At 44.0% G+C, this 1,114,672-nt stretch overlaps 3 protein-coding genes across 23 annotated transcripts; 1 reads left to right on the plus strand and 2 right to left on the minus strand.

The window, feature by feature from the left end:
- Window positions 1–105,779: 105,779 nt before the first annotated feature.
- KCNMA1 (potassium calcium-activated channel subfamily M alpha 1) lies at window positions 105,780–864,880 on the minus strand (the record flags this gene model as incomplete). 21 transcript variants are annotated; one of them, XM_080693572.1, is made up of 31 exons in its annotated part: window positions 105,780–105,934; window positions 112,988–113,016; window positions 115,390–115,614; window positions 117,929–118,047; window positions 119,900–120,094; window positions 139,412–139,542; window positions 143,927–144,007; window positions 144,834–144,947; window positions 176,366–176,558; window positions 179,972–180,196; window positions 184,512–184,635; window positions 198,782–198,875; window positions 203,230–203,316; window positions 241,541–241,617; window positions 249,694–249,780; window positions 259,267–259,335; window positions 271,513–271,622; window positions 306,429–306,584; window positions 313,222–313,291; window positions 316,816–316,898; window positions 318,609–318,714; window positions 321,752–321,862; window positions 337,703–337,794; window positions 339,356–339,526; window positions 341,889–341,964; window positions 349,394–349,469; window positions 410,900–411,011; window positions 411,813–411,906; window positions 481,247–481,308; window positions 628,483–628,641; window positions 864,512–864,880. In XM_080693572.1, 31 exons carry the CDS (start codon window positions 864,878–864,880, stop codon window positions 105,780–105,782), a joined length of 3,852 nt encoding a protein of 1,283 aa, XP_080549698.1. The 21 variants fall into 21 exon arrangements, with proteins under 21 accessions (XP_080549698.1, XP_080549695.1, XP_080549684.1 ...); XM_080693569.1 differs by lacking the exon at window positions 203,230–203,316 and adding an exon at window positions 230,884–231,057; XM_080693558.1 differs by lacking the exon at window positions 203,230–203,316 and adding an exon at window positions 230,884–231,057 and having other exon boundaries at window positions 241,532–241,617.
- Window positions 864,881–949,407: 84,527 nt separating this feature from the next.
- On the minus strand, window positions 949,408–1,076,993 carry DLG5 (discs large MAGUK scaffold protein 5; the record flags this gene model as incomplete). Its single annotated transcript, XM_080694782.1, has 32 exons — window positions 949,408–949,511; window positions 950,736–950,845; window positions 951,436–951,545; window positions 952,483–952,610; window positions 952,838–952,981; window positions 958,060–958,256; window positions 959,656–959,826; window positions 961,703–961,851; window positions 962,433–962,608; window positions 963,858–964,012; window positions 964,655–964,788; window positions 964,902–965,064; window positions 967,934–968,084; window positions 968,335–968,424; window positions 968,811–968,923; window positions 969,888–970,032; window positions 970,446–970,569; window positions 970,903–971,922; window positions 974,229–974,321; window positions 976,314–976,417; window positions 976,694–976,869; window positions 977,467–977,594; window positions 977,995–978,127; window positions 980,546–980,671; window positions 982,439–982,623; window positions 987,202–987,514; window positions 989,025–989,284; window positions 1,016,443–1,016,626; window positions 1,017,219–1,017,362; window positions 1,019,450–1,019,612; window positions 1,024,322–1,024,390; window positions 1,076,690–1,076,993. The coding sequence occupies 32 exons, from the start codon at window positions 1,076,991–1,076,993 to the stop codon at window positions 949,408–949,410; spliced, it is 5,766 nt and encodes a 1,921-aa protein (XP_080550908.1).
- Window positions 1,033,822–1,034,283, plus strand: LOC308261821 (gametocyte-specific factor 1-like; the record flags this gene model as incomplete). The annotated part of the gene is made up of 1 exon (XM_080693982.1): window positions 1,033,822–1,034,283. The coding sequence occupies one exon, from the start codon at window positions 1,033,822–1,033,824 to the stop codon at window positions 1,034,281–1,034,283; it is 462 nt and encodes a 153-aa protein (XP_080550108.1).
- Window positions 1,076,994–1,114,672: the final 37,679 nt, after the last annotated feature.

The following is a 1,114,672-nucleotide window of genomic DNA, read 5'->3' on the forward strand; positions in this document are numbered from 1 at the left end:
TTACAAATTTTCTTTCACTCTATGAATTGTCTTTCCATTTTCAAAATTTTGTATTTCTTAATTTTGATGCAGTCCATTGTATTTATTATGTATTTATGTATTTATGTATTTACTGGTGGTACTGGGGATTGAACCCAGGGGCAGTCTACCTACCTCTGAGCTATACATCAAGCTCTATTTTTTTTGTTTTAGTTTGAAACAGGGTCTCACTAAGTTGCAAAGGGCCTCACTAAGTTGCTGAGGCTTGACTAAAACCTGTGATCCTCGTGTCTCAGCCTCCCTAGTACTAGAATCATTTTATGACGTTATATAGTTTTAACTCTTTTTATTTCTACAATTCATAATGATTTATGTAATAATATGGTACAGCATTAAGGTTGAGGATCCCTTTGTTACAAACGGAGGTTCACCTGGTACAACTCCCTTTGTTGAAAAGAAGTTTTCTTTCCTCAGTGAATTATCTTGTCATGTTTGTTGAAAATAAAACTGTATAGATGTGAGACTATGTCTGGATTGTCTATTCTCTTCCACTAAGCTTACTGTCTACCACCTGTTTTAATTACTATAACTTAATAATAAGTCTTGCTAGCACCTTATACACTCCAATGATCAACATTTTAAAAATAGTTGACCTTTTTGGCATTCTCTCAAATTAGAATCAATTTGTTCTTTTAAAAAATCCTGCTGGATTCTGATTGGGATTGAGATTGCATTGAATATATGAATTCATTTTGGAAAACTTGACATAACACTATTCAGTCTTCATATATGTGAAAACGGCCAAATTCTCATAATATTTTATCATTTGTAATACATAACTCATATTAATTGTCTTGCATTTATCTGTAAAATGTTCACATTTATGAAATTGCAAATTATGTTATTTTTATTTCTCTATCCAATAGTTGATTGTTTCTATGCACTATATAATAGTGCATAGAAATACAAATGATTTTTGCATATTGACATTATATTCTGCCATCAGGTTGAAATAACTTATTTGTTCATGTATCTAGTTATAGATTCCCTGGATTTATATTAGATAATTAGGTTGTCTGCAAATAAATAAATTTTCTTGTTTTTCTTAAATCTATTCACTTTCACTTCTTTTTTGGCATATTGTATGAATTAAGATATCCCATATAATATTACATAAAAACAGTAATAGCAGATATTGCTGTTTGTTTCTGACTCTAATGAGAAAATATCCAGACTTTCACCATTATGGATAATGTCAGTAATGGGCTTTTCATCATATTGAGAATTTTTTCTTACTACACTTGAGAGAAAGGGAAGGACATAAGTAAATGGAGAGATATGTTGTATTCATGAATAAGTGGACTCAATATCATTTAGATGTTAGTTCAACCCACGCTTATTACAGTCAAATTCCCCAAAGGCTTTTTGATAGATAATAAAAAGGTCTTTCTAAAATTCCCATGGAAATATAAAGTCCCTAGGATTGCAAAAACAACTTTGAAAAAGAACAAAGAGAAACCACACTATCTAACTTGAGGATCTATTATAAAGGTACATACATAGTTTTAAAACTTGACATTAGAGTCAAGATAGATGAACTAGAAATAGACCCACACATATATAATTAGTTGGATTTTTTGTGTGTGTGTGTGGTACTGGGGATGGAACCCAGGGGCCTTCTACCTCCGGGCTACACTGCCAGACCTATTTATATTTTATTTGGAAACAGGGTTTTTTTAAGCCAGCTGAGGCTGGCTTCGAACCTGCGCGATCCTCCTGTCTCAGCCTCCCAAGTGCGGGGATTACAAGCGTGCGCCACCATGCCCGGCTATTAGTTGGATTTTTGAAAGGGAAAATAAACTAGTGGATTGTAAGAAGTCATTTCAGCACTCAATGATAGAAAAGTTGATCGATATGTAGAAAATATATAAATTTTGATTATTTCAATCTTTACAAAAATTAATTCAAAATAAATTATAACCTAAACATACCACTTAAAACTTAGAAAACTCTACAAGAAGATTTAGAAAAAGGCTCTTTTAGATTCAATCCTAAAAAGAGAAACCATTTAAAAGCTGCTAAACTGAACTTTATGGAAATTAAGAACTTACACACTTTGAAAACTTTATTCTTTTATTCTTTTACTAAAATAAAGTCATATTCTGGATGGATCTATTTATAAGTCACATACCAAATAAATATATTAAGCAAGTGATTCAATTTTAAATATATTCTATATGTTTTAAGGAAAGAACAGAAGGCCAAACATACATATAATAGAAGTTCTGAAGGAAGGAATAGAGGTAATGTTGGGAAAGCAGTATTTCAGAATGTGACTGATAATTTCCAACAACTAGAGAATGACAAGCATTCTTAATTTCCAAGTGGTGAAGAAACAGGAAGAAAATACACACACCACCATGGATGCTACATTAGCAAGTTATAGACACAACTCAAGGCATTAACAGTAAACAGATAATGACAACACCTGTAACGCCTGCCAAGAAGAGGTTATTTTTGTAACATTTGCTATCAGTTTTCTGCTATATTATATAGTATTAAGTTCAAAGATTAGAAAACAAACAGTGATGGCTTCCAAGCAGTAACCCTAAACCAATGTGTGACAAAAGGTTGGAGTACTAAGATTCCAGATCTCGTGCCTGCAGAGTGGGATAATTCTGGGACAAAGGATTCCACCCTGTTTTCCAGACTTTTTCAGGGGAAGTAAGCCCCATATGCCCACAGTTTTTATCACATTATAATTTGTACCTTTGGGGACTTCTTTTCCATCCCTGTCTTGCCATATAACCAGTGTTTCACAGATTACTTCTCAAATATACTATGTATTCTCACATCTTTGCCTTAAAACCTCTTTGTAGGATTCAAGTAGCACTAGATTTGTCATCAAAGATATTGGATACAAAATGGTAATGGATTAATATCTTGAAATTGCTGAAGAAAATACACTGATCCTAGAATTCTATACTCTCATGTATTATGTTTACAGGTGAGTACAGACTGTATCCAAAACTACTTATTAGAGGATGAAGTACATCAAGGAAAAATGAATGCAGAAGGAAGCAGGAGTGTATGTTAAGAAGTAGATAGCAAAGAATCGAGAGCCAATTGTGATTAGTTTGAAAGAAGTATTTATTACTAAAAATAATTTTAACAATAATGTGGGCTAAAATTCCAGGCCATTGCCACATGGGCATTGATGGAGGCTAGGGATAAGGCTGAGAAAAATGAGAGTGTACTGTTACTTTTACATTGCTCTGGAGGAAATATAGTTTCTAATTAACTGGTCCCAGACTTTAAAAGAAATCAAAACTATAACTAACGACAGAATTACTTCACATAGGGATTACTTAGTTAATGATATTTTCCCATAATAGCTCTTGGAAAAATATATGCCATTTTCTGGACACAACTCCTTTCTTTTTTGATATAATGGCTTTTTCATCAAAAAACACACATTAAGTAAATACATTTTGAGTTTGGGGATTGCAACATTACAGTTTCAAGCAAAGACACATTTGCCAATTTTCTAGACACACTTTCTAGTCACTGAATATTATATGGGACAAATTTAAGCTGCAGGTTATAGTTCAATAAACCAAAACATTTTATTTGTGAATATTTGCCAAGTAAGAAGGGTGGAGAAGAGCTGTGTCTTCAGCTCAACAGCCTGTTGACTATGTGTGCTTTTTGTCATGTGTTTCAATGAGACTTTGGATTGAGATATTATTTATTTATTTATTTATTTATTTATTTATTTTTGGTGGTGGTACTGGGGTTCCTGGAAGCCCTTCTACCTCTGGGCTACACTCCCAGACCTATTTTTTTTTTATTGAAACAGGGTCTCTTAAGCCAGCAGAGGCTGGCTTCGAACCTGCGCGATCCTCCTGTCTCCACCTCCCAAGCACGGGGATTACAAGCATGCGCCACCATGCCCGGCTAAAACTTTATTTTTTCAAATAGAAGTTTTTTACATTATATGGTTATATTTTCAAGAGTTTTTGTGTGTGCACAATACAACATGAATGTAGAAATTATGTGAAGAATGATGAAATTTGCACCTTCCCAAGACTCACTCCCAGCATCTCTTGACCCACTCTGCTCTAAAGCTTTCTTCTACACTTTAGCTAGAACAATAAATGTGTATTATATATTTATTGTTTTTAAAATTATTACATTTATCTCATTTAAAGTTGTTTAATTTATTCATCCTGCTATTTGGGCCAAATGTGTGGGTCTCAGGGTCAAAATGGAGCACATCTAACTTTTCCTGTTAAAATGAATAGACATGGCGCCAGGCATGGTGGCACACCCTTGTAATCCCCGTGCTTACACAGGTTTGAAGCCAGCCGCGCTGGCTTAAGAGACCCTGTTTCCAAATAAAAAAGTATAAAAATAGGTCTGGGAGTGTAGCCCAGAGGTAGAAGGGTTTCGAGGAACCCCAATACCACCAAACAAAACAAAACAAAACAAAACAAAAATGAATATACATGGCATTTTCCACTTTAGAACAGATGTGCAAAGAGTTTGGAAGCCATCACTCCTGTCATTATGAGAAAAAGCTGTCTAGATGAGAGTCTGTGACTCTTTTTGAACCCATCAGAGAACCAGTGTCACTAGGTGGACTGCCACTCCAAAATCTGGAGAGATGGGAACGTCCAGAGATATACAGCACTAGATTTGTTTACCTGGAGTATAAGCTGGTAGAGGCCATAAGTTGTAGACCCAATTATTTTACTGGTTGTTTAGATAAATTTCTGTAGGCTGAGAATGAACTACTTTGATCATGACAAGTTCCTCAAAGGAGATTTCTAAATTTTCTTGGATTTTCAATCTAGAAACTCTACCAGGTGTTCACAGAAAAATCCCCATGGTGCTGACAAAGAAGAACAGCAAGTGGAATTGCCTCCTTTCTTTTCTTCTTGATCACAAAGTCTTACTCTCCAAAGAGAAGTCATTTGCTGTAGAGCAACCCTAAAAGCCTATGGAAACCAGGAAAAGGGGTTTCTTCCTCTGCAGGTTCTTCTATCCTTGTGTTTTACCTAAATGAAAAAAATAAACAAACAACAACGACAATAAGCCACCTTAAGTCTGAACAAATCTTCAAGAAAATATACCCCGAGAATTTGACAGCCATGGAAGTTAGGAGATACACACTCCTGAAGGAAGAAGGAAAACATGTGAGACTATCACAAGGCTACACCCTGAGACAGAGGCCCACCAGGAGACACAGACTCTCCCCTCCATCACACTCACTGCCACACCAACAGACCTCCATAATAATAATAGGGTCACAGCTAAAAAGCTATGAGACATAAATTTCCTCTGAGGGGTAGCACCAAAAAGACTGAAAGATAAGGGAGGAAACAAACAAAAGTGACAGAAGACCAATCTGGCATCTCTACAGCTAAAACCTTAAACAAAGAACAGCAAGTGAAACTGCCTTTGTCCTTTTCTACTCCGTCACAAAGTCTTATTACAGCTCAACTCATAGCCAGATTAACACAAAAGCTAGTACTGATACAACATGATGACTTTTAACCAAAAACTAAAAGCATACCAAAAGCCCCCTTAAAAGAATAGCCTGAGAAGAAAAAGAAATAATCAGAACCATATTCAAATAAAACATAGTCACAGATAAGGAATTTAAAATAACTAGCCAGAAGTGGTGGCACACACCTGTGATCCCAATTACACAGGACTCTGGGATAGAAAATTGCAAGTTTGAGGCCAATCTCAGAAACTTAGTGAGACCCTCAAATACTTAGTAATACCCTATTTCAAAATAAAAAATAAAAGGAGGGTATATCTCAGAAATAAAACACCCCTGGAGTCAATCACCAATGCCATGATAATAATAATTGTGATTAATATGTTAAGAATTCTAATAAAAATGGATAACCTGCAAGATCAAATGGGTAATTTCAGCAGAAAGACAGAAACTATTAAAAATACAAATAATATGTTATAAATAAAAAACACAGTGGCAAAAATAAAGAATGCCTTTAACATACTCATTAGGATACTCAACATAGTCAAAAATAAAAGTCTATTAAAGATAGATCTATAGCAATTTACTAACCTGAAACACACACACACACACACACACACACACACACACACACACACAACCAAGAACTATAGCATAGGGCAGTTTCAGTAAGACTTTATGTTGCTATAACCAAAATACCTGACAAGCACAACTTAGAGAAGAAAAGGTTTGATTGGCTCATAGTGTTAAAGGTTCATTCCTTAGTCATCTGACTCCAAGGCAGAAAATGTGGCAGCAGGGGAAATTGGAAGGACACTGCTCTCACCTCATGGCAGCCAGAAGCAGAGAGAGTGAAAAGGGGAGTCCCAGGAACACAAATAGTCCCCAAGCCCACACCCCCAGTGACACACCTCCGCCAGCCATGCCCCACCTCTGAACCTTGCTGCATTGGGGATCATGACTTCAACATATGAACTTTGGGAAGACATTTTAGATCCAAACCATAACAAGGGAGATGTGCATAACTGGAGCACTGGAAAAAGAATCAGCAGAAAGAAATATTTGCAATAATAATGCCAAGATGTTACTAAAATTATGGCAGGTACCAAACCATAGTTTGCAGAAGCTCACAAAACACCAAACAAAATAAATACAACAACAAAACAAAAGAGAAAACCTTGACAAATGTCATATCCAACTGCAGAAACATCTAAAACAAACCAGAGGGGGAAGGGAAAACATCATTATATGGGCCCCAAAATTTAGAATACATATGACTTCTCCTCAGAATCCATGAGAACAAGAGAAAGATAATGTGAAATATTTAAAGTATTGGGGAAAATAGCATAAAATTCTATGTCCAGCAAAATTATCCTTCAAAAATGTTAGGAATTTACTCTCCCAAACAAACAAAAACCTAGAACATTTATTACCAGAAGAACAAACCTACAAAAAATATTAAAAAGAAGTTCTTCAGGCAGATGGAAAATTACATAGATCAGAAGCTTGACTCTTTATTATTCTTTGTTTATAAGAAAATTGTTTTTGCAAGCAATAATATTAAGAATGTATTAGGTAATTTAGCATAGAGATAAGTAAGATATAATATCAAAGTTTTATAAAGGATGGTTAGAGAAAATGAAATACTTTAAGGTCTGTATGCTACACATGATGTAGTATAGTGTTATTTGAAAGTGAATTGAGATTATTTTAACAAATACATTGTTAACCTAAACATAGCCACTAGAAACATTTTTTTTAATTTTTTATTGGTGCATTTTAGTCATACATTTTAATGGGGTAAAAGACGGTGGAGGTTTATATGCACACATCACTCATTTAGCTCTTCCCAATTTCCTTCCTATTTCCTCCTCCCCCATTCTTCTCATGTTTGGCTTAGAGATTGACTTTGGTACATCTGTGAATGCACAGTATGTACAATAGGGAATTTCCCTCTTACCCTCCTATCCCTCTTAGTTAGGTCTTCTTATTTGCTCATCCATAGTTTCTCCTTCTTCTTCTAGAGTTTCTCCAATGACCCATTTTCTCCTTAATTTCCACATATTAAAAAGAGCATCCAATTTCTTTTTGTGACTGATTAATCTCACTTAGCATAATGTTCTGCAGTTCCATTCATCTCCCTGTAAGTGATAAAATTTTGTTCTTTTTTTAAGACTGAGTAAAATTCCATTGTGTACGTATCCCATAGTTTTGTAATCCATTCATCTGAGTAAAATTCCATTGTGTATGTATCCCATAATTTTGTAATCCATTCATCTGTTGACGGACATCTTGGCTGGTTCCATAGTTTGGCAATTGTGAATTGTGCAGCTATGACATAGATACACATGCATTAGTTTGGTAGTTTGTTTTCCATTCTTTTGGGTAGATACACAGAGTGTTACTGCTGGATCATATAGTAGATTTGTTCCCATTCTTCTGAAGATCCTTTATTGCTGATTTCCAAAGTGGTTGCACTAATTTGCAATCCCACCAATAGTATATTATAGTTCCCAATTCTCCACATCCTTGCCAGCATTTGTTGTTGTTTGTGTTTTGAATAATTACCATTCTAGTTGGAGTTGGGTGAAATTTCAGAGTAGTTTTGATTTGCATATCTCTGATTGCTAATAATATTGAGCATTTTTCATACATTTATTGTTCATTTGAATTTCTTCTTTTGTGAAGTATCTATTTAATTCACTTGCCAATTTTTTATTGGTTTATTTGTTCTTAGTACTGAGTTTCATGAGTTCTTTGTATATTCTAGATATTAATCCTCTACCAGAGAAACAGTTGGCAATTTTTTTCTCTTTTTATTGGCTCTTTGTTGAGGTTTTTGATCATTTTCTTTGCTTTACAGAAGCTCTTCAGTCTAATGCAATCCCACTCATTGATCCACCTTTTAGTTTCTTGTGTCTTTGGGGTCTTGTTGAGAAAGTTTTTACCTGTGCCTATGTGCTGCAGTGTTGGACCTATGCCCTCTTCAAGGAGCTGCAAGGTCTCTAGTCCAATTCCCAAGTCTTTGATCTATCTTAAATTGATGCTTTGCAGGGTAAAAAAGTGGGGTTTATTTCAGTTTTTTTGTATATTGTTAACCAGTTTTGCCAACACCATTTGTTGAAGAGGCTGTCTTTTTTTCAGTGATGCTTTTGGCTCCTCATAAAAAATCAATTGGTCGTAAGTGTGTGGATTTGTTTCTGAGTCGTATATTTTGCTCCATTAGTCTATGTAACTGTTTTTGTGCCAGTACCATGTTGTTTTCATTACTATGGCTTTGTATTATAGTTTAAAGTCAGGTATTGTGATGCCTCCTCCGTGGTGTTTTTTGTTGAGAATTACTTTGGCTATTCTAGATTTTTGTTGTTCCAAATGAATTTAAGGACTGATTTTTCTATGTCTGTGAGGTATGACCTTGATAATTTAATGTGTATTGCATTTGATCTGTAGATAATTTTTGAAAGAATGGCCATTTTGGTGATATTTATTCTCCATGTACAAGAACATAGAAGATCTTTCCATCTTCTAAGGTCTTCTTTGATTTATTGTTTAATGTTTTATAATTTTTGTGGAGATCTTACATTTTTGTGGGATATCCTGAGTAATATTGTTTTATGGATTTCCTTTTCAGTGGGTTTGTGGTTGGCATACAGAAAAGCTTCTGATTTTTTTAAGATTAATTTTGTATTCAGACATTTTGCTGAATTTGTTGATCAGCCTTTTAGTTGAGTTTGTTGGGTCATCTAAGTATAGTATCATGTCATCTGCAAATAGGAATAGTTTTAGTTCTTCTTTTCCTATTTTTACTCTTTTGATTTTCTTTTCTTGCCTGATTGCTCTGGCTACAGTCTCAAAAACTTTATTTAAGAAAAAAAGTTGTAATAATGGGCATCCTTGTCTTATTCTTTATTCAGGGGGAATTCTCTTAGATTTTTCCCATTTAATATAATGTTGGCTGTGGGCCTATTGTATATTGCCTTTGTGATATTGAGATATGTTCCTTCTACTCCAATTCTCTGCAGTACTTTTAGCATTAATGGGTGTTAGATATTGTCCAATGCTTTTTCACCATCTATTAAAATGATCATGTAATTTTTGTCTCTGGTACTGTTTATGTGATGAATTACATGGATTGATTTTTGTATGATGAACCAGCCTTGCATTCCTGGGATGAACCCTACTTGGTCATGGTGTATGATTTTCTTGATGTGGTTTTTAATGTGTGTTGCTAGTATTTATTTAGCAGTTTTGTGTCTAAGTTCATCAATGATATAGACCTGTAGTTTCCTTACTTGAGATGCCTTTATTTGGGTTTGGTATTAATTTGATGTTGGCTTCATAGAATGTATTTGGGAGAGTCCTGTTTCTTTATTATTCAAGAAATAGATTGAGGAATATTAGGATTAGCTCTTCTATAAATGTTTTATAAAATTTACTTCTAAAACAATCTGGTCCTGAACTTTTGTTTGATGGTAGGCTCTTTATTGCTGCTTCAATCTCTTTGATTGCTATTGGTTGGTTTAAAATTTTTTTAAATCTTTTTTACTTAGTTTAGAAAGGTTGTATTTATCTAGAAAGCTGTCAATTTCTTCCAGATTTTCAATTTTTTTGGAGTATAGTTTGTCAAAGTAGTTTCTGATAATCCTCTGGATTTCTGCTCTGTCAGTGGTAATATATTCTTTTTCATCTCTTATTTTTGTAATTTGGATTGATTCTCTCTTTTTTGGGGGGATTAACTTGGCTAGTGGTTTATCTATCTTGTTAATTTTTTCAAGAAACTAGATTTTGATTTTCTCTATTGGTGTTTTATTCTCTAGTTCATTGGTTTCTGCTCTGATTTTAATAATTTCATTCTACTGGCTTTGGGGTTAGACTATTCCTGTTCTTCAAGGGCTTTGAGGAGTGTCATTAGATTATTTATTTGGTGATTTTTTGTCCTTTTTATGTGAGCACTCAGTGCTATGAATTTTTCCCTTACTACTGCCTTCAAGGTGTCTCAGAGGTTGTGATATGTTGTATCTCTATTTTTGTTTGTTTCTAGAAATTTTCTTGATTTCACCCCTTAATTCTTCTATGACCCATTCTTTGATCAGCAGTATGGAGTTCAGTCTCAATAAATAAAAATAACTAGGGAAATTTGTCAGAAGTAGAATGCCTCTGAGTTAAAGCTCTAGTATTCCATATATATATATGTGCATATATATGTGCATATATATGTATATGTGTTTTGTTAAAATAGAGATATGATAAAGAATATAGTTATCTAACACTAATTGAAAAATATATAGTAACAAGTTAGTTGTGGTGGCTCATGTTTGTAATCCCAGTATTTGGGAGGCTGAGACAGAAAGACTGCAAGTTCTTGGCCAGCCTCAGCTACTTAGTGAGGACAGTCTGCAACTTAGTGAGACTCTCTTTCAAAATAAAAAATAAAAATAGGGCTGGGAGTGTAGCTCAGGGTTAGAATGCCCCTGGGTTCCATTCCTAGTACTGCAAAAAAAAAAAGTGAAGTAGCTATATTAATGTTAGGCAAAGCAGACTTTGAAATGAGAAAAATTATCAAGGATAAAGAGGAATATTACATAATGGTAGAAGGAATTAATTCAAGAGGACTTATTTATAATTAGGTATATACTTATGAGTTTCAAAATATATGAGGCAATAACCAATAGAATAGAAATTAGAAACACACAAAATTACCATTATATATGGAAACTTCAACATACTTCTACAAGTAATTGACAGATAAAGCAGGCTGAGAATCACTAAAACTCGAACAGCACTTTTAACTAGTTTGACCAAATTGGCATTATATAGAAAAAAAAAAGTAAAATATTTTAAATGAAAATGTAACATCAAAATTTATGGGATGTAGCCAAAGCAGTAGAGATAAATGAATAGCATAAAATACATATATTGGAAAAGAAGCAAGATTTAAAGTAAATAGCCTTAAATATCCACCTAAGAAATGTAGAGTAAGAACAAAATAAACCTAAAGAGACAGATGCAGAGTCAGGCATGGCGGCACACTTGTAATCCTGGTACTTGGGAGGCTGAGACGGGAGAATCACAGGTTTGAAGCTAGCCTCGGCTACTTAGTGGGGCTCTCCAAAACTTAGTGAGACCCTGTTTCAAAATAAAGAATAAAAAATAGGGCTGGGGATGTGGCTTGGAGGTAGAATTCCCCTGAGTTCAATCTCCAGTACCTAAAAAAAAAAAAAAAAAAAAAAAGAACAGAAATCAAAACAAGTTAAAACAGGAAAACAACAGTGAAAAGGAACCAAAAGGTATCTCTTTGAAAAGATTAATAAAAATTGGTAAGCCACAACACAGGCTAAGCCTTTTTAAAAAGATATGAATTACCAATATCAGGAATTAGAGAAAGTTCATCATTGCTATTGCCAAGGATATTAAAGGATAAGAAATAAATACTATGGCAACCCTATGACTCTAAGTTTGATAATCTAGATGAAATGGACCAATGTTTTGCAAAACTCATGCAAGGATAAATAAACACTCTGAAGAGCACTATAACTATTAAAGAAATTACATTTTTAGTTTATAACTTTCCAGGAATGAAATCACCAAGTCCAGATGATCTTACTGGTGACTTCTGTCAAACATTCAAGGAAGAAATGATGATGATTTTCCACAATCTCTTCAAGAAAATAAATAAAACCACTTCCAAACTCATAAGGCCAGCAGAACTCTAATACCAAAATCAGATAAACACTTTACAAGAAATAAAACTATAGCCTAATACAGCTCAGAAACATAAGGGGCTTTGCCAAAATACTAATTAATAGGCTCCAGAAATAAAATAAAAATATAATACCTCACTTCAAAGTAAGATTTATTCCAAGATTATAAGGCTGGTTCAATACCTTATATCAAATTCACTATGCTAAAAACTAAAAAAATAGAAATATGTTTGACAAAATTTAACACTAACATTATTATAAAAACAACTAGACTAAAAGAAATTCCCTTAATCTAGCAAAATATATATTAGTGAACCCCTGTAACTAGCAGTATACTTTCTAGGTTGAGAACGTAGCAAGGATGTCCTCTCTCACTACATCTATTCAACTTTATAATGGAATCCTAGATAGTAAAATAAGATGATAAAATTTTATACAGATTATAAATAAAAATAAAAAATTGTTCACAAGTATCATTATATTTATATAGAAAACATAAGGATACCACATTAAAAACATAAAAATAAAACCCCAAACACCTTTAATTAATTAGAAAGTGTATCAGTGTCACAGGATACAAGGCCATTATACAAAAATCAGTTAATTTTCTCTATATCTCCAAATAAATAATTGGAGTCCAAACTTTTTAAATATAATTTAAAATATCACACCAAATTTTAAACACATATATATAAATCAACAAAGCATGTCCAGGATTTATATACAGAAGACTACAAACATTGATAAAAGGAATTTTTAAACACCTAAATAAATGGAAATGTATTCCATATTCTCACATTGGAAGACTCCTAGGTTGTTAACATGTCAGTAAGTTCTTCTCAATGTGATCTATGGTGTCAACTCAATTCCACCAAAATCCCAGAAAACTTGTTTTTGGTAACTGACTCTTACATTTAGTCTATGGTCATGCCATACTGAATGCGCCCAATCTCTTCTGGTTCTAATATTCATATGGTAGGGCAGGGGAAGAAGGGGAAGACCAAGGAAATGAAAGAAAGAAAAGGAGAAGAAAGAAAGAATATCCAGCTGGGGGCAGGGGTTCACACCTGTAATTCAAGCTACTTGAGAAGCTGATATATGAGGATTAAAAGTTGAAGAGCAGCCTGGGCAATTTAGTGAGACCTTGTTTCAAAATTAAAAAATAAATAATAAAGAGCTTGAGATGTGGCTCAGGGGTAGAGCACTTGCCTGGCATATGCAAGGTCCTGAGTTTAATCCCAATACTGAAATAAAAGAAAAAAATAAACGAAGATGAAGATGAAGGGGAAGAAGAAAGAGAGAGAGAGAAAGGGGGAGAGAGAGAAAGAGGGAGAGAGAGAGAGAGAGAGAGAGAGAGAGAGAGAGAGAGAGAGAGAAGAGAGAAGAGAGAAGAGAGAAGAGAGAAGAGAGAAGAGAGAAGAGAGAAGAGAGAAGAGAGAGAGAATGTGAGAAATTGCCACTGTTGAAAGACTGTGATGAATTATGAGAACCAAATGCATCATTCTATTCTGGATGGAAGCCTTGAACTGTGTTTGCTACAGGGCCACAGTGGTGTGGGGAAAGGAATAGAATATATGAAGCACATCAGATTTCTTAGGGTGGTGAAAATATTTGCTATGATAATGTAATGATAGATACATGACACGATGGATTTGTGAAAACACATACAAATACAAAGAATGTGTAATATTGAAATTGAGTCGGGGTCACAAAGGAAGCAAAATACAGCAAAGGAGTATGATACCAGGCCCCTTTATTAAAGGTCTTTCGCTCTCTGTGGAGGTCTGCAAACCCATACTGGGAGAAAGGGATTATTGATCTGCAGAGTCGCACCGAGAAGCAGTTAGGGTATTTATATAGCAGGGTCTTGGGGTAGGGCTAGAAAGGCAGGAGAATGCTGGTCCTCTTGTGATATCTGGAGTCTGCCTCATCTCGGCTTCTGGCTTCTAGGGTCCTGTCTCCTGTCCCAGCTGCAGGATCCCTTGAGGGGAGAGGGAGAGACGTGACCTATCAGAATGAATATTAGTGTATGTCTAAATCAAGATATTTAAAAAATAAGTAAGTTTGGAGATACTAGGATCAAATGTAAATGTATCAAAGAAATCTAACAATTATATGAATGTATGACTTAACCTCACTATAGGAGGTAGGAGAAAAGAAGTGCTGACCTAAGTAATCTTGAAAATGAATGGAAACTATAAGACTAAACACAAAAGGAACTTCATATAAGGACTGTATTCTCTTTGGTAAAGTTGTTTCTCATGAGAGTCTAGCTTAACAATCAAGAGCTATGCACATATGATGAGCTTAAAGAAATAATTAAATGAGTGACAGATCTTGGGAGCCAGATTTGTTACTGCAAGGACTGGAGGTTTCAGATAAGCAAAGAAAGAGGGCTAGAATGTGTAATTTGATATGTAATAAGAATTGAAATTATCAGTGTGAGTTTATATTTAACTTAATTAGATATAAAAGAATAAATGTAGAAATAATTAGATAAGTATGTTAAACACAGGTTAGTAGACACAATACATTTCCTACCTCATTCCACTGAAAAGGTTTAGAAGCAATAATGTTAAGGTTCCTTAGCAAAGACTATACCCGGTACCCAAATCTTGCTTTTAAATGCTTTCCTTCAATAAAAGAAACCAGGGATCCTGGGAAAATGGCAGGTTTCAGGGTTGGGGTAAGGAATATACAGGATGATCTTGGTGCATCTTATAATTTCAGAGATGATGAAAATGCTGAAAATAAAGAAAAACACTGAGCTATGGCAGAGGCACAGGAGACTCAACTGGAAAAGATTCTGATCACAAAGCCAGACATCTTGAGTGATGAAATAAGCAGCTTGTATTGGAATGTGACCTGACATAAAATATTTACAAGTCCATTTTGATATAACGATTGATTAGATAAATAAAAAATAAATGGAATAGATAATTCCACCCTATAGAGGAATTTCAAACAATTTATGTAATTATTTTCCTCCCAAGAAGAAGTTTGACTTTTCACTTTAGTAATATGGGTTTCCCATAATGCCTTCCTTCCAAAGACTATAGTATAACAAATGGGCAGTGGAGTGGGGAGGGGAAAGGCAGCCTTACGTTAGAGAATCCAACCAACACTATCTCAGGCAGGCAATCAGTTTAAATCATCAGTGATAAGTCATGTTGATACCAGGTGCACACTCAATAGGATATGATTAGAAAAGGCACTTTTCAAACTCCATGATCTTCTAAGAATCTACAATTACAGTCTCATCATGACCAAAAAATATTTGGAGAAACACCAATCAAGAAACATGCTACCAGCTGGGTGTGGTGCCTCACACTTGTAATCCCAGCATTGGGAGGCTAAGACAGGAGGATTGCGGTTCACAGACAGCCTCAGCTACTTAGTGAGGCCCTTTACAACTCAGTGAGACCCTGTTTCAAAATAAAGAATAAAATAGGGCTGTATAGTTTGGAGGTAGAATGCCCCTGGGTTCCATCCCCAGTACCACACACACAAAATGAAACATGTTACCTAACTCATCCTGACCCGTATTCCTCCAGAGTGTCAAGACCATCAAAAACAAAGAATATCTGAGAAATTGTCATAGTCAATGAAAGCTGTAAGTAATTATAATGACTAAATGTAATATTCTATTCTAAATGGAAACTTTGAACAAAAAATCAGCATTGTTTAGAAAGTAAGGAAATCTGAATACCATTTGGACCTTGGTTAACAATAATAATCCATATTAGTTAATTGGTCTTCACAAACATTCCCTACTATTATAAGATGGCTGCTTGCCTCTGAGCCAGAATATGCATTGTTTTAAGGTCTATAAAACCTATTAACCCTAAGCCCCCATATTTAACCCACTTGATGTTTAACAGATACAGTAAACTGTCAAAAATATATATGATATCATTGTCCTTTCAGAGCTGCATCTCTCATTTCCTTGTCGAATCCACACAGCCAGGAATAGTCATGATGAACAGTCCAAACCTATGGTTACTTTTTGTCAGCCAATTAAACAGGACTATTGGTTTACAGATTTTCTTTCTGTAGCTCTGTGTGAAAGCTTAAACAACACGCTTTGTGATGTGGCTTTGATCCTTCACTATCTATATACCCTGCTCAATGAAAGAAATGCAGTCTTGAAGGGAACAGAGAGGAAAACTGACTCTCAACAAATTCTCCAAAGAGGGGAAGAAAAGATTATTCCAAGGGGATACTTTTGCCAAAGGAAGGGATCATAGATTATTGGCGTGGGGAAAAAGCCATGGACAAGATCCTTAGAGGACATGTGGAGACCAATCCCAGCAAGATTAAATGATTTTCCCCCATGATTACAGTTTGTTAGTTTCAGAGAGAAATAATACATCTTCCTAAAATAGCATGCCTCTCACATTTTAGCCTTGTACCTCTTTAGCAAATTTCACCTTTTCCACACAGCTGTTGAGATAACCTACTGATCGTACGAGCTAAATCAACACAAGGGACATATCTCAGAAAATTCCCCCAAACTGCCTCCCTTTTCATTACTGAAAACCACGAGATGAAAGTCTTTAATAACTCACAGCACAAGAGGACCATTACTGTCAGCTTATACCACTCAGCCATATATTATAGCTTTTTACTTCTCCACACAAAATTGCTTTGAAATTTACATTTGCTATAAAGGATTCAAGTCCATCACTATTAATTTTCTTCTACAAATTATGTTTAATTATCACCTCTTTCCACCTAGGAAGAAACCTCTCTTGTACTCCTGTCTCTATACAGCTTTCAGGAAGAGTTTCCTCAGCATGAATCTTGGATGGCGATTTCATAGCCCTTCCCTGTTCTTTCTTGTCAACTCACTTACCTACTTAGCAATAGAGAAATGGACAGTTTGCCTGGATCCACGTTGTCTGCATATACATGGAATCTAGTCTCACTGTGTAAGAAGGAGAAAATAGGCAGTACTTCCCAGCCTTAGCTTATGGACTGTTAGGTTAGAAATAATACATTTGAAGATTCCCATGACTATTTGCTTACCAGCTCATATACTCCATCTACAAAGAATCTTCTTGGAGATTCGGCTGTCTTTATGAGGTTTTCAAAATCACCTTTATTCTTTCCCTCCATTTTTGAACCCTAGGTATAACTAATATTAAGAATTCATTCTATATTTTTTATTATTTTAAATAAAATATTATTTTCATTATTATCATTATTGCAGTACTGGAGATGGAACCCAGGGGCATTCTACTAGAGCATTCTACCTCCAAGTTATACCCCCAGCCCTATTTTTTATTCTTTATTTTGAAACAGGGTCTCACTAAGTTGAAGAGAGCCTCACTAAGTAGCTCAGGCTGGCCACAAACCTACTATGCCCCAGTCTCAGCCTTCCAAATGCTTATTTTATTAACTCCAGTTAAAATTTCAATCATCAAGGATACAAAAAATAATAAATGCTGGCAAGGATGTTGAGAAATAAAAATGCTTATAAACTGTTGGTAGGATTGTAAATGAGTACAGCCACTATGGAGATTGGTATGGAGATTCCTCAGAAGACTGGGAATGGAACTACCATAAAATCCATCTGTACCACTGCTAGGTGTCCTGTGTATCTTTCCAACAGAACTGAAGTCACTGTTGTAGTGCATATGTCGTGCATTGTACATATTTATAGCAGCACAATTCACAATAGCATAATTATGGAACCAACCTAGGCGTCCTTTGGCAGATGAATGGATTACAAAGTGTGGTATAGACACACAATGAATTTTATTCAGCCATAACGAAGAACAAAATTGTGTCATTTGCAGAAAAATGTATAGAGAATATTATGCTAGGTGAGATTAGCCAGTCATAGAATGTGAAGAATCCTATATTTTCTCTCCTATGTGAAAGCTACAAAAAATTGAGACAAAGTGTCTTCAGATAAATGAGAAGAGGTACCAGGAGAATAGTGGAAGGACACAGGGGACATGGAAAGGGAAGTAGGGAATAGAAAAGTAGACTTGATGAAGGAAACAATGAAAATAAAGCTATGTTCATATCTGAAGTTACCAATACCAGTCTCAATAATAAGAACTGGAAGGGAGAGTGGGGTAGGATGAGAGGGAAGCACACCAAGGGCCAGGTGCATGTATGATTCTGTCACTCTGAACCTCATTATGATGTATAATTACAATGTACTGATAAAAGTATTTTAAAAATAAATAAATGTAGCTTCTCTTCTCCTTTAAAAAATGGTATAATATAAACAGCATGGCTTTGGAGTCCGAGCTATCAGTGGTCAGGTCCAGTTAGGAAATGGTGTTGGCTTGCACCAGGAAGGAAGCTAGAATATGAAATTGTGGTCAAATAATAACTCTACCACAATTGCAGGCAACTTCAGGCATATCATTTCTCTCTGAGCCTCGGTTCTCTCAACCTGAAACATACAGTTAAGTTAGACTAAGATGGGTATGTATTATACTTCAAAAAATTCAAATTTTAGTTGTCTTTCTTATCCAGATTCAATAATGCTATATTTTTGTCTATCATCTCCTTCTTGCAACTGATCAAAACCCAAGTAAAACTGATAAACTTAAGCAAACACAAAGTTTATTGACTGACATAACTAGTAGGGGAAGGAACCCAGGAGCATTTTACCTCTAAGCTACATCCCCAGCCCTAGTTTTTATTCTTTAATTCGAAACAAGATCTCACCAAGTTGCAGAGTGCCTCACTAAGTAGTTGAGGCTGGCTGCAAACCTGGGATCCTCCTGCCTCAGCCTCCCAAATACTGGAATTACAAGCACATGCCACTATACTTGGCTCATATTTTTAATGTATATGCAAAAGCACCATCATTAACTTAATTCACTCAGGCTCCCAAGTCAGAAACCATCTTTGATTTCTCCATTTCCCTGACATTCCACTTCACCTATATTTTTTAAAGTCCTCTTAGATCTACCTTCAACAAAGCTCCCAAAGGACACCCTTCCTTCATCTTCCAACTTCCTTCCTGGTGCAAGCCAACACCATTTTCCGCCCAGACTGGTTTTCTAACTGGTATCCCCACCTCCACTCTTACTCATCTACACTCCATCATCTCTTCAAACAGCCAGTAGGGACCCTTTTAAAAACAAATCAGATAATACTATTCCTCTACCTAACTCTAAGATGGTTCCCATTTTACTTAGTATGAAATACAGTCCCATGACCATGGTGCGTGAGTCCCTAGATTAACTGGCCTGAATCTACCTCTCAAGATCAATCACCCTTTCACACTCCATCTTTAAAAGCCTTTTTGGGTTCCTAGAACACCGAGCTCAGCCTCACATTAGGGCAATCCCCTGCTTCCCTGTACCTAGAGCTCTCTGAATGGAGTTACACATGGTGGGCTGATTTTACTTAGTAGGCAGAAATCAATTCAAAGGTCATTTATTCATTGGACCCCTCAATACCTAGACGAATGTCGGGACCATAAGATAAAATATATAAATACTTGCTGAACAAATACTTAACAAAATTAGTTTCCCATAACTTTTATACAACATGTGATATTGAGGTATTAAAAGTGGCACTTTATTTTTTACCTGACTACCACGTGCCTTGTGAAATTTTCATTATGTGTGAAATCAAAGTAATTGACACCAAGTGGTTACTGGAAATGAACATAATGATATAGGCTTAATGCAACAATATAATATTCATATCTGTCATTAGAAAATCTAGGTATAATATCTGCATGTACTTGATCCATAAACATTTCAAAAATATTAAATGCGAAATGTCTGTAAAATTTTTCTTAATGACCTCATCTTGGATCCTTGTAGGGGTTGATTTTTCTCCTTTGCACCGATAAATTATTATTCCATACTATAATACTAATTTTTTAAAAATATCAGGTATATAATATGTCATGCCATTTTCTTTTAGAAAAAAATCTAATCTCTTTATTATTTGACACTTCTAATCTTAGTAATCTTGTTTGAAAGCTATGTTCATATCTTGGGATATTAGTGCAGATGTTAAGAAGCTACACACACATTAGAGCCACAACTCACTCCCCTGCAATCTTTCTATCTAAAACCTTTATTGTCACACATTCAGTGGCACAGATTTCAGTACAAAAAGAATACAAATTTGCTCAATAAGACCAAAATAAATAGGAAATTATTCTGCACATTCCATGCATGGTTATGATGAAAAGTTAGGGAAGGAACTCCAGATATTCAGGAAAAAAAAGTAGTCTTGTGAATATATAAAACTTGTAGTATTTTCCATGCCACAGAGTCCTGTCAGGAAATTATTGGCCTGACATAAACTGAGGTCAACATTTCTACTCACTTTCCTGGAACTTGAGTCATCTGTGCATGTTTGTTTGTTTGTTTGTTTGTTTGTTTTGTGGTACTAGGGATGGAACCCAGGGACATTCTACCTCCGAGCTACAACCCCAGCCCCATTTTTTATTATTTATTTTGAAACAGGATCTCATTGAGTTGCAAAGAGCCTCACTAAGTAGCTGAGGCTGTTCTCAACCCGCGATCCTCCTGTCTCAGCCTCCCAAATGCTGGGATTACAAGTGTGCACCACCATCTCCAGCCTGTGTATGGTTCTTAAAGATGTGACCAGAGGAAAGAAGAGGAAAAACCTTCAACTGACGTTGAACATGGTTTCCATAAGTGGCTCAAAAGTAACATTGATAAATCCTTGGTGATTTTCTGTCTCATCTCTTCCTTCTTCCCATATGCTCTAATCTTTCTTTTTTTCCCACAAACTGGGTTATCTTGCCTCTTAACTGTTCTTCCAATTTCCAATAGGGGCAGTTTCAAACCCTATTCACAAAACTTCATATGTCTGACCTTTTAAATGATAAACTTCTAGAAAAGATGTAAAAACATTTTAAGGGCTATAAATGAGCATTGCTAAAATGAGAGTCTATTTATTCATTTGGAAACGGAGACCTCCTACCACATAGCTGAAATCTCTAGACTGAGAACGGAGGCTAGCTACGTCAATATAATTTTATTAATTCTTCCAGAAAATTATCATCCATTAAGATAAGTGTATAAACCAATAAATAACTTCTTTGATAGCCTCAGAAATTTTCTGAAAACTAAGCTATACAATGAAGTAATTCGTATATCTGGATAAACAGACCCCTTGTGAAAACAATAGATTGCTGTGGATACAAATTGCTCCTGTGTCAAACTTTTTACTTGTCAAAATTTGCATCCTTATCTTACTTTTTATTATTATCACCTATCTTAAATTATTACAGCAGAAACTTTGGCCATTCCCAATAAAATCCTCACACTGTACTAACTGCCTTCGACCACTTGAGCCAGATCCTCAACCAAGATTTTGACCTATGACCATCCTCATCTGGAACATGACTAAGACTTTAAGTTGATGTTCTCTGTTGCTACAGTGGGTTTAATAAATTTTGTTTTGGCAACAGTTTATTTTAGTGGCCTTTTGGGAATTCAGCAGTCAAGACATTCATCAAATAGACACCAACTCCCTTATTATCTGGCACCTTGCTAGACCCTAAGAGTTCTATGGTGACTAAAAGTTTACATAATACTATGAGGAAGGGACATATTAATCAAGCAATAATAACTATATAAATTCTAGCTGTGATTAAAGTTATAAGGAAGATTTACACGGTGTTATGAGAGCAAATAACCACATAATATGATTCTTTGGGGCAGAAAAGAGGCTACATTAAGCAAACTTTAATCTTAGCTTTCAAGAATAAGTATGTGTAAATGAGGTAAAATGGAGAAAATGGAGCAGGAGGGGAAGCAGAGAAGAAAGAATGGAAGGAGAGAAGAGGCATACACATGAGAAAATGGAAGGAGCAAGGGAAATGGAAGAGTACGATGACAGAAAGTAGAAGCAGGAAGGTAAATAGGGGGAATGGGGAGAGGGAAGACAGGGAAAGTGTGGGAGCTTTCTAGACATATGGAAAAATATATGTGAGATGCCAACTGCAAAGATATCCTCCTGGGACAGAGAACAAAGGAGAAAGCAATTTGAGGGAAGACTGGAGAAACCAGTAGGGCATGACATTTAGGCCAGAAAATTGTACAATTTAACTTTCATCTATAGATGTATGAGAGTGTTCGTTTTGCATACAGTTGCTAATATTGAGTATTATTATATTCGCATCTTTGTTAATTTGATAGATAAAAGTGGCTTCTCATTATCTCAATTTCAATCACTTGTTTTGTGGTGAACTTACAAAGAAATGGTGATTTAACTATTCAAGTGCATTTACCTTCAGCACTGGAGCTCATTTCAGACACTCTGTACAGCGCATATACAACTCAGCTTGCTAACTCACTGTCTCAGGGCTGTAATAGGAAGTGCTAAAACCCAAAGACCTGCATTTTGGGGTCATATCTTATCACTGTCCGAATCTACTTGTGGGTGTCATTTAATTTCCACTTTCTTATATATAAAATGATGCTCCCTGTGGCTCTCTTTGGATCAGATAAAGTAGCAAAAAGGGTTTTCAGGTTAGGAAGCATCTGTCCAATGAAATAGGCCAGAATTTGTCTGTCCCAGAGTCCACTGCCTGGCTTGACCTTTCTCTTGGTGGCTGTAATGAGACCAGTCACATCAGTTCCTTCTCCATTTCGATCTCCTGTGCTCCCAGAATCTATCTGGCGATATTATCCCATAGCTGTGTGATTTTCAAGATCAATTTTGAAATTCATATGATAAAATCAAAAACTTTCATGCTGAAAGGGTACCACAATTTAATCCTGGTATAAAGGGAAAAGCCTTTGAAACAAACAAAATAAAACAAAGCAACATAATAACAGCCTTCCTCAAAATAAAGACCTTGATTTTGGGAATATTGGATTCTCTTCACATTCAGGTCTTTGTTCCCTCTGTTCATCCCATGTGGAAAAAAGAAATGAAAAGGAGAGATGGGCTGCCATGGAGTCAAAACAATTGCTAATAGAAGAACAGAGGAGGCACCCACTGAAATGCAGCGGGCCCCATCTCTGGGGCGGGCTATTTCAATGAGGAAAAATCCCCACATCTTCCATAGTGAGACTTCTTTTCCTTCAGCCAGAGAGCTGCCTATACAGGTTTAGCCTTATGGGAAAGGCGGATCCCAGGGAGGCCTCCCTGAAGCCACAGCCCCCCCTCCTCTGAGGCTGGTCCCAAGCTGTCACACACCCCAGCACACCCGAACAAGTTAATTTGTAATCTTAGGGGGAAAATGATGGTCGCGCTGTGTCTGTCACTGAGCACTCTCCCTGCCAGTTTAAACAGCTGATTAGTTAGCGCCACTGGAATCGATCCGCATCAGTTCCACCTGCATGCACCCACCAGGAACCACTTTATTGTAAATCAATCATTCTGAAAACATCTCACAAAGGGGCCAGGCTTTACTAACAAGCCGTCAATTCCTGCTGCCTGTTGGCAGCGCCCAGCAAATGAGGAGTGCAACCAACATTTATTCAAAAATTATCTCCTCAGGTTCTTCTGAGCCTGGGCAGAGCGTGGCGATGCAAGGGTGAATTGGAGTGTTCTCATGCATGCACATGCGCACATGTGACTCTGTCTCCCTGGAAAGAGAGCCAAGGTGTGGCCAGGCCCTCACTTAAAACAGCCCAAAGAGTTGAATAGATACATCATAGAATAAGATACATGGATAAGTGCTCAACCTCACCAGTCACTCTGGAAATGTCAATTAATAGCCCAGGGATTAATTAAATGTTAATCCACACCTACAACATCACCTAAGAGGCCTACACCACCAACATCAGGAAGGATGGAGAGAAAAAAAACCAAATCAAATATTGTGGGTGAGAGTGTGAAATGATATAATTACTTTGAATAGAAGGTTTAGCATTTTCTTGCAAACTAAACATATCACTACCCTACCACCAGTAATTCTACTTTTATGATGAAAACATAAGCCTACATGAAAGACGTGTACAAAGATATTCGTATCAGCTTTATTCATGACAGCCCAAATTTGGAAATAGTCCATGTGTTCATCAACAGGTGTGGGAGAAACAAATCATGGCATGTCCATGTGAGGGGATTCTGCTTGGCAATGAAAAAAATGTATTACAGATACACATGACATGGATGAGTCTCCTAAGCATTATACCAGGGGAAGAAACCTTACACAAAATGTTCCTCATTTATACAACACTCTAGAACAGACAAAACTCAATTACAGTCGGAAGCATCAGAACAGTGAGTGCCTATGACGAGGTCGAGTGAGGGTTGACTGGGCTGAGGCATGAGGCAACATTCTGGGGTGAGATTCTATATCTCATGTTTTATAACCCATGTTCTGTATGGATAGATCTATGGATAGATATGGCATAAAGGACTTTAAAAACCTGTGGGCTAAAGGAATAGATTTAGATTACACAGATTACAGGTGCAGATATCAAAACTCCAGCTAAGGACCCACTTAGTTACCTATGTTATATTGTATGCAAATTTTATCTCAAAACTAAAACATGAGAAATAACTATAAATAAATATTTAATTTATTAATGATAAATGTTTGGGGTGAGTGTGTCAAAGTTTGTAACTTAAAGTTCATTTAAAATTAAGATGTATTGGTAACTGGAGAGAGATATGGATAGATATGGCGTAAAGGACTTTAAAAATCTGTGGGCTAAAGGAATAGAATATGGGTGCTCAGCATATTGAAAATACTTTCAATTTCTCTGTATTTTGGAATTTTTTATAACACAATGCTAGCGAATTTTTTTTTCACAATATAATAAGATAGAGTATCTTCCTTGTCTTTTCAGCACTAATAGCACACAGGGGCTATATGTCCTTTTTGAGTATCCTGCAGATCTCTAAATCAATCTTTTTTTCTATATCCATTGACTAAAAATAAAAAAGACTAAATTTGGGCTATCCAGAAGCCCCACTTGCCAGAAAAACACTAGGAAAACACTCCTCGGGAAAAAGATGTGCAGAGGATATTATAATTGGTTTCCAAGAGCCTTCTGCAAAACACGTTCAACTGCCTTGCATTAAAGAGACAGGACAAAGGCATTTTGTCTTGAAATACTTCTTCCTCTGTAGCTTCTATCTGAATCTCAGCATGTGGGTAGGAGAGTCAGAGGATACTGTGCTCTCCTTGTGGGCAGTGGAGAGCACTCCTATCCTTCTCTGGTGAGAAGACATCTTGGTAGCAATCTGATTTTGCAGAGCGGTCCAGACAGCTGCATGCAAGAGCTGTGCAGGTCATTTGCTGACAGGCGATTACATTGTCCGCGCTGTGTGGTGGAGGGTAATTGTGTGATTATGGCTCCCTTGTAAACCTTGTATCAGAAGGCAAAACTCCGGGAGTAGTTTGAGCAGCAGGGAAGAGTAAAATTGGACTGCAAGGGAGAGCAGCTGAATGCCTGTGGCCCATCAGCTTCAGTGGGGGTTTGCGGAGGCACAGATGGGAGAACCCACTTAGAGCCACTTGGGAGACAGTTATGGTAATGAAACAGCACAAGGTAATAGTTACATCACAAAATGTGGTTAGAAGAAACTCTAGATTTATTGGCACTTGGCGTCCAAGGAGAAACAGAATTTAAGGAGGAGGTAGGTGTACTGAAGCTATTGATACCCAAGCAGGAGTTAAGCTCTCAACTGCTAAATCTAGTTTTGCCCAGGTTCAAGTCCCAGCTGGCCACTTCCTAACTCTCTGAGCTTGGGTTACATCCTCCAGCCTTCTACACCTCTGTTTTGCCTTATCTGTAAAATGATTCAAATAACTGTAGCCCTCATGTGGATGCCACAGGATTGGTTGAGGGAGGTAGAAATGCTTGCAAATAGCGCTGGGCATATGATCAGCATCGCAAAAATGTCATTATGACTTTAGGCAAGCTGCCCTTGCTCTGGGCCTTGGATGGTCCTGAATTGAAGCAATGCAGTGTTAGGCTTCGAAGATTACACCCTGTTGCTTGGCTACTGTCTGCCCTCCCTACAGGTTGGATATTCTTGTTCTGGGCATGGGCCGTGACCCATTACAATGAGCAGAATAAATCTAAAATATGAGCCCATCTGTTTCAAGCTGAGCAAGTATTTCCTGAGGACTCTTTTCAGGAATTTAAGACATAGGGTTCCTATACTTCTAGATAACCATCTAGCACTTCCAGGCCTTTGTTTCTTTCTTTAGAATGGGGATAATAATACCAGTTTTGCAGGGCTATCATGAAGATGACAGTAATATATGTAAACTGTCACCATACTTGGCACACAATAGTTGCTCAATAAATCATACACACTATTATATATGTGTTGTGTATACATAAGTATACACACATATACATGTGCACAATATATGCATAAACACATATAATTGTAGTAGTAATGATTATAACATTACTAATTAACAATGATTATAACATAGTTACAGTAAGGATAATTATAATTCCCAAAACTATAACTAAGTGAATGAGGTGCATAGATAAATGTTTAGACATATAGGTACCCTTTTGTGAGGCCTAGACAACACAGAAAACAAGGATTCAGCAGATGATCTATTCCCCTCTTTTCTACCTGATTCTACTTTAAAACTATACTAACAAAGGAATAAAAGTTAGGAGCTATTTACTACCCCTTATAGAGCAAGGATTAAGAAAAATTATTTTTCATGAAGCATTTGTTAACCCATTAACTCCCAAGATTTCAAATCTGTGAACATAAAAATTATTTCAAAATTACCATAAGTGATAAATTTGTTCAATTTAAGTTTTTATAAGCATTCCACATCTGAAATGATGGAACAATATAGGTCAGGAATAGAATGGTAGTGGTTGTAGCAATGTCGATAATAACATATATTACACCAAGTGTTTTCCAGAGTTTTTTATTGGGGAAAGCGATGGTACTAGGGATTTAATCCAGGGGCAGTCCATCTCTGAGGTATACCTCCAATATCCCCCTTTTTCTCTTCTTTTCTTTTCTTTTCTTTTCTTTTGAAGCAAGTTCTCACTAAATTGCTGAGGCTACACTTGAAACTGTGATCCTCCTGCCTCAACATCCCAAGTACTGGGATTACAGTCCTGTGCCACTGTGTCCAGGTGTGTTTCAGTTTAAAAATTTACATTCTTTCAAACATTTCTTTTTTGCTGAACACTTTTAAAGTCATCAATCAAAACAATGTATAATCAGCCAAGTGTGATGATGTATACTTGTAATTTTAGTACTTGAGAGGCTGAGACAGGAAGATTGTAGGTTCATAGCAAACCTTAGCAACTTAGGGAGGCTCTCCACAATTTATTGAAACCCTGTTTCAAAATAAAATAGGTTTATGGTTGTATCCCAGAGGTAGAACATCCTTGGGTTCCATCCCTAGTACCAAAAACAAAACAATACAAATAATTTTTACATATCATGGAAGAGCCTACTAAGATATTGCGAGAATACATAACTTTGCTCATTCTTTCATTAAAGGTATTTGACCCTCTGTCATGTACTCAGGAAGTGCAATGTGCTTTAGGTATAAGGAAAACTAAATCATGATAACTATATGCCTATACATGAACATTTAGGTAAAGCGGTTTTTTTCAAAGTCTCTCTAAATGTGTCCTAAAAATAAAAGTTTCTGGTTTAAAAAAATGTATGGATTTCTACTTCCTGCCTATTTCTCTGCCTAGTGCGCATGGACCTATTAAATGTGTGAAGTCCTAGACAAACCTCTTTATTCTATTCTGCATTTTAATAATTATTGGCCACAGAATCTCTTTGCCAACAAGTAATTTTGTCTTACTTGGGAAACCTGCAGTGAGGGTGGTAGACATGCAAACACATGCACTGAGCTGTGATGAGGGCCAGGATGGCTTCTGGTGCCCAGAAGCAGAGAGGATGGAAGGCTCCCGCCGTCAAGGCAGAGTTATCTAGCCAAATGGTACAAGTACTTGTAGCACCCCAGAGCATCTTAGCCTAGAGCACAGTGTTCCTAATATAAAAGACACACTTGCTACCTTTACTCTTCCAAAAAGTATGATGACTTATGATTCTGATTCTCTTTGGGCAGTTCAGCCTTGGTCACTCTACATATAAATCAAGGCCATTTCTAGGTGTGTACTGGTAACCTATTATTCTGTGCTTCAACATAGGGGCTACATGACTCAATGAAGGGTCAGTGGCCTCCAGACCAACAAAGCAAGCATGTGTGTTGGAGCCACAACCCCATTCTAGAGCCCAAAGCAATGCATTTTGCAAAAAGGCCTAATTAACAGTGAAAAATATTGATTTGGGATAGTGAGGACCAAAGGCTGAATCCTAGCAGATGCCTGGTAAAAGAGGTTTCTAGGTTAGATTTGTCTGTAACATAGAGTTTTAACTCAGAAAGCTGTAGGATAATTGTGGTGATACACCCACTTACAAAAGACTTCATCGTATAATGGAGTAACACCAGGCTCTGTCCAAAAGATGCACAAAAAGAGGTGTATGTGTGAGTGAGTGCCTGGTCATCTCACTTCTGTAAGCAGCCCTCCCATGTAACATCCATCCCATGTCCTCAGTGATTTAAAGTCTATATGGGATATTGTATGACTACTTTAAGGGCTCTAATCCCAAAGGTTTCAATATATTTCATTTATTGGGGAGGATAATTTTTTATTGTTGATCTGGTGATTAACATTGATTCATTTGTTTATGTATATCCTGCATTTTGAAGAGATCCCATCTTCCCCATCCCATCCCCTCTGATTGGTCACCTTAATCGCTCTTCCATGGGGCCCTTTCTTCAACTAGATCTCCTCCCATTACCCATTTCTTCCTAGTTTTTGCATATTAGGGAAAGCATCTGAATTTCTATTTTCTATATGTTTCTCTATGTATGCTGCATTGCAAGTTTCGATCCTGCTCCTGACGGCCCCAGCACCAGCCCGGCACCCCTGCAGATTCTGACATCGGCCTCACTGGTTCAAGCACTGGCCTTGCCTCATGGCAGGCCCCAATCCCGGCCTCACTCATCCCTTGGCAGGCTCTGATCCCAACCTCAGAGGCCCTAGCACCAGCCTTGCCTCATGGCAGGCCCCAATTCTAGCCATGCTGGCCCCAGCGTCGGTCTCACCCCTTGGCAGGCTCCAATCCCGGTCTTGGAGGCCCTAGTACCGACCTTGCCTCATGGCAGGCCCCAATCCTGGTCTCAATGGCCCCAGCACCAGCTTCACCCCTCGTCAGTCTCCGATTCCAGCCCCAGAGGCCCCAGCACCAGCCTTGCCTCACGGCTTGCTCTGATCCCGGCATTGCTGGCTCTGGGAACAGCCTCACCCCTCAGCAGGCTCTGATCCTGGCCTTGGAGGTCCCAGCACTGGCCTTGCCTCACAGCAGTCTCTGATCCCAGACTCGCTGGCCCCGGCACTGGCCTAATACCTTGGCAGGCTCTGATCCTGCCCTCGGAGGCCCAAGCACTGGCTTTGCCTCACAGCAGGCTCCGATCCCCATCTCACTGGCCCTGGCATCAGCCTCACCCCTTGGCGGGCTCTGCCCCCAGCCTCCTCGGATGGAGGCCACAGTCCCGGCCTTGGCTCACAGCAGGCTCCAAACCCAGCCTCCCTGGCCTTGGCATCAGTCTAGTCGCCCAGCAGATTCTTGTCCTTGTCTCAGAGTCCCTGGCACCGGCCTCGTTGTGCACTGGGCTCTGGTCTCTGTCACTATAGGCAGGTTGTCTACAGATGTTCCCTTTTTTCTTTCTATGTTTTTTTTGTGTGTGTGGTACTGAGGTTTCTGGAGACCCCTCTATCTCCAGGCACTCCTAGAGATCTCTCTCTCTCTCTCTCTCTCTCTATATATATATATATATATATATATGTGTGTGTGTGTATATGTGTATATGTGTATATATGTGTGTGTATATGTATATGTATATATGTATATATGTATATGTATATATTTATTTGGAAACAGGATCTCTTAAGCCAGCAAGGCTGGCCTCGAACCAGCGTGATCCTCCTGTCTCTGCCTCCCAAGCCCAGGGATTACAAGCGTGTGCCACCACGCCCAGAGTTCTTCCTTTTTTTATTTAATATGATAAAGCAGTACATGTCTTTTGCAAAAGCTGGGACCCCAAATACCTAGTGTCAATCCGTTTTTTCTTCCCTCCAGAGGCAGAGGTCCATAGCTTCTCTTCGGAAAGTAGGCTCTGCCGTTCCACGTGGACCCTGGCCTCCCACTTTGTGCAGAGGAGCGTGGTGGTCATGAGGGCTGATGATTCCCAGAACACGCAACATATAGTCCCACCCCAGCTATTCGGGGCTCCCTCTGATACCCCCCTGCCCTTTTGCCACTTAGCATATTCTCCAGTCTTCTCTATCATGTGTGGCAGGTGCAGTCAGTCTACTTTGGGGAAATTTTCTCAAAAGCTCAAGGTGGACTGAACTGGCTCTGTCTGCCCCACCAATTTCTACCTTTGGGGCAATTTCTTCAGAAGATCAAGGTGGGTTGAATCTGATCTGTCTCTCTAAAATAGTAGCCACCACCTCCGCTGCTGGCACTAGTGCTGGTGCCTCTGCGCTGCCCCGCTGCTGCTCTGCCCTCTGCTCTGCCTGCACCACTCTGGCACCCCGCCTGCGCAGTTCTGTCAGCACCCTCTTCCCGTTTGTTCTTCACTGGGTTCCTTCCTTACACGATAAAATGTTTATAATTTAATCATTAGCGGCAGGGGAAGTCCCTCTTCTCGGGGTTTTTATTTCCAAAAGTACCAAGTGAATTGGATAGTGTTTGTCTGCATCTCCTGAGTCCTGTCTGCCACCGCTGCCACCTTGGCCCTCTCCGATATATATATATATATATACATTTTTTTAATGAGAGAAGACAGTATGTGTGGTTTGAGGAGGTTGTGAGATCGAGCACTCAGCATCAATGAGCAGCAATGATTTTTATCTCCCTTCCACGATCAGAGGCCACAGCCTCACTGTGCAGAGCAGGGTCAGCTGATCGTTGCATGCCGCGGCCCGGGAGCAGCAGAGCAGAGCGCAACCGCCATGTGTGCTAAAGTCCAGGTACGCAGCTCGGCTCTCCGCCCGGTGCTGTATGGTTCCCTCTACCACCCCGGCACATTTTTCTTAGGAGATATGTTGATAAGAGTCCCCAGCGTGCGCGGTTGGAGTGGTCACTTCTCTGATCCCTTCTGGGAAGTTACTCCGAAGATCTCTTTTCTTGCGTGTCAGCGCTTCCTTGTCTCCTTATTTCTAATTCCGCCAGTATCTACTCCTTCTCCTTATTCTAGATACGAAGTTGCGGTTGGAAGTGCCTCCTTAAGCTGTCCAGTTCCAACGTGACACCAAAGCCTGGTGTCCAGGCTTCCCCAACAAATGCTTATTCTGTTCGGCGACCATGGCTGCCGCCATCTTCCATTCCTTCAAATAACCATAAATTGTGATTTCTGACTTTTGCAACTTTATAGTTTAGAGAAAATTTTCAGGTAGATTTTTACCAATAACAGATTTTTGCTTGTTTGTTTGTTTGTTTTGTATGATTTTTTCATACTGGTGATTGAAACCAGGGGCATGCTCCCTCTAAGCTATACCTTCGCCCTTTTTATTTTTTAATTTGAAACAGGGTCTTCTTACTAAGCTGCTGAAAGTCTTGCTGTGGAGGGTAGGCTTGAACCTGCAATCATTCTCCTATCTCAGCTTCCCAAAAGCTGGGATTGTAGGCATGTGCCACTGCGTACCCAGCTCTACCAATAAGTTAATGATGGCATTATCTTTAGTTTAAAATGGCATTATAAAACTCTGACTGGTAGAGTGCTGATAAAGAATGAGACTCATTTGCTCTGAATTGACAAACAAAATCTTGAAAGTATTCATAACATTCGGAAAAGCTTACTTTTACATGCAGACTCCTCTGAGTATTATTCAAGTTAAAGACATAGAAACAAATTCATTGTGGCACTAGATCTGAGACCAGTATAATTAATGACAACTGCTATGATTGTCAACAAAACATTAGTCATCACATTGGATTAACATTATCAATTTGAATTTTATTGATTTTGTAGTTTTGTTTTACCTTCGTTTTTCAATCATTTTGCTTTACAGTTGAGTAATTTCAAACTGTTTTTATAGATAAGATCTACATGCATGAAGATGTCTTTCCTACTTTATATTTATACACATAAAGAGAATGTTATTTAACACATAAAACACCTATTATATGCCAGTCACCTGTTTTAAGTATTTTACAAATACTGGCTTGCTTACTTTTTATAAAATATATACATAAATAGATATAGATATAGATAGATATTATTCTTATCTCCATTTTACAGATGAGGTGACTAAGGCAAAGAGAGGTTTAGTGGTTTGGCTAATGTCACAAAACCAAGAGGCAAATCTCAGATTTCCACTGAGGTAGTGTGGCTTCTGAAGGTATACTCTTAAATGACATTAAAAATCTAGTCTAAGTCAGGCATGGCAGCATATGACTGTCATCCCAGTACTTGGGAAGCTGAGAAAGGAGATAGCAGGTTTGAGGTCAGCCTCAGGAACTTAGCGAGACCATGTTCCAGCTAAAAAATAAAATAGGTTTGGGGTGAAGCTTAGAGGCAGAATGCCCCTAGGTTCAATCCCCGGTACCAAAAGAAAAAAAAAATATCTAAAACAAGATCTGTGGAATGTTTTTCTTTTGAGTATATTAGTCAGTTTTAAGAGAGCTGTAGTGGCCTATTTGATCCTTGAGAAGATAAGTAACCTTCTCCTTAACCAGGAGGAAATATGCCTGGAGGGAAGGTTGGTACTTTTGGAATTGCCCATTTGCTGCTTTGTAATTCTATTCCAGTTATTTCAAGTGTGTTTGATCATCCTAACTAGATTGCGAAGCGATAGGGTTCTCCAGGGACCCTAAGACAGCCCTGTACACAGAGTAAAAACCTACAGAGTTCACCAAGGCTCAAATAGGCTCAAATAGTTAGGATTTTAATTGACTAACGACTGGGACAAATTTCTCTCTTCCCAGTACGATAAGAGGTCATCTCCACAAGTCAACACTGGTCTACAATGGCAATGGGGCTGATCTGACAAACCTACCCTTACAAAGTGCCCTTCCATTTTCTCATTTTTCCCCAGAAAACTCCTACCATGACTGCAGAAACTATTACAACTGCTACCTTCATGCTGCTTCCATCTGTGGCTCTATCAAGCTGACTTGTGCTTTTGCTTTGAACCCTCACTGTTCTCAGAATCATCCTGTATAGCCACACTTCATACACTATCCTGTAATTTTTTTTCTGTCTCAGTAAATGAATCGTTAAAGGACAATGACTGTGCTCTCTTGAATCTCAATCTGTACTAGAACCTCATGTTATGAGCCAAGCGGACCCCTCTAAATTTATATGCTAAAGTTTTAACCCCTAGTAACTCAGAATATAACTGTATTTGAAAGTAAGGTTTTTAAATAGGTAATTAAGCTAAAATAAAACCCTTATAGAAGAGATACCCAAGCTGGGCCTGGTGGCACATGCTTGTAAATCCAGTATTTGAGAGGCTGAGACAGGAGGATAGTAGGTTCGCAGCCAGCCTTAGCAATTTGTGAGGCCTCTGCAACTTAGTGAGACCCCATTTCAAAACAAAAATTAGTGAGACCCTGTTTCAAAAAAAAGAATAAAAAATAGGGCTGAGGGTATAGTTTGGAGGTAGAATGGCCCTAGGTTCAATCCCCAGTACCATAAAAAGAGATAATCAGGGCATGTATGCATGAAAGGGTCATGTGAGGATATAATGAGAAGATAGATATCTATGGACAAGCCAAGGAGGGAGATCTCAGAAGAAATCAATGCCATAGATGCCTTGATCTTGGACTTTAGACCTTCAGAACTACAAGAAAATAAATTTCTGTTGTCTAAGCCACTCGCTATTTTGTTATGGCAGCTCCAGCAGACTAATACACTTTTATGAAACATTTATATACAATTGGTGCCAAAATTATAGATGGATATATATATATATATATATATATATATATATATATATATCTGTATTCACAGTTTCATTTGTTTATGTCTACATTTTAAAACAAAAGTGACTAGTCCAAGGCCACAGAGAAAACTGGGGGAAGATTGTGATCATAAAAACAGTCCTCTATTTATCAAGGGCTCAATCCTGCTCTCAGCCCTAAATCTCTGTGATTCAGTCTTTAGTTTATACAATGACCTGTTAAAAAGTACACTGTGTTCACTTTGACATCCTGAACCATTCAAGCAAATTTTTACACTTTGGGAAAAGATATTGGTTGCTTTTACTACATTAGTATCAACTGAAAGAATAAAACAACCCTGGTGTAATAGCACATGCTTGTAATCTCAGTACTTGGGAGGCTGAGACAGGAGGATCACAGGTTCAAGGTCAGCATCAGCTACTTAGTAAGGCCCTCTGTAAATTAGTGAGACCCTGTTTCAAAAAAAAGAATAAAAAATAGGGCTGAAGGTATAGCTTGGAAGTAGAATGATCCTGAATTCAACCCCTCATAGCTAAAAAAAAGAAAAAGAAAAAGAAAAAACAAACAAAAAAACCCAGAATGAAACAACAAAGGCAAAGTGAGTGTGTATGTGTGTGCTTGTGTGTGTGTACATGTACTCGCTCACATGTGCTTGTGTTTATACATGCACACAATTCTTTTTTGGAACTAGGATCTCTTTCATTCCTTAAGCACATTCAGACATATTTTAATGCCTATTCTTTCAGCAACAACTATATATAAGAGATAGGGAAATATATAGCTATCCTATAAGGACAGAATAAGAGATAGAAAGTCAACAAAGATAGGTAACTGGGCCGCTGGCTGGTGCTCAATGAAGTGCCTGCGACTGGACTCACAGCAGGCAAACAGGGAGAGAGGTGTTCAAAACGTGTTGGCGGGAGCCATCAAACTATGTCTAGGAATCTTCTCTCCTAAGCACCGTGGATAAGTTCTATGCTGCTTTTTCTCAGACTTCAAATGCATTCTAATATTACTCTGCAAGCAGCTGAGGCTCAATAAGTATTTGTTGAATGAGAGAATGAATCAAAGGAGCTGATTTAACTGAGAACACACTTCAGTGTTCATCAGAGAAGAGGGAGGTGTGTTCACATACCAGCCCGCAGTGGAGAAAGCAATTCAATTACCAACTCTAACAGACAATAAACCCAGGCTCAAACATGGCAATTTTATGAGATGCTTGGCTGCAGCAACCTTTCCCTTTCTTTTCTGGTTTCTCCTTTCCCTTCCCCCCTGGTGACTGTTTGTAAGCACCTCAGCATGCCATCCCAGTGTTTTCTTCTCCCCACATTTCCACATTGCCTTCATTCACACTGTGTGGGCTCTGGGAAGCCCGAGTGGGATGTTTAGTCATTTGTTTTCCTTTTTTCCTTCCCATACAGTTGAATAACTCATATGGTCTAAAGGCTGAAGAATTTGGCATGTGCAAACACCACACACACACAATGAATAAGAACCTTATTTGTTTTGAACTGGGAAATAGTGTCAGGGAGAGGTTTAAAACCCTGGAAGAAAGGGCTAGGATTTTGTCCCTGACTTCCTGGTGGTTGAGTAGATCTGAGAATAAATATAACCTCAAGATCTCTGGGTCCCTGTGAACAGGGAAAGGTATTCAGTCCAGGGGATTAGTTAGTTCATGAGTTAACACATGAAAACACTTTCACAAACTCCACTATCCCCTCCCCCTACCCCACAGGAGGCTGCTGAAGGGGTAGGGAAGTTGGGGGGAAAAGGAATCGTAATGAAGGATGATTTCTGGAAGCAGAGAGATGACAAAGTAAGACACACTGGACTCTATTTATAGGATGACTGAAGGTAGATGGGGCTTCGATCTGTATTTAGTCCCCAAAGCTCAGGGCTGCAATGCAACCTTTGTTGATGACACAGAGACTCATGCTGGACAGCAGAACAAGGGCAAGAGAGGATGGTGGGAGAGAAGAACTACAGAAGAGGAATGAGGCCACAGGAGGAGGGATGCTGTGGAGGGGAGGGGGCTTGCTCTACCCCTCCTTTGTGAACATACAGACAAGTCCATCAAACCCGTGGCAGACCATGGTGATGAGAAAGATACATAATATGATAAAGCTTGGTAGCAGGCATGTGTGATTGAACAGGCCAATGAAGAGATAACATTTGAAAGCTTTACTGCTTGGAAAGCTGTTAGCAAGCTGGTGTCCCCTTCATCATGTTTAATTTTACTTTTACTACCCTTCATTTGCTTTGACGGGTTGATGTTGCCATGGTGCAGCTGGAATTCTCATAAAAGTGCTGTTACCCTTTCAAGATGGCCATTTTTTTCTAGGGTTTATACCACATTTTATAGTTATGTCAGAAGGTTTACTTGGTTTATGAATTCTCCAAGCTCTAAGATTGCTCTAAAAAAATACTCTGGGTTGTCTTCGACTCTTGCCGTTTAATTTGTGATCTTTTAACAATAGTCAGATCACTGGGTGATGTCCCTACATAATTAAAAATACATCTTTTGGTTCAGGCACATACACAGAGAAATCGAGCCCACTTTTCCTAGATTATAAGCCCCTCAATACATGTGACTGTCTATATGCTCCTGAATATTGTACTTTGTGCATAAAATTGTAATAAATAAAATAACTATGACCATAAAATATGCTAATCTGATGACTAATAAAATAACTATGACTGTGACTATAAAATAACTATGTTAATCTAATGATTAACACATAACCTTGGAATTTGGTGACTTTTGCATTTCCTCTGTAACAGTTGAAGGCTGGTAAACTATATGAGAAGAAATCATTTTTATTTTTTTAAATCCAGACTGAAAATGTCCAGGCAACAGGCTATTAATAAGCATTTCAGAAGATCTTTAACTTCATCAATTATTGCAATCCATTAACTAAAAAAAATTAAATTTTCACCATGTCTTTGTGTAAAAATTTTTTAAGAACTCAGAGGAAGTCAAGGCCCTGTGCAAAACCACCTTTGAAAGGTGGCCCAAATCTAGACACCCAAAGCAGAGTACATTTGCAAGATCATGTGGTGAAATCCATTACATATGCAATTTAAATGGATTGGAATGTGGTTTCACATTAAAATTTGAGGTGAGACATCAGATACATATTCTAAAGTCTCTTGTTCAGATTATTCTTGCCAATAATTACTTAGTCCATATTTCTACATCCCCTGGCAAGATCTGGAATTTGGAAGCCATTTGGGAAAGCAGAGATCTACCTATCTGGATTAGTTTCCTATTTGTATTCTAACAAATTACCATAAACTTAGTGGCTTAATGCAAATTTATTATCTTAACAGTTCTGGAGGTCAAACATCCAAAGTTAATTTCACAGGATTAAAATCATATGTTGAGCTGGACATGGTGGCACATGCTTAAGAGGCGGAGACAGGAGGATCTCGCAGGTTCAAAGCCAGCTGCGCTGGCTTAAGAGACCCTGTTTCCAAATTTAAAAAAAGTATAAAATAGGTCTGGGAACTTAGCCCGGAGGTAGAAGGGCTTCCACGAACCCCAGTACCAACAACAAAAAAAATCATTTGTTGACTGGGTTTCTTTGAAAGTAGGGTTTCCTTACCTCTTCCAACTTTTGTAGGATACCTGCTCTCCTTGGCTTCCAAGCATCCTTTCCTTCATCTTGAAAGCCAGAAATGTGGCATGTCTCTGATCATCCTCTTACACAGTCATATTGCTGTCTGACCTCCTGCTTCCCACTTTCACTTTAAAGGACCCTGTGATGCCATTGGGTCTACCACTCATTTCAGGAAAACTGTTTAGGTTAGTGATTGTGACCATAATTCCATCTGCAATCTGAATTCCTCTTTGCCTTGTAAAACAAGATATCTGCAGAAGTTGGGAGTACATATTTTGTGGGCCCATTATTCTGCCCATTACACCACCAATGAAGGTAGCCAGCATGTTGGAGGACCAGTTGGAGCACTATGGAGAAGACTCTCATATACATTCAAATTGGGATAAGGAGCAGGGGCCAATTTTCTTTTTTTTTTTTTTTCCAATTTTGCACATATTATTTATTTTGTATTATTTCTGTGTTGACCATAGCTTCAAATCCAGCATGAGATATAAATTGAGACAGTAAGAATCCTTATCTTGATCTTGATTTTCCTGATCCTACAGGGAAACTTTTAATATGATGTTTGCAATTAGTCTTTTTTTCAGTGACTCTATATAAGGTTAAGATAGGTTTTTTTTTTCTTTTAACAATTTTTTTATTGAACATAAATAGTATACATTTAAACTATATTTGGTGCCCTCTCCCCCCTGCCCCGGTTTTCCCTTCCCCCCTCCCACTACTGGTTGTCCAGGTTAACCATGTCTTATTCATAATTTTACACATGTTCAGATGTAGACCCTCATTAATCAAGATAAGCCTTCCTTGCCGGGCGTGGTGGCGCATGCTTGTAATCCCCGCGCTTGGGAGGCAGAGACAGGAGGATCGCGCAGGTTCGAAGCCAGCTGCGCTGGCTTAGGAAACCCTGTTTCCAAAAATAAAATAGGTCTGGGAGTGTAGCCCAGAGATAGACGGGCTTCCAGGAACCCCAGTACCACCAAAAAAAAAAAAAAAAAAAAGATAAGCCTTCCTCCTCTCCTATCTTTCCATTCAAACTTTGCTGGTATTTCCCCTCCATTATCTGGAGTCCCACTGGTATCCTTTGTGTTTCCTAGTTTGGGCATATTAGAGGAAACATATGTACCTTCTCCGTCTGTGCTTGGCTGATCTCACTTAACATAATGTTCTCCAGGGCTTTCCATCTTCTTGCAAATGACATAATTTTGTTCTTCTTTATGGCTGAATAGAATTCCATTGTGTGTATTTCCCACAGTTTTGATATCCATTCATCTGTTGATGGTGATCTGGGTTGGTTCCATATTTTGGCTATTACAAATTGTGCTGCTATGAACATAGGTATGCATATGTTGCTTTATTTCTCTGAATTCAACTCCTTTGGAAAGATACCCAGGAGTGGTATAGCTGGATCATATGGTGGATCTATTCCCACCTTTCTTAGGAATCTCCACACAGATCTCCATAGTGGTTGAACTAGTTTGCATGCCCACCAACAGTGTAAAAGAGTTCCTCTTTCCCCACATCCTTGCCAGCATTTGTTGTTGTTTGATTTCTTTATGCTTGAGGGGCCAATTTTCCAATTTAGAGATTATGATGCTTTACCACCATACAAGACACTGAATTTTACTGATGTTAGCTCCCTTTCTTGTGATATGGAACTGGTAACATTTTACTACCAACAAGAAAGAATTTCAAAAGCTACAGTGTATTTAACTATATATATATTGCTCAAATATATATATATATATATATATAGTGATTATCTAACTTGTCCTCAACTATTTTACATTTTAATTGATTTGAATTTTGTTATTAAAAATAATACTGACAAGGCTTGGTGACACATGCCTGCAATTCCAGTACTTTAGAGGCTGAGACATGAGAATCCAGGGTTTGAGGACAGCCTCAGCAACATAGCAAAACCCTGCTTCAAAAGAAAAAAATTTTAAAATATTATATTTATAATATAATAATATTATTATAGCACTGTGATATACATCTCCCAACAACTCTGGTAATTTTTCTATAACTATTTCCATGTTGCAATTATAGTAGGTCCAATAGTGAGAATATCTTTAGGGATCCTGATGTTTTCCAAAAGGGCAGCAACCTAGGTACAAGGACATATTCAGAAAGAAGCTCAGCATGGGGCAGAAAATGTGCTCATGATCAATCCTTCTTGGTTCCTAAGGCCTGCCATAAAATGCTCAGTGATGCACATTGTCATACATCATGACCACTAAATGCAAGGGAGATACATTTTATAGTACACAACCAAAGAAACTTTAGAAAGAACACCATTGGAGTTATTTTGTACATAAAATGGTCTAAAATTCCAGAGTTCAATATGGCTTACAAATTCCCCATAATACTCACCATAGGATAATTCTTGTGACACACAGCTCCCCTTTATCAATTAAAATATTAAGATATTGATACTTTAGAAGTATCAACTGTGTGAAATACAGCTCACCTGACTAGTGTACATTTGTACCAGCATGTCCTTTCATTGTATTTTATTCAACCAATATTAATTAAGGGTCAAGTCAACTATGTGCCAGGCACTATTCTAGGCACTTAAGACACATGAGTAAATCAGATTCCCGACTTCAGGGAGATTAGTTTCAGTGAAATGAATATGGCTGCTGCTATTAAATACTGTTTATCAATGAAGACATTCTTAGATCAAAGTTAATTGTGCTAAACTGAATATTTTCTGTGGTCTAACTTGATGCATAAATAAGACTGGAGAATATGAGTGAGTGACACATTGCTAAATTATTTCCATAAAAGTCTAAGCAGAGTTGAGCATGGTTGCACAGGCCTGTACTCCAAGTATCTGAGAGGCTGTGACAGGAGGATTTCAGGGTTTGAGGACAGCCTCAGAAAGTTAGGAAAACTCTTTTTCAAAATAAAAAATAAAATGCAAAAGTAAGGCTAGGGGAATAGCTCAGAGATAGAATGCCCTGGGTTCAATCCCCAGTAAAACACACACACACACACACACACACACGGGAAAAAAACTGTCGAAGCGATAAATGTCAGTTGTTTAATCTATTGGTTTCTCCCTGTCGTCGCATGATTATGGTAAGGATAGCAAATCAAAAGACCCTTTCTCCTTGACTAGAGAATAGAACGATAATGTAAATGAGGTTCATCAGAACGTATCTCCCATGACTTTAAGTATTAGCTTAATAAGAGAAGACCTAGGAGAATGCAATACACTTTGTGCAGAACCTTTAAGTGGAGGGGCTTCAGGGAGATTAAACCTCTGCTTCTACCCCTAAACTGACTCTGGTTCCTTCCTTCCCAGTGGCTTAGTTATTCTACCTTCCTTTTAGTCTATGAGTGTCTACTATTCTTCCAATAAATCCTCTCTTTTCTCAAACCATCATTTGAAGCTTGAGGTAGTCAGAGTCAGTTTCCATTGCTTAAAACAAAGAACCCTGACAGATGGTGGATACAATCAACTAGCCATATCTCCCATAAGAAATCCAAGCAGTTTTTAGTAGCATTTCTCCTTCCAAAATAAAAATATATATATAATGGCAAAGACATATGCATCTTAATATAAAATTTAATTAATCTTATATTAATTAAATATAATGCTATTTAGTGTAAGCTTATTTTTCAAAAAAGGCTATTTAGGTCCAAAATAGGGAAGCGACTTGCCCAAATTGCCACACTGAGATCTATTTAAAAATTCAGAGCAATTTTTTTATACTTAGGTCACATCAGTACCAATCACAACTAAACTCTAAGAATTAGTGTTGTAAGGCCCCGTGTGGTGGCACAGGGTTGTAATCCCAGCATTTGGGAGGCAGAGACGGGAAGATCGACATTCCTGAAGACAGCCTCATCTACTTAGCTACACCCTTAGCAACTCAGTGAGACCCTGTTTCAAAATTAAAGAGACTAGCCAGGCATGGTGGCACATGCTTTTAATCCCAGCTTTGGGAGGCTGAGACAGGAAGATTGAGGTTTGCAGCCAGCCTCAGCTACTTAGTGAGGCCCTCCACAATTTAGTGAGAACCTGTTTCAAAATAAAGAATAAAAAATAGGGCAGAGGGTGTAGCTCGGAGGTCAACATTCTCAGACCCACAATAAATAGATAAATAGACAAATAGATAAATAGATAAATAAATAAATAAATAAATAAATAAATAAATAAATAAAAATAAAGAGAGACTAAAAAAATAGGGTTGGGTGTGTAGGTCGGAGGTGCAATGCCCCTGGGTTCCATCCCCACTACTACAAAAAAAAAAAAAAAGGAATTAGTGTCGTAAAATCTGGGAAAAATAATATCTTATAATAATTATAAATAAATTACAGCTACTATAAAAGAGAGGACCCCACTTTTTCAGTAGTAGCTATGACATATGTGTGTAAATAGGAGAAATGGGAGTTTGTATATGATTGTAAATATTTCTAGAATGATAATATTATTGTAAAAACTGAGAAGAAAGCTAATCAATTAGACCCTGGCCTCTAATTATTGTTTGGGGATGGTCAAGCCTTATAACCCTATTTGTTCTTGAGAGATGAATTATTTTCTCTCTCTCTCTCTCTCTCTCTCTCTCTCTCTCTCTCTCTTTTTGTGGTACTAGGAATGGAACCCAGGATCAGTCTGCCTCTGAGCTGTACCCCAGCCCTATGTTTTATTCTTTATTTTGAAACAGGATCTCACTAAGTTGCTGAGGGCCTCACTAAGTATCCTCCTGTCTCAGCCTCCCAAATGCTAGGATTACTAGAGTGTGCCACCATGCCCAGCTTGATAGATGAATTCTAATCTGACTTCCAATGATCCCCAAATCTCAGTATTCACATCCTTGTTTAAGCTTCTCCCCTCAAGTAGTGGGACTGACTGAATTAGTGACTTGTTTGTTTGTTTTGTAGTACTGGAAATTGAACCCAGGAACATTTTGCCTCAGAGCTACTCTCTCAGCCTTTCTTTCTTTCTTTTTTAATTTTTATTGTATGTGTGTGTGTGTTTATGTGCGTGTGCATGTGTGTGTGTGAAAGCGTATCTCACTATGTGATTGCCCAGCTAAGCCATGCTCAGATTCCTGCCCCAAGAAAACTATGAGATAATAATTCTGTATGTTTAAGCCACCAAGTACTACCAGTTTGTAGAACTTACAACAATGGATTGCTAACATGGTCTGTAATGGAGTACAGCGTTTCACCTTCTTGGGAGACTAACTCTTTCTTATCATGGTTCCAGTAGAAGATAAGTTGGGTTATGGATTTTGAATGCTTTTTATGGCTACTGTGCAAAGCAGAGAAGTACCTTGCATCCTTCAAGGCTAGCAGGCTCTACAGTAACTATGGTCATAAGATGGAAAGTTGGGGTATGCCACCTCTTCATCACCCAGCTGGGCATTGTCCACAAAAGAAAAGCAAGAATCAAGTGGCACTAATCGAAAAGAGTGATTTTGAGATACAGCGGGTCTTGCCACTGTCACTTAATTGCACATTTTTATTTAGTTTTAGCCAACTGGCAGCTACAAACCATTTTAATTATGTTAGAAGTAGAAAAAGAAGAGTATTTAGTTTGAGTTTCCTGTTCTGAGTTCCTTTCTTAATTGCCTTTTCATTCAAGCCAAAGACTTATGGTGGCAGCCAGAGTCCTGTTGAAAAACAATTCATTGTATCAGTGACTGGGCCTCATAACAGAGCACCTTAATAAGACCAAGTTCTGTACTTCTTGACTCCCTAAGATGGATTATGTTCATAGTCCATTATTTGAACGAGGGTATCTGACTTATGGCAAATCTATCTGAAACAGCATTGTAGAACTGTATTTTATCTTTAAGAAATGTATTTTTATAAAAGTAAGATATTTACTTCTGTTGCAGGAAGGAATTTAAGCAGAAAAATTTCTCTCTAATGTTTGTTGAATCATACGGGAATGATGGGGGGAACGGGGTGATATATCAACCAACTAACTTGAAAAACTTGGTTGTATTTTTATTACAGAAGGAAAGGCTGAGCTAAAGGTGCTCTGTGGTAATGCGTGAAATACTTTTCTTCTTTTTCTAAGTCATGCATATCATCCAGGAATTCACAAGGGTAGCATCTATGTTCTCTATTACTTAAATTTGCACAAGCACATGATCAATTCTCCTTTCCCTTCCTTCCACTTCAGGGCTGGTGAGAGGGGTTGAAATTTACCGTCTTTGAAGATGGTAATACTCATTTGGAATCATAGACTGTAGGGAGCAGAAAGGACCACTGAGATTAACTGGCTCAACCCTCTCATTTTACAAGTAAGGGAAGTGAGGCCCTTCAGTGAGAATCCTATCCGTCTATCTGTGATTAATATTTTTAATGATTCCTAGAGGCCCGAATCAGAAGGCCAAGCTCAGGAATCACACAGAGCAAGGAAATCATGCACACAGATAAAGAGTTCTGACTTTATGACTTTATTTTAGTTTATTTTCTTCTTACATGACTGAATTAGATAGAGCAGTGTGGGTCAAAGTTGCACATAGTATAATGGCAAAAGCCTGGATTCTCAGCCTAGCTCATTCACTCTCTTAACTCTGTGACCTTGGATGAGCTGCTTTCTCTCTCTCTCTCTCTCTCTCTCTCTCTCTCTCTCTCTCTCTCTCTCTTTCTCTCTCTCTCTCTCTCTCTCTCTCTCTCTCTCTCTCTCTCTCTCTCTCTCTGTGGGCCTGGGGATGGAACCCAGGGGCATTCGACCTCTGAGCTACACCCCCTGCCCTATTTTGTATTCTTTATTTTGAAACAGGATCTCATTAAGTTGCAGAGGGCCTCACTAAGTAGCTGAGGCTGGCCATGAACCGCGATCCTCCGGTCTCAGCCTCCCTGATGCTGGGATTACGAGGGTGCACCACCACACCCGGCTGCTTCATCTCTAAGTTTCCACATTTACAAAGCAGGAGAAAATAGAGCCAACCTGTTGGGTTGTGGTGAGGATGACATGAGACATGCACATAAAGCTCTAAGTGTAGACTCTGGCTGTTAGCAAGTGCTCGTGATATTTGTAATCACTATGATCAGTTTTTAACAGCATTACACCATCCTGATTCTGCAGACACTCGCCCATAGCAAATCATTTCACCTTTAGAGCCTCGGTTTGGGCATATGCAAAGTGTAGGAATTTTAGCATTAGGGCTCTCTTATCTTGGATCTTAACTTCAGTTTGGAAGCTGCCTCCTCAGCCTGGAATGGCCTCTTCCATCAGCCCATCATCCTCATTATCTCTGAACTGCTGGGCTCAAAGAGCCTCAAGTGTGCCATGTACAGTGGGTCCTCTCTGCATTTTCTTAGGATCTAATGCAGTCTGACTAATAGGTCACTATGATCAATACTTTCTTACTGAACTTCTATTGCTCCTAGCACAAGGCCAGCTTGATGGGTTCATGAAGAGAGAGAAGACCCTTGCTAAGTAACAGCTGAGGATAATATACCGTGAAGCTCTCCAGTCAGCTTGAGGATAGTGCTCAGGGGACAGTGGGCTACCGGCGTTATGAGGCCCTGGAAAAGCTAGCAGGAGGAATTCAAATAAGAGTTAGACGAAGACATCAACTTAAGAGTTGGGATTAGCTGAGTATGGTGGCGCATAACTGTAATCCCAGTTCTTGGGAAGCTGAGACAGGAGGATTGCAAGTTCAAGGCCAGCCTCAGCAACTTGGTGAGACCATGTTTCAAAGTGAAAAATAAAAAAGGGTTGGAGTTAGCGCAACAGTCAAGTGCTTCTGGGTATAACCTTCAGTACCAAAAAAAAAAAAAAATGAGTTAGAGAGTTGGGGTTGAAGAAGGAGTTCAATTTACTGAAGCTAGAGGCTATACTGGAAGGTTAGGCAGTGGCCAAGCAGTGGAGAGGGGTTCACAAATATTTATAAGTACTTTTTAGCCACTTACTTACCTGCAAGTTAAAAAGAAGTGGAGGCTCAGTGGATTTTTAAAAAGTACTTGTATGGCAGTTGTAAGCAAAACCTTTTTAGTTACCCACTGCAGCCAGCGTGCATGGGGGTGGCATGGGTACCATTTTTCACCCTTCTTTTTACCTTCCACAGTGCTTTCATGACAGGAAATGGCTGCAGAAACAAAATGCAGTGTTTGGATCTCTCAAACGGATTGTCCCCTGCTGTCAGGGCTTAAATTTTAAACTGTTCTGACCATTCAATGGGGATCCTGGCAAAGGACTTTTGTCACGGAAAGGTCGTGTGCATTATTAACACAGAGTGACAACTGTACTTCAGAAAACAATTGCCCTCTCCTGTCCCTGCCACCTTCAGAGGAGCCGTTGCCGACAACCTCTTCATTTCTATTTATTGTCAGCAAGGTATTTTAGCAGCACCTGGCCATCCATCGCGGCTTGCTGAGAAGCTTGGGCTGAGGGAGTGCAGTGTAACTTGGGAGAACAAAGGACAGAAAGAACGTTTTTGTCTCTGACCTGGTCAATGCAATGCCGCTCCAGTGAACATAAACTTTGTGTGGCTGTCTAGATGGAGACAAGTTTGAGTCACTATCACAGAATATGAGAGCTGGGAAGAGTTTTACTCGCTCCCCAGAAACCCCAAGGAATTCCAGGATTCTTCAGCCCTGCAGCTAGTACTGTGCCCTATACGGGGTTCATTCCCCACCATTTGAGCTGACTGAGGCCTCTGTCACCTAAGGCAGCTCTTGGTGTGGCGACCTCAGGCTTTGTGACTTCTTAACACTTGGCTTGCTGGCCCTGTTTGTTCTCTCCATCATCATTAGGTTTACTTGCACTCATCCTCAATGATAAATGGATGCATTTCTCTGATGAGAAAAACTGGGTCAAAATGAGAAAGCTGCAGGGAGATTTTGTTTCCAAGATGATAGAGGAAGTCTCAATAACTCTACCTCCTGAACAATGCAGGTGAAGGAGAAAGATTATAATGCAAACTCTAGTAACCTTTTATGATTATGAAGTATATGTCTCAATCTAGCTAAATGGGGATGTCAAAAGCAGAGTGGCAACCTCCCTTCTAAATATGTGTTTATGCCCGTGTGTGTGTGTGTGTGTGTGTGTGTGTGTGTGTGTACAGAATCCATGCTTCCAAAGCCTGTCATAGCTACATGTAGAAAAAATGAAGAAGACAATGAGTGGCATAAAGAGTAATGGCACATGGGTGGTAGACAGCCAGCAAGTGGTTTTCATGAATTACCAGTTGCTGATGTAGACACCACACTGGTGTGTCAGCCCTTGTTTTCTGAGTGGCCTCTTTGTTCTTAGTGTGCTTGGTTTTCATGAATTACCAGTTGCTGATGTAGACACCACACTGGTGTGTCAGCCCTTTTTTTCTGAGTGGCCTCTTTATTCTTAGTGTGCTCTTACCATGGCTCTCTGTGCCTGGATGACCCTATCCTGGGTAGATTTTACTAGAAAGCTCTTTCCCCAGCATGGCGGTGTCTGTGGAGGGAAGGGAAGTGGCTCCGGAGAGCACAATGATAGAGAAAAGCCGTGACAGGTGATGAAATGATGGACTCCTCGGGGAAATCTCCCGGGCTCGGCACTGCTCTGCGATTAGTCTTGTCCTCGTTGGGGATGCTCATTGCCTTTTTGCAGCCTCTTGGAAGGTATAATATATGATTTGGATATTACTTTGCTATTGACATGCTGGCATTTTTGCTTTAACAATTTTTAAAGAAACAAGTAGGAGTTTACAGTGCTGGGTACTCAATAATCCTGGAAGACAGCTGAGGGTGGTTGCATGAATGCATATTACATCTTTCCCTGCTCTTCCTTAGGTCCTTAAACATATCCCAAGCAACAAGCATAGGAATGAGCACCCTCTCTCTGCTCAGAAAATAATTCCTGATCAAATGGTTTTTCAATAAGATAGGGTTAGGAATGTTTAAATTTCTACAGTCCTTTCTTTCCTGATTTCCTCCCAAAAGTCAGAACATGTTTAATTTTTTAGCACTGTACACAATGCTAAATTAAGTTTTAGGAACCATAACTTCACCCAGGTTTTTTCTATATCTGTATAATACCAGGTTTTGGAAGAAAAAGTGTGTCCACCTCTGATTTTTGAAGATAGCGTTGATCCTCACATTTAGGAATGTGCTGTTTCTCTAAATGAGTCTGTACCACTTCAGGCCACATGACATAAATTCATTTTTCTTCCTGAATAAAGGAGGGGCATGTACAATTTGCAAAGCACTAAATTGAGGTAAAACAGTAAATCTTGGAGTTAGACACAAAGAAAAATTTATTATGATGGTATCATTTTTAATTTTACTTAAGAAATACATTTGCATATATTCAGGTTTATAAACCTTCTATTCTTACTTTCTGTTTGCTCTCCTTACATGAAAATATGAAAAGAAAAAGCACAAAACCTTCTCAGAAAACTCACAGAAGATAGAAAATGTATAGTAAACCATCAATATGCATGTGGTATAGTTGTTTTATGGAGTTCAACTATTTGTTGATGTTTCATAGGAAGAAAGAAGTGTTCTTAATTCCTAGGGGATACTCTTGGGACAGAAGTTTTTGGGATAGCTTGGGTATGAAAAGAAATGTGCTCACAGGGCATTCCATGTGTATATAATTTGGCTTTTTAGGGGCAAGAGACAATACAAAGCAAAGATTTTTATGTAGGCTAAAATCCTGCAAAGGAAAGGGGAAGATGAGGAGGTGGAAAAACCTCTATATATGTAACCACCTTTGCCTATATTGTGTCCCTACCAAATTCATATGTTGAATTCCTGTTCCCTGGTATCATACAGGGTAACTGTATGTAGAGATAGAGCCTTGAGGATGTGATTAAAGTTAAATGAAGACATCAAGGTAGGCATATCCAAAATGACTGGATCTTTATCAATGAAGAGATCAGGCCACAAACAAACACACAGAGGAAGACCAAGTGGAGACCGGAGAGAAAACGGCCATCTGCAAGCCAGGGAGGGCGGTCCCAGAGCAAGCAACCCTGCCAACGCTTTGATCTCAGTCTTCTAGCCTCCAGAACTGTGAGAAAATACATTTCTATTGATTAAACCATAGAGCCTGTAAAATTTGTAGCAAACTTATACACACACACACACACACACACACACACACACATGCACACACAGACACATATATATATATACTTTTTCCTTATCTTAACACAAATGGATTGAAGTATAAAGTTCTGCCATTAATTTTTACTTTTTGCATTCTCATTATGCTGTCAATTTCAAAATTTCAGAAGTGTAGGAAAAATAACATCATTATCATTTATATACTTAATAAGATTTAACAAATTTTAACCTTTTTAATTTTTACTTAAACCTTTTTTAAAGGAATAAAATCTTATAGGTAAAATGTAAACCCCTTCTGCCTCATCATCACCATTTGCTACCTCTGAAATTCTATTACACCCATATGGGCTGAACTATTGACCCACATGTACATTATATACTGTTCTCCATTCTTCATATCTTTTCTAGTTTGGATAAGTTGTATTTATCTATCTCTGTCTCTTTCTTTTGCTATCATCCATTTGCTACTAAGCATATCCATTTTTCTTTCCATTTCAGTGTTTTCTTTTATATCTAGAATTTTTATTTGGTTGTTTCTCATAGTTTCCATCTCTCTGAATAGATTTTCTTTTCATTTATTAATATATATATATATATATATATATATATATATATATATTACTATGAAGTCCTTTTTTTTTTTTTTTGGTGGTACTGGGGTTCCTGGAAGCCCTTCTACCTCCGGGCTACACTCCCAGACCTATTTTTACATTTTTATTTGGAAACAGGGTCTCCTAAGCCAGCGCGCGTGGCTGGCTTCGAACCTCTGTGATCCTCCTATCTTTGCCTCCCAAGCGCAGGGATTACAAGCGTGTGCCACCACGCCCGGCCGAAGTCCTGTTGTTTATGTGACTAGTACTTTTTTGTGGTACTGGAGATTGAAGCCAGGGGCATTCTACATCCAAACCACATCCCAGCTTGATTTTTTATTCCTTATTTTGAAACAGTGTCTCACTCAGTTGTGGGGGCCTCACTAAGTAGCTGAGGCTGGCTGTGAATCTCCAATCCTTCTGTCTCAGCCTCCCAAGTACTAGAATTACAAGCATGCACCACCATGCACGAATACTAGTACTTTTTTAAACTGAGGTATAAACACATGCCATAAAATGCAAAATGTTCAGTTTTATGAATTATTACATATGTATTCTGACAGTCTTAGATTAAATAAAGCATTTCTTGCTTATGATTCCTCTTGGTCAGTAGTTCCCAAGAGAAAATCACTATTCTGATTTTCTATCTCTACAGTTTGTTCTTAAAATTTCATATAGAGGAAATTTACTCTACTTTATGATGCCTTTCCAATGTCCTGTGTATCGGTAGCTTCGGTGTGTGGGATTTGGGTCTGTGTTTGTTACTCCATTGCCTGAATTTACTGCACGTTGTTTACTATTCTACTCTTGATGAACAGAGGCTTCTTCCAAGTGATGGGGATTGATGGAGATTGAGCCTGTATTGATTGCTAATGAGGGCAATATTAGTTGCTAATAAGAACAGGTTTTCATACTTAGGCGAAACAATAAAATCCTTTTCTCTGTCTCTAAGCTGTCAGCCAAGGGACGCAGCCAAGATTGATCTTGGTCAGCTAAAAAATGGCTTTAGCCCATCTGAACACTGAATATTAAAACACAAACACCTACACTTAGAAAAAGAACTATATAGATTCTCACAGTAGTTTAGACTAAAGTTAAAAGATAAAAAACAAGCTATATTAACTGAATGTTACTAACTACACAAAATAGTTATAACTTCTATGATAGTTATACCTCCATACTTTAAAAGACTATATTCCTGTGTCTTTCTTTTATTTATTATAAAACAAGTTTTCAACATAATAAGTAACTTCTAGCAGACAGAGATAGGGAAAGGCTTAGAACTTATCAAGGACACAGGTGGACAGTATAGGCCTTAAACTTCAAAGCAGGCATATACCACGTAGCCCCTGGTTCACTCCTGAGTTCCATGGTTTTCAATCAAGAGCCCGGGCCCTTTTCACAGTCATATCCTAAACTCTGATATTTGTCTCACAAGGTTGCCGAGAATTCTGCTCTCATTTTAAAGAACTGTTACTTTAGCTTTTTAGCTTACTCCCCTACCCAGTCCCAAGACTCACAAATGTCTTAGGGAAAACCAGTTGGGCTCTGAGCCCCCAGCTTTCTCCCTCTACCTAGCCTGTTTTCTGTCCCAGACTCTCTTGTTTCCTGGGAGCCTCTACATTGTTCCTCTTCCCAGCCTTGCCTCAGTCTTTTCACTGGCTTCAGATCCTCCTGCTCAGGGCTGAAGCTTCCCTGCCCTTCCTCCCGACCTGCCATGCTCCCAGCTCCCACTTCATTTAACTTATTAGATAAGGCAGAATTTCCTTTGGCAGATAAAACTACAACAGGCTTCTCTCCCAACTTTTAGTATAGTAACTTTAGGTTTCAAATAGATAATTACATCTTTCTGGTGCTCCTGGGTAGCCAGAGGCTGGGGCATTCCCTGGAAGAGCAGACAGTGACTCACTCTCCCTGCTCACCTCCTCTACCACCCACTAGTGCCATCCCAGGTGAAAGTGGGAAGAGGGAAAAGAGACCAGAATTACTATTTGAAAAATACTATTGCAAGATGGCAAGGTGTGCGACCTGCTCAAGTTTAAAGAGACGGCTTCTCTCACAGGAGGTTTTTGGCTCCTTTAACTGTAATCCTGTGTCTTGAGAGCACATGTATTCCTCCAGGTCTATTTTGGGCCTTAACACTTTGAAGGACTGCTCCTCACAGAACTCTCTCTTTGGGTCCTGTCATGCTCCAGGTGGTACTCAATGATAGAATTTATATATAATTGTGTTTTTCTTTATGGCTGAGTAAAATTCCATTGTGTACATATCCCAGTTTTGTAATCCATTCATCTGTTGATGGACATCTTAACTGGTTCCATAGTTTGGCAATGGTGAATTGTGGAGCTATGAACATAGATACACATGCCTTAGTTTGGTAGTTTGGTTTCCTTTCTTTTGGGTAGATACACACAAGTGGTATTCTTGGATCAAATGGTAAGTTCGTTCCTATTCTTCTGAGGATCCTCCATACTGTTTTCCAAAGTGGTTGCACTAATTTGCAATCCCACCAACAATGTTTTAGAGTTTCCACTCCATATCCTCACCAGCATTTGTTGTTTGTGTTTTGAATGATTGCCATTCTGGTTGGAGTCAGGTGAAATCTCAGGGTAGTTTTGATCTGCATCTCTCTGATTGCTAATGATGTTGAACACAATTACATCACTTATAGGGAAATGGATGGAACTGTAGGACATTATACTGAGATTAGTCAGTCACAAAAAATAAGAAATCAGATGCTTTCCCTAATATGTGAAGGCTAGGGAGAAATGGGTAACAGGAGGAACTCTAGATGAAGAAGGAGATTCTATAGATGAGCAAATAAGGTGACCTAATTGAGGGGATGGGAGGGGGGAGAGGGAAACTCTCTAAAGCACATGATGTACTTAAACATATCAAAGTCAATTCCTAAGCCAAGCATTGGAAGGAGGGAGAAATGGGCTGGAGTTGAGTAAGGGCTAATTGGGTGATGTGTGCATGCATGTCTCCACCATCTTTTATTCCATTAAGATGTATGACTACAATGCACCAATAAAAATTTAATTTTCTTTTCTTTTTTTTACAATTTTTTATTGAACATGAATAGTATACATTTAAACTATATTTGGTGCCCTCTCCCCCCCGCCCTCGTTTTCCCTTCCCCCCTCCCACCAATGGTTGTCCAGGTTAACCATGTCTTATTCATAATTTTACACATGTTCAGGTGTAGACCCTCATTATTCAAGATCAGCCTTCCTCCTCTCCTATCTTTCCATTCAAACTTAGCTAGTATTTCCCCATTATCTGGAGTTCCACTGGTACCCTTTGTGTTTCCTAGTTTGCACATATTAGAGGAAACATATGTATCTTCTCCTTCTGTGCTTGGCTGATCTCACTTAACATAATGTTCTCCAGGGCTTTCCATCTTCTTGCAAATGATATAATTTTGATCTTCTTTATGGCTGAATAGAATTCCATTGTGTGTATTTCCCACAGTTTTGCTATCCATTCATCTGTTGTTGGTGATCTGGGTTGGTTCCATATTTTGGCTATTACAAATTTTCTTTTAATATGGCTAAAGGCTTACTCTCCTTATCATCTAAAGGCTACCTTGGATCTATAGAAAACACCCAGCTCCGTGCTTTGGAGGGAATAGGATTATTTTTCAAATGCAGATCTCTCCTTTTCCTCTGACCCTGTCATTTAGGCCAGCAGCCACAGCCCTTTGCTGAGGCATTGAAGATGTGTGTGAGTCCTACAGTGATTAAATGCCTGGAGACAGACATCAATCCCCATGTAACTAGTAACCTGAAAGCCATAAAGTAAAATAGTAGGTAGCTCCTCTCCTTTCCCTGGCCTGGACTTGTAGCCCAGCTTTCACCAAAGAAATGTTTCACTTAAAATCCACTGGACTATTTCATGCTCTCTGAGTACTTGAGGGGTTTTGAGAGTCATGAAACTAGATTCAACTATTTGCTTTGAAGGTTTGCATTTTGGTCTGTCAGTGTGTCAAGTCACCTTAAATTTTATCTCTGTGGTATCATGATAGACTGAATAATAGCCTGCAAATGTGTCCACATCCTAAGCCTCAAACATTTTAATATCTTACCTTCCTTGATTAAGAGGGAGTTGGCAGATTTATGATTAAGTTTTAGACCTTGAATTCAACTTGGCATGGTAGTGCATACCTGTAATCCCAATACTTAGGAGGCTGAGACAGGAGGATTGCAGAATCGAATCAGCCTCAGAAACTTAACCAAGCTTTCAGAAACTTAGTAAGACTCTGTTTTTTTTTTCAAAATTAAAAAAATAAGGTAGGGTAGAGGTTATAGTTCAAAGTAAACAATCCCCAGTATCAAAAAAAGGACCCTGGGATGGGGAGGATGGATGATGCTGGGTTTCCTGAGTGATCCCAATGTAATCGGCAGGATCGTGTGAGGGAAAGCAGCAGACCTGACAATAAAAGCAAAAGGGTGAGCCACCAGGCATGATGGAGCACACTTGTCATCCCAGCATCCAGGAGGCTGAGACAGGAGGATATGGCTCAAGAACAGCCTCAGCTACTACTTAGTGAGGCTCTTTGCAACTCAGTGAGACCCTGTTCCAAAATAAAGAATAAAAACTAGGTCTGGGGTTCCATCTTCAGTAAAGAAGAAGAAGGAGGAGAAGGAAAAGGAGAAGAAGAAGAAGAAGAAGAAGAAAAAGAAGAAGAAGAAGAAGAAGAAGAAGAAGAAGAAGAAGAAGAAGAAGAGAGAGGAGGAGGAGGAGGAGGAGGAGGAGGAGGAGGAGGAGGAGGAGGAGGAGGAGGAGGAGGAGGGGGAGGAAAGAAGGAGAAGAAGGTGGTTGGAATGATGTGAGGAAGGCACCTTGTACCCAAGGGAGAGAAACCTGAAACAGTAAGCTAGCAGATTCCTTGAGCCTCTAGAAGGATCCAGCTCTGTCAACACCTCGACTTCAGCCCACTGAGATTAATGGTGGGCCTCTGATCTTTTGTTCCAAGCCATAAAATTTGAGGCAACTTGTTATAGCAATAGGAGACTATGCTAGGCATCATGGTGACTCGGGAAAAATTTCCAATTTTCTATCTAGTACCCTGGCACAAAGTACCCTTAGATAACAGGGCTATTTTAATAGTTGTATTAATAGAACATAATGATCCTAAATTACAGAACATACTTGAAATACCTAGGCAGTCTCCTAATTTCCAAGCTCTATTTGCCTTTGAGTGGCATTGAGACTGGATGCATAATGTTTGACTATCAAATTCATACCATACATAGTTGTAATGACCAATTCTCCCATTTGTATTAGATAAATGACTTTAGGGAAGTAATATTCTGCTATGTTTATTTATTTATCTATAAGAAGGATGACATTATTTAGCTTTAAATATTTATCTGAAAATTAATGATATTTAAAATTTGGAAACCCTTTAGTCAGTAGTGTCCATGCAATCAGTGACTGAAGTAATTATAACCATTAAAAATTTAAATAACTGCCAGATGTGGCAAGGTTCACCTGTAATCTCAGTATTTAGGAGGCTGAGACAGGATCAAGGCCAGTCTCAGAAACTTATCAATACTCTCATCAACTTAGTGAGACCCTATTTCAAAATAAAATAGGGCTGGGGGTGTAGCTTGAAGGTAGGGTACCTCAAGTTCATTCTTCAGTATCAAAAACAAAACAAAACAACAACAAAAATTAAATAATTTATAATAAAATTGGTGACATTTAGGTTCATGGTGAAGTCAATTTATAAATGTTTACTGAGTACTTCTTTACTCAGTATTCAGGACTCTTTAGGTGCAGGGTAGGCTAAAAGATATTTGCCTTTGAAGAGGTTATAGGGAAGCTGACTTAGAGCTCCAGTGAGTAAGTACGGGGCTGGTCAGTTCTAACCCGGTCAGGTGAGATGTCTCCCAGATTCCAGAAGATAGAGTGTCTTGATAGATGGTACTTAGCTTTGAAATGTCAGTTACCCTGCCTGGTAAAATAAGTGCTTGCAGCATATAAAACATATTTAGAAGTGCTATTGATGGATAAATCATGAAGGATGCACACTTGAAAGGTTAATATTGACATCCTGTAAGACATAACTTTATATGCAGCACAGCTATTGATCCAACTGTGGTGATGTGCTAGAAAGCACTAGTGTGTATCGTTTTGAAGAGGAGCAAAGCAAGTGCTCAGGAGAGCTCAGGCACTGTACAAAGATGGGATTTCCATTAAACACGTTTTGGAATTTCCAGTCCACCATGAGCTGATATTGCTTCTTTTTTTGCGACAGCTGCAGAAACACCGTGTCCAAGAGGAAACATTTTCTAACCATAGACATTTAGTTAATTATGACTCTTCCATTAACTCAGATGAAAGAGTCCACAGAAGGCTCCCAGGTGCCTAAATAATACCTTTGAAGGGAACTGTGTGTTTGCCTTGTTCAATGCACAAAAAACAAAACACAACAAAACAAAACAGAAAAGCTTTTTGGTGATGTCTTGAGCCCCTACTAACTTTTTTTCTGACTAATGGTTAACAATGAGTTTACTAAAAAAAGAAAAATATCCTGTTAATAAAAATGTTTACTTCATTATTAAATTGGGAAATTCAGTGACTGGTCAATAGTTATCCTGGATAGAGGATAAAATGAATGTATTCAACTTGGAAAAAGGAATGTCCAAATGGAAAGTCATTAATGTTTCCTAACTGCTACACATTAAGAAATCTGCAGGAACCAGTGGTGAGATCTGTCAGTTTCTTGCATAATTACATAGAGAAAAAGGACAAAAAAAAAAACCACCCTGCTTTTCTGTACATCATTTAAGCATATGATATGGAACACAAGAAAAAAAGTTAGATTATTAGATTTTTCTGGTTTTTTAGCTTTTCATTTTGCAATAATTTCACACTTTCAAGTACGTTGCAAAAACAGTTCAAAGAGCTAGATGTGGTGGGGCATGATGCTTGTAATTCCAGTACTTAGGCTGAGACAAAAAGATCACCGATTCTCAGCCAGCCTCACCTAATTTGTGAGGCCCTCCACAACTTAGTGAGACCCTGGTTCAAAATACAAAATACAAAATAGGACTGGGGGTGTGTCTCAGAGGTAGAATGCCCCTGGGTTCAATCCCCAGTACCACAAAACAAAACAGTACAAAAGGTTACTATATGAACTACACCCAGATTCAACTAATATCAACAATATTGTTAAACTCAGTAAATTATTACAATGATATTATTTCTACTAATGTTCATTTTTCTGGACCATGGTCTAATCTAATACAGCATATTAAATTGTTTTATATTGTCAGTAACTATTAATCTGAAACAATCTCACAGTATTTTATGACTTAACATATTTAAAGAGTACTGCTCAGATATTTTATAGAATGTCCCTCATTTAGATTTGTCCAATATTTATTTATGTAATCCCTTCTCCCCCATTTTATTCAATTAGTTATTTATAATAATATAGATTAATGAATGCTTATTTTACTCTCTAAGTTATAAAATATTTTGTTTTATCCTTTCTGAGATTCAAATACAAATAAGATACAAATACACTCTTTAGAGTTTATTATTCTATCTGGTGTGATCAATGTGAAATTTTTGAACTGACTACTCAATTGTTCCATGTTTTTTATTAAAAAGTCCATCTTAAGCTGGGGGTGGTGGCGTACGCTTGTAATCCCCGCGCTTGGGAGGCGGAGACAGGAGGATCGCACAGGTTCAAAGCCAGCCATGCTGGCTTAAGAGACCCTGTTTCCAAAAAAAAAAAGTATAAAATAAGTCTGGGAGTGTAGCCCAGAGGTAGAAGGAACCCCAGTACCACACACACAAAAAAAGTCCATCTCAATTTGAGGGAAAAAAAACCTGATTTGAGATATCTTTATCACAGTCTATACGGTCTTTCTTGGGTCTATATTTGTATTTTCTGTTCTAGTGCACTGTTTGCCTATCTACGAGACTTCCTGGCACACTTTCAACTATAAAACCTTTGTGGTAGGTTTCAATGTCTGGTGAGGCTAGTTAGCACCTCTACTCCCAGCCCACACAGTTCTCTTTATGCTTGTTTTTCTGCCTATTCTAGTATGTCTAATCTTCAATGTAAATTTTAGGATGAAATAGTCTGGCTTCATATAAAACGTATTTTATTTTCATTGGGAGTGTGGTAAATGCATAAACTAATTTAGGGATAACAACATATTATAAAGCAGTATTTTATCTTAAAAAGGAGTATCAATTCACTTGTTTAAGTTTTATTTTTTATCCTTCAGAAGTTTCCTTAAAGCTTTTTCACATAAAGATGTTCCATATTTCTTGTTCAGCTTATTTTTAGCTATTTTATTTTCTATTACTACTGTAAATGGAATTTCTCTACCACTGCGTCTTCTAACTGGTTATTGTTTTCATATGTAGGCCTATTGGTTTTTATATATTCATTTTATAACCTGATACACTGCTGGAGGTTTTTTTTTTTTCTAAGTTAGTTTTGTCATTGATTTCCTGGATCTTGCCAGTTGTATTATCATATAATCTGCAAACTGAGAAAATTTGGCACCTTTGTTATCATTATTAAGCTTCCAGTGGATTTATCTTGTCTTGTTGTCCTGGCTAATACTTGTAATTCAGTGTTAAAGAACTAGAGATATAGGGACTCTTTGTCTTATTCCTGTTGTTATTGTAAATACCTTTAGTGTTTTCCTAGTAAAAGATATGTTGGTTTTATGATGAGAGCTTGTATAGTTTTGTGATTAAAAAAAAAAAGGACCAGTCAGTTCTGTGGTTTTGAGATATTTAATCAAGAATGAGTAGCCAGCCATGGTGGTGCACGCTTGTAATCCCATTACTTGGGAGGATAAGACAGAAGGATCACAGGTTTGAGGCCAGCCTCAGTGACTTAGTAAGGCCCTCTGCAACTAACTTAGTGAGACCCTGTTAAAAATAATGAATAAAAAATATGGCTAGGTCTGTATCTCAGAGGTAGAATGCCCTTGGTTCAATCCCCAGTACTGCAAAATAAAAAAAAAAAAGAGTGATAATTTTGTTTCTTGTGAATTCTTCAGGATCTGTGGAGGTATAATTTTTCTCTTAGACTTCTTAATATAGTATGATAAATTAATATATTTTTCTCATATTGTAAACTTTGCATTACTGAAACAAGTGTTACCTGATCATGCTGTTTTATTTACTTAATGCGATATAGAATTAGATTCTCTTCACTAATATTTAATTTAGCTCTTTTATACTAACATTTGGTTGTGGTATTGGTCCATGGTTTTCTTTACTAGTACTGTTTTTTATCCTGTTTAGGTATCAAGGTTATATCTACGTCATAAAAAGAAGAAACTTCCCTTCATTTTCAATGTTCTGAAATATTATAGGGAGCATTGGAAATATCTGGTCTTTGAAGATTTGATAGAATTTGCCTTGTGGTGCCATTTTTCATACCATCTATGATATCATATGGATCTGGTTCTTTTGTGGGGTAGTTTCTTTTTTGTGTATGGTTCTGGGAATTGAACCCAAGGGGAATCTATTACTGAACTATAGTCCTAGATTGCCCAGGTTAGCCTCAAACTTGTGATCAGCCTCCTGCAGCCTCTTGAGTAGCTGGTATTACACGAGTGCAGCACTGTGCTAGGCTTTTGTGGGATAGTTTTTGTTGTTGTTTTTCTATTTCTTCTGTGGAAATTTGTCTTAGTACTCCATCTCGAATAATATCAATTTTGTTAAATCTATTTTTCTTGAAAAAATCTCTATTTAATCGAATCTTTGAATTTGTTTTGAGAATCTGATTTTTCTTTCTTCTCCTTGATTCAGCTAACTAATGGTTAGAATATTTTGTCATTTTTTAAACAAGAAACAGGATTTGAGTTCATTGATTAGATCTATTATTTTTCTATTCTCAATATTATACTCTTTTCATCTTTAATAGCTCTTTCTTTGTAAATCTTTACTTCGTGTTTGTTTTTATTGTTTTATTTTTGAGCTTAGAATTTAATTAATTTGTATTCATTCTCTTATTTAATTCATCATTCAGCCAAAATTTCTTAAAAATGATGGTATGGGTATTTATTTATTTATTTATTTATTTTAATCTTTGGGGTACTTTATTAACATTGGATTCTTTTCCTTTTGTTGGTGTTTTATTAATATGTTTTTATTTCTTTCCTACTTGTTCAACACTTTCTCATTTAAATATATTTAGATCAGACATTGTTATCTAAAACACTACTAATTTATGGAAATTATTGGTGTTTTCTTGGTGTGTGTGTGTGTGTGTGTGTGTGTGTGTGTGTTCCATGACTTTGAAAAAGTGTAGTCTCTATTGCAGGATGTGAATCCCTCTTTGTCTTTTTTCCAACTCCCAATATTTGCTAGCAATCTTTGATATTCCTGGGCTAGTGCATGTATCACTCCAATCTCTGCCTCTATTGTGACATGACCATCTTCTTCTGTGTGTCTCTGTCTCTGTGTCTTTTCTCCTTATAAGGACATTAATCATAGTAGATTAATCACAATGGATTAATGATTTACCCTGCTTACCCAGTTTAATTACATAGGTAAGAATACTTTTTATAAATAAGGTCACATTCGGAGGTAAAGACTTTAGCATATCTTTTTCAAAGACAAAATTCAAGTCAAACAGGGTATAAAAGTATATATTTTATTATATGTTAGTATATTTAATATTATATTAATAATATATTTAACATTTTATATATTAATATATTTAATGTTCTATAGAATATATATTTATAGATTCTGCCTTATTATTACATGTCTTTAGGTCTTCTATATTATTATGCATTTATTTATGCATTTTTTGTCCATTGTTTATACATTTGGGGTCCACTTGATAGTTTTCGTACTGAGACTGGTATGTTAACATATGCTATCATTATAATGCATCCTTGTATCTCCCATGGATTTTAACTTCCTAAAGGTGCTTCTGTATTTATGGTTTAGAGCATTCATATTTATAGCATAGCTTTAATGTGAATTGTCATATTTAGCCTATAGGACTTTCATATATATAATATATATGTTATATGCAATATATATTTGTCTGAAGTCTACTTTCTCTACTATAAGAATGCTTTTCTTCTACTTACTTTTTTAATTTCAGTTACCTAAAATGCCTGTGTACCTTTGGCCATATATGCCTTTAAAAAAAAATTCAAATCATCTTAATACAGGTATGTCTCTATGTATAACATATACTTATGTTTTATTTTTTATAAATTTACAATATTTTTATTTTTCATTTTATATTTTATATTTTGTTTCATAAATAAGCTCCATTCTAATTGTATCAATGTTACTATATATTTAATTCAGTTCAACCCTATCAAAATATTTTATAATTGTTTATATTTTATTTGCTATGTTTCTTTATTTGATTATATTTTTGAAATTTTATATTGTTTTTCTTTAGCCTCTTTTCCCCTAATATTAAGGAAAGTTTATATTATTCTTCTTATGATTACCTTTATACTTACATCTTTTAAAATATACTTCATCTCAGCCAGGCATGGTGGCACACATTTATAGTCCCAGTATTTGGGAGTCTAAGACAGGAGGATCATGGTTTGAGACCAGACTCAGCTACTTAGTGAGACCCTCCGCAACTTAGTGAGACCCTGTCTCAAAATAAAGAAGAAAAAATGAGCTGGAGGTATAGCTCGGAGGTAGAATGTCCTTAGCTTCAATCTCCAGTACTGAAAAAAAAAAATATATATATATATATATACACTTTATCTCATGTTTTCTTATTTAATCTTTCACCATCAATTTGTTGGTTTGTCGTAGTACTCTTTAATTTCTAACAAATGTTTGTACAATGTGGAGAGAGAGAGAGAAGAGAGCATGAGCAGAGCTGGAGATCAACCCAGGGCCTCAAGCACGAGAGGCCGGTGCTTTTCCACTGAGCCACATTCCCAGCCTTTCAGTTTTCTGAACTGCCCTAGTTGACCTCACGTTTGTGGTAGTAATGGGAATGATTTCGTGGTAGTAATGGGAATGATTGCTTGATTGATTCTATGTGTTCTCTTTTTAACATTGCATTTACTTTGAAATTTGAGCATTTTTTTTTGTTCTATTTAGGCTGAAGATGAGGGTTTTGAATATATCTAAATACAGACATAGAGAGAGAACAAAGAGAAGTTGTTTTGCTAAAAGGATTCTCTATTACTAGCCCAGGCTTGCCCTGGGTTGATTGCTTTTGGACTCTTTCCTAATAAGTGTTTGCATCATAGATCTAGAAAATCTTTTAAAAATGCATCTTAATTATAGGGAAATATTTTCATAAATTTGAATGCCAGAGAGCGTCTTTAAGTCACTTCAAAGCTTATGTGTGTCTATAAGATCTTGTGTGTCTGCTTATACATGCCACATGCATCATTTCAGATGTAGCTATAACGTGTAAAACACTTAGCATCTCCCTACCTCAGCCACTCACTCCAGTGTCACAATCTTCCCTCTATTAACAACAGTGCATTCCTACAGAATCTCAATTTCTAATATTCTATTATCAGGTCTCTAGCTTTCTATCTCCCTCTTTATTTTGTCTGCCTCTCCAGTTTTGTGTATCCTTCTCTGGCTACCCCTCTTTTTTATTATTTATTTATTTATTTATTTATTTATGTTTTGTGGTACTGGTGATGGAACCCAGGAGCATTCAACCTCCGAGCTACACCCCCTTCCTATTTATTATTCTTTATTTTGAAACAGGGTCTCACTGAGTTGCAAAGGGCCTCACTAAGTAGCTGTGGCTGTCCTCGAACCACGATCTTCCTGTCAGCCTCTCAAATGCCGGGATTGCAAGCGTGACCACCACGCCTGGCTGTCTTCCCCTCTTCCCTCACTCTGGTTCCCTATCTCCCTTCCTTCCTGGCTTCCTGGCTTCCTCTCCAGCTTCTCATCTCCTTCTTTGGCTTCCAATATTACTCTCACTGGTTTCTTCTTTCATTCTCACTCTTTGGCTCCCACTTTCCTGTTTGACTTTCCATCTTACTCTTTGGAATCTCTCTCTCTCTCTCTCTCTCTCTCTCTCTCTCTCTCTCTCTCTCTCTCTCTCTCTCTCTTCCTGTTTCTCTGGCTTCTTGCCTACCTCTTGATTTTCTGTATTTCTGTCTGGTTTTCTATCTCCCTTTTCCCTTCAAAATAAAGAAACAAACAAATAATTCTTTTGCTAAGAGACCCTGCTATAATTTGCAGATCCTAATTTAACAGTCCCTTGGTTCTTAGATGACCTCACCAAAACTTTATAACCCAATTAAACTTATGCTATTCACTCGTAATCCTTGATTTCTCTGTCTTTCCCTTGTGTCCTTATGCAGGTAAGAGTCCATCCTATATTACTACAAAGAAAGGCTTGAAATCTCTAAGGTTCCAATATTACTCTCACTGGTTTCTTCTTTCATTCTCACTCTCTGGCTCCCACTTTCCTGTTTGACTTCCTGTTTTCCTCTTTGGTATCTTGTCTCCTTCTCTGGCTTTCCATCTTACTCTTTGGAATGAATCTCTCTCTCTCTCTCTCTCTCTCTCTCTCTCTCTCTCTCTCTCTCTCTCTCTCTCTCTCTCTTCCTGTTTCTCTGGCTTCTTGCCTACCTCTTGATTTTCTCCCTTTTCCCTTCAAAATAAAGAAACAAACAAATAATTCTTTTGCTAAGAGACCCTGCTATAGTTTGCAGATCCTAATTTAACAGTCCCTTGGTTCTTAGATGACCTCACCAAAACTTTATAACCCAATTAAACTTATGCTATTCACTCGTAATCCTTGATTTCTCTGTCTTTGCCTTGTGTCCTTATGCAGGTAAGAGTCCATCCTATATTACTACAAAGAAAGGCTTGAAATCTCTAAGGTTCACAGGGTCAGGCAGGAAAGATGAATGAGTAATGAGGGCAAGAGAGAGCATGGCAAGAACTTATACAGATTAGATTAACCAAATTGTATGCCATATAAAAAGCATTTAAATACATAATTTTAATTCAATAAGAGATCCAGTCAAAAAAAAAATTCTTTTTGGTACTGATGATTGAACTCAGAGGCATTCTACCTCAGAACTACACTGCAGACCTATTTTTAATTCTTTATTTTGAAATGAGATCTCACTAAGTTGTGGAGAGCCTCACTAAGTAGCTTAGGCTGACCACAAACCTTCGATCTTCATGTCTCAGTCTCCCAAGTGTTGGGATTATGAGCATGCGCCACCACTCCTGGCTGGTCAACCTGATTCCAAGCTAAATGCTTTCTTTTACCTCTCACCTATTTCCAGTTATTGTTATTCTCTAAAATCTCAACTTTTGTTGAACTCACTGTCCATTTTTTCTCTGTCTGTATCCAAGTTGCATCACATTTCAGAAAAGAAAAAAAAAATACATAGCTTCATTTCCATTCACTACCACATCCCATGTGGACAATTGCACTGAGCAGTCATATTTTCACTAGTCGCAGAATGCCTTCTATGCCTTCCTCAAAGATGACAATTTTACACTTTACTTCGTATACCTTCTTATCAGAATGCTTTCATCTACTATGATAAAATTACCACCTAAAAACACATTTAACCTCAGTTGCTTGTTATTCTGTTTATTTCTTTCAAAGCCATCATTAAAACCTACAATAATTCTTGATTTGGCTTACTGATTTTCTTATTATTTTCTTCAACAAGAATATAAACTCTATTAAAGCAAAGATCATATGTTTCTTACTCTTGGGATTGTGACTACCATATAGTAGGAACTCAACAAGCACTTCTTCAATGAAGGCATTCATCAGGACTAAGGTACAATATATTTGAAATTCCAAGAATTCCAAGATAAAGGTTATTGCAGGTATAGTCTCAGTAAAGGACCAGCTAATAAATACTTTTAACTTTGCAGACAATATGTTCTTTCATAACTACCTGACTCTGCTAGTATAGCATGAAAGCAGCCATGGATAATACACCATGAATGGGAGTGGCGGTATTTGGACCACAGTCATTATTTGTGGACCTATGGTCTATATGAACAATCACTACAAACCCCAACTCCTGGGCCCATCCATGCTGCTATTTGCAAATTCTTGAGAAATTGTGTGTGCATATATACATTAGCAATAGTGTTCTCTACAGAAGGGAATCACATCAGAATGGTTGAGTGTATGGACTCCAGAGCCATATTGCTCAGTTCAAGTCTCGGTCTGCCACTTTTGGGCTTTATGATCATGAACAAGTCACCACCCTCTCTGATTTTGGTTTCTTCATCACTGAAATAGGGATGAAGGCAGTATATTTATCATGGGGTGAATGAGTATCAAGTAAAATAATCTTTGTGAAATGCGTAGGGCAGAGCTTGGCAACATAGTAAGTGCTCAATATATGTGCCAAATAAATACCCAGTAGGTCTGTGCTAAGAGCTTTGTATTTATAACCTTATTTCCTTCTCACAGAACCAAATGAAAAAGTAGAATATTAGTAAAATCCTCATTTTTAAAGACTGAAATTCAAAACAGATCAGGTATGATTTTCTATATTCCCCTAGGAGGTAAATGATATTATTGGAGTTAGAAAAATATATTTAGAGATGTTTTTAATTCTAAATATCTTTATTTTGTTTGGATATTGGATAGGAGAAATACATTACCCTTTCTTTTTAGAATTAAAAATAATCTCTAAATGTACTTGTTTTAAAACACAACTGAAAATTCTTGGACATTCGTCTCCTCAAGAGAAATCCCTTCCTGTTAAACATAAGTGGATTTGAGGCTGCTTCAACCAGTAGAGCATGATAAAAGTGACACTCTGTGACTTCTAAGGTTATAACACAAAAATGTCACTCCATTTTTGCTTTACTTTCTAGAGTATATTCTTTTAAACCTCTGGGCTGTCATATAAAAATTCCAATTACCCTGAAGTTGCCATGTTGTGAGAAAGCACCAAGCCACTTGGAGGGGCCAGGAATGGGTGTTTACGCCAATGATTCTTTTCAGGCCCTTCTTCAGAGTCCTCCTCACCCAAGGGCCAGACATATGAGTGTTAGTCTTCAAAATATACCCACCCCAACCATGGACTAACCCACAGACATGAAACTCTTCCCAGCCAAAGGCCCCCAAATCAAGGAGGAAACCATCATCTCCTGATCTGAGTTCCTGAACTATAGAACCCAGGAGCATAAAAAAAAGTTGATGTCTTTTATTACTAAGTTTTTGGATGACTTGTTAATACACGAAAAGGAATGGCTTCTTTCCAGATCTTTCTAAACTGCAATTATGATTATCAATGCCGAGTTTCCTTCACTTCTCAGCAGTTTTGCTTCGTTGCCCAGTCTTTTGAGTCATCCAGCATTAGAAGGAGCTAATGGGTGATTCAAACCCAGGAAGTGCTACTGATCCTCACTCTCTACTAGGTGATCTTAAGCAGATCATTTCATTTCTTTGGGTCAGTTTCCTCTTCAAGTAGGTGGGCAAAACCTGCTCTCCAGGACTTCCATGAGAATCAAATGATACAATGAGTGTAAAATTACTTCCGTGGAATTTGAACTCCATACCTTTGGAAAGAGATTTGAGGGAGAGGACAGTTTTAATCTCCCTTGAGCTCCTGTCTTGCAAAGAAGCACATTTACTCAAACACATCGATAGAGTTGATGCTGCAGCCATCAGAATAGCAAGACAGCAAGCACACAGCTCACCATACACTGGGGGCTTACAAAGGATGTGTGTGTGTGTGTGTGTGTGTGTGTGTGATGTGTGCACACATGTGTATGTGTAGGTAATTTAATAGTGGGCTAGCCTGGTGATTTTGAAACAGCTCAAGTGTCTGACATGAAAGCAAGTGACAGTACTTGGAACGAGGGCCATGAAAAGCAAGTACATTGCAAATCACTTGGCCGTGCTGTCGAGGGAATCATAGTCACCATATATATTTTCTTAAATGTAGTTTCCCAGCAAACTTTTCATAAAATTCATGACTGTGACTGACCTTTGCTACATTCTTGCCTCAACAGCTTCCCCTCTCCAATCTAATCTGGACTTTCAAGGCACTTGTGGCAACACTGTTGATTGGCTGCTGGACAGTCATTCGGAATCCCTTCTTTCTTTCTGCTCCCTTCTATAAAGTTCAGAAAACCTCTACTTGTCATTCTGGCTTCCCCTGGAGCTAGTGGCCAGAATGAACACAAGTCTTTGGGAGAGGTCCTTTGTAAAATCGTTTCTTTTCTGCTGTAAGGACACAATACAGGCACGGCCTCCCCACTGGCTCTACTGCCTTGGAAACTGACTAGGTACAGCTGTAGTAACGAGCTTGCAACACTGAGGTAAGCTCCAGGCATGGTCTGTGCTCTAACATCTTTGGCACAATCACCTTTTGCCTATGTGGGGAAAGTTAGGACATCAGCAGTGGTGTCCACTACTGCAGTGACCTTTTCTATTGTAGATGCCAAAAATCTTAACTGATATCACATTACAGGAAATAGTGCATCCCATGAGCCGTTGAACCCTTCCTCAAAGTTAGCAGGTGAATTTTACTTCCCTGATCCTTTTGAGGATGGTAGAAGCAACACCCTTGAATGTAACATCACTTGGAGCCCACACATACCTCTCTCCAGGTGACTAGGTGCAGCTGTAGTAGCCAGCTTGCAACACTGAGGGAAGCTCCAGGCATGGTCTGTGAGTGCATATTCACTGCTTCCATTTCACCCTACAGTGCCAGTCTGCTGTTTCAGGGCATGCTTCTCTTCCTCCTGGACCACTACCACAGCCTCCTCAGTCATCATCTTATCCATTGCAGTGCCCTCCTCCTTATTCTCCACACTGCTGCCGTGGAGGTTTTTTCTTTTCTTTTCTTTTTTCTTTTTTTATTGGTGCATTGTAGTCTTACCTCTTAATGGAGTACAAGATGGCAGAGGCATACACGCACTCATCACCCAATTAGCCGTTACCCAATTCCGCCCCATTCTCTCCCCCTCTCTCCCTCTCCTGTTTGGCTTAGTGATTGACTTTGAACATTAGAGAATTTCCCTCTTCCCCCCTCCATCCTTCAGTAGGTCGCCTTATTTATTCACCTATAGTATCTTCTTCATCTAGAGTTCCTCTTATGACCCACTTTCTCCCTAGTTTCTATATATTAGGGAGACCATCCAATTTCTTATTTTTTGTGACTAACTTATTTTACTTAGCATAATGTTCTCTAGTTCCATCCATTTCCCTGTAAATAACGTAATTGTGTTTTTATTTATGGCTGAGTAAAATTCCATTGTGTACATATCCCATAGTTTTGTAATCCATTCATCTGTTGATGGACATCTTAGCTGGTACCATACTTTGGCAATTGTGAATTGTGTAGCTATGAAATAGATACATGCATGCATTAGTTTGGCAATTTGGTTTCCATTCTTTTGGTAGATACCCAGAGCATACATCTGTGTTCTGCTCAGAGCAGCACTCCACAGTTCATTCATAAAAGTCTGACCTTTTACACTCTGCTGAGGAGACTCTCCAAAGATTTGGCCTCTACCTCTCTCCACTCCAGCCAGTTCTTCTGTCTCGTGTTCCTCAGACTCTCCACATCAGCCACAGTGGACTGTAGAATCCCTGCTCACATTTCCAATTCCTGGTGCTTTCTCTCTCAATTATCTCAGACTTCTCTGACATATGAAGCACACACACACACACACGCACACACACACACACACACATACACATGCGCGCGTGCACACACACACACACACACACACACACACACACACACACCACTAGAGGTCTGTTGCTTCTGGCCAGTGCCCCGCAGCCCACTACTCTAGTACTTGAAGAAACAAGCACTCAAATGAATCAAATATCCTGTGACTAGATGGTAAGCCATCTGTGGCAAGACTCGCGTGTGTCTAGCTCACGATTGTAATGACAGTGCCTAGAGAGGGCACTTGCCTGGAGTATTGAGCAGAAGGAATGAAGTTGGGAGGATATTCTGAACGCCTCCGATTCACTCCGATGGTGTGGGAAGGAACCTTGGCCCTAAACAAAATGAGAGGGCTCATTTGCTCATTGCAGAACCTGACACCAGGCAGATGTGCTGGATGGAAGTATGTGGTTCATGTATATTCACAGTCTGGAGGAGGCGGACACCACCGGCCACACAGGATCGCACAGGGTCACGTGGGAGCGGCAGGAGACAAGCTCTGGAGTAACTCAAGAATCAGATGAGTCTTAGTCACCTGAGAGGATGCAATTCCCTTGGATAATTTGGAATCTGTCAGGATGGAGAAAGCTTTCAGGCTGAGGAGTAGATAGTGGCCAGGTGGGAAGACTTTCCCACCAGGTGGGGAGCACATCTGGCAAGAATAGAGAGAGCCACAACTAGGACTTTGAGGTCCTGTGGAGACCAAAGATGTCAAGGCAGCTCTGGAAATCTGTTTGCTTTACAATGGACACAAGAGTGGGACAAAGGGAGGAAAAGGAAAAGGGAAGAAAGAAAAGCTGTTTCTACTCATAACCTGGCCTTACTCAATCCATTGGTTACCATGGAGACTAGATCAAACTCAGAAGCCAAGGGATTTTCAGTTACCACCTGGGGTGCTCACTACTGATTGGCTGACCCAATCTCCATTCCCAACTCCTTCTCTTCAACTTTCCAGCCCCGGCAGGTTTATGTGTCATAGTGTTGGCCAATGAGACATAAGCAGCATCGTGCCATGGCATTTGAGGAAAGCTTTTGTTTTACTCACTTGAATAATAACATTTCCTCCTTATTCCTCCCACTTTCTTTCTGCTAGAATGAATGTAGATTTGATAGCTAGAACTGTAGCACCCATCTTATACCCATTAGAGAGAGGCTAAACAATTAGATCTATAACATCTAAAATAGTTTGCCTCTTAATTTACCACATCTCAAGAAACAATCATATAATTAAGTTTTATTTTAATTTAGGATATAAATAATATTATTATTTATTATCATAAATATTTAATTTATATTTATATTTAATACATATTTTATATATTATTAAATAATCTTTATAAATATCTCTTAGATGGTTCATGTACCATTACCTTGAATGGATATACCACAGTGTATCTGAACAATTTTCTATTTTTGTAAATATATACCTTTATTCTGCATTATTCAAATTAGAGGTATTGAGATTTACAGATAGCCATGCATTGAGATGGGCTGCAGTTGGTGTTTGGATAGACACTGATTTGAATGTTCTCTAGGTTTTTAGAAGGCAAGATGAAGAGGGGGGGATTTTGAAAGACTTACATCTATGCACTGGTCATGTTCTCTAGAGCATGGTAAATATCCACGTCTTATCTATAGGACTAAGGGCCCAAGTAGGTTCACTGACTATTTCACCTACATGATAGGGGTCAGTCCTGGAGAGCTCTGGGACTGAATAAATAGGAAAAATGTAGCATAAGATCTGGGCACCCAAGCTAGTATGAACAAAAGACTCATCCTTAAAAAGGATGATGCCAGAAATTGAAAATATTGTACTAAAAATTAATAAAAAAAACAGTATGGGCATAACAAGAATGGATATAGTAAAGTGTAAAGTGCAACATCAATTGGAAAATCAAGAAAATATGAAACATTTCATGTGGTTCCAGTCCAGAGCCAAGACCATGGACACCAAGTGGACACTGAGTACCATGTTGTAAAATACCTGAATCTATGGTGGAGGTGTCTGCAAGAGCTAAAGGAGAAACCCTGGCTATATAATTCCACTATATAATTTTCCTGACTTTCCAACTTTTAAAGATTAAAAAACCTTATTTCAAATTAATTTTTTTTAAAAAAGGCATTTCTCAGCTTGGTGTGGTGGTGCAAACTCATAATCACAGTACTTAGGAGGCTGAGACAAGAGGATCTGGGTGTGTGAGGCCAGCCTGAGCTGCTTAGTGAGGCCCTCCACAACTTAATGGGAGCCTATTTCAAAATAAAGAATAAAAAATTAGCTGGGAGTATAACTTGGAGGTAAAACGCTCCTGGGTTCACTCCCCAGTGCACTTACACACACACACACACACACACATACACACACACACACACACACACACACACACACATACACGCATGCATGGAGTATTTCTCTTAACCAAATAAGATGGAGTCTCTGCTCATATATTTCCTGTCCTTCTTTTCTACTATCCTCAGAGGAGCCCCTGAGAGTAATTCAGTGGACATCAAGGGAGCATAAACCATCTCACATAATTTCTCTGAGCAAAGCAGGGAAGCAACAATTCCCAGTCCTCTTTAAGAATAAAGATATGAAATCTACTAATGACCCTCTCAGAAAAAAATTCCCACATGCATACATTCATAAAAATTTGCTCATGCCAGGAACTGTGGCACATGCCTGTACTCCAAGTGCTCGAAAGGCTAAGACCGTCTTTCACATTAAAAGGGCCTGGGGTTTACCTCAGAGGTAGAGTACCCCTGAGTCCAATCTCTAGTAACACACAAACACACCAAAAAACAAACAAACAAACAAAAACTTTTCTCACAATTTCAAATTGTTGATAAGCAGGAGATTCAGTGAGCTATAACTTTTCAACTATTATTAATTTATTCTTTAGAATTATGTTCTTGAATCCCAGCTTGTGACTATATATCCAGATGTGCCGCAGAGCTCAGGAACTGAAAAGGTAAAGTCAGTTTGGATGTTCTTCTCTAAGGGACCAAAATTGCTTATGGCCAACAAGAATTAATTATTAGAGATTAAGATAGAAGGTATATATGATGGTTGGTGGTTCCCAACTTATACTTAATGCCTGATAATGCACACAGGCAATAATGTGTTTCTAAGTCCAGGTGCTGTGAAATACTACCCTCAACCCAACTTCCCCCACCAAATCCCTGTGGCCCAGGAACTCCAGTTCTTGAGATAGCCATCAGGTTCTTATCCATTCCTCTTTTTCCTTAGCCCCATCCTAGTTTTCCCTACAAAAATTTTATTCATCTTCCTTTGAAACTCACTCTGCTTCCGTGAAGATGAATTTTCTCCTACATTGATCTCATCTGGACTCAGTCTCCAAACTTATAATTGCCACTCACCTGGGCTTCTTTGCAATTGTGATTTTCCATGGGCAAAGCCCAAAGGTAGAGATTCATGGAATAATAGGCAAAGGAGGAAAGATTACCAAACAAATTAAAAGTCAGGAACACAAAACAAATAAAGAACATATAACATAAACATAAATTGAGCTCAAGGGAAGATAAAATTCACAAGGGCTGAGTAAGCCAGAGTAAAGCTCACAGTGGCACCTGGACCCTGAGGCCACTACACCCACTGGGCTTACCACTTGCTCATTTTGCAGAGCAAAAAAAAAAAAAAAAAAAAGGTTCAGAGACATTAAGGAACTTCCCCAGTACCAGAGTTGGAATTTGAATCAGATCCATCTGGATTCCAGACCACTGGTTGATAGTACCTAGCACACAGTAACTGGCCAATCAATATTTGTTAAATGAATGAATAAAAGAATGAATGAAGCAGCTAATTGATACTAGGAAAGCTGGGATATCTGGTAATGTGAATTATATGCCCATGGTGGAGAGGGAAACTTAAATGGTGGTGGTGATACTGCCCCTCTTGAGTTACTGATATTTATTGAGTGCTTCGCCAGTGCTAGGCTGTTCTAAGTGCTGTAACCCTTCAAGACAACCTTTTTGAAGTCAATAGAAATAGCCTGAACACCAGATATTCTGGCTGGTCCTGTATTGGGCTCTCAGGATGGGGAATTATCCTTGAGCCCAACTTCAGAAGAAAGACCTGTAATGTACTTCCTACTCTGGACAGGGTTCACTGGGGGTATAATTTATCTACTCTCTGCTCACCCTCTACAACCATGAGCAATCCATCATGAATTAGACTTCTCTGGCCCTGGGGATTTTGATGTGATCGATGGGCTTTGGGTAACAGTAGGAACCCACCACCCCTTTCCCAGTCCTCATGAGCTCCTGGTAATAGACTCCTATATAGTGTGAGCAATTTATAGTATAATGAATTTGTTTTATTCTGGTTCAGCTTGGGCACTGCAGCCCCTGCCTGCCTCCCTGTTGTTTTATTTACTCCTTGGCTGTTCTCATTTTTGTAGCTATTCCCTTTAGCTTTTCTTTTCTGTAAGGTCATTCTAAGGACAGGATGTTGTGAAGGCTGAGTTGTGAATAAGTGCGAGCCAGGTGTGTGTTGGTGATTCTCTCTCTTCTTTGGGGCTCTCTGAAATCTGGCCCATAAAGAAAAATATCACACGCTCCAGATTTAGAGCCCAAATTCCGATTTTGAGGTTGGTGTCATTCAGATGAATGCCCCTGGGCCGGGCACAACAGAGCAGTTACTGGGCTAGATAAGGTGATTCAGTGACATTCCTCAGGGAGTCATAAGTCACCAGGGGTGGGGGGAGACATTTTTGTAACCACTAAAATGTGTAAGGCCAGCCTCAACTCTATATATTGCTGTTTTCCACAATGGCTGTTTCCTGGGAAATTCATCTCCTTCACCACAGGGTGCTAGGTGTATTGAGAATTAGTCAGTTTGCTATACTGGTCTTGTTAACACTGGTGACAGCACATTAATACAGGATAACAGCAATTGTGTTAAATATTTACAATGTTAGGGCAATAGCTTTGAATCTCAACCTCCTAAGTTTGATTATTAATGATGCTAATGGTGGGACCAAGGAAGATGGACTCCCCAGCCATCTACTCCAGACAATATAAACACTCCAGAACTAAGTGCTTTATTTGTATGTGAATACAATTAAGGCGACTTTCTGGTTATTTCTGGCACCTGCTCCTTAATGCTGGAGACTTTAAGCCACAGCGGTCAAAGGGTAATGCATCATAACAGGTTACAACATCCCCAACGACTTCTTGATTGACATAAAAATGTTTTCTTTCTTTCCATTGACTGACACTATGGCAGGTGGGGAGTGATGGCCAATCTCCTAGCTGTTCTTTAAAAGATCTTAAATCAAGGAGGATGTGGCTTCAATAATTAGATTCTGTGAATAGTGTTCTGGGAGCTGAGTTACCTTGGGGATGGGGCAACTTTTTAGTTGAGTCATGCAAGATAAATATCTTGATAACTTAATTTTCAAAATATCTGGAGTGTCATTTTTATTCACAGACAGATATAAGTAGAATCCAAAAGTTTACGATGAAACAACATTTTAAATTCTAGCGTGAGTAAGGAAATTTGCCAGTGAGAAATGCTTATCTTTGCCTGGGCAGAGGATAGGTCAAGAATGTTTTTACCTTCAAACTTTGGCCATGTAGTTCACCACTCAGTGAGGAAACAAACCTGGGTCTCATGAACTACAATATCCTTCCCACTGTGTCTTAAAGCTGTATGTGCAGGCACACAAGATTTCTTTGACCTCCTATGGGTGATCTCTCATACACTCTATTTACTCTCTATTACTGCTTTGGTTTCAACAGGTTTTAAAATGTCAGTTTGTTAACTGTTAGAAAATTTGGAGGAAAAAAAGGAAATTTTAGAAATCCCCAAAATTTATGGATTTTTCAGTCTCCCATTTCTTGAGAAACTCCTAAGGGATAAGGACCTAGATTTTCTGAGTCTAGGACAGATGAGAAAATAGAAGGATGAATTATCAAGTAAAAATAATCCTACCACCTTGAAAAGACCAACCATCATGGTTTTTATTAAAAATGAAATTCAGGCATACCTATACATTTTGGTAAATTTAACATCTCATTATTTTCTGGTCTTCATCCAACTTAATTTGCAGAATGCCTACTGTGAAGGCTGGAAATATTAAGATGATGGACTCTTTGAGGAGTTCACTTTGTTTGGGAAGAATAAGATATAGTGCATAAGTCAAATAAGAAATCTTTAGCATCAAAGCACTTGGAAACTGCATTCATTCATGAAGTGATGTGAAATAATATCTCTGGGGAGGGAGAAATGAAATACAGTATCAATGAATGCTTAAAACAGAAGTTGATATTTCATCTGAGCTTGAAAATAAGTGTGATTGTATTAGTGGAAAATACAAAAGCTTGGGTGGGCAAAAACAGTGTGCCTAAGAGAGGGATATCATATGACTATCATCCACCAAGAGCCTCTTCCAGAGAGAGAAAAGGAGACAGCAGCAAAGCCTTTGAGGGTACTTTCACTTATCCAGTAAGTTTTTTTGGCAGTAGAGGGACTTCTTTATTCTAATCACTAGACTATCAATGAATCATATGATGTTCAACTATTATACTGATGGTGAGCCTTCCTTTTTTTCTTTTCAGTCTTTTCCCCCCATTAATTTGACATTATTTAAGAGGCCCACTGTATATACATATGTATTCCAAACTTCTAATTTTTAATAGTCACAAAATTCATGTGCCACATCAAAGTTGTTCCTATCCTCAAGCATATATCTTATAATACCACTGCCAAGCACTGTTTATGGATGTGGATGATGGACAGAAATAAAGAAGAAGAGACAAGATGGTTGAAAAGTTGATCAACACCATTGCATATAGAAAATGAGGCGCACTGGAAATACTTACATTGGAAGAACGGTACAATCATATTCAAGTTGTAAAAACACAATATTGCTAGTGGATGACACAAGAATGGCCAGTAATAGGAATATAGAAGACTCATTAGGAGGAGAGGATACAAAGCATGATCTGTTGAGGAACTTAGCTATGCCAATCATTGTGAAAAAAAATAGGAGGAATCAGATGGAGAAATATTCACTAACTGAGAACTGATCTTATGTGGGAGGTGATGGTGTGGAGAAAACTATTAAAGAATCATGCTTAGATATTTGTCTTAGAAAAAGTTGTGAATGCCATTCTATTGCTGACACCGGAGATGTTGAAAGAGGGGTAGATCTGGGGAATAACGTGGGTGCAGTTTTTGAAACAGGGAGTGTAAAGTATCTGTGGGACATTCAGGTAGAGTGTAAAAATATTTTCAAATATGAATACATGGCGATTAAGAAACTGCTAGATTTATAGAAAGGTATGAAGGAAGATAAATCATGGAGGAAAAGACAAAATGGTGAGGAAGGTAGGAGAAACCAAAGGAAAGGAAAGAGAATGTATATTTTTTCTAGTATCTATTTTTAAATTAAACACTACTAGGAATTTAACCTGTATTATGGAATTTAATCATCATAGTTGCCTAAAATAATTTTATGCCCCTTTATTTGTATGATAGTGAAGATTTAAAATACTGGCATTTCCCCCTCATTTTTTTGTACCCATTGGCCTATTCCCCAATGACATCCATTGACTCAGGGAACAGATGTTATAAGAAAAAGTAGGAGGAAACAGCTTGTGATTTTACATTATAATGTGAGACTATGATGTACCATAAAAGTATTAAAAGAGTTTATCATTTTAATTTTGAAAAAATAATAACTTTAGGAAAATTGAAAGCAAATAAATTCATGCCTTTTGGTTTTCAGAGTCCTGGGAAGCAGGAAGAGCTGGGATTAAAAGCTGTGTGGGGGCGATGGTCCTAATGCAACCTCCATGGCTACTCATGCCCCAGCAAGGTACAAGAGCAGAGGACTTACGTGGAGAGTGGATAGAAATGCAGGCATTCTTAAAGATCCTCACAAAGTCTATTTTGCAGCCCTTTAAAGCCAGGGAGCAGCTGACTGGCTCTTGTAAACTCAAGAAAGGCATGCACTTAGCTAGAATAAGGGCAAGTTAGAGAAGAGAGACTGTGGGGTCAGGAATGAAGGATGGCTCAGAAGCACCTGTATAAACTGACAGCAAAAAACAGATGTAAGTAAGTATCTCAGCAAATAGAGGTGTGCATAGATCCTGATTAATCTGGATCAGAAATCCTCAACTGAAACCTCAGAACTGTGTGAATCCCCAAGAATAAAGAAATAGCCTGGGGACAAGAAAAAGGATACCTTGAAAACATCATTTGTGCATTTGTCTGCCAATAGAATGGAGACTTTAAATGTTAGAGGAAATAAAGAAAGCTGCATTGCTAAATTTATGGTCAAATATTTATAACTGTAGTAATCATTCAAAGTACATGTAGGAGAGACAGACACACTGATCTCCAAAGGCCATACAGCTAAGCACTGATGGGACTTTTAAAGAGTTTGTCTGTCTGGCTCCAGGATCCTTGCTTTTACTGGCTTTCCATTTGGATTGTACTTTCCCATTTCCTAGAGTCAAAAGACAATGGTTGCTGTGTCAGGATTCTGGGTCTGGCCAGGAGGAGGTTTTTGACTTTTCCTGCTTCCATTTCCCTAGGGGACTGAGGGCAGATGAGCCTGTGTCAGTGAGCACCTGACCCAGGGATTCACTTGTAAATCTTCAGTGTCTCCCATTTACTCTTTCAAAAGCCATGCCACTAGTTCTTTCTCTCCCATATAAGTGGGAGGGTTGAGAATACATTAAAACATAAGCTGGGCAAGGAGGACAAGCAAGTGTCTCAAAAGAGCTCAGATGTTACACATGATTTTGTGTGTGGTACTGGGGATTGAACTGAGGGGCATTCTACCTCCAAGCTATACCCACAAGCCTGCTTTTTTATTCTTTATTTTGAAACAGGGTCTCACTAAGTTACAAAGGGCCTCACTAAGTAGCTGAGGCTGGTTTTAAACCTACAATTCTCCTGTCTCAGGTTCCCAAGTACTGGGATTATAAGCATGCACCACCACGCCTGGCTAGATGTTACACATTTTTTGTTATTGTCCATTAGAAGAGGTCTATTGAAATGCATAAGGAAAAAATTGATATATTTTTTTAAAAGTCACTAATTAAAATTTACTATGTGCCAGAAGCCCTATTTTCTTGCTACTAAAAGTGTGATTCATGGCCCCAAATCACTTATATTACCTAGAAACTTGTTAAAAATTTTTGTCTACAAATTTGTAGATTCCACCCCAGACCTACTGATGGGAATCTCTTGAAATCTAGCCCAGAAATATGTGTTTTAATAAGCTCCTAAATTATCTACTATGCATATTAAATTTGATGAGATGCTGCAGAAATATGAAAAGCAATTGACCAGAGCAAGTAAATGGATTAAAGATAAATATAGATCTAGGCGGAGTTAGAAATGATAGCCTGTAAAGTAGTATATCATCAGGGCTAGGAAGAGAGCTTGAAGATGGATGCACAGAGAAGGAAGCGGTGTGTTGGTCTAGGACACATGGAACTGGCAGTAGACATGAGAAAAAGGTCAAGAAGATAAAGTTGAGGAGTCAAGCAATAAGTAGTAGAAAGGGTAGGTGATTTGATTAAACCACATTAACAATACAGGTAGGGTGAAAATGATCCTCCAAGGCTAAGACATAAGGATGCAATGACAGCTCAGAGTCAGTTTCCTGCAGTGAATGGCAGAAGGGGCAGAAGTGGTGATGATCAGATAAACATTCAAGGATAGAGTAGATCTCTCAAGTGGAATGAGAGCAACAACAACAAAAAGAGAACCACCTATTTTCTTATTCACAATCAACAATCGATCGAGTTCACACTTTTTCTAAGATCACCTAGTCATTTCCAACCTGGGAACGAATAATAGGAGACATCAGAGAAATAATCCCTTTTCTGTAATCATTGACTTCAAGACTCCATGTCTTTCCTCAGATTCTACTGTTTCCTGAATGTGAATAAAAACCTGCAATCTTGTTCCATCTCCTCGCTTTTGAATTAAAATGGAGTGTCAGAATATACACACAAACCCCACTTCTCTAGGAATATTTTTTTTTGTCTCTCTAGACAAATCACTTGACTTCTGTGTGTTGCATGAGGCCACCACTGATAACCACCGTGGTGTCGTGTTGATGTGCTCATGGGCAGTGGCACTTTGAAGTTGAAAGATAGAAGAGTCATGGATAAATAGTATTCCTAGCAGACTGCTATTGAGCCATTATTGCCAGTAATTATTTCACCAAGTGACCCATCTGATAAAAAGTCAACCACCTTCCTCTAGGAAGTGTCTTGGTAGATACAACTGGAGAGTTCTGTATGATATCATCATCATCTCCTCCTGCTCCTCCTCCTCCTCCTCCTCCTCCTCCTCCTCCTCCTCGTCCTCCTCCTCCTCGTCCTCCTCCTCCTCGTCCTCCTCCTCCTCCTCCTCCTCTTCTTCTTCTTCTTCTTCTTCTTCTTCTTCTTCTTCTTCTTCTTCTTCTTCTTCTTCCTCTTCCTCTTCCTCTTCCTCTTCCTCTTCCTCAGACAGAAGCTTATTATTTCTACCATGGATCCTTCTGCTCTTCCCTCTTTGGCTCTGTCTTCATTTTGGTGAGTGGAGTCTAGGTTTTAGATGCTAGCTTTATGGGAGCCACACTATTTCCTTGGATGGGCAATGGAGCAGCCATTTCCTTGGTCCTTTTCAAGTTTCTTCCTTGTTCAGTTTCTTCTTAGTCTTTCACTGTCCTTGACACTTTTCCTTTTCTGATTTTGAGAATGCAGATGTGATGTCATAGGGACTTGATGGTTTTGTTTGAAGGCTTAACATTTAATAGGCTGTGATTCTGATCAACAAAATAGCACAGTGTGCAAGGCATTGTCTTACCTACAGTGACCAGTATTAACTCACTCAACCTCCACAGTAATGATTGTAGCTAACATTACAGGGAAACTGGGGAGTAGAGGTAAAACAGAGGCCACAGAGCTAGTGATTAGTAGAGTAGGGTTCGAATTCAGGCAGTTTGGCTTCCAGGTTGTGTGCTTCTAGAGGAGGACATTAGTACTAGCATCCAGGACTGGACAGTTAGCATCTGGTTCAAAGATTGCCCATGGAAAGGACTAGATGCACACTATGATCGGAAGGGAGTTTCACCACAAATAGAATAATGACTGGAATCTGTATGAGATAATTATGGACATGGGGGTGAGGTGAGCGATCGAGGGAGGTGGGTTCAGATTCAGGGTCCTGTGTCAGGAGCTGGGCAGAGAATTGCTGGCAGACACTCTTTGAAGTTGGGTACTGAATAGTTAGTCCTCTAGCCAGGATGTGAGACTAGCCTATTTTAAAGGGAAACATTTTCTGAAATCTCTACATCGCTGTTCCCAAAGATGATTTCAGAGGAACTATTTGGCTGGATAGTCCATGTCTGTGTGCATTTTCTTTTCCCTCCAAAAATTATATTATTTAGGTTAAACTTCTTGATTATGAGTAGTGTATGAGAGACTGAAAATGTTGTCTGTGATTGGTTTCCATCCGTGACTTCCAGATGGCACACTGGTGACCACTACAAAGACTGAGAACTCTTCATCTAGATTGGAGGAAGTATATTTTTAGCCAACTGTTGCCATAAGTGTGGCAGAACATTGTCCCCCCTCACCATCATTCCTCTTGTCCCCATTCTCTCTCCTAGTTGGTTACTGGGCTTTGGAAAACTAGTTAAAGAGGATTGAAAATATGCAAGAAGAGGTTTGTTTTTTGGTATTCCAAGTGTCAACTAATTCTTGGCTTAATGCTGTGCCATAACCCCACTAATTTACTTACCAGATATTCTACTAGAACAGTGCTAAAAAGACAAATCTAACGTCTATAATTTTCACCTAGAAGAATTATCTCCAACACTTTTAGACCACATTATTCAAGGAAATATAATATCCACCATCCCCTGCCTCCTGCCTGATGCAATGGCAGGCCAATCCAGGATGAGTCATATATCTTTGGACAGGTTCTGGAATAGTCATGGATGGGATCTTGGACAGGTCCTAGATGAGTCGTGCATGGGATACTGCAGTGCTGCTCATAAGCTTGGGGATGCAGTTGGTCACCTTTTCTAAGACAACAGAACTCTCCTGAGAATAAAATCAGCACATAAAGGAGCAGAAACAAAAATTTTATGATACCGTGAAACATCTGAATCATACTGTGCCTAAAGCTATTCCACTGCACTTTCAAACTCATAAACAACAAAAAAATTGACCCCTTTTACTTAAGATTTCTTTAGCTACCATTTAAAAATGTAACCATTTAAAATTTTAAAAATCATTCATAGCTTTCTGACTATTAAAAAATCATCTCCCAAGCCGCAGTGTGGTGGTACACGCTTGTAATCCCCGTGCTTGGGAGGCAGAGACAGGAAGATTGTGCAGGTTCGGAGCCAGCCTCACTGGCTTAAGAGACCCTGTTTCCGAATTAAAATTATTTTTTAAAGCCGGGGCCCGGGTCGCGGGACCCTGGGCCCTGGCCGAACTGCGCGTAGCACGCCAGACCCCTGGAGAAACCGGGCCCAGTAAGACGCTGGGTTCTGGGCGGGGTCGTGGGCGGGGCATGCCAGATGGGGCCCGGGTCACGGGACTCTGGGCCCCAGGCCGAACTGCGAGTAGCACGCCAGACCCCTGGAGAAACCAGGCCCAGTAAGACGCTGGGTTCTGGGCGGGGGTCGAGCGCAGGGCACGCCAGCCGGGGCCCGGGTCGCGGGACTCTGGGTCCTGGCCGAACTGCGCATAGCACGCCAGACCCCTGGAGAAACCAGGCCCAGTAAGATGCTGGGTTCTGGGCAGGGGTCGCGCGTGGGGCACGCCAGCTGGGGCCCGGGTCGCGGGACCCTGGGCCCCTGGCCGAACTGCGAGTAGCACGCCAGACCCCTGGAGAAACCGGGCCCAGAACAGAAAAAGATAAAGAAAAATATCGGAGAGGAGGTAAGAAAGCCGTTATGGATGTCTGGACACTGGAGATGCAGACAAAACTTATCTAACTGCACTGGAACTTATGGAAAAATTCGCCGTGAAAGAGGACTGCTATTTCTCTATATTGTTAAGAATCTCAGACATCACATATAAGGAGAGAGTTTAGCGGAGACCAAGGAGAAATGCGGTGTTGAAAGAGTTCCCCACGATGGTGGTGGAGACTTGTATTCAGGAGAAGCAGAAACCGGATCTTACCAACTTTATTTTTTTGGAGAAATTACACCAAATGTCGAATGCTACCATCACGCATGCTTAAGAACACTGGACAACATTCAGAGTGGAAAAAAAGCCTGGGAAGGATTTGAAACGGTGGAGGCAGTGGCAATGCCAGTGGCCAATATTCGGGGGAGGCAGAGATCTGATACATTACAACTGGAACCTTTGAAATAATAACCACAGAGACAGTGATCGGAACCTGCTGAGGGGTTAGGCGGGCGCCGGGGCCAGTGGCCGACATCGGAGCTTGCTGTGAGGCAAGGCCACTACTGAGGCCTCCGTGGCTGGGATTGGAACCTGCAGAGGGGTTAGACCGATGCTGGGGACGGCGAGGCCGGTATTGGAGCCTGCCATGAGGCAAGGCTTATGCTAGGGCCTCCGAGGTCGGGTACGGAACTTGCTGAGGGGTTAGGCCGGTGCTGGGGTCAGCGAGGCCGGCATCGGAGCCTGCCGTGAGGCAAGGCCAGTGTTGGGGCCCCCGAGGACGGGACCGGAGCCTGCTGAGGGGTTAGGCCGGTGCTTGGGCCAGCGAGGCTGGCATCAGAGCCTGCCATGAGGCAAGGCCAGTACTGGGGCCTCCGAGGCCAGGATAAGAGCCTGCCGAGGGGTTAGGCCAGTGCTGGGGCCAGCGAGGCCGACATCGGAGCCTGCCGTGAGGCATGACCAGTGCTGGGGTCTCCGAGGCCGGGATCGGAGCCTGCCGAGGGGTTAGGCCGGTGCTGGGGCCAGTGAGGCCGGCATCGGAGCCTGCCTTGAGGCAGGGCCGGTACTGGGACTCCGAGGCCAGGATAAGAGCCTGCCGAGGGGTTAGGCCGGTGCTGGGGCCAGTGAGGCCGGCATCGGAGCCTGCCTTGAAGCAGGGCCGGTACTGGGGCCTCCGAGGCCAGGATAAGAGCCTGCCGAGGGGTTAGGCCGGTGCTGGGGCCAGCGAGGCCGGCATCAGAGCCTGCCGTGAGGCATGACCAGTCCTGGGTTCTCCGAGGCCGGGATCGGAGCCTGCCGAGAGGTTAGGCCGGTGCTGGGGCCAGCGAGGCCGGCATCGGAGCCTGCCTTGAGGCATGACCAGTGCTGGGGCCTCCGAGGCTGGGATCGGAGCCTGCCGAGGGGTTAGGCCGGTGCTGGGGCCAGTGAGGCTGGCATTGGAGCCTGCCTTGAGGCAAGGCCGGTACTGGGGCCTCTGAGGCCAGGATAAGAGCCTGCCGAGGGGTTAGGCCGGTGCTGGGGCCAGTGAGGCCGGTATCGGAGCCTGCCTTGAAGCAGGGCCGGTACTGGGGCCTCCGAGGCCAGGATAAGAGCCTGCCGAGTGGTTAGGCCGGTGCTGGGGCCAGTGGCCGACATCGGAGCTTGCTGTGAGGCAAGGCCACTACTGAGGCCTCCGTGGCTGGGATTGGAACCTGCAGAGGGGTTAGACCGATGCTGGGGACGGCGAGGCCGGTATTGGAGCCTGCCATGAGGCAAGGCTTATGCTAGGGCCTCCGAGGTCGGGTACGGAACTTGCTGAGGGGTTAGGCCGGTGCTGGGGTCAGCGAGGCCGGCATCGGAGCCTGCCGTGAGGCAAGGCCAGTGTTGGGGCCCCCGAGGACGGGACCGGAGCCTGCTGAGGGGTTAGGCCGGTGCTTGGGCCAGCGAGGCTGGCATCAGAGCCTGCCATGAGGCAAGGCCAGTACTGGGGCCTCCGAGGCCAGGATAAGAGCCTGCCGAGGGGTTAGGCCAGTGCTGGGGCCAGCGAGGCCGACATCGGAGCCTGCCGTGAGGCATGACCAGTGCTGGGGTCTCCGAGGCCGGGATCGGAGCCTGCCGAGGGGTTAGGCCGGTGCTGGGGCCAGTGAGGCCGGCATCGGAGCCTGCCTTGAGGCAGGGCCGGTACTGGGACTCCGAGGCCAGGATAAGAGCCTGCCGAGGGGTTAGGCCGGTGCTGGGGCCAGTGAGGCCGGCATCGGAGCCTGCCTTGAAGCAGGGCCGGTACTGGGGCCTCCGAGGCCAGGATAAGAGCCTGCCGAGGGGTTAGGCCGGTGCTGGGGCCAGCGAGGCCGGCATCAGAGCCTGCCGTGAGGCATGACCAGTCCTGGGTTCTCCGAGGCCGGGATCGGAGCCTGCCGAGAGGTTAGGCCGGTGCTGGGGCCAGCGAGGCCGGCATCGGAGCCTGCCTTGAGGCATGACCAGTGCTGGGGCCTCCGAGGCTGGGATCGGAGCCTGCCGAGGGGTTAGGCCGGTGCTGGGGCCAGTGAGGCTGGCATTGGAGCCTGCCTTGAGGCAAGGCCGGTACTGGGGCCTCTGAGGCCAGGATAAGAGCCTGCCGAGGGGTTAGGCCGGTGCTGGGGCCAGTGAGGCCGGTATCGGAGCCTGCCTTGAAGCAGGGCCGGTACTGGGGCCTCCGAGGCCAGGATAAGAGCCTGCCGAGTGGTTAGGCCGGTGCTGGGGCCAGTGGCCGACATCGGAGCTTGCTGTGAGGCAAGGCCACTACTGAGGCCTCCGTGGCTGGGATTGGAACCTGCAGAGGGGTTAGACCGATGCTGGGGACGGCGAGGCCGGTATTGGAGCCTGCCATGAGGCAAGGCTTATGCTAGGGCCTCCGAGGTCGGGTACGGAACTTGCTGAGGGGTTAGGCCGGTGCTGGGGTCAGCGAGGCCGGCATCGGAGCCTGCCGTGAGGCAAGGCCAGTGTTGGGGCCCCCGAGGACGGGACCGGAGCCTGCTGAGGGGTTAGGCCGGTGCTTGGGCCAGCGAGGCTGGCATCAGAGCCTGCCATGAGGCAAGGCCAGTACTGGGGCCTCCGAGGCCAGGATAAGAGCCTGCCGAGGGGTTAGGCCAGTGCTGGGGCCAGCGAGGCCGACATCGGAGCCTGCCGTGAGGCATGACCAGTGCTGGGGTCTCCGAGGCCGGGATCGGAGCCTGCCGAGGGGTTAGGCCGGTGCTGGGGCCAGTGAGGCCGGCATTGGAGCCTGCCTTGAGGCAGGGCCGGTACTGGGACTCCGAGGCCAGGATAAGAGCCTGCCGAGGGGTTAGGCCGGTGCTGGGGCCAGTGAGGCCGGCATCGGAGCCTGCCTTGAAGCAGGGCCGGTACTGGGGCCTCCGAGGCCAGGATAAGAGCCTGCCGAGGGGTTAGGCCGGTGCTGGGGCCAGCGAGGCCGGCATCAGAGCCTGCCGTGAGGCATGACCAGTCCTGGGTTCTCCGAGGCCGGGATCGGAGCCTGCCGAGAGGTTAGGCCGGTGCTGGGGCCAGCGAGGCCGGCATCGGAGCCTGCCTTGAGGCATGACCAGTGCTGGGGCCTCCGAGGCCGGGATCGGAGCCTGCCGAGGGGTTAGGCCGGTGCTGGGGCCAGTGAGGCTGGCATTGGAGCCTGCCTTGAGGCAAGGCCGGTACTGGGGCCTCCGAGGCCAGGATAAGAGCCTGCCGAGGGGTTAGGCCGGTGCTGGGGCCAGTGAGGCCGGTATCGGAGCCTGCCTTGAAGCAGGGCCGGTACTGGGGCCTCCGAGGCCAGGATAAGAGCCTGCCGAGGGGTTAGGCCGGTGCTGGGGCCAGCGAGGCCGGCATCAGAGCCTGCCGTGAGGCATGACCAGTCCTGGGTTCTCCGAGGCCGGGATCGGAGCCTGCCGAGAGGTTAGGCCGGTGCTGGGGCCAGCGAGGCCGGCATCGGAGCCTGCCTTGAGGCATGACCAGTGCTGGGGCCTCCGAGGCCGGGATCGGAGCCTGCCGAGGGGTTAGGCCGGTGCTGGGGCCAGTGAGGCTGGCATTGGAGCCTGCCTTGAGGCAAGGCCGGTACTGGGGCCTCCGAGGCCAGGATAAGAGCCTGCCGAGGGGTTAGGCCGGTGCTGGGGCCAGTGAGGCCGGTATCGGAGCCTGCCTTGAAGCAGGGCCGGTACTGGGGCCTCCGAGGCCAGGATAAGAGCCTGCCGAGTGGTTAGGCCGGTGCTGGGGCCAGTGAGGTAGGCATCGGAGCCTGCCGTGAGGCATGACCAGTGCTGGGTTCTCCGAGGCCGGGATCGGAGCTGTCCGAGGGGTTAGGCCGGTGCTGGGGCCAGCGAGGCCGGCATCCGAGCCTGCCGTGAGGCAAGGCTGGTACTGGGGCCTCTGAGGCCAGGATAAGAGCCTGCCGAGGGGTTAGGCTGGTGCTGGGGCCAGCGAGGCCGGCATCGGAGCCTGCCATGAGGCAAAGCCGGTACTGGGGCCTCCGAGGCCGGGATTGGAGCCTGCCTTAAGGCAAGGCCGGTACTGGGGCCTCCGAGGCCAGGATAAGAGCCTGCCGAGGGGTTAGGCCGGTGCTGGGGCCAGCGAGGCTGGCATCAGAGCCTGCCTTGATGCATGACCAGTGCTGGGGCCTCCGAGGCTGGGATTGGAATCCTGCCAAGGGGCTAGACCGGTGCAGGGGCCAATGGCCAGCATCGGAGCCTGGCGTGAGGCAAGTTCACTCCTGCGGCCTCCAAGGCCGGGACCATAGCCAGCTTAGGGGTTAGACCGGTTCAGGGGCCAGTGAGACCAGAACTGGGGCCTCCCATGAGGCAAGGCCGCTGCTTGAGCCAGCGAGGTCTGGATCAGTCCACTGAGTAGCCAGGCCACTACTGGGACCATCAAGAGTGGGATTGGTACTTGCAACGCAGCATGCACAGAGAAATATCGCAGAAAATATAAATCATACGCTTCTCTTAATCAGCAATAACTAGGAGGAAAAGGGCAACAGGAAGAGGTTGAGCTATAGAAAGGGCCCCATAGTGAAGCAACTAATGTGACCAATCAGAGGGTATGTAATACTGGAGGACGGAGCCTCTTTAAAACGCAGGAGGTACATAAACAAATGTATCAAAGTAAATCACCAAAGAAGTGTGGGATGGAGGGAGGGGGAGGGAATGGGATGGGGGCTGGAGGAGGGCTAATTGGATGATGTGTGCCTGTATATCCTCTCAAGTCTTGTACTCCAATGTGATTGATATATGACTACAATGCACCAATTTAAAAAATAAATTAATTAAAAAATAAAAAATAAATAAATAAATAAATAAAAAGAAAGAAACATTTAGAATTATTCTTTATGTACTTTTGTTGATGCTTTATTGTCTCACATCATAATGTAGTTTAGAATGACAGAATTCTAATAAAGTATTTCCAGCCCTTAAAAAAAAATAAATTATTTTTTAAAAAATAGGTGTCTGGGAGTGTAGCCCAGAGGTAGAAGGGTTTCCAGGAACCCCAGTATCACCAAAAAAAAAAAAAAAAAAACCAGTTCCCTCAATTTGGCCTGGAAACCTTACCTCCTCCCCTCCCACATACACATAAAGTGATGCATCTTACTTTGAATTTTTTTTTCTATTTATTTTAGAGGAAACTATTCATTCCATTCTTTATTTTGAGAATCGGCCCAAACATCAGCATACCATAGTCTTTACTGGGACTGCTATTTATTTATTTATTGAAAAATAAATAATACGTGATACAACTGAACATAGCAATTAATGTGTTATTGATGCATCTGAAGCCCATTTGAACCTGTCCGCAAACCCCAAACACATCCATTTTCTTTTATTTTTTGTTGGTGGTACTGAGGTTCCTGGAAACCCTTCTACCTCCGGGTTACACTCTCAGACCCATTTTCATACTTTTTAAATTTGGAAACAGGGTTTCTTAAGCCAGTGTGGCTGTCTTCGAACCTGCGCAATCCTCCTGTCTCTACCTCCCAAGCGTGGGGATTACAAGCGTGCGCCACCACACCCGGCCATTTTCTTGTTTTTAATTGGTGCATTGTAGTCATACATCTTAATGGGGTACAAGATGGTAGAGGCATACATGCACACATCACTCCTTTCTGCTACTACCTGTGATTTGGTCCCTGACATTCCCTGTCATTATAATCTCACAGTCCCTGGAATGATTCATACACATGTGTGCATGACTTTGTTAAACAGGTATAAAGCTTTATATGAAATACATGGATGCTTCCACAATTTTCCTTTTTTATCTTTTTTGCCTAATACTTGTTCTGTGAGAGTCATCAAAGTTGATTTATGTAGCTGTGCTTCGTTTACTTTTACTGCTCTATTGAAATGCATTTGATGAGTATACCACAATCTGTCTATTCCCCTGTTGATGGACATAGAAGTTCCTTCCAATTTTTGGCACACATAATATATGATGCTTTGAAAAGATTTTGCCTGCCTCCTGTGAATGTGTGAGAATACCTCTATAGACATCATGCACACAGGAGCATTGCTTAGTTGTAGGTTATGCCCATCTTCAAATATACTATAGGTTGCTATATTTTATTCTGAAAGTGAATCCATTTTTCTTCTTTTCAGAAGTCTAAAAGACTTGTACATATTCCAAATCCTTACTTAAATGTGGCATTGTCAAAAAGCTTTAAGCTTTTTTTAGAAAAAATTCAAACATAAAAAATAAACCTATAATGAAATATAAAGGACCATTTGTATCCAGTTTCAGGAATTGTCATTTCACAATTATATAAAATATTGTTTTATTTATATTTTTATTAACTTCCCCTGTTGAATATAATTTTGAGCAAACTTTAAGCATAGATATCATTATCATTTAATCTACAAATATTTTAGGATATTAAAATTGTAGTAATCCCAGTACTTACTTGGTAGACTGAAATAGGAAGATCCCAAGTTTGTGGTCAGCCTCAGAAACTTAATGAGCCCTTCTGCAACTTAGTGAGACCCTGTTTCAAAATAAAAACTGCAATAGGGCTGGGGGTATAGCTCAGAGGTAGAATTCTTCTGGGTTCAATTCCCAGTAAAACATAAACACACACACACACACACACACACACACACACACACACACACACTTTCAACAACTACCATAACACCATTACTATTTTTAATGCCAAATATCCAATTGTGTCAACATATTATCACATATGTTGCACATTTTAGCTTACGTATTACCTTTCCATGTTTGTCCTCTTATTTTACTTGCTAACAACGAGATATTTTCTCCTATAGAATCTCCCACAGGTTTGGATTTTACAGGCTACCGGCATTGATACTGTGGATTTTTTTCATCAGAATGTTCAGTTGTCTGGCTTATTGTGACTTTATTGAGTCAGTACTCAACATTTAATTTCATAATTTATCTGGTGCCACAAATATTGCATCCTAATAATCTCATTCCTTCTTAATTTAGTAGCTTGGATACTTTTAAAAAGAAATACTCTATTATAAAATTACTTAGTGGTAGACTATATTACATATAGCAAAATGAGACAAAGAATTCATTCCATTTACTTGCCAGTTCCTGAAGAAATGACTTGATTTGCAATCATCTATTAATGATAATTACTAAATTTTCTTTTTGTACTATTTTGAATTTAAAATGATAAAAATACTCATAAAAACTCATGCATTTATATATATTTGATAAATTTTGATCCACTTCACTTCTAATTTTTTCTGATGTTCAGGTTTCTCAATTTTGGCTAAGAAACCTGAAAATGAACATTTTGGCTATTAATTAGAGCCTTCCGGAGTTGGGTCCTGAGTCCTTTGGTGGTTTTGATATTATCTTTTCTATCTACTATAATAGGCAATACCATGTTCATCTTATATTTATCTTGACCCAGACATGGAATCAGCGACTTTTCCCAAGAATCCCTGGTTCCATTCAGTGAGAAATGGCATATGGATTCTACAGTCTGGGCACTGAAGGTTGCTTAGAAGACATTTGAATTCTTGTTGGGCTGTTAGCTATATAAATATGGCCTCATTGTAGTTTAAATTGTATTATCTAGATAATTACTTGGATTGAGTATTTGTGGGCATGTCATCAGAATCCATATCTAAATTTTTCAAAATTTTATTTTCTACTCCCATTTATTTTGTCTACTTGATTTATTACTAATTTTCTGCCATAGGATTTCTGGATTTTTAATTGATTGTAAAGGGTTCTTTATTTATTCTACCTAATTTTTCTTTGTTGGCTGTATTTGTTTCAAAATAATTTTCTTAATTTATGAATGATCTTTTGACTGTTGCTATACTTTCAATCAAAAGAATCTTAACTTTAATGAAGTAATTAAATGTATTTTTCTTTTTTGTGGCTTGTGATTCTTTTGTCTTTTTAAAGAATTTTCCAAGGGCTGGAGGTATAGCTCAGTAGTAAAATGCATAGCCTTGATTCAATGCAAATAAACAAACAAACAAATAAATAAATGGAAAAAAGAAAAAGAAATCTCAAAACAACAGCTACAATGTTAGTGTGAGGAGCGACACAACTACACATTTCCTTTCCTGCATAAAATAATTCTATTTGGCCAAAAATATTTTGAAAGCAGACATTTAAAGTCTCTGAAAAGCCGGGTGTGGTGGTACAAGCTTGTAATCCCCGCGCTTAAGAGGCTGAGACAGGAGGATCGCGCAGGTTCGGAGCCAACCTCAGCTACTTAGTGAGGCTCTCAGCAACTTAGTGAGACGCTATTTCCAAATAAAATATAAAATAGGTCTGGGAATATAGCCTGAAGGTAGAAAGCCTCTGGGTTCCACCCCAAGTACCACCAAAAAAAAAAAAAGTCTCTGAAAATTGTCTTAAAGGAATACAGCAAATTAAACATTTATTCAAGAAGATCTATTAAATCTTGGTTAGAATAGTGCGACCTAATCACACTAGAGCCATGACTCTCTTCCTCTGATTGAAATACCAGTGTGACTGGGTTTGTCCAATAAATTCTCTATTTATTCACATCCCAGTCAAGGATTCTCTATTTCTCTAGAAAAGGCAACCCACCAACATTTTAACATCTCTTGTTAGCTCTATGTCACAGAGGCTAAGTTTCACATGAGTATGGTCAAGTGATCAGTAGCTCCATTTATCCGCCCAGCCTCTACTTGTAGTGGCTCTAGCTCATAGGCAGCATGCTAAGAATATCGTGGTCCCGATTGTCTTGCATGAGCATGCTCATAAGGTGAAGTGTCAGTGCCTTGAGAAACAAGAACAGAAGCTAAAGCATTCACCACATGCACCTTGCTCATGAACCAGAAATGCCAAGCAGAAGAAACATGCCACAGCATCCCACTCACAGCTCTGGAGCAGAGACCTAAACATTTCACTCAGGAAGAGAATCAAGCCCTAGAACAGAAAACTCCAACAACGCTCTCCCCAAACTTTATAAACTTTATTTGGAACAGAATGTAGGAAAATTCAAACCTAAAAGCACTCTCAAAAGTGATAGAGATTGCAAAAGTGATAGAGATAGGGTTGCAAGCAATTGCAATGAGGCTGGTATCTTCCTGAACTCATCAGTTAAACCATAGGCCAGCTAATTACTAGAAAGGGGCAGAGAAAGAGACAGCTCAGAACCCTCCTGGACTCAAAACAAACTTCAGTGGCTTTTTGCAAAAACTTCCCATATGAAAGAACCCTAAAGTAATGGAATCAAACTGAATCAATTCATAGGTTCCCCAACTGATCCAGTGTTACCTGTCCTCTCTTTTCAGAAACATAAAATGAAAAATAAAAAATAGAAATATTTAGAAATTAGCTCAGACTAAAAAGCCAAATGTAGAAGCTAAAACTATAAAACTCTTAAGGAATAAGTTTTATGACTTTGAACTAGGCAAATTCTTAGAATAACAAAGCACAAGCAAACAAAAAAAGATAAATTACATCAATATTGAAAAGCTTTATACCAAAGAATATTATCAAGAGAGTGAAGAGAACCATAGTAAGGTAGACGATTTTCACAAATCACGTATTTGATAATGCACTTTATCCATGGTAAAATAAAGAATTATGATTTAAATAAAATTTAATTAATTTATTTTTTCAAGTTTTTTATTAGTGTACTGTATTCATACATCATAGTGGGATAAAAACTTGTGTAGACATACATGCACACATCACCCAATTAGCCCCTACCCACACCGTTCCCTGCCCATCCCTACTTCCCATGCTTGGCTTAGTGGTTGAAATCTAATATTATAGCAATTAATCCAAAATTAACAATGATAATCAAATAATCTAAATTTTTTTTGCAGCACTGGGGATGGAACCCAGGGACATTCTACCTCTGAGCTATACCCCAGTCCCATTTTTTATTCTTTATTTCGAAACAGGGTCTCAATGAGTTGCAAAGGGCCTCACTACGTAGTAGCCGGGGCTCGTTTTGAACTGTGATCCTCCTATCTTAGCCTTCCAAATGCTGGGATTACAAGCATGTGCCACCATGCCTGGCTTAAATGTATCTGAAATATTTTATTATGATTTAATTTTATTTTCTTTTAAATAGATAAGTAAATTAAAATTATAAGTTAAATTCATTCTATTCATCTGGGGGTATACACTTTAATATTTGGATTTTTCACTTACATGTTTTAATAAAGAACAGCAAGTTGCTTATAAGTCAGGGTCCCTTCACACTCTGCCCCAGGAGCAGTATCTTGAGAGAGGAGGGCGGCCTCACAAGTAAATCCCACCCCGGAGATGCATACCTTAAAAAGGGAGGTCCCTCCCTTCCAGCCTCCGGATGGGCTCACAAGTCTCCAGGACTGCTCAGCCCCCCTTCCCCAGAAGAACCGTACCATTAAAAGCTGATACCATGTGTACTGGACCTCTCTCATGTTTTACATTGTATATGGACTTAAATTTTACTTTACAGTTGCAAAAATATGTTTATAGTATAAGCTTTTACTTTTTTACCAAAAATATTTTAAATATTTTTCCACATATGCTTACATATTTTCATATGCTAATACTAGTTTCAGATTTTGAGGAGTGGAGAATAGAGAGGAGATGGAGACTGTTTTGTTATCTTTTCACTGTTTGTGGTGAGCAGGTGCTGCTTTTAAAATTATAAGGAGACATTTAATTAACATATCAAGATGAATGGCTTAAAATAAATTGTAAAGGAAGTTTAATAAGATACGTATATATGGGAGAATTTAGAAAGTAGAATAACAATTTTGTTCGTAATCTAAAATTTTAAATATAAGTAACATTGAAATTTGCTTTTGAGCTCTCAGATTGGCCCCTGTCTAGTGGCTTACTCTGTGGCCACCTCTCTTTTTTGTCCACTGGATTCCCCACCTACCCTAATGGGTGAGGTGATTCCCAACCTTAGCCTAGCATGGATACATTGGGATGGCTCAAAATTCAGGTCACACATAGTTGTATATATTTTTTTTTAGTGATTGTTTTGATTTGGTCATGGAATTCCATCTTTGCCAATAAGGCCTGTTGGGAAGTATAAAGGGTGATTCTAGACATGCTTCTTCTGTAATAAAGAGACCTATGAAAGAAATATAAGCTCTTGTATGTCACAGGACCCTGCTGTGTCTGCATGAGATCACCACTACAGGCATGTGTGCAGGAGGTTGCCTAGAGTTAAGAGAGCAGAATACAGAAATGGAAAGGACCTGGACTCTTGCTAATAATATTCACCCGCAGAATAAACCAACCCTGTATCTAACTCACCTTTGGGCTTAATTTCCAAGACCAACTCTTAACCAGGCAAGGAAAGCATCCTAGTTATTATAATAACCATGTTGAAGAGAATGTGGAAAACCAGAGACTTGGAGATAATATAATTGTGGTTCAGATATTCTCTTTAGGAGATAATTAGGCAATGTTAAATACACTTGAAATGAATTTTTTTTAATAACAGAGCAATTCCACTCTTGGGAATTAATCCTACTGTCACATCATACTTTTGCGTAAAGATACATACATAAGATGCTCAGTGAAGCTGAATAAAATAGAAGGCTGAGAACAGCACAGTTTGGGCCAGAAGGGAAAAGGTGAAGTAAGGTACTTTTTTTGTGTGTGTGTGGCACTGGGGGTGGAACCTAGGGGCTTTCTACCTCCAAGCTATGCTCCCAGACCTTTTTTATATTTTATTTGGAAACAGGGTCTCAATAAGTTGCTGAGAGCCTCACTAAGTAGCTGAGGCTGGCTTCAAATCTGTGTGATCCTCCTGTCTCAGCCTCCCAAGCGCGGGGATTACAAGCGTGCACCACCACGCCCTATTACACAGCCCTTAGAAAGACTAATGATAGACAGAAAATAATCTGTGCATTACATTGTTCTATTATTTTATTTATTTATTTATTTTTTATGGTACTAGGGGTGGAACCCAGAGGCTTTCTACCTCCAGGCTATACTCTCAGACCAATTTCATATTTTATTTGGAAACAGGGTCTCACTAAGTTGCTGAGAGCGTCACTAAGTAGCTGAGGCTGGCTTTGAACCTGTGTGATCCTCCTGTCTCAGCCTCCCAAGCACTGGAATTACAAGCTTGCGCCACCACACCCGGCTCATACATTGTTCTTTTAAAAAGCTATACTCCAGCAGTGCGTGGTGGCGCAAGCTTGTAATCCCTGCGCTTGGGAGACCGAGACAGGAGGATCGCGCTGGTTCGGAGCCAGCCTCGCTGGCTTAAGAGACCCTGTTTCTAAATAAAAAGCATAAAATAGTTTTGGGAGAGTAGCCCGGAGGTAAAAGGGCTTCCAGGAACCCCAGTACTGCCAAAAAAAAAAAAAAAAAAAAAAGCTATACTCCATAAAAAGTGTTATAAAGTATGTAGCACATTAGGCTTGGTTCATACTTGCACATGTAATGTACAGACATTCTGGAAGAATAAAGAAGAACCTATTAATCATGGTTGACTCAAAGAGACAACTCTGCATATCTAAGACAGAAATGAAAGGTGAGATTTACTTTTACTCTTTTCTTATTTTATTCCTTTGAAATGTGTGCCAATAGTATGCATGGTCTACTATAATGAATTAATTTTGTTTTAATTGATAGGTAAACTATCCTGGGAGGGAATATCCTTTCTTGGGAAGATGCTTCAATTTAAAAAGACCACACAAAATAGAATGAGGCTTTGGACTGGGATTGCCAAATTGGGAACTACAAAGAATTGTAGCCTGAGGCCTGGAGTCAAATGGCCTGAAGCCTCCTTTGGCAGGTGTGTGTAGGACAATAGGGAGTTGTACTGGTGTTGAGGCTGCAGTTACAGGAAGAACAAGTCCTGTGAGATAAGAAACACACTTGCTAGCCTGGCAAGGCCAAAGACTGTGTCAAATTCAGAATGGCAGAAAGGTTTCTAAGACATCTCACACTTGCCTACCATATACAGATCACTGGGATATAGGCAGCTCTGAGAGGTAGAGCCCTAGAATGGTCTGAGGACTTGAAAGAACCAGGTTTCCACATCTGGTAAAATCACTTACACCAATGGAGCCTTAGGTAACTATTAAATTTTCCTAAAAATAAGTATTTTCAGCATTTTTCCTGATAAAAATTATACACGTTTCAGTAGCATACACCTAAACAAAACAGAAATGTATAAAGTGAACAGCTGAAGTCCCTCATATATTTCTCAAGTTTTCCACTCTGCTTTTACCTACCTTGATAATTACTGTTTATGTCTTGACTGTACTTACTGTAAGATTAAATGAAATGCGGTGTGCCCCATTAGCATAGAGACACGCCGAGATCCATAATAAGTTACGAGAGGCTTTATTCGTGGGGGGTCAACCCCCAGCCCCCGCATGGCCCCGGGGGCCGGTGGCCGGCGGGAGAATGCCTCCCTCCCTCTCCCGGTCCTCTCTGAACTCTCTCTTCCGGGGCGGGGCGGGAGGCCTGGTCCCCGGAATCGCAGGCTCCACCTCCTAGCTCTCGGCCCTGCCCCCACTTTACACTTACCTTCAAATTTTTATGAAGGTATAAGTAGACCTAATTTTTTAACACAAATGGTATCCTACTATACATTTTATTTTCTCCCTGTATGCATATACAGCAGGAGTCAGCAAGCATTTTTCTTTTGTAAAAGCAAAAATAGTAAATAGTTTAGGCTCTGCGGGCCATGTAGACTGTCACGATTTAACTCTGCTGTTGTGGCAGGAAACCAGCCATGAACAACATGTAAATGAATGATCATAGCTGGGTTTCAATCTAGTTTTATTTAGAAAATAGGCTGCTAGCTGCATTTGACCTTCTCGATAAAGTTTGCCAAACCGTGATGTACTTGAGTCTACCTCATTTTTCTAATTGCCTGCCTAGTTCTCCGTGGAATGGATGAATACATTCATTTCACTAATTCCTCACTGATAGATATTGAAAGTCATTTCCACTAAAATCTCTCTTCAGCAAGCACTCTTTGTCAAGTCACTGGACTAACTGGTGTCTCCCTTTCCTTCCCTTGGGAACAAGATCTTTCCTGTGGGCCATGGAATCACAAGCCTGGCAGGACACATCTTATCCCACTGTGTCTTTGTGCCTCTGCCAATGGACCTCACCAGCAGTCCTAAGCTGATTTAAACATTTGCACTTATATTTGTACTTTGATGCAATTTAATAGTGTGTTAGCTAAGAAATAGAATTCCAAGAAAGAGATTGTTGATGCTAAAAAAAAAAAAAACTAAGATGATTATTTTTAGTATGACCTGACTAAGGCAAACTGCTTTTTTTAAAAAAAAAAAAATCTGTCAAAATTAGGTAGGGTTGAGATCATCACAACAGATTGAAAATCAAGGAGTAAACAGCCATCAGTGGGGTGAAGGCCCCAGTTAGCGCTCTGGAAAGAACTAGCCGTGAAACCAGGCTGAGTCTGGCCTCAGGCCCTTCCCTGCTCCTATGTAATTATTCTGAACCTGAACTGGCCTAGGCAACTGCTTTCCGCCCCATTATGCATCAGGCTTCCATCTTCCCAAACATCTTTTCTGAGTCTCGGAGATCCTTGTATATCTGATTTTTAGCCTACATTTTCAGACTATGAAAGATTAATAAGAAGGACATCCTGCTTCTCCTCTCCAAGCCCCCGTCCCAGTAACAGTGAACACAGTGCTAAATCCGTATTTGCATACCATTCCTGCTATATTTCCTTACTGTACCGTCTTTTCTGTTCACTCCATGTTTTTATCCCAGGCAGAATCTAGTTCTCTGACATTGTGAAGCAGTTAACATTGATTTTGGTGAATGGTCTCCTTTGATTTTTGCCACAGAGAGATTGTAGCACAAATTTACACATTTTGTTTTCTCAACCAGTAGAAAAATATGTCTCATATTTATTGTGCTGGGTTTGCAGGCCTGCTATTTTGTAACTCAGTGTCTCATCTCTCTATTTGCCTTTTCTGTCACTGTCGATATTTCCCTAATACTTCATCCTTTATGCAGACTCCTTCCTTGGAGCCGGATTTGGCAGTGGAGTTTGCCTAAGTGATGGGGACCATATGCTCCGCAATTACATTCCCCAACAACTTTCAGATTTGTTAGCAAATATTAGAAAAGGCAAGTTGAGAATCTAGAGCTCAAAGGACTGTCAGGAGTTGGCGTATTCTGACAGGTAAGCCTGCATTTGCTGACCCCTGGGAACGAGTTCTGATTCAGGCTATTATTGTCTTAGGTAGAAGGGGGATTTGTTTTTGAAAGTATCAATCAATTGGAGGGTTGTTCTTCAAATAGCTAAGTGCCCCTCTTATGTCTTCCCAGTGGCACACTGTACTTACTTTTATGGATCGATCTTTAATATGTGACAGGTATCTGCTTATTTGTTGGTCCCATTCTTCCCAAACTGGGGAACTGGAGTCATGACTAATGTGTTCTCTTTTGTATCTCCAGATCCCAATAGAAAACTGTGAACATTAACAATTGGCTAATGAATGAAGGAGACAATTTCTAGAATACATTGAATACCAATAGGCTGTATACATTACACACATATAAACTGGATGGCTTTTTTCTTGCTCTGTAGCTCCTTCCCTTCCTTGAGGCTATATCAGCCTTAGACTAGGAGTCCATTCTCTAGAGAAGAGTTCAAACTCAGAAGATTCTGACCAAACTTTAGCCTTTCTTAGGACGGCTTTCTTGCTTGGAGATAAAGATTCATCCATGGCCCTGTGGGGAGGGGGATGGTTGGGGGAGAAAAGATTCCTCAAATCTGTAAGCAGACTGTTCTGGGTCTTGACAAGCTAAGAGCAGGGGAAATGAACATAACTACTCTGTGCATATGGCAAGAAAGGATAAGTAGTTTGAGGGCCAGTGGCTGCAGCGAGACTATCCTTGCTTCTCTAGAGCCCATAAAAAGCTGCCCATTTTTTTTAGAGGTTGCTTGCTGGAGCCTTCTGCATCACACATGGCCCTCTGGCTGAAGTGCGGCCTTGCTGGGATCTCCAGCACCATAGTATTGGTAGCAGCCCTTCTTCCCTGCTGCCTGTTGAATTCTCAGGCAACATCCAGCCTCCTTGGAGATGTGGGAACTCTTTCTTCTGTGGCTAGACAGAGGAGCCATGGCTGCTGTCAGTTCATAGCTCTATGTGCGCAGGTAAGAGAGAGAGAGAGAGAGAGAGAGAGAGAGAGAGAGAGAGAGAGAGAAGAAAGAGAAGGAGGAGAAAGAAGACAAAGAAGGAAGAGAAGGAGGAGGAGGAGGAGGAGGAGGAGGAGGAGGAGGAGGAGGAGGAGGAGGAGGAGGAGGAGGAATAAAATATAAGAGAAGAAAGGAAACAGCCCAAAGGGAACCTGGAGACTTTGCCACCCCTGTACACCTCATACCACCACAGTCCAGCGTTGCTACAAAGACACAAGAAACACTCCTTGTTTAGAACACAAATACATAAATTTTTAATCTGCGAAAAATACAAAATGAAACCATGTACAAGTTATGTACAAACCCTTTTTACAAGACAAGAGAGTATCACTGGTTGTTACAGATGACAGAGTTGGGTAGGTCATTTCAGAGCACCTGCATTTATTCTCTTCTCCAGTTCCTGTTTGCTCACACTCATCCATCGTAGCCATAATCATAATGCCAACAATTAAAGTGTGAAAGACAGATGAATAAGCCACGCTCTCTTTCCTTAATGAACATGTAGGCTGACCTCTGCTCATGTGAACTTCTCCCCCCAGCCCACCACCACCCCTGTGCCCCCTGAAGAAACCTTAAGACCAGGTTTTGGTGTTAAGTGGGGAGTTTCTTTTCAGCATCTGGGTGTTGGGATGTGGGCCAGAGTGTTAAGCAGGATGTGATTGTGCCACCTGGGAATGGAACGTTTTTAATTAGGATTTCCAGGCAGATCTGGGTTTATGTTTGAAATGTTGCAGCTCCAGTCAAATGTGTGTTCAGCGGAAGGAAGGAAAGGCGGTGGGTCTCCCTGGGCCGGGCTGGGCTCTGGTTTCACGTAGACGCGGGGCCTGGTTCCCCTCGTTAGCAGGGCTCCTTCCTTGCTGGCTGCCTTCCCATGCTGACCCTGCTTCCCACGCGAGGAAGCTCTGGGTCCCTAGCAGGCCCGTGTGATGTGTGTGTACCTTTTCATCTAAGACTCTAAACAGTGGGCTGGCAGTGCTTCCCAAGGCAGGCCCTCGAGAGCTTTGGTGTCACTTTCGTCCCTGTTCTGCTGAATAGCAAGGTGGAGGAGAAGAAACACAGAAGTCCTCTAGGGGACAACCAGACCAGAGGAAATCTTTTTAAACTCAAAATTCTGCCTAGATACAAGGTCATTCTTCACTTATCCAAAATATCTCTCCTCATACTATCAGTCCAGAAAAGCCATAAAAGGTGATTGTAGTGTTTAGAACCCTAAAACTTTACTAAGCTGCCAGAGTGCTATGCAGCAAGAGATGAGGAACCATCGGCAACATGAACAGAAGATGAAAGAAGGGCCACCTTGGATCCCTCGGATTTGAGTTCTCCAGAAAGAGCCTGCAGCCTAGACACCCTGTGCCACCTCCATCCCCATGGTGTCAACCATAACCCAGAGTGGCCAGGCCCCACAGCAGGCTTTGGGGATACAGATAAATAAGCAAAGCTCCTGCCCTTCCTTCAAGTGAGTCATTTTACTTCTGAGTAAAACGTTTACTTTCAATTTACTACATCTTCAACTTCGTAAATGATCTGCCCTATCTTAAAAGCCCCGTCTCTCCTTACCAATTTTCTGGTACCTGGGTACCCCAGATTTTCTGTTTCAAGAGGCACTACTTATTTTACTCTTTTAAGCTACTAAAAATATGGCTGTTGCTCTAAACAATTTTGCCAACTGATTTTCTAAACCTACACTTTCTCCTTCAGGGAATTATTCCAGGCTTCTTACACTATGAGCTCCATGCATCCCTGGCTTCTACGTCTGCAGAGCCTGCAGTCAGCCTCGTCTCAGCTTCACCTTCTCTACTCCTCTGCCTGCAAGATATTTTTTAGGGACAGCTCAGCTCCTTCCACTCTGATGGACACAGCACATCTCCCAGTTGTCTGTACTTGACACCTTCCTTTCCCATCTTCTTTTTGTCTTTCTATTCCTCTGCATGGTCCTTCCCTGAAGCTCCTAATTAAGCATACCCTTCACCTGAAACCTTTTCCAGGCCCACAGCCATTGCACCAACACCTATCTCTACAATCCCAGATAAGCTTCCACACATACTATGATTTATTACATTTTTTTTTGCTATTCATTGTTCTCATAAATTTAGAAATTATTTATTGAACAACTGTTTTGTGCAACATGTGCTTCTTCATATATGTGTTCCTAGGCAAATAAGCTACATTTTCCTAAAAATCGTATCTAGCAATGAGTGCCTCCAGGGATACTCAGTATAGTATCCTCAGATAGTCATTGGCCATTATTGATGAACATCATCTGCCACATACTAGATGATCCTGTGCTAGACCTAGGATGCTATCCTTCTATTTATCTAACTCTATCTAATTCCCTTTCCTTCAATTTCTCAGCCCATCTTGCTGAACCACTTCAGACCTTAGCACTTGCCCCTTGTTTTAACTTTGGCCTTTATTGAAAGGTGGTCATAGTCGCTTACACTTTCTCTAATGCTCCATATATTTCTCTTTGAAGATAATTACAGTCTTACTAATAGCAAAAGCTGTATCTTTCTCACCTCCCGCCCTGCTCCATTTCCCTTACTAATATTTACTAAGTGCAAACTAACAAATGGCCACCTACCTGACTACCTGACAGGATATTTTCATAATGGTAATTCATATTTGGCAATTTTATGCTATTAATTATGCTATATAATTTGTAGATAGCCTACTATGGGTTCCTATTATATTAATGCCCAGAAAACATTTTAACTGAAAGATTTTTCTGAGTGTGTGGTACTGGAGTACCCAGGGAATTTCTACTCTTGAACTGTACCCCCAGCCCTATTTTACTTTTCATTTTAAACTTGGGCTCCATTAAGTTGCTGAGGCTTCTTCTGAATCTGCATCTTCCTGTCTCATCTCCCAAGAACTGGAATTACAGATGCATACCACATCACTCAACTTGGAAGTCTTTTTCTTTTTAAAGATCTTTCTTTGTAATATACTTGATGGACCTTCAGTTGACCTTCTGGTAATTAAGTGACATAGGGACACCTGTGCCTAAATGCGCCACGATAGAAAACAAAGTGCTGAACACAGTGTGTTGTTAACATGGGCATGCAGCCTTTGGGAGATCATGCTGCTGAGAAAATGTCCAGCTACACAGACCTCACTTTCACATGATGTCCAGGAGAGATGACATCTATAACTTTCAGCCTGAAAAATAAACAGGTTCTTTTGTTTAAAACTTTTAGCAGCTTTATGTTACTTTCTCAATCCATTCTCAACTTCTCAGCTTGGCTTATAGACTATCTACTTTCCAGCCCTTCTTCTAAAGTCTCATCTTGGTTTACTCAGTGCCCTTAAACAAACTTATCAACATAGGCAAAATGGTCTATAGAAACCACATTCCTAATGAATGTGATTAAGCCCCTCTCCCTGGGAAACCTCATACCCCACATCTCTCTAGTTCAGTTCCCATTTTCCTACTGAAATGCCTCCAAAGCTCATCAAGCAGGGCTTCCTCCGCAGTCTTCCCAGACCATAGTTCAGTGCAACCACCTTTCAACTTCGTGCTTTGGCTCTCAGCAGCACCTATCTGCCTCTGATTCAAAGTACCTTAACATTCTGTTTTGTTCTTTCTTCCTAACTGCTAACATATGTCCCGTTTCCCCTTTGGATAGTTGCAGGTCCATTATTATGAAGAAGAAGAAAGAGAAGGAGGAACTTGTTCAGATAGTTTAACTCATAATTCCTTCTCCAGTCTAGCTCTGTGGGGCTATACCATCATGACATCTTATGGAGTTTCCAATCATCACAGGGCTCCTTCCTAAATCTTCTTTTTAGCAAACTCAGCATAAGAATGACTACTTAGTCTCTGAAGTCTCTGTAGAAGCAAATGTTTAAATTCTCTGCATTGTCTTATTTTTATGGCAAATTTTATTTTTATGGCGATTTTATGCCCATCTATACTACATGGGCAACCACCAATCAGGACAGACTCCACTTCAACAAACCTCAAAGCCACACTAGTGAAAATCCACTGAAAATCATTAACTACTACACTCTCATAAATAAAGCCAAAGGGCCTCACCACTTTTTTCAAATAATCATGGGATTTAAATGTTGAATCGTCTCTGCTACATAGAAGAAAAATGCCCTTTGGGAACATGGGATGCATAGACGAGGGGTAGAACGGTAATTTACTAGGAAGGTTAAAAGTGAATTCTCAGTTTCGTTTTGCTTTTAAAAGAACATGAGTCAAGCCCTAACCAGTGAGTGCTTTTGAAGGGCCACAGTGATTTATGGGTTTCTACTATTGTTCCAAAAGCAGCAAATAAGAACAGAAAAGGAAATGGACAGATTCTACACTGGAACCTAAAGTCCAAGGTACATGGGTTTGCCCACTCTCCTGGGGGCCAAAGTGGTTCACATTCCAGTCCATTGATTTGGCATTCCTATTCTCTTTCCAGTTCTACCTTAGTTCTCCCATTTGGCCCTTCTTTCATTCCTTCAGTGAAATTCTCTTTGATGATAAAAATGATAGATCAGAATTAGATTTATGAAAGTAGCAAAGATATAGTTAGAGCATCAAAGAAAGAAAGAAATCAAACAGGAAATGAAGTGAGGCATAAAACTGGTTACTTCCTAAATCCCTTATCTACATGGGGAAACATATATGGGGATAATGGCAGGGACTTGGTGATTTCAAACCTCTAAGTTAACATATTAGAGTGTGGTGATGTGGGCTATAGATGAGCCAATTAGCCAATGCTGGCTCTTGAACCAAGGGAAAGGGATAGCAGGGATGTGATTGAGAAGACCGCCCTAAAAACAGGCAGAAAAGTCTGATCAGTGCGATTCAGGTGCATTTGAATTTAGAAATTTACATATTGAATCCAAGGAGCTTCCAAAGTAAAAACCACAGAACATAACTGTTTTCTGTCTGTAACAGAAAATATACATTAAGATCAGAGATACTACACAGATGATGCAGCTAGAAGGACCATTATTCCGGCCCTAGACAACATTGTTTATAAGGGCAAGCATCCACTCCCATGATCCCACTACTGATTTAGATAGTGTCTTCTCAGATCTGAAATGGGTCTATGAATCACTCTCAGTTTAAGGCCCTTGAGAATCGGAAAGTTTAAAGAACATTTTCAAAGTTCATGCTGGCTGTTCATAGATGTTGTTCTTGAACCCACATTGGATAACCAGTAGGGTAAATTCTGCTTTCCATATGAAAATATCCATAATTTCATGTTTTCTCACTTTCCCCTTTCCAACCCATATCAGCAGTTCTAGTTCTAATTTAATTCAATCAATTTCTCTTTTTACAAAGTATATAATAGATCCCACAACTTTTAGAAGGATGAGCACCTGAATGTTCTCCAAGTGTCTAACTCATAACCACTCTTGTTGAATGTGTTTTTTAAATTGGTTCAAAGTGATATTCTAATATATAAAGTCATTTTAACAAAAATAAAAGTTTTCTCAGTGAGAAACGTGATGATGATGCTGATGTACTCACAAGTAGGTGCTTTCTGCTTTGTAAATAATCTGTTGGTGAGTCTGATTCCCAAGCACCCAAGAATAATTAGTTTGTGAAAAATGGCTTTTCTGGACCCCTAAATTGGGATGGGAGATCAGAACTGTATTACGTGGACTATGCCAAAGAAGAACACCTTTAGTCTAAGGTGAATGTGGATGGAAAGATGGCCTTTCATAGAAGAGATGGGTCAGGACTCAGGACCAAAGACCTGGACAAAGAAAAACAATTCAGAAAGCCCTGGCATTCCCTCAAGCTCTCCAGTGATCTTAGAAATCTAATTTACTTTCCATTTCACTTTCAACTTACCATGTACCAGTTTTTGCCCAAAGAGCCACCACCTTCTCATTTTGCATACCTCTTTCTAAAAACATGCCTGATTTTGTATTCTGTCCCAGAACAATTAATTATTATGAAGGCAAAACTGCATGAGCTTATTGCTCTATGTTAGAAAATGGATTTCTACCAACTTGGTTTTTGGAGTATGGCTGATGAACTTAGGAGCCCTTTGCTGTAGGAAACTTTGTACCTAAACCATTGTACCTAAAACAAAAATTTTAGATTCAAATATCTAGCAGTAAGTGGATTTGATATGTGGATGGAATTTGTACTTCTGCATCCAGACTGCCCTGTTATGGAGGGACAAGGGGAAGGGGGTTGCATGTTTTCCTCTAATAAAAGATTCTTAGGTGGTTCCCATTGCTGCCAGAGGAGATCAGAGGGCGTGGACAAATTCAGAGGTGGTTATCAGAATAAGAGTGGAACAGCCCACGATGGTTCATAAAGGAAAGAAGAGCGTACATTGATGCGGATGTTCTAAGTTGTCCCCAATGCAAAATCAGTGTGTAAACGAAGGTCTAGCTTTCAGGAAAGTTGTCAATATCCTAGCATGGGGTTCTCCCCAGAAACACTTTTGACTTCTGTTGGAAAACAAGAAATGTTAATAAGCCTAAATATAGACTGTTGACGTCATTTTTGTCTGCTGAGTAGATTAGTGATTGATTATAAGTAATTTTTTAACAATCCAATTGGACACACATTATATTCACAGTACTTTTATAGAACTAATTCTACAAAATGTGAACACAGAGTAACCACAGTCCGACAAGTCACTGCAGGACAATCCCTACAAGGTGGAAGCACGACTACATTGGCTCTGCAGGGATTGGACAGAAGTGGAAGCTCATTTTGCCTACATTGGTAATTGGAGTACTTAGTGGACATATGTCTTTGTGATGATCTCATTGCTTAGCTCTGGTTTGATTTGCACTACCAGCTAGGGTTAATGAAATAGATACCGTGGGGCTTTGGGGGATACTTTGGTTAGGTGTCCAAGGTTTATATTTTTATGAAAATAACAATCACGGTCACATCCATGCTTCTCCAGAGACTCTGATGATCATATGTCAAAGGCTGACAATTTAATGTTAAAAGACTTGTTAAGTCATTGAAAACAGTTGTTGGGACAACTGCACATTGAGCGTGTATGTGACAACAGAGCTCTGAGACATCATAATTGCATCTGATGGATAGAAAAATCTTTTGATCGCACTTTGAAATGGCTGATATGATTTTTCTCATTGCTGGTAATTTTCAAAGGCCTTTTTCTAACAGTCTATATTAAGTGCATTGGATGCTTTCCTTTATTATTAATATTGTTGTTATTGTTTTAAATTTTTTTAGCAAATTTGCATGTTTTATCCCAGCAACTAAATTTTAAAAAGTCAGCAAATTAAATTCTGGGCAAAAGTCACCTCCATAATTATGAGGGTTTTTTTTCTGGTTTTTAAATACAAACTCAGTGAGAAGAATGGGTGCATTTCAGATCCTATTGTTGAGTGTAACTATTCATTGGTATTTACAAACTTTCAGGCTAAAAGCTCTGAGACTTGGGGTGGGGGGAGGATGCTCATCAGATTCTCCCGAAGTTGAAATTGCTTTCTTTCATGGTTTGGAAATATGAAATGAGAAGTATAACAGTATGTGGGAGTCCCCACTGAGAATAACAAACAGAGCCATGTTGTGAGTATATCTGGTCCTCGACTTCCACATGACAGGTTTGCCCACAACTCTCCTGGTACCGTTAATTGGCTGAGTAAACCCAACCGGGCAATCGAGAAACGCTGCAAGGTCTTCCCTTTAAATATATGAACAGAAGGGTGAGAAATACAGAATAGAAACTTAAAACTACAAAAATTTGACTTTCAACTGTGAAAATAAATGTTTCTATTTATTAAGAGCTGGTGTCAATGCAGATCAAAATATACACCCACCCAGGAAAGAAGCAGGTATTCACCTGTCCTCTTTTGTCTTTTTTTTTAATTTACTAAAATACATGTATACATTGTTGACCATTTTAAATTTTTTTAAATAATCTGTTTTCCTTCATTGTAATTAATTGTGGTGGTAACCATCATTCTCCTCAAAGAAAAAGAGAGAAAGAAGAGAAATATGCATTAAGGAGTCTGGTCACTTATGCATTTTGATTTTGCATTGTTTAGACAGAGGGAAGATATTTGACAATGGAAAAAAAGAAAAAATATATTTTCTTTCTAATAAATAAAAATAATTTAAAATGCTAGAGGCTATACATGACTATTTTAGTATGTTCATTTATAAATGAGATCGTTTTCTTTTCCAAAATACATGGAAGCAATATTCAAGGCAGACAAAGAGAAAGATCTGTCTACTTTATTTTCTTGCAATCCTTGCTTTTCCTAATGTCTCCACCAGTGATTCAGCATGTAAGAGGAAGAAAAGTCACATCACCATTTATGAAGTTTGTCAGGCTTTAAAAAAATAGTTCTGGTCTCCTGGGAGTCAACATTCATCTTCAACTTCTCTGATTGGAGGAATCAAGCTGCTTGTGGATTTATATTGGTTGATCTGGTTAGCCATGTGGGTACTCATGGGCTTGATTTGAATGTTTCTGGGATAGGCATTATCCGGTTCATCTGTAAACCATTTCTTTTCTGCTAAAGGGCAAAATGGATAGAGAACAAGAAGGAGAAATGAGAAGCTTAATTAGTCCTAGGGTAAAGCCATTGGAAAGTTCATTGAAAAATGCAAAAAGTAATCAATAGAAGCTGACAGTGAGTAATTGCTAAGAGACAGTGCAGTGTAGGGAGGAGTCCAAACCTGAAACATACCTCTGCTGCCTGTAGCAAGTGATGAACAAATGTGCCATTGGGACCTAGAAGCAACGTGAGTGGACCTCAGAGAATAAGGAGGGGTATATGAACTCTGGCAATGTTCTCTGAAGTAAGCTTTAGAGGCTGTAAAGGGAAAGGGTGCTACATGTATCAGATACTGGGTACAGACATTGTGCCTGAGGAAAGATTTGGGCATCCATTGGCTGGACTGGAGGGATATCATCACCACTGCAGTGCAAGTGGTCTAGACTCTTCTGGAAGACTCTTCTTTCCAAGTTTTATTCCACATTGCTAATCATAAGCTCATTTAAAGACATGTCAACTACACCATTTTTGGCTGGTTTTTTTTTTTTTTCAGCCATCTTTAGGGAATACTTAAAGGAAACCTATAGCATTTACTGGACAACCCAAGTGAAAATCAGAATAGGAACCAGTGTTTTAAAGAAGAGTTTGAGATGCCTTAATATTTTTTTTCATGAATAAGAACTCTGCAGGTATAAAGTTAGGAAGAGAGTTCCAAGTGGTGCTATCTAAACTGACTATAATAGCCCCAGCTGTCAAAAAGGGAGCTTGATGAAGTCTTGGCATTTCATTTCCACCCTAAATACAGAAATGACTAAGGGAGATTGCTGAGTCAGGGCATTTGGGGGCCAGGGTGAGAGTGAGAATAGCCTAGCAACCTCTTAGCAGTGCACTGCTATTTTTTCTAAAGATTCAGTCCTCATCGCCACCTCTTTCTAGGATTGAAATTTTCTGGGAAATTGTCCATGTGTATAGATAGTAAGGGAGGAACCCGGAGGGGGCATCTTATCGTGTGAGAATCATATGTTTTATTTTAGTGGCTTAGGGAAAGAAAAGAAAACCAGAAAAAGCTTTAAGCACACTCACTACTAGAAAGATAACAGCCTCTCCTGGTTCCTTTTCTTCCTATTGGAACAATTCATAACCACCTTGTCAGTGGTCCTGTCCTGACATGGTAATAAAAATTGTTTACCTGGATTGGTGTGTGTGCATATGTGCAGGCATGTGTGCGTGTCTGATGGTTTATAAATTCAGCAGCTCTGATCAGCTCATGATTACTCTGTTTGTCTCTCCTTGGGCCATGCGATTGCCATTTCTGGTGCTGCCACTGGGGCTGGATACGAGGTCTGGGCAAAAGGCTCACTTGCCTTTGTTCAGCATCTCAGTTTACCCCTCAGGACACTTGCTACCTCTTTTCTCATTCTCCCTGCACCCCCTCCTGCTCTGGATCTCTCACCTATTATAATTAAGTTCACTTTGATTTGAACAGATTGGACGATAAGAATTCATAATGCTACATCCTCACAGTGAAGCTAACTGATTAAGTGCTTTAAATTATTCCCCCTGACAGAATGATAAAGTTACAATCTGTTCTGAGATGATCTACAGCTTGCCAGACTCCTACAGCTTCTTTCTACATTCATTTATCTTTTTGTCAAGCAGAGGTTTTTTTTCCTCCTAAGCTTCAATTCCATAGATCTTTTAAAGTCATCAGCACATCTGAATTATTAATGAGGCTTTAGAGGCAAGACTCCTGATGGGCTGGTTAAAAAAGGTTGTATAGAAATCCGGGACTGTGTACACATCAAAATAATTTCAGCTCCATTTAAAAAACCATTTAGTTCAAGTGTGACATAGATGAACCATTATGCATTTGTGGAAACCAATTTTTTGTGATCTACGATTAAACTAACCTTTCAGAGAAGAGTAAAGTGTGATGGTTATCATGTTTTAAAAGCATTGCCAGGCCTTCGAAACAATTTCAAACTACGACTTTTTCCAATGGCTTGTGTGCAAAGATGATGTTTGGAGCCTGGTATTTGTGCTCTGCTTGCCTGAGCTGTCCTTGGATTCAGCCACACTGTTTTGCAGAATGATTTTGCAAAAGGATTTAGTGCTAGGTTGGGCATTCCAGGCTGGAAGAGTAAGCTCAGCTGATGGAAACGAGGAGATCTTTTGGGTAAAAGACCTAAGACAGCTGCAATTTGCTGAAATTTTTACAACTTCTGTGGAGAATAATTGTTCAAGATTTAGTCTTTACAGTTCAATTCAAAGATGGCATTTTGACCCTTCACCACAGAGAGAATATCAATTTCCTTCTGCTGTCTGTAAGAAAGGGAGCATTATTTTTCCATTTAAGATTCTCTCTTCCCTTTAAATTTCTTGCCTAAAGAAAATAAAACATAAGCAGAGTAGCCCCTATATTTTGGTCATGCAACTTCAGCCAAGAAAGGGAGAGTGCCTCCCAGGCGGGAAGTGAAGTTTTCATCATGGCTGAGCAACAGCTGTTTAATTCAGGTGTCTCCTAAGACATAAATGTGCTTGTCATTTGAGATGTAGAGAGGAATTGAAGAATAGGAATGCTTCGAACATCTTTCTAAAATGTCTGGTGGCAAAAGCCCTTTGTGAAGGGATACCTCCAGGGAGCTTCAGAGGCACACCCTTGGAAATGGCCACCAGCATTCGGCTTCAGTGGAGAGTGACTTGGCATATTGAATCTTGCCTTTCAAGGAAGAAACTGTCAATGGCTGGCAACAAAATTCTGCACAAGGAGGGGGACTCAGAGAAGGGATTCAAGTAAGTGCTGACGTGATCAAGGATAAATCCAAATCCCTGAGCTCATCTCCACTCTCTTCTTTGTTCCACATACCAGAAAGAGGTCAGAATGCTTTCTTTTCATCCCTGTGATGAGAAGGGCAATAGATCTGGCCATGGGGGCCAGAGGAAAATATCCTTCTGAGGGTGAGATGTGTGATGTCATCACTCTGAGCGCAATGTGTGAGCTGCTGGGAGTTCTGTCATAGGGGAGTTGAAAAGAAAGTGGCATTTCCCAGCTGTGATAAGTAGGCTAGTATGACAAAATAGAATAGCTATTTGAGGCAAATAACTGTTGGTCAAACATGGGACACCATCACTGGGACATGTCACCACTACAGGTCATCCATGTCACAAACTGAACACCATGGTCATGATGTTAGGTAGTCGATGAAAGTGGAGTGAGTTTGGCTCTCTCACAAGCTAGCTGCACAGCTTTGACCAATTTATTGTATAGTTTATCTCGGTGTTATTTTCTATAGAACGGGGCTGATGCTGTGATTCCTAATATTGTGATTTAGATCAAAGGATCTACATTAGGTCGAGCCACATAGTTAGCAAATGTGAGTTGTTAAGAACGTTAACATCACTGATAATGTTAGTGGCATTGTATTACAATAGCATATTGTTGTATCATAGACTTTAGCACCCCTCAGATCCTGCACCTGCCAAGTGGAGATGCTAACAGCATTCACGTGGGGGAGGATCCAGAGGATGGAAAGTGTTAATACATGTGAAGTGCTGAGAAGAGTCTCTCACCAGGGCGATTGGAATAAGGTTGGCATTGATATGAGTACTACTGGTACTCAAAGGTGGTTTCAGGACGGGTAGTATCTCCTGGATGTATTACAAGGACAGTCATTCAGCAGAGGAGGTACAGTAGAAAAATAGGGTTTACAAATTGAAGTGCTGGCCTGCATAATGTGGACTGCAGCCACAAAGATGACATAGGAGTATGCGATGGGTAGTTTCCACTTGGAAGGTAATGAAGAAGAAGGCGTAACCTGGCCTCAGGTTGGAGAATTCAGGGCTGTGACCCTCCAGGGATGCCTTGGCACCTTATCCCACATGAGAGAGAGAGCCATCTCAGTGCTAGTATCATCACTGAGATCATAGGGTTCAAAGGCCAGGACCTCCTACAGCCACATGGTCACAGGTACACCAGGATCCCAGGGCAGAGGGCAGTGGCAAGGAACAGCTGAGCTACTTGGATCACAAGGAGTAGAAAAAGAAACAGGTTGCTCAGGGAGCAATGAGCATCTCTGTTGGCCCTGTGTGTTGTCAGTGCTATGGGGTTTAGCCTTTTCACATAACTATTCTCCACTGAAGACTGCAGAAAGGGGAAAGGATGACAGAGCAGGAGCATTGGGAATAACTGTCCCTGTTCCTGCTGCACTCCAAGCTGAACTTTAGAGAGCGAAGGCAAAACAGGAAAAGATGCCATCTAGATAGAGATCACAGTTGAGAATAATAAAGGCTAGCGAGGAGAACCAACCTTCAAGGGCAGTGCCATGTGGTTTCATAGCCCCATTTTAAGTGAACAAATGGCACCCTTCCTCTGCCTACGAGCCCTATTGTCCCTCAGTCACACCCAAGCATCCTATGTCCTTTGCCTTTCCCTGTGCAGAATATGTTTATTTCATAGAGATGAAAATCATTTACACTAGAACCAGAACAATTTCTGTTGACCTCAATTCTCTGTAATTGTCCGCCATGACTCTCTCTCTTTCAACTGAAAATCTAATTTGGCCAGTCACTGAGCAGACTGCTCCCCCACAACTCTCCTCTACTGCCCGGGGTCCAGCTGAAACACTGAGGGCAGACCCTTCTCGCTTCCCTCTCTGCTGACAGGGGACAATCCCTCTCACATCCAGCAGTTGTAATGAATGTGCAATCTTCACGTGGGAGACAGTCAACCAGTTTAGTGACAGGTGCCCACAGCTACTTCTTCATCATATTATGACAAAGGGCTGAAAGAAGCTGATGGAGAATTGATTTTTACCCTGTCTTGACTTCCATAGTCCCTGAAGTTTCTGCACTCTCCTGCTTCTCCTTCAAGGAGCCTGTTGCTATAGGAACCTGGCAGGTTGATTTAATTGTCTCTATTGGGATGCAGACTCCTCCAGGCTATTCCCCTGCTGAAGAAGAGCCAGTCAAAAAGCTTTTCTGGTCATCTGGGATCTTGACAGTGCTGCCAACAGGCATAGTCAATCTTTCTACTCACTGAACTCACAGGGCTGTTTTCCTCTCTGGGAAGCCATACCTAGACAAGAAACCAAAGCAGGCAGAACAGCATTTTGAAGCACCTCCAGTCGTTCATTGAAATTTTTTTTCAAGATAAACCAAGGGGACCGGATAAATCATACAATAGTTAAAGGTATAAAAATGTTTAAGGTCAAATTATTTTCAAATACTTATTGAGCACCCATTAGAAGGTTCAGTTCAGGGTCATAACATTTAACATTCAGAATAGATTTTCTTTTGCAGCACTCAGGGTTGAACTGAGGGGAATTCTACCTCTGAGCAGACTGCCCCAGCCTATTTTTTTTTATTTTTTATTTTGAAACAGGTTCTTACCAAGTTGTGGAGGACCTCAGTAAGTAGTTGAGGCTGGCTATGAACCTACACTCCTCCTGTCTCAGCCTCTCAAGTACTGGGATTACAAACATGTGCCACCATGCCCAGCCAGAATGGGTTTTTAAACCTCTCCCTATTGTGACAAGAAATGATAAAATGTATGTAAAAGGATTTGTTTGAACTGTTTTTGGAAAGGACCCAGTGGTAAGGAATGTTCATGGTCCCATGATTATCAGAATGTTTAGGCTGAAAAGACTTCCCTGTGCCTCCTGGTCTACTAGCTAACCTAACATCTACTCCTTCCAAAGTTTAAGCAAATTAGATCAAGTGGCCCACACCACTTCTCTTCTAGAATTGGCCAGATCACTGAGTTTCTAGCTATGGTTATTGTTTTATATGCATATGGTTTCTCTGTGAATAATTTACTTTCTTCTGTTATCTTTTTTCTTTCTTTCTTTTTTGTGAGGTGGGAGTAGGGAAGAGATGAGAAACCTGTATGCCTCCTTCCTACATGAGTGGATGTTCTCCTGAAAGAGGAAGGGGAAGTATGGGGTCAAGTGGGAAAACTATAGAGAAATCTTAACTCTATCAAAAAAGTATAAAAATTTCAGCTAAAAATAAAAGTAATCATGATACCTTTTTCATAATCAAATATGCCATTACCCATCTTTGGTCAATTCTCAATTATTTACCAATGGGAATTGTGTTCCCGGAATCCAGGGAACACCCCCCCAATTTCATATCATGTCATAGTCTGTTCCCATTCCAGTCCCACCACAATTTCATCTCATCAGAGCCACTAACAGATTGCATATAAAACACATTTTGGGTTTACTTCTTTCTGCCCAATCTCTGGTTGGGATTTGACAAACATCTGAAAGGCTAGTGGCAGGAGATATTTGGGTAATAGTGAGACTGAGTTATCAGCCCCCAGATAACTGGGTGTGGGCTCTCAAGTTGATCCATGCAGCTGAACAGTTTTAACTGTCAACATACTGATCAAATGTAAGGAGAACAATGCCTTTTCCATTAATAACCCTCCTGGTTTAAATAAAAGGAGGACAAAATAGTCACAGAGAAGCAGGTTTGCCAAATGGAATAGCTGTGGATATTTTCCAGAAAAGTTTATCAACTGGAATCATCATTTGGTTTGGTGGATCTTGCCAAGATAAACACAGAGATGTGAACAGACTGCTGTGGGCTGGGTCGGGGTGGTGGTAATGAGGGGAGTGAAGGAAGCTGGGCTTCTCAATGGGAAAATGCTTTTGGACTTGGAGCAAGGTACCGAGGTGGGCAGGGAGGCCACGTGCAGATTTGAAGGCAAGCCAGATGGAGAGAAGTTCCCCACAGATTACCCAGCCCCAAACCCAGGAACACCAAAACAAACTCTAAGGAATCTAGCCATAGCAGCAGCATAGCCTCATTGCACTGAGCAATTAAGAAGGTAGAGGAAGAAAGAAGAAGGAAGGGAAGAAGAGGAAAGGGAAAAGGGGAGGAGGGGAAAAGCAAAACAAAAGAAATAAAACCACAAACAGAATGATATAAATAAAAATAAACAAACCAATAACAGAATAAAATTTGTAACTCCTTTTTTTTAATTTCACAAAATTTTTCACAAGGACAACGTTATAGAAGAAAACCCCCAGCAGTGGCTAGGTCATGCAGAACCATTAATTGTCATACCTTGGCCCATTCTATTCATCCTTGTTGCACTTTAGAGAGAGAAGTAAGCTATGTGAGTTTTACAATGCTTTTAAACTGTCATATTTCCTGTTGAGCACTTTAACTGGCACATTCTTATAGTTATAAATGTTCTGAGGGTGTAACTTTATACCTCTTTTGCAAAGAATGCATGAAGAGCTCTTCATAATCTCAAACAAGGGGATATGTATATATAATTATACATATATATAGATTTACATATATATATATATAGTTATATATAAAGAGATACGTATACGTAATGTACAAATCAAAATATATAGGGACAAAATAATTTGAAAAAGTTCTACTTATGAGGCATTTGAATATATATGTATACAATCATTCCCCACCCCATTACTGGTTTAAATGCTACACTGCCCCTGTCTTTGGTGCGGGGGAGGTGGAGATTCTGATTGAGCCTCACCATTTTGTCAGTAAAAGTGCTTGCCAATTCACACATCAAGCAAATCTCCAAAACTACCATGCTGGAGGGGGCAGGGGATCCAAGATCTAAACCCAAAACATTCACCATAAAAACACCTTTTCTGAGATGATACCACTGTGACGACCTTTCCCTACTCCTCTTCACCCCTATTCTACTCAACAAAAAAAAAATTTAAGTAAACATCTCAAATAGGTTTCTACCAGCCCAGGGCTAGTATAACCGTACAAGAATTTGGTTATGGTAGAATTGGCCAATTTTTAAGAACTCTGCATTGCCTAGAGTGTGATGTGCAAGTATAAAACATCTGACAGCTGTGTACTGGAAAAAGGGGATTTCTCTCCCTATCTTCCCATGCTTACTGTCAAGAAAGAAAGAAAGAAAGAAAGAAAGAAAGAAAGAAAGAAAGAAAGAAAGAAAGAAAGAAAGAGAAATGAAGAAAGAAGAAAGAAAAGAAAAGAAAAGAAAAAGAAAAGAAGAGGAAAGAAAGAAAGGAAGAAAGGAAGAAAGAAAGAAAGAGAGAAAGGAAACTATATCGAAATGTGTTTGGCTCACTGTTACTCTTCTTATCCCCCATCCTGGTATGGTCACTCATCTTCCTGAGTGAATTGGCTATATTAAAGAAGTGGGGAGATAAGTTTTTCCCACCAGCTTTCTGCTTTGGGACAGCCAGCATCATGCAGCTGTGCCACCAAGTTAAAGTGGCCTCTGGCTTTCTTTTTCTTTGTTGCACCAACTGTGGCTCAATCCTCCTACTTCCTGATTTATTTAGCATGTAAGTTCCTACCAAAACATATCAGCTGCTGGGCTTGTCTTCCTCTCCCTCCACCATCACTCCAGCCCTTGCTCCTACTTGGCATTGAGGTCCTCGCTAGTCAAACACAGGGGAGCAAAAGGTCCCCTGAGAAGGCATGGAAAAATACTTGCTCTTTCCTGAGCATTATTTATTCTGTACATAAGGTAAGTATTTCACCTTTTAAAAGATGTAAAAGTCCCAGGAAGGCAGTTTTTAATGACTTACATCTGATATTTATGATACATATGGCTTTTCATCCCAAATGTCAAAAGTGAAAGAAAAAATAGCTATTCATATGGCAGCATAAGGAGACAGAATAACAATTTAATATGCAATCAAACCTCTTTTCACTTAAAGGACTAGGATTTGATATATCCACACGTGGAATACTATTCTTTCCTTTGTATTAAGGTTAAAAATGTTCATATAAACTCCCAAAGGAAGCAAGCTCTGGGACGAAAGGCCTTGGTGAGTAACTAAAAAAATCTCTGAAGCTTTCTTGCAACAAGCAGGTGCTTAATAATCATCTACACAAACCATGAAAGCTTTTCAAATGCTTTGCAATACTTCAGCCCAGAGAGTGGAAACAATCAATACATTTCATTGCTTTTGGTTGCTCGTTTCAGATAAACATGTGCTAACTGATTGTGTGTGTGTGTGTATAAAAAAAGAGAGTACGCGCGTGAGAAAGAAAAACAAACAAAAAAATCAAAACCCAAGCACCCTGATAATCTTGATATATCAGAATAAACTTTTCTTGTACATGAAATAAACTCGCTTTGCCTAACTGACTTTGATCACCAGTGCTCCTTCCTAATCTGTGAACTCATTCCCTGCAGTGAGCTATTTATGTCTGGAGCATGCCTTTGGGTTCTTTTTCCCTTAGAATCATAAATAACTTTTGGTCCGTCTGCTTATTTGCTGTTGTGCTCAAGGGTTTTATGGTGGTGAAATAAAAATGACAACCACATGCACACTATCATACATATGCAAATATGTGTAAAAAAAGGGAGGGGAGGGCTACAGGGGGGAACAGGGGAAGTTTCTCTGTTGGAAACACCAGCTGGGGAAATGAGTGGCGGGTACAGTTTCACACATGGTGGCGGTGGGTACACACATCAAAGCCGCTCTTCCTGAACGTACTTCTGTTTGTCCCGGGACTCCCTGGACTTGGGCCGGTTCTGCCGGTTCGCTGTGGACGGGATGGAGTGGACTGAGGAGCTCTTCTTGCTGGAGGACTGTGATGAGTGGGAGGAATGGGACAGGCTGGCCCGGGACTGGCCGGCGTTGTGGTCAAACTGCATCAAGCAGAAGATCAGGTCCGTCGGCACAAGTTCAAACTCGTAGGGTGGGTTGGTGATGACGTACCTAGGCAGAGACAGCAAAAATGTCACAGCAGGACGATGACTGGGTGGAGAATTTCACCTCCCTGAGACAAAAGGCACTGCCCTATTGCTCAAGTTGGTAGAGAATCAATAAGCTGTTCATCTACCTTGGACTAATGCTTTGAAATCCTCTCCCAAGTTCAAATAAATCCTCTTCTGTTTAATTTGACAGAGGCAGCCATCCAGGAGCCCCAGCAGAAATAGTGAATCAGAGAAAATAATAAAACAACCTAACTGCTCCTCCTGGGGTCCACATGTCCCTTTCCATCTGAGACTAAGTTCCCTAGAAATCCTGAATAACTCAACTGCTAGAGATGACAAAATGACAAATCATAAGACATCATAAGATCTTCGTCTCCCATTGCTCAGTATTTCTTTAGATAGTTCTCATTTCTTTCCTTTTTTTTTTTTTTTTTTTTTTCCGGTACTGGGGATGGAACCCAGGAGAATTCTACCTCCTAGTTACACCCCCAGCCCTATTTTTAATACTTTATTTTAAACAGGGTCTCACTGGGTTTTGGAGGGCCCCACTAAATAGCTGAGGCTGGCTGTAAACCTGTGATCCTCTTGTCTCAGCCTCTCAAGTACTGGGCTTATAAGCATGTGCCAGCCGGGCATGGTGGCGCACGATTGTAATCCCAGCATTGAGGAAAGCTGAGACTGGAGGATCGCGGTTCACAGACAGCCTCAGCTACTTACAGTGAGGCCCTCTGCAACTTAGTGAGACCCTGTTTCAAAATAAAGAATAAAAAACAGGGCAGGGGGTGTAGCTCGGAAAAAAAAAAAAAGTGTGTGTGTGTGCCACCACACCCAGCTCCTTGCCTTTTAAAGATCAAGATGGTGGGAGATTTACTATAGGGAAGAATACAAATCTCCTCTCTGCCTATTTCTTGGTCCTGCATCATTGTTCTCCTCAACTGGATCAGATTTTCTATACTTAACACCAGACATGACTACAGTAATCACTGGGCTTCTTGTACAGTGATGGGTCTCAAAGTGTGGTCCCCAGGCCAGGCTGATCGTCACCACCTAAGAACCTCTTAAAATGCAAGTTATTAAGCAACCCCACATGATCTATGGAATGGAAGCTGTGAGTCTGAGGTCTAGCAATTTGTTTCTAATAAGCTCTGCAGGTAATTCTCAGGCTCTAGCTACATTTTGGGAATCCACTGGTCTGCAGCAATTGTTTGCTTTGGCTGTATGCCATAATTCCTTGGCATTAAATATATAACAATTTATGTTTTTAAATTCATATATGTAGAGTTTCTTCATACTCCAGTTAAATCAGAGTAATTCGCTGCTATTTTAAAAGCCCCTCAGGTGATTATAATATGCAGGGCTGAGAAACACATCTATAGCATTCTTTCCTAGAGTATAGTATACAGACACATTGATTTGGGTGATTCTTTCTAAGATATACTCTTTTTTTTCAGTACTGGAGATTGAACCCAGGAACATACTACCTTCAAACTATATCCTCAACCCTTTTTTGTTTTTTTTTGTGTGTGTGTGAAATGGGATCTCACTAGGTAGCTGAGAGTCTCAATAAGTTGCTGAGTCTATCCTTAAACCACAATCTTCCTATCTTAGCCTCCCAAGTACTGGGATTACAGGCATCCGCCATGATGCCTGGCTATACTTTTAATTTTTGCCTGCCATGTATTTACTTTAATGCATCTTAGAAAAAATACAACCAGCAACAGCAACACCCAAACTGTTATTTTTCTGCTTAAGGTGAGAATATACAATTTTATTAAAAATAAAAATATAAAAGTAAAAGAGCAAGTCAAGTAAATATATGTATGAAGTAAAAATATAGAATCCCAAGATACATCAAAGGAGCCATTTGCCTTTTTTTCAGGGTCTTTTTTTTTTTTTTTTGTCTTTTTGGAACTGGGGATCAAACTCAGAGTGCCACAGCTGCAAGGCAGGTGCTTTTGCCACTGAGCTGCATCCCAGCCCAGGAACCATTTATCTTAAACACTAGCAATGTGAAATAATTTTATTCTAGCTACCAATGGAGGTGATTCCAGTAGTAGAGCTTGGAAGAGAAACTTCTATTCCAATTTTTATAATTGGGTGACAAAAATATTTTAGGAAACTTGAATTCTTCCCACAATGTCTTCACATCCACTGTCAATTAATTAAAGATAAATGTCTCCTGTAAGTTCCAGTAGTGTCAGACTGAATGTGGACAGAGTACATCGAGAGTGTGTACATGATGCCTTTAAGTAGGAGACAGGAGGGGGCATCCATACCTCTGTATTTGGGAGGAGTGGTGGAAGAGGAACACTCACCTCTTTGTGCACTGGCTGGGGGTGCTGAGGTGGGCATCTCTCAGCCGGTAAATTCCAAAACAAAGCATATTATATGTTTTCAGAGCTTTGCAGAACAGATCACCATAACAACCACCATCCTGGGAGTCAAAACAGAACAGAGAAATATCACTTTCATTTGCCTTGGAAGTTGAGGTCCAAGGGGAAAAGAACATTTTTTTTATATATAAAAGCTTATTTTGTAGTCTCCTGAGGTGGAGGGTCTGTGCCAGGTGACTATGGCTGAAGAAGTCAACATGGTTAGCTGTCTGTACTGATTGAGATGATTTTAAGGATCAGACAGCAATGGGTATTTTTTCTGGTGTCCCTCCAATCTTCCACCCACAGTAATGAGAGCTCTGTGGAGACTGGCTTTCCCACACTTGAAGTGAGGGTGTAAAGCTCGAGGGTCTCAGATGTATGTTCAGTTGAGGAGAAGAAACCAGTTCTGCCAAACAGTGATTATGTTTCACCCCAGCTCAGCTGTGGCCACTGTGATCTGACCGTGTTGTCAAAACTGCCCCAGTGATAATGAAAAGCATGGCAAGGAGAACAGACCCCACCAGGCCCTATGTGACAGACTCTTTCAGGAAGGACTGTGTGAAAAGCACAATTTGCGGAACTCAGAGCCGAAAAGTTGAAGAGAATGTATTTCCCCAGGAGCAGGCAGAATAACTGGGATTCACAGTCCTAATCAATTCACAGCCTCCTTCCTAGGGCCGGCCTAGGGAAGTGAAAGCCAAGGCCTTCTTGTGGCTTCAGTCACACTGGCTTCGGCAGGCAGGTGGCTTCAGGTAGACATTACAGGAGGGACACCATGAAATGATTCTACTGCAAATAAAGAGACTCTATTTGTATTCCTTGTCTCTGAAATTTTCACATGGGCATTATATTAGCACAAATGGGACTAAATCGTAGCCATTATTTAAAGTCTTTATTCTATTTAAGTAAGTAAATGATAGGTAAAACGCTACTAGTTATAGTAGTTTTCTTTAAAAACAGATAAAAACCCTCAGTCTCACTTAAGTCCCAGCCCACAACCAAGCTAAAATGGGTTACAAGTAGACATGAGTGTTTCAGAGGAAAAAAAAAAAGAGCCTTTTCTTGACTCTTTTTCCACTCTTGGACTTTCTAGGCAATACTACTGTCTGTGTAACAGGTTTATAGGTTCTTAAGACTCATAGCTCAGTCCCTTAAACACATCTGCAGGGTGGGCTGGGAATAAGGGTTGGTCGAGGCTACATTCTTCTATCAAGTGCCTGACCCAGGCTGGTGCAAAGAACCCAAAGGGAAAAAGGTCACTCTGGTAAAAGGGAGGATGGGTAGGGTGATTGGGTCCCACCCAAGGAATTACAAGACCTAGGTTTTGAATTAGATGCACTAAGGGTCCTCTCTAGAGGTTGTTTGTGTGACCAGTGGTTCTGGATGCACACAACTCCCTTCATGCTTTGAAAATAACCAGTACCTGGGTTATCTTGGATATAGAATCTCAGATCTTGGGGGTGGCACGGGGCATGTCTATGTGCTATTAATGTAGAGTCAGGTGGAGTTGTCCTGAGCTATGCTTAAATCTGTGCAAATGTTTCCCAGCCCTGGCTGGAATTTGGTATCACCTGCTGCCTCTCATCCTGGAGAAGAGATCCCCAGGGAGAATACCAGGGAGTGAGACAGCCCACAGGCTCTGTGGCAAGCTGCCTTGGTGTGAATTCCTGAGAGGGCCAGCCCTCCAGCTCTCTGGGCCTCAGCTGCCTATGAGAGTGTGGTAATTGAGCCTTTCAAAAGGCTTCCATGAGAGGTAAAAGCAAAAGCATAGTGACTGACCTACAGTAACCCATACATATCGTCTATTTCTAGTAGGAGAGAGAAAGGCAGGTGACTGGTGGACAGCAAGTATTTCCAGACCAAGCTTTCCCCTCACTTTGGGCTCAGGTATCCTTTGGGCCTTCAGCTCACCCCTAAATCTGCAAAGGGCCCATCCAGCAGAGCCAACTGGGCCACGCGGCAGCGGTCCCTATTGGCCAGCGTCTGGGGGGTGCTGTAACCCCCTCGAAGTGCATTCTCCTCAGCAATCAGAGCCTCAAGCTCCGGCGTGGCCCCTCCTGTCACCAGGGTCCGTATTAGGGTGAGAATATTGTCATTGAAGTACGTCTGTGGAGAGAGGGGGAGAACATCCTTAAGCAAACACCCAAAAGTCACAGCAGCCGACATCCAAATTACAACTTTCCCCTCTATCTCCTGTTTAAAGTTCTGGCCTGTCTCTTCAGAAAATTTTATGTGGGAAGTGAAAAGACAGCAGCCTCCAATTATTCCATTCTTTTCTCCTGCTTGGCTCTTCCACGAGAGCCTGACTTTGAAGAAACCAATTCAGAGGACTTTTTTTTTTAAGGGCAAAAGCCTAGATAATTGGTGTTTACCATAATCGGTGTTGGTAGGGGTGCAAACACTGCCTTGCCTCCACATATCTATGTGTGAACTTGGGGACTTTGGACAGTATGTAATAAAACCCAGCCTGCCTTGGCTGCTACCCTAAGCAGGGCCGCCTCTGAAGGTCTGCCACCCATGCGCCAAAAGGCCACCTCCCCACAAAAGGCAAATTTTCTTTCTGTGTAGGAATGAGACACCCAGAGAATCACGAATGCTACACACCCAACAATTTATCTTATGCTTTGATAAAAGTCTAACCCAGAAGTCCCTATCAATAAATAAGCCAGATAAATATATAATGAGGTCAGTATCCTGGTGTGTATCCTTTGGTTTTTGTTTTTAAAAATAACCTCAGTAAGTCTCAGTCAAACATAGCTTATTAAAGAACTTTCCCTCTAAGTGTACATTTGTCTCAGATCTGAAGTGTAACAGGTCTGTTGGGAAGAAAACAAAGGGAGTTTTAAAAAATTTAATAAGATGACAAATAAAAGAGCTTAAGAAGACATTTGTCACCTAGCCTAATTTGAGAAAGTATCAGTTAAAGGTGTGCATTCCATTTTCCTGCGCAAGAAGAAATCAAACAGGCTAAATCAAATCAAATCAAGTCTTGCCTGTGGCTTTTGAAGATCTATGTGCCTTTGGGAGCAGGTTAGGAAAGACAGATGCAGTTTTACTTTAGCAGCTTTTTGGCAAGTTTACCTGGCAGGATAGTGGGGAATAAACCAATGGATGAGTCCTCATCCATTCTGTGCCACTGCTAATTCTGTGTCTTGGGGGAGGTTGTCTACTCATTCTGGGTTTCGATGTTCTCATCCGGAAAATAAGCTTGGCCATTAAGATCAAGTTTATATGCAAAGAACTCCATGGGGACTTCTGAGTTACAGTGATAGTTGCTAGTGGGGCTGGATTCATTTGGCTCATTGAAATATTCACAAAAAATGCCCAAAGTCATACCAAATTTCAACTGCAAAGGAAACTAGGAAAGTTATTTATAGACTGCCAGGCCCTAAGGAGAATTTATACTCAGAGTTGGTTCAGCCGTGCCCTGGGGCAGACAAGCAGAACAAGGATGCCTAAAGAGGAAAATGCAGTTAGAGTGGTTAAGGGATCGAAGTTGGGATGCAGGTTTAATGCTGACTTTACCTTTTGGAAGTTGGGTGGCCTTGGGCAATTATTTAATTTTTTTTGTTTGTTTCAGTGTCATGATCTGTAAAATGGAACAACAGAGTGGCTATGGGGATACTAAAACCAAATACACCTGAGGAACTGAGAACAGGACTTGTAGCACAGAAAGCTCTGATGAACACTTAGGGCCTGATATAGAGACACAGGGCCTTGGCTGATGAGAGGAACAGTCAGCCTCATTCCCAGTCTTCCATCAATTTTCAATTTTTTTCTGTTTGTGTTTTTGCTGCAGGGCTTGGAGGCCAAAACCCAAGACCATTTCCTTTCACTCTTGAACTTGTTAATTCTCATCTGCCTGCACTGTCAGGCTCCCTCTAGATTCAGACATAAGCAAGGTCCCCAGAGCCTGTGTCCTGGGATGGGATAGTAGCAGAAGGGGCCACCAACATGGTGCTCTAGTGAAGATTGGTTGAGGGCACATATGCAAACATTTCCTCAAGTTTCTTCAGGTAAATCCTTTTCTCTACAGACAAACAACCCATCATTAGTAGCAGGAAACCACCCCTCAGCCCTGCATGACACATTAAGTAGGTGAAAACTGGACATAGAACTTTGATAAGGAAGCTTTCTTTGCATTATAATGACCATTGTAGATCAAGACCAAGGGGAGAATTCTGACAGCATGTAAGGAAGGATGGAAGAATTCTCTGACCTATACTGAACAACTTCCTCCTCTTTCTCAAATATAAACAGTGGGGGAAAATGAGCATAAATAAATATTTTTCAAAATGGAATCATTTTCAAGATTTAAGGAAAAAAGGTCCGTTGACCACTTACATAGTTATTAGAAAAAAAACAAGAAAAACTTAGGAAGCATTTATTATGAGATCAAAATAACTTTAAAAAAATATGGAGTATATATTACAAGAAGCAAAATACAAAATAAAAAAATTGACTTCCTATCCAGTTATTTTTAATGCAAGATATTAAAATTAAATATATGTAACAGAGCCAGGTGTGGTGGAGCACACTTGTAATCCGAGCATTTGGGATGCTAAGACCTGAAGAAAGCAGTTCAGACAGCCTCAACTACTTAGTGAGGCCCTCTGCAACTTAGTGAGATCTTGTTTCAAAATAAAAGAATCAAAAGTAGAGCTAGGGGTATAGCTTGAAGGTGGAATGCCCCTGGATTTCATCTCCAGTACCACAAAAAAAATAAATAAATAAAATTAAATATATGTATATGTGTGTGTATATATATATAACACATAGTTAAAAGAATTCAATATCTGTTCATGACAAACACACTCAACAAAGTGTGAATAGAACAGCACTTCTTCAACCTCATAAAGGGCATATATAGCAAATCTGTGGGTTACATAAAGGTTAACGATAAAAGATATAATCCTTCTCCTTAAAATTAGGAACAAAACAAGGAATTTGCTCTCATACCTTCCATTCAACATTGTGCTTTTAAGGTCTAGTTAGAACCAGAAAGAAATAAAAGGCATTTATGTTGAAAAAAGTGAAACTATCTCCATTTACAGATGACACAATATTGTGTATAGAAAATACTAAGGAAGCCACTACAAATCATTATAACGATTCAGAAAACTTGCAAGATGAAGACCAATATGCAAAAATCAATTGTATTTTTATATATTTTCAATGAGCAATATAAAGATGAAATTAAAAAATATTTTTACATAAAACAGCATAAAAAGAATACAATATATATTCAGAGGGGCAAGATTAGTATACTGAAAGCAATGAAATATAACAAATAAATTAAATTTTAAAAGATCTAAAAAAATGGAAGGGCATCCTATGTTCATGGATTGGAAATCTTGATACTATCAAGTTGGTAATTATCCCCAATGTACAAAATCAATATAATACCTATCAAAACCCCAGATACAATTTCTTTTGCAGAGATAGAAAAGCTGATTTTACAATTCTATAGAATTTCAATGGGTACAAAATGGCCAAAGCAATCTTATAAAAAACTGAAACAACAACATAAAAGCAAAGTTGGAGACCTCACAATTTCTGATTTTAAAATATCTTATAAAACTACAGTAAACAAGATGGTATGATAATGGCATAAGGACATATATACAGAACAACAGAATAGAACTGAGAGTCTAGAAAAAATCCAAATAGCCAGATGAGTTGATTCTCAATGAGGATGCCAAGACCTTTCAATGAAGAATAGAATCTATTAAACAAATGACATTTTGCTGCAACTGAGTATCCACATACAAAAAATAAAGTTGGGCATATTATTTTCATCCATATGAAGAATAGTAACAAAATTTATCAAAGACCTAAATGAAGCATTTGGGAGGCTGAGACAGGAGGATTGTGGTTCTGGACAGCTACTGAGTGAGACCCTTTGCGACTCAGTGAGGCTTTGTTTCAAAATAAAAAATAAATAGGGCTGGGGGTGTTGCTCAGAGGTAGAATGCTCCTGGGTTCCATCCTTAGTACTGCAAAAATAAAATAAAATGAAATATAAAATATAAAATTTTTAGAAAAAATGCAGGGGTAAATACGTATGACGTGTGATATGAAACAGGTACTTAGATATGAACCAAAAGCATAAGCTACAAAAGAAAACTAAATTAGAATTCATAAATATTTTTAAATTTTATCTTTTGAAGGATACTATATACAAAGTGAAAAGAAAACTTGCAGAATAAGAGAAAATTTTTGTTAATCATATATTTGATAAAGGTCTAGAATCCAATTAAAAATTATCTTACTCCTACAACAAAAAGACAAGCCAACTGTCCAAAAAAATTACTGAGTATGAAAAACGGTTCAATATCACTAGTCAAAGGGAAATATAAATCAACCCAAATTGAGATATCATTTTACACTAGAGTGGCTATAATTAAGGCATAAAATAGCAAGAACTGGTAAGGATGTGGAGGAATTGGAACCTTTATATACTGTTGGTAGGAATGAAAAATGGAAAGACCACACTGGAGAACAGTCTGGCAGTTCTATACATGGTTAAACATTGAGTTACCATATGACCCAGTTATCCCATTCTTATGTATAAACCCAAGAGAAATGAAATCGTATATCCATAGGGAAACTTGTACAGGAATGCTTAGTTGTATATTCATGAGAGCCAACAGGTGGAAACAAATAAAATGCCCATCAGCTAATGAAGGCATAATATATAACCATACAACAAATATTCAGCCATATAAAGCAATGAAGTACTAATATATTTTAGAACATGACTCTTGAAAATATTATATTAAATGAGATTTAACTTATATGAAATGTCCTAAAAAGGCCAATCTATAGAGGTAGGTAGTTGATTAGTGGTTGTTTAGGGTTGAGTGGATGGAGTAGGGTGGCATGGGAGGGAAGGAACTTCCTTTCTTTCTTTGTCCTTTCTTTTTAATTTAATTTATTTTTATGATTCTGAGGATTAAACTCAAGGGCATTCTACCTCTGAGTTACATCTCCAGCCCTTTTTAATTTTTGTTTCAAAACAGGGTCTCTCTAGGTTGCTGAAAGTCTTGCGAAGTTGCTGAGGCTGGTCCCAAACCATCCGACTCAGCCTCCCAAGTACCAGAATTACAGGAGTGCACAACCACCCCTGGCTTAGGCTTCTCTTTAAAATGATGGAAATGTTCTAAAACTGACAATGGAAATGGTTGTACATATATGTGAATATGCTAAATTTTGGGTGAATTGCATGTCCATTAACATCTTAGTAAAAAAAATAAAAGAAAGAAATGGCTAAGAGGAAACTAAATTTGGAAAGCTAAACTTTTATCTATGAAATAGCAATAAGTAATAGAACTAAAAAGCTCACACACACACACACACTAACAATTAGCAGTGTGAAAGTAAAACTAAAAAGTCCTTAACTATGTATAAAAAAAGCACCCAGGGAATGCTGGGCGTGGTGGTGCACACGTGTAATCCCCCCGCTTGGGAGGCAGAGACAGGAGGATAGCACAGGTTCGAAGCCAGCCTCGCTGGCTTAAGAGACCCTGTTTCCAAGTAAAAATATAAAATAGGTCTGGGAGTGTAGCCCAGAGGTAGAAGGGCTTCCAGAAACCCCAGTACACACACACACACACACACACACACACACACACACACACACACACAAAAGCACCTGGAATTCTTCCTCTCCTTTTTAAAACAGATAAGAGAGAATCTTGTAGATGTTGGTTGAACAAAGATAACAGAAGTCAAACTGATAAATAGTAAGTATTCTCAATGTAAAGTTGTGAGCAAAACTTAAGAGGGCATAACACATAACACATAGACCAACACCTACACCTTGAAAATTTGAGTTTAAAATATTAAATGAAAAAAAATCACCCAAAATAATTCAGTAAAAAAAAAAAAAACAACTAACCTAAGGCTCCTATAGAAAACAAAAAAGAGATGTCAACTATGTTTGAAAGGACATCATTTTTTTCCCAAGAATTCTACATGCAGTTAAATTGCCAATGATTTTGCAAGGGCAATATAGATATTTTGTGAATTTTTGAGTGTTTATAAGCATTTGAGTCCTTATAAGCAACCTTTGATTCTATTCATATTTATTGTTTTATTTAAAAGAATAATCAGAAAGAAAACTTGGATTTCTTAAAAAAAATTTAAAACTTTTAATTAAACATGTGTTAATTTGATTTTAAAATACAGGTAAAATATATTAAACATAGACTCTTAAAAGACTTGTATACATTATTCAGAAGAGTGCAAATTTAGCCAGGCGTGGTAGTGCATGCTTGTAATCCCCACTTTTGGGAGGCGGAGACAGGAGGATAGCACAGGTTCGAAGCCAGCCTTGCTGGCTTAAGAGACCCTGTTTCCAAATAAAAATATAAAAATGGGTCTGGGAATGTAGCCCAGAGGTAGAAGGGTTTCCAGAAACCACAGTAATAATAATAATAAATAATAATAATAATAATAATAATAATAATAATAATAATGTGCAAATCTAAAATTAATTATTAAAAGAAAAATATAAAACAAAAAAATTATCTACTAGTATAGTATTATTAAAATTTATTTTATTTTATTTTTTGTAGTATTGGGATTGAACTTAGGGGCATTCTGCCCTGAGATATATCCCCCAGCTCTATTTTTTATTCTTTATTTGGAAATGGACTTGCTAAGTTGTGGAGGGCTTCACTAAGAAGCTGAAGCTGGTCGTGAATCTGCAGTCCTCCTGTCTCAGTCTCCCAAGTACTGGGATTACAAAATTGCGCCACCATGCTTGGTTTAGAATTATTTTATAAATCAGAAAGATTAGATAGGAAAACAATGGAAATAAAGGCATGAAAATTGCCTGATTTTGTACAAGGAAGACTCAAAAGTTACCAGATTTTTTAGATAATAATAGTTGGAAAACATAGATTTAACTATATTTATAGAAGGTAATAATTGACTATAGTTAAAAATAGACTAGAAGATATATACTTCACTAGATAAAATAAGCATATAAAATATAACCATATGGTAAAGTTGGATAATAAAAGAAAACAATTACTCTAAAAGCATTTATACTGGGCATGGTGATATATGCCTGTAATCACAGACAGGAGGGTTACAGATTTGTGGCCAAGCAACAACTTTATGTGGACCTTTGAAACTTAGTGTGACCCTATCTCAAAATAAAAAATAAAATAGGGCTGGGGGTATAGCTCAGAGGTTGATTGTCCCTGGGTTCTAGTCCCAGTACAAAAATAAATTTTAAAAATGTAACAATCATAATCATAATGCAATATTATAGATAGCATTATATATAATATAACTAAGCATAAAATAGCTAAATAATCCTATAAAGTGGCAAAGACTTTCAAAAATACTAAAAAATTAAAATTACATCCAGATAGCTTTACAAAAGATAAACAGAAAAAAAGCATAGGAAAACACATTTCAAAAAGAAATTTTAAAATATATTAAGTTAGCTAACTTTATATTGATAATAGCTAACTTTATAATAAAGCTATAATTTCTCTCTTTTTGGGGGTATATGGAATTGAATTTAGGAGCATTTTACCTTCTGACCTACACCCTCAGCCCTATTTTTATTTTTTCTTTTGAAACAGTGTCTCACTAAGTTGCTGAGGTTGGCTTCAAACCTGCAATTCTTCTGTCTCAGCCTCCCAAATACTGGGATTATAGCAAAGATAAGCCACCATGCCTGGCAAACTACAACTTTTTTACAGACAGTATCTAGTAGAAGCAAAAGAAAATATCTAGCACTTCAAAGTCTGTTTTAAATACTTAGCAGGTCAAGATGAGAATCAAGCTTAGACTGGAAAGTATTTAGAAATTAAATAGTATTTTAAAATGTCATCTAAAACTGTCATAGATTGAAGCAGAAACGATAGTCAGAGCCATAAATGCTATTAAATACAAAAGAATTATAATAAATAAAGCTAACCATTCTAATATCTTTTATTTTTTCCTAAGAAAAATAATGGTGAAATAGTAAAGAATCACTCCATAAAATAACAAAATGATATTTAGTGAGTTGATAAAGCCAGGAAATCTTGAAAATAAATTAAGCTAATTACAAATATAACTAAAAAAAATCCACAAAATTCAGAAGGAGAGTATAGTGCAAAGTTCTCTTTAATACCACAGTCATGGCATATGAACAAGAATAACTTTTATTTTAAATGATAAGCCAAAGAATACCCATCTATAAGGAGGTAGGAAAAAACATTTGAAAAAAGTAAGTCTGTGCTTTATAACATATAAAGTAGGCATTATTATAATGTGTTTTTTTTTTCTGATAAAACTTTAAGCTGAGCATGGTGGCTTATACCTATCTTATCAATACTTCGGAGGCTGAGATGAGAGGATTGTAGATTCACAGCCAGCCTCAACAACTTAGCAACTTAGCCCTTCCAGACTTAGTGAAACCCTGTTTCAAAATAAAGAATAAAAAAATAGGACTGAGGGTGTAGCTCAGAGGTAGAGAGAGTATCCATGGGTTCCATCCCAGTACCATACACACACACACACAAAAAAAAAATTTAAGTTTAATATATGTTTAATTTATATGCCTAATATAAATGGATTTTAAAAATCTAGATGCAAATCATATTAAGTTCCCTTTGTAAAGAGACTTAACAATATTTTCTCTTCAAGTTTATGGTAAATTTTGAAGATTTCCCAAAAGATAATGGTAAAAATCAGAAGCTCAACCAATCAGAATGAATTTACAAGAATAATTCTCTAGTTGCTACAAGATCTTAATGTAGGAATTGGCAAATCTAAGCTCTGAACCAAATCAGCCCCAGCCACCTGTATTTTTTTTAGATAAACTTTTAGTGGGACTCAGACATGTCATTTGTTAATATATTGTCTTTGGCTGCTTTGGTCCAACTATAACAGGGTTTAGTTGTGATTAAGACTCAAGAGCTTAAACTATTTACCATCTGGCCCTTTGTAGAAAGAGTGAGCCACTCTATTTCTTAATATGATAAGAAAAGTGTCAAACAACATGGAGAAAAAATTCATTCAATATAGGTTTTTGGGGAAACTGGCTATTTGAAAAAATTCTCAAGAACTTGGTAACAAGTAGAAAATTATACAACCACATGACTACCATATGTGCAAACGTTAAGAAAACACAGGATACTAAAAAAAATGACCACTCAAAATTGATGTTAAAATGCATACCTACACTGATATATTTGTTTGTGTAAAAATGACTGTAAGCAGTACTCAAAAATCTTCCAAATTCTTGGTGACAGTTTTGATGGATTTTTTTGTATAATTTAATTTATTTCATATAATTTCTACTATGGAAATATATTTAAATTTCTAAAACAACAAAAAGGAAGTATTATGTAAATATAGTTACAGGCAAAAAAAATGTGGTCACAAATAACCTCAAGAAAATACATCTAAAACTTTTAATCTCAAGACAGTTTTGATAGCTCTGTTCTGAAGCATGCACTCTTTAAGGACAAAAGTTAAAGAAGAACTCAAAAAATATATGTACATTTTCATGATCATATACAATATAAAAACATATTTTTAAAAAGTATCATACTCACAATTCCTAGGGAAAATGACAACCAGCCCACCCCCAGAGTACAAGAAATGGCATTTACACACTAGTGATGGGTGGGCGAGGTATGACTGCTTCTGAGAGGCATTAGGTAATATAAATCAGGAGCATCAAAAGTGTTTATATTTGTTAAAAACCTAGTAACTTGCCAGGCGTGGTGGCACATTATGTAATCCCAGCATTTGGGAAGCTGAGAAGGAGGATCATGGTTCACAGACAGCCTCGGCTACTTAGACCCTTTGCAACTCAGTGACACCCTGTTTCAAAATAAAGAATGAAAAATAGAGTTAAGGGTGTAACTGGGAAGTAGAATGCCCCTAGGTTCCATCTCTGGTACAACAAAAAAATAAAGAAAGAAAAAAAGAAAAAGAAAAAGAAATAAAAATAACCTAGTAACTTTAGCTCAAGGTAATTACTTGTTCAAAGATTTATTTACTAATTTGTAGTCTCACCAACAGCATAGAAGAATTTGTATTTCCCCACATCCTCAACTAGCATTTATTGTTGTCTGGCTTCTTGATGATTATCATTCTACTTGGGTTAGATGGTATCTCAGTGTAGTTTTGATTTGCATCTCCCTAATTACTAATGATGTTGAACATTTTTTGTACATTTACGGGCCATTTGTATTTTTGTGAAGTGACTATTTAGTTCAATTGTCCCATTTCTTAATTTTTTAGCGTTAAGCATTTGAAGTAATTTGTATATTCTAAATATTAGTTCTATATCAGAGGAATGGCAGGAAAAGATCTTCTCCCATTCTGTAGGCTCTCTCTTTAGACTCTTGATGATTTCCTTTGATGAACAGAAACTTTTTAGTTTGATGCCATTCCATATGCTAATTTTTGTTTTAATTTCCTGAGCTTTGCTGGTCTTACTGAGGAAGTTTTTTTTTTTTTTTTTACCTGTGCCTTCATGTTAGTGTTGGACTATGCCCTTGACTAATAATTTAAATTATTCTGGTCTGATTTCCAGGTCTTTGATCCAACGTGAGTTGACTCTCATGCAGGGTGAGAGGTAGGAATTTAATTCTACTTTTCTAGAAATGTATAACTAGTTTTCCTAGTATCATTTACTGAAAAGGTTGCCTATTTTCTTTTCTTTTCTTTTCTTTTCTTTTCTTTTTTTTTTTTTTTTTTTTTTTTTTTTTGGTGGCACTGGGGTTCCTGGAAACCTTTCTACTTCCTGGCTACACTCCCAGACCTATTTTTTTTTTTTTTTTGAAAAAGGGTCTCTTAGGCCGGGCGTGGTGGCGCACGCTTGTAATCCCCGCGCTTGGGAGGCAGAGACAGGAGGATCGCGCAGGTTCAAAGCCAGCCGCGCACGCTGGCTTAGGAGACCCTGTTTCCAAATATAAAATGTAAAAAGAGGTCTGGGAGTGTAGCCCGGAGGTAGAAGGGCTTCCAGGAACCCCAGTACCACCAAAAAATTAAAAAAAAAATGAAAAAGGGTCTCTTAATCCAGCACAGCTGGCTTCAAACCAGCGAGATCTTCCTGTCTCTGCCTCCCAAGCACGGGGATTACAAGTGTGCACCACCAGGCCCGGCACCTCGCCTATTTTCTAATGTATGTTTTTGGCACCAAAAAAAAAATTACGCACAATAATATTCATCATGGTGTGCTATACTTTGGATCTGGGATATTCTCCAAAGGCCCATGTTAAGGGCTTGGTCTCCACCTTGGGTGCTATTGGGGGGGTCGCTAGAATTTTTAAGAGGTGGGGCCTAATAGAAGGTTTTCAACTTATTGAGGTGTGCCCTTGAAGGGGATAAAGGGACCCTGGTCTCTTCCTCTCTGTTTCTGGCCATAAGGTTTAGCTTATGTGTAGTAGAGTTTAGCTCTACTACACACAGCCACCATGATGTGCTGTTTCGCCACAGGTCCAAAGCAAAGAGGCCAACCTGTCATGGACTGGAACCTCCAAAACTATGAAGCAAAATAAACCTTTAACTCTATAAGATAATTATTTCAAATATTTTTATAGTGACAAAAAAACTAAGACTAGGATTAGTTAGTATTACAACAATTAAAAAAAAAAACAATGTAAATAACCCGACATTAGAGTAATAGATCCTGGTACATAGAATGGAGTTTCAGAAGTTCTTTGAAACCTCTACAGATCATAATAACTAAGCATATGACATGATAAAATGCTCTAGGTAAAATATTAACTGAAAAAGAAATAACCCAAACCTAAAGAGTCTAAATTTACCTATTTATCTGAAAGAAAATATGCCCAACTATTAGCCATGTTTATCTTTGTTGCTGAGAATATGGGTCACTTAAATTTTCTTCTTCATTTGTCTTTATGCTTTCCGATTTTTTCACAAGGAGCGGGAGTAATTTTTCTAGGGAAAGCACAGCCATGCCTTTTAAATAAAGAATACTATAAATTCTCCATTGGAATAAATTTCAAAGGTCAACCTGAAAGGGTATTGTTTTGTCAAATCTTTAGTATTTGACCTTAACATGTTTCCCTTTCTGTGTTGAAAAATGTTACAATGAACCAGTTTAATCTTTTTGGTCAGTCAGTCACGGACATTTATTGAGTGCCTACACGTCCCCAGATCTTGGTTTAGAGTGAAATTGTGTATAACTCAGTGACTATTTCCCTTTCAAAAATTTCTTGTTTACAGGTCTAATTTGAAAGTAAGTCAAAGGGTTTTACTGATGTCTGAAAAATTCTGGGACTGCTCACAACTTTGAGCCCAATTTCTGCCCTCTGAGCTGGCACTGCATCCAGTGGCTCTCCTTGATGTTTTTATGCAGGCAACAAGGACTATCACTGTGGGCAGTATAATCTGAGATTACAGATTGATGATGTATTTCTGTCTGCAGAATCTTACTGCTGTCTCAATGTCACAACATTCAGATGCACAGGTCTTTGAGCATTGCACGTAAGTGTGCTCTGAACATGTATCAAGGTCTCTTTGTGACCTGAATAATTTGGTGGAAAGACAGAATCTTTTCTGAAAAATGGTGCTGAGTTGGTTATATTAGAGAGCACAAAATTTTTATGTGGTTAGGGAGAAGAGTCACTTCACAGAGCATCCGGCAGCCTGTGATTAAGCACAAATTTAGTGCTTTCTGCATAGGAAGTGGCATTTTCAGCCTTATGGAATAAACCAGGTGTTGGATTTGCCAACCATCAAAGACAGTTCCTGTGGAATGTTTTCTAGACAGAACAAACCTTGCTACACCTCACTTGACTCAGAAGGCACAATTATTTCTGGGTTAACAGAAATACTAGAATTATAAGAATACAAAATTCTGAGGTAGGGGTAATGTGTGACTATGATTCTTTGTCTTCTAGCCTTTTGTACCTGTAGACTTTCCCATACCTCACCATGAACCATGTTCCTGATAGTTGTGCTAGAAGCCTATGAGAGACTCTTCTTGTATAGAATCTCCAACTCTGGCAGGATTTGTCTCCAGAGAGCCTTCCAAATGACTTATTCCTGTGTCACATGGGTTTGGGGCAGCATAGGAACAGTGAATTCTAGCCCTATTCAGGTCTTGCAATCAGGATACCTGTGTAGTCTAATAAATATAAGGTCTCTCTTCCCACTGCTAAGCCTTCCAACTGGCCAGGAAGCCTTCCTTCTGAGCAGGGCAACATGGTGCCCTGGTTATGAGCATAGACTCTGGGATCCAGCTGGCATGGTAATAGCTACCACAGTTGGAAAGATGCCTACCTTTTCTGTGCTTTTGATTCCTCATCTATGTAACAAAGATGAAAAAAAAAGAAAACACAAACCAAGAGCTTATAGATTAGTGTTAAGTGAAAGAATCTGTGGAACTTCTGATACACAACTAATAATAAGTGATAGCTCATAAAACAACAACTAGCGATGCATCAACTTGATAAATGCCCTCTCCCTGACCCTCTGTGTTCTCATCTCTGACAGACAGGCCAGCTCCCATCTGATGTGTGATCCTTTTGGCTTCTAAAGTTGAGTGATTCTCAGGTCCTGTATGGAAACTTAGGAAACCACAAAGGCTGTGCAAAAGACCAAGGAATCACAGCAGGGAAACCTGAGCCTGCACCGCCATCTAGCCAGCTCTGCGCTGCTCCTGTGTGTGCATCTCCACCATGCTTGAGTATCTTCCTCTTTTTATTTTTTTGAAGTATAATTACCGGAGCTTATGTTTCACAGTTAATGCTGTCAAGCCTTTTAAACTAATTGGTCTTTTATAGAAAATTTAACTGAAAATTAACACATCTTTTAATAACATTGCCTTAACTTTAATGGCACTCTGCCTTTCGTTTATAATTGCTCTAAAATTGTCATTTTCCATGTCATAGCTGCCATTTTTTATATTTGCTAGTTTTCATGGTGTAGATTTTTATTTTTAGTATTTTTCTTTCCTGAGAGATGAGAACTACTGGATTATTTTATTTTATTTTATTTTTTCATATCTTGGGTCTGCCTGGCCTGATCTGATAGCAGGGGTATGTCCTTGAATACAGTAGGACATCCCAGAATTTACCACTTAGACCTGGCATTGCTGATGGTGTGTCAGCTTTGGCATGGCCTGTGGATTATCCATCGACAACCATGCGGGAAAAAGAAATGGAAGCTCTTGAGTCAACTGTAAGGAAGAGGACCATGGAGCAGGAATTTATGTCTCTGAAATCACAGGGACTGGCTTAGCTTGGGCTGACAGATAGCTCAAATTTTTCCATAACAACGACACAGATTGTTAAGCTACTACTATTTATTATTCGTTTTTATGGCCCTTAGCATAAATACAGTTTAGATGGTAAATCATACGGACCCATTGTCCAGAAGGTTGCATCACCCAGTCATACAAATGCAAATTCAGTTATTTCTGGCAAACAGGTCTCTGATATTAAAAAAAAGGAGATAATTCTGAATATTCCTTACTCATCTACTCACTTAGCTTCCAAATCTTATCAGTCTAAGATGTGTGTATATATGTGACAGAGAGAGAAAGACAGACAGAGACACAGAGAATGGGTATGAGTACATGTATACACACACACACACACACACACACACACACACACACACACACTAACTCTGTGTCATTATAGTTACATGTGTCTTCTCAGTGAAAAATTCTCATACACTTTTGTTCTTATATGATTAATCTAAGTTTCAAGTGTTGCTAGTAGTATTCTCATTTAACAATTGAATTTAACTGAGCCCCAGACAGTAGAATAGACATTTGAGCACTACTGGTAACCAGAACCAGAGGCTACAATATCCAGTTCATGGCCCAGTGACATGCTATGCAAACCACTTCATGTATTTCAAATTTAATTTCCTATGTGGCATTATAAATTTTCTCACTTAGTTGTTATCTATTGTTTGGCCTACTAGAATAAACATTTATACAACAGGAGGGAAGGGTCTGTGTCTTCTTTATACTGAATACTCAGCTTCGGGAACAATGCTTGGCATTTATTAAGTACTCAATAAGTCAATAGATTAAAAACCATAAGAATGATAAACAAACACAGAGTTTTTCTTGTACTAAGTAATACACTAATCACTTCACAAACTTAATTATTGATTCATCTCACAACCTTATGGGATAGATACAATTATTCCCATTTTAAAGATAAGCAAACTAAGGTTCAGATCACACAGCCAGTACATGGCGGTACTGTTCTGGCCCTTGAGTCCAGGTCTTATTTTCTCTTGCTAGGGAAAACTTACATTGGCAGAACTGATACTAGGTTTGAGGCTGGGTTTAGGAGGAATTGGTAGTTAGGTAGAAAAGAAATCTGAATACTAACACTCACATGCCAGTTTCAGCCCTAAAATTGGACAGGCTTCCTTTCATCTTGTGTATGTTTGAGACAGAGAGAGAAAGAGAGATGGACAGAAACAGGGAGGGAAGGGAAAGAGAGAGACAAGCTGGGATCATTCTGGGAAAAATGCATTTCTGGGTCATGAGTTTTAGAAGCATAAGTCATAAGCATACTTATTCCCTCTCCTCATGGATTTCTGCCCTTGATTTGTAGGATGAAGCCACAGGGCCATGTCTGTAACATCCCTATCTGTTCCAGGAATGCCTATGATGGATCAAAGCATTATGCTTTTAACAAATGAAGCAGTGAGCAGCAGGAGCTGAGTTATGAAGGACAATATTCAGGAAATGTTTAGACACATGATTAAATGGCAATTTGGAGAGGAGTGCCAGAAAAAGGAGATCATTGACATCTCGAGAAATTTGTGTCTGAATGTTGTGAGGGTGCTTGGGAGCAGATGCCTGAGATGGAAGCTCACCTCTGGCTCCTGCTGTTTGGAGGTGTCTCAGTTTCTCAATTTATATTCTCACTAACCCTTTTAGTTCCTTCTAGTCACTGCCTTGTGTCTGACGGAACCACCTCTTTATAAATTAGTGTTGGGGTACAATGCAAAGAAATCACAGGTAACACTTTATCAAAAAGCTCTAGACCCAATTTGGTCTGTTAAACTAGACTCAATTCAAGACCTTTGCATAGAACTCGTTCATCCTAGACAACAATAACATCATTTACTAGGCACTGTGATTAATGATTTGAAAAGTCCCTATCACTGGGCCAGTTAAATATGTCTTGCTTCAACACTTACACCAGGTTGGTTTACTTACTGCCCAACAGGTCAGATCATGTAGCTGAAGTGCCCCACACAGTTCTGTGCCAACAATAAATGATGCTACTGCTGATAAATACCATGATGGGTCCTAGATTCCTGACATCTTTTTTTAAAATTTTTTTAATTTAATTTTTATTTCTTTATAAGTGGAACATATTGAGAGTGGTATACATTTACATTGTACTTCATGCCCTTCCCCCTTCTTTTCCCTTCCCCCCAATAGAGAGTGTCCAGGTTAATCATGTTGTATTTATGCTACTACACATATTCGTATGTAGCTCCTCCATTGAATAACCTCAGCTTTCTTCCTCTCCTATCCTTCCATTCAAGCTCTGCTGAGATTTCCCCACCATCCTCTGGAATCCCTCTGGTATTACCACTACTCCCTAGCTTGGGCATATTGGAGAAAACATATATCCCTTCTCTTTCTGTGCTTGACTAATCTCACTTAACATAATGTCCTCTAGTTCCTTCCATCTTCTTGCAAATGCTGTTATTTTATTTTTCTTTATAGCTGAATAGAATTCCATTGTGTGTATTTCCCATAATTTTGCAATCCACTCATCTGTTGATGGAGATCTAGGTTGGTTCCATATATTGGCTATTACAAACTGTGCTGCTTTTTAATCCAGGTCAGAATAAAGAAGAAATATTGCTCTCAGGCTATTGCATCCATACATATCCTAGCCACCTCCTCCCAAACATTTTAATTTGCATTTTAAAGGAGATTAGAGATGGTTTTAAAGATTATTACTATTTCAAACCAATTCCCCTTTGATTTCTTATCTGAGTTCTTAAGAATTGACTCCCTGGTGATCCAATAAATAGAAAACTGTGCAACTCATATCTATATGCTTCTCCACCATCATGCCATGGCTGCCGAATGCCTCATTGGCTCTGCAGAAATTTTGTGTTGTTGAAACCAACTGCATTCCTTGGAGCAGGCTGGCTTCATGGATGTTTGGCCCAGGTAGCTACACAGGGTCTTTGTTCAGAAGAGGCTCTTGCATGGTTGAATACTCTGCTACTACTATTTTGAAATTTTAAAAAATTAGGAAAAAATAGCCTTAAAAATTCTGAGGCTGATTTGGCCTGGAACATGTCTGATATGTACAAATGTACATAATTTTTGTAATTTTGTATGTGGGGGAGGGGATAAGGGATTGAACCCAAGGGTTCAATCCAAGCTACACTTCCAGCCCTATTTTTATTTTGAAACAGGGTCCTGCTAGGTTGATGAGAGTCTTATTTTTTGCTGAGGTGGTCCTCAAACTTGCAATTCTACTATTTAAGCTTCCCAGGTGTGCACCACCACTCCTGGCTAACAATTTTATAAATTTGAATTTTGAAATATTATCATAATTCTGAAAAAAGATCTGCTGTAAACAACTTAGCTATGTTTTTCTGAAAATAATCTTCTGAAAACTCTCTAATTAGGATTAGAATTAAAATGACATTTCTAAAGAGATGAATTACAAAACTCCATTTGAAGCTGGATTTGAAGAATATGGGGCTTATTATAGAGGATAAGGTGCTCTAGTGAGCATATCTTGTTGCTTCTGCCATTTCTTTTGGCCTGCTTACAATGGTGGAGAACAATTTCACTAGCAGGTAGGAAGGTGAGCCTAGGTATCATTAGACAAGGTGCTGAGACCCAAGAAGCAGGAGCAACCTCCTCTAGAGAGTGTTTTTCCTCCTTTCTCCCTTGAAAAGTAACAGCATGATGTGAAACCAAGTCAACCTTAATTGAGATGAATATTGTTTCATAATTATTTTTAAATCTATAATTCTGATTTTACCCAAGATATGCTTATAGTTGGATCATGTTCAGGAATATGGAATGACCTAAATTAGTTTTAAAAAGCTTCATGTTATTTCTTTCCTCAAATAGAAGTCCTTCTGGGATTAGCACTAATGAATAGATGAGAATAATGCATAATTAGCACATCAGTTTTAACACATTCAAGAGAATAAACTTAAGCAGTTGAAGAAATGTATGTGTATAAAAATTATCTGAGCTATGTTATGGTTTTAATGTGTTCAATAAAGCTCTTTTACATAGATTCTCCAAAGGTCAGTTTTTACCCAGCCTAGGTCTAAATTTTGCAAATTGTGAATTTGAGAACTCCAAGTAAAGAGGATTTTCTATGTAGTAAATAAAGACACTCAGTGGTAACACTTCACAATGGCCAGGTTATGACCCATTCTAAATGTCAGCTCCTGCCTTTTGCAGTGAAAGATGGTGCCATTAAGTTGAGATCTATTATTTTTAATTGCTATTTGTTTTAGGTTGCAAAAGTATGCCAACAAATGACTTGACTGCTTGATACACATCAAGCTATTAAGAAAAGAAAGCTGTTTTTAGTCTCTCCACCAGCCTGACCACTTCTCTGTCATTGCTCTGGCCCTTCCCTGCAGCAGAGAATTGCCCAGGTCTTGTTCTCACACCTAGTCCTCATCCAAGGACTGCTGTTTCAGAGAAAGCAGTGAGTTAGGAGTTGCCCTTGACCCATCATCTCCTCTACCTTCTTCTTATCTTTAACCTATTCCCACATCGTATCAGTTTTATTACCTACCTTCCCCCATCTCCATCAGCCCTACCCTAGTCCAAGATTCGATAGCCTTTTATTCAGATTTCCTACTGCCATCTTTCTCCTCTAAGCCATCTTCCATGCACTGGTTAAGGCAATTCCTTAAAATACAAACCTGATAACACCACTCTCTAACTTCACACCTGCAATGCCTCTCCATTGCTCTTATGAAAAAGACAAAACTGTGAAAATAGCTTTGGTGGTTCTCGAGGTCTAAGCTGGATTGTCTCTGCCCCTCCTAGTCACTTTCTCCCTGTGGTCCAGCTCAACATCTTTCTTTGCCTTTCTTCAGAGTCAGTTTCCCCACTGCCTCCACTGGGCATTTGCATTTGCTTCCCTTCTTTTCTGGAGGAATACTCTTCTCCACAAAATCTCCCTTCTTAAGGCTCAGATCTTAGTTTAAATTACATATTATTTCCTTAGGGAATCTTTCTTTGGTCCCCAAGGCCAGTCAGGTCATAGCCTTCCTTGTACTGTGTGGTTATTTGATTAAGGTCAGTATTCCGCTTTAGAATGCACACTTCATGAAGTGCTGCTCTTGGCCATAGCTCCAGCACCAGCCAGTGCCTCCTACCTTGGGGCTGGTCCACTGGTACCTCCTTCACCCACTGAGTTGGGAGAAGGGAGCTGGAGAACTCACCGCGCTCATGAGTGAGTCCAGGACACTGACGGCAAAAGCTGTCCCACAGGCAAAGGGCTGTGTGAGGTACAGTTCTGTGTCAGGGTCATCATCGTCATCTTGGTCCAAAAACTGAACATTAGTATCATTCACTAGAAAAAGCATAAAAGAAGAATTAGCACTGGAGACCACATATGGCAGCAGAGTCTAGAGAGACCAGGTAGGTGGTTTAGAAACACTGAAGTCACTGAAAAGGAACAAAGCATGGGAAAGCTGTTGATGGATCTTTGGGTGAAGAGGCAGAGAGGCTCAATGGACTGCTCCTATGGGGTTGTTTAACTTCTGAGACCTGGAGAACAATAAGGCCAAGCAGGCTTGCCCTGTGGCAGGCTGCGCAAGGACCAGTAGACAGTGCTGGCTGGTCTCTGGTATGGTTTTAGAATCATGACCCAAAAACACCCTAGAGAGTTTTTTGGTAGCCAAGTCCTTTGAGAGATGGACATATTTCAATGATGAACAGCCATGCTGGGATGGTAAGTTTAGCCAAAAGAAAATAAAGCAATTCATTCAGAGGAAAGAGCAATGGACTGGGATTGCAGCGAAGGCAAATAGCAAGGAATTCACCCTCAGGCATGACCCACTGCTTGCCCTGGGGATTGGCCTGGAGAGTGTCCCTTGTCCCTGCGGAATGCTCAGGATCCCCCCAGGTGGGATGGATCACTGGCTGCATGCTGCTGCTTGCCATGGAGACTTTCTCTGCATTCTGTGTAGCATGGCTCCGCCCACGTTCTCCCTCTCCCTTTGAAACAGCTCCATCTTCTCTGAGCTTCTACTTAGGCAGCTACAGCACTGAATGCTGAATTTCATCTCTATCTGTGGATTCCTCAAGGGCTCCTCCCGCATGCACACATGTGCACACTGATTAGCTGTGTCATTCAGATGTCTTTACCTTATTAAAAATTAAGTGACAAATTAATTTTCATTCCCATCTTGGCTTTAGAAATGATCACTTCTGCAGAGCAAGTAATAGGAGGAAAGTGTGGGAGAGGGGAGAGGGGCACTCATGATTTCTGGAATCATTATTGTGCTTTTAGGAAGAGAATAGATGAGCTTCCTTTTTCTGATTTCTCTCTAAATGTATTGGCAGTGAATTCTCTTTCTAGAGCTATTGTTTTAATTTTTTGAAATATATGTTTGACAACTTTTTAAAAACTTTAAACTTATTTATTGCATGAGAGGGAATAACTAATAATGGGATAAAAGGTTAGGAGTGAGATTACTTTTAAACGACACCATGTTTTCTTTCCTACAGAAAGATTCTTAATGGGGATTAATTTTATCTTGGTTTTTCCAAAGTTTATCATATTGGAGTCTCCACTGTATCAACATGAATTGCAATTGGGTAAAAGTCCAAAATCCAGGTTCTGACAGCTGGGCTTTGAGTCCTGGCTCTATTACCAATTTTCTTGGGTAAAGCGTTTTGTGATCCTACACTTTAGGTTCTCTCTGTGAAATGGGGAAATTATAGCAGTTCTCTCCTTGGCTGTCAAGAGGCTCCTATGAGATCGTGTCTGGTGAGCCTGGTGTACACCTCGAGCAAACTGTGCACTAGATAACTGGAGGCTGTGCTCATGATCACCTTTCTGACATTAAATGTCTGTCAGTCCATCACATTATGAAAATTCCTGGCTTCTCTGGAAACACAAACAAAAAGGTTTGCCTATGGATGCTTCACACAGCTTTTCCTTATCTTTATTTGTCCTGTTAAATCTAATTAAGTTTGGCCTAAAACTGCCTCTGTACATATTTTAAGTTTGGTATAAAGGTTTCTCATACATAGTGAACTGTAACCTAACATGATGTGTCAATGAAATACAACCTATTCTTTTAACAAGTAGCTGAATCTTGGCCAATCACAAGCAGCCAACTCTTCATACCAGGTCTGAATAGGACAAGCCATGCCCTGTAACCAATCGGACTGTCTCAATATCTCACTTCTCCATGCCACTTCTCTGGTTATAAACATGACCGCCCATGCAGTGGGCCCCAGCATTCTGAATGATTTTGGTTTGGGACACTGCCTCATTATAGAATCACAAAGCCAATTAAGATTTCAAAATGAAATTTGTTGTAATTTTGTCTTATAGTCCAAAGGTATGTTGTAGGCCACAGGTTAAGGTTTCAGCTTTGGGAATCAGAAAATATAAGCTAGAGAACACATGCGGAAGAGTGTGGTTTTACTTCCTCACAATAGCTGCTGATGGTGTGTCCATCAACACTCCAAAAGGAACAGAATCTGTGACCTATTCTCAAGGGGATAGGGATGGGATGATGCTACACAGGGAGGAAAAGTAGCTCCCAAGTAGGGGAGAGGACCCCAAATTTTCAGTGATTTCAGGCTATGGGTCATTGGAAAAGCGTTCTAGGCACTTGCCAGGGTTCAGCGAAAAACTTGCATTTGGTTTTGGGATGCCCAACTTCAGAGAGAAAACAGGAAGCATGACCCAAAGCCCATTATTTCACCGAAGAGTAATTATGTGGGTGCTAAAAGGTGAAAAGATCATCATCCCAAAATGCATGTGGAAACACTAAGCTAAACAGCTTCCAAACAGTTCTTTCCTGTGGAGCTGACAGGAGCCTAACGTCAACTGGGGGTCTCCAGGTGGATAAAAACTGGTACATATTACACAGATTTAAAAACTCATCTGTCCTTGGTTCTCTCTGTGTCTGTTAAGTGGCATTTTATGGGCCAGGTATAATACTACACACATCTCAGAACATGCAGTTAATATTTACTTGTGGGGATGGTGCAGGAGGAAAAGTGGTCAGAGGATGAGAAAATAAGGGCTTAGACAGAAGGAGAGAGTGGTGTTAACCTCTCTGAACACAAAGAAGAATCTGGTAAGGGAAGGACCTCAGGAGAGTCCATTATGCTTATTGAATACCTGAGTTGATGCCACAGATTTAGAGCACCGAACTTTTTCTTTTTGCTTCCACTAATCACAAATCCGGATATATAGTTAGCAGCACATGAGTTCCAAGTAGAAAAAGGAATTACTGGCACTGATGTTTTGTTTGTTTGTTTGTTTGTTTTTGCAGGTCTGGGGATGGAACCCGGGGGCATTTGACCTCCAAACTACACGCCCTGCCCTATTTTTTAATTCTTTAATTTGAAACTGGGTCTCACTAAGTTGTGGAGGGCCTCACTAAGCAGCTGAGGCTGTCCACGAACCGCGATCCTCCGGTCTCAGCCTCCAGAATGCTGGGATTACAAGCGTGCGTCACCACGCACGGCAGCACTGATGTTTTGGGGAATGCTGCTGTGGTTTGCTGAGATGGAGCTGTTAGGATGGATTTTCCAACCAGAAGTCTGGGCTACATGGACTCTCTGGGTCTCTTATTGGCCCTATAGTTCAGAGAAGAGAGATCTAGAAACCTAGGCTTTTAACCAAGTACACTCTCCTCTCCTTTGGCTGGAAACAGAAAATAGTGTAGTACTCCTTGACCTGAGTGAATTGGGCCTGATAAATAGCCATGTCTACAATATTGCAGTGCTGAGTGGTAGACAATTTATTCCTTAGTTTCTAGACACCTCACAAGCAAGATTACTGTGTTAAAAGCCAGCTCTCTTATTTTGAAATATATTTTTGGGCCACGAAAATGGAGAGTTCATTTCATTTGTGAGCCACTTGAAGGCAGGTGCTCCCCACCTCTCCATCTCCTTTTGTGCAGAGCGGCACTCTCGTTGTCTCTATTTAGAAGATGAATCCCCGGTTCTGAAACCTGCAGCTGATGGGCACCCTTCATGGAGTTATTAACCAAGTCACAGGGAGCCCTGGAAGGGCCTGACAAATGCAGGCACAACAGGAGGCCTTTATCTTCCAGATGAATCCACTGTGAACATCCCAGAGAGGGCATGGGAGGGGAAGTCAGAGTGCAGGGTGGCTAACCTCCTCTTCTGCACCCTTCTGGAAATCTGGCTTTAGTAAGCAAAGGTCCCCAGAGGAACCAGCTGCTTTTATGGCTTCAGAACCAGAGCTTCTGAGCAAAGGCCTAGTAGGGAGGAAAAAAGGCAAATAAAGTCAGAATAAAGGAAAATAAACAGCTGGAGGGAAGGCATCGTCTTAGGTTTCTTATCTTAAAATTTTTATATTTCTCCTTTGACTTCCTCTGAGAGCTGTGAAGACATGTCAGTCAAACTGACAGTGTGTTGGAAGAGGAATATAGGGAGAAGGCGGGTGAGCAGGGGCCACAGAAAATGAATTAGAGCAAAGATGCTTTGGAAACAACTGCCAGGTCAGATGGGTGTGATCAAAGGTTTACTGATGCTGTGTGGGGGAAAAATCATTAAGAAAGGCCAGAACAAGACAGTCGATTCCAACCAGAGCCACAAATAAAACACATTCAAAGCAGTGCCATGGGGTAGCCTTTCTGTTGCAGCTGGAGAAATAAAAAACAAGCCAATGATAGTTGGAAACACCAAGAACAGAACAAAAGGAGATACCGATGTCAAGGGAAAAAAAAAGTGCTTCTTACCCAGTTCAGTTATCATTAGAATGTGCGTCCCACTGTTTTTTTCCTGATTGATTGATACCAAAGGCAACTTGCCCGGTTTAGCTAATTGGATACGGCATTTAAGGGTTAGGGAAAGGGAGTGGAGGAAAGTACAGAAAAAGAAAAGAGTGAGGGAATAACAGAGAAAACATTCTAAAGTAAAGAGATCCAGGACCATGGGTGGCTTGTATTTTTCTTGGGGAAAAAGCCACTTGGTGGTTTTGCAAATTTACAAACGGTAGCACGAAGTGTCTTGGACAAATTAGAAGTTGGATTCCATTGGTCAATAATTATGGCCCTCAAAAATCCCACCTTATTCTTTTTTTTTTTTTGGACTAGAGAGGTCATTTGCTAAAAATGGCTTTTGACTGGTTAATTCAATAAGGATATGTTAAATGTAGAGTTTTTATACTCAAACCCAATGCTTCTACTCAGTTCTTAACATGAGTTTGGCTTATACCTGAGGTTTTACATATGAGTGGAAGGTTCAGATAGTGGGAGCTGTCCAGACCCAGACAGAATGCTCAAAAGAGGTGCTTCCTGTGAAAGTCACAAGAAAAAATTCCAGGAACAGAGCCTTCTTTCCTCCTTTCTTCCCCTTTCCTGAATAGATGCCCAGATCTCAAAGCCATCATCACATGATCCTTTAAAAACAGTGAGTAACATGAAGGAAACTGTCTATTCATCTCAGCGGAAAGATAGATCAGTTTTTCCTTCAGGGAGTCTGCCATATTTCTAACCATACCTCTACCCAACCTCCCACTGAATGAACCCCTTTAGAGCCTATGAGGCCAAATAAGCAAAAGATAGGCTAACCTTCTTGAATTCTTCATGGTCTGGGCGACAGGACTAACCCCACCCCCACCCCCGAGCTGACAGTGACACATACCTAGTTCAGTGATGATGGGGATGTTGACCCCAGTCGTGATGGATGGCTGGCGTAACATCCCATGTACTGGGCTGTTATCTGGAGAAGACCTGTCCATTCCTGGAGGCGTGAATCCTAGTGGGAAGGAAAGAGCAGAGGGAGAAAAATCAGAGAAGTGGAAAATGTGCAAATAATGAAAGTACAGTATATATCTACAACCCCCAAAATGTAGCTTATGCATTACTTACAGTTCAATTATTAGCACTCCCAATATAAATTCTGATGAGTTTTTTTTTAGTAAAAAGTAGGAAACTATTGCAAATAATTCTAAGACACTTTAATAGTTTCCAAAAATATCCAGACTACTCTATTTATTCTGCTTCTAGATTTCAGTTCCCTTCTCCTTTCTGGTACATAGGAAAATTTACCTCTGTGTCTTCTTGGAGTTGGATAGGACTAAGTGACAGGTGAAATGCTCTGGCCCATTAAAAGTTAGTGGAGCAGTGCTTGTTACTTCTGGTGCAAGTATGTGAATTGCTGACCCAGGCCATGACAACTGTCCGGCACAGGTTGCTATGGAGATAAAGACTGGACAGCAGCCCTGAACAGTGCCCAGACCCCCCAAAGCATTCTGTCAGAGTGAAAGGGAAAGTTGTATTGTTTTAAATCACTGAGATTCGTTTGGTTGTTGTTGCTGTTCTTACTGCAGCACAATCTAACCTATCCTGACTCCCATCCTGACTGTTACACCAATTGACTGCTTATCTTCCTGCCAGTGGGTGACTTAGGCCCGGGCTCAAAACCCAGTTCTGGTCAATGGGATGTGGGGTAAATCTGCTAGGGGGCTTTGATGAATTGCTTTATCGGTCTTAAAAGGAAACTCATAGAAAGAGATTCTCCATTAAGCCACTGGACGTTGTTTTATGTGCCTCTAGTGTCTAGACTTGTGACAACCATATAATAACTGGGGTAAAAAGATCAGATGAATACCAAAGTAATGATATTGATTGAATTGAATGATGGAACGGATTATCCTTGAGTTCCACTCTGAAACCATTCTATCTCAGGGTTTCTTAATATATGAGATTTTATACATGTACATATCTCATTCTATCTCCCCATATATATGTATATATATGTATATATATGCATGTATATATGTTATTGTCACATATATGTGTATATGTGTGTATGTATATGTATATAGAGATAGATATAGATATTATGATATATAAGAGAGATAAATATACAAACACACACATATATATACATACACATACATATGCATAATATATGTGTGTGTGTGTGTGTGTGTGTGTGTGTGTGTGTGTGTGTTACTGGGAATTGAGCTCCAGGTGTTCTAACTCTGAGCTACACCCTCAGCCCTTTCTACTTTAAGTTTTAAGACATGATCTTTCTAGGTTTTTCTTAGAGTTTACTTGCTGAGGCTGGTCTTAAACCTGTAATCCTTCTGTTTCAGTCTCCCAAGTACTGGGATTACAGGTGTACAATGTCATACCAAGCTTATAATACTTATATATACATATGTATACATACATACATATATATATATATATGCATGCACACACCATAAAACATATTCTTTTTAAGTCACACTGAGACTAAAATCCTCCTGACTGACATATATGCCACTTTTTTTTTTTTTTTTTTTTTGGTAGTACTGGGGGTGGAACCCAGGGGCTTTCTACCTCTGGGCTATACTGCCAGCCCTATTTTATATTTTATTTGGAAAAAGGGTCTCACTAAGTTGCTGAGAGCCTCACTAAGTAGCTGAGGTTGGCTTCGAACCTGTGCGATCCTCCTGTCTCGGCCTCCCAAGCACTGGGATTACAAGCGTGTGCCACCACGCCTGGCTGCCACTTTCTTATAGTACATTCCTGGACTCCTCAGTGTGCCAAACGCAGACATTGTAGATGTGGACGTAGTAAAATTGAAAAGCATCCTGCTTGGTTTATGATTTTGCAGTGTGGGCTCCTTTGGGTCTCAAGCCTGAGTTCTGAATTCATATTAGCGTATGTTTGGACTAATCATAACTTCAAGTTTAGCAAAAGCAAGAACTCATTCAGACCAGCAGCTGCCTCTACAAGGACATGTATACAGATGCACACGCATGAAAACCACACTCACCTCATACAACTCACTTGGTGAAAGCTGACTTCTCCAGCTGGAGCACATGACAAGTAGAACCATCAGCTTCCACTGGCCTTGGCTCAACCTGCTCCCCCCTTGGAGGACAGGCAGGTGTCCACATTCACTTTAGTTTCTCTTTGCCCTTGATGTGAGCTTATCGTAAACTAGGAGCTCATGGGTACAAAGTCATTTGCTAAGTTTCCAGAATGAAACTCCAAATAGATTATGTGACCAGATTTCTGACTCACTCTCCAGGAAAGTGACAAGATTGGGCTGAATCTGGCATTTTGGCTATGTGTGAATCAGGAGCAAAATGACGGGTGCTCAACAATTGCTTGTTGTTTGGAGGTACATATTGCATGAAGTGCCAAAAAATATAAAAGGGCTTTGTTTAGTTTTTGCTTTCCTGTGTATATATTTCATATCAAGTTCCATACTTTTAGGGGAAAAAGTTTTCCTTAGCATCCTTTCCCTAATTGCTCTTAATTTTATTTCTTATATTAATATATAGGGTAAAGCAAGGTATTCATAAATAGAGTAAGTCATTTTGAATGATGGTATTGTGTCTATCTTCCTGAACTTTGGAATATGTGGTTTTCAGCCAACCATATAACCAAGAACATGCATCTTAAATGCTCACTGCTTTCTTCCCATAGAATAGTGAAGGGAAAAACTAAACTGTTTTCATCAGAAGTTTCATTCAAAAGCATGAAAAACTGCAAGTGACAGCTGTGCAGGTTCAGTGGATGTGACGTTTTTGAATTTCTTCAACTTGACAAGTAAACACCTTAAATCGGTAATGCTATATGCATAATACATGGCCTGTATTTTGACATCCATCATCAAATGCTGACTTGAGAAAATACGGGTTTGTACGTCAAGCAATAGCACCCATAAAGCAGAGAGAAATGCAGGTCACACAGTTTTAGGAGAACTGTATTTCATTACAGAACCTGCAACATGCCAAAGCACCCCTTTATTTTATCTTATTTAAAGATTCCATTTTCAGCTGTGAAAAGACTCAATTCCTTTGCATGAAACCTTCATTTAGAAATGACATTCTTGCTTCCTAGGCCTCTTTCATTTGCTTTCCTATTCCATTTTCCCCTTCAGTCACCAAGCCTGGTTCTATTAGCATCTGAAACTCACAAACTGTGGTGGGTGTCCAAAGATGTCTCTCCACTGAAGGTCTGGATACCTCCCCTATATGTGTGACCCCAAGAGAAGGGTGGTTTGGTTGGCAAGGAAATTTCAGCAATAATAATGCCTTTTCTTATTTTGCTACTTTGCTAGTCATATATTTTTAAAAAGCAAAAGACAACATCAACAAAAGGACATGGGTTTTTCCTTTTTCCTTGGTGTACAGTTGTGTTAAAAATGAACAGAATTTATTAGCATTATTTTTTTCTTTAGTGCCCTAATATGGGAAAAGTATGGTTTGAGATGTCAGGACTCATGCAAATTCCCTAAATGACCTTGGAGAGAAGGAAAAATCCGGTCATCTTCCACTTAAAAGGAGGAGGCAATCTGACCTTTGATGCCCAATGATGGCATCTTCCCTATTCATCATAGTTGTGGTAGATAAAGTGCAAGTTATAGTTGTATCTTGGTCTTTGGTAATCATACTGCCCATCCTTTCATTGGGGGAAGCAGTGGATACATTTTTGGTTGCACTCTGAGTCTAAGCATTGTTTGAGTTCTACATATTGGAGTACTGGCGTGAAATACCCTCCAGGGAGCTATAGCTAAGGAGTAGTGAAACTAGGAAATGCTCCCTTCATTAGTTAAACTAACACTTAGAAAATTAATTTTAGAAACAGACCCTTATTTTTCGAAAAGAGATGACTACAAATATGAGCATTAGAGAGACAGACTCTAACAATCCTCAACAGGGAGAAACGCAAGTTTAATTCATTCAGCACTCAAACTCCTAGTGACACGGGCTCCTAACTCTTTAGATGTGTCCTCACTGCTCTCTGTTGAGCATGGCTGTGTGAGGCAGGTTTTGTGCTAAAAATAACTTTCAAAGACCACTTCATCTCCCTCCCCATTTTGGTCTTTAGCAGTAGATGTGATAGGCATCTATTACCTGTTTTATTCATTTGCCATCAAGCATAAAGACCTTGGTCAACCACTGTTTCATGTAAACATCCTCAATTCCATATGCTCTATGAAATTTTAGGCCAGATACTGAGTACTAGGTTTTCTATTTCTTTAACTTCCAAATTGTCTACAAGATGCCTGACATGTAGTGAAAAAATTAATGAGATACATAAGAAAATGGGTTTAAAGTCAGATGCTTTGGGTTCAAATTCTGGCTCATCTACTTCTTAGCCATGTAACTACAAGAATTGTACAGACTCTCGCTAAAACTCTGTTTCACTGTCTATAAACCAGAAGTCTCTCCTACATAGGAGCTTGCAGAGCTAAAACTAGATGTAAAATGTCTGGTATAAGGAAAGTACTAAAAAATGCTGGCTACCAATGTTAAATTTTGCTAGGTGCACAAAAATATTTGCAGATAGGTACAGCACCCATTATCCATCCCTTTCCTATTAATAAAGAACTATTAAAAAAAAACTTCGACAGAAAGAAAAATCTTGTAAAAGTAATGAGAAGGCAAGGTGAATTATGAATATATTTTGGTAGAAATAATAAGATCATTACTGTGATAAAAATTCAGCCCAGAATATCTTAGGAAGGAGGAGTCTGGGTATGATAAGGAAGGAATTTCCTATAGATAAATAGAAAACTCATTGAAAGTCTTCGTGTAAGAAAAGTTTTTGATTCCTTATAGCCACTGTAGAATCTCTCCAGACCCTTCTGTTTTCGGGCTCTAATCTCCCACCTTCTGTAATTAAATGAAAGCACGAGTTTTTCTCTATTGTTGCTCAGGCTTCTGAGGTAGTTTTCACTAGTGTCTTCATTCTTTTCCAGCATTTGTATTCTTGGTCACATGCACTCCTGTAGGGTTCTGCTGTATAAAAGCAGCAGTGTCTGTTGGCCTTTCATGAAACTGGTTATTTCCAGAGGCTGGAAGAGCTGGGCTAGGACTCAGCTTAGGGGAAGGATAAGTGCCCTTCAGTGAAACTTTCAGACCATGCATGCTATTTCAGTTAGGGAGTCCTGGAATTGAAAAAAATTAACACAAACACTTGGCCTATTCCTGAGAAGTGTAAGAGAGAAGACAGAAATAAAAAGTAAATTAACTGTTTCGGATTACACACACACTCACACACTCACACATACATACATACTCATACATGAAGCAGCTAAGAGACACCATGTGGTTCTAAGTGAAGAAAAGCTCCATAAGAGAGAGCGGCTAAAAATCGGCTCCAGGGCAAGGTAGACGTGTATCAGAAAGTGACTAAGGCACAGAGCCTTGGTACTTATGGAACTCAAGGCAAAGTCAGAAATACGCTGGAACTAAACTAAGACAATTGGGAATGAAAAAGGGGGCTGAATTAGAGCCTCAGGGAGAAAAATAAGTCATTCATCGAGAACTTACTAGGTCCAAAATTCTGTTCACATAATAAATTTCAGTTCTCAAACCCACCCTAAGTAGATATTGCTATTTTGTGGATGATGAAACTCAAGCACAGAGAAGGTAAGGGACTTGCCCAAGGACCCACATCTAGTGAGCAGACTGAAACCTAAGACCAGCACACTGGCTCCAGGGTGACCACTAAGCTACCATGCATTTTTGCTTCTTATTATGTGCCAGACTGTGATAAAGGTCTCCCCTCCCCGGGCTACATTGTTTATTTTTCATAGAACCCTAGGAGTTGAGGAACTATTAATAGTTTCATTTTGTGGAAGAAGAACATAAGATACAGAGCAATCAGTAGTTTGCTCAAGCATACCTAGTGGGTAAGTGGCAGATCTGGGAGCTGTGGCCAAGCAGTCTGATGCGAGGGTCCGCAGATAACCACATACAGTGCTTTTCCCCCCTCCATAAAGACAGTCTCTCCTTCTCAGGTACCAACCCTGGCAGGCACGTTTGAGCCCAAGCCAGTCTTACTTTTTTATTGTTTTCACTTTTAAACGATAGCAGACCACAACTGGGACCCATTGTAGTTAGGCTTAACTTGCTTTGCTATAGCAGCATGCACAACTCAGTACATATAATAAATGCTTTATTACAGTACTTTTCCATGGGGGAAACACAAAGTACTTTCTAAATCTTCCCTGGTTAAATCCCCAAGCCTTTCTAGAGAGAGAAGGAGATGGAAATTCTTATCAATCACCTCCCCTCGAATAAATGGAGAAATGAAGGTAAGTGCTTCCCCTAACCCCATGGATTTAACATGAAGGAATTGGTTCAAATGGTGAGCCAAATTATCTTTTATTGTGTGCATATAAATGATGGTTAGAAATCCATATGCTACGTTAAACTAGAGAAATAAATTAGGCCCAGTCATGTAGGTTTGCTGAGACAGGTATTCAATATGAAGTTGTAAAAGGGAAAGATCACCGTTAAAAATGATCTATAAAGGCATGTTAAAATCAAGAGAAACATCTCATATTACATCATCCAGGAGATGAATTAAATTTTCTGTTAATGGCAGGGAAAAATTCCCAAAGCCAAATGTCAGATGAAGTGAAGATCAATAAAAATATTTTGATAAGTAAATGCAACAATGCTATTTAACACATGATTGGCAACTGCTGAAACATAAATTATCCAAATTTCCCATTGCTGCTTATGGGAAAATTATGCAGATTAGAACTTGATTAGGCTTATATCATGAGACTCAATTTGGACTTTTAATCTATTAAGCTCCAATAAATGAGGCATCTGAATAGCTCCCCTGAGCAACTGCAGTAATAGCCACAGCAGTCATTTTTTGCAGCATATATTTCAACAAATTCCTCAGCAGCTGAAGTAAAGAAAATTCCATGTATCAGAAGCGCAAATGCTTTCTAACTTGGAGGGGGGAATCCACACACACAGGGTTGATGTGGTAAAGAGAATTTTGGAAAAGACGATAAGAAAAATATGGTCCAAGGAAAAAATTCCAGCTGAACCCTGCAATTATTATTTTCTTAGAAGTTTTCAGTGGCTTGCACAAAGTTTGGCATCTGGAGTCTGGAAGGCCAACCAGCTGACCATGTTTATACTATTAAAAAATGGTCATTTACCAAAGTGAAAAGTTCTCCTGACACAGCCCAAATGCCTCTTTGGCTAATCACTTTCCACTTGAAAGCCCAAGATGGCCATAGTCCCTGGTATTCTGGAGGTCAGTGTCCAGGAGAGGAGGGGACTCTCCTGCCAACTTATGACTGTGTGGTTATCAGCTTTATGCCAAATAATTCTCTGCTTGGTGGGGAGGCTGGAGCTTGTACCTGCCCCCTGCCTAGAACAGAAAGAGCTTAGAAACTTAATAAACAGATGATTCTTTAAATGGCACCATTACCAAACAGTGACAGTTTACCAATCACTCTATAGGAGAGATCCAAGAGCTTCGGGAATCAGAAGCAATTCCATTCTCACTCTAGACATATTTTGGGAGTCAAACTGTTAGAGAACCAATGCCTCCATTTGCAGTCAAAGAAACTGAGGTTCGGAGCCAGTTAATGGCAGAACTAATGATAAAAAAGATAGTTGGTATTTGTTCTTATCTGGCCTCTTTCAACTCCTTCTCCATGTAGGAACATACTCTCCAGTGGTGGTGGCAATGGTGGGTGTGGAGAGAAAGCCCTGTTCCCACTCTGGACACAGGACTGGAAGCCTGTGTTCATCTTGTCTGGACTTAAGGAGTGGCAACAGGAAGCCAGGAGCCTGGCCTCACAGGGCCAGCAAGGTGCTCCTCATCATCCTGGCCCCATCATTAATGGATCTGCCATCCTCAAACTGGCCGATTCATCTTGAAGTAAGGCCCGTGTTCTTCCAGGACCTTATATAAAGATGTTAAACGTGCTGGGGGTACACAGGCAGAATTGTAAGTAGGGAGCTGCTGATGTCCATTAGCCCACCAGGGGGCAAATGCAAACAGAGCAAAGGGGTGTAGAGGTGAAAGAATAGGGCAGAGCTTCAGATACCACGGAAGCTCCTGGACCCAAACGTGCCTAAAAAGCCAGAGATACTACAGTTATTTGATGCACTTACTATTTAGGCCTTTTGTGTATGTGGAACTAGGGATTGAACACAGGGCTATTCTACCTTGAAGCTACACTCCCAGCCAATTTAATTTTTTATTTGGAAACAGGGTCTCACTACATTGCTGAGAACCTTGCTATGCTCCTGAGGCTGGCTTTGAACCTGCAATCTTCTTGTCTCAGCCTCCCAAGTACTGAGATTGCAGGTGTGTGCCACCACACTCAGCTCTGCTTTAAGCCTTTTAGAGTTGGATTTCTATTATTTGCATTCAAAGTCCCCAACTAGTATAGTAACTGATAAAAAAAAAAGTGTTATCTTCTTAGCAAAATGGATCAAGTGTCTGATTATGCATTTGATTTTCTACTGAAACACATGACTATATCTCTATTGAAGGCTTCTTGCTTACTGACTAATGATCAGTGATGGGCCCTGGGTTAATACCCCCACTGCCATTTCTCTCTATTTACAATAAGTAACATTGGCGTTGTTAATAATGCATTTTTCTATAGATTGTATATGCATTTTTCTTGAAACTGTATTTCATTAACTCCTTGAGAAGCTAACTTCACCCACAGCATAAAATGTTTCATCCTTTTTATGCATTTTTGAGGTTTGACCCAAACCAAAGCAAATGAAACCAACCAGCCAAACAAAAATTCTATATAGTTATTTGCCCATTACACCTAAGATATATTCAGCACTTAGACAAATCTCACACACATGGAACAAATATATTTTAAGAGCTATCTCTCCAAACAGATATCTCTTTTCTTAACATTAACTTAAAGAACTTATATAATCTTATATTTGTCTCTTAGAGAGGCTGGTTAATTGGAGGAAAGAAGAAAAGGAAAAAAAAGAACAAAGCCAGTCACAACTCAAGTATAACTAAAACCACAAAATTGGAAAGAAACTTGGTAGTCACTTGGTTTGATGTCTTTATTTGCCAAAGAGTTCATAGTGTCCATGCACTCCCCACAGTTTCTCAATTGATTGTATTTCCTCCCAATTCAGTTTACAACTTAAAAATAAGACAGACTTTGTCTATTTGCATCAAGTGATTTAAAATTTTACCTACTACTTGGACTAAAATATTTTTACTTCTTAAAATATGTATACAGCCATAATTTCTTCATTATAATTATTTGGTTATAATTTTTCATGCATAGTTATTTTTATATGGGAGATGGAACCCAGGGCCATTCTTCCTCTGAGCGACACCACCAGCCCTATTTTTTATTCTTTTTTTTTTTTTTTTTCGAAACAGGGTCTCGCTGAGTTGCAGAGGGCCTCACTAAGTAGCTGAGGCTGGCTGCAAACCAGGATCCTCCTGTCTCAGCCTCCTGAATGTTGGGATTACAAGCATGCCCCACCATGCCCAGTTTATTCTTTATTTTAAAACAGGGTCTCACTGAGTTGCAAAGGGCCTCACTAAGTAGCTGAGGCTGTATAGGAACCTCAATCCTCCTGTCTCAACCCCCAAATGCTGGGATTACAAGTGTGCACCACAATTTCTTGTTCTTTTACATGCTTTTATGGTGCATTATAGTCTCACATCATAATATAAATCGTGTATGTATAGTTATTAAGCAACAATATTAAACTGAGAACAACATAAATGTCAAATTTTAGGAAGCTGATTATATTAAGCAGGCATCCACTAAATGTATTACAGAAAAATATTTAATAATATAGAAAAATGAAGACTAATATGTCAACTTTATGTCTGAATGAAAAATTATAAAGATATGCATCTTTCTTTTTTGTGGTAAGTTTCTAAAATAAAAATTATTTTTGAGCCAGGCATGGTCGCGCATGCTTGTAATCCCAGCATTTGTGAGGCTGAGACAGGAGGATCTCAGCTACTACATAGTGAGGCCCTTTGCAACTCAGTGAGACCCTGTTTCAAAATAAAAAAAATAAAAATAGGGTTAGGGTTGTAGCTCAAGGTAGAATGCTCCTGGCTTCCATTCCCATCACTCCAATATATCCAATATATATATATATATATATATATATATATATATATATATATATATATATACACACACACATACATACATACATACATACACACATATTACACACATATATATTTGCAATGGAAATTATTTAAAAATTACAAATTAATAAGAGAAAAAACATTCTCTGAAATCTCAAAATTCTGTGTGATCTCTCTGGGCTGAGAGCAGCTGGTTAATATGAAAAGAGGTATGACTAGTTGGTCTGTAGGAATCCAAAAGGTCCTTTTAAGAACGTGGATTTCTAGGGAGAAATCGACCAGTCCAAGGTTACAGACTAATGGAGCTTTAGCTGAAGCAGGATCCAACAAGAACTTTTAGGGTCCCCAGGACTCTGTTGTTTCGACCTCCTATCATCTTATAAGAGCCTTTCAATCTTGGAGCAAGGGCACCCCTTGCTTCTGCTGAGCCTTCTTGGCTATGAGGAGCCCATGGAACATGATGTTCCACACACAGCTGTAAGTAGAGGAGCAGTAGGAGCTGGCTTCCAATACAGAAGAAGAGTGACACCTGCTGATTCTTATCCCACCTCCAAGGAGCCTACCTGCTTCAGAAATGCTGCCCCTTCTCTTCCCTTGCCACTTAGCTACTGTCACTCCATAGCCTCCTCCAGGAAGCCTGCCTTGACTTTTCCCTCCATATTGATCACTGAAAAGAGCTGTCTTCCTTGCAATATTCCATCCCCTCATGCACTACTTTAAAATGCATGAATCACTATTAATTATGTGCTAATGACTATATTCTAATGTTTAAATGCTTTTAAGATTCTCTTCTTGTTCTCTATGTAACTATTGTATTCCTCATTTCTTATGGTGGGGACAATGTCTGACTTTATCATTATTCTTTGTGGGATCCTCCCTCCTGCTCCTACTACAGAGGACAGAAGATGTCTTGCCACTAACACAGGATCTCCTCTTTCATGCTGGATCACATTTCCTGTAAATGAGAGGTTTTCTATGCCAGGGAACATGCAGACATAAACATCTCAAGACAGTGATATGATGTGGATACTAATAAAATGCACAGAAATCCCCCCTCTTGCTGCCAAGCCTATATACCATTTTGTTTCCATTACATCAATTTTTTCTCCCCCTTTTGTGAGCATTAATCAAAGAAATGCAAAGAGCTCATTAAAATGATAGATTGACTGAAAATGTAACCACCTTTTCATTATAAACAGTTCCTTTATGTTCTCAGTGCTGTGGGCTTTATTTTTCAGCATTTGTCATGTAGTTCAAATGTCCTTTTACATTTAAAACACCAAATGCCAAAGAGGCCCCAGTTGTTTGGTTTAGTATGAACCAATGGCCAGCGCAGCAAAACCTAGAGCTATAAAATCAGAAGGAAACTAAAACATCCATATCTTAAGCACACAGAAAATTAAGTAGCTGTAAAAGATAAATTTGCCAAGGCACTGCCATGCAATTCAGGAAAAGCAGAAAGTAGAATCTCATCGCTGACAACTTCCAGCCAGCTGTCTCTGTATGGTTCTAGACAGGACGCCTGGGCCAAGATAGCAGCTGAGGTTTCAAACATTTGATTGTTCTTTAAAAGGAAGCATTTTAATTTTCTCTTTTGAGTGTTAATGGATTTTCTGCATTTATGTTTATGCTGGCAGATAATAACATAAATGTAGTCTTGAATCTTGGGTCAGGGTCTCTCTGCCTCACACACACACATACACACACACACGTATTCACTAGAGGGGGGCTTGATTGGTGCTAGTTTGATTTTGATTTTGATAATCATGAAATTCCCTCGGGCCACCTGAAACGAGCCGTAACATCATAGTTTAGAGAGAGACTGATTGAGTCAGTTCTTTTGAGTCCTGTATCTTTCTGCTTCTAGTGTTGTGACCTTGACAATTTACTTAAGTCCTGTCCTCAGTTTCTCCATCTTTAAAATGGAAGAGTATTATGTCATGAAGATGAAATGAGCTAGTAATAATACAAGTAAACCATTTATAATAGTGCCTGGCACAGAGTAAGCATTTTGAAATAACTAATTTTTTAGTTTTCAATAACAGGGTTGTAGAACTGAGAGCAAAAACCAATTACATGGCGTTTAGCCCTAGGTCAACCCCTAATTCACTCTGAGCACAAACAGGGATTCAGATGTAATCTATACTTCATTTTCTGACTGAAAAATGAGACAAAGGCAATACCCAAGTCCATTCTTCATTATGGTGAATCTTACATGATATTGTAACTATGATAATCCTGAATCTGGTCTCTCAGTGTTCGCAAATAAATGGATAGCCCTTCGAGGGGTTATTTTTTAAGGAAATAACCAGTATCATACCACAGAATCTGTACAATAAACACATATATATGCATACAAGAGACACAGAATCTACTGTATCATGACTACCAGATAGCCTGCAGATCACAGCTCTAGGAAGAACAACACATTCTCTCTCAACAGTAGCCCTTGAGGCATGATCCCCCCTCCCTCCAGAAGCCAAACATCCACTCCACTTGCTAAGATAAAATGGGTTTCTTCGCTGCTATGTGATACTCATCACAGAAACTATTCCTCAGCATCTTCATTTATAAAATGAGGGTGACTCTAAGGGTTCCTATTAACTCTGAAGTTTATGTCTCTTTTGTGACCCCAAAATTTAAAAGTAAGCTACTACAAAAAAAAAAAGCAAGGGGTATCAGGAAACTCTTTCTGGATGCCTTCCAAAGCTCTAACACAGAGCCTGCTTCTCAATTCAGCTTTATCTGTTTGCCCAGAGAATGAAGTTTCAGTATCCACACCAAGGAGAAGGATGTACTTTCTCCAAAGTTGCTGTAATGGCCAAAAAGGCCATAAATAACCATTTATTAAACAAACAGTATGGACTAAAGGAAGAGAAACTGCCACAAGTAGGCCCCCGAGGCTTGCAAGCACAGTACATAACAGTTGGACTCTCATAATCCTGGCCATATATAACTAGTCGTTCCCTTTTTGTGAAGTTATCTTCATAATCAAGATGCTGTCCCAGCCATTGTGGGCTTTGGAACTATTTTTAATTTTAATTTAAAGAGCAATTAAAGAAAGACAATGGATACGCAGGATAATAAAGTAAGTGATTAGCAGCATGCAAATGACAAAGGCTTAATGATAATATGGTTCTAGTCTCCAAAGGGCTTGTTGAGAGAAAGCCCTTTCTACATGTGGTTGTTCAGCTAATGCGTCTCAGCCCACAATTACAACATTGCTGACACCATTAACCAGTGAAACAACATCACTTCGCGAAATCCTTGTTGTCTCATTAAAATGGAAAGGGTCAGGTAATTTACCAGCGTTGTATGTCTAGTTTTGTTGTTGGTAATTAGCAAACATTACCCAGCATGGACTCCCGCCGGGACCCGCAGAAACTTTGTGAAATATTAAAGAGGAGAGTCTTTATATTTCACTGTAAAATGGAAAAAAAAAAAGCTCAGTAATATTCTGCCTGTCACTCCCTCACATACAGGGAAAGGAAAAAAGGCAACTTGAAACTCTTTCATTTGGGAACAACCATTCAAAATGCACTGAAAAGTCACTATCCAAATAGAGACCCCGCGTCACCACTACACACCATCAATAGCATCTAAGACCCTGTTTACAAAAGGGAGCTGGAGGAGGGGGAAGAGGAAAATTGCAAACTTCATCTTTATTGTTCTTACTTAGGTTTTCTTAAAATTATTCTCTTGGAAATAGAGGAAAAGGGCTATAAAAAGTTTTCTCTTTGAAACATTATATGACTTAAATAAGCACCAGAATTGTTTATTCAAAAAAATTGTGGTGTGTGTGTGTGTGTGTGTGTATTTAAACATAAAGCCGGAGAAAATATATCCCAGAGCCCTGAATTCCCGTGTCTTTGCTTCTTCCTAATGGAGCCTCCATACCTGAGAACTGAGGTCCTGCCCATAATGCCGGCCAAGGCTGGGTGTGTTGACAGGGAACAGAATGGTCTCTTATTCTTTAAATGGAACTTTTGGAACATAAAACACATTCCAATAAATGTGAACAGAAAATTATGAATTCATTAAACTACTTTGGTATCTTGTACTATATATAATATTTATATTCCGACTACTGTAAAATATGCTTTAATATCTTTAGGCAACTATAAGGACTTAAATATTTATAAAATGGCTAAAGATAAAGTATGGCCCTCTTATTCCTACATACAGATGATGTAAGGCGTGCAATCAAAGACAATAACACTTGCTGCCCATTCGTCATCTTAAAGGAGCCGATCAGCCCGCCATCCCTCGTGTGCCATCTACATAAGAGTTGTTGCCGACACAGGCGACTCCAGAGGAGTTCGTGCCTTAAAAACTACCTAGAGTGCTATACTTCACAGAAAACAGGGCTTTCTGAAAATAGAGACAAAACAATAAATTTACAGGCAAAACAGCTCCAAGAGGGGCTTCAAAATACTGCTGTATTTATCTGTAGGACATGTGGGAATGGTAGGCATTTTGATTTAATATTTCATAACATAGAGGCAATTGCTTCCTTGCATGGTATATAATTAATGCTCATTGAAAAGAGTTTCTGTTTTCCTTAATTCCTCAGTATCCTAAATGCAAACAAATAAATAGATCAAAGGGGAGACACACCTGCATAACAAGAAGGGCTTTTTTAAAATAAATGTAGAATAGTGTTCCCCTCCATAAAACCCATAAAAAGAAAGCCATCGTAAATTTATAATCACCTGGGGCCTATGGAAAAGTAGGTTTATAGATTAAGTGTGACACGTCAACCTGATATTCTCATTGTTTACCTCTCTTGTTTGCCTTTAGACCCACGTTCTGAACGATTTTTAAAATTCTTCCATTTCCCATGCTGGTTTGGTATTCAAAGGACCACTTGTGCCCACCTGCCCTAATCTCTCAAGTGGACATTCTCCTGGCTGACCTTCCCTGCTCTGTTTAGATCAGGATGTTGCTGGGAACTATGTGGAAGTGTGGGAACCAAAGTCCATTTCTCATTGGACTCTGCAATTTCATAATGTCTTCCAGATGCCACCCCAACTTCCCAGCCATCACCCTGGCAAGGCTGCCAGCTCTATAGAGAGGTAAGCTTTATTGAATCAACTGCCCTGGTATGAGGATCAGAGATATTGCCCTGGGTAAAGAAGGAATTCACCTGTGCTTCTCAACTTGGGCTGCATGCTGGAAGCACAGATGCTTGCATCCTGCCCCCAGTGTCTCATCTAGCTGGTCTGGAATGCATTATGAGCATATCAAAAATGTTTAACATTCCTCAAGGTGATTGCAATGTGCAGCTAAGGCTGATAACCAGTGGTCTAGTTTAGAAATAAATCCACCCACATATCTGACAAGAAGTTTATATCCAAAATACAAAAGGATTTAAAAATGGGCAAAGGAAAGAAATAGACATTTTTCAAAGGATACATACAAGTCGTCAACAAATATATGAAAAGCTGTTGAACATCACTAATCATTAGGGAAATGCAAATTAAAAACACAATGAGGTGTTGCCTTATACTTGTAAGAGTGACGATTGTCAAAAAGTCAAGAGATGAAAAGCATTGGTGAGAATGTAAAGAAAAGGAAATTCATCTACACTATTGGTGGGAATGTAAAATGGAATTATGGAAAACAGTATGGAGAGTCCTCAAGAAAGTAAGAATGGAAATATCATGTAATCTAGCAATTTTACTTTTGGGTCTATAGCCAAAGGAAATGAAATCAGTATCTCAAAGAGATATCTGCACTCTAATGTTCAGCGTGGCACTTTTGCAATATCCAAGATATGGAAACAATCTAAGTGTCCATTAACAGATGAATGGATAAAGATTATTATTTAGCTTTAAAGAAGAAAGCTCTCCTGCCATTTGCAGCAGCATGGATAGACCAAGAGGACATCGTGCTGTGTGAGAACAGCCAGTTAGATAAACAAATACTATATGATTTCACTTATATATGGAGTCTAAAAAAAGCCAAATTTGTTGGAGCAGAGAAACAGTGGTTACCAAGGGCTCAGAGGGGATGGGGGAGGTTAATTAAAGGGTACGAACTTTCAGTTATAAGATGAATAAATTCTGGGGTTTAATGTGCAACATGGTAACTATAGTTAATAATGCTGTGTACAATTCTTAAGCTTTGCTAAGAATCTTAAGTGTCATCACCCTCTACCCACACATGTATGTGGTGTGATGGATGTCATTAATTTTATTATGTTGATAGTAATTTCTCAATGTGACTGTGTATCACACCATCATGGTGTACACCACAAATAAATACATATTTTGTCAATTAAACCTCAAATAAAGCTGGAGGTAGAGAGTAAACCAGGTCAGGCAAATTTCTTGAATTTGTATACAAATATTTATCTATTGGTACTAGGGATTGAACTCTACCCTCTATCTCTGAGATACACCTCCAGCCCTATTTTATATATATTTTTAAATTGTCTCACTAAGTTGCTGAGAGTTTTACTATGTTGCTGAAGCTGTCTCCGACCTACCACATCCTGTTTCAGCCTTCCATGTGCAACTATTTATTCATATGTCCAAAGTGAAGGTGGAGAGAAGAAAAATTATCCTTTTAATAGATATTTAAAGGAGTTCAAAACTACTAGCCCAATTAAGACCTATACCTCTCCTGGCCGAGGAGCAAAATTGTTTTTTTGAGGACAGAAAGAGACAAGAGAGGGGAACCAGGTACCACCTGTTATCTAGCTAAAGTAGTATTGGCCTCACTCTACCAGCAGTGACTCTGAGACAGTGTTCCTTGACCAAACACCTGGAGTCCTGCCATAACCTGCCACTGGGGATGGGAGCCCAGGTCCTCTGAGGTCTGACCTCTGCTCTACAGAGCACTCTGCTCTGTGGCCACAGGCTAGCATGTCTGCTGAAGGGAAATGCCAGTGGTTACTGCCAACCTTCCCCAATTCTTCCTCAACTCCTCTAGGCTTTTGTAAGCCTGTCTTATCTGGATTACTCATCCCCCCCCCCACACACACACACACAAGTTTGGTTTCCACCATAATCTTTTTTTTGCATGTTTATGAACAAACAGAGTCAACTTTAATTCTGGCTGCTAGGTACAAATGATTAGCCCTATCTTATTATTTGCTATTTTGGAGAGGCAAATGAAAGAAAATGATAGAACTATCCAACAATAATTATAGCAAAAACAGTGAACATTGTTTGATCTCTAACTATGTCCTCAGTGCTAAGTACTTTAGGTCCAATTATTCAGGGCTGCCATTAAGACTCTCACAGCTTGAGCACTGTGCACTAGCTAATCTAAGTGGGCACCACTCATATAAATGCCACTGGATATTCTATGTTTATTCATTGTTCTATGTTTTCTGGTAGATAACATAAAAATGTATTGTTCACTGTAATCCCAGTATTTGGGAGGCTGAGACAGGAGGACCACAAGTTCAAAAACAGCCTCAGACACTCAGGCTCACATCAATTTAGCAAGACCCTATTTCCAAGTAAAAAGATAAAATAAGGGTATAGCTAGGAGGTAAAATGCCCCCCCCACAATGTATTGTTCAAACATAGCCAGTATATTATGACAATTTTTCTCCAACAGATGGAAATAAAGTGTCTTGATAAAGGAGTAACTTTTTACAGATTTTCTTAAAGGTACTGGATGGGCAATTGAAAGCCCTGTATCTCATTTACTTTTTCCAGCAACTCAATGAGCCACGTGGAACTAATGTTCTCAGTGAAGAAACTAAGGAACAGAGAAGTTAAAAGAGTAGAATATGAAGAAATGAGATCAGATAGTGTGCATCCAAAGTGAAATGGCTGCCAAAAATGAATTTTAAAGCCTGGTTCCTCCATCACTATGGGGCCCATGTTTGAGATTCAGCATCAGAAACTACAGGAGCAAAGCCCATCTTCTTCTGATTCCCTCTTGCTGCAGTTTCTGCTGGGAGGAGTGTCACTCCCCACACGACCAGGGAAGCTCTCAAGAAACTTGAAAAACTCCCTGGGGGCAGAAAGCAGAAATATCATCTGCCGTTTGTCAAACTTGGAAAGTCTCGATTCCATATCCTCCTCAGGCTGTAGGCGGTACCCTGTAAAAGTGCAGCCAGTGAGGCTAGTAATAGGTCAAGGGGCAGGAGCTCTGAGGACAGTTAAAAGAATGGGGAAATTCACACTAGAGAAAGCTTGGCAGTCTTCAGACCTGATTTCTAAAAGCAGGTTCAACAACTTTGATCTTTGTAACCCTTCTCTAGTGCCCACATGTCAAGCAAATGAAGGACAATTGAAGTCTGGGGGGAAAGATATGGTATTTAATAAAGGGATAGAGCTGTTTCATCTCATTTTCAGGCACACTAAGAGAGAGCAGGCTATGAAGGGCACATAGCAGGATTATATCATTTATTCACCCTCTACAAGCCTCTACAAAGTATCTACTAGGTGTGACAGGCTGTTCTGCGCATTTAAATAGCTTTCTCACAGTTGGTGGAGATGAGGAAGTCAGTAAAACTACAGAACAGGCCATCCCTTTGAGAAGTTAACAGTTAACTGGACTCATCTAGAATCATATCCTTTGACATGGGCTCTTGAAGTGCATTGGTCCCATCATTAGTAAACAAGCAGCCAAGCTACTCTCCATGACACATCCTTCGCTTTTTTAATTTATGTGTCTTCTCTCACTCAGCTTCTGCTCCTTCTGCATGCCTGTCAGACTCTTCACATACACTAATCAAACCTATTTTCAAATTCAAGCCCACTTGCTCTGGAGACTCCCCCAGTGGCTGCACCCAAAACATTTGCCACCATCTCATGACACATAGCAGCGTGCTATCCATGGAGTGCTTCAAATATCTGGTAGAGAATCTTTATTCTGGAGATATAACAAGACTCTCAATAACTACTGTACTGCTCTCCTAGGATTTGAAGGATAATTTTAATTCCATTCCATGGAATATGACTAAAGCATTTAAGAACTATTTATACCCCTAAATACATATACAAATCTAGATCTAAAATTATTTATAAGTCAGTCATCTCCTTTGCAGAGACAAGAAGAAGAAGAAGAAGAAGAAGAAGAAGAAGAAGAAGAAGAAGAAGAAGAAGAGAAGGAAGAAGGAGGAGGAGGAGGAGGAGGAGGAGGAGGAGGAGGAGGAGGAGGAGGAGGAGGAGGGTTTTAGGACTTCATGTGAGTTTTGCTTGTAAAAGGATGAATAAAGGCCAAAGTGCTTGGGATGGCTGGCTTGCTTCACTTGCCAGCTTGAAGCATGAATAGTATTTAATAGCATATGGGGTAAATCTGTACCTCAGAAAACTACAAATGGCTCACATTATGAACTTTACAAGGTGCTCTGGAATGTTCCAAACCCTATACCATTAAATACATGCATCCAAATTGTGCCACACACTTTATTTTATGTCGCTGTCACTTTTGCCTATGAATCCCATTAGCTCCATAATGACATAGATTACACAAAGCACAGAGACATTAACCTCAGGCTTAAAGTATAAACCAAAGTGATGATTAGAAAAAGAACTGTTGGTTGTTCCATCCTTATCCAGAATTTCACCAGGGACATTAGACTCCACGGGATGACAAGGCTTCTAGTACCTTCCTTTAGTTCTACAATTGTGCACTGCTCCTGCAGGAAAATTTCTCTGGACCATTTTCTGAGCCTAGCATCATACCACCTGAAATCCTGGGCTTTGATGGAGAGAGGGGTCTGCCCCTTCTCATCTTCTGATTCCTATGCAAACTTCCACCTGGAGAGGGGGATACGTAGATAAACCTGGACCTTTTTTGTACATCTCTTGAAAAGAAAGCAATGACTGGCTCTCAAATATTTCACTCTCTTCCTGACAGTTCCAAAGTCCAATCCATATTAACAGGGGGGAAAAAATCTCAAACAATTATAATGTTTATATAAACAGACTAAGCATAATATTTCATATTTCCAACAGCTCTCCTCCTGCTATCTAGCTGTCATAGCAAGAAAGACTGAACTTAAAAGAACCCTAGTAGTTCTCATTGTTTGAAATGGGTAGGACCAAGGACCCCGGGAAATGGAAATAAAATTCAAAACAAATCTCAGCCCCTTAGGAGTAAGAATTGTCCAGGGGAGAGGAGGCATGTCTTTAGTGCTTTCCTTCCCTTGCATGTTTATCCCCAGGGATGTTTTCATGACCCTTGAAAGCAGATAGACCAGGACTCTCCTAATCCAAATCCAGTAACACTCATCTTTTATGGAGCAGGCTGATACAGTGAGGAACACTTGTGCTCTGGAATCAGACAGTATGGGGATCAATTCCAGGTGCTCTTGACTAGCTATGAGACTTTGGGACAGGTACTTATTTTTCCTGAGCCTCTGTTTTCTCATCTATAAGATGAAGATAGTAACTTCTGCTTTAGCAGCTCATCAAGGAGATTGAATGAGATGCTGCTCATAGATGTGCCTGATGAAGTGCTCACCTGAGAAATCAAAAGAGAAATGATGACTTTTAGCTGGGCATGGTGGTGCATGCTTATAATGTCAGTACTTGGGAGGCTAAGATAGGAGGATTGCAGGTTCAATGACAGCCTCGGGTATTTTGTTGAGTGAGGCCCTCCCCAATTTAGTGAGATCCTTTTTTAAATAATAAAGAATAAAAAAATAGGGTTAAGGGTGTGGCTCAGAGGTAGAATGCCCCTGGGTTAAATCCTCAGTAGAGCAGAAAAGAAAAAAGAAATAACAACTTTTAAAGAGAGCCAAAGTGAGCCCATCAGGTTTGAGGAGTCAAACAACACATGAGAGACCAATAATAAAGTGATGAAGACACCCACCACTGCCCAACGCCACCCCACATCTGTTTTCTGTTTCTGAAGCTAAGATTTCCTTTCACTACAATTGTCCCAAACTGGGCACATCTGAATAAGGAAGTGAATGTTCTCTGTATGTGATTGGAAGGAGAAGACAGTTTCCATCTATTTTTACTCTTTCTTGCTCACTTCCATTCCTCAGAAAGACCATCACATACGGAAAGTATAAAGCCCTCCAAGCATCAGAGAGTGGTCTAGGTTTCTCAGTTTATTGTTGCTGTGGCTGTTGTCATTTTTCTTTGTTTCTTTCTCTAGGAATATATTACCAAAATGGTTAATGGCCATCTTAAGAGGATCTCTCATGTAGTGAAGTATGTTGTGTAGGAAAAATTCTCCTAAGTTCAAGTCATTTAGAAAATAGCCGCAACTGCTGCTTTGCTGAAATATGTCGGATTCACTGTGCTGGGATTCATCTTGTGCTGTCTGCAGAAGAAATGTCACAGGGCAGCTCCCATTCTGTACCTGCGACCTGCTCAGAGCCCTAAGCCAGATTTCTTTTATTGTTTAGTAAGCTCTTTTAATGAAATGTACTACTCTTATTATAGAGGACTCAAAATAAGATCTAAATCACAAACCAATAAAAGGAAATTATTGGACTGGGTATCTAAAGTTACTACCTAGAGGCTACTCCAGTGTGGTATTTATAAATCTCTAAACAGTTAAGTATAATTGTCTTTCTGGTTTTTGGGACGGAAGCCAACAGCAGTTTCAGTTACAACGGAAGAAAAATATTTTAGCGCTGAGCTTTGTTCATTCGGTAGGTATAAAGAGAAATGGCTTCTCCCCCACCACTGTTTCAGAATTGAGAGAATATTGTGGAAATGAAACGTTATATGGGAGCAGCTGAAAAAAAAAATGCTTCTCTGATTTCAGGGAGGGAGGATGTGTGTGAGGATATGTGTATAGGTGTGTTTTCAAGAGAGAGGGGCTGGCCTTGGGGGTGAGGGAAGCCAGGCTTTAAGAAGTGGACGACAGAGAGAGAAAACTGGGAAGGGCAGGTGCTGAAGGGTGGTGTGGGAGTTGAGGATGGGGTGGTCTGTCATATTAATGGAAAACCCAGATGTGCAGCTGCTCGCCCAACGCCAACCCACTCTGCATCTTTAGATACAAAGAAAGCACCATTCAGGAAGGATGTGAACACTTCCACTAAAAGACCCATGACCCCAGTCCTGCCAAATATCATAGCTCTCCCCCCGGAGTAAGAATGGAGATCATATAAAATGCAGATCCCTATGTAATAAAAATCAAGGAAATACTGGAGACACTCAGCTGTAAAGGACCACAGAACTCCTCTCATCCAGTCTCCCTCCCATCGCAAAGATCAGGCCAGAAACTTTCCTTTGGCAAATGGACATGTGGTGATAGGACACTCGCTGCATTTTTAGGCAATCCATTGCATTCTGGGAATGTCTTCCTTATGCTGGAATAAAACCTGGTTCTATTTAATCATTAGTCATTGGCCCTGGGTTTTGTCTAATGGATCAGAAGATAAAATAGACCTTTAAACCCACTGATCTTAAGCACTCGGTAAAAGATGTGTTGTCCAGCATTGCCTCGTTATGGGTGTCTCCACAATATTCTTTTATTTGTCCATTTTCCCTTTCAACTCTTCATAGCTTTTGACACACTCCTTTTTATACCAGCCAGAAATAAATTATATCTCCTCAAAATAAATCACACTGCCACCAACAAGATTTATCTACTCAGAGACACTCAGAAGTTCTCACTACACGCTATCCTGTGGGCTATGTTTCAAAGTTCTTGTTTATGAAGGTCCTTTAGAATCCTGCTTTTGCCATGCAATAATTGAAGTCCTAATCTACATTGACACAACCAAAGACAAAATAAAATTCATATTCCCTGGAAGAGTTTAAGACAACTCCTACTTTAGGATGGGGAGTAGTGCCCTATGCCTCCAATTGATGCCATCTCTTCAAGAACTGTTGTACACTTCAAAAAAAAAAAAATGCCATTCCCTACCTGAGCCTTTAACCTTTGTCAGAATACAGATAAAGGAGAGAAACTGCTTATACATGGATATTCATTTGGTTTAACTATGGCTTCTGGTAATAGAGAGCTGGAGAAATCAGAGAGAGAGAGAGAGAGAGAGAGAGAGAGAGAGAGAGAGAGAGAGAGAGAGAGAGAGAGAGAAGGAGTAAATTTTTAAACTTGGTAGTTATAAAGAGGACTATAATATTGGGGGAAAAAAAAACTAAAACACTTAGAGCAGGCAAGAGAAACCATGCCGTGGACACAGGTCTTGGGTCTGATATCTCTGCTCTTCCTTGGGATGTTGGGGGCCCAGATCGCTTGGTTCCCATCTCACTTAGCCCCATCTGATTTCTCTTTCCAGGGCAGGGCAGTCATCAGATTCTGGCCTTCCATGACTGTCCTCACGCCCTTTCTGACACTCTTCTGCACTCTTGGAGTGTGACAACAGCCATACCTCTTGTTGTGACCTGCTGGATTCAAGGCCTCTTTTCCACTCTGCTGCTTTTATGCACACCTGGACTTTCTGCTAAGTCCTCGAGGAAATGAAGCATGCCTGAAAACCATTCCTACCTTCACTGCCTCCTCCCACAGCCCACCCTCCGCCCTCTTCCTGTGCATGGCTTCCCTATCCCCTGCCACTGGGAAGGAAGCTCACATTCTTGCAGTTTATTTTACATCTGTGGTATCTCCTGCTACACTCTTCCCTCGTTCTTCCAGTTCAAGATTCTCAACTCCCTCTAGGTAACTGCAACTCCTACCCATGTTTCTTCAGCCTCTTCTATTCCAAACAATGCTTCACAGGGCTGCCAGATCAATCTCCCTGAAGCACAGGTCCACTCCCATTACTCTCTGGCTCTGAAACCTTCTGCAGCTCCCCAGTGCCTACTGAGTTATCTACAGCTTCCTAACTCATAAACTCATAAAAAATTATTTCCAGCTTCCTAACTCAAAAGAGAAAAGAAAAACTTCTCAAAGTTCAACCCAAATTCCAGCCTCTTGTCTCCTGGCTGTCAATGCATGCCCTGCTTTCCAGCAGAACTGTACTAGTTCCTGTCCTTCTAACACAGCCCCCTGTACCGCCACCTCTTCACTTCTATTCCTCTCTCAGACTCAGCCCAACTCTCTTGGTTGGACTTTTTTTTCCTGCTGAAATCCCATGCACTTTTTTTTTTTATCAGAGTGTCTCTCAAACCAGCTTTTCTCTTTGTGCCCCCAATGAGGGCAGTTCTCTCAAAGTCATAAAACAACATTCTGAAAGCCATTCTACATTGGCACAGGTAGTCTCTAGGACTGGGGATGCATTCTGTGCTCCCCTATCTCCCGGACAGTGCCTACCTACCATGTGGAGTTTAGGCACAAAAAAAGGTGTTTAATAAATGTTTGTGGGATTGTATTGAAACCTGAGGGACTCAGATCAATGCAGAACGTGTAATAGGAAAGACAGAGAAAAGGAACCTTAACACTAACATCTATATTTATCCCAGATATTGAAATATAGTTGAGCTCCATCTTACGGAGGCCTGGGCTTCTTCAAAGGGAGCACTCATATGGCTTTAGGGTGAGCGACACTGCTGTTCATAGTAATGTGGCAAAGTACCTTGGCTCTATCACCTATCAACAGCTGTGCTCAGGAAGGGGACCTGTCTGCTGGGCAAAGGACCTCCTATACCTATCACCTAAAAACATGTGACAGGAACGATGCTGAAAAAGTAGCCAGTTAGGCAGAGAACAGAGCTCATTGCCTCACTCCATCCCACCTTTCCTTTTTCCCCCAACTTAAGACATTTTAAGCCTTGGGGAAGTACATGATAAGCCAGATATGGAAGGTAGATGGCAGATCGTCACACCGGGCTAACAGAACTGTTCTAAAGAAATAAAATGGCTTATGGGTTAGGGTCCCCAGATCCCAAGGCTGAATACCTGAGTTAACTCATGACAGATTATCTGAGCCTCCGTTTGCTCATCTTCATAATCAAAATAGTAATATCTGGGCCTCACTCACTCTCTCTCAGGACCACCTGGGGTGGCATTCTTGACCCCAGGTGCAGAGAGGATCATGGAGTAACTCAGACTAACTAAATCACAACTGCTGAGCTACAACCCAGGCAGGAAAGCTTTTTTATAAAAATATACTTTTATTGGTACATCATAGTCTCACAGCATAATGTAAAACATGTTGATAGTGGCATGCAAGCACACAATTCTTGGTAGGTTTTCCCTGGGCTCCCTCCCTATCCCTCTCTTCTCTACAGAGGGTATTGAGAATGCCATTGGTACTCTCACACATAAAGCTTTTTAAAGTGCCCCACCTGAACATCATGTGAAGCAAAGAAGAAGAACCAGTGATAGAAGTGTGTCTGCCTCAAATGGCCATGTCTACCACATGATCTCAGCAAACATTGATGAATACTGACACTATTAAACTGCTGGATGTTGTTATCAATCTTTTTTGTTCAGGTTTTTGGGGATGGAACCCGGGGGCATTTGAACTCTGAGCTACACCTCTGCCCTATTTTTATTCTTTATTTTGAAACCGGGTCTCACTGAGTTGCAGAAGGCCTCACTAAGTAGCTGAGGCTGTCCTTGAACCAGGATTCTATGGTCTCAGCCTCCCAAATGCTGGGATTACAAGCGTGCACCACCACACCTGACTTGTTGTTATCAATCTTGATAGTGGTGATGGATGGTGCTTTTAGTGTTTGGTTGGACTATGTTCTGGGTTGGGGTCTATATGGAGAACAACTGTTTCATTTAATACCAATAAGCTCCACTCTGCATCCACTGGAAGGGCAGATACTGTCACATATTCCTCTTTCTAATCACATCTCCTGCCCTTTGGTTCTCTCATACCTTAATTCACATGCCTGCTCTTAGACCTAACATAAATTTTTTTCTTGTTTTGTGTTTTTCCACTATTTCTATAAGTCTCACCTCCTGGTTTGACTTCCCTATTTGCTAATTTATGCCCACCCAGTGACCAACAATTTAATATAGATGGTCCCCAATTTAATGATAATTCAACTTGCAATGTTTCTAGTTTATGATGGCGCCAAGAAATATTCATTAAGTAGAGTTCATACTGAAATTTTTTAATTTGGACCTTTTCCCGGGTCTGTTTGTGCAATGCAACACTCTTGTGTCTCGATACTGGGCAGCGGCAGGAGCTACAGCTCCCAGTCAGCTATTAGGAGCAGAAACTACCAACACATGGTGCTACGTTGCCAAGCTGTGACATGCATGAGTCAGGGGTACTAAGAACATTTTGTACTCACAATACTTTTAACCTAGGACCAATTTATTCGGATAAAACTCTATCATAATTTGAGAAGCAGTTGTGCTCAACAGCACAATGCCTTGCCTCTTATGAATCTCATCCCAAGTTATAGCCAATTCTGCTTGTTTTTCCTCCAGCACCACAAAGAAGACCACAGGACCATGCTGACCAGCTTCATGGCTCTAACTTCAGTGGGTCCTCACCAGCTCAAATGGATCAGAAACAAATTCTCCCCAAGCCCGGTCCCTTCCTGGGTCCTCTGTTTCATTAACTGCTTCCACATCTACCTGAACTCATTCTCAACTCTTCATCTCTTCCCATCTATATATCCTTCTCAATGATTATCTCTTCTATACCTCAAATCCATTCTCATTTCTGCCTTGCCTTCCCTACTGATGTCACTGAGGCTACATGGCCCTCCCCCATCCTAGCTCTTCTAGTTCACTGTACTCATCTTTTTACAGAGCTCAGGCCTCCATCTCTTTCCACCTTTAGCCATGCTCATATTTTCCCTGTTGTCTCTCAAACATGGACTTAATTACCTTCTTCCAAATCTTTGATGATTCCCTCAAATCCAAACACTGAGCAAGGCATCAAGTCTATGTTCTAGGCTGGAGCCGTCAAATATGGTAGCCACAGGCAGTTTAAATTCAAATTTATTAAAATTAAACAAGGGGAAAAGTCTGCTCCTCAGCCACATTAGCAGCCTCCCAAGTGTTCAACAGTCAGATGCATCCAACTCATCCACAGTTGTCACCCCCTCTTGGGAACTTTCTGAAGGCCTTGAAACATATGAAATGAGGCCCCCTGGGCTGCTCTATGCCTGGCCTGGCCCTGTCTCATTGCACTCTCAGCATATCTGGGGATACCTCCTCCACTACCTGGGGCCCTCCAGGAAAGTGAATGGGTGAGTCCAAGTCATTTTTGTTTCTTGGGCCTTCATAGAGGTTGATGCATGGGCAGCACCTATTTATTTCTTGTTCATTCCCTTCAGAGTTGTTCTTACTGGGAGGAAGCAAAAATAAGCTATATGATGCTCATTTCACATTTTGATATAAAGCAAAAATGAGAAGCTCCATCACAGCTCTCTTTATAAGTACAGACTCCAGTGACTCTCAGAGAAAGGACCTTTCCTCCTCTCGCCCTTCCTTCCAAGATCAGACTCAGTTCTTGTTTTTTAGAACCACAGAGAAATAGTCTAGCGAGAGCCACTCTTGTACCAGCTGATTTAAATTGAAATGTTTTCCCCAGATAAATGCGTGCTAAATAATATACCAGCTCTCCAGCCAAAGGAAAGTGACAGGCACTCTGTAAATAAAGGCACTTAGTTGCTGGTAAAGAGCTGTAAAGTGGCTCTGAGCTGATGTTTGCTGACCAGCAAGAAGCAGCTTCACCTGCTTTATATAATTGTCACTGCAGTTTTGCCTGTTGTATATTAAAACTGCATCTCATAGACCCAAATGTCACATCGGATATACCATCCAGCATGGGATACACCACCTTTTTATGTAATTAATTTTGACAACCAAACATCACATCTCCTATCTTTTCAGAAAAGTGTCTGGTCCAGAATCTCTAGGCTGGGTCAGTTCTGACACCGTGTGGGCTAGAAAAGTGACACCAAAAGGCAATGTGAATATCAAAGAGAAGAGAGAGGAGACCTAACAGAAGACGGTGGCGAGTGCCTGGACACAAAGCCCTGCTTGTGGAGGCTTTGCTTTCTCAATATGAAGACACGCTTTTCATGTTTGATTGTATCATGTTTATTAAAAAAAAATCCATAAAGCTGCATCAATATTCTGGCCCAAGAGCACATTTGTCCTAAGTCTACATTTCTGTCCAGCTAAGTTCTGGAGAGATGGTAGCAGAGCTCTTGGGACAAAGCTGGGGAAGGGGTTTCACAGAACACAAAATAATAAAAGTTGGAATGTCAATGGCAAGACATATGTGTTGTTACCCTTCCCAAAGATCCTACTTCCTTCCTAAGCCCTTGAGTTTGAGGTTAGGATTTTACTTTATGAATTTTGAGAGGACACAGCATTCGGACCATATCAGTGTTGCACACTGTACAAAGGAACGAAGTCCTTTATTTTTTTTTAGAGAAAAAAAATGTGTCTCCTTTCTCCTCCTTCCATATTTCCTGCCAAGACCTATTTTTCTTGCTTATTGCTATGCTAAAAAGAACAAGCAATGCTTTGAGCCTTGGGGAGGAGTAGCATTTTTACCAGTTTGACCATTATATAGGATTTAAAAGGTGGGAGAAGGCTTAATAGTGCTGGGAGGAACACCTATGTCAGATAAATACATAGCTAAACTGGACAGCGAGACCCTCATCTGTAGACCTTGAAAACCATGATGAGTGACTTGGTGGCACCCAGGCACGCTGGCTAAGAGAATGCTCTCCGGGTGCTTCTTCCCCTCCCTCTCCACCCAAAGGAGAGCTGCTGTTCCCACTTCTTTGCATTGCCTGGCTGGTTTCTCCCTGGGACAGGAGGCATAGGGTTGCATAGGATTGGTCAGCATGCTCACTGCACCGGGTTTGTTAGCTTGAAGACTTATTGTGCCTTAGAGCAGTGCATAAGAGTCACCTGGGGGTCTTGTTAGAATGCAGACTGCGACAGGTAGGTCCTGAGTGGGCTGTAATATTATGCATCTCCAACAAGCTCTCCCTGCCCCCAGGAGATTTTTATGCTGGTGCAAGGTCAGGCAGGACACATGGAAGAGCAGGCCTGAAAGGCAGGGAATAAATGCTGGTTTGCCTCGTTCACCCCCAGGAAGCTTGGGTTCCTGCCTTCTCATGTCCTTGCTCACCTGTGCTGCTCAGGCAGCCACCTGGGAGGAGCTTCTGTCTCTTTAGTGCACAGCAGGTGAGGGCTGGGCCTCTTTGAGGCCTTGACATGTTACTGTCTTGCACAGCTGAGCCAGTGGAAGCTCATTTAGATCTGGGACTGGCAGGGAGGATGGTGAAGTGATGAGCTCAAAACTGAGCTGTGTAGAGAGAATGGAAGCCACTCTATTTCAAGTATGAAGAAAAATTTCCAGGTACAGTGGTACATGCCTATAACCCCAGCACTTGAAAGGCTGAGACAAGAGGATCATAGGTTCGAGACCAGCCTCAGATAATTAGAGCCTCAGGAACTTAGTGAGGCCCCATTACAAAATAAAAAGATTTATAAAGCTGAGGATGAGTGAGCTAGGAATGTAGCTTGACGTTAGAATGCCCCTAGGTTCAATCTCTAGCACCAGAAAAATAATAATATGCTTAAAGCATATAAGGTTATTACCCTGTAAGGAGGTATCACTGCCAATATCACTAACATGTATGGAGAGGGAGGAAGAGAGTAGGATAGGATATGGAGAGAAATTCACTAAGTGATGCCTGTGGGTATGTTTGTATCACTTTGATATATAATATATATGATATATAATTACATTGCACCAATATAATTATATTGCATATAAAATCTGTATTTTATATTTATATTTACATTTATATTGCAATAAAATCTGTATAATGCTACAATATATAATTATGTTGAGATGATATATAATTGAATTGATATATAAATACACTGCACTAATAAAATATTTTTAAGTATAAGGAAAATTAGAGGCTGATAAAACCATTACTAGGTATCGAGAAGCTAAAGTCAAAGAGGCTATCACTTGCCACTTCACAGATGACACCAAAGTCGAGGGTTCTTTTGAATCTGACCAAAAGATTCTGTGAACCTGGAGACCCTCAGAGAAGCTCCCATTTTTCTCTCTCAGTATCTAGCAGCAAATCCACTGGTTTTCAGCAAGCTCCCCCCAGTTGCTTTGAAGCTCAGGGTTTGGCAGAATCAAGGATTCCCCTTCTCCTCCACCTTCCAAATTGCACCCCGGGGTCTTCTTTCACTGTCTGACTCTCCCTGAGCCAGTGAAAAGATGTGCTAGGTGTGGTGGCACACACATGTAATCCCAGTATTTGGGAGACTGAGACAGGAGGATCGAGGTTCGTGGTCAGCCTCAGCTACTTAGTGAGGCCCTTTGAAACTCAGTGACACTGTTTCAAAATAAAGAGTAAAAAATAGGGCTGGAGATGTACCTCAGTGGTAGATGCCCGTGGGTTCCTCCCCCAGTACCGCAAAATAAATAAATAAATAAATAAATATTTTTAAAAAGGAGACCTGGAGGGCGGAGCTTCCGAGAGCTCTTGTTCCTGCCTTGCTACATTGCCTAGCAGGTATTAGAGGGAAGTGGTGATGCTGAGTTGACAAAAGATAATGGAGCGCACTGGTCTAGGCTGCATGAGTGAGCTGAGCTTCCAGAAACTTCTGCTTTGCCCACTATCAGTGAAGTGGTGCTCCTAGCCCAGTAGCTAGAGTCCTCCCAGGCTGTGCTCCTCCAACCTTCCATTTGGGAATGATAGCACTCATCCTCTGCACTCATCCAGCAGGCCACACATTAAAGCTGTCCTATCATTCGATGGTGAGCCTACACAGAGGTGTGACTTGGGGGAAAATGCTTTGCATCTTGTCCTTCCATATCCAAGCACCAAAGTAATTTGTTATGGGGTTTTTGCTATGCTGCCCCTCTGAGACTCCTAGATGACATCTTTTCTTGTAAACACCTGCCCAGGATCCCAGAGCAAATGACAGGGATGACTAGAGGCAGAGCACAAGGCAGATATGTGTCATTTAAGGCTATTGTGCCTCCTGTAGGAAAATGCGTGGGCTGACAAGTGTCACCTCTTGCTAAGTGACTTTTAGTGTCCACACAGTCCTCATTCTTCAGGGAGCACTTTCCCTTGGTTACAGTCCTAGATACAGCCCTAACAGTGACAAAGTCCATCTCAGCTCAATGGCAAGTATGTACACTGGGAGAAAATGTTGAAAACTGTGCAGTCGGCCTCTTCACAGTGCTGACAGTTAGCTGGTGACTCTCTTCACAAAGCCTTTATTTGGAAAGGCTGAAGGGTGGCCACTTAGAGACTTGTGTATTGTCTGGGAAGGCTACCTACTGTGTGTGAGAGATCAGGGCTCCAGCGTACATCCTGGGATGGCAAGCCAAGGCAGAAGTTGCCCTTCTGAAATTCTCCGCGGCAACCATAGGTCTCACTGGCAGGCAGGCTGATGTGAGCCTCTTTGAATTACCAAGTGAAGGATATCCCTCTTGCCAGCCCCTGTCCCCCGTAGGCACAGCAGAGAAGTATTACAGGCTGTCCTTACCTTGGGAATTAGCCTGCAAGACCCCGATGCTGTCATCAAACTGCATAGATTTGATGTTGAGTGACGCCAAGATGCATTCCTTGTCCTGCAGCGAGGTATCATCAATATTATTCTGATTGGCTGACAGGATAACGCACATGTCACAGAGGTTGATGTTGACAGCCCTTAAATCAGCCCGACTTAATGGCGTACCCTTTGGCATAGAGAAAAGAAAAAAAAGAGGGGGGAGAGAGAGAAGCAAAAGTGAGACCGAGAGAGAAGAGGAAAGGAGAGAAAAAAAATAAAAACAAATTAAAGATTGAGCCAGAGCTTTGGGAAATTATTTTAACAAGTATCCTTTTTATGCCTTGACATTAAGCTGGCCTAACTACATTTCAGGGAATAGGGGCCGTGTGCTAATCTAAAGGGTAGTTGGTGCTGATGGCAGCATTTCGGGCTGGTTCTCAATACTCAATCAAGCTATTACTAAGAAATGCACGAGAGGAATAACGCCAGGGTCTACATCTTTTTCCTGCCTGAAAATTGTCTTGATTTAAGTAACTGTCCTGTGGCAACCTCTGGCTTTCAGAATGTAATGGTGTGTGTGGGGGTGAGGGGGGGGTGCTCAAATGGCTGTTTATTTAATAGCAGGTCACTTCCATCTTGAGCAAAAGAAAGCAGTTCCAACTAGAATTTCCAATGGAACCAAGGGAAACACAGAGCAGGGTGTGATGAGGTAGGGAACAATCAAAGCTCTGCTATAGGGGGAAGTGGGATTAATGTGCATCTTGCAAAGGGGAGATAAAAATGAATAAGTTCAGCTCATATCATCTTACTACATTCTTTCAGCAAGAAAAAAATTAAGAAAACCACATAATTTTCCAACAGCATAGGAATAGTTAAACTACTGCTGTATACAATGGAAGATTATGTCGTGGGTAAAGAGATGGAGCTAGCTTTAAAGGTAGTCATCTTCTTGGAAAAATTTCTAGTTAGAGGGGTAAGTGAAAAAAAAAGTTCTAGGATAATTAAAGTATAGACTCATTTATCTAAGAAAAACCTTCAAATAGAATTATATATTTATAAATGTATCTATCGATGTGTAAAAATTTGAAAACTCAAAAATATATATACTAATAATAATAATTACCTCTGGAAAGGGGAAAAGGATGGATGAAGGAGAAAGTTTGCTTTTGACTTTATATACATCTGTATGTTTGAATATTTTATAGCAAGAACATATCGGTACATTACTGGTGTAATTAAAAATAAATAAGACAGTAAACAAAATTTTTAAATCCCATAACAACATAAGGCAATGGAAAAAACCCCAGATCCAGAAGGTATTATTAGACTGAGGGGTATATCATAGGCAACTCAGAAGGGTAGAACTGTGACCTCCACATGCTCTGTGTCCTTAGGAAGAATGACAGAAAAACTCACTGGGCCATCCCATGTCAGGGCTCCTCAGAAGCCACGCTGTAGCATTTTGAGGTCCCCATCTCCCACCAGCCTCCTGAGTTCTCCAAGATAGGAGTTTATCGATTATCTTGCCTACATAGATATTCCAGTTGCCTTCAACTCACTGCCTGCCCAGGCAGCTCTGTGTACCTGTGTGTGTGTCTTCCTGGAGAAGTGACTTTGAGAAGATAGGTCCCACTAACCATATGAAGCCCATCTACCCTCTTATACAACTCTGTGGTGATCGTGATTCTATTCTCAGGGCCCCAAATACTGCTGCCAAGTAGAATCACAAAGAAAGGGCATTTAGTGGTATGGTGCTGGGATGCTACTAGTTTCAGGTGCCAGAAGAGACTCTTCTGAGGAAAAGAAAATGCCTTATTCTATGGGATCTTGGTACAAATAACTCTGGCCAATTTCCTGGGTCATTTTGCCAGTACATAAGATTCAATTGCTTACATCCATATTCTTTTAATTTTCACCTTGTAGGGAACCCAGCAGTAATTGTGGTATAAGGCAATCCCTGTGCAGTTGCAGACACATGACTTAAAACCACAAGAAATACAAATGATATTTATAGAATCTGGTGCTGGCCCTCTATGTAGAGTCCTCTTTAAAAGGTGAAATATGTAAGGACATAGGCCAAGGCTCATTTTGTACAAATATGTTGTGCTTCAGTATGTGAAATGTTGGAAGGTTTGCAAAGGACCTACAAATATGAGAGCTCATTCATATCTACAGAGGCAAGGGAGTGAATGTTAAGGTCACACACAGGAAAACACACACATACGCACAACACACACATACAAATACCATACATCATATAGCACCCCACACACACACAGTCCTGCATCCCAGGAAAATAATAGACATTTGACAAAGATATTTTCAGAGATCAGGAGACTTATTTGGAAGAATACATGTAGTAAGATATATCATTAAAATGCATAATCAAATCTATCATATTTCTGAAATTAGTACATATAGTATATGTTTATATTTTCCTAAGTGTATGATTTTTTTCTTTTCTATAGGTGACTCTTTAATTATTTGTGATCACTAAGGAAGTTAGTTTTTAGCCCCACATCCAAGAAGTCTGTCTGATACTTTTTTATCCTTTTAAATATGTCTTAAGGAACCTACAGTGCCAGGTATTATGTAAGACAAATGGTATTAATGGTACTATATATAGATATACACTTATGAATTCTTTAACAAAATTTGTTATGTGGCTCCTTTTATTTCCATCTCTGAAGTTCTGGAAGCTGATAATAAAAATAATAGATTTGGGCTTCACAAGTAAAAGAAAACACAGACTTCTCAACATGTAGAGAAATCCACTTTTTTTAGTTTTAGGGATATATACTTATAAATTATTTGAAAGATAAATAATATTTGCATGAACTTGTGCCATGGAAAACTACATAAATATTGAAATTCACAATGCTTTACAAATTTTTAAAAGTTTGTGGAAAATGCACTGATTACTTCTAGGAGGCATTTAGTTACATCACTTCTAAATCATGTATTCCAGATCCTTACATCAAATTTCAGAGTCCCAAATTGCCCCCTTATAGATTGAGGTCATAATGTTTTGAGATCAAACAATATCATATACATATGTACACACACAAATATTAACACAGCCATGAAAACATTGTTGGGTTTCTAAATAAATGGTGGACAGGGGTGGCCCACAGAAGGGTCTAGCAGATATAAAGAACGCTGTTGTTTAGTTCAAAACAGAAAGGGATAAAGATCAAGGCTTCTCTAAGCACTAACAATCTCACAGGCAAGGTGCCATAAATCATTCGGAGAATAAATTCTTACCATAAAGCATCACAGTATCACAATGCTCTAAGCTACATGTAGGCAAGAGCAAGAGAGTGTTTAGACACTGATATGGTTAACACATGCGATACCAACTAAACTTTGTCCCTGATGAGGGGCTGAACTTGGCTGCAAATTCCTTTTAATAAGGTCTCCCAGGATTTGGATTTTCCTAGTCAGAGCATAGGGGAAGGTCTGCGTCCTCAGGCCCAGGTCCAGATGAAGAAACAGAGGCATGATCAAAGCCACAATGATTACATCCATCTGGGATTTTCTTTCATGAATGAAAAGAAGAAAAAAAAAAAGAAAACATCAATAGTGTAACCTTGGACTTACAGGCAATATGGACACTTTGGGGAAATTATGAAGTGTTTCCCATTCTCGCTTGAGGTACTCAATGGAGCCCACAAACACAATGTGCTTGAGCTCATGGTAATGAAAGTTGCTGGCACGGAGTGGCATCACCAAGTTCCGGAGGCCAATCAGGGCTGAGCTGACGTCACCAAAGATGCAGACTACCACGTGACCACTCAGTACGGTCATGGCGGCTTCACTTCGAGTCTGGAACAAGGTAAGTGCAAAAGTGTTAGAGAGAAAACCTCACAGCATTGTAAGAGAGAAGAAATCACTCCTGCAAAGGATAGAGTAAATATTTGCTTACTACATGCTATTGCTATGGTTTGAATATGGTTTGATAGTCCCCCAAGAGTCCACTGTGATTACAGGTTAGTCCCCACGATGGCTCTTTTATGTGGTGTATTCTCTGGGAGCTGGAGCTTTGAAGGGATCTGTAAGTTATTGGGGTGTGAGGTAGTTCCTGTGTAACCCCTGGGTGGTTTTTGTGTGACCCCTTCAGTTCTCCTAAGATCAGTATAAAAGGAGCAAACCTAGTCCCACCCATCCTCTTTCTTTCTGCTCTAGTGGTAGATGCAATCATTTGCTTTTTACAGTTTACACATTTTACACACTCCCACCATAATATACCACTACCCTCTTCCCTCACCAGAGACCAAATGGGGCACCTAATCTGTAATGTAAATCTCCAAAACTAGAAACTTATTAAACTTTTATAAATTAGCTGCCTCAGGCATTTCATTGTAGTAACACAAAACTAACTAAAACAGCTATTATTTTTGCTTCATCAATACAATATGCATGTCATATATATCTATAATTTCATTATGTATATATAAATTATATTTATGTAATAAATACATATAAACATATATCCACAAATATCACTGCCTTCTTGACAAAAGATTTAAGATTAAGATATATGCAAACAGGGGGCATTTTATAATGGTCTTCAGAGAGTATAATGAGAAAAAAAAAGGAATATTATTTAGAAAGAGAAATCTTACTTTCCATGAAATTGTTGATTAAATGAAATGCCTTTTCAGGCTCTCTTGCTGAGATGATAGTAAGATAATCAGACCCCTCTATTTGTCTAAGCTCAAGAAATTTCAGCTTTGAGTTCCAGACTTCTCAGAGGTGTCTTTGTATATAATTGTGTCTGGAGGTAGAAGGTGATATCCAAAGCTGGAGACTAGCACCTGTGGCCTATAGGCTCATCTGGTGCACCATGTGTTAATGTATGTCCAGTGGGCTACAAAATATGTTTTTTTTCACTTTGAAATGGTGGAAAAATTCAAAAGAAGAATAGATCATCATATGTGAAGATAATATGAAATTCAAATTCCAATAAAGTTTCATTGAAACAGAAGCCAAATTTACACACGTCGGTCCACAGCTGCTTTTGTGCTACAATGACAGAACCGATCAGTTGCGATAGAGATTCTATGGCCTGTGAGGCCTAAATTACTCAATAGATGACCTTTTATAGAAAAAGTGTGTTGATCCCTGCTCAGTGCTGCCTTTTGAAGCTTCCACTGTTTCCCTTTTTACTCTCCATCCTAGCGAAGAAGAAGACAATACTAGTTGCAGGCCTTTCCCTGCCTCTTCTAGTCCAATGACTTCCATCTTGCCTTCCTCCCTTCCTGTCCAAACACTGCATGCCTGTATGGCCCAATGTGGCTTAGGATGCTTTGGGAGAGGCATATTAATGTCCTCTGCACATATCAAACTCTGCTTGATTTAATCCCTAGCATTGACTAGCATATTGATTGTTTAAATGCCAATATTACAATTTACAACAGTGTCAGGGTTATTAGAGTAACCCCCAAGGAGAGGAGGAAGCTAGCTTTCATTCCCAGATCGTTAGAATAAAGCAGGGGCTGTCACCATTATTGGTTTCCCTCTGCAACAGCACAAGAAAACCTTAGACAAGACACAAGCTGTAAGAAATGCCTTTTAAAACTGTGAGCAAGGAGAAACCCCTGGGGAGTTCACATCACTATCACTGCTTCATGGAGGAGACCTGGAGTTAGTTATCTGGGCTGCATGGAAGTGCAGGTACCTAGGTACCATGAGCAGAGTCGACCAGTCAGTGATGTGCTATGATGGGGGCTTCTAATTAACTGTAATTGGCCAGGTCATTCTGAAGGCTAGCTCCCTACAACCTGAGTAATACAAACTGGGCCCAGGATGGAAGCTGAAAATCGAGAATACAAAGGTGGGATAGGTATCAATTATCAGAGTGGTCCAGGCACAGGTGATGATCCCAGGAGCTGGGATCAAAACACCAGTCCTCAAATGTGCCACAGAAACATTACCTGGAGAACTGTGTACAAGCCACATTCCATTACCTTAGTTCTGAGGAGTCCAATTCTGCCAGGTTTAAGATTCACTAGAGGAGCTGCTCACATGCTTTTCTATGCATCTGCTGTTCCTCATGCATCCTTCAGTGCCCAACTCAAGCTAGATCTTCATGGCCTTAATCTCCTTCTGATCACAACCTGTTTGTTCTTAAAGAAACTTCCCTGGCCACTCACACACATACTGTTGTTTCTCCCCTAGATCTGAACAGCATTTGGTACCTATATTGCTTAGCTTTAAGTAGATAGTTCCATGATTGCATTTTATATCAAGCCATTAGTGTTCTGCACCGAGAGGGTAAACCCACCTCAAAGCATGTTCACATAGCTGGCCTTTACGAGCATCCTCATCTACGGCAATGTTACTGTGGAAAGGGCTCCTTCAATCTCACTGTCTGAACAGCGCCCCCAGTATCTTTCTATTCCAGTATCCTGCTTTATTTTCTTCATAGTACTTTATTAATATTATAAATATTATCGTGTGCTTGTTTGCCTACCTTGTAAAAATATAAGCCTATATATTATACCTCAAGAATGAGAAGTTCCTCACATATAACAGGCTTTTGTAAATGTTTGGTTAAGTGATGTTATTTTTCAAATGCACTCATCCCCCTAAACCTTTTCCATCCAGTAGGGGCTGTTGGTTGGATGCCAGTTGGCATTTATACTCAAGAAAATCTGGGTAAGTTAATAAAACCCTAGATCTCCAACTGGACATGCAACCTATGACCACTGTTGTGTAACACCAGGCTGAATTTGGATCAAAAAGGTAAAAGTGTGATAGCTACAATACTGGAAAGTAAGAACCATTTTCACTCCTGTCCTTATACAATGGTTATTTGCTGAGAATTTTTGCTTCTCTGATTCAGCCTGCTACTTTCACACCTTTGAGACAGCTTCCAGTATTGGCTTGCAATCCTCATTTAAAATTAGGTTGAGAAAATACACACTAGATAAAACATAGGAAAATCTAGTGAATTAGAGTACAAAGCCATTCTGAGGACCAGAAACAGTTCTTGTTAGGGAAAAGTGGCCCTAAAGTTAGAAATGATAGGATTTTCCTGCCTGACAAAGGAGCAGCCCACAGCAATCTGGGGATTAGAGACACCAAGGAGAAAGAACCTTTCCAGCTAACCTTCCTGATTATTAATCCATTTTTCATTGATTAGCAAGACACTAAACTCTGGGAAAGCCAATGTGAACATTAAAACCTAAAGCTGTTAATAGGGTAAATGCAGAAAGTAGAATGGATCGTTATCTATGCTGGCACTCCTGGGCCAGGACAGAAGAAGCCCACTGCTACTATGGAAGTGTTCAGGAGCCAACCATGAAACATGACTCTGAGGCCATCCCCACCCTCTAGGTGGATGATGATTCTGCACCCTCATCAGCAGCAAATATACTTGTCTGTCCTCAACAGGTGCTAAGAAGAATCAACAAATATGCAAGGCTACTGCCTATAAAGATGTAAAACATTGTATACAAATAACCATACCAGCAACATTCAGATTTCTTCATGGCATTTAGAAATTATAATGATAATAATACTAGTAAGTAAAAAAGCAACTTTGTAGAATCGTGTTGGGTTTAAATCCTCACTACAACCATATGAATTAGGGTGAATGCCATTTCATCTTTTTTTTTATGGTGGTACTGGGGTTCCTGGAAACCCTTCTACTTACAGGCTACACTCCCAGACCTATTTTATACTTTTATTTGGAAAAAGGGTCTCTTAAGGCAGTGAAGCTGGCTTCAAACCTGCTCAATCCTCCTGTCTCCACTTCCCAAGCGTGGGAATTACAAGTGTGTACTACCATGCCCGGCCCATCTCATCTTCTTACAGATGAGAACACTGAAGTGCAGAGAGTTAAGTGACTTGCCCCAGGCCATGCAGCACCAGATGGCACCTGCAGGCTTTGACCCCAGGGCCAGGCTGGCACACATCCTGCTTCTCTTGATGCTTCACCCACACGGTACCACCACAAAGATCAGGTAAATATTCCAAGACTAAAGATTCTCTTCTCTACTCATGTTCTGACTAAAGCTCCAGCTGCTTCCTAGAATTTTACTTCTCAAAAATAATTAAGACCAGGGACTCTATCATCCTACTCTTCACTTAGGAAACCTCCTTCCCTAGTAAATGGAGTGCCAAGATAACTCACCAGGATGACTTTCTCTATCTCCTTGGGTGCGCACCAGTGAAACATCCCAGTAGAGTCATACTTCTTCACGTTGGAGTCCATGTTGTCAATTTGATCATTGCCAGGAATTAATAAGGGGTCATGCCTGGGAGGAAAAGCACAGGAAAACCTAAGTGAAAAATGCAGTAAATTATAAGTGGAAGGAGCCCCCTGAGTTATATCTCAGAGGAGATGAAAGACCCAAAGGAGATGTTGACATTGACAGCCATCCTCTGGCTCAAAGAACCTATTCCTGGAAAGACAGCTGCCCCAAACCAGCGCCAGCCATCTAGGGGCTCAGCTGATCTTTGTCAAGTAACAATCCTGCTTCTTCCTGCCCCTGTTTTCCTAAATGAGCTTCCTGCCATTTTGTGTGTTCAGTTCCCTTTCTACAGCCATCTCACTCCCTGTTCTCTTATTTTACCAGCTATCCAGTTTCCCCAACATGCAAACATGAATACACACACACACACACACACACACACACACACACACACACACACTCCAAAGGGTTGCTATTAGCATTGGCAACGAAGAGGAAGGAATAGGAATAGAGCCTCATGCTGACTGACTGGCATGAGGATGGAAGGCCAATTACTTGCTCTTTCTGACTACAACTTCTGACGTGATGCTCTTCGCAGTAAAAGCTTTAACAGGCTGCACTTTAAATATTTTAGCAATTTGCCCAATCAGATTTTGCTTTCCTCAGCTGAAGCCCTTTAAAGATTTAGCAGCATGTCACTTCAGAGCAGATTGACTACCAAATGCCCACATCTGGAATACATGATTTCAATACTAAACAACACCCTTGCTCCTTTGCCTTGACAACTGTATTTGCACTAACCATCCAATGACAGTCCTCCCACCCTGCCCTCATTTCCGGATGTGGCATTCCTTGGATGAGTGCCTCAAGCGCAGATGCATCATAATAAACTTGTTTCAAATTCTCAGGGCTACATTCTTGCCTTGCTAGTTGATAGAAAAGGAAGATGGTTCTACAGAGGCCTCCCCTTCAGTGGGTTGGCAGAGCCCCATCAACAACCTTGAGAGCTACATTAAAATCAGGTAGGTCTAATATGCCTGCAGCATATAAATAAGCCCCTGCATCTTGGGTCATGTTGATTGTCCATGATACTATCTCTGATAGTCATTCTGCACCTCTCAGTGTGGAGTGAAGTCACTGTTGTCTTCTACAGCACTGACTGCATATATTTAAAACACCATCCTTTGCAATGAAGGTATCTTCCTGAATATAATTGTTGACCCAAGATAGGAAAGAGAAATAGGTTAAAATTTCCAAAATGTACTGTAAAGTTATTTTGCCTTCAAAATGATCTATTTCAAACATCAAAGGATGACATTTTTATGTTTTGGTATTTCTACCTTGGACATTTATGATATTTTTCATTTATATTTTCAAAATAGAGAGAGTATCAGCAATCTCTCTTATCTGGTCCAAAGGCCTAGAATTAAGCTCTTGAATATCTACCAGGACCCTCCTTACCCCCACATAAGATGGGAAATCCCTTTCGCTGTATTAACTATTTCTAAGAATTTGCTATTAGACCACACTCAGTGGCAAATACCATGTGAGGCAATCTTGTAAAGTTCTGTTCAATGAACATGCTTGATGCCTAGAGGAACTCTCATAGCTGATCTTAAAAATAACAGAACAACTCAACTCAGAACAGCACCTCAGTAGCCAGGTTGGTGTGTGAGGTCATGAGGTGTTATAAACTACTGCTTTTCAAATACTGAACTGGGTCAAAAATGCTAACATAATAAGGCAGCTGTTTTCATATTTTATTGGTTTTGAGGTTATTGTGTCTCCATCAACAGATGAATGGATTGCAAAATTATGGGAAATACACACAATGGAATTCTACTCAGCAATAAAGATGAACAAAATCTTGTCATTCTCAAGAGTTTCAGACCTGGAGAACATTAGGTTAAGTGAGATCAGCCAAGTACAGGAAGAGAAGGGACATATGTTTTCTCTAATATGCCCAAACTAGGGAGTATTTCCTAATACCAGAGGGACTCCAGATAATGGAGGGGAAACCTCAGTAAAGCTAGAAAGGAAGGGTAGGGAAGGAATACAGCTGAGGTTAATTAATGGAGGAGCTACATTTGAATATGTGTATAAGTGTAAATATAGCATGCTTAACCTGGACACTGAGTGTTGAGGGGGCACCAAGTACTGTGTGAATTTATGCCATTGTTGACATGATCTACATTATGATGTGAAACTATAGTGTACCAAAAAAAAAAAAAAAGGCAGTTGCTAAGAAGAACTGGTCACAGATCAGGGTGAAAGCAAATTTTTAGGTTTTGGTCCTTGAATCTTTTAGAGTTCCATACATATCTAATATATAGGATAAGTAGGTAAATAGAAGCTACAAAGAGGATTTTTTTTCTTTTGTGCTACTGTGGATTAAACTCAGGAACATTCTGCCTCCTAGCTACACCCTCAGCCCTTTTTATCTTTCATTTTAAAACAGAGTCTTGCTAAATTGCTGAGGCTTACCTTGAACAAGTAGGATCCTCGATTCTCCTGTTTTAACCTCCTAAATTTTGGGATTACAGGTGTGTATTATAGTGCCTGGTTGTAAGAGGTTCGTGTGTGTGTGTGTGTGTGTGTGTGTGTGTGTGTGTGTGGTATGTGTGTGCACGCACGTGTGTGTGTGTGTGTGTGTGTGTGTGTGTGTGTGTGTGTGTGTGTGATACTGGGGATTGAACCCAACGGCATTCTATCTCTGAGTTACCCCCCAGCGTTATTTTTTATTGTTTATTTTTGAAACAGGGTCTCACTAAGTTGCAGAGGGTCTCACTAAGTAGCTGAGGCTGGCCACAAACCCACAGTCCTCCTGTTTCACTCCCAAGTACTGAGGTTACAAAAGTGAGCCACCACATCTGACTATAAGAGAATATTAATACATTTACCCTGAGATAAAGATCCAGGTTCAAATTCTCTTGTCCTATTTACTGGTTGAGAGAAAGTGTGATCTCAGGAAGGTGTGAGACCTGCCCACAGTGTGTTCAGGGCTTAAAAGATACCTGGAATATGTTCACATAATATCAGCAAGCAAGCAAATAATACAGCAAACTGGCAAAAAAAAAAAAACCTTCATAAAATGAAAATAGATGCAACTGGGAGACAAGAGATGTATTTTGGCTTGATGCATTTGGTACTTTCTGGGAAGGGATCATTTTTTGCTAACAGTGGCCTATAACCTTCAGATTAGAAAAGTAAAGAAGACAGGCTGATAATAAGTTGTCCCTCAATGAGAAGATAAAAGGCAATGAATACCAAACCTCATTAACTGGGACCAATGTTTGGGGAAACCAGGTATAATTTGACACTCCAGGGCTACGAGCCATGATTTGTGCTAGAACATCCAGAAGCATCCAGGAAGTCTCAGAGGTGCTTCATGCCACATTCTGTCCTTTCCCAAATCTCTTGGCCTGGCCTGGATAATTTACATATACCTCTTCCAGGATTTCCTTCAAAGGCTCTTATCTGAGAAATATAAAACACCTTCCCTAATAAAGATATTTCCTTTTCAGACCAGCCATGGTACCTGAAATTTGAACTTTGGTTTTTTTAATCAACAAAGCAATCAATAAACATGAATTCCTTATTCTAAGCCAGGAGTAAAGAATGGCGTGATGATATTAAGAGTGTCCCTAGTCAAAAGAGAGGTCCATAATCTAGTAAGAGAGAAAAAATGTAAATCCAAGGTTATGATATACTGTGGCAAGTGTTACAGCACAGTGATGTATAAGATGGCATAATAGCACCAAGAAAGAAGCCATCATTACCTGGTAGTAGAGTAGCATCAAGAAAGGCTTCTCAAAGAAGAGAATGTTTGATCTGAGCCAGAAGGTAAGAAGGAACCTCAGTATATTCCAGTGTTGATTCTCCAGTAGCTATTCGGGCCCATGCAGAGAAGTGAAGTCCAAATAATAAAGGGCCAAAAATGCTACCCAAAGCCAGGATGGAGATGATGGGTATGATACTGCCTAACTTAAGGCAGAAGAGACTCAGACCAGGTACATGAGATGTCTCCAGGTGTGTGCAATGGCAGTCAAGAGGAAGATGAGCCCAACTGATTGTGTGTGATTGATTGAGCAGACTAGGAAAAATGCATGAGATTTAGCTGGAACTAAGAGCATGTCTTTCAAAAGAAAAAAATATTTAAAAATAAGAAGTCTTTCAAAGATGAAATAAGTTGTTTCCAAAGGCAATGGGTTTCCCATCATTTGAGACCTATTAGAAATCTAGGAATAAGAAAGATGGGGGGTTAATTACAAATGAGTGAACCTGGAAAACTTTATTGGGGAATGTGTGCTCTTATTGGGGAGAGAAATAGAAGGATTTGAAAAGAATTGAACCACTTTTGGACAGAAAAATGATAGATGGATTTAAGAAGTATTGGACCACTTTTGGACAGAAAAAGGACAGAAAACATTTGAATAAGTGAAAAAAGGTTGTCAGCATAGAGATGGCCAATAAGAAACACTGAAGGTTGTTTCGTATATAGCTCCATTAGAGGCCAGTGGTGTTCCACATTCACAGGATGCCTCAGTCTTAGAGGAAGCTTGGAATGTAATTTATTCTAGTATCATGAGAACTTATGATTACTTTGGCCTAGATGGGATGAATTTCTTTACCATGTCTGTTCCCATGGGGTCTTCTGGTTCTAAGGCAAAGATTCTAAAGTTTATTTTACTAGAAGAAAACCTTATCTTTTGCCACTGAACACACCAAACAGCATTGTGTCCCAGGAGGCCCAGAAGAATTATGCAGTAATTCTTACAGTACACGGGAAGGAGGACCATCAGAAATAGAGCATCCCAACATCCTCAGTCTCCAGGATTACAAGGAGAACCACTTTCTGAGGCTCCCTGAGAACTCCACAAAGGCCCCCTAATTAGAACTGAGGACCAATACTAGATTTCCCCTTCACATGAAAATGACTGTTTTTTTAATTAGCCCAACTTCAAAAACCTTCAATTCTTCTAAAATGCACCATTAAGTCAAGGCTCATTTGTCATGACTTAGCCAAGGTACGTGCTTTATTTTAGAGGAGAATTATGCCTTTGCCACCACCAAAATTTGTATGTTGAAGTTCCAATTCCCATTTCTCCAGAATGTGACCATATTTTGAGACATGGTCTCTAAAAAGTAATTAATATAAAACAAGGTCAGTGAGGTGGGCTCTAAACCAATATTATTGGTGTGTCTTTATTTAGAAAAAACGGTGGAGGGGCAATCTGGACACCAACATGTTCAGCAAAAAGGTCCTGTACATACCCAGGGTAAAGGTAGAGATCTACAAGGAAAGAGGCCTGGGCAGATCTTTCACACATGAATCTCAGAAGGAATCAACCCTACTGAGGCCTTGACCTTGGATTCCAACCAACAGAACTGTGAGAAAATGAATTTCTAATGTTTAAGACAGGTCTTTCCTACTTTGTCACAGTATTTTTAGCAAATTAATGTAAATAGTTTACATTTTGAAGAAAGACACCTTATGTAAGGTAGCCTTCATTTGCCTACTCTGATCGCCCTTCTTAAACCTCTGGACTTACCTGATCATGTAAGGGAGAAATACATGCTACCATCATTTTAGAAATGTATGGAAGCATACCAGAAATACACAATGTCTTCCTCAATGTTCCTGCCCTCTCCAATGCTGTTCCTAATCTTCAGCATATACCCACAGAGGATTCAGTTTGCGATTACAAAAGTAAAGATGTGCCGTGCATGTAGCATAAACTTGAAATAGCATGTCTTCAGGAAGTATTTGCTACTATCATTATTATTCTTTGTACTTGGCTTAGGATCCACTTCTATATGTGTAGCTCTGATTATGGTGAAAAGAGGAAAACAAAGAAGAGAACTTCAATAATAAAGATATAGGGTTACCATTGCTACTACCATTGTTACTATGACCAAGAGCTACCATGAATTGAGCCCTTACAAATGTTGCTGTACTAAAACTTTTACCTGCATTTATAATTGGCCCGTCACAATAACACCTGTAAGTGATTTCTGTTATTATCAATCTTCATATATTGATGAGAAACAGCAGTCAGTAACATGGCTCAGGTAGCAGGGAAGTAAGAGGTGAGATGCCTGACCACAAGTCAATGCTGCTGGGCCTCCACTCTGCACCACTTACCCAAAATGGCTCTATCATGTTTCTCCTTCATCCCTATGCCCCAAGCCACAGTGCCCTGAGCTAAGAAGGAAACTCACAGCATAAACGGTTATAAAGTGCACAGCTTGCATGAATATTAAGTAAAAAACTCACTGCGTGAGTGCTTGTCAGGACAATGTGCTAAGGAGAGACTAAAAAATCAATTAAGGCTGGGAAAATCTGTCTTAAATGTCTGAGGTTTAGGAATACCCTTGTATTTATAACAACGAAGAAGCCCCAGCGAGCTAATATTTTGCTATATATGCTCCTTTTATCTCAGCTCCGACCTCCAATGTCCACAACTAGAAATTAAGCATGCCTGCCTGCAAGTAAAGAATAAGAGATCTTTGTTTAGAGGGTTTTCAGAGCAATGAATGCCACTTGCCATCAATTAAGCTCAGGAAGTGAACTAAATGCCCTGCCATAGCAGAAATACAAAAGGCCTTCCTTGAAGACAACAGCCTAAAGCTAAAACACAAATCCCTGTTCTAGCAAACCTGCTGTGAGGAAGCCTGTATTATATTTTAAAGAGCAAGGTACCCCTTATAGGCAAAAACAGCAAAAACAAGTTTGTTGTGTGGCACTGGGTTTAATGCTGGACTTCAGAAATTTCCATTAGAGTACAAGTAACCAGCCAAACAAGTTTATGAAAGAAGAAAGTTATGAAACTGTTTAAGAATTGCAACCTTATCTCTGCTTGATTTGGGGGACTTCACTTCTCCTCACATGAGAAGGTCTTTTCTGTCTTTGTAAGCAATCCTCCCTGCAGTGGATCTCCTGGGAAATGGGAGGTGATAAAACATAGACACATTTTCCACCCCTCTGCAAGCCTTCCACCTAAGTTGTAAATACTGATATTATTGAACAGCTATTATTTCATGCAGCATGGTAGAAATAATAGGACATTTCTTAGACATCGCACCTTTGCTTAAATTTTCCTCATGAAGCAAGCCATTATCTTCAATAACCATAGAAACAGAAGCTGTCTTTCCTGTACTCCTGTAGATGTGTGAAATGCTTCTTCATAGATAAAAATAAAAATTTGTCCCATCCATTAGATGGTAAGCTTGCTTAGGGCAGGAATCTCCTACTTTCCCCCTCCATTGATTTCCAGTAGAGAACACAGCAGATGCTCAATAAATAGACTAATAAAAGGAGTAGTTGAATGATCTTTAGTCTCGGAACATTTTTAAATTGTCAACAGAGACTCACTAGACCAGAAAATGTGCCCAGGAGTAGTCCATTTCACTTACAACATCTTGTAACATTTGTTTGGGGCTTGCATTATTTTCCACATAAAAGAACTATATTTGAGTTAGAACACATGAATGAGTATTCATGATAAAAAAAAAAACAGTGTATCAAGATGTCTCTAAAGACTCAAGACTTTCTGGAGTTTGCCTGGAGCTGGCTGCTATAACCTATGGGGGAAAAGGGAATTACCTACAGTGTGGACAATGGTCAAGACATGTTCTTAATGAAGCAACTACTTAGTACTTCAAAGAAAATTCCAAACATTCTGAGTGGTGGGTCCCAGAAATTTAAGCTTCTCTCATTGTTCTGATACTTTTAAGGGGTGGTTCTCAAAGCTGGCCCCAGACCAGCCACATCAGCATCCCCTGGGAGTTTGATAGAAATGCAAGTTATACAGCCAGCAGCCCAGACCTGAAGAACCCCACAGGGCTGGGGCCCAGCAGGCAGTGTTTTAACAAAGTCCTCCAAGCAATTCTGACACCTACTAACTTTTAAGACACATCCCTATAAATTGTGCCGAGAGGATCTACGGGGCTTGAGTAAATCTTACCAAAGTTAGCAACTGTGAACAACAAGCTGAACTGGAAGACTACAGTTTAAATGAACCAGGTCAGGACTGGATGCTGCAAGGGCATGAAATATATATAGGGAGACCTTGGTCCTTTTCCCTAGCTCTGCCCCTGTTGTTTGCATGGAGGTCACATCCAGGTTGTTTGTTCCCACACTCTAGGTGACTGGGATTTTTGAAATTGTGCAGCACTTGAAAAGGATCCTTAACCTGGATGCTACACACTCACTTTCTCACTCACCTTCATTTCCATGGGCTAATTAGCAAATAAACATGAATAAGCCAATAAAATATTAGTTCTTCTACAGTACAACACTCATAAGCATAATGTAGTGTTCCACTCCTTTGCCTACATCTCTTCTTCTACTCCTAAAAATCCACCTGGCATCTAGTCCCTAAATCCTTTTGTACAATGTGTAGGGTGACTCTCAGTTTGGCCAGGCAAAGGACACTTAATTGGGTCTCAGGTGATCTCCTCAAAAGAGCTCATTTGGGTTTCCAGCATCATAAATGGGTCCAGTTGGATCAGCCGCATCTTTGGGTACCTTTTATTTCTGGACGAATACTCTCCTTCCCGTTTTTTTGCGGGCATCCTGACTTTTGCATTCTGGCTCCTGCCTTAACTCATCTGTTGACACTGTGTCCATTGATAATGATCTTTACTCCTGAGACAAGCTGCCCACCACTCTACCCCACCACTCATTGGATGGCCATCCCCAGAGCCACTTTTAAAATTTTTCAGGCCAGGCCCTAGCCACCCTGGCAAAATTGGGGTCCTTTACAGTTTCTATGGGTCTGACTGAATTTTTGTTTCCTGTTTCTGCCTAAGACATCATTTTTGTTAAGCATCCACATTCTCAGAGGAAGAAGGAAATGACGGCCTTTATGTCTGGGAAACAGCATGGGAGAATTGACATGTTTCTCAGTCCTAGCAGAGATTGCACAAGACACTTTTGATAAAAGAAGAGGATAGAGGAATGGCCCTCTGCTGAGCATGAACCTACCCAGAGACCTATGTCAAGTCCACCTACGCCTTCATATCATGGCACCTATGACTTCTTTCTTGTTCAGTCCCATGGGGGGAATGCCATATGCCATTAGCTTATGCATTAGGAAGTGAATTTGCTTAGCCCTGCCTCCCTCCCTTTCCTGCCCAGTGAAAGAACTTCTGAGGGTGGCACTCTACTCCCAGCTCTGAGTTGGCTCAGGCCATTTTGCCATTTTCTATTAGCAGAATAAATCCAATTGTCAGGCTCTGATGTGGGAAGTTTTAATGAAAAGTTCCCATGGAAGGTATGAGTCAAAAGACAGGGGATGAAACTTAACAAGCAGATGAGTTTATTTCACCTAATGATCAGCTGATACCCAAGATGATACTGTGTTTTTCTCAAGTCATATTTTCCCTCCCATTCAGGAAACTAAGGTCTAATATTTCCTCAGTTTCATGACATGAAACTCTCCTCAAAGTGTTCAATTTCTCTTTTTTGGGTGTTACCAATTATCCTCACTGGCCCAGCTGAGCACTATCTCCTTGTATAAATTGTCTACCTGACACATCCTAACATAAATCCTCATGGTCTCTGCTTCTCTACTTTACTCTGAGTCTCTGGATTAGGAATGCTATGTGTCCTTCTTGGAAAAACTGTCTAGCCAAGGCCTCATCCACAATTCCACAGCAAACCCCCCATTGTTTGGCACCCAAAAGAGCTTAGCAGAGGCTGCAGTTGGGTGGGCCTTCTCTTTCACACTTGTGTTTAAGGTCTCAGAAAGATTTGGATAGAGGATATTAAACTAGTCTGTGTATTTCAATCAATGATCCTCACAAAATACAAGGTAGAGTGTGGTTACCTCAGAAACCTACAAGCATTCATTCCCCAATGCCTACAACAGATGAAAGCCTTCGAGATTGGGTGCCAGAATATTCTCACATTTTCATCTCCAGTGATGTCACTCCAAGGACCTCTTGTTCCAGCCACACTCAGCTACTTACAATGGCCTGAGCACTCTTCCTATTTTCTCCATCTTCCTAATTAACACATAACTAGAGATACTGGACTTTCCATATCACTGCCTCAACTTTCTTACCTGAAAAATGGGAGAAAAAATAATATCTACTCATAGAGTTATAGCTGGGACTGAGTGAGTTTACAGTCATAATGCTCTTGGAATGATGCCTGGCACCTACTAACCCAAAAACCAGAGCAGGGGCTACAATTAGCAGAGAATTCTCCTCCTCTTACATGGCTAGGTTCCATGAGCCCTTCTTCACAAACCAGCCCAGCCTCACAAGACAGAGGTAATGCCAGCTCTTCCTGTTCTCACAGCCCATGTTAATAGAATCTCCAATTAATTCTTCCTCTGCTGTGCTGTAGATGCTTGTCTATCTCTTACATTAAACACTTGTACTTTTGAAGATTGAGATCTCATCTAATCCACTTAACTTTAGATCCCTCAAAGACCTTCCACAACACCTTGAGCACAACAGGTTCTCATGAAACATTGGCCAAATGGGAATTAATCTGAGAAAAGAAGAGAAGCATGCAGCTGAGGTACAGTGACTTAGAGTGCTGTTTGAGGACACAATGTGAGAGCCTAGACATGTACACTATGCCATCTCTCCTCTGGAGAAAGATCGACATTGTGGAAGAATCTATGAATTCAAGGTGTTCATGGGATGAACTGATTGTGATTTTATCCTGGGGACTTCAGAAATCTATGAATCTGCTTTAATTCTAGTCAAAATGGAGTTTGCTATACTGTTTTGTAACCTAGAGAGCCTTTATAGAGTGTGTGTGTGTGTGTGTGTGTGTGTGTGTGTGTGCGCGCAGCCTCCTGTGTGCTAGACAAGTGCTCTTTCACTAAGCTATACACCTCAGCCCTAGAGTACTTTCATTTGAATGAGGTCTGAGGCCCCAAATTAAGAACTCTTGACTTAGCTATTTAGAGACAATATTCTTGACCTCCAGGGCTTTACAACTGAGGAAAGACATGGCTATCCTTGCAAAATGCAAATCCACTGAGTAGGCAGAACTAGGTAACAGGTGCTTGGTGATTTGGGTGGAAAACTAGGAGAAGCTCCTTAAATAATTCCACATCAAGTGACCAGCAAGGAAAGGAGATTATAGGCAGATCGAGTAAGGGACTTGGGGACCTCCATGCTCACTCCTCCAAGGTGGGTGTGAGCCCAAGGTTGTCCATCATTACCCATGTGTGCTCCATAGGAAGCAGACACATGCCATTTGGCTCAATCAGAGGAACTAAAGGACATGCTACCTCAGGACCCAGACACACAAAAACAAAGCTATTCACCTAATGGCCATGTCGAGAACTACACAACACTGAAACACCAGGGTGGGCCTGATATCGAAACAAAGGGGAGACAAGACGATTTGTGCAGAGTCTCCATAGCATTTCTCCATTGATGATTTGGAAGGAACCCTCACGCAGAAGCCTTTTTATTTGCAGAAGCTACAGTGGTAAATTAAAGCCCAGCCTGGCCCATTTGGGGCTCTGGGGTTTCTCTTGGAGCTGTTCCTATCACCGCACATAGGCCACTAAAACCTGCTCACGCTCAGAATGATTGATTGTGCTCAAACAGTGAGCCACAAACTCAGGTTGAAAACCTCACTTCAAATAAGTCATTAGCTTCCTTTATGGATTTTTTGAGTCATAAGGAATAGGACCTGGGAGTCTGATCTTCTGAAAAGTGGAAAGGGGAACAGTTGGAGAGGTGAAAGAAAATGGGAAAGCCACGAGGAGCTGGGTGAGCCCCTGTTTTCTGACAATCAGAAAGAAGCATCTAAGCAAAACCAGGGCCCAGCAGCCTGCTTGCCAGGGCTAGAAAATCCAATGTAAGCCAAGTGGAGAGAGCTTAGCAGAGGCCTTATCTTTGCTCCTCTGACATTAGTCAGAGCGTGCAGAGCACCTGGGACACAAAAAGTCAGGGACGAAGAGGAGTATCTATGATCTCCTGACTTTTCCTGGGATGGCCCTCCTGACTTAGCTACAGTGAGCAGCTTTGAAGCATTGTGTGCAGGTGGGAGGACGCATCCAGGTGACTATAGCTATGGTTGTAGCTGCAGCCCAGAGGCACCAGCATGACAAGCCCAAGTTCTGTAACTTGGCAAGTTTCAGCTCACCACCTGACCCCGGTTTAGCAATTCTGATGTACCACGGAGCAGACAGCTCTAGCCTGGGATGACTGCCTCCCTCAGCCCCTCTCCGGCAGGCAATGAAAGCAAGATCCACTTTGAAAATTCTCCCCCATCATGCAAACTGACATAGGCATGCTTTTCAAAAACCCACAGCCAATCTGTTGATCATTACTTATTTACAAAGGCCTTCGGGCAGAAAGTCCTGTAAAAACCATACTTGATACGGTATACACTAGCTTTTTCTGCTTGTGGAAAAAAAGTCCCCCCAAGGCTACCTCAAACCATCACTTTCTATTGCACATAAAATGTAGCGTGTAACACTAAAGTATTTAATATATATGGTATAATATATCTACAGGAAAGGCATTTGTGTAGAAGTATGTTACCCTGGATTTGGTAATTTGATGTTTTGCTGAAGGCTACGACTTGAAAAAGCCTCTACCTCGTACAGGAGACCTGTCATCTTGGTACCCAAGAGCCAACAGAATAAAGAAGTACCCTTAAGCAGCAAAACTTTGACACAGCTTTGAAGCATATGAAAACAGTATAACTCCTCAGAATTATTATTACTCAAGATCAAAGAAATGAGCCATACTTTACATAGCAAACAGGGACAGGGAATTTGGCTCCAAAGGTTTCAGATTTTTCAGACTTCTCTTTATTTATTTATTTGCTTCTCTAAATTTAGGCATGAGAAAGAGCTTGGGCTTTACTCTCTTTTAAATGGAGAAAACTATTAGTATTAAATAAGACGATTACGTAAAGGTGAAGAAAGAGGAAGCAAATGTTGGTATGAGAACTGGCGTCATAAAAATGAGAAGCCTGGCAGTTGGTGCCATTTTCTCCCTCCTCTGATACTGTAAACAAGCATGTAAATCAGCAGAAGAGAGCCAGGCTGAGTGGAGAAAAAGGCAAAGAACTCTAAAGGAAGCATCACATGGAGAGTAGATGGTCACAATGGCAAAGGAGGTCAGGCTGGGCGGATCTCCGACTGAGAATCTAAGCCCCACCACTGAAGAAAAGCTGCTCTCACGCTTCCCACGTAGGTGGACGTGGGGGCAAGGGAGATGCAAGTGATGGAATCGGGACTAGAGATCACCATTGGAGTGGCCAATGGCAGCAAAAAGAAGGAAGTACTGTCAGGGTGGCAGGTGTTGCCATCCGGGGACCACTGACGGTGAACAGTGCAAATCTGAAGTCACTCCTATTTCACTGAGGTGTTAAGAGTTAGGAAGTCAGAGGAAGTATGTGCTGAGATCGGTAGATGACAAATCAAAGGCACAGAGGGGAAGTGAGCGATGAACAGTCTGAGAAGAGGAAAGGCAGAACTCTGTCCATATCCAGTTTCACTTGCTATTTTCTTAGAGAAAGTCTGTTCAAGAAAGAAAGAAGGAAAAAAAAGAGAAGAGAAGGGAAGAAGGGAAGGAGAGGTGGGTTGAGGGAGGGAAAAAAGAAAAAAAGGAGAGCAAGCACGCCATATTTCATAATTAATATTGCTTTTAGCCTGAGCAGAGCTGGACTACTTTTGAACTTTGCTTTGGCAAGTCCACAGATTATTAGACTTTTTTTATCAGTCAAAATCAATTAACAGAAATTTGATTTCAATCGACAGGATAAAAGGAAGGTAATCTTCAGGTTCATTTTTGATTGTGATGATACATCGCACATATGGCCCTAAGTACAGAAAACAGTCCTCGGAGGGGCTCCAGCAGAAAGAGACTTGCCACAGGCAAACTAACCACGGAGTTCCTCTGATTGGTTCCCGCCGTCATTAGTGCCACTGCTGTTTAGGAACTACACACAGACAGGACATGGTGACAGCTAAGACTTTAAAGCCTATGTATTTTTCAAACAGCTTTTCAAACTGTTTTTCATGACAGAATTTTTTCAGCTCTATCATTAACTGCTGACAAGCTGACAGAATAAATACCGCAGCCTCTGAGAAGCCATCTAACGATCTGCTCCCCTCCCCCGCCGGGCTTGCTGGGAGGGGGGCTGGGGCTGCACAGGGTGGGGAGGAGGACAGGCCAAGAGAAGAAGGACCCCGGGACCTGCCCAGGGCCAGCTTACCTCATCAGCTTAGGCGAGGAGTTGGGTGAGTTCCTCATGCCCCCGTTGCGTTGTTTTTTTTTGGGTGAGAGTGTTGACGGCTGCTCATCTTCAACTGGAAATACAGGTAGCTCATGAGATTATGAACAGTTTGAGGGCAGACTGTGAAATACAGGCAAGATATCAAAGGACACACACGCAAGGCTCAGTCACTCACTAGGAATTCATGGCTGTCTTTTAGGACCCAATGACAGAGACCAAATGTGTTAGTCAAAGAGGCTGGCTTAGAGAAGGTTGAAGCGACACCCCTTTACCCTCCAGCCTTTGAACATGCACTTAAAGCAGACTAAAACACTTTATAAATACACTACCATAAAAAATAAAAAGAGAGAAAGAAAGATCATGATTTATCTGCATACAGAAATATATGTGAATGGTCAATTATTATTCTTAGAATTACTTTCGGTTACTTTGCCGAGTAATCGAATGAGTTCTCACAACCAAAATCTGAGATAAAGTTGTGTTTGAAAAAGCTGCATAGCTGCCGGCCTGCTGCTTCTCCAGATGAACCAACTGAACTGGTTCCTCATTCCTGTTTGCCAGAGAAAGAGCCTTGGAGAGGGGCAAGGATTCTAGGCCTTCATGCTGATGTTTCTGGAACATCTGTGCATGTGGACTCTAGAATCCCCAGTCCAACTGAGCTCTTATCCCTCCCAACAGCCAGGAGAGAGGGCCACAGGGCTGTGCCAGTGGGGTCCTTGCTTAACTTAGGGAAACAGGATCAGGGTTGGAGAGCCCAGCTGGCTGGGAGCCCAGGGATGAAGGAGGAGGAGGTAGCCACTGAATGATACCTGGGATGATGTGATGGGTGGCCAGGATGGAGGGCAGTGGAGGGGGCTGGAAACCAGAGGCTGTCTTCCACATGTCTAAACCACACAGATCGCTAAGCAGTGGGAAGCTCCACTCACAAACAACACAACACATTCTACTGTTTTTGCCCAAAGACACCCACTAGTAAGCTTTGTAGATGAGTTAGCCTGCACCATGCTTCTTTTTAAGAGAGCTACTTGATAATTAGCAGATGCGTACCCAGCCTGTCACCCAAGGGCATCAGTGGGAAAATTCTAGTCCTGCTCTCCCCGTCCCTCCTGCCCCCAATCCAGGCTAAAGCTGTAAGGTTGAGAAGGAAAAAATAGGATCCTTGGATTCTGATAGGTGACTGCAACACAGACTAGGAGGAAGCACCCCTGAAACTCAGAATGCACAGTTACCTTAAAGCTAAGAAGAGAAATATTAGCAGTGACAACATTAAAATAAGCTTGATACATGTTAATAGTGTATGAGTCTTAGATGCGGGAGAAATGCCATCTCAGCCCAGCCCAGACCAGGGCATGCATTATATCGTACTTCCTCAAAAGCCCTAAATACATTTAGTTGGTTATGATACATGGCACCAAAGAAATTATAATCATCCAACCACCCTTCAAACTTGCTCTAAAGTATCACACTTTTTTACACCCCCTATTCTACTGTTTAATCTCAGGTTGCCTAATTCTGCCCAACCCAAGAAATGGAACAAGAATGTAGTGTGAGGTGAGAGCGATACCAGAGGAAACAGAGGCAAGATTGCACCTGCAAGGTCCATGGCCTGCTCACCACCCCACCTGCTCCCTCGGGCTCTGCTTGGGCTGTGACCGTGTATCAGTCACTTAGTGCTCCAGATGGGGACTGTGTGGCTGGGAGGATATTGCATCTTATCAGAAATGAGTATCCACAGCAAATCACCCAGAGACTAAACAGCACTTAAAAGATTAAAGGAAATAAATACAAGCCACATAAATGGTATTGAAAAAAATCACTTCGGGTTGATATGCATCTCTTCGCAAGCAAACAGGCACTCTGAGCTTGACCTGAATTCATCTTCCTTTCAGAGGATAGGAGACTAGGCATACCAGGCAATCATGGGGTAGAAGTGTGTGTGTGTGTGTGTGTGTGTGTGTGTGTGTGTGTGTGTAGTTTTACACTTTCTCTATCTTAGGATGGAGTAGAAAGAATCACACCGACTCTGTCCATAAAACACGGTCACCTTTTAATATGGGCCACTGGTGAGTGTTGTTTTGTATTCGGAGTGACCTGGATGAGTTGCAAGGCAAACTAGACTAAGACCACACGCGTGCTTGTGTGTGTGCCTGTGAGTGGGTCTAGTGAGAGTGCAAGCTGGGTTCTCTTTCACACCAATCTTTTTAAGGTTACAGTACACTATCCAAAAGGATCTTCTATTGAACTGAGCCCAATATGGCCAGCTTTATTAAAGGCCACCAAGTGTTACTGTGGTCACGTCCAGTTACCAAATGAGTCGATATTAGCTACGGCCTGGACAGGAGCCACTTTCTGATGGATCATTTTGCTTAATTTCTGCTTCCCCATTTGCACTAGGCCCACAGTAGATGATCCCCATGGGTCAAGTGTCCATTGTCCTTGCACCTTGTCACCGGCTGTTCACTTGCACTGGTTTTCAGATGGGATTCTCACATGTTAATGCATGTTAGACAGCTCCAGGGAGAAACCACATTCTGGTACTAAAGTTTTGCCATCTTCTATGCAAGGGAACTATTTATTTTCATTGCAACTCAGAGAGATCATCCATCATAATCATACTGCATTTAAACTGGGATTTGTTCTTTGAAAAGAAACTCTGTTCAATCCTTTCTCCTTAACTCGGGAACTAGAAGGCTATTCCCTGAAGAAATGGGGGAAAATGTCTCTGGCTTAAATATATAAATGTTGTATAATGGAGACCATGTCATAGAGCTTAGGTCTCATAAAGGAAGCAGAGATGGCTTCTTTTTCATAAGTAGGATATAAACCGTATTTAATTATTATCCTTTATATGGATTCTATCAATTTCTGCAAATTTAAAGAAAGCAGATTGAGGAAAACTTCCAGTTAAGCCATAAAATATAATTTTCATTTCATGACTTCTGTGACTACATGAGAGGAATAAAAAACAGAATTAAAAAGGAGACCTAAATTTACTTACTTTCAATGAAAGACAAATGTGTTGAATGAGCCGCTCATGACAATGTGCATTTACAGGCTCGTATCTAGCCTGCTTTTTGGCTAATTGCAGTATAGCTCTGTGCCTTGAGTTTTCACTTACCTTCATGCAGCGGGAACCACTTGAATATGTGATCCTTTAAAGAAACCTGACTTACCAGCTTCTTTAAAGCACAAACAAGTTCAGGAATCTAACATGGAATTTTTATAGGAGCTGAACTCCATCCAGTCTCCAAGTACTCATAAAATTCAAGGGCTTGTGTTTGCACATCCCTAAGCATAACACTTAATGTTCTGTTGTAACTTCCCAGCGCTCCCTTGTCTAATAGGCACTGAATCTAACAGTTTTACAGTTTGGGAAGGCTCGGTGCTAGAAAAATGTCAGGCGAGTCTAATGAGGCTTCAGATCCCCTGGTTTGCGCTGGAGTTTAATTTAAAGTTACAATGATGTTTTAGCATGTTTGCTTATACTTGACTAAAGAGGATTCATTATTTCAATGACATAACCTCCAGACAATGTTCTGGGAATTGATTTAAGATGTGGTGGTAATTCCAACAGCCTTAATGCAGAGCTGAACATCTGTAACAACATTTCACTCGGCTTTTCATCAGCATTCTGTTTTTGAGCAAGAGTAAGGCAACGTCTTCCAGAAACACTGGCCAGAGTTCTGGGCTTACTTCAAAATGATCATATATTTTACTAGATTTTTTTTAAAAAAGAAATATCTTTCTTTATCTGCCCATCCAGGCTGCAAATATTGTGTCAGGGTCCACCAGCCCTTCTTTATGGGTCCTTGAAATTAAATGGGACAAGGATTGTAACTTTCCCAAATAGTCCGATGCATGTATGTGATGGACCCAACGGCCAGCTCCAGCCTGGGGCACAGTCCCTCTTCTCTGCTTCCCCAGTGAGATTAAGAGACATAAAGGTGAATTTGTTGGCTGGAGTTAAAAAACAGTTCAAAGCAAATAAACTCAGAAAAGTCATAAAAGGCAAACAACCCATAAACATGAGTCAACCAGCTATCTCCATTACGTTATTAATCACCACATCTGGAGAAACCCACATCTGTACACACTTAGCAGGTCATTAGTAATGTCATATTCACACTGGAATCACTCAGAGTAAGAGTCATGCAAAGTGGCTCGAACACAAAGCCATCTAGCTAACAGGGCTTCTGACCCAAGTCTGAGGCAAGCTGCTAGTTTGAAGGTGGGGTCATTTTAATGATTATTTATTGTTCTTTTATGGTTTTTCTGTGTGGCATTTTGCTGCTCAACAAGCTAAATGCATGCTGAAATCCACAGTACTACATCTCCCTCCTTCAAGTGAGCTCAGCATGTTAACGTGGAACGCCGAGGGGGTGCAGGACAATTGTTAAACACTGGGACGGGGCCCAGCACTCCTTCACCTGGCTCAGTCACAAGCCGAGAACTGGGAGTTGCGTTCTTGAACTCAAATGGGTCTTTGTGATAGCGTGATCTAGCTTGAACCTTGACTGCCAAACAATGAGGAGAAAAGAAATGAGAGTTAATCCTTAGTGGAGTTTTTCATTACAAAGTTCCAAACTAATTTAACATTTCAGAGAATCATAGCTTGGGATTAAAATGGACAGTTCTCCCTCACAGATGAAGTGCAGGGTTATTTTTTTTCTTTAACTCTGATGATTTCCTAAAATTCTTTTTGTTGCATTATTGTCATCAATGTCAGTTAGGGATAGTATCCATAAAATCTAAAAGACTGTCTACAAAAGTTTGTATCCCACTATGATGTATGAATACAGTGCACCAATAAAAAAAATACTGGAAAATAAAAAAATCTAAAAGACAATCTCCTTTCGCAATAATTTCCAAGAAATGTACAGAGTTCACCTTCTACCCAACAACCTACACACATACAAAGAAAACCCAGCTTAGCAGTGGATCAGACCCATCTTCTCCTGAAAACTACTAGAAAAAATCCTATGGGATTACTTCATATTCTTTTTTCTCTTCTATTTGTAGGGTTGAGGATAGAACCTAAGGGGCATTCTACCTCTGGGCCATACCCTCTAGCTCTTTTATACTTTTTATTTGGAAACAGGGCCTTGCTAAGTTGCTGAGAGCCTCACCAAATTGATAGTCTTCAATAAAATTAATCTTCTAAGTCATCATCCCTCAATGTTAAACTATTGCTTTTGTGTGGGAAAATATTGGGGATCAAATCCTCCAAACTACACCCCCAGCCCTTCTTATTTTTTATTTTGAAACAGGGTCTCACTAAGTTGCTGAGAGTCTGCCTAAATTGCTGAGAATGGTCTTGAACCTGTGATCTTCTTGTCTCAGCCTCACAAGTACTGGGTTATAGACATGTGCCACAACACCCAGCTAAACTATTGCCTTTCATCTTAGACCCTGGGCTTGATCAGCTCCCTTTGTTGTGATATTGCTCTTAACTTGCCTTAAATGCCTTGGGTATATGCCATTTCTCAGAAATAACATGTGTAGCACTGAAGATGTAGCTCAATGGTAGGACACTTGCTTAGCATGCTCAAGGTCCTGGGTTCAACCTTCAGCAACACACACACACACCAAGACACACACATACACACACAGAAATAAATAAATAAATAAATAAATAAATAAATAAATAAATAAAGTTGTGAGTTGGGTATTATATTTGTTTTAAAGAAGCACTTGGCTGTTGTTTTATAGATGAATCCCTTGGTTGGGAATATCATGTGCCCTTCAATAATGATGATAAACTAGGCAAGGCTGGGACAAGGTAAGTCAGAGCCAAGTTCTGTTTCAAGAGAGACAGTGGGCAGCTCAATGCCAGAGCTTAAAGCAGGTGATATATTTGGAATAAGAGTTTCTCATCTGACAGTCTTGGGATATCATCACTAAGATCACTTTGCAAAATTCATACTAAAATCAATCTATGAAGGTATTTTTAAAGATCATGGCAAATGGTAAGACATTAATAAAAAGATAAAGGATACTTCCCCTCAAAAGCAACCTTAATAATAATATCTCAAAAACATATAAAACTCTAAAATTGAACAATCACAGTTTCATATACATTTTCCAGCAGGATAATTTCACAATCTGTAGCTGAAAAATAGGAAATACATTTATTTGGAAACTGATGCCAGAGGGTGTTAAGTTAAAAAATAAATTTGTCATAATATCAAATGAGAATTGAAAAGGAATTCCAAGTGGCCAGTCCTGTACTAACAAGGGCCAGAAAACACTTGCCCATAGTGAGCTGCTGGGGCAGGGAAGGGGGGAATGTTGGTGCTTTTTCATTTCGGGCTTTTGTGGAGCTAATAAGAGAATGGGGAGGGAGACTTTGAGGAACAATGGTTATGTAGAAGTTAATCACAGGGTATATTTCTGGCTCTATTCACTGCCTAGGAGACCTGAATTGTGTAAGTTTGAGTCCATCAACACAGAGTAATGAAAGAATTCAGCTCCTGCATAGGAGAGAGAGAAAAATGCTACATAAATATATTAACAAAATCCACAGGATCTAGAATATAGTTCTCCACAGAAATACTGTGGCTTGATGGATCAGCTAGCATCAAATTGAGTAGATTAGATATTCTCATGGCACCCACACATCCCCCTCTCCAACCCAAACTATAAGCTACATGATGTCCTACATGTATCCCGGTAGGAGTTAAAGTCCCCAGAGTCTAGAATCTCAGCTCATATAACTTCCCTGAACACTGGAACAGCTATAATCGCTTGTTCCACATTCTCCTCTGCTCAGTATTCGGAAGAAATTTCCTTTTGGAGGTCTGGTGCCTTTGGCCCTTTTCTTTCTTTTTTTCCTTTTCTTGAAACAGACTGTTTCTATTGCCTCAAGGGCAAAGAAAAGTCTCAAGCAAAGATCACTAAGTATTAGCTTCTTAGAGATGAGGCACAAGAGATGAACAATGGAATTCTAAGAGGAAACGTACAATTAAAATGAAAAGTGCAAGAGCAGCCTGAATTGCTGTGATGGAGCCTGGGCACTGGGGAGCTAGTAGGAGATGGGAGAGATTTCTGTCTTTCTTTAATCAAACTGGAAGGGATATACTGAGTCCAGTAAAAACAGCCCCTTCCCAACTCTTCTTCCCTCCCTCCTCTCACTCCTGACATGGACCAGATGATCAAGGCTTTTCAAAGGTGACCTGACTCTTACTTGCAACCCCAGTATGTATGGTGCATGATTGTGAACGACAATTCCTAGAGGGGGGATGTAACTCGCCAGATCCCCGATACCACTAGCTGCCTTCTTCCTCCCTTTCTCTCATTCAGGGGTCAGCAAACTGTCACCTAAAATATGTTTTTGTGAAGTCCACAAACTAGGTTACATTTTTAATGACTGAAGAAAAAAGTCTAGTAAAAATATTTTCTATAACATGAAATGCATAAGGATTCCAGTTGAAGGGTACAGATCTGAGAAAGTGAGGTCATTTAGTGACTCTAATGTCCCACTCGACCTGCTATTAGCCCTACTGGTCCTCTCGAGTCTGAGGACTTGGATCAGGTGAGTTTCCCATTTTCCAACTTAAGTTCGATTCATCCACCCACTGCTTTGAGGATCCAGGCAGAGCACATCTACCGTGAGTAATTTCTCGAAGCTGTCAGCGTGTGCTGCCAGTCCACCCTGCGAGAGCCCATACAAGACAACAGATTAACCATTAGACTAGATATGTTGAAAATATACAGCTTCAACCTTTCCCCAGCTAGCTCAGAGCGATATATAGATGATTATTTCAACCGTCAGCTGCCGCATAGATTTAAACCCCTGCACAATAACTCCTGGATTCATCTGCCCCTTGTCAAACTTACACAGCTTTAGTTAGAGGATACATGGTGTGGCAGTTTCACTGTGAATCCAGAATGATCCAGACGGCTGCTGTCTCTTTGTTAACAGGAAGCCAAACTGATGAGTTTGTAATGCATTTCTTATCAAAGGTAGTTTCAGAAAAGAAAATGTGCCCCATCAGTTTGGCTACAATTTCATATACACCAGATTATGGGCTTAATCAGAACATCTCTGTTATTTTCTTGAAGACATAGATAATTCCACGTTTATCCCATTAAAATCATTTTATGCCAATGAATTATGTATTTATGAATTTATAATTATCCTTGATTTTTCCCTTCCTGCAGTATACTTAATAAAATCATCAGCTGGAGTCTACAAAGCAATGATACTTAATAGACAAAAGCATGCTCATTTGTGTTTTTTTTTAAGTTAATGCAGATCTTTGTGAGCTCTGTATCTAAAGTAATCATTCTGAATATAGAGATTACAATCTCAAGCTACAGCTTAACAAAGCACAATGGACTGCAATGGGACTTATTACACATGGAAAGGACCTTTTTTCTAATATGGTTTATTAGCAAATACACTTGGATTTACTGTAGGTCAAATCAGTTCCCTCTAATATTTATCAAGAGAAAAATGTCTATAAGATGCTGAATGCTGCTTATGGCAGACACTAGTTTCCTGTGGTTCTTAGTGTTTTCACCCCTACTGAAATTCTTCCTTGCTCAAATACTAGTGTTAAAGTCACTATTTACAATATTTTCATTTAAAACGAGGAAATCTTGTTATTCGTCGTGGGATCCTTTTTTTTTTAATTTTGACATTTAAAGGTATTGAATGAGACTTTCATTTATCTTGATTTCTGAGGGTTTTGATATCCTTAAATTTGGCAAACGCTTCATATCCTGTATCCCTGACCCTGGCCCCAGCCTGGTCCTATCCATTTTTCAAGGCATTAGAGGTGCTGGTCTTAACCACCTGCAGAACTGGTCAAGACAAAGCTAAGGCAGGAGTTATTTCTTTGGATCATCTCATGCTGATATGCATGAGATTGTTAAGGAGGGCCCTCGCAACCAAAGATCCCTCCTGGATTTGCAAATTGTCAGACATCCAAAGGAGTGGAGAAAAGATCACGCTGCCTCAGGAATCTGAGATTTGCCACCTGCCCAGGGTGAGAAAAAGAAAAGAAAGAAGGGGTCAGGTCGCTTGTGGACTTTACTTCAACCCCACATCAATTCTCTTGCTTAACACAATGCTGGTTTACATTTTCACTCTGGGGTGAAAGTTTTTATTTGCTTATATGTTTTGACTCAAATCTTTTTTTTTTTTCCCTCTGCTTATCCCCCTTCCTCCTAAGCAGCTTCAAATAAACATGACTGCCAGAAGATGTCAATCATATTTTCATTTTCATCTTCACTTTGCTATTTACATCTTTTAAATTAATGTTTGCCCCAACGATTCTGCTACTTGAAGACTAGCCTAGAATCTGTGTATATGTGAAACTGTTTGCTAAACCCTACAATGTTATACAGATAAATTCCATTATAATTAACATCATCCTTATTGCTCATCCATAAATACTGCTTCTTCCATTGAGCCAGTTGTGTTAAGAGCCCCTTAAAATTCTAACACATATCCCAGATAGTTGTGCTGATACTTTCTCTGAAACTCAGATAAAGGTAAAATGCATGGATTTTTAGTGCAACCCAGGTGCCCGATGAAGAATGTTCTGCCAGAACACTTTAGAAATATAGTACATTTTTAACCTTGGGAGGTAAAGACTGGTCTGGATTGTGATTTTACACTAAATGCAGCATTTAGTCTATTTCTTAAGGACATAGTCACCTTCTAAAGATGTTCCTGAACCATAAAATCATTAGCTATTTCTACTGTAATTTATAATCTACACATCCTATGCAACATTTTAAAATGCTAGCACATGGGGGGCCCTTCTCTAGTCAATGCAGCTGGGAAACAAGTTGGCAAATGCAACTGGTATGCTCTGCTCAGCCTTCCCTGCAATGGAAGAAGGGCTGAAGGGGTCCACAGTGCGCTACCTTCACCCTCTCTGGGCTCAAGACCTCACTAATATACAAACTTGGAACCAGAGGCTGGGTCTTCTGATTGTAATCCAGATTATTCACCAACATAATTCTGCACATGAGAACAGTCTGAGAATATACACTTCTAAAAGCAGGCCACCTGCCCAAGTCCCAGCTCTGACCCTCTCTACAGCTGTGCTCTCAGACCAGCTACTCAATACTCCAGTGCGGTGAGATCTGTTGTCTTCCCTGCTTCACAGATGAGGACCCCGAGTTGCAGAGATTCTGGGGGATTCAATGTGATAACCAGTATGAACCAAAACCTGAAATCGGTGTGCTCTGCTCAGCCTACCCTGCTGGCCTACAGAGTGCTACGTGTGGGACAATCTTTAAGTCCCAAGTTTGCTCATAAAAAGATGGATTTCTAACTTTTATTTTATTTTATTTTATTGTGGTGCTGGGGACTGAGCCCAGGGCCTCCCACACACTAGGCAAGTGCTCCAACACTGCTGCATCCCTAACTATTGTAACTTATATTTTAAAATTTTGCAGAACACAGGACCCCCATTCCAGAAGGATACCTGTCTCATGGGCATAGGCTTACAAGCAAGTCAAGTATCCCACTGCTGCCTACTGTGCCTCCAGGAAGATGCAGGGACCCTGTGTTACTTTCTGTCCCTGGCTCCAGTGACATCCAGGTGTACGTACCATCCCTGAGATAAGGACGTCAGGACATGGGACATCTTTCTCAAATGTCAACTGATATTGAGTTACAAGAAAGGTGAGAGTTAAACACAAAAGCTTTAAAGCCACCCTGCTGGATCTAAACCTAGATATTTGGCAAATTATCTAACTTCAGTTTTCTCCTCTATACAAGGTGAATAACTGGAGTACATAGCTCAAAGGGTTATTGTAAAAGTGAACTGAACACGTGAAAGGCACTTAGAAGAGTTTCCAGTATGCTCTTACTATAATGTTATCCATGATTATTTCTGAGCTTGGGGCAGCTCAAGTAGTAGTAACTCTCTGTTCAGGGTCCTTGTCTACAGTGCCAGCCTGTGCCTTGATGAGGTTCTATTTAAATAGGTTTCACTCTTAAGGTGTATTCTAGCACTTGAGTGAGGGGGGAACCCCACTCTCAATGCATCCTTTGCACTGCATTTGACTATCATCTTTGTCCTGTGTTTTATATGGCTCCAGTGATTGGATTTGCTAAGCATCATAAAACTACGCAAGAATGGGATACCTTTGAATGGGCTCAATGGAGAAGGCTGGGATCATGCAGGGCAATAACAAATGGAAGTCAGATGGAAACATGGGGGAAACCTGGGGTTTCCTCTAAATTATAGGAAATTGGTGCCACCTGACTGTAAAGGGCACTTTCCCTTGGCTTTCTGGAAGTCATGAGGTTGACACATGGTAGAAGAGACAGGGAAAGGTGAGTAGGGAGGCAGTGACTCCTTCACAAGTCCTCCACCATGCCTTCCTTCACCTAACTACTGCCCACCTCTTTGAGAAATAGGCTAGGCTGCCCCCGTCTATAAAACCTTCCCAAAGGACAGTAGTAAAGTAGGTTCCTGCCTTTCGTTGGACACCTCTTCTCATGCCCGAACACTTCCTTGTTTTGTTGTATTAACTGTTTATCCTTCCAACATCTCCTATTCCCCCAACTAGACTTTTAAGCTCCTCTACAGTGGTGTATGGATCTTACAGTTGATTCTCTCGCTATTTTGATTCCTAATAAATTGCTCTTAGCAGCCAGAGAGGTGGCACTGCAGAAGGGAGAAACGCTGCCTGAGGTCAGGAGCCTTGTTCTAGGCCTGGCTTGGAACAACTGTGTGGCCTTCACAGAACTGCCCCTCCTCAGAGACCGGCATTCATTACAAGTGCCTTTTCGACTGATTTGTAAGGATTCTGGGCAAGATACTACTGTTACTTGGCAGATATCATAGGAGTCAGACATGGACCAAGGACTTCATAGCTATCCAGCCACAGATAATTATTATCCAACACTTCCCACCAGACTCAACCCAAAAGAGCTACAAAATAGGGAAAGCACAATTCCTAGGCCAAGAAAATTATGGTTTATCTCAGTGCTTCTAAACCCTGAGAACTGAGGATCTTTATAGTATATCTATAAATGCTTGAGTCCCACCCTAGACCCATTCAGTTAAAATATTGGGGGCATCAGTTTTTTCTTTTCTTTTAAGTCTTTTCAAAGATAGATAATAAGAGAACTACAAGTCTAGCTAAAGAAATGAGACAATGGCATCAAAACAATAGACAGTAGTAATTCACAAGTTATATATACACAACAGTACAAAAGATGCTGTATGATACAGTCAAGCTAGGGCAAAATAAAATGCCTTAGACAATGGCACAGAGGAAGAAAAAGATGACTTGAAACAATAGGATGAGTGGTAATGTCAGCCTGACTTGTCTGTGACCCTCAGGGCTGAGCACAAGCCCTGGTGCACAGTGGCCCTGGAGCCATATGAATAAACTAAGTTGTGGCAATAAAATGGTGAAGGACATGCCAGGTTGGGGCACAGTTTGTACAGAGACAAGAAGGTTGGAAGATACTAAAAACTATAAGAAAATTAGTTTTGCTAGGGCAGGTAAATGTATCTGAGGGTGAAGCTGGAGAGAAAGGGGGAAGATAGAGTAAGGCTCTTCAAATGACAGAATTCGGATAACATCTGATGACAACCTAGATCCTCTGGAAGTTACTTTTCTATCATTTTAACTTTTTTGTGTGTGGTACTGGGATGATATCCAGGGGCCTCCTACCTCCAGGCTATACTCTCAGACCTATTTTATATTTTATTTAGAAACAGGGTCTCACTAAGTTGCTGAGAGCCTACTAAGTAGCTGAGGCTGGTGGCTTTGAACCTGTGTGATCCTCCTGTCTCAGCCTCCCAAGCACTGAGATTACAAGTGTGTGCTACCACACCGGGCTCCTTTTCCTTCATTTTAAATACTCAATTTCAAAGATGATAGTGGGTGGGGCTTATACCTTGAAAATGTCTATCAAAACTGCCTAGCTCAGCCTACTTTCTTTCTGGCTGCTTAAAAGTTACAAGGATTCAAGATAAGACACACACAGAATTGAAAGAAATTAAAACAAGGAGCCCCTTGCAATGGTCTAAGTGGTCTTCCCCTTCCACTGGAAGTCTTGGAGTGTGTGTATGTGTGTGTGTGTGTGTGTGTGTGTGTGTCCAAGTATTGAACTCAGGGATTGTCTATACCCGCATACCCTTTTATTTTTTTAATTTTTAAACAGGGTCCCCCTAATTTGCCAAGGCTAGCCTAGATCCTGCTATCCTTTTGTCTCAACCTTCCGAATAGTAAAATTGTAGGCATGTGCCTCTGTATCCAATCTAGAGGCCTGATTTTTAATCCTGGGGAGTGGATTCAAAAGGAAAACAAAGTTATTGAACACCTTGGAAAAGGATCCTATGAAACTCAGGAGGATGGCTGCTTACAGATTGGTTCTTAGGTTATTTCCTGTCTTCATCTAGCAGTTGGTACCCTCTGCTATGGAGAGAATTGGTAGGAAAGTCATCAGGGTTTGACTTTTACATGAAAACTCATTGAAATCCATAATTTTTTAAAAAGACAAAACAACTGGAGCAATTTAACAACAAACACGGTAATGGATAACCATTAACAAAAGAAGCTATGTCTAGAGCTCATAACTAGACTTTATAAAGATCTAGCAATCATTAAAATAGACAACTCGAGAAAAAGATGCTAAGAATTTTTTGAATTGGTAGCTCACAAAAGAAGAAATCTAAATGGTGAATAAAAAGTGAAAAGATAAAAAAAAGACAAAATATAAAAACACCACCCAGTGCTTGCAAGTAGATTTAGTAAGAAGGAAATGTTTCCCCGGTTTTCTGTTGCTTGGTTTCATCTGATCGGTGACATTTCAGGATGTTCACTGTCAAAATTACATAGGTGAATAAAATAAGAACATACATTATAATACCCACATTTTGATTAGAAACTCCCAGCCCAACCAAGTATCTGAGAAGAGTTTAACAATTTCAAAACAGAAACTTCCTGTTGGATTTTCAAAACTAATAGTTTCCCATGATTCATTTACAAAAGTAAAATACACGCATTGGAAGTTCTTTATGGCCTAGCAGGCAGAATTTAATATTGAAGAAAATAAACAAATGAGCCATCTTTTGATGTATTTTATTCTTTCCTTTCATAATCTTTATAAATCTACTGTCTCCTATACAGGTCAGAATTTATACCCAAACATTCTATACAAAGGAGTAGTTAGATTTAAAAACAAACAAATAGCAACAACAAAACAAAAACAAAAACAAAGTTGGCAAAAAAAGATGCAGTTGTACTTTTAAGAAAAGTAGTTTAAAAATGGGCTATGTGTGAACAAAATAGTCAAAAAATGGTTATTTATATGTATGTTTCTTATTTTTACTAATTTTTGATGCTTGTGTTGATGAGCTAGTCAGCTGCTTTTTTTTTTAATAACCTTATTAAAAATACAAACCCAAACCACAAACAAACAACAACAAAAAACCCAATCCTATTTGTCAGAATTTCACTCTGGCCCCAGAGGGGGGAAAATTCTCTGATGAACTTGGATTTTAGTAATTGTTGATTAAACATAATACTTGAATTATTTGTGTATAGGACATTAACCAATATATCAGTCACCTTTATGAAAATTTCTCTTCTTATCCAGGTGTGGACTGATGGCAAGGGAATTAATTTATATAGATCAAATAGGTTAAAATTGGGACTTTTCACACAACAATAATCAGACAGCAGAGGTAAGCTGGTCTTAGTGGGGAAAATCTGAGAACCTGGTTTTGTGTAGCCACCTTTTAAAAACATAGTAATATTTATTTAATTAGGATTTGTTCCAAGTGAGCATTAACCAAAAAAGTTGAATTAAAAAATTAGAAATGAATAACTGTTGTATTGATGATAATAAATATTTTGAAAAGCAGTTTTCGATATCTATTTTAGAGAAATAAAGGAGAATGATCAGAAAGAAGAAAAGCAGGAAGTAGGAATGGTACCTAGACACCAAGGAGAGGGTTTCATTTATAGAGAAGCAGCGCCACCTGCTGGTCAACCTGCATTCCAAGACACTGCAGTTTGGGGCCATCTATCTTGCAATCTAGGCATAAATATACAGCAGTATTTCTCAGCCGCTGTTATACATAAGAATTTTATTACCAGTCGGCAGATTTCTAACACACTGGTTGCAGTTTAATAATCCTCTATTACCTGAAGTATGGGTTATATAAAAACCTAGAATGTTAATTGTTGACAAACCAATTCTAATATGTAAAGCACTGTAAGTCACCTAGTAAATATTCAAATAAATAAAAAAGGATAGTTCCTTTTGTCTTAACAATGCGTTATTAAACACCACAACTTGATCACTTACATAAAAGTAATGTTCGTGCAATTCAGTGCACTAAAAATACCAGGGAAAATATCATTATAATTTTACCAAGAGCTTTTCATTTATAATTGAAATAAAAAATATTTTGCAAAGAATATTTTCACCTTTTTTCAAAAAAATATCTAACCATAGTGTCATTTAGAAAAATTCCTCATATAACAAAGCCTGAGTTACAAATAACTAAGATTACATCTATAAAATGTTATATATTTTAAATGGCAATAGGGAAGTTGTGGAGAATATGTCACTGATATATTGAACAGAGAAACACTACCTGTCATTTTTCAGAAAAAAAGATCACACAAGCATGATAGCAAAAGAACAATAAAAAGAAGAAAACAGGGATGTGATAGTGTCTCTGATGATATCTGCAAAAGAAACTGTGAAATAAATTAACACCCAAACACCCGCGAAAGGCATATTGTAGCTCCATCGAAATGGATTGTTATGCAACAGAGGTTGGTGATTTTGTAAGAACAGAAATAAAGCCTAGGCTGTGGAATCTGATGGTGATAACTAATGACCACACTACTTAAAACTCTGGTTTGATCTTTAACAGAAAAAAAATCAAGAATAAAAAATGTACTCCAAAGAATAGATGAATGAAAGCACTAGGGATTGTATTTTTTCACTTGGAACAAATAAACCCAAAATGAGATCAAAGGGCCCCAGAAAATGAAAAATGACAGTTCCTATGTTGCTCTGATTTGATCTCAAGCAAAACTACCATGCTGAGCACATCCCAGGGTTCAGGGGGAAGGAAGGGCCATCCTTGGGTTGTTCTGGGAAGGAGGTGAGTGCCAGAGCCCATTCAGCTGATGGAAAGCCCACTCTAATTTCTGAAAGTTATTGAGATTTAATCTCTAACAATAGCAAAAACTGTTCAGACAGCAACCCAAAGAGCATCCCTTGAAACATATAAGCACAATTATGTTATTTCAAATAGAAACTGAGCTGGCTGAGACGCACGAGTGAAGGGAATCACATGTCAGAATGCTTCCTTTGAGTCCAGAGCACCTCCCGTTATCTACAGAGGGAACTTGGCTAGAAGGGTAAGAGGCTAGGCAAAGGGCATTGCCTCTCCCACTGGCATTGCCTACCGCTGGCTGTGGAGAGACACTCTGGCCAGGAAGAATTTTAGGCAAATGAGAAGGATGAGGGAATTTGGTGGGGTTTGGGGCTGTCAAGATTTAAGCTGGAGAGTGTACTCTACTCCCAGCATGTTAGGCCCACAACATAAAGTCTAGGCAGCTGGCTTGAACTCTCATGATTCAAGGTATAAGCCTTTCCTTCGGCAACGATGGATAAGTTCAAATCCATTCAGAAGCAGAGGTGAATGGAAAGAGTTTGTTGTACTTCAGACAGAGTGAGGTCCGCTGGCAAGACTCAAGTACCCAATGCCACATGCTCTCAGGCCCGTTAAGGAGCCTAACCAGGTGCCTGCCAGCAAGAGCAATGGAAGAAGTGTGTCACTGTCAGAAGAATGGTGAACAATTCTACATCAATTCATTCAAGAGGTGGCCAGCAGTCAATGAAACTGGCTGGTCAGAAACAAATCCTTTGTTCAAGATGATATCAGGAAAGAAAGTGAAGATATTTGGCTTGAGTCAATCTTTTCTCTCAAGACATAATCCTGACAGAGTTGACATGGCATTTCCAAATATCTCTTGAATTCCCCCTGCATCCTTGGATACTGCATGCAGTACGCCGAGAATTTAAGGACCAGTGAGACCTCTTGTTTATTGTTGTTGTTTATTCCTTGGAGAGCTCAATATGAAAACTGCTCTAAATGGGATTTATGTGAGGTATTACATACAGGATTACAAGAAAGACCCGTCAGTTCTGACTCGTGTTTGGGGGATCCAGGCAAAATGGCTTCATGGAGATGGCAATACCTTCCACATCAGGCTTGCTAAATGTTTTCACTAAAACTTCAAATGTTAAATATATTGGGTTTTGTGGGCCACACACTCTCTGTGGCAACTACTCAACTTTTCCATGGACCTTAAAAGCCAGGGGGCAGTGTGAAAATGAATGGGTATGACTATGTTATAGTAAACTTTACTTAAAACAGGCCCTGGGCCACATTGGGTCCAGGGGCCACAGTTTGATGACCCTTGCTTTGAGGGATGAGAAGCTGCAATCAGTTTGAAAAGGTGACAGTCAAAATCAGGCATATGAAAACATTATAGAAATGCATTAAGTAACAAGAACAAGATCCTCTTGAAGAATAACTAAGCAAAGGGTACTTACTTATGTAGAGATTGCAATTGGCCATGCCCTAAGTCTGACAGGCTTTGAATGCCAAGTTAATAAAAGAAGGTAAGAGATGTGCTGTTGTTAGAGATGGTGGGTTGTCTGGGGAGCCATCAGAAGTTTTTGTACTTCTCTTTTTTGAAATGATATGACAAAATGATCAGATACATGCTTTAAAATAATCAACTTGGCAGTGGGTTGTTGGCAAGAAAGACAGAGGAGAGGTAACAGTGGTAGATTGTCTGAGAAAAACAGAGCCCCTGAAGTTGACAGTGGCCCTGCTAATGGTGAGAGAAGGTTTGAAATAGAGTCTGGAGGCCAAATGAGCCATTGATAGAATGAATGAAAAAACATGATAGTGAGGTACTTATTTAGAATTTCAGAATGTGAATGAATAATCAACTCAGTCCCTACACCAGTCCTTACATCAGGTTGGTTCAAAGAAAGAGAGGCCCAACCCCGCCTTGGCCCTGTTAATCTCACCAAAGAGAACAAGAACCCAGATACTCATAAAGCAAACTGGGGAAGATGACAGTGGGACGGGAAGTCTTGATGCCAACCAGACCCCAAAATGAATTGAGATCAAGACTCTCAGAAAAAAAAAATACATTGTATAGGATTTGAAAGGCAAGAAATGGCTCCCCTCCTCATCTGTTCCGTCTTGTCTTCTCGCCAATAAACCTCCAATCTTCCAAGAACACATTAAATTTTCTGACTAGCTCCAGGTCCATTTTAAAGATGAATAGGTCATGGGGGGGGTTCAGTAGAATGAGAGATACAGGGACCCCAAAATCACAGTTTTCTAAATATTTCAGTGTCATGACAGCAAGGGCTAATACACAAGAAGCAGGCTTGCTTTTCATCCATCAACATGTAGCCCGAGTGCGGCCTGGAGGTGAGTGTCCCTGTGTGGTTCTCTACTTTTCCACAGTTATGTTCCTAGAGACCTGGCAATAACAAATAGGGCAAGCAAACGTGACGAGGGAGGCTCTTCGGGGGCGGTTACCGTTCATTACGTAAGGGTTGGGGGCCTTTGGTCGTGAGGCTACAAATGAATTGTCGTTGATATCTTCAATAACTGACAATGTTCTGATTATTGATAATCTTCAAGCCATGGAACTCAGATATCAGAGGATCAGGAGGAGGGCACTATTTCTGTGCCCCCTTTAAGGAAGAAAAGAGGGGGCACCTTAAAAGAGATCACACTAATAATAAAGGACAGAGCTGTAAGAATTTTATTGGCTATGTATCTCCAGCCCCTGGCCTAGATGCTAAGAATTCATAACCAGAAGAATAACATTGACATACTACAAGATTTTTATACTCAAAGAGAAATTTCATTATTTTTTCCTCATAGGGCTTACTAGAATGTTGGTAAGTAGACTTCAGCATTTGAGAAGGATTTATGTCAGCAAGAACTGGGGGGAAAAAAGACTTTTAGGTTCTGTTTCAATCAGAAAAGTGAGAATCATAGTCTCAGAATTTAAAGGGACCCTAGAGATACCGTCTTTCAATTTCCTTATTTTACACACAAATTTTGCAATGTTTCCTGAAGAGTCAAGATGGAAACTAATATCCCAGACTGATATCAACCCCCTCATGGCATTTGTATTGGCTTGTTTCTGTTGAGAATATGATTCCTGATCTAAAAATTAAGCAAAATGATGCGATTTTATTTATTTTTTTAAGTCTTCTGGAGGTAGTGGGGATTGAGCCCAGGGATACTCTACCACTGACCTCCATCCAGAATCTTTTAAATTAATTAGTTAATTAATTTATTTATTTTATTGTGGTACTGGAGATGGAACCCAGGGACATTCTACCTCTGAGCTACATCTTCAGCCCTATTTTATTCTTTATTTTGAAACAGAGTTTGACTAAGTTGCAGAACGCCTCGCAAGTTGCTAAGGCTGGATATGAACCTGAAATCCTCCTGTTTCTGCCTCCCAAGAACTGAGATTATAAGAATGTACTACCATTCCCAGCTAACTTATTTATTTATTATTTTGAGAGAGGGTCTTTTTAAGTTGCCAAGGCTGGCCTTGAACTTGTGGTCATCCTGTCTCTGCCTCCTGAGTCCCTGGGATTACAAGTATGTGCCATTATGCCCAGTTCAATTTTAATGTTCTAGTCTCAACCACAATCCATGGTCTTCTCTGTCGGTAACTGATGTGTCCTTTTATAAGGCTATCTGGATAAGACTCGATCACTTGAGAAAAAGAATGGATTAGTCCTAGTGATTAGTTATTATTCCCATCAATATCATGAGAGCTAGCTGCACTGTTATCTAGCAATATTAATCACTCATTCACTAACTACATGATCTTCATTAAGTTCATCTCTTCCTATTATCATGTGTTTTAATGAAGGATGATAACAATAAGAACACCAAGCTGGGTGTGGTGGCTCTGCTTGTAGTACCAGTATGTGGGAGGCTGAAACAGGAGGATCAGAAGTTCTCAGCCAGTCTCAGCTATTTAGTAAGGCCCTCCACAACTCAGTAAGACCCTTTTTCAAAACAAAGAATAAAAAAATCAGTCTGGAGGTGTAGCTCAAAGTTAGAATGCTCCTGGGTTCAGTCCCTAGTATCACAATAAAAAAAGAAAGAATACCAAATCACAGCATTCAACATGGCCCACCATTTTTTTAAGATATATAGATATATAGATAGATATAGATAGATATCCTAAAATATTAGATATATATCTTAAAAGATTGGTGATGAGTGGATACACACACACACACACACACACACACACACACACACACACACACATATCCACCCACCTATAATCTTAAAAGCCATTAGAGTGGAGATATATATATATCTCCACTCATGAGCTAGGTTCTTTTGTTATCTTCACTTTATAGATGGAGAAGCCAAGGCATAGAGAAGTTCTGGAAATGATCCAAACCCTCAACCTAGGAAGGGATGATGTCAGTTCAGGGTTTTCCCAATTGCAATGGGATGTTGGTGCCTTGGGTAATACAGAGTCTCACACATTGCTCTTAATATAGCAATTGGCATCCACTAAGCAGCCTCTCGATGAATACATCACAACATGACCACACCAGGACTCGTTTCCAAAGTCCCCAGAAAACACGCAAATCTCACCCCTCATCTCTTTCCCTGTTCTGAGGCTCCCTAGGATTGGTGTTTTAATTGCCAATGAGATCCAGTCCACTGCATAGTGAGAGCAATGACTTGGGAATCCCCTAATACAGACAAAAGAAAAGACAGATATCTGTTTAACTGATTCCCATCTTCATCTCAATAGCAGAAATCTGTGAAGGAGCAGACTTCTAGCAACACGCTCCTTGCAAATTTCACACCAGTGTCCCAAGGCTTCTGGACCCCAGTGGCCAGGGCTCCTTTTTCCCTGTCTGCATTTCTAGCATCCTCTCATACTTCCATTTGCACCTCCTGTCTCCTCTCTGCAGGTCATTGTACTCCTTTTTCAGTAACACCTGTTTCGGGCTATGGCTTTGAAGCATCCCTGCTGGATGTGTTCTCTCAGTTGGATGTGTTACAGGCCATATGTGGAAATGTGCTCAGCTGCGCTGAAGAAATGGCTACCTCAACCTGAACAAAAGGCAGAGAGCAATTTAGAGCCATTAGAGTCAAAGGTGAGAGGCTCCATGGTATAGCCTGAGAGAATTCTGAGAGTAGAAAAGGAATTTCATGGCCTCTACCTTGTCCTAAGCAGAAGAAGCAGAATGACACAGAAAATAGCCACAGGATACTCACCCTTTGGACACCCCAAGCTAGGAAGACATACTACCTGGGTGCTATGGTTGGGTTTGATCTGCTTACATAAAGTTGGAGTCAGTGGTCCTGATAATCATGAGGGATGTAAACATTCTCCCATTTGGAAAGACTGATGCAGTCACCTGTGATGGCCACAGCTCTCTACAGCAGAGCTCTTTCCTCATCTTGGCCCTACCAGATGCATTCATTATATTTGTTCCACCTCCGACTCACAGGAAAACGATCAGTTTTGCTAAAATAAAACTAAATGCAAATATCACAAGTCCTTGGGTTTTTTAGAACAAATGCCCCACATTTGATGAAGTCCCTGCCACTCCTGATTTGAAAAATTGGTATACCTCTGCCTATGTAATTTTTATTTCCTGTGCAGTGTTTCTAGATCTTCTTTCCTGGTATTTATCCTTCACAAAGTATGCCTACTAATAGATAATTTTCAAAAGCAATTATTTATGTCCTTGTTTTTTTTATTTTTCCTTACTACAAAACCCTCCCCCTTTAATCTTGTACATCTCAGTTCTTTATGGGAAAGCTGCTCAGAAAGATTTGGGGAAACTTCATAGATGGGGGCAACCTTGCTTCTGGCATGCCACCTATTCTTTCAATGGTTGAGAATCCCTTCATTAATTCATTACTCATGGAATATTTACAGAGCTAGAATCCTTCAGGCCATTTCCTACTCAATTATTCTTGCCAATCTTTAGGCCTAGCCAAAGATGCCAGCATGCTTCATCTCTGACCTTGGAGGGAAAGGAAGCAGCCCCATAGGTCCGTTCTTGACTGAGTGTGATCCAGCGGGCTCCATACCAGAAAACTGATACTGGTCAAAACAAATATCATTATAATGCAAATGGTCAGCTTCACTTCCAGAAGATGCCCATGTGCTGTGGTCTACAGATGCCCCCATGAGCTCTTGACATCTCTGGGACAGCTCTAGCTCTTAGGCTAGAGCCTTCCCACTTCATTTATAAGTTTCTCTGCGCAGTTGATCATCCTTGATGCAGTCTCAAAAGACTGCACAAAAGTGAGTTGGCACTTTTGAGTTGAGAGGGTGTCCTCTGTAGCCCTAGGTAGTACTAACCTTGCTGTGCCAAAGGGGATAGAATGGAGGCAGTCAGCTATACTACTAGAGTTCAGGAGAGTTTTTCTCTTGCTGTTTCTCTTGAATGTGAAAGGACAACTCCACACGAGGTGGCCACAGAAAAAAATGGCCATTTCTGTTAGCCCAACCCATCTGAGCTGGACATCAGAATAATATCTTTTTAAAACAAGAAATTGTGGGCATGTCTAGTAATCTGAATCTAACTAGACACTATCCAGCTATTTACAAAGAGGTCTTTTCAGTTTCCTCTGAGATTTCAAATGTATGGATTTGGTCTGACAATGTTGGACTGGGTTCTGTCCACTAAGATTCCCTGTGGGAACAAGTTCTGCTGGGAAAGCAGAACTCTTGAAAGCAAATGGAAGGCTGGAGAACCCTTAGTTATCTAGGTAATTCAACATGTTGGTTGGGAGACAGCCCCAGAGAGGAGAGCAACACATAGCTATTTGAGTTTGGCCACATTCCCCTTCCAAAAGGTGGTGTTCTCAGCATGCACAACTTGCCATGGTGGGTGAGTGAGGGAACCCAGGGCACAAATGCCTTTCCATGCTGTTTTAATGACCCTAGGGTCGACAATCATGGACACCAACATACAAACATAATGAACACAGACAGAGGTCTTACATACAGAAAAGTAAAAAAGAAAAGAAAATTGTGCCATGACTCTTAGAACAACCGCATGACTTCCTAGGATTCTGTGTGGCAGTACTTCATAGGAAATGTGTTTTGTATTTCCACTAGAGTAGGGCAAGCAGTTGAAAACTACAGTGGATGGATTTTCAGTGAATGGGATGAGAAGTACTCATTATTTTTTCCTTCCATAGATGTAAGGAGACATGCTGTCTCCCTGAGAAAGATGGGAGGAGAAAATCGCATTGCCATACACAGGGATTTTTAAAAATAATTCCCATGAGCTGTAACTGAAGCCACCACATGCAGCTGGAGCCAAGCAGGGCTGGCCACATGTCCCAGCTAGGGGCTCCTCTTGCGTTGTGTGGGCTGCTCAGCCTGGGCCAAGGCTATCATAGCAGCAGCAGGAGCTGCCTGACTCTGACTCCAACCACACACTCAAAAGGGGAGTCTTAGTCAACTCCAGGGGATGGTGAGGGAGGAAGAGCTGCTGGGGAGGAAAAGGGAATTGGTGGAGTAGGTCTCAACCCCAGAGGTACTGTATGCAGCCTGGTGGGTCTCTCCAGTCCTGGCCCAGACACAAGTAAATCTTTCTTCAGTAAGAAACTACATTTAGCCCAAGTCGGAATCACAATGGCTGCTGGTCAGCTGGGGAGAATTAAACTTATGAAGTTTAACTAATAGAATTCAACTGCTTTGGAGCATTAATTGAACCTTCTTTTAAAAAGACTAACTGCTTGGACTGGCTTTTGGATAATGGGCTTCAGCTGCGGGGATCCTGCAGCTGTAGACCCAGTCTTCCTTCCCAGGGATCTTGGTCAGCTCCTGCCCCTCCTGTCACAGCTTCACTCTGCAGGTCTTCTCAGGGAGTGGCTCTCCCACCCATCTTCCCCCTGCCGGTACCTCCTCTCCTGGGTGCCACCACAGTATCCCTAAAACACAGCTCCTATTGCCTTATTGCTGCAATCAAACACCTTAAGTACAGTTTATTACAGATGAAGAAAAAACTCTTCGGCTTGGCCTCTGCCTAAAATGGAACCCTATTTGACCCTTCAGGAGAATTCTTGCCCTGCAGGCTCCTGAATAAGTCTTAACTCCACCCTCACTGGGTGACCAGCTGCTCTGCAGGGGGCTCCAGCACTCCCAAGTTGCCACCAGTTGCCACTACTGAAACCCTTGTCTTTTCCTCTTCTCCTAGAAACTAAATGGCCTATCAGTCTTATTCAATTGGGTAAGTGGTGACTAAGTGTCTCCACTTACCCCACAGAAGGTGCAACTCTCACCTGCATTCAAAGTCCAGCTCCACAACTTACTTGCAAGTCATGTAGCCATGGTGCCTCAGTTCTCATCTACAAGTGGAGCACCATACAGATGTCTGGGTTTACAGTTGTTTCATCTGCAAGTAGATAGTCCCTCCTAATAAGGATTAAGTTCATTAGTATATATCAAAGACACCATATCTGAACCCCAGTGAATGCTACCTAAGTGTTAAATTTCACAACTACTTACTCACACTGGCAGAAGACTTTGCATAGAACAGAAACTACAAGTCTAGCCTTAACATGAATACAAGCTAACACACTGGCCATTTCCTGCTACTACTCTATAACAAACCTAGGTTCCCTGATGATGGAATTCACAGATAATAGTTACGGATGTTTGGATCATGCCCCATACTCAGTTAAGACCAAAAAAAAAAAAAAAAAAATCACCCTCGCCTCAAAACAAGAAAGCAACTTTTTGGCAAGTATCAATATGCTTTCCTTTTTTTCCTTACCAGTAAGCATGGCCTGTTTACAATTTCTACACACACTCTATCCAGAAAACACTTTCTCTTTCAATGATCTGAGCTTGTGGCTCCTAGGATTAAAAGGAAGCCAGAGACCCTAGGTGTTAAGAAGATCGTTTCTATGGCATGCTGGCAAATGTCTTACATTTACTGGGCCAGGTGAAAAGAGTCATCTCAGATGAAGTAATTACCCAGGTGAAATGATGGAGACCATATGAGGAATGAGAAGCCCAAGACATGATGGAGACTAGAGGTGCCACATACCAAATGCTGGATCCCGTCTAGATGGGATTTGAAGGTGGGAGGCCAAGAAGCCTATACTGCCTCCACACAAACTTCTCTCCAGTGGCTCTGCACCACCATTGGTCTGATACTAATTTGAGACAATGCCCCATTGCATCACAACAAATTAGCCACAGACACGCGATGACAATGAACTCAGGGGGCTATCCTGAATGTGGGCTGGGGGATTCCCCAGCTCCATGAGCCGCATGCTCCCACAGATGTTTCTAAAAGCTCTTCCCAGAGGCCCATTTAGAGAGAAATTAAATGCAACTTTGACTTAATTAGCGTTTTAAATGATAATGAATACAATGTAGATTCATAGGAGGCATTTACATTGTGTTGTAAAATTGATAAAAATTTAATAACTCTTTGTTAATAAGTTATGTCTCCCCAGACCCATAAAGCCTAAGGCGCTGCAAACTCCAGACTGGGTCTGATCCAGGCTCTTGCTGCAGGTGGAGGAGGGAGGCAGAGGTGGACTTGACATTTGCTCCAGGCCTGCTCTAATTCAAACCTCTGCTTGTTCATCAGTACTTTATTTCATACAGTAAAGGTCAGACTTTGGGCTCAAGGCGGAGCCCTGACAGGAAAGCTCAAGTGCAAGGCGGGCTGGCCCTGGCATCTGTCGCCTGAGATAGTGGAGGAGGAGGGCAGATGCGCTGCTAACTGGCCACATCTGTCCTCCACTATGGAGGGAAGAAGAAGAATCCACTGCCCGGTAGTAGGAGCTGTCAGGGTGAGTATCCTGACAACCAACCACTTCCCTGAAATAAAAATGCAAACATAATTTCCATGCCACCTTGCATAAGGACCTTGGTTTGGCTTACATGTGGCATGCCAATTTCTTTTCTAGATTGTCTTTAAAGAGCCATATCATTTGTTACGGCACCATGACCCTGGAAAAGGAGGTGTCTAAGTGACAGGGTACAAACAAAAGACCCTATTGTTTTCCTACATTCTGACCTTTCTACTTTTTGTCCCTTAATTCAGTTTCAAGGAATTTCTTAGGAAAACTCGGCTGCCTTTGCCTATTGTTTCCTTTCTCTCTTCCATGTGGTATGTTGTCATGGCATATTTATCTTAAGGGATTAAACAATGCCTATTTTGAGGAGAGGGAGGAGATAAAACTAAATCTCCAGATGCAAGCCAACTACTCCTCCTGACACTAACCTACAAAAAAAAAACACCAAAAACAAAAACAGCTATTTGTTCTGAATATGAGATTTGCCTGCAAATTTTTAGAAATGATCAATTTAAGAGATTCGGTTCAAAGGAAATTTGGCCCAAGCATGATTCTTGCCCTTGACAGTGCTGACGCACACTGCTAGGTGGTAACCATTGCCCACACAGATGCATCTGTTCAGTGCCAGCTGCTCAGTGTGGCTACCAGGAATCCAGTGCAAGGCACTGGCCTCCTTACCCTTCCCTGCATCGATCAACTGCCTTAGACATCACTAGTCATAATCACATGAAATGGTTACATTCTGGTCCTCGCCTATCTGCCTGTCCTGTTTTCACTTCTTGCAATAAAAGGCAAATGGCCAAATCAGGGTGCCTGAATCAGGTTGGCTGAAGAGCCAGAGTAGGATTCAAAGGCTTCTTTAGTGTTTGAACTAAACATGTGTAATGGATATTGACATTGATGCATATTGATGGAGAGGGAGGAGAAATATTACACAGGCATGGTTTGCATGAGAAAATAAGAGAAATTAGAGACCCAGATGCATGGGCTTAAAAAAAAAAATTAGAAGGTATGGGGGATGGGCAGCTATTGGTCAATGGGTGCTAAGTCTCAGATGGACAGATGAGAGGAATCAGTCCTAATATTGCACAGTAAGCTGACTGCAGTGGAAAACAATGTAGTGTATATTTTTATATACTGGAAGATAAGATTTTAAATGTCTCACCACAAAGGAATGATAAATGAGATGGATATGCTAATTAGCCTGGTTTGACCATCACACAATATTTCTGTGTGAAACAGTCACCCTATTCTCCCTAGATTCATGTCATTATAGATGTCAATTTAAAAACTACATGGCTGGGGAAGGAAACTGATCAAATTATATTATGTGTGAGTGTGTAGCAATGAATCACAATAGTATGTATAATTATTATGCACCAATACAAACTTTAAAATGCAGGGAATACTGATTAAGTTGATTTGTGCTTAATATCTTGTGACTTTCCTGTTCATATTTTCCTCTCATCTGTGGTAATGGTAAGAAGAGGGAGTCACTGGTCAAAATTTAGGAGTGGAGAGCTTGAGGAATTTGCCCACAACTACACATAAGAGAAAGGAGATAATTAAAAGGTTTTGTCTTTAAAGGCAGCTTATTAAATTAAGCCTCCCTTTCCCAGGCGCAGGAGATTGTCAGCATAGGTGTGTCCTGTGATAGACTTTTTCCAGGACCATTTCCACCCCCTTGCCCTAGCATCTGATTTTATGTTCTTCAAAATGCCATTAGTTCACTGGAGTGACTTTAGTTCTATTGACAATGTTAATTCTCTGCCCGCACAAACCAAAGGCCACTCAGGCTAAGCTGATTTTTGTTTATTATCTGACAAGGCTCAAGATTACTCTAAACCGATTTTGGTATGTCTCCCTTCAACCTAATCATATTGGACTTCAGCTCTCAGTTTAACCATTGGAGTCGAATGCCTCCATGTGTTATACTAATGCCCAAAATAAAACTCGTGTATGATTTAAAATTAGCTCCAGTAGTTTGCAAGAGTGTGTGTAATTGTGCAGGCTTAAACTATTAGTAAATTGAAAGGTTGGCATGAGTGGCCACATGCATACTTCGGCTAGACCTAGCTCTAAGTACAAGCCTATAGACCTGTTTCTTTTCTACCACATGATTAATTTGCTCTTGCCAGTATTACTGACAGTCTGTGACCAAAATCATGTCAGGCAGGTCTCGGCAGGTCTGGATCAATGTGGTCCTAAGCTGTCACTGCATCATAATTTTAATTGTCCCATTCTATTATACTTAGCAGTCAGATATCAGGCAAGACTGAAATAACATGAATAAACTTCCAAAGAGAGAGAAGGGCATTTCACAAAATTATATTGGGATGGAATGGGATTGATTAAACCCACATCTCTATTTATGTGTATATATTGCTAGACATATAGAAGTGGGGCAGTCTTAAAAGACTGGTGTCTTTTAAGAGAGCTGGAACTTCTGCCCAAGACCACCTGAAGTGGAAACAAAAACAAGATGATCAGAAAATGATGCTGTGTGCACCATTCTAGCCTCCAACATTGAAGTTTTGTCTTGCTCTGTATCCTTACTGGTTGCCATTTGTCTTACTCTTCTAATTTTTTTTCTTATCTTTTGTAAACTAGCCCTTCCTCTCTGCCAGTCTTATGTCAACACAGTTTGTCCTTCCATCTCTTTGTAAGTTCAATAGAAGGAGACGACTAGTCTTCTCTTAAGGGACTTGACCACCATCCTGGATAAGAGAACACATCTTTGAAGAAAGGTGAGTGAGCAGGAGCTGGGCAGGCCTGGCTGTCAAGAGGCAGGTTTTTAAAACCGTGTGAACACTTTTAATATATTACTGCTCCTCTGGGAACCTGCAAATTCTCCTCCCACTTCAGAAAACACGTAATAGGACTTTGGGTTTCCATTTAACGTCCCTTGAAAAACGGAAATCTTTCCCTTTATAAGAAAAAAAAAATTGTAGTGAAAGAGACGAAAGGCAAGAGAAAAACGAATTAGGCTGCCTCCAAAGCATGCTAGCTCAACTGGGAAACTGCGACCAAAGCAAGCTCCATAATAGTATAATGACCTTTAATGAGTGTCTTGGGAAACAATAGAGCCTCAGCATAAAAGACAAAGGGCAAAACCCATCAGGGCTCCGCTGACATTAATGCAAAATGATTTTCAGAACAACTCAAGAATGTAAGAGAAGTAATCTGATCCGCCCATCTGACCTCACTGTGATCCCAGGGCCCTTCTCCTGCCGTTTCTAATTGTCAGATCCTCTACATTTCACATCTGCTCATATTTAATAAAAAGCCCACTCCCACCACTGCTCTGAGTCAACTCGCTCTGGCAAGTGGGCACCACCCAGCCCCACACCAGCGTGGGTCGCCTGGGGACTGCTGTAGAGCCCTGCGGGGGACTCAGTGGAGAGAGAGACATTTTTTTTAATTGGAGAAGAAGGTCTTAAGTGTGCACGTGAAAGGGCTCAGATTGGAGTGGATTTTTCTAACTTATTATGAGTGGTCAAAGGTGAGTGGTCTCACACAGGGAAGGATGAAATCCGCTTTTGTTTGACAAAGTGACGACGGCGGGAAGAGGATGAAACAGAGAAGGGGAACCTCCCCCTGAGCTGTCAATACCAGTTATGGCTTCAACACGCAGCCCAAAGCTCCATGTTTTCCATGGCGGTGGGGGGATGGAGGCACAGAAGGGACAACAATAGTATGTACAGAATGTTTCTGAGAGGAAGGGACAATCCCACACTAAGTTTCTCCACTTCTGGCCTCCATCAATGCTTGCATTAAATTGCACAGCCGAGAAATCCCTCTAATTATGGCTTCTCTTGGAGAAAATGAAAATTATACACACTGGGCACCATGGGCCTCGAAGAGGAACATGGGCTTTGCCATGATTGGTATGGAGGGGCAGTGCCAAGACAGGACCACAGAGGCCTTGACAGAGCCACAGAATCTCCTTCCTTTTTCCACTGAATCTGAGGCCAAGGTATTAGGGCCCAGAGGTTACTTGAGAACAGAAGAAATTGTGCCTTAGACAGAAGGTGGCAGGCAGTTACAGCCACCACTGCCAGTCAAAGAGATGTGGCCCAGGGGTGCCACCACAGCTCACCCCTTTGTCTTCCTCCCTGGCTCTTATCCTGGAACCTGACATCTTGCTGCATATCACAGACAGATTAAGTCCTTTGCGTATTTGTAACCTGAGTCATCTGGATAGTGGCATATAAACTACAGAGAACTCTAGTAGGGAAAATAAAGGGGAAAGACTCACACTGTGAAAACTCTAAGAAAGATTTTGAAGAAACTTCCTTTCTAAGATTTTACACAAAAGTGGTTGGTGCTGTCCATCATCCCTCTCAATGCACTCTTCAATAGGTACTTTTAATCCCATCTCATCCGTTGGTACTATTCTGAAGGAGGAGTGAATCATGAATCAGAGGATAATTTTTAATCATAGATGGAATTTTTTCCAACTGTTCCTAATACAGTTCTGTGCACAGACTATGCCTCAGACCTGCAGTGCAGGTCAGACCTGGCATGGCTCACCACTCTGGCGCATAGAGTGGATTTAGGGGTCCCCCCAACAAAAGTCACCACAGATCACCAGCATACAAGCACACCGTGGTGGAACCACCTTCAACACCATCACAAGCAAGTCAAACATGCTTTATTTATTTATTTATTTATTTACTTATGTGTTTGTTTGTTTATTCATTTATTTTTGTGGTACTGGGGATTGAACCCAGGGCATTCTACCTCTGAATGGTAATCTGGGCCTATTTTATTTTTTATTTTGAAACAGAGTCTCACTAAGTTGCAGAGTCTCACTAAGTTGCTGAGGCTGGCTGCAAACTTGTGATCCTTCTCTCTCAGACTCCCTAGTATTGGGATTACAGGTGTGTACCACCATGCCCTGCTCACATGCTCATTTTTCATGAGAACAAATGTTCAAGAGCTGTGTGCTCTTCCTTTCTCTTTGTAATGGGTGTAAACTAACCCTCCCTGGTGAAAGTCCAGTTCAACAAGCTCTAAGCACTTTGGAGAAGAGAAGATAGATGACAACATGGTCACCCATAAATGTGTTGGGTCCTTTCCAGAGAAATGGATGAGGTACAGAAAGAAGAATCTTTCCTCACCCTCTGCACTACCAGATATATGAAATCAAGGCAAAGCCCATCCTTTAAGGGCATCCGAGTCCTCACACAGAGCACAGCCTTTCCTAGGCTGTTGAGGACACACATCCCAGCACCTCAAACTTGAGCTTTCAGCAAAAGGACACGCAAACTGTGTAGAAAGAACAGCTAAGTCTGTGGTGAAGACAGGGATGAGGCTCGTCTAAGGAGTCTGGTTCTTTCCAGCTTTACCAGCTACAAGCTGCACCTGGGTAGCTGGTTCTTTAACATCTCTGAGCTCATGAGCAACAACGACCTGTGCTATACACTCAAGAAAATCATGGCAGTCTTGTGGGTTTTGTTATTTAGATTTATGATTGTTACAAGACACCTTAGACTATCTTGTATTGGGCCATATTGTTGGGGGAAAATATTAATGGAGCCTCCTTTAAACTAGTCCTCTTTCCCAGGCAAAGCTGTAGAATCCACCAGCCTAGGAAAGTTGGCAGATTTAAATACTTTTTATCAGAATGTAGGATGAAATCTGGCACTAGAGAAATGAGATTCAGATTAGAGACACAGAGGAAAAAAGTATATGTAGATATATATTTTCACATACATACATACATCTGCATCTACACACTTATATGTTGAAATTAATCTCAGTAAAAGCAACTTAATACTAAAGCTAGCTTGTAACCCCATATGCCTTTTTCCTTCCTCCCTTTGATCCAAGCCAATATGTAGCCATTCCCAAAATATTAAGATATACATTTTCAAATATCTGTGTTAATATAGTATCTGAGATGCTGTCACTTTCATTTCCATTTATACTGATTTAAATGAGAGAGAGAGGAAGAACATGACCACACTGTTGAATCTCCATCCTGCACACTAGTGCAAGAAACACAGAAGGGACGCCCTCTTCAGCACATACACAGGGACACAGGCAGCAGGGGCAACGTACCACCACGTAACATCACAATGGGAAGAAGACACCAGCCCAACTGACTCACAGAACCACAGGGCACAATACAAGACAGGGATGACACCACAGTTGGCACACACAGGGAGGTGCATGTGTCAGGGTTGAACTTACAGGCACGGAAACTGGTGGAGCAATCATTAACAGAGACAGAAGAAAGTGGGAAGGCTCTCTCAAGGGTGTCCACGTTACCACGCACACGGCCTGACACGCACGAGCAGTCACGCTCAGAACGTCCGCAATCAAAACAACATGCCCGTCTCATTCTCTTGTAGATGGACATCTTGGCTATAACCATGGGGTGGGATGGGAGGAGAGGAAGAGCAGCAGTTAATGGCAAAGTCACACACGGCAAGGCAGCTGGGATGGAGCTGCAGGGATTTAACACAGGTCTTAGTTCACATTAACAGTCTTGACCCACACACAAAAAAAATGCAGAGTGATTGTTGGTAACAGTTTGGTTGTACATCAAAAAAGCAGTGAAAATATAAATTGCCTTTCTCGTCCCCCAAGGCTGGTGCATATTATTTTTCTCCCCTCGGTGGAGCGGTGACCACAGGAAAAGGGCAGAGCCGAATGCTATTGGGTTCTTGGATGAGAAGAAGAGCAAATTATAGACAGCAAAAAAGTAACAAACATTTCCCCCCTGGCACAATTAATGCAGGAGGATGAAAGAGACGCACAGCCAATCAATTGAATTCATTGCTTATTTGGTAAAATAAATGGTTTTTGCAAGAGGCAAATGTATCTAATATGTAGGCTTTCTAATTTCCATCCATTTCTGGGCATTAGGCAGAGCCTGGGACAAGCTTCCATCAAATTAGATGTGAAACGATTACATGTTAATATAGAATCTGAGGATGCCTTTACTGAACTTCCCGGGAGTGAGTTTACATGATAGCTACAGGAATTTAAATTTACTCTTGACAGAACAAATATCCAAATCTGTCCATATAAGAAATGCAGCTACTCAAGGCTAACGCTGCATATTTGACATTAAAGGAAGTCCGCAAATAAGAAATCATCAAAAAAGCACACGAGACGTTGGTCTATTGGAAGGCATTTACCTACTTATGGGAGTGACTTCTGCGTAAAACTGAATCTGAAAATCCTATATGCTTTTCTCTCCCCACCTACCCAAAATTCAGAAAGCAATCAGGCTACAAGTTAATCAATCATGATTTTTTTTCTACAGACAACACTGGCCAAAATAGATTAAAACTTACAAAATATGAAATGAGGGAATAGGTCCCATGTGAATTATCTTACTGAGCTTTGCACGCCCCCTTGGTAGCTCTTCTTTTTTGGGAGGGGATTGGGGATTGAACCAGGAGCATCTACCTTTGAGCTACATTTATTTTTGGTGTTTTATTTTGAAAACAGTCTTGCTAAGTTGCTGAGAGTCTCACTAAATTGCTGATGCTGGCCTCAATCTTAAGACTCTCCTGTCAGCCTCCCAAGTCTTGGGATTACAGGAGTATGCCACTGCATCCAGCATTGGTAGCTCTTCTACAAAAGTTCCTGGTTGTCACCATGGCAGCTTCCAATGCCCTTCATTTATCCTGCAAGCCAACTTATATTTTGGCACAATGAGATAAGCTTTTTGTACCTCATTTTGATGCTGCAACAGGCAAACATGTTTGCTTAACACTTAGCATGAACCTGCTTGCTTCTCTCATGGGGTGGGAGAATTCATATTTATTCCAAACATCACCTCCAAATAGTGAACTTGAACCAGAGGGGTTATTTGCCCAAACCTTTCACTTGGAAAGTCATTCTCCCCTCTTTCTTTTTCTTTGTAGAGAATGGTTGCCCTCTTATTTTAAAATATGGCTTGTGGTTTTGCCCTCTTTGAATGTTACAGTCACCAGGAAAGGGGTTTAAATCTCTCGAATGGGTCAAGTCCTGTTCTAAGACCTTTATGACTTGCCATACGGTATATTTCTCAAGCAAGGGTAACGTTATGATTGTGAAGAACAGGCACTGGGGAGATGGATGAAAGATCTCTTCAGCAGCATCTCCATTCCTGTGCACTTGGCTCACGGTTTTAGTGACACATTCTTTTAGCATCCTTGCTAGTCTGTTCTGATCATCATGCAGCCCAGCCCTGTTCGATGTGTGGTATATCATTCTTTTGAGCTCAGCTTTTACCAAAACATAATAACAATATAAAATGCTCCACTATAGCATTTGAATAGAAGAATTTAGAAGGGGTGGTATGAACACCCAGAAATCCCCAACAAACAGCAGTGACTGAAGTCAAGAAAAAGGGGGGATGTCTTCAACTGAATACATGAAAATAAATTCATTTTAAATGCATCTGGACCTGATGTACAACTTGGAGAATCAAACCCTTGTTTTTTTTATTCTTAGTTCTTTTGCAGGAAATATTGATTTGTTATTTACACAAAAGAGAAAAACAAAGATGACTTTTTGTTGTTTTACTGTATATAAATTGTTTTAAAATATTTTTTTAAAAAATCAAATGCTGTAGTAGAGGAGAAGCTCATCAAAATTTAGAAATGCTACGCTTCTCGTTAGCAACAGTCCCTGGTTTTCATTTCCATACTGCCACATTGGGTTCATGAACAATAATAAAACCTGACACATATATAGGGAATGAAAGCTTATATATATATATGTGTGTGTGTGTATGTGTGTGTGTGTATGTGTGTGTGTATATATATATATGCATATACATATATATATATATATATATATATATATATATATATATATACACACACACATACACTATCTTTAAGGACACAGAAAGGAGGAAAGATACTTAGGATGGATAAACTTTTGAAACTATTTTTCAGAGGTAAACCCATCATAAAGGGTGACTGAAACCTCCTACTTCATCTGAGTTCAGGAGGAAATATAACAGCAAACCAGTAGCTTTCAGGGACTGTTTGCAACTTCCATTGTTGGCTGTTCTGGAAACCATGCATTGTTCTAAAATTTCATATTGTTAGCATGCAGGAACAGGCTGGAACTGGTAATCGAAGCAGCAAAAAAACATTTGCTATAAGAAGATTAACTGTTAATTATAAGCAGTCACATTCCAAAGCAGCATATGCATAAAAAAGAAAAACATGCGATTACTCATCATTCCTTCCAGTCATTTTTACACTCACACCAAATGCAAAATAGAAATCTCAAAAAAAAAAAACAAGCACCACCACGAGAAGAAAGAAGAAGAAGAAGAAGAAGAAGAAGAAGAAGAAGAAGAAGGAGGAGGAGGAGGAGGAGGAGGAGGAGGAGGAGGAGGAGAGGAGGAGGAAGAAACAGCAAAAATGATCAACACAAGGCTCCAAGACAAGACAAAAACATAAAAATGATTGAACTCCACGTGTTGACAAACCTTCATGAACCACAACATCTAGGCCAAGAGCCACCAACTGGGAGGGTGGCTCTCTACTCCTGGAATAATCCATTTTCAGGAACCTGGTCAGTGTCTTCACCTATATACTTCTGTGTCCACTTTCTTAAAAGATAAAGCTGATTCTGACCTTCTATTTGGTGGGATGATCCATCAGGCTTGAAGGACGTGAGGACCAGCCAGGAAGAGATTTCCTCCAGGCCATTATTCAAGTCATGGACAAGTTCTTTAACTGAAAACTGATGAGGGTTTGCCTTCCTAGTGGTAGATGTTTCAGAAGATATGAGCATTCTGTGTGTAAAAGTACACTTTCCAGTTGTAAAATAATATTTTATATTATATTATATTATATTATATATTGCCAAGAATATAGCATATATCTCCTAATTTGGAAATTACCTCCTTGCCATTTGTGTCTGTCTGTCTCTCTGTCTCTCTTTCTCTGTCTCTGTTTCTCTCTGGCTTCCTAATTCTTCAGGTTTTTTTTAGTGAATCATGGATATTCAAAACCAATCATATTTCATTTTCATTTCTTAGTGATTGTTTCCTTTCTAGATCTGATTTAGGTTAGAAGTTTAATTGCAGATATCAGAGAGCTGCCTACTTTTAAAGTTTAAAACTCACAGGTTTCAAAGAGAGACTTAGAAAATCTCAGTATTTATTTAAAGCAGATGTAAGTTTCTTATCCATTTCTTGGACACACAAGTGCCTCTCTTCGTTGGTGTTTGCTGAGTTTCTTTCTTTGGTAGTCACCCATTGCTCTCATGCTAAATCCCAATCCTCAAAGAAAGGTTTTCTTGGAGAGTTCAATGGCAATACACAGTAGATCTATGAGGACATCTAGTGGATCAGTATGGAAGAGCAGCTGGTGAACTGGTGAGTTACTTGAACTTGCAGGCTGCTCCCTGAAAGGAGGAGAAAGAGGGCCTGCTGTCTCTAAGAATTGAAATGCATGCAATGTCATTTCAATTCAACGGCTGCTCCAATTCACAGCAGATGTTTAGGGACAGCAGGGGCAAAGAGAAGGTCCTAGGAGATGATCCTACAGTGGTCAAAAGTGGCCACTTGCAAGCACCAGCTGACTGGGTCTCCACGGGGCCCTGCTACAGCTTCCTGGGAGAGGGAGCAGACAAGTGAGTTTCTGGCAGGTGTGAATACTGGAGCTACTTGTCATTCCATCTTAGGGCTCTTGGAACATCATTCTCAATTAACTGCCCCCACGGGCAGACTTAACTCTGGGAAAGCAGCATACAAGCCTGCAGGGACTCTGTTTTCTTCGTGGCCCACATCATAAGGTCTTTGTTTTTGGAACAGTGCCACTGATTCAAAAAAGGTTATGCAGTTGCCAAAAATTAGATCCTGGGTCTCACCTTCCTCCAAAGAACTCTGTTCTGGCAGTTTCATAATTGAAGAGAAAGCTTTTATGTGCTTTTCTTCGCCACAATAAAGTAGATAGCCATCCAATATTTCCATTATGACTTCCTAGTAGTATTTATAGAGACACAATAAAAGTATTCCCCTAATGGACATCATCAAAGTTATCTGTTTACTCTTGAGTGTTTAAAATGGAAATATTTCTCAGACATGTGCCTGGAAAACTTTTCTCCTATTTTCAAAGGTCATGATCATGAGAAATAAAACCTGCTGCAGATGTAGCGCAGTTAGCACTCTTTCCTGAGACAAACTGACAATCATCTGTCAAACTTGGGGTCTCTGTGAGTTAGCCCTTCTGAGCCAAGCCTGGAATGGAAGGCAAAGTTGGATGCTATTCTACCCTCAGCACCATCTGCCTCCTGCATCAGCAACCAAATTGTCAGCCAATTTATAATTGCAGAATCTTAATTTCCAGGGTGGACTGGAAAGGACAGGAAAAACTACCTTGGACAGAGAGTCCCAGATGGAGTTTTCCGATGGCAAGGCTGGAGGTGGAGGGGATATTTTAGGTTTTGAATGGAAGGGAAGATTGATGTGAGAGGGGGAAAAATTTTGCCACTCAACTAACTGACACATTTTAGATCATACCCTCACTTTTAAAATCAGTCCAGTGAAGAAATTATTTTCAAGCAGGAACCCTGAAGCTAATCTTCATGTGCTTGGCAACAACTAAAATTATTTTTGAAAATCCATGGGAGAAACATCCACCAAGGATTAAGTTTGAGGGATATGGTTTGATGTGGCACTGGGAAACAACATTCTTTCAAGTCCATTCATAAATGAGGAACCATGTCTTTACTTAGCAAAATTCCTCCCTTTGCCTTCTGGAGGAAGAAGAAAGATATTCCAGGTGGTTTTCCAAGAATAGGAAGAATGGAAGACAAAACTTGTTAGTGTCAGCAGCCTGGAGCATACAAGCTAGTCGATTCTGCCCTCAACCAGCTCCCTGAAGTTAGGAAAGGTAGATGAATTTGGCACAAGAGTTGTTTTTTGATTAACATAGATTTTTCCCCAATTCTGAAGGAATGTTATATGCAGTACGCAACCTCTACAGGTATAGATGTGGCTCCTGTCCTTGAGCCATCCTTAGATGCAATCTGCAGAAGAAGGGAGTTGTATAGTCAAATTTCGCAGAATCATGCGTTGAGTTGTAGAAGGTAATTATTTTGGGGTGCTTTTACATTGAGTACTCTATGCCCTCCCAGCACTGCAGACTAGCCAAAGTTAGATGCTCAACTTGCGGGTTCTTCTGCAATGAAATTGGAAAGGATGGAGGGCTGAAACATCTCCAAATTTCAGAGTTGCAGATTGGGTCTTGTTTAGATATCAGTGGAGTCTGTGTTCTTGAGTAAAGTTGCAGAGCTTTTTGCTGGTGGCACTGAGAGCAAACTTGCTGAGAGTCACACAGTGAAATGCTGCCCTTAAAAGCTCCTCAACTGTCACACCTGGTTGGGTGAGGGGTGGGACATCATATAACTTGCTTAAGTTTAGAGCCTTGAGACTCATTCTGACTCCTACGAAGCCCATGAATGGGGGACATTCTTCTTGTATCGATTTTTTCTTCCTTAAGCAAGGAAATGGATCTTCCAAGATGTCTGACTATCACTTACAGAGAAACTGGGTAGGTCTTACTGGGTATTGAAACAGGGAACTTCATAGACTGTAGGAAATAATTACCACTGTGAAAATACTTGTCTCCAGGAAGGCAGTTTAGATACTTACAGTCCCAAAGGTGGGAAGCCAATTCTCTAACAAGCACCTTCTTGCATAGAGAGGAACATATACCATAATAAATGTATCTCTCTCTATGGGATCTCTCTCTATGCTTATATATAAAAATATAATTTTTACATATAAAGGACTGGTACACATCATATATATATAACAGCACAGGAATATATATGTAGTCTATGTGTTTCCTTCAGGGGAGGAAATTGAGCTCCATAGCAGAGGAAACCAAGTATAACTGATCATAGGCAAGCATGGGAATGAGCCCGCTGGATGAGGCTTCTAACAGCTATAGTGGTAATTACCTCAGCCTAGTCAGTGTCCCTTCAAAGTACTGAGACAAGGCCTTCAAGAGAAACACACTAGTGTCAAGGTCTTATTTTCAAGTGGAAAAATAAGACACCATCAGAAGCTTGCCAGAGGCTGGGGGTGGGTGGATGCGCCAAGAGTGGGCTCTGGGCGCGCTCTGGCTTCCGGCTACTCTGCAGACGGTGTTGGGCATGAGGGAGCCCGGGCATGATGTCACTGCTACATGCAACATGAATACCAAAAGTGAAATGAAACTGTACAGAAAATAAAAGAAGTATATCTCGTCTAGAGAAAGACAGGGAAACTAGACTCCGGGCTGCTGGGAACCCGTTTTACTCACAATAGATCACTACCAGTGTGCAGTTAAAATAGAGTAGGGGCCGTATTCCAAGGCAGCAAAGAGAAAAAAATAAATCAAAGAGATGTCAATGATTAGAAGGTAAAGGAAATTCCTTCAAACACATCAATCTAGACATGACTTGTCCCTTAGGAGTCTACCCTTGGGTAAACTTTTTGAGGCTAGGAGGGAAAATATGAATCATTAGACCATGGTTATTACACAGAAAAAGAAAATGAGTGAATGACAGATTCTGAGAACTTGCTCCTTGGCCAGGCAGCTGGGCTGGACTCACTTCATTGATGAACTGCTATGAAGAAATGGAAAGAAATGCAAAAGTTAAACTATACTACCACAGGGTTTTCAGAAACGAAATGCCCACAGTCCATATTTCTCTGGATAATATGACACGAAACATTGAAGATTATTGAATGAAAGGAAATGAAGAGGGAGAAATGGGGTTGAAAGGGGAAGGACTAGGTAGGAGAAGGAGGGTTAGGAAGCTGTGGAAAAAGGCCAAGGACTGTCATTACCTCTGCCCTTATGGAGATATACTACTCCAATGTGAATTATTAATACCTGGGCTAATAAATTGGGACAAATAACAGGTGAGTTGACCTCCCTCTCCAACTTAAGGCACCCAGCAATGCTCATTCAACAGAATAGGAACCCCAGTGCACGGTTAACAATCCTGGCTCTTCCTCATTCAAGTTCTTTGCAACTAAAACTTATCTTTTCCAATTTCCTCACTTGCCTGGCCTACCTGGGGAGGACTTTGTTTAATAATTCATTCTCTCCTAACCACCTCACTCTCAGCACACATCTGCATCTTACTCTCTGGGCTATGGCCTTTTTAATTAGGAAAAACAACATTTGGCCAATTCTGATCGTGATCAAATGTTAACTTCGTAGCTGAGGGTCCTGACACGTGGGTTTGGTTTGGTAGTGGCATGCTTTTGCAGCAAAGTGTCCCCTGCACAATGGAGATGGGTGCTTCACTAGCTCGATCAACTTTAAGGGAAATGAAGCAAATAATGTTATTTTAAACAATTATGTGTCATTTCCCGTAGGAGAAAGATAAAGGTCATTGCTCTTTGCTTTCCTGGAACCAAGATGGAAAAATATTTTGGAGGCCAGATCCTTATTTGTAAGGACTTTAAAAATGGTCTGCTGTGATCCACTATGGTATCTTGTGAGAAGGTCTCTCCTCCTTCTACTTCTACCATTGCTCCCCAGGTCTATTCTTCATCCATGGACCAAGGAAGTTATGAGGTACTTGCATTCCTGCAAGATTCCTCGCTTCCTCAAATGGCCATTCCTCTCTTCTTAGTATTTGGGTCTCTCTGAATTTATTTAACTGTTTAAATAATGATGATTTATCTCCATTTATTAGAGTGAAGGTTTCAGGAAGACAAGGACTACACATACTTGCCACCTCATCCCTGGCTTCATAAACAGCATGTTGCACAAAGAGGGTACTCAAGACTACATGAAAGGCTACAGGGATAGTACGTTGTAGTCTTGCCACTTCATTGATATCCCTGTAGAATAAGGTTCTCTGGTAGATAAATATCCTTTCATGAATTGCTGGCCTCGATGCCCTCCTATCTTTCTCAAGGCCCTCATTTTAAGAGTTTCCTTACAAAAGAGTTCACCCTTTTGTATGTTCTGCTCGTTTCCTTCAAACTTCAGGGTGTCCTATTCCTTCTGATGGAAATGGCTCAGAATCTGTGAGATCAACTGAGATCTGCTTCCATGTTCACCACCAATCAAGCAGGGCTGTGTTGACTCTTTGGTGGGAAGGGTTATAAGTCATGGAGCCTGGGAAATTGGATAGGAAGTCAGCGTTCTCTGGAAGCGTACACATTCTTAGATGCTTTTTTCTTGTAGGAATCAAAGGCTCTTGAGATATAAATAAGATATGAGATACCAATGAATACATTTTGTGGCAAGGTGACAGAGTTACGGGAAGGGGGACCATATATATGAGATGGGGGCAAAACAGTGGGCTTTAGCCAGTTTGGAAGTCCACCTGAAGGGATTTCTACAGAACCTTCTCTAGAATGAGACTTGGCCCATGGGTACTTGCCCAAGAGTCAGAGTCTTCTTTGTGACCCACAGAGCTATATTTTTAACCTTCCTAGTTTTACATGTGCCATTTTAGGGGTGCATTGAATAGGTCCCACTTCAGAAGTGGTACTCTTCCATCTGGTCTGCCAATACAAAAGCATTTTATGAAATGATCTTTCATAACTGTCTCCCTATGCCCCAAACCTGAGGTCACACAGCTTGCCCCTCCTGCTTGAAAATGATGAGGACATTTGGGCAGCAGCACTGAGAGAAGTCTTTGGGGAGCTGAGTCCCTCTGTGTAGACTGTACTACCAGCAACAACTTCATCTCTCCCTAAATTTGGAAGGTTCTTTGCCTCTTTTTGTTAAATGTGATTAATAAGAGCCCTTGATAACAGCCTTCCTCAGTATTCTGGAGAGGATCAAAACTACCATCCGGAGGAGCTTTCTAAATACCAAATCACCAAAGGAAGGAAGGGGTCATTGTTTCTGCGTTCTCTAGGGTTGACAATGTTTTCTACTAGGCAACACAGCATAATTACTGCAAATGGCACAGCCTGCCCAAGGCAAAGGCCACCGGAAGTCATAATCTCTAAGGATCCCACAAGCCAATGCCTCTGACCCACCACTGCGGCCCAAGGGTGGCTGCTTTGGAAAAGGCGCATTCCAGGCTACACCAGAATCTACTGAGCCCAATCCACTGGACTCAAAGAGCAGTGTTTTCCAGAGAATTCTTTGGAATATGGCAATTGAAGCCCTGGGAGAAAACAGTATTCTTTTCTTGGGGTGATCTGAAGGAATCACAACTAAAATCTCTGACCTTTGATAATAAAGTCTACAGGAATCCCAGATTTAAAAAGAGTCATTTCCCATTTTGGTGGCTGTGTCTTCATATTAAGTTTCCGTCTCAGCCCTAGCACAGCTATCTTTACATTTGGTGGTCTTCTATCCACTAGAAATCACCATACAAAAAGATTCCATCCTCTATGGATATGTGTGTGTGTGTGTGTGTGTGTGTTTGTGTGTGTGTTACTATGAATGGAACTATGGAACTTACAACCAGTCTACCTCTGAGCTATATCCCCAACCCTTTTTAATTTTGTTTTCTTTTGAGATAGGGTCCAGCTAAATTGCAGGTTGGCCTTGAATCTGAAATTTTCCTGCCTCAGACCTCCCAGGTCTCAGGTGCATACCACTGTGCCCAGCTAGGCATCCTACTTTCTATATATCATGTTTGACTACTCTAGACTGGACATGCCTCTAGAGTCAAGAAGTGAAGATTAAGTACTGGGTTCACCCTAGGCACTGACAGTGGATTCCACTTCACCCTCTAACACAGCCAGAACGGGTATCTATTCCATGTCTCTTTAAATTGCTGGGTGAACCGTAAACATACTCAAGAGAACTCTTGATGTTTACTGTTTCTCTAATAGGGAAAGGAGAAGGAAAGTGAATTTAGGGACTAGGAAGGAGAGCAAGAGGGGAGGGGGGAAAGAAACAGTACTTACGCCTTTTGCAGCCACATTTTTTAATCCTTTTGGGATCTGTGATGTCATCATGACAGGCCTTGCAGTAAAAAAATGCCCTGGAGAAAGAGAATGGAAAAACTGACACGTTTCATAATCCACCCAAATGAAATGAGTACCACATTTCTTCCGTAGTGGTGCCAAATTAATGAAACATGCCAGCCCTAATTTCCTTTAATCTTTTGAAAAGTTTGGACGTTTGCAGACAGAAATGTTTGTTGCAAGACCGTTTATTTCAAACACAGGATTCTGTGATTTGAGTTAGTGCTTCTTTTCATAAACTTCCATTTGCAAAGGAATTGGGAGAAAGGTTGCTGATGTAACACACTGTCTGCTCACTCGTCTCTCATTTTTGAGAACAGCATTCGATGCCAGTCATTGGGACCATCAGCCCTGAGCCTCTGGTGGAGAAGTTAAGTCAAGTGCAAATCCCTACAGCCTAGGTCAATCTATGTTAGAAGGGGATGCGAGTATAAGATTCCTCAAATACAAATATTATTAACCTTGCCACCTTGAAATTATCTTTTCTTATTAGCCAAAGTGAAAGAGGGTGAAAGAGGAAGGTGAGAAGAGAAAAGAGAAGCAAGGAGTCCAGGGGTTCCTCTGTCAACCTCCCTCTAGGACTTCATAGCTCATTGGACTCCAAAGCTGGCTGAACCCACTTCTGTTATATGCAGCCCTGAGAACATGCAATGAATGAAGGCTTTCTTCTCACTATGGAGAAAAGCTCAGCTGACCACTGAGATAGGATGAGCAGAGAAGCAGGTAGAGAGAAGGAAGCCTTAAAAGAAGCCATCCGAAGAAAATCTCTTAATCTCACTTAGGTGTCAGTATGGCATTACAAAGTGTATAGGCAATGTCAAAGACACTTAAAAGGAAATAAAATAAGATAATTCAAGCACCATTTAAAATCACAGTCTTTAGAAGAATGCCAGGGAGGCCTGTACCCTTTCAGGATAGATGGACCCCAATTTACAATGATGCAAAAGTAGGCCCATACAACCTAGGCAGGCTAGGCTGGGCTAGGCTGTTTGGTAGGTTAGGTATATTAAATGCATTTTTGACTTATGACATTTTCATCCCATGAGGGGTTTACTGGAATGTGGCTCCATCATAAGTAGAGAAGCTACTTGAGATATTCAACTTTTTATTATTTTCATAAAACACATGTGTTGTTAGATGATTTTGTCCAGCTATAGGCTAATGTAGGTGCTCTGAGTACAGTTAAGGTAGACTAGGCTGGGCTAGGCTGTTTGGTAGGTTAGGTATATTAAATGCATTTTTGACTTATGACATTTTCAGCCCATGAGGGGTTTACTGGAATGTGGCTCCATCATAAGTAGAGAAGCATCTGTACTGGGGAGGTGATAAAATTTATTGGAGTAACCTTTCAACCCTCTGGACCCAGGAACTAACAAAATTCCTGGCCTAGAGCCTTTGTCACTCCCAACATAAAACTGAATGCCAGGAATAAACATGGTCTTTTCTTGACTGAGCTAAAGAAGGAAAGGCAATTCTTGACCATTTGAATCCAAGATTCCTTTTTATGTTTTTCACAGCACTTGCATTTATGACTGGCACTGGTTGAAAAGCAATGCAGAATTTTGGTTCTGGAAGAGATTGTGGACCTGGCAGCCAAATCTCTGGGACTCAATGTCCCCATCTGTAAATCGAGGAGGTTGTCATGACCTGTCCAATGTCATCCAATGATGGAGCTTGGCTAACTCTAGGACTTCTACATCCAAGTCCAATGCTCTTTCTACCCAAGCAGCTCTCCCACGATTTCTTTAAATGCCAGCTGTCATCTACTTTGCAAGAAAAGAAAAGATAGTTGTCTTCTCTCCTTGTGTGGTGCTCTACCTAATAACCCAGTGGATGTGGGCTGCCTTGAAACAGGAAGAATGGGAAAGGAGAAGGCATCAAGGCTGGAGCACTTAACTTTGCATCCCATTCTGTTAGCCATTTTCTCCCCACATTGGATGGTCCTACTGAAATAATAACAACAATAATAGTAATGGCTAACACTTAATAGAGCAAAGACTATCGGCCAGGTCCTGTCATAAGCATTAACACATTTGATGGTCAGGCAATCCTTTGAAGGCATATTATTATCATCTCTGTTTTACAGATAAGGGAACTGAAGCACAGAGAGATTAAGGGGCCTGCTCAAGGTCACACAGCTGAGAGAGGTAGAGCCAGGATTCAGATCCATGCAGTCTGGTACTAGAGCCCAAGATCTAAAACATAGCTCCACTAAAGACATTATGAGATGTTGATGTATCTGAATTAAAGCAAAGCTAGGATCTTTTTGTAACTTTAATTTTTATTTTTAGTTGACAAAAATTATATATGTAGTATACCAAATGATGTTTTAAAAAATATACATTGTGGAATAATTAAATTAGGCTACTTAATATATGTATCATTTCACATTTAAAAAAATATATATATATATAAAATTTAGGAGGGGTACTGGGGACTGAATCAGAAACATTCTACCTCTAAGCCACACTGCCAGTCTCATTTCATTTTTTTTTATTTTGAAACAGGGTCTTGCTAAGTTGCCAAGGAATCTCTCTAAGTTGCTGAAGTGGGCTTTGAACTTGCAATCCTCCTGTCTCAGTCTCTCAAGTAATGGGATTACATGTGTGCGCCACTACACTCACCTCAGATTTATGGTTTATTTGTGTGTATGGTACTGGACATTAAACTTGGGGGCACTTTACCACTGAGCTACATCCTCAACCCTTTTTATCTTTTTATTTTGACACAAAGTCTCACTAAATGGATGAAGTTGGCCTTGAACTTGAAATCCTTATGCCTGGTCTTCCTGAGTAGCTGAGATTAAAGGAAAGTACCATCTCACCTGGACTATATACTTACAGTTGTGTGTGTGTGTGTGTGTGTGTGTGTGTGTGTGTGTGTGTGTGTGTGTGTTAGGAACACTTAAAATGTACTCTTGTAATGATTTTCAAGTATATAATAATATACTTTTATTAACTATGGTCACCATGATGGGCAAGAGAATTCTTGAACTTATTCTTCTTAGCTACCTCTGATTTTGTCTTTGGATCAACATCTGCCCCGTGCCCCCCACTTCTATCCCCACTCCCGGAAACCCTATTCTATTCTCTGCTACCATGGTTCTGACTTTTTTATAGTCCACATATAAATAAGATCATGTGGTATTTGTCCTACTGCACTTGGAGTATTTCACTTAGTATCATCCAGCGTCATGGGTGAAGTAAGACTAGGGCTGGGCTACCCTGATGACAAATTCACCACTTAGAGGAGCACCAGGCTCTTCACCCATTTATCCCTCTAGCTTTGTCACCTGGCCCTTCCCTTGCTGTATACAGACCTGCACCTAAGCAGCTGAGTGTTGCTGGGGCCAAAAACTTACTAGTTTCACTTTAAACCCATGGCCACAAATCCCAGGCCTTGCCGCTCTCCAGGGACCTGCTCCATTCTACTGGTGCTTTCCTTCTTACCCTCCCTGTCCTCCCCTCCACCTCCTCTCTAGCTCATTGCACTCACTCAGTCAGCAGCCTGTGGCTGGTGACCTCACCTCACATCACTGCAAAGCCTGGCTGTGTCCTGCAAGGCTGGCCTTCAGGGCCCCCTTGTCCTCTGGTTTCCTGTGGTGTTGGACCAATGACTGGAGCCAGCAGGAGACTGAGGGTGGAAAGAGATGAGTTCCCTCCTGCCAGGTCATGGAATAGTAATGACAATGTTTTTCTACCAAAGGAGACTGCTTCCACTGGGCAGCCACTCCTATATTGCAGCCTCTCCCTTCAGCTGTGGAGGGCCTTTCTCCACCTGCTCTTACACTTCCAGGGTTGAATGTGGTTCTTCTCTGTGGCTGGTTCTGGGGTACTTTGCCACCTCTTGTTGGTTCTCCTTAACTTGCCACCCACAACTTTATATAGTCCCTTTATAAAACTCTTCTCCTTTGTCCCATTTATTATTTATTTATTTATTTATTTATTTATTTATTTATTATTTTGTGGTACTGGGGTTCCTGGAAGCCCTTCTACCTCCAGGCTACACTCCCAGACCTATTTTTACATTTTTATTTGGAAACAGGGTCTCCTAAGCCAGCGAGCGTGGCTGGCTTCGAACCTGCGCGATCCTCCTGTCTCTGCCTCCCAAGTACTGGGATTACAAGCGTGCGCCACCACGCCCGGTGTCTTTGTCCCATTTAAATGTGACATCTGGCCGAGCATGGTGGCACAAGCTTGTAATCCCATCATTTGAGATGCTGATACAGGAGGATCATGGTTTGCAGACAGGCTCGGCTACTTAGTGAGGGCCTTTGCAACTCAGTCAGACCCTGTTTCAAAATAAAGAATAAGCCGGGCATGGTGGTGCATGCTTGTAATCCCAGTACTTGGGAGGTTGAGACAGGAGGATCGCACAGGTTTGAAGCCAGCCTCAGCTATTTAGTGAGGCTCCCAGAAACTTAGTGAAACCCTGTTTCCAAATAAAATGTAAAATAGGTCAGGGTTATAGCCCAGAGGTAGAGGCCCCTGGGTTCCATTCCCATGACCAAAAAATAATAATAGTAATAATTAAAATAAAATAAATAATAAAAAATAAAAAATAGGGCTGGGGGTATAGCTTGGAGGTAGAATGCCCCTGAGTTGCATCCCCAGTACTGCGAAATAAATTTTTAAAAGTGACATCTGTTTCTTGGGGATTGTTCATTGATCCAGCCCCATAGTTACATTGCAGGCCTTCACCTTGTTCCAGAACTCTGGACTCTTGGATTCACCTCCTTCTACAATAACCCCATTGCATTAGTATGTATCTCCTACTTACCACAGCCCTTGTAGAACACTTCAAATCCTACCACCCCAACTCCCTCCTCCTCCAGTCTTCTCCATTTAAGGAAGATGTAGCCATCATCCACCCAATGCTCATGCCCCTAATCTAGGCATCAGCTCTGATTCCCTCACGTCTATCTGATTCATCAGTGTATCCTGTAGATTCTCCAGATGTAGTCTGATGGGACTGTGTGCACCACCTCTATGCACAGTCAGCCCAAGCAGCCACCATCTCTCACCTAAGCTATACAGCAATCCCCAAGTCTCTTACCCCTGTTATAACAGCCCATGTTATACAGTAATGTGACATTGCTCCCAGCTTAAAACTATCAATGACTCATTTGATAACAAATCCAACCTCCTTGTGAAGTGTTAGCAGAGCCAGCCTCTGCCTTTCTTTCTCATCATATCTCATACCACTTTCCTCACCTACTTCCCTGGGCAGCCTCTCTGTTTTGGATTCTCTGAACAAAATTATCTTCTTCCCACCAAATCCCTTCTTCCTGTCCGATCTTTGCATGAGTTTTTCTCTTCATTTCTCTTTCTGCTTGAATCCTACCCCATCAGAGCAGCCTCACTGACACCCAACCTAATCTGGTGACTCAGCACATCCATTCATTCTCCATGAATTCTAAAAACCTGTGACTCTCTCTTCCCTTCTACATGAAGGCAGGGACTTCTCTCTGTTATTCACTACTGTGTCCCTGGCACCCAGAACAGTACCTCCTAAGTGTTAACTGGCATATAGACAGCTGATGAATGAATACGAGAATGAATCCTGGTACTGAATCTGCTGATTTCTCGGGAGAAACCAGTAACAAGGATCTGTAAAAGCAGATGCCTTTTCTCACCTTGGCAGCCCATTTATTTTTTAAAATCGTGACTCAAAAAAATCATACATGCAAGCCAAACAGAGTCAAAGAGCCACTTGACTATGTTCCAAAGTTATTTAAAAAGGAGAATATTTTAAAAAGGAAAAAATATTTAGGGGCAAGAAGTAAAAGACGAGTGCCCAATCACCCATCTCAAATTAACCATTTTTAAGGCTGGCATTGAATGGTTTTGTTCTGATTTTTTAAAGCACTGCATTTGAAAGTTTCTGTGAGCTAGAATTCATTATCTTCTTTTGTTGTGTCTTTTTCTTTTCTTTTTTTCTTTTTGCAGCAGAGGGTGTAAACTCAGTACTAGATCATCATAATCTACTTTTCCATTTTTACAAAACTTGTTTAGTTTCATTCAAATCTCCAATGTCCTTTCTGTGGTTTTCTGCAGTCTTCATCTATTTGAAATCCCCTAACTGACAGCATTTGCTCTGACACATCACACACCATGGAAAATTACAGGCTGGGGTTGTAGCTGATTGTGTCAGCATGTATTTGTGAATACCATAAAGCACTGAAATGAGACATATTGCGCTCCCTAATATAGGATGTAATTTGTTTTTTGGACTGCCTGGTATTTGTGACATTCATTAGTGAGAGATGCAATAGGAAATAGAATTACACAAATGGGAGCTTCATGTTCTATTTGCTGTCTGGGAGGTGCGCGTGATGTACTGCGCTGCCTGTCTCCCAGCCTCCTGTGCTCCACACTGAGACACTGCTTCCAGCTGTGTGTCCCACATCTGGATGAGGACACAGTCTTCTCTTCCAGTGGGGCCACCCCTACTCAGCCCATTTTCTCTTCCCCTGTAAACTTCCTTCTCAGGATACATCTGAGAACAGGGAGGTTCCACCAACTGGGTAGGGAGCATTCCACTCCCCAGCTAATATAATCTTTTCCCAATTTATAAGAGGAAATTTAAGCTATTAGAAAGCTCAGTTTTAAAGCCATTTTTATGCTCTTCCACCTTGTATGTTCTTTTGCTTGAAAGCTTTTGTAATTAGCATAGGTTGTTTGATAGAGTGGGAGGAATAAAAGAAAATCATAAGCATGGGTTGTCAAATACCACAGTTCCATGCTCAACATGTCAGCCTCACTCACCCCTAGCACATAATTAAGAGTACAGGTCTGGGAACTCGACATCTTGGGTTTAAGTCCTGGATTTATTACCCACTAGCAGTGTGACTTTGGGCAAGGGGATTAACCAATCTGTGCTTCAGTTCTCTGAAATATTAAGTGGAAGATAGTAATGCAGCCACCTAACTGAGAAGGCGGTGGGAGAATTGGGTACATCTATAAATATAGAGAACCTGGTCAGTACTCAGAACAGTGCTGGTGCACAGTGGACCCTCCATAAGGGTGTTTCAGCATTTTCATGCTTGGGGGAGAGAGACAAGGGTTTTAGAAAAGGAAAGGCCAGTGCCCATCTGAGCTCTGGCACTTGCTTATGTGTCGCATGGCCTTGAACATATCATTGATCTCATTTTTACAGATGAGGATACCCCTGAGTGTTTAACAAGATATACCTTTCAGGGCTGCTTGGACAAGCAGCAAAAGAGAAGGCCACACATCCAGCCCAGGGCTGCTTTGAGTAGAAACTCATTAAATGAACACAACAGGCTGTTGTGGGTAACTACAGACCTCCACAATTAATCATTTACTTAAGAAATTTAAGGTATAATTATCATTGAATATTGGTATGATATTTTCTGCTAGTCAATTTTTTCAAGTTGAAAGGATAGAATGAAATAACAATATTTCACGTAGTTGTACAAAAGCCTTAGACAGGTTTGAGGACATGAATAAATATGCCATGAAACATCGCGGCTGATGAAATCCTGTACTGTACTTACAGAGGCTTCACCATGGAACCTGACAACTTTAGCCACATACCTAAAAGGCTGCAAAGAGAAGTACAGCCAGCTTGACATTTCCTTGGAAATTAATCCAAAATATTTTTGAAATTTCACTTGGCACTTAGGGTACTATCGCTTAGAGAAAAACACTGATAACTCTCTAGGAAATTTGTCCAGATAATAGTAAGTAAAGAGCACTGGACAAGGAGTTTGTTGTCCTGCTATGTTGTTCTGGGTCTTCAAAAATTAGGATGACCTAGAGCAGTCACTTCAGCTCTCTGGGCCTCAGTATCTTCCTTCATAAGATGACAAAGCATATAACTAGGCTTCTTTGTTCTAAAATTTATTATTAAAATTCAGAAATAGGAAACTGACTATGTGAAAAGGAATTCATGAGATTATCTGAAAGCACAACTTCTTTTTCTTAAACCTTTTATACCATTGGAGCCCCATAGATATGTTAAGAAGATTTATGGTTACAGTCCTGGCCACATGAAAACTTGCTCATCTCAGTAGATCAAAAAGTCTATGGCTGGGACAGAAAGGGAGGCAGATGGAAATAAACTCTTACCTTTTAACTTCTTTGGCATCACTTGCAATGAAGAATCCTAAAGTACCTTCTTGGATCTTAAGATGGTTTCCAGGATTAATTAATATACTGCTCAGTAAACAAAAACAAACAGAAAAGACACATGTGTGAGGTTATGTTCTGAGTAAAACCTTGAAGGCAATACCATTCTATTATTTTTTTTATAGGGGTCCACTAGTCTAATGCTTTCTCCAAAGGTTTTCTCTAGAGCTTGATAGCCACTGGGCCACACATTCAGCTGGATGATGCCACCATTAATCTCGACTGGCTAAATCACAGTGGCATACCCCCACTAGAGGAAATCAAGGCAAATATTGGTTCTAGGGCCTAGTTTGCATAATGGGGCAGTCTAGCTGCCGTGAGCATCTGATGTGGAGCAAAGTTCCTCATAATGTATCCTTTTTGACTGTTATCCAGGCTCAATGCTGAAACATTGTTGGTTTCATGAAGCTCTTGCTATGTCAATTTCCATTCAGTGACAGAGCATTAATGGGACCCCTATATGTATACAGAAACATAAATATTTACATACCACATATTACTTTGGGAATGGTACAAGACACCTATAATCAGTGCATAAGCAAATTGAACATCACTGTAACATTGATAAAGACATGGAAGTAGATTCCATGCACAGCCTATGTAGAAAGAACTGGATCTACCCACCCAACGGTGATCAAGAAAAAATGCCAGCAGTTGGATAGACTTAATTCCAATCTGCTGTTTATAAAACTTCATGGGGTGCTTGAATAAGATGTATGTCTAGTATCTCCTAATTGGGGCAAACTGTAGTTAGAAAACAAATAAAAATCATTCCTAAAAAAACCCTTACCTACAAGGAAATATGAACCTAATACCTAAATATACACTGTACTATTTCAAAGTGGTATAGAGAGACTAGGTGACCATGTTATGTTTGGACTGACAGATAACTGTGTCCTATTCTAATAAATGGATGGAACAAACAAGATTAATTTTGTGCAGATCAAAAACACAATTTAGGAGTGTTTTACCCAGAGACTAGGAGGAGGCTCTGGGCTAATGGGAGATGAATTTAGGGACTCTAAATGAAGCAACTGACAACAGAAGCATTCTTTGATCTGAAAAGATGGTGATGAAGGTAATAGGCATTTGGAATCAGTCTAAAGGAAGTCCTCAGCTGCTCAGAACAATCAAAGCAGAGGGTGGTAATTAACATGTAATGTTTTTCTTCTGGTAAAGTCATTCCAGGAGAGCACTATGGCCAAGAGTGATATGCCCGTAGCAATACAGGAAGTACCCAGGTGAACTTTTGTTCTGTTGAGAGAATGCTGAGCAGCTCATTACTGCAAAAATAAGAACATCCACCACTACCTATACCAAGACCTGACAGAAGGAAACTGAGCCTGTGCCATCGCTGTTATTAACACTAAACAGTAGCAAGAGTCTGTGAAGATTTGAGTATTCTGCCCTAGAACCACAGGCAGAACTGAGATTCTTTCCAAACCAGAAAGCAGCAATCCACACCGATAGCGCAGTTTGCGACGGGCAGCAACCTTACGCAGGCACCTCCTAATTACCCCTCCGCCAACTCCCTGGCTGCCGGTGTCACAACCCTCCGACTTGGCATGATCCTGAGGGGAAAGGGCCAAGGCTTAACAGTTTAAATGGATTTATTTTTCAAATCAACTAAATATGACATTTTAGAAAGGCTGAATTCTGAATCCTGCATATTTTCTTACCTCCTTGCCTACAGGCAGCTCTTAAATTCTCTGATTCTACAGTCAGAAGTTGGGTTCAAATTCCAGCACTACTGCTCAGTAGCTGGCTGATCTTGGGAAGTTACCAAGCCCTAGTACTGAGTTTTCTCCGTGACGAGAGGAGGCTAATGATAATCAAAGTCTTTCTTCAGAGCATTAAATGAGATCATGTAAAAGGGATAATGTTGTTCAGAGCATTAAAAGACATCATGTAGGGTAGATAATTTTACTTTTATTATTTTATTATTATAAAATGTACCCAAGTAGCTAGCCCCATGGAATGGAACACAGGGCTTCTCAACAAAATTCTCCACCCAGATGAGATGAAGTTACGGGGTAAAGAACTTTCCACCACATAATAATGCACACCGATGTCCCTAACCAATCCCATGCGCTTTGGGAACCTAAAACAGCTAGTTTCTTAAAGTTGGAAACGTTTCCATTTTGATATGTAATTCACATTAGAATGGAAGAAAAACTTCTGAGTAAAGAAATATCCTATCATGATTTGAACAATGGAATTGAAACTTTGACGCACATCATCTGGTGGCATATATGTACAAAATAAGGCTCACACAGACCCCTGTTTGCTCTTTGCACACAGTGTGTCTCATCAATTATACCACGGGGATCGAGCCACTGGGTCACTGTGAAGTGAGGTGATAGTAAGGTTCCTACCAATGAGAAGTTTTGTTTCATTTCTCCTGTTCTTTATCTACAGGGAACAAGAATTGGCCTATGATAAAAATTGAGGATTGTCATTTTAGAAAATGCAGGTTAACATAATTTATTATAACCTTCAAGCTTCTTTTAGTTAAGTTAGTATGAAAGGAACGATGTGGGGTTCTGAGGCAGAGCACATTGGTGTTCAAGTGTTATTGTTTTGTATTGGTGCATAATGATTTTATAGAAGAGTGGGTTTCACTGTGGCATATTGTACACACATAGAGCATAATCTGCTGTTGTTGGTTAAACACTCAGGTGCCTGTATCAGGCCTTACCATTTTGGATCCTAGGTATGGGAATGTGCAAACAGCTAAGCCTCACTCTCCCCCTCTTTAAAATAGGTTAATCTGCAGTTTATATTGTTTCTGGGGCAATTAATGTTTGTATCATGTGTTAGGTGACATAGTATATCCTTGATCCATGATTGGTGTGTGTGGTGGAGGTATTGGGGGTCATTCTATCTCTGAGCTGTACCCTCAGCCTATTTTATTTTTATTTGTTTTAAATGGGATCTCAGTAAGTTGCAGAGGGCCTCACTAAGTTGCTGAGGCTGGCCATGAACCTGTGATACTGTCTCAGCCTCTCAAGTACTGGGATAACAAGTGTGTGCCACCATGCTTGACTATGATTGTTATTAATAATAAGGAAGGGTGTTATAAAACTAAATAAAAATAAATAAACTCTTACAATATCACAACTCTGATTTCTTTTATATCATTGGTGTTAATAAACTATCTAAAAGGTTCCCCATGGGTATGGAAACCCTTTTCCTGACTGCAGTACCCAAAGCATTTTGTCCCCATACAACAGCTGGAGATGGGCTAATTCAGGCTGACTTTTGGCTACATGTAGAGTAGCTCCTGTTCCCTAAATCTTAAGACTGGCTGTAAGAAACAGAAAGCATCTCTAAGAGCTTTCCAGAATGTGGGATCCCAGGATCCTTCCTGTTCCCTGTGGAGGGGGTGAGATGGTCTCAATCATCTCCTTGTGCATTGCGAGGCAGCAGATATTAAGATAAGGTTACTGTAGCCTTCTGGGTGGAATCTGAAAGAATGAGGAAATGGAAAGCAAGAGAGATGAAAGAAAGAAAAGAAAAGAAAAAAGAAAAGAAAAGGAAAGGAAAGGAAAGGAAAGGAAAGGAAAGGAAAGGAGAGCGGGAAGGAAGGAGGGAAGGAGGAAAAAATTATTTAGCTGCATTCAACTAATACATTTAAGCTGGATTCAGCTCATACATTTAAGGATATGATGAAGACACCAGGGCCCATGACATATATAATATTTTCTAGGTAAGAATACTGAATTTCGCAAAGACTCTTTGAGGAAATACCTTACTGTTTTGGATATTCCAGATGTTAAGTGCTTTTAGCCACATTCCAAGTCTGAAAGTTTAAACAAACATTAACCTAACCCTCCTCTTTTTGAAAATATAAAAAGGTAAGGACTTTAAATGTAAATAACATTTTATTATTTTTTTCTGAAAAATGCTCATTACCCTTAGAATTTGTTATTGACCTCATAATGGGAATATATAATTTTCCCCAAAGTTTTCTGATCTCTTTAGGAGAATATTTGGTGCTGAGTTTGTTTTGTTCTTTGGCTTGCCAAGAGTCTCCTTCCCTGTGCACCACTTTAAATCAACTTTGGCTCCAACTCTGTCTAGTTCATTAGCTTATCAGAGATAAACTTCAAGATGTGTCATGTGAATAATCAAGAAAATATCTAAGAAAAAAATCCCATATATCCATTAGCAGAATTCCACTAAGGACATCTTCTTGGCAGTGGTGGATGTTCTCTCTTTTCAAGGAACATATAAATAACCCTGTTTTGTTCCATGATTTTGCTGTTTTCAACAGAAAACACCCAGTGATCACTGGAAGCATGGGGTGACTGCTATCCCTTCTCCAAGGACATTTACTCTCTCTTTTTCTTTTGCTCTCAGGCTAGTTCTATATCTAGACTAATTATCTGTCTACTCACTCACCATTTTCTGCAAGGAACCCAGAGTTGCATAGAAAGGTGAAAAACATGGCCACATTCTATTTACTTTTGAGCTCCTCATAGTAGCAGGCTTAGAGCCCTAAATGAGATAGAACCTCTCAAGGCTTGTTGAATGAATAAAAAAAAAAAACAGATCATTGACCTTACTTTTCTAATAGGGGGAAAGATAGTAGTTGCCTCAATTAAAAACTAGACTAATTCTTATCATTCAAGTTGATCAAGGAGTTTACCACATGTCTTCTAGGAGGCTGGCCACTGAGCTTACAATCTCTCAGAGGTATGAAGTATTAACATGAAAATATGCAAATACATAAAGAGGGAATTACTTGGGGAGTTAGGACTTCAAATATTGAAGGCACAACTCACATAGAACTGAAATATGTATTCCTAATTATAAACACACACCCAGGAAATGGGAAGGCAGGGCTCAGGCCAACATGGAAAGGTCTGAATCAGAGCCCTTTAAAAGGTATTAGGCTGCCTCATATTTTGCTGGTCTCTTGTTGAAATCTGGTCAGAGTGGAGGACCAGGACTTGATGCAGGAGAAATGACTTTTTTTTCTCCAACACTTCTATGCAACAACTGAGAAACATATAGTGATCACTTTTTTAATCATCATAAACCTTTGCTTAGCTAACTGTTGTTTTGGGAGATGACTAATGATTAATATTTTAACTGAAACAGATATTGTTTCAAAGAAAACTTTTATCTATTATGGACAAACATGATCAGTACGTATCTCTCTCTTCTCCTCTTCATATTTGGTAGGTGTCAGGTACCATTCCCCAAGCAATTAAAAAATATCACGACTCATATGAGAATACAGTTTATACTTGATAACATGGTGATTATAGTTGTATCTATTAAGCTAGTGGGACTTAATTAACTAGATCAAAAAAATAAGAACTTTTTAGGACTTCAGTTCCTTCCCAGATAAATCATGCTACTGGGAAGAGGCCTCTCTGATCGTGAAAGTTCATATACAATGGCTATCAGTTGGGCCTTGGTTTGAGCCAATTGTGTCCCCTCTTAGAGAGCACAACTAACTGCTCTGTAGTTTGTGGACTAAGTTAGGAAACAGCTCAGAGAAATCCCAAAACTTCAATCTTATCACCTTTCTGGAGCTTTCCATTTCTTCTGGGCTTAAAAACAATGTGCTGCTGGAGTTCCACACAACTAGACATGCACACTTTTACTTTAAGTGTAGGGGCCACATTTATATATCCCATGCTTCAATATACTTAAGTACAGTTCATTTACATAGAGACAGCATAGTAAAGGTTGCTCCCAGTCAGTCAGATTCAAATGACCACTGTGTCCCACCAATGATACAGGTAAGAACTTGATTAATCTGAATCCATCACAATAATTTTAGAAACTGAATATAAAAGATATTTCACATATCTGAAAAATATTAGCCATGTGGATAAAGGGAATAGAGAGAATATGTGAAGGATAATGCCAGATCTTTGGTGCTGGGAGCAAGCCATTTCACTTTCTGGTACGCTTTGGGACAAGTCATGCCTATATCACAACATGCCTTCACCACAAGATAAAGACTCAAAGGCCCAAAGCCAACAGCAGAGATGCGCCCGCTGTGGACCTTTGAAGATGCAAAGTGTTGCAGTAACTTCTCGCAGTTGGATCATATCAATAATACCAAACTGACAGGAAGCCACCTCTACTTATACACATCTCAAAAAATTACAGATCTAACTTTGTGAAGAGTTTCAGACAAACACACACACACACACATATACACAATTACAAACACAAACACATGACAGTGATTACAGTCACAGAGAAAAGCAACTCTGGGAAAAGATAAACAAGTAGATATCCCAATAATCTGTTTTCAACAATACCATTTTAAAGAACACATTATTGAAAAACTATGTTGGGAATTTTATCCAAAAGGTTTTTTAAAAATGCCAATGATGATGATTTAAGTCATGCTTCAGGCAACATAAAACAGCAGCAAAACAGGGGGAAGTTAAAGGGTGAAAGTTGAGATACTTCATATTAAGAAATATGCCCAAATATACCAGGAAAAAGAAGAAAATCGTGAGTTTGACCTAATAAACAGTACTCATCTGCTAAATTAAGTATGATACTCTGGCAATTTATTAGCAGCGTTTTTAGTCTTTATGAGCACTGCCCAAGAAATTAAATATTCAAAATAAGAGCAGCAAAACAGGCATGAGGAAAAATAAAAGTGCAAGGGCTTGGTCTGTGTTTTGTGCATAAAGGACAGAAACTCTGCTCTATAAAGTGGAAACAACACAGGGAGGAGGAGGTCACTGGGAGCGTGGCTGTGGAATGTAGACAAAATGGCGTCCGCATCTGGTGGACACCAAGACACATCAGAACGATACAAAACGGACACAAAGGCTGAAGACAAGCGTCCTCCTTTTCAACTTTAATAGCATTTGTTTCCCATCATTGGTGCCATGACTGAAAATAGGATTATGCCTTTCCTTTTTTTAGGTTTCCTGCAAAGAAGTTAGTGCGTCATCCAAGAGAATCACAAACCAAACGAGAATAGCAGTACGCTATTGTCCATTTTTATGTACTCTAGTTGGAGAGAGAGGTGTGTATATATATACATATATATATATATACACACACACACTAGACAAGGGAATAAGATTATATATAATATATATATAATCTCTCTCTTCTTGAGTTCTTGGAAAATGGTTAGTCCTGTGGTTAGGAGTGTAGACAGAGGGTGGAGGTTGGAAGGAAAGTTAACGAAGAGTGCATACCGCTTTCGGCTTCTGCAAAACGACAAGAAAAGAATTTAAAATCAAACAATTTGATAATAAATTGACTGACACCGGAAGGAAAGAAGGAATAAAACCTTTGTTTCAAATCATTTGAAGGATGCATGTGAAAACAAGGTTTTTTTTTTTTTTAAGCAAAGCATGAAAACAGTATCATGGGGTGAAACTAACAACAGAGGAGGTCATTAAACACAGGTTGAAGTGCAAGAAGGTGGGAAGGAAAGGCAGGCTTCTCTGAACCTGAATATCTGGTCAGTTGCAAAATGTGAGAGTAAATGAAATAGGAACTTTATAAATAGATTAAAAAAATTAAAATTGTTTTCTGTGCAAATAATTTTTTTTAACATGGTTTTATGTTGGGTAGTACATCCTGGGTTTTTCAGGGCATGATCCACATTCTCTCAAACACACTTTTTTCCACAAGAACCAATGTGCTTCCACGCTGAGACCAAGCTAAATTTGAGGATTGAAGCTGGCAACTGCACACAGGAAGCCAAAACAAAGCCAAACAAGTTCCTTTTGCCCTTTATTGAGGAAAGAAATTTCTGGAAACTTATCTATAAGTGTGGCTTTGTTGAAAATATCTCAGGTTTGTAAATAAATTAGAGCTCCCATCAAAGAAAAAGATTTTTGTCTTCAGGGAGATAGCTGAGTTTGCTTCGTTAGAATGGTAACAGATTCATGTTGAATCGTGAACTGTTTTTCCCTCTCTCACTGTGACCAAAAGGTCAGGGACCACAAGTCAAGGTTCCTGGTGCAGCTTCCTGCCTTGAAGCTATCCCAGAATGTTTGAAGATTACTCTTTAGCATCATCAAGACACTTTTTTTTTTTTTTTAGAAATTCACAAAAGTGATAAAGAGAGAACAAAGAGTTACACAAAGATTTGCTGACTTTGGCAACTCAAAGAACATCATTTGCAAAAACCCAGGATACATGGATCCCCCCAACACATACACAGGTAGAGGTGAGGATCAGCAACAACTCATGCAAGCAGTGATCTCAAAAAATTCCACCTTATCGGCTGACCAACAAATAGCCAGGACACTCTCAGCTTTTTGCAAATGATATTTTTCATTTTGCCAACATGGAAAAGAAAAATGTATGCCTATGTACATATTCATTAACTGCTATGACAATTTTATACATGTGACTACCAAATCTACCACTTCAACTTTTGGGGGGTTGATTTGGCTTCTTAAAACAGCACAGCTTTGGATCAGATTGGCTTTGCACGCAATCTGATCTGGTGGTTAAGGTAAGAGAAGACACACTGGATTGACTTGCATACAATCCAGCGTCTCATGGTTTTATTTTCATCATAGACACAAGACTACATTTGGAAGTCTGATTTTATGGGGTCATTCATCCAGATAATAAAAAACTCCTTAAATATGATAGCTGGAACCTTCTAGTCTTGCCCTGTACTCTGTTCTGTTATGAAGGCCTGTGTCAGAACCACTGCACTGTACACTCAGAAACAAGTAATTTACTCTAGAAAGAGACTCCAAATATGTCATATCAGAAAAAAAAAAGCTGGAGCTTCTATCAATCATCTCTCTTTCTTCAAAACTATCAAGAAGAATTGGGTAACAAAAATCATCTCTGTTTGATCTGTAATGCACACAATATCCCATCAACAAAATTCTTTGTTAACATGATGTTGTCCTCTTCCAGCAATGAACCCATATATTGACTGGAGTGTTATCTATGTCAACCAGACCCCATTCCTCATCAGTCTGATTTGCACATAATTAAGTGCAAAATAAATAAATAAAGAGAGCTCCTGCTTCCGAGCTCTGCTCTCCTGGCTGATTTACATGAAGCTGATATGCTGCCACCTGGACTTGGGCTGCACGGGGAGAAGCACATATGGCACACAATAGGCTGCTTGTAATTTGGCCATCAAGAGAGCGGGTATCTCCCATCATGGCTCTACCCCAGGCCTGCTGTAAAGGATGCCAGAGTCCACCTGCTTCTTGCTCACAGCAGTGGAAGGGGCTTCAAGACAGGATCTGTCCCTGGTTTAGGGTTTAGGAGTGAAAGGCTCAGGTTGGCATGAATGGGTAGAGGTACTTGCATGGCTCATCCCTCTCTCTGGGGAAATCGCTGAAATGTCCAGTGGGGCTTGGGATGTCAGGCTGGTCTGAGATAGAAGCAATGGCAAGATGTGACCAAGGGGCAGAAGGTGTTGCAGCCAGTTCCAAACAAGTAAATGAGGTGCAAGAAAGAGGAAGTAGATCGAACATTCCTAGAATGCACTCACGCCATAAAAGTCAACCGGCGGCTGGGTGGAAGCCAACTTACCGGCTCTCTCGGTTGGCAGACTTGTACTCAATGGCTATCATTAGCAGCTTGAGCTTCACAAAACACAGCCTGCAATGAGATGGAGAAGCCGCACAGTCAGTGCTTCTGGATGAGCAGAGTCACATAACGAACACCACTGTGACCTTTCGGTCTCCTAACACAGTCCTTGTCCAGGGGGATCTTCGCTCCTGTCCAGGCACCAAAGGGAGGGGGCAAAGCACCACCTCCCCATCTTCCCCATTAAACCACCTTCTCAAAATGATAAGGTGCTGGATGGTCAAAGTACAAATTGCACTCAGGATTGGATGTCTAGACACAAGCCCCAAGCAGATATTCATGCTTAGGGATTTACACCAGGCCAGATTCATTAGTTACTCGGTGGGGTAGTAAAATGTTAACTACAGGGGGAGGGAGAGATTTGGAGCAGCTGGACCTGTTATTTGGATTGCATTTCGGTCTTTTGTACAAATGGCTCATATTGTTGTTCTGAGCAGACCCCTGTGTGCTTGGAATGATGGTAATAATACTTAGCCTCCGTGTAAGTGCCCAGCACATGATGATGGCTTTGCCACTCCTGGCTCTCTCCAAGCCGTCTCACCTAGTCTGCCAGTGCTTTGAAGCTGCCTGGTTCCTTCCTCCCTGCCTGCAGGCCTGCTTCACCTCCCCACAGAATGCCTTCTCTCCTCCCAACGATCCCCCCAGCCAGTCGCATCTACTCTTCCAAGAGGTGGATCTTCTCCAGCTACTCCTGCTCTCTGAGTTTTTAGTCTCAGGACTCCTCCTGCACCTGGCTCCTAAGCCCATCACTTAGCACTTAGCCTCCTTCACATTGGCAGTGGTTGTTTGCTATTTTTTCATGTCCCTGAGATTTTCCTCTCTGACCAGAGCAGCTTTAGGGATTTTTGGACTTGTTTGGAATTCTATAGAGTGTTTAATGAATGGACCCATGAAAACAAAGAAGCTCAACAAACAAATGACTCCCAATGAATAATAAGAGGTGCTGTAAAATAGGTATTCAGAAAGATGTTCAGGAGAATGCTACTTATATAGAGCAGAACAATCAAAAACAACCCAAGTGCCCAATAACAAGGCAATGGTTAAAGTGTGGTGCAATATGATATTAGGCATTCAAAGGACTTTCAAGAAGTAAGATCAACAAAAAATATCATATGAAAAGATATGCATTGTAAATAACATGATAGAATTAGATTGAAAATATATTGAGACATTCATAGAAATAAAACCTCACATAAACAAAACCCAAATCATATATATTATATATTACAAGTTTCTACAAAGAGCATGATTACATATGTTTTAAGGGCTTGGGAGATAAAATGTTGGTTGATTAACATTGGGGGATGAGGTGCTGGGTGAAAGAGTGGGGTATTCCTTGATCTTATTTATTCTTTACAGTATCTCTAAAAGGGAGAGATTACCCCAGTTATTCAGACTTTTATTGACATCTCTATTTTACAAGTGGTAAACTAAGGTGCAGAAGCCCATGTAACTTGCCCAGTGGTTAGATAAAGTCTCTAGCTAATACCTGGCAAGACAGACCCATCTTCATCTCCAGCAAAGCCTCTATTGCATTGTAAGAGTGAGAGAGGCGATATGCAAACATAGAATGAATAGATCATAAATTTCTAGCTGACAAGTGCTATGCGGAAAAGAAAATAACCTGAGAGGATAAAGAGTAACTAGCAAAAAAAAAAAAAAAAGTCAAATTTTCTGGTCCAGGAGAACCATTCTGAGGGTGCAGAGAGCACTGGATCAGGAGATGCATGATATGAGAAAAGAGCTTTTGTCTTTCTTTTTTTTTCTTAATACTAGGTTGAACCCAGGGACTACACACAGCCTCACACTCTTAAAATTTTGAAACAAGATCTTGCTAAATTGCTGAGAATCTCACTAACTTGCTGAGGTTGGCCTCAAACCTGAGATCCTCTGATCTCAGCCTTCCATATCATACAAAAGGCATGATAGTGCGAAAGCAAAGGCCCTCGGGCAGAAACAAACCCTGGGTGTCTGAGAACTAGTAATAACAGCAAGGATAGGATGGAGGAAGCCATATCTAGAATGATTAGCGAGGTGGCAGCAAGGTTGTGAGGACTTTGCTTGCCACAGCGATGAGTCTATAGCTTATTCTAAGCAAGTGGGAGGGCTTTAGTTGCCTTTTAACTGAGAAGCACCATGATCAGAGAGTCAAATCATAGAGATGCATTGCTCGCAAGGACGGGCTGATTAAGGCCTCATGCTTTCCAGAGGACTGAGACCTATTGCTTGTTCCTCTGTGTGAGGTCATGGCTCCCCAGCACTAACTTCAGCAGGCACTCAGGTTTCAAAGGACCATATCCATCCAGGCAGATCTGTGACTTGCAGGTTTTCTGCTTCCTGCCAGCAGACTTAATGATCTGGGCTTTGTGCTGATTATGCAGCTTGCTGAAACACCAACACACATGTCCAACTACAGCAGGGCAAATGCCCTTCTTAATTTATGTCCCATAGAGAACTCTACTAACATGCACCTTTTATGGGGTTATTACTTCTGGAGCTCAAATTGTTTTTAAAAATCAGATAGTTTATGCAATGTTTATTGAACCAAATTATCAGATTAAGTAACCACTATCTAATGTAAACAGTAGTTCAATGCCAGAAAAAAAAATCAAGGAAAAAACTGATCTTAGCATGGATCATGAAAAGGCTAATTTGTTGATATCCTATCCTATGAGCAACTACCAGGATTCTGGTAATTAATAGGATTAATAATCTTACTTGCTTTTTTCTTACATGAACCTAATCCTACTAGTGAGAAAGGAAGAACTGTTCATAGTAGTGGCGAATTCTTTTTTCCTAGATATTACAATGTCATTTATCAACTGCATTAAAAAGAAAGGTGCTTCCAATTGCAGGAAAGTCAATAATAATCTATGGGCCTCATGCACGTAACAACCTTCTAGAGGAAAGACCAGCAGATCTCCCTCTTCCAGTTTTAAATCCACAACTTTTTAACTTTCAAATTCATGCCTGCATTGCTTTATATGTCTCATTTTAAAAAGTCTTTCGACCCAAACCAAGCTTTTGCTCACTGGCCAAAGAAGAAATGGGAGAGACTGATATAAACAGTGAATGTATGCACATGGGATCACACCATCGATTTTCAGACGTGGGCCCTGCAAACTGGCTGGTCCTGCCCTTTTTGTACTGAAGACAAGCTGCAGGCCAAAGAGGAAATAGTAACTGGCAGAATGTCAAATGAAATTTACATAAAAACAAAAGTCAAAATTGGGGCCAGGAACATAGATCAGTAGTAGAACACTTGCCTAGCATGCACGAAGCTCTAGGTTCAATAACAGTGCGTGCCCGCACGCTCACACATGTGTACACACACACACACACACACACACACACACACACGGTAGAAATCAAGTCTCAGTGATATAGTATGCTTTACAGATGTTTCTAATAAGTACAGAAATTTTGTTACTAACTGCCTGCTGCCTACAGGCATCTAAGTTTTGAATCCCTGCTTTAATAGGTATCCTCTAGATAAAATACATTGAATGATAAGCCATGATTTAGACTGAATGTAGAACTATGGTTGCCCTATGACTGTTTAAGTCATACTTTATCTTGCCAGAGAGAGTTGGCCAGTGTTGAGGTCCTGGGCTTAACCATGTAGCAGAAGTACAGCCTCTGGTGGGGTCCAGTGGGGAAAACAGAAGTGAGCACCGTGCAGAGCTGAGTGGTGATCCCTCCTTACCTATCACTCTGCCCTCTGGGTGGGGCTCCACTGGGAAAGGAGGAATGCTTTGCTACTTGCATTTTACAAAGTGCAAGGATAAAGCTTCAGTGAAGGCAGAAGTTTTAGAATTGCTGGGGTGCTGGGGAAGAGACAAAGGGGAGAACTAGAAAAGCCTAGGCAGAGCACAGGAAGTGAGGATAGGATCCTGAACCAGATGCATCTTTGCTTATCTTATTTGATAGAAGCAGACAGGAAACAGTAACAGAGATTACTCTGGGAACCTGTTTGCCTTCCATCCAATATACCAAATACAATTCTAAGACAAAGAAAGCAACTTATCCTTAGAGGATTCTAAAGATTATGTTATAAGAGCTACACACCTACAAATATGACTTTGGACCACCCAAAATTGACACCCTGTCGTTAAAAATTTACTTTTATCATTCAACACCATTGTGGGGGCAGGTAAAGCAGAACAGACATTAGTCATCTATTCCTTACAGTCATTCTGGTTTTTCTTGGCCTATAATGTTTCAATGAACATAGAAATGATGTGGATCAGAAGGCAAGTTTGAGGAGAGGTAAAAGGCAAGAGAAAAAAAAAAACACAAGAAAACCTCACAGTGTGATAAACAGGATTAAATTAGCCATAAGTTAGCAAAAAATTTAATTCTTGGTTTCTAAAACAAAATGTCCCAATATGGTCCCATGCAGGAAGTTGTCACTGGCTGCAAAAATAATTACAGGCAAATAGAAATGACTTATATTTTTTTAAAAAATTGCTACTCATCACAAAAAGGTCTTAAACCCACAATCTGCAATAAAACTGTTGTAATAACAAGTTAGATTGCCTTCCTGATAATTATTAAGTAGAGGTCTACCAAATTTGACAATGACATTATAAAAAGCCTTTGATTTTTTTACTGCCAGCATCATCTGTTAAACTATAGTAGTTTCAACCCAGATGTTCCTGAACAAAGGCTCTTAAGAATTAGAGTCCAACTGTTTCTACCTACCCAGAGGGAAATAAATTGTTCTTGCCCACTAAATCAGCCCCTTTGACTGGAAAGATTGCTTGCTGGTGTGAATTAGGCATAGAAACCTGTCATAGAGTTTGCACCTTCTATTGTGCTCAGGAAGAGTATGCAAAGGTGGTTCTCGAACTGTTGGAAAAGTCTCACTCCCCATGGAAGGCAGGTGAGGACAGAAGGAGGAGCAGCCATCATACCCAGGAAACCAGCTCCTCCAGGGAGTGCAGATCTCTCTCCCGCTACCCAGGCCCCCAGGATGTCGCGCCAGTGCAGGCAATCAGAGTGGATGCATGTTAACATTACATGCTGGGAAAGCAGGTCTTTACAATCCAGGGGCTAGCATGAGAAATATTCACACTCAGGAGCTTTGATTTGAAATAACTTCTTGAAATGAAAACATATAGTTGGAAATTTATTAATTTTTTGAAACATCAAGATTTGTAAGACCCAGTACCAAGATAATAAGTAATTTAAAATGTTCATCAAGATGTTGTGAAATTCCACTTCTTTCATAAGAGTGGAGTGGGATGGCTTTGGAATATCTCTACTCTCAAATACACACACACATGCATGCACACACACACACACAACACACACAACACACACAGACACACACACAATCTCTAACATACCTAAGACACTTGAACTTAAAAATCGTTACATTTTTTGACATGGACAATTTGACATGGACATGCCTAAAGTGTGAAAAAAATGCATGTTTAGAGAACTTTGTTATCATTAATCAGAAACATACAATGAAAAGGAAAACTGTTTGCTAAGTCAGGATCTTGACCAGGCCCTAGTGTGCACCCCAGGTCCAACTGTGTTTCTACATGTTTGGTCTTACTTACCATATTCCCAAGATAAGTGGATGGTCAGGGCCAGTTCCATGAGTGGAAAATATGTTTTAGAAGATAAGAATTGAGCCAGGTGTGGTGGCATATGCTTGTAAATTCCAGTACTTGAAGCTGAGACAGGAAGAGCATAGGTTCACAGCCAGCCTCAGCAGCTTAGCAAGGACCTCCACAAGGTAGTGACAGTCTACTTTCAAATAAAAAATAAAATAGGGCTGGAAATGTAGCTCAGAGGTAGAACACCCCGGGGCTCAATACCCAGAGTCAGTCAGTCAGTCAGTCAGTCAGTCAGTCAGTCTCTCTCTCTCTCTCTCTCTCTCTCTCTCTCTCACACACACACACACACACACACACACACACACACACACAGTTGAGAATTAAGGCCCTACATAAATTCTCTTAAAATGTTCATTTCATTTCTGCTGCCAGGTGAAAGTAAAGAAATCTTACCATGTAACAATGAAATTTGCCTGGCGTCTTTCTGCTCCATGTTCAAATTTGGGTCTCTTTCTTGGAAAAAACAATGATTTCACAGAACCCAAGTTAAGTCAGGTATTGTTTTTGTTGGGCAAGGGCTCAGCTGTCTTGTGGTGTTCTTAGATTTTCCTTAAGTGATTTCTTTTGAAACATCTGTCCATGCAAAAGCACACTGATGAGAATGTGATTTTCTGGTTTCTAGGGACACTGAATGTGGGTGGGTAGGGGAGGAGATGGAGAGGCCCCTGCACTGTGCTAAGCCAGCAAAGCCCTGCTCCCACTCGCCCCTGCACTGGGACAGAACTCCTGCCCTTCAGAGCAGCCAAGGAATAGCTAAGTGGAACTCCCCATGTTACCCAGGCATTAAACGCTCCACATCAAATCTGAATTTTAACTGCTCCATCAGCTGCAGAGGGACAGAGAAACACATCATATTTTAAATATATCCTTTGTCCTAATCCCCTCTGCACTGTAAAACCTGATACAATTAAGCTTTTATATTTTGCAGGTGATAAACCACTAACAGGCTCACCAGGAGACTTAGAGCCTGGGACACAGCCTTCTTGCCACAGCTGGGCTGCTGAACCTGTGATTTCTTCCAGCTCCTTTTGCCCACATCCTCCCTCCTCTCTGTGCCTACCTGGGCCAGGGCAGGGTATCCCCACCTTTGCTAGCTAGCTCTCACGATAAAAACACCATCCTTGTCTTCCCCCTCCCTGAAACCATCATATGTCAAATACACCTGATGTGTTTCTTTCTCTCACCTAAAATCTCAGGACATTGGAAAAATTCCATGTCATACTGTGTGGCCCAGCCTCCCATCCCAATTCCCTATCACCTAGAATACCCACTCCCCTCTTTACTCCAATCTGAATCCAACCTTCTTACAAGGAAGCCTCCCCTATTTATCCCACCTACAGGGAGCTTTCCCCGTAACCTTCAGCTTCCGTGATCCAGCTGTGTGCCCAGGCACCTAGAGGGCACTTTGTCCGCCGAGGATGGGTCTTGTTTCCTTTAGCCAAACTCTGAGAAGCCTCCACAGGAAAGCCAAATCCTTTACTTGGCATTTCAATGCTTTGTTGTTAATCTTTCATGTAAATATATTTCATCAAATCGAATTGCAGTTTCCATTAAAAGTGGCACCAAGCTTGGCACAATGATACAAATATCCCAAGTTCATTAAAAGTATCTGGTCCATTGGCTGGTGGATTTACTAAACAGTAAGAGTAAACAAAACTTGGAAAATCCCCACGTATTTCTTTAATTCTAGGTGCTTATATTTTATGAGGATGAAGGGTTGCAGAAAAAGGAGAGGTAGGAGAGGAGAAAAGAACTTTAACTCATACTGAGAGGTAAGTAACATTATTCCTATTTCAGAGAGGAGGAGAGCGGGGGTACACCCCAAGTCAGAGGTCAGGCACCTGGCACTATCAAGGACGGGGCACATAGAGATGGAGCACTTCACCCCAAATCACATAGCCAGCAAGTGGCCCATCAGGGGGTTTGAGCCCAGGCCTTTGCTATTCCACAGCTTCACCCTCTATGTATCACACAGCATCCTATTGTGGCAACTGCTCAAAAGTAGACTCTTTGGGGACAGCAAGTGTCATAGCCCTAACCTTGTTCCTGCAGGCTTCCAGCTGGACATCTGTACCTTGGCTGTCACCTGCTGAGGTACGTGGGGAGTGGGAGGGAAAAGGGAGCAGATGGTTCACTAGTGTTCAGATAACAAGGGATGCCGGTCTTGCCTTCAGCTCCTATGTCTTGATGCTACTGCCACACAAACACAGGGGCAAAAGCAAGGGGCTGCTGACCCTTAAAAGGAATATCTTGTGAGCAACCTGGGGAAGGTACAGGCTGTGCCCATCATGATCTTCAAAAGGCCAAGGGGTGAACCTGGAGGATGCATCTAGGACTGCCCTTGCTTCCCCTGAACTTTGCTGCTTTTAGTGATTATTTGTTCTTCCCTGCTAGAAACTGCTTTGCTTATCCCCTGGAGACCTGCCTGGGCATTAAAGGGCTCAGCACTTCTGTGTCTTTGTCCTGCAGTAATCTGAACCGGGTGTGGTGTGTGGAGAGAACAGTCAGTGGTTTGCCTGGCATGGTGGGGTGCAAACCCACTCCTTTCTCCTTGGGGACTGTGGAATACCCCATGTGAAGAGGCAAGGACTGAAAGAAAGCTCACACAAATCTTAACACAGGCTTGCAAGCCGTGTCCACCTACAATTCTAACTCAGGGTAGGAACAAAAAGAGGTTTTTCCAGAGTGTGGTGGAGGGATGGGAAGAGAGGCATGTAGAGTTCTCTGTGAATCAGAATCACCTGGCTTGCTCATAAAAGTGCAAAGTTTCAGGTCTCACCCCAAACACTAACACCTGAAGATGTTCATGTCTAGATGTGGCTCCGCTTAAAGAGCTCCCGGCGAGAGTCTTGATAAGCTAGCCTTCAACTCTCACCTACTCCAGCCCCTCGCAACTGTACTAGGCCCCAGCAGTGAAATCCTGTTCAGTAACTCATCTGCCAGGTAGCTATGAAGAAGTTACCTATGTCTTCTGAGTCTCTGTGTTCATAAAACAGGTATGGTTAATATAAGCATTATAAATCATTGGAACTATATATGATTTTACATGTTATCTAAACTACTTTCTGGTTTTAGAACAAAGCCACATCTCTTGGTTATACTCACAGCGAAGCCAAGAACCAAGAAGTCAAAGTATATGGTTGATGTGAGTCTCATCCTGGATGACAGAGTATTCCTTGGTTAGAAATGTTTAAGAAGGTAGCTTTGGGGGCCTCCTGCTTCTCCAGCCCCTTCTCATCTGTTGTTATAGGACCCTGAATTTTACCTACATATCTGCCCCCTTATCTTCTCACAGAATTGTCTTGAGAACACCCTATGCTCTCCCCATGCAGAGATTCTACCCAGCAAGGTGGCTTCCTGCCAGCCCAGGGGAAGAGCAAATTTATTTCTTTTCATGCTTTAAGATGTTATTGGCTGTATATTGTTTTAGTGCAGTGCATAATTACAGAAACTGCTCTGAAAATCTGTATATTTTATCTGTGCTTTATTATACCCAGAATATCCCCAATTCTTTTTCTTCTCCATGAACCAGCTTAAAATATATTTTGGCGTCCTTTATGTCATCTTGAAATTGAATAGCCAATTCTTACTGTAATGAAAATACTTATGCGCCAGCCCAGTGATATACAACACTACACTCTAATTACGGCTGTGCTTTAATTAACCTGAATTGAAGAGTGTTATCATTAAACTGCTGGTAACTTTGAATTATGGCTTTTCTTTAATTTAAAGTAGAAAACACAGATAATTAAGCCTCCAGATAATCAAATGCTTGAGGAGAGCTTCAATGTTTTGGGATGTTCCTAAATCTCATTAAATGTCCTTTCTTTATTGATTAGTTCCACCTCTGCTGTATCATTGCATTAAACGAATAATAGCACTGAGTTAAACACATTCTCACTCACATCGGAAGCTAGCTTTTTTTTTTTAATTCCAGAAGCTTTACTGAACAAATACTAAATTCTCTGACAACAGGGCAGGCAGGTCTGAAGGACTTTCTCTTCCTTGGACCATATTTTAAATATGAAAATAAATCAAGGGAAATATTCAAGCAGCACTATATCTGCCAAGGTCTAACTCTTGAGTTGGTGCTAAAGACCAGTGGATTTCACACCACTCACAGGTCAGGGTTGGGAAGATCATGTGTGCACAGGGCCAGACCTAGGACACTGATGCAAATCTGTACTGGTTTAGACATCTGCAAGTGAGGACTGTATGTCCCTTTCTCTATAGAAAACAGGAACCAGTTAGCATTTGGTAGAAATTCAGGTCCCATATGGACATGTTAGATTTCTGAGGGGCCAGAAATCTAGTGTTTTATGTGAAATGCCACTTTTGAAATATATTGGCCGCAAGCCTTAAGGAAATTCAACATTGTAGGGCAATTCTGTGAGTTCAATGTACCCTGTGTATCCCACTGAGAGCCTCTAGAAGAAGCAATCCTTACCATTCAGGTTAGTCTTAACATGAACAGACTCAAGTTTCCAGAGGAAGAATAGAGAAGCATGAATGCAGGAAGAGCCAAAGGGCTTTCAAGGGAGCCTTCACATCAGACATACACACGAGGAAAGCCAGGGAAACATGAGGGCCAAGGAAAAGGATCCCACCAGCCCTCTGCTAACGCTGCTCTCAATGTCATAGGAACCCTCCCCTAGGCCTTGGCAGCCCCACTGTATGCTCAGACTATTTCCACAACAGACAGGTAAGCCTCAGTTGCCTTTGAAAACAACAAGCATCTAAGTCCCAACTTCTCCTGGGCTTTCCATCCAAGGCAAGCTGAGTTCCAAGGAAGAGAAAATCCCTTTGGCCAGCCTTAGTGTTCCAGGCCCCAGTGCCTCTGAATGGTTAACTTCTTCCCCTGGCAGAAAGAGAAATCGCTCTCAAAGAAAGGTGCACATGGAGTTACAACAGGGCATCCATTTTCAGAAAATAACTCCTTCCGAATCAATTACCTATTCACTTTTCCAGTCCATTTAGCATTTAAACTTTTGCTTAAAGACAGGGTGAGAAATTTCAGTAAACAGCCAAACCATTTTGAAGTGCTCAGGGTCTGGGCCAGGGCCTGGCAGGGTGTATCTGCTGTGTTCCCTAACAGGAGGCTCCAGGTAAACATGAAGCAACCTGGCACACTCCAACCCACTCCTTGCTGCAATCAGAATAGATCGCGTGATACAGACAAGCCCAAAGCCCCCAGAACGTCCCTCTCCTTCATTGTAAAGGGTGCTCAGTTTGGCACCTTCAGACCTCTCTTTCCAGACAGGGGGCTTGTTTTGTAAATACACGGGGAGCACAAGGGAATGGTGTTTCTTCCTCAGCCTAGTGAGTTCCCAGACCACCTGTCTCTTCACAGGTTTTATCAGTGAGACGCAGATCATCAAACCCTTTGCTAAGGTGTCAGTGGATCAGGCTTAACATCTCTTCACTTCAAGAAGTTTGTGTTTTCACAGGAAACAAAGTCTCTGTGCAACTTGAATTCAACACCTGAGAACCTAAGTGGGGAATCTGGGCAATGGTCATGCCTCATGGTGGACACCCAGAGCTCCTGTAGCTGACCACCTGTTGTGCCTTGAGGGGCCATAGCAGGCCGTGGCTGCCACACTCTGATCCACTACTGGGCCATTACACAGAGAGACTGAGCCTTGTTATTACTGTAACATGGAAGTTGTCCGTGTAGGGGCTAAATTGTTAAGGACTTTTTCAAGTCCTCCTTCTGTACTTTTGGTTCCATGCTTTCTCAGTAAATGGCAAAAGCACTTTGTTTTTGTTTCTTTTCCTTTTTTTCTTTTTTTTTTTTTTTTTTTTTTTTGCAGTACCGGAGATGGAACCCAGAGGCATTCTAACCTCAAAGCGACACCCCCAGCCCTATTTTTTTTTATTCTTTCTATTTCCGAAACAGAGTCTCATTCAGTTGTGAAGGGCCTCGCTTAGCCGCTGAGGCTGTCCAGGAACCACGATCCTCCGATCTCATCCTCCCGAATGCTGGGATTACAAGCATGAGCCACCACACCCAGCTGTTTGGGAAAAGCACTTTGAATGGCTTTATTTCAGTAGCTTTCCTGATGTGTCTATAATCTGACTAGATTAGAAGATATATTAAAATTCTTTAATTCAGGGGCTGAAAATATTTGTTTTTGCCTTACTAAAATCAGAAAGGGGTAGGCGGGAGGCACCATGGTAGTACACATGCCTAGTATGTACTAGACACTGAGTTCAATCCCTAGCACCAAAAATTTAAAAATGAACAAAAATAAAAAGACATGAGTCCTTGCTACCCTTCATATATGTGTCTACATTACAGAAGCAGCATTTGAGATATGCAGGCTAATTTCAGTTTCTGAGGTAATACAAATAATGAATCTGGAGGAAATGTTGGGGCCAGTGGAAATCCATGGGGCAGGAGCCATGGAATGACTCACCTTCCTGCTCAGCATCACACAGGGCAGTACACCCGGAGGAATTGTCAAGGGCCCCAGCTGTGTCTGGCAGGGGTGGGTACTTTCAATGAGGGGCACAAAAACATCCCTGAGAACAAAGGAACACTCAGGGAACAGTCACTTACTCACAAACAGTAGGGAAAGACAGACCCACGAAGGCACTGGAGAGATATTCTGTGTACATTTCATTGGAGACTCCTTCCAGGTAGTATTTCTGCCAAGTGTCTTCCTCAATCTAAGGGAGAAGAACAGAAGAAGAGTTTTAAAATATGACGTTAGACTATGAAGAAACACTTGAGCTACAGCTGCTGGCAAACAAATGAATGCACTGGTTAGACCATGACCTTCTCAGCAACCAGGAACACAGCCATGATGCCCATGTAAGGCTTTCACTGGCCATGGACCCAAAGACTTGAACACAACCCTGAGCTCCATGTAAGGCTTCCAATGACCTGAACACAAAGACCCCCAAAGATATTTCTTCAGCGTATGACTTCTTGTTCAGAGTGTATGATTTCTAAGCATATGGAGACATGGGCACTCACAAAAATGGTAGCCAAGTCAATCCATACAACTATTTTGAAGAACAATTTCTGTAATTGTTTTTAAAATTTGAAAGAGTATATACTCTCTTATATATTGATTCCATTTTAAGAAATCATAGCAAAGAAATGAGCATACAAATACACAAAGATATGTTCAAGAATATCATTTCTATTCCCTGTACAGCTGATACACTATGTAATAGAATACTGAGAATCAATTAAAAATTAGAAATATATAACTTTTATATAGTAATTATATAAAAATGAACATTACAATTATAAAATGATGTGTATAGTCCAATCTTATTTTTTCAATAACCTATAGTTACCTGGATGTTTGTAAAGCCACAAAGAAATATCTAGAAAGTGTCACACAAAAACACTAAACAATGATTCTGAGTGGTAAAATGATACTTTTTTCTATACATTTTTATGACATATAAAGGCTTTTATAATTTGTGTGTATATATTACAATGAAACAGTATATTTCTACTTTGAAAAATAAGAACTTTCACACCTTACCTTAAATGTCACAACAAGTAAAATATAGTGTCAGAGAGCGCCTGTTTCAAATGTCATTAAAATAAGTATTTTCATTTTTCCCTAACTGATCAAATTTAACTGGTTTTTACAACAACCCTCTTCATGCATTTCTGAGAGGATTTTACATTGAAATCAATCTCTCAAAAAATACAGAGTGAGTTACAACAAAAATACTGAGCCCTGCCAGGCAGGGTGGCACAGGCTTGTAATCCCAGCGTTCAGGAGGCTGAGAAAGAAGGAACACAATTTGCTGACAAGCTTCAGCTACTTGGTGAGGCTCTTTGCAACTCAGTGAGACCTTGTTTCAAAATAAAGAATAAAAAATAGGGCTGGGGGTGTAGCTTGGAGGTAGAATAACCCTGGGTTCCATCTCCAGTACCAGTACCACACACATACACACACACACACACACACACACACACACACACACACACACACACATGCTGAGTCCCTCTGGGAATGTATGGACCAGCAGGCCTCCTTGAAAGAAGTAGGCTGTGTGTCCTTGGATTCCTCTGAGCTTCAGCTTCCTGGGATTTACTTCCTGTGGAGGCTTTAAGAGGAAAATGAGAGGAAGCTGCCCAGATAACAGGTAGTGGCTCTTTACAAGTTCTTGTTCTGTTCTTGCCTGTGGCAGATAAGTGGAAGAAATGCACTATTTGTATTGGAAGAACCCATGGAAACCATAGGAAAGGGGACAGTCACCTTCTACTTGGTGACACTCTGGTGTTTGAAAGTCAGAAAAAAAGAAAAGAGAGAGGAAGGAAGGAAGTGAGATAGGGAAAAGAAAGGAAAGGAGAAAGCAAGGGAGAGAGGGAGAGAGGACAAGAGGGAAAGAAGGTAAGAGGGAGAGAGGGAGAGAGGGAAAGAGGGGAAAGGGAAGAGAAGGGAACAGAATGCTCCCTGCCTCCACGCTATTTGTTTCAGGTGAAGTCTCAGTAATTAGATTATTTAGGTTAACATCATTAGATCGAGCAGCTTCCAACCTGTTCCCACATGTTAGACATTAGCTGTGCCATGCTTCTGGACATTGGCTGTATATCTACAAATTGGTCTTCCCAATAGTGGTTTTTTAAAATAGCCACTCAAATATTTCTATTGCTAAATGGTATTGTCATAAAAATTAACTGCAACAGTTGAGCATGCATTTTCTAACATTTCTAAATCTCGTTTCTTCAAATAAAATATATGGACTAATTCTAACTAATCTGAAGAAAGCCTAGTCACCATTAGTTAAAATTTTGAAACACAGAATATTTGGGGAACAATATTCTAATTTAATTTATTGGCAAATAGAGTAATATGAGTACTGCTAATAGTATTCTTATTTTTAATACTTCTATTGGTACAATGCAATTCTTAAAGTATAAAAATTCAGCCTATTCCTTTTACATTTCCTTTATCACATGTTGTTTATGTTCCGATTTAAATATTATAACTAATTTTTAAAAATAGACCCGGGCGTGGTGGCACACACTTGTAATCTCAGTACTTGAGAGGCTGAGACAGGAAGATTGAGCAAGTTCAAAACCAGCCTCAGCTACTTGGTGAAGGTGGCTCTCAGCAACATAGTGAGACCCTGTTTCCAAATAAAATATAAAAGTAAGTCTGGGAGTGTAGCCCAGAGGTAAAAAAAGCCCCTGGGTTCCATCCCCAGTACCACAATAAAATTGAAAATATTAACCTTTATGTTAATTGTTCTCAATTATTGGTGTAATTCCTCAATTGCTATGGTTTTAACATGGGTCTTTACACTATAGTTTGTATTTTCATGCCTCTGTGTCTTAATTGAGATACTCTTTACACTAAATCTTATTGTAGGTTTATCATCGAATGTTTAAATAAGTATAAATGAATTATTTATAGGATAACAATATTATTTGTGTTCATTTTATTTATTTTGTGTGTGTAGGGAGTATTGGGGTTTGAAAACAGGGGCATTCTACCTCTGAGCTACACTGCAAGCCCTATTTTACTTTTATTTGGAAACAGAGTCTCACTAGGTTGATGAGTCTCAACTTGCTGGGGCTGTTCTTGAACCTATGATCCTTCTGTCACAACCTCCCAAGTACAGGAATTACAGGTGTGTGCTGCCATGCCTACCTCATGTATATTTAAAATTTAATAGAAATTTTTTCATTGATTCATTCAGCCAATATTTATTGAGCAAATTCTGTATCTTAGGACTTTTTCCAGTTGCTGATTAAATCTTATGTTAGACTGCTATTTATTTTACTATATTTTCCCTTTGCTGGAAAAAGCACTAAATATATCTGGCTAAGATATATCTGACAAGATATATCTGATTTTTACGGATTCTTCCACATCTCTTCTCCTGTAACTTTTCCTTTGTGCTAATCTAAAATGTTTGAGGGCTGAAAGACAAATAACTGGAAAAATGTACAGAACATTCTGTAGGGCAAAGTGCCTCTTCCTCATGCATATGTAAGTTTTCAGATGATATCTACAATGTTAGCTAGAGTCACATTAAATCAACTGTACAAAGGCTGACTTTAAATCAACTGTCATAAGTCTGTTTAAAATTTCTACATCTTTAACACTATTTCCACATGGATCACCAACATAGTTTGAGAGTTTTGGCAAAGGCTTTTTCCACACATACACAAACATATAAAATTTGCCAGTTGAATTACATTCACATCTTTTCCAAAGACAAGTAGTTTGTGAGAATGTAAAATGGTTCATTCACTATGGAAAAACAATATGATGGTTCCCAAAAAAATTAAAATCAGAATTACTATATCATGAGCAATTCTACCTCTAGGCATATAACCGAAGAAATTGGCAGCAGGATCCTAAAGTTATATAGGCTTGTTTATATTCATAGCAATCTTACTCAAAATAGCCAAAGAATGAAGTAAATCGAGAGGCTATGGACAGATGAATGGACAAGCAAAATGTGGTACATATCTCTTACAATAAATATTATTTAGCCTTAATAAGGAAAGAAATTATGACACATGCTACAATATGGACTACCTCTGAAGGCATTATCCAATGACATAAAACAATCACAAAAAGACAACTTTTTAATTTTACTTATTTGTGGTTCCTAGAGTGATCAAATCCATAGAAGTAGAAAGTGGACCGGTAGTTGCAAGAGACAGTTCAAATAATGCTGCCATATATAAAGTTATCAATACTAATTTAATATTATGTATGGGAGAAGCCGGTGAGACTTGGAGGGAAACGCAAATGCTATGTGTGGGTGTTTCAATCCCTTGGAACTCATTATGACATAAAATTACAATACATCAATAAAAGATTAAAATGAAAGAAGAACTCCAATGTTCATACATCTGCTAGAGCTTAAATCATCACCTCCTATCAAACTTAAACATGGTATCTTTGACTTTTAAAAAGCAGGAACAGCCGGGGGTGGTGGTGCAGGCTTGTAATTCCAGCATTTGGAGGTGGAGACTGGAGGATCGCAGTTCACAGTCAGCTCAGCCACTTAGCGAGGCCCTTCGCAACTCAGTGAGACCCTCTTTCAAAAAATAAAAAGACTAAAAAATAGGACCAGGGGTGTAGCTCAGAGGTAGAATACCCCTGGGTTCCATCCCTAGTACCGCAAAAAAAAAAAAAAAAAAAAAAGCAGGAACAAAACTGTGTTCCTCTTACCTCTGTCAATGCATTCTTAAGATAGAAAAAGGTAAAAAGGCAGTGGTAGTGTAAAATGTATTAAATTTTTTAACCTTCTGTTTGATTATCAAGAAAATGACAGGAGACAAAGAAATGTCGGGAGAGTGGAGGAGGTTATTGTCCTTTTAATTCCAAGGCATCTAGAGTTAAATAACCTACGGAAGGTCACAAAGCCAATCAGTGGTGCAAACAGGATTCAGAGTTCAGGCTCTTAACTCCTCACCACAATACCTCTTGCTGGAGATGATAGGGTGGACATCTAGGGAAGTGGTAGAGGGGGACAGGGAGGGTTTGCTGTATACAAGCGCAGTGGGGGAAATACCAGACCAGAAGCTCATCAAGGACTCAAAAGCTGAACCCCTGGGCCCAGGTCTATGGGATGTCAGCAAGGACTATTACAGATTCTGAGCTCAGCAGAAAGGGTAGTTCAAGTCTCTGCTCAGAGCATAAAAGCATCATTTCTATTATATAAAATGGAGCCATCCCAACCTATAACTTCTTTCTGAAAATAGTACATGCTGTTCCCTACATTTGTGTTGTCAACGTATTTTTAACTGTAATGTGAAGACACACTTCCCAGCAGAAAAATGAAGGAATGGGACCAAAATGACTTAGGGAAAGGTGCCAAAATTAATTTGCCAGCTATTCAGCAATCAGTCAAAGGCAAAGCATTTCCTGAGGCAGCAATTTTTCCTCTGGCTGTCACATCAAACCCCAGCTGTTTTAGGAGAGCGCCTAGCAAAGATGAGCAGGTGATGTGCTGCGGGTCCTTATTCATCAAATACACACAGAATTGTCAGTGAGCGAGGGGAACTGAGCCATTGGGCTAGCTTGTCTACACCTCTCTTGGTTGTATTTATCTTCCCTTCATTGTTTAATTTTTCAACCAGCCTAGTTTAACCTCCCAAGAAAATGGTTTTATATCAGTCCATGAGCAAGACAGCTCTATCACCAACAGTACCTTCCAACTGCAAACAGCAGCCCTGGCTCCCTGGCAAGTCACTTCTTCCAGATCCCAGATTCTGCATGTGTTACTAATGGTGGGTCGGTAATGATGCCTTTTATTTTTTTATGCTTCCTGTGATTAGAGTGAAACTGTGTTTCTCTAATGCTAAGAGCCTGGTGAATGTGAAAAATTCAACCCTCCTGGCTGGGGTCTGTTACAGCCACCCGTGATTTCTGTTCCCAGCAAAGAGTCTGTGTTGATTATAAACTGTTTTGATTGCAGCCAAACAATTTCGCAAAAGTCTATTTCTGCCTCTGCAGTCATACAAATAATCCCAAAGATTACCATATGCCAATTCTTATTTAATTGAGAATAAGTACACTGTTTTAATCCAAATATATGTTATATTATGCACATCAAAACTGAAGAACTAAAAGAAAATTATAAAAGCCAATAATCATTACGTTAATAGCTGCTATAAGAAGAAACGAGTCGTAACATCTCCACACTAGCCTCGCCAAAAAACAAGCAGTAGGAGGCTAGTATATCAGAAAATATTGATTACATTTATTACTTTAAAAATGTATCTAAACTGGACATGGTGGTAGATGCCTGTAATCCCAGTACTTACAAGGCTGAGACAGGAGGATTTCAGGTTTGTGGCCAGCCTCAACAACTTGGTGAGGCCCTCAGTAACTTAGTAAGACCCTGTTTCAACCTAAAAATAAAAAGGGCTGGGGTTGTAGCTCAAAGGTAGAATATGTCTGGGTTCAATCCTAGTAGCACAATACAAAACAGGCTATCTGAATTCTCATTGAATAATATATATCTAAATTATGTGTTTTTAAATCACAGAAGTACACAACAGAATTAATTTGCCACATCGGAACAAGAATGTGTGTGTGTGTGTGTGTGTGTGCGCGCGCGCGTGCGTGTGTGTGTGTATATGTGTGTATTACATAATGTGATATCTAAGATTTCAGTGACATGAATTGACCAACATTATCTTAGGTCTCATAAAAACCTATTTATTCTGCCAAAAAAAGAGAGAGCTCCCACAGAACATGCCAAGCCCCTGATTATAATAATAAACATGGAATCAGAATTTATGGGCCCTTGGTTGATGAGTGTGTGGGCTTGTTACTAAAATGAGTGTGGTCATTTATACTCTTTCCACCAAAGCATACTGTCACTGGGAAAAGTCTGAGTGTTGCATCTTCTCATTTCTTGCTGAATAATGTTAAGGAGCTGGGTACAGTGCTGCACATCAGTAATTCCAGTACTTAGGAAGCTGAGACAGGAGGACTGCCAGTTCCAGGCTAGTCTCAAAAATTTAGTGAGACCCTGGGAAACTTAGTGAGGCCTTGTTTCAAAATAAAAAGTAAAAAATAAAAATTACATTTATTACTTTAAAAATTGATCTAAACTGGGCATGGTGGTAGATGCCTGTAATCCCAGTACTTAAAAGGCTGAGACAGGAGGATTTCAGGTTTGTACTTCAGAGGTAGAATGCCTTTGGATAAATTCCCGGTACAGGAAGAAAGAGGAAGAAAAGAAAGAGGGGCCAGAAGGACAGCAGAGTGTTAAACAGATTTTGTCAGTGAGTTTCTGGGATTCTCTCCTCTATCTCTCTTTAGCTCCAATGCCAAGAAACTTGCTACAGTCTTGATCAAAGGACTTGTGTTTCTCTCCTTCTCTACCCCTTATTACCTCCTTCACTATAATTACAAACCTTGAAGTCAACTTAAAGAATTTAAAAACAAAACATGGGACTCTTGCTCACTGAGGTCTAAGCAGGTGCCAGATGCCTCCCTGCACAGATTTTGGGGGTGGAGGAATGGGTGATAAAATGGAAGTCAGAGGAAGAATGCAGAGGAGAATGGTGATTTGCACCTATCCAGAATGTGCTTCTTCTCTGTGCCAAATTGCCTATTGATGCTGTCCTTCTTGGATGTGGACTTAGGTGGGCAGCCTTTCTGAGAGTAGTTTTGGGTTTCAGGAACTCCATAACAATTTGGCATTCAATAATTATGGCCTATTTCAGATTCCATTTTCCACAATGTATGAATAGGATGAAAGGATCTTAGATTTTTTTTCCAAAGGCTTCAGAACAATGTCAATTAAAACAAATTATTTGAAACTTGATGAAATGCCAGATAACTGGTTCCTTCAGCACTGAATGAATAAACAACTCCAAAGATTAATTTTGGGGTGGACTTGAGCCAAGTCTCTTACACCAGGACAAGAGGGCTGCAGACTATCAAATGAGATTCCTTCCATCCGGCATTATGGGGGGGAAAAATCAGCCCACATGAGGTGTCAGAGAGGAATGAACCACTCACGCCATAGGCAAACACACTAGAATGCAAGGCACTTTACCTACTACATCACCCCAACCCAAAGTACTTCTCACAAAGACTGTCAGGAGACTAAAGGAAAAGGAAGGGTTAGCAGGAAGAGGGACATGGACTTTTAAAAAGAATAATTATCCAGAAATTATTTAAGATAAGGTTACCTATGTGGCAGGAAATGGATACTTTTTTTAATTTGTAGAAGGCATTTGGACCCTCTTGTTTTTCTTTACAAAGTGAAAAAGTATTTTTGCTTAAGAGATGTCAAACCTTTTTAAAGATTGACCTATTCACTATAATGTAAATAAAAATTTGTTTTTTTGCAATCTTGCTAATAGTTAAGAAAATCTTCACTTGTGCCTCACATAATAAGGTTCTTAAAATACTACTGAAAATAATTTTAATCTGAGCAAAGTGAGCAGAAAGTGAATATTCTCAAGCAGATACCTGCTGCCCCAGCCCTCCATGAGACAGCTCAGGCTGGCTTCCAGGGCTTTCCAGAACAGTCCTCCTTGACTCATCTGAGGTGAGGAACCAAGTGTGGATTTTATTTCTAATAACCATAATTTTCAAAGATCCCCCAAATTTTCAAATCTAGCAAACATGAAATTACACAAAAGAGAAGAAATGAAAAGCCCTGCCAAGTACAAGTCCAAAATGTTTATCACTAGATCCTACTGATATTGATTTAAATTAGGCTATTGAACAGCTTCAAAAGTTTCCAAGCACTTGCTCTCATTTTCTGTACTTATCTCCTGTCAGGTGAGTAGCACACAGCTCATAGCAGTGGTCCATGGACCATGGGCCACACTTGGAGTTGTGCTGGTCAAGTTTTAAAAACCTCAGGTCTTAAAAACCTACTACCTTCTTCTCCCCTCCCATCCTTTCAGTTAGGTCACCTTATTTTCTAATGCACATGATATACATGAAAAAAACATATCAATGTCAATCAATAAGCCAAACATGAGAAGGAGGGAGGGGGAGGAGATGAGGTGGGAATTGGGTAAGGACTAATTGGGTGGTGTGTACATGTATGTCTCCACCATCTTGTACCCCATTAGGATTTATGACCACAAGTGGCATCAATAAAAAATTTAAAAAAATAAATAAAATAAACAACCTACTTCCCTTGATTTCCTTCTAAGTTTCAGGAAGTTAATATCATTCTTAACTAAGATCTCACAAGGTAGGTTGACAAAACTTTCTAGCAGGTAGAAAAAACAGAGAATGAGGATAGTATTCTGTGGTATCCCCCACTGAAATGCAGGTAGGGGTGTGTGTGTGTGTGTGTGTGTGTGTGTGTGTGTGTGTGTATTATTAGGGATGGAACTCAGGGACATTCTATCTCTGAGTTACAACCCCATCCCTTTTTTTTCTTTCTCTCCTCCTTTCTCTCTTTCATTCCTTCCTTCTTTCTTTCTTTTCTTTTCGTTTTTTTTTTTTTTTTTTGAAACAGGGTCTAAGTTGCAGAGTGCCCCATTCTGTTGCTGAGGCTGGCCTTGAACCTGTGATCCTCCAGCCTTGACCTCCTAAGTACTGGGATTATAAGTGTGCACCACTATGCCCTGAAGGCACAAGTTTAATCTGAACCCCTCCAGCATGAAACAGCTTATACATAGCAATAGTTGAATAATATTTTTAAATCGATAGAGTAAACTCGGAGAACACTGGATTTAGCAAAACAAACTGTATTTTCAATTTTATTTTATTTTATTTTATGTTTAGTGCACTGCTTCTTATAATATTTAACATGCTAATGTGAATTGTAAAACCACTAGGGGAAAATAGTATTTGGTCACAGACTCTTTTATTTTGAGGAACAGCTCAAGGAGATGAGAAATGCTAATTTCAACACTTCCTCCTCCTGGTTTTCCACCCTGGTATCTGTTTTCCTCATTTCCTCAACATTCTATCTGAAATATATCCCTCTATGGCTATTTTCAGTTGGCAAAATCAAATCACATGCCACCTCCTTTCCTCATTTCCCCAGTTTGATGTGTTCCACCCTGCTTTAATGGGGATACTAATTACATACCTCCTCTAGGAAGGGTACGAGGGCTATAGGAGGTGGTGGATTTAGAATACTGAGGACACTACCTGCATGATGCATAGCAGGTGCTCAGCATGTGGTTGCAAACACCAGCTACCATCAGAGCACTGGGTTCTTTGGCCATCAGACAATAACCATGATAAAACAGAATTCAGGAAGGAGCCATTCCTTTGTTAGAATGCAAGCTCCTTAAGGGAAGGGTTGTCTGACTCAACTTTGTATTCTAGAACAGGCAGTCGAATACCTTTAAAGAAGAGGTGCTCAATTAATATTTGCTGAGTTGAACTAAGCAAGAGAAGAAACACAAACAAGTATGATTTTTTTTACAGACTTTTAATCATAAGTAAGCATGAACAACTTCATACCACTTAGTGTCAAAGAATGAAATGAAGCAATTTTTGCCTCTGAATGCTGAAAAATTCTGCACTCTTAGAATCTAATCGGGAATATGTGTAATTGGGTCATTTTTAAACTTCCCAGAAAACTTCTTACTATGAGCAATATTCTCTGGGGAATATCATCATAACAGAACATCTTGGGCTACTTAACAAGTAACTTATGGTTTTCTAAACTCTAAATAAAATAACTTAGAGACTTCGGTTTAGATGTTTTTCTGAGGTTGGTGTTCTACCACCAACCTAACTGGAGTCCTAGTGCCATCCCTATAGAAAGAAGTCCCTATTATCTGTCTCAGCTTGTGCTATCTTCCCCATATGACTAAGTGCCTCTTTGTCTTTACTTTCCAGATTCTTGTATCATGTCTAATAACAATTAACAAGAAATAGACTGATCCTAGCTAAGGCTATCCTACTTTCTAAAATGCTGATTGAGGCCAACCACAACTGCTAATCTTTAAAAAAAATAATAAAAGTAGGAGAAGAGGCAAAGAGGTAGAAACAAAAGAATGCATGAATCAGTATAGAAATTATGAGCTTGCTTTTCACAATACAAACAATTCAAGAGTTGCCTGTGCCTTCATAGAATCTTCAGTATTTTAGCCGGCTTACTGAAAATCCCACAGTACCAATGCTGTTAACTACCAGCAATTTCTCAACAGGAGATGCATCTGAGGTTTCATCTAAAAGTCATCTAAAACACTGAGTCCTACACTTCCCAAAACTTTTATGTGTACATATATCACCTGAGGGGACTTGGCAAAATAGAGTCTCTGATGACATCGTCCAGGAGTAGAGTCTAGCGACCAGCTAACAAGTTCCGAGACAATGCTGATGCTGTCCATTCATGGGCCACACTTTGAGTATCAAGGAGATATTCCCACAGACAATGAAGAACAGATAATCAGAGAATCCATTTCAAGCTACAGAATTTGAGTCCAGGATTGGGAGGGGGGATGCTTTTCATGAAGTACTACTAAATATGAGCCAGTTACAGAGAAGGCTTGTAGATAATAGGCACAAGATGGGTATCCAAGTGTTTGGGTTGTTGCAGTAATTAGTTTAAACAATATTTCAGGGATCCAGATTTATCTACTTAGTCTCTCTCCATTGACCCAATAACCTCAATAAGAGCTTAATCTCCAGTTGAATGTGTGCTATGTAGATATAGTAGTGATATAGAATGCCTATATTTAATTCAATTTTAAAAGTTTCAGAAAATGGCCCTGATTTGCATCCCTAATTTCTATCCGACTCTCCCATTTTAGGATGCAGTACTGAGTGTGAGGACAAAAACACTAGCCAACCCAGTCCCATTTTAGTGACAGCAGATTCTGGATACTTATGTCTCCTATCGCTGTACAATATGGCCTAATAAAGTCGAGCCAAAGAGACTAGATTTCATTTCGTAGCAAAGGGTTTGGTCATAAACTTCTGCTTTCTGGCTGAACACAGCCATTCCAGCCTCAAGCATAAATTCTGCTAGTTTTAGGTATCTGGGTGATTGGGAAGCCAAATGGGTTATTTGTGAGCCAGGTATCAAAGGCAGAGGCATGCGGTTGATTGTGTATTCATTGTTATCTGGACAATCTCTTGCCAGTTAGAGAATATTTTCACAGGAAGTTAGAAATGACTTCAGAAATTCTCCTCTGTGGCTTCCTAGAGTGGATTTTAGGTCTCATCAAAAAGACATTTGGTTCAGATATTGGAAGTGGGCAGCCTATAAATTGCTGAGGTATTTAGCTGGGCTGAGCAGTTTCCTTTTGGGAATGAGGAGGTTGCAATGAGAGTAGAGTGCTCACCAAGTAGCAGAATAGAAGAGTAGCACATGCAGGCTCTGGGTTCAAATCCCAACCTTATCGTGTGTCCCTGGACTAAACTTTACAAGCTCTTTAAGCCTTATCCCCCTCACCTGAAAAATTAGAGCAATAAGAATACCTACCATCAGGAAGTTGAAATGAGAGAGACATGTAAAGTGCTAAGCACAGTGCACAGTGCCTGACAAAAGCTAACATTTATGGAATGTCAGAAGTTGATGTTGTAGGAGCAGACTAACAGGTGGCTTTGAGTGTGTACCTTGCAGATGTTCTATAAACGCCAGCTATCACTAAGAGTAATGAGTGAGAATGATGATGATGATGATGACGATGATGGTGATACTGATGAAAGCATCTCTCATGTTCAGACAAAGGACCATTAGCCAAAGAGATGTTGATCCTGGGATTATATAGCCTTCGATTGTTAACTGCTGCTAAGAATGTCTGGAGCATCACTGTTAATCAAATGGTTCTGGACAAGAAACACTAGGAAAATTGAGTTTGTCTCCATAAGATAGAAGCATTCTCTGGAAGCCCTCCCTGCTCTCTATGGACCTTCCCAAAGGCCAGTAAGTGGTCCCTGAATAGATACAATGATAAGAAGGGAGTTAGGTTGGAGAGCATAAGCCTCCCAAAATAGGAGATGGGTAATACATGAGCAGCACTGTTAAGCTGATACAGGATGGCCTAGCCTAGCTTTCTGAAAAGAGCCTTGAGCTAGCAAGGCCATGATGGCTAGAATCCATTAGCACCTACGGGTTCTTGGGCACAGCGATTGCCTATATCCCTCAGCTGATGCTCCCTGCACTTCATTCTTCTCTCCTCTCCTTCCTATCAAATAACCTTGATCCTTGCTTCTAGCCATGACCACCTTCTAGGATAATTTTGAGCAGATACCTGGCATATCCTTGATCCACAGGGTGGGCATGCTAGTCCACTGATATTTGTTCAAAATATTACTAATAAAAATACTTATTCAACTTGCATTTGGAGGAAAGGCCAAGCACTGGGTTGGAGATGAGGGAGAGGAATGACTTGGTCAGAGCTCTCAGCCTCTACTGCCCCAGTCATTCAGTGCTGGCTTTAATTCTGCACATTCCCCTCAGCTAAAGAAAAGCTTTTCAGGCAAGCAAATGCAAGCCTTTAAAAAGGAAGGTAGAAAAATCTGTTGTTACTTGAATATGCCTTTTGGGAAAAATGGACTCATCTTTCCCACACCAAATAGCTTACCAAAGTATTCTATCTAGCCACAAGCTGTATGGTTCCTGAGAAGTGTCCTGGGAGGCACAGTTTTCTCCTTCTCCTTACATTTCTAGGAAGGTTTTAGCACTTGTGATAGTTCAGGATGCCCAGAAAACAGCTGAGCTTGCCTTCAGCCTACAGCTGGTATACAATAATATGAGATCAACATACAAAGTTGATCCTGTTTGGGCAGGCAGAAGTTTATCTGACTCCAGGCTCAGTGGGCCCATGAGCTTCTTCAAGCCCACAAATATATTTCAATGTACTGGTCAGGACCTGGGAGGTTGCTATCCTTTCTGATTTCTCCACAGGTAACTCATTCTAACACATAGTTCTTCTTCCAGTCTTCCCACTGTAGGGCTCTGCCCTGAGGACAGCTGCACCTGCTGAATGGGCTTTCATTAACACCAGAGAAAGGGGAGTCAGCAAATCTCCACTAGCTGCAGAGGCCAGGGAAAAGCCAGACAGATGTACCCAGTTCTCACCTATTTGTGCAAATGAAACCATCTGGCATTAAGGGGTGGTGGTTGAAAGAAAGGCTTGAGGGGGCTGGAGAACCAATGTCAATTAGGCTGATAAACAATGCATCTGCCCTGGAAAGCACATTCATTCAGGAAATTCTGCTGACTCCAGAAAGAATTCAAGGGAACATCCCAACATTAGTCATCTACAAAGATGTTGGGAGCAGGGAATGGTAAGTACTGTAAGCTGGGATGCCTTTATGCTACCCTGGGTGATATTTTAAGTCAGGCTCATGCCTCTCTCTTCTCCTATCAGTGACCCAATCTGCCCCAATCTCAAGTCTCATCACAGGTACAAATTTAAACACTACCTATCACCCCCTCCTCAGAAGGAAAAAGTGTTTGGTGCTTTCATGTTCTGTTCATCTTTCTCACAATTTCTGAAGACTTTTCATTTAAAAAAAAAAAAGTAAAGTACAGAGAGGTAGATTAACCTGTCCAATGTCTTATAGAAAATTATGTTCTAAATCAGAGTTGTAGAATCCCCCCAGCCCATCCCACTGTCCACTGGACAGCCACACAATAAGTAGGGGTGAAGAGGAAAGGTGAGGGTTGTGGTAGTAAATTATATAACACTGTGATCCACAAGCACATATAGAGAAGGAAATGACAACTGAGACCTGTGGGTGATAAAGTCTAATTTCAATTAGCCCTCTAAAGGGGTCCTTCTCTTTCACTGATTCTTTTCTCACTAGTCTATTCAAGGAAAAGAAGAAATACCTGCCCACTAATGACACAATCTTCTCATTGTCAAACTCCAGTGAAAGCAAGAGAGCAACTAAATCCTGAAGAAATGATACCTATTTTGTTACAATCTAGAAGAATAAAAACCTGAATTCATTAACCTAAAGCTCAATGCTATAAATAAGGAGACTAGAAATCAAGCAAAACTTAGATATATTGACAGCAAACAGCTTTTGCACACCCAGATCAGTGGGCACAGAGAAGCATGTTTCAGAGAAAGCAACATATCTTGTTCATATATATCAATTAACTCCATCCACTTCCCATCTCCTAGTGCACATGGACAGGAGCCCTCAAGACAAGACACCACTATTTCTCCAAACTTGAAACCCTAACCAACAGAACTGCATCACTCTCATTACTGTGAAATACATGTGTCAGTTAACTGTAAGAACTATAAAAATTATACTCAGCTGAAAGATTTTATGGGATGCCATTTTTCAAGATGGCAGACGGATGCTTAATTTGATCTCAGTACCATTTCACTTCTTTCCCAAAATTTCTCTAAATCAGCCAAATTGGTCTGAATTTTAAATAACCACCTTGCACTGTTCTACCAGGAGACACCTTGGATACCACTGGATTATAGCTTGCCAATTTTTGCTATCCATAGCCTCTGATGGTGCCACTGTCAAGGACAAACAGGGACTACAGCTTCTAATGAGATAACTGTACTTCTGATTCTGGACAAGATGGAGAAAGTATAGCCACCCTGTCTCCTCCATTAAATATACTAAAAAACATAGAATGACTGAAGCAGCTACTTGAAGATTCTAAGAAGTAAACAGTAGCAACTGGATTGAGAAAGAACAGGAATAGAAGTACCATCAAATGAGCAGTGCATTGCTACTGCTGTCCTCCAGTGTCCTGTGGCCTGACTTCAAGGCATCTCAAAATCTGATTGGGTTCACTAGAATGTGGACAGAAAAGCTCCAGGAGATCTCCTTCTGGGTCAGGGAACAGAAAAGGGAATCTTAATACTCAAATAAAATGGGGCAATCACTGCTTTTCTTTTTTTTCTTTTCAGTTCTTCTCTTGTGCCCTGCGCCCAGGTCATCCAATAGTGTGCAGTAGCATTAGTGGCAATACAAGCCAGGAGAAGTTTAAAGCAGGTAGGAGAATCTTCCAGATGACCTGAGGTCCCAAGAGAGTAAGGATAAGGCCTGTTGCTCTTTCTCTCTCTGTCCTTTCATGAGTTGACCCCAAATGCACATAAAGTTGCAGAAAGTACGTAGCAAAGCAGGGTAACCAAAGCCACATAACAGTTTCCTGAACAGAGAATCAAAAAAGGACCCATGAAATCTGACTCTATTGTAGAAATCAAAGAGGTCTTTGAAAAGTAGCACTTTAGAACTGTTTGTGAATTCTGGAGCTCATCCTAAATTATACAAGGATAGAACTGGCCCTGTTTGGTACATGTAGATTTTAAGAACTAAACTATAATACAAAATACCACCCAGTCTGAATTGGATGTGAAACAAATCTAGAAAGCATTACTAATGCTTTGAAAAACTCAACTAACATTGGAGTCACAAGACATAAAACCTGGTATAAAGCTGGGCATGGTGGTACTAACCTGTAATCCCCAAACTTGATAGGCTGATACAGGAAGATCACAGATCAAGGCCAGCTTCAGCAATTTAGTGCAACCCTGTTTCAAAATAGAAAATAAAATAGACAGGGTGCAGTTCAGAGGTAGAAGTCCCTTGAGTTCTATCTTAATACCACCAAAAAATAAATAATAAAACACAACCCAAAAAATCCTGGTTAAAAAATGAACCCTAAATCAAGAATTAGAGTTTCATAATTTAATAATTAGAATATTCAGGATACAATACAAAATAAGAAGAATCAGGAAAATCTTAACTTGCACGGGAAAAAGTAATCAGCAGATGTAAATATTTAGATGACATAGATATTAGAATTATCTGACAAGGATCTTAATTCAAATGTCACAAAAATCTCCTAATAACCAAGAAAGAACAGTTTTGCAAAGAATTAAAAGATAGCAGCCTTTGCCAAGAAACAATAAAATGAAGAATCAAATGGACATTCCAAAATAGAAAACCACAATCACAATAACTGAACCACTTAATGTATGGCTCAGCAGCAGAATAATGATAGAGGAAAGGGTCCATTCATTCAAATGAGATAGAGCAATACAAATTGTGCAAATTGAACAACAGAGAAAGAGGAGGTTTTTGTTTTTTTTAAATAGGACAAAGTTTTTGAATTCTGTGGTACATCTGTAACAAGAATCCCAGGATGGCACAAAAATAAGGAGCAGAAAAAATACTTGAAGAAGCAATAAATAAAAATTCCCAAATCTCACCAAAAGACAAACCTAGAGGTTCAAGAATCTCAGTGAAAACTATAACCCCCCCCCATAAAAGGAATAGTATCCAAATACATTGTAATTAGACAACAGAAATCTAAAGACAAAGAAAAAATCTTGAAAGAAACCAGACAAAAATGATGTTACTTACAGGTTAATAACAATCCAAATGACTATGGACTTCTCATCAAACAAAGGAAGCAAGAAGGAAATAAAACATCATTTTTAAAGTATTGAGAGAAAAGAATTGACAGCCCAGAATTCTATATACACCAAAAATATTCCTCAGGAATAAAGCTGAAACAAAGACATGCTCAGATAGAGAAAAAACACTTTTTGGTGTTGGAAGCCTGCTCTAAAAGATCTAATTGCTAAAGGAAATTATATAGATTTGGTTTCAACAAAAAAGGTTTCAACAAATTTCAAACCAAATTTGGCTTCAACAAAAAAGGGTAGGAAAAAAATAAAATTTTTGGTTGAGCCATGATTGTGCATGCCTGTAATTCCAGTACTTTTGGAGGCTGAGACAGATGGATCACATGTTTGAGGCCAGCCTCAGCAACTTAGAAAAACTGTCAACAACTTAAAGAGAGCCCCTTTTTTTTCCTTCAAAATAAATGGGCTGAGGGTATAGCTTGGAGGTAGAATTCCGCTGGGTTCAATCTCCAATACAAAGAAAAAATATCCTTTTGGTTAGCTCAATGGTAGAGCACTGTCTTAGCATGCATAGGCTTTGTGTTTGATGCCCAACATGGCCATAAAACAAAAAACAAGGAATGAGAAAACACACATGAGCTTTGAGTGGCTATATTAATTTTAGATAAAGTAGATACCAGAGCAAAGAAAATTGGCAAGGACAAACAGGGAAAATACATTATGATAAAATGATAAATTGACCCAAAAAAACCCAATAATCAAAATGCATAGAGATTGAGCACCCCAATCAGCAAATCCAAAATATTCCCAAATCTGAAACTTTTTCAGTACTAAAATATTGCCAAAAGTGGAAATTTCATACCACAAACATTTTCTTTCACAAAGTTGTTTAAAAATATTGTATCTAGTATGGTGTTGTATATCTGTAATCCCAGTACTTGGGAGGCTGAAACAAAAGGTCCATAAATTCAAAGCCAGCTTGAGCTAAATTTAGTGAGAGCCTCAGCAACCTAGTGAGAACCTATCTCCAAACTAAATATAAAAAAGGGCTGAGAGCCCGGTGTGGTGTCACATGTGCTTGAGAGGATGAGACAGGAGGGTTGCTGGTTTAAGGACAGTCTTAACAGCATAGCAAGGCTCTCAGCAACCTAGCTAGACCCTGTTTCAAAACAAACAAAAAAATTATAAAAAGGATGGGAGAGTAGCTCAAAGGTAAAATGCACTTGCTTTTAATCCTCAGCACAACAAATACACACACACACACACACACACACACACACACACACGTATATATTGCATAAAATTACCTTCAGGCTATTTGTATAAAATCTATATAAAATATATTTAAATTTACATGTCTCATTATGTACAAATATTCCAGAAGCTGACAAAAACCTGAAATTGGGAATACTTCTGGTCCCATGCCTTTCAGATATAAAAAAAAAAAAAATTCAACTTGCATATTCTTTGTGTGTGTGTGTGTGTGTGTGTGTGTGTGTGTGTGTGGTACTAGGGATGTAACCCAGAGGACTTCTGCCTTTGTGCTATACTCCCAGACCTATTTTATATTTTATTTGGAAAGAGGGTCTCACTAAATTGCTGAGAGCCTCATTAAGCAGCTGAGGCTGGCTTCGAACCTGCATGATCCTCCTTTCTCAGCCACCCAAGTACTGGGATTACAAGTGTGTGCTGCCACACCCAGCTAACTTGCATTTTTTTTTTTTTTTTTCAGGTGTAGAGATGGAACCCAGGGGCATTTGACCTCCGAGCTACGCCCTCTGCCTTATTTTTTATTCTTTATTTTGAAACAGGGTCTCACTAAGTTACAGAGGGCCTCACTAAGTAGCTGAGGCTGTCCACGAACCGTGATCCTGCTGTCTCAGCCTCCCAAATACTGGGATTACAAGTGTGCGCCACCACACCCAGCTAACTTGAATATTCTTAACAACAGTTTCAAAATATGAAAAGCAAAACCTGTCAGAACTAAAATAGACAAATTCACAATTATAGTTAAGAGTCTTCAGCAGTCCTGTCACAGAAATAGCTAGAACCAGTAGACAGAAAATAAAAAGGGTACAGGCAGAAGGACTGAACAACATCACTACTCAGCTGGTTCAATTCGAAATTTATAGAACATTCTACTCAGTAACAGCAGAATGCATGTTCTTAGCTCAAGTGGAACATTCACAAAGATAATATTTTGGGCAATAAAAAGAGACTTAAAACATTTAAAAAATTGAAATCTTATAAAAATGGGTTTTCCTTTAACCATAGTGAAATCAGACCACAAAATCACTAATAAAAAGGTAAGAAGAATATCTCCAAGTATTTGAAAATAAAGCAACACACTTCTAAATAATCCATAGATCAAAGAAGTATCAAGTAAAAATTGAAAATATTTCAATTGAATAAAAATGAGCATACAACCTATCAAAATGTGTGGAATGCAGCTAAGGCAGTGCTTAGAGAGGAAATATATAGCATTAAATGCCTGCATTAGAAGAGTCTCAAATTAATAATCTTAGCTTTGTATTAAAAATCTAGAAGAGAAGAGCAAAATAAGCCTAAAGCAAGCAGAAATAAAAGATAAAAAAACAGACTCTTTGAATATATCAGAAAAATTTATATCTAATTAAAGTGACAAATAGAGATGACATAAATTTAAGAAACAAGGAATAAATATAGGTCATCAGTATAGAACCTGTAGGCGTCAAGAGGCCAGAAAGAGAACACTGTGGCACACTCTACACATACAAACTAGCTAATTCCTCAAAAACCCCAGATTGCAACCACTCACTCAAGGCTAAATACAGAATCTGAACAGTCTTACACTATGTAGGAAATTGTATTTGTACTTAAAAACCCTTGGAAAAAGAAATCCAGATCCAGATGATTTCATTGGTGAGTTCAAAGGAAAACAAATAACCCTAGTTCTACACTATTTCTTGCAAAAACTTAAAGGAAAGAAAAAATTTCCCAACTAATTTTAAGAAGCTAACATTGCTCTCATGCTAAAATAAGATGAAGAATTATAAGAAATCTACAGACCAATAGTCCCCCACAAACATAAAGTAATCTAAAGAAGCTCATAAAAATATTAACAAACCAAATCCACCAATATGTAAAAAAGAAGAATCACACTATGACCAAGTAGAGTTTATCCCAGGAAAACTTAATGTCCGCTTCACTATTCTAACATCAATCAGTGCAATCTACTTTGAATACAGGCTATCTATAAAATGCCTACACCTAACTATGATACTATGATATCCATTCTCATTCTCTCTCTCTCTCTCTCTCTCTCTCTCTCTCTCTCTCTCTCTCTCTCGTGTGTGTGTGTGTGTGTGTGTGTGTGTGTGTGTGTGTGTGTTAAACCCAGGGCTTCACACATGATAAGCAAGTGCTCTACAATTGACATATACCCCAAACTCTATTCTCACTCTTTTTATTCAATGTCCTGCAAGGACAGTGTAATATAGTCACAGAATTGCAGGATACAAGTTCAACAGAGGAAAATAACACCACCAATGAACAATTGGAAACAAATATTTTCCAAGATGCCATTTAAAATGCTTCTAAAAACTATAATTCCTAAGTATAAATCATTGTTATTTTAACATAACGCATACAGCATCTTTATACTGAAAACTACAATAAAATGATAAAAGAAGTTAAAGATGACATAATGACTAAACTCCACAAGTGAGAAGACCATATTCATGGATTGGAAGATTGAACATAGGAAAGATGCTGGTGCTTCCTCAAGTTAGTCTATAGGTTTAATAGAATAGTTTAATTCCAATCAAAATACCAGCAGAAATTTTTGAAGACCTAGACAAACCAATTCCAAAATTTACAGAGAAAAACAAAAACTTGAAAACAGAAAAAACAATTTTAGAAAAGAGTACATTTAAATGAATCACACTACTTAATGCCAACTTCAAGTTACAGAGGATTATTTCCAGACCTTGTCTGACTGAATGTTAAAATTGCCCGAGGCTAGTGTCTCTTTCTTTCCATGTTCTCCCTTTAAGGATGGGGATGTCTAAAACTGTTACCTGTGGTGGTCTCACCATTACACTTGTCATGCCTCACTTAACAACTGGGGTATATTCTGAAACATGTATCATGAGGTGATGTCATTATTGTGTGAGCAATACAGAGAGTACTTACACAGACCCACCTGGCACAGGTCAGTCACTGGACATGGGATACCCAGTAAACAGGAGATGTAAAGGACTGCTTCAGGTATAATTTGGCATATTACAGTAAACTTCTATAAATAGGAGTTAACTCTAAAATAACAATGAGAAGTGAAGAGTAGAAAATGCAATACATAAACCAGTAATATCATTAATTACCATTATTATGTATTGTACTGCACATAACTGCATTGCTAAATGTCCATATGACTGACAGTGTCATAGGTTTGTCCATATGACTGACAGCATCACACACATGAGAATAATGTATTTTGCTGCAGGATCGCTAAGTAATAAAAATTTTTCAGCTCCCCTATAATCTTGCAGGACCAGTTTCACATATGAAGCCCATCATTATGCAATGTGTGAATGTACTTGTTTCCCTGTTTTGAAGATGTATAAGTGGAGTTTGCCCCAGGATGATTACATCCAAAGTCTTACCTATAAGTGATTTCTATGATGACATTTGGAGCTTTTGAGTTAAGATCATTACATAAGATTTAAGACTTAACTGAATGCTATAGGGCTGAGACTTTGGGATATTCTAGGGTCAGATGAATGTGTATTACGTGTGGGATGAGTGTGTATTTTTGAGGGGCACTGAGACAGACCACAGTAGGCTGAATAATGGTCTCTAAAGACATTTGGGCCCTGGAATCTGTGACAGTCCCTCACATGGCAAAAGGAACTTTGCAGATATGATTAAAATTCTTAAGATGGAGACATTATCCTGGATTCTTCATGTTAGCCTTACATGTGATCTAAAATGTCCTTATAAGAGGGAGAAGTAATTTAAAAGTGAAGAGGAGAGATGTGACAAAGCAAAAGGCTGGAGAGTCACCAGCCAAAGCATTCAAAGTGACTCCAACTTCAGGAAAACACAAGAAAGCACGTTCCCCTTCATAGTCGCCTCAACTTCAGTCCAGTGAAATTTGTTTTCAGAGTTCTGACCTCCACAAAGGGAAAGAATAACACTACTTCCTTCCATCCTTCCTTCCTTCCTTCCTTCCTCCCTTCCTTCCTTCCTCCCTTCCTTCCTTCCTTCCTTCCTCCCTTCCTTCCTCCTACCCTCCCTCCTTCCCTCCCTTCCTCTTTCTTTCTTTCTTTCTTTCCTTCTTTCTTTCCTTCTTTCTTCTTTCTTCATTATGAGATTGAACCCAGGGACATTTTACCTCTGAGCTATACCCCCAATCCTTATTATTTTGAAACAGGGTCTCATTAAATTGCTGAGAGCCTCACTAAATTGCTTAGGTTGTCCTGGAACCTGTGATCCTCCTGTCTCTCAGCCTCCCAAGCACTGAGATTACAAGTGTGTGCTACCACACCTGGCTTTATTTATTTTGAGTAGGTACTTTGAGTGGAATTGCTAAATCACATTGTAATTCTGTATTAAACATTTTGAGAACAGTCTCCTGGTTTTCATAATCAAAAACTTTTCCCGGGAAATACAGTGTTAAAAACTTGAAGAAACAAGCTACAGACCAGAAGAAAATATTCAAAATTCCCATATTTAACAAGATATCTGAAATATATTAAGGAAATGAAACATCACAATAAAAAGAAACAGAAAAAACTAAAACTGGCCCAAGCACTTCACCAAACTGATGGCAAATAAGGACATGAAGAGAGTTCAACATCAGTAGCCATCAGGACCACATATTAAGACCACATGAGGTAACATTACCTTACTAGTTAATATATGAGATAAATTAAAATTGTTAAGATAGAAAATACCAACAATAGCATGGGCTGACCAGGATGCTGAGCAACAGGCACTGATGCATTGATAAGGAGGAGATAAGTAGTATCTCCTGGAAACCATTTGGTAGTTTCTTTTAAAGTTAAATATTAACTTACACTGTAAACCAGGAATCCTATTTCCCAGCATTTGCCTAGGAGATCAAAATTTATGCCCACACACACTTGTAGACAAATGTTGATATCAAAATTGATCCTCCCAAACTGGAAACACCTAAATGTTTTCCAGTGAATGAATAGGTAAACAAATGGACATGTGCATTCCTGAGATGCCATTCTCCTTAATAATGGAAAGGAATAAAGAATAGACACAGGCAGCAACCTGGATGGATCTCAAGGGGATTGTGCTGAATGGAAAAGGCCCATCTCAGAAGATGGTGTGCTATGTGTGATGTCATTGACAGAAAAATCTTAAAAACAAAGCTATAGTGACAGAGACTGCATCCGTGGTGGCAGGGCAGGGGATGTTGAGTATCAGTGACTGCAAAGTGAGAGTGTAAGGGGATTTGGGGGATTAAAACTATTCCTTATCCTGCTTGTACTAATGTGATATACAACTCAATATGCATATGTTAAAATACATAGAGCAGCCAGGCGTGATGGCACACGCTTGTAATCCCAGCATTTGGAAGGCTAAGACAGGAGGATCACAGGTTCGTGGCCAGCCTCAGCTACTTCTGAGGCCCTCCGCAACTCAGTGAGACCCTGTTTCAAAATAAAGTATAAAAGCTGGGCGTGGTGGCGCACGCTTGTAATCCCCGCGCTTGGGAGGCTGAGACAGGAGGATTGCACAGGTTCGAAGCCAGCCTCAGCTACTTAGTGAGGCTCTCAGCAACTTGGTGAGACCCTGTTTCCAAATAAAATAGAAAATAGGTCTAGGAGTATAGCCCAGAGGTAGAAAGCCCCTGGGTTCCACTCCCAGTACCACCAAAAAATAATAAATAAATAAATAAATAAATAAATAAATAAATAAAATAAAAAATAAGGCTGGGGATGTAGGTGGGAAGTAGAATGCCCCTGGGTTCCATCTCCAGTAATACACACACACACACACACACACACACACGCATAGAGCTAGATACACACACACAAAATCAATTTTCTGGTGTATTAATTTAAAAAATAAAATCGAAGAAAAAGGTATTTGGACAAGTATAACCATTTCTGAGTCTTAGTAGGGTCACATACCTTAAGCATTTTTCCTATAATGGAAATGGTCAAAGAAATTTCAGGTAAATACAACTGGCTTTCAGTAACTTACGAATGTATCACTTCAAAGCCTCACCACCTGCATCCAAACTGAGTTACCTGAATGGCTATTTTATGATGAGGAGCCTGAGAGGACTAAGGCTAGCTCTATACTTTTTCTCCTAGATATTTTCCTCTCTTCTTTTTGTTAATATTGCTTCTCCCTTCTGGATCCCCTTGCTTCTTCTCTGATACTTTCCTTATGCTGGAGGTCTACCACATGGCTCCTTGACCCACTCATTCCTTTCTTCAGATGGCTGGGGCTCAACTCTTAGCTTTCTCATTCCCCTTAGTATATATGCATCAAGCCCCTTCCCTGCTCAGTTGCCCCCACTCAACCTGAGCTACAAATCCCCACGCTGGGAGACATCGTGATCTAGGGAACCAGAGCTGCCCGAATCTTTTACAGACTAAGACACCACAGTGGGAATGGGGTAGAATATACATTTTCTGCCATTAAAAGGCATCATAATATTTTTATTTCATTATTTTTTATTTAGTTGGGCATGGTTGGTAGAAAACCTAGGGCACTACTTTTACAAATATTGCAAAATGTGTTCTATTCTTCAAAGGTACCAATTTGAGTATAAATCAAGCAACACTTAAGAGTTAGACATTTCTCTAGAGGAAGCAAGAAAATAGCAGGGAAAGTCCTGAGCTTAAAACCCAAGAATTCAGTGTCAAGCTGGCCCTAGTTCTACCCCTTCCTAACTACTGAACTACCGAAAATATGTCATTTTCTGATTTCTTCCTCCCAAAGAGCTAGCAAAAAGGTTTTATTTCTTCCTACTCTACAGTTGAGGAAGGGTCAGAGTACTGGAATAGTATTTGGGATGTCCTCCCTTGCGCTGTTCAATAAGATATTTGCATATCTGGCCAAACTAAAAATAAGTAAAAATGTTTAATAACAATTTTTACAAACTGAAAAGTGCTAAGGTACTCTTATAATCCTAAGGTTCTTGACAAAATACCCACTGTATGAAATCAAAGGTTGATTTCTTGCCATCAAAAGCTATCATAATATTTTTATTTCATAATTGCTTGAGTTTGCATCCTGCAGATGTGTAGAAGAGTTGCCTCAAAGGTCTAAATTCTTTATTGTTCTTCTGTTCATAGATAGATTCACACTTGGTACCGTTTCATTGATAACCAACAGACTTAACAGACTTTAGGAAATGTGTGATGTCATTCCTTATGGTTTCTGTGTGTGTGTGTGTGTGTGTGTGTGTGTGTGTGTGTGTGTGTGTCTGGGGATGGAACCCAAGGGCATTCGACCTCCGAGCTACACCCCATGCCCTACTTTTTTATTCTTTATTTTGAAACCAGGTCTCACTGAGTTGCAGAGGACCTCACTAAGTAGCTGAGGTTGTCCGCGAACCGCGATCCTCCACTCTCAGCCTCCTGAATGCTGGGATTACAAGCGTGTGCCACCACGCTCGGCTTTCCTTATGGTTTCTGTAGCTTTTTTTTTTTTTTTTTTTTTTTTGCTTCCCAATCACTGATAATGCATGAGGCCTAAGTTAGAATGCCATAAGAGCAGAAAAGCCAGGTGTCATAGGCTGCTGCCCAAGTAGACTTAGCAGTACATGCAATTAAAGGCCAATAATCTCTGGAAGAGCTCAGTTTCATGTTTGACCAGAGGCTTGTTCAGGAAGATTGTTCTTATTTACATCAATGAGAGCATCCTGCCAGCTGATAAGGGCTGGGGTGAGCTGCAGCTTCCTCTGAGTTGTCACCTTCAACTCCTGACCCTTGGGGCTTTTAAGGTTCCATCCTCACTGGGCCTTGGGTTCTGTTTGTATGTTATGTAATCATTTTGTACTGCCTTCCCCTTTGTTCAGTCCATGCCAAGAGTCAAATAAAAGAATCCATATGTGATTACAGCTATAAAACCAAAAGGAAAATATTAGACGAAAATATAACATTTTGGGGTTTCTAAGTTTGTTTTACCTTTAATGCTAGGCAGACAGTTTACACAAATCATTTTGCTGCAAAGTAAAGAATAATGAGTTAAATGTGTTCCCTGTCACCATCAATCATGTATGTTTGCCTTTGATTGACCAAACATGTAAGACACATGAAATGACTTTCTAATCATGTTAGGAGGAGGAAGGGAGGGAGGGAGAGAGGGAAAGAGAAGGGGAGAAAATGGGGAGAAAATGTTTCAACTTCTTTTTATTTTATTCAGAAGTTTCATTGACATTTTCTGGCAATCTTCAAGCATGCTGTATGGGCTTCTCTTTACTAATAATGTTTGCCTTGAGAATTTGTAAAGGTCTAAGAACTCTTTAATTCAATGTTCTAGAAATTACCAGGGCCATAGGGGAACAGATCCCCGTTAAAAGCTCATAGATTACTTTCTCTTTATTTGAAATAGTTCTTAGGGAATGTGCTCTGCTTTCAAGTGGGCATTAGTGATGGTGGGCAGAAAGAGGGAGACTAGAAGAGGCCGCATGTGAGTTTCAAGTAGGAAGAAATGGGAAGCTTGGTGATGTTGACCCAGATGTGATACTGAGGCTTAGCAAATTCATTTCAATTCATGGCCGTTTATTTTGATTTGCGAATTTAAACAACACGCTGACTGGATTTTCTGGCAGTCAATATGGTTTATAACCAAATCTCACAAGCCTTCGCACAATCCTTGCCAAGGATTATAAAGCTTTGCATTTCAAGTTTCTACATTGAGTCAAAGCCCTCTAATTTGGCAAAGGAACCACATACAGTAGCAAAGGAAGAAATCTTCAGTACCAAAGTCATACTAAATTGTAAGTTCCTGCTGGTCCTGGCCTCACCCAGTCCTCTGTTGTGTGGGCTGGCCAAGCTAGGCTACAGCCAATTCTGCATTCACTTATTCAACAAACACTTACTGAGTATGTGTGTCATGAGCCTGCTGCTGTTAGAGCCACTGAGGCTTCAGCGAGTATCCCCTGGTTTCACAAGCCTTCAGCTATCTTGGAGAAAAGAAGCAATAAACAACAAACAGTGTTGTGGGGAAAAACACAGACAGGGATATAGATAAAAATATGCAAGTATGGGATGTGGAGGAGGAGATGCAATTTTCTAAAATGGAATTCTGACATTGTTCCATACAGAAACCTTATCACCCCAGGAATACCAGGAACATCTATATCCTCAAAGAATAAGGAGAAGTGGGATATTTATCCACTATGAGCCTCAGAAGACTCAGAGAACTTTATAACCTTAGCCACTTTTTTCTTGCTTTTCCTGCATTTGCCAGGAAAGTGGTTGGCTCAAAGATTAATTCTTAATAAATGTATACCATTTTCATAGATGGCAGAAAATATTCTGGAGATATCAGTTCTAAGAGAGTCCAGAAACAGACCTTATAACCTGATTTATAAAAACTACAGGGCTTTATTTTGTGCAGGGAAGGTGGATAATGTACTCATTCTTAATCTGGTCCTGGATATCATGAAGTATTGAGTTTGTAAATATTTAGCAATTTATACATTTGTTACATATCCCTTATGTTTATATATTTTAATTTTTAATCTCCCTAAAATCATAATTCTAATGTTTCAGAGAATGGCCTCAATGAAGACATTAAAAGTATGCAAAGACAAGAAGGGTTTGTCAGAGGGAAGCTAAGAAGTACTTAGGGAAAGAATATTCCAGCTCAGCTCAAAAGAACCACAGCATATAGAAACCCTAGACCAACTGAAAGGACTGTGACTGACATCAGGTACAGGACAGCAGTGGGTCAGGGGGCACTGAGATCACTGGAAGCTGAATGACTATTTTGGTAAGATGGGACAACTTGGAGAGACTTATGCAGAGGGATGAGAGGTTCTGGTTCATGCTGGAGAAGATTGTTCGGGATGTTCTATTGAGGATCAGCTGGGGGAAGAAGGCACGTGGTATGGGCAGTGCAGTGAGAAACTTATGGAACAGTCTAGGAGAAAGATGGTGGTGGTTAGGACCTAGCAGTAAAAGTGAAAGTAGTGAGTAGTGCTCAGATTCTGGGTATATTTTGAACATTAGGCCAAGATTCCTAGCAAATTAGATGTGATGCTTAAACAGAGCAAAAACAGAGTCAGGGATGCACTCTTTTTTAGTGTAAACAATAGGAAGGATGGCATTGCCAAGAATAAGCAATAGAAGGGAAGGGTGCAGGTGTACAAAGTATAGGTTACTGGCTCTGAATGTTATGTCTGAGAAGGGAGGGGCAGTCAAATAGAAATGTTATGCAGCAATTGAATCGATGATGGTGGGTTCCCGATAGAGAGATAAAATTGGGAGTCATGTATGCATCTAAAAGTTACTAAAATCACTGAGATTTCCAAGGAAATGAGTATAATTGTTTGAGGCGCTACTTTCCACTGGTGAGGAATATGTGTGGAAGTGCACTGTCAAGGTGCCACTTGTGGTTTGTGTAACATGAGTGGTGGGATGGAATGAACAACAGCTTGCATCTTACTAACTTCTACCACTGGGTTTACTTTGCCAAATAAGGCCTCTGTTTTGATATCATTAGTGTTCCTTCCTGGAAAAAGAGAGCCTCCCATGCCCCAGCCTTATCAGTTGCAGCTGTGACCCTACAGAGATCCCACTGAACCCTTTTGCCCCTCCTGTGCAGGGTTAAGCTCTACTTCTGGTATGCTTCCCTCAACGTGGTCTGCAGAACTTACACCTGCTAGACAATAAGAATTATTTCTTGTGATGGAAAAATTATGTGTTTCTTTGAAGAGGTCATGAGGTGCCCAGATACTTGGTAACATTATTCTGGGTCTGTCTGTTTGTCCATCTATCCAGCCGGCCAGCCAGCTAGCCAGCCAACCAGCCAGGAATGCGTTGCTTAATGATGGGTATGTGTTCTGATAAATGCGTTATTATGTGATTCAGGATTTACACAAGCAAAGATAGCTAAGATATCACTAGTCATATATATATACGTGTGTGTGTGTGTGTGTGTGTGTGTGTGTGTGTGTGTGTGGTTTCTCTAAAAAACCCTAATGTACTTACTTTCTTCCAGGAGTACGTACTAAAACCACCCCCAGCCTTTCAGATCCACTTGGTTTCGACTCCAATTTGTTTCAGGTGGTAAATACAGGAATGTGAAATGTTCATCCCTTTTGGGGAAGCTAATTCATTCCTTATCCTGTCTTAGATCAGCTTAAGTGAAACCATCACCTATCTTGATGCAGTGAATTCTGCCCTTAGAGAGCTGGCCAGAGAAAGACCATAGGACTGGAGCTGTGCAGACATGTGCCCACACATCCGAGTCAGAGCAGAAGCTTCCTGAAGCCTATCAGTGCCTCCTCACCATGCAGACATGGTTAATGATGAGTGAACTGTTTGAAATGGGTTCTGTCCATGGAATCCCTACTGAGTCAACAGTTGCCATAAAATGGACAACAAAGAGCTAAGAGTTGGGTTAAAATGATAGCACTTGCCATGGATTCCTCATATCATGTATTCCTCCTTCATACATTCAAAGATAGACCTGAAGCCAATTTGCCTAGGTTTGAATATCTTGATTTTCCAATTCCAAGCCATGTCTTCATATGGGATGCTGCACTGTCTTTAATTCACAGCATGTGCCGCTATAAAGTGAGGCTAATAATAGTACCATGTGTGGGTAGGATCATTATGAGAATTAAATGAAACAACACATACATAGCATTAAGCACAGGGCTTAGCACATTGTTAGGACTCAGTACATCTTAGCAATTATTAAAGGTTCTTAGTTTATATTTTATTGTTCAAGATTATACTTGCATGTGTACAAACACACATATATATATGGGTAAATATAACCCAAACTGAAGACATTAAAATGATTCCCTTGGCTATGATTAGTGCTAGGGTTATGTATTGTTGAAATTTTATCTCAATATAGTAACAGCCATAATACACAAGTGGTTTGTAAGACTGGCAATGTCCACATCAGCCAATATACAATCTGAATAACATGGGCCAGATTTCCCTAGTGCTTCTTCATTCAGAAATAGAAAATATGATAGAGAAAGCTGTGTTGTGATTCTTAATAAGTAACATTTCACTCATTTATTCCAAATCTTGTGGAATAAACAGAAGAAACATATCACATATTTTCTCCATTCTCATTACTGAGTTAGAACAAAGAAATAATCATGGAGTGTATACCATGTTCCAAGTTGAGCATGTGCATGTGTGTATGCATATAAAATGATAGATTACAAGAGTTAAAACCCATTGGCAATTTGGAGAACTACTTAAATGTGCTAAATTGGAAATATTGATGTAAAATTAAAATTTTTTTTTTGGTGGTACTGGGGAGGGAACCCTTCTACCTCCGGGATATATTCCCAGACCTATTTTATATTTTTTATTTGGAAACAGGGTCTCTTAAGCCAGCGAGGCTGGCTTCAAACCTGCATGATCCTCCTGTCTCCACCTCCCAAGCGTGGGGATTACAAGCGTGCGCCACCACGCCCGGCAAAATAAAATAATTTTAAGAGTTAGACATTCTTACATAAACACACACACACACACACACACACACACACACACACACACACACACTTATCATGTTCTAGAGTGGCTAGTAAGTAATAATATAATTCATAAAATTGGCATGTCAGGCCCCAAATTGTAACCCATATCCTGAAGAGAAAGTTAAGTGAGCACAGTGGGACTGAAAAACAAAAGCATAATAGGAAAAAAATAAACAACGGATCTTAAATTGCATCCAAGTGAAGAGGCCAAGGAAACAGTAAGTATGTCCACTTATTCAGGGATGAGGTGATGGCAGATAGGCTAAATAAGTTCATTGTCTTGGTTTTTACAAAAGACATTAGGGAGATTATCACTGGAACCTGAAGGGCCAGTGGAGGGAGATCAGATACTGGTGAAATAAATAAACAGGATGTTCCAGGCCTGGTTGATAATGTAAATGCAGATAAATCAGACACCAGGAGATTTCCCGATCTCCTTAAGAAAATCAAGAAGGAAAATAAGATCCTACTGCACACAATGTTTAGCCTTTCATTAACTACAGATTCAGGACCTCTGAGCACCAACCTGGGTCTCTTCTAAAGGTACTGAATATAAGGTTAGCATGGACTTTTAAAGTCTAGCATAGCAGCAAGGATAGAGGAAATGTCTTGAAGTTTAAAGAAATAAACTAAAGATGAGTAGCTAGACCATAGTGGAAATTTCAAATAATTCATTCCTCTGCAAGATGTTCATGAAAAATATAAATTAATTTTCAAAGAATTTAGATTGATTTGGTGATAACATATACAAATGAAAACTAGGCTTTAGGGGACAATGACTTGGGAAACTTGGGTTAGGATATCTGAGTGTGATATTGATGGGGAGACAAGTAAGTATACCCCCATATTTCTTGCTACCTCTAGGGTTGGCCTCCTTTGTAATTTCTTTCTTTCTTTCTTTCTTTCTTTCTTTCTTTCTTTCTTTCTTTCTTTCTTTCTTCCTTCCTTTCTTCCTTTCTTCCTTTCTTTCTTTCTTTTTGCCAATACTGGAGATTGAACCCAGGGGCATTCTGCCTCTGAGCTACACCCCCAGGCCTATTTTTTATTTTGAAACAGGGTCACACTGTTTGTGCAGAGTGCCTCACACAAAGTTGCTGAGGCTGACCACGTGTACTTGCAATCCTCCTGTCTCAGCCTCCCAAGTACGGGGATTATAAGTGTGCGCCACCACGTCCAGTTGTCTTTTGTAATTTCTATATACTAGCAGTCTCTATTATCTCAAATTCAAGTTTGCCATCCAACTTGAATTTCTGGTTTTCTGGTTCTATGCATAATAAAAAGCCTAGTGGACAGTCACCATGCTTTTCCCTGTGACACGCCTCCAGGGCTACCATGCTGATTCTCTTTCTTCCTTGAGCAGAGGCAGAAAACAATGTATTCAGAGGGCCAAGAAACCTGCGAGAAAGAACATGAGCTCACACTTTACCTTTGACTTCCAGAAATGGTAAGTGTTCCCAAAGGCTCAAGTGCTGCCAAAGCCTCCTCCTCCTTCTACTCCATCCTAAGAGTCCTGCCTGTCCCCATGGGAGTAATGATGGATTCTCCACCACAGGATATGGGGTGCTTGAGGGAGGAAGTGATTTCTGTAAATAATAATCTGTTTATAAATTTCCTTTTCTATCTGTCCTCAATCCCCAAACAAGAGTGGTTCAGGTCTTCGTGAAATGTGAGAGAATATATAAAGCATGCCAAGAGAACATCAGTATGGTGTCCACCTTGACCTATAAGAGATAAGCATCTGGGAATTAGAAGGTAAGTACACAAAGATGACAATATAGAATGGAGAGCATATGAATAAGACTGTCCTTATTCTAGATGGAAAATGACCTTAGCAAATTGTAGGTCAGGTACCTTAGCAAATTCCAACACAGTGTTGTTTGCAGGTCATGTACCTTAACAAATTCCAGCACAATGACTGTCTCAGTGCCAAAAGGCCATGCTCAGAGCGCCACTTCCAAACATGAGGGAGTTGGCCCTGGTCAAAAACAATGCAGTAATATAACCCTGGGAGGGAAATGTGTTTTCAGTTACACCAGGGCCCAGTCCAGCCTTTCCCACAGGCTCTTCCTAAACAGGAACTTGGCAATGGGATTAGCAGAGCTGGAGGGGACATCCTTGGCTTTAGAGGTGAGGCCCATCAGGGTCCTGGAGAAAGCTGGGCAGGAGTTTTCCCTGCTGGTAATAGCACTGAAGAATCAGCGTCACATCCACTTTATTAATTTTCTTGACAGGCAGCTCTAGTTACCATGCAGGCACCACAAAATCAAAACATACGCATGTCAAGTGGCCCCATCTGTGGTGGGGCCTTGCCAAAGCCCATGTCACATCAACACAAGGAAGCAGGACACAGATCCTTAGACTTTGTGCTTGGTCCTGAGAGCAATCCCTGGCTGGAAAGTAACCACCAGGGCTGGCTTGAAAGAGCCAGAAGGGTTCTCTTGGTGACAGTCCTTTCCCCTGGGTCTGGGCTTCTTGCATTAGATGCAAGAGTTCTGGGAGACACACAACTACATCTGGCTTTTAGGGTCTGCCTCTAAACATAGCCACACGGACCTCCCTGCTGCTTACATTTTGCCTGCATTCAGTTTCATCCATGCAGGACAACAGCAGCCTGGAATAAAGAAGCCATTTAAAAGAATTCAATATTCTTATTTTTAAGTGGGGACTGAACACAGGGTTCTGTTGATCTGAGGTCTTGGAGCACATAAAAAGCATACGAGGAGAAGGTTTTAAGTCAAGCTATTGATTACTCTAAATATTGCTAAAATGATGGAAGGAGTTCCAACACAAATCATTCTTTCTTTTCATAGAGAAGTGTCAGCTATCTGTTAGCTAAATAATCCCAATTAAGTGGGTATAAATGGCAAGGACCTAGAAAAGCTGCTGCTCTAGGTAACACAACTCAGAGACGTTTAGGGTGAGTACCAGTATGCCTGCATCCTCATGCTCCCCACCCAGCCCTCCTGGTGCAATCCAGGGCACTTCCTCAACTCAACTCGACTGCACACAGCAGGCATGGCAGAAGAAGGCTCAAGCCTTTGATCTCAGAGTTTTTGACCCTTGTGGCAGGACTTCCTGGCAGTCATTAATGTCCCCCCTGGACTGCGACTAGTTCTGCTGGTTATATAACAGAATATAAACCTAAATCTGGAGCTGACTGCCATTAGTGCCAAATAAGAAAGGCCCAAAGTAGGCAGGTTTTGCCACACTAGTTTGTCACTCTGACTGACCAAGCTAAAAGCAACCCAAGGGCACGAACTAGAGTTACTATTATTCCATGCACCTGAAGTCTTCTTGGTAAGGGACCTGGACTCTCAATTCAGTGCCCTGGAAATACACTCCTGATCAGACTTGGCCTTTTAGGATAGAATTGGTCCTTTCTCTTCTTGCCAGGTAGTAACCACTGTGGAGACTGTGGAGGGGTTGCCCAGACAGCTCTGTGGGTTACCAGCCGGCAAGGAGATGAACACTTACTCACTACCCATTTCCTGGGGTAAAGGACTCAGTGAATCGTTTCATTCGTTCAAATAGCCATGGCATGTCAACCCTGCCGGCCTCCTTGATTGTGCAGAAATAAATAAATGAATTATGTTGTTGGGGTTTGGGCTGCAGCACAAACACATGGTCTGCATTTATCCGCACAGTGAGAGGTCCACGAGCCACTTGATATAAAAGAGCAAAATGATAATTCTTTTCTTTAGGCGCTCTGGTGCCATATGGAATGTATATAAATCATATTTTTGTTTTAACAGCGGAGGCTTTGTTGATAGATAAACATGTGGTTTATCTAAAAAAAGAGAGGATTGTGCTTTGAACAATCATTTAATGGCCGTGGATGTGCCAAATAAAAATAAAAACATAATTTTGAAAGGAGCTGGCCTTGTGCCCAAATCCATAACAAGGAATTTCTCCTTAACCAAAGTGGTTAAAGCCCGTCGATCTGTTTTGAGTTTAAGCTGTGCTCTCTACTCAACCCCACGACAAATGGAATCCTGGGCTAATGTGTGCTAATAAGACAAGACGTTACCTTTATGAATGACCTCATGGAGAAGAGGTTGGCGAGCATCGTGGAGAGGCCTTGAGCCAGGCAGCTCTGGGCTATGAAACCCAACTTCAGCTCCGCCAGGCAGATTGCATCATCTCCCTCTTTCCAGTTCCAGCTCGGGATGTTTAGCAGATGGGCCTGTAGAAACAAAAACAGGTATGAGACCTTCTTTGTTACATGTTCAATGGTTTAAAAATCTCTGCTGGCAAATACAGCATTGCCCAAGTACTCAGGGCCATCCAGACCTGGCCTTTCCCCCCCATTGTTTGTGTCTGGTGTTGGGTGTTTTGTTCTACACTTCTGTTCATGGACCTTCAGTCTCTTTGCAACATTGCTTCTGCACCTTGTCATCTAGCCAAATAGAACCCAGAGGGATTCTTCCCTTGTGGCAGACTCATCAGCCCTCACCACTAGGGTGTCTGGCTAAGTTGCTCATAAATTAGCTCCTCAAGTCAACCAGGAGACTTTCAGGTACCTGCATATTCTTCCATTCTTTTTTGCCTGCTTTACCCGTACTCTGCATCAGTGACTCCCAATGTTGAGTGGGCATCAGTAGGCTTAGCAAAGCCACAGACTGCATGTCCCACTGCTCTAGGTTTCTAATTCAGTAGCTCAGGGTTGGATAATCTGCATTTCTAACACGTGAGAGGTGCTGCTGCTGCTGTTGTTCTGGGGAGGGGGCAGGTTACACATGGATAATTACTGCCCTAACTCATCAGGTAAATCATAGTGCAAACATCCTACAGTCTCTTGCAAATATACTGGTCCTATTCAGCAGTTAGATCAGATCCTGAGATAGGACTCAGAAACATACTCATGCAATGATCTTTTAAGCAGTATGAAGCAGAAAGTCTAAGATATACACGGAATGAAAAATAATCAAAATGCAAAAAAGCTTTCCAGAGTTGGAAATATCAGCAAACAACCACACAGTAATGGTTTACAAGGCCTTAACATCAGGTACAACACTTAGGTTCAAAAACCAATTATATAAATTTGAAATGAGAAGACCTAACTTGGCAGCAAACAAGAGAGTAACACACACACACACACACACACACACACACACACACAGCAACACTGAACTGTCTGAGTAACTCAAACCTCAGGCATAGGTCATGTGACGCATCACATAGGATGCCAGTGTCAGCCTGTTAGCAGTAGTCTCCAGGACAGGAAGATGAGCATTTCATGCTTCCATGGACAGGTCAGACCACGTCCAGAAAACTGGACCCGGTTTTAATGGTCAGATTTAAAGAGGGAAAATAATCAACTGAATAACTTCTAGAGAAAAATGACAAAGACAAGAGGAGGTGAGCATTCTAGAAAAGATCTCTTGAGGAAACGCTAAGAGAGCTGGCAACATTGGGCCTTTAGAAGGGCTATGACCTTCTAGAGACAGGAGAGGTCCATCTGAATACCTCAGGTGCTGCCACCTCCAAATTAAGTTCATCTTGCTGTGTTCTAGAAACCAGAAATAGGACTGACTGATATATATTTCAAGAGAACAGTGTTTTGGCTTCTTCCATAAAGGAACTTTCTAAGAATGTAAACTGTCTAATAAATGGAGAAGTCTACCTCAAAAGACATAAGGTCGCCGGGCGTGGTGGTGCACACTTGTAATCCCCGCGCTTGGGAGGTGGAGACAGGAGGATCGTGCAGGTTCGAAGCCAGCCCCGCTGGCTTAAGAGACCCTGTTTCTAAATTAAAAAGTATAAAATAGGTCTGGGAGTGTAGCCTGGAGGTAGAAGGGCTTCCAGGGACCCCAGTACCACCAAAAAAAAAAAAAAAAAACCAACAAACCAAAAGACATAAGGTCTTTGTCCCTAAGACTTAGCAAGTACTCCTAGTTGCTGAAAAAAGGTCTCTTGTAATCTATGGGGCTTGAATCAGAGAGCCCTTCTATGTCCCTGCACAAGCCAAGATTCTGTAGCTCTGAATGATTTCGCTCTGTGCATCAACAACAGTGGGAGTCCAAAGAGAGGCTGCCTCTCACTCTCAGGACAGCATATGATAGTTGTTCCAAAAGGGGTGAAAGACTCCATCATAGAAACAAACATGGCCAAGAGCTTTAGGCTCTGCCTTCAGAAATACCATTCTTACAAAACTCCTTGCAAAATCCACTTCTATGACAATCTTGTGTGCCCTGAGCCAGCAGCAGTTACTGCTGGGAGAGATGACTGCATCCTCCCTGATGAGAGCACAGTTAAAACAGTCCTGTGTGTGGGCCGCAGCAGATGGTGAGTCCTGTCAAACAGACTACCAGGGGGGCTTCCCCACATCGCCTACCCAAGTCCAACAACTAATGCTACCCTTTATCCCATTTCTCTCTCTGCTCTTCACTGGCTTAAGAAGGCAACTTTTCCTCTTTACTTCTCTGGCACTGTAAAGAATAAATTAATTTTAAGTGGAGAAATATTCATTTGCAGAGAAGAATATCATCAGAGAAGAATGAGGAAAAATTACATCTAAGTAATAGACTTGTGTGTGATGGGATATTTGGGTGGTCCAAGCCCTAGAGAGACGCCACATAACCTTCATGCTGCATTCAAGCCAACAGGCCAAACCTTTTCCAGAAAGTCTCTCATACCCCATGTGCCCACTAGGATATGAACTCAGGCATTTCAGTTTGGGTCCTTAATGTCCCCATTTGGTTTGAGTTCTTTAGACATGTTTTATGTGTCATTACATAGGAAAATCGTGTTTGTTTCAGGCTTCCATAGCTCCTTTCTTGGCCATCATATTTTCTCCAATCACAGGACAGAAAGTGGAGCTGCTATGCCACAGGCTAGGAGGGAAACCTCTGTGTATAAAACCGAGCGAGGACCTTGACTAGGGAGCTCATATCTTTGTTTCTGGCATCTTCATCATCTTTCATTTGAGGACACTGGGGTCTCATGAAAAATGGCAACATTTCTGCACAGGAATCTGTAGCAGATTCCCTCTAATTTGGAGAAGAGAAAGGACAGCCCTCTCACCCACCCCAGATCAAGACCCCTGCTCCATTTCTACTTCTGGATCACCCCTCACCTAACAGAGAAGAAATGTGAAAATGGACTGTACTGGGAAACCAGGAGAAATGAATTCCAGCTCCAGCTCCACCTCTCACTGCATGTACAACCTTGTAGAAGCACCACAAAAAATAAAAGAGGCCAACAAAGAGGAAACAATACCACTACTATAGTTTGGATCGTAAATGTCTCCCAAAGGTCCATGTGTTAAAAACTTGCTTCCCAGCATGGTAGTACTGGGAAGTTGGTGGGGCCTTCAAGAGGTAGGCCTAGTCACTTGCGGCATGCCTTTGAAGGGGAATGTGAGACCCCTGTCCTTCCTTTCGGTTTCGCTTCCAGGCCATGAGATGCGCAGTTCTGCTCCACTATATATTCCTGCCATGACATGCTGACTCACCACAGAGTCAAAGGAACAGGACCAATTGATCATGAACTAAAACCTTCAAAACTGTGAGCTGAGGTGAAACTTTATAAATTGATTATCTCAGGTATTTGTCATAGTGACAGAAAGCTGACTAACACATCTGCTGCCCAAGCAGCAGTAAGTGAGAAAGCTCAAGGACCCGGCATCTGCATTGGGCCATTGGGATTTGGCTTCTGGGTTAGAGACAAAGGCTCCTTTAACTAGAGTTTTCTGGAAAAAATAAGACAGCCATTAATAGGTAAGTTATCAGGGTGACACTTAGCCAAGACATAAAACATTATCCTTTCCTTAAAGAGAATCATGCCATTTAAGCTCAAATTATCTCTGTGTTTAGAGATGGCCAGACCAAAGTGCCTTTCTCTGTGAAACATAGCAGCATTAAAGAGATCCACTTTGGAGAGCCCCAGCTCTTCTGTAAGCTTACTCCAAGGAACCCATTTGGTTCAGTGGGCTGTGGCCCCATTTAAAGGGAAGGTGTCAGTTGGCTATTCTGACTCCTAGCTTGCTGATTGCTGAGTGACCACAATTTGAGCTCATCAGAGTTGTTCTGTCAATAGCAGAGCTTAAACCCCCTGGTGTGAAGTTACACTGGGATGCTACAATGCACAGATGGTCCAATGAGGACTAAATGAGATAATGGATGTCAAAGCTCTTGTAAAACCATAAAACAGGACACAAATGCCTGCAGTTATTATGACGACAAATTCAAAGCCAGTTTTATATGGAGGAAAAGTGGGCAGTTTCTCTACATACATCCCTGTAGGCTCTAGAATATCACCATCATTAGATCGCGGGGTATTGACACTTTTTATTTGCAAACCTGATATTCAATTAGGAAATCAACTATCCCTTGGAATAAATGAATAGTAACATAAGTTTCCACACACATATCTGATCTTCCTAAAAGCAGGCTTAAGTGGGTAGAGATCTATGGGCATTTAGGATAGGTGTGGAGAAAGGGCCACGAGAGGAAGAAAAAAATATTGAAAGAGAAGAGAAAGAAAAACATGTTTAAAGGATATGTGGAAGCATGTTAGGAAACAGTAAAATTGTAAAACAGAGTGAAGAAAGTGCATGTGGATCCTACCAAGAATGAGATGACAAATAACGACAAGGGAACGTTTCATTCGCTCTCTAAAAGAGAGAAGTGAAAAAATACACAGGGAAATGCCCTGTGTCAAAGTCACACTCTCCCACACCCTTACTAATGGTACAGAGTTCTGTGAGTGATTTGGCATGATCCTGAAACCCACATAGGTTGGGACAGTTCTAAACAAAATGTGTTTTAAGCAAATTATCACCAGCCCGGTGATGTCCTCATCATCATTTTGATGTCCTCATCAATCATGACGACATTCAGGTTGCTGTGATCATGTGCTTACTGACCAGGTATTGTTTGGATCTTGGGCCAGTGGAGCTGCTCTCAGTTTGACAAGAACTACATAGCTGAAATCGCCTTAATTTTCTGAAGATGCTACATCAGCACACGTTTGGGGGGGGGTGACATTTCTTTCTAAGCATACCACATTAATTTCCCTATTCAATCAAAATCTAAACAACAGCTTAAAGCACTCCCACACTAAATGAAATTTCAAGTCACAAATGAAAGAAGGAGCGTTCCCGGCGGCAGGAACTGTCACCCGTCACAGCCTTGCTAATAAAATTCACCTCCACCTACAGGGGCTGCCATCAGAAAGCCATTCCAGATTGAGGGCTGTGAGTTTCCAATAATCTCCCTTTATCTACTCGGTATCCTTGGGTTTTCAGTGACAAACAGGAGAATGTGACCTTGGGTGCCTACCACAGAACCCACTGGCTGGAGATAGACATGCTGGGCAGTGGAGCCACCTGCAAAGGGTTGGGCCATGGTTGGCATCGGGCAGCAGTTCAGAGTGGTGGGCCAGTCACCGACAGCAGGCTCCACTCAGCGATGGCCTCTGATGGGCCTCCACACGGCAAAATGGGCCAGCACTTTCCAGCAATTAAGAAATAATGGCATGGCACTGGTGCACTTGGCAGAATGGAGTTTTCTCTGGGTCACCTGACTGTCTATTTTGTAGGGAATATCGCCTAAAAGGTGGGGCACAGTCTCGTTCATCACCCAGCAGGGAGTTATTCTGTTCAGATAGGACACCTGGCCCCAGGTACTGAGCAGCCTCCAGCTTCTAAGCTTCATTAAGGAGATAACTGGTACCATATCAAATAGAGCAAAATGCCACCTTTCCTCCCCCAAAGCTGTCTTCTAGAGAGCATAATGATAGGCTGAGTGAAGAAGCATTGCCCCTGGATGAGAGACTTTCAGATCTGGTTTACTGAGAAGTAATCACAGAGAACCCACATAGACTCTTCTGTTTGTTTTCCTCCCAATCAACCCCACAGTAAGCTATAACACCAGAAGCGATTCTTTATGTTTAATATTTGGACAGCCAACAGTTTTTCTCAATTCCACTCTGCAAATTCTCCTCCTGAATTTAGAATGTCATGTTCCGATTTCTTCACCTGGCATATACCATGCTTCTTCAAGTTCACCTGGTCTCAGAGAGAGACAGTCCACCCTTGTCTAAGGCATTTTCTACACCTTGACTGCTTGATCGTTGAGAGCATCTCCCTTGCTGATATCCCTCTGCGTGCCGGGCACATTGGCAATGCAGGGTGGGTATTCTATAAATACTAAGGAAAATCACTGCAAGCTGGACATGTGTGGTGGCACATGCCTATAATCCTAGTACTTGGGAGGCTGAGACAGGAGGACCACAGGTTCTAGGCCAGCCCTGGCAATTTAGTGCGCCCTTATTTCAAAGTTAAAAAAATAAAATAGGGCTGGATGTGTAGCACAGAGGTAGAATCCTCCTGGGTTCAATCCCTAGTATAACAATGAAAGAGTAAAAGAGAGGAGAGAGGTGCGTGTGTGTGTGTGTGTGTGTGTGTGTGTGTGTGTATGGAGAGAGAGAGAGAGAGAGAGAGAGAGAACACCTCAGCTCACAGAAATGAATATTGTTGGATTTAAGTATGGATGGATTTAATAATACATTAACATTTCTGAACCAAGGGGTTTAACAGATACTTCCTGAATGAAAGAATCAGAACATGGAGGAGCTTCTTTCCAGCCACCCGCTGCAGGCCGTCTACACTCAAATCATCTGTATGTTACCACAAACAGGTTGCTTGGTCTGAAGAAATATCTCAGAGAGTTTCTCGTCTTTCTTTCTTGTCTCTGCCCAGGCATTTGTGTGGGTGGACGCACATGGCCGCTGCATTGTGGAGTTGAAAGGCGAGGGAGATGAAGCTAGACCTGGATCCTGCGTGTGGCCGGGGGCCTGGACCGCTCTCACTGTCCTACCTTGTTGTGATACTGCAGCATCTGAGTGATGATTCTGATCTTCGGATGGTAGTTCTTTATGGAGATCACTCTGCAACAGAGAGAACCAAAGCTGAGGCAGGGCCTGCCTTACCCGCACAGGCTGATGGGAAGATTAGTTTGATTATCTCCAAACAAGACGTAGGTGGGGCTGGCAGCTGGGCCCCTCCATAGAGGCTACAGGCACAGGGCCAGGTTCAACTGTGTTCCCACTAGTATATATCTTGGTGATTTGAAAAGGAAGTTACAAGACGGCTACAGTGTGTATCGTAGGCATAAAAAATATATGGGAGCTCTGAGCTGCCTGGGTGAAAGTTATGAGTGCTGCTGGGCACTGAAGGTGGGACGTCTGGGGCAAGGATACTGCCCAAAGAGACGTGGAAAGCAAGCTCGAATGAAATCTGGCAAAATCCTTCAGATTTTTGCAATCTCCCACCCCAGGGTCCTGCCTAGAAACAGTCTGCTCTGACTATAGTTCCCGAAGTTAACGACTTGAAATGACAATGACAAATCAAACGAGCTGCCTGACAAATGGTTCTAATTGTCAGACACACGTGGCCACTCTCACGAATGTGAGTTCTAAGCAAGGCTCTTAAGAGCAAGGAGTCAGCTCCCACAGTTAATGAGTCTCCATGAGGACTTGAATGTTGGCTGGAGGTAGATGCCAATACCTCACAGAGGTCACAGTCTTGTGGAAGGTCCTGTCCAGTGCCCGCGGTCCATGATGAGCACTAACCAGCCGGCCGCCACCCACTCTCACTGGCACTGCTTCTCCTCATAATCCCAGGGCTGGGAGAGGAGGGGCAGGGGCAGATAAATGGCAACACCTGGCTTCCAGTCACAGCTATTGTACTAATGAACTAGGTGACCTTAAGGAAATTCCTGGGCTCCTTGTTCCTGTTTCCTCATCTGGACAGTGGGGGCAACAGTACCTGCTTTATTTACTTCACAGGCTTGGTATGAGGAGCGAATGGGAGACCATATGTGAAAATGCTTTGAAATCATTACAAGCTCTCGCCACGTGTAAGTTATGGTTTTTGTCATTACCGACCCTGTCAGAGGTGACATTGTACATTTCCTTCTGTGACAAGGAAGGCTAAAGAATGGAATTTCACAGAAAGACCCACCTCCTAAGCCTAATCAGAAGTACAAGTGCGGCCCTTCATCATGACCGCCCCCACAAACTTCCCACCAAGCCACACTCCCCACTTTACCCCATTTTGTGCCAAGATAGAGGGAAGGTAGCCCTGGAGCAGCTTTATCTGAAAAGCTGGAACTTGTGAATTTAGGAAATGGATCATGGGAAAGCCTCTCCCTGCACAAATCCACCCTGGGCTTTTGCACTTGAAGGATTTCCTTTTATTTTTGAAAGAGCAGTGTGTTGGCCCCAGCTTATAACTCAAGGACTTTGAGCCTCCGTCAGCCTTCTCTGTGCAGTTCACAGATCAGCCAGTTTTCTGCATTAGCTCATTGCAAATGGATCTTTGACATTTTAATTTCAAAGGGGGCAGATTGGTCTCATTAAACTAAGGAGGAAGGAGGATTATACAAATAAGAGAAAAACAGAGCCTATTTTTTTTAACCCTGAGCTTCCCGTTTGCTTTTGCTGCATAGGCCTTAGTTCTGGTTAATGGATGGCTTAATTACATTCCTGATACTACCTTTGTCCAGTCATTTCTACACCTTGGTATCCTGCCAATCACCCTGGTGCCTATTTATGTTTAACTCTATCATAGTCAGAGTTTTAATAAAACACTGCAAGTCAGAGAAATGCCCCATTTTGAAGCTATTATTTCTATTATTCACCTTATGGGAGAAAACCATGATCCAATTCCAAACTTCTCTGTGGGGTCAAAACTTTAAGCTCCATCTTCTGGTATGTTTTTGTTTTGTTTTGTGTGTGTGTATGTGCATGTGTTTTGTTTTGTTTTTCTTGTTGCTATTGTAAAGTTGAAAGAGAATAAAGCCTAGTTTCTTAAAGCCAACACTTTTATCACTTCAAATGACAGAAAAAAATCTTTCAAATGATGGGCATGCCACTTTAAAAAAGGACAATTGAGACATTTTAAGCTGAGGTTGGCTGCTGTGGTCACTTCCCTGCTGTGACTAGCTAGAAGATGGGCCAGGTTTGAAGCTGGGGGAGACTACTTTTCTGCAACCAGGAGAGCCCACTTCTCACAAGAGCTCCTGCATCCACTTCCTTCAATCTACTGCACTAAGTGCATTGCCAAAGAAAAGTGAGTGGAAATAGAAGACTGTGCCAGATGTTGCCTGCCAGACACAAGGACCAGATGCTATGGGGATGTCTTGTTCATCCCAAATGCTCCGGAAGAATTCCTCTGCATCACTGGCAGGAAGGCTCACATCACTGGGGGCCACTGATTAAAAGCGAAGACAAAGGAGATGCGAGCACTGTAATGACACAAAGACAACTTCCCAGCCTTTGCCTTCAGGTAAATTCCCAGGACACGGTAACCCAAGCTGCAGGGAGAGGGAGCCTTGGTCTGGATCAGAGGATGGCTGTTCACAATTAAGCAGAGTTCCTGAGAATATAGTAGGAGTGAAATGTCTTCTCTTAGTTCATCTCCTCTCCAGGAGACTCTCCTTATTATTCCCTCCCAGCTCAAATAACCATTCTGAAGTGTATGCTAGAGAAGAGACAGATTCCAAAAGGACTCTAACTACCTGCAGCAGAACGTCTTGACTTTTTAGTCATGTCATAGTCACAGGACCTGACTGCCAGTTTATGAAAAGAACAAAAAGTGCACAAGTTCTCCTCTGAAATGAGAAAATAAGGTGATTAGGTTGGGGCCAAAATTAGCTTTAGAGGGGCCTAATGTTTTAGGCTTAACATTTTCTGTATTGTATAGAAAAGGCACTGGGTAGTGTATTCTGAACTGTCCTCCCTAAAAAAACATTATTTTTTAAAAAAATGTGGAAACTCTAATCAAATGGGTTTAAGATATACCCTGTAGTACATTTTCTTACAGATTCATATTAATATTAGCTTTACTGAAAATGCTTTCAGTGAAGATAGGCAGCTCTTTGAAATTAGCTAATTGGCCAATAACCCTTTGCAGAGCAGGGTGCTGTAAACACACTTGGAAAGCTCTACCCAACACTCTCAGCATTGACACTATTGACATTTGAGGTCAGGCAATTCTCTACGTAGAGGTTGTCCGGTGTGTTGTAGGAAGATTAGCAGCATCCCTGGTCTCTACCATCAGATACCCGCAACACCATCCCTAATTATGTCAACTAAAAACATTTCTAGACATTGCAAAATGTCCCCTGGGAGACACAACCAGTCTAAATCTAACTTCTTTCTCTTTTCTATAAGAGTTGCTATGAGCCCCCAGAAATGCCATCTGCAAAGGCTGAGCTTCCTGTTGGTGGTATCTATGTGATATAATCTTCCTAGCCACCACAGCCTTGGCTCCACCAGATCTATAGAGGAGATCAGACATGTGGTGGCTTATGGTGGAAAGAGGGTCCCACAGAAATAGTGCTCTACAGACCCCAAAGGGCTGCCAAGCCCAGAGCCTTCTCCAGCCTCCCCCACCTACTCCAAGTTACCTCATGATGTTGGAGGCATCTTCAGCATCTGGGTCAGCGCAGTACTTGTTGGCAAGGATTAGGCACGCATCTGCTGACTCTATCTGAGACACCAAAAGGAAAAATCACAGAACACAAACATATAAATAGCCACACTCAACTGCAGTCTCTCTCTGTTGACAGCTCTTGGGGAACCTGGTGTTTTGCAAGGAAAGAAAAAAAAATCCTTGAAGATTATAGTTTTTGTCAAAAGTGTAGGTTGCAAGTTCTTGTTATGTTATAAACATTTCATCTTGTTGCGGGTAGAGAGTGCAACATGTACCTTATAATTACACTCTTCATTTGGCAAAGCCATTTACATGTAGAATTTTCAGATCTTTTTAAATACAATTAATTAAGCTTTTCAATCCCCTTCCTGCTTCCTTTCTCAGCCGTCTGCATCACCATCCTAATTTTTCCAACCAGGCAATGGAGATTGGTGAACTAAACCCTCTCTCTCAGGTTACCAAGTAAACTGAGTAGTTCGGGATTTGAAAATTTAGACTTCCAAGCCCTTCATTTAATCTTTTCATATCTTTATATCTGTGCACTAAGAAGAAATCAGAGCCCCAAATTAGATAACAGCTCTGTATTGTTTAGCATTCATTAGTATTCAACTATTCAAAAGACAACAAATTTTTGTATATGAAATGATATGTTACAGATTAACTCAAAATTCAACATACTGACTTATCTAAACACAAGCCAAGAGGGGTTGACTCCTTAGAGGGGATGGCGAGTTTAATGTGCTAATAATTGCTTACATATAAGTTAGATCCTGAACAGAAACTATGTTCGCTGCTCTCTTAATATTTCACATTGGCCATAACTTGGGTCATGTCTGGATAATATTAAGACCGACTGACCTACACAGCATAGAATTCTCATGCTGGCCCGGGTCTGCAATCTGTCCTATTTGGTGTGCTGTACTTAGCAGTCCCTTCCTGCATTTGGTGGGAGGGCATGGTTTCCTCCATGGTATGTCACAAATTGTCTCTAGATTTCTTTAATAATGCAAAGAATTTACACAAATCCTTTTGTATTATTCATGTGTGCCAATTATATTATTTACAGAAGTATGTCATAAGCACAATTAGCATATTAACTTCAGTGGATTTACAATTTTAATGTATACCCACTGGCATGCAAATATTGACCATGTTTACAAAATTGATATTAAATGAAGAAAGTAGCAGATGTCCTTTTGCTGTGCCTTTTCCCCTTATAAGCCATAGATATACTTTAAAAAAAAATCTAACTCAGCAGGTTCCAGAAAAGACAATGGTCCCATTACCGAATGATGTTAAATACCTACAACTTTAGTGTTGTACTTTGAGTCTTTTGTGGAGAAAAAGGAAACTCAAATGTTTTATGCTTTCATAAATTTTTATGTCATACTCTATCCTAACGTCCCTTTCTGATATAATTAACAGATGTCAGTTATATTGAGTCCAACTTAAGTACTAAAAATGGGAATCCCTTGATTTGTATATTGAATATAAAGCTCTTGAGTCTTTATGACTGGCCTACTTACCAGCAAAATAAGTTTTAGGTAAGAGTAGTCCAAGCGTGGAGTGATTCTGGATGGTCAACCATGTGCCGACAGTACCAGGTGCTAGAGCTAAGGTGAGGGTGGTGTCACGGCTGGTGGTGCCTGACATATCTCATTTGAGTTTTAGGAGATAACCTTGGCCATCCTGAGAGACCTGTCTTCTGACCACAGAGCCAAAGTCCCACACCCTCTAAGATGGAGCAAATCACCAATTCTTCCTTACCTTGACTCTGGCAAGATCATGTGGATTGAGAACTGACCCCTGATAAAACTCCACCTGAGTAAAATGTCGTTTGAACAGAGCTTCAAGCTCCAGGTTAGGGGAAATGCTGCACAGAAAGAGAAGAAACAGCCATTAGTATAAAGTGCTCAGAATTTGGGCCTCCATTCCTTCCTTCTAACTTCCATGGGGAGACTTGGAAAAAGGCTCTGACCTTCAATGGACCCCCTTTCTTCCTATAAATAAAAGGATTACACTTAGGATAAGTAGAACTCCAGCCCCTCTGAAAGTCAAACCCAGAAGCAAGGTAAAATCACAAATTCTGTGGCCTTTATAAAGGCTGAGGCCTATGGGGCACAGTGTCTTCCATCTGTTGAATGAAATTCCTATTTTATGACTGGGGAAATTGGGGCTTTGGCATCAGTGCAGTAGCTAGTAGTATATCAATTTGACTAGGCCACCACAAGATGCCCAGGTTAAATATCATTTCTGAGTGTGTCTGTGAGAGCATTTCCAGATTAGATTAGATAAGTCAGTGAACTCAGGAAAGCAAACTGCTCTCCTCAGTGGGAGTGAGCAATCCACTGAGACCCTGAAGAGATCACTAAGGCAGAAGAAGGAGAGATCTGTCCCTTTTGCTTCCTGCCTGTCTGCGCTTGGGACATCCCATCTCATCTTGTCCTGTGCTTGGACTGGGATTTACACTATTGGCTCCCCTTGTGCTCAGACCTTCAGACCCAGGCTGAACCACACCTCAAAAGGGTTTCCAGGTGGCAGATGACAAATTTTTGGATTTCTCAGCCTCCATAGTTAAGTGAGCTAGTATTTTTTTCATAAATCTCTCTGTGTAATACCTAGATAGGTAGATACAGCTATATGATTAAAAAACATCATGGGTGAATAGCTTCATCGACTTACTGTAGTGCTATTCCTGACTCACACATGTGCTCATCACACGTGTGTGTGTGTGTGTGTGTGTGTGTGTGTGTGTGTGTGTGTGTGTGTTACTCGAGATTGAACCTGAACCTGGGGACATTTTGCCTCTGAGCAACAACCTCAGCTTTTTTTAATTTTTATTTTGAAACAGGGTCTCGCTAGGTTGATGAGTCTCAATACTTGCCCTCAAACCTGTGATCATCCTGTCTCAGCCTCCCAAGTACTGGCATTACAGCCGTGCACCACCATACCGGGCTTACTCATCTCACTTCTTAGGCTGAGCTATAAACACTTTTCCCAATGAAAGACAAAGATTCAACAAGTGGTTGACCTTTGTGTTCATTTGTTAATTCTGCAGGCATAAAAAGTACTTATTCACTACAAGGTATTATGCTAGGCACTAGGTAATAATTAATTAGAATCTATTATGTGCCATCAATTGTGCTAGGACAACACTAACATGCAAGTACTTAGTAATAATGATAATTGTTAATGTTTTTGAGCATCCTGAATACTTGACGACTAATAACTTCTTTAAACCTCAAAACAATGCTACAGGAAGATATGTTATTAACCTAGAGCTTTAAGAGGTTAATGATCTGGGCCAGCTACTAGGAATTTGAAATTGATAGATGCTGAGGACACAAAGATGAATCATAGCGATTGAAGCATTGGCAGCCAGTTTACTTATTCCAACCAAAGCAGTGGGGGAGAGAAGAGCAGCTGCCCGTGCAGATCCAACCAGTCTTCCAAATCCAGACAAGTAGCACATCTTTCAGAATCTTTCCTGGTAATGGGGTTCTGCCACTTGATTAAAATGACCTCAATGCTCAATGGCTAGTACAGAACCAGTATTGTCCTCTAATTGTCACTGGTCTGCTAGACCCAAAATGCTCAACCAGTGTGAGGGCAGAACCTGCATCCTACACGTCTCTGGAACGTTCCATTGGCAGAAGACTGGCCCCACCACTGATAATCAGCAGCTAAACAGGAGCTAGTCATATGCGTCTACCTTTTCTGAGTTTGGAGAAGGCAGGGCTGAGAAAGAAAATGCTCCCACTCCACCGTGGTGGTAAGTCACAAATTTGACATTCCCTGAGCAATAGCCATGGGAAGGGGCTGCATGGGACAGGGAGCATGTAGGAAAGGGACCTCAGTGTCCCTCAGAGCAGGCCAGAGCCCTGAGTGGTCCACACCACACTGAACCAGCCCCAGCTTGTGAGCTTCAGTGGGGCCCTTGCAACTTGGTGCCAGGAATGGCTCTGTGTTAGCCTCGTCTACATAGAAGAAGACTCTGACAATAGCACCATGTCAGTGTGGTGGACCCCTAAATTCTCTCCATTCTTTAGGTAGACTAACTGGCCTAAACCGGAAATTGGGCAAAGCTTAACCCTCAATTACATTGGGTGGAGGAGAGATATCTTGCTTTGTTCCCCATAAAATACACATAAGGTCTCCTTTCTGAGTAAGTTAGGTAGACCAATCTATCTTATATTCCATGGTAATAGCTTGTATTTATCCAGCACTGACTACATGCCTAACTCAGCTCTTCACACTTTACATGGATTGCTCCATTTCATTTTCACAACAGTCCAATGAAGTAGAATTATCTATTTGATTTACAGATATGAAAACTGAGGCACAGGGAGGTTAAGGGACTTGATCAGCTGGTCATTGGTTGAGTCAGGATCCAGCGGGAGGCACAAACTTGCTCTCTGCCATTATTAAATGGATGCCTGTAGGTACAGTGCTGGCCTAGGATCTCATGCTGGGAAATCCAGGAACAGCAGCTGTTACTGTTACTACCTTTGTCACTGCCTTACTTGGTCATGAGCTACTTTGCTCTCCTAAAAATTTCTACCCCATCAGGCTAATTATCCCTCACCAGGCATAATGGACACGCCCGGATGGCACCTATCCAGACTGCCCTGGGGGCAATAGTGACGTGTTGGATCCTAGTAAACAACACTGCTATTTCTTACTGAAACTTGAATGTGCTCCCAGAAGTGCCACCTCAGAGGCAGGCTCTGCCCTCATCAAACAAACATGGGGCTTCCCTTCCACAGTTTCTGGAACATCCTCTCCCAGGAGGCCAGCAGAGACCTCGACTTAATCAATTCTGCAGAACCCCCAGCATCACGCCACGCCCACAGGCACTGGGTAAGAGCCTGCAGTGGGTAGAAGATCTGGTGACCTCAGCAGGCTCTTACTTGTGAAGAAAGACGATCTCCACGTTGACGTCATCCCGGTCCTTGTGCAGAAAGTCCTTCAGGAAGTTGGAAACACTCTCCAGAGTGATGTGTCCACAGACCACAATGTGCCTGAACAGGAGAAGCCAGTTAGCTGAGGCCAGATGCCCTGAGTAGGACCCACCTCCCAAACCCTGGCAAGGCAGAGGAAGCGCGGCAGCTGCAGGGGAAGCATCCATCTCCTCCCTCCGCCTTGGCGAAGCCCAGAGCTTGTCCCCGGAGGGCTGTGAGGCAAAGCGGCGGTGCTAGCAGGTGCTCGGAGACTTGGAGACAGAAAAGGCATATGGCTTCTCACCTGATGCTGCACAAAATCCTATTAAAAGCCCAACCGTTTGGCCAAGTGGTTTTATGCATTTAACAATAAGTGACATTATGCTTGTGCTTAAATGCTGCATTATCAAGTCCCTTGCAGATTCATATCTCCCTCTTTCTGCCCACAAAGCGTCCTCCCGGAAGATTTACCGCCTGAGTCTTGGTTTATGACATAGAGCTTATCAGGTAATGAGATAACAAATCTTGCTGAAACGATGATTTTGTGTGTAAGAAAGCGGACTTTTATCAGGGTGGCTAATGTGCGGCTTGACATGTTATAGGCTTCGCTGGCCATAAGCAGTAAAAAGGAAATTTTGCATTTTTCCACCATAACTTCTCCGACAATGGGGGCATGTAACACTTTACAGTAAGTGAACATTATTCAGGGCTAAATGGGGATGGGACGCTCCAGGAATCCACGATCATGCTGCTGGCTGTGTGTCCCTAGAGGACTACTGCCTAAGGGGACTGGTGATTTCCAAAAGAGCCAAAGGAATTGACCTCGAGACAGAGAAAAGCCAGAAAGGCCTGAGGCAGGAAATGCATGCCTCACGTTTGGACTTCTATTTCCAGAAAAAGTACCTCTCCCTGAAGCGATGAACCCCTTTTCTGCAGCTGTGGAGACCAACAGCTCCTGCAATCTCTTTCTGCTCCTGAAGCAATCTGACCTCCGCACCAGGCACCACTTGTATTAGTTATGTGATGCCCACATAAGAATAAGGGCTTTGATGCTAAAGTTAGCCCTAAGACTAAAATCTGGTGCCTGACTGTGGGGCTGCAAGCACTGGCTTCTAGTTCTAGCAAAGACACTGTGGGTAGCGAGGGCTTCACTTCAGTCTCTGTGCCTCAGATGACAGTGAGTAGGGGCTGGATCTCTAGCTATGCTTTGAGACTGGGGCAGGTGGTAAACACGCAGGAAGGCAATTTCCCGGGTAAGATTTAGAATGGTCAGGTCCTCTGCACTTCATAATTGCTCTGTGCACACTGCAATAAGGCCGAACGCTCATTGGCTGGAGGCAGCTCTAATGGGAGGGTGTGATGAGGGCTTACGTGATGTTCCATTAGATGCCATTACAAGAGCATGCCCTTTCGTGATAATTTGGTGCTTGACTAAGTATGTGAGAATAATGCAGTAAACTCATTGGTGAACAGATAATGATGCAGAACAAAGAGTAAATCAATAATATGCATGATGCAGTTAATAACATTACCATTATGGGCCGTTATTGTTATGCTGGTACACTGAGCGATCCGAGAGCAGAGGGCATCAAGGGGAGGGAAGAGTGTCAGTGGGCCACTTCAGAAGAAATGTTTTAATGAGATCACTTTGCCCTCTAGTCAGACCCTGCGAGGTTGGGGGAAATGCCTTTGCAGCTCACCCACATTTCATACCAGAAGCCTCCAATGTTGACCCCTCTTCACTATAAGGCTGTGAAATACACTGTATATTAGAAGACATGATATAAAGACTTGGATTATGTACATTTTGTGTTATATCTTAAAATGTTTCTTGTAGCACACTTACATTTATGGACAAAACAGACTGTACATGAGTGTGTGCATTCTGAATACAATTCCTGATTCTAAATTTGTCAAGTATGTTCAGAAAGTGACAGAGAAACAGGACTTCTTTCCTGACACCTCCCCCCCCACACACAAATGATAACAGGGTTGCTTGATGCCACTCTAACACTTTCTGACTGCAGACTTCCAAAATTAAGATCAAGGCCCAGGCTGGGGAGGTAGCTCAGTAGCCGAGCATTTGCCTAGCACGTGTGAGTATCCATCCCCATAGGTGATGCTATCACCTGGACAAGAAAGTAAGCCAGACGAGATTACCTGCTTTGCTACCGAGAATGGGTAGCATCCTGGGCAAGTCGCTTATTCCCATTCACTGCATGTTAATACCATCCAGACAGCCTCCTGCACCAGGCATTGTAAAGTTCAAAGTTCTATACCAGCATACCCTGGCTATTATTCAGAGCCAGACTCAAATCAATGATAGATCTGAGGAAATGCCTGGGCATTCATCCTTCCTATTCTGTACGCAAGAAGTGAATGAACATCTGCCAGGAACCTTTCTTAGTCTTCAGAAATGATCCATTGGTAGATGAGGTGTGTGTGGAGTGGAAGGGGAAGAGATGAGCTGTCCCCTCTCACCCTTGAATCAAAAGCGCAGCCAGATGATTTATTCAGCCTTAGAAAAAGTCAGGGTCCTCTTACTTGAAAATGTGCCTGGTACATATAAAATATATTCCAATGCAATCAATATTATCCTTTAAGCCTTTAATTAGCTTTCACTTCTCTTAAGAAGTAGACAAATGCTAGCAGGAGAGAGGAGAAAAAAAAGATTGACTTTTTTATTTCATGCTAGCTGTCCAATACCATTCTAGACAATTGAAAATATATATCTTTTAGCTACAGCACAATTTCTTGGAGTGGAGAGCAGTTCTTATCAAAAAGAAAGAAAAAAATCTTCCTTCAACATAATTGGTATTTTTGCTCAGAAAAAAAAAAAAAAGCAAGATTGATTGAAAGCAGATTGCCTTTTTACCCAGGGAGAGTTATTAGGTACATTATCATGGCAACCTTGAAGAACCCATATTGTTCCAATCTGTCCTGTATCTGATTTGAAGATTTACAGCCTCCCCATTTTGTGCCAATAATCATTTCCTCCATTTTGTTTTCCATACAGTGGAAGTTATCAAGGAGCTCACATATTGAAAATGTTTGAATGCAGTTAGCACTGACGGATGGGAAGATGCCGCCTCTGTAACCCAGCATCAGCAATAGGAGGTCTGCCCTGCCAGCACGGGTCTGAGAAATAGCCAGAGGCCCTGCGGAGGCATGAGGATGGATGATGAACAGAGGAAATTTATTTTCCAGAAATATTTTTAGAACTTTTAAACATTCCAGGGACAAGAGCTTGGGGAAGGATATTAATATAGGGAGAAGAAAAGCAAAATTTATTGTATCCTCAATTATTCAAAATATGGTTGAAAATACTCCAAGACTGACAGAAGGGTGTTCCCTGGTTAGAAGCAGTGATCGTTCATATAGCATGACTCGATTAAGGCTAGAAAGTTCCCTATTCCAAATGTTTCCTGTTAGGTTCCATGGAACCACAGATCCACCAAGTGAGATTTATACTCCACTATCAGACTCTAAATAACTAAATAGTCAAGAACAAGGTATCAGTTTTGCATTATACAAATAACACATCAGTGTCTTTGAGGGACTCATACCTGATTTGAGCTCATACCTGATTCATGGAGTTTCCCCTATAGTTTATTGAAAGAAAGAGCACACATAAGGGCCCAGCAAAGGGACTGGCCCATTGTAAGCAGAAGTCATATGACATCTCTTCCTCAGTGTATAGCAGATGTAAAGTGTCTCACCTGACTCTAAAATAGCCGCATGTTCTTACTGTCTGCATCCTTTCAGATAACCTCTCTGAACCTTGATTTTCTTAAGTTACATTCCTGATATCCCATGGAAAGTAAAAGTGACTTGCCTAGAGTGCAATCCAGGTCCCTGACTCTAATTCTCACTAAGATGAAGGAGGTAAGGAGATGGTTGTAGGTATTTAAGCCTCAGGAAAGGCAGGGCTGGACCAACAAAAGATTATCCTGGATACATGGCAGAGGGGTGCTGCAGGGGTCCTGAGTGGTCCAGGGGAGAGGCATGGCTAGGAATTGGGGTAGATAGAGGTAAACCTTACTTAAGCAGTATTACCAGATTCTGGCTGCACCTAGTAAGGCACACAAGAGGACTCAATACAATAAAGGCTGAGGAAAATAGAAATCATACCACTGATCAGGAGGTAGAAACCACATTTTTAACTTCAGTTACACAATTTGGCAAGCCATCAGGATGCAAAGCAATGTAAGTACCTATGTAAGACATCGTATATCACATATAGCTTAGGACTTTCTCACTAGTACTGAGTTCCAGAGGCTAAGGATTGACATTTACAATGGGGAATGTGTGAGAAAGTTAAGCTCTGAAGGTATCTAACGCTGTTCCCATCTGTGGCTCTGGATGTGAACTTTCTCAGTCTCCTGGCACTCTTTATGACTAATGTCTATGGGGCCTCACAACTCAGTCTGCGAAGGTGGCCAATAGACCTAAATCAGTAACCACTTTTGATAGCTTCGTTTAGTTCTATGAACAAATATTTCTCAGGCAAATGTAACATAAACTAATATTAATGATTTAGATTAAACAATCCATCTCAGATACACAAGGAAGCATTTTAAGTGTTAAAACAGCATCAGATGGCATTTTCTAGAAAGGAGTTATCACCCCAGTATACGCAAGCTGCAGGCAGGGGCTGTGTTCATTAGAAGCTGGTAACACAGGTGGGTCATGGACAACCATGGAGACATGTGGCTGAGGGTGACTTTATAAGAATAAGAATAATGCTGCCTTATTATGAACTCTATCAGGGCTTACCAGGAAATTGTCATTTGCCTATTTCATGGGTGCATCTTACTTAAATATATATCCTCACGGCCTCCTTAGTCACTCTTCTCCCTCCGTTGTAGTGGTTCTTAGAGCCACTAGCCTTTGAGAAAGGGAACGATGGCAGTGATAGTGATAGGTCCCCTCCCATGTTATTAAGTGCATTTTTAGTGTTAGAAAGCCCTTGACAAATGTTTCATCTAGTTAGTGCCTGTGTTTTTTTAATGGGGAAACTGAGGCCCAGCAATTTGGTGGGTACTTAGACCAAGGACAGAATGATCTTTTTTTTTTTTTTTTTTTTGATGACTTCTAAAGAGAGGGAATAGTGAATGCTCTAGAAAAGACCCTGGATTGGGAGTCAGAAGACTGGGGGACCAGGGCTGTGTGACTGAGGTGGAGGGGCAGTCACTATAAAATGAAGAGGCTGATGGGGCCCACCAGCCACTGATGAATCTTCCCACAGGGCTCCAATTCTCTGCCCCACCCTGGTTCATGCCATCATTTTATCTTGTCTAGACGTCTGCAATAACTTCCTAATTGATTTCCCTGTTTACTCACCCCACTCCCACCCCCAGATGGCTAAAGAGCAGGGTCTGCAGCAAATCCAACCACAATCAGGTTCCGCAAGGGTGGGGAGGTCTTAGATCTCTCCTTAACAGAGCCTTGCTCTAGGAAGACAATGTAAAATGCACAGCTCTGGGCTGTTTATTTTTAAAGATACTATATCCATTTTTACTGGAACAAGTATAAAGAACTTAAAAAACCCATAGCTATCCTGTCACAATAAATCACACAGAGTAAATTGAAAATCCTATACAGCTTTCTCTGAATACATTGCGCTCACTTTGTCAAAGAGGTAGATGAAATGTGGCATATATTGATCTAGATGTCTCTGTAAAACTATAATATTTATATCAAATACATATGCTAGATTCTCTTCTGTCTTTCTGCTGAGACTTCTAATCATGCTTTCCTCACCCCACCTCTCCCCAGCATCTCCCTCCACTAGTAGCCCCTGCATGAGAGGAATGAATTATAAAAAGTGTTTGTCAAGGACAATGAGCAGCATTTTATCACAAAGGAAGCGGGGTGTTTAGAGATCTAACAGCCCACACCATGCAGCGGTCAGTGCTGACAGTCTGAGTTTTTCATCCCAGGGTGAACTTGAACCTCTCGGTGTCTGCACCTCCAGGACTCTCACCCTAGCTGGCTTTGCATTCCATCTTACCAGGTAGGGATTTTTTGTCTGCTACAGCTTAGTACAGCTTTCCCAGATTTTTGGTCATATATGTTAGGGCCACTGTTCCTTGGCTTTCCCCTTCAGGTTCATTCCTCCATTGCAGAAGAGGGAGATGCAAATGCACCTTCTGCCACCTACTTCCTGCTTTGGCCTGTTCCCCGTGAATTGATTGTCACCAGCAAACAAAGACTAGCTCCAGGCTGCCTTGGCCTCACCCTTACACCCTACCACAGGCCGTGGCTCAGGGCCCCCACCCCAAATTGCTCGGTTTCCAAGTCCTAATTGTTAACTGATTCACAGGTTGGCAAAGTATGCTTTGCTTCGACACATGATGCCATAGAATTCTAAGTTAGCTGCAAGAATCACTGGCTGATTTCACCACCTCCAACCTGCTTCCATATTTCAAGTTTGGAAGCTGTACACGGAAGTGAAAACAAAACAATTGAGTGGGCACCGTGTCCATACTTAAAAGCCTGACTCTAGCTGCTTTCTATAAAAGAAAGAAAAACAAAGAGAAAGGAGCAAGGAAGTTCAGTGATAAGATTATTTCCTACCCTTGGCCACATCCAGCTCTTTGCTAATCACAAAGGAAGGAAATGCATTCTCCCTCCTAGTGAGGAAGAGAATAAAGTAATCATCTTATCCAGCTGTCAGCAGAGCAAGCAGGCTGTCTTGCTGTTTCCACAAGTGGGGGCAGAAGGCTGAGCAAATAGATCTCAACACTTCAGAAGAGACACCTTCATAAAACAGAACCCTAAGGTCAGAGGCAGGTGACTGGTACACCCAACAGAAAATGCTCAGATGTCCCAACCAAGCCAGAATAAAGGTGATGCACATTATCATATACAGACAGTTAATTATGCACCTCCACCAGCCCAAATCATAATCAAACTCCTTAATTACAGCATACACGTAGTTATAGCTAGACCTTTAGTGAAGAATAATCACATGTGTGGTGTCACCTGTGGCCTCCATAGAGCCTCAGTCCGAGTCTTATAAATTCTGAGGACCTCAGTGTAGGGGATTTTGTTTGTTTTTGCCTATCTAAGCACACACCCTCCCTTCTGACAGCAGCACCTCACTTTTGATTGTTATAGCTAAAACTGTGTTTTAGCACAGTTCCATGCCTATGTGAGACCAATTGGTGCTTTAAATTTTGATTGGCATAGCACTCAGTTCACTGTGAGAGCCTAATTGTTCTGATGTTTAACTTCTATAATAACACAATGATCCAGGAAGTTTGGACTTGCTGAATCTTTTCTATCTTTTCTGGATTTCTGGGATCTTGCCCTTTGGTCTAGCCCTGGATTCTGTAAGGTACTCTAACCTTGAAAGCACAAAAATCTTTTATGCGTTAAGTCAGCCAAAAGCCGTTTCTGTTGCCTACAACCAAAGAACACTAAGTGGTAGATTTCTTTACTTTTGCTTTAGTTTTTCATGTAATTCACACAATTACCAGTATGCAAGTATGATCATGACTATTTCAGTTTCCTTCTATCTTCCTCTATCCTCCCAGAAAGAGGAACTAGACAGTATTCTAAAATGCTTAGCCAGTTCCACACTTGCCAAACTCTCAGAGTCCACTGGTTCTTCTTTGGGTCTCTCAGCACCCTCAACCCTCTACATGTTACTCAGCCCATTACTTTGGGTGAATGTGGTCCTTGGTCATTGTTAAATATGTGAGGCTACCCCTGACCTGACTTTTTCAATCCTAGATGCTATTTCCAAGAAACTAGGACTACTCTGAATGGCATTTTCTTCTCTTCAGATCATAGCAGATTTGCCTGTCTCCACTTGATGCTGCTGCCTCTAAACAAGCAGGACCTGAGAGCTGAGAAGGCTAAGTCAGACAATGGCCAGCCTCACCCTTAGGGGTGAGGGTAGAAGAGAGGGAGAATGAGTCCAAGCAAAGAAATAGTTCTTTGTTATTCTGTGGAAAGGGCTTTAATTTGCAACGCAAGTCCTATCTCTCTCTAACACCCCTGGTAAGTCATGCATCATGGCCGCAGAGCACATGAGGCTGGGATTGACACACACACCCCCCATAGTGACAATCAGGTTGACACAGCTTCCTCTGCTTCTCTGACCACACAAAGGGGTTGGCTCAGTCAGCAGAAGCTGCCATTCACCCTGAGTAGATAACACCTACACACAGGCAGTCCCCAACTCATGATTGGCTACTTAACAGTTTCTCCACTTGATGATGGTATGAAAGTATACTGATGCAACCATTTTGCTGTTCACTTTTAGTAAAGTATTAAATAAATTACATGAGATGCTGCATATTTTACTTTTAAAAAGAAAGGCTTTGTGTTACTTTTGTTCAACTGTAGCCTACTCTAAGTCTCTTAGTAGGCTAGACTATCACATTCAGTAGATTCACTGTACGAAGTGCATTTTGACCAACAATATTTTCCATTTATAATGGGCTTATTGGGATGTTACCCCATCAGAAGTGGAAGAGCACCTGTACTGCATCTGCCTGAGCAGAATCCAAGCCTCTGTTACACACACAGGAACCAGGACGTGCCACAAGGTCAAAGATTGCTGAGGTGCGATATTGCACAGCACTACATCTGTGAGGTCTGGGAAGGCGCAGACTTTGAGGTAGCACCAGCAGCTCCCCAAGCCTCCCATATCTCTCTGTACCCGTCTTTTCCCAAGACCATTATTAGATCCCCAGGTTTTAGTGCACAAGACATTCTACTGCTATCTCTGCCCTAAAGTGCTCCAAGGAATGCAGTCAGCAATGTGATTTATCACATGCTTTGAGGAGCATTCCCTCTAATGCACTTCTGTCTTCACGATTATTTCACACCTTCATGATCTTACTGAACAAAAAAGAGCATTTCATGGGGATGATGCTCCTATATAATCACACTTTTGTGGAGCTGGCACTTGCTCCTTGGGTGAGTCTAAGTGGTAAAGTCTTGAATACACTCAAGAAGAGCAGGAATCACACTTTCTCACTCATCCTTTTACTGATAGAGCCAAGCACAGTGCCTGGCACAAGGTAGGGGTATAGATAATTGTGGAATGAGTAACAGTGTTGGAATGGGATCTTTTTCTAAATCTGTTCAATATACTAGCCACCATATGCCTTTGGGACCAGCGACTAAAGTCATGAAACCTCTCGGAGATGGGCATTTATCTCTCTCTGAACTGCCTTCATGTCTCCTTACTGAAAAGGTACAGGGAGGCAGGATGAAGACTACTTTTACTGATAATTGGTATCCATAGCTGGAGCAGTCCCCATGGCTCTAGCGGTGGAGCAGGCCTCTGACGTGCAATGCTAGTACTAGATGTGGAGGCTCAAGCCTGACAGCAACAGAATCAGATTTGCACGACTCTCACACTGCATTGGCCTATATAATATTTTAATAAAAAGAGACACCGGACTTGGCGTGTTAGAGAGTTTCCTGGTTTATTTTCAGAGTACGATGACAGCAGCAGTGGAATGAGCCCCAAGTCCATGAGGAACTGCCTTGCAAAGCTCTGGAAAGACTTCTATCAGAACAAATGGCATCACAGGAAGACAGAAAACACAGCACAACTTAATCTCAGATGGTTACATTTGTTCCAGAGACCCTAAGTCTACCCAGCAAGGGCTCACTTCATCAACAAAGGTGAGGCTGAGCAGAAAGAATCTTCAAGGGCTATAATTAGAAAAGTCATAATCAGGGTTTTGTTTTTAATGAAAGAAAGAATATTTCAGAGCAAAGTCTAGGCTTGAATATGACTTTTTTTAAGGTACACAGTTCATCTCCCACCTACATTTCTATTCTTGTTTTCAGAACAATAGCTGGAACATTTTGATAAGTGTGTGGAAGGGAGGAGACAGCGGGAACATAGAGGGGGCAGCCTTCATTCCATCAGCATTATCAGGAAATTGATTTAATATGCATCCAAGTCTCTTTTAATAGAGTTTCAAGTTCGTAAAAGGGCTGAAGATGTGGCTTAAAAGAATCCAAAGCAGATGCCAAGAATTAGTGCCCACATCCACACTCACCACGACCCCTCTGGTTGGAAAGGAATACCTGGACACTTTCCATTGTATGATACAGTGCCCAATGACAAATGCTTTTAGTATCTGCCTCTCAGTACTGAATTTCAGAAGTAGTCAAAGGGTCGTTTTCCCAAAGTATTAGGGCAATCTCATTTTTTTTTTCTGTTCACAAAAAGTTTAATGTTAATCAAAGCAGAATGCCTAATCAGTCCAAGATGGCCTGTCAATTTGAATTACCTATTTGTCTTCCTATTTACTGTATCTGTCTGTCTACAGTTCTTCATATCTTTGTGAAGATCAGTTATTGGGGCCTGTGTTTCCTTCTGACTAGAATCGCTACCAGATGATTCTTGCTGGTGATATGTTGATGATTTGCTAATTTATGGCTTTTAAAGTCTAGGAATCTGAAGACATTGCTGGGGAGTCACGTGGGCCACAAGACCAGAGAGCGCTGGATGGCTTTACTTGACAAGGGATCAAAGATTGTGTAAAATGCAAAGCTTCGGTCACATTTCAGCCAGAGCGATGTCTGTGACAGAGCAATCGTAAATGACATCTTATAGGAAACATCCCTCACCAGAGCGGTGCACAAACCCTCACAGCCTGCGGAGATGTAAGAGTGAGAGTTGCTGGAGATGCACATCAACAGGGCAGGAAGGAGCCCGTGCTATGGCCCAAGTCAATAGCACATGAATCACCGTGAACCCTACACCCAAGGGCTAGAGGCCAGGCCAACCCCGAAAGAGCTGTGATGGAAAGACTGTCACCTCTGGGAACCAAGAGAGGTTTCATTAAATAAGCTCTGAGGTTGAACTTCCTCACCACTTAGGTGGCCAGATAGTCTAATGTGTAGCTCAAGAAAGAGCGCTATGGTGTATATGAAGACTGTTACAGGCATTCGGACATCCATCTGTCTTTGGTGCCTGGCCTGGAGCAAGCACTTGATAAACACATGCGTTCTTACCCATGTAAAAACTCTCTAATGCGGGTGTAGACCATGGCAGGGATGGGGGTAGAATAACTGAGTCTTTGTAAAGAAATAGTCCAGCCTGGTGTGGTGGCGCACACTTGTAATTCCAGCATTTGGGAGGCTGAGACAGGAGGATCATGGTTTGCGGTTAACTTCAGCTACTTAGTGAGGCCCTTTGCAACTCGATGAGACCCTGTTTCAAAAAAATAAAAAGACTTAAAAATAGAGCTGTAGCTGTAGCTCGGAGATACAGGGACCCTGAGTTCCATCCCCAGTTCTGAAAAAAATAAAATCAACCTAGAACCACAATGCACCAAACCCGAATGTGGTGGAAAAGAGAGTAAAATTCCATGATGATACAAGATATCCAGGCAGGAGGGACTAGAACATCATCTCAGAAAGGAAGCGAGAATCTGAGTACAATAAAAATGAAAAGCACAGTAAAATAATTTTCTGGTAATAGGTTTCTAGTAATAAGAAACTAAGGAAGATATGCAGCATGCAGGAGGTCCTCCCTCGAGAGGTTAGAGGAGAGGTCAGGCAAATTAGAGATGGAGAGGAAGACACGAGTCACCCCTCTCCTCCATGGGGGTTCAGTTACAGGACCCCCACAGATATCAAACTCTGCTAGGCCTGAAATCTCTTACTCTAAATGATGTAGTATTTGCATATAAACACCACACAGCATTTAAGCTTCGCTGATGGCATTCCTGGATTGGAGCAAGAGTTGGGTTAGTATGTGATAACTATTCTCTGTACAGGATGGTCCTCATTCTGGGGACCTTTCCTCCACTTCAATGACATTCACTTCCCTGTCCCCTTTTCTTATTCCCTGTCTTATATTACCCATTCCTGTTTGTGTGTCCTCACCGTATTTGGCTACCAGAAATTAGTTAAACAATCCAAACCCATTCCATTCTCTCTGTCCCAAACACCTGGCCTAGGCCAGCCTCAGTGTCAAGCCACGAAAGCTCCATCATGGCAACACCAGCCTGGTTGGCTCTCCAGCTGGGCTGCCTCTAACCAGGGGGTCACAACAGATGGATTCCTCTTTGTGGCCAATTATTTACCATGGCTCTTGGCCATGTGACCTCGGACCAAGATCTTGTCAGTTCTCATAAACTAACCAGGAGTGGAATGAATCACACTGAGAGAGGAACCTCTGGGGAACTGCAATGGGCTGTGGGAGGGAGGAGAGTAAGCTGGGTATCAAGAGGCCATGGGAGCCTCACCTCCACCCCTACCCCACCTCTGAGCAGACTGACTTTACATGAAGGGAAAAAGGAGGAGGAGTGGCCTTGGGAGGCAGGGGGGCTGCAGGGAGCCTACTCTTCTGAAAAAGATTCGGGTTCTCAGAGCAAGAGGCTAATTGTCCCCAATATTACACCTTGGAGAAATTGCCTACTTCGGATATTCATTGAATTCTTGGTTGTTGATACTCAAGACTCTATTCTTAGGAGCACTACTAGACCTAGGAGCACTAGTAGATCATATATGATAAATTAGCTGACAGCTAACACAACATCACCTGCACCCACACCTACAGATGGATATAGATGTCTTATGGGAGGCCTAATGGTACATGCCTTGAAACCAAAGTACTTGGGAGGCTGAGACAGGAGGATCAGAGGTACAAGACCAGCCTCGGAAGCCTAGTGAGACTCTAAGCAACCTTGTGACACCCTGTGTAAATTAAAAAAGTGCTGCAGGTATAGGTTAGAGGTATAACTATAACACTCCTGGGTTCAATCCTCAGTACCACAAATGTTGGAGTAAGCTACCCTAGGTCCTTGATGCCGTGTGGATGGTGAGAAGGTTTAAGGGATGCTACACAAAGTAGCATGCATTGATTAAAACTGGATATGAATCCTGATTGTGTGCTATATAAACAAAATCCTGAGCTTCTCTGCCTATTTTGCTTTAAATAAATCTTTAAATTTCAAAGTTTTGTGTCTTTGTAGTTTGGGATCATGAGCTACCTTGAGTTCTCTGACAAGTTACTGCATTGTTAGGTTACTCCTGTATAAAATATGCACCCTTACACAAATCTCTTAGCTATACATACATTTTAATTATTTCCTGGGCATTTATTGATTCAGTCCCGGGGAGTAGAGTATATGTCCATGCATCTCAGGGTACAGCAAATGTATTTTTGCATACAAAAACTCAGAGCATTGCATGCTATTTTAAGAATCTGAACTCTATCTTTCAACAAAGTTTAGCTGCTTTCCTTTTGCAAATGCATTTAATTTTATCTGGAAACTTTTTGACGTTAGAAATAGAACAACTGTAGTTTCTCATTATGTTTGCTGCCAGAATCCATGCTTGGTTGCTCAACTAAAGACCTTATATTGCTAATTACTACCACATGCCCGTATCCCCAGCGAAAGAAAACTTATTGATTCTGACAGCCCATTCTCTCAACACTGAATTCCAAATGAAAACTCAAATTTTGGCCAAACATAACATTTCATCAATCTTGTTCTACTGACTGGAAAAACAACACCGAACAAAGGGTGCTAATGGCCCTTTATTGCCGTTCCTTTCCCAAGCTCATATTTTCTGATGAAAGATCTAAGTGACCAAAGGGCTTCTTTAAACTACTTAGTAATTAGCTTTTGAACCAGAAACAATGCGTAAAGTAAAGTGAACAGTCCCGGTGTGGATGACAGGACAGACTCCCCGTCCACAGGGTTGGGGGACACTGGAGACTCAAAGAACATTAAAAGAAAAGTGCATTTTCACAGGGGGGGCAGGCTAAAATTGGTGATAAAAGATTAAGCCACCAGAACAAAACAGCAGGATGTCTGTGATCTCAAGTTCTCAGCAGGTGGGGTCCCAGTGAAAATGCCAAAATGCCAAGGCCCAGTGCTGACCTGATCAGGCCAGGGGCTGGTGAGCAAGTACAGGGCTCAAGGCCTCTTCTGGGCCACCCATCAACAAAAGCTGCCAGCCACCAGCCCACCCACGTTGGACCAGGAACACTATTTGGGGAATTTTTTTTTTTCTTTGACTTGGAATGAGAGTCAAGAAACATTTTCAAGCTAGGCTTCAGAGCAATTGATTTTATTGACTTCTTCAGGGTCAGTGATAAGGAAATGCTGGCTGAGACAGTGGGACGAGGAGGACATAGAAGAGCCCTGGTGGGCCCTCATAATGCCTTCTGCTTTATGGTGAACCATCCACCTCTTAAAGGTAAACAGAATTGAGAAACTGTTTTTCTTGTGGCTGGGATAAATGGCCAAGGGGAAATCGCTGGGCCTTTTGGATCCAAGCAATGACCCAGAAATCAGAACAGCTTGGTTCTAACCTAATCCAGGGCTGTTAAGATAATCGGGAAAGGAGGTGTCCACTTAGAAGGAAGATGGAGGGATGGCTGTCTCCACTGAAAAGATGCCAGCTGGCCTCCTCCCACCCACTGTCCTTTATGCCTTTGGAAGGAAGCGGTGCCTGGGGGTACTTCAAGAAAATGAGCTCTTTTTTCCACCTCCTCATTTTCTAAATAGAGTGCTGGACACCTGAGCTCAGAGTGTGCTGAAGTCACTGAACAGAGAGGGTCTGCTTCCTTCAGTGCAGCCTGCCACCAAGATGGGAGGGGCTGTGTGCAAAGGATAACAATGTTACTGGCTAGATTTCACTTGTCTTAAAAAGCAAACTAAATAATTTGAAAATAAAGGGGAATTGGGAGGGAGGGAAGAAAAGAAAGGCACAAACCAATTCCTGCAGAGGAAGCTCTGTGACTGGGAAAGGAAGTGCGTGAGTCATGATAACTTTCAGAATCTTCTTGATGTGGGTAGATGATAGGGTAGTAGTAACTGGTGGTCATACAAGAGTAAATTCCTCAAACTGTGCATTTGAGATGTGCATATCATACTCTAGTAAATTATACGTCAAAATAAGAAATCAACCATGTGTCAACCCACCAAAAAAAAGGCTGTAAAATTAGTAAATGAAGGATAGTTGCTGCCAGCTCCGCCTCACACCACTATTCTTTTCTTTCTGGTGGAGAGCAGAAAAGGTAAGGTCCTGACACTTTAGTAGGAATAAAACTTCCTCTCCATATTCACCCCATACATAGATATGATAAAGTGATTTGAGTATGGAAATAGTTTCCAAGAAGAAAGCAATCATGTTTGGAAAGCCAAGCAAAAGACTCATCAGAAATACCCTGTTGTGCCCTGACACCATAAATACAATATGAACTGCCCAGAATGAGTTTCAGCTGAACAATGAGTCTCTGGAGGCCAACATCAGGACCCCCTGGCTGCAGAGGAGATCTGCTCCCTGTAATGGCCAGAGACCTTTACAGTACACAAGATAATCCAGCCTTACTTCCCTGCTAGAGTTTTACCCTAAGTTATCCTGGCACAAAAACCACCATAGGAAGGCATCACCTTAGATTGAGGGACTGAAATTTAATTACAGAGCAGGTTGACCTGTTAAATAAATGATTCTGGTCCACTACATTAAGGATTAGAATAGAAAATATGGTCCCAGTTGTATATGGAGCCATCTCTCTTGGGATATATAAAATACAACAAGAACTAGGGAGTCAGTTGGAGCATGATAGCCTCCTGGGGTAACCTTTACATCACACCCCCAGCAGAATGTGGGCCTTCCCTCACAGAACCACCGGAGTGGGCTGGGGGAGGGGCAGGAGTCATTGCCACCGCCCCAGGGGACTCTTGGAAGTCACTCAACCACATCTTCTCTGATGTCACTGACTTACTTTCTGCCTCCATGTTTGTTAAAAGTCCCGCCGAATTTATTCCGATTCAGGATGAGAGCAGCAATTTCGGGCACGTAGCGGGCAAACATTGCCTACATGCATGAAACAGAGAAACAAGAGCCAAAAAAAAAAATGGCATGCAGAGAGGATTCTACCGCAGCGGAGGCAGCAAAAGCTCTTGGAATACTTACTTTCTTCCACTAACCGCGCTATAGGAGCCCCCGTATTTCTTGCGGTTTCCTATTAACTCTATGATTTCAGGGACGTAGCTGGCAAACATGGCCTGAGGAAAAGAGGGGAGACAGAAGAGAGACTAAAAAGACAGGCCAAAGAAAGGGGGACCTTTTCAGAAGGGAATACTGAGATCTGAAAACACAAAAGGATTAGACCTGTGAAAGCATATTAATATGTTGGATTATAAAAAAATTAAAAGGACAAAAAAGGGCAAGTTCCTGAAAGTACATAGGACAAAACAAACATCAGCCACCTACACAACTGGAAAAAAAAAAAAAAGCAAGAAAAAATCTTGGTTGAGAAAAATGCAAAGGAGACGGGAATAAATATACTGACATCTAGCTCTTCTTCCTGAAGAAAAGTAGGCAAAAGAGGTGTATGCTGATGAAACTAAACACGAGTGCACACAACTCCCACGTGCAAATGCACACACATGCATTTTTGCAAGAGAAGACCTTTCCTCCCATTTGAATGTCATAGGAGAATCAATGTTTTTTATGAGTGATCAGAGACAATAGACACAGAAAGAAGATTAGAAAAATAAGCTTTTCCATTTAAAAATATACTAAAAAAGTACAAAAGGTAAATTTAGGAAAAGACATGAGGGGAAAAGATAGCAAGGAGACACACAAATCTGCCATGTTTTGTCCAACAAACATCTTTCTGTGGCTGGAAAAATGGGTCTCCTTATCTATTGGGCCTCACAAAAGCTGCAGAAATGCTTGTGTCATGTACACACACACATTTATATACATTTTTGCAATGTATATATCCTATGCATACAAAACAGAGAGCTGCGTATGCATCACTACGTACAAATGTGTGTGCAGTGTACACGTGAAAGCTGTGTGCCAATGGGGATTTTAATCACTTACCTCATGCGCAGCAAAAAAATTCAACTTAAACCGAACTATCTTGCAAAGGACAAAAATGCTACCATCAGTGTATTGCCAGAAATCCCCTGGAATTGCATAAGGATAGTGAAGTGCTACATAAGGAGCTGCAAAGGCCAGTAAAGCCAATAAGGAAGGAAAACTACCCCACATGTCGCTTCAGGACAGGGCAAGCTATTGACGAAACCATGCTCCACTCACGGTGGTGACTACTTGGGCAAGACCAAAGCACTTTCTATCTTCGGACATGGGGATCTTTCTTTTTAGGGCAGGCACCAGCCACAGAGTTTGTTGGAAGTTTGAGGAGGAACATAAAGGGGAAGGGAAAACTCTCGAAACCGCAAACTGTCTACAGAGTACCTGCAGTATCTACCAGGGTCAGGTGACAGCAACTGTCCGTGTAGAATATCAAATGCTGAGTTGTACTACTTTCACTTATTAATAGCAACTCTTTCTTAAAACAATTAGGTTTGCTCTTGGGTAAATGGCTGTCCCTGACAAGGGTGACATGCCTGGGTTTATGGGCCAAGGGTAACATACCACAGAAATATAGAGAAGTCATCATCCTATTTGGGTGGACTTAGCCTGATTGCAATACTAAATCAATCACCTCCTTCTGTTGCGGAAACAAGGTATAAAAATACCAAGGCTTAAGGAAGCAGATAATAGAAAGTCTTAATGACCATAAAAATCAACATCAGAATAAAGAGTTTTTACCAGTCCCCCGAGGATGAAGAAGACCATGAAGAGGCGCCCAAGTGTGGTTTTTGCATAAACATCCCCATAGCCGACAGTGGACATTGTGACCATGAGTAAGTAGACACATTCCCAGTATGTAAGAGCCTGGTTGTTTTGGAAATTCTCCCATGGGTCCCCTGAATTCTCCACCTAAAAGAAGGGAAGAGGGGAGAAAATGGAAAAAAACATTACACACACACACACACACACACACACACACACACACACACACACCACAATGAACCAGGAAGCCAAAGGCTCCTTGCTGACACTCACTCTCCTCAGCACAAGATATTTGCTTCCCTGGACTGAATGTGTGCCTAATGCTCAGAACCTCGAGCAGGTAACAGAGAAGAGGTGTAGCCATAAGAAATACCTGACATGCCCTCTAGGTGGTTGACTAAGGCAGAGACAGGAATGTACAGAAATGGAAGGAAACATCCCCAGTCCATTTTTCTTCTCACTGTTAAAGATTTGAAGTCAGTTCAAAGAGGACTTTGCCACCATTCAAGGAAAGGGGCTAAGCATCCTTCCCTGCCCCTTCTCTGTGGGTTCCTGCTAAGTCTGCAAGCCTGGCTCTGGCTTCCCTGAGGAAATCCAAAACCCTCCACAGAGGGGGTCTCCTTTCACCATTTTTAACCAAGAAGATGCCCAATGAACCCTACTCCTTCATACCTTCTGCCAGAACCCGAACAGCATCTCTCTCTCTCTCTCTCTCTCTCTCTCTCTCTCTCTCTCTCTCTCTTTTTTTTTTTTTTTTTTTTTGGTGGTGGTGGTACTGGGGTTCCTGGAAGCCCTTCTACCTCTGGGCTACACTCCCAGACCTATTTTTTATATTTTTATTTGGAAACAGGGTCTCTTAAGCCAGCGTGACTGGCTTTGAACCTGCATGATCCTCCTGTTTCCGCCTCCCAAGTGTGGGGATTACAAGCGTGAGCCACCACGCCCGGCCCAAACAGCATCTCTTGAGTCTGAGCCTGCTCTGCCTCCTTCATAGAATGTCAACAGTGGGTCTGCCCTTCAGGCTGCAGGAATTTCCCTGGGAGCACAAAGAGTGAGCTCATGGGAACAATTTGCACTTGCACAACCTTTTAGACCAAGCGTTTGCAGGCTCTTTCTGGAAAGGTCCAGACAATAATTTTCAGCTTTGTGGGCAGGTTACAATTCCTAGTGTCTGTTTCGCTCAGTTCTACAGTTATAGTGGGAGACCAGCAGGGGGCGATATTTTAACAAGAGGCGTGGCTGGATTGGAGAGCTTCGGTCCAGGGATGCCTGCAGCTTGCTCGCTGCTGCTTTGGACTTCATGGAACACCTACCTGTCCTCCTATAGTGTCTGATTTGCCAGCAAGACTGTGAGAAGGCTGGATGGGTATTTAGACACGCCCAGAAGAGAGGTAGTGATGGTGATACCATTTCTACTCAGATAGATGTCAGCCTTAAGTCACCCAGAGCCAATGCCTGTGATCTTTGCCTGGCCCATAAGGACCACGGCCCCAGGCCTGCAGCTCTGTCAGAGCAGAATGTGGCCAGGATCTAGCCTTTTTCACACATCAAAATGTTGGCCGCTGTGTGCCTTTCTTATGGAGGTTTTCTGGTAAACCAGAAAGCATTTCACATAATAGTAAGGCACACTTGTCACTGTCTCATTAAGGACAACTCTCCATGATTTGGGCACTTGATGCTTGGTTACAACAGGAATTAGGGTGATGAAGGGTGAGTTAGGCCTAGATTCCCATCAGCATGAAGGGAGTGACTTCCATTTGTCCCCTCCTCCAACCCAGCTTCCTTTGCATGATAATTCTCTAAATTCCAAGTGGTGGATAACAAATGTGCAAATGAGGCTCAAAGAGGGAAAGTCACTTTTATTCAAAGTTTCACGGCTTGATAAGGCTCCTTCCAGTGGTAACAGTCTATGTTTAGATGAAACGGGCTTCCAACAATAGCTGTGCTCTCTAAAAGCAGGGGGGAAACCCTGCCTGAGGAGGTGAGAAGAGCTTGACTTAATAATATAAGGCTTTCAAAGAGTCTTTAATATAAAAGAATTAGCATTTTTGAGGTACGAAGTAGCTTGACAAGTAATCAAGCAAAAGAATCAAAGGCAGCCTTTCATAAGGGGGAAGTGGAAAGAAACTTGAGGAATCTGAATTTGTTTACAAAGACCTGTGGGTCAAACTTTCAACCTAATCCCAGATTTTTCTTTGCTTTTGCCTTGGAAGCACTGCCATCTTGTGGCCTTCTGAGGTTATTGCAGACAGAATGAAAAAAATCTAGCAAATTATTGCAACACTGGGAGCTAAACACGCAGGTTTGTGGTGTGAACATTACTCACCATTTGGAACTTGTTTGGGGTAAAAGCGTTGGAAGCCCAGACAATAGTGTGGTTGCTTTCTCCTTTCCTGTCTACAACTGAGATGACGTTTCTCTCCAGTGAGAGAAATTCCAGATATTGAAATGACTCCATAAAGGGCTTATTTGGGGCCCGGACAGAGCTGAAATCTTCAAGAACACTTACCAAATGGATAAAACCGGCTGCAGTCAACCATGTGCTGATAAATATGGACAGCAGATTCACCAGCTTGATGGAATTACTGTGAGAAAGAGAACAAAGCCCCCACATTACAAAGGGGAGACCCCTTTTGAGCCACCTGCACCATGCCCCTCTTGGGGGGAGGCAGGCTGTATCCATTGCCAGAGAATTAATTCCTGCAGGTGGTACAAATTGGCCAAGCATGCTGGTCCCTACAAGGCCTTAGAAAAAACACAGTTGGGTCACTCAGAATGGCCCCTGAATCAACCCCCTTGAATTTTGTTAAACCTTTTTAAAAGCTTAATTCTTATTTAAAAAAAAAAAAATCATCAAGCCTATAGAATATAATAAATACCTGCATGCCCTTCACCTAAATTGACCAATTATTAACATTTTTCTACATCTGCTTCACCTTTATATATTTTTTCTCTTACTTTATCATTTCCTTTTTTATTCTTTCATCTTGTACTTTTATTTTTAGGCTGAACCATTTACACACAAGGTGTAGACATCATAGTATAATCTCTAAATATTTCAGCATTATACTTCCAAGAAAGACAGTGTGTGATGTAACCATAATACCCCTGTCACATCTAAGAAAATTAACATCAATTCAGGAACATAATCTAACATGCAGCCCTTATTTAAATGTCTCCAGTTTCCCTGGAATTGTTTATTGAGGAACTTACTTAGGTTCATATGCTACACTTAGGCTTTCCAGGCTTTGGTCTATGCTGTAACTAACTCAACTCTGTGACTGAGATTTGAAAGCAGCTTAGACAGTGTGTCACAGGGTGAGTGTGGCTGTGTTCCCATAAATCTTTATTTACAAAAGTAGTTCGCAGAATGGATGTGCCTATGGGCTATGGTTTGTTGACCCCAGCATTACATCATTTAATTTGTAAATATCCCTCGCTCTCCTTTTTTGTTTCTAGTGACGTTTATATGTGAACCCAGGCTGTCTTATAGAATGTCCTATATTCCAGGTTTGTCTGTTTCCATATGATCAGATACTATATAAATATTTCTGTTAAGAATCTCTGCCAGGGTGGGTTCTGAGCACAAAATCCCAATTCTGTGATGGCTGAGGGAGGCCCACTCACTTGGGGGAGCTGGAGATGCTGTATCTCTCTGCTGGAAGGTGCCATGTCCCCTTGTACTTAATCCCCCATCTTAGAGTGAGAAGGAGACCGCATGAATAGCCTGTTTCCTAACAACCTTGTAGTAGTAGTTCTTGCTACCAATTCACTGAATCAATTGGAAGCCACTAAATCTTAAGCTTCAGCCAAGAGAAAAGGGTCCTTGTGTGTCTGGATACCAGGACAATCCCAGGGTCCCTGATACAGAGCAGGGTCTTTATGAATATGGACGAAGTGAACTGGTCTCCTCCTCTGTACTCTCCTGCTGAACCCTTCCTAGTCACCCCACGGAGGGTTTCTCCTTGAATGCTGCTGGTCAACAAGACACTGCACTGTCCAAAGGCTTCCCACTGACTGACATGTGTGATGTCTAAACACTGTCCTTCCATGTTAAGACCCCATGGAGTCCCAGCCTCTCACCCAAACTCTTCCACACAGACTCTCAAAACTGTGACCACAGCCTATTTACTATAGCTATGTTGATAATTCTACTCAACTAGAAAGCTTTTTCCTAACTATCTATGTGGGTTCTATCAAGAAATGAGTGGGAGTTATTCTCTTTCTCAGATTTATGTGTAAATCATATCGGCCTAAAAGCTCTGTAGACCATCTGCCCTAGAGACAGCCTATCTAAGAACAAAACCTAAAAGAGATGGAGAGAGACACAGACCCCCGAGGAGAGAATTTAAAGCCTGTCTGAAGCAGACATGTCTGAAGCTAGTTGGTTCCCAATACTGAAGTGGATTCCATTATTTGCAATTAAAACCTGTCTACAACAGAAGAAGCTGATATTCAAAATGCTCCCTGAGAATGGAACAGTTGGCCAGGTCTCGGAAGGCGGTCTGGGGCTGTCTCTACCCCAGAAAAGAGGGTGGCCTCCTGTACCATCCACTATGGCTACATCACTTGATACTGCTATCATTTCTGTGACTACAGAAGTTCTGATAAAAAGCTGGCACTCCCAAGGGTGAGCACAGAGCTGCAAAATCCTGACCTTCAACTCTTGTCCCAGATACTACCTTGAGTCATGCTATCTCCTCATCTCAACCCTAAGCAGTTTCTGTGGTTGTGAATGGAATCACCAACCAAGAAAAATAATGCTTAACACTTTCCACCTCAGCCTTAGAGCTGAGAGATCATGTAATTGTAGCTCTTCTGCTCTCTGGAGCCACTGACCAGCCCAAGAGACTAACTCATCGGCTCCCAGAATTCTCTTTCTGTGAAAAGACAGCCCTGCCAACCAGAGATTATCAGAGTGTAAATAAGGCAAACAGCTATAAAGGATCCAACCATGAACCTATTAGGTAAAGCAATCCTGGCAATGGAGAAGCTGGACCCATTTCAGCCAGACCACTACCACATTCTGTTCTCAATGTTTCTCAATAGAAAACCAACACAAAGCATAACGTGTCCCTGTTTCTAGCTTGTAAAAACTCTCCAAAATGTGCCCTAACACTGGAAAGTAAGGAACAGGTAGTCAATGGCAAAGGGAGAGATCTGAATGAGGTGAACACTGTTGTTCTTCTCAGGGGAGAATTAAATACCACATTGATTCACCTACACACTTCTGCATCCTTGGAGCCTGAACAAAGCAGTGTGCCACCAAGTCCATGTGGAGTCCTTTCAAGATGTTAAATCTGTTGGCATCTCTGAGTGTCTTGGTGCTTTGGGAAAATGACCTAAATATGGTGATTAGTAGTCTCTAAATGATTGTCACAAAGATATTAATGGTGCTTAAGGGAGTTCTCACTGTATGTGGAACGTTTTAATCACTGTTGCTGAAATGGTCCGTGTTCAGCACTGAAATCTGATTATTTTTATGACATAAGAGTCTTAGGAATTTGCTTTTCAAATCAAATTCTACAACCAGGCAATCAGCTAGAAGCTATGTGCAAAAGATGCACATATAACCCTTGGTGCGCCTTCTCTGTTCTCTGATTGGTGCACCTTGCCAGCTTGAGTAGGACTCCTCAGAAAAGGGTGGTCAGGAACAGGGCTTTGTATTCTGGTGGCAGAAGAGCCAACTGGAGATAGTTACAAGAAAGCCCAGGGGTCTGGACTAACATGAAGTTACCCATAGTTAGAACTATTAGAAGCACTTAGATTCTAGGCCCTTCCTATATCTTGAGAGAGAAACAAATTGTGATATTGTCATGAAAATCTTACCTATCTTAAGAAAATCATTATGCTTTCATTACATTATGTTTTCCTGTCCCATGAGTGCTCACTGGCCATTGGAGTAATTAATTTATATCAGCAGACACAGCGGATCATCAGTGTGCAGACAGAGGAAGCTGGTAGATCAGAAACCTTTTGCAGGATTCTATCAGTACTGAGAGAGTCTGCCTCCTGAGAGGCAGCTGTAAACCCAAAGCTGGTGAGGGCCAGCTTTGCCCTCAGTATATTTAGTAAGATAACACTGAAAATGTCATCCACTGTGCACAGGAAGCACAAATTGGTCCCTTTAGCAATTTCCCTTTGTTTCTGGATGAGGGGATAGCCAAGTACTGGTGGCCTTATTTCATTTGGTTGCTGTCTTTGCTGAATAGATGTAAATATTCCAATCTTAAAAGACAACTGGACTGGACCACACCTAAATGAATGGTCCAAACTATAAGACATAAAATCAAAGTCTGTCAATCCTACCTTAGTTATCTCTAGATCCCTTTTCCTGTTCTCCACTTGACCTGCACTACCTATGGCCCTGACACCTCTTCCCTGGACTATTGCTCCTATCTAATGTTATAGCATATGAGGTCTTAGACACTACAAACCTACTCTCTCAACAGTTTTGAAATAATGAATCTTTCTAGAATGTAAGTTTAACCACGTTTCCTCTCCTTCATCATCTCTGTCTTGCTCTCGGTACAATCCAGGAATCTATGCGCTGGCCTGTACCTCACACCATTTGCAGTCTCCATATCAAATATTTTTCATAAACTTTGCCTTACAGCCATTTCTAAGGTCCTATATGTAGTAAAGTTTTAATTCCCAACCCCCTCCCAAATACATTGGTTAGGTAAATGATGGTACATACATATGGAAAATAAAAGTCACATTGTAGATAATAATTGCTCGAAAGTGGCATGATGCTGGGCAATCTTACATTCCCCTTTACATTTTTCATATTTTGAAATATTTACAGTGAGCATCTTTTACTTTAATAATTAGATGGAACAATACGAGAATTTTCATTTTAAAAAATAAAATTGATAGCTGGGTGTGGTGGCGCACGCTTGTAATCCCCACGCTTGGGAGGCAGAGACGGGAGGATCACGCAGGTTCGAAGACAGCCGCGTGCGCTGGCTTAGGAGACCCTGTTTCCAAATATAAAAAAAAATGTAAAACTAGGTCTGGGAGTGTAGCCCGGAGGTAGAAGGGCTTCCAGGAACCCCAGTACCACCAAAAAAAAAAATTGATAAATGAGTCATGTATTTTTTAATCATCAATACTTACTGCATTCACTGAAATGCAGAATTACAGCCCAGAAGCAAAGCTGCCTACTTGCTGTGCCTGGAGAATAAGTGGTTCAGTACCTGGAAGCTAGTTTGCCAGTTTTCAGGATAACCGAGAGACTTCTGAAAGCTCAGACAATGACAAGGAGTCTCCCGGTCTCCCCAAAATAGGCCATTTTCAGGATATCCACTGTTGGCTTGCAGTCTGGGAACTACCTGACACTGATCACATAAATATGACTTGCCTCTGCCATCCCATTCACTCTGATATCCCCTCTGCTGTCTCCTTAATTTCTTATCACTCCTTCTACCTCATCTACTTCTCTTCCCTGTTTCTTCTACCTCTTGGTCAAATGAACCAGAAATTCAATTTCAAGTCATTCTTTTAAAGCACATTTACAAAGCCTCCATCCACAGACTGGCAGGGACTCGATGATGGAGACAGCCCAACAAACTCTCCCAAAAAGATGTTTTCATCACTCCACCCAGCCTCCTGGGAGGTCACTGTGAAAGCAACAGAGAACAGGGGACTCGCAAGAGAATCCCTCAAAGGCCAAAGACCTGCACGACCCAGTGCTTCCTCTTCTCTACGCCCAGGCTTCAGGGCCTGTGCTCAGGATGCACAGAAGGAAAAAGCCGAGATGAGCCAGGCAGTTGGAGAGAGGATGAGTTCCAATAGTTTTCCCCAAATTTCCAGAGTTCTTACAGCTCAGTGAAGTTTTCAAGTGTTTCCTTTGCCTACTAGCCTTCCACTTCACGGGCTGCTCTCTCAGAGTAAAATCACCTCTTTCCCTAGCTGGCTGCTGCCATGTTTTTCCTTCTGCACTGAGAAAACGAAGCACCCATAATTGCCGTGTCAGGGATGAAAGAACCATTTTCTGCATTCAAAAGAAAGAAAAAAAGGAATCTTTGCCAAGGAAATGAGTGAGTGTCCTAGTGAAAAGGCAAATATTCAGATGGCCCATCTTTCTCTGCAACCCAAAAGGGATCCATGAGGTCTATGAGAAGGTTTAGAACACAGTTCTCTCCATGTTATTTCTCAGAGCACTGGGAGCTTCTGAAGATGCTGGTGTCGGAGAACAGAAGTCACCCTAATTTGTGAGATGAATGTGAAATGAGAAGGAAGAGATCCTATGACATGTTAGAGTGGATGTTTCATGTAGCTCCATCCCCACTAGGAATGATACATGTCTCAAGCACAAGGCCCTGCTTATTCTTGGTGCTGAGTACTCACCAGAGAGTCTGTCTTTAAAAATATAGACTAATGTGCAAGAATCATAGAGTATCATGTAGATAAAGATTGGACTGCTAGCTTTGTTGATCATTTAGATTCTAAGATTAATATGAGCCTATTACATAAAAGAGCCATAAAAACATAGAAAATTAAGACTATTGTTGCTCAGAGGAAAATATAAAATATAGCAATATTCACTATTTATAAGTAGTATAACACACTAATGAAGAACCAACAAATTCTCACCTCAGGATAATGAAACCTAAAGGGGACTAAGAAATACTTTAAAGGACACCAGTGGCATTACACACCCTTTTATTTTTTTATGTTTATTTGTTTATTTATTTATTTATTTATTTATTTAGTGGTCCTGAGGGTGGAACACAGAGGCTTCCTACCCCCGGGCTATGCTGCCAGACCTATTCTATATTTTATTTGGAAACAGGGTCTCACTGAGTTGCTGAGAGCCTTGCTAAGTAGCTGAGGCTGGCTTCGAACCTGTGCGATCCTCCTGTCTCAGCCTCCCAAGCATGCGCCACCACGCCCGGTTCACCCTTTTTATTTTTGACTTGACTAAAAGAAAGTAAATTTTACCACGATCATTCACAGTGATGAATAGACAGGGAAGGGACAACACTTTGGAATTAAGACAAAACCAGACCCCACTGACACACAAAGGAGAAAGTCAGTAGTTGGTTATGTCTGTTGGATGTGTACTTTGTTACTGGGAAATACTGATGCTAAACCAAGGTCCTCAAAACATAGGTATATTAATTATAAATGACTCAATCATTTATCAAACACATTAAGGCCAAGCCATAGGGAAATGGAACATTAGCGGGGAGCTTCTTAAGAGTGTAATTTCCTGGAAGAGAAATTTATGGCGCGTGCTTATTCTCCATTAGAGCACGTCTGAGCTCTTTTATTAGTTTATTCGTCAGCGCAGCCGTGGTTTCAGGCCAGCTCCGCCAGCCAGCAGGTCATCAGGCAAGGAGTCCTCTGGGGGATTCTGCTCCTGGCCCAGTTGTGTTTTTCAGATCATAACAGAGTTAACAGAAGTAGTCATGGTACTTGCAGCTGGAGGCTTTTAGGGTTTCCCCAAAAGGCAATTCACCGAGCAAACCCCAAGGGCTCTATGGATATAAAGTGAACACCTAAAATGTACTTAGAAATGAAATGATTCTCTGTTTGCCGTATGAGGTTTGTGATTGCCTCTCAAACAGCATTGCTTCTCTTGCCTTTATGACCAACTTCAATTTCTTATTTAGTGGTGTAATAAAGGGGAGATTTAGGATCTGGCAGCAAGGATGTCCTAAGCAAGGAGCAAGTCTATCCCTCACCCATCCATTGTTCACCTCTCCCCAAGATGCCATGACTCATCTCACTGCACCCACTTGGTACCCAAATATCAGCCATGTGCCCCCAACTGTCCCTGCTCCCCCCACACACGGCTGTGCCTCTCTTTTTACTATGCAGCTAGTAGCCCTGCTGAAGAGAGCAACTCAAGTCTGCCCAGGTTTCCTCGCCATCTCTGCATTACATTCCTCTCCCTATGGATAACTTAACTCTAATTCGACTGTGTTGAAAGTAAACACACCTGATATCTACCACTTGGCACAGGGGACTGTAATTGGGGAAGATATATGGAAAAAAAAATCTTACCTTGTTTTAAGGATATTCAGAAACTGCAAAATTTCTGAGAACTGTATCAGTCTGAGAGCTCTTAGAAATCTCAAACCTGGAAAGAGAAACAAAACAGAGATGCGTTGCTTTCTTTGCACAGTTTTAGTATTCACGGTCTGCTCTCTGAGTTGCAGCTGCCCAGGGTTAGAGGAATATGCAGGGCTTGCAGCGGATAAATCAGCTGATACCTTGGATGCGTTCCTTCATTCTGACTCTTGATGGGTCTAATTCTGGATGTTTTCTTTTAAGATGGCCCGTTTGAAAGGGGAAAGTTAGGGGTAGAGGAGAACAGGTTAAAGAGGTTTCCTTCTCCTGTGGGGAGCTGTGATTTAAAGCACGGTTTCTAAGTTTCCCGCTGGTCTGGCAGAAATTTGCCTCTGAAAAATACTGGGAGTTGTGATCACTCAGGATAACCTCTGTGCTAAAAGCAGATTAAGGATAAATCGGATAACCTTATGTCTTTGATGGACTTTATTAATATTTATTTTCAGCACTGATAAAATGAAGAGAATGGCCTGCAGCATTATCTGTTAGTTTGGTTTTTTTACGAGATTTCATTTTTCTCTCCCAATCAAAAGAAGAAGAAACCAGATAAGATATACTCTATAACTTTAATTTAAATATTATACTTTCTAAAAAATTAAATATTACACTTTCACTAATGCCAAGATGAATATTTGTCCTTTCTACATTCACAGCCTCTCTTGAATCAAAGAGTTTGTGATTCTAGGTGGCAGGAGAGAGGGAAGGAGGGGGGAGCAAAACAACACAAAAAAGAGTTTTTTAAAGTATAAACTTTTTATGCTCCTTTTTGTGATCTTGGGGATTGAACTCAGGTACATTCCACCTCTAAACTACACCCTCAGCCCTATTGTGTGTGTGCGTGTGTGCGTGCGTGCGTGTGTGCGTGCACGCGCGTGTGTGTGTGTGTGTGTGTGTGTGTGTGTGTGTGTGTGTGTAACAGGGTCTCATTATGTTGCAAAGGACCTCACTAAATTGCTGAAGCTGGCTTTGATCTTGTGATCCTCCTTTCTCAGCCTCCCGAGTACTGGGATTACAAGTAGGTGCCACCATGCTCAACTTCTAAATTCCTGTTTTTTTAAAAGTCAAGAGTAAACTCTATTTCTACTGAGGTCAAATTCATGAGTCAAAATTATTTGGAGTCAGTCATGGTTTGATGCTTGACCAGAGCACAGGAGACTTACTTACAAGGTATGGAATGCCACAGCTTTGAGACATGCTGTGTATCATACTTGCTCTCCTGGGGATTTTCTTTTGCATATTTCCAAGAGCATTTTATTAAGTACCTCCAAGTGCCAAAGGAGGTGCTAACCTAGAGTTGGCTGATTGACATCCCGAGGAAAGCAGGGGTAAGTATGAGATTTTACTCCAGCCACTTATACAAAACAGTAGAGGGGAGAGAGGGGAGTCTAAAGCACTTGGTGGGAAGAAGGGAGGGACTCACTGGAGACGCCAGCATGAAGCTGAGTTGCCTTCTGCTTGAACAAGGAGCAGGCTAGCAGGCCCAATGTAGAACCATTTGGTTAATAAAGAAAAATTAACTTGAATCCCACAGAGGCAAAGTCTGACAGTACAAAGAGAGGGAGAAAATGATAGTGGCTAAAAAGAAATCGTTCTCATCTGAAAAGGATTCACCTTCTAAAATGGAAGATTTTTTTTTTCTAAAAACATTCACCTTCCATGCCAAATAATACTTATATAACTTTTATTAAGCCAGAAAATTCAGAGATGAGAAGGGATTCTGGTGAAATAAAAAAAGGGCTCAGGAGCCAAAATCGGCCATAACCAGACTGATAAAAAGCCAGCTCAATGCCGCTGAACACTGAGCAGAGAGCAAAATTGAGAAGTAATCTCGGGGGAAAGGGGGAGATGAGATGAAACTTACGGGAAAAAATGGAGCAGAGAGCAGAGATCCAACATATGAATAAAATGTGCTCCAGAAGGAAGTACAAACAACACCTAGATCACAAGTAAGAGATACAGGAAGAACTTCCTAGATGGGAAAAAATGACTTGGGATTAAAAGTTACAATGAATGACCATCTCTTCAAGACCAATGCCAAGAAATATTTGACCTTTCCCCCCTAAATTTTAAATATTAACATCAATTAACCAATAAAAATAAAGCATTAATGTTGGGGATAGTCTTTACTAATGATGAAAGACAATTTTTACATGACGATAAGTGTTGCGTGATGTCACAATTTGGATCTTAAATTTCCCCCAAAAGTTCACCTGTTGAAGGCTTGGCCCTCAGTCTCTGATGCATTGGGAGGTGGTAGAGCCTTTAGGAGATGGGCCCTAGTGGGAGAAAGCTAGGTCATGGGGGTGTGCCTTGATGAGGATAATGGGACCCCAGCCCCTTTGTCTTTCTTTCTCTTTTACTTTCTGGCTACAAAGTGAATCGTTTTGATCTACTGCTCGTTCCCACCACATTATGCTGCTTTTTCCCAAAAGCAATAGGGTCAAATGACCATGGACTGAATCCTCTGAAACCATGAGTCAAAATAAACGTTTCCTCTTTATGAGTTGTTTATCTCGGGTATTTCATTGCAGCAAGGGAAAGCTGATTAACACAAATAACAACTGGGCAATACTTAAAATTTTCAGACAAAGTAGGTCAGTGATCTCACATGGGCACTGTTGTTTCTTGCTGCTGTGAGAAAAAATAACTAGTGAAGAGACTTAGAGTAAAAAAAAAAAAAAACTGGCAGTTGACACCGAAACATTGAATAATGTGTTAGCTGCTCATGCATGGTTTAATCCTGAAAATTGTGTGTGCATACACATGTGCATGTGTGTGTGTGTGCACATACATTTTATAGAACCAAAAATCGAGTACGCACCACATAACTTCATTAGAACAGTTTGACAAGATGTATCAAATCTTGATGGGACTTGCATTCCCATCAGTATGCAAAAGCTCTTTTGCCCACATCCCCATTGGTTTAATGGAAGGAAGGAAGGGAAAGTAAGAGTCCTAATTTAATAGGCCCCCCAAATACAAGCTCACTGTTGTTTTGTTGTGCTTTTCTATATTAACAAGTGAAGTTAATTATTTTCCATACAGTTATGAATCATTTTATTTTCTTCTTTAAAGGATTTAATAGTGACATTTGTTAATTTGCCTATGTATACATTTTATTCTCAGTAATAGCCCTTTATTTTGGTACTGGGGATTAAACTCAGGAGCATTCTACCTCCCAGCTACACCCCTAGCCCTTTTTAGATTTTGTATTTGAAACAGGGTCTCCCTAAGTTGCTGAGAGTCTTGCTAAATTGCAGAGACTGTCCTCTAACCTAAGATTTCAGCTAATCCCAAATACTGGGATTAAGGGTGTGCACCACCATGCCCAGCAATAATAGCTTTTGTAAAATGAAAATGAAAATATTAAGCTGGGAATGATGGCACGTGCTTGTAATCCCAGTACTTGGGAGCCTGAGACAGGAGGATCACAGGTTCACAGCCACCCTCAGCTACTTAGTGAGGCCCTCTGCAACTTGGTGAGATTCTATTTAAAAATAAAGAATGAAAAATAGGGATGGAGTTGTAGCTCAGAGGTTGAATGCCCCTGTGTTCAATACCCAGTACCACAAAAAAACTAAAATAAATAAAACGAACATATTATATCTCCCACAGTTCATCATTCTTCTTTTAATTTTGCTTAAAACTTTTTTCAAGTCTAAAATTTTTCTTAGTGTGGTTTTTTTTCCTGAATTCTAAAATTTGTTATAAGATCAAATCTTTCTTTTTTCTTTCCTTCTTTCTTTTTTTTCTTTCTATTTTTCTGGTACTGTGGATTGAATATAGGCTCATTCTGCCTCTGAACTATACTCTGTTACTATTTTATTCTAAAATTTGTTAAAAGGTCAAATATATCAAAATTTCCATTATCTTTCTTTTTTTCTTTGTTTTTTCTCGTACTGGGGATTGAATCCAGGCTCATTCTGCCTCTGAGCTACACCCATTCTTATTTTTACTTTGAAACTAAGTCTCAAAAGTTGCTGAGGGCCTAACCAAATTGCAGAGGCTGGTCTCTTATCTGCAATCCTCTGGTTTTAGCCTCCCAAGCACTGGGATTATACAGGCATGGGATACCACGCCCAGTCAATGTTTCTTTCTTCCTTTTATTTATTTTTTTTTAATATTCCCAAAGGCCATATCATCTTGCTGGTTGTTTTTTGTTTTTTGTTTTTAACTGCATCTACATTTTCTCTTTGTACTCTTAGGGCAGTGGCTCTGGACCTTGGCTGCATATTTAAATGACTGGTCTAGCTTGGAGAGTGACTGATATTTGGGCCTCAGCCTGCTCCCCTTCATTCTGACTTAATGGGCCTGGGTGCAGCTCAGGAGAAGGAGTTTTAAAGCTCTGAGGGCAAGAAGGTAGAGAAGCATGGTAAACTTCTTTTGTAAATGGGCAGATAGTAAATATTTTGTATTCTGTCACAACAACTCAAGTTTCCTGTAAACATCAAGTAAACAAATGGGTGTGGCTGTGTTCCAGTGAAATTTTATTTGTGTAAATAAGCCATGGAGACTAATTGGCTCCACCTGTCTTGGAAGCCTGCCATTCTACTTCATTGTGCACAGGCATCCCCTGGGCTTTGTGAACACTGATTAGGACTTAGTGGTTCTGAGACAAGGCCTAACAGTATGCACTGCCAACAGCTCCAAATTGGGGCCATTAGAACACACTCTGAGAAAAAGCTGTAGGGCTGTGATTCCCAGACCAGCCTCAACCTGAAGGGGATTTTAAATTCATAATAGCCAAAGTATGGAACCAACCTAGGTCTCCATCGACAGATGAAGGGATTGCAAAATTATGGGACATACACACAATGGAATTCTACTTAGCAATAAAGAAGAGCAAAATCATGTCACTCTTAAGAAGATGAAAAGACCTGGAGAATTATAATATTAAGTGAGATCAGTCAAGCACAGAAAGAGAAGGAACATAAATTTTCTCTAATATACCAAAACTAGAGAGTAATGGAGGGGAAACCTCAGCAAAGCTAGAAAGGAAGGGAAGGAGAGGAAGAGGCTGAGGTTGACTACCTGGAGGAGCGACATCCGAGTATGTGTATAAGTGTGAATGTGGCATGGTCAACCTGGACCACTGTTGGGAAGGGGGAAGGGGAAAGTGAGGATTGGGGGAGAGTGCCCAGCATTGTGTGAATGCATGCCATTTTCAATATGATCCACATAAAAATAAAAATTAAAAATTAAAAATAAAAAGTAAATAAAACAGCACTAAGGCCAGTCTCCAGCCCTACCCCCATATTCTAACTCAGTTAATCCAGAAACAATTTAGGCATTTGAGTTTTTGTACAATTCGATTCCTAATGTGTAGTCACATTTGGGAAACATTGGTTTCAAAACCTTTTCTTCTTTCATCTTTAACTTGCCAATCCATATTGACACATTTAACTATTTTGGATAAGAGTATGATTAAAGGACCAAGCTTTATTTTATCCCCCTCAAAAGCAAACGTGTTTTTACTTGAGCAATTTAAAACTAATAATCTACCCATTTGGCACACTACTTGTCTACTCAAATTAATTCTAAAGAATATACAACTTAACCATAAATTAGAAGAAATTAATAGTATAATGAGAGATTACTTATAAAATAATTTATTCTTCTGAAGAATTAGGGATGAAGTTGTCTTAATAACATGAGGAGAATAATTTCTAGTTTAGAATTTATAATCAAATAATCAGAAAATCAATAAAGATTAAAATTTTATTTTAAATGCTGAATAATTTTAGGAGGATATTAGAAATTAAATAGAAAAAGTTCAAATTCAAATGAGATTCAATAAAAGAATTTGATAGAAATCAATGGCAAATTGAATAAAAATTCAATAGAAAATTGAATTGGGCTGGGCGTGGTGGTGCAACCTTGTAATCCCAGTACTTGGGAGGCTGAGACAGGAGGATTGCAGGTTCAAAGCCAGCTTTGACAACTTAGCAAGGTTCCCTGCAACTTAGTGAGACCCTGTTTCCAAATAAGAAATAAAATAGGGCTGGAGGTCTATCTTAGAGGCAAAATGACTCTGAATTCAATCCCCAGTGACAAAAAAAAAGAAAAAGAAAAAAGAAAATTGAATTGACAAATTCAGTAGAAAAAAGTTATGTGCAATTATATATATGCTAATAAAAGTGAACACCTCTGTAAAAATGAGTGTCTGAGAAAACATAAACTTAGAAAAAAACTATATTGAGTTATAAATTTAAAATGTAGTAATAGCTTTTACTCAAAGATTCTGTATCCATTTAACTCATTATTAATTTTTAAACACATTTTATTAAAATTCTAAACTTTTTCATAATGCAGGAGATAGAAAGCAACTAAACTTATATAATAAATTAAAAACTGGTATTAAAAATTGGTTCTCAGCCCAAGAATAAAATATCACTAAGATCAGAGATGCTAAAATTCTATGTAAACTGCCAAGGCATATAATTCACCAAAAAATTAAAATTATAATCTAGTCCATTCTGGTTAAACAATCTCCTGCAGCTACTGAAATATATATATATATATATATATATATATATATATATATATATATATATATAAAATGAGAACCAAGCATGGTGATACATGCCTGTAATTCCAGTACTTGGGAGGCTAACGCAGGAGGATTGCAAGTTCTCAACAACTTAGCAAGGCCCTCAGAAACTTAGTGAGACCCTGTTTCAAAACAAAAAAATAAAAAAATAAAATAAAATAGGGCTAGGGGTGTAGCTCAGAAGTAGAATGCCCCTGGATACAATCTTCAGTACTATATTTGCAAAAAAAAAATGAGAAATGTCTTTTGCCAATAAATATGAAAGAATACTATAAAAATGGAAGTCAATGGTAGTAATGGTAGGGGGAAAATATAGATGGTGGTAGGGGGAGATCACAGTGAAGAAGAAATTAATAGCTCAAAAAGGAATAAAGTGACTAAAACTGGGAATAGGGAGGCTGCGACCATGACACTGATGGGTTGGAGGACCAAACAGAAGCAGCCAGTACCTAGCAGGGGCTATAGGTATTTAAGTTGTTAAAACAGGGCAATCTCTGGTGTGAACTGGTAATGCCTTCAACAAAACATATCATCTGCACAGATGTCAACTCAGCTTTTGGGGAACGAACACACACACACACACACACACACACACACACACACACATTGCATCATCCGTCCCTCAGAAATCTCCAGACATGTTGCAATAAATGAACACAGCATTCACACATAGACTAGCAAAAAACTTCAAATCTAAAGTTTAACTCAAAACTAAGGATCACAAAACATTTGAGGAAAGGCAAGTTATCTTTGAAGAGAGGCACATATTCTAGCAAACTTGAAGCAATCTCAAGATTTTGCTTTAGAAAAATCACAATTTTGGAAAACAAAAGATGTGAAAAAAAAATGTCACCTCAACAAAAATCAACTAAAATTTTCAGTATCAAAACTAAAGGCAAGCTGAATAGAAGAATGGACATGGAGCCTAGCAAAACATAAGGCCAGATTTCCCAAGGATCTCTTCATACAAAGAGTCCAAAAGAAGAAAATCACAAAAGAAAACTTAAGAGACATGGAAGACAGGTGTAGAATTCTCAACATTCATGCAATTGAGTTACCAGAAGGAGAAAATAAAGAAAATAGAGAGTAGGGAACATTCAAAATAACATTAGAATAATGTCCTTTAGACTGAAAGAATAACTTGTATCCTCAAATTGGAAAGGTCAGTTAAGAGGCCCTCAGGTTAAATTTTTTTAAATCCAGGCACATCATGGTGAATTTCCTAATATTAGTGTAAAGAAATAAATCCCTTCAAAGCAATGAGAATCAAATTATAGCCACAAATTTAAAAAAAAAAGGATATCTCCACAGATCTCAAGGGAAATTATTCTGAACCAAGTAATATATACTTAGATAGCTAGAAGAAAATTAAATCCAAAAAGAAGTGAAATATAGGATGATATCTAAGAAAAGATAAAAGGGATTAGTTAAATGTTGAATGAGTATTTTTAAAATAACAATAATCTAAAATTAAAATATCTAATGTACATGGAAAATGGAAGTTTGAAGGAAAGAGGACATTGGAAGAAATGAACAACTCCTGTTTTTGTTTCAAAGGATACAATTATTTATGTATACTAACACAAAAAAGTAATTTTAGGTATATGTACCAAAAAATGAAGGAATACATTTAGAATTACAAAGTCCAAATATTTTTTTCTTTCTTTTTTTTTTGGGGGGGGGTACTGAGGATGGAACCCAGGGTCTACCTCTGAGCTACACCCCCAGCCTTATTTTTTTTTAATTCTTTATTTTGAAAAACAGGATCTCACTGGGTTACAAATAGCCTCACTAAGTAGCTGAGGCTGTCCACAAACACGGATCCTCCTGTCTCAGCATCTCAAATCGGGATTACAAGTGTGTGCCACCATGCCTGGCAGTCAAAATCTTGTGTGTGTGTGTGTGTGTGTGTGTGTGTGTGTGTGTGTGTGTGTGGTACTGGGGATGGAACCCAGGGGCATTCTACCTCTAAGCTACATCTTCAGCCCTATTTTTTATTCTTTATTTTAAAACAGGGTCTCACTGAGTTGAAAAGGGCCTCACTAAGTAGCTGAGGCTGCCTTTGAACCTGCAAGATCCTCCTGTCTCAGCCTCCCAAATGCTGTAAAAAATTAAAAGGGAAAAAATAACAAGAATTTAATTGAGGTGGAATAAAAGAAGGAAGGGAATTAATTAAATTAAAAAGCAAAAAAGAAGCATATTAATTTAAAAAACAATTGCACAAACAAAGCCCAATTATATTTGCAACCACAATAAAAATGAATGGATCGCATGCATTCTATTAAAATCCCAATAATATTGTGTAAGCATATAAAACAAATCCCAGAGACATGCTGCTTATAAGAAATCCATTGGAACAAAATATGCAAATGAAAGCTAAAAATAAAAGGATAGAAGCCGGGTGTGGTGATGCACACTTGTAATCCCAGTACTTGAGAGACTGAGAGAGGAGGATCACAGGTTCTCAGCCAGCCTCAGCTTCTTAATGAGGCCCTCCACAACTTAGCGATCCTATTTAAAAATAAAAAATAAAAAACAGGGCTGGGGGCGTAGCTTGGAGGTAGAATGCCCCTGGATTCGGATAGGAAATGTGCTGATATTGGAAAATTGCTCTGGTATTAATTTCAAAATGTAAAAAGTAGTCAGGGCCTGGGTGCTGCACAGACCCTCAGGCAGGGAGGGCAGGCAATTGTTACAGAGTTTTCCTCACCAAAAGTGATTATCAACTACACAAAAGAGTTGTAGCACAGGGCCTTCATATTTTAAAGCCAAGTTTACATAATAAATAACTTCTAGGCAGGGCATGGTGGCACATGCTTGTAATCCCCCGGCTTGAGAGGCAGAGACAGGAGGATCGAGCATGTTTGAAGCCAGCCGCACTGGCTTAAGAGACCCTGTTTCCAAATAAAAATATAAAACAATAGGTCTGGGAGTGTAGCCCGGAGGTAGAAGGGCTTCCAGGAACCCCAGTACCACCAAAAAAAAAAAAAAAAACCTTCTGGCAGATAGGCTAAAACTCCCCAAGGAGGACTCCTGACTTTGTTAACCAAATAACACATCTTGGTCATAACAAAGGCTTGGGCTGCACCTGGTCAGGTGCATCAGGTCAAGAGCAGCTAAAAAGACTCAGTCAAGCAGGATGAGAGATAGTGAATCCTTATATTCATACCAAAAGGCCTGCACCAGAGATAATGGGCAGGCTCACACCTACATAGGTCAGGAGCAGATGGAATGACTATCCATTGGTCAAGCAGGATGGGAGATAGTGAGTGAATCCTTATAAAGGCTTGCACTGGAGATGATAGGCAGGCCAACACCTGCATTAGGTCAGGGGCAGATAGAAAGACTATTGGTTAAGCAGGATGAGAGACAATGAATCCTTATAAAAATGGTTCTATGTTCAAAAACCTGACTGTCTTTTTGTCAAGGCACTCCACTGCATCACTCTCCTCTCTGACTCAGTACTTTATAATTCTGTCCCTCCTTTCTTGCTACAGCATCTCATGCAGATCTTGAGAAAGCTCGGTCAGGGGACCCGCAAAGGCGTAGATCCCCCATGAAGTATGTCTAGCATTCCCTTCTTCAAAAAATTATTTTAGGATTATTTGGATCAATATGTATAATTGGAATTTTATGTATAAGCATTATAACTAAAATTGATGGGCAGCGGCTTGTGAGAGACTCAGGCAGCAAAGATTTTTTTTTCCCAAGGATAAAGTTTGGGCCAAAGATTAAGTTCAAACTGACCTTAGTTTGGGCCGATATATAAGATTAAGTTCAAGCTGGCCTTGTGGTGAGACAAAGCATACTTTCTATGATTATTTAAATGTCTGGCACCCTGCCCTGAAGTCTGTTAAAGACTTTTTCTGTCCTTGAAGATCCTGTTTCATGACTATAAAGATTGTAACAAATCCTGAAAGAGAGAGTAAAAAAAGAATAAAAAAGGAGTAAGAGAGAATCTGGAGAAGCTTCCATAAGAATAAAGTCCGAGAAGCTGCCATCTGGTCTCATGTGTCAGTGTCTTCTCTCTCAGGACCTCGATTCTCCTCTCACCAGCACACGAACCTCGACTCTTGCTAGGGCTGGACCCCGGCACTTTCTAAACCTTTTTAATAATGAAATTTGCTTAAGCTTGCATCAGTATAGTTCTGGCTATTTTTTCTAAACTAGTTAAGAATAAGAATTCACGTCAACATCTGAAATCATTACAGGTTCCACCCCCAGTACTACAAAAAAAATTTTAATAAAAATAAATAAATACATAAATAAAAGAAAAAAATTATTTGTTAACAAGTGCTAACAAAAAAAAGCAAACAGAACATTGATGATGTTAAATAAAGTAGCAGTTTTTGTGAAAAAAAAACAAATAAAAAGTAAAGCCATATTGATAAAAGAAACAATTCATAAAGATTATACAACTGAAAAATCTTTACATACCTATGAATATGTCTTTGAGATAAATAAAACAAAATCTAATAGAAATGCATCAAACAACAAATAATTAAAAATGCCACACAACAATGGAAATTTCTAATATTTCTTTTTTAGAAATGATGATATTCACTAGCACAAATATAGAATATATAATATTTAATTTATTGAAATATATTTGTATCCATATTCCTCTGAATGTGTGGATGATTAGACATGTGCATATATTGCTCAGTAAACTAGCAACATACATTTTTAATAATAACAATTGAACAGTCACAAAAACTGACCACATATTAGCTACAAAGAAATCACACCAAATTCCAAAATGCAAAAATCACCTCAGCAACAGAATAAGAAAATAACAAAAAAATGTCAAAAGTGAATAAATAATAGAGAAACAGGCAATATTATATAAACAAGGATTTAACATGAAAAAGAACTCATCACAAATCAAAGGGGAGATAAAAATAAAGCAATAAAGATGGAATAATTGGCTAACAGTGGAGATCAATGTAAATAGTACATCATACCATAGTTGAATAAATGTGAGATAAATTGAAAGTTAAATAAAAATAATAATGCATAGAAAACAAACTGAAAAAATTTTAGTTATATATTTATTAGCCCTCTGAAAGAGGAAAACTAACCAAACTAATTTGTGAAGAGAATCATAAAATTTTTGAAATATTGGGTTAGGCACCATAAAATATGAATGTTAAAAAATTAATAAAGACAATATCCATTAGAAAATTATCAAATATAATACAATAAGGCAAAATTCTTCATAATACCAAAAGCATTATGTAAATACTGTATCATCAGTTGATAAGAAAGCAAAATCATGAAAAGATATATCACAAAATAGAATATATAACTTAGTAAAACATCATCAGAAATTATCATAATTAAATTTAGGATCTAAAAACTATGATTTTTCTAGAGGAAAACATAAGAGAAAGTTCCATGACAGGGTTGGGCAGTGATATTTTGGACAAGACCCCAAAGGCACAGACAACATAAGCAGAAACAGACAAACTGGATTACACCAAACTAAAATGTCTCTTTCTATACAGTAATGGAAACACCTACAAAATGGAAAGGAAACGCTGGAAGACTGTACATCTGCCATGGTTCAATATCCAAAATATGTAAGGAACTTTATACCAAAACACAAGTACTTCTATTACAAATAGGCAGAGAAACCAGAAGAGACATTTCTCAAAAGAAGATAAACATATGTTCAATGAGTATATGAAAAAATGTTCAATATTACTAATCATCTGGGAAATGCAAATTAAAATCACGATATTCCCTCAATAGGTATCATCAGAAAGACAAAAGATAGAATGTTGGTAACAATGTGGAAAAAATGAGATTTTTGCACACTGATGGTGGGAATGCAAATTAATGTAATTATTATTAAGGAAAACAATATAAAATTTCTCCAAAAGTATCATATAATCCAGAAACCTCACTGCTAGGTAAATATCAAAAGGAAATAAAACCTTGTAGAAGTGGAAGAGACATCTGTACTACTGTGTTCATTGCAGCACTATGTGAAACAGCCAAAATTTAGAATCCACCTAGGTTTCCATTCCATGGATGAATGGATTTTTAAAGATCTGCATACACAATGCAATACTATTCAGACATAAAAAAAAAAGAAGGAAATCCTGCCATATGCAACATGGATGAGCCGGAGAATGTTGTGGTAAGTGATATAGGCCAGACGGAAAGAAGCAAATACTGTATGATCTCATTCATATATTGAATCTGGAAAAGTTCATCTTAGAGCACTAAAAGAGTAGAATGACAGTTACTAGGGGCTGCAGCAGTTGGTGGAGAGATGCTTGGAGAGATATAGGTCAAAGGATACAAAATTTTAGTTAGAAAAAATAAGATTGTGAGATTTAATGTACAACTTGATGACTATCGTTACTAGTGTATTGTGAAAATGCTTTTTAAAAGAAAAATTAAAGAAATGTGCAAATTAAAATACAGTAAGCTTTGTATTCACTATATATAACAAGCAATATAATTGAGTTTTGCCTTGGGAAGTAACTCCACAATGAAATACTCTTATAATTTGATGGCGGAATTATAAATTGATAAAAAAAAAAACCTTTTCAGCAAGTAATTCAGCATTATGAATCAAACTAATTCCATTGCTGGTAATGTTACAAAATCCTAGCATTTGAGAGGCTGAGACAGGAAGATCGAGATTCTGGGTCAGCCTCAGCTACTTAGTGAGGCCCTTTGCAACTCAGTGAGACTTTGTTTCAAAATAAAGAATAGCCCAGAGTGGTGGTGCACACTTGTAATCCCCATGCTTGGGAGGCGGAGGCAGGAGGATCATGCAGGTTCCAAGCCAGCCTCATTGGCTTAAGAGACCCTGTTTCCAAATAAAAAATATAAAAATAGGACTGGGAGTGTACCCCAGAGTAGAAGGGTTCCATCCCCAGTACCACAAAAATAAGTTAATTAATTAATTAATTAATTAGACTAAAAATAGGGCTGGGGGTGTAGCTCAAAGGTAGAATGCCCCTAGGTACCATCCCAGTCCAGCAAAAAAAAAAAAAAAAAAAAAAAATACAGGCTAAGAAAATGTAACAAAAGAAGGGGAAAATGTTACAGGAACAAAGACATATGTTGCAAAATTATTCATTAAACAAAAACCATAGAAAACATTCTAAGACCTAAAATCAGTCTTTTTGCTATAGCCAGTCTTTTTTATAGAATAGTATAGATGTTCAAAATATATAACAAGAAAAATGTTATAAAATTATGTTACCTTAACAAAATAGGAGATACAAACTAAAATGGTAGTCATCAGGAGCTGTTCAGGCCAAAAAAGGAGTTTTTAGTGGGAAGAGAATTTCAAGCTTGAAAAACAAAACTGCTCTGGAGGTCTGTTTTGTAACAATGCAAATATACTTGACACTACCCCATTGTATATTTCAAAATGGTTAAGATGGAAAATTTTATGTTACATGTTCTTTATCATATACAAATACAAGCAAACTGGAAACATCTTTTAGAAATCTAAGAAATAAAATATAAGGTGTATGTTCTTTATGATAAAACCATAGAAGCTATAGGTACATGAAAAATAAAAACTCGCATAAAATGTCAATGATGGCTGCATACCCAGACAGAAATTTATTTTTTAAATTTTCTCCATTTAAAATTTTTTTCTGTAATGTCTACATTAAAAGTTTTACTTCTAGCTGGGTGTGGTGGTGCACACTTGTAATCCCAGCATTTGGGAGGCTGAGACAAGAGGATCACAGTCCTCAGACAGGCTCAGCTACTTAGCCCCTTTGCAACTCAGTGAGACCCTCTTTCAAAATAAATAATTAAAAAATATATATATATATATACATGGCTGAGGGTGTAGCTCAGAGGTAGAATGCCCCTGGGTTCCATCTCCAGTACCGCAAAAAAATAAATAAATAAAATAATAATAATAATTTTTTTGCTGTTTTTATTATATAGCAAGTCAGGTTCTTTAGCTCTGCGCTCCACACTCATGTCCAAGTTTCAGTCACTTAAAGCCACTGGCTCAAGATGAAGAGAATGCTCAGCCAGTGCTGTCCTTTCTGAAGGTCAGATTTGCTGCCCAGGACCTGAACAACCAGGATGGTGTGGGCTGAGGTCTAGCACTATGATATTTCAGCTGTGATCAACTAGACACATCAGGGGATTCAGGAGCCCTTTCTCAGGTGCACAAGGAATTGTCCTACTGCCAGAGATAAAGGGGTACACAGGCAAATGATCAGTCATTCAGTGTTCTGGTTCTGTTATCCTGGGCATAAAGTGCAGACAAGATCCCAGAGGAGCACAGGGCTCAAAAACCCAACAGCCAGCACCCCTTGGGCCATGATGGACAGCCTGCCTGGGTTTTCCAATTTGCTATTTTTCCTTCCCTTTCACTCCTTAATCTTTAAATCCAAAATGCCAAAAAAAAAAAAAAAACTCCATTAAACTTCTATGGTTTCCAACCCCTACAGCCCAGTGCAAATCCTGAAGAGCAATTTTTTTGTGGTGTTTGACAAGGTGACTGTCATCTGTCCTCAGTTGAACCAAGGACAGGAGCGGGGTAGTTGCACCTAGCGCAGGGAGGCCTCTTCAGGGTGGTCTCCTCACCTTGCTGCCACCACCAGTCCCACCTGCCTTCCCTAGTGTGGGCACTGCTGGGGCCAGCTGCTTCTCAGCCCTGCCACAAAGAAAAATCTGAGTCCTCTTCCCACTCAGCCAGGGGAGAGGCCTGTCTCCTTTGCTCTCAAATGCCCCTAGGCTTTGTCCCTCCAGTTAGAAAGTGTGAGCTATGACCACTTCTGACTGTTTTGTTTCCTACCTTATCCCAGTCCTGGCCCCCATTCTGACAGATACTAAACATCAGCTGATGTTCCAAGTGAGATTGTCATCTATCCATCCATCCTTCCACCCATCTCCCTGTCCGTCTGTCCATCCATCCACCCACCTGTCTGTCCATCCATCTGTCCATCCCATGCACATGTACTTAGTTCTTGCTCTGCACCAGCCACTCTTAGTTCTAGAAACTAGAGTCAAGGATGAAGAATCTGCTTCAAGGCTCATTGCTTTGAAAAGAGGAGCCAAAAATGAGGGAAAAAGTCGTGTTTACTTCACTTCTTAAATGTACGTGAAGTAACTTATCTTTCCCCTGTGCACTGCCAAGACCATGGTCCCAACCACCGTTACCTTCAGCTTGGCCAAGAGCCCCCAGGCCAGACCGTCTCCTGCTTCACCTGCCTCACCTCCAGCTCACTGAGCCCCACCATTGCTGCTCTTCTCTAACACTGACCAGAGCACACTGCTCCCTGCTGAAAGCTTCCCTCTCACTAACATACATCCTGACTCCATCGCACACTGGAGGCTTCCTGTGGCCTGGTGGCCATGTCACTACCACTTGTGCCCACACTGACGTCTGCTCCTTCCCCAGCAGGGTCTCAGCTCAGGGCCTGCCCTCCTGCTCCTCTCTGGACTATTCCTCCTCTAGACCCCTGCAAGGCTGGGTCACAAGGCCTATCTAGAACCCCTCTCTCCTCCTCCCCGACCCTGCTCTTTGTAGTAGTTGTCACTATCTAATATTACCCTTCTGCTTGTTGAGGTTTCCTTTCCTGTTCCTGGGACAGTGGCTGCTCCACCGGAGGAGAACAAATCTCACTTCCCTGCTCACCAGCAAGCAGACCATTCTAAACCAGTGGCAACTGGCACACAGGGGCACTCACTGCAGGCAATGAATGAATGCATTGACCAGAAATCCTTTCAACAGAAAAGAAGGGTATTAGGTACAGGTTAACCCCATAGTTTTCCTCAACTATTCAACTCTTCAGGAAAGAGTCTGTTTTCTCTTTGCTTGAGAATCCCATGCTTCCTAACCTCTCCCTACCTGCCTTAATGATGGCCCTTAGCAATGCTGAAGGTTGTAAAGCACAGAGCTTCTACCCTTTGCACAGAAGAAAGAATTTAAGGAGGCTTATAGACATTGACCCATGAATATCTAGACTCTGAATATTTTAGCTTAAGGAAATCTTTTTAGCCAGTATTAATGAAAAAGATTGACTAGACTTCCCCCACACCCCGGCATCTCTTGTTAATTGGAATTTTGCTATTCATAATTATTCCATATAAGGTATTTCAGAGCTGGGCATTATGGTGCATGCTTGTAGTCCCAGCATTGGGAGCCTGAGACTGGAGGATCGTGGTTCACTGAAAACCTCAGCTACTTAGCAAAGCCCTTTGCAACTCAGTGAGATCCTGTTTCAAAACTAAAAAGGCTAAAAAATAGGGCTGGGGTGTTGCTTGGAGGTACAGTGCTCCTGAGTTCCATCTCCAGTAGTTCCACAAAAAAAAAAAAGTAAGAGAAAAGAAAAGGCATTTCAGTTGTGCCTATCCAAATCAAAATCCCAGACTGAGACTATATTTCATTTTAAATAAGTTGTTGGTGTGGTGGCATGTGTCTGTACTCCCAATACTTGAGAGGCTAAGACAGGAGGATCACAGGTTCATAGCCAGTGTTGGCAACTTAGCAAGATCCTATTTCACAATAAAAATAATAATAATAAATATAGATATATATATAGATGATAGATAGATAGATAGATAGATAGAAAAATTGATTGATAATAGATAGATCTGGGGTGTGGTTCTATTAGCCCTTCTGGAAATGAAATTATCCCTCCCTAAGACTGGAGATTTTAGGTCTGGAAATGTAAAGTTAAGTCACTTACTTAAAACTCCTATATATTATCGATGCCCAAATAAAGTCAAATCCCTACTAGAAAGCAGCTTGGGTTTGGGGCAGGGAATCTGCCGTAAAGCACTTTTCTTGTGATTTCTGCTGGGTACAAATAATGAAGCTCCACCCGAACCAGGTAAAACCACACTCCCATGGCTCAAGGCAAGAATCAAAGAGTATAAAGCATAACTTTCACTATTGCCCCTAAAAAAAAAACCCAGAATAACATTGATAGCTCTAAATGCCTCTACAGAAAATGCTGACTCACTAGAAATTATTGCCACTTAATAAAAGTAAGAAGGCTATTCCTGTCACTTGCCAAACTTTCCCCAATGTTTCTAAAATGTATTCTTTAATACCTCTATGTAATATGGGAGCACTGCAGGCCAGTTACATTCATTTAGAAAAAAAGGATGAGATTTCTGCCTCACCCAGAACTACTGAGTACAGTGGATGTTCCAAGGAGAATGGAATGGAGGTGGCTGCCACCCTCCACTGGACATTTCCTGAGTCCAGCCCCCAGGGAGAGCGCTTCCTTTCCAACAGTCTCTGGAAATAGGGAATACCTTTAGGAGACGAGCAGTGGTTGGGAGGGACCTTACCCCAAGAGGCACAAACCCTGCAGCAAGACACCAAAGACTGCCAGAAGTTCTCAGGTTCCTCCTTCTCTGGAAGAGCAGGTCCAGACTTCACACGGTAGCCTTTGTGGAATAAATCCCCCAGAGACTTCTTGCGGCGCCTGGGGGGTGTGTACACCTCAGTGGTGGTATTGCTGGGTGGGTGGTGGTACACCAGAATCTTACTGGGGATCATGGTGGAGGCAGAGAGGTAGACTGGGCTTTAGGCTACTTTCAGTTCTCCCAGCGCACAAGCTGATATTCCAGAAGGATCTGGAGGAGCCTGTATTCCTCTGACCTGTGCTGCAGACAGATCCTCCCACCCAGCACAGTGTGGCTCACCGGTAGCTATGATGGAGCAAAAGACACCCTCTCATCCTCTCTGCCAGCCCTGCTGCAAGAGCCCCAGTGTGCTGGGGCATCAGATGCACACAGCCAGGTCAGAAAGGCCTTGGGAGGAGTGGGGGGAGCACTCTGATCCATTATGTCTGACAAGCTGATCATCAGCTTCATTCTGAAAATTACTACATAAGCTCCTTTGGACATGGTTTAAAGGATGGAAAGAGAAAAGGCTGTAATCTTTCAAATCAGGTGGCACAGAACAGAGGGTGAAACTGGCTGCAATTTGGGGCCCACTGAGTCATATCTCTTATTTTTGTGATCCTGCTGGACAGTTGAGAACTCACCGGGGGATGCCCTTATTAAGACATGATGCCCAATTAAAAAGAAAGACTAAACATCCCTGCTTCTCTGGTCACACCTCCCACCACCCACATAACCTCAATACACAAATCATCTGCTAATCCTTTAAGTAGGACTTAGGCAGAAGAGGGATTCTGTGCTTTCCAGGGAGGGAGTAGGAGGGACTCTGATTAGAGCTTCTTATCCCTGGTTCTCTTCCCCTCAGCATCTCCTCTCATTCCCAACTCTGGCCCCTCTTCACTCTCTGCTACATATTGACCTGCTCTCCAATTCATGTTAAAGCCTTAATCTCAATGTGACAGTATTTGTGGATGGGATCTTTGAGAAGTATTAGGTTTAAATGAAGTCTATGGGTTCATGTCCTTCAAAGAAAAGAGAAACCAGAGGGCTTGTTTTTTTCATTCTTCCTGTAATGGGAGGACTCCGTGAGAAGATGGCTGCCTGTAAGCCAGAGAGAGAGCCCTCACTGGAACCTGACCATGCTAGCACTCTGGTCTAGAACTTTCAACATAAGCTTGGGTTGCTTAAGGCAGCCAGTCTATAGCATTTTGTTATGGAAGCTCAAGGAAACTAAGACAGTCTCCATCCCCAGAGCACTGTGTATAAATAAAAAACACAACATTGGCAGAGAGGGAGAAACATTAGAAATGTAAATAGAGAACTATCTATATTCTGTAAGTTATTAGTCAAGGCTCCTCATAATTTGATTTCTACCTATTTTTCTAGCTATCTAGCAAAGCCAAAATTAGTAAGTGGAATCTTCAGGGTATGACTTATTTCTTTGCAATGCAGATGAATTAATTTACTCAGACGCCAAGTAAAGAGTATCTATTATGTACAGGCATTGTGCTGGACACTGGGTGATTCAGTAATTAACAGGGACAATATAATTCCAGCCTAGGTGGAGTTTACAGTCTTATCAGAGAAAAGGACAGTACAAAAGGTTTCTCATCCTGTAATTAATCAATAATTTGGGAAAAGTGCAACAAAAGAAACGTATAAGTATATATGTTGGGCTTCTCTTATGCACATTTGAATACGCATATATATGTATGTTACATAAATGTGTAAATGTGATGCATATATATGTATATTACATAAGGTATCTGTGTGTAAATGTGATATGCATATACATGTATTGTACACAAGTGTGTCTATATATAAATGTGATGTACATATGGGGCTTCACATTAGTTCTGAATTCTAATGGTTGAGGATTAGATGGCTCCAGTTGAAAGAGATAATATTTATGGTGATGGGAATTTTTCCAGGTTAAGGGAACAGCATGACAAATACTCCAAAAATGGAAGAAAATGACTCATCACCCTCACTGGAGGCCCAACCAACGAGGCAACCCAGTCCTGGACTTTGAATCTCCAAAACTGTGGGCTGAATAATCCTCTCTTTACTTGTAAGTAGCCCTTGTCAGGTATGTCATTATGTGACACAAAGGTGACCAATGGTAAGAAAAGGGACAAATGTCAATGTAAAAGTTGATGTAAGAAACTTTCCATGGTGATGGAAATATTTTCTAAGTTGATACAAGTTATAGCTATTCTACTAATGCATACACCTGTCAAAATTCACTAAATTGTGCCTGTAAGATATTTATTTTACTTATGTATAATATACCTCATTAAAAATATTAAGGTTGAGCCAGGTATGGTGGCATATGCTTGTAATCTGAGTGCCTGGGAGGCTGAGACAGGAGGATTGCAGATTCCTGGCCAGCCTCAGCAACTTAGTGAGACCCTGTTTCAAAATTTAAAAAAAAAAATATAAGGATGGGGTATAGCTTGGAGGTAGAATTCCCCTGGGTTCAGTCCCTAGGACTCCCAGCACACAATTATATATACACTGAGGTTGACTACTACTTGAGTTGGTGATCTCCTGGTCACCAGGGGTATTTAAACAGAGGCTGTTTGTACATGCTTGAAACACTAAAGTTCATCCTGATGCCTCTAACAGAGATCATCTGCTATAACCCTACTGATTCTCTCCCAATTTCAGGTGGGCAGTAGTGGCATGAACGCCCAGCAACTCAGAGAGATGGCTGGTTTCAGAGAAGCAAAAGAATTTATATTCAGACTGTGTCTCATGCAGGTACATAGCTGAACAAGCTCTGTAACCCCTATTCTAAGTTTTTTCATCTCTAAAATTGAGATGCTAATGTCTGCTTCACAGATGACTACCCAGATACACTAAAATGAAGGTTGCAAAGCTCCCTGTTCATGGAATGATGCTTAGCAGATTTTCATCCATTATCTACCACGATTCTACGGCAGTCAAAGTGGTCTACACTGTTTATGGAAGCCTCATCATTATTGGGCTGGGCTGATCTCCTACTGTAAATAACCCAAAACTCTTACCATCTCCAGATCTTCCTCTTTCTAACACACTGTTGGCATGGATCCTCTGAAACAGCCACTGGGATATGGAACCTGAAATGTCCATTTAGGAACTGAGAGCTCTTGGAAAAGTTACTCAAACTGGGCCTCTGGTTCTTGACTCTTAAAGTGGGGAAAACTCCACATGATAAATCTATACAACTCATGCAAAGTTTCTTGTAGGTTTAAAACACTTAAAGGAGGATCCTATGTAAACATGTACACATGCAAATGAAATTGGGCTCATTTTATCTGGACATAAGTATGGAAAACACTCGTTCTAAGCTGTAGCCTCATTTTGCATCCCTCTTCCTCAGCATGTCCCAAGTGATGCTCTACATTATTTGCCCTAAGGATTCCAGACAGGCTTGGTCTGTTTTTGAAGGCATAGAGTGGCTAGTGTGGAGTATTAACCTTCCTCTATAGCCACTGTGTGAAACCCTTGCTCCTCCCCCCACTCCTGCCTTAGGCCTGTTCCTCTGACTCACAGTGAGGTGGTCAGGAAAGGAAAACATGAGAATATTCATTAATTCAGTTAAAATACTGAGCTCAGTTACAAGTGACCTCTGCAATGAAAGCATGGCTAACTCCTTGCGCCCTGTGCAAAGTGTCAGAGCATTTCTTCAGCCACAGATTTTTAACTAAGCACCTATTTCGAAGAGGAGTAAGATCTGTAATCAGAGTTAGGGGATTCAAATCCCAGCTCTCCCATGACTTGGGAGTGAATAATCACAAGTTCCTTCAACCCAAAGTGTCTTAGTTGCCCCAACTCTGTCTCATAGCATATGTTATAGAAATGCTTGCTATTACTATTACTATGAGCCAGATATTGAGTCAGGCATATTGGGGATAGAAATGTGATTTGCTATAAACTAATTTTCAAAAAATTTACCATCTTATGGAGAACCTTAAAATCTGCAATTGTATTTAGCTAAGGCAGTGCCATCGTTTAGATGTTGAATGTCCCTCAAGGGTCCATGTCTTAAAGGCTTGGTCCCAAGGTACTGGGAGGTGGCAGAATCTTTAAGAAGTAAAACCTAGTTGGGGTCTTTATGCTACTGGGGCTTTTTCCATTGCTAAAAACAATGAGTCTTCCTGGTCATAGATTAGAACCTTCAAAGTTGTGAACCAAAATAAACCTTTTCCCTCTGTAAATTATCCCAGATATTTGGTTTTAGTGATGAAAAGCTGATTAATGCAGATAGGAAAAATAACTATCCAGATAATTTTATTTTAGGGGAAGACCCCCTACTGTACTCCTCTTTCCTCATGTTGTCATTAATGTTTGACATTCCCCCATAAGAGGCAGAATTACATGATAGGAAAGACTTGTAATTTTGGAGCCAGACAGATGTGAGTTTGAATTCTGGCTCTGCACCTTACCCACTGTGAGAATATGGACTGGTTATATAAACCTGTAAACCTGTTATTGCATATAAAGAATAAAGATAATATTAAATCTCTAAGGATAAGATTATGACAATAAATCCATCTAACATGTGTTTTAAAATGCCTTTGGCACAGAATGTGCTACATTAACACTTATTCCTGGTCTCTTCCCAATCCCCAGAACTTGGCCCCTTGCCTTTAGTCCAATGAATTGGTCTCTATTAAAATACACATCTCCCCGGGAGTCACTTATGCCTCAGAGAGAAATGCATGCAGATGAAAAGGAAATGCATGAAGCCTCCTGGGCGTGGGAGGAGGGACAGACACAGAGGAAGGAGCAGAAAGGGGCCAACTGTGAACTAACACCTAAACCCACTTGTTGGCAAGTGTTGGCCCTATTTTTAGCTGACAAGAGCGTCCCTCAATGTCTATGATTTGAAATAGAGAATACAAGTGTCAAGGTTGAATCTATGACCACATATTACTCAACACGATAATTTACTCTCAGGATCCCAAACTGTTTGAATTAAGCACTTTCCAGGTCACTTCTAAAAACTCTTACTACTACCATAACTAGGAACCAGAAGCCTGTGGTGTTTGCTCCGGCCTCAAGGTAAGATGGAAGCAAACACTTCCCTTTGGCTGTGGTTGTGCTATTCAAGAGACTCCTTCCAATCTACAGCTAGTTAGTCTGCTTCTTCTACTTAACCAGCCCACCTCACTCCCTCACTTGCTTTCTTCCTTCCCCCTGAGACCTAACAATCTTCAGGGCATGGAAATCTCTAATGGAGCCCCCCCCCATTACCAACTGATATCAAATGCCACCAACTTCTTGATCCCTGTGGTTTTCTCTATTTCCAAGGAAACCACCTCTGATATAGGTCTGTCCTGGCACACTCTATGTGATGTTGGAGACAAATGAATCCAACCTCATCCAATCTCCTTTTCCCCAAGATGAAAACCTGAGCTCAAAGAACAGAGCAGGAATAATCCTCTCTAATCTTACTTCCCATGGTGAGCTCCAGCTGGGCAGCTGACACTGCCCCAGGCTTCCCTCCGGTCTGACATTTGGGCCTATAGGTGACAGATGGCCATCCCAGGTCACTCAAGTACCCACAGGCTTGATTTTTCAAACGTATACCCTTATTGATTGCAGAAAGAACCTGAATCCATTGACATGGGTAAAAAGATAAAGAAAATCCCATGGATAGGAATATCCCAAGACAGGGCTCCCACTTTCTAAAAGTAAAAGGGAAAGGTATTACCAGTCACCTGCCAGCACCAGCAGGAGAGTGAAAGAGAGGCATTTCAGGCACAAAATTTGGGGAAGCATCTCCGCTGGGGACTGACCTTGCCTGTGAGAGTGTGCACCTCCTTAAAATGTGTACCCTACGTCTCTCTCTGGCTTCATCCTAATCCCAGCCCTACTGCTTGCAATGAGTCTACTAAGAAGTTTATCTCTGAAATTGGCTCTGCACTTTCTGTCACCTGTGGCAAGAGAGAAACATACCAGGTTATGATGATTGTGAGCTGGGAAAACCTATAAAGCCAATTCAAGGATCGACTTTATCCTAAAATTAAATTCAAGCAGAATTTTTGTGCCAGCGGCTTTGAATAAAGACTGAAAAACACAGTGAATTATATCTTCAATTACAGTTTGCAAAGAACAGAGTCTCTCCTTCCAAACCGGGACTCTTGATTTAGCTCTCTATAAAGACAGAAGACATAACACTGAATCTTGGGTCAGGAACAACATTTTCATAAGGGCCTCAGGTATCATGAGATTTAGCTATGTTTAATTTCAATGCCCAAAATTAATTTAAAGTAAATTTGGAAAATGGAAGTGCGCTGTTTGTTTTGGAGGAATTAATTCACTACCAGGTGTACCTTGGCTGTTTTGTTCTGATGCTCTGAATTAACATCAGGATCAACCTGAATAATCAGAATTGGGGATGGCACATTTTCTCTGTAAAGGGCCAGGTCATAAATATTTCAGGCTTTGAGAGCCACATGATATTTATTACAACTATTCAGCCTGGCCATTGTGCAAAACCTGGCCATATATAATAATGCCATCAAATGAATTTGGCTATATTCCAATAAAAGTTTATTTCCAAAAATAGGTGTTGCACCCTCTTTAGCCTGCAGGCCATAGTTTGTCATCCTCTGATCTAGCTGACATTTTTCAGGGAGGAATGAATGTTAATTTGCCAATAGGTTCTTCTACCTTTCCAAAGGTAGATGTAACACTTCACCTCCTAACTCAACCGAGCTACACAAATATCATTTCTATTAGAGTGAACTATGAACTCTGAGATCTGGGTCTCTCCCTGAACTTTGTGCATGATCTGTAGCTCCTCAGATAGCCAGGAACTTTGTGTTGAATTAAAATAATTTCTTAGTCATGGTGGTGGCGCACACTTGTAATACCAGCATTCAGGAGGATAAGACCCAAGGATCTCAGTTCACGAACATCCTCAGCTACTTAGTGAGGCACTCCGCAACTCAGTGAGACTCTGTTTCAAAATAAAGAATATATAATAGAGCACGGGGTATAGCTCAGAGGTCGAATGCCTCTGGGTTCCATCCCCAGAAACTCAGATAAATAAACAAACAAACAAACAAACAACTTCTTCATTTGTTGAATTGGGGTTCACAACTTTGATTTTGATTTGTGAAGACTTGCAGGTCTACTTAACCTAAGCAGAGAGTCTCTTTCAAAGGATGGCTTCTCACCCCTCTCATATGTTTCCAAGCAGTCTTGGAACTAGCTATGTTAAAAAAAACAAAAACATACATATTCAGTCAGGTGTGGTGGCACACACCTGTAATTCTAGTACTTGGGAGGCTGAGACAGGAGGATCCAGGTTCCAGGCCAGCCTCATAAACTTAGCAAGACCCACATAAACTTAACAAGATCCTCAGCAACTTAGTAGAACTCTGCTTCAATTTTTTTTTAAATGAAAGTGGATAAAGATGTAGCTTGATCGTAGAATGCCCCTTGGTTTGATTCCCAGTACCACATATACATGCCAAAGAAATACATACTCTAATTTGTCCCAACTAAACACAAGCTTGTAAACCCTTTGTTAATGCTAAAGGTTCAGTAAGTTATAACATTCTGTTAGGAAAGACCTTGTGCTGTTGAATTGTTGGCTCAAACTCACATTCAGCACTGCCCAGAAAATGCATCTCTAGTTGCAGTCTGCATCCCTCTTGTCCCAGAGGTCACTGATCTGAATGTGAACAGCAGACCTCATTGGCCTAACCAATTCTGTCAGCATCAACCATTTCAGTAAATGATGCAGTAAGTGACAGAGGATGGGTGCTAAAATCTTTATCCTTTCATAGAACCAGTGCAGGAGACACAAAAGCATCTGCTTTGTGGTCACATGCCCACAAATAATGTCTCCGAAGTCCTCACAGGTATTGCTTCACTGATGAAGATAGGTCACGCTTAAGCAGTGATTCTTGATCCCTACAAAGCAGCTCATGCACAACAGGAGCAATCTCACAGATAAGAAAACCCCAGCCAGTTGATAGCAGACTGTGACAGTGTCTGCCAGGGCATGATTTGTATGAAAATAAATAAGATAGGTCCACTACTTTATCTTTAGCAATAAGTGGATTCTCCCTTCCTGCCAGAGTCAACCGAGGATGTAAATGAACACCACACTCACATTGTGGCTGTTTTTCTTTACCAATTGCCTGAGGTGTAGGTTTGCAAATCAAATCAAATTGCCATTATTCTGTACTGATTATCCAATTAGGGGATGGAATAGGCCAGCCCTTTCTTCTTCTTCTTTCATCAAATGCCTTCCTTGTAGCCATTGCACTGGCTCCCTGAGAGGTCAAGAGAGGAAATAAAGGTGCATAAACTCCAAACACATTAAAAGAGGGTGAAGAATACAGTTATAAGAATGAATTAATTAGCAGCAAGTCACCACTTCTCTATTGAATGTTAAGTTCTTTTCTGGGAACTGCGAGAGCCAAAATACTGTAAGACCTGGTCCCTCCTCAAAAGGAGCATAAATAATAACAAAAACAAAAGCAAAAATGAAAAAAAAGCAAACCATTTATTGGAACAGACTATGGAAATTTTAGGAGTGCTGAGAACCTGCAGAGAATGCAAAACCTTGCACTGATTGGCAACATAAATTTCTTTTCATAATAATTATTATATTAGGGTGCTGAGAGAGATAAAGAAGGTAAAAAGTAAACTTAAATCTTTTGGTGGTTATGGAAAGAGTTTATGACAGTTTGAAGAACTAATTTGTCTCTACTGTCAGGAGTGCTTTAATTCACTCGGTCACCTTAGGCAAGTCATATTCCCTCTTTGTGATAGGCTTCTAATAAGAATGCAAGCGGGAAAGGATAGAGAAAGGAACTGGGAGGGCTAGCAGAAGATAATCCCAACCTGTTTCTTTCAGGTCTGATAGAGTTTGGATCTGGAATATCCCCCAAAGACCATGTGTGAAGGCTTGGTTGCTAGCCTGTGGCACTAGAGGAAGATGGGACTTGGTTCAAGGATGTTAGGTCACTGGAGATGTGCCGTTGAAGGGGATATTGAGACCCTGTCCCCATCCTGTCTCTCTCTTTGCTTCTCAACTACCATGAGGTAAACAGCTTTGCTCCACCATGATTTCTTGCCTTGCCATAGGCCCAAAGGATGGAGCCAGCCAACCATGGACTGGAATCTCTGAAAGCATGCACCAAAACAAACCATTCCTTCTTGAAGCTGTGTATCTTAGTTATTGTGGCAGCAACAGAATGGTGACTAATACAAGATTGAATTTCCATAATTATGTGGCTCTTGGCTTCCGGAGGCTCCTCATCAACAAAGAAATGTTGCTTATTAAAAACAGCCCAAGTAGGATACGTAGAAATCTTTCTCCTAAGTCTGCAGTTTCTCTAGCTCCATTGAAACCATGAAAAAAATGCTACCCATACATGGAACACTAAATCATCCCTCTAAAATTCTTAAGGCTAGCCCAGCATGGTGGCTCACACTTGTAATCCCAGCACTTGGGAGGCTGAGACAGGAGGATCGCACAGGTTTGAAGCTAGCCTCAGCCACTTAGTGAGGCTCTCAGCAACTTAGTGAGACTCTATTTCCAAATAAAGTATAAAAATAGGTCTGGGAGTATAGTCTGGAGGTAGAAAAGCCCCTGGGTTCCATCCCGAGTACCACACACACAAAAATTCTTATAGCTGCCACAGACTCCACCTTGATCTGAACCAGACACATTTGATGTTGGATTGCTAGGCATATTAGGATGCCTAGTTTCTAAGTGACCCCACTTACATCAAGAGAGCAGCACCTGGAACATGATGTTATAACTCAGTAGACTAACCTTGTTGAATGATTCCTTTTTATAAATACTAATTTTTCTCACCAATTAAGATAAATGTTATTATATGGGGCAGCAAAATCATTGACTCAGAGAATCTTGCAATTTTTTCTAACATATTTCCTGAATCAAAAGCCTTGGTCTGATGCTTTTTTTTTTTTTTTTTGTGGTCTAAAAGGCAGGACAGGAACAGAATATCACAGCTTCTGATTCAGAGATTTTCATGGGACTGGTACAGAAAAGAAATCTCGGCTTAAAGAGAGATATCAATTGTCCATCTGCATAGAATTAGAGGAATAATGTAGTTAAGGCCAGAGAAATGTGTGTGTGTGTGTGTGTGTGTGTGTGTGTGTGTGTGTGTGTGTGTGGTACTGAAGGTGGAATCCAGGGGCATTTCTACCTCCGGGCTATACACCCAGGTCTATTTATACTTTATTTGGAAACAGGCTCTCACTAAGTTGCTGAGAGCCTTACTAAGTTGCTGAGGCTGGCTTCAACCCTGTGAAATCCTCCTGTCTCAGTCTCCCAAGTGCTGGAGTGTGCGCCACCACACCCAGCCAAGGCCAGAGAATTTGAAGATAGCACTGAACTAATAAATTTCTGTCTACCATTCAAGACAGAGGTTCAAAACTGTCTTCATCTTGTCATTCCAGCACCTAAGATAATAAGAGGCACATGGCAGGTACTTAGAAGCATGTTGATTAAATTTAAATCCTAGTTCTACCATTTATATGTTGTGACCTGGGGTACTTTCTTTTTTTCTTTTTTTTCCGTTTTATTTTATTTTATTTTTTTAATTGGTGCATTGTAGTCATATATCAATCACATTGGAGTACAAGATTTGAGAGGATATACAAGCACACATCATCCAATTAGCCATCATCCAGCCCCCATCCCATTCCCTCCCCCTCCCTTGATCCCATGCTTGTTTGGTGATTAACTTTGATACATTTGTTTATGTACCTCCTGCTTTTTAAAGAGGCTTCATCCTTCCCTATCCCATACCCTCTGATTGGTCACCTTAGCTGCTTCACTATAGGGCCCTTTCTATAGCTTGACCACTTCCTGTTGCCCCTTTCCTCCTAGTTATTGCTAATTAGGGGAAGCATCTGATTTTTATTTTCTGCAATATTTCTCTGTGCATGCCGCATTGCAAGTACCGATCCCACTCTTGATGGCCCCGACCTGGGGTACTTTCTAAAATTTCTTGGAGAAAGAAATTCTCTAATGCACATGATGTACTTTAACAAACATATCAATATCAACCACTAAGCCAAACATGAGAAAGAGGGAGGAGGAGGAAATGGGGCGGATATTGGGTATTTGAGTGATGTATGCATGTATGTCTCCACCATCTTGTATCCCATTAAGATGTATGACTATAATCCACCAATAAAAAAATAAGAAAATAAAATATATTGGAGGCTGTGATTGTGTGTGTGTGTGTGTGTGTGTGTGTGTGTGTGGCTTTTGTTGTTTTTGTATATAAAATAGGATATCTAAGTTTGAGTTTCCCCCACAGCAAAATTTAAATAAATGATCTGATTATGAATTTTTTGGAGGCAATCTCAGGAACACCAATATGGGAATGGGAAGATGAGAAAGGAATGAGAAAACAGCAATAAAATGTGTTATTAAGCAAGCATCACCGTGGACAATTAATGCAAAATCCCCCTGCAGCAGCCAGCATCTACACACGGGTATATGTGCATGAGGCAGAACTTCCTGACTAGTCTACACATGAGTATATGCGTATGAGATAGAACTTCCCCACTGGCAAGCAGGGAAGTGAGAGTATTTACCCATCACCTCCAATCAGTCACTGCTCGAGTGGACCACTAACTCCTTACCCTTTACCGTCCTTAAGCAGGCCCACAAGTAGGCTTCAGTGATTGCAGAAAGCCTTCCATCAAGGAAAGGCAAGATCTAGCTATCTGGTTACAGGTAAGGGCAAAGGGTTCTGGGTAGGGTGCCAAAAGGCCTGCCTCCTAGGGATAATAAAATGTATGTCTTAGGTTATGAGGCTCAAAGCACACAGTGTCTGGAAAGGACTTATGAGTCCAACTCTTTCTAAAGTGCATCCATCAGCTGATGGCTTCGTGCTGCCTTGAGAGAAAGAGTGAAGCACCTCCCCAGCCTCCTGAAGCCACATGTCCAGGAGAATGGGGGTCTGGAGACACTACACATCCACACAGATGCCACATCCTGTCCTCAAAAGCTGATGGTGCATAGCAACATACCAAAGGCTCCGAGAATTCTTACAGTAAGAAACTCTTTGATTAAATGAAGACTTCCCAAATGTACTTGACTAAAGAGCTCTCCTTCCAAATAATGCCTTCCAACTTTCAGTGTAATCCAACATCCTATTAAGCACATTTTAGGATAAGAAAGCGTAAGTCTAATGAATTTTACTGAGAAAACCATTCTGTAATTTTCTTTTCACCTCCAAAGTTCTGTTCACAAGCATGCTGACACTGCTTGCTTTTCAATGAAATGAACCCAAACCCACCCTGACAATCCATTTGCTTTTCATTTCTTAGGTTCATCTTAGCCACAATTTGAAATCACTCTTGCTTGGTTGGACAAACACATGTAGCTCCCATCTCCAAAGAAAGGGCTTCTTGCCATCTGCCTGAGGCTGGTTTGTGGTGAGCATGTCATACTTTTGTAATAGGCAACATGAGCTAATGAAAGGGAGTATCCTGCCCCAGCTTTGTTGCTGCTGAACTTTCCCATGTCATTTATAAAATGGTAAAATGACTAATATACAGGTTGCTATGAAGACTGAGTGAAATACAGTTCAAAACCTTCAGCACAGTGCAGCCACCAGCCTGCACTCAAGACTGCCACTTGCCTTTCAGATCTCTTCCTTTAGGCCTCTTCTAACCCTAATCCAAGTTCTTATTGACTTGAGATCTCTGCCACATAAAAAGAAAAGGAAAGGATAGAAAGGTTGCCTGAAAAATTTTAGTGAATATCAATATCTACCAGAAAGCTGTACCTACCTATATGTAGACAGATTTATTGCCAGAGTCAATGTCCATCATAGAAATATGAGTATAGACATAAAGAGATAATTCATCTCAAAATATTTATTGAGCACCTACTTGTGTCAGGCATTATACCAGAATACAGCACTGAGTAACAGACATGACCCCAGCCTTTGGGGAGGTTCAGTCTAGTGGGGAAGACTGACCACAAAAATAAACAACTAAACAAACAAACAAGTATGTTATTTGCTATAAGAGCTCACAAAGCACACACACAAAAAAGACCAAACAAACAAATCCCAAAAAACTTCCTTGGGAGAATCTATGAAGTGGACAGTTAACCTGAGAACTGAAAGGTAAGAGTAGTCCATCACTGGGAAAGCTGGAGCAGGTGCTACCCAGCAGAGGAACAGCTCCAGCCATGAAGTTCTAGAACCAGGAAAGAGAACATGCGCTGCCCTTGATATCTGGGGTGGGGAGAGGTCTGGGTGAGGCTGGCCTTAAGGACTGAAGCCAGCCTCTGCAGGCCTTCTAGACCATAGGAAGACTGAACTTTAGTCTTAGAAAAAGAAAGCCAAAAAGAGTTTAAGGAAGTAAACAACATGCCGAGATTAAAAATGAGTTGAAGCTGGACAGGGTGAAGTATACCTGCAATCTCAATATTTGGGAGGCTGACACAGGAGGATCACAGGTTTGAGGACAGCCTTGGCAACATAGCAAGAGTCTCAGCGACCTAGTGAGATCCTTTATAAGACAAAAAATTTAAAAAATGGGTTAGGGGAATAGCTCAGAGATAGAATTCCCCCAGGTTCAATTCCCCAGTCTCACAGAGAATAAAATATCCCCAGTATCGCAAAGAATAAAAAATTTAAAAAGTAGTTGACATCTGAGAAGATCCCTGCAAAGGATGAGAGAAGGGAGATGAATATGAGATTCTCAGAGCACTTTCTCCTTTCTGCTACTCATCTCCAATGTGTGTTATTCTATAATAAGAGCCAACTACAGGGGTTTGAGAACTTTGGATACTTTACTAATCACTTTTATAATTTATGAAATTCCCCAAACATCTTATAGAAGGTGACTGTAGTTATTCCTATGTTATAGATATGGCCATTGAGGCACAAAAAGGTTAAACAGCTTGCCCACAGCCACTCAGCAGTCAGGGGATAGAGCAGGGGTTCAGGGCTGAACAGCAGGGCTCTGAAGGCCCTGCACCACCCTGCGCTTTTCCTAAGTATGCTCAGAGCTCAGGCCGCCTCTCCCATGCGGCCCCAGCAACTATGTCCTTCAGGACCCCAAGCCTTCTTCTTCTTCCCACTCTTGTGGAGACAAATTCTCCACCATTAGGACCAGAGCTGAAATATTAAGAAGATGCTATGCAAAAATAGACCTGGGGTGAGTATTAAACACTTTAAAATGCTTATGTAAGACCAAATAAAACTGGGAAGTTTTCTTCTGGGAATGATAGTCCCAGAAGAAAATGTCATAAAACCTTAACAAAGTGAAAGGAATACCATAACCAATAAGTGAAGGGGAAGGATATGGGAGAAACAAAAGTCTAGCAATTTCTTCATATTCCTCCAATTTCTTCTACGTTTAAATAGACAGCATTTTTAAAAACAGATATAGTATAAGCTTATTTTTATATAAATTTCTGTTTGCCTAACCTATATATTTACTGAATATACAGAATGATACCTAAAATGATCTTTACCTAATGAGATCACATTTCTTTACATTAATTGATCACTTTCATTTGATGAATTCATTGTATTTTCTATGTTGAGTTGATTTCTTTTAAATGGTAGTCTTTTTAGAAAAATATTGTTTTGTAAACATATATTGGTGATTTCTTCTCCTCTCTCTCCTCTCTCTCTCTCTCTCTCTCTCTCTCTCTCTCTCTCTCTCTCTCTCCCTCTTGAGACAAAACAAGAGCTTCCTTCATTTGGAAGGGTTAAAAGCATGTTTGCAATTTTTGGAATGTGATATAAGGTGCAAAAAGCCAGGTCCTCAGTTCCTCATCCTTTTTTGACTCCTAAGCACAAGGCTGCAGTGCCGCCCCCCCCCCCAAACCTTCAAAGCTGAAGTGCTTTAACAGAAACAGCATCCTGGCGCATCCTCCAGAGCCACAGCAGTGAGCTCCTGCTGCTGCTTGCCTACGAAGCCCCTTCTCCTTCTGCTTCAGGATGAGCTATGTCCCTTCCTTTTCTGTGCTACCTGGGTCTGGGGCAGGCAGGAAGTGAGCCAACAGATATAGGGAAACATACGACCCTATCATAAAGGGAGTGTAAAACAGGGAAGGGATGTGACTTCTAAGAGGCTCAGAGAAAACCAGAGTGAAGGGCAGGAAAGTCAGAAATGAGACTGAACAAAAGAAAACATGTTTAGTGAGAAGAGATTCTGAGTCAGGTCATTGTTCTTAAGAATCTTCTTTGAGGTAAGAGGGCTGCAAGCAAAAAGGGAAAAGTAACCAGACAGAGCAAGAAAAAAAAAAAAATGAGCCTTGCTATTGGCTCAGGAGTAAAAGATATAAAACTTTCTTTGATCTTCACAATAGCTTCCTTTGGTATAAAAGCCAGAGATCATCTCTACCACAGGTAAGGGCAACAGGATCCAGAGATTGTGATTTGATGCTCAAGGTCGAAAAGATGGGCAGGAGTGTATCATGGAACCCAAGGTTTCCAGCCCTAGCCCAGGGCTTTCCATCCTGTAAAAGAGCTTCCACTCTCCACCCTCTACCTTTTCACAAAAGCAAAAGTTGTCTGCATCTGACAGTCCCCATGGTTCCTCCTCCAGGAGTCCCCATCTTGCTCCCCACCCTCTTATCCTGCAGCTCCATAGTGGGTCAATGCCCACCATGGGGAGCTCGGTGGTAAGCCCACTTATGGCTTCCTAATAAGTTATACTGCAGAGCCCCTTTGTTTCCTGGGCAGAAGGTTTTCCAGAGTGGGTTAAGTTTCCTGCTGGAGTTTAAGGCAGGAGTCAAGGTCAAGCTTAGGTAATTACCCTGGTTCTGTTTCAAGAGAAGTGGTTAACTGTGACAGCTCTTTTGGGAAGAGGAAGGGAGGAAAGGAGAGCAGATTGTATATTTTGGACATGGTAGCCTGGCTAACGAAAGTGTAAACATAATAAGTCATCCCCAAACCCTTCCCCATCTTGCAAGAACTGTGGTAATAACCTTGACCAAACCACACCCCTCCTCCTCACAACACAGGTTTAGTTAGGCTAAAGATTATACATGGAAAATAATGACACTTTATAAACTTTGTGTTGTGAAAGCTTTTCTCCTGCTCTTCTTCAAAGCAAATGGCTGGTACATAAATTATGCTGTGGGCTACAGAATATATGACACAGCTGTGAATTACAAGGTCATAATTTTACCAGCAATTTTAGATGGTGCCATAAACCATCCAAAGTCTGAGAGAGCTCTAATATATTTTGACTTTTTTCCTAAGCCCCCAGAAAGGCATTCTAGGCTAGCTGTTAAAGATACTTCATTTGTTGCTTTTGTTTTAAGAAAATAATAGTGCAGGAACACCATCTACTCTTTTCTTTTATATCATCTCAGATCACTAACTGCCTTTTCTCTTTCTTCTTAAATTACTGGGCATATATTGGAAAGATGTCCCATCTGCCTTTGTATGAGCAAGACAGGCTTCGTCTTGGGTTTTGAGTTGGAAGACTTCCCAGAGCTGCACCACTTTTGCCCAGGGCTTGCCTATAAGGATGCAGAAATGACCCTGAACCAGATGGCCCCATTTCATCTGACATTGGAACATTTTCTTTGTATCTTCTGTCCTTTTCTTTTTCCTCCTTTCAGCCTGAGTTGTTGGACTTTCTTTCTTGCTCTTCCCTCCTCAGTTTTTAGACATTGGTTACTTTGTAAACACTAGCTCTCACTTCTGCCTGCCTGTGGTTCTCTTTTCTAGCTAGCAAAGTTCTGCTTCAGAATCCATGAATCCAACACAGCACCATCTGACTTTGTAAAGCCTCCCCTTGAGAACCTTGGGTTGTTGTTTCTCTGTCTGCTCCTTAGCACTACCCTTCATACTTAAAGGTGACCCTGGGATTCTTTATTTACTTTTCTCTTCCACGAATGTGCTCTGCAGCCCATGTCTATCTTTTTTGTTGTTGTTCATTCATTCGTAATAAGTGCAACAAACAGTAATGGATTTTTCCTGTTAGTAGCTTCACTGAGACTTAACACAGTGCCTGGAATATAAAGCTATTTAATGAATGCCTGGTGAAGGAACCAAAATAATACAAAATGATTGGGTGGTTGGACAAATGGATGAACCAGTGCATCTGCAGGAGTGGGTCCAAAGAAGGATATAACAGGGTAGAAGGAAGGCTCCCCTCTGGCTCCCCTCCCTTCATCTTCCCCAAGGGTTTCAATGGCCACCCACCTCAGAGTCAACCACTCCAGTTACTGTCAGTATCCACTGCAGATCCATGAGCCCCCTCCCTACAAGAACACTCTGAAATAGCCAGGCTAGGCTTTTTCTGGTTTCCCAAAGCAGCATTCAAATTCCTCCTCCCACATACTTGTTCTCCTCTAATCTGGAATGCCCCCAAGCCCTACTCCTGCTTCAAAGTTCAAATCCAACTCTCCAGCCAGTTCTCCTGGCCATGGGCACATCTACCTGCTTTTCCTTTATAACAGCCCATACATGTGGTTCCAAATCAGATTGTAACTCACCCTCGAATCTTTACCTGCTCTAACCAGTCAGTACAGAGAGGGCAGGGGTGGGCTGCAGCTCTCAGATCAGCTTGGGAATAGACTGGTCAATAGACTCCTAATCTAGGCCTTGCCAAGCCATTTACTAGTGTGCTGTGGACAAGGATGTTTGAAGAGGGCTGTGGTTGGGATAACAATGACACTCATTTCAAAAAGCTGATCAAGTACCTTTTGCCTTTGCAAAATATTTTCACATGATTGAACAGCTATATAAATATGTGGCTTATAAATGCAACTAAGTAAACTCAAGCAATCCTAACAGGCCCTACTTTTTATTAGCCATTGAGGCCCCTCCTTTCCTATCTTATACTCCCTAGGCATGAAGCTTCTTTCAAATTAAGAATTTGAAGCAGGAGACTCAACAACTCATAATTTAGGTCTGCTTTGGCTCTCGCCATGAAATACACACAGAAAGCTGACACCTGCTCTTGACTTACGAGCCTATTTTTCTACAAGGCCCAGTACCCCCAAGGCTCTTTCACCCATTTGATATGGCTGGCCACAGGCCTGGTTTGTACTGCCCGCTGATGGAAACATTGTCTGCCCTCTTCATGGCCCTTGCCCACATGATGGCCTTCAAGGATAGATGCAGTATAAGGAAATAAATAACCTCTGCTTTACTGATGCCTGTGTTCATTCATTCAGGGCTAGCTGAGCAAGGCAGGGGGAATTTTCCATTTGGATTCACTGGAGATCCACCTGATTTTAATATTAGTGGATTGTGCCAACAAGATACCTGATCTGGAAAAATTCAGACACCTGAGATGCTACCATTCAATTACTACTCTAAGAGGCACTCAATTTTGTGTGTGTATGTATATATATATTTGTGTATCATATCACATAATTAACATAGGGGTTGTATCCAAAGGAAAATGCATACATTTAAATGCATTCCTTCTCATATTTCCCCTTCAGTGTTATTATTTAACTCTTTATTCATTCCTCTGTTATAGTTATTCACTGTAGACTTTAAATTCCCATCGGAGGTGGCAGTATTTTTAATTTCCATATTCATAACTAGATTGAGGCATTCCAGGATGAACTTGTGTCTTACATTTTTCAGTATACATGCAGGACAAGTATAGTGCTGTGATCAATAGATAGCTATTGAATTAATCATTTATTAATTCCAAACTACACATCCAATCATGCTCTTTCCTCACTCTGCCTTTTTTGAGACCTCAAAAGGCCCACTGATTTTACTTAAATTGTTATTACTTTGGGCCCAGATAAAGGCACCAAAATTGGCACCCTGTGTTACCCCATTCCAAGCATCCTTTTATGTAAAAAAAAAAACTATAATCTTATGAGCAAGAAACTATACAACAGACTGCAGCTAAGGGAATTATTCCTCCAATCATATGACGCTATGGACCAAACCAGTCTAACAAGCAAATACAATCTCTCAGACAATTAAGTTTCCATGTAAGGCCATTTGCTCTGGAATTCCCAAAAGAATTCTGGAAGATCACAAAATTGTTGGTGACGGAGAAGGAAATTACTAGCTGAAGAAGAATAGAATACTGAATTAAGTCAAGTCAGATTCAGCCAACTTGGAAAAGTATTATGCAAATACTTTTAAGGTTCTAATCTTACTTTAGTTTTATTTTATTTAATATTTTCCTGGACCACATTCACCTTCACGATATAAACTGGACAAGGAATTGTATTGTTCTGTGACTAAAATTCAGAGATAGCATCTTCATCTCTAGTTTTAATCAACTAAAAATTGAAAAGACCCAAGACGAATGTGATCAGAGCTGAATTTTTTTCCAAATTCTTTTCCTCTGATCTCCAAGGAAGTTATCTGAAAATCCACTGGAGCACTCCAATGGGCACAGAAGGAGAATCATTCCATTTCCATTAAGTTTCTAATCGGTAAAAAGGAATTTTTAAACATGCTATGAGTTGTGGAGGCTGTTATTTAGAAATCTCCAATTAATTTTAGAGTGTTTCATGGGCATTAATTGAATAGGCTTTGGGTTTTTTTTTTTAATTTACTACACATTTGTGACTCATCAAAGATCCAACCTTCAAAGATCTGACCTGCCAAGAATAATGGTCTTATCTTTATACTGGTGAGTAATCATGGTTCTTCTTCTGTATCCTATGCCTAGGACAGAGGATAGAATTCAGTTAGTGCTCAGTAAATGCTTGAGATGATGAATGAATCAATCATTCAAAGCCTCATAAAACCTGTAGCCTAGCCATTTAACTACCTCCTATTACAGGGTTGGTAAACTACATACTGTGAGTCAACTCTAGCATCTATACAGTACAAGGTAAGAATGTGTTTTTCCACATTCTTAAAGAGTTGAAAAATATTAGAATACTATTTACAGAACTAGAAGATGTTATGAAATTAAAATGTCCATGAATAAAGGTTTACTGGTATACAATCAAATGCATTCTTTTACAAATCATCTGTAGCTCATTTCATACAACAGAGACTGGGGGGTGGCCCCAAGTACAAAACACTATCTGGCAATTTAAAGGATATTTTTGCTGATCCCTGTCCTGCAGAATAGAGCCTGGGTACCCTGGTTATTGTGTTATTTACTGTGCTGCTCATGCAGCAGAGAGTCACTGAGAATCTTCCATGTATTTAATGTTCTTCTGGGTTCTGGGAATAAAAGATACGGAGCTTGAGAATGATACCTTCCTTGATGGAACCCACAGTCCAGGTCTAGAGCAGAGAAGGAGACTAAACAGACAATCTCACGAGTACCTTTGCAATTGCAACTGTGATGAGTGCTAAGAAGTGATCTGTAGGACAGACCTCCATTATACACTGATAATCATTATCATCACAAAAGATTTTAGGGGCTGAAAATATGGCCCAGTGGTAGAGTGCTTGCCAAGCATTCACAAGCCTTGAGGGAAAAAAGGGGGTTGGTTGTTTTTTTAGCCTGGTGTGGTGGCAGAGCCTGAGACAGGAGAATCAAAAGTTCAAGTTCAGGCAGGGCCTTGGGCCCCCAGGGAGGGATCAAGCAGGCACGCCTGCCCCCGGGAAGGTTCAGGCTGGGCCGGGCAGGGGGTGGGGGGTGTCGAGAGAGGCACGCCTGCCTCCCGGGAAGGCATGGTGTCGAGCAGGAGGCCGAGCCCAAGTTCCTGGAGGCCCAGTACCAAACAGGAGACCTAACCGCGGGTACAGAGGAACCCAGGTCTGCTGTGCTACACCAGGTCGTGGTGTGCTTAAAACAGCAGAATCTGCTCTGCACAGTGAGACTGTTGAACTCCGCTTTTGGAAGCAAGGAAAGAAAAAAAATTCATTGCTACCGAGTGCCTGATAGCCACAACTTCCTCAAACCACACATACTGTCTTCTCTTTTTTTTTTTTTTTTTTTAAAAAAAAGGAAAATGAAAAAGAAAAATATTGGAGAGGAGTCAAGATGGTCGTGGCGGCAGCCAGTATACTGGAGATGCAGACAAAACATATCCAACTGAACTAGAACTTTTGGAAAAAATCCCCACAAAAGAGGACTGCTTCTCCTCTACATCCTTAAGACTCCTGGACATCACCTGTTAGGAGAGAGTTTAGCGGAGACCTAGGAGGAAGGCAGTGTGGGCAGCAGGAGCTGCGATGGCAGTGGAGGCTTGTATTAGGGAGAGGCAGAGACTGGATCCAACCCACCCTGATCTTCTGAAAAAATTACCCCAAAGGTGGAATGCTACCATCGCACATGCTTAGGAACACTGGACAACATGCAGTGTGGGAAAATAGCTTGGGAAAGATTTGAAATGGTGGAGGCAGCACCAATGGCAACAGCCAGTACTCAGGGGAGGCAGAGTTCTGATGCAATATACTCGGAACTTTTGAATAAATAACCCCAGAGGAAGAATGCCACCACCATGCAACCTCAGGAAAGTGGGACAACCTGCTGAGTGAAGAGGGTGCTCAGATTGGAGCCTGCCAAGGGGTGAGGCCAGTGACGGGGACAGCAAAGCCTGGATTGGAGCCTGCCGTGAGACAAGGCTGGTGCTAGGGTGCCCAAGGTGGGGACTGGAGCCTGCCGAGGGGTTAGGCTAATGCTGGGGCCAGTGAGGCCAGGATTGGAGCCTGCCGTGAGGCAAGGCCACTACTGAGGCCTCCGAGGCCGGGATTGGAGACTGCCAAGGGGTAAGAACAGTGCTGGGGCCAACAAGGCCGGGATTGGAGCCTGCCATGAGGCAAGGCCGATGCTGGGGCCTTGAGGTCTGGATTGGAGCCTGCTGATGGGTTAGGCTGGTTCCGGGACCAGAGAGGCTGGGATCAGAGCCTGCCATGAGGCAAGGCCACTATTGAGGCCTCCAAGGCCGAGATCGGAGCCTGCCGAGGGGTAAGGCCAGTGCCGGGGCTAGCAAGGCTGGGATTGGAGCCTACCATGAGGCAAGGCCGGTGCTGGGGCCTTCGAGGTCTGGATTGGAGCCTGATGATCGGTTAGGCTGGTTCTAGGGCCAGCGAGGGCAGGATCAGAGCCTTCCACAAGGAAAGGCTGGTTCTGGGGCCTCTGAGGCTGGGATCAGAGCCTGCCAAGGAGTAAGGCCAGTGCCGGGGCCAGCAAGACTGGGATCGGAGCCTGCCGTGAGGCAACGCCACTACTGAGGCCTCTGAGGCCAAGATTGGAGCCTGCCATGAGGCAAGGCCAGTGCTGGGGACTTCGAGGTCTGGATCGGAGCCTGCCGATGGGTTAGGCCAGTGTTGGGGCCAGCGATGCCGGGATTGGAGCCTGCCACGAGGCAAGGCCAGTGCTGGGGCCTCCAAGGCCGGGATCAGAGCCTGCCAAGGGGTTAGGTTGGTGCTGGGCCAGCAAGACTAGGATCAGAGCTTGCCATGAGGCAAGGCCAGTGCTGGGGCCTCTGAGGATAGGCTAGGAGCCTGCCGAGGGTTTAAGCTGGTGCTGGGGCCTCCAAGGCCAGGATAAGAGCCTGCTGAAGGGTTAGGCCAGTGCCAGGGTCAGCAAGGCCGAGATCAGAGCCTGCCATGAGGCAAGGCCAGTGCTGGAGTTTCTGAGGCTGGGACCGGAGCCAGCCGAGGGGTTAAACTGGTGCGGGGGCCAGGGAGACCAGGAGCGGGGCCTCCCATGAAGCAAGGCTGGTGCTGGAGCCAGTGAGGTCAAGATCAGAGTCCTCTGGGTGGCCAGGCCTCTACTGGGGATGTCAAGAATGGGATCGGAACTTGCAATGCGGCATGCACAGAGAAATATCACAGAAAGTAAAGACCACATGCTTCCCCTAGCTAGCAAAATCTAGGAGGAAATGGGTAACAGGAGGAGGTCGAGTTGCAGAAAGGACCTTATAGCGAAGCAATTAAGGTGACCAATCAGAGGGAATGGGATGGGGGAGGATGGAACCTCTTTAAAACTCAGGAGGTACATAAACAAATGTATCAAAGATAACCACTAATCAAACATGGTATCCAGGGAGGGGGAGGGAATGGGATGGGGGTTGGACGAGGGCCAATTGGATGATGTGTGCTTGTATATCCTCTCAAATCTTGTATTCCAATGTCAGCTATGATTACAATGCACCAATAAAAAAAAAATTTTTTAAAGTTCAAGTTCAGCCTCAGCAACTTAGTGAGCCTTTTCAAAGTTTAATATATATATATATATATATATATATATATATATATATATATATATACACACACACACACACACACATATATATATATATACATATATAGCCTGGGTTCAATTCCTGGTACCACAAAAAAGTATAAATTAAAGGGAGGGATCTGCAGTATAGATCAGTGCAGAGCCCCTCTGGGTTTGATCTCCAATACCACAAAAAGAAACAAAAAACATTAAATCAGTAGCCAAACTGTAGAGTGCTAGGGGAATTTCTTTGCCCTTTCTCTCTCTCTTTCTTCCCTAATACTCTTCATTCTTAGGTTTTTCTTTTAGAATAACTTGTGACATGCTCTTGAGCTTCTTGTAAGACGTTCTTTCTCTTTATAACCCCAGCACCTAGAACAAAACCTGACACATGGAAGATATTCAGGACACTACTGAATAAATATTTTATTAGTTGATAAAACTTGGACATACTTGATAGCATCCTCAGGCCCCAGTTTTCTTGTAAATAAAATAAGGAAGGCATGAGGTTTCCAAGCAAGTACAGTTTAGCACTTGTATTCTCTTATGTCCTGAGATCTGGTCCCCATCTGGGTTTCTGATTCATTCATCTGAGTGGACATAAAGCAGCCTCCCTTTGACGTGAAACCTGATGCATCTTCTCCTAAATGACACATGAACCCTGCCCCAGACAGGCAGTCCCTGCCAGTCCACAGCTCGCTTCTGACAGTGGCCAGGGAGTCTACCTTGGGGTTTTAGCCAAGGTCTGCTCAAGGTCTTCTGCATAAAGGGTGCATGGGCTGACCACAAAGCAGCTGGGAAGAGAGGACATTGACTCCATAAATTGGCCCATTAAGACTAAAAATCATGAAGCTTTACTTTCCAGCATATTTCTAAATTGCCATTTTAAGATGGGTGGCTATTTTAAAATACACTCACATACTCTTAAATCTTCCTCTTTGTCTCCCACCCCTGCACATTCTACAGATTACTTTTTAAAGATTCTGGAACATAAGGAGTCCTAAAAACCTGGTTACAGGATTTCTTTGTAGCTACTCTCCCCTCTGGGTGGGGTTGTTTGCCTTTGCTGTGTAGACCCCATGCAAATGTTTTGACAAAGGTATATTTTCACCCGCAGGTCATTTGATTTTTCCTACCTGGTTTCCTGTAGCAGCCCCAGCTACATAATCAACATAAGCCTTGACCAAACCCACTGTGCCCAGGACTCAAAACCACCTGCTTAGGTTCCTCCTTGAAAGTCCTGAACTTTTCATACTTCAATAGAACCCAGAGTTCTCCTTCCCTTTGTGTCGTTGCTCTCACCCCTTATTCCTTTTCTTCCCATCTCTTTTCCATCTGAAATCTGTTTTTATTTTTTTCTACTTTGCACTAGCCAGGGAGTTGGAGAAAACGATAGGAATTCCATGAGAGGAAAAAAAGGCTTTATCTTCCCTGTGAGTTGATACAAGCGATGACAACTCAGGATAAAAATATTCATGGCTGTTCTGGGCCTCTTCTATTATTCTGCATGTGCTAGGCATCTGAAAGCAAATCACAGAAGAGCTGCATTGTCTTCCACACAAAGGACCTCTGGGACCCACTCAATGGTTGTCAATGGCAATATCATACTGAGTTGCCCCCAGGAGGACTAAATAAAATAAGAATACTTATCATACTAGCACAGAGCAGTTCTCATATAAGTACTAGAGTTCTGGTTCATAAATCAGTTCTGCATGGGGATACGCATATTTAGGCTAGACCCAAGCTTATTAATAAAGTTCTAATTTCTGTTTAGGTCTGATAAATCTATCTACCTAGGTATCTGTGCCTTCTCTCATTTTTTGAAGCTCACCGCTTGACATGCCAAAGGGAGTGACAGATCACTTCAATATTTCTTTCAAATTCAAAACCAATTTAATCAAAAGAAGGAAGAAAAATATCTTACTGGGCACAAAATCATTGTACAAACTATAAAAAATGTGCCTGTATTTTAGGGAAAGTAGGTAGCAGCATTACTCTGGGGGAAGGCTACATTCCTGCCCTTCCACCCACACTGGAAGATCATTGAGATTGGCTTTGTGTGAGAAGTTGGTTTCAGTTCACACTTAGCCTGAACCACAATTGCCACCTTTGTACATTCCTAACTACTCTGATATTTATCTTTTTCAGGCTTCTCTACATAGTAGGGGATCTTTTGAGGAATGTGTTACCTTCTAAGAGTTAAAATCTTAGGTCCTTATTTCAGCTGAGATTAATCAGCCAGGATCCAGGAAGACAATTCTGGGGGCAACTGCAATTACAGCTTCCATTCCTACCTTCTCTCACTAGGTGGCAGAACTGCACAACAAATCTTTCCAAAATAGAGCCCTGAAAATACAGTGGAACACAAGTCTGGGGATGGCCTCCGGGGCTGCAGGAAGAGGACACGTGTCTGGACAGGTCAGTGCCTGGGAAGCCTGTGCCCATAGATCCCAGTGGAGCCTGGCACCTTCCCACCAGGCCAGAGGCACTGGTAATAATCCAAGGGAAGTCATCATTGCATAAAATGAATAAAAAACAAACTATCAAAAATGTGAATAAGGTATATTCATTTCGGGTCACCCCCCTATGCCATTTTGCATGGGGCTGTATTTCTATTTTCTGTATTTCTATCTCTCTAATAAACTTCTTTAAAAAATGTGATTAAGCCGGGCATGGTGGTGCACACTTGTAATCCCCGTGCTAGGGAGGCGAAGACAGGAGGATGGCGCAGGTTCAAAGCCAGCCTTGCTGGCCTAGGAGACCCTGCTTTCCAAATAAATATATATATATAAAATATAGGGCTGGGAGTGTAACCCGGAGGTAGAAGGGTTTCCAGGAACCCCAGTACCAACAAAAAAAAAAAAAAAAAAGTTTTTTGCTGGGCGTGGTGGTGCACGCTTGTAATCCCTGCACTTGGGAGGAGGAGACAGAAAGATCAAACAGGTTCGAAGCCAGCCATGCTGGCTTAAGAGACCCTGTTTCCAAATTTAAAAGAGTATAAAAATAGGTCTGGGAATGTAGTAGGGTTTCCAGGAACCCCAGTACCACCAAAAAAAAAAAAAAAAAATGTGAATAAGAAGTCCTCAAACAATGTGCACTTAACTCAAAAGATATGTAAAATGATTTCTGACCTGGTTTGCCTATTCCAATTGTAGTGTTTAAAATTTGTTAAAATGTCCATCTACCCCAGTAAGAACTTGTGTTGGTTTAATTTATCTGACGCAGGTTGTTTTATGTTGTCAGCAGGTGCCAAATTACAGGCTCGTAATGGACACAAGACAGCAGATGTGGTAAGAGGGAAAATAGCACAGGACACTGTTTCCTGGAGAGAAGACACCAGAATTCATGTGTCTCAAGCCAAAGAATAATGCACAATCTATACCAGTGTCCAAGGGCAAGTCACTGTGGGGAAAATAACTGAGGAAGGGGAGAAGGACCAGGAGGTGGAGGAGGGCAGTGTGGCACTAGAGAGTGACACCATGTCAAGAGTCAACCAAGGGCAGTCAACAGCCACCCTTTTAAGAGGAAGACTCACTCCCTGCTAGAAATGGCCCCATCTGCCATTCATCACCCATTTGTTTTCTTTCTTTCCCTGTAAATATTTGTGTTTGAAATTGAAAGGTGACAGACTCGTCTTTCCCACAGTAGGGGGAATATATATTATTGATGCCACACCCAGAACAGCGCCTACCAAGCTACAAGTGTGCTTGTTATGAGGCTTACTGAGTGAATGAATACATGATGATGATGATGATGACGACGACGACGATGATGATGATGACGATGATGATGGCATATTATAGAGTTCTTCAGGGCCAATGAGCAGGAGGCGAAGAAGGCATCTCGGGAACAAAATTTTAGGATGCTCTCACTCTCCGGGGCACTCGCCACATCGTATCCTAGCCCCTTCTAAACAAATGCCAGTTCTTATTGAAAGGGCTTGGGGAGATTTCTGTCTGTTGGCATATACAAAGGCCAGCACTAGACAATAAATAACTAGTGGTAATTAAAAGTGCAGGCTACGAGATTGAAAAGGCTTGAATTCAGATTCTTGCTACATCACTTTCTGAAGCTACACAACTAGTACAACATTTCACCTCTTGAAGTTCCAAGTCCTTCGACCTGTCTTTTAGGGCAGTTCAGAGGATTACACTAGTTAGATATGTGAAACGCTTAGTCCAACACCTGCTGTGTGGGGGAGCTACAATGACACCAGCCAAATAAGTTTTTATTGTATTACTATTACATTTTTTTTTAATACTGGGGAGGAAACCCAGGAGCATTCAGCCCTGTTTTTCATTCTTTATTTTGAACAGGGTCTCACTGAGTTGCAAAGCTACTAAGTAGCTGAGGCTGGCCACCAACCGGGATCCTCCTGTCTCAATCTCCCAAATGCTGGTATTACAAGTGTGGGCCACCACACCCAGCTTTTACTATTACATTTCTAATGACCTCAGAGGAAAGTTTATGTCCTGCTTATCACAATTGATTTGTAGTAATTATATGCAAAATACTGTGCCAGAGGAATGGGAAAGAATATACAATATGAGACAGCAGCTGCTATCAACAGACTTTTGGTAAAGAGCAAGGTAGCAAATATTTTAAGCTTTGTGGGCCCTCTCACTTCTATAAAAAATGCAAAATAATGGCATAGGTGTGTGTTGTAATAAAATCTTATTTAAAAAAAATAGGCAGTGGATAGGATTGGTCGATTCCAGAGCCATTTCATGAGCTAGGAACATGTACTAAGTTGGCATACTTGTAAAATTACAGCTGCAGTGCTTGTCTAGCATGTACAAGGTCCTGGGTTTCTTGGCCAGTACCACCCAAAACACCCAAAACACAGCCACATCAGTAAACCATCAAAAGAACGATTCAGGTGATAATGGTTTGGAAAGAGGCAAGTTCCTAACTAGTTGAGTTCAAGTAAGCAAGGAGGATGGGGAGCACTGCCACGGAAAAGGAATCAACTGCCACTGGGGTGGGAGTAGCTGGAGTCAAGAGAAGAATTTCACAGAAAGGCAAGTAATAAAGGTAAAAAGGGAGGCTGGAAGCCGGGCGTGATGGTGCATGCTGGTAATTCCAGCACTTGGGAGGCTGAGACAAGAGGATCGCGCAAGTACAAAGCCAGCCTCAGCTACTTAAATGAGGCTCTCAGCAATTTAGTGAGACCCTGTTTCCAAATAAAATATAAAATAGGTCTGGGAGTGTAGCCCAGAGGTAGAAATCCCCTGGGTTCCATCCCCAGTATCATACACACACACACAAAGGAGAGGCTGGACAATATAGGACAAAGACTGTGATACTGAGTTTTTTTTTTTTTACAAAAAAAGGGAGTTTGCTGTGCCTCCAGTCTGACCAGGGGCAGGCTTTGCAGTCCACGCAGGAAATAACAAGTTCATTGCATCCTCTATGAGGCAGGCTGCTAAATTTCTCTCTGGCCTTTAAGAGAGAAGTTGAATTTAGTGCTCAAGCTATGGGAGAAAACTGGCACCAGAGTGGTATTCCATTTCTATTTCAAGTTCTACACTGTGTGTTAGGAAACATAGAGATGCTCATGAGCTGTCATCTACCCTTCCTCTCACAAGAAGCCTCAAGTCCAAGCCTAGGCACCTCCAGGTAAGACGAGCGGGACAGAAGGGTGGTTGAGAAGTCATCCTGGGGTTGGGGAAGGATTAGGCCCTTGGAGAATCTCTCCCTAGATCCCTGAGGAAAGAGAGGAGCTCAGGCTTCAGGAAAAAGACCTTCTTCTTTTTCTTCTTTTCTAATCTCTAATACACCCTTAGTATGCTAACCCTGCCCCCATTCCAGGAGGTTAGGAAGATATCAACCAAACAAGCTCTGGGGAGTTAATAGTGAGTAATAAAAATAAACAAAGTTGTCCCCTCACTAGTAACTCAGGACTTAGAATACTGTGCAGGGAGATTACATGGAAGATGAGAAGGCTTTCAAATGAGGGCTCCTATGTTTAAGTTGAAATTACATTGTAGGATATAATATGCTGGGCACATCTTAAGATGTAAATTATTTGTGCTTTCTTGTCAAAAAACATCCTAAAATAGGGGATTACATCAGTAAAATACTGAGATTTTGGAGCATATAAATAGCAAGGTCTACTGAAATCCCAGAATCCTGGAAACTGGCGTAGCAACACTAGTAGAATTCAAGTTCAGCCTCAACGCTGGGATGGGCCCGTGGACCTCTTAAGTTTGGTTCCCAAAAAAGCAGCATCAGCAGCATCACTTGGGAACTGGTCAGCACTGTATGTCCTCAGGCCCAACCCCAGATATACTGAATCCTAAACTTGAGGATGGGACCCAGAAATCTCTTTTATCCAGACCTCCAGGTAATTTGAGAAACACTGATCTAAAGTACATGGTATCCATGATCTACAGCAACTATCCTAATCACAACCAAGGTGTCTGACTAAATAGACTGGGAGGGGCTTAAATTTTTTGTGTATTGTTAAGTGTTGTTTTTTTCCCCCCTCGAGTATTCAGGTGGATTCATTTGGCTTAAGAACCACAACCAGGCAGGGCTTCTCAACCCTGGCTGCAGTTGAAATTATTTGGGGAACTTGAAGTCATTGTGATGGCCAGTTCCACCCTAGTGATTCTGCTGCAACTCGGTTTGAAGAGTCTGGCCTGGACAGAGGAGGTGTCCAGGCTCCTCAGATGATTCCAATCTACCTCCAAGGTCAACTTTACACTTTAAACAATCTCCTAGAAGATTGGTTAAAACTAATGCCTCTACCCCTGCCCTGGGAGAGTTAAATCCATAGCTTGGGGTTGGGTGAGAATTTTTGTTTCCAGCAGCTTTCAAGTTGTGTGCAATCTTGCAGACTATGCCTTGAGTAAAAGGGCTCCAGGATGAATAGGTTTGCATTTTAGATACTTGATACCTGCATTGATCTGAGATGGCCATCTTTACTCCATCTGCTCTTTCTCCAAATTTCTCTACTCTTACTGTTCTTCCTTGCACAGCACACACTCTATTAAATTATTGGTATCTCTTAAGGGTCAGACCTATGTCTTCTCATTGTTGGGTTATTTGCATGCAGGAGCTCAATGAAGTAAGTACACTTGTGCTGCTTCCTGGTGCTTAGTTCTCCTTTTTTGATTTGCTAGCCAGGTCAATTCATCAGGACCCTGACCTCGTGGAAAAGAATCAAAGCAACTATTTTTTGAAGATGATGCAAAGGTAAATATACGTCCAGTCCCAGAGATTTAGGTTGCTGGAGGAGGCTGTTCCAATAATATCTCAGATGAAGTACAGCCATCTGGAGAGGCTTTGGCATCTCTGAAAACCTACTGCTGAATCCATTCCTTGAAAACATTCATTTTAGGAAGTTATTTCCAATTTGGCATATAACACAGCCGTGCAAGTCAATGAGGATTTAGAATCTCTGCTACCTACGGAGAGCATCTTATTTAAAGCATGTCCCTGACAAAGCAATATCAAGGGAACACAATTGGAAATCTCTTACAGAGGCGTAATTTCTCTAGAAGCAGTTTTAGCTACTACAGCAGCTACCGGGACGGCAATCAGCTCCCTGAAATATATCCAAACACACGGCATTCCACTTTGCTGGGGCTGCCTTCTTCAGAGCCCAGCCACAGGGACAGGACTTAATCATGAGTTCATTTCTCTTGCCATGCCACAGTGATTCAGTCTCAATGCTATCCCCAAGGAGTGTGCTGATGTGGAGTTCTCCCCCTTCAAAAAAGTATCAAGCTCAGGCAAAGAGTAGAGCCCCTTATCTGAGTCCATTTGAGCTTCTGTAACAAAATGCTCTGGGTGAGGTAATTTATTGCTCACTGTTTTAGAGGCTGGATCCCAAGGTCAGGGCACCAGCAGATGCAGTGTCTGGTAAGGGTTTGTTCTCTGCTTCATAGATTGCAGCACCCTGTGCCCTCATGAGACAAGCTCCTGGGCACTTGTAAAGGCACTGATACCATTGAAGGGCTCCACCCTTAGGATCTAGTTTCCTCCCCTAGGCCCCACCCACTAACACCATTTCTTTAGGATTAAGCTTCATATAGAAATTTGGGAGAATCCCAGATATTGAGATCACAGGAGCCTGTAATCTCTAAAATGATGCCATTTCAAAATGGATTAACAGTATTAACGTGTATTTTTTTTAATTAATTTTGCTACTTGTTTGGAATAGGCCAAGGAGCTCAGAAGAGGGAACTGGTTAAAAGGGTGGCTGTGAAGTTACATAAATTCAATTAACTCAATTTTAATGAATTGGGCTATTTTTCTTCTAATTTCTTTCTCATCTGGGAATAGCAGTAAAATCCTGTTTAAGTGCTCTCTCTCCTTCTCTGCCTTTTGTCAGGATACTAGAATAAGGCAAAAACTGCATTTAATACTGGGGAAGATTGGGTAAGACTACTGGACTCATTTGTTTAAGTATAAATATGATACTAGGTAAGTTTATGCTTTGAAAGCCAGCATAGCACCATACTGAGCAATCTGGCCCTTGGAGGCAGACATCAGGGCTCAAAGCCCAGCTCACTCACTCACTCAGTGTGTGAGCCTAAAATGGCCCCTACTTAATAATATTGTTTGGCAAAGTATCTGAGATAATTACATACATATGTATACAATGGACATATCTGACTTTATTCTGATTATAAAAACACATTTTTGTGGAAATGGGGATTGAACTTGGGTGTTCTCCCTCTGAGCTACACTCCAGTCCTATTTTTATTTTGAAAGAGGGTCTCACTAAGTTGTCAAGGCTGGCCTTGAACCTGCCATTCTTCTGTGTCAGCCTCCCAAGTACTGGATTTACAGGTGTACAGCACCACAACCAGATAAAAGCATTTTTTATTTCCTCCCACCCTCCCTCTCTTTTTTCTTCTTTCTTTTTTCTTCCTTTCTTTTTCTTTCTTTTGTGAAACCCAAGGCCATTCTATCTCCAAGCTACACACCTACTCCTTTTAAAATTTTCTGTTTAGAAACAGGGTCTCACTAAGTTACTAAAGGTTTCCCTATGTTATGGAAGCTACCTTCAAACTTGACCCACCTTTCTCAGCCTCCCAAATATACAGATTATAGGCATGTGCCACGATTGTTCTCTATCCCTCTCTCTCTCCCTTAAAGATACCTGGCCTTGAGAAAAGAAGCCACACTTTTTCTTTTCTAAATAAATAAATAATAATAATAATAATAACAATAATAATAATAAACCCAAAGACTACAGTTACTTATAAAACTTTAGGCTTGGCCAGGTGTGGTGGCACATGCTTGTAATCCCCGCGCTTGGGAGGTGGAGACAGGAGGATCGTGCTGGTTCGGAGCCAGCTTCGCTGGCTTAAGAGATACTATTTCCAAACAAAAAGTATAAAATAGTAGCCCGGAGGTAGAAGGGCTTCCAGGAACCCCAGTACCACTTTAAAAAAAAAACAAAACTTTAGGCTTAAAACTTTGGGTTGGATGTTGAGCAGCTGACTTCTAAGAGCTCTTGAAGGCTGGTCCTTCCAGACCTTGGGTGTTTTGACTGAGAACCTTCTAGGGGGAGAGTGAAGGAAGAAGAAGGGGGCTCATGGTTACAGAAGTTGTGTCAAGGCCAGTTAACAGCTGCCAGCTTGTGGGAGTTCAACATGAGCCTGTCCACACCATTGCTAACCCAACCCGCCCACTTCAACAAGAATCAACACACTGCCTTCCCTGGCTACTTCATCTAGAACTAATCCAGAAAATTCCAGAGCCGTCCTCTAGAGGGAACCAGAGACCTTTTCTTTCAGAGCCCAAAAGGCCAGTTTGCAGCAGCAGAAGGTAGAGTGCCTGGGGATGGTGAGCTGGAGCCAATCCAGCCAGTGCTTTTGTATGTTTTCTTTACTGAGACCTTACATGTATTTAACCTGATTTGGGCAAGGTGCTGGGGAATTTATTTATGTATTTACTTAGTGGTACCAGGGATTAAACTCTGGGGTGTTCTAACTCCAAGTTACATGCCCAGCCCTATTTTATGTCTAATTTTGAAACACGGTCTCACAAGTTGCTGAAGGCCTTGTTAAGTTGCTGAGTCTGTCCTTAAGCCTGTAATCCTTCTGACTCAGCCTCACAAGTAATGTGCCACCAGTCCCAGCTCGGAATTTATCCTTATCCTTAACAGTGATTTTCTTTTCACTAATTAGTATTTATCCCATTACGTCCCCCAATTTTAATTCTGTATAGGATGTGGAAACATAATGGGTTAAGAAAATTACTCCTTTTTTTGGGGGGGGCGGTACTAGGTATGGAACACAGGGTCATCAACCTCCAAGCTACACCATCAGCCCTATTTTTAATAATTTATTTTGAAATAGATTCTCACTGAGTTGCAAAGGGCCTCACTAAGTAGCTGAGGCCGTCTGCAAACCAAAATCCTCCTGTCTCAGCCTCTTAAATGCTGGGATTACAAGTGTGCACCACCATGTGCGGCTTCAATTTTTTAAGACTTTTTTTTTTTTTTTTTTTTTGGTGGTACAGGGGATGAAACCCTTCTACCTCCAGGCTACACTCCCAGACCTATTTTATATTTTATTTGGAAACAGGGTCTCTTAAAGCCAGAGAGGCTGGCTTCGAACCTGCATGATCCTCCTGTCTCCGCCTCCCAAGCGCGGGGATTACAAGCACGCACCACCACGCCTGGCCTAAGATATAGTTTTTAACCAATGGTCCTTTCACTAGAAACTACTGCAAAAAAAAAAAAAAATTTGTTAGCCCCCCCCTCAGTTGTCCTGGTCATACAAAAAAGTAAAAAGTAAGCCGGGCATGGTGGCACATGCTTGTAATCCCAGCATTCAGGAGGCTGAGACACAAGGATTGCGGTTCAGGGCAACTTCAGCTACTTAGTGAGGCCCTTTGCATCTCAGTGAGACCCTGTTTCAAAATAAAAAATAAGAAATAGGGCAGGGAGTGTAGCTTGGAGGTCAAATGCCCCTGGGTTCCAACCCCAGTCCCATACAAGAAAAGTAAAAAGTACTATCAAAAACATTCTAGAGCAGCATGGTCCAATAAAACTTCCTAGAATAATGGAATCCTCTACATTTGTGCTATCCAACATCATGGCCACTGGGACTATGCAGCATTTTAAATGGAGGCAGCAGCATGACTGAGGAACTGAGTTTTAATTTGTATTTAATTCCAATTTACCCACAGTGAAATGCCAACCTGGCTAGGAGTGGACACTGGGAAACCTACATGGTCTACACTGGTTGTGAGATCCCTCAGACTAGATACATCAGCAAGGCCTGGGGCTGCGAAGAGGCAGCTCTCTGATCCTGTTCAAACCTCCTGGCAGAAACTGCATCCTATCAAGATCCCCTAGCGCTCATTTACATGTTGAAGTTTAGAAAACATTCTTCTAGAAAGGACTAACTCAAAATCTGTAGAGAAAAGACAGGTATAGTGGTTCTCATCCTTCCTGCACTTGATATGCAACTAAGGAGCATAAAAAGTACTGAACCCACGTCAAATCTACCCCCCATCCAGAGATTTTGGTGTCATCGGTTAGAAATGTGGCCTGAGCTTTTAAAGCTTTCTGGGGGATTCTAACGGATGATCAAATTTGAAAACCATCCCTGCATAGACTAGAATAGTGACCCCCAAAGGTGAGCATCAAGATTGCCAGGACTGCTTATCAAAACACAGATTGCTGGGTCTGGATTGTACTTCAGTGGCAGAGCTGTTGCCTAGTCCACATGAGGCTGTGAGTTGGATTTCTCAGGCCGGAAAACAAAACAAAAAATAGAGGTTGATGGGTCAAATCCATACGGTTTCTGATTCCATGCCTCTGGGTTAAGTTCTAAGAATATCTATGTCCAACAAATTCTGCAGCACACCGATGCCATTGATCTGGGAACCACAATTTGAGTAATTTTAAAAGCATGGGCTCCAGATCGGATTGGCCTTGGGATGAGTCCTAACTCCACCACTTATCACTTGGGAAAGTTACTTCTCCCAGAACCTCAGCTTCCTCTGTTTTAAAACTGGGCTAAGAGCTTCACTCCTTGAGTTGCCATAGATATTAACTCAAAGAATCCCTAGAAGGGGCGTGTGCCTGCACTTAATAAGCAATCAACAATTGTTGATTAGTAGCATCATTCATTTTAACAAGCGAGAACTGTATGGCAGGCACCATTCCAGGACACCAGGGACAGAGCCAAAAATCAAGGCAGCCAAAGTCCTTCCACATTATCATCATGGAACTGGCATTTCAACCTGAGAGACAGGGGACAGTTTATGCTGTACTTACAGTGCTAATCGTAAGAGGAAAGGGTCAGAGAAAAATTCACTCCAACGGGGAGTTAGAGCTGGGCCTCAGTGGGTGAAGGCTGCACCTGTAGAGGGTGGGCAGGGGAGGCAGGAGGGCAGCCTGGTGGCTCTGGGACAGAGTCAGGGGAAGAGGAGGCTGTGTACCCAGAGATACCCAGCGTGGTAGACTTCATTCTCTGGACAAACTGCACTTTGCTTTTGTTTTTGTGATTTGTTTGTTCTTTTTTCATATCGACATGTTGAAAATTACTGGTGTCAGGAACCTGAAATCCATCCACAGCTATCAATCTTGATTATTCTTATCAGATGCAGAGGCTGGTCAATGTAAACCCAGATGTTAACTGTAGCATCTTGACCTCTCTGAAGATGGACTCATCAACCAGGGAGTGGACCTTCATCTACTGAAGTGGATAGAGGACAAAAAAATGTCTGAGACCCTGGGATGGGGGCCAGGAAAGGGACACTGGTGTTCTGACCCCATACATCACTCTCGTTGGAATGATTGTGGCACACTGTCATGACACCTTTGTCCCCGCTTTATAACTGCAGATTGAATCAGGGGCATTTTACATCTGAGCTACACCCTCAGCCTCTTTTTTTATTTATATACTTTTTGAAAGAGGGTCCTGCAGAGTTGTTGTGGATTTCACTATATTGCTGAGGCTTGTAATGAATCCGCTGAATCTGAGATCATCCTCTCTCAGCCTCCCAAGTACTGAAATTATAGGTGAGCACCACCACACCCAACTTTGTTTGGCACTCTTTTAAATGCTATTTCTTCAGTAAACTCCAAAGAGGCAAGACAGCATGATTGCAAAGAGAAGAGGACCTACAACCAGGGAAGGGACAGCTGGTTAAGGAGAAGATAATAGGTGGGTCTAATAATCTACCTGCTCTCATAAAAAAAAAAATCACTACATGAGGAATAGTAGAGGATCTAGGCCCCAATAACAACCTTCCCAAAGGTCTCTTGCCCTAGCAGGCTTGTCAGGAAAGACAGGGAAACCTCTTGGAGGGCCCTTTGGAGTTCAGAATCCTGGACTCCAAAGGGCTGTGCAGAACCATTGGGTGATAGGGACAGGAGCATGAATCTCAGCTCTAACTTTCTGGGTCTATGATTTTGGGAGAGTTACTATACCTCTGTGAGCCTCGCTTTTTCTTTTGACAAAATAGAAATAACAACAACAACAACAACAACAACAACAACAACAACACACTTGCTGGTAGGCAGAAAGATGCCCTCCAAAAATTTCCTTGTTGATCTCTGGGTCCTGGGAATGTGATAATTTATGTTGCAAGAAGCCACAAAGGCATTGAGTCCAGGCTGCTAATAAGCTAAGCTTGAGTGAAACTATTACATGGTGTCCAGGTGGACCTCCAGAACTGTGGGGTAATACATGTGTGTTGTTTGAAGACTGTGCATCGTGGTAAGTTGTTCCCGCAGCAACAGAAAAGGAATACACCCTCCTGCAGGGTGAGGAGGCTAATGCTCGGCACCAGGAAAAGACGCCTTCTAATCTAAAACAATATCGCCCTCCTCAGGCACCTGCCTCCTACCACATGTGGTGGGCTTCTCTCTCCTCAAAATCATCCCCTTCCTTCCCCCTGCCTGACTTAGCCTTCCGTCTCAAGCCTCAGCTGAGCCGGGCCTTCTGCAGAAGCATCCCAAACTCCTCCACCCACGAGGGATCTCTCCCTGAGCTCCCACAGCCTTTTGCCTGTACTTGGCAATTTTGGACTTAATTATATAGCGGGCAGTGTTACCTGCTGTTGCTGCATGTGTGTTTATTTTGGTTCCAAAACAAGATTGCAACCTTAGCCTCCAACAGGAACTGTGTTTTATCCTTTGGTTGTTGTTGTTTTTAAAGACCTGTACTTTTTTTTTTTTAATATAAGCCTGTGTCACCTTGTGACACATAAAAGGACTGCTCAGGCATGTATTTATAAGCAGATACCCGGAATAATTTTAATTGCCCTGACTGGGCACTAACTCATTTTCTATTTCATAGCAAAATTTTCTGTTTTTCCAAAGTGGTTGTTAGAGGACAGTTTTTGCATGGACTAGTGAGCCAGCTGGACAGTTTTCCAAACAAGGTTCCAATGACTGTGGCCTCTGACCATCCTGATTTTGTCCGTCAGAAAAAGAGGACGATGGTGGAAATTATACTTCAACTAAGAAAGAGGGTGACCAGGTTTGTGCGAGGTAAGAGGTTGAGATAAGAGGTTATCTCAATGCTGAGCACACGCAGTCAAAATCAGACAGAGCTGGGGGTGTAGCTCAGTGGTAAAGAGGAACTTCCAGCTCTTGCCTAGCATACTTCACTGGGTTCAATCCCCAGTATCCAAAAACAAAAAACAAAAAAACCCCTTAAAGACGGATTGAAAACTGGCAGGTGAGTGACCATCTCTGCTCTACCTCTTTGCTCTACCCCTCTCTCCACACAAGATGACTCTCAACAAAAACACATAAACAACCCTAGGAAGTGCAGTCCATTGACCTGCTTTGGAGAAATAGTTCCTCAAAGAACCAGCCAAACAGACAAAAGAGTTCTCTATGGAGTTGTTATTCAAATCTCAAAATAAGACACATCTCTTATTGCAAGGTGCAGTTATTTTAGTGGGGCAGGATCAGGATTTTGAAAGAGAAACGAAAATGAATAAGCGGGTGCGTGGGAACAGGAATTAAAATAAGCAGAACTTGCTGCCTGCCGACGTGGATGTCCTCACAGCCCACAGCCTTATTTTTGGTTCCATTCTGGTTTGTTTTCTATTCTGCTGCTTTAAAATACGATAGGCAGGTGAGAAGGAGAGGCCGGGGTTACTTATGGCTTCTGCTCACTAAGCTTGTCCTATGTACATGGTACATGGTGCCTGGCTTCCCTTGCCTTGTTCAACCTTCACAGTGACCCTGTGAGGTGGCTCATGGTGACCCTGTGAAATAGCTTCACGATGACCCTGTGAGGTGGCTTCATGGAAACTCTGTGAAATGGCTTCACGGTGACCCTGTGAGTGGCTTCACGGTGACCCTGTGAGGTGGCTTCATGGTGACCCTGTGAGTGGCTTCATGGTGACCCTGTGAGTGGCTTCATGGTGACCCTGTGAAATGGCTTCACGGTGACCCTGTGAGTGGCTTCATGGTGACCCTGTGAAATGGCTTCACTGTGACCCTGTGAGGTGGCTTCACAGCGATCCTGTGAAATGGCTTCACAATGACCCTGTGAAGTGGCTTATGGTGACCCTGTGAAATGGCTTCACAGTGACCCTGTGAGGTGGCTGCTACGATTACCCCATTTTATAGGTGATAACGTTAAGAAGACTGAGCCTAAGACAGGTAAGATGATCTTGCTCCAGGTGACCCCTTAGGAAACGGAAGGCAACACATGAATTGAGATGGTCCAGTCCAGAACCTGGCTCCCAGCCCCTCCTCTACTAAGCCAGAATGGTAGAAGCCCCTCCTCTCTCTCCCAGGTGGAGCAGTTCAGGTCCCCAGGCTGGTAAAGCACACTGGGACTTGAAAGACTGGCTCTCTGTGTTTCTTTGGGCTTTGGGGCATTTCTAGAAACTGGAGGAAGGGAGGGAGGAGTGGAAAGGAGATACAAGGATGTTTGTTCTTAAATAGGATCTGTGTCCCTCCTTTCCTGCCTCAAATGGGGCCCTATTTGAGTAAGAAGAGACAGGAGGCTGCCAGTGAATGCAGCAGTGAGCTGGGTCATTCACGGCTCTCAGTACCTCGAGTCCTTTAGGGGTGAGGACAGAGGCAGAAGAACAAAGAGAGGTAGGGACATAAAAGCAGGAAACTGCCCCTTCCCGCCCCAGGCTGTGTGAGCTGAACTGGAGGGCTAACCTCTCTGGGCCTCCAAAGCCTCACCTGTCAATGGGGAAATAACAATTTCTACATCACATGTTCGCTATAAAAACAAGATGGATGTGGGTGAGAGGCTTAGCAGAGAGCTCAACACCAAAGAGAACCTGAATACAGATCAGGGTTATTATGAATACAATTCACTAAGATGGTGTAAGCAATGAATTACACGTATACTGTATTATATAACACGCAGCCCTGTGTTAACAGTAAGAAGTCAAACAAAGTATGGACTGTACCCTGGGAAAGGTAAGGGCCAGGGCCAGAGTTCTCATTTTGGTTTTTATTTCCCATGGTGCCGGCTCCAGCAAAACCCTCCACCCTCGAGGGCATGTTAACTGTAATAGACTTCTGGTTCATGAAACTTACTCCAGACCTGAGCCAGCAAAGGCAGCACCCTTCCACTTCCACAAGACCAGCGCTGCCAGAAACGCTGCCCCAGAATGGGATGCCCCTTCTCCTTTGGCAGCCGTACTTTGTGGGAATGCTTGAGTCTTCCCCTGCAGCTAATTGGGTACAATAATTGCCCCATGATGTACTGACCCATGTATTAAGTCAGACAGAGGAACCTCCTTGAAACATGATTATACTGAATTATTTTCCATAAGCGGCAGATCCATTTGAGATGTCACCCAAGAAGATCAGTTAGCTAACAAAGAACCAAACACATTTCATCAAAGGTGCTTTCTCCTACAAGAGGAGAGAAGTTACTTTTATTGTTATTCTTATTTCGTGGCCCCAAGTGTTATTGCTCTATGGTTTTGGTTTCCATAGTGTGGATGCTTCCTAACATACTATACCATTTACTTATCAAATATTTGCAGGAACACAGGATTTCATTATCCTCACTGTTGTTTCCCAATCATCAAGAGCAGCATGTGGCATGTAGTGGGTATCAACAATGTTGGTCAATGAATGAACAAGTCAAAGTCCATTTTAAAGCATCTTTCTTTTGAAGAGTAACCAGTTAATGCAAAGACTGATCACATAAGAAATGTACTTGACCCTTATCTATGCCTTTTCTATTCTTTTACTTCCCTTTTCTGTTTGCTCTGGATTTTTTACTAGATCAGAACATACTTCCAAAAATCAGGGTTAAAATATCTACAAAAAAAAAAAAGTTCAAAGGCATCCAAGTACCCCTGATAACAAGATGTTTTAAGGTACATCTCACTCACAACAAAGAATCAGGTTTCCACTTACTTCCTAAGGCAGGATCTGCTCTCTACAGAGGAGGAGAATGTTTCCATGATAGTCCTGAAGGCTCCTCCTGGGCCATCCAGGAGACCAAGTGAGAACAGGCATGAGATTCAAATTCATGAAGTAGTAGAATGGAAAGTAAGTTAGTCCCAAATTCCCATTTTTCAGATGGGGAAACAGAGGGTCATGAAAAACAAAGTGGGTATTCAAGTGCACAAGTAATTAAAGCACATCCAGGAAAAGAAGGCGCAAGTTCCTTCTCTCCCCTTCCATTTCCTGTCCATATGTTTGGGGATTTTAAGTGTGTGTGTGTGTGTGTGTGTGTGTGTGTGTGTGTACGTATGGGTGCCCATAGGTATGTGTTTAAACTCTGAGCAACAGCTCTAGGGCTGGAGATAGAGCTCAATGGTAGAGAGCCTGCCTAGCATGTGAAAGCCCTGGGTTTCATCCCTGGCACTGGATTAAAAAAGAAAAAAAAAAAAGCCCCACTAAAAGTTCACTAAAAGTCCAAAATTTTGACTCAGTTATATCAGTAACTTCCTAGTTCTTCTCAATAACCTAGCTCCAAACTTCTCATTACTGACTCCAGGGTCCTAAAGACTTTCTGAGCTGAAAGACCCTGGAGATCATCTAGCCCAATTTTCAGTTTACAGAGGGGAAAAGAAACCAGGCTGAGTGAAGACTGAGTCCCCCAAGGGCACAAAGCCAGGATACGGCCATGCTGAGGCAGCTGCGACCCTTGACACACAGGCATACACAAGTTACCTTCAGGATACCCTCAGATTTGCATGTGGTCCTAACAGTCTTATCATGGAAAACCCAGTCTAAGCAAGCATATCTCAGACCAAAGTTGAAAACTTTTCCATCAAGCAAGTGAATACAATTCTAGTGAGAAAATGAGCAGAAAATGCCATCTTCATAAGGGTATGGACACACACATATGTCCATGCATACATGTATGTATATATGAATACCACGTCTATTGTATGTGCTGTAAATATGCTTATTTCAAAACACCTGACTGCTAGACATGTAATGAATATACAGTGTTGCAAGAACACCAAAATGTATCATTAGAGCCGGGGCAGGCGTGGTGGCCCACACTTGTAATCCCAGCATTAGGGAGGCTGAGAAGAGGATTGAGGTTCACAGACAGCCTCAGATACTATTTAGTGAGGCCCTCTGCAATTTAGTGATACCCTGTTTCAAAATAAAGAAGAAAAAATAGGACAAGGGGTTATATCTTGGAGGTAGAATGCCCCTGGGTTCCATCCCCAGACCCGCAAAAGAAAAAAAAAAAATGTATCATTAGTAGAGGCATATCTTAACACATTTTTGGAAAGTTTTACACCAATATCTAAACATAAAAAACACAAATTCTTTGACTCAGCAATTCCACTTCCAGGAATGTGACACTATCAATAGAAATAGAATTACACAAATATACGGATAAGGGTATTTATGAAAACAATGTTTATAGTGGCAAGAAAAATAGGAAGAAAAAAAATCCCAGAAATTTATCATTAGGTAATATTCATGTGTATTGTTATCCAAATAGTAGAATTCTACACAACTGCTATACATTTTTATAAAAACAAAACATTAAAGAACTGAAGAGCCAGGCATGGTAGTGCATGCTTGTAATCCCAGCATTTGGAAGGCTAAAGCAGGAGGGTCATGGTTGGAGGACAGCCTTAGCTACTACTTAGTGAGGCCCTTTGCAACTCAGTAAGACCCTGTTTCAAAATAAAGAATAGAAAATAGGGCTGGGGGTAGGCTTGGAGGTAGAATGCCCCTGGGTTCCATCCCCAGTGCCCCCCCAAAATAACTAAACAGATATCAATCATGTTTTAATATAAAAAGTCAAATTGCAGTGCAATGTGACTATTTGATACAATTTTTTATACAAACACCACCCCCTCTAAAACATTATGATTTGTGTACATACATGCTTGTGATAAAATTAGCTTGAAAGATGTGAAAGCCTTTTAGTATTGTACAATGCCCATGATGAATGAAAGAATGATTAATATTTTTTATACATCTTTGAATGTTTTTACTGATTATAACACATACATGCTACTCTGAAAATATTAAGCCAAAGAAATCCTAAAAGTAACAACAGAAAGAACCCCAAAACAGCTCTCCATCTTCTTTTTCAGTCCCCCTTCTTCCCCAGTAGACCCCATAGCAGCAGAAACACTCTGATCTGAGGGGAATTTTTTTTTTTTTTTTTTGTGGTACTGGGGTTCCTGGAAGCCCTTCTACCTCTGGGCTACACTCCCAGACCTATTTTCTGTATTTTTGAAACAGGGTCTCTTAAACCAGTACGGCTGGCCTCGATCCTCCTGCCTCTGCCTCCCAAGCGCAGGGATTACAAGTGTGCGCCACCAAGCCTGGCTGAAAAAAAAATTTTAATGCAGCAAAGAGAAACAGAAGCTGTGACTCTAAGCCTTCAGTCGTCATGACCATCTTCTGAATAAGTCACTTTTGCCACCTAATTGTCTTAGTCCTGACACTTGACTAGGTGATCTCTTGAGCAGATATAGGAAGTGACCTGCTGAGCACAGACAGGAAGTAAACTCCAGACCAGATACAGGAAGTGACCTGCTGAGCACAGACAGGAAGTAACCTCTAGAGCAAATGCAGGAAGTGACCTGCTGAGCACAGCACCAGCAAAAACTCTCCCCTACATGGACAGGGAGCGCAGTCTCCTATAACATCCTGCCTCATAAAGGAGCTTGTTACTATAAATAGACCAGTCCAGGGTGTGCTCTTTCTAAAGCTAAGAAATAGAAGCTAACTTTGGTAGGTAGGTCCTCTGGGTCATCCGAATCAGACGTCATGTTCCCATGGCTTTTCTAACCAGCCCTGACTCCATGCTCCTACATGAAAAGTGACAAACTCATGAAGAACCGAAAGTGACCGTGACAATCAGTGGACTTCAACAATGATAAAACTGCATTGCCCAGAGCATTGATTGGGCACATCCTTCTGGGCTAGCACCTCAAAGAGAACTGTTACCATCAGCTTCTAAAACTCCAAGAAACCTGTTCGCATTAATACATGAAACTGTGGTAAGGAAAGGCAGAAGCGATTGACTTACCGAGCCAACTTCTGTTTAAGTACACAGACACAAACACAGGAGGGACTGTGAAGAAATCTACTACAGAGTTCACCTCCAGCCAGAACCACAGCTTATCGTTGGCTGCAATAAACTGGGAGAAAGAAGAAACAAGAGAGAAAAAATGAGAAGCGTGGTGTTGGCATTCAATTTATATTTTTTGTCAAAGGGTAAATTTGGGATTTTTGTGGGGATTTGGAGGGAGAAGAAATGTTCTTCTCAAATGTTCTTCTACACCAGTACATGCTTATTTTTTAATCCCAGGCTTTTCTAAAGAGCAACCATATGTGATGCTAACCTTAGAGAATGACCAGGCAACATATTTTTTCTATAGTTTCTAACAGCCTCATGGGGGGGGGGTGTTAGGTATTCTCACCTTCATTAGACTCTCTAATGTAAATAAAGAACATGTGTATGCATTCATACACATACCCACACACTCCTCTGTACTGCACATTTTGCATATCTCTTTGTAAACAGTGGCTAATATAAATCCTCCAAGCTCTAAATTCTGACAGTTTGCCTTACCGGTTTACCCTTACAACTGGTCTCTCAACTAAATGAGCACTGTGAAGCATAATCTTAAGAGCCAAAGGGCTTCTTTGTTTAATTTCCGAGAGAACATCTATTTATGTTTGAACAGAGTGATGGGAAACAGTTGGCCAGTGAAGGTATCATCATTATTTCAATCTCTATTATTCCTCCTTGAAATAAAATTAACATGTATTCAGAAAATGCTTAGATAAAGACAGACTGCAAATCAGAATGCAAAGATGGTTTCTATCCTGGAAACCTTGGGATTTACCTTGCCTGTGAGAGCAGCTGTGGATCAGGGCAGGGGTGATCTTTGGGTATAGGATTCCTATCTGGTCCTGAGTGATATTGGTGAACTTACCCGCAAGCCAAAGTAGAGAAGGAAGAACACGTTGAAAGCCATGTCGATCTGTAATGTGAAATCTTTGTAGAAATTCTGGCAGGATTCTATTGGGCTATTGGATGGGAAGAAGAAAAAGCAAGAGGTCAGTGAAAACCATCAACACATCTTCTACAAGGCTGTGAAGTGGTGGTGCGTGGGACAGAGGAGGAAAGGGATGTTTATCGAATAAGGCGTTCGGTCTTTGTACCCCCTGTGATAATCAAGCAAGCATTGCCAAGGGGCTTTCCATTCAACCATTCAGTGTTTTGTTCTTTTATTTGCTTTCAGGGATTTTGGGGGTAAATTTACGTATGTACACTTTTTTTAAATCATCATTCAACAGTTGGACTAAGAATCTAAAAAGGATCATGCAGACAACTTGGAGGAAGGACAAGCAGGAGAGACCACCAAATTCCTTAATTTCACATTAACCCTTAAAGAACTGACTTCCTTCTTTTAGAGGACACATAGAAAGGCTAAAAATCAAACCCTCATGTCCCCTCCAACACGTTGGAAGTGGAGCCCATTTTCCAATAAACACAGTAGCTGTGTTTTGAATCTTATAAAAGCCATTAGTAGATTAATACACAAAGTACCCAGGAGCATCTCAAAAAAGCTGTGGCAGAGGATCCTGGTTGATGTTCTAAAGAGACTAAGTACAGACTTTCTGTGCGACACTCTGATCTGGGGAAGGAAGCACTGCCCAACTGGTAAAATTCAAGACCATGGAACCAAAGTGTTGAAGCAGTACTCTAAGGGTTAATTTTTTTTCCTTTTTTGGCATGCAGGTTAATTGGCTTTGTGTGTGTGTCAGGCAGCCAAGGCACATCCCCAGCACACTCTACTTGGTTCAAGAGTAGCCCGTTCAAAGGGTACTACTATACAAACTGGTATGTGGCTTCCATGTGCTTTCCAGTGTCAAACTGACCCAAGGATCAGTGTGTGGAAAGTCCCAAGGTTTGGGCTGTGTGGGAAGCAGGAAAGCCTCATAAACATCTCAAAGCTGTGAATGAAAATGCAGAGTAAGTGATCAGTAAGCGAATGGTAATACCTGCAGAGGGCATAGAGAAGGGGAGGACAAGGGGAAGGAGTACAGGGAGAAACACATATTTTCTCCGAATGGGAAGCAGCATGGAGCTCTCCCTCCAGGAGAGAGCCAACCTGAGAAGTGCCAGGTGAAGGATTTCCGAGCATCATCACTTTGGGAATCCTTGTACCTGATACCAGTTAGTATAGTTGTACTTCTGTAAGGACGATGCTTGGCTGTTCAACAGGCAGGGGTCTGTGCAGTTCAGGAATGCGGGCCCACTTAAAGGCGTGGTCAGTCAGCCTGTGGGAATCACCCATCATGATGCATGCACTGGATTTCTCCATTCTTCATCTCGAGTTCAAGTCAGACATGCCCTTTGTCATTTCCCAAACCATAACTACATGGTAAAACTTCCAGACAAGCAGGAAGAGTCATCGACATGTGCATATACAAACTAAGTGGACTGAACAGGAACAACACTGAAAATGGTTCCTTTACAAAGGAAATGACAACTGCCAGGTTTTCACTAAGGTAGAGAGGTGAGAAGAGAGTATAGAATTTGGTTAGTCTAGAGCTAGAAGGAGGAAGGAGCAAAAGAAGCTAAGCTTCACAGCCTACCGCCGCTCTCTGCCTGCTCTCCTACATCGGTACTAGTTTAGATTAAAAAAAGAAAGAAAGAAAGAAAGAAAATCCATAACCAGAGTGAGTGAGGGGCATTTCTGAGATTTTTTGGACCACAGTAGTACTTTGTTTTATTTCAAAAACAAGACCCACAAGTGTAATTGGTATTATAGCCACTGTGATTGCAATGAAGAGAAGTACTAAAGGTTGACCAAAAATCCACTATAGATTTAATTGATAAGATAGTGTGACTCCTGGTTATGGGAATCACTGTCAGGATGTGCAACTGAAGAATAAAAGGTGTGTGTGCACGCGCGCGTGTGTGTGTGTGTGTGTGTGTGTGTGTGTGTGTGTGTGTGAAGGATAGGGAGTTCTGTGGGTAAATATGGCACTCATGTGTTCATTTGTGGTAGCTGAGACTTGGCTTAAACATCCACACTGATGTCCACATATTCAGGGAAAAGAGAGAAGTTTTCATTCCCAGGTCACAGAAGACTTGGGGAAGTGGAAAAACCCACTCTCGTTTTACTAGGGGCAAACAGTAATCCTCCTGTTTCCCTCACAAGAGTTACTGGGTGGAGTTATTATTGGTATCCTGGGACATCTATGAGTTACCTAGCTCCTATTAATTTCATGCCTCTGTGGTTAATTTGGTAATATTCCTGAAATATATCTGGTTGGAAAAATACTTGCTAGGCTGTGGTAGAAAATGGAATACTGAGTGGAAATACATGTCATTCAGTGTCACTAAGGATTTGGAGTTCAACATAAATGAAAACATATTTTTTTATTTTTTGGTGGTATTGGGGGTGGAACCCAGGGGCTTTTCTACCTCTGGGCTATACTCCCAGACCTATTTTATACTTTATTTTGAAACAGGGTCTCACTAAGTTGCTGAGAGCCTCACTAAGTAGCTGAGGCTGGCTTTGAACTTATGTGATCCTCCTGTCTCTGCCTCCCAAGCGCTGGGATTACAAGTGTGCATCACCATGCCCAGCATACAGATTTTTTTTTTTAAGAATAAGCAATGAGTCTATAGCAACTTCTTTTTGTTGTTCCTTGCCTTCCTGGTCATATCTGCTGTTTCCTTCTCTTTTATCCAGGACACAGAGGCAACAATCAACAGGATAAAGTTAGAGGACACTGTGTTGAAACTCATAACTTAATCACACTTCTGATGTTCAGAAAACAATGTGGAAACCCTAATTAGACCCTTTCTCTAGTACATCTCTCAAAAAATTAGAACTAATTTTAATTGTCATTTCATAATCATGAGTCTTAGACTTGGTGCTAAAACAAACCAAAAAAATAAGAAGTGCATTTTGCTGCTCATAAAAGTGGCTATTCCTCTGGTTGAAGCTCACAGGTAATACTAACACACCCTCATCAATGAACAGGGGTGCGGGAAGAAGCAGGAACTCTAGGACAAAACAGCCAGGCCGTGGGGCCCCGTAGGACCACAGTGATCAGGAAATGTGTTTTCTATCACTTTTAGCTACTTCCTGTTTGCCATAAGGGCCCCAGGAGAAATATCTTCCCCTGTTTTTCAAGTGGCAACAGAAGTGTTTATTGGGTCCCCTCTGAGATAAATCTTCCAAGTGCCTATAGTTCACGGACTCACACTATCAGAGACCACAGAGCAGAGATTCCAAAGCCCCATTATTTCATTTCCAAATGGAAATAACCCATGGAGGAGTTCACTGATCTTTTAAAAAGAGAATACATAATTCAACAACAAAAGGTTTGGCCAATGAGAATTTATTTTTCTCCCCAAGAGACTTTATCTTAATGATTAATGCTCACTGAAGGGTGGAAAATGAAATACAATCTCCTCATCCTCCTGTGTAAAGCAAGAGTTTCCTTGCTACCTACATAGAAGTTTTAAGAGCTAGCAAAGAAATTGTGCTTTTACTTAAAATCACAAAAGAAAGTGACTCTGGATCACACATTTAAATTTAGATTGCCATTCTAATGAGGCATGCCCACATCAGAAAAGGCTTTAGGTGGGCATATGTTTCCAATAGGAAAAAAAAAGTGGAGTTTTCAGAACAGAAGGATACTATTTCTGACTCTGGTAGTAGAAAATAGCATTATCGTAAATCATCCTTGGCTAACTAATGACTTAATAATTACAATATACAAGATACTTGGTAGTTGATGGACTGCTCATTTCTTGGCTCCCACTGTTCATATATTAAGTGTGATACTAAAGCCTTAGGCAAATTTGGTGTTTTTTGACCAAGATTCTAGGATTGAGGACCTTAAAAATAATTTTAATGAAGAGCTGCTTCCCATAGGGTAAAGGTTTAGTGGAGGATAGAGGTTGAAATACACACATCTATTTTCTCTTGACCATCAAGTATGTTTACCCTTATTATGTTTATGTCTCTGTAGAGATTCACTGAATGTGGGCAGTGAATCTCTTTATCTGTTTAGTAAAATAATTTCCAATAAAGATTTTTTGAGCAGGAAGATTCATCCTGAAGATTGACTTCGGACCTCATTTCTCCAAAGCACAAGACAAGCAAGAGCTGGCCCCAGAATTTTGTTTTGTTTTGTTTTGTTTGTTTTTCCCCAAAGTGTAGAAAAAGCCAAGCACAAAAACTTACTGTTAGCAGAATTGTTCCATCTGGATATCTGTGTCAGCTCCAAGGACACACTGGCCCTTCTCATCCTCTATACACCCCAAGTGTTCCCAAAGTCTGTTTTCCTACCTCCCTGAATCTGGCTGCCCAGCACTGGGCTATTTCTCTAGGGCAATTGTTCTCTAGCATCAACTGCCATCACTGTAGGATTGTTGAAGCCATGCACCCCATCCCACCATCCCCCGGCCAGAGTTTCTAATTTACTAGTTCTGGAATTGGGGCCTGAGAATTTATTTTCTAGCAAGTTCCCAAATGATGTCGATGCTTTTTATCTGGGACCCCACTTTGAGAATCACAGCTCCCAAAGAATTTTCTTGCAACTACTCACTAATTACTGGTGTTGCTTTTCAAGAAGATTCTCATTCAGACCTGAACAGAGATGATTAAGAGTTTGAGCCCACCCCCAGATACCAGCTGCATACCACTTAACTAATTGCTGAGATCAAGGGGTTGAGCAGATATTTTCAGTTTCAGATGTGAACAAGGGGGGAAAAAATTAAGAAGAAACAGGGAAGTAATTACAATGCCACCGTGCAAGCTTTCACCAGTGGACATTCCAATTAACAATCAGAGAGTGCCTGCTGAGTACATTTTCAGTTTTGGATGAAAAGGGAAAAAAATGATGAAGTCTAGATGGGAGGGGTTCTGAAGGCCGTGATTTAGAAGGGATAAAGAATTGTGGAGCAGCTTCAGAACACAACCACAAACATTCAAGGTGATTTAATAGGGAAGGGACTGGCTGAGGAACAAAATGGCACTTTGTGAAATAATTTCCAACATTCAAATTCTCCTCGCTCTCCTGGTTAGTCCCTTTTAAAATTGAATGGGGCCCTCTCAATTCCCCCCTGGATTAGGGACCACCGGAGTTCAGGCCCACTGGCACCACAGACATGAATCAGTCCAATAAGCTTAATGACTCCAGACTCTTACCCTTGTCTCACCTCTGTGATGTTGCCAGATTAATTTAATTAAAAGATGTCATTTATACAACATCAAGACTCCCTCCTGTCTCATACATCAACTCTAAGCCTACCTGTGAAGAATCTCCAAAATCTTCCCTCACCCCACACCTCCCATTTGATTTTCAGCTGTGCTCAGTCCAAATCTTTTGCTAGCAGGAGCTTGTGCCTTTATTATGTCATGAACACGACCCAGGTTTTTACAGTTTTAGATTGATGCTTCTGCTGCGGCTTTTTCAAATGCTCCCCTCCTTTAGTGTTGAAACCTCAGGTAGCCTTTAAAGCCAGCCCAAAGGCTTGCTCAGCAATGACTGTGCCCTTATTGATCTCTCCGATCTCTGAATTTCTATAGGACTGAGATTTGAGACTGCCTCATTCTGTTCATATTTTAATCCTCAGTTCAGTATAATAATGCTCGGTAATTGTATCAAGTTTGCACACATTGTTGAATTCTGTATCATAATATGGCAAAATAAAACACATTTTGTTAAGTCTTTATTTTGCAGAAAAGGCTCAACTATCTAACCAAGATGTTGCAGCTAAGTGGTTTTTCCAGTATTGGTTATTTCAGTGTATATGCTGGATGGGGCATGTATTCATAAATATTAATAAATTCATAAATAATAAAGATTTCAAAGTTTTTATTAGTTTTACCAAACAGAACCAGACCCCATCCCAGAATAGCTTGAGGTATTTATCTTCTAAGCTGCTATCCTTGATATGTGGGTTTGTATCCAATAGTTAATCAATACTAATGATAATTATTACATCAAAATTGGCTTCTTGTTTAATCTTAAAACACTTTTCTCAGAAATTGCAATGGTCTTAATGTGAATAGAAAACACTTTCATTATTCTACAGTATTGATCTACCATGATCCCAAGCGCACTGGTTAAATGGCTTTGTTGGGAAGTTCTTGGTTATGGTTTGTTTCAATAGGTCTATTAATCTTTCTGACAGCAGCTTCTAATTATGCCTCTGCCGAAAAGATGAGATGTGATTCAACAGCATAAGCATATGCATCATTAGAACCATACTGAAATGAACTGGAGCTTATAGAGACACGCCATATAAACCACAACCCTTTGGAATCCTTATGTGCTCTGCAGTCTTGGGCTTTGAGCATTGTGAAGACTGCTGGAATGATAGGCAGAATAGACTTCAGAGTGACTGTATGGCACAGGATGTCTACCTGAATAATTAGTCCTAAGAAGGAAGCATTCTTTAGAAGACAAAGAAAATGACAGAGATTGCTGATGGAGAGAACAAAACATGTCAGTTCCTTACGCATTGAATTTCTCAACAAAACACATAATTTGTTTTCACAAAACTTAGGTGGTGAGATCCCTGTCACTTTCATATGCAGCTCTTCCTGATTTTTTTTCCAAGAATATTTCAATATTTTATCTGTGCTTCAATTCCCTTTTTTGTCTTCATTCTTTATCTTTTTTAATCCACTAATGTACTAAATCAAAAGCCAAATGTGAACATCACAATCAACATCAACAAAGGTCGGCATGTGAATAGTTTGGGAGTTTCATGAGAAAGTTAAAGTCCCAGCTCTGTTACTAGGTCTATTATCTTGGGGAAATAACTTGAAATCTCCAAGCCTTGGTTTTATTGCTGTAAACTGGGGATTTGAATACAAATTTAAAAAGCTACTGTATGAAGAAAATCAGATTATTAAGCTCTCAACAAGTGAGAGTTGGGTTTAAAACTAGGGTAGTAATGCCGGGCGTGGTAGCACGAGTTTATAATCCCTGTGCTTGGGAGGTAGACAGGAGGATCATGCAGGTTCGAAGCCAGCCTTGCTGGCTTAAGAGACCCTGTTTAAAAAAATACATATATATACACACATATAATACATCTAGGAGTGTAGCCCAGGGAAAACTGATATAATCTATATTATTTCTATACTTATTTTTTCATTTAAAACTGCTCTATTGTATTCTTAACAGGTGTTTTAGTATAATTCAGATGCCCATGAGAACATTCATTAAGCTCTCAATTGGAGATTTCATTAACATCTGCTGTGATTTTATATATTTAAGTATTAACTTTGGATAATATTAAAGAAGAAATAAAGGAAATTATATTTCTATTGAAGGCAGCCACACAATGTCATAAATACTAAATAATTAACCAAGCTTCTTGACTGAAAGAGCCGTGAGTCACTTTAATGAGTGACCGCAGGAGGTTGGGCATTCTCTCTCCCAGGTCTTTAGTGGAGGAAAGTGTTTCATCTGCCCCACTGGCTTACTGTGGATCTGATTTGGAGGAGAGACAGAGGGATAAACTGGTCATATGTCTTCTAAATAGCCCTCCTAATTCTACTTTGTAATATGTATTTCATCACTGTTGGAATCTTGGAATGATCTCCAAGACAACTTACCAACTAATGCTTATTTTCTCCAACTTGTCTACACACTACAATTATTTCAATCATAGTTGTTACCAGAGTAAAATTAGTGTTCATATTTGCCAGCGACTTTTATGTAATAAATCAGAGTTAAGCTATTACATAAAACAGAATCTTGCCAAACAAGTGCTGCTTGATTTTTGTTTTCAATAAATTGTTGTAGGAAACACAACTGATCAACTTTTACTCCTCTACTTCCCTACCTCTACTGACTTTAGCCTTATCCTTTTTAGTAAACTTTCACTTATCTAATAGTGGGAAGGATCGGTGTAGATGATTCAAATAGTACTGAATGCATATGCAGTCATGCATGTATGCCAGAAAACAAATGGGAAGTTCTTTGAGAGCAAGCTCAATGACCCATGTACAGGTATGGGACAATACATGTGGATGGGCACACATGTGCATTCATATGTCCTATAATACAAATGTATGCTCTCTTCCCAAACACAATTTGTCCCTGGGTGCATCCACAAAATGGGAGAGCCTTGGTGAGGTGAGAAAAAGTAGGGAAAAAGGGGGTCAGAGAAGAAGTCCCAGTCTGGGAGCTGGGGACCTAAACACAAAACCTGGCATGTAGTGGGGGGGTCACCCTGATCCCTAGAGTTATATTCTTCACACATCTGTGAAAACTCAGACCTCAAAAAGAAGACAGAAGTAATCCAACCACTACCTTTTGCCTCTGGTGGCTTTTTTCTGGATACTGAATGTTGTCATACATATATTAAGAGGCCTGTAAGCAATAATCTCCAATGAGTAATAATTAGTTAACTCCTAGACACTGGGGAGCAAGGGCCTGGTGTTACCCTTTGTGAAAGACAAAACACCGGCACAGTTTCACTGCACGTGAGCATCAAGGCTTCTCAAATAAGAAGCTCTCATAATCACATAGACAATAGCAGAGTCTCACAAAGAAAAGCATGAACTCTGTATTTGCTGAGGCTGGCCCTCAGGACAAGGCTGAGCAGGTGCGTTGCAATTCTCACCACCTAACAGGCTTTCAATCATTGCGGTAAGAGACATCAAAATTCTTCTGTCTGAGCTTTCTTCAGATATGTGTCTCTGACTCTCTGAGTGTCTTCTGGTCACTCCATAAGTCCTCTTCTTATCTATATCCTGTGCTCCCTTCCCTTGGCCTCCTCACTGCCCTTGACATGATCCTGACACACCCAGACAACCTGACCTCCATCATGTTCTGGATTCCAGACTGGCAAGTCTGATCAGATGAGGGTGGGGCTCCACCAGGTAGGTTCCTCCCCTATTCTCTTCAGTGAACTCCACCATTCAGCCAGCAGCCTAGAAAACCTATGCAAGTTCCAACCTTGATACCTCCCAGCCACATCTGCACTCAAGCAGTCTATGCAAAGTCTATGCTAGCAAAGACTACCAATGCTAAAGACCTGCCTGGCACTGATGTTGGAAAGTCTGAGGACATCTAAGGAAACAGAATTATGTAAAGAAAGAGGCATTCCTCTTATATCTGCTGATTTCGTTTGAAGACTTAATAAACAATACCACATAATGTGTATCCAGTATTAGGACACCAGCTTGTTAAACGTGACACCTGAATTGATATGAAATGCTAACAGATAACTATATCTCTGTTTCTGATATCCTTACTTTGTTTGGTTGTTGAAGATTTTTTTTTAAAAGAAGACATGGAGAAAAAAGGAGCAGGTCCTTCTAGCATAGAAAATAGGATACCTTTATTGCACAAGAAAATAAAATAGCTGTGCCTTAGTTCTGTCTTTGGCTGACAGCTGAGGCATGGATGTTTTGTGATTATTCCTATTTAGGAGTTTTGTTGAGAGCCCAGCAGCCTCACAGCCAAAAAGGAGAGTCTGAGATATTGCTGATTAGTAGTCATGAATCTGCAGAGGACTAGGCAGGAGTCATTTCTTAGGAATGTCATAAAGAAGCCTGGGTAACAGAGATCAGCCCCACCACAGGAGTCAGACTTGGTGAGTGGGCTTTAGAACAAATGACCATTATTAGAGGGAATGGTAATGGGCTTCTTAACCTATGATTATACAATTATATCTTGAAGTATATGTTTTCCTAATTTCCTTCTTAACTACTTCATGAAAAGAACATCTTAGCTCCAAGAACATTTCTTTTCCTCTCCTCTCCTCATTTTTTTCTCCATGTGTTTCTAATAAGCCTTGGAAATAATTTGTTTATCAGAATTAACAGTGTCCTTCTCATTCTATGGAAATAACAACTTTGCATTATATTAATGGCACCCATTTGACTTTGAAATCCAAAATTAGAAAGTAATATTGTGAATTACATGTTCATTGGGGAAGTTTCTTTTTCTTTGCTTCTTTTTAAGGTTTCTCTTTTTGTTAGGGATACTGGATATTGAACCCCAAAGCATTCTATAGTCACTGAGATACTCCCCCAGACTTACTTTATTTTGAAATAAGGTTTTGCTCAGTTGCTGAGGCTAGCCTCCAGCGTTCAATCCTCCTGTTTCAGCTTCCCAAATACTGGGATTACAGGCATGCACCACCATGCCTGGCTTATTTTTTTTTAATTCTATTGCCATATCTTTGACTTTTCTTCAGGGTTGTTTTCCCCAGCACTGTAAGAAACCTTTCTGAGAGGGACCCAAGAAGCTCCTAGAAAACTGATTTCTTAGAATTTCCTTCTCTGTCTGTGTGGATGGGACCACTTATCCTCCTTCCCTGTCAGGCTTCAGTGATCCTCTCAATGTAGAATGAACCACTGTGCTTTTCTGAGAAGGAAGAATGGGTCTCTTTTCTGAATAACCTCATGAAGATAATCAGAGGTTTCATTCACCAAATCCCCCAAGAGAGCTCTCTCCCAGAGCCAGGGTGTTTCAACACGCGGGTCTGAACTGCTTCCCTGCATGCTCCATTCAGAAGCAGAATGGGAAAGGCTGTTACTCAAAGGACCTCTTTACTGGTTTGCTGAAAGATCATGTTATGAAATTCTGAGCAAAGTCCATTTGAATGGTGTGAATACAATATGTTTAATAGAGTAGGAGAAAAAAAGTCTTAGGAAGAGCTTAAACCTACTAAGCTCCCCAGAAATGAGGAAATTACAATTCATGAGTTTTATTCTGACTGCTTAAGTGCATCATCTTAGTCCAAGAGGTTCTCTCAAGGTGAGAACATTAAAAGTTCTTACTCCTGGGCTTGGGTTATCAGAGCTAGCCAATATCCCACCATTAGCTTTTCTCAGTCTATTGCCAAGGCATGTCTAAAATATAAAGTACTCATTTATTTGAAATAATAAAAAATTGTGATTAAACAAATCTGATCCTGACAATCACATTTTATTAAAGGCTACTTTGAGAACCTAAGGGAGAAAAAGAAAGTATCCATGTTTAAAAAAAAAAAAAAGAAAAGAAAGTATTTCTAAAGACAGTTATTAGTCAACCCTATGGCAAAACCAAAACAAAACAAGAAAATAAAATCAAGAAGAGAAAATGATCACAGTTGATAATCAGTAATTCAGTGCCAACATGCCTCAATGAATATAATAGTCCTTTAGAGTTCTACTATTTCGTCTCTTTTAAGTTAATAACGGCATTCTTAAAACCAATAAATGATGAGAAATGCAAATGATGATATTCCCCAGGGCATTTAGCTTAAGACATATTTTTTAAAGTTTATATATTTATTAGATCTAAGTAAACCCAATGAAGAAACATTGTTCAGACAGATGTTCCAGGAATTGGGATACTGGTCACTTTAAGCACATTCCTCAGCACCGGGGATGTGTGGGGCTGCTCTTCAGGTAAGTTGCCACTAGGAAAACTGGCTTTAGCGTCTAGACGCCTTGTCACTAGTTTAAGCACAAGACTAGTAATAGGTTTGTCTTTCACTCTCCCAATGTTTTAGTTTTGAATTTTCAAGGGACAGAGTGGCTTTTGCAAAATATAGTAAATGGGTGTGGGGGCTCGCCAAGGACATCCAAGGAGAATCCAATATTCCAGTGCTTCAGTGTATTGGAATGCTCACCACTTTAAGTTCATGCATGCGTCCAGTGCTCGCTACATTCAGGGCCACCAGGGAAGCACGTTGCATGCATGGGCAGTGCAGGGGAAGAATCTGGTTCACCTGGAAGCAACAACCAGATGGGCAAAGTTGCATCATGCAATGAAAACCACAGCTGGGCCTTAGCTGCCATGCAGAAAAGACCTACATCAAAGAGTCTGCTGTGCGGCTCCTGGGTAAGAGTCGATATGAGAGAGGGGAGTTACTTCAGCAATGAAAGACACGGGCAGAAACATGTTCCAACCACTATAAACAGAACACCATACAGAGCGCTGGCAGTACACGTGAGAAGAGGCAGCTCTGGGGATGAGGACAGGAGAGACGGGGAAGGGAGGGCAGGACAGAACTGGTTGTCACTTTAATGAGATGGTTCCCCTGGCCAGCCTTTTATATGCAGGCATTTTTATATAGTGTATTTGGCTTTAACAAATAACCTTGTGAGAGCTGTTAATATCAACCATAATTTAGATGTTCTGAAATTTCAGAAAGAGCAAGACATCAGTTATGCAAAGATCCACACCGGGGTTTCCTGTTGGAACAGTTCATTGGAAGGTGGAGGAGAGGCTGGTCAAATAAGAGAAAGTTAAGTGTCAACATCCTTAATACTTTGGTTATGAGCTCATGAGGCCTTTCAGGGGTAATGCGGTGTTAGAAGAACCCAATGTTCTTGAGAGCTGGGGTGCGAGGGTAGGTAACTCTGTGCAATGACACTTCTAAGACCCACTTCTGACCCTGGATTGAAACCAGTCCCGAGTCAAGCCATCTTGTTTTTTCATCTCACCCCATACACATCCTCCCTTTAATGAAATCTTAGATCTAGGCGAAATTCATGAAGGCATTTTTTAAAAAGTCAAAACTGATGGATCAGCAAACACTAAAAAGCATAAATAATAGAGATTGAACCCAGAGGCATTTTACCTCTAAGCTATACCCTAGTCTTATTTATTTATTTATTTATTATTCATGGTTTTGGAATAAAGTATCAAAGTATCACTAGGTTTCTGAGAGTCTTTCTAAATTGGTGAGGCTGTCCACTAATCTGCAATCCTGTTTTTAGCCTCCCAAATGCTGAGATTACAAGCATGTGCTACCACTCCCATCTTAGAGTTCTTAAACAGCAGTCATTTAGTAACAACCCTTAGCAGCTGCCCTCTAACATCAAGGCTATGTCGACTGTCTGTAAAGTGCGTCCACGTAAACTGCCTGCTTGACATATGGCATTCTCTTTTTCTTTTTCTTTTTCTTTCTTGCTTTCTTTCTTTTTCTTTTTTCTTTTTTCTTTTCTTTCTTTTTTATTTTTCTTTTTTTTTTTTTTGCGGTACTGGGGATGGAACCCAGGGGCATTCTACCTCTGAGCTACACACCCAGCCCTATTTTTTAATTTTTATTTTGAAACAGGGTCTCACTGAGTTGTAAATGGCCTCACTAAGTAGCTGAGGCTGTCCGCGAACCGCAATCCTCCAGTCTCAGCCTCCCAAATGCTGAAATTACAAGCAGGCGCCACCACGCCCTGCTTATGCCATTCTATTTTAGCTTGCCCTTTCTGGCCTTTTGTGATCCCAGACACTGAACACAACTATTCCCAACTTGCAACTCCTCCCTCCTGGTTCTGACTCTAAGTAGAGGGAGCAAAGCCTCAGATGTCTAAATCACTCTTCTTAAAATGCTCAGCCCTCATCCCCTGCATGTACACATCAGCCTTTAAAGGGAACTTTGTCCTGCTGGGAGCCAGCAAAGCCCCATCTCGACCTTTCACCTCAGCGAGAGCCGGATACCTACCAGGACTTGTAGACTAAGGCAGGAAGAAATGAGACCCAGGGTTCCTCCCAACACCACCCCCTCACTCCTCCACCTGCAGCCCTTTCCACTCAGCACAGTTCTTCCCTAATAAAGATTGAAAACTTAAAGGCTTAAGCAGAATGACATGTTTTCATAAGGATTACATTTTTGAGTACACATATAACATACTATTATAATATACAAATACATTGTACTGTCATTCACTTAACAAATATCTCCAAGGTTAGGTTATTCTTTGGTGACAGGCACTATGCTAGTTTTCAGGACATAAAACTTAAGAAGAGTGTGTGTGTGTGTGTGTGTGTGTGTGTGTGTGTGTGTGTGTGTGTGTGTGTGTCTGGCTGAGGATTAAATTCAGGGGTATTCTGCCTCCCAACCTTTTTGTTTTTAATTTGGAAACAGGGTCTCACTAAGTTTCTGAAGGTCTTGCTAAGTTGCTGAGGTTAGCCTCCAACTTGAAACCCTCTCATCTCAGCCTCTAAAATACTGGGATTATAGGTGTGCACCAACATGCCCAGCTATCCTCCTGCCTTTAGCTGGGATTACAGGTGTGTGCCATTGCACTGTGACCACTCCTGAATTTAAATGACTGAATTTTGTCTTTTTATTTTATTTTATTTTTTACAGTACTGGGGATGGAATCCAGGGGCATTCTACCTTCAAGCTACACCCCCAGCCCTATTTTTTATTCTTTATTTTGAAACAGGGTCTCACTGAGTTGCAAAGGGCCTCACTAAGTAGCTGAGGCTGTGAACTGCAATCTTCCTGTATCAGCCTCCCAAATGCTGGGATTACAAACGTGTGCCACCACATCCAGCTGAATTTTGTCTTTGAAATGGATTACCTTAATTAGTTTAAATTAAAACATGCTGCCTATGACAAAATTAGGTGTTTTAAGTACCAACTGAATGTTTAAAGATTTTTGAATCATAGAAAAGATAAATGAATGATACTTTGAGTGTTAAGAGGTATTTTCAAAGGTTTAACTTGGTTCTTGATAAAGTCGGGACATTAGAAAAAGATATAACTAAATACAAGTGAATAGAATAAGCAACTAAATAAGACTTAAAATTGTCCTTTGATTTTAAATATTCTTAAAAACTTCATCAATAAGAATAAATTAATGGTATTTTACAAAAAATTAACTCAATAAAAAAGTTCCTGCAAGCTGGGTGTGGTGGTGCATACTTGTAATCTCAGTACAGGAGGATCATAGGTTCTTGGCCAGCCTCAGCTACTTAGTAAGGCCTCCACAACTTAGTGAGATCCTGTTTCAAAATTAACAATAAAAAATAAAGGTGGGGATGTAGCTTGGTGGTAGAATGCCCCTGCGTTCAACCCCTAGTTTAAAAAAAAAAGTTTCTGCTCTTGAGCATTTTATTTTTTAGCAGAGAACTCTACCCAGATTTTCATTTCTGGCAACATAATATGAAAAAGTGACTGCCTTCAAAATTCTACTACCTACTTTGTGTGAGCTTGCGTGACTTACTTAATCTCTCTGGACTTCAACCTTCTCACCCTCTCAATGCAAATAGTACCAACCCCCTGGGGTTGTCAAGAGAAATGAGCATGCTAGTAATGTCCCTGCCTCATTAGCGGCCAGCACATGGTAAGTGCTGGATCAGTGGTAGCTACGATGACCATGAAGACCAAGCGCAGGTGAGAAGCAGAGGGCCCTGGAAGCAGAAGATGGCCTCTGCCTAATGCCTCTGGAAGGGCTTCAGTGCTGAGTAGAGACTGAACAAGGAAGGAAGGCCAGGTAAGGCACTGAGTAGAGGGCAAGGGTGGTGGAAATGTGGAGGCAGAAGGACACAGTGTGCTCTGGGAATGGATGGAGGCCCCATAAAACTACAGCCGGGTAGATTGTAGGCTTGGCAAGAAATGAAGCCAGACAGGAGGCCATGATGAATTTGCGTGCCTTAGCAGCATGTCTAGTCTTTATCCTGTAGGAAGGAGGCCTACAGATATTTAAATTCAAGAACAGAACACCATTATCCTATTAGCATTAGCAAGTTAAAACTGCAGACAATGTAGAGAAGAAATTAGAGGGAGGAGAACATAGAGGCCAAGAGGTCGATTAGTCAAATTAAATCCCATGGAAAAAAAGCCACTTATGCAAATACTAAGATGAAAACCATTGTCAGAATACAATTAAAGTATCCTAGTGTCCTGGAAACTGTCCGTCAGGGTCTGATGTAGGCAGGGGACAGAGGATTGGCCCACAATACCACCAAAGCAGTTACCAAAACATGATGCCCCTCCACCTCTATGGTAGGGGCCCTTGTGTCACAAAGAAACCATACTGCTCTTCATCTTTTGAAAGAACCAACCCCATTAAGAAAGCATTTCTTTTGCTCCTCGAACAGCAAGCAGTCTCTAAATGATAGTAAGAATCCATACAAAGTGGGCATGTTTCACTACCTTGGACAGAGGCACTGTGCACGCTAGACATGTGGCAAAGGTTACAGACAGCCACATGGCCTCACACTTAGGCATACAGAAGAGTTACAGCAACACTTGCTCTGCCTCCCTGGCTCACGTCCTAAAAGGCTTGGTGATATCCACTAGCATCAGCCTCCACTGTCCAACCCTGTACACAGGGAGGATCAGATGAGACAATGGACTGGGTTTCCTTCATGGAATCCTGCCCTTTAGGGGTCTAGAAATCTCAGAGTTCAAGGAGTTCTTAAGGTACACATTGTGACCCCTACACGAGTCTTTCTTTGGTTTGGATTTAAAAGAACAAGAGGGAAGATGCCATTTCCTGAGCGTGTTCTTTCTCTTTAAAAGGTGACCAGGGTGTTCAGTGCCCACTTGCCCCAACTTACAGTAAGTGATGTGACAACTCACTTCTCGCAACTCCTGCGGGAGAAACAGGAGCGTCTTGTCTTCCTGTTTCTGTGACCATGTGTTTATATGTTTTCCCTCTGGGCAAAACCCATTCTAGTTAGAGTTTCCATGTAGCCAGGACAAAAGCTGCCTTGGGGAACAGGGACCCTCTGCACATGGGCTTACGAAAAAGAAGAAAACACGAAGCCCAAACTTCTAAGAGGAACACAGATAAGAATTCCTACAACAAAGACCACCTTGCTCCCCAGCAGACACTGGGGAAATGCTCAGGGCAGGGACTGCTCAGCAGAAGGGATGGTCATTGGATCATGGCTTGTTTCAGGAGGACAGTGTGACAGGTCTTAACTAAAGCTGAAAAGGAAAGATCCACTCCAGGTGGCTCTCCTCTCTGTAGAATAGGAGCAGGGTAAGTCTGTCTGGGTTTGGGGAGAGTATGAATTACTTCTGGCTACCTTATGCCTTCCCTCTTTCTCTTCCAACTGGATAAAAAGATTAAAAAAATTTAATATTACTAAAACTTATTAACTGAATTATTTAAAATCACCAGTATGCACTGTCTTAAGTATTTAATGAGATATAAAAATATTGCTGACATATTGCTAAATAAACATAGCAACCATTTAAAAATATACATATGAAAAACCAATAAAAGAATTTTTCTCCTTACTGCTGCCCTGGTAGACATACAGAGAGAGAAAAACAGATAGGGGGCAGTCGAAGCAGCACCGAGTAACCCTGCTGGTCCGTGGGGGATGGAAACCAAGTGTGAAACAGCAGGGGCTCACAGCTTCTGTCCATAGGGCCCAACATTTGTTCCTGAAACTCCATCAGTACAAATAGGTACTCTATCTTCTGCAGCATCCTGCTGAGACCAAGTGAGGTCCCTGTGCACCTCCAGTAGATAGAAGGTTTATACGGGATTAACAGAACAGACTAAGATTCCAGCCTATTTTTATGGGTTGGGAGAAGGTAATAAAACAAAATAGGTTTTGTTTCTTAAAACCCACAGTCCTATATTCAAAGGTATTTGTTGTTTAGTTGATTTTAAACCTTAATCTGTCTTTTTGTTTGTTTTTGAGGCACAGGGATTGAACCCAGGGACATTCTACCTCCAAACTACACCTCCAACCCTATTTTTTTGTTATTTATTTCAAAACAGGGTCTCTCTAAGTTGCAGGGAGCCTCATTAAGTAGCTGAGGCTGGTTTTGAACCTGCAATCCTCCTGTCTCAGCCTCTCAAAGGCTAGGATTACAAGTGTGTGCCACCACACCCAGCTAAAATTAGTGCCATTTTAAAATCCATTAGCAGGATTCTATAAAAATATTGGTGTTTAAAGTTATTTATTTCTGTTTTTAAAATTCATTTCTCACCAGCGAGTTACTTCATGCTACTAAAAGACTGTTACTAAAGACATGCTACTAAAATGACTGGAGATGATATAAAACTAAAAGGGATAAAATGTCATGGAAGTATACAATAAAAAATTGCTTATAAAGCTGGCAAATCCCCAAAGAGATCTGTACCCAAGTTAACAGCATGGTCAACATACTCTGAGAACATATGGCTATGTAACACATGGTATTATCACTGAAGGAAGAGCACCCAGAAATGCTGGGCTGTTTTGCAACTTCTGCAAATCTTTTATTTTCAATTCTCACAACTTTTATTTAACATTGTTTCAGAGGTTTAACTAACTGTCATAGATGTCCAGTAGAAAAGTACTCAGAAGGCTGGATGTGGTGGCACACTCTTGCAATCCCAACATTTTGGAGGTTGAGACAGGAGAATTGAGGTTCAAGGACAGCCTCAGCTACTACTTAGCGAGGCCCTCTGCAACTCATTGAGACCCTGTTTCAAAATAAAGAATTAAAAAAAAATAGAAGTGAGGGGTGTGGCTCCGAGGTAGAATGCCCCTGGGTTTCATCCCCAGTAGCAAAAACAAACAAACAAACAAACAAAACAAAACAAAACTTAAGAAAAGTAGTACTCATAAAGAAATAAAGTACTCATAGTTGACACAGGAAAATATTGGGATAATTATGATGAGTCAAAAATTCTAGGCAAAAAAATACTACATGATTCCATGCACATAAAATCTAGAAAATACAACTAATCCTTAGTAACACTAAGCGGATCTATGGATTTTTTTATATGAGATAAGGGGTAGGAAGTGGGACACGAAAAGAAGAGTAGAAAATGTGAGTGATGGAAATTACTTGATTGGCAGGAGAGTTGTACAGGTATGCTCATTCTCAAAGCATATCAGATTGTAATGTTTAATCATGAAAAGTTTATATGTTATAAATAGATGATTGTTTAAACTTAAATAAAATTTCCACTAGCTGGTTTCTCCTCCCTTCACCTATAGCCTATTTCTTCTCTTCCTACCACTGTACAAGGATGACCTCATCTGGAGGTCTTGATTCCCAGAAAAAAATCTCCAGTTTTGGAGTTCACTTTGGTTTCTCAGAATCTTAAACTATTGTGAAATACAGTAATAATTTAAAAAATTAATTATTCACCTATTGGTTTTACCATACCCAGAAGCCAGGGCAATGGTCTATTTTCTGGTGATATAGGCCTCAAAAAAAGTCTATAAACTGATTTATTTGAAAAGCATTTTTGGCACCTGTTATATGTATGTACTGTGTTTAATTCCAAAAGATACAAAGAGGTATTTGAAACTACAGAGATGCAAATTAAGATAACTGTCATTCCCTTTCACAAAGGAACACTAAATGAAGCAAAGACATCATTTGCTTGCTACAAAAATTCTTAGAGACAATCCCTCGAGACAGAATCAGTTGTCAAGACAAAGAATGGAACCACCAACATGACCCATCTATAGCACTCCTTGGGATCTTTCCAAACGAATTAAAGTCAGAATACTATATTGATACATGCATATCCATGTTTACAGCAGCACACTTCACGTGGGCCAAATTATGAAACCAACCTAGATGCCCACCAACAGATGAACGGATACAATGAATGCACAGTAGAGTTTTATTCAGCCACAAAGAAGAACAAAATTATGCCATTTGTAGGAAAATGAATGGAGCTTGAGAACATTATGCTAAGTGAGGTTGGTCAGTTTCAGAAAGTCAAGGGCCATATGTTTTCTCTTATATGTGGAAACTGGAGAGAAGCTAGGCAACAAAAAAGACTTCAGATAAAGGAGGAAAGAGGCCAGTAGAATATGGAAGGGATGGGACAGAAGAAGAAATGGGAGGGGTGGAGGCTCGAGGAAGAAAACAGATAAAATAATGTTATGTTGCTATGTGAAGGTGTTACTACCAACCTCACTAACGTAGGGGAGGGAAGAGAAGGGACCCAGATAGGATGCAGAGGGAAACATGCCAAGTGATGTGTGCCTATGTAAATGCACCACTTTGAACCTCACTATGTTGTATAATTACAATATACCAATAAAATTATTTAAAATATTGTTATCAATGTGATGTTCTAAGGAAACTCCTAGAATGAAATCACAGGAAGCTCCTCATGGAAGCAGATGCCAGATAACCAGCTGTGCTGAAGAATGTTGCTGACACTATAATGTCTTCCTTAGTTTACCTAAAGCTTGTCTTGGGCTACGATACCCTTTTGCTTTTTAAGAATTTTTAAAGAATCTCTCTCCTTCCCTTTCCAGAGCACAGTGCTCACCTCACTCAGGAGCCAGTAACTGATCTCTGCCTCAGTAAGGTGCAAGGTGGTACTAATAAGTACTTAGATGTTAAGAAAGAACTGCAAACGCTTCCAGAATGAATGTGCAATCGTGAAATTTCAGGTAAACTGCAGAGTGGAGGGGAGATATTTTGGAGTAGATGTATCTGACCAGTACCTTCCCTCAAGTCACTCCTGGGTGGCCATCCACTCTGTCTACTAAAATAGTGCTTGTCCTAGGCAACTCTATTGGAAGCAAAGCTGAAGCCAAAATGAGATAGTCAGGAAGAATTCTTAGAATGCCAAAGGTTTTACTAGGAACCCGGCAACAGGTTTTATCTTTCTGAGAAGCTTCCTCTAACAGAAACAGGAAAAAAAAAATGGATAAAGGAAGAAAGACAAAAATCTCCTGAAACTAAGTCCTTAGTGAACAAAGACCTAGGAAGAGAAGGCCAAACCCCTCCTGCAATAGAAGCTTTGTTGCTGCTGTTCACGGGACACTGGTTTCAAATGCAGGTGGCTGGGCTTTGAAGGAGTCTGGAACCTCCTCCTTTCATTGTTTAAAGGATAAACAACTAGGGCAGCCTTACCTGGGAGCAAATGAGTTCTTCAAAACATTCCCCAAAGAGCTGTAAAACTTTTACTGTGAGACAGGGGTCTATCCTAATTTACAATAATTTTTATTTTTTCATTTGTTTTTAGGAATTCTTACCCAGTGGCTCCCAGAAGGAACTGGCAATGTCGAGAATAAAACCAGCAAAGAATGAATGGGTTGCTGCACTCTGTCCTCCTCTCACATGGGTGCCATTCCCTTGCATCTCTTATTCCTTCATTGTTGAACACAGCCACAGCTCAGTGACCACCTCTTCCAGGAACCCTTTCCTGATCCTTCCCTAGGCAACTAAGCCCTCTTCTTGGATTTCTCTTCCTTCATGGGCACTTCTGTGCCAGCACGTGTCACTTATTTGGAGGTAACTTATTTGTTGTGTATCTGTCTTCTATCCCTGCCATATTGTGAGGCCTATGATGGAAGATGCTTTGGTTATTTTGTCTTTGTTCCCACTAGCATGGTGTCTGCACATTGGCCCTTGACACATTTTTAAGAAAAAAGAGAGAAATAAAAGGAGAGAGAAAGGAAGTGGAAGGACCCTGGGGAAACTGATTCTAATCCAACAGAAGCCAGATGAGGTAAGAAACCTAGTGGAGAGACCCTCATCTTCCAGCATGGCATTAACTGGCTCCAGGGTCCTGCATAGGTTCAGAACTTGAGTTATGAAGTGGATATACCAGCTACAATATTACTACAACCCTAAAGGATGTGGTGCCCTCAGAAGGCTGTTCGGTGGGCTCCTGTTTGGGCTCCAAGAGAATTATGTTAGCTTACTTCATGGCCCAGTATTCACCACTCAGCAAAGCCGTCTGGCCTAGGTGGCCTGATAGAAGACTTTGCATCCTATCCTAGAAGGGACTAACCCAGGGCATTTGATTTCCTCCCTGTCATAAGGCATCACAAAGCTAAATTAAAACTCATCACTCTTAAATCAATAGATATTTTTCTCTTTGTATGAAGGTTATCTTTTATAACTAGAGGGACTCAATTCTTCTCTCTTTTCTGCAAATGGTAAATTTTTTGTGTTCCAGCTCAGGAAACTTGATCCCAACTGACATTAAGCACAATAACAGCATAAACTGAAAATCTAAAATGGGGTTGGGAAATCTGCTCAGGTCCCTTTTGCTGATCTGCCCCTTCAGGAAGAACCAGTGTCCAAGCAAGAATGGAAGGAGACATAGGAGTACAAAAAGGGGGAGTCTGAGTAAAGATCTGAATCTAAAAGCTCTCCTTGGAAAGAGGCTAGTCTAACTCTTCAAGTTGTCTAATCCTTTAAGTAAGGCTGGATGTGATATATTTTGACCTACAAAAAGATAGCAATTTTTAATATAGCCTTCCATAGCTGAAGGTGGTTCTTATCATAGATTGTACTTCTTTGTACATAAGAGAGGCACATAAGAGAAGCCTCCAAGAGGGAGTCTACCCATATAAGTCACTGAACACCAACTTTCCTTTTAATCTGTTCTCTCAAATTAGCATAGAATTTGACAAACAGTTCCCTCTAGTAATCATTCTTTTGAAATATTAAATGGATAAAAGAAAATTAGGGTTATTTTCTAGCATTATTGTTGAAAGTTTAAAAGTGGTCCCAAGTTACTAAAATAGCATGCTCCCTATTAGGGGCTCTAAAAGGACTATTTGTAATTATGTGTAAGCTATTAGTACAGAAGCAAAGATATAATGACATTGGTTTATTAGAAGCAACAATGAAGTCATACAAATCAATACCAACTTTTGCTAAAATGAAACCCTAGACAACATGATCTGATGGTGTGAACAGAATCAGAAGAAGCCATGCACTAGAATCATTTTCAAAAGAGCCAGTTTTACCATAAGGAGGAAGGACAGAAGTTTAATTAAAAGCTTAATGACAACTGCCTTAGATACACAATTCTTTTCCTAAGTTTAAAAAGTTATCTAGTAGCACTAAAAAAATTAAATTAGTAGATCATCATCGCTGTATGAAAATGAAAATAAAAAATGTTAAACTCATTGTATCCTAACTCACTATTACTCAATATAAGAATTCTTAAAATTATCAATGTGACATGAAATTCAATGTTATTTAACTCAATAGAGATGTTTTAGATTCATTGAGTGGAGTTATAAAGTTTAAGTGAGTTAAAATATGACAATTTTTAGACAGTCATAGCTGCTAGTAAAGACTCATTAACCGTTTCCTATTATCCTTGTCAGATATAAAACTCTGTCTGCTCTTGGGAAGGTCTAACTACAAAGTGGACTTCTTTTCCCTCTATGTAAATTTCCATGTCAATCTTCACATTTGCTATCATGCTCCAACCACATTAACCTTTTTTTTTCCCTTCCTTCCTTCCTTTTTTTTTTTTTTATTCTTTATTTTGAAATAGGGTCTCACTGAGTTGCAAAGGGCCTCACTAAGTAGCTGAGTCTGTCCGTGAACCGCGATCCTCCTGTGTCAGCCTCCCAAATGCTGGGATTACAAATGTGGGTCACTATGCCTGGCTTCAACTAACCTTTCTATTTTTCCAAATATGTAAAATTTCTTCTCCATCTCCACTGAATTGCAAGCTCCACAGGAGCAGAACAGTTACTGAAGCCTAGACCAGTGCCTAGCACACAGTAAATACTCTTTAATTGGAAAAAGTGAAGGAAGGGAGGAAGGGAGGAAGGAAGGAAGGAAGTTAGTTTTAGTCCAACCTTGATAAGATTAAGGCTGATCAAAACTAGTTTGCTGTCTTTTCCTTGTTAAATCTTTTTCATTACCAGCATGAGATTGCTCCTACCTCAGTTGCTACCTATAAATGACTTCTGTACTCACATGAAAGGATTTTCATCTCCCTTATGAAAACACAATAAGTCACTTGCTAACTTAATAGTCTGTATAGAATATGCACCTGGGAATATGTTTGCATCTATTTTCCTACTTATACTTAACCATATACATCAAAACTCACTTGAAAGTAAACTAGAGCATCTTCTTGTCAATTGCTTTTCTGGGTTAGGTGAAGAAGAGATCCACAGCCTGCCCAATGTTAATCTCCAACTATGATTATTGTGTAAACTTTTTATATTTTTTAAATTTTTATTTATTTATATTTTTTTACTTTTTTATTTTTTTATTGGTACACTGTATTCATACATCATAATGGGATAAAATAAAAAACTTTTGTAGACATACATGCACACATTGCCCAATTAGCCCATACCCGAAACCCACCCCGTTCTCTCCCCATCCCTCCTTCCCATGCTTGGCTTAGTGGTTGACATCTAGTATTATAGTAATTTATCCAAAATTAACAATGATAATCTCACAAAACAGTTTCATTTGTCTGATACCAAGCTTTTGATGACTTAAAGATAACATTTCAATATTTCTTTTTGCTTTCTTTCTTACCAGAGAATATTTTTTTTCTTTTTTTTTAGGTGAAACTATCATACATTTATTTACTTATTTTTCAGAAAAAATCTATCCTAATGTGGAATATGGACTCTAGATACCCAAAACGATCTCAAAAAAGAACAAAGCTAGAAGATGTATATTTTCTGCTTTCAAACCATATAAAGCTACAATAATTGAAACAGTGTAGTACTGTTATAAAGGCAGATATATAAACCATTGGAATTAAATAAAAGCCTAGTGATAAATTCTTCCATATATTGTCAAGTTATTTTTAACAAGGTTTCCACAATTATTTGGTGGAGGAAATAATAATCTTTTAACTAAATATTGTTGAAAAATAATAATTACATGAAAAAGAATAAAACTGGATCCTTACCTAACACCATATACAAATATTAACTCAATATAGATAAAAGACCTAAATATAAATCTTAAGACTATAAACTTTTAGAAGAAAATCTGGGTCATTAAACCTCACAACATTGAAATTGGCAGTGATTTCTTGGATATGATTTCAATGGCACAGGCAACAGAAGAATATACAAACTCCCTAAAAAATAAAAGAAAATATTGTATATCCAAAGACAATGTAAACAGAAGGGTAAACAAACTCCCTAAAAATTAAAAAAAATTGTACATCCAAAGACAATGTAAACAGAGTTAAAAGTTACTGATAGAATGAGATAAAATATTTCCAAATGCTATATCTGAAGGTATATTAATATTCCAACTAGAAATCCTAAAAATTAGCAACAATAAAAGCAAACAATACAATTTAGAGATAGGTAAAAGACTAACATAAATAATGAATCTCCACAGATAACCAATCTTAGTTGTCTGTTGGATGGAAAATCTTGTTTCTCTGGTTCTGGTGTGTGTTACCTAATTCTTCTTTGTAATCTCTTTGAGTATTTTCTCTAGCGCTGGTTTTGAAGACATAAATTCCTTCAGTTTCTGTTTGTTGTGGAAATTTCTTATTTCCCCATCTAATTTGATAGAAAGTTTTGCTGGGTAGGAAATTTTTGGCTGGAAGTTGTTTTCTTTCAGAGTTGGGAATATGTTACTCCAAGCCCTTCTGGCTCTCATGACTTGGTTTGGGAAGTCTGGAGTGATTCTAATTGGTTTGCCTCTGAATGTCACTTGGCCCTTTGTTTTTGTTGCCTTTAAGATTCTCTGCTTGGCTTCCACATTGGTCATTTTGACAATTATGTGGCGTGGGGATCCTCTTCTCTGATCCTGTCTAAAGAGGGTTCTATAAGTTTCCTGGACCTGTGTATCAACCTCTTGCTCTATGTTTGGAAAATTTTCTGCTTTTACTTCCTTGAAGAGATTGTTAATCCCTTTGGTTTCACCTTCTTTTCCCTCCTCTATTCCAATTATTCTTAGGTTAGCTGTCTTAAAATTGGCCCATATTTCTTCAATGTCAGATTCCTGCTGTCGGATTTTTTTTTTCTAATTTCGAAACTATGCGTTCATTTTTGGAGTGATCATCTTCTAAGAGCGAGATTCTATTCTCTATGTGGTCTAGTCGGTTGTTCATACTTTGAATTGAGGCCTTTACTTCATTAATTGCATCCTTTATCTCTTTTTGGCTCTCTCTGAGTTCTTTTTGAAACACCTCTATTATTTCTACAGTTATTTTCCTGATTTGATCTTCTAGAAATCTCTGAATTTCTGTTTTATTGGGTTCTGATGTTGTGGGGTTGTGGGCATTCATTGCTCCAGTGTTATTCCTCTTTCCCATGATTTTGGAAGTTTGTGCCTTCTCTGGGTTCTTCCCTTGGGTCACTATGACTTCACTTAAGGTGCTCTGGATCTCGAGTCTGTGGTATCTCAGCCCCACTACTCTTTTACTAAGTTGTATCGCAGAGTCTCAGACCCAGGGAGTCGATAGAGGCTGCTTTAGACCATGGAGGGGTGCCAGGTTGGGTGTTCTCCTATGGTGTGATATCTCTGCCACCGCCACTCCCCCACCGGGTCAAGTCCGTGGGAGTGCTGTACTGGGATTTCTTCTCTAGGGGCCACCATTTGACTCACTGTTGTTGAGTGCGCCGATGGAGCTGTAGTGGACTCGGTGAATTCGCTGCTGCTGCCGCCGGTGGCAATATGGCGCTGCTGCCACACCCTCGGCCATGAGGCTGGCGTATTTCTTCTCTGGTTTTTCGCTCTGCTCTGAATCCCTGCAGGGTGTGCTGAGCCCAGCCACTGGGAGCTTTAGATGCTTCCTACGCCAAAAAATCTGCCGAATCCCGCCCGGCTGTTCCACAGCAGCTTACCTCGGCTCGCTGTGCCACTCCTCTCTGGAGCCTAGTGGGCTGTTGAGTGCGTTCGTCTGGAGCCGTCTGGTGAACTCGCCGCTGCCGCTGGCAGTAAGGTGCTGTTGCCACATCCTCGGCTGTGAGGCCGGCGTATCTCCTCTGTGGCTCTGAGCTCCGTTCTGAGTCTCCCTCCTCTTTGGGGCCTGGTGCTGCAAGCTTGTGTAAACTTAATTGAGGACTATCCCTCAGTGAACTTTAGTCCCACATTTATTTACAGTAGTAAAATGATCTCAAATTCTATAGATATCAAAATATAATAAAATGTTTAATGTAGGGTTTAAGAAAAGGACTCAGGATTCAGACTCATTCTAGTCTCAGTTGCTAATCATGTGACCTAAGATGCTTACTTAACCCTCTGAAGTTTCCTAATTTCATCAAACAGTAGTGCTACTGAAGGGAATACGTTTATAAAGGACATATCATAGCATTTTGCACAGATAAATTCTCCATAAGTATAGAAACTGCATGTAGATACTGAGAGAGCAAATTAGAAGTGAGATCAAAATTCCCAATGATAGCCGGGCGTGGTGGCGCACGTTTGTAATCCCCGCGCTTGGGAGGTGGAGACAGGAGGATCATGCTGGTTCGGAGCCAGAGACCAGAGGGCTTAAGAGACCCTGTTTCCACATAAAAAAAAAAAGTAAAAAAATAGGTCTGGGAGTGTAGCCCGTGGGAGTGTAGCCCGGAGGTAGAAGGGCTTCCAGGAACCCCAGTACCACCAAAAAAAAAAAAAAAAATTCCCAATGATAGCCAGCTAAGCCAGTGCCTGACTTGGTGAACATATCTGATAAGTGCCTATGGAATAAGCCGCACCCTGGGGACTGGCCCTGGGCAGCCCTCCCCTCCCTTTGCTGAGGATGTCTGTTCAGGATGTGCTGAGTTTCCTGCTCTGACAGGATGCATCCTGTGGAATCTCTTTTTTGAGCCAGTGGTAGCCAGAACTGCAGGCATACCGTAAATGCTTAATGAAGAAAATGCCTGTGGGAGGCACGGATGCCAGCTCTGCTCCTGCCTCTCTACATCAGAGCACTGCCCTTGAATCTGCACAGTGGCATTTCAGTTGAGAAGAGCAAACCCGGAATGACCAGCTCTAAGCTAAGAATGTGGAATGCAGATTGCATCTGCCCAGCAGTTCACTTGCTTTGTGTAACCTGCCTATGCCTCGTTGCTCTCACTTAGAAAATAGCACTGGCTATTTCATATCAGTGCATCTTCTAGTTTACACACTCTGGTTTCTGACAAGGGACTTGGAGAATGTGGGACACCATGCTGTGGCAAACCTTATTTATTCTGGGGATTTTTGGAGATGAGGAAAGATATTTGGGCTGCAAAGTTCTTGGCCAATACCCCTTTCTTAGTTACAATTTCCTGGAATTGGTTTGCTCAAGTTTCCAACACTACAAAAATCCCATGGTGGATACCACCACTCATAAATGTGTGTTGACCTCACCATATATAAGCCTGCATGCAGGAATGAAAGCCTGTAGAACATTAAAAATAAAAATAGACCCCCATCCTGGAGCTATGCATAAACCACCAGACAGATGCAAAATCTAGAGTAACATTCCTTAGTTTCCACCATCCACTTCAGAGGCTTCCATAGACAAATATAAATAGAACAGAATGAATTTTAAATGCCCTTGTTTTAGGTTTAAAAGCACATTTTCTCTTCATTTGTGTTACTGTAGCTTTGCAGCTTATTAATTTTTTCACATACAAGCAAGAGCCAATCAAGTACATTGACCCTCAGGAGCACCAAGACTTATTTTTGCAGCAGTGTGAAGTGCACGCACCAGCCATTATGTGTACTTTTGGAGTAATCCTCATCTTGTCAACCACTGTAAGATCCCAGGGTAGATGCTGAGCAATCCTGGTGCTCCGTTGTTATCAGTTCTGGGCCAACCTCAGCTGGTAATTTCCCTTAAGTATATATGTGCTTAAACGGCACCTACCAATTATATCTCTCTGGAAGAGCACAAACGCCACATGCCCACTCTCCCAGATGTATGTGAAGTCCCACCTACACAGAGCTCTTTGCCGCTCCTCTCTGGCAGTTTCAGGCCGACCTTTCTCCAGGCACAGAAGCAGCTGGGAGGACTCTGAGCCTAGTGCAGATATCACTGCTCTCTGTTTTTTACTTTTTAATTAACATGTATTAATTGCACACAGTAATCGGGTACAGTGTGATATTTCAACATATGCACACAGCATGCATGGATCAAATCAGTATGTCTCTCTCTTTGTCAGTTCTTTATGTCCAGAGCCTTTGAGCGTCTCTTTTCTAGTTCATAGTGTATAATAGGTTATTGTGAACTATAGTCACAACCTGTGCTATGGAACTCCAGGACTTATTCCTCTTATCTAATTGTGTTTTGATACCTGTTTTCCATGCTCCCTATCTCCCCGCTGCCTCCTATCCTTCCCAGCCTCTGGCAACTGCTATTCTACATTAAGATCCATTTTACTTTTTTAGGTTCTACATATGAGAGAGAATACATGGTACTTGTGTTTCTATGTCTGGTTTATTTCCAGTTTCACCTGTGTTGTGATACATGACAGGGTGTCATTTTCTTTATCGCTGAAGAATATTCCACTGTTTATATATACCACTCTTCTCTACTGAGGCCTGAGAGTTAGGTCAGAGAAAACCTATTCTTCAGAAAAGATCACCCTCTGAAAGGATATCTCCCTAGAAAAATAAAAATCACTTGTGATACAGCCCTGAGCTTTTAAGTTTCTATAAGTACAGGGTTTTTTTTGTTTGTTTGTTTGTTTGTTTTTGGTGGTACTGGGGTTCCTGGAAACCCTTCTACCTCCGGGCTACACTCCCAGACCTATTTTTTAATATTTTTATTTGGAAACAGGGTCTCTTAAGCCAGCACAGCTGGCTTCGAACCTCCGTGATCATCCTGTTTCCACCTCCCAAGAGTGGGGATTACAAGCGTGCGCCACCACGCCCGGCTAGGTATAGGTTTAAAATACCCAATAACCCAATATCACACAAAAGAAAAGCAACAATGCATACAACATTTTATTCCAAGTACTGAGTTTCTTGCCTATTAATTTTGGGTTTTATAAATTATGAAAAGAACAGCCCCATGATACTGGCCCCAAATTTCTAGCTCCAGAAAACAGTCTCAGAAGGGATTTGGGAAACTAAACCAAGAGTGAAGGAAAGAGAAATACCGGAGTGAGTCAGGTAAGGAATAAGAGTCACATAATAAACCTGAATTGTCTCAGCACTGATTCTGTGGTCTACATTATAATATACTGTACAGCTTCAAATTGCTAAATGTCAAGCTTGCTGAATTCTCCTTCTCTCCGTCCCCCTCCCTCCCTCGTCCTCTCTCTCCCTTCCTCCTTCTGGGAGAGATTAGTCATGGCAAAAGAGAATCAGCCTCCTTGACCCAGGATCCTCAATTCTTACCATCACACTTTCTTGCAGAAAAATATAAAAAGAACCTTCCAGATAAATGATTCCTTGCCATTACGCTTAAAGATCTACCCATCACTTCATTCCTTTGGCTTGCTAGTCGGTTCCATGAGCCTCTTCCTTTTCTTGATTTCTATTCTTGTTTTGGGGGCAACTGCCGATGTATGCACAGTTCTGGATTTTATTTTAAGTAATTTGTAGTTGACTATCGTTTATTTGTGCAATTGGTATAATTAAATCTAATTACATAATTGGTGAAAGACTGAATAATCGCATAATTAGGATGTGCAATAATAACTCTTGAAATCCCATTGTTATGACGTGCAATGATACAATTATGATGTGGGACGATGTGGCAGCAGCCAGGGGCACCCTACAAAGAGCAAAGCCACCATCCTGCCTGTGTGGAGCTCCGCAAAGGCTGGAGACCTGCACGGCGGCTGCCAGCGTCTGTGCTTGGACTCCCTGTTCACTGCTAACTCTCTATGTAACCCCGGATGTTCAGGCTCCAGGCAAATGGAAGGCAGCTGTAGAGTCCTGAAGAAGGCTGTATGGGGGCAGAAGCACCCACATCCCTGAGAACCAACTCACCAAACAGCCACCCCTGAAACATGAAGCAAGAGCCACAGGGATGGGCTTGTTTCTCAAATTGTCAACTCGGACATGTCCATTTTAATGTGAATGGTAATCAGGGCACAAGAAGCAGAGTAGTAAAATGTCTTGTGATCACACATCCAATGACAAGTGGGCCCAAGGAGGAGAACTAGCAACACAGCTCCGGGCTCGGTCTTCCCCACCCACCCCCAACGCCTGTCAGCTTCTAAATCATCAGAACACAGACAGACCATCAGAAAGTGGGACTCTCAGTTTCCTGCTCTCCTAACTGGCAATGACCTTTTCCTTACTCCCACCTGCTCACATCCATGGCCACACTCTGGAGCAGGTGAGCAGCAGCAAAGGCAACATTCCTGATGTCTCAGCCTCAAACACCCACCCATTCTCCCATAGCACCCCTGACCCCTTACACTCATCTGCTCAGGTGTCCACCATCATCCAACTTTAGAGTGACCTCCAAATCTCAAAAGCTGCCACCTGCTGCCAGCCCCATACCACAGTCCTCCTTATCTAGCCTGATTTCCATAGTCCACAATTTCCATTGCCCCAGCAGTTTACACAGTGCCTGGGCAGCTAAAAGTTCCTGGATAAAACCACACAAGTAAAATGTCTGGTTTCACTTTCAATTCATGATCTCAAACTGCAAATTGGCACTCAGTACCAACAGGCAAACTGTTATTTTCCTCAAATTGGTTTGCTTTGCAATTTCCCCAGGCCAGTATTTCACAATTTTCATCCTCTCCTTATAATACTCTGTTTTCCATCACTATAATGAAATACCTGAGGCTGGGGACTCTATAAAAGAGAAGAGGTTTATTTCGCTCACAGATCTGGAGCTTCAAAGGCATGGTGCTCACATCTGCTAGGCTCTAGTGAGGGCTCTGTGAAGTATAACTTCACAGTGGTGGTACCATGTGCTACTCAGAGAGGTCACACAGTGTGATAGGAAGCCAGAGCATGGAGAGCATGGCCACCATGCAGCCACACCTCCTGAAAGTCCTACTTCATCTCAATATCACCATTCTAGAACCAATCTCCCAGTGCAGGAAACTTCAGTGCCCTTTTCTAGACTATTAACTTCAGCTGATGGCCTCAGCTCACATGTGTCCATAAAAGTCATACAAAACTAAGTTCTACTCTTTCCTACCAGCTTCCCTCTACCCCTGAGCTTCCATGCACCCAGCATCTCCTCTTTACCTTCTTATTCAGTGGGTGGCATTTTCTTTCTCTGATGAAAGATCAAGCCCTCTAAACAGACTTTTTCAGACTTGTTTGTCAAGGCCACTCCAGCAATCCCTCCCTTGCTACTGGAGCTCTGGTGCCAACATAGGAACTCACTTACTTCTCTTCTCTAGCCAGCCACACCCCCAAAGACGACTATCATAGATTCCATCCCCCAGCCTGCCTTGCTCTGTCCCCTCCCTACCATCCACCAACTCCATGGACACCAACAAAGGTATCTCCAAGGAAACCAACAAAGTCCAGGTTGCAAACTCTCAGATAATTCTCTTTTTCCTCTATTTTTATTGGTGCATTGTAATTATACATGACAGTGAGATTCAAAGTGATGCAAACATAAAAACCCAGGCCCAGCCAGGTTCCTTGTTAAATTCTATACCTTAAAAAAAAACTAAGTCCAATGCTTCTTAAATTATTCTATGATATAGAAAATATGATATAGAAAGAGATGGAATACTTTCAAACTCATTCTATGAAGACAGTATCACTTTTTTTTTTTTTTGGTGGTACTGGGGTTCCTGGAAGCCCTTCTCCCTCCGGGCTACACTCCCAGACCTATTTTATATTTTTTATTTGGAAACAGGGTCTCTTAAGCCAGCAAGGCTGGCTCTGAACCAGCGTGATCCTCCTTTCTCCGCCTCCCAAGCACAGAGATTATAAGTGTGCGCCACCACGCCTGGCTAAGACAGTATCACTTTGATACCAAAAACAAATAAATAATGCCAGGCATGGTGGCTCACACTTGTAATCCCTGCGCTTGAGAGGCGGAGACAGGAGGATTGCACAGGTTCCAAGCCAGCTATGCTGGCTTAAGGAGACCCTGTTTCCAAATAAAATATAAAATATGTCTGGGAGTGTAGCCCAGAGGTAGAAGGGTTCCATCCCTAGTACCACCAAAACAAAACAAAACAAAAAATAAATAAATATACCTTAAGAAAAGAAAATTATAGACCAATAGATTTGATGAACACAGATGCAAACATTCTTTTGTATTGGGGGTTGAGCCCAGAGACATTCTACCTTACAGCTACACTCTTAGCCCTTTCTATTTATTTTTTATTTTTGAAACAGGGTGTCTCTAGTTACTGTGTGTCTATCTAAGTTGCTGAGGCTGACTCCAAAGCTGTGATCCTCCTGTCTTAGCCTACAAAAGAAGATTGAGATTACAGGCATGCACCACCATGCCTGGCTAGTGCAAACATTCTTTAAAAATTATTAGCAATTGTCATTCAAAATCACATCAAGAAGATTGTACAATATGACCAAGTATGTTTCATTCCAGGGATACAGGGTTGGTTCAACATACTTAAGTCAATAAATATAATTCATCACATAAAAAGAACCAAAACCAAAAGTCACATGATCATCTCAGTAGATGCAGAAAAGGTATTTGACAAAACCCAATACCCATTCATGTTAAAAATGTAGAAGAAATTAGAGACAAAAAGAACTTACCTCAACATCATAAGAGTAATATATTATAAACCCAAAGCCAACAACATATTGAATGGAGAAAAAATTGAAAGCATTTTCTCTAAAATCAAAAACAAGACAAGGATATCCACTATCACCACTCCTGTTTATTTACTTATTTATTTATTTACAATTCTGGGGATGAAACTCAGGGGTATTGTACCTCCAAGCTATAGCCCCAGCCATATTCTTTAGTATTTTTTTTTGAAACAGGGTCTCACTGAGTTGCAAAGTGCCTTGCTAAGTAGCTGAGGCTGTCAGTGAACCGTGATCCTCCTGTCTCCACCTCCAAATGCTGAGATTACAAGTGTGTGCCACCATGCCTGGCTTACCACTCCTATTTGATGTAGTACTTGAAATTCTAGTCAGAGCAATAAGGCCAGAAAAGGACATTGAAGAGTTACAAATAGGAGAAGAAGTGAAATTATCTCTGTTTGCAGATAACAGGATCCTAACATAGAAAATCAAAAAGACTCCACAGATGATTCTGAACACGTTTCTTCCCTGATGTCTCCATGGAGTCTGGTAGCTGTCCTGCTTCCTCCTGCACAAAGTTCTCTCTTCCCCCAGCACCAGACATTCCATCTTTCTGGTTATGTTATTCCTCAGTTTCCTATCCAAGCCCTTCCTGCTCTTTTCAATCAGTAAATATTGGGTATCCTCATGTTTTCATCTTTGGCCAGCAGCCCTCCTCCCTCTATGCTCTTCTTCCAAATGATCCCATCTACTATCAAAATCATCTCTGTAATTCTCAAGTATAATGTGAATACAATTCCTCTTTGCTCTGTTCTAGACTTGATGGTCTGCTTTCCTCCTTGACATGTCCTTTCTCAGGTCTCACAGACTTCTCAGATGTAAAATGTCTAAACTAGAAGTCCTGATTTCTTCCTGAACAATTTACTCCCATGTGGTCTTTCCTTTCTTGGTCAATGGCACCATCATCGACCTGTCATTTTTAAGGCAAATTTAAAGATGTGTTAAACTCCACATCTCACCCGTCAGTAGTGCTATCCACTCTCTACCGCTTAATTTCCCTACTCTCCCACCTCATTGGGTCAAGCTGGTACATCTTCTGTTCAACTGGTCTTCATTTTTATCTTCAGAGCATGATAACATGTTGGAATTGTTTTGTTTCTTAGTCTGTTTTTTTCATTCTGCTTCTTTGTTGGTTTATTTTGCTTGTCTCTCCCACTAGACTACTAGTATTCCCTGATGATGGTCACTAATTTACTTACTGACCCTAATCAGCACATATTGATTAATTAACTTTCTGTTGAATGAATAAAAAAAGATGGACAATAGTTTTGATATCTGTAAATTGCAGAGTATGAGCCTCCTGGTAAACTTACAAGAGTCATCATAGATGTTAATATTAACAGAAGTTAAAAGCTGTTCAAAAAGTTAAACATAGAGATACCACATGCTATGAGCTGAATATTACAAAAATTCATCTGTTGAAGCCCCAACCACCAGTGTGATAGTATTTAGAGACAGAGCCTTTAGGAAATGATTAGGTTTTAATGAGGGCCTATGAGTAGAGCTTTATGATGGAATTGGTTCTATTTTCACTAGGGACACCAAAGAGTTCTCCCCTCACTATTTGGGAGCACAGCAAGAAGGTTGTCATCTGAAACCAGGAAGGGAGTTCTTACCAGAAGCCTACCATGTTGTCACCCTGACCAGTGCTTCTCAGTCTCCAAAACTGTGAACTGTAACCCTTTCTATGATATTTTGTTACGGCAGCCTGAGAAGAGTAAGGCATCATATAACATAGCAATCCTACTCCCAGATATATACTTAAGAGAAAATAATATAAAGGCATTCATGAAGAAACCTGCACAAAAATTCTCAAAGAGGCATTATTCCTAAGACAAAAGGTGGAATCATTCTAAATTTCCATCATCTGGTGAATGGGTAAACAATACATGGTATATCCATACAATAAAATATTATTTGGCTATAAAATGAATGACACATGCTATAACATGGATTTGAAAGCATTATCCTAAGTGAAAGAAGAAAATTACAAAAAATCTTACCTATTGTAAGATTCTATATGGGTGAAATGTCTAGAATAGGCAAATCCATAGAGACAGAAAGCAGATTAATGGTTGCCTGGGGCTGGGAACACTGGAAGGAAGGAGAATGGGGAGTGACTGCTAATGGACACAGACAGTTTTTTTTTCTTTTCTTCTTTTTCCTTTCTTTTCTTTTCTTTTCTTCTTTTCTTTCTTTTGTTCTTTCTTTCTTTCTTTCTATTTTTTTCTTTGCTTCTTTTTTGTGGTACTGGGAATTGAACCCAGGAGTATTCTATCTCAGAGATATATTCCAGTCTATTTTATTTTTATCTTAAAACAGGGTCTTAATGAGTTGCAGATGGCCTAAGTTGCTGAGGCAGACCACAAACCTGTGATTACCCTGTTTCAGCTTCCCAAACACTGGGATTACAAGTATGCACTCCCATGCTCTTTATGTTTTCTTGTAGAGGTATTCAAAATGTTCTATAATAAGATTGTGGTGATGGCTTCATAACTCTTATATACTAAAAACAAAACCAAATTACTTAATATGAGTGAATTTTTGTGGCATATAAACTATATCAGAGCAAAGGGAGGGAAATGGGCAAGAAGAAGATGAAAATTAGAGTTAAACACCCATTCAGGCAATCTTCAAAAACTTTCCAATCTTATAAGAAAGCTGCTTCTTCTTCTTCTACTACTACTACTACTACTACTACTACTACTACTACTACATTTTATTGCAATGAAAACTGAGCAGTGTCCTGCTGGAAAGTCCACTAATAATGTTAAACAACTAGAAAAAGAAACAACACTCATCCTTTTGTTACTCATACCATATGAGATGACTTCAGGTCAAGTGTTTTGAGATGTATAAAGAACCATATACTGGTCTTATATAACTAAATGCTCACCTTCAAAATGTAAACATTCTATTCCACTGGTTTAAGTTGCTACCAGCATAGTCCACTATTTCATGTACAACAAAGAAAGAAAAAACGTAGAAAGTATAATTGCAAGAAGCCATCAATTGCAAAAGTTTTATTTGGTTATCACCTATTTATCTATTTGAGTTGGGCTCCCACTATGTTGCCCAGGCTGGTCTGGAACTTATTTTGGGTTTAAGCGAATCTCTTCCCTCAACCACCATCCCTGGTTTTTAAAATTTATATGTTTTATTTTTTTTGTAAAAATATTTTGGGCCATCTTTGAATTCTTTGCCTTCAACATGCAGTTTTGCCCTCTAAGAGATGCAAGAATGGAAACTTGGAAATACTAAATGATGACATAGAACAAAGGAGAAGGCTACGTATCAGAGCAAAGTGGTCCAGGGTGCGGGTGCACCTCTGTTTATGCTGCAGATGATTTCCTGGAAATTACTTGTAGATCAAATTGATTTATAAACTTTAACTCCTGTCATAAATTCAACAAGAATATTGTGACAGAATCTTTGTGGTGGAAATTTGTTGTTGTTGTTAAAATGTAGAATCTTAAAATTTTTTCCAGTTTGGATATGCCTTCACAGAAATACAGAAAATGCACAGGTAGTATGATCACAGTGATGGATTCAGGATTTTAAATTAAAAAGAAATAGCCAAAAAGAAGCATCCTCCAATATCACCTCTGCCAAGATGACCATGTCATTTCAAGAATTTTACTTTTTAAGAAAAGAATAAGATGATTCTCTTTCTGTCATCACTACCTAGTTCACCAAGCCTGTGTGGGTCTGGTTTTTCACCTAGAAAATGAGAAGATAGTTCTAGAATGCTTTTTTTAATTTTTATTGGTGCATTGTAATCATACATCACACTGGAATACAAGACTTGAGAGGATATACAAGCACACATCATCCAATTAGCCCTCATCCAGTCCCCATCCCATTCCCTCCCCCTCCCTCGATCCCATGCTTGTTTGGTGATTAACTTTGATACATTTGTTTATGTACCTCCTGCTTTTTAAAGAGGCTCCATCCTCCCCTATTCCATACCCTCTGATTGGTCACCTTAATTGCTTCACTATAGGGCCCTTTCTATAGCTCGACCACTTCCTGTTACCCCTTTCCTCCTAGTTATTGCTGGTTAGGGGAAGCATCTGGTTTTAATTTTTTGCGATATTTCTCTGTGCATGCCACATTGCAAATACCGATGCCACACTTGACGGCCCCAGTTGTAGCCTGGCTACCCGGTGGACTGATCCAGACCTCGCTGGCTCAAGCAGCGGCCTTGCCTCATAGGAGGCCCCAATTCTGGTCTTGCTAGTCCCGACACCGGCCTAACCCCTCAGCTGGCTCCGATCCCGGCCTCGGAGGCCCCAGCACCGGCCTTCCTCACGGCAGGCTCCGATGCTAGCCGATGGCCCTGGCATTGGTCTAACCCCTCGGCAGACTCCAATCCAGGCCTCGGAGGCCTCAGTAGCGGCCTTGCTTCACAGAAGGCTCCGATGCCGGCCGCTGGCCCCAGCACTGGCCTAACCCCTCAGCAGGCTCCGATCCCGGCCTTGCAGGCCCCAGCACTGGCCTAACCCCTCGGCAGGCTCCGATCCCAGCCTCAGAGACCTCAATAGCGGCCTTGCCTCATGGAAGGCTCTGATGACAGCCGCTGGTCCTGGTACCGGCCTAACCCCTTGCAGACTCCAATCCTGGACTCGGAGGCCATGGCACTGGCCTTGCCTCACGGCAGGCTCCAATGCAGGCCACCGGTCCCGACACCGACCTAATCCCTCGGTAAGCTCCGATCCCGGCCTCAGAGGTCCCAGCACTGGCCTTATCTCACGGCAGGCTCCAATGCCAGCCTCGCAAGTTCCAGCACCGGCCTAACCCCTCGGCAGGCTCCGATCCCGGCCTCAGAGGCCTCAATAGCGGCCTTGCCTCACGGAAGGCTCCAATATCAGCCACTGGCCCTGGCACCAGCCTAACACCTCAGCAGGCTCTGATCCCGGCCTCAGAGGCCCCAGCACCGGCCTTGCCTCACAGCAGGCTCCGATCCCAGCCACACTGGCCCTGGCACTGGCCTGACCCCTCGGCAGGCTCCGATCCCGGCCTCGGAGGTTCCAGCACCGGCCTAGCCTCACGGCAGGCTCCGATCCCGGCCTTGATGGCCCCAGCACCAGCCTAACCCCTCGGCAGGCTCCGATCACGGCCTCGGAGGCCTCAATAGCGGCCTTGCCTCACGGAAGGCTCCGATGCCGGCCGCTGGCCACGGCACTGGCCTAACCCCTCAGCAGGCTCTGATCCTGGCCTCAGAGGCTCCAGCACCAGCCTTGCCTCACGGCAGGCTCTGACCCCGGCCATGCTGGCCCTGACACCGGCCTGACCCCTTGGCAGACTCCGATCCCAGCCTCGGAGGCCCCAGCACCAGCCTTACCTCATGGCAGGCTCCAATCCTGGCCTCGCTGGCCCCAGCACCGACCTCAACCCTCGGCAGGCTCTAATCCCAGCTTCGGAGGCCCCAGCACTGGCCTTGCCTCACGGCAGGCTCCAATCCCAGCCTTGCTGGCCCCAGCACCAGCCTAACCCCTCAGCAGGCTCCGATCCCATCCTCGAAGGCCTCAATAGCGGCCTTGCCTCATGGAAGGCTCCGATGCCAGCCATTGGCCCCGGCACTGGCCTAACCCCTCGGCAGGCTCCGATCCCGGCCTCAGAAGCCCCAGCACCAGCCTTGCCTCACGGCTGGCACCGATGCCAGCCACTGGCCCCGGCACTGGCCTAACCCCTCAGCAGGCTCCGATCCCGGCCACACTGGCCCTGGCACCGGCCTAACCCCTCAGCAGGCTCTGATCCTGGCCTCGGAGGCTCCAGCACCATCCTTGCCTCATGACAGGCTCCAATCCCAGCTTTGGTGTGTTCGTCGCCGGCCTCACCCCTCGGCAGGCTCTATTCCGAGCATCCTCTTCGCCCAACCATTTGTCCCATGTTCTTGAAGGTGTGTGGTGGTAGCATTCTGCCTCTGGAGTCATTACTTCAAAGGTTCCAGGTATAATGCATCAGATCTCTGCCTCCCCTGAGTACTGGCCACTGCCATTGCCACTGCTTCCACCATTTCAAATCTTTCCCAAGCTCTTTTTCCATTCTGAATGTTGACCAGTGTTCCTAAGCATGTGCGACGGTAGCATTCGACCTTTGGTGTAATTTCTCCAAGAAAAAAAATAAGGTTGGTAGGCTCCGATTTCTGCTTCTCCTGAATACAAGTCTCCACCGCCAACGTGGATACCGCTTTCAGCACCGCCTTTCTCCTTGGTCTCCGCTAAAGTCTCTCTCCTTACAGGTGATGTCCAAGATTCTTAACAATGTAAAGAAGAAGCAGTCCTCCTTAGTGGAGAATTTTTCCAATAATTCCAGTTCATTTGGAAAAGTTTTGTCTGCATCTCCAGTATCCTGGCATCCGCCAAGGCCTAATTGACCCCTGTCTGATATTTTCTTTTTTTCTTTTTCTTTTCCTTTTTTACAGGTGGAAAGGGGGTCACCTAGGGGTGCCCCACGAGAGCCTTCCCACCCGCCCAGGGTCAGGGCCAGAAGCCCGGGCCACAGGGTCCTTCCAGGTGGAGAGGGGGTCGCCGAAGGGTGCCCCACCAGCGCCTGCCCACCCGCCCAGGGTCAGGGCCAGAGGCCCGGACCACAGGGTCCTTCTGAGTGGAAAGGGGGTCGCCTAGGGGTGCTCCGCCAGCACCTGCCCACCCACCCAGGGTCGGGGCCAGAGGCCCGGACCACAGGGTCCTTCCGGGTGGAGAGGGGGTCGCCTAGGGGTGCCCCGCCAGTGCCTGCCCACCCGCCCAGGGCCAGGGCCAGAGGTCTGGACCACAGGGTCCTTCCCGGTGGAGAGGGGGTCGCCAAAGGGTGCCCCACCAGTGCCTGCCCACCCGCCCAGGGTCGGGGCCAGAGGCCCAGACCACAGGGTCCTTCCGGGTGGAGAGGGGGTTGCCTAGGGGTGCCCCGCCAGTGCCTGCCCACCCGCCCAGGGTCGGGGCCAGAGGCCCCGCGATGGAAAATTTTGAAATTTTTATTTATATCCAGGCATGGTGGCACACTCCTCTAATACTTACTACTAGGGAGGTAGGAGAATCACAGGTTCAAGTATAACCTCAAGCAACTAAGTGAGACCTTGTCTCAAAGTAAAGAAGAAAAAGGGCTGGGGTACATAGCTCAGTAGTATGGCACTTGTCTAGCATGTGTAAGGCTCTGGGTTTGATCTACAGAGAGAGAATGAGGAAGGGTGGGAGGGAGGAAAGGATTGAGAGGGAGAGAGAGGAAGAGGAGGAGGAAGATAAAAGAAAGAGGGGAGGGAGGGAGGGGAAGAAAAGAAAAGACAAAAAATAATGTATTCTGAGAACAGTTACTTCCCAATCTGTTTTGAATATAGTTCTCTTTCTTTTATATTTCTTTTCAAGCAGGGCATACCTGTACATATCTGTTCCATAACTACAAGGCACTCTTCTTGTTTGTTATTGGTACTAGAAACTGAGTTCAGGATCATTTTGCTTCTGAGTGATGCCTCCAATCCTATTTTATTTTCTATTTTGAGATAGGGGCTCACTAAGTTGCTGAGGGCCTTGCTAAGTTGCTGAGCTTGGCCTCAAACCTGCAATCCTTTTGTCTCAGCCTCCAAAGTACTAGGATTATAGGTGTGCATCACCACACCGAGCTTACCTGGCACTCTTGATGTATAGTAATGCCACAGCACCAACATGTTATATAAATGCTTAACAATTTCTCATTTGTAAGAATCATCTTCATAATATTTATATATATGAACATAATGAGGAGGCTAGAGCCTGCTTTCTGGAAGAAGGTGAAGTGTGATCCGTGGAATGGATTTCCAAAGCCACCATTGGAGAGTTACATGAGTGTGGAAGGGGAAACTTGGAGAAGAAGAGTATGTCCTTTGGCTCACCAAAAGCCTGGAGCCTTTATCCCTTGACAGCGGAGTGGGTGGCAGAGGCTGAGGAAGCCTAGCATGCCGACCCCAAGTGACCCCTGTGTCACTTGCAAGCTGAAAATCTCCAACTCTTTGTCCATTTGCTCTAGTCAAAGGGTACCAAATGGCTTCTTGTGGCTTTTAAAAATCACAAGTATTGCATTAAAAAGAAGCAAAGCAACAAAAATGGTGTTTAGAAACACTTGAATAACTATGAGATCTGAAAGACTTGCCCACATTCCCCCTGAGGATTCAGTCACCACAGATCCCACAGTCCCTGCTGCTCCTTAGTGCATCATACAGAGCCTGGCTCCTGTGCGCATCTCCTCTATGCCCCCAGGAGAAAGCCCTTCAGAGCTAAGCTCATCACACCACCGAGGGCTCCATCACTTCAACCAGGAGAGCTGAATACCCACCATCTCAAGAAAAGTCCTCTCTCCAAAATATTATTAAATGATTTTTAGACCTATCCCAAACAGGGCGTGTGTGTGTGTGTGTGTGTGTGTGTGTGTGTGTGTGTGTGTGTGTGTAGGGGTGGCACTAAGAATTAAACTCAAGGGCATTCTATTCATTGCACTCCCAATTCTATCCATTGTTTTATTTTGAGACAAAGTCTCACCAAGTTGCTAAGGGTCTCGCTAAACAAGACCCTATAATGCTCCTTGCTCAGTCTTCAAAGTGCTAGGATTACTGGTTTGCACCACTACATCTGACTCCAGACAAGTCACTCTTGAAGTATCTTTCTGGTTCTCTTCATCCAGGGACAATCACTGCTCCAGAGCAGGGCTTTCCTTCACAGCCTCGTTTAACAAATTAACTCCATGCTTTTAGACCACAGGGCCTAGGAAGAAACTTTCAAGTTTTTTTTTTTTTTTCTTGTTTTCCTTCAGCATAATACAATTTTTTAAATGTGATATTGTAAATTGAACCCAGGCATGTGCAAAGCAAGTGTTCTACCACTGAGCCACACCCCCAGCCTCACATAATGTAACCTTCTTGTCATTCTTTTAAGAAGACCTGGCTTTGAACCTGCTTGACTCTCCTGTCTCCACCTCCCAAGCGCGGGGATTAAAAGCGTGCGCCACCATGCCCGGCTAGTTGTCTTATGTTATCGGCCACATTCCAGATTCCAGAAAGACTGGGCCTGCAGGAGAACACTGGAAACAAGAGGACCCCCCACCCTCAGTATTTCTATTTCCCAAAGACAAAGTTGTCTCCACCCCAAGAAAAAGAACTTCAGCCTTATTAGCTAAGACTAGGTAGGGACTGATGCTCTGATGCTGATTGTTATTCTCTGTATTTCCGATTTTACATTATGAATTGGATCCTGAGTTGTGCTCCTACAGGGCTTAGCTGCATTGAAATAATTATATCATTTCTCTTTGTTATAAAGAATTACAATTTTGAAACCATTTACAGGGCTTCTCTTCAGACTGTATTGTGACACAAAATGTTCTGGCTCTTTAGATGGTGTTGGCCAGCCACTTGCTCATATTGATGCTGCCCAGACGGCCCCTGCCTACCTGTACTTTAATCTTTGAAGTCCTCATTATCAGCCTCACTGCCCATCTAGAGAAGCCATCTGTTCCAAACACAAGTTGAAGAGAAGTGTGGAAGAACAGGAATGTGTCTAGAATCAATCCACTGGGAGAGTCTCAGAACAATGGGGGCCTCTTTTTGATCATGTGTGCAAATGTGGGGACTGGAAACCCAAACACCAGAAGAGCAAGTGACAGACTCAGACAGCCACAGCCAGGATGAATGAAGCCATGAGAATGCCAGCTCACTTTCCAGATGAGATGTTCTGCCCTCTCTCCTTCTGCTTGTTCTGTCTTTTTTTCTCCTGATCTTGGGAGAGTGTCCCCTAACCAAGGATAGCTTCTTTAGGCAGCATGTGTCAGACAGCACAGTCTCAAGGAGGGTGCACCAAGATATGGCAGAGGCCATGAGCAAGGTGAAGAGGGAGGCAGGAAGTCTTGAAGGGATTGGTTCACTTGCTAAACCAAACAGCCCCATGAGCTGGTATCTGTTAAGGAAGTGTGTGGGAGTCCTCATGACCTGGGACATCTGCTTGCCATAGAAGAAGTTCCAGAAGAAACAAATCCAGGAACAAGCTGCCTCGCCTCCCAGCATGAGCCGGATGGCCACTGAAGGCTCAGGGGCTATTTTCCCACCATGCTTCTGCCACTTACCTCTGCTGACTGTGGCCATGAGAAAAGGGAAACTAACACAAGTCATTCAACCCAGCCTCCACCTATTTGTCATCTATCATCTCTCTACCTCTATCTCTATCTTTCTCGTTTTGCCATATGTTCTGTGTATTGGGAATGTAACAGTTCCATAGATCCAGACACACTTGAGGTTCAGAAGATCTAATTAGCCTTAGAGGTTTCTGCTCCCAAATAGTTTTTCCAGTTTCTACTCTGACCACTAAAGTATGGCCTGAGCCAGCTTCCTTCTGGACAATTCTTCAAAGCATTGGATTTCACATGAGTAACTTTCAAAGTGGCATTTGAAGCATGGAGCTGGGCAATAGATTTATGTATGCATTTTCTCATCTTCCCAGTACATGGATCCAAAAGGAGAACGTTGGTGAACTCTTCTCTTCATGAAGGTCCTTATACAAGGAGAGCTGTGGGGCAATTCCAGAACCAGGAAACAGAGCGCAGAGGGTTAGGAAAGCCAGGCTGCTTCCCCACAATGCTGAGAACCAGGATGCCATGGGAAGACTTAGGACCAGTGTGTGCACCAGCATCCTCCAGCGGTTGTTTCCTTGGCCCACTCCCAACACAGTGTCAACCTAGTGTCTATCTCTGAAGCCAGAGTTCCTGCGAACCACACCCATTCCCTGTGTGACTCGGAGGAGCTATTTAGCTTCTCTGAATTCATTTCTTCTCCAATAAAGTGTTGATGATGACAACACCAGCCTCACAGGTCTATGGTGAGCCTTGGATGAATTAACAAAACAGAATGGGGACGAGAACATAGTCAGCACTCAATATACTGCTGTTGCTATTGTTCTTATCACACTGCCATTTGTCAGGCAGGAAACTTCATCTATTCTCCTGTACCCAACACAGAGCATGGTTTAAAAAAAAAGGTTCGGTGTTTAATGGAAGAATGAGTGGACAGGTCCATCAGGCAGTGCTGGACTGCTTAAGCTCAGCATGACTAGGTGATGGATGACGTAGACAGTGCTCCCCTGCAGTGTTCTGAGAAAGGACAGAATGTCCCTCACTGAGCAGGCATACAGGGCAAGGAGGAAATGAACAATCTGGAGATGGGCAGGGGTAATGGACATTGCAGCAAAAGAGAGTTTTGGGGTTGACCAAAGGATGGTCTTGGCACATGCATTGCCTCCTGGGCCCTAGTCCATCCATGCATCAGTAAACAAATCCTAAAATGATTAGAAAAATGGGGTATTACCCAGGAAGAACAAGGTGGGAGGTTGTACAGGACCCATCTTCTCCACAACTCCAGGAGACACTACAGCTTGGAAAACCAACAAGTTCTCCACAGGTTCTGCTTCTGAAACTACAGCACAAGCCAATTATGGGATCCCTTGTCATTGCTCCCGGTGTGTTAAGACCGCCTTCCTCTTCCACCTGGGAGTTTGCCCCTGCCTAGTACAGGTCTCCAGAGGGCAGCAGAGCCACCCTGCCTCTCTTGAAACCCATGTAACAGGCAGCACTCCTACAGCCACCACCAGAAGCTCAGAGGCTGGCCTGGGATTTGTGCCCTTCTCCCTGTAGCCTCAAGAGGAGGCAGGGACTGGAACTTAGCAAGAATCAAGGGGCCATGGAGCCCCATGTCCAGATGGAGGAAAATAGCAATCCTCCTTGAAACCAGAATCTTCAGGTCCCTTTTATCAGCTCTGAGGGCCCCTCTTACAGGATGCTCCTCTAACCTGGGCCCTGAAAAAACTGCCCCATGATGCCTCTGACTGAGACCCCAGATTCCAGGTCTAAAAATAGCTTCCTGTCATGGTGTTGGGGCTTCTGTTGCCAAGCAACATGTGACTATCAATGCTGAGGGCCCCTCCTCTTCCAGGATCTTGGTGAAGAAGAGGGCTCTGTGCAGCTGGAGAAAACTAATTCTGTCCTTTGTGATTTTAGATGTAGCATTTAAACTTTTTCCAAATTCCAAATAATATTAAAGGAGGGTATGCTATTTTTATAATTTTTCAGAAAGGGTCATGGACTAATAACAGATTGAGAAACAGTGCTTGGAGGTTCTGGCCTTTGCTACGTGTGCACATCCCTGATCTATTTATAATGGACATGAGTTGCCTTGCTCCTAACGGTTATACATAGAAACATCATATTCCAGGACTAAGAGGTGCAGAATTGCCTTCCTTTAGCCTACCTCCTGCTCTTGGATCTCTCAAGTTCTGAGCTATGCTTACTGGTTTTTAGCAACAGCTCATAAATGCTAACCAAATACACATTCCAGCAACAAAATCCCCTGTATCTTTTCGCCTTAGCCCAGGAGACATTCACATCCCTGGTTTGAGACCCCAGCCTCTCGCTTCAGGTCCCCAAAGCACGAGACAGCAGTAGGGAGCCTCCCTGCAGCTACAAACATTTGTCAAAGTGACTTGGTGAGGTTCAGCACCGAAAGCTATTTCTGACTCGGAAAATCATTTATCATGGACAGTCTGTCGAAAACAATCTCATTTCAAACCCTTCCCAGGGAGAAAAGAACTGACAACTGACACTAAGTAATCTACAACACGGCCACTGGGAGTCATTTATCTTTCCTTGGCCCAGCCCAGGACTGAATGCTTTCAGCATAGAAGAGGAAGAAGCCTAGCTGTTCCGAGGGGCTCCTGGGACAACCACTAAGTCTTGAATGTGGAATGGGAGGCTGTCTGTGGTCTCCATTGTACTAACAGCCAAAGTCCAGAGGAGGCAATGCAGAAGCCATCAAGAGATGCTGGCATCCCTGGTTAGAAAGATGCTCTTCTTGTACATTTGAGTTCATCTTAAGAGGCAGAATTCGCCTTCTTAGGGAATAATTAAGGAAACACTTACTGCTTTTTTATATAATTCAACTTCCTCTTTGCCTTGGGAATTATTTTCTTTGTCAGGCCATAGTGTGGAGTTTATGGCATATTAGATCATTATTCCATGTATGCTGTTTCCACTGACATCAACACCCTGGAAACACTTAGAATATCAAGCAATTTGAGGGCCAGGCAAAAGAGCAGAAGAGAGCAAATTCTCCTAAATTTTGGCTTTTTAGAAAAAAAAAACAATTAGTTACAAACAGGAACAGTGATTGATCTCTTTCCTCACTGGGTGCCTGACTTAACCTGGGTTCTATTTGGAGGCTAACCAGACATCAAATGTTTGTGGCTTTCAGGGTTTCATCTTTTTAAAATATCAGCATCAGAGCCAGGTGTGGTGACGTATGCTTGTAATCCTAGCACTTCAGAGGCTGAGACAGGAGGATCGCACAGGTTTTAAGCCAGCCATAGCTACTTAGTGAGGCTCTCAGCAACTCAGTGAGACCCTGTTTCCAAATAAAAATATAAAATAGGTCTGGGTGGGAGTATAGCCCAGAAGCAGAAAGCCCCTGGGTTCTACCCTTAGTACCACACATACACACACACACACACACACACACACATACACACACACACACACAAAAAAAAAACCAGCATCAGAGCCAGGTGTGGTGGCGCACACTTGTAATCCCAGCACTTGGGAGGATGAGACAGGAAGATTGCACAGGTTCAAAGCCAGCCTCAGCTACTTAGTGAGGCTCTCAGCAACTCAGTGAGATCCTGTTTCCAAATAAAATATAAAATAAATCTGGGAATGTAGCCTGGAGGTAGAAAGCCTCTGGGTTCCATCCCCAGTACTACAAAAAATAAAATAAAATATCAGCATCAACCAGTGACATGAAAGATGTTGTCAGATTCAAATAATGTCATAAATGCTATAATTTCTAGAAACAAAATTTAAAAAGAGTAAGTATTTAAAATAGAATAAGTATTTTTGTTTGTTTGTTTTTTAGGGGTACTGGAGATCGAACACAGGGGGATTCTACCTCCAAACCACAACCCCAGCTTATTTTATTTTTTATTTAGAAACAGGGTCTCACTAAGTTGCTCAGGCTGTCCTCAAATTTGGGATCCTTCTGTCTCAGCCTCTCAAGTATTAAAAAAATAACTTGTATAGTTGGGTACCCTTTATATCAGGCAGAACCTCCACCAGTTCTCAGAAAGGTTTATGTGACAAATATTTGTACTTCATGATTATAGCCAACTATTTTCAGAAATAAATCACCATGATTGGTATGCATAATGAAATCTTCTTCAAAAAATTTCATTTTGTTGTAATTTTCAGGGGGTCTGAAATCCTGACTTGGAAATAAATATTATGTGACTTTTGCCCAAGCCAAATGCAAGTTCCAAGTCAAAGGTCTAGGTTCAAACCCTACTTCTGCCATTTCTTCACTGTCATTTAAAGCAAGCCTCTTTAGTCTCTCGATGCCTTGGTTTCCTCATCTTTAAAATGGGGATAACACAAGTATTTGCCTCCTAGGGTGTTATGAGGATTAAACAAGGTGATGTTGACAAAAGGCTTCAGCACAGCACCTGCCACAAAGAAAGCATTTAATTAAATTTATTTTAGAAAGCTCTCCTCCAGAGATGGATTAGTGACATGCTATTTTCGCCAACTGGTCAGAATTTCTGGCAGTCAATCCGTAAGGTGCCCAAGAGATTGCTGGAAAAGAAACAAGATGGAAAAATGGAATTTGTAGGGCAAGACAAATTGCAAGACAAATTGATCACAAAAGTGTGTGATCAGGAAGAATACTTAGAGAAGCAACTTGTAAGAAGTCAAGAACCCTGAAACAACAGCTTTGAAGACCCCAGAGTCTCTGAACTGCTCAGGAGGCTGGCCAGGGCCTCTGAAACACCTCTGTGACAGTTTCTTCCTCTTCAACTTTCTCTTCTCCACATGAAGCTTGGTCTTTGTTACATAAATATCTAATAACTATGGAAAGATAATCAGTCTGTAGGCATCCCAAGGTACTAGCCTACTCAAGTATCATCTTGGTCTATCATGCCCTTAGTTACCTAGGAATTGGGTGTAAATGCCCTAGTGGCTTTTCTCATCCTTTTCCATTGTTCAATCACCTCCAGGGACCAGAAATTTCACCCTTGGCCACCTGTGGTACCTTGGCATTGCCTCACACAGGGCACCAGACTCTCACTACTGTTAGGCCCACCTTGAGGGAAGAGTGGTCCTCAGCATTTGTTATATGGGAACCCACTGTGCTTGGAACCAAGAGAATATTTCCCATGAAAGTGAAGTCACTGGGTCTTTTTAGGCAACATTATTTGGGAGATGTAGATAAAAATTGTGTGCAGGGATGTCTGTGCACACAAGATATATAAATCCTAGCAGCTCCTCCAATGTTAAGGTAGCTTGTGTCCAAGAATTTTTTATGTTTCATGATGAATAAGAAGGCCTTGTTATTATTATGTTCAGTACTAAGGATTGGACCCAGGGGCACTCTACCACTGAGCTATACCCCAAGACCTTTTTACTAATTTATTTATTTAATTTCAAAACAGACAATTGGTAAGTTGCTGAGGCTCTCACTAAGTTTCTGAGGCTAGCTTCAAACCTGTGGTACTCCTGTCTTAACCTCCCAAGTACTGGGATTGCAGGTGTATGCCATCATATCTGGCTTTAATATTAATTCAACAAACGTTATCTGGTTAGCAAAAAAAAAAAAAAAAAAAACACCATAAAGTATACATCTTACAATGAGGTCCAATACCAAAAATAGTAATAAGAATAATTTGAAAGCAGATTGTTTCAAGCATATCTCTTATTTTCTATTGGTGTTAGAATTGAGAAGGAAGAGTATTTATTCAAAGAGGGGTAAAGTGTAGAAAAAAGCATTTCAAAAGTTCTCTATTGTACTATATCCTCTGCAGATGAAGAAGATGATTCATGTAAGTCTAATTGTCTGGCCTGGAATTATCCAGCAAAAGTTGTGTTGGCACAGTTGGGGTTGGAAATCAACCCTCTGTCAATTAATTTAACGGAGTTGGCACCCAAGCTCTCAACGGGACACTAGAAGTAAAGAAAAACAATACCAAGGGCAATAAATCTTGTTCAAGCATAACTGAGAGTCTCCCAACTCCTGCCTCTTTGGCTCGAGTTTCTGGGAAGTCTGCCTCCATCCCACCCCAGGGAAAATGCTTGACTGTTTCTCTACGGAAAGTATTCAGCATCATGGAACAGCCTGACTCCTCAACTGAGCACTTTCTGTCTTCAGAGGGAGTGCATTTGATTTGCTTCTATTTGAAGTGGAGAACATAACCTCAATTAACAATCTGATTATTTCTTTAATCACCAAAGCTTGTTCATTACCAAAGCCATGCTATCTCTAGATTAGAACCCTAAGTAACTGGAATTTTAACCTGGGCGGGCAAGCTACAGAGTCTGTGCTTTTCTTGGAAAATGGAAATGGAGAAATCCTGATTATTTTATCCATTATTTTGCTAACATTATCAAAATCCTATTAGACCCAAGGTCCTGGTGTGACACGTTCCTCTTTCTTACCATTTATATATGTGACTCGGGGAAAATTATGCCTGATGGACATGTTGAAGAAACATATGTTCTTGAAACTATTCTTTGCTACTTGCTCTAATCAGTGATCTGTATCCACCGAGCAAATTGAGCATCAGTATGAGAAATCACAATTCGGGAGTTCATTCTTTCTCCCTGGCTTAGCTTTCTGAAGCAGGTGGCTTTTATGCCGTGGCTTTGCATGCATAAGTGTGCATATGAAGACAGATATGTATGAATATGTGTGCATATATGCATGTGGTGAAATTTTTCCCTATTAAAAGATACAATGAAATTTGTGATCATCACAAATTTCAATACTATATACCCAAGAGCTTGCAGCATTTAAGTTAGCCTTGAATCCTCCTGTATTAGTCAGTTTTCCATTGCTATGACAAAACACTTGAGATAAACAACTTAAAAGAGAGTAATGCTCATTTTGGTTCATGGTTTCAAAGGTTTCATTCCATGGTAGTCCATGGCTTGGTCCCATCACTTTGGGGCTGTAGCAGCACAGTGCATTGTGGCTGGAGTACTTAGCAGGGAAGCTTTGTCAGCTTCATAGCACAAGTAAGCAAAGAGAGTCAGGAAGGGCCTGGCCTCCCAATATTCCATTCAGAGCAGCACATCCCCTCCCCTAGTGACCAAAGGTCCTTCCACTAGGCACCACCTCCTAAAGGCTTCACAAGCTGGCAACCAAGCCTTCAGTACAAGGACCCAAGAGAGACATGTTGGGTCTGAGTGATAGCACCTCCCAATATTTCTACAGATTGTAAGTACAACTCAGGTCTTCTAAGAGGAAAATAGCAGTTACTAAAGTAAAGCACTTAGGAGTCACTCTTTTTCAAGTCCATAGGCATTCTGTTCATGACAATATCCTGGCCCAAGGCATATTATCTCTCAGCTAGGACTAATGAAACAGCCTACCACATATTTTTCTTACTTTTTTTCACTTTGCCTACACTCTGCTTTTGATATCTCTGCCTGATTCCTTCATTCTGAGACAGCTTTATTGAGTTATAATTCCTATGTCATCCAATTCACCCATTAAAAGGATGCAGTTCAATTATTTTTGGCATAGTCATAGACTTGTATAACCATCCCTACAATAAAATTCAGAACATTCCCATCACCTCAGAGAGAAACCTTGGAGTTTCTCTCCAATCCACCTCCAATCCTCCCACTCCTGCAAGCCCTAAGAAACCACCGATTTACTTTGTCGCTATATTTTTGCCTATTCTTGACATTTCATATAAATGGAGTCAAGTAATAGGTGATGTTTTGTGACTGGCTTCTTTAACTTAGTAAAATGTTTACAAGGATCATACATGTGGCATGTATCAATACTTCACTCTTTTTTATGACAGAATGGTATTCTATTCCATAGATATATCACATTTCATTAATCCAACCATCCACTAATGGGCTTTAGATCATTTTCACCTTTTACCTATTTGGAATAAAGCTGCTATGAATATTCAGAAGGAAGCTTTGTGTGGACATATGTTTTCATTTATCTTGCATAAATACCTAAGAGCAAAATGGTTATGTTATATATTAGCTCTGTATTTATCTTTTTGAGAAAATCCTAGTTTCTCAACTGTTCTAGCAATTTTCAAAAGCTTTTGCACCACTTAAACTTTCTATAACAACATACAAAGGTTGCAGTATGTCTGTATAAGGGTTGTGATTTGTCCACCTCCTTGCCAATGCTTGTTATGATTTGCTATTTTTATTGTGGACATCCTCATGCACATAAAGGGGGATCTCAGTTTGGTTTTGATTTGTATTTCCTGGATGACTAATTTGTTGAACATTTTTCACACGCTTGTTGGCCATTTCTCCATCTTCTTTGGAGAAAGATCTATTCATTATCTTTGTCCATTTTTAATTAGGTTACCTTTTTATTATTGAGTTGTAGGAGTTCTTTACATAGTCCATACACAAGGTCTTTGCACACTCTCTCTCTCTCTCTCTCTCTCTCTCTCTCTCTATATATATATATATATATATATATATGCAAATATTTTCTCTATTTATGTCAATTGTATTTTCACTTTCTTTGTAAGGTCCTTTGAAAAGCAAAGGTTTATTTTTGATGAGGTCCAATTTATCTATTTTTTCTTCTGTTGCTTGTATTCAAGAATCCATTGCCAAATCCAATGTTACAAAGGCTTACCAACTCTGTTTTCTTCTGAAAGTTTAACAGTTTTGCTCTTACAGGCAGATCTTTCATCCATTTTGAGTTAATTTTGTATATGTCTGAAGTAAGGATCCATTTTTATTCTTTTATGTGCAGCTATCTAGTTGTTCCAGCACATTTTTTAAAGACTTTTCTCCTTATTGAATTATCATATTGTCGATTAACTTGACAAAAGTTGAACTTTTGACAAGTTATTCAACTATAGATATACAAGTTTATTTCTGGACTTTCAATTCTATTCTACTAATCTATAGTCTAGAACAACTCTTTCTTTCTTTCCTTCTTTCCTTCTTTCTTTCTTTCTTTCTTTTCTTCTTTCTTTTTTGTGTTCTGGGGATTGAACCTCAGGGAAATTGTACCACTGAGCTATACCCTATTCTTATTTTATTTTTACTTTTGAAATGGTCTCACAAAGCTGTTGAGGGTCTTTCAGTGTTGCCGTAGCTAACACAGAACCTACAATCCTCCTTTCTTAGCTTCCCAAGTACTGGGATTAGAGGCCAGAATGACTTTTTCAAAGCAGATTGCTTTATTCTTCTCTTTGAAGTCACAATTCAAACCCCAGCACAAGTTTATTTCTTTCTATTCTTAGGCTTCTTAACCATAGTCTCTCAAGATGTCCTTAGGTAGTATTTAGGGTGTACATAAACTTAGACAAGAAAAATGTATCTATTTTCATTAGCCTCTAATTCATATTCGTTGTTTATTTTAGTTGCAAATGTAGGCAGCAAACTAGTATACAACTAATGATATCTGTGATCTTGCTAGCAGAAAGCCCAAATATTTATTTACATATGAGATTAAAATGATTGCAGATATCTCAAAATACATCAATCCCATTTAAAATTGTGGTGTTATATTAGAATTGTGCTAGATCTTAATAAAATGTCCTAATCAAGAAGCAAATATATTATATCATAAATTGTTTCTTATAGCCAGGTGTGGTGACACACACTTATAATCCCAGCATTTGGAAGGCTGAGACAGGAAGGATCGCAGTTTGCAGACAGTCTCAGCTACTACCTAGTGAGGCCCTTTGCAACTCAGTGAGACCCTGTTTCAAAATAAAGAATAAAAAATAGGGCTAGAGGTATCGCTCGGAGGCAAAATGCCCCAGGGTTCCATCCTCAGTACCACAATAAGTAAGTAAGTAAGTAAGTAAATAAATAAATAAATAAATAAATAAATGTTTCTTATATTCTAATAACTGAATTTCAATATATCATTTTCTTAAGTCCAAAGTTTTTGTGTTATGCATTTATAAATAATAACATTCTGCGAAAGGGGCCATAGATATCATTAGATGACCAAATAAGTCCTTAGTACAAAAAAGTGAAGAATCTCTGCTTTCCCCATTACCAGTTTTATTTTATTCCCAACATTTGTCATCAACAAAAATTATCTCACATATTTATTTGTCATTGTTTATTGCTAATCACTCTCCTATACTAGAATGCAAAGGCCTATGGCTTAAAACAGTGCTTGGCACATAACAGTCATTCAATCGACACTGGGTTAATCACTGAATCATCAGTAGTTTTCCAAACAAGAGCTAAGTCATCAGCTTAATGAAAAGATTACTGATACCAAGCTAGTGATGTGTAATTGATGCTGAAAATAATTTCACGCTTGTGCTATCATCATTATCATTAGGTTTAAAAAACACCAATATGCCCTATGTCCTATACTAAGTGCCTTATATGCAGTATATTATTCACTGTTTTCAGTGCTAAAGGGCAGGAATTATTATTACCCATATTTACAGATGAGAAAACTCAGGCTCAGAGAAGTTAATTTCATACCCAAGGTCACACAGCTAATAAATGAGAGTCAGGATTTATAATCAGTCAATCTGCTTCCAGAATGCCAGTTTTTAATTACAAATAGAACACATCTAAAAATAAAGCAGGAATTTCAGAGAAAGAGAGGAAATATTTCCTTATTCTTTTTAAAATTTTTTATTGGTGCATTATATTCATACATCAAACTTGTGTGTACATGCATGTACACATCACCGATTTAAGCCCTACCCAATTCCCATCCCATTCCCTCCCCATCCCTCTTTCCCTTGCTTGGCTTAGTGGTTGACTTCGATATGTTTAAGTACATTGCATGTTTTAGAGAATTTCCTTCTTCCCCCCTAAGCTCCTGTGAAGTTAAGAGATGTGCCCCATAACACATTTCCAATAACAGTTCTTTCCACTATCCTGTTTATGAACCACAGCAGGAAAAATATAAAAAACCTTAGCAAAAATACAGAAGATCTGGGTTCTGGGTGCTAGTGGATTGCTTCTATGAGAAGATGAACTTCAGAAGATGTGGGCTTTGCGGTACAATTCATACCAAGAGGCATTACCTGAAGCCTGTTCTCTCTTTCCCAGGGTCCTTGCTTCTCTAAATGTCAGGGCTCAGTTTCATTCAGGGAACTAAGCACTTCATTAGGCTGATACCTAAGTTAATTTGATGGCACAATTACAATTGTCCCTGGCTGGTGCTTGTCTCATTTGTCAGGTTGCAAGGGGGCAGTATGGCCCGATGACATACCAGGTCTGCTTTTGGTCCCCCGCTGGAAGCTTAGTGCTTTCTGGATCTGACCCCATTCAGCCTTACAGCAGAGAAGTTAAATCGGAACAGGGAGGCAGTCATTCTCCTTACTAAAGCTGCTGTGGTCACCTGGAGACCACCCACCAGGTCTGCAAGGAAACAAGGTACTGGGAAAGTTCTGGCCACCTGCCCACAGGGAGCGTGTACCTAGGCTGGCCCGTCCTGTCCCCAGCTGAGCGGCCAAATAAACCATGTGTGTTTTAAGCAGCGATTTTACTTATATTAAAAGGATCTGGAAACAACCAAGTTCATAAAGTAGCATTCCCCTCTCCTCTGCCATTTATGCAAATGAATGACAGTGTTCCTGGTGTTCCTGGGAGAGGCCTCTTCTCCAGCCAGCATAGCTCCTCACCGATTAGTTTACAAAGATGTTAACTTTGCCCAAAGGGAGCTCTGGCCTTCCTTTCTGGGAGGTTCACCTAGGCCCTCACAATGTCATGCCTGATAGAAGTGTCTTTGCCTGGGGTTTTGAGCCAACCAGATGGCAACAATATGATTTGAGGTGGGGACTGAGCACATCAGAATGTGGCTTCTGGTTTTAACAATGTGATTTTGGGTCACATGACACCAGTCAGCCCCCAGAGGAGATGGAGTTCAAGTGCGGCTGTGAGGACAGTCAGCTGGGCTTACATGATGAAGCCCAGTAAATACTCAGAGCTCTGAGACTCAGGTGGGATCCTCTGGCGATACTTCTTGCAGGGATGATAGAAGAGTAGCAATGGCCCTGACCCCATGGAGAGGAATCACGGAACTTTCTTGGACTCTGCCCTATGCACGTCAACCCTTGGCTTTAGTCTGGACCCTTTGTAATGGTAACCATGAGTCCAGCTGATTTTGTGAGTTCTGAGGCCCTTCTAATAGTGAATCATTAAAGCTGAAAGTGGTTTCTGGACCCATCCCTCCCTCCATAAACTTGCAGTTGGTGTAAGAAGTGAGGACAGACTTGTGGGCTACTCGCCCTGACCCCTACTTCTGCATAACCCCATTCTGCCTGTGTCCGGGGAACCCAGTGCTAGTCTGCCGTCCTCCCTGAAAGGTCCCCAAACTGCTGCAGCATAGAAAGCAGAGTCTCTGCTGGACTCAAAGCTAGCATATTTTAAACTACTTTGTAGAAAATCCCACAGCATATTCCCAGTACTTTGGAGGCTGAGACAGGAGAATCACAGGTTCGAGGCCAGCCTCAGCAACTTAACGAGGCCCTCAGAAACCTAGCAAAACCATGTTTCAAAATAAAAAGTAAGAAAGGGCTCATAGGATGCTCCGGAGTTCAATCCTCAGTACCACAAAAGAGAGAAAATTTTTTAAAATCACAAACCAGTATACATGTGTACAGCACATATGGATCTACGTATCTGAAACAAGAAGTTTCATAAAAATCATTTCGAGCGTCCTCGCAGAATTGCACCCGAGCCCGCTCAGTCTGCTGTGTCCTACTCCATTGCTTCCACAACTATGGATGAGTTGAGATTTCCTTTTCAGAAGCACTGGTCTCGTCCACTACTCTGCTGGTCGATCACATCACTGCCTCGCTATGCACCTTGCTTCGTTTCTTAGCCTTGCTGTCTTCACACCTTGCCTTCCTAAGGATCTGGCTAAAGGCTTCAAAGCAAACCCCCACAGGACATTACCTACCATATGCACTATTTTGGCCACATCCACGGGGGGCACTGTTCTAGGAGCTTTGGCAGGCACGACCTAACTCTTCACATACTGCCATACTGTAGGTATCATTGCTATCCCTCACCGCTTTCACCCATGTGACAATAGAAAAAGCTTACAGCTTGGAGAGGTGAACCAGCTCTGACCGAGGACAGGACTTAATTCTGCTCTACAGAGGCAGAGCAGAATTAAACTAGGAAGGCCCCATTCCAAACCCTGCTGCTAACCACTAGGCCTTCTTCCTAGCAGTCTACATTCCCAGCAGCTCTCGGGGCCCTGAGTGGTCACAGCTGATATGAATGCCCTGCAACGGACTGGTCGGCTCATGGAGGAAGCTGGCAAACGTTTTCTCTTCAGTGGGTGCTCTTTTCTGACCTTCTGGCCAAACACAGCACTCTCAGGCCTACTTGTCACGGTTCCCTTCACTCACCCCAGGGGAGTCTCCTTCCAGAACGCTGTGCACCCTGCCTGCTTCCCCATGGCCTCACCTTCCCTGCACCAATTAAACTATCCCAGTCGGCTGGCCGGGAGAGAGGTGAGGGCGGGAAGAGAGCTGAAAAAGCTAGGATCCAGGAGAGAGGGGGCTCTCACTGCCCAAGCCGCTCTTCCTTTCTGTCAAGTCAATCTGAAGGCTGACCAGTGGACAAGCTGTCAGAGAGCCCCAGAGACTCTCCACACCCACCTCTTGCTCTCCCCCATCCTGCCCTAGCTGGCTGGAGAGGTGGCAGCTCTTGTGTCTGTCTGGGCATCCCAGCGGAGCCCAGAGCCTTCCACCACAGCAGGGGCTTTGGGTGGAGTGACTAACTGGAGGATGCTGGTGTCCCAAAATCACATCCCAAGGAGGAAGTTTTTCTCTGAGGACCAGTGGTAACTCACAATGTAGAAGCAGAAAATCAGAAGCCCGTCCCTACCTCATCTACTCCTGTGCTGCTTGGTATGGGAGGAAGAGCTAGGAAGCCATGGACCTCCCTTCCTGATTTTACGAGCACTACCTCTTCATGCCCATGATTTCAGCACACAGAAAAGGAGGGGGCCATCTGCTCAATAGAAAACACTAAGCAGAGAGTCTTGTACTTGGACCTGTTCTGAAGGCCAGGAGGAACAGGGTTCCCGATTCATTTCTGTTCAAGCTTTGAACAAGTAGAGTCTCCTGTGGATCCCAGGGTCTTCTACATGGCAAAAGAAATAGGGGTGAGTGAGCACCCTTATAGAGCAGGATCTTCAGTTTGGGTTCCATGGACTAACATTAGGGACCCTGGCAAGCAGAACTTTCTGTAGCATTTATCCTGTTCCCAAGGGAGGGGGTACATGACCCATAAATGAACTACCCCCGATCTATCTGGCAAGTCACACACATTGCCTTCAGTCATTTTCCTTGCTGTAGCTGCCAGTTCTGCCCCCTCACTCATTCATGCTTCTTCCCAAGCATATGCACACGCATGCGCCTGGACACACAGCCACCAAGAGCACCTTCCTTATCTACTCCTCAGCCTCCCCTGTGCCTGATTACAGATTGCGCTGGAAGGCACTGACAGGCTGCACAGCTGCCTGGAGCACATCTCAATTATTAATGCTGCTCTTTACAGACCTTGCCTTATTATTCCTGTTCATGCCATTATGAAGAGGGCACAGTCCTTAATGCACTCCTCGCTCACTTCCTCCTGCTGCTAGAGGAAAAGCACGTGCCAGGTGGAGTCATCTAATTGCATCATGTTCTTTTCACCTTTCTCCACATCCTGTCCCTGCAGTTCCCTCTAGGACATCAAGATCAAGTGTATCTCAAACTGGGTTATAGGTTGGTTCTCTGCATTTTCTGACATGGATAAGCAAGCACCAACTCCCCAAGCAGAACTCCTCTTCTGCCGGGGCATGAGTGGGAACACAGGCAGAGTGTCCTTGCTAAAAAGGGCATGCAGAATTCTAACACTGAAGGTCCTGCTGTCCTACCTACAGTTTCTTCCTAAGAGTGTCCTGACAGGTGAAAGGTGATCTGAGGATTTCCATGCATACAACAGACTTTTGAAGCAGCTCTACTGGAAATGGGGTTGACATAATTTGGTCATCATTTTCCTAGTTCTGAAAATATCTGAGTTCTGGGCTCCATGTTCAAACAGAACCTAATGCTACCCTAGCAGGAACTGCCAAGTTTCCATGCAAAAAGGGAAAGGTCACTGATGATCTTTAGCCCAGACTTGGAGCCATATCTGGGGAGAGAGACCCAGAAACGCTTTCTGCTTTGTTTTGGAAGGGACCATGGCATAAGAATTTCATCGCTGAAGGTTAAACACAGTGCTCAGCAAATTATGAAATTTAAAGCCAATGAAAACTATAGCCAGAATTTATCTGTTAATGCATGCTGTACATCCACATATGCTACACACTAAACCCAGTTTTATATAAGATGCCTATTTAGCTAAGACAGTCAGAAGACAGTCTCCAACAATTATCAACATGAACACATTTAGTTTAATCAATTCTTGTTTTGGTCAGGTTAATACACTGACAGAAGAGACAGATTTGGGCTTCACTTCTTATAAAAAAACTGACAATTTAAGGGGGATACGTTCGCTTCCATTTATGTCCTGGAAAATACACCCTTGTGACTTAGCAACCATGTTTAAAAAGCTCTCGACGTTCTTAAACAAACAGAGCTTATGTTTATGAGGTTCTAACGACTTTATTTTCAGAGATGACGTAGAGCTAGTGATATGTAGCTGTGGGGCTTTACAGTAAGTTGTGGCTGATTTATTGCTGTGACATACAGTATTTGCCTAGAGAAAAGTGAAAATATAATTAAGCAGTGTTTCACAATGTGTTCGATGGGAAACAACGGGGAACTACCAGAGACCAAGAATTCCCCACCTTAGAGGAAAAAGGGTCCCTTCTTGAGAGACAGAGGAGAAAGAGTTAAGAGCATTTCCTGGCACTGGCACTCAGGGAGCAGAGCTAATTCAAGACCCGAGAGAGAAAGAGAGAGAGAGAGAGACAGACAGATAGAGACAGAGACAGAGACAGACAGAGACTGAGACAGAGATTGGAATAGAGGCTAAAAACACAAGACCTAGATCTGGCCTACAGAGATGTTTTGCTTGGCCTGCAGGAGGCTTTAAAAGTTTTGTTTTAGTGACCAATATTTCCAAGTTGGAGATGCAATATATAAGCCCAGTTCTCTTTCCTCTACGAAACACCTGAAGATCCGTCCTCATGAGTCTGCCTTTCCACTTGGGAATGAACCGCAGGTCTGGGAAGCCACTTAAGGGGACTCAGAGCTCTCAGCTCATCGTGGTCCTCACGTAATCTGCTGCCCTCAGGTCCAGCATCTCCTCTCCCCTGTCTACTTGAGCTTACCAACCTCTGATGAAGAAAACATTGTTTTTAACATGGCACAGACCTTGTAAACCAGTCGGACTCATTTTCAGATATAAAGACGAGAAAGGCACCTGTTTATCCAAAGTTCAACAGAAAAGGAAGATTATTAGGTTTTCTTAAGAAAATTTATGTATCAACCAATGCCATTTTTTTTAATGTTGGATTGCTGAGCCAACTTCTTTGTCTACCATGCTAGGCACAGAGCTTAGAGAAAACCATATTTCTAGAACCCCTCAGAATGCCTTAGTATTATCATTTTTAAATTAGAAGAAAATAATTAGTGACAATGAATAATGAGTAATGAAAATAATAATGTGTCCAGCCTGTGCTTTTAAAAATATGCACCAAGGCAGCTGAAAAATATAACTCCTACTAGTCTTTATAGAAGAAGGAACTCCAAAAAGTGAAAGTACCTAAAGCCCACAAAAATCACAATGTGACTCTGGGAACAAATGCTATTCCAGATGGGCATCCTGGATCCATGCCTGACCTGCTGGTCAGTAGCTTGGCTTCATTTTACTCCTGGTCTCATACCCATGATGCCCTGCATGCGGCCAGTTTACACACAAGGCTCCTGTAAAGCATGCTGCCCACTGACCTCAGTTTAAAAAAAAAAAGGCATATGCCTTTCAGCCACTTCTAGAAATACCCAAAGATAATCACATGCAGTTGGAAGATAAGTTCTCCTGCCACTGGAAACAGTTTGCTTTTCTGATTCTCTTGTACATCCTTGAAACCTCCTCTATCCCTATTCTCAGTGGCTGATTTTAAGGCATGATTTCACTTGATTTACTAAAAATAAGAATCACAAGGCCAAAGTTCACTCCAAAGTCAGAATTCCTCTCATGGATTTCTGAAGTTGGGACAAGAATAAGTTTTCTTTCTGCTCAATTCAAATCTCCCACAAAGCCAAAACATTCACCCATCTTTTTAGGCTCCTCGGCCGTCAATACCTAGTATCAGCAAACACCTAGTGATAACACATTGCCTATCGGTATCTGGCTTGTTATCTTGTCTTGTTACCTTATTTTTCTTGTGTTTATGGCTGGTCTTCCTGACCCTTGTAAAAGTCTCCATGGAAAGGATCTAGCCTTATGCATGATATCCCAGATTCCATAATATCAAGCAAACTGTCTTATACACAGTTGATATTTAATAGAGATTAATTACCTGACAGACACCTTAAATGCTTCAGGTGTACAGATCTCATCCCATTACTGTGATGAGGCTGGTGGGTAATTACTGCATGCTTTTCTTCTCTTCTCAATTTATACGTGGAACATGATTGTCTCCTACACACATACACACACACACACACACACACACACACACACACACACCCTTCTCCCAAATTCATTGAACAATGGCATATGCATCAAAAGTCCCAAGGGCGTCCTTGCTGCAAAGGATTCTATTTTTATCCACAAATGACTCATCACTGACCAGGGTTTCCCCGAAGCTACAATTTGCCAGACTGTCAGGACAAAGGACAGGGGTAAAAGACAGGAAAGAGGACACACTTCTTCCAGCCCATAAGCCCCATGCTGACGCTGTCACAGCTGCCACCACACCTAGTGCTCTATAGCTGTGCTGAGCAGAGGCTCTGCGCTTGTGTTTAGATGAAACTGTTCTGAGCCTCAGTGCTTCCCTCCCTCTGACTCCCACCCCACCTGTGACTTTAGGGAGGCTCCAGGGTTGCACCATGCCAGGTGAGGAGAAGACACAGCCCTCTTGTGGTATAAACTCATGCTAATCGCAGTGGCTGTGAGCAACTACTGGGGCTGGAAAGGGAGGCATTTCCTTCTTTTGTCCTGAAACAACCACACTTTTCAAAGAAGTAAGAGGACTGCAAGAGGGTCTGACCACCAAAAGTATTCCTCTTAAATTCTGGAGAATAGTTAGAAGGACAGAAATAATTCGTTCTAATGTTGGACTGTAGAGCAAATATGGATTTATAGACATAGTTATCCGATTGTGTTTTCACAGGGAAAACAAATGAGCAATTGGGCAAAATGTCCTAAAAAATAACACATAACAAATTCCAAACAGGCCAAGCCAATGGATTCAGTCGTATTAGGTGTCCACAACAGAACTGACCTCTTATTCACCTCCCACTTGCAAGAGGAGAGAGACAGAGAGAGAAAGCAGGGTAATAAAATAAAAAAATTCAAGGTCCTTTGCCAGTGGAGATGATATAAAATAATTCCAAGAACTCACCTGGCTGGGTTTGATCTTTTCTACCTGGGATTATCTTTGTTCTTTCCTCTGATCCTAAAGATTGTCTCATGATAAAGGCCCCAAAGTCCAGAATTGGCATAAAAATCAATATATGCTTTGCTCTCCAGTGAGTAGGCTATCACATCTTTTTTTATTCTCCTATTTAGTGGAAAGGACCAAACAGGTCAAACAGACCTGGACTCAGGAAAGAGCTCTGGCTTCTGGCTCCAGCTTTGTCTCTGGTTGGTTTATTCCTTGAGGTCAAGGGACACTGGAATCAAATCATCTCTAAAGCCTCTTAAAACTATAACTTTATACAGTCATCCCTTGTATGAAGGATTGGTTCCAAGAACATCCCCACATACACACACCCATACACACATACTGATACAAAAACCCATGAGAACTCAAGTCCCTTATTTAAAATGGCAGAGTATTTGCCTATAGCCTATAAATGTTCTCCAATATAGTTTAAATAATCTCTAGATTACTAATAATACCAAAACAATTTCAATACTATGTATGTAAAGACTTTTTATACCATACTGTTTAGGGAATGAGGATAAGGAAAAATGGTATAGGTCCAATGTAGATGCAATCTATTCTTTACATACTTTTGACCCACGATTTGTTGACTCCTTGGGTACAGAGGACCAAATGTATTTTAAAGTTGTCTTCCATGGCAAACCTGGAAGATCTATCAGTCCTTCCTCCCATTACTGACACAGTCTCTGGCGTATTCTAATGAGATATGCAAAATAAGTAGAGTCAATCCCTTCGCACTTTTAGATGCTGTTGCATGAGATGTCTAGGAGCTGCTTGTATAGTGAGAAATAATTGAGGTAGCTGAGGCTACCTCACTGAAGTAGGAGGTGGAAGAAAAAACGCTGAGATAAACAAAGCCAAAGAAAGAACCAAAGCATAGACCCTGACCCCCATATCCACCCACATGGAGAAAAAGATATGGAGAGGAGAGGGCTCTCTTTCTTGGCATACCCTCCACCTGTCTTCTCTGAATTTATACTCTGTTAATGAACAAATAGTGACTGGAAAACCTAGATGAGGTTAAAATGTTGAGTTGGGGGTACCTCTGTGTCCAAGAAGGAAGTGATGCCAGGAGAGGTTAAATTCCAGAAGGGACAAAGACTTCCCACTGGGAATTATTTATAGCCCCTCTGCCCTGCAGGCGCCCCCTCTTCTGTCGTCAGTGGGCTCAGCTCCGGCACCATCTGACATTCTATTCTTTGAACAGCTGTTGGCTCTCCTGTTGGTTCCCTTCACAGATGTGCAGTGCTGCTCTGAACATCCTGCCCTTGAACTTTCCCTACCCATAATTTTCCAAACCAAAGCCTGGCAATAAAAATGTCAGCAAGGGATGGAGAAAATTAGGGGGGGTAGTATTTGAAGAGAAAAAAAAAAGAATGGGTAGATGCTTTGCACACATCGTGATTTGTGTTGACTTCTTCAACAAAGGTGAATGCATGCTGTGGCTTCTCGAACAGGGCGCAAAGGCAGGGAGCTAGAGCCAATATTTCAGAGCACCACATGGCAAGATCCCTGCTCTATAAGGAAACTAAGAATGGAGAGTAAGTGGAGGTGCTTCCTTCCATATGTCACGGGCTGCCCAGCTGGCCAGACTGTGGGGCAGGTGTGCCATTGTGATGATAAAGCTAGTATCCTTAGTACCTTACAGTTGACATCCTCGATATAACCTCTGCTACCCTCACAGTTCCGCCAGGTGCCTGCCTTGAAGCTGGCCACATGGGAAGCACTGGGTCAACACTCAAGTGTGGTCATTTAGAACAAGACTAGAGAAGGAAGCCAGTCACATCATTTTGAAGACCTCCAGAGAAATTTCTTGGGGCCAAATTTCCTCAAGCCTAGTAGTTAGTTTGATAATAATGATTTTCTAGACACAAATATCCTGCCACACAATTCAAAACCATAACAACTAACTAAATTCTGTAACTTTGAAGGAAGAAGAGCATTTGTTGAATGGGGAAGCAAGGTAACTCTCATATCTACTTCAGCACACCAATAATAGGCACAGAGGATTAGAGAAGGATGGGAGAACCAAAGGTCTTCTTGGAAGGAATTCCCTAGCTGGGATGAGCTAAATGATAAAAAAAAAGTTCCTTATTCTTTGCTAACTTGACCCTATTCTATCACAAAATGTTACCACTCAATTGATAAAAAGAAGGTCTTATTAAGCCATTATTAGAAGGAAGAAATTGAGCCTCCAAAAGACATTAAACAGCACATGATCCCTGGAAGAATCTGGGGGAAAGCCTGTACCAGGACCCTCCTGAGCACCCTCCACTGCAGACTTGGCCCCGGGGGCCTTGAGAACATAAGAAAAAATAAGACAAGCAGGGTGCAGTGGCATGTGCCTGCAATCACAGTTCTTGAGGGGCTAGACAGGAGGATCACAGGTTCAAGGCCAGCGTAGCAACTTAGCAAGACTCTGTTTCAAAATTTAAAAATAAAAAGAGCTGGGATATAGCTCAGAGTTAGAACACTCCAGTTTAATCCTTACTACACTGAGAGAGAGAGAGAGAGAGGGAGAGAGAGGGAGAGAGGGAGAGAGAGGGAGAGAGGGAGGGAGGGAGGGAGGGAGGGGGAGGGAGAGAGAGAGAGAGAGAGAGAGAGAGAGAGAGAGAGAGAGAGAGAGAGAGAGAGAGAAAGATGATGATGGCAGGATGAGGTGAAGTTACTTCCCATGCTTGTGACACCGCATTAAACCCCCTCAGTTATCTCCACAACTGTAATATCACTTCTTGACATTTGGGTGAGAAAAGGCTTTAAGATGGGTACACTGAGTCAAAACCTGGTTCTGCCACTTGTTAACCACGTGGGTTAGTGCTAATTTTGCAGCTTTCCTCCTCATCTGTAAAATGGAAAGGGCAGTCCCCTCCCTAGGAGGTTGTTGGGATAATTCAAAGAAATTGCAAGTGCTATTTATTTTAAAGTTCCTAGCTCTGCGGTTCACATACAGCATATCTTCAGGAAATGGTACCTACCTCCGGCTACCTGCCCTCTCTTCCTTTTGAGAGAATTTCTTGGCTGTGGAATGAAAGCCCAGACTATGTGGAGCTAAAGCAGTTCTGCTAGAGCTCTGAGTAGCCCCATTACTTCAATGGTGCCAGTTTTATTTTTCAGAGACTATAAAAACAGTCCAATCAATTTCTATACCAACCTTAGAGACTCTGTGTGTGTGTGTGTGTGTGTGTGTGTGTGTGTGTGTGTGTGTGTACATGCGTGCATGTGTGGCACTGGGGATGGAACCCGGATGCCTTCTACCTCTGGGCAATACCCTCAAACCCATTTTATTTCTTATTTGGACACAGGGTCTCACTAAGTTGCTGAATGCCTCACTAAGTTGCTAAGGCCAGCTTCGAACCTGAGATCCTTCTGATTCAGCCTCTCAAGTACTGGGATTACAAGCATGTGGCACCACACTAGGGGAGATAGTTCTTCATTACTATATCTAACCAACAACAATCTTACCAACCTAGAAAATATTCAACATCATCACATTGAAGATGTTTTAAGCAAGTGACTAAAAATAAAATGAATGAATGAATAAGTATACAATGAGTGAATGAATACAAAGCAAAATCTATAAAGACTGCAGAGAAGCCATTTTCCAGTTGTAATACCACTGTCATCCTGGCTCTACAAAATTGTGCCCTTGCCAGGCGTGGTGGTGCACGCTTGTAATCTCAGCATTTGGGAGGCGGTTCGTGGACAGCCTCAGCTACTTAGTGAGGCCCTCTGCAACTCAGTGAGATCTGGTTTCAAAATATAAAATAAAAAAAATAGGGCAGGGTGTGTATCTTGGAGGTCAAATGCCCCTGGGTTCCATCCCCAAACCCGCAAAAAAAAAAAGAAAGAAAAAAAGAAAAAAATTGTGCCCTGATTTCCTCCTCCTTCCTAATGTCCACCCCCCCCCCCAAAACAGCAGTGCTAAAACCAGAAGCCAAAAGCAAAGACTGGCAAAGTCAGCAGGTGCCCCCACTGGGTACCAGCCATTTTGAAGCAGATAAAGTCATTAAGGAAATTTTTAACAATGTATAACCTTTCAGCTTTACTCTGCTCACAGCAGGTAGTTTGCCTTTCAGAGACAAGAACCTGCCTTGAAGCTGCCAGTGAGAGGACTTGACCTTCATTTTCAGTATATGCAGCATTAAATATTCATAGTCCACATAACTGTAGCATAAGGAGTTGCAGCATTTAAACATGAATCAAAGGAATAAATATCTTCATATGTGTGAGTCATCCTTTCCCAGAATGCCTCTGGAAAAAATGCAGATACCCAGAGCTCCAAGCCGCTTTCTTCTCCAACTTTCTCTTGAAATTCTGAAGGCAACGCAACTGCTGAATTATGCAATCCATGAATCCTGCCCTCGCACTGACATCCGCAGGTCTTTTTCTCCCCCTTGCCTATTTGATAAGAATGACTGTTCTTGTGTCAAAAGGAGGGATAATACCAGCAACACTGACTTTAGTACTCAATGGGCACCAAAGGGCACTTTTGACTTGGTTGTACAATTTACGAAAAAAAAAGTGTTTGTGCTTGCATCACAGGGACCAGAAAGAGTGGGAGAAAGGTCTCGGTGTTGGTATCAGGAGACAAGAGAATTAGGAGCTGGAGTGATGTGGGACAGACACTGGGTAAGAAGTCTTTTGAAAAAATGAAAAAACAAAGAGAACTTCTTTGGACAATGTCTTCTTTATATGGCTGCTTAGAGGAGATAGTTTGGGGTGGGGATTACTGTGTGGGGTATCACAGTATTGTGTGTTTGTGTAGGTACACATGTTTAAGTCTACCCACAGAGTTGCTAGAATATCTCCCTCTGCTTGAGTCTCTCCAGAGGGCCTACTGCTGGGACGATGAAGCATACTCTTAGCACAATTTAATGTAATTCTCTTTGCCTCTCAACTCCAGGACCTCTGAGGACAATCTATCTCAGCTAGATAGCAATCACTTGAGGCTATAGAAATGATTTTTCCATAGTGATCACTCTAGGAAAATTAAGACCCAGAGAAAGGCTTCTCAAAACCTTGAATGAAAAAAAAACAAAAAAACAAAAACCTGACTCAGGGATCTGTCTTGGCCTGATAACTCCAAAGGAAAGCTGTGTGGGAGATGATGGCTCTAAAATGATGTATCCTTCCACCTCTTGTTAGGGAAATGAGTTTTGAAAGGTTAAAAGATCATAAACACATCAATTATGACACATGTCTGAACTTCCTTACCCATCTGCCAATGCACAGAAGAATAACCACCTAGCCTGCCCATCCACTATACAACTTGAAATGGCATACTCTAAGACTGAGCTGGCAGAGCCAGCCCCTGGAGCCTGTTTTATATATTACTCTGCAGTCTTTGTACTTTATAAAGGGCAGGGTGCAAGAAGCCTGGAATTGTGAGCCCGTGCAAATAGAATGTTCCCTACCATTTTGGTGAGCCTGGCTCTGGTTAAAATGCAGCAAGACAAGCCATTTCATGACAGTGTCAGCCCAAAGAGGCTCACTCCAAACCTATTTACTTGAAGGGGTAAATGCTAACTAAAATTCATCTCAAGAATAGTAAGTGCCTTTTTTTTTCCAGTGCGATGATTTAGTATAATTTCCACGAGAAGTTTCAGCAACTTTCCAAGATGCCCAGCAGGCCAGCCAAACTATGACTGTTAAACTAGTAATCGTTTTAAAAGAAAAAGATGGATTTTTAATAATTTATATTCTACTTTCTTACCCTCTTTCCACCTGCATCTTATCTGTGAATAAAACTTCATGTTACTCATTGACTAAATTTGATGATCATTTGTTCAATAGGTTTCATTTAGTTTTAGTCCTAAGAATTTGTGGACTCATCATAAAGGCGACTCTATAGATTCTGCTTTAATCATTCCCTTTACTTAAAATGAGCAAGCTTACCGGCTTCCTCCAAGAATACTGAAGACTCATTTGTGCTGACAGCTGAGTGGGTTCCCACATGTCAGAATCTTGGGATATAGTCTCAGGACCACATGAAGTCATGAGAATGAAGTGTGGTTGGGGCTATATAAGAAGTCTTGTAAGCAAAGTCTTATATGATACACCATGAAGTTTAGTGATACAGAGAGAAAAGTTGAAGCTAGGGTGGAGCTAGAGCGGTCTCCATGGAGAAGAAGGACATTCTCATTTCTAAGATCATTGGCATTCTTGCTGGAAAGCTAAGAACAGGACTGAAGGTTAGCCTTGGTATAAACTCCATGAACATCTCTAGAAGAACCAGAATCAGGAGGACTCACAGTGCCAGCTTCTACAATGTTTAGCAGAGTTGGAATTAAATCCAAAGGACGCAGGGGTAGGCAGGGCACTTGGGGAAGAGGATCTGCCTTGGGAAATTTCATTGCTTTCCAACCTCTCCAATGCAGGTGAGAAAACCAGATTCAACAGAGCCAAAGATTATCTCTTAGTACACACTCAAAAAAAAAAGGACACCATCCAAATCCATCTAACAAGAGCATTTTATTTCCAAAAAATACAAAGGAGCAAAAGGGAGGAAGGGGGAAGGGAGGGTCTGCTGAAGCATTTGTCTTCCTAATAGGTCACCGCACTCACCTCCACATAGGTGTGCTCTCTCTGGGGCACACAGACTACATGTCCAAACCTCTTTCCTGAGCCCCAACATGGGAGGTGGCAGGGTATGCACCCCACGACATGCGAGAACACCCCTAGGGAAAGATTGGAGAAATAAAACCGAGGGATTTAGAAGATCTCTAGCTTAATTCAAATATGGTCCAAAATCACTCAGAGTAAATGTTAAAAGGGGACTTACCTTTGATGACAGGCCAGTTGGAGTCTTCCAATCTTAAAAAGCTCTTCTCTTTGTTGGCTAGGGATTTCTGGTGGGGGGAGAATGGGAGATCTTGCCCCTGAGATTGTTTAAAGAACTTGCATTGGAGATGGGCGAGGGCAGCTCAGCCTCCTAGGTGGGAATGGGCCAAGGGACCTTCCAAAGTCTCAGACTAGGCTGACTTCCCAGAGACAGGTAATCAGAGATGTTTAATTTCCTTGACATAACATTTGGAGCTCTGCACCCAAATACACAAAATCACCTAGCTAGTGACCACGTGGCTCTGATTCATTCAGAGTTGAGGTGTGCATGAAATCAGATTCAGGCACACCCAAATCTTGGCTAACAGGAACAACAACAAGGTCTTCTAGGATCAAAGTTTCATATTCAACTGTACCAGGGATGGAGATAAAAGAGCTAAAAATACTGTCACCACAGACAGTAGGGGCAACAGGCTCAAAGCCCCTGTCCTTGGCCAGAGTGGTAAAGTTGAAGTCACAACTGAAAAGCAAGCCAGACTCAGCTCTGCTCAGAGATGCCATCAACTCCAAGACTGCAATAGAATAGTTGGAACAAATGATGCTCAGAGGCTGCGATTCCTCATCAAAGCTCTCTTAACTTCTTGGCAGCTTTCATGCAAATGCGTCATGAGGAAACACCTACTTAAAAAAAAAAAATAGTACCCAGCAAGAAGACTTGACCCCAGATGCCTCAAAGCCACCTTCCTTCTGAGAGCTTTCTTTCCCATTCAGAAAATCAGCACAGAACAGCCCTGCCTTCCTCCAAAAGTCTTTCACACTCAGGAGGTTCTTACAAAGGTTAGTAAGGTAAATAAACCCATCAATTGTAAAGAATCGTGGTCCTTTTAGAAAAAGAGGACAAGACAATGTATTTGCATACTCACTTTGAGGAGTCTATGAAGTATATCACAAGTGCTCCAATGCTGAGAGCAAAGACTAAGACAACCTGCAAAAGAAGAGGAAAATGCCATCACTTACTGGTAGGACACCAGGGCGCATTATTATTATTATTATTATTATTATTATTATTATTATTATTAGGCACATGCAACAGCAGCTCTGAATTGCTTCCAGAAGCCTGCTTAGAAAGCTTGCTGCTATAGAGACCACCTCGATGCTGCCTCCTCACAGGTGGGCAGCAACCTCAATCCTTGCCAATAGGGGTCATGGCAGACTTCTATATCCCATGGCCTTGGGTTTTTATCTGGCCCTGTTATCTCAAGGTCCAGCTTCTCTGCAATTGAAATTAATAAACTTTAGAGGGGAAGGAGCAGGTAAAAATCTGGGGAGGGGGAAATACGGTTTCTTTTTTTTTTTTTTTTTTGCGTGTTTGGGGATGAAACCCAGAGGCATTTGACCTCCAAGCTACACCCCCTGCCTTATTTTTTATTATTTATTTTGAAACCGGGTCTCACTAAGTTGCAGAGAGCCTCACTAAGTAGCTGAGGCTGTCCGCGAACCACGATCCTCCAGTCTCAGCCTCCCAAATGCTGGGATTAACAGCATGCGCCACCATGCCCGGCGGAATATGGTTTCTTAAATTATATAAATCTAGCAATCTAGTATCTGAAAAGACTCAATTATAAGAATTACCCTTTTTTTTTGTGGTACTGGGGTTCCTAGAAGCCCTTCTACCTCCAGGCTACACTCCCAGACCTATTTTTTTATATTTTTATTTGGAAACAGGGTCTTTTAAGCCAGCACGGCTGGCTTCGAACCTGTGCAATCCTCCTGTCTCCGCCTCCCATGCATGGGGATTACAAGCGTGCGCCACCACGCCCGGCTAAGAATTACCTTTTTTAACAGCTTTGCTGAGGTATAATTAATATACCATAATTTTTACCCATTTCAAGCATACCATTCATCAATGACTTTTAGTAAACATACCAACTTGTTTGACTACCCATCATAATCCAGTTTCAGGACATCTTAAGCATCCGAGTAAGATCCCTCCTGCTTGTTGACTTAATTCTGTGCCCATTACCCAGCCCTAGATAAACACTAATTCACTTTCTGTTTCTATACAAAAGATATCTATTGAAAAGAACAAATTTTCTTATAAGAATGTCCCTATATCTATATGGGTGTTATATATGTGCATACAGATATAGATTAAAAATATCCACTGCACATATTCTATATACATGTGTCTATAAAACTTCTCAAGGAATTGGGAGATAGTTTAAGTGCAGAAAGCCAAATTAGGTAATATGTTCATCCAGGCGGATGACAACCTTTCTCTTTCTTTACACTCCTCACTCAGAGTTACAAAAGACAATGCTATTCTCTCCTTCGATGGACACCTGTCACACTGAAATCCATCAAAGGAACATGTGGCAGATCAGGATGATACTGACACTTCCATCCTCATTCAACATTCCAGTGTTTATTTTATCTTTCACAGAGGAGACTATTAATGCAAATTGAGGATGGCCAAAAATAAACACGATAGCCAACAACAACTAAGCCTGAGAACAGAAAATAAACACAAGCACCACACAATATGTACATGCCAGTCGGTGAATATCTTTTAGATATGCTTAATATCCTAAAGAGACTGCAGGCTGAAGGGTCTCAGAACTGCCAGTGTTCAGGGAGTTGTCCCAGTGTGACATCCCACCAGCACTGGCTAATGAATAGAGATGAATCCCAACTTATATAAAGTCTAAGCATGATCACACTGTGTGTGTGTGTGTGTGTGTGTGTGTGTGTGTGTGCTCATGCATATAAGAGAGAAAACCACACATACTTGTGTTTTGTGTGTGTGCCAAAGTGGCTGATAGAAAATGAAATCTTCGTGATATTCACTTTAAAGATTACAAAACTCCAAGGAGCTCCTCCATAACTCCACAGGGAGGGATGGCAAGCTACACAGTACAGAAAATGACAGTTAAAATAACTGGACCCTATAAAAGGAATGCACGTTACATAGCAACTGCTAAAATCTCCTTATGAAAGAAAGCCTTAAAACAACACATCACTGAGGCTTATTTTTTTTCCCATGTTGTTTTAAAGACCAAAACATGCTCCAGTGGACTCCAAGGAAACTCCTGCAGTCTGTCAGTAATCACTAGCTACCCAGTAGAGTTTACTTGGCTGGCCCGCCTCCCTCTTTCCCCTTAACATGCATTCATTCATATATGCCTTGCAAAGGTATTCACAAAATCATATCCAAGCCTCCGCTTTATCCTCTATTATCCGAAGGAGGCAGCAAAATAAGTAGCTTAAGATTAATTTGGGGCTATGCTGCTATTTCTGAGACATAAGCAGTTAGATCCTGGCCCTGACCTCATTCTCAAAAAGCTGCAAAGGGAAGGGGTGTGGCCAGAACACAGGGGAGGGCCTTTTCATTCATAAACAGCATATCCTAGGCTAATCCTTGTCAATTTGGCTCCATGTGTGTGTCTGTAAATGCTGAGCTTCCGTCACAGCTGGAGAGATGGTCCTATGACACAACTGCAGTCAAGGAAAGCAAAAGTCCTTGTGAATGGGGACTTCATGATTCTGTAAGGAATTAAAAGTCTCAGCCCTCCTTCAATGGTGATGGTTTCCCAGCACCAGGATGTCCAAAGTAACTGACACTAATGTGTCCCAGCTGTCTCCACTTATTGTTTGTGATGAGGAATAATGCATTGCTTATTTAAGCAAATCAACTGGTGACAAGTAGAGGGAAGAAATCCTGCTGTTCTCTTTTAATGCAAACTCATATATCAGGGTAAAAGCAGAGAGAAATGTAAAAAGGAAATGACCTCTAAAGCTCCCAGGCAAGAAATGTTCTGTTGAGTGGACCTAACTTGGGTCCACATGTACAGGCAGAAGGCTGTCTCTCAGTGAGGTACAGGAATCCACCACCATCACCTCCCTCCATGCACGAAATGATCAATGCTTCTCAGCAGAAAGTAACCGTGCATGTACTCTTTCAACTTACTAAATACCTCTTTATCCTGTCAGGCTTGATTACATTGTCAACTTGGATCCAAGTGCTGCAGAAACACATCAAACCTTTGAATTTGGCTAAGAAAATACAAATCCAGCTGACAGGGACTTCCACATGGCCTCACAAAGCCACCTAGAAGGTCTAGTTTGTTCTATCTCTGTCCTTTTAACAAATCCCATTGTCTGAGAATCTTAAAGTACTACCCAATTAGTGATGTTATATAGGATAGGTAAAGTCAATGTATAGAAGCTGTTAACTATGTGTAGCATTAATAAATTGACTTAGAGAAGGGTAGGCACCACAGCACTCTTGCCTCAGTGTCTCTTCATTCTCAAAGTCTCCTTTCTTTGCACAAGTCATGGCTACCCTAACGTCTCATAGGTAAGGGGTGGGACAACTGGAGATCTTTCTGTATGTCTCTTCAGTCCCAGGGATAAGGAGGACTAAAACTCAAGGGACATGGTAAAATATGCCCAACAAAAGCAGAATATCCCAGACGGAAAACAAAAGAGGTTTACACAAGCCAGATCACAGAATAATCCCTACAGTGATGGAGCACATCCCAGAGAAGAGCTTGTGGACAGTTGTCTGACATATGAGTTCATTTGTACAGACGAGGTCCCATGGTACGCCTTCTGCTAACTTTGACTGGAGCCATCCAACTTTCCTAACTCCTTGTAGACCGGACTCTCCAAATCTCCTTGGCTACCTTGGATGGTACTAATTGCCATATTCTTGGATTTACTGAAAATATCCATATGCTATGTGGTGATACTGAACACTGAGTGATATTTCCAGAATGCCAGATTCCTGAAAACAAAAGCAATTTGATAAATGTCATTGGAACAATAATGGCTATGATTCATGAATTTTTCTAATTCCAAAATAAAACATGAGATGCATTTTTCAGAGAAGAATGCCAAGAACACACACACACACACACACACACACACACACACACACACACACTGTATTAAGACAACAACAGAAAGTCTATCTTCCTTCTCATGAATCTGATGAGTAGAGTGGGGGGGCACAGCCATCTTCCTTGATGTAAATCCTGGCAGGCTATGAAGATCTTTTATTTCTGAGAAATTTTGTAAAAATAAAAGACAGTATGACCAAGTATAGAATATCTTCTCTCAGTTACTTGGAGGTGTGAATACAGAAGGAATTGAGTTGGGACTGGTGGCTTTTCAGAGACTTCTTCTACAACCTAGATTCCAGTTGCTGGATGAGGCCCAAAGGCTTTCAATCAGTTCGTAATGCCACATGCCCTTCAGAGATGGCTTCAGACCCCAGGCACACAAAAGTGGCTGGCACCAGATTCCCATCACCTGGTGAGCTCTCTTTCAAAAGCAGAGATGCCTTCTTTCCATCCTTGGCCAGCAAATTCTGAGCAGGGGAAGGGGAGGCTGGGAACCACTATTTTTAACAGGCTCTTCCAGAGAATTTGACATGTGGCCAAGACTGGGAGTTGCTGAATTAAAGCCATTAGGGGAAACCACTTAGCTCAAGTCAGAGATTAATTTACAAATGTCGCCTTAACAATTAGCCCATTAGAACATATGCATGAGGCAGGCCTGCAGGCTTGGAGAATCTGCTAGGAGTACTCGAAAAAGTACAGAGAGAGGGATGAATTAATTCTCTCCTGAGTAGGCTTTACATAGCCTTCTCAGCTCACAGCAGAACAAATGACCCTAATTAGTGATTCTACATGTTTGATGTAGAATCCAGCCACTGGCAGCAGAGACCCTTCTAAGAAAATGGACAATCTTCTCTATATGATCCTGAAAGCCCATGGCTTTCTTTTATTGAGGTGTCATTTATGTACAATAAAATTTACTATGTACAGAAAAAATAGACATGAGATGTCCCAAGGCAAAACAATTCGGGGACGTTTTGTTTCTGAAGATAACATCATTCCAACATCTAAATTATGATGTTTGGTCCAGTGAATATAACAACTCCAACAAACGTTCAGGAAATGCTTATGCAACAAGGCCCAGCGTCAGAGGCAGGAAAAGTACAAAGCTCAAAGGTGAAGATGAGCCTGTCATTGCCCTCTACAAGCACAGGATCTAGAAGTTTAGATTATTCAGGAGTCCTTGTAGATTTAAAACCTGTGACACACATAAGCACCTTGGGCATATCAAAAGAAGAATCTACATAGAAGTAGCACCATCTTCATCTCAAACTCCCAATGTGGAAGGGGAAGAAAAGAGAGGGTGGGAAGTTCAGAAAAATGAAAGAACTCCTAGCCCTCTAAGTCCAGCTTAAAGAGGACACCAACTAGAGGGAAGGACAGACCCTGGACACACGGCGTGGCTGGTGTGTGGGGAAGACGCAGGACGCTGGTGCACAGTATTCTTTCAAGTATGTCACTTAATCTCTCTGAGACGCGTTTTCCCAATCTGTGGACTGATGAGCTCAGGACAGATGAGCACCAGGCAGGGATCTTGGTGGGTTACTTCACACAGTGAAAGAAAACTATCTGGCTTAAAAAGCAACACTCTTTTATACCAACTGTATACCCTTTGTGCATGATTATAATTCAGCATGATAATAATAACTCCTGTCACTGAATTTGTGTTCAAGGGCCACCAATGCTTCAATTCATAGTTTGTGTTTCGAACTGCATTACCAATTGCTTGTGCAGCATATCAGCCCACAAAATCAACACAAACAAAACACAACAGGATGTGGAGGGGCCTCTGAGCAGCTCTCTCCCGGGTGGGGATCTCAGCTCTGCCATCTTTACATGAAATTTATTGAGTGATGACCTGCCCTGGGCTCCTCTATCCTGCCTCTAGTATTCTTTGAAAAGCTTGTGTTTCTGTACTTTTTATCCCCAGAAGCCCACACCTATGAGTCTCAGTGTTTCCTTAAAGGAGGAAGAGAAGTATTTTTTTCAGTCTGGAAAGTGTAGTAATATATTTTTTCATTCTTAAATCATTAATGGCTCCAATAGAAGCTATAATATTGCTACCAAAATTTATTTTAGAGATCATAATTACAAAAAGATTTATAAAGCAGCAAACATTTGACAGTGGCATTTAAACTTCCCACTAAGGGAAGGCCCCCTAAACTTCCCACCTAATATTTTGGCACATTATATATGACTTACAGAAGTACATAAAGAAAAATGTTTTAAACTGATTCAGTGGAAATCAAGGCTTCAAGCAATAGTATAGGAGAAATATATTCAAGGAGAAGAAAGAGCTGTATCAGTAGTTGGTATTTGAAATTGCAGCATTAAAATAAAGTGCATGGGTCTTCCAGATAAAAGCGAAACTGTAGCCAGGCATGGTGGTGCTTGCTTGTAATCCCAATACTTGGGAGGCTGAGACAGGAGGATTGCAGGTTCACAGCCAGCCTCAGCCACTTAGAGAGGCCCCCTGCAACTTAGTGAGATTCTGTTTCAAAATAAAAGAATAAAATAGGGCTGGGGCTGTGTAGTACTGAAGGTTGAACCAACTCATGGATATTCTAACTCTGAGCTATACTACCAGTCCTATTTTATTTTTTATTCTGAAAATGCTGAAAATGGCCTCAAACCTGTGATCCTTCTGTCTTTTTTACTTGGTTTTGATGCTAAAATTGTGCCAGGGCCTTGGGCATGCAAAGCATACACTCTACCACTGAGCTACTTCCCCAGCCCCATATTCACAAGTAAGAAAACCTAGCAAAAAATGCCTATGATTTTCACAGGCAGTTGGATATGGTGCTTCCAAAAATGCAAGGCTATGAAGCCATATTTAGTGCAGAATGGACTGGATTCTTAAGATGTACATGCAAATTAGAGAGGTCACCTCCCTAAATAGCTGCAAATGACTTGTATAGTTCTTGGCATGAAGAAAAACCCCTGACAAGGTTGGCAAGGCCTCAAAAACTTCTCTTTTTCTCCTCTCTGGCTTATTTTACTCTCCTTTTCCCCTTCCTAGATTCCAGTCACACTAAGCTTTCATTTGCCTCCTACCACCTCTACCTACCACAGGGCCTTTGTACAAACACTTCCTTTCTCCTGGAAGACTTAGCTATTCTTGTGGATTGCCATCACTAGAAATCAGCTCTGCTGTCATTCTCTGCCCACAGGATGTGAGAAGTTACCCATGAGCAGAGTCATTTGTTTGTGCTATCATTTCATCATTTGCTGTCTCCCTGCTGGGCTGCAAGTTATGTGAAGGAAGAGCCCTTGGCCCTCTTTAGTCAGCTCTAAATCACAAAGTGTCTCAACCAGCACTCCTTAAATAAGATAATATTTGGGGACAAAGTTGGAAAGTTAGTTTGGAGACTGCGTGTAGTGAAAGCAAGAGAGGCAGAAGGACATGGACTGGTTAAACGAGTCTAGAACACCAGGTTGAGATGTCGGCGGATGCAGGGGACACCCACCTGAGGCAGAGCAAGAAGAAGAGAAGTGCGGGGCAGGGTCAAGGATCCTGCACTCCCTAGCTAGGAGAGTTGCAGGAACAGACTAAAAGGCCCTGTCTGCAGCCAGGCTGGAGAACAGAGTTGAGAATGGAAGTGGTCGCTGAGCAGCGGGAAGGGGCGGGCCATGGCTGCATCAGGAAGAGCAGACACAAGTGGGAAGAAGGATGGCGGGAACGGAAGAGAAAAGCCTTTGAACAGGAGTGGAGAGACAATCAGGGCCACTTCCTAAGGGAGAAATGAGGAAAATAATGTCGCCAAAAGAAACAGATTCAACTAAGGATGTGGGGAATATTAAGTGAAGAAGTAGAGAGTTTTTATTTGATCAGGACTAAGAACCTGTGACAATAAAGTGCTGCAGGTGTTTTGAGGCAGTGAGACACAGAGACACAAAGCAACACAAATACCCAGACGTAAGTCGTCAATGAATACATAAATATATTTGTATATAAACACATACATATGTGCACACACTGCAAGGGACACGCGGTAAACTGACACTCTACTAATCACAAATGCTGGGCCTCTGTCCTATCTATGAACCAACAACATACCCAACAATGCATCTCTGTCTATTTTTAAATCTGGTCATTTCAAAATGACTGCAGATAAAAATAAAGCCCTGGAAAGTAATCAGGCTGCCTCTTAGTGTAATCTACAAAGAAAATTTTTCTTATAAATCATGTATCTGCTGATATCTAGACAAAATTAAATTCAATAACGGGCTTTGGGGGAAAGGCAGAGATGAATTTGATTAATACAGATACAGATAAAGGGTCTGGATTCATCTTACTTTTTAACATTCTCCAAAGAGAAAGCTGGAACATAAATTACAAACTAATTGTCTGTTCTCTTTCCTTCTAAGGGGTCAAGTTGCCCTAACTCAAGGGCCAGACGTATGTGAGCTTCTTCGGGTCAGTGCTTTCCAGCCGTGGCACTGGGCTGCTTACATCCTGGATCTTTTGCCAAAGTTCATCTCATTTTGCCCAAATTAAAAGTATGGAAAAGTCAATCAAATGTATTCTTCTGAGGTCCCCACTTGAGATACGTGAAATAAAAACCAAATGAGAAAAAAAAAAACATTCGAAAGGTAATCAGAAAATTTCCCCTAAAACCCAGATCCTTCCTAGAGCTGAGATTTAACGACACTAAAATCTTACATCATTACCTCATAAAACTTAAACGTCTGCATTTTGTATAATTTTAAGGCAGATACAAAGGCAAACAAGATAAAAATCTTCCATTTGAAGCCTCAAGTTTGAAAGCTCTTTATTGTCTAATTATTGAAAAATCTAGGGGCAAAATATTCCATCTGCCAGTAGAGCTCCCAAGTTTGCAGCTTAGGAGCTTTTAGAAAAATTGTTTGGCTTATGTGCATAGGGCTTTGGCCAACTGGGTTTTTAATTTAATTAGGTTTATAAGAAGAGAAATCTTCTACAGCTCTGTCAGGTGACCAGTTGCCACTCACTGTCACACAGGACTAAATTTATAGTCATCTTTGCCCTACTTCTCAAATCTTGCCAGTTCTTAGATTATATTAAAGGCAAAACTGGGATGGAGCAGGGACTCACAGATACTTGAATATTCATGTTCAGAGCTAAAAGGGTGAAGCAACCCAAGGGACAGACATAGGGATAAACAAAATGTGGTCTATACATACAATGACATGCTTTTCAGCCTTTAATAATAAAAGAGAAATGATTTTTTGTTTTTAGTGGTACTGCAGATTGAATCCAAGACATTCTACCTCTGACCTATGCCCTCAGGCCCTTTATTTATTTATTTATATATATAAATATTTATTTATTTATTTATTTATTTATTTATTTATTATTTGAAACAGGGGCTCACTAAGTTGCTGAGAGCCTTGCTAAGTAGTCAAGGCTAGCCTGGAAGCTGAGATCCTCCTTTCTCAGCCTCCCAAGTACTGGGATTACAGGTGTGCACCACTAAGCCCAGCTAGAGAAAGGAAATTCTGACACATATCACAAAATGGAAGAAACTTGACAAAATTATTCTAAATGAAAGAAACCAGTGACAGAAGGACAAATGCTTTATGATTCTACTCAAATGAGGTCTCTAAAATAGTAAAATTTATATAGATAGAAAGGAGAATTCTGGTGACTAGGGATTATGGGGAGTTTGTGTTTAATGAGCATGCCATTTCAGTTCTGCAAGATGAAGAGTTCTGGTGGTGATGGCTGCAGAGAACTCCGAATGTACTTTGTGCCATGGAGCTATATACCTGTGCATTTATAAATGGTCGAAATGGTAAATCTCATATATATAGATATATGAAAATATATATATATATAAAATAGATAAGCTATTTATGGTAAATTATATATAAATATATATATGAAAGTAGTCATAGCTTTTCATATATATTTATATATGTATATATATTTATGTATGTATGTATATTATATATATCTTAGCACATTTTTAATTAAAAAAACTCTGTGCATCTGCAAATAAAACTCAGAAATATATTCACATTTAAAAACTTAAACATAATCACTATCCCATGAAAAAACTGTTATCTCTCTTTTCGATCACAATGGCCATCCCAAGAAACTCTTATTATACATAAGTGACTCTTGCCTCTAGATGATTAGCATTCCTTAGTAAGCTGGAATTTCTTTTTCAGTCTCCAGAATTTGTCCCCATGCAGCTGGAGAGACCTTATGTGGTTATCCACCTTCCCCTGCCACTTCCCTCCTAGACTATTACTGGGGCTCAAAGATGGCCATAAATTTCTTAGGGACTGAGGCTCTGACTGAAGCCAGGATATATTTTGTCTTTTGGAAACTGTAGCTAAAGCCCCAGATATGATTGAGAGTTTTAAAATACTGTGCCCTTGATCCTAGAACCACTTTAGAAACACATAACAGCAATCTCCAGAAAGTAATGGAATGGACACAGGGCATTCAATGCCCAAGTTTAAGCCTCAAGGCCAATTTGCAGGAATGACTTGGTCACAGCTTCTCAGTGGGTGAGTGGGACATTAATGTTACCCTTAAAAATGACCTCAAATTTCCATCTACCAAAGTAATGATTTTGCCACCAGAGTCTTGCTTTGAAAAGGATTATCAATGCTCCCTAGACAGCAATGCCATCCAAACAAAACCCTTGAGTGGCACGGGAGTTGGCCAAAGATAGTGAGCAGCTATTCTATTGACAATACAACCTTGAGACAATACAAGAATGGATAGTTCCCAAACCCCTTCCTGCCCATGCTGGGTAAGATCAAGTGTGGACCCTTCCTCACACATAAGGCCGCAGTACTTTCTTCTCTTCAGACTCAGCTACTGGCTTACCAAGTGGGCTGGCCTTGGCAAATGCCATCAGGGGTGAGAAGAAGACTAGAAAAGCGTGTGTGTGTGTGTGTGTGTGTGTGTGTGTGTGTGTGTGTGTGTGTGTTGTAACCCAGGGGCATTCTACCACTGAGCTACACTCCCAGTCCTATCATATTTTTTATTTCAAAACAGTGTCTCACTAAGTTGCAGAGGGCTGGCCTCTAACCTGTGATTCTCCTGTCTCTGCCTCGCAAGCATGCACCACCACACCCAACTTAAGCTCTTCTTGTTAAGGTTTACAAGGGGCTGAATCCAGGCCTCCAAAGACAAGACCCTACCTTCAGAGCTTAAGACAAGACCTTATTTCATAGCTTGTCCACTTTTAATATCTCTCCTTCTTTCAAAATGTTTTTTTTTTATTACCATTAAATTCTGACAGATAAGTTAACTTTCCTGAAATAAGTGGAAAGCTTTGCAAGATAGAATCCTTCATGCTCCCAGATTCCAGCTCTTTCCAGCTCTTTCCAGTGTGGTCAGCTGCACCAACCTTGACATATACAATGAGAGATGCCCAGAGCAAGGACGGCTTCCCCATCGAACACAGCACTGCTGCTAATTTAAAAAGGATGAACCACAGCCCCAGCTGCCACCCTACTTCCTGCAAACAGCTCACAAATCTCCCTGTCATCCAGCCAGAATCAGATTATAATAACACAGCAAAGGGTAACTGGAGCCCTGGCTTTATGAAGACAAACCACATGCTCCACTTGCACGAATCATGTGTTGGAGGGTGGGGGATGTGGATGTGATAAGGAAACACAGGCTTCCCTTCTTTTCTTAGCATCAAACTTCCTCAGCATAAAAAGGGAAAAGAAGGCTGTGGAGATCACTACTTGTATTTTAGGGTCATTTAGTAGAGAAAGAGCATATGCACGGTGTCTACATCTGCTCCTTACTACAGCATCGTCAGCAGGAAGACCAGGTGCACAGATAGTGCAGGAGGAAGCCAGGGGGAAGAAAATGTGTGAAGGTGTTGTATTTTGTATTTGTGTGTGTGTGGTACTGGGAATTGGATGAAGGGGTTGGATGAAGGGGCATTCTACCTCCAAGGTACAATCCCAGCTCTTTTTCTTTTTTGTTTTGAAATGATCTTACTAGGCTTCTGAGAGTCTCGTTAAGTTGCAGAGGCTGGTCTCAACCCTGCAATTCTCCTGTCCAGCCCTCCAAGTACTGGGATTACAGGCAAGTGCATTCGTGCCTGGCTTTATTTCACATTTTAAAGAGTTTGGCATAGTTGTTAAAAAGAAATCAAAACTAAAATAGGCTTCATTAAGCTTACTGTATAGTTTGTTCCAAGTCTCAAACATATATGTGAGGGGAATATATGTTCTGATAAGTGCCCATCAGAGTAATCTGGAGAGAGAGCCTGTTAAGACACAATCATTTCATCTTGTCCCAGAAATTCTGGGACAGGTTAAAAAGATCCAAGAATATGTGTTTCTACAAACTTCCCAGTGAGGCTGAAGCTGCTGGTCCAGGGACTTCTGGAGAATCACCATATTAAACCATCATAAAAAAAAAAAAGTATATCCTCTCAAGATAGTTTGTTTTCTCGCTGGGCGTGGTGGCGCACACAATCCCCACGCTTGGGAGCTGGAGACAGGAGGATCGCGCAGGTTCAAAGCCAGCCTCACTGGCTTAAGAGACCCTGTTTCCAAATAAAAACATAAAAAATAGGTCTGGGAGTGTAGCCTGGAGGTAGAAGGGTTTCCAGGAACCCCAAAATTAAAAAAAAAATAAGACAGATGATCTGTTTTTCTGTAAACATGGGTACAAAAACATTTCAAATTCAAACATTGTTTAGTTTTAGGTACGCACTATTTGTGAAAAATTTTCTTAAAATATCTGTTAAAAGAGTAGCCCCCCCGCAATGGGGGACATCATATCCTCCAGCATCACCCACAAGTGGTTCTCAATGAACTCCAGCCTCACTGTGGGAAAAGGAAAGCTATTAAAAGATATTTCAAAGGTTTCTAGAAAGGATAAGATTGGATAGAAGTCTTTATCTTGAAATATTATTTAAAACTGTCTAGGTCTATGGGCTGGAAGATGTTTTGTTTTTAATATTAGTATACATCTTCTCTATAGAAAGGTTCCACATAGATTTAATATAATGTCAATGATGCTAAACAAACTATTAAAACCTTCCCTATAAAATGGATGGACCTGGGGAACATTATATGTTAAGTGAGATTAGCCAGTCACAGAAAGTGAAAGGTCAGATGTTTTCCCTCAGATGCAGAAGCTAGGGAGTAACTGGGATACAAGTGGGACTTTAGATAATGAAGGAGAAACCCCAGTGGAGTGAGAAAGGAGTCTAGAGGAAGGTGGGAGGGGGAGAGAAAGAACTGATGAAGGAAACCCTTCCACTGACATTATGACCTGTGTGAGAACACCAATGCCAATCTCAGCACTCTGATGTGTAGGGGGCCGGGGAAAGCCTGCGAGTGCTGTGTGCATGTATGTCACTGCCACTATGAACTGCATTAATACGTGAGGCTAGAGTGCACTAATAAATGTGTATAAAGAAGCCCCTCCCTTCAAACATGTGGGTTTTGGTATTTAAATACACACTTCTATCCACAATTATAAGGCTTGTAAAAATGTGTCTGAAGAGGCTTTGGCTTCCAACGAAAGTAAACAAAAAGCACTGGTGGGGATTAAGCCTGTGTTGATTGTTAATAAGAGTTGTATTAATTGCTAATACGAGCAAGTTTTCAAACTTAGCAAAACAATAAAATCATTTTCTCTCTCTCTAAGCTGTCAGCCAAAGGCTGCAGCCAGAGTTGACCTTGGTCAGCTGAAAGTTGGCTGTTAGCCCAGCTGAGCATGAAATGTTAAAACACAGACCCCTACCCTTAGAAAAAGAATTATATAAACTCTAACAAAAAATTAGACTAAAGTGAAAGGAAAAAAGCAATCTATATTAACCCAAATTAATTACTAATTATAGAAAATAGTTATAGCCCCAAACCTCCATACTTTAAAAGGTTATCTTCCTGTCTTTTTCTTTTCTTTATTATAAAAAGAGTTTTCAACATAATAAGTAACTTCTAGCACACAGAGATAGGGAAAAGCTGGGAATTCAACAATGACACAGATGGACAGTATACCTTAAACATCATAGCAGTTATATAGACCAGGTAGCCCCTGGCCTTGCTAACCAAGTAACACATTTTGATCAGTGATCTAACAGAAAAGGCTTACTCAGCAGAGATAACTGACAGGCCGATATCTGCTTTTGGTGGAAAAAAAGGTGGACTATTGGCTAAGCAGGATAGGAGAAGGAGATAATGAATTCTTATAAAAAATGTTATGTGTTTAGAGACTTCAGTGTCTTGCTTTCAAGGCACTCCAGTGTGTCCCTCTGACATGGTGCATTGATTGTTCTGTCCCTTCTTTCTATTTTTGTAATAATAAAACTTTGCTTCAGTGTGCAGTAGTGCAGTTATGGCTATTTTTTCTAAATTAGCTAAGAACAAGAACCCACAGTGATGTCTCAATTGTTACAGCATCAGAAACAGAAAATTGGAGTACATCATACAAATGTCACAGGTTTACAATGGTTGAACTTAGGATCTTTCAACTTTACGGTGGTATAAAGACCATGAGAATTCAGTAGAAAGGCAGATTTTGTATTTGGATCTTTTCCTGGCTGGCAATATGGGCAGGACACTCTCGCAGGCTGTGGAAACACAGCTCCCAGCAGACCCTGGGACACTCTCGGCTACAATAGACACTCTCAGCGGTGTGCTGCATCATGAAGCCAGCATGCTGGGTAATAGGGGTGTGTTCAGTGCATGTGCAACTTAGGATACTTTCAACTTATAATGGGTTTATTGGGATGGGAGTACCTGTGTACTATTTACTCCAGTGTTGGAAAGAAATGGCATACAAGAAGAATGGTATGCAGATGGCTTCCCAACACAAAGGAATGAAGGGGCACAGCTCTCCATGTTTCATGGATGTCCCCAAGACCTGGGAGAGGACAGGTAGTTCCTTTTGTGCAGGTCCTACCCCCTGAAAGGACGTTCTGTGGGTGATCTGGCTTCTCTCTCATGCTCTGTGTGATCAACCCTTAGAAGAACACTGGTGCTATGGGGGGAGAGGCAAGCAGCAGCCATGTCTGCCATCCAAGGATGCTATTCTAGATTTTAAGTGATATTTGTAGTGCGTTCTCTTAAAATGTATTTGTTGATTTGGTTGTTTCTTTTCTTTTTGCTTCTTCCATTGAATAATTAATCCATTCAGATACACTACAGTGGCAAGCCCTGCCTTCCCTTAATCCCCTTAACCTGCCACTCTACTGAGGAAGCCTTGAGAAAGAGCCTAATTCAACCAAAGCATTTTTACTCTCTAATGAACTCATGAGTTTTCTTCACAGCCTCCCATGGATGTCTGTTGAGTGAATGGAGAGACCACAAAGGCGCTCTGCATTCCACACCCCGGGGCTGGGTGAGGAGCTCTGTGTGAAAGAAGCTAATTACATCTACACCCACTAAATGTAATCGAATGAGGACCACTGTCATCGTAAAGCAAAATGTACTGAGGCACAGGAGCCTAAATGTCTGGTATAAGAGAAGGGAAGAAGCATCAAAGCTGGAAGGTTTTCTCTGAGGTCTATGATAGCAGGCTCCCCCAAAAATGGGTTCACAAAGGGTAGGCATTGGCCCCACTCATCCCCCAAATTATGAGCAATCCTCTCATCTGCTCCAAGGACACTGGATGCTTACTGCTTTATTGCACATACACATTATTAGCCTATTTTCAGCCTCACGTTGGAAACATCTTCTAATTAATCCCAATATAACAGTGAGAATCACCCAACAACAGGACAGGGTGCCACATATACTACTGAGCTTTCTGTCCCTGGGAACATTTAAATCAACATAGGATACCACCCACCTGCCAAGAACACTGTGGAAGAAATTCCTCATTACATCAGAGCTCCAAGTCACCTCACAGACCATTTTATTAAACCAAGCAAAGGAGCTTCCTGACAGTAGATGGTGCCAAGTCTGTATTCTTAATGTGACTCTACTTCCTAGTCTGCCTGATGTCCTGGGATAACTATTAAGAGCACATTCTTTTTACTCTCAAAAGTGTCCTGTGTGGGTGTGAGCATTATGGTCATTCAATTTAAGTTGCACTTGGGCCCTTGGAGAGGCCTAATATATCCTGACGCACTGGCTGCTAGATGTCCAAACGATGGGAGAGCTCAATTTAAAATTTGTAGTGCACTTCTAGCCACTCCAGGAGAATTCTGGTTCTCTGCTTAACAACCTGATGTATCTTGCAGTTTAGCAGCTGAATGATGAAGTCTAAAACCTCCTTGTTTGTTAAAATAAGCACACACACACACACACACACATACACACACACACACACACACACACACACACATACCTGCCGAGTGTGTGCATGTTTTCTATCTCTCTCACATGCTGTTTGCATAGCACAGGAGATGCTCTGAGAAGCTAATGGCCTTCCCATGACACTAGTGGTCCCTTGATGAGAATTTTTTAAGACCTAGTCTGGCATTGAACATAAATAATAAATTGCTAAAGATGACGAGGACCAATGATGTCAGAATTGCAATTGGATGTGATAAAGAAGAAAATGGGGGCCTCAAAGCCTCAGATCAAAAGAAGCCCCTTAGACCTAGTTTCTGAGGTCACCATGGGAAATGACACCTGCAGGTATCAAGAAGAAATTGGACATGATATGCTTTCAAAATCATTTCTTGGGGAAAAGAGCAACATAGCCTTTAGTCCCACACTGAACCCCAAGTTGTGGGAGCGACTCTGCATCCTATGTTCTCTGGACCTAAAATAATAAAGTGGGGAGAGGTGGGAAGGAATTGCTCATGGCTACTATTTCTAAAAAAAAAAAAAAAGTGTTAGACCACGTAGGACAGGCTCGCTTGATTTGGGCAGAGAGGGCGGTTCTGCATCCTGAGCAAACTCAGTGATTCACCAAGCACAAGCCCCAGTAATAACTGAGCAAAAGCCATTGCCAGCACACAGTACACCAATGCAGAAAAATTCAACTCACACAACTCATGGCAGAAGCTTCCAGCAATCTACAGCCAGGAGGAAGAGAATGACCCAGGGAGGCTTGCCCATGCCAAGGCATAAGCTGCTTTTCAACTGCACAGAAGCAGTGGCCCCTCCCCAAGTGGCCAAATGAAATGTCCCATCTGGCTGGAGGGATGGGCGGTCACATCCATGGCGTTATTTTAGGGGCTTCCTGAAGAGCCCCTCTTTTCCAAAAGATCTCCCCATCTAAGGCCCTGACATTTCAGCACTAGAGATTACTTTTGTTTCCACTTTGAAGTTTATATTTGTATTACTTAAAGCCAAATAAAAAAGGAAAGACTCAGCTCCTCAGTTGTCCTTTCACATTCCAAGTGCTCAACAGACTAGTTTTGCTAATGACTTCTGTAGGGGCAGCTGGAGAGAGAAGTTCTCATCATTGCAAATGTTCTTGGACCCTATAAATAAGTAAACAGTGTGTCCCTATTCTTATACAAGTTTAGGAGGAGGATGCTCAGAACAGTCCTGAGTAACACGGATGCTCTTTCCTTTCATAGAAAGGATGTGCAATGGTTACAGACTAGACCTATGTAATTGACCACTGCCCAGAGAGGTGAACTCAAGCAGATGACTCTCCATGATTTTGTCCTCATATTCATCAGCTGGGAGGAAGAACAGCATCTACCTCAAAGAGTAATAAAGCTTAAATAAGTTAATATATTTGTAAAGTAGTAAAAACAGCATCTGGCATGTAGTAAAGGCTCTAGAAGTAAATACTAAACAAACAAACAAATAAACAAATCCTTATCATGGTGGCAGCTTACTGGGCACCAAGTACTCTGATATTCCTCATTCCAGAATGATCTCACTGAAGGATGAACAGAAAGATCTCTGACCTGAGACCAGCTTCCTTCTGGTTGCTGATCTCATTCACTGATCCCCCTTACCTGATGCAAAGCACTGCAACCCCACACCGGGGTTGGGGGAAGAGCTCAGATCAGCTGAAATGGGCTGGACCACCTGCCCCTCCCCATCCTTCAAGCCATATCTTCCTGGTCCTCCAAGATGAGAACAGCATGCTACCTCCTCTACACACTGCCTCTGCTTACTCAGACCTGGATTCAGGCCAGCTCTTGTGAGGTCTCCCTGACTGTTCTTCCTAGAGCTGTGTGTGAGCTGAGTGAGCGTGAATTCACACATAGGTGCACACAGCCCTGTCTGATCCCTCAGCCATTTCCTTCCCTGGCTTACCACTCTCTAGCCCTGCTTCGTTCACTTACTTCGTTACTAGCTTATTACTTGTCTAAACTCAAGAGAACACAAACTCTGTAAGGAACAGGGAACTGATCTACCTAGCCTTGCTGTAAACCCTGTATCCAGGGCAGTGCCTGAAACATAGTGTTATGGGCTTTATATACAATTGTTGACTAAATGGAGGGAAGAATGAATGAGCGAATGCCTTCATTTACATATTGATTTATGTTTCCCCTTGCTTGATATTCCAAAGTACTTTTCATCTTTCACTCCGAGGGCACTCAATTCCATACCACATGATGTATCCACTTAACTATTTTTCTGTGTGTGTGTTGTAGAAGACTATGAGTACCTATGAACACCTATCACAAATGCGACATTTCTCCTGTGGTCCTCTTAATGTCTAGCACTAGACACATCATCAGTGACTACTCCTTGACAAATGAATGTATATTTATGTTCACAGCTTAATTTATAATAAATTTTGAGGAGTTATTTACAGATGTCTTAGAAAAGATATTTACAAAAAGTAAGCGCTATAGGATATGAAATCAGAGAAACAGGTAGAAAGTAAATGCTTTCTTTTCTTTAGGGAATTAAACCCTAAATTAATTTTCTTGGTCATACATAATGAATTATTTCTACAAATAATAATTTTAAATGAAATCTCTCTATATATATATATGTATATGTACACATATATATGTATACACATGCACATGCATCTATACGTATTTATTATGGTTCTCATCCTAATTAAATGAAGCTATTTTGTACAACTATGTCCTATCCCAATAGTAGAACTGTAAAGAATAATTCTAAATGTGTGATCATTAAGTTGGTTTTCTTTAATTATATGGCAGTGTTTCAAAAAAGCCTTGAGTCATCTGTAAGATTCCTTGCCAGGGGTACAGCACACTATGTTTAAAATGGCACTTATCTTAGTAAACACATTTCTATTGCAAATGGCTTTTCTCAATAAAGCAATCTCTTGGCAAAGATCTGCTATTTCTTCTAAACCTCCTACCAAGAAAAAATAATATGGAAGTACCAGAGATGAGAATGCTTGAAAAGTTTCTTTTATCAAAGTTACCAGGACACATTCCCTAAAGAAAAGAAAGCATTTACTTTCTACCTGTTTCTCTGATTTCATATCCTATAGTGCTTACTTTTTGTAAATATCTTTTCTAAGACATCTGTAAATAACTCCTCAAAATTTATTATAAATTAAGCTGTGAACATAAATATACATTCATATTTATCTTCCTTTTATTCTCTAGTCTCCTGCCTATCATTCTTCCTTTTTCCACTCTAAGGTAAAAACCAGTATGTTGGTCACCTGCAAAAATAAATTCAATTTCTCTCAGAAAGCTGAATTCTCCAGAGATTAAGCATAGAGACCAATCATTTGAAGTGAAGTGAAAAAAAAATCCAGTAAAGGCTAAATTATTTTCTGAAGTACTTATCACATTACATGAAGGGTCTATTATAATCAGCTATTATACTTATAAGAGATTAACTGAATTCACATTTATGCAACTCATCTATTCCTAGAGAAACAGATAAAAATTTATAGCAACCTGAAAAGGTTTGTGGAATGGTTATAAAAAAGATCAATACTGTAAGATTTTAATGTCAAGTTGAGACAATAGAAAATATGGTCCAAAGAAAGGACTCAATTTCCAATAAAATAGAAGAATTAATCAGGTGAGCAGTGGAGAGAGAGAATAATTGTTTAGGCTGGAGTAGTTAGGGAAGAAGCCGGTGGGGGTTGGTTAAAATAAAAAGGAATGTTGGATGGAATCAGAAGGTAGAAAGTAGCCTGGATATACTTCATTTTTCTACAGATACTTGATTATTGATTATATGCAGGTCACCATCCCCAGCATGAGGAATATTGCAGAAGACCAAGGGTTTTTCACATAGCTGAGATTCTAGGAGTGAAAGGACCCACCAGTGATGGGTTATTAAAAGATATGCACAATTTGATTCTACATGCACATCCAGGAATGAAAGGGACTTATCTTGTCTTCTCTTTGGACTTTCTCTCTTGAGTCCTAAAGGTTTCCTTTAGGACAGGGCTAAAATTTCTCTTTGGCTTTGTTAGATTTGCATTGCAAAAGAGGAGGTTTCTTTCAGAGTCTCCTGCCCTTTTCCCACTATTTAACATAAGAGGCAGTGATCATCACAAATCATAAAAAGATTTCTCCCTCAGCTACTTAGTGAGGACCTTTGCAATTCAGTGAGACCTTGTTTCAAGAAACAAGGGCTGTTGGTGTAGCTTGGAGGTAGAATGTCCCTAGGTTCCATCCCCAGTACAGCACAAAACAAAACAAAAAAATTTCTCCCAACTCCTTCCAGCATGACTATTCTATTTATAGCCTGTAGGTACGGGCAGCCTTAAACCACATGCTATTTATAGGTTCAAAACCCTGGATGAATTTATATCACATTTCTCTGAAATGCAAACTTCTCCCAGGACTTAGGACCCTAAAAAAGCCCATCTCCCCCAAATCTCATGCAGCAGCAAGGAAGTCCCATAATGCCCTTCTCAGGGATGTCTCTAATTTAGATTATCCCCCTCTCCAATTAAGGAACCTATACAATAAGCCAGTCAATCATTTGAATGATGCCACCGTGAAACAAAGCCATTTTCCTTGTTAAAGATGTTTTTGCTATCCTATCCATTTATCTGTTTCCTTGGCAATACTCTCTATTAACTTATTGCCCAATAAAACCCAGATACTGGCAGAGCTGTTGAGCCATGTCTGGTGGAAACCCACTATTTCATCCTAGCAAAGGCAACCAAAAAGCCAAAGGCAGGAACACAGGTGTGTTGGAGCCACAAAGCCTGGCAGGCCAGTCTTGAATTCATTTAGTGTCCTAGGGATGCAAAGAGGAGGCAGGTTTGCAGGCTTTGGGAGAATGTAGGTGATTAGTAATTTTTCATTGTCAGAGAAAACAGAGTACGTTTGGTTCATTTGCCAGCCACCATGGGGTTTCCTTTTTGTTAGATGGTAACCTTCACTGCTGCAAAGCCATCTTGTGGTGAGCTTGGCAGAGAGAGAGGCTGAGAAGAAAGGGATAAAAAACAAGATGGGAGCTGACTTGGCTCTTCTTGGAATTTGACATTCCTGGAGATTGCCTTCGGCTGCATACTTTGCAGTTAACACACAGAAATTAATTCTAGCATCCCTGTTCAGGTTTGTGCTTCAGCATATCACCTTGGCAAGGATTACTTTGGGTATAGAAGGGCTTTTCATCTGAGGGTCTCATGAATGACAACTGGGTCAACCAAATAGAAGGCAGGTCTTCTCTGTTTGGAAGGATTAATACCCCAGGAGCCTGTACCAACTGAAAGCTCATGAGTTAAGGTTTAGGACAGCCAGGTGTGATGGTGCATGCTTGTAATCCTAGTACTTGAGAGGCTGAGACAGGAGGATCGTGGTTCTCAGCCTCAACTACTTAGAGGCCCTCCACATCTTAGTGAGACCCTGTTTCAAAATTTAAAAAAATAAAAAGTAGGTCTGGGGGTATAGCTCAGAGGTAGAATGCCCTTGGGTTCCAATCTCAGTACAGAAGAAAAGAAAAAAGAAAAGAAAAGGAAAGAAAAGAAAAGGAAAGGAAAGGAAAGGAAAGGAAAGGAAAGAAAAGAAAAGAAAAGAAAAGAATGGTCCCGGTCTTCAGGATTCCTTTATAGACTGCCACATTAACTACAGACTAGCAAGAGGATCAAAAGAGAATAAATCCAGGAAATACGGGCTCTTAGTCTAGTACACATCTAATGAAGAGGAAGACACTTCTCAAAGCCAAGAAGTTCAAGAATGGAGTACCAAGAGGAGTTCTAAAGACTAGGTTCAAAGGCATTGAATGCTACTCTGAGAAGAAATCCAGATCACGTAGTCCTGAGCTTACATTTAAGGTGAGAGAACTGGGGCCTATGAGGAACTGGCTTATCCAAAGCCCTCCTGAGAGTCAGAGACAGAGGAAAACCTAGAAAGTTATGGAGGGGGATGAAGTTTCAAAAGCCCAGGGTACCTCCCTTCCATTTGCCATAGTCCCAGTGGTTGCTTCTCAGAGTAAGAACGTGTGGTCTGACCAGTCACCATCAGAAGAAAGTGGAGCCACACAAAGCCCACAGAACATGTGGGCATTACCACTTCTCCAGAATTTCTTAGGAGACTTCATTGGTCCACCATCATCACTCAGTAGAAGGGTGAGAGGAGTGGAGAAGAGCCAGGGGCACCATCACCAGGGAAAAGAAAATGGCAAGGGAGGGCCGGCCCTCGCCAAGGCCCAACACACTTAAGCAATAGGCCAGGAGCAGATTTCAGTGCCTTCCACCTTTCCTTAGGAGGATCCACCCTGAGTGGCTCTCTGAAAGTCACTTCACCGTCTTGTCTTCAGTTTCTTTACCTCTAAAACAGACACCTCTGCTTTGTGGATAATGGTGCAGCATTTATAACACAAACCCAACCCAGTAGGTAAAGGAGTCATCCCCATCCAAGGGAAATATCCTGCAGGACTTCCAGTGGATGCCTGAAAGCTTGGACAGTACTGAACTGCCTATATACTTTTTTTCTTATATGCCCCACAGCTTTGCCATATAGTACCAGAGATGATGTATCCTTCAGCAGTCTATGGCCTGGTGCCTCCTTTGTACAGCTACACACGTGCTTTGGGGCTATTATTAAGGAAACTAAACACAAGCACTGTGATACAGTGGTGGCCAGTCTGATAAGTAAGAAGCTTAGTAAGTGACTGATGTGTAGGGTAGCATAAATAGCATAAATACTCTAGTCAAAAAGATGATTCACATTGTGGGCAAGGAAGAACAGGAAGGCACAGATTTCACCATGCTACTCAGAATGACATGTAATTTTAAACTTATATGAATTCTGGATTGATTTCTGGAATTTTTTATGTAATAATTTCAGAATTTGGTTGACTACAAGGAACTAAAGCTACAAAAAGAGAAACTATAAATACGGAGGCACTAGTATACTTAATTTGAGATTTCCTATATTATGAATAAGGTCCGGATTCACAAAGATTGAACAAGTAACGAGCCTAAGCCAAATTAATAGGTTAGGTAGCAAAAGGCTACTGACTTGGCCTGGCTTGATAATATATATAAAATAACTATAGGGCCAATCATAATATGAATTAATAATATAAAAATATTAACAGTAAGCAAAATATAGCACATATTTTATACCAGACACTATTCTAAATATTTTACTTATATTAATTCATTTAATCCTCAAAAAATTTTAGAAGATAGGTCCTATTGTTATTATTCCTACTCCATAGCTAAGAAAACTAAGGTCCAGGGCCATTAGGTAATTTCCCCTATATCTTATAGTCAGTAAAAACACACTTAAATTTTTCAGATCACCAGATGTTCCTGAGACATTAGTCAGCTTCCTGGTTCATCCATTCTCTTAGTTGTCTCTGAGCTGGGTCTGCTGAGATGTTCTCAGAAAGTCATCCTTGCCTTATGGAGAGTTTTGTCCTCCCTGGGACAAAATCTCCAGATAAGGAAAAAAGGAGATGAAGAGCCACTAACAAGACCCATTTGCAATGTCTGCAGGACTGTGGCCCAAACCAAACTCTAATACTCTAACATGAAGGTACATTCCATGGGGCTCCCTTTCTGGCCCCTCACAATAAAGAGCTTAACGCAAAATGCAGAGGCTGTACCATGACAGTGTTTCTATCATATGGCTGGGTCAGAATAAAAGCAAGTGTCCTGCAAACTCATGCATTTTTAAAGCTTCAGAATGACTGATGCCACCTACCCAGGAGAGAAATTATTGGGAGGAATCTGGCCATTTCTCCAACTCATAGTATGCAGATCAACCTAAAGAGAAATCAAGACTGACCACATCTGAACTCAAGCTCAGCCCTAAACAATTGGCTTCCAGGAAACTGAGTGCAGCATTCCTCCTGGGATGTATTCTCTGGACATTTGCAGTCACAAAAAGGACCATGATCATCTATTCATATAACTGGCTCTTCCCTCAAAACAGATCTTGCAGACACCTTCTCACCACTCCCAAGGCACTGCAGCAGGCCCAAGGTGCCATCTGCTTTCACCAAGTTATCACAATAGCCTCCTAACTGGTCTCCCTGCTTCCCGCACTTGACCCCCAAGCACTACAATGGGAGGGTGCTGATGCTCAAAGCTGCCCCACATCTGCAGTTATCCCATGGCCATGGCTATTGATAACTTTTTATTTCTAAGATTTCATGGAGGAAAAGGTCACTTAAAGATGTTTCCTTTCCATCTGAACAATGACAGGTTTATATGTTTCCACAAAACTATGCCAGGAAGTGTTCATTCAGCTAAATCACACCATACCCATTTCCATTAAAAACTAAGCATGGTGAGTTCCTCAAGTCTATACTGCAAGTGATATGTACCTAATCAGTGTGCTCTGTTGCAGACCTTTGTGAGTATCAATCAATGTAACTTAATAGGAGCCCACCCACTGCCATTTCCATTTAGATTATGGAAATAAATATGCTCAGCCCCTCCTGTGACTGTGCTAGGTGCTGCCAAGGACAAAAGAGAGATATAAAATATAATTCTTTCCTTTAAGAAACTTATATCTTCCATGGGGAGTCAAAATGAATACCCAGCAAAGATACAGACAACCTTATTAGACTGTGTATGGTTATACAGAAACATCAGTAGGACAGGGAGTTAATAAACACCTTAAAAATTGAGAAGCAGATCATGAGTGTGGCTGAAATGGCCAGGGAAATACTCTTTTGAAAGGAAGTGAAGTGATAAACATGTGAAGTGCAAATGAGTGCTAGCACTGAGTTTCCAGAGACAACAGAATTGAGCAGCTGCTGTGGGTCCTCACTACTACATTTGGAAAAGAACAAAGTAGTGTCCTAAATCCAGCCTTAATCTAGTATTACTCAAACTCGTAATGACAGTGAAAACAAAAATCATTTTCTCTGTCATATTGGATCGCCCAATGAAAACCTGAAAATAGTAGCAAGGTACATAGAATTGGGCGTGTAAAAGTTAATTTGTTAAACTTAAATTTATTAAAGAAATTAAGCTCATCCCAGGAGGAAAGTTAAGGACTAGTAAAATTATTAATGTATCCTAGCTAGAAGGAAAAATTAATCTGCCAGCCACTATTATCAGTCCTTCTGTTAGCTAGTTCTGTGAAGTGAAGTAAATTGAGTAGATACAGCACAATACATCACAAATTTGTTATAGATATTCCTGTAATTTTTTTCTCATAGAGTGAAAATACAGCTAAAGAGTCCCTCATGATCAGTAGGAACAGTCAATGCTAGATTAGGAGATCTCAGAAGTGTTCTCACTTCTTTTGCTTTTCTTTCTTTTTTCTTTCTTTTTTTTTTATGAAGCACCAACATTCACTTCCCACCACCTGCAGCACCAAGTCAGCAGAGCCAAAGAATTCCACTAAGTTTGACAAGACTAGTTTTGTAATTTTAGTAAGTCTTTTAAGACAATACTTAGACTAATTCTATAACACTTAGAATAATTAGTCCACCATTACTTAAAATTTTTAAAGAGAAGGAAAGAACATGGGGGGATGTTTAAGTCTCTTTATACCAGATTTTTTTCAAGGGCAAACAGAAAAATCCCAGTGCAGCCTTTGATAATACTTAATCCCATGATGGTGTTCCCACCTGCTACAGTGGGAATTAATAGTGGGAAGAGAGATGAGATAGAAGATTTGGAAGACAAATCAGACCCAGGAATTTGTCAAAATCCCCAAAGAAGACAAAAGATGAGGCTGAGAAAATTAATAACACTTTGCTCTTAAGTGGTACTTTTCCTCATGGAACCCAAATGTACTTTACAAATAACACTTATTTTCCTGTCACAAAGAGGCAGGGAGATAAATGGCAAGCCCAAAGGTCACACAGGAAGTGTGTGGTGATCTTAAGAATAAAATCTAGATGCCATACCCTAGTCTCTGGTCTAAAATACGCTTTTTTCTGAACGAGCACCAGGATGCATCCCCCACCCTTGCGCTTTAATCTCAGTGCCTTTGAAAACATCCAGATTCTTTCTCAATAGAGAATTACATACCCAAAACCATAACCTGAAAGAAGTCTTGTCCTTATCTTGAAATCTCAACTTGAATAATAAAAACATATCTAGGTTCACCAATGCAATGGCTAGAAATACCACAAATAGCCCAAGGTGGGGGGAAATATGTGCCATAAAAAGGGGTTATCTTGAGGCCCCCGGGTAGCAGCCCTTTGCATTATCTGATTCTGACTGCAGAGAAGTTATTGTACAGTTCTGTAATCATAGGTAATTGATAGCAGTGCAAATAATTCTTGTCTATAGATTTGTAAATTTGTCCTGTTGAGGAAAGGTTCCATTGACTTCTTTTTTCTCCCAGTGGAAAAGAGAGCTTTGCCTTCATTTGCACATTGATTTTTAATATTCCTGATCAATATGTTTGGTCTTTTTTATCTGATTATAAAATCTGCCTGGTTCCCACATTGAGTAAGAAGTAGAATAAAATCTTTTAACACATATTCATTTTGATATCTGAAAGTCATGATTTTACCCTTTTGTGAAAATTATTTCTTAACACCAAGTCAACCTCATAAGTGCTCTACTCCAAAGTTAGAAACACAGATGGGAACAGCAAGAGATGTTAGAACTCAGAAGGGAATGGGTGGAGAAAATAGCGAGGTCGAAAATTTCCCTTGCTCACAGTAGAGCTGTAGGTCTCTGAACAAAAAGTAGGGAAGCATTTCTTTTGGGGAAAAAAATCCATAAAGTAGAAAATACCTATAATTTTATCCTCTATCTTGTCACCACCTCAATCTTGACTCAAATAAAAAAACAGTTTAACTGTATCAAACACCTCAGCACTGACAATATCAATGGCACAGCAGAAAGCTGATCTGCGGAGGCCTTTCTGAAGACTTGAGATAAAAAAAAAAGGAGCCCTCTCCTTCTGGACAGATGGCCCCATTCTGTGGTTCATGGCTGGGTAAATGGGGTGCAGATTGTATTTGAATCCTCTCTTATTATTTCAGCTGGCACCCATCCTACACAACTATACAGTATGTGGTGGTCCTGGATAAAAGGAACACTTATCATTCATACCTCAAAGCCATCACTGGAATACAGAGCTAGAGAATGGGCTTCTGCTCAATAGGGTGAGAAACTAAGATGGTCTGCCCCTAGTACTGAGATCCAATTGGATTGAAGACAATTGCTAATTCTACCGTACTCTACTTCGGCCATATGTGGGAATTGGTGACTGCCACGTGACCATGTGCATTTTTTCAGGGGGTCAAGAAGGACCTGGGTGGTAATATATGATTCAACTTATGTTAAATGTCCAAAATAAACAAATCTATAGAAACAGAAAGGATGAGTGAATGTGTAGGGCTGGGATGGTTGGGAGAATTGAATGGGTGTTTCTTCAAGACACCCCAAATGGTGCATTTGGATGCTATGCTGCTGACAATAAAAGACAGAGACCTCAGTCTAGTTTAACAGGAAGGTCAACCTTATGTTATGCTTTATATTCCCAACCTTTCACTGGCTGGGTCTGCCACTATTCTTAAAATATGCCCTGAGCAACTCTTATTTTCAATTTCTGTAAGTGAGCCTTTTCTCCCACTTTCTCTCCATCCCATATACTCTATCCTTACTCCCTTATTTTACCCAGAAGAACGAAATCTAGAAGCAGATTTAGACCCTGCCATAACCCTGGTATTTGGCCTCAGAATTTCTTCTTTCTGCAGGTTCCAACCACACTGAACTTTTCTCTAGTGACTCAAGTAGATGTCCCTCTATGCCCACAACACCATGGCAAATGTAATTAGACCTCCAATATCTCAAGCAAAAAAATATTCTTAGGGGGAACTTGGCTGATCTTTAATCACTTGGCTCTCATGCCAACATCATACACCTGTATGAATGGTAGGTGTGTTGGAATTCCTGTAGGTTAAACTCATAGACGATAGGTCACTTGCCTAGACGATGGCCAGAAACACAAAATAGGCTTCTTCTATGAAATAACTGTGTGTCCATTCTGCCTTTTAGGGTCCTGACTTTCTTCTCCCACCCCAGGCTCCAGTCTGCAATGAAAAAGAACTAGAAGACCTGATAAGAAACACAAGTAGCTTTAGCCCCTAGCCCTGAAACAGAACACTGTCCAAACAGGATGAGGTTTCCCTACTCCCTAATCAGAATAGTGAGGGACATGGTTCATTTTTGGGAAAAGTTGTATTGGAAAACACATAGGCTTTGAAGGTACCTCTGTCTAGTTTTTGGAGCTCTTATTAGCTAATCTGTGATCATGGATAAATAGAAGAAGATATTGGTGAGCACAGAAGAACAGTGCCTGCAGTACAATTGGAAATACCCATTTTCTTTCTTCATCTGTAACTTCTTTCTGCATCAGTAATTTCAATAAGAATTTTTATTTTCTTTGCTGTGAATGTCAGGGCTTTCTAGATAGATCTGCAGACTACTTTACTCTGGCTGAAAGAAGAGGCAGTTTCATTTCCCCATCAGCCAGTCCACTGCAGCTAGGTGTCTTGCTGTCCGGAAGAAACTCCAAAGGCCCTACTACTAACCAAGATGGTGCCTGCCAGGCATGACAGCTGGACAGGAACGACACATTTCCTGTCAGATTTGGGCAAAGTCCGGCACATGCCAGGAATTCTCTGGGCTTTCATGTGCTTGTCATGTTGACATCCTCATGGCTCAAAATTAGGGGCCATTTCTGTGAGAACTCAAGGAAGATGATCAAGAGCATGATTTCTTGGTATTTGAGGAAGATTGGCAAAACATGGACACAGGCCAATGAACCATCCAGTTGGCATGCCACCACTACTCAAATGAGTGCTTATGATGTGCTGAGGGCTGCATTATGTTGAATGTTAAACCTTAGCAAAAAACAGACAGTAGCTGTATAAATGAATGTGCAAACCCAAATCTCACTAAGAGTATGAAAGAAGAGAACACAATTCTAAGAGAACTGGTAACAGAGAAACAAAGAAAAACCACTTGAAGTAGTGCTTGATTTGGCATTCAATAACAGGTATTACTCAGATAAAAGATGTGTGCTGGGGGGAAGATTAGAAGGACACAGGAAAGAGAGCAGAGCATATACACATAGAGGGGGCGGCATGTGCCAAACCCGGTGGGTGCTAGTTCACTGTAAAACATGAAAAAAGCCAGTGTGACCGGAAGCCAGACAATGAGCAGCAGAGTGGAATGCAGGATTGGGGAGAGAAGGAACATTCCTAATGGTTCAGGAATGATGACGAGTTACAAGCATGATCCAAAGAAAGAAGGAATGTTGTAAAATCTTACACTGGAAATACAACCCCCTTAATAAACAACTAAAACTTAAATCCCCAGAACTATATGCTCTAGGACCACTGGGTATAGAGTAAAATGCAATCGGAGACTGAGACTGTCTCTATATATGTATATATATTTTTAATTTCTTAAAATGAGCTAGAATGTGGCATAGGCAAATTAAGGTGTTAAAATTACAGCAGAACCAGCCCAAACGTATCTTTGCCATCTCAGTATAGTTTTGCAATCCTCTTTCAGAGGAGATGGCTAGTTGAAAACATGGGACAAAATGTCAACATTGCTCCTCTGTAAATACACGTAATTGCCTTTTAAAGAATTCTCAAATTAAGGTTATAATAGCTCATGATAAACATTCATTTATTTCTCACAATATCAGAGAAAGCATTAACAGACTGTATTTTCATGTTTTCTCATGAAACGGCCCTAAGTGGTCTCATTTATCACGATTTTCTGTAAGCATTGACAGTTTGTAAAATGAGTTAATTATGTTCTCAGAGGTTTAATAAGATCCACCAACTTAAGTAATATCCTGATGCTCTTGAAATTTACCAAGAAAACTTTAAAAAAGAAACAAGTCCATTCGGCTGAGCTGAACATCATCCATATTTATAGAAAGCATATGTTACTCTACAATACTCATGGTAAATATGTAAGAATATCACTGATGGACTCTAAATCAAGTCTAGTTGTAAAGGGATCCTTCCTTCATTAAAATAAAAAAAAGCTTTGTAGTCAGGCATGGTGGGCTCAAGGCCAAGTACTAGCTCAGAATTGTAGTAACTTAGCAAGGCTCTCAGCAACTTAATGAAAGTCTCTTTCAAAATAAAAAATAAAATAGGGCCAGGTGTATCCCAGAAGTAGAATGCCCCTGAGTTCAATCCCTAGTAGTACATACACACATAATAATAATAATAATAATAATAATAATAATAATAATAATAATAGCTGGGCGTGGTGGCGCACGCTTGTAATCCCCGCGCTTGGGAGGTGGAGACAGGAGGATCGCGCAGGTTCGAAGCCAGCCGTGCTGGCATAAGAGACCCTGTTTCAAAAATATAAAATAGGTCTGGGAGTGTAGCCCGGAGGAAGAAGGGCTTCCAGGAACCCCAGTACCACCAAAAATAATAATAATAATAATAATAATAATAATAATAATAATAATAATGAGGAGGAGGAGGAGGAGGAGGAGAAGAAAGAAGAAGAAGAAGAAGAAGAAGAAGAAGAAGAAGAAGAAGAAGAAGAAGAAGAGGAGGAGGAGGAGGAGGAGGAGGAGGAGGCGGCGGCAGCTTTATTATCTAGGTATAATACTAGCCTAAACCTATGCCAAATGTATTCCAAATCTAAAGGCTTTCTGGTAGCAAGGGAGAATAATAAAATTCAATCTAAAAGAGCAAGAAGGGATGCTGAAACAGAGGTGAGAGCTAAGAGGCCCCAAGGGGAATGCATTTGTGTCTCATGACCTAAAGTAGCCACTTGGCTTTTTGTCTTCTCTTTAATAATGTTCAGTTCACCAATGGAAGGAAACTGGAGTGACTAAGAGTCTCTTATTACATTTCCCTGGGGCCATGATTGGGGTGATATGAAAGGTGGCACAGGGGCAAGGTGCCAGGCACTGGACTCAAATCGCCTGTGTTCACACTCTGGCCTCTATCCCTTACCAGAAACGTTCCTTGGAAAAGTCAGTTACTATCTCAAAGTTCCAATTTTCTCACTTTTATAAAAGGCAGTTGTTACAATACACAACTCATGGGGTTATCTGGATGCTGAAACAAGAAGGTCTGTATGAAAAGTACTGACTCAGCACGGTGCTTCTGCACAGGTCAGAGGTCAGCAAGTCTCAGCTGGCAGCAGTGGCAGGGCTGGCAAGATGAAGGAGGAGCCAGTCTTTCCTGCTGCCCCAGAATTAAAGAGGCCAGCACCCTCCTGGGCAAGGTGTCTATCATGTCCTTTTCTGACAGCATGATGATAATGGGGCTCTGCCTGCACAATTAATTATGTAATATTTTTAGCACCCTTCTAAATTTGTTTTTTAAATGGAACTAGCAGAAATGGATAGATCATCTTCCTTGCATATCTAGAAAGTAACCCTAATTATACAGACGAAAAGGAAACTGAGATCAGTTAAATTCTACCTTGACACCGTCTCTGCAGCAGACACACAGTGCCTGAGGCTGAGGCTGCTTACAGAAGTCTAGAGAGGTGGTAAAGACTGGTAGGACCTAGAGGAGACTTTCTTCCTGTGCTCAGGAGAAGGAAGAAGGAAACACAACCTTCTCACCATGTGAGTCTGTGTCATTCCATGCTGGGCTAGGGAACTACTTAAATCATTCCAGGATCCTCTGGTAATTCCCATCTCTCACAAAGTCATCTAGAGTGACTTGCGTTGCAATCTGTGGGCTTCTATGCATAAACAAAGGACAGTCCATAGAACCCAAGAATACCTCTAAAACTCCCTTGGGCAGGAAGACTCCCAATTAATTCTTACTCATTCATACCTGAAATTCAAGAGCAAGACACAGAATTTAGGAGATTGGCAATTCTGAGAATCCCTCTAGCAAGCAGCAATGATATTAGCTTATCAAGGTTTTCTGAAAACTTTTTTTTTATTTTTTGCGGGTCTGGGAATGGAACCCAGGAGCATTTGACCTCTTAGCTACACCCCCTGTCCTATTTTTTATTCTTTATTCTGAGACTGGGTCTCATTGATTTGCAAAGGACCTCACCAAGTAGCTGAGGCTGTCTGCGAACAACCATCCTCTGGTCTCAGCCTCCCGAATGCTGGGATTACAAGCGTGCGCCACCACACCCGGCTGCAAATTTGACTGGAGATGGTGTGTGTGTGTGTGTGTGTGTGTGTGTGTGTGTGTGTGTGTGTGTGACTAAACCTATATGCATCCTCACTCATACCCTCATCCCTCCTGAAGGGAGGTTTTTCTAAGCTGATAGTTTATACCTTCCATCTCTGTCTGTAAGTGCCTTTGTCCCAAAGATTGTGTGAGTCCAACAGTACATGTGTCCTTTAAAATACCCTAAGTGGAAAGCATTTCCTGCTGAGGATTAGAATAGACATGTAATCACGTTTCATACTGAGCTACGGCCTTCATCCGACACAAATGCCACATTCACTTAGGAAGGGTGTCTATACCCAGTAAGCAGCAGGGGAATTGGGGACGGCTTCCTGGATCAGCCTGCTCAGCAAATCTGAGCTCATTCAGCCACAAACCCTGTTCATTCATGCTTCGAGGTTTGCACTGCTCTAATAGATGAATGAAAATGCAAAGAAGAACATGTATGGAGGGAATGTTGTGTGCATCTAGACCCTGCCCTGCACATGCAAACAACTGCTGCTTTATCACACTCAGAGACACAAACACCTTGCACAGGTAAGCCAGAAGCACCACATGTCTGCCTACAAAGAGTCCTTGCAGTAATGATTTCTGCATCAAGACTGTACACGTCACCTGCACAGAGAAGCAGGTGCTGGATTCACGCTGATGCCACCTCTCCTATCTGTCACATTCACTTTAGCAATGTTAGATGATGCTGCCTAATCCAGAAACTTGATTGGTGACAGGAAAAGCCAATTTGGGATCCTAAATTTGACAACAGATCATTCATATAGACAAGTGGGAGCTATCTGATTTATGGACTGAGCAAAAGCCAAAACTCTAAACACCTTCTGTGCATATAAAGAAACATATTTCCAAATCACAGGCACTTATTTTTAAAGATGGGACTTGGCATAAAGATTGTCTTCAAGGACAAAGAGAGGTTTCCTGGCAGAGGACTGGGAGGATCATGAGCTAAAGACACATCAAGTGCTTCTCCCCACTTGCGGTGCTTTGCCCACATCAACTCTAAGAGCTGACAAGTCCCTGGATCACTCACCAGACAAGCAGCAGACTCTCAGGGAAAAGGGAGTCGCCACCGCCTTATCTTGAGCTTTCTTATTAACAAACTTGTCATCACTAAGCCTGGTTGATAGTGGCTGGAACAATTGAATGGAAAAGGCGCACAGCAGACAGAAACAAGTTGATGGAGATGGGCTGGCTGAGGAGATCAAGTAGCAATAAATTCCCTTATCACTCTGAGCTGGTGAAAGCTTTTGCTAAGCACACATTCTAGGTAAGTGTGAACTACCCCTTGTTTGCATGCAGGTGGCTATTACGTAGATAAATGAGTACAGCCAAAATATGCTTCACGCTCCATCCCTACTGGTGACAGCCCTCTCCAGTTACTTGCAGTTGTTATCTAAAACTTAATTACTATTGTCTTGACAAGGCACGAGAGTTCCCAAGTTAGTAGAGATTTTCAGCTAACAAAGTGCCCAATCCAAACAGTTTGTACAGATGATCAGCTTTCTGCTTGCAGTGTGAAGGAAGGGATTGAGAGTCAAGGGATACCATTAGTTCTGGTCTGCCTCTGGGGACATCACAAAGCCTTTGTAGATCTCACTTTTCCACTCTAAAGTGCGACCATCAAACTCATCAGCAGCCTGCATGGGACAACAAACTAGTGAAGGTAGCCACATAGGAAGTCCCCAAAGCCAACTTATAATAGGAGGCTCGAATTTGTTAGTTGTCTGAAAAGTATTGGCTGATTCAATCTCCACAACAATCTGATGAAGGACATTTTACTGTCTTCCCCATTTTACAGATGGAGAATTCAAGGTTCAGAAAAGTCAGCAATCTGTCCAACAACCATCCAGTCAGACCAGAGGTGGAGACCAGATGGTCTGGTTCCAGAGACATACTCCTAACTATTCTACTCTCAATAATCTATTGCTTCCTCTTAATAATGGTTAATTATAGCTTTCTGTTATAGCCAATTAATTGACTGATGTATCAGTTACAGGAGATCTGAGGTTTAAAATACAAAGCTACCCGTTATGGCTCGGATCTGAACTGTCTTCCTAAAACTCTTGTGTTGGCAATACAGCAATATTCAGAGGTAAAATATTCGAATCAGGGCTCTAACCATATCAGTGAATAAATTTGTTGGTGAACTAATAATTTGAGAGGATTTACTAGGTGGCAACTGTAGGCAGGTGGGGTGTGGCAGGAAGAGGGAGGTCACGGGAGCCGTGGCTTTGAGGACTTCCCCTCTCAGTCTACTTCCCAGCTGCCAAGAGTCAAGCAGCTTTCTTCTGCCATGATGTTTCTGCCTTGGAGCATGCTGACCATGGACTGAACCTTTAAAATCATAAATTAAAATAAACCTTTCCCCCTCTAAGTTGTTCTTCACAAGTTATTTTGTTTACAGTGATGCAAAGCTGATTAATACACTACTCTTACTCTCATTATAGCATGTTTCCTTGAGTGACAAAGAAATACAAGCCAGAGCTTGCCTCTCATCACTGGCTAAGCCACAAGGAAGGCTACCACAGACCTGATGACATGGCTGGTTCCAGTGCAGCATGGCATTGGTGTCTGATTCCTCAGCACTTTAACAAAGAACACTACACACTGTCCACTTTCCCCCCCCTCCTCCCAGGGGCAGGGAATCCCTGCCTGGCTGCAGTGACAATCCTGGGCCTAAAGCAGCAGACAGCCACTTGACAAGTTTATCTCCTCCAGCTGCCTGGGAAGTCTCCTGATGGCTGTCAGATCAAGATCTGCAAATCCCTTCTCCCAATTATCTCCATGGCAAGCCAACCACACCAAAGAAGCTCTTTTTCTACCTTGAACCAAGCTGTCTCTTGTGCCCAGTGCAGAGAGTCCCATCTCCTGGCAGCTGCCAGCCCCAAAGGCACAGCCTCCTGTGGTGCACAGGCGGCCTGTGTGAGGGGGCGCCAGGGCTCCAGCACACTTCACAAAGTCAATGATATTCTGTTATCAGCAGGCATCTGGAACTCCAGCTGGCCTCTGTCCAAGCATACAAGAGCCACCTGCACCTACATAAGAGAAGTGGACAACAGTGGGAAGTCTCCAGAGTCCACTGGCATCAGTGTCTAGGACAGAGGTGAAGTCTCAGCAGCCACTGCTAGTGTCTATCACCAAGTTTCTGAGAAAGCTCTCTACTGAGCAGCTCTCCCAACTCCTCCAAACTTGAACGAAAGGCATAAACAATGACAAGACACAGATGACCCCAAAGGATGAAAGTCCTTAAGTGAAATAATAGTTCACAAGTGCCTGAGCCATCGGGTGTAAGATTTCATTTCCTTCTGTTATATGTTAATGGATATTATTTCAATATTAACTTAGTGGATATAGTTTGAGAGCATAAATGCAAGAGACTTTAAATAGAATCTTCAAAATAAATATTATATGAATATTTTCCTTCATGATGAAATAGATGGTCCAATATGCTTATTCAAAATCATCTTTGCAAGTTTCTACCTGTGGATACTCTGACAGGTGATTGTTTATTTTCAATAAAAGTTCTAACTCCAAAAAAGACTTAAAAAAAAGTCCATAAGTCAGTCTCAAAAGATTCCATACTGTGGATTCTACTTATTTATCATTTTTGAAAAGACAAAATTATAGTGATGGAAACAGACTGGCCATTGCCAGGGGTAAGAGTGGTGGGAGGCCGTTTGATGGGTAAAGGAACAGAGCATGGTGGAGGTCGCATACATCCTCACATGCACTCAAAGCCCCAGACCAGCACAACAAGAGGAAAAAGATCACTTCCACTGTATGACCGTTTTAAAAACAAAAAACACTTAAAAGATCCATGAATAAGTTGTTCTACATTTCTTTTAAATTGGATTATATTTGGAACACTATTATCTAATAAGAATTTTTAATGGATATAGTTGTAGTGAAGGGTTAAAAACATAACATATTAAAGTGTTTTTAAAGTAAAAAGGGTATGGACAAGGTGGCAGGAGTGGCAGTGCTTGCAAAAAGAAGTCAGATTGGTCATTCCAACCTCCACTTAATGAGGGTACCTGAGGATGACCAGAAGGGGCAGTGGAAAGATTTGGAGATCCAATATACAGGATCCAGTATACCAGACACACAGCATTCCTTTTTATTTATTTATTTTTTTGTGCGATACTAGAGATTGAACCCATGGGAGTTTTACCACTGACCTGCACCAGCACCCTTGTTTCTTTGAGACAGGGTCTCACTAAGTTGCCTGGGCTAGCCTTGAACTTATAATCCTCATGACTTGTGATCCTCCGTCTCAGCCTCCCGAGTAGTTGGGATTATAGACCTGTGCCACCTGACAACACAGTATTCATTAAGAGCTCCCTTCACCTAACATCATACTTGTCATTCAGACTGAAATCCAGGAAAATTCACACACACACATAAGCTCCGCATCACGCAGCAATGGGATACTCCTCCCAGATCCTACTTCCACGCACCTGTTTCCTGTGAATTTAGCACAAGCTCCTTGGGCTAGTACCTTCCTTTCTGGAACTCAATTGCAGTAACTTCCCAGAAATGCCTTAATTACAGGCTGGTGTCATTGTTCCATTAGAGGTTTAAATAAAAATCCCTAGGTTATAACCTGCTGAGAGTTCCTATAATAAAAGGTACTTACAGAGCTTTGATAAAGCACCAGTCAACTCTAACATTTAAATGGGGAAAACTTGCTGCTCAAAATTCAGCCCTCACATAAAACTCCAGGGAGGAGGCAGACAACCACCTCAGCAAAAAGATGAGGAAAAGGGAGAAAAAATAAGGAAAACATTCATTCCATAAATGACCAACATAAATCAATTTAGGCAGATTACAATTTTTTTTATATAACGCAGAAAACCTTAAAGGAAAATTCATGGAAAACCCACATAGCTTTTTTAGAGAGACAAAACATCACAAGGAGAAAGGGGTTGATTCATAAATGGCCAAATCCACCTATTTTGCACCAACCGAATTCTTACATGAAGGAAAATCAGCAGAAAGAAGTCTCAACATCAACCTAGAGGCTTGGAGGGGCCGCCCATGGGAAATGGGGAGGGGCACGTGAACTTTTTGCAGGGTTTGGGGGAAAGGAATGACCATTTTCAAGGGCCTAGAATGTGCCAGTATTTTCCTTGGGTTCTTCATTTCTTTATTTCACCTTCCTGTTAAGGTGTTTTTAACCCCACATTACAGACAAATTGAGGCTCTAGTATGTGAAATCATTTCCCCAGGTAAGGATCAGTAGAAATATGAAATTCAGCTGCTTCTGCCCTCTTCCCTTAATGCCCTGACACTCAGGATAAATCCAAGGCTCTTCTGGGAAGGGTCCCAAATGTTACAAATTTTAAAATGGAACCGAGGAATGAAAGTCTAAAATTGTCTTCAAAGGAATTCCTCAAGTAACACAACACTGCACATATAAAAGTGTCAGCAGGCTCAGATTAAAGGGCTCATGTGAAAGAGTGTTATTTCCAGAAATAAAAGTTTTCTCTCTTCAGGGCTAAGGCAGCAGAGAGAGCGGGCACACCAGGTTCAGAGCCTGCCAGTACCACAGGGTGCGATGGGTGAGCCCTGGACTCAGAGCCCCTCCTTGTGGGCTCTAACATTTGAGGTCAGAATGGGATGGACCTGGTAGAACTGACACTGGAACTGACTTGTGAGGCCCAGCATGTTCTATGTTCATCCATTGGACTTGTGTTACTGCAGACCTATCATGTGCCAAGGTCTAGGAAAGATGATGGGTGAAGCCAGGCGCAAGCCATAAAAGTATCCTCACATTGATTCTCTGCCTTTCCCTGCTCTGGTCTTGATCACTGGGGCTAACCTCAGAAGCTGTGTCCCCAGGCACCCTCACAAGTGACCCCCACTGGGTTCTGCCAGTGAGAGCAGGGGACAAGCACAGAGGGCAGAACGATGGATGAGCAGGAGCCTGCTTGCAGCTCTCCAACCCTTTCCCACTCCCTCTCCCTTTTGTTCAGCAGTCACTCCATCTCCTCCATAACATCACCTGCTCCTCTGTCCTTTAGGCCCAACTCAACTCACTTCTCTTGCTTACCCTTCCCAGCCTTTCTGCTTATCCTAAAGCAGGGTACCTAGGTCCCACAGGACATTTTCTCTCCAGAACCACCCTGCTTTCTACCTGGACTCTGTCCTCTGCAGACATTGGCTATGACCAGCCAGATCTCTGCCCCCGGGGAACTCACAGTCTAGAGGGGAGGGACGTGAAGGGTGAGGAAGTGACCAGATGGACAACATAGTTACTTAGAGCTATAAACAATAAGGGTAGAGAAGGAAACCAGCCGACGGTGGCAGCAGAAGCAGACGGAGGGTGGTGGATTACACCGAATGGCATCTCCAGTGAGATCCAAAGACGGCAGGCCAGGGAAAGCACAGGACCAAGGTTTTGAGGCAGAAACCAGCTTGACGTGTTCAGAGGCCACCCGCAGGCCAGGGCAACAATGCGAGTGAGCAAGAGTTTGAGTAGCATGTGATACAACTAAAGGTGTAGACAGGGACCGAGGCCACAGCAAGACATTCAGAGTTTAAAATTGATTTGCTTTATTTTACAAAATTGATATGACTTATATTGGCCAATGAATAGGGAGTTTTCCTCATTATCCATATAGATTTTTTTTTTTTTTTGGTGTCAGTTCTAGGAATTGAACCCAGAAGTGTTCTACTTCAGAGCTATACCCCCAGCCCTATTTTATTTTGTTTTGAAACAGGGTCTAAGTTGTTGAGGCTGGTCTCCAACCTATGATTCTCTGGTCTCAGCCTCCCAAATGGGATTACAGGCTTGTACCACCACATCCAGCACAGAAAGGGATTCTTAACACCACTGTGCCAAATTGCTTCCTTGTCCAGGAATATCTCCTTATTTTGAAGGTATCAGAAAACTAACCCACCTACCTAATGAACTTGGACAGAGACGAGACAAAGCATGGTTTTGGGAAGACACTTGGTTCCCTCTATATCACTCTACTGTGTTCTGAGGTCAAAGGAGAAGAATTACTTGTCTTCTGACAGCTGTTACTCTGAGGCCTTGGGGGGTCCTCTCCTCAACAATTCTGGCAGGTTCTTAGTAAAAAGACCCATGCACCAACAGGGCCTTGTACTCTGCAGCAATACTCCAGACTACCAGACTTTGGCTGAGATTGGGATATGTGCACCTTCTATCAGAAGCCCCTTGCCTCCTGCTTTGGGCTGCTGAGAATTGGTTTCCAGACCACGCATGGCTTCTGCGCGCCCTCTCTGCTCCACCTACTGGCCCCTTTCTTCTTTCTTCAAAGTGACAAATGTATGCTGCCAAGCAAGGTTGAAGGAAAGGCCCCCATCTTGCACTCCTCCCCCAAAATGCTACTAATCTGGCATTTAGGTTGTTTGTTCCTTTAATCAGAGGAATGTTAAGAAATCTCTGCCGGGTTTCTGTACACAGTTTTTCTCTAATGAAGCATCAAATCTTTTTCACAAACAGTAGCTGTGTCACTTCCAAAGCAGTCTGGCTCCAGCCCATGTGGCTGCCATCTCTAGCAAATGCAGTGTCTCTATCAGGTCTATTCCTCCCCAAATAGCTCTCACTGCAACATCAAATCAAAGTCTCCACACTGCCTAGCTCCTGCAACTTGGAGAGACAAAGAAACTGGTGGCTCTCTAGAAGCCATAGTGTGTCCTCAGCATACAACACAATTATCTTGGCTTATTGTGCTTAGTGAATATCCCTTTGAATGAACATTTCCTTCCTGGTTGCAACTCTGGGGTTGGGTGTGCAGTGGTTCATCCAGGGGAGGGGCACCTGTGATCCTTGATTCTACCCTTGAACTGTGAGCCATTCCTTGAGGAGCAAATGTCTGATGCAGGGCTAAGTCAAGATGCCCCACGTGCTACTGTGAGTGACATGGAAGAGCCCTGCTGTGCATGCAATTGAGCTAGGCCTAGGTGGCAGAGTCTCCAAGCATATGTTCATAGACATGTCTTAGAAGGAATGTGGTAGCTACTATCAAAATTCATGATGCACACAGCCTGGGACCTAACAATGCCACACACAGGAGTTTGCTGCATAGATACAAGTGGCACAGATGTACAAAGATATATGTAAGAAGGCATCTGTTGCTGCACTGTTTGTTACAGTAAATGGTTAGAAATATTTATTTAATAGAAATATTTATTTAATAGAAAATCTATTTCATAGATGGCTAGTAAAAGCCAACTCGATCTTCAAACTAATGTTGTTCTTTGCCAAGAGAATAATGAAAGATGTCTCCATCTTAATCCCTGGCACCTGTGATTGTGTCTCTCATCTGGTGAAAGGGGCATTGCTAGTGTGATTTAGTGAAGGCTCTTGAGATGGGGAAACTACCCTGGATTATCCGGTTGGGCCCAATGTAGTCACAGGAGTTGATGTCAGAGGAGGTAAGAGGGCCAAAGAAGCAGAAGTCAGAGTGGTATGACAAAGAGACAGTGAGCAGGCAGCCTCTAGAAGACAGAAAAGGCAAGAAAACCCAGATTTCCTTTAGCATTCCTGTCTTGCTGAAACCTTGCCTTTTAACCCAAAGAGGGTTTTGGACTTCGGACCCTAAAATGAATTACATTTATATTACTTTAGACCACTAAGTTTGTGACAATTTGTTACAGCAGCAACGGGAAACTAAAACATAAGTCTACCTTTAAAACAGTCTACTTCATATGTCACGGGGGGGCTGCCCTAAACGGCAGCCCCTCGGCCCTGAAGGATCATTCTGCTGGAGACATGACAGATTTTCCATAGTACTATCAGTTACAATGAAGTCTTCTGAATGAGAAACATCTCCCTAAGTGGTCTGACAGCAGAAGACTCCTGAACAGAGCTCCCGCACCACCTACCAGGGTGGCCTCCTCACTACTCTCTAGCCATGGTGTAGAGTTCGTCATCTCTAGCCATGAATGAGTTAGTCTCATTTGTCAAGCTGGTGACATGGTGCTGTGAAGGAAATGTATGAAAATAAGCCCAACCTGCCAATCTGTGAGTGGGGTTATAAAATGCAAGGGGAATGTTCAAGCTCTTTTTGGATGTCTCCTTACCTTGGAATCATGGCCTTGGGTGTATCCAAGACACCCAACCAGGTCACATCGCTGCAGGAGTAAAGACTACCCCCACTTGTGAGAACTACCCCACTTGTAAGGACCCTGTACTTGGGAAGAAGGCCTTGGGGAAACTTCGGGAAACTTGAGGGTTAAGGTGCATAATCATAGCTTGCCTTTGGCTTCCAAAGAGTTATGAAACCAGGACACATTCTCATTGTCTCCTGTCCAAAATATGGATTCAAATTAGGTGGTCCTATCATACCCAACATAACTAATGTAGCCCAGTCTATTGTCTTAACACACATTTTACCTGCAGGATATCATACCGACATTTTTAGGCATCTTCAGCATGGAATTATTAAAGTGCTATAAAAACACAATAGCAAGAACTTCAATGAAAACTTTACAACAATTTTCTTTTTGTGCTTGGGGAACACAAACTCTTACTGTTTTCTTTCATTTGGGTGACAGCTCCGTCCTCGTTCTGTGGTTGCCATGCATGGTGCATGATGCCGCTTTGATGATTTACAACCAGTTGAATCATCATCTCATAAAATCAAAAGATCAGTATGTGAGCCTAGTTTGTAAACTGCTCAGCACTCCACACATCTGGAAGCAAGGCTAGCAAAGCTCTGAATCTGGCTGCTCTCTAAGGCAGTTGAGGGAAAGTATGAGAGGAAGGGGACAAAACACAAGCAAGCACACCTCCTTCTTCAGCCTCATTACCATTGCCCAGCCTCTTTATTCTCAAGACCTGCACATAACAGAAGAGAGAGGAGGAATCACTCCACCCTGCCCCTTGTCCTCTGCTTGCATTCCACGAGGGAGACCAAGGAAGAGATTTGGGTAAGCTTGCCCTCAAGTGAGTGCACACAGCAGTCCAAGAGCCAGTATCAAATGGCAGGGATTGTTCATCCCAGGCCTTTAGCAACTCTCAGGCCTCTTCCTCATATGCCAGGCCCTGAAGTTGTCAAAAAAAAAAACTAGCTACCCACATAACTATATCCAAAACATTTCATTAATTGTATAAGAATGCAACAGTGGCTTGTTGTGCTCTGCTAAGCCAGAGAAAGCTCGTCAGCAAGGAGGATGCAGTGGCCTTTATGAGTCCACTGATCAGAGGCCTTCCCAAATGTTGGAAATAACCAAGGAGCTTATTAAAATTGGAGGTTTGGGTTCTTACTATAACCAGGCAAGAAGAATGTACTCTAACTGAAAAAAAAAATCCCCCGAAGATACCAATACCTAGCTGAGTTTAGGCCCTATCACCAAGTGACTGTCCAAGGGGATCCTCCTTTGAGATTCTCTGACATCCTCTGCCTGAGAAGCAGCATGGCTAGAGGGAGAGTTCTTATTAACCAGCAGTGGTCCCTTCTATGCCTGCTAGAGTGGTGGCTGGGAACCCACAGCCCACCTGCACACCTTCCATGTAAGACAGGGAGGAGTCTAGAAGAGACCTCACCGTGCACAGCCAGGCCAGGGGGGAGGCCAGGAGATTGTCCTGGACACTCACTCTGCAGAAACCTGAGGCATCTGTACCTAGAGCATCAGATGGTCCGCTCTGCTTACAGAATACGAACAAGTCGTTGGAATGGCTGATTTTGCTGTGTCACATTCCCACAAGTGTATTTCACAAGGGCTGGTTCTATGATGGCTCAGTCTTGTGCACAGAGGGCTTTCTTCATATTGGTCAACTACTGTTTTGTGCCTGCTGAAATGGGATTCAGAAATGTGATGAAGATGGGATTGCTGTAGATGCCACTGCAACACCCCTCCTACCCACTGCACTCATCTGTCACTCATCTCCCTCTGTCAATAAATGCATGAGCCATCATTCTACCCCAGCGAAATGCCACCTGTGTCCATAAGACCTTACTTCCCGTGAAACATCTCCCCAGGAAGCAACATGTTGATGCGTGAAGGAGGGTCCCAGGGCACCTGCTGCTGTGAGGGTTCCAGTGAGCTGCAGAGAGGACCTCGCCCACCAAGCCAGCGTCTGGATTTCCCATCTGGCCCACGCCTGCAGTTGCCTCTGCAGTCACCCTCTGGCCCCCTTCCAATGAGTCTCAAAATGTTATTTTGCTTTCTGGGCCCAATTGGATGCTTTCTGAGAAGTCAGTGTAACCCATAAAGCATTGGAAACAAGTTTAAGTTGGTTTTGTACTTTCCATTACCCAGGCTGTTCTGGAATGCAGCTCCTGAGAGGTTCCACTCGCCTTCCTGTCAAGTCAAGTCATTTGCAAAAAGGGAAAAACAAAAAAGAAACCTGTGCAAAGAAGGGCTGGCTTCCAGAAACCCAGAAAGTATCTCCAGGAGCCTTTGAGTCCTGCTTTGCTTGCTCTCTTCTGCCCCCCCCCCTTTCTTTCTCTGCAGTATCAGGTATTGAACCCAGGACTTTTCGCATGCTAACCAACTCTGTTCCATTTCCTCCAAACTCACATGAACACCTGGGCTCTTGTCCTAAAGACACAGCTTCAAGGACCCAGAGCTAGAAGACACCCAAATTCCTTCATGCTAGTTCTCTACCATCACACAGAGCCACTGCAGTGAAAGAAGTGGTAGGGGCCAGAACACTGCTGGATGCTCTGACCTTCACCCAGTCACAGTGTCTTCTCTCCCTTGAGCTGGGTACTATCAGCTTATGCTGGTCCTTTGTGAAATTAGAAGCTATCCTTTGGGCTCAGGGTTTATGAAGTTATCTCAAGCTAGATTCTACTTCTACCCATCCTTTAAGTCAGGTATCCTTGTGCAGTGCACAATAGGAGAAACTGCAAAGGATGTCCTTGCATTTGGGGAATCCAGGGTCCTGATTAAAGAAACAGCATGTCACCTCCCCATACACACACCCAGGCTTTGGGGAAGGGAAGAAAGCCTGAGGAAGTGCAGTTTTGGTTCATATTACATATTTTGGGCTACTTCTGAAAACCAAATTTTCAGTTTAATTCCCAATGTTGACTAACTCTGAACTATCTGTGCCTCCACATCTTGCCCCATAAAATGAGAACAGTACTTCACAGGTAGAGTTGTTGTGAGGATTAAATTAGTTAATTTATGTAAAGCACCAGATCATAGTATTATTAGATCAATCCCAAGAGTTACTTTTCCCAACATACAATGATTGTGAAATTGAGGTGTAGCTCATAATTAGTGCACATTTTAATACATATCTAGTAAAGTTTTCTCCCAATAATCCTGCAAAAAAGCAGGTATTAAATCACTGGTGCATTTTACTAATCAATGCATTCTGGACTTGAGGAAATATGATTTTTTAATTACCAGATCATGTATAATAACTGATGCAATGTTAACGACCCCTTTCCTGTTGATGAATTTTGTAGTCTCCTCTCTACTAACACCCTTGAGAATGCAGGTGCCATCCAGACAGCATGTCCCTCCTGCCCCAGCCACTTGGGACCCCTTCCACTTCTCTCAGACCTCAACTCCTGAGATCCTTGCCAGAGAAACTTAGCATTGGTTCAATAGTTCCCAGCACTAGATGTTCACTGGAACCCCAAGGGCTCAGTTATTGGGAGGCACTGGACTTTTTCAGAGGTCCCTGTGTGCTTGTCCTATACAACAGGATGGAGAAATCTCCTCCAAGGTCTGAACTTCCCACAAACCATTAGCTAACACAGACTTGGGCAGCCCCATCTTAGGTTCCCGGAGAATCAACACTTACCTAACTTATAAAATGTAAGTTGGGCGGTGCCTTTGTTGTTTGGAGATAGGGCTAAGGGACCTCTAAGGCAACTCGAGGCTGAGAAATGAGAAAACCTGCTTTAAACTGAGCCAGCCATTTTTATTGGTCAGCTAAGCTCAGGCACCTGGAAATTTACTGATTTTGAATTTTGTAAAATTGTTTGACTTACAAACAACATAATTCTCCGAACCAAACATGCTGAGAATGTGAAATAACTTTTATGCAGGTTCGATTCTATAAGCATTGGTGAACAGAAAGGATCATCATTAGAAATAAAGTTCTTCCAACATATTAGGTAAATCTATTCTGGGGAAACAAGATCCACTTTGGTGAGATTATATATGCCCCCTTTCCCACTTACATTCACACCCAGCTTCCCCTTATCTTCCATTTTCAGAGATACACTCCCGAAAATCATAAACATTACTCATTTTGCCAACCACAAAGACACTCTCCTTCACTGGAGAAGTGGTGTGAGCTGACTTCAACTGCACTTTAATTGACCCCCTAGAGAGGGTGAGTGAACATTTCCATGTGTATTCTGCATAGAGAAATATCTCATTGGGCACTAAATATTGAAACTGGCAATCTGGTGAGATAGCTACACTGAGCATTGAGGTGCCTTTAAATCACAGTAATAGAGCATCTCACAAAAGCTTAATGTTTCCAGCCCATCGAAAAGGAGAGTCTGGACAAGCCTAGGGAGCATAGTGGCAACTCAAAGTCAATTAAATCCAGGTGGAGTGAGCTGCCATCCCAACCCCCAAGCCTCCAAGCAGAGTTGCAGTGGGTCAAGTGGAGAAGAGACACCCAGCATTGAAGGTACGGTGTGGCAGGCACTGGCTTAGCCCTGTCCATGTGCTTTTTCATATAACTCTCTTCTCACCCTAACCATCCACAGAGGCAGGGGTTTTGTTGAGGCTCCCTCAAAACGCACAGGACAATAAGCAAAAGACCCAGGATTCAGCCCTACTTCCTCTGATTTCAGGCCTCTTTTTACCAAGAGGAGGAGCAATTCATGGACCTGGACCTGGGTACAGCTGCTTCTCTGAGTTCCCCAAGCGCTCAGCTGCTAATTCTTCTCTCTCTCGCTCACTCTCTCTCTCTGCATCACTGTATTATTCTCCCTCTAAATTGTTTCTTAAGTACTTGACCAGTGCCTGTGACCAGTCCTGAGGTCAAATCCCGTTCGACCACTAACAAGCTCTCAGGTTTAGGCAATTGACCCTTCCAGCTCAGTTTCTCCATCTTTGATATAGGAACAATTATACCCGTTCTGCTCTGAACAGTAGATGAGTCTTCTTCTGAGGTGTTTAGAACAGAGTTACCTGTTCATCCTCCCACTTTTAACATGCACTCCGCAGCACCACCTCAGGGGCTGCTTTCTCCTCTTTCCAGGGTGTGTCTTTTAAACCCCTCGGGGAAGGTCTTGTTTTTCTCTCTCCTCCCAGGAGGTGGAGGTTACACCTTTAATGAATGTGGTTTTTTAGTGGATGCTAAAGCCTCTGGAGAGCTTTTCCTAAATAGAACAGACCTCTCACAGACTTCTACTACAAAACACATCCAAACACTTCCTTCTCCTTAACCTCCATTCTAGAAAAACCCATATGTGATGTCAGTCCATCTAATGCCCATGCCTAGGCTTCCAGAACCTTCCACTGTAGATCACAGGCAGGCAGCAGTCTCTCCTGCCCTGTGCTCTGACCTTGACCCCTGAGAGTGATCTGCAGACAGCAGCAACAATGCCCTGAGAGAGCCTCAAAATGCAAACACTTGGTCCCCAGACCCCTGCACTCAGAATCTGAGCCCATGAAGCTTAATTTCAGAATGTGTGCTCTTAACCACTACACTACAGTATATCTTTAGCAGCAGTAAGATGGAGGAGAAGATGTGGCAATACACTCATTACCAGCCCCAGCCCCATACTGGGTTTAAATCATTATCAGTTTCCACGTTAAATTAGTCCATCACCTTCTTAGACTCTATCTTCCATATCAGACACAAGAATGTCATGTCCACCCTTGGCCTCGTGGCTGGACTCAACAGGGTGATAAGCACGGATGCTGCAGGGTTACACAAAGGGATCGATGGGCATGGTGACAGGCCTCAGGACCATCATGGTCCCTGAAGTCACACCTCACTACCTGGTTTTCCTGCACTTGATGGTGTAAGTACAGAGGAAAGCAGGGGGGTGGGGAGTGGGAATGAGAAAGAATGAAGCCGTGCTCTTCATGCAGCCATCCCTCTCAACTAGGGAGCTCTGTGAAAAATGATCGAATGTTTTTAACAGAGGGTTTGTGGGGGGAAAAACGGTACCTTGCCATCTGCTATTGCTTAGGGAGAGCCAACACGTGTGCTGTTATAGTTAGATATAAAATGTCCCCTAAAGAGCTCATTTACTAATGTTTAGAGCTGATATAATTAAGTCATAAGGGTTATAATCCCAGAAGTGGGGTAAATCCATTGTAATGGATTTACCTGGGTGGTACCTGGTACCTGGTAGGCCAGTAGGGTGGTGGGGTGGGTCCCTATGGGTATGCCCTGGGGATTATATAAGTGGTTACTCTTTTCCCTGTGCTCACACTTGTGTGTGTGTGTGTGTGTGTGTGTGTACATTCTCATTTTTTTCTCTCTCCTCTCTCTCTCTCTCATTTATTCTCTCTCTCCTCTCTCTCTCCTCTCTTTCTCTCTCTCTCTCTCTCTCTCTCTCTCTCTCTCTCTCTCTCTCTCGTGCAGCTCATATGCTCTCCCTCCACCTCCTGCGGCCATTATTCTAAGATCCATGGTACCCAGCTCACATGAACTGAGCTGGAAATCATAAGAAAATAAATCTTCTTTCTGCTAAACTAGGGATCAGATATTTATTTATTTATTTATTTATTTATTTATTTATTTGGTAGTATTGGAAATGAAACCCAGGGGCTTTTCTACCTCAGGGCTATACTCCCAGACCTATTTTTTTTTTTAATTGGTGGTACTGGGGTTCCTGGAAGCCTTCTACCTCCGGGCTACACTCCCAGAACTATTTTATATTTTTGAAACAGGGTCTCTTACGCCAGCACGGCTGACTTCGAACCTGCGCGATCCTCCTGTCTCCTCCTCCCAAGCACGGGGATTACAAGCGTGCGCCACCATGCCCGGCCCCAGACCTATTTTATACTTTATTTGGAAACAGGGTCTCACTAAGTTGCTGAGAGCCTCACTAAGTAGCTGAGGCTGGCTTCGAACCTGTGCGATTCTCCTGTCTCAGCTTCCCAAGCACTGAGATTACAAGCATGCGCCACCACGCCCAGCTTAGGGATCAGATATTTAGATTATGGCTGCAAGAATGCTGATGGATACATGTGTCTTAGACACTCTGATGTTCCTGCTGATGATCCTACTTAGGTCTCCTAATCCACCCTGAGTCAAACACCTGTCTATACAACAGAGGACCCCTAGTACCATGGTCTCCACACCTCCTAACCTAGTTCCTCTGATCTCACCAGCAGTCAGGTCTGAGGCCATGGGCAGAAACAACAGAAGAAGCACCCTCTTCCCTGTGTGTTTGTTTCTAGAGGATGCATCTTCCAGGCAGGGCCAATGTGTGTGATGGTAAACTTCAGGAAAGATCAGGTGAGCAGGTAAATGGGCAAAGTATATTTGCTACTGCCCTAAATCAACCTAGAAGTAGACCCCCTCATTGAAAGCTGCCTAATCTTGGATATCATGGCCCCTGAGTGATTGGGTACTTGAACCCAGTGTAGCTCTAAGAAACTAGGCAACATTTGCCCAGGAGACCAGATTGACTTTGTCTGCATAAACATGTTACTACTGCTTGTCTAGCTCTTGAATATGTGGTGAGATCATTCACAAAATACTCTTGTCTTCCCTGCAGATTACTCATAGCCAACCAGCAGTCTTACCAAGGGGACTTTTGCAGGTGGAAAAAGACAGATGGCTTGAGAGTAAGGGCCCTGCTTCTAGTTCACTCAATGGGAAATCATGGAGAGATGGGTGCTAGAGAATGACTTGGAGAGCAGCCAAATGAGAGGAGATTGCCTCCAGACTAAAGGGAAGTAGGGGGGCTGAGGGATTATGAGCAGAGAGGGAGGGGTGGGAGGATGCAAGACCTTGCAGTGGGTGCATGTGATCCCCGGGGAGATGCCCCAACAGCACAGATCCTAGCACAGGGATTCCCATGCTCTTGTGCAATACAGGTGCAGCCCAGGCTCCAATCCATATAGACTGTAGGATATCAAAAGAGGCATCTCAACAGTGCCAAGTAGATGCATAGTTAGTGGCCAGAAGGGTTGGCCTGAGGCTGGAAGTTTTCTTAGACCCAATAGCTTTACACAGCCCTGAGTACAGGGAATCACCCCAATCAGAAGGTAGCTGAACACTTGGGAGTCGGTCTTCAGTTGATTAAAAGAATAAGAGGTGGAGATGATACTGGGTGAGACCTTGGATTTGTGAGCTGTGCTGCCCGCTACAGGTGCTACGGTTATGAATTAACCGACGGCCTCACATCTGCCCAGGTCTTGGTCCAGGTGTTTTTCTCCCTCAGAAAGACCCTTCCTTCGTCTTCCCACCCTCTCAAATTCAGCTGAAGATCATGAAGATCTCTCTTCTCCTGACTCCTCTCACACCGTGCTGCCCAAATCTTTCATTTCGTTCCACCTCCTGTTCATGGTATCATTTTTTTCCCTGATAACTTTCATGTCGCCACCTTAGAAGCCAATTCCTGAAAGGTAGATTCTATAACCTCATTTTTTTCTCTCTCTGTACCTGGCAGAAGATCCTGAGCAGAAGCTCATGAGGACCTGGGGTGGCAGAAGGAAGAAACCAGGCCTCCAAGCATGGAGTGCAGACGGCCTCGGTGGTGCTCTTAGGAGGGAGCTGGGCAGGGCAGCCTGACATCCAGGCTTCCTTCCCAGAAGAGGCAGGGCTCCTGAGGACCCTGGAGAGTGACAGGATTGCTGCCACCCAAGTGTGACATCAGGGGAAATGGCCCTGCCCTTGTCCTCTGATTGCCCCGAGAGTTTCACAATGGGTTGACCTCCTCTCTATCCAGTGAGAATGAGGACAGGCCAAGTGCAATTTCCCAGCCTGTGCTTAAAGCACCTTCTCATGCCACCACCATCACCCCAAAGGATCTGCTTTTTCTTCCCTCTCTTCCCTCTGAGACTTCACTCTCCTGTTGATGCAGATGCCGCTACACTTAATCCATCCACACACTTTGGTGAGGCTGCAAAGCAACCCCAAAAATAGAACATGCGTAGATGGAAAACAAAGACCTCAAAAGGACCTGGTAAAAGCAGAGACTGCAGTGGGCAAGGGTGCCTTGGATCTGCTGCAGTGTTTGAGTGACACTTCCACAATGACTCCCCAAAACGCAGAGGGGGACCCCATTGAAGGGTGTGGAAGTTGGCCAAGTTGTTGGGAACCAGGTGTGTCTAGTAAGTGCATCAAAATGGACACCTGATGCTGCCCAGACAGGCCCTCCTCCCCACCCTAGTGGGCTGAGAAGGACCTGACTCCTGAGGGCACTCCTTAGTGCACCAATGGGTAACATTGTTTAGCTTCAATGTACTTTGTGTATTTGTAAAATGATGATTATTAACAACCACAGTAGATTTTCTTTCCTTTTTTAAAAAAATGTTGATACTGGGAATTGAACCCAGGGGCATTCTACCTCTCAGCTACACCGCAGCTCTTATTTCATTTTATTTTTTGTCTTGACACAGGACCTTTGCTAGGTTGCTGGGGGTCTTGCCAAATTGCCGAGGCTAGCCTTGAACCTATGATCCTCCTGTCTCAGACTCCCAAGTACTGGGATTATAGGAATATATCACCACAGCTGGCCTCCACAATAGATTTTCTTTTGTATTAGCTCATCAAATCTCACAACAACCCCAGGCAGAGGGCAGGAAGGGATCACATCTATTTTCCTCAGTTGTCTGCTCAGGCCCTGGTCCAGTGTCAGCGCTTAAAAGGCATTCAGTAAATACCAGCAGAAGAAAATACATGCTTCCCTTTTAGGAACAAGGCAGATCACAAACTCTCTAAATGATTTGTCCAAGATCACAGAGCAAGTTAGGAAACCTAAGTTCCCATTCCTCATGTTTTTCCATTTTACTCCCAATCCTATGCAGCAGCATGACAGGGGCCATGATGGGGAGACAGACACTAAGGGCAAGACGGGCAATTACACACAGCTCACAACTCTACATGTGTCCACAACAGGAGCACAGGTACTAGTATCTGCTCTGTATTACACATGGGGAGAATGGAGCCCAGTGAGTGTGGGTAAGGTAGGCAAGGTCAGCAGGTAGAGGCCCCAAGGTGGTGGCTGCACGTGAGGCTGCCTGAGGTCAGACCCAACTGGATTCGATGTATGATTCTGTGCTCATCCTGCTACCTCACTCTGTGGCCTAAGACCCCAAAGAGGAAGGCCCCAAAGGCCACTGCTTCCCAGGTGGCACCGAGCCCGACAACCACCTGGGGAACTTGTTCAAAAGCAGCAAGATGACCCACAACCCCAAGGTTTCTGAGACAGGGGACTAAGGTGGAGCCTGAGGACATGCACTTCTAATAAGACCCGCAGTGGTTCTGGTCCACAGACCCCACCCATGTTGAGTAGCACCACCTTAGTGGTCATTTGAGTCAGATCTTTCATTTCACTACTGCAGAATCTGGGACCAGAGAGGCTCTGATGCCCACAGTCACCCAGCGCGTTGAGACAGAGCTGGGACCAGGTGTCCTCACTCTTGGTTTTCACTTTGTTCCTGTGCTTCCAGGCTGTCTTGAAAATAGCAGTCATCACAATCATTTTATGAGCTATAATTCTTTTTTGAGTACTAAATGCTTTTCCTATTTCATCTCCTTTATCTTTGCAATCACCCTTCGAGGTTGGGGGTGTTGGTCTCAATTTATAGAGTAAGAGAGGGAGATTTTTAAAAATGAACAACAACGAAATTGGCTGGAGATCACAAGCCAAGGAGAGGAGCCAGCTGCGCCTGACCCTGTGCGGCCCCTCCCTAGGTGTCAGCAAGCTCTCTGAAGTGGAGCTCTCTCCACCAAGTGCTGAAAGCAGAGCTCCACACAGGCCCTCAGGTCACAGGAAGGAGGAGCCTGTAGACAGACCCGGGTGCAATGGAGACAGCAGAATGGTAAACAACTATTTTTAAAACAATGTCCAGGAGAAAAGCCAGAGCAGAAGCCCCTAAGTCTCAACCAGCTCGTAGGCTGCTTGTCTCTTTGTAAACCTCTCAGGGGTCTAAGGCCTAGATCCACTAGTCTGACACTACAGCTCTGTAAATTCTGTCCCCAAGAGTGCTGAGACTCTCTGCAAACAAAATTAATAGCCTGCAAACTCTAAATGGGTGATTACAATCTATAAAGAAGCCCATAAAATGACATCATGGGGATTCATATTTATTCGCTCCCACTGATTTCCACTATAAATTTGCTCGGTTTATGAGTAGAAATAGTTCTTTCTGCTATGTGCCTAGGCAGAAAGCTCATCTAAAAATGGAAACATCTGGTGGAGTCGCCTGGTGCTCACTACACCCCGGTGGCTTTCTGGTCACTGGGACACACACTGAAAACTTGCTATGGAAGCTCTGGAAATCCAGAGATCCCACCATCCCTATGAATATATCCTGAGATCCTGTTGAGCTGTAGATTTTTGTGCTGGATCTTGAGCATTAGCCAAGAGGATGAGGCTGGATTCACGAGTGGCTTTAAGGAAGAGATAGTATGTCAGATTTCTGTTACTGAGATAAAATACCTGAGATAATCAGCTCATATAAAGGAAAGGTTGCCCAGCATGGTGGTACATGCCTGTAATCCTAGTATTTGGGAATCTGAGACAGGAAGATCGCAGGTTTGAGGCCAGTCTCATCAAAGGGCTCAGGGTGTAGCTCAGAGGTAGAATGCCCCTGGGTTTAATACCAAAGGAAGTAAGGGGAAAGGAAGATTTATTGTAGCTTACAGTTTTGGAAGCTTCAATCTATGATCAGTTGGCCCTGTAGCTTTTGAGACTGTGACAAGGTGGGGAGTATATGGTAGAGCAAGTTACTCCCCTCGTGGTGGCAGAGAGTAAAAGAGTAGGGTCCCACATCCCCTTCCAAGGGTACGCCCGCCATGACCTAAGACCTCCCACTAGGCCATCCTTTGAAAGGTCCACCACCACCCAACAGAACCATGGGGTGGGAACCAAGATTTCAACACATAGGAGAAGTTTCAGATCGCAAATTATAGCAGATAGCAGATAAAAAGCTAGTACACAACACATAATACTTCACTAAGTTCCTCAAAAGAAAAGTCCAGCAAGATGTGAGGCTTGGGGCAGTCCACCTGCTCTAGTCTGAGTGATGCCCATGAAAGATGAATACAGAGATACACAAAAGGAGAGAAAATCTGGGAAAGGGAACACTCCAAGTGGAAAGTGGAGCCACCCATGTCAAGAGAACCAAGCTGCTGTCATTGTCGTTCTCACTGTGAAGTTACACTATGAGTAGCACACAAGAACTAAAAAACTCAGAAGCAGATGACCATGTAGAATATTACAAGGAGATTTTCCTCCAAGAACTTTCTTTTCTAAAGATGTGTGTGTGTGTGTGTGTGTGTGTGTGTGTGTGTGTTACTTGGGATGGAACCCAGGCACCTTCTACCTCCGGGCTATACTCCCAGACCTATTTTTTATTTTATTTGGAAACAGGGTCTCACTTAGTTACTGAAAACTTCACTAAGTAGCTGAGGCTGACTTTGAACCTGCGTGATTCTCCTGTCTCAGCCTCCCAAGTACTGGGATTACAATCATGTGCTACCACGCCCGACTTTTTCTAAGGATTTTCATGATAAAGATTTTCTTCAGCCGGGCGTGGTGGCGCACGCTTGTAATCCCCGCACTTGGGAGGCAGAGACAGGAGGATCGCGCAGGTTCGAAGCTAGCCGCGCGCGCTGGCTTAGGAGACCCTGTTTCCAAATAAAAATGTAAAAATAGGTCTGGGAGTGTAGCCCGGAGATATAAGGGCTTCCAGGAACCCCAGTACCACAAAAAAATAAAAAAAGATTTTCTTCTAATTATAATGGGGACAGTTTTAAGAAGGGAATTAATGTGATCAGAAAACCATTTCAGGAAGGTTCTGCTGGCCAACATGAGAAGCTGTTCTTGGTGGGGAGGAGGTGTCTAGGAGGGAATGTTGGTATGATTTCAGGACACTATTGCTGTTGCCTACACAAGAAGTGATGGTGACCCAAATTAGGTAAGAAAAAGATGGGCCACAATGACATCAGGAGGCCAGGCTGACTGCAGTTGTCAACCTCCACTTATATAAACAGGATTGAGAAAAAAAAAAGATGCAGAAAATAAACAATGGTGGTCAGCAGCTTTTAAAAGTGCTTTTAATACAATCTGATTAGCCAAGATCATAACTGCAAGCCATAGAGAAGTCATTGCTGATATTAAGTCAAGCAACCACCTTTGCAGGCCAAATGGGTACATGTAGCCCCTTGTGGTCCCCAGGCCAAATGGAGCTCTCAGCTTGCAAAATACATCCGAGACAATCCTTTCCTTCACTTAAGCTCGACTCCATCAGTACCAAAGGCTCAAAGCCCACCTGCAGAGTCAGCTGAGGGATATGGCTTCCTGAGTCTGGCACATCTTCCACCAAGGTTCTGTGGGGCTCATCCAAAGATAACCTCTTCCAGTCTTCAAAATTTCCTCTTTCTGAGCTCCAAGGGCATTCATTTCAGCCCTCTAAAGATCTACCTTGCTTAGATTCAATTGATAACCACAATTATGTGGTCTCTGTTAATGTCTAATAGTTGCATGTTCGATATTTATATTCCCCCAAGACTTTAAGTCACCAGAGGACAGACATGGTACACCCATGGATATGGTGCCACAGGTGAGCAACTACTAAATACTAGGAAGTGGAATCCCCCTGGGCTTGGGAGAGAAACAGACACCTAACAGAGATTCTGTGAGGCAGATGAATGGAGGAGCTGTAAGGGAATGGACACTTCACTGTACTGTCCAGAGTCCATGTCGAGTCCTGGCCAAGACAGCTGTCACTTGCCAGGTGCCTAGAGGTGGTGGCTTCCTTGAGCATTTGATTTAAAAATAGGTGCCCCAACCAGATCTCCTCATCCCGCTCACACACGCTCCCCCTGAGTTTCCAGCTAAGCACAACTGGGATGAGATCACCATGCCTATTTAGGGCAGCATAACAGTCAGCCCAAGCCACTAGGGAAGGAAAGCCCCCACTCTCTTCCCCTTGAACATTAGCTTGGCTTACAGAGATGCATTCCCATTTCATAATGCCTGCTGTGATTCCAGGTAATTCCTCTAAGTGCACTATTAAATCCCAGCAGCTGTTCCAGATAACAGCAAAGACGATGACTCCGGCTGCTGCCTTGTCAGAACTCAGGAAATGAAGCTAACCAGTTGGCAGCTTCTTAACACCAAGATGTGGGCCAAATGGCAATCCAAGGGTCACTGAATGCATGCATCTCCCCACCACCATTCATACCTTCATCTACTCCAAGTCCAATTGGTGTCTAAGGCTGGAGGCCTCAAAACTGTGGGCCTTAGTCCCCTGAGATACTCAGGGACTCCTATCCTCAAAAACCCCTTGATGAGAATTCCTGAATGGCACTAAGACACACCCATGAGACAGGCTCAAGATATTGAAAGGTGCCAAAGGCCAAGGTTATACAGGGTAAAGGCAGCAAGGTCGGGATTTGAACTCCATCCCGTGAGCTCCAAGGCACCGTGCGTCCCTCTCCTGCACTGTTCCCTGCCACTCAAAGTTACTTCCTCTCACTAACCCAAAGAAGCCCAGCCATCTCCACAGTATTTTCCCCATCTGGGCCGAGCACGTGCCAAATGAGTACATAAATACCATCTCTGTGATCAAAACTGTATTTCCTCAGCATCTTTGCACCTGCTACTTTCCTTGGGAAGGATTTTTCCATGATGCGATGACAGAATTTGCAGCCAGCAAAGGGGATTCAGAGGCACGCATGCACGCACAAACCCACACATATCTCCCTCCCAATCTCTGAGTCTGAATAATACTCTCCAGATGTTTCTATAGCCCAGGTGCTTTGAGACATGCCAGCACCTCCCCAAGAGCAGAACAAGTCTGTATAAGGAATTTCCTTTTAAAAACCAAGTCCTCTAAGAGCAAATCCAGCAAGGCATCAGATGAATGGTAAAAGAGCCACCCTCACAAATGGCTTAGAGTTAGCCTCCAGACACTGGGTGGGCAAGAAAAACATCAGTGTTCCCCATTTGCCCCAGCTCCCATCTTTGGCGTGCACACTGGGATGAGGACCTGGCAGGAGCACCCCCCCCCCATTACCGCCTGGCTTCACTTTTCAGACTATGCCTTCTCTAGGCAAATGTAAATTTCCCCTCCCCATGTGTGACTCAGCAGACACTTGCAGGGTAGGAGGGGGCTGGCAGGGTGGGGACTAACTGTTCTAATTCCAGGCTCCAGGAACAGCCCCAGTCCTGGGACACTCAGAGGCCAGAAGCCTAGGCAGAATCAAGAGACCAAGATTCTCCACCCACGTTGATAACCAAGACGGTGGGGGCAAAGAGGGGAGGCCCTTGCCCTTTTGGACCTCAGGTCCTCACCTATGATCTAGAGGCTAGGTGACATCTTTGGCTCACCCAACTGCTCAATCAGCCATGCAGGAACAACCTTTCCTCTGGTTTCCTTCCATAGGACATGAGGTTCATGGGTTTGGAGATGATTCACATTGCTAGACAGGGATGGAGCTGAATCAGGGCTGCACTGGGTAGACACTGAAGGCAGGAAGATGGAGTGACATGAAGAAAGACTTGGGGGCAGGAATGTGCTTGGAATCTTGGAAAGAACCACTGGAGATGATAATTTAGTATGTACTGCTCCAACCAAACTGGGCTCTAAAATGTTAAAAATCTTTTACACCAATTGGTAAAGAGCCAATGGCCAAATCCCACAAGTGTCCTTCAGTTGTCCCTGCTGCCAAAGCCTGCACCCCCCACTCCATAACCCAACAAGCCAAGGGTTAATGCCTGAGATTTTAATTCAAAAGTTACCCATACTGCATGATTATTGAGCATCTCTATGTGTCCGGTACCATGTTAAGCACATTGACATCTATCACTCACTATAAACTTTACACTAATTTCTTCAGATTAAGAAACTGAGGCTTGGAGAGACTGAGTAACTTATTTAATGCCATATGGCCTACAAATAGAAATGGCAGGGTCTGAACACAGATGGTTAGGTCCAAGTCCAGTGCTTATTGCACAAATCACAGCGCCTCAAGCAGCCTCGCCCCATAGACAGACAAGCTTTAGAGGCAGCAGGAAGAATCTGGCCCTGCTATGAGGAAGATGGTTTTAAGATCAAGCATTGTTAGACAGTGGAACAAATTATTACGGGAGCTTATGAAATCACCTTCTTCAAAAAGTTTTATAAACAAGAGGGATTAGGTTAGGCCCAAAGTCAGAGGAATGGATGAGATGACCTAATAAGGCCCTTCACAATCCCTGAACTTCATCCCCAGTCCCACACGAGCAGGAAAGACTATTTATTTTTAAAACCCCAATTAAACTCCTGGAGGATTTAGGAGACATATGTCTGAAAGCAAAATAACTTTCCTTCTTTTCCTCTTCCCCAATTCCAACTCTTCATTTTAGATTTTCTTCTGGCAGGGCTGACAAACAGAACCTTTTCAGCCACAGCTACTGTCCACTCAAATGTTTGGTTCTAGTGTCTAAAGACCAAAGTTTGCTCCAGGCTGATACCTTTAAGATTCTTCAATCCTGTTAGGAGTATCTGGTAGAAAGAAGCTGGTTTGAAAAGGTAAAAAGAATCATACCATGCACACCCACCCCATCTTTGCTAAGTTTGTGCTATTTGCTACAAGATGTCTTCTGTCTCTGCAGTCTTCTTTTCTGGTAAACATCGTGACTGGTCCCAGAGTCCCCATCAAGGCCCAGCAGCAGAACCAGCAACAGCCCCCATTAGAGGTGCCACAACCATGGAGAGAACTGCCTGCCTTCTGTGCTGTAGGCTGGTTTCCATGGCAATGGGTGCTCCTTCTTCTCTGTTTCTCAGCTCCAGGGAAAGATAAGACACCCAAGAGAAGATAGCAGAAATGAAAGGAAGGAGAAGAGACCAGCTACTCTTGAAGCCTCGCAGTTACTGCTCCCTGGGTTGGTGGTAACAATTTTCAGTGACATTGAACAAACCATGCCCTAGCATGGACCACAGCTGTTTAACTGTGAAAGGAGAGGCCCAGACCAGAAATAATCCTGCAAAGACATATCCCAGCTCTAGTGTCCCAGGTGCCAATGACCTTTCTCATCATGCCAGACACTTGGGAATGGTCTTGACTCCTCTTGCAGCCCTACATGTAAAAGACATAAATAAGCATGGCCTTCTATAAGACTGGAACCTATCTGTCTCACTCAAAGACCCTGGCTGTGTGCATTTCTCTGGCTATGCTCCTCTCTGGCAAGGGTTTGTTCCCTTTGCTGAGATCATCTCGGTGGACCTATCACACAAGGGTGCAGAGCCTTCCTGGAGCTCACCTGGTATGGCGCATACACCCAGCAAGCTGCCTCCTCCCTCCCTGATATCAACTCCCAACTCAGATGATCACAGTCCACTGGGCAGCAGCTGGTGATGAATGCTCAAGGAAGGGACTGTGGAAAGAAGAGCACCTACAGAGGTCACTGGATCTGGGGTGGAGGGTGCTAGGGGGAGGCAGGTGCAGGGATGGGTGCAGGGATGGGAGGGAGGCATCCTAAGCAAAAGGGACCGATGTGCAAAAACCACAGCCCCAAGGGTCTGGGGAAGCACTTGAAATTCTGGCTGCTCAGATAAAAGTGAAAGAGGGGTGCACGTGAGAGGAGGGTAGAGAGGAAGGACAGGAAACGATGAAGGATGCCAGGAGGCACAATGACACGCAAGTGCTTCCGGGGTTGGGGCAGCGGGAGTAAAGGGAGTTCTCAGGAGGGCTTCCTGTGGCTGGGGAACCTGAAAGAAGTTCTAACCTTCCCAGCCCAACTCCCATTTCACCCATCTGACTCTCGGTTGGTTCTGCAGTGGTTCACCTTTGGCTGGGAAATGGTTAAATGGAGCTTTCCTGGGGCTTGAGTCAGGAGCTTTCTTAAACCCTAGTACAAAGCTGGCCTAAACATGAGAAATCTGATTAGCTCCCAACAACTGAGCAATCTCATTTATTAGGGCCTGCAAGTTGGTCTGCAGGATTAGTGGTCTATGAAGGAAATGAATCAATATACAACAAGTAATTAGACCTCCTGATACTTGCCAAAGGAATACTCTTTTTTCCCCAAGCCACTTGCAACATAGCCAAGAGGGGACGGGACCTGCACAGCATTGCCATGTGTTTGTTTTTCCTACTCTATTTTCATTTTTGAGTTCTTTTTTATTTATTAGATGAAGGGTGTGAAGCTCCTTGCTACTGGACTAAGATTAGGGCTAAATATTTTCCCAAATAACAGTGAGGTAGATATGCTGGGCTATATATAGTTCAGTGGTCCCCCACAAGGGGAAATAGGGCAAGCAGCTGCTGGGATCCTGGCAACCTGTCTCTATCACCAGAAACCCTGTAGAGGCAGGTGTGCTTTATCTACTTGTCATCACTATGGCCTCACACACTATCCAGCAAAGGGGACATAATCAATGGGATGAGAGAACAACTGAATCAATGAGTGAATACATCACAGATGGGTTTCAACCAGTCAACAATTATCTGGGCGCCTGCTGCATAGAGAATTTTACACCCTAATATTATAGGGGTGATTTATATTGGATTCACAGGGACTGGGAAGTAGAAAAGAATTTTAATCTAATCTAATCTGGTTTGTTTTAAATCACAGGTTGTAACTCAAGAATGGATTGTGAAATTGATTTTTTTTTGTCTTTTTAATTTTTTATTGGTGCATTGTATTCATGTATCTTAATTGAGTGCAAGATGGTAGAGGGATACATACACACATCACTCAATCAGCCCTTGCCCAATTCCCACCCCACTCCCTCCCCCTCCCTCCTTCTCATGTTTGGCTGTGATTGACTTTGGTTTTTGAATGTACATGATGGACATTAAGGAATTTCCCTCTTACTCCCTCCCATTTTCCTCAGGCTGCCTTGTTTGCTCATCTATGATTTATCCTTTTTCATCAAGAGTTCCTCATATGGCCTCTATCAGATGAAGAGTTGGCAAAAATTTTCTCCCATTCTGTTGGGTCTCTGTGGAGGTTCTTGATAGTTTCCATTGCTGTACAGAAGCTCTTCAATTTAATACAATCCCACATATTGATCCCCTTTTTAATTTACCATGCCTTTGGGGTTTGTTGGTAAAGTTTTTACCTGTGCCTATGTGTTGAAGTGTTTTACCTATACCCTCTTCTAGGAGATGCAAGATCTCTGGTCTGATTTCTAAGTCTTTGATCCATCCTGAATTAAGTATTATGCAGGGTGAGAAAATGGGGTTTATTTCCCCTTTTCTGCATATAACAGAATTTTACTCATCCAGTTTTGCCAACACCATTGTAGCCCCTTTATCAATTGGCTTAAGTGTGTGGATTTGTTTCTGAGTCTTCTGTTCTGCCCCATTGATCTATGTGTCTGTTTTTCTGCCAATACCATGCTGTTTTTGTTACTGTGGCTTTGTCTCATAGTTTGAAGTATTGTGATGCCTCCTACATGGTTCTTGGTGAAATTTATTTAGTAAGCCTTGACCATTACTTTGTAAATGAAATGGGAAGGAGATAAAATGTAATGGAAGAGATCAGAGTAGAATATTTTAGAAGAGAAACAATTAATGTGTGTCACATGGAGCAAGGGTAAGAAGAGGTAAGCCAGACTGGTACCTGTGGATGTGAGTATAATTCTGTCTTTACTGGGTGCAGTGTCTTAACAAGGTGGAAAGCCACTGAGGAAGCCAAACATTCATCCAGAGACTTCAGCACCTTCAGAGGTCACACTTGGGACAAGTGAGTCCCTGTCCTTTTGGGGTCCTTCCTGTTACAGGAAATAATTTCACTTAAAGATCACTTGGCTGGGGGAATTAGGGCTAATCAAAGATGCTACAGAAAGATTTTTTTTTTTTTTAAGTTTTCTATAAGCCGGGCATGGTGGTGCACACTTGTAATCCCAGCGCTTGGGAGGCTGAGACAAGAGGATCGCACAGGTTCGAAGCCAGCCTCAGCTGCTCAGTGAGGCTATCAGCAGCTTAGTGAGACCCTGTTTCCAAAATAAATTACAAAATAGGGCTGGGGTGTAGCCTAGAGGTAGAAAGCCCCTGGGTTTCACTCCCCAGAACCACAAAAAAGTTTTCTATATTGAAATAAATGTCTATGTGCAGAGTTCATAGAGATAAAATCTAGTGCTTTTCCACATAACAGACATTCAAAGATGTAGTATCCACATGCTCCTGATGAATGGCTTAGAGAAGAGTAGAAATAATCCCAGTTCTTTCAAGAATTTCTCATGAATCTTGAAATGGCTTGTATCTGCTCCTTTTCCAGCTTGGTTGCACTGATCCAAATTCCAGTTTGTCACTTACTTTGAAGCAAGGCATGGAGAACCCAGGAAACACCAGCTCTGGCTTGGGTCCACATTGGGCCTGGGTGACAGTCTCATGAACCCACTTTGGAACCAGGGGACTCCAACTCTTTCTAAAATTCTTCCCCACATCTATCCAAAAGCTGTGTCCATAATACCACTATGCACTGTAGAACTGCTTCCTTTGAGAATAAAGAGCTGATGATTGTAGTATTTTTCAAATGTTTCTAACCACAGCCCTCAGAAAGAAACATATTTCACAGCCGGGCATGGTGGCACATGCTTGTAATCCCCGCGCTTGGGAGGCGGAGACAGGAGGATCGCGCAGGTTCGAAGCCAGCCGCGCTGGCGTAAGAGACCCTATTTCAAAAATATAAAATAGGTCTGGGAGTGTAGCCTGGAGGTAGAAGGGCTTCCAGGAACCCCAGTACCACTAAAAAAAAAAAAAAACATATTTTACAATATATTTCAGAACGTACCACATCTTATAAACAAACACACAAATAAAAACAGTTTTATGAATCAGTATTTACCTGACTAGGTATAAGGAGATATACTGTGGTATTTTATTCTATCCAATTCCACTTTTATGGCATTAGTGATGCCTTAAGAGATTTTACAAGCTTCTGGTGCACCATGACCCACAGTATCGCTGGACTAGATGAAGCCCATTACTCTGATAATGGTAGGAATGGGGATCTGGGAAAATTTTCACACCAAGCCTATTTCTTTACCTGTTGTCAGCTGTGTTCAGCCTACGTTGGTTGGTGTAAGAGAAGAGAACAGGTTGGTGAGCCAGGCCCTGCTGTTTTGAAGGCTCACAAAGGAACAGTCACAGTTTCCTACCTGTCTCTTATCAGCCCCTCTGGGTATGCTCATGGAGGAAAGATAGTGTGAGTACTATACACAGCAAACTATTCGCTCTTACAGATCCACGATTATCCTTGGTTCTCTTGCTGATAACCACATAGCAACTATCACATGTTTTCTCTGAAGATTTGAAAGCAAAATTCACTCAAGAATTAAAAGTTAGAAGCAAAGTTTGAGTGGTGGTTTTTATTTTTAACCCCCTACTCAATTTGGAAGAATTTGTCTTTGGAGAACCAACCTAATCAAACAAAGTAGAATCAGTTTACTAAAGACATAATCCAACTTGCATAACTGTCCTGGCTGGGTTACATCACAGCTGTTCACAATGACATGGTTCATTAAATTATAAAGTCTTCATCAGACTTTCCTTCACTGGGCTGCAATTCTTCTATACCTCCAAAGAAGTGTTAGTATGTAATGCCACCCATCACCAGGGGATAAGCAGGGGATGTACTTTTATGTGACACGATAGTAAGCATATCATAGACTTTATCGATTAAAAGCCAATGCATTTTCTCAGATGGAGAATCCCATTACCAATAATCACACTAGATTGTGGGTTCCCTGTAGGCAGGAACCACATCCCTTTATCTTGATTTTCTTAGTGCTATACAAAGAGCCTGGCATTTGGTTTCTGAATCAAGAGGAAAACAATACAGTTGCTCACAGCTTCACAAACACAATGATTAGGAGTCTGGAAGGGCCTGGTTGCAGTGAACATGTGGTGTCTTGGATTATGCCTCCTTCCTTTCTGGATTGTTAATTTTCCACTTGACTGCATCAAATTGCCCAAGTCTGCGTGAAAGCATACAGAACTCTCAAAATCCCCTCCAGCCAACAGAAGGTGCAACATCACCAATTTTGCTATCGTCAAACTCGGAGACCCCACTGGGTGGCAGAGAACTCGTGCCAATCGCAGCCTTCTTGAATAATCTCAGGATTAAAAGAGGTCACCGAAACTGAGCTGCTGAGAGGTAACGGTGACCTTGGAATCTATGAGAAGTCAGGAATTTGGTTAAGAAGCATAGAAAGGATGTTTCATTGTGAGCCTGGAAAATGTATCAGTTTACAAAGTTTTGAGCAACTCAAACATGACTGGCATCAGAATCACCTGCAGAGCTTAACCAAACACAGACGGCTGTGCCCACTCCCAGGGTGTGATTCAGGAATCTGCACCCCTAGAAGGTGATGCTGCTCCTCCAGGAACCCACCAGTTACCTGCAAGGCTCTAGAGCCAGCTGTATAAGTGGTATTTCTGAATCTACCACTTAAGTCTATAAGTCATTTCATCTCTTCCAGCCCCATGACACCTAATGTCAAGTCATGGCACTGGGGCACATATTTCCCAGAAGGTTGTTGTAAAAGTCAAAGGGGACCATCCACTGCTTAGGAAGGTGCTTGGCAGGTAGAGGAGCTTGACTAAAACTAACCACATAGGAGACGGGCATAGTGGTACACACGTGTAATCCTGATACTTTGGAGGCTGAAACAGGTGGATTGCAGGTTTGAGGCCAGCCTCAGTGGCTTAGTGAGACCCTGTTTCAAAATAAGAGCTAGTTGTATAGTTTGGAGGTGGAATTCCCAATACCAAAACAAACAAAGAAATAAATAAGTTAACCACCTATGGAAGAAAGGCAGAAAGAAATATGGTTTGAAGAAAAGACTACTTGATAGGGAAGCCAAATCCCAGCCCTGTCAACACTGACTTGTGCAATCCTGGGTAAGTGACTTTCCTTCTCTGTGTTCATGTCCAAATTAAAAATGAAAGCATTGGGCATTTTATAATGTGCTAAGGATGTCTTTTATCTAGAAGCTTCCAAAGCTATTTGTTCTTGGTTCTATAAAACAAAACCCACAAATCAGTACAGCCTCCCAAAACATCCCTTCCATTTCAAGAGTTCCTGTTGCCAGGCTCCACAGGCTAACCAAGTCTGTCTTGGAAACCCAGCGTGGTTCCTCTGCCTTGGAGGGTCTCCTGCTTGGCTGCAGATTCCTCCCAATTCTGCTAATGTTGACAAGGGGGGCCCACCTTCTTGGCAGCTGGACATGCAGTTTGTCTAGCTGAATCTCCTCCCGCTTGCAGCCAGCTCCACTCTTGTCTCTCATTGATATTCTTTGTGGCTGCTTTCTCAACTGGAAGACAAGCAGGAATCATCCAGGTGTTCAGAAGGGACAAGTGTGCTCTCATTGGGAGTGTTCAGTGAACAAACAGGAACTGGAGGATAAGCAGGGGAGAGAATCCACATGCCCAGAGGGAGGTGAGGCTCTAAAATTTATTTTCACACCCCAGCTGGGGTTGGAGGCCTCCGGAGGGTATGAAGCCACATTCTTCACTGAAGACACAAAACCTTTTTCTCCAGTGATGTGTTTATTACTCCTGGTGCAGTTCACTGCACCCGCTTTCTAACAGCTAAGGGGCCCTGTTGGCACAAGGCCTTGTACATTTCTTTATCACATGCTGGCAAAATTTCTCCATCAGAAAAGATAAATTCAAGGTGATATAAATAAACCTCTGAATGCAGCAATCAGATCAGGCTGGCTCTCTTAATGATCCCTTCAGAGATGAGCCATTCCCAGCCCCAGTAGCCCAGAAGTTCACTGTTCTATGGAATGCACCCTGGAGTCTGAAAACTCTTGATGGGCTCTTTGGGGAATCTTGGGCTCCCCCAAGTGTCCCAGTTGAGACAGGAGCTAATGTAAAAGAAACCATGACAGAAATACCTTGGATTGATGTTACCCACTCTCTGTTGTACCCAAGAAGTGCTACGTCCTATATCAATCATCTCATTATTGTAAGCTGAGAGGGAGGTGAAGACACTCCCACTTGTGAAGGTTACCATTAACAATATCAGCATCACTGTATTGGCTGCCACTAAGTGCTTTCTCTGTGACTGAGTTTAGGATTTTACCCACATTTGCACTTCTATCTTTCAGAAGAAGCCCATGATAGTTAACCACTATTATCCCCATTTCACAGAGCTGGAAACTGAGACTCTGAGAGGCTAAATGTGTTGTTCAAAGTCACACCAAGAAGGAAGCTGGTGGCAATCATTGGCCATGTCTTCTTGAGTCTGAAGCCCCAGTTCTTGGCATAGAACCCAGTACCTTGTAGGAACTCATTATATATTTGATAAAATGAATTGACAAGCAGTTCCTACTCCTGTCCTAGAAGACTATATGAAGGTGCCTTGTCCCTCTCCTTTGAAATTAGGCTCAGGAAAAAAGTGAATTGCAAAGCTATCTAAGAGCTAAAAAAGGAAAAGTAGTGGGACATTAAGTAAAAACAATACAAAACAAAATCCCAGTAAACTCGGTGGAGAGTAGGGCAAGCCACCAAAGTGGCCATCTGCATGGGGGATAAAATAAGAGTAACAACAAATATTTTCTTACACAGCAGGTACATTGTTAAGTACTTAAATAATTTACAGACATTAACATATATAATTTTCAAAACCCATTTAGCAGAGTAAAAAAGGGAGGCAAGGCAGGTTATGTGGAGACAGAGCTCGGATTCCAACCCAAGCCACGGAGTGACAGAGCTGGCACTATCTACTTGTCCACTTTCCACCTCTGGGATGTTGGCTGGGAGTGTGTTCCCAGTTACCTGGTGAGCATTGCAGCATGGAATTCAGGGCTGGGGAAGGCTTCCCCAGGCCCCAGAAGCTCCCTGTGAAAGCCCACCACAGCAGGCCCCAAGCTCAGAGAGGAGAGAGCTCAGCAAAGGCAGCAGCTGGAGGTTAAATTCTGAGTAATTAACATGTTTATCCATCATAGCGGAATTGTTCCCCGGAGAATTCAAGTGTCATTTCACTGTGTCTTTAATTCGGGAATGCTTTTAGTGTCTTGCCAACAAATACTAAGTAGAGGAATGGGTTGGCAGCTTCTTGACAGAAAAGAAGAGAACAGCATTTCTTCCTGGACCAAGCGGGGTGTTACCACCTGGACTGGCCTTGGAGATACCAGGCTGGGGGCATGTGGGCGACTCATGGTCAACTGTTGGAGCCCTGGGCCTTAGAGTGAAGAGCCTGAACTTCTGACTTCAAAGTCTTTGGCAGAGGGAGATATGGTGCAGGGGCACTGAAGCAGGGACTTGGGACCCAGGGTGAGGTCAGACCCCGAAGCACCTCCTACCATCTGCGTCCCTTCAGCAACTTTACTGAATTGGTGAAATGGGGATCATATTAATATTTAGTGTTGTTCCCTTGAAAAGCAGACCCAAAGTCAAGGAGCTGAGTGCAGGTCATTTAGGTGAAAGATGATCTAAGAAAACATTCTGAGGGGTCTGGAAGTAAGGCAGGGCAAGCAGGAAGCCAGGAACCGTGCACTGCTGAGTGGGTCGCCTGGACTTCATCCTGCTAAAGACCTTCCAGAAATGGGCACTTCATTAAAGGAGTGTCGTCCATGAGTGAGGAAGTTACCCTTCTCACCACCCCACCCTCTATGGGTGGAGGGTCACTGTGGTGGGCACTCAGCCTGCCCTCACCTCCAAGAAACAGAAAACACCCTCAGGCAGGAGGTGCAGGACTGTGATCTCTTGAGGCTAGCCATGGAGATACGAGTGGGTCACTGGGGTCATCTGCTTTAATGCAGGTGAAGTGCCTGGTAAGGAGGGAACACTTGCCCTAAATACTATTTCCTGGCAGGATGATGATAGTGGTGGTGGTGGTGACTATTGCTACTACTGGCCCCAGGAGGGCAAAAAGGAAGGCTGGAACTATCCTAAGCATACAGAAGACTGTTAGAACACCCGCCCCTCCCAGAAGCTCAGTCCCACCCCCTACCCCACTGCCTGTAATGGTAAAGGGGAGTCTTGCTAAGAACAAACCTGGCTCCCCCCTATGTACTGAGAGATGCACAGAGGACAGAACAGTGGCTGGTGTTCACTGATGGCACGGTTCAGCAACAGGTGGGGATACTGGGGCAAGCGATGCCTCCCACTCTGGTGGATCCCTGGATCCATGGAGAGTACTGAGGGTCTCTAGACTTCTGGTCTCTCCAAGCCCCATGTAGAGGTCTGGGGATCTGAAAGTCGGGGGCCAGTTCTTGCATAGAACGATGGACTATTGTGTGCAAATTCCAACAAGATGTGAGGGGAGAATATTCATCTAACAATTTCACAGTGTTTACACACTATCTTTGCCATTGCTGTGCTCTGCACCAGGGGTGCAAAGGTGAATGAGATATTGCAGAGTCTAGAAGAAAGTAAAAAAGAGGGAGAATGAATGGAAGACACCACAGTCTTATTGGGGAAGGGTGGAGCAGGCTTCCATCCTTCCATAATCTTTCTGTACTACTAGCATTCTCCTCTTACCTGGCAGGCACCCCTTCCAATATGGAGCCTCCTGCCTGCCTCTTCTGTTCCTCTGTTAATATAACAATCCTGTCCATCTAGATTATTTATGCCTGGAGAGTTGCACACAGTATAACTTCACACCAGTCTTACAAGGTTTTATAGATATGGAAAAGGGGGAGTAGCAGGTGGGTTGACTTGCCCACAGCCACAGAACTAGCCTGAGTAGCAATCTACCCCTCCCTTGCCAAGAGTCTCTCCCACCTCCTTTCCCTAGCAGAGTCCCAAAGGTCTCTTTAAGTACTCTAGCATCTGGCTTTGACAGCCCTGACCCCAGGACACTCAGGCACCCTGCACAGGCCACCTCATGTGTTTTATATTCCAAGTACATGTCCTTTGTCTCCTACTACCATTTAGTCTCCCTGCAGAACAAGACCACATCGTCAATTTCTATAATTCCCAGAACATCACAAATGCAGTCATCCCCCGCTTATCCATGGAGAGTATGTTCCAACACCTTTAGTGGATGCCTGGAGCTATAGAGAGTACCAAACCCTACATAGTGAACGGTTTCTCTATACATACATATCTATGATCAAATTTAATTTATAATAAGTAGAGGTAGCAAGAGATCAGTGGCAGTAATGAATAATAAAAGAGAACAACAGTAACAATAAACTGTGATAAAAGTCATTTAAAATATCAGTTGTTTATTTCTATAATTTTTTATTTAATGTTTGATAACCAAAGTTGACTTAGGAAAGCAAAACCATGAATGCAGGTGGGGTGGGTCCACTTCACTTCAAAGTAAATAACAATAAGAACTCCTGCCGGTCCCAGAATATAAGGCCCATGACAACAGAGGCTGAGTCTGATGCTGGTTCTCAGCTTCATCTATAGCGTCTCAGAGGGTGTCTGGCTCCAAACCAGCATGCCGGAAATGTTGCAGATGAAAGACCATGCAAATAATAGCATGTAGCCTTCACTATGTGCCAAGCACTGCATCCTCTTTTATCACTGTGGATGGTAGAGAGAATGAATGAAGTAATGGGTAAATGAGTGAAGAAGGAAGTAAATAAATTAATAAGTGGGCAAGGAGGCCAGAGACCCCAAGGCCAGGTCCTGACCGTCATCCACAGGCCCACTCCTCACCCATCGCAGGTGTTAACGCTCCCCCACCTGCCGTTCTCCCGCCACCTTCTAGTCCAGGTTTTCTTTCTGCTGTAGCCCTGTAGCATATTGCTGGAGCCACTGTCCAAGGACAAGTGCTCATCAGCACAGGGGAAGAGAGTCGAGAAAGCTTGCGGCACCCCATTCTGAGGGCAGCTGGAGCCTCCGTTCCTTTAACAGGCTTAGAAGTCAAGGCTGGATGCGGAACAGGGAGAGCTGCTTTTGAGAAGAGTGCTGGCCCGCTCCACAGACTCCCTGGCTGCCAGCCCACAGCAAGGCTCTGAGCAGTAGGGAAAGAGGCAGACGCCATTTGCTTCTGTATTCATTCACCCACAAAAATGCCTCAAGCAATTAAGCACCTACTTCTTCCAAAGCAGTTTCCAGCTCTGCAGGGAACACACATAAAAATAAGAAACAGCCTTCACCTTGAGGAACTTATGATCTCAGAGAAAAATAACAGGTACATTAACCCAAATGTCTGCTGGATTATCCAATGCCTAGGCCCAAGTGTACAGGCTTATCCTGAATGACTGGCACCTTCAACATGGCACTTCTTTGAGATGCTCCCTCTTGTCCCCCAGACTCAGACCACCCCACTCTATGCCCCTAGACATAGGAATGGCATGAATTGTTGAAGATTTTACAAAGAAGAAGGAAAAGGGGTGAAAGGCTTGCCTTAGTTCTTTCTAGGCCAAGGCACGACCAAGGATTTGCTTCCCTGATGCTTCCCCACATGGTCCCCCTAGGGAGAAACATGACCACAAGAAGCTCAAGTCCCTCGCTCTCCCTCCAAAGACCTGATGAACCTCACCTTGCCCACTGTGGAAGTCAACAGAGACATTGGCAAATATTCCCATTCTTTCCTCTCTCTGGACAGTTGTTAGGATTGTGCTTTCTATTATGCATTTGAAATTAAATGTGGCCAAGTGGTTCTCCTGGCCAATGCAATATGAGCAATGTGAAGCATGCCGCTTCTGGATGGAAGCTCTTAGCTAGAGTGGCTCACCATTACCTGCTGCCAGGATTCTTTAGGAAATAAATGCAAGAAGGAGTTTCTATCCAGTAGGTTAACTCAGTGACTATAATGAAGAGCCTCCACCCTTCTCCCCAGCTCCCACCTATACGACTGGTATATTCATGTCTTGAATAATAATTCTTTCTTGAGTCATGTCACTGTTGAGGTTGCTTGTTACAGCACTAGTGGATGGCCTTCCCTGACTGATGCAGTCTTTTTTGATGTCAAACAATTCAGCTCTGTCCAAACCTACAGAAACTTTCTTACTCCACGCATTTAGGCTACTCCAAGCAAAATATTCTCCAGGCAAAAGAGTCCATACTCTATAAAAGTCAACTTATGGGCATCTTTTCATGGTTGAGAAATTTTCTATGAGTTCCTACTTTTTAACTCTAAGAAATTCAACAACCTATTGTTTCTAAATAGCATTCCTGAGGAAATTCCAGACAAAGAGCTTGTAATGGCACAGGAGAAATCCACTCTGGTAAGCTCCATGAGAAAGGTGTGTGTCAACACGGCAAGGGCACAGGAGGCAATAGGGTTAACCTTGACATAAGGAGCCTTCCACAGGGAGATGATGCACCCAAAGCACCATGCAAAGTTTCTCCGTGAGGTAGGGAGGGGATGGTCCCCAAATAATCTCATTTGAATGTGGCTCAGATGCTAAATCTGAGACTAAGACCACAGGCAAACTTGAAGGAGAGGATGCACTCAGTGTTTTGCATCTCTGTATCAAATCCTTCTTACCATACAATCACCAGAGCCTGGGTGGGCCTGCTAACTGCTGCCCTCCCATCCCCACACCGTGCTGGGATGTACAAAGGCTGCATTTCCTGATGTACAGCCTGCCTCACAGTTCTCTCTGCTTCTCACCTGCCACCCCAGCACACTTGAGGACTGAAGACAAGGCACTTGACCTGCAAGCAGCAGGATATAACTCCAGCTGAGAGTCATGTCAGGAAAAAACCTACACTGTTCAAAGACATTCAGAAATGGGGTGTTACATGGGAAAGATTAACCCCACAGGACTGTGTGTGTGTGTGTGTGTGTGTGTGTGTGTGTGTGTGTGTGTTTTACTGGTTACTGGGGATTGGAGGGTCTTGCTAAGTTTCTGAGTCCTACCTTAAACCTGTTATCATCCTGTCTCAGCCTACCAAGTATTGGTATTACAGGGGTGTGCCACCATACCTAGCTAACCCACAGGACCTTTAGGACCACCAGTCAGGCACTCTCAATTTATTCTGAGCAAATCTGAATCTTCCATTGCTTGAAGCCATGCCCGTGTCCAACTCCAGGAATCAGGATGGAATAGCTCTTCCATCACAGCACTGGACTCCTGCTCATTCTGCAAGACTCCACCCTAAGTGGCCCATCTCCCCAAACATGTCTTTATTAATATATGTCCCATTCTCTCAGAGAAACTCTACAGAGCTCTCAAATTTATGCCACTAATTCTCTAATATTTTCTTTTCCCTGGTTGAGGTGATTATATTTAATAAAACCACTTCTGGGAATGACCTATTTTAGAGGCATCCTTCATGGTGAAATGTTTCAGTATACAGTGGAGCTTGGTAGACAGCAGTTCCTCACCCTGTGTGTCATTCTACAAACTACATGTGCCAAATAACCCTCCTCAAGGCTACCCTATGAGTAACACACATGTGTCCATTCTCACATACTGACTTCTGCCACTGTCAGAGGAGGGAGGATGAGATGAAATAACTGTCAGGCGTTTAAGTTTCTCAAAAAGAGGAAACTACTTCTTCCACAGACAGAAGCGTGCCTCCAAGAAGCACATCCAGAGGATATTGTCAGTGAAAACTTACACAGCCACAGCTTGTTATTAATCAATTAATTCTCAGCTAGCTTTGTCCAGAGTCATCAAGCAGACAGAACAAGAAGCGGTTTACAAGCTGTGTGCATCTGAATTAATATTTTTAAATGACATGGGCATGTAATTAATACTTTCGAGGAATATATCCACACCAGATTAGGCAGTGTTGCTATCCCCCCCCTCAGTCCATATGCCTCTATTTTTAATTCTTTTCTGGGGGGAAAACAATTCTAGGTTTGTTTTGTTTTCTTTTTCTTCTGTGGCTCAAAATAACAATGTTCTTTCTGCTTCAGTAAATCATTACTGCAGCTTGAGAGGGTTCCTAGAAAATTCTGGTTCCATTCAGTTTTTAGGAGGAGAAGCAACCTGTAAATGCCAAGAACTGGAAGCTTCATCCACAAGGAAATCTGCCGCAGGTTGATACCAACCACATTAATCAGGACAGACAAGGTTATGCTGTAGTAATGATTGACCCCTAAAACTCCAAAGGATTAACACTTACTCACTAATTATTACTCATTCAAAATCCCTTTGAGTCTGTTGGTTCTGCAAGGCAACTTCTTTCAAAGAGATGACTCAGGGATCCAAGCTGGTCTTTGACTGTAAGAGGTCAAAGAACAACGTAGAAAAACAGGCAGGGAAGCAATACTCATTATTTTGGTTCACAACCCACCCAATTGCAAAGGGTTTTGGAAGCCTGGGAGAGTCCATAGGTATTTATTGTGTAGTACCTGCCTCTCCCTTATTATTCTGCAGTCATGAGATTTTGTGATGTTGTTATTCTACTCAGCACAACTTTTGCATTCCAGGCTTGAAGTTTACTCTTCAAGATAGCTACCAGAGATGACAGGGGGATCCAGAACATGAAGCAGCCCTCCAGATATGTGGCATGGAACTTAAAAGTCTCCTACCTTCTCTTTATTCCATGACCATTCTGAGAGTACCACATGGAACTACCTCCTGGGTTTGGGGAAGAAAGAACAGATAGAGGATGGGTCACCTTGAGCTTTTGGTGAGAATCTTGCTCCTTAGAAGCAGAATGATAGCTATCAATACGAGAAAAGGTGTGAGGACTGGCCAAGAGTAACCACATTGGGAGAATTTCATTGCAAATTTTTCTCTCTCTGAGAGCCAGTAGGTAAACTGGCTCAAGTAGATCAATGTTTCCAAACACTGAACAGAGGAGTAACTGTCAAAAATATAATACACACTTTATACATTTAAGTCTAGGCAGGGGCACCCCAGGTAATCCTGATGCACAAATATGTTTTGCAGACTCAGCACTAGAGGAACACCCAAGGCTTCACTCATGCTAAGGTTTTATAATGTGGGGGCACCTTAAAAGACTTTACCCCTGAAGAATTAAAATGACCTGGAACAAACAAAGATCAGAATTCATAGCCCCAGAGCTGATCCTCAGATCAGTTATTTCAACATATAGCTGTCCCTTTCAAAAGGGAAGGTGGTCTTGGCATTTCCACAGACTGCCTGATGCAGGTTTGCTCATCAGCTTCCAGGAGACAGACCCATTCCTTCAGCCACCTCTCTCGCCCATCTCCCTGAACCACTGTGAAAAGAGGAAAGAGCAGAAACCCTGTGAATGCTTAAATCCTTGTGCAACTGCAGATCTTGGTGTTCTCAGCATTCCTGGTGTACACACAAGGAATTCAATCCATGCTCCTTCCTGCCTACATGTCCTTTTGTTGGTAGCTGGAAAGCCAGGTCATGGTGGAAGCAGTGGAAGGAATGTAAGAAATTATATTAAAATATGCAAATCTAAGTGTTCAAGTTGTTTGGGCTGGGGCTTCAGCTTTAGAAGTGCCAAGTATAGAGATGGAGAAAAATACTTCTGAATAATTAGTACAGGTCTGGGAGTGTGTGTGTGTGTGTGTGTGTGTGTGTGTGTGTGTAAGAGTAAGAGAGAAAGAAGAGGAGGGAAGGGGAGAAAAAGAGAGGAAAAGAAAGGGAGAGGGAGCAACTGACTTTGAACTGACTGGGAGCCCTGCCCCTTCATTACCATGTTGATTTAGGCCACCAAGATTGCCTTCTGGCCAGACCACTGAGGAGGAAAGAGGACAGGAAAACAGAAGCCAACTCAGAATGCAAACACCTCATTGTTGCAGCACAATAAATGGATTCACCCTTTTGGTAAATGTCAAGTTAATATTTCTCTTGGCACCAGCTGTGTCTCTACCCTCCTACCCTGCCACAGCAAGCCCAAGCTCCCGGAAGCCTGCCCTTCTGCAGCTGCCCAGCGTCAGCAGTGGGAATTGAGGAGAGCAGGCATGGCTGGCACAATGAAGGCAAACAGGACCAGTCCAGCTGCAGAGGGGAAACAGCCTTTGAATGGAGTGAGCTCCCTTGACAGTCCCAAGCTCCAGCTCTGGGGAGCTCTGGATCTTTGGGCTGCAGTTTGAGCAGCTGACCAAGCCAGGAGGCAGCACTAACAAGTTCCCCTTCTACCTGCTCACAGGCCAAGAATAAGAGACAAAAAGAAAGAACACCCTACAAGCCAGTTACCTGCTGTCTTCCAATGCATCTACTGTGAATGTCCATGGGGACCCATCTCCAAGCCTCCCAACACCAACCCCTATCCAGGAAATCTCATTATCGCTCCTTCCTGCCTTATATCTGTATCAAGACAGTGTTGCTTTGGCTGGGGCTTTGCTGCATTTTCCTGCAGTGCCTCAACAAGACTCCTTGTCCCCTGGCCATTCTCCACAGTACCAGAAGTATTTCTTCAAATGGAGGAGATACTGGCCAGGTTACTCTAACTTAGAATCCTTCTACACCATCTTCTGGATTTTAATAGAAAGCTGAACCTTTGGCAAGCCCTGAGGATTGAATCTGACCCTGTTTCTCTGAATTAATATGCTCCCTGGAGGTGGCCCTTTGCCTAGTCCTTATCACCCAGGTTGGTGGCTGTTTACTTTGGGTTCTTCTCCCCCAATCCTGAGTGCAGATGTTCTGTGTCTCACCTGCATTCTCTGAGCCTTGCACAGGGGCTGGAGCAGGGAATGTTCAGTAGCAAACTGGGGACTGAACCGAGGGAGATTCTACCTCTGAGTTATACCCCATTACTTTGGTACTGGATATTGAACCCAAGGGCATTCTACCATGGAGATATACCCCTAGCTCTTTTCATTATTTTATTTTGAAACAGAGTCTCTTTAAATCCTTGAGGCTGACCTGAAACCTGTGATCTTCCTGTTTAATCCTTCCAAGTACTGAAATTGTATGCATGTGCAGTCATACCCAGCTCTACATTTTCTTTGAAAAGATTACTTCTTACTTTTTACTTTGTCTTAACAAACTTCAAAGCATGCAGTCCAGTGCTTGATCTCTGGTGGAAGCTATATAGTAATATTAATTGTTTTGATAATATTTTCATGATCTTGGCAGTAATCCTGTTGGTGTAGAGAGATCCCTGGATTTGGAGTCAAACACTGCCTTTTAGTCCTGTTTTTTTTCTTTTGGGGCCTTAGCTTCCTTAGTTGTAAAGAAATGAGTCCTCTAGACTGATCTGAAGACCCATCTAGTGACATTATAATTCTGCAGTTGGTGGTGAGACTCCTCCACAGCAAAATGAGACTGCTCTCCATCCATGTAGGTCAAACTGGGGCTCACAAGTGCAAGCTCCAGTGAGGAAATGGCAGACACTGGGGTGTGTGTTGGCCAACAAGTGGCACCACAGTCTTCACTGCAACTGGAAAGTGCTTTTGTGGTTTTTTGTTTGTTTTTTATTTGTTTGGTTTTTGGCAGTATTGGGGATGGAATTCCCTAGGGGTATTCTGCTTTCGAGCTACACCCTCAGCCCTATTTTTTTAATTCTTTATTTTGAAGCAGGGTCTCACTGGATTGCAAAGGGCCTCACTAAGTAGCTGAGGCTGTGTGGGAACCACGATCCTTCTGTCTTCAGCCTCCCAAATGCTGGAATTACAAGCGTGCACCACCATGCCTGGCTAGTGCTTTGGTTTAAGGGTTACTCCAGACAGCATCCCAGTGGACTCTTCCTCTCCCAGCAGCATGTACAATAACACAATCCAGACTGCAGATGGCCATTAGCTCTTCACATGGCATATCCAGTTTTTCTTCTTGATCTGTGCTCTACAACTTTTCAGACAACTTCTCTTGCCATACCTGACTGCTTAGAGGATTGCCATTCTCCAGTCTGAACAAGCTTGGATTTTAAGCAGAACAGAGGTCTGAACATCAGATCCTGCAGAGTTCCAACCACGTCTCCCACATCTTTCTATGCAGTGAGAAACCAGACTTCATGGTAAGGTGCTCTGTGACAGAGCGAGGAGTGAGGGACGGTCTGGGAACCAGCACAGTGACTCAGTGACTTCACAAAGGCCCTGTCTTGTACAAACCTGGCTTCTCTATAATCAGTGTGACCAGTCAAGTCACTCAACCACCCTCTCAACTTCCCCTGATAGAAAGCAGAGATTCTATTCTCAGCACAGGCCCAGTACAATGGCATTCACAGAGCCCGTATGTGGGACAGGTGCTCCAAGGAGGTCAGCTTTCCCCTTCCCATTTGAGGACCCTGTAGGAGTGCACTCAGGGACTTGCTCTACTGGGTCATCTTGCACAATGTACTTTGCCCCTCTGTGTTTCATTTTCTTCATCTATAAAATTATCCCTAGCTTCCAGGATTGATTGATATAGGGATTAAATGAAATCACATGTACAGATTGTTTAGAACAGCACGGCTTGCTGTAAGCACTCAGTAAATGTGTACTGCTGTTGCCTGTGTCACCATCATTACTTAGTGACATAAAGTACAGGTAAGTGTTTAATAGTTGTTTTGGTTTTTGTAACAACTATGATGAAGGCCCCAAATCTCAGGCAGGCAGAAGGTTGTTACTGAAAGGCCCAAAGTCCCCAACACCCCCAAAGGGCCAGTTAACTACTCTGCAGATTATTCTTTAAAATCATTTAAGGCATAATCCATTATGAGCAGGTGTATACTCACACAACATGACTTCTCACCAGGACTAGAAAAATATCCTAAGAAGATAACTGAAGCCAACTAAAAAACTGAAAGGTTTCCCCAAACATCCTGGGCCTGTCCGTGGTCCTGAAATAGACAAGGAGACCACAGCTCATGGGCCAGAGATTCTTGGTATCATGTCCAGATAAACACAAGAGAATAAACATGGTTTGGCTCATGAACTTGCCTCTGTATTCCCTCTTCTAAACACATCCCCCAAAAAATCCTTCATCATACATACTAGAGTTAACATTAATTGCTTAGAAAATTATTGGCTCTTTCTAGAGACAGAATGTTCGTGTCCTCCTGAAATCTGTATGCTAAAATTTTAATCCCTAATATAATACCATTAGGGGGTGGAGCCTCTGGAAAAGGATTAGGTCTTGACGAGGAGCCTCATGGGTTTAGTGCCTTTATATGAGATGCCAGAGATCTCTCTCATTCTTTTCCATGTGAGGATACAATGAGAAGATGTATGTCTATCAACGAGAAAGCAGGCCCTCACCAGACAACATTTTGATCCTAGACATCTCGGTCTACAAAACTATGTGAAATAAATGTTTGTGGTTTAATCTGCCTAGTCTAATTTTTAAATAGAAGCTAGAATGGACTAATATAATCTAATAGTAGTGTAGTAGTAGTAGTAGTAGTAGTAGTAGTAGTTGTTGTTGTTGTTGTTGTTGTTATTGCTCTAAATCAGGCTTAGCAAAAATGAAATTCTCTTTCTCCCACCCACCCCCAATTTGTTTTGCTTTTTATGGGTGTACTCCTTTCTCTTGTTCTAACATTTACCCCTCCTATCCCTCTCCTCAGCAAATTTTCAGACTTGGAAGTTTGTTTACTCATCTACTCATTCAATGCAAAAATTCAGAAATTCCTTTAAATAGGAAAGGTAAAAAAACACACAAGTCACAATTCCCCTAAAAGCTGTGGCATGATTACATGCCTTCTGTCCACATAACAGCAGAACTGCTCTTTACCTAACTCGACTATGCTTGGGGCTACCCTCACCTGTTCCATCACCCCCCTGCCATCCTCCAGAGGAGCACAGTAGGCCCCAGGGCCCACACAAGCTGTGCAGATCATCAAAGCCAAGACCTCCTTTGGCTCACTCCTTTGAAGAATGTTCAATGTCAGCTCAATGTGCCCAGCCATGACCCAGAAACTCCCAGAGTCAGCATGGAAGACAAACAAAGATAATGGCTCCACCTTAGCCTGAACTCACCTTGTCCCTTCCTGCCAGAAACAGACAGTTAGTAGCAACCCCAGTGTACAGAAGAGGTGGCAGATCCCCAGAGAATGATGTGACATGTTAAAAATCACAGAGCCACCAGTAAATAGCAAATACAGGACAGCCCAAGCTGGCTTTTCAGGCATTAAGCTTTAGTAGAAATATCAGTCTCGAAGGACCTTATTGAATCCCTGTTACCTACCACCTGTTGGCCCAGTTGCAGTGTGGGCTTATTGGGAACATGTCTAAATCCTCTGCTGGCCTGGTTCATACCCCTTGGCCCTCTCCCAGGCCATTAACATTGACTTGCAGCAGGTCTGATAATGGGGAATATTATAACTAAGAGTAAGCAAAACTTTCTACTTTATAATTTATACAATATTGTTTTATGATATATGACATTACAATGGTGTGTTAATGAAAGGTATTCATTTTTATAAACAATTATTACTGTCTTAATTAGGTGGAACCAGTAAGAATAAAATGGTAGTGAAGAGGGAGGAAATTTATAATTATCAATATTCAAATTACACTTGAGTTCTAGTTTTTACTTAATAAATATGACAATGATTGAGAAGAAAGAAAACCTATTTCTTTTCACAAATTGCTCTGGAGAGTGCTGCAAAGACTTCAAGAGATAAATGTTGGATTATCTGCTCACTTTGCTTATCCAAGCTGGTACTCTCTTTCACTCAGTAGATAATTAAGAGATGTTCATAATTAATTAAATGACATAATACACATAGATGGACTCACTCAAGTCTACACATATGGTCCGCATTAGTACTCATTTTAGGTCCCTAGAAAGCAATGAAGAACAATACACAGTCCACGCTGTTAAAGAAGGCAGGCCCAGTGTGGATGAGTTTATAAGTAAGTATAAAATGTTGTGAGGGGCTGGTTACCTGATGGATGACAGAGGGGGGGCACTTCCCCTGAATCTGAAGCTCAAAGCTGAGATATAGAGAATATACAAGAATTTACTAGGGAAGGAAAGGGGAAAATAAGAGAAAGATGCTCTGGGTCTAGGAAACACTTGGGCAAAACAGGGGTCACAGTTTGGGGGCTTCAGTGCAGCTACTGAGTGATAAGCCATAAATGCAGCATCTTCCAGACACCACCCAACATTATCCCAGCTTGGTTGAGAGCAGAGGCAGCTCCAGCCACTGCAATCTTCTTGCCAGCAGTGCTCGCTCCAGGGGAGCTGCTGTTAATGACTTGGTGTCCCCTGTAGGCTCAGTCCAGAGCCACCCCACACACACACCTGTTGCTGCTACCCTAGCTGTCTTCACCTGCCTCCTGGGTGGCAGAATGGAAAGCTGAGCCATCTGCCTCTCTCCCCAGAGCACCAGGCATGAGACACAAGAGATTTGTGGGGTCGTCAGGCAGAGCTAAGAGAGTGTTGGAGTGACAGGGAACCAGACGCATGCTTGCACACATTTATGGGAGGGCAGAAAGGAAGCCAGAGGGATTAAAAGAGAAATGGAAACCACAGAAGCACACAGCTCTTAGAAGAAAGCCATTTAATCAGCTAGATCCTGCTTCCAAAAATCAGACTAACACAGAGAGATACTGAACTCATTTATCTATGAGGCTGTGTGCTAATCTAGTTAAAGACAACCTTTCTACTTTTAAAGGTGAAACAAAGAACAGGTTCTCTTTAGCCATGGGATTGGAGAGAAGGGGTGTTACACAGAAAACACACACCCATTGGCTATATTAAAACAAACATGTGTTTTAATTCTGCTTCCTGCCTGTTAACTCCAGGATGGCCCCTTCTGGTCCCAAAGGGTTTGAGCTCTGCCAGGCAATTCCAGAGAATGAGCAGCAATGGATAGTGAAGAGCAGGAAGTGCATCTTATTACTGCTCTGCACTGAGGGAGCATCTAGGATTGAGACTGCTGGGCTGGACCAGCAAAGGACTCCAAGGTAGAGGAAAGTGGCCAGAACGTGAACTAGTATATGAGACACAGTGTATATTAAAAATGTCCTGGCAGTCGGGCGTGGTGGAGCATGTTTGTAATCCCAGTATGTGGGAGGCTGAGACAGGAAGATTGGGGTTAGGTTCGCAGACAGCTTCGGCTACTTAGTGAGGCCCTCCACAATTTAGTGAGACACTGTTTCAAAATAAAAAATAAAATAGGGCTGGGGGTGTAACACGGAGGTAGAATGCTCCAGGGTTCCATTCCCAGTACTGCAAAAAATGAAAGAAAGAAAGAAAGAAAGAAAGAAAGAAAGAAAGAAAGAAAGAAAGAAAGAAAGGAAGGAAGGAAGAGAAAAGAAAAGAATATCCTGGCAAATACTCCACAGTCCTCTCAAACTATACCACTGCAAACCTATTGCATGCTTATAATTAAATGGTAAATTTGGTGCCTAAATTCAGACTATCACAATGCAATGAATTTGCAGAATTTCTAGTTTCAACTCATTTGAGGTTCAAAGTGATTATATAGAGCTTCAAAGTACTTGCTTGAGGATCCAGCCAGGTTCATTGAAAAGTATCTCCCCACGCAACAGTTCCACGACCTCCTGAACTGGAGAATATCTCAGATGCAATGCATTTGTGCTACCTTAGAATACAACGATGTGATTTTACATCTGCTGAAGGGTTGCCTTACTTAAAGAAAGATGGAAGTATGGTGTATAATTGGTGCAGTCTGATGCTTCTGAGACTATGCGGTGAGCTCCTTAGGAGGGGAACTCCTAAGAGGGGAACGCGTAGAGCACATAGAAGAATTTTGGTGTACACATTTGCTAAAAAGATAAAGAAAAGAGAGTAACATGACAGGTGAAGTATTGAAACATCAAATCAAGTGAGTCCCAAGAGATTTGCTCACCTTCTTCAGACATTTGGTCAATTATCCCTTACTTGACTCGTTCACAAGTGACCCATTTTTCCCCACATCCCATCCACCCTTTTCCCCTTATTTTCTCCAGGATGCTCAGTTTTCCATGAGATCTATACACATTTTACTTGGAAATATGTTAATTTCCACATACTGTGAAAGGTCTGAAAGGCATGAGTTTTGTCTTACATATTCACTGCTCTATCCTCATCTCTTAGTACTGACCTATGGTAAGTGTTCACTAAACATTTTAGAGAGAGCTTTTACTATAGGACTAAAAATTGCTCCATCTCTAAATAGAAATTATTGAAGATATTTCTGCTTTATATGCCAAAGATCCTTGTATATGTAAATAATTGAAAATTGAGGTGTATTTAAAGATGTTTATTCTAAAAAATTCAACCATTTCCTTTTCAATAGTTTTTAAAATCTTAATAAACTTAATAAATAAACCTCAACACACCATTGAGCTTTATTACATCATCATTATCTTTATCTCCACCCTGACCATCATCATCCACAATAACAGAAAACACTTGCAACTGCCCGGTGAATACAATGTACTCTGATGATAAGTATTTGGAGACATAAGATGAATGGGATGCTGAAGTCTTAATGCCTGTCTGCTCAGCCAATGGACACATTAGGGTATACAAAGGAAACATATACTGAAAGTTGAATGAGAGGTTAAATCAGTGTTGTCCAAAAGATACATGATTATGAACTACAGAGGCTGTTTAAATTATCCTAGTAGTTTATTAAAAGTAAAAGAAACAGCCAAAATTAATTTCAATAATATTTACATAACCCAACATATCCAAAACATCATTTCCTCATACACCCAGTAGTTTTTAAAATTGTGTTCATATTTTTGTACTTAATTTTGGAATATGCATATGACATAGCATATCTCAACTCAGATCAGCTATATTTCTAATTAAAGTGTCTAATAGCCAGGTGTGAGTAGTGACCATAGATAGAACCATGTTGAATGGGTCAAGGTAAAGGGTTTCAGAGTACTGAAGAGGTGAATATCTCAGTGGGCAGAAGGTCCCATGTGGGAAGCCCCCTTCCTCCCTTTTTTTCCTTCCCCATCTTCCTCTTTTCCTCAGTCTCATCTCTATGGAGGCAAGTATGCTATAGGGACACTAGGTGCACCAAGAAGAAAACAAAGAGAATGGCAGGCCCACCCACTGGGAGGCTCCATTCCACCCCAACACTTCTCTGGACTCTCTTAGGAGTCAGGAAAGGTAAAATTTCATCCCAAAGGTAATGAAAGATCTGGGTCTTTGCTCACAAGCACTGAAATAAGATTCTTCTGATCTCAAAAGAAAAGTGTATTCAAGCTTTAGGCAACCCTAGGGATTGCGTTGTTCTCAGTTTCTGCATGCATCAGATTCATGTGGAGAGAATTTTAAAAGTAAAGATACTATAAGCAGATGCCCCCAGATTCTGATTTAATTGGTCCAGTGAGAAGCCTGAAGATTTAGGAAACTGTTAAAGACTCCTAGTTGATTCTAATGTGCATCTAGGATTGAGAGCTGCTAGGCTGGGCTGGGTGTAGAACTCCAGGTACAGGAGAGTGTACAGGCAGAGAAAAATGCTGCTATCTGCAGCACTGAGCATGGCACCTCATGTGCACATCCTCACTGGATCCACACTATTACCCTGTGAGACAGATATCACTAAACCCATTTTAAAGGTGAGGAAATCAAGGCTCTAAGAGATTAAGTAAATTTAAAAAAAATATAATAAATCAGCAAGACAAGAAAGTAGGGCTAGATCAAGTCTGGCTCCAAGACTCAGACTCAGCCCTCCTTCTCACCCACTGTCCCTCCTCATTATCAATTCATTTCTGCTTTCCCAATCATAGTCCACTCTTAGTTCCAGATATGAAACTAGAACAGGAATGAGAGAATGAAGATAACCAGGCAGGAAGAGGAAGTTAAGAAAAAATAATAATGGGTACAGTGGGGAGAGAGGGAAATCCTTCACAGACACTTCCTGAGAAAATAACCAGAGAAATTAAGTAGTAAAAGAGAATATGGGCTAAGGAGTACAAATATTGACCACTGTACTTGTTTAGTTTTGTGAAAATGATATTGTGATGAGAAAATATGCTCCAAAATAAGAAATAACCATTACCTAACTCTGCAAAGTAAATCTCCCTACTCACCAATAGATAGGCTGGAAAGAAGGCTAGAGAATAGAAGACAGAGAATAAAAGGGCCATAAACAAATATGCTTTCTTTCTTAGATTTCACAACCTGTATAATCCCCGAGTAAAAAAAAAAATTAACTGAGCTCTTAAAAAATAAAGGAAAGGAAGAAGGAAGCAAAGAAAGAAAGAAAATCTGGCAATGTTGGAAGAGAAATCAGTCTTGCCTGACAGTATTTAAATTGAATGTCTGTGAGCATGGCCCATAATTTCTGGTGAAAGTAGAAGCTATTAAAAAGTCAATGTGCAAGATTAAAATTTAGAATGCTATTTTAATAATACCAAATTCTACTCAATTTCAAATGGCTGTCATTTTTAAGCTCCACCAATTTAAGAACACTTGATTGATGGCATTGGGAGCTGAGCGATGGGAGGGCTGAACACGGCAGGTCCAGCTTGGCTTACACAGCCAGAGGGGAGAGGAAATGAATGCTCATCCTGGAGGAACTAAACAGACCAGGCGGACAGGCCAGCTCTGAGACTCTGCTTTCCCATCTGTTAAATGGGGCTAACAATATCTACCCTACGTATAAAAGAGGATGAACCAACCATTGTTAAAAAGAAATAACAGTGTAGGTCAGGAATGCAAAATATACCTGCTATTTGTGGGACCTGTGCTGGGTAACTGGCTCATAGACATTCACCTTCTGGAAGCTTCACCCACTTTATCTTCCAACTTATAGAGTCAATCAACAAGCATTGGACCAGTCAGTGCTAGAATGGAGTCATGCCCAGGAGGTTCTAGAATCCAGAGGCAGGGCATTCAGCAGCGCCACTAGATCTACAACCCCGAGAGACTGGGATTTTGTCTGTGCGTCTGGTATAGATAAAGTGGTGCCTCAACAAATACCTATAGTTATTTCATTCAACCTTGTCCTTAGGAGTATTGACTTCAGTTTGGTTGACAAATATTTGCCAAATAGCATAACATATCTGCTAATGGGGAGATAATCAGAGTGCTAGAGAGAAAAAAAAATCATTTCTACTTGATCTTGTGAAATCAATTTAACATTTTCTTTTATTATTATCATCATTGTGGTCATTTTTAGTGATGCTGACAAATATTTCCTGCTCTTTACAACCTGGGTACACAGCAGGATGACATTTCTCACACCCTTTGAAGTTAGGCTAGACCACATTGGATAGTGAAAAGTCAGTGGAAGTGGCATGTGTCACACCTTGGCAGAAACTTAGGAGCAGTGATAATTCTCCCAGCTCTCTTCCCTACAGCAGTAATAGTCAGAGCTTGTGCTAAAATGGAGGCACTGGGGAAGTGGGCTTGAGAAGCCTGGTTTCAGTATAACCTGAACAGAGCAAGAAGCTTGAGCTACAACAGTTTTGTTGTAGTAACCTCTGAGACTCGGGGGTCGTTTGTTACAGAAGCCCACTCTTACTGATACAGTCACATCAGTAAGAGCCGCTGGGAATGCAAAAGAAACAAGATTCTTGTCAATCTTTGGTTACAGACTCTGCTCTCTTTCAAAGATTTCCTCCACTGGGACGCTCTGAAAAGATCACTCAATTTCTAGATGCCCCTAAGGAATCCCAGACTCATGCCTTTTGTGTCTTCATCTTCTGTTCTAACCTGTGAAGCAATGCCTATGTGCCTTATGGAAATGGTGCTAAGCATACTCGGGCTGAATCCTCAGCTCACTATGGCATTATAACCAGAGCCAAGGGAGGTGTTTGCTGTCCCTAATGCTCTGCATTAGCCTCTCTTATCTCTGAAACAAGTGTCCTCACCTGCAGCCAGAGCCTCTTCTAAGCTTTAATCTTTGCTCCTGCTCGGTTTCCTATGTAGACTTATGTCTGTGCTTGTCTCCCTTTAAGGCCCAATGCACATCCCACCTCCTCCAGGAAGTACTCTGTGGACACCAGCCCATTTGGTTCCCCTTGTGCCAACAGCTCTGAAACCCTCTAAAACGTGGCTACCTCATCATGGGAATAGTGCTAGCTCATTCATACAGACCAGATGAGGTTCTTTAAGGAAGGGTGAACCTCTCAAACTTCATGAACTTTTTTATGCAATGGGGCCCAGCTCTGGTCACCCAGAGATGCCATTAGCAGCAGGTGAGCTGATAAATCTAAATCACCTGTCCTGGTGCCTGGCACATAGTAGGTACTCAGGATATGGGAGACACCTTTCAGCTCTCCTCTTCAAGAGAAAGTGCAACTTAAGGAGGGCAGCCAGTCCTTCCCCTTTCCCAGGAAGACCAGATGTGGCCTCAGAGATGTGTCTAAATGCATGTATTCTCCACAGGACAACATCACCACTAAATGGGCCAAAATTGGTAATTGGGGAAAAATTACTCCCTTTATATAGAAGCACAGAAATATATATATAATATATATATACATACACACATATTTTATATATACATATATTTTACATAAATATATAATATATGCAATATGTAAACAGATAAACATTGGGGAAGATGATTAGGAAATAAATGTTGGCAAAGGCCCCATATGTGGGCAACAATAAAAAAGTAGTTGATAAACTTGGGTCAAAGGGCACTCCAATCATAACACAGGCAGCAGGATCTACCATGCTATCTCAGCTAAGCCTTTTCTCAAAGCCTTTACTTAAATTTATTCCCTTCTATCTCTTTCAAATCAATAAAGTGATATATTTAAATAATTCTGTCAAGTCCACATTTCTTCCTTTATGCCCCTTCCCAGTTGTCTATTCCTTCACTGATCTGATCTACTACCTCCCTTGGGAGGATGTAATGGGCTTCAGGAAAAGCAGGCATTGAGAGCCGAGAGACACCAGCTGTGGTTTCCAGAGGTGACAGATTGGACCACATTTGTCCTACCTCCAGAAACACCAGTGCTGAATGGATTTGACAACTCTACATCCCTCTAGTTTCCTGGACCCAAGTCAACTCAGAGAGGTACCTTGAATCAATTTCCAAGAGAACAAAATGCTACCCTCCACCAGGCAAGTGCTTGGTTTGGGTGTAGGGCGTTTTGTTAAGCAATGGAAGACATAGCAGTTTGGCTCAACCTTAAAGGATTTCCAGTCTATCTGTCCTAGAGGCCAGAAAGCCCCATGATCACCTACCAGCCTCCCATGCAGCTGAGATGACCATGACACATTTATGTGAATGAAGACATCAGGTAAGAAAGTTGTGAGAACAGCTTACCCTGATGTTGCCCTTCCTTTTTTCTTTCTGCATGAAATGTACCCAAAGTCTGAAGATGCCCATCCATCAAAGAGTTGAAAAACTCTAGATTAGAGATGTCAACTCTGACATGATATACCAACTGCACTTTTACCTGAAACTGCCTACATCTTGGCTTCTTGTCATGGGGGAAAGAATTCTTTTCTACTAGTGCATCCCAAAGCATCCTAACTAACACAGAAGTAAAGAGTGAGAGACATAATATTCATCCATATGTCTCCCTGAGGTCTCTGTACAAACACAATGGCATTATGAAAGATAATGCCTCATGCCTCTTAATGTCAGGGTGCAGGGTAACTCAGAGATGCCCTGCCATGCTTCACGTTCCAGGGGCATGGCTTCTCAGTCAGGGGCTAGGCATAGGAGCTTTGCAAGTCAAATAGATCTGAGTTTTAGGCTGACTTCCATATAAAGTGTGGGTCCTTAGATAAATACTTTATCTTCTTGCACGTCCAGTATTTTTATTGTAAAATGAAGTTGACAGTAATACTATCTTCATAGGAGTATCATAAAAATTAAATAAGATATGCCCAATTCTTATGTTAATGTCTGGCACATACAATATTTATTGGGGATCAGGATGATTTCCTACTTTCTTTTTGCAGGTCTATGGCCTTCTTTGAGTTTGTCTATCTTGTTTTACAACTCTCTTTTAAGAGTTTTCTCCTTCTCACATCTGCCTAACTCTCTTGGTCCTTCTGCCTTTCTCTGTTTCTCCATCTGTCTTCATGTGCTACCAACTTTATCTGGTTCTTTCTCCCTTTGCACTCATTCTCATTCATTTTTATAATGAAAGGACATAGTAATTTGCCTGCTTTGCCTGAGTTTTGAAGGGTACCTCCCTCACAAGCACAGCACCAGGTCCCTAAACATAGTAGGCTCGAGCTGTTTGGGAACAAGAACTTATTAGCTTCTAGGTTGGCTGAGGCTATAGACCAAGAATGAGCCATCCACCTGCAGTTCCAAGCCTCAAGGAAGTCATATGTTTGTCTCCTTCCCCTGAAGGCCCTAAAAAAGGCAGGAACGGGCCCAGAGGTGTGCCGCCCCTCAACTCTCTGAATCTGAAATCAGATCAAAAGCCCAGAGCTTTCCAGAATCTTACTGCCTCCTCTGTTCAGGGGCCCTTCAGAGCCAGGTAATATTATTACTGGTAATTTAATGGAAAGAAAATCTGTTGGCTTTGAAAATCAAATGGCCAAAAACGCCAAGGAAATGGTTGAGGGGAGGTTGGTGTTTTGTTTTTGCTTTTCAGAAGAGGCCTATGGAATCCATCCTTTCCCAGGTAAAGTGAGCCCTTCCTGGGCTCAAAGACACAGTTGTTTGGACAGAGTCCTTCAGATCCCTTGATACTCCAAAAGGACTGTGACAGGGAGGGGGAAACACTCTCCTGCAGGGAGAAGTTGCTGAAGGATGAAGTCCTAGCAAAGAAGGGAAGACAGTGGAAGTAGGCTGTTGCCCCTTCCAGAAGCCTTGCCCCTTCCTGACCAGATTCATCAGCCTGAGAACTTGGGAGGGAGTCACAGGGTGTGGCACCAACACCATTACCCACTTTGCTTCCTGGCCTCCCTCAGAATCCCTTAGCAGAATGTGAAATTTGGTATGGGAATCCCTCTAAAGAAGCTATTGCCCCACATGGAAAGCAAAACCTTTGCCTTTGATACCAACCACCCTGGGCATGGCACCCACTGAGATTTGTCTTGCCTGGCCTAGGGTGAAGAGGGGCAGTTCACCAACAATGATCAAGAGTGGCTCAACTGCTCTTAATGCTTCGCATTGGCCACTCACTGAATCCCCACAGCTACCTGGGCATCCTACTCTACTCCCTTCGCAAATGGCCTCACAGGATGTTATGATATGTTCAAGATTACCCAGCTACCAAATAACAAAGACACCTTAGAATTTTAGGCTCTCTCTCTCTTTCAAAACAATAATAACAAAATATCTTAAATAATTTTAATAATTAGCAAAACATATTCAGACTACATGTCAGGCACTGTGCTAAGGGTCTGTATTGGCTTATTTAAGCTTACACCTACCCTGTGAGCACTAACCAGGTTCTATAGATGGAAGGAAAGGCTGAGCAAGACTCAGTAATTTGCCTACAGCCTTTGTGATGTAAAACCCCAAAACTCTGAATCCAGAGTTCTGCTCATGGTGGCAGTCACATGAGCAACATACACTAGCCAGTTCCCCAGAAGCCCCCAGGGTCAGCTATTGCTTTGGGGAAACCCCTCAAGTTCATATCAAGGTTCGAGTATGCATATCACCAAGACTAGCCACAAGAGCATTTCCTCCTTAGAAAAAACATGGGACCATGAAAGACACTATTAATAAAGGCCAAGGCTGCTTGCAAACTAGAGAGGTGACAGACGGTAAAGCCATTTCCTTCCTGTCAAGAGAAAAACAAGGCTATAATCAGAAGCTAATGTGTGTGCCTGCAATTGGGCCCATCACAGGGGTGACACATAATTGAACAAGTTCTCCATGCCCGGAGGAGCAGAGTGAAGCCCGTCACTGGGATGTGTCACTCATCTGGCCGGCCCACGTTGGTTTTTAATAAAATTATGGAAATGTGGCTGAAGGACTGTGGTAAGGACAGAAGCTTGAGGGGTGGGGACCCTACAGGTCTCAGAGAACATCAACCTCGAGAAAAGACCTTCCATCTCCACCCTGAGTGGTAATTTCTCTTGAGACTTCTCTAGTGTTGGTAGTTTATGCCTGCTGGGCTCAAACTAGGCTGGTGTGGCCGTTTCTTCCTGCTAAGTGGACCCCAGAAAATCCCAGGTGAACAGCAAGTCCGGATGCCCAGGTTACTGAAGACCCAGAGAACAGGCAGCACCCTTGCTTCTCTACAACTCTTATCATGGTAATGCCAATCTGGCTCTTAATATCAACCAGACACTTTTCTGAGAATTTTAATCTGCCTGTTCAGTAGGTACTACTACTACTGTCCTGACTTTATAGACAAGGAAACTGAAGCACAGAGACACTCATATATCTGAGGCAACACAGGTGGTAAGTTTTATTTGAGCCCAGGAAGCCTGGCTCTGAGGTCCATCACCTTAACTGCATACTGTTGGTTCAATGAGTTCACATGGGCCAGCCCCCAGCAATGAGGTAGGGCAGAAGCAGCGTATGAGGTGAGGTCCTGACTGGTGGCTGGCATTCACTCATTTGCTCATTCTCATTTTTACCAGGCAGTTTCTTTTAGTCAGGTACTATTGCAGGGATAGAAGTTTCAGTGGAGTGTAAAAATATGAGGGGACACATAGCCTACATAAATGTACAAATCAGACAATTTTAGAGAATGGCAAAGACATTCAAGAAAATAAAACTGGAAGTCAGCATGATCATGGCAATAGGAGATAAAGAAATTATTTTACAAAGAGAAAAAGGTCATCTCGTAAAAACAGAGAAAACTGGGTGCAGACCTATTCAGGACTGAATAATTCATTTGTTAAGAGGTTTTCAATTGCTTACATAGTATAAAAGGGGACAGTCAAGAGGCCCTTGAGGATCCAGGAAGTCAGAGAGCTATAAAGACAGGAAACAACTTTACCCACAAGCCCACAGCAGGTCCCTGGTATATACCAGATTCACCATCTTGCCCTACACACTCTGAAGACTGAACCAGCCCAGAAAGGACCGCCTGCTTCAGCCCAACAAGGATGCACATCTACTAGGTTCTCATTCCACTTAAACAAAGGAACTAGGAAGTGTTAGAAGCAACTGGAATATTCCCTGATCTTTTGTGCCACTGCCACAGGCCCCAAAGGAACACAGAGTCTCAGGAGGTCTCACTCCCTAAGAGGGGAAACCCTCCAGACCAACTGAGAAGTAACCATCTACAAGAGGGGAGTTAATAGGTTTTTTCCAATGAATGGTCCTTAATTTCAACTCAGCAAAAAGTAAGGGGATCAGGTGGAGGAAGCAAGGTGAAAAGCAGGATGAATCCATCTATCAAGGATGTTTACTACTGAAAACATGAAAAGATGAACTCATTTGTGAGCCATAGTGATTCAGTACTACAATAAATAATTATCTTGAAGCTTATTTGGCCATGGAATCAATCATCAATCTTGATTCAATTGTATTTATTTTGGGTGTTCATTTTACTTGTCTCTTTCAGAAACTCAAGGAGTGCTTTTTCCAGTGGTTTTTTGTTTTGTTTTTTAAACCCCAAAGGTTTGTTTATTTCACAGTTTTCAATGAAACATTCTTTGTATGGATTAGCAATTTTGCCTCTCCCCTGGTCTTCTCTAAGTGTATTGGTCCCCACCCATAATCACTTACTTCCTGTCACCCTTTTTGTTACCTACATAGCACTCATCACTATCAGAAAGCACATTATGTGCTTGTCTACTTGCTTTTTAATAAGCATACTCTTTCATGGGAATACAGAGCAGGTTAAAAGCAGAGTCCTTTCCTGTTTCCACTGGCCCAATACCAGGCCAATGCCACCCATAAGACTAAGGACTAAAAAGGACAAAGGAGTAAAAGGACAAAAAGTAATGGATTAAAAACCAGAGTCCATCTATATGCTGCCTGAAAGAAACACACCTTACAAGTAAAGATAGTCACAAACTAAAAGTGAAGGGCTGGAGAAAGATAATCTATGCCAATGGAACTCAAAGACAAGCAGGATAGTAACTATAATATCAGACAAATAAGACCTCAAGCTCAAGCTTCTCAGAAGAGACAAAGCAGGTCATTTTTGCTGATAAAAGAAACAATCCAGCAAGAAGAAATAACAATAGTCAACATTTATACCCCAAATATAGGTGCAGCTACTTTTATAAAACAAACTCTTTGTGACATTCAGACATAGATCCCAATACAATAATACTGGTAGACTTCAACAGTGCTCTCACACTGCTCGACTGATCTTCTAGACAAAAGGTAAGTAAAGATGCCTTATACCTAAAGAACACCATAAACCAAATGGACCTATTATACACATACAGAACATTTCACCCAACTATAGCAGAATTCACATTTTTCTCAGCTGTTCATGGAACCTTCTTCAAAACAGACCATATCCTGAGCCACAAAATGAGCACTAGCAAATTTAAAAAATGTGACATACACCCTGTGTCTTTTCAGACTACAACGGAATGAAACTAGAAACCAACTGTAAGACCAACAGTAAGCACATAAACATATGGAGACTTGACACCACACTGCTGAACCAGGAATGAGTCATAGAAACAAATAAAAATAGAGATATAGCATATCAAAACCTCTGGAACACCTTAAAGGCAGTATTAAGAGGAAAACTCAAAGCACTGAGTGTCCACATAAGAAGAACAGAAAATTACCAAATAAATAACCTAATAACACACATCAAAGACCTTGAAAAACAGGAAGAGTCTAACCCCAAAGCCAGTAGAAGACAAGAAATTATTAATGGATTACAAAACTATGGAATATGTACACAATGAAATTTTACTCAGCCATAAAGAAGAACAAATTACATAATTTACAGGGAAATGGATGAAACTGGAGAACATTATGCTTAGTGAGATTAGTAAGTCACAAAAAGTAAGAAATTAGATGCTCTTTCTAATCAAATAAGGCGACATAACTGAGGGGGATTGCAGGGAGAAGAGGGAAATTCCCTAATGTCCATGATGTACATTCACAAACATATCAAAGTCAATCACTAAGCCAAACATGAGAAGGAAGGAGAGGGAAGAAAATGGAGTGGGAATTGGGTAAGGGCTACATGAATAATGTGTGCATGGATGCCTCTATCATCCTGTACTCAATAAAGATGTATGACTACAATGCACCAATAAAAAAATTAAAAACAAAAAATAAGAGAGAAAAAATAAAAAGGACAAAAAGGTACTAAAAACACACACAGATGGCTCTTTGTCTTAGTCCCCACAACAACCTTCTTTCATTATGAATAATTTACATTTAACAAATGAAAAGGGGCTAGGGCCATATCTTGGTACATGCTTGCCTAACATATGCAAAGTTCTGGGTTTAATATCAACACTGCAAAGTAGTTGCTCAAGGTTACATAAATAGTAAATAAAATAGCCAGGACCTGAAACCAGACAGTCTGGCTCCTGAATCCACACTTTTTTTTATTTAGGTATTTGAGAACCATTTGTTGAATGAATAATGAATAAATGAATCACTACCTTGGGTTTCCTACCTCATATTCTAGTATTATTAATTTTCAGCTTTTTCTGAGCCCCCTGTGAACTATGCACAGGAATGGTCCTAAATTCATTATATAATTGAACCTTCACATTAACCTGCTCCCAGTGGAATCTGTCCCAAGTCTGGCACTTAGCCACACCTCATTATCCAACTCCACTTGGCCAGGTGAGTCTCCATGTCCTGAAACAATGGGCTTGGTACCTTCAAAAGGAAAAACAAACCAAATATTCAGAAGAAGGGGTTTCTGGCTTAGCAGGTTTAAGAAACACTGGCTTCCCTCCTGCTAGAAACTGAATTCAAGAAAAATGAAGTTACAGGTTTTCGATTTGTGTCCACCCTTCAGTCTAAAGGACAAAGGCAAAATAAATATCTTGGAGTGACAATTCACAGATGCTAGAATGGGAGCAAGGGAAGTAGTTTACCTACTACAATGGCAGAGTGTAAAAGAGCTATGGTAGACAATTACAAGAACCTGGCGGCAACATAGGTCTTTGACTCCCCATCAAACGCCCCCTCAGTGCACACACTGCTCCCACACTTCAATGTCGGTACATGACTGTTTCTTTCTATTTGATCTGACTGATCACAATTCTAAGCCTATACCTTGAGTAAGTCCTGGCATACAGTCAGTGCTCAATAAATGCTGAGTGGATGAATGAGTGAGGAATCTCCATTCCCCTACCTGGCATAGCTCTCCCTCCAACCCATGCATGACTTTCAGGTGGCACCTGTCCATCCTGTGGGCCATTCACATCTAGGAATGTCCATATGCTGATCTACCTTGTACATGTACCCCTCTCTGACAAGGATAATTCCTTCCTGAAACCCTGAGCATTTTCATTCGAAAATAAAACAAAATTGCCTTGTGAAAAAAGTGCTTTAATTGAACAATGGAACCTGCTATTCCCCCATCAAGCTCCTTTAAAAGAAGAGAGATACAGCAATCCTTGTTACTGAATTGGGGATTTCAGTCTCCAGCCAGAACTAGAGTGCTGTGCTGCTCCACTGAGCAATTTCAAACCTAATCATGCTAAGCCAAGTGTGCTTTCATAATCAGGAAACAAAAACATCTCAACTGCTCAGCACATTCAAATCAATATTCCCTTAATAACCCACCCTAGTTCTTACCCTTGATTCTAAAAGTCCATTTAGTAGGCAAAGTGTGTTAGTAATCTCAGGCTGTCTTTCTCCTCTTCTCCCTCTTGTTCAAGTGTCTTGCAGCTGGTACCTCAGGTCATTTGTTTTGCTCTTGTCTCTCATACTGAAGGGCACATACAGTTTTGAAGTTGTTAGCTAGGGTTTATCCAGAAAATTCAGATTATGATTGCACTGGAGTGTTCTCTCACATCATTTTATGATGCACTGGGTTCCTGCCCCCAGTCACCAGGAAGGCTAGCTGTGAACTTCCTCCATGTGTCTTGCAGGAAAGTGTCTCTTCTGGTCACCTGGACTCTTCAGAAATAAACAGACTCCCTAGGGTGTTGGATCCTGTGTGCAGGCAGAACCTCGCCCCAGTCAAGCATGCACATAGGCGTGGCCAGGCCTAACAGTGCAGTTGGTGCATCCCTCTGGGAAATAAAGAGAACTCAATTTCTACTACATTCTTCTGGTCAGAGATTTGTCCTCTATCCAAAACAAAAGCACAGTCCAGTACAGAAATGATGAAAATGCCCAATGCCAGAGAGTACAGATGACCCTGGAAGGTGGCCATGCCCAAATTCTGCATACATCTATTAGCATGTGATTCTCCAAGTGGAAAGGGAAATGTGTTTCCATGGAGGAAGGCGTCAAGAGTTTGAATGTCAATCTGTGTGGCTCTATGACCTTTGGCAAGTCACTTAATCCCACACATCCTCTGTTTCCCCACCTAAAGAATAAAGAGTACCCATCTCCAGGTAATTGTGTGAGGATCACATGAAATGACACATGAAAAGTACCCTGGGACAAAGCCCGAGGCACTGTGTTACTACAAGCTAAGACTTACAGAGCACTAACTATATGACAGACCTTGCATTTGAACCTTGCATATACTCTACTATCATTGCATATACTACACAATTATTCCACATACTGAATTATTATCACATATATTACACCAGTAGGCTTTAATGCACTCATAAAAGTGGGTATTACCATCAGTAGTAGTAGTAGTAGTAGGTAGTAGTAGTAGTAGTAGTAGTAGTAGTAGTGGTGGTGGTACTGGGGATGGAACCCATGGCATTCTACTTCCAAGCTACATCCCCAGCCCTATATTTTATTTTTAATTTGAAACAGGGTCTCACTTAGTTGCAAGGGCCCTCTCTAAGTAGCTGAATAGCTGTTAGCTATGCGAACAGCAATCTTCCTGTCTCAGCCTCCCAAATGCTGGGATTACAAACATGCACCACTATACCTGGCTCATCCTTATTTTAAAACAGAGGACTAATGATCAGGGAAATTAAATAACCTACACAAAGGCAGGGAAGGAGGGTTGGAAATAGGATTTAAATTCCCTTAACTACATAATGATGATTTATGTGGGCGGGGCCTTCTACCAGAGCTGACACCAGGCTCTTGGGTCCCCATCAGGGGCTGGTTCATAGGCAGCTCTACAAAGATGTTTGGGGGCTAGTGGTTGGGAACCAGAAGGTGTGGTTCTGAGTTCTGCACATGCTGTATGACTCAGGCTGGCCTCTTCAACACTCAGGTGTGCTTCACCTCCCTCCTCTGTAAACCAGGGACAAACTTGTCTTCCTTGTAAGACTGCTGTGAGGATTAAATAAAAGCATACTGCTTTGTGATAAGGTTGTTACTCTATCGCAGGCTCTAGAACATGAAGAAGGCAGCAACCACGCAGCATAATGTTAAAAGCTTTCAACAAATAATAATTGATGGTGTTCTTACTAATAACAGGCTAGAGCATAGAGTTCAGAAACTGTGCTAAGAACGTAATAAAAGCAGTTCATCCTCTGACAACCCTATGAAACAAATATTTTTTGTTACTCCCTTTTACAGATGAGAAAACCAAGGCATGTAACAGTTAGATAAGTGCTGAAGATTACAAAATTAGATGTTGAAAGCTGACACCTGGTTATTCACCTGGATGCATACAAACATTATCCAAAGTGTAAGTCAGTCCAGGTAAGCACCATGCAGTGCCCTGTAGAACACCAGCACCCTGGTGTCACTGGGAAGTGCTGGGATGAGAAGACAAAGAGACTATTTATTTTGGAATGTCTATGGTCCCAATATGTCAATGTGGATGGAAACCATCAAGAGGGTGGAAGAGTATGCAGCCTTTCCTAAAATTTGAGGGAAACTAGTATGTTCTGAGATACAGTTTGAGAAGTAGAACATCTGAGACCTTTACTCCAGATAGAACAACCTCTCATCAGTCCTTGGAAATACTAAATGTAGGATAACAGGAGAGAAATAGGAAAAGTGAACAGCCATTCTTCTTCATCCTATGTCTTTTGTTCTCTGGTCCAGGTCAGTAGAAGTGCGTCTTTCTGCAGGCTGGAACATCCACAAGCTATATGCTGAATCCATCCCAGCAAGCAGTGCAACTGGAGAAAGGAAGTTAGCCATGCACAGCACTGTGGACTGAGACTCAGGAAGACTAGCTGCTTTCTTTTGTCTTCTTTTCTGTCTTTTGTTCTTTCTTTTTTCTTTTTATGTACTGGGGATTGAAATCAGAGGATTTCTACCTCCAAGCTACAACCCAGCCCTACTTTTAATTTATTCTTAAATTTAAACAGGTTCTCACTAACTTGCTGAACCTGCCCTCAACTTTGTGATCCTCCTATCTCAGCTCCCAAGTACTGGGATTATAGGTATTTACAACCATGCCCAGCTTCAAGAACCCTTTAAACACAGGAATGGCATCTATTTGGGTGGATAGGACCCAAGTGGGAAAGAAAGAGGTCTTTATATCTCTCCTTTTATCATCAACAGGCTACTGAAATATACTTTTATTCCCTTATCAGATAAGCACACAGAAGAGGATACTGATTATTCCAGGAGGGCTCTGACACAACAGAACCATGTTCATTAGCTGCTGAATTTCCCAGTGTCTCTTAGAAATTGCCACAATTTGACAAAAGTAAGTGCTTCTATTACAAGAATGGGCTACCACTCTTCTTTGGGCATATATTTGCATCAGCCTTGCAAAGAAAGAACTGGAATTCCAAACAAAAGCAGCATCCCCGTCCTTTTTGTGCATGCATTCTCATTCTCTCTCTCTCTCTCTCTCTCTCTCTCTCTCTCTCTCTCTCTCTCTCTCCCTCCCTCCCTCCCTCCCTCCCTCCCTCTCCCTCTCTCTCTCTCTCTCTCTCTCCCTCCCTCCCTCCCTCCCTCTCCCTCTCTCTCTCTCCCTCCCTCCCTCCCTCCCTCTCTTTCTCTCTCTCTCTCTCTCTCTCTCTCTCTCTCTCTCTCCCTCCCTCCCTCCCTCTCCCTCTCCCTCTCCCTCTCCCTCTCTCTCTCTCCCTCCCTCCCTCTCCCTCTCCCTCTCCCTCCCTCTCTCTCTCTCTCTCCCTCCCTCCCTCCCTCCCTCTCTTCCTCTCTCTCTCTCTCTCTCTCTCTCTCTCTCTCTCTCTCTCTCATCTAAAATCTGGTACTAAATTCCGTGAAACTAATTCTAAAACCAGAAAAACATTTCAAAAGATTGTCAGGAGCTGGGCAAAGTGGTGCATACCTATAATCCCAGCTACTCAGAATGCCAAGGCAGGAGGATCACAAGTTCAAGGCCCAAGGATCAACTTAATGAGGCTTTGTCTCAAAATTAAATAAATAAATAAATAAATAAATAAATAAATAAATAAATGTAGCATAGTGGTGGAGAGCCCCTTGGTTACATCCCAGGAAAAGAGTGAAAGAAGAAGACATGCTGTCATCTAGAAAGGAACCTACCAATCCTCCCATCTCCACCCTGTAGGTGATCCTGGATGAAGCCTTTCCCTGTATTCCAGTCATCTCCAGCTGCGCCTCTCCCCAGGGGCACTGTGATGACTTCATGGTCCTACCTGATGACTGTGTGGACTCAGGGGGTTGGTGCTCTGGCCAGGCAGGGGATTGCTCACTGGTGACTCAGAGGCTGACTCAGTGGCTGGGGAGGATGTGGGGGGGATGGAGGTCTAGTGGGCCGGGCTCCCCCTTTCTCTTCCTTTCAGCTCTACTTTCATCTGTGCTCTATGTTGGGGCCTAGCCAAGATGTCATTTGAACAAAGGTTTTTGAAGTACCAAAGAAAAGAGTTTGCAAACCACTGGGACAGGGCTTCTAGAATACTTCATCAAAAAGGCTGTAGAAATGTCAAAAAAAAAAATTACATTTACTTCTGAGATATGTTGAGAGCATTGTAAATCTTTGAAAAGCTTTCTCAGTGATGATAGTGAAGAAATTATCATCTCTATGATACAAAGTGACTCTGAGTAATGGTTAAAGGGCACCAAGATCATGACCCCCAACATAGGTTTAAATTCCTAGGATGTTACAATTAACTCAAGACTACCCGGATATTTGAGGGAGAATATCTTCTTGTTCTGAGATTCTAGCCTCTGGAAAAATCTACAGATATTCTCTGCCAGATTCCAACCTGTTTAGTAAGGCAGCCTCAGATGACTTGGAACACAAAGGCCCAGATATTTGCCGGAGGCTCTAAGCCCTGCTGGACGGACCCTTGCAGGCGGGTGTGTCAGTCCTGGAGTGAACCCGGCTCTGTCACTCAGACCTTGAATCTCAGGGGCAGCTTCCGTGCTCCCCTTGCTTTATTAGCTCAGACAGCTAATGCCATCCTCTGCTTTTCCTCCCAAGGACAGAAGAATTCAGAAGCCTTTTCTGAGATATGTGAATTAAACTCTGCAAAGGGACTTAATGAGTCACTCTCAAAACTAGGTCCAGAAGGTCCCCAAGAGATTGCTGAGTTTCTTGCAATATTCATGCAATGATGTTCATCTCTTAGATCTATTACTGTTAAGTAATATACTGGTGTTAACAATGAAACACCAGCAAAGAGAAGCCTGCTATTATCTAAAGCAAGTCTGTTCTAATGGTCATTTCTGGAGATGAATTTGTAGATGGGGTTATTCAAAGTGGATTGGCCCATTAGAGTGGTCCATAACCAGAAATTTTAAAATTCAGATTGGATAGGAACATTTAAAAGTTACTGGCCAGTGGTAACTTAAGGCAATGTGCCTGCATAGTTCTGAACTCTCTCCAACACCAAAGTTCTACACTGACTTTCTGGCCATCTCTATGCCGGTCAACGATGGGTGAAAACATGTAATATGTCGTCCAAGTACAGAGTTCAAATCAGGTGAAGAAATATGCACTGACATTCCTTTAGACTATGGGAAAAATCCTATTTTCATTAAATGCTGATGCTGGATCAAGTAAAAAGTCTAATTTCCCCTAATATTAAGGTCCCTTGGAAATGTCAGGGGAAATAGATGCCTGGAGTTAAGGAAGAGGAATACTAACAGTCGCTGGCCAAGGCCGCCATGCAGCTGGATGCGCCACGCTCATGTGCCAGTTATTCTTCCCCTTTTCCTTCCTCCTAATGCTGTGCAGCATGCCTTTCTGCATTGGTGCAATGTTTTTTTCTATGTACCATCCAAAATAACAGCCACTAACTACGTGTAGTTATCAAATACTTAAAATGTGGCTAGCACAACTGAGGAATGGAACTTGTAATTCCATTTTAATTCAAACAACAACATATGGTTAAACAACCATATTAAGAAATGGACTCAGTCAAAAATTGGGGACCTTGGAGGATGGCACACACACTCATACACACACACACACACACACACACACACACACACGTGCGTGCATGTGTATATGTGTGTGTGTATGAACAAAGCAAACACTGCACTTTCTGAGTGACAGTGTCCTAGGAATAAGAGATTACTGCAATTCTTGGCTTTTTGTTGTTTTAAAATCTTAGCAAAAAAAATTTCCTTACCCTCCTCTCCAGGCATTACTATAGAATGTTCATTAGGAAGATCACATGACTATAGAGAAATAACAAAAGGTACCGATATTTCAGAGGCAAAATATAGACGCAACCTTACAAACTGATTGGTAATTCAGACCACTCTCCCTGACTTAGCTGGAAAGCCAATTGCCAAATGGGAAGCATCAGTCTCTTCACGTCCACGGAAAACAATCCCCTGAATGCAAAATTAGAACTTGGTGACTATTTGTGATCTAGCCCTTTGTAATTTTCATGAAGCTTAAAGGAGATTAATGGGACAATCAAGATATTACAGATGAGAACTGCATGCATTTCAAAGGAGGCTGTGACAAATGGCTGGGAGGCCTCTGAAATGGGGGACGAAAAAGAATGGAGAAACCCTGGCTGGGGAGCTCCTCACCATGGAGTACACCCCCATCTGAGCATGACCACCTGGCCATAAGACCCTGGACCTATAAGGTCCAGCCCTTCCTGAGACCCCCTAGGAGCAGCAGAGCCTTGTCATTGAGTAGTTGTAAGGTTCAACAGGGACAGTGTTGGCAACAAGCCCTCCATAACCCATTCAGATGAATCCCATTAGTATTAAGCAGTTCAATAAACATAATTATTATTAATAATGGCTAACATTTATCAAATATCTGCTATATACCAGAAAATATATACCCAACGTCTCTAAGGCTTACAGCAACCCTACAATCTTGCAAGATTTTTTTTTTTTTGTACTGGGTATTGAACCCAGGAGCATTCTACCTATGAGCTGTACCTGCATGCCTATCTTACTTGTTTTTTATTTTGAAACAGGGTCTCACTGTGTTGCTGAAGCTGGCCAAGAACCTGTAATGCTCCTGACTCAGCTCCCCCAAATACTGGAATTATAGACTTTTGTCACTATGCCAGGCTTAAACGTATCTTTCTTCCAAATAGTGTGTGTGTGTGTGTGTGTGTGTGTTTGTGTGTGTGTATGTATGATATTGAGTGTATATTCCATACATACTACATATTATAGAAATATATAATTATATATTCACAAGTTAAATAAATATATATATAATTATTAATATTATTGAGTTACATAATTATATAGCTTGGCATGATGGCACACACTTGTAATCCCAGTACTCAGGAGGAGGAAATCAGAGGATCTCAGGGTCAAGGACAGCCACAATAACTTAGTAAGATCCTGTTTCAAAATTTTAAAAAATAATAAAAAGGGCTGAAGGTGTATGTTGGAGGTAGAATGCCCCCTAAATTCAATCTCCAATACAAAAAAGTTAAAGAATTATATAATTATATATAACATTTTCAAATTATGTAACTAAGGAGAAATTTGTTTAGTTTTCACAACAGTCACACAATGTGGATATTACTTGTATCCATAGTTTGGACTCAGATGAAACACCTGAGTCCAAAAGTGACAGCCAACATCCTCCCATATAAGCTGGAGGACTAAAGAAAAAGATGAGATAGCAGAAACTCACCCCTGAGTGAAAGGGTAGAATGTGGTGACTACCAGGCTTGGTGCATGGTAGAGGGAGGATTTGAACCCAGGCCTGGCTCATAAGCAGCAGAGCCAGCATTTAGACTCCACAGTATGAGGAGCCTAAATGGTATACTGCCCCTATGGTATACTGCCTTTTAAAGAGTGACAATGACCCAACTGGAAACCCATACCTGCCAGCTGTCTCCAGCCCCTCAGCCCTTCCTGGAGCCAGCCTGCTTCAGTTATAATCCACACAACTTGACACCATTAGCTAGTGGCCTCCGACATTTTTTTTTCATCAATGTGAGGCATCATAGGAAGCCCCCCTTTTTGCCATTCCATAATTAAAAATTAATTTAGCTACCTTAGCAGGAAGGGAAAAGCTGAATTTGGGGTAGGTGGAGGTTGTGGGAAGCTTTAGAAAATGCCCCATCAAATCTGCTGCCCACTTTAGAGAAAACATCTCTACAAAAGTCCCAGGATTTTAGTTGGTATAAAATTCTTGATCATTCTGTGTAGTTCTTATGCCATCATGCCCAGAGCACCCTATCTATCCACGGAATTCATCATAGACTAACAGAGGAGCCTTGGACAAAGCACATTTGTAGGAAGGCACTACAGAGAGAAAAAGAGGCAGCTCAGTGATTGGATTGTCCAATGTAAAACTTAGAGTTAAGGCGCCATAAATTGAGGATGGAAGGTTATGTTCCAGAGGCATATGCCATCTTTACCACCCCCAAAAAGAGAACATGCACATTTAAATGCTGTGGTAAGCCTTTATTGAATGCTTTTCCATCAATCGATGCTTTCTTAGTGTCTGCTGTCCACTTGGTCCTTCCATCAGTCCCCAGAAATCCACTCAGGATCCACATGGTTCCAGAAAAATTGACTCCACCCATGTTATCTATCCTGTAGCAATAGCAAATGGTCCTGGGATTGGCATGTGACCTAAGCCAAGCCAATCAGAGTGACTCTCAGGTCTTTTTCTGGGATTGCTGGGAGAAAAACACCATTTTCTTCTTGTTGGTCATGATAAAGGACATATATAATATAACCCCAAGAATCCGGGCGTGGTGGCACACGCTTGTAATCACAGCATTCGGGAGGCTGAGCCTGGAGGATCATGGTTCGCAGACAGCCTCAGCTACTTAGTGAGGCCATCGCAACTTAGTGAGACCCTGTTTCAAAAATAAAGAATAAAAAATAGGGCGGAAGTGTAGCTTGGAGGTTGAATGACACTGGGTTTCATCCCCAGATGGAATAATAATAATAATAATAATAATAATAATATAACCCAAGAGCTCTGTTGATCACCTTAAGGCTGAAATAGGGGCCAGCCTTTGATGAAGCCACTGTAGTATAAGAGAGAAACTAGATTTTTGGCAATGTTGTTGAGCCAATGGACCTAGCTTCATCTTAAGTCAGTACTAATTCTGTGCTTTCTAATGATTGAGACAAATCCTTTTTATGACTTAAACTGATTTGTGTTAAGGTCTCTATTCTTTGCAAATGAAAGCAACTAAACTAATACAACTGTTCATCTCTTTGGTGATCCATCAGATAAAATGGGAAGGCAAAGTTGAGAGTAGTATCACTTTCTCTGAGCCTAGCAAGTCCATCTCATACAAAACTCATGCATCACTCAGTTAACAGATTCCTTTTGCACCACTACATCCACACAAGAAACTCCTACTTACTCATCAAGACCCAGATTAAATGTCTCTGTTTTCTAGACTATACTTGGGCAAAATGAATCATTTCTTTCTGTTTTATTTCCATAGAAACACATTATTCATTCTTTTATGTAAATATAAACACAAAGCAATTATATGTAGTTCAAGAACAGAGAATATGTCATATTCATCCCTACATGCACCGATCCCAGCCTGAGCACATTGGTGCTGGATTCTCCATGGTGCATGGACTTAGTCACACACCACCCTGGCCCTATTTTCTCTCCTGTAAAAGAGGAATGATTAAACATCACGGAAGATTGTTATTAAGATGTGATTTCCCATTTATAAACAATTGACTTCTTGGCACATAGAAAAAAATATAAGTCATCTATAGGAATCCCATGAAAATTTGATTAAATACTACTAAAACTAAATTGATTAATAAATATTTTAAACCTTTAATAGCTAATAGCTCAATGTTGGTGGCCAAAAGTTAATGTTAAGCCTAAAGAGTAGAAGTGGTGTCTTGACTCTGTGATTGGAAAAGAAGTAGGGGCTTAGAGCTTGTTTTGTCTTCTATAAGGTCAAGTCTATGTTAGGAATTTGGCTCTAGATACTTTTCCAAGTCGACTGTAGGATATTACCAATAACTAAGGTATGTTACAGGAAACCAACCAGGAGGAAATCACCTCACAGAATTTACTGGCAAACATGGTTGCCCCAGGGCTGCCTCTCAAATGCACCTCATTAAACCATACTACAGCAGATAGCTTACCTCCATCACCAAGCATTCACTGCCATTTCTGGAAACAAAACTTGACCTTTCCCCTAGCTCTTAATCCCTCTGATTCAGGAATAGCCCCATCCCCACCCTCCAGCTCTAGGACTGTCTCCACCCAGATTTGCCCTACCCACTAAAACCATTGGCTATCTAGCTGCCCATCCACAGTGACTGGCTCAGGAGCAAGCATGCCAACCAACCTTCTCCAATCAGAGTAAATTCTGAGAGTCTTGCTGAAAATATATGTAAAAGAGAAGTTGTCTTTCCACTAAGAATTTTTCCACTAAAGGTAAGAAATATGACATGCATTTGATTCTGTTATGGAACCCCTGCATGGAAGAAGTCTGCCTAAGTATAAAACCAACAAAGAAGAAAGCTGGAGTGTGAGATGGAAGAAGAAACTGGGGGAACTGATGACAGCAAAAGACAGGGAAAAATCAATTGAGTCATCTGCATTACAAGAAAAGGCTTGCTCACAGTGCTCAACCTCCCCCAGCCTTCCTAGACTACACTACAGCCCTTCCTTCCAGAAGACCAAGACCCTTTAAGCTCTATGTGAGATGCAGCTACCACATCTCTCTATCTCTGCAAGTCTTATACTCTCTTGCCTCAGGCATGTAATAAAATTTGCATGCTCCTTTCCTATTATCTGTCTATTGTCAGTTTATTTCATAAGCTAAAATTATCAAATCTTCAGGGGAAGGGAACAATTTAAAAAGTCCCTACATCAATTAACAGAGTCATCAAATCCCCCTGACTTATTTTTCTTGAGCAACATTAACCATAGTTCTCTGACTTGCATGCAAAAAAATCCCAAATGGTGTTCTGCACTCACTCCATTGAGGGTATCAGTTAACATGCCCTGTGCCCTGAAACTCACGGACTTCGGGAATCATTCTATTTTGGTGGCATCCTCTGGAGGAGGATGGCAAAGCCAGGAGGGAGCATCAGAGGGTCTGCATGGCTCTGCTGAGACAGAGCCCATGGGAAAGCATAGATGATGGATTTAGCCTTGGTGTCAAAATCTGGTCTTGTATATTCATTCCATTCAATGCTTATCTTCTTCTATTCCCCTGCTTCCTCACTAGCTGAATAAAAACTCATTTGTTAAGCAAACATCTTTATTGTTTATCTGGTAGAGCATTCTGGTTTATTGGAATATGTGATTTATTTAAAAAATTAACCTTCCCATGAGATGTGGTAATTTAAATTAAGGGAAAAACTTTTCTTTCTTAAGCTGAAGTTTTCTGTATTCAAAATGATGTTTTGTAGATTCCAGAAACTTTCCCTGTTATGAAGATGGCTCTTCGTTTTACTGCTGGATTCAGATTCTCTTCATGGCTTAAAGCAACATGAGGAGAATGAGTCACAAATACAATCTGGGGAAATGAGAAAGAACAACCCAAGAATGCAAATGTCAGCCTCAGAAAGAAAAGAGTAGATCAAAAATAAAAAGCAAGATGAGGTGAAGCAGGCCAGAGTCTCAGGGACACTGAGTCACAAAATTATCCTAGGGTCAGAGGGAGTTTGAAAACGATCTGATTCAGAATGTAAGGAAATGTGTCTGTTCCTGGAGCCTTGTTCTCTATAAAATATTTAAGCATAAGCACCATTCAAAAAAATATACAAGTGAAACAGCTCATTAGAGGAGCTGTTTGGAGGAGCAGGAGGATCAGCTGAGAATCCCTCAGGACCCACAGCAACACAGCTGAGAGCTGTCCTCCCTCCACAATGCTCTGGCCATTCCAGAGTAGACAGTGCTAGTTTAGGTGGCCTGTGCTATGGAACAGCAAACATCTCTGATGGAAGGAGAACTGGAGGGAACCATGAAAGGAAGCTGCCATGTTTGACCAGACCAGTCTTTTTCTACTAGTGGCCCTTTATAAGCATACATGGTTTAAAAAAAAACAGAATTTATCTTATTGGCTTATTTGTAGCAGATCTACTTAAGCATATTTCAGTTTCCTTACCAGCTCTCCCTATTGCAACCCTCAGAGAAGGGTGTCATCTACAGGCTGATATCTTCCCCATCCTTTTTCTGGAACATGGCAACAGGACACTGCCTAGGACCTACAAAGATCAGTACTCTCCCTTCCCTGGATATCACTTGACTCACTTCTTCCTTTCTCCCTAATAAGCCCCAATGACCTGACCCCCCAGCATCTTTCCTGGGCCATTCTCCCTCTACAAGCCTGTCAAGAAGGATAATGGGTTCTGCTCTTCTACCTTCAACCCAGCCACCCCAAACAAATCCATAAACATCATTCAGGATAATTTCAGCTACAACCCTAGGGAGGGTGGGAGAATATATAAAAACTAAGACAATTTCACAGAGTAAAGGAAAAATCCTTTTTATGTCACATAAAATATTCCCAAAGTTTTCCTAGAAGCATATGTGCATTTATGCCTAGTTCTTTATTACCTTCTCATCCTACCATATTCATCCTTATCTTCATCTAAATTTTGTCTTAGAGAGCATCCTCCATCAATTCTTCTCTCTCTTATAAAATGGACTGAGCTCTTAGTACTAATTGTAAACCCTGATTTCTGCATATGTCCTTACCATTTTCCCAAGTCTGGCTGGCTCCTGAAGATGGCAGGGCCAGATAAGGTACTTTCTGGACAAGAGCACAAGAGATGCTCTCATCCATGAGGAGGTGATTACTGCTTGCTCTTCCCACCAGGCTGGGCATCAGACATGTAAGTTTGTCCCAGCTCAGAGAGGTGGAAGTGTGCTCGTTCTCCGGCAAGTGTTCCAGCCTGCAATTCTGTTCTGAGACCCCCCCTTTGCACCTCATGGGCTCACACTGCTTTTCTCAAGTCTGCTGGGCACAGGTGAATACTGTTGGTCCTGTACCTGTCATACAAGAGGGAGTACAAGAGAGATCATGGGCTAAAGGGGCGGTACAGGAAGGTCTTGCCCTCCTGGCAAGAGGAGGAAATGAGGGTGCCGGTGTCTGAGTGAGGGTGGTAATGACAGTGCTGCTGCTGCATGTGTTTAAACGGGTGCAGGTTCTTTGAATGTGGCATCTGTCAGGGCTCAGTGAGGATGACAGATGTCTCTCTGCTCCAGGAACAAACAACACAGCCCTGTGGGGGTGACAAAAACAGCCGCAGCCAAACCAGAGTGAAGAGGTGCAGATCTCCGGGAATAATCAGAAGAGAGCAGCGTAGGAGTCCAGAGTCTACCACACACCTGCTCCCCTAAAAAAAGCATGTTCTCATTATGAAACCTGAGAAGGTGGCTCCAACTCCAGGAACAAGTGTATGTGAGCCTGGGTGGCCTCATTCATCACCAGATAAGCTGCTCATTCAAGAAAGACCTTAGGTGTGTTCAAAAAAGAGCCCCCCAAATACTCAGTTAACCCACACAGCCAGCTCAGGAGGATGTCAGCTCTGGGGGGTGTTTCTGCACCAATAAATCAAGCTTCATCCTAAGTCAGCCCTGATCCTGAGCATCTTTGTTACACAAAACAAATCATTTTTGCTCATTTCTTTATCCCTAGCATCTTGAACCATGCCTGGCTCATAGTAGGTGGTCAGTGGATATCTGTCAAGTGAACATATGTACACCAAGCCAGTGAAAGAGGGGGAGCAGAGATGTAAGAAAGAAATGACTAAGCATAGCACAACGATAAGAAGAATGAATGACATCGACTACAAAAATAGGGAAACTAATCTGATCTAAATACACAAGGGGAAAAACTCATTATGTATGCTGAATTATGCTAGCGATGCTTCAAGTGTTTCTTAGAACTGAGTATGCACAGAAAAAGAGGCCGTCTCAAGCTTAAAGGGATGCATGGCTTGTCTTGGAGAAAAAGAAGAAAAACACATTAAGCCAGTAGGTACAAAACCATGCGATAGTTATAGAACAAAAGCCTAGAGCCGTAATTCTGTCGGCTTCCCAGAGGAGTTGATGATTAGTGGCCTCGAAGGAAGCCTGGGACCTGGAAAGAAGCAAAGTGGCCCCCACGGGCAGCCGGACTACTGCTGAGAACTGTGCTTCTGCAGACCCATGGGCAGCTGGGTCCTCCGTCCTCCCAGGCTTTGGCGAAGCTGGTGAAGCCATCATTGTGTGGGTCCCTGGATCACTTAGAGTAAAGTCTGGCAGAATCTTGCTCTGCCCTAACCCCTCCAGTGCCAGGAAGGGACACTCCTTCCTTGGATCACATCCAGTCTTCCCCTTTCAATCTAGCTGACCTCCCATCTGCCCATTCACATCCCAGACACTTATTCCTCAGGTCAAAAAAGAGAAACTTGGGGGAGAAACAGAGTCAAGCCACTTTGAATCTCAATCACTGTCTGGCACTTCCCAAAGCACCCAGTCTGGCTGAGGCACTCTGGGAGAAGCTGGATCTCTGCAGGCCACATGAGTCAGGGAGGGGAGATGGAAGAAACCAGGCACTAGTCAGAACCTGAGCCTCCTCACCTCACTGTCTGGGTGAGGAGGTTCCAAATATCGGGGACCCTGCCAGCTCTAATAGACTCTGATTGAGGGACCCTGTGGCTCCTGGAAGTCACAGATTAAGGACAGACCTGGGCTTGGGAGTTATCAGGACGTGGATACAAGTCTTAGCTGAATAACCTTGTGTAGCTGTTTGACCCTGAGTAAGTCACTCTACCTCTCTGAACATTTATGTTCTCATCTCTAACATGATTATAAATGTTTGTCCTGCAGGGATGTTGCTAAACTATGATAAGATCTCAATTGCTCTGGGTGCAAAACAGACAATTGATAACTGATAGCTACTATTAGTGCCATCATCATCAGACAGATCTCAGGCCAGGCCTCAGCCTTCCTAACTCCAAATCACAAGTCTTTGGTTCTGGAAGACAAGGATAAGAAGGTAAGCCCAAGCACAGAACAGAGCTAGAGGAGTCCCCAGTGTGATGCTTCCAAACATGAGGCCTTCCTTCAGGAAGGCCACTGTGCCACATGGTCTTCCCAGGAACAAGGCTGCCCCTAAACTTACTGCGAGCAGAGAGCAGGAAGTCAGAGCAGAGGAGTACAGGATCTGAGATTGGGAGAACGTGAAGATTAGAGGTAATGTGAAGGGTGTTTCCTCCTAATTGCTCCAGTACCTCCTACTCCACTGCAGAGTAACTGCAAGGAGGAGGCAAGAGCAGAGTCAGGAGGAGAGCTGGGGTGTGGGTGCAGGTCCCTGGCTCTCACTAAGGGTGCCAGTTCCAGCTAGGAATGGCCCAGGGGACTTTCTGTGGCCAGGCAGGCTTATAGCTAGCTCTGTGTGCTCCATCTGAAGGGACAAGAACAGCCCCGAGCTGAGGCCTGCACCAGTGGCCAGAGTCAGACAAGCAGCAGCTCACCCAGCACTTCCTCCACCGTGCAAATGGGAGCTGGTGAGTGGGCTTAGGAAACACCATTCTTGACCCAGCCCAGGCAAACTGTGAACTGTTCTCTGTTGCCTTGGAGGTGAGCCCATTTGTATCTGAGCCAGGCCCAGGGTCTCCCTCAGCAGGCCGCTGGCAGTCGGGGCTGCCCATTAGCACCTCGGCTGCCTCTGCTGCTCACTCACCTCCCCAAAGACCATTCAGATCCATTATCTCACACAAACTCCTGGCAGGCTGGCAGAGGGCAGGCCCTCTGACCCTGCAGCACAGAGGAGAAAATTGACAGCTTGCTGACAGGCCAGAAACAAAGTAGGGATCTCCCAGCCCAGTGCTTCTTTACTGTCCCCCTCCCAAGAATAAAGACTTAGGCCAGGGCGCATACTTGGGAAGAGGGCATCACCATCAACACCCCTGCATGTGCACACATCGGCACACACACATACATGTGCACACAGGAAGTAGCAACAGGCTACAAAACAATGGGGTTGACCAGGCCATGGTGGCACATGCCTGTAATTCCAGTACTTGGGGGGCTGAGAAAGGAGGGTCACAGGTCTGAGGCCAGACTCAGCAATTTAGTGAAACCCTCCACAACTTAGCAAGACCCTGTGTCAAGACAAATAAAACCGGGCGTGGTGGCGCATGCTTGTAATCCCTGTGCTTGGGAGGCTTAGACAGGAGGATTGCACGGGTTCAAAGCCAGCCTCAGCTACTTAGTGAGACCCTGTCTCCAAATAAAATATTTTAAAAAAAGGTCTGGGAGTATAGCCCGGAGGTAGAAAGCCTCTGGGTTCCACCCCCAGTACCACCAAAAAAAAAAAAAAAAAAAGACAAATAAAAAGAGCTGGGGGTATAGCTCAGAGGTAGAATGCCCTTGGGTTTAATCCCCAGCACACACACAAAAAATAGGTTGGAATATTTGTACCCAGGTTCTACAATTCCTTGCACACAGGCCTTTGGGTACTTTGTGTGTCTGCCCTGAGCCTCAACTGCGCCATCTATATAATGGAGCATTACTCCGAAGTATAAAAGGATGAGATGAGGAAAGCATAGTGTACAGAAGTTAGCAGACTCACTCCTCCAGTGGACCTTGCCTGATGTCCCGAACGCCCAGCTCCCAGGACTGACTACAGACTTGGATTAGGCTACAGCCAGTCTGCATGCTTGAAGTTTATTTTCCCCTGCATCTCCACTCCTCATCCATATGCTTAGCTTATAAAAAGACACGCATCAGTCAAATAGGCCTCTGACAAATCTCTCCCCAGAGCAGGTGCTTGTATCCCAAGCTGGACCCTAAGAAAAGAGGCATTCACTACTCCCCTCCAGGACAAGCCAGTCCACACATCAAGCTAAATAGGGAAGGAGGTATATGTGCCCATGGTTCTCCTGTCAGTGAAAGGAAAGATGCAGGGCTGGCTGAAATAAGCTCCCAGTGGGGACAGGTCCCCTAAAGCACCAAGGTTATTAGGCCATGGGGTAAACAATTAAATCTTTATCCTAACAAGGTAATTTACCACATTAAAAGTAGTTTGTTTCTAAAGTAATTTTTTTTCTGGAAATGACATGGTAAGCTTTCTCATCCCATCTCATTCCAACTGACACACAGGCTTCACTGTTCCTCTTCCAATCAATCATGGAATGAAATCATCAGGCTGGAGTTCCAGTTCAAGTCAAATAACTCACATTTTCTGTCTTCCTGCTCTTGGGGATTCTCAGACACAAAGGTACAATGGGCTCTGGACATGGGAACATCCAAGGCTTCAGGCAAGCAGACCCACCCCAATCCCAGAGGCTGCAGCATCTATGAGTATGTCCCAGCTCCACAGCAGAGACCAGAGCCAGAGAGAACCAGAGACACCAAGACCACACTGCCAGCCCTCCAGCTAAGTGCATCCACTCTTCCCATAAAAATGGCATTTGTACTCTTAGTAACCTTTTATTCAATTCAACTTCATCTGGTCCTAATAAACAAACAGAATTACTACATTACTTCCTTACTTAAAACCCTTCCAAGGTTATCTATGGTGCTAAAATTCAAAGTACTTCCTCTGGCCCACAAGGCCAGCAGGCCCTTCCCCTCCTCACCAGCCTCCTTCCTGACAGGCTCAGGCTGGCTCACTCAGTGGTCCTCCCTGAACTCTGCACAGCTCTTTCTTGCTTCATAGTTAGACACACTCCCTTCATCTTTGAACCAGTCAGTTTTTCTTTCTGGTCTCAGCTATAGTGTGGCCTCCTAACGCCAACTCCCTGACCACTAGCCAATACGTATCTTTCCTACTCCTTTCTCTCTAACACACTTTTCTGTTCTTTTAAAAATAGACTTTCTGGGCGTGGTAGTACAGGAGGTTCAGACAGAGGGTCACAGGTTCATGGCCAGCCTAGGCAACTTAGTGAGACCCTGTTTAAGAAAAATAGGGGTGGAGGTGTAGCTCAGAGGTAGAAGGTCTCTGGGTTCAATCCCAAGCACCACAAAAATAAATAAATAAATAAATAAATAAATAATGAACTTATTGCATACCTGAATGTACTTTTTTGTTATTGCCCCCTTCCCCCGACCAAGTAAGCTCTGGGAAGCCAGGGACTCTATCTAATTTTCTCCACCAGGTTGCAACAATGCCTGACCCCTTGCAGACCCTCCGAAATCTTAGTTTAATAAATTCATTCATTTACTCAATCAATTCTCCAATGTCTAACTTTATTCCATCACTTATAATTAAAATGTGAATTTATATGGTTTCCACAAACCACCGATTAAGAAACCAGTGTCTACTGAGGCCCAGGGTCGGAGTAACACGACCAGCCATCATTAAATGAGGAAATCCTGACCCTGAGAAGCTTTAGAAGTCAGCGAGAGTGGCAAAATCAAAATCGGAACCTTGGGCTTCCCCTCCAGGGACATAAGTGACAGTGACCAGAGTGCCTCAGCCTGGACAGGGAGCAAGTGTCAACTGTGCTTGTCCCCAGGGTGGCATCTGTCCTGCCCCTCAGCAGGGAGGGCTGCTCAGGCAGTGAGATGGAATTGGCATGTTTACCTGCCTCTGATTAAACAATTTTTACTTGACAGCAGTTGCTGAAATCACTTGGGCTATAAATAAATAGGAGCTGGGCTAGAATCTGAACCTGCTTTCAGAGCTGACTCCTTTTCAATGGAGCTACAACAAATCCAATCTGCTCAGGGAAATGGAGGGAATGGGGGGAAAGCTTTTAGTTTCTGTGGCATTTTAATGAAGGATTAATTGAGGTTTTGTGCAGCTGGGAGGGCACTGTCAGGGAGTAATTGCCAAGAAAATTGAGGTGCAAGAGCCATCTGCATAGAAGAACTAGCGAAGGTTACTAACTGAAGCGCAGCTGAAGGCAGTGGTAATTGCACAAATGATAGAGGCATCACAACCTCATACCCAAAATTCCAACCCAGGAAGAGGGCCACCTTGTCACGGCCTCCTGAAAGGCACCACAACCCACTGCAGTGGCAATTCCTGGGCATCTTCCATTCCCAAACCTTGAGCAACCCAGAGATCCTTCCCAAGAACCTTCCAGAGACAGGCATTAATTGACTTGTAACAATGTAGCTGTTAGCTGAAACAGCACCAAAACTTAAATGTTTTAAACCTAAAGAGCCTCTGGTTCCACAGGTGGACTTTTCATGCGACCTTCCTCAGCTGCAGATGGAAGAGAGGTGAGCTGGAATAGGTGGTAGGATGGCTTCCTGCAGATTAGCCGCTGATGAAGGTGCATCTTCTGTCCCTTCTCTCTATATAAGAACCAACATCTTATGGCCACATTTTATTTTCTCCCTTCTCCTCTTCCCCTTGCTCTTTATTGCATTTCCATCCATCTTTTATCCTGAACCCTCACCCTGGCATGTGAACTTGCAGCCAGCTTCCCAGATGAGTCCCGGAGAGTATTCCCTATGCTTTGTACTCCATGATGGCAAACCACACACCTCACCTCTCCTGGGGATCTTGGTGGACACTACTAAGAAACCAGCCTCTTCTTTGTTTTTCCACTAACAAGCTCAATAACCTTAACTTCCCAGTGCCTTTGTTATATTACCTGCAAAATGGGGTGGGGAAGACCCCCTGCCTACTCCTACATAAGTTTCGAATTTTTCAAAGAGAATAAAATATAAGAGCTTGGAGACTCAGACTGTGGCGGGGTGAATAATTCAGTGCATCCTGCTTATGCAACTGGAGTTAGTTGTAAGGAAGAGCCTTGCAAACTGTCAAGTACGATATACATACGTTTTTAAATTATTGGTTTTTCGTTATTAGAGTCCTTGTTTATTATCTTGTGTTTATTGTACATTATACAGATTAAAACTACCCTGAGAGACTGACTGATAACTGCCGATGCATGATGGTGATGGTGATGGTGGCGAAGACAGTGACGATGGTCTACACGGACACATTCTTACATGGCCGGTGGAGCTGACCTCCTGCACAGAATGGGAAGCATCTCCTGGACCAAGTCTGGAGCCCCAGATGCTGAGCTGGTGGGCCCACAGACAGGCAGTATGCTGGAGTAACTGGGTGACCTGAACCCAGTTACTGACCTTTTTGTCTCAGCTGTACCATCTGTAAAGTGGGAGTTATAATGGGCCCTACTTGATAGGGTGGTGTAAAGATTAATTAAGCTAAACCATATGAAGGGTTCAACACACACACACACACACACACACACACACACACACACACAGTATCAATATTCCTTATCATGAGAAAACAACATCTGGGAGCAAAGAGCACCATCACAGAGAAGGAAGGGGCTGTGGCTGTCACAGGAAGCCATCAGCCAATAAATACAGAGGCGGCCTCTTCAGCCCAGCATGCAACTGAGCCATGGTATTCTTGACCCAAGACAGGGCAATCAGAGCCAGATGGCCAACGAGCACCTCTGGACAGCAGGCCACAATGAGAAAGCCCCTGAGTATTCCTCTCACCCAGTAAAAGTGAGGAAATCAAGAAGCCCAGGGGTGGGTGGGACTTTCCCAAAGTTCTCAGTTGTCAGACAGTACTAGCAGGAGCTGCCATCCTCCTGATTCCTCTTGTCTCTATACTAGTGGTTCTCAATTTCAGCAATCATCACAGTCATGTGGAGGGTGGGGCGAGGGTTAGTAACATCCTCAGAGCTGCTTCTCAATTAGTTATGACCTGGGTAAAGCCCTGGAATTTCACTTTATAGGAACTTCCCATGCTTTAGGAAACACCAGATATGGAGGGAAATACACCAAGTGATGTGTATATGTGTGAATATGTCACTTTGAATCTCACAATGAAGTATAATTTCAATGCACCTATAAAAGTATTAAGGAAGCAAAGAGGGAAGAAAGGGAGGAAGGAGGGAATGAGGAAGGAATGATGGAAGGAGGAAAAGAGGAAGGGAGGGGTAGGGAAGGAGGGAGGAAAAACCATTGCTCTAAACTAGCTGGTAGACAAGCCTGGTGCAGCCAGGGAAAGCAGGCAGTTACCAAGGAGTCAGTAGCACACCAGAAATTCTGATCAGCAACACCTCCTGCAGGGCAGGTGAGTGGTTTTGAGCATCCAGTGGTCAGGGCTGGAATTGGTGGGAGGTTATGGAATCAGTAAATATATCTCCAGCTCTCCCAAGGAATCACAGATACAGTGCTCCATTCAGGAATTAATCTCAATGGGAGGGGTGTACAGGAGGGAGCCCTTTTCCTTCCTTTGCATCCTAACCTTGGGGGAATTAGAGAATGTCCCTAATTCTTTGCCCCGTGGATCCTACCAGGACACTTTCTTGCTCCTCAATCACCCATTATTTCTCCATAAACAGGGTAGTCTGCCCCTCTGAGCTCCCCAGTGACCCTCACTATATGCCAACCATGATGCTGGGCACTGGGCCCATGGGACATGGGTTCTTCCCCTGAGCTGGGTTTATAAAGTTCACTCTCTAGAGCCTCACATGTCTCCTCATCAGGACCAGGAGTACGCAGAGCTTGTCATAAATGTAAACTCTAAGCCCTACTGCCAGCCAGATCTCTTAAATAAGAATCTGCATTTTAAAGTAGCATTTTAGAAAATTATCATACAAATCCAGGCATTGTGATGCACGGTTGTAATCCCAGTACTTGGCAGGCTGAGACAGAAGGATCACAGGTTCACAGACAACCTCAATGACTTAGTGAGACCCTCCTCAACTTAGTGAGACCCTGTTTCAAAGAAAGAATAAAAAAAATAGAGCTAGTGGTGTAGCTTGAAGGTAGGTTGGCCCTGGGTTCAATTCCCAGTACCAAAAATCAGTATACAGTAAAATTAGCTTTTTATTTTTAGTGAACCATTTTATAAACTTGAATACATGTATAGATTTGTATAACCACTAACAAAATCAGGATACAGAACATTTCCATCAGCCCCCAAATCCATCTTGCACTGTCCTTTAGAGTCACACCCTCTTCCCAATCCTAGCCTCCATTTACCACTAACCTGGTCTCTATCCTTACAATTTTCCTCCCAGAGTGCCACATAAATGAAACCATAAATGAGATGACCCTTTGACATTGGCTTCTTTAACTTGGCAAAGTGTCTGCATTTCATTAACTCAATAGTCCCTTCTTTTTTTATTACTGGGGTACATCCACTGTAACCACAGTTGGTTTTATCTGGTGAGGAATGTTTGGGTTGTTTCCAGTTTGGCGTGATTATCACTAGAGCTGCCATAAATATGTATATGAGTGGTTTTGTGTAAAACTAATTTTTCATTTCCATAGAGTTAAAACACAGAAATGGAATTGTTGAATATACAGTAGGGATATATTTAGCTTAATAAGACAACTTCCAAACTGTTTTCCTGAATAGCTATCCCATTTCGCAATCCCCCCATAAGCCCATGAGAGTTCAGTTGCTTATTTTATCACCACTATATAGTTATGTTAATATTTTTATTTCAACCTTTCTATCAGGTGTGGTTTCATCATGTGATTTCATCATGGCTTTCATTTGCATTTCTCTAAAAACTAAAGATGCTGATAATCTTTTCCTATGCCTACTTGCAAACAATATATTCTCTTTGATAATATGTCTACTCTAGTATCTTGTCCATTTTCCAATTGGATTGTTTCCTTGTTATTGAATTTTGAGAGTTCTATATATATACTGACTGTGTTGAGTGTTTTGTAATATATGTGATTTTCAAGTATTTTCTCCCAGTATGTCATTTATCTTTTCATTCTCATAATAGTGTGTTTTGGTCAACAGTCTCACTGCTATAATCCAAGACAACTGACTACACAAGTTAGAGAAAGGAAGATTTATTTGCTCAAAGATTTTATTGGAGGTCTTAGAATTTCAGTCCATGTCAGTCTAAGGTTATATTTGCAGAGCTCAGGATATGATAGCAGGAAGCAGAAAGAGAAAGAGAAAGTAAATGCCTCACATCATAGAGACCAGAAGCAAGAGAGCCTAAGCAAAGACAAAAGCACAGTCTCTAAGACCACACACCCCCGGAGACCCGCATATTCCAGCAACACTCTACCCATCTAGGTTACTGTCCAGTAAACCCATTACAACAGATTCACCCTGTGATGAGATTACATCCCTCATGACTTAATTATAACAACTGTGAATATTAATTAGTACATGTGCTCTTCAGGGGACATTCTATATTAACCATAACATAGTATATTTTACAGAATAATATTTTTTACTTTGGTGAAATTCAACTGATTCAGTTTGCTTTAACAGATAATCTTTTTGGTGTTATGTATAGAAACTCTGCCTAACTTCTGGTCCAAAGAGAGTCACCTATGTTTTCTTATAAAAGTTTAATAGTTGTATATTTATATCTGTGATTCATTTTGAATAAATTTTATATAAAGTTTAGAGTTTAGCTTCAAGTTTCTTCACAAATCCCCTTTGGATGTAAAGTTGCTTCAACAACATTTGAAAAAAAGACTGTCCTTCTCCACTGAATTGCCCATACATCTCTGTCAAAATTAATTGGCCATATTTACTGTGTATCTACTTCTGGGCTCTGTTCCATTGATCTATGCATCTATCTCTTTGCCAACCTACATTTTATTAATTACTATAATGTTATAATGAGTCTTAAAATTAGGTAGTGTCATTTCTTTAAATATATTCTTTAACATTATTTTAGCTATTTGATTGTGTTTTCTAAAAACAATTTAGAGATTGTCATATACATTATATTATAAAAAGCTAATTAGATTTACATTGGAATTGTGTTAAATCTATAGAAAAATTTGGGGAGAAATGACATCTTTAATTATGGAGAGTCTTCTAATCCATGAACATGGTATGTCTTGTCATTTATCTAGGATTTGACAATCTACATCTTGAGATCCCCCATGTAACTCTTCTGTAAATCAGAGTTGGGGAAGCAGTGCTTTAGAGTGGAAAGAATAGTGAAGTTACCTGGAAATATTTACAAAATATGGATATATAAGCCCCTCCAAATCAACTGATTAACAATCTCTAAGTTGGGCTAGTTGCTGAATGTTTTTCTATGTTTTCCAGATGATTCTACCTGAAAACCAAGTGTAAACCTCTACTCAAGACCCAAATTAAGGTTTATGAGAACCTGGACTCCTGTGGCTCTGACCCTATGCTCATTAAATCAGTCTTATTGAGAATATAAGTTCATTGCTTCTCAACCTAGATGTGCATAAGAGCCTCCTGAGAATAGGGATAATATCACTGAGAGTTTTTCAGGACCTATCTTGTTGATAGATTTACCAAACTCCCTCTGATGATTCAACATATCCTCTATACTTTAGGATTTCCTGTCTGCCCTCAACTCCAAAACTGGAGCAACATTCCAGAACCCCATCTTTCATCTTCTGGTTGCCTCTTGTCTATTTTTAAGTCTCTGAGGTAGCAAAACAAAACAGAGAGAGGAGGGCACAGTGATTCACACCTATAATCCCAGTTCTAAAACCTAGTGATACCCTGTTTTAAAAACAAAAAATAAAATAGGGCTGGAGGTGTGGCTTGTAGGTAGAATTTCCCTGGGTTCAGTTCCCAGTAAAAGACACACACACACACACACACACACACACACACACACACACGAGAATGAGAGAAAGAGAGAGAGAAAAAAAGAGAGAAAAAGAGAGAGAGAGAGAGAAAAAAAGAACATATGCACACATGAGAAATACTCATCTCAAAATATTGCATGTTTGATCAATGAGACATATGACCCAAAAGACTTGCTTCGTGACAAGAAAACATCTTTTACTTTCATTTCCACCTTCTTTTCCTGGTAAATCAAAGAAACAACTGCATTTGTAAGATAAAAACATTTTCCTAATATCTAAGGACAATCAAAGTTTTCCTTGTCTTTTTCTGTGGTTCCTTAGAAATGTTAAATGCCTCTGTCAGCTCCAGTAAGGTGGGACATGACATATTTGCCCCCAAAATATGAGCCAGTTGAATGCTGTCTGAAGATAGTCTGCTTCTGTTATCTTTTAATGGATTTGGGGGAAAGAGGAGATGATGTAGATAAAATAGATATAAAACTTAATGCTTCTGCTTTGGATGTGCACCAACCCCAGTAGGCTAAAAATAGACTTAACTGCATCAATAATATTTCTCTTTGAAGCTGCAGGTCCTTTGGGGGGGTAGTTTTGGAACATTCAAAGATGAGAGAAGGAGAGAAAGATATAAAAACAGCAAAAACTCCCTTATAGGCCTCCAGGATGGGGCCTCAGTAACAGCCATGCTGGAAAGCCAGTTTTTTTAGATAGTCACGTATATAATTCCTATAAAAAGCCATTCTATGTATGATGAGAACACATCTTTCCTTCAGAGCTACCAAGTTTACTCTTTATACTGCTGTTACTGCCCATCTAGAGTTGATATATTATGATTCCTAGCTCATTGTTTGAAGCAAAACATTCAAAGACCTTTAGAATCATAAAATCTCAACATACAAATGACTCGATTGCAGAACCACAGTGTGCTGGAGATGGAGAAGCGAAGGTCTATGGTTTCCTCTCTTGCTCTTCTGTAGGAAGAAGGAGGTGACCCATTGAAGGTCACACGATAAGTTATACAGGGCACATAGGAAGAACTCAACATGGGACAGTGTAATGGGGTGGCATCTATAGAAAGGCATGTGACCTTTATAGCCTGGTTCTAATCTCAGCCTTGTCTTTGACTGGTTCTGTCACCTTGACCTTGAAAATGTAGAAGCATAGTTCTCTCTAATTCATGGGGCAGCTTAAAAAATTATTAAAAATACACAAAGTGCCTGATATCCAGTTGGAACTCAGACCGTATAGTGACTCTTGCAATCCCGATCTCCCTACTCCCAATGCCATGGTCCCACCTAAGACTCTGAGCCATTCAAACAAGCACACCTGAGTAAATTCTCCACCCCCCCCCCTTCAAGTTCAGGCCAGCACTGCCCAAGCATCTTCAAAGACAGCAAAGAAAAGAAACTGGATTTTTACGGTTTGCCAAATCTCAACCAGACATGTCACCTTCCTTTTCCTTTAATTTTCCTTGCTATTTGTTCTGTGTTTGAGATTCTGGGCCAGGGTAAATTCTGCTTGGTATGATAAGTGACTCCTGGTCATAACTGCACATGGCCCTGCCCCAGCTGCTCCCAGCTGCTCACTCGGTCCTCCAGCTCCACACTGTCCGTCCACCACCTGCCTTGGTGGCACCACTGTAACTACCTCCAGGGACTGCATTGACCACAAAGAAGTCACAGGATGGAGCCCCACAGGTCCTTCCCACAGGTCAGAGATCTAGTTCTTGACCCATACGAGTGTCTTTATTTTTTTAACTTAGTTGATAAAATGTAAACAAATCAAGACACTTCACAAAAACATATATTTATGACTTCCTGAAAAATCAGATCCAAAACTGGCCAAAATGGCCATAGCTAGATATTCTTGGTGCTTCACCACTTGCCCACTGCACCTATGTAAACTCTTCTCCCAAGAATCTGGGAAAATCTCCCTGCTTCCAGAGTCTTCTAGAAGCAAGGTCCCTGCCTATAATGCACTACTCTTTTATTTAGCCAGCACAGTAAAAACTGTTCTTCTCTAGTAAGTCTTCCTGACCACCCAGACCACAAAGAGCTCTCCTTCTCTCAAAGCCTTGGGCAAACAGCTCTCACCCACCACCATGCTTCACACACTGGCACCGGCTGTTTTCCCAGCTAAGCTTCAACCTCCTGAGGACTCTACCAGGTGCTCACACTTGTTTGCCTTCCCCAGGGAGCCTCCACAGGCTTGGGATAGAGAAGATTCTAGGCAAAGATGAGTTGCTGGAGCAAGTGTTACCATCAGTATCAGGTACCAGCAAGAGGCTGGGCTCTCTCCTGTACCCCAACTCTACCTCCCTTCTCCCTGCCCCAACATGCATCCAAGACTCCTGAAACTACTTCAGAAGGACCAAACTTGATTTCTGCTTTTCAGATGAGTGCCTCTACCTTCACCACCTCTACACACACCCCAGAATCAAGCAAAGAAGCTGGCACATGGCTGAAACTCCACATGGACAAAATAAATGAAAAGCACCTTACTGTCTGCTTCTTTTACCTTCCTAGGAAGTCTGTTCAGCCCAGCGTGACCTTTCTTTTCACCAAATACATCTCTAGTCTTTGAAATACCAGTTGAATGTTCTTCTCTTGGGTCTTTTCTCTCCCCTTTCTCTCCAGTGCTAGGCTCTGGGTCTCTCTAGTCTCCTGCAGCACTTTCCTCTTGCTGGCCATGGTCACTGCCAAAGAGCAGTGCAGTTATTTGCCCAAGTCTGCCTCTGCCTTGGAAGTCAAGTTCCTCCATGCCCAGGACCATGTGATGGGTCTGCTCAGTTCCAAGTCACAAAAGAGCACAAACAGTGTGGTGGAAGGGTCCATAGGACAATACTCATTTTTCCAATGAGGAAATAGGATCAAGGTTGCAGGCTCCTTACACATAGAGGAAAGAGAAAGTGGAAGGAAGGAGAACAGGTTCCCTGTTAACAGAATCAATGTGGGAGACTTGATTCCATTAACAGGATTAAGGCATCAAAAGGGTAGCAAGTCCTTTCAATGCTCTATCCAGAGACTGTTTAACAATCCAATGGAAATATTTAATTACCTAGGGGAAAATACCTTTGACTTTCTATTTATTATCACCTAAAATGCCCCGATTCTCCAAAGTTACAGGTTAATGTGTGGGCTTTTGCATAGCAAAAATACAAAAGGTTTCTATTCAGTTAAAAAAAAAAAAAAACCTCAACACTTTTGATCTTATTGCCTAAAAGAGTAACTAGTTTTGTTTCTAATCTAGCAATCTTATTCCAACATTTTTTTCTCCAGTGCCTATGTAACTCCATCCTACAATTCTGATGGTTTCCTCATTAATGGAACACATACATTATTTGACATGTGTGCATTCTGTATTTATATATGTTACATTTCCAACTTTTTAAAAAATATTTGACATCCAGTCTGCTACCAAATCTGAGAGCATAGGAAAGTCCCTCCCTTCCCTATGTTAGATGGTTTCTTCATCAGTAACATGGGGGAATGGTTTTAGATGGGAAACTACAAGCTTAAGGAATCAGGATTCTTTGACTTTAAAAAAGAACCTTAAAATGAATATTTTTCTCATAAGATTTAACATCTTACAGAATTATTTGCAAAAATACCAAAAATAATAACTGCAGCTAATACTTACCCAGCTTTAAGGCTCAAGCACTATCCCATTTATTTCTCACATAAGGTAGGTGCTATTGTTACTAGTCCCATGTACTGATGAGCTAAGAAAGCTGAAGCACAGTGTTTCTGAACCAGGAGACAGTCCATTCATCCCTCCAGCCCTGTTTCCTTCAGTGTATTCTTTCACCTGTCTACTCATGCATGTCTGCATTCATCTGTCTGGCTAATATAAGCAAAGATGGCTCCCACTTTCTTTTGGATCTATCTAATGGACTGATATGTCATCTAGAAGAGGAAGTAACTAGAAATAGGTAAGCCCAGAAAGACTGGAAGAGGTGCCATCTGCAGCTTGCCCTTGAAGTTTCAGGCTATTTAGAAATGAGTCAACGTGCATCCTCAGTGGAAGGAATCATGGTAGAAAGGCCTGCTGGGGAGGAGGGAGCATGCAGGAAGTACTGGTGGACAGCAGGAGAGGGAGATGCAAAGAGATAGGCTGGACTGGGTGTATGTTGGTAGCTAATACAGAGTCAAAAGTTCCCTTAATTTGAAACCTTTTCCACAGTTATCCAGACCTTGAGAACCTTGTGAGGTTCTTGTTCAAGCAGGACAAAACTTTCTCCAGTGCAGGTGCCCTGAACTCCCATAGTCCTGAACTCTTAGAAGGTAGAACTGCAGACAACCATGAAGGAAATCTACTCCAACCTCTAGCCCCCCTTTCCGAGTCAATTTAAGCTAGTCTGAGCTCACTTTGGGAGCAGTTGTCACAAGGTGATACATCAAAAGACTCCCAAGGCCCAAATATTTAACAATGGGAACACTCCCTCCATCCATCAGTTTGGTAATTCTATCCACCAGAAAGAAAAAATATATAAAAAGCTATTGGGTTTCATTTCTGTGCTGCTCATTTCTTATAAACATGCCAGAGCCATTTACAGCTTACAACTTGCTTCTCTAAACATTTACACATCTCTCCCTCTTAGCACATCCTTGGCCATTTGACTAAGTGGTAGGTCATGAGGTGGGATGGCAGGAGGCCATCCAAAGCCTTTTCTGGGTGCTTTCCTAGCCTGTCTTTACATGGCTCTCATGCCATCCTCCCTATCAGTAGACAGGAGGATCACTAAACTCCTGGGCCTTGGTCTACTCCATATCTCTCTGAAGTTGGGAGAATACAGAACCCCCCCACACACATACAAAGGCACAGGCATGAGGCCATGCTACTGGTTGGGCTTAGAGGGAAAGCTGGTGGGTTTCCCCAGGACCCCTAGGGCTGGGAGAGTACCAGCATAACTCAACACCCAGATTCAAGAGGCTTACAGCAATGTCTATAATAGGGGAAGGAAGCTGCCCACGCATGACTTCCTGGACTGTGAGCATGCAAATCTCACCCAAAGACTAAATTAGTGTGTATATAACACCCCTGCCCTTGGCGAGTGCATAGTCTTAAAGGGCTGGTGAGACTTATGCAACAAGGCAACCAAAGAACAGATCTGTGGCCAGCACAGAAGTGCTGAGAAGAGTCATGTGGGCTAGGAAAGCAGCAGAGGCTTGCTGGAGGAGGTGTGGAGATATAAGGGTAAGGCTGGCATGCCAGGGGAGGCTGCTGCACCACCAGAATCGCATCATTCCTGCTGGCTCTGCCTCCAATTCCAAAAGCAATTGTGAATAAAAGAAAACATACTGCCTTTAGAGCACAAGCTGTGCGTGAATCCTGGATCTTCCTTGCCCAGCCTGTGAAATCCCAGGGAGTTGTTCAGCATCACAGAATCTGGGTTGTTTCTTCAGCAAAATGGTGGAGCTGGCACATGGGTGCCCAGAGGACTGATGAGTGGTGGAAGACTTGGTAGCCCAGGCAGTTCCCTGCTACCATGATGGCTTTGCCTTGGAGCTGGCCAACCATGGAGCAAACCTCTGAAGCTGTGAGTGCAAATCAACCTTTCCTTCTCCATATTGGTCTTGTCAGGTATTTTGATCCCTGGGATAAAACAGCTGACTGGTACAATAGGCTAGTGGATCTAAGCAGCTCCATTCATGGCACGTTCCACATCAGCTTCCTCTTCTGGTCCAGAAGTTCCAGCTCATCCTTCACTAACCTCCAGCCACTTCCTACTTCATCCCTCCAAGCCTGGCCTCATTATCAACATGCATACCCACTCCTCAAGAGAGGGTAGCTCTCTTGCCCAAGCCCAGAGCAGAGAGAATTCCCAGGAATTCCTTTTGCTGGCTCACATAAGAAAGAGGTAGGCCAAGAAGAAAGATATTCTGGGTCCTTTAATGCCCAGAACTCATGATTTTCTAGCAGGGAAGTAGTTATGTGATAGGCAGGCATAATCTAGGGTCTCTCCCAGGTAGTGAAAATGACATCATTTTCAGAAGGGCCAGGCTTCAAGGGAAGGCTGGAACTGGCATGGTGGGTACGCTCTCCAAGGACTCCTCCAGGTTTCACAGAGCTTCCACGGGACCTATGGGGGGCAGCTTCCCCCTACCTCAAGCCCTTTAAGATAGCAGCTGGATTTTAGTCATTTAACACAGAGAGCTCCAGGCCTTTGTGAGTGTGAAAGCCATGCCTCGGAAGGTAACACTTGCTGGAGATCCCGGGGATCACAGGTCATAGCAGTCACACCATCTATCTGCTAAGCAACCCTCAGCGAGGCACTCAACTATTCTGATCCCGCCTCTTATGTAAAATGGCAATTATAACACAGACTCTCTCCTAGTCTGGGAATGAGGGGTAAAGAAAGTATGGCCCTCAGAGCATCTCACACCTTGTATTCACCTGTATTCAGACTTGCACCATCACCTCTCAAGTTAGGAAATGCCAGAGAGGTTTAGGGTTAGGGTGAGGTTTTGTGAGGGATCTCTGGACAAATGTTGGCACCAGAGACAGTAGATAAGCTTCCAACCATTCACAGGCATAGGTAGAGGGGTTTATTTCCTTTACTGAATTCAAAGAAGTCCCCAGTGTTTGAACTGCTTGAATTGAGTCCCCAGTGTTTGAACTGAGAAAATGAGCTATATTGCTAAAAATGTTCTGCTGATTCATTCACCTGAAGTGACCCTGGTCACTGCAGCCCCAAGGTGCCACTGAACCAACAGGCCATGAAAAGAGAGCACACTCGTCCACTCCCCCAGGGGGAGTGGATCGGTAGGAACCCAGGTCAATGGTGGGAGGTGGGCACAGCTCATCTGTACATCAAGTATCTGTGCCTCCTCACTGCCCCATCCCTAGCTCATAGGAGTCTGGGATGTTCAAATGCCAGATAAAATAGGTGAAGGTAGGCATGGTAAACACCTATAATCCCAGTACTCGGGAGGCTGGGACAGGAGGATCACAGGTTCAAGGCCAGCCTCAGCAACTTAGTGAGATTCTCAGCAACATACGGAAATCCTCTTTTGAAATAAAATAGGGATAGGGTACAGCTTTGAGGTAGAATGCCCCTGGATTCAATGACTAGTACAAAAAAAAAAAAAAAGAGAGAGAAGATGGTAGAAGACAGGCACCTAGACAAGTATGTGCAAATATATACCACTATTGCCATCATCATAAACTAACCAATCAATTGGCAGGAAGGATGTAATTTCAGGATACGATTATTCTTCATGGTGAGACTATCTGTGTAATGTTGTAAATGACAGCTCTTTGGCCCATCCTCGGACTCAAATTAAAAGTCTCATTCCATGGTCCCTACAGGTACATTCATTGTTATTGTTTCATCACAAACACCAAGATGAGATGCTTTGACACCCTTGGTAATTGTCTGTTTTCTAATCAGAAGTTCTTGGTTCACAAACAAAAGCACATGCTTTATTTGATGTTTGGAGAATAACAAGGCTTTCCCCTGACACTATAGAAAACAGTGTCGGTTTAACAATTTTTCTGTTAAATTGAGTAATAACCAAGAAAGGCAATAAACCAAATAGGAATAACTTCAACAACTTCTTCTTCTTCTTCTTCTTCTTCTTCTTCTTCTTCTTCTTCTTCCTCTTCCTCTTCCTCTTCCTTTTCCAATACTCCTTCTCCTTCTCCTTCTTCTTCTTCTTTGCGGCACCACGGATAGAACCCAGGGGTGTTGTACCTCTGAGCTACACCCCCAGTCCTATTTTTTAGTATTATTTTTTGAAACAGAGTCTTACTGAGTTGTGGAGGGCCTCACTAAGTAGCTGAGGCTGTCTGCGAACCACAATCCTCCGGTCTCCGCCTCCCGAATGCTGGGAATACAAGCGTGCGCCACCACGCCTGGCCGGGAACTTCTTGACAGAATGGGCCAAAAGAATTTTAAGCATCCTTCCACCATCAAGTATCCCTATTCAGTATAAAATCAGATTATTCTCCTAATTTTTAGAAGATCCCTCTAATATTAACAAAGTAAAAAAGCAACTCTGTGTTATTTATTTTAAAGACAGATACATTAGTGAAGCATCATCTATTTACCTTTAAATTAAAGCATAAAACTCCCTTCTATACAGTAAGCACTAAGAACTTAAACTCTTTCATGGGCACTTAAGGGATACTAATAGGTATAGAGAAAAAGGGGGAAAGTAAAGCAAACAGCTCTGTACATATACAGGAGAAGAAAACAAAGAGAAGAGATGAGAAAGGCATCTAGGTGAAGTTATTAACACAAACTCTGACATAGGGAAGCAGAGAGAAAACAAACAATAGCAACAAAATGAGAAATACAGACATATTCTTTCCTAAAGGAACTGTGAATTTGAAAGCCTATCAGTAAAAGATTTTAAAGCTATGTTACAGATTTACAACTACACGACTAAAGAATATGTTACTCCTGGTAATTGCTTCCATAATGAGATAAAATCACAGTGAGCTACATCTGGCTCTTGGCCAACATTTCTTCATCCCTGCCCCCTCTATAATGCCACACCATGTCATTTTTTAATTCTCAAAAAATTGCTGTCTTCTTGAATCAGCATTTCCATTAGGAATGCCACTTACAAAGACAAGTTAACTATCCTCCCCTTGCCAGTTTCCTGGCCGACAGATGCCATTGAAAGAAGAGAAATGTAGCCGGGCGTGGTGATAAACGCTTGTAATACCAGTACCTGGGAGGCCGAAACAGGGGAATCGCAGGTTTGTGGCCAGACTCAGCTACATAGAGAGGTCATGCGCAACTTAGTGAGACCCTGTTTCAAATTTAAAACTAAATAAAATAGGGCTGAAGATGTATCTCAAAGGTAGAATGCCCCCAGATAGTACAAATATGAGGATTCAAGAGGTGGGCAGGGAAAGCACCTGGCATTATCTGCGGCACTCAGTGCAACCTTAATAGATATCAGCATTGATGATTAGCTGGGGGTTATGAACAGTTACTCTCAGAGTCTCAGAGGGGAACAAAAAACAAATGAGTGTGTATAGATTAAACAAAAAATATTTTGGAACAGTGATACTGTCACCTAACGTTTCTTTCACATTAGGTAAAGGCATCATATTTGGTGCCATCTCTTTCTCCTGTTGGATATCAACATAAAGGGCATTCTTCAATTTCTTCCAGAGTCTTACATGTGACATCTCATTCCTGCCTTTGAGTTTCCACATGAAGCCCTCCAGCTGTGTGGACCCTGCTCCCAGGTCCTCTCCAAGAAGCCCAGCCCAGACCCTAATGTTCAAAAGCATTTCCTTCAGGTCAGGTCTTTATTTATCCACCACCGAGTCACATCTGTTCCTTCCTTCATTTCTCTTGCATAGGAATCCTCTAATTAGAGCCCCTAGCAGGGCTCCTTTGAAGAGTCTAGACTTTCTAGCTCAGCCTTTCTTACCAAAGAATTAAGAAACATTTCAGAAACCTGGCAGAAAATGTCAATCCTCTCAATCAAGTACCTACACATGAATCCTTTTTCTCTCAAATGTACCCATTATCCAGCCACAGCAAGGACATTTTAAACTCTCTCTCTCTTAAATGGTCTCACCACAAGCAAATGGTAAATATTTGAGGTGATGGGTAAGTTAATTAGCCTGATTTGATCCTTCCACAATGCATATATGCATCAAAACATCACATTACTTTATGCCCCTTATATACAATTGTTATTTGTCAATACATGGTATTTTTGTTGTATACATGTGGTATGTACCTGTAGTCCCAGCTACTTAGCAGACTGAGGCAGGATCGCTTGGGCCCAGAATATATATATACCCCATCTGGGCCTGGGCAGGAAGCAATTAGGAAATAAAAACATAGCTAAAAAAAACAAAGAAGCCATAGATCTATATCCAGTTCAGAGTCTAGTGCACAATCAGACCCAGATGAATGTCAGCTGAGTGGAGGACTCTGCCCGCCTTCCGGGCTTTGCTCCCAGCCTCCCCTCATTTGCTGTAGCTGTTTCCCCTGCTGTAAGCTAGTAAAGCCCTATTGGTTCTATATATGAAAGATGCTCTCATTTTCACAAGAGCAAATCCCCACGCTGGTTTCTCTGTCTGCTGTTTACTTCAAGCAGCCCTTGTGAACATGGTGAAATGAAGAGAAAACGCAAGATGGGTGTGGTGGCACATGCTTGTCATCCCAGCACTTGGGAGGCTGAAACAGGAGGACAGCCTTAGCAAGTAGGGAGGCTCTCATCAGCCCAGTGAGAGTCTGTTTTCAAAATAAAAATAAAAGCAGGCCTGGGGGTGCAGCTCAGCAGTATTACCACAGAAAAGAAAAAAACACAAAGTCCCCAAACATAACAACCTCTTTTCTAGACAGCCAATATTTGTAGCTTATCTCTGGGTAACTCAATGCTATTTTGACCTTAGAGCACCATTTGGGGTTAAAAATGAATTTTCTATTCTCCCCAAGGATTTCTGAGTTAGATGAGCAAAAGAGGACTTATTTCCACCAGGATGGATCTGGGAGACCCATGGCAGCCCTCATCCACACATCCAACAGATACAGCCACACGACCGCGTCCTAGGAGCTAGGGGACCAAACACAGCAGCCACCCCAGCAGACAGAAGGCCCCGATTTTATGGAGAGAATTTGGATTCTAATGGAAACAGAGGAAGATAGCTGATAAATAAACAAAGTCTATAGTATATTGGAAAATTTTGCATGTTATAAAGAAAAAAGATACAGGTGATAGGGAGATGGGAGTAATTTAAAATAAGGGGCAATTTATTAAAAAAATGAAAGTTACAGAAAATATATGGAATATATTGATTAGAAAAGGTACGTCAGAAAAAAGATGACACTTGATAGTAGGTTTTTGTACAAACAAACACAAACATGTTACTTGCTCCTATGACCTCATTTTCTTCTCTTCAGAATAAGGTAGAACTACAGATTTCTCTATAATACTTTCTAGTACTGAATTTTGTGGGGTGGGGTAGAGGGTATTGAACCAAGGGATATTCTATCTCTGAACTACACCCCCTGCCCTATTTTATTATTTTATTTTGAAATAGTGTCTTGCTAAGTTGCTGAGGCTGGCCTCGAATCTGTGACCCTCCTGTCTCAGCCTCTTAAGTACAGAAGATTACAGAAGTATGCCACCATGTCTGGCCCTCAAATTCTATTTCTCTGAACAACAGGCAGCAATTTGAGTTAACTAGGAGAGTATTGAGATCCAATAATTTTAGTCTAATTAAAGTAGGAACCTGAGAAAATGGACACAGGACAACTGGGCCTCAAATGCCACTTTTCCCGGACCCACACAAGGACTCACGTGAGGCTCAACTGCAACTCATTTACACCGCCCTTATGAAGCAGCCCCACCCCATCCCACCGCCACACACACACAGAGGGCTCCTCTTTGTGGACCTTTATTTTTCCCTCATTACTTCAGCTCTCACTTTGTCATACAACCATCACCCCATCCACCTAAAAGGGACATTTTTAAAAGTACAAAAGAAGTAAATTTTTTAAGTTCTCTTATTAATTTATTTATTATGTAGTACTAGGAGTTGAACTTATAGGCATTCTACCTCCAAGCTACACCTTCAGCCCTGTTTATGCTGAGTCTCACTAAGTTGCTGAGACTGGCTTTGAACCTGCAGTTCTCCTGCCTCAGTCTCCCAAGTACTGAGAGTACAGGCATACACCACCATGCCCAGCTTAAAATTAATTTTAATAATATAGTCTATTTAATTGATCTATTTAAAATATTACCATTTGAAGATGTAATGACTATGAAAATGATACATGGGATATTTTACATCCTCTTGTCATAAATACTAAATTACCCCATCATAGAGCATTTTACTGCAGCCCAGCCATCTTTCTTTCTTTCTTTCTTTCTTTCTTTCTTTCTTTCTTTCTTTCTTTCTTTTTTTGTGGTACTGGGGTGTCTGGAAGCCCTTCTACCTCCGGGTTACACTCCCAGACCTATTTTATTTATTTGGAAACAGGGTCTCCTAAGCCAGCGCGCGCGGCTGGCTTCGAACCAGCACGATCCTCCTGTTTCCGCCTCCCAAGTGTGGGGATTACAAGCGTGCGCCACCATGCCCGGCCCAGCCATCTTTCAAATGTTCAACAGCCAGCCCCCGTGCTGCCAAGCCCAGGTCTAGCATTTCTCCAGTCTATGTACATTCAGCCAGCTCACAGGCATCCCCAGGGGAGAGAACAAGTCACCTGTTTGTGTAGGTCTGTGCGTCACTGTCAGTTCCCGGGGACAGCTTGTGAATCACTGCAGGGTCCTAGATGGTATCTGACTTCAACTATTCTAGATCTGCATCTCAAGCCCCCAGAGACCACCACCACCATGCTGACAGATGACACAAGGTCTGGGCGAAAGGAGAGCTCTTCCTAGGAGAGTGCACCTTGTGCCTCTTCCACTCAGTGTGGGTCCCCTTTCCACACTAAGAGCGACCTCAGGATGGAGGTGGGGACAGCACCTGCATGGCCACTCAGGCACTCATGCATTGAGTCAATAATAAATAAACACATCTACGTGGGAAGAGGGAAGCGTGCGCACAGGGTTGAGGCAAGCAGCAGTTGCCACGGAAACCAGCCAGGCTCTCTCCAGACTTCCCTGGCACCTTGATCATTTGCTGGCTCATGAAGCCCAGCAGAGGGGCACTGTCCCTGTCCCTATAGAAACCTTCAAAATGGGCCCATTATGAAGGAAACAGATCAAAGAGGGAATGCTGACGTACCTTTTCTAATCAACAGGCATATCCACCTTCTGTCCTGCGTATTACCCAAAGAAGAAGAAAATAAAACCACCCTTACCACACAGAAGATTGGCTAGAGGGCATCCGGGTATGACAGAAGGGAGAAGTGGTTCCTAAAAGGGAAGATATGAAACTGCTCTGCCTGCCCACCATCATAAACATTCCACAAACAAATGGCCACAGATTCAGGATTGCAATGCCTGTCCAGTTTGATGTAGGACTCTTCTATGGCCAGTTCCTGTCTTAACCTTCCCCCAGAGCCATGTATCTTTAGGAGCTCCCTAATCTGTTATTTTACACCCTCCCTCATGCCTTATCTCATTGTTGAATGAGAAGCACAGGGCACAGTAAAAAAGAGCCAAAGGCCACTGATCACAAACTCCTAGTTCTGATGTTTATAGGACATATGATCTTACCTAAGTTATTAATAATTCTCTGTGCCTTGGACTCCTTTTCTGTATCATGGGGACAAGAACAGATCATGCTTATTAGGTGTCTTCTATACAATTATATTCAACATTCTTAGACACTGACCTACCTTGAGCTTAGAGACTGTATCTCATTCCATTAAGATCAACAACTGCCAATCAAAAAGCTTGGTACTTGCAGATGCTTAATAATACCAGATGAATAAAAAGATGACAAAATACTTTCTCAAGTATCCCCACCTCACTGTTTCTCTCTCTCATTTTCATGGCAATCTGGTTCAGGATTATTTTGGTTCAGTATAAGACAAAAGGGATTATAAAATTAAAATACATGTTTCTATTCTCAAGGAACTTGTAATTTACTGTGTTTGATTAACAAACAAGTTATATAATGCTTAATCTGTGCCAGCTACTGTTCTAAACACTTTTCAAACATTAGGTATTTTAATCTTCATAATAACCCTATGAGGTAGGTACTATTGTCCTTGGTTACTGGCCCAACATAGCAGAGCCAAGATCAAACTCAGCCAACCTGTCTCTAGAGCTAGTGCTCTCGACCACCCGGCTGCACTGCCCCTAAGATAGATGAGTACTATGCACAAATGTATGTGAGTGAGACTCGTGGATTTCAGAGGAGGGGTCCATGGTGTAGGAGACCAATTGGGCCTCAGAGGAGAGGGGCATGGGAAGCCACTTAAGGCTGTCGAGTATTGGGGAAAGCTGCACAAAGCTGGTATGGAGCAAAATCCATCTGGAAAGGCATGGAAGATAGATAAAGGGAGGATATGGGACAAATGAGGAGAGAGACAGAGAAGCTGCTTGAGTATGAGAAGGAAGAGTCTAGGACTTAGGGCAATGAAGAAGAAAGGAGCATCGAGGGCAAATCCATGGGACTTGACTGCAACCAGGATACAAGATAACTGCACCAGCTTCCAACCCATTATTCACATCAGAAATGAGTTCCGAGGAGCACTCGATGGGCACTCTTGGCACCTAGAGTGGCATGGGGGCTCCCTGCAACACTGGTTTTCAGAGAAACTGGAACACGGAGTTCTCTTGAGAAGCCCAAGGAAACACAAGCCAACCCTTTCCCGCTTGCACGCTGCTAGTTCCAGAAGTCAGAGTGGCAAATTCAGTCCTGACAAAGAATCTTGGCCACCTCAAATGTGAAAGATAGTTAGGGACATGAAACTGAAGCCCTGTTTGCTATAGCACCAGATAAATCACAAACCCAGAATCTAAACCCAGCCTGGGCCTTCCAGCTAATGGGCTTTCTATTCCAATTTCTGTTATGTCAGAAAGAGAGAATTGAGGAATGAATGAGGGGTTGAAGAATGAGTTATGGTCCAAGAATACAATTTTTCAGCCTTCTCCCAAACTCTACCAATTGCCTGAAATCCTCCATCCCAGCCCAGTTTTATATAAATTCCTGGACAAGGTTCTGTCTGACATCACAGTGAGATCGATGCCAGGGTAAAGCACAGCAGGTAGACTCGTAAAACTGAGAAAGAGAGTTGGCTTTGACAGAAGCCTGAGTCGGCCTAGTTATTTATCTTTGAAACCTTGGAATCCCATTTTCATTTTGATGGAGATGATAAACTCTTTGCAAACTTTTATGGCCTCCAGGATAAAATTGGGGACTCTGGCCCTGCTTCCTCCCTGCAACTCAGGCTGATTTTGAGATTCAAGTCAGGGCCGATGCTACTTTTGGTCAGAGGCAAAACGTATTTATCTTTGTAAGTACAGCCATTAAGATGTGAGCAAGAATAGCTGAAGAGGTGGAACATTACGGGGAGACACAGGAAAGAAATGGGAGTTGCGGCGACAAAGGAAGAGATGATGACGCATCGGCCCCCACCAAAGCTTTTTATGGTGCTGGGGGAGTGGGGGGCAGACGATGCATCTGCAGAGACTGAGAGGATAGAATCCCAGGAGTGGGCTGAAGGGGCGCTTTGCAGTAGGAGGGCTGAGATCGGCGTGTGCCGCATGGGAAGAGAATTTTGAGAGTGGACCTAACAGGGAAATTGTATTTGTGCTTCTGTTTGTCTGTAGAATCTCCATGGCTCTCAAATCCGCCCCCTCTGCTTCTCCAAAACTAAAGAAAATTTCCAGATGGAAAAATCTGAAGTCAGACTGCAATGTGAAGTAAAAGAAGAAAAAGAAAAAAGGTTCATGTAAGAAGCTAACCATGTTGGTGCTCTTCTGGGGTCTAACCTATGGATCTGAGCTATTAGATGCCAGACAGGGCAGAGAGATGTGCATTCAAGTCCATATGCTGTCTGAGACTGACTGTATGATCCCGGACAAGCGCCACTTTAACCACACTTAAAAGTAGACTGTAGGAAATGTGATCCAGCTAATGCATAAGTAATATTAGCTCTACCGTCTTCCAAACCTGTACCTATGGCAGACATCACTAATCATTCGCAGCATCCCTTAGAGCCCAGCCTTGATGGCTCTGTCCTGCTGAACCTTGAGCCTTTGCCAAAGCATTCTCATTTGGCACCATTGATCAAGCAGAATGGGCCCAGGAATTGAATCCTGTTCACCATCCCTGGACTAGATCTCTTCTAAGCCTTAAACACTAGAGCTAGAAAATGGTGCATATCATAATAAGCTCATTATAGACAGCCTTAACTCAGTCCTACCTGTTTTCTCTTCTGCTTTCTTTCTAAGATTTAGCAGCCAAGACTATAAACTAAAAACTATGATGGAAGGTCTTCACTCAACTCTGTGCTGGAAGCTCTGAAGGTGACCTTGTGCTTTCTTTCTTCCTTTCTTTTTGAGCCTCTTTACCTTAGGTTCCCCCATTCTGAAAAACTCCTCCTGAGACTGATCCCTGATCTACCCTCACAGATTTTAACCAGGGAGAGAATTCTATTCATTTTCAAATACTTTGAGATCATGGAAGAGAAGGCAGCCTGGGGAAGTTCAAAGACATTTAATTATTGCCCTCAATTCTTTTGAAAATTATTAAAGAGACCAGAATTAGAAATTCAGATTTTCTCCAGACCCCTGAGAACAAACAGCTCTCTTGTAAATGGCTTAATGTGTCTGTTTAATGTACACAAAATTATCTCTCAGGAAAGCCAGATTGTTTTTTGCGTCACTTTGCATCTTTAAAATATACCACCTATGGCAAAAGAATGGAGAATCCAAAGTCTGACAAAATCTACAACAGAAATAATTAGCACCAGAGGCTGTTTCTGAAAGAAAGTTAAATGAAAGAGAAAGGGGTTACTTATTTATTTCTGTCTATCTTGATCTCTCCATCTCATCCCAGGGAGGAAGTATTATATCTTTTAGAGCTAGAAGGGTGTCTTACTGAATTGCCTCTACAAGATTTGTTCAGTAAGATGATACTCGTGCCCCAGCACACAAATACTTCTGGGTCAGGGGGCCATGGAAATCAGCTCTGGTGCCCCAAATCTCTGGGAAAGGCAATAAGATGAAATCACTGCTTTGCAAATGGGGTATAAGGGCAGAGAAACAGAGATGTTTTGTGATTTAGCATACAGGAAAGGACTCAGCCCTTCCTCCCAAGGATACAGTCTTTGCTTAAACCATTTTACTTTAATTGGAAACACTGGGAAAATCCCACTGTGGAGTGCTGAGTTTGTTTTTCAAGCCTATCTAGGAAGTAAACCTAAAACAAACCTTCACTGGGGAAATTCTTGCTACATGAAAATCCACTGACCGCCCACAGTGTCGGCACCCTTGCTGGGGGTTACCTGGCTGGAGTGAACTTCTGCCAGTCCCCAAGTCTGCTCCCTTGTTCCAGAAATTAAGAGTGACTTTGTCACAGTAAGGCTCCTCACTCCTCAGTCCCTCCCAGGTGCCTTGGCAGTCTCTATTGTACATAATCGTGCCTTTTGTGAGTATTTGTATATAGATACGGAGCAGCAGCTTCTGCCTCTGGAAGAGAAATGCCCTTGCAGGACCACAGGGAATTCCTCAATCTGCAGCAGTTCAGAAATAAGAAGAGGCTGAGAGGCTGTAGTGGTTGGAAAGAAGGCTACACACCTTCTGGGGAGAAACTGTCCCTTGGATGTAGCCCTCTCCCTCCTGCCAACTCCATGGCCATGGGCAGAACTTGACGATTCTAACCAAAGGCTTCCCTTCCCATCTGCATATTGAGACCTATGTGCAAAGAATCTGAAAGGAATGAATCTTAGGAGATGAGATGGCAGGGCTATTTCTCACAGGGCCGCCTAGGCCATGGAAAGAATTTTGTTTGAATGGACTGCAACCCCGGGAGAGCCATGAAGGAATGACCCTAGGATTATTCTGCTTCTCTCTAAGTTCCTCCTGAAGCAAGGAGAGGAAGGGCCTGTTCTCTCTTGTGCAGCACTCCTAGTGACTAGGACAGGGGCATCATGAGCCATAGACACAGACACATCCATGAGCCACAAGGGAAGAAACCATGGAGAAACTTCTGGCATGCTCATCTTACCTATGACGAGGCCAAGGCCTTGAAGAGAAAACTGACTCATTCAAGGTCACCCAGGAAGATCACAGCAGAGCTAGAATTGAAACATAGTTTTCTGGCCACTACAGCTCCTCAAATAAGAGTGATTCTCATCTCTACTTTTGAATCCCAAATTGATCCAAAATACTGTCACTAGCCCAAAGGCCCCGAGAGACACAGCACGGCCCTCCTTGAGTAGATGGTGTCCTTTCCTTCTGATCTGAGTTTTCTTCCTGGAGAGATATGAGGAGGCCCAGAGACCATGCTGCCCAGGTCCTGGGTCTGTGAGAGGTGATAACATCATGGCAGCACTCCTGGGAGCCCACAAGTGTCTGTGGAGGGAGTGGGTCCTGAAACAGTGGCTTCCCTTTGCAGGAAATCATTCTCTAGCCATGAGGCTTGAGCCCAGGCAGATGGCTCTCTAAGTGCCCAGCTGGTAATGAGCCCTAAAGGAACTCTCCCATCAGAAAAACCACAAGCAGGCTCTTGTTCTAGAAACAGGGAGCACGGTCCATACCTCTCCTGGTGAGCTCGCAAACTCCACACCTTCTGGGGCAAGGCAGAACTCAGAGGCTAATCAGCCTTAGTCCCCTGAAATGCTGCTTTTTTGTGTGATTCAATCTCTGCTTCCAGCTTGTATTTATTTATTTATTCTTTAACGCTGCGATAGAACCCAAGAGCCCTCTACCACTGAGGTGTGCCCCCCAGCCCTTTTCTTATATCTTAATTTGAAATAGGATCTTGCTAAGTTGCAGGGGCTGGTCTCAAACTTGCAAAGTCGAATCTTCCAAGTACTGGGATTACAGGTGTGAGTCATGATGCCTTGCTCAAGCTATTTTAGTGAGTGAGGACAGAGCTAGAAGAAGAGTGGCAAGGGGAAGGGGTCTTTCCATCCTCTGTCCTCATGAGCTCTTCTCTGATTTCCCTAGGACAGTTACTTCTCTAATAATCACAGAAAGTAGGAGGTGGGGAGACATTAAAAAGGGAATGAGAGAAAGGTCCAAATTTAGCCTCTCTGCTAAAACAGTCTGGATACAGCTTTGGGAAAGGGGTGGTTTCTCAACCTCTCCAACTCATCGGCTGGGTCCTGGGCATCTGTTTAATTCCTGCAGGAGCCAGGATGCCCAGTACATTTACTTTCTGGATTAACTTTCCTCCAATAAATAAGGAAGGCCCGGAGGTGTGCTTGCCCAGGGAGGAGGCACACGAGCTTCAAGGTAACCTCCAATCCCAGGGTAAAACCTGTGCCATTGCAGGCTGGCACACTGGGAACCTAGCTCCCACTCAGAGGCTCCTGGCCTCCACCTTCACCATGCCCTCTCTGTGGGCACAAGGCCAGTGTTACGAACTAAAATTAACTGAATAAGCAAAAAGATAGTCCTGCTGCTTAAGAGGCTTGGGTGCCTTTAATTGAGTTTTCAAGTGCCCTAATTCCTTCAAAAACAGAGAAGTGACTGTCTCGTCCTAGTTGTCTTACTGCTCAGAGGAGAGAATACTTCTGACAACATTTTTAGGGCAAATGGTGGCTTTCTATGGTATTGTTTCCATGAAATCATTGTTTTTCTGGAAAAAGCATTATTCTGGACCCAGGCCCTAAAAATGGGGCTTCTAGTGCACCAAATTGGAATGTTTGGGGCCCACAGGCACGAATCCGTCTGCCTCCTCCTAAACATAGCCTGAAAAACTAAATTTGGAAGCGTCAGCTTGTGTGTGGTCCCGAGTGTGACTGTCCAAGCACGTGCTTCCCGGCAACAACAAAAGCTGATGACTTTGTCATCCTCTTCTTCGCTATTTTTGAGTCTCCTTACTAAACAAACTTTCTCACCGCTGAAACAGAGGCTCTAAGGAGAGTCTCAGCCCTCCAAGATATTTTTCTAACAAACAGATACTGCTAAACCATTAGCATCCTCTAAAGGCTGTGGGGAAAAGTCTAAGAATGTAAGAAAACCAGCCCAAGGTGGTAAACTCCAAATCCACTCAGTCTCCTCCAGGGGGTGCCCCAGCTTTTGTTGGTTGGGAAGGAGGAAAAGAAAGAGGGAAGAGTCAGGCAATGGTGGTATGGTATAAACATAATCCCGGTAATTAGGAGACTCAGACAGGAGGACAGCAGGTTCAAGGCCAGCCTCAGCAACATAGCTAGACTGTCAGCAACCTACTGAGACCCTTTTTAAAAACAAAAATAAAAAGGCTGGAGATGTAGCCCAGATAAAAAATAAATTTAAAAGGCTGGGGATACAAAGGGAACTGATCCTGGATGAATGAGAAGAAATGACTCTAAGCTCAATCCCCAGTACCAAATAAAGATTTAATAAAAGAGAGAAGAAAGTAAAGGAAGAAAAGAGGAAGGTTATTTATCATATAAACATGTTTGCTGAGGCTCCTGCTCCCAGGCCTGTCCAAAGCACTGATGGATGGGGCACGGGCTCTAAGGTATCACTAACTTCAATTTCAAAACCCTTGCCATCCAAAGGTGTTCTAGCAAAGCAGGCATGACATTTTCACTTCAACGCCTTGCAAGACTGCGCTTTGTAGATTCTGTGGTAAGCACCAACAGGTGTCCATTGCTTTGGGTGGTGTCTGACCTCTGGCAGGTGCTTCAGGAATGTTTGAAGGGATGGCTAGAGAGCTCAGCTCACATGTACAGTAGAATATGTCTTTGTCTTCTGGTCATGTAGCACTTTCCCATCTCCTTTTGATGGATCTGCAGTCATTACTCGCCATCATGGATGTTAAACATACCTCCCCGTGTACTGGTGGCGATATGCCCTCTATAACAGGCCCAGCCTGTTTCTTCCCTGCTGGCCTCGCTCCGTATCCAGGGAGGACGTCCGGGTAGATGCAGGGGATTTGGTGAGTGCACCACTGTCTCTCTTTCCACAAGACTCATCTGTCATCCTGCCAAAGCATTTTCTGTGACATGTGTGTCCACAGTGTAGGGCTCCAGAGAGAGCCCAGCCTGCTCCAGCCCCTGAACAGCTTGGGAAAACTGTGAAGTGAGAATTTTCTGATCCAATCAACAATAGAGAGTCAGGCTTGCATGTGCCTGCTGCAAAGGGAACTGATCCTGGATGAACCAGAATGAGTGTGTGCAAGGCGCCCAGCATACCCAGAGCCTTTCAAGTAGCTGTGTGCTCACGGCTCCTCAGAACACCGAAAGAATGTCAGATATGGGAAGGTCTGAGTACTGCGCCTTCTCTCCCTCCTAAAAGGGATTTCTCTACCATTCACTGCCCTGGTGGGTCTCAATGCCAGCCCATTTCCTCCATAACATGGTACCAGGTTCACACAGACATAGCAAATATCATAATGGCCAGCGTTTGAGAAGCACTAACCATTCTAAACATTTCATATGCGTTGACTCATTAACTCCTCACCATAACATGAAGAGGCAGAGCCTATAACCCCCATTCTGCAGATGAGGACACTGAGGCACCAAAAGATAAAACAGGTTGGCAGAGTAAAAGTCTCAGAGAGAGGCGAAGTTGGGGTGCTGCTATCTGGCTATACCACCAAGCCTCAGCACATCCAGTAGCCGTAGCCGTCTGTGTTCCAAGGGCCATAACGACTCCTTCCCAGGGGTGGGTGTCCCAGGAGAGAGGAGCAACAGGAGCTAGGACTTGGGGGTGCAAAGAGCTCCGCCTAGCCTTTTGTAGATTCTGATCAAGTAAGAAAGAGACACAAGGAGCCAGATAGAAAAGAAGCCCAAGGTTGAATAATGCTCTTTGGTGAAGGGCAGAGCCCCTACCTCCCAGACCAACAGAGGCAAAGGAAGACCTGAAAAGGAAGGCAGCCAGGCCTGCTCAGTGCACAGGCCCTGGCAGTGTTCTATCTCATTTACTAGACACTACTGACTACCTGCTATATAGGAAAGCACCAATAAATGGATATAGATTATAAATGGCTATAAGCAGATAGATGGTCAGACAGATGAGACAAAGGATGAAGCAGAAACCCATCCTGTCCTGGACACCCTGGAGGAGAGGGGTGACAGCATAAGCTCTTGTCATGGGGGTCCAGAGGCCCCATGAGCCAGAAACAGATGGTCAACATGAAGCAAGCTATTCTTGAGACAGGAGGCTCTTCCTAGCTTCAGAGCTAGCAGACGATTGATTTCTGAAACTCTCCATTTTCACAACAGCCCTGGGGAGGTCAGAGGAATCAACACACTAGCTAGTAAAATTAACAGCTACTCTGTGCAGCATGCACTGGGATGCTGTGCACAGTATGCAGCCTGCAGAGCGGCGGAAAGACCAGGGGCCAGCGCCAGCGCCAGCCGAAGCACCTGCTCTGCAGGCCCCGTAAGGGTCATCACTGCAGCAAGGACTAGGCAGTCTAAGCTGTCAGGGCCTGGGGCTCGGAGACTGAGGAGGGCAGGCAGGGGGGCAAGAAGATTTGACCCTGCTACACAATTATCACACACACTGCCCTAACCTTGATAAGTAGAATATGCTGGGCAAGTCTGCTGAGTCGGCCTGGGGTCCTGCTGTGGAACTAAGAGGTTCCCCTTAGTTCTGGCCTGTCTCTTCAACCCTGCCACAGGACTTGATGGAGCTTGTAGAAGTTTGTGTAGGCATGTCTCAGCAAGGAGGGGCCAGATGTTACTTCATGTCCATCACCCTGTGTCATGAGGAACCTGGGGTGCAAGTTTCATCAGCCACTTGGAGAAGACTATCCACAGTCACAAAAGGGGCGGGAAGTATTTCTCTATGGGGCCAGATGGTAATTATTTTGAGCTGGTGGGTGTTCAGGACTCTGCGGATACTACTCAACTCTGTGTTGTAGAGTCTTACGCAAGCAGCCATAGACGATATGGAAATGAGTGAACGTGGCTGTACTCCAATGAAACTTTGTTTATGGGCACAGAAATTTGAATTTCAAATAATTTTCACATGACACAAAATATCCTTTTGATTTTTTTTAGCGATTAAAAATGTAAAGCCATTTTTAGTCAAATGGCGTGCAAAAAGAGGCAGTGAGCCACCCTGGCCTGGCCTGTGGGCTGTCACCTGTGATCCTGGGTTACTTAAATGCTGCCCATGGGTGTGTCATGAGAAAGAGCCCCAAGGTGGAATGACAGTGGGAGCCATTGGGCTAAGCAAAATCTTGGCATTTTCTGACTTCATGGCTTCTGTGAGTATTTATATACTGGTTTGCATGGGCAATACACAGGAGGGGTCAATAACTGAAACCTGTCCAAGTTCCTAGGGAACCATCTTTATCCTAAAGCATCTCCTGGGTCTAATATTCAGTGAAACCCAATTAAAAGCAACAAGGATAAAGTCTAACCAGCTGTCAGCAACTGCAGCAGCAAATGTGATCCTGAATCTCTGGGAACACATCCAGCAACAGGCCGCTCACTACCTGTCGTAGGAGCCTGATCAATGCAATTACTTCTCAGACTCATGTTTTTCTCACCTGATAAATGTTGCTGGGTCACAAACAACGAACCCAGTGAAAATTTAGTGCATCTTTCATCAAAGACAAAACTTCAGGTTCAATAATATAAAAATGTAACATGCCTTCTTCAACTTTTTGACAAATAACCAAAATATGAAATCTGTATCTGTTCACAGGATAAAATAAAGAGCCCTTTTAAGACCTGGTGGGGAATACCACATGGTTCCTTTGAATCAAAGATCTCCCTCTGGGGTGTTAACTCTAACAAAAACTCAGTGAACTCCCAATAACACAAAGGGCAGGACACACTGCTCACTCTGTTAAGAACACAGTCGTATGAAACCCCTGATCTTTCTGCCACATAGAACATTTGTAGATGACAGAAAGTTTTAATGCAGATTTGCTAAAACTTAAAAACAAAACAGGAAGAGCATAGATGAGAAGAGAGAGGTGGAAATGTGAACTGTGTGTGAATTTGCCACAAAGCACCACTGAAAACGAAAAGGAGAGGATTCCAGTGAGAAACACCACCTGCACTGGACAGAAGATATGACCGCAATGAGTGTCACAGATTTGATTAAGTGTATGGCCACGTGCACCCCCATTTGGTTCCACCAGTCCAATTTCATGAACAAATATCACAGCAGTGCACTTCTACTTAACACTGTTAAGCCAATAGGATTACTTCTATTTGACAGTTCTTTTTGATACATATTTCCTTTTGGACCCTGGAAGATAAGAATAAAATGGTCCAGACTCTGTACATAATGTGAATGTAAAATGCCAGGCGTGTGACATATTTAGAAAGATAAAGGGAGAGACTGGTGTTTTCTTTCTCCCTGTGTTGATAAATCATCCCCCTTACATTAAAGCAAGCAGCAAATGTTTTCAGTTCATGAAATTAGATGTGTATATTTCCTGGAGCAATATTCAAATGTAGGAGCATAGGAAAATGGGGAAAGTAACTAAAAAGAACACTTCCAAGGACTCAATCTTTGCTCAAGGAGCTGCTGGCTGTATTGGTGAGACCGGTGTTTGAAGAGAAGCACAAAACATTGAATCTATCAAGGAGCTAAGGAAAAGTTCAGGCAGTACAGATATTGCTCACATTTTGAGGTGGGGTTGACACAGACATGGTTTCCCTAGGGAGAAAGTCACTTGGAAATCAACATAAAAGTGAACATGAATATTCAGAAAGCAGGCATGAAGAGACAGTGTAAGTATGTGTTTTTGTACTCCTTTACCTCCATGTGTCCATAACTTTCCCCTTCATCAATGGGTTCTCTGCTACTATCACAACATTAAAAAAAAAACCCTTTCCTCTCAGCCTCTACTTTTCTATTTCTTTATAAAATAAGAAAATGAACTGAATCAAAAGTTAGCAAACTATCGCTTATAAAACATAGCTGGCCCATCACTTATTTCTGTAAATAAAGTTTTATTGGAACATGGTCACACTGTGACTGTTTTGGATGCTTTCAAACCACATTGGCAGAGTTGAGTTGTTGTGAGACAGTGAGCATGACCACAAAGACTGAAATATTTACTACAGGAAAGTGTACCAACTCTGGGCTTACGATTCTACACAGTACAACCAAACTATTTAAAATTATTCTTCATGTGTTGTGTGTCCTCTGTACCAATACCACCTCAACCTCAGAAGAACTTAATTTGGCTCACAGAGATGTATGGAGCCCATAACCACATACTGGTGAATTTTAAATGGAATGTCAAGGGAATCAGGGCAATGAGAAGACGAGAAGAGATACAGAGAGGGAGCCAGAGGAGATGTGAATACATAAAGTGACAATCCAGGATACTCTCTACCTTCACCTGGGCCACCAGCTTGGCTCCCAGGAACCACCACAGAAAGAAATATGATCCCTTTTCTAATTTAGATTGCTCACTGGTTGTTTACCAGGAGGACCATGACAATCTCTGGGGCAAAGAATAGTTTATCACGGGAGTATGAGCATAACATGGCTATTGTGTGGTATAATAAACAGGCCCTCAACAATGCCCAAATAGTTGGGCGGCATTCTGATGGCATTAATTGAATAGACTGAGTGCCCCTCGCTGTGGGTCAACTTCATATCCTAAAGTGGAATTCTACCATGTTCCAACTTCCAAAATAAGCATGGACTATACTGTAGTTGTCTACAAGTATCTTCTGGGTGTTGGATCCAGCATGGCCTGTGGACAAATCCATAGATGCTCATGTGCCCATCTAAAATGGCATAGTATTTGCACATAACCTACACACAGCCCCGCATACTTTAAATCATCCCTAAATTATGTATGTATAATACCTAATACAATGTAAATGGTATGCAAATAGTTGTGACACTGTGTTAATTAGGGAATAACGACAAGAAATAAAAGACTGCACATGTTCAGTAGAGATGCATTTTTTCCTCAATAATTTTGATAGGTGGCTGGTTGGATCCATGGATGTGGAATCTATTTTTATAATAAAAAATACATATTCTTCAATTTTAAAAGATGAAGGCAGCAGTAGCCCTTGACAGCGTGGTGCTCACTTTGATGTTGAATCTCTTAGCCGTGTGCTCTGGGAGAAGGCTCATCATCCAGTCTAGCTGTGTTGTACAGCTGAGCCTGGTACCAGGGTGAAACAAGGCAAAGAAGCTATTCTGAGACCTGGAGCCATGGGGTCAAGGAATCTCATCAGTGTGGTAATAAAGCTCCAGGTGTTGACTATAAAAAGCCCTAGTGAGGGACGATTATCATTTGTCATTTTTTAAATGGAGCTCTGTGACTTTACGTCTTGTTCAGCGATATAAATAATATGGTCATGGCTCACTGCTATATGCCTCGTGCCTAGCAAAGAGCCTGTAAGAAATCAGCATTCCTCAATGAATGGTGTGGTTGTCTGAGAGATCCTAGGATACTCTGGCTTGTTCTGGCAAATCATTTCCCACCTGGGCCTTGCCCACCGTGTGCCCCAGCTTCAAGACTCTCATCTATGACAATTAGACAGGTGAGAAAGGGGCCCAGGTGTGGAGGGCAAGTTCCTGGGTTTATGTCAAGGGAAACAAATTAAAAATTGAAAAGGGAAATTGAACAGCCTAGAGTCTGGTCTAGCTTTGGGCCCACTGTTGCAGGGATAAACATTTGGACAGCTCAAGACAAACACAGTTTGGGCTCTGAACAGGCAGAGCAGCTTCTCTTGTGAGCTGAAGCATCAGAGTGAAGTAATTTCTTTGTGCAAAGCAAGGCTCTGCTTCCTTCTAAAAGACAGACCTGTCTTCCAGGCACCATCTGGAACTCAAAGATCCTGTGCTCTGAGTAGTGGGGTCCACCACACTGAGGGGCCCCAGCATCCCTGGCATGGCTTTCTCCAATGAGACCTTCAGAGAGCAGCTGGCACCTTGGGAAGTGCTGGGCAAGGAGACCAGGGCAAGCATACTTCTGCTCACAAAAGTTAAGAGAGTTGGGCCGACGGCCTCCTAGGCAATGAAGTCAAACTGTCACAGACAAAGCAGCAGCTAGAGGTGGCTTAGAAAAGAAAAGGTATTCTAGTCAACTGGTAATTCAGGACCCAGAAGGAGCACTAGACTGGGAGTACGGAGGCCGGTAGGTACCAAGCTGGCTCTGTCTCCAAAGCTACATATTTTCTGGCAAGTCATGGCCCTCCTTCTGCCTTGAGTTTTCTCAACTGTAAAAGAGAGATGGATTCACAGGGAACACTGGCTGGCTTTCTTGTGCTGAACCCCTACAACAGGACAGCAACACAGGAGATGTGGAGCGCATACGATGACATAGTCCCTGCCCTTACATCGATGGTGACGGGCTAGCACCGGGCCTGGTGCACAAGAGGCTCCCAACCATGTACTGAACAGTCAGCAGTCGTGTCCGGGGAGGCTTCCAGGCACGCTTGTTCCTGTGCATCCTATCTGCCTGGCATCACCCTGCTCCACCAAGGACACAGAAGTCACCCTCTCAGGTGCAGTCACCAATGCGGCAGCTCAATACTCTAACTTGTCCTAGAACCTCTGAACTCCTGCCTCCCCCAACGGGACTCTGCTTATCCACAGCTCCACCTGGATAACAAACAATCACAGTACTTCACCCTTATAATCTCCCTGTCCTACAACCTCAGCCCAAATTTCCTAACAACCCCTCTCCTCCTGCAGCTGACTCACCCCCAAAGGATTTCCTCTCCTTTGACCTTTAAAATCTTAACTCTGATTCCAAAGCTCAAGCCCAGTGCTTTCCATCTTATTAGGTGTTCTTTTCAGCTCCAAGCCCACCAAGTGGTCCATTTCTTGTTTTCAAGCTTGAACAGGTTTTTCTTTTTGATGTCTTGTCAGCCATCAAGTGTGTGCTCTGTTCATCTCAAAGTAGCTGTTTCAGAGCAAAGGCCTTCCTCTCTGCAGCCCTTTTCCCTCCCCCAACCTCCCCAGCTCACACACAGGTGCGGCCTGCACATGTATGCACACACACAGACACACGCATGCACACACACTGCTTGGACTCAATTTATTTATCTCCACACACTCCAGCAACACCCACAAGTGGTACAGTGGAATCAGGCTCATTACTTATTTTTCACAAGACTGAGAAAACACTTGGCCCAGAACTGGTACTCTATAACTTTTGGTTGATCCTGATGCAGATAACTAGACGGTCCATGATGGCCACATGAAAGGAGCAGGTGTCCCCCTGTGCAACCAACCATCTGCAGATCTGTCTCTGCCATTACCAGCAAGTGTGTTGAGTGGACAGCCTCCAGTTTGTCCCCGTGAAAACCCAGACCCAGAACCCAAGCTCACTGTGCCCCCAACGTAGAACCCATCACATACAGCCATGAAAGAGCAGTGGAAACTCCACCTGGAATCAGAAGGGGAGACAGATGGTGGTGACTGCACAGCACAGCCAACTGAAAACCACCTGCAAGCCCGAAATGGACACAGTATCCCCAGGCTACAGGGGACCTGATCATCCTGCCCTCTGCCTTTCTACATGCACCACATGACCTCCCCAGTTTCTTTCTCCTTCTCCAGAACCCCAGCTTTCAATTTTTCCCTCTTTCTTTTCTGCCCTCAGTTACCATAAGCCATGGCCCCACAGGTAGACTCCTAGGGAGACTCAGCTCACATAGAGTTCACAGTTCCTGGAGCCTGGTCCACTTGTACGACTGCCTAGACAGCACCTGTAGTTTCTGGAGCAGGGTGGGCACTCAGTGTCCCCTCCCTCCTGCTAGCAGTGTGGGAGTCACTTATCCCCCAACAACACAGGGTTCTTCCCAAGAAGGATTCTGATAAGTGAAATGTTTACCACTTCCTTTCACCTGCAGTCACCTCCTGCCAAGCAGTATTTAGGTAATAGCATCTATTTTCTGGTATCCCTGGCTGATCTTTGATACAGCCAGCCGCTAAGAGGTCCCTGCTCATTCTTTTTATGAGCCAAATGCCTCTTGGCTAATTTCTTGTTTCAGGCCCTGAAAATGTGGTCCACACAAGATGGCTTTCAGAGTCACAGTGAGAAGTCACCTGAACGCTTCATCCTTCTCAAGGAAACTCCCTGCCCAGAGATGACCCAAAAAAATCAAGAGGCATGCTGCTGCAGCGGGGAGCCCACTGTGGCAGAAGCACAGCCCAGCAGGGGTGACCAAGACTTCCCCAGTCTTTGCATGGAAAGACCCATATCTCAGAGACCACTCAGTCCCAGGCAAATTAGTATGGTCTGCCACTATAGACCTGTCCCACCCATGATCCTTGCCTCAAACGAGGCCAGTCAGTGAAGCCACACTCAAGCACACTGGAGAGAAGTAGGGTATTCACAGAGAAAAGGAAGTATGAGCCCTAGTGCAGATAGGCCTGGGCCACAACCCCATCCGAATCCAGGGCAGCTTGGCGATGCTTCGAACATGGGGGATGCCCTGCCGACAATTTCAGCATGAGTATGACAGCGGTTGGTCACCATGGCCAGAATCCAGCTGGCACAGTGCAAATCAGGACACTGCCCCAAGAGGGGCTTTCTGCCTGGCCACTGGAGGATGTATGAAATATCCCTAAAAGACCATCAAATACACACAAACACACACACACACACACACACACACACACACACACACACACACATGCATGCAGAACTCCCCAATCCTGGGATGTGTAGGCCGTGATAGTCTGGTATATTTCCTTGGCCTCTTTGGTTCCACACTGAACCAGTGTGTATGTGCACACACCTATCTTGCAGGAGAAGAAAGTTATGAACATCCTCCCAGCGGGCTCTTAGCCCTGGAAGCTGGCCCACTCTGCAGATCCCTTACACACACACCCAACTGGCTGAAGTGTGCATAGAGGATGTACCTCCTGCACAGCACCTCCCAGCAACAGCAAATCACATCTCCAGCTCAACGCCCTTGAAGCCCAGAGGCCAGGCCTCCTCTCCTGGTGTGGGCAGCCCAGGACTCACCAGGACTCTGCCGGTCAATGTCTGGGCGGAGATCATCACCCCCGCCCAGTCCTTCACTGAGGTCATCCAGCCGACCTCGGCTGCCACCGCCTCCTCCTTTTCATCCACTGGCTTGAGCGTGCCATCCGCCTGCGAGCCATTGTTAATCTTCTGGGCCTCCTGGCAAGAAAGAACAAGAGTTAAGACTCAGGAAACAACTAGATTCAAATAACACCACCACCGTGTAAAGGAGCAAAGTCCAAGGGGTGCCCAGCAACGGTGGACTCTGGCTTAAAGGCACAAGCATTGGGAGGAGGTGGGCTATGGTTTGACTTATTAAAAATTGTTTTTAAAAAATCTTATAGTTTCTTCTAAAATATTTATATGAGAGGAAGTAGGATGATAGTAATCTCTGCCTGCTTTATGGAGCAAAGCCCCACAGCCCAGGAGGGAAGGCGCCCTGCCCAGGGTCACAGGGCAGTCAGGGATTTGGTCAGCACACTGGGGTCTTCACCTGCCTGGTTCTTGTCCCCCTCACAGCAGCACCCCCACTTTCCTCTAAGGATATCCCCAACCTGGGATTCGAAGGGACAGAGGGCCCCACAGTGTTCTCAGTAATGGAAACTGGTCAATTAGTCCATTTTGTTTGCCTGGCAATCAGCTGGCCCCAGGATAGTCAGGGGCCATGCCAACCCAATGAGACTCATTTCCTGGAACTGGAAAGACTACAAAAAGTCGTTCTTCCTTGAAAATAAAGCCACCATATAGGTGTCATCCTTTGCATACCTGGATCCAACTATGCCTGAAATACATGCTAGACTTTTTCAGTTACAGGAGACAATAAATAGCCCTTCAAAGCTTAAGTGTGCTTGAATAATAAGGCTGATCTCATGAGATAACTGAACCCCACCTTAGGCCCGATTTTATTGCCTTTGTACACACCTGTGCCCTCTGCTGGCAACACTCCTCCCTTGCATTCTCAGGGCTAGTCCCACATCTCCTGGAAGCCTCTGCTCATGCAGCAAGCACCCCCTCAAGGCATCTTCCCTGGCTACCCTTTTCAAAACACAAGTCCTTCCTTCCAACAGCACTTTTTAGCTTTATTCTTTCCCCATACAACTTAAAACCTCTAATTTACTCTATACACTTGATAATCCACTTACTTACTTCATTTACTGTCTGCCTCCCCTTCTATGGGCCAGTGCCTAAAAGAGGGCTTGGCACAAAGTTGGTTAAATTAACAGAAATGAATGACTAAAAAGGGTTCTGAGTATCGTCCCTTCAGCAACTACAGAGGCTGGGCTTAGGGCTGTCAGGTATAAAATAGGACACCCAGTTAAATGTGAATTTCAAGTAAGCAACATTTCTTTAGTATAAGCATATCCCAAATATTGCATGGAACATACTTATACAAAAATCCTATTCATCTAAAATATAAATTTTGCCAGACCCATACTCAAATACCCACTGAATTTGAGTTTATTACTACAGATGAAGATAAATACAAAGTACCCACAAATTATATCCATCACTTAAAACCCTAGCATTGAATTTCCAAAGCAAGCTCTTGCATCTTGGAGAGAAACCAGAGGCAGAGGTGAAAATCTGTTTGCCATGAGGGGTGAGGTCAATGGAGGCCAGGGGAGCAGGGGACGAGGGAGGGAACCCTGCTTGAACCACACTCTGGGGCTTGGCCACACAAGCAGGAAGCTGTGCCTGGTGCCTGCTTCTCTCTCGTTGGCTCCCCCTGGATGGGGAGCCTGGGGACCAGAGAGGAAGCACGGGATGCTGATAGTTATTTCCAAGTCTGTTAAGCCCCATGGAGCTAGAACAATCCAAGTGGAAGCCTGGGAGGGGGAGGCCTTATAGAGGGCTGATTTGAGGGCCACCTGTTGGCATGTGTGGCAGCTGCTGCTGCCCAAGCCTCCCAGGCCAGTCTCACTGGCCCGTTAGGATGTGTGCTGGTCTCTGATTCCCAGCCACACGAGACTGTGCACAGGTGTCTCTCCAGGGGAGATGGAGGCCCTGATTTGTGGCAGCCATAGTAACCAGTGGTGCCAATTCTGAGTGAAAATCTAGCCCCCATGTAAGACGGGGACAATACTGCCTGCTCCGCATGCATCGTGGTTATTAAATCGTGCCCAGTGACACAAAACATGCTCAACCACTTAGGCCCAGGACTCTTTCCTTCCACCCGCTTCTGTAAACAATGGCCCTCTACTTTGATCCAGCATCAGAAACACAGACAGGGATTGCTGAAACAGAGCGCTGGGCCCATCCCAGAACCATGGTTCCACCCAGTTCCTAGGGAATGCCCATCTGCTGGCCTTGGGATCCCTTTTAGTATTCACATTCTGACCATCCTGGCAGGCCCCCAGGAGCCCTGCACTTGCCTGAAACAGGATAAGCTTGTCCCCAGCTCTCTCCTGGCCTCCTCCTTCACCCTCCTCCTGCTTCATTCAGATGGGGAAAGACTGGGGCCGGGAGAAGGTTCTGTGTTTTCTTCCCAGCAATGCCTGCCAGGGATGTTTCTGAATGAGTGAGTCCCTGGCGATTAGCTGGGAGCCTGAAGGGCCAGCTCTCTGCTCCTCAACCTTGGGGGCTCGGGCCCCATGGGCACTTGAGAGCCCCTGGGGAGGGAAATAGGCATGGAGAATTGGAAGGGAGGGAGGCCCACATAGTCAAGGTGGTTCTAGCACATCAATAATTCACAGCACTAGAGGTATGCGGCAGATAATGCTACTTTGCCAGGCCTCTTACCTACTATTTACAAGGCATTCATTATTGTAATTACTTTATGATAGGCAAGGAAAAACACAAACTAAAGGGAGATAATGCCCTTGTTATTATTTGCTTACACTTGATGTTGTGAGCTTAATTACTGCATGGGGGAGGCAGCTCTGAGGGAGCCAAGATCCTATCTGCAGGCAGAGGCCCCTCACTCCATGCTGACCTCACTCTGACCAAAACACCCCTCAGCAGGTGTTGTAACCCCATGCACCAGAGAAAAGGGGGAAAAGGTCTGAAGGATACAGCAGCCTTGCTGGAAACAGGCAGGGGGTGACGGCGGTCAGGGCAGAGCTCACTAGAATAAGAAGGGCCACCATTTATCAACCCAGAACTGGTACCCGCAATGAAAAACTTTTCTGTGCATACTCTTGCTTCACCCTTATGATAAATCCAACAGGCAGGTGGAATTGTCCCCATTTTACTGAGAGCTGGTGTCTCAGGGGACAGCATGGAGCCTGCAGTCCCCAGCTGGAGGAAGACAGGCCCTCGGGGTTAAGGGCTGCTCTGCCACCCCCCAGCGGGCTCCTGTGAGCACCTTAACCCACAAGTCCTGGCCTCCACCTATAAAATAGGGGACACACAGTGCCCCACAGAGGCAGTGGGGAAGTTCAAGGTGTGTAAGGTGTGTGGCGTGGTATGTGGCACGAGCTAGCTACAGCTACCAGGACAGGGCACTATGGGCGGGCCGGTGCCTACTGGGTGGTCAGTTAACACTGGGCCACTGCATCCACTGGCCAGTGAGCCATTAATGAATCACTATGGAACAGAGCACAAACAAGCAAGGGTCTCAAGGTGGCTGCCCCCCAACTAAGAAACAGCCCCCTGGAGGAAAAGTGCTCGACTTCTAGAAGGTTCCAGCAGGACAGCTGGGCCACAATTCCCCAAGCTCAGGGCCCTAGATCAGAGTGCCCTCCCACTTCTGAGATGAGGAGACAGAGGGCTACAGTGAAGCTGCCTCCAGAGCCCAGTACTCACTCTTCCTGCACCCTCAGCACATCGCTTCAGAGGGGACCAGTCATCCCTGAACTTCCATGGCCCATTGCCGAGAAGGACCCGACTGCAACAGGGGGAAGACCCCTGGGCAGGCAGGGAAATAACTGTGTGTGTGTGTGTGAGAGAGAGAGAGACAGAGAGACAGAGAGACAGAGAGAGAGAGAGACAGAGAGAGACAGAGAGGCCCTGTTGGCTGCAGGCTCTGACTGCCCCAGCCTCAGCAGCACAGGCCACCAGATGCTCAGAAATGGAGGACAGGACGCCCAGGTATGGGGGAGAAGAAGCAAAGCAGGCAGGACCACCTGGGGCAAAGGGCATGGCTAAACTCCAATCACCTGGCACTCACTGCGCAGACCACCATCATCTGGGTCATTTCAACATTTCCACCTGGGTCTCAAAACCAAAAATTAAAGCTCCAGAAGGAACCTGAGCAATTGGTTAGGATGCCACCCTTCCTCTCATTGTACACGTGAAAACAATAAGCAACTGCAGGTGAAACCACCTGCTCTGTGCCACCCAGCATGACAGGTACCACCAGCCAAGACATAAGCCCCACTGGCTCTGTGTGCCTTAGCTCTTGGTGCCTCCCTGACAAGATGGTTGCTCCAAATCTAGATCAAGTGCCTCAGTCACCCCCCAAGTAGTCACTGTGCCGTGCCAGGCTGCAAGCTGGAGTTCAGGTCTTCCCAGGATGGCTGGAAGCCTCGCCTGGCCTATCACAGAGTTCAGGTTGGGGGCCACGACAAGGAACAACTCTGCTTGTCTGCAAAGGATCCAGCTCTTCCAACAGCACAAAGGTCCCTTTTAATCCTTAGATTCCCAAATCCCAATGCTCAGATCTTGGCTGTCTCTGTATCTTATCCCTCCCGAACTGAAACTAGTGTCCGAGGAGTTTCAGGCCTCTGAGATGGCAGAAAGAACTCTGAGAATCAAAAAAGCAGAAAAACTCAAGTCTAAGTCTGGCTTTTCTGGGTGGCTTTGGACAAGACCTTTCCCTTCTTGAAGACTTCCTGTTCCCTTCTGTAAACAGAGGTGAGCTCTGCCCATCATCCAACCCGTGAATCCCGAAGAGCCCCGACCCAGCACCTGAGTGTACAGCACTTTCCATAAGCCCTAATCGCTTTTCAAAGGAAGGGTGATGGTGGCGCCACTGTCCTCTAGCTCTGGGCAAAAGAGGGGCTGCTTCCACCCCAAGCCAGAGAGAGGCCTCATAGAGCAGAGGCCTCTGCATTCAGATGCCAGCCAGCTGTACCTTGCAGGGCAGAGGCACCCTGTGGGCTCCTGCTGTTGCCATGCCTGTTCTCACATGATCTAGCTCACTCAGTCCCAGAAAGACTCACAGGACACCTGCCAGCTGAGCCAGGTGCCAAGGTCACCGTAGGTGAGCATCAGGGTTGGGGAGCCAGCAGGGCCAGCCCCAGGGGGATTCCAGAGTCCACTCTCTGCTGCCGAGGGCCACCCAAGAAGCTGCCAGTCTGTCTCAGGTTGAATTGGGTCTCATTTGTTTGGACACTGGCTTCTCATCCCTGCCTTGGGAGAAGAGCCTCCTAGGAGAAAGAATACTTCTTTTGCAGTGCTGGGAATCAAGCCCAGGGCATTGTTCATGCTAGGCAAGCAACCTACCACTGAGCTACATACCCAGCCCATTTTATTTTTTTTTATTTTGAGATGGTCTCACTAAGCTGTCCAGGCTGGCCTCAAACTTGTGATCCTTCTGCCTCAGACTCCCAAGAAGCTGGGATTCTAAGTATACACCACCTTACCTGGCAGGAAGAAACTTTTTAAAATTCAGAATAGATTGTCCCTGCTGTGCCTGATCCCCTTCTGTGGCTTTCCCTCCACTCAGAGGACAAGCCAGTTCTCACAGGGTCCCACCCATCCCACCTTCTTCACCCCTCTCTGCCACGCTATAGTCTGCAACTCACTGGTGCCATCCTGCCACAAGGGCTACCTTGTGCTGTTGGAACATTCCCGGCCCACTCCCATCTCGGAGCTGTTTGTCCTGGCTGCTCCTTGGACCCAGGGATCCACATTGCTGTCTCAGCTCTTGTTCAAACTTCAGCTTCTCCCTAAGCCCTTCCCTGACCACCCTGTTGGAAGTGACATCCACCCCATCCAACCATGCCCTCCCCAGGCTCTCTTCTTCTTGGGGGCACTTAGACCATGATCTAGAAGCCTGCACACTTTATATAATCATTTTTTGAAGATCCAAGAGAGAAAAAATGCCTGTTTTATTCAAGGCTGTAATTTTCAACATTGGAAGATCCCGAGCTCACAGTGAGTTCTTGATACATCTTGGTGGAAAGGAGGAGGCAGTGGGGAGAGCTGCAGCAGACAGAAGTCAATTCCTGGCACGCACAATATCTCGATAATGCTACTAATAAATAGTAATAATAATAATGGCTACCATTTTTTATCATGATCACAGAAATTCTATGGGTCGGTATTAATGACCTCATTTGACAGATGGTGGGGTTAAGCGGCTGGCCCAAGAAAACATTGTCAAAATTTAAACCCAGCTGTCTAATGCCAAATCGGGACGAGTACCTGCCCAGCCATCCCCCCGGGGGCAGAGTGAGGAGCAAATAGGATAAATGAGTACAGAAGGATTATCGACTGCTGCAAACTGCCCATAAAAGGTTTATGATCATCGTGAGCACTCAGTTCCCCCACCTCTGGGGACTGCGCGTGCTGCAGTGACCCTTCTTCAAGGTCCTTGTGCCTTGGGAGGGCGGTTAAATCAAGGACAGAGGAACATGGTTCCTTTCTCTGCCAAGAACCAGCTCAGAACCATAAATCATCCTTCAAGGAAAGAGCATGGAATTGGAAGTGAACGCGGCCGAGCTGATGGTCTGTGAAGCCCTCTTGCTAGGAACTGAGGTTCTCTGTCCAATGCCACTGAAGGAGAAGGTGCGGCTTCCTCCCTGCCCTCACCCTTTGCCTCCTCTAAGGCCCTTAGTGCCTGCTGCTCCAGGAGGTAGCCCTGGCTGAGCCTTGCAGGGCCTGAGTGGGAGGAGACCCCTTTCAAAAATGGGAGGCTGAGCTGGTAGGGAGCCACCTCTTCTATTCCCTCTGAGACCAGAGGAGAGGGCAGGGATCATCTCCCATGCTTGGAAGTCCTGTAATGGAACTTCTGCTTTGGTATAATGGGATATTCCCAAGATGCTTTGCTCCAGAAGGATTGGGATAAGGAAAGACCAGGAAACTCCAACCATCCTTTTCTGTGTCTCACAGCCCCATCTTTCCTTAGATTTTCCAGGTCAACATCCAAAAGCCATTTCTCCTGAGCCTATATGGACAAGGTCTGCTCCTGGCTATTGTTTGATCTCTCTGGACCCCTCTCCCGTACCTCCCCTGACCCCTGGCATCCAGCCTACCACAAGGCACAAGGCTCAGTCCCAGAGAAAATTAAGAATCTGCATCGAGCACTTTCCCCCATTAAGTTGGGGGTGGGTAAAAATGCCTGAGTAAAAATCCATTGGCCATTTGCACTTTATCTCATGGCAAATATTATGACATTCTACTAAGACCCAGAAATGTGTGAACTTCGATGCCTACAAAGCCCTGGGACTTCTAAGCTTCGAAATGAGCCACTGTCCTTTGTCTCAGGTTCCCCCAGGTTTGAATGCTGAGGAAGGGCCTTCCAGCCAGCGCATCCCCACCAAATACATAAAGCAGAAACCCACCATTGGCCTCTCTCTCCTCCTAGGCGGTGGCTGGCCATGGGCATCCTCCCAGGTACCAATAATCCTGCATATTAGGGGATTAGCAGATTACCTAAAGCAGCTCAAGCAAATAAAGCATCGTGTGGGCATGGCCAGCCGGGATTTTCATGGCAGGGTTTTGTGAATGGCAGGGAAGAAGGCGGTGGAGTCACCCGGAGATTCCAGGGCAAGAGAAATAGGGCACAAGAGGCTCAGGTTCTTCTCTGAGCTGGTGGACAAAGTGGCAGAGTTCATTTGTATCCTGGGGAAATCACATCATCCATCCTCTCCCTGGCTGGCCAGAGATTCTTGTGCACCTGTCAGCTTCCGCGACACCTCTCTTCATGAACCCCTGGGACCCTGAGTTGGCAGAGGACTCGGACATGTGCACTGGATGCATCCATCCCGCAGCTACTGTGCGTGCTAATTATAGGCCACAACACCTACAGGGGTGGGGACACACTATCCACTGAATTCAGGCCACAGGAGCTCAAGATGAAGCCCAGACCAAGCCTGCTGCTCCAGATGCTGGAAAGCCACATGAGTCACCAGGTGTCCCTGTCTCTCCTAAGCAACTCCTGCGTCACAGGTGTCTCCAGCCATTACCTTCCAGGTGCACTGGCCAGCCTCTTTCTTAGAAGCACCCTTGTGCTCTGTGTGAACAACTGCCCTTCAGAAGTCTTTGTGGTAGAAAAAAAAGGAGACAGTAGAGAAAGGACAAGTGACCTTTAACAAGTCCTCATCATCTTTGTGCCTCAGGTTTCCTTGTCTCTGAATCGAAGGAACTGTGTAAATGCTCCCTGGGGTTCTGTCTACCTCTGAGATGACATGAACTTGAAGTCTGGCTCCTGAATCCCTCGCTCTGCATGAACATGTCTCAGCTCTGTGACCCCGGGCAAGTCCATCAGAGGCCTCCCTTGCTGAGGAAATGCTGAGAGGACAGGGATACTTCCAGTTCTTCTCAGAGCCATCTCTAAGCTGTTTTTCAGTCTGCTAAGCCTTAGCAAGGGCATTGCTGGCCCTCGGGAAGTTCTTGATTCCCTCCTGCATCCACAGGCCACATTTTCTACCTGACTCTTTTTATATCAATTTAGTTAATCCTCATGACAAGCCCAACATGAGAATGTTATGAGGCTCAGAGAGATTGGGTAATTTCCCAAGATTGCCCATGTCATATGTAGCAGGGCTGAAATTTAAATCAGGTCTATTCTAAATCCAAAGGCCATGTTTTTCTCTCTATTGCATGGTGCCTAGGATAGGTATACTGTACAAAAAAAGAGGTAAGATTTGCCTTATAAAGTATTGTTTGTTAACTAAAACGATCACCTTATACTTGCTGGCTTCTAAATAATAAAAGTCACTAATGCAGGCATCTATATTGGGTTATAATCAGCCATGATTAGAAAGGGAGTTGGAGAAATGGCCTAGGGGAGGAGGCTCCAACCCAGAAATAGAATGACCACTAGATATTAGACATGTTTTCAGTGGCTGCGTTTGCTGTATCAAATTAATGTCAGTCCCTAAACTTTCAGAGCAAATGCATGCATCTTGGCCAATATACCACATTTGCAAAATAACCATCCCCTTCTTTAATTAACTTAATAAGATTAGGGAAATAAGTGATGATCCAGAGTTCACTGTTAAGACCACAGAGGCTTGGATTGGCTTAGCAAAGATCATAGTCTTGACTCTTCAGGCAGGTGCCCCAGGCCAGGTCCAGAATAGCCCACTCACCTGCAAGGGCAGGAAGACAAAGCTGCCAACCTTAAGGACAACACCTGCCCAGAAAAATGGTTCTGAAACCATGCCTGGATGAGAAACCATCAGAAAAGCCCCACGGAAGACAAAAGTCTTCAACTAGAAGAAAATACTTCTTTTCTAGTTGTGTAATAATGCATAAGCACACAGGCATGTCTGAGGCAGGGCCAGAAGTTGAGGATTAATAACAATTTTTTGAATGTCATGTTATCTCAGTGAATCCTGTTAATACTGATAGTTAGACACTATTACCCCATTCTAAAGATAAGCAGCTGAGGCTCTGTAGTTAGCACAGTGCCTCACAAAGCCTCCTGGAGGTCAAATCTCATGGAGGCCTACTGAGCTTGATGCAAGTCCCTTTTTTCTAGGAAGAATCTTGCATTTTATAGAAAGAAAGTATAGCAGAACTTCTCATTCCAAAGGAGACCATGCAGCCCCTTCATAAGTTTGTGTTTGTTTGCTTGCTTGCTTGCTTGCTTGCTTGCTTGCTTGCTTGCTTGTAACAAAATGAATCTCAAGGTCAAAGAGCAATAGAGGTCAAAAATACAAGGGACCTTCAAATTTTCACAGCCTGAAAGAAGAAGCCTAACATCATAGGAGGGTGAGGACTTTCCTTAGGAAGAGCAAGTTATTCCTAAAAGGCTGCTGCAGAGTCACCATGAAGGGGAGCAACGGCATGAAGAAGCATGGGTAGACCAAGCATGGTCTGAAAGTCCCAGATGTCACTCCTGGCCATCCCCCCACCTCACCGTAGCTGTGAAACCTTGAGCACTTCTCCCCACCTCCACCTAGCCTCACTTTCCCAGTAGGCAAAATAGGCTTTAAAAAAAACTTCTTCACATGGTACCTGTGAGGATCAACCACGATATATTGAAAAGACAAGATGATGGTTCCCTAAATAGCCCTCCTTGTTACTCCCCGAGTAGCAGACAATATGAGGAACTTGGGCAGCACCCTGCCCACCAGGAGGTCAGAATCTACATTTTGCAGCTTGCAACCTCATCTCTGTCCACCTCACCAAAGGAGTGGCCAAATTTCTAGGCAGGAGAGACTGGAAGATGGATCCCTGAGAAATAGAAGTGTTCATGCCACAGTCAAGTACATTTTCATGACCCCAGCTAGCACAGAAAAAAAGACAAAGTCAAACAAGGGTAAGAATGTGGTTGGGGAACAACTGAGTGCTACTGAAAGACAGGCATCGAGGAGCCTTGGAGGCTCCTTGTTCCTCTGAGCAGTGAGCCCCCAGGCTCTTCCTTGTCTCCTTCCTTCTCCCAGCTCCTGTGACGCAGCCCCAGGACTGCTGGGCCCACCCAGTCCCTAGAGATGAGGTGGAGAGAAAGAAGGGAACCAACAACACCACCCAGGGATGAGGAGGGTCAGGCTCCCAGGGGCCACGGAGCAGCGCACCCCGAGGCTGCATCAGGAATAGAGGCAGCAGGGCAGCCAACCGTGCATGGACTGCTGAAAGACAGCCGCCGGTCTCTCCCGGGAAGCACTGTCCTTTTCCTTGACATTATGTCGTCACTCCTTTGTTGGGTATTAACATGCCCTTTGAATGAAATGACAATGATGGCAAGGCTGGCATTTGACAGTTTCTTTTTGTGCCCTTGCTTGTCAAAATAAAAGACTGGCAGCCTTGTGAGATGCTCTCTGTTTTTTAAAGTTCAATTGGCTAGCCCAAGAAAAATCTGGGAATCATGCACCTAGTCCAAATGCCTCATTCGGCCGATGGTGGCCAGGTGGCCAGTAGCTCTGCATAAAGCCCAGGCTGTGTCTGTCAGGGCCAGGAAAGGTAGGGTACAGGGGATGCAGGCGTGGCTCTCGGGGCGGGGGGGGGGACACGTGGCTCTCAGAGCGTGCCATATCAAAAGGCTCTGGATTCCCAGAACCCCATGCCCTTGTTCTCAGTACCTCAGAAAAGGCACAGAGCTAAAAACCAGTCCCCCGAGAAGACTGCCATATTGCCCGAAGCCACCATCCAGGTGCCAGCTGGGAGGAAAGAGTTCACCGGCAGACAGCAGCAGGCAGGATGCGTGGCTTGAGATGGAGCGTTCCCATTGAGCCCACAGTCAGAGCAACAAGGAACAAAAGATAAGCAGCATGTGAACAAACTAAGTCACAACCCAGTGCTCGGAATGGAACAGATCATTCCCACCCATTGCCTGCTGCAGGCTCCTGCATGGCTGTCTCCACCACCTTCAATACATACAAGCATGCTCATTCTCTGGCAATCACCACTGGGGTACAAGCTGGCAAGGGCAGGGTCTTTCCCCAATGTGTTTACCCCAGAGCCTCATAGCTCAGAACAGTGGCTCGCACACAGTAGGCTCTTCACAGTGTGTTGGAAGAATGGCCGAACAAATCCTACTCTTTGTTCTTTTTGGCCACATTTTCATTCTTTGCTCATATTTTCTGGAATCTCAGAATCCTGACAAGTGCACGCTGTTCAAAGCACAGGACTCAAAGTGCTCCAGGTATAGCCTTTAGGCCCCTGCTTGGGCCTGCCACCGCCCAGTCCTAGCTGACCAGCTCACCCAACAGACTCCTGGGATGTAACTCGGTCCTTCTGACCCCAACACAGTATGCCGACCACTCATCCCTGAGATGTCCTCTACACTGTTCCCCATCTGCCTCCATCCTCCTTCATCAAAACCCAGGAGCAAGTGAAGGCCAGCCCTTGGACCCTCACTCTCCACCTTAACTCCAGTGCCCAAATCTGCTCCCCTATATCAACACTGAGCAGACAGGCTGGGTACCTTAGTTGTCTTTTTATTCATACTCATGCTGTGTAAGTTAATCCCCTATTCAGCAGGTACAGGAAAGCAAGCTCTGTTCCAGTAGTCGACATCTGCTTACACCAGGCCAGTTTCTACAACCTGCAGCCACACCTGGCCTGGCTCCATTTTCCAACAGGAACCCCATCTCCCCAGCAAGATTGGCTGCCATGTGGCTCCTGAGAGGCATGTTCCTCACCAGCCATGTCAATCAAAGAAAGATGAATGTTCTTGTTTACAAAAGGGGTCCTCCCTTTCCAGGAAAAATTTTACTGGGATCTAAGATGTAATCCAGTATGTGCCTCTGGACCTCAAAGATCAAATATTTTCTATCTCTTCCATTTGCTCAACTTGGATGAGGTTTGGCTTCAGGTCAGAAGAGCTGCCGTAATCAGGTCGCTGGGCCGCCTTTCCTGACATGTAATGTGACCTCATTTTAGAAACTATGGCTAGCAGGACAGAGAAACTCCAGAGGCAGAAAGATGGCCAGGTTACCAGGCATAGAGAGGAAGTCAGGACCTGTTACTCCAAACAGTACAAACTGCAGTCCAGCCATCAGGAGAGTCAGGCTCAGACCTCAGACCCTGCTGGGCCACCCCTGCCTTGAGCTGGGTTAAGAAAGCTGAGTCTCCGATGCTCCTGGGTTCCCACACACCCTAGCTTGGACCTAGGTTTCCAAAACTGCAGCCAAACACAAGAGTCTAGACGAGCTGCTAATGAGAAATAAAAACAGTAACTTAACAGCCAGGGGAGAGGAGAGGAGTTTTCCATTTCTTAGGGGTTCAGGATTTCTTCTCCTTTTCCTTCTGCACCCTTGATGGGAGTGATGAAGGGCGAGCACCGGCACTGCAAACCCTCAGCTCCCTCCTAGGTACCTCTGGGCCCATCCGTCTCCCCAAGTGGCGTGGGACCCTTCCCTTCCTGGCTGTCAGAAAGAAGCTGGGCAGTTGGAAGAAACTTCTTTATGAAGGCTTTTCCAAAATGATATCAGGTTTCCTTCTGCCCCAGCCTGTCAGAGGGGACCTCTTGCCTAACATGGTTGAAGAATGTCTTAAAAACCGGTGTCATTCAGCCTGGCTGTGGCTGAGGTTTTCCACCCAGACAAAGCACACCGAGTATCTGGAAGCGACAGCTCACAGCACCCGGCACCCATGCCCTTTCCCTAGCTCCAGGGCCTGATCAAGAGGACAGACTTGGCAAATGACAGGTCCAGCTCTCGGATGAAGTCAGACAAGCCAGTAGGAGGGCAGAAGGTCTTACCCACACACGCATGCGCCGGCTCCTCCACTGGCATCCCCTTCCCCCCGGGTTTTCTGAATATGTGGATATGGTTGCAATGTACCCAGTATAAATAATGGAAGAGCTACTGGCAGAAGCTATAGCACATTGAGTTCTAGAAAAGCACACACACACCTTTCCCTTGGAAGAAAGGGCAAAGCCTTTCAGACTTTGGCTCCCAGGGAAGTTGTTTGCCCCTCATTCCTGTTCAGACCAGCCTCCTTCTACAAATACAGAGTAAAAAGAGGGGTGCTTGAAAAAGTGTTAGAAAATGCAGTCTGCAAAATCATCTGTAACCTCAATATCTGGGTTACTAATAAATTATTACTGAACTGTGAGTTCTGCCACAGTCCCACAGACTCACAAACTTTCCCTGGATAAAGAGAAACGTGTTCTCCCTCTGTTAGGGCTCAGTTAACTGTGCTGCCATTGAGCCCCACAGGTGGACACTGGCGTGAAGACAGCAAGGGAAGGGACGCTTGTCAATCTCACAAGGTTTTTTTTTTCTGTTGTTGTTGTTGTTTTTGTTTTGTTTTTGCAGTACTAGGGATAGAACCCAAGGGCATTCTACCTCTGAGCTATTATTTTTTATTGTTTATTTTGAAATAGGATATCACTGAGTTGCAAAGGGCCTCACTAAATAGCTGAAGCTGTCTGCGAATGTGATCCTCCCAAATGCTGGGATTACAAGCATGGGCCACCATGCCCAGCTCCAGAAGTTTCTTATTAGGATGACATAACAGCTGTAAGGAGAGAAGAGCCCAAAGGATAGGGTCCTCTCTGAGCACTATAGTAATGAAAGGATCCCTGTGTTTTCATAACAACAGCCAGTCCTGCTCCCAGCACTGGCAGAGAGGAGGACTGCCTTTGTATGGTCTGCTCCCAAAGAAGAAAAGTCAGATTGTTGCCCGAATCCCAAGTCTCTTTGCTGTTCTTCTCCTTTTGCAGGAGGTGGGCAGAGAGGGTGATTACTAAGGTCTTGGTCTTGAAGCATTAGAGGTGAGAGGTCAGCCAAGAGGAAGCTGGGAGGACCATCTGCTCATCCCCCCTTGATAGTCAGGGGATTGACTCCAAGACACGCCTCCAACCACTTGGATACCTTTAGCAACTTAGCAAGACTCTGTTTCAAAATAAAAAGTTCTGAGGGAGTAGTTCAGAGGTAGAATGCCCCTGGGTTCAATCCTGAGCATCAAAATGAAGAATAAACGAACAAACAAACAAGGTGAGGCCTAGCGCAAGATGGTTAGGTCAGTGGGGATGTGATGCTGCCCTCACAATGGACTGAGGCTGATCTAGTGGGTGGAGTAGTTCTAGCGAGAGCCAGTTGTCATGAAAGAGCAAGCCTGGCCCCAGGATGCTCCTCTGGCTCCCTGTCTCACTGTGTGAGCTCTTCCGCTCCCACGAGCTCCCACCATGATGCCCTCTGCCGTGTTTCAACAGTTGGGGGCCCTCAGCAGAGTCCTCGTCAGCAGATGCTGATGCCATACTCCTGAATCTCTAGAAATGTGAATTCAGTAAGCCTCCTTTTTTGATAGAACACCCCATCTCTGGAATTTTATTATAGAACAGGAAAAAAACTAAATCTGTACAAATATATACAAAATATATCTTCTCTGCACATATATAATATATGCACGTCCTCCTTTATACTCTGAATCATCTTTAGGCTACTTATTCTGATACAACATAAATGCTATGTAAATAGTTATTATACTGTGTTATTTGTGGATTAAAAATAAAAATCCACATATGTTCAGTAGAGACACATCTTTATTTTTTAATATTTTCAGTCTGTGCTTTGTTGAACCCACAGATGCAGAACCCATGGATATGGGGGGCCATCAGGGAAAGACCAAGCCTTCGCGCTTTCTCACAACTGTATTATATTTTTGACCCATTTGCTAGTGGCATATATTTTCTCATAGTTATTAACTATTCTGTACTTTTCAAATACTATTTCTGGCTGGGCGTGGTGGTGCATCCTTGTAACCCCAGCACTTGGGAGGCTGAGACAGGAGGATCGCATAGGTTCGAAGCCAGCATCAGCTACTTAGTGAGGCTCTCAGCAATTTAGTGAGACCCTGTTTCCAAATAAAGTGTAAAATAGGTCTGGGAGTATAGCCCGGAGGTAGAAAATCTCCTGGGTTCCACCCCCAGTACCACCCAAAATATAAAATAAAATACTATTTTCTGCAGGGCATAGTGGCACACACCTATAATTCCAGTACTTAAGAGGCTGAGACAAGAGGACCTCAGGTTCACAGCCAGCCTCAGCTAATTAGTGAAGCCCTCCAAAATTTAGTGAGACCCTGTTTCAAAATAAAGAATAAAAGCCAGGTGTGGTAGTGCACACTTGTAATCTCAGCATTTGAGAAATGAGACAGGAGGATTGCGGTGCGTGGACAGCCTCAGCTACTTAGTGAAGCCATTTGCAACTCAGTAAGACTGTGTTTCAAAATAAAGAATTTAAAAATCAGGCTGGGGGTATAGCTCAGAGGTAGAATGTCCCTGGGTTCCATCCCAAAACCACTAAATAAATAAATAAATAAATAAGTAGGGCTGGGGTATAGCTTGGAGGTACAATGCCCCTGGGTTCAATCCCCAGTACCGCAAAAAGAATATTATTTTCTGTATATCTGTTTTATTTCATTGTTGTTTTTTAAAAGGCCCTAAATTAATTGGCCAAACTGCCTTTTTTTATTTTTTTGGTGGTACTGGGGGTGAAACCCAGGGGCTTTTCTACCTCTGGGCTACACTCCCAGACTTATTTTATACTTTATTTGGAAACTGGGTCTCACTAAGTTGCTGAGGATGGCTTTGAACCTGTGCGATCCTCCTGTCTCAGCCTGGGATTACAAGCGTGCGCCATCACGCCCAGCGGTGGCCAAACTGCTTTTAAGGAACCATTACTACCACCATCATTTATGAGGATTCTTCTGACACAGGATGGAGGCTCAGACTACAAATAACCCTGTGTCACAGTCCTGGACAGCAGGACCAAGAATGACAAACCTCCAGTGAAAGTCACTAGTCCCAGAGCATAGCCAGGGGCCAGGACACCAGCAAGAGGAGAAAACTGGAAAGGTCAAAGGTGACTAGAGCTAGTCATAGGATCAATAGGCCAGAAATCCCAGAGGACTTGTGGAGCCAAAAGTTTGTTGCTGACTAAGTTAAGGGCTATGCCTATAAACAAGGTCATGGCGAAAAAGACGAAATTCATTTTTTGTGCCTGCCTTGGGAGGTCGTGGAATGAGCCAGGCAGGCTCTGGCCATTAAAGAAAGAGCCGCCTTGAATTAAGGTATCACAAACATGAAGCAATCGGCTGTCCAGGTTGCATTTCCAAACCAGGGGCAGAACCCCATGCTCCCTAGCCCTCCCCTGAACCTACCTCTCCATCACAAGCCGAACAACTGGCTCATGTCAGATTAATTATTATCCTCTCCTTTCTAAAGCCTACACATTCTTCAAGACACTGTTTGTTTGTTTGTTTGTTTGTTTGTTTGTTTGTTTGTTTTGCAGTACTGGGGATGGAACCCAGGGACATTCTTCCTCTGAGGTAAACCCCCAGCCCTATTTTTTATTCTTTATTTTGAAACAAGGTCCTTCTCACTAAATTGAGGAGGGCCTCCCTAAGTAGCTGAGGCTGACCTCAAACTGTGATTCTCCTGTCTCGCCCTCCCAAGTACTGGGATTACAAGCGTGCGCCACCATGCCCGGCTCAAGACACAGTTGAAAAGCCACCTCCATAAGGAAGCCCCTCCAGATCTCTGCATTGGAATCTATGTCTCCCAGCAACGTGTTCAATTCTCCTTCTCTGTCCTTTCAGAGCATTACCTGCAGCCCTCAGTCAACTCCAGTCCTGTGAATATATCCTCATCTCCTCAGCTAAGAAACTTAAGATCCCAAGGCATGGGTTATTTATTAATCCTCCTATTTCATAGAATCTAGCACTGGACCTATCGACAGGTAGTAGGTGTGCAAAGAGCCATCAATCTGTATTAATAAATCAGGGTCCAAGAGCAGGGAGCCAGTGACCAGGAAACTAGGGTCTTAGACTGTCCAGGAGCAGCAGGACCCAGTAGGAGAGAAGACAAGCACACAGGGCCACTGCATCTCAGATCCTTCCCTCCACCTCTTTCCTGGTGGACTCCTTAGCTTCATAGCTATTTACACCTCAAACTCACTCCTGTGCCCCACCTAGGCCACACTGAAGCCACTGAGACCCTGAAAAGTTTAGATCCATAAGTGTTACTCCCATAGCGACACTGAGAGGGTCCCCACTGCTCCTTACGGTTCAAATCCTCAGCATGGCTTGAAGAGATGCTCCAACATGTCTAGCCTATACCTGGCATCTGGCCAGGAATCAGCTCATCCTCAGCCTCCCTTTTCTTACATTCTGGCCTCACTGGGACTTGCTTCTTTTCCTTCAGTGAGAGTCCTCTGCTCTGACTTCGAGATGTGCATGTACTAATTCCCTTGCTATAGCAACCTTCTCCACTCAGCCTATTCCAGACTTTCTAGAAAGCCTTTCCTAACTCATCTCCACACCAGCCTTGCCATCAGTCAATAAAAGCTTCCAATCATTGGGTCCTTGCACCTCTCCTTTATAATGTTCAAGGCATTTCCAAACAGGTGATAAATGCCTGCGTTAGCCAGTTTTCCATTACTCAGCAGAAGACCACAAACCATCAACTTAATAGAAGGGACGTTTTCTTTTGGTTTCCTTTGGCTCAGTGTTTCAGAGGTCAGCCCACAGTCATGTGGGCCCATTGCTTTGGGCCTGTGGCAGCACGGTCATCATGGTGAAAGTCATGGCGGAGGAGGTTGCTCAGCTCATGGCAATCAGGGAGCAAAGAGACATAGAGATAGAAGCCAGAGTCCCAGGATACCCTTCAAGGTCATTCCCCAGTGACTGACTTCTTTCCACCAGGCCCCACCTCCTCGAGGATCTACCACCTCCCAATTGCACCACAGGCTGGAGCCCAAGCCTTTAACACTGGACCTTGGAGTGGCATTTAAGACCCAAACTATGCAGTGACCCTGAACCTCACTAGACCAGGACCAGCAGGTTGTATCTGTAAAGAGCCATAGAGTAAATAGAGTCTGTGCATCACAGGGTCTCTACTGCAACAGCTTGACTGTAAAAGTAGGGCAAGAGTGGCCACTGACAATATATTTAAAAAAATGAGTGTGGGCATTTCAATAAAAGTTATTTATGGACACCAAACTTGAATTTCACATCATTCACCTTTTGTGAAAAATCTCTCACTTAAAAAACTTTTCTTCAGCTTTCTAAATATAAAAAAAATCTTTAATTCATAGGCAGTAAAAACCAGAGAATGGGCCTGTACTTCACTATCTCCTGCATGAGACTGTTAGTTTCACAGACAGAAGCTATGCTTAATTTGCTGATATAATTCCCCAGCACTGCATCTGATTTCTACAAGGCAATTTATAAAAATGCACTGAATGCCTTTCTACATGAACTGGCCTATTGTTTTCTACGTGCCTCTGCGCAGTCCCAGCCCAGTGGCATACTGCAGACAAAAAGAACATATATATTTTTGGCAGTACTGGGGTTGGAATCCAGGGGCATTCTACCTTCAAGCTATACTTCAGTCTTCTTTTTTATTCTTTATTTTGAAACAGGGTCTCACTGAATTGCAAAGGACCTTACTAAGTAGCTGAGACTGTCCACAAACCGAGATCCTCCTGTCTTAGCCTCCCAATGCTGGGATTACAAGCGTGCGCCATCAAGCCCAGCAGGACAGTCTTTTCTTAATGCAAGCACCATTGGGAAACGCTTCCCTTCCCAGAGGGGCCCATGCCCAATGCATCAAGTGCATCTCAAGCTCAGGATTGTCCCTCGCTGCGGGAAATTGTTTGACCTAGACCATGAAAGCGCTTTCCAAACTCTTCCAACCAAAGAACCTAGAGCATCTATCTACATCCAGGGGCAACCCCGTTGCCAAGTGTTGCATTGGGACAAAAGGCAAGACTTTAGAGGAAAATTCTCAAATCATCATGTGCATCAGAATCACCTAGAAGGCTTATTAAGCTAGAGACTGCAGGTCTCCGCCTCAGAATTTCTGATTCAGCAGGTTTCGGTGGGGCCTGAAACTTTATTTATTTATTTATTTATTTATTTAGCAGTACTGGGGATGGAACCCAGGGGCATTCTACCTCTGAGCTATATCCCCAGCCCTATTTCTGTTTTAGTCATTTTTTATTTTTGAAACAGAGTCTCACTGAGTTGCAAAGGGCCTCGCTAAGTAGCTAAGGCTGTCTGCAAACTGCGATCCTCCTGTCTCAGCCTCCTAAATTCTGGGATTACAAGCATGTGCCACCACACCCAGCAGCCTGAGACTTTATAGCCTCACTAGTTCCCAGCTGATGCTGATGCTGTCAGCCTGGGGATCCTCTTTTGGGAAATGTTGATCTGGTGGGGAAAGGACTCTCAAGGGTTATGCCCTTGTCCTGGGGTTTCTTTCTCCTGCCAAGGATCTGACAACTAGGAAAGCTCAAACTTGTCCATTTCCTCACATCAAGAGAAACCCAGACCCATTCTTCCTTCGCTAAGCACCTGTAATGGCTTGCAATGTATCTTCTGAGAAGATATGTTTCAGTCCTACCCCCTGGGACCTAGATATATGGCTTTGGGTGGCCATGGGGCCTCAGTAGAGGGCTTCAGGTTCAGATGGGCACACACTAGGGCAGATGAGTTGTCAGGGGACTTGGGCCAGTATGATCAGAGTCCTTATCAGAGGAGGAAGAGTCACACTCAAGAGTAGGGAACATCATTGGAAGATACAGACGCGGGAGGAGACAGCAGTCATGTGGGGACAGGATGGAGACTGGAGTGCTGTGGCTACAAGCCCAGGGATGTATCCCCTGGCCATCCAGAGCAGAGAAGGGACAAGGAGGACTCCCAGAGGACAGGGGCCTGCAGGCACCTTGATTTCAGACTTCCAGCCCCCTGAACTATGGGATAATAAATTCCTCTTGTCTGAAGCTGCCTAGTTTATAGTACTTGGTTGCAGCAGCCCTGAGAAATACTCTAACCTGAGGACAGAGAAAGCTTTGGTCAAAGCTGTGTCCCTGGTGGGTGACCATGTGACATCAAGGGAACAGCGGGCTCAGGCTCCCAGAACCCACTGTCACCACACTGCTAGCTGGTGGGTGTTTGAGCTGGGGTCTCTGTTTGAAAATTAGATTATCTAATTTATGTGATATTTGGTAGGATTCATGCCCTGAGGATGATTTTGGCAAAAAGGGAGTAATTACTTTTTAGTCTAAAAAAAAAGTCAGCCAGGCTTGGTGGCACATGCTTGTAATCTCAGCATTGGAAAGCTGAGTCAGAAGGATCTTGGTTTGCAGACAGTCTCAGCTACTTAGTGAGGCCCTTTGCAACTCAGTGAGATCCTGTTTCAAAATAAAGAATAAAAAATAGGGCCGGAGGTGTAGCTCGGGGGTAGAATGCCCCCTGGGTTCCATCACCAATACTGCGAAAAAGAGTCAATGAATAAAGTAAGGAGACTTGGCATTCCCCATCCCGGGCTCCACAGGTCTCATTTCTCACTGGGAGACACTCGCAAGGGACTTCTCTGTGACAAAAAATGGCTTCCCCTCCTCTGGGTCTGAGCTATAAATGCCATCTGTAATCAACAGGGACCCGGCTAAGCAGCAGATATTTTCACAGCCTGAGCACCCTGGTCTTAGTCATAAATTATGCCCCTCTCCTTTTGGAAAAATAAAGGGTATAATTTTTGTTCTCCAAAGAGGCTCAGGCAGACACAGTTATATGCCTGATACCTTAGGAAGGAGCCAAAAAGAGAAAGTGGACAGAGCTGGGCATTGTTGATGGAGAGGAAGCGGATCCCAGGGGGCAGGGACATTCTTAAGATCAGAGACCACAGAATGAAAAATCAGGACCCACAAAATGTATTCCTGAGACTTCCGGGAAGATGGCGACCGAGAAAAGCGGGGCTTAAGAGTCCCGCTAACAACCAATCTCCATTACCACAAAAAGAGCGCCTTTCATAGCCAGAAAACACCATCACCAGAAAAACAAAAAAAACCACCAGGCTCCAGAGAGAAAGCGGACTGAGAACAGAGCTCAGGGCCACAGAGGAGACACACGCGCCCGAGGACGCGGCAGCAGCGCCATACTGCCGGCGGCAGCGGCGAACTCAGCGGACGGCTACAGCAAGCCAAGGTGAGCCGATGCGGAACAGCCAGGCGGGATCTTTCGGCGCAGACAGCATTTAAAGCTCCCAGTGGCTGAGCTCAGCACACGCTGCAGGGATTCAGAGTGGAAATCAAAACCAGAGAAGAAAAAATACGCCAGACTCATGGCCGAGGGCGTGGCAGAGGCGCCATATTGCCACCGGCGGCAGCAGCAGCAGTGAATTCACCGAGTCCAGTACAGCTACATCTACGTACTCAAGAACAGTGAGTCAAATTGCGGGCCACAGAGGAGAAATCCCAGTATTGTGCCTCCTGGGACTTGACCCAGTGAGGGAGTGGTGGTGGCAGAGATATCACACCATAGGAGAGCGTGCAACCTGGCACCCCCCATAGTTTAAAGCAGCCTCTATCGACTCCCTGGGTCGGAGACTCTGTGATACAACCCAGTAAAGGAGTAGTAGGGTCTGAGATAATACAGACTCGAGATCCAGAGCACCTTAAGTGAAGCCATAGTGACCCAAGGGAAGAACCCAGAGAAGGCACAAACCTCCGAAATCATGGGAAAGAGGAATAACACTGAAGTAATGAATGTGCACAACCCCACAACATCAGAACCTGATAAAACAGAAAATCAGAGATTGCTAGAAGATCAAATCAGGAAAATAACTGTAGAAATAATAGAGGTGCTTCGAAAAGAACTCAGAGAGAGCCAAAAAGAGATAAAGGATGCAATTAATGAAGTAAAGGCCTCAATTCAAAGCACAAACAACCGATTAGACCACATGGAGAACAGAATCTCGCTCTTAGAAGATGAGCAATCCAAAAATGAATGCATAGTTTCTAATCTAGAAAAAGATATCCAACAGCAGGAATCTGACATTGAAGAAATATGGGCCCATCTTAAGAGAGCTAACCTAAGAATAATTGGAATAGAGGAGGGAAAAGAAAGTGAAACCAAAGGGATCAACAATCTCTTCAAGGAAGTAATAGCAGAAAATTTTCCAAATATAGAGCAAGAGGTTGATACACAGATCCAGGAAACTTATAGAACTCCCTTTAGACAGGATCCGAGAAGAGGATCCCCACGCCACATAATTGTCAAAATGACCAATGTGGAAGCCAAGCAGAGAATCTTAAAGGCAACAAAAACAAAGGGCCAAGTGACATTCAGAGGCAAACCAATTAGAATCACTCCAGACTTCCCAAACCAAGTTATGAGAGCCAGAAGGGCTTGGAGTAACATATTCCAAACTCTGAAAGAAAACAACTTCCAGCCAAAAATGTCCTACCCAGCAAAACTTTCTATCAAATTAGATGGAGAAATAAGAAGCTTCCATGACAAACAGAAACTGAAGGAATTTATGTCTTCAAAACCAGCACTAGAGAAAATACTCAAAGAGATTAACTACAAAGAAGAAATAGGTAACACTCACCAGAACCAGAGAAACAAGAGTTTCCATCCAACAGACAACTAAGATTGGTTATCTGTGGAGATTCATTATTTATGTTAGTCTTTTACCTATCTCTAAATTGTATTGTTTGCCTTTATTGTTGTTAATTTTTAGGATTTCTAGTTGGAATATTAATATACCTTCAGATATAGCATTTGGAAATATTTTATCCAATTCTAATAGTAACTTTTAACTCTGTTACATTGTCTTTGGATATACAATATTTTCTTTTATTTTTTAGGGAGTTTGTATATTCTTCTGTTGCCTGTGCCATTGAAATCATATCCAAGAAATCACTGCCAATTTCAATGTTGTGAGGTTTAATGACCCAGATTTTCTCCTAAAAGTTTATAGTCTTAAGATTTATATTTAGGTCTTTTATCTAGTTTGAGTTAATACTTGTATGTAGGATTAGGTAAGGGTCCAATTTTATTCTTTTCCATGTAATTATTATTTTTCAACAATATTTAGTTAAAAGATTATTATTTCCACCACCAAATCTTCGTGGAAACCTTGTCAAAAATAACTTGACAATATAGGGAAGAAGTTAGCTCTAGGCTTGTATTTAACTCCAATGGTCTATATATCTGCCTTTAGAACAGTACTACACTGTTTCAATTACTGTAGCTTTATATGGTTTGAAATCAGAAAATATACATCTTCTAGCTTTGTTTTTGCTCCGAGATTGTTTTGGGTATCTAGAGTCCATATTCCATATCAGGATAGATTTTTTTCTGAAAAATAAATATATGATAGTTTCACCTAAAAAAAAAGAAAAAAATATTCTCTGGTAAGAAAGAAAGCAAAAAGAAATAGTGAAATGTTATCTTTAAGTCATCAAAAGCTTGGTATCAGACAAATGAAACTGTTATGTGAGATTATCATTTTTAATTTTGGATAAATTGCTATAATACTAGATGTCAACCACTAAGCCAAGCATGGGAGGGAGGGATGGGGAGAGAATGGGGTGGGGATCGGGTGGGGGCTGACTGGGCGATGTGTGCATGTATGTCTACAAAAGTTTGTATCCCACTATGATGTATGAATACAGTGCACCAATAAAATAAAATTTTAAAAAAAATGTATTCCTGCCTCTCCTAGCTGTGCCGAGCCAGTGCTGGCTGTGCACTCGGTCTGAGCAAACTTGAAAATATCAACATGTTCTACAGGCAGGTTCCACTTCTGCTGCAGCAGATCGTGAGACTTAGAGATGCCATGTCCCACCCCAAGGTCCTTGTGAAATGAGAGAGGGGTCTGATTCTTTGAGATGGATGGAGCAAAGATATTCCCTAGAACTTGAGTATTTCTTCTCCCATCCCCTCCAAGACCAGCATCTAGTTTCAATTGTCCAGTCGATCCATGAACAGCAAGAGAGTCTTTAGCCAAGAGAGTGGACAAGCAGAATACCAACATGTCAGCCTCTGACCAGAGCTAAGAGGCAGGAAAGAGTATGCTGTCAAAAAGCATCAGACAGCCATGCGTGGTGGCGCAAACTTGTAATACCCACGCTTGAGAGGTGGAGACAGGAGGATCACGCAGGTTCCAAGCCAGCCTTGCTGGCTTAAGAGACCCTGTTTCCAAATAAAATATAAAATAGGTCTCAGAGTATAGCCCAGAGGTAGAAGGGTTCCATGCCCACCCAGTACCACCAAAAAAAAAAAAAAGCATCAGACAGTCCTGGGTGTGAAGGTGGGACTTGTTTTCTTTGTTTATGTATTAAAAGCTAATTTGCTGTCGAAACTGGAGCAGGTTAGAAACTCTTTGAAAGCTTTTGTTTCTGAACTTGAAATAGAAATTAAAAATGCTTTACAGTGGGCTTGTAAGGATTTTGAGATGTTGGATGTGGCTGGCACATCATTAGTAACTTTGAAAACACCTGTGCCAAGTATGAATCTAAGTAGTGCACATGCAGAAACACTTTCCATCCTTTTCTAGTATTTGTATCTTCATTCTACATAAGAGGACTGAGAGGCTCAGAGAGATAAAGGTACCTGCCCTTAGACACACAGTATATCGCAGAGCTGAGTCCACACAGGTTGGCTCTGAAGCCTCTCTGACCACAGTGATCTGCTGTGTCCCCATAGGAGGAACCGGTGGTCAGGAAAAAGACCTATATTCATTCATTCATTCATTCATTCACTCACTCACTCAACAATTCACCTGTGCATCTGCCGGAGAAGAGGCTCCCACCATAGTTTCTCAGACAAGAAAATAAAATCTCTCCTTCTAGGAGTTGATGCTCTATCAGGATAAATAAGACAAGTGTCTGAAACTAAATAAAGATAGAATATGACACCAGAGAGACACACAGAGCATGCCAAAGGACCTGTTAAATGGCAGGAGACAGTCTTTGTGGAACAGGCAGATTTAATGAGGGAGGTGATATTTCTGCAAGCCTTGAAGAATGGGCATGGTTTTGACAGATGCACACAGCACGGCTCAGTCTAAATTAGGGCCCGTATCCTCTCTCATAGCAACCCATTCATTGCCTTCATCAGATTCACCACAGTTTTTTTGTGTGTGTGTATGCGTGGGGGGTGGGGGTGTCCGGGGATTAAGCCCAGGGGAATTCGACCTCCGAGCTACAACCCCTGCCCTATTTTTTATTCTTTATGTTGAAACTGGGTCTCACTAAATTGCGGAGGGCCTCATTAAGTAGCTAAGACTGTCCGTGAGCCCTGATCCTCCGGTCTCAGCCTCCCAAATGCTGGAATTACAAGTGTGTGCTATCACCCCCGGCCTCACTACAGTTTTAATCCCAAAACTATCAGCAGATTTACTTAGTTAATGCTGGTGCACCTCACTAGACCTGGAGCCCAGGAGGAGAACCAGTGGACTGCTATGTTCCCCACTGTCTATGTTGCGCCTAGCTTTGGACCTGGATCAGGCACAAAGTAGATCTTTGTTGAATGAATGAATGAGTAAATGTAAGACAGCTGGTGGTCAATTACAGCAGGAACCAATGTTATATGTAAACACACCACCCAGATCTACATTACAGTCGTTCCAAATCCTTGATTATATTCACCTGAGTTTTCTCTTTTGAGCAAAGCTCTTCCTGATCTCTCTGGTCCCCTCTGTGTTGCTATAGCAACTGGGTTTCAGTTTCTGACCACAGAGGTCTCCCTAAATAGACCAGACCCCCCAGTGTGACCAGCCGCCCTGTCTTTCCTTCACAGTTGTACACAGTGCTTGAGAGAGATCTGGACATGGTCAGTGCCCAGCTGACCCTCAGTCTGGCAAGGCTGAGCTGAGAGGCCCTGCCTTCTTGCCATCCTGGTTCCCATCAAGCAGCTGTCAAGCAGCCTACATGGCCCTGTAGCACAGGTCCTGGGGTCCCCTCCCATAGCAATGTGGGCGGCTCTCTCAGCCTTGTCCAGGGCAGGACTTCTCCTGCTGAGATCAGAGCCAGGTGACTTAGGGCCCTGATGATGCTGCCATTCTTGAGGACCTTCCTCCAAAGGCAGGAAGGTGTTTAAGAATGTATTGATTGAGCTGTTTGCCTTCTCCAAGGCACCCCCAGAAGGCCCCATCTCTGACCATGACAACTACAATGTTTCCAGATATTGTCAACTGTCCTTTAAAGAAAAAATTGCCACCATCTAAGAACTCTTATCTAGGCTCAAAATTGCCAATGTAGATTTTCAGAAATATTAATTCAATAAGATTCTCCCTAATACAAACATCCCAAGGTCAATAAAGTAGAAATCACTGCATCCCCATCCCCTTTGGGATTCTCCATATTAATATATTCAAGGCTCTGAAATGGTCTGCAGTAACAAAATTGTTTCATAACTTTGTTTTACCTAGCATTCTGCAAACTTTTCCAAACAAAAAAATACTTTCATTACTATTATCTATTTACAATTTTCAGAGCTAATAATGCTCCAAAAAGTACATTATGATATAGCTGAAATACAGATATATAAAATACCAGGCCAACCAACTTCCTCACTGACCAGATGAAGTGAAGCAGTAAGCACACCACATCTCTAGATCCCATGAACAGACGCGTGACAGAGCCATGCACACACGCTGGTGTCCCCACTCCCAGTCTACCTCCTCCGGGTACACCAGCAATTTGGATGTAATCCACCAACACAAGATACAAGAAGCCTCCCTGCTACAGCTAGGTGCAGTATGTTCTACCATCACCAGTCAGAACCTCATCAGTGGCCTATTAACCAAGAGGATGTAAGTTAAGTCCCATCAACCCGAGTACCAGTCCCACAAGGAAACAGGCCCATGCACCGTGGTGGCACCCAGCTGCCTCAATCAAGTCTAGTGGAAGAAGGAACTGTCAGCCAATGAAGCCAAGGCCTAGCCCCTCAACGTGCCTCAGTGATGCTCCCAAGTCATCCCTAACCCAACAAAGCTGCCCCACGCTTCTCTGCCCTCTGCATCATTTTCTTGGATTGTTTTCTACCCTTGCCTTTTGGGTCACATTGAGGGAACCACCCCTGCTCTCCAACAGGTCTACTGTCCCTCTTTACACTGGCACTAGCTCCAAGAGACAAGAGATAGCTTTCTGGCATGGCTCATTGACCAATGTCTACCCGAAAGACAGTACATTGAGGTACCAGTTTCTGTCACTCCGGGACAGATGGCCTAAAGTGACTTATCATTAGCTTGCTTGAGAGTCTCAGCTGCCAAAAACAAGCACCAGAGAGGCCATAGATTGGCTCCTGTTCTCAGATTGCAGAACAAAGAACAGTAAGAAGACAGGGAAAATGGATGGTGACCCTCTTCAGTTTTGCATTTTTTTTGGGGGGGTTGTTTTTATTGTTTGTTTGTTTGTTTGTTTGTTTGTTTTGGTGGTACTGGGGATGGAACCCTTCTACCTCCGGGCTACACTCCCAGACTTATTTTATATTTTTTTAATTTGGAAACAGGGTCTGTTAAGCCAGCAAGGCTGGCTTCAAACCTGCGTGAGTCTCCTGTCTCCTCCCAAGTGTGAGATTACAAGCGTGCGCCACCATGCCTGGCTTTTGCATGGGTTTTTTAAAGAAATTCACAGCTTGAAGCCTCTGGATTCTCCAGGACCCCTTCAGCCTGCAGAGTAGAACAGAGTCCCAGGGTTACTCCAGGCCCCTTGTGACTTTCCAAACAGGAGGGAGTCAGGATGCAAAATGGGACAGGTCAAAAATAACAGGGGTGGCCGGGCGTGGTGGCGCACGCTTGTAATCCCTGCGCTTGGGAGGTGGAGGCAGGAGGATCACCCAGGTTCGAAGCCAGCCTCGCTGGCTTAAGAGACCCTGTTTCCAAATAAAAATATAAAATGGGTCTGAGAGTGTAGCCCAGAGGTAGAAGGGTTTCCAGGAACCCCAGTACCACCAAAAAAATAAAATAACAGGGGTGGGCTCAGGCCAGGATGATCAGTGGAGGATCACACAGCAAGCCCTCATAGGTCAAAAAGATTATTGGTTGGGCAACATGAATAATGTATCTTTATAAAAACTGTTCTGTATCCAAAAACTTCAGTAACTTATTTTCAAGGTACTCCACTGCATTTATTTCTGTCCTTTCTTTCTGCCTTTGTAATAATAAAATTGCTTAAGCTTACAAGCAGAAGAGTTCTGGCTATTCTTTTCTAAAATAGCTAAGAACAAGAACCCACAGCTACCTCTCACACCGTTACAGTTTCGGTGCCCAACGGAGGCACCATTACAATTTTGGTGTAGCACCATAACACCCCTCAGCTGTACTTCTCCAGCTTGGAGAAACCATGAAATCAAAACACTTGAACACAACAGCCAGACACAACGCTACAAGTGGGTCACCTCATGTCAAAGGAACAATGCTGAGCAACACAGGGCTGTGGGTGCAATTAAGTCCCAAAGTTGCAGGCTGAGCACATTCTATGATCATCAGGTTACAAACATGGACAGAAAAGTCCAAAGAGAAAGCTCAGTGACAGGCTCGGAATTCTCCAATTTTCCTCCTATCAGAGACCTGGAATCCTAGAGAAGGAGAGGCTTTTAAAGACCTTTCAGTGCAGATCTTAGACCACTGTGAAAGTCACGCAAGTGTCATCAAGAAAGGGACACAATGAGTCTGTCCTGAGGCTCTGCAAGGACAATGTGCCCCTGAACTGTGAAATACTGGCTGGGTCCCCAGAGCCCCTCGGCCCTGCTGAGGGAGGCTGCGCCAGGTCCCAGGGAACAGGGCAGCAAGCCATCTCTCCAGGCCACACCCAGGCTGTGCCCCTCAATCAACACCCAACTCAGATTCCCAGGAAGCCCAGGTGGAGCTGGGCCAGGAGACTTACCAAATTAAAAACCTCCAGTCAGAACTGACAATTTACATTACAGGAAGACTCTTCCCGCTGGAAAAGCAACCCTTTGTAGTCTGAGCTCCTCTGGAATACTTAAGTGTTTGTTAACAGATTATTAACTACTTGGCAGGTTCTCAAGCTCAAAGGAAAGCTTGTAGGAAAAGAAAGGGAAAAAACCAGAATCCCGGCTCTGCTCAGTGGCCACCAGGCTTTGTGCTAAATGCTTCACCCACAGGATCACATGGAGGGCACCCTGCCAGCAGGAATAAGAACTTCTACAGTATAGAAAAGGAGACTGAGGCCAGGGGAGTAACTCACCCAAGGCCACAGCCACTACATGGCAGGGGTTGCTTCCAGCCCCTTAAGGCATGGCCTTCCTAATGAACTGCCATTTGCATTTTATCACCCAATACAAAACACGCCACACTGGCATGTGGCACCATCACTGTGTTTATTGAGACAAACATACAAACTCAAAGAATGCCAAAATGGCAACACACTACTGCACCGCACATCAGATGATTGCAGTTCACAATTTACTACAGTCTATGAAGAACTAGCAAAGTGCAAAGGTTCCCACCGCAAAGAAATGATGTCTAAGGAGATAGAAATGCTAATTGCCCCAATTTAGTCATTACAAAGTGTACACATGTATTGAACTATAGCACAGTACCCCCTATAAATGCACTTTTATTTTTTCAATTTAAAAATACAAAAAAAGAATTTTTAGACACCAAAGATGTCTATATAAAGCTTTAAAATTACTACAGTTCAGAGGTTCCAAAAGAAAGTTATCTGAATGAACCAAGCTAGAGAGGGAGGACATTCCTCATATCTAAAACCATTCTAGGCCAGGCATGGTGGCTCACGCTTGTAATCCCAGCACTTGGGAGGCTGAGACAGGAGGATCGCACAGGTTCAAAGCCAGCCTCAACTACTTAGTGAGGCTCTCAGCAACTTAGTGAGACCCTGTTTCCAAATAAAGTATAAAATAGGTCTGGGAGTATAGCCTGCAGGTAGAAAAGCCCCTGGGTTCCACCCCCAGTACCACCAAAAAGATTAAAAAATAAATATAAATAAATAAAACCATTCCAGCCATTAATTTGGATGTGCAGAAACACACACACACACACACACACACACACACACACACACCCCTTTGGTGAAACTATTACCCTGGAAAAGAACTCCAACAGAAGGCATATTTTCAACTCATACCTAAGGTTGGCCTCCCTGCTCTGCAACCCAGGGTCTGGGACTTACTTGCCCCCCAGACTGCAGAGCCAACGCTCCATGCTACTGGCTGGGCTTGAGTGGCTACTGAGTGGGATGGGGCAACTGATCCACCTTTAAGAGTGACTCTGGGCACAGGAAAGGACAACGTGATCCAGCAGGTGGGACAGGGTAGAAGGCACTGGAAGTAGAAAGACAGGGAGAGAGGGGAAGTGGACTGGGCAGGGGCAGGAAGCTTACTTAAAATATACCGTTAGTGGCACAGTACAAAATAAATGCTCTTTTCTCTAATTAAAAACATTTTTTTTAAATCCAAGATAAGGAGGGCCAGTTCTGGAAATGCCATTAAGTTCTTAGTGTGTAAGTTTTTCAACAGGTAAAATTCTGGAACAGAAACATATAAGGATATTCATGGAGAGGGAGTTCAACCCACTGAGGGCAACTGGATTTGTGATCTATAAAACAGTGTTGGCCACAGTTTCTGACACGTCTCCTTGGGCCCCCTGGAAACAGAGCAGCAAGGCCACTGGAGCAGGCTCTGGATGTCACAGAGCTTCAGGGGCTTCTGTGTTCAGGGAGCCTGGACACCACAGAGAGGCAGGCCAGGGACAAAGAGGCAGAGGCCTTCCTGGAGCCAGTAGCAGGCTTTGTGCACAAAAAAAGAAAGCCTGGCTGAGGAGCACCCTCTTCACTAGCTGCACCCCAGCCCTTTTTATTTTGAACAGGATCTCGCTAAGTTGTTGAAGATCTCACTGGGTTGCTGAGGCTGGCCTCAATCCTTCCTATTCTCTTGTCTCTACCTCCTAAGTACTGGGATTACAGGTATGTGCCACCACTACCAGCTATATATTTTTAATTGTAAAAAGTTGACCCTGAAGGTGGCCCCACAACTGAACTCAACACCAAATCTGAGTTTGGTTTCCAGAAAGTATCTGAGAGCAGAGGATGTAAAACTTGCCTGCCTCCTGCCCTCTGCTTTATTCCTGAGCAGCACAGCTGTCTTGTCTGCAAAGGCCCAGGTGGCCCATCAGAAAGTCCTTGGCCCCAAGGAAGGGGCACAAAGTGCCCCTGACTCTGACTATAATACTGGGCATTGCAGACCCTCCAGCCCTGGAATCCCCTGCAGGTGCCATCATGGAGCTTCTCAAACAAACACACACTGCATCTGCATAACCAACCAGCTGCCCAGGACACAGCTGCCCTAAGCAAGCCCACTTGGAGGAGCAGCCTGGCCTCTGAGCTGCCCCGCCCCTCCTGGGGCTCACACAAAAGGCTCCCTGTCTCCACATCACCTTTCAAGTTCTTGCCCTGATCTCTTTCCGGTTGCTAATGAGCCTTCTGAAAGTGTAGACTGCTTTCTGCTGGGGCTCCTCTGCCCCTCCTCTGTTTAACTCCATCATCTGCTCCATCCCTACACCACTCCGCATCTAGAATTATTCTTTCAAGCTACTAATAACCTTCTAATTGCCTAAGATAGTGGCTTCTGCTAGGATTATACCCAAACAAAGCTTTCTATTGGATAAAAACAATGACTGATACTATCACCGTGGAATATTAAAAGCACCAGGCATGCCGCAAATCTTTACCTAAAAGGTGCTTCAAATGCATTAGCTTACTACCCTATGCTTTGTTCTATGATTAGCCTCATTTGTACAAATGAGGAAAGAGAGGTGCCGAGAGGTTAGGTAATTGGTCCAAGAGGCCACAGCTGGGATGGGGCAGGGTCCAGCCTGGCTGCTCTGGAAGTGAGTTACAAAGTCCTCTCCATCTCCCTGCCACATTTTTATCTTGAAAGATTTCAAATGAACAGTGAGGTTGAAGCGATTTCCCAGAGAACATCTGGACGCCCACCACCTAGATTCGCCCAGAGACACAACAGAGTGCGTTGCTTATCACAAATCTCTCCACAGTTTGTCTCCTCTGCTTCCATTTGAAAAGCAGCCTGGAAAACACATTTGTTCAGACATTGCCATTTGAAATCCCTTCACACCTCTGCCACTCTCTTGTGCCGGCCTTCTTGTGGCCAGGAAACCAGGGTAGGTAGGAAGGGTGTGAATCTGGGAACAGATGTGCACATGCTCAGAACATGCATCTCCCTGGCTCTGCTTTCTCCTGGCATGGAGCAGGGAGGGGAGTGTCCTGGGGAAAGCCTTTCATCCCAAAGACCTTCCAGAGCTCTGGGGCAAAGGCAGCTCTGGTCTTTCTAAAAGCCAAAGAAAGGCAGGAGGCAGTGTGGGGACAAACAGCTGTGTGTGGACCTCCAGGGGCCTCACCTGCCCAGGGAGGGCTTTGGTGGCCCCCTCTTGCCTTTGATGCTTCGAGAGGTTCTCAGCTTCGGGAGGCCTCAGGCACCAGCACCAGGCCCAGGAGCGAGACAGGAGGGATGCTGAGGAAGTTTTCCACCCAAGGCTCCTCCAAACACCTCTCTCTAGAAACACTGTAGAAGGTCCCCACAGTCCTGCAGGGTCTGGCATCCCTGAAGACCTCTAATCCACCTCCTCCATGGGAAATTTGTTCAGGAGTAAGAAGCAGGTTTCTCTCTTGACCTCTGCAGAGTAAAGACCCTGCAATGGGGCCATAGGAACAGAAAAGCCTTGGGGCCAGAGCCTGGGAGCACTAGACTAACAGTCCACCCACTGCAGGCTCCTCAACTCTTCTTGCTGTGTGACCTTCAGGACATCTTCAGCAAGTAGTGACACTCTCTTCAAACTAGTGAGACCCTGTTTTGAAATTTGAAAAATAAGCCTGGCGTGGTGGCGCACGCTTATAATCCCCGCACTTGGGAGGCGGAGACAGGAAAATCGCGCAGGTTCGAAGCCAGCCTCGCTGGCTTAAGAGACCCTGTTTCCAAATTTTAAAAATGTATAAAATAGGTCTGGGAGTGTATCCCGGAGGTAGAAGGGTTTCCAGGAACCCCAGTACCACCACAAAAAAAAAAATTTAATTAAATGGGGCTGGGGGTATAGCTCAGAGCTAGAATGTCCCTGGGTTTAAACCTCTATAACACACACACACACACACACACACACACACACACACACACACTGTTGGGGAAAGTTTGGTTTGGGTGGAAGGCAGGTCTCTCAGCCTCCACTTCCCGGGTCTGGCTCGCCTCCTCCTCCGGGTCAGAGCTCTGTGGATAATGAGTGCTGGAGCACAGGGCAGGCCCTGGGCCCTCGGAGTGACTGCTGCAGCGCTGCCCACCAGCAATGCCCATGACCCCTCTCTGTCCTCCAGGTGCTGAGGCAGGACATATATAAAGATTTAACTGCTGATAAAATATTTAGATGACTCTGAGAAAATAGTGGGAAAGATCTCCCAGGGAGAACAGAATTAATTGCCAAATGAAAGCATTCAGACAATTGTTCTAAAGGTCCAGAAAAGAAAAGGAGGAAGGGCTGCGAGACCATCCCCAGACTGGAGGAGGCCCAAGAGGCAGCCGGGAACTGGCTTTTGCCAAGTGAACAGGGTCTGTACAGAAAAGAGGGGCAGAGGAATGCATCCATCAAGAATCAAAAGTCAGAGGCACTGGCGGATGTGCATGCTTGGAGACAGCATATGGCTTAGGAGGGCAGAATCCAGAGCTGGTGGGCTGAGTCAGGCTGGGTCACCAGGGTAAGGAGTCTGAAATTTACCCTAAGTAACAGGGAGCTGTGAAGGTACTTGAGTGACAGTATAAGAGTCTCATGGCCGCAACTTCTCTAGCAACACACTGATTCACTAGGGATGGCAAGGAGAAGCTGATGTGTTCTCACAGGTGTTGGCCAAGGAGCCCTTAGGATTTGACAAAGAACAGCAACAGATTAAAGGGCATAATGCAGCCTAGTGATCAACAGGGAGGGGCCGTCTGCAGTCTTCATCTGGGCCTCTTCCCTGGACGGTTAGGAAGTTGGCACTCTGGGATATTCACTAGGGGCTGTGGCTTGCATTTCAAATGTCCCCCAAAGACCCATATGCTGAAGGCTCAGTCCCCAGCCCGTGGCAGGTACGGTCTAGAGGGAGTGTGGTAGGTCACTGGGGCATGCACTAGGGGGGTGTTGTGCCTACAACCCCCTCCCCTTTCTCTCTGCTTCCTGACCACCATGAGGTGAACATTTCCTTCCCCATGCACTTCCGCTATGATGTTCAGCCTCCACAGGCCCAAAGCAACAGAACCAAGTGACCTCTGAAAATGTGAGTCCAAATCAACCTTTCCTCCTTGTAAGTTACTTACTTCCGGTATTTTGTCACAGCAATAGAAAGCTGGCTAGTGCAAGAGGAAAGCAAGTGTGCATGAGGCAATGGCCCTGGGCCATATCCAGGGAAGAGGATGTTTTTGAAATGCTATTTTTAATCTTTCTGTTGACCAAAAACACACTGGGAAGAAATGAAGCATGAACATCACCAAGAGGCCTCCGAGCTCTCTCTCTCCCCTCCCATTAGCCGCGTGGCGACCCACAGACTCAGCATATGGCTCGCCAGCCCGGCGGCCCTGCGGATCCTGGCCCGCCAGATCTGCTTAATTATTTGGTGGCTATAAATAGAAGTTCTGGACAGTAGGCTGAGATGTTATAGGCTCGCTGGCAGGATCCCCCTGGCATGACTGGAAAGTCAGGATTTCACTTGCTCATCAGCAAGTCCCCTTCTCAAAGCCATGACAACCTTAGGGCAGCTTGAGAACCACCCAGATCTGCTGGGGCTCCACTCCTAGCTGCACCCACAGGGGGCTGTGCTGGGCTCTCAGGTCCTTAGAGTACAGTGGGTCTCAGCAATGGTTTATTTGCTCCAGGATTCCCACTGCCTGTGGGACCAATAGCTCGCTCGCCCCTGAGACTTTTCCTACCTTACCCACTGTAGACGAATGCCACCTTCACTCCAGCCCTACCTCACCCCCAGGCAACAGCAGCTGCCCCAGGGGACAATCCTTGTAGACCCAGGACCAAGACAGCTGAATGGACACATCCATTGTCAGCTGGAGGAAGCCTGACTCCCAGGAGCCTCTCCTCCCACACCTGGACCCGCCACCTCTGTCACCAGCTGTCACTCTGCCACACTGACCCCCTTTCCCATAAGAATAGGCACCCAGTGGATGCCTTGAGTGGTTGCAGCTCCTGGGTTGCCCCCCTCCCTCCCAATCCCGGCAGGGACCAGCTCTGAAGCCAGATACCCTGGCCTGGCCTCCTGCACCCACCACTTCAGCACCTGTAAGACCTAGGCAAGTGGCTTAGTTGCTCAGTGCCTCAATTTCTTCATCTGTCCTTGGGTGCGGTGCAAACACTGATCTCCTGGGGTGGCTGTGAAGACCAGTTGAGAGAGGCCATCAGGTGTCACCAGGAGCCTGGTGCACAAGTGCTCCGGAGGAGTGTGACCGCAGGTTTGATCAGAGCCTGTCACCCCCCAGCAACATGTGCACTGGACTCAGCACACGACTGAGAAGCCGCTTTCCCTCCGCCCCAAGGACCAGGCAGCTACACACATCTGCACGTTCAGTCTTTGCATTGGGCTCCTGCCACCACTTTGTGTGAATCTGAGCACAGCTCGCTCAGCATCTGACACTTTCTGTCACCTCTGTTATTGTCCTTCCTCTCCTGTGGCTCAGGGCACCCCACCCACGATGGCCAGGTACAGAGAGAGACCTCCTCCCAGGCAGGCTTTGCTTTGTAGCTAGTGGGTTTGCCTGGTGATGGCTCGATGGGGTGGGGGTGCTTGCACTTGAACAGGCCACAGGTAAGAAGGAAAGCCCGGGAGGCTGACTCCCCAGGGAGAAGGGAGCGCTGCTCCTCTCAGGGCCCTGTACCAGTATTGGGAAGAGGCATCCAAATGCATTAATGTGCCAGTATTGGAAAATTGCTTTGATAATTTCCCAAATGTAAAATATAGTCAGAGCCTAGTTGCTGTGCAGGTACTCAGGCAGGGAGGGGGCCGCAGCTATTACAATGCAGAGTTCCTCTCTGTCTTTGCCCTTCATTCTAATGATTAGCCTATAGTAAAGGCCTTACAGTCAACAGAAGCCATCAGCCCTAAGACTACAATAGAAGCAATAGAAGCCTCTGTTTACCTCCTCTCCTCTATGATCCAGCCTGGACATAGGAAAGGTAAACTTTGTATGCAGCTCAGGTCTTCACTGTGCCCTTCCTGGCCGGGTCAAAGTTGGTGATCCCTGAATGTCTATGAGCCTCAGTGTCTTCCTCTGAGAAATGGACATAAAAGGGTCTCTGTCAAGGGTCGGTTCTGAGATTCCTGGGATATGATTTAGAAAGGTGCCAGGCACACAGTAGGAGCCCCCGAGGGCCAGGCCTGGCCAGCTTGACAAATTATTGGGTCCACTTGTCCAGACTCCTTCTCTGGGGAAAGGCTTAGTCATGAAACTCGTCCCAAGTTTCAGCAAAGCAAATTCTCCAGGAAGGAGCAGCAGGGGAGAAAGAGGAAGAAGAGAAAAGGACTTTTCTTCTCCCTTCTGCAAAAGCCACAGGCAGCCCAATGAAGGACCATGTAGGCGGCCACATGGCTAGATCTGTAAATAGCAGCAAAGGACTTTGACAGGAATTGATAGTGGAATGACACCTGTCAGCAGGCTGACTCAGAACCCCTGAGTCCACCATTCGGTGATTACACTCACTGTCCTACCAGCTGGGCCCTCAGCCTGGCAGTGCCAGGACACCAGGCATGTGCTTCATTGCCTCCCACACTGGGGTTGGTGGCCAGCCTCAGCTAGTGATCCCTCCCAGGGCTCCAGCCAGTATCATTCCAGAGCTCTCCAGACATTTGCAATGCCTAAGGACCCCTGCCTCTGCAAGCCCAGGGAGTAGCTTGGCAGCCTCTTTGAAGGCGAGGCTCACTAAATAAGGTAACACCCCCTGAGAGTTACTGCCTCCCAGCCATGGTCAAGGCCCTGACAAGCCTTGCTAAATGACAGGGACTTCCCCACCTTAGCAGTGAACAACAGTGTCACCACCACCATCACTCAAGGGCAGGACATGCACATGTCGCACAGTGAGATTTGGTCTCTATAGCAACCCAGCTGAGGTTGTATGAGCCCCAATAAGATGCCAAAAAAATGGCTCCAGCCTAGTAAAAATGCTAAAATACCAATAGCACCAACCCTTTTCCAATGTTCAAGGATGAAAAACAAGCTGTGTTTGGGTCCAAAAAAGCTTGGGGAAGCCACAAGGGAAAAAAATAAAAGGCAGCTAGAATATCAGCTTTCTGTAAAGCAGACTCCACTACCAGCTGACAGCCTGGGGCTGGTGTGCAGAGCTGATGCAAGCCCAGGACAAGCTGAGGAAACAGCACCCCTCAGGGTCTCCCACATTGTGTGTGAGTGCATGTGTGTGAGTGTGTGTGTGTGACACACACGTGCACACTCTAAGCACATATTAAAAAATAAAATATATACATATATATTTTTAAAAAGGCTAATGGTTAATTTGTAAATAAAAAATGTGAATGAGCTATCAATTTCAGCACGATCCTTTAAGGGAGGATTCTGACGACTCCATCTTCAAACACTCCCATCTCTCTGAGGTAGAGGCGAGGGTGGCTTGCAGTATGACCTCACAGTGTGGAAAGTACAGGACAGAAGAGTAGGTGGACCTGCCTGAGCCCCCACAGCAGCCTGTACAGTTAGCAGCCAGGGACTTGGCCTCCCTAGTGCTGATGCGGAAGAACAGGAAACTCAACCGCACCAAGAACCTGCCTACTGTCCACGATGTCACCAGGCCCAGCATTCAAGGCCCAGTGAGGCCAGCCACAGACAGCCTGTGGGTCACTCTATCTCTCCTCCTTTGTCAAACACCAAAATACCACGACGGTGCCCAAGCCAGGGCCTCTGAGGACACAGGAGAGGAAATCCAACTGTATGTGCTGGGACATGAGGAGTGGCCTGGGCAGCCAAGAGGCAGCCTGGACTGAGAGCTCTGGAGGCAGGAGGCCAGGGAAATGGATGGACAGGGGCATGGGAAAGACAGGAGCACACTTGGCAGGTAAGGCTGGTGTCAGGAAGGAGCTGGCTGGATCCGGGTCTCCTGCCTCCAAGAGGTGGAGCCTTTGTTTCTGTGTCCTTTACATAGAGCTCCTAATGTCTCAGGACACCTTAGGCCACCAGTGAAGCTGGACAGAAGCTGTCTATGAAGAGCCTTCAGCTCTGGAGCTTTCTGAGAAATCAGAAGAGACACACCTTGCAGCCGACCAGCCTTCCATCACTGGAGGGGCTGCTCCATGCCACACAAAGACAGGTAACCTGGCTGGTGGCTTCTGTCCTGGGTGTCAGTCAGAGGGTTCACATGGTCCCTCCAGGACTGGACTTAGAGCACTCTAACCAGATCCCTTGCACCCAGCTCAGAAGCTCCCAGGAAGAGAAATAAGTGACTGGCCTATGGAGATTCCCGATCACCTGCATTGAAAGTCACCCAGCCTTTGCTAAGGAGGAGCCAGGCTCTGGAAGTCCAAACTCTGCAGGACAGGCAGATGATGTCCCCAGCTGTCCCAGGCAAAGGCCACTTCAGGTCACTCAGAAAGACACAACCCAGGTTGGCTAGGCTTCCTCAGAGGGGTAGGAACAGCTAGCCTCACAGGACAGCTGGAAAGAAAGCCACTAGAAAGTCGAACAGAGGTGGCCCTGCCTTCTCTCAGTAGGGCAGCATCACACCAACCCCTCACCACTCTTCTCCACCTCCATGCCTCTGCTCACTCTGCTCTGTGCACCTGCTGGCTCCTCCAGTCTCCCTGCCTCCCAAAGCCGAACTTGCCCTCCAGATCCAGAATGACCTCAAGCTCCCACAGCTGGCTGGGATGGCCAGGGAGATGTGCCTACCCCAGGAAGAATGTTGTATGGCCAAGCTTCCAGATTGGGCTTCAATGTCACCCTTCCTGGGACAGTGGCACCTGGTGCCTGGGTAAGATGGGTACAGAGGCCCAGCAACTCCAGTCCAAAGGTATCAACTCCACTGGACAGATGCACTCCAGGGCTCCATTGCAGGGTTGGCGGAGGCTTTGTGACACCAGCATCAGCCCTGGATGAATCCCTCTGGCCACTTCTCTTCCTTAAGTGTTAATCCTTAGTAAGCTTTTTTTTTTTTTTTTACAGTACTGTGCAGGGCCTTTTCTACCTCCAGTCTATGCTCCCAGACCTATTTTATAGATTTTTTGGAAACAGGACCTCACAAAGTTGCTGAGAGCCTCACTCAGTAGCTGAGGCTGGCTTTCAAACCTGTGCAATCATCCTGTCTCAGCCTCCCAAGGGCTGGGATTACAAGCGTGCGCCACCATGCCCAGCCTTAGTAAGCATTTTGAGCCCAGACTTAGCATTCATTTCTGGAGACCCTTATCTGCACCACATTTGGTGATGGTACTGGGGTTCCTGGAAACCCTTCTACCTCCAGGATATACTCCCAGACCTATTTTTTATATATTTATTTTAATTTGGAAACAGGGTCTCTTAAGCCAGTGTGGCTGGCTTTGAACCTGCGCGATCCTCCTGTCTCTGCCTCCCAAGCGCAAGGATTACAAGTGTGCGCCACCACACCTGGCTATCTGCACCACATTTGGCCCCTCCATGGGAGCAATCATTGGCCATCGTTTGCCAAGCCATTTCTCCCACAGACCATGCTCAATTCACCTTTGATAAGCACATGGAATAATTTAACGTTTCACTTGCTGACTGAGCTTTTGTAGAGCCCATCTCTCCTCCAAGTACACCCTGCTGATCAGGAAGACAAGTGGCAAGAGTCTTGTGACATGAAATGCCATCACCAGAAGATGGCTTCCTCTGGTTCCCTAGGAACCACAAAGCATGCTCACAGTAGATGCTTCCCCTGGGATGTGTTGGGACCCAGAACAGTGGCTTGTTGGCACCTTACCATCCCCAGTGATGGCTCAGCTCTTTATTCCCTAGAAGGGCAGTTTTAGTGGCACCTTCCCATCAGCAAGGCTTCCACTAGGTGCAAATAACATTGCTCAACAGGCACTTTAATTGGGACAATGTGAGAGTGCCATAAAGCTAAAAAAGTTTATAATTAGAGTTGCTGTTAAAACAACCCAGGGCTTAGTGTTACAAGATGTTTGCAGAGTTTAGTGCAATAGAAATAACAGAAAATCTTGAGCAGGCTGGCATTCCAAGGGGACATTCCATGAATGCTCGTGGAAGTTACAATTTCGCCTGCCTAAGTCTCCTCTCCCTAAGGTCAAAATAAGTTCTTAAGAATGGGCATCTAGGATGTGTCGAGAAAGGACAGGCTTTTGCTACCCCAGGGGTAGGACAACCACACTAGAATGCAAGCCAAAGTGTAGAGACACCTTTTCCCAGGTGGGGCGCTCACTGCACTGTGACACCTTTGACTCAGATTTTAAAGCTAACACACAGAGGAAGGCCAGCTCTTTTCAGAATAAAGAGATGATTTGCTAATATGATTTCAGCTTGAGTCTATAGACTTCCCACAGAATAGGAAGTCAATCTGCATGTGATAACCATGGCATGGCGTGTGTGTGTGTGTGTGTGTGTGTGTGTGTGTGTGTGTGTTACTGGTAATGAAACCCAGGGGCATTCTACCTCTAAGCTACACCTCTAGCCCTAATTTTTTATTCTTTATTTCAAGGCAGGGTCTCATTAAGTCACAAAGGACCTCACTAAGTAGCTGAGGCTGGCAACAAACAGCGATCCTCCTGTACACTTCCCAATACTGTGATTACAAGCATGCACCACCACACCTGGCTCCGTGGCAGGCCTTCTGCACGCTCTCTACACCCTAAGGACAGTCCCACAGGGTGATTGGTGGCTCGTACACCTTACACATGACACATGACGGAATGAGGCTCAGAGAGTAGGTCAGTAAGCTAGCATGGCAAAGCTGACCAGGGGCAACACACAAATGTGGATTCAGGTCTCTTGGATTCCTGGTTTGACTCAAATCCTGGGTTATTTCTGATAAGAGAAGGCAGTCTGAGGAAGAACATCTACTTTTCACCCCACCTACTTCTCTCTTTAATGGTTGTGCAAGAGCAGATATATCTGTCTAAATTTTTAAATCTCCTAGACAGCAAAAGGGACTTAGAGGCAAGAGAAATGGTCCCATTCTATGAGAAAATGTATCCTAATTTAACAATATATACCAACAGCTATTAAATAATGCTTCTGTCCTTTGTCACGATGTTTTTATTTCTAGAAATCTATCCTGAAAAAAATAAGCCAAAATGAGCAAAATTCTATGTAAAAGATGTCTTTCTCTTGAAGTGCTATTTTTTATGACAAATAACCTGGAAAGAAGCTCATCCAACAACAGAGAAGGAAGACTAGACATCCTCATGATGAATGCCATTAAAAACAGTTTTGAAATAATAGCAACAGGAGGAGAGATTTATTATGAGCTTCTAGGTTTAAAAGCCAATTCAGTAGGGGCTGGGGTTGTGGCTCAGATAGAGCTGGCTCTCTAGCAAAACCACAACAAAGCAACAGGTAGGTTAAGTATGTGTGCAGATAGATGCTAGTATGTATGTTCCCTCCCCCAGAAGAATACCAAAGAATCTACCAAAAGCAGATACAAGTGGAGAGCTTTTGGAGGGATTAGGGTGTGGTTCAGTGGGCATAAAACCTTCACTTTTTATTTACCATCTTTATTAATTATTTGATTTTTTTTCATTTATTTTTTATTGGTGCACTGTATTCTTACATCATAGAGGGATACAAACTTTTGTAGACATACATGCACGCATCACCCAGTTAGCCCCTACCCGATCCCTACCCCATTCCCTCCCCATCCCTCCTTCCCATGCTTGGCTTAGTGGTTGACATCTAGTATTATAGCAATTTATCCAAAATTAAAAATGATAATCTCACATAACAGTTTCATTTGTCTGATACCAAGCTTTTGATGACTTAAAGATAACATTTCAATATTTCTTTTTGCTTTCTTTCTTACCAGAGAATATTTTTTTTCTATTTTTTTAGGTGAAACTATCATATATTTATATATTTATTTTTCAGAAAAAAAATCTATCCTAATATGGAATATGGATTCTAGATACCCAAAACGATCTTGAAAAAGAACAAAGCTAGAAGATATATATTTTCTGATTTCAAACCATATAAAGCTACAATAATTGAAACAGTGTAGTACTGTTCTAAAGGCAGATATATAAACCATTGGAGTTAAATAAAAGCCTAGAGCTAAATTCTTCCCTATATTGTCAAGTTATTTTTGACAAGGTTTCCACGAACATTTGGTGGTAGAAATAATAATCTTTTAACTAAATATTGTTGAAAAATAATAATTACATGAAAAAGAATAAAATTGGACCCTTACCTAATCCCATATACAAATATTAACTCAAAATAGATAAAAGACCTAAATATAAATCTTAAGACTATAAACTTTTAGGAGAAAATCTGGTTCATAATATCTCACAACATTGAAATTGGCAGTGATTTCTTGGATATGATTTCAATGGCACAGGCAACAGAAGAGTATACAAACTCCCTAAAAAATAAAAAAAATATTGTATATCCAAAGACAATGTAAACAGAGTTAAAAGTTACTAATAGAATGGGATAAAATATTTCCAAATGCTATATCTGAAGGTATATTAATATTCCAACTAGAAATCCTAAAAATTAACAACAATAAAGGCAAACAATACAATTTAGAGATAGGTAAAAGACTAGCATAAATAATGAATCTCCAGAGATAACCAATCTTAGTTGTCTGTTGGATGGGAAATCTTGTTTCTCTGGTTCTGGTGTGTGTTACCTATTTCTTCTTTGTAGTTAATCTCTTTGAGTATTTTCTCTAGCGCTGGTTTTGAAGACATAAATTCCTTCAGTTTCTGTTTGTCATGGAAGCTTCTTATTTTTCCATCTAATTTGATAGAAAGTTTTGCTGGGTAGGAAATTTTTGGCTGGAAGTTGTTTTCTTTCAGAGTTTGAAATATGTTACTCCAAGCCCTTCTGGCTCTCATGACTTGGTTTGGGAAGTCTGGAGTGATTCTAATTGGTTTGCCTCTGAATGTCACTTGGCCCTTTGTTTTTGTTGCCTTTAAGATTCTCTGCTTGGCTTCCACATTGGTCATTTTGACAATTATGTGGCATGGGGATCCTCTTCTCTGATCCTGTCTAAAGGGAGTTCTATAAGTTTCCTGGACCTGTGTATCAACCTCTTGCTCTATGTTTGGAAATTTTTCTGCTATTACTTCCTTGAAGAGATTGTTGATCCCTTTGGTATCACTTTCTTTTTCCTCCTCTATTCCAATTATTCTTAGGTTAGCTCTCTTAAAATGGGCCCATATTTCTTTAATTTCAGATTTCTGCTGTTGGATATTTTTTTCTAGATTAGAAACTATGCGTTCATTTTTGGAATGATCATCTTCTAAGAGCGAGATTCTGTTCTCCATGTGGTCTAATCGGTTGTTTGTGCTTTGAATTGAGGCCTTTACTTCATTAATTGCATCCTTTATCTCTTTTTGGCTCTCTCTGAGTTCTTTTCGAAGCACCTCTATTATTTCTACAGTTATTTTCCTGATTTGATCTTCTAGCAATCTCTGATTTTCAGTTTTATCGGGTTCTGATGTTGTGGGGTTGTGGGCATTCATTGCTCCAGTATTATTCCTCTTTCCCATGATTTAGGAAGTTTGTGCCTTCTCTGGGTTCTTCCCTTGGGTCACTATGACTTCACTTAAGGTGCTCTGGATCTCGAGTCAGTAGTATCTCAGACCCCACTACTCCTTTACTGGGTTGTATCACAGAGTCTCTGACCCAGAGAGTCGATAGAGGCTGCTTTAGACTGTGGGGGGTGCCAGGTTGCACGTTCTCCTATGGTGTGATATCTCTGCCACCGCCCCTCCCCCACTGGGTCAAGTCCCAGGGAGTACAGTACTGGGATTTCTCCTCTGTGGCCCGCAATTTGACTCACTGTTCTTGAGTACGCAGATTTAGCTGTACTGGATTCAGTGAATTTGCTACTGCTGCCGCTGGTGGCAATATGGCACCGCTGTCATGCCCTCGGCTGTGAGGCTGGTGTATTTCTTCTCTGGTTTTGCGCTCCTCTCTGAGTCCCTGCAGGGTGTGCTGAGCCCAGCCCCTGGGAACTTTAGATGCTCCTTGCGCCAAGAAGTCTGCCAAATCTCACCTGGCTGTTCCGCAGTGGTTCACCTCGGCTTGCTGTCTGCCGCTCCTCTCTGGGGCCTGGAGGGCTGTTGAGTGCATTGGTCTGGTGCTGTCTGGTGAACTCGCCGCTGCCACCGGCAGTATGGCGCTGCTGCCGTGTCCTCGGGCGTGAGGCTGGAGTGTCTCCTCTGTGGCTCTAAGCTCCGTTCTGAGTTCCCCTCCTCTCTGGGGTCTGGTGCAGCAAGGGAAAATGGCGCCTGCCGCTCCGTGCCACAGCTCCAGCCGCAGCACTGTGATCTGGTTTCTTTCTGTGTCTCGTTTTTCCAGCTCTCTTTTTCTCTGTCCCTTGTAATTACATTTTTTGTTTCTCTACTGATGGTGTTTTCCGACTATGAAAGGCACTGATTTTGTAGTAATAGAGATTGGTTGTTAGCGGGGCTTGTAAGCCCAGGGAGTCTCCGACCCAGGGAGTCGATAGAGGCTGCTTTAAACTATGGGGGGTGCCAGGTTGCACATTCTCCTATGGTGTGATATCTCTGCCACCACCACTCCCCCACTGGGTCAAGTCCCAGGGAGTACAGTACTGGGATTTCTCCTCTGGGGCCTGCAATTTGACTCACTGTTTTTGAGTTCGCAGATGTAGCTGTACTGGACTCAGTGAATTCTCTGCTGCTGCCGCCTGTGGCAATATGGCGCCGCTGCTACACCCTTGGCCGTGAGGCTGGCTTATTTCTTCTTGGTTTTGAGTTCCACTCTGAGTGCCTGCAGCGTGTGCTGAGCTCAGCCACTGGGAGTTTTAGATGTTCCCTGCGCTGAAAAATCCCGCCTTGCTGTTCTGCAGCGGCTCACCTCGGCTTGCTGTAGCCGTCCATTGAACTCGCCACTGCCGCCGGCAGTATGGCGCTGCTGCCGCGTCCTCGGACGTGAGGCCGGTGTATCTCCTCTGTGGCTCTGAGCTCTGTTCTCAGTCCGCTTTCTCTCTGGAGCCTGGTGATTTTTTTATTTCTCTGGTGATGGTGTTTTCTGGCTATGAAAGGCGCTGATTTTGTGGTAATGGAGATTGGTTGTTAGCAGGGCTCTTAAGCCCCGCTTTTCTTGGTCACCATCTTCCCGGAAGTCCAATTATTTGATTGTTGATCACGTGTGTTACTTGGGTTTTTTTTTTTGGGGGGGGTGTCTGAGGATGGAACCCAGGGGTACTCGACATCCAAGCTACACCCCCTGCCCTATTTTGTACTTTTATTTTGAAACAGAGTCTCACTAAGTTGTGGAGAACCTCACTAAATAGCTGAGGCTGCCCGCAAGCGCAATCCTCTGGTTTTAGCCTCCCGAATGCTGGGATTTCAAGCATGTGCCACCAGGCCCAGCTTACTTTGGTTTTAAAAAATAAATATGTTTTAGAGCTTTACATAGATTATAACCCAGTCATGCTGTTAGAGTAACTTTTAATTATATAACAATAAAATGTAGCCAAATATGATCATTGCATTGCGGAGTGACAGATGACATTACTTTCTCATCCTAACGTCTATTTCTCAAGTTTTCTACCATAAACACAATTTTATTATTATAAAAATCCTTTAAAAACCCTGTTAGTAAGATCACCACTACCCCAGATGGAGACCATGCAGTTTGGGTTTCAATTTCACCAGTCATACCCTGTCTCAGACTCACTGAGGTCATACTGTCCTGAGTCGAGAGGACAGCAAGGGCCTCGTGCGATCCTCATTAGAGGCCAGTTAGAAAAGCTGATCCCCTGCCAGGCGTAGTGGCACAGGCTTGTAATCCCCACGCTTGGGAGGCTGAGACGGGAGGATCGCACAGGTTCGAAGCCAGCCTCTCTGGCTTAAGAGACCCTGTTTCCAAATTTTAAAAATGTATAAAATAGGTCTGGGAGTGTATCCCGGAGGTAGAAGGGTTTCCAGGAACCCCAGTACTACAAAAAGAAAAGAAAAGTTGACCCCAAACCCTTATTATATTAGCCAGAATCCCAGCTGAAACTGGGTTTCAAGGGTGCCTTCAGCCCTGAGTTCCTGAAATACAAGAGAATTCTTTCCTAGAAGCACCCTGGTTACAAACCAGGAAAGTCTTTTCCTTTCTTTCACCTGAACAATACACTGGATGGAGGATATTGGGCAGAAAGAGAAACCCTCTCGCCTGTCACTGCACCAAAGAGGGGGCACCGGCTTGCGCAGTGCACTCCAGAGCTCTTTACAAAGATGACCTAGGTCCTTCAAGGAGGGAAGGATGCAGGCGAGGAGGTAAGAAGTCCCTAACAGAGGGTAACTGGGGTTTGAAGAGAGAAGCTCACTCACTTGCAGCCGACATCACAAGGCCCACCTCCCGCGGAGGTGGCACGTCAACTGGGTCAAAGTCTGGATGTATTAAATGCAGGCCAGGTGCTCCACCCAGGGACACACAGGAGACATATATTCTAGCAACTGTCCCTACAGCTCAGTGGGCAAGGCTGCCCGTGGCCTTATCAGAACACTGACATTTTCCAGAGCTGTGTGTGCCTAAATTTTTATCCCCTTTGGTCCAGGGTATATAAGTGAAAGTACAATACAAACCCTCAGGCAACAAGTTTGTGGATGGTCATAGAATGGATTTGAAACTTAACAAATGTTTCACTACAGAAGCTAAGGCCTAACAAGGCATACCAGGGGTGTCCTCCTGTGTGATGCCCTCGTTCTGTTTAAACACACTGCTCTGTGCCTCCAGTCCCCGACACCCTCCCCAAACTTGGCTAACTGCAGTGAAAATGAAAGTTTGAATCCTACAGTGGCTTAATGGTCTCCACCACTTAGCCAGGAGCTGGCATTCCTCGAGGGCAAAACACTTTTTAACAAAAATCAACAAGACCCTTCCCTCTCCCATCCCCACCTGGCTACTGGAAGGAGGGAGTTACACTTGAGGGGAGTCAGGTGGGGGCCCAGGAGGCAGAGCATTGAGACACCCCTCCAGTGTTCTCTTCCAGATGGATGTGGGGGGTTAACTTTTGCAAAAGTTTATTAGAAAATGAAGTAATTGGGTTCATTTAATTGAGCATGGAAGGCATATTGCTGGTGATGAGGAGGCGAGGTGATGCTCTATTTATAATCAACACAGTTGTATCCAGCTACTGGGCTAATTATACACTTTGGAAAAGCAGGAAGAAAAGTTCTTTCAAAGGAGAAAGTTGGGCTTTAAGGGTCAATCTTGTCTGGAGTACGCCACAGTCACAGGTGCTCTGATCTCCGGCTTCCACTAACCATAGCTGTAGATCGGGGACTACATAATCTCTAAACTTCCTAAAACTGAAGCCTCTTCCAAGAACAACTATTTAGTCTCCATCTGCCTCTGGTGATATTTTCTAGCTTAAAGGCACAAAGAAGGATCCTTCGTCTTGTACCTCACCTGATCTTGCACCTCACCTGGTCTTGTTTTACTGACTCATGTTTAAGAGTCATCTCATAGGTCCTCCCTAACTGAGATGCTGATAAAGATGTTGGACACTGTAGCATCTCATTTGACAATAGATAGATGTGAATTTGAACCCTAGATTGGGAAAGTTCCATAATCCCTTCTGGAAAACAGGGACTAGGGTTATTATAAGAACAAATCCCGGTACCAAGACCAGACTGGCACCTGGTAAAAACTTATCGTCATGCACCTTAGGTGGAGCCAGGTGGAGCTCTACAGGTTCACGCCAGCCCCATAATAACTGGGGCTTCAACCTGCCCAGTTTGCACACAGTCGGGCTGCCATGACAACACGGGCACAGCCAAGGGCTCACGGCACTCAGCTTCACAATCCAATCAAAAACGATCTCCAGGGTTAAGCAGCAAGATCATTAGAATGAAGATTTCAAAATCTACCTTCTAACACCCACTAAGAAATGTTAGCAAGTATGAGAAGTTATAGAACACTAGAGGTAAAAAAAAATCATATTATGCTCTTAAAGGATTCTCCAAAGAACAAAAAATATATATAGCAGGGACTAGACCTACCCAACCACCTGAAACAAAGAAAAATCAAACAATGCATGCGAAAAAACAGGTTTCAGACATTGGAGGGCAATCAGGGCAGCCATCCCTGAGCTATGGTCCCAGCTTTCCTCCCAGCCATGTCCAGATGGCAGCACAGTGAAGGGGGCACCGGCTTCCTCCTCCCTGAGATGAAAAGAAGGCAAGACCTCGTGAGGGCAAGGAAGCAAAAGTTCACAGGGCAGGGTACCAGAAAGGAGACCAGCGGCAGGACCCCTATGAGTCTTTAGCTAAGTATTATCAGCACAGGCATGTGAGAATACTCTGCAGGACAGGGAGAGAAATGCCACGAAGGAGCAGATAGAACTGTCCCCAGAGCTCACATGGGGCTGGAAATAGCTCGTGTTCCCATGAGCTTGGGCGGAACCTCCAAAGTCACAGAGCACCCTTCTGCAGTGGGAGAAATCAGCCCTAGATTAAGACAGCTCTGGTGTCGCCTAATTTTAAAACTCAAAAGCAAGAACCCAGATGATCAAACTACTTCCACATAACTGTGTCCCAGAAAATAACTCAAGAATATTTATAGGAGTACTGAAATATCCAGTCTCCAACAAGGTAAAATTCACAATGTCTGGCATCCAACCAAAAACTATGAGGCACTCTGAGAAGCAGGAAAATTCAACCCAGTATAAAAAGATAAATCAAAATTCTCCAATTCCACAATTACATCTACAGTGTTTTTTAAGACCTTGCCACAGAACCCACCTAGACCCAGAAATGCATTGTGAAGGGCTTCTCCAAGAGATCTGCTCTGCTTTTTTCATTCTAGGATGGTCATCTTATGTGGGAAAGAAAAAATAAAGCAATGCCCACTTGCTACTTTATTTCTCTGTTTGCACCTCTCCCAAACAGTGATCCTATCCTGTCTCACTCATCTTCTAACTGCATGTGCAGTTTTACAGAGGTGTGCACTTATCTTGAGCAGGTCTCACTAGTTTTAGTTGATTGTGTTGCAACCTCCCTGGGCCTCTTTTGATCTGCTCTCAGTTAGATGACTCTTCATTCCTCTGACGTCAGCTTCTGTCTGTTAAAATCAGCGATTATCAGCAATCACTGAGAAAAGTCAGCTTGTTGTCGCTCTGTTCGAAATACCTGCCAAGAACCACTCAGAGGAGGAAAGGCTTGTTTGGGCTCATGCTTTCAGCGGGTCAGTCCATGGGTAGCCAGCTCCAAGAAAGAAACATCCTGGCGTCAAGGCATGGAGGAGGAAGGCTGCTCAATTCATGGCAGCTAGGAGTCAGAGACAGACAGACAGACATCAGGGACTGATATCAGCCCTAATGCCATGCCTCCAGTGAACCACCTCCTCCAGCAACACCCTACCCACCCACAGTTACCACCAAGTAAATACCCTCAAAATATTAATACAATCAGTGGATTAATCTACTGATGAGGTTAGACCCTGATTCAGTTATTTCATCTGAACATATCTATATTGCCAACTCAGGAGCTTTTCTGGGGAACATTTCAGATCCAAATCCTAACAACTACAGATGAATGTTCCTCTCCTTCAGATGCTTTCTCCTTCTCCTTCTGATTAGTATAGAATCGTCTAATACTTTAATTAGTGGTGTATACTCAAAGTGCCGGGGCTAGAGGCCTCCGTCACTCCTGAGCCCTACTCCCTTGTAAGCTCCTCAGAAGAACTGCCTTCTAAAGCAACCCAGAGGAACAGGAAGCCATCAGTGGCCCAGCAGCCCAGGGTGGCGCTTCTCAGTCCTGCACCTGCAGGAACACGGTCGACAGCAAGTTGTCTATACCACTGCTCTTCCTGCCATGAGGACACCAGAGAGAGCTGGCCAAGCCACCACCATGGTGGCCCCAGCAGGAACTCGCAGCAGTGGCTCATACACTCTCCCTGCCACTACCACCGTAATCCTTATTCCTGATAGTTCTAAAGCACTAGAATAATATACCACCTTTCATCTCTTTTGGTTAATCACGCACTCTGTCACTTAATTAAATAAGTATTTATTAAGTACAAACTACATGCTGGCAACACTTCCAAACTCTGTATCCCTTTGAAAACTCACACCAACCTTGAGAGGTTGGACAGGCAGGCAGGTTTCATTGCCCCCATTTTGGAGGTAAGAAAGTGGAGGCCTCTAAAAGAGACTAGGTAGGCAGCGTGGGGTCACATGATGAGTAAAAGGTGAAGCCAGGAACCTGAACCAAGACCCCTAAGACCACGCCTCTCACGGCCCGATCTCGCTTGCGTCAGCCCGGCACAGTGATGAGCGGGAAGCCCTGGCCCTCCCTGCCCACCTGCTCGCGGCCTCCTCGGGATTCCCACTTGGAGATCTTCCCCTCAGCCCATTCACACTAGACGAGTTCCTATGGAATGGGGTGGCGTCAGCTCCACCGGTGCCTGTTCTCACTGCTGGAGCAAGGGCAGGGCCAGGTGGGCCTAAGGGGTCTGAGGCAGAGGAGACTGCCACACGCGTGCCTCCTGCCAGCCTCCCAAGCCAGAGGCACTGCCCTCAAACCTGCCGTGTGCAGAAAGCTCGACCCCAAAGAGGGCAGGTGGGGGCCTGCCCAGCCCTGGGCCACAGCGGAAACAGCCAGCATGCGCTTCCCTTCCCCCACTAGTGCAGCAGCAGCGGGAAACTGGGTCAGAGGCGGCCGGCCCATTCATTTAATCCAAGCTCGCCCTCTCCATTCAGCTTTCAGTCTTCAGCGCTTTCAGTCCAAGGAAGCGCTATTTCCTCTACAAAATAAACAAAATAAATTAAGCCCGTGCTCTTTGATCTCAGGGCTTTTGTGTGGCTGATGGACTGAACAGAAACAATCTGCTGTCCTCCTGGCATTTCAGAGACACTGCAAAAATTCAGTCAGTGCCTCAGGAGGCAGAACGCCAGGAATCCTGTCAGAATGGAGCGTGGCTTAGGAAGGGGGTCTGCACCACCCAATTACCCACCGGAGCAAGAAGAGCCCACACGAGGCAGGGTAGGGTGGCCAAGAGAGTCAGAGATTGCCAGGAAGGAGCCATCACTTTTGTTAGCCACATAGGACTGTTTTGTTCTCACCCCCGGTCCTTTGCGCAGGCCATCACCACCATCTGGCATGCTTTCTTGCCCAATCTTGCTCTCCTTCTCATTCCTCGTGTCTCCCAGATCACTCCTGGAAGAGACCTCTCCATCCCAACAAGCCCAGACATCCACACTCAGGGCTCCACCCCATCACTCTTCAATTATCTTCTTGGAATGTGTCACTATCAGAAATTGTCTTGGTCATGTATTTGTCCCCTTGTTTTCTGACTCTGCCTGTACCTCACTGAGGGCAAGGCCAATGCCTACCAGGCAAAACACCTGGCGCATGACAGGTATGTGGCAAATGTTTACTAAAGGTGACCCTATCACCTCTGCCCTGGGTCCACAAGGTGGCGCAGAGTCCCAGGCTCTGAGAAACCCTCTCAGCCTTCTCGTGCCAGCCCTAAGGGTGCCAGCAGCCTCCCGCAGCTGCCGTTCTCTGGGTTTCGTCTCTGCCTCCTACTTGGCCTCCAAGGCCTCCTGACTCTATATGCCCAGCTCCACCTGCAGGCTCCTTCAGCTAGACTTCTGGGCTGAGCTCCGGCTTCCCCGGCTGGCCCCTGATGATTGGCCTCCCTCGTGCTCAAGCACTCTGCGACCCTGAGCTTCTGGGAAAGGTCAACCCTGGGGAGGCCGGGAAGACAGAGGGGCCCGTGAAGACCACGCTCCATCCTGTTGGTTCCATACCAGAAAAAACGCTAAGTCCGGAAAGCCTCACAGTCACCACCTGCAGAAACCGCTGCCTTTTTGTAGACAAGACAAACACACCAAATCCTGCTCTCGCTCAGACCAAATGGCAGAGCAGGTAAGTTTTAAGTCTCCAATAGAGCTCCTATTGGAGAGCCCGTGCTTGCTGCCAAGCTCATCGTCTCTAGAAGACCCAAATACACAAAGACAGCTTCAGGGCGCTCTGCTCCCAGGGCCCAGGGTGGCAGGAAAGCCAGTCCTGCTGCACTGGAGCGGCGCTGTCTGGATGCTGTCAACCGTGAGCGGGCATCCTCAACCTGTGGAGACAGTGCCGCAGGAGCCGCACCCAGAATGGCACCGCAGAGGCGGGCGCCTTGCGTTCTCATTATACCGTTTTTTTTTTTTCAACTAACAGTTCCCTCTGTGAGCCCCCTGGTACCTGCCAGCCATTCTTTAAGGCACGCACCAGGCCAGGGGTGCAGGCAGGGCGCTCCTCCCTGAGGACTGAGGCACAGGGAGGTTTCGTGGCTTGCTAAGGCCACACAGCCATTTGGAGGCAAAGCTGAAATGGAAACTCTGGTGGGCAGGATTCCACTCACCTCCCACGACTTGCACACACACACAAACACAAACCTCAATACCTAGGTAGCTGGGTCCCCCACCCCAGGCCAAGATGCACGGTGGGGATATCAGTGCAAATTGAATCATATGAAAGCACTGGCATTCAATATATTTTTGCCTCAAAAGAGAAAATTCATGTGGCTTGAATGAATGGTTTTTCTGGGTGACAATCCCTGGGAAGAACTATGGGGGTGAAAAATAAGAATGAAAAGCGGGGCGGCCATGCAGGATCAATGGCCAGGGCACCTTTGCTAACAGCTGGGGCTTAGTCCCACTGGAGACCTCAGGAAGAGAAGGCTCAATCCCACTAGAAACCAGGGGTCGGGGGCTGGATTCCACTGAAGACCACGGGGAGATCAGGACTGAACTGCCCTGTGCAACATGGCAGCCACCAGCCACGTCTGACCATCGATGTTTCACTAACTTAAAAGTTTACCTCCTCAGTCGCACTAGTGGCATTGCCAGAGTTCAGCAGCCACACAGGTTGAAAAGCACAGCTACGGAACGTATCCATCACCACAGAACGTCCCATGGGCAGCACCAGCGTAAACATCCCTCAAGCTTTGCCAGCGCTGGAGTGGAATCTGGGGTGTTTATACTTCCGAAGAGGTCTGTCATTGGCAAGGGCTGCTCCTGGGCCCTCCCAGCTCTCCTGGCTCCCGCTGGCCAGGAAGAGGGAAAAGCACCAACATTAGAAGCAGCTGAGTGGGTAGGAACGGAGAGTACTGGGGACCTGGATGGGGCAGGCCCAGCATCGGCTACAGTCTCCCACTCTCCAGCTCCTCCCTGAGCTGAGTCTCTGCTCTGACTGAAGCCCCTCCAGGAACAAGTGTTTTATCAGCTCCTTCCAGGCAGGAATGTGGCCCCAGAATCCTCTGTTTCTTCCCAGGACAACACACACCAAGGAAGGCACAATCTCAGCCTTCTAAGTATTTATGATCAATACAACGGCCACTCAGGTGTGGACCACAGCACGTGGCAATTGTATGAACACTAATCAAGAAGCTCAATTAGGCATTCTGTATGGAGAAGCCCGTGGGACTGGATAACATGGTGTCACCCCCAAACATCTAGAGCTTCAGAGGCACGGTTGGAGGCTGAGCGTCCCCATTGGGCAGGCTGGTTCCCAAATATTTCTATAATGAATAAAGCTCTAAAACAAAGCATGAGCCACTGCTTCCTTGGTCACAAGCCTGGCACAGTCAAGGGAGTCCTCTTGAGACAGCACTTGGTCTTAAATGTCTGTCATTCAGTCTGGGGCTGTTCTAGGCTCAGCACGGCAGCTCAACAGCCCAAATTCACATCCCTTCTCCTAGCTTCCAAGAGCCTGGCCTCAGAATGCTCCCTGACACCCCTAAGCCTCAGTTTCCTCATCCCACAGAGTGGAAACAACACGACACCTGCCCAGTAGGGTTACTATGAGGACTGAATCAATCTGGACTTGTGAAGATCTTAGAACAGGGATGACGAGCTTTTCTTTCAAGAGCTGGATAGTAAGGATTTCAGGCATTGCAGGCCACACAGTCTCTGCCATGACATCTCAGTTCTGCTATGGTAGCACCAAAGCAGCCACAGGCAATAGGGAAACAAAGAGGCATGAGTGATCCAATAAAACTTTATTTATAAAATTAGGCGGTGGCCAGAAGTGCCCTGGGCCATGGTGTGCTAACCGAGTGCCTGCTCTATGTTCCGTGCTCCGTGAGTATTTGCTACGTGAGTAAAGTTTGCTGTGCTCTCCCACTTCTCAGATTCTTCTTGCATTATTTCATCTGCCCCCCTCCCCACCCCAGCCATCCTTCAAGATCCAGATCAAGAAGGCTTTCTGGACCCTCCCTGGCTCTCAGCCTACCCCAGAGCACCACGCTGGCACTGTCCCAGCCTGCCATATGAGGGGCGACTCGTTCCATCACAGAATCTGGTATTTCCTATGCTGGGTGGGAGGAGAGGATCCAGTTTCTGCAGTCAGGCTCTGAGCAGTCACGGCTTTCTCAAGGTCACACAGTGAGAGCAGTCCTGAGTCCCAATTCAGTGCAGCTATAGGAGGTTTCCGCGCTGGAGAGGAGGGGCCCTTCCCCTGTTCACTACTGGTTCACTTCAGGGCTGATAGACCCTCAGCTTAGGGCTGGACCCCCACTCACAGGTGCTGTCTCCAGCGCCCTCCTCCCCAGCAGAGCACTTCCAGGGCTTGCCTGCACCACTCAGGGCTGGCTCGCTTCTGAGAGTGCTACGCATCTGGTTTTGGCCCCAGGCGAACACTGAATGAGCTGGTATCCAGCCTGTTTGCTTATCTTCCTCTTCTTTCCCCTATGAGCCCTACTCCACCTCCTGCCCAGTAGGATACCCAGGAACGACTCAAACAGGAACATCCATTCCACAGGGAGCCTGCCCTGCCCCCTGTGCAGGTTGACAAGGGAAGACCCAGAGCAGCCTGCAGCCCAGCCACCCTGAGGGGCACATCATGTAGTCCCAAAGTGCTATGTTCACTGACACACGCATTCACACTGTCAAGTACACACACATAAACACATGCAGCCACACACAAGCAGACACACGCAACTGCTGACAAACACACAGGCACATGTGCACCCATGTACACAGACACACACATATGCAGACCCAAACAAACATGCATGTACCCACACACATGCGTAAACACATGTGTATAGAGATGCATAAACACATACTCACAGATCTGTTTACACACAGAGACACAGCTATGTGCACTCAAATAGACATGTGAACCTGCATGTGCTCACACAGCCACCTTTATATGTCCACATGCTCATAGGAACCATATACACATGCATACATAGGCAGCACACAATCACATACAATCATACGTTCCCAGACAGACACACACTGCCTAAAGATTTTGCTTCTTCCTGAAAGGCAGGCACAGCACGCTTTTCCAAGAAGATGGCTAAGGCCCCTGAGAAAGGAACTGTCGCCCACTCACTCCCAGGAGCACTTTAACATCCACCTCGTCCTGCCAGAACCCTGAACACACCTGGTGCTCAAGTTTAATCAGCAGGTGGTCGCTTCCTGGGCCTTGGATCCAGCACAGAGCCTGGTTAGGATGCCTAGTCTCCCTGTGCCCAGCATAGCAGCTCGGCTTCTCAGGGCCTCTTGGCAGAGTGTAGCTCATTAACACCTCTGCTGGGGTGGAAGAAACCAGCATGAAACTCAAACCAAGTCATTTGGACACTGGCCTGGGGCTGCAGCCACAAGGCATCTGTGGGCTGGGGAGGGCATGGCACAAACCACTGGCTAAGTAACCTGGCCCTATTCTCCAGCACATAGGTTTTCTGGGTGAATTTCATCAATCAAAGTCACAGCCAGAAGCTCCATTCTACCTGAAGGTGACGTGGATCACGGCCCCCACCACCTTGCCAAACAGCGGCTTGGGGAGGGAGTCCCCAGTACTGTGTGGCCTGGGGAGGTACCCCTTGTTCTTGGCTTCTCCCCAGCCCAGCAGGGAGGTGAAGTAATGAAGAGATCCACTTCTTGATCCTGCCCCCCCACACTGCCAGCCCCAAGCCGGCAGCCCCTCTGGGCCTCAGTTTCCACCTCACCTATGAGAGAGGATGAATAATTTCCCCATCCTCAACACTAAAAATACAATACCAAAAAGAAAGGACCCCAGTCTTACAGGCGATGGGGCCAAAAAGAGGCCCAACTTGCAAAAAGCCTGAAGAAGAACATTGTTTGGCATCACCTCCCTGACAAGCAGAGAGGAGCCGCTCTGCTAGTTCAGTAATTGATGGAGCACACTCTAAAATCACAAACTAGGTTAGCACCCAGGGTTGCTTGCTGCTCCAAGACAGTCAGCTTGGGCGCTCAAATCTCCATGGAACGGGAATGTGAGCCCAGGCAGCTCCTGAGCCGGGGCCCCACCAAAACCAGCTGGTATATGCCATTTGAAGACTGAGCAGATGAATCCAGAGAAAATGGGCTGTGAAGGCAATGGGAGGCAGCCCAGGTCTTGGGGAGGGAGCATGAAGGAAAGAAAATTCAGAAAAAGAGAGAGGTCACAGAAATAAGTAATAGGAGGTGAGACAGGTATCAAGCAGGGTGAAGGGCTATGCCCTCCTGGATGGGGCTATGAAGACTCCAGCCTCTAGCTCTATAAAGCCCAGGTATAGCCAGCCCAGATGTGGTCCTAGACCAGCAGCATGGACATCACAGCCCTTTGTTGGCAATCTACAATAATGAGCCCTACCCAAGAACTCCTGAGTCCACATTTCACCGAATTCTACAGAGACTTATCCAGAGACCCTCTGAGAAGCTCAGGGTCAGGGATCAAAGCCCCTGACTCTGGTCCAGCCACTGGCCTCCAATTTCTGTATGGGTTTGTGGGAATGGATTGACCTCTCTGGGGTGCTAGAGTTAGGGGGATGCTAGGCTAGGGGCTGAATGACCCTTGTGTCTCTCTCGTGGGTTCTGGAAGGCTCAAATCAGACATTTTATCTGGGAACCCTTGGAATGTAGGAGGGCCTTTATAAGTAAATGAATTCCCTTTCCTACCAGGCTGTTTGTTCCCCCTTTCTTGGGAGTCTTTAGTGCACAGAGAAGCAGATGGGGCGATGATCCTTGAAGGACATGCTGCAGTCAGGAAGACTTCCTAATTTCATTTTAAGCCTTAATGTCTCTCAATTAAAAAGAGAGAGAGAGAGAGAGAGAAAGAAATGAAAAGTCAAAAAGATGCAGCATCTTGCTAACAAGGAAGCAGTGAATCTGAGTCATGCTAAGTAAGCCTGAGATTCGCATCTAGAAATCCCAGGTCTGGCACTAACCCTTCAATGCAGGCAATTTAGGTATCACGACTGAATTCCCATTTGAGACACGAGGCTTCCGAGACTCCAAGAGGTTAAATGAGTAGGTTAAAGTCATGCAGTCAGTATGAGGGAGGGCCAGGATGAGGAGCTAGGCTCCCTGCCTTCAGAGACAAACTCTTCTCAGTACCTCAGGGTACCGGTGTCCTTGACAGCCAAGCCAGATTGGTGTGAGGACGAGAAGGGAAAAGCCATTCTGTCTGTGGTCTGAGTTGAACAGAATTGAGATAAGGCTGCCATGGGAAGAAATTACATCACAGAGTTTCGATAGGATGTTTCTAAATGGTTTCTTATCCTGCTTCCTCCAATTCATCATTCCCCTCCATTAGCTCCAGGGGCTGAGATCACCAATTACCTGTCTCCCACATATAACTGTGCTTGGGTATAAATTCACTAAGATTCAGAGGAAGCCCAAATCTATACCAAAAGCAGACGAGGGACTTCCAGGCACCCCCAAATGGAACATCCACACATATTAGTAATTCTGACATCATTCTGAGATGGCCAGGCCTGGGTCCTACCTGACTTCCACCCAACCAAACACACAGTCTCTGATGGTGCTCAGAATAACAAGGAGGCCTCTGCCTAAGGCAGGGCTGTCTACACTGGTTTCACAGGGAACTGATAGCAAACTTCTTGGCCTTGCCTGGGCTTTGGAACAGGGCTTGATGTCAGAGTTTCAGCTAAATGCAAAGTTGCTGGCTCTGGATGCAGGGGCATGGTCAGTCTGTAACTCCGAGAGCACGGTAATCCAAATGACAAGGCACCCACCCGGCCCTCCCTCCTAGTTCCAGATGGCTCCTCCCATCTTCAGAGCTGTGTGGCTTCTCCAGGTCTTAGACAGCACCCTGGAATTATGGAGATACTTGGAATTCTGGAGTCATAGAGAAGCCAGAGTATAAATGTGGGTGATACTACTCACTCGCTGCTCTGCTGCAAGTGAAACACTTGAACACACTGAACTACTGCTTGCCCATCTGGAAAATGGGGAGAGTAACAGAGCCAGCCAAAGATGACACAAAGCTTCTGATTGGCTCCTACCAAAAAGCAAACACCTGATGGGTATCTGCTCCTTCTTCCAGTGTAAAACCAAACCAAACTGTCCAGGAGCTGGCAGTTTCTAGAATGTTCTCTGCCCTCACACACTATAATAAGAGGGTAGATCAGCCCAAGCCAGATTCCCAGTTCTATTCTTTGGCCCAAAGTCACTCCACTGCAGAGGCACACGGAGATAATATTCACCTCTGGGCCAGGATCTACATGTCTGGCACCCACTGGGGTTGGGAAGTCTGCAACCAAACCTCAGCCTACAGAGACATCCATAGGAATCTGGGAGGAAAAAGACAGATGCAAATCCAGCCAGCAGGGGACAGGACATCCCAAGAGAGTACTCCTGGCAAAGGCTCAGCTGGCAGGACGTGGGAAACCCAGCAAGGCCATGCCCTTTTCAGGAGAGGCAAGAGCTACAAAGGGTAGAGGCAAAGAAAGCCCATGTGGCCAGAAATGCACCTGGCCACCCTCACCCCAGACCTTTCTGCCCCCTCTACACCTCACACCTTGCTCCTTTCACTGCCAAATGCCTGTTGCAGTATCTTTTTTTTTTTTTCCCAGTATGGGGCTGGAACCCAGGGGCATTCTACCTTTGAGCTACACCCCCAGCCCTATTTTTTATTCTTTATTTTGAAACAGTGTATCACTGAGTTGCAAAGGACCTCACTAAGTAGCTGTCTGAGGCTGTTCCAGAACCACAATCGGACTGTCTCAGCCTTATCCTCTTCTTTTATTTGGTCTTCCCAATTGGACCATAAGCTTCCCATGGCATGTAGTGACTGGTCCTTTTGAGCTAGTACCTTGTGCAATGAGCCTGGGTCTGCTAGAGATGCCACCCAGCTCTCAGCACCTGCTTCTTCAGATCCAAAGATGAGCAATAGAGTCACCTATGTACCTCCCAGAAGACTCAAATGAGCTCATTCAATCACTCATCCACCAAGCCTGCATTAACAACCTGCTGTACACCACACACCACAGAATGTGCTAAGCTTTGAGAGTATGCAGTGAGAGAGGTAGACAGGATCCCAGTCCTCAGAATGTATATGCTCGTGAGAGACAAAGACCAGTGCTGCACACAAGCAAATAATATATATTTTATGTATGGTAAGCTACAATAAATTTCAAGAAAGAAGTCTACCACATTTTATAACCAAATATTGAAGGCTTTATTGGGAAGAGTCATGGAAGAGCCAGGCTGACTCTAGGGCTAGCAAAAGAGTGAAATCCAGAAAAACAAGAGAGAGGGGAGAATATGAGCAAAACACCTTCAATGCAGGAGACCTTGGTCTGCTTTGACACCATCCACAAAACCAAGGACTTACCTCTGACACCACGTGGAAGGACAGTGCCCACGAGGGCTGCAAGTTACCAGCTTTGGCTTGAAAGTCCTAGAGAAGGTGAAGCCCAAATCACAGAGGTAGGACTTAAAGGAAGGGAGAAAAGAGAAGAGACAGAAAAGAGGAGAGAAAAACAGAGGAAAGGGGAAAAAAGAGGAAAAAAGAGAGCCCTATTCCAGAGAAAAGTCCAGCTGGAAGAAGCTGTCCTGTGACCTCAGAGTGACCTCTAGGCCAGACTGGGAAGGACACCACAGTATAAAGCTGTTGCCACCTTTATCTGACATGCGCCATCACCTCCCATGGCTCTGGCTTTATATATTCACTGGTTAAAAACATTCTTACATTCCAGATGCTTCCAAAGGCTTCAACTCAATGAGTGTGTCAGTGTCATCTTAACTCATGGCTACACTGCCACACTGATGGCAGGACAAGCGTCACACCAAATAACTACATTTTAATCCACCTCTCCACTGACTGCATTTTTTCCATGGTGGAAAGTCTGTCTCTAGAGCAGTGATCTGCAGTAAGGAATGCTGCACAGTGCTCAGCAGCTGCACTGTTGGGCAATTAGAAGGTCCACAGGATCCCAGGGTGCTGGAGGAGAAATGACCCAACAGGGTCGCAGACACTGCAATTTACTTTGACTTAATACTCGGGAATAGGAAGTAGTGGCAGAACTCCCAGTTGCTGCATTAGTGCTGTGTGGACTTTTGGAGCTGCCAAAGTCCATAAAGGTCACCCTTTACACCAACGCCTCTGCTTGCTCAGAAAAGTAAGCTGGAGGATCTGGGGGCCCGCTCATGGTTCACTACTGCTGCCAGGCAAAGTCAAGGTGAGTTCCCAGGTTCCCAGACTTGTAAGAGATCAGAGGACAATGGTCAGAGACACCATGAAGTAGGGACTTCAGAACTTCCAGAAAGGCCTCAGGTTGGTTCCATATTTTGGCTATGACAGATTGTGCTACTATGAACATGGGTATGCATACATTACTGAGTTCTCTGATTTCAACACCTTTGGAAAAATACCCAGGAGTGGTATAGCCGGATCATATAGGTGGATCCATTCCTGGTTGTCTAAGAAACCTCCACACTGATCTCCACAGCAGCTGAACTAGTTTGCACTCCCACCAACAGTGTAAAAGAGTTCCTCTTTCCCCACATCCTCATCAGCATTTGTTGTTAGTTGACTTATGCTTGCCACTCTGATTGGGGTTAGATGAAATCTCAGTGTAGTTTTGATTTGCATCTCCCTGATGAACATTTTTTCATGTATCTATTGGCCATTTGTATCTCTTCTTTTGTGAAGTGTTTATTCAATTCAATTGCCCATTTCTCAATTGGGTTATTACCTAGGTCTCCATCAATAAATGAATGGATTGCAGAATTATGGGAACTACACACGATGGAATTCTACTCAGCAATAAAGAAGAACGAAATCATGTCATTTGCAAGAAGATGGAAAGACCTGGAGAACATTATGTTAAGTGAGAAGTGAGATCAGCCAAGCACTGAAAGAGAAGGGACATATGTTTTCTCTAATATGCCCAAACTAGGGAGTACTGGGGATATCAGAGCAACTCCAGATAATGGAGGAGAAACCTAAGCAAAGCTAGAGTAGAAGGGTAGAAAAGGAAGAAGGAGGAGGTTAATCAATGGAAGAGCTACATTCGAATATGTGTAAGAGTGTAGCAGGGTCAAGCTGGACACTTATTATTGGGAGGGGAGAAAGGGGTAGCAGAGAGGGAGAGGGCACCAACCACTGTCTGAATGTATACCATTTTCAATATAATCCACATGAAAATAAAAAAAAATTTAAAAAGAAAGGCCTCAGGGACATTCTCAGGAAGTCTCAGAGGCCCCTCTCCAAGTGCTATATTCCCAGCAGCCTTGAATTTCCACCTTGTGATTGTCCCTGCAGAGTTGTGCTCATGGAATGGGAAAAAGGTGGCTTGGGCCATCAGGTTTAAACTTTGATCTTGTTTCTTGATAACATCCTGGGAATAACCCAAGAATGAATATTGAGTAATTATCTTCTGAATAGCACCATCATATTGTGATTTTTTTTATTTTTTAAAGAGAGGCTTTACTTAATTTATGTAAACATTTTTATTTTATTTTATTATTTATTTTTCTATCTTTTATTTTTATTTTTTGTTGTACTGGGGATGGAACCCAAGGTCATTCTACCTCTGAGCTATACCTCTAGTCCTATTTTTTTATTCTTGATTTTGGAATAGGGTCTCACAGAGTTGCAAAGGGCCTCACTAAGTAGCTGAGGCTGTCGGTGAACTGTAATACTCCTGTCTCAGTCTCCCAAATGCTGGGATTACAAATGTGTGCCACCATGCCCGGCTAACTTATGTAAGCATTTTATTTTATTTCATTTTATATTTTTATTTATTTATTTATTTATTTTTGGTGGTACTGGGGTTCCTGGAAGCCCTTCTACCTCCGGGATACACTCCCAGACCTATTTTTACTTTTTTTTTTTTAATTTGGAAACAGGGTCTCCTAAGCCAGCGCGTGCGTCTGGCTTCGAACCTGCGTGATCCTCCTGTCTCTGCCTCCCAAGCGTGGGGATTACAAGCGTGCGCCACCACGCCCGGCTTATGCAAGCATTTTAAATAGACCACAATTTATATAGTCCTACTTTGGCATTTCTTCCTCCCCTCCTTCTTCCCCCATCACCTTCTCTTCCTTCTCCTCCTCCTCTCCTTCTTTTACTCTTCCTCTTCCTCTTTTCTTTCCTCTAATACTGTCAGACCCATAAGATTATGTAGCCAAACCACCTGACTTCCAATCCTATAGCTGTGTGACTGCAAACAAGTGTCTTAGACTCTCTGTGCCTGTGGTGGGCTGACTCAAGTCTTCCTAAAACATTCATATTGACACCCTAACCTCCAATACCTCAGAATGTGACTGTACCAAAAGGTTAGATCTTTAATGGTGTGATGAAGTTAAATAACGTCATTAGGGTAGCCTCTGATCCAATATGCTTGGTGTCCTTATAAGAAGGGGAAGTGAGGACATGCACAGAAGGAAGATGACCTAAAGGCCCAGGGAAAAGAATAGGAGAGAGGCCTGGAACAGATCCTCCCCATGGCCCTCAGAAGGAGCCTGCCCTGCAGACAACTGGACTTCAGTCTTCCAGTCACCCCATCTGTGGGGCTTCATTGTGCAGGCCTGGCAAACTCACCCAGCGCCTCGCCCTCCTGGTCAGGAAACATCCTCCTTGGGAAATGCTGGGGTTGGGGGAGGCTGCAATACCAGGCATATACTACCTGCTGGATAACTGCTTCTCACTCTTCTTACTGCCCAAGAAGGAGCCTTAATCCAGCCCAGGCTCAGCATATTGCTTTCTCCTTCTCTTCTGTCAGTACAGAGACTTACCATGAAAGCAATTCTGGTAAAGCGATTGAGGAGACAATTCTGCAGGCAAGCTGAACTTCACCATCTGCATCCCTCCCCAACGCCTTCGCCCCAAGGCCCTGAACACCAAGCAGCTTGAATTCTCGGGTCTTTAACGGCACAGAGCCCCGCAGCTCCATGCCCTCATCTTGCACACCATGTAGCAACTGCCTTTTTTGTGCTCTCTCATTTGCTGCCTGGGAAGTCCCAAGTGGAACCCTGATCCTCCTCTGGTTACCAAGTGAGATGCCTTAGCATGCATTCACAGCCCTACTCAACCAAATTAGAGCCTCCCCATCACATGGCTTTTGAGGAGGAGGATTTCTGGTCAAGACAGTCCCTTAAGATGAGGTAGACACACTCCTGGACAGCTCCCTGACCATCCCAGGGTGACAAGGCCTGTTGGTGACTGCTGCAGAACTTTGTCAAGAAATGAGTCTTGTGAAGGGCCTTGTATATCCTTGTACACCAGAGAGGATGCATTAGGACCTAGGACAAGTTTACTGGAGGTCATGGAATGGTTCCCAAGGGTGTGTGAACTTGTTGACAGCTGCCTGAAAAACTGCTGGGGACAGTCCTATGAAGGGAGGAGCAGGAAGACCTTTTGAGACCAATCAGGCCTTCACAGACATCACCCACGGGCTAACATGGAAGCACAGCCAAACTCTGAAACCCAGCACTTTGCTGCCTCAGCAAGCAGGGACAGATTGGGTGGCCTGGGCTCCATCCAAAGCTACACAGCAATGGTGACTATACTTATGGTCATTTAGAACCCTGAAACCAGAGCCATCTGGACCTAGGAAGGAACTTTAATTTGTTAATGCATTTTCCCAATGATGAGGGATGAATTGCAATTTACAAAGCGTTTGAGACCAAAAATAGGGCTATGGAAGCCAGGAGGTAGCTGGTGGCTTCTTGGTGTCTTCAGCTGCAGCAGGGAACTGGCTTTCCAGGGATGCAGAATTTTTTTTTTAATCAGCTAATAGCAGATGAAGACCTAAAGATGCTGCCAAGATTCTGCTAATCCTATCAGCCAAGATGAGCATGGAGGCAAGGTCTGGTGCTGGTCTGGCTCCCAGCTCTCCAGGCCTTTTTGAAGGAATGTTGGAATTGGAAGCAAAGGCAGGAACCACCATCTTTACCACTGGTCACCAACTAAAGACATTCAGAAAAGACAAGCAGGCAGAATTCTCTGCTCCCAAAGCCAATTCTTGGAAGGAAAATAGATTTGTATAACCCATAGATGACTGTGGACAGCTGATACCAGGCCCCAGGTACCATAAAGACTGAGTTGGACCTGATCCCTGCTTTCAAGTTGCTGATGATCCAGCAACAATTCTGGTTGAGCAAACTAAGGAGGTGACACCTAGAATTGTGGCATTAACATTGCTGGCAGTGCTACAGAGGGAAGACATGGGAGGGTGCCCACATGGGGTCTTCACTTGGAGAAAGGGCAGGCCGGTAGTGGAGCTTTACCACAGACCCAAGGCCACCAATCATCCTGAGCACCTGAGCTGCTGAAGGACTCCATCTCATCTGCTCAGCACCATAGCCAGCTCTCAGAGCACACTCTCTGGTAAAGAAGAAAAAGAAAATCTAACTCTTGGGTAGTATTTTTAGCTGCAACCCAGGATGAAGAGTGGAAAACAGACACTCGACTCTAATCCTGCTCATACTGAACAAGTAATTTGATCACTTTAAAAGCCTGGCCACAGGACTTGCACCTTGCGGGAGTCTAACCTGGGAAACTCTCATCTTGTTTGAAGCAACCAAGCCTTGTTCAGTAGAGCCACCACAAAGAGCTGCTTTCTGAGAAGCACAATTTCCAGACGTTTGTTTTGTACCAAAATTGGATTCTCCTACTTGGTTCCTTAGGGAGAATATAAGAACAGCTACACCAGTTGCCAGGGGTAGGGGAAAGAACAATGAAGTGGAGTAAAGTGGCCAGTGGCTTGTTCTACCCCCAAAGGATTTAAAAGGGAATATTTATTCCTGTTCTGTTGTTTGCAATAAAATATACATATCTGTGTGTGCAGAGGCAGCTCTCCTCAGACAGAGGTGGAGAACCCTGGAGCCCCAGTTATTCACAAGCATCTTTCCATCTCACCCTTACAGAGACAGAGGCCAGTGGAGCCCAAGAGTCTGAGCCAGGAGAGCTCTGGCACAAACTCTCAGGATGGGTCCCAAGTGCCCTTCCTCCACTCGCTACGGCACTGACAGTATTCCTGGCCTGAGCCCGGGAAGACAGCCTAGCACAAGATGCACCCCTGCCCTGCCCTTGCCATGCACTGGCAGCCTAGACTGGAGAGCTTCCCCTGTACTTAGGCTGGGAAGGGAGAGGTCTGCAAACTCAACTCAAATGCTCATTTCCTAGAAGGGTGACCCATCAGGGTGCTCTGGCCTAGTCTCCCTTGCTGTAGGCTGAGCTGGATTCCCTGATGGGCCTGTGCTGCCCCTCACGTAGGCAAACACACTCCCCCTCAACACTCAGCCTCCATATCTCTCTACCCAAACCTGGAGGTATAGGTACCAATTGAGTGATTCCCTTTAAGACAAAGCCTATATTCCCCAAAGGCCCTCAACAAAAACCAGTAGACTTCAATAGACCAAGTCCCATCTCTTAACTACCACTGTCCAGAAGACAGGAGCTGGAGGAGCTGTGGGTCCCAGAACTGAACACTAACATCCCTCAGAACACAGGACAGCAGAGGCTTTTGCAACTATGTCCTGAGAGGTACTGCTGAAGGATAAACTTGGGCCCTCCACCTGGAACAGTGATAGCCAAGCCTGTCAGCCTTGGTTACAAGGCCAGAGAGAAGTCAAATGATAGGACATAGTCTGTCCACCCAAGGTACACGAAGACCAGCAGGGAGAGGATCTAGAAAGAAGAAACAATCTCTTGCTTTTCACTGGAACCCGACTTTTAAGAGGAAATGAGTTCCTGGCACTGGAGTCATTTAAGAAGAGGTTAGCTGGTCCCTGAGTGAGCCACTGGCACACTGGGTGAGGGGCAGGTTGACGTGACCTTTCAAATCTCCAACCTTGAGATCCTCTGATTCAACAGAAGCACGAAGCCACCAGAGATCTCCCGGTCACCTGCCTTTGGGCTCTCCTCTGGGCCTAAAAATAAGACTCCCAGAGTCCTGATCCAAATTAAATCCTTAATAATGTGTCGCCATGGCTATAAATATGTGTCTTTGAGGGCCAGTTAATATAATTATTTTAATCAGATACACTCTCCAGCATGGCCACCTTTCTTCCCCGTGGCCCTGTGTTCTGACAGGTGGTCCACACAGGCCTCACTCGGGGCCAGTCCTCGGAGTGACAAAAGTAGCTGGGCGTTGGCAGCCCCTTCAACCTCCCTCCCCTAATGGTCCTAGACTTCCATTCCATGCTGTTTATTCCATGCTCATTATGTTCTCTCCAGATCTCTCTAAGACTCCCAACAGAAGACAGGAATGAATGAAACTGCAGGTATCCTTAGGGGCTCAGACTCAGGGTAATGTGAGAATGTTCTGGGCTGAATGGCTTCTCCCCAACCCCAGGACCTCAAAATGGACTGTATTTGGAGAAGGGACCATTAAAGAGATGGTTCAATCAAAATGAGGCCATTGCCGGGCATGGTAGTGCATGCTTGTAATCCCTGCATTTGGGAGGCTGAGACAGAAGGATCACATAGGTTCGAAGCCAGCCTCAGCTACTTAGTGAGGCTCTCAGCAACTTAGTGAGACCCTGTCTCCAAGTAAAATATAAAAAATAGCTCTGGGAGTATAGCCCGGAGGTAGAAAAGCCTCTGGGTTCCACCCCCAGTCTCTCTCTCTCTCTCTCTCTCTCTCTCTCTCTCTCTCTCTCTCTCTCACACACACACACACACACACACACACACACACACACAAATGAAGTCACTGGGATGGGTCTTGCTCCAGCACAACTGGTACAAGAAGAGGAGATGAGGAAATAGTCACAAACCAAGGGAAGACCATTACCATATGAAACAGAAAGGCGCCACCTGCAAGCCAAAGAAAGGCCTCAGAAGAAACGAACCCTGGACACCTCAGCCTTGGACTGCAGCCTCCAGAACCCTGAGACAGTAGACGCCTATTGTTTAACTCATAAGTGATGGCATTCCTGGTAAGCTGATAGAGGGTGTGGAGTATTTGTCCTGCTCAGGGAGGTTTAAGTACTTATTTGTCTCTCCTTTTAAAGAATGGACCAGTCAACCCAATCAGATTCCTGGACCTCTCTTCCCCTGTGTGTGAGATACTGAGGGAATTTTTCTTTCTTTTTTTTTTTCTTTTTTTTTTTTTTTTTTTGTGGTACTGGGGTTCCTGGAAGCCCTTCTACCTCCGGGCTACACTCCCAGACCTATTTTTACATTTTTTTTTATTTGGCAATAGGGTCTCCTAAGCCAGCCTGCACGGCTGGCTTCGAACCTGCGTGATCCTCCTGTCTCTGCCTCCCAAGTGTGGGGGTTACAAGCGTGCGCCACCACGCCCGGCGTCTGAGGGAATTTTTCAATGGAAAAATGCAAGAGAACATAGGAGAAGGGACACTGGGTCCCGGTCAGGAGAGATAGTGAGTTCATCCTAGGCTATTTTAATTAGCTATGTGGTCTTTGGAACCATTCAGTCATCTTGGGCCCTGTCTCCTCATCAGCACCTAGAATCCTTGGATCAAATGATCTCCCAGGGACCTGCCAACACTGACATTGTCTTTCCAATGTTATGTTTCAGTAAAACATCCCACCATACCAAGCATACTTGCCATTATAAAAGTGAACAAGAAGGAAAGTTGGGCATCTAGAGGCTTTCAGAACTGACATCAGCATCTTTCAAACTCCCCATGAACTCCAACAAGGCAGGATGGGTCTTCAGTTGGAGCTGGAGCTGGTATACGCCTCATAGATCCAGCCACCCAATTGCTACCCCATCCTAAAGATTCTATAGGATTGTGGCTTCATACTGGGCCAAGTGTTGAAGAAAATAGTGTGTCTCTTCCAGCAGATCTGTGGAAATCTACAGTGAACACTGGCCATCCTCTGCAAGGAGCAATTGCCTGTCTTCCAGGTATCATCATTCACATTCTACAGATAAGGAAACCAAGGTTAGGGGAGGTTAAGCAAGACAATGTGGGTACGTAGAAATAAAAAAGCACAAGGCTTGGGCCTTGACCTTGAACAAAGTTACTAAATGTCTTGTTATCAAATCACTTGCAAATGAAATCATGCAGCTAGCACTGGCAGAGTCACAACACGATGACCCAGAACACACTAGGACATCTCATAGATTCAGCTCAGAACTGGAAGAGCGCTTGGCAGTCACAGGTCTGATTCCCCCTGTTTTTGGCCAGGAAACTGAGGTGAAAAGCATCTTCCTCAAGGGTCCACAACAGGACTCTGGCAGGCTAGGGCCACAGCTCAGCATTCCTCCTATCCCACAGACCACATTTCCCTATGGCTTTTGACTTTTTTTTTCTTTAAAAAGGCACAAGCCATGCCAGGCGTGGTGCGTGGTGGTGCACACTTGTAATCCCCACGCTCAGGAGGCAGAGACAAGGAGGATCGCACAGGTTCAAACCCAGCCATGCTGGCTTAGAGACCCTGTTTCCAAAATATATATATATATATATATATATATATAGAGAGAGAGAGAGAGAGAGGAGAGAGAGAGAGAGAGAGAGAGAGAGAGAGAGAGAGAGAGAGAGAGAGTCTGGGAGTGGGAGTGTAGCCCAGAGGTAGAAGGGTTTCCAGGAACCCCCAGTATCACACACAAAAAAGGCACAAACCGCAAAGGGAAAGGTCCTTTAGGATATTTGTATTGGGTTGTGAAGAATGTCTCTATCCCAGTCCCCAAATCTGGACCCTCCCAGGTACAGGCTGTTGTCCCTGCAGTGACTTTGCTCTCTCCAGGAGAGTCAAGTGCTACTTTCACAGGATCAGGCTGCTGGGAGCAGCTCAGAGGACTAGAATTAGAAATTCTAATTATTAGAACTCTCAGAATGCACCAAAGGAGAATTTATAATTAGCACATGTCAAAGGCCCATCCCCAAAGGCAACCCATTATAAGTCAGAAAACAAAGATGGCCCCAGAAAGGAAATGGGGAGCTGGGCTGCTTGGCCTCACCTCCTCCCCACAGCACTGAATCCAATCTGCCTCCCACCTGGCTCCCTCCTGGCACTGGCCTCTGTCTTGGCAGCTTTGCCCTGTGCACGCACAGCAAGGGTGGAGGGCCTGCACCCCTGCATCTAAGCAGAACCTCAGTCTCAGACATCGTGCTGCAGGAATCCTGCTGTTCAAGACCCATGCAGCTCTAGACCCAGGTGTGAATCTGGTCAGAGGCTTTGCTCCTGTTATCATGGGCTGCAATTAAGGATTTGGTGACTGGCCTCTTTGTGGGGAATGGGGAAGAAAGTATCTCAGTGGATGACAAAGCCATTAGCTGCTGCTCAGGTGTGTGCACCCAGGGCGGCCTCATAGCAAGACCCTACTCTTGTGGTTAAAATTCTAGGCACAGAACCCATGGGGACTAGAAGGAAGGAGGATGGGGCACCTCGGTGTCTCTTCCTCCAATGAATGAATGAATCTTCTACTGACTTGTATATCATAAACATTTTCTAGAGCACTTCCTGTCTGTTCGTCACAGTCACAGTGCATGAGATTGGGGAAGGGAGGGAGTCAGTAAGTAAGACACAGGGAGGCCAGAAAATCGTCTTTCTCTACTGTACATTGTTCCTCACAGTAGAGCAAATTTGACAGGTTAAAAAAATTTTTTTTACAGCACCAGCTTCAGCTCACTTTTATTTATTTATTTATTTTTATTGGTGCACTGTATTCATACATCATAGTAGGATACATACTTTTGTAGACATACATGCACACTTTTCCCAGTCAGCCCCCACCCAATCCCCACCCCATTCTCTCCCTATCCCTCGCTCCCATGCTTGGCTTAGTAGTTGACATCTAGTATTATGGCAATTTATCTAAAATTAAAAATGATAATCTCACATAACAGTTTCATTTGTCTGATACCAAGCTTTTGATGACTTAAAGATAACATTTCAATATTTCTTTTTGCTTTCTTTCTTACCAGAGAATATTTTTTTCTATTTTTTAGGTGAAACTATCATATATTTATATATTTATTTTTCAGAAAAAAATCTATCCTAATATGGAATATGGACTCTAGGTACCCAAAACGATCTTGAAAAAAGAACAAAGCTAGAAGATATATATTTTCTGATTTCAAACCATATAAAGCTACAATCATTGAAACAGTGTAGTACTATTCTAAAGGCAGATATATAAACCATTGGAGTAAAATAAAAGCCTAGAGCTAAATTCTTCCCTATATTGTCAAGTTATTTTTGACAAGGTTTCCACGAACATTTAGTGGTGGAAATAATAATCTTTTAACTAAATATTGTTGAAAAATAACAATTACATGGAAAAGAATAAAATTGGACCCTTACCTAATCCCATATACAAATATTAACTCAAAATAGATAAAAGACCTAAATATAAATCTTAAGACTATAAACTTTTAGAAGAAAATCTGGGTCATTAAACCTCACAACATTGAAATTGGCAGTGATTTCTTGGATATGATTTCAATGGCACAGGCAACAGAAGAGTATACAAACTCCCTAAAAAATAAAAAAAATATATTGTATATCCAAAGACAATGTAAACAGAGTTAAAAGTTACTAAATGGGATAAAATATTTCCAAATGCTATATCTGAAGGTATATTAATATTCCAACTAGAAATCCTAAAAATTAACAACAATAAAGGCAAACAATACCCTTTAGAGATAGGTAAAAGACTAACATAAATAATGAATCTCCACAGATAACCAATCTTAGTTGTCTGTTGGATGGAAAATCTTATTTCTCTAGTTCTGGAGTGTGTTACCTATTTCTTCTTTGTAGTTAATCTCTTTGAGTATTTTCTCTAGTGCTGGTTTTGAAGACATAAATTCCTTCAGTTTCTGTTTGTCATGGAAGATTCTTATTTCTCCATCTAATTTGATAGAAAGTTTTGCTGCGTAGGAAATTTTTGGCTGGAAGCTGTTTTCTTTCAGAGTTTGGAATAGGTTACTCCAAGCCCTTCTGGCTCTCATGACTTGGTTTGGGAAGTCTGGAGTGATTCTAATTGGTTTGCCTCTGAATGTCACTTGGCCCTTTGCTTTTGTTGCCTTTAAGATTCTCTGCTTGACTTCCACATTGGTCATTTTGACAATTATGTGGCGTGGGGATCCTCTTCTCCGATCCTGTCTAAAGGGAGTTCTATAAGTTTCCTGGACCTGTGTATCGACCTCTTGCTCTATGTCTGGAAAATTTTCTGCTATTACTTCCTTGAAGAGATTGTTGATCCCTTTGGTTTCACTTTCTTTTCCCTCCTCTATTCCAATTATTCTTAGGTTAGCTCTCTTAAAATGGGCCCATATTTCTTCAATATCAGATTCCTGCTATCGGATATTTTTTTCTAGATTAGAAACTATGCGTTCATTTTTGGAATGATCATCTTCTAAGAGCGAGATTCTGTTCTCCGTGTGTTCTAATCGGTTGTTTGTGCTTTGAATTGAGGCCTTTACTTCATTAATTGCATCCTTTATCTCCTTTTGGCTCTCTGTGAGTTCTTTTCGAAGCACCTCTATTATTTCTACAGTTATTTTCCTGATTTGATCTTCTAGAAATCTCTGATTTTCTGTTTTATCGGGTACTGATGTTGTGGGGTTGTGGGCATTTATTGCTCCAGTATTATTCCTCTTTCCCATGATTTCAGAAGTTTGTGCCTTCTCTGGGTTCTTCCCTTGGGTCACTATGACTTCACTTAAGGTGCTCTGGATCTCGAGTCAGTAGTATCTCAGACCCCACTCCTCCTTTACTGGGTTGTATCACAGAGTCTCCGACCCAGAGAGTCGATAGAGGCTGCTTTAGACTGTGGGGGGTGCCAGGTTGCATGTTCTCCTATGGTGTGATATCTCTGCCACCGCCCCTCCCCCACTGGGTCAAGTCCCAGGGAGTACAGTACTGGGATTTCTCCTCTGTGGCCCACAATTTGACTCACTGTTCTTGAGTACGCAGATGTAGCTGTACTGGCCTCACTGAATTCGGTGCTGCTGCCGCCGGTGGCAATATGGCACCGCTGCTACGCCCTCGGCTGTGGGGCTGGTGTTTTTCTTCTTGGTTTTGATTTCCACTCTGAATCCCTGCCGCGTGTGCTGAGCTCGGCCACTGGGAGCTTTAGATGCTCTCTGCGCAGAGAAATCCCGCCTGGCTGTTCCGCAGTGGCTCACCTTGGCTTGCTGTAGCCGTCCCGTGAATTCGCCGGTGCCGCCGGCAGTATGGCACTGCTGCCGTGTCTGCTGCGTCCTCGGGCATGAGGCCGGTTATCTTCTCTGTGGCTCTGTTCTCAGTCCGCTTTCTCTCTGGAGCCTGGTGATTTTTTGTTTCACTGGTGATGGTGTTTTCTGGCTATGAAAGGCGCTGATTTTGTGGTAATGGAGATTTGTTGTTAGCGGGGCTCTTAAGCCCCGCTTTTCTCGGTCACCATCTTCCCAGAAGTCAAGGTTAAAATTTTTAACAACACCCAGAGAACTGGCACTGGAGGCAAGACTCCTGTTTCTAGGAGAAGCTCCTTGACTCCCACAAGCTCTTCATCCTCCTGACCCTCCATCACTTGAGTCATAGAGACCATTTCAACCCTACGGGTTTCACAGGCATTGCTACAGAAAACACGGCGACACAATGTGTGCCTACGATGTAACATGTTACCTTCCTGTGAACCAATGGAGACTGGTGGCTGATAATAAAGAGCATCTGTGTCCTTTTACACTCATAGGTTTTACAGTCATGACACCCAACTCCTTGGGCCAACATGCCTACAGTAGAGAAAGGCAACTTATCAGGCCTCCCAATGTCTGTGCTTGCCAAGGAACCTTCTAGATGGTGACTTATGTCTCCAATAGTACTGCCCACAGCAGAAAGAATTCATCTGTGCCTAGGGATGGAAAGAAAGTTTCCCTCCAAGAGCAAAAGAATTGTGTTTGTTTGGTAGTGGTGGCTTTGAGCACTGTGTTAAAAGGGATTCGGGGCCAGGTGTGGTGGCGCACGCTTGTAATCTCCGTGCTTGGGAGGCGAAGACAGGAGGATCGTGCAGGTTCAAAGCCAGCCGTGCTGGCATAAGAGACCCTGTTTCCAAAAATAAAATAGGTCTGGGAGTGTAGCCCGGAGGTAGAAGGGCTTCCAGGAACCCCAGTACCACCAAAAAAAAAAAAAAAAAAGGGATTCGGGGCTTACATCTCAGCTTAGCCAGGAAGTGTCCTGATGAATTAAGGACGTATGTTTTGAGTAAGGAGTGACACTCTCACTGAAGCAGAGCACATTCCCACTTGCCCACACTCTTTCCTGTAATCCTTTAGATTTTCATCCCCTGGTCATTCAAGAGTGAACTGAGTGTTAATTAATTCCCTGATCTAATTCCTTCTACATGGGTTGTTAAAATTAAGTTCTTTGAGTCAACAAAACCAAAGATATATCCCAAGCAAGAAACTGTTCATTTTAGGAAATTAGTTGGTCATTGTTGAAATGTACTGGGTGATCTCAATCATGCTATTTATGAACTGAGGACAATACTGCATAGATCTGGGTGCCATTATTTAAGGTCTGAGGATCTTGGCACCGCCACACAAATCCACCTGAGGAGACACCCTATAGGTACCGATGGCCTCCAGCCTTTCATCCTATGGCATTTCAAAACTCTCTTCCAGAAGAAAATCACATCATTTGCAAGACGATGGAAAGACCTGGATAACACTTTTAAGTGAGATCAGCCAGACACAGAAAGAGAAGGGACGTGTGTTTTCTCTAATATGCCCAAACTAGGGAGTATTAGGAATACCAGAGGGACTCCAGATAATGGAAGGGAAACCTCAGCAAAGCTAGAATGGAAGGAGAGGAGAGGAAGAAGGCTGAAGTTGATTAATGGAGGAGCTACATCAAAATATGTGTAAAAGTCTGAATATAGCATGGCTAACCTGGATACTTATCATTGGGAACGGGGAAGGGAAGGGGGTGGAGAAGGCACCAGGCACAGTCTGAATGTATGCCTTTTTTAAAAATTTATTTAGGTGGTACTGGGGTTCCTGGAAACACTGCTACCTCCGGGCTACACTCCCAGACCTATTTTTATACTTTTTTATTTGGAAACAGGGTCTCTTAAGCCAGAGAAGCTGGTTTCGAACCTGCGCAATCCTCCTGTCTACCTCCCAAGCATGGGGATTACAAGCATGCGCCACCATGCCCAGCAATGTATGCCTTTTTTAATAAGTTCCACATAAAAATTTAAAAATTAAAAATTAAAAAATAAAACTCTCTTCCACTTTCACCTTTTCCACTTCTCAGAATTTTATTATGGGCCTTATGTAGGAAGAATCTCTCCTATTTCCCCAGGATTTACTCTGCTTGAGTTAGTTTTTTGTTTGCTTGGGTTTGTTTGTTTGTTTGTTTGTTTGTTTTGGTACTAGGAATTGATTCCAGGGGACTTTTACCTCCAAGCAACACCCCCACCCCTATTTTTTATTTTGAAACAGGGGTCTCACTAGTGCAAGGCCTCACTAAATAGCTGAGACTGGCCATGAACCTGCGATCCTCTAGTCTCAGCTTCCCGAGTACTGGAATGGCAAATGTGCACCACTATGCCAGGCTTACTGCTTGAGTTTTAAAGGGGGTCTTTCAACCTGACTACTGAAGATTCAGTGAGGAGACTGTCCTTTCTTGGTTGTTCTGCTCCCAGTTTTATAAAACTCTATTGTAGTTGTGCTAATTGCCAGCAGCTCTGGGCCTCAGTCAACCCCTGAGCTCCATATAGAAAAGGAGAGCCGAGAAAGCGAACACTCTGATCCTGATTGAGAGGGGAAGGGAACAGACTGTGTCTAAGCCCATCCGCTACATCATCTGCGCCCCGAGAACGCTGCAAACAAACTGCCAGAGTGAGTCATGAGAGTAGAGAAAGCTCGGGTGATCTTACACTTGCAGCTAAAAACCACAGGCAGCAGGAGACTGAGAAACCACCCAGTGAATACCCGCGTGGAAACCGAGACCCAGAACAATACACCTGCACACAAGACAGCCAGGGGTAATTCACACAGATAACAGCAGCACAAATTGTGCATGTTAAGTATCTCATGTATGTGCCTTTTTGCTATTTCAAATGGTTCCATCCTTCTTCACATACCATTCTCAATGCCAAACTGCACATCCATAAGCACTATCAGGGCTAAAAGCACATTTTCTTGCACACTGCAGATGCTCAAAGTTTACTCTGAACAAATGAGGTGATGTGCAATAGCTCTGCAGAAAGAAATTCAGTTCAATGCCATTTATAATAGCAAAATAAAGGAGAAAAACTAGAGACAATATAAAGAAAAGGGTTGAGCAGGCATGTGATAAGATGTTAGTCATTTAAAAATATGTTCATTGGTTCCTGATGGCATGTGGAAATGTTGGTCAGGTGAAGTTAAGGGAAAAAGCAGAATACAAAATTGCACATACTCTAGGATCTCAGTATTATAAAGACAAATGTACAGTAATGTTGTTGAGAGTCAACAAAGCAAAACATGAATAATAGTAGATGTTTCTGCTGTGATTACAGGAGGTTTTATTTCTGCTTCTTTGCATTTTTCTGTTCTTTGCAAATAGTTTGCAGTGTACCCATAGGACTTTCAGGAGTAGTGAGACAGGAGTGAGAAACAGAGTAGAATGTGCACAGATATTACTCATCTTTGCTGGGATTTGGAACGGGACAGCAATCATTTATCTCTTTTCACATAGAGAAGTCGATCAAACATGGCGACACTGATCGAGGAGGCAGGCATTAGCTCTTTGGTCCCGGGGGCCAGCCCACTGCTGAGCAAAGAGCAGAATATGGTGGGCGAGAACTGGGCGCATCCAATCTTCCCCTTCACACAGTCTCCATCCTTATCTTATCCAAAGGTGGGCAAGGCAAGGCGAGTTCAGCCTTCACCTCCCCGAAGACCCTCAGGCTCCCGCCGCCAGTCACAATCAACTACTACAGAGAGGGGCTCCCCTTTCTCAATGCACTATGCCCTTCGCACACATTCTCCCACTAGATCCTAGGTAGGCATTTCTGTGCCCACTTAGAAAGGTAAAGCCAGGTGGCCAAGGTGCCATAGTTCACAGCCAAGTCCCAGAGGCCATTCCTCCCTCTGGTTCTTTGCCACTGAGGAAAGCCATCTTTTATACTCCCGCTCTGAAGATGCTGCCTATGACATTTCCTGAATTGCTCCACATGGGCCTTGTCTTCAGGCGAGGAAAAGCTGTTTAACCTTTCACGTGTACCTGTCTCTTACTTCCTTCACCTGGACTGTAAGATGCTTGGGTGGAGGAGGGGTCTTCACCTTAGAGTCTCTCATGCCGCCTACAGACCCACCAAGAGATTTCTTCAATACTCGACCCCTCAAGTCTTAGGAAGCATTCACCCATAGATTAACCAATTGCATAGATTAAAGTGGAGAATAGTCCTGAGGCACCCTCAGCCTGCAACCAAGATGGAATCTGGACGCACATCTCTTGGGGCCCACTGACCTCGTCAACTAGAACATTGGCGTGTGTCAACTGTGGCACTGGTCTTTGTCCCCTACATGACTGAGTCACTGGGCAATAAACTGCAGGCCACTGAGACATCAGGATGTGTCCTTTGCCTCCCACCAGTGGGCTGGCTACAGGCCAGTGATGGGAGAGGGCTGACCCTGCTGCCTCCCATCTGGCCACAGGGATCTAGTTCCAGTTTCCAATCTGTGGTGGGGTGTGATGGGTGACCCAGAGCTCCATCAGGCAAATTCCAGTCATAAAACTCTGGTCTGCACCAGTCACATGCTGTGCCTTCACACCCTCCTAAATTGCAGCTCAGCTTTATTTTCTCTCAGTTGAGCCAAAGGAAGCCAGGAAGGGAGTGTCTACATTTACTAGACTATTAAAGCACCAGACAAAAAGTAAGCAGTCCTCCTTTCCAGGAGCAGGCAACTCAGCAAAGGCAGACTTAAGCCGAAGACATTCTACTTATGGAATGTCCTTGAGGCCCCACTAAGATTGCCTGGAAGGTGCTGCACAATGGAGTCGGGATTACTACTTCCCTCTCAAGAATTCTTTTGAAGCCACAGGAGCAGCTACAGGCTTCTCCAGGTGCTAGACCACACCCCAGGGGCCCTGTCCCCAGAGCTCTGCCTGAAACCCGTGCCCAGGCATCCCAGCTCCCATGAAACTTTCCTCTTCCCATATCATGAACTCACACACACACACACACACACACACACACACACACACACAGTGTGACCATGCTATTTCTCCAATAAAAGCATATTTTCCTTGAGGGCAAGGACCAATCTCTTATACTTCCTGCATCTAGATAAAGAATGAACCCAACAGCCTTGAAATGAATGATGAACCAGCAAACTTGTCAATGAAAGTATCAGTTGAAAATTCCAAGGAACTACAGGCAACCCTACACAGCTTCATCGTCCGTCACAATCATGCCTTTCCCAAGGAGAAGCTCAAAAGGACTGTGGCATTTTAGGAATAAAGTAATCAGGGTACCAAGAATTTCTCAGAACCTACTATGTGTGAATATATTTCTCACACAATATATTTCTCACATATCTTTATGTAAAGTGGGCATTATTATTATTCCCATTTTATAGGTAAGAAAAATAGAGAGAAGAGGGGTACCCAAGGTTGGGACCTGCTGGAGAAGGCTTTATAAACTCTAGTGAGCTATTGAGCTTAGATCTGGCTTTCTTCACCACAGCCTAGGTGAAGTCCACAACCCCAAAGGATCAGACCATTCTACAGGACTCGATGCCAGATCTCTGGCAGCACACAACTGCCCTGAGTCGCCTTTTGCTAAAGTGCCGGGTAGACAATTCCCATCCTTCAATTTTATTTAATGAAAGCAAAGAATTCATAAAACTCTGCAAGCATTCATTCATCAAGCAGATTAAATATTTGATAACCTGGCAGTTTAATTTTTTATGGCTCAAGTGAGTGGAGGGAATGACTCCCAAGGAGGCCACCACTGTCCTGGGAGAATACCACCGTTTCAGCAGCCAGAAGCAGAGGCTGACGGGGACCCCACATGTGCCCAGTCATCAGCCCTCATCGCAGAAGACCCTCAGGCCACATCCCAAGGCTAAAGGCCACAAAAGCTGTTGCCTGAATTCCAGAGGGAACCTAGGAAAGGAAAAAGAGGTGATGAGCCATCTAACTGAGGGCATCACAGTGTCAGGGAGGGCGCCAAGAAGCTCAAACATCCCTGCCCTGGAAGGGCAGGCACTTCCTGCTGCTGTTTCTTTCCCAGTCACCTAGCTACACAAATGTGCATCACAGTGTAAGGGAAAGGGCATCCCATCCATCATGCCAACTTCAGCACCACGTGGCCATTCAAGACCTTTTCTCATCCCTCCAGGGATGTACCTCCCAGTCACCAAGGCCTTCCATACAGACCATGTATCCATGAGGTATGAGAGTCAGTGATTTGGGGAGAAGAGTCCTTCATGGCCCTCACTGCTCTTCTTGGAGCTAGAGCACTCCTTCTCGATTTATTTATTAGCTTTAAAATAGAATTCTAGCTGTTTCTGTCTCTCCAAACTGAGATATGCTTTCAATCTGAACTGACCAACCCATTCCCATGACCCTGTGTCTCAATCCCCATCTCCTCCCTCCCTCCCTGCCTCCTTCCTCTTCCTCTCCCTCTTTTTCTCTTTCACACACACACACACACACACACACACACACACACACACACACACACATTGTTCTGCCTACCAGGGCAGAACTGGTATCTAAGAATTTGACGGGTACTGGGTTTACATCCACCCAAATAATTCATTCAAGGGTTTCCAGGAGTCAGGAAAAGAAACACTTTCTTACAGCCAGTAGAGAGAAATTCTGTTTTAATTTCTTTATATGTGTCTGAGTTCCTAACAGGAATCTCATTCCTCGGATCCTTCTCTGCCCTCCCCCACAGGGGAAGGACCCCTTCGAAGTTTGCAGAAAAAGGAGAGAAAGACCCGGGCACAGTCCAACTTGGTTTTCCTGCTGTCCTTATTCAGCATCAGCCTCTTGAGGTGATAGCGGTGCTGTAAGAGCTCACTTCCTCCCTGTGAGGCTGTGGAGGTAGTGGGGTTCCCCTCCTTCCAGAGAGAAGGGCTGCGGCCTCTTGAGGGTAGAGGGTGCTCTGCTCCCTCCCCACTCTTCCTCCCCCCTGCACACACCTTTCTGGGCCCTCAGTACTCAGGCCCAGACGCAGCCTTCCAGCAGCTGTGCTGGCTGGCTGGGGCTCTTGGAGGAGGATTATGGTCACTGGACCCTGGCATGGAAAGCTTGGGGCAGGAAAAGCTGATTCACTTAAGAATCTGGTGGATTATAAGCAAAGCTTATCTCCACACTGGGACAATTCATGTTGCAAAAGCAGCACCGATATTGAAGGGGAGGAGGCAATTCATTAGACATCTTGGCACCACCTCCACCCAAGCAGTTATCATAAAGACAAAAGGACAGAGTGAACAGTCACCACCACCCAGACCTCATCCAGGTAACCAGACTGGGTTTCCAGGACTTGCAAGTGACATCTTAATGAAGGATCTACATTGGTCACGGGGGAAGTAGTCTGAGGCTGGCCTAGGAGGAAAAAGAAATGCTGCGCAGAGCAAAGAAGGGATTCATGGGTCAGAAAACTCTTGGTGTCCCCGGTCAGCCCGCCTGTCCACCGGGATTTCTGCTTTGCTTTTCTCTCTTCTCTCCTTTTCTTTTGGGCAGAGATGAAGTATTTTCTACCAAGGACAAAGTAGGGGACTCTTTGGCAAATAAATACCTAGAAATTATTTGTATTTGATTGGTACTTTTTAAGGTAGGAAGCACTTTAGACATGTCATCTCATTTGGATTCGTGTTATTATCCACGTTTCCTACGTGAGGAGAGCAAGTTACCCAAGGCCACAGAGCTCATGAGACAAGAACATAGACGTTTCCGCGCTTCCTTCCCAAAGAAGTTGCCACCACCCAAAAGAATTCAATTAATGCATAAAATAATAAATAACAATAAATTATGCAAAAACAATAACTGAGGCTAGATACTGAGTACCTCTTCTGTGATCTGTGGGCACTAAGCATTTCGCACCTATTGTCTCCTATCCTGAGCTCGTACTGAGGTAAGGAAGAATGTCATAACTCTTCTCCATCAAATGGGGAAGCCAAGGCTCAGGGCCCTGGCTGGCCTCAGGCCATGGTAGCCTGAAAAGGGGCAGTGCAGGACTCGAACGCTGAGCTCTTACCAAGAGTCTAACTCAGTGATTTTCAATCCTGCTCATGCATCAGAGTCACCTGAAGAATGGCTCAAACCAGATGCACTAGGCCCCAACCCAGTCTCTGGGCAGGCCCGAGGTGGGGGCCTAAGAATCTGCATTGCCAAATTCTATCATAAAGTGATGCTCATGCTGCTGGTGTAGACACCCCAGTCTGAGAAGCTCTGTCCTTTCTAACCTCCACTGGTCACCTAGATACAGGTTAGAACATTTCAGTACAGAGGTGATGAATGAGACATATAGACCGTGACTACAGGGAACTCCCTCCCCAGCCCATAAACAGGGCACACACTATCCCTGACCCTTGAGCATCCTGGCAGTAGCTAAACATCAACCCAGGGATGCATTAAGTTGGTTTGCACTGAAACTAACTCTCTTTAAAGGGATCCTATCATCCCTCTTCCAGCAGAGACATCTCATTATCACTAATGGTTTTGGAAACATGGAGTGAACTTCATCAGTCAGCATACATTGAAGTGTGTCAGTGTATGTCCACCTTGGAATACACTGTGCCAATAGCACATACATGACCGGATGGACACAGAAATGCTTATGACAAAGGATGACAGGAAATAGGAATAGGACCTGATTTTGTTCCTTTTTATGGTTGAGCAAAATCCACTGTGTGTATGTGCATCGTAGTTTTGTGATCCACCCATCTGTTGATGGATACCTCAGCTAGTAACACTGGGTAGAAGAGCAGAGACTCCAAGGAAGTGGTTTAGGGGGCTTAGGAAAAGAAGGAGGAAAGACAAAGAGGTAAGGAGTGTCACGGTTGAAATAATGTTTTATATATATATACAGAATTACCAATCCAATCTCAGTGACTTGTGCAGGAGGGGGAGAAAGAAGAGAAGAGAGAGGGACTCAGAAGAAAGTGCCCCAAAAGTCATGTGCATTTGTGTTTCTATCACTCTATACCCCATATGATGCATAATTACAATGTACCCAAAGATAAAAATAGGTGTTTTAACTATTTTCTTCCTGTCACCCAAAGGCAAGTCTTGTGTACTCCACTTTGGAGGCTGCTGATGTAGACTTCAGGGCTCTTACTTCTGTGATCTTACCACAAGAACTTGTCAATTGCCCCCCAACCCTGTTCATATCTGAAGAATCACTGGGCTCCAGAATTCAAGACATCAGTTAGTTTTTAACTACAAGGCCCAGAGGGCACATGCTGCCCCTCCAAGAGTCACTCCATTAAGTGCTCAGCCCAGGATAAATACTCTGCAGGTTTTCATCTCAAACTTCTTATCTGTGGGAGTCATTTCTCCAAAAAACATAAGAAGCATCAGAAGCCCAGAAAGATAGCAGCTGCCTATCAGAGCTTGTGTCATAAAGGCAGAGAGCAAGAGACTGAGCTCTTAACTCCCAGAGGCCAAGGAAGGAGAGTGCACTGGGTCAGGAGAAGGAGAGCAGCCCTGGGACTAGCTTCTACCAATAAGCACAGGTAATGCTTGGGCCTCACTGCCCCCAACACATACACCAGCATCCCTGTCTGTCAAATGAGGTACAGAATAACCAACCTGCCCAGCTTTTCCAGGACTGAGGGGTCGCCCAGGATACCAGACTTTCAGTGCTAAAACCAGGACAGTCCCAGGCAAATCGGGAGTGTTATCAGTCCCACTCTGTCCTGTGCTGTAAGGTGTCCAGGGAGAGCCGGAGGTAGCCTGAGTCCAGGCGCTGCTTTCTCTCAAGGGTGCTGCAATCCTCTCAAGATAGAGATGACAATAACTATTATGATGATGAGAAGGGGGAGGAGCCATTTAATAAGTTAAATGTCAATATCGAGCCAAAACAGAAGTTGGAAGGAATGTATAATGCAAACTGCAGTAGCCAGACTGGATGCTCTGGAAGACACCAGGATGAAGACAAAGCTGATTGAGCTGAAGGCAAACACGTACTTTCCTCCACCCTACCTGAGTCTCCCTCCCACCTCTCGCCACCCCAATCAGCACAAAGCCACAGAGGGATGGACCCAGGAGCTGGCGTCTTCTGCTGGGATCTGAACATTCTGCTACCCTTTTACTTTCAGAGTGACCTTGAGACAGTTACTCCAACTCCACAGCCTCAATTTTCCTTAAAATGGGCTAAGTTGCACCCCACTTCCCAGGGTTGTTCTAAAGATTAAATGCACTACTGCATACAGAGTGCTTTAAACTCTGTCTGAGAGCACATATTCCATAAGTATTATTCTTAACCTCTCTCAGTCTTTTTCAGCATGTTCAGGAACCTGAAATATTTCTAAAAATCAGGGCTGCCCATGCAGTGAGCTCCCCATAAGTATGCACTGTTCCAAGTACTTTTATTAACAATGGGTAGAGCAAGCTCAGTCATCTCCTGTCAGATACTCCTGAAGCCAAGCAGGAAGAGAACAAGGGTATATGGGAAAAGTCAAGGAAAGCCCGCCCTGGCCCTGGGTGACCCCGAGAGCTTCTCCCAGCTGGTTTCAGAACAAAAACCATGCCTTCTCCTTTCCCGCTGTTGCCCCCAGCACTAAGTCGTGGAGGGGCTTCTCTCCCTCCTCAGCTCCCCCTGAAAAAGGTTCACAGGCCTCCTTTCCCTGCTTCAAGGGTGTGTCCCCTCAGGCATGACAAGTCCCTGGCTAAGCATTAGCTCAAGACCACTTAAGGCTCTTGAAAATGAGCTTTCTGAGAGCAAGACAGGTTTCTTTTATTTTCCTTTTTTGTGGTACTGGGGATGGAACCCAAGTGCATTCTACCTCTGAGCTATACTCCCAGCCCTATTTTACTCTTTTATTTTGAAACACGGTCTCACTAAGTTGCAGAGGGTCTCACTAAGGTGTTGAGGCTGGCTACAAACCTGCGATCCTCCATTCTCAGCCTCTCAAGTACTGGGATTACAAGTGTGGGCCACCACACTCAGCTAGCAAGATGAGTTTCAAGAATCTCTATGGGTAAAATGTCAGCAGCAGTCCCCAAAAACTCAGGTAGCAAGGCAGTGATGGGGGCAGAGCAGGTGCTCTCTGTTCTACCTGATCTACAACCAGGTCAGCTCTAGGACTAGCCATATATCATAGAATTCAAGTCAGCAAGACCCTCACACACCTGGGCCTGAAATATTCCATCATTAAGCATTCACTTCTTTGAGATGAATGTCTTTTCTTTGTGAGAAGTGTGAATGTGTGAAAGAGAGAGAGAGAAATAGAGACAGAGACACAGAGAGAGACAGAGAGAGAGAGAGAGAGAGAGAGAGAGAGAGAACACATGTACATATATATATATATGAGGCACCTGCTATGTTCCCCAAACTAGAATACATTGAAAGGACAAAGAGCAAGATTGACTTCAACCTCTGTCCTTGGGGATCTCAGGTCAGCCTGGTGGCACCACCACACAGCAGTATAATCCACAGAGACTAGCCTTGGAAGGATTGGAGCCTGCCCTGTCCCACAGTCCCACTTGGACCGCAACACAACACTAAGGCGGCCATGGGATCCGATGGCACCCGATTTCTAAGTGCAGCTCCCTCACATACTGTGAGCTCCCTGAGGCCACTGTTATCTTTTTGGCCCACCAACTGGCTGCATAGGACCTTTATATTTTTTTAATTTCTTAATGAATGTTTTCATGAAAGCAAAATTGAAATACATTTGTTTGGAGAGGGGCAATAACTTGAACCGGTGGTTCTCAATAACTTGAACCAGTGGTCAAGGTGCTGCCCTGGACCAGCAGAAGCACCTGGGATCCCTGCCAAGCCTGGATCCCTAGGCTATACATATCTAGAGATCCAGGAGCCCTGACTCTGGGTTTGAGCAAAGCCTCCAAATGATGCTGATGCCCAATGGGTTTGAGAACCAGTGACTTGGCCTTTATTGTCTGACATCATTTGTAATAAACTCAACTCCTTTTTATATTCTCCCAACATACATTTACATCACACCAACCCAGCAGAGGCCAGGTATGGCCAGCCCATGGTTGTCCATGGGATGGCAGGCAGCATGGTGAATCCCCCAAGCAGTCACCCATACATGTCAAGGCTCATTTTGAGTCAACAGGAAGAAAGACCACCAAGCTGAGGCTGTGGCCAGCTGACTGTCTTTCAGGAGCAGCTGGAGACAGAAGTGTCCAGCAAAAGCTACTTTGGGAGGTGGACAGCATCCTGACCTCCGGGGGTCCTGCTGGGGGCAGAGTGGATGAGGCAGGGCAGGAGGCCACAGCAGCTGACCATGGTGGTTTTGGAGCCCCACGTCTAAGTTAACAAAGAGGCAGGGGTGCAATGGGGAGCAGGTTGGAGTGAGACCAAGGAAGAGGAGCGAGTTGGGTTGAGGCTCTCCCAAATTCTGCTTAGGACATACTTCAACTAAAAAATGTACACCTTTATCTGAAATTTAAATGTAACTGAGACCCTATATTTTCATTTGCTAAATCTACCAACTCTACTCTATCATAGAATAAAATATCATTCTATTCCTAGAATAGGGAAACCTAGACTTCTCAAAAGAACTTAGTATAATCACAAGTGAAGAGGCCTTGGAAAATTTGTAAAGTAGGACCTCATTCATGCAATTAAAGTTGATTTTACTAGCACGAGGAGACAGAAGCACCCAGGTGCATCAGGAAAACATCTGGAAAACTTTGAGCAGCATCCCTGGTCTCTACAAACCAGCTGCCAGCCACACCCACCCCAAATGATTGCACCAACCCTAGTGGGCTGGGGTGTACCAGGGCCCTGGGTTCAGTCCCTAGTACCACAAACAAAACTCACAGCTGATTAAAAAAAACACTGGTTTAAATGGCCGTATGTCCTAAGATCTATCTATAACGTGAGCTTATGAAAGAGATTCCTCTTAAATATGTAATTCTTATAATGAGCCCAACACAGGTTATAAATTAGCAAGATCTGATTACATATCATCTTGGCTCCGCTCACCCTCACTTCAACATTCAGAGATTGTTCTAACCCATTTCTAGTAAGTAGCTGCAGTTGTTTGAGGACCTTATAGACAACAATTACTTGATAAACTCAGAAATTAAATTAACAGGCTGATTGAGGGTAACGATTTATTGCTTCTCTGTCAAAACCAGTGCCTATTGGTTTAATATGAATATTACTATTATACCAATAGCTAAACATGTAAGGTACTACTATACACTATGACTATGTTTTGTTCTTTGGATCTGGTCTGTCATTTCATCCTCACAATGATCCTAGGACGTTGGTGGTGTGCCCATTCACATGGAGCAGTTGAGGAAACAGCTTCAAAGAAGTTAAGCAATTTACCTGAGGTCTGTCTCCAGAACCCTCCTCTTTCTCCTACGAAACATCCCATCTACACACAGCTCCTGTGCAGAGTAGGAGATCCATTCCTTCCTGTGTCTCCATCATGGGTTAAAACTTAAAGGCTTTCCTCTCCAGACTTCCTGGAACCATATAAGGCCATAGGCTCAATGATCCAGCCAGTGTGTTAGGGACACACTTCCCACCTGAGGCCACATAGAACCCCAGTTCTTACGGGGCTACCCACACAGAGGATCCCCAACTTATGATGGGGTATGTCTCAATAAATCTATCAAAAATTGAAAATGCCATAAGCCAAAGGAACATTTATTCTACCTACCTATTGCCTATCACAGCTTAGCTTGATCCACTTAAATACATCCAGAATACTTACCTTAGCCCCCAGTTGAGCAAAATTATCTAACTCAAGCCCGTTTTATAATAAAGTATTGAATATCCCATGTAATTTACCGTGGTAAATAATGAAAAAGGTGGGAATTGGGTAAGGGCTAATTGAGTGATTTGTGTGTGTATGCCTATACCATCTTGACTCCATTAAGATGAACTTCTACAATGCACCAATAAAAAATGTAAAAAAATGAAAAACAGAATGGGTGTATCAGTAATACCATCAACACACACAGCTGAGAGCACAGCTGGGCTAGAAGAATGTTAGAAGCATTTGCACTAAAATTGACTGCTGGATGACCAGATGCTACAGGGAAAAGGTCACCAACTCCAACTAGGAGCTGAGAGTCCTGCTGCCGCCCAGCATCACGAGAGAGCATGGTACAGCACACCACTAGACTTAGGAAAGCACCAAATTCAAAATTCAAAGTATAGTGTCTTCTGAACTCCAATCACACTCCCACCATTATTATAAAGTGGAAAAATCATTAAGTTTAACCATAAATTGAGGACCTGGCCAAACACACAACACATCAACTTGTTTGTTTCTGTGATACTAGAGACTGAACCCTGGAGCATTCTACCTTTGAGCTATGTTTGTTTGTTTGTTTGTTTGTTTGTTTGTTTGTTTGTTTGTTTTAGAAGGGTCTCACTAAGTTGCCCAACCTGTCCTGCCTCAGCCTCCCAAGTAGCTAGAATCACCGGTCAGCACTACCACACCTAGTCAATGTACCAACTTGTAAATATTTCTTGACCTTGCTTTACCTTAAACCACTCTTTGTATCACCAGCACCAATTGTAGAGCCAGGCCCAGGGCAGGTCCTCACTTAGCAAATGCCACTGAATGAGCACCCGAATGTTCCTTCATTTCAAAAGAGGGGCCACTGAGCTCACCTCTTTTCAATGTGAGTCACTGCCTGAGGGCTGCCAGCTCTCACCTCAGCTTGGCTGGGCCTGCACACCCAACTCCCCAGAATGCTGGTTTGCAGTGTTTCGCTTGCTCGTAAGATTCCACTTTTCCTTTGGTGTTATTAGTGAATGAAGATTGATTGGATTTGAGTGACCCAGTTGTCTAGTGGCCCAAAGGATTGGCCCAGGAGATCTCTGAAGAATCCTCGGAGCTCGGGTCTGGAATGGGGGCTTGGAGAATCACATGTCTGCACCCCAGTTACTAGGTCACCTTGAGTGGGGCTGCCACACTGTTCCATGGCCCAGTTTCCCCCTTGGACAATGCGCTGAGCGAGGTCCCCCCACAGTGCGCTATTATTACCTGGCACACCAAGGAATGAGGCCACCGCCACAATGAGGCCACCCCGCCCCCAAGATTCTTCAAAATTTCACTCCTCAGGGCAGGACAACAGGGCCATGTAGGGCAATAGCTCCAGTGAGAAAGGACCAGAGGATAAAAGAGGGTGCCTTGGGGTCACCTAGCAGATCCACTCCAAGACCAACAAGGAAAAAGAGGAACACAGAATGAGGGGAATGAAAGGTGGGCCCCACCCTGGGGTGAGACACACATACCACCACCTCCACCATCTCCACCACCACCCCCACCACCACCACCAGGGAGTCTAATTTTAGTAGCCACACCCCCAGCAAAGCACTTTGCAAGCAGTTATTTTGAGAAATGCTATTAGCCACAAGGCTATTTTTAATACCCCCTGTGTGACAGGGATTTGTGACAAAAACAGCAGCTGAGAGGCAGTAAAACTGTACCCCTGGATGTGTCCAGAGACCAAGAGCCAGCTCTGTGGGATACCCCAAGCCTGGCTCAGATGGAGGCGATGGGTGGACATCTCCTGTGCCCTGCCGCTCCCCTCCAGCCCCAATCAGTGGCTGCTGCTCTGTTCTCAAGGCACAGGCTGCAGGACTGAATGAATGAAAAGCCCTTCCAGTCCATGACCGTCAACTGCCAGTGACAACCTGCAGTGCCCACCCATGGCCCACATGTCAAAAGCCACACGGCTGATGGAGGTTCCTCGTCATCTGTCCCCAACTCGGCATTCTCAAATAGACTCTCTGCTCCCAACTCACTGCTCCCTGGATCTCTGCTCTCCTACCTCATCCCTCTGCCCAAGTGAACCCCCACTTGGAACACCCCCTTTCCATCTCTCACAACCCAGCTACTGCTGAGTACCAGTTTGGTTAGAGAGTTGGGACACTGCTTCTGTCACCCAATGTTCTGGCACTCCAGGGTGACCATGCACAGCAGGGTGACCATGGAAGGCAACGGTGTAGGGTGCATTGCAAATAGCCAGAAGGCAGAGCTTTATATGTTCTCACAATAAAGAAATACTCGAAGCCAGGGGTACAATCCCAGGACTTGAGAGGCTGAGACAGGAGGATCACAGGTTTGAAGCCAGTCTCAGCAACTTAGCGAGGCTCTCAGCAACCTAGTGAGACCCTGTTTCCAAAAAAGAAATAAAATTGGGCTGAGGTGTAGCTCAAAGGTAGAATGTCTCTAAGTTCAATCCCTAGTACCACAAAAAAGAGAGAGAAAGAGAGGGAGACGGAGAAGGAGAAGAAGGAGGAGGAGAGGGAGAGGGAGAAGGAGAGGAAGTGAAGGAGAGAGAGAAAAAGAGAGATGCTAAAGAGAGATATGCCTATTGCCTCTTTTTGGGGGGGTACTGAGAATGGAACCCAGGGGCTTTTCTACCTCCAGGATATACTCCCATACCTATTTTATACCTTATTTGGAAACAGGGTCTCACTAAGTTGCTGAGAGCCTTTCTAAGTAGCTGAGGCTGGCTTTGAACCTGAGTAATCCTCCTGTCTCAGCCTCCCAAGTACTGGGATTACAAGCGTGCACCACCACACCCAGCTCCTATAACCCCATTTGATCCATGTACAACAATGTTTATATGTACTGAAACATCACATTGTACCCCATATGTGTGCAAAATTATTTTGTGTCAATAAAATAAATTTTTAAAATAGAATGAAAAACCTGGACCACCTCAGCCGCATTCTTCATCTAAAAGTTTGTATTTTGGTCACCCATGCAAGTGTATTTCTTATTGAAACTGTTACAAGTTACTGGATGGTTACAATGTGCAGGCATCATTTAAAGCTCTTTAAGAAGCTTAAAAGATTTTCCTAAGGGTCCTAGTGGTCCCTTCATCATCTCAATTTTTAAGATGAAGAAAACCAAGCACAGTGGGCACACTTGTAATCCCAGCACTTGGGAGGCTGAGACAGGAGTACCACAGGTTCAAGACTAGCCTCAGGTACTTAGTGAGTCCCTCTGAAACTTAATGAGACTCTGTTTCAAAATTAAGAATAAAATAGGGCTGGGGGTATAGCTCAGAGGTAAAATGCCCCCAGGTTGTATTCCTAGTAACACACACACACACACACTGAGGGGTGTGGTAGTGCACACCTGTAATCCCAGTACTTGGAAGGTGGAGGCAGGAGGATCGCAGGCTGAAGGACAGCTTCAGGAACTTAGCAAGACTCTCAGCAACCTATCAAGACCCTGTTTCAAAACAAAACCAAACCAAACAAAAAGGGCTGGGAGTCAGAGATAGAATGTCTTTGGATTCAATCTCCAGTATTACAAAAAAAAAAAAAGGAGGAAATGGAGGTATAGGAACCTGCAAGGCTTCCTTATAGGCTGGTCCCTTAGCAAGGCCAGGCAGCAAGGTGGCTAAAGGATGGACTCAGAGGCTGGACCACCTGGGTCATATGCCAGCTTTGCACCTGGGATCCTCAGCAAGGCCTTATAACCAGGCTCTGCCTCTGTCCTTCCCAGAGCACATGACTGAACACCTGCAAAGCCCCTTTGCAAGGTCCTGGACACAGCAGAACTGTGCACAGGCCCCTCTCATCATGGCACTAGAGGCAAGGTGCCAGAGGACTTAAGCTAAGGTTAATGAAATACCCACGATGTACCATGCACCATGCTAAAGCATCCCGCATACATTACTTTATTGCATACTCACAGATCTTGTGAGAATTTACAAAGCAATTGAGCTTAGAGACACAAACTCATTCATCTAAGGTCAAAGCCAGAAAGTGGAGATTTGGACCAGCCAGTTGAACACAAGTCTGAGTCTCTTAACCTGAATCCTGCGCTCCTGCATTGACTCCCTGCAAGCTCATTAGGTCTGCCTGACACTGGGTTGGGCCCTTTAAGCAGACCCAGTAGCAACCATAGGTTCTAGCATGGCTGCGCCAACATGGAGTCCTGGCTGCAGGTCCTGAGCCCCCAGCTCCTCCCAGGGCAACCTGGCCCCTCATCCCTCCCCTAACCCTCTGTGTGCTGTGCTTAGAAAGCAGACTCCAGGTAGCAGAGCACTCAGAGAAGGGCCAGGGCTGGAGTTGGAATGGCAACAGGCTGTCCACAGGGACCCAGGGCCCAAAGGTCAGGAATCTGGTCCTGGCCAGCCAATACAGGCACCACTATGTGCTGGAGAAGTCCAGAATTGTAAGGTGGCAAGCATGTGCTGGAGGCAGGATGGCAGGGAGAACTCGAGCCCAGCTGAGACATGCATACGCGTCAATTATGTGTGTGGTTCAATTTTTGGCACCAGGCAGATTTGTAAAGCTCATCACCCTCCTAGAGTTGCCTATGAAAAGCCAAAAGTTTAATGTCATGCCAATCAATCATCACAGGTGTACTGGGAAGGGAATATGTCCAACCTAGAGCTGGGAGCTGGGGGCTGCAGGGAAGGGAGCCATCCCAGTCCCTGATGACTGATGTTTCTGACCAGGCATGCAGACTGGCACCTATGAGAACACTGAGAAAACCATTACTTTCTCTGTGGTGCCAATCAAGTTAACACATTTCTTGTGAACCTACTATGTGCCCAGGGTGCCCTGTGCCTAGTTTTGATGCTGATAAAACACAGAGCTAGTCCCTACATCCTGAAGTCTGGGGTTCCTCCCCTGTACAATGAGGGTAAAGTTCACAAAACATCCCACACTGGCCAGCTATAGGAGAGCGAAGGAAGCAAGCCCAGTGTGAATACCAGGTCCTCCTGTGTAGGCTGAACAGGCGGTGTTCCCACTCTGAAATGTGTAAGTAATGTAAAGGAGATAAATCACACATTGAAGAGCTAATAGCCACAATGCTGGACTGGGCAGATAAACAATTGGCTGTGCTACTTGGAATGGAGTAACCATGGCAGACAGCTCATAATGTCAAGGAAACGTAACACATCGCACTTGACTTTGAAAAGTGGGTTCTGCCCAGTTGGGGTATCTTGCCAAATTAGACCACGAGCTCTACAGCAATAGGGCTCCAGTCTCTACTGCTCATCCCCTGCTCAGCTCAGGGCTGGGCAAATTAGGACTTAGAAAATTCCTAAGGAGGGCTATGGAGAAAGCGCCTAGCCTCCAGAACCCAAGCACAGTCAGTGCTTGCTATTTAAGCCCCCAGTGTGTGAGCCTGTGTTACGGTAGCCCTAGCAAGCAGGTGCACCAAGCTCCCCAGATCTCCTTTTCCACTCTCAGGAAAATTGCTTCCACTGGTGTCCAAGGGACACATGTGTGACATCCCACCCCTGACAGGTCTAGACAAAAGCTTCAGCTGAGCTGCAGAGAGCCCAGGCTGCTCCTACAGGCAAAGGCTTGCAACTATGGTCTGCTCTGAGAACTACATCCCTTTCCTCCCTATGTCCAGCCCCTGCCAAAACCCCCATGGGGTCTGACGACAGGTGAGACTGCCCTAGCCAGGTAATGTGTGCACAGTGCCCAGCATCTGGTGGCCTGTGCCAGACCCCCATGCTCTGGAGCCAAGGCAGTGGAGGGAGTGGGGTCTCGCAGTTGGCTTCAAAGGGGACTGCCCACCACCATGAGAACCAGGGTGACTTGAGCACAAGCTTGCAGGGCCTCCCTGCCCAGGTTCCCCTTGACATCACCAAAGAACACAGTGGCCTGAGGACCTGGAGTAGCTCAGCCATCCACAGGCCAAATGCCTCAAAGAGCCTCAAGGGGGAAAAGTGATACAGAAAGGGAGGAGGCAGCAGGGCCTGTGGGGCAGCTTGCTCCCCAAGAAATGCCAGAATGCTTCCAAAACCAAAATTAGGGCCCATCCATAGGACTGCTTGAAAGGGTGAGCCACTCTGGGATGGAGAAATGGCAGGGCCCCAGGACCCCGTGTCTCTGCAGATCCACAGCAGCCTTTGCCAACAGCAGCTCTGGGAAGCCCCAGAATCATGTGGTGCATAGGTCCAGGAGAAAGCTGGCTGGGGGCAGAAGCTCATCCCAGACACGGCAGGTGGCAGCTACAGGAAAGAGGACAAGTCTAAGCACAGTTTGTACCTGGCACAGTGGCCAAGACAAACAGCAAGACAGATGCAAACAGTTGGCACACAGCATGGTGGCTTTACCAAGTGCAGAGAAGTAGCACAGGGATTACACTGTCCTGCTGGAACCCCAGGAAGCTCCGGCTCCCCAGCCCAAGAGCACAGGTCACTGGATCATATGAGACTCCACTTCACCAAGCCATGCTCCAGACGAAGATGCAAGCGCTGTAGTCTATCTGCATTGAGGTGGATGGCAAAAGGATCCCGGAGAATCAGCCCTTCCCATCTGCAGGCAACACTGACTGCACTCATGGGTGAAAACCACAAAAGCCTGCCATCATCCTTGGAAAACGTTCATCAATGTAAAAGGCAGAGAACATAGTGGTCAAAGAAGAGATGTGAAAAAGAATCTGGTTAGGAAAGCCTCCCATGGTCCCAGCCAGGAGCAGGAGTATGAGCTGAAACCAGCTGGACTCGATTCCTGCCCCCAGTACCTGGATGAAGCCGAGTAGGGCTCAACGTTGAGCCTGGGCTTCTGAATCTCTATAGTGAGGACAACCGAGGCGCACGCCTCCAGGCCTTATTCTGAAATGTATCCACGATGCTCAGCACAGTACAGAGCTGAGCATGAGCACTCAAGACACAACTCCCCATCACCGGGGCGCCCTGGGGCACCCAGAGAGCACCTGTGCTCTATCTGCAGTAAAAGCAGAAAGCGCTTATCTCTGAAACAAGGTGTGCCGTGAACTAGATGCACACATCACGAGCAGATGTGTACTCCCAAAAGGAAGAGAAGAGAGAAAAAAGCAGAACTCCAGGAAGGCCTGAGATGCATATTATATGATAAGATGACAGAGGAAAGGCAGCCAATTCAGAGAGAACAGATTCTAAGAGATGGTCACAATACAAAACCACTTTTCAAACCCGGAAACAGATATAAGTCAGGAGGTCAAAGGCCTCACTGATTACTAGGTTCACATATCTTTTGAGTTCATGGTGGAAAATTATAAGTATCTAATCAGAAGATGTAAATAACTAATGAAAGGGAGAAAAAGCAGGCTGGCATCTGACTTCTCCTTTTTCAAAGCTCACCAGCAAGACCACACTGTCATTCATATTAGAAAACACAAAGTGCAATAGATCAGAATAGATTGTTCTGGGAGGTTCTATAAGTGCTAAGCTTTTCATAATTATGCTTCAAAAATTGTTCAAAAAAAGAAAGAATTCAATAAGAGTAGATATCTGTAGCAATAAAGGTATAGCAATGAACCCCAAGATCAGTTCGGTACAAATAATTGTTAAAACTGTGGTTCTAAATCAAAGGGAAAATGAAAACTAAAACTTCCGCAAGAAAGGATCAATACATAAGGAACAACATGTTTAATAATACAGTCGAGGTTTAAAATGCCAGGGTCTTTCTAGGTATCTGAGGCTATCTTCAAACCTGCAATCCTTCTGTCTTAGCCTCCCAAATACTGGGATTCACAGTCATGTGCCACCACACCCCACAAAATTATATATTTTTATAAGAACTATGCCCTAAACAAAGTATTAAGAAAAGTTACAAGTGAAAGAATGGAACAAAAGACATCACACAAAAAAAACAAGAGAAATGAGGCGCCAGGCTGGGACCCCAGTGTCCCATCAAGTGGAATTCAAGGCAAAAAACAGGAAATACGACAGCTCAAGGGTTCCACAGTGATAGACACCATAATCCAAAGTCAGTATCTGAAAAGTCAGTTAAATATCAAAACAGAAGCAGGATGGAATAAAAAGTAAAAAGATCTGAGCAACCAGAACACGTGGCCATTCTGTCGCTTCTCGTTCATAAAGTAATTAGGCCCTAACTGATCGTGATTATGTGTGACTCGAAGGAGGACGCTCATTGGAAACCAAGTTAACTGTTCAACTGGAGAGAACTGGGAGCAAGTGCCAAGGCTTTCCACCATTCACAGGTGGGGGAACTGGGACAGGAAGGTGAGTGAGGAGAGGAAGGAAGAATGTGGTCCCTGGACCACAGCACCAGCTCGCCTGGAAATACATTAGCAATGCACATCCCAGCCAGGCGTGATGGCACACGCTTGTAATCCCCGCGCTTGGGAGGCGGAGACAGGAGGATCACGCAGGTTCAAAGTCAGCCTTGCTGGCTTAAGAGACCCTATTTGCAAATTTTAAAATGTATAAAATAGGTCTGGGAGTGTAGCGCGAAGGTATAAGGGCTACCAGGAACCCCAGTACCACCAAAAAAAAAAAAAAAAAAGAAGAAAGAAAGAAATGCACATCCCAACCAGAGGCAGTGCTGCACAACTGTAATGCCAGGAAGTTGGGAGGCTGAGACAGGAGGATCACAAGTTCAAGGACAACCTCACCAACCTAGCAAGATACTGTTTCAAAATAAAAAATAAAATGAGACTAGGGGTTTAACTCACTCTTAGATTCAATTACTAGAAACACACACATATGTGCGCACGCGCACACACACACACACACACAGAGAAACGCACATCCCAGATATCCCAAATCCAAATGGAATCAGAAATTCTGGGATGGAGTCTAGCCTCCAAGTGGTTCTGAGACAGGTTCAGGGCAAATCAGCAAAGTAATTAAGTCCAGAGGCTCCAGAGGGCCAGGACCAGATCCTACCCTGTTTTGCCATTGCTGGGTAACTTTAGACAAGTTTTCCAAATTCTCTGAGCCTCTAATTCATCATCTATAAAGAGAGAATGCCAGCATCTTCCCTCAGTACAGCTGGGAGGACCAGTGGCCGCACAGTGTGGGTGCCAGGTAACAACTCTCTGCAATTCAGAAGCACAGGACTGAGCAGAGCCTTGAGCCCCACTGCTCCCTTGTGGCCTGGCTCTGTGAAGCCTCTCGTACACCTATTCTTCTGTGCCTGTACCCAGGGAGGATGTGCCACCCCTGACAGCGAATCGTGCCATCTCAGGAGGGCTGTCTCCTTGCCTGCTGCACAAGGCAGTGCCACCAAGCCCTCCTGGCGCTCTCCAGCTGGAGCAGACAGCTGGGTGACTCATGAAGCTTGTCATCCTAGGGCCTCCTTCCCCCACCCACGGCACACCCCCTCCTGCCTCCCAGCCCGGGACGCTGCAGAGCAAGGAGGAAGCCCACCCCATACAGGCCCATCTCTGCAGAGAAGAGAGCCAGAGCATAGGGGAGTCCTGGGCACATCTGAGATGCTGCTTTCCAGGACCACTAGGCCACTGCCCCCATGGTGGGAGGGAGCTGGGCAGCCAGAGGCCTCCGGCCACACAGCAGATTCCCTAAGCTGACCAAGGTCAAGTGTATCCTAGTTAAATCAGAATGTCCATGGGGGAGGGAGGGAAGGGGGCAGGAAAATTTTCCACTCATAAAGATGCAATTCAAATTTGAGATGTGTCAGGGATTTCTCCACTGCTGACTGTGTGTCATCATGGTTAGGGCACACACACTTGCACCTTGCAGAGCTGCAAGTGCCCACAGAAATCACCCAGGGTAACCTCATCTGACAGGCAACATTCAGGAAGCACTGAGAGGCGTCGAGGCAGCCCTGGGGCACGCAGCAGAATTTTCCAGCAAAGATGGAAACCCACACGTGAGGATGCAAGAGAAGCTCCCTTCTACCACCTTGGGTTGCCACGAAATACAGCAGCCGAGGTGGCTGGGAACACAGAGTCACGAAGAGAAGTTTCTACTTGACGCTCCCACTGACAGTCGTGATTCTGACACCAGAAGCCTCTTCCCTCGTGGAAGATCTGCCCCTGGCATTGCTTCATTCACGGTTAAGCATGGGCCTGTGGCCAGTGCTCCCGCTCACTGCCTCTGCGCCCTTTCTCAGGTGACTTTCTTCCCCAAACACCTGCCCCAGTGCTCCAGGGTCCAGAGATCCTTCCTCCTGGCAATCAACCTCCCCTGCAAACTTCACCTTCGCCTGCCCTTTGCCATCCTAGGTCTTCCGAAGGAGTCAAACCTCAGGTTCAACCACAGACCATCTGGCCTATCCTTGGACTTCCAGCTGTTTCTGGAAGGAGAGAGCAAGCCTCTGCATCGCTGGCACCCCGTGGACACTGCAAGACGGAGTTGGGTCTTTCCACTGGCAGTCTACACCCTTAATTTCACTTAGTTCAAACCTGACCTCTCTACTGCTTACGTGTGTGTGTGTGTGTGTGTGTGTGTGTGTGTGTGTGTGTGTGTGTATGTGTGTGTCTGTGTCTGTGTTTTGGGAGATTGAACCCAAGGGTATTCTACCTCTGAGCAACACCCCCAGCTCTATTTTTTATTTTGAAACGGGGTCTCACTAAGTTGCTGAGGCTGTCCTTAAACCTGTGATCCAACTGCCTCGGCCTCCCAAGTACTGGGATCACAGGTGTGCACCTTCATACGAGCTGGTTATCTACCTTTTGTGATTGGGCAAGCCAACTCAGTGAGCCTCAGCTTTCCCACCAGGAGGATGGCGAAGGTAAGACTGTTCTCCTGGGCTGCTGTGTAGATCACATTAGACTGATTACATATGTGAAAGCTCCAAGAACCTCTAACAGATACTGAACTGGAAGTTTCTACAATAACAATGATAAGGGTGGTGATGGAGATGGTACTGTTGGCATATAAACATACTTTTTCACTTGGTTTGACTTGTCTGAGGCCTCTTGGCAACTCTACCAAAGCAGCAGATAAGAGACTCTTTGGTTAAAGTGTTGCAGCTAAATCAATTCCAAATCCTCTAAGTTAGGGAAGGAGAAGCAGTTGGTAACAGACTCCTTGGTTAAAAATGGAGAGGAGACTTCCAGGAAGATGGAGACAGAAAAAAGCGGGACTTACGAGCCACGCTAACAACCAATCTCTATTACTACAAAATCAGCGCCTTTCATAGTCGGAAAACACCATCAGTAGAGAAACAAAAAATGTAATTACAAGGGACAGAGAAAAAGAGAGCTGGAAAAACGAGACACAGAAAGAAACCAGATCACAGTGCTGCAGCTGGAGACGTGGCACGGAGCGGCAGGCGCCATTTTCCCTTGCTGCACCAGACCCCAGAGAGGAGGGGAACTCAGAACGGAGCTTAGAGCCACAGAGGAGACACTCCAGCCTCACGCCCGAGGACACGGCAGCAGCGCCATACTGCCGGTGGCAGTGGCAAGTTCACCAGACAGCACCAGACCAATGCACTCAACAGCCCTCCAGGCCCCAGAGAGGAGTGGCAGACAGCAAGCCAAGGTGAACCACTGCGGAACAGCCAGGTGAGATTTGGCAGACTTCTTGGCGCAAGGAGCATCTAAAGTTCCCAGGGGCTGGGCTCAGCACACCCTGCAGGGACTCAGAGCGGAGCGCAAAACCAGAGAAGAAATACACCAGCCTCACAGCCGAGGGCATGACAGCGGTGCCATATTGCCACCAGCGGCAGCAGTAGCAAATTCACCGAATCCAGTACAGCTAAATCTGCGTACTCAAGAACAGTGAGTCAAATTGTGGGCCACAGAGGAGAAATCCCAGTACTTTACTCCCTGGGACTTGACCCAGTGGGGGAGGGGCGGTGGCAGAGATATCACACCATAGGAAAACGTGCAACCTGGCACCCCCCACAGTCTAAAGCAGCCTCTATCAACTCTCTGGGTCAGAGACTCTGTGATACAACCCAGTAAAGGAGTAGTGGGGTCTGAGATACTATTGACTCGAGATCCAGAGCACCTTAAGTGAAGTCATAGTGACCCAAGGGAAGAACCCAGAGAAGGCACAAACTTCCTAAATCATGGGAAAGAGGAATAATACTGGAGCAATAAATGTCCACAACCCCACAACATCAGAACCCGATAAAACTGAAAATCAGAGATTTCTAGAAGATCAAATCAGGAAAATAACTGTAGAAATAATAGAGGTGCTTCGAAAAGAACTCAGAGAGAGCCAAAAAGAGATAAAGGATGCAATTAATGAAGTAAAGTCCTCAATTCAAAGCACAAACAACCGATTAGACCACATGGAGAACAGAATCTCGCTCTTAGAAGATGAGCAATCCAAAAATGAACGCATAGTTTCTAATCTAGGAAAAAATATCCGACAGCAGGAATCTGACATTAAAGAAATATGGGCCCATTTTAAGAGAGCTAACCTAAGAATAATTGGAATAGAGGAGGGAAAAGAAAGTGAAACCAAAGGGATCAACAATCTCTTCAAGGAAGTAATAGCAGAAAATTTTCCAGACATACAGCAAGAGGTTGATACACAGGTCCAGGAAACGTATAGAACTCCCTTTAGACAGGATCGGAGAAGAGGATCCCCATGCCACATAATTGTCAAAATGACTAATGTGGAAGCCAAGCAGAGAATCTTAAAGGCAACAAAAGCAAAGGGCCAAGTGACATTCAGAGGCAAACCAATTAGAATCACTCCAGACTTCCCAAACCAAGTCATGAGAGCCAGAAGGGCTTGGAGTAACATATTCCAAACTCTGAAAGAAGACAACTTCCAGCCAAAAATTTCCTACCCAGCAAAACTTTCTATCAAATTATATGGAGAAATAAGAAGCTTCCATGACAAACAGAAACTGAAGGAATTTATGTCTTCAAAATCAGCGCTAGAGAAAATACTCAAAGAGATTAATTACAAAGAAGAATTAGGTAACACACACCAGAACCAGAGAAACAAGATTTTCCATCCAACAGACAACTAATTCATTATTTATGTTAGTCCTTTACCTATCTCTAAATTGTATTGTTTGCTTTTATTGTTGCTAATTTTTAGGATATCTAGTTGGAATATTAATATACCTTCAGATATAGCATCTGGAAATATTTTATCCCATTCTATCAGTAACATTTAACTCTGTTTACATTGTCTTTGGCTATACAATATTTTTTTAATTTTTAGGGAGTTTGTTTACTCTTCTGTTGCCTGTGCCATGGAAATCATATCCAAGAAATCACTGCCAATTTCAATGTTGTGAGGTTTTATGACCCAGATTTTCTCCTAAAAGTTTATAGTCTTAAGATTTATATTTAGGTCTTTTATCTATTTTGAGTTAATATTTGTATATGGGATTAGGTAAGGGTCCAACTTTATTCTTTTCCATGTAATTGTTATGTTTCAACAATATTTAGTTAAAAGATTATTATTTCCTCCACCAAATGTTCATGGAAACCTTGTCAAAAATAACTTGACAATATATGGAAGAATTTATCTCTAGGCTTTTATTTAACTCCAATGGTTTATATATCTGCCTTTATAACAGTACTACACTGTTTCAATTATTGTAGCTTTATATGGTTTGAAATCAGAAAATATATATCTTCTAGCTTTGTTCTTTTTTGAGATCGTTTGGGGTATCTAGAGTCCATATTCCACATTTGGATAGATTTTTTTCTGAAAAATAAATAAATAAATGTATGATAGTTTCACCAAAAAAAGAAAGAAAGAAAATATTCTCTGGTAAAAAAGAAAGCAAAAAGAAATATTGAAATGTTATCTTTAAGTCATCAAAAGCTTGGTATCAGACAAATGAAACTGTTCGGTGAGATTATCATTGTTAATTTTGGATAAATTGCTATAATACTAGATGTCAACCACTAAGCCAAGCATGGGAAGGAGGAATGGGGAGGGAACGGGGTAGGGATCGGGTAGGGGCTAATTGGGCGATGTGTGCATGTATGTCTACAAAAAGTGTTTTTTTTAATCCCATTATGATGTATAAATACAGTGCACCAATAAAAAAATTAATAAAAACAAACAAATAAATAAATAAATAAATAAAAATGGAGTAACAAAATTTGTCTCCAAAAAAGATTAACCTAATGCACATAGAGGATTTGTCTTTCTTTCTTGAAAAACTCAAAGTTAGAGTAATACTCTTAAAATTTAATAAAGATTGTGGCCACCCCTCTCCCCACCCCTAGCCCAGTGCCAGTGGCTTGGAGAACAGGGTCACCTCACTTCTAACATTCTAGACACATCTGCAGTGACCCTCCACCCCACCCAGAGAGGCATTCCATGAGGACAAGAGTTTAGTTCTGGATTCCTAAGGAAACCTCCAAAACAAGCCAAGTGACTTTATTTCAAATTGAAGAAATCATCAACTTTGCAATGTTTTAGCAAATATCTTTCTTAAAAATTTTGAGCAAATTTCCTGGTGCTGGCTGCCTATGCACATTAATAGATATGTCTCCTGCACTCAGTTATCCAATACTGGCCCAACACCTACTATGCACCAAGTACCTTCTACGCACCAGACCACTGTTCTACTGCCAGGACCCAGCAGTGAGTCAGTCACTACCCTCTTGGACCTGGAATTCTTAAAACTATTTCTAAAGAAGCCCAGGGGAATGAGCAGCTACTGGACCCCCATGTCTGAACTGCTGTGGGTTCCACGGGATATCCAGGGTGGAGAGGTCCCCACCACATTAGCTGGGGAGGGTGTCTCAGTGTGGAAGAGTACTGGGTGACAGCATAGTGGTGCACCTATTTCTCCTTTCCTTATTATTTTCCTGCCTCATGGGAGAGAAGATGTTTTTGGTGGATGCTGTGGGCTCGCACCTCATGAGCTATGCCATGCATTCCATGGACTTTTGACAGTGCTGTCATGTTTTGAAGTGTTCACTCCTCTCCTCTGGAGAGGCAGAAGTGCCTCCCCCACCGTCCATTGGAAATGGCCTCTGCACAGCTGCAGGGGTGTGAACCCAGCTCCGTGTCCTCTCCAAATATAACCTGTGGTCACTGTCTACACCTGTGCAGGAAGATCCAGAGTAAGGAGAGCACCATGGGGAGACTAGCCACAGACTAGCCCGGCTGGCAGCAATCCTCACAAACTTGGCCACCACAGCCCCTGAAAGCAAAATGGCCTCTCACCTTCTCCCTCAGGGGTCGGGGCAAGAACCTAAAGCAAGTCTTCAGCAAGCAGAAAGATTCTATAGTGTTAAATGTTATCTTTTTAGATGTATGCATGCTCTCCATGATGGATGCCATTGGATATTAAAGAATATTTACTCCCAAAGCTTTGAGAAAGCTGTTTCTCCAGGAAAATGAGCCATGCGTATAGTGTAGCTCATTTCCCGAGAGGCCCTGGGCTGCGTAACACTAAAACTGCAAATGGGAGACCGGGGTCCCTGGAGATCCTAGGACCATCTGTTAATTCATGCCAGGCACTCATTGATTCGGAGCCAGGAAGAGCCTCAGGCTGGCCACTGGCCGCTGAGTCAGCAACTCTCAAGATCACCTCTCCCTCCTCTTCCTGAATCACCCAGCCACTGCCCCTCCGAGGGCCTGCAAGTACACGAGTGAGCTAAGCGGAGCCTGGGCAACGTGGGGCTCACCAGCTGGAACCAGGCAAGATGTAGGGAAAGTGAGAACCAGGTTGACAGCCACCTGCCACTTCCATCACTGGTCCACTTACTCATCAACCATTATTGTGAATTTGCCTTTTGCAAGGTACCCAGCCTTGGTGATGGAGGCATCCACAGGTAAATGGGGCTTTATCAGGTGCAGGGGGAGAAAGTAAGTTTCAGAAGAGTGTAACTGAAGATCACAAAAGACAGGCAACTTGAGAAAGGGAACGGGGTGGGGGAAGCTGGTTCACTATAAGAGGGAAAGGTTACTTCTTAGTGCACCAAAACACGAAACTTCCTGGGAAAGTTAGCTTTGGTCCTGGGCCATGAAACAATTAGTGGGATTTAAAGAAGCAGAAAGGATGAAAATGAACTACCCAACAAGGCAGGAACTAGAGGTAAGTAGTTACGTGGGCTGGAGCCCAGGAACACAAAGTAGAGAGAAAACAGAAAGGAATTAAAGAGATCTTTGAACAACAAGGAAGGAAGATTAGACTTTCTGTTTTCCTTTGGCTAATGAGGGGCTATAAAAAAGTATTTGATGAAGAATCTGACATAATCAGCTGACATTTAGCAAGTTTAATTGGGTAGTCAGACATATATGACTAATCAGAAATGAGAGTCATGGGGGCAGCTGGAAGCCTACTGCAATGATCCAAGCAAGTGGCAACAGAGGCCTGCAGCGGCTAAGAGGCGGCAACGGGGCAGAGGATGGACACAAGCCAGGGGCAAGGGGTTTGCCCCACATACCATGCTTCTTGGACAAGACCAACTCGTTCCCCTTTCTTCTTAGGGTCTAGCGGTATGGCTTCCTCATCACTCTTTGTTCATTTAACCCCTATGTGTAGAGCTGACTAGAGTTTCTTCCACAAGATCTGACACCACTACCAGTAAGCCTCCTTGGACAGATGCTGAGAGTCAGGCCCCTGGCCCGCCCTGTGTTTTCCAGCATCTCTTCACTGACATCAGGGGTGCGGCTCAAGTTTCCTTAAAGAGTACTCCAGAATCAAACAAGGAAATCTTCAGGGAGCCTTGTCGGGGATTCCTACACTCAGATAGAAAGCAGAAACACAGTCCGGATTGATGTCCTTACATACTAAGTGTGTATATATATCAGTGTGTGTGTGTGTGTGTGTGTGTGAGAGAGAGAGAGAGAGAGAGAGAGAGAGAGAGAGAGAGAGACAGAGACAGAGACAGAGACAGAGACAGAGACAGACAGAGAGAGAGAGACAGAGACAGAGAGAGACAGAGAGACAGAGAGAGAGAGAGAGAGAGAGAGAGAGAGAGAGAGAGAGAGAGAGAGAGAGAGAGAGAGAGAGGAGAGGTAAGGGTAGGAGGGAAAAGAGAGAGGGATGGGGAGAACCAGGTTCCTTTGTGGCCTTCACCTCCGGGCGTACCTTTCCTCTCCTCCCACCACCTGCCATGGAGCTTCCTTCCAGGGGAGCAGGCCATTCATTCCAGACAAATGCTGAGGCTGTCGGCTCAGAATTGGAGCAGAATGCTGTTTCCCAAATGGAAGGAAGCAAGAAAACATGTGTTTCTACAACCTACCAAAGAACTTAAAAATTCTAAAAACAGAAGCGGCTCTGCAGCTTCTAAATTTTTTTTTCATTCAACATGTAAACCACTTTTTGCCACAGCATGCATGGACCTGGAGTATGTTATGTAGAATGAAATAAGACAAAAAAAAGTATTGCATGATCTCACCTCATATATACAAAATTTTCATATATATACTTTACACATTGTTCATACACATACATGTTGCATGCACACACATGGTTACACACAGGTGGAAAGAGAGAATGCACTCAAATACACACCAAACAGAGGATGAAACAGTAGTTCCTGCAGAAGGGGGATGAACAGAAAAGGAAGCTGGGAAATGTAGGTCAAAGGATAGAAAATAGCAGAAATGTACGTTGAACAAATTCAGAGATCTAATATCCAACATAAGGACTGATGGTTTAAAAATTATAATGTATTAGAGATTTTGGTTTAAAAAGTAGGTGTTATAGGCCCACACCTATAATCCTAGTGCTTGGGAGGCTGAGATGGGAGGATCACAGGTCTGAGGACATCCTCAGCAACCTACTGAGGCCTCAGCAATTTAGTGGGACCCTCTTTCAAAATAAAAAATAAAGTAGGGCTGAGGTTGTGGATTAGAGGTAAAATGCTCCTTGGTTCAACCTCTCAGGGCTCATTGCAAATTGCAACCTGGAGCTACCTTGCGAATGTTTTCTTTGAAATGAGATCCGAGGGCTGAATCCAGCTCTGCAGACTGAACGCACTGCCCTAGCCCAGAGCTGAATTTGCAATGAGCCCTGATAAAAAATCTCTAGACTGGAACCAGAGCGTCGATATCAAGGGATTAGCCCTGAACCGGCTGTTCTTTCCCTCGGGCAGGCTCCACACTTCTGGCCAGTCACAGTGCTAATCAGCCCTGTCCCGGCCCGCTGAGGAGGCGCCAGCTCACTGCTCAGGAAGCGAAATGGGCCTAAATAGACCTGGCCCTGCGATCTGCAGGGGCAGCTCCCTTTCTTTCTTGCCTCCACTTCCAGGCTTCCTCTTGGGGACACCAGCAGAGGCACTCTTCCTCACACACTTTTGGTAAGATCTCATGAGAACTGCATGACCTTTCTGGAAAGCAACTTGGCGATGTGGATAGAGAATCTTAAAAGCATGCCCATCCTTTGGCCCAGCAAATCCCACTTCCAAGAATCTGTCCTAAGGAAAGAGCCTGTGTAGTGAATGCAAATGGACGAATACAGATCTTGACCCCAGAACAACCTTACAACAGTGAAAAACTAGAAATGACTTCTAGGACCAGTGACAGGGAGCTGGCTGAATAGCTAGCTTGCAAATCATCTACTAGAGAAAGCACTATGCACCATTAAAACCAGTTTCCAGCCGGGCGTGGTGGTGCACGCTTGTAATTCCCCGCGCAGCACTTGGGAGGCGGAGTCAGAAGGATCGCGGAGGTTCGAAGCCAGCCTCACTAGCTTAAGAGACCCTGTTTCCAAACAAACAAACAAACAAATATATATATATATATATATATATATATATATATATATATATATACATATATATATGTCTGGGAGTGTACCCAGAGGTAGAAAGGTTTCCAGGAACCCCAGTACTACCAAACAAATATATTGGTAAGGTACCACCTTACCAATATAAAATTTCTGATTCCTAAGTTTTTTTCATTTTTAAAATGTGTATTGGTGCATTATAATTGTACACAATGGTGAGAGTCACGGTGATATATTCATATATGTACGTACCATTAGTTTGATAATGGCCAGCTTATTGGGTGTGCATTTTTATACTTTTATGTATTTTCAGAATTTCCTACCATAGCACAGGCATGTATATAACCAGAAAACAAAACAAAACTATGCATGGGGAAAGCCCACCTCCCCTTCGATGCTGCTGGGCCAACACCCCTAGCAGGGCATAGCACACCCACAACTGCAGCTGGGAAGCCTGGTCTTCCCTTCTATGAGTGCCACCCCTTTCTACCCCTACCCCAAATTCTGTGAGTTAATCCAGGTTGAAAAGAAAAGAGATTTGGGGGCTCACCTAGTTCTGGGCACAATAACTGCCTACTAGCTATAAGATATGCAATTTCACTTTTCTGTGCCTCAGTTTCCACATCTGGTAAGTAGAAAGGAAAATCAAGCCCTGAGGTTGTAGGGCCCTGCTCTCTGTTTACAATTCAGTAGGAATTTGGTAAATAATGATCCTTGCCCTTCTCTGGAATGGTCCACGGCTCCTGCCGTAGGGAAGACTACAGCATACCTACCAATAAGCACTGATTTAACTGACAGGTTGAAAGTCATGCATATGAATTTTCTGCATCTCCCTGGATGCCCTGTGGAATGCAGCCTCTCAAACACGTTCCTGTTCTTTGTGCCTCGGAAAGGGGATCTTGTGGTCAGATACATTTGGAAAATACAAATATTAGTGTCTCCAAAATGAGTAAAAGATCAATAATCAATATATGAAAGTTCTCCAATCAAAAAGCCTATGTTCTTCAAACATACTGGTCATGGATCCCACTTGGACATTTTGCCTGTCGGCATCACAGGAAGCTGACTTTGAGCAATGCCACCCTGGTCTTCATCCCACCAGAGGCCTTAAGCTCTGGCTTCACAAGGATATCCAACCTTAGATTTCTAACTGCAGGCACTGGGGAGAGTTTGGGGGGTGCCAAGGACCAGGGGCTTCAAAATGCGCAACCATGCAAAGCGCTTCGAGGGCCTCTTACACCAGAGTCCTAGGCTGTGACCTTGGTTTCTGATTCAAGCATCCGAGAGGGTGGGGCTTGGAAATGTGCATTTCTTTTTTTTTTTTTTTTTTTTTTTTTTGGTGGTACTGGGGTTCCTGGAAGCCCTTCTACCTCTGGGCTACACTCCCAGACCTATTTTATTTTTGGAAACAGGGTCTCTTATGCCAGCGTGGCTGGCTTCGAACCTGCAAGATCCTCCTGTCTCTGCCTCCCAAGTGCAGGGATTACAAGCGTGCGCAACCACGCCCGGCTTCGGAAATGTGCGTTTCTAACAGACTCTCAGGCAATGCTGATTTGCTGATCCAGGGACCCCACTTTGTGGACAGCAGATGGAAACAATAAAAAACACTCTTAAATACATAGAAGAAATCTGTAGCACATACACCTCCTACCAAAATCAAGTCTAATACAGAACTTGAAACATCCCTTCTCTTCTGGTACAAGTTCTTAAAGGGGCTTCATTTCAAAGTAGTTAGAGAAAATGGAATTTGGCGTTAGAAAAGCACATTTGCAAATCCCGGCTCTAACCCTAGCTGGCTGAATGAGCCCAGAAATGTTACTCATATTCTTCAAGCCACAGTTTCTTTATCTCCAAGATGGGAGTAAAAGAAGAGTAACACCTAGCTCACAGAATTCCTATGATAGTGCATTAAAGCACATAGACTATTGGGAGCACACCCACCCCCTGGTAAGTGTTCAACAAGATGTTTTTTAAATAACACTGTTACTTAGCCACCTTTCCGATAAATAGCCCATCATCTGTGTGCCGCTTTTTTAAATCAGTGGCTAAAAGAGACGCTATAGCTCACTCTTCTCCCACCCACCACTTCGTACCAACACACAGTGGGCGTGTTTTGCAGACCATGTCTGCTCCTCATACCCATGGCGCTAGGGCTGGACTTTTGCACAGGGCTGGTCACCACCCTGGAGACAAAGCAAGTATGAGCCCTGGGTGCCCACAGGACAGCAGCACCGCGTGTGAGCACCACGCCGCCTTCAGTGTGCTCCCCATTCATATGCTGAAGCCCTAACCCTCAGGACCCCAGAATGGGACTTTGTGTTTGTTGAACCCAGGGGCATTCTACCTCTGAGCTATACCCACAGCCTTTTTTTAATTTTTTTTTGTTGTTGTTGTTGTTGTTGTTAATTTTGAAACAGGGTCTTATTAGATTGCTGAGAGTCTCACTACATTGCTGAGGCACTTTTTGAACCTGCAATCCTGTCTCAGGTCTTCCAGGCACTAGGATTACAGGCGTGCACCACCATGCCCAGCTGGAATTAGGTTTTTGAAGCGATAATTAAGTTGAAATGAAGTCACTCGAGTGAGTTCTCAATCAGTACGACCGATGTCCATACAAGAGGAGATTAGGGCAAGATACACATGGGAGGAAGAGTGTGTGACACAGAGAGAAAACACCATCACACCTACAGAGACAGGCCTCTAAGGAACCTGGCCCTTGGTCTGGCCCACGGCTTGATCGTGAACTAGAACTGTGAGACGATGGATGTCTTTTTTTCAAGCCCCGCTTTCCCTAATAGGTGCATTTTGTTAATGGCATCATGAGCACGCTAACACAGGGTTCCCAGATCACTCTTGGCTAAGACCCTGCACTAGGCCTTGCCAGAGAGAGGCAGCCTGAGGCACCCAGCTAAGACAACGAGAGTGCAAAGAGGTCCTTGAGCGAGGCTTCTGGTTGGAACTTTTATCTGCCTACTGACCATGGAACAAGCCCTAGAAACCTCCATTTCTTCTTCTGTCTTCCATAGGGTTGAGATGGTGCATCTTATTTGAGCCTTAGACCACTGCCCCATCCATCACCACCGCTCACCAGGAGAAGGTGGCCTCCTCCTTCCCCGCCTGCCCTTGCTTCTGGCCCATATCACTACAAGAATGAGATTTAAGAAAAAATAGATAATAAGGTCACCTGCATGGCTACTCAAACCCTTCCCATAATGCCACACAGCATTGATAAGCCAGACTCCTGGCCAAAGCCTACAGAACTCAACAAAAAAAGAAAAAAAAAAAAAACAGTGCCTGGCAACACCCTGGCACAGCACCTCTCCTGCTGGCCTGCACTCACTCAGAGTGGCATCTTTGCAATATCCAAAGAAAGCTTCCTCCTACCTCAGGGCCTTTGCACTAGCTGTTTTCCAATACTTGGGAAGTTGGGATGTTCTTGCCCTCTATTTTCACTTTGCTGGCTTCCCCTCCAGTCAACTATCTCCTCCTCAACAAGGTCTTCCCCACCAACATATAGAGGCATCCCCTGACATCCCTCAAAGCTGTCTTCCTAGGTGTTAGCAGGAGCCCATCATCACCTCCAAAAGAGTGGACCCTGAACTGTAAAATACCTTCTACATCCCCAGCAAGCAGCACTCAGCCCAATGCCCAGGAGCTTGGGAATATGTGCAGCCTGGATAATGTATGTGAAAGTGATTTGCAAACTGTTAAGTGGCACAAATGCAAGGGGGGACCGTGCATACCCCAAACAATCAGTGAAATAACTCAAAGAAAAAAGAAAAAAGGCTGGGTGTGGTAGTGCATGGCTGAAATCTTTGTACCTGGGAGGCTGACATAGGAGGATCACAGGTTTGCAGCCAGCCTCGGCAACTTGGGCTCTCAACAACTGAGTGAAACCCTGGTTCAAAAGAAAATATAAAATAGTTCTGGGGTATAGCTTGAAGGTAGAATGCCTCTGGATTCAATACCCAGCAGCACACACACACATTAAAAAAAAGAAAAAAAAGGAGCCGGGCGTGGTGGCACACGCTTGTAATCCCCATGCTTGGGAGGCAGAGACATGAGGATCACACAGGTTCACAGCCAGCTGCACTGGCTTAAGAGACCCTGTTTCCAAACAAAAGTATAAAATAGGTCTGGGAGTACAGCCCAGAGGTAGAAGGGTTTCCAGGAATCCCAGTACCACCAAAGGAAAAAAAAAGGAATGGACAATTTGGGGTAAATGTGAAGGAATTCAAGCAGTGATTCATGAAATAAGCTGAGCAATGTACTTGTTAAATATGTGAGGCCTAAGGGCCAGTGGAGCAGAAAGCACAGGGCGCACTGACGTGTTGCCGGTGTTGCCGGGCCCTGTCTGCTCCACCCAGCCACAGGGACTGCCTCAGTTCCAGCAGCATGCCCTCCCTGGGGGAGCCTGGGAGGGGCGTCCTGGCCTGGCAGGCAGGCTGATTCACCCTCATCTCAGGAGCCTTCCTTCTTCCTGCATCTGGGCCCTGCCAACTGCAGTGCTGCCTGCCCAAGGCTGCACTCCCTCAGGGGCGGGCCTGCGATTCGCAGATGGCCCGCCATTCCAGTGCCGGCAGAGCGCCTGCAAACCTATCTTTAGGAGTTCCACAGGCTGAAAAATCAATGTACTCAACTGGCACCCAGGCCTGGAGCCACCCTGCTAACCTCAGTGACGGGCAGTGTGCGGCTACCCCTCTGCACGCCCTAGGGTCCGAAGAGCCTGGCAGTGTTCATTTCAGATGCTCAAAAGCTGATGCCCTCTAAAATGTGCTGGCCTGTGCTTCCCAGATGGTCAGGCCACACCAGAAGCCTCAGCAAACACCAGACCCTGGAAAGCGCCAGTTCGGAGAAGCAAGTGACAGTGTCCAGGCTGCCCAGCTGGTGTACTCCCCAAGTGTCCTCTGGCACCTGCTCCATGGGTGGTCACAGCAGGCCAGCTGTGAGTTTAGCCTCCTCTTTGGAGCATACCGACAGGAGGTCGATTCCCAAAGTGGTCGCCCCATCTACAGCAGGGACTACAGTCATGAGCCAAAGAGAATCCCCTGAAACATGTCATTAGACCTCTGCCGTCAGTCAACCCCATCCTCTTTCATCCTTTCAGTGGAGACTCACCGACTTCCTGGCTGGGTGAAAGAGGATAAGAGGGAAAATTGAGAATCAAGGGAGAAGAAAGCAGGCACCCTGCCCCTCCCCCACACCTGTACATTTCTTTCGTGCCTTTAAGCTTTCTGTGGTCAGCCTTTGAGCTTTCCAAGTGACTCCTTACATGCTCATCTACTTGTGAGAAAACCCCGGGCCACCCAGCAATGCAACACAAAACCCTGTTCACTCAGTCCAGCCTTCTCCCTGATCCAGTGAGAGCCAGCTGTCCTGAAGTGAAGGAAAACCAGGGAGGGTCTCACTGGCTTCTAGCTGAGAAAAGAGCAGGGCTGGAGAGCTTAAAGGCTCAAGCACCGTCCCTGAGAACTTGCAGAAACACAATCCCACATGTTTGTTTCCTTAATCCAAAAAAGGGATGGTGCTCCTTGCTCACAGGAGCCAGCCTACTGCTGTGAGGGGGGCTGGGGAGGTGCTCTGCCCAGCCAGTCCTCACCATGAGGGACACGGGCCTATGAATGCACATCTTCAATCTTTCTCTCTTTGTTTTAAGAAAAGCAAGCAACCCAGATTTTTATCCCAAATGTCTTACTTTGTAAATGTAAGTAATTAATGCAAAAACAGCTTTTTTTTCAACCATGCAGACAAAACCAAAGATTTTTCCTAGCTTGCTCCCTCTGAAAAAGGAGGAGGGCTGGTGATTCTGGGGAACATGCTCAGGTCTCCATCCTTTTCTGCTCCTCCCCAGGGAGGTCTTCCTGGGCTGGAGCCCAAGCACACAGTTCCAGCCAGAGGATAAAGAGCCAGAAAATCTGGCCCCTCCCACCTTGAGAAGGGCACCAGGAGCTGATGGGAACTCCCCCACCATATGCCAAGCAGGGGCCCCTTCCAAATTCTTGGGGCTTTACCCTGGGCCTACAGGGTCTCTTCCGTCTTTTTCTCCCCACCCAAAGCCAATCCCTCCCAGCACCCCAGGATGTGCTATTGATACACTCTGCACACCCTGCTCACTCACCGCACATTCAGTAGGGACTCTTCCAGGGAGGCCAGGTCATTCCCATTGGTTACCCCTCAGCCAGCACAGCTCTCAGAACACCAAAGCAGCCCCAAGCAGAACTGAGCCAACAAGCCCCAGCATCGGCCTGGACCAGGCACACTGGTGGAGGAGACACAAGGCCAATGAGATGGGTGTGCACCTCCAGGGGCTTCCAGCAGGCTTTGGGGGTGGAGCAAGGAGTTTAAGAAACCCCATCAATGAAGGCACCTCTTCCTGCTGCTTTCAGCCACAGCCGCCTCCTCAAAACCTCCCGCGTCCCCCACCAAGCTTCTGTGCCTGCTGCTCCTTCTGCCTGCACTGCCCTTCCCAACATCTGCCTAACTCAACTTACCAGAGCCTTCCTCCCACCTCAGATGGGAGGTGGACAGGGCGCCCCCATGTCTCTATGGCCCTGTCCCTCTTTTACTGTCCTTCTGCACTTCTCACCACCTGCTCCACCACTGGAATGCAAACCCCACAAAGGCAGGGACGGTGTCTGTACTGGTCTATGCTGTGTCCCCAGTGCCTGCACCTGGCACATGGCAGAGACACAGAAGTGTTGGGTCCATCAACAAATTAAAGGGGAAGAAAGTGAGACATTCTCAAGGAGCACTGCACAAGACAAAGGTCCCTGAACCCTTCCTTAGGAAGCAGCCAGAACCTTCCTCCTCCTCTTCCTCTTCCTCCTCCTCTCCCCTTTGCTCAGTAGGCAGGACACCTACAGAACCTTCCACTTCTCTCGCCCCATCCTCCTCACAGTTCTGTGCTCAGGTGTTGCCAAGCAGGTCTAGTGTGAGAGGTGAGGACGGGGGCACCTGTGGGGTGCAAGTGTGGGGCGGGTTTCTAAGCATGTGCAGGAGACAGAGAGAAGCCCACGAAGCAGGCAGGTTTAAGAAGCTGCAGGTGAGTGAGCAAGTGGTATGTTTGGAGAACAGGTGTGCGGGGGCAGGTACAGGGCTGAGCTGAAGGTGTGTGTGAGCATGTGCATGTATGTAAAGAAAGGAGGGGTAGCAGGCATGTTCATGTGTCAGGGGGAGCTTTTGGTGGAGAAGGGCCTCCCTCTCCCTCCTATCAGCTCAAGCCAGAGAGACAGAGACAAGGCAGGCTAGGCCCTGGGGCCTCCAGCCCCTCCCTGTGTGACCTGCGCCCAGCCTCTGCCCTGCTGTAGGGAAGGAACACAGGCCACCGTCACTGGAGGGCCAGAAGGCTGCTACGCAGCAGTACTTTGAAAAACAAAAGCTGAAAATCACCCAGGTGTCCTAGGCCTGGTGTCCTGGCATCTTAGGAGCCCGGGTCCTAGTGACTTGACACCAGGCTGAGCACACAGATCTGCATTCCTTGGAGGTTCCAGAAAGCCACTGAGGCACTGGTGCAGTGTTCAGGCACTTGATGGCTAATGACAAATCCAGTGAGCACCAGGGCCACATAGGGAACTGCAGGCCATGCTGCTGAGTCAGGACTCAGGACCAGCTGGCCTGTTCCCTGCCACACAGGGCCACGTTCCCAGCCTCTTCCCTCCTCCCTGCTACTTCAGCCTCCCTGCCCCCCGGTGGTCACCTCTCCTCCACAGGCCCCTAGCTTTCATTCGGTTCCTCATTCAACAGAAGGCCTGGAGCATCGCCACCTCCAGGCAGCCTTCCAGATGCAGAACTAACAGAGCAGACAAACCTGCCGCTCTCACAGAACAGACACTGTACTGGGGAAACAGGCAAGAAAGTACACAGAGACAAATACAAGGTATGTCACAAGGTGGTAAGTGCCCCAGAGAACTAAAACACCGAGAGCGGGAGCCAAACTCCCTCGATCCCCCGAGGCCTTGCAGCAGCCGTTCTACCTAAAGCTCTGTTCCCTCAGAGGTCACCACAGCTTCCTTGTTCAGCCAGGTGAACCCTGTCCCATGCATTGGTCATTTCCGTAGAAAGACACACCATCCCTGGCCACCTCCATACTCAGGTGACTACCCCTTATCCTACTCAATATTTAGGCCACTTGTCACTATGTGAAGCTCAATTACTGTTTATTTACCACATTTCGACTCCCCACCCTAGAATATAAAGGTCCTAAAAGAGAGGCGATTTGTTTTTTGCTCACCACTGTATACCTAGCATCCAAAACATGCCACCACACGGCAGGCCTGAAATGGGAGCCTGAGGCAGGAGGATTGCAAGGTTTGAAGCCAGCCTCAGCCACTTAAGGAGACCTTATTTCAAATTAAAAAGTAAAATAGGGTTGGGGTTATAGCTTAGAGGTAAATGAGCCTGAGTTCAATGGGGGGGGGGGGAGAGAGGAGAGGAGAGGAGAGGAGAGAAGAGGAGAGGAGAGGAGAGGAGAGGAGAGGAGAGGAGAGGAGAGGAGAGGAGAGGAGAGGAGAGGAGAGGAGAGATCTAAGAGCTGGGGCTCTGTCCCTAATTCATTGGTGACCTTGGAAAGCATCCCTTCCTTCATGGCTCATTACTGAGAGTAGGCTCTGTGGTCTCCAGAGGCTTGGGGTTTCTGGGGAGAGGGGACAGACCAATCAGGAGAGAAGACAAAGTTAGCTGCTTCCTCACTTGGCTATCAGAGGCAACAGGGCCATGGTCTGATCCCTGCTTCAAAGGAGCTGGGGAAAACCCAGAGATGGTTGGAAGCCACATGCACTATATTCACGCACACTCAGAAGAGAGGCCTCCCCGTTGCTAAGCACCCACTGTACACACTCAGTCACTATTAGAAAGTTAATCATGGAAAATGCTGAGGTCTCTTTCCCCAGCTCTGCATCTCTCGGCTCCTCGCTACAATTTCATCTTCCATATAATGTTACCAGACAGTGCTGTTGGCTCCTTTCGCTCCCTTGTCCCAGGCTTCGATGACCTTTCCATTCCTTCCAGCCGCACGCCACGTCAGCCCCGCAGAGCTGTGAGGGACGCTAGCGTTGGCCCGGGCCAGCATACTGACATTTTCCATGCGGCCGCACTAGCCAGCCAAAAGCTCAGGGGGATTAAGACAACTTGCTACATCACCCGCCTTGCTTCAGGAAAAACAGCTCCAGTCCCCACCGTGGCAGCCAATGAAGTCCACACGCCAGCTCTACCCAGAGACGATGGGCCCAGGCAAAAACTGCTACTCCTCTGTCCTCACTTTGGGGGCAGGGAGCATTTCACACTCCACACTCTCTGGAAGATCCCCAGAGAAGCCCCTGAGTTCCAGGCCAGCCCCATAGAACTCTTAGTACCTACCTGTCCGTCAACACCTGAGAGAGCAGATAATGGATATATTTTTGTTTTGTTTTATGATAATTTGCGGCATTGCTTCCCTTTCCATAAGTAATTGAGGGGAGACTGTAAAAGAGGGTTAAAATTGCCACCAAGGTCAGTCTGCTGGTGCCACTAGGGGTCCGTTAGGAATCAAGGACTCGGTATACCCAAAGGGCTCAGGTCTAGTGCCCCCCAAGGATCTAAAGATTAGCTTCTGTTACTATAGTTATTAATGATAATAACAACTTGAGTAGGAATAACATGATCACATCCAGCCCCCATACCAACCCAGGAATAGAGATGACAGTGGTGTGTCCTCTGCCATCCACTGGCCTGTGTTGTGTCCGGCAGTCAGCCTAGGACAGGTCCCTGGTCATTCCACACATACACAGCCCTCTGCTGGGAGAGCTGGGCTTTGTCCGGGGCCTGCCTCCTCACCCTCACTCTGACCCCATTTTAAATGTGCAGCCCTTGGAGGCATCTAAGAGGCCTTCTCTGGGAAAAGTGTAGACAAGAGTTCTCAAGCTCCATCCTGACAGGTGAAGTACTGTGTTGGCTTGAACATCACCCCTACCCCTCTTCTCCCCCCCCTCTCTCTCTCACACACACACACACACACACACACACACACACACACACACCAAAACAAAAAACCTGTGGCTTTTAGAGGACATCAAAATCCCAAAAGGTTCAGCTGCAGAAATATCACCTAAACATCTCTATTTAGTGATTCCCCTAAAGTTCAAGAGCTTTCCCCCTCATTCATTTGTTCAAAAAACTCTTACTGAGCGTCTGCTATGTGCCAGGCTCTGCAGGTGAAGACTTTACGCTAAGTTGTGACAGATAGAAAGGAGCCAGCATACAGAGAGCAGGAGGGACGAGGGACGATGCCTCAGCCAAACACAGCAGCATCTGCAAAGGCTGGGGCCGTACAGGAGCGTGGCCTGTTCTCTGCAGAGAGGGTTCTAGGGGCAGCATCCAGGACAGGTTGACACCTCTCTGTTCCCTTCATCCAAAATCAACCTCTAAGGAGCCACAGGAGACCCCCATCTTCAACTCAGGAAACCTCCCTGGTCCCAGTCTCCTGTCCTCCACCTCTCCATCCTCACTCCCAACTGTTTGCCTCAGCTTCCATCCTAGTGCCTTGTTCCTGGTGGGTAAGTCTAGAAACGTGCACACTGGTGCCAGGAAGCCTGGGCTTCACTTCATCTCTGGCTCTTACCACTTTGGTGGTCTGGGGCATGAGACTTAACTTCTCTGTGACTCAGTTTCCTCATCTTTAAGCCATGGATACCAGGGAATCACTTCTAAGAGCTTCTATGAGGACAAGTTGAAGATGTAAGGCTCTCCACTCAGGCCCTGGCACACAGGCGGTGCCCGATGACTCTGGGCATTGTCATTACCTCCCATGAGCATCGCCATTCTTACTAATAAAGTCCCCTTCTCTCCTGGCCCCTTGGAAGTGAGAACAAATTGAATGAATGACATCTGCCCCCTCCCTGGTCTTCACCCAGACTCCCAAACACCAAACCCCTCAGCCTCAGTGATGGTTGGCACCCACCCAAATCCTCACTCTGTATAGAGTGATTTCCAGGGACCCTAAGAAGACATGTGCTTCCCAGAGTTCCCATGAGCCATTTTGGAGGGCTTCCTTCAAGGGATGCCTCCAGCACCACCGAGAGGAGGGATACAGGTGGGTGACTCCGTGGCTCTGCACCGTGCCTGAGACACGCTCCCCTAGATGGCTCTCCTTTCTTTATTTAACTTTCTCAAAGATACCCTCAAATGTTTTTCTTTTACAGTTTGCCTCTCCTCCTGGACACCCCAAACTGCCCAAGTCCTCAGCAGTTGCAGAATTGAGGAACTGTCAGGAATTGCTGTAAAAAAAAAAAAATGCTAACTTGAACGTGCACGTCAGAAAAAGGCAAGCTGGAGTGTCTTCCCAGCGACGCCCCTCATCCACACACAGCTGTCACTGCCCAGGAACAGGGCCTGAGGAAGCTGGCGGGTGCGTGGGGGGCTGACGGGGCTGCTTCCAGTCTTTATCCCCCAAAGGTTTGCACTCTGCCGAGCTGCCAGTTCCATAAGAAATGGATCACAGGGCAACCAACAGTTGAAGTCAACCCACGACGTCACACTCTGCACACACAAGACTGCTAACGCAGAGAGAGCTCTAATTTCCTTTAATAAACCCAAAGTCTTCCACGTGAGTAAGCTTTGTACATTCAATTGTGGCGTCTACTGCCAGGCAGGATAAGTCTCCTTTCCCTGAATGTCACATCATACACGCAAGCTCGGGTCCCGCAGAGAGTAGGTTCCTGTAGTGGTGACATAGAAAGACCCTTCCTCTAGGAGGTCATCCTGAGTCCCCTTCCCCACAGGTGGGTGGTTCTCCCCTCCCCTGAAATCACACCCTTCCCCAGTATCTCTCTTCTCCTAGGATACGACATTTTTTTTCTTCTTCTTCTTCTTTTATTTTGGCAGTACTAGGGATGGAATGTGGGGGCATTCTGCCTCTGAGCTACACACCCAGCCCTATTTTTTATTCCTTATTTTGAAACAGGGTCTCACTGAGTTGCAAAGGGCTTCACTAATTGCTGAGGCTATCCACAAACCATGACCTTCCTGTCTCAGCCTCCCAAAGGCTGGGATTACAAGCATGTGCCACCATGCCCAGCTGAGACATTTTTTTTTTTTTTTTTTTTGGTGGTACTGGGGTTCCTGGAAACTCTTCTACCTCCGGGATATACTCCCACCAGACACCTATTTTTTATATTTTTATTTGGAAACAGGGTCTCTTAAGCCACCAAGGCTGGCTTCGAACCTATGTGATCCTCCTGTCTCTGCCTCCCAAGCACAGGGATTACAAGTCTGTGCCACCATGTTCGGCCAGCTGAGACATTCTTGAGAAAAGAAGCTGGGTCATACTTGACCTTGGGCCTGGCCCCTACCACCACCTACTTCCACTGCATACTGGGGGTCAAGGGTGGCCATGGGTAACTGCATGGCCACAAGCTCCAGGCTCCCTCAGCACCAGCCTACTCAGCCACCACCACTGCCTGACTCTCTACATAACCAGACACCATGCTGATAAATACACACACATACCTGCCAGAACACCCGGCACATAGTAAGTGCTTAAGAAAGATTATGGGATGCCCAAGATGAATCACGTTAGGGGTAAAATAAAGGAAATGTGAGCCAGGTAACTCCAACATGGGACAGATCTTCCCATGGTGGGGCAATGATGTCACAGAGGGAATGCTGGAGTGCAGAGACACACCAGCAAGAGAATGTGCACACGCTCCCCATCTCTACTGAAGTGTCTATTTAAAAAGTAATGATGCTTCTCTGCTTCTCAACTTGGCTGCTGGTCACATGGGTATGTTCAGTTTGGAAGAAGCAGAATATACTTCATGACAGGTCTGCTTTTCAATATCATATCATAATTAAAAAAACATAGTTTATATGCCCCTTTGAAAACTTATCTTCCGTGTCGAAGTAAAGCCAACATGAAAATAGGGTTTGTGTGGCAAAAACCCACTGTCTAGAAAGCTCAGCTGTTACTCACACAGAGGAAGATCCATCCCTGCCACAGAAAGGACAGGGGTGGGTGGGCGTGAGGTGTCAGAGAAAAGGCAGAGCACTCAAGGACTGAAACAGCCGATAATTTTCCATGGGCATGGCATAGCAGCAGCTTTGATGGCGTCCTCCAGCCTCAGACAACCAGGCTCAAACACTCAAATGTTGAGGAAGCCAAGAATGTGCGAGCTATGAGTTCAGAAAAAGAAGGTGGCTACTTCTGACTCCTCCAAGAACTTCCAAGTGTTTAGAAGTTTCTGACATTCTTGAAATTGCAGAGAAAGCAGAGTCTAGTTTAGAAGCCTCCGTGTGATGCTGTGTGTGTGTGCATGTGCATGTATGCATGTGCGTGTATGCACTGCATGTGTGTGTTTGTGTGTATTCTTTTTTTTTTTTTTACAGGTCTGGGGATGAAACCCAGGGGCATTTGACCTCTGAGTACAACCCCTGCCCTATTTTTTATTCTTTATTTTGAAACAGGGTCTCACTAAGTTCTGGAGGGCCTCACTAAGTAGCTGAGGCTGTCTGCAAACCATGATCCTCCTGTCTCAGCCTCTCAAATGCTGGGATTACAAGTGTGCACCACCACACCCAGCTTGTATGTGTGTATTCTGAGTTCCAAATTATTGACAGCACTGGAGATTGTTCTAGAGGAGAAAATGAAATGTCAGGTGCACTAATATAGCTGTGGGTTGCCTTAATTCTTTTTTTTTCTGAAGACACATTCCATGTTTTATTTACATTTTAAGACTAACTTTAATCTATATTTTCTGAAGACACATTCCACGTTTTATTTACATTTTACGAATGCCTTAATTCTTTATGTTGAGTGGCACATCGGGACCAAGGGACCTGTGACTAGTCATCCATGAGCTGCCTCCCATCCACATTTCCTGCACCTGGCATCAGATTATTGTGGCCAACCTGAGATGGTAAAGGGAAGGCTCTATAGAGTCTCTGAAGGTTAAGCAGGAGAGAAGAGGAGGCCATACTGTGAACTCACCACTTCTTCTAGATGCTGGGTCAAGGTGTCATGGGCTATAGCCTGCATGAACATGAGCTCCAGCCTCCTTCAGCTCTAATGAGCTGGGCCAGCATCACCTCCTGGTTTCTTAATCCAGTCAACACTCAACCTTCAAGATCACAGTCCACAAATGAGCTGGCTTACATCAAGGTGGGTAGCTAAATATTATCCTTTGGATAATCCTGTCTAGAGAATGGCTATTTTTTTTTATTTTTTTATTGGTGCATTATATTCATACAACTTATTGGGGTAAACTTGTGTGTACAAACATGTACTCATCGCTGATTTAACCCCTACCCAAATCCCACCCCATTCCCTCCCCGCCCCTCCCTCCCTTGTTTGGCTTAGTGATTGACTTCGATATGTTTAAGTACATTGTGAGCTTTAGAGATTTTCCTCTTCCCCCCTCAGAGAATGGCTATTTTTTTTTTTTAGGTGGTACTGGGGATGGAACCCAGAGGCTTTCTACCTCTGGGCCATACTCCCAGACCCATTTTTTTATATATATTTTATTTGGAAACAGGGTCTCACTAAGTTGCCGAGAGCCTCACCAAGTAGCTGAGACTGGCTTCGAACCTGTGACTATTTTGACTTAATTTTGTGAACAATGTGTACAGGTTAAAATAAGATGAAACCAACATTTTCTGGGCCTTGTGTAGTTTTAAGAGATGCAACTGAACATGCATTTATGGAGGACCAGCTGTGTTCCAGACGCTGTTACAAGCAAGTCCTTGGAATCAAGCAGTGAGGACAGGAAAAAGAAGAACAAAATCAGAATTCTCCCCAAAAGGGAACACACGCACGGCTGTGGACGTGCCCTCAGGTTAGAACTCATTCTCCCGGGATGCTTGGAGACTTCCTCGGCTTCACTGATGCTCATTATCACCCAGAAAGTGCAGGGTTAGAGACTCATTGGTTGATCAATAAATTTGCTGAATGAAATGACAGACACTAAAAATACTTTCTAGAATCCCTGCCAACATTCTCTTGCCCTGGGTTCCTGTATTGCTCCACGGTCCATGCAACATCAGCCAGAACACCCTAAATGTCCTCTGGCCCCATAGGGCAAATCTGGGCTGCATGGTGGAGCAGGTGATTCTGGGCAAGTCACCCCCGCTCTCAGGGCTTGGGTTGTCTCCATGTGTAAGGTGAAAGGATTAAAGTGAGCTGTCTCTAATTTCCTTCCCAAGTTCTGCCATTCCATGATACCATGTGCATGTCCAGGTAAATAGGAGCTGCCGTTTGCAATCTGTGGATGTGAGGCACGGCTGGAGGTCAACCCCCTCCTCTCTGCCAGCACAGCCTCATTGTGTTAAGGTTTCCACTTCTCTGCACTGCCTCGCACCCCATTCCCTCCCTGCTTGTGTAGACTACAACTACCAAGGCATTCCCAATCCACTTGTCATGACTAAATTGGAGGCAGATAAGCAGCCTAAGTCTGGCCAACATGACAATGGGAGAACTTCCGGGGGTTCAGAAGAGATGCTCCCTGCCTTGCCTCTGGACTTTGCCCCATCTGAATATGTCTTGAGCTTCTGCAGCCATCTTGCTGCCATGAGAGAAAGCCAACATAGGATGAAACTGCTACTAAGGACAGCAGAGAAAAGACAGGGAGGATCCAGGGCTGCACCCTGCAGCCCCCTCTTATGACCACTGTTCTTCTCCTGGCAGCTGTTGTAGCCAACTTGAATCAGTGTTTCCCATTAATGGTAGTTAAATACATTCTAATACAGGTGACCACCAGTTTGAAAAGGATGAAAGTGTTCTGAAGCACTCTTAACACTCCAACTACTACACACAACTGCACTCTCCTGTGCATCTAGAAAATGCTCTAGACACCACCCAGATGGAGGCTACCCTTTCAAACAGATTCTTGACTCCATCCCAACACTGACAGTTCTGTTGCTGGGATTCTAGACAAGCATGAGTGGCAGGCGCATATTCACTGTGCTGACTCGCCGCCCTCCCTGGCACATGGGCACAGCCTTGAACTCAGAGCAGAGGGTCACGCTGGCACCTCAGAGGCTGACTGCTGCTGGGTTGGTGGTTCTGAGCCTCCAGCGTCCCATTATTTTGCCCCACCTGTGACTTCCCAAACTACTCACTAGCTGAAATTTCAATGTCAGCAAAATATCAAGAAGACTAGGTTTCCCTCTTTCTCTGTCTCCCTCTCTCCTTCTCCACCTTCCCACCTTTCTTCTCCCATACCCCACCAACCACCATAACAACAATAAAGCCAGTGGGCATTAAGTGATGCTAACCCATGCAGTAAACAGCACCTCCCATGCTGCACTTCCCTCTCCTTTCGGGACATTGTGTGCAAATATAGTAAACAGGAGTAGAAGAAAATAATGCCGGCACATACTTGCGGGAGCACGTCATGTCCCTTTAAGAGGAGGCCCACTGTTCAGTTCCATTCTAGGCCACAGCTCCAGTTTCAGGCCCTAGGTCTCCTTACCGCTTCATGCAGTATTAACACACCCTGGCACACTCCCAGGTTTGCATTGTGAACCACTTCGGGGCTAGCTTCCCCAGAACAAACTGATTGGGCTCCCTCTCCATTTCCCAGAGGGCCTTCCCTCTCTCCAGGGCTACTCCTTCTTCAGGGCCCCCACTCCCAGCCTCAGCTGGAGAAGCACACAGTTTCTTCAGCCAGCACTTACTCCATCGTGGAGGGTTCACCAAGGGGCCCGCTCACGCACACTGTCCCGTGGGTGGCCGCAGTGGTGGGGAGGCACCTAGGGACCTGCCTGGGGTCACCGCTGTATGAGGCCTGGAAGAGCCATGAGCGCTCCCAGGCTAGGTGCTCCTGAGCTGTTGAAGGGGGTCCCTCCACCCTCAATCCAGTTATAACCAGAGGGTAGGGTCTAGAAAGTAGAAACTGCTACTTCCAGAGGGTCCATAAGCCAGTTCCATTTATTGAAAAGAGAGAGGTGAGGAAGAGGGGAGAAGGTGTAAGGGAGAAGTTCCAAGCAGGGACATAGTGAGGAGAGAACAGAAAGGCGGGGTAGGCCTGATAGCCCCATGCAGCCCTCCCTCCAGGGGCTCATGTGGGCCCCACCTACACCTGCAGGAGGCCTCCAGGGCTCAGCCTGTGTCTCCCGAACTCCTACAGGAGGCCCCAGACGTGGTCAAGCAAGACTGGGCTTTGCAGACTGTCTGGTTTTGAATCCCAGACCGCTATTCACAAGCTGCAGGACTGTTCCTCACTCTCTTCATCTGGAAACTGGGACTAAGAATCATACCCAGCACCTGGCACACATTAAATGTCCCTTCGGTGCCTCAGACTTTGCACCCAACATGGCAAGTGAGAAGGGCAAAGCTCTGAGCAGAGGGTGGGGCCAAAACATACCCTCAGCATCCAGCACACTCCTCAAGGAGTTAAACACAAAATGACCCTATGACCAAGCAATTCCACTCCTAAATAAATACCCAAAGGATGAAAAATGAGTGTGCAAACAAAAGCTTGTGCACAAATCTTCATAACAGCACTATATTCATAATAGCCAAAGGTGGAAACAACCCATGTCCTAAAAATAAATTTAAAGATAAATAGAAAGTGGTACGTCCATACAGTGCAATGTCATTTAGCTATAGAAAAGAATGGAGAACTGAGACACGCTTCACCACAGTTGGACCTTGGAGATATTGTGCTCAGTTGAAAAGAGCCAGGTCTAATTCACCCTTGAACCAAGCACAGAATAATTATATAAATGGATGAATGAGCTAAAATGAGATTGTTACCTAGCAATCATGAGAAAAGAAATAAAAATTAGTATAAACAAAGAAGGCTCAGTTCTTAGATGACCTACCCCCTCAGGGGAGAGAACCCTGAGATCCCTGTCAGACAGTGACCAGGCCAACTCAACACCCCAACATGAGCCTTTCCAGGAAACACTGCAGCCCGGGAACTGGGAGGACCAGATCAAGGCTGAGAGTTAACAGTGTAGGCTCAGATTCAGATTCAAGTCCTTTTCTCAGAGGAGCAGAAGCCCTTTCCACTCTCGTGCAAATCTGAAGAGGTTAAATTCATCTAATAGAAAGGGAAAGCCCAGATCAAGGAGTTCATCAGCATGTCCAGGCCACAGTCTAAAGCTCAACACCATGGGCATGGAAACTCAAATGTAAGATTCAAATTGAAATTCAGCCACCCTGCCTCCTCCTTCTCCTCCTCCTCCTCTTCCTCCTCCTCCCTCCTCCCTCCTCCTCCCCATTCCCCTTGTTCTTCTTGTCTACACAAATGGCTTTCCACTCCTCACCAACACAAGAAGGGCAGAGCCATGTGCAATACTAAGGAATAGATCCACACAGTCCTGGAATTTCACATCTGCCCTAAGAACTCATTTCAAACACTGAAGCTACTGACCATGATGGGAAGTGGGACAGGAAAGAGTGATCCTTGGAGAAGACACATAAGGATCCGTCCCAGCTACTTCACTATTTGTATTTCTTAGTTTTTGTTTTTGTTTTGGTTTTGGTGGTACTGGGGTTCCTGGAAACCCTTCTACCTCCGGGCTACTACACTCCCAGACCTATTTTATACTTTTTTATTTGAAAACAGAGTCTCTTAAGCCAGCATGGCTGGCTTCGATCCTCCTGTCTCTGCCTCCCAAGCATAGGGATCACAAGCGTGCGACACCACACCCAGCCTCTCAGTTTTTTTTTTTTATTTATAAAATGATAATGAAAAAATCTAAGTCCAATGTAAAATATATACATCATCTCATCATCTCCAAGATCCTTCTAGCTGTAGAGTTTAAATGCTATCATGACATTGTCCAGGAAGGATCTAGAAAACTGGTCACTTGTCCATACTTCCTAAGGGAACTCCTACTTGGGAGCAGACAGCTGAGCCACCGCCAACGTTCCTCTAGGATCTTTTCATAGAGACATCAGAAACGAATAAGAAAAGAAAGACACGTTAAATCTGCTCCTGCCATGTATTCTTTAGGTTTTTAGTGCAACGTCCTCACTAGTATCCAAACTTTCTGCCATTCTCTTCTATCCTCCTATTTTCTGGATGCCCTGCTCTAATATCCACTGCACATAATCTTTTTAATCAATTAAAAATTATCTCTTTCTTTTTCAAAACAAAAATTTTTTTTCAAAACAAACAGCATTGTCCTGGGCAATAATACCTGTGAAATCACGAGCTCTGATGTGCTAGTTCTATTTTTTCACAGGCACATTCAAACACACAACTAAAATAAGAAACTCATCTGTGTCCCTCCTCAGCATCTGTGCACCACAAGGGCTGCGGATTTGCAAAACTCAGCCAGAGCCTTGGCTGTCTTCTCCAGCAGACCCTTGGGCCAGAGCTGGTTTCTACCACCTTTGAGAAGATAAACTGACACCGGGAGGTTGGTCCTTAAGGTGCCGCACAGCCATGGCTCCATGCATGGCTGGGCTTCATGCTCGGGTGTGCCTAGTTCCAAATCCTAAGTCTTTGCTGCTCTTGAATGCATCCAGTTTGTCTGCAAGCTATGAGGGTGAATAAAAGTCAAGAGATTGTAAATAACGCTGATGACCTTTATCACCTATTCGACTTAATCCCATCCTAAGAACTTGACAGCAAGATTTTCCATGATAATCTGAAACAAGAGCATGCATAAGCAAAGCTAGCAGCCAGCGTGCCAGAATGGACACCCAGAGAGCACTGCAGGAGTCCTCTGCCCGCCCACCTCAGCCAGGTGAAGGTTTATTCCTCATCCGGACAACTCTGGGTTCAGGCTGTGCCAGGCCAGAGGCTGCACCAGCCGCCCTGCCAGCCCTCCCAAACACACAGCTCAGTCACAAGGGACCCTGGCTGTGTACGCGCATGACTCAGCACACATCCATCAGACCTCAAGGGAAAGCAGGAGCACACGGGGTCAGCAGTGTCATCTTCAACACAGGAAAGCCCAGACCTCTGTTATACAGAGCCACCAGAGTAAAGGGCTTCCACGCCAGCCTGGAGAAGGTGAGAACCAGGAGGGCCAGTGTTCAAGGTCATCTGATCTAACCTCTCACAAGACAGCCAGGGAAAACCAGAGCCAAGAATGAGGCAGCGAGGACTTGCCCAAGGGCACTGAGCTGTACGGGCCAGGGCTGGAAGTGCCCCTGTCTCAGGCCAGAGCCTGCGTCCAGAAAGGACACAGCTTCCTGCAGAGTCAACAACCACGGGACCAGGGTGCCTCTCTGCCCACATGGCACTGATGAAATTGTCAATTACAGAGCCATCCCCTAAATTCAGAAATCAATAGAGTGTAAGTGGAGAGCCCAGTTACCATATGAATTCAACTACAACAACAAAGAAAAATGAAGAGGGAAACTACCCAGCTCATTATCTCTCTGAAGAGTTTTCCAGTAGCAAGTCAATATGCATCAGAAATAATCTCCTACAAAAAGCAACAACTGAGGGGAAACACGCAGGGTCATGCTTAGAGAGCGAAGAGGCTTGCTGTGCCTTTCAGCCTGATGAGAAAACCCCCATGTTTCATGCAATATGCCAACTGCAGGAGGATCCCCAAGCAGGGGTGGGCTAACATGTCAGGACTCCAGTGTGAGAGGTCTTTGAGTCACCATGATGTGTGCAAAGGGAACAGGTTCTTCCTACAGGGCAGTGGGCTCCCTGGGCAGTGTGGCTGAGCTAGGAGGACCAGAGGATGCCAGTGGAGAAAGAGCTGATCTGCAAATGAAAAGAGTGAGGTGTTCAAAGGACACTTGATGGGTGGGAAAGACCTAAGGTCAATCTACTCTTCTCTGATATTTTTTTTCATTCATTTAAGTCCAGAAATCTCTCCTCTCCAAGAACCAGCTGATGACCAAACTCTACTCAAAAGATAAAACAAAAACAGCAAACTATTCCATGTGATGAGAGGGTTTTTTGTTTTGTTTTTTTGTTTTGTTTTTTGTTTTTGTTGTTGTTGTTTGTTTTTGTTTTTATTTTGTTTTGTTTGGTGGTACTGGGGATGGAATCCTTCTACCTCTGGGTTACACTCCCAGGCCTATTTGTGTGTGTGTGGGGGGGGGGGTACGGGGGTTCCTGGAAACCCTTCTACCTCCGGAATACACTCCAGACCTATTTTAGGGTCTCTTGAGCCAGCGAGGCTGGCTTTGAACCTGCACAATCCTCCAGTCTCTGTCTCCCAGGTGTGGGGATTACAAGTGTGCGCCACCACGCCCGGCTTGATGAGACCTTTTAAAGCAGGGTTAGGATGTCCTAAATTAGTGCCTTTGGTGTGGTAGAGGTGATGCAGGGTTTTACAGTCTCTTTATTCTAGAGATAAAGCAAGCTGGACATAAAGAAGCAAGTGACTTCTTGAAAGTATCCCAGTTGGTCAACAGGAGGCCTATAATCAGACTTCAAGTGGAAATATCCAGCTTCACTGAGATATCCCCAGCACTCTAAGACCTTGGTTTCTGAGCCCAGTCCAATCCTGAATGTGGTCCCAAACATTGCTCTTGGCAACCTCATCTTTGTTCTGCTGCCACCAGTAATGAATAAGTTCTGTAACTCCTGCTGAACATTTCCTCCCCTGTAGGAATAGAAGTTCCACTAGTATGCTTGAGACATAGGAAGTGCTTTAAGAATGTTGGCAAAGTGAATGATGGGTGTGTTTCTGATGCATGAACATTCAGCAAACAAGGGCTGACCATCTGTGTCCTGGCAGGCTCCATGCCCTTTCCACCCTGAGAACTCACTCAAGGTCACTAAAGGCCATAGTATCTTGGGATGGTCATGCTGCTCGTTGTCAGGAACCCAGTAAAGTGAGACACAACCTTAGCCCCAAGGAGTAAATAAGTGTATCTAGAAGACAAGCTAACATAAGTAAGCATCTGTGTGTCTTAGGGGGAGGATGCCCTGAGATCTGGAGCTCCTGGTCTGCTTTCCTAACTCTATTTAGTGGTTACATGGCTTTGGACACATCATTTAATCTCTTCAGGATGTAACTGCTTCATTTGCAAACACAAACCTGACAAGAGGACAGACTTGTCCCCTCCTCCAGCAAAGACTGGAAGTAGGAATTGCAAAAATTGGAACTTCATGAGTACCAGGATTTGCCCCTCTCTCCTCTCCATCATCACCCAGTCCAGCCCCTGACCTTAAAGACCCCGCTCATGGATGCCAATGCCAACCAGACTTCCCTAAATCCTAACAGAAGAGGACTGGTAGCTCCTTGCTTCGGCTTTGTTTGTGGGAGAGAACTACCTAGTGCTTATTAGTAACTTAGGAAAGAACTGTCAAAGGGATAGATGATGGGGAGGTTATAAATGTGTGCCTGTTCTCTTTCCCCTTGTGCCCATCTCTGCTGGCTCTATAAATCCAGTTCCTCAGAAGGCAACTTTTTTCTTGGTTTTGTGCCTGAATGTTGTACTCCTGATTACAGAGTGGAGAGTCCTTCCCTCTCTCTCCAGCTACCCCAGAGCTAGTCCACTCTACTCTCTTGTCCGGCTGACCTCTGGGCCAGCACCAAGGACAAGGATGCACTTGAGCTGGCTAGTATGTAGCTCCAAGCTGGGCTTCCCAAAGGGAGTGCCCAGGACCTTCCCCAGCCTCACCCTGTATGACAGACATCCAGCTTTCCCTGGAAACCTAAAGATAAAATAGGTAAGATGATTGTTATGTTATTTATGATGGCCAAATAGTATAGGCCTAAAAATCCTACATATAAGAAAAGCTAATAAAAAAAAGTCTACATAAGAAAGGCCTAAGAGTAATTAGAAAAAGGCAGTATGCAAAACTGGGTAAAGAGCCTAATCATAGATAAAGCAATTGAAATCATGAACTAGTCTATACAAGCTACAGAAGCTTAAAAAAAAAAGTACCAAAAGTAATTAATTGGCATCTTTAGGTAGGAACTAGAGACAAGGTCCTTCCTTTACACACACACACACACACACACACACACACACACACACACACACACAAACAAACTGTAAACATTAGCTTTTTAAAAATCATCTCAGCCGGGTGTGGTGGCGCACACTTGTAATCCCTGCGCTTGGGAGACAAAGACAGGAGGATCACGCAGGTTCGAAGCCAGCCTCCCTGGCTTAAGAGACCCTGTTTCCAAATAAAAAACATAAAATAGGTCTGGGAGTGTAGCCCGGAGGTAGAAGGGTTTCCAGGAACCCCAGTACCACCAAAAAAATAAAAATCATCTCATTTGTCCTGGAAGAACATAATATTCTCAGAGTGGTCAAGAATCTTGGCATCAAAAGTTTGAGTTCTGAGGTCTAGCTGTGTCTGCTCATAAGAGCATATACCCCTAGGAACTTATTTTTTTTATTCCTCCCCTAAAACCTACACCTACAATCCATAACTACAGCCCACACAACCTATAACCTACATCTACCATTTGTACCTACTACCTACAACCTGTATTTACAACCTATGTCCCAAGTCTACAACCTATAGCATATATCAATAGCCCACAATCTACATCCATACCTATAGCTCATAGCTTACAACCTACAAACAGGATCTACAAACAATTAAATATACCTAAGTCCACAAACAACAACATATTAGTTATAACTCACAATCTGTAACTATAACACGTAGCCTACTACAATCTGAATCTACAACCTATAATCTATACCTACAAACCTATAGCTATAGGTGGCTATAAGGCTGGTGTGGACCACTCAAGTGTCAAGCTTTACATAAAGATGTTATATGAAACTGAGGTACAAAATCACTCTGATTTCTTAATTTACACACACACATGCACAGGCTTATATCAGCCACATGTCAGTTCACTAAGTGCATCTTAACTCCAGAAGAAAGAGCCAACATCCCAAAGGATTCTTACCAGGGCTCAAAAGTCAAAATGTTCATCATGTGACTCCTGTACATCTACCCATACTTCTCCAGGCCTATTAGATTTAGCCCAAGAAGTTTATCACTCTCCCTTTTTTTTTTTTTTTTTTTTTTTTTTTTGCGGTACTGGAAATAGAACCAGGGACATTCTCCCTCTGAGCTACATCCAGCCCTATTTTTTATTCTTTGTTTTAAAATAGGGTCTCATTGAGTTGCAAAGGTCCTCACTAAGTAGCTGAGACTGTCCAGGAACTGCAATCCTTCTGTCTCAGCCTCTCAAGTACTGGGATTATAAGCATGCACCACCATGCTCAGCTATCACTCTACTTTTGAAAAATATAGACAGGATTCAGTGGTATTTTTTGTCTGTCTGCTTGTTTGTTTGTTTGTTTGGTTGGCTGGCTGGTTGATTTTTGTGTTTTGAAACGGGATCTCTGTGTTACCCAGACTGGCCTCAAACTTGAAATCCTCCTGCCTCAGCTTCCTGAGCAGCTGGGATTATGGGTATGCATCACCACAACCAGCTAATTGGGTGTTGTTATTTTATTTAGTTTTTTTTTCTAAGACAAAGAAAGAAGAGAAAAATGCACACTGACAGATGGATTTTATGTACTGATTTGGTTTGGCAACTGCTATGTCTAGAGATATAGTCTAGCACTGTCCCTTGGGAGAAGGAACAGTATCTGGCATCCAGGAGCAGGAGGAAGCCAACATGCTTTCTTGCTAGCATCCCAGAGTCTGGGCTTTCCCAGGTGTTCATAGTAGCATTGGAACCCACTGAAAATACTGCCCAGAGAGTCCCCAAAGAACAGAAAACCCTTCCTCCCTGCAGCAGGATGCCACCTGCAAAGTTGAGATTCTTCTGCTCTCCTACCCAACTGGTGAGAAGAGGTTGAGGCTGAGGCTGAGGCTGTGTGCAACCCCCACATGTGGTACTTGGCTGTGCCTGGAAGAAAAGCCCATCTCTGAGCTGCACTGGGATTCCAGCTCCATCGATTGGAAAGTGATTGTGGGAGAGTTCCTCACCTCACTGGGCTTCAATTTCCTCATAGGTGACAGTCACAATACATTTTTAGCACTTAAAATGTGCTATTTTGATATATGCCGGGAAGATGGCGACCAAGAAAAGCGGGGCTTAAGAGTCCCGCTAACAACCAATCTCCATTACCACAAAAAGAGCGCCTTTCATAGCCAGAAAACACCATCACCAGAAAAACAAAAAAACCACCAGGCTCCAGAGAGAAAGCGGACTGAGAACAGAGCTCAGGGCCACAGAGGAGACACACGCGCCCGAGGACGCGGCAGCAGCGCCATACTGCCGGCGGCAGCGGCGAACTCAGCGGACGGCTACAGCAAGCCGAGGTGAGCCGATGCGGAACAGCCAGGCGGGATTTTTCGGCATAGACAGCATTTAAAGCTCCCAGTGGCTGAGCTCAGCACACGCTGCAGGGATTCAGAGTAGAAATCAAAACCAGAGAAGAAAAAATACGCCAGCCTCATGGCCGAGGGCGTGGCAGAGGCGCCATATTGCCACCGGCGGCGGCAGCAGCAGTGAATTCACCGAGTCCAGTACAGCTATATCTACGTACTCAAGAACAGTGAGTCAAATTGCGGGCCACAGAGGAGAAATCCCAGTATTGTGCCTCCTGGGACTTGACCCAGTGAGGGAGTGGTGGTGGCAGAGATATCACACCATAGGAGAGCGTGCAACCTGGCACCCCCCATAGTTTAAAGCAGCCTCTATCGACTCCCTGGGTCGGAGACTCTGTGATACAACCCAGTAAAGGAGTAGTAGGGTCTGAGATAATACACACTCGAGATCCAGAGCACCTTAAGTGAAGCCATAGTGACCCAAGGGAAGAACCCAGAGAGGGCACAAACCTCCGAAATCATGGGAAAGAGGAATAACACTGAAGTAATGAATGTGCACAACCCCACAACATCAGAACCTGATAAAACAGAAAATCAGAGATTTCTAGAAGATCAAATCAGGAAAATAACTGTAGAAATAATAGAGGTGCTTCGAAAAGAACTCAGAGAGAGCCAAAAAGAGATAAAGGATGCAATTAATGAAGTAAAGGCCTCAATTCAAAGCACAAACAACCGATTAGACCACATGGAGAACAGAATCTCGCTCTTAGAAGATGAGCAATCCAAAAATGAATGCATAGTTTCTAATCTAGAAAAAGATATCCAACAGCAGGAATCTGACATTGAAGAAATATGGGTCCATCTTAAGAGAGCTAACCTAAGAATAATTGGAATAGAGGAGGGAAAAGAAAGTGATACCAAAGGGATCAACAATCTCTTCAAGGAAGTAATAGCAGAAAATTTTCCAAATATAGAGCAAGAGGTTGATACACAGATCCAGGAAACTTATAGAACTCCCTTTAGACAGGATCCGAGAAAAGGATCCCCACGCCATATAATTGTCAAAATGACCAATGTGGAAGCCAAGCAGAGAATCTTAAAGGCAACAAAAACAAAGGGCCAAGTGACATTCAGAGGCAAACCAATTAGAATCACTCCAGACTTCCCAAACCAAGTCATGAGAGCCAGAAGGGCTTGGAGTAACATATTCCAAACTCTGAAAGAAAACAACTTCCAGCCAAAAATTTCCTATCCAGCAAAACTTTCTATCAAATTAGATGGAGAAATAAGAAGCTTCCATGACAAACAGAAACTGAAGGAATTTATGTCTTCAAAACCAGCGCTAGAGAAAATACTCAAAGAGATTAACTACAAAGAAGAAATAGGTAACACACACCAGAACCAGAGAAACAAGAGTTTCCATCCAACAGACAACTAAGATTGGTTATCTGTGGAGATTCATTATTTATGTTAGTCTTTTACCTATCTCTAAATTGTATTGTTTGCCTTTATTGTTGTTAATTTTTAGGATGTCTAGTTGGAATATTAATATACCTTCAGATATAGCATTTGGAAATATTTTATCCAATTCTATTAGTAACTTTTAACTCTGTTTACATTGTCTTTGAATATATAATTTTTTTTTTTTAGGGAGTTTGTATACTCTTCTGTTGCCTGTGCCATTGAAATCATATCCAAGAAATCACTGCCAATTTCAATGTTGTGAGGTTTTATGACCCAGATTTTCTCCTAAAAGTTTATAGTCTTAAGATTTATATTTAGGTCTTTTATCTAGTTTGAGTTAATACTTGTATGTGGGATTAGGTAAGGGTCCAATTTTATTCTTTTCCATGTAATTATTATGTTTCAACAATATTTAGTTAAAAGATTATTACTTCCACCACCAAATGTTCGTGGAAACCTTGTCAAAAATAACTTGACAATATAGGGAAGAAGTTAGCTCTAGGCTTGTATTTAACTCCAATGGTCTATATATCTGCCTTTAGAACAGTACTACACTGTTTCAATTATTGTAGCTTTATATGGTTTGAAATCAGAAAATATACATCTTCTAGCTTTGTTTTTGCTTCGAGATTGTTTTGGGTATCTAGAGTCCATATTCCATATCAGGATAGATTTTTTTCTGAAAAATAAATATATGATAGTTTCACCTAAAAAAAAAAGAAAAAAATATTCTCTGGTAAGAAAGAAAGCAAAAAGAAATATTGAAATGTTATCTTTAAGTCATCAAAAGCTTGGTATCAGACAAATGAAACTGTTATGTGAGATTATCATTTTTAATTTTGGATAAATTGCTATAATACTAGATGTCAACCACTAAGCCAAGCAGGGGAGGGAGGGATGGGGAGAGAATGGGGTGGGGATCGGGTGGGGGCTGACTGGGCGATGTGTGCATGTATGTCTACAAAAGTTTGTATCCCACTATGATGTATGAATACAGTGCACCAATAAAAAATAAAAAAAAAAAAAAATAAAAAATGTGCTATTTTTTGTACCAACCTTGTTATGAGAAGAGAAGCAGTCTATCACCAACACCCCCAGTGTAGAGATGCAGAATGGAGGTGCAGAGAGGTGAGTGGCTTGCTACGGACCTGAGAGCCAGCAGGATGGATCTGAAACACTGACCGATATGTCAACTGGAGAAACAAAGGCCCACCTTGAGGTCTTCTCTGCATTGTAAAAGGCACGATAGAAGGTCCTCACTAAATCAGAGCTGGAGTTATCACTAGCTTCCTCTGCCATGCGGCCAAAGTCTGTACCTTCCTCTAAACCACCATTTAGATGATGCTTCCGGTTGAACCAAGGAGAACACATGATTCAAAGGGGCTGATGGCCGGGAAATTTAAATCAAGAAATACCTGATGGCTCAGATCATGAGGTCCTGGGCTGCCATTATGTCTCACTCACTCCTGAGTGAGGATCAGGACTTTGTACAATGTCTAGTCTTTCCCCTTTGGAGGCCCAGCCTCTAATTATTTTACATTAATGCTGACTTTGCAGAGACATCTCCAAATATTGGGACTTGCCCACTCAAAAATCTTCAAGAGAGCACACAGAACCCCAGAGTTGGAAGGGACTGTGTCACTGGACCCCAACACTTCCAGGCTCTCTGACTCTACCTGGAATCAAACTTCTCCTCTGTTCCAATGTCCGCCCTTCCCCCTGAACTTGCCATTACCCAACAGGATATGCCTTAATCTAACTACACTGTGTCTCACCGGATGCCAACTCAAGGGACCCCTTGAGTTGCCCACAGGCCACTCAGCAGGACAATGCTGAGTCACAGTACCCAAGCCATGTTCACCCACTTTCTGAGCCAAAGACCAGTGCCAGGACTGGGGTCAGAAGAGCTTTTCCATCACCCGAGACAGGCATCCTTACTCAGCAGGTATCTTCATACTGAGATCCTCCCAAGACAGTAAAAAGTAAAACCCACCCTGAATTCTTTCTTCTGCATTAGAGTTTGGATACTGACTGGAGGAGATCTGAAATTGCATTTTACTTGCTCAGTCTCCCCTTCTTTGTCATTCTTATCTGTCTTTAAATGAAGAATAATTAAATTAGAAAACCCTAGCACTGAGAAACTAGAACAATCTGTTATTAAGAATATAACAGCTCCTAGAGAGCCATTAGAGTCTCAGTGGCAACACAGGCTCCAGTGTCACCCAAATCATCAAAATGGGCCATTCCAACCATAAAACGCTGCTCGTTCCTCCTGGGGCCGGGACCATTCTTCTTGGCTCTCTTTCGTTCTGATTTTTGGCAGGACTCAGCAAGAAGGGAATGAGTTTCCACCCCTTGTTACAATGATGGACGAGTGCACTGTCAGCAGACCAGGCCTTCAGGGAGTACTACACACACACACACACACACACACACACACACACACACACACTGCCCTAAACCCTGCATACACACTCATAGACTTCCACAACACCCTTGGCCGCCAGCTCCCAGCGAACCCCGCCATGGTCTTGTGGGCCAGGATTCCCCACCAAGCTCCTCCACCACTGAAGCAGCACTGAGCCCTCTCTGTCAGGGTCTCTTCCAACTCTAGAGACTTCATCATCTTATCTGGACTCCTAACTAACCAGTTCTGAGTTGGAATGACAGATCCTCCAAGTCTGAGCTGTACAGCCTTGGTGTAATCAGTTTCTTCAGATGTGTCTTGGAGAGTGCCAGTTCTAAACTCTAGGGCTGATAGGAAGCCAGTCCTCGCTGACCCAGCTAGACCATGAGTCCCAAGGTTGTGAGCCCTCAAACACCTCCGACTCCCTCCTGGAACTCCTGGATCCCCTCACAACCTCACAGCTAAAGGGTTAAAAACTAACCCTCTGGCGACCTCTAAGACACCACTCTGGCTCCACAAGAGGGATCTATTGTGATTGGTTCCTGCCTATGAGGGGCAGCTGTTCAGACACTGATAAGAATTCTAGAGTGGAGCAGGAAAGGCCCTGCTTAGCACAGGAGGCTGCTCTTGCTAAGCCACCATCTGACCCATCATGCCACCCTTCTTGGCCCAGCATGGCTGGAACTATCCAATGCAGGTAGGGGACAGGGACCCTGAGGACGAGGCTGAGGGCTTTGAGACCTATGTCATCCACATACCAGCTCCCTCATTCTAAGTAGGAAGCAACTGCCCCGAGGAATGCTGGTTCTTCGACTCTGCCCCAGACAAGCTTAGGGGCCATGCTCCAACTCGCCCTTCCCGACTTCCCTGGGAAGTGGCCTTTACTTTGCATTGTTCAAATAGCAAAACACCCAAGTCATATGGCTTGTCCCAGATCACATGGTGGAGATGAATTTAAAACCTAGATCTCATCCCCTGACCCCTGATCAACTGAAATGCCTGTCATTCTAACTGCCCAGGTTAAAGAAGATGCCAGAGTGGATGAGTGAGTGGCCTAAGACCACCCAGATGATGGGTTGTAGATATGATGCAGAACTGAAGCTTTGGGACTAGTCCTCTGACCTCTCAAAGGGGAGGTTTAGAAAATACCTCCAAGGATGGACTCCAGCTCTGGCAGGCTCCCTCATCCCCAAATGTCCCTGCTTTACTCCTGGCCCTTGCTATTTCGAGGATACATCAGACATGAGCAACCCAGGCATCGGGGAACCCTGGGTAGGTTCCCTGCCCTAATTCTCTGTTCTATGTTCAGTCTGTGGGTCCTGGCATGAGTATCAACCTTCTTGGAGTCTTTGCACCACCCACCAATGTGAGGCTTAGACGCCGAGGGAAAGCAGAGCACAGCTCACTGCATAATCTGCCCTTTGCTTCACCGGGGGAGCAGCGGGGCTACAGCTGCAGCACCTGATGGTGCACCTAAAAAAAGCCAGCTGAGGGGGCTGCAGACTCCCACCTGGCCTCTCCCACCGACATGCGAGAAAGCGGCAAGGAGTTGCTGCTTTTTTTTCTCCCGCCCCAAGGAAATCAATATGTTATGCAAAAACAACTCCATCTAGCAAAGCTCTACTTTACACCTACCTCCATCTGGACTATCTCTCATAGCAGCCCCCTAATTCTCTAATAATGCCTCCCAGAAACATCACGAAGGACTTCACAGCCCTGGGTGGCTTCTGGCCAAGCTGTGCCCCAGCCAGGGGGAGTGGAGAAGTCACAGGCACACTCAGCCCATGGAAGCTTTGGGCCCAGGGTCACAGCCAGGAGGACATGATCCCAGAACCAGCTTTCAAGGAAACAAGACAAGGCTGAGATTTTTGTTTTGTTTTTATGGTAAAGGGGATTGAACCCTGGGGCATTCTACCTCTGAGCTACTCCCCTAACCCTTTTTATATATTTTTGTTTTGTTTTATTTTTTATTTTGAAACAAACTCTTGCTAGAATGCTGAGAATCTCACTAAGTTACTGAAGCTGGTTTCAAACCTGCGATCTGCCTCTCTCAGCCTCCCAAGTACCTGGAAAAGAGGTGTATACCATAGTATCCAGCTCACTGAGGTGTTTTTTTAAAGGAAACTCAGCTCATGTTCACATGAAAACTACCAATCCTTGAGCACCTACTATGTGCTAGGCACTTTGAAAAATATATCTTGTTGAATGTGTCTCGTTGAAAATTCAGTGTAACATTTCACAAGCAGGCAAATTCATATGAAAAGATGCTATCATAAACTCAGGATAAAAATGCATCAAGACATAGGCTATCTCTTCCAGATGCCCCTCCTTTCAGAAAATTTGGCACTGTTCAGATTGAAATTCCTTCTGGATAATTTTCATAATGCTCAGTTTCTTGATGACATGCTCATGGATAAAAATAATGCACAGTGGGCCACTGGGTAAACTGATATTACTATTCATTGTAATGCTGGCAATAATAACTAGATCTTTTTATGCACCTTACTGACTGTCTAGCATTATGTTAGAGACTATATACATTATTTTAGTAAAACTACTGTATCACCTTCAATGATCCTAGAAAAATTTGTTAAGTGCGTATGTTAAAAACTTAAGAATAATCACTAAGAGAATAGAAAAAGAGCAATAGCTTGTGCAGTAGCCAAGAGAAAAGGTGAGGGAGTGAATTGTCCTCAATATTAGGCAGTTAAGGGAGAAAGACGAGCCAAAAAAAGAATGGGAAAACAGAAACTTAAAATGGCAGGGACAAGCTCAGGCATTATATCAGTGATTATAACAAACATAAATGGACTAAAATTGCCTGTTCAAAGATAGAGATTATCAGAGTAAATTTTTAAAAATAAAAAATAAGTTATTTGATGATCCTAGGGCATGCATCTAAAACAAAGCCTTAGTAAATGATTTGCAAGAAACTAATGAAAAAATTATATCAGGTAAGTGCTAATTTAAAAAACTGTTGTGACATGTAATCAATATCACTATAAACTAATTTTGGTCCTCAAAACAACACAAAGTAAATTTTAAAATTCTTATTTTGCATAAGGGAATCTGAGAAAGAGAGAAGTTAGGTTACTTGCTCAAGGTCACACAGGCAGCAGCAGCAGCAGAAAGGATCACTGGGGTTTCAGTTACGCTAAAGTCCATGTTTACAAATAATACTCTATTTTTCTATATAATATTACCATGAAAATTTTTCAGTTGGTAGAAAATACATGTTTCCAAACCAAATCTTGGTGTATGGATAAGGAAAATGGAGAAGGGCTTATAAGTCACTGAAGAAATAAGGAAAAATAATCTACAGGTTCTCAACCCTAAAATCATACCAGATAGAACATCATGGTGAACTCAAAGAAAAGGCCAGTGATTTGAGCCCAGCCCCAGAACAAGGAGCCCTACAAGTCCAAGGATGAAATATCAGTATTTGAAAAGCTTCCAAAGTGATTCTAATATACACTCGGATTGAAAACAACTTATCTACACACGAACTTATGGTGAAGTTTAGACAGCAGGTACTTTTAGATCACTGTGGAAAGCAAATGCCTCCCAACCTCATCCCTCTGCTGTGATTTGAGTGTTTATGTCCCCTCAAAGTTCTTATGTTGGAATCCCAACTCTTATCAGTGAGCCTGGTACCTTTATGAAAAAGGCCCTCACCCCTTCCACCAGAAAGTAGAATCCTACCAGGCATGGCAACACTTTCATCTTAGACTTGCCAGCCTCCAGAATGGAAGAAACAAATTCTGTTGTTTATAAGTTATCCAGTCTAAGAAACTATTGTTATAGCAGCCCAAATGCACTGAGACACCTCCCTCCTACTATCACAAAAGGCATATTTAGAACAAGGGTAGAGATGTGACCCCTTCCTCGCATGATGAGGGAAGAGCACATCTGGGAATATCTGGCAGAATTTCTGTGCAAACACCCATGTTTGCATAAAGAGAACACAATAAATCACAGAATCTGAAGGTTGGAAAGAATCTTAAGGTAAACTTAAGATGAATCCCAGACTTGGTTGATTTTTAGAACAGTCTGGGAAACTTTGCAAAAATATAGATTTTTGTGCCCCACCCCTGGGAGAATCTGATATGATATCTAGGTTGAGGCTATATAAAAAACAAAACAAAGAAGTAATACTCAGGAAGGCTTCTGGGAAAAGATGACAGAATATAACCAGGTCATAATAATCCCCAGTGTAAGCCAGGCATGGTGACTCACACTTGTAATCCCAGCATTTGGGAGGCTGAGACAGTAGAATCACAGTTTGTAGACAGCCTCAGCTACTTAGTGAGGCTCTTTGCAATTCAGTGAGACCCTGTTTCAAAATAAAGAATAATAAAAATGGGCCTGGGAGTGTAGCTCGGAGGTAGAATGCCCCTGGGTTCCATCCCCAGTACCACACACACACACACACACACACACACACACACACACACACAAGATAATAATCCCCGGTCCCAATACATAATTATGTAATTTTTTGTAAAAAAAAAAAAAAACAGAAGAGGAAAGCCAGCAGCAATCAAAGAATTGTCAGGCCCTGATGCCATTAACATCTAACAGTAGAGATGTAGGGTGAGGGAGAGGGATTATGTTGTGGCATGACGTGTAAGGTTCCATACCCCCACTCCATCCCCCAAATCCTAAGACTTCCCAGGAATCGCTACACATTTGGGGAAAACAGACTGTGAGTGTGTCATTATATTTCTCCCTTCTCTGACTCTAAAGAAGAGTTGGGTGGGGGTTAGGGGGGAAATTAAGCTTTCTATATAGGAAGAAAGTTCAAAAGAGTAGTATTACTAATTAGGGGCCACTCTGTCTCTCTCGCTTGCTGTCTGATAGAAGCATAGGTTCAATGCATAATTGGGGGCCCATCAAAATGTCAAATTTAGCCCATCTGGGAAAATGGTGGACCTCCTTTAGTGGAAAGAAGGTAAGAGCAGGACATTTAACAAGATCTCAGGAGAGCAGAATGTAGTCCTATCCAAAGGAGCACACAGGGTCTCTGAGTCTTCTTGCTCTCCCTCCACAGATTCCCCTAAAATGCTTCCAGAACCAGAAATCATCTCAAGCTGCAGCTCATACACAAAGCCTGATGTTTCGTGGCAGTTATAAAAGATCAATCATAAAGTAGTTGTCCAAAGTATCAGAGCAATTCGAAGGATTGGGACAGAAATACTTGAATTAAGTGTAAACAAGAAAATATGGCACTTAGGAGCACATATTATAGAAGGAAAATAAGAAACATGGTACACAAAAGACGTACTGTTTCTTAAAAAAATATAAAGCTCAAGAAACAAGCCATTCCCTCCAAATATTTAATACTATATTTGAAATTAATAAGAACTATATTCAATAAAGTAAAGTTAGACTGTAAGTCAAAGAAAACAAAGACCAAAATAGCACCATTTTAGATTGCTGAATAAATTGGAAACAGACTACAACTAGAAATTGAATTCCCACAAAGGGGAAACAGCTCTGGGACTTACTAAATATAATCAATCTTAACAATGTAAAAGTAATGCCATTACTAAAATGAGGGAGAAGATAGGAGGCAGGAGGAAGCCTATGAGTGCTAATTTCTTCATCTTTTATAGCATGGACTCCAAAGTTTAAAAGTGAAATTAGTTATTAACAGAAAGTAATGACTTCACCTCCTTAACATTTTTATAACCTTAGTGCGATCTTTTAGAAAAGATCTGTTTCAATGGGGAAATACTTATCCAGATTCCAGAATGTCCTTCAGATGTACTCATTTCCTCTTAGACATACAATGGAAAACTACACAGAAATTAAGCACTCTATATGCACGGAGGCATATGTGCAACTTCAGCAGGCATCTGTGACATAGAAAGGTGCCCACAGGAAACAGGAGTAGACAGAACAACAGCAAGGACCCCATGCACGCATTTAGAGTCATATTTCTGCATATATGAAGGTATAGAAATTCCAGAAGGATAGACACTAAAATAGTAATAGGGTTTTTTTTTGTTTTGTTTTGTTTGTGTGTGTGTGTGTGTGTGTGTGTGTGTGTGTGTGTGTGTGTTACTGAGGATGGAACCCAAGGGCCTTCTACCTCAATGCTACACCTCCAGACCTATTTTTATTTTTATTATTTTTTTTTTTTTTGAAAACAGGGTCTCACTAAGCTGCTGAGGCTGGGTTGGAACCTGTGAGCCTCCTGTTTCAGCCTCCCAAGTACTGGGATTACAAGCATGCGCCACCACACCCAGCTTGAAATCTTAATAGTTTTTAATCTCTTGAAAATAGTCACCACTAGTAAGAGGGTTTCTTTCAAAAGAAGCCCTTATTCATTTTGTATAATTTGTATTTTTCACAACACACATATTCTTAAATGTGTGACTAATTCATTTGAATAAAATTATTTTAAAGACTAAAAATTAAGCAAAGTTAATATTCTGTTAAAATTGGTATATAGAGTATGACCCCATTATCCTAAATTTGTTTACATCAATCTATGATCTATGCATTCTTCCAGATGTGTGTGTATATGTGTGTGTGTGTATGTGTCACAGAATGTGTGTGTGACAGAGAGAATGTATGTGTGTATAAGTATGTGTGAGAGAGAGTGTGTGTGTGTATGTATGTGTGTGTGGAAGGAACCATAAAAAGAGTCTTAAGTGATTTTTTTTCCTCCCAGCATTCATAAAGAATATTTCCAGGTGATGAGAAGCTAAGTAATTTTTAAAATTCTCCTCTTAACTTTACTGTTGCTTGTAGTAAATGTCTTTTTAAAGAAATTGCCATCGTTTTTAAGAAGAAACACCCCTCAGTGGTAGAGATGGCCACAGTTAAGTTTGAGAATACTGAACCTCGCCTAGGAATCTTTATGCAATGCACCTAAAAAGCAGCCATCCATCAAGCTGTGGCCAAATTCCCAGTGATGTTGAAACGCTCCCTACTCTCACAGCCCACCCTTCCACGGGGCAGCTTCAACTTGACAGCACTAGGAATTTTCTTGCCACTCTATCTCCTAATAGTGATACCTCCCTTTTACTGTGTTACCCTGGCTACAAGCTAAGCATGAGTTTTATCCATGTTCCTGTGCAAAAGACTGATGCCCAGAGAAGTTAATTTTCCTGAGGTCACCCAGCTAGAAAGTGGCAGATCTGGACTTCAACTCACATTCTGGTTGAGCCCAAAATCTAAGCTTTTAAACAAAATGCTTTGCCAAAAGTGGTGCGTTGTGTTCAGCCAAAATTCTTGTTTTTCTAACTCCAAACCAAGGCACCTACTCTGCTTTCTGGGAACACACATCTAACTCCCTTCTATATGATATTTACTTCTAATGGGAAAATTAAAACATGGGAAGACAGAAATTATATAACCCTCACCTGCCCAGTCTTCTTCCTCTCCAGTTGACCCCACAGCAGATGCAAAAAGTACCAAAAAGAAGTTACATTTTTTATGATTTACAAGAAATTCACTGAGTGACTAATTCAGATGGAATCACAAAGTTTCCAATATGCGCTTATCTATAACCCTTTAAGTTCACTTTTAAGGAGTCCCCAATAGGTAGGGATCCTTGGGAAAACCTCCTAAGAGGGTTTCATACCACAGACAAGTCCCAATTTGGCGGGTTAATGGATGGGTGCAGCGGTGTGGGTGAAGTAATTTCTATCTGGCACAGAAGTATATCATATGCATTTTTCAATTTATCTTCCTAATGATATTTTTTCATGGACTCATATTTAAATGAGTTTCTACTCCCCTAACACTCACTGACTGACAGTGTAGGGAGGAAAAGTAGGATAAAAATGTTAAGTAGATTTTCCACCAACTGTGAATCCTACAGATGCAGCTCCCAGCTCCCTGAGTGCCCTCGGTCTGGGTGGGGCCGCAGGGTGGGAGGCCAGGGCTCTCTGAGGTTTCTAATCTCCCAGAGTCTGATTTTCACGCACAGATACATCAGCCTGGCCAACCAGCAGGGTATCCTGCCTAGCATTTCCCACCCCATGACCCACAGGCAGCTGGCCTGGGGCCCTAGGACCTCACCTGGAACATTCTCCCAGGGTCTTATTCCAAGAACCCCAATTCCAGGGAAATATTGTGCCGCTTAGTTCTGCACAGAGTCTCCAAGCCTCCACCAGCATGAACACCTGTGTTGGTGGTAGAGTCATGGACCAGGGTCTGGAAACCATAGCCTCATGCCTGGGAGAGCAGCCTTGGCACAAGAACAGAGACCCACCAGAGCTCAGCCAGCCTGAATCCAGCTGCTGACCTCACCACCCTGTCCCTAAATTCCCTGCAGTGTCTTTGATGTCACCTCCTTGATGTTCTGAAATCCTAGCCCCCAGTCCCCCAGGCATGTGCATGGTTGTTCCCCTGGCACCCCCAGAACCCACTCACCCCAGATCCGCTGTCCTTTGCAGGGGAGGGGAGACACCCAACACCACAGCCCAGAAGGAACCTCTGCAGGGAGTTAGTCAAAAGCCAGGCACTAAAATTACATTTTCTCACTCCTCTCTCATTTGGAGGAAAGTCTGTGTGGGGCTGGCTGTGATCACACACTGTCTGCACAAGTGAGAGCTATCTCAACAATCCCCCCCACTTCCTCCTCCTCCTGTCCTTCCTCCATGTCTTCAAGACCTCCCTCCTCCACTGAATTCCCAGCTCACTGGCTCACAGTGTACAAACCCTCCCACCCCAGATGCACTGAGAAACCTCAGAAATCTCTGGTCCACCTAGCAAAAAAAGGAGCGCATGCACAGCACCCGACATGGACACTGGAAACGGGAAGTAGGCCATGCTTGGTGCATCCTCAAAGACTCTACTAAAACCCCAGGGAAGACAAGCAGCCTGGGGTATCCAGAGTCCCAGGCCCCCGCTGTCCATTCTTCTGGAGAAGCTAGTCTGAGGTTATTCCCCGAGATCCTCAGGCATCCGCTCCTTCCCCAGGTGCTGCCCGGCTCCCACACTGGCTGAATGTCTCCAATAGGAGAAAGGGCTACTGACTCTCAGACACTGCTACTCACTGTGCAATAGCCTGTCCATTTTAACACATACCTGGGAGCACACCGACAAGCCCTCCACCCATTTGTATAAATAAAATTTTATTAGTACACAGCCCAGTATTAGCAACTGAACTTTCCATTTCCTATAGGCACCCACTGCAAATCAGGGGCCATGCTCCGTGCTTTGTGGCCAACCCTCACCCAGGCAAGACCTCATCCTCTTCGTGTAGGTGAGACCAAGTCTCAGGGACGTTACAGAACTTGCCTGAGAACCATCAAAGTACCTACATATGGCCAAGACACAAACCTAGCTTCAGAAACCATGATCTTTCTACCACAACAAAAGTTTCTTCTGAAGAATGCCTATAACTCAACACAGGAACCCAGCCCAGTATTGATACTCCATCAGGGCAGAAGAAGACTCCTTTATCAAAATGCAAGATGCTAGACTGGTATGGTGGTGCACAACTGGAAGGCGAGTACTGAAGAAGCTAAGACAGGATTGCAGGTTCAAAGCCAGCCTCAGCAACTAGTGAGACCCTTAGAAACGTAGAGAGACCCTGTCTAAAAACAAAAATTAGATAGGGTTAGGGATATAGCTCAGAGGTAGAATGCCCCTGGATTCTATCCCTTATACAAAAAAAAAGGTAAAATGAAAAATGCTAGGGCCAGGCACATGGCTCAGTTATAGAGTACTTGCTGGCATGCCTGCAGTCCTGGGTTTGAGGAAGGGAGGGAGCTAGTTGAGTTGGCAGTGCTCACATTGCTATCAAATGTTCTTGTGCAAAGATGAGCTGAAAAACCCATGCCAAATCTCCATCTCAGAAGCCGATGCCTCCTAGGATCCAGGCATTTACCCCACACGACTAAAGAGCACCATGGCTTCCCCACAAGCCTGCAATTCTTACCACAAATTATTAAGAAGCTCTGTGGACTTGGCTGAATGCACAGAACTGGTCAATTATATTTTCCCCTACCCGCTAAACCTTAAATATTATGCCTCACATTAGGCGGCCTTTGCCTTTCGTTTTTCTTGGCCGTAGAAAGGCAAGGAAGGTACAGAGCCAAGAATCTGAGTGCCTGAACATTTATAGTAATGCAGCCTCACCCAAGATGGGGCCTCCCAGCCAGGCCCACCTTATGTGCAGCCTTTCCAGATCAACTGGAATTTGGGGTGAAAGCCAACCTTTCCATGCACAATAATCCTTCTACATAGATGTTCTTAGAACCTCCCACGTCTTCTCCTGAGTGAGTAAGCTTTGAAGCAGAGGCCATGGGCAGAAGTCAACATGGAAAGTTCTTTCCCTTGGATTATCTGACTCAAGCACGACCCAGGATCAGCAAGAGCAAAGGAAATGGGCTGCCCCAGAGACAATTATTTAAAACAAGAGTCAGAAAACCAACCGCCTATGGGCCAAAACAGGCCCTCCACCCATTTGTATAAATAAAGTTTTATTAGTACACAGTCCAGGCTCATCTGTTCTGCATTGCCGCTCGCCCATTTCATGCTACAAAGGTATGGTCGAGTAGAATGGCCCATGGAGTCTAAAATATTTATTACCTAGCTTTTTTTCAAAAAAAAGAAAAGAAATTGCTGGCCTCTAGTTTAAAACAAAACTTACAGAATAGTTAGGCCTATTCTTTCAGCCTTTTAAGAGCAAATTGTATGTCTAGAATATACTTAGTGCAGTTTTGTACAGAGGAGACGAATGGAAAAAATGACCACAGAGGTCCCTTCCAGCCCCAGACAAAGGTAAGCCTCTCCTGCACCCACACCCACTGGAAGCCCCAGTGGGCAATTCCTGCTTCAGGAGGACAGGTGATCATTTGTTCTCTCTCCACTTAGTGCAAGGGCAGAAAGACGCCTTCCCGAAGCTGCCCTTGGTGGAGTTCCATACAGCAGATGCCACTGTATGCCCGCTCTAGAGACATGGACCCTGGCATGCACACAGGCTAGAAGCAATATAACAATAAGACCCTAAGACATACAGAAAAAGTAGTCCATTTACCACCCCCCATCTAAGTGGGACTTCAAACCCTGCGTCACCCCAAACTTGGCCTCCCAGATCTCTAAGACTTTAACCAAAATTTTCGTGTCGGGAGTATACAAAGCCACTCGGGAGACATACTAGAGCATAATGGAGTAGAAAATTGATCCAAAAGTGTGAGGAGAACATCATTTTTATATAAAACCAAGCACATATATCATAGAGTGACAGGAACACCTGCACATGTTTACTGTCATGCATAGAGCAGTGGCTTTGGGTTATGTGTCTACATCTTGAGCGAAGGGATGCAGAAAGGAGGACTCATTCACCTTTATTCTTAGCTGCCTTTAAAGAATTCTGTGTATCCAAATTCAAATCCATCTACTATCATCTCCCTGAGTCCATGGGAAAATACTCCCTGGATAAATGTATATCCAGTAGAAAATTCTTACAAGCTCCAAGTCTCTATTGAACTCATTTTACAGATGGAAAAACTGAGACCCTCATAAAGAAAAGCAGACTGTATTTCAAGCCCCAGAGCCCCACGATCCTTGCTCCCTTGCTCTTTTCATTAACACATCACCACCTCTGACCCGAGGCCAGCCCTCCAAGAGACCAGGAACAGGTTGCAGTTTAACCGGAGCTGCTCAGTGCCGGGTAGTACACAGTCAAGATACTACTGTAACTAAACATCTCTGGTGAGCCTGATGATGCTTGGAGATTCCAGCCAGCCAGGGTTCATCTGGTGCTGCGGCCATGGTCCATCAGGGAAGATCCTTTCTCCCAGCACCGCGTGTGTGGAGTACAGAGGGAGTCCAAGATCCCAGCCAGCACGTGAGCTCCAGCAGCCACCAGCCAGCAGAGGCATATCCAAAGATCCACAATGGCTCTGAGAAGTTAGTTCCCACAAGGTGACACCCCGATTCTATGTGTGCAGATGTCTACGCAGCCCAATCCCACTGGGCGACCATGCGGCAAGAAGGAGATCAGACTTTAGCAACAGAGCCACAGTGGAGAGAACTTCATGGACAAATCTGCAATTTCTAGGCCTTTTTGAAACTTGACGGGGTATGGAAAGGAATGGAATCCAGGAGGCTAGGAAGCTGAATGGTATGCTGAAAGATGGGGAAAGTTCTACAGGTAGAGGGCCAGCTCTGCCAGCAGAGAGGAAGCTGCTGGAAGCATTACAGGGGCAGAAGCAGCCTGAACGGCTTACCTGCTGCTTCTGGAAGCACAGTGGGTTATGTGCCTAACAGCACAGTGCTTGGGTTAAACCCATAGGTAATGAAGAACACTCATCATTCTTGGCTTTGAAGCTAATTCATTTATCCCCTAGCTGTGTGATATTTATTTATTTATTTATTTATTGTGTGTGTGTGTGTGTGTGTGTGTGTGTGTGTGTGTGTGTGTGTGTGTAGTGATGGGGATCAAGCCTAGGAACTTGTATGTGGTAGGTAAGCACTCCACCCCTGAGCTACATCCCCGACCTTTATTTTTATTTTCAGACAGGGTCTCACTGAGTTGCCCAGTCTGGCTGTGAACCTGTAATTCTCCTGCCTCAGCATCCCCAGTACCAGGGATCGCAGGCCTGTGCTACTGTGCCTTGTCTAGCTATAGAACTTTAATAAAATTCTTTCATTCTCTGGGTCTCTTTGCTCATCTGAAAATGGAAGCAATGTGGTACCTGTGGCGGGGGAGGACTAAGAGGCTTCATAGACGGCAGGCACTTAGCACATCCTTGGTCACAGCTATCATAAATTCCCAGAAAGGTGACATCCATCAGAGGCAGGTGACCCTTCTGAGTGTGCACTCCTGCCTTTTGCTCCCCTTTTGCACATGAAATTTCAAGTATTGGACTTAAAGCACTCCAGAAGCTGCAGTTCTGTTCTTCCTGCCTTTGCCGTGGCATGTATGCTTTTCTCTTGTGGTGGACACCCCAGTCCTGAGGACCCCTGTGGCCTGGATTCCTGATGCAGCTCATGATCTCATTCAGAATGCAAAATGGTAGAAAGTGACCTCTGTATTGCCATGTCCAAAGAACACAGACATTAACATTTTTGTGCTGAAACAGCGCTGACCTTTTTTTTTTTTTTTTTGTACTGGGGATGGAACCCAGGGGCATTCTACCTCCAAGCTACACCCCCAGCCCTATTTTTCATTCTTTATTTTGAAACAGGGTCTCATTGAGTTGTGGAGGGCCTCACTAAATGCTGAGGCTGGCGGAGAATCTGCTATCCTGTCTTAGCCTCCCAAGTACTCAGATTACAAGCGTGCACCAACACAACTGGCCCAGCACTGCCATTTTTCTCAGTATCATTCTTTAATTGAGTGAAATTGGAAATCTAAATATTGCTTTAGTTTGATTTTTTCTTTTTTTAATTTTTTTATTGGTGCACTGTATTCATACATCATAGCGGGATACAAACTTTTGTAGACATACATGCACACATCGCCCAGTCAGCCCCCACCTGATCCCCACCCCATTCTCTCCCCATCCCTCCCTCCCATGCTTGGCTTAGTGGTTGACATCTAGTATTATAGCAATTTATCCAAAATTAAAAATGACAATCTCACATAACAGTTTCATTTGTCTGATACCAAGCTTTTGATGACTTAAAGATAATATTTCAATATTTCTTTTTACTTTCTTTCTTACCAGAGAATATTTTTTTCTATTTTTTTAGGTGAAACTATCATATATTTATATATTTATTTTTCAGAAAAAAAAATCTATCCTAATATGGAATATGGACTCTAGATACCCAAAACAATCTTGAAAAAGAACAAAGCTAGAAGATACATATTTTCTGATTTCAAACCATATAAAGCTACAATAATTGAAACAGTGTAGTACTATTCTAAAGGCAGATATATAAACCATTGGAGTTAAATAAAAGCCTAGAGCTAAATTCTTCCCTATATTGTCAAGTTATTTTTGACAAGGTTTCCATGAACATTTGGTGGTAGAAATAATAATCTTTTAACTAAATATTGTTGAAACATAATAATTACATGGAAAAGAATAAAGTTGGACCCTTACCTAATCCCATATACAAATATTAACTCAAAATAGATAAAAGACCTAAATATAAATCTTAAGACTATAAACTTTTAGGAGAAAATCTGGGTCATAAAACCTCACAACATTGAAATTGGCAGTGATTTCTTGGTTATGATTTCAATGGCACAGGCAACAGAAGAGTATACAAACTCCCTAAAAAATAAAAATAAAAATTGTATATCCAAAGACAATGTAAACAGAGTTAACAGTTACTAATAGAATGGGATAAAATATTTCCAAATGCTATATCTGAAGGTATATTAATATTCCAACTAGAAATCCTAAAAATTAACAACAATAAAGGCACAATACCATTTAGAGATAGGTAAAAGACTAGCATAATGAATCTCCACAGATAACCAATCTTAGTTGACTGTTGGATGGAAACTCTTGTTTCTCTGGTTCTGGTGTGTGTTACCTATTTCTTCTTTGTAGTTAATCTCTTTGAGTATTTTCTCTAGCGCTGGTTTTGAAGACATAAATTCCTTCAGTTTCTGTTTGTCATGGAAGCTTCTTATTTCTCCATCTAATTTGATAGAAAGTTTTGCTGGGTAGGAAATTTTTGGCTGGAAGTTGTTTTCTTTCAGAGTTTGGAATATGTTACTCCAAGCCCTTCTGGCTCTCATGACTTGGTTTGAGAAGTCTGGAGTGATTCTAATTGGTTTGCCTCTGAATGTCACTTGGCCCTTTGCTTTTGTTGCCTTTAAGATTCTCTGCTTGGCTTCCACATTGGTCATTTTGACAATTATGTGGCGTGGGGATCCTCTTCTCCGATCCTGTCTAAAGGGAGTTCTATAAGTTTCCTGGACCTGTGTATCGACCTCTTGCTCTATGTCTGGAAAATTTTCTGCTATTACTTCCTTGAAGAGATTGTTGATCCCTTTGGTTTCACTTTCTTTTCCCTCCTCTATTCCAATTATTCTTAGGTTAGCTCTCTTAAAATGGGCCCATATTTCTTCAATATCAGATTCCTGCTGTCGGATATTTTTTCCTAGGTTAGAAACTATGCGTTCATTTTTGGAATGATCATCTTCTAAGAGCGAGATTCTGCTCTCCCTGTGGTCTAATCGGTTGTTTGTGCTTTGAATTGAGGCCTTTACTTCATTAATTGCATCCTTTATCTCTTTTTGGCTCTCTCTGAGTTCTTTTCGAAGCACCTCTATTATTTCTACAGTTATTTTCCTGATTTGATCTTCTAGAAATCTCTGATTTTCTGTTTTATCGGGTTCTGATGTTGTGGGGTTGTGGGCATTCATTGCTCCAGTGTTATTCCTCTTTCCCATGATTTAGGAAGTTTGTGCCTTCTCTGGGTTCTTCCCTTGGGTCACTATGACTTCACTTAAGGTGCTCTGGATCTCGAGTCTGTAGTATCTCAGACCCCACTACTCCTTTACTGGGTTGTATCACAGAGTCTCCGACCCAGGGAGTCGATAGAGGCTGCTTTAGACTGTGGGGGGTGCCAGGTTGCACGTTCTCCTATGGTGTGATATCTCTGCCACCGCCACTCCCCCACTGGGTCAAGTCCCAGGGAGTACAGTACTGGGATTTCTCCTCTGTGGCCCACAATTTGACTCACTGCTCTTGAGTACGCAGATGTACCTGTACTGGATTCGGTGAATTCTCTGCTGCTGCCGCCGGTGGCAATATGGCGCCGCTGCTACGCCCTCGGCCGTGAGGCTGGCGTATTTCTTCTTGGTTTTGATTTCCACTCTGAATCCCTGCAGCGTGTGCTGAGCTCAGCCACTGGGAGCTTTAGATTTTACCTGCGGCGAGAAATCCCACCTGGCTGTTCCGCAGTGGCTCACCTCGGCTTGCTGTAGCCGTCCAGTGAATTTTCCGCTGCCACCGGCAGTATGGCGCTGCTGCCGCGTCCTCGGGCGTGAGGCCGGTGTATCTCCTCTGTGGCTCTGAGCTCTGTTCTCAGTCTGCGTTCTCTCTGGAGCCTGGTGAATTTTTTGTTTCTCTGGTGATGTTGTTTTCTGGCTATGAAAGGCGCTGATTTTGTGGTAATGGAGATTGGTTGTTAGCGGGGCTCTCAAGCCCCGCTTTTCTCGGTCGCCATCCTAGTTTGATTTTTTTCTTTACTCCATAAAACTATTTCTGTTTTGCATTTTTAAAACGGTAGCCTATCAGCTGGGCGTGGTGGAGCATGCTTGTAATCCCAGCACTTGGGAAGCTGAGACAGGAGGATTACGCAGGTTCAAAGACAACCTCAGCTACTTAGTGAGGCTCTCAGCACCTTAGTGAGACCCTGTTTCCAAATAAATAATTAAAAAATAGGTCTGAGAGTATAACCAGGGGGTAGAAAGCCCCTGGCTTCCATCTCCAGTACCATACACACAAAAAAAAAAGGTAGCCCATCTATATTGTAAAGGTTCCTGATCTGGCCTTCATTGATTAACAGCTCTTTGGCTTGGGCCAACCCTCATCTCTGACTGTAGGGAGAAAAGCAGCACTTGGGAGGCCAGATGAAACAGGCAGCAATGGCACTCCTGGATAAAGTGAACCCTCTCCACTGCCAGGCCCAGAGTGTGCGCTGGTCCATAGAGTACACCAGCCTCCCACTGGACAGTTACTGGGCAGTCCTGCACCTGCGGACCAAGCTACTCACCATAATGCACAGCTCGCCAGGGCCCGCACTGCTGCGGCCCAGGGGAAGCTGCTGAGCTACTCAGCAGTGAGCCCACCTGTTCCATCTCAGAGGTATCCCCTCCAGAAAGGGGCTTCTGCCTCCGGGCTGCTTCCAGGTGATGCCCCTCAAGGACTGTGCATCCTGCTGGCCCTTCCCCTAGGGGTCCATGACAGAAGGAGTCCATACTGACATGGCCAGAAGCTGAGCTCAACGTGGCAAAGAGTCATCTTTCCTCCTGCCTCCCTCGACTGCCTAGTGGTGGGTAGAGTCCAGTGGTGGTGTCAAGCCAGAAGGAGCACTGGAACTCCTTCTAGATCTACTTTAATTAATATGTATTTCAGACTCCATTTCTAGATAATCTAGTTTGGTGGGTCTAAATGGAGATCAGTTGTTGTTGTTGATGATGATGATGATGATGATGATGATGATGATCCAGTAGGTATTTGGGAACCACCAACCAAGGTTACTGTCAACAGGTGATGAAAGACAGAGCCCATGGGTTTCTTCCACAGGACAGCACAAGCTCTTTAAAACAGGTCAGACAAATTCCTTGGGACACGGCCAACACCATATTTCCTACAGCCAGGGGCAGATCTATTGTTTTCTACCCTCTGAAAGTCCAGGTTGTGCCACAGGGCAGAGAAACCATCCAAGGCCCCCTGTAAATGGCCCCTATTTCCTGATAAAAAGTGTAAGACAGCACAGAACTCTCTTTTGTGATCTGGAAATGAAGACGTTCAAGGAAGAGTCCAAAAAACCCTTTGCCTCTAGCTAAGGAGCCCACCGCCTTCCCCAGGCCTCCTGTTCCCAGAAGGTTGCCAGCTCCAGAGACTCCTTTGGGCATGAGAGAGCCTGACCACACTGCTGTGGCCCAGGATCAACTGACAGCATAGCCACGTGGACTGGACAGGTCCTGAAAGTCTTAGGAGAAGTGGAAAATATTAAGCAAGACGGCGGAGGAACGGCCATTTGATCACAAAGCGGTGTGAGTTGGGTTGACACACAACTTCCTAACTTCTGCCATCCTATGAAAAGGAGTTCTGTATGCTGTTGTGTCATGTAACCGACCAAGGCTGGGAAGTTGTGGGTTCAACCTGGTCCGTCCAAAAAAGAAGCAAGGCATGGGGTCGGGGGAGGAAGGCTGTATTCCAGCTGCAGCAGGCTGAACACAGATGACTCTGCTTCTAATACCCAGTGGCGGCTGACTGGGTACATGCAAGCCTTCCATGGAGGCTCCCACCTGGAACATCCGTGAGGGGCTTCCATACACTGCACTGCCTCAGTTCAGTTTATAAATCAAATCAGAACAAAAGTGGCACCTCGTCAGGGCACAGAGTTACACAGGACAAGGGCATGCTTGGCTGTTTTTCACACAAGAGTGGCCTTTCCCTGGAGGAGGCCAGGAAGCCTAACACACCCCAGGTGTTGACAGTCCCCACAATGCACTGCCTCTTCTCTCAGCAAGCCTCCCTCCAACACACATGCGGACATGCACATGGATCCGCATGACAGGAAAATGGATCCCACGAGGAATCCCCCTGGTCCAGCCCAGACTTAAGGAAGAAGAGGACATTTGTATCAGAGAAGTGACCAGGGCAGTTGAGGGAACAGAGAAACCATAGTATGTGATTGATCCACTTCAGGGAAGGACCGGCAGAGCCCAAGCCAGGGCACTCACACGACAAAGTCACAAGGTTCCGTGGAGTTCCTTGGGACTTGATGTGATCTCAAATAAAATTTGACAGATCAAGGTCATCCCTGGCTTTTATATGAAATGAATATCCAAGAGTGTAGACCCTATGGGGTAGGGGAGAAATCCAGAAATGGGAATCTTTGGAAAATAACCTGAAAATTAGAATCAAGAAGTAGCCAACCATCCTTCTAAGAAGAAAAATGAACAGTGATTTACTAAAAGGGCATGCCAGTGTCACCTTTTCCATGCTCATCTTTCTGAAATGAACTTTTAAAGCAGTTGTACAACTGTTTTTCTAGTTTAAGGGGAAAAATCTGAGAGCTTCTCATAGCTTCAATCAAGTCCTGCACTGAGTATTTTGAAGTGTTCCAACATCCCAGCCCCACTCTGGGGTGAAGAATGGTGTATGAAAAAATGCAAAAGCATCAGTTTCCATCTGGCACAGAGAAGGTGGCATTTAAACTAAGTAGGTGAAAAGGGACAGAACAGAGACCCAAGCTCAGCTCCCCACACTCCGTGCTCACACATGTGCCTCACAGGAGTGGCAGAATCCTGGCTGTGTTTTGGAGCCTCTCCTTCTGTGCCATAATCCTGATGATGGTTGCATCCTTCCTCATCACTACCAAGAATTAACTTACACGAACATTAACACTCTCTCTAGGAGCAATACAAAGAGCAGGTCTCCAAAGGCATTCGAAGCTCCCTTCAAAGAGAAATGGGCAAGAATCTCCAGAGTTGACCTGCGATAAGGCCAGAGAGCCCCGGCTTTGGCAGCAGGTTGCAGGAATTTGGGCCACTCACCATCAGAGGACTTTGGACAAGTCCCCCAAATTCTCTGAGCCTGATTCTCTCTCTTTAAAAGGAAAACCACAATTCTCAAAGCGACTGGGAGGGACTGAGTGTCCTCTGAAGTACTCTCTGTGAAAATGAAGAAGACAGGGAGACGAGGCGGAGCCTCCACTCCTCCCTCGTTTCAGAGTCACAGTCGTGCTGCATGGAGTGCAAGCCAGGCCCCTGGACATATGGACCTGACCCACCCAGCACTGAGGATCAAGATGAGCACCAATCCTGAGTCATGAACACACTCCACCAAGCGCCTCGAGCCCAACTCCAGGGAACCATCTTCCCTCAACACCCAAGAGATGTACCGCAATGATGCACACCTCAGCCGAAAGCACGCTAAGGAAGTGCGACACTGGGGCACCACTCCAGCTCCAGCCTCCAGCCCATTAATCACAGACACTTCCAGCCCTTGTGCCACAGACTCAGCTCCTGTGGCCCCTGCCAGGGACAAGCATGGGAATCATGAGCAAGAGTGCATGCATTATGTCTAGTCCTCCCGCTGTAGCAGCTGGCTGGTTTGAGACTAATATAAATAACTCCCTCAGATAATACTGGCAATTAATTCTGGCCAAAGAGCAAGAGATGGATGTGACATCCACTGAGTGCAGAGGAGCACAAGATGCAGGTTTCTAAAAAGTAGGGAGAGCGACGCAATGAAATTATCTCCAGAGTGCTTTGCCAGGAACCAGGGGCTCCGGCCTCATTATTTCAATCTTGAAAGCTGTCAGTCACTGTCAAAAGGCAGTTTAATCTCACCCCAAAGCTTTCAGGAACACTATGAATCAAGGCCCACAATTAGCCCTTCGATGCTGGGCTCATGAGTTATGGGCATGCTCCAGCTGGGGGGTACAAGCATCTCCCATGTGCAGTGTGTCCTGGCCATGAAGGATGTGTGGTCAATACCAACACCCAGTCAGCCAGAGGCGACAGATACAGCTCTATAATATTAACCCAACTGGGTTTACGAGACAAGCATACAGTTCAATGTTGTTTAAACAGTTCATGAGAGACTCTTGAAGAGTAACAGAGAATATAACTCTCATTCTCAGTTTCCAAAGATTATCAGGGGGTACAGAAAAATAATAAAAATGTGCTACTAGAGGAGGATGAATGCTTATGGGTCTCCTTCCCCTATGTATTCAAAATTTCTCAAGCTGTCTGGGCAAGTTAAGAAATTCAGACTACTCGAAAAGTAATTTTTCCCCTCTTTAAGCAATTTTCTAAGTAAGTAATTTCTAAGTAACTGGGCTTGCAGAAAGACTGTACCAGGCAAAGAAGTCATTTGGGTATGTGACTGCTAACAAATGCTAATTAACAGCAATATGAACTAATCACAATAAAGTACTTTCACCTTGAGCTGAACAATTTGCAAAGCTTCCTCAAGTTCTCTCTTACTTGATCTTCATAAGAAAACTGTACAGCAAAAGGCCCTGGTTCACTAGCTTGCACTCAGTGCTGATTTAGTGCTGAGATGTCAGATGGGGTGGGGTTCAGCTGACAGATGTCCCAGGGGAGAAGAGGCCATGCCTTCTGGTTATTCCAAGAAGATGAGGGTTCCCACATTAAAATTGGTATCAACTGGACTCTTTGTCCACAGACCTCAGTAGCAGGTGGTCAAGAGGGAAAAAAGAATGGGCCTGTGATAGATAATACAGATGCTGGTACTTGCCTCTAGGAATTGTCCCTGCCAGCTAGGAATACTGCTGGCTCTCAAGAGAGGCCCGAGCCAGGTATAGTGACTCACTTATAATCCCAGTACTTGGGAGGCTAAAACAGGAGGATCGCAGGTTCGCGACCAGTCTCAGGAACATAGTGAGGCCCACTGCAACTTAGTGAGACTGTTTCAAACTAAAATACTAAAACTGGGTTGAGGGTATAACTTGAAGGTAGACTGTCCCTGGATTCCAAACTCAATACCACACACAGAAAGAAAGAAAGAAAGAAAGAAAGAAAGAAAGAAAGAAAGAAAGAAAGAAAGAAAGAAAGAAAGGAGAAAGAAAGGCTCAGATAGCCCTGGAACTCTAAATAAGATCTCTGTCCCTCCAGATGGAAAAAAGTAGAAGGACAAGATAAACCCAAAAAGCAGATTCTTAGAAGTAAGCATGGAGCAGGCATCCTGACACAGTTCCTAGCTGTTGTGAGCATACAAAATATATGTCAAAAATGTTGTGAGTATATGAAATATATGTCAGGATATAGATATAGTGTAAAGACAGATGGACTGGCCAGATATGCAAAGAAGATGGGGCAGAAGAAGGATGTAACTGACATGCCCAAGACAAATTTATGGACACACACCCTGGGTACACATCGGTAGGATGAAACAACTGAAAAACAAGATAAGAACGAAGTAACAGACACACATCCCAGACATATGTCCATAAGATGAAACAGCTGAGAAAACAAGATGGCGGTAGAAGCAATGAGCCTACGTAATCAGTGACATCAATTTAGGGTAGATAAGACCTAGCAAATGGCTAGATCGGCGGCTCTGGCCCAATTGTCTAAGAGGCTGAAAGTTAGCCCGGCCAGAAGGAAACATTCCTCTGGTAGCTGCTGGACAATTCCTCTAGATGATAGTCGGGCTCATCCCCATCTGACTCCCAGGACATCCAGCATCTGTACCTCGACCATTGACGACAGCTGTGACAGCAATCCTGAACCTAGGTTACCCACAGAGACCCGTTTGCCTCAGGTAACCAAATGCTATCTGGCCAGTGGCTTAGTGAGAGAAGGATGGGAGTGTTATGAGCATTGTAAAATAAACGGAGTATTCGTGAAAGACATTACGTGTGACCCGTCATTCTCACCACTGTGTCAATAAGACTCATAACACTAGCAACGCCCTCACTGCCTGGACCTCGGGACTCCCCAAACAATTCTGGTGTCTAATGAGTCTTCATTTCCTTCATGTAGTCACAGCCTACATGCCTGAGGTGCAGAGCGGCTGATATAACTTCCTCAGAATCCAGTGGCCTACACTCAGGTTCCAAGGCTACACTGGAAAAGTGGGTTGGTCAGCTTTCTGTTATTGTAACCAATACCAAGACCATCATGTTATAAAGAGAAAAGGTTTATCTTGGTTCATGGTTTTAGAGATTCCAGTCCATAATCAATTGGCTCTGTTGCTTTGGACCTGTGGCAAGCAGCATATAATTGTCAAACAATATGGTAGAACAAAACCAGTCACCTCAAGGCTGGAACGTGAAAGGGAGAAAGGGACCGAGGTCACGCAGTCCCCTTCAGGGGCACACCCCTCGGCCCCTCGTGACTTGAACACCTCTCACTAGGCTCCACCACTTAAAGGGTCCACTGCCTCCCTAAAGAATCACTCCAGGGAAAAGCCTTCAACGCATGGGCCTGGCGTACATTTAAGACCCAAACTATAGCAGAATTTGAGGAAGCGGCTACTGACCATATGCTTAAAAAGGCCTGATGAGTTATTTTTGCTTAGGGATGTCAGCCCTGGAAGGCTCCTCACTCTCCAGACCCTTTGTCAGCCAAGCCCCTGTCAAATAGCAACATTTGAGAGGCATCTGGACCACTCCCAACTGGTCTATAAAAGGTGGGGTCTAATGGTAGTCTCTTTGGGACAACCTAAGACAATAGGGAGATAGCTCATGGAGACCCACAAGAGGGTTTATGATCCAAGCAGCCTAAAATATTCGCTTCTCTCCTAAGAGGCCCTGCTGTGGACAGGGGAATCACATTTCCTGGATGCTGATTAGATGGCTCTTCAACCCCCAAGAGATGCACTCAAGTGGTCCCTAGAGCCAGCAGGGTGGACCTTAGCACCAGACCTCCTGACCTGGCCAGGAGTCCCTGAAGACAGACTCATTCCCACAGCCAGCCTGACTCTACCTCACATTCTCTCTAAAGTCCTGTAGTTGCAAACAAACCATGGGGCTGTGGACCCAAGGGAGCTTCCTCTAGCACATAGCTAGAGCTCCTCCCCAAGGCCCTTCACTCTGCAGCCAGCTTCAGTCTCCACAGGCGCTCCGGCCCTGAGCCTAATGGAAAGGAGGAAGCGCATGTGTGTTTAATGAGAAATAGCACTGGGTGAAGGACTCCTCCTGATAACATATCAAAACCCATTTTTCAGCCACAGGTACCATAAATCCTGAACGCAACATGCACTGAAGACATGCAAAACATAACTATTTTTTTTTCAATTGGAACAGCTTAGATAAGAGCTAACATTCACTGCAAACTATTTGTCAAGCGTTGTTCTAGGGGTTTTGCATGTATTATCTCACCTGAAGCACAAAGAAGTTATGTCATTTAATATGTATAGTCAGCCTTCACTACAGTTTCCACATCCATGGGTTCAGCCAGTTGAGGATTAATAACAATTGGGAAAAGATTGTGTCTCTGCTGAATGTATAGACTTCTTGTCATGGTTCTGTAAATGATGTAGTATATCAACTATTTACATAGCATTTACACTGTGTTAGGTGTTATGAATCATCTAGAGATGGCTTAAAGTATAGGAGAGGATGTGTGTCAGCAACACACAAATACCAAACCACTGTACTTAAGGGACTTGAGGATCTGCAAGCCTTGGTAATAGAGGGGGAGCCTGGATCCAATCCTTCATGAATGCCAATGGACGACTATAATAAAGCCCATGATACAGGGCCATATGTTAATGTTACACATGGAGAGAGCTATCACTTCTGCAGTGCTTATTCTATTCTAGCATTACATGTCTATGATTCAACCTATCATCCGGTGCAAGAAAGACTACATGACTTAGCCAAGGTTCTATAGCTAATAAGTGATGGGGCTAGGACTCCAGGCTTCAAACCTCACCCTCATACCAACCTGCACTACACTCTGAGGACAAGCTCAATTTTTAGTTTCAAAATCAGATACCGAGAAAAGTAAAATCATTTGTGTCAACTATTTACCTAGAGGCTGTTCTTGTAAACCAGGAGGATGGTCAACTACAGGTTAGGCTGGGCCATGACTTTCAGAACAGACACCAGGGTCCAGGCTGGAGGCTCCCTGCTGTTCTGGATAGTAAGTCTTTTCCACCTGCCTCATCAGGAAGCCCAAAGCCTAGAAGGAAGGAATAAAGTGCTAGGGAGACACAAAGAACTTAGTGGATAGAGAAGCTGTTGAATATGTTATCAATTTGACCAGCACAAGCAGCCTAGATGAGAGTGAGCTGAACCTCTTAGATGCAACTTTGTCATATGTTAATCACAGTGTTTGTCAATGCCCTGTAATTCAATACCCTCGTTATACCAACGAGGAAACCAAGGCTGCTGTGTGAAGCATCGGGCCCAAGGATACACAACTAGAAAGTAACAGAATCAAAGGTCCTGGTGCGAGGTGGTGCTTAGAGGCTTAGTGGTGGCATTTTGTGTTTCCTCCATCTACACTGATTATCATCCATAAATACAGATTGATTCACATGTCTACAGCCCACAGCCTATATGACACTCTCTGAGAGCCCAGGTTCCCAAGAGAGAGGCTCAGCTGCCCGATTACCACCAGGGACCATGCTAGTAGAGGGAATCCAGATTTTCTTTTTTTACTGAGCAACCACCTGAATTCTGTATGACTGATTTCAGCATCTGTCGAAGGCGGTTTCTAAATTTAGAATTAACATCTGAGGCAATCTGTTGCACAAATGTATATTTCCTCGGAAACTATTGTCAGAGACCATAAAATTGACACACATAAAACAGCATCTTCATACCTTAATACTACTGAGCTGGAAAACCAGAGGACCACAAACAAACAAAGCTCTCACCAGAACTCCCTTCAGAGCGCACCGCGGCTGTCTTTCAATAAAGCCCAGTATGTCCCCACCTCCATTCTCACTTGCTGATGCAGCCTCTGAGGCCTTTCATTCCTCCCAATGCTTGTCATCACCCCTCCTAGAGCTGTGGCAGTTGACCATCTGGGGTGGTGGCCTGTACTTCATGTGACAAGGCCACCTTTGCAGCAGGTACAGCTTTATTTTAATCATCTCCTTCTTTACTTTCCATTGCGTTGCTTATATTCAAGTGTACACATCCGCTCCATATTCCGCACACTCAGATGTGCCAGGAAGAGGGCACCTTCTCGCCCCTCACTTCTCTCCTATTACGGCAAGGCAATAGGTTGTGGGGCTCACAGTTAACGTTGACACACAACTTTCTGTTAAAATGCCTTATCGTCCCTTGCACAGAACAGACAGGAAAAAATTACTCTCATGCCCTGAAATTTTCCATTCTTGATCTCAGCCCAAAGGTGACTTTTTTATTTTTAAACTTGAGCAAAAAAGAAAAAAAAAAAAAGTTCAACTATTTTTGATTCATGCCTAGGCTGAAGAAACACACTTTGTTCTTGCTAAAACAAGGTAAGACTTTTTTTTAACAACACATAAGTAGCTCAAACAGCTGAGCTTTAAACACCCAGGCTTTCCAACTAGCTAGTGTTCACAGGCCAGCACCTTTACTGTAATTGCAAAACTCAAAATCAACAACCAGGGTGAGAGAGAGCTGGGATTCCACTTTATGTACACATTGTCCCTAGTTCTATTAAAGACCTTAAAGAATGGCATAGAATTCTGAGATTGTTCAGAGGGCTGGCCAGTCCTCGAGCTTTTCCTCCTGCCTGGGTCATAAGGAAGCCATGTTTTTGACTTGGCTCCTTCCAAGAGCCCGTGCTTCTACAGGGAGAACTGGCAGGTCCTCACTGCCACCCACCCCCAGACATGGCTCTCTTCCCAGCCATCTTTCCCAGCTCTGGACCTTACACCACCTCACTCCAATGGGCTTTCCTGTCTCATGGAGAAAAAGAAGGAGTTTAGTGCCTGGATAGAAGAATTAAGGGTGCAAATACCCTTTATTCAACAGCCCCAATCAAGCCATGCATCTCCTTTATGTCCATAGTGAACTATCTGAATTTTGGCCCCAACATCCTCCTCTTGTCCATTCCTTATTTCCTAACCTCTCCCTCATACACTGCAGGCCCAGGAGAGTTTGCAAGATGGGACTCCCTCATCATACCCATAGCAAGACTCCAGGCACTGTATATGTGGGTGGGGGAGGGGGGTACATGCACACGCATTTCTGGTGATTGAACCTCTAAGCTAGACCCCTAGTCTGTTTTTTATTTTTTTATAGGATCTTGCTAAATTACTGAGCACAGGCCTCAAACCTGTGATCCTCCTATCTCAGCCTCCTGAGTACAGGGATTACAGGTGTATGCCACCATGCCCAGCTCACCCTGCCACATTTGAACTATGTTCCTCTGAGCAAATCACTCACCACTTTGCAAACTAGGGCTTATCACATTTGTCCTGCCTGTCCCATAGGATTGTTATGGGAAGCAAGAGAAATCACAGATGTGAATGGGCCGTGTAATCAGAGCTCAGTGCACCACACATTCCTATTATTAGGCTCATGGTTCAACACAAGATGGTATGATTTGTTCCTTGGGGCTAAAATCCAAGAGATATTGATTTTTTTTTTAAAAAAAAAAAAAAGGTGGAAGAACAGAAATAAAGATCCATAGGCCTTCAGAAAAGGGCGAGCTCAGAGCAATAGAGCGACATGGGGAGGCTTCCTGGAAGAGGGAGACCTTGTGCGTGTCCTGAGGTGGCTCTCATGGCACCAATCAAAGATGCTCTCATACTTGTGCCTTTCCTGGATCAAGAGCTTGTCAAAAGTAGATGTATGCTCTGTCCTGGTCTTCCCAGTCCCTTCCTTGCATCCAACTGTGTCATCACAGTGAACACTGAATGAAGAAAGGAAGGAACAAAGAACTTGGGTAACTACAATGCACCAATAAAAAGTTTAAAAAAAGAGCTTGGGTACTAGCGGGTGGGATCTCAGACAAAAACAGGTATGCCATGAAGGTGGGTACAGGGCACTCTGCAGACCTCCAGGTAGAGAGTAGGTTTGGGTGGACAGAGGAAGGAGAAGTTAGGAAAGCAAGACAGGGTCAGAGGGCAGAGGCCTTGCCTGTGGGCCACAGGAGCTCAGAGCAGGGAGAGGCATCATGAAATCAGTATTTGCAAAGGTTCTTCTGGCAGCTGCATGCAAGATGGGAAAGAAGGAAGCGCTGCTGTCAGAGCAGTGGCAGCAAGTGCAATCATTCAGCTGCAGATGGGAGAAGCCCAGGAAGCCACTGCTACCCCAGCGAGTCTCACTCCGTGAGCTCCAACAAAGGCCCCCCTCGGGAACTGTGCTCCTAGGACTTGACCATAAGCGTCCCCAAGTCCTGCAGCCCTCCCTACCCAGCACCAGCCTCCTGCACGTGGTCACCTTCCCCTCCTGTATCTCTCCAGGTGGAACCTGTCCATTTTTAGATGACAACTCTGATATTAAGCTCTCCCTCAAAAGGGATGGATGGATGGTGATGGGGTGAGGCAGTGGAAAACAAGGAGAGGGCTTCATTTCTGAGCCCATTTTTACAAAGTGTACTTTTTCTATAATTTTATAAAGTAATATGTCAATATTACAGTTAAGATGATTATTTTATTAAAAAAAAAACTGCTATTAATACAGGGTCAAAGCAGATCCTATGGCTGGGGGTATAGCTCAGTGATAGCTCGCTTAGCATACATAAGACCCTGGGTTCCATCCCTAGCACTCCTCCCAAAGGAAAGGTGGCAAAGAGGAAGGGAGGGAGGAAGGGCAAGAGGAGGGAAGAAAGGTAGGTCCCAGCAGAACTGAGCCAGGGGTAGAAGCGCTGGTGTGGACCACCTTGGCTTCCCTATATTCACTACAGACCCCATGCCTTCCATCTGTGTGACCTTGGGCAACTGGACTTCTGTGAGTCACTGCCCTCACCTGTGAAATGATGTTAGTGACAGTTTTCATCCAAGAAGATACCAACTAGTACCTGGTAGCTATGATGAGCACTAGGCTAGAGACTGTTTCCTGAAGGTAAATGGTCTCTAACATCCACAGGGCAAGCCCTAGCAGTGTGGCTGTCCAGCAGCAGCTTCGTAAATGTTAGCCTCCCACTCGCACGGGAATGAATTCCCAGGTCAATGTGGCTTCCCTAATTCTCTCACTGGGGACACACGGAATAAGCCAATGTCTCTTCATCTTTACAAACCTCCAGACACCATGGAGCCTCTTCTCTAAAATCTTTCCTTGTGTTTCTTTCCTCCCTCATCTCTCACCTATTTCTCACTACTACACAGAGGAGAATGGGCAGTGGTGCTAGGTAAATATAAAGAAATGTTTTTTTTATATAAGTATTAGCATAAAAAAGCCTTTTAAGCCGGGCGTGGTGGCGCACGCTTGTAGCTTGTAATCCCCGCGCTTGGGAGGCGGAGACAGGAGGATCGCGCAGGTTCGAAGCCAGCCGCGCTGGCGTAAGAGACCCTGTTTCAAAAATATAAAATAGGTCTGGGAGTGTAGCCCGGAGGTAGAAGGGCTTCCAGAAACCCCAGTACCAAAAAAAAAAAAAGCCTTTTAAATTATTGCCTAAGAATGTACCCCATGGGGCTCTCTAGAGGCCTGTTCAAATGGAATCCTTTTGGCAGAAAGCTATAGCCCTCTAGGGATTCTCCGCCACCCCATCCCCTCAGAGCCCTGGCCCAGGGAAGATGGAGGTCGACTTCAAATCACCCTGGTCACCCAGGGGCCCTGCTCAGGACAGCCACCTGAAAAGTCCCCCGGCAGAAGCACTTCTCACCATGCACAAATGCTGTGGGAAGCATTTGAAAATAAGGTTTCCAGTTACCACTGGCATGCCTGGCGCGTCCTGCTGCTGGCTGCAGCTGTCCAGCGGAAGGCCAGTGACGTCATCCACAGGCCTGACCATGCTGAGTTCCAAGGCTGGGTTGAGCACAAAGGTCCCTGCAGTCTGAGCCCACTTAGCTGGGGATAGAGGAAGGGAGGGAGGGAGGGAGGGAGGTGCCACTTCCTCCCCAGAGGTGGGCTGTGCTCAGAGTCACTGCTTCCCTTCCTGGGTAGAATTCCACTGTCATAACTTGGATTCACACCAGGAAAGGTTCAGAAGCTATTCCAACATCCAGACTATTTCATTTGCCTGCTTCTAAAAACTTACTGTGCGTCAAGCCTTGTCCTAGGTCTGGGCATGTCCAGAGGAGACCTACTCCACAAATGAAATGTGTAGTGAGCTACACACATTTCATTTTTAAAAAATGGTCTTGAATTCTTCTTCTATAAAGAGAATAAAGAGATAAGAGGGGGAGGGACAAAGAGAAGGCAAGGAAGAAGAGAGTAGGGAGAAAGAAAAGAATGAAAGAAATAGGAGGAAAAGAAAGAAGGGAGAAAATTCTAGCCTGTGACTACTTTTATGCTTGAGCACCCCTGCCCAGGTTCCTCCCATTTCCTCCTCCTCCACCACACCCCCTGCCCAGAGTGCTCAAGCCCTGGAACCGCACTAGCAAAGCCTGTCTATAGAAAAGCTGACTGAGACGACAGGGACAGTATGGTTGCAGGACCACGTAACCAATCAGGCCCTGAGCCCTAAGGCAGAGTTCAAGCTCAATGCAAAGCAGGTTTCCCAAGGGTTGGGATCAGATTAATTGGAATTTGCAGGCTGTGCCCAGCTAAGATCCATGTCTGTCACCATATTAACCACATTCAGGCCCCTCTTAAAGTCAGAACCAGCCATCTATCACCACCCCAGAATGAGAGGCATGGCGGGAACCCAGCTGCCCAGGCTGACCCTCTGGCTGTGGCCTGCCTTTCAGTGGCCAGACTTCTTTACTGGCTTTCAGATAAGTATGAGTAACTCATGAGCAAATACTAGACCCTTGAGGAACTGTCTGCAGTCTCAAACGTATTCCTTTTATTCATTTAGGAGCTAATTTAATTATTACATGAGAAATCTTAGGACCTTTCCCAAGGGAGAAGGAGGTAGGGGAGACCGTTTAGTCTCCAAAATCAAAAGAAAAGAAAGGGAAAAGAAAGTCAACTACCTAAATAAATCCTCAGAGCAAATCTGTGGAATCAGTTACAGAAGAGGAAGACCCCAGAGGTTACAATGCAACCCAACATTACACAGAGGTCACAATGTAACCCTAGGTCCCACAGAGGTTACAACATACACAAGGTCCTTTGGAGGTTACAGTGTGCCCAAGAATACAAAGAGATAATAATGTACCCAAGGTTTCACAGAAGTCACAATGCCCTCAATGTCACACAGAGGTTACAATGTAACCTACCAGCATTCAGCCGGTGTGTGAAATACTCAGCTCTGGACTAGTCTTCCTGGACCCACCATCTGTTCTCTTCCCAATACTTTACAGTACAGTTAGTCCTATAAATCATGTCAATTACTCTTTTTTAAATTTTATTGGTGCTACTTGTAGTCATACATCTTAATGGGGTACAAGATGGTGGAGACACACATGCACACATCACCCAATTAGCCCTTACCCAATTCCCACCTCGTTCCCTCCTCCTCCCTCCTTCTCATGTTTCGCTTAGTGATTGACTTTGATATGTTTATTAATGTACACCATGAATATTAGAGAATTTCCCTCTCCCACCCATCCTCTCAGTTAAGTCACCTTATTTGCTCATCTATAGTATCTTCTTCTTGTCTAGAGTTCATATTATAACCCATTTTCTCCCTAGCTTCCATATATTAGGATTCTTATTCAAAATTGATGTCTTAATGTTTCTGATAAAAAAAGATGTAAAAAAGTATATGCCAATTACTGATTAACATATTTTCAGTTTAAGGTATTATTTTTTTCATTTCTGGATGTTCTTTATTTTTCCTTAAATATTCATGCATTTTTAGTTAGTAAAGACTTTCTTCTTTATATTTCATGTATTTTAAATTCACTGTATATCCAACTGGTCTCACATCTGAAGCCTATGAAGCCCATATCTGAGCCTTCCATCTGTTGCTATGCTAACTTTCACTCATGGTGTCTTGTTCCCTCATCTGTTTTGTAATTCAGGAGTGAGTGCTCATGCTAAATGGCTGGGTCTTACCTACAGGAGTTCTGCAAGGCTTGACCTGTATGTCCTTCCAGAGAGAACTTTCATTTTGTGCTGACAGATCTCTAAGATACCACCCACCCAAGCCAAAAACTACATCCAGGCCGGGCATGGTAGCACACGCTTATAATCCCAGCATTTGGCAGGCGGAGACCAGGAGAATCGTGGTTCACAGACAGCCTCGGGTACTTGGTGAGACCCTTCGCAACTCAGTGAGACCCTATTTCAAAAAAAAAAAAAGACTAAAAAATAGGACTGAGGATGTAGCTCGGAAGTACAATGCCCCTGGGTTCCATGTCCAGCTCCAAAAAAAAAAAAAACCCTACATCCAGTAAATTTCACAGCTTGGCATTGCCTCAGTCACCCAGGTAATATACATTTGAGGCAGATCTATGATGACAAACTCTCATAGGAGACATTGCTTCACCCCTCCAGACCCAAGCCAAAGGCAAACAGGTAACCACACCAAGGTGTCTTGTTTCTCTGCGGGCTCTCCTGCAGATGACTATAAACCACCTGTTCTCTAGAATATAGCCCCCATGGAGAGGACACCTTGTATACGAACATAGGTCTGTTCTCTGGGTGTGGATCAAGGCCATACTTTCAACCCTGCCTTAAGCTTGACACCCCTTCAATCTCATTTATCTTTTTATATCTCAGGGCCTAGATCTGGGTCCTTTACCATGCTTTAAGACAGATACAGTCAGGCATGGTAGCACATGCCTGTAATCCCAGTACGTGGGAGGCTGAGACAGGAGGATCACAGGTTCACATTCAGCCTCAACATCTTAGCAAGACCCTTCACAACTTAGTAAGATCCTATTTCAAAATACAATAGGGCTAGGGATTTGACTCAGAGATAGAATGTCTCTGGGTTTAATCCCCATACCACAAAAATTAATTACTTAGATAGATAAATAGAGATATACCTTTCTCTAGTCTCAGGAGCCCAGAGTTCTCCTGACCCTTGAAGGGAGAAGCTTTTAAAATTTTCAAAACTCTGACATTTTTAATCCTCTATAGGGAAAAAAAAAATAACCACCCACAGGGAAGCTGTAATGACCCCCAAAGATAATGACAGTGAAGAAAAGTCCATACCAGTATGTGGTCAGCACATTGATTAAGGGGTATCTGGGACTTTTTTTTTTTTTTTTTTTTTTTTGCAGTCTGGGGATGGAAGCCAGGGGCATTCTACCTCTGAGCTACATCCCCAGCCTGATTTTTTATTCTTTATTTTGAAACAGGGTCTTACTAAATTGCAAAGGGCCTCACTAAGTAGCTGAGGCTGTCCTCAAACCATGATCTTCCTGTCTCAGCCTCCCAAATGCTGGAATTACAAGCGTGCGCCACCACACTGATTGAGCTAACTGCATCTGGGATATTATAAAGGAGGAAAAGCAAAGAAGAACGGAATCTAACAGAGCAGAGGAGATAGGAGAGAAATTAACTATGCCTATAGAGGTAGTCTCTGCCTCTGTACTTTGCTGGGTTCCTCTTTATCTGTGGCATAGCAGAATGAGTGGAACCTCCTAACCCTGTACACACAAGACATAGGTCTCTGTAAACAGAAGGATGATTCGGGATCCAAAGCTCTTCATGGATGTCAAGTCATCCTCACACAAGCCCTGAAGGAGCCCATTTCATAGCTATCAGCAGTCAAATTTCTGATAACTGGTCCCTTGTACTTTCTGCTATCACTATTTCCTCAAAAAATTTCACTGATTAACCAGTAATACACACATTCACACACACACACACACACACACACACACACACGTACACATGCACACACACACACACACACACACACACACACACACACTCCGAATGTATCTACAGGCTCCCAATCCCTTAACCAAAACTTTCAAGACCTGATGTGTTCTAAAATTCCAACAATTTTAAATTTTAGGAAATTGATCAAGAGAGTCTATGAGGTTTGTAGCAATAGGTAGGTGACTGAGCCAGATGAACAAATACCATAAATTGCCTCACATCACTCAGGGCTGCTGGCCACCCCAGAAATTTAGCAAAAATACTCATTTTCCAGTTGGGGTATTTTGAAATTGGGAAGGTGATATGGACCCAAATAAATGTATCATCATTCAAAATATCTCACACTTAAGTCCATCAGTCCAACATTCCTAGGACTCAGTCTTGAATTCTCTGGTTCTCAGAAGGGGCAAGAGAAAATGGTGACCAGGACAGAAGAAAAGCCTAGAATGGGCCACAGTTAGAGAGAAGCGTGCCAGGCCTGGGGGCTGTGGGGCAGCACTTCCAGGGACAAGGGAAATCACGCACAGGAAACCACAGAGCAGGTCAGCAAGTCTGAGCAAACCCTCCAGTGCGGTGACAGAGGCCTGGCAGGCTGGAGGTGGCAACCCAGATGGCTGCGTTCCATCTCACATCTGTGACTAAGGGATGTGCCCTGTGCGGCAAATCCCCTGCCCCTGCTCTGCAACCTTGGAGCGCTGGACCACTCCTGCAGGTTGCAAAGGGAGGGCCCAGGCTCACTGTGTGATCATAAATATTGCTGGATGGGTGGTAAGCAACAGTTTTTAACCAAATGGAATAGAATGGAATGGACCAAAAAGGAATCCCTTGCACCTCAGTCAGACAGAGATAGAAGTTCTTGTGCTAAGGACCCTTCCACACTCACTCTATGTACCTCTTCATCTTATATATTTTATAATATTATCGTTCCAAGAGAGTTGTGTATGTGTGTGTAAACTCCAGCACAGTATATGCATGTATACATATGTGTATATAAATGTATATATAACACAGATATACTCACAATGGTCTACAAAGTTTTATATTTACTGTGCTAGGTAATATCTTCAAACTTTTATGCACAAATATCCTATGAATTATTTTTCTCTGATATCACATAATCCAGTCACAGAATTGAATTAAATCCATCCTGGATGAAAAATCAAGAAGCAATCTCACTAACCTTTTTTTTTTTTAAGCAGTGGGGACCTGGCTTCTCATTTTGTCTCTGCCCCTCACTCACTATGACCATGTGGACCTAGGCTTCCCCATACGTGACATGCAGAGGTTGACCATCCCAGACCCCCAGAGGCAGCTGCTCACATAGAACTGGAGGAATGACAACACCTGGCTCTAAGGTGGCTTCAAAAGCCACGTGAGGTCATGCCTAGAATAGTGTGATGGAGATTCTAAGAACATCGTGATTACTTTCTACACCCCGTGTTTCAAGAGGCTTTTGCATGCAGCATTTAGGATGCGCATGCAGTTTGTGCTTGGCAGTCAGAGCTAACAGCCACTCTCAGGAGCCCCCAAGACCCTGGTCACTGCCAGAGCTGAGACTAGAGATCGCACCCACACCCCTTACCCTGCCTCACCCTAGTCCCTTCAGGGCTCAGCTCACCCCCTCAATAAATGATGACCAGAACTCTGTGTTTGTTGCCCAGCTTCCTGGGAGACAGGCAGTGGCATAGCAAAGGGATTACTTTGGGTAAATATTTCTCTAAACCTCATTCTTGCCACTATTACCAGTACACAGAGTGAGAGGGCCAGTTCCCCAAGAGCCCCGCTGCTCTACTCCAAGGGAGCCTGGGGAGGTAGAAAGCACAGGATCTCACTAAAGGTGAGCCCCAGAACTGGGTGCCAGTGACAGAGGGTGAGAAGCATAAAAGGAGGAGAAGGCATGAGCCAGGCTCCAAAGGCATTAGCAATGTCCAGGGCAAGCTAGCGCCTTTGTGGACCAAGGAGCTGCCACACTCCAATCTCAGCCCAGCCCTGAGGCCACAGTGGGTATCCAGTCAGCCTTCTTGGGTAGGAAGCCCTGCTGCACCTTTCAGGTCACATGGAAACCTGCTTACCTGAGTGCTTTTCCACAAGCAGGCAAACAGGGGGCTGGGTTAGTAGAACCCCCAGAGGCTCTGTAAGTTCCCAGCATCCCTGCCCACCTAAATGTTCTGTGGTGTCACCCAGCCATCTGCTTGGTTGCCTCCCCTTGGAATTCCAGTGTTCAGTACAGCTGAGAACCAGGGCTCCATCCCCTGTTTATTGGTGCCTCAGAGCCCTAAGGCCCATTCCCAGAGGGTCTGATTCCCAGTGCTGAGTTGAGGCCTGAGTTTCCATGTCTAACAAGCTCCCAGGTAACACTGATGATGATGGTCTGGAAAGAGAAACCTCATTTTGAGAACCAGCACCTGAGGCCCAACTATTGGCCTGTTTTCTTCCCTGTGGACTGAGGAGAGTGGTTCCTGGCTTCAGAAGCACTGGTCTAGAGCACTGTGTGCACAGCTGGGGATCTGGTTAACATTCTGGCTCAGTGGGTCTGGGCTGGACCCATGCTGATGGTCTTCCAATCACATTTTGAGTACCAGGGCTGATGACAGCATGGCTGACTCCCAGGTCCTTGCTCTTCCCAAGGCCTCCCATACAGACCAGGCAACTCACCCTCCCTAACAGGGTTCTGCCTCCTTGAAACTTCTACTCTGATGTCTTTGCTCTCTGAGCAATGGGAGACAAGTGTGGGTTCCTCTCCCAGGAGAGGTCCTGGGCATCTTGTCCCCACCTGTCCCCATCTTAGCCTCCTTTCTCCATATAAAGCAAACAATCTCCTCTCCTTTTCATTCTTCTCTCTATGTCATGGCAAACAAAACTCCCCACAGGAATGTGCTTCCTAAGTGCCCGCTACATGCTGCCTACAGCTCCTGGTCCTCAGAGCTCAGCTGGGGCAAAGACGAGGCACAGGGAAGACTACTAAATGGAAGTCACTGCTCGTGTTCAGGCCGTGTCTGAGGACTGTGGACTCGCCGGCCTCTTAGGTTCTGGCCCTCTTCTCCAGGTCAGAAAAATCACCACAAGCCCAGAGCTGCTGGCAGCCTGCAACATCGCTCATGAGAAGGAGCTGGAGCAGTGATGACTGACGCTGTTCACTGTGTGCTAGACCTTGCACTAAGGGCTCTGCAGATATCATTGCACTGAAGCCTTACTGGGCCCCATGAAAAGCTCCATGCTATGGTGTTCTATTTTACCAAGGAAAAATGGAAACCTACAGGTGGGAAGTAAGGTGCCAAATAGGAAGTATCACTGCCACAATGAGACCCCAGGGAAACAACCTAACTTCCTGCCATTCAGTCCTGCCTCATCTAGGGTTGGGAGGTACCTAGCTTCTGATTTCTTCCAAGCCCAGTTTTTTGTGCAAGATGGCGCTCCCCTGGGCAGCAGGCGGCTCAAGCCATCCTCATGCTCCTTAGTACAGTGGCAAACAATAGCCGATTTCATCGCACTTAATATCAGGCTGTCCTAAATGATATATAAACAACTGCATGTAGAGTAGATAGATGATAGATAGATAGATAGATAGATAGATAGATAGATAGATAGACATATTTCATCTCTGATTTACAGATGAGAAAATTGGAGGACAGAGCAGTAGAGTGGCTTCTGTGAGTCTCAGTCAACGGTGAAGCAGCTTGGTTTTCAGGTCAAACTCCTGAGCCTGCTCCTCTGTCCCCATGGGCCTCCCTTGACCACCAGACAAGAAGGGCACAGCCCACAGCCTCTAAGTGCCCAGCCTGGTGGCGAGTCCTTGGTAGGTACCTTGATAAATGCCCACTGGGTGCCTCTGGCCTATTTATAGCTTCCTGCGTGGCCAGCTACAATTAATTAGCAAACCTCCCTCAGGACTGAAGTTAAACGGTGGATCAGAGGCCAGCAGCATGGGACCATGTCTCTGGACATTGCAGCAGGGCAGTCCAGAGGTCTCAGGCAGAGCCTCTTCCAGAAAGGGACAGCTCAGCTGGCCAGTGGCCTTTCTCATGTCCATTAGAGGCCTTCTCAAATTTGGCAACTGATTTCTCCTAGCATCCCTCAATAAAATCAGAAGATGAGTGACCCCATTCTCAGTTCCTGGTCCTACCTCGGATTGGCCAGTGACCAAGAGACTCTACTACTCTGGGTTTCAGTTTTGCCTCTTTTTAAAATTTTTTATTGGTGCATTATATTCATACATCATATTGGGGTAAAAAACTTGTGTGTGCATACATGTACATATCACCGATTTAACCCCTCCCCAATTCCCACCCCATTCCCTCCCCATCCCTCCTTCCCATGCTTGGCTTAGTGGTTGACTTCGATATGTTTAAGTACATTGCATCTTTTAGAGAATTTCCTTCTTCCCCCCTCCCATCCCTTCATTTAGTTTGTCTTGTTTGCTCCTCTATAAGATTTCCTTTTTCATCTAGAGTTCCCCCTATGACCCATTTCTCCTTAGCTTTCACATATTAGGGAAAGCATCCGATTTCTTATTTTTTGTGACTGACTAATCTCACTTAGCATAATGTCCTCCAGTTCCATCCATTTCCCTGAAAATGATGTAATTGAGTTTTTTTTATGGCTGAGTAAAATTCCATTGTGTACATATCCCACAGTTTTGTAATCCATTCATCTGTAGATGGACATCTTGGCTGGTTCCATAGTTTGGCTATGGTGAATTGTGCAGCTATGAACATAGATACACATGCATTAGTTTGGTAGTTTGGTTTCCCTTCTTTTGGGTAGATACCCAGAAGTGGTATTGCTGAATCAAATGGTAGATTTGTTCCCATTCTTCTAAGGATTCTCCATACTGTTTTCCAAAGTGGTTGCACTAATTTGCAGTCCCACCAACGATGTTTTAGAGTTCCCAATTCTCCACATCCTCACCAGTATTTGTTGTTTGTGTTTTGAATGATTGCCATTCTAGTTGGAGTTTCAGTTTTGCCTCTTGAAATGAAAAGGTCTCACAGTTCCATGTCTAAAGTCCCTAAAAGTCCCAGCCATCTCACAGATCTCAAAACTGTGCTGATTAAGCCCTGCAATCAGGATCAAGGCCAGAGGGCTCTAGAGAAGGGCCCAAGGGAGCGCACAGCTCACCATGAGGGAGTTCTCACCTAGAGACCCTTGTGACTTCTCAGGTTGCTGGAGCTACAGGCTGCAGGAGAAGAGAAGGGACTATTTCCCACCACCTCCTTGAGGCAAGAGGAAACACAAGGGATCTCACCCTCCTCTCTCACTACAGAGCCTCAGGCCACCCCATGCACTGCCTCCCTTGGGACTTTGGTGTCACATTCCCAGAGGCCCCTGGGTCTCCTACCCTGGTCAGGCTCCTTCCCTTGTCCCTCCACTCTTCCCAGTGCACTGACAAGTGTTGTAAACCCATTCCTCATGTGTGTGTGTCAGTATCCTCACTTACTGTCTCCCCCATGCCAGTGAGCCCTACAGGGACAGAGCCACATTTCAGGTCTTCCATTGTAGAGCCCATGGTCCATATCTGCTGGCCAGGTGAGCCAGCATGGCCCCTGGCCCTTCTTCCTCTAAGCTGAGTGCTCACTGCCAAGCTCTCTGAATTGCTAAACCTCACCCTATTTTTCCTACCCCAACTGGAAGCCTCTAAACCAGAGAAGCTGGAAGGAAAAGGAGGGAGGTTGGAGAAGCCTCTGAAGAAGGAGACTTCTGCAGGGATGTGCCGACAATGTCTACCAAGAAAGAAAGGAGGATGGGGAGAAGAGAAGGCATGGTATACAACAAGGACCGGCCTGTGTGGGGAATCTCACAACAATGGGGAGCTCCTAAGGGCCTAGATAGGGACAGAAGCCAGGTGGGGGCAGAGGGAGGCCAGCATCAGCAGCCTGCCAGCAGCCGGAACCTTCCACCACAGCTCAGGTGTCAGCAAACTTTTCTGTATTGACTGATCTGTTTTCAATTACTCAACTCTGAGATCACACATAAAAGACACATAATTGAATGTGCATGGCTGTCTTCCAATAAAACTTAATTTATGGGTACAGGGATTTGAATTTCTCATGTTCATAAGTAAAAAAAAAAAAAGTATTTTTCTTCTCTTTGGTTGTTGTTTTTTTTTCCTGGCCAAAGGTATATAAAACACTCTTAGCTCCTAGGTTATGTGGAGAAGTGGCCAGTCGACCTCTGCACAGCTGAGGGGAGGCTTGAAAGGGCTTAAATAAAGGACAAAGTCCAGGTTACATTTTTAAGAGCCCACCCTGGTGGCTGGGGGAGGGATAGACTGAGAGAGTTGCTATTCTAGAGGCCAGAGACCCTTCAGGAGGGCTTTCGGATGGTTTAGGTGAGAGACTTCAGCAGAGGAAACTAGACAGACACCAGGAGACTCACCCTGGGTTTTCAGCTCACCAACTGGGGCAGCAGAACAGGAGTCCCAAAGGATCATTCTTACCAAAACTGCAAGCCAATGCCTTCCCTGAATGACAACTAATTTAAATGCTAACAAGCATACTGAGTTTGAATTTGGAAAACAGCCCTTCATCCTGGCAAAGTGATTCAACACGAATGGCTTTACCTCCCTATACACACCTAGCTAAACTTTCTATTTAAAAAACCTCAAGCTGGGTACAGTGGCACATGCCTGACATCCCAAGGACTTGGGAGGCAGAGGCTGGAGGATCACAAATTCCAGGCCTGCCTGGGCAACTTAGTGAGACCCTGTGTCAAAATAAAAAATGTACAGCACTGAGGGTATAGCTCTGTAGTGGAATGTCTCTGCTTTCAATCCCCAATACCACAAATTAACTAATTAATTAAGATAATAAATAAATTTAAACTTCAATGTTTACAGAAATGTTATTGCACATATATAAGAAAGAGTCCTCATAATCCAGAGAGACATACTAAAAATTTTAGGGATGAAAAGCTATGATGTTGAAAATTGACTTTAACAGATTTGAGCAAATGAAAAGGGGGTGCAGGCTGAAGGTGCAGCTCAGTGGTAGAGTGTTTGCCTAGCACATGTGAAATCCTGTTCCCTCCCCAGCACCACGACAAAAGAAAATAAAAAAGAATGCCTCAAAAACAGCTCCAGTCTCTACAGGTAGCCTTGCTCAGGGTCCACAGCTTGGGCCTGCAGGGCGGGGTATGTCTTTCCTGGATGCTGCTCATTCCTGGAATCCCCTGCAAACCCCCAGAAGCAGATGCCTTTGAGTCAGCTCTGGCTATGCAAACGGTGAAGAGCCTCGTGCTCCTTTGGAAGAGGCATCTCTGCTTTGCAAAGAAAGTGAAAGTCCCAAGCCACAAGCAGACAAGCACACAGGACAAAGCCTAACCTGTTCCATTAAGCAAGCTGAGAGCAAAGCCTGTGTGATCATATACACCCCCGTACTTAGAAAGGACCCATCCTTGGTTTACCCTTCTTTGGATGCTATTATAAAGTTCTTAATAAATTTACAAATCCACATTTGTGATTCTGCAATGAACCTTGCAAACTACATGGCCTCCCCCACTCAGAATGAAGCAGCTCACTGGCGGTGTCAGGGTTAATCCAGGCAATAGGAAGCCGGTACCTGCCTGTCAGCCAGGACACTGTTGGAATTACATTGTAAGTGCCTACTTGACTCCAGGCTTATAAAGGCACAAGCCAAAATAGACTAGTGTCTATCTGATTCTATCTGACACCCAAATCTGAACCTCTAAATCAAGTAGACCAAAGACTCAGTGGCCTTGGCCATCCCAGCCCCCAACCTGGGGCCAACCCCCACCTGCTTCCATCTCACCAACTTCCTGGAGGAATCCTTCTTCATCTGGCTATCCTACCAACTCCAGGGCTAACTCAGGGTGCTGCCTGAGGGGCACCCCACCCTGCCAGCCCTGTCCTCAGCTCTAACTGCAGGACCTGGAGCTCCAGGACAGATGACAAGAGACTTGAAAGAGCCTCTGAGTTTCAGGAGAGATGGGAGAGAGCAGGAGCAGGGGCCTATTCTGTGGGCCGCCATTCATCTCTGATCTCCAAACAAGAAAGCGCACTGTAGAGTAAAAACCTCTTTAAAATTCAACAGACCAAGAGATATGCCCTCCAGTTAGAGCTCTGAAGCTCTTGTCTTAGATTTTCCAAGAGTTGAGAAGATTGAACATTTCTCCAGCAAGATCAAATAAAATGCATCTCCACCCAGACTCTCCAGGACACAAGCAGAGTCCACCCCGCAAAGTCATATTACTGACATGGAGTCTAGCATGTGTGTCCTGGAGCTCGTCAGCCACGGTTTGGAGCCCAGCTCTAATTTACACTAGATGATTGGCCTTGAACCTCAGTTTCCTCCTCTCTAAAACAAAAATAATCATGCCCACCTCATAGGGATATTATGGGGCATAAACAATTTAATATATAAGGACAAAGAGCCTAACAATGGCTACAATTAGCATTATCATCTTTACACTTTATTTAGGGCCTTGAAGAAATACTCAGCAAGCAGCAACCCTTGACTTGTCCTGTCCTAAATTATCCTGCTCTGGAATGGAGGCAAGCAAGCAGTACTGCCCTTCTCCACCCGCCGCCAGGGGTGCCTGCTGTACCAATAGAGCCCCCAAGACAGCTTTCAGAGCCGGGCCCGCTGCGGCCTGCCTCACCTGCAGCAGAGGTCTTGGCACACACCTGAGTGTCCCATTCCCTTCTGCTTCCAGATAAGACTCTCAGCAGACTTCAGTAGACAAGTGACTGCTTGGTAATGGGCACAGTCCCAAGTAGTGGGGCAGGAGGCCAGCCAGGGAGGCCCACTTCCTCTGCGGTTCATCTGCACCCACAATGGGTCACTGGCCCCACTTGTCAACATACAAGGCAAAGCCAGCTCTGGCAAGGTGAGCTCATTCCAGCACCTCCCTCCCCTCCCGCTGAGTCGGCAGCTCTGCGGGCCCCCAACCTTCTCCTGGATGTAGATATCACTTGCAGGCCTGGATTGTCCTGGCTAATGGCACCTCTGTGCCAAATTCACAAGCAAAGCTGCTCCTAGGACCTCTGAATGTCCAAAGCCCAGCCCTCCCATACTGCCAACTCCTCCCTGGCTTGGACCTTTGCCTCAGTGCATACTGAGCCTCTCCTGGCTGGCCCCTCCTGCTGCAGCACAGAGGATCCCACACGAGCAGCTGAAGTTGATGAGAAATGAGGTCAATGTCTCGCTGGGCCAGTTTCACAGAAAGATGGATGGGGGCACGAGTGGCCTCTGGAATCCAGGGCCTGGCAGACACACGTAACAGAGCCTGGGCAGGGATCATTTCCCACATGGGGACTCCGGTTCAGAAGGCAGATGGTGTTTCTGAGTCCTGGTTGTGAGACCAGGAGGGTCTTATCCTAAGAAAAGATTATTCTAAAGCATACAATACTGCATTTAGTCTTCAGAGCCCAGGATGCCACAATTCTAAAGATTTAAAATCTGAGTACTCCAACAGTGACTGGCTCCATGATAGAAAGCTCATCCTGGAGGGACACTGTCTCATCTTGTTCTTATTTGAATTGCTTGACTTTCCACACAAGCCAGCAGGGTCCAGGTTACACCTGGGTCTCAGGGAAGCCTCCTTGGAAGAGCAGAGGAAGAGGAGATGGAGCACTGGCTGTTTGGCTTTGAGGCTGTCCCAGAGGCAGTACACTCACCTTCCAGGTTCAGCCTCCATGCTAGCTTAACAGGGGAGGCTAGTACACTCAACCCCACTTCCTAAAGGTCCTGGTCTCCACCCCATAGCCCGGTCTAAAATACTAAGAAATGCTTTCCAGATAGGAAAGTGACCCTATGTAGGTCAGAAAGGAATTCCCATTTCAATATAAAGTCTCATTTACAAGTGACACAGATTGCAAGAGGCTGGATTTATGGGGCAGAATGATTAACCTCTGTGTCCTCATCCCTACAGCATACTTTATCAAGGATGCGATTTGGTGATGGTTTCTTCTATTGCTTATTCTTACTCATTTCTTCTATTGTTTAGCTCAGTTTACAAAATCCCAAAGAGCAGGACTTGGGCATCCTAGCAGCCAGCTACTTGAGGTCAGAAAAACACTGTCAGTCCATAGTTCTGTGTTCTCTGACAGCTACCCAGCCACCTTGGGCTGGACCTTGGTCCTCACCACCACCAGTCTAACCCCAGTACCAGCCATCTACCACACCAGTGAGTGCAGGAGCCTGCAAGCGGCCCTGAGGTGTCTTTCTAGCCACAGAACATGATCATTTAGGTTGTTCTACAAATGTTTCTAACAAAGGAAAAGCCCCCTGGAGCCCAGACTGTGGGTCATTTTGTTCCTGATTTCATCTCTGACGGAGACACGAAAGGTTAGATGGGAAAGGCACTGGGCCATCTGATATCATGAGGGGCTTGCTGATCCTCCAGAGAACCCTGTACTTCGCAGTACTCAACATCCCCACCATGTCGTCAGAGCATCACTCCATCTGCTTCTTGTGGCCCACATGGTAAGGGGTCACCAGCAACCTTCGCTCCTGCACAGTCCACTCACCCACTCCACCTTTCAGTCCTGTTCTTCTCTTACCCTGGAACATCTTCCCTAACCTGCTCCAAGACATCCCCCCCCCAAACCCCAAGGTGTGTCTCCTGCCTGGAAAAGCTCCAGAGCGAAGCTTTGATACACAGCCTGGACTTACTGAATGGGGCAACTTGCTGGACAACAAGAAGACCAGGGGAGCCACTCTGGGGCCACGCGCTGTGCTGGGGAGGTGCACAGAGTCAGGCATCAGTGGAGGAGAAGCAGCAGCCACGCTGCACACTCAGGGCAAGGAGCCCAACCCGCTGCACCAACCTCAGCCGCAGGACGCCAGCCCGTGAACAGAAGCAAGTTGCACAGCTCCGAGAGTCTTGGTTTCTTTCTCTGTCAACAGATAGCAAGTAGACACTGGCTTCATTGAGTTGTGGCCACAGTTTTGTGAATCGATATAATTAAAGATGGTATTTATTATACTCAAAAGTCACTGTAAGAATCAGAATGAAGACATGTACAAGAATTTACTTGGTTTTCTACGAAGCTCTCACCTGGTTCGGTTCATGAGATTGGCACTTCACCCATGCAGTAGAGCACCCCAATATCCACTAACCTATCTGCACTCACTCTGCACATGAGCCAGTTTGTTACGTTCTCTTCGCCTCTTCCTTCACTGTCTTGTTTTTTGTGGTACTGGGGCTGGAACTCAGACATTCTACCTCTGAGATATGGTCCCAGCCCTATTTTATTTTTTACTTTGAAACAGGGTCTTGATAAGTCCCTCAGGCCTCGAACCTGTGATCCTCCCTTCTCACCCTCCCAAGTACTGGTATTACAAACATGCACCACCACACCCAACTTTCCCCTACTGTTTAAAAACTCTATATTCTAGCCGGACATGGTGGCACACACTTGTAATCCCAGCATTCGGGAGGCTGAGACAGGAGGATCACGGTTCGCAGGCAGCCTCAGCTACCTTAGTGAGGCCCTCAGCAACTTAGTGAGACCCTGTTTCAAAATAAAGATTAAAAAACAGGGCAGGCAGTGTATCTCAGAGGTTGAATGCCTCTGGGTTCTATCCCCAGACCTGCAAAAAAATAAAATAAAATAAAAAACTATACATTCTTCAAGGATGAGCTCAGACATTATGTCCTCCAAGTGATTCTCCAGAAAACACAGCTTTCTTGTTCTGTGTTTGGTTTCTTTAGCATCTAAGAACACAGGTCATCACGCCTTTAATTACACCCTTCTGTGTGGGTGGACGATATGCCCCCATCAGACCACAAACCCCGTGAGGACAACAGCTAAGACTCACTCAGGCTTTTATCCTCCATGCCAAGTCTCCAGTGAGACAGCAGTTATTAATAAGCAGTGATGTTTCTGTAGGGAAACACTCCAGAATTCCCTTCTTCTCATAAGCCCATAAAGCCAGGAACCTCGTGTTCAAAAATAGAAGCCAGTCCGACCATGCACACAATGAGATGGAAAAACAATGTGTTTACCAACACACTCTCTACCCTCTCTAAATAACAGAGGATCTCTTTTTCACCTCTTCTCCCTGAAATCAGCACTCTCCATTTCTGAATCTGATGGGAACCCAGCAAGTCTCATAACCATCAGAGGCCAAATCTCACCTTCAGTTGTGACTCGCTCACCTGGTCTACAGAGCTATTCCCACCATGATATGAGTTCTGGAGCTGATGGAAGAAAGAGTCCTCACATTTAGACGCAGGTAGTTGCATGCTGGACAGCCTCTTTCTGTGCTGCACAGGACTCATGCCTGGATCCTGCCCAGGCCACACTCTGCTATCTGTATTCATAGAAGCAGAGACAAGTCCAGTTCTACTTGGGTCACAGTTTCTATTTTATTTCATGTACAAAATAGAGATGCAGTCATAAATTAAATGACTTGGGCCCTCAGCAGGTATATACTAAATGTTATTGTTTACTGAATAGCTAATAATCCATTGAATTTTTAAATTAAGCAAAAGCCTTGATATAATAAATTAGAATAATTAAGCCCAATCTTAATGGAGTGGAATCATGAGAGAGCAGGAGAGTAATTCTAGAATCTACATTTATTTTCTCACATAACATGTGCTGATAATGTAACACCAGGCGGAGGAAGTTGTTATGTGCATGGCACCAGAGTAGTCCTTGGGCACCACGCAGGCTTTCACCTCTGCTCAGATGGCTGTAAATGTTCAAGGAGTAAAAAGAGTTCCCACAATTAGCCTCCACTATCGACTCCTTGCTCTGTTTTTATTTTCTCCTTTTATAGATGCCACATTCTAAATAGCCATGCACAACAGCTCCAAAGAACCATTTGAATTTATTTTTTCTGGATCATAATCTTCTGCCAAGTGAGATCCAAACACCATCTCTGGTTGGAGACGCAACCCTGAGGTTGCATGGTCACCCACCCCTATAGCCAGCAAGAAGCCTCTTTAGAGACCACAGGACAAGACTCGTGTAAACAGGCAGTTTAACTCCGGAGGTAGACATGAAACATTTGTATTTCTCTGGAAGCATTTTAAACAGGGAAGCAAAGCTCATTATACAAGCTAAGCCCTCTTCTACATTCTCAAGTGTCCAAACAAACTTTCTCCGGCAACATGCACTTCTATGGCTTTGCATCATTAGGACCAGCCAAAAAGGGAGGGAGAAAGGAGCCATCTTTCATAATCTAGAGATCAAAGTAAAAAGAACAGAGCAGAGTGCCAGGGAGTCTGCTCAGTGAGCGTTTCTCAGCAAGGTGGACTTTCTCTGTCTTGGGCTCCTGACCATGCAGCACTTTGAGAACCTCTTTAGCTGCTTGGGTTTAAGGCGCACGTCATCCCCTGCCCCACAATCACCATTGCTTTGTAGAGCCTGTTTTTTGCCTTCCCAAGCACTATCACATCTTGTATCGATCAACAGGCAAACACTTATGGGGTACCTACCAGATGCCAGGCATATTGCAGGAGATAATAATCACACCCACTAATTAGTTCACTACCCTTATCATCATTTATAATGTACTGCTCAGAAAATAAATAAACAAGACCCACAGCTGCCCATGAGAAGGTTGCAGTTTATTTAGCGATAGAAGAAAGTGTCCCATGAAAAGATAAATATACTCTGAGCACTCTATTTTCACTTAGGATTCTCCAAGCTTCGGCCAGAATCAAAACATTTAAGAACTTGTTAAAAAAAAGGGGGGGGGGACTGTTGCAGTGGTATGCACCTCTAATCCCAGCAGCTCAGGGAAGGCTCAGGCAAGAGGATTACAAGTTTGAGGCCACCCTGGGCAACTTAGTAAGATTCTGTCTCAAAATACAATCAAAAGGGCTTGGAATATAGTTCAGTGGTAGAGCATCCCTGGGTTCAATCACCCAAAAGAAGGAGGGAGACTAGATCCCACCCTTGAAGATTCTAATTCCACAAGTCTGCAGTCAAAGGCCCTGTGATTCTAACAGCCAGCTGTGTGGCTTAAACAGTAACATAAAATATTAGGCAGGCCAGGCATGGTGGTGCATGCTTGTAATCCCAGTACTTGGGAGGCTGAGACAGGAAGATCACAGGTTCGCAGACAGCTTCAGCTACTTAGTGAAGCTCTTTCCAACTTAGTGAGACCTTGTTTCAAAAACAAAGAATAAAAAATAGGGTCTGGGGTGTAGCTCGGAGGGAGAACGACCTGGGTTCCACCTCCAGTACCGCACATATATATTAGGCAAATGGTAGGTAGGATGGTCATTTATACTGGCCAAGATCAAAGTACCCTATCAAGGTCAGACATAAGGGACCAGCAAGGGCCAATAGGAAGCAGAGAAACAGGAGGGGGTAAGGCCTCAGAGGAGGATGGGTCCTAGGCAAAGATGCTGTCCATAAGAGAGGGACGACACACAGAAAATTCTAGATGCAGCAGAAGGTTGCACTGGAGGAATGAGAGAGCAGGACAGACAGGTAGAAACATCATGTCGCCATAACTGACATGCAGGGTGCACACTTCATCCTAGAGGCAAAGGCAAGCTGAGGTGGGCTGAGGTGGAGCAGGGAGCGAGGAACTTCCAGACCCAGAAATCCAGCCCTCAAACTGAGCTAGAATCATCTGGGAGACAGGCAGCTAGGCCAGAGGGTCTACGAGGATATTTTAATATCTTGCTCAAGACCACAGATCAACAAACTCAGAAAGACACGCCTATGTTCTTCCTATACAGAGGAAACTGGGGTACAAGGTGGCCATGGAGAGCAGCCAGGTAACTGTGCTTGTCTGGGACAAACCAACCCACTGCATTTCAGAACTAATCAGCATCTGTTCATCGAGCACCTCAATGAGCAAGAAACAGGAAGTTGCAAAGATAAATGAAACGCCATTTCTGCTCTCAACAAGTTCATCCTCTAATGCAGGGATTGGTGATCTTTTTCTGTAAAATACGAGATAGAGCCAAGCATGGTGGCACATGCCTGTAATCTTAGTACTGGGAGGCTGAGGCAGGAGGATTGCAGGTTAGATGCCAATCTCAGCAACTTAGTGAGTCCCTCAGCAATTTAGCAAGACCTTGTTTCAAAACAAAATACATAAAAAATGGCCGGGGATATGGCTCAGAGTTAAAATGTTCCTGGGCTGAATCCTCAGTACCAAAAAAAAAAAAGAGCAGTCAATATTTTGGACTGCACAGGGCAGTCAATCTCAGTAGCAATGACTGACTTTCTGCCATTAGAGTGTAAATGGGCCCAGCTGTGTTCCAATGGAACTTTACTTATAAAAACAGGCAGTGGGCCACATCTGACCTGCTATAATTCACTGACCCATGACTCAGTGAGTAAAACGAACTCTCAATAAAGTGACTTTGGAGCCCAGAGTAAAGACAGTCATTCAATGTGGCCGAGGATGGTTGGGAAGGTGTCCTGGGAGCAGAACAAGTCACTTAGCAAGACAGAGTTGAATCAGGAGCATGTTGACAGTCCCCCTGCCCAACACAAGGCAATCTGGGGAGCAAACTGCCTCCTGTCCAGAACCTTCCAACCTTACAAATAACATGGCTTCTCCTGAGCTTCCTGTTGCCTCATTGGACCTCTACCATCCATTGTTAATGTTGCATAAAGGAATAAAAATTTGTAAATGATTCTGAAAGTTTAGACACACCCATGCAAACATCCTTACCATCACATGATTCAACAGTGTAACCTCCTGAAGGTTGTCTCCCTCCTTCCCAGAAGGATTTTTTTCCTGAAAACGACTCATCTGTTTTCCTACCAGACACTACTGAGGCCAGATGTTCAACTGGACCGAGTGCTGGCTTCAAGAAGAACATGAAGCCAGGAGGAAAGCAAGGGTGGCCACACACCTCACCTGTCTCTGCCGTGCTGGTGCCAGACGAGAAAACAGAAATAGAGCAGCAGAGTCCACAGCAACACCTCCAAGGGTGCCAGCAGGCGCTGAGCGAGGCTCAGGCAAATAAACACATTAGGGCAGGCTGTGCCATGCAGGACATGTCCAGGCCTCGGGTGACTTTATCCACACCTCCAAGGTCAGCTCCAGTAGAAACTCAGCCAGCCTTCTCTTCTGGATGCTCAGTCTCCTGGCCAACATGGCTCATGGTGCCAAGAGGGTAGGCAAGACCACAGGAGGGCAGATGCTGGCATGGGCACACAGCAAGCCCAGACCCACCTGCGTATGTCCGGCCTGGAGCCTGACCTCCCCTCCAGGAAGCTCTCCTGGCTCCTGCTGCTGGCAGTGACCAGCCCAAGCAGCGCTTCTCCGACCAGCAGGCTCACAGGCCAGCAGCTCTAGCACCACTGGGAATTCACTAGAAATGCAAGTGCTCAGGCCCCGGCCCAGACCAAGCAAACTGGACAGTGTGAGGGTGAGGCCCCACAGTCTGTTTTAACAATGCTCTCCTGGAGATTCTGACGCAGGCCGGGGCTTGGGGCACTAGCCCTATGCCCCTGGCTCCCCAGGGAATGTCAGTGCACTACACGGCCTGGCTCTCAGGTGCCCATCCATCTCCACCTCGCCCAGCACTGGGGCCACAGCAAGTGCTCAGCTAACCCCAATGGAACCGAAGGAGCCAGAGCTCCTGTACCACCCAGTTCTGAAATCACAGGATCTGATGGAAGGACGCTATAGGGCCCAGGCCAGTCACAGGCCATTCGGCACCTCTCTCACCTCACCCAGGTGCTTGGCTGATGCCGGGAGCTCACTGACCACAGGCACATACAGATGCCCTGAACAGGAGCCAACTAGACATATGAGGCCCTTCCTCTGAAGCAGCTGACATCCCCTTGAAGGAGATAGCCACTAAACACTAATAAAACCTGTATGTGTGAACCATGAGAAGGCATCAGAAGCCCAAACTGAGGAACGTTCTATGAAAATAAGCAATTTTTTTTGCAAATGGCAAAGTCATGAAACATAAGACAGTGGAGTGTGGGAGGAGACAGAGGAGACCTGGCAAGTAGATGCAATGTGGGATCCTGGAAAGGACAAGTGGATTTCATGGGAAAATGGGGGATGTTCAGAGAAGGGCTATACATGGTGAGTATTTTAATACCAAAGAGAAATTCTTGGGTTCCAACAGTGTTCTATCCTGTGAATGTTCTATCCTGGAGCATGGGAATCTACAAAGGGAATACAAAAGGTCTCTGTACTAATTTGCAACTTTTCTATATAATATTTTGGATGGTAAACGCATTCAAGAAAGAAAAGTCATTGGAAGGCTGAGACAAAAGGATCACAGGTTCAAGGCCAGCCTCGCAACTTAGTGAGACCCTCAGCAACTTAGCAAGACCCTGTTTCAAAATAAAAAATAAAATGGGTTGGAGGTATAGACTGGAGGCAGAATATCCCTGGGTTCAATCCCCAGTACCAAAAAGAAAGAGGAGGAGGAGGAGGAGGAGGAGGAGGAGGAGGAGGAGGAGGAGGAAAGAGGATGTTGCAAATTGCAGGTTTAAGCAGAGGGATGCCTTATCTAGATGGAGTGAGCTACACCTGGAGGCAGGTAAGGTATCGCCAGGGGTTTGCGAATGAGGATGGGGCCAAGGAAAGTCTTGCCCAAACTGCTACTGGCACTTGTCCTTACATCTAGACTCAGCCCAACTGCCCTTCAAGTACTCAAAGCAAAGCTGGATACTGCTCTGGCTTCCCTTTTGAAGGGACATTACAATCCTGAAGCCACATCTACGACGTGTACCCAGGAGGCTGGCACCCCATTCAGAAGACAGAGTACAGAAGGAGGTGAGGTCCAACCAAGACCAAGTTCAAGAGAAGGAACATGTCTACCTTCTCTCTCCTGGAACTGCCCTGGTCTCCTTTCTTTCCTGGAAAACCATGTTAGTTAGTTCCCACTTCTATCTCTCTTAGACTCTGTGCCAGCCTTCTTGGCAACTGAGCTTCTTCTCAGAGCACTATCCATATCTGCCCAGAGCTTGGAGCAGGGAGATCAGAGTGGGGCCAGTGAGCAGGCAAACATGAGTCAGGCTGAGACTCCACCTAATGACTAAGGATCAGCATCCCACCAAAGCCCTTCAGAAAGGACACGAGCAAAGCAGCCCAGGCCCCAGCACTGACAAGCTCAAGTCCTGAGTTGTGGGGACCTCGAAAAGTCTCCTCCTCCAGGTTCCAGCTCACCATCTCTGAAGCAATAGGCTGAGATTAGATCATGCCCAAGATTCTTTCCAGTTCTCACACTGCGTGATCAGTAATGCGCCAAATGAAATCACGCGTGGTAATTGCAGCTTTGAAGTACACTGTGGGGTCATGATGGCAGCAGTGATAAGCTCTCAGGGCTGCTACCCCAAGTGAATCACCAGGATTACAAATGACAATTGTCGCTATTAATATAATAATACCTTAAATTGCAGAGTGCTTTTCCACTTACACAGGGCTTTTGTACACATCGTCTCATGTGATTCTCCTAAGAACCCAGTGAGAGTGGTAGAGAAGATGATGTTTCTTTTGCACAGATGAGGAAACCAAGTGCAGTGGCCATTCAGTTAGAAGTGGCAGTGGAGCGTGAGTAGGGGCACCTGATGCGCCATCTACTTTCCGCTGCTCAGTGCTGTTTGTCACCACTAGAACCCGTGCTCCCCCCCCACCCGTGACTCTTTCCCTACAGGTCTGAGCACGTCAAGTCAAGGAAGGCATCCTCACTAGGGAAACCTCGTGGATGGGAAGGCATCCAAGGGCGTGCAAAGCTGCCTCGGCTCAGCCCGTGCAGTGGGCTCCTGGGAGCAAGGGCCTTCCCCAGAGGGGAGGCCACAGCACCCCACATTTGTTTTCCTATAGCTCAAAATAGAACAGATGAGATATCACAGCTGAGCTCACTGCAGCATCAGATGCTTTATTTAAAGTAATTAAATAAAGGGAATGGGAGTGTGAAGGAAAAGCCCCAGTTTAAATGCTAGTGTCCAGGCCAATGACAAGAGAGGAATGGTGGCCAAAGTCAGGCGAGGAGGGAGCTACTCTGGAGACACCAGAATTCCTACAGGAGCAATGCTGTCACCCTGCCCATGCCCACCATGCAGAGGCTGGCCAGGCAGGCTAGAGTGGGTGCCCCTGTGTGTCATGTGGAAAAGCCACGGAGCGGGAGCTTGGCCCTGGCACCTGCTCTGCACACGGTGCCCACAATAAAGTACCTGGTCTCTGTGGTATCCTCCACCAAAGGGCTTATCTCCACAGCTCTAAAAGGGGCTAAAAGCTTGTGTCTTACCTCCTCAAAGAACTATGAGAAGACAGAAGATGCTTTGAAAACTTAGTAGTCCCAAGCAACACTAGCAAGCCAGGACACACCACACAACTGGGTTCAGGACAGAGAGCCAGCCACAGATTGACCTCCAGGCTGCTGGTTAGGTGGGTCATGTGACCATAAGACCCTCCCACACAGCTGAGGATTCAAAAGATGCTGGGGACCTAGACAGGATGGAGCCACAAGAGCAGGAGCTGCATGCTCAGAGGAGCACTGTTTCTAAATGTTGCCCAAGAGGCAGAAGACACCCTCTTATTGTGCCATATTACTGAAGTTCAGGATCATTTACTATGGCAATTGAGGCACCCAGACCAGCATAATGACCCTGAGAAGGAGTTGCTTAGAAATCCCCCACAATCCAGGCATGGTGGCACACACTTGTAATCCGAGTACTTGGAAGTCTGAAACAGAAGGATTGCAGGTTTGAGGCCAGCCTCAGCAACTTAGTGAGACACTGTTTCAAAATAAAAGACTAAAAATAGAGCTGGGGTGTAGCTCAGAGGTAGAATGCCCCTGAGTTCTATCTGAAAAAGAGAAGGGAGAGGGGAGAGGGAAGAGAGGGGAGAGAGGAGAGAAGAGACAGACAGACAGACCCCACTATGCAGGTGTAAATTCAAGAAAATGGAGAGAAGGCTTTTAGTAATGAAAGGCTTTTCCCCCAAGGGGGAGACCCTTACTCAAGTCTCAGGATAAGCGACACCCAGAGAGAACACGAGACTTTCCTTGATGCAAAAGCAAAAGGTTTATTAAGGAGCCAGTGTGCACTGGGGTCGTCTCATGACTCACGCAGGAGCTGAGATCCACCTTGAGCACTTGGGGCTGGGGATATTTAAAGGGAAAAACTGCAAGCTGGGGAGGGGATTGGACCAGATTACATGTGTCAAAGGAAAATTACAAAACCATTTTAAAAGCACATTCTGGGGTCAAACGTTGGACAAGATGCTAAGTGTGTCCATCTTGTAGTCAGCAGATTTCTGGAACAAGGCGGGCTGACCTGGGGGTTATACTGACCTGGGGGTCACATATTTTTTATCACTGTACCCTTAATCATGATGTTTCCTAAGCTTGTACTTTTCAAACTTCAGCAGAAATATGTCCTAAGCTTGCACTTTTAACCCGTAGCAGAAAGATTTCTCAAATCAGCACTTTAACAGGAATGAGGAACTATTTGCTATGAGGAACTATTTGCTATACATTTGGCTAGTTGCTAGGGGCTTTATAATTTTTCATTAGGGTCTTACATTCCCGCCTTCTTCTAGCAACTAGTTCTAATCTTAGAACTAAAGTTCCGATTCTGCACATTCTACGATCCTTTGTCCTGGTTGGTGATGTTGTTCACGTAACATCAAGATTTGTACAGCGCTGACTCTTTCTCTAACAAAAGTAACTAATCGAGTGAGTATACAGGGTCCTATGGTTAATAAGAGGAATAAAATCAATAGCAGTCCCATCAGGGCAGAAAGTAAAGTAGTCAACCACGGTGAATTTTTGAACCATCTTTCAAACCATCCTTTTTGCAGGTCTCATTCCCGCTATTTATCTTCTAGCTGCTTTCTAAATCTTGCCATAGATTTCTGAACTACCCCAGAATGGTTAGCATAAAAACAGCATTTCTCCTAGAAGGTATAGATAAGCGGTCATTGTTGCCATCACAGGACTTCCTAATGAGGTGCAGCTTCAATGAGTTGGTAAGATGTCGTCTAAGTTCCACTCCTTTGGTCTGTACTTCTCGCATGTGGGAAAAGTGCTTTCAAGGTCCAATCCCATCAACAGTTCTGTCTATGGTTCAAATGTCCTCGTTATCTGCTCCAGTTGCTGCTTGACTTGAGAGAGATGAATCCAGTGGCATTTTTCTTTTACCTTCACTGCAGCCAGGGTGCTACTCAGACCAGGTCACCTGGCTGTGCAACTGGGGTGTTGGGTTGATCTGCCTTACACCAGGTAGTGGGTTTGCTCTCTGACCGTTTGGAGAACCTGTAAGGACCTGGGCACAAGGCTGGCATTTCTCAGTTAGGCTCTGTATCTTAAGGGTTCAAACAATATGCTGTAAGAAACAAATTAACATCACCAATCTAAGTTTTACAGTAGCCTGTACCCCAAAGAGTTAGTCTTTCTTCTAGATGCTTACATTTCAATCAGAACTGGCTAGAATAGCAAGGTTTTGAACAACCTTGAATCACTGATCACTGAGTTTACTACTTTTCTTGGTTACTCACTTTATATTAGGGTTAGAGGCAAATCAGCAGGATCAGGCCAGCTAGCATATAAATCTAGGCTAAATTATCTTTTATAAGCTTAAGATATCATAAATTTCTTTGGCCTCAGAGTGTTGTCAACCTCAGATACAAAATACGTCTCTACTGAAGAGAACTCTAGGAGAGACAGAGTGAGCAGAGAACTAAGCACGGTATCTAAAGAAATTCAATATTTTGCCTGTCACCTCAAGAGCTATCCAGACTTCCTCCAGCTGGTCAGAGGGCTGATCAGAGGGGCCTTGCCGAGCCTTGGGCATCCTTAGTTCTCAGCCTTTAAGGGTAGCCACAAAGAGGACAGCCGACCAAACTTCCCTTCAGAAGTGAGGACAACACGCTTTTTCCAGGTGCTGACAGACTCTTTGGCCAGTCTTCAACACGACACCCAGGCACCTTTGCCATGCTGGCAGGTATAAGGCCTTTAGCTCCTTCCCTCTCTGTATAAGAAGCCTTTGGTAACTCTGAGGGGGCAAAGACTTATTATCCAATGCAAGGCTGTTAAATGGGCTTGTCTCTGTGTCTGCATCTGTCCATTCTGATGCTTAACTTTGTTTACCCTATTTCTGTTGTTGAGACACCCCAAAGGTCAAACTTAAAAGCTGATTAATGGGAGCCTTCATCCCAGGAGACACAGTAGGATATGCATCTCATTTTTGTTAGACCAAACATAATAGTTAAATTTTAAACTTTATTCATATATTTATCAGGGTTTTCTGCACATTAACCCAATTTTATGCTGGACTACACTAGTAACTGTAAGTCTATGTGAGCTAACAGTATTGATAAAAAATTAGATAGCTCTATTTTTTAGATGACAATATTAACAATGAAAATAAATATATTACCTAATCGACCATCAGATATATTTTACAATAAGACATTTATTTAGTTAGGACATATATAAACCAGGTTTTAAGGCTAAATCTCTGGATTAAAAGACAAAATCTTATTGGTTAGTTTACATACAAATATAAAATTCATACACTCTTAACCTCTAAACTTTGATTTTTAAAATCTTCTTAGCACACTTAGATGACTCTAGATATACAACACATTTAGTTTTTAGATATAAGTACATTATGATTTAAATATCTATTACCAGGAAGACAATATGATGGTAGTTGTCTCAGCCTGAAGAAAACAAAGTATGTTAATCTTTCAGTAACAACCTTAAACCTGTAACAATTTAAGCCACATGAACCAAGGTACCTTTTTTATTATTGTTTGTTTTACTCATTTAGCAAACATTCAACAAAGTTTTCCTTTAAGAACAAAAAGCTGCTGGGGATTGAGCCAGTAGCAAGAATAAGCCTTCACATGCAGGCCAAATAATAAAATATTTTTCTTTGTCTCTGAGCCATCAGGCTAGAGTTATAATATTGTTTTAAACATTGACCTTGGTCAGTCAAAGCTGACTCTTAGTTTAATTAATATCAAGTGTTAAAATACAAACATTTATACTTAGAAAAATTATCATAAAAAGCAAGCTGTATTAATCCGGTATTAATTACCAATTATACAAAGGAATTTTAATTTAAAGCCTTTATATCTTGTAGGACTATATCTCTCTGTATTTTGAAATTTTCATTTAACATAAACATAAACAATTTTTAGCAGACAGATAGAAAATGGCCCAAAACTCTTTAAGGACACATGTAGACAGTACATGCTCCAAATTCCAAAGTGGGCATGTACCCTGTGTTATTTGTATTGGCATCCACAGCACCTAGGCTCTGACTACATTTTCAATACTGCTACATTAATACATTTTGATGCATCTTTCCAATACTGGTACATTTTCCTCTCTGTCGAGTAACTTCCTGACAACTGTACCCCTTAGCAAAGGAATAAGGATGCAGACTCAGTCATAAACTGCTCTGAGCTGAACAGGGACGAAGTTGGGGGCCCGGCTTTAGGGTACAGGCATGCAGGTGGGTGGTGAGGGAGTCAGATGGGTGAGTATGTCTCTATGGCAGTCCAAAGGGCTTTGATAGATGTCTGTCAGGTTCTGTCTTTTGTTCTGACATACTTATTCCTTAGCCAGGTGGTGCCTCCTTGTCTCTGGGCAGTGCACATACTAAGTGTAAGGGTCAATAATTTACCTGGCCCTCGGCTCTATTGTATTGGGCAGAACTTAATTGGAGGCTAATCTGATGGCACTAAAACCCTGAAGATCCCAGGCTGCTGAAGCTGCTCCTGGAATGTTCAGCGGCCAGGCTCAAGTATTTAGGAAATTATCCTAACTCTGCAATTATTAAAAAATTTGGATGGTCTCTGAAGTTTAAGAACAGCTGAAGATAAGCTATTTCAAACCTCACTGATCTTGTTAACCAAATACAACATTTTTATAATTAATCTAAAACAAGAAGCAAAAATGATTGGCAGGTTTTCCTGCCATAATAATTGGGAAAAGAAAAACCATTTGCCAAACAGGATGGAAAGGGGGAATTAACTAAGAATAAAAACCCACATTGTTACAAAAGTTCCATCTCATGTTTTAGTAAATTGAATCTATAAATCTTATACATATATAAAAACATGCAAGCAAATAACCTAAGAAACAAAATAAACAATTTATATAATTTTTAAAGCTTTTTTTATATCTTAAAAAACCTTTTTTTAGCTAAAATCATTTAAAATACATTTAAAAAACAATAAGCCATTCACAATAAAACATTTAAATATCCCTATTACTGGTACCAGTATTTTAATATAAAATATAATAAAAACAAGGGAATTGCAATTCCAATAGCACACATCCTCTATTTTCATTCATTTTATACTCCCACTCACACAGACCGGTTCTTTTTATATTAACATATAGCTAGGATCCTTAATATTCGGTTTTAGATTTTATATCAGATTTAAATCTGTGCTGTTTAGCCACTGTGATTTTAAACATTTCCTCTTGGGGGAAGGGGGGGATGGATCCCTTTTCAAAAAGCTTCAACCTGATAAGAGAGACAAGACAACTTAATTACCTAATTTTACAGCACAGGCCTGCTAGATGTAGTTTCCTCCCCACTTTCTCATTGGACGAGTGAGGAGTGGGATGCTGACAGAACTTCTCTCTGGGGCTGGAAGAAATCTTCCAGTGGCTGCCCCCAGGGCAGTTTGCTCAGCCCCCCTCCAGCTCACTGTCCAAGGTCTAATTAAAAAGCAAATTAAACACACAAAATAAATGCACAGTACTGAAAAATCTTTTTCTATACAATCTGATGCAGAACAGAGGCCGGAAGCCTTCTCCAACCCACACCTCATTTTTTCCCTTCAACAGCATATCTAATAACAAACACCACATTTTATTATCATGGGGCAACTATTCCAACATTATCACTTTAAGCAAAACACTAAAAGCACCATAGAAGACAAAACAATATCATAAAATTTTTACCATACCAAAAAATATGCCATCTCAAACAAATAAAACACAGAACAGCATTTTTACCTTTCCCCATGGACAGCCGGGGTTCCTTACCCCATTGCCAAAATTAAACACATGAAAACAAGAAAACAAACTAAACAAATCCACACACACCTCAACCTTTTAACACTAAAGCTTTATAACTAAAACCCTTTATTATTTTCAGCAGAGTTGGATGGGGGAGTTATGAGTCTAGGGAGATGGTAGTGGACTCCAGTCGGTCTGGAACGAAGGGCGGGGGTACAAGCCCTCACCCAGGCTCCCCAAATCCTTATGGGTTACAGGTGGTAGGAGGGCCACCCAAGCAGCTGGTAGCGAGGTTCCCCCTTTCTTGCCGGCCACTTCCCCCGATCACGGACACGTCTGTCGCAACCCTCCCTCCATGCGGCTGATAGGACGGATAGTATACCCTTGTCTATCAGCACCCGGACAAAGGAGTTCTGCGCCAGCAGGCACCACTGGCACAGATAACTGCAAATACCACAAACCTGCACAGGCAACTGCAGAGATCAGAAACCGAAACCAAAAGAGCAGAACCTGGCCCTGCCATGGCTGGAAGCTACAAAAGAGGAAGTAGAAAGCCAAGATCAAAATTAACACGGCCAGAAACAAGAGACGATCAAAACAGACAAATAAAAATCTTACCTCCAAGGGGTGTCTCGGGACCCCTGGGTGGTCGCCTATCCCGGACGAACCCCCAAATGAAAGGCTTTTCCCCCAAGGGGGAGACCCTTACTCAAGTCTTAGGATAAGCGACACCCAGAGAGAACACGAGACTTTCCTTGATGCAAAAGCAAAAGGTTTATTAAGGAGCCAGTGTGCACTGGGGTCGTCTCATTGACTCACGCAGGAGCTGAGATCCACCTTGAGCGCTTGGGGCTGGGGATATTTCAAGGGAAAAACTGCAAGCTGGGGAGGGGATTGGGCCAGATTATATGTGTCAAAGGAAAATTACAAAACCATTTAAAAAGCACATTCTGGGGGACTTCCGGGAAGATGGCGACAGAGCAAAACAGGGCTCACGAGCCCCGCTAACAACCAATCTCTATTACCACAAAATCAGCACCTTTCATATCCAGACAACACCATCAGCAGAGAAACAAAAAAAAATGTAATTTCAAGGGACAGAGAAAAAGAGGGCTGGAAAAACAAGACACCAGAAACCAGACCGCAGTGCTGCAGCCGGAGCCATGGCATGAAGCAGTGGGCACCATTTTCCCTTGCAGCACCAGGCTCCAGAGAGGAAGGGAACTCATAACGGAGCTCAGAAACCAGAGAGGAGATACGCCAGCCTCACGCCCAAGAAAGCGGCAGCATCGCCTTACTGCTGGCAGCCGCAGCGAGTTCACCAGATGGCTACAGACCAACGCACTCAATAGCCCACCAAGCTCCAGAGAGGAACAGCTACAGACCAATGCACTCAACAGCCCACCAAGCTCCAGAGAGGAGCGGCGGACAGCGAGCCGAGGTGAGCCACTGCGGATCAGCTGGGAGGAATTCGGCAGATTTCTCGGCGCAGGGAGCGTCTAAAGCTCCCAGAGGCTAGGCTCAGCACATCCTGCAGGGACTCAGAGAAGAGCTCAAAAACAGAAAAGAAATACGCCAGCCTCACGGCCGAGGGTGCAACAGCGGCACCATATTGCTACCGGCGGCAGCAGCAGCGAATTCACCGAGTCCATGACAGCTCCATCTTCACACTCAACAGTGAGTCAAATTGGGGCCCCTAGACGAGAAATCCCAGTACTGTACTCCCAGGGACTTGACCCAGTGGGGGAGTGGCAGTGGCATAGATATTACACCATAGAAGAACGCCCAACCTGGCACCCCCAATGGTCTAAAGCAGCCTCGATTGACTCCCAGGGTCTGAGACTCTGCCATACAACCCAGTAAAGGAGTAGTGGGGACTGAGATACCATAGACTCGAGATCCACAGCACCTTAAGTGAAGTCGTAGTGACCCAGAGAAGAACCCAGAGAAGTCACAAACTTCCGAAATCATGGGAAAGAGGAATAACAATGGAGCAATGAATGCCCACAATCCCACAACATCAGAACCTGATAAACAGAAATTCAGAGATATATAGAAGATCAAATCAGGAAAATAACTGTAGAAATAAGAGAGGTGTTTTGAAAAGAATTCAGAGAGAGCCAAAGAGAGATAAAGGATGCAATTAATGAGGTAAAGGCCTCAATTCAAAGGACAAACAACCGACTAGACCACATGGAGAATAGAATCTCGCTCCTAGAAGATGATCATTCAAAAAATGAACGCATAGTTTCTAATTTAGAAAAAAAAATCCGACAGCAGGAATCTGACATTGAAGAAATATGGGCCCATTTTAAGAGAGCTAACCTAAGAATAATTGGAATAGAGGAGAGAAAAGAAGGTGAAACCAAAGGGATCAACAATCTCTTCAAGGAAGTAATAGCAGAAAATTTTCCAAACATAGAGCAAGAGGTTGATACACAGGTCCAGGAAACTTATAGAACTCCCTTTAGACAGGATCAGAGAAGAGGTTCCCCACGCCACATAATTGTCAAAATGACCAATGTGGAAGCCAAGCAGAGAATCTTAAAGGCAACAAAAACAAAGGGCCAACTGACATTCAGAGGCAAACCAATTAGAATCACTCCAGACTTCCCAAACCAAGTCATGAGAGCCAGAAGAGCTTGGAGTAACATATTCCAAACTCTGAAAGAAAACAACTTCCAGCCAAAAATTTCCTACCCAGCAAAACTTTCTATCAAATTAGATGGGGAAATAAGAAGCTTCCACAACAAATAGAAACTGAAGGAATTTATATCTTCAAAACCAGTGCTAGAGAAAATACTCAAAGAAATTAACTACAAAGAAGAAATAGGTAACACACACCAGAACCAGAGAAACAAGATTTTCCATCCAATAGACAACTAAGATTGGTTATCTGTGGAAATTCATTATTTATGTTAGTCTTTTACCTATCTCTAAATTGTATTGTTTGCTTTTATTGTTGCTAATTTTTAGGCTTTCTAGTTGGAATATTAATATACCTTCAGATATAGCATTTGGAAATATTTTATCCCATTCTATCAGTAACTTTTAACTCTGTTTACATTGTCTTTGGATATACAATATTTTCTTTTATTTTTTAGGGAGTTTATTTACCCTTTTGTTGCCTGTGCCATTGAAATCATATCCAAGAAATCACTGCCAATTTCAATGTTGTGAGGTTTAATGACCCAGATTTTCTTCTAAAAGTTTATAGTCTTAAGATTTCTATTTAGGTCTTTTATCTATTTTGAGTTAATATTTGTATATGGGATTAGGTAAGGGTCCAATTTTATTCTTTTTCATGTAATTATTATTTTTCAACAATATTTAGTTTAAAGATTATTATTTCCTCCACCAAATGTTCATGGAATTCTTGTCAAAATAACTTGACAATATATGGAAGAATTTATCTCTAGGCTTTTATTTAACTCCAATGGTTTATATATCTGCCTTTAGAACAGTACTACACTGTTTCAATTATTGTAGCTTTATATGGTTTGAAATCAGAAAATATACATCTTCTAGCTTCATTCTTCTTCTAGATTATTTTGGGTATCTAGAGTCCATATTCCATATCAGGATAGATTTTTTTCTGAAAAATAAATAAATAAATGTATGATAGTTTCACCTAAAAAAAAAAGAAAAGAAAAAAATATTCTCTGGTAAGAAAGAAAGCAAAAAGAAATATTAACTGTTATCTTTTAGTCATCAAAAGCTTGGTATCAGACAAATGAAACTGTTTTGTGAGATTATCATTTTTAATTTTGGATAAATTGCTATAAAACTAGATGTCAACCACTAAGCCAAGCATGGGAAGGAGGGATGGGGAGGGAACGGGGTGGGGATCGGGTAGGGGCTAACTGGGCGATGTGTGCATGTATGTCTACAAAATTATTATCTCTATACCATTATGATGTATGAATACATTGCACCAATAAAAGTAAATAAATTTAAAAAATAAAAATAATAAAAATAAAAAAAATAAAAAGCACATTCTGGGGTCAAACGTTGGACAAGATGCTAGGTGTGTCCATCTTGTAGTCAGCAGATTTCTGGAACAAGGCGGGCTGACCTGGGGGTTATACTGACGTGGGGGTCACATATTTTTTATCACTGTACCCTTAATCATGATGTTTCCTAAGCTTGTACTTTTCAAACTTCAGCAGAAATATGTCCTAAGCTTGTACTTTTAACCCATAGCAGAAAGATTTCTCAAATCAGCACTTTAACAGGAATGAGGAACTATTTGCTATGAGGAACTATTTGCTATGCATTTGGCTAGTTGCTAGGGGCTTTATAATTTTTCATTAGGGTCTTACAGTAACAAACAGTCACATCTCATATTTCCTCAGACCAGTAATGGAGGAAAAAAAAGAAAGAAACCCTATGGGCCAGGTGTAGTGGCACACACTTGTAATCCCTGCATTTGGGAGGTTGAGACAAGAGGATCACAGGTTTGCTGCCAGCCTCCGTAATTTAGTGAGACCCTGCTTCCAAATAAAAAAGCAAAATAAAATAGGGCTGGGGCATAGCTCAACAGTAGAACATTCCTGGGTCCAATCTCCAGAGCCACAAAGAAAACAAAGACCTGAGACCCTGTGAAAGAGGTGTCCGGGCAGATGGGCTCCAGGGTCAGTTCTCTGCTGTATCTGCATTTGACCTAGTTGAGGAGCAGTTTGTGGTGGAGGTAACTTCCTCTTCTCCAACAGCTAGATTTTCACTTATGACTATAAATTCCTAACCAGTCACACAGGTTAAGTCACCTGATCACAGCATCCCGTGATCTTTTAATGTGGACAGGCCATGCTGGAAGGGGTCAGATAAGAGATGTAAGAATCTGTGGGGGAAAATAAAAGGCAGGAGGAAGGAGTTGACAGCTTATAAACACAAAACAGAAATCGCTTTTGGGCTTGGAAGAAATGACCGCCCTTGCTCATGAGAAATAAACACAAAATGAAATGACAGTGAGAGGTGACATCTCACCTATCAGACTGGCAAAATCTAAAAGTATGACAAGACCTGAGTTGCAGAGGGTGTTGGGAAAGGAGCTCATCTCTACTGCCTGTGGAGGGGAATGCCGGTCCATCTCCAGAGGCCAGTCTGATAGTATCTGTCAATATGTAAACAGCAAAAGCATGTCACTTCTAAGTCTAGAAACCTACCCAACAGATATCCTTGTCCATGTGTGAAAAGACTCAAGCCCAGGATTATTCACTGTTTGAACTGCAACAGATGGGAAGCAGCCTAAACGTCCAACAGAACAAATCATACAAGTACATTAAACAGATGAAAAGTCCACCTCAAAGTTTACAGGATCTTGCTCTGGAACACCCCGGGGAGGAGGGTGGGTAGAAGCCACACAGAGCATCAGCATGCTCCCCACTGGGGACACTACGGAGACGACTGGTCCTCAAGATGCTAAGGAACATGATTCAATATTTAACAAGGTGTGAATCTGTTTCCGTGCAGTTCCTCAATGTGAGGCTTATTTTAAGTATATGGAAAATTAGCCGTAAGGCAGACAACACTGCAACAGCTGTGTTTGCCTGTTCTTGGCTACCCTGACATCAGAGCCACCAAATACAAGCTTCAAAAGTGAGCAAAAGACACTGCCCTTAGCGGCACGCCTTCTCCCCAGAGGACAATTTCCGAGAAATCGCCTTGAGATCGGGTGGTCTCCTCTCTTTACAGAGTAGCTAGTTGGCAACTTGGGGGCAAAGCCAGGCATCTGAAACTTGGGGAGAGAATTCTATATAAAAAATTAGCTGCAACCTTTCTGGAGAGAAATCCAGCAGCATCTATTGGAATGAAATGTATACACACACACACACCCCTTTCAACTTAGAAACCCCTCTCTCCAACACATGGAATGAAAGTCCCAGAATGGAAGGCAACACCTGCAGGAATGCTCATTACACCACTATGGGGAAAGAAACAGCACCCTGAGAGTCACTGAAGGAGGAAGGCTGAGTGAAGGGTGGCACGACCACACCACCAGGGTTCTGTCCTTGTTTAAGCGAGGGAGATCTAGGTCTACAGACTGGAAGGGATGCCTGTGTGAGCATTCACTACACAACACAGGTGCAAGAGGGGGTTTATAAGATCCCATTTCCATTACTCAAAACTAAGGGCCTTGTTTTTTTTTTTTCCCATATATTGGAAGGGGGAAAAAAAATAGGGGGAAAAGGAACTTCATGAAAATGTGGAGAGAGACCAGTACAATAGTGAACGAGGATGAGGGTGAGGGAGAAGGAAAAGAAAGCTGAAAGGAGAAAACAGATCAAAGAATGTTATGTTCACGCGACTGTATCACTGTCAATCTCCCAGCATGCACTGGGTGGGAGGGCAGGTAGGAGGGCGGAGGGGAGGAAACACACCAGGTGATGTTGCGTGCGTAGATGAATGCACCACTTTGAATCTCACTAGAATGTGTAGCCACAGCGCACCAATAAATAGACAAAAAAATTAAACACCCAACCTAAAAGCCCCATACAAGGCAAGGCCCTCCCTACTCTGCCTTCTGCAAATTCTTCCCCTTCCTCTAGGACTTTATTTCCTACCTTTTTCCCTCTCCTGCCTTGTTCCTACATTTTTCCTCTGTTTCAGTACCATCCAGCCTCAGGACCTTTGAACCTACCACCCTCTCCCTTGATACTTATGCCCCAGAGATCTGTGTGGCTTTCCTTCTGCTTGTCCTTTAGTCCTCTGTACCAAATTTACCTTCTCAGTGAATTCCCCACTTGACCCCTTAAAATTACAAAAGGGACGGGGATCATTCTTGCTTGACTTTTCTCTGAAGCACTTATCACTGCTGGCACTTTAGATGCTTCTGGGACAATGACTTTAACACTCCAGATTATTAGCCACCTGCGGTCAGGAATTTTTATTTCTCTCATTCCCTGCAGCATCTCAGCACCCAGCACAGAATAGATATTCAGCAGATTCTTACTGAATGAACAGAAAACCTCTTTGTACCTCTTGAGCCTGGAGAAATGAGTGGAAGAGTCTACCAGAGGCAATCCCAGCAAAAAAGAAATAAAGATACCTTTTAATTTTTATAACTTTTGAAGAGGCACTAAATAGAATTTTTTAAAAAGCAAAAATATAAAGTAGGCTAAGAGGCGGCACTATAGAGCCGGGCATGGTGGCACATACTTATAATCCCAGAACTTGGGAGGCTGAGACAGGAGGATCACTGGCTCCCGGCCAGCCTCAGCTATTCAGTGAGGCTCTCAGCAACTTAGTGAGACCTGTTTCAAAACAAAAAATTTAAAAAGAAAAATAGGGCTGGGGGTATAACTTGCACATAGTATGACTCTGGGTTCAATCCCCAGTTCTGTAAAAATAACAACAACAACAACAACAACAACAACAACAACAACAATAGAAGAGGCACTATAGAGTGCAAATCAGGCAAAGTGTGCCTCCCTTCCTCAGTGCACCTCACCCAGTGTCCTCGGATGAAAGCCATTCCTTCCCAGCCTCCTACATAGCAAACGCCCTAGGAGGGTCAAGCTGTTGCTCATCAAAGAAATCACTGAGAACATGCTAACCCCAATATAAATACTCCTGGACTATCCCTCCCCCAGACATGGCTGCTATTGGAGAAGGCTAACTAAGAACCAGCAGGACCAGACTGCTCGCCACTGTACGGTCTAAACAAGGTAGGGAGACAGGAGCAGAGGGGACAGTCTAGCTCCACCTCTTCACCACATGACCTTGGGCAAGGTCACTCTAACCTCTCCAGGACAAAGGCTCCTCCTCTATGAAAATAATAAAAAAACAAAAAGCTCCATGTTTTGGCCAAGGGGCCCAATGTACTAGACAGAGCTCTAGCATACTGGAAGCATAAGCTCAGGGGAGAAGCACATCCAGATGCCTCACCATTAGATCAGGCCAAGCCGGGTGTGGTGGTGCATGCTTGAAATCCCAGTACTTGGGAGGCTGAGACAGGAGGATCCGGGTTTGAGGACATCCTCAGTTACTTAGTGAGGCCCTTTGCAACTCAGTGAAACCCTGTTTCAAAATAAAGAATAAAAAATAGGGCTGAGGCATAGCTCGGAGATAGAATGCCTCTGGGTTCCAACCCCAGTACTGCCAAATTAAAAAAAAAAAAAGATCAGGCCAGACCCCGCTCCACACGGGGCCTCGTTTCTTCCACTGCCCTTTCCAGCTCTTAGTTGTTGGAGGCTGAGAGAGCCAGGCATTTTTGTACTTGACCTTTGGCCACCTGGCTAAATTCCGTTGCTTCTAATAATTTATAGATTCAGAGTCTAGGGTTTCCTCTGGCTAGATGACCACACCGCCAACAAATAAAGACACTTTGATCTCTTCCTTGCAAATGTGTAGTGTCTCTCACATCTTTGTGTTATCAGCCTGGCTCAGACCCATAGTTCAGTGTTGAAGAAGAGAAAGAGACATCTTATTCTTAACTGGAACTGAATGTGCTAGTGTTTGGATCTTGGTATCCCCCCAAGGCCCTCATGTTAAAGACTTGGTTCTCATGACCAAGGTACTATCGTGTGTGTGTGTGTGTGTGTGTGTGTGTGTGTGTGTGTGTGTGTGTTATTGGAGATTGAACCCAGAAGCAAGCTAACTCTGAGCTACATTCCCAACACAGCTGTTTTTCTATTTTTATTTTTATTTTTTTTGTTGTTGTTTTTGTTTTGTTTTGAAACAGGGTCTTGCTAGATTGCTGGGAGTCTTGCTGGGGCTGGTCTCAAACTTGTGGTTCTCCTATGTTAGCCTCCCAAGTCCTGGGATTACAGCCATGTGCCACCACACCCAGATTCCCAAGGCAATAGTGAAGGAGGTAAAACCTTGGAGGTGGGGCCTAGTGGAAGGAAGGTAGATCATTGGAGTATGTCCTTGAAGGGGCTGTTCCTTCCTCTTTGCTTCCCGGTCACCATGTGAGGACCAGTCCACCTCTACCACACACTCCTGCCATGATGCCCTGTGACACCACAGGCCCAAAGTAAACCAGCCAAGCAACCATGGGCTCAAACCACTAAGTCTGTATGCCAAAATAAACCTGTTCTCCTTTTAAGTTGATTGTCTCAGGTATTTTGTCGTAGTGACAGACAGCTGACTAATACGGAATGCATCTTGTGTTTACCTATGAGGAGCAATATTTGGTATACATTTCAACAGCTATCCATCACAAGATGTTCCCCCTGTGCTGGGTTTTCAGTAATTTATCATGAAATACCTGGTGGATTATACTGATTGCTTTGCTATCAATTAGAAAGATCATCATGGGTTGTTCTCTCTTCATCTGTTTTAACAGAGGATTGCAAAGCACTGGCATATCACAAACCAAATGCCTGAGATGCTAGGCAGGGTGTCATCCTCCCTCAGCCCCGAGCCCTCTGATGTCTCTCCCTCCTCTCTTCAATTCTGTCATTCCCTGTGCTTGTTGCCTTCACCCTCATCCCAAAATCCCACCAGACCCTAAAATGCCACAGATTTTGCCCTGTATGTAGGAGACATCAAGTCCCAGGAAAGTCCACTGCCAACCCACCCAAATCATGAGAAACCACCCTCAGCTCGTACTGCAGGAAGCAAGCTGACCCTGTCATTTTTTCACAACGGATAACTCCTCGTTTTGATGTACATGCTTCATTACCTCGAATATTCTTTTTTTATTATTGGTGCATTGTAATCATACATCTTGATGAAGTTCGGGGAGATAGAGACATACGTGCACACCGCACTTGCTGAGCCCTCCCCCAGTTCCCACCCCACTCCCTCCTCACCTTCCTGTGCTCGACACAGCTATTGGTTTTGCTTGTGTATATACATCGTGTTCATTGAGATGTTTCCTTCTTCGAGGCTTCCTCCCCCTCCTGTCTCCTTCAGTTAGGGCCCCTCCTTCACTCCACAAAGCTTTCGCCTCCTTTGTTTGGAGTCCGTCCTGTGACCCAGTTTCTCCTGAGCTTCTGCATATACCACCTCACACATTCTGATTCAGGTGAAGTAACCCCAGAATGGCAGACACCTCAGGGGCAGTGAGCTCCCCACTCACGGGGGACCTGAAGCAGCAATAGCGAGCCCACATCTGTGAATCTGTGACAGAGGCATTTCTACATAAGATGCAGAGCAACCGAGGGTCTCCTGTACTGTAAAATGAGGCAAGCAAGACGAATAGGCACAGGAGGAAGTGTACCTACAAGGATGGGAGACAGGACCGCTTTAGCGATTCAGGACACCTGACATCTTTCCCAGATCTCACAACAGCCCTTTTAGGTACTAAAATACATTGTGAAGTTACTATGAAAACACACACACACACACACACACACACACACACACACACACACACACTCCATTTTTCAGTGCCATAGACTCCATGTGTGACAGAGCCAGACAGCACCAAGAGCCGTGGCTCCAGGCCTTACTCCAGCTCCACTCCACTGCTCTGCGTCCCAGGCTACAGGGAACGAAACGGCTTGTCAAACTGCTTAACACAGCGACAGCCACATAATGGGCACTTAGCGATTCTGCCCAGCTTGAGATGGTTAAAGGTCCCTCCCACCGTGCACAGGCAATTTGCTCATCTGCAAAGCAAAGATGAGACTTCATCCTGGCCCATCCTAGACTGCAAGGTCTAACTGCTTCCACCTTTTCAAGATACATCAGAAGCACGGTCTCATTGGAGTTCCACACCTTTGAGAGGCAGGAACATGACAGACAAGATCACTGGTGCTCACAGGTGAAGTGCTGCTCAAGGTCCTATGCTGGTCCAGCACGCTCACATCCAGGGAAACCAGTCACCAGTAAGACCTCCATCCCAACCAAAGCTTCATGAATGAAAAAAAAAAAGAAAGAAAGAACATCTAAGCATTGCCACTAAAAGAAAGCAAGATGAGCCGGGTGTTGTGGCGCACGCTTGTAATCCCAGCATTCGGGAGGCTGAGACTGGAAGATCGTGGTTCGTGGACAGCCTCAGCTACTTAGTGAGGCCCTTTGCAACACAGTGAGACCTGGTTTCAGAATAAAAAATAAAAAATAGGGCATGGGGTGTAGCTCGGAGGTCCAATCCCCCTGGGTTCCATCCCCAAAACCCCCCCAAAAATAGCAAGATGAACATATCTTCAAATCTTAACTTATGGCATTGAACGGGGCGTGAGACCCACTCCATCAATGTTTGGAGGAGCAAATGAGGAATGCCACCACAGCAGGATTCAGCCAGATTATCAAGCACAAATAATGCCATTTATTCAGATAGGGGGGTGACATGACCCCTGCGCCCATGGGGTGTGCATTGGTTCCCCTGTAATAATCTAGGCACCAAGACATCTATTGGCAACTTATTCTCATCAGCCCCAGGATGAAGCTGCTTCTGCATCTGGTTTCGAGATGGTAGTCAGCCAGACTTTAAAGGCTGTAGACTAATCCCAATGGCTTGTTTACTATGGAAGGTCATCACCATGGTGACACCCCTCCCCACAGGCCCTGGGAAGCACCTGGGCCACTTTATTTACAGAACCATGTGGACCTCATGGCAACCATGACCTCAAGGGCATGGCCAGGCTCAAGCTGGTTCAGGGAGGTTGTGAAGACCAGCAGCCAAAGCAGGTGGCAAAGGCGAAGCTACGTGTAGGCCCAAGCACTCTGAGCTAGGGACACAGCTCGAGCCCAGCCTCTGACCTTCCATTTTCAAGAAGATCCACACCATCTAAGAAGCTACCAGCTTCTCATCAGAGCTACCCTATCCTTCTGAAGGGCACTGAGAATAAGCCCATCCATGGCACACTCCTCCACCCCAGTTGGTGGAGAGGTCTTCCAGATGTATTCCAACTTGTCAGGCTCATTCAACTAACCAATGCTTGATAACAAAACTTGGTGGCAGGCATCTGAGGTGTCCCCTCTCTGGAACAGAAGCCCAGTTTGGGGGAGAGAGATGCCCTCATAACACCACTCTTCAGGTTCCTGTTGCTCGTGTCTGCTCTGAAAAAAATGCGTACAGAGAAAAGGACAGATGCTGACTGCTGCATCATGACGCAGAGCTCCGAGTGGCCACCTATTGTTTGAGATGTCCGGAATGCGCAAACCACCCACGAGACAGGAAGTACTCATGGCTGCCAGGGCTGGGGGAGGCGGGACTGGGGAGGAGTGGTTGTTCAGGGAAGGGGTTTCTTTTCAGGGCAATGAGAATGATCTGGAATTAGTTGATGGCGATGGTTGCAGAGCTCTACATAAACCTTACAGTATGTGAGTGACATCTCCATAAAGCTGTCATTGTTTAATTGATGGAGAATAGCAGGGTAGCAAATTAAGAGATGCTTCCCTGCCCCGTATCTTACGTTCTGTCACCACCACACAGGACTTTTATGTCCTCCGCAGTCTGGGCGGTCTTACAGTGTGGGGCCAGCACCTCTCCCATGTCAACGGTCCTTTGTCCATTCATTGCAATGAAGTCAGCCTGGGAACACCCTCAGCACGTTCCTGGAGAACACCTCTGGGAATATCCATTCATTTTGGAGGGAAGCTGGCTACTTTTCTGGTAGGCTCAATTCTCTCAGAATGGAGAAGGACAGAAAACTAAGGAGCTGGCCACCTTCCTTCTCAGAGAAGCGAGGGCCAGGAAGAGAGACTGCAAGCCCAAGAGTTGACATCATCGACTCAGCTCCTCTAAGCTGCGTCGAAGGAAAAGTACAGTCTGGGGCTGCAGGCATGACAGACTTGAGAGAAAAATAAATCAGGCATAAAAACTGCTAGAGGTTCCATTAGCAAGACAGAGCAAAAAATAGGATTCCCACATCCCCCTGTTGCCCTCAGGGCCCCTCATCCTGCTAAAAATAAAGCAACAGGCAGTGGTATTTGTAATGCCAGCGTTCTCAGGAGTCCCTGCAGAGCCGAGCTTGCTCCAGCCGCTGCCATTTTCCTGGCTTCTCCGTCTCTGCTGCCTGAGCCATGAGCGCATCGAGGAGCCCAGGAACTGAAAGATGCTTGCGTGGGTCACGAGGCTGGGCTGAACTTCCTTCTGAAGGCCCCAGTTCAAGGATGCAGGCAGAGGCTTGAGATTGAAACACAGGAACAAGTACAATGTCTCTTCAGGGGAACTGGGTCTGAGCATTTGGGTTGGGACAGGAGGGAAGGGAAAGGCACACAGCCCACCCACCCTCTGAGGTCCTGGCTGGTGTCGAGGGACAGGAGCAAGTGGGGGCTTTCCATCCAACACCATCTCAGGGAGGCCAAGACCGGATTCTGAACCACACTGATCATCTCCTGGAACTAGGACAGGCCTAGGGTCATCATTCAGCTCTTGGTGACTGAATAGACTCTGGGTTTGGGCTGCCTGCGTCCAAACCCCAGCCTTACCACCTACTAGCGGTGAGAGCTCGGGCAAGCTACTCAACTACAGTTCCCCACCTATAAAATGAGGGCAATGTCACTTCCTGCCTCGCAGGGCTAATGTTCCCACCACGCAAAAAGACAGGTCGATCAATGACACTGAGGACCTGCTAATAGTGTCCAGGAAGACTGCTGGCATTCAAGGCTAGCCAGTAACTCTCAGTGTCCAGATCAGCCATTCATGGCAGGACTGGGACTCTCCCCTGACCCCTGAGAAGTAGAAGTCACTTCTCCAAATTATGCAATAATCAGAACAAGCAGTGCGGACAGATTTGAGCCAAGATGTGTCCAACTCTAACCCCATGCCTTTATTTTTTTATTTTTTGCAGGTCTGGGGATAGAACCCAGGGGCATTCGACCTCCGAGCTACACCCCCTGCCCTATTTTTTATTCTTTATTTTGAAACCGGGTCTCACTGAGTTGCAGAGGGCCTCACTAAGTAGCTGAAGCTATCCGTGAACCGTGTTCCTCTGGACTCAGCCTCCCAAATGCTGGGATTACAAGCGTGCGCCACCAAGCCCGGCTACCCCATGCCTTTAACTACCACATTATGTCAAGCTGTTTCTCACAAAACCCTACAGTAGGCACAAAAAGCCTTTTCTGACACGGACAGCAAGGAGCAGGGCAATACAAATGGGGAGAGTGGTCTCTTTAAAAAAAGCCAATCAGCCAGCCTCAGCTACTTAGTGAGGCTCTCAGCAACTTAGTGAGACTCTGTTTCCAAATAAAATATAAAATAGGTCTAGGAGTGTAGCCCAGAGGTAGAAAGCCCCTGGGCTCCACCCCCAGTACCACCAAAACAAAAAAAAATTTAAAACAGCCAATCAGCAGGCACAGTACTTATTCCTTTGTTTTTGTTGTCATTGTTTTGGTACTAGGAATTGAACACAGGGGCATTCTACCTCCAAGCTATGCCCCAGCCTCGTGTGTGTGTGTGTGTGTGTGTGTGTGTGTGTGTGTGGTACTGGGGTTCCTGGAAGCCCTTCTACGTCCAGGCTATACTCCCAGACCTACTTTTATATTTTTATTTGGAAACAGGGTCTCTTAAACCAGAGAGGCTGGCTTCGAACCTGTGCAATCTTCCTGTCTCCGCCTCCCAAGCGCAGGGATTACAAGTGTGCGCCACCACACCCGGCTATTGTTACTCTAACTTATTTTGAAACAGGGTCTCACTAAGTGGTTGACGCTGGCCTCAAACCTGTAATCCTCCTGTCTCAGCCTCCCAAGTACAGAGATTACAGGCGTGTATCACCACATTCAGTCTTACTAAATTTTGAGTTGCCAAAATCTGTTCCCCAGGCCCTTAGAAGCTAATTTATGTCACAGGACAAAAATTAAGTGGTGTTCTCTTCCTCAAGATTAGCAGTCCAGAAATGAGAAATTAGAACCCAACGCTTTCCTCTGAGGACTCACCTTTCCAGCTCACCTTGACACTGCAGGTCCAGGGCTCCCCACCTCGGCTCTCCCCTGCCCCTTCCCTTGGCAAGCACTTGATGCCCACCATATACTGCTGTGGTCCATCAAGGCGCCGGGGGATCTCAAGCCTGCACCCACTTGAGGTGTGGCTCCAAGAACACAAGGGCCCATAAAACAGCCCTGAGGCTAAGGATAAGGGAACAGCCATAAACCACAGCTCTCACAGCTGATATCCTGGCTGGTTGCTTTGCCCGCCCCTGACCCATGAACTACAGAAGAATGTCCCTCCTGAGTACACACCACCAGCTCCAGGCCAGGGCCCGGGACTGCAAAGGGCTCTGAGGCCACCTAGCAAGAAGGGCCCCTCACTGAGCTCTACAAGCTGCCTGGACTGTGCCAGGTGCTCTCACTGGGGAGGGTAAGTAGAGAACTTAAAGCGAAGCTGTGTCCGCAAGCCAGAGGACTCCTTTGTCTCGCCTAAGCCCACAAGCACCCTGACAAGTTGAGCCCCATCCCCATCTTTCAGGTGGGGAGACTGAGGCCCTGAGAAGTTGTGCAAATAGGAAGTGCCTGGGTTCCATGTCAGGCCTATCTGTTCTAAACACCAGCTGTGTCTGTGTCGCTCCTGGTCTTTCTCAGAGGCCCCTGGGAAGGTCACAGGGTGGGCTGTCGGGTGCTAAGTGGGGTTTGGAGTTCCAAAGGACCTCACTAAGTAGTTAAGGCTGTCTGGGAACCACAATCTTCTTGTCTCAGCCTCCTGAATGCTGGGATTAAAAATGTGCACCACCAAACTAGGCTTACTTTACTAATCTTGAGATAGAGAATTATCTTGAATTATCCTCAGTTGGGCCCTACCTCTAACCACAGGATCCTTCCAAGAAAAAAGCAGAGAGAGAACTGGTAATAGAAGAAGAAGTTGGGCCATAGTACTGGGTTTGTAATCTCAGTATTTGGGAGGCTGAGACAGGAGGATTGTGGTTCGCAGATAGCCTAAGCTACTTAATGAGGCCCTCTGCAACTCAGTGAGTCCCTGTTTCAAAATAAAGAATAAAAAATAAGGCTGGGGCGGGGTGTGGTGGGACACACTTGTAATCTCTGCATCTAGGAAGCTGAAACAGGAGGATAAGGGTTAGCCTCAGCTACTTAGTGAGGCCCTATGCTACTCAATGAAACTCTGTTTCAAAATAAAGAATAAAAAAATAGGCTGGGAGTGTAGCTCAGAGGTAGAATGCCCCTGAGTTCAATCCCCAGTGCTGCAAAAAAAAAAAAAAAAAAAGGAAGTAAAAGTTGCTACAATGAAAGCTAAGATTGGAACAATGTATCTTGAAGATGGAAGACAAGGCCAGAAAACAAGGAACACAGAAACTATGGAAAGGAAGAAAGATTCTCCCCTCAGATCCTTGAGCAGGAACTGACTGCTGAGATTTGGCTCTGATTTGGTGGAATCAATTTCAGACTTCTAACCTCCAGAACTGAAGGAGGCTAATTGTGTTGTGTGGCCATTTGTTATAGCAGCAAAAGAAACTCATTCACATGATAAGTCCCTTCTTGTGCTGAGCACTGTGCTAGTCTCTAAGGGTGACACGATGGACAGGAGACATATCCCTGCTCTCCTGTGGCTTACAACCATTCTTTCTCCTACACCTTCTCTCCTGGGGTGTCTGTAGCCTGGAAGATGCTGTGTTCTCCCCATTCTTCCCACTCCCGCACCCCCTGTGAAGCTTCTTTCTGATATCAGAGCCTTCAGAGACACCACCCCTTGGTACCTGCCTTGCTGCCCTGGGCCTGGCTAACATCCATTCATCCTGGAAGCCTCATTTTCAGAGAAGCCCTGAGCTCCAGCCTAGGAAAAAAGGGACCCCTTTCATATTCCAGTCTTTTATCAGGTATATGAGTGAGAGTGGAATGATCGGTCCCACTCAGTCCCTGAGAAGGAGAATGCTCAGCCTTTGAGGACAGGAACTGTGACACCTGTTCACTGTAGCAGCTGCTTTCATTAATTTACCTCTGACAGAAATGCTTCATTTAGCATCTTTATCATAACAAGCCACTTCATAGACATTTTCCTGAAGAAGACATAGGAATGGCCAACAGTTATATGAAAAGGTGCTCAACATCGCTAATCATCAGGGAAATGCAAATCAAAATCATAATGGGATATCGCCTCACACCTTTAAAATGGCTACTATTTAAAAAAAGAGGTAAGTGCTAGGGAGAGTACAGTGGGAATATAAATTGTAGAGTCATTATGGAAAACAGGATGAACGGTCCTCAAGAGATTAAGAACAGAACTACAATATCCAGTGATCTTACCACTGGGGATGTAGCCAAAGGAAATAAAATCAAAGAGGTATCAGCACTCCCAGGTGTACAGCAGCACTATTCACAACAGGCAAAATACGGAAGCCGCCTATGTGTCCATCAGTGGGCGAACGGATAAAGAGAATGCGGTACATGTACACAATGGCATATTATTTGACCTTTAAAAGAAGGAAATCTTGAATTTGTGACAACACAGATGAATCTGGAGACATTCCACTAAGGGAAACAAACCAGGCAGAGAAAAGTACTGTGAGCCCTCGCTAACATGTATAACCTAAAAGGCTGGACACATGGGAGCAACTAGAATGAGACCAGTAGTGCTATCAGGGAGAGGCTGACAGCTACAAAATGTCAGAGAAGAAGAATAAACTCAGGAGGTCTTTTGACATAGATACTACTGTTAATAACAAAGTATTGCACTCTTGAAAACTGGGAGGAAAGTAGATTTTAAGTGCTTGCATCATAAAAAATGATAAGTATGGTAAATAGTGCATGATGGTTGATTTAGCTGTCCCATATTGCATACCTATTTAGAAACATCATGTTGTACATCATAAATATATACAATTTTGTTTACTTAAAAAGTTTAAAAGCAGCCAGGCATGGTGGCACACACTTATAATCCCAGTACTTGGGAAGCCAAGACAGGAGGACCACAGGTTTGAAGCCAGCCTCAGCAGCTTAGTGGGGCTCTCAGCAACTTAGTGAGAACTTGTTTCCAAATAAAATATAAAAAAGGTCTGCAGATGTAGCTCAGAGGTAGAAGGACCCTGGGTTCAATCCCCAGTATCACACACAAAAAAAAATTTGCTAGCCAGGCTTGTGGTGTATGCTTGTAATCCCAGCATTTGGGAGGCTGAGACAGGAGGATCGCAACGATTCAAAGCCAGCCTCAGCTACTTAGTGAGGTTCTCAGCAACTTAGTGAGACCCTGTTTCCAAATAAAGTATAAAATATGTCTGGGAGTATATCCTAGAGGTAGAAAAGCCCCTGGGTTCCACCTCCAGTGCCACCAAAAAAGAAAGAAAGAAAGAAAGAAAGAAAGAAAGAAAGAAAGAAAGAAAGAAAGAAAGAAAGAAAGAAAGAGAGAGAGAGAGAGAAAGGAAGGAAGGAAGGAAGGAAGGAAGGAAGGAAGGAAGGAAGGAAGGAAGGAAGAAAGGAAGAAATTAAGAAATTTGCTAATAAAAATTACATTTAAAAAATGTGGTTGCATGGTGTGTGTACAAGGTCTTTCCCCTCAACTGAACTCCCCAAAGACCACCTCAGGTGTGACAGAGGGGACCCAGCACTCCAGGAACACTAACTGACATCACTCCTTTGCCTGAGTGACATGTCTTCATCTGGTCCAAGCTGCAGTCCCTGAAATTTGGCCAACATGACATTTAAGAGAAAGTGCTCAAAGGTGTCTGAATAATCAAACACACACACACACACACACACACACACACACACACACACACACACAGCTGCTCGGCCCCTCAGCCTGAGTCAGTGACACATGGAAGTCAGGAGTTAAGTTCCAAAACCACAGACCCAGATAAAGCCCCAAACAGACTCCAGAGCCTCAGGGGATGAAACTCCCCACACCTGTCAGCAGCTGCCAAACTCCTCCAAGGCAGAGGCTTCAGGACAATGCTGACATCTGGGAGGCGCCTTTCGAGAAACAGGTGGCGAGTCTCCTACCATGTACCACTGGAACACAACCACCCTGTCCCCACCCAGCACTGGCCACCCCTCTGCCAGAGACACTGGCCCTGTGGCCACCTCCTCCTCCACGGGCCTGCCCGGCTCCAAGGCTCCCTCCTTCACCCTCTTCACTTGTCTTCACTGTGCCATTGGAAAAGAGCCCATTCACTCATCACTAGTGACCTGCCCCAATGCCTTCACCCTGGGCCTGGTGCTTGTCATTGCCGTTCCGAGCCCCAACAGGGCCTGGCAGGCAGGAGGGCTGGACAACACGGGCAACCTCACTGTACACATCACAGTGCACTGGGTGCAGAGATGAAGCCTGTGCCTGATCTTGCAGAGACCCAACCTGATGCTACCCCCAAAATTTAAAGAAAACACATCTTTGGGGTGTCTCCCTCACCGAAGCTCTTCCCCAGCCAGCCAGCAGTGCTGGCTGCTTCGAGAGGGGAAAGTGGCACTGGAGAATCCCTGAGGCAAAGCCCCACAGATCCCAGGAAGAAGTCAGGCTGGGGACACAGGGACAGAAAGACCAGCAGAGCAAGAGGAAGGGGACGGGGTGGCTGCTGATCAGCAGGGGCTTCTTTGGAGGAGATGAAAATGTCCTGGAGTTATGACAGTGGTGATGGCCACACACCTTGCTCCCCAAGACCCCAAAGATAATGGGCATGTTTTGTGTGCCTGGTCAGAGACCCAGACACAGGCTATGTAGGGGACATGCTGACAGGGAGCCAGCTGAACTGTTCACAAAGTTTGGTCACCTTCCCTTCTCTGATTTCCTTTCTTCCTCCTTTTTCCCTCCCAGTGTAGGAGGTATGTGATGCATGGAATAATTATTCTTCAGAACCTAGGGGCAGGTGGGGCGCATCAAATCCAGAGGAAAAAAAGTGTAAAGGATGCAAAAAGAGATAAAGATGCATGAATATTCATCTTCCTTCCCCTCCTGATGGAAACCACATTTGGAGAGGTTCATTGAGCTCTATTTCCTCTGAATTCCTTGGAGCGTTCACAGTCGGCATCTCATCATTCTGCCTGAACACAGAATGTAACAGGCAATTCTTGTCCCTGAGAACTGGCAGCTCCACGGGTGCCTACACATGTAAATATTCACCAGTGTGGGCTCTTCAGCTCTGCAGCTGCCCCGCAAGCACAGGAGCCCCCTCCTATAACATGAAGAGCCCAAAGGTGGCTGGATTCCTTCCCACCCTTCAAGGCATGTTCCACCTGTGGTGGCCTTCCTCCTTCAGTGCCTTCAGAAAACCAGTCTCTACCTCCTTGCTGCACCTGGAGCCCATCCCTGACACAGCTCCACCCCCAAAAAAACAGTGAAAGTCAAGAGTCCCCACTAGGCCATTTTCTCCATTGAAAGACAAACCTGGAGTCATTCATTTTCCCCACTGAGCACAGGCATACAATAAGTGTTCAATAATTGTTTATTATGCAAATAAATTATAAACAATCCAAGCTGGGTGTGGTGGCGCAGGCTTGTAATTCCAGCATTTGGGAGGCTGAGACAGGAGGATTGTGATTCTGCAGGTAGCTTCAACTACTACTTAGTGAGGCCCTTTGCAACTCAGTGAGACACTGTTTTAAAAATAAAGAATGAAATAGGGCTGGGGATGTAGTTCGGAGGTAGAATGCCCCTGAGTTCCATCCCCAGTACTGCAAATATATATAATAAAAATATTTTATATTTTTATATATTATATGTTTATATATATTTATATATTATATATATACACAAAAAAAAAACTCTATCACCTCCACAATACATCTATAAGTTTCTCAATGTCTAGGCTTCTCTTCTACCTCTTGGGATGCCTGTGTGACCCCAGGTGAAGACCTAGTAGTCTCTCTGAATCTCAGCTCTGAATACCACCTATCCTCAGAGTTGCCATGAAAAAATTTACCAGCTAAGATGAATAGTGGCCATCTCAGACTATACTATTTTGTAACCCTTCATACACACACACGGCAGCCTCCCTGCCCCAGCCTTCCCTCCCCCACATGCAAACCACCCAGGTGCCCAGTAAACTCTGGTTGCCTAGAACTGACCAGTCCTACCTCTGGGTGTTCTGCACATCTTTCCAAGGACTCCCAGCACCTCATTAAAGAACTTCTAGCTTGTCTGTCCCCAAAGCAATGCTTTAGTCTAAAACCAGACCCAATGGGAAGACTAGTGAAGCAGAAAGCCCACCAAAAGAGATGGGTTAAGTGATCCTGGCTGCCAAGGGAGCACTCCGAAGAAGGTGTCTCCGGCCGCAGGCAAGCTCACGAGGCAACAGGAGTGTGCAGAGGAGTCAGTGAGCAGGAAGGCTCCGCGATTCACCTCTGCCTTGTTATTTCCCCGTGTGGTGTTCAGTGACGACTACAATGTCTCTGTTCTCCAACAGGCTGAGTAGCTGGAGCTAACACTGCCTCCTCCCTCCAATTTGCTGCTGTTGGGTCCAGCACAGTGCAATGAGGAACTTGGCTCCCCAGGAGCCAAGTTGGCTGGCCTAACAGAGGACTCTTCACAAGGGGAATGAAAGAAGAAGGTGGGTGGGGGAGAAAAAAACCAATTTGTCATTTTATCAAACACACATGAAGGCCTCTGCTGGCGGGTGCTGCTGTTCTAGCACTTAAACCAAGAGAGCACACAACATAACCTTTCTTCTAGAGAAATCAGGCATGGGATGCGGCGAGAATGTTGTGCCAAGCCACTGGTGAGTGTGGAGGAGAGGTTTGCAGGTGCACCAGGTCACCGAGGCCTGGACAGGCGACTCGTCTGCTTGGAGCCTGGGACCTGGTGAAGGTGACCCGAGAGACTCTCTCTTGGCTTCCAGAAAAAATTACCCTCAGAACTCAAGAAGCCACAGACAAGAAGGTTCAGTGTTCCAACTATAAATGTAACTGAGGGGGAGTATCAGTCAACTCACTGGCTAGTTTGTGGAATGCCCACTTGCTCATTCCCTCGCCTGGTATCTGCCGAATGCTTATCTCACATCAAGCCCGGTACCAGTGCTGGCCAGACAGAGGTAAGTGGAGGAGAAGACATGTCCCACCCAAGCTGCCCACAGCCCAGAGCTTGGAGCATCCCATAGGACCCAGGCAAGAGCTTACAATCTAGCTGGAACTGCTGACCCTGGGAAGCTAGGTTGAATTCTCAAAGTTTGCCTTCTCTCTCACCTAACACAGCGCTTGGCGTCAGATGGACCCAAAGAGCAGCTGGAAACTAGCCATGGTGGTACACACCTGTAATCTCAGTACTTGGGAAGCTGAGACAAGAGGATTGCAGGTTCGAGGACAGCATCAGCAAGTAGTGAGACTCTCATCAACGTAAGAAGACCTATTCCAAAAATAAAAATAAAATAGGACTAGGGGTATAGTTCAGAGGTAGAATGCCCCTGGGTTTAATCCCCGGTATCCCCCCCCCAAAAAAAGAAAAAAGCAGCTGGGATATACCTACTTCTGCTAAATGCCATTAGGCCACCCAGACGCATCCTAACAATAGTGGCCACTATGTGATACTGAATGTTTCTCTTGTGTAAGGTAGAACTTTCTATGCAGCCTTCAACCTGCAGCTCGGGGAAGTTGAGACTTGGGGAGGGTGAACAACATGCCCAAGACCACATGGCTCATCAGTAGGAGAAGCAGGAGCTGACCCCAGCCCCTATGCCCGGCCCCATGCCCTTTCCCCTCACTACACAAGCAGAAGCAGCACCCCAATCCGCCCTCGCCCAGCCCCACTCCCCTGTGGGCTCCCCAGAGGGAGCGACAAGACGACTGACACCTGAAATCCTCTCTGACTACTGACACCTGGAATCCTCTCCACAGCCTGGCCATGTGACCAGCTGTGATGAGATGCCAAGAAACAAAATATTTGCTTAACTGAATGACTGTGACAGCATAAACCCAAGATAAGAAGGGGCAGGAGTGGGAAAGAAAGCGGACCCGGAAGTCTTCCTGGAGTCCGGTGCACCCATAGAAGCTGTGCGCTCCTCAGAACACATAATCCCTGAGGACAAAGTTTGGGGACAAATACCAGATGTTAAAACAGGTGTCTGGCCTACCTCAGTGTATCAAAGTAACACAGAGTCCTACCCACTAAGAAGCAAGCCACGGGACAGGAAGGCAGGGACTCTCAAGGATACCCTGTCTTTGCCAGGATGGCCCAAAGGTGCCTCGGCCCCATTTCCTGCCCACCAGGCCCTGCTGGCATCACAGCCCCAGGACACACGGAGGGGACCCTTTGGAGGACTCCAGACTCCAAAGCTTCCGGCAGACCTCACCTTTGGGCAGAAGCAGCTTTGGTGCCTTCTAGTACTTTCTACCCTTTCTATCCGCTTGGCCATTGCCTCCATCTGTCCCAGGCTGTGGATAGTGGGGTAGTGCAGGACAGATCATTTAGGAGAAAAATCCAAAATCTTAAGAAGACATAGGCGATGGCTGGAGTCAAGAGGGAGCCCCAGAATCACCACGTGCAATCCTCATTTTTTTAGATGGGCAAACTAAAGTTGCCCAGAATTAACCCACTTAGAATGAGGTCACTCACATGCCAAAACCTGTCCTCTCCTCTCCCTCCTCTTCCCCCTCCCACTTCCCACAGTGCTGTGGGTGGTGATGGGTAAAGGGAAGGGAGCCTTTCTGACTCCATGCTCCCTTTACCGTAAGCTTGGCCTCCATTTTCAGAGTCCCAAGGAAAATGGTAACTGCCTCCTCATCAGCCTCCTTGGGCCTCGCTGCTAGCCCCAGCTGCCACACTCCCTCCAGAGGCCTCCTCTTCCCCATCTCAGCAGTATCCTGATCCTGCCACCAAAGGAGGAGAGGAATCTAAAGTAACAGCCAAACCCATCACAGCAAGTGCCATTTGTTGAACAGGAGGGAGGCGCTAAGTGCTCTCTGAACCCTTGCAGAAACCCTGTGTGGCAGGTATTTTTAGTATTCACAGAGTACCCATGAAGACTGAACTTGCCTGAAGTTAATTGGCCAAAGCCACCGAGCTAGAGTGAGGTGATACTGGGATTCAAGCCCGCCTTCTGGACTATGAAGGCAGGCTATGACGTTCACAAATCTGAATTTAAGAAGCCCAAGTCAGCATTCAAAAACAGTGCTGCCCCTTCGCACTTGGGGTTGGGAAGGGATTACACACTAATTCAATGCCACCAAAACTCAAGAGCATCTCTGAAACTTCTCTTTAGAAATTTCCTGCAGAGACTTCCGGGAAGATGGCGACCGAGAAAAGCGGGGCTTAAGAGTCCCGCTAACAACCAATCTCCATTACCACAAAAAGCGCCTTTCATAGCCAGAAAACACCATCACCAGAAAAACAAAAAAAACCACCAGGCTCCAGAGAGAAAGCGGACTGAGAACAGAGCTCAGGGCCACAGAGGAGACACACGCGCTCGAGGACGCGGCAGCAGCGCCATACTGCCGGCGGCAGCGGCGAACTCAACGGATGGCTACAGCAAGCCAGGTGAGCCGCTGCGGAACAGCCAGGCGGGATCTTTCGGCGCAGACAGCATTTAAAGCTCCCAGTGGCTGAGCTCAGCACACGCTGCAGGGATTCAGAGTGGAAATCAAAACCAGAGAAGAAAAAATACGCCAGCCTCATGGCCGAGGGCGTGGCAGAGGCGCCATATTGCCACCGGCGGCGGCAGCAGCAGTGAATTCACCGAGTCCAGTACAGCTACATCTGCGTACTCAAGAACAGTGAGTCAAATTGCGGGCCACAGAGGAGAAATCGCAGTATTGGGCCTCCTGGGACTTGACCCAGTGAGGGAGTGGTGGTGGCAGAGATATCACACCATAGGAGAACGTGCAACCTGGCACCCCCCATAGTTTAAAGCAGCCTCTATCGACTCCTTGGGTCGGAGACTCTGTGATAAAACCCAGTAAAGGAGTAGTGGGGTCTGAGATAATACAGACTCGAGATCCAGAGCACCTTAAGTGAAGCCATAGTGACCCAAGGGAAGAACCCAGAGAAGGCACAAACCTCCGAAATCATGGGAAAGAGGAATAACACTGAAGTAATGAATGTGCACAACCCCACAACATCAGAACCTGATAAAACAGAAAATCAGAGATTTCTAGAAGATCAAATCAGGAAAATAACTGTAGAAATAATAGAGGTGCTTCGAAAAGAACTCAGAGAGAGCCAAAAAGAGATAAAGGATGCAATTAATGAAGTAAAGGCCTCAATTCAAAGCACAAACAACCGATTAGACCACATGGGGAACAGAATCTCGCTCTTAGAAGATGAGCAATCCAAAAATGAATGCATAGTTTCTAATCTAGAAAAAAATATCCAACAGCAGGAATCTGACATTGAAGAAATATGGGCCCATCTTAAGAGAGCTAACCTAAGAATAATTGGAATAGAGGAGGGAAATGAAAGTGATACCAAAGGGATCAACAATCTCTTCAAGGAAGTAATAGCAGAAAATTTTCCAAATATAGAGCAAGAGGTTGATACACAGATCCAGGAAACTTATAGAACTCCCTTTAGACAGGATCGGAGAAGAGGATCCCCACGCCATATAACTGTCAAAATGACCAATGTGGAAGCCAAGCAGAGAATCTTAAAGGCAACAAAAACAAAGGGCCAAGTGACATTCAGAGGCAAACCAATTAGAATCACTCCAGACTTCCCAAACCAAGTCATGAGAGTCAGAAGGGCTTGGAGTAACATATTCCAAACTCTGAAAGAAAACAACTTCCAGCCAAAAATGTCCTACCCAGCAAAACTTTCTATCAAATTAGATGGAGAAATAAGAAGCTTCCATGACAAACAGAAACTGAAGGAATTTATGTCTTCAAAACCAGCACTAGAGAAAATACTCAAAGAGATTAACTACAAAGAAGAAATAGGTAACACTCACCAGAACCAGAGAAACAAGAGTTTCCATCCAACAGACAACTAAGATTGGTTATCTGTGGAGATTCATTATTTATGTTAGTCTTTTACCTATCTCTAAGTTGTATTGTTTGCCTTTATTGTTGTTAATTTTTAGGATTTCTAGTTGGAATATTAATATACCTTCAGATATAGCATTTGGAAATATTTTATCCAATTCTATTAGTAACTTTTAACTCTGTTTACATTGTCTTTGGATATACAATATTTTCTTTTATTTTTTAGGGAGTTTGTATATTCTTCTGTTGCCTGTGCCATTGAAATCATATCCAAGAAATCACTGCCAATTTCAATGTTGTGAGGTTTTATGACCCAGATTTTCTCCTAAAAGTTTATAGTCTTAAGATTTATATTTAGGTCTTTTATCTATTTTGAGTTAATACTTGTATATGGGATTAGGTAAAGGTCCAATTTTATTCTTTTCCATGTAATTATTATTTTTCAACAATATTTAGTTAAAAGATTATTATTTCCATCACCAAATGTTCGTGGAAACCTTGTCAAAAATAACTTGACAATATAGGGAAGAATTTAGCTCTAGGCTTGTATTTAACTCCAATGGTCTATATATCTGCCTTTAGAACAGTACTACACTGTTTCAATTATTGTAGCTTTATATGGTTTGAAATCAGAAAATATATATCTGCTAGCTTTGTTCTTTTTCAAGATCGTTTTGGGTATCTAGAATTCATATTCCATATTAGGATAGATTTTTTTCTGAAAAATAAATATATAAATATATGATAGTTTCACCTAAAAAAACAGAAAAAAATATGCTCTAGTAAGAAAGAAAGCAAAAAGAAATATTGAAATGCTATCTTTAAATCATCAAACGCTTGGTATCAGACAAATGAAACTGTTATGTGAGATTATCATTTTTAATTTTGGATAAATTGCTATAATACTAGATGTCAACCACTAAGCCAAGCATGGGAAGGAGGGATGGGGAGAGAATGGGGTGGGGATCGGGTGGGGGCTGACTGGGCGATGTGTGCATGTATGTCTACAAAAGTTTGTATCCCACTATGACGTATGAATACAGTGCACCAATAAAATAAAATTAAAAAAAAAAAGAAATTTCCTGCAGAGCTCATTTATGAGCCACTAAGAACCTTCAGGTTCAAGGCTTCATCATTACACATTTGAGGAACCAGAAACACCTTGCCCATGTTGGCTTCTACTCCTGTGCATTACAGTACCCTGAAAACTACCTTGGACAGCATCCAAAATTAAATTGACTTTCAAATGCTATGCGATGACACCTCAGACGACATTAAAATGGCGGTGTCAACACTACCAGGCCCGTCCCCAGGAAGGGACCCTCCCTATTCAGTTAAGGATGGGCCTGTCCTTCAGTTGTGCACTTATTTAAAAGCATTTAGTGATGTTGGGCATCACCAGAGCACCATAGGTTGCTAAGGAAACAGAGATGAGTAGAAGGTTTCTGTCTTCTGGAGCCCTTGATGTTGGGAGAATGTTTCACAACAGATGCAAAGACGGAGCCCATACAGTCCCAGGCCTTAGGGATGTCGCGTTCTAATGGAACAAGAGTGTGATCCACCCAGAAGAACAAGAGCAGAGTGACCCACCACCTTGAGTTATTGTCAAGGCCTGTGTTAGGAAAAGAGTCACTCTCCCAAAGGGGACCAATTTGAGATAACTCCACTCGGGATATGTCAGGGCTATGCTAAACTCTCAACACTCACCCTCCCAACAGCCTTGCGCACTGGTAACTTGTCAGCCCTGCCCTCCAGTTGAGGCAGGGGTGGCTGGGCAGCACGCCCAAGAACTACAGGTCAGTCAAACAATGTGCTAAGCTCCAGCAGAACAGTTCCTAGTGGCCACAGGAAACCAATGAGGAGAGATGACGTTCTGAAGGACAGGTAAGGTCTGCACCTTACCTCCTGCTGCCAGAAAAGCAGCCTTATTACTTGCCTCAATACCTGTTTTCTCAGTAGTGAACTCCTGAGCCCACTCTGCCTAAGCACGAAATCTGAACTGAGTATGAGGAGTATACCCAAGGTGAAGCACCTCACCCTGGAAGTCCAGTGAGGAGCAGGGAATCTCTGCCATCCCTCCCCTTTGCTCTTAGAATCCAGGTGCAGATCCATTCAAGGGAAGTCAAAGCCGGGGGGCTGAGTGGCAGGAGACACATTCAGATCCTAAGGGCAGCCAGGCAACTGCTCTTGATTTATGACCCCTACCTTGGAGGGGAGAGGTGGCAGCATCACCAACAGTCAGGAGGCCTCTGTTTTCTTTGGAACCTGTAGAGAGGAGGTGGTCAAGGCCCTTAGATTCTTTGTTCCTGAAGCTGTTCAGGAAGCAGGGTGCTTGCAGGCTGAAGTCAGTGATAAGAGGAAGAGCGCAGGAAACCCCAGGGCAGCACGGTGGGGTTAGGAATGCTCACCCTGGAGCCAGAGACCCTAGGCATTGCCACTTAGTAGTGCCACCTTGGCACGTGGCAGCCATCGTGAGACTCAGTCTTTGCTCATCTATAAAATGGGCTTAATGATAAGATCCCAAGTGACTTACCCAGGAAAGTGACTTCTCTGAGCTTCAGTTCCCACATCTGTGAAATGTGGATCGTAACACCTGCCTCCGTGTTCTGTGACATCACGGCACCATCTTGGCAATCGACTGTGGTGAGAATGTTTATGCTATAACTGGCATAAATGAGAACTGGCAAATGCTACAAATAGAGGCTTCTCCCCTAAAGGTCCATTTGGGCCAGCACATCTCAGGATACAGAGGGGTGAGGAGAACGAGAGGGGAGAGGGAGGACAAGAAGAGGACTCTAGCAGGGGAGACAACCAAGAGGTACCAAGCAACAGTGGTGCAGACCGAGGGCGGTCCTGTGTGGCTGAGAGCAGATGCCTGGGGATGCTGGGTCTTGCAGAAGGACCTCAACAAACAGTAGTTATTTGTTCTAGTTATTTGTTGCTGTATAAAAATTCAATCTGGAACACAGTGGCTTAAAACTATCATTTTATTTTCTTTGTGACTTTTTAAGCCAGGATCTCATAGCAGGATGGGCTGGTTGCTTCACCCCTGATCTGGGTGAGCTGCAGTTCAAGAGCATCTTCACACGTGTGTCTGCTGCCCTGGTGCCCCTTAGAGTCTCTTCTCCCTCATCTCTCTTTCTCCTATCAAAGCCCCACCCCACCCCACCACCCCTACACTGAGGGATCTTCAGGCCTCCCCTAGTGGCCTGGCATGGTGATCTAGACACAGCGAGATCTTTTATATGATGCCTGGTTCACCAAGAACAAGTGTTCCTTCCTAGAGACAAAGAGTGACCTGCAAGGGCCCTTCCGATGAAGCCTCAGCAGTCACACAGTGGCACTTCCGCAGGCTACTGATTCCAAGCAAGTCGCAGCACCAGCCCTGACAAGGGGCTCACCCCAGAGCATGATCACGAGGACTATGGTGCACTTCTCTGATGACCAGCCAGCACACTTTTGTTCATCAATCAGCACTCCCTGACCACCCTCCAGGGCACCTACCAAGCACAGACAAGTCAGTGGAGTCACCAGTTCCAACACAAGAAGCCTTCAGCAGAGGAGGCAGGATGTCTGCCTAGAAAACAGGGTGCAATATCAGATGGCGACCCCCACACCACACCAGGCAGGGAGGAGAAAGGGGGGGGGGGGGCTCCCAGGGAGGCAGCCTTCCCAGAAAAAAGAGCAACCCGGAAGGACTGGGGAGGTGGAGGGCAGGGAGGAAAGGAGTGAGCCACCCTGGCCTTCTACCACATCTGGACCCTCCTGAATCATGCCAAGCTGTCTCCAGGTTTTCCAGCAACAACAGAGATGTCACTTAGGCCTGAGGCACTCTGCAGCCATCAGCAGCAGCTCCAGAACAAAGGAAGCTCCTGATCATGACAGGCATCACCCAGCCTGTCCAACGCCCCAGTGCTCAGGACAAGCAGTGAATGGAGACCTGTTTCCTGGCTCTACCTCCTCCCCCAGAAGCAGCACAGAAAGGCCAGTTATGTAACCCCCTGGCCACAGCTGCCAGCCTCCAAGGCCAGCCTGCCTGCCCCGCCTGGTCACGGCACAACTGTGCCCTGCACGAGGCGAGCCTGGCCTCCGGCTGCCATTTTCCATGTAGGCTCAGGAAGCTCTACTGACAAACACCTGGGGACAGAAAGGGCCATGGGAGGGACCTAAAAATAGCACAGCTGGCAACAGAGAAGCTTTCCTAAGTCCTTGGGGTCCTGTTATTCACCATCCGTGGGCTATAGCAACACACAGGGCTGGTACCCAAGCATGTGCCTTCCTGTAATGCTTGGGCTCAGAACAAGCCTGGAACTGGGGAGAGCTCCCACGTCACCTCAGGACCCCCTCAGGGGCCAGAAGTCAGAAACAGCCTGCTGGGGATCTCGGTGAGGAGGGGGCAGACTGAGGCTTCCTGACAACCTCGAAGTTCCGATGGGGTCTCTGGCCACACCCTCTCCAACCAGTTCTGTTTTCTGGGCCTATTTTGAATCCTGAGTTCTTGATGTTTCTCTTGCTCATTTGACAGTAAGGATTATGGGCTGTGAGTGTACATCACTAAGCCATCAAGATGCCAAGAAAAGACACACATGTGGATGTGCAGGCCGTGCACCGCACAACTCCAAAGGCCATGGCGCACGACTATGCAGTGAGCGGGAACCCTGGAACCATGCGACGCAGCTACAGGTGCTGCCAAGGGGAAAGGATATCGTCCATACCCCTGGGAAAAGGACAGCCACACTAATAAAGTCGCCTATTTTGCCTCCTGCTTCCAAATACTCTGTGTGTACGGTTTGGCAGGCACAAGGTCACGATGCTCAACACTCTAGAAAGACCCATACAGAAACACAAGCACCTATCTCAGGCTGTGGGAGTGGAGAAGGCAGCGCTGGATCCGTCCACGGCACACAGTGAGTCCCGCTGCCTCTGTGGGACTCGAGTCTCTGTCCTGCCAACATCCCAGTGCACTTAATTTAACAGGCCTGAGAATTCCGGAATAGATATTTATGTCTCTTTCCCAGGACCCCTACTCTTTCACTAACGCAGTTTCAGAGTTTAGAGAGCAGAGAGCGTGTGGGAACCTTAAGGCACCTTCCAAACCAGCGCACAGAGGTCTGTGGTTTCATGATAAGACCTGGATGATGCGTCACACTTTCCTGTGGCTCCATGTGTACACAGGCACACACACACACATGCACACACATTCATATACATTTTCACACACACACACTCACCGACACATCTCTCTCAACTTCTTAAAAATGTGCTCGAATTCTGAATGCTACTTCTAATATATTCTGTGTACGTGGTAATACTAAAAGGTAGTGTTTTTTTCTCCATAACTTCAAAAAAGACTAATACTTCTCAGGACAATGCCGTGGGGTGCATTCTGCGCCTCCACCTATCCCCAGCGCAAGAATGTGGCGCATGTGTCATAATTCATAAAGTACAACTGCGTATCATTTTGTTGTGAATCTCACAGCAGCCCTGGAGTTAAACACTGAGCAACCTGCACAACTTTACAAGCACACCTGCCTACCAGGTGATAGAGAAAAGGGGATTCACCCATTTTCCAGCAAGAAAAACTAAAGCTCGGAGTTTAAGGGGACCGCACAACCTTAAAGATCCATTTCTATCTTGGTAGTATGGAATTCACTGAACTTGTCAAGGGGCTCCACATCTCACCTAGAAATGGTGCTGGAGTCTCAATACCTCTTTCAGTCTTGTCTGTCATCAAAGCTTCCCTCATGCCATGGCAGCTATGAGCCAAGCAAAGCTAACCTGCACCTGCTGGAGGGACACCTTGCACAATGCAGGAGTCTGGTGCCTGAGCTCTACTGCCTGCCTGGATTTAAACCCAGCTCTGCCCCTCACCAGTGTGTGGCCCACCCCTCTGTGCCTCGGTCTCCTAACTTGGAGAGTAAGGACAATAATACCACCTACTTTTCTGGGTAGTTGTGAGGATCAATGATACATATGAGAACTTAGAGCTTAGAAACTACCAGATACCAAGTCAGTGTTCATAGTTTCTCTCCAAGCTGGGCGTGGTGGTGCCCAGTACTTGGAAGTCTGAGATAAGAGGATTGAAAGTTCTAAGACAACCCCAGCAACGCAGTGAGGCCCTTGGCAACCTAGCAAGACCCTGTTTTCAAACAAAAAAATAAAAACACAAATAAAAAGGAATATGTGTGTAGTTCAGAGGTAGAATGATGCTGGGTTCAATCCCCAGTATAAGAAAAAAATTCCTATTCAAAAGAAGGAAAAAGTTTGCTTCCTCGTGCTTCCGTTTTCTAATCTGTGAAGTGGGGATTATAAAACTGCCTACATCTTAGGACTGCTCTGAGGATCACATACCATAATCATCATAAGGGGCTTAAAAGGACACTTAATGCCTAGTGACCACTTAGAAACGTGTTACTAATGTGTCCTCCCTAAGAAGTCAGTAGCTAGAGTTCACACAGAAAGACTTCCCAGATGGAAAGAGGCAGTGAGTCTGGAAACACCAAGCCTGAGAAGACAGCAAAGAAATGGGAGAGAACATTCCGGAATTGAGTACCGTGCTCTAAAGCAAATGGCAGGCAGGATACATTAGAGAATAGAGGGCCTAGTTTTAAATGAATCCTCTCTTCTCTGAGGGCAGAAAGTAAAGGGGACACAGGTGGACAGGCACTGGCAAGGTCATGACAGGAACAGGGACATCTCACTTGCTGGCTTCTGCTTCTACCATCGAAGTCCTCTTCATGCCCTCCCCGCATTTAAATAGCATTTTCCCTGGAGAGAGCTGTTTCAGTTTCATTACAGCCTGTGTTCAGAGAGTACAAATAGAAACCTTCATGATTTTATTAGTTTCCATGCAACTCGGGAGAGATTTGCATGATAACACTCCAGCTCCCAGCTTAAAGAAGGACTCAATTAAAAATATAGTGTGTGCACAGCCTGTCACAGGAAAACGAGAAGGTTCTTAGAATTTCAAAAATCTGTCATATGCATCTCGTGCCCATAAATCAGGTATTCGGTTCTGCCGTTGCAATCACTGCTGTCTAAATGTTTAGTTCATTTGGTAATAAATACCTGGAGAATACTTGCAGCCCCCTGCCAATTAGAAGCAAGCCACAATGCAGAAAAATCTATGCATATAAGGAAGTATTTTTGTGCTCTGGGCTGCATTGAGTCCTACACTGTCACCAATTCACTTACTAACACCAAAAAGCAGCTTAGTGCTCTGTGAATCTGGGAAGTGTTAACATAATTGTATCTGTGACAAGTTAAAATAGGTGGCCCTGGTAGCATCATCAAATGGATGTTGTGTAACCTAAGAGCGCGATTCCAGAAGTTTCCCTGGGCCAGCGGCTAGTACTTTGGGTGACTTTTATCTTAATGGGTACTGCTTTTTGAGAGTCGTCCCTTCAAACGCTTGCTCTGTTGCTACAGAGGCTGCAGGAATCTTTGCCCTGCTCTTAGCAGCTGGATGCTCAAGGGCACAGGCCTGGGATTACCATTCTAGCTCTCAGCTGCATTTGGGGGCAAGTTGGGGGATGGGAGCATCAAAGGTTGTGGGTTTGCATAGCTTCCTCTGCAATTAGATGTTTCTTTTTATGCCCAACCTCAACACAGCCAGCCTATCATTGCATACACAGTCTATAATCTAAGATGTTTTCAATGTTGAGCCACAACACAAAAAGCAAAACTAAAACTTCAGTAGCAATAGATCTATGTCATTAGAAGTAATGGCAGAGTCATGAAAACCTATTTCTGAAGCTTCTTTTTTTAATGACAGGTTTGATGGTACTTCCAGTAGGGCGTATGTCCTCAGATTGTAATTCTTAAATATGTCACCTCATCAAAGTCAATATTGAAGTTTTGGGGACATGTCAATCAAACTCCACTTTTGTGATTTATAGTGGAACAGAAGTCAGCTCCCTGGGTCCACTGCCATGAATAACTGAGCTCTGGTTCTTTAAAGGTAAAACTGATAGCTTTGAACTCTGATTCAAGAAATGGCTTTATTGAAATCATTAAATCAAAGAACATTTTATATATGAGAAAACTAAGGCTGAGGGACAATGACTCGTCTGAGACACTATAGCTACCCCTATGTCCTATATCAAAATAAAAAATCCAGCTGTCCCTCAACCTCACTCTAAAAGCAGAGGAGGGGCAGGCAGGGTTGTCCCTCAGAGGTACTGGCCAAGCGTACACGAAGCCCTGGGTTCCATCCCCAGCACCAAAATATAAGAAACAAAAATAAGATCAGATGCCAATAAAACAAACTCCATGGCAGAAAGAGGGCTGCTCCACTCATTCTTTTGCCCTGGGCATGAACACCATCTGCCAGCAAGGCCAGCAGGTGTTCTCGACGGTCTCGACGGTCTACCGTCCTTGGAAGAAGAAGAGTAACCTCCCAGCCTACCGCAGGGCGGGGAGGGAAGTGGACCCAAAGTCAGCAGTGGCCCTTTCCAGAGATGTCGGGGAATCAGTTTCCTCCCCCCCCCCCCGCCACTCCCATGATATTGGTGATTGAGCCCAAGGGCATTCTACCTCTGAGCTAGCTATACCCCCAGACCTATTTTATGTTTGTTTTGAAACAGAGTTTCCCTAGGTGGCTGAGGGTCTCACTACTTGCTAAAACTGTTCTAAAATCTGTGATCCTCCTGTCTCAGCCTCCCAAGTACTGAGATTACAGGTGTGCCAGCATGGCCGGCCTTGGTATTTTTAAAGCTGAGTGGTGGAACAGGCCTGAAATCCTAGTGCTTGGGAGGCTAAGACAGGAGATCCCAGGAGCAAGATGAGCATCAGCAATTTAGTAACATCCTGTTTCAAGATAGAATATGTCTGGGAGTATAGAATGCCCTGGATTCAACCCCCAGTAGTGAGGAAAAAAAAAGAAAGAAAAATTAAATACGGTAAAGTGCACATAACATATAAATCTAGAGTTTTAATCATTTTTAGTATATAACTCAATAGTATTAGAAAAGATACAATGTTATGTATCCCATCCAGAACCTTCCCATCTTGCAGACTGAAACTCTATGCCCATTAAATAACTTTGCATTTCCTCCCAACTCTAGAACCCCATTTCCTTTCTGTACCTCATGTAAGTGGAATTTACCCTTCTGTGCCTGGCTTCTTTCCCTGGGCGTGATATCCTCCAGGTTCACCCACACACAGTGTGTGCCAGACTCTCCTTCCTTCTTAAAACTGAGTAGTGACCCAGCGCATGTCCACATGACCTCTGTCCACCGCTCACCTGTAGATGGACACCTGTCTTGCTCCCACTTCCAGCTACTCGGAAGCATGCTGCTATGACATGAGTGTACATGTATCATTCAGTTCTCTGCTTTTAACTTTTTCAGCTATGTAATCAGAAGTAGAAGTTAAAGACCCTATGGTAATCCATATTTTAATCTTGCAGCCCCTCCCTGCAATGTTGCGTCCGCAGTGCTGTTCTGTATTCCCACCAGCAGGGAATAAGGGATTCACTTCTCCACACCCTCACCAATGCTGGTGACTTCCCGAGTTTCCTGGTAGTAGCCATCCTAGCAGGTGTGAAGTATCCTTTCTGTTAGTGCCTCCAAATGACCTACATTTTCTACAATGAGCAGAGAGTACACTCAGAATTAAGGACAAAAATGTAAAACACTGAAGTTGAAAAATAAATCTTATGGGGAAAATAGGTTGCCAATGAACTTAAAAAATGAATTTCTTTTTTAAGGCTGCGGCAAACTGTTGCGTTCTCCTGTGGGTTCGGGTAGATACATCATTCCTCTTCATCATATACTCTTCAAGAATCTATCGCCGGATCAGCAGCAGCTGCCACAGTCCACTTGAGACATGGCTCTAACTCACAGGAGGATAACACAAAGCCCTCTCAGTGCCTAGGGGAGAAAAACAGTGCATGGAGCTGCTGCTGGCCGAGGTTGGCCGCACAATCCCCAGCAGCGGTTGGACTAGCCTTTCCCTCTTTCAAACCAAGAGACCTCACCTCTCAGTTCTCCACAGAATGCCACCAGAAGCCTGCTTTTCCCCTTCTGGAGACATACAGCGTCCCTTTTCCAAAGCCACACGAAGGGAAACAAGACTGATGCAGCCATTTCCCCTAACGAGGAACAGAAAGCTCCTGCTCTTGTAAAACCTTTGCATAGAGAAGATCCCTACCAAGCCTCGCCGCCTGGGCCACACAGACACACAGGCCCTATGCAACTGGATAATTAGAACTTCTTTGGAGAGCTAAATTTTTCTCCAAGCGAAATTGTCCTGCTTATATAATGCTTCACTCCTTGGAGGTGAGCTCATTTGACATGATTTATTCGCTAAGATGAAAGGTGAAAGGACTAAAAACAAATTCCACCCAATTGAATATTTATCCCACCTCTAACTCCTAGAAGAGAAGTTCCATTTTCCTTGGAGTGACCATCTCCCTCCACCCATCTCCTCCCTCACCTACTCCTCCCAGTTTTGGGCTTCCTTTCTGGTTTCTTTTTGTTTAAATGGAAAGGATGGCAGAACTAGTACACAGAGCCCAAAAAGTAAAGACACCAGAAGAGAAGTCAGGAGGAGCCAGGCACACACACACCTTTAATCCCAGTACTTGGGAGACTGAGACAGGAGGCTAGCAGGTGCGAGGCCAGTCTCAGCAACTTCGTGAGACCCTCAGCAACTGAGCAAGACACTGTTTCAAAAAAAAAATTAAGTGGGTCTATTCAGAGGTAGAAGGCCCCTGGGTTTAACCTCCAGTACCAAAAAAAAAAAAAAAAAAAAGTCAGAAAAGGGAACTTCTAGGCCGGGCATGGTGGCACACACTTGTAATCTCAGAGCTTGGGAAGCTGAGACAGGAGGATAGCACAGGTTCAAAGCCAGCCTCAGCTACTTAGTGAGACCCTGTTTCCAAATAAAGTATAAAATAGGCTGGGAGTATAGCCCAAAGGTAGAAAGGCCCCTGGGTTCCATCCTCAGTGCCACAAAAAAAAAAAGAAGAAAAGAAAAGAAAAAAAAGGGAACCCCTTCAGTCCTAAGGAGCAGCTCTATTCAAATAAAACTATAAGAGGCTGAAGACTGCCTTATATTGCTGGGCATCGTGGCTCACATTTGTAACCCCAGCATTTGGGGCTGAGATAGGAGGACTGCAGTCCACGGACAGCCTCAGCTACTTAGTGAGGCCCTTTGCAACACAGTGAGACCCTGTTTCAAAATAACGAATAAAAACTAGGGCTGGGGATGTAGCTCTAAAGTAGAATGCCCTTGGGTCCCATCCCCAGTACTGAAAAAAAAAAAAAAAAAAAGATTGTTGTCTATTCTCTCCCCTTTGTGCTCAAAGAGCGAACACCTAGAAAGCAGAGTCCAACCCGTTTCTTAACAAAAGATGTACACCCTGCATCTGGACTACTGGCATGGCCCCAAAATTTCATCTGCACTTGTCCAAGTCCAGGGCTATACTGCAAGGGACACTAAACCTTGCCAATAGGGCCCCTGGGCCACTGATAAAGAGGTGACTTTATGGCCCAAGGACAGCCAAAACTCTTCATCTATAGCTTCCAAAAAAACTGAACAGATCTCAGTGGACAAACTGAGAACTGACAGTCAAAACAAGCCACTTTCTGAAATCTGAAATGGGAGCAAAGGGGAACCTCACTGTCCCAGGGTAAGAGGGGTCCAGGGAGCCAGCTATCAGAGAGGAAAGTTGCCTGCATGGAAGCAACAAATTTAAGGTCATTTTATGTCTGAACAGCATCATCAACATCTAAACCACCCAGTTCTGTACCTCCCTGGCCTAGATTTAAAGTCTGAAACCTGTCAACCACCAAGACCAATTCTGTTCCAGAGACAGACCATGAGAAAGAAAACAGAGAAACCTTTCCAAGTTTGTGTGTGTGTGTGTGTGTGTGTGTGTGTGTGTGTGTGTGTGTGTGTGTGAGGGGGGGGGGGACTGGGAATGGGCATTCTATTTCTGAGCTGTGCCCAGCCCTACTTTATTCTTTATTGATGAAACAGAGTGCCCCTAAGTTGCAGAGGCTGGCTACACACCTGCTATCCTCCTGTCTCAGCCTCCAAAGTACTAGGATTAAAGCATGTGCCACCATGCCCAGCTCTCAAGCTCACTTTAAGTGGGCTTCTCCCCAGTGGAATGGTGGCCTCTGGAGATCATGACCAGCCCAGTCCCTTCTGACAGGAACCAGAAAGACTCTCAGAAGCTTGGAGGAAGCAGGACCTGGGGCCTCGGAGCTCCCTCCCATTGCCATGAGTTTACAAGTCCACGCGCCTCTGAACTTGTCACACCGAGTCCCTATGTGTGGTCCCCTAACGCAAACTTCAAGCCCCCAACCTACAGAAGCCACTCTCCACCCCCAAATTCACTCCCAAAGACAAGAAGAGAGAAAGTACTGCCAAGATTCTAATAGGGACAGAGGAACAAGAGCAGACATGGAACCAGAAAGCAAGATAAATGCACAACAAACTCAACTTGAAATCCTGGGCTGGTGTCTCATCAGCCGAAAGGTCACCTGCCTTCCAATGATGTGCAAAGGTGCAGACCCACTGGGCACACCGGTTCCCAACAGTTAGAAGTGACCCTTCAAGGAGCATCACCAGAAACCTTGCCTTAAAATCTCTCTTATGAGGTTTTAAGGTTAAGACATCAGCTGATAACAGAAAGAAACAGTGTACTTCAAGGCACAAATCGAAAATTCCATTTTTCTTTAAACAAGAAAAAATACCCCCTCCTCAAGTGAAAGTGCACTCTGACAATGGGAAGAATGACGTAGCGCTCCCTTTAATCACTTCTTCCTAATGGAAGCATTCTTCCAGATTGTACTAGAAACCTAAATTAAATGACACAAGTGTTCCTTAGAAGCCCTCAGGAATGAGACCCACTAAGGAAAGAAGAAAGGGAGATGGAAGGAATACAGGCTTTCCTGCTAATCCTCTTTAAAATGTCAGGTTAATAAGATCTGGATCCCCAAGAAAACCTGGTAGAGAGGCCAACAAGATAGCATAAAGAGGGCTGGGGTGTGGCTCAGCGGTACAGCGCTTGCCTCGCATGTGGGAGTCCTAGGTTTGATCCCCAGAACTGCAAAAAAAAAAAAAAAGAGAGAGAAAAGGAAAATGAGATGTTTTAAATAATTTCAGCTTTGGCCACCTAAAGCAGCATCAGTCATATAGGTAATGAGATCGTACCCAGAGACGATGCCCAGGCTCGGCTTGACTATGTTAAGTATATCCATTCTGGCCCTGGAGTGCCAATTACATTTCCAAATTGGCAATTAGGTATAATGTCCCAAAGACAATTGCCAAATAATGCCAAACACAAAGCAAATTCCATCTTAAAGCAGCCATTCTCTATACCAGAAACTGCCCTTCTGGCCCCTACCTAACTCACCCACCTAGCAAACAAGGACCCCATGGGAACCAAATCCCTGTTACCCACTGGCCCAAAGAGAGAGGGGGTGACATGAATCATTAAAAGCTAGGAATGACTCAGCATTACTTTACCACCAAACCAAGCCATGCCCAGAGTTTCTCCATAGCATCTCAACACAAAGAGTAGAAACTGTACATGCACCCGCCATAGACCCCCAAACCCAGCTCAGCTGAATGGGGTTCCTGACACCTGTGTGCATTTATATGACTCTGTTCCTGTGCTCAAGGAGCTTGAGGACAACTCCTCAGTCGCTTGTGTCCCCTGAGAAGACAACTGGCTTTACCCTGCTCACTGTCAAGTCCGAGTCCAAAAGAGTAGGAGGTCGCAGTTGGGCCTTAAATATCTTTGTTTTCCCTAGCACCTAGTTGGGATTGTGACATATAGTAGGTACTTCATATGCAAGAAAAGCAAAAACAGTAGCAATATTAATAACCAGAAGGCTTATCTGAGGACCTACTGTGTCCAGGTCTTATGCTAAACAATTCTCTAGTTAGCTCATCCTGGTTCTCCCTTTGGCAATGGAAGGACATGAAAAGCACATCTCAAGGAAAAAGACCCTGATAGAAGGAGCTGTGGTCAGACTCGGGGCTGCTCCCACCTTGAAAAGGAGCGGGAGGGCAACAGAGCACAGCCCTGAATGTCACCCCACTCACTCAGCGTCCAGGTGCCCTTGAATGAACCCTCCACTTGGGAAGGCACCCAGGTCCCTGTGGAAGGTCAGGTTGGAGGCTGGGCTGGCTTCAAAGGACGCTGAGGGTGTGGCCAGCGGCTGGCTTCCTGAGCATCTGCACCTTGGACAGCCGCTGCTGCATGGCCAGTCTTTAATCCTGAAGACCGTGGTTTGGCTCAGTTGCCGTCCTGGACTTTGGAGCACCATAGCCCTCCCAGTGTGACCAGCTGGCAGGCGAGAGAGCCCACACACTGATGGGCAGCACAGGACCACACCCTATAAACTCCAGAATGACACTCTGGCCTCACAGCCCAACCCCAAATCCACATGGGTTCCTTGGGGCAGGCACCCGAGCAGCCAGCCATAGCCATTGGTGCCCAGCCTGGCCGCATAAAGAGGCCTGCTGTGTTTTTGCCCCGGCTCTCCCGCGCAGCCAGCCTTCCTCTCCTCATCCCTGGCAATTTTCACATCTTCATAAGTAGCCAGCCTAGTGGCTGGGAAAGGGATCAGATCCTTGCTGCTAAATGTGTATGTCTGTAGAAATGCAGAATCTCAGCCCCATCCTGTACCTCCTGAACCAGACCCCACATCTTCACAGCCCCCAGGTAACTTGAGTGCCCACGACAGTGACCTGACAACTTCTCCGAGGCCACCCCACATGATCTGGTCAAAAGGGAGAGTTTCAAGGTCACCTGGTGTAGCTGATCACAGGGAGGAAAGGAGGTGCCAGGGCCAATCTGGAACCAAGAGTTCCAAGCACAGGAGCACAGCCCTGATTGAATGTACCAGGCCAGACCCTGGGTAATTACTGAGCCATAATGGGATCTGATATTTATATTAGTCACGAGCCTGACAGAGAAAATGTGCTGTTTTCTCAGACACAGCCACGGAGACACCACCTCAATAACTCATTCCATGCACACCAGCTTTGATCAAGCCCAAACGTCCAGAAAGACGACAGTTCACACCGAGGACCGCAGTGCACCTTTGCCTGGCCACACTCAGGCTGGCAAACCACAGCTCTGTGAAGAAGCTGCCTCAGCTCCCCAGTCATTGGAAGAGAAGCCAACTGCAGGCAGAAGAGAACCGAAGAAAGGAATAAAGACAAACAAGTGGGCCGAGGCTGACTTCCTGAAGGTTGGAGGGAACTGCAAAACAGACCAGACTAGAAACTCAGCCATAATGTCTCAGTCCTCTGCTCCTATGAGAAATCCTGGAGTGGGAGAGTGGGGCTCAAAGGCTGCAACCTTCATGTTTCACATACAGTAGAGAGGCCAGAGAGGGTAAAAGTCTTCTTCAAAGTTGGGGCCTGACTCAGGCTGCCAAGATTTTCCAAAACACATACATGCTGCCCCAGACACAGTAACTGCTACACTACAGTCTGTGCCTGGATGGGACCTCCCACCGACACAGCCAAGTGAATAGAGTCCTGATGGGACCCAACAGGAGAAAGCAACAATAATGTTGTGAAAAAATCCAGCAGAGAACTCAGGACTGGCCACGCCCAAGTTCCCAGAGGGGGCTAATGTGGTGCGATTTCTTCTTTACTGCATTAAGGAAAAAAAACACTTTTCTCTGTTCTCAAAATACTAAAGTTATTGTCTATCGGTGATTTGGAGGCCAATGTATGAAAGCACAGAGACCCATGGTACATTTATAGTTTTAAGTGACTTTGATCAAAACAACGGGGCAGAACTAGAGACCATATGCATGTGATTTCCAAGTTACTTATGGAAAGTTCTCTCCCTGGGAATATCAGACACTGAAAAGTCCTGTCTTGCCTGGACTCCAGCTCCTGCTCAACTCACCATGGCCTGGATGAGAGTGAGAGTGGTTGACCATGTCTGAGGATGGGCAGGACCCTCCAGAAAAGCAGCTGAGGTTTGCTTGAGAAGGCTAGCACTGAACTAATTGTTCTCCACATAAGCCAAATACTTCCTTCTGCACCGAATCTCCAAAAGAAAAAAAATCTACCAAATACTTGGAAAGCAAGAGAAACAAAGGACAAAAGAAGATAATAGATAGACAGACAGACAGATGATCTGACTTGCCATTATTGGCTACGCTGAGGTTCACTCGAACAAATTGAAGAACAGGAACGATATTCTGAGTATGTTTCAAAATGGACTCATGATCTCAAAAGTAATCTCATTCTACATTGATCTCATTTCTTTCCAATCAACCATAATCATCTCTTGTCCCAAGTTTATTCCCTATAGAAATGTCCAGCTATGAACATTCAGCTGGTCCTAGTTACAAAATATAACCAATGATTTATGGATTGTTTTTCCTAATGATCACTGCCAAAAAAAAAAAACCCTTAAATTTATTGAGAAAACTGACAAAAGTTAGGATTGACCATCATTTAGGAAAGATTCTTTATGTGAACTATCGGACAAGCATTTCATGACTTTTGCTGGGGTGGTCTCTGTGTACTTCCTAGAGTAAAAAAGACTTTAGAAGCTGTGTCTAAAACCCCAGGTTCACAAAACCACCACATCTTATTTTTATTCATTAAAAAAAGTTTTCATTATGATCAAAATTGCCCACTTCCTGAAAAACAGGAGGTTGTTAAAAAGTTCACCCAAATCACTCCATCTAGAGACAACTGTAGGTGCCTTTCCCCTACGGACAGTTGCTGAATCTCAATAAGAGAGGGACCTTGCTAAGACCGAAGGCTGTTGAGGACGTGGCGGAGGACTGACTGAATCAAAAAGGCTCTATGAGTAAGTGTGTTGCTGGGCTCACAGGGCATCTCAAGGACTGCTAGTTAGAATCTCGCTTAACCTGAGGGCTTCTTTGGAAGGTGGGAGTTCTTCCTCCCTGACCAGGCAAGGGGACCTCTATCACCCAAGAGCTAACTCCAAAGAAGCCTTTTAGCCAACAACCAGAGCCCAAGAGAAGCAACAAGAGAAGGAAGAGAGTGATGGTTTTTATTTTTCTCCCTGATTCCAACACACCAGCATTTTCCAAAACACAAATGTGCTGCCACAAAACACAGCTGAGCTCTAGCACCCAAGGTGATGTATAATGGATGAGCAGAAAGAGCGCTTGGGCTCACCTGGTGTTTTTATCATCCGCCTTCACCCCACCTCTGGCTTCCTGGCTTCTGTCTTTAGCTGCCAGGAGGCTTCTACAAGTTGTGCCCTGTGAAGTTTCAGGGGCTCCCAGGATTAGCATTACCAGGAAAAGTGTGAACATTTAGAGACTAGATGTGTGTCTGCTCCGCACTGTTCCCCTGCATGTCCCCTCCCTCTGTAACAGTGAGTGCTGTGAAGTCATCTAGGATGGAAATTACTCACAGAAGGCTGTTCCGCTTTTTTCCTGATCTTTTGCTTTTATTCTGCAATTTTCTATCAAACAGTGCTGGCTCCTGGCCCCCACCTCCAGCCAGTGGCAAGAGGTAGAGAAGGACACCTCTAGGGACCCAGAAACAGACCAAGTGGTCACTCTAAGAATGGCACGTCAAGGGGTGGTAAGCCTGGGTGCTTGGTGGGTGTCTGCCCCAGGAATAGTCACATCCAGCCTCCTCCAGTGCTGCAAAGGGCCCCTCCAGCAACCTCGGCCTCCGGGACTCTCTCAGGCTACCAGTTGGCATTTACAGAAACTCAAAAGAGCGTGGTCTCAAGAACTTGGGGCGGGGGTATGTTCTAAAGAAAACCAAAGGGCTAGGGTGGGAGGTGGCATTAAATCTGCGCCTTGGCCACAGTCCTAGAGTGGAAGCCCCAGAGCCTGCCTCCAATTCCGGGATGGATCTCCTCAACTTTGCCTTGCCCTCTAGGAACCCCACTTCCTCTGGCCAGGATCTTCCTCCAGGATCTCCTAGTGCAAAGCCTTCCTCCCTGGCCCAGAGACCGTCCCTTCTTTCCGACCCCCACGAACTCATCTCCCCAACATGTTCCTCAAGTCCCAGCCACTGAGCTCCCCTCGCCCACCGCCCACCGCAAGGAGCCAGCCAGTCCAGGCAGGTAAGAAGGAAGGAACGGGCTCCCAGCAGCCCCACTCGTCGTCCGCGCAGCTGGCTCTCCGTAGTCCGCACCGAGGTACCCACCCCGGCCCCAGTCGCAGCCTCCAGCAACCCTACAACAAACAGGAGATCCGATCCCTCGTCCGAGTCCCATAGCGCACCGCTGGCCCGTAACTCCTCGCCCGCCGCGCGCCGCCCGCTGCCCCAGCCCCAGGGCTCTGGGAGAGCAGAGCGAAGGGAAGCCCGGGGCAGGAAGGCGGGCAGGGCTGGGGGCGAGCACCGCTCGGGGCCGGCGAGGAGGCGGCTGCAGGGGACGCGGAGGAGCGGCGCGGCGGGCGCAGGGGGCGGGCGCCCGGGGCGCGCTTACCTTCGTCTTGCCCCCGCAGTGGCAGCAAACGGTCCACAGGTACTTGAGCGTCCGCCAGAGCAGGATGATGAAGAGGCCCCCGAAGAAAGTCACCATGGAGGAGGCCAGGAAAGCCCACCACATGCGCTGGCCCCGGCTGTCGCACGGCACCTCCATGGTCACCGGGATGATGAGCGCATCCATCTTGGGCTCGTGGACCGAGGACGAGGAGGAAGAGGAGGAAGAAGAGGAGGAGGAGGACGAGGAGGAGGAGGAGGAGGAGGACGCGTCTAGGCTGAGATGGTTCGCGTGGATATTGCTACTCATTCTAAGACCGCTGCCTCCGCCGCCGCCGCCGCCGCTGCTGCCGCCGCCGCCACCATTTGCCATAGCTAGCAACGGGCGGCCGGCGCAGGGGCTCGGGGGAGCTCCTCCCGCCGCCAGCGCCACCCCGAGCACCCAGCAACAGCCATGTTGCCGCTACCGCTGCCGCCGCCGAGCGCGGGGAGGGGGCGGGGAGGCGCCTGGGCTCGGGGCGCTGTGCGCGCCCTGGCGGGGTGCGCCTGGATATATACAGCCACCGCCGCGCCGCCCTCCCCCGCCGCCCGCCGCCCGCCGCCCGGGGGGAGGGGATGCAGCGCGGGCAGCTCCCCCTCCCCGGCCCGCGCCCGCTCGCCCGGGCCGCGCTGGCCCCGAGCGCCCAGAGCCAGGGGGCGCCGCGGGCCGCCCGCGCCCGGGGTCTGCGCCACCCCCGGGCCGCCCCGACTCGGCGCAGGCCCCGGTGCACCGGCGCCGCGCCGCCCGCCGCGCAACACGCGTGTGCGCTGCACTCGGGCTGGGGACCCCGCCCCGCGCCGCTAAGGAGCCGCGCTCGGTTTCTTAGGCGGCACCTGGTTGATAATGTAGACCCGGTCCCCTCCACCCGGACGCCTCCGCGCCAGCCTGCCTCCCGGCTGCAGTCGCCAATCGCCACCCCGGTGCGCGCCCGGCCGCTGCCGCCTGCTACCCCTGGCTCCGGGGACCCCGAGTGTGGTCTCCGGACGCGGAGCCTCTCGGCCTCGGCTGGCTCTTCCTCCTCGCCTCCTCCGGCAGCTCCTCGTCCCCGTCCTCGCCGCCCAAGCCGGTTCGGCGCGCGCCCCGCGCTCCCCGCAGCCTCCAGCAGTGGCAGCTGCAGCAACTGGAGCGGGCGCGGGCTCAGGCCGCCCGAAGCTGGAGGGGAGGAGGCCGGCTGCCTCGGAGTGGTGCTGGGCAGGGGCCGGCAGACTCCTGGGTCGTGGCCGGGCCTGCGCCCCTGACCACCCCAGCGAGCTGGGTAGAGCGCCCTCAGCGCAGGAGCAAGACTGAGCGCTTCTCTCCGAAGATGCTGCACCCTCAGCCCGCTGAACACCCTGGGGGACCCGCGGAGAGGGACAGGGCTAGGCTATTTTTCCCAAAAGAGACCCCGGTAGGTACAGGAAGAATGACCAATCGCCAACTGCATTCCACAGGCGGAATCTCCCCAGATCATCGGACTTGGGGAGTGAGCAGACCGGACCGGCTCCAGGATACCCCCACCTGCAGAGCCCTGGTTCAGGCCCTTCTTGTGACCTCGGTACCCCAGGGTCCCACATTTGGCTGAAGGACAGCCATCCAGGAGGCTAGCGGGCGCTCTGTGGCCTCTGAGAGCAGCAGGTGGCTTGCTCCCTTTTCCTTATTAAGCCTCAGAAGCTGTCTTGGAGTGTTGGCAGATGGAGGAGGAGATGCTGCCCCAGGCATGGTGCAGGCCCAGTGGGCAGTAGCTTTCCTCTTCTCTAGTCTCAGGCTCCATCCTTGAGCAGGGCCGCTGGGGAAAGGGTACTCCAGGCTGCATTCGAGCTCATCTTGCCCTATGTAGCAAGATGAGGTCTTCCCCCTCCCCCCTTAAAGATGTCCAGCTTGGTTCAGCAGCCTCCATCCTGGCTCCACCAGGGAATCCCCTTCTGATGCACTCAGAAGCTTTGCTCACCCTGGGCACTATCTTCCCTCCAGCTCCCAGCTGGACCACAGAGTTTTCCAGTGCTAATTAAAATAAAGATGATCGAACTCTTCCCTCATTGCCCACAGTGATTTCCCCAAAGTTTCCAGCTCATTAGTCGAAGCCTAATTGGAATTCTCAGGTTCCTTTCAGCTTTTCCTGTGATCCAGGTCCAAGTTAGCATCCTTGGCTGTGCAGGCCAGGAATCAGAGGTCAAGCTTGCCCTGCCCTTGAAAGGGGAGGAGATGGGGCCAGATGAGCCCAGCTGGACAGACAGACTGAAGAAGTTTGAAGCTTCAGTTGGCAGTTTCAGAATACATTCATTGGGTTCAATGTGCAGATCTATTATAAAAGTGGTAAAAACCAAGGCCAATGGGGAAAATGGCATTAGGCAAAAGTTCCTGAGTATTTGATACCCAAGAAGCAGCACATAAAAGAGCTGCAGGTAGCATTCTCCAGAAAGAGAAATGGTCTGCGTCTCCCTTCATCTCATCTGATGGCACCTCCAGCCTCATCCTTTGAGTTCAGCAGCCACCTTGCCACATGGATTCCTTGCAGACAAAGGCCCTGGGTCTTTTCCACCCCTGTGCTGGAGAACTTGGCCTCAAAGTGCTATGAAGAGGTGTCAAGTAACTGCCGGAGAAGCTGGATCTATTAGTCTTCTGATTGGCTACACTTTGTGCCTTGGCATGTGTCAAAAACTTAAGGACTTGCCTTAAATCAAGTCCAAGATTTTAATTTAAAGATACAATACCTGTATCATAAAAAGAAAGCAAAGTCTAAGCCAGGCGTGGTGCCACATGCTTGTAACCCCAGAGCTTAGCAGGTTGAGACAGGAGGATCGCAGAGGTTCGAAGTCAGCCTCAACTACATATTGAGGCTCTTAGCAACTTAGTGTGATCCTGTTTCCAAATAAAGTATAAAATAGGTCTTGGAGTATAGCCTGGAGATAGAAAAGCCCCTGAGTCCCACCCTCAGTACCACACACACACACACACACACACACACACACACACACACACACACAAATGGATAGGACTATCTCCCTGGGAAAGGGGTAAAACTTTAGAACAGATTGATTCACTCACAAAATTAAACTTCTCCAAACCAACGGATCCCCTCCAGGGCCTTCCTTGCAGACACCTACAGCCTAGATTCCTGTGAAACGCCAACCTCTAGGTATTTGCAAGAAACTATTGGACTTCTTCCTCAATGGCAAAGTCTCCAGCTGAGTTTCTTCCCCATAATCACCTTCACTATCTCAGCATCTTTTGAGAGGGTCCTGGAAGGGTCCTCAGACACCATCTTCTGCTCTCTTCATCGCCTCTGCCTTGGCTGACTGAGGCCTTTAGCACCATCTGTGTAATCCAAGCGCTGGGTTGAGTTGAGATTCATCAAAGACCCTCATAGTCAATATCTTTCCATTTCTATAATCCCCATCCCTCACCACCTCTCTGAATGGCCTGCTTGTAGACACTAAGTGTCACCATCCACCAGAAATACACTCTCTGTCCAGCCACTTCTACATTGTCCATAAAGTTATTCACTCCATTCAAAAAACCTGGTACCTGCTCTATCAACATAGGAAGAGACTCTGCCTACATCATGAAACCTCAAACTTAAAATGAAATACCTTGGGTATCTTTAATTTATGTTGTTCTCTCATTTATAAAATTGGAATCAATTCAGTGACTACCCTGCCTCCCTCAAAGGGTCATGTGTAAGGATGAGAAAGAAAATACTATACAGATTTTGGCTGAATTGGACAAATTCAGACCAGAGCATCTGATCCCCACACTGGTTCCCATATGCACATGTACTCTGCTCTGCAGGAAACAAGTAGAGAAGATTGTGGGTCACTTTCCCTGTTCTGTCCCCACAGCCCCCTCAGCTGGGCTGAGGATGGAGACCAGGTGATACAGTCTCCCCCCCCCACCCCCAGCTTCACCCAGCCATCACACCTCAGCAGGGGCAGGGAGGGGGCACCACACAGCCAGGCTGTGCAGACTGCAGAGTCACATGCCCACCACTGTTCTGCCATTCCTGGATGGCCTGGGAAGCCACAGAGAGGCACCTAAGCAGAGCCCCCAGTGCACCTCTATCTCCTGTGGGTGTGGCTGCAGGCTGAGAATTGAGTGCCACTGTAAAGGAACTGAAAGCTAGAACAAAAGGAGAAACTCCACTCTCTTCTGAAAACAATATGGGCCACTTGTTTCTCAATACACTTGAAAGCTTTCCTGGGAGGAGGGCAGCCTTTCCCATGTGCACATGTGTCTGTGGCAGGTCCCGAAGCAAACTGGAGGAAAGTTTCTTAAGCATTCTAATCTGAACAATTCTAATATAAAAGAAATAAAATTAAGTGCTTGAACATACAAACTAAAAAAGCAGAGTGCTTAAAAGCCAAGAAAATGAGAAGTTGTTTACCTAAATGTTTGCAAACATTTAGGAGCACTATTGTGTACTGGATTTTATATTTCTCAGGCCTGGACCCAGTTGCAATGCTGACAAGAATCTTTGGATTCTACTGTGAACAAACCATGTGTAACTCTCTAAGTGATTTAGCGCCCTCTGGTGACTTTTTCTGGCACATGACTGGTCATTTCAAAAAGGGTCTTATCCCAATTGGCAGAAACTTGAGCTGTGAAAATTCCAAAAAGGGAAGTCCCACTATAAAAGAAAAAGAAACTAAGCAAGGGAGTGGGGAATCATGGATGGGGCCACATTGATCAACAGATACAAAATGTCAGCCTGGAATAAGTACAAGAGAAATATTGTATATTATCAGCCCAGAGTGGTGGCACACAGTTGTAATCCCAGCATTTGGGAGGCTGAGACAGGAGGATCGCAGTTCTCCAAGAGACTCAGCTACTACTTAGGCCCTTTGAAACTCAGTGAGATTCTGTTTCAAAATAAAGAATAAAAAATAGGGCTGGGGATGTAGCTCAGAGGTAGAATGCCCCTGGGTTCCATCCCCAGTACTGAAAAAAAAAAAAAAAAAAAAGATATTGTATATCATGGTGACAAGTTGGTAACAATGTATTCCACACTTGAAAACTACAGAATAGATTTACATTGTTTTCATCACTGATAGAATCTGACAAAAGACATATTAATTAGTTTGATTTATCCCTTCCATATTTCAAAACATCATGCTGAACACAATAAGGTTGGACAAATTTAGTCAATTTAAAAAATAAGTAATGGAAAGAAACAAGTAAACAACAACAAAAGTGACTGTCACAATCATATTAACCATGCTGTTTCCTGTCCCACCAGCATATACACTAGAGGACCAAGGCAGAGAACCATGGTTCATTTTGTTACCATGACTTGACATCAGATCTTAGCTTTATCTGACATGGGTGTTCCCAGCCCTTCCTTAAATTTCCACCGAGTTCCTCTCTACACCAATGGTACCGCCACTTTCTCACCTCCTTTAGTCTTCCTAAGCTCTGTGTGATATAAGAAATGACCATAACTACTCTCCCTTTTACAGGTAAGACCTGAGGCATAGGTCTCTGGAGTTATTTCACGTGACGGGAGAGTCAGCTGCCTCTGGGGTGACTTGTCTCCTTGAGATTTGAGTGCAGGAGGAAGGCTTCAAGAGCCCAACCCTTGACTTCCGGGAAGATGGCGACCGAGAAAAGCGGGGCTTAAGAGCCCCGCTAACAACAAATCTCCATTACCACAAAATCAGCGCCTTTCATAGCCAGAAAACACCATCACCAGTGAAACAAAAAATCACCAGGCTCCAGAGAGAAAGCGGACTGAGAACAGAGCCACAGAGGAGATAACCGGCCTCGCGCCCGAGGACGCGGCAGACGCGGCAGCAGCACCATACTGCCGGAGGCACCGGCGAATTCACGGGACGGCTACAGCAAGCCGAGGTGAGCCACTGCAGAACAGCTAGGCGGGATTTCTCCGCGCAGAGAGCATCTAAAGCTCCCAGTGGCCAAGCTCAGCACACGCTGCAGGGATTCAGAGTAGAAATCAAAATCAAGAAGAAAAACGCCAGCCCCATAACCGAGGGCGTAGCAGCGGCGCCATATTGCCACCGGCGGCAGCAGCACCGAATTCAGCGAGGCCAGTACAGCTACATCTGTGTACTCAAGAACAGTGAGTCAAATTGTGGGCCACAGAGGAGAAATCCCAGTACTGTACTCCCTGGGACTTGACCCAGTGGGGGAGGGGCGGTGGCAGAGATATCACACCATAGGAGAACGTGCAACCTGGCACCCCCCACAGTCTAAAGCAGCCTCTATCGACTCTCTGGGTCGGAGACTCTGTGATAAAACCCAGTAAAGGAGTAGTGGGGTCCGAGATACTACTGACTCGAGATCCAGAACACCTTAAGGGAAGTCATAGTGACCCAAGGGAAGAACCCAGAGAAGGCACAAACATCGGAAATCATGGGAAAGAGGAATAATACTGGAGCAATGAATGCCCACAACCCCACAACATCAGAACCCGATAAAACAGAAAATCAGAGATTTCTAGAAGATCAAATCAGGAAAATAACTGTAGAAATAATAGAGGTGCTTCGAAAAGAACTCAGAGAGAGCCAAAAAGAGATAAAGGATGCAATTAATGAAGTAAAGGCCTCAATTCAAAGCACAAACAACCGATTAGACCACATGGAGAACAGAATCTCGCTCTTAGAAGATGAGCAATCCAAAAATGAACTCATAGTTTCTAATCTAGAAAAAAATATCCAACAGCCGGAATCTGACATTGAAGAAATATGGGCCCATCTTAAGAGAGCTAACCTAAGAATAATTGGAATAGAGGAGGGAAAAGAAAGTGAAACCAAAGGGATCAACAATCTCTTCAAGGAAGTAATAGCAGAAAATTTTCCAAACGTAGAGCAAGAGGTTGATACACAGGTCCAGGAAACTTATAGAACTCCCTTTAGACAGGATCGGAGAAGAGGATCCCCACGCCACATAATTGTCAAAATGACCAATGTGGAAGCCAAGCAGAGAATCTTAAAGGCAACAAAAACAAAGGGCCAAGTGACATTCAGAGGCAAACCAATTAGAATCACTCCAGACTTCCCAAACCAAGTCATGAGAGCCAGAAGGGCTTGGAGTAACATATTCCAAACTCTGAAAGAAAACAACTTCCAGCCAAAAATTTCCTACCCAGCAAAACTTTCTATCAAATTAGATGGAAAAATAAGAAGCTTCCATGACAGACAGAAACTGAAGGAATTTATGTCTTCAAAACCAGCACTAGAGAAAATACTCAAAGAGATTAACTACAAAGAAGAAATAGGTAACACACACCAGAACCAGAGAAACAAGAGTTTCCATCCAACAGACAATTAAGATTGGTTATCTGTGGAGATTCATTATTTATGTTAGTCTTTTACCTATCTCTAAATGGTATTGTTTGCCTTTATTGTTGTTAATTTTTAGGATTTCTAGTTGGAATATTAATATACCTTCAGATATAGCAATTGGAAATATTTTATCCCATTCTATTAGTAACTGTTAATTCTGTTTACATTGTCTTTGGATATACAATTTTTTTTTATTTTTTAGGGAGTCTGTATACTCCTCTGTTGCCTGTGCCATTGAAATCATAACCAAGAAATCACTGCCAATTTCAATGTTGTGAGGTTTTATGACCCAGATTTTCTCCTAAAAGTTTATAGTCTTAAGATTTATATTTAGGTCTATTATCTATTTTGAGTTAATATTTGTATATGGGATTAGGTAAGGGTCCAATTTTATTCTTTTCCAAGTAACTATTATTTTTAACAATATTTAGTTAAAAGATTATCATTTTCACCACCAAAGGTTCGTGGAAACCTTGTCAAAAATAACTTGACAATATAGGGAAGAATTTAGCTCTAGGCTTTTATTTAACTCCAATGGTTTATATATCTGCCTTTAGAATAGTACTACACTGTTTCAATTATTGTAGCTTTATATGGTTTGAAATCAGAAAATATATATCTTCTAGCTTTGTTCTTTTTCAAGATCGTTTTGGGTACCTAGAATCCATATTCCATATTAGGATAGATTTTTTTCTGAAAAATATATATATAAATATATGATAGTTTCACCTAAAAAATAGAAAAAAATATTCTCTGGTAAGAAAGAAAGCAAAAAGAAATATTGAAATGTTATCTTTAAGTCATCAAAAGCTTGGTATCAGACAAATGAAACTGTTATGTGAGATTATCATTTTTAATTTTAGATAAATTGCCATAATACTAGATGTCAACTACTAAGCCAAGCATGGGAGGGAGGGATAGGGAGAGAATGGGGTGGGGATTGGGTGGGGCTGACTGGGAAAAGTGTGCATGTATGTCTACAAAAGTATGTATCCTACTATGATGTATGAATACAGTGCACCAATAAAAAAAAAAGAAAAAAAAAGCATCTTCTAAAAAAAAAAAAAAAAAAAAAAAAGAGCCCAACCCTTGAAACTGCCCAAAGGCTTTTCAGTGCCAGGAAGGAGCCCTAGTTGCCAAGATAGAGACAAGGACTCAGAGAAGATACTCTGAGTGCTTTGTGCATTCACGAATATTTATACAGATTTATTAAGACTTATAAGTAATTCAGAACTATTGTAAAAATTGTGATATAAAAGTTTCATAAAATAATATAAAATCAATCTCACATCCAGCCACCCGCAGACAACCAATCAGTGGTTTTATGTATTTTTTTCACACTTTACCCTGGGTGTGTATTTTTGCAAGATTAAGGTTAGATTGAACATATAGCATGTATCCCATTTCCCCTTAATAAATTATGAGCATTCTTATCATGTCATTAAAAATCATGGACTACACTTTGTAAAAAGTAATTGAAAGATATTCCAGCAGATGGCATACTGCTGACATTTGGATTACTCCAAAATAAATATATTTCAAAAGTTTGATGTCTTCTCCTTATGACAAAATTGAAAGCTCCTGGTGGAGCAAAGCAACCCACAAGGTGCCCAGCAGCCCTGGAACTCCCTGGGTGATGGACAGCCACCTGCAGAAAGCTTTTCTTTTGACTTGCTCTTGGCTTTTCTATGAGTTTCCCTCGTGGTGACACTGCAAGAGATAGACTATTTGGTATGCATAAGTGGCATTATTTCAGAAGGTAGCACACAGTTTATCTAAAGTCCAATAGCTCAGATGGGAATTCCAGACCCTTTCTCATCAGTATGGAAGGTCAATGGTTTATAATATGGTGGCCCAGCGCCAGGCGTGGTGGCGCACGCTTGTAATCCCAGCATTTGGGAGGCTGAGACTGGAGGATCATGGTTCACGGACAGCCTCAGCTACCTAGTGAGGCCCTCTGCTAAGTTCCTGAGGCTGGCTGCTAACCTGCAGTCCCCTATCTCAGCCCCTCAAGTACTTGGTCTGATTCAGGCCTGATGCTGCAGGGTGCTACACCCACTCTACACATGTGGAAATGAGGCTCAAGCAGGTCAGCCAGGGCCTGGCCCAGAGCCTCCCCAGGAGCTGCTGCTGAGCGGGAGCTTTCACACAGGTCAGTGAGCAGCATCCTCCAGGGTCGCCAGGCACCACCCTCCTCGGGCCTCATGATCTAGAGGCAGCACTTGAAGACTGACTGCGTCTGGCTCTTCCCACTCACAGTGAGGAAGGTGAGCCTGGAGGTGGGAAATAACCTGCCCAAGGCTTCTTTGCTTGCTGTGACTGCAGTGACATTAGGGTCCTTATGGGGTCCCTCTGTGCGCTCTTGAGTGCCACCTGCTCAGCAGATGGGCCTGCGGGGGACCAGGGGTAGGGAACTGTCTTCTTCTCCCTCCTCTGCAGGGGTGGGGAACTGTCTTATTCCCCCTCCTCCCCTCCTCCTCTTCCTCTTCCTCTGCACAGCAGGTCTCAGAAACCCTTTTTTTGCTGACCTTTCTTTAAAAAAAAGCTCCTGGTGGAGCAAAGCAACCCACAAGGTGCCCAGCTGAGACAGCCCCACTGGTGGTCAGCAAGGAGCCCTCCACAGAGCCAGGCTGGTGCCAGCAGAGGCTGGCTTCCAGGCCTCCACCCTCCCTACACCCTGCAGAACCAGGGATCTAGTGACCCAGGAGGGGCCCCAGGGAATGCTTAGCCTCAGTAGGTGCCTCTGGCAGCAGCAACCCCCTGTCACCACAGCTGGACACAGCCTGAGGCCAAGGCCAGAACTAAAGATCCTCCATGGGACCATCCTGAGTCCACCAAGCTGGGCCTTTCTCAGGCTGCAGGGAGGCTGGTGGGATGAGGGAGAATGGCAGGAACTGAGTCATGCTGCACCTGTGGGAAGAAGGAAGGCCTGGGGGCAGTGAGTCTAAGATCATGGGAGCCAAGTGTGGGGCATGAGATTTTCTTATTAAAGGAAGACATAAAATCCTAATGACGAGCCAGGCGTGGTGGCACACGCTTGTAATCCCCGCATTTTGGAGATTGAGACAGGAGGATCCTGGTCAGAGGACAGCCTCAGCTACTTATTGAGGCCCTTTGCAACTCAGTGTGTGAGACCCTGTTTCAAAATAAAGAATAAAAAATAGGTCTGGGGGTGTAGCTCGGAGGTACAATGCCCCTGGGTTCCATCCCCAGTACTGCAAAAAAAAAAAAAAATTTAATGACACATTCTTGGCAGGACATATGCACACACACACACACACACACACACACACACACACACACACACACCTGTTTCCTTTCCTAGGAAGCATGTGCCTCTGAGATGCTGGACGGCCCACAGAATCTAGGAGCCGTAGATGGTCAGTTCTGTAAGGCCTTGGACAGCCTGGCTGTGTGCTAGGAGGTGCAGACAAGAGAGGAGCCTCTTCACTGGGTCTTCTGTTCTCATAACCAAGATGAAGATTAGGGCACAGCAGAGCAGAAGCCATCTAGACATTGTCATCTGTGCAGGAGGGGCTGCAAGGAATCCCACTCCATCCAGCCTCCTTGCCAGAGAAAGTGATCAGGTCTCCCCCATGGAGTGGGTAGTGCTTTACAGCAAATGAGAAGACAGAGCAGGAGGGGAGCAGTCAGTGTCACATGTCCTGCTCCCCACTTCTGGGACCAGATCCTGGTTCTACAAAGGAAAAAATATTGTTTCTTAGGAAATATTTCTTAAGCACCCACCATGTGCTATGTGCTTCATGCTATTAATATTTCCACAAGCAGGGTCTTCCCATCCCCAGCTACTCCCCTCACCACCGCGAGGGCTCTGGAGGAGCCACTTATGGGGTGGCTTACCTCTCGCAGTGACTCAAGGAAGCGCTTCAGCCCCAGGGGCTGCGTATCCTGCTCTGGAGTGCCACAGGGCTGGCTTCAAATGTCAGCTCTTCTCCCCATTCTGGATAGGGTTTCCTACTTTCTCCAATTTCTACTTTTTCATCCCTGTAGTAGGAACAATATAACCCTGTGTGTATGAGCCCTTGTGAGGATCAAATGGGAGAATCCAGGTAAAGCTCTCAGCAGTATCTGGCACATGGGAAGTGCTGCCCATCACTGTCCTTTGCTAGTATTTTTTTTAATTGTTTTTGTGTGTAGTGCTAGAGGTAGAACCCAGGGGCATTAGGCCTCTGAGACTCACCCTCAGCCCTATCTTATTTCTTGATCTGGAAACAAGGTCTCACTAAGTTGCTGAGAGCCTCACTAAATTGCTGAGGCTAGCTGCAAACCTGTGATCCTCCCATCTCAACCTCCCAAGTACTGGAAATACAAACATGAGCCACTGAGGTAGGATAAGAGAAATAAAATATTAGGTGGAAAGGAGAGAAATTGGGAAGGAAAGGAAAGTATAGTTTTAAAATCTGGAATGGTCATAATGTCTAACTGCTATAGGTTGTGTGATAGGCAGAAGCCTCCATGAGCCCACACTGTTAATCACAATGGCCCCTTTTGGGACCTGAGATTCCTGATGTCTAGCAAACAAAGGATCCATTAGGAGGAACAGGAGGGACCCAGCCACCATCCAAACCCCAAATCTACCATGTATCCCTAGTCACCCATGCTCTTGGGCTTCTCATGCTTTCAAGATGGCCAGCGTTTCCCCTGAACATGTATCTTTACTTAAATTAAAACCTCTGGCCGGGCGTGGTGGTGCACTCTGGTAATCCCAGTACTTGGGAGGCTGAGACAGGAAAATTGCAGACTTGAAGTCAGCCTCAGCTACTTAGTGAAGCTTTCAGCAATTTAGTGAGGATCTATTTCCAAATAAAATATAAAATAGATCTGGGAGTATAGCCCAGAGGTAGAAAGCCCTTGGGTTCCATCTCCAGTGCCAAAAAAAGAAAAAAAAATTAAAACTTCTGCCTTCATCTCTGATAGGTGTGTGTTGAAATTCTTTTTGCTGCCGGGTGTGGTAGCCCACACTTATAATCCCAGCATTAGGGAGGCTGAGAACAGAGGATCGCAGTTCATGGACAGCCTCAGCTACTTAGTGAGGCCCGCTGCAACTTAGTGAGACCCTGTTTCAAAAATAAAGAACCAAAAATAGGGCAGGGGGTGTAGCTCGGAGGTCAATTGCCCCTGGGTTCCATTCCCAAACCCACACACACAAAAAAATATTTTTGCTATGGAAGCCAAGAGCCCACCAAAGTTACTGTGTGTTCCCATGACACCACCATACCCAACTCTTTGCTACTATTTTTTTTCTTTTTCTTTTTCTTTCTTTCTTTTTTTTTTTTTTTTGTGGTACTGGGGATGGAACCCAGGGGCCTTCTACCTCTGGGCTATCCTCTCAGACCTATTTTATATTTTATTTGGAAACAGGGTCTCACTAAGTTTCTGAGAGACTCATTAAGTAGCTGAGGCTGGCTTTGAACCTGCACGATCCTCCTGTCTCAGCCTCCCAAGTGCTGGGATCACAAGCATGTTCCACCATGCCCGGCTTTCATTGCTGCTGTTGATAAAGGCAGATGTGTGTTTTCTGCACCTCCATGCTCTGATGTAGATGGTGAAGCAGCTCCTAATACAGACTCCATGAAAATGAAGGACCATTTCCAGATAACATGTTTTTTCTGTGTCTCACAAGAACATAGGGCTTTCCCTGGCCCCCCACTGCCTGACAGGTGCCAAGGACACTGAGACTGACAGGTTCCCTAGCTACCTAGATCTGCCTATGTATATTTTCTTTCTGTGGTCCACTTTGCTGCCTCTTATAAAAGCTTTCCTTGCCCTTTAGCTCTCTGAAAATAAGATTTGGAACAAGAAAGTTTCTTCTATCTTCCTTTAAAGCTAGCTTTGAGTAAAAGCTATTTTCCTCCCAATTTGTCTGAGTGTGAAGCAGAGCAGCAGGAGAGCCCAGCCTGCAGCCCACTGCACAGTCACATCTATGGGGTGCCTGTCTTCCCCGCTCCTCTGGCTCCAGCCAGGAATGGCACTGTTATTTCTCCCTGCTATGGTTTGTTTGCTGCTATGGTTGTCCTTCCCTCCTGTGACTGAAGAATCACCTCATCTTTCTCCCCTTCCAGACCCTGCTCATTTCTTTTCTCCCCAGCCCAGCTACTTCTCTTGTCTCAAAAACAATGCAAATCTCACAGACTCAAAAGCAAAGAAGCTTGGAGGGCATGTGGCAGAGAAGTGAGCTGGTGTCCTTTCATAGGCTGTCCTGTCACTCACAAAAACAAGTGTTTGTTGAGCATCTAATATACACATAAAAATCTATTAATTACCAAGAATCAAAGGGGAAGATCAAGCTGAACTGATGGTGCACGCTTGTAATCCCCGCACTTGGGAGACTGAGACAGGAGGGTCGCACAGGTTCAAAGCCAGCCTCAGCTACTTAGTGCTGCTCTCAGCAACTTAGACTCTATTTCCAAATAAAATAGAAACTAGGTCTGGAGTATAGCCCAGAGGTAGAAAGCCCCTGAGTTCCATCTCTAGTACCACAAAAAAGGGGGAGGTCTTAACCGAGTATGATACTTGAGAGTCTGAGCTGGGAGGATTCCCAGTTCAAGGCCAGCCTCAGCAATCTAGAAAGATTCTATTTAAAAAATAAAAAGTAATAAGGTCTGGGAGTATAGCTCCAAGGGAGAAAGGAAAACAAGAAATAAGGGTTTATGGAATTTTTTATGTGGTCACAGAGTAGGATAAATAGCAGATTTGACTCAGATGGACTTTTTTTTTTTTTTTCCAGGTCTGGGGATAGAACCCAGGGTCATTTGACCTCCAAGCTATACCTCCTGCCCTGTTTTTTATTATTCATTTTGAAACCAGGTCTCACTGAGTTGCAAAGGGCCTCACTAAGTAGCTGCATCTGTCCGCAAACCGCGATCCTCCAGTCTCAGCCTACGGAATGCCGGGATTACAAGTGTGCGCCACCACGCCCGGCTGATTCAGATGGACTTTAACAGGCAAATGAGCTGTTGGCGTGGTGGCGCATCTCTGTAATCCTAGTACTAGGGAGGCTGAGACAGGAGGATCTCAGCAACTTAGGAAAGACTCTTTCAAAATAAAATGAAAAGGGCCGGGAGTGTAGTTCAAAGGTAGAATGTCCCTGGATTCAGTCCCCAGTACCACAAAAAGTAAAATAAAATAAAAATTAGGCAAATGAAAGTAGATCTTAAAAATATACTCAGAATAGAGGATACAAAAAGCAAGTGGCTGAGGTCTCTTGGGCTGTGTTCACATCGAGGAGGCCGAGAGCAAGCAGGGGGAGAGGAACCCTTTACAAAACTCTCCAAGGCTGCACCCCCAGGGACCCACCTCCAGCCACACCCTGCCAAGTACCACCCAGGTAAATCAATTACAATGAATTTATCCACTTCTGGGATTACAACCTCAAGACTCAATTATATCAGCTCCAAACATTAAGCGAGCTCTTAGGGACATCTTAGATCTAACTATAACAACACCGAAGGAAAGTTCCAGAAAATGATCACAGAAAAGGGGAGAAGCAATACTCAAAGAGGTAACGGCTAAGCTTGGCGTGGTAGCACACACTTGTAATCCCAGTACTTGGGAGGCTGAGATAGGAGGACCACAGGTTTACAGTCGGCCGCAGCGACTTAGCAAGGCCTTCTGAAACTTAATACGACTTTGTTTTAAACTAAAAGATAAAACAGAGTTGGGGATGTAGCTCAGAGGTAGTCTGTCCCTGAGCTCAATCCTCAGTACCACAAAAAATAAATGAAGAGATAAAAAAAAATAGGTAATAGGTAAGGGCTGAGAGTTGAAAACAAAGAATCCATAGAGTCTGTGTGCACAAATCCTACACACAACAAATGAAAACCTTGTAGAGAAACTGTGATTCACTAAGTTAGAGAGCAGAGCATCCAAGCAACAAGAAGTGAGGCACTACAGTCAGACAGTCAATTTGTCAACACCAAATGAAACCAGGGACAGAAGGACAAGACCTGGATGGTGAAGCTGAGCTACCCGGTGCCTCAGACATAGGGTTGGAAAAAATTTCTTTCGACAATTAAAATCTGAAAGAACCTGTCACTAACAGAATGTCCTTCCCGAAAGAACAACCAAAGGATAAACTTCAAGAGAAAATAAACTGAACCCAGGAGAAACCACTTGAGGGAGAGACACAACTGAAGAGGAGAAATACTGATCCCCAGCGGGCAGTAGGAAGGCAGCACAGTGTTAATGATGGCACCCAAGCAAGGGGGGCCCTCAACACAAGGCAGATAATGCTAGACAGAGACTGTTGCCAGGGCTAAGTAACAAATTAGCCTGAAATTGCTAGGTCAAGTAAACCTATTAAAGTTTTCAGTGTAGCCATTGAAAGAATAAAAACAAAATGTCCAAGAAAAAGAAGTCCAAGAGGGAGCAAAAGGAAATAAAGAAGGCAGAGATGGGCATGGTTGCTAGTACTCGAGAGGTGAGACAAGAGGATCTCAGGTTCAAGGACAACCTCAGCAATTTAGCAATACTCTCAGCAACCCAGCGAGTTCCTGTTTAAAAACAAAACCTAGATCTAGAGCCAGGTGTGGTGGCCCACGCTTGTATTCCCAGCTCTTGGGAGTCTGAGACAAGAGGATGGCAAAGGTTTCAAGCCAGCCTCAGATACTTAGTGAGGCTCTCAGCAACTTAGTGAGACCCTGTTTCCAAATAAAGTATAAAATAGGTCTGGGAGTATAGCCCGGAGGTAGAAAAGCCCCTGGGTTCCACTCTCAGTACCACTAAATAAATAAACAAACAAACAAACCATAAAAACGAATGGGGTGTGGCTCTGGGCAGAAAGCCCCTGAGTTCAGTCCCCAGTAACACACACACACAACACAAACATACATACACACACACACACACACACACACACAGAGGCAGAAAAGAAGCGATGGGGAAAATGGTGTAAAATAGGGTAAACAGAAATCCTAATAGACAATGTGCAAGCTTTTCTATAGTTACAGTAAATGGAAATAGATTCAACCTAACTCACCAATTAAAAGACAGAAGTTTCTGACAGGACTTACACTGTTTGGCAGTGCAATGTTTCTCACAAACTTTTCTATAATTTAAGGACGCAAAAAAGTTGAAAGTAAAGGACCCAGGAAAAGATGGACCAGACCTATTTGAACCAAAAGAAGCAGTCTGTCTTAATATCAGACAGAATAGAATCTAATAAAAAAAAAACAAGGAACTGATCTATAAACAGCAGTGGCGAGGACATGGCATAGGTGCAAAGAACTGTGTGAGCGAGGACAGGAACAGGACTCGGAGCTGCACGGATGTCAGTGGGCCAGCTCCAACACCAGCTAAACAGAGGCTCTGCTGCACTGTGACCTGTGTGGTCTCTCCATTTCTTTCTTTTCTTTCTTTCTTCCTTCCTTCCTTCCTTCCTTCCTTCCTTCCTTCCTTTCTTTCTTCCTTTCTTCCTTTCTTAGGATTGAACCCAAGGGCATTCTACGTCTGAGCTACACTCCCAGCCCTTTTATTTTGAAACAGAATCTCTCTAAATTGCCGAGAGTTTCACTAAGTTGTTAAGCCTGGCCTTAAACCTTCAATCCTCCTATCTCGGCCTCCTAAGTTCTGTGATTACAGGCCTGTGCTACCATGCTCAGCGTATGTGTTATTTAAATTCATACTTTTCAGCATCTAGCTTGTAGACATCGTGCTAACTGTTCTGTGTGTGATTGGCTCTATGAATCCCCAGGGAACGGGTTCCAGGACAGCATAATCCACAGAGGCTCAAGTTCTTTCTCCATAATAGTATAGTATTGGCATCTACCCTATACACATCCTTCTGTACATTTCCAGTCATCTCTAGATTACTTATAACACCTAATACAATGTAAATGACATATAAATAGTTATCACATTGCATTGTTTAGAGAATAATGACAAGAAAAGTGGCTGTACAAGTTCAATACAAACACATTTTTAAAAGTATCTTTTTTTGGTACTGGGAATTGAACCCAGGGACATTCTACCTCCAAGATGCTCCTAGCAACTTTTTATTTTTTATTATGAAACAGAGTCTCCCTAAATTGCTGAGAGTTTCACAGATTGCAGAGGCTAGCCTTGAACCTGCATTCCTTCTGTCTCAGCCTCCCAAGTACTGGGATTACCATACTGGCTTAATCCACAATCGGTTGAATCTGCAGCTGCAGAACCCACAGGCATGGAAGGCTGCCTGACATTACTTCTGCTGCTCAAATGAATCTTCCAATGCAGAAGCTCTATTATTCAGCGTAATTTTGGTTCTAGGAAGGAGAAAACCAATTCAAATCAGTCTGAGATTAAAAAAAAAATAAGCTCAGAAATGGATGTCCCATTAGAGAAACTCCATGGAAGGGCCCTGATGGTCCAAGGTTAGCTGGCATGCCCACTTTCCTGCCATCTCTGACTCTGAGAGAATAGGCTACTGGCCACATTTGGGTCAGATTCCATCCCAGCCTGGAGCATCAGGTATCATAATCAAAACCAATCCAAATCTCATGACTGATGAAAGGAAGGACCACTTCTCCAAAAGGAGACTGACATCACAATGGATTGCACAAGAAAAGATTTATTATCCTCACTGTGCAAATGAGCTCTCCAAGGGTCAGAGGCCAAAGGGCTTGTCCCAAATCCCCAAGTTCCTTCCTAAAATGAGAGAGCTGATGGGAAACCAGGATATTATTTCCCTTTTTTTTTTTTTTCTTAAAAAGCTTCCCTCTTGGTTAGGCTGGTACTGGGGCCAATGGCCGGCATCGGAGCCTGCTGTGAGGCAAGGCCGCTACTGGGGCTTCCAAGGCCAGGATCGGAGACTGCTGAGGGGTTAGGCCAGTGCCAGGGCCAGCGTGGCCGGGATCGGAGCCTTCTGTGAGGCAAGGCCAGTGCTGGGGCCTCCGAGGCTGGGATCGGAGCCTGCTGAGGGGTTAGGCTGATGCTGGGGCCAACGGCTGGCATTGGAGCCTGTCAGGAGGCAAAGCCGCTACTGGGGCCTCTGAGGCTGGGACTGGAGCCTGTCGAGGGGTTAGGCCGGTGCTGGGGCCAGCGAGGCCGGGATCGGAGCCTGCCATGAGGCAAGGCCGGTGCTGGGGCCTCCGAGGCCGGGATTGGAGCCTGCCGAAGGGTTAGACCGGTGCCGGGGCCAGCGTGACTGGGATCGGAGCCTGCCGTGAGGCAAGGCCGGTGCTGGGGCTTCCAAGGCTGGTATTGGGGCCTCCAAGGCCGGTATCGGAGCCTGCCGTGAGGCAAGGCCATTACTGGGGCCTCCGAGGCCGGGATTGGAGGAAGGGGTTAGGCCTGTGCTGGGGCCAGCAGCCGGCATCAGAACCTTCTGTGAGGCAAGGCCACTACTGAGGCCTCTGAAGCCTGGATTGGAGCCTGCCGAGGGGTTAGGCCGGTGCTGGGGCCAGCGAGGCCAGGATCGGAGCCTGCCAAGAGGTTAGGCCGGTGCCAGGGCCAGTGAGACTGGGATCAGAGCCTGCCATGAGGCAAGGCCAGTGCTGGGGCCTCTGAGGCCAGGATCAGAGCCTGACGAGGGGTTAGGCCAGTGCCAGGGCCAGCAGCCAGCATCGGAGCCTGCCGTGAGGCAAGGCCAGTGCTGGGGTCTCCGAGGCCGGGATCGGAGCCTGCCGAGGGGTTAGGCCAGTGCTGGGGCCAGCGAGGCCAGCATCGGAGCCTGCCGTGAGGCAAGGCTGCTACTGAGGCCTCCGATACCGGGATCAGAGCCTGCCGAGGGATTAGGCCGATGCCGGAGCCAGTGAGGCCGCGATTGGAGCCTGCTGTGAGGCAAGGCTGGAGCTGGGGCCTCCGAGGCCGGGATCAGAACCTGCCGAGGGGTTAGACCAGTGCTGGGGCCAGCGGCTGACATCAGAGCCTTCCATGAGGCAAGGCCACTACTGAGGCCTCCGAGGCCGGTATCAGAACCTGCCTTGAGGCTAGGCCAGTGTTGGGGCCACCAAGGCCGGGATTGGAGCCAGCTGAGGGGTTAGGCCGGTGTTGGGGCCAGCGAGACCAAAATCGGGGCCTCCTATGAGGCAAGGCCGCTGCTTGAGCCAGCGAGGTGTGGATCAGTCCACCGGGTAGCCAGGCCACTACTTGGGCCGTCAAGAGTGGGATCGTACTTGCAATGCGGCATGCACAGAGAAATATTGCAGAAAATAAAAACCAGATGCTTCCCCTAATCAGCAATAACTAGGAGGAAAGGGGCAACATGAAGAGGTCGAGCTATAGAAAGGACCCTATAGTGAAGCAACTAAGGTGACCAATCAGAGGGTATGGAATAGGGGAGGATGGAGCCTCTTTAAAACGCAGGAGGTACATAAACAAATGTATCAAAGTTAATCACCAAAAAAGCATGGGATCGAGGGAGGGGAAGGGATAGGGATGGGGGCTGGATGAGGGCTAATTGGATGATGTGTACTTGTGTATTCTCTCAAGTCTTGTATTCCAATGTGATATATGATTACAATGCACCAATAAAAAATAAAATAAAAATAAAAATAATAATCATGTAAAAAAAAGACATTTGCTTCCCCCCCCCCCAGTAAAAAAAAAAAAAAAAAGCTTCCCTCTTGCCAGGCGTGGTGGTGCACGCTTGTAATCCCCGTGCTTGGAAGGCGGAGACAGGAGGATCACGCTGGTTCAGAGCCAGCCTTGCTGGCTTAAGAGACCCTGCTCCAAATAAAAAGTATAAAATAGGTCTGGGAGTGTAGCCCAGAGGTAGAAGGGCTTCCAGGAACCCCAGTACCACCAAAAAAAAAAAAAAAAAAAAAAAAATCTTCCCTTTCTCCAAGCAGTGGACACAGAATTCCACAAAGAGCAAGTTCTCAGAATATATACTAATAAATGATGTTAAAGTGGCTCTAGTGTTTGGAGATGGTTGGCCATTTTTCTTCATAGTCATTAAAAGCTTTGCAAGAAGGAATGTGAGAGCCAATAATCCCGCAGCTTCTGAGCCCTACCAGGGCCCCACACATGCCAGTGAGCTTGGCATAATAATTGATAGTCCTGTTCAGAACCCTTTGAACTGTCCCTTTGTGCTGTGAAGTTCTTGAACACCTGGAAGTTCCTGGAGGGCAGTGCACCTGGAAAGGCCAGAGGCTCCACACCCCCTTTCCATAACTCCCTGTGCTTCGGCTGGTCACCTGTGTCTTTTGCAACAGCCTAAACAGTAAACAGTGCTTCCTGGTGTTCTCTGAGCTGCCCAGAAAAGCATCACACCTGAGGAGGAGTTTGTGGGTGCCTCTGGATACAGCCTGTGGGCCAGAAATACAGCTCACACCTGGGACTGCAAATGGAGTCTGAACTGGAGGCAATCTTGTGGGTGGGACTAAGCCTATAATTCCACATAGTGTCAGAAGCAAATGATGGGGACCCAGCTGGAATCAGATTGTGGTCAGTGTGTGTCAGGGGAGAAATCCATACATACTTTACGAGAGGTGAGAATTTTTTTTTGCTGTGTATGTACAATGAAAAGCAGTTGGGATTCCCTATTACATGGTTACCCTTGACATCTTCGTAAACAGCATCATTGATTCTTTAATACATCCATAATTGAGAAAAAAATCCACACCCCTCCTCCCAACAAACCTTTCCAGGTCTAGATACCCTGAGAGGGGACTTGATTTAGCCAGGGACTGCAATTGGAGAGTAGCAGGGTTAAAGCTCCCATGTAGGGGAGAGGTCCTGAGAGGGCAGCCGGTATTGGTACCAAGCATAGAATTTATGTATGTTTAAAGCTCTTTGGTGTAGACATTGTTAACCAATGAAGAAAGTCCCCTTTTTCCTATTGTTCCTTGACTTAGTTAATATGTCATCTATGCCTTAATTCCCCGAGGTCATAGGACTGTTTGTTCTGTAGGTTTGTTCCCTGGTAGAGACATGGCCATAGTCACACGTCTATGGTTGGTGCACATCGATCTTTGGTTCCTGACATCTTGGCTCCACTCCTACACATTTAATTGTTCATGCTCAGGTTCGATGAACAACATAGACCTACCTTTCTTCCTGGGGGGTTGGTTTGGATTTTGTTTTCTTAACCTTTTTCTCCTGGAAGTTCCGTCCTCTCATTATCTACCCAATACCTAACTGCCCACTAGGATGAGTAACTCAAAATTTCACATCTTTGCTTCTCCACTTGAGGTCTTTTCTCTGAAGCCAAATAATTATGAAGTCTGTAGTTCTATCTCAGGACCCTATTTTTAAATATCCTGGTATCTAATAATTTTTATAATCAATTTTTACTTGACTCTTGGTCCACTCCTTGGGACTATGTAATTACCTGACCCTAGTTGCAGGCTTGAGCCCGGGGCTCTGAGGCTATCTAAACACAGGAAAAGGTTTTATTACACATCTGTGAGCATGTTACCTTCAAGTTTTTCCAAAGTCATTACCCAGATTAAAGATATATACCATCAAAATCTTCATCTGGGCTCTGTCCCAGGCAATGGAGACAGCAGGGTCCTGCAGATCAAGAAGGACAGGAGCAACCACAAAGGGTGTTGTGCCTAGTCATGCACTTATCCTGATACTGTAGGAAAATTATGACCAAAAATACCTCCTGAAAACAGAATGACTACATGGCTTGCACAGACTTGTGGTGCCAAGGTGTTCAGTTTTTCCAAGAATGGCATAGAGAAGGAAACTATAAAAGAGGTGAGCTTTTCTGGAAAATGGCCATGTCATGTTGGGGAAGCTCTGGCGGTGTGTGAAACAAAGACATTTTCCTCCCAGGTACAAAAATCTGCTACAGGAGAATAGCCTGAAGGGAGGAATGGCAGAGTCCAGGCATCTGCAGCCAGAGGGATCTGGGATCAAATTAATTAAATGTAATTAAATTTCTTAATTAAGGATTCTGATTGCCAGCTTCCCCATCTATAATGATGAAAATCATTATGCCCAAAAGATGGTACAATGATCAAAACCATGATAGGTAAGAAGTGTTTAGCATGGCATTTGGTACCTAGTGAATACCTGAAAAGGGTCGCTGAGAGTACAGGCCTCACTGCACAAGGACATTCCAGCCAGTAACAGCACATTTGACAGTGGTTCCACAAGGTGAAGTCATCATGGCCTTGGAGCTCTCTGAGTCTGTACATTTTATAATCTCATGCAATGAGAAAATTGCCCAATAATGAGTCTCTCAGAATGTGCCCTTCTAGTTAAGTGGCACCTGTGTTGCTACTGTCTCAACTCCTGCCTGCATAGTGTTTAAGAGTTCACAAAGGGCTGTTCTATCCGTGTGTGTGTGTGTGTGTGTGTGTGTGTGTGTGTGTGTTACTGCAAATTGAACCCAGAAGCATTCTACCCTTGAGCTACACCCCACCCCAGTTTTTTTTTTTTTATTCAGAAACAGGGTCTCACTAGGTTAGTGAGAGGCTCATGACTTTCTGGGGCTGTCCTCAACCCTAAAATCCTCCTGTCTCAGCCTTCCAAATAAACAGATTACTGGAGTGAGCCACCACACAGCTTATTCATTCTTTTAAGAAAATTTGGAGAGGGTTCAAGATGGCAGTGGCCACGGTTGCCACTGCAGCGACGATAGCTGGCAGCAGCCAAATAGGACATGTATTCTTCTGAGAAACCCTGGACATCAGCTTTTGGTTTAATATCTGATTGGGACACATATAGAGACATTTATAGCCATAACTTCCTACCTAAAATATATGAGAGAAGAGACAGACCTAGATGGCGGAGATGGCAGTGGTGGCCAGTATTTGGGAGAGGTAGATAAATCCAATCCAACCCACCTTGAACTGTTGGAGAAATCTCCCCAAAAAAAGACTGCTCCTGCGCCACATGCTCAGGAATTCTGGACAACATACTATGTAAGAAAAATGCTCAGGAGGAGGGCAAAGATGGCGGCGGCAGCAGCAACCAGTATCGAGGAGAGGCAGGTAAATTCATTCTAATCCACCTTAAACTTTTGAGGAAATCTCCCTGAAAGTAGACTTCACCCACCTCACATGCTCAGGAACTTTGGACAACATACTATGTAAGAAAAATGTTTGGGGCGTGTCAGATGGAGCCCTGCATAACAGGATAGGCTGGTGCCCCATGTCCTGGGAGCCAAGGGCACTCCTGGCCACCACGCTCCTCTGAGCAGCGCTGGAGCTGGGTGCCCTCGGAGCAGCAGAACCTGCTCTCTGTGGTGAAGCTGTGGGCCTCTGCTCTTGGCAAGGAGATAAAACACATTGCTACTAGGTACTTTGGCCCCAACTTCTGCAAAAGACACATACTGTTTTCTTTTATTAAAAAATATTGAGCGGCGGCGGCGGCGGCTGCGCGCGGCAAACGTAACTGCTGACTCTTGAGTGCACGGCCATCCTGTAGCCATCCTTCAGCATCCTTCAGCATTTCATTAACAAGTACTTTCTACAGGTGGCATTTTTCTGAAGTTGTTCATTGAGTCTTTCCAGCATTTTCCTGCAGATAGAACTAGTTTGGGGACTTCCGGGAAGATGGCGACGGAGGAAAGCGGCACTTACAAGTCCCGCTAACAACCCAACTCTACTACCACAAAACCAGCGCCTTTCAGAGCCAGAAAACACCACCAGCAAAGAAATAAAAACGGTAACTACAAGGGACAGAGAAAAAGGGCTGGAAAAACAAGACACCAGAAAAAAACCAGCCCGAAGTGCCGCGCCCGCGCAGCGCTGAGCGGCCAGAGCCGCAGCGCGGATTGGGGGGAGCCGCAGAGTGGAGCGGCCTGCCGCGTCGCGGAACCGCCAGAGCGGCCGGAGTGGCCAGACCCGCGGTGCAGAGCAGCCGAAGCCGCGGTTCAGAGCAGCCGAGTAGAGCGGCCAGAACAGCCAAGCGGAGTGGCCAGAACAGCCGGAGCGGCCAGAGCCGCAGCGCGGATTGCCTGGAGCGGCCACGCGGAGTGGCCAGAGCCGCGGAGTGGAGCGGCTGGAGCAGCCGGAGCGGAGCGGCCAGAACAGCTGAGCGGAGCGGCCAGAGCAGCCGAGCAGAGCGGCCAGAACAGCCGGAGCGGAGCGACCAGAACAGTCGGAGCAGCCAGAGCCGCGTTGCGGAACGGCCGGAGCGGCCGGAGTGGCCAGACCCGCGGTGCAGAGCAGCCAGAGCCGGGCGCAGAGCGGCCGGAGCGGAGCGGCCTACATCTCCCCTAGCAGCACCAGGCTCCAGAGAGGAGGGAGACTCAAAACAGAGCTCAAATCCAGAGAGGAGGTACTTTGGCCTCGCGGCCTAGGACGCAGAAGCAGCGTCTTACTGCTGGCGGCAGTGGTGAGTTCACCGGACAGCCCTAGACCAATCCATTCAACCAGCCACCAGGAGCCTGAGAGGAGCGGTTGACAGCAAGCTGAGGTGAGCAGGTGCTGAACAGCCGGGCGGCAGTCAGCAGTTTTGTTGGTGCAGGGAACATCTAAAGCTCCCAAGGGCCGAGCACAGCACAACTGGCAGGGACTCAGAGCGGAGTTCAAAACCAGAGAAGAAATACGCCGCATCACGGCCAAGGGCGTGGCAGTGGTGCCATATTGCCAGTGGCGGCAGCAGCGAATCCACCAAGTTCACTACAGCTCCATCAGCGCACTCAATAACCGTGAGTCAAATTGTGACCCCTAGGGAAGAAATCCCAGTACTGCGCTCCCAGGGACTTGCGCAGATAGTCTCCCTGGGTCGGAGATTTTAGCAGTGCAGCCCAGGGGGGGAGTGGCAGTGGCAGAGATATCATACCATAGTCACAACTCCCCACTGGAGAACGCCCAACTTGGCACTCCCCACAGTCTAAGCAGCCTTGATTGACTCCCTGGGTCTGAGACTTTGTGATACAAACCAGTTAAGGAGTAGTGGTGACTGAGATACCACAGACACGAGATCCAGAGCATCTTAAGTGAACTCGTAGTGACTCGGGGAAGAACCCAGAGAAGGCACAAACTTCCAAAATCATGGGAAAGAGAAATAACAATGGAGCAGTGAATGCCAACAACCCCACAACATCAGAATCTGATAACACAGAAATCCAAAGATCTCTAGAAGATCAAATTAGGAAAATAACTTTAGAAATAATAGAGGACTTTCGAAAAGAATTTAGAGAGAGTCAAAAAGAGATAAAGGATGCAATTAATGAAGTAAAGGCCTCAATCCAAAGTATAAACAACAGATTAGACCACATGGAGAATAGAATCTCGCTCCTTGAAGATGATCATTCTAAAAATGAACGCATAGTTTCTAATTTAGAAAAAAAAACCCGACAGCAGGAATCTGACATTGAAGAAATATGGGCCCATTTCAAGAGAGCTAACCTAAGAATAATTGGAATAGAGGAGGGAAAAGAAGGTGAAACCAAAGGGATCAACAATCTCTTCAAGGAAGTAATAGCAGAAAATTTTCCAAACATAGAGCAAGAGGTCGATACACAGATCCAGGAAACTTATAGAACTCCCTTTAGACAGGATCAGAGAAGAGGATCCCCACGCCACATAATTGTCAAAATGACTAATGTGGAAGCCAAGGAGAGAATCTTAAAGGCAACAAAAACAAAAGGCCACGTGACATACAGAGGCAAACCAATTAGAATCACTCCAGACTTCCCAAACCAAGTTATGAAAGCCAGAAGGGCTTGGAGTAACATATTCCAAACTCTGAAAGAAAACAACTTCCAGCCAAAAATTTCCTACCCAGCAAAACTATCCATCAAATTAGATGGGGAAATAAGAAGCTTCCATGACAAACAGCAACTGAAGGAATTTATGTCTTCAAAACCAGCGCTAGAGAAAATACTCAAGGAGATTAACTGCAAAGAGGAAATGGGTAATACACGCCAGAACCAAAGAAACAAGAATTCCCATCCAGCAGACAACTAAGCAAAGAAGAATAAACAGTATCTTAAACAGAAATAAGATCTTAACATGTTGGGAATTAAAAATTATCTCTCTATAATCACACTTAATGTAAACGGCCTCAACTCCCCAATAAAAAGACATAAAGTGGCAAAATGGATTAAAAGCCAGAATCCATCCATCTGCTGCTTACAAGAAACACACCTTACAAGTAAAGATAGGAACAAACTCAAGGTAAAGGGCTGGAGCAAGGTAATCCATGCTAATGGTACTCGAAGACAAGCAGGAGTAGCAACTATGATATCAGACAAGTTAGACTTCAAACCCAAACTTATTAGAAGAGACAAAGAAGGTCACATCTTACTGGTAAAAGGAATAGTCCAGCAAGAGGAAATAACAATAATCAACATCTATGCCCCAAACATAGGGGCAGCTACTTTCATAAATCAAACTCTTTGTGATATGAAGTCACACATAAATCCCAACACAATAATACTGGGAGACTTCAACACACCTCTCACAATACTAGACCGATCTTCCAGACAAAGGGTCAGTAAAGATGTCTCAGAACTAAAGAACACCATTAACCAAATGGACCTGTTGGACTCATATAGAATATTTCACCCAACTACAGCAGAGTTTACATTTTTCTCAGCTGCTCATGGAACCTTCTCCAAAATAGATCACATCCTGGGACACAAAATGAGCACTAGCAAATTTAAAAAATGTTACATACTTCCCTGTGTCATTTCAGACCATAATGGAATGAAACTAGAAATCAACTATAAGAAGACTCAGAGAAACAACATAAACATGTGGAGACTGAACACCACACTTCTGAATGAAGAATGGGTCATAGAAGATGTAAGAGGTGAAATCAAGAAATTTCTAGAAACAAATGAAAATAAAGAAACAACATATCAAAACCTCTGGGACACTTTGAAGGCAGTATTAAGAGGAAAATTTATAGCACTGAGTGCTCACATAAGAAAAACAGAAAATCTTCAAATAAATAGCCTTATGACACACCTCAAAGCCCTTGAAAAGCAGGAACAATTGAACCCCAAAGCCAGCAGAAGACGGGAAATTATTAAAATTAGAGCAGAAATTAACGAAATAGAGAATAAAAAAACAATACAGAAAATCAACAAAACTAAAAGCTGGTTTCTTGAAAAAATTAACAAGATTGATAAACCATTAGCCAACCTAACTAAAAAAAAGAGAGAATCAACCCAAATTATGAAGATAAGGGATGAAAAAGGAGACATTACTACTGACAGCGTAGAAATCCAGAGGATTATCAGAAACTACTTTGAAAAACTATACTCCAACAAAATGGAAAACCTGGAGGAAATCGACAACTTCCTAGATAAATACAACCTTCCTAAACTGAGTCAAGAAGATATAGAACACTTAAACCAACCAATAACAATTAAAGAGATTGAAACAGCAATAAAGAGCTTACCATCAAAGAAAAGCCCAGGACCAGATGGTTTCCCAAGTGAATTCTATAAAACCTTTATAGGAGAACTAATCCCAATACTACTCAAACTATTTCGGGAAATAGAAAAAACCGGGACTCTCCCAAATACATTCTATGAAGCCAACATCACACTAATACCCAAACCGAATAAAGACAGTTCAAGGAAGGAAAACTACAGGCCTATATCTCTGATGAACTTGGATGCAAAACTATTAAACAAAATACTAGCAACACGCATTCAAAACCACATCAAGAAAATCATTCACCATGACCAGGTAGGGTTCATCCCAGGGATGCAAGGCTGGTTCAATATACGAAAATCAATCCATGTAATTCATCATATAAACAGAATCAAAGACAAAAACCACATGATCATCTCAATAGATGCTGAAAAAGCATTTGATAAAATTCAACATCCATTTATGATAAAAACACTGCAGAGAATTGGAATAGAAGGAACATATCTCAACATTATTAAGGCAATCTACAATAAGCCCACTGCCAACATCATATTAAATGGGGAAAAACTTCAAGAATTCCCCCTAAAAACTGGAACGAGACAAGGATGTCCACTATCACCACTTCTCTTCAATATAGTACTAGAGACTCTAGCCAGAGCAATAAGGCAAGAAAAGGAAATCAAAGGAGTACAAATAGGAAAAGAAGAACTCAAGCTTTCACTATTTGCAGATGACATGATACTATACTTAGAAAACCCAACAAACTCAACCAAAAGACTTATAGAACTGATCAACAAATTCAGCAAGGTATCTGGATACAAAATCAATCTTAAAAAATCAGAAGCTTTCCTGTACACCAACCATAAATCCACTGAAAAAGAAATTCAGAAAACACTTCCACTCAGGATCTCCCACAAAAAAATAAAATACCTAGGAATAAACTTGACCAAGGAGGTAAAAGATCTCTACAAAGAAAATTATAAAACACTGAAAAAAGAAATCGAAGAAGATCTTAGAAGATGGAAAGACCTTCCATGTTCATGGATTGGCAGAATAAATATTATTAAAATGGCCATACTCCCAAAACTGATCTACAGATTTAATGCAATGCCCATTAAACTACCAAGATCATTCCTCACAGACATAGAAAAATCAGTCCTTAAATTTATCTGGAATAACAAAAAGCCCAGAATAGCCAAGGTAGTTCTCAGCAACAAAAACCACGCAGGAGGAATCACAATACCTGACTTTAAACTATACTACAAAGCCATTGTAATAAAAACAGCATGGTACTGGCAAAAGAACAGATATATAGACCAATGGAGCAGAATAGAAGACCCAGAAACAAGTCCACACACTTTCAGCCAATTGATTTTTGACAAAGGGGCCAAAAACATACACTGGAAAAAAGATAGCCTCTTTAACAAATGGTGTTGGCAAAACTGGTTAAACATATGCAGAAAATTGGATGTTAATCCCACTTTTTCACCCTGTACAAAAGTCAACTCACGATGGATCAAAGACTTGGAAATTAAACCAGAGACTTTGAAGCTCCTTGAAGAGGGCATAGGTCCAACACTACAACACATAGGCACAGACAAACATTTCCTCAACAAGACCCCAAAAGCACAACAAATTAAAAGGAGAATCAATACATGGGATTGCATGAAACTGAAAAGCTTCTGTTCAGCAAAGGAAACTATCAAGAATCTCAATCGAGAGCCAACAGAATGGGAGAAGATTTTTGCCACCTACACCACTGATAGAGGACTAATATCTAGAATATACAGAGAACTCAAGAAACTCAACACTAAGAAAACAAAACATCCAATAACAAAATGGGCAAATGAACTAAATAGACACTTCACAAAAGAAGAAATTCAAATGGCCAATAAATGCATGAAAAAATGCTCAACATCACTGGCAATCAGAGAGATGCAAATCAAAACTACCCTGAGATTTCACCTAACTCCAACTAGAATGGCCATCATTCAAAACACAAACAACAACAGATGCTGGCGAGGATGTGGAGAAGTGGGAACTCTAAGACATTGTTGGTGGGATTGCAAATTAGTGCAACCACTTTGGAAAACAGTATGGAGAATCCTCAGAAGAATGGGAACAAATCTACCATTTGATCCAGCAATACCACTGTTGGGTATCTACCCAAAAGAAAAGAAACCAAACTATCAAACTAATGCATGTGTATCTATGTTCATAGCTGCACAATTCACCATAGCCAAACTATGGAACCAGCCAAGATGTCCATCAACAGATGAATGGATTACAAAACTGTGGGATATGTACACAATGGAATTTTACTCAGCCATCAAAAAAAACTCAATTACATCATTTTCAGGGAAATGGATGGAGCTGGAGGACATTATGCTAAGTGAGATTAGTCAGGCACAAAAAATAAGAAATCAGATGCTTTCCCTAATATGTGAGAGCTAGGGAGAAATGGGTCATAGGAGGAACTCTTGGAAAAGCATCAGTAACTTTTAACTCTGTTTACATTGTCTTTGGATATACAATATTTTTTTATTTTTTAAGGGAGTTTATTTACCCATTTGTTGCCTGTGCCATTGAAATCATATCCAAGAAATCACTTCCAATTTCAATGTTGTGAGGTTTTATGACCCAGATTTTCTTCTAAAAGCTGATAGTATTAAGATTTATATTTAGGTCCTTTATCTATTTTGAGTTAATATTTGTATATGTGTTAGGTAAGGGTCCAATTTTATTATTTTTCATTTATTATTATTTTTCAACAATATTTAGTTAAAAGACTAGTATTTCCTCCACCAAAAGTTCATGGAAACCTTGTCAAAAATAACTTGACAATGTATGGAAGAATTTATCTCTAGGCTTTTATTTAGCTCCAATGGTTTATATATCTGCCTTTAGAACAGTACTACACTGTTTCAATTATTGTAGCTTTATATGGTTTGAAATCAGAAAATATACATCTTCTAGCTTTGTTCTTCTTTGAGACTGTTTTGGGTATCTAGAGCCCATATTCCATATCAGGATAGATTTTTTTCTGAAAAATAAATAAATAAATGTATGATAGTTTCACCTAAAAAAAAAAAAAGAAAAAAAAATATTCTCTGGTAAGAAAGAAAGCAAAAAGAAATATTGAAATGTTATCTTTAAGTCATCAAAAGTTTGGTACCAGACAAATGAAACTGTTATGTGAGATTATCAATGTTAATATTGTATAAATTGCTATAATACTAGATGTCAACCACTAAGCCAAGCGTGGGAAGGAGGGATGGGGAGGGAATGGGGTGGGGATCGGGTAGGGGCTAACTGGGCGATGTGTGCATGTATGTCTACAAAAGTATCTTATTTATACCACTATGATGTATGAATACATTGCACCAATAAAAAATAAATTAAAAAAAAAAAAAAAAAAAAAAAAAAAAAAATATTGAAAAAGGAGAAAGATGGTGGTGCCTGTGGCTGCAGCGGTGACCACGGCCAGAGTGATGATGGTTGGCAGCAGTTGAATAGGACATGCATCCCTCTGAGAAACCCTGGACAACAGATTTTGATTTAATAGCTGATTGGGACAACATACAGAAACATTTCCAGTCATTTCCTATCTGAAATATAGGAGAAAGATTAGAAAATGGCTGGATTAGAGGCAAGACGGCAGTGCAGCATCCACTTATGCCAGAAAAGTGATTTTTGGAGGGATATCCCAGAAGAGATCAGAAACCAGACTGCTCCTGCCACACATGCACAGGAATATTTAACAACATAGGAGAGACCAAGAAGGCAGCAGCAGTGGCCAGTATTCAGGAGAGGCAGACAAATCCACCTTGAATTTTTGAAGAAATCTCCCCAAAAGTAGACTGCTCTGCCCTACATGCTCAGGAACTCTGGACAACATACTACGTAAGAAAAACTTTTGCAGAGACCAACCAAGATGGTTGCAGCGGAGGTGGCCTGTATTTGGGAAAGGCAGACAGATCCAATCCAATCCACCTTGAATTTTTGAAAACATCTCCCCCAAAACAGACTGCTCCTGCTGCACATGTGCAGGGGTTCTGGACAACAAACTATGTAAGAAAAATGTCCAGGGCAAGTCAGAAAAGCCCAACCGTATTGCTGGCCCGGCTTGCTGTGCTTGGCGTCCTTGGAGACCAAAGCTCATGGCACCCATGCTCCTCTGCGCTGTGCCAGGGGTCAGGTTGTGCATGAAGCAGCAGATCCTGCTCTCCATGGTAAGGCTGTGAGCCTCTGCTTTCAGTGGGGAGATAAAATCCATTGCTGCTAGGGAATTGGGCTCTCAGTTTCTGCAAATGACACGTGCTGTTTTCTCCTACTTAAATATATATATATACATATATATGCATATATATATATATGTATATATATATATATATATATATATATATATATATATATATATATGGAGGGAAAAATGAGAACCTCTTTAAATGTCCTACCCATAGTGACAGGGACAGGAGACCGCCACGCAGTGAGGACGGGTCTGCAGCCAGCGAGAACAGGCCCGGAGCCTGCCGTGTTGTGAGGCCAAGTCTGAAGCCAGTGAGGCCGGGCTCAGAGCCTGTTGTGCGGCACGCCTGGAACTGGGGCCTGCTCCACAGCAAAGGGCCAGCAGGTTTCTTTAGCTGTGTAGCCAGGAAGCACTAGAAGCTGCCGCTGCCTCACCTAATCTCTCAGCAGATTTCCAGATCCAAATGACTTCTATTTAAAAAAAAAATTTGTTGTGAATGGATCATCTTGTCAAAGTTACTCACCTTCTGGGAGAAATAGAAGCTCTAATACATTGTTGGTGGGATTACAAGTTGGTGCAACCATTTGGAGAACAGTATAGAAAATCCTCAGAAGAAGGAAAATGAACTTACCATATGATCCAGCAATACCACCTCTGGGTATCTACCAAAAAGAATGAAAACCAAAATACCAAACTAATACATAAACAAACACATTCATAGCTGCTCAGTTCATCATTTCCAAACTGTGGAACCAGCCAAGATGTCCTTCAACGAATGAGTGGATTTCAAAACTATGGAATATGTACACAATAGAATTTTGCCCAGCCATAAGGGAGAACAAAATTACGACATTTATAGTGAAATGTCACAAAAAATAAGAAGTCAGATGCTTTTCTTAATGTGCAAAATATTAGCGAGAAATGGGTTAAAAGGAGGAACTCTAGATGAAGCAGGGACCCAATAGAGGGGCAAATAAGGTGACATATCTGAGGGGATAAGAGGAAGGATAAGAAAAACTCTTTAAAGCATATGATGTACTTAAACATATCAAAGTCAATCAGGAAGCCAAGCATGGGTAGGAGGGAGGGGGAGGGAAGGGGTTAGAGATTGGGGAGGGGTTGTTTGGGTGATATGTGCATGTATATCTCCACAAGTTTGTTATTCCATTGAGATGTATGATTACAGTGCACCAATAAAAATTTATAAAAATAATAATTATCAGCAGAAAAGCAAATCTGGGTAAATCATTCATTCATAGGATTAAAAATCTATACAACCTATGCGTGCATAGTGAGAGTTTAGCTTCTACCTCTTTTCTCTCTGTTGCACCTTCAAGAGCCACTCTATCTTCTTATGTACCCTCTAGTATTCCTTTCTACAGACATACACATCCCCTTTTCTTACAAAGGGTAGCTTTCTGTGACACTATTTTCTTTGCTGTTTTACTTAACAAATCTTAATATGGTATAGCCCTATTATACTTCATTTAACCAGTTCCCTTTGATGAACACTGGAGTGCTTCCAAGTCCAATTTTTTATTATCTTTGACATTGCTAAAGTGAAGACCATTGTCCATTGTCATTTTTTATAAGAAGAGGGAATGAATTCCCAGCAATGAGATCATTGAGTCAAAGGGCATGAGCTTGTCTGATTCTGACCAATACTGCCCATGGCTTCCCTTTGGGGCTGTAGCATTTTACACCGCTTCCTTCATGCAATTAATTAAAGCAATCACTTTAATTTTTTTTCATTCTTTCTTCCACTAACTACCAGTTAAGTCTCTATGTGTTGTGTTTCTTCTCTTTTGTTTTTTTTCCATCTTCACCCCGTGTAGGCATACAGCTCAGTAGCACGGAGTACATTCACAGCACTGTGCAGCCGTCACCATCAGGGACCTCCAGCATGTCCTCAGCACCCAGGCAAGACTGAGACTGCGCTCCTTAACAGCAGCACCCACCCCCTTCACTCTCACACTCACACTCCTCACAGACCTTGGTTTGAGCGGAACCAAGCCTCCTGCTAAGCTCCACAAACATTCTCACTTGCTCTCTGAACAATAGCATCCCATAATAGTAAGGGAACAAACACTTTCATAGGGTGATTAAGGATCAACTTGTAGGGGAAAAAATCTCCTGGAAGAAGAAACCAGCATCTCAAAGTTTCACAGAAGCCTGCAGATGACCCATGGCTATCTGCAGCTTTCCATGTCACTCGTGGACGATGCTGGAAAGGGCAGTGGTGATGCTGTATCTCATGGTGCATGAGGTCAAGGGTCTTGGAAAGGCCAGGCAGAGCCAAGTGAGCTATTTCATCTACTTCCTCAGCTAAGGATGAGTCTAGCTGTCAGGGAGAGGAGAGTGGACTCATTTCTGTATCCGGCGAGGGCTCTATTTTCCAAGTCTCACCCTTCTCAGGCACCTCCTCATCACCCTGCCCTCTCCCCAGCCTGTTGAGATTCCTCTTCCCAATCTCCAAGCCCTCTAGGATCACAAGCCAGGGGAGTTGTGAGATGGGGATCAGGGGGCTGAGAGAGGAATGCAGGAAGCATCAAGGAGAAGAGACACTAGCTCCTTTGGAGCCAATGCACACGGTGCTTAGCAGGGGCCTGGAGCCCAGTGAGTGCTCAGCAAAGGGGCGAGGATGAGGACAAGTGATGGCATGCTGATGGCGGATTCCTTTAGGATCAGGTGCTAGGATGCTAGTTCAGCTCCTAATGGTGGAGCTGCTCACCTATGTACCGACCTGGAACCTGCCCTCCACCAGCTCCTACCTATTCTACTTCTTGGGCCACCTCAAACATGATAGCTCCTCCAGATCAATGGGTGGAAGACAGCAGTGATCCCTCCTGTGTCTCCTCTTCTCTTGTATGAACATGCCTATCATTCTCCAAATAACTTTCCTAAACTTGGTTTCTAGAACCTCACCAAGCTTGTTGTTGTTGTTGTTGTTGTTGTTGTTGTTGTTGTTGTTGTTGTTAGGGAGTATTGGGGGTTGAACCCAGTGGCCTTCTACCTGTTTATTTTATTTTATTTTATTTTATTTTATTTTATTTTATTTTAAAACAGGGTCTCACTAAGTTGCTGAGACTGGCTGCAAATCTGATTTTCCTGTCTCAGCCCCCAAGTACTGAGATTATAGATGTGTGCCACCATGCACAGTAAACCCAGCATTTTGACAAACTGAAACATGGGAGGCATAAAGAGAAGAGCTCTATTGCATAAAAGTGAGATGGGCCCTACCTAGGTAAGGGGAAGGTAGAATTTGATGGACCCAGAGACTGAGCAAATAGCATAAAAAATGAGAAACTCCTCAGGCAGAGGCCCAAAGAATGGTTGCTCAGGTCTCAATCCAAAGCAATGCTCTCTGAGAGCACCAGTGCAGAGCATCCAGCATCCTCCACGGGCAGTATCAGTCATCACTGAGTCAGCAGCAGGCCAAGGGATGTCAGGGCTTGATCAGCTCCATGGCAGAATCCCTGAGAGTTTTGCTATTTAGTTATTGCTTCTGAGGTTCACCTTCATGTGAACTTATCTAAGGAATGAGAGAGTTTTCACCTGTCCTCCTCAAATGATCACCTCCATCTTTAGGTGGAAAGTTAAGCTGTGATATGAAGACTCGAAGACTTGTTTATTTGTTAGGTTCGTTGTGTTTTTTGTTGTACTGTGGTAGAACCCAGGGCCTCACACATGCAAGTGCTGAACCACTAAGCTGTACATCCCCAGCCTTGATATGAAATTTATGAACTCCGTGTTCTAAGGGGCAAGTTCCACTATCTAACAGAAGAGCTCACTCTCGCTCTCCATTATTTCCCTGTGATAAGCTGGTGGTGGGGCAGACAGCGCAGTATCAGGAGGGAATACTGAGTACCACTTTTCTCCCTTCCCTGGAAACCCCTGGGGACCCCAAAGACTATATATAAGGGAGCATCTTCACCAAGATCTACCTATTGACAGTGGTTAATAGTGATAATTCTATTAACCTGTTAACCTGTCTAATAGGTTGGTAGATCTTGGTGTTGATGCCCCCTCAAATCATACATACACACATTTTTAGTTCTTCATGATTCTTTTTACCACCAATTATCCAAGTATGTATTCACTGCTGTAATTCAACAGCTTCATTTCCTAGATATTCATTCATTCATTTCTGTTGAGAACCTCTCCATCCTCCTGCCTCACATCACTCCATTACTTCCAAAATCCTCTCCAGGACAAATACCACATCAATACTTTCTTCTCTGTTAAGCCCAGCAGCAATCTCAGGATGAAGGTAGAAGTCATCTTTGATACACACAGCAAAGCACTGAGAAAAAGTGTGCCCACTGCTGTGCCACCACCACAATAGTGAACAGAATATCAGTCTCTGGCTCCCCACGTCTCCCAGTTCCCTGGACACCAGGCCACCCAGCCAGTTGCCAGATGCCTGGTTGGTATAGAATGTCTCCAGTTATATCCACAGGCCTGGTTATTTCTGCATGCTAGAAGTGACCTCGGGGGTCCCGAGTTGGGGCTGAGGGATTCACCTGCATGGTGCATGGATGAAAAGCTCAGGCTCAGCTGTTCCTGGTTGCGGTGCACTGGGAGTGCATGTGTGGCTGCACATGGCCATGCTCGCCCCCTCCCAGGCTGTGGCCACGTGTTCTTCCCAGAGAAGTCCATCTTCACTGGTGCTGGCCCATTTCCCTCCTGACTCACTGTCTCTTCTTTTTTCATATGGTGGCAAAGGCCCGAGTTGGCTCTTGTGAGTCAATCCACCTCCTTTTGGGCAAACTCGGCTCCTGCTTGGTCCTCTTCCAAGACAAATGCAAAAGCCACAGGGGGCTGGAGAGTTGCCCTGGCAGAGAACTGCCCAGCAGAACTTCAATTAATTTCTCAGGTTGGCGTCAGGACCTCCAACGTGACAATCCACTGGGCATCCAGGCTGGGGGGCCTGGCTAGCATCCAGGTGGACGTTCAGGATGTGAGGACATCATTACCTGGACTGTTCAGTGTGAGGACCAGTTCCCAACTCCAACTGTGGCACAACTGCAGTGAAGACCAGGCCCTTGCATTCCTAAACTCCACATAAGAACAAAAGAGTAGTGAAGAGAGGCAGCAAGACAGGGAAAGACACAGAAGCAGAGAGAAAGCCAAGAGGAACAGCAAGCCTCACTCCAACACCATGACCTGCGTGTATCAAGTCTTCAAACCTCCGTACCTTCTGGTCCCCAGAACCTTCGGTGGCTCTGGAATCTTCATTTAAGTTGACATCTGCTTAGAAAAGTGCCCAGAAAATTTGCTGGGAGACTGCATATGCATTCCAAACACACTGTTTTGATTTTTACTATACACTTGCTTGGTGTGCTAATGGGAAAGACTTGGTTGTCTCCACCTCCAGGCAAGATATCTGTCCCTCAACCTATGATGTCTACGCCCATGTTCCTAGCATTTTACATCTCTTCCTTGCCTTTTCTTGAGCTCTCACAGACCATGCAACCCAGTTAAGTACCATTCGATGGATATTGCTCACTTGCATGGCAGCCAGCTGTGGTCTCTGGGTGGACACCAGGTACTGCCTAACAAACCTTGGATCTACATAGGGCTTTACAGTCTGCAGAGTGTTTTCATATCCAGCATCTTATTCAACTTTCACAGTAACTTTGTATAGCCACCAGTAGAAAAAGATTCATTGTTCCATTTTTAAAATAAGAAGACATGCAGGCATGGATGCAGAGACACTGATTATAGACACCTATAGAACTGAAATTCCATCTCTCATATCTGTTATGAGCTGAAGCAGATCTGAGGTTCATTTATCTCATCTATAAAATGAAGCTATAACTACACACTTTGCAAAATGTTTGTTAGATCTAGAAACGACATATTTCAGGTGCCTACAAAATACAGGGAATGAGCTAGGTGTGGTGGCGCACGCTTGTAATCCCAGCGCTTGAGAGGCTGAGACAGGAGGATCACACAGGTTCGAAGCCAGCCTCAGCTACTTAGTGAGGCTCTCAGCAACTTAGTGAGACCCTGTTTCCAAATAAAATATAAAATAGGTCTGGGAGTATAGCCCGGAGGTAGAAACCCTGGGTTTCACCCCCAGTACCCCCCCCACACACACACACTAGAGGAAATAGAGCCTAAGCTTCTAAATAGAGATGATTTTGACAGTGATGATAAAGATAGTAGTGGTAATAACAACTAAACTAACCAAGATGTTAGTGAGGATTTCATTATTTGTCTACATTTTCTACTTTTTCTACAGTTAATTGTGACTAGTGTCTTTAAGAAAAAGATGATCCAAGCCCTTTCCTGATGAGCACTTTCCTTTTCTGCCCAAGGGCAACCTGTAAGTTCTGGGAAACCCCATTGGAAGCCTGGCGCTCAGGCCAGGTGTGATCTGCATGCCCAGCCAAAGTCTCTTTCCCTCTGCCATGTCTCCTTTGCCATATGTTCAAGGCCAGGTCATTGCATCCAGCGGCACCAGGGCCCATGCAATTGTCCCCAAGTTGCTCCGGGTAGCCTTTTCAGGCAGGAGCTCTTCACAATTAGTCTTCAAACCAAGATGTTGAAAGACAAGTGATTATTTTGGGGAGTTACTTGTCAGCAAGAAGATTCGGCTCTGATAGGACATAATAGGGACCTCATGTTAATTACATTCTGCAAGATGCTATCACATCGTGTCTTCAGCCACAGCTCATTAGGCATTCCAGCCTCAGCTCATGTTACTACTGTGGGTTTGTTATGAGATGCAAAGAAAAAGGCATCACAAATTAGGATAATTTAAAGACTATACGGTCGCACTCACATGCAGGTGGTCAGAAAACATTTTAATAAGCCTAATTTTGCTTTGGATCCAAAGTACCATATGTATACCTATGAGAGCAGGACTAACACACACACACACACACACACACACACACACACACACACACACACACACCAAAAAAGCAGTCTTAGAACATCTTGTGAAAAATATCCCAATGTTTCCTGATTACATTTCTTCTGCTTTACTTTATTTGGATTTATTTTAAGCAACTAGGAATTATCCCTTGAAACCTAATTCTCCATCAAGTATTCAGGGTCTCCTAAGGGGCTCCGTGTGCCTATGTCTGAGTTAGGTGTCCCAGGGGACAACAGAAAAGGAAGGTATCCCCATGTATATTGTAATCTTATTAGAGAAAAGGGATCCGTGGACACAAAACAAGGGGGGAAGAAGTGACAGAAGAAGGAAAGAGGTGTGATGGCTTCTGAATGCTCCTGGCAGCCTGAGAGGAGAAAGAGTGGAGCATCAGAGGAAACCCTGAGCAAATGCAGCAACCCAATCTGCTTAGCCAGAGGAGGGACAGTCAGACTGTGCAGACAGGACCAGAAACTGGGAGAGCAGGCTTCCCTGAGGGGGAGTGATGAGAGAGAGAGAGAGAGACAGAGACAGAGAGACAGAGAGTCAGAGAGACAGAGGGAGAGAGAACACCAAAAGGAACAGAAAATTTTGCAAAGCAGTAGAGACCTAAAGAATGATCTTGAATGTCACAACAGCTGTTTGGGTGACGGAAAGGGGCACTATTTTAGGTGCCTAAGCAGAGCGTAAGGTGATAACAGAAGTTAATGTAAGTAGTTTTGAAGGTCAGCTCAGGGCTGTGTCCCAATCCCTTGGAATCCCTTTCTTTTGGAGGAACTTCACTGAGCAAGTTTAACCTCTTAGCATCTGAATTTCTCTTTAAAGTAAAAGGAAGTTGACTGGGGAGGTGAAGGATAGGTGTGTGTGTGTGTGTGTGTGTGTGTGTGTGTGTGTGTGTGTTGAGAAAGAGAGAGAGACAGAATGGATGTGGGGTATGTAGGGAGAACCTTGATGAGACACATGATAGATCTTCACAGTGCTAATATGATGTTCTTGTTCCTTGGGGTAGACTGAAGAGTTGGAAGTAAAACAGTCTGGAGTTGGGAGCTAAATGAACCTTTGGCCACAGGAACAGTGGAGGGGAGTTGGCTTCCACAATGGTACTTTGTAACTTAGAACCCTATCTTCCAATTTGGCAGGACCCTCACATGCTATGATTATCCTTGGCAGAATTTTTCATGTTTGCTGGGCTGTAGCAATTTGGTGATCACTTGTCACCTAGTTTAAAAGGACCCAAATTCCTAAGGGCAATGGCCTCACATTTAATCCCCCTTCTCCCTCCCTTCAGCAGGAGCTGCCCCTTTCAAGCCAAGTCATTCTGGGATATAGCAGCAGGAGCCAGTGCTGGGTCAGCTCTGACTCAGTGGAGGCTTAAAGGGATTAGGACCAGGCAGGGGACACCAGGTTTGGTTTCAAAGTGATGTTCACCAGGATATTGGATTGCATTTTAAGGAGCTACTAATGGAGACGGGGATGGGAAACAGCCAGCCCTTTGGAAAGTAATAAGCCCTGAAGATTTTCCGCTCTGATAGGGATCCTGAGGCGTGAGGCAGAGGGTGCCACGTGGCATGGCTCCCCACTTTGCTTGCTTAGGGGGGGATCAATGACACTGAAAGCCTTGTAGCAAGGCCAGAAGAAGGGACAGCCACCACTGGGGTTTTCCCTGTCTTCCCGAACCTATGAACCATCAGTGTGCCTACCACCATAGACAGAGTGGCCCCCTGGACCACAGGGAAGCTGAAAGACCATCCTGCAGAATTCCACTTTAATGGCCCCTACACAGACAGTTCAGGAGGCTCTGGGGTAGGCAGCATACATATCTCCAGAGGCACAGGATGGGGAGCCTGATGTTGTGCAGGGGAGTAGGGACTGGGCCAGAGGAGCTAAGAATGAAATGCTTAAAGAATGCTTAAAGAAAAGCTTGTGGGACCAGAGCTCAGCCTGGGCTCCTGGAGGTGGTGATGGGCAGCTGAACCTTACTGTCTCCCCAATTTGCCAAGGTCAGCCCTCCCCAGAGCATGGCCTTCAGTATCGCTGAGTCAGAAGTCACTCACTGAATGTGCTGCCTGGGTCTAATCCCTTGCATCTCTCCTTACTGCCAGCCACAAAGCTACCCCTCCCTCAGGGGGCCTGCTGACTCTGACCTCTCTGCTGTCCCTGGGGGCTGGTGCCAGAGCCTCCTCCAGTTCACCTGGAAGGCTAGAAGCAGCCTCCCTTGATCCGCCCCCAGGGAATCAGCCAGCCACCACCCTGGGCTTCCTCTCTGCATCAAGCAGGCACACCTGGGAGACCAGAGCCATCAGAACCCCAGGCTGGAACCCCAGCTCTGACACTGGTGAGGAGGGGATACTGTCACCTCTGTCTCCTTGACACTCTATTGATGGTCCTGAGCGTAATTCCTGAGCTGGAATGAAGAGTAAGTGAAGTAAATGAACAGTCCGTGTGTGGAGGGAAGCATGCGCCCAGCACAGAGTAGTTGCCAAGTTATTTCGCTGCTTTCAGAATGTGAGCAGCTGGGGGTATAGACCAGGTATTCTTGATCTCTCCTCTGGGACACCCCAAAGTGTCAAGACAGAGGCTATGTGTGCAGGGAGGGCTCCCAACTCTCCGGTGACCAGAGAAAGGGCAGCACCCAAGAGGACCAGACTGAGCAGCAATGGACCAAAGCCGAGCCACTGTCCCCGGGGCTCCCAGCAGCTGCACCAAGGCTGTGGGTTTGGATGTGGACAGGGAGTGGAGCCAGGTCCAGGCTGCTGCACGTCCCATTCCTTTCATACCTCCACCCTGGCACCCCAGCCCTACCCCACGCTCCCAGGCCTCCACACAAACCTCCCCTTTGCTGGCAGGGGCAAGATCAAGAGCACCTTCTGAGGAGCAAGATTTCTTGCCTTCATTTCTTTCTCCCCCCTTGGCCAGCTGCTAAAAACGCAAAGTCACGTTTCATTATCAACATGGAAAATCTTCAGCCCTGCTGCTCTGCAAGGGATGGTCAATTAAGAAGCAGCACAGTCCAGTGGAAAGAACCGGAGGCTGCAATGAAATCCCACTCTGCCATTTATGAGCTGAGCAGTCTTGAGCCAGTTGCTCAACCTTTCTGAACTTCCTTTTCCAGAGCTTAAAGTGAGAACGAAGAAAGAGATGTGCTGGTCTGCTCTGGCAGGGCACAGAAAGCAAGTGTGCAAAAACGGCGGCCGGCTAGCAGGAAGTGCTGGGAAAGCGAGCAGCAGGTACTAGAATAAACGTGTCATATAAGGTTTCCGTGATTATGTCGATACACTGAACACATATTGATTGTATGTTTCCTTTTTTTTTTTAATTTTAATTTATTGGTGCACTGTATTCATACATCATAGTGGGATACAAACTTTTGTAGACATACATGCACACAGCGCCCAGTCATCCCCCACCCGATCCCCACCCCATTCTCTCCCCATCCCTCCCTCCCATGCTTGGCTTAGTGGTTGACATCTAGTATTATAGCAATTTATCCAAAATTAAAAATGATAATCTCACATAACAGTTTCATTTGTCTGATACCAAGCTTTTGATGACTTAAAAATAACATTTCAATATTTCTTTTTGCTTTCTTTCTTACCAGAGAATATTTTTTTCTTTTTTTTTAGGTGAAACTATCATATATTTATTTTTCAGAAAAAAATCTATCCTGATATGGAATATGGACTCTAGATACCCAAAACAATCTCGAAGCAAAAACAAAGCTAGAAGATGTATATTTTCTGATTTCAAACCATATAAAGCTACAATAATTGAAACAGTGTAGTACTGTTCTAAAGGCAGATATATAGACCATTGGAGTTAAATACAAGCCTAGAGCTAACTTCTTCCCTATATTGTCAAGTTATTTTTGACAAGGTTTCCACGAAGATTTGGTGGTGGAAATAATAATCTTTTAACTAAATATTGTTGAAAAATAATAATTACATGGAAAAGAATAAAATTGGACCCTTACCTAATCCCACATACAAGTATTAACTCAAACTAGATAAAAGACCTAAATATAAATCTTAAGACTATAAACTTTTAGGAGAAAATCTGGGTCATAAAACCTCACAACATTGAAATTGGCAGTGATTTCTTGGATATGATTTCAATGGCACAGGCAAGAGAAGAATATACAAACTCCCTAAAAAATAAAAAACATATTGTATATCCAAAGACAATGTAAACAGAGTTAAAAGTTACTAATAGAATTGGATAAAATATTTCCAAATGCTATATCTGAAGGTATATTAATATTCCAACTAGAAATCCTAAAAATTAACAACAATAAAGGCAAACAATACAATTTAGAGATAGGTAAAAGACTAACATAAATAATGAATCTCCACAGATAACCAATCTTAGTTGTCTGTTGGATGGAAACTCTTGTTTCTCTGGTTCTGGTGAGTGCTACCTATTTCTTCTTTGTAGTTAATCTCTTTGAGTATTTTCTCTAGCGCTGGTTTTGAAGACATAAATTCCTTCAGTTTCTGTTTGTCATGGAAGCTTCTTATTTCTCCATCTAATTTGATAGAAAGTTTTGCTGGATAGGAAATTTTTGGCTGGAAGTTGTTTTCTTTCAGAGTTTGGAATATGTTACTCCAAGCCCTTCTGGCTCTCATGACTTGGTTTGGGAAGTCTGGAGTGATTCTAATTGGTTTGCCTCTGAATGTCACTTGGCCCTTTGTTTTTGTTGCCTTTAAGATTCTCTGCTTGGCTTCCACATTGGTCATTTTGACAATTATATGGCGTGGGGATCCTCTTCTCGGATCCTGTCTAAAGGGAGTTCTATAAGTTTCCTGGATCTGTGTATCAACCTCTTGCTCTATATTTGGCAAATTTTCTGCTATTACTTCCTTGAAGAGATTGTTGATCCCTTTGGTATCACTTTCTTTTCCCTCCTCTATTCCAATTATTCTTAGGTTAGCTCTCTTAAGATGGGCCCATATTTCTTCAATGTCAGATTCCTGCTGTTGGATATCTTTTTCTAGATTAGAAACTATGCATTCATTTTTGGATTGCTCATCTTCTAAGAGCGAGATTCTGTTCCCCATGTGGTCTAATCAGTTGTTTGTGCTTTGAATTGAGGCCTTTACTTCATTAATTGCATCCTTTATCTCTTTTTGGCTCTCTCTGAGTTCTTTTCGAAGCACCTCTATTATTTCTACAGTTATTTTCCTGATTTGATCTTCTAGAAATCTCTGATTTTCTGTTTTATCAGGTTCTGATGTTGTGGGGTTGTGCACATTCATTACTTCAGTGTTATTCCTCTTTCCCATGATTTCGGAGGTTTGTGCCTTCTCTGGGTTCTTCCCTTGGGTCACTATGACTTCACTTAAGGTGCTCTGGATCTCGAGTCTGTATTATCTCAGACCCTACTACTCCTTTACTGGGTTGTATCACAGAGTCTCCGACCCAGGGAATCGATAGAGGCTGCTTTAAACTATGGGGGGTGCCAGGTTGCACGCTCTCCTATGGTGTGATATCTCTGCCACCACCACTCCCTCACTGGGTCAAGTCCCAGGAGGCCCAATACTGGGATTTCTCCTCTGTGGCCCGCAATTTGACTCACTGTTCTTGAGTACGTAGATGTAGCTGTACTGGACTCGGTGAATTCACTGCTGCTGCCGCCGCCGGTGGCAATATGGCGCCTCTGCCACGCCCTCGGCCATGAGGCTGGCGTATTTTTTCTTCTCTGGTTTTGATTTCCACTCTGAATCCCTGCAGCGTGTGCTGAGCTCAGCCACTGGGAGCTTTAAATGCTCTCTGCGCTGAAAGATCCCGCCTGGCTGTTCCGCAGTGGCTCACCTGGCTTGCTGTAGCCGTCCGCTGAGTTCGCTGCTGCCGCCGGCAGTATGGCGCTGCTGCCGCGTCCTCGGGCGCGTGTGTCTCCTCTGTGGCCCTGAGCTCTGTTCTCAGTCCGCTTTCTCTCTGGAGCTTGGTGGTTTTTTTGTTTTTCTGGTGATGGTGTTTTCTGGCTATGAAAGGCGCTCTTTTTGTGGTAATGGAGATTGGTTGTTAGCGGGACTCTTAAGCCCCGCTTTTCTCGGTCGCCATCTTCCCGGAAGTCCCGATTGTATGTTTCCTATGTGACAGGCAGGGCAATAGGCTGGAGACAAATGGCAATGACCAAAAAGACATTAGTCGGCTAGGGAAGAGCTTACATCCCAGCAGAGGAGATGGGTGCTGACTGTGGCACATGAAGTGGAACTGGTTTACAAAGAGGAGATGCAGTCATCCCTTGTTATCCATGGGAGACTGGTGCCAACACCTCCCAATGATAGCAAAATCTGTGGGTGCTCAAGTCCCTTATATAAAATGGGATACTATTGCCAGGCGTGGTGGCGCACGCTTATAATCCCAGCACTCGAGAGGCTGAGAAAAGAGGATCACACAGGTTTGAAGCCAGCCTTGGCTACTTAGTGAGGGTCTCAGCAACTTAGTGAGACCCTGTTTCCAAATAAAATATAAAATGGGTCTGGGAGTATAGCCCGGAGGTAGAAAAAACCCTGGGTTCTACCCCCAGTACCAAAAAAAAAAAAATGGTATACTATTTGCATATGACCTATACACATCCTGCCATATACTGTGTGTGTGAAAGATATATATATATATATATATATATATATATATATATATATATAGAGAGAGAGAGAGAGAGAGAGAGAGAGAGAGCAACTGAGGGGAGAGAGAGACTGAGGCTGGCTGTGGATCTGCAATCCTCCTGTCTCAGCCTCCCAAGTACTAGGGTTATAGGCATGCACAATCAAGCCCAGCTCTGCTGATTACTTACAGTACAATGTAAGTGCTATGTAAGTAGTTTTTAGACTGTATTGCTTAGGGAATACTAACAAGAAAAAAATCTATACATGTTCAAAACATGCATTTTTTCAAATTATTTCAATATGCTATTGGTACTTTCACACCAGATATTTAAATGGTTAATCTTCAATAATTAAAACAGTTTGGTCTGGTTCATCAACAGACAGATTGAAAAATCAGAATAGAGCCCAGATCTATACTTAACCATATATATGAATTTGATATACAATTCAACATATAAAATCAATGATTAAAAATAAGTTATTCAAGCTGGACATAGTGGTGCATGCCTGTAATTTCAAGATTTGGGAGACTGAGACAGGAAGTTCACAGGTTTGAGACCAGCCTCAGCAACTTAACAAGGTTCAGAAACTTAACAAGACCCTGTCTCCAAATGAAAAATAAAAATTGCTGGGGTTGTAGCTCAGAGAATGCCCCCAGGTTCAATCTCTAGCACCGAAAAAATAAAGTTCTGCAGTAAATGAAATGGAAACATCTATTTAACTGTTTGGGGGATGGGCTAGATTAGAAACCTACTTCACATCTTACACCAAAGTGAATTCCAGATGGAGTAAAAATTTAAATGTAAATTATAAATCTTAAAAGTTCTAGAACATTTATGACTTTCAAAAAAATCTTAAGACAGAGAAATTCTCTCAAAGAGTATATAAAACTCAAAAGTCATTTTTCTTTAGTTTGTAGATCAAAGATAGAACAGAAAAGGCAATAAATCAAATACGAAACGCATTTGGCATATAAGTTCAAATAGACTATTTTCTGGGTATTTTTGCATACTAGAATAGACTACTGTTTTTACTATTTATTTATTTATTCTGAGGATTGAACTCAGGGGCATTCTACTTCCAAGCTACACCCTCAGCCCTTTTTATGTTTTGTTTTGAAAAAGGGTTTCACTAGGTTGCTGAGAGTCTCACTATGTTGCTTAGACTATCCTCAAACCTGTGAACTTTCTATCACAGCCTCACAATTACAGGGTTTCCAGATATGCACCGCCACACCCTCTTTATTTATTTATTTTTTGAGAGCCTAAAATGTGCACTGGTTCCAGCTCAGGGGTTTGAATGAACAGACTGAACAGGTGAGCCAGCACTCTACCTCAGAGCCGGGCTGACAGAGGCCACCCCAGCTATCACCCTGTGCTTCCTGGAGGAGAGTTGGTGGGATCTTCCCATGGCCAGGTGTGGGCTGGGGATGTAGCTCAATGGTAGGTTGCTTGCCTAGCTGGGGTGAGACCCTGGATTCCATTCCCAGAACCAGAAGTAGTACTCATCATCTATACCTGAATCCTATTGGCTGGAGCCCAGTCATATGGCCTCGCCAACTCTGTAAGGGACAAGGACACTTGGTCCCCATCCGGCAGCCTCTTCCCAGGAATACTTATCCAACAGAATGAAGAACACATGCTTCTGATGCGTAGTCTGACATCCAGGTGTGCTGGGGGTTTGTGTTCCCCATAGAAAAGCAGAGGAAAGTAGTGAGGTCTTATCTGGGATAACTACCATCACCACATTTTTTTCATTTTATTTTTAAAGTTTTCATCATTTGTCTTGGTTAACATAGTTACTGAGACCATCTGATTACGGCTAATATTGTATCTTGGGAATATTGAAGAATCAAAAATAATAAATGCTAAGAGGCTCATCTGCAGTATCTAGCCAGTTGCAGGTATTGAGTAAACCAGAATCCTCCTATTATTGTCCTTATCTCTGATTTTTACTCCTCCCTGCCCTCCCATGGAAGCCTTTCAAACTGCAACGGTTAACTGGCTCCTCCTGGGTCTCCTGCTGTCCTATTTAAGCTATTAATTAGCAAATATTCCTGGAGCTCAGTCCAAAGGAGGAAAAGGACTTCGTGCATGGATCTTACCAGGAGAGGCATCCCAGAGACCTCCGCCACCTGATGCCATGGGAAAACCCTGCTTCTTCAGCGCACAGCAGAGGCTTGGCCTGGATTTCTGGCTCTTGTATTTGTTAGCTATAAACATTAACTTAGACGAGTCTCTTCCTCTTGCTGAGCCTTAGTTTCCCTGCCTGTAAAATGAGAGGGTTATATTAGACAAGATTTGCTTTCCTTTTCAGTCTTTGTATTGACCTGATCTGTCCTGAGGACCTGCCGTATATACTGGCCAGGGCAGTAGACAGAGGAGAGCCATGAGCAAGTCACACCAGGTCCTTCCATGTCCTGTTTAGCAGAAAGTTCCAGTTGCGTAGGTGCGTAGATACTGTATTAGTCAACATTTTCACAGTTATAATCTAAAATACTTGAGCACATAACTTAGAGAGAGGAAGGTTTATTTGCTCTTGGTTTTGTCCATGTGTGGCTGAGGCCCATGCATTTCAGAGCTTGGCAGTGGGAAGCAGAGAGAGAGAGAAAGCACACGGCTTCACCCTCACATCAGGGAGGCCGGAAGCAAGAGTAAGATGGAGGGAGAGGACCATATATAATCTCCCAGGCTGCAGCCCCAGAACCCACTTCTCCAGACACACCCTACCAGCTCAGGCTACCACCCAGGGAAATCCATCCCAATGGACTAATCCACTGCTGAGACTAAAACTTTCATGACTTAACTACAATAATCCTAAATATTATTAAGTGAGCTCTTCAGAGGGCATTCTATATCTAACTATAACAGATTGAGGGTCCTCAGCATTTCTATTTGCCCATTTTCTTTTTTCTTTTTTTCTTTTTTTTTTTTTTTTGCGGTACTAGGGATGGAACCTAGGAACATTCTACCTCTGAGCTACATCCCCACCCCTATTTTTTATTCTTTATTTTGAAACAAGGTCTTATTGAGTTGTGAATAACTCACTAAGTAGCTGAGGCCATCCAGGAACTGAGATCCTTCTCTCTAAGCCTCCCAAATGCTGGAATTACAAGCATGCACCAGCCACCACACCAGCTTATTTGCCCATTTTCTGTTATTATAATGAAATACTTGAAACTGGGTGACTTTACAAATAAGAGGTGTATTCTCCTCCTGAGATTCAAGGGCATGGTGCTGGCATCTGCTAGGCTCTAGGGGAGGCCTCCTGGAGGATGACATCCCATGATAGGAGCTCGAAGAGAGGCAGAGATGGCAAGGGAAAACAGGGGCCAGAGCAAGGGGAGAGGTCACAGGGACTTGGGGATGGAGAGACTTGAGTTCAAGCCCAAAGTATGCCTTAGGGAAGTGTAATTCAGCCCATATGTGGACATGCCTCCATAAACATAAACAGCAGACCAAACACAATAGAAGACAAGGAGGAGCGTTGGTGAGGATGTGGTAAAACAAAGCACTCTAACGGAGCTGCTGGGAATGTAAAATGGTGCAGCTACTGTGCAAAACATCTCAACCGATTTTTTTTAAGTTAAACACAGAGATAACACAGGACTCAGCAATTCCACTCCTAGGCACGTATCCAAAAGAAGTGAAAATGTATTTCCACATCCAGAAATATGTGCATGGATGTTCACAGCAGTATGCATCACAATAGCCCCAAAGTGGAAACAGCCCAAGTATCAATCAACTAACTCTATATACTTGGTATATGCACACAAAGGAATATTACTATTCCACCATGCAAAAGAATGAAGTTCTGATCTGCAAATGGACCTTTAAAATATTGTACTAAATGAAAGAAGTCAAACACAAAAGGCAGCATGTAGTATGATTACATTTATATGAAAACTTAAGATGGGTCCAATCTATAGGAGTTTCTTGGAGGAAACCCATCCCAGAAATCTATCCGGTAGAAACTCGGTTATCTTAACAAGTCCTTACCACACTTTTAAAAAATAGAATCTTACTCAAAACTCATCACAGATTGCCTGTTTAAATGATTCCTTGAAGAAACTCTTCCCGCATACAGGGCATAATTACCTACTAATTTACCTTTTGCTCCTCTGGCCTGATGTTCACACTGAGAACTTGCTTCCAGCCAGGTGTTGCTGTATCCTGTAGACACTGCCCTGCAGACTGCCTGCTGATGAACACATTGCAGATCACGCACAGAGCCCCAGATGAAACCTGCTCTCCTTACTGTGTCTCACCTGGAGCGATGAATTGGCTTCCTCCCACTCCTCTTTTGAAAGAGCCACGGAGCCAAATCAAACAGGGATAGACTCATCTCCAGGCAGGAAGAAGGGGCAGACAATGACGTTTAATGGGACCCTATTTTTTAAACTGACAGCCTACGTGAGGCTCTCAATGGGGACTCAAAAGTGGAAAAATGGGGAGGAGAGAAGGGCCCTGAGGGAAGTTTGGAGTCTGAAACCCAACTGCAAAGTGCACCTTGCCAGCTGGATTAGCAGGTGCTCCCCATCCTCTGAGCACTGGCCTCCCCACCCAAGAGCAAAACAGATGGAAGCTCCCCTCCAAGAATCCTTCAGAAAAGAAAGACTCCAAGCCAGGCGTGGTGGTTCACGCTTATAATTCTAGTACTTGGGAGGCTGAGGCAGGAGATCACAGGTTTGTGGCCAGCCTCAGAAGTTTGTGAGGCCCTCCACAACTTAATGAGACCCTGTTTTAAAATAAAAAATAAAATAGGGCTCAGGTATATCTAGAAAGTAGAATGCTCTTGAGTTCCATCCACAGCACCACAAAAAGAAAGAGGAAGGAAGAAGGAAGGAAGGAAGGAAGGACGGACTGCAGAGCCATGCTCAGATGGAAAGCCATGGAGCTGTAGAATGAAGGAGATACCCAAGGGTCAAGTGGTTGAGTGGTCAGTTGGCATGATGGCCACACTGGCCTCAGATGGGATCACACAGGACAGACCACTCCCCTCTCAATTCATCCCAATCCTTCTGCCTGTCTTAAGGAAAAGGACTTATTTGGAGGGGATGTCTATTGCACATTGGGCACCTAAGAGTTGCTGTCTCCCTTTTGACCTGGACAATAGGCAGGCAACAGTATCTAACACTGGCTCACACTGTTCTTGTCTGCTATGGAGGGTCCGGTGGCTGCAAGAGTTGTCCTGTACTTAAGACATGATTATTCTGGCTTTCCTTTATGGTATAGATTTCAAGTTTTCCTTAAGCATGTATTTATGTGTCCAAAACTGAATTCTTTTCCCAGGACTTAGAAGCCTGGGACAGGCGGATAACAAATTTGAGGTCAACCTCAGCAGTTTGGCAAGATCAGCAACTAGCAAGACCCTGTTTGAAAATTAAAAAATAAAAAAGGCTGGTCATATAGCTTCAGAGGTAGAAACATACACCTGGGTTCAACTGCAGGGGAGAGAGAGAGAGAGAGAGAGAGAGAGAGAGAGAGAGAGAGAGAGAGAGAGAGAGAGAGAGAGAGAATGAGTCATTTAAAGTAAATAGTATATAAATAACCAAATAGATTCCAGATTTTTTGACATATTATAGATATGTCAAAAATCTGAAAGATGGAGCTGGGAATATAGTGCAGTGGCAGAGTATATGCATGAAGCCCTGGATTAAAACCCCAGTATTACAAAAAAAAAAAAAAAAAAGAAAGAAAAAGAAAAGAAAAAAGAAAGATGATAATTAGATAGAAAATACAAATCTATCCCAAAACTGATAGTTGTGAAAATCATCATCTCATTACTCTTCACACACACACACACACACACACACACACACACACACACACCACTGTCTCTGCCAAATGTTACCAGGTCTTGGGCTGGATACTCTCTGTAATGGTTACTACCTCTCCATTACAGAGAGTGGGTTTCTACCAATATATGATTGGACAGTTCCACCTACTACTAAAACTGAGAAAATGTTCATATAGTGCTCCCCATAACACCTAGCTCCCCACCTGCCCCATTCCCAGCTCTGCCCCTTGTTGGGAGGGGGGGCCTTCTGTCTCTCTTGCCTGGTATTTCTAGGGTAGAGCTATGTGACCATTAATGCCCAACAAAGGTTTCAGCAAGGCGTGGTGAGGTTTTGGATAGCTGGAAGTTTCCAGCTGGAGGGAAAGAACTTTCTCTCATCTGATCGATGTGTCTAGGCAGAGGCAGACAAGAGCACCAGACAGGCTGGGCTCTCTCCACACAAATACGCCTCACAGTAGGAAACAGCCTGTGTGCTGTGAACTCTGGGACCCTATAAAGGGGCAGGGGAAGGCTAGGACCCCTGCCTGCACACCTGAGACTTCCTAATTTTCCATGTAAGTGTCTAATTCAGAGGAACCTTGGAGCCCCAGAGTTAGTTGCCAAGCAGATGCTCTCTTTTTCTTTTTTCTCTCTTCCTCCTCTCTTCCTCCTTTCTTTTCTCTTCTTCTTCTTCTTCTTCTTCTTCTTCTTCTTCTTCTTCTTCTTCTTCTTCTTCTTCTCTCTCTCTCTCTCTCTCTCTCTCTCTCTCTCTCTCTCTCTCTCTCTCTCTCTCTCTCTCAGTGAGGTCTTGCTTTCTACCCCAGCCCCTCCTCCTTTCTCTCTGCTTCCTGACTGGCGAGGTGAGTGGAGTGAGGAGAGTTCCAGGTGAGTAGAGTGAGGAGAGTCCCTGCCCTTTGCTCCCTGGCTTTGCCAATGAGCATTTTCAGGCACACCTGTGGTCCTGCTTTCACCAAGTGAAAAGACTCCTCCCCAGCCCCATTTGCTTCCTCCCCGCCTGCCTCAGGAGTCTTGATGTTTCCAGCACTGGGCATTCCCAGCCCATCCCTCCTAAGTTCCTCTCTCCTGGCTGCAGCGTCCTCAGCTGTCCTCTTGCCCCCGCCTGAGATCCAGATCCTGAGGCCCTTTGCCTTCCTCCAGTTCAGCTGCCAATCAGTATACACCAAAGCAAGCTGACCAAAGGGCAGGGGACATGAGAGATTTCAGGCTTTGCAGACAAGTCCCCTCCTGCTGGACATGGAAGCCATCCTGCACCCCTTTGATGGCTCGGAAGTCTCCAGCTCTGTGCTTGCCAGTGATATTCATCCCTGCAGCCTCCTCCCATCTCCACCCCAGCAGGGCCCCTTCCCTTACCCAGGAAGTCAGCTAAAGTGGCTTCCTGCCAGCTCCCAGCCCCTGCAGGCAAGGCTCTGGTCCTGGACCCCCCTGGAGATGGCAGCTGGGGGAGGCTGGCCTGGGGCAGGCAGTGAGCTCTTGAGAATTTTCTGAGCCTTGGGGCTGGCATCTCCGCAAGGGTCAGATTTGATTTGTCCTTCAGCCTTTCTTTCAACTGGTCTGAAGTAAAAGATAAAATATGGCTCCTTACCACTTTCCAGTATTTTAGGTGAAAAGAAGCTCAGAGTTCCTAATTTGCATTTCAAATTCAACTCAAATCTCCTGTAATCCCCACTGCAGAATCAGGGCACCAGCAACTAACCAAGAGTGGGCATGTTGAATGTCCCCCAAAGCCCTTGTGCCTCAGGGTGGCACTGCTGGGAGGTGGTGGGACCTTCAGGGATGTGGCTTAGTGGGGGACCCTGAGGTCCTGGGGAGCCCCCTGGGGGGCACTGGGGAGCTTCAGCCCTCCCTTCTCTTCTGGCCCTGGGTGGTGAGTGAGCAGTTCTCCACCATGTGCTCCCATCAGGCTGTGCTGCTTTCCTGGCCACAGGTGCAAAGCCATGGGCCTGAGCAGTCAAGAACTGGACCCTCTAAAGCTGTGAGTCAAGAAACCTTTTCTCAGCCAGGCGTGGTGGCACACACTTGTAATCCCAGCATTCGGGAGACAGGAGGATCACAGGTTCGCAGCCAGCCTCAGCTACTTAGTGAGGCTCGCCACAACTTAGTGAAACCCTGTTTCAGAATAAAGAATTAAAAACCAGGCTGGGGTGTAGCTCAGAGGTAGAATGTTCCAGAGATCCCTAGCATCACACACACACACACACACACACACACACACACACACACACACACACACACTTTTCTCTATATAATTACCTCAGGTGTATCCTATTGTAATGGAAAGTTGACTGACACAGCACGGCTTTAGGCAAGGGCCTCATGGCCAGTCCTGTCTCAGGGAAGTCATTGGAGGTGGCAGCCAAGCCCACTCACTCACTCTACTTCACCTGGCCATTCTTCAAACAGTGGGAAAACTGCCTTGGGATGGAATCATATCCTTTGAGAAAGGGATACAGCAGGAAATGTGTCCAGCCCAGTCCCAAGGGGTCTGATCTAGATGGAGACAGAATAGCTGGGGCTCTGGAGGCACAAGGTCTCAAATTTCCAAAGGCCAGCTGTGCTGCTCATTGAATAGGCGAATGCCAGCAAATTGAGGACAGAAGGTAGAAATTGTTGGTCTCAAGATTCTCTTGTATTCCTGACAAGAGTCACAATGCTTCAGGCTTTTGGAGGACCCTTAGCAATGTCAATCAGAATCTTTCATAAACACAGAACATTCATTGAGTGTTCGTGTTCTGTGTGTTGCCCAGTATGGCGGTCATTAGCCATGTGTGGCCACGGAGCACTAAAAATCTGGCTTCTGACTTTGTTCTCTTGCACACAGTCTCTCAGTAACCACCCAACTCTACAGCTTCAGCAGAACTATGGTAATTTTCACAAAAGCTACAAAGATAAACTCTGGGATACAGTTAGTTCACATGACAACAAGATGGTCAAGGGAAGAAACCCCAGAATCTCCCAACTCTAAACCTGTTTCTCTTATACCCCAGAAAAACAGAAAGAGCTGGGCAAGGAGAGCTTACTACAGGATGGAAAAGCCCCAAGTCTCAGCCAGTTGCCAGAGATTCCCAGCTTAAAGATGGAAGAAACTTCTTTTTATTTGTCTGTGTGGTACTGAGGATGGAGCCCAGGGGCATTCTACCTCCAAGCCACACCCCCTGCCCTATTTTCCATTCTTTATTTTGAAACAGGGTCTCATTGAGTTGCAAAAGGCCTCATTAAGTAGCTGAGGCTGTCTGCGAACCGCGATCCTCCTGTCAGCCTCCTGCATGCAGGTGATGTAGTCAGTGCAAAGGGACCAGTCCATATGGAAGGCCCCACAGGGATGTGTGTGGGGCCTGGGGCAAGGAGGTGCTGTGGCAGGACACAGAGCCACTTGAAGCACAGGGCCTGGCCTCTGGGTGCTCAGACACCAGGCTCCAGATGAGCTACCACACACAACACAGCTGGGAGGAACAATTTGTTCATATTCTGGCTGTCAAAGATGATGATGCTTTGTAAGTTTCAGTGCGATCATGTATCTCAATTATAACAGCTGTCACATTTAGCCCCTCCTGCCTGCCAGTCCCAGTGCTAATGCCTCGCAGAGCTCAGCCTCTATTTAGCCTCGTCTTAATTGATAGAGACACTGTGTGTGCCATAGAAACCACTATCATCACTGGCATAGGAGGATGTGGATGCTAGCCAGAGGCCACCCAGCCAGAAGCGGTGGGGCCAGGATTGGAATCCAAGCAGTACGATTTTAGAGCCCCATTCCCAACTGTAAATCAAACTACAAAAACCTCTCTCCTGGATGTGGGGAAAGGGACACTTACACATTATTAGTGGAAATTAGTACAACCACTGTGGAAGTTCTTCAACAGACTAGAAATGGAACTACCATTTGACCCAGCTATACCATTCCTCAGCATTTATCCAAAAGATTCATAGGATACTGTATTGGGACATGCATACCCATGTGCCCATATTTATACAGTACAATTCAAAGTGGCCTCACCTCATCTGGCAAACAAGCTCCGAAAGTCCTGTCTGCCCAGTGCAGCTGAGACACTACTGCTCAGGACTGTCACAGAAGCCACCTGCTGTGTGCAGGCGCAACCCCACCCTATCAGTCTTATCTGCACAACAGCCCTGTAAGGGAGATACTAACTAGTTACAACTTTAGTTTTACAGACGAGGAAGCAGAGACTCAAAGGGAGAAATGACTTGTTCAGGGATAGACAACTAATAAGAGGCAATGACATGTCCATTCTGCCCAAGGTCCTGTCCTTGAACCATGGGCCAGCCACTGTGTGGCCTACAAATTCTAGAGGCCTATAGAATGTAAGTATACATGTGTCAATGGAGATAAATGTGAGCTGGGCGTGGTGGTGTACACCTGTAATCCCAGCATTTGGGAGGCTGAGACAGGAGGATTGTGGTTTGTGAACAGCCTCAGCTACTTAGGTCCTTTGCAACTCAGTGAGACCCTGTTTCAAATAAAAAGAATAAAAAATAGGGCCGGGTGTACCTCGAAGGTAGAATGGCCTTGAGTTCAATTCCCAGTACTGCCAAAAAAAAAAAAAGAAAAAAAGAAAAAGAAAAAAAAAAAAGATAAATGTGTCCTGGCTCCCAAGCTCCAAGCATTTGACCTTACTCAATAGCCTAGGGCCTAGCTGATGCTGCCCTCTGGGTGTCAGGCTGCTGCCTAAGAAGCCTGGAAGAATCTCTTTTCCTAGGGTGTGTGTGTGTGTGTGTGTGTGTGTGTGTGTGTGTGTGTGTGTTTTACTGGGCACTGAACCCTGCTGAGGGCCTCACTAAGTTGGTGAGGCTGGCTGAGAACCTGTGAGCCTCCTGTCTCAAACTCCTGAGTACTGGGATTATAAGCATACGCCACCATACCTGGCTTTCTTTCCTGTCTTTGAAAGCCCTCTTCTGCCTGCTGGCACCTGTCTCTAGAAACACCTGCACCCCAGTTCATCAGCCAGCTGTGCACATCCCTCAGCACTGGCAGGTGTTCAACAAATGTTTCCACAAGCACATGACTGTGGTTCCCATGGAGGGGGGACTGGCCACTGGCAATGCCCAGGGCCTGTCAGAGGTTGCACTCCCAGGTGCCAGCGGAGAGATCTCTGCACTCCTCAGCAGGCTCTGGCAGATCTGCACAGCTGCCTGAAATGGAGTAAGTCCTGGACATGTCAGACAGATGGAGGGTGGAGTTGCCAGCAGCCTCTCTTCACAGCTCTCTTCACAGCCTCTCTTCACAGCTCTCAAGCCCTCTAACCTCTCCACCCCAGGTACCTTAGGTGTGCTCACTGAGTGCCTGGCCCTATTCTAAATGCTGGGTGTGTGTTAACTCATTCATCTTCATGACCTTTAGCCACTTTCTAGATTTACTGGAAAAGGCTCTGGGTTATATCGTAGTATTACATTATATTAATTATATTATTATAGTATCACATATTATTTGAATTGGTAACACAATTATATGGTAAAAGTCCAAAAGGAATAAAGTGATACAAGTCAGCCCATATCCAGGATGAGCTGCCCTGGAATAATTTTATTTATTTATTTAATCTAATTTAATTTATTTATTTGTTTTGGTACTGAAGATTGAACCCAAGAACATCCCTCCTTCAAGCTAAACCACCAGCCCCTTTTATTTTTTAATTTTGAAATAGGATCTCACAGCCAGGCTTTGTAGCACATGCTCATAATCTCAGTACTTAGGAAGCTGAGACAGGAGGATCACAGGTTCAAAGCTAGCCTCTGCAACTTATCCAGGTTCTCGGTAACCTTGTGAGACCCTGTTTCCAAATAAGTAATAAAACAGGGCTGGGAGTGTAGCTTGGAAGTAGATGGCCTCTGGGATCAATCCCCAATACCAAAAAAAAAAAAAAAAAAAACATAAAAAACCGGGATCTTGCTAAGATGCTGAGGCTAGTCTCAAATATGCCATCTTTCCTGCAAAAGGAAACACAAAGAGAGAAAGAAAGAAAGAAAGAAAGAAAGAAAGAAAGAAAGAATTAAATTTTTTCATACATCATAAAAATCAAAAATGATTAAGACTTTTCTAAAATTTCTACACATTTGGTATATAACATGTCCCAATCACTCTTCAATTAAGAGTTATTAGTGTCTCTGTTTTTCCATGCAATACCATCATATGTTCTACATAGGATGTACACACTGTACTGTATAGGATATATGCACTGCACAGTTACATTGAGTCAATCTGTTTTCTTTCCAGGATGTTTTTGCATGCCATTGACCCCCATTCTGATGCTAATGTGTGGTCTAGCATCTTGCCCTGCTGTGTCCATGTTTTCTATATAGGCAAACACTTTTTGAGTCAATGACAAATCATAGTGTAACCTTTTTGGAAAAGTTTTAATAGGCAATTAAACCTAAACATAAACAGTACCTCTAATGGCCATCAATAAATTGACATAACAACAGTATGACCAGCTATAACCAATTTGATGTCTACTTGGGCAATAATAGATAATAGAAATGTTCATGACATCCACCTGTCTAACTATTGTTAGAACAATTGTAAGATTTCATAGATACCAACATATGAAAAAAAAGCTAAACAATGTGGCACTCACCTATCATCCAGCACTTGGGAGGCTGAGACAGGAGGATCCCAAGTTCCAGATCAGCCTCAGCAACTTAGTGAGACCCTGTTTCAAAAGTAAGAATAAAAATAGGGTTGGTGTGTACCTTGGAGGTAGAATGCCCCTGGATTCAATTCCCAGTACCATACACATACATATGGAAAAAGTTAGCAACTGAGAATAAGATATAATGCACATAAGTATATTAATAGTAGCATTTTTTTGTATTGCAAAACCATAATCCTTCTGTCTCAGCCTCCTAAGTCCTGTAATTACAAGTGTGTACCACCATGCCCAGCTAACAGTAGCTCTGTGTGTGTGTGTGTGTGTGTGTGTGTGTGTGTGTGTGTGTGTGTGTGTTACTGGAGATGGAACCCAGGGGTATTCTACCTCTGAGCTACAGCGCTAGTCCTATTAGTCTTTATTTTGAAACAGGGTCCAACTGAATTGCAAAGGGCCTCACTAAGTGGCTGAGTCTGGCCATGCACCTGCAATCTTCCTGTCTCAGCTTCCCAAGTACTGGGATTACAAGGTGGTGTTAGGGGATTTTCCAAGATGGTGACAAGGAGACACAGCGTCCCTCACTAGCTGAAGCAAACTAAATTCAACTACTGAGATAGAAGTGTTTTAATAAAGAAAAAATTAAACGTACGATCCAAAACAGACTTGGGGAGTACGGCAGAAAAAATCCAGCAACTGAACTGCAAGATTCACCACAACACACAAAGAAAGCAGATAGTGAGCTGAAGAATCGGCGGCCAGCGGAGTGCAGGCGCAGGCGCAGTGGCCTCAGGGCCCAAACAGGACTTTTGGGTCTTTAACATTCCTAGAGAAGCTCTAAAGTCTGAAAGTGACCAGAGAGTTCCAATACTTGAAGTTGCTAGATAACTGGAGCTCCTGAGCGGCACTCAACAAAGGCGGCTCCACAGACAAGCCCGGAGATCAGCAGGGACCGGGAAGTGGACCTGCTCACCGCGGGAGCGAAAAGTCAGCAGGATACGGGAGAGCTGCCAGAGCTTCAGAGCCACAGATTGGACTGCCAGCGTGAATTCAGAGGAGCCACGGACCCGGCGAACACACAGTGAGTACGGTATATGTGAGTGCCAGTGTGCACAAAGTGGGCCAATTCAACTCCGGGACCAAAGAAGGGCACTTAAGGCGCGATACCTGCACGGAGCCACAAGGGGACACTCCAAGCAAATACAAGATTCACCATATATCAACAACATAGTAGGACTGTTATCTCTTTTATTATTTATTTTTTTACTATTTTTCTATCCTTTTATATTTTATTTTTTACTATTGCGGTTTGGTATGGTTTGTTTTACTTTTGGAGTCTTTGGGTTTGTTTTGGTTTTTGGTTTTCTGGGGGGATAAGTTTTTTTTTTCTGGGGGGACAAGTCTTTTCTAAAGTCCTAATACAAAGACTGGGCTAAAAACAATACCCACTAATGATGGGAAGACAGCAGAAAACCAGACCTGAGAACTCTGAAAATATGAGAACTAGGAATAATGGAGAAATGACAGAAATCACGAATACTGACCTACAAGAAATGCAGGAAGGGGAGTTCCGAATCTTGATCTACAATATGATGAAAGGATTTAAAACAAGTTTAGAGGAGATGAAAGATGAGTTAGAAATACTAAAAAAGAATCAGAAAGAGGCTTGGAATTAAATGAAAGAGTCAATAAATGAAATGAAGTCAGCAATAGGAAGAAATTCTGGAAGATTAGAGGAAATGGAAAGTAGAATATCACTGTTAGAAGACAGTTCATCCAACACTGAAAACACAGTCAATAGTATGCAGAAGTCATTACAGCAACAAAACCTAAACATACAGCAAATTTGGGACAACATGAAACGCCCTAACTTACGGATAAAAGGCATTGAAGAAGGGATAGAGGTTCAGACCAGGGGCATCTGTAATCTCTTCACAGAAATAATTTCAGAGAACTTCCCAGACATGGAACGAGAGATAGATCTTCATGTTCAAGAGACATACAGAACACCATTAAGACAAGATCAAAAAAGAACCTCCCCACGCAACATAATAGTCAAAATGACTAACATAGAGGCCAAGGAAAAGATCTTAAAAGCAGTGAGAACAAAAGGGCGGGAGACATACAGAGGCAAAATAATAAGAATCACCCCAGACTATACAACCCAGGTCATGAATGCCAGGAGAGACTGGTATGACGTGATCCAGACCTTGGAAGAAAATAACTTCCAACCAAAGCTGCTTACTCCAGCAAAACTACTATTCAAAGTCGACGGCGAAATAAAAGTATTTCAGGATAAACAAAATCTCAAAAAAAATTATGAATTCAAAGCCAACACTAGAGAAAATACTTAAAGAAATAAACCATAAAGAAGAAAAAAGATGCAGACTTCAGAACCAGAGAAGAGAGGAAAGTGATCAGAGGGGCTTCTAAGTAAGGAAGAAAGAAAAAGCTACCAAACAGATGACAGAACACAAAATGACAGAAAAAAAAATCATATTTCAATAATAACTCTTAACGTCAGAGGACTTAACTCACCAATCAAAAGACATAGATTGGCAATGTGGATCAAAAAACATAACCCAAATATATGCTTTTGCAAGAAACTCACCTAACAGCCAAAGACACTCACAGACTGAAAGTGAAAGGATGGAAAAAGATATACCATGCTACTGGAGAACAAAAAAGGGCAGGGGTAGCAATCCTGATATCCAACAAAACAGACTTTAAACTAAGACACATCAGAAGAGACAAATCAGGGCACTTCCTTTTATTAAAAGGAACAATACACCAAGATAATATAATGATAGTAAACGTTTATGCTCCAAATGTGAATGCAACCACGTTTGTAAAACAAACCCTTCAGGACATCAGATCTCAAATAGACCCAAATACAATAATTCTGGGAGACTTCAATACGCCTCTCACACCACTGGATCGATCTTCAAGGCAAAAGTTGACTAAAGACTCTTTAGAACTAAAGAAAACTATAAACCAAATGGACCTAATAGACATATACAGAACATTTCATCCAGAAACTACAGAATACACATTCATCTCATCAGCCCATGGAACCTTCTCCAAAATAGATCACATCCTGGAACACAAAGAAAGCACCAGCAAATTCAAAAGATGTAATATAATTCCTTGCATCTTTTCAGACCATAATGGAATTAAAGTAGAATTCAACAACAGGAAACTCAAAAGAAACTATGCAAATACGTGGAGACTGAACGATACACTATTGAATGATAAATGGGTAAGAGCAGAAATTAGGGAAGAAGTAAAGAAATTTTTGGAAATAAATGAAAACAGAGACACAACTTACCAAAATCTCTGGGACACTATGAAGGCAGTATTAAGAGAAAAGTTTTTGCATTGAGTGCTCACATAAGAAGGACTCAGAATCACCAAGTTCAGACCCTATTGGCTCAACTCAAGGATCTAGAAAGACTGCAACAGTCCAACTCCAAAGCCAGCAGAAGACATGAAATTATTAAAATTAGAGCAGAAATAAATGAAATAGAGAACAAAAAAAAACAATTCAAAGAATCAACAAAACAAAAAGCTGGTTCTTTGAAAAGGTTAATAGAATTGATAAACCCCCGGCCAACCTAACCAAAAGAAAAAGAGAATCAATGCAAATTACTAAAATCAGAAATGAAAAAGGAGACATCACCACAGATAGTGAAGAAATTCAAAGGATTATCAGAAACTACTTTAAAAATTTATACTCCAATAGACAAGAAAACATGGAAGAAATCGATAGATTCCTAAACACAGTTAACCTACCTAAACTGAACCAAGAGGACATAGCAAGCCTAAACCAACCAATAGCAAACAATGAAATAGAAATGGCAATAAAAATTCTTCCATCAAAGAAAAGCCCAGGCCCAGATGGGTTTCCAGCTGAATTCTACAAAGCTTTCAGTAAAGAACTAATACCAATACTTCATAACTTATTCCAGGAAATTGAAAGAGATGGAACTCTCCCAAATTCCTTCTAACAAAAAGCCTTCTGGGAGTTGACCCCGAACCCTTGTGGGGAAGCAGTGTGGGTGAGTGCTATAGTCTGGCTTTGAGTAACCCCCAACAGCCCCTGCGGTGGAGACTTGATCCCCAGACTGTGGCCCTAGCATAAGGTAATGGGACATGTAAGAGACGGGGCTAATGGAAAGTCTTCAGGCCACTGGAGGTGTGTCTGAAGACATTGCGAGACCCTGATCTCTTCCTCCTCCTCTCTTCTGCTTTCCCACCATGATGCGGGCAGCTTGGCTTCACCACGTTCCCACTGATACGAGTCACCACAGAGCAAAGCACCAGGGCCAATCATGACCTGAACCCGCCAAACAAGACGTTTCTCTTTGTAAGTTGACTTATCTCAGGGATTTTCATAGTAACTGAACGCTAACACACTAAGGGTGTGAAGCGCGAGCACTCTCCAACTGCCAATTGGAGTATAATTTTGGTACAAGCACTTTAGAAAACATTGGTATCATATATTGTATCTTGTTGTTTTGTTTTGTTGGGTTTTTTTTTTTATGGTACTGGGAATTGAACCCAGGAGTATTCTACCTCAAAGCTACACTCCCAGCCCTACTTTTTATTCTTTATTTTGAAACAGGGTCTCACTAAGTTGTAGAGGGTCTCACTAAGTAGCTGAGGCTGGCCTCAAACCTGTGATCTTCCTGTGTCAGCCTCCTAAGTACTGGAGTTACAAATCTGCGCCACTGTGTCTGGCTAGTGTCATTGTTGGTAGCGTGCTGTAGAATTCAGCAATTCTATTTCTCAATGAAACAGAAATGCATATTCATAACATAATTTGTTATAGTACCAAACTGGAAATAATGTACATGTCTAATCATAGAATGGGTTGATATATTATGGTTATTTCATACAATGAACAACTATACTAAAATGAAAATAAATATACTACCAATACAAAATTAAGCAAAACTAACTGTTGTTGAAATGAACATGGAAGAATGATTAAAAGAAAAAAAAACATGCTCATCCTATGAATCAGGGCAGTGGTATCTTCTGGAGAAGGAGAAGGAGAAGTGGGTAGAAAGAAATGAAGTGGGGTTTCTGGAATGCCAGCAAAGAATGACCATGACATGGGTGTGCTTGTCAGTAATTTATTGACCTGTTAAAGTTCACTTTTTGAATGCATGTTATATTTCAAAATAAGAAACATGATTTGGCTAATTGTTCTGGCACTGAGAACCTGTTCTGTCATCTAAGATAGATGTGAATGTTTTCCAAGGTTTGGATAAAAATATGTGTAAAATTTGCATGCAGACAAAGACATTTCATAAAAAGTACTATGCTGATAAGTGCAAATTGAAAACTATGTTTGGATTTTTCCCAAGTCTTTTTGTGAATAGCAATTGAAACAAGGGTCCCTTTATAGTGGAAGGAGAGGGTAATTGACAGTTACTTGGTAGGTCTTGGTACCATCTTTTTGATAGACTTCCCAGAAACTGAGAACTTGAATTATTCTATTGATTGAGCTACAAATCCTTTGCAAGACAGCGGTTTCTAATTCTTTATTCTTAACAAAACTAAAGGATGCCTTGATCAGATTATTACCTGATAGAATATTAAAAATGGTTGTGTGGGTGTAAGTGGAGGTATGGTACTAAGGATTGAACCCAAGGGCGTTCTACCTCTGAGCTACACCTCAGCCCTATTTTATTTTTTTTATTTTAACACAGGGTCTCACTAAGTTGCCGAGGGCCTCACAAAGTGTTGCTGAAACTGGCCGCACACCTGCAATCTTTCTGCCTCAGCTTTCCAAGTATTGGTATTACAAGCATGCAACGCCATGCCTGGCTTTGAAAATGACTTCAGTAATACTTCATGTAATTTTTAGTATGTAACTTACAAAAAGTTCAAAGACTTATGAGAATGCTATAATATGTGCTATTTTCACGTGAGCAGGTTACTTACTGCTTACTACTATAAAAACAACACAAAGGAAGAGAAATCAGTAGAACCCTGTTTCATCCTAGCAATAAGTAATATTCATCTATTGATAAATGAACCAATTAGTCGAAACACTACTCAATTTATCTTATTCTCAAAAGCATTTCCCAACTTTTTTTACTTTTATATTTATTATTTATAAGGCTTTGATATATTTATGTTACTTTGGTCATGTATATTCATTAAGATTGTAATATGGCTGAATCCAGGACAAATTTTCAATCCTCAGAGATTTATGGTTACAGAAATAGAAAAGCATTTTAGTGTGTGTGTGTGTGTGTGTGTGTGTGTGTGTGTGTGTGTGATGATTTATTTTAGAAACACCGGATAATGCAATCTAAATGATTTTCAAGCAAAAGAATATGTTGGATGAAGTCCTATAAGAGACATAGGATGAAAATAAAAGTGCAAGAAGAAAACTAAATGACGTAAAATTTAGCTGCCAAGCCGGGCGTGGTGGCTCACGCTTGTAATCCTAGTACTTGGGAGGCTGAAACTGGAGGATCACAGGTTCAGCGCCAGCCTCAGCTACTGAGTGAGGCTCTCTGCAACTAAGTGAGACCCTGTTTCAAGTGTGCGCCGCCGCACCTGGCTCTGTGGATACATTTTAAAGAGTGATAGGATCATTTTAGAATGTTAATAGAGAAGAGAGAGAGAGGATGGAAGCAATATTTAAACTGATAATCGCCGAAAGCTCATCCAAATTGATGAAAGGCATCGGGTCACAAATTTAAGAATTCTTACAACCAGGTGTAGTGACACATGCCTATGATCCCAGTATCTGGGCAGCTGACACAGGAGGATCACAGGTTTGAGGCCAGCCTCAGAAATTTAGCGAGAATTTCAGCAACTTAGGGAAGCCCTGATTCAAAATACAAAAAGAGTTGAGAGAGGGGTAACTCAGAGGTAGAATGTCTCTAGGTTCGATCCTGAGAACCAAAAAAATTTTTTTTCAATAAATCAAAACTACATTCTTGGCAACAATTTAAACTTAAAAAATTTAGACATTATAAGCCGGACGTAGTGGCACATGTTTGTAATCCCAGTGCTTGGGAGGCTGAGACAGGAGGATCACACAGGGTTGAAGCCAGCCTCAGCTACTGAGTGAGGCTCTCAGCAACTTAGTGAGACCCTGTTTCTAAATAAAGTATAAAATAGGTCTGGGAGTAGAGCCTGGAGGTAGAAAAGCCACTGGGTTCCACCCTCAGTACCACACACACACACACACACACACACACACACACACACATTAGACATTATAATGGCTTAAACAGATTATTAATTTATTCTCTTAGAGAAAAAATATTGACAATCCAACCTGTGTCCAGTTAGTCCTTGCAATCATTCAAGGCTTGGGATTCTTCAATTCTTCTGCTCTGTCATCCTCAGGAGCACATTATGGCTACAGGAGCTCCAGCCATCATGCCTGTGTTCAGAGAATCCTAGAGAAGGACCACAGCAGCTTTCTCAGGAGTCCTATCAAGCCACATCTCCCTGGCCACTCCTTTCTATCAGGCATCCTTGAAAATGAAAATTTTCACCTGGGCATATTGCCAAGAGTCCCATTAACAAGGGAGAAGATGAGACTACATATTTAGCAGGCAATTAGCATTCTACCAAGGACAGTATGACTCCATGTCCATTAAATAGTAAACATAACTGTGTATTTGTGTGTTATCTCTGGAAGGGTGTTTATCAATGTATTCCTGGTTTATTATTAGATGGAGGATTTCAAGTTATTTTTACTTCTTCAGTTCTATATTGAGTATCTCTTTACAATGAACAATCATTCTTACAAAAAAATCAGATATTCAACTAAGGTAAAAAGAGGCAAACTGGCTGGGTGTGGTGGCACACCTTGTAATCCCAGCATTCGGGAGGCTGAGACAGGAGGATCGTGGTTCCTGGCCAGCCTCAGCTACTTAGTGAGGCCCTTTGCAACTCAATGAGACACTGTTTCAAAATAAAAACTAAAAAATAGGGCTGGGGGTGTCACTCAGAGGTAGAATGTCCCTGGGTTCCATCCCTAGTACGGCAAAAAATAAATAAATAAATAAATAAACAAATAAATAAATAAACTGGAGGAAAGAAAGTAAAACTAAAAGCCATCTAGGGCTGGATTCTATTTGTTACCTCTGGTTGCTATGGCGACCACTAAAGGCAGGTTGGTTCGGCATGGGGTAGGGGAAAGGCTCCTTTGCCACGATGTAGGTGAGCCTAAGTCCCCTGGGGAACTCTGACACCAGCTGGGTTCTTGTAGTTGAGTTTTTTTGTTTGTTTTTTGTTTTTATTTTTGTTTTTGTTTTTTGCTGAGGCTGACTGCAAACCTGCCATCCTCTTGTCTCAGCTTCCCAAGTACTGGGATTACAAATTGTGTGCCACCAAACCCAGCTGGTAATTGCGTTCTGACACTCTTTGGAGTTAAGGGCTCAGTCCCACCCTCAATATTGACGCCACTTCAGCCACCAGTGGCAGTCCCTGGCCTGGCCCATGTTTCTGGCCCACAGCAGCAAAACAGAGGCACCAACAAACCCCCCCAAAGGTTTGGTGCTTTGCTCACAGCCCTCAGGGAAACACTGTTTACCATTTAATATGAAGGTTCTTGTAAAGAACACAGATGAACATCCCGATTGAGGACAGAGATGCACAGGGCAAGGTGTGGGGGAGGGGAGGTGGAGCCCCAGGCCTTCCCCAGGTGCACTGCCCTTCAGGAGCATCCAGGTGTTTTGCAACTGGGAAACTGAACCAGAAGCTTCACTATGCAGACATTGATGAACTCAATACACACTCCCTTCAGCCCATCTTGCAACCCAAAGGCCTGGGGTAGAGCTGCAGGCCCCAGGCCTCTGATCACATGATTGGTTCCCCTGGCAACCAGCTCCCCTCTGAGGCTTCCCAGGAGCCATCAGTCATCTCATTAACTTACAGAAATGATTCTCCACAGAGAGCCAAGGCTTAGGGGCTGTGTGCCAGGAAGGTACTATGAAGACCAAATATATACTTCTTATTATAAATCACTATCTCACAGTAAGTGTTGTGATGATGGAAGAGGGAACTCTGATAAGTAAATTCCTAAACCATACAGTCTATCTCATGGTCTCCATGGCAGTTTCCATCAGAAACTTTGGGGAGCCCCAGCTCCTGTGCAGGCCTCAGAGGATGCTCCAGTGTGGGCTGACATCCAGACCCAGAGGGGTCCCAGGCTCGCACCCATTAGGTGGTGGTAGTTCTTATCAGGCCTTGATTTGGATAGTTTCTTTTCCCTGTAGCAATTTTTGTCAAACTCCTCAGAAAGATGCTGCTCCTGTGGTTTTGTGGCTTCTTCATCTGCTTCTAAAGTTCCCAGCCTGCGGCCTCTGAGGCTGGGATCGGAACCTGCTGAGGGGTGAAGCCCGTGCTGGGGCTAGCGAAGCTGGAATTGGGGCCTGCCATGAGGCAAGGCCGGTGCAGGAGCCTTCGAGGCCGGGATTGGAGCCTGCCGAGGGATTAGGCCAGTCCCGGGACCAGCAAGGCCAGGACCTGGGCCTGCCGTGAGGCATGGATGGTGCTGGGGCTTCTGAGGTCAGGATCGGAGCCTGCTGAAGGGTGAGGCCGGTGCTAGGACCAGCCTGGCCAGGATTGGGGCCCGCTGTGACGCAAGGCCGGAGCTGAGGCCTCCGAAGCCGGGATTGGAGCCTGCTGAGGGGTGAGGCCAGAGACTGGGCCAGCGTGACAGGATTGAAGCCTGCTGTGAGGCAAGGCCGGTGTTGGGGCCTCTGAGGCCAGGAACAGTGCCAGCCAAGGGGTGAGGTCGATCCCAGGGCCAATGAGTCCAGGATTGTAGCCTGTCGTGAGGCAAGGCCGGTGCTGGGGCCTCTAAAGAAGGGATTGGAGCCTCCCGAGGGGTAAGGCCGGAGCCAGGGTCAACGGGGCAGGGATCGGGGCCTGCCATGAGGCAAGGCCATTGCTGGAGCCAGTGAGGCCGGCATCAGAGTCTGCCAGGGGGTAAGGCCGGCGGCGGAGCCTTCAGGAGCGGGAACGGAACTTGCAATATGGCATACACAGAGAAACATCACAGAAAATAGAAAATCAGATGCTTTCCCTAACATGCAAAAACTAGGATGAAATGGGTAATGGGAGGAGAGCTAGTTGAAGAAAGGGCCCCATGGAAGAGCAATCAAGGTGACCAATCAGAGGGGATGGGGCGGGGGAAGACTGAATCTCTTTAAAATGCATGATGTACGTAAACAAACATATCACAGTTAATCACCAAATTAAGCTTGGGATCGAGGGAGGGGGAGGGAATGGGATGGGGACAGGATAAGGGCTAATTGGATGATATATGCTTGTACACCCTCACAAGTCTTGTATTCCAATGTGATGTTTGACTACAATGCACCAATAAAAATATATTTTAAAAAATTAAAAAATATAATAAAATATAAAGATTGTGAGGTAAAAATAAATAAATAAATAAATAAAAAGTTCCCAGCCTGCTTCCCAGCAGCTCTCTTAAGAAGCTTGTTCAGATATTCCTAGTGTTAGGAAGTCATTGTGGAGACGCCATCTTTGCTCGACCCTAACATACATCCTCATCTTAGTGATGGGGACAGATGGCTCAATGAAGGGGTTTCTGTCTTATGTCTCCCTCCTCACACACCCAGGCTGCCCTCCAACCACACTAATCCAAGGCTTTACAGGACTGGACCATCCTTGATCAGGGCCTCCCAAGGTGGTGCTCCCCAGGCCCACTGGCATCTCAAGCATGACTCCTTTCCAGGAAAGGAGACAGCCTGAGTGTGTGTATGTGGTGTGTGTGTGTGTGTGTGTGTGTGTGTGTGCACGTGCGCATGCGTGCTTGACTCACCTGCCTGGAATGTGCCATCTGGATCGTGTAGCTTCTCTTTAGAAGAGAAACTGCTTGTTTCTTACAGGTGAAGTTTCAGAGCCCCCTCACTATAGCTGGGGAGATGAAACGCTAGAGAGACAGCAGCCTGGGACTTGTGTGTCCCTCTCTGTTTTGTTTTGGGGGTTCTCTCTTTCTTCTTGTTCCCCTCTGTCTCCTTTCTGCTTTTCATCTCTCTCCCCCCCTCTCCTTCTCTTCTTGCCCGTTTTTCTCCCATGCCCCACACTTGGCTCCCATGATCTTAGACTCACTGCCCCCAGGCCTCCCTTCTTCCCGCAGGTGCAGCATGACTCAGTTCCTGCCATTCTCCCTCATCCCACCAGCCTCCCTGTAGCCTGAGAAAGGCCCAGCTTGGTGGACTCAGAGAAAGGATGGTCCCATGGAGGGTCTTTAGAGCTCTGACCCCAGGCTGTGTCCAGCTGTGGTGACAGGGGGTCGCTGCTGCCAGAGGCACCTGCTGAGGCTAAGCCCTCCCTGGGGCCCCTCCTGGATCACTGAATCTCTGGCTCTGCAGGGTGTAGGGAGGGTGGAGGCCTGGGAGCCAGCCCCTGCTGCCACCAGCCTGGCTCTTTGTAGGGCTCCTTGCTGACTCCCAGTGGGGCTCCCTTGACCTTGGGTTCCATGGGCAGAGGCCCCAGGAGCCTCCAGACCCAATTAGCATTTTAAAGAAAGGTCAGCAAGAAACAGTTTCTGAGACCTGCTGTGCAGAGGAGGACTAGGAGGAGGAGGAGGAGGAGGGAGAAGAAGACAGTTCCCTACCCCTGTCCTCCCGCAGGCCCATCTGCTGAGCAGATGGCACTCAAGAGTACACAGAGGGACCCCACAAGGACCCTAACGTCTGCACAGTCACAGTGAGCAAAGAAGCCTTAGGCAGGTTATTTCCCACCTCCAAGTTCACCTTCCTCACTGAGTGGGAAGAGCCAGACGCAGTCAGTCTTCAAGTGCTGCCTCTAGATCATGAGGCCCGAGGAGGGCGGTGCCTGGCGACCCCGGAGGATGCTGCTCACTGACCTGTGTGAAAGCTCCCGCTCAGCAGCAGCTCCTGGGGAGGCTCTGGGCCAGGCCCTGGTTGACCTACTTGAGCCTCATTTCCACATGTGTAGAGTGGGTGTAGCACCCTGCAGCGTCAGGCCTGAATTAGACCAAGTACTTGAGGGGCTGAGATAGGGGACCGCAGGTTAGCAGCCAGCCTCGGGAACTTAGCAAGACTCTTAGCAAGATGGTGAGACCCTGTTTCAAAATAAAAATAAAATAGAGCTGGGGGCATAGCTCAGAAGTAGAAAGCCCCTGGGTTCAATCCTAGGAACACATGCACACAGAATCAAATAAAATAGGAAACACCGAATTTTCCAAAGACGTTATGTGAGTTTAATACATCATTCTCTGGTCCTGGTGCTCGGTGAGAGCCATGATTCTCCCTTCAGCAAACAGCTCTGGCGGCAAGGTACCAAGCTCTGAGCTAATAACCTTGTTTTGGTGAATTATAATTTTACATATGCTTCCTATTTATTTTAATTAATTTATATTTTATTTAGCTTAATTTTATTAATTTATCTTCTATATGTGGTGGTGCTGGTTGTGCATGTGGCTCATTTTAGAGAGTTTCCTTTTGTTTTGTTTTGTTTTTTGGTGGTACTAGGGTTCCTGGAAGCCCTTCTACCTCCGGGATACACTCCCAGACCAATTTTTACATTTTTATTTGGAAACAGGGTCTCCAAAGCCAGCGCACGCGGCTGGCTTCGAACCTGCGCGATCCTCCTGTCTCCGCCTCCAAAGCGCGGGGATTACAAGCGTGCGCCACCCGGCTAGAGAGTTTCCTTTTGAAATAAACTTTAGCACATCAGAGAACTCTGAAAGCCACATGAAGGAAGTAGGGAGGAGGCAGCACGGTGCCCTGACCAGCACGGGGTCTTCAGTCATGACCGTCACTGCCCAGGAGGAACCCTGGGTCTGCCTACCTGCCAGCTCCCTGCAGCACCCCATCTCCTGGGAATTGCTGATTTCCCAAGTCTTCTCCCAGGCCCTGGAGAGAGAGGGCAGAGCGAGCCCTCTGTGCAGCGGGGTGTCCACATAAATCCGTTTAGTTTTTATATTGGTGCTGCCTCAAATGGTCTCCTTGTTGGGTTAATTCAAAGTCATCCCAGGGGCCACGAGATTATAAGCCTTTGACCTTCCACACAGATGAGAAAAAGGCTGGAATTTCCCTCTGATTCGTTGACTTTAGACAACTTGTGTATCATCTTCTGAAATAAAAGCCACTTATGCATCCTAAATGATCTCTGTGCAGTGTCGCCAGGATGGAGCCTGGTAGAAAAGCCAAGAGCAAGTCAAAGGGAGTTCCCTGGGAGTTCCAGGGCAGCTGGGAACCTTGTATGCTGTTCTGCTCTACCAGGAGTTTTCAATTGTGTGCTAAGAAGAAAATAGACAAGTGAGATTATAGATGAACAGAAGGAAGTGTTTGCATGGCTTCCTTTGTGTGTTCAGCACAGCACCTTTATGAAATGCATTAAGCATGGTGTCCTGGTGCCTATGAGGGTTGGGCATAAAGTGAGGATGTAGCCACAGGCCAGACAGGATTTGTTTCTAATGGTTTGTTGTTCTGGCTGCATAGTGCTGAAGGCAAGGTATGTTTCTAGAAGTATCTGTTCAAAGAAATCATCAGAAAGAAAGAGCAGCAAGCCACTGACTGAGAGCCCCAGTGGCTCCAGCCCCTGGAGAAACCAGTGCCCATGCCTCTCTGCCCTTTTCTAGAATGAACAGGCAGTTGGCAATGCCAGCTCAATGCCACTGCCAGCTCTCCTTCTTTTTTTTTTTTTTTTTTTTTTTTGGTGGTACTAGGGGTGGAACCCAGAGGCTTTCTACCTCCGGGCTATACTCCCAGACCTATTTTATATTTTATTTGGAAACAGGGTTTCACTAAGTTGCTGAGAGCCTCACTAAGAAGCTGAGGCTGGCTTCGAACCCGTGCAATCCTCCTGTCTCAGCCTCCCAAGCGTACGCCACCACGCTCGGCTCTCCTTCTGAATTAGTAGGGCAGCCATGGGATGTCTGCTGGGGAAAAGGCTCCTTCTACCCAGAGGGCATTCCTGGTAGCTTGTTTCCTGCACCCTAGAACTCTAACAGCATTTTTCTGTGCAAACATGGCACACCCCTTCCTTAAGGACTTTTAATTATCTTTCCTCTGGATTCAGAGGCCAGTTTATTGGTGAGCATTTCCTTTATGGCAGAGTTTTCTGCAACTCCCAGACACCACCAGGTTGGGTTTCTGGTTGTTGTTTGGTTTGTCTTTTCAAAAGCATAACAAAAGCAAGGTCCATCATCTCCCACAGAGTCTTAGCTGTCCTAAACACCACCATCTTTTGGAGATATGACATCACAGCCAGTTTTGGGCAGCAGGAAGCTCAGCACCTTTGGGTGCTGATCTGGGGAAAGGGTGTGGTCCAAGGCAGCCCCTGTCAGTGTGAAACACAAGGGTCTTTCTTTGAGTGACATTGTGACAGAAGGAGACACAGAGAGCACAGGTCAGAACTGGAAGCAAATGATAACCCCAGCGATGTCTGTCTCCTTGATGCCTCTCCTTATTCCCAAGAGGGTTCATAAGCAGGAAGCGTGTGCTGAGCATTGCTCTTATCTGCAATGTTGCAGAAGCTACTAGGCAGAAGCACGGACCAGGCCCAACTCAAGGCCCTGGCATCCCCCGCCTAGGCCTCACCATGTGACCCTTGAGTCACTTTGAAGCACAGGCATGAGGAGTTGAGCCCTGGACTGCTCAGATCTTGGGCCAGGGCTTTTGCAAAAATTAAATCAAGAACCCTGCAGGAAAAAGATTAGAACTCTTTGGCCTGGAAGTCAGAAGCACAACTTGTGAAGCATGGAGGAAACACTTCTTTTGGTTCCTTCCTTTCCCACTGATGAAAATCGTTGTCTCCTGCCTGCTGGCTCACCTTCCAGAGGCAAGGCACACACACTGTCTTCCAGTGGCGATGCTGATCACAGGAGGAACGGGAGGAGAGGGAGCACGGAACTGCTGTTCTGGAAGTTCTGCAGAATGTCGGGAGAGGGGTGTTCTGGTGAGGGCCAGTCCCCACATCAGGCCCATGGATGTCAGTTTGGGAATGAAGAGCGTGTTCTTATCCAAGTGTATTTCGGCACATTATTTTCTCCAAGGCTTTGATGTGTTAGAAAAGAGGAGACTTGCCAGGTATGGTGGCACATACCTGTAATTCCAGTACTTGGGAGGCTAACACAGGAGAATTGCAGGTTCAAGGACAGCCTTAGCAACCTGACAAGACTCTCAGCAACCTGTGAGACCCTGTGTCTTCTTTGGCAGTACTGGGGATGGAACCCAGTATGGAAGCAGAGGATGGAGAATATATATATATTCTTTTTATTTTTTAAAACAGTCTTTTTATTTTAAAAAAGGGTCTCAGTGAGTTGTGAACGAAGGGCCTTGCTAAGTAGCTGAGGCTGTCTATGAACCACAATCCTTTGGTCTCACCTCCTGAATGCTGAGATTACAAGCATATGCCACCACACCCAGCTACCCTGTGTTAGGGTCCGAGAGTCACCCCCTTACCCAAATAACGAAGGACACACCAAGGTTGCAACTCACAAGCAGAGTTTATAGTGCTGCAGCTCTTACTGGCACGCCAGTGGTCGAGACTCCTTCACTAGCTTGACTGTCAGTAGAGGAATTGCCCAGCAGCTACCAGAGGGAGCCTCTGGCCGAGCTAGCGTTCAGCCTCAGTAGACAGCAAGGAAAGTGGTCGGAGCTCGACCCCGAGCACACTTCAGGCTCTATATTTATAGCCCCTGGAGGGGTGGCTACACACGTCACAGCCCGCCAAATAGTAGGATACAACCAATCAGATAAAAAGGTAAACAAGTACAACCAATAATTTCAAAAGAAAGCACACACACACTTGAATTACAGCAAATAGTTTTAAAGGACAGCCTTTCTACGTCACTGCCCGCCAAGGAGTGACTTTCTCTTTCATGCTTGGTTACTATGGTAACCTTCAGCTCGGCCCTTGAGTACCAGGTGTTTTCTTTAGATAAGGTTTGTGGCGAGCTTGGGACTCACTTCCAAGAAAAATAGCTTCATATAGCTTCACTCTCTAAACTACTTTATACTGTTTTAAAATATTTCAAACTTTAGTAATATCCTTAAAATAATTTCTAACAGTAACTTAGGTTTTAAAATAAAACAACTTTTAACATTAAGGTAGCTGGGATATAAGCAAGCAGTTTCACAGAAGCCAGGACTCAGGCAGTTATCATAAGCAGGAACTTGTAAGTTGTACTTTATATTGGCAAGTGGGGTTACCGAAGCAGAGACTCGCAGTTTTAATTTTATCAGGAGAGGGAAATGTTTCCTCACAGCACTCTTACATGTTTTGTTACTTTCTTACTTCTACAATGGTCTTACTTTAATCCTGCTTTCTTATTTCTCTTCCTGCATTCCTTCATTTCCCCCTTTTTCTGTTTATACTGAGGATTCTTCCTCAGCTGTATTTGTATCCAAAAGATCATAATGACTTTTGAGGACCAAGAGCTGTACCGCGTTTACACGGTTTTTCACAAAGGCTATGAGTTGATTTATAGCACATGGGCCTATGATAAGAATAAGAACTATAACGATTAGAGGCCCAGCCAAGGCCGAGAGAAGGGTTACCAACCATGGGGAAAAATTATACCATGATTCAAACCATCCTTGTTGGGCCTCCCTTTCCTTTTGACGTTTTTGTAATCCTTCCCTCACTTTAGCCATGGAGTCACGCACCATTCCTGTATGATCCGCATAGAAACAGCATTCTTCACCTAGAGCAGCACATAGTCCACCCTGCTTGAGGAACAAGAGATCTAGTCCTCTCCGATTCTGGAGTACAACCTCAGAGAGGGACGTTAGGGATTTTTCCAGTGCAGAAACCGACTGCTCCATATGCGCTATGTCCTTGTCTATTGCCGACCTTAAGGTAGCCAGGCCATGTTTCTGGGTGGCCAAGGCGGCGATTCCTGTCCCTGCTCCCGCAAGCCCAAGTCCTATTAGTACTGAAACAGTAATAGCAGTCATTGGTTCCCTTTTAGGTCTACGATGGGCTCTTAATTGGCTTATTTGTGTTCCCTCATTCCAATAGTTAAAGGGGACATCTCCTCTATAATATAAGAGGCGGGGCACTATCATTACAATCATACAGAATTCTTGGGAGGGATCGAATACTGTGGTGGTAATATGGGAAGTTATCCCAGTTGAAGAACAGGCCCACCACAGATCTTGTTTGGGGCTTACCCAGGTATTGGCACTCCAATTTGGAGAGGGCAGGGAGGTGGCACACAACTGTTGTTTGTCCTGAGGGACCTTCCCCACACATGTTCCTCTACCTGCTATTTCAGTTATTGAATTTAAGCCCACAGGCTGCTGTTTCCAATTGGTTGGGGTTTCATTGCTAATGTTATATGTCCCTTCTATTCCTACTGCTTCATAGAAAGGTAAGGTGGGTTCATAGCATAGCCAACATGACCCTGTATAATTTGGAGCAGTGTGATTAAGGGTGTTATAAACGGCCTTAGCCATCGACCATAGTGGAGTGGTCCACCCCGCCTTTAGAGCTATTGAGGTAGGGGTGGTGGTGGTCGTGGTGGTAATAGGAATTCTGGTGACTAGCTTTGGGCCTAGTTGGGCAGGTTTCCTAGCAGGTTCTGCCGGTTGTTCTACTGTTAAGAGTAGTTGGGCAAGAACCGCACGGCCGGGTATTATTGTTGTAAAGAAGCTAGGAACCTCAGAACCCATGTGCATTCCAACTACTTCAGTTGTAGGGGACAAGACTATACCCCAAGTGAACCCTCGCTCCCATCGATTTTCTGCTTTACCCATCTCCGTAAAATGGATTTTGACTATATTAGCCTCCTCCTGAGAGCCTTCAATTGGATACGGGTTAATGAATTTCATTAATATTAAGCCCGAGTTAACTAACCCCCTTTGGTTTTGTCCGTCTGCTGCGATGACGCAATCCCAATGAGCACAATGGGATTTTTGCACGCCTCCACATTTTTCCCTTAAGTTTACCGATTGATGTTCTGGACATACCCAAAATCCTTTCTTTCTCATGTCCTCACGGGTTATAAGTTTTCTTTTAGGGTCAGTTATGGCATTAACACCCCCCATTATTGTTTCCAGATTAAAATATAAGTCCGGAAACCACGTCAGTGGGGGCGCCACCTTGGACGTTGAATTCCATACCTCATGGGTTACTGCATTTCTAAACACCCAAGTTTGTTTAACCGGCCTATGCGGGTTACCAAGATGGGGAGGGTTCAAGGGAGTAGCCTTAGTCTGGTTCAGCATCATTCCGAGGAGAAGAGACAGGAGGAGAGGACCCGCCATCATCCTTTCTTCTGGTTAGATGTAACTTCAGTGGGTTGGAGAGATGTCTCTGGACGGTCCACTCGTTAGTTGCTTTCCTTATCTCACTAGGTTGTGCTTTTCTTGCATGGGAAAAGTGCACCCAAGGTCCAATGCCGTCAACTGCTAGGATCCTGGATGAGGCCAAATGGTGTCCACTTTGCCGGCTGCAGGTCGATCAGCTCGAGCACTTCTTCGTTCGCCAGGACGGCTTCGTTGCTAGCTCAGGGGTTTCCACAAGAATCCCCTCTCCAATGAGACTTGAAAAAGTCTCTGGAGGTCACTTAGGCCTTACACGACGTCTCGTTGCCTAAGCCCCCTCTCTCCTCCTCAGGCCTTACACGACGTCTCGTTGCCTGAGGGGTGACAGAGGTCACGAGGGCCTTATACGGCGTCCCGTTGCCCCCGTCTTTTCCTCTGTCTCTTCCCAGGTCTTACACGACGTCTCGTTGCCTGAGGTCCGTTGTAGTTAAACTCCTGCCCTTGGGGTCGTTCGCTAGGTGGGGGGAGGGATCTCGCTGGGGCCTCCAGATGTTAGGGTCCGAGAGTCACCCCCTTACCCAAATAACGAAGGACACACCAAGGTTGCAACTCACAAGCAGAGTTTATAGTGCTGCAGCTCTTACTGGCACGCCAGTGGTCGAGACTCCTTCACTAGCTTGACTGTCAGTAGAGGAATTGCCCAGCAGCTACCAGAGGGAGCCTCTGGCCGAGCTAGCGTTCAGCCTCAGTAGACAGCAAGGAAAGTGGTCGGAGCTCGACCCCGAGCACACTTCAGGCTCTATATTTATAGCCCCTGGAGGGGTGGCTACACACGTCACAGCCCGCCAAATAGTAGGATACAACCAATCAGATAAAAAGGTAAACAAGTACAACCAATAATTTCAAAAGAAAGCACACACACACTTGAATTACAGCAAATAGTTTTAAAGGACAGCCTTTCTACGTCACTGCCCGCCAAGGAGTGACTTTCTCTTTCATGCTTGGTTACTATGGTAACCTTCAGCTCGGCCCTTGAGTACCAGGTGTTTTCTTTAGATAAGGTTTGTGGCGAGCTTGGGACTCACTTCCAAGAAAAATAGCTTCATATAGCTTCACTCTCTAAACTACTTTATACTGTTTTAAAATATTTCAAACTTTAGTAATATCCTTAAAATAATTTCTAATAGTAACTTAGGTTTTAAAATAAAACAACTTTTAACATTAAGGTAGCTGGGATATAAGCAAGCAGTTTCACAGAAGCCAGGACTCAGGCAGTTATCATAAGCAGGAACTTGTAAGTTGTACTTTATATTGGCAAGTGGGGTTACCGAAGCAGAGACTCGCAGTTTTAATTTTATCAGGAGAGGGAAATGTTTCCTCACAGCACTCTTACATGTTTTGTTACTTTCTTACTTCTACAATGGTCCTACTTTAATCCTGCTTTCTTATTTCTCTTCCTGCATTCCTTCACCTGTTTCAAAATAAGATAGGGCTGGGGGTATAGCTTGGAGACAGAATGCCCCTGGGTTCAATCCCCATACCAAAAAAGAAAACAAAAGGAAGAGGAAAAGAAAGAAGAAAACTGAGTGAGACTTGTTTGGCAGCCCTCATGTCCTGGATCAACCGTTCCCTGGTGCAGGGCTGGCAGCCTGAGACCCGCTGCGGCTCTTCCACACACAGCTCCTCTCCCTGAACAAGAAGGGCTGGATGAAGAGGCAAGAATTTCAGCAGAACTCTTTGGACATCTTTTCACCTATGACCAGCCATTCATTTATTTTTGTGTATGTGATACTGGGGGTGGAACCTAGGGACTTTTCTACCTCTAGGCTATACTCCCAGACCGATTTTATACTTTATTTGGAAACAAAGTCTCACTAAGTTGCTGAGCCTCACTAGCTGAGGCTGGCTTTGAACCTGTGCCATCCTCCTATCTCAACCTCCCAAGCACAGGGATTACAAGCATGTGCCACCATGCCCGGCTGAGGAGTCATTCAAACATGGTTTTAGAACTTTTTTTTCTAAGTATATTAAATTTATTTATTTATTTTTTTGCGGGTCTGGGGATGGAACCCAGAGGCATTCGACCTCCAAGCTACACCCCCTGCCCTATTTTTTATTCTTTCTTTTGAAACAGGGTCTCACAAAGTTGCGGAGGGCCTAAGTAGCTGAGGCTGGCTGCGAACCATGATCCTCCTGTCTCAGCCTCCGGAATGCTGGGATTACAAGCGTGTGCCACCACGCCTGGCTTAAGTATATTAAATTTTAAAATAAATCAAATGTCAGTAGTATGCCATCTGCTGGAATATTGTTTTGTTGCTTCTTAAAATGTATATTCTGTGATGTCCAATGGCATGGAGAAAATATTCATAATTTAATATTAAGGGGAAATGGGATAAACTCTATATGGTCAATCTAACCTTAATCTTGCAAAGTACACATGTAGGGAAAAAATGTGAAGAAAATACATAAAAAACATTTAGTTTTTATCTGCAGGTGGCTAGATGCAAGACAGCTTCTATATTCTTTTATGAAACTTTCCTATTACACTCTTTACAATAGTTCTGAGTTATTCTTAGAGGCTTAAATAATTGTGAATGCATATTTATGAATAGACACAGCACTCAAAGCTTGTTCTCTGAGTCCCAAGCTCCATCTTGAGAACCGGGCTCCCTTTGCCACTCAGAAGCTCTTGGGCAGAGTGTCAAGGGTTGGGCCATGGTGGTCTTCCTCCTGCATTCTAAGTCACAATGGGAGCCAGGGATGTAGGTGGTGGTAGAGACTTGTCTATCAAGAGCAGGCACTGAGTTCCATCCCCAGCACCTCCCCCAAAAGAGGGGGGAGGTATAAATCACAAAAAGACAAGTCCTCCCAGAGGTAACTGACTCTCCTGTCCTGCAAAGTGACTCCAGAGAGCAAAGCCTCAGTTTCCTCATCCATAAAGAGAAAGAATAGCTACTTCCATAACTTTCATATCTTTTATTACAGAGATTAGGAAGACTTAAAGGAGGTAAGAAAGGGCAGTACAGTTGATGGTTCAGAAGGGAACACAGTACAAATTTAAGGACCAGCGAGGACACTGGAGAAAATCTGACACCAAGTCTTGGAAACAATATAGATTTTGTTTGCTGTCTTCAGCCCCACAGTGTATATTGTTCTGGAAGGGTAATGAGAGGTTAATATTTCCATGGCTGTTGTGTGTGTACACACATGCACGTGGCACTGGGGATTGAGCCCTGGGGCAGTATACCTTTGAGCTCTACCCCAGCCCTATTTCAATTTTTAGTTTGAAGCAGGGTCTCATGAAGTTACTGAGGACCTAAATTAGTGAGGCTGGCCTTAATCTTGCAATCCTTCTATTTCAGTTTCCCAAGCACTGGGATTATAGGGGTACTTATTATTTTATAAATTGACAAAAAATGTGTGTGTTTATGGTGTACAATGTGATTTTTGAAATAGGTATACATAGCCAGGTGTAGTGGTACATAACTGTAATCCCAGTACTTGGGAGGCTGAGATAGGAGGATCACAGGTTTACTGCCAGGTCAACAACTTAGTGAGACCCTATTTCCAAATAAAAAATAGGATCCGGGGGTGGTGGTGCACGCTTGTAATCCCAGCATTTGGGAGGCTGAGACAGGAGGATCACGGTTCAGGGACAGCCTCAGCTACTTAGTGAGGCTCTTTGCAACTCAGTGTGACCCTGTTTCAAAATAAAGAAGAAAAAATTGGGCTGGGAGCATAGCTCAGGGGTAAAATGCCTCTGGGTTCCAACCCCCGTACCAGAAAAATAAAGAAATAATATAAAATAAATAAGTAAATAATAAAAAATAAGGCTTGTCATGTAGCTCAGAGGTAGAATGCTCCTGGGCTCAATATCCACTATCACAAAAAGAGAAAGAAAGAAATGAAATGAAAAGAAAAGGAAGAAAAAAGGAAAGAAATACATACACATCTGGCATGGTTAAGTCCAGCTAAATAAGGTACATATTATTTAGAATAGTTATTGTGGTTCCAACACTGAAAGTCTACTCTCAGCAGTTTTCAAGTACATGATCCATTGCTACTCTCAGTAATCCTCGTGTTATACAATGTATCTTACATTTACTTCTCCCTATGAGTGGCATTTTGTATGTGTTGACCAAAGTCTCACCAATCCATGCCTCCTCACCTCTGTGGCTACAGTTGTTTTACAGTTGAACTTTCTTGCTTCAGTGCTTCAGAACTTAAATTTCAGTAAGTTTGAATAAGATTTTTAAAAAACATTAACCAAACAGTAATGTGCCAGAAAAAGCCACCAGAGGGTGCCAGATCACTTACAGAGCCACCATAGTGGAATCAGGAAGATTAAAGCCAGCACATTACAACTGAGTCCCCGCCCAGGAAAAATAAAATCCATACACTGTAATTGTGATCTTCTGCCAACATTTAGGTAAACGGCCTCTTATGCTCTTCGCTTTTAATCACTCTGCTTTTTTAGTCTAAGTACTTAATTTTATTTATTTATTTATTTTTGAATGGTCCTGGGGATGGAACCCAGGGGCCTCTACCTCTGGGCTTTGTCTTCAACCTATTTTATATCTTATATGAAACAGGGTCTCACTAAGTTGCTGAGAGCCTGAGTAGCCGAGGCTGGCTTTGAACCTGTGCGATCCTCCTTTCTCAGCCTCCCAAGCACTGGGATTACAAATGAGCACCACCACACCTGGCTTATTTTTTTTTTTTAATCAGTTAGAATGGTTCAGATTAGCTGCTTTGGAAACCTCACAGTCCAGTTTTCTTCCAGACCTGCCACAGACACATGTGCTCCTCAGAGAAGCTGCCCTGCTCCCAGGAAAGCTTTCAAATGGATTGAGAATCAAGTAAGTGGCCCATATTGTTTTCAGAACAGCGTGCACTTTCTCCTTGGTTCTAGCTTTCAGTTTCTGTCCAATGGCACTCAATTCCCAGCTGCAGCCACACCCACAGGAGGCAGAGATGCACAGGGGCTCTATATAGGTGCCTCTCTGTGGCTTCCCAGGCCATCCAGGAGTAGCCGGCAGTGGTGGGCATGGGCGACCGCACGCAGAGGCCAGGCAGGGTGGAGGGGCCCTGTGCCCCTGGAGGACAGAGCCAGCTGTCTCCCCAGCCCACCCCATTCCCTGCCCCAGGCTGCAGTCCTGGCTATACTGATCTCAGGGGGTACTTTGGGCGGGCCTGTACCATAGGAAGAGCTAAAAACAAACAAATAACAAAACAAAACAAAAAAAAACAATTAGGGTTAAACGAATGAGCTGGAAACAGGGAAATCAGGAGGCAGAAGCGTTTGATCATGTTCATTTTCATTAGCACTGGAAAACATTGTGATTCAGCCGTGAGCTTCTGAGAGCACTTGAAGGCGGACTCCCTGGGTAGAGTGGGGGCGGAGGCTGTGGCCCACTGGAGTGGTCAGGGGTGCTGGAGACTTACCTGTCCCTTCCCAGCCCCAAGTCCAGGCAATGCAGTGCCTCTGCCCAAGCCTGCACCCTCTCCATAGGTGGCAGCGGCCTCTGTTGGCAGCTGTGGGGTGCACTGAGCCAGAGCAGAAGACACTCAGGCTTTGAGGACTGTGATGAGGAGGAGCCAGACGAGGCAAAGAGGAAGAGCAAGGGGAGGCCAAGGAGACTCAGCGACAGGGAACCGCACCTCATGGTGTGGCTGTGTATATCACGCACCCCCCCAGGTTGAGCACAGCATCTATCACAGGCTCCTGGAGCGCACACCAGGCCCCAAACAGCCATGGACCCCAACTGCTGCCCCTGGCTGGGGCTCCTCCCAAGCCTGACTGCTCGGGGTGGGCAAGGTCAGATTGCTCTAAAGATGGAGTTAGTTAAGTTGATTTCATAAAAATAAATTTTAAAAACTTGAATAAAAGAATGTTACAATCAACAACTATCCACCAAGAATAAGAATTTTTAACCCAAGAAGTGTATGGTGCACGTAAAAGCCACCCATTCTAGTATGTGACACCATGTCATCATAGTGAGGGTGGTACACACTATGTGAGATTGCTGGGGGATCTTCCAGGCTCCATTCAGCCATGGCCCCCATACAGTACATCCCAGTGCCAGCACTGCCACCCCTGCAGACTGAGGGCTGGTGGGAATACGGACCTCTAGCCCCCAGCAGAGACCACTCCACCTTCCTCTTGGGGGCAGCCCTGACACACTTTTCCTCACCCCTGCCCCCAAGAAGAATGACATTTGGTGGCCCTTCCTCGAGCTCCTCCCTGTTCCCAGGTCTCATCTAGCACACCAGCTCAGAACATTGTGAGCATGGTGGAGTGTGACAAGGCCTCCTCGTGGCCTTCTAGCAACACACCCTCCTGGGAAGCACAGGACTGCACTGCACAGGAGTCACCCCATCAGTGCTCACGGCAGGGGCTGGGCACATGTAGGTGCCGACAGAACCCCACACTGACTTACAAAAAACAGCTTTTTTTCTTTTTTGTTTTCCTGCGGTACTGGGGATGGAATCCAGGGGCATTCTACCTCCAAGCTACACTCCCAGACCTATTTTCTATTTTATTTGGAAACAGGGTCTAAGTTGCTGAGAGCCACACTAAGCAGCTGAGTCTGGCTTCCAACCTGTGCAATCCTCCTGTATCAGCCGCTCAAGACTGTGATTACAAGTGTGAGCCACCACAAGTAGCATAAAACACCTTTTTCCTGTTCTCAACTGCCCTTTAAAAAGCAAATTAAGAAATGCTAATAGATTATAGCCCCACACTGTTCCCCCCATTCCATGCCACTGTGCACACACATGTGAACGGACACACACACACACACACACACACACTGTCCCAGCCTTGTCTGGCTTCTTCTCTGAGGGGCTACCTCACATTTTTCAGTCACATGTCAGCACTGGCTTCCTGCAGACAGGCCACACCTCCTCATCTTTCCAGTTTCTCTTCCCGCGACCCTGAGCCCAAGCAGGCTGCTCCTGGGGACGTGCAATGCTGGGTGATATCACAGTGCAAGGCTCTGAGGACCCACAACATAGCCCATGGCACTCAGGGCCCTGCACAGGACCACCCAGGAGCCCCCACGCCCTCCACTCGCTGCCCCTGCTGCTTTCCAGGTCCTGAGTGCCGCCCAGCTGCCACAACCCAGCAGGACAGGCACGCTGGACAGGCAGGAGGGAGGGGAAGAAGGGAGGCAGATGTGGCAGGTCACAGGCACCTGTGGCTGCCCCAAGAACAGGGCAGCCTCGCGCGTCAGCCAGGCCAGCCACATGTCGCAGGAGGAATATAGTCTCCAACTCATGAGTAAAGGAAAACAGGGAGGTGGGCGAGGCAGAACCCCAGTGCCATTCAGGCATCTTCAGACACAATGTTTTACAGAAATTGACCTTTATTTGTTGGACTAAAGTCTGTTTAACTTTTGATAAAAAGTAACATTTTAGTACAGAGCATCCCAGACCAACTGTCAGAGCTGTACCTGCCCGCACACTGCCCATCACAGCCCCCTCTGCCTGCAGCAGACAAACAGCCACCCAGAGGCTGCGCGGGCAGGACCTCCAGAATGCTCTACTGTGGCTCTCAGTCTTCTGAGCTAGAAAACTTGTACCTGGAAAACAAAGGACAGCACTGAGGACTGAAACTTGTCTCTTTTTTGAACAGCTGTGCAAGAAAATATATCCCTTTTTTAAAAATGTCAGTAATGGCTAAACTACAATTTAGTGTCTAGAATTACAAAGAATAAAATGAAATTAAAGACTTCTCGCTAATAAAATGAAATGTTAGGAACAGTATTAAAATATAGGTCCTACTCCAATGACACTTACACGGAGCCCAATACAGTACCTATTAAGAGGACATACAGTTTAAGGAGGAACCACATTACATCTTCAGCTAGACCTGGCATCAGAAGTGCAAAAGAAAAAAAAATAACAGCAATCCAACGAAGACAGACGACATCCTCATGGAGACTGGCTCATGCCATGAGCACTTAGCCAAGATGAACAAGATCCTGGGTTTTCTTCTTAGATTTCCAACGGTGACAACACTAAGCACTATGCTTCCCTTAACTCTCATTCAAAGTCACGATAACAAAGAGCTGATGGACCAGTTGAGTGAGCTCTATAGAGCTTAAAGATTGCCCTGCAAACTTTGTGCTGATGTCACACGTCTGTCCACTTAACATCCCAGGACCCAGCTGTGCCACTGAGAAACCACAAAGCCCTGGTGGACCAGAGACAACGCTTAAATAACAAATGCAGCTGGAGGAGAAATGGGAGGCAGGCGGGAAAGGCAGAGGCAAGTTAGTGAGGCTGCTGAAGTCACTTTCCTCAGCATGGGAGGGAAACACTGGGCTGGCAAACTGCCCACCAAGGCACTGGGTCTGCCACCACCAGCAGTCTGAGCACCTGTGGTCATGATGTCCCTCCAGGAGAGGTACCTCCAAGGAGCAGGGATTCTGTCAAAGCTCTGGTCCCACTGACAAGAACCGCAAGGGGCAAAGCAGCCCCCACAAAGTTCCAGGGTCATTTTGCTGAAGACAGGAACAAAACCAACACCAAAGCAACGGGGGAGGGGTGACAGAGGTGGAAGGAGCTGGGCACCAATACTCGGAGCCGTTCAAGTAAACATAAACAACCAAATACTTAGAAAAGGCTTGTAAACTTATGATCTGAAAGGGTCTCTGTGCAGCATCTTTGATTGGCTGGTTATGGAAAGGTGGGTGTTGTACCCTTCTAACAAGTCTTTTGTATGTTCTGATTTGTTTTGTCTTCAAGCACACTTGCAAGGAGCAATCTGCCAGCCTGGGTCCAGATCATTGTGGCCATTGCCCTCTGTCGACAGAGGAGGTGCTTCTGCAGTCCTGGTTCCGGAACCTTCCTCTGAATGAATGTCCATATACAGACAGACCTCTGTTTTCAGTTGCTGGAGAGAAGCAAGCCTGGTCTCCCCACCAATGGGCCAGGCAAGTAGCTCCCTGGTGCTCCTCCTAGACTGGGCAGGCAGGGATCCACAGGGCTTTACTCTGTTCTTGATTGACTGTTGCCAAGATCTGAGTGCAAATGCTGGACAGGGCACCTCCCTGGACGACCCCTGCAGAAGGATGCAGGAAACACACAGGCTGTTCAGCTCCCAGAAAGACCCCTGCTTGGAGGCAGCAGGAGACACAGCCTGCACTCTCTACAATTTGCCTGTCTGCTTTGAGCTGCTCGGCACCCTGTCCCATCACCATTCTTCTCTCCTCCATCCTTAGGAAACAACCACGTAGCTGCAGATGGGCTAGTCCAGTGCTAGGGGAGTCACCGCACATCAGAAAGCAGGAGGACTCTATGGAGACCCGGAGGGTGGGTCTGAGGAGTGAGGAGTGAGAAGTGGAGGAGAGTTCTGACAGAGATGAGGACCCGTGCAGAGGATAGGCTCTAGGCCAACGTGACTCTGAGGCTCCGTACAACAAACAGCAGGCTGGCAAAGCCTCCCTGCTGCAACAGGGGGTGTTTGGAAAGTGATGGGAGCATTTAGAAACTGCTCTGGGAATGGGAGAGTGCAACGTTTTGTCTACTGAGTCTACTAAAAGATCAGAGCTTGCCTTTTATAAGTTTTACATTTCATTGGTCTAGGAATTGTCAAATCATGTGGCTGTAGTGAGGTGAAAATTCAAACATGAGTGTGAACAACACATGCGCACACATGCACACTCACACAGGACCCAGCTGGGTCTTGAAGACTACCTGTCCACCAGCAGCACTGAGCCAGGTCGTGGCACTCTATGTGATACAATTAAAACGCAGTCCGTCCCTGCCTTTGTGACCACAATGCCAGCCCCCTACAGATGACCAACCGTGCCCAAGAGGTTGAAAGCAGCAGGGAAGTGGGAGCCCCGCTTCCAGGGTTCTGGCTTATTTTGCAGACCAGAGATGGTAAGGGTGCAGCTTTTCCTCACCAACTCACAAGGCAATACTGGCCTGCTCAGGAGGCCTCAGGGGGCAGGCGGCCACATGCTGCGCTAACCCGCTGGGGGCTTCTCGGGTCCCACCCTGCCGGTTACACTGCAGCTCTGCTGTGTGGTGCCTGTGCTAGGAGACAAGTACTACTGCACAGGCAAAAATTGGGAGACCAGGTGACCAAGCTGCTGACCTGATCTAGCTGAACTTCCTGTTCAACTTGCAGAAACCCTGAGGCTGCCCGCGACCGCAGTCCCAATATCATCTCCCTGGGCCTGTGCCATCCGCCAGCCAGGAAGGGCAGGCGGCTACCTGTTCTAGATAGCCGATAGTCAAAGTCCCTACTCCAGCCCCCTGGCCAGGCCCAAGTGCCTACCTGTGAAGTACCTGCTGTACTCCTGTTCAATCTTCTGAGCCGTCTCAAACTGCTCTTTAGAATGCCGCTGTGTCACCTTGTCTCTCAGGTAGATGGGGTCTCTCTGTTCCCTATCGGGACAGCAGGGGAGCTAGGCTGAGCCTCAAGCCTCCCCAGGCCCTCCTCTTTGTCCAGGGTGTCGAGGGCCTCTATCTAGGCAGGGCAGGCTGTGTGGCAGGAGGCCCCAGGGGCTCTGCCATAAAGCAATAGCCTCCAGGCTGTGCAGGGTGCTCTGGGCAGTTGGGCCCCCAGAGCATGCACAAAGAGCAGAGGTGCCAGCTGGACTCAAGCACAGGAGCTTGGCAGCACAGAAATGAAGGAGAGGGCCAGCAGTGAACAGGGCTGGGCTGGACCCAGCCCTGCACACCGGGATCCTCTGGCCTTCTGCAGAGCATAGTGAGAGGAAGTGGGGATGGAGGGCAGGAGGGGAGCTGGCAGACAGGGTCAGCAGTGCCCAGGAACCGTGGCTGTACCCAAACAGGAAGAGGGCTGGGGGAAGGGTGCTATGCTTGGTTAATGCTGCCTCTGAACATGGGCTGAGGGAGCATGCTGCCCATCTCAAGGCCACAGGACCACTGCTCTCACCCTTTGTCCCTCACCCCCACCCTGCTCCAGCCCACCCCAGCATGGCCCCAGCAGAGCCACGGGGCCCGGCACCTACTTGATGTGCTTGGCGCTCTTGTAGTGGATGAAGATGACGATGGGGTAGATGTGCATGTGGTGCAGCCGCTCGATGGCATGGGGAGCAACATCCAACAGGCAGTGCCGGTTCTGGGGGCGGGGGCAGAGTGAGCACTGGAGAGCAGGGGAGGGGCACAGCCCTCGAGGACACCCCCAAGACCATTCCTTCTGGCACCAGGGGACCTGCCCTTGACTCACTTAGCTTAACCTCCCTCCGTAAGCAAATGCACAAGAAGGCAGCAGAGCCTCTTGGAGAAAGGCCTCCTCCGGGGCCATCTCCCCCACACGGTCAGTGCTGATGGCTCGGGGCCTGGGAGCAGGGCCAGGTGGGGTCTAGCCAGCCCAACTCCAAACTTCTTGTTCTGCTGTGCCTTGATGCAGGAACCTTCTTAGGGCCGGTCCCTCCGACAGCTCCCTCATGCACCTGACTGTGCCAGGCTATGTGAAGGCCCAGTCATGGACACTGCGCCTAGGGCAGGCGGGGATGTGCGCCTTGGCAGGGCTGTGCCTCAAATGCATCCCATGGATCCCCTAAGCTCACACTCTGTGAGTTAAAGAAAGGCCACAGGCACCCTGCCCGAGCTCTCATGGCAGTGAGGAGATGCCACCTTGCCCATAGTTAGAAGGAACCTAAGCTCACGTCCTCAGGCTCCTGAGCAGCTGCTCCCGCCCTGGGCCGCCTGGATAACAGATCCCAGGGATCAAAGGCATCAAGACAGATTCTCAGCCCTTTTGAGGGCAAGGTCCTGATGGAAGAGGTGCCCTGTCCCCAGAAACTGTGCCAACGAGTTTGGCATGTGCATCCAGGGATCCTGTCCTGGGATGGCCACAAGAGGCCTTCCCCAGAGTTCAAAGCTCTTCCTGGCTACCCTCAGGGCAGAGGCTCAGAGGTGGCAGACACAGGGAGGGACCCCTTCACCAGGCTAGAAGATTAGCTTGCAAACTATATAGCAGGAACACAGAGCAACTGTGCACATGGGGTGTCCAAAACCCACACACTCCAACAAGTACCTAGCCCTCAGGTTACCTTTTCTGTGATCTCCTTTATGGAAGCCACGGTGGTCACATCAAAATGACCGCTCCTCCGCTTGTAGTCAACAAACAGGCAGTCTTTGACACCCCGCTCGATGGCCTGCTGGGAGGCCTTCATCACCTCTGCAAGAAACGATGCAGAAGTCAGGGTGCTCAGCACCTGCAGAGCCCCGAGGAGCAGGGAGGGACACTGCATGGCGACCATCAGGGGCTCTACTACTATCCTCTCTCCTGGAGGACACAGGAGGGCCTGATTGGAGTCAGCAGAGCTCTGGCACACTGACCATGGCTGGGGAGGCAGGTGGACAGGGACAGACACCCCAGCAGGCACAGAGGGTGCCCTCCCTTACCCAGAGGGCATCTGCAGAACTTGCCGGGCGCCTCGTTCACCAGCATCTCCTTCACCACATCCATCAGTGGCCCCAGAATCAGAACAGGCCTGAGAGAGGTAGAGTCTACCTTCTGGACCCGCTGGTAGGCCAGGCTCACTGAATCTAAGGAGGAGAGCACAGGGTGTCACAGGCCCAGCCTGGGCAGAGGGCAGGAGAGGCTGAGCACCCTCCCTCCTCAGCCCAGATAGGCCCTCCCCCTTCACTCCACAAATGCAGCCCTAGGGAGGGTGACCAGTTGGCCTGGTTTGCCTGGGATTCCCCAGCTTCAGCATCCAAAGCCCCACATCCACGCAGGCCAGGGCAGTAGCTTGTGGAGGCCAGCCTGAGCACATTCTGCTATCTCAGCACTCCCTGCTCCAGTTCTTCTGTAGGTGCCCTACATCTGCTGCACCTGCCCCATCTCCTTTCCTCTTTGCTTGCTAGGCATGAGGCTTCCATGGTTTGGAGGCCACAATGCCCTCCACTGACAGATGTGATTGACCCAGCTGTGCCCAGGGGGTGACAGAAGAGAGGCTCCCTTGGCCTCTATCCAGGGGCCAGTGGGTGGGCACTGTGAGCTACCTCTGATCATGCAGATAGGAAAACCCTTAGGAAATGACAGAGCCATGAGACAGAAGGGACTTGGGTCCTGAGATGGTCCCCAGAGCAGAGCTGCCTCCCCAGGTACCACCCATCAGCCCAGACTCATCCATGGCAGAAAAATGAGCTTCCCATCAGGCCCAAACCATGCTATCTGGTCTCAGTTAAAGCAGTCAAAAGCCGGGCATGGTAGCATACACTTGTAATTCCAGTACTTGGGAGACTGAGAAAGGAGGATAGCAGGTCAGCCACAGTTACTTAGCGAGGCCATGTGCAACTTAGTGAGACGAGACCCTGTTACAAAATAAAAAATAAAAAATAGGGCTGGGGGTGTAGCTGGGAGGTAGAATGATCCTGGGTTCAATGCTCAGTTCCATTTAAAAAAAAAAAAAAAAAAGCCAACTGATCTCCTAGATGACACATGGAATAGAAGACCTCCGCTCCCACTAAATGTACACAAAGCCCTCGAAGGAAGAGACAGTCTAAAAACCAGCAAGTAAATGTCCTCTTAGTACTTCCTTGGTACACATTCCTCAGTCACAACTCAGAAACACAAAGAGGGTGCACAGCACAGTCTCTGCCATTCTAAAGCTCACGTGCTTACAGGGGCTAAGAAGGCAGCCCCAGGAGCTCAGAGGAGGGCTGCCTGGCAACTCCAGGAAGCAGGCGAGGGCCAGGGAGCACATGCTGAGGCCAGGGGAGAGATCACAGGGACCAGGCCCAGGAGGGGGCTGGGACAGGTGGGAAGAGCCCAGGTGAGCACAGATGGAGAGGCAGGCTGGGGTTGAGGGGGACCTGTGTAGCTCTGCAGAGCCGGCTGTGCCTGGGAGTCAGGGAGCAGGGACTGGAGGCACCCTTGCTGGGAGAGGTGTAGCAACCTTCTGGGCAGAACCTAGGTGGAGGTGAGGAAGGCCCTCTCTTCCCTCACTGCACCCTGCAGGGCTGTGTTTAAGATGATTATCCATGTGCACCTGCCTGGCTTTATGTGGTACTTCCCCACCTGCCCATCCATTGATCTGCTGTATAAAACACAGGGGGAGAATGTAAGACCCCATGCACTTCTACTTGTAAAAATTAGACCCTTGCTGGGTGTGGTGTCACACACCTGGAATCCCAGTACTTGGGAGGCTGAGACAGGAGGATCGAAGGTTTGAGGCTATCCTCAGAACTGTAGCAAACCCCGAACCAGGCGTGGTGGCACACGCTTGAAATTTCAGCATTTGGGAGGCTGAGACAGGAGGATCTGAGTTCACGGCCAGTCTCAGCTACTTAGTGAGGCCCTTTACAACTAACTCAGTGAGACCCTATTTCAAAATATAGAATAAAAAAAAAAAATAGGGCTAGGGGTGTCGCTCAGGGGTAGAATGCCCCTGGGTTCCACCTCCAGTACCTTAAAAAAAAAAAAAAAAAAAGGAAATATAGCAACCTAGTGAGACTCTGTTTCAAAACAGAACAGGGGTGCACAGGTAGAATGCTCTTGGGTTTAATCTCTAATAAAAAAATGTTATACCCTTACTGATAAAACCTATATCCTCTTGATACCCCTGGACCTCTGACCTCCAGGGCTATGAAATACTCAATGGGTGCTGTTTCAGGCCTCTACCTTGCTGGAAGTCTTTTATTTATTTATTTTTTATTCATATTTATTTATTTATTTATTTATTTATTATTATTTTTTTTTGCGGTACTGGGGATAGAACCCAGAGCATTCTACCTCCGAGCTACATCCCCAGCCCTACTTTTTATTCTTTATTTTGAAACAGGTCTCACTGAGTTGCAAAGGGCCTAAGTAGTAGCTGAGGGTGTCCATGAACCACGATCCTCCTGTCTCAGCCTCCCAAATGCTGGGATTACAAGTGTGTGCTACCACGCCCAGCTTTCTCTATACCTTTTGAATAGCTGTGCAATATACACTGCAGGCCCTTGCCAGAGGCAGATTCTGGAACTCTCCAGGTGAAGCCAAAATAAAGTTTAGGGCAGCCAAGTCAGTTAGGATCCCAAAAGCCCTGACTGCAGAAGGAGGGGCATGGACAAAGGACTAAGTCTGATAGCAGAGGTTTCACCTAAAGCTACTTGCCAAATTCTTACGCTGTGGGGAGCAAGAGGCTATGCCTCAAGGAAAGTCACCAAAACACAGCAGAGTGTCCCACAGTCTCATGTTAGTGAAGGGAAATACTGGGAGTAGAGGCAACCTTGGGAGGAGGGGCCTGTGCAACAGCCCAGCCTCTCAGCTGGGCCCTGAGGGCCCCCAAGACCAGGGAGAACTGCAATTGCAAAGAGCTGCAGCCTCTGCCTGGACCCTGCGCCTGGTTCCGGTATGGAAGAGGGGAGACAGGAAGGTTGTTTAGAGCCTGGACACTTCTAGTCATAATTCCTGACATTTCAATCAACAATTTCCAGATATAACAAGAAGTGGGAACAAAAAAATTTTTAAAGATAGTAGATGAAAGCCAGGTGTGGTGAGGAACACTTGTAATCCCAGCACTCGGGAGGTAGAGACCAAAGAATCGCAGTTCGCGAACGGCCTGTTACTTAGCAAGCCCCTTTGCAACTCAGTGAGACCCTGTTTCAAAAATAAAAAAATATATATATAGTAGACAAATACTCAGTGATGATAGGACATGACAGTTACCAGATGGTTGTTATGAACATGATTAATCTATTTAAGAGAGCAAAAAGTAAGATGGAAAAGCTCAGCGAGGGACTTAAAGTCTTTGAAAAAGAAATCAATGGGAAACTCTAGAACTCAATAAGGCCGTTTCTAAAATTAAAATCACACTGAATACAACAGAAGAGGGAATAATGAGAGGAAAAGGGACGGCAGGAAGTACACAGATTGGCTGAAACACAAAGCGCAGAGGTGGGAAGTACAGGGAATGAGGAGAAGACAAGTGTGGCCTGGGCAGAGAACTGAGCCGCACGAGGGGCGAGAGCAGAGGCCACTGAGAGACACGCGCCAGGAGCTCCACACGTTTCCCTTTGTGAAAGTGTGTGCGTGCTTGCTGTGCACATGCCGCCCCACACGTTTCCTTTGTGAAAGTGTGTGCGTGCTTGCTGTGCACATGCCGCACTCTACCCCACCGAAATCCTGGGGATTTCAGGGCCTTTTACCTCTGAGTTACACCCCCAGCCCTATTTTAGTCTCTTTTGACACTGGGTCTCACAAAGTTGTGGAGGACCTCACTAAGTTGCTGAGGCTGGTCATGAACCTGTGATCCTCTTGTCTCAGCCTCCCAAGTACCAGGATTACAGGTATGTGCCACCATTTCTGGTCATTGGTAGTATTTTTTTTGTGTGTGTGTGTGTATGTATGTTGTGCTGAGGATTGAACCCGGGGGCATTCTACCTCTGAGCTACACTCCCAACCCTACTTTCTTTTTTAGTTGGAATCAGGGTCTCATTTAGTTGCAGAGGGTCTAAGTTGCTGAGGCTGGCTTTGAACCTGTGATCCTCCTGTCTCAGCCTCCCAAATACTAGGATTATAGGCATGTACCACCATACCCAGAACATTGATACACATGCATTGGACATGTACCACCACACACAGAGATGCTGTCTGCAAAGAAAGGAGCAGAGGGTACCTGAGAGAGACCACAGGAAACAGAAAAAACAAGAAAATAAGAGATCCACCTTGCCCTATTGACAGGCCTACAAACTTGTTCTGTAAAGGGCAAGATAATAAATATTTTAAGATTTAAAAATGCAAAGGCAAAATGGAGCCACTGTTGTCACCAAAAGGCTAAAGCATCACTTTTATGTCTTACATTTAAAAGTGTAAAATCCCATGCTGAGCTCACAGGCTCTGCAAAAGCTGGCAATAGACCAGACAGGGTCTGTGAGTGTGGTCTGCCTACCCTGTCCCTCCTGACCAACAGTGCACCAAGAACTCAGTGTGATCCACTGCACACACCAGGTCTAAGGGCTTAATTTTAAAGGAAGGCAGCCAGTGGTCACACCCTCTGCTGCTTGCTGACCCTACATCTGCCACCTAGGAAGGCACAGTTGTAGTAGAGTGGACCTAAGTACACAGGGTCCTGCAAGCTCCATGCTAGCCTTGGCTCAGCATCCAGCCTAGGAGGACCTTGTAAGAATCACTGCTGAGCACAGGAAGGCCACAGGCCTGCAGACACTGGTAGCCTTGGTCACTCCAAGCACAATCAGGAAGCACTGCATTGAGCAGAGATCACGTTGCACTTGCCCAGTGCCTGCCCTTTCAGCCTTACTAACAGGACGGTGCTGAGGCTGCCAGTGCTCCCATCTAAAGCATGCTTCCAGGCCTCCCCTACAGATGCAAGTGGCCTAGAAGACACAGTGGAAGTTGTGCGCAGGGCCTGCACTAAACTGTCTAAAGAGGACACTCTGCCTCGCTCCTTCCTCCTCCCAGTGATACCTACATGTGATGGTTGGAGCTGCTGTGACCAATGGTGGCTGTGAGCCTGAAGAAGAAAGCCACACTCCATGGCCTGCACTACCTACCCAGCCAGGCGGGCATCCCTGGACTTGTGCACAAAAGCCAAGGAAACCTCTGTCTTGCTAGCGTCCCTGTCGTGATGCTTTGGCAAACTCAGCGGAGCCCATAGGGAACGTGCTCAGTGACTTGCCTTCAAAGAGCGGAATGGAGTCATTGGCAAAGGTGTCTAAGGCGAGGAGGTCTTTCCCATCTTTGGAGCTGCTGCGCTTGTGTTTATGCTTCCTGCGGAAGAAGGAACGGCGCGCGGCTGCAGACAGTGTCTTTGTGGCAATACTCTCGTCTTTAACCTCGGACATGCTGAGCCTCCGGGAGAATTCCTGGTCCATCCTGTAGTCACAGGGAATGAAAATGCTGGGGCGGGCACTCTCCTGGAAAGGAAAACCAGGCCCTGCCCACACTCCTTAGGTCACCTAGTGACTGCCCTCCCCAGGCCCCATGGTACCACCCAGCAACTTGATACACAGGAGCAACAGACAAGCTCTGAGAGCAGGTGGATTTCTACTAAGATATGTTCAGCTCAATGTCAAAAGCAGCTACTAGAGCAGGCTTCCCTTGGTGACATTCAAATACGTATCCTGCCATGGAAGCCAGCGAAGCAGGGATACCTGAGATCCCACAGGTGCCCTTGAAAGCATCCTGTCAGTGGGAGGAGCCAGAGACAAAAAGGCAGCATGCTAGGGAGGGATTCTGTGTCCATACACAAGTCCACAGCAGGGAAAATACAGACTCCAGATGTTGAGTAGTGGTAGCTTAGGGCTCACGGCCAGGTGGGAATTAGGACAGAAGGCCAGGCCCGGGATATGGTTGGAGTGTGTCCCCAAAGGTCATAGGCTAGAGGCACCTTTAAGAGGCGAGGCCTAGTGAAAGGTGGTTTGGTCACTAGAGGCTCCACCCTTGGGAGGGATTAAGGGAGCTCTCAGGACCATAGTTATTTCCTGCAAGAGCTGGTTGTTATAGAAAGAGCAAGTGTGAACCCCAAGCTCCCACCTCCTGTCTCCCATATGACTTCTCCCTTCTTGGCATGGCTGGTTCCTCCTGTCTCCCCACCACTGTGCAAACAGAGGGGGCCTCGTGATCTTGTGCTTTCAGCCTCCAGGACTGGGAGCTAAACTAACCTCTTTTCTTGGAAGTACTCAGCCTTGGGTATTTTGTTACAGCACCATACGCTAATAGATAATGAAGATGGAGTTTCTTTTTGAGGTGATGTGTGTGGGGGGAGTACTGGGGAGTGAACAGAGGGGTGTTCTACCGCTGAGATACTACACCGGCCCTTTTTATTTGTTATTTTGAGACAAGATCTCACTAAGTTGTTGAGGCTGACCTTGAACTTACAATGCTTACAATGCTCCTGTCTCAGCCACTCAAGTAATAAGATTACAGGCATGCATATGAAAATGCTTTAAAATAAACTGTGGAGATAGCTGCAAATAATCTGTTAATACACTAAGGACTACAAAGTTGTACACTTTTCAGGGTTGTAATAGTATGTGAATTATAGCTCAATGCATCTGTCTGAAAACGAGGAGCTTCCTCCTGACTGGCCCTGGGCTTCTGTACCAGACTTAGCTAGGAGCAGCTTTTAGGACAAACAGCATTGGCAATAGGTACAACCCAGTGGCTGACACGGGCCCCAGAGTCAGCCCTCTAGCAGCCCAACCCAGCCTCCCCCAGTGGGGGCTCCAGGCTGGCAGCCTCTGCAGCCCCTACGCACAGATGAGACACTCACACGTATTTGCTGGGAATCTGCCCTCGCTGGATCTTCTGCGCATTCTCGTCCAGTTGCCAGGCCATCCAGGACCCAAACGTACCCTGAGGCAAGGTGTCGTCTACATAGAGGATGTCATCTTTCTTAAAGCTCAGCTCATGCTCCACCTCTGCCAGTCGGTCATACAGAGCCCTGGACCAAGGATCAACAGCAGGGACTCCATCAGGGTGCCGCCAGCAGCCAAGGACATGCCACACACCTTTGCAGCTGGACTCCTAAGGCCACTACTGTGCTTTGAGGTGTCTCTAGAAACTCAGAAACAGGCTTTCTGTTCTGGGGGTGGTTCCCCAAACAAGGTGACCTGTGCTTTACAAAACAGGATGGCAACATTGCCTCTCACCCCTTAAGACTGAGGGCTCACCCCAGCAGAGAAAGAGGGGGAGGGAGGAAGGAGGACACATCCTTCCCTCACAAAGGGGTCTTCTGCATTCACCTCCTTCCTGGGAGTCAAGGCCTCTGGGTCCTACAGACAGGAAACTCCCTAGATGTGCTTTGTCTCCGCCCTCAGGACAGGAGCATGATGCTACAGTATTTTCATTCTTAGGGACTCAGATGCCAGGGATCATGAAGAAATCTCTGAGCCAGTCCTGGAAAACACTAGATGCCATCCCATGTCCATATGGTATTTAAAGGCACGGTGGACACCTCAAGTCCACACACACCACAGAGGACCCTGCAGGGCTCAGCCAGGGGGAGACCTAAGGAGGAGAGCAGCCACAGGAAGACAGGGCTCTGGTTTCAATATTCCCTAGGACTTAAACCAAAACAGGGATCTCAAGTGATTCCCTTAGGCCCTCAAGAGGGGTGTGTGTGTGTGTGTGTGTGTGTGTGTGTGTGTGTGTGTGTGTGTGTTATGAGGGATTAAACACAGAGGCTGAGCTGGGTGTGCTTGTAATCCCAGTACTTGGGAGGTTAAGACAGGAGCCAGTTTGCGGCCAGCCTCAGCTATTCAGTGAGGCTCTCAGTAACTTTAGTGAGACCCTGTTTCAAAATTTAAAAAAATAGAGCTGTCCGTGGTGGCGCACGCTTGTAATCCCCACGCTTGGGAGGCTGAGACAGGAGGATCGCACAGGTTCGAAGCCAGCCTCAGCTGGTTTAAGAGACCCTGTTTCCAAATAAAAAATAAAATAGGTCTTGAAGTGTAGCCTGGAGGTAGAAGGCCCCTGGGTTCCATTCCCAGTACCACCAAAAAAATAAAATAAAATAAAAAATAAAAAATAAATAGGGCTGTGGGTATACCTGGGAGGTAGAATGCCCCTGGGTTCCATCCCCAGTACCACAAAACAAAAACAAAACCACAGAGGCTGATGGCCTGCGATGGAGGACTATTTTATTACTGACCTACATCCCTGAAAACGAGGAGCTTCCTCCTGACTTGCCCTGGGTGTGTTTGTTCTTTATCTATTCTGGGGATAGAACCCAGGGTGTTTTACCTCTGAGATACACACACACACACACACACACACACACACACACACACACACACACACATATTTTTTTTTTTTAATTTGGAAACAGGGTCTTTTAAGCCAGCAAGGCTGGCTTCAAACCTGCGCGATCCTCCTGTCTCCGCCTCCCAAGTGCGGGGATTAAAAGCGTGCACTACCACGCCCCGCCTTCTTCTTATTTTTAAAGAGTCTCAATGAGTTGCTGAGGGTCTGCTAAGTTGCTCAATCTAGCCTTGAACCTGTGATCCTCTTTTCTTAGCCTCCCAAATACTGAGATTATAAACAGGCACCACTGTGCCTAGTTTTATTTTTTATTTTGAGATAGCTAGGTTACCAAGGCTGACCTTGAACTCACAGTCCTCCTGCCTCAGTCTTGAAATTGCTGGGATAACAGGTATGCACCACTCTGCCCAGCCTCAAGGATTTTTCTAAGTCAAAAGCATCTTACCATGAGCAAGAATAATGCCAGTGGTGGCCCCAGCCTCAGGGGACCCAGAACATTCCCTAGGAACAATCTCTACTGGGAGCCCCTCCTCTGACCCAAACCCAACTGTTGGTACCTGATATAGAAGCTGTCGCCGGGCAGGCTCTTGATCCTGGTGAACTCCTCGGGGCGATACTGTACCTTCAGGCGGACACTATCTTTGGGCTTCAGCATCTCCACATAGACTTCCTCTGCCGTCTTGTTGCGCATGTCCAGGTTGCCATACTGCCAAGGGACGGGGGTGCCAGGGTCAGGAGAGCAGAATCCTCCCAGGGGCAGCTTGGGCACCCACGAAGGGCCAGTTATGGTGCCAAGGCAGGGACTCAACATCCTTAGACCTGAGAGCTGCCTGCCTCCCCTCTGGAGCAAGGGCTGAGTCCTCATGGTCTTCCCATGCAAGATCTGTGCAGGCTTCCTGCTCTGCCCTCTACAGCTTCTCCCAGGAAAAATCCTCCAGTGATGATTTTTTCAAAATATTGCCCTGCCTCCTGCCTATGAAAATGTGTCTTTCCTATCTATGGGCCATTTTCCCTGGGACACTGGAGAGCAGCTGAGAGGGAGACCACACCCTCCCCCAGATCGGAGGCCTGATGCTAACAAGAACAGCATCTCCTTCCAGTGCCTGGGGCTGAGCCCTGGGCGTCTTGCAGTGGTCTGCTTTGCTGCCTGGGGCTTCCCAGCATTCCAGGTTCACAGGGATGAATAATCAGCCCCACCACGCTGCCAGGTGGGGGCTGTGCTCAGCTCCTCCATCCCTTGGCCTTACCCTGGGTGGAAAGCAGCCTGTACTGCTCAGCAGAACTCACCTCAAGGATGAGGTCCCCAGGCACCAGGCCGTCAGGACCCCTGGCAGGGCTGTCATCCTCCACCTCAGCCACAAAAACCCCGTGCAGGTTCCCGCCACAGAGGTGGACCCCAAGCTCAAGCTGCGATTTTTTGATGAGGACAATGCGTGGTTCCGGGGTTTTCTTGTTGGCATCCCCTACAGTCCTTTGGGGAAGGAAAATGAAGTTCTTCAGTCATGTGCCAAGAGGGAGGAGAGAGTGAAAAAACAGTGGCTACAGCCCTGACCATTTTCTGTTTGCTTCACAGGTCTTAGAAGCCAGGGAGCTGAGAGGTTCTCTTCCCAGGCTCTAGTTCTACTGACTCAGTGGACAGGACAGGAGGCTGAGAGGATCAGGGGTGAAAGAATGGCCAGCTCATCAGCCAGCTGTGGACAGAGCTGAAGCTGCACGCCACTGCTCTAGGTCTGGCTGTCACTTGAGAGGCATCCTCCTGCCTGGAAGGAAAGGCAACTGTCCAGAGCTCCATGGCTCATTCAGCTTCTGCAGAGCAGTTCATGCACCCACTCACAAAGGGGTATCACCAAGAACTTAGAGGCAGTGAGGGAAGCGGAGGCGCTGTCAAACCACCTGTGGGGAGGGGGTGGCAGGGACAGTGGTGGAGGCTGAGGGAGGGAACTGCAGGGAAGAAGCCAGCCTGTGATGAAAATTCTGCCATAGATAAGTTCCAATGGGACAAACGCAGTAGAGCATGGAGCTGGCCCCTTCTATGGAGGGGCTCCCTTCTCTGTAGTGGCCCCCTTCTACATGACACAGGGGCTCTGCTGGAGAGGCGGCCCCTGCAGGACTGAAGAGCACTGCAGCACAGCAGGCCTGGGTGGCCCTCTTCTGATCCCTCCAGCCCAGGGCCAGGATGCTGAGAGCTCCAGCTGCCTTCTGATGCTGCCCCCTCCAACTGGCTTCTCTGCAGGTCCTACTCCTGCTCACCTGCGCCTTTGCTCCCAACTGTCACTTCCCCCTGTAACATGGCCAGTGTGTGTCCTGACTACTCCACAGCAGCTCAGCACTGCGACTGCCTGGGCCCTGGCCTACCACCTCCTTGAGAACACACTGCTGCTGATGGCCAGAAACCCAAGGCCTGGCTGGGTAATGACCCTGAACTGTGTCGACAGACAGAATCTGCAAAGGAATGAATGAGAAAAGGAGGAGAAATAAGAGAGGAGCAACAAACAAGTCAGCGAGACAGAAAGAGAGAGGAAAGAAGAAGAGGAGGAAGAAGAGAATGAGGAGGAGGAGGAGAAAAAAAAAAGGAGCGTGTCTTCCACCCAAACCCTGAAGTCTGGATGTGTGGTAAGCAGCACAAGGCAAGGCCGGCTTCCTGGCGCCCACACCTGAGGGATGAGCTCGGCTGCTGGACAAGGTGGACAAATGGGAAGCCATGACTGGCACGTGCTGACCTGGAGCTGGGGGTGCTCTGCTTGGCTGGGGGTGTGCCAGGGCCCTCGTCCTGTTCCATCAGCGGGTCAATGACGGAGGGATGCTCCGGCGTGGTGGTTCCACTGCCCTGCAGAGTGCCGTGGGCACTGGCGGGGTCTAGGTGGGAGCTGGGGTGGAGAAAGGAGGAATAAGGAGAAGCATGTGGCACACAGCACTGGAGCAACCTGGCTGGAGCTGTGAATGGGGAATGGGTCACACAGCTCCTTGTTTGAAAGGACACACACATCAGAACTAGGACTAGTGCCAACTGCCCCACAGGACTTGCTGCCCTTGACTCAGAGATTCTCTCCAAAGGTGCCCAGTCCAGGGGACACGTGATGTCACTGTCCTTTTTCCTCTAGTTTGGCCCCTGTCTTCCCATGGAGCCATACAGTATGACCTTATGGGGCCTGTAGCACCTCCTGTCTTCTACCCTGTGACTTAGAGCACAGGGCAGACACAAGCAAGTGTCTGGCTTCCTGGACAGAGCCAAGAACTGGACTCGGTTCCTGGCTACCAGAGGCCCCTACTGGGCATTGACCCCAAGCCATCTGTTTCCACACTCCATTTCAGGAAAAGATGATTTCTCTCTATATACCTTTCTTCTAAAATCCAAGACTAGTCAGTGCCCCTTACCAGCAGCAGAACCCCCAGAACTTGCAGCTGGTGTCCAGGATTGCCCCGTGGTGAGCAGCGGGCCTGGCACACCCATCTCACACCCATGTGAGTGAGTCCCCGGCTTACATGGCCACGGGAGTCCCGGCACTCACCTGGAGCGGGAGTGGCTGCCCAGCTGGTGCATGTGCGGATTGTACTGGGCCAGGATAGTGATGGTGTCACACTGCTGCCCGATGATGAGGCGGGCCTGCTGCTCGGTGGCGCTCCGCAGGTTTATGCCATTGAACTGGGGAGACAACCAGGGCAGACTTAGTACCGAGGTGGGGACTGTGCATGTGGACTTGGAGCACTGCTTTTTCAGGGGAAGAGGAGGAAGATGAGGAAAGGCCATTTCCTTACCTCGAGTAACTGGTCCCCGTACTCAAGGCCGGCCTGGTGGGCGATGCTCCCGGCGGTCACCTTGGAGACATAGATACCACCCTTTTCTCCACTCACAATGGAGATACCCAGTGGCTCCGAGCCCTTCTGCACCTTCACGTGGCGTGGCTCCTCCACATAAGGCCTTGGAAAAGAGCCAAAGGTTTTGGGGATTCAGATTCAAAGGAAAGGTGTAGGGAGATCAGACATGCAACCAGGTGTACAGAGGGCCCCAGAGCTCTGGTGCTATGATGACACACACAGCTGGATGCGACATGAGGAACTGGCTTCTCTATGACAGAGGATATACATTCCTGAAACATCATGCAGTACAAACACGGCACAAAACACCCTGCCCCAAGGACACAGAGAATGGCCCATGTGGAACTATGAACACTGAGAGACACAGGGAAGAAATACACAAATGGCCTCATGAGAGGAATCGCCTCGCAGCATACAGTTTACAACCCAGGCACGGGGAGGCTCTCAAGCCCTCTCCTCTCCGGGAGAAGAGCTAGCCTCTGGGATGACCACAGAGATGACATAAAACAGCATGGGCCTTTCTGTTTACTGGCTACAGGGGGCGATGCGCATGGATTATGGACATTAAGCGGCCGCGAACCCGAGCCGCGAGGGAGAGGGAGGCGTGGAACAAGCCTGTGGCCATGCACTGGTGTCCAGCGCAGGAGGCCAGGTGGCGGGAGGCACGTGTTGGGCCAACCTCAGACTCCTCAGCGAGGAGGACCTGGGCCTGGCGCTCACGGGCAGTCTCAGAAGAGATCTGTGGTGGAAGAGACATCTGGATGGCACAGGGGTTAGAAAGGAGAAGGGACACTCAGAGAAGGAGACAACGTGGGTTCCTTTACCACACAGACAGAAAAGAGAGCCAAGCCACACCAAGCCTTCCCGGGGACGCAGCTTCATTTGCCCCAGAGGCCTCTGACCTTCAGGGCCCGAAGGAGAAAGCCAAGGGAGGGGCCACCTGATGCCATCTTCTGGGTCCCCGCTAGAGCCCATGGACAGATCCATGTGGCAAAGCAGTAGGCGGGATAGTGATGGGTACTGGAGCCACCACCTCTGCCCACAAGAGGCAGGGCAGCCCACCAGCTCAGCAGGCTCCGGCCCTCTCAGAATAATAGAAGGCTACAATTCTTAAATTCTTTGCCTAGCCTGCCTTCCAAGGTATTTGCCTCCCAAACTCACCTGCTCTACAGTTCTTCCCTTGACCCTCCAACTCAAGACACCCCCATCTTGGCCTGTACCCACAGTCACCTCTGCTACTAAATGTGGATTACAGTACCAAGTGGTTCAGAACCACAAGAACTCTTAGCAGGCAGCCACCCCAACGCCATCATCGCTCCGTGGAGCAGGGACCAGCGGGGCAGAAGCTGCTCTCCTGCAGCAATCTGCACGTAGGCCATAGTGAATTTTGGTCTAAGGCTGCTTGGTCTTCACTGATTACCCTGGTCCTCCATTTTACCTCCATGTGACACATTTATCACAGTAAAGGAGCAGGAAACTGGGTCATGTCATCCATACAAGAGCCATGAAGCCACTACAAATGATCCTGTAAATCAGGGCTTACTGACATGGGAAAATGAAGAGAACACACTGTGCAGTGCAAAGGCGGATGGGAGCAGTGCCACGTACGGCAACCTGTGCACAAGTTGATGTCTGTATTTATGCACAGAGATATTTCTGTGGAGGACCTTACTAAAAACAGGAACGATGGCATCACTAGGTGAGGTGATCTGAGGTTATCTTTACTTCCTAATCCTCTGAAAAGCTTAAATGTTTTATTTTATGCATAAAGTTTTCTTGGAGCAAAAGACTTTGCTTTGCTTTTGTTTGCTTTGCAAAACAGGTTAATAAAGCATACTTATGCTACAAATTGCTTAAAACAATATTAAATGAGATGTGATTGTGTGTATAAAATAATATGAATAAAGCATATATTAAAGACATATATATAGATAGATCAAAAAGTGACTAGCAATTGAATTTCTGATTGCAGAGACTGCACGTGACTTTTTTCTTCTACTTTTCTAGTTTTTCCAATTTTCCAAAATGAGTATATGACAGTGAACTTCAGACCCAGGAAAATGGGGACTATCTTTAATTAGTAGGGTGCTGATCAGTCAGGACATCCATGTGAAATTTTGTCTCCAATCACAGCATAAGCACAAGGGCAGGAAGTGCTCACACTTTTTTCTCTCCTGGAACAGTTCCCAACTCTTTGTACACTATAGGGAAATAAGGAAATGTTCAATTGCATGTGACAAGGCTCTTTTTCTGCTCAAGGACATACTTTATTTGGGGAGGTCTTGATCTCTCGAGAGGCCAGACCTGAGCTTCTAAGTGTATCATATAGGATTCCCTGCACCTGATCCACAGGGGCCAGGCTCTGGGGTTCAGGGACATTCTGCCTCTCTTCAGTATCGAAGGCTAAAACGTGGCTGGCTTTGTTGTCCTACAGGTTCAGATTTTCAAGTCAAATATGATCTGAATGAAATTTCCACAGAGAAATCACTCTGACTCTCTGGACCTACTGTCTCTGTAAAGTGACAGTAACACAACACAGGGTGACCGTGGGGCTTTCACGATGCAATACACTTGAGTGCTTAAACAGACCCAGGAAGCAGCACATGGTGCCCTAACATCAGTATCACTGCCAGAACACCTCCAGCATCCTGTGCTGAGAGCACTCAGTGAGAGGAGTCTGCCTTGCCCTGTCCCTGCCATCTGCAGATGCCCCACCTCCCTGCTGGGGCCAGGCCAAGCCACAGCTCCTGAATAAGTGCCCCAGAGAACATACTAGTGACATGCTAGAGCAAGACACCACTGGATGCTAAGTGGCTTACACTAGAGACACCGGGCCCTGGAGCAAATCAATGCAGAGCCCCCACCTTCTGCTCCTTCTACCAGCAAGCTGAGTCCCTCACCTGCACCCTGGCTTGCTGTCAGATGAACCGTTCTCCTGTTTGCCTGGGCCACAGAGCCCCACACACACTCACCTGTCCTTTCTTCGCTCCCCAAGGGACGCAGGGTTGATGGCAATTCTGGGCAACGTGGAGGCTGAGGCCTGGGATTGGCTACAGGTGGACAAGGTGTCGATGTTCAGGGGCGACTGTGGAGGCGTGCTGCATTCAGAATGCGACAGGGAACCTGCCGAGAGAGGAGCAGGAAGGCGTGGCCATGATTTGACCACACATGCGGCTCCATGTCAGCTGCAGTGCAGGGCCCTGGGGCCAAAAACTGCCTTCCATCCCACAGCACCAGGCCTAAGGCTGGGTTCATGACCCTTCCCTGACTGGCTGCAGTGACTGGCAAACTACAAGCTGTGCTCAGCAACACCGCCTCAAGACACGAGAAAGTGGCAGGGCAATGGGGAGAGGGTACACCCACAAGTTCTCACCTCTATCAGCACCCATGATGGACCGGGGGTACCTGGGTGTTAACGGGATCTTAATGCGTTCTGCCTTGAACTGCAAGTTACTTGAAGACCCTATTGTTCCATAAGGAGAGAAAACATTAGGCCTTGTAACAGCACTGTCCCCACTCCCTCACCAGCATTCAGCAGTCTGGATGGTAGCAATCAAAGCTAGACCCTGCTGCGTGTCCATGAGGGGGGCTTGATGCAGAACAGTAGTATACAAGTCTTACTTTGAGTCTCAAAACTTGTGACAGGAAGCTGTTGGGTTTTCTCCCCCAAGGCCAAAGAGTTCCCCGAGGTGCCGAGGGCCACGTGGGCATGACGGGCCCACGGAAGTGTCAGCCCTCCAGGGAAGGAGCTAAGGTAGGCCTTGGCAGGGACAGAGCTGCTGTGGCCCCCAGGAGATCAGGAAATGGGGTGTGGGTTCCCTGCTACAGCTGAGGGCAGAGCAGCAGTACCGAGGCGGGTGCTGGAAGGCAGGGAACTGGACCCGTGGGAAGTTCTCATCTCAGAGTAGTCACTGCAGGCCCTGAGGCTCAGGTCCAGGCTCAGGCGTCCCTGGTGCTGGACACTGCAAGAGAGCCAGAGGGGAGGGCTCAGGAGGAGAACCAGGACCAGATGGGGCCTGGACTTGCCTCCATGTGCAGGAAGAAGGGAGAGGTGGAAGAGCCACTCATTGTTGGCTGAGGACAGCAGACTTCCCTATGTGACTTCCCACTTGACTGCAAAGCCTCCTATATGAGGAACCTTGACTTCTGGTTCACCATGTTGTTTTGGAACTATACCAGTCCTTGGCACATCACAGGTATGCAATAAAAGTGTGCCAGATTAATAAGGATGACTTGAGCCAGCCTATTAACATAAAAAAGGTCAGGTGTATTGTTCAATGAAACAAATTCATTGGTGTGATACACGATCAGATAAAATTCTCTAGTGAGGAACTCGAGAAATGATCCCTGAAAGCAGTCTCTGGCCTATCCCTTTAGAAGGCTCAGTGCACTCAGCTCTAAAGCAGAGATAATAAACAGTACTTAGGATGGAGGATGTGACTTTGGTCTAAACACAGTGCCTGGGACATGAGCTGTATCATTATCATGTGTGTGTGTGTGTGTGTGTGTGTGTGTGTGTGTGTGTGTGTGTGGTATTAGGGTATTGGAGATGGAAACCAGGGTCATTTTATCCCTGACCAACATCCCTATCCCTATTTTTGTATTCTTTATTTTGAAATAGGGTCTTGCTGAGTTGCAAAGGGCCTCACTAAGTAGTATCTAGATCCTTCTGTCTCAGCCTCCCAAATGCTGGGATTATATGCATGCACTACCACACCCAGCTACCATATTTTTTGAAATACATTTTGAAAGTCCACGCTGATGAACTCACAGAGCACCCACAACGTTCCTTTCCCTGGGATCTCAGCAGTGTTCCAACCAGCCCCTTTCCAGCTAACCAAGGAAGCTTCTCTGCCCATAGGCCTTTCTGCACCATGGCTCTCTGTCCAGCTAGGGTACCGGGTGGCATAGAATGCCCTTACATACCTGGGAGGCAAGCCTTGGGGGCCAGCATCACGAGACACAGGTGGAGAGCTGCAGGGCCCCACCCTGTGGCTACGCACAGTGTAGATGGGGTTCCGCAGGATGGAGCTCACAGCAGTGCTGGGGGTCATGCTCCGGGGAACGGTGCCTAGAAACAAGCCGGCTGAGAACAATCACCTCAAAAGACCTGCCCAGACAACGCTGGATTTGTCCTCTCCTATATACCAGAGTCTCTTTGAAAAAGGACTCTATAGGAAAACTAGAGTGCTAACGATGAATCTGCTGTGTGGCTTTGGCAACTGATCTTTCCCCACCTGTAAAAAGGGAGAACTGTCTTATACAATTCCCGTGTCACCAGAGAGATCAGCTCAGAGAAAATACTTTGACTAGCTGGGACATGACATAGATACAAGACCAACCACCACAGAATGGGCAGCAATTCCTGATTCTCTGGGCCCCCTGGATGATAACACATGGCAGCTCCCTGAAACATCTGCCTCCCATCTCCCTGGAGACAGGGCAGCCCTCAGAGTACCTCCCAGCACCTCCCAGCTGACTCACCCACAGAGGGCCTGTTGGGGTAGAGTGGGGGGTTGCTATGCCTGCTGGAATGGCCTGGTGAGTAAGGGGACCACTCCTGGACCTCGGGGGAGAGCTCTCCACTGGCTGGGACACACTTCTGTTCCTGCAAATCAAAGACAAGAGGTGTTTGCTGGAAATAGTGAAAGAACTCAGGTACATTTGCAAGCCAGCTTCTGACCTCCTTGTATAAGAGCTCCTTCCATGCAGGCACAGGTGACAAGGGAGGGGGAAAAAACATGCCTTACACACCTGGAAGGGAAGGCCTTCCTTTACACTACCATGAGCTCCCAATTCACCTGCTAATCAGCCCACTACCCCAGGTACCCACCAAGAGCAAAGGCAAAGGGGCCGGCCAACCACAAGCCCAGGGACGCCAGCATGGGGCCACTCCACAGTCTCCCTATGACCACCTCCGCCCACTGGGGACCCACCCTACCTCCAGAAACTGAGCAGGAATCACCACAGGAGCAAGCTTGGGGCGGAAACTGGGTGCAGACTTTGGCCGACGGCGCTTCTGCCCCATCTCGTCCACCTTCTGGGAGGTGAGGTCCTCATCACAGGACTTTTTGGCCGGCAGGTAGGAGGAGTCCCCGTCCCCTTCGGGGTAGTAGCTGGGGGCGATGCGGACCCTGGCCTTGCGAGGGGGCGATGCGTGCACGGGTTCCCCAAGGTCTGTGTCAGGTGGTGCGGCGCTTGGCGGGCTGGTGGATGGGGAGCTGCCCACCAAGGTAGCCTCTGACTCAGAACTGGTTTCCAGCCTATGCTGGAACTTGATGGAGTCACTTCTCCTGGGGGGCTTTGGGGGTGTCAGAGGCCCCACCCTCTTGGAGGGCTGGGGGGAGTGCGCAGACCCAGGGCCTGGGAGCAAACAGTCTATTTTAGGGGGTGTCTGGGGGCGTTTGAAAGTGTTTGGGTCAAAGATGGACTTTCTTTGCTTTGGCTTCTTGTAAACGGAGAGTTTCTCTGGCCCTGCCGTGGAGCCGAGCACAGCCTTGGGCCAGGTGCCGCTGCTGTTGGAGCCCTCAGGGTCTGCCTTGTCCAGGGGGGCCTCCAGTACCCCACAGGGGCCCACCTCAGTCTCGAAGGGCAGCAGTGGCCGCCTGCTCCGCATGTCCAGCAGCCCATAGCCACGCTCCCCAGAGGCATCGGAGCGGAAGGAGCTCAGGCTTCGTTCAGAGTTGCTAGGACAGGCCTGGGGGGAGCCCGGAAAGGGGCTCCCAGAGAAAGGCTTGTGCAGAAAACAGGTGCTGCCTCCAGGGGGGCCCAGCTCCTTCCTATCTTCCAGCTGGTCAGCATAGAAGATCTCTGTCTGTGTGGAGTTGTTGTGCTGCATCAGGTTCCGTTTGTTATGAGCCTGGACCTCTGGGCCATGGGCTCGAAGACTCAGCATCTTATCAGAGTCCTTGATGTTTTCAAAGATGTTCTGGCCACTCCACGAAGTGCTCTGAGGGAATACCTAAGCCGGATTGTACAGCAGGAAGAAAGAGGAGGGGAGATGGCAGGGCTTGGAGCTGGCACTAAAAACCATCTTGGTGACAGAGCTGACTACAGGGATAAGCCACATTCCACCCTCCAAAAGTGCTATATGGACGGACAGACAGACAGACACACACACACAGACACACACACACACACACACACACACACACACACACAGACACACACACACACACACACACACCTGCCATTAAAGGTGACGTTTCTCATAGCCCTCACCACTTCGAACTCACAAGACAATGAAGTTCTCCTGACTTTGAACAATATCTGCAATCACCTGGATGCTGTTCTGTACATTGTTTTAAAATTAAGCACAAAACCAGGTGTGGTGGCATATGCTTGTAATCCCAATACTTGGGAGGTTGAGACAGGAGGTTTGCAGGTTTGTACTCAGCCTCAGCAATTTAGTGAGGCCCTCAGTAACTCAATAAGACCCTGTTTCAAAATAAAAATAAAATGAGCTGGGAGCAGCAGGGCAAGGTGACACAGGCTTGTAATCTCAGCACTTGAAAGGCTGAGACAGGAGGATCACACAGGTTCAAAGCCAGCCTCAGCTACTTAGTGAGGCTCTCAGCAACTTAGTAAGACTCTGTTTCCAAATTAAAAGTATAAAATAGGTCTGGGAGTATAGCTCCAATGTAGAAAAGTGCCTGGGTTCCACCCCCAGTACCACCAAAAAAAAAGGGTTGGGAGCATAGCTCAAAGGTAGAATGCCCCTGGGTTCAATCTCTAGTACCACACAAAAATAAATAAATAATAAAATTAAGCATAAAAGCACATCTTTCATGGTATACCCAGGCAATGGAATATTCATCAGAGCTAAAAAGAAATGAACTGTCAAGTATGAAAACACATGAAGGAAGCTTCAATGCATGTTACTAAGTGAAGAAGCCATCTGAAAAGGCTGCATGCTATGATTCCAGTCTCATGATTCTGAAAAAGGTAAAAGTTTGGAATTGTACCAATAACAGGATATTAAAATTAAAAAAAACAAACTAAGAAGAACTAAGGGGGGGAAAAAAAGTTTGGAGAGAGTAAAAGGACCAGTGGTTGTTGAGGGCTTATGGAGAGGGAGAAGTGACCAGGCAGAACACAGGGGACTTTTAGAGCAATGACACGATTCTGTAGAGACTATGATGCTAGGTACATGTCAGTACACACTGGCTAAAACCTTTTGCAGGGGAGTGAACCCTCAGGCTGCAGTGTAGCTCAGTAGGAGAGCGCTTGCCTAGCACGTGGTAAGCCCTGGTTCAATCCTCAGTACTAAAAAGAACAAAAGAGTGGACCCTCATGAAACTCTGCATTTTATTTGTGTGTGTGTGTGTGTGTGTGTGTGTGTGTGTGTGTGTGTGTGGTACTGGGGTTCCTGGAAGCCCTTCTACTTCCAGGCTACACTCCCAGACCTATTTTATACTTTTTTATTTTTTGGAAACAGGGTCTCTTAAGCCAGCGGGGCTGGCTTCGAACTAGTGCGACCCTCCTGTCTCCGCCTCCCAAGCGCAGGGATTACAAGCGTGCGCCACCACACCCGGCAAACTCTGCATTTTAGTTGGCATTAACTCATCAGTATTGGTTCCTCAATTGTAACAAATGTACCACAATAATGCAAGATGTCAGTAATAGGGTGAAGGGTGAGGATGGTGGCAGCTTGGCTGAGGAAGTATATGCCAAATCTCTGTCCCAACCCAGCTGCTGTACAAACCTAAATCAGCTCCCAAAAAAGTCTATTAACTTAAAAATAATGAAGTCATTTAAAACACAACTTTTAATGAAATGAATGGGCCTGTTACCCCCCCAACTTTCTATTATTTGTTTCAACTATGTAGAAAGTTGACAGGAAAGTATAATAAATGCCCTTAAACCCACAAACTACACTAACAATACTGCAACAAACTGTATTTATTGTTTATTTCTATATTAGTAATGTAGGAGACGGAAAGTTAGAAACATCTTGACATTTCACCCCTCACAACTTCAGCTCATAACCCCTCACACAAGGCTTTTCTCCTAACTGACCTCGACACTATCATTGTCCTAAGAAAATTAACAGTTCTGTAAGATTATCTAATTTTCTGGTCCAGACTTAAATGTACTCAGTGGTCCCCAGCACGGCTTTTACAGCTGTCTTGCCCCCTTCCCCCTAGCCAAGATCCAGCCAGCTTCACTCATTCCCTGCAGTTCGTAAACTGATAACTGCTTGACACTGAGCAGTGGCTGAGGCTCTGTGCAGCACTCATGGAGAGTGCAGCCGGGTGGGGGTCTTACCTTCAGCAGGGAAAGGGTCAAGGCGTCCTGGCAGCTGCGCAGCAGAGATTCACATTCGTTCAGGGACTTGTTGTCCAGTGCAATGCCATTAATCTAGGGCCAAACAGAGAGCTGGTCAGGCCCACTGGCAAGGTGATCTCAATGCCACTCTCAGGTCTGCCAGGCCAGGGGCTCAACCCACCTGCCACACCATGATGGTGGATGGTGGGTAAGTTCTGTAAAGTGCCAAAGTCAGGTGTTAGCAAAGGAGTAAAAGGCCCTCCTAGGAGGCCTGGTCTCAGGTAAGGGGATGCAGAAGCACATAAAGCCCAAGCCTTAACATTGTTCTAGTGGAAAGAGCCTGACCTTCTGGGACTAGAACACCAAGAACTCTGCCACGTGATGCTGGACTGCAGCTCAGAACTCCTCAGCCCCACCCCTTCATCCATGAAACAGCAGAGAAACCTGTGTGTCTCTGGGGGTCAGGGAAAAAACATGGCTGCAAAGGGCCTTTGTAGCCCCTAAGCACCATAGGAGTGAAGTGCTGCCATGGCTCACAAGGAGAAAACGACCTCAATCCCTTCTCCGGAATCTGCCACATTCTCAAAGACAGCTCCCTTTTTCCCCAAGTCCATGTGCAACACTGAAGGGCTGGACCATGATGCTTCCACGCCATGGGAGCCACTCAGCAATAATAAGGATCACAAGTCAGCACACACAACCACCTGGACGGTGATGATAGCACGGTGCCAAAAGCGCCTGAGAGCCACACGCCATGAGATCCCACTCATACAGCATCTCACAATGACCAGATTAAGCTGGAATGGTGGTTCATGCCTATAATCTCAATACTTGAGGAGCTGAGACAGGAAGCAAGACCCTCAATAACTTAGCAAGATCCTGTTTCAAACTGAAAAACAAAATAGGGCTAGGGGCCAGGCATGGTGGTGCATGCTTGTATTCCAGCGCTTGGGAGGCTGAGACAGAAGGATGGCACAGGTTCAAAGCCAGCCTTAGCTATTTAGTGAGGCTCTCAGCAACTTAGTGAGACCCTGTTTCCAAACAAAGTATAAAATAGGTCTACCTATTTCTGAGTATAGCACAGAGGTAGAAAAGCTCCTGGGTTCCACTCACAGTACCACCAAAAAATAAAAAAATAAAAATATATGGCTGGGGGTGTATCTCAAAGGCAGAATGCCGCTGGGTTCAATCCCAGAAAAATAAATAAATAAATAAATAAATAAATAAATAAATAAATAAATAAATAGCTGGGATATAGCCCAGAGGCAGAATTCCCCTGGGCTTAATCCCCAAGACCGCACACACACACAGACACACACACACACACACACACACACACACACACACACACACACACACAAGGGACCAAATTATTGTGACAGAATAAATCAGATGCCAGGGTGAGTGATGGTAGAGTAAAGGTGGTGTGATTATAAAAGAAGACCTCTGTGGTATGGGACAGTACTTTTTGTTGTTGTTTGTTTTTGGTACTGAAGGTTGAAAATCAGAGGCATTTGACCTCTGAGCTGCATCCCTGGCCCTATTTTTTTTTTTTTTTTTTGAAACAAGGTCTTGCTAAGTTGCTGAGGCTGGCCTTAAATCCGTGATCTTTCTATCACCACCTCCCAAGTACAGAGATTACAGGCTTGAGCAATGGGATGATTCTACATATGACTATGGTGGTTACCCAGAACTACACACACACACAAACACACACACACTGTACCATAGTCAACTTGCTGGCTGTGTGTGTGTGTGCACGTGCGTGGGCATGCAAGCATGCATGTACTAACGTGCACATGTGTTTTGGCGAATATGTGAAGCATTGAGCTCTCTCACATGCAGGAGGTGGGGCTGAAAAGGCCACCACCCTTCTAGAGCACAAGGGCCAAGATAGCATTGAATCCTAAATGCTTATGCCTTCTGACCAGTGGTCCCATTCCCAGAAATTTACCCCATGGCACATTCCCATGAGTCCCCTTGGAGGGAGGCACCAGTGACCATGCAGCACTGCTTATGGCTTCTTGCTTAAACCTGCCATCCATCCAGGTAGAGCAGACAGCCAGCTCCATCCTTAACACTCACCGCCACGATCCTGTCTCCCACGGCGAGGGACCCTTCCTTGGCGGCAGGGCTTCCAGGCACCACAGCGGCAGCATACACTCCGTTCTCCAGACTGATACCACTATCTGCAGACACAGGACCTCAGTGGGCAACCACTTGCTTGGCTGTCCAGCCCCATCTTTGTCAAGTAAACTTATAAAAGGCAATGTCAGTGGACTGCACCCTGTCCAGCCCAGTACCCTACCCAGTCACACCCAGTCTCGTGACTCAAGACACTCAGGAGCCAGACGATCTCTGGCCAGGAAAGCACACAGGCTACTCTTAAATGGCATCAACACCCCATCCCTGAGGGCAATGTGCTCTTGGCAGGAAGGGCATCTGCCAGTTCTGCAGGCCCCTACCTTTGTGTCCGCTGAGGTTGATGTGCAAGGGTGTGACCACCTTCCCACCTAGGGACTTTCTCCGTCGCACGACCATGTTGATGGCCCCCTCTCCATGGAGGAGAGCCTTGATGGCCTGCTTCTTGTCCTTGTTGATGAGGTCCACGTCATTAATTCTCAGCAACCAGTCATTGACCCTGAGGAGGGTACAGCCAGGTCAGTACCTGTGCATACCTGGGACACCTGAGAGCCTCAGCATGGTCAAATACCAAAAGGTGGGTGCCCGGGTCCATGCTCAGGATGATTTCCTCTTCCAGGAGCACATGGTGGCTAAACTTGCAGCTGTTGGAGCTGAACAGCCTGGCTTCAAATCCTGGCTCTGCCACTTACTAGCTATGGTCCTAGCTCCTCTGGGTCTCAATGTCCTCATCCATAAGATGGGGCAAGAGTTGCACCTATCTCATAGGATTGTAAAGATGAAACAACTAATTTACATCAAGAACTTAAACCAGTACTTAGCAAGTAGCACTCATAGAATGAGCACGCAGCACACATCCTGGGCTCTCCACATGTACCACCATGCCCTTTCCTATCCAGAGAAGCAAAGGACAGCATCTGGTAAGCAGAGAAAATTCAGATTCAGGGGCATGAGAGGCAGCTTCCTTAGGTAGTGGCTGAGCCTGAGGCCTCGGCACACTCCAGGTCTCCAGATGTGGCCACATTCATTTCAGCTACTCAGCTCTCTCTGGGCCGTCTGCATTGAGCTGGAGAGCCTGGGCCTCCTCAACTCTTACCTCAAGCGGCCGTCAGCAATGCTTCCTTTGTCCACTTTGGTGACAAATATGCCGCAGTCCCCTGGGAGACACGGCTCATTCACACCTTCTGCCATGTCGAACCCAAGTGCTTTCAAGTCAAAATCCTCCTGTCAAAACAGCAGCGGCAACGCGCTTTACCAAGCAGAGAAGAGAAACACTCAACTCTTCAACCCCAGGAGATGGAGAGCCAGGAGCAGCTACAATCCACCCTCCAGCAGATCCACATCCCTGCCAAGGCCCCGCCTGGTGCATCTGCCTCTTCCCCCTGCCTCCCATCAGCTGTCCTAGTGCCACTGGCGGACGCAGAACACCAACCTGCTGCAACCCAGCCTGGTCAGCTGCAGGGAAGGACACATCTCCTTCACCCTGCCCCCAAGAGGAAGAGCTGACCCTCCAAACCAGGAGCTGTGAGCCAGGGCCACCGCTGGAGAGCCATCCTCCCCCACCCCCACCCCCAGTCTCCACGTCAAGGAGAGCAAGGGAGAAAAGCTGTCAAGGGCAGCTCACCGTCTCCCGTTCAAACTCTACAACTTCCGTTTCCCACTCCATGGAATCTGTGTCGATGGCTGAGTCGTGGGAGCTATGGGCCATCAGCTGCCGGAATCGGGCCTCCTTTTCCAACTGGGATTCCACCTGCTCCCTGTGAAGAGAGAGAGAGATAAGCCATGGCCCCTTTGGGAGGCAAAAGAGCCTACCACATCACAGCTCCAAACCAAGGTGGCCATTAACTGTGATCCTGGGCTTCCCCCTTCTCCAAAACAGCTTCCCCATAAGCATAGAGGGTCCTGGAGTATCAGTGGGCTTCAGTGATTTTTTTTCTTTTTTTTCTGGTACTGGGGATGAAACCCAGAGGCATTCTACCTCTGAGCTACACTCACAGCCTTATTTTTTATTCTTTATTTTAAAACAGGGCCTCACTAAGTTGCAGAGAATCTCATTAAGTAGCTGAGGCTTGCCCCAATCCTCCTGTCTCAGAGAATCTCACTAAGTAGCTAAGGCTTGCCACAAACCTCCTGTCTCAGCATCCCAAGTACCAAGATTACAAGCATGTGTCACCACACCTAGCTCAATTAAGCCCTTTGTCTCCTATACTAATTAGGTCAAAATAGATCATGGATTTAAATGTAAAACATAAAACTTTTAGAAGAATATCTTTGACCTGCTGGTCTATATGAGAGATTCTTACATTTAATATAATTCACTGAACATTTTTATTAAAAATCAATAAACTGGACTTTATCAACATTAAAAACTTTAGCTCTAACTACGAACAAGTACAGAGGACGGGAAAAAAGACTAAGAAATCTTATCATAGGCCTCAGTGACTCACAGGTGATGCCCTTCTTTCTAAAAATCCAGGCCCAGGCCACCTTGACAGTTCATGTACACTGCCCACTGGGCTCTCAGCACACATGTGACCTGCTTTTGTCTTCTGCTTCCAGGGCAGGCTCCCAGGTCTGCACAATGGCTGGGCTGTGCCCTCACTGGTCAGCTCTAGAAGGCTCCTCAGCTTCCAGGGCCTCTTCCTGAGACCCTGCTCCATCCACCCCAAGCCAGTGTGGCCTGAAGCCTCTCTGCACTGGTCTCGCCTGCCATCATGGGCATGTTTAAGTTTCTACAGGCTGAGGGCTTCCTAGGAAGCAGCAGGGGGTCCCTAGCAAGCATACTACTGAGAGGAGGTACAGATGCAAACATGCTAAACAAACAATCTGGTGATTCTCTGTTCTAGCCAACTCTGCTTCAAGCAAGATGCAAAACCTTGAAATTTCCCTTCAAAGAGGTTTCATCCCTGATTTCATCACTTGCCAAGCCCAAGGTGGATCCCTAGGGAGAGCCTGTCACTTTGTCCCTGAACCTCTGAAATATTCCTTGACACTCTCCAGCTCCAGCAGGTGAGGGTCCCCATTTGGTATGTGAAGCTACTTGCCTTAGTAGGTCTTATCGAGTGGGGAGGAAGGGAAGCTGTCACTCCCTTCTGAAAGACATTAATGGGTGTGTGAGGCTTATACACTCATACTTGCACCCTTGAGCTTTTCACTGCCCCTCACTACACTGTCAGCTCAGGAAATGTCACACAACAGACAGCTACAGCTTCCCAACAAGAGCCTGGTTCTAGACCACACATTGGTTACCAGGCTCTGCCAATGGCTATTTTAAAACTCTGAATTCTGTATTTCTAATCCTCTGCTAAGGGACACCAGATGTTTAAACGACCCTCAGAGCCAGGTGTGGTGGCGCACACTTGTAATTCCAGCGCTTGGGAGGCTGAATCAGGAGAATCTCACAAGTTTGAAGCCAACCTAAATTACTTAGTGAGGCTCTCAGCTTAGTGAGACCCTGTTTCCAAATAAAATATCAAATAGGTCTGGGAGTATAGCCCGGAGGTAGAAAATCCCCTGGGTTCCACCCCCAGTACCACAAAGAAATAGAAAATAAAATAAGTGGCCCTGAGCGAGTGTGTTGTGACCAAGGGGAGGGTGTCTGACACCCAGTCTTCCAAATGGGCATGCACGGAACACTGGTAGAATGGGCACTGAGCGATCGTGAGAGTGGCCTGGAAGACACTCAAGCCCAGTCTGTGATGTGATTTGTTTACTGCTTGAACCCTCAACGGGCCTGCCTCCTCTGCTCTGCGCTCCTTGGGAGCAGAGGCTTGGCCTGCTTGTTTTGTTCTGTTTGCCCCTCGTGAGCCCTCACTCACACAGAACAGGCACTTGACAAACGCTGCTGAGTGAATGAGTGGGGAGGGGAAAGAATGGATGAGTGCTATGTGCATGGCTGCCCCCCCCCCCCGGACTGCCTGGGACAGGGACCGTCCTTCCTTGTGACTTGGCACACGGTGCCCCATCTCCATGGCTTATCATAGGGCTGGGCCTGTCTTTTGTGCTGGTCTAAGAATCCTAACTAGCTGCCAAGGAGGAGCCAGCATCCGTACTCATGCTACAGAATGATGAAGTAAAGCTGAGTGTGGGGACTTGGCAAGGTCTGCACACAAGGACAGGCTTCGCTCTGAAAGGGGGTGACGTCACGGTCCCGGCACACGGCCACCCAAGCCTACTTGAGCTCCTTGAGCTCGCGGCTGATGTCATTCTTCTGTTTCCGAGTGTCGTCCAGGCTGCGCAGGGCCTCGGCCAGCTCACTCACGGCCCTGTCCCGCTCCCGCCGCAGGTTATCACACAGAGTCCTGGTAGGGAAGGCACAGGGCAAGGGCAAGGTCAGCTTGAGAGGGATACGGGGGAGGGTCGGGAAAGGGCTTGTGTCACAGCAAAGGGCTGCAGACACACACCTCACACCCAGACACATGGAAGGAGCGCTATGGAACCTGGCGCAGACAGCCCCAGTCACTGGGGTGGGTTCCCAATGCCCTATGCCCCTTCTGTTTCACCCCTGGTGTGGCCACAGTTAAGGAAGGACTGTAGCACACACTCGGTCACTCTGACACAGGCTTGTGGGGCAAGGAGGGCCTCTCTTCTTCAGTGAGCACCCAGCCTGCCCAGAGCCCCATGCCCCAGCACCCACCACATATCCTAACTACCCACAGACAGGGCCTCCTAGAGCTTCCCCTCAACCTGCAGCTAGGCTAAGGAGCCCCCTTGGCCAGGACCCAGACCTACCACATCTCTACAGTCCTGAGCTCTTCCCGGGGGCCACATGAAAGCCTGGTGGGACTCTATGGAAGGAGACCCCAGCCCACCCCAGCCATCCAGAGGAGGGGGAGACACATGACCAGCAGTGTTGGGCAGACTGCTCTTTGCTACTTCCAGAAACAGATATATCTAGGGGACTGGTTCCCACATCGCTATAGCCCCGTGTCTCTCCTGCTTCCATAAGAGCCCAACTCAGGACCCTGAAGAGTCCTACAGAACAGGTCAGAGCAGCAGCAGACAGCAAGCAAACACTGGGCTCAGTGCTCCCCCTGCTCCTGGATGCCCTCCACTGGCAGGCCCTTGCCATCCTCATCTCCATTTCCTGACCAGCCCCAGGAGGACTGGCTTCTCCCTTGATTAGCCTCAAGGGATATTTCAGGATCCCCCCCATGACTTATTCATTACCACCATGGCCTCTGCTGGTCCTGTCCCAGCCCAGGGTCATGTCCACACTCCCTGGCTTCCCTTGAGGCTCTCACCAGCTATCCGGGGGGACTGTGTCAACCTCGTCCCTGGGACTCACAAGTGATTGACCATCCCCAGCCAAACCCACACTCCTGCCCTGAGCACAACACAGACTCCTTCCATCTTCAAAGCCCATCCTTCTTCTCCACCTGGAGAATTTCCATCATGCTTCAAGGTCCAACTTGAGTGCCATGCTTTCTGGAGAGACTGTCTCACACCCCAAGTACCTGCAAACCCCAGCACAGCCCTGGCCAATGTCCCAGACATTACATTGATAAATTGTCCTCCTCTGGGTGAATTCGTTAAGAGCACACACACACACACCCAATGCCACACCTGGGCATGAAGCTGTAACTGTTTTCTGTATTTTTATCTTTTTAATGAACTCGTTAAAATCTTCAAATTAAATAAAGTAAATTGTCCTCCTCCACTGTCCCCCAGCCAAGCTGACCTGGGCCCCTCACTGGCAACATCTGCATCTGGCAGTGGATCTCAAGGTCTCTTGCTCAAGGGATCCCAGCACACAAGAGGCATTTCTGACTCACTGCTATCATCAGAAGCTCTCAAAGCAGCTGGGCTTGTGCCACGTCACAGGGATCTCACCTGGACACAGCACACACTCAGGACATCTTGAGGGACGGGGATGAAATGGGAAGGAGAGCGAAAATAAAAAACTAAAGGGAAGGGGAAAGGGTGGGGTATCAGCTAGAGGTGAGAGGGGAGGGACCCAGATCCCTGCCCCCTTCCCTGCACATGTGGTGAACCACTGTGACCCTCCCAGAAGAACTTATTGTGTTCTGGAGACACACAGACCCATGCCTGCCCACAGGTACCCATACCGGATGCTGTCACGCTCCGCCACAATCTTGTCCCGCTCCTGGAAGGCCCAATCCCGCCGGCACTTGGCCACTTCTGCCTCCTGGAGGGCTTCCTTCAACTCCTGGCACAGAGCCCTGCACTGCTTTCGAAGGATCCCCACCTCCTTGCTGGCTCTCCCTGCGTCCACTGTCACCGTGTCTTTGATCTGGGGGTAAGGGACAGACAAGGGAGAGATTATTGCTATCCTGGACGAGAAGCACCCTCCAAGCAGTACAGGGGCTGGGAAGCTCCTCCAGGCAGCTGGAAGGAAGAAATACTGAGCCCAGGCCAGGACACCCACTCCTGCAGCAGGACCCTCAACAACCACACACCCACAGGCACGAGCCTGGACAGGAACCCCAGTCCCTCCTTAGCCTTGGTCTCTCAGCCTGGATGCAAAGTCTCCCACGGAGTGCTTTGCCTAAGCTCTGCCCTGCCACTCACCTGCTATCCATTCTAAAGACAGCCCTCTGCAACACTCTAAAGAGTTCTCAAAACCAAAGGTAATGAGAGGAGGCAGTTGAAGGGGGCAAGAGGTGGTCACAACTCCCTGGCACTGGCCCTGTGGTGTGACACTGGCTTCTATAATCTGGCATACTGAGTTTAAAAAAAAAATACACTAATATTTTTGCTGGTGAACACTGTGCATCTATCTCAGTTTGCTCAAAAAAGCAGATATCTGGCCAGGCATGGTGGCGCAGGCTTATAATCCCAGTGCTTGGGAGGCCGACAAAGGTGGATCACACAGGTTCAAAGCCAGCGTCAGCTACTAAGTAAGGCTTTCAGCAACTTAATGGGACCCTGTTTCCAAATAAAATATAAAATAGGTCTGGGAGTAGAAAAGGCCTGGCTTCCACCCACCCCTAGTAACAACAACAACAACAACAACAACAACAACAACAACAAAAACAGATATCTGAAGCGCTTGTATCTTGACACCTCCCTATAGAGTTATAGGCTCCATAAAATTTCAAATCAAACTCATGGAAGCACTTGCATGGAAACTCATGCTATGCCTCTGTAAGCCCTAAAAAACACAGGCAATGGCGATGCCAAAGCGGGTGTCTACTGCAGGAACGGGTCCCCTCCAGTTTTTTTTGTTGTTGTTGTTGGTGGTGGTTTTTTTGTTTTTTTTTTGTTTTGTTTTGTTTTTGGTTTTTTTTTTTTTTTTTTTTTTTTTGCAGGTCGGGGGATGGAACCCAGGGGCATTCAACCTCCAAGCTACACCCCTGTTTTTTTATTCTTTAATTTGAAACAGGGTCTCACTGAGTTGCAAAGCACCTCACTAAATAGCTGAGGCTGTCTGTGAAACCTGATCCTCTGGTCTCAGCCTCCCAAATGCTGGGATTGCAAGCCTGCGTGCGCTACCACACCCCACCCAGCTTCCTCCAGCTTTCTGAACAAGCAAAATAGGGCCATCAGAGGCACTGATCCTGGGTCTCCATGCTGGCTCTCTGCCCTGAGTGGCAGAATGGAGGAAGGCAAACACACAGGAAAAAGGCTCCTGCATTGTTGCACGTGGGCCACAGAACAGGGACAACAGCCACATACTCAGAAAGACCTGAGGGTCCCACCAAGGGGGTGAAGGAGACCATGTGAAGCCTGGAGTCACTCACAACTAACCCCCATTGCTCCAGCCCAGAGCCAGGAGGCTCTGGGAAACTTGGATGAAAAGCACTTCATAACCAGAGCAACACAGCAGACATGCTCACCCCAGGAGCTGGGATAGAACGAAGACCCTGCCAGGTCCTGGACATCTTGGCCTCAACCCATTCAGGAGAAGAACATGGAATGGAATGGAAGGAAAGGAAAGGGTCATGGACAGCAATGAGGAGGAACGGAGAGAGGGGCCGAGAGTTGGGGGGAGCACAATTGCAGACACACAAAGCACCACTTCTGGGCCAAGCAGAATGAAGACGTCCTGAAGGGAGCTAGACCGCCTCGCTGTCCACGCCTCACAGCCAGGACAGCTCGGGGCCCACCATCTTGTGCAAGGAGCCAGAGCCACAGAAGAAGGAGCTAAGGGCTCAGCTCTAGAAGCCTCCAGGGCGGGAGCAGGGTTCTCCTGTCCTGCCCCCTGACTCGCTGACTCAGAACAATGCCAGGAAAAGGATTCCTACCTCAGCTGACAGGCCGACTTGAGGCTCAGCCAACACCCCCTGCGCAGGCCAGGCTGGCACAGAACTGGGTTGGACTGAAGGGCACGCCCGAGTGCAGGGGCGTCTGGGGGCTGCAGGGCTCAGGCACAAGCTTGCTAACCACGCTCCCTCCTGCTAGTTTAACAAGGGGAGCTGGGTGCTTTTCCTAGTTCTCTGCGCTCCTCACATTTCCATAGTCTATTATCAGGTCACTTCTCATATCTCAAAACCCAACCAAGTGGGCTTTCTGTCCTGTCACAGGCTTGCTGTGCATTCTGACCCTTTAGTTTGGTGAATGACTCAGTTCTTTGCAAAGTTTTCTTCATCATTTCTCTTTCTTATTTATTATTAACATTTCCCCCAATAATGAAGTGTTCAAACATCAGGATGTGAAAAGGAATGGATGGTTTACCTACGATGATTACCAAGTTCTAGTGCACTGACATTAAAATTCCTTGACATAATGGTCTTTTCAAAAATGGCATTGAGCTGGGCGTGGTGGCGTACGCTTGTAATCCCAGCACTTGGGAGGCTGAGACAGGAGTATTGCGCAGATAAAAAAAACCAGCCTCAGCTACTTGGTGAGGCTCTCAGCAACTTAGTGAGACCCTGCTTCCAAATAAAAATATAAAATAGGTTTGGGAGTATAGCCTGGAGATAGAAGGCCCCAGGGTTCCAGCCCTAGTACCACAAAACAAAACAAAACAAAACAAAACAAAACAAAACAAAACAAAATGTCATCAAGTAGGGGCTGGGGCCATAGCTCAGTGGGAGAGCACTTGCCTAGCATGTACAAGACCCTAGGGTCAATCCCCTGAGCCACAAAAGGTGAAGGGGGGGGGGATCTTCAAAGTTAATATTCCTTTTCCTCTTTATATGGTTTTTTTCACCTCAGTGGTCTGGACAGTCTCAGACCCTTGGAATGGAACTACAATTATTTTATCCATTTTTATCTACAAAACCAGATTCATAGGGATCATCTTAGTCCTAAGCAGCACAATAATAGACTCACATAGTTCCTATTCTGCATGGGCAATGTGCTAACCACATTTTCTACATTAAATCATCTGGTCATCACCACCACTCTGACACAGATGCAATTTATCATTTCCATTTAGCAGATGAGGAAATAGCCCTGGAGAGCTAAGAAAGGCAAGAGGCTAGGTGTGTGGTAACACATGCCAATAATTCCAGTACTTGGGAGGCTGACACAGGAGGATCACAGGTTCAGGGCCAGCCTCAGAAACTTAGTGAGACGCTCAGCAAACTAGCAAGACCTTCTTTCAAAATCCAAATATAAAAGGGCTGGAGGTGTAGGTCACAGGTAGAACATCCTGGGTTCAATCCCTAGCACAAAGGGGGAGAGAGAGAGCGGTAAGAGATCACATGACTGAGGAGGGCTCAGTCTTCTAGCACAAGGCGTACATCCCTCATGCTCCCCACAGCCCCCACTGCTGCCTGCACAGAAAGAGGAGCCAGTATCAATGGAGGGGCAGCCTGGTCTTCCCTCGGCCATCAGTCCTGCCCGATGCCTGGTATAATGTGATCTGTTCTAGTAACTAATGCGTACTGTCCTGCCCCTCTACACCACCCTGAACACCTGGCTTTTCAGTCCTCATAGACCACTTTTAAAGCCTGCATTCTAAATGACCTGCACAGAGAAGCAGAATAAGAAAGGATAAATAAAGAGCTCCTTTGACAGGGAGAAGATACCTGCTATGATTCTGTCTAGAGACTCTAATAGAGCCACAACACTGACTGGCAGGACGGGAAAGGACTCCCAAGCTGTCCTTAGGGTGGGCGATGCGGTGGAAATGGGCAGAAGGACGGGTGCAGAGAATCCACACTGAGTGCTCAAGAGTTGAGCTGAGTGGCTACTGAACACTCCAGTCGCTTGACCCTAGAGGCCTGACTCCCAGGGTACAATGCTGGTAGAGAAGGGCGCTGGGCTCAGCAGCCTAGCACATCTCCAGCAGGGGCCTACACAGCCTTGAAAAGGGCAGTCTAAGTGAGTCATACCTAACTGGTGGGAAAGAGCCCCTGGGGTGTTCTTCTGAGCCTATGTAGACAAGACATCACTGGCCTAAGAACTGGGTCTTGGGATCTCACTTCAAAAAGAGCAAGACTAGCTGGGTGTGGTGGCGCACACTTCTAATCCCAGTACTTGGGAGGCTGAGACAGGAGGATCACAGGTTCGCGACCAGTCTCAGCTATTTAGTAAGGCCCTCCACAACTTAGTGAGACCATGTTTCAAAATAAAGAATAAAACAGGCTAGGGATGTAGCTTGGAGGTAGAATGCCCTTGTGTTCAATCTCCAATACTGTAAAAAAAGAGAGAGCAAGACAGATCACTGACGCTCGGCATAAGAATGGTCTATGATTACTTAAGCAGAGGTGTGGACACCATGCCGTCTGTGTCACTGGATTTTCTCTTGGACGTCTAGGACTGGACCTCCCTCCCCATTCTCTCCTAGAGCCCAGACTAGAGTTGTGCATGAGCCTGAGCTCATTGGTGCCCTGCATGGTGTCTAACACCCAGCGACCATTTAGGCTACAATGCCAAGCAGCCCTCTCCTTGGGCCCAAGCGCCTTGCAGCCCCACCTACCTGCCGCAGCACCTCCATCTCCTCACTGGCTGCCTTTTTCTCAGACGTGCTGTTCTTGAGCTTGGACTCAGCCAGCTCCACCTCTGTCTGCAGCTTGTCCAGCTCAGAGATGACCTGGTCGCGCTCACTCATGATGAGCTTGTACTCGCTATACACGGCGTCCCGCTCCTCCTTGTATTTCTCAGACTCCTTGGCTGTCTTCACCTGTGTGGTCCTCAGCTCAGTCAGTTCCGATTGCAGCAGCTCCATCTCCCACTGCAAGTCCTTGTTCTGTGCCGTGGCCTTGTTCAGCTCGTGGTGGATCGCCTCAAACCTGGGGGAGGAAGGTGGCGGGACGTGGGGGGGTGCCCCCCGTCAGCTATGAGGCTGCTCTGCGCCCCACAGCTGCCAGCTCAAGCACAAAGTTCTGGATGACGTCATTCTCTGCACCCCAAGGGAGAACAGTCACAGAGGACTTGGTGCCCTGGACCGGGAATTTTTCTCAGCATTTTACAAATGCCAGAAGTTGAACTGAGAACTGGGTGCCCTCTACTAGAAATAACTTCATGTTTCTTCTATGGTCATGCTACATTGTTTTGGAAAAATTTTAATAAAAACAAAACAATGGCAGAATCACAGTACAGGGCAGACAAAAGTGACCTGAATGATTTGCTCCAACCTCTTCATTTTAGACAGAGACAGTATGGCCTTGGGAAGTGAATGGCTGGCAAAAGTCATACTGTCAGCTCAGTCCCCCCAGGCCAAGAGGTACCTGCAAGTTTCTAGACCAGTATTTCCTAAAATGTGTTCTCAGGAGCAACAATCCCAATCCTGCATAGGCCTCCAATCACAAGCCAAGCAGGCAAGGACCCTGATGACTTCATCCTGGGAAACTACCTACTGAGACCCAGACAACACTTTACATGGGAAACCGAGGAACTCTCCACAGAGCCGGTTGGTGAGCTTTATACAATACTATCTGAGGGCAGGAATCATGTATGTATGTATGTATGTATGTATGTATGTATGTATGTGTATATGTATGTTTATATCTATCATCTATCTATCTACCCACCTATCTGATCGATCTGTGGTGCTGGGGATTAAAGCTAGGGGCATTCTATTTCTGAGATGCACCCTCAGCCCAATTTTTTATTCTTGATTTTGAAACAAATTCTCAGTAAGGTGCAGAGAGCCCCACTAAGTAGCTGAGACTGTCTGAGAACTTTAATCCTCCTGTCTCAGCCTCCCAAATGCTGGGATTACAAGAGTACACCACCATGCCTGGCTCCTAAGCCCTATTTTTTGCTCTTTATTTTGAAACAGGGTCTAAGTTGCAGAGGGCCTCACTAAGTAGCTGAGGCTGTCTGAGAACCACAATCCTCCTGTCTCAGCCTCCCAAGTACTGGGATCACAAACTTGCACCACCATGTCCACCTATTATGTCTCCAAAGATGAAATTCATTAATTAAAAAAAAAGATATTTGAGGAGAACCAGTGCACTACACAATCAACTTTCCCATTTGCTAGGTGGTGGCTGACACAGAAGGAGAGGCACATGTGGGAATCTAAGGGGCAGGATGCTCAGCACATACCAGGTTGTTCAGATGGGAGGAAGGAATTATAATTCCTAAGACACATTAAGTGCCAAAAAAATATTTCCCAGCTCTAAGTATTATCAATTGAAACAGCATAGGAACCCAAGCTGTTCTTACTCCTGGCTGTAGCCAGGAGCTTTGCAGATGACAAAAACCCACAAAGGAAATACGTGTAGCCTTCGGGCCAATCTTCACAAGGGTAGGGTGACAGCTCAGCTCCCTCTCCTCCCCTGGCAGGGCTCCTACCTCCTCAGGGAGAGGGCACACTGGTGCTGCAGCTGGATGGCCGTGTCCCTCTGCTGGGTCAGCATCTCTGTCTGCTTCAGCAGCCTCTGGTTCTCCTCTGCCAGCTGCTCCAGGCGGCTCAGGTCAGCGTTGTGGATGGCGACCTTCTCGCTGTACCGCTTCCGCAGGGCATCATAGTCCTTCTTGACCACCTCCAGCTTGTCCATGGCCGTGTCGTACAGCTTGTTCAGGATCTCTGCTGACCCGTTGTGCTTCAACACCTGGGCCAGAGGGATTCTTGCTCATTGAGGGGTGGGGACAGGGTGGAGAGGACAGACTTCCCTCTCATTTCTGTGGCTGGGAGCAGGCCTGATGACAAAGGTGGGGAGAAGGCACCCTAGGGCCCTCAGCAGTCTTACGGCTGATCTTACAAGCCTCGAGCCTGCAGCCACACTGGGCTGGCTCATTCAGACCCACTCATTGTCACATATCAAGAGCTGTGCAGAGGAAAGTTAATGTGACAGGTGTGAGATTCCCATCCTTTGAGAAGCCGACTGCAAGGCTGTATCCTGACTGCTGTCTAGGAACCTGAACAAGAAACAGTCCTCAATACCCAGTGTCTTCCCCTAATGAGAAGTGTGGTGCACAGCACCCTGACCATCCAAGCAAAGTAGCCCATACTAAACACTCACTTTCCTCTGGGAACCTGGAATTCTGGTACACGTGAGGCAGAGGGTGCCTATGTGACCAGCCACCCATAAAAAAGTTCCCAAAGGCAACACTTGGTGTCTGTGGTCACAATTCCATGCTCAAAGAATGACCGGTATCGGGTGTGACTCCCCTGGGAAAGGAGTCTGGAGAGCCTGCCCTGCTCCTTCTGGACCTAGCCACAACTCCTCTTCCCCTTTGCTGATTTTCTTTGTGTTCTATGGTTATCAATTGTCCCCACTGAGTATGATGAGACAAAGTCTTGTGAGTCCTCTTAGCAAATCACAGAACCAAAGGTAGTACTGGGGACACCCCAAAACAAGTACCTCAAATGTCTAGAGCTGTCCTGCATGCCAGGAGAGCAAATGCAGAGGCCTAAGGCAGAATCTCCAGATGTGTGCAAAGCACAGTGAGAAGGGCAGGACAGAAGAGCTGTGGCCCGGGTCAGAAGAGAGTGGGTTCCATTAAGGACTGGAGAAGGGAGCACAGCATCAAGGCCCAGGGAAGACTGCATGCTAAGAGATAGAAACCATGGGAGGACTTTACACAAGGAAGCATTCTATTCTGAATAAGAGGGTTTGCTAAAGTTCACTTGAAGTACAGTTCAAGATGAGAAAACAAAATACAAAAACATGAATTAAGAAGCTGTGGGGCTGCTGACTTCTGCTGAGCACCCCGGGGGACCTGAGCCCTTGGTGAGTCCCTGCCTCTGTGGGTTTCAGTTTCCTATTTCTCAAATGACAGGACAGAACCGGAAAGGCTTGCTTAGTGCTGCAGCTCAGCAGCACCTGGCTCCCTGTGCGTGGGCCGAGTATCACAAGATCTTTGCAGCCCGGACAGCCAGAACCCAAGAGTATGGAATATTCCCTCTGGAGGCAGAGTCGGTCCTCATGAGTACAAGTAACACAAAAAAGCAAAACAAAAAAGGGCCTGATTTAAACACCTGAGTTGCAGAGACAAGGAAAGTGAGCTCATTCCCCCCAGACCTGGGACTGGGTCCCAGGATTGCAGATGGCAGACAGGAAGTCCATCTCAGGAATCAGCTCATTCTTTGGCCTCTTTTCCTTATGTATGAGTTAAGCAGAATTCTTCCTTTCAAAGGATGTCTTTGGAGGACATCAAAATACAAAACTTATTTTAAAAAGCAGTGGTTAAGACTTTTTGTTGCAAGTTAAGACACATCACTGCGCCAGAAGTGGAATGCACACTGAGACACAGTTTGAACACCAGTGGCTGAGCCCCACGCTGTCACCTAAAGTCATTTTTCAAAAAAGAAAAAAAAAGAGAATCATCTTCTAAACATATAAGAGCAGAGCAAACAACGTAACAAAATGGCATGGACCCACTGCTTAGCTCCAGTTTTAATATCTTATCATGGCTCAAATTGTTTTCAAAGAAATGAAACATTACAAGGATTGCTAAAGCCCAGTACACCCTCTTGCCTGGTTCCCATGTGTCCCTTCTGAAATTACTTGCTCCCCTGTGCCTGTTGTTGGCCATCTCCTGTACAACCCTGCACTACCATATGAGCAGAGATATCTCTGATAGTTTCACACTCCAGGTGGCACATTTTTTTAACACTGCTTTGTGTGTGTGTGTGGTACTAGGGATTGATCCCAGGGGCGTTCTATCTCCAAGGTAGTACCCTCAACCCTAGTTGTTTTATTATTATTTATCTTGAAACAAGGTCTCATTAAGTTACAGAGGGCCTCACTAAGTAGGTCTGGCTGGCTGAAAACCTGTGACCCTCCTGTCTAAGTCTCTGAAGTATCGGGATTACAAGCGTGTGCCACCACAGAAGTTTTATGTACTAACATTGTGCAACGGACCTCCAGAACTTTATCCATCTTAGGAAACTGAAACTTAGTAGCCCTTAAACAATATCACATATCTCCTTCCCCAGCCCCTGGCAACCACCATTCCATTTTCTGTCTCTATGAATCCAACTGCTGTGGCTACTTCACAGAGGTGGTATCAAACAATGGCTTTTTTGTGGCTGGCTGATTTCACTTGGCTTGATATTTCAAGGTTCATCCATGTGGTAGCATGGGTTGAATTCCCTTCCTTTTTCAGGCTGAATAATAATTCAGTGTATAACCAGATATACCCTATTTGTTTATCCATGTATCCCTCAGTAGACACTTGGGTTATCTTGCCACCTCTTCTTGGCTATTGTCAAATGGTGAGTTTTAAGTACTGCCAATCTCATGAACAAAATGTGGTATCTCATTTTTTTTAACTTACATTCCGACTGCTAGACAGACTGAGCAACTCTCATTTTCTGTTCCATGAATTGCCTATTCCTATCCTTTGAATTCCCCCCTCCTCCTCCTCCTTCTTCTTCCTCCTCTCTCTCCCTCTCGCTCTCTCTCCCCAGCCCTCTCTGCACTAGAGATAGAACCCAAGGCAATATAACTCTGAGCTACACCCCCAGCCTGATTTTTTATTCTTTAATTTAAAACAGGGTCTTACTAAGTTGTGGAGGGCTTCACCAAGTAGCTGAGGCCGGCTGGAAACCAGTGATCTTCCTGTCTCTGACTCCCAAGTACTGGGATTACAAGTGCGTGCCCCACCATGCCCAGCTTTTTCCTCTCTTTCCCTGTCTCCATTTCCTTCTAGTTCTAGCAGCTATTTTTAAACTCCAGGCTCTGACCCTTTCCTAGGTATATCCAAAACAATTATCTTTTCCCAATGTGTGTCTTTTTAATTTGCTTGCTTATAAGACAGGCGTGGTGGCACACACCTTCAATCCCTGTACTAGGGAGGCTGAGACAGGAGGATTGCAGGTTCAAGGAAAGCTCCAGCAAGTAATGAGACTCTTATCAATCTAGTGAAACCTTGTTTCCAAATACAAAATAAAATCAAGCTGGGGGTACAGCTCAATGGTAGAATGCCTTTGGGTTCAATCCCCAGTGCCACAAAAAAAAAAAAAAAAAGCTTGTTTATGATATAAGACTATAATGTACCAATAGAAGTATTAAAAATTTTTTTGTGTGTGGTACTGGGGTTCCTGGAAACCCTTCTCCCTCTGGGCTATACTCCCAGGCCTATTTTATATTTTTTTATTTGGAAATATGGTCTCTTAAGCCAGCAAGGCTGTCTTCAAACCTGCATGATCCTCCTGTCTCTGCCTCCCAAGCACGGGGATTACAAGCGTGCCCCACCATGCCTGGCTGAAAGTATTAAAATTTTTAAAAATTGCTTGCAGTGTCTTTTATTATGCTAAAGTTTCACGCTTTAATTTCCCCAAATCTGCCTTTGTGGTTAGTGCTTTGGTTGTTTAAGATATTACTCTCTGTCCTACCTTGAGGTCACAGAGGTATTTTCCTATTGTTATTTCTAAAGAGTATTCAAGTTTTATCTTTTCTATTTAAACTATAACTATGTGGAAATATAACATTTATTCTTTTTTTATAAATCAATCGACCAGTGAAAACAAGGCCTAAGAATACAGAACAGGTGAATCTGTCCAGGTAAAAAGAGTAAAATCTGGAGGATAGCAGGATATTGCTGACAACGCCATCACTTAGAGGTGAGAGGGCGTCTGGCTCAGAGGAAGGGATTGACCTAAACCACCCAGGGCAACAGAGACATCTGGTGAACCACCCACGTCTTCCACTCATGTCTGGAAAAGGTCCAGGCTTTACACTTGGTTGCCCTGATAGTGAATAATACCTCAATACTGCAATTAAGACAGGCATGGTGGCACACACCTGTAATCTCAGTACTTAGGAGGCTGAGACAGGAGAATTTCAGGTTCAAGGAAAGCCTTAGCAACTTAGTGAGACCCTGTTTCAAAACAAAATATAAAAAGGGCTGTGGTTGTAGCTCAGAGGTAGAATGCACCTGTATGCAATTCCAACTACAAAAATAAAATAAAATGCAATAAAAATGCACTCCGAATGTTTTACTAAATACTCCTAAGCCAGGTGAGTACCCCAACAGCTACAAAGTTTTACTGCAGAACAAAAAACTGCTGCCACTGCCTGAGGTTCCCACAAGGTGGCAGCTACAGAACAGCCAAAGCCGCCCTGCAGCCGTCTGTCCTCCAAGCTTCACTAAAAACTCATTCTTAAGGTGGTCTTGAAATAAAGCAGAGGCCACTTCACAAGTTCACAGTAGAATCCAGAGTCTGTTCCACAGCTTGACCTTTCTTTATTGGGAAATAGTTCCTCAAATGCCCTAACCTTGAGGAGCTTAGACAGGCCTGTGCAGAAATCCAGGGATAATTCAGGTCTGAGTTCATCAGGCTGCCAGGTATGCCACAAATTCCTGGTGAGGCGGTGCTGGTCTAGAAATCCCAGAGCAGATTCACAGACCCCATCTGATTCTCAACCCAGCTTTCATAACATGGTAGGACCCTAGGGTCAGAGGAGATCGGAGAGAGAGATCAGGCCCTGTCCTGTTCCACCATGATTCCATCTGCAGCTCAGCCTCCTCCAGAGCTGCAAACTCTGCATGAGGAGGTCTTGCTTATCATGAGTCCAACAACACCGCTCTGCAACTCCTGACCTCTGGTTCTCATGCCACAGAGAGTCATCCTTTCCCACAGGACAGTATCCAGACATTCAAAGAGGCTCACAGCCCCCAAACATTTCTCAACTTTTCTCATGAACAAGGCTCAGAATCATGTCTGTGCTGTCCCCACAGCCTCAGAAGAAATATGAGGGAATCGTGGCCACAGTTAACTCCAAAGAAGTGAAAAACAATCCTATCAATGCACCCAAAATTCTTTCTTTTCCTTATCAGAAGATTCTGTTCTTGGTAGAGAGTCCCACATGCACACACTGATGCAGAGCATACATGACTGCAGTCAAATGTTTACCTCCCCAATGAAGGAAAAAGGAGAGGAGAACATCTGGAATACCTGGAAAAGCAAGTCAAGTTTATGAATTACAAAAACAGTATATTTTAAAGGCAGGGAAAGAGAAACTCTTGGGGAGGGGGGAGATCAAGGTCATTCTATCTCTGAACTACACCCCCAACCCTATTGTTTATTTTGAAGCAGAGTCTCATTGAGTTGCAAAGGGCCTCACTAAGTAGCTGAGGCTGCCTGCAAACCATGATCCTCCAGTCTCATCCTCCCAAATGCTGGGATTACAAGTGTGTGTCACCACACCCTGCTTAGAAATGAGACTCTTAGGACCTGAAGTTTCCCAAATAAATTGGCAGGACCTATGGGGGAAAAAAAATATGTTGCCTTAAACCTAGTGATTTTACCCTCTAAGAATCATACTCAAAGACAAACAAATATACAAGCGGGGCATGGTGGCACTCGCTTGTAATCCCAAAATTCAGTAGGTGGAAACTGGAGGGTCGCAGTTCAAGGACAGTCTCAGTTACTTAGTGAGGAATTAACAACTCAGTGAGACCCTATTTCAAAAGTAAAAAAAAAAAAAAAAAAAAAGAGCCAGGCATGGTGGCATAGGCTTGTAATCCCAGTGCTTGGGAGGCTGAGACAGGAGGATCACACAGGTTCGAAGCCAGCCTCAGTTAATTAGTGAGGCTCTCAGCAATTTAGTGAGACCCTGTTTCCAAATAAAGTATAAAATAGGTTTGGGAGTATAGCCTGAAGGTAGAAAAGCACCTGGGTTCCACCCCCAGTACCACCAAAAAAAAAAAAAAAAAGTAAAAAAGACTGCCAGATTACAAGCGTGCACCAGCCATGGTAGTGCACGCTTGTAATCCCAACATTTGGGAGGCTAAGACAAGAGGATCACAATTTGTGGACTGCCTCAGCTACTTAGTGAGGCCCTCTGCAACTCAGTGAGTCCCTGTTTCAAAATAAAGAATAAAAAATGGGCTGAGGGTGTAGCTCAGAGGTAGAATGCCCCTGGGTTTCATCCCCAGTACCGCAAAAAAAACAAAAACAAAAACAAAATGTACAGAGCCTGGCGTGGTGACACACTGAGTGGCAGGCTGAGACAGGAGGATTCAGGCTTGCAGTCAGCCATAGCCACTTAATGAGGCCCTCTGCAATTTAGTGAGACCCTGTTTCAAAAAATAATGAATAAAAAATTGAGCTGGGGCTATAGCTCAGAGGTAGAATACACCTGGGTTCTACCTAGCACCACACAGACCAAAAAAAAGTACAGCCAAGCATACATGCCTCTCACCCCAGTACTTCAGAGGCTGAAACAGGAAGGTCACAACCTCAAGGACAACCTCAGCAACAAAGTGAGACTCATCAACTTAGTGAGAACCTGCTTCAAAAAATAAAACATAATAAAAATAAATGTACAAAAGGCCATAAAGCCATAGGTGTTGTCGCCTGTAATCAATCCCAGCCACTTGGGAGGCGAAGGCAGTAGGACTACAAATTCCAGGCCAGGCTGTGCAACTTAGTGAGACTCTGTCTCAAAAGAGAATACAGCCAGTCGTGGTGGTCACACTTGTAATCCCAGCACTTGGGAGGCTGAGACAGGAGGATCGCACAGGTTCAAAGCCAGCCTCAGCTACTTAGTGAGGCTCTCAGCAACTTAGTGAGACCCTGTTTCCAAATAAAGTATAAAATAGGTCTGGGAGTATAGCCCAGAGGGAGAAAAGGCCCCTGGGTTCTACCCCTAGTACCACAAAAAATAAATAAATAAATAAAATAAAACAATAAAAATAAAATAAAATGCAAATAAAATAATAAATATAAAATAAAATGCAAAGGGTAGAGGGATACCTCAGTGGTAGAGTGTTTTGTCTACCATGTGTGAGTCTCTAGGCTTAACTCCCAGCAAAACACACACACACACACACACACACACACACACACACACACACACACACGCACATATGTATGCTTTAAAAAACTATAAGTAGGCCGGGCGTGGTGGCGCACGCTTGTAATCCCCGCGCTTGGGAGGCGGAGACAGGAGGATCGCGCAGGTTCGAAGCCAGCCGCGCTGGCGTAAGAGACCCTGTTTCAAAAATATAAAATAGGTCTGGGAGTGTAGCCCAGAGGTAGAAGGGCTTCCAGGAACCCCAGTACCACCAAAAAAAAAGAAAAAAAAACTATAAGTAAAAAGTGTTGCTCAATATACTCAAAATGCTCAATACACACAGAACTAGATTCATATACTGCTAATAATGAAACTATAAAATTCCTTGTTAGACATTCAAACTAGAAGAAAATATAAAGGAGACCTGTGTGATACATTGTAGGGTAAAAATATATATTATATGCTTTTTAAGGACAAATTTCAGAAAAATGGAAAAAAAATTTATGTTGTTTTAAGCATGACAAAAAATGCCCTTAAGGACAGATCCTTCCTGGGATTGGTAGTACATGCCTGTAATTCCAGGCATAGAAGGCTGAGACAGGAGGATTGCAGGCTCAAGGATAGCCTTGGCAACTTAGTGAGACTCTCAACAACCTAGCATGACCCTGCTTCCAAAAAAAAAAAAATATATATATATATATATATATAAAGGGCCAGGGGTATAGCTCAGAGTTTGAATACCCCTGGGTTCAATTCCTAGTAACACACAAACACACACACAGACACATACACACACACATAGATGATATATTCCAAGTGGTTTATAGAGTGGGCAGTCATTTCTACAAAGTAAGACCTAGGCTGAGGTGGAATTATTTTATCTTTATTTCATTATTGTTTGTAGTTTTTTTTCCCTTTTTTAACCCAAAAAGGTACAATATTTTAATACAAATAAGATTTGATATCAAAACATCTTCTACTTTGCTTCTCCAACCAAGGCCCATCAATCTCTCCACCCAGGACTTCCTGGGCATTCCTAAGGCTACTCAGAATAAAACAAGATGGTTCATCCTGCCTAGTCAGACAGAGAGGTAACCAGGCCCAGGCTGCAGCTCTAGGTTCCTCCCCTCTTTCACACTAGTACACAGAACAAAGCACCTGTCTGCTGCTCTCAAGTGGGAGAGGGCCCTAGGCCCACGGCTGCCTCATTTCCTCTGAGATAAATCATGTAGAGGACTAGGGGGCCCCACAAATCCCTCAAGCAAACATACAAGTCAAACAGCACCATTTACCCTGCAAGGGCCTCTTCAAGTTTACAAGGCGTGGGAGGGACCGGGCAACAAAACAGGCCTTGTCCAGTGAGGCCAACCTTTGCCCTCTGGCCCAGTGGGGAGCAGGCCTGTGGCCACCCCTTGTCCTCTGCTTCCTCTGGCCTACCCACTAACTGGCAATTTCATACCCAGGCACCTACCTGAGGCCTGGTGAAGCTAAGGGCTGGCGGGAGGAGAGGGGGCCTTCTCAGACTCCTAACTCTCCCAGGCCTCCTTTCTGGTTGGCGTCTAGAGACAGCCCTGGCTAAAGAACATTAGTCTTGCTGAACCGAAAGGGGGAAGATAGAGAGCAGGACCAGTCCAGATTCCTACCCACACACCTCCTGCACCAAGAACCACAGCTACAGGAAAAGAAAGGAGAGCAGGGCATAGGCACAGTGGTGCACACCTGTAATCCTAGTACTTAGGAGGCTGAGACAGGAGGATCACAGTTTTGAGATCAGCTTCAACAACTTGGTGAGATTCTCAACAACAGAGCAAGACCCTATTTCAGCATTAAAGGGCAGCCGGGCATGGTGGCGCATGCTTGTAATCTCAGTACTTGGGAGGCTGAGACAGGAGAATTTGAGGTTTGAAGCCAGCCTTGGCAACTTAGTGAGACCCTGTTTCCAAATAAGAAATAAAAATGTGCTGGGGATATAACTTGAATGTAGAATGCATTTGGGTTCAATCCCCAGTACCACACGCATACATACACAACCACACACACACACACACACACACACACACACACACAACCATACACACACACACACACACACACACACAGTAAAATAAAGGCGGGTATGGTAGCTCATGCTTGTAATCCCAGCATTTGGGATGCTGAGACAGGAAGATCACAGTTTATGGACAGCCTCAGCTACTTAGTAAGGCTTTCTGCAATTCAGTGAGACCCTGTTTCAAAATAAAGAATAAAGCCGGGCATGGTGGTGCATGCTTGTAATCTCAGCATTCAGAAGGCAGAGAGACAGGAGAATCACGGTTCGCGGATGTAGATCCCTAAAGAAACCACAAGCCTGGTGGAGCCATGACAGGCTCCACAGTTGCAGAAAACATGCTAGGCCTAAGTTTCAGTTTCCCAGAACTGGTCAGTGTCGAAACCTGAGGCTGGGGTAAAAAATTCCTAACTACCCCAGGTGCCATAAACCAATCAAGAGTCACTAAGCATCCCTCTGTTATTCAATATAACCACTGTGGCAAATTCCTTTAGGATAAGATAGTTCCTTTGAAAACCACAACCCCTATAACCAAACTGTATAAAACTGACTTTTGGACACGGGCTCAGGGTCTTTATCAAGACTCCACTGCATTCGATGAGATTTGGACCCTAGCTCGAGCTAGTTTCCCAATAAACCCCTTCCTGTTTTTGCATTATTGTGTGTGGTGGTGGTCTCTGTCACCCTGGGGTCCCGGATTTTGAGTATAACATCTAGGGGCTCGGCCAGGATAACTTGGGGTACAGAGAACCCCCCTCACCAATAGAAGGGGAACAGAAACCTCCCGGGAGTGCAGGAAAGAGCCGGCTTTAGTCAGGATAACTCCCATTTTGCAAGGGACCTGACGACAACGAAATCGGGTCAGGATAGCTCCCTTTGCATATGGGACCTGGCGACAGGGGGATCGGGTAATACTGATCTCATCAGGGCCTAAGACCTCTCCTGGCAGACGCACTGGGAATTGGAGGCAGCCAGGGAGGGTGAGGAGGAAATCCTACACCATCAGAAACAGGTACTTGTGTTTTGGTCGACCAGTGTCTATCCTTTTATTTGTGTTCAGTAATTCATGTGTTTGTTTTTTACCCCATTTCTGCATCCATATTTGTTACTAACCTTGATTTTCTCCATAGGATTAGGTTCAGTTACCCCACCAGATTGGACGCGAACCGAAAGCATTTTGTTATCTGTCTGCTGTATTGCTATTTGCTTACTACTTATGGCCATTTCTTGCATAAAATTCTGAAATAAGGGTAGGACAGCAGCTTTTCCCGAACACTGGTGAAAGAATGATGTGTTCTACTCTTTGGATGTGCGAATGTCTGCCTTGATTTTGTTTAGCTGGTTTTTATGTCTTTGCATGTTAGTGACTGGTTTCTTTTGGTACTTGCAGCTTTTGCTTTTTTCAAAATATGACAGTGATGGCAAACTGCTGGTAGACAGGAAAGATTGCAGGAAGTTCATTTGACTCTTAGTGTGTTAAAGTTAGGAGCGGTTCGATCAACTTCTGGAGAGGATACACACCCCCCACCCCTGGGTCAGAAAGGGAAAAGGACAGTTCATCTAGGTAGATGCACATAAGGGGTTGGTCACCTCAGCACTCTGAACTGGCTCTCCTCCCCTATCCCAGGAGAGGGTTTGCCTGGGACACAGTGGAGGCATACAGCCCTGGCGTAAAACTCAGGGAAGTCTCCTCAGAAATCAGAATTCACTATGACCTGAAACACTAGGCCCCGCCCCAGACCTCAGATTAGGTATACAGACTTCAGGAGGCCCTCTCTGCTAAGCTTGCTCAGGTGGTGATCCACCCACCCGTAACCAAGGCCTGGGGGAGCAATCCTATGGCAGAAGTGAGGTTGGGGGCTTATACCGACTCTCCGCATTCCAATCCCAACTTGAGGTCCATCCTACTTTCACCATGGGAAAAACTTAGTCGTCTCTCCAGTTTTGTCAGACCATCCTACGTGTTTTTTTCTGATTTCAAAAGGAGCCAAGAGCTATGAAGCCTCAGTTGAGTCAGTCCACTCTGGCATTTTTGTGAAATAGCTTCTTTTTAGATACAGAAGGCACTACAGACAGGTGGTTCCTCGGTTGTCATGAAGGGTGTATGGACAGGTGTTCGTGTTTTAACACGTGGTGTTCAGTTGGACTAACAGCTTCTGGCTGACCAAGGCCAATGTTGGTTAGAGCTCTAGCCTGATGGCTTGGAGACAAAGATTATATTGTTTGGCCTACGTATGAAAACTTATTCTTGTTATTGGCTCAATCCCCAGCAGCCTTCTGTTTTTAAAGGAAAATTTTTGTTTTGTGTTTCTTAAATAAGAAAAAAAGACAAAAGTAAGAGAACACCTTAGTTCATGTGGCTTAAATTGTTAAAGGCTTAATTTGGTCGGAAATTTCAAAATTGTACTGTTACTCTGAGAATTTGTTTTGTTAAAATGATGGTTTAAGCTACTGGCTAGTATATATAAACAAAGGGTGTCAGCATATATTAGCAATAGAAACTTAAAATAATGGGACAAAGTCAGCCAACACCTCTGTCTATGATGACAGATCATTTTTCAGATTTCAAAAAGCATGGTCAAGATCTGTCACTGGAGGTTAAAAAGGGAAGACTAATAACTCTTTGTTCTACAGAATGGCCCACCTTTGATGCGGGATGGCCTCAAGAAGGCACTTTTGACGTAAGACTCCTATCAGTAGTGCGGGGAGAAATCATGATGCCCAGACCAAGGGGCTATCCAGATCAGATTCCATATCTCATAATCTGGCAGAACTTAGTAACTAACCCCCCTCTATGGCTAAAACCTTTTGTCCAGTCTCCCTTACCCATTCTAGCCACAGCAACAATGCCGGGAGAAAAGAAAAAGATGAAACCTCACAATCAAACGAGTCGGCCGGTATTAACTGATTCTCACTCATACCCAAATCCCATCGACATCGAGCTAGATCCCCCTCCTTCTAGTTCCCCTCCATATGTTCCTCAGCCCTCCCCTTCCTCTGAACTTGCTCACCAGGTGGAAGAGGGATCCGGGTAGGAGGCTTCAGGTCCCAGACCCACTGCCCCGATAGTCTCAGCCATATCAGGGGGAGGGGACATGGGCCTGCTTACAGCACTAAATCTCAGAAGGCTATGGAACATGAGGTATCTTCCTCTTGCCACACTTCTCCTGAGGTCCCCACATTCCCTTTGCAGGCTGTGGGGCCCCCACGGGAAGATGGGACCCGAGCCTTCCAATATTTGCCCTTCTCATCATCTGATCTCTACAACTGGAAAACCCAAAATGCTCCTTTTACTGAGAAACCCCAAGGACTGATAGCTCTTCTAGACTTGATTCTGTTTACTCATAATCCAACTTGGGATGATTGCCAACAGCTATTACAGGTTTTATTTATGACAGAGGAAAGAGAACAGATTCTCCTTGAGGTGTGGAAAAATGTGCCCAGGATAGATGGGAGACCCACTGCTCAACCGAAAGTGATAGATGCTGGATTCCCTAACTTGCCCTGATTGGGACCATGAGACTCTGGATCTATTGCCAGACTCTAATAGCCGGTCTCTGTGTGGTGGCTAGAAAGCCGACTAATTTGGCCAAGGTAAATTCAGTAAGGCAGGAATATTCTGAGAGTCCAGCAGCTTTCTTAGAACAAATTATGGAAGCTTTTAGGCAATTCACCCCCATGGATCCTGAAAAAGCTGAGACTAAGGCAGCAGTTATCTTAGCTTTTGTTAATCAGTCAGCACCAGATATTAGAAAGAAATTACAAAAGATAGACTAGGAGAGCAAATTATTCAAGACCTTCTGAGGGTGGCAGAAAGGGTATATAATACAAGGGAGACCCCGGAAGAGAGAGAAGAGAGGTTAAGACAAGAAGATAGGGAGTATACAGCAAAAGAAAATAGAAGGAATCAGAAGGAGTTAGCTAAGATTTTTTGCTGGAGCCAGAGAGGAAGTGGGAGGTCAACAGGCAGGCTCGGACAAGCAATATAAGCCACGCTGAGGAGTGCCACTCATAAAAGATCAATGTGCACTCTGCAAAGAAAAAGGACATTGGAGAAATGAATGTCCAAAGAAGAAGGAGAAAAAGGTAAAAAAGAATCCCCCCCCCCCCAAATCTTGCTGGCCGGAGAAGATAGTAAATAAGGGGGATGGGGCTCATAGCCCCTCCCAGAGTCTTGGGTAACAATTAAGATGGAGGGGAAACCTATGGACTTTCTTGTAGACACAGAAGCTCAACACTCGCTGTTGAACTGAAAGGAAGGTCCAATGTCAGCCAAAGTAGCTGGGTGCAAGGGGCCACCAGAAACAAGCAATATCACTGAACTAAGTGCCAACAGGTGGATCTTGGCTCAAAGTGTGTAACTCATTCCTTCCTGGTAATACCAGACTACCCTGCCCCTCTGCTGGGTTACAACCTGTTAACAAAAATTAAAGCCCAGATACATTTCAAAGAAAGAGAAAGAGAGGTGACAGATGGGGACAGGTGCCCCATCCAGGTGTTAACTGTGGCCCTGCAGGATGAGTACCAGTTATACCAAAGTCAGTAAGATCCACTGGTAATTACCCCAGAAATGGGCCCTTGGTTGAAGGAGTTCCCTCAAGCTTGGGTAAGAAACAGCGGGGGGTAGGGCTGGCTGAGCATGGGCCGCCCATAATTATAAAACTCAAGCCAGGAGCCATCCTGGTCCGAGTCAAACAGTACCCCATGCCTAGCCAAGCAAGAAAAGGGATAGCCTCCATATACAGAGATTGCTCCAGGAAAGGATTCTCTGGAAAAACCGGTCTCCTTGGAATATGCTACTATTGCCTGTCAAAAAGCCAGGAGGCAAGGACAACTGGCCGGTACAAGACCTATGAGAGGTGAACAAGAGGGTTGAGGACATACATTCTATAGTCCCCAACCTCTATACTCTTTTGAGCAATTTGGTCCCTGGGCATGTCTGGTATACGACCTTGGACCTCAAGGATGCCTTCTTTAGCCTGGCACTACCCCCTCAGAGTCAGGATATCTTCACTTTCTAATGATGGGATGAAGACGAACAAGTCTTAGAACAATTGACCTGGACCAGGTTGCCACAAGGATTAAGACCTCCCCTACCCTATTCAACGAGGCCTTGAGCGAAGACCTCCGTGATTACCGGACCTCCCACCTGGGAGTTACTTTATTACAATATGTAGATGACTTATTGCTAGCAGCCCCTACTCAAAATGAGTGCTGACAGGGAACTAGAGATTTGCTAAAAACTCTGAAACTTTGGGGTATAGTGCCAGTGCTAAGAAGGCACAAATAGTCAAACCAGAAGTCACCTACTTGGGGTACAAATTAAAAGATGGCCTAAGGTAGCTAACGAAGGCCATGAAAGAGACTTTTAAAGATCCCAGAACCAACTAACCCTAAACAGGGTGGAGAATTCCTGGGAACTGTGGTGTATTGCCAATTATGGAGACCAAATTTTGCAGAAAAAGCTGCGCCTTTATATGAAGGCAGTAAAGAAACAAAAAACTGGACTGGACTCTTGAAATGCCGAAGGCCTTTCGAGCACTGCAATTGGCCATGCTAGAAGCCCCCGCTCTGGCGCTGCTCAACCCCACTAAAACTTTCTACTTATTTGTCGATTAAAGAAAAGGAATGGCCAAAGGGGTGCTGACTCAATATTGGGGTGCCTCGAAAAGGCCAGTAGCACACCTCTCGAAATGGCTAGATCCCGTAGCAGCAGGACAGCCAACTTGCCTGAGGATCATAGCTGCCACTCACTTGATGGTCAAAGATGCTGACAAACTAACCTATGGGCAAGATGTGAAGGTCATCACTCCCCATGCCATTGAAGGTGTGCTAAAAGAGCCCCCCAGAAAATGGATCACCAATGCTAGAATAACACATTATCAGGGCTGCTTTTAGACACCCCTCAAGTACAGTTTCAGCCCCCTAGCTCCCTGAATCCGACTTGCCTCTTGCCTAACCTGGAGTTGGATGGCCCCCTCCATGACTGTTCTAAAATTTTGGCTGAAATCACGGCAGTCAGGCAAGACTTGCAAGATCAGCCACTGGCCAACAGCGACCTTGTGTGGTTCACCAAAGGAAGCAGCTTTGTGCAAGATGGACAGAGATATGCCGGTGCAGCAGTAGTTGATGATCAGGAACAGACTGTTTGGGCAGAGGCTCTACCCCCTGGGACCTCGGCACAAAAGGCTAAACTAGTAACATTGGCTGAGGCCTTGGAATGGGCAAAAGGGAAGAGGTTACCGTATACACAGACAGTCAGCATGCCTTTGCTACAATCCATATTCATGGGATGATATAGAGAGAGCGGGGTTTCAAAACAGCCGAAGGAAGAGAGAAATAAAAAAATATGCCTAAGATCATCAGACTGCTCGCGGCAGTCCTTAGTCCTTGTAAAGTGGCCGTGGTCCATACTCCTGGACATCAAGAGGGAAATTCCCTGGAGGCACGAGGAAATCAAGCGGCAGACAAAGCAGCCTGGGAGGTGGCAGCACCAGCTAAGGACTCACAACTCTTGGTAGCCAAACTGCCTTCACCAAGCATGGAGCCATTGCCCTCTTCCCCAACGTATACACAAGAGGACTTGGAGTGGATCCAGAGACATGCCCAGGGCTGAATGGATAGCAATGGATGGTTCCAAGACCAGAAAAATAAATAAATTGATACTACCTAAGCAGCTAGGAATAACCCTTTTGGAAAATATACATCGAACAACTCACCTCAGGGAACGAAAAATGAGACAGCTCCTAGAAGCAGCTAAGCTCCGGTTCTAGCACCAGAACCAGATGGCTGCAAACCTCATTGATCAGTGCCAAGCCTGTCAGGTCATGAGGCCAGGAAAAGTATCAGCGCAGCATACAGGTACTAGGGTATGGGGTTGGGGAGTACTGGGAAATGGACTTCACTGATGTTAGCCAGGAAAGTTCGGTTACAGGTACCTCTTCATCTTAATAGATACTTTTTTGGGGTGGGTAGAGGCTTTTCCTACCAAGAGAGAAACGGCTGGGGTGGTGGCTAAAAAGCTGTTAGAAGAAATAGTCCCCAGATACGGGATGCTGGGATATATTGCCTCAGATAATGGGCCAGCTTTTATCAGCAAAATTGTTCAGGATGAAGCTGCTACGCTGGGGGCGAATTGGAAATTACATTGTGAATATAACCTCCAAAGCTCAGGGCAGGTAGAAAGGATGAATAGAACCATAAAGGAAACTCTTTCCAAATTGGCAATAGAGACTGGCAGAGATTGGGTGACCCTCCTACCCTTCGCACTCTTTCAAGCTCGAAACACCCCAAATGTTTTAAACCTAAGCCAATTTGAAATAATGTATGGCTCCCTGCCTCCAATACTCCCTGGAATATGTGAGCTGACAGACACCTCCTCCAAAGACCTAATACAGGTCATGAGGGCGCTAAACATAATGTACAGAAAGAGATGTGGCCTCAGATAAGGGCTGTATACAAGACCACAGAAACATTAGGCTCCAGTCATGATTTTGACCCTGGACACTGGGTCTGGGTAAAAAGACATAACTGTAAGACGTTAGAGCCCCGTTGGAAATGGCCTTACATTGTTGTTCTTACGAACCCCACTATCCTAAACGTCGATGGGTCGGTCCTTGGATACATCACTCACACGTCCACTGAGCCAAAGAACAGGAAAAGCAAGAGGCAGAAGCTGACTGTAAGGTGACTACAGATCCACAGAATCTGCTAAAGCTGAAGCTGACTCAACTAAAATGAATCGACTGCTGGTGATAGTGATAGGACTACAAACCCTGGTCTACGGCAACCCCCACCAGCCCTACCAGATAACCCGGAGACTCCGAAATGGAGAGACCTTTGAGGAATTAACTCCTAAAACTGAAATTAGGGCACCTAACAGTTGGTGGCTGGATCTGGAGTTCTCTCTGGCTAAGCTCACAGCAACTACAATGGACCCGGGGTTCATCAGGAGAACAGATTTCTTTGTGTGCCCGGGCCACGAAAAAGGAAAAATCGGGAACTGTGGGGGAGGTCGCTATTATTCTTGTAAAAATTGGGAATGTGTAACATATCAAATGATGGGTGGTAGAAATGGAAAGTTAGTACAGAAGATTTAGTCACCATGACTTTCAAAGGGAGTTTGCCAGATCTAGATTGGTATGTTCTGGGGAGTGGTCCTACCTGTGACACTATAATAATCAAATTCACTAAAAAGGGGAAAAGGGACAGCCGGTGGATATCGGGTCTTAGATGGGGAGTACAAACCTGGAATACTTATTATCCCTCCAGACTTTTGGTAATTAGTCAGGAAATTCAACCCCTCGCAGAACAGGGAATAGGACCCAACCTAGTCCTGCAACCTCCAAAAGGGTATCCCTGCCCAACACAACAGTGACAAACCTACAGAGCCCACAGGACCCACTGTGAAATCTGATACAGTCAGCATATGGGGCCTTAAACTATTGTAATCCCAGTGCCACCCAAGCTTGCTGATTATGCTTTGATATAAAGCCTCCTTTTCATGAAGCTGTTGGATTTAATGTAACCTTTAATTACTCTCAGGAAGAAAATCCCCCAACATGCCGATTGGAGAGAAGAAGGGCAGGTTTGACTATGCAACAGGTAATAGGGGTAGGCAGGTGTATAAGCAAGGTTCCCCAGGCTAACAAGCGGCTTCTCCCAGAGTCAGGGGGGATGGTAGCTATGTTCAAAGACAGGTCTAACCCCTTGTCTAAATCTCCAGGTGTTCAATCAGACAGGAATACTGTGTCTTAGTCACAGTGTTGCCCTGTATTTTATATCATACAGAAGAAGACATGTTTACATAATGGAAAGAGGATACCCATCGGGTCCGAAGAGAACCTATTACTGCGTTCACTCTGGCCATTTTATTGGGGTTAGGGCTAGCTGGGGCTGGTACAGTGATCACATCAATAACTCTACATCATCAGGGCCTCAGTTCCCTTAGGGCAGCCATAGATGAAGATATAGAAAGAATTGAAAACTCGATTCCAACCTAGAAAAATCACTAACGTCCCTGTCAGAGGTGTCCTACAGAATAGAACAGTATTAGATTTGATGTTTCTTCAACAAGGGGGATTATGGGCAGCCTTGAAAGAAAAATGTTGTTTTTATGCAGATCATACTGGAGTGTTTAGAGAATCTATGGCCAAGGTGAGGGAAGGAGGGCTAGCCCAAAGAAAGAGAGAGGCCCAAGAAGGATGGTTTGAATCCTGGTTCAGTCGTTCCCTTGGCTGACTACCTTAATCTCCATGCTCCTAGGCCCCCTTTTAGTACTTTTACTATTCCTAACCTTCAGCCCCTGTATATTAAATAGACTAGTAGCTTTTATTGAGGATTGAATTAACACAGTTCAACTGATGGTACTAAAGCAACATTATCAGGCTCTGGAAGGCATTCTGGATGAGGAAGATTCCTACACAGAGTTACAAGACAAGGGGGGAATGTAGATCCCTAACAGAGCCACAACTCTGGCAGAACCATGACAGGCTCCACAACTGCAGAAAGCACACTAGGCCTAAGATTCAGTTTCCCAGAACTGGTCATTGTCAAAATCTGGGTCTGGGGTGGAAAATTCCTAACTACCCCAGGTGCCATAAACCAATCAAGAGTCACTAAGCACCCCTCTGTTACTCAAGATAACCACTGTGGTAAATTCCTTTAGAATAAGATAATTTCTTCGAAAACCACAGCCCCTGTAACCAAACTGTATAAAACTGACTTTTGGACACGGGCTCGGGTACCTTGTTAATACTCCACTGTGTTGGATGAGACTCGGACCCTGGCTCAAGCTAGTTTCCCAATAAACCCCTTCCTGTTTTTGCATTATGGTGTGTGGTGGTGGTCTCTGTCACCCTGAGGTCCCAGACTTGAGTATAACAGCAGACAGCCTCAGCTACTTAGTGAGGTCCTCTGCAATTGAGTGAGACCCTATTTCAAACATAAAAAGACTAAAAAATAGGGCTGGGGGTATAGCTCGGAGGTAGAATGCCCTTGGATTCCATCCCCAGTAGCACTAAATAAATAAATAAGAATAAATAAAGAATAAAAAATTGGACTGGAGGTATAGCTCAAAGGCAGAATGCCACTGGGGTGGGAGGAGAAGCAAGGTGGGAGGAAAAGGAGGAAGAGGAGGGGATGGAATGGGGATAGAGGTCCGGAGAAAGATCCTGCCACATCATTTGTGGAGTGGACAGGAAAGGGAGAAAGGAGGAAAGGGACAATTACACTCTAGATGTTTGTAAAAAAAAAAAAAAAAACATGTACATCCTCAGGAAGCCAGAGGATGGGAGCAAAGAAGCTTCCTGCCTTATGAGTGAATATTTTCCTTTTATGTAAAGGTAAAATCCAAAGTCTTATCTTTTGAATTATCACACAATTCTCTTTTTTAAACTGTGTGACTCAGGGGCTTGGGGTATTTGCATAAGGATATAAATCCAGAAGGTTGTGGAACCACTACTATCTATTCTAGAACATTCTGATCTCCCCAAATGTACCCATCAGTTTCCTCTCCCCATCTTCTTATCTCCAAGTACCACAGATCTACTACCTATATGAACTTCCCTGTTTTAGATATTTCATATACTTGAAATTAAAATATGTGGTACTTTGGGACCAATTTCTTTCAGCTGCTGTTATAGTTTGAATTTGAAATTCAAAGACCCATGTGTTTTTAAAGCTTGGTGCTTAGCCCATGGTGCCATAGAGAGGTCGTAGAACCATAAGAAGGGGGGCATGACCTTGAAGGTAACATTGGAGCTCTAGCCCCTCCTCCCTTTTCTTGGTTGACTGGCTGACATGGGATGATGAGCAACTTCCCCACCATGTGCTTCTACCATGATGTACTACTTTGATACAGCCACAGACCACACACTGAAACCTTCGAAACTGTGAACCAAACTAAACCTTTTCTCTTTATAAGTTGATTATCTCCAGTATTTGGTGAAGTACCAGAAAGCTGACTAACATATTTGCCATAATGTTTTCAAGGTTCTTCTATATTATCACATGTATTGTGTGTGTGTGTGTGTGTGTGTGTGTGTGTGTGTGTGTGTTTTAATGGGGGAGTGAACCCAGTAGCATTCTATTATCGAGTTTATACCTCAGTGTTAGTGTTTTGAGGGGTGGTTCGAATTAATTCACTGAAGATTCCTGGACACAGAAGTATCTTCCTAACCAGCCCAACGAGATCTGTGGCAGGTTGTTTGATATGTAGACATCCTGCCCTGTCTCTAACCCATCCAGATCCCCCTCTGGGGCAGGGTGGGCAGCTCTGTCTCGGCACAGACCCCCACACCTTTTGTTACACTCCAAAATGTGGTAAATTGCTTATTCAGAATCTGGAATGTCCTCTCATCCTCCAGGAAGTTTGCCTCACTTTAAAAATGTAAAAAGGCCCTAGGCTCTTGGGCTTCTTCATTACCCATGGCACCTGGAGATCTGCAGCCCTCTCCCGGAAGTTCCTGGCAAAGATATATTTTTAAATTAAAAATCTTTCCCAATACTGGTACATTAATACATTTTGAAACCTCTTCTCCATGCTGGTACACTCAGCTCTATTTTACTTTTTATTTTGAAAAGGTCTCACTAAGATGCACAGGGCCTCACTCATTTCCTGAGGATGGCAGCAAACCTGTGATCCTCTTGTCTCAGACACCCAGGTACTGGAATTACAAGTGTGTGTCACCACAGTCAGCTACATGTATCATTTTTATGCTGAATAATATCTCATTAGAGGGCTGGGAGTGGTAGGGCATGCCTAGGAAAGAAAATGCTGGGTTGTCTGGTAACTATTGTTTAACTTTTTGAGGAACTGCTACACCATCTACACAGTAGCTATACCATTTTATAGTCCTACCAGCCATAAATGAGAATTCCAATTTCCTCCATCCTTGATGAGGCAGATTTCAATCCAGGCTTGATAAGTCCAGAATAACAATAACAAAAGCAATTTATTGAGTGTTTAACACACAGGCACACTGTGCCAGATATTTCTGTGTGATTTCATTTCACCTCCATGATAATCCATGGGGCAGATTCTGTTGCACTGTCCATTACGGTTGTGGTGCCGGTGCTGGGCTGAGATAGAACTACAAGCATATTTGCAATTATGAATCTCTCGAAGAATAGAATCTAAACTAAGCCTCAAAGCAAAGGTTAAATGAGTCAAGTTCAAGAGGCTAGGGGAGGGCCTGTTCTCCCTGACCCTCTAGTGGTCAGTCACCACCCTCCCTAATGCACAACACAGGTGGGCCATGAGGTTGCCCTGTTGTCTGCAGGGATCCTGGCTGGACTCCTGCTGCAGGCTTGCATTCATTTCCCCCTTCAGGAGCATTGTTTTGTTTTGTTTTTTGAAATATTGCAAAGACTCAGATAAGGCCTACAGGTAAATACCACCCTCTGCCCCAGCCTCTAGGCCAGAGTATACATAATCAACTCCCCAGTCAGAGAGCTCATCTTCACACATCTCCAAGTTTATCTATGTCCTTTGCTAAGCCTGCCCTGATAACTCCACATAAAACCTCAATACCAGAGACAGAAAATAAACTATGGAAGCAGGTTTTCTAATACAAAACAGTTCATAATGGAAAATACTGAAAACAGCCTGTGGGTCAGTCAATAAGAGACTAGTTAAATCAATTCTAGTGCTTTTATGTAACTCAGTGCTCTGCAAAACAATGAAGTAGAATCTGTACTAACACAGAATGTTGAACATAATATATTAAGCAAAAAACAATGTTACCAACAAAAGGTACTATATGCTCCATTCTGTGAAATTATGAGATGTAAAAGGTTCTATGTGTATAGATAAAAATCTCCAACTTCTGCCTGGCAGTATACTCATGGTAGATATTTCTGCAGAAGGAGATTAAAAAATTCTACTTCTTATTTTTAAAATTCCAATATAGTTTGGTTCTTTTTGTTATTTGTTGTAGGACATGATAATTTTGCAAAATAAAAATAAACAGAAAGCCATGTTCATCCTCCTTCTAAATAATTTCATCTTAAAGGCAGCAGGTGAGACACAGCAAGACAGGAAGCTATACTGGGGGGAGGAGGGGACACCTGCAGCGGAGTGTCAGAGCCTGCAGGGGATGAGGAGGGTCCTGTGGAAGCCAGGACTGAGGGAGGGGAAGCATGGGGTGTGAGGACCACAAGGGCAAGGAGGATGGTGCAGGGAGGACTGCAGAGGAAATGGGAGATGTGTACACACAGGGTTGTGTAAGTAAACAGACAGGATGATAGAAACCAGGTTTCCCAATGTTGGGTTGTTTGTTTTGTTTTATTATGTGTGGTACTGGGGATGGAACCCAGGGGCATTCTATCTTTGAGTACCTCTGAGCTACACCTCCAGCCCCATTTTATCCTTTGATTTTGAAACAGGTTTCACTAAGTTGCAGGTGGCTTCACTAAGTTGCTGAGGCTGGCCATGAAATTGCAATTTTCCTGTCTCAGCTTCTCAAGTACTGGGATTATAAACATATGCCACCATGCCTGCTCAGTGTTTTTTTAAAAGGTAGAATAAACCTGAATTAGAAACTAGAAGTGTTGCTATAAACTCGTGGTTTTCATGTTCTATTTTGCAGTAATGGGGATTGAATTCAGGAACATTCTGCCTTTCAGCTATCCTCTAGCCTTTTTATTTTTTGAGAGAGTTTTGTTAATTTTCCAGGCTGGCCTCAGTCTTGTGGTCCTTCTGCCTCAGCCTCCAGGTAGCTAGCTACCTCCCAGGTAGCTGGGATTACAGGCATGTGCCTCTGTCCCCCCACCCCCCATATGCAGCTTGTTTTCAACATACTTACCTCAATACAGGAATACAGATAGAAATTCTGTGTATGCTCAGATATCTCCTACTTCTATCTGCTGTGAGGGTCTGGGAGCAGTGATACCTAACAGCTATGAGCACACTCAACACTCAGATCTAGCTTCTTAATACCATTCTCCTTTGAAAGGAAAGAGGACTCCTTTGAGAAATAAATAACTGGCACTAGGGACTAAGGCAGGTAAACTATAAAAAGAGCCTGAAATATTTTTTATGTCAGAGAGCAAGGAGTATTCAAAGAATTGGAAAGGGGAAGTCAAAAGAACAAAGAATCAAGCTTAAAGAAGCTACTACCCTGGTCATCTAGGATCATAACCCACTGAGTAAAACAAAAACCACGAGTCTATGGAGAGAGAGACACAGAGAGAGATAGAGACAAAGAGAGGCACGTGTACAAGGAAAAGTGGGGCAAAAGGAAAGATAAGTGGTTCTGTCCTGGAGAAGCCTATGGACACCATCTTAGTCAGGTGACCAAAGAGAACACCATAAGTGTTGGGCCCACATCAGCCAAGCACCAGTCAACAGAACACAACAAGTCCACAGCATCATTTCTTTGACATTCCCACCCAAGTTGCACAGGCTAAATCACCATTAGGATCAGACAAATCTAAATTGAGGAACATCCCACAAAATAACTGTCCTGTGACCTTCAAACACATCAAGCTCATACAAGAAAGCCCAGGAACTGCTCTCAACTGGAGGAGATGAAAGAGTCATGATAGCTGTAGGCAATGCTTTATTATGAGCAAAGCCCTTTTCCTATAAATGATACTCTTGAGACTGGCAAAGCTTGAGAGAATCTGATGTTCTGGTTGTGGTTGTACATCAACATTAACATTTGCACTTCTATTATAGAGGAGAAATCCATGTTTGTAAGAAACACACAAGTGTATTTGGAGGTGATGAGGCAGAAAGTTGGCAAATTACTCTTGAACGATATGAAGAAAGGGCTACTCTGCACCATACTTATATGTTTCTTGCAAGTTTGTAATAGTTTCATCATTAAAAATTTTTTAATTGGGAATGCCAGGAAGATGGCAACCAAGAAAAGCAGCGTTCATGAGTCCTGCTAACACCCGATCTCTATTGCCACAAAATCAGCGCTTTTCATAGCCAGAAAACACTAGCAACAGAGAAATTTAAAAAATGTAAACACAAGGGACAGAGAAAAATAAGACTAGAAGAACAACCAGAGACCAGAAACCAGCCCGCATTGCGGAGCCGCACCAGCGCCATCATGCCTCACAGCACCCAGCTCCAGAGAGGAAAGGTAAACAAGGAGCTGAAGTGAACAGCTGCAAATCATTTGGGTGTAATTCAGCAGTTCTTTCAGCACAAAGAATGTCTAAAACGCCCACCTGGCCAAGCTCATCACACCTTCCAGGGACTCAGAACGGAGCTCAAAACCAGAAAAGAAATACTCCAGCCTCACAGCCGAGGGCATGACAGCAACGCCATATTGCCAGCAGCAGCAGCGAGTTCACCACACCCGCAACGACTCCAGATCAGCATGCACATTAACTGTAAGTGAAATTGCAGCCAATATAGAAGAAATCCCAGCACTGCACCCCCAGGGACTTGGGCAGCTTTGATAATCTCCCTGGGTCTGAGATTTTGCAGTCCAACCCAGTGAAGGAGTAGTGGTGGCAAAGAAACCACACCATAGTCTCAGCTCCCCGTGGGAACACACCCAGCACGGCACCCCTCACGGTCTCGCGCAGCCTCACCTAAATCCCTGGGTCTGAGACTTTGCGATACAACCCAGTAAAGGAGTAGTGGTAAATGAGATTACCACAAACTCCAGATCCAGAGCACCATAAGTGAAGTTGTGGTGACCCAGGGAAGAACCCAGAGAAGGCACAAACTTCTGAAATCATGGGAAAGAGGAACAATAGAGCAATGAACGCCCACAACCCTATAATATCAGAACCTGATAACACAGAAATTCAGAGATCTCCAGAAGATCAAATTAGGAATATAACTGTAGAAATAATACAGGACTTTCTAAAAGAATTTAGAGAGAGTGTAAAAGAAATAGAGGATGCAATCATTGAAGTAAAGGCATCAATTCAAACTATAAACAATCAATTAGACCACATGGAGAATAGACTCTTGCTCCTAGAAGATGATCACTCCAAAAATGAATGCATAATTTATAACTTAGAAAAATAATCTGACAGCAGGAATCTGACATTGAAGAAATATGGGCCCATTTTAAGAGAGCTAACCTAAGAATAATCAGAATAGAGGAGGGAAAAGAAGGTGAAACCAAAGAGATCAATAATCTCTTCAAAGAAATAATAGCAGAAAAATTTCCAAACATAGAGCAAGAGGTTGAAACACAGGTCCAGGAAACGTATAGAACTCCCTTTAGAGAGGATCAGAGAAGAGGATCTCCACGCCACATAATTGTCAAAATGACCAATGTGGAAGCCAAGCAGAGAATCTTAAAGGCAACAAAAACAAAAGGCCAAGTGACATTCACAGGCAAACCAATTAGAATCACTCTAGACTTCCCAAACCAAGTCATGAAAACCAGAAGGGCTTGGAGTAACATATTCCAAACTCTGAAAGAAAACAACTTCCAGCCAAAAATTTCCTACCCAGCAAAACTTTGTATCAAATTAGATGGGGAAATAAGAAGCTTCCATGACAAACAGAAACTGAAGGAATTTATGTCTTCAAAACCAGCGCTATAGAAAATACTCAAGATTAACTACAAAGAAGAAATAGGTAACACACACCAGAACCAGAGAAACAAGATTTTCCATCCAGCAGACAACTAAGCAAAGAAGAATATACAGTATTTGAAACAGAAATAAAATTTTAACATGTTAGGAATTAAAAGTTATCTCTCAATAATCACACTGAATGTAAGTGGCCTCAATTCCCCAATAAAAAGAGATAAAATGGCAAGAAGGATTAAAAACCAGAATCCATCCATCTGCTGCTTACAAGAAACATACTTTACAAGTAAAGATAGTAAGAAACTCAAGGTAAAGAGCTGGAGCAAGGTAATTCATGTTAAGTAGCCATCCTAACAAATGTGAAGTAGTATTTCACTATAGTTTTTATTTTTATTTCCTTAATGATTAGTTATATTATGATACTGATGAGTGATATTCATGTGTTTATTGGTCATATAAAAATATTTGGAGATTCATTACCTATTTTAATCTTTTACCTGTTTCTAAATTGTATTGTTTGCTTTTATTGTTGCTAATTTTTAGGATTTATATTTGGAATATTAATATACCTTCAGATACAGCATTTGGAAATATTTTAACCCATTCTATCAGTAACTTTTAATTCTGTTTACATTGTCTTTGGCCGTACAATATTTTTCTATTTTGTATGAGAAAAAAATTTTAATTGTAGATGAAAAGAAAGCAATGAAGATAAGACCATGCTACACTCACAGATCATTACATAGCAGCTTTGTTTCAAGCCAAGCCCATGTCTCCTGTAAATAGTCTTTAACTGGGAAGTAGTGGTCGGCTTGGTCAGATGCTGTAGTACTTGGGGGAGCTCGGTCTCTCCTGGGGAATGCCTCCCAAACCCAAATCTCCCCTCATCCACAGATAGAACCCGTACGAGCCCTTTCCATATCCCTGGGTAGCCACACAAGTGGAAGCACTTGACCATTGCCACTCTCAAAAGCCAGTGCTCTGACATGGCCACCACTCGCCTCCGTCAACGTGAAGCAAGAGCCAAACAAGGGAAAGAAAGAGACTACTACCTTGGAAAGCAGGGAGCCTCACGATAAGAGGCCACATTCCTACCTGAAAACCAACAATGAGAATGGCTCTGTTTCACATGTGCCCAGAGCTCCCCAAATCTCAGACTCCATGAACTGCCTCTGCTATACTTGGCAAGGTATACCACAGAGAGCCCCCTCCCTGGTTGTCTGTCTGATATTCAAATGATATTCAAATAATACACGATGTAAGTAATTAACATTTGTCTCCTTCACTGGCCTGCAGATTCCTGGAGAGCAAGGACTGAATGTTCACAAACATCTCAGCGTTTCACATAAGACAGACATACTCAAAATACTTGTCAGATGATCCTAAGAATGAAAAACTGGACAAATGGGTGGACGGGCGGGTGGATGACTAACCCTGTCGACCCCAAGCTGCCCCGCCCTACCTGCTGCTGCTGGGCCCGCAGGTCTCCAATCTCCTTCTGGTCCTCCTCGTGGAGCCGCTTCATGTCCTCCCAGGACTGCTGCAGCAGGTTCCGCTCCCGCAGCAGCTGCCCGTTCTCCCGCCTCAGCATGTCCACATCATCCTTCAGCTGAGTCTGGTCACTCAGGAGCCGGCTGTGGAGTGTGCTGAATCCACACACAGACACAGTGAGTCCCAGGCAGCATCAACAGCCCACCTCTAGGCACACCAGCCCCTCCAGACCCCAGTGCCCCCTTCAAGACCCCTGACAGCAGCTCATAGCAGCCAGGCCAGCAATACCTGAGAATCAGGCTAAAGCCCGTCAAGAGCAAAATTCCAAGAAGACTGAGACCACTTTTTAAAAACTGACATAGAAAGGGGCACAGGTATTTCTAAGGAAAGGAGACTAGACCTCATGTGGCAGAGACCTGGTTCTTCTGGGTACTAGAACCTGGGAGAACACAGGCAGGTGGGCAGCAAATGCCTTCAAAGGGGACCAGGAGGCCAAGGAGAGCATGCCTTATCTGCCTGTCCCACAGGACAGAGGCCCAGAGCCCCAGCGACTGCCTGGCCTTCTGCCTTGTCTTGCAAATGGCTTTCCTGTCTACCTGGCTTCTGAAGCTGGCACTAAGACGATGTGGAAGATCAACTTTCTCATTTCACACATAGTAAGGAATAGAACCTGGGCCCCTGGCTCAGGTCCTGAGATAAAGAGAGGCAGAAAGCAGCCATCCTGCTGGTCCCAGCAGGCTCACTCACTGGTAGAAGTCGGTCTCCTTGGCCACCTCCTCACACCTCTTCAAAGCATTAGTGTGCTGGTTCTGTAGACTCTGCAAGTCCGACATGGCCCTCACACACTGGATCTTCAGCCTCTCGTAGTCTGGATTCAGCCTGTGGTAGGGCCTGGTCCCAAGAGTAAACAGCCCCATGAACGCAGGCGCATGATTCACATTGACCTGGGGCTGTGTCCGAATCATCCCAGCCCAGCAGTTTCCATGTCCTGGTGTCCAATGCAGTGACCTCCTAGTACTTGTTAAATGCCGCTACCCTTGCCTCCCCAACCAGAGGAAGCAGGATCCTCGGATGGAGGGACCTTGGCTGCCTGAGCTCCCACAGCTTCCTCCCTCTCAAACCCATGGGCCTGGGGAACTGACAAAGGGGCTACTTTGCTCTCTAGAAGCTTCTAGGAATCTGGGCCTACCAGAAACCTATGATGAAATTTCTCCTCGTTTCAGAACAGTTATCCTCAATCTTGGGTACACATCACAATATCAGCATCTAAACCAATTGCGTCAGCATCTCTGTGCATGGAACCCAAACAGCAGGGGTTTTCTCAGTTTTTGCAGTGCTAGGTATGAGTCTCCCTCATGCATGCCAGGTAAATGCACTACTATTGAGACTGTGGAGTGTGCTGAATCCACACACAGACACAGTGAGTCCCAGGCAGCATCAACAGCCCACCTCTAGGCACACCAGCCCCTCCAGACCCCAGTGCCCCCTTCAAGACCCCTGATAGCAGCTCATAGCAGCCAGGCCATACCCCAGCCCCAGGATTGCTTTTCAAATTCCCCAAGGGATTCCAATCAACAGCCAAGTGGCTATACATTGAGAATACTGGCCAAGAGCAGAATTCTGGACAATTCTCAGAATGAGTTCTCAGACCTGCAGCATTGCAATCAACTGAGAACTTGTCAGAAATAAAAAAAAAAAAAAAAAAAAAAAGATCTGCAAGCCCAGCCACAGACCCAGGGGCATTCTGCCTCTGAGCTAGAGTCCCAGCTTTATTTCATTTCCTATTTTTGAAACAGGTCTCCCTAAGTTGCTTAGGGCCTCACTAACTTAATGAGGCTAACTGAGAACCTGTGATCCTCCTGTCTCAGCCTTCCAAGTACTAGGATTACAGGTATGTGCCAACACGACTGGCCCAGCAAACTTTTTCTATAAAGAGTCAAATAATAAATACTTTGGGTTTTAAGGGCAATATAGAATCTGTTGTAACCAGCTGACTCTGCTTTACAGCACCAACACAGCCATGGACAATATTTTAAGTGAATGAACATGGCTATGTTTTAATATAACTTTATAAAAGAGGAGGGCCACAGTATTCACTGCTAACAAATCCATGCTTCATGAAGAATCCCGCTTTGCAGCCCTGATAGAATTCCAGAAGCAACCTCTTCGCTCCACCCAGAACCCTTCCCAGTATGGGAGCTAAAGAAGAAACAGCTCAGAGTCCCTCCTTCTTCAGAAGTTGTCCTGGATCATACAGGTACCTGAACACTCTCTGCCCCACCTTACAGTCCTGGTATTTACCTCTAAATCCCATCACAAGAATCAAAGATTTTCTTCAAAACAACAAAGACATCAGGTGAATCATACCTTTCCTAAGACACATGTGGCAGAGAACAGTTAATGTAATTACAAACTGCAGAAAGCTCCACCCAACAACAAGGCAGGCTGGGGCCTTCCGGGAGCCACAGAGAGGAAGGGACAGGGACAGGCTGTCAGGGCTAGAAGGCAAAGGCCCAGAGTGGGGTGGTTATGAGCCCGAGGCTTTCCAACTAGCCGGTGAGGTACCTAAGTAGGATCCAGTCCCCTCCAGCTGATGCCCAGATTGCCCTGGATCATTTGCTAGGCAAGTCCACAGTCCTGGGAGGCCCGTTACAGGCTCTTCCACCACAAACACACACAAGAGCCCCCCTCTCTCACACACGCACACCACTGTCGGGGCCTCTCCAAATGCATGATGGAATATGCACGCTCCCCTCTCAATCCCCAAGCTGTGGAATTCAGACCATAGGCTCTGGGAATCATCTGGAGGAAGCAGGACAAGCCTGTGCCTCCAGCCTTCAGGTTCTGCTACTGGGGTTTGTGCAAGGAACACCCTGGGAGTGCAGCCTAGACCCAGGGAGCTAAGGGTAAGTGCCTGGGGTGATGGCACTGGAATGCGACAGCTCCCTGGGGGCAGGGGAGCTGGACAGTGTGACTACCTCTTGTCAAAGGTTGTTCCATGGGTCGCAAAGGCCAGGCGTTTGCGTAGCTCATTCCTCTCTCGGGTCATCAGCCGCAGCTGGATAGAGAGGTTCTCTACCTTCTCATTCACCTGCCGGTCAGTGAGGAGAGGTGGCGGAGATGGTGCCTTCCCAGTGGTACCTGTGGGCAGGTCCAAATAAGCAAACTTGCACTCGGCAGGACTCACGAGGTGTGGACAGTGCGGAGCTCCTGGCTTGTGCTAGCCATTCATAAGCCCACAGGGTGGGTCTTGCAGCATCCCCCTTTCACAGGCCAGAACACCAATCCACAAATCGAGAGGCAGAGCCAAGGCCTGAGTCCAGACTGTGTGGCCTTGGCTGAGGACCCAAGGACACTCACCCTCTCCCCACCCTGGCTTGGACACTTCTGGGATGGAGCTATTTGGCCCCAACCCTTGCTTCCTTTCCTGGGCTGGAAATGCCAGCTGTCACTCAGCCCTGGACATGGCATGGGGGATGGACAGAGACCTGACCAGGAAGGCACACATGGAACCCTGCACACCCCCTAAGGACCAGGGCAGCTTCCCCTCCCCCATCATTGTGGGACACTTGGCTCTGCAGAAATCCCACCGCCCGTTGAACCTGCCCAAGCCAGCCCATGTGCCAGCCTGGAGGAGCTGCTAACACACAGCAGAGCCAAATGTGACATGGCCCAGGTAAGTCCTGGGGCCTCGACTTCCCTGTCCACACCACACCCTCATCACCATTCCCCAGGACCAAAAGTATCTGGACAGAACTCCGTGTCTAAGCCACCACCACCTCCAACATGGCCAGATCCATCTGCAGGAAGGACATGACCCTCCTACCTAGGGAGAAAGCACTACACTCAAAGTCCTGGGGAAAGAGATTCATGCAGAGAGCCTTTATATTTAGCTCAGTCGATAAGTCCATTTGACATCTCAGCCAGCCCTGGGAGAGGGCAAAGGATCTCATAGCAGCCATCTTGTTCTGTGCTGGGATCAAGGAGGATGGCTCGACCCAGGGAACACAGTACTGGTGCTGCAGTAGACCCAAGACATGCAAAGGACACAATGCAGATCTGTCTCTCTGCCATCCTGATCACCCCTTTCCTACTGAGCCTTGGTGGTGGGCTGCTCTTGCAAACCAAGTGCCCCTCAGGATAAAAGCTGGGCCTTGTGCCTCAGGAGCATCAGGGAGCACGACAGGGTGGGGGCGAGCTTACCATGATAGGAGGCGGGAGCCTCAAGCTCTCAGCCCACTGCTGGTCAGCGTTTCAGGTAGTTGTTTCAGGTAGATCCACTTGGATCTAGTATTCCTGAAATGCTCATTATTAAAAGACACCTGCAGCCGGGCATGGTGGCACACGCTTGTAATCCCAGCACTTGAGAGGCTGAGACAGGAAGATTGCACAGGTTCAAAGCCAGCCTCAGCTACTGACTGAAGCTCTCAGCAACTTATTGAGACTCTGTTTCCAAATAAAGTATAAAATAGGTCTGGGAATATACCCCGGAGGTAGAAAAGGCCCTGGTTTCCATCCCCAGTATAACCATAAAAAAACCCATAGGGCAGGGGGTGTAAGTTGGAGGAGCTTTGAAGTTTACTGCCCCTGTGTTCTATTTCTATCCCCAGACCCGCCAAAAAAAAAAAAAAAAAAAAAGCCACCAGCATAGCAGCCAGGACTGCTGTGCACCAGAACATTCTCTAGAGGTGGGCCCAGGGTCGGTGTCTCTCAGGAACATCTTCCCTTCTTGACATGGTTCTAGTCACAGCCGCAGAAGCCTTCCTCCCATTTCCCCACCAAATCTGACCTTGCTCCTGTCCCCAGCTCTAGAAGACAGGTTGGTTAGGGTCCTGAATCACCTATTTTGCAGTAACTTACCTGGCTGACTTGTGAGGCTTCCTGTGCATGTTCTAGGCCCCTGTGGCCATGCCTGCTCCTCCTCCTCTCATCAATTCCAGGGGGAAATTACCTAGGGAGGACCTACCTCCCAAGGCCATTCGCTGAAACACTCCTTGACCACCCATAAAAGCGGGTTTCAGAGTTCAGTGTCAGACCCACTCACTTACTCAGCGACCAACGGGACATGGTAGGCATGCAACATCACAACAACCCCCCCAATGCAGGAGCTAGTAGTATAGTCCCCACTTTACAGGGGAGGAGCCCAGCAAGGTCAGGGAGTTGACTCAACCCCACCCCCGCCCCTGCCCCACCCTCCTATCCAGGAAGAGGAGAGGCAGGGCCTTGGTTGTGGAGCATACTTGTTACACCCTGCGCTTCATTGTGTCTCCAACCACATCTTTTTTTTTTTTTTTTGGGGGGGGGGGTTCTGGGGATGGAACCTTGAGGCATTCTACTCTGAGCTATACCCTTAGATATATTTTATTCTTTTATTTGGAAACAGGGTCTCACTAAGTTGTACATGGCCTCACTAAATTGCTGAGGCTGGCCATGAACCTGCGATCCTCCTGTCTCAGCCTCCCAAGAACTGAGATTACAAGTGTGTACTACCATGCCTAGCTCCCCAGCCACATCTGGTAACTCTCTTAAGGGATGGTCAGCCTATACCTCAAGAAGGTGAGGTGCTGTGGGCTGTGGTCCTAGCAAAGTCATCTCTGAACCCCAGACAGAGTGAAGGTTACAGGTTAAATTGTGGTCCCCAAAGATGTTGGGCCCTAATCCAGCCAATGTGAATAGAACCTTATTTGGAGATAGGGTCTTTTACAGATGATTAAATTAGGAAGGTCACACTGGAGCAAGGTGGACCCCTTAAGTGATATGACCAGTGTACGTGTTTGTTGATTGGCACTAGGGATCGAACACAGGAACATTCTACCTCTGAGCTACACATCACCTCTTTCTATTTTTAAATTTATTTATTGTTTTGTGTGGTACTGGGGTTAGAACCCAGGGCCCTCTACCTCCAGGCAACTCTCCCAGACCAATTTTATATTTTATTTGGAAACAGGGTCTCACTAGTATGCTGAGAGTCTCACTAAGTAACTGAGACTAGCTTTGAACTTGTGCGATCCTCCTGTCTCAGACTCCTGAATACTGGGATTACAAGTGTGCAGCGACAAGCCCAGCTTTCTATTTTTATATTTTGAAATAGGCCCTCACTAAGGGATTACAGGTCTTGAATCTGTGATCCTCCTGTCTCAGTCTCTCATGTAGTAGGATTACAAGTATGTGCCACCACGCCTGTTGACCATCAACCTTATTAAAAGGGGAAATATAAGCCAGGTGTGGTAGCCCACACTTGTATCCCAGCACTTGGGAGGCTGAGACAGGAGGATCGCACAGGTTCAAAGCCAGCCTCAGCTACTTAGTGAGGCTCTCAGCAACTTAGTGAGACCCTGTTTCCAAATAAAATAAAAAAGCCGGGCATGGTGGCACACGCTTGTAATCCCTGCGCTTGGGAGGCAGAGACAGGAGGATCATGCAGGTTCGAAGCCAGCCGCGCTGGCTTAAGAGACCCTGTTTCCAAAATAAAAGTACAAATAAAATAAAATAGGTCTGGGAGTGTAGCCCAAAGGTAGAAAGACTCCAGGTTCCATCCCCAGTACCACAAAAGAAAAAAAAAAAAGGAGGGGAATGCAGTACTTGGGAGGCTGAGACCGGAGGATCAGAGATTCCAAGCCAGCCTCAGCAACTCTGCAAGGTCCTCTGGAACTTAGACCCAATTTCCAAACAAGAAATAAAATTGGGCTGGGGGTATAGCTCAGAGGTAGAATGCCCCTGGGTTCAATCCCCTGTGCCACAAAAAAAGGTAAAAGGAATGTGCAGACACACACAAGGCAATGCCTTGTGAGCATGAAGGCAGAGATCTGGCAATGTGCCTACACCACCAAAAGCCAGGACACAGGCTCACAGCGAGGAGCACAGCTTTACCAGTGCTTCCATCTCAGACTTTTGACCTCCAGAGTAGTGATTTCTGTTGTTGAAGCCCCCGGTCTGCAGGATTTTTCATAGCAGCCCCACAAAGGCACAGAGGACCCTACTGGGCTGCTTCTCTCACTGCACTAACCTCCTGTACTGTAATGTTATTTAACTGTTCCCTGGGGGCCTAGGATCCAGGAACCACATCTGCCCTCCATCCCAAGCCTATGCCTGGCACTTCAGAGGAGTTCAGGAAGCAAGCTGACAGATGGGTATCGGCCTCTGGCTATTTCTTGAATCTCTGGCTTGAGACTTCCCTATCATAATGCTAATTTTCCCATCTCCTTATACTGGGAAAGCAAAATGACTGGACCAGAAGATTTCTGTGATCACTTCTAATGCAAAACCTCAGAAATCAGCACTAAACGTGTAGCCACTGCTCACAGCCAGAGGGGATGTCAGAGACCACTCTAGGAGCTTGGCAGAGGGCTGCACACAGGGCCAGGCCTCAGAGGTGTGGGAGAGCGGTCACCACCTTCCCTTCCTGCTGGTACATCTCCAGTGAACTGAGGTAGGGCTGGCCTCATTTTATGGGGTTCTGGAACCCAGGCTCAGGAAAACATCAATTCAGTATGAACCAGCTACTCCTGTCCCTGAATCAACACCCTGCTGTTCTCTCAGAGAGTGGCCCAAGGGGTCAGCCTCACAGAGTGGTCACTGAGATACTATGAGGCCTCTGAGCAGGGAATGCTGGGGGCTCACTGAGAAGCGATGGCCTAACACAGTAAATGAAAGGCAAAGCATGTCCTTCCTCCATGCCACCCCGCCTAGAACCAAAGCCCGATTTTTTCCAACATGATGATCTCATAAACAGCCTGACAAGGAAGACCAACCTCCCATGCCATGAAGCCATCAGGTTGTCCCAGCTCATGCCCAGACCCCTAGCCTGTCTGGCATCCCCCAGGAAGAAGGACCCAGCAGGTGGTACTTACCCACACTGCTGAGGGAGCTGCTGCTCTCCGAGTCTGAGGGCATGATCGACAGGACGCTGTAGGTAGAGCCTGGGAACAGAGGGGAGACCAGTTGTTACTACCACAAAAGGGCCACTCATCCACACTCTGAGCACTGTTAGAAAGATCCATTTGCAGTCAGCGTGAGGCAGAGAGCCAGAGCCATGCCAGTGTCCACAGATCTGGAGTTGAGGGCAGACAGAGGCATTGCTGTGGGCAGAAAATGGACTTGGGAGGTTTCACCCCGGCTTTGTTTCACTTTGCCCATGCCATCCAGAGACAGATGAGTGGGCAGAGTGGCAAGCTGGCCTCTTGGTAGTATACCTGGGGACAGGCTTGGCCAGAAAGCAGCATGCCCCCAGTTAAAATGGGCTGTGGGGATTTCCTACAGAGCTTTCTTGATATGGACTAACTTCCACGCAGAGGGCAACAGAGCCTCCATTAAACACCAACCCAAGCCGGGCGTGGTGGCGCACGCACGTAATCCCTGCGCTTGGGAGGCTGAGACAGGAGGATCGCACGAGTTCAAAGCCAGCCTCAGCTACTTAATGAGGCTCTCAGCAACTTAGTGAGACCCTGTTTCCAAATAAAATATAAAAAAGGTCTGGGAGTATAGCCCAGAGGTAGAAAGCCTCTGGGTTCCACCCCCAGTACCACCAAAAAAAAAAAAAAAGTAAAAACAAAAAATAAATAAATAAACACCAACCCAACTTCCTCTTCTGCTCTTATGTCCTCACTGCATGCAAGCTTAGTCCTCAGAGATTAATCAGTGTCTGCTGCCTTAGTAACAGTTACTCAAGGGTCTGGGGTGCAGTTCAGTGGCACAGCATGTGCCTAGCAGGCTTGAGGCCCTGGGTCTAATGATCAGCACCCCAAAAAAATTATTCAAAAAGTTATGAGCAAGCTGGTGTGGTGGCACATGCTTGTAATCCCAGTTCTTGGGAGGCTGAGACAGGAGGATCTCAGGTTCACGGCAGCCAGTCTTGGCTACTTATTAAGGCCTTCCACGCCTTAGTGAGATTCTGTTTCAAAATAAAAAAATAAAATAGGGCTGGGGCTGTAGCTCAGCAGTGGAGCTGGGTCCAATCCCCAGTACCTCACACACACAAAAAAGTTATGAGCAATTACACTATCATCCAAACCAGAGAATAGCACATGGTTTTGGGGGGATATTCTTAAGGGGGGGAGGGTTGGTAGTCCACACTTGCTGTTGTTAGTTCCTGGTTGTGAAAACCAGGTTGTTGTTTTTTCCATTTGAATATTTTCAGAACCAATTATGACATCCCTAACATCAGAAGAAACCTGTGGATCAGGGCTATTTCTGAGCCTGCCTTTCAAGACGAAAGCTTATTAGAAAATTAAAAGAGAAGGCAAACCAATTCACCTCAGAGACTGGACTGGAGTCACAAGAAGCATGAGATGCAGAGATGGCAGGTCATATTAAACAAGATAACATGAGAAATGCAATGTTTGTTTGGAACCAAGAGGACTATACAACAAAAAGTGCACGAACTGGGCAGAGTGGAGATGCCAGCGATAGGATTTTTGTAATAAAGTCTATGAACAAGACTTAGGACTCTGGGTCAGTATTTTCTATTGACTGACTGACTGATTTATTGATTGAATGGTTGATTAATGGTACTGGGAGTGGAACCCAGGGGCTTTTCTACTTCTGGTCTATACTCCCAGACCTATTTTATATTTTATTTGAAAACAGGATCTAAGTTGCTGAAAGCCTCACTAAGGAGCTGAGGCTGGCTTCGAACCTGTGCGATCCTCCTGTCTCAGCATCCCAAGCATAGGGATTACAAGCGTGCGCCACCACGCTTGGCTAGGACTCTAGGTCAGAAAGCTGCTGAAAACTAATGAGACCTCAAGCTCCAGGCACAGAAATGTGGGGCTAGATTCAAGGGATTCTCTTCCATCTCAACTCTTCACTAGTACCCCCATTGCTACATGCTCCCAGAAGAAAAAGAAATGGAGAGACTATGTAAACAGGGAGGGGAGGTGGAGGGAAGAGCAAGGAGAAGGGAGACTCCTTGCAGGGAGAGAGGCTCTGAAGCTGAGAGAGGAAACCTGAAAGGGCACAGGAGAGACCTCCCAGGGGGAAGGAGACTCTGGGTGTGGGGGGTGAGGAACATATATGGAGGGCAGAGACAGACAGCCTTAGTATACAGGTATGCCAGTGAGCTAGCAGGTGTGCCCAGCAGAAAGAGAAGGAGGGGGAGGAAGATGAGCAGAAGGGGACTTAGCGTGACAAGAACAAGGGTAGCGGCAGGAATGACCAGTGGCCTCATTATCGAATCTCCGAAGAACCTGAGTGATTGTCGTGAATAGAAGAGGACCACTATGAGAGTGGGAAGGGGCCTTGTTTTCGAGCACAACTGTCAGAGGAACTAGATGTGTTCTCAACCACCTCTAGTAGCAGAGATGGGACGGCGGGTGATGGTGGAGTGAGCTGCAGCCCACATGGTCTGCATGCTGGCACTGCCCCAGGATGAAAGGGCCCAGGCAGGGTAGGCACAGGGGCCAGTACCTCCCTGCCAGAGGCATCCTAAGAACAATCTGTACCTCATTTGAAGGTACTCCATTTGGCCTTGAAATTATATGATTCCACTTAGAAGTGAAGAAACCAAGTTCAGCCTCCTCAAGTCCTACCCCATACTTAGTTTTGCTATTTATTTATTCATTCATTTATTTATAGTACTGGGGGTTGAACCCAGAGACATTCTCCTCTGAGCTACACTTCCAGTCGTTTCTATTTTTTTTTTTTAAACAGGGTCTCACTAGATTGCTGAAAGTCTCATTATATTGCTAAAACCGTCCTCAAATCTGTGATTCTCCTGTCTCACCCTCCTGAGTACTGAGATTACAGGCATGGGCCACCATTCCAGCCTTTTGCTATGTATTTAACATCTTTTTTTGTTTTGTTTTGTTTTTGTGGTAAAGGGGTGGCACCCAGGGGCATTATACCTTCATCCTACACCCTCAGCCCTATTTTTAATTCTTTTTTTTGAAACAGGGTCTGAGTTGCAAAGGGCCTCACTAAATATGAGCTGAGGCTGTCTACGAACCATGATCATCCTGTCTCAGCCTCCCAAATGCTGAGATTACAAGCGTGTACCACCACGCCAGCTCACATCTGGGTGATTATTTTTAATCTCAATAAAATAAGGAGAGCCAGGTGTGGTGGCCCACACTTGTCAAGAAAGGGACTTTGGGAGTGACAACAAGGGCAGTGGCAGGAATGACTACTGGTCTCATCAAATCTCCTTCAGATCTCTGAGGAACCTGAGTGTTTATCGTGACTTTGGGAAGCTGAGACAGGAGGATTACAGGTTCACTGGCCAGCCTCAGCTACTTAGTGAGGCCTTCTGCAACTTAGTGAGACCCTGTGTCAAAGTAAGGAATAAAAAATAGGGCTGGGGGTGTAGTTTGGAGGTAGAAGTTCCCTGGACTCAATACCCAGTACAAATTAAAAAAAAAAAAAAAAAAAACAGGAGCATCAGTCAGGCATGGTGGCACATGCCTATAAACCCAGCGCTTGGAAGGCTAAGACAGGAGGATCCAGCTTCCATGAGGACAGCCTCAGCAATTTAATGAGATGTTAAGGAACTTAGTGACACCCTATTTCAAAATGAAAAAAAAATGAATAAAAGACTGGGGGTACAGCATAGCTCAGAGGTAGAATAACCTCGGATTCAATCCCCAGTATTACAGATTTTTCAAATCATCTCTTCCCATGTCATGCATATTTAGTCCATTGCAATTTATGCAACCCACTGACTGTTTTCTAACTGAATCGCCATTTTTAAAAATATTTTTCTTCCTCTCTGAGAGCATGGAAGACTGGCTGGCTATTATATTAGTGTACTATTTTCAAAAGTTGCCTACTCAGGAAAGCAGGCACAAACCAACTCTCCCACTCACACCTCCAGAAACCTCTGTGCTCCACTCCCACCTGGGACCCTGGCGCTCACTGGCAGATGCCACTGCAGGAACAGAACGCCTTGCTGCACTCCTTATTGGCAGCAGAAGTGCCCCATCTTCCAGTAAACCACCCCTCCTCTTCAAACCGTCTCTCATCCTCCCTGGTGGCGAGTTTCCACTGTTAATTAAACTTGGCAGCCACCTCTTTTCCCTCCACCCACCTCCCTCCCTCCCTTCCCAGCCAGGGGACTCCACAGGCCAACAATACATTTTGTTCCTCTTCCCTGTCCCCAAAGTCCTGACTGAGCTCTGGGGCCTGACCCAGGCAGGCAGTGGCGTGACATCTTTATCTGTGTCGCTGGGCATTACCCCCGCCTCACCCTAGGCGGCTGGCAGGGCTCCCTGAGGCCAGTGGGGGTCGTGAGTAAAACTGGCCCGGGTCCAGTTTGCACAATGTTCCCAGAGCCTCGGACGTCAGTAAGGGGAAAAGAAGCCCGAAGACAACATTGTCTTGGCCATGCTTTGTCTCTGCCGATATTGTTGTCCTAAAGGTCTGCGTGGTCAGGACTGTCGGGAAAAGGCAAAAGGAGTCACTCTCCCCAAGTCACACAGTGTCCTTTCAGAGCCAGTGGCTTCTGGGGCTAAGGGGTGGGTGTCAGGCGTCATCTGGGGTTTCACAATCAAATTCAGAGGCCAGTGGATTCCCATACTCAATGCCCAGTGCAGCCCCTCATCATGTCACAGCCCTTACAAGAAAGAGTGACATTCCCTCAAGTTCCCTGAAAGCACCTCTGCATCACCCACCCTGAAAAAGAAGGCAGCCCAAAACACTACACAGGGCCCCCACGGTAGAAGCCACCGAGGATGCAAAGCCAGCCTGGGTCCCCACACAGCCGCCAAGGCCCGCTCGCTGCCCAGGTGTGAGCCCTGCACAGGAGCTGAGAGGGCCCAGGGCAAGTCCACGGAGGTGTCAGCATTCGCAGAAGAGGTGTGCTGGAGTCTGGCTTCCAATGGAGGAGCAGGCCAGAGAGCCAAAAATGGGGACTCTTCTGTTGGAACCGTTACCTGGGAACATGTTGGAAGCCCAGGTGTAGGAGGGCCTGGGGCTCTGTACTGCTGATGGCCCCTGGCCACATGGCCATGTGGCCCCCCAGATCACAGAATGGAAGCCTCCTGGGAAGTCCTGAGGAGGTGATCCTGGGACTGACCCGCAGCAGGCATTGTCTGGTCCTTCTCAAGTGATCAGGCCCCACTAATACTGTTTACTCTATGACTCAGCTATACTGGGTCAAGGAGACCACTTCAAACAAACTTCCAGTAAAATCACCCAAGCGGTAAGGGAACGCCCAGTCTCCCAGGCAGTCTGAGGCCCAGGAAAGAGAGAGAGCCCCCACAAACACCCCTCCATTCACCTACAGTTGTGAAGGGCAGAGACACAGGCTTCCCCCTGTGAAGGGGCTCTCCTGCATCCTGGAGCCAGGACCCAGCCAGCAGGGTGGGCTGCTGCTGGGTCAGAGAGGCCACTTCAGTCCCCTGGGAAGGGGTGGGAGAAAGATTGCTGTTTTCCCCTGGAGGATCAAGGAGCAGCCACATCTGATCACTCCCAGGCCCCTCATCCCTCAGGCTCCCTGCATGAGTCCCATGTACCACTGGTTTAGAGGGAATGAGTTAGGGACTCAGGAACGCAAAGTCTACTCATCTGTTCTGAGACTAGGGAGAGGGCTCTCCATGCTCTGAGCCCCAGGGTCAAAAGAGACAGGGCAAGCAGAACACAGATGCAGGGCCAGCCTGCCTGGGTCTAACTCCCACCTCTACCCTACCCAGCTGAGTACCCTCACTCAGAGGTAAGTCACACAGCCTTTCTGTGCCTCCATATGCTCATCTATAAAATGGGATGATAGGAATGTCTATCTCCTTCAGCTGATATGAGGGATCAACTGAGCTCATATATAAAAAATGCCTGAAACTGCACCAGGCACAGCAGCACCCTGGGTGTCAGCCACTATGATTTCACAGAGGGCCCAATCTGAGAGCCATGACATAGTGATGAGGTCAGAAGCCACAAAGGCAGACTGCCAGACTGTGTGGCGCTCTCTGATGATGAAAATAGCAGTTAATAGGTACCGAGTGCTATAAGTGCCAGGACCGTGCTAAGCACTTTGAAGGCATTGCCTCAGTTAATTCCCATAATAACCCTGAGATTGTCATTTTAGAGAGCAGGAAATAAGGTTACAAAAGTTATGCAGCTTGCTCAAGTATGTGGTAGAGCTACTAAAGGGCATACAGGATACAATCCTAGGAGTCTACCCTCACCCTATGCAAAATATGGCTCCCCTGCTCCAAGGAGGAGGAGCAGCTGGGAAAGACTTCATGGGGGAGGGGGCCTCGAGCTGCCCCAGGAGGATGGTGGGTTTGGATGAGTGCGAGAAGCCAGATCATCTTGGAGGAAGAATGATCTGAGCAGAGCAGGGCATGGAACTGAAATAGAAAGAGGCAAATGGGCAATGGCATCACAGCCCTTCCCTGAAAGGTGCCAGTGTGGATACTGAGGCAGATACCAAATTTGGTGAGCAGTGGAGATGGAGGAGCTGCAAGGACTGTGGAGCCTACGCCCATCACCTCCCATGGACTCCACCTCTCCTTTGCATACCTGCCAGGGTGTTGAGGGGGGGCACCCCACTGCTGCAAAATCCCCTTGTGAGACCACCTTTAGGACAGCCCCAAGCCAAGGTTAAGGGCATGACAAGCCCCAGCATTTAGGTGTGGGAGGCAGGGGCCCATGGCCCTGGGATGCAGCAGCCACTGATGAGGGCATATGAATCAAGGTAGAGTGGTCCTGTCCTATGTCCCTACAGGCCCCCTGATGGTGGGAAGACCCTCATCTCCCCAGTGCTCAGGGAGCTGGTGACAAGAGCACAGGCTGTCACCTTTAAACAGGTGAAGATTTGCCCCCAATGTACATAACCGGGCCCAAAGTATCAGGTCTGGATGCCTGGATGTGTCCATTTCCCCCAGCTTAGACAAAGCCGTAGTGTTCTTTACAAAGTTTTAGAACACGCAGCACCAAGCTGCTAACAGAGAGCAGCAATGACACTCATTCCCACATTTTCAGGTTGCTGTAAGGACTGCTAGTCTATCTTTTTGTCTGTGCTATTGGGAATTAAACTCAGGGGCATTCTACCACTGAGCCCTAATAAAAATTTTATTATTTTTATTTTGAAACAGGGTCTTGTTAGGTTGATGAGTCTCGCTACTTGCTGAGGCTGTCCTTGAACCTGTGTTCCTCCAGTCTCAACCTCTGTAGTACTGTGATTACAAGCAAGTGCCACCACACCCAGCCTGCTAGTCCATCTTGAAAGGATGAGCGGAGGCGCTGGCTGCCCAGGAAATGGGAGAACTAAACTCCCAGGTGGGAGAGCATGAAGAAGAGGTGTGCCCGGGGCTCAATGCTGCAGGCTCTGGTCATCTGGGAAGCCAGGGAATGAAATACCCAGACCTCAGTGAATAGTGGGGTCCCTCCCTCCTCTACTCCCTGTGGTCACACAGCAGGGACGGGAGGCGGAACCCTGGAGGCAGAGATATCACAAGTCCAAAACCTATTTATGATTCTGATGCTTAAGCCAAATGCAAAAAAAAACAAAAAAAAAAAACCCTGCAAATGGTGCCCCAACCCATCTCCTTAATTCTATCATTATCACTATCGTTATATCATCACTGTCATCCCCCAATAGCAGTGCCCCATTCATCTCAGCTCAAGGTAAGCTGAGGAGTCAGCAGGAGGAAATGATGGCTCTGGGAACAGTTTGGGTGTCATGGAGTAAGCAGGAAGGCTGATGATACAGACTGGACAGGTCAGGGACAGTCTGTCCACAAAAGCCAGAGAGGGCAGCCAACAAGGAGGGTGCTCATCAGCAATTGGTGCTCTGTCCCCTCCCACACCATCAGCACCACTCTTGTCATCTGCTTTGTGGATTGCCTTGAACATTTCTGTCCAGGCTCCTGGTTCCTGGAGCCCTCGCCCACCGAGATGCAGTGGTTGTATGTGAACTCATGAAGACCCCCCCACCATGAACGCACACAGTGACTCTGCATGGTAGAAAGGGCACAGAGTCAGAGGTGCAAGGACCTGGCGTCTCCCTGGTTTGACCAGCCCTTAGTGGGTAACCAAGGGAAAATACTTTTCCTGGGCCTCAATTTCCTCTTCATTATGCTGAGGCTTAACGTCTTTATACAGTCTGCATTGCACAAGAGGGTACGCTGAGCAAATGCTCTATCAGGAGCTGAAAGAGCCCTGTAACTACTGAGAACTGCCTCAAAGGATACCTCAGACCTGCTCCAGTGCCCATGTCTCCTTCCTTCCTCTACTCCTTACTTTAGCTGCTTTACTAGTAGCTATTACTAGAGGTAACAGGTAGTTGCTAGTTACTGAATGAATACTAGTAATGAGTTATTACTTCTAGTAACTCCTTTATTTGGGGGGGGGGGTCAGGCATTCTACCTCAGAACTACACCTCCAGCCCTATTTTTTATTCTTTATTTTGAAACAGAGTTGCAAAGGGCCTAAGTAGCTGAGGCTGTCCACAAGGGACCTTCCCGTCTCAGCCTCCCAAATGCTGGGATTACAAGTGTGTACCACCACACTCAGCTATAACCCTCCTTTCTACTACTCTTTTTAAAACATAAAACAACAAAACCAGCTCATATACACACACAAAAGGAAAACAAATTAAGCATGAGCTTTACCTCCATCCCTCTCCATTACACTTGTCCAAACTCTTTGTGTTCCCCCCCCCAAGTGGTTCAAGCCACACCCAGCTCTGTCCCCTAGGCAAAAGCTTCAGCTGCTCAGCCCTGGAATTCTACAATGCACAGGAATAAGTAAGTGGGCAGGGGTGAGCTCCAGGGAGTTGTCTCTAGCAACTGGGAACAGGGAGTTTAAAAAAAAAAAAAAAAAAAGAGGAGGAGGACTGGAAGTAGGGAAAACACAAGGGGTGTTCCTACAAGAGTTCCCCTGAACCAGTGGTCATGGAGGGCAACTAGGAAGGGGTATGAACGCCTATGCAGAGGTGGGCATAAGTGCCAGGGTGTGTGATGGGGTCTCCAGAAAGATGACACCGTTAACAGGACAGAGAACAAGGAAGGTTAGTTCAGAGAAACGAGGTTGCTGAGACTCATCAGATTGAATGCACTGAAGAAAATCCCTGTGATGTCTGCTGTTGGCAACACAGGGGACATTCGCTGTCCTTGAACTGGGAGGCTTCAACAGGCCAGTCAATCTCCAGAAATACTTTATGGTGCTTGGTGCTTAGCAGCTTGATTAATTGCTAATTGAAATTAAACTCTAAAATCCAGTCTAGAGAATAAAGAGCAGGCAGGCTGTCAGAGTCTAGCATCTAGGCTGCTGAGCAGCAGCATAGCACCAGCCTTCCAAGGTACTGGCTTTCCCTCTCAAACCTCAGCTGTTTGCCCTGTGTGTCCTGCAGAGACTGTCTTCCTCCTCTAGCGACACTTCCGTAGGATCCTCAAGAAGCGCTACTTGGGGAACAGGCCTCATGGAGCCAGAACCCTTAAAAGTATGTCCTTATGTCCCGAACCACAGAATGCCAGCCAGCAGGTTACAGTACCACATAGCATCATGCAAAAAGAAAAATCCAAAGATTGCTAAAAAGATGGCTAACTGCAAATATAATGCTTGCCATGTGATCCCAATTGGAAGACTCAAGGAACATGAGGCTAACTGTACCAACAGAACTGCTGTAGACGACGAGCCATTTATTCTTTCAAAGGTTCTTTCTCCAAGTGTGGAACCAAATGAAAAGCCTTCTAATGCTGCCAATCAGATTCCTGACCCTGACATGTGGAACATAGATAACGTGCATCATTTTCCTTCATTTGTTCTTAAGACTTTTGCTCCAAAAACTCTGGTTTGTGAAAGTGACTCAAGAGACCCAAAAGAGGATATGGAAAATAAGTATCCTAACAACAACTGTATGTCCTGGAGAAAAGGTCAGTAAAACTGAAGAAGCTGTGGATTAAAGAGCCAGCAGAGAAGGCTTTTTAAATTATTTTTAAATTTTAATGAAATCTTAACTGTCATGTTTTAAGTAACAACTCTTGTTACTGACATCTTAACCGTTTTTAATTTAAATAAAGAATATTTTTCCTATGGTAAAAAATAAATAAATAAAATAAATAAAATAAAATCCAGTCTATTTCTCCAAAATTCTTTAAATGATTGGGACTAAAAGAATCCTCTGCAATGGGATGGAGAGTGGAGGATAACTGTCTTTCTCTATGAATTCTCTTTTTAAAGCCTAGAGACACAGAGTCTAAGAAGAGTCTGGCTCATGAGAGGGGCTTCTGGAGGCCCTGCCCTAAGCAAATGGTCTTCTAAAGCAAGATACCCTCTCAGATAAGGTGATACCAGCAGAGGTGATACTGCTCAGATAAGGTGATATGCCCATTTACAAAGCGCCTCCTATGGTTTTTGTAAATGGTGGCCTTTGGAAGTGGGTGCAAAGAATCCAGACCTGAAACTACAGGACCTTTCATGATGTTTTGTAAACAGGACAGCTGCACACATTCACCTGGCACCTCCACAATGCAACACAGCTGCCACACTCACCAGATGAGGAGCTTCTATGCGCAGTCTGGGCTGCAGGCCCACTGCACCAACACACTCAGGCAAGGGAGCGCTCCTTGTGCCAGCTGCCCCTGCTGGCCCCACCAAGTCAAGATGACACCTCCTGAGCATCCTTCTTCCTAAAACCCAAAAGCAAAGCTTCCATTGAGCTCCAACCTCACACCTATTATTTCCATCAATGAAAGCACTCACGTTTACCTCCAGCTTGTGTGGGGGACCAATCTTACCCTCCAGTGTTCAGAAAACAAGCCCCAGTCACTCTATCCTCAATTGTAGCAAGAAGAGCTCCCCTCACCTCACCCCAGAAAAAATCTGGCCCCATGATGTCTCCACATTACCACAACTCAACCACAGAAACTGGAGAAGGAGACCAGAGAAGCACTTTGAATGCACAAAAGGATGTGGGTTCCTTCACACTTAGGCAGACCTCAGGAAAGAAAGTTGATCTTGAGTAACAAGAGAAAATATTTCCTTATTTTGTGTCGAGGGGAAAAAAAAAAATGAACAAAATTCACATCTACAACCACAGAAGACAGCAAATGAAACCACAGCTCACCAGCCCCCAAAGACTCACGTGTCTTGCAGCTCCTGGCCTGCTGGCCATCTGGGAAGAGCCCTGATGGCAAACAGGCCCAGTGTCCTGCCTGGGTTCTAAGCAGGCTGGGTTCCCAGCCCTGTATCACTAATACTTGGCCCCCAGGACCCGCACAAGACAAATTCCAGTTATGGCTTGGAAAGTTAGGAATAGATGTTTTCTAGGCAGACTTCAGCCTCTAAGAGCTATGGAGGTCCAAATACCACCCAACTATGTATCATCTTCTACAGATGTCCAGAGAGGAACCATTGCAGCCAGGTCCCACAGTGAGCTGGGACTAGTGCGGGAAGTCAAATACAAGCCAACCTACAACTCTGATTGGCAGGACGCGAGGAAGAGGAGTGAAGGTAACAGCCTGCAGCCAAGGCAGGGACCCTGGCACAGGCAGGGACCCTGGCACTGCCAGGCAAAGAAACTCCCCCAAGCCAGCACCCACATACCCCTGCTGGTAGGGGAATCCACAGGAGTGGGGCGATCAGTGAGTACAGCCTCTTCCTCCCAAACCTGGATTCACCTAGGCTGCTCTTAAGAAATGTCGAGTTTCAGCTGGGCATGGTGGTGCACACTTGTAATCCTAGCGCTTGGGAGGCTGAGAGAGGAGGATCACACAGGTTCAAAGCCAGCCTCAGCTACTAAGTGAGGCTCTCAGCAACTTAGTGAGACCCTGTTTCCAAATAAAGTAAAAAAAATAGGTCTGGGAGGATAGCCCGGAAGTAGAAAAGCCTCTGGGTTCCACCCCCAGTACCACCAAAAAAAAAAAAGAAAGAAAGAAAGAAACATCGAGTTTCAAGATGCCTTCTTCCCCTGATAGTCAGCATCTCCAGCAATCCAAACTGAAGATCCTGCCCAGTGATGCTGATGAGCAAGCTGGTTTGGAAATCCCATGGAGGGCTCCATAGGCAGCTGGGCCTTCCTGCCATTGCGCCTTCCTGCATCCTTACATTGACCTCTGGCCATGAGTGCCCAGCCTCCCGGCCACCCTCCTGTTCATAATCCTCTTATTAGGGGCTGAACTGCACTCCCCTTCCCCAAATTCTTATATTGGAACCCTAACTGCCAATATCTTAGGATATAATCCTATTTGGAGATAGGGTCTTTTTCTGGTGTGGGGGAGTTTTTGTTTTTGTTTTTTTCTTGTAGTGGGGATTGAACCCAAGGGCACTCTACTGCTGAGCTAAATCCTACCCTTGTTCTTTTTTATTTTGAGACAGGATCTCACTAAATTGCTGAGGCTGACCTCAAACTTGAGATTCTCCTGCCTTAGCCTCCCTAGTAACTGGGATTATAAGCCTTCACTACCATGCCTAGCTGAATAAAGGATCTTTAAAGATGTAACTAAAGTATGTATGTATGTATGTATGTATGTATGTATGTATGTGTATGTATATATGTTTTTATTTAGTGGTACTGGAGATTAAACCTAGGGGCATTCTACTTCTTAGCTATACCCCCAGCCCTATTTTATTTTTATTTGGAAACAGGGTTCTCACTAGATTGATGAAAGTCTCACTATTTGATGATTCTGTCCTCAAACCCATGATCCTCCTGTCTCAGCCTCCCAAGTACTGGGATTACAGGTGTGCATCACCATCCTTAGCAGGATTTGACTAAATTAAAACAAGGCTATGAGAGTGGGTCCAGGTCCAACGTGGTTGGCATTCTTATAAGAGAGATTAGGGCACAGGCACAAAGAGGGAAGGTCCTTTATGTGAGACACAGGGAAAAGACAGCCACCTGCCAGCCAAAGAGAAAGGCCTCAGGAGACCCCATCCCTGCCAACACTTTCTTCACCTGGGGCTTCTGGCCTCCATAACTGGGAAGCAACAGATGTATGTATGTGAACCACCCAGGCTGCGATGCTTTGTTATGGCAGCCCAGCAAACCAACACACCTACCCAGTGCTCAGCCACATAAGTGCATGGTGACAGCCAGGAAAACCCCTTAAATGCAGACATTATCTTACTTAAAACTGGAGAGGGAGGTAGTGCTGTTAGCCATTAGTCCCACTTTACAGACTGTCAAGACAGCCTTGAGGCTGTCAGAGGTTAAGGAACTAGACCAGGATCATTCAGCTAGATAGAGAATGACCAGACACACCCACCTGCAAGGCCCACACCTTTAAGAACCACTGAGCCGACACATCCTAAACAATCTGTCTGGGGCCATTCCTCACCTGGAAAGCCACCAGTCTGCTCCTGCCTTGATGAGCAAGGGGTGGGCCCAACCTGCTTTCTCTCCCATCCACAGCCCCCAGCAGCAGCAGGTACTAAAGGGGAACCACGCTTTCTGTTGTATATGGGTCCAGACTCTCTTTTCTTTTCCTTTTAATAAGCACTCTATTGCTTTGGTAATCAGGGGGGAAAAATATTAAGATAAAAAAAGCTAACACGGTTAAGAGATGCTATTGAATCTTCAGCTCATGTGCCAAAAAAGGGGGAGGGGACCAAAAGGAATATATTTAGAAAGACTATTAAGAAAAAGAAAAAAAATACAAGCTGCCCTAGCCCAGGTCCCGCCAGCCACAATGAGATAAGGGGTTCCCACGGCAGAAGTGGCCAGCAAAGCCAGCCAGGCCATCTCTAAATACCTGTTTTTAAAAGCACATTCCACGGAGTGTGGTAGCACACGCTTGTAATCCCAACATTTGGGAAGTTGAGACAGGAGGATCGCGGTTCACAGCGATCTTGTAGTGGGGATTGAACCCAAGGGCACTCTACTGCTGAGCTAAATCCTACCCTTGTTCTTTTTGGAGACAGGATCTCACTAAATTGCTACTACTTCCTGAGGCCCTTTGCAATTCAGGGAGACCCTGTTTCAAAATAAAGAATAAAAAAGAGGGCTGAGGGTGTCGCTTAGAGGTAGAATGTCCCTGGGTTCCATCCCCAGTACCACAAAAAAACAAAAGAGCACATTCCATTTTGTCACATTTCAGAAAAACAAAGAGAAGATCTTAAGGGGAAGACAAGCAGGCTCTGCAGCGACATGCAATATGTGTGCTTGGCCAGCCACTGACCTTCATCAGAAAAACCAAGATCTTCAGTTGCAGACAGGGCTCAGACACTCAGCTGCCATTAGCAAGCAGCCCAACAGAGTGGCAATTTTCATATTTCCTAGGGCCTGCTGGGACTCCAACTTCTTTGTTCAAATGGGAACTGTCAGACAGGATTTTGTGCAAACATGCATTTCCTCGGGGGGTAAGCATTGAGTCTACAACTTCCTCTTTCGTTTTCTGAGAGCTTTTTGTCCATGGTGACTACATCAAAGATGAGACAGGTCAGTGGTGGGGCGTGGGGAGGCACTGTCAGGAGCACCAGAAGAGAAAAAATGAAGAGTACAGAAAGAGCCCAAAGAATTGCAAGGAGGCAAAATGCAGGAGCCTAGGTGCTCAGCTCAAACCTGGGGTTCTATGTGGAAGGAGACAGTCCTCCCCACACTCGTGAGCCTCCAACCTGTGTTAGCACACCCACCCCCCTGACCTGTAGGTCTCTTCCTCTTCCCCTCCATACTGGGAATTGAGCCCAGAGGGGTTCATTCTACCACTGAGCAACATCATTTTTAAAACCCTTTTCTCATTTACTTATTTTGTGTGTGTGTGTGTATGGTGCTGGGGATTGAACCCAGGGGCATTCTACCTCTGAGCTATACCCCTAGCCCGAATTTTTATTCTTTATTTTTGAAACAGGGTCTCACTAAGTTGCAGAGGGCCTAAGTAGTGGAGGCTGGCTGTGAAGCCGGACCCTCTTATCTCAGTCTCCTAAGTACTGGGATTACAAGCATGTGCCATCATACCCAGCTTCTTTAAAATCCTTTTTAAATTTTTTTATTTATTTAAGCCGGGCGTGGTGGCACACACTTGTAATCCCTGCACTTGGGAGGCTGAGACAGGAGGATCGCACAGGTTTGAAGCCAGCTTCAGCTACTGAGTAAGGCCCTCAGCAACTTAGTGAGACCCTGTTTCCAAATCAAATATAAAATAAGTCTGGGAGTATAGCCAGGAGGTAGAAAGCCTCTGGGTACCACCCTCAGTACCACCAAAAAAAAAAAAATTTTTTTTTATTTAGAGACAGGGTCTCACTACATTGCCTAGGCCAACCTTGAATTTGTGATCCTCCAGCCTCAGCTTCCCGAGTAGCTAGGATTACAAGCATGTGCCTCCATGCCCCCAACACCTGAGGTCTTCGAAAGAGAAATATTCAAGAAAAATGTGTAAAAAAAAAAACTATGACAGGGGATAGTAGAGGTTCCATATGAGTAGCGTTAGATAAGGAAGAGGTTAAAAACAGCACTAATATTCATCAGGCAGATTTTGGACATTGTTAATGACACCCATCTTTGGAACCATTTTAATGGGCCAACTCCAGCTGAGCGTGGTGGTGCAAGCTTGTAATCCCAGCAGCATTCAGGTGGCTGAGACTAAAGGATCACATTTCACAGACAGCCTCAGCTACTTAGTGAGGCCCTCGTGTAACTTAATGAGACCCTGCTTCAAAATAAATAAAAAATAGGGCAGGAGTATAGCTCAGAGATGGAATGCCCCTGGGTTCCATCCCCAGACCCACAAAGAAAAACAAGGGGAGGGGGGCAACTCCTTTTTCATTTTAAGATCATTTACTGGAGCCTCTTAAAATAGTCTCAAAAGATAGGATGCCAGCTGGGCAGAGTTGCACGCCAGTAATTCCAGCAACTTGGGAGGTTGAGGCAGGAGGACTGCAAATTCAAGGCCAGCACAGGTAACTTAATGAAACTCAAAACACAATACAAAAACTCAGAGGTAAAGCATCCCTGGGTTAAATACCCCCAGTACCAGCAAAGAGAGAGAAAGAGAGGAATGTGCCCAAATCCACTTCCACACCTTGCTTTGTGCTTTGTGTGGGTTGGGATAAGGACCATCCCAACCCATTAAGAAGTGCATCTTCAGCCAGGCTTGGTGGTGCATGCTTGTAATTCCAATACATGGAAGGCTGAAGGCCTTCTGCAATTTAGTAAGACCCTGTTTCAAAATAAAGAATAAAATAATAGGGCTGGGTTTAGCTCTCAGGTAAAATCACCTGAGTTCATTCCCCAGTACTAGAAAAAAAAAAAATCATCCTCTCCTCGAACTTCATACTTGAGGCAGATGGTTTTTTGTAATGTGTGATGGGTTAGGCAAGGAGTGTTTTGAGATGAAGACGACACCCCTTCAAGAAAACCAAGGAAGAACTGCCAAAATCAAAACATTCAGCCGGGTGTGGTGGCGCACACTTGTAATCCCGTACTTGTAATCCAGTACTCGGGAGGCTGAGACAGAAGGATCACGGTTCACAGAAAGCCTCAGCTACTTAGTGAGACCCTCTGCAACTTAATGTGACCTTGTTTCAAAATAAAGAATTAAAATTAGGGCTGGGGGTATAGCTCAGAGGTAGAATGCCCCTGGGTTCCATCACCAGTACAAAAAAAAAAAAAATCAAGCCTTCCAAAGTCTCAGTTCCCCTCAGTGACTGTATTCCAGCAAGCCAGGGTAAACTAAACAGCTGGCCGTGACGAAGGTCCATGGCCCGTGGATGGCCTCCCAGGCCTGGGCCAAGCACAGGAACCAAAGAAGTCACTAGAAATCATCTTTCACTAGCAACAGAAAGGAGACAAAAGTCCCTACAACTCTGTGTCCCCAATATCAAGAAAAACAGGGTTTGTTCTGGGTCCCCAGCTCCATGCTGGCTGCCCCGCCTGCTGGCCACCTAGCCAGGCTGACAGAACCTTCCCACCATGCTCACCACAAAAGCCATTTGTTTCCCATGAGTGCCCAGAACAGTGGCGGAACCAGTCAGCCCAGTCCAGAACTGTGGTCCTGGTGGATGGCTGGTGACCTCAGCAGATAATTAGCAAGGTGGTGTTGAGTTACCAAGCTCACACAGGTCACCTGCCAGACTGGGGAACTGAACAGGATTCTGCTTCAAGGCCGTTTCATCTCTGTCTCAGTCTGCCGACTAAGCACTGCATCCTCTGACAAGGTGGGAGTAGAAAAGGTGGCCACCAGAGGAGGCCAGAAGTTGCCACATGAGTGACCTGTGTAGGTCTTGGGCTGGGGGTACAGCCATCCTTGGAGGTATTTGCAGATATGTGGGGTCATGGTTTGGTTGACACAATGATGGGGAAAGGTGCTACCTTCTCCTGTGAGTGGGGATGAGAGAGGAACAGGAGATGGTAAACATCTTAAAAGCACAGAGGACCCAAAAGCTAATGGCAACCACTAAGGCCCAGTAGAAGCAGCTGTATCCATCAGCTGTTCTAACCACACCTGAACTATGGAATTCAGCATAAAGCTACAACAGATGTGGCAGGCAGGAAGAATCTTTGAGCTGAGAAAAGAAAAAAGAAAAAAAAATCAGAGGCTGGAGAACACACTATTGCCTTTGCATGCCCAGAGGGTAGTGACAGGAGAAAGGGGAAATTAGAGGCATATTGGGACCAAAGAAAAATAAGAGAGACAATAGCTGGCAGTATTTCCCAATGAGGACGGCAGCAACTCTCAAAGTGGGTGCCCCGAAGTACAGCTATGGTGATCATCCAAGACCACAGAATGTCTCCAGGGGTTGGGAATTCAACAGGGAGAGCCCAATGGCAGCCATTGTGCACTGCCTGCACACAGGCACTGCCTCTCCACTGTCACCATCTGGAGACACCTCTCCCAGCTCACCTATCCCATCCACCTCCCACTTCAGCTCTCTACCTCCTTTTTTTTTTTTTTTTTTTGGTGGTACTGGGGGTGGAACCCAGAGGCTTTCTATCTCCAGGCTATACTCCCAGACCTATTTTATATTTATTTGGAAACAGGGTCTCACTAAATTGCTAAGAGCCTCACTAGCTGAGGCTGGCTTCAAACCTGCGTGATCCTCCTGTCTCAGCCTCCCAAGCGTGGGGATTACAAGCATGCGCCACCACGCCCGGCTTCCACTTCAGCTCTCTAGAAGCCCAGCTCAGCCATCCACCACCATGAGCCATGTATGTAGTACCTCTCTGCACCTCTGCTTCCTCTTCTCTAACAGCTTGGAGAGGGAGAAGGGAAGAACTACACATTGCATTTGCATGTCTGCAGACACCCTGACGCTGGCATTCTGACCTAGTGACCACCAGCGAACAACACCAGCTCAGGAGAGCACTTCCCAGAGCCCAGCTGTGCTCCATCTCTGAGACCCAAGTCCTCGGCTCTTCCCTCCAGCTGTAGATTGATGTCTGACTTCATGCTGGCATTTGAGGGTCTCTACAGACTGGGTGCAGCCCACCCATGGCCTCCGGCCAGCCTAAAATACCCCCTTTTTTCTTTTTTGTGGTAAAGGGGATGGAACCCAGGGGAATTCTACCTCCAAGCTACACTCCCAGCCCTATTTTTTATTCTTTATTTTGAAACAGGGTCTCTCTAAGCTGCCAAGGGCTTTGGTAGCTGAGGCTGGCCTTGAACCTGCAATCCTCCTGTCTTGGGCTTCAAAGTACTGGGATTACATGTATGCGCCACCATGCCCAGCTAAAATGTCCCTTTCTTATCACTTCCTGCCCACACCCAGGTGTTCCTGCTCTGCTTCCTGCTCCCTCCCTCCCAACACCCCTTTATTATCCAGACCCTGCTCAGATGGGACTCCCAGATGCTGTACCTGGGAATCACCTGCTCTCCCATCACCATGGTGTGCTTCTTTAAGGTTCAGGCTGACCTCTCTACCAGGCCTGGCTGCCCTTAGCCTGGGGATGGGGACAGCATCCCAGGGGAGCAGCCTGCACAGTCACACAGGCCCCAGCTTGGCTCCATCCTCTGCTGCTGCTGTCTTGACATCCTCAGTGATTCATGAGCAAGAAGCCCACCATTTTCATTGGACACTGGAATCGCAAACTGCAGGTACAGTTCTGCCCTGGACTGCTCAGAGACAACCAGTGGTTTATCTCCATGTCCCCAGCAGTGTTGGTGATAGAGGAGAAACTCCACAGGAGGAAAGGAGGTGAGCCTCCAAGTGTCTGTGAGAGCTGCCACCTTGACAGCTCATGCAAAAGCTGGAGCTCAATTTGCCCCTAACATACAGGCACAGAGGAGAGAGCGATGCTGCCATTCTCCAAGTCCACATTCCCTCCATTCCCGCTCACATCCCCCCACAAGACACCATGAGAAAGGTGCTGGACCCAGAGCTCCATCTCAGACACTGAAAGGGCTTCCCTGGTGCAGCTGTAGGCTACTATGTACAACTCACTCCCTGCAGAGTACCAGGACACAGTTACACCAACTCGGAGCATCCTGCCTCTGTAGCTTGACTGTGACGTTGGCCAAATCCCCTAGCGTGGAGTCGAGAAAAGGCAAAATCTTCAGAGATGGCTCTCTCCACAAGCTGCCCTTTCTTCAGACCCCACCCTGCCTCCACCTAGAGGTTGGCTACACAGCGTGGGCCCACCACAGCAAGGGCCAGTGACCACCTTGCCCTGCCCTCCTGGTCTGTGTCTGTACTGCCTACAAGTCCCACATGGACACACACATGGGCCAGAATGAGGTACAGTGACAGCTTCTTGGGAACACCCCAGATAATGAAATCACACCCAATTCTGGCTCTGGTCACAGTAGTAATCTGACATGTGCCCTCAATCCGTTCCTACCCCGTGACCCGTAAGCAGGCTGTTGGCACCCATGCACCGCCGTAAGCCAAGCAAACTTGTGAGAAAATACTCCTTCACCAAGCAGAACAAATGTAGTTGGCCCGTCAGAGAATGAGAGACTGCTTGTGAAAGGATAAATATATAGAATACAACAGGTTTCTTCCTCTCCATCTGACTTGGGAGCACTTTCAACACAAAATTGTGGCTGATGCTAGACATGTTCCAACTTCAAAGAGAACAGTTGGCATGGAGAGTCATGGACCATAAGACAGAAAGGACCCCGGGGATAAGGAGGATAACATATGCATCTGACAGGTGGGGAAGTCGAGGACCCAGCAAGGTCAGGTGAGCCTATTCTGTGCTCCTAGGGCCTCGGCATGCTCCTCTTGGACGTTGTTGTTCCTACACACTATATTAGCACTGACTGTAGATATCAGGGCATTTCTTTAATCAGCTCCATAGGAGCTGTTTTTGCTTTGAAACAGGGTCACACTGGATTGCTGAGAGTCTCCAAATAAAAATTTGTTTCCAAATAAAAATAAAACCGGGCTAGGGGTGTAGCTTGGAAGGTAGAAAGCTCCTGGATTCAATCCCCAGTACAAAAAAAATAAAATAATAAAAACTAAGCTGGGCGTGGTGGCGCACACTTGTAATCCCAGCATTTGGGAGGCTGAGACAGTAGGATCGCAGTCCGAGGACAGCCTCAGCTACTTAGTGAGACCCTTTCCAATCCAGTGAGACCCTGTTTCAAAATAAAGAATAAAAAATAGGGCAGGGAGTGTGGCTTGGAGGTGAATGCCCCTGGGCTCCATCCCCAGTACCGCAAAAAATAAATAAATAAAATAAAACAAAAAATTGAACTGGGGGTGTAACTCAGAGGTAAAAATGGCCCTGGTATTCAATCTCCAATACCAAAAAATTAACAAATAAAATTAAAGTGTTGACCCAGAGAAGCAGCCACATAGTGAAGGGCAAAGCAGCTGAATCTAGAGCCATGGCTTCCTGCTTCCCTCTCAGCCTAGACACGGGGGGTACCGGACTGAGAGAAGAAAGACTTTAGAATAAGCAAGGCCCACGTGCTTTGCAGGGCAGGAATGGGGCACTGGCTGGGGATCAGACCTGTCTTCCACTGTCAGTTGGGAGATAAACCTCATCTTGCCTACTTGCCAGTATTAGGACCAGAAAAGAGAGAGAGAAGGAAATAAGAGCATGCCCTGAGTCAGACAGACAGACAGACAGACACACACACACACACACACACACACACACACACACACACACACTTTGATAGGCCTGTCAAGGGCAGAGGGCAAAGGCATTTCCTCAGGAACATCCTGGTAATCATGACATCTTCCTTACCCATCATGTCTTTCACTCCTCCAGAACCCCACTGAGCAGTAAGAACAGACGCTATTGGCCCCACTTTACTTACTGGAAAAAAAGAGATCCCAAGAGGCCCTGGAAAGCCAGGCAGTCAGACCCGGGGCCCCATGGCATCAAAGGCTCCAGAGTGCCTGCCTGCCCCTCAGATAGCGGTGGTGACTGCCCATAGCCAGCCCCTAGTGCCTTAGGGAGGCATTGGCTGGGGACTATACCATGTTTGGGGGCAGGAAGACAAAAGTCCAAAGAAGCACTGATGGTCCCGCACATAGAAACAAACAAACAAAATAACCATGCCCCATGGCCTGGAAGTCTGCAGACACCATTATCTGTTTTTCTAATTTCCCTGGAGGAAATGTGACCGACAGGGGGTAGGGGAGAGACCTTGTAAACCCCCTCCCTCAGGTGGAGTCCCTTCCACTCCCACTGTCATGCCTTTCCCTAACATGGCCATCTTGGCTTCTTCTCACAGATGAGCTGACCTCTGCCTCTGAGCCACCAGAGTAAGTGGTCACAACCTCTGCTGCCCCTGCCTGGTGGTCCAGGGTCTCCATCACCTAACTGGAATCTGGATCCCAGTACGTGTGTGTGTGTGTGTGTGTGTGTGTGTGTCCATGTACACACAGAAACAAGAGCGAGAGTGAGGTATTTGCAAAGATATGCAGGAACTCAAAGGCTCAGCTGATGTGAGCTCCAGAGCCTGCCTGCAGGACAGAAGCAGCTCACATGGTGACCAGCTGTGTGACTCAGGGCACACTCCTTAACCACTCTGGGCCTCCTTTCCTCATTCATGACATGGGGATGATAAAGCATCCTCTCCCAGGGCTGCTGTGAGACTGACACAAGATAATACAGCACCACACTTGGCATGTAGTAAAAGCGCCAGTTCTCCCAGTGTGATAACATGGCTGTCTCTGAAATTTCTGTGCTTTTCTTTTACTTCTTTATTAATTGAGTTTTCCATGTGAACATGCATGCTTTATTGTCAGCAACAAAGAAGAATTTAGTTATTGAGATGGGGTAAGAACAGCACTTCAGAATCCCAAGTCACCCTAACATCCAGACACACAGAGCTAAAGCAGCCCCTCACTGTGGGTTCCTTTTGAGGGATCTCTTTCAGGGCAGGCATAGGTACTCCCTGACTCCTCGCAGTGGACCCTGTTCCACCCCTGCCCATCCAGAAAGACTCTCGTTCTATCTCCTCCAAGGAATCCTTCCCGGTCCTGGGGAGCAGGGCCCAGATCTCTTCCCAGAGACACTCACCCAACCAGAGGTCTTGCGCCACCTCTGCCTGCTCTGGGAGCGAGGAGCTTGCCAACCTCCAGCTGGACCAGCTTGAAGGCAGGCCCACTGGCCATCTCTGCACTTTCCCAGCACTCACCTCATTTATCTCGTTGGGCCCTTAATACAGCCCTGTATTAGAAGCAGGCCTGGGTTCGGGGGTGAGAAGTGAAAGCCGGGCACAGCTAGACTGAACCCAGCCTGAAAGAGTCCCAGGAAGGCTCATCTCATGCCCCCAGCTGTCCCTCCCAGGTCGGACCTGTGTGGCCTCCACAACTGCCAGATCTCCTCCGCCCTCCTCCTCCACGCTCCTCCACCACCTCCCTCTCAAGGCTCACCCTCTCCTGGCTCCCTTGATGCACTATGGCCCTGCATGGCCCTGGAGGACTGCTATCCTCAAGACATCTAGCAGCAAGGAGGCCAGCAACTCCACACCACAAGAGGGGAGGAGAGGAAAAGGTTTAGCTGTATAGAAGATGCTACTGACTTTTCTCTGTTTTATGTCAAGTGACCTATAACCCTCCAGGCAATGGTACATTTGAGACCTGGGTACATAAAAGAATTTAGCAGGATAGTTTAAAATGTCCAAACTTGGAGGTGTCAGATTCCACAAACGGAAGAAATTCAGAACACATAAGCCAACCTCAATGCAAGGATACTGGAAAAGTCTCAGCTGTTCTGACCACAGACTGTAAAGGGAAGGGAGTAGTAAAACTCCCAGGCCCCTCCCAAGTTCCAAAAATTCTACGATTGCCTGGAAGATGTCAACAGTGTGTATACATCTGTATTATAACAACCTGTTGTGACAAAGGAATGTCAGTCATAACCAATTTTATATGCCATACTGGCAGGGGAAGAAGAGTGCTGGGGATTGAACACAGGGTCATTCTCTGAGCTACACCCCCAGCACTAGTTTTTATTTTGAAACAGGGTCGGTAAACTTGCCAAGGCTGACCTCAAACCTTCAATTCTCCTGTCTCAGCTTCCCACGTACTAGGATTACAGGCATGTGTCCATGACCCAAGGAAGTTTGCTTTACTTGGGGCAGGGAGAAAAAGGAAAGCAAATCCTCCATTATTCCACTGGATTTAAAACCCTCTCTGCAGAAAGGAGGCTGGTGATTTAGGGAGGAAGACAGAGGTGGTGGCCACTTCAGAATGGGCTGACCTGGTGAAGATGTGGAGCCAAAGGACAGAGGGAGCAAGTGGAGAGGCAAAGGCACCCAGGAGCAGGCTGGGACATCTTGTACACAGCTGGTGGCGCCTGCTCATTAGAGCCAACAAGGCCTGCTTTCTCCTGCCAATAAAGTTATCTTTTAATCCGACCCCCAGATGACACCACCTGGCACCACTGCAGGAGCAGCTCACACATGAGTCACGAGGCTGGGCCCCAGGTCAGTACCTTCAGGCTGGGGCTTGCCCTGTTCTCCTAAGGAAGTGGCCCCTGCCCCTCCAAGGCCTGGCTCCTCGCAGGCCCATGCATGCCTAGAAGGGATGGGGGAGGGAAGTTGTGAGGAAATGGAGGAAGCTACTAGGCTGTGCAGGGTCACCAAAGCTATAGACAAAGCTCTTCAGAGGAAGATCCCTGCAGGGACAGGGCAGCAATGCTAGGATCTTCCTCCAACCCAGATGTAGCCAGGTCTACAGCTCCAGAGAAGCCATTCTCAACTAGCCGGGGCCAACAGCCTAATACTAGGTGAGTTCAGCAAGCAAGAGGATCCAGCAGGCATTGCCTCAGACCGCTGCCCCTTCACACACTCCATCAACAAAGAAGTCAGGCTGCCTCTGAGCCTCAGACCTGCAGGACTGACGTCCTAAGATCTCCGCAGTCACCCAGGATATAGCAGCCACAATCTCTGCAGTGCAATAAGATTATTCTTGACCTCATACCAGGGACTTAAAACCCCTCTTTCAGCTGGGCACTGTGGCACAACCCCTCTAATCTCAGTGACTCAGGAAGCTGAGCAGGAGGATCACAAGTTCAAGGCCAGCCTAGGCAGCTTAGCAAACCCTATCTTGAAATAAAAAATAAAAAGGCTAGAGATGTAGCTCAGTGGATCCATGATAAAGCACTTGCCTCACATGAGTGAGGCCCTAGGTTCAATCTCCATTAATACACACACACATATTCTCTCCTGGACAATTTTGTGTCATTGTTGAGTGGTACTGGGGATTGTACACATAGGCATTCTACCTCAGAGCTACAATTCAAGCCCAATTTTTCATTTTCTTTTTCTTTTTTCTTTTTTTTTTTTTTTTTGCGGGTCTGGGAATGGAACACGGGGGCATTCGACCTCCAAGCTATACACCCTGCCCTATTTTTTATTCTTTATTTTAAAACAGGGTCTCACTGAGTTGCAAAGAGCCTCACTAAGTAGCTTTGGCTGTCCACGAACCACAATCCTCTGGTCTCAGCCTCCCAAATGCTGGGATTACAACCGTGCGCCACCACGCCCGGCAATTTTTTTATTTTTTATCTGGGAACAGGGCCTTACCAAGTTGCTGAGGGCCTCACTAAGTTACTAAAGCTGGCTGAGAACCTGTGATCCTGTCTCAGTCTCCCAATTCCATACAGCACCATGCCCAGTTCCCCTGGAGAATTTTGAAGTATGTGTGTATGTGTGTTGGGATGGGTCCATCAGGAAGTCTTGAGGTTGGCAGGGAGACACGCATGTAACAAAGACATTAACTTTTGCCCATGCAGCATGCAGGACCCTCCAGGCTAGGGAGGCTTCCTGCACCCAAAGGCAGCTGTCCCGTCATGGACGGGTATTCCATGCCAAAGCATTCTGCATTGCAGTCAACTGAAATCTGCCCACAGAAACTGACAGCCCCCAAGACCTCTCAGCCCAGAAGGCTGCTCCAATATCCCAGCTCAGCTCAGTGGGCCTGCTCCAGCAGCCAAGGGTGATCCTGACTCATTCACTTGGGACTCTGGGCAAGCAGCCTCTCAGTTCCCTAATCTGTAAAATGGGACAATAACAGACTTTCATCTAAAGTTGCTGTGGGATCAGGTGGTATAGTTCATGTAAGTTCCCTGGTGGCATACAGTAAGTGATTAATACATGCTGGGTACAGCACCCACACACCATCATGCTCTATGGCCTTGGGCTCTGGTCTAGCTTTCTGCCCACTCCTACTTCTCATCCCACTTTCTAACCTCCAGACTTCTACTTAAGCAAGTGTCCAGTTTTAGAGGCTACCTCCCAAGTAGCTGGCTCACCAGGGACAAATTTTAAACCTGGGCCTCTCTCTCTTTCTCTCTTTGAGGCCCAGAGTTCTGCCTTCCCATCCCAGTAGCCTGCCAGAGTCAGCCGGTGAGGAATCCAGCAGGAGGTGTGGTAGGAGGACGTTCTCCCCCAACCTGGTCCTGGCTGTGAATCTAGCCCCACCACCCTTCACCCCGAGGCATTATGCTCTAGAACACCACACAGATGTCTTAGAAACACACAAGCACCCAAGTATAACAGCAAAAGGATGTAATCTTATCAACTCCATGCTCCACAACTTTCATGGCTCCCTCTGGCTTATTAGGATAAACTCAACAACTAAAGAAAAGAAACATTTATTGAGCATCTGATTATGTGCCAAGTTCTCTGCTATACATCTTACATGCGTCAAATCATTCCATAACTCCCTCTGAGACTGGTCATATTACATGTATCTCACAGGTGAGAAAGTCAAGGTTCTGATACCCTAGATAATTGGTCTAAGCTGCACAGCTCAGTAGCAGCAGAAGCAGGTTTGGAGGCCAGGTCCTGGAAGCCGCTAGGCTGGGACCACACAGCACAGACCCGGCCTTCTGTTCATGTCATCTGTTCCAGCCCCTCCCTGTCCAGTCCCCTCAGTGCCCAGTCACTCAGCATCCCCGGCTCCTTTCTGCCTTGCTGTGTGTACTCAGGTATCTGAGGTGTTCGTGTTTCTCAACTTGGAACACACCTGCCCCCATCACTAGGCAGACTTCTCAGCCGTCAAAGCACAGATCTCAAGTTCCCTCCCCTTCAAATTGACCCTCACCCCAACCCTTCCACAAGACAAAGTCATGCCTTTCCTTGGAACCATCTCCCAGTGCCTTAGCTCACCCACACTAGAGCATGACTTACCAGTCCCGGAGCCAGCCACGTTGCCATCTGCTTCCCAGTGCGCAGCGCTCGCCGTGATGCCGCCACAGCTCAGTATGTTGGCTTGAGCAAGTGAATGAGTGATTTCCCTTCTAGATTTACAGACCGGGAATCAGCAGGTAAGCAGAGCAACCTGCCCTTCACCGGGACAGTGGTAAACAACCTGTCTGGAGTGGCCTCCTGGAGGCTGCCCTGGCAAAAAGCCCATCCCATCTGGCTACACCTGAGCAAGCCCAGTGGCTCCCAACAGTGGTATGCAGACAGCACACCCACATGGCCAGGCTGTAGCCTCCAAAGAAAGACGGCTGCATGGCAAGTGAAAGGGGCATCGTGACCTCCACCACACTGGTGGGAAGGAGCTCCCCACACTGGCTAGGAGGCCCACCCAGCCACCTGGCACTCTCACTCGTAGGCACAGGATGCAGCAGTCAAGGGGCAGGAGCAGTTCCTCTTTGCTGCTCCAGAAAAGAAAACCCCAGCCGCTAGGGTGGGCCCAGGCCAACAGCACTCTGCCCCAAGTGCTCCAGCGGGTGTCAGCCCCAGAGAGGTCCCTTCATAGTGGGAAAACGAGCTCTCTTGCCCTTACCCAACTCTCCCTGAGCTCTCTCCCCAACCCAGTCCAGCACAGTACCAAAGCCAACTGTGAGATCCTTCTCACCCTATGCCCCTAGAGAGACACTCGCACATTTCTATCAGAGAGCACTCAGAATCCCAGAATCACTCTGAAACTCCTACTGTACCGCTCACAGAGACGAGTCCCTGTGCTGGATTCCTCACCTACCTATCCCCAACCCACATCCCCATCACAGCTCTCCCCAGATGAGCTGACATCATGTCTCCCCCGGACACCGAACACCATTGCCAAACCCCCAAAGAGGGCTGGGGGTGTAGTTCAGTGATAAGTGTCTGACTAGCATGCAGTAGGCCAAGCCCCAGCAATACACACACAGAGTATTAGGACCTCCTGGGACCGGCCCACCCCAAGGTTTATTGGAAAACATGTGACGTGGCCTAGTTTTCAACTTTGAGGAGCTTCCCAGGTGGTTCTGAGGGAGCCAGTCCAAAACCCAAACCTAGAGAAGACTGAGAGTGACCCAGAGTCAATGCATTGGCAGTCTGAAAATTTATATCAACAGTCCTAAAAATGTCCATAGCCTTTGACCCAACAGCTCCACTCTCAGGAACTCCTCTAGAAGAAAGGAAGAAGTGCGTAAGGACTTCCTTCTACCGTGACACTGTCGGTATGGAAAATGAAACCACCGATGATCCAGAAAGAACTGGTGACTTACATCTTGACAGAGCAAAACTCTACATCCTTAAAGGTAAAAGAAACTTTATAGTGGTTATCTCTAGCTATTAAGATCATCTGCAATTTCTTTCTCTCTCCTCTCTCTCTCTCTCTCTCTCTCTCCTCTCTCTCGGTGGTACTGGAGATGGAACCCAGAGGTCTTCTACCTCCAGGCTATACTCTCAGACCTACTTTACAATTTATTTGGAAACAGGGTCTTTTAAGCCAGCTAAGGCTGGCTTCGAACCTGCAAGACCCTCCTGTCTCAGCCTCCCAAACATAGGGATTACAAGCTTGCACCACCACACCCGGCCTCTTTCTCTACCTGCATTTTCAAAATTCTGTACAATATATATGGTTAATTATATACAGGTTGAAAATCCCTAATCTGAAAAATACAAAATCTCTTTGTGTCTGTCTGTGTGTTTGTGTGTTCGTTCTGGCAGTACTGAGGATCAAACCCAGGGCCTCATGCACACTAGGCAACTGCTCTGCCACTGAGCTACATCCTCAGCCCTTCAAATACTCTAAAATCCAAAATCATTTGAGTGTTCATGTTAAAAAAAAGTATCAGATTTTAGAGCATTTCTGATTTTGAATTTAGGATATTCAACCAGTAAAGTCTATATGAATTGTCCAAAATCTAAAGAGGGGCCGGGCGTGGTGGCACACGCTTGTAATCCCCGCGCTTGGGAGGCAGAGACAGGAGGATCGCGCAGGTTCGAAGCCAGCCGCGCATGCGCTGGCTTAGGAGACTCTGTTTCCAAATAAAAATGTAAAAATAGGTCTGGGAGTGTAGCCCGGAGGTAGAAGGGCTTCCAGGAACCCCAGTACCACCAAAAAAAAAAAAAAAAATCTAAAGAGGTCTGAAATCTGAAACACTTATGGTTTCAAATATATTTTAAATACATTTATATATTTACACACACACACACACACACACACACACACACACACACACACACACAAAATTTGGTGCAGAAGACTGAACCCAATGGAGCTCTACCTGAGTTATACTCCCAGCCTTTCTTTTGAAACAGGGTCATGCTATGTTGCTGAGAATAGCAATCTAGCAATTCTCCAGTCTCAGCCTCCCAAGTACTGAGAAACTTTTGTAAACCAAGCAATAATCTGTAATTTTTTTTTTTTTTTTTGCGGGTCTGGGGATGGAACCCAGGGGCATTCAACCTCTGAGCTACATCCCCTGCCCTGTTTTTTATTCTTTATTTTGGAACCGGGTCTCACTGAGTTACAAAGGGCCTCACTAAGTAGCTGAGGCTGTCTGTGAACCGTGATCCTCCGGTCACAGCCTCCCAAACGCTGGGATTACAAGCGTGCGCCACCACACCCGGCCACCGAACAACCTCTCCTTTTTAATTATAGCATCAGACCTATAACTGGAAGCCCCATTCAGTTAAAGCGGGAAATGCTGCAGCTGACATGTACTTCAACCAGGAACGATATAAAACACCTTCCCCAACATGCTTGAAGTTCTACTTGAGTACTCAGCAAGCAGGAGCTTGCTCCTTCCTCTGAAGCAAAAGGTTATGGCAATTAAAAGCTTGTTCCTATTGGGCGTGGGAGTACACGCTTATAATCCCAGTACTTGGGAAGCTAAGACAGGAGGATTGCAGGTTCTAGGACAGCCTCAGCTATGAAGTGAGGCCCTCTGCAACTTAGTGAGACCTTGTTTCAAAATACAGAATAAAAAATAGGGCTAGAGGTGGAGTTCGGAGGATAGAATACCCCTGGGTTCCATCCCCAGTAATGGGAGAAGAAGAAAAAAGCCTGCTCCCAATTTGAGCAGAATTTTATCTTCCTGAGGCTAAAAATCTGTCTGTCTGTCTGTCTGATATATGGCTTCCAGTTCATGTCATAGCTCAATGAGCACAAGAAACTGAGCAGTTGTTTTTCTAGTTAAGTATCTTAAAGGATGGCAAACCATACTTTCCATTCCAGCCACAATGAGAATGTGGGTTTCTGCAAGCATTGCTGACGCATATTCATGATCCCTCCTTTCAAACAAGTGCTTTTTCACCTCTTGCTCTCATAACTACCTGGATGATTATGAAAAACACCCATATTCCTACTGCGTCAACCATCCCATGAGCCACGGCGGGCCCTCCCCTCCCCAAGGTGACTCCACAAGCCCTGTTACAGCAGGTGTAACTACTATTTTATTTTATTTTGGTGCTGGGGGTTGAACCCAGGAACATTCTGCCTCAGAGCTACACCCCTAGCCCTGTTTTATTTTTTATTTGAAAATAGGGTCTCACTAGGTTGCTGAGAGTCTCACTAAGTTGCTGATGCTGGCCTCAAACCTGTGATCCTCCTATCTCAACCTCCCAAGATTACACGCTGGTAACTCTTTAACCAGGGCCATTTCTGGATGAGCCATCTGTGTAAGGATGCCAGCTCAGACAAGACCTACAGAGGCCACAGTGCCAGAGGCTAGGATGTGGCCAAGGCCCTACCATCAGACAAGAACTGATGTCTGTCTTTCCCCTCTCTCTTGTTTTATTTCCTTTTACCCCCATCTCCTGTCCCACATCCGTAATTTGACAACCTGCTCATGTCTATCTCTGTGTTCTTGGAAAGTGGGTGTTTTGCATTAGAAATCCACATGCCACACCACTTTGCCCACCTCGCTCTGCTCCTTGACTTCCCAAGCACTGTGTTTCAAGATGCATCGCGCTGCCTGCCACGGGGCCACCTCATTGGTCCCTGGACTACTGTGGGGCCCACAGGCCACACTCATCTGCACCCAGCTTCGCTCCAGGGAAGACATCCAGCCCGCCTCCTCTCCACCACATACAGCTTCACACTGAGCATACTGGACCTGCCCCTGGGGCTCTCGCGAGAACCTGGGGAGCCCCACCCAGGAGAGGGGCTGCCAGAGGCTCCTGGTCGGCTGCAGGGACAGGGGAAGAGTTCCGCATCCCCACACCCACCATCGACTGACCTGATGGGCTTCCTAGCTCCTGCCAGTCTAGGAGGGAGAAAGGGTTGGAGCTCAAGTCTGCTCCAGTGTGGTTCTTAGCAAAGCTGCCTGAACCACACCTGCTAGGGGAACAGCAAGGAGGCATGGCCACAGAAGCGTCTGTAGCACCAGACGAAAACAACTACTCATTAATCAAAGTCTCCCTGCCTCAAGTCGTCACAGGCTGCTGGAGCGCACACCCGGGCCCCCAAACAGCCATGGACCCCAACTGCTGCCATTGCCTGGGGCTCCTCCCAAGACCGACTGATCAGGGGTGGCAGTAATGGCACAGAGCTCTACTCCTGGCACTGCAATCACCTCAGCCTACTACAAATGCCTATGACGTGCAGCTCCTACCACATGCCACTTGCCATGTGACCTGAGAGCACCTGAAGCAAGGTCGAACTGTTCTAAAGGTTGCTAAACACCAACACTCAATGTCTGAGCTCACCTCAGCCCAGACCAGGAACCACGAGTGTACAAACCCACACCATCTGTATGTAAGCCAGACCCTGAGTGGGGACAGGAGTGTTTTTAATTGTCATCTAAGTGATTATTCTAGCAGGAGATGAACAGCTCTTGTTTTAAGCATGGCATTATGAATATATGTCCCCTGCAAGTCACAGCTGGGCTCTGACTCCAGGGTGGCACTCCGCCTTAGGGCTGCAGCAATAACAACAATAAAGATAACCACTTACGCTTAGCTAGTGTTTACCTGTGCCAGGCTCTGCTCTTGACACTCCATACACAGTAACTCACCACGCCAGGTCCTATGACTATCTTCACTTCACAGACAAGGAAACTGAGGCAGGGGGGAAAAACAGCTTGCCCTTGAACTAGTACCTTGGCTTAAAAACTCAGGACCATAACCATCCTACCAAATTGATTTCCAGGGCCAACTGTGATGGTGAACACCTGTAACGCCAGTAGTCCTGAGGCTGATTCAGGAGGATCACAGGTTTGAGAACAACCTCAGCAAGTAGTGAGACTCTGATCAACCTAGTGAGATCCTGTTTCCAAATAAGAAATAAAATTGGGCTGGGGGTATACATTAAAGGCAGAATGCCTGGGTTCAATCCCCAGCACCACAAAAAAGAAAAAAAAAAAATTGATTCCCTAGTAACCTGACCTTCCCTATCTGTATTGTAAAGGGTCCTTGCCAGGGGTCCTTACCTGACCTTACATCACTTGCAAGGCTGGGTAAAGACCCCTAAATGGCTACTGGTCAGAAAAAATGAGGAAATAACCTAACAATGATTGAGAAAACATCCCATGCAAAGCCAGTGCCATCCACCTGCCCAGCACAGGACTGCCTGGGAGCATGTGACCATTCACCTGCAGCATCAACCTGCCTTCCCTACCAGCAGCAGAAGGGAGGTGGTACCACAGATTCCACTTGAGATGAAGGCACAGAGACCCTGAGGTCTCTCGCTGTGGTCACTCGCTTCCCCGGGCTACCTCACTCCTTAACCATTCCCTTCTCCTTCCTAGAGAGAAGACCACCACGTGGGAACGCATCTCAAACTCCCAAAAGCCTCATGGACTCGCACGTCCAAATTTCCCAGCTATCATTCCCAGACTTGAAACTTGGAAAAGCTGGCATTGCAACCCATCTAACAACTCACAGAAAGCCAATCAGACCCTCCAGGAGATCTGGGAAGGCCAGCTCTTCTATATCCTTATCCACACAGCTCTGGACACAGGGTCCTCCTTTACAATGACACATACCACCCTCAGCCCAGGCCTACCTGACTTCCACAGGCTGTGCCCACTGGCTAGTAGCCAGGCCATTCCCCAGTGCCTTCTAAGTAAATGTGCTAAGTAGAAGCCCCAAATTCCCTTAGAGACCCCTAATCACTGAGCAGATTCCCTCCCACTCTGTGTAACAGCTGGCCTTAATCCCAAGCACTACCCTCCCTAGGCCTGCCCCCTCCTTCCTGCTCATTAACACCCTGCAGGCCCCAGCCAAGCACCAGCCTGGCTCCCTGCATACTCTCCTTCCTCAGGGGCCTCTGAGTCCAAGCAAGCTCATCAAGTTTAGGTGTTCTACCAAGAATATAAACTCAGTAGTGACCTTCTGAGAATTTCACAGATTTTTACAAAAACTCTCCGCCATAAGAGTTTAAATATAAACTGCAAAAATGAGCCAGGTGTGGTGGCACATGCTTATCCCAGGAAGATTGCAGGTTAGTGGCCACCCTCAGCAATTTAGTGAGGCCCTCTGCAACTTAGTAATACACCTTTTCAAAACCTTAAAAAATAAAATAGGGTGCCGGGGGTGGTGGCACACGCTTGTAATCCCGGCATTCCGGAGGCTGAGACTGGAGGATCACGGTTCTCAGACAGCCTCAGCTACTTAGTGAGGCCCTCTACAACTTAGTGAGACCCTGTTTCAAAATAAACAATAAAAAATAGGGCAGGGGGCGTAGCTCGGAGGTAGAATGCCCCTGGGTTCCATCCCCAGACCTGCAAATAAATAAATAAATAAATAAGTAAATAAATAAATAAATAAATAAATAAATAAAATAGGGCTGAGGTATATAGCTCAGAAGTAGAATGCCCCAGTACCAAAACACACACACATAAATGCATGCACACACTACAAAAATGGGAGGTGATAAGCTAGGCAGATATCTTTCTGACATTTCTAAAAGCTCCAGACAGGGCAATTAAAAATGAAAACCTTTAGCCAGGCATAGTGGCACACGCTTGTAATCCCCGCGCTTGGGAGGCGGAGACAGGAGGATCGCACAGGCTTAAGAGTCTCTGTTTCCAAATAAATAAAAAAGATAAAATAAGTCTGGGAGTGTAGCCCAGAGGTAGAAGGGCTTCCAGGAACCCCAGTACCACCAAAAAAAAAAAAAGAAAGTAAGAAAGAAAGAAAGAAAACCTTTGGAGAACAAGCAAATGCATCTTCCAGCTAAGAGAATAAAATCCATGTTGATGTGTATCTGAAGTGTGGCTCCTGAAGCTACTAGTGTCCAGCTCACCTTCACAGGCTCTGTTCACACTCTAGAGGGAGCAGCGGCCAGGAACAGACTAAGAGATGGACAAGGAAGAGTTGGATAGAACGACAGATAAAACGTGGGTCTGAAGCTGGCTGGGCTCCAATCTAAAGCCATGGGATCCTGTGCGACACTGTGATGGGCCCCACTGCATTTCTAGGAGAAGCTTTACTCTGAGGGAGGCTGGGGACTCAACATGGTTACAGGAGATTTCACAACCTCCCAAGGAAAGCCAGGGCAGCTGGTAACTGTTTTGTTCTCTCTCCCTGGGCCCATAAAATATGGGGCAGGGGAAGGGAGAAACAAGACAAGATATAAAAAGGTCATCTACCATTTTCTATCAGAAATGAGAAGGAAAATACACAGGCTCACACATATTCCCACAACAGGCCCTGAACTACAAGTTGCCACACATTCAGCTATTGTTTTCAGAGGAAGAACGCAGAACCCGCAGGTTTTGGTTTTGTTTACTTTCTGGCTTTCTTTTAGATCCAGTTCCTACTGAAGCTAAATCAGGGACAGGGCCCCACTCAGTGTCCCTGGGCCCTACATCCTCTTATCTTTACAAAAGGCTTTCCCCTGGGGCCAGAGGCTCTGGGCAACATTTTCCTGTTGAACTCTGTCCTATGACTAAGCACTAAGAAGCCACAGCACCCAGGGCTTTTGCGGCATCATAAACAGATGTGGAGGTCCCTCCTGCCAACAGACCCATCCTCTGACTCAGCACTAAATTTGGATGGCATGGCCTGTTTGCATCCAAATCGTGCTCAGAAGGGCTGCTGAATGAGTGGATGCTGTGATCAAAAGGGAGGGGAGGGGTGCTGGGGCTCAGGACACAGAAATCTTGACTTGCTCTCACAGAACTCTCACAGGAGGGCCCTGCAGACAGAACAACTGCAGTCTTTATGAAGAAATCGACAAGGACGTTGAGCCTCATTCTCTGAGCAGCTGGTGGCCTGAGCAAGCTGCCCAACTCCGAAAACTGGCCTAGTTAGCCCATCTGTGGAACAGAATATCAACAGCTCAGGCTGATAAAAGATTTTGTTCAAATGCTTAGAGTAAGAGCTCACAACTCCATCAACTGGGATGCCCTGTGGCTTGCCCATCCTCACTGTAAAGTCTGGCGTCTGCTAATCCAGGTCCAGACCAGGAAAAACCAGCCCAGTATCCAAGCCTCCTCACCCAGCCTGCTCCCACTCTGGAAAGACATCTGGATTCTGTATCCAGCTCTGCCTGCAACAGATCCCATCAAATCATGGTGGCCTGTAATTCCAGTACTTGGGAGGCTGAGATAGGAGGATGGCAGGTTTAAGGATAGCCTCAGCAGTATAGTGAGACTCTCAGCAACCTAATAAGACCCTATTTCAAAACAAAAAATAGGTTGGGGCTGTAGGTAGAATGCCTCAGGGTTCAATCCCCAGTACCACAAATGAAAATAAATAAAAGATCCTATCAAGTCACTTTCTGTACTTGGATTTCTGCTTCTCACCTGTAAAATAAAAATCTGAGCAAAGCAATCTCTAAGATCCCTTCCAGCCATGGCATTCATCAATTGTAGGCTCCTTAACCAGGCGTGGTGGAACATGCTTGTAATCCCAGAACTAGGAAGGATGAGACAGCCTTGAGAAGCTAATTAATTCATGGCCAAGCCTCAGCTACTTAGTGAGGCCCTCTGCAATTCAATGAGACCCTATCAGAAATGTTTCAAAACTTAAAAAAAATAGGCCTGGGGGTGTTGCTCAGAAGTAGAATGCCGCAGGGTTCCAGCCCCAGTACTGAAAAAAAAAAAAAATTATAGGCTCCTTAAGAAAAATATATTAGAAAAGGCTGGGGTGCAAGACCCTATATTCAATCCCCAGCACCACAATTAAAAAAAAAAAAAAGTAAAGAGGAAGGGAAGGGGCTGGGAATGTAGCTGTGGTAGAACACTGGCCTAGCATGTACACGGCCCTGGGCTCCATCCCCAACACTGTGAGGAAAAAAGAGGCCAAAAGAAAGGAAAGGAAAGGAAAGGAAAGGAAAGGAAAGGAAAGGAAAGGAAATAGAAAAGCCAAGTTCCAACCAGAAGAGAAAAAAAAGAAGTGCTCTGAAAAATAGAGCTACTGAAAAGGCTATTGTATTATTTTTTAAAAACTTAAAGTATCAGTTCTTACAGTAAAAGATATTTTAGAAATTAAGTTTTATCCATTTGTTCTTCCGTCTAATCACTCAAACATGGCTGGACCAGATTTTCACATTTGGAGAGGTTGACAATGGTGAAAATAATGTAGGTCCAGGGCTGGGGGTGTAGCTCAGTGGTAACATCCTTGTGATGGAGCATGCACAACAAAGCCCCTGTTTCTGTTCTCAGCACAGTGTGTGTGTGTGTGTGTGTGTGTGTGTGTGTGTGTGTTGCCCCTAGATGGATTGTGTGTGTGTGTGTGTGTGTGTGTGTGTGTGTGTGTATTATTATTTTTTTTTTTTGCAGGTCTGGGGATGGAACCCAGGGGCATTCAACCTCCAAGCTACACCCCCTGCCCTATTTTTTTTATTCTTTATTTTGAAACCAGGTCTCACTGAGTTGCAGAGGGCCTCACTAAGTAGCTAAGGCTGTCCGTGAACCACGATCCTCTGGTCTCAGCCTCCCGAATGCTGGGATTACAAGCATGCGCCACCATGCCCGGCTTCGGATTTTATTTTTATTTGGATACAGTCTGGCAAAGTTGCTGGGAGCATTGATAAGTTGCTGAAGCTGGCTTTGCACCTGTCATCCTCCTGTCTCAGCCTCCCAAATACTGGGGATCACAGGCATGTGCTACCACGCCCAGCTATTTTTTTAAATATGGATATACAGCCAGGCATGGTGGTGCACGCTTGTAATCTCAGCATTCGGGAGGCTGAGACCAGAGGATCGCGGTTCACGGACAGCCTCAGCTACTTAGTGAGGCCCTCTGCAACTCAGTGAGACCCTGTTTCAAAATAAAGAATAAAAAATAGGGCAAGGGTTGTATCTCGGAGGTTGAATGCCCCTGGGTTCCATCCCCAAACCAGAAAAAAAAAACAATATATATATATATATATATATATATATATATATATACACACACACACACACACACACATACACACACACACACATACACACACACACATACATACATACATACATACACACACACACATAGATGATGTGAATCCATTTTAAGGTCCCAAAGCCAACTTTAAGACAGGTACCATTCAGATAAGAAAACTGAAGTTAACTGAGTCCAAAGCAACACCTGTAAAAAATGTGTGGGCAGAGGAAACAGCCTGGCTTGAGAGGCCACCAGGGCAGCAGCTAGGTCACAGGTAGCCATCAGGGATGCTGCTCCAGCAGCACAGGACCCTGCTGCAGGCTCCATGTGAACAGGGCTTGCTTGTGCTCTATTGAGCAACACAAGATAGGGCCAACTAGTGACAATATTAAGAAGAAAATAAAAACCCAAAAATATCAAGAAAGGGTAACCAGCTGGGAGTAGTGGTGCATGCTTGTAATCCCAGCATGCGGGAGGCTGAGACAGGAGGATCTCAGTTCACGGACAGCCTCAGCTACTTAGGCCCTCTGCAACTTAGTGAGACCCTGTTTCAAAATAAAGAATAAAAATTAGGGCAGGAAATGTAGCTCAAAGGTTGAATGCCCCTGGGTTCCACCCCCAGGCCCACAAAAATAATAATAATAATAAGAATAAGAATAAGAATAAGAAGAATAAGAATAAGAATAATATAATAATAATAATAAATAAACAAATAAAAAACGAATGAAAAATAGGGCTGTAGTTAGGAAGTAGAATGCCCAAGGTTCAACCCACAAAAAAAAAAAAAAAAAAGGTAACCATTTCTCTCAGCAACTGCTGGTTTTCACACTACTTCTCTTCATGTCACTGTCTTGGAAAGCAAAGAGTAGTTATACTTCATAAGTAATAAAGAAAGATTTAGTTCCGGGAAGATGGCGATGGAGAAAAGCGGGGCTTACGAGCCCCACTAACAACCAATCTCTATTACCACAAAATCAGCGCCTTTCATAGCCAGAAAACACCATCAGCAGAGAAACAAAAAATGTAAATACAAGGGACAGAGAAAAAGAGGGCTGGAAAAACAAGACACCAGATAGAAACCAGACCACAGTGCTGCGGCCGGAGCCGCAGTGTGGAGCGATCTTCCCTTGCAGCACCAGGCCCCAGAGAGGAGGGGGACTCAAACGGAGCTCAGAGCCACAGAGATATGCCGACCTCACGCCCGAGGACACAGCAGTAGCACCTTACTGCCGGCGGCAGTGGCGAATTCACTGGACGACACCAGACCAACGCACTCAACAGCACACCAGGCTCCAGAGAGGAGCGGCAGAGAGCAAGCCGAGGTGAGCTGCTGCGGAACAGCCGGGTGGAATTTGGCAATTTTTCGGCGCAGGGAGCGTCTAAAGCTCCCAGGGGCTGGGCTCAGCACACCCTGCAGGGACTCAGAGTGGAGCTCAAAAACAGAGAAGAAATACGCCAAGCCTCACGGCTGAGGGCGTGACAGTGGTGCCATATTGCCACCGGCGGCAGCAGCAGCGAATTTACCGAGTCCACTACAGCTCCATCAGCGCACTCAACAACTGTGAGTCAGATTGAGACCCCTAGAGGAGAAATCCCTGTAATGCACTCCCAGGGACTTGACCCAGTGGGGGAGTGGCGGTGGCAGAGATATCACACCATAGGAGACCACCCAACCTGGCACCCCCCATGGTCAGCCTCGATTGACTCCCTGGGTCTGAGACTTTGCGATATAACCCAGTAAAGGAGTAGTGGGGACTGAGATACCACAGACTCGAGATCCAGAGCATCTTAAGTGAAGTCGTAGTGACCCAGATAAAAACTCAGAGAAGGCACAAACTTCCGAAATCATGGGAAAGACGAATAACAATGGAGCAATGAATGCCCACAACCCCACAACTTCAGAACCTGATAAAACAGAAACTCAGAGATTCCTAGAAGATCAAATCAGGAAAATAACTGTAGAAATAATAGAGGTGTTTCGAAAAGAACTCAGAGAGAGCCAAAAAGAGATAAAGGATGCAATTAATGAAGTAAAGGAGTCAATTCAAAGCACGAACAACCGATTAGACCACATGGAGAACAGAATCTTGCTCCTAGAAGATGATCACTCCAAAAATGAACGCATAATTTCTAATTTAGAAAAAAAAATCAGACAGCAGAAATCTGACACTGAAGAAATATGGGCCCATTTTAAGAGAGCTAACCTAAGAATAATTTGAATAAAGGAGGGAAAAGAAGGTGAAACCAAAGGGATCAACAATCTCTTCAAGGAAGTAATAGCAGAAAATTTTCCAAACATAGAGCAAGAGGTCGATACACAGGTCCAGGAAGCTTATAGAACCCCTTTTAGACAGGATCTGAGAAGAGGATCCCCACGCCACATAATTGTCAAAATGACCAATGTGGAACCCAAGCAGAGAATCTTGAAGGCAACAAAAACAAAGGGCCAAGTGACATTCAGAGGCAAACCAATTAGAATCACTCCAGACTTCCCAAACCAAGTCATGAGAGTCAGAAGGGCTTGGAGTAACATATTCCAAGCTCTGAAAGAAAACAACTTCCAGCCAAAAATTTCCTACCCAGCAAAACTTTCTATCAAATTGGATGGGGAAATAAGAAGCTTCCATGACAAACAGAAGCTTCCATGACAAACTGAAGGAATTTATGTCTTCAAAACCAGTGCTAGAGAAAATACTCAAAGAGATTAACTACAAAGAAATAGGTAACACACACCAGAACCAGAGAAACAAGATTTTCCATCCAACAGACAACTAAGATTGGTTATCTTTGGAGATTCATTATTTATGTTAGTCTTTTACCTATTTCTAAATTGTATTGTTTGCTTTTATTGTTGCTATTTTTTGGATTTCTAGTTGGAATATTAATATACCTTCATATATAGCATTTGGAAATATTTTATCCCATTCTATCAGTAACTTTTAATTCTGTTTACATTGTCTTTGGCTATACAAAATTTTTTTTTTTAGGGAGTTTGTTTACCTTTCTGTTTCCTGTGCCATTGAAATCATATCCAAGAAATCACTGCCAATTTCAATGTTGTGAGGTTTTATGACCCAGATTTTCTTCTAAAAGTTTATAGTCTTAAGATTTATATTTAGGTCTTTTATCTATTTTGAGTTAATGTTTGTATATGGTGTTAGGTAAGGGTCCAATTTTATTCTTTTTCATGTAATTATTATTTCTCAACAATATTTAGTTGAAAGATTATTATTTCCTCCACCAAATGTTCTTGGAATCCTTGTCAAAAATAACTTGACAATATATGGAAGAATTTAGCTCTAGGCTTTAATTTAACTCCAATGGTTTATATATCTGCCTTTAGAACAGTACTATACTGTTTCAATTATTGTAGCTTTATAAGGCTTGAAATCAGAAAATATACATCTTCTAGCTTTGTTCTTTTTCCAGATTGTTTTGGGTATCTAAAGTCCATATTCCATATTAGGATAGATTTTTTCTGAAAAATAAATAAATAAATGTATGATAGTTTCACCTAAAAAAAAATATTCTCTGGTAAGAAAGAAAGCAAAAAGAAATATTGAAATGATATCTTTAAGTCATCAAAAGCTTGGTATCAGACAAATTAAACTGTTATGTGAGATTATCATTGTTAATTTTGGATAAATTGCTATAATACTAGATGTCAACCACTAAGCCAAGCATGGGAAGGAGGGATGGGGAGGGAATGGGGTGGGGATCGGGTAGGGGCTAACTGGGCGATGTGTGCATATATGTCTACAAAAGTTTTTTTTTTTTTTATCCCTTTATGATGTATGAATACAGTGCACCAATAAAAAAATTTTAAAAAAAGATTTAAAATTTGGGAAACTTTTGTTGGGCATAGACGTAATTGTGCAAATAGGATAGATTACGTTAAAATGAGAGTGTGGTATAATTAGAAGTACAGAGCTAAAGGATATTTGAATTAAATAGTATAAGTGGGTTCAACCCCCAGGAACAAAAAGAAAAACAAAAAAATTAATAGAATTACCACATCGTCCAGCACTTCTACTTCTGGGTAGAAATCCAAAAGAATTGAGAGCAGGAACTCTGAGAGATAGTTGTGTACCCATGCTCAGAGCAGCATAACTCACAATAGCCAAAAGGCAGAAGCAACCCAAGTGTCCCTCAAAGACAATGGAGAAAAGCGAAATGGTGTATATGGTGTATGAAGGATTATCCAGCCTATAAAGGGAAAGTGACATCTATTACAATATGGATGAACCTTGAGGATATTATGCTAACTAAAATAAACCAGTCAAAAAAAGACAACTGCTGTGTTAACACCACTTATATATCTAATCTGGCTGTGGTGGTGCACACCTGTAATACCAGTACTTGGGAGGCTGAAACAGGAGGTAGCAGGTTTGAGGCCAGCCTCAGAAAAATAGTGAGCCTCTCAGCAACTGCTTAGTAAGATCCCATTTCAAAATTTAAAAATTTTTGAAAGGGCTGGGATATAGCTGTGGAAAAGAATGACCCTGGGTTCCATTTCTTATACAAAAAAAAAAAAAAAAAGATATCTAAAGCAATGAAACTCATACAGACGAAGCAGCATGGTGGTTGCCAGGGGCTGAGGGGAAGGAGCAATTGGAAGTTACTTGTTTAAAGGGTACAAAGCTCAGTTTCACAAGATGAAGAAGATTTGGAGATGTGGTGGTGATGCATCTTAATAAGAAGCCAGAGTATCAAAAATCAGTCAACGCTAACATTAAGTCAGACTAACAGCAATATCTGTGTAGAGGTAGAATATGTCCACAAAATCTAGTCCAACCTATGTGCAACACTTCCTAAAACCAAATGCCTCTTAGGAAGTATTCAGAACCCCACAGGACTAAAGCTGGGCATGGTGGTACCCTTGAAATCCCAGCACTTGGGAGGCTGAGACAGGAGGAGTGCACAGGTTCAAAGCCAGCCTCAGCTACTGAGTGAGGCTCTCGGCAACTTAGTGGGACCCTGTTTCCAAATGAAGTATAAAATAGGTCTGAGAGTATAGCCCGGAGGTAGAAAAGCCCCTGGGTTCCACTCCCCAGTACTACAAAAAAAAAAAGAACCCCACAGGACTGGAGCTGTGGCAATGCTTAGTCACAACTCTTTCGAGGACACCAAGATGGCATTCAAATTCTCAGCAATAAGCCGGGCATGGTGACGCACGCTTGTAATCCCAGCATTCAGGAGACTGAGACCGGAGGACCGTGGTTCGCAGACAGCCTCAACTACTTAGTAAGACCCGGTTTCAAAATAAAGAATAAAAAATAGGGCAGAGGGTGTAGCTTGAAGGTGAATGCTCCTAGGTTCCATCCCCAGGCCTTCAAAAAAATAAAAATAAAAAAGCATTCTAAGCATAAAAAGGGAAGAACTCCAATCCTACAAGAGGCAATGTGGGCACTCCACACGGCTCTTGGCAGCCAGCCCCAACCGCCAGCACCTGATGGCTGACCTTGGGGACTTCAACTTACCAGTATCATACCACCTGCTCCATCACAGACATACTGTGGGTGGTGACATCTGCCTGTGCGTCTGGGTCTCCCGCAAACCTTCCTCCTCTCCCACAGCCTCCTGCCGCCGTGAAATCACCACTTAGGAATCTGCCTGTGTATCTGGGGAGGAGCTGGATGGCACAAGCCATTCACTCTATGCACAGCTGACTACTCATTCATTCAGTAAAAAGTTACTGAATACTTATCTCTCTCTATTCTAGGCATTACAAGTACAACAGTGCATTTGACTCATGGAGATTATATTCTGCTCTTGAGACCCACAGCCACGGTAAAAGCAACTTTGAACACCTGCTTAGGATGTTTACAACAAGTCCCCACAGAACCCTCAGAAATAGCCAGAGGTACCCAGGAAGCATGGTGGCCCACACCTATAATCCCACTACTTGGGAGGCCGAGACAGGACTGCAGGTTGGAGGCTCATCCCAGCAACTTAGGGAGACCCTCAGCAACTTAGCAAAACCCTGTTTCAAAACAAAAAATAAAAAGGACTGGGGGTGTAGCTCAGGGGTAGAATGCCCTGGATTCCATCTCCTCTACCAGAGAAAGAAAGAAGTATCAGGAGGTTCCAGTGTTCTGGCTCTGAGTCTGGTTTTCCAGTCTCCTGCTGCTACTGTTAACATTGCACAACTCACCAGTGCTTGTCAAGAAGCATCAGGAAGCAGTTGGTGATTGTTTAGGTTTGTTTTTTTATTTTCCAGAAGAAAGAGCTGTATTTGCACTGAGAGTTGGGGAAAGAGAGTAAGACCAGAGATAGCTTACAGAAATAAGGTGCAGAGACTGATTCCAAAATGGCAGCCTGAGCTTATCAACCACAGGGACTCTTTCCTCCAGCAGCCCGGCCAGCAAAGCCATCAGTAAATGGCCTGCTGGGAGATGTGTGCACCACAGAATCACCCAAGTGTGCCACTACTACAGAAAAGGTACGGGTTTTGTTCTGTCATTAACTTTCCAAAAAACCTCCCAGACACAAGTATTACATAATTAAAAAGAATAAGAATCATCAGCATATTTTATAGCCCTTAAGTCTGAATTTAGCATTTAACTCAGAAGTCTCCTCATCTCCAAAACTTAGCTCCCCCGTTAAACTCTTCAGCTCTAAGATCTACCTAAGCAGCAAGAAGACAGCCTTTGCTAGCCTGTGGCAATCCTCCTCCCATGTAACTTAGTCTGTCAGGGCAAAATGGCAGGGGAGCTCTCTTTCTCCAGTACAACAGGCAGCTCACACAGCAGCTCAAGCTTGACAGAACAGCAGAACTGGTGAAACTCGAGGGAGGGCTCAGGCCTGGGCTCTGTCAATGGCTGCTGGAAAAGGAGGAATACTTACCAGGCTATGGGATTTGTGCAATGTTTTCCAAGATTTCTTCAATTTTATCCACATTTTCTTTTTTACTTATTTATTTTAGTGTGTGTGTGTGTGTGTGTGTGTGTGTGTGTGTGAGAGAGAGAGCCCTTTGTTTTTTTTTTTTTTTTTTTTTTTGGTGGTACTGGGGTTTCTGGAAGCCCTTCTACCTCCAGGATACACTCCCAGACCTATTTTTACATTTTTATTTGGAAACAGGGTCTCCTAAGCCAGTGCACGCAGCTGGCTTTGAAACTGCACCATCCTCCTGTCTCTGTTTCCCAAGCGCGGGGATTACAATCATGCACCACCACACCCGGCTTTTTTTTTTGTTGTTGTTCTTTATTTTGAAACCGGGTCTCACTGAGTTGCAGAGGGCCACACTAAGTAGCTGAGGCTATCCATGAACCGGGATCCTCTGGTCTCAGCCTCCCGAATGTTGAGATTAAAAGTGTGTGCCACCACGCCTGGCTTTATTCTCTTATTTTGAAACAGGGCCTCACTAAGTTGCTTAGGCTGGCCATGAACCTGCCATCCTCCTGTCTCAGCCTCCCAAGTACTAGGACTGCAAGTGTGCAATAACATGCCTGACTCACATCTTCTCATTTACCATCTCTCTTGGGCCTACCACACTAGGAGCCAGGGCACACACAGGGGGCAAGCCAGAGCAGGTGGTGGGTATAGAGGAAGACAAACGGATCAGAGGGTTTCCTGGAGACCCTGGCTGTAGCACAGGATGAGGAAGACCACATAGGAGGAAAACTGGATTCCTCTGGAAGTTCTGGTAAGTGGTAAGAGGCCTGGTGAACAGGCAGTGCAGGAGCAATATTGGAACCTCAAGAGCACCAATGTGGCACTGGCTAGCTGGCACTGGATATACAGCCTATCTACCTCTGGCTCTAGTTATTGTTTTAACTACTTTGTAAGGGAAGAAAAATGCTCAGAAAAGTTAAATGTCTTGCTCAAAGTGTGAGGGCAATGACCTTGTCTACTAATTGTATCATCATGCAAATATGATACCGCATATAGTGGTTGTACTTGCACAACACTGCTCCCCTGGAGAACTAGTGCACCCCCTACAAAGTGACATGGAAGCTGGGCATCATAGCACACACTTGTAATCCCAGTACTTGGGAAGTTGAAACAGGAGGACACCAAGTTCAAGGCCAACCTCAGCACCTTAGTGAGACCCTGTTTCAGAATAAAAAAAGAAAAAGGGCTGGGGTATGGCTCAGAGGTAGAATACTTCTGAGTTCAATTCCCAGTACCAATAAAAAATAGCCATATGGCATTGGAAGATGGGCCACCGATCACAGCATCCTATCACCCTGCCCTACTCATTTGTTCTACTGCTAGGTCTGGGGCCAAAGCTGGGCCCACCCTGGTCAGCCAGGCCAAGCTACCATGACTAGGCCTCATGTGGACACATGACCCTATCCAGGCCAATCAGAATCCCTCCCTGAGATTCTGCCTGGACTGATTGGCTAGAGCTCCTTTCTTCTCTGGCCTTGGGCTGTGAGCATAATCCAGCACCATAGAAAAGACCTAAAAAAATTCAGGGGGTCAACTGCCCCTTTTGTCTGAAGATTTTGAATTATGGGAATATGTTATTTAACAACAGGAATATGTTCTGAGAAATACATCATTAGGAAATTTTACTGTTGTGCAACATCAGTGTATACTTACACAAAATAGGATATCTACACCAGTACCAGATGATATACTTTATTGGACCACCATTATGTATGTGATCTGTCATTAGCTAAAACATCATTATGCAGCACACAACTTACTATAAACAGTCAATAGATTTCTGTCTAAGATAGTTTGAGCTAATTTTGTCACTTGCCATAAAGGTACCCTGAACTAATACACAGAGAGAAACAAAACTTACTCTTCACTTAGAAACTTTGTATCAAAACTTCTTATCAAAACTTGTCAAAAATACTGCCACTTCCTTCAAAAATATTATCTACAAAAAAAAAAAAAATCCAGGTGAGATGGCACACACCTGTAATCCCAGTACTTGGGAAACTGAGACAGGAGGATCACAGGTTTAAGACCTGTACAAGGCAACCTTAGTGAATCCCTGTTTCAAAGTTTCAAAAAATAAAATAAAAGCTGGCGTGGGGGCACACACTTGTAATTCCAGTACTTGGGAGGCTGAGACAGGAGGACTGCAGGTTTAAGACCACCCTTAGCAACTTAGTGAGACCCTGTTTCAAAATAAAAATAAACCAGGCGTGGTGGCACACACTTGTAATCCCAGCATTTGGGAGGCTGAGGACAGAAGGATCGCGGTTTGTGGACAGCCTTAGCTACTTAGTGAGGCCCTTTGCAACTCAGTGAGACTCTGTTTTAAAATAAAGAATTTAAAAAAAAATAGAAGCCTCAGCTACTTAGTGAGGCCCTCTGCAACTCAGTGAGACCGTTTCAAAATAAAGAACAACAAAAATAAAAGGGCTGGGGTGTAGCTCAAATGTAGAATGCCCCTGGGTTCCATCCCCAGTACCGCAAAAAAAAAAAAAAAAAAAAAAAAAAAAAAAAAAAGCCAGGTGTGATGGCACACGTGTGTAATCCCAGCATCTGGGAGTCTGAGACAGGGATTGTGGTTTGTGGCCAGCCTCAGCTACTTAGTGAGGCCCTTTGCAACTCAATGAGACCCTGTCTCAAAATAAAGAATAAAAAATGGGACTGGGGGCACAGCTCGGAGGGAGAATACCCCTGGGTTCCATCCCCAGTACAGAAAAATAAAATTGGGCGTGGTGGGGCACGCTTGTAATCCCCTCGCTTGGGAGACTGAAACAGGAGGATCTTGCAGGTTCGAAGCCAGCCTCAACTGGTTTAAAAGAACCTGTTTCCAAATAAAATATAAAATAGGTCTGGGAGTGTAGCCCGGAGGTAGAAGGCCCCTGAGTTCCATTCCCAGTACCATCAAAAATAAATAAATAAATAAATAAATAAATAAATAAATAAATAAATAAATATTGGGCTGGGGGTGTAGCTCAGAGGTAGAACACCCCGTACCATAAATTAACAAGTTAATTAATTGATTAATTAATTAAATAGGACTGAGGATGCAGCTCAGGGACAGAATACCTCTAGGCTCAATCCCCAGTGCCAAGAAAAGAAAAACCACAATGTCTGGAGCTTTCAACTTGTGTCTCTTCCCTGATGAAAAGGAGGCTAGTCCCCACAGAGAGGAAGGAGAACACAAAGGGTCAAGGTAACCTCTACTGAATAATAAATAATCCACACCTAACCACCTGCAGCCAACTGCACATCAGTCCTGTTGAAAGAGCCTGGCAATTATTCCTTTAAAAAGAAGCCAGGGCTGGGCGTGGTGGCGCACATTTGTAATCCCCAAGGTTGGGAGGCAGAGACAGGAGGATCGCAGCACAGGTTCAAAGCCAGCCTCAGCTACTTAGTGAGGCTCTCAGCAACATAGCAAGACCCTGTTTCCACATACAATATAAAATAGGTCTGGGTGTGTAGCCCCTTAGAAAGCCCCTGGGTTCCATCCCCGGTACCACAAAAAGAAATAAAAAATAAAAAAAGAAGAAGAAAGTCTTCCATCATTAACTTCTACAACACCACATTTCCAAGCAATATCCAAACACCTCACTCAGCCCAGCAGCACGGCCCCTCAGGTTAGTTTTGCATCCCCATCTCCCTTCCATCCACAGGCATTGTGGGTTCCCTGCTCTATTCTGACTAATCTGTGATTTCCACAGCCACGTTGGCTGCCCAGAGCACATCCTTCCTTTCCCTCTGTGGGCTCCCAGCTCCCCTCCATACCCAGCCAAGTACTAGTTCCTCTAAAAAGCCTTCCTCACCTTCTCCAGCAGATACTGTGGTCTCCATTCTCTTAAGCTTGGAGAAAGCAGGTCAGCCACTCACTAAGTAACTACAGAGGAGGGAAGTGGAGCGGAGAGGGAGGACAGGGAGGGACAAGAAGAAAGCATTCAGCTCTGAGCTTGCAGGTGGAGAAGTCTAGTAGGCAATCACAGCGCCTGCCACGTCTGCCTCCCAAGAGAGTCCTGGCATAAAGTAATTTGGGGAGGCCTCCACATTTAGATGCAATTAGAGCCACTAGGGATAGATGAAAGTATTTGGGGAAAGTATGTACTGCAGTTTTAAAAAGAGGCGCAATCCTGCTTGTGTATCCGAATCACTCAATAGGCCCATCGTATGCTACTGCTCTCCAAAGTATCCCATTCCCCCAGCAAGAGGGCGAGCTGAAGGCTGGAATTACACCTACACACCCCTTCCTGTCTGTATCCCAGCCCGGGCTGCCAAGCACAGGACCAGCATCCATCCCCAACATGTCTGCCCTCCGGGGTCTGAAACAAACAGCAAAGTATCTGTAGCCCCACCCTGCAGATGAAGACAGTGAGGCTCACCACAGAGGCAGGGGTCGACATCTTCAAGGGATAAAACCTTGATTTTAGAACTGCATCAAAGAGAAAAAAAAAAAACTTCCTGGGTTCCCGGTGTTCAAACTGGATTCACCAGATCCTGATGCAACTAGAAAAAACCCCCGAACCATTCAGAAGAGGATAAATAGGAAAGTCAAGAACAAAGCTGCATGCCTGTAACTCCAGTCCTTGGGAGGCTGTGACAGAAGGATCACAAGTTTGAGGCCAGCTTCCACAACTTAGCAAGCCACTGTTTCTAAATAAAAAAAGGCCTGGGATCTGGACACGGTGGTGCAGGCCTATAATACTAGTACTTGTGAGGCTGAGACAGAAGGATTCCAGGTTTGAGGCTAGCTAGCCTCAGCAACTTAGCAGGACCCTGTTTTCATGGTTAGCCTCAGCTACTAGTGAGGCCCTCTGCAACTTAATGAGACCCTCTTTCCAAATAAACAATTTTTTTAAAGGGCTAGAGATGTAGCTCAGAGGTAAGATGCCCCTGAGTTCAATCCCCAATACTGCCACACACAAACAAAAAAAAAAAAGAAGAAAGCAGAGCTGGAAGTATAGCTCAGAGGTAGAATGCCCCTGGGTCCCATCCCCAATAACACACACACACACACACACACACACACACACACACACACACACACACGGGCTCCCTGGCTCAAAGAAATAAGAAAGGTTGGACACCACTGCACAGTAATCCATTCTTCACAAAGACCCAACTCTCCACTGTTTAGACCCAAACAATGTCATCCCTTTTCTCAAAAGGCTCCAGGTTGTTGGTATTGGGGGTTGAACCCAAGGGCATTCATTCTACCTCCAAGCTACGACCCCAGCCCTTTTTATTTTTTATCTTGAAACAGGGTCTTGCTAATCACAGTGGGTCTTACTAAATTGTTGGGACTGGCCTTGAAACTGTCAACCTCTTGTCCCAATCTCCCAAGTACTGCGATTAAAAAAAAAGTGCACCACCACACCCAGTTTTCCAGGTGGCATGCCACACCAAATGCTATCCTAATTTTCTCCCAAAGTATTAAGTAAAACGAATTTAACTTCCTCTTGCAAATTAAGGATTTCAAGACCCTCTTTGAAGCCACAGAACTCTACATTGTAGGAACCGGGGGTCTGAAATCACTTGCCCCAGGGGATAAAATCCAAACCCTATTCTATCCTTTTCTTGAGGTCAAGACTAGCTCCCAGAACTCTGGCCTGAGGCCCCACCTTCTCCACCAGACAGGGAAAAGGTGTAACCTAATTAATGGCAATTCATCCATTAATTTATCTGGTGGGAAGATTAAAGCTGACACTGACTCACACACATCCCAGCTCTGACTACCATGCCTCTTTGCAAAGACTTATTGAAATAGATCTTTGACAAACTTCCTCCTTCAGAAATAGATAAAGCAAGCCGGGCGTGGTGGCTCATGCTTGTAATCCCAGCATTCCGGAGGCTGAGACCAGAGGATCGCGGTTCGCGGACAGCCTCAGCTACTTAGTGAGGCCCTCTGCAACTCAGTGAGACCCGGTTTCAAAATAAAGAATAAAAAATAGGGCAGGGGGTGTAGCTCGGAGGTAGAATGCCCCTGAGTTCCATCCCCAGACCCGAAAAAAAAAAAAAGAAGAAGAAGAAATAGATAAAGCAATTAAAACAAAAACAAAGAAAAAAATTACCCTGATGAGACACCCCCCCCATTCTTATCATCATAGCCACATCTGACAGAACCCACCTTTTATTGGGCATGGAACTCACTGGTCTTCTACCTCCAAGCTACACTTCCAGACCTGTTTTATATTTTATTTGGAAACAGGGTCTCACTAAGTTGCTCTGAGCCTCACTAAGCTGCTAGAGGCTCCTATCTCAACCTCCCAAGTACTGGGATTACAAGTGTGCGCCATTACACCCGGCTCTCTTTTTTTTCCCCCCCAGTACTGGAAATGGATGGAACCCAGGGGCATTCTACTTTGGAACAATACTCCCAGTCCTATTTTTTTTTATTTATTTTTTTTTTTTTTGCAGTACTGGGGATGGAACCCAGGGATATTCTACCTCTAAACTACACCCCCCCCCAGCCCTATTTTTTTATTCTTTATTTTGAAACAGGGTCTCACGGAGTTGCAAGGGACCTCACTGAGTAGCTGATGCTGTCTTCAAACAGTGATCCTCCTGTCTTAGCCTCCCGAATGGCTTTATTTTTTTTTTTTTTTTTTTTTTTTTTTGCGGGTCTGGGGTTGGAACCCAGGGGCATTTGACCTCCAACCCACACACTCTACCCTATTTTTATTCTTTCTTTATTTTGAAATAGGGTCTCACTAGGTTGCAGAGGGCCTCACTAAGTAGCTGAGGCTGTCCGTGAACCGCAATCCTCCTCTCTCAGCCTCCCGAATGCTGGGATTACAAGCGTGCGCTACCACGCCCGGCTTATTCTTTATTTTTGAAATAATCTCAGTGAGTTGCAAAGGTTCTCACCAAATAGCTGACAACAGCACCTTCTTAGCAACTTTCAAAGCACTCTCCCAGGGAAGAAGTGGGTCTGTCCAGAAATTGATACAGTGATAACTGCAGAAATGGGGGACAAAAATGCAAGCTTGAGAGAGAGAGACTCAAAAGAATTGGAAGTCCAAAGTGAAGACAGCAGAGGCCAGGATGAAATGCTCCGCTATGAGGCCCTCAGTTTCCTTGAGCTATAAAAAGTGCGGTGGAGATGGTCCATGCAGATGAGGGCTATTACCAGGAACACCTTATAAAATCACTCCCTTAATAAGAGAGGCTTTTAACAGCCACATAAATGGATCTCTTCAGCCTTTGCCCTACACGTTGCTAAGGGCAGTTTTCAGCCCTCTCAGCTCACTTTTTTTTTTCTTTTGTATAAGCATCTTCATTTATTTTACTGTATGTTTCAGTGCACTCAGGACCTAGAAAAGATGTACTTGCTGTTCCCTGGCTCTGAATGTGTTAAACTAAACAATGGATCATAATTCAAAACTTCTGGCGCCCAATACTTTCTGAGCATTTTAACCATTCCAAGCAGTTCTCTCTGGAAAAGCAGAAATAAGAAGTCTTATGGCAGTAACGATGATTAAAGTTGATAATGCAGAGTACCTGCCACAACGGTAGGTACTCAATAAATGCTAGTTCTCCCCCTTCCTCAGTGCTATGCATTTTTCCTTGTCTAAAAGATTGGCATTGCCAGACTTGGTGATGCATACCCATAATCCCAGCTACTTAGGGGACTGAGGCAGGAGGGTCACAAGTTGGAAGCCAGCCTGGGCAACTTAGGGAGGCACTGTCTCAAAATAAAAAGGGCCGGAGATGTAGCTCAGAGGCAGAGCACCTCTAGATTTAATCCCTCATAGGACACACACACACATACACACACACACACACACACACAAAATAAAAATAAAAATAAAAGGGTGGCATCCATATTTCCCAACCCAGCAAGGGCAAGCATACCACTAGACACAAACTCCCAGTAGCAGTCCTCCCCTACATGCACACTTACAGTCAATCACCTCCAGGAGCAAGAACACAGGGTTTCCAAAGGCAGCACCCAAGGGAACAAGCCACCAACCTTCCTCCTCAGGCAACTCAGTACTCTCAGGGAAGGAACTGAGCCCCAGTAACCACTACTAGGATTTTCCCATGGTGCAATGCAACTTCCCCAACTTTTCCCGGCCCACAGTTTCCAAAGAAACCTAGGCAGGCATTGTGCAGAATCAACCACAAGTCGAGTGAGCTAAGAGACTGAGTTAAGGCAGAAGGAAAAGAGCTGGCTCAGAATGTGAGAAGGAGGCGCCGGTGGTCCTGAAAGTGGGTGGCAGCGACCAAAAGGCAGCGGTGCGGCCCTGACCCGGGCTCCCTTCTCCTAGACTGAATCACTGCTCAAAGGCTAGCTCGGGCTCCCAAAGGGCTGGGGATGGTGAGGGGTCTTAGAAAAGCCACTGACCCCTATCCTCCCGGCGACCTCCCCAAGCCCCGCCTGGACCCCGCGGCTGGAACCGGCGGCCTCAGGAGGACCCCGCAGCCGGGGCACCCGGGCGGAGAGAACTCTGGTGGGGTGAATAGTCCCCGGAGGCCGGCGGCGGGCCTGGAAGAGGCGGCGAGACTACGGGGTCCGGGCATCGGCCTCCCCCAGACCGACTGCCGGAGGGCGGGGCGCCGCGGGTCGGCGGGGTCGGCGCTCACCTGCGCCCTCGGCGGGCGGCGGCGGCCCGGCGACGCCGTTCAGGTAGAGAATGGGCAGCAGGTGAGGCTGCGTCTTCTCCAGCGCCGCGCGCAGGTCCTGGAAGTGGTCGCGCTCCTTGGCCAGCAGCAGCTTGAGCAGCAGCTCCGCCTTGGCGCCCCCCGCCGCCTCGTCCAGCCGCCGCCGCTCGCCGGGGCTGAGCGCGCCCGCGGCCTCCAGCAGCCCGAGCACGGCTTCCACCTCCGTCATGGCCTGGGCCAGGCTCTGCTGGCACTGCGCGAGCAGCTCGCGGCGCGGCGGCTCCATGGCGGCGGCCGCCCGGCTCCGGAGGGCGCCGAGCGCCGCAGCCTAGCGCGCCGCGAGCCGCCGGGCGGCGGGGGCCATGCCGGCCCGAGGCGAGGCTCAGCCGCGGCCGCCTCCCGGGCGCCCGAGCGCGGCCATGTTGGCTGCGGCGGCGGCGGGACTGGAAGAGGAGGAGGAGGAGACGGAGGAGGAGAAGGAGGAGGCGGAGGTGGGGACGGCGCCCGGCGCGCCCCGAGGCCCGGCTGCAGCGCGGCCCCCGCCCCGCCGCGCTCCCCGCCCCCGCCGCCGCGGGCGCCGAGGGACGGGCGGGGAGAGGGGCCGACGCCCCCGGCCCCGGCGCCGAGCTAGGCCGGGCGCGCGGCCAGCCCCGAGCTGCTAGACACCCCTTCGTAGGAATCCGGCCCCCAGCCCCGGGTCTCCTTTTCTGAGAACTCGAAAATAAAGCCCGGACACAGTCGGGGAAGGGGGCGTTGGGCTTGGACATCGCCAGTTTAAGACCGCTCCCTAAACGGTGAGGTTTCTCCATTCCAAGAAGCTATTCTAGGGGGAATTTCTCAAGAAAATTCCCCCGCCGGAGATCGGTTACTAGGATTTTCCACCACATCCACGTCTGAACCCAGGTGGTCCCAGAGTCTCAAGGGTTTGGGATGCCGGGAGAAGGGATGGGGTGTTGCTAGATGAGGAAGAGTGGTCAGGGTTGGCCTGGGATCACTGATCTTTTTGATAAGAGCGGTGTTCCTTCTTGTTGTCACTCCCAGATACAGCTGGTGTCAGGAGGAGACAAATCCGCGAGCTACCTTACTTCCCTGTCATCCCAAGGGGATCAACAATCTGCCCCAAAACTATGAACTCCTCTGCCTTTCATTACAACCCTCACAAAGCACCTGCCCCGCCCTGACCCAGGAGATCCTTCAGGGTTGGAATCCCAAGGGATTGATCCTGGTGACCCCACAGACCACTCACCACCCCGCCTTAGAGTGGAACCCTAGGGCCGCATTGAATGTCTGCTCAAAACTACTGAATCGTATTTACAAGTGGGTGGGGGAATTTGATGGGAGAAGTCACATTTGTTTAATGGAAGCAATCTCTTTATATGGAGGTTAGAACAAGAGTACAAGAATTTACACCTCAGCTTTACACTCCCCCTAAATAGCTGTGTAATGTGGGAGGGAATCACTCTTGTCCATCTGTCTTCTCTGGAGAAGAGGGGCAAGGAAAGTATTAGATCAGGGATTCTAAACCTTGAACTTGACCAAGTCCAGGGCGGAAGGGTCAATGAAGCTTTTGGAATTATCTCAACTATTTCATTAACACTTGTGTATTTTTCTATAAGACCCATAGTTTTATCAGGGTTTTTTTTTTTTTTTTTTTTTCCTACTGGGATTGAACCCAAGGCCTTTCTACCTCTGAGTTATACTTCCAGCCCTTTATCTTTTTCACTTTTAGTACGTGGGGGCGGGGGGGGGGGGTACTGGGGATTGGATCTCAGAGGCATTCTACCTCCAAGCCATACCCTATATTTTATTCTTTATTTTGAAACAGGGTCTCATTAAGTTGCAGAGGGCCTCACTAAGTAGCTGAGGCTGCCTGCAAACCTGTGATCTCCTGTCTCAGCCTCCCAAGTACTAGAATTACAAGTATGTGCCACCACACCTGGTTTTATGTTTTACTTCTGAAACAGGGTCTTGCTAAATTACTGAAGGTCTCACTAAGTTGTTGAGGCTGGCCTTGAACCTGTGATGCTCTTGTCTTAGCCTCCCAAGTACTGGGATTATAGGCGTGTGCCACCTTGCCATCAAATTCCTTAATGCTACCAGGACCTAACGTGGACTCACTAATATGGTGGAACTATTTAAAGATACCTCCCTGCTCCAGTAGTCTGGACTTCTATGGCTGAACAAGGTTTGAGGGACTAGAAGGCAGGCTGTCACACACAATGCCAGAGTTCTGCACAGGCTCCTTGGCTCTTCCTTCCCTCTCCTTCTGGCCACCTCTTCCCTTAGAGCAACCACACACCTAAATCATCCTCAATGTATCCACCTGTCAGGATACATCTGGGAACCCCACCCTCCACCCCCCTGAACTGGGGATCAAACCCAGAGGCAGTCTGCCTCTGAGCTACACCCTCAGCCCTATTTTTTATTCTTTATTTTGAAACAGTCTTACTAAGTATTAGCTGAGACTGTCCAAGAACCGTGATCCTCCTGTCTCAGCCTCCCAAACGCTGGGATTACAACCCAGCACCACCAGGCCCGGCAGAACCTCTATTCATAACTGGATTAATGGAGATCTAGGTGGTGGAAGGGTGGTGGAAGTGGGAAGAGTGAAGGTTGGGGGTCAATTTGGTTTACAGTTAGAACCAACTATAAGTCCCAGATCCAAAGAGTGCCTGAGACAGTGGCAGAAGGAAGACATGATACCCCAGTAACTCAATAGGGAGGTGTTTCTTCCCTGGAAGGCATCCAGGAAACACTTAGGAAGCCTCCTGAGAACACTTTCTTCCAGACGCTGGGCAGTGACAAACACTACTTTCAGCAAAGCCTTTTCTTTAAGCAAACTCTTAAGATTTATGCAAAAAATAAATCCTAGAGTAGATAGTTTGGTTTGTAAACATTCAATTTTAGGATTTCTTTAACCAGTGGTGATCTTGGTGTGACCTTTACTTGTATAGGATTTTGTGTGTTTGTATGTGGTGGTGGGGCTCAAATTTAGGCCTTTGCATGAGCTAGGCAAGTGCTAGCCTATCTATATTCTTTGGGTTACCTTCCCACACACTCACTGCCTCCTTTGTGCTTTATCCAGGGTTGAATTATATCCAAAAGATACATTCAAGTACCAGCCTGTAATCCCAGTACTTGGGAGGCTGAGCTAGGACCACAGGTTCAAGGCCAGCCCCAGCATTTAGCATTTTTTTTTTTAATAAAAGCCGGGTGTGGTCCGCATTTGGGAGGCTGAGACAGGAAGATCAAAGTTTGTGGACAGCCTCAGCTACCTACTACTTAGTAAGACTCTGCAACTCAGTGAGACCTGTTTCAAATTAAAGAATTTAAAAAAAAAAAATAGAAGCCAGGCATGGTGGCACACGCTTGTAATCCCCGTGCTTGGGAGGCTGAGACAGGAGGATCACAAAGGTTCGAAGCCAGCCTCAGCTACTTAGTGAGGCTTTCTGCAACTTAGTGAGACCCTGTTTCCAAATAAAATATAAAAAAGGTCTGGGAGTATAGCCCAGAAGTAGAAAGCCTCTGGGTTCCACCCCCAGTACCACCAAAAAAAAAAAAAAAAAAAAGCAGCTGATAAAAAAAAAAATAGGGGCCGGGCATGGTGGCGCACGCTTGTAATCCCCGCGCTTGGGAGGCAGAGACAAGAGGATCGCGCAGGTTCGAAGCCAGCCGTGCTGGCTTAGGAGACCCTGTTTCCAAAAATAAAATAGGTCTGGGAGTGTAGTCCGGAGATAGACGGGCTTCCAGGAACCCCAGTACCACCAAAAAAAAAAAAAAAAAAATAGGGCTGGGGGTGTAGCTTGGAGGTAGAATGCCTCTGGTTTCCATCCCCAGACCCGCAAATAAATAAACAAACAAACAAACAAACAAACAGCCAGGCGTGGTGGCACACACTTGTAATTCCAGCATTTGGGAGGCTGAAGCTGGAGGATTGCCATTCAAGGCCAGCCTCAGCTACTTAGTGAGGCCCTTTGCAATTCAGTGAGACACTGTTTCAAAATAAAGAATACAAAATAGGGCTGAAGGTGTAGCTCAAGTAAAATGCCCTTGAGTTCAACCCCAGTACTAAAAATAAAAGAGATATATTCAAGTGCTAACTCCCAGTACCTGCAAATATGAATTTATCTGGAAATAGGTTCTTTACAGATGTAACCAAGTTAAAAACAAAACCAAACAAAGTCGTACTGGATTAGGATGGTTTCCAATCCAATGACTGGTGATTTTTGTTTTTGTTTTGCGGGTTTGGGGATAGAACCTAGGGGCATTTGACCTCCAAGCTATACCCCCTGCCCTACTTTTTATTCTTTATTTTGAAACCAGGTCTCACTGAGTTGCAGAGGGCCTCACTAAGTAGCTAAGGCTGTCCGCAAACCGCAATCCTCTGGTCTCAGCCTCCCGAATGCTGGGATTGTTTTTTTTTTTTTTTGTTTTGTTTTTTTTTTTTTGCGGGTCTAGGGATGAAACCCAGAGGTATTTGACCTCCAAGCTACACTCCCTGCACAATTTTTTATTTATTTTTTATTTTTTATTTTTTTAGTGGTACTGGGGTTCCTGAGGTATTTGACCTCCAAGCTACACTCCCTGCACAATTTTTTATTTTTATTTTTTTATTTTTATTTTTTTAGTGGTACTGGGGTTCCTGGATGCCCTTCTACCTCCGGGCTACACTCCCAGACCTATTTTTACATTTTTATTTGGAAACAGGGTCTCCTAAACCAGCACACGCGGCTGGCTTTGAACCTGCACGATCCTCCTGTCTCTGCCTCCCAAACGCGGGGATTGCAAGCGTGCGCCACCACGCCCGGCTATTCATTTTATTTTTGAAACAGGGTCTCACTGACTTGCAGAGGGCCTCACTAAGTAGCTGAGGCTGTCCGTGAACCGTGATCTTCCAGGCTCAGCCTACCGAATGCTGGGATTACAAGCATGGGCCACCACGTCCGGCTCTGGTGTTCTTAAAGTTAAGAAGAGGAAAATTCAGACGTAGATACACACCCAAAGGGGAGAATATGATGTGGGAGGAAGCCAAAACTAGAGTGATGGTATATCTGTAAGCCCAAGAAAGAGCATGTAGGGATCTATTCAGAACATGGAAGGTCTGTGCCCAAGGAGGAGGGAGCCTCTTCCTAAGAAGACCATGAGAAGCTAGAATGAGGCTCTATTTAAGGAACAGCCTTGCCAGCTACTTGGTGTTGGACTTCTGGCCTCAAAAACCTCTGATCCAATGAGCAGCCCAGTTTGTGGTCATTCGTTATGGCAGCTGTAGGGTGACCCATCATGACTGGAGGTATGAAGAAAAAGATGGTGTCTCCATTTTACAAATTACCCTGTCCCCTCACTCATCCACTGCCTAAGAATCTCTCCATAGAAGTATAGACCTTCCATGCTCTGAAGAGATCCCCACTTGCTCTGTGCGCACACACTCTCTGTCCACTTGCTCTGCTGGGCCTCCTTCCCTGGTGTGCAAATAGGCTCTGGTCTCCCCTTTCTCCAAGGCCTGCCCCCCTCTCCTGTTTCCTCTGGAAGGAATCACTGCCTGACCTTGGTTCCTCCACATCTGCACTCTGTGGTTTGCAATCTGTGCTTTGCAATCTGCTTCTGGCCACAACTCCCCACAGATGGCTGCTATCTCTCATGGACCTCTGCAGCAACCTCCAAGGCCTTTCCTTCACACCTCCCCCAGTGCCAGCCCCCCAAACCATCTTCTCCCCTTCCTGGTCAGCTTCTCCACACTCTCCTGCACTGGCTCCTTTCTCTGCCAGGCTGATTCTTCAGTCCTCTGCTCTCCCTATACCCTTTCCTCCTCTAAAACAAAAGCTCTGCCAAGTAGGTGAGGTGATATACACTTGTAATCCCAGCAACTCAGGAGGCTGAGGCAGGAGGATTAGAAGTTTGAATCCAGCCCAGACAGTTTAGCAAGACCCTGTCTCAAAATAAAAATAAACAGGGATATAACCAGTGGTAGAATGTCCCTGGGTCCAATCCCCAGAAACACACACACACACACACACACACGCACGAGCGCGATAAAAAATAAAGGAGCCAGGCGTGGTGGTGCATGCTTGGTGCAGCATTTGGAAGGCTGAGACAAGAGAATTGCATTCATGGACAGCCTCAGCTACTTAGTAAGTCCCGTTGTAAGTCAGTGAGACCTTGTTTCAAAATAAAGAAAAAATAGGGCTGAGAAGTAGCTCAGAGGTAGAATGCCCCTGGGTTCCATCTCCAGTACTGCAAAAAAAAAAAAAAAAAAAAATAGATTAATTAAATAAAGGAAAAGCTCTTTGGAGCTACACATGACTATGTGTCCCCAGAATGGATACCTACCTTTCCTAAGTCTACATTTCTGCATCTTTAAATTGGGAACAAACATCACTCTTTGGTAAGATCTACAGGAGAATTAAATGTTAGAACTTCTACAAGCAGCCCTTGTGTATTCCTGGCATCTGGCAAGCATAAACTCCCTAATATTGCAACTTCTATTGGTCAGAATGCCTTATGTAAGCCAGGCATGATAGCTCATGCCTATAATCCCAGTACTTGAGGAGCTGAGGCAGGATGGTCATACACTGGAGGACAGTTTCGGCAAGTAGTGAGACTCGTCAACCTAGAAACCCTGTTTCGAAAATTAAAAAAATAAATAAAGTAAGGCTGGGGGTATAGCTCATAGGCAGAGTGCCCTGGGTTCTATCCTTAGTACCCCACACACATACACATAAAAAACGGAATGAAATCCGGCTTTGCAATTTCCTACCTGGATAGTGCTGAGTAAACATTTTTGTGCCTCAGTTTCCTCATGTGTAAAGCCGAGAGGTTTGGTATTAGTATCAAAATAGTGCTCAATCCAGAGTAGGTGCGGCTGCTTCTGGCTCCCTCTGAGGCGAAAGACTCTGCAGCATGCAGCAACAGGTTTTGCACAGATGTTTTTAGTTTCCTGAATGAATGGTATGGATTCTGGCTGAAGGATTTTCACTCAGTTTGTGTTCAGGCAATGAATGCAGGGGCCCCTTCAACCTTGTTCTCTACTGTATCCCTGTAACACTGCACCAGGCTTATGTGGGTGCTCAATACTTTTGTTGTTTTGTTGTTTTGTTTTGTTGGTTTTTTTGGTGTGTGTGTGTGTGTGTGTGTGTGTGTGTGTGTGGTACTGGGGATGGAACCCAGGGGCCTTCTACCTCCGGGCTACACTCCCAGACCTATTTTATATTTAATTCGGAAACTGGGTCTCTTAAGCCGGCTGAGCCTGGCTCCGAACCTGCGCGATCCTCCTGTCTCAGCCTTCCAAGCCTGGGGATTACAATCGTGTGCCACCACACCTGGCTGTTTTTGTTGTTTTTATTGTTGTTTGCAGAACTGAGGATTAAACCCAGGGACACGCTACCACTGAGCAACACCACCAGCATTTTTTTTTCCTCAGAACTGGAGATTGAACCCAGGGGTATTCTACTTCTACATTCCCAGCCCTGTTTTTTTAGTCTTTATTTTGTTTTTGTTTTTGCGGTATTGGAGATGGAACCCAGGGGCAAATGGAACCCAAGCTACAACCCCAGCCCTATTTTTTTTTTTTTGGTGGTACTGGGGGTGGAACCCAGAGGCTTTCTACCTCTGGGCTGTATTCTCAGACCTATTTTATACTTTATTTGGAAACAGGGTCTCACTAAGTAGCTGAGGCTGTCCGCAAACCGCAATCCTCCAGTCTCAGCCTCCCAAATGCTGGGATTACAAGTGTGTGCTACAGCATCTCATACAGACTTTAAAAAAGCTCAGTCAGGGGACTCACAAGGGCAAAAACCCCCCCTAAAATATGTCTAACATTTCCTTCTTCAAAAAATTATTTTAGGCCTGGCATGGTGGTGCATGCTTGTAATCCCCACGCTTGGGAGGCTGAGATAGGAGGATCACACAGGTTCAAAGCCAGCCTCAGCTACTTAGTGAGGTTTTCAGCAACTTAGTGAGACCCTGTTTCCAAATAAAATATAAAAAAGGTCTGGAAGTATAGTCCGGAGGTAGAAAGCCTCTGGGTTCCACTCCCAGTACCACCACAAAAAAAAAAAAAAAAAAAAAAAAAAAAAAATTTAGGATTATTTGGACTAATATATATAATTAGAATTTTATGTATAAGCATTATAACTAAAATTGATGGGCAGCGTCTTGTGAGAGACTCAGACAACAAAGATTTTTTTTCCCAAGAATAAAGTTTAAGCCAAAGATTAAGTTCAAACTGACCTTAGTTTGGGCCAATATATAAGAATAAGTTCAAGCTGGCCTTATGATGAGACAAAGCATACTTTCTATGATTATTTAAATGTCTGGCACCCTGCCCTAAAGTCTATAAAAGACTTTTTCTGCCTTTGAAGTTCCTGTTTGCATGACTATAAATATTATAACAAATCGTATAAAAATTAAAAAAAAAAACTAAGTTAAAAAAAACAACTATTCCATCAAAATAAAGTTAAAAAGGCCTCAGCTACTTAGTGAAGCCCTCTGCAACTCAGTGAGACCCTGTTTCAAAATAAAGAATAAAAATTGGGCAGGGGTGTAGCTCGGAGGTCAAATGCTTCTGGGTCCCATCTTCAGACCTGCAAAAAAAAAAAAAAAAAAATAGGGCTGAGGGTGTAGTGAGGAGGAAGAATGTCCTTGGGTTCAATCCCCAGTAAATACACACACACACACACACACACACACACACACACACACACCCCAGGAATTGAAGCTGGAAGCTGGATACAGTGGCACATGCTTGTAACCTGAGTGACTAAAGAGGCTGAGATGGGAAGATCACACGTTTGAAGTCAGTCTGGGCAAGTTAGTGAAATCCTGTCTCAAAAAAGGGAGAGGGGCTAGAGTAGAGTTTAATGGCAGAGAACTCCTGTAATCAGTCCCTAATACTGAAAACAGATGCACCCCAGGAACTTGAGGAAGGAGAGAACCTCAAAAAATGTAGTATTATGCCATGTATGCTGGCACAGGCCTATAATCCCAGTACTTGGAGGCTAAGACAGAAGGATCACAGGCTCAAAGCCAGCCTCAGCAACTTGCCAAGACCCTCAGGACTTAGTGAGACCTTGTTTCAAAATAAAGAATAACCAGACCCCCAGAAGAACCGGGGCCCGGGCCACAGTGCTACTGAGTGCCTGATCCCACAACCTCCTCAAACCACACATACTGTCTTCCCTTATTTAAAAAAAAGAAAAGAAAAGAAAAAGAAAAAAGAAAAGAAAACCATCGGAGAGGGGTCAAGATGGCCATGGTGGCTGCCAGGATACTGGAGATGCAGACAAAACTTATCCAACTGAACTGGAACTTTTGGAAAAATTCCCCACGAAAGAGGACTGCTTCTTCTCTACATCCTTAAGAATCCTGGACATCACCTGTAAGGAGAGAGTTTAGCGGAGACCTAGGAGGAAGGCAGTGTTGAAAGCAATCGCCGTGATGGCGGTGGAGACTTGTATTCGGGAGAGGCAGAAATCTGATCCTACCAACCTTATCTTCTGGAGAAATTACCCCAAACGTCGAATGCTACCATTACGCATGCTTAGGAACACTGGACAACGTGCAGAGTGGAAAAAGAACTTGGGAAAGATTTGAAATGGTGGAGGCAGTGGCAATGGCAGTGGCCAGTACCCAGGGGAGGCAGAGATCTGATGCAATACACCTGGAACTTTTGAAGAAATAACCCCAGAGGCAGAATGCTGCCACCACACACCCTCGGGAACATGGGACAACCTGCTGGGTGAAGAGGGTGATCATATTGGAGCCTGCCGAGGGGTGAGGCCGGTGATGGGGACGGCAAAGCGGGGATTGGAGCCTGCCGTGAGGCAGGGCTGGTGCTGGGGCCTCCGAGGCCAGGATAGGAGCCTACCGAGGGATTAGGTCGGTGCCGGGGCCAGCGAGGCCGGAATCAGAGCCTGCCGTGAGGCAAAGCTGCTACTGAGGCCTCCGAGGCTGGGATCAGACCCTGCTGATGAGTTAGGCTGGTACCGGGCCTCCGAGGCTGGGATTGGAGCCTGCCGTGAGGCAAGGCCACTACTGAGGCCTCCGAGGCCAGGATCTGAGCCTGCCAAGGAGTTAGGCCAGTGCCGGGGCCAGCGAGGCCGGGATCGAAGCCTGCCATGGGGCAAGGCCAGTGCTGGGGCCTCTGAGGCCAGGATCGGAGCCTGCCAAGGGGTAAGGCCGGTGTTGGGGCCAGCGAGGCCTGGATCGGAGCCTGCCATGAGGCAAGACCGCTACTGAGGCCTCTGAGGCCAGGATCAGAGCCTGCTGAGGGGTTAGGCCAGTGCCGGGGCCAGCGAGGCCGGGATTGGATCCTGCCGTGAGGCAAGGCCAGAGCTGGGGCCTCTAAGGCCAGGATAGGAGCCTACCGATGGGTTAGGCCGGTGCCAGGGTCAGCAAGGTTGGGATCGAAGTCTGCCATGAGGCAAGGCTGGTGCTGGGGCCTCCGAGGCCAGTATCGGAGCCTGCCGATGGTTTAGACTGGTGCCGGGGCCAGCGAGGCTGGGATTGGATCCTGCCGTGAGGCAAAGCCGGAGCTGGGGTCTCCAAGGCCAGGATAGGAGCCTGCCGATGGGTTAGGCCAGTGCCAGGGTCAGCAAGGCTGGAATCAGAGCCTGCCTTGAGGCAAGGCTGGTGCTGGGGCTTCCAAGGCCGGGATCAGAGCCAGCCAAGGGGTTAGGCCGGTGTGGGGGCCAGCAAGGCCAGAATCAGGGCCTCCCATGAGGCAAGGCCGGTGCTGGAGCCAGCAAGGTCGGGATCAGAGTCCTCCAGGTGGCCAGGCCACTACTGGGGCCATCAAGAGTGGGATCGGAACTTGCAATGCAGCATGCACAGAGAAATATCACAGAAAATAAAAACCAGATGCTTCCCCTAATTAGCAAAAACTAGGTGGAAAGGGGTAACAGGAGGAGGTCGAGTTATAGAAAGAGCCCTATAGCGAAGCAAATAAGGTGACCAGTCAGAGGGGATGGGATGGGGGAGGATGGAACCTCTTTAAAATTCAGGAGGTACGTAAACAAATGTATTAAAGATAATCACCAGCCGGGCATGGTTACTGCACGCTTGTAATCCCTGCGATTGGGAGGCTGAGACAGGAGGATCGTGCAGGTTCAAAGCCAGCCTCAGCTACTGAATGAGGCTCTCAACAACTTAGTGAGACCCTGTTTCCAAATAAAATATAAAATAGGTCTGGGAGTATAGCCCGGAGGTAGAAAGCCTCTGGGTTCCACCCCAGTACCACCAAAAAAATAAATAAAAAAGATAATCACCAATCAAGCATGGGATTGAGGGAGGGGGAGGGAATGGGATGGGGACTGGATGAGGGGTAATTGGATGATGTGTGCTTGTATATCCTCTCAAGTCTTGTATTCCAATATGATTACAATGCACCAATAAAAATATAAAAAAAAGAAAGAAAGAATAAAAAATAGGGCTATGGGTGTCGCTTGGGGACAGAATGCCCCTGAGTTCCACCCCCAGAACCACAATCAATCAATCAATCAATCAATCAATAAAATGGCTGTGGGTGTAGCTCAGTGGTAGAATGCCCTGGATTCAATTCCCAGTACCATAAAGACAAACATTTTGCTGGACTTGATGGTACACAATTGCAGCAACCAGTAGGTTGAGGCAGGATTGAAAGTTTGTTTTGTGGTAGAGAGGACTGAACCCAGGGACATTCTATCTCCAACCTACACTCACAGCCCTATTTTTTTTATTTTTTAATTTTTGAAACAGGGTCTCACTAAGTTGCAGAGGGCCTCACTAAGTAGCTGAGGCTGGCTGAGAACCTGCGATCCTCCTATCTCAGCATCCCAAGAACTGGTATTACAAGCAGGATGCCACCATGCCCAGCTGAAAGTTTAAAAAAAAAAAATAGTTTTGTGAGCTGGGCGTGGTAGCTGAGACTGGAGGATCGCTGGTTCATGGACAGCCTCTGCAACTTAGTGAGACCCTGTTTCAAAATTAAAAAAAAAATTGGGCAGGCGATGTAGCTCAGAGGTCACATGCCCCTGGGTTCCATTCCCAGACCCACACACACACACACAAATAGTTTTGTGAAGCCAGGCGTGGTGGCGAATGCTTGTAATCCCAGCATTTGGGAGGTTGAACAGGAGGATCGCGGTTCTCAACCAGCCTCAGCTACCTAGTGAGGCCCTCTGCAACTCAGTGAGACTCTGTTTCAAAATAAAGAATAAAAAATAGGACTGGGGGTGTCGCTCAGAGGTAGAATGCTCCTGGGTTTCACCCCCAGTACTGCAAAAAAAAAACAAAAAAAAAAACAGTTTTTTTGTGTGTGGTGTTGGGGATCAAACCCAGGGCCTCATGCATGCCAGGCAAGTGCTCTCCACTGAGTGACATACACTCCCAGCCCAAAAGATGCCAAGTTTGGGACAGTGTGGGCACTTAGCAAAGCCCTATCTCAAATTATAAAATAAAAAGGGCTGGGGATGTAGCTCAGTGGTAGAGCACACTGAGGCTCAGTTTGTGGTATCACAAGTAAATTAGAATGACAACAACAAAATATCTAGCATTTTCTCAAGCTGGAGGCAGTAGATGGGGAACAGAGAGATTCTCAGCATGAGAAAAATGCCATTGGCCATGGCTGGCTCTGAAATCTAAGGGCTCAGGTTCAAGGACCAGAGAGGGATGGGAACTAAACGTGGTCCCCTGGCTGCAGGGAGCTGGACACTGTCAAGAACCTGAATTGACTTGGTAGGACATTTTCCCCTTAGTTCCCAATAAGATCCCAGCTAGCCACCACCTTGCTTTCAGCCTTTCCAGAGAGACCCTGAGCAGAGACACCTGGAGCCAGCCTGGACCTCTGACCTCCAGGGCTATGAAATCCGCAGTGGGTGATGTTTCAGGCCTCTACCTTGCTGGAAGGTTTTTTGTTTTTTGTTTTTTTTTTGGGGGGGAGGGGGGCTGAGGATGGAACCCAGGGGCATTTGACCTCCGAGCTACACCTCTTGCCCTATTTTTTTATTCTTTATTTTGAAACAGGGTCTTACTGAGTTGTGGAGGGCCTCACTAAGTAGCTGAGGTTGGCTTCAAACCTACATGATCCTCCTGTCTCAGCCTCCCAAATGCTGGGATTACAGGCGTGCGCCACCATGCCGGGCTCCAGACCTGTTTTATATTTTATTTGGAAACAGGGTCTCACTAAGTTGCTGAGAGCCTCACTAAGTAGCTGAGGCTGTCTGCGAACCGCGATCCTACAGTCTCAGCCTCCCTAATGCTGGGATTACCAGAGTGCGCCACCACTTCTGCTGGAAGTTTTTTAATGGCAACAATAGAAGACTAACAATTCCCAGTGGACCATGAGCTCTACTAGGGCAGGAGAAATATTGACTTGCTCTGCGCTGCACCCTGTGTATCTACCACAGTTCCTGGCACTTGCCAGACACTCAGGACAGTCTTTTATATGGATGAGTGGAAACCTACCCTTCTACAGAACAGCCTTGCTTTTGGGGTGATTATTTATGGCAGAATCCACTGCCCACCATTACTTAGACAGGAAGCTTGTAAGTAAGGACACCTAGACACTGGTTTTCCTTGTAAGCTGAGTAAGCTGAGAGCCCAGGGGTCCCTAACCCTGAGTTTTATGTTCTATGGATAAGCAGCAGCTGTTGCTGGAGAAACAGTTCCTGGCACTCTGTTCCAAGCATGCAGCTCCTTGGGAAGTAAGCAAGGCTGCCTGCCAGCAGACCTGCAAGAATGTGAGAGCATCATGCATAGGCCTGGGACCATTTCCCCTGAGTGTGGGTGTCTGTGAGGGCAAACCTCAGCCTCTGGGTGTGGAAGCACAGTGTGTGTGCATGGAGGAGCAGTCCCTCCTAGGACTGTCCCTGCCCCCACCTACCCAGGAAACTGCAGATAGCGCACCATCTGAGCTGTGGCATTTGAAAGGATTTCCTCGCAGGGTTCTTTAAAGCAGTGAACTCCCCCAGGATGCTAAATATGGGATTCTATTCATGAAAAGTCTCTATTTCCCACAACTTTTTAGGAATGTTGTGACAATGAAATGAACTAGACCTATCTAGGAAAAAAAGAAAAAAACCACCTTAAACTGAGCTCTTAAATTTGGTTTCTCAAATCATGAGGACATTTTTCTTCCAGACTTGCTTTTGTTCTTTGCTCAGATATGACCCAGAGACAAATGTAGTAGGATTTAAAAAAAAAAAAAAAAAAAAAGATCTGGCTGGGAATGGTGGCTTATGCCTGTAATTCACTACTTGGGAGGCTCAGACAGGAAGATTGCAGGTTCAAGGACAGTCTCAGAAACTTAGAGAGACCTTTAGCCACCTAGTGACACCCTGTTTTAAAATTAAAAATAAAAAAGGCAGCTGGGCATGATGGCACACACTTGTAATCCCAGCGCTTGGGAGGCTGAGACAGAGGATCTCACGGGTTCGAAACCAGCCTCAGCTACTTAGTGAGGCTCTCAGAAACTTAGTGAGACCCTGTTTCCATATAAAATATAAAATAGGTCTGGGAATATAGCCCAGAGGTAGAAAAGCACCTGGGTTCCACCCGCAGTACCACAAAAAAATAAATAAATAAAAATTAAAAAGGCTGAGGTTAAGCCGGGTGTGGTGGCGCACACTTGTAATCCCAGCATTTGGGAGGTGGAGACTGGAGGATCATGGTTCGCAGACAGCCTCAGCTACTTTGTGAGGCCCTCTGCAACTTAGTGAGATCCTGTTTCAAAATAAAAATACGAAATAGGGCAGAGAGTGTGGCTCGGAGGCTGAATGCCCCTGGGTTTCATCTCCAGACCCACAAAAATAAATAAATAAATAAATAAATAAATAAATAAAAAGGCTGAAGGTAAACAGAGATAGAACGCCCTGGGTTCAATCCCCAGTACCCCCTGCCCACAAAATAGTAATAAGAAGAAGAAAAGGAGGAGGAAGAAGAGGAAAAGAAAAATTTTAAAGGATTGGGAATATATCTCAGTGGTAGCATGCCACAAAATTCAATCTCCAAACACACACACACACACACACACACACACACACACACACACACAGAATCTGGCAGTATGTGATAACATCTTCCTGAATACTTCTTCTAAAAGACCTGCCAGTGTCGGACATTGTGGCACACACTTGTAATCCTAGTGTTTGGGAGGCTGAGACAGGAGGATCGCATAACTTTGAAGCCAGCCCCAGCTACTGAGTGAGGCTCTCAGCAATTAGTGAGACCCTGTTTCCAAATAAAGTATAAAATAGGTCTGAGAATACAGCCCAGAGGTAGAAAGCCCCTGGGTTCCACACCCAGTACCACACACAAAAATATATAAATAAATAAGGTCTCACTAAGTAGCTGACGCTGTCTGCAAATAGCAATCCTCAGGTCTCAGCCTCCCAAATGCTGAGATTACAAGCCTACGCCACCATGCCCAGCTTCATTTATTTTGAAATAGGGTCACACTAAGTTGCAGATGGCCTCACTAAGTTGCTAAGGCTGGCCAGGAACCTGTGATCCTCCTGTCTCAGTCTTCTAAGTACTGAGATTACAAGTGTGCACCACCAATACCCGGCTCCTTTTTTTTTTTTTTTTTTTTAGGTACTAGTGATCAAACCTGGGGGTGCACTGCCACTGAGCTATATCTCCAGCTCTTTGTCTTGTTTGTTTTGTTTTGTGTATATATCTATCTATCTATCTATATATATATATATATTTTTTTTTTTTTGGTGGTACTGGGGTTCCTGGAAGCCCTTCTTCCTCCGGGCTACACTCCCAGACCTATTTTTAAATTTTTGAAACAGGGTCTCTTACGCCAGCACGGCTGGCTTCGAACCTGCGCTATCCTCCTGTCTCCGCCTCCCAAGCGCGGGGATTACAAGCGTGCGCCACCACGCCCAGCTTTTTTTTTTTTTTTTTTAAACAGGGTCTCTTAAGCCAGTGAGGCTGGCTTCGAACCTGCCCGATCCTCGTTTCTCCACCTCCCAAGAATGGGGATTACAAGCGTGCTGCGCCATCACGCCGGCTCCAGCCCTTTGAATTTTAAGATAAGGTTTTGCTAAACTACCCAAGATGGCCTTGAATTTGCAGTCCTCCTGCCTTGGCCTCCTGAGTCTCTGGAATTACTGGTGTGTGCCACCCGTGCACAGCTCTTATCCTCTTTGTAATGTGACTCTGTATTGAGTGAGTGCCTTCCACTGACACCTGTCAGGTCCATGGCTCTCACCTGATGCCTGACAGGGGCTCAGAACTGTCTGTTGAAAGAATGAATTGGGGAGGGACAGGAGAACCCCACCTGGATTGTTTTATAATTGCATCCAGGAACCCCCAACAAGACCATCTGCATTCCTCTAGTCTCCACCAGGGACTCCTCTGAGGATCAGTGTCTCCGGTGCGAATATGACCTTGGTCACAGAGCAAGTTACAACAGTGCTCCTTTCCTGAAAGCTACATAGGGCCCAGGCACCGTACCAACCACTTAACCGGTTCTTGTGACTCTCCCACACCAAGGGCAGGTGGTAGTATGATAGGTTCCATTGCACAAGTGAGAGATTGAGGCTCAGTGTTCCTGCCCCTCCCCACCCTTCTGGGAGTATGCAACCCCATCTTACAGGGGATAAAAACCTCTAGTGCCAGAGGATGCTCAAAAAGTGCCAGAAGAACTTTTGAAAATGCATCAAAACTGCTCTTGCCTTCAGTGGGTTTTTCAAATTTAACTTAATTTTTGTGTGTGTGTGGTACTGGGGGTGGAACTGAGGGGTTTTTCTACCTCCATGCTATACTCCCAGACCTATTTTATATTTTATGTGGAAACAGGGTCTCATTAAGTTGCTGAGAGCCTCACTCAGTAGCTAAGGCTGGCTTTGAACCTGTGCGATCCTCTTGTCTCAACCTCCCAAGCACTGGGATTACAAGCGTTTGCCACCACACCTGGCTCTTAATATTTTGCTTTATTTACTGATCTACAACCTGGCTGCCCCTGTCTTCAAAGGAATGAAATTCAGCTCCTGGGAAACAAATTAGAAATCAACACTGGGCGTGGCATGGTGGCACACATAATCTCAGCATTTGGGAGGCTGAGACAGGAAGATCGCAGTTCTCAAAAAGAACTTAATGAAGCCCTTTGCAACTCAGTGAGACCTTGTTTCAAAATAAAAAGTAAAAAATAGGGCTGAGAGACAGGCGTAGTGCTGCACACTTGTACTCCCTGCGCTTGGGAGCTGAGACAGGAGGATTGCGCAGGTTAGAAGCCAGCCTCAGCTACTTAGTGAGGCTATCAGAAACTTAGTGAGACCTTGTTTCCAAATAAAATATAAAATAGGTCTGGGGTATATAGTGAGGAGATAGAAAGGAAATAGGCAGATAGGGAAAAGGCCTCAGTAGAAAAAAATGTTAATTTCCTGAGTTTCCTGAGGGGTGACAAATGGAAACTCCAAAGGCTCAGAGATAAGAAGACCAGAGCTTCACAAAGCCATCAGTTTACTAATCAACAAACCCACCAAGCAAGTCTGGCATTCCTGAAAGGAGACCCTTCAAAGGACTTGCAAATACTCTATGCAAATTCTCCTTGGAATCCCAGTCACCCTAACCAAAAGCGGACTTGCAAGCGGTCAGGCCTTGCCTGACTGGAGGACAAATTGGGGGACTTTCCCGTTCAGGACCCCCTCCCCTTTTGGGGAGCTGTTCTCTCTCTCTTGCAGGTCGTGTTGGCCCTGAGAGAAGGCAGAGTGCATCTGAGGACACGTGTCTCAGGCGACTCTCAAGTAGTGACCTGAAGGCCTCTGCTGGGCATCATGGCTGACCAGGCCCCTAGGGGTGACCTGCACCTCTTTTCTGGCAGATCGCGTGGACTTTGGGAGAAAGTAGTTTGCAACTGATGGGCACTTGGCTCGGGCAACACTCAGGTAGTGACCCTGAAGGCAGCTATTGGACCCCGGAGTTCCGACTGCCCCTATGGGGTGTTCGGCCACTTTTTTCTATTCCCTTCTGGCAGATCGCGTGGACTCCGGAAGAAAGCAGCCTGCACCTGAAGGCAATTCAGCTTGGGCTACTCTCAAGTATTGTCCTGAAGGCAGCTGCTGGACCCAGAGTTCCAGCCCCTTTGGGGGTGTTCAGCCACCCTTTCCCCATTCCCTGCTGCTTCCAATAAACCTTTTACTCCCTTTCCTGAGGTCTGCGGGTGTCATTCTTTGCTCACCGTAGACAAGAACTCACCGGGTTTTCTCTCAAGAAACCCCTGTTTCAATAGTATAATAGTATAGCCCGGAGGTAGAAAGCCCCTGGGTTCTACCCCCAGTACCACCAAAAAAATTATATATATATAATATATATATATATAATTTTATATAAGCATATATGAATAATAAGCATATATATGCATAATAAGCATAATAAGCATAATAAGCATATATAGCATGTGTGTGTGTGTGTGTGTGTGTGTTTGGCTGAGAGTATAGCTCAGAGGTAGAATGCCCCTGGGTTCCATCTCCAGTACCTCAAAAAAAAAAAAGGAATCAACAACTGGTCTGTTAGTGCTGACATATGCAAATCAGATGCAAATGAACCCCTGGGCACAGTCAGCTTGCTAGAAGGGACCTTGAACTTGAGAATTTGAGAATTCTGGTTTATACCAATCAGAAACCCACCTGGCCTGAGCCTTCCAGGGCCTTCCTAGGCATCCTTCTAGTGGTCCGTCCCCCTGCCATGTGGCCGTCATGTCCTATTCCACACTGAGGTTCAGGCAGGCAGGCAGCCTGCTCAGGATCACCAGGCTGGAGAGTAACAACATCAGCCATCTCTGGAGCTCCCGAGGAGGAGCAGGCAGACCACACTCCCAGCAGACCTGCTCTGTGTGGAGGCAGCAGCTGGAAAAGAGCTGCCAGATGGGCGCCGGCCATCAGCTTCCAGCTGGAGCTGCTCAGCTCTCCGTGCAGCCTTCTGTCCTGGGGGTGCTCCTTGGAGGGCAAGCTCCTCCTCGGGGGGCCTTGTTTAGGTAAATACAGCCACATGGTGTTCTTGTGGCAGCAACAGTTGGCCACCATAGAGGCGGCCGCCTTGGTGCAGGGACATGGTGTCCTCTAAAGACTGAATCTACACCTGGACAGACTATATATAAAAATAGAACTCAGACACGGCACCCGGAAAGCCAGCCTGCAATCTACAGCAACCAGTCTAGAAAGCCAAAGAGCACAGCCTGTAGCAATCGGCTCCAAAAGGCCGGGGCTTGGTCAGTAACTGACCGCTTCCCTAGTGTTTGCCCCATTTTACAATTTAGGACCAACTGGAAACAGCCGAGTGTGATTGACAAACAAATGACACAGGATGTGTGCTCTGTCCAGTTAGTTCACCTCAAGCTTCCCTGCCCACCACCTCTGATCAGGGAGCCCCTGAGCACTCCCTTTTCCACCTCCACACACGCATACACACTTGCCTTTGAGCCTCTGCCAAAAGCAAGTGACAGTAGCCGACTCCCTTGCCAGAACAAGCCAGGAATAAATAGCGTGTGCATGTTCTCTTTGGGGTGGTCTTCATATACTTTGTGCTTTGTGACTCAGTTGTCTTATTCTGTGAAATAGGACAATAATTGTGGCGTAAGTCTTTTGGGAAAAGAACACCTTGGATCATAGGGCAGCCACACGATACTTCCCCACATCCTGGATCAACACGATATCAATTCAGCAGCCTCTTAACCCACTTCCTTCTTGTTTTGCGTACACCTAGGGATAGCCTCAGGTCCAGTTCCTTCATTCTTTCCTGGAAGGAGCCTGACATGCAGGCAGGTAAAGTGTTTACTTACCCAAGGTCTATTCCTCCAGAGGTCTCTAAGAAACTGGTCTTGGTCTCAGGTTTCCTCCCTGCTAACCACCTAGGAAAGCAAGCTCCTGGGCCTTTCCAGGAACTCTTCTATCTATGGTGAAAGAAAGAGGATGGAAGAGCAGAACTGTGCACAGCAATGTTTCCCAGAAGCCCCGGGGCCGGCTGTGGCCTGCGCAGAGCTCTGCCCTCCACAGGGGCTTTCCTCTTTGGCTTCAGGGAGTTGTGAACTGCACCCAGCTCCTCTGAGCTTCTTTTATTTAGGAAGACTGGCTGGTTCTGGAACAGTCTCTTCTCCTTCCATGGGGATAACTCTGCCCAAGACTGACCCTGCTTTCTCACTGCCAGAGCAGATCCCAGAACACAGAACACAGGGCTTGCCTTTCTTTGCAGCACGGTGCCATCTCCTATCTTAACAGCTTTTCTCAGGTCAACTTTTTCAATATTTGGAACAACCCTGTCATGGATGTGCCATTGTGAGCACAGCCATTGAGCAAATGGGGAAACTGAGTCACAGAGAAGTCAATGGCTGGGCCCGATGTCACACAACTAACTAGGAGAACAGGAATTAAAACCCAGGTTTGGCCGGGCGTGGAGGCGTATGCTTGTAATTCCCGCGCTCGGGAGGCTGAGATCACACAGGTTTGAAGCCAGCCTCAGCTACTTAGTGAGGCTCTCAGGAACTTAGTGAGACCCTGTTTCGAAATTTAAAAAATATATAAAATAGGTCTGGGAGTATAGCTCGGAGGTTAAAAAAAAAAACTTAGTGAGACTCTGTTTCCAAATAAAATATAAAATAGGTCTGGGAGTATAGCCCAGAGGTAGAAAGCCCCTGGGTTCCACTCCCAGTACCACAAACAAAAAGAAAAAAAACAACAACAACCAGGTTCGTGGTAGAGTACTTGACTAGCATGCTCAAGGCATTGGGTTCAATCCCCAGCACTGCAGAAAACAAAACACACAACCTGAGTTCAGAGGTGCGCTCCTAACCATCCCCGGTACTGCCCGGGATGTTTTCAGATGAACACAACATCCGAGGAGAATCTTGAGTACTTTCAAAAGTTTGTTTACATTTCAGAGAAATACTGGGTTCTAGCTCATCTATTCTTAGTTCTTTTGGTCCCTCCCTCACTGACCCCCCAGCAGAGGCATCAAGAGGACAGAGAGAAACATGCTTCTTGACTTCAGGTCCAGCAATGTCCTGGGAATGAGGGGGCCACCTGCTAAGCCCCCACTATCCGCTTCAGGGCTTCTCAAAAGCTCACCTTCAGAAGACAGCTCAGCACATCACTCACGCCCCTGGAGGGGTCCATTTGACACCCACACCCCCCGCCAGGCCCCCCACAAGGGCCTGAAAACCTGTCTACAAGGCCAAGCTCTCCTTGGTTGGGTCCTCCCTTCAGAGGCCCTCTCCCTCCCGCTGACACTTTGGGAACCTGCAGTCATTGTCAGCTGAATGAATAAATTAATGGAGAGGGAGACAGACATGTTAACAGGCAGAATGGAGTAAGTGCTAAACAGAGGTGGAGTGAGTCATTCACACAGACAGGGAAGGAAGATGGAAAGTGCTTTGTCTCCCTTCCACTCGCAGTGTCTTTTTTCTTTTTTTTTTTTTTTTTTTTTGCGGGTCTGGGGATGGAACCCAGGGGCATTCAACCTCTGAGCTACACCCCCTGCCATATTTTGTATTCTTTATTTTGAAACCGGGTCTCACTGAATTGCAGAGGGCCTCACTAGGTAGCTGAGGCTGGTTGAGAACCGCGATCCTCCTGTCTCAGCCTCCCGAAGGCTGGGATTACAAGCGTGCGCCACCACGCCTGGCTAACTCACAGTGTCTTCAGGCTGCCCTTCCCGTCTCTCCCATTTTCAGAAGGCAGCCGACATGTAGGTGTATAGTTTCAAGTACAGTTCAAAAGCACACGCCCTGGCACAACCCCGTCCTCCTGTCCCCCACCCCAAGACACAGAACCCTCCAGAACCTCCGAACCTCCCTGTCTCCTTTACTGTCCCCTCTCTTGATCTCATCCAGCCTCGATTCGGATGCTGGGTGGGAGGATGAAGGGGGAGCATTTTCTCACTTTTCTTTATCATTTGGCCATGAATGTGTACATCACTAGACAATACATTTATCTAGTATTGTCTGTTTTTTTGTTTTTTGTTTTTTTTTTGTAGTACTGGGGATTGAACCCAGGGGCATTCCACATATGATCTATATTCCCAGCCCTTTTATTTTTTGTTTCGAAACAGGGTGTTGCTAGGTTGCTGAGAGTCTCACTAATTGCTGAAGTTGGCCTTAAATTTGCAGTCTTCCTGTCTCAGCTTCCCAGTACTGGGATGACAGGTGTGTGCCACCACACCTGGCTTCATTGTCTGGTTTTGATTTTCCTTTAACTACACATTTTCTTTTATAGTACCTTGCTTTTTTTTTTTTTCTTCCCATTTTTGAGTACTGAGGATTAAACCCAGAGCATCTACTTCCAAGCTATACCTCCCAACATTTTTTTTTGTTGTTGTTATTGTGTGGTACTGAGGATTGAGTCCAAAAGCATTCTATCTCCAAACTATACCCCCAGGCCTATTTTATTTTTATTTGGAAACAGGGTCTTGTTAGGTTGATGAGAGTCTCACTACTTGTTGAGGCTGTCCTCAAACCTGTGATAATAAACAATTGCTATCATGCTGGACTCTCTCAACACTTTTTTTTAAATTTTGAAACATAATCTCACTAAGTTGCTGAGGATATTTCTAAGTTGCGGAGGCTGGCTTCAAACCCATGATCCTCTTATTTCAGCCTTCCAAATACTAGAATAAAAGCAAGCACCAATGTGCCCAGCTACATCAAATTTACCATTTTAACCAAATTTATGTGTACAGTTTAGTAGTGCTAAATACATTCACATTGTTGGGCAACCAATCTCAAGAATTCCTTTCATCTTGCAAAAGGGTGAAAGTCTGTTTTTAAACAATAATTCCCTACTCCACCCTAACCCCAATTTCTGGCAACCACCATTTTACATTGTCTCAATGAACTTGATATTTTGTGGCTTTTTTCATAGTAGTCATTCTAAGGAGGGAGGTGGTTTACTTTTTAAAACTTTTTCCACCTGCCAGGCGTGGTGGTGCACGCTTGTAATCCTAGCATTCGGGAAGCTGAGACCCAAGGATTGTGGTTTGTGGATAGCCTCAGCTACTTAGTGAGGCTGCCTGCAACTTAGTGAGGCCCTCTTTCAAAATAAAGAATAAAAAAAATAGGGCAGGGGGTGTAGCTCAGGGGTCAAATGCCCCTGGGTTCCATCCCACACCTGCAAAAAAAAAAAAAAAAAAATTCTTTCCACCTGGGCATAATGGCACAAGCCGGTAATCCCAGTACTTGGGAGGCTGACACAGAAGGAGCTCAAATTCATACAGCCTCAGCAATGTAGTGAGACTCTAGTGAGACTTTTGTTTCAAAACAAAACAGAATAGGCTTGGGCTGTAGCTTGGAGATAGAAGGCCCCTGGGTCCAAAGTACCCTCCCTCCCGCCAAACATGTACACACACACAATGACAGAAAGAAAGAAATAAGGAAAGAAAGAAAGCCAAAAGAAAAAAAAATTCTTTTCAAACGGTCCAGACCCTGGCATGTTTATGATGAATGAAGGAATGGAGCCAGGCATGGTGGTTTGTAATCTCTGTACTTGGGAAGCTGAGACAGGAGGATCACAGGTTCAAGGCCAGCCTAGCAAGTTAGTGAGGTCCTCTGAAACTTAGTGAAACCTTGTTTATAAATTTAAAAAAATAGGGCTGGGGGTGTAGCTGGGAGGTAGAATGCCTCTGAGTTCCATTTCCTGTACACTAAAATAAAATAAAATAAAATCGAACTTAACCATTTTGCAGGGTTTCCAGGGTTTGTTTGGAGGGTTTGCAGGGTTTAATGAAGAAACAGTCTCCAAGGGGGTCCTATCTTGTCCAAGGTCAAGAATATGAATTTTAATTTTCTCACTGCAAGACCACAGACTCTCAAAGAAACAGTGGCTTTCCTACTAGTAATAGAAGCCCACCACCCTCTGTCCTCTGGGTTAGCAGCTTCTCCCAGGGGTGAAGTCACCTCCCTAACTTGGTTCCACTCAACACAAGGCAAATGAATCCAGAAGAAAGAAATCTGCTGGCATGCAGAGCCCAAGGAGCACCTGAGATGCTGCAGGCCAGCTCTTCCCTCCTGTGCTCTGCGGGGCTCAGCGCCACACTTGAGCAACTGTCCCAGGCCACGCTGAAAGCTGAGGCAGGCTGCCTTCCCCTTGTGGCCACCTCAGATGCCTGCAGCTTATGCTGGGCTGAGTCACTTCCTTACCTAATTCTCCCCTAATGCCTTCCCTTTCTCTGCAGCTTACTGCTGGCACCATGGTCTGGGTGTGGAATGTCTGGCGAGCAGAGCAGGTGGGTCAGCTGAGCTGTCAAACAGGCCCCAGCTAGAGGATGTGGAGGCAAAAGCAAAGCCAGGTTGTCTGCTTGCTATGAAGCACATCCTAAGACCTCCTGCAAACAGGAGCACAAGTCAATACCTTCAATACGGAGTCTCAGCGGGGAAGGAGCTGGGGTTGGGGGGGTGTTGGTGGAGGATGGAGAGGAACAGGAAAGGAGAGCATTGGCTGTTTGGGTTCCAGGTTTCCATCCTCTTCCACCTTCCCTAGGGATTGGAGAAAAGGGCTACATCCTAGAAGATCAAGGTCAAGGTTATGTCATGTATGATCTTGCTGTGCTTTTAATGTGTCCCCTAAAAGTTTTTGCGTTAATCCCCAAATTCATATGTTAATGCTATTTGGAGGTAAGGCCTTTGGAAGGTAATTAGGTTAGGCTGAGGCAGGAAGATCTCAAGTTTAAGGCCAGCCTGGGCAACTTAGACCCTGTCTCAAAATAAAAAATAAAAGGGCTGAGGATTTGGTTCAGTGGTAGGGTATTCCTGGGTTTCAATCTCCAGTGAAGACACATGCACAGACACATACACACACAGATTATTTTGCGGGTGTTGAGGATTCAAGCCAGCCTTGTGCAAGCTAAACTCTTGCATCCTCATCATGCCTAGCTTCCTGTGTGTGTGTGTGTGTGTGTGTGTGTGTGTGTGTGTGTGTGTATCTGTGTGGTGCTGAGAATCAAATTCAGGCCTTTTCACAGGTTAGACAAGCACTCTATCACTAGACGACACCCCTAGCCTGCCATGGATTTACACTATAAACCACACGAAGTACAGCCATAGCTGTATTTCTCATTTAATGCACAATTTTTAATTTTTTCTATAACAAGAATTAGCCAGTTTTCATGCCAAAGTGTGGTGGCGCCGCTTGTAAACCCAGCATTTGGGAGGCTGAGACCGGAGGATCCCGGTTGGTGGACAGCCTCAGCTACTTAGTGAGGCCCTTTGCAACTCAGTGAGACCCTCTTTCAAAATAAAGAATAAAAATAGGGCTGGGGTGTAGCTTGGAGGTAGAATGTCCCTGAATTCTATCCCCAGTACTGAAAAAAAAATTAGGTAGTTTTCTATGTACTCAATGTCTTTTCCTTATGACAATTAGGTGAAAAGCCTCCTGGGATCTTGAAGAACAGCCAGCAATCCTAATGGAATGGACCTAGGCTTAGAAGATCAAGGTGCTCACATGGTGGCTTCTGGGCACTCCCACTTGGGAGTTCTGTAGAGTGTGACTTTATTTTATTGGGGAGGGCATTCTGGGGATTGAACCTAGGGATTACCTGTAGATTATACCCCCAGAACTTTTAATTATTTATTATTTATTAATTATTTATTATTTGTGTGTGTGTGTGTGTGTGTGTGTATGTGTGTGTGTGTGTGTGTTACTGAGGGTGGAACCCAGGGGCCTTCTACCTCTGGGCTATACTCCTAGACCTATTTTATATTTGGAAACAGGGTCTCACTAAGTTGCTGAGAGCCTCACTAAGTCGCTGAGGCTGGCTGCAAACCTGCGTGATCATGCTGGGCGTGGTGGTGCACGCTTGTAATCCCTGCTCTTGGGAGGCTGAGACAGGAGGATTGCACAGATTCAAAGCCAGTCTCAGCTACTGAGTAAGGCTTTCAGCAACTTAGTGAGATCCTGTTTCCAAATAAAATAGAAAAGAGGTCTGGGAGTATAGCCCAGAGGTAGAAAAGCCCCTGGGTTCCACCCCCAGTACCACCAAAAAAATATATATATATATATCTGCGTGATCCTCCCATCTCTGCCTCCCAAGTGCGGGGATTACAAGCGTGCACTACCACGCCTGGCCCTCTGACCTTTTTTATTCTTTATTTTGAAACAGGGTCTCACTGAGTTGCGGAGGACCTCACTACATAGTCGAGGCTGTCCGCAAACCACGACCCTCCTGTCAGCCTCCCGAATGCTGGAATTACAAGCGTGAGCCACCATGCCAGGCTCCAGCTCTATTTTTTATTCTTTATTTTAAAACAGGGTCTCACTGAATTGCAGAGGGCCTCACTAAGTAGCTGCTGCTGGCTGCGAACAGAGATCCTCCTGTCTCACAACCTCCCAAACTGGGATTACAAACATGCACCACCATGCCTGGCTTGAAAGAAATTCTTTATTTTTTTGCAATACTGGGGATGGAACCCTGGAGCTTTCTACCTCTGAACAACACCCCAGCCTTATTTTATAATCTTTATTTGGAAACAGTGTCTCACTGAGTTGCAAAGGGCCTCACTAAGTAGCTGAGGCTGACTGCAAACCTGGATCCTCCAGTCTCAGCCTCCCAAATGCTGGGATTACAAGTATGCACCACCATACCCGGCTTGGAAGAAATTCTTTTTTTTTTTTTTTTTTTATGGGTCTGGGGATGGAACCCAGTGGCATTTGACCTCCGAGCTACATCCCCTGCCCTATTTTTTTGTTCTTTATTTTGAAACAGGGACTCACTAAGTAGCTGAGGCTGTCCGCAAACCGCAATCCTTCTGTCTCAGCCTCCCAAATGCTGGGGTTACAAGCATGCGCCACCACCACGCCCAGCTCAGAAGAAATTCTTAATGAGCTGCGAATATCAAGCAGGAGGGACCTTTGCCTTCATCCAATCCAAGCTGCCTGTTTTTATGCCTATTTTAATGGGTGAAGAAACTGAGATCCAGAGGGATGACAATTTCCTAAAGACTCTCAGTATGTTATCAGAGAGAATCCAGACTGTTAGGGGAGCCCAGGAGCCCTGTGTTTGATTCCCACGATGTGTGTCACTGTGGGCCTCTTTTTCTCTCTCTCTCTTTCTCTTCCTCTCTTCCTTTCTCTTTCTTTCTCTTTCTTTCTTTCTTTCTTTCTTTCTTTCTTTCTTTCTTTCTTTCTTTCTTTCTTTCTTTCTTTCTTTCTCTTTCTCTTTCTTTTGCAGGCCTGGGGATGGAACCCAGTGACATTCGACCTCCAAGTTACATCCTCTGCCCTATTTTTTACTCTTTCTTTCTTTGATTCTTTCCTTCTTTCTTTTTAAAATTTTTTTTGGGGAGTGGTACTGGGGATGGAACCCTTCTACCTCCAGCCTACACTCTCAGACCTATTTTTTATATTTTATTTGGAAACAGGATCGAACCTGCCCTATCCTCCTGTCTCCTCTCAAGCGTGGGGATTACAAGCGTGCGCCACCACGCCCAGCTATTCTTTATTTTTGAAACTGGGTCTCACTAAGTTGCGGAGGGCCTCACTAAGTAGCTGAGGCTGTCCGCGAACCGCGATCCTCTGGTCTCAGCCTCCCAAATGCTGGGATTACAAGCGTGAGCCACCACGCCTGGCTTGTGGGCCACTTTCTTGACATTTCAGAATAGCAGTTTCCTGCTGGGTGTGGTGGCGCATGCCCATAATCTAAGTACTTCAGAGGCTGAGACAAGAGGATCGAAGGTTTGTGGCCAGCCTGGGCTCCTTAATGAGGCTCTCTGCAATTTAGTGAGACCTTGTTTCAAAATAAAGAATAAAAAGGCCAGGCGTGGTGGCACGCTTGTAATCCCCACGCTTGGGAGGTGGAGGCAGGAGGATCTCGCTGGTTCGAAGCCAGCCGTGCTGGTTTAAGAGACCCTGTTTCCAAATAAAAACATAAAATAGGTCTGGGAGGGCCGGGCATGGTGGCGCACGCTTGTAATCCCCGCGTTTGGGAGACAGAGACAGGAGGATCGCGCAGGTTCGAAGCCAGCCGCGCTGGCTTAGGAGACCCTGTTTCCAAAAATAAAATAGGTCTGGGAGTGTAGCCCAGAGATAGACGGGCTTCCAGGAACCCCAGTACCACCAAAAAGAAAAAAAAAATAGGTCTGGGAGTGAAGCCTGGAGGGTAGAAGGGTTTCCAGGAACCCCAGTACCACACACACACACACAAAAAAAAAAAAAAAGAATAAAAAATAGGTTTGGACCTGGGCTTGATGGCACTAGCTTGTACCAGCATTTGGGAGGCTGACACAGGAGGATTGCAGTTTGCGTACAGCCTCAGCTACTTAGTGAGGCCCTTTGCAACTTGGTGAGACCATGTTTCAATATAAAGAATAAAAAATAGGGCTGGGGGTATAGCTCGGAGGTAGAATGCCCCTGCAAGCCGGGCGTGGTGGCTCACGCTTGTAATCCCAGCACTTGTGAGGCTGAGACAGGAGGATCACAAAGGTTCTAAGCCAGCCTCAGCTACTTAGTGAGGCTCTCAGCAACTTAGTGAGACTCTGTTCCCAAATAAAATATAAAATAGGTCTGGGAGTATAGCCTGGAGGTAGAAAGCCCCTGGGTTCCACCCTCAGTACCACACACACACACACACACACACACACACACACACACAATAGAATGCCCCTGGGTTCCATCCCCAGTACCAAAAAAAAAAAAAAAAAAAAGATTTTGGGGTATAGTTTAGAAGTAGAATGCCCCTTGGTTCAATCCCCAGTACTGCAAAAAAAATTTATATATATATATATAAACTATATATATTAGTTTTTTTTAACCAGTATAATGGAGAAAATATCTACCCTACGGGGATAGCTTGAGGATGTGAAAAATATTTAGTGTAATAAATATTCACTAAGAGACTTCTTTGATTTTTGAATAGTTAATATTTATATATGCATGATAAAATAAATTCAAACAGTACAAAGGAGAATAATAATGCAAAATCAACCTCCTTCCTCAAGCACCTCCTGGGCCCAGCGTCCTTCTCCTTTCAGACCTTTCCTGTGCATGCAATTTATCACCCGGGTCTGGAGTTGATGGAGATCATTAACTCTCTTGCCTCTCTAAGCTGGTCTTTCCCCTTTTGTCCCCTCAGCCCCCCTTCTGCAAGCACACAGACTGCGGGGCTCCCTTATTTATCCAGCTCCCCCCTCCCAAGCCCCCTCCACCTGGTAATGATTTCCTATGGAGTCTCCCAGGTGTCTCCATGGGGACGTTTCCTGCTCTAGTCTCCATGGTAACCCTTCTGGTTGCCATGGTGACACCTAAGTGATTATTTGGAGACCCTTAAATAAATCACCCGTGGTGGTATATGCTAGAAGCGTTTGGCTCCGGCACTTGTGTTTTGGGCCAGGATTGGGGCCCAGAAACAGGGAAAGGTGGGAGGGGGAGGCGGGGTCAGGGCCTATCATCCTCATCCAGTCCCTGCGAGGGGCCCTCTCTGGCAAAGTTGGAATTGAGACTTTTGTGAAGTAGCACTAGGACAATAGGCACCAGGCTTGTATAGTTCTGGAATGAGGAGATCCTGCAGTTAGGACACTGGCACTGGACTGCGGGCTCAGGAGAAGGGGCGCTGTCAAAGGAACCACAGAGTGGCAGGGCAAGGCCCTCACTCCTTGACACTACTATCTAAGAGACTTACTGTTAATCCACTTTTTCCTGTATTCAGTTACTTGACCACTACAGTTTTTTTTTTTTTTTTGTGTGTGTGTGTGTGTGTACTTGTGATTTAACCCAGGGGCATTCTACCTCTGAGTTACACCCTGCCCCTTTTCATTTTTTAATTTTGAAACAAGGCCTCATTAAGTTACTGTGCTGATCTTCATGTCTTAGCCTCTCAAATATTAGGATTACAGGTGTTGACACCATACTCAGCTGTTGTGTGTTGTATGGTGTGTGTGTGTGTGTGTGTGTGTGTGTGTGTGTTTCTGTGGTCACTAGATTGCTAGTCTTGCTGAGACTGCCTCAAACCAGACAATATATGTGTATACCATATATATATATGGTATACACGTGTGTGTGTGTGTGTGTGTGTGTGTGTGTGTGTGTGTGTTTCTGGGGATTCAACCCAGGGACATTCTTCTGAGCTCTACTCTCAGCCCTATTTTATTCTTTTTGTGTGTGTGTGTGGTTCTGGGGATTCAACCCAGGGGCATTCTGCCTCCGAGCTACACCCCCAGCCCTATTTTTTTAATTTTTTAATTTTTAATTTATTTATTTTTGTGTGTGGTGCTGGGATGGAACCCAGGGGCTTTCTACCCCCAGGCTATACTCCCAGACCTATTTTATTTGGAAACAGGGTCTCACTAAGTTGCTGAGAGCCTTACTAAATAGCTGAGGCTGGCTTCGAACCTGTGCAATCCTCCTGGCTCAGCCTCCCAAGTGCTGGGATTACAAACGTGTGCTACCACACCTGGCATTTTATTTTTTATTTGTTTATTTTTTATTTATTTATTTTTGTGAATCTGGGGATGGAACCCAGAGGCATTTGACCTCTGAGCCATACCCCCTGCCCTATTTTTATTCTTTATTTTGAAACAGGGTCTCACTAAGTTGTGGAGGACCTCAATAAGTAGCTGAGGCTGTCCACGAACCATGATCCTCCAGTCTCAGCCTCCCAAATGCTGGGATTACAAGCATGCGCCACTATGCCTGGCATTTATTTATTTATTTATTTATTTATTTATTTATTTATTTATTTATTTATTGGTCTGAGGATGGAACCCAGAGGCATTTGACCTCTGAGCTATACCCCTGCCTTATTTATTTATTTATTTATTTATTTATTTATTTTTTTATTTTTATTTTTTTTGGGGGGGTGGTACTGGGGGTGGAACCCAGAAGCTTTCTACCTCCGGGCTATTTTGGAAACAGGGTCTCACTAAGTTGCTGAAAGCCTCACTAAGTAACTGAGGCTGGCTTTGAATCCGTGGGATCCTCCTGTCTCAGCCTCCCAAGCGCAGGGATTACAAGCGTGCCACACCACGCCCGGCTATTTTTATATTTTTTATTTTGAAACAGGGTCTCACTAAGCTGTGGAGAGCCTCACTAAATAGCTGAGGCTTTCCCCGAACCGGGATCCTCCCATCTCAGCCTCCCGAATGCTGAGATTACAAGCGTGCAACACCACGCCCAGCTCTTTATTCTTTATTATTATTATTATTATTATTATTATTATTATTAGTGGTGGTGGTGGTACTGGGGCCCTTCTGCCTCCGGGCTACACTCCCAGACCTATTTTATACTTTTTATTTTTTGCTTTCTTTCTTTTTTTCTTTCTTTCTTTCTTTCTTTCTTTCTTTCTTTCTTTCTTTCTTTCTTTTTTTTGGTGGTACTGGGGGTGGAACCCAGAGACTTTCTACCTCTGGGCTATACTCCCAGACCTATTTTATATTTTATTTGGAGACAGGGTCTCACTACATTGCTGAGAGCCTCACTAAGTAGCTGAAGCTGGCTTTGATCCTCCTGTCTCAGCCTCCCAAGCGCGGGGATTACAAGCGTGCGCCACCACGCCCGGCTACTTTTTTATTTTTTGGAAACAGGGTCTCTTAAACCAGCACGGCTGGTTTCGAACCTGCGCGATCCTCCTGTCTCCGCCTCCCAAGTGCAGAAATTACCACCATGCCTGGCATCTTTATTCTTTATTTTGAAACAGGGTCTCACTGAGTTGCAAATGGCTTCACTAAGTATCTGAGGCTGTCCTTGAACCGTGATTCTACTGTCTGAGCCTCCCAAATGCTGGGATTACAAGCATGTGCTGCCACACACAGCTTTTTTCTTCAATTTTGAAACAGGGTCTAGGTTGCGGAGAGCCTCACTAAGTTGCTGAGGCTGGCTGCAAAACTGTAATCCTCCTGCCTCAGCTTCCTAAGTACTGATATCATAGGCATGTGCCACCAAACCCAACTGACTAATATGTTTTTCAGGTTAATTTTGGGGTGCTAAGGATTCAGCCCAGCTAGGGCCTTGTGCATGCCAAGCACCTGCTCAACCACTGAGCTATATCCTCAGTCTGACCACTGTTTTTGGTCAGGCACTGTGCTAAGCATTGGGAGGGAATATGCAATGAATAAAACAAACACAAATCCCTGACTTTATGGAGCTCCTGTTCATGTTCATTCTCCTCGGGAAGAGAAGTACAACTAGCTGGAGCAGGAAGACATTTCAGTGTCAGCACCTGGGACTAGAGAAGGCCAGCACGAGCCCCCTGACAGCCCCCTGACACCAGGGTACAGAGCCAGGCAGAGTCACAGAGCTCAGCTTCGTGTCTGGGGACAATTCCTGAAGGGAGGAGGGTGAGATGTGAAAGAAGACCTGGCCGAAGCCCAGAGAGGTGCACACTCTGTAATCCTGGAGACTCAGGAGGCTGAAGCAGGAAGAGCACAAGTTCAAAGCCAGCCTGGGCAATTTAGCAAGACCCTGTCTCAAAGTAATAAATAAAAAGGGCTGGGGATGCAGCTCAGTGGTAGAGTACCCCTGGGTTCAACTCCTCAGTACCCGCCCCCGCCATACACACACCAAGAGAGAGACAGAGAGACAGAGATTTCATGAGCAGTGGTCAGTCGTTCCATCCACAAGTTCTGGAGGCGCAGCTGAGCCACACAAAAATTCTTTCTGGCCTCCACATACCTCACACCGTGCTTTGGAGTCAACCAACATGCTGGGAGCTTAATCTCCACTTGCTGGCTGGGAAACTGAGGCCCAGCGGCACACGCCTGCAATGGCTGATGCTGCTAACAGGCAGAGTGATTTGGTTGCCTCGGTCCAGGTCCGTTTCTGCCAGGCCAGTGGACCTATCCCTGACCTGAAGGTCTGTGCCTACCCCGAGTGCTATCAGGAGACCAGGGGAGTCTGTCTCAGGAGAATCTGGCTCATTTTATTCCTAATAGCAACCTCAGGTGCATATATTGTTTCCTTACATTGGAATTTTGTCATGGTCTACTAGAGCCTGATGTGTGACAAATGAATTGGTCGGGCCTGTTCAGTGGTGGGATAGCAGACAGGCACAGGGTCGTGAGTGACTTTTTTTTTTTTTTTGGTGGTACTGGGGGCGGAACCCAGAGGCTTTCTACCTCGGGGCTATACTCCCAGACCTATTTTCTATTTTTGGAAACAGGGTCTCACTAAGTTGCTGAGAGCCTCATTAAGTAGCTGAGGCTGGCTTCAAACCTGTGCGATCCTCCTGTCTCAGCCTCCCAAGCGCGGGGATTACAAGCGTGCATCACCACGCCCGGCTCCGTGAGTGACTTTTTATTTATTTATTTTTTGGCACTAGGGATTGAACTCAGAGGCATTCTACCTTCAAGTTACACCCCCAGCCTGATTATTTATTTATTTATTTATTTATTTATTTATTTATTTATTTATTTAGCAGTACTAGGGATGGAACTCAGGGGCATTCTACCTCCTAGAGACACCCCGGCCCTACTTTTTATTCTTTATCTCGAAACAGGGTCTCACTGAGTTGCAAAGGGCCTTGCTAAGTAGCTGAGGCTGTCCACAAACCGTGATCCTCTTGTCTCAGCCTCCCAAATGCTGGGATTACAAGCATATGCCACCATGCCTAGCTCTGATTTTATTTCTTATTTGAAAACAGTGTCTCTCTCTCTAGGTTGATGAGAGAGTCTCACTAAGTAGCTGAGGCTGGCTATGAACCTGCAATCCTCCTGTCTCAGCCTTCCAAGTACTGGAGATACAGGTGTGTGCCATCGCACCCGGCCATGAATGACTTATGACTCTCCAGCCTGCCAAGCCTCCTCCAGGAAATGGATGCTTGAGAGCACAGGCCTTTGGCTGGGGTGGTTCAAAGCTTTCCAAGGAGGTGGTGAGACTTGGGCTACACTGGGCTCTTTCTCTATGTGGATTATCCACCTTCAAATAGACCTTGCATTTCAGGCCAGGTTAACACAGAAAATGATTTTCAGTCAAATTTTTTGCGTGTGTGCTACTAGGAATTGAGCTCAGGGTTCCTCTACCTCTGAGCTCCATCCCCAGCCCTATTTTTTTTTTTAATTTAAAGCAGGGTCTTGCTAGGTGGATGAGAGTCTCACCACTTGCTGAGGCTGTCCTTGAACCTATGATCCTCCTGCCCCAGCCTGCCAAGTACTGAGATTACGAGTGTGCACCACTCAGCCAATTTAAGTCCCAAGAGGCATTTACTGAAAATTTCCTTGGGAGTGAGTGGAGGAGCTGCACGGCCAACCTTGCACTGTGTGTTATCAAACACTTTAAATTTGAGATGTGCTGCTATCTAAACATATGCTGGGCTTCTAAAAATTAGTAGGAAGTCATGCTGTGTTGGTGGTGTATGCTGGGGACTGAACCCACAGTCTTGTGCATGTTAGGCAAGCACTCCACCACCAAGCCATCTCCATCTCTAGCCTCAGTTCTCAGCTTCTCCCTCCCTTCCTTTCCTTTCCTTCCTTCCTTCCTTCCTTCCTTTTTTCCTTCCTTCCTTCTTTCTTCTTTCTTTTTCTTTTTCTTTTTTTTTTTGCGGGTCTGGGGATGGAATCCAGGGGCATTGTACCTCTGAGCTACACCCCTGTCCTATTTTTTATTCTTTATTTTGAAACAGGGTTTCACTGAGTTGCAGAGGGCCTCACTAAGTAGCTGAGGCTGTCCGCGATCCGCGATCCTCCAGTCTCAGCCTCCCAAATGCTGGGATTACAAGCGTGCGCCACCACGCCCGGCTTTATTTTTTCTTTTGAAACAGGGTCTTGCTAAGTTACTGAGAGTCTTCCTAAATTCCTGAGGCTGGTCTTGAACATGCAGTCTTCCTGTCTCACCTCCCAACCAAGTACTGGGATTACAGATGTGCCACCATGCCCAGCTTTGCTTCTCTTCTCTTCTCTCCTCCCTCCCTTCTTTTTCTTTCTCTCTTTTCTTTTGGGGTACTGGGGGTTGAACCAGGGTATTCTATTTCCAAGCTACATCCCAGCCCCCTTTTTTTTTTGCTGGTCTGGGGATGGAACCCAGGGGCATTCAACCTCCGGGCTACACCCCCTGCCTTGTATTTTTTTATTCTTTATTTGAAACAGGGTCTCACTGAGTTTCAAAGGGCCTCACTAAGTAGCTGAGGCTGTCCGCGATCCGCGATCCTCCAGTCTCAGCCTCCCGAATGCTGGGATTACAAGCGTGCGCCACCACACCAGGCTCCTTTTTTGTTTTGCAACAGGGTCTCACTACATTTTCTGAGCATCTTGATAAGTTGCCGAGGTTCTCCTCTAACCTGCTCTCTTCCTGTCTCAGCCTCTAAGTACTGGGATTACAGGTGTGTGCTACCACGCCTGACTTTATTTTCTTTTCATGTGAATACTAGATTTTACATTATGCATGTTCTATATTACTGTTGGGCCATGCAGTGACCAAAGTCATTGCACAGAGGTAAAGAAGGGTGCTGGCTATTTTGTTTATCACTCTGCTCAGGACCTGGGATGGTATTAGAGCAGGATAAGTAGGTTGGCAATAAAAAGTATTATTTGTTAAATAAATCTTTTGACAACCACATTTGCCAACAGCACATAAATCTTAATTGTGTGTGATTGCTAAAGGAGTATGATCTAATTTAAATGCTAATATTAATATATATGTAGATATACATATACATATACACATGTGCACATAACTCGAGCATTCCATTTGCGAGGAAAAGGAGGGGAGAAGGGGCCTGTCCCTCACCCCAGCAGCACTAACTCTGCAAGGTTTAGGAGGGGATTCTGAGCCAAAAAAAAAAAAAAGTTTCTGATACACCAGAGGCAGAGATATGATCACTTCCCAATTCCCATCCCCCTTGTTTCTTTGCTAACAGAGGCCCCTATTTTTAGCTAGGCACATGGCCACCAGGCTCCAAACGTTTTCCAGCCTCTCTGAGCTGGGTTTGGCTAAGTACCTTCTTCTGACGGATATAAACAGAAGTGTCAAGTAACTTTGGGGAACCTGCCTTGCAGGCAGCACTAGGCCTTTCTCACCCCTTTCTCCTGGCTGGGGGACCTGGAGCTTGAGCAGCCACACTAGACGTTGAGAATGGGGACAAGGCCATACCTTTAGGACTGTGGAGTGGAAGGCTGGCGTGATGTGTCCCTCCCAGACAACTCTGAAATCACCCTATCAGCCCTGAAATACCCACTATACTCTACGTCAGAAAAGAAAGTCTTAGGTAGGTTTGGCGCACACCAATAATCTCAGTACTTGGGAGGCTGAGACAGGAGGATTGAAGGTTGGAGGACAAACCTCAGCAACATAGTAGACTCTGAGCAACTTAGGAAGACTGCTTCAAAACAAAACATAGCTGGGGTGTAGCTCAGAGAGAAAACAAAGTGCCCCTGGTTTCAATCCTCAGTACCACAAAAAGGAAAGAAAAGAAAACCGTAAACCCTGAGGGCCGTGCCAGCTTGTGGCTTTGGCCACCTCGTCCTACCCAGTGGCAGTGGCGCTCCGCATGAATAGCTGGTGCCTACCTGTTTTCTCCTGCTGTCCCTGGAAGGGACTGCCCAACTGCTTTCAGAGCAGAACACTCAATCACGTCCAGAACAAGGTCTGCTCCAAGATGACTTGGTTTCTTTACCATCAGGTATTGCTTTTTCTTTATTTATTTGTTTTTTAATTGGCGAGACCATCAGAAGGTACAATAAGAAAAGGTACAAGAGAACACAGTGAAGTCAAGTCACCTTCTGTCTCTGTCCTTTATCGCCCAGTTTCCGACCCTAGAAGCAGCCAACATTACCCTTTTCTCTTTCTTTTCTTTTTGTGGTGCTGGGGATTGAACTCAGGGGCATTCTATCTCTGAGCTACATTCCCAGACTGATTTTGTTTTATGTGGAAATAGGGTCTAAGTTGCTGAGAGATCCTTCTGTCTCGGCCTCCCAAGTACTGGGGTGTGTGCCAACATGCTTGGTTTTTGGACTGAACCCAGGGACATTTTACATTTGAGCTACACCCTCAGCCCTTTATTATTTTGAAACCAAATTGCTAAGGGTCTAGCTGAGTTGTTGAGGCTGGTCTGGAATCTGTAATCCTCCTGTCTCAGCCTCCCAAGCACTGGGATTACAAGCATGCACCACCATATCTAGCACCAACTTCTTAGTATATGTATTTTGTGGTACTGGGGATGGAACCCAGGGGCCTTCTACCTCCGGGTTACATCCCTGACCCATTTTATATTTTACTTGGAAACAGGGTCTCACTAAGTAGCTGAGAGTCTCACTAAGTAGCTGAGGCTGGCTTTGAACCTGTGTGATCCTCCTGTCTCAGCCTCCCAAGTACTGGGATTACGAGCATGCTCCACCATGCCCAGCTTCTTAGTATATTCTTTACTGATGACTTTCAAATGGCAATCCCCACCCCTTTTTTTTGAGGGGTTGGGGATGGAACTCAGGGGCATTTGACTTCCAAGCTACACCCCCTGCCTTATTTTTTATTCTTTATTTTGAAACAGGGTCTCACCAAGTTGTGGAGGGCCTCACTAAATAGCCGAGGCTGTCCACGAACTGTGATCCTCTGCTCTCAGCCTCCTGAATGCTGGAATGCTGGGATTATAAGCATGTGCCACCAAAATAAAGAATGAAAAACAGGGCTGGGGGTATAGCTTGGAGATAGAACGCCCCACTGGGTTCAATCCCTATTACAGAAAAAAAAAAAAAAAAAAAAAAGCTAAGCAGGCACCTGGCCCTGGCCAGGCAGCACTTCCAGCACACCTGCCCTTGGAGGCCTTCCACTGCCTCCTGCTGAGTCTGTACAGCTGCACCACAGGGGTGACCTTATTTCCACCTTCCTACTTCACTGTGGGGGTGGATGCAGAGCTCACTGTTGTCCATTAGCAGGCAGAGAGCTGGGTGGAGTTTTTCCTATTTCAAGAGTTAGAGCTCCTAATCTCTGCACTTAGGAGGCTGAGACAGGAGGATCACAGGTTCGAAGCCAGCCTCAGCTACTTAGTGAGGCTCTCAGCAACTTAGGTCTGGGAGTATAGCCCAGAGGTGGAAGGCCCCTGGGTTCCACCCCCAGTACCACCAAAAAAAAAAAAAAAAAAAAAAAA

This window comes from Muscardinus avellanarius (genome assembly GCF_963383645.1).
Source record: "Muscardinus avellanarius genome assembly, chromosome: 4".
Lineage (NCBI taxonomy): Eukaryota > Metazoa > Chordata > Mammalia > Rodentia > Gliridae > Muscardinus > Muscardinus avellanarius.